At 39.4% G+C, this 1,153,433-nt stretch overlaps 4 protein-coding genes across 11 annotated transcripts; 3 read left to right on the top strand and 1 right to left on the bottom strand.

Moving 5' to 3' along the window:
• The first annotated feature begins 283,358 nt into the window (after positions 1 to 283,358).
• On the top strand, positions 283,359 to 981,666 carry TENM2 (teneurin transmembrane protein 2). Of its 5 annotated transcripts, none has more exons than XM_055812701.1 (32): positions 283,359 to 283,510; positions 349,102 to 349,210; positions 442,568 to 442,859; positions 487,425 to 487,700; positions 663,882 to 663,965; positions 741,167 to 741,376; positions 795,305 to 795,539; positions 808,365 to 808,603; positions 847,820 to 847,945; positions 858,804 to 859,009; positions 866,880 to 867,075; positions 869,904 to 870,005; positions 890,302 to 890,496; positions 896,086 to 896,286; positions 897,798 to 897,983; positions 926,454 to 926,600; positions 938,209 to 938,419; positions 942,545 to 942,664; positions 944,775 to 945,036; positions 945,730 to 945,997; positions 947,137 to 947,280; positions 948,835 to 949,084; positions 952,055 to 952,075; positions 956,059 to 956,291; positions 957,811 to 957,965; positions 958,461 to 959,335; positions 966,043 to 966,218; positions 967,768 to 968,003; positions 972,540 to 972,836; positions 973,742 to 975,356; positions 978,374 to 978,504; positions 979,717 to 981,666. In XM_055812701.1, the coding sequence occupies exons 3-32, from the start codon at positions 442,634 to 442,636 to the stop codon at positions 980,476 to 980,478; spliced, it is 8,385 nt and encodes a 2,794-aa protein (XP_055668676.1). In that variant the 5' UTR covers positions 283,359 to 283,510; positions 349,102 to 349,210; positions 442,568 to 442,633; the 3' UTR covers positions 980,479 to 981,666. The 5 variants fall into 5 exon arrangements, with proteins under 5 accessions (XP_055668676.1, XP_055668677.1, XP_055668675.1 ...); XM_055812698.1 differs by having other exon boundaries at positions 283,360 to 283,510; positions 897,798 to 898,010; XM_055812699.1 differs by lacking the exon at positions 283,359 to 283,510 and adding an exon at positions 283,712 to 283,822 and having other exon boundaries at positions 897,798 to 898,010.
• Positions 981,667 to 998,307: 16,641 nt separating this feature from the next.
• Positions 998,308 to 1,072,230, top strand: WWC1 (WW and C2 domain containing 1). 2 transcript variants are annotated; one of them, XM_055812123.1, is made up of 23 exons: positions 998,310 to 998,788; positions 1,033,285 to 1,033,394; positions 1,039,214 to 1,039,417; positions 1,041,117 to 1,041,193; positions 1,042,122 to 1,042,201; positions 1,043,116 to 1,043,245; positions 1,043,806 to 1,043,952; positions 1,045,010 to 1,045,083; positions 1,050,313 to 1,050,555; positions 1,052,001 to 1,052,090; positions 1,054,469 to 1,055,007; positions 1,059,188 to 1,059,296; positions 1,061,062 to 1,061,142; positions 1,062,082 to 1,062,168; positions 1,062,944 to 1,063,136; positions 1,064,498 to 1,064,650; positions 1,065,258 to 1,065,358; positions 1,066,146 to 1,066,293; positions 1,067,002 to 1,067,166; positions 1,068,609 to 1,068,701; positions 1,069,548 to 1,069,778; positions 1,070,841 to 1,070,962; positions 1,071,495 to 1,072,230. In XM_055812123.1, the coding sequence occupies exons 1-23, from the start codon at positions 998,670 to 998,672 to the stop codon at positions 1,071,559 to 1,071,561; spliced, it is 3,363 nt and encodes a 1,120-aa protein (XP_055668098.1). In that variant the 5' UTR covers positions 998,310 to 998,669; the 3' UTR covers positions 1,071,562 to 1,072,230. The 2 variants fall into 2 exon arrangements, with proteins under 2 accessions (XP_055668099.1, XP_055668098.1); XM_055812124.1 differs by lacking the exon at positions 1,033,285 to 1,033,394 and having other exon boundaries at positions 998,308 to 998,788.
• A 698-nt stretch (positions 1,072,231 to 1,072,928) lies between these two features.
• On the top strand, positions 1,072,929 to 1,091,671 carry RARS1 (arginyl-tRNA synthetase 1). Of its 2 annotated transcripts, XM_055812389.1 has the most exons (16): positions 1,072,929 to 1,073,029; positions 1,074,770 to 1,074,869; positions 1,078,741 to 1,078,875; positions 1,079,384 to 1,079,572; positions 1,083,246 to 1,083,357; positions 1,084,370 to 1,084,470; positions 1,084,941 to 1,085,062; positions 1,085,390 to 1,085,510; positions 1,085,819 to 1,085,948; positions 1,086,269 to 1,086,373; positions 1,087,292 to 1,087,470; positions 1,087,986 to 1,088,095; positions 1,088,955 to 1,089,060; positions 1,090,114 to 1,090,286; positions 1,090,895 to 1,091,142; positions 1,091,527 to 1,091,671. In XM_055812389.1, the coding sequence occupies exons 4-16, from the start codon at positions 1,079,420 to 1,079,422 to the stop codon at positions 1,091,634 to 1,091,636; spliced, it is 1,770 nt and encodes a 589-aa protein (XP_055668364.1). In that variant the 5' UTR covers positions 1,072,929 to 1,073,029; positions 1,074,770 to 1,074,869; positions 1,078,741 to 1,078,875; positions 1,079,384 to 1,079,419; the 3' UTR covers positions 1,091,637 to 1,091,671. The 2 variants fall into 2 exon arrangements, with proteins under 2 accessions (XP_055668364.1, XP_055668363.1); XM_055812388.1 differs by lacking the exon at positions 1,074,770 to 1,074,869 and having other exon boundaries at positions 1,072,947 to 1,073,029.
• LOC101919405 (rho GTPase-activating protein 7-like) lies at positions 1,091,670 to 1,114,881 on the bottom strand. Of its 2 annotated transcripts, none has more exons than XM_027779716.2 (12): positions 1,114,797 to 1,114,881; positions 1,107,664 to 1,107,735; positions 1,106,076 to 1,106,157; positions 1,104,571 to 1,104,634; positions 1,101,955 to 1,103,312; positions 1,101,333 to 1,101,503; positions 1,100,456 to 1,100,615; positions 1,098,838 to 1,099,036; positions 1,096,885 to 1,097,104; positions 1,094,911 to 1,095,025; positions 1,093,217 to 1,094,463; positions 1,091,670 to 1,092,236 (listed from the first exon to the last, which is right to left on the bottom strand). In XM_027779716.2, the coding sequence occupies exons 1-11, from the start codon at positions 1,114,819 to 1,114,821 to the stop codon at positions 1,094,446 to 1,094,448; spliced, it is 2,484 nt and encodes an 827-aa protein (XP_027635517.1). In that variant the 5' UTR covers positions 1,114,822 to 1,114,881; the 3' UTR covers positions 1,091,670 to 1,092,236; positions 1,093,217 to 1,094,445. The 2 variants fall into 2 exon arrangements, with proteins under 2 accessions (XP_027635517.1, XP_027635518.1); XM_027779717.2 differs by lacking the exon at positions 1,114,797 to 1,114,881 and adding an exon at positions 1,104,779 to 1,104,839 and having other exon boundaries at positions 1,107,664 to 1,107,738.
• Between the last annotated feature and the right edge of the window lie 38,552 nt (positions 1,114,882 to 1,153,433).

Genomic DNA, 1,153,433 nt, shown 5'->3' with positions numbered 1-1,153,433 from the left:
ATTTTTCTGCTGTTGCTCCAGACTCTGGAATTATGGGCACACTGTGTATGGATGAACAGCTTCTGAAATACAGGCTCTTCACTTCCCTGGGGAAGGTAAAGACTCTAAGGACAAACAGATGGAGGTTCACTGCACGGTAGTGGCAGTGAGATCAGAGGCTGAAGCACCACGTTCCTCAGGCCCTAGCTGGAAGTGGAAGAAGTGTGCACAGAAATTAGGAACGTGGCTGGGTCCTTTTAAACTTTCTGACTTCTTTCCAGTGAGCCACAGAAAGTAATTGTAGGCTCAGTCGCAGTTGCGTCTGAGAGCCTTGTGTCCTGCAGCATACCTGTTTTTTAGAGATGACTACTCTGCCTATCACCACACTGGAAAGGGGCCAAAGGACAAGTTTCAGAAGCCAAGGATATTCCTGTGTTCTCTCAAGGATGAATGTGGAGAAGAAAAAAAGTGAAATGCACAATGCTGCATTTTCTTTTTATTTGCAAAAATAATAGAAAATTCATAAAGAAATCTAACTCCCTAGATGCTGCATAGCAAAACAATTTGACGTGAATATAATAACAAATAAAGTATGGAAAATCCCCCTTATTTTTTTTTAAAGACAGATTTTATTTTGGAAGAAGAATGTCTGCTTCAGACTATTATTTCCAGGTCTGCACCTAACCAAGAGTTTCAGTTGGTCTAAAAAGCATCAAGACCTTGGATGATTTATCAGGATTGAGGAGGGGAGGGAAGAAAAAAAAAAACAGGCAGGGGAAATACTCATATACACAGGAAGCATTTTTTGTCAGCTAGGAAATAAAATTAATCTGCTTGTCAGGTAGCATATACAGATGTTACTGTTCATGGCATTAAATAGTAGTTTCTATATTAAAAATATGTTCCTTTATCAATTCTGAATAAAAAGAATATATTTTTTTGCCCCTTTGGTTCTATTTTTAATTTTTTTACTAACAGGCTTTCTCCAGCTGTGTTTTTATATGTGTATTCTGGAATATATTCACTTCTTAAATTTCTGCTCTGCCTTCATTGTTTCTTTTTCCACATACCATAGTCTCATATTTTTCCTTGTAGTCACTTCATCTTTTTATGCCTGTCCCCTTTTTAACTCTCTAAATCTCTCCCCTTTTGTCTTGCTCTGGTTTTCCTTCTTTTCAATTATTTCATTTACTTTCGTTCATTTTGTTTGCTAGCAAACATCTGTGGATTATTTTTGCTAATATATATCCTGAGTTTTTGCATTTTTTATCTCCATGATGCTCACATCAATCTCATGATGGTCTTAATTTCTTTGAACTCTAATTGCAGAGGTTTGAAAAATTTCCTAAAGTCACTGGACATTTGATTATTTCAAGAAGATTATTGAGGCAGTAACTGACGTTAGTAAAAAAACTTGAATAGACAATAAGAAAACTTCTGTCCTTTCTTAGTAAATGTCTACTTTGTGGGCTATTTATCCCAGATTTTGGCAGATTTTCTGTCACAAATAACATTAATCTACTATGCCATGTAACATGCTTTTTTTATGAGTTCATGTCTTAGAAAAAAAAATTGTCATGTCGCTCTATTTTCTTCAGTAGCCATCAGAAAATATTAACTGCAATGAGTATGGAGGCAGACCTGGTTGGGAGGGCTGAGTACTGGAGTGGTCAATATGTCTTAGAGGTTTAGGCTGCAGTTTTCTCAATTAATTGCTGCTCAGCTTTTAAAGTATAGCACAGCTCTAATACAGAATAAAGGTTAGTATGATGTGAAGTGATTTTACACAGTACTGCTTTATTTCTTGTTGGTTGGGTTGGTTCTTTTAGTTTGTTTTTAAACATGATGATTCCCATTTTCATTCATTCTAGACACTTGACACCTTGCCATCGTGGTGCATATTTCTTTTGGAAAGTGGGAGTTGCCTACTCATTTTTTCAGAGAAGAATTAAACCCTTTGTTTGCAAACATAAGCCGTGCCCTTCTGCATCTGTTAAATGCATTACTGCCCACAGCATAAGAAATCCTCTCCCGTGATTGCCGGGGGATGGAGGTGTTCTCTGGTCCCTTCCAAGTGCAATGTCAGCCAAGTCAGCTTAACCAGTTTTCCCCACTACTTGAAGCTGGAGTCTGTCATTTAGCTGAAGAGGCGATGCACTCCCAGTTCTTTCTGGGACATTATTACCGGGCAGCAGCAGTACTGTTTGGCAGAAGTGAGGCGGCAAGCGTGGTACGTGCTAAAGCACCTCCAGCTTCTCCTGATGTTGGAAATGGAATATTGCCTTCCTGTGCTCCAGTTTAGCCAGTGTTACTTGTACTGAGAGGACGATATCTTTGTCCTGACACCAATGGTGAGTACAAATTATTGGAGAGGAGAAATGTGCTAAATGCAGTTTACAGACCCAATGTCAAAGTCCTCTCATCACCAGAATTTAAAAGTTTTATGCAACGCTCTTTTACTTTAAAAGGTGCAGACTTCATACAAAATTACACAGTTAATGAACAGCATTGTGGCTTGCAGTTAGAGGTCAAATAATTGGCTTTTCTTAGCAAATATAAGTAATTTTAATTACAGCGTATAAACCATAAGGAATTCTCCAGAGTGGTTTACCTAGTATAGAGGAGAATGCCACGTGAGGTAGTGAAAATTATTAAAATGCTTCAGTTACTGAATGTGTAATGAGAAATCATAGAAACTAGCCTGATAATTTGGATATGCTGGGAAAGGTAAATATATTTCTGTATATTTATCTGACTGTTTGTTTACAACATAGTGGTTTAGAACCAGAAATGACAGATCTATATTTATATAGGGCAGATTCAAGATAAAAGAGAAAGTTTTGTTTGTCTCCAGAACAGGACATTTTAAATTAGTTAACACATTTTGGTTCTTGAAAGGGCCAATAATTGTATATCTGTTGTCTTGGCTATATGTGTGTACAACCGCAACCTGAAATTATGCAGCTGATAAAGAAAGATAAAGAAGATAAATAACCTAAACTGTGCTTGTCTGCTGTAAATACAAAACATTGTCCACATGCCTGACCCTGTTTTTTTCTAAGAACCTTTCTGGTTTGTACAATATGCAGTTTTATGTATCATATTTAAGGGACAGCTCCTCAGTCAGTAAAACAGCATCAATTTACATCTAATTCTGAAAAGGTAGTGAATTATGATGTTAAGTTTAGCATATTTTTTCCCTATGGATTGATCCAAGGAAAGGGATTTAAATGTGCCACATGAAACTAGTGTTTCTCCTTAGCTCTTGTTCACTAAATGATGTTAGAAATGTATTGCAGGCCAGATCATCAGCCTGGATGCCATAAGAGGTAGGTAGACTATACATAGCAGCGGTAGGAGATGTGTTTAACCTTTTTGCTGATGCAAATCTAAGGTGGCTGAGAACGTTAACACTACTCAGAGAAAGCTTTGTGCCATTTCAGAGTTATGTTGCAGAGTGCACCGCCACGTGTGGTGGTGTTGAATGTGCTGTTGTACACCCAGAGCCTGCTGGTGAGCGTTCACGGCGTGGCGCAGCATATGTGCTTAAAATTTGCATCCCTGTACTGATGCTGCAGCAAAAGATGTTCGGTACTTGTGTTTCTATTGGGAGCAACTCGATAAATTGTAGCAGACCACCTGTCTTGTCTCAATTTCTTTGGCAGCATTTTCCTCTCTACACATCTATCTAGTTGTGTTTAAGAACTACCTTCTACTTTATCTCCATTTAGTCCAGGATGACAAACTATTAATTCACTGGATAAGCTGCTGTTCGGTACAGAGAAACTGCTGCCAGTTCGTCATGTGTACTCTGGAACAGGATTCCCACACTGTGGAAGGCATCACACAGATTCACATGTGCAGGTACTCTGGGATTAACAACAATTTCTCAAGTATGTCCAAAATCACGTGAAGAGATTTCCCAGTTAATCCAGTGCCTGAACAGTTGATTGTGAGAGGCTGTACTGCTATGGAAAGAGGATGCAGCTCTCTTAGGGACGTTGTTTCTTTCCTACTGCCCTGCCAGGGAATTGGGTTCTGTACCTGGGTGAATCAGCTGTCAGAGGTGATGGGAGCGTTTGAGATGCTGGTGACCAGCCTCCTTACTGACGGTGGGATTCAAACATGCCTGATGCAGTCAGGCCGTGGCCATTGCTGACTTTAATCTGTCAAGCCAGTTGGAGAGAACTACTGTAGTCAGGTTTTGATGTCGAATCATTCTTTTAGCACCCATCTTGAATTACGCATACTTGGTAGGAGCAAGGTGTACAGAGAGACAAGGAGAAGCTCTCTCAGCTTTATGTAGCATAAGGAAACTAAGCACAATACGGATGTAGGGACTGCCTGTAAATACTTTCGGTTGCCATTAGCTTTGCATCTAAGTAGCCAATATAGTTGTTATTCAGACTTAAGCACTCGTGAGGAGGTCCATATAGTTCTGTACAGAAGGACAAGGATTTTCAGCTAAATATTAGATAAGGTTTTTGGCACTTCTCTGTTGTAATATTTTGCATTCTAAAGATGAAATCCCAGCTTCTTCATCGGTAGTTAAACTCCTATGCATCACAATAGAGATGGAGTTTTATTTGAGAAATCCGTAATTTGGAGACACCCTTTGTAAAGCTGAAAACATCCTCAACTATGAATTTCATATTATTTCCTATTTATATGAAAAGCTTGTAAAAATCATATAGCACTGGCATTGCTACTTAGAAATATCATAAAGTAATTAGAGAATTCTGTAAGGTATTTCACAATAAAATTTCTCTGCCAGCTCCTGCCACAGCTGTTAATATTTTCACACTTTTTAATTATTTTTTTTTTAATTCTTTCTCCCACTGGTCTTTAAGTAATACGTTTCTCTGTTGCCTCTTCAAATTAAAGTCGGTAAGGTAAAACACACTAGAGTTTTAAATGTTCTGCTGTGCTTGCTGGATATACCTGATTCTGATTAGAGAGCAAAAGCAATGATGCTAACTGTCTTGGCAAGTTTTTCTCAGCCAGGTGTGATTACATGTGGATTTAAATTTTCTTTACTTTCTGGATGAATGTATCTGGCCAATATTAAATTGAAGTAGGTGGTGCTAAATCATATGGAAAATTTCAGCCACTTCTATTTTGATACATATGTGTGCAAGATGAAAATAAAATACCTTTCTGAAAGGAAAAAAAAGTAATTACTCAGTTTTAAGATTCAGCTACCTTTCCAAATACATGTAAAGGGAATATATCTACAGGAAACAAATGTGAAGGTAGTACGCATTATTATCTTGCCCCCCCCCCCCCCCCCCCCCCTTTTTATATATATATATGGCTACCAAACTATAAAATGTTGATTCTTAAAGTAGCTGACCAGATAGAGATTGCCTGTCTTGCATGTATATGTGAATCCCTATATGATATGAATCCTTATCCCATCTGCTATCCGTTCCCTTACAGCTGTCCTTTGGTTTTTGCTATTCCTGCCAAGTATCCCTAAATCCCACCATTCTTTACAAACCTAAGCAATCCACTTGGACAGAGAAATATATTTTTGAAGGATTTAGCTTTTAAAACTTTACTGCTGGAAAGAACACCTTTTGGGGTTTTGTTGTTTTGGGGCTAGTTTTTTGGGGGGTTGGGTTAGTTTGATTTTTTAGTTCTGTCTATTGAGTACATCTTTCCAAATATTTAGACCTATACATAAAGTCTTGCTGTGAATAAGGGGTTTTTTTTTTACTTCAACCATGTTGTCTTTGGGGTGTCTCACTTATGTTATAGGGATTTCCTTTTTTTCTTCCCTTTGTATAGCACACAGTGTGATTAAGGACTCAGTACAAATAAAGAGGCTGTGGCATGACTTAGAATGTATTGCATTTATTAAAGTATTCCAAACTCAAACTTTAAAAAATAGTGATATCAATTTCAGATATTTAAGGGGATAAGTACCTAGTGAGGATTTAGGGTAAGGTTGATTGAGGAAGTAAATCTACTTTCTGAACGTCTATAAAGAAAAATCAAACGAGAAATTCAGTATCAAAAACATCAAAGACAATAATGCAGTTGCTTTCATCTCCAGTGTGTGCTTGCACTTCAAAGAAAAGCAAAATGCTCACCCTTCCGCCAGTACCCCCGAAGGAGGATGAGCCTATAGTTGAAGATAAGTCTCCATCACTTCTTTGAGAGAACAGGGAAAATATAAGTACAATTTAGAACAGAAAAAAAGCAGCTTTACACTTTCTTTCACTGTAATGGTTATATCGCAGGACATTTCCTGCACTCAGGAATCCTCTTGTTTCATTAAGATTCGCAAGTAATTATGTACCCCTCAAACACTGTTGTTCACTCAAAAAAAAAATATTTCCTTTGTTTATCTCTGAAATATGAGGATAAGGCTGTGTTCTCTGAGTTAAAGTAATATTCTTCATCCTAATTACCACTTTTGCAAAATGTGCTGATTACACGCAGTCGAACATGTACATTTGCTCACTCATATCCTCCTGTACTTTTTATCTTGGAATTGATGATACTAGATTTAATTCTATAAAACTAATTTGTATCACCAGTTTTGTGAGGGACATGTTCAGTTACTCTGGCAATGTGGAGGGAGAGAGGTAAATCAACCCGTAATGCCTGTCCAAACGGTTTGCTGTGAGACAGTCAAGTTTTAGGGCTGACTGTGCGATAGAAAATCATGCATGTAATGATTCCCCAAATTTCGGGACTTGATTCAGCTGTCTTGATTGTCAATGAAAATCTGGTACAAAAACAGTCCCCAGAAATTAACAGGGGAAGAAAATCAGGACATTTCCCTTCTGCACTTGCTTTAGGGAATTTTATTTTTCATGCAAGGGTTATTGCTAAAGATATGCAGTAAATTGAAGGCATGAAAATATCATAACTTTTATTTCTTTGAGTGAGAACAGGTTTAAAATGGTTGTTGAAATGAGACTAAATCCAGTTTTGGCTTTTTCTCCATGCCTCTTTAGCTCAGTTTCAAAGCTATCACTGATCAGGAAGCTTGACAGGCACAGTGTTTGCAAATCCTCACCAATGAGCAGTAACAAGATTTAAAAGTGAAACCTCTGAACAGAGCCAGTTTGCTCAGTCAGCTTTATAAATTCAGTTATTTAACCATCTGCAAGCTAGACTTCTTTTCTTCTTATCAGATCCCAAATAAGAGAGTCAGAGCCTAGTGAATATCATCACATAAAATAATGGTCCACGCATTCACAGGTTTTTTTGTAACATATCGATCAGCTGAGAAGGGATTCATGCACAGTAAACAGAACAGGTTGCTATCAACTGAGAGTTCATAGGAATAGAAGTATTTGGAAGTCACTTTAACAGTAAAATGCATCTTTGGCCTCTGTTCCTTCTCCTTCTGTGGCAATGAGTGGACCAGAAGTTTAATCATTAGGCATTAACATTCTCCTTGTAGAACGTACATGACGTGAACGGAAACCTTGTAGTCTAGTCACCGGACTGCTGGGTCAAGCTACAAATAAGGTGGTGATTTTCAAGACTGAATTACAGTTATAAATAGACCTGTAAGCACTGTAGGTCTTCTGTGTTACATTTAAGTCACTGGTAGATGTTAGAGTATTGTCAATGAATAATTTAATATTTTTTTTTTTTCTTCCCCAGAGATCATTCCTCACTTAGGGGTCTGGGAGACTTCTCATAGTTCCAAGTATCAAACCATTTGCCTAACTGAGGTGCCATTTCGGAAAAGAGAGCACAGAACACTGAACAGTGTTCATGCAAACTTTTGCCTAGTGCTGATGTATTTTGTTGGGCACTTTTGCTGTTGCATGAATGCACAGATACATAAATTTATTTAATATTATTCAGTATTTCTAATGAGATGAGCCATAATGACCAACTGCCATGGTGGCAACATTTCAAGCAGCAGCAGGTGCTGCACAGGTGAGATTATGGAATTGTTTGATTTGGAAACTGTAGCTTTATAACATTACAATTTAGATTATCTTCTGGTTTGGGTAACACGGGATTATACAGCACTAGTCCATATGGTAATCAGGTGTAATTAGCTGGAGAATTATCATGAGACTGAGGTATTTGGAAACAGCAAGGTCATCAAGAATGGCATTGAATGATGAGCAGTAATAGAAATTTAATGACGCTTGTTAAACAGTTGTAACCGCTTCAAATGTGATCTTTTGAGAACAGATTTATTTTTTTTTCAAGTTATGATATAGGGCTGTTAGGTTTTTTGCCTGAAATTTTCTGGTATAGACTTAAGGATTTCTGAATGGAAGGAGCATGCTATGTGTATTCTTTACTCACACAATGGTCTTAATTTTTTCACATCCTATGAACTAGTTCTTTGTAAGAGTTATTTTGATAGGAATAAAGTCAAGTCTTTGATCTTATTGCTATTCAGGTATCTATGTGTGTGTGTGTATCTGTGTATATATATTAATGCCTCTCACACATGTATGTTAGCTATACATATATCCAAGTATTTCATACACATGCAATGAAATACCCATGCACATATATACATGTATTGTATCATACGGTAAGCGTGCCTGTGTTGTTCACAATTTCACCTGCTGTGAGGGTAGGCAAAATAGATGAGCTGTTCCTTGGAGGTCTCTTTTTTCCTGTTACATGTACTGTTCTGGATATGCTTTCTGAAATGTAATGACATAGTTATGGCATGCTTCTTTCATGTCTGGAGCAAATTGATGACAGTCTGTCAAGTCTACCCTTAGTATTTTAAACTTCCAGAACTGCAGTTTTCTATTGTTTTGTGACAGAGGAATACAAAGTCACTGCCTCATCCGTTACAGCTTTTTTTATTTTTCAAGAACAGTCAAAATGTGCTGATTTTCTCTTCAAAAGAATGAAGAGAAATTTTGAAAGTTGTAATCATGTGTGCTCAGTGAATACATGTGTGTCTTTGCACAACGCATGTACCAGGCAAAGCTCTGCTCTTTGCTAGAAAAGCCTAAGTAACTGAGGTATCCTAGCCAGAAGCCTAGACATTTCAATGAGTCCAAAATAGATCATGGAAGCCTGGTAGGGAAAGGCACAAATGGGTGAAGAATTGGTTGGACCCAGAGTGTTCCAAGGTCCCAGCTGTCCCTCAGCGGTCGTGCTATCCCAAAACTCTCCGGTCATCTGCGAAGGGAAGGTCCCAGGTGCTGCTCAGCTCTTTCAGCTCTGTTGAATACCTAGTCAGAGAAGAAAGCAGGTGAACACACATCAGTTTTGAGAAATGCCTGCTTCCTTGGAGAAGTGGTGCAATGATGAATAAGATGAAAAAAAAAAAAAGAGCTCTTAATTCTATTTTCTGAAAACAACATACCACATAAAGTTTATATTTTTTAATTAAATGAAAGCTGTTTCCACTACCACCCATAAAGCATTGTTCTTTCCTGAATGTCTGAAGAGCTATGTTTAGAAAATTTACTGGAAGAGGCAATACTAAAGACATCAGATTTTATTTTTGAATCTGCCCATCTTTATTTGGTATTAAAATATTTTAGAAGAACGTTATATTTTGTAGCTTATCTGTATATCAGTGAGCCAAAGAGACCACTACACTTCAAATATAAATTTAAATGTATTGGTTTTCAGTGAACAATTTGTACATGCAGTGAGTAAAAACACTCTAGCAGATATCTTCACATCATGCAAACATCTTTGTGTTGTGGTTTGGAAAGGCAACGTAGAATTTCACTCATTTCCTCAGTCAGTATCACAACTATTACATTATTTAAACATTTTTGTCTGTAAATATTGAGTTGCTCTGGCCATTTAGTAATGCAAAACAGATGAAACCCTTTAAGAATTTGCTGGCTGGCACAAAAGCTTTTATTGTTTAAAAAAAAAAAAAAGTTAATCTCTTGAAAATGTTATACTATTGACAAAGTTGCTTGCGATAATTAAGAAATTTAAATGAGTCACTCACAGAGCTGTAACAATTGGGTATTATGGTTTCACAGGAAATAAGAGTTTCAGATATTAAATGTTCATATTGTGACATGAAAAAATGCTTTGCATCTTAAGAGTAGCTTATCTTCTAGTGGAATTAGCTCAAAACAATATGCATTGAATCTGATGTCTAGTTCCTTATTATTCAGAGACAGAAGTTGCTGGGGCTTTCTCCCCTGGCTGAGACAGGGCCTGTGCCAAGTCTTCTAGACAGTGAGGTCCCTTGGACTGATGAGGCGTTTCTTTTAGCTCTGGAGCAAATACAGTCTCCAGACTATTGCAGAAGCATTAGTGACTTTTCATTGAAATATTGTGCACTAAAGGCCAAGTCCTTGTCTAAAATAAATAAAGATCAACATTCCTGTTGCTTCCGTTTATACTTTATAACTATGTTGCTTCCATTTTAGGCATTTTTCCCTTGCTGTCATGGACACCAGTGTAAGTCCCTCAGCAATTTTGCCCTATGCTCAAGAGAAAAGGTTTAAGCTATTATGACTTCATTATGTGCTTTTACATAAGTGTTTCTCATTACTTGAAATTGGAGGGTAGGGTCAGAAAAAAATTAGTGGCTTATCTTCTTAGTTTATACTTTATTTTTTTCAGAAAAATCCAATATCATTGATTAATCTTAATTTTCCCCTTATCTCCTACATTCATTACCTGTAGCACCTGCAATCTGAGCCATGGAGTCTGCTGTAATAAATGTCCCTGTAGAGCATGAGATGAAATTATTCTTTCTTGCGTGTATGTGTTTTGTGAGACTAATTGCACGGGTCATGATCTTGCTTCGTCAGGGAACCCCAGCTAAGGGTGCCTTTCTTCCGAGCCCTTTGCAACACTCAGTACACAACCCTTTAGTCTTTGTTGCCATTACCACCAACAATGCCCTGTCAGAGAACAGACTGTCAAACCAGGCCAAGCACTGTGTCAGCAAATAGCTTGTCATTTCCACAGGAAAGATCGGTTATTAGTTGCAAGGGAAGCTGGAGAATGCTTTTCTTAATATTGGCATAACAGTATCAGGGGTTAGGAATTCACATTATGTTCCAAAGTAAGCAAATGTAGCACTTCACCTTACAGAATTTCACACAGTTGAATCTTGCAAGAGCAAGTATTTTCCAACTTGTGCTATAAACTAAACAGGGAAACAAATGTAATTAGAATTAACTGTATTAGATGTTCCACAGAAGTGTGAAAGGTGGCCTGTTATGGGAAGATTAAACTGGCAAAAATAAATTTGTAATTATTTAAGTTTTGATTATGCATATATATACACACATATTTACTATAGCTATAAAGCCTAGCAAGAAAACATTGCATACGTAACCTTGCTTAAGTCAGATTGTCCTTTGCAGAGGGACAGCAAATACTTTGACTGTCTCTAAAAACTATATTCCTTCCTGTTTAAATAATCCCATCTCCCTGCATGAATGCCTGCACATTAATGTTTAAATGTGTTTAAATGTCAATTATCTGGCATTAGAAAATACATCATTAATGCCAGATATTAAGCAATTATCATGGCAGGGGAACTAAGGTTTACAAACACATTTCTGCATTCATTTATGATTTATTTGTGATCTTGATTTTCTGTCTGTTAATGCATGGATTAAAATAGTTGACAAATACTCTGATCATCAGTTTATTAATGGACAGAGCAAATAAAACTATCACTTCTATTTTTACAATATATGACTATGGTAAACGTTATGATGCTTCTGAAGCTTGAGAGACTAATAGCTTGATTCTGATCTAGAGCAGCCTTATCCTCTTGGACCTGATATTTCTTGCCTGCAGTGCAGCTTTCCATTGGATATTCGGCACTCATCTTGTGATCACAGCAAATGAAGCTAATGGATACGATGTGTATAGACTGAGCAATAGGTATATATGCTGTGGCTAAGAGCACTGCTGCATAGATCTGTTCTCTATGGTGCAGACAGACAATAGGAAGGATTTACCATGATGCCTTGAAAGTCCTTTTGTCCTCAACCGTATGTTGGTTTTGCTGCTCATGTGTCAGCCTTGTGCAGAATACAGGTTTTAGGCAGGGCAAAATAAAGTGTGATGTGAATAAACATGTGTTGAGGAAGAATGTAAAACTAATTTATATTTTTAACATTAACTAGAATTTGAAACTGATTTGTTTCATATTGGAAGATGGTAAGAGTTAGATAAAAAGCAACGGTACCGTTAACTTCCCTTTTACTGTCAGTTAGTCATGTGATGCAACAGATTTTAATATACCCAAGAGTTAATTTTTATATATTTTTTTTCAACCCTACTGCATGTCGCAGGACTTCCCATGGGAGTTCATCTCCCACTGAAACCACTTGTTTCAGTGCCTGAATGAGACCTAAGCACTTCTTGAAATTTGAGCCTTAACTTCTTTGAGTACAAAGATAATTATGTTCTATGCTTTTTCTTTTTATTACTCAGAATTATTTTATTTTTTTTGCAATTGCACTATGATTGCATCCTAACGTGGGGCTTATACTCAGGCATAGCCCTCAGTCAGTGCTTTCCATCTGAAGCCCTTAAAGCACTTTACAAGAGGGAAAGGAGCCTGTAATTGTGCAGGCAGCTGGGCCAAGCTAATTAATCACTGCTGCCTAACGTGGGAGCTCATGGTCCCACCCCTCTTCCATCCCTTGCTCCCTTGTGCCAGGTTTAGCAGGAGGAATAGAAAATTGTCTTTTTGATATCAGGATGAAGTGAGATGACTTCAGTTTGTGGAACAACATGGGACACAGAATACTGGGGGCTGGGGAAGGTGAGGGGGTGAATTGCTGCAGGATAGTGCACAGTTTAATGTCAGTGAAATGCCTAAAGCTTGCTTAACAATATTAAGTTATCTAAAACATCCACTAACTATTTCTAGGTCAAAATCTACACACCCATACAATGAAAAAATTTTGTAGTTATTTATTGCCTGGGACTGTTTTAGTAAGATATAACCTTATTTAGATAAAACATATCTCTTTGCAAATGGTGGATGTCTTAGGGTCTAAAGTCATTGGGAATGTTTGATCATTCTTTATACAGAGACAGTAGAAACAAGTCATAAAAAAAACTCCTAAGCACAAAAGGCCTCTATTTCTGGTATTCCCAGATACTTTTAGCAAGTTTGCCTTAGCTCAGGTTTAATTTAGCATTAACAAAGGATTTTGTGATGTTTTATATGCTGTAATCTAATATTCTGCCTGTGATTTCATTCAGAACTACCATACATTTAAATCTCAGTTTGGAAGCTAGATACCACAGGAGAATAGTACTGGAAAAATCTAAATTATCAGTTATGAGCTGATCTAAAACTTACAGTATTGAAATATCTTTTGAAATATGCATTAGAGAATCTTTAAAGAGATCATACAAAATTCATCAAAACACACTTTTCAGAAGCAGCTACTTTTTCATCAGGGTTTCACATGTCACTGGTTTTAGTTCCAAATTTTTCAGGCATTTACATACAAACAAAATTCTCTATATGCACATGTACACAGAGGAAGAGACGAGATCTCATCTTCTATGAAGTTGTATGTTAGAAGAGATAAAGCAGCTGTAGTCAACTTCAGTTATAGGCAACTGGGTAACAAATCTAACAGAGTAGTGCCTAGAGTTTAGGGATTGCGCAGGAAACACTTTTTACAATACCCTGTCAGTGTTTCAGCAGCAGGTGGGGCACATACAGCAAATAACTTTGTCAATGGTCATCCATACTCGATAGGTACAAATATACTTTTATATACAAATATATATTTCTTATTTTTTAAACTAGTCCCTTGGCTGGGAATCCTGTACAGGAGCAAGCTGCTCGTTCAGGCAAAACCTTGAGTATGTAAGAGCATCTGACCTTACCAATGTGGATTACGGTTTTGGAGGTTTTTTGCATCTAATTTGCTCATTCTTCTATTTACTTGTGTTGTCTCTATACCTCTTTCTAATTACATCTCTCAGTTCTTCCCATGTCTTTAGTTTGCCCGTCCCAAAGCTCTCGCTTTGCTTCTCTGCATTCTGAGTGGAATGGTCATCCCCGCTGGATGTGCTGGACTGCTCGGTGCAAGAGATACCCGGGCTGGTGGTCAAGTCATTAAGAGCTAATTAGGAAGGTGCATGAGAAACAGGAATTCCGGAAAGCTGTTATTCATACAGTAAATCCGCTAACTAGGAATAGAGGGAGAAGCAAAAATGAGTGCAACATTGGTTTGCCGTCACCGTGTTTCCCTGGATCTCAGCAGCCTCCACAGTGCTCAGCAGCTCGCATCTGCTGGACTCCACATTCCCTCTTCCCACTCCCAGCCTGACCATGGCCCTTCAGCTGTGCATGCAAAATAAATCCTACATCTGCTTTAAAAAGAAGGCCTGAGAGGGAAATATGGCATAAAAATAATATTTGAAAGTTTCTTCTAAACCTCACTTTGCAATTAATGTGCTAGTTATACATAGTTAACTTCCATGAAATATCAAAAGTTTAGCTGCATGAAACTTGACAGTTATGTACTTGTCCAAGGTCCAGAGTAACCAGATATACATTTAAATAAACATCTGTCCGAACGTAAGCATCCTTTACTAATTTATTGTCTGAAAGCAACCTGTGCAGCAGCCACACCAAACACACCTACCTTGCAGCATGCCTTGAAGGTAAACAGATAATGAACAATTTGACCAGCTACTTCTTTCAAAATCATTGTAAACCTACAATTGACTCCTCCTTCCTCCCTAAGGCATCTAAATAAGTATCCACTTAGTGATTATTCTTTTTAATGTAGTAAATCCTTTTCCACATGTAAAGTTGGATTTCTTTGCACAGCATGTGACTTTTATGTGAATTGTGTATTTTGAGAGCACCGTGTCTAGCTTAGAAGTAAAGGAGGAGTTCCAGCTCGGGTCAGCTCTGTCAGCATCAAGCACAGACAGCTGGTGTTCGTAACTAGCAAACTAGGAAGATGCTCAAAAAATCCTCAGTCTTGGTTTGATAAAATCTCTGTGGATTCATTTATATTGCCCTTTTTCCTGAGGCAAAAGAGAGAGAGGGTGTTTTCAGACAGAGTATTTTAGTTAACAGAAGCATTTTGTGGCGGGTGTGTGTACACCGGAGAGAGCTGATTGCCACCTTGCTGACTTAGCCTTAGGAAGAGTAAGTGATTATTTTAGCACTGGCATCATTCTGAAGGATTGCAACATATTTTACTTGGTTAACCTTTCTTATTCCATTGGATTATTTGGTCAGAGTCAAAAGACTTAAGCTGATGATTTTTACTTCTGTGATTTGCCAACCCTTAGAGCTGGTGGAGTGCCAGGCTCTCTCTGAGCTGTCACGGGGTGAGTGTGTTCCAGCTACATCCACCTGTTTATGCTCTGGCTGCCAGGAGAGTGACTGGTTGTCAATTTGGCATCTTTGCCAGCACTAAATCCGCTTGCTTTTTTTTTTGCCTTTTTTTTTTTTTTTTCTCTCCTGGGTAAAGAAAGTAATTGGCATTGGTAGCTTCACAATTGTGTATTATGAATTTTCGCAGACATCGACAGGCACACTTAGTATGGGGCTTATTGATTTATCTTTTTTTGCATGTTTTAGTGAACACATGGATAATTTAGGTGCTACTTTTAACAGTAAAAGCAGCATATCATGGCTGAGACACTCTGTGTTGTGTTAACTGCCTAAAGGTGTTTAAGATAATCAGTTTGTCTTCAGTTCATCTTAATCTATGCCAGTGCTTATGCTGCAAAAAACATTAGATCACATGCAGAGAGTTTTTGTTGTTTTGTTTTACCCAGACAATAGTGTTAACACAAAGAAATAAAAGCAGTAGCAGAACAAGACAAGTTTGTCTGCCACCATTGTCATTAATGAATTGATATAGAGTGAAGTGGGTCTTTTTCCTTGATTGTGCAAACCTGAAAGAAAATAAACCCAATGAAATAAAAAAAAAATCTAAGGCATAGAAGCCTACTACTGTGTCTCCATTAGCATTGTGATTTGACGTGAGCTGTCCTAGTACCAGTTCTGTTTGGATTTTCTGCTGTAAAAGACTTGATGTCCCTCTCAAGTTATCTTTCAGATAGCTGTAGATTGCCTCTATACCTGGTCCCTTGGGAATTTTGCTTGACACAGATATGCTTAGCGGTAGAAAGCCAAAAACTGCACTGTGTGCAGGCTGTAGGTCTTGGTACTGGGTAACACGATGAATTTCCCTGCCCCAGTACACTTCAGTGTGCTTTTTAATCACAGGTGGTGTCAGGTAGCAAGCAGTACCAGGGGCCTTCTGTCTGTATATTGTTAGTGGTGGGATAGGAAAAAAAAAAGAAGGGACTGAAGGCAGGGAATCACCTTAAACTGAATTTTTACTACATACAGGTTCTTCAAATGGACAGTCATTTTTTTATCAAACAGTTCATTAGATCGGAGTTACATAAAGTAGACAGTAATTTCTTTTAATTAAAATTCTGGAGAGGTTTTCCTTTCTGCAGGCTGTCCCAAGCATCCTGCTTTAGTACCTTTCTAAACAAGAAAGAGGGATCAGGAAAGAGCAGTGTCTAAACAATGCATATATCCACAGTCTCAGAAGACTTATTTCCCTGTGAACAGCAAAATGTCTATGTTATTTGCCATACTGTATAACTCAAGCTATAAACCTATGCAAGCCTTGTAAATTAAGAATCTCCCTGCGCGATGTAACAGAAATGTTAAAACACAAACTAAACCATTTCTATTCGGTCTTTACAATATTATTCATGATTGCTGGTACTCTCTAGGTTTGGTGAAAAATGAGGAATTCTGACTAGGTTTAATCTTTCAAATACTTTTTTATTTTCCCCATCTAATAGATAATACCCTCCACAGTTATGTGTTTTTCATACCTGAGCAAAAGAGAGGACAAAAGGGCTGTAGTAGAGTAAAAGTAGTCAACTGCTAAGATGCAGAGTGAAGTAGGACTGTACGGGAGCTGAAGGAGGTTGCACCCCTTACCATCTGCTTCTAAATAATTATATTATGGGAAATTTTAGGGTTTTACTCTGAAATTCCCTGTCCAGAAGGAGGGCTTTTGAGGGTTCTAGGATTTGCTGCTCTCAATACCTGCGGGTGTTTTTGACAATGGAAAAGGGAATAATATGTGTCCTTCCAAGCATTGCATTGGCTAATTTCAGGGAATGAGTTTTCTCTGACAGGCTGGACCATTCTGGAGCTTGCTGGGATTGGGCCAAAGAAAGAAGCAGGGAAAAGGCTATCGTGGGATGTTTTTGCGCTAAGCTCTTCATATGTTCATGATCACCCTTTGCTTCCTTTACATTATGAATTTGTTACTGGTCGGTTAACTGGTGGATTATACCATCAGTGTGCCCTACAGGTCTGCTCTTCAGCCTTCCAACCAAGCATCTGACTGGAGCAGACAACAGCTCACTTCTAGCTCCATTACGCTGGTTTCATTCCCATAGAAACTAATGGACTGCAGTTGTAAGAGCAAGTGGAGGACTGTGTCTGTCAGCATGGAAGAAGGAGCATGTAGCCTCCTGAGCTTATCCCAGGCCGGAGAGCTGGGACTTTCTAGGAAGTTCAGAGATAGCCAGAGAGGTCTGTTTCTGCCAGGTCCCCGTCTGTGGTTCTGTTCTTGTACTTTTCATTCCCAGTATAGTCACTCATTTGGGCTCAGCAGGGACCTCTCAGTCTTTGTGGAACACTTCTGTTCTTCACAGTCAGATACACAGCAGTGTTTGCTACTTAAGTCACAGACTTAGTGGTCTGTTATGCTTGAGTACTGATCTTGGTAAAGAAAGAAGCAGTCAAGTGTGGTTTGGTTATCATAGATTCGTTTAGGTTGGAAAAGACTTTTAAGATCAAGTCCAACCATTAACGTAACACTAGCGAGTCTGAAGTTTCACTACCGAGTTTCGTCACACACAAAAAATTTTTAACCCTTAAGTTTTAGGTTCTGTTCTTATGGACTCCTTAGATTTGGAGGCCAGAACGGTAAGTCTCTCAGTACATCCTGACCTCTGAAATCTAGAATGAGTTAGCTGCTCAGGACTGTAGCAGCAGACAGATGATTTGCATGTTACAGCAGTGGATTGAATGCTCAGGCCCACCAGCACATGAGAGAAGAAGATAAAACAGGACTTGGGTCAAATTGTCTTTTTAATTGCACACCACAAAGCTTTATTTATGTTGGGGAGCATGTCGTTGATCAGTGTGGCCAGAATGGGAAACCAGAAGCAAGCCCAACCAAATGTCCCTAAGTATTATCCATCAAACAGATTTTGTCTCATGCCTGCATGGCTGGAAGGATATAGTTACCTGTTGTAGAAATGACAAAGCAGCTCTGTTTTGTAATGGTAAAGCTGATATTCCCTGAAAGAATTTATAAAGCTCATAATGAAATAAATGGCGTTGTTCAAACATTGTTCATATCTCTAGGGATTGTATTTTCTCATTCTGTTGCTTTATTGGTATGTTGGTAGCATTTTCACAATTCTGCCACATGGATGCTTTTCTTTGTTCCCCAGACAAATACTATTGTACTCCAGGAAAATGTCGCGCTCAACTTTAGAAAGATTTCTTTTTTTATTTTTTGTGGTGTTGCAAATCTTTGATATATACCTTGTAACAGATTATGAAATTTGAGAGCACAGCTTTCACTGATCAAATTGTAGCAAATATGAAAATTAACCTTGTTCCGTGTTAGTACTATATCCAATGAATATTTCTGTTTAACATCTAGCGAGCTGAATGCTACAGAGAAGTATGATTCCTGAACACATAGAGCAAGCAGAAAGATTGTAGTTAGTCGACCATGGAGAGATAGACCTTTAGGTTCTCAGTGAGTATGTCAGCATTACCGAGTGCGGTGCAAAGTGGGGGATGACAGGGATTTGATCTGCCATGATCCATTGTGGTTCCAGCACTTCACGTCGATGTCGTCTCTTTCCACTCCAGTTACCAGTTCTGGGCGTGTTCACATTGCGAGAGTTCTGCTATAGATAGTGTGTAAGTGCTCAGCTTCAACGTGGGGGGATACAATTCTGCACATACCACTCACACCTCATGTCTCCCAAATGGTGGAGGTGCGAGGCAGGCTTGCACCAACGAGAAGCCCTTCTGCACACAAAATCCCTAACACAGATGCAGTCACTGAGGCACTGTTGCATTAAACCTGGCCTCTTATAGTGCCTCTATATGAATACCCAGAGAAAACGTGTTACTGTGATGTGATGCCAGAAGGATCAGCCAGTCTCCTAAAGGCATGTTTGGCTTGTAGGCTTTCAAGTGTAGGCAAGTATGAAATTTTCATTACAATGATACTGTTTTCAGCTAGACTGCTTTTTGAGCACAATCAAAAAAAAAAAAAAAAAAAAGGACAGGCTGCCATGATTCAGGGGCAGCAGTGGTAGCTGAGGAAGAGAAGGGAAGGCTACTAACCTTACATCTGCTCATAGTGATGACATCCAACTTCTCAACTAAATAAAATAAACATCACATTCAATTTGTAGTATGTTATAATTAATATTACCAAGAAAAGAGCCTATTGAGCTAGAAGAGGAGATACATGTCAGGTAGAAGCAGTGCCCAGCCAATGTGACCTTAGAGCAGCAGGGGGGATACAGAGGTGTGTACAGGTTGGTTCTGGAGTGATACGAAACATGGTGAGATGGCAGTTAGAGAATGTGGAAAAACAGTGTAGGTTACAGATGTGCCCAAGTGAATATTAATACGTGTTAACTTAGTGCACTATTAATTTACTATATTTTGAAAGAGTAGTGTAAAATAAATATTATTTCATCTGTGTATGTGAGCTATGAACTATGTTGTGTAGGTCATTCCAAAGTAATGAGGTGATCTTAGTCTGAACTACCACCAGTAAATACTATAAATATGCCTAATGTCTGTTGTAACTACCACACTACTATTTATTTCCATTCTCTCCTGAAATCAGATTTGTCTGTTGTGTTTTGCACTGCCAATTAACTAAATAAAATATGAAGTTGAATAAAGTCACAGTGGAAAACTGCAAATAAAATCATAGTAAGGATCCAGGACAGTCCGTATGGGGTCATTGTGTGTAAACTGCAGCATTATCTTGCAGCATAAGCACTATTGTCTGCTTTATACTGCTTGTTCAAATATTTGGAATTCATGGTGAGAATATGAAGGTTAATGACTAACTGATTAACAACAGAGAAAGCATTTGCCAAGGAGTGAACTATAGTCATTGTTACAGTAAAGCCTCTGAAAGATATTTTAAATCATCACAGACCTATTTTCCTGAAAAGGTGCCTTGACTGTATCTTCACAGGGAACCCTCTCAGCGGTTCACCTTATGGGGCTTTTGAAAGGATTCAGATGCATGGGCAGATGTGAAAGATGTTGAGGTGGTCACTTGATACAAGCTGGTGTGCAAGCGTTTGAGCAACAGTGATGTTGAGTGAACACTGCTGGTATGATTCAGGTCATGTTTGGCTGCCATTTTTGAAAGCTGAATGATCTGCTGCTTTATTTACTTATGCTTGGACACAAAAATGTAGAGGCAAAGCTTGAGGCATTACCCTCATGCAAACTGCATTCCGGCAGCTGTTACTTATGAGCACAATGTGTAAATAGGAAAAATGCTCAGATTGGACTGAAAAATTGGCATTTGCAGTTGTGAAATATAGCAATACTTTACTGGGGTAAGTTTTCCGCTGTCTGGGGGAAAACTAAACCCTTGTTAGGGCTTGTACCATATATTTATTGCTTTTTTATCTGGATGCATTGACTTGCTACTTTTTAAAATCTGTTCTTACGTACAAAGCCTTAGACTACCACCAGCTGGAAGTATTACCTGCAAAAGAATGAAAAAGAAAAATCTCCAAAATCGTCACCCTTTGAAATTTAAAGGACCTAAATGAAATTTAAAGGAGCGTAGTATCATTGTTGTACCTAAAATGTTTAAATGTCTCCTGTGTGTATCCTTTCCTGTACCAAGATTTTGCTGTCTCTCATGTTTAATGACATTCAGAATTTATAGCAAATTCGTTTCTGCTTCAACTCTAGCATTTGTTGCTGGCTTACTGTTTCTCTCAAGCAGGTACTGTCTCACTGTTTCGCGGTGTGATAACACTGCGCTGTGTTGTTCTGCAGAAACAAGCTGGGAGTGTGTCTGCACATAGAAGTATCCTACCTACAAACTTCCATATTTGCATTGTTTCTGTTCACAACAGTTGGTTGTGAACAGAATTCTTCCTGTAAAATAATAGCTGGTATCTAATCAGAAACTTCAGAGGATATTTGAAAATCAAGTGCCCTACCTGCATCCCTGTCTTTATAATCCATGAAAAGAGAGAGAGAGGAGCCACATTTTGTTACAGTGGCGGTTTGCAGGGTACCATGCTGATGAAGTTGGAATTGACAACTACTGTAACATGTTGCGAAGCCACTAAAGAAGGATTTGATTGTGGAGATTGCTTGCAAAGAAACGAGACACTCTTTCGAGCCAGTAAATTTACTGTCTTCTTGGGTTTGTTATATGGGAATCTGTTACAGGCCTTTCTGTTCATTTATCATTAGATGTATTAAAAATTCATTCATCCACAGGATTTAGTTAGCTAAAACAGAAAAGGAAAACATAAGTGAAGACAAATCTCTGGCTGTAGATACAGGGTAACGTTTAAACTGGTTATAGCTTATTAGAGCTCAGTTGTTTGTAATGGATGAAAAAAGTCTTAACAACTGAACTAGTGTTTGTTCTTTTAGTCCCAATCTGATATTCATAAGCGTGAATACAGATGCATGGAATGCAGAAGGAGCAACACTCTTTTTCAAGGATTTCAAATCATATTCAAGTTGATACTTCAACCTTAATTTTTTTTTTTTTTTTTAAAATGCAGCTACAGTGGTTTTGGCTCATAGCACAGCAAATGTTTTGGTTGGGGTTTTTTTTTCTTTTTTTTAAATAACTGGTTTACTCATTTAAAGAGAATGGATTGGAAACTTCTTTTCAACACATTTTCAAAAAAGTAGGTTTATATTATATTTAAATAGTTTAACCGTGATTTTCACAATACAGCTGGAGTTACTTCAGTATAGTTAGGTGTAGAACCAGTTGTTAAAATAGCAGCCAAATGTATAACCAAATGTTACAACCTGTGGTGGGCACTGCTCCCTCTGGTTGCTTTCCTGTCCCCTTGGATCTGGGCTGCTCAGGCTGGGTCCCGTTGGCTGTGCATCCACTGCCAGCTTCTCTACCTTTTTTTCTTGTCAACAATTCCACATATTTTTCCTACCTAGTTTCAGTTATATTTATTTGGCAGAGCACTTCGATAGTAATTGTCTCTGAGTGTGCCTTTGTTAGTGTTTTAGTTCAGAATGATAGCAGGGTTTGAGTGTATGCCCTGATGTCTCTCCCTTGAGCCATATTTTCCCCACTTACTGCTCCACATCCGTAAAGCATTTAGATGTGTAAAGTAGATTCCTTTTGTAAGGAAACAAAGTTTGAAACTTCTTTCTGTGGATGCACAAAATACATTCCAGCCCTTAAAAGAAATGGCAGAAAAACCCTACAATTGGCCCATTGTATACTTCCCAGTCTTTACTTTAAGGATGGTAGGAGGGTACAAGGCTGAATGTATTGTGGAATAAGATGTGTGAATCACACCACAGTGCATATGTAGGAACCTCTACTGCTAGCTGGTACAATACATTGATTGCAGCAAATGACTTGCTAATATAGATTAAAGCCTTAGTTGCTCACAACTGCAGATATTTAAAAATCCATCATTCCAAATCACATTGACGGCTAAGTACCGTTTGCCTTGCAGACTTCAGTTAAGGATGTTAGCACTTAATTACAGCAGTAGAGAAGGTAGAGTTTGGCTGTTCTGTAATGGTTTTTTGCTTTCTGTTGCAGAACAAATCATGGTTTCCTCAGACAAAAGATATTTTATTTTGCTCTTCTAGATTCATTAGTTACAATAATACTAAACTGGAAGCAGAAAGAAATAGATAAGTTTTATTATTTATTTGTAATATAGAGTCTTTCCCTCATCCTCAGTGAAAATCTGTTGTGCAAATATATAAGCTGACAGTTGTTATCCCCAAGAGATTAAAGACTATGTCCCCACTTTCTGATCCCTCAGTCCCTCCTTTTATTCCTGTGACAACTGGACTGAGTCAGAGGTTCTGATTCTTAGTGATGTGAAGCTGGAGACTTGCCGGACAGCAGTGAAGCGCTGCCAGCATCTACAGACCATTAGCATCAATTCCAGAAAACAGCTCAGTTCAAAGTCTGAGTCTGAGAATTTTCATGTGCATGAATCCAAGTACTATTTTCACACAGAAATAGAAATTCTGAATATGTATGAGAGAGAGGGGGAGAGAAAAAGATTGTACTCATTTCAGAAATCTGGCTAAGACATTATTCCCACCAGGACATATGATCATTGAAAGAAAATGGAAAAGCATGGAAGCACCAGCTGTTTGTGAATGAATCAGATTTGGCCTGGTTAACATCAGAGATGAATCAGATATGGTTTTGTTAGGATGATAAAGACTGACGAATTGAAGAAGGTATAGAAACCCTCTAAGGATTTCTCTGAAGACAGTGTCTGGCTAGTAAAAATATGTATGTTCTTAAATTTGAAATCATTAGTGGGTTATTTGCTCACTCACCTTCAATTTAAAACTCCTTCTCAGTTTCCTTCTGGCATCTTCTTACAGTACCCTAATGAAATCAAATACCCGTCACTCTCCTTATTTCAGAAAAAAGGGTGCAAGCCTGTGTGTGAACGTGAGCCTGTGTATAAGGCCTGTGTTGATTGCTTTTACTTAAGTAGCTTGGCTCCTGCTCTGTTCAACTTGGTTTTTAAGATAAATGTGCATAACTTAAGTACAAGAACTGTTATATAAACTCAGAAAATATTTTATGTAGGAGAAGGGTCCTTCACTGACATGAGAGCTGCTGTATCGTGTGCAAGCTAATTTGGTTGAAATTTCTTAGGTAAATATTTATGACTTGTTTTAAAATGGAGGAGGAGAATGTCCAGGTGTACTTTTATAACTACAGCGCTACTGTGAAATGCTGTTTGTAGCAGTGTACACACAGCAGTGCATGATTGCTGGTCAGGAAGCTGGGTGGAATATTCTGGGTTTGTGCTGTCAGCTGCAGAATGTTGACGTGAAGAAGAGAAGTCCTCTAATGACTGAGTTCTAAAGTTTACAAATAGATGGAAGTGGGCAAGATGTTTTATAAAACTAAAAAAATTTTGCTACTATAGAATTAAAGGCTTAGATTATTCTTGGCCCAGATACATTCTTCATTTACATGGGTCCATACTTGCACGTACAGGCATGTATCTATGCATATGTTTAAGAAAATGGTAGGAATATGATATGCTTTGCAGTACTGCTGACACTTGGCATTTGTCATGGCTGCTGTTTTCATCAGGAGTACTTCTAGTGTTTCAAATATTTGGAAGAATTTTGGCAGTGGGGAAATGCTGTTGCTCTCGGTTATTTTGATGTCATATATTCAAAAGAGAATAACCTCAAACCTCAAAAGCAGAAATCTACAGTTAACCAAGAACAATGTAATTTGAAACTTTTTAAAGAGACTTTCTGAGGGCATCCACTCCACATTATACCTGTAGCTCAAAGCAAAATTGCACTTGATTTGACTTTCTGCAAATCAAAGATGCCTTCTATTTAATTTCATTCAAATGTTTAGCTATGCTTCATTGTTACCACATTAGATAGCAAACACAAATCCAATAAAATGTAAACCTTGCTTTCATTTAGTTGAAAGCGACTTGCTTGTTCAAAGTCTTTGAGATTTTCTCTTGTAAAGAATAGTTTATTCTCAAAGGTAAGCAACCTTGGTCAACTTGAAGCTCTACTTAATCCTGTGAGAATGATTGATTTTTTTTTCACTTAGTCCACTGTCATGCAAATCATGAATTTACTTCATTCCAGCTTTATTTATTTAGAGTAAGAAAAAAAACTAGGTTGCTACTAGCAATTCTCTGCTTTCAATGAAAAAAAAAACTCACTGTAGCACCTAACGTTTAATGTTGTTGTTCTTATGTTAATTGATGTTTTTAGACAACAGCGATTGATGGATTGTGTTCTCTTAAGTACACTCTGAAAGCTGCCAATGCCATTTGAGAAGACAGTGCAGGTGATTTAGCTCGGTGTCTCACACCAGGATGTTTAGGGAAATCTAGAGTAAAGGCTCTTTCAAAATATGAAGGGCAAGACTGAGAGTGACAGTAGCTCTAATGCAGACCTTGAAGAGTTGATTGATTTTTGTCATCAGAATTCTTTCCAGTCACAAAATACTGTGATTTTATTTAATGAGAGAGGCTGTTAGAATAATGGGGCTTTGGCATCTGTCTGTGGCGATCTAAGTAGCAGTCCTCTGGTCCCAGGTCACTCCCAAAAATCTGTTGGCTTTGATGCAACAAACCAGTCAAGGAATGCTTCTGTACTTGGTTGGGTGTTATTAACTGTGCAGGTCTAAAACCTTTCTTCTGCTGTGTAGCACTGAAGGGACTGAAGACCAATGCATACTGGTGGTGGGGCAGGGATGTGCTGAGGATAGCCACTGTGGCCACCTGTTCACAGGCCATCATGGGTTTGCCTGTAACCTACTGCTTCTATCTTCTTGTTTAGAGATTTGGGCAGCCTAGGATTTTGAGGATCTTGCCTGTTTAGTCTACAGAGCTGTGCTTGGCATTCTGCTTTATTTTACCTTCACATGGTCACAGTATGGAGTATACAGTGAAGTCCCCTCCTCATCCTACGGATTTTTCCATTTCAAGTCTAATCAGAACAGTAGAGCTGGTACTGTTTGGGACTCAGGCACTCTGATGTATTTTAAAGTCCGTGTTACTTTCCATGATTAGTTAGTTTCCATGATCCTTCAAATACTTAGATGTTTATCTGTCCTTTTACAAAGACAGTTCAATTGTTTTATTTGCATTTAATAGGCAAAATTAAGCAAGAACATAGATTGCTGTGTTAGAGTAGCCTAGGGGAGCCTTCTGAAACACTCCCAGGGAATTAACAAAAGTTGATTGAGAAAGGCAAGCTATTTTCATTTGTAATCTCTAACATCCCACCCCCAGTCTGTACCTATACTGGAAACTTCTGGTTTCCATAAAATTAAAAGATAGGCTCATTCAAGCCCCAAATTGCATATCTATTACAGAATGCACATGCATAAACCACACAAGAATTGATCATGAATAAAATCTTTGTTGTGTTTCCTGTACATCTGTTTGGAGGAACAGGGAATGGGGAAAAGCTGAAACATATGTATATATATATAACAAAATGAGAAATATGTTTTGGTGAAGTGGGCTAAATCAGACTATCTGCTTTGTTTTGGTTGTTTTTTGTTTTTTTTTTATTTGTGTTGTGAAGATGACCATAATTTGCTTAGGCCTGTGCCAAGGAAGGTTTTACCTTTAAGGTGTTCAGCTATCCCCACAGAAAGGGCACTTTTTCTGGGGTTCAGAAATAATACAAAAATCAGAAACTAAAGTCTTTTACTATCAGGTTAAACCTGCCTTTAGACTGTAGCATTAAAACCAAGCTTTTTGGTCTAGCAGTCATTCATAATAATCTTTTATTAGATTCACTAGAGGTGTTCTGTCATTTTCTTCAGAAAAATGGGCATCGTCTCCAGTATAAATCAAAATCTTTTTGGTACCGCTTTCCAAATACATTATTTAAAATACTTTTTCTTGATGTAATACAAAGCATTTTAGGAAAAGTGATTCATGTCATTTAAAATGGTAAGAACAAGAAAATATAAAGGCTGATATCAACTGGTGGTGGATTTCTTGCAATTTTTATTATGGTTTTGAGTTATTAATGGTAAGTATGGTTAATGATCAGTGTTTTATATTAAATGCTTAATAGTTGATTAATAATTATGAATGAATGCATAGGTCTGTATAGCAATATGGAAAATAAACACAGGAATTGTTGAATTCAAACAGTCGGGTGGGGTTTTTTTTTGTGAAACCTCTGGAGAAGTATCACTTTCAGGTTGGCTGAAATGTTTTGTTTACTGGTGTGAACTGGCTTGAGCCTTCTCAAACAATAATAAATGGCATTGCTAGCAGGCAACCATGGTAAAATGTTTACTGCACTGCTGTGCAGGTTACTGTTCTTTGTTTCCCACCTTGATCTCAATACTAATGACAGTAAGGGAATAAATGAAACATTTTCTCCAGAGTATGTCTAATTATGTTGGATTTTGTGTCCAGGAAAATTAAGATATAATAGTACGTCAGCAGAACTGAACCTGATACCACAGCGACAGTTTTGTTAGTATTGATCTCAGACCTGTATGCAGTGGATTGGGGTGATAGGAGGAATTGAATGAGTACGTCCAGGTTAGCACTGCTTGGCCCTTTGTATTTATTAGAGTGGTAGACCACTGGAGTTGTAATTACTGGTCTGCATCACAAATTACATCATTTTTACTCCTTGGAACTTGCACATTTCAGTGAGAGGGCTGTGAAATCATTTTTTTATGATGCTTGTTAGCACAGCTGTCTGAATCCTTAGCTTACATTAACAGTGATATCAATGAGGCTGTGCTCTTGCACAGTAGTAGCATTTGGTGGTTTATTTACAAGAGGTAAATTCCATTTTCTTGATGACTCAGTGGGTATCTTTGAGAACACATCTGTACTTCACTTGCTTCTTCCTTCTTGCCTCCTGTAATTCTAAGAAAGTTCCAAGTTTATGCTTAACCAGCCTTGTACTTCCAGGTAACTAGAAGTCAGTGGGATTGTGTCCTTCATGCACTGATAACTTCTATTTTAAAAGCATTTATGTAAAACCAGTAGAGATAAATTTGAGAACCCAGAACCCAGCATGCTGCATCAAAAACAGGATGATAACTGACAGCTTTAAAAACAGTCTAAATTTTGACCTCTGAAAATTGTGACATAGTACTTTTTTTTCCCCTTCTGACAACCTGGTATTAAAGTGCTTAAACCTGCCAGCCCCACCTACCAGTCAGTTCTTGCCTCCAACAAGCTCCCTGTAAAGAGGGTCCTCTGGCAAATGTAGTTCTAAACCACAGGAATTTTATTATATTTTTAAGGCACATGATTAATCAGCTATTTCTAAATGAAGGACTAACTAGTTACTTCATGCATTTCTGTATGTTCTTATTTTCTTATTCTTTGTGCTATGCTGTAAAAAATAAATAAATCATGGAGGATTTTTTTGTAGTAAAAAATAACAAAATGTCTTGTAACACCAATCACCTTTCAGTGTATCGGTTCAGGAATGGGATTGTATGGTTCTGTCCTGTGGCTCTGACGAACACAAAATGCTTACTGAAAGAGCACTCGTGTCATGAAGTAGCAGAAACTGTGACTTTAGCACCATATTTAGTTGTAGTTCTGTAACTATTATTTAAAGACAAGAATAGCACACCCGTGACTGGGGATATACACAGCTCGCCAGCGCTGGTGGTTTTGATTGCTTTTATTTGAGTGAACGTGGGCTGGGACATCACAGAAGCCCTGTTCTCTTATTGCTTTATAATGCAGGATGCCTGTTAGTTTCCTGCAGTGTAAGAGCAGTTGACTTCCTTCTTATGTTTGGCTTGTAAGATCTTTGGGACTGTATTTTATTATGTGTGTGGGCATGACAATAAAGTGGTAAGATTTTTCTTATAAATGAACAGAGCTCCAGTAGGAACAAAAGGGGAATAGTGTGTGTCTGTGTACTATTCCCTTAATTAGGGCTTCAACCACAAGTTGAAGTCAGCAAAGGTCATTCGATTAGTTTCACTTCCCCACGTTTTTTTCATACAATTAGATGGGTGAAAAATTACTTCTTAAGAAAAAATGAAATCCAAGATACTCAGAAACTAAGGGGTAGGTTCTGCTAACAGGCAGGCAAGCTACTCCATACAAATCCAGTTTTAAGCCTTGCCTCCTTCAAAATTCATGACATTTCAAAATATCTGTAGAAACATTTAAAGTCCCTGCAAAGCCAACAATCTTTTAATCAGGACTAAGTGGCTGCATCTTTTATAAGTTCAGAAGCAAAGCAAAGTTTTTTACTAATTTGGGGGGGGGGGGGGGGGGGGGGTGTCTGCAGTCTGAAGAAGTTAGATTGTTTCCCATTATACCAGTACTGACAGAATCATGGATCTGCTCAGGCTGGGAAGACCTTGTGGAGCCTGTGGTACATGTTCTGCTCAAAGCAGTGTCAGCACTGAATTCAGACCATGGTACTTGGGACTGTCAAGTCTAAAGCACCTTCAGGGGTAGTGATTCCACAGCCTTGCCATCAAACCTGTTCCAGTGCTGAACTGCACGAAGAGTGATTTTTTTATGATGTCCTTTTGGAACCTCCCCTCATTCAGATTATAGCTGTTGTTCCTCATTCTCACACCATACAGCTCAGGGAAAAGACTGGCTCTGGTCTTCCTGGAGCCTTCTCCTCTCCTGGCTATACCAGTCTCCTTCCCTCCGTCTCTCCCGCTAGGTCATGTGGTCCCGCTTTCTCCAAAAATGTACGATTTTTTGGAGTTTAGAAACTTTCATGACTAAAAAAAAAATAAAATTAAATAAATATATCAGCTCTATTTTCAGAAGGCTTACAATCAGTTAGTTCAGAAGGAAGCTGCAAAACATAAAGATGATCTTTTGCTTGTAAGTCACTTGAAATCTCCCAGCTGGGTCACCCTGCTGGAGTGCGATGATAAGTTGTGGTATTAAAATAGCAGCAGTAGAGCAGAAAGCTTAGGCAGTTGTACAGCCACGCTCCTGTGGCAGTGCGCAGCCAGCTATCTAGGGCTGGCGGAGTACTCTGCTTTTTAAAAAACATTTTTCTTTTACCATTCAACAAAGAGAATTAAAAAAGGAAACAGAGAATTCTGGAAAGAGAGAAAACACATTTCCCATAAGGGAAACCTGCAGTTATCTGGTATGATTCCTTCCAAAAAAAAAGAAAAAAAGCTCCAAGTAACTGATTTCCTCAGTAGCCCTCCTGAGTTCACTTGAGTAACTGGAACTGTGATTGGAAAAGACATTATAACTGCTTAGAATTTTTTTTTAAAGTAAGTTTGTTTCTCAGGGGAATATGGAAATTCATCAGAGAAGGTGCTTTGGCTGACAGTATTTTGCTTTTCATTTTAAACTCTAAACCTTTTCATAAAGGTGTGGCTTTCACAAAGTAAAATAAAAAAAAAAAAAAAAGAGAAATGGTTTTTTTGATGGCAGTTAAGAGTTCTGGTCAGGTCACAGGTGACAGAAGAAGCATTTGATCCAGCAGAACCGGGTGGATGCTCTGCATAGTCACTTGCTTGGAAGATTTGGAGCTGGCCCTGGAGCTTGAATCCACCTGTGTCCTCAGAACCCACCTCAGGTCCTGCTGCTGGTACTCCTGGGTGTCTGTGTCTCTATTCCTTACTGCACAGAAACTGGGAATCAAGTTTTTGGTTTCACCTGAATCTGAACTAGAGAAGAGAGAAGTGCAGGACAGGGAGTGTGTTTCTTCTTGTCTTGTGGAAGACACATTGTACCCTGCTAAAAGTTTTCAACATAGGTGGCTTCACAGCAACCCTAGCAATCCCCTCTGAAGCACCAGCTGCAGCTCCCATCACTAGCATCTCTTCATAACGTGCCCTCTACATGAAGGCAAGTAAAAAATCCACAGCATATAGTTCTAAATATTGGGAATTACAGAAATAATATTATTTGCATTTTCAGAAACAGTAATCGAGGTAGTCATATCCATTAACAGTCTTGATATAATACATTTTATTTTTTTTTCTCAGAAATTCTAGCTGTGCCTTGTACTGGGGAACAGGCACAGAAGTTGTACTGTGGTTAGAGAGAGGATGTTATGTTAGGAAAATTTATCCCTACTCGGTGCTGGCTGTGTAGAAAATTGTATAGTTAAAAGCTTTAGACGGGAAGACAACAAAATGTTCCCAGTACTCTGTATATACTAAGTATTCTCATAAAATCTCAAATTTAAAGTCAATAAAGGGTTAGACACTTTTATCATCCACAGTCATTTAGGTTTTGTGCTGAACGAATAAATTATTCCTACAATTTGTTACACTTCTAAAATGTTCCTCTGCTCTGGTTCTAATTCTCATTGAACAATTCTAGTTCAGTCTTCCAAATATTGTTTAAGCAATTGTGCTTACTTGACAACCCCCCCCCCAAAAAAAAAAAAAAAAAACACCCAAAAAAAGAACAAACAAAAAAAACCACATTGCAAGGCACAGGTAAGATGCACAGTGAGACTGTGTAGCTAAACAATGTGGGACTCCAGACTACCTGATCCATGGAAAATCCACACACAGGATATCTTAACAGTAATATAGAGTGAAGTGAAATCTGGGTATTTTTACTGGGGACATGTCATTTATACACAGTTGTTTGACAACACCTGCGACATAACATAGTTAAGCTCACTTCGCTTTAGCTGGCTGTCTTTTTTTGTTTGTTTGTTTTACATTATAGTATAGTCCATTCTTCTCACTGTCACACATTCAGTACAGCCAAAGATTTTGGCCTATGATAAAGATACCTATTCCAATAATGAGAAAAAAATAATATCTATAAATTTTTAAAGGCTAATTTCAAAATCAAGGTAGAATATTTAAGAATATTTCAGATTTTTAAAGCAATTTCTTGGGGGGGAAGTATTTTAAGACTTGAGGTCTTTCTATAAAAAATAATTTTGTCCTACTTAAATTTTAATTTATCTATAGTATATGCATAATATAAAATAATTTAATAATAATTGGATCAGATATTAAAAAAACTTTAACATGGCTTAAGTATTGGAAGATTGTTTAGTATTTTCAAATCTATTATGATGAAATTGAAATGATCTTACAATATGTCATTATTGTAATGGAACGAGATTTTTCAGTGAATATTTGTTGATGTTTTCTGACAGGCTTTATTGAGGAGAACAAATAAAACACCAGTCCGTTGTTTCCATTGTTATTCATATAGAATTTCTAATAGTTTAATAATACATTGCACAATTATTCTGTATAATCTCTGTAGGAATCTGGTGAGCTATATTCCTCCAGGTACAACACTTCATAGGCAGGTTGTCAACTGCTGAAAAATAACAAGTTGACAACAGTTTGAAAAAGGATACTGAGCTAATGGAGCAGTGGCAAAAAAACTTGTGTTATTAAAAGCATGATATATGAGGGGAGGAAAGAATGGGCAGAACAGTGTAACATGAAAAATGAATGGGCATTTCATTATATAGGACTTCCGTGTTTTCAAACACATTGCTGCCTGCAAAATCCTGTGTGAATACTGAAAGCCGTTTGTTGGCACCACACAGAAATGTCAGATGCTTATACCTTTTCTTTGCAAGAAATTTGTATTGATGTCTCTCTGGTAAATTTTCAAATTGCAGAGCTAGACTAAATAAAATGTAATTTTCTGAATAAATTAAGATTTTATGCTGTCATCTGAATTACTGATGTCATCCAGTATAATATAATTTTTAAGCTTCTCTTGAGAGAGCCTCTTCAATTTTACTTACACCTGTGGCTTAATAAAGGACAGAAGGTCTTCCAAAGAACGTAGCTCCCAACGGAACAGTGCTGATTTTCAAGAAGAGGCTCGAAAATTATTTCAGTGTTTCTAGGTAAACCTCCAGGTCTTGTAGTTTTTAATTTGAACAGGCTTTTTGACATGCAGGTATCAGCTACCATGGGGAGCAGCTTTTGTTTTATAGCTCATACTCTTCACCTTGTAACCTTACACAAGACAACTAAAATTGGTTTAATTTTATTTGTTTAGTTTGTGTAACTCCTCCAATTTTCACAACTGGTTTGATGTACAGTTTATTTATTCCCTCTGTTGCTAGAACTAGTGCAATAGTCCATAGTGATCAGTGGACTATAGAAACATTATAATGAATGATTTGGTAAAATACTTGTAAGGGAGCTTTTTAAGGGTTGAAGATGTATTTTTAATTCAAGTATCTTGTCTCCCTCAAGTTAGCATGTTTATATGGAGCTTGTTCAGAACTGTTCAGAATTTACTTTTTTTTGGTTATTGTTGTTGTTATTCCTCTCAACTTTTTTCCACCCACATAATAGTAAATTAATGGATAATGAATGTATGGTGTGATGTCATAAATCAAGCAAATCTGTAGTTGAAACACCCCTTTCGGATAAGCAGAGAGAGAGAGTGATCTTTCACTATAGTAGTTCCTGAATTTGAGCATCCTTTCTCAAATTCAGCACTTCTGCACTCCTTTTGGGGTAAGCAAGAACTGAGCAATCCTTTCTCCATGGGGCATTCGTGACTAACAACTGTGGGAAGTAGACGAGGGGCAGCAGGTCCCTTGGCTGAGCATTTGCTAACTCGCTGGCTCCACCCTGCTGGTGTGTGTACACCAGGTCCACAATGCCTCTCTAGCAAAGCTGTCAGCCATCTACCTACCTTGAGGGCCGTACTCTTTTCTGGTGGCCACCATTTCTCAACCTTTCCCTCTAAATGGCAAACATATTCACCTTCAAATAGCAGCTGGCTAAATTCTAATGCTTTGGCTTCCAAACCAGATTCTTGCAGTGTTGAAAATGGCAGTCTTATCTCCCACATGGATGTCTTGGTAAGGCTGACAGATGCAGCCTAAGTGCTGTCATCTTACAAGCATGTTGTGACATACATGGTTTGAACATTATTTTAAATGTTTTTGCAGTTTCTGAGCAAAAATCTGAGGACAGATTTGGGAAAGCATGGTCACACTTTTCATACAAGACCCTCAAATTAGAAACCCTTTCCTTCCCTAGATGGAAGCTTTGTGAAATCTTTAATTTTTAATTTCAGATTAATATCATTAAGGATTTAAAATATTTTTGAAGATAGGTGGCTAACTGCTACTGAGAATGGGTATTCCCTGGGGTCCTAACTCTCTGTTTATGTCTGAAAATGTATAAAATACACCAGTCAACTGGTGTGAAAACAATTTGTTTAAGCAAATGGCTAGCAATTATTCATTAGACTTCAAGGCTCAGAATGAAACTTCGCTTAAACACTCTGCAGTTCTATTTTAAACTGGGGAAAAGTCAAATAGGGGCATAGAAGAATAGAAAACATTGACCTCACGCTTTCTTTGAATGTGTGCTTCAAAATTGCAGCTTTTCACAGAAACATCATTCATGTCTCATTAATTTATGAAATACACTAAATATTAACCCAGAATAATCACGCTGGAGATCAAAGCATCAGATTTCCTGGAATTAATTTAATACTGGAAGTTTCTCTGAGAAAAGTAGTGTAAATAACATCCTGAGTAATTCTTTTTTACTAAAAAAAAAAAATAAAAATATTCATTACAAATGAGTTAAATTTTCCAAGGAGTATGCTTGCCCAAAAAGTAAAGTTATTCAAGTGTCAGTGACTATATAGTATGGGGCTTATATACCATATTGTATTGTTTTGTCTGAAAAATGAAAGACAAAATCTATGGAAAAGTGAAAGGCTTAATTTGAACATTTTCTAGATTTAAACTTCCAGGGTTTCATTGCCAGCTTTTTTATTTGGTGTGGTTTGGTTTGGGGTTGGTTTTTTTTTTCGATTTTTTTGAATGTAACACTTTTTAAATTGTAACATTTAAACCTTCTAGAACAGGAAAACTTTGAAAAGGAAAGCATTTCAGCTGGAATTAAACTAGCTACTTTGCAAGTCAAAAAATACTTTCATGTTAATTTTGCTGAGAGAAGTGTGGGGAAAATAATTTCAGTTTTATCCAGGACTTTATAAAAACCCCAAACCAAACCCAAATATCCCTACCTTTATGGAACCCTGAAAAAGTAATACAGTGGAGTTGGGCAGGCAATCACGCTGAGAACAGGTAGGATTTTCAAGCTCACAGAGTTAATGCCTACAGACCAGCGTAAATCCTGTTTATCCTCTCAGGTGACGAGCTAGATCAGACAGATTGTATATAAAGATCTTTCCTGAGTCCTGCATTTAACTGGTTGGCAAAAATTGCCTTCCTTGAAAAGCTCATGGTAATTGTAGGGGTTACAAAACAAAGCAAAATGAAGTGATTAGAAAAACATCTAAGAATGAGGTGACTGAAATTAAGTTCAGTCACACGAATCTTCACAGAAACTTGTGTGGTTTGAGTTGTCACTTATGCAAATATATTCAATTTATTATTTTGTATTGTGGCTGGCTTCTATTAGTAAAGTTGTGTTAGTATTCATCCACTGGTTGGGTTTGGTTTTTTTAATATGGAGATATTGGCAAGCTCAGCCACCCTCGAATAAATTCTGTGGTTTGCAGTAGGCATGTAGAAGAATCAGCATCTATAAGCTCATGTATTCCAAGAAATCCACATACTGCTTTAAGTACCTGGAGAACGCCGGTAGTTTTATGTGGTGTGTCAGTATTGCATGCCGTATAAACTGCATGACTTCAGACCTTGCATATCACCCCTTTGTTGAGGATACTGTTGGGTGAATCAAACTGCTATTCAAAAGTGTCTGTGGTGGGTATCATTAGGAAAAGGCGCTACACTGGCTAAAATGCCGTTCAGCATGTAGATTGCTTTGGATTGGTCCCTAGCTCTGTTATTTGGGCACTTCTCTTCACCTGAGTTTCCATGTTCTAAGACAGGAATGCTGACATCGATAGTTGTAATGTGCCTAGAAAATGCCACCCAAGAGGTACGTAACGTTCAAAGACTGACAGATTTGCTAAGGAATTTTGGTCTCCACTGCACGGTTGGACACTGATAGTGAGTGGCATTAGAGAAATGAAGTTGGAGTACTAATAACATTTGTACCAATGGTCTGGTTAGTGTAGTGTTGCATTAAGGACTTTAGCTGATTTCTAAGTTTACAATGTGTTTATAACAAAAATATTTTGATGAAATGGTTATCTGCTTACATCTTTTTTTAGCCACATCTTGAGCCAACTCAAATATCAGGCACAAAGGGAGTTAAAATATTATGTACTAGAGTTTCTGTTCACATAATTGTAAGTTCCAAAGACCATCTTAAATTAGAAAAGTAGCAACAGTGCTGAGCAGTCATTTGCCCACTTTTTTCAGAGTAAGCTCTGAAAATGTATATATGCAGATGAGTTAAGTCTGTTGAAAAAAAAAATTACTTCAAAGAAAGTTTCACTCTCACAGTTGTCACTCTCGCAGGGTGGCTATTTTGTCCATCAGAGCATAGATTATGCATGAAAGCTGCAACAAATGAGTCCATGTTTTCTTTCTGAGTGTTTGCCCAATCCTTTTGCTCTCATCTGAAGATATTCTCTTTTCTTTGATTTTTCCCATTTAGTTTTGGCAAGTATTAAAAAAAACCCCAAACAAACAAAAAGTGAGGTATCACCATAGAAATGGAGGCTATCAAAGAGTTTTTTACAGTGTTTCATCTCTTGGAGAGTTTTGAGTGAGCATCCTTCTCTAGACCTTTACTCTTGCAAATTAGACCTTGAAAACTTGCTAGGGATTTTGAGACATTTGATAGGATTGTTCCATTGGCCTGAAAATATCACTATTGTTAGATTTGTGGTCCAACAGAGGAAAATTTTCTAATGACCATCAAAATGAAAACTTCCTTTTAACCTGTAGGAAGGAGGGAATAGCTTTGTTACCCTTTTTGTTGTTTGCTTTTTACCAGAGCTAGACCCTAATCTGCCTGTCACCGAATACATGGTGTCAGAAGCTAATGTATTAAAAAAATGGCATTCACTTAAATATTATAAAAATCTATTCTTTTCACAATCACAATGTAATTTACATCCTGTTTTTTCCCTGAGAATTGCTAAAAGTCTTCGTAAGACTCTCAATTAGTCAATCAGTAATGTCCATTTCTGGCTATTTCATTTTCTTTCCTTTCACAGTTCTTTTGTTTCTAGCAGTACAACCCTGAGCACTTTTGATTATAAGATCTTCTGACTACAACTTATGAGCCTAATAGCCATCACCGTGTATTTATGATCCTATATCACACTTCAGGGGAAGTTTCTGTGGCTTGCTGGCTGGCTTTGTTTGCAGTACTCAAAGCCCTGGAGACATCAGCGTTTAACTGTGCTTTGAAATTGCTGAAGTGTGTTGTTCCACCAGATTGGGTGGCCTACACAGCAACTCTAATAACAAATGGCTCTGGGTTTTTTTGTGGGGAAGTGACCGCACATGCATTGTGCTGGGGTTGCCTTCTGACTATTAGGCAGTAATTTCTGAAGAAAAGAGCCTGCTGTTCTCTCACTTCTGAAATGAAACATGAGTATAACCTGGAATGAACCCATGTCTTATGTTTTTATTCATTGTTTGTTGACCCTGTGGTCAACCCTCTGTCACTATGATTAATCATTCAGGCTCCAGTTGTCCAAAAAGACAATTCAAGCCTTTTCTGCAAGCGAAAACAGGGGTGGAAGGAAATAAAATAAAGTATTAATGAAACAAAATGGGTTAATCTTTGACATGATAATTTATACCTGGGCTAGCGAACCAACAGGAGTGCTCTTGTATGTGAATGATTAATAGCTGCTACGGTTGCATCTGTGACAAGTGATTAATAAAGTTTGTGATTAGAAAAAATGCTTCCTTTTCTTTTCCTTAAGTGTGCAAATCTTGGAACTCCACTTCTGTCTGCACAGTGGTTCAATTACAACACAGACCTATCTGTAATTCAGTTGTCATTCACCGTTACTTATGCAAACGTCTTCAAAATGAAGTTCACTTGATCTGTTAAGGACTAAAGAACTGGGAAATCCAGCATGTCCCCAAAAGACTTTCTAGCCTATGGGGAAAAAAAATATGTCTGAGATGCAGCTGTTTCTTCAGAAGCATGTAACCTATCCACACAGAATTTGTTATGTATAAAAACGGTATTCTGGGACTGTACAAACTGGTTACCAAGGGCAAATCGAAGCTGTGAAGTCCACCTGTATTTCATAGTTAGAACAATAATTTGCAGTAAATCTTCAACACATCCAGATATAGCTGTGGTTTGTTGGGTTTAGGGTTTTTTTTTTCAGAAGTTAGATTGTGCTATGAAAGGTATGTAATCTGAATGGAAATCATTCACAGAGCTGTACATGACAACTAAGTACTGCTTTTTAAATCCATACATTCCCTTCTCCAAAAGTTAACAGTATTAGATGCAAATTTAGTAAAAAAAAATAAAAAATGTTTACAAGGCCCCCTGCAAAATGAAGTCTTTCAGAGCTCATTTTCAAAAGTATCACATACCAAGCCCTAGACTGTTCAGATTCTCATCGAATAATTAAACAGGTGTGTTGACATGCAATTATGTAGGAAGGTAGGAATGGCAGCAGCGATTCAGGCGGGAGGTTCAGTAACCTCTGCATCCAGCTCCCAGCAGTGGGGGTATGGTAGCAGATGCCTGGGGAAACAAGTGTGAGGGGGAAATGGGGCTTTCTTTGTTATACCTCCCCAGTTGCTAGTAATCTGGAGCCTCCTGAGCTGGAATTTGAATTCAGGCCATCATGTTTAATAGCTAATAGCATATTGTGAAGTCATGTAAGCATTTTTTTAACCCATTTCTATTTTGGTCCTCATGGCATCTTGTGGCAGTTACTTTCACAGTTTCAAATAAGAATTGCATGTTTTACCATTTTAAACTTACTGTGTTAGCATTTCTTTGCCTTTCCTTCTAGTTTCTATTTCATGAGGAATAATGAATAACTGTTCTTTACGTTCTGTTTACTGTGCGTGATTTTGTAGACCTGTTTCATGTTTCCTTTAGATCATCTCTTTCAGGACAAAAACTTTTAGTGACTTCATCTTTTGTCTCATGAAATCTGTGGCACACATTCTAATTATCTGTTTTTAGATGGGGCATTCAGTATCTGAGATAGATCCATCATGGATTTACACAGCAGTGTGATGATATATCGAGGGCTTGCTCCAAATTTGTTTCTTAATAATTCCAGACATTCTTTTTGGCTGCCCTTAAGCCCAGAACTGGCATTTTCAAAGCAGCATCTACAATGACTACAGACCACTTTCTTTAGCAGTAATAGCCAGTATACATAATCTGAGAGGAGTGTTTTGTTGCTTTTTGGTTGTTATTTTTAATGCTTTGTACATTATTTAATAATTTTCAGCATTAATTTGCATCTTCCAATATTTTACTCAAATGTCAGTAAAAATGATGTTCAGTAATTTTATGTCTCCCTATTTATGGGTAGCATACTTATTTTTCTTCTCTAAAGACATACACTGCTTATCAGAAAAAAGAAAATTTAATCTAAAGCTCCTCACGGCACCCTCTTTGGTTTGTGTAATCTGCAGTTTAGGGCTGTAGATTTACAGGCTTTACACTTTTCTAGAAATCTAATAAGGTTGGACTGTTGTACTGGCACAGAAACCATATTAAAGGCCCTTTTCTGGAAATACCACCTCAGCTGATCATAATTCGTTGCAATAACATGAAGTGAGATTTGTCTTTCATGCACTTACAGATTAAAGTGTATACAGTAAGCGACACTTACTCTAAAGTGACAAAGTAAGTGTCTTTGAGAAATGTGTAAGAAAGCTAACAAATTATTTCTTCCTTCGTAGGCATTAATCTAAAATGCAAGAAAAGAACATTGTCTCCCTGATTTATGGTAATGTAATAGCTAGCTTCAAGGAGAGGTTTTGTGAACAATATTTGTTTTATTTGTTTGTTAATATGTTTTGGTTGTCCTGAAATGTGTTTTCAAACTATTTTTGACCAGCCAGCAAAAGTTATCTTGGTAAGACAAAACATTTAATTTGACATGAAACACAGCATTTTGTTTTAATTTTAATAATTTCAGAAGTAGGAATTTGGAAACTATGAAATTGAGAAAGGGAGATCAAAGAAGAGAAAGTTGTTGTTCAAAGTGTGTCAGCTGGTCCAGTTGCGAAGGGTATCTGTGTTGCCTCTGAGGTCCAAAGTCTAATCATCCTACTGCAATAGCACTTTTACAAATAATGATGTTCTCATTATCTCTCTGGAAAAATTAATAACAGTCTACAATTTGAAACACCCATCAGAAAAAAGGGAAGGACCCGAGTGTGAGTCACTGTTCCAATATGTAGCTTCTTAACTAAGTGTAAGAGCTTCAGGAAAGACATTTGAGAGAAGCAAATGTTGAAACAGTTGAGTAGTGTGCGCCGACTTCGTATTTCATCAATAAATTAATCCTCTATTGTTAGTTTGTTTTTCTTTTCTTTCCTAAAACAACATGATTTCCACAACATAACCTCATTTACTTTGCAGAACGAAATAGAAGTTTTTGATGCCTTGACCATTTAAATATTAGTTGATCTTCCTTGTTCATTATCCTACTGAGCTGGGGAGAAAACGTTCAGTACTCGGCATAGTGGGCCTTTAGTCTGTGTGTTGAGAACTCCACAGAAGTTTATACCATCATTTGTCATTCGGATTTTCCTTCTGCCAGAAGCAGCCTGCCTCATTATTTTTTCAGTAAGGTATCTTCAAACAAACTGTGAAGTGGTATTAAACCCTTTATGGGTCCGTAAGTCTCTGGGCTCTTTAAGGTGTTTAACTACTGACAGTGATTGTGGAGAAACAAAGAGTGAGGAAGGGTTCCTTCCTTCCCCACCCCCCGTAGTAGTGGCATTATTTGATTTCCAGCATGTCTTTCAAACAAGAAACTGCCAGGAGTATTTCTTTCTTTATAAATAAACATGTGTCACTGTACTTCCAGAGACCATAGTATTTACATTTAGCTGTTGATATTTTAATTAACAATTTAAGCACGTTGTTTGCCCTGCAAGTTCAATGGGAAAATCTCTACAAATAAACAGCAGTTCCCTCTTGGACAATCACTCTGTAAATTAGCTTACTTTGTCAATAAAGCGCATGCCTATCAGCCCCTTCAAGGCAGCAGGGGGCAAGGACGTTCATTTACTTAAGCAGTAGGTTATACTATTAGTGTGTGTGATTGCTGTTAATTAGGATATGTGTAGATGTCTCTGTGCTGCACAGTTTGTAACGTAAAACCTTTAAGTATTCAGGCTATTAATGAAGTCAATAAATGGTTCTATTAGGAGACTTTTTTTTTGTTTTATTACTTCCTCTCTGTTTTGCTATTATTTATTATTATAATAATAATACAGTAGTCAAAACACAACTAAGGGCTATACGGAAACAGTAGAGCAGAGGGTTTGACTTGAAGAATCTGCAGGGGAAGGGACTGTATATACCAGTGTTCATCCTATAATTCTGAAAGAGGAATGCATGTACAGTCCAGCTATGAATTATAAGTGACTTCCATCATTCCAATTTGATATTCAGTTCAGTGTTTAAATATGCTTTTCATATCCCTTTGACTTGAAATAATTTAAGCATTTGCTTAGTTTTCTAAATCCATCACAAATGGTCTCACTTGCGTTTTCTTGTAAACAAGGTTATGTGAGTATATATTTGAAAGACCAGACTGTATGAATATGCATTTCTAATTTAAATTTTAAAACCAAACGTCTATAGCAAATTCTGATTTAATAATATCTGGGCTGTGCCGTGCTATTAGCTACATATGACCTCTCCCTGACACCAGTAGCAGGGTCAATTCAAACTCTTGTCACAGTAAGCATGTTTTTCAAATATCTAATCTAAAGGCATGTTTCTGTTTACATGGAAAAGATTATTTGAAGGGAAATACTGTTCTACAAAAAAAGAAAAAAAAAAAAAAAGAGTTTTATGTGAAAATTCATCCATTACATGAAAACAAAGTCATGGCATTAGAAGTCTGGCATCCTGACCATGGTAGCATAGTATAAGCACCTTCATGTAAGTTAGAGTTTTGTTTGTCTGAACATCACAGAGAAGGAAAGAAAGGCAGTGCCATAGGTATTTGAACTAGCAGAAAAAAAAGTGTTTTTCTGAGCTTCTGGTGGTCATAATGTCTAAATGAGCTTGGAAATATATGCCCAGACACTCTGCCTTACTGCCTCCCAAGGGAGAATGTGACATGCCCCGTTTTAAACTCTATGGATGCAACCCTAGAAAAGAGTATGATGAACTGTTTACTACCACCGTGGGTAAAATTCAGTTCTAACCGGGGCTGAGATTAAACCTTAAAGTTTTAATTCTGCCCTTAATAAATGCCCCCAGCATTACTACTCTCAATTTCACTGGAAATGGTGTGAAACATTAAAGGCCACAGTGGACAGAAGTGGGTTTTTGTCAGCTTTAGGTCATGTTTTTATAGGAATTTTGAGCTTGGAATTGAATCTATATCAGGATTTTTAAGATGTCACAAAAGCTCTGTGAACAATGAAAATGTTGGAAGGCTGGAGCCAGTTTCCTGAATGTAACAACAATGTTTTGGGAAATTCTGTCTTGTTCTGTGGAAAAATCATTTCTTTGAATAAGAAATCACATTTTCTCAGATTGCTGGTAGTAAAACCCAGAAAAACAAGGGAAGAAAAAAAAAAAACATCAAAAAATGGAAGCAGAACTTCTCCCTTGGAGTTGTGGAGGGCAGACTAGGCTGTTGAGGAGCCTGGTTTACAGGGTCCCTGGGCAGGCAGCCCTGAAGGGCCAAGGGCTCCAGGAAGGCCGGACAGTCTTCAGGAAGGAGGTCTTCAAGGCGCAGGAGCAGGCTGTCCCTGTGTGCCGACAGACAAGCCGGCGGGGAAGACCAGCCTGGCTGAGCAGAGAGCTTGGGCTGGAACTCAGGGGGAAAAAAAGAGATTTTACCACCTTTGGAAGAAGGGACAGGCAGCTCTGGAGGTCTGCATGGATGTCGTGAGGTTATGGAGGGTGAGGATTAGAGAGGGGAAAGCCCAGCTAGAACTCAGGCTGGTCACTACCATAAAAGATAACAACAACTATTTTTACAAATACATTAGCAACAAAAGGAGGGCCAAGGACATCCTTCATTGGATGCGGGAGAAAACACAGTGACAAAAGATAAGGAAAAGGCTCAGTTATGGTTGACAGTTGGACTGGATCTTAAAGGTCTTTTCTTTTCCAACCTAAATGATTCTATGAAGTGTCTCCTAGAAGTTGCTAGGCATCAGCCTTAGCAGAGCTCTTTTGAATTTTTCAGCCATTGCCAGGCACGGCAGCAGATGTGTTTGTAGAGGAAGTTTTCCAGCCATCAAGCTTTGCTGAGCTTCTACCTCAGCTGAGCTGCTGAAAAAATGCTGGGCTGAGCTTCAAAGCCATATTGTGGAATTCAGAAGATAAACAGGGCCTCTTTGAGCTCAGGAAGGATGACTAAATTTCAGAAGACAACCAAGAACATTAAAGATTCCTACAATCAGAGTTAAAACTCCATCCCTCGGACCTTGTGTTGAGACTCAGTGCTCAGAAACTGAAGAACATGACCATTGCGAGACAGAGAAAATAGAAATACTGTAAGCCGCCAGTACACTTGAAGAATGTTTTTTAATCTATACTGGTGGCCATTTAATTTCAACAGAAACAAAACCATGTCTTTTAAGACCCGTATTTTTAAACAGTAGTTGCTCACCTTTTGATAGACTCTTTGAAGTCACAGAAGTAATTTACTTGCAAGCGTCACTCCACATTGAACTCAGCTGCTGGTGACATGCAGAGTGGCAAGTTTTGGGTTGTTTCTGAAAATCCTTTTCCATATACATATTTTGCCCAATAACTTTGAGTTTCCATAAACAAATGCTGCAGTATTGAGTCAGTGTGATCTACAAAGTCATCTTAGACTATGTATTGTAGCAAGTCCAGATATATCTGTACACAAGTCGTTACAGCATTGATCTTAATCTCTTAAGAAGAGATGTGTTTATACTTTCTGGGATGAGTGGTGAAATGATTTTTACATGGATCAGTGAAGATCTCAATAACTGCCATAAGGCTTTCCCTACTTTATGCAGAAGATGCAGGGACTGTTCTGACAACAAAAGAAAAGAAGAGATTATTGGAAACTGTTCTAGAATACCTTCTAACAACAAATTTCTTAGTATGTTTTCTTTGTTAAGAAATCTGGACACATGGGGAATCATACAGAGATTTTGGAAATTTTGCAAAGTCTTACTGTAGTCTTACCTGTTAGATCAAATACAGGTTGCTTGATTACAACAGTAAGCTAAAGAGTATTTTGTGGTTTTCAGTGTATTATTGACAGTTAAAAATCATAAATGTCAAAGACAAGTAGCTTTGTGTATTCACACAATAAATTAACTGTGCTTTAAATTTGAGGTAAGAATGATACTCTGTTCAAAAAATATTTTTTTTCTTCTGCTGTGGTTTCTCAAAGAGCATCAGTGTTTCAATGAAAACACTTTTCATTCAGCATGGATGCTCATTAAGAAACCACACCAGAAAAAAAAAAAAAAAAAAAAAAATCCCCAGATTGTGAAATAGCATTCCCAGTACTTGTACAGCAGTACTAAATGGATGAGAAATGGTCCATTGGCTACTTAACTATTTTCATTGCAGCAGTGTAACTCTATTAGAGATGTTTGTACTAAACATAAATTGTTTGAACTTTGACAGTGTATTAGCAGCTTATAATTTTATCTTTGAAAAACTGCCATCTGTATGCAAATATAAGGAAAATGGGAACACTTGCTCTTATCCAGTATTGTAACATAGTTCATGCAATTTCCAAGGAAGGATGCTGTAGACAAGATAGCTTTCAAGATCAAATTCTATGTAGCCAAGTTTTCAATCCCTTCCCTAACAAAATAGTTTCAGAACTACAGAAGACATTTCATTTTATCAATCCTGAATTGTATGAACATTGAAGCAAGTCCTCAAGAAATGAATATAGGTGTATTCTTCAGATGAAATGGTCTTAATATGTTTTCCTAATACAGGAAATTATCTTCTTGACAACTGATCTCTTGCATATTTGTTATATTTTCACATGAAGCTTATTTTATTCTTTTTTTGTTTAGACTTTTCTCTTTGCTGACTCCCCATCCTTTGAGTAATGTGTACTGATTTTGTTTCTTTTAAGTCAGAGGAAATGAAGAGATAGAACTGATGTAAAAGACCAGGAGAATAATACTGAGCTGAAGGTTGTTGTAGTTGACTCAGCTGACATAGACTGGTAGACAGATTAATATATGGGTAGGTGGATGTTGTTGAATATTCTTGTAGCATTTCAAGGGCAAAATTTGTCTTTTGTGAAACACTGGGAAGCTGTGTGTACAAACTCACTCAGAAAGGACAAAAGAAGCTTTTGAATAATTACAGAGATGAATACACCAAATGGTTCTGTTTTCTCATGGGTCAGAAGGAGGAGGAACCTTACAGTTTCCAGGAAACTTGTTTGTAAGTTTTGAGCTCCTAAAGGAGTGTAGTTCTTGATTTCATATCCAAATTGTTACAGGTACACCTGTTCTTGGAAACACTGATCAAACAGATACCAAGTTCTCTGACCATAAAACCAGAAAAACTTATGTTAGGATTCTTCTGTATCGCTTAGATCCTACTTCATACATAGATTCCTATGCGGCTCTCATAAATGCTGCGATGGAGAGATGGGATGCAGCCTGATGCAAGCAAATGTCAATTTATTGTATAGAAACACGGGTATATATATTTCAGAAGTCGCACATTTTAAACAGATTGGTCCTTTTGAGCTAAGCATTGCATACTAGGCAATCCCCGATTGGTGGTTAACTACCATCAATCAACAGCAAGGTGTTATCTTTCCTTGGCGCCATCCGTCCCCCACTCCCCTATGCTCTCTCAGCATGACTCATCATGTTAATTGTTGTCTAGACAAGCTCTAGCACATTCCCCTCAGCTAACTTATTGCCACACATGGTCCTAGTTTCCAGCCCGCTCCTGCACATAAACACTGTAATATTTAAGTTTCTTCCAGATACATCCATGACTTTAGTTTTCAGAGTCATTCTTCCTTTACTACTGCATGCTATCAAAGCAGAGGAAGTTAACATTACATTATCTGAAACACGATTTTCCAAGCCAGATCAAGCCATGAAATCCATTGACATAGATTTCTTCTTTAACTGACCAGTCCCTGATGATTCAGAAGAGTATGAAATATCTGTGATGCTTGATTAGGCCTTAGGTCAGCAAGTTACCTTCAGTCAGCATCCGACTTCAGAAGTCTTTGAGAATTCTGTGCTCAATATGACCCTAGCTAGCTGTTAATATTGATATTTTGGTCTAAAATTGAGTCATGCTTTAAGGCAATTCTGATTTGATGTTCTGTAATTTGCACCATAGTAATGGTTAATCAGAAAGTTAAGCACAGTAAATTAAAAAGCCTTAGAAAGAAGTCAACTCATGCTGTCGTTTGACAAAAATGTTTTACAGATCTCTTATTACACAAAGGATTACAGTTTACTATTTGCAGCAGTTTGAAACCAGTCAGGAAATGGAAATACTTAACAGCTAACTTCTGAAATACAAGAAGCACCTGCTAATTGTATATTACATCTTCAAATGAAAAGTCACATTTTTCATGTCTTCTCTAACATTTGTGGTATTGAATTACTGACTTCATTTTCTGACCTAAAATAGGATGTCCTGACACATGGTCAGCTTGTGACAGTGATAAATTAGTATTAATGTACTTGTTTGGTGTTCTGTCAAGGATGATTGGGTATGGGCTGTTAAACTTATGATCTCCTGCTTTCACACAGGCCAGCACTCAGAGGGCAAATAGGAACATGGGGAAAAGGAGTTGTAGGTTTGCTTTGCTATATCTTAAATGAGTAACTGAGTAAGGGGTGTCAGAATTTTTTTTAATTCCATCAGAGTTTTGGGTCAGGTCTTCGTAGAACGTGATTCTGGTTATTTCTGCTATGTCAGTAAAGTCATCACACCGTAGAGGCTGAAGATCAGTCGGTAATCATCAGTAAATCAGATGTATTTGTTGCTTTTTATATCAACTCTCCTCCAAAGTTAAGAGTTCTGATTTCAGTCCTCAGGGTTGCTTTTTTTTCTTTTTCTTTTTTTTCTTTTTTCCCCCATTAAAATAGAAGCAGTATGGAAGAAGATCAGAAAAACAGAACTTGGAGAACCTATAGTTTATGTCTAGCTTTGTCATAGACCTTTTGCAGGAGTTTGCATCAGGCTTTTTCACCTTATAGTAAATAAATGTTGATGAAAAAGGGCTTACAGTCCCAGTTGTTTATTTCTACATGGCATTTTGGCTAAATTAGTTTAGTAGGACCATCTACATTGTGACTGTACATTTCTGTATGAAAATACTAAAAAGGTTGTTATCATCCTGAGGCATGCAAATGTACAACATCAATTTAGTTTCAAGATATTTTGTAAACAAATGTATACAAAGTGCTTAAAAGTCCTTGGAATATAATGTTTCACAAAATCTACAAAGGGGTGTATAATAGTTGTAATCAGTGTAGCATACATATAAGACCATTTTGTATAATATGAAAGCATGTTTTTCTCTTATGTTAGTCACCAAGAAACACTTGTGATAGTTATCAGCTTTCTGTATGTTTATTATTGTGCAACATTAAGTAAACTGCAGAAGGATAAAATCAGTTTTGAAAGACCCATTTTCAGATGAAACCATTAAGTTATGCTGATAGTGATCACTGCGTTCTTTTCTAATGTAAAAAGTCGTTTTGGTCTTGCAGTGTTAAAAGTATTCTCCATTCCCTTTTCCTTAAGGGGGCAGTGGGGGGAGGGAGAACAGAATCTTGCCCTTCATATTCCACTGCTATCTACTTCAAAAGCATAATCAGACCCTTGAAACAGCACTACCACAATTAAATTGTAGACTGGGTAAATAAAGTATATATCTCATAGTCATTACTGAAATTTCTGTCTGTAGCATGTGAAAATAGCGGTGATATTGTTCAACCCCATTTCAGAAGGACACAGCGACCCCGGGAAAGATTTGTGACTCTCACTAGTATTGTTTTGCTAAGTGGTTTAGTCAAGAAATGAACTGTCATCTGCCTGTAGCCTCCAACTTTGAAGCTTACTGATGTTTGTTTGGGATAGTCACAGGGAAATTCTGGATCAGATGTTGTACCATGTAAGCACCTGCCTTTGGGTATGAGGCAATGAGCCGTACTAATCACCAGTGCCGCCCTGCAATACCGGGCCTCGCCGTCTGCAAATAGTGCACCCAGCAGACCTGAACCCCTGTATTTCAGTTCTCTTAAAAGCACTTACTCTTGGCATCACCAAATCAGAAAAGGATTAAAAAGTGTACAACATGTAATTCTTTGTTGGTTTTGATAGATTTTTACGTAGAGGAGGTAACAGATACTTCAGATTTGTCAGGACTATCACACTAGGAATAGATTAATTCTGGGGAAAAGGTTTCTTAAAAGCACGAAGCAACTTATACATGGAGATTGATTTGTAGAGCTTGCAGGCCTGCTTTACTTCAGCTCCACTGAACTATCTCCATGTATGACATTTTACTGTTCTTGACAGAGAAATGAGTGCTGATGGAAATGTAAATATCTTGGAAGAAACAGAAGTTGTTACAATTTGACAGAGCAAGCTTTAGAGGTGGAAGTGTCTTCTGCCTTTAGGCAGGTGCCCACGCTGCAGAGGGGGACCGCTCCAGGGCTACTGCTTTTCTGGTGCTTTTCTCATTTCACAAAAATCGTGCAAATGGAAACGATTAGGTAAGACTTAGTGTCGGCATCTTAAAGTTTAGTTATGAGCAGCTAACTCATCATGAAAAATGTCTACTTAGATTTAAAAAATTATCTTTATAGTGTTTAACATCCTTTCACGCTGCTCAGTGTATGTCATTCAGCTCGTCATTATTCTGATTTCAGTCATGTGGAAGTGCTGAAGTTAAAACACAGTGCAGTCACAAAGATTAGTTGCTTTTCCATCCCCTCCTAAGAATTATGCTTACCATGGTCTCTTTCCAAGTGTACATGTACAACTAAATGCTCTCATGACTCAAATTCTTAAGAGTAACTGAATTCTTCTTGTGGTCCACTAATGAAAAATGATGTATAAATGTGATTCCTCGCTGGAAATGACAGTTGGAGAAATTGGGTCATTTGTTAAGCTAGATCTAGTAACCAGACCCAGACTTATTTTTCAGATGGTATAGAAGATTATTGTGTATCAAAAGAAAAATCATGAAAAAGAGGCAGTGATGGCAGGGGTGACTGTTACAGAAGTTATCATCTTCTGACTTAGAAGGCTGATTTTATTTTTATCATATTGTGCAGTCTCCTCTATCTGGTCTGTAACATCAGTAGAGAAGTTTCTCTCTTCTTCCTCATTGATCATCCCTGAACACCTTATTCCTGTAAATCCTTCTGAAGTGTTCCACAGTGGCCTCACCCCATTGTTAGAAAGCTGCTGTGGTGCCTTTGTGTTGGGATCTGAAACTTATCAAGAATGTGCTCCCCTCAGATTCTTTAATGTACATTGTGAGGGGCCCTTTTTATAGTATCTAATGAGCTGTCCCACAAATGTGCTGCACATTGTCATCAATCACTTCAAGGTGCTCCTTATTCACTTTTCCTTTTCCTCCAAGAGACAGTTAGGTGAGAATATTTGAGTCCAGCAAGAAAAGTGCTCTCTATGTAAGCAGCCTTTTTCAAAGCTACTAGAAGGATGCACATGATTTCTCTAAGACACCAGTTAGTTAGCGGGTCCTGCTTATACAAAGAGTAGTGCTTCATGGTCACCTTACCCTTATTGAGGAATTATTCTCTTTGAAATTTTCCGACAGGCAGTCAAGCACTGAAGAGCACAGAATTTCATTCTCCAGATGATGTGTCTATGTTATAACCAGTCATGATGATAGAGGAATTTCATAGATGTCAAAGGCTATAGGAGGTTGTAGTCAACAAATTATTTTTATTGTTGCAGTTGTGTAAAATGTTTGACACGTTAGATATTAGCATTAAGTAAAACATAAAAACTCAGAAGGGAACTGTATCATTACTGGAACAATCCTCGTTTCTTCCCAAAATAAAGGTAAAACATGAAGTATTTCCATTTAATACACAGAAAAGTTAAAATTTCAGTCCTAGTTCTGCCATAGAGATTTCATTGTTTGGACTAAAAATTTTAATGTATTGAGGTTTAGATTATTTCTTTAAAAGGAGGATAATACTTGCCTTGTAGGTGATCAAAGGAACATTTGCTTCTATAAAGGTGTAAGTTGTAGCAAGAACAGTAAAAGGACTTCCAGGCATGAGCTGCTGTTTGTATAGTTTCCTTTGCCTTTTGATGAAGGTAATCAAAAAAGTGATGGTAAATAATCAGATTAGGGGAACATTTCTAAATCTGTGCAATTATTTGTGGAAATGAAACCATGGTGTGCAGACAGGGTAGTGAATGAGCATCTAACTAAGAGGCCCAGGTGAATGAATTCGACCAATGTGGTTAGGAAACTAAAAAGAAAACTGTCCTTTCTGTATAAGAACTGTTGATCTAACTGATGGCCTGCGTAAGAGTGATATAACTTAGTCAATGAATGAAGAAATGTTTGTCCTACAGCAAAGCCCCAGAGCCCATAATTCATACCATTTTGTGCTGTGCCAACTAATATCAGACTTGGGAGAAGGAGGATACAGTCTTCATGTTCCTGGATGTTCTCTGCTTGACACCGTTGGTAGTCTTCTCAAAGAAAACAGGGCTGCAAGTCTTACATTTAAAGGAAAATAAGGGTAGATTCTTGCAATCATGGCAAACTACTAGTGATAAAAGTTCAGCTCTGTATATTGCTTCATGTCAAGGAAAGTTCTATTTTCATTAGTGGTCAATCTTAAAAGATTAATGGAGTTCACTGGATTCCAGATGATTATGGTAAAGATTTCATTTAGAATGGTGGGTCATCCGCTTATTGATGTTTTATCAGGCAATTTAAACAGTTACCATTTTTATTTGATTGTTTAGACCAGCACCATCCGTCCATTTTTCTCTTCAATGAATAGAATATTGCAATGCTGGTCTGGTATTGAACAGCCAGTAATAGGTATATCCAGAGGTAGCTGAATGACTGCTCGTTTATTTAATATTTTATTTTGATCTTGTTAAGGTTTGGCACTTTATTTCAGAGATTACCATTCAGCAAGTTTCTAAGAGTTGTGAAATTCTCTGTGCTAAAAGATGATTTGGAAAACTTCCAACCAAGGATTGCATAAAAGGGCTGCCTTATGGATGTTATAGTCAGGCTTCATTTAAGGATATCCTGTATGTTCCTCAGTAGACCTTTAAGTGCTAGTTTTGTCTAATAAAATCCTACAGTTCTGGATAGCTGCTTGTTAGATTTATTTTTCTCTCCTTGTGTAGCAGAAATTAAGCTGATGAAGGATGAGCACAACTTCCTCATGCCGTTGCAGAGATGGTGGACCAATGTTACCTGACAGATGAGGAGAACCTTTGATACATAATAGATCGGTCCTCGCGCTTGATTTTTAATCACTATCTTGCAGTTGAATTAAGTTAAAGCATCTTACGAGCAGCTTTGATGTAGCATAGGTAGAAAACAACCACACAGAAAGGAGTTGGTTGGTTGTTGTGTTATATGAGCAGTTTCTATTTCACATCTTTATCATGTAAACACTTTTGAGGTCCTAAGTGTAAATTATGTGGATGGTTGATACTGCATTGCCATTCAAGCATGGATTATGTTTGTTACATTTATATTGGTGAAAGTACAAAATTTCTTCTAATTGTAGAAATAATCTACACATGTTTCCCTGTTTCAGATTGCTGCAAGGGAGTATTTTATTTTGCCTGAAAAGTGGTAACAGTTGAATTGAAGGCAGCGAGATCAAATGTGAGAAGAATATACCAGCATTATAAATGCCGTTTCTTTTTTTTCTTTTAAAGTGTTACATAAATAAATGGATTAGCTAACAAAGACCATTGAAGTGTGGTTTGGGATGCCCGCCTACATATTGCGATATGCATCTTGGTCAACAACAACAACAACAACAAAAAGGGGGGGAGGCTTTAGTCCCTTAGGCAAAGCTAATGTTGATGCTCATTAATTCATGGACCTTGGATAAGGCCCACTTTCCTCAGGGAGGTATTTGTCCTCATTCTTCACTCCTGTAGTTTGTATTCAAACTACTGTATCTTTCTGTCACTATGAACAAAGTTACCTTTAAAAAGTCATCTATGAATATCATCATGGAGACTGACTTTTATCTTAACCCTGTAGGTCAACAGTACAAAAAATAAGAGGATTCAGATTTAGGTCTCTCTGACCTCTTCAGACTACATGAATCTGCTTAATTTTTTTACAGCTGAAAATCATTTTGCAGGAGAAAAAAACAATTATTGCAGAACAGATCTAAGGAATGGAATGTGATTGTTGAAAACGGGAATATCCCCCTTCAATTACCATTGTCAAAAGAAGATTATTTCACTACATTGCATTATCTCCATGTGCTTTTTTCACAATATTAGTAACACCATTGTGATTTGTTAACAAAATATTACCAGGAAATTAACCTGCTAGGAAATATTCTGGGGGATTAGTGTGTTGTGTACTGCTGTCGGTCCTTACTGCCTCTGCACTCGTGCAGTACATGCTCAGCTGTAACTGGCTTTTTTTCCTGCCTTCCCTGTTGCACTTTGAATGGTGCTGTACCTCAAAGCCATTTCTTCTTCATTTGTATTCCACTAGATTATACAATTAGCTGGTTGGTGCATCCTTGTTAACCAGATAGATTATTTCCATTTGGATTCCATCATTTTACTGAAAACTCATGAAAATGCAGATTGAGCAGCTTAGCAGATGAAATAAATAAATAAAAGTAAAGATATGTTGCTTATCCATTGGGCACCTCCAACTAGCCTTGCAGCTTCTTCGGGGAATGCTCTCCCAGCATAAAGAAACTCTCAATCAGTTTTGGTTGCGTCTTGTCACAGACACAACAAATCCTTGGGCAATCCAGTTCTGCTTGGCGTTTCATAGTCAAAACAAGCCCTAGTGCACCAAAGGGAGCTGTGCGCGCTGTTAGCCGTCGGTACTGTGTCTCTATATGCTAAAGCATTTACTGCACAACAGTGTAATTACCTAGCCAGGTATATTTGACAGTATAATCGAATGCTTTCTTAAGGCTCTCACAAAAGATTTTGTTCTGTTAGCTAATTCACTGTGCACATTCATCCTGTGATTATCACAGAAGTAGCTGGTACACAACTCCCACATTGCATTAGGTTTCAATAAAGATTGGGGAAGGCGCATTTCTGCTTTGAAGAGAGCCCCGAAAGATAAATGTGTAAAATTTAATAAGTAACTTCATGTCTCCTGAGTGTTGTGTCGGTTCCTTTTGCTGTCCCTTGATTTCTCTACAGCTCATTCAATGTAAAATACAGAGGATTAATGAAATCATGTTCATTAAGAACTTAGAGGTAAGAAGCTGTGAAAAATATTACTTAGTAAATAGGAGCAAGCAAAGACTGCAGAATTTGGTACTTCTGTTGGCTGTTGTTGCCTGACTTCAGCATATGGAAGGAAGAGCAGGGTAGGGAATGTTGCACTACAGTTTCTCACTGTGAATCTACTGGTACAGCTCTGGGAGCGACAGCTACCAAGCTTGGCATCTTCACCAGCCCTAACGCTGCATCCCACGCATCCGCTGCTCCTTGGTCTCTCCCATGAGCAGCTAACTCAGAACGTGTACTGCTCATGATCAAAGAGAAGGCAAAAAGAGGAATGAAAAGTAACAGAACTAAGGTGAAACGTAGGCATTTCTGGATCACCTTCTCATTTCTCGCCCTGTGCTGCCGCTGGCCCGAGGCTGCTCGCAGGTGAGTCGCCCCATGGTCAGCTGCGGCTCTGCCGTGACTGGGGGTGGCACAGAGATGCCAAAACTGTCACAATCTCTTCAGGAGCCAGGGCCATCTAGGTATAAAAGCTAGTAAGAATCCATAGGTGTGCAGATTTGTCCTTTGAATAATCCAGTTATTTAGATTTGGTCTCTGGAGCTATTCTAGAAATTGAAACTGAAGTCATTAATGCATATTGCTGATAATACCGTGACTAAATTAATTTGTGAATAGATGTTCAGTAAATAAATAAGTAAAATAATAACCTCTATCAAAGGAAAATAACATAATATAACTAATGTCTTCCATGGTATGGGGAACTCCTGGCTTAACTGCTCTTCATAATGTTTTTCTTGAGTGTGAAGGGAAGGATGATTCAACTGACTGGATTAATCATAAATTTCCGCGGTACATTTATGGAAGGGAAAGGTACGTTCCAAGAGCAGGCTGAGAAAAAATTCATGTGCTCATTAATACCTCTAAAGAACAACTCATTAATATCTCTAAAGAACAGTTCTGAGATAGAATGATAGACAGTTGTTTTATGCCTAAGAATACAATCGTATTTATTTATGTATTTTAATAAAATTCTGAATATACAATTCCATGTTTACTTTGAGCATGTATTATTGATATTGGGATATGGAATGTCATTGCATTAGTTCAACTACATTGAGAAAGGCAAAGACTTTTACTAATGAAAGGTATCTATTTTCTTTCAACCACCTTTATCAGAACTTACAACAAAAATAGTATTACACCTATAATCCTTGTAGCCATAGTTTATCTTAAAAGCAAACGAAGGAACAAGAAACTTTGTGCTCCCTCACTTTCTGAGCCTGAAAAAAAAAAAAATATTATAGTCATGTAGCCACATAATCTGACTTAAAGGAACAGGAATGAAACCAGCAGTCTTTCACCTGCAGGCTGCTTATTCAAATTCACTCCAGCCTAGGAGAGTCATAAAGTGATTACAAGGTCCAGGGGGTTGTGTTAGTTGCCCAGGGTGGCTCTGAGTCACCGCTGGCTTCCATAGGTGCACGGGCACCTTTGCAGCGCCCCCACTGCCTCCTCTTCAGTCTTGCCAGTTTCAGAGGGAAAACCCAAAAAGGATTAGTTTTGGTGGCTTGAATCATCGCTGCAGTTTTAGAGAAGAGCCTGTCACAGAGAGGAATTGCAAAGATATTTTCTCTCTTATTACGTGTGTTTTTACTGAACTTACAAAGCAGCCAAACCAATGACTTTGCTGAGCCCTGAAACTGTGTGTGAGCATGTGTGCACACATGTGCACACACAGCTTTTTTCCTTACAGATGCTGTTTTCCTTATGCTAGAAAGACAGTACAGCTGCTGTGTTGTCATTTTTTTTATCACATTGCTCTATACTTTGATTGCATCTTTTTCAAATGTCTCCTTCTTAGCACAGGAAAAAAAGGCATTTCTAAATGTATTCAGTTAAGGAATTATTCTTGAATCAAATAGTTATTTATATCCATTCCCTAAAGATACTACTGTATATAAGGCAAAGAACCAGAAGTGATGAAGACAGATATTGATCATAACCCTCAAAAGAGCTAGAAGAAAACATCAGAATCTGTCCAGCTGAAATCGTACCATATCAGCTCCTGCAGGGTATTTTCATTGCTGCTGCTGTTCTTTCCCTCATTTTTTATTTTTATTTTTTTTAATTTGTGTCTTCACAAGTAGAGTAATGATGCTTGGTAAATAATATCTGATATAATTTACATGCTATAAGCAGCAGCCTCTTCATAGTTGTGTCATAACTGTTGTCTCAAAATGGAGGTGGAGCTGTGTAGAGTAATGAGGCTGGGTTAATTGGCATTGATAATATAAAACTGTGGGTTGGTTTCAGGGGTGGTGGGTTGGTCCATGTAGATAAGGTGCAGGTGTAGCTGGTTTTGTTAAGTGGTTGAGAGTCAACGAGGACAAGCAGCCGAGGGAGAAGCAGAGAGAGGAAGAAGCAAGAGAGGAGGGAGTATGCCCTGGATGAGGTTAGACGAGGAGAAGGCAGCAGAGGGACGGACATGAGGAGTGTGCTGGTATGAGATGGTAAAAGACCTTTTTGCAGCTGGCTAGTTTGGAGAGTGCTGTGACAGAGCTGGAAGAATGGGATTTGGGATCTTAATCACTCTCATTTTCCTCTTGTATTATAAAGTCTTTTAAATACTTACTTTGATTTAACACAGTCTGCTCTACTGCCATAGGATAGATAAAGGGAGCAAGTTAACTTAGTCATAGTAAGGTGGGAAAAAAAATACAGTAATGACATTTAAATAGGCAATGACTTTAAGGGCCCCTTTTCATTAAAACTGTTTAGCAGGAACATATACTTTACCTAGAGTACAGGTTTTTTAGTCTTTTTGTACTCTCACGTTATCATAGCTAGAAAAAAATTTGGGGAATCATCTCCATGTCAGCATCAGAAGAACTACTACCACAGGTTGCAGGGCTGGCCACAGGTTTCTTGCTGTAGTAGGTACTGCAGTCCACCTTTTGACTGCTTTCTGTCTTTTCTTCACTCTCTGTCCTCCAGCAGAGACATCCACAGTTCCTTGTGGTCCTTTGGAGGCTCGGTGTGGCCCTCTTAGTCATGTGTCCACACTTGTGTCAGTGCACATAACATGAGTGTGTTAAACATTATTAGTACATATTAAAAGTAGTAAGGAACTAGTAGTAAAAGGCAATTAGGCAGATGTTTTCAGCTGCAACAAAGGCAATCTGATGTTCTCCCGGAATGTGAATGCTAGGGATTTTCATGGGGTGTTATATGGGAGATATAGATATACACACACCTTGATGGTAGCTGAGGTGGTAAAACAGTAGATAAAGAAGGAAGCTGTAAAAGCCTGAGCATCTGAGAGAAGCTCCTATGAGACCCAGGGCTACCACTTTGTGCATGGGTTCTGCCAGGTGTCTCCTTGTTAGCTTCTGAGAAGAAAAAAAAAAAAAGAAAACCAAAAAAGTTTCTGCTAATGTTCTCTTGTTAACTGGATTACTCAAAAATCTGAGTTCTGTCTAGCCGCTACTCAAAACATGTAGCGGTAACATCAACACTAGCTATCTGGGCTACAAGATTTCCAAAAGAGAGCCAGATGAAGCAACAGTAAGGGGGAAAGGGGGTTGCCTGTACTTCATCAGCTTTATAGCCCTATCATATCTGGAAACCTGGTCTTTTACACTATTCTTCCCAGTGGAGAGATGGAATCAGCAATTGTTATCAGCAGCTGGCTAGGAAAGTCATTGCCATTGCGATTATATAGATGTGCAAGAACTGCTCATCTCCAGCCTTGTTACAGAAATATCCAGTCCTGTGCAACAGTGATGTGGAGCTCCAGGCAAGTTACGCCCTGTCCTCTGGGATCTCAGCACAGGACGTGGCTAAGCAGGGCCACAGTCCTGCTGACAACACTTGCCAAAGTGCTCCCACTGCTATTGCAGTTTCAGATTAAGTGGTTAAAATAAGCTGTTGCATTCCAGCAACTTGGAGTGTGGAGCAGTAATTGAGTTATACTGATGCTACGGTAGTTGTGGTTCCTTTTCTTTTTCTTTGTAATAATTTTCATGATTTTGTATTATGCTATACCTGGCACAGGTTCTAAGAGTTGGTAATTCCACTTCTCTAGTTACAGTCTCACATCAATTGAATGTGTTTTGATTGCCATCTTTGGAACAAAGGGATTAATTGTGCAATTGTTTTATCTCCACTTCATCTTGTTAGAGTTGCTGAACACAGAAGGCATAGAACAAATCGACAAACAAGAAAGGCTGAACTTGAGAAGTTACAGTTGTGTAGTTAGAGAAAATTGAATATGAGTGAAAATTCTGGGGCCTGCTACAAGTGTGTAAACAGATTCTTGGCTTTTCCCAGAAACCTGTGATGTTACTATGTGTATACATTGTTGTATCACAGACAGATGCATATGTGCACACACACACCCCCCATTCCCTCCTCTCCAAACCATTAGGAAGTTGTGTATTTACACATATACATACACGTACGGAGTTATAAGCTCTCTCTGTTTTGATTCACAGTCACTCTCATACTTGCAGAGCCCTCAAACCTTGCCTATAGAACACTGCAGAAGTGATGCCCTAATTCTTGGCCCCTCTGTCTCCAGCCTGGGATTTTTCCAGTTTCTAGTCTCTTCCTGCTTGCCAGCTACTGCAGCTTGTTTCAAGTTCTCATCTCATCAGGTGTCTTAAGCGCTACGCTGGGCCGTAAGTCCACACACAGAATCCAAGCCCAGAACCTAAGCCCTGTTTAACCTGACTCTGTCTCCGACCTCACATCTTTCCAGAACTTACTGGCTAGTCAAGCCTGCAATTTGCAAGAGAATCACACACCCACAAACACATTGGAGAGCAATGTTACACAGAAAATAAGTGGATGGAGTTTCATAAGACTGCAGATATCTGACACAGGGCTTGGTCAGAAGTATCCTAAACAGCAGCTTTATTGTATGCAACCAGCTTTTTTGCATGTGACTAATATTTTTTTATTATTTTTTTTTTATGTTAACCCTCCTCTCCCTCTTCCAATGCTTGCTTTTCCCCAGTTCACTTTGATCTTAAGCATTCATTTGCATGTTCCAGAAGCTGTGTAAAACATCCTATAAATTTTGCACAGTCCCACAACCCCCCTGAAGTAAAATCAATCATTCCCCTGAGACCCAGTAATCTTGTCTCCGCTCCCTCTTATCAGTTCTTCAGGACTTCCGATGGTCCCTTCAATAGCCCATGATTCAGGGACCTGAGAGTTCTATCCTTGGTATTGCCTTCATTGTCTCCTGTTTCTTAGGGTTTGTGTATCCAGGTGTGATTTATTGCTTTTTCTGTCTCTCATCTTTGTTTTCATGTTGAATAGCCTTTAACTGGGTACCCTGTCAAGCCAGATGTCCTTACATACTAGGTTTGTTTTGGTTTGTTGTTTGTTTTTTTAAAATTTTATTTATTTATAGGAGCAAATTAGTATCAATTCAGATTTAATTTGTTCTTTCATAGTCAAAACAAAGCCAACAGGAAATCATAAAGCCAGATGTATGGTGAACCCTAGCTAATATGGCAGAAATGTGTATGCACACTTCTGATAGAAATTAGCATTGCATAAAGGTACAGGCTCAGTATGAATTAGGCTATGGAACCTTTCTATTTTCCCTGCGTGTCACTGAGCTTTATGTGTATGTCTCACAGGGAAAGAGTAAAGCAGGGCAAAAGAATGTGAAATGCTCAGATTTCGTGCTGGGTGTGTACATATGATTGGACTAATATCAAGAGTAGAATCAGGCACATGTGTGAGTCCCTGGTCTATGAATTGCAGTGTAAATCAACTCTTCGGCTGTGAGTGGTCTGTGGGACTGAGTGCTCTTTTCTTTGGTTTGTACAGCACAGAATATGGTGCCATTAAAACCAGCCACTAACAACTACAACAGTAGCTTTATATTTTCTGCAATCCTGGTGGCTCCCCTGTATTTGTAGGCAGCCGCAAGGACCAAATGTAAGAGCAGTGAGTGATTAAGCTGAAGAGGAAAGGAAATGAGTTTGAATGTTGCATGAGTGGGGAGATGGAAGGGACGGTGCAAGTGGCTGAAGTGCAATAGGAAGCTTTTCAGTTCAAGGTCATAAATATGAATCTTTCCTAAGCTGGCAGTGACCAAAAGCCCTAACCATCTGAAAGCAACATCACCCAGTAATGACAGAGATTGGAAGCAGGAATATAGAAAGACATGAAAAGCTTTTGAAAGTGCCCTTGCGGGCTAATACTGTTACTTCAGTGAATAAGTCTCTTGAAGGCTGTGAGTCTGTGGCCATTTATCTGGTAGGCTTGCTATTCATCTCCTTTGAGTGTAGTGTAAATGCACTGTATTAGGGTCATGATGAGAGCAAACCTAAAACGTTTAAATATTAGAAATGAGTTAGCCAGCTATACAGCAGGAAAGCACAGACTATTGCAAGCACAAACACAAAGAAAGCAGGGAAACAAAAGATAACTTTTGGAAAGAGGTGGCTGCACTGGGACTTGTGATCTTACAAACAAGTCTGTTAAGGAGGAGGAACTGTTTGATGGTATATAAGACAGCTTGTCTCTTGCAAAATAAGCAGAAAATATTGAGTACTCTTTCAAAAAGACTTCTCTCTGCTTCCAAAATGTTTTACAGACAGAAAAAGCAAGAATGCACAGAAAGAAAATCACATCTAGATTGCTCAAATGTTTAAAATGTTGGTAAATAGGTAACTGATAGAACAGACTGCGGAAAAGTCATGCTGCTTCTGTTTCTGAAGGAGGAAATACTGAGAGGACGGAGAGTAGAGAGGAAAGGGAGGAAAGGGTTGGAATATAACACTCGGAGTATATTTTAGTATTGAGACATAAAATGATCCATATTGTCTTGCCTTAATGTCCCTAAAGAAAAAATGAGATAAGGAGGAAGAGCTTGCAAATAATACTGGCAAAAAGCAGGCATTTGTTTGTATTTCACCACTGAAACGCCTCTCATCTCTGCCTGTGATGAGGGTCTAAAACTGGACTTTAAATCCCACTATCAGTTTGACATTTAGAGTTTGTTTCTTTAGCAGAAGCGGGAACCTTAAAGCTACACACAGCATTTGGATGTATGAAATCCATATATAAAATAGGAGATAGACTTTTCTTCCTGCCTTCTTTTTATGTGAAAGCAAGAGAGAATAATCAAAAGGCTTTTAATATTTTTAAGAAACAGTATCTTAGTTAAAACCTTAGAAAAAATTGCATTAGTGAGACTTGTATGAAAGAGGATATGGTGCTTCAGAATATACCGGATGCAGGTCTTACTGTCCTGTTCATTTCTGCTATGTTAAGGAAAGGGATCTTAGTTTAATTCTGGAATGATGGAACAGCCCACATTGGGAAGAGCCTCTGATGGTTGTCTGCTCCATCTTGCTGCTCAGAGTAGGTAGGGCTGAGTTAGCTAAGGCTGTTGGTGTCTTACCTAGTTCAGTTCCGAGTATCTGGAAGGATGGGGATACCACAGTCTCTTTAGGCAAATTATTCCAGTGTTTGAATGATGATGCCAAAGAGGAGTTACTTATACTTTTAATTGCAAATCAAAACTAATCTGGAGAAGGAGCTTAACAATGTTTGAGATCAGAGCCTTTCTCAATTTGCGTAAAATTTAGATTTTCAACAAAATATATTAAATCTTCCCCATCATTGCTTGGTTTGAAGGCTCTAGTTCAACTGTGTCAGTAAAATTATTCTTCACAGAGGATGCAAGTTACTCTTGTTTCTCAGCTGGTGTAACATGCAGCAGTGCACATCATGCCTAATTTCAGGGGTGGTGTTGCTCCAGCCACAGAGTACAAGTGGTTTTTCCTTTTCACTTACAAAGTTTTCTCACAGAACATGAGCTTTTCTTGGAAAGAAAATTCTTTTCAAACAGTAGAGCTTTTCTAAGCCACCCAGCCGCACACCACCACACCTCACTCCCAAGTATTTTAATACCTTAATTAAAATTTTTGCTGAAAAATTCCAAATTTTTTGTTCAAAGAATATTGGATTTTTTCATATACAACCACACACACACACACCCCCCCATAACAAAAAAATTATAAAAAAAATTTATTATATTTATAATTTGAAGACAATGGTAAACAACTTTGTATACAAAGTAAATAGTTTTATGTATAATTATGAAGAAAAATCCTTCCTGAAATGTGGTATTTTTCCTCACTTTCAATAAATCATATTTAAATGCTTTCATGATGTGACTTTTTTTTTAATTATGAAAATGCTTATGCCTAGAAATCTTACTCCAGATTTTGCAATTATGTAATGAAAGTTATTTCTGTTTAAAAAAACTTAGAAGTACTTCTATGGAACGTCACAGACATACAAATGAATGAGGGAAATGCCTACCGATTTTCAGTGTACTGCCAATGCTTATGCAAGTCAAGGTTTTCAGGGTCCTCACTCATGGAAGATGTCAAGAGAATGTCAGATACCAGTATTCAAGCTATGTAAATAAGGTAAGTATATATTAAAGCTGTTTAATTCATTTAAGTATCAGCAACAGTGTTGTAAAGTTCTATCAGCTCCATATTTAAATAGTCTAGGCAGGTTGAGGCACTAACACAGCAATTTGGTTTTCAGTGACCTAGACACAGCACACCATTACACCACGTAGATCTGTTTGTGGTTGCAGAACGATTGAAAGTGTGAACACCAGAGACATTAATCTTACAAAGCAAATAAGAAGAGCCCTGAATATACTATATTTTAAATGTTCCAATGTAACAGCCACGGCTGCATTGTGTGTGACTTCTGTAAGCCCTCACAGGGTAGCACTTGTCTTCTATCTAGCAGAAGATGGACATGTTCTTAAGAAGAACATTTTATGGTGTATTTACGAATGTGAACAGAGGGATTGATCTCTGTAGGCTTCCACTGTAGAGAAAAGAGAAGCACAGGTTTTATTCAGAGCCAAAGCCAGAATCATTCTCTTGAGAATTCTCTCACTCAGTTGAATATAGAAAGGGGCAGGAGAGACATGGGTTAAAGTCAACGTTTACGGGTATCTTCCTGTTCCATTTTGAAGTAATATATTAAACCATGTAAACTGAGAAGAGGAAACCTATTCCTCAACTACTAGAATCATAATAATGTATTAGTTTTGCCAAGAAAAAGGGATAGGGATCTGTAAAAATGTCGCTCAACTTGAAAGAAAATGCAAAGCATGTTGAAGAAGAGCAGCACTGATGATTTTCTTCCCTGTGCTTTAAATGTTCCCAGCCTTGGGTTCTGTCTTTGCAACCTTTTGACTTTTCCAGAATGTGTTTAAACAGGAGGCTTCATGATCAACAAATAAACAGTTAGTAGAGTTTTTAATTTAATATAACCAGGCTTTTCACAACTCATATTTTTCAGTGGGCCATGTACTCACATTTGGTAAAACATTAAGTGAAACAGCACTCTCAGGTTCTAAGCTTGAAATCCTCAAAACAAAAATTACCACTACTCTGGACTGTCGCCGAGCTAAAGATTTTCTGACATTCTCTGATGTGATCCTTTTGCATGTTTTTCATGCATAGAGTGATCACAATCCTCTTGCCTCGCCTGTGATGGGCCTCTTGTCAAAGAGTTACTCCAATTTCTGTAACAAGTTAAATGGTCATTGAGTCAGAAAGAGAACTACTCCATAGTACAGCTCTAGCAGTTATGGCCACAGAAAGTGGCAAGGAACGTCCCTGAAAGCCCACATCTCAGCAGATAGTCCCTTTCCTCATTTTCTGTCTACTTCAGGGACAAAACCACACCTTAAATAGAAGATTAGAAACAATCTCATTTATAGGCAGTGTTGAAACATTTATAGCCAGTGTTGAACAGGAATATTATTGAAATCTTGAAAAAGGTGGAAGAACCTCTCACATAGGAAGTTGTAATCATAAGGGATTGGTAAATCATAGCTGTAATCCAACAGTATATAGCTTGATTTGGCACATCTTTATTCAGTTTAAATAAGCAATTTATATAAACATTTAAATAAGCAATGCATATCACCACTGGCTGGAAAAAGTGCGAGAGATTCTCCTCCCAGTAGTGCGTATCAGTATCTTTCAAAAACTTCAAAACAATCTTGAGAATTTTGTTATGTGGATTCCTTATGGTATTCCTTTGGGTATATCTTCTTTGGAGATGTGCACAACCTGTATTTGCTATTCTGTTTTCTGGACAGCAGCTTTGCTAAGCTCTGAAAAGAGGATGTTAGCATTTTTAAAGCCTTTTTTCCCCTTTTTATTATATGAATCACTGTTCTTGAAGGAGTCAAAGTTCAATCCTCCTGCTGCATTACAATGCCTTTCAGTCTAATATTAGAGAGCGAGTCCCATTTTACTTTGTAATACGAAGCTTCACTTCAGCATTAATTTCATTCGGAAAGCAGCTGCACTTATAATAGATTCCTTTTAAGCAAAATGGAAAATATACATTTATCAAATGACTTTCTTCCAGTAATGCTGCAGCAGTCTTTATGCATCAAAGTTGTCAGCAATCAGCCCATCTTTCTGAATAAAGATGTGCCAAATCATAGAAGCACGCTTTACATGGAATAAGCAGTAAGTGAATGCTATGATAGGTGGACAGACAGACCCTGTCCGAGCTTTTACAATATGATGCGTGGAATTATCCCCACATCACATAGTTTAAGCAAATGCCTATTGGAGAGTATTTCCTACATGGCCATAGCAAGTGACATTATCAAAATAAAAATCATGCTTTTCAGAGTGTTTTTCCTAGGAGACTAATAACACCTTACTACAAATGAAGGATCGTTAAAATCAGCCTTAAGAGCTTTATCTTTCTCTGCTGAGACTTTTTTTTTTTCATCTAATGTGGTTGTTAAATGACTTACATTTTCAGCAGAACATCAGTTTCACAGTCTGGTTTAGCACAGTTTTGTTCTGTTTGTCTTTGTAACTAAAGCAATGTTTAGATTGCGTTTTTATTTTGGGGGTTTGTTTTTACTGCTAATGATGCTAGGGGAATATGCTAGGTCTAATTGAAATGTTCAATCAAAAATTTGTAAGTTTAATTCTGAATATTCTGTGGATTGGAATATCCATTTTTATGAAAACCCCCTATTGATATACTATACTATTCTTTGGTTACACAGAGTCACTAACATTACTCACTTGATCCTTTTCTGCTGAGCCAAGATTGTGACATGAAATAAAGGATATTGCAACATTTTTCATAGTTCATTCTATGGACTTCAGAATTCTGCAGGGTAGTGGTTTATAATCTCTCCTGTCTTTACATTAAACATCTTCAAGGACAATTATTCTTGCAAGAGTTATGAAGGAGGATTAGGCAGTGCTGATGGAAAGAATGGGAAGATGCTTTCACTTACTCCTGATGTTCAGGTTTTAAAGTTTTGAACCCTGCCTACTCCACAAGCCCAGAAATCCCACTGATCAGACTTACACATTTATGACAAAATCAATCTGAAAGTGTCAAAATCAATTTGAAACTGCTTAACTAGGACAGTGTATCATATTCCTATTACGATTTTTTCCCCAGATATTTAACATGACAGTATCATTTTGGTTTCTGACATAAAATGATCCCAGGGAAGCAGCAGATGATAAACAGGAACAGATTTGAAAGGGAAATAAAGGGGGAGGAGAAGTCCACTATTCCATACATTTCTTCCTTGCCTGCTCGCCAACCAACATCTAATCTGAGCTGGAAAAAAATCTGAATATTGTAAAAAAAACCCCAATCTGTAAATAAAAGCATACTGTCAACTAGTAATACATGAATCAAAATAATCACAACTGCATCATAATCTCTAGGTTTCAGAATCCAGTAGTCTGAATATTTCTCTTCGGATTGCTATGTTCACAGTAGTTATGTGGGTAGTAGGTAGGGATACCCCCAGGAAGTCAGCCACTAAAATCAATGGAATTACACTGCTTAGAAATCTTGACAACTAGAGTGGCCTAGGTCTCTTTCATCTCTTTAGAACTGAGAATCCTGCTCTCTTTAGTTTAATGTGTGTTTGCTAAGCCTTGCAACAAAACACTCAGGAATTTCAGCAGCAATTGGATGCAGCCTGGGAAACCCCACAATTAGGCTAAAGCTCCATTACCAGCTCTCTTCTAGGTTGTTACATATTACAAGGTGCAGCAAATATCATACCCTGTTTTTTCACTTTACTGCGTAAATGAGTAGAAAATAAGACAAGGCAGAATTCAGTTAAACTGCAGTACTTTTCTGTAGTAGTGTAAGTTCCCAAACTGTGTGCAAAGCTTCGGCTATGGCTTCCTCCTTAATGAGCTCCATCCAAGTCTTAGAAATTACAGATGGGGGGAAAAAAATCCCCCCCCTCACCAAAAAGTCTCCAAACCCTTTGGTCATATTTGTGTGAGACTGGCTGATCTAATTCACCTCATCTCCCCAGGGAAGCTTCTCTTGACTTAAGAGCATACCCACTTGTGTAGTGTCCTGGTATCTGGTAAATTCTACTAAGCAGGTCCATCAGCAGATTAGGGCAGTCCATAACTGATGTGCAGTGCTGAAACGCTACTACACTGAGCTGCAGAAGCTGACTTTTTTCAAAAGCTACAGTGCAGGCTGGATTACAGCTGGCTGGGATAGGGCTTCTGTAATTGTGACTCGCTAACAGCAAGTCTAATCCTCATTGCTTTAATAGAATAAGACAAACTCCTCGAGTCTCTATAATTCATTTAGGGTTTTGCATATGGAAACGATCACTTTTTACATAGTGCATTACATAAGAAAATTAACTATGAAAACACTAAGAAAATATAGAGCAAGGACGCAATTATACCTATTGTTTAGGAAGGTAAAATAGCCTTTTCCTGTTGTATCGCCAAAGTACTCATTCAAGTGAGTGTGGTATATATGGGAAAGGACCACTATGTGTACTTGCATATGAATAATTCTGTGAAATGAAACTATTATTTTACTTAAGACACAAGGGATGTTTTAGCTAAATTACACTAGAGTAAAAAAATGAATGCATTTGAATACTCATAGAAACTGTCTGGTTCCTTACTAAAGAAGATTTATAAAGAAGATGAGGTCAAACATATTGAAAGTGGATTTAACTATTTGTATTTTCTTATGCTTCAGATGTTAACTATTTTTATAGAACTTCAGGAAGATAATGATCACGCTTTAAAGACCGATCATTTTAAAATTTATAAACACAGCCATAACATGTGTGCATCCATCAAGTAAGTAATTTAGCTATGAGCTAAGAAACCAGTGCTGAATAGTTTTGTATTTGCTCATCATAAAAAGATTCCTTTAAGAGTAAATTGTTAGCTGAGTGAAGTAAGGCAGTTCTCTGTAATAGCTGTCTTATACTTAATCCAAATAAGAAATAGATGAGTAAGGGGAAAAATTTCAGAGGACTTGCATATTTATAACTTGCTTTTCGCTTACAAAATTAGGTCTACAATTACGATTAGATCATACTGAAGATCTTGGTGTTCATTTGCAGAGGCTGTTAGTGGACCAGCACATAATTATACGAGGAGAGATTTTCTTATTTGGCTCTTCTTGAGTGCCTACAGCAAAGCTTATCTTAGTAAGAAAAATATTTTTTAAATAATTTCTTAGTTTCTTGCATAGAACTCTGCCACAGGAGACTAGGGTATTGGTTTGTTTATGGTTTGCCAGAGCTTATTTTCACTAGTTCCTTTACCATGAGGGACACAAATAACTATGTTTGAGTTTTCTGTGTGAAAGGGTAAGAAAAGCCTGGATCTGGCTGAAGGAACTCAATGAGACATGTATCGTATCCCTCTTCTTTGTATCCATCCCTTCCCCATTCCACAGGAAGAAGTAAAACAGATTGACCGTGCAGGGTTTTCATTTGGTGTTTCCATGCAAAATTATGGGTTTGAGACAACACAATTTTATGAATAGGAGTTAAAATCTTCACTCTGCCGGTGATGAGTTGTGTAACTTTCCACTAGTTCTCTGAACTATTCTTTGGACTACAATTAGTTTGGGAGGCTTTTTGATCAGTTTAAAACTCTCAGCTTTCTTTTTTTTTTTTTTTTTCTTTTTTTTTAGCATGCTGAGCTTCAGCAGTTCCCATTGACTTAGGCTAAAATTTCAATCTGTTAGCAGTACTGAAATTTACCATAAAAGCAAGTAAAATTCAACTGGGCTCCAGTTTGACCATAAACATTGAAAATATGTCATCTCTTTGCCTCAGTTTTTCTATTTGTACAATAGGATGTATCTGTTCTGTAGAAAATGCTGGAGGTAAAGATGAAAATTAAGTATGAATTATGATTGCCAGTAGGATTATACGAACATACTTGAAGTGCAAATAATTTAAAAATAATAAAAAAAAAAAGTTACAGTTTATTTGTAATACAGTTAAAGAGTTTTAACTGTTTTGTGCATTAAAGTTAAGTAATAGCAAATAAGAAAGTCTTTTTAAAAATTATGTGATTGTGCATGACAGCCAGCTGAAATTACTTTCAGGTGTGTAAATTCCAGCTTTTCTTCCCTTCCTTTGTCTGAGTTCTATCCACTAGATGGATTAATTTAGCTTTTCTGTTTGTTGCAAAAAACACAGGAATTAACAGATTGTGCATTTACTTGATAGGCCTCAATTCTTCATCCAGCATGTAATCTGCTTTTTAAAAACCACATATTTCACTTTCTCCACAGTAGAATGACTTTGGCAAGATTACAGTCTTGGGATATGAGTTCAAGGGGGTTTGTTTATTTTATTTTATTTTCTTAATTATTCAGTTCTGATGAGAAAAGGGAAGTAGTTAGGAAGCTTTCCTATATTAATTTTGCCATATATCAATTTTCAAGCAGAGGAATGGAACAGTATACAAATCATCCCCAGTGTAGCTGAAGTTTCAAAGTAGACTAATAAAGCCTCTGAATCAAGTTACTGAGGTCAGGCCACTTCCAGGAACTATTTACATAAATTCTGTTGGAAATATTTGATTCATAAAGTTCTGTGCATATATGTGTCTGGCAGGGGGGCCTAGCTGAGCATTTATTTTCCAGAATGTTGAAATTACTAGATGTTTTGTAAGATAAATGTGCTTCATTCTTACCTGATGTACTTGGTACAGATTTTCAGCTTCAGACTTCTAGAGTTTACCTCTATGGGAAAATGTGGTCTGATTTTCCAAACTTGTTAAGAGATACAGGTGTTGTTGAACTAACTGGGCATACCGCATTTTGGTGCCTGAGAATAAGCTCCTTCTGTAGATCCCCGTTGGCCTCAACTTGCATGTGTGTGTATGGAGATACTTTTTTCCTTCCACAGTGCACTAAAGATTACTCTGTGGGACTACATAAGTGTTTAATATGGTTTCTGTATAGTTGTATAAGTACTTATACGAATTTTACTTCAAATTAAAGACTGAGTGTGAATTTAGTTATTAAATTCAATATTCAACATTTTTAAGTACTTCTGGAGATAGGTTATTCAAGGTTTTGTGCTGTGGTTCTGAACAAATAGCTCCATGATGTAAGGATAGTCATCTTCATGTTTTCAACTTGGAAGTACTGATAACAGTTTGGTTTACTAGTATATGTCAGAGAGCAAATTCTTTAAAAATACTGTATTAAAAAATGGTGTGCATGATACTGTTGCAAGTGAGCAGAGAAAACCAGCTAGCTTTTCAGGCACACTGAAATAGCAAGTACACCTGATTAAAAAGAATTGTAGAATATTTTATTGCAGAGAAAATGTGGCTTGGGTATTTCAGGGTATTTGGCTTAGTATGTATGTATTGACATTTTTTTCTTGTTTTTTATTATTTCAAATATTTTCAGGTGAATTTTATGTATGTGTCTATGCATTCTTTAAATGTATTCTCCTAAAGAGTATTTTCCTTTGCTATTTCCATGTTATTAATACTGTTTTCCACATATATTTCAGAAGGTATGAATGGGACCTAACAATAGTATCTACTTGAAAGGGATAGTTTTTATACTATAGTATATCTATATGTATGTGAAGACTTGGGCATTTGCTTCCATCATCAAATTAGTTGAAAGACTTTGTAGGGCTCAGGGATACAAGACTGGTTTCTGTTTATTTCACAAAGAATAACTGTGTGGTATTGAAATGCCACTGGTGGTACACATAGCACAGTGGAGCAGGCTTCGGTCAGGTACAGACTGAAATACAAATTATCCTGGCATCAAAGAGTGCATTTCCCATTGATCCATGTTCATGTTGTTAAAGTACTCAATGTAGAAGTCGGCATCAAGCCTCCATGCATCATGTATGTAAATAAATAAGGAGATTCATACTCTGTTAGCTAGATGATTAGCAAGACAGAAATGGTAATTAAATATGCAATGAATTCAGATGCCTTTAAAATATAGGTGAAGTAAGAACTTATCTGCCTCCTGCTTGAAGAGATGTGACTCTTCCTCCCTTAAAGCCCCCCTAGGGCATGATTATATTCATTTCACAATTCTGATTCCTAAAGAGAACTTCTATCAGTGGTGGCGAGAACAGCTGAAACTTTCACAATGCAATCCCTACCCCAACAAACAACCAGCCCAAAAAAGCAGAATGCTTTCAGACAGGGAACAGATGAGATTTGAGATACCTTTCAGGTTTTGTCTGTCTTATTTCACTCTTTCTTCAGTCCCACTCTTGCTCTGATCTCACTGGGGAGCTAAGCCCACAGGGATTTCACTTTGTGATGAAGATTGCAGTTGTCATTTGGAGCTGGGACTCCCACCTTTTTTGGATAATGTGGGTGGATTCCCTTCATCTTTCATGGGGGGAAAGAACTCCTCAGCAAAGTATAACAATCTCACTAACTCCATCTCTCCAGGGCCTCACAGATTCCCTTTGACTGCACACTGACAGCAAATCTGTTCCAGGACTTTGGGGAGAATAGGAATTAACATTAGCCCAAGGAAAGGGATAACGTAACATTCTTTTAGTCTTTTTCCTTCCATGCTTCTGGTGCTGTGATACTTTTATTAACGTTAAGAAATTGAGAAAGTAGGGATGTAGAGATGAAGAGGCTGATCTGAAGGTGGCAATGAGCAGGGTTTAATGTAAATGTCTGAGCTGTTATGATAGTATTGGCACTGCTTGGAGTTGTATATATTGAAAATCCTTAAATTTTCCCTATATAATAACTTTAGCACATTCCAACATACCTTTTTATTCCTGCAGTGGGATTGAGGGAATGGTTGTATATCAAGATCCAGCTGCTTGTGATGGTTTTGAACCCTGTGTTTTGGCAGGGTCCAAGTTGACCTGCTTTTTAGAGGTTCCCAAAATCACCTACACTGTGTCCTATTACTATGTTCTGTGCCATTCTTTACCATTGTGTCTGGCAACTTTGACAGCATGGGTTTGTTTGGGTTTTTTAAGTTACTGCTTTTACTGTAAGCCTAGATGACAAACAAGCCATGTCACTATTCAGATATTAAAGCAGAGCTTTAAAACAACAACAAAACCTTATCTGCACAGTGGAAACTTAGAAACACAAACATTAAAGTCCAGGATTTGAGGATGTGTATTCAAACCTAACCTTATGTCATCCATTTTAAGTGATTTAACTGGTTTGGTTACATGTATACCATCATGCAAGGATCATGTACAGGAAGAAATGTAGACAGGCCAAACTCAATCTTTATCAGCAGAGCTCCAGCAGCTTTTGCTTCCCATGCTGTAAACAGCTAGTTCCTTATAACTGACTGTGCCAGCATGTTGAACCTCCACAGCCACTGCTATGTGGGGGCTTCAAAAGAACAGCATGGCACACGCTGCAGTGCTGTCTTTCGATCTGTCCAAGGGATACAGCAGACCTGAGGTGAGCTGATCTAGCAGGCCTGCATGAGCAATTTTTCAGCACTTCCCTGAATTTCTCTGGATCATTAGTCCTGTAGTCTCTTTACTGCATACAAAACACTGTCTGTTTGCACTGACTTAGTTTTGTAAATACTAACACTGGTTTTGTACCTACTCCTAGATTACAGATGATTTAATAATGATTGTCTTACAACTGTACTGAATCATATGACTACTGCTTTCTGAAGGTTACAGAATGTTCTCGTAATGAATGCGATCTGATTTCATCCCGGTGACAGGCACGGCTCCATTTGCTTTTGTGGTATGTGTCTGTGGCACGTTGGCTGAGCTGTGAGTTGTAGCATGGGGACAGTCTCAGAGGCAGTTTTGTGCCCTTATACCCACAAAGTATCATTAATAGCTTCATAGACTGAAAAGCTTTTCCTGGTAGTTACAAGGTTATTGAGTTAAGTCTTGTGATGTCTTGGTGTGGGTTAACCTGGTAGGCAGCTGAGTGCCACACAGCCTCTCACTTACTCTACCTGAGCAAGGTGGGGGATGTGCGTTGAGATAAAGGCAGTTTAATAAGTAAAGCAAAGCTGCATGTGCAAGCAAAGGGAAAAAAGGAGTTGGTTCACTACTTGACCAGCTGGTCTGAACAGAGCTTGGGCTGGAACTCAGGGAAAAAAGGAGAGTTTACCACCTTTGGAAGAAGGGGCAGGCAGCTCTGGAGGGCTACCTGGATGTTGTGAGGTTATGCAGGGTGAGGATTAGAGAGGCAAAAGCCCAGCTAGAACTCAGGCTGGACACTGCCATAAAATAACAACTGTTTCTACAAATATATTGGCAGCAAAAGGAGGGCCGAGGATAATCTGCATCCTTCATTGAATGCAGGGCGGAACATTGCCACAAAGGACGCGGAAAAGTCTGAGGTACTTAATGGTTTCTTTGCCTCAGTCTTTATATAGCAAAACCGGTTATCCTCTGGGTACTCAGCCCCCTGAACTGGAAGGCAGGGATGAGGAGCAGAATGAAGTCCCCACAGTCCTTGAGGGAAATGGTCAGTGACCTGCTGCTCCACTTGGACACGTGCAGGTCTCTGGGGACAGATGGGATCCACCCAAGGGCACTGAGGGAGCTGGTGCAAGAGCTCGCCAAGCCACTCTCCATCATTTACCAGCAGCCCTGGCTAACTGGGAAGGTCCCAGCAGACTGGAGACTAGCCAAGGTGAGGCCCGCCTACAAGAGGGGCAGGAAGGAGGATGCAGGGAACTACAGGCCTGTCAGCCTCACCTCGGTGCTGGGGAAGGTGATGGAGCAGATCATCCTGCATGCCATCATGCAGCACATGCAGGACACCCGGGGGATCAGGCCTAATGAGTGAGGGAGAGGCTGTGGCTGGTGTGTCCTGGGCCTTAGTGAAGCCTCTGACACCGTCTCCCACAGCCTCTCCTGCAGCCACCGGCTGCTCATGGCTGCCCGGGGGGCTCTGCGCTGGGGTCAAAGCTGGCTGGGCGGCCGGGCCAGAGAGCGGTGGGGAATGGAGTCACATCCCGCTGGCGCCGGGCACTCGGGGGGTTCCCAGGGCTCAGGGCTGGGGCCCGTCCCTTTAACATCTTTACCGAGGGGCTGGGCGAGGGGACGGGGCGCACCCCCAGGCGGGTTGCAGGGACACCAGGCTGGGGGACAGCTGATGTGCTGGGGGCAGCAGGCTCTGCAGAGGGACCTGGGCAGGCCGGGCCGAGGGGCCCAGCCCAGCTGGAGGAGGTTCAACAAGGCCGAGTGCCGGGTCCTGCCCCGGGGGCACGACAGCCCCCCCAGCGCTGCGGGCTGGGGCAGGGGGCTGGGAGCTGCCCGGCGGGGAAGGGGCTGGGGGGGCTGCTGGCCAGCTGGGCAGGAGCCAGCAGCGTGCCCGGGTGGCCAAGGAGGCCAGCAGCACCCTGGCTCGTAGCCGGGACAGCGTGGCCAGCAGGGCCAGGGCAGTGCCCGCACTGGTGAGGCCGCCCCTCGAACCCTGGGTTCGGGTTTGGGCCCCTCACGGCCAGAGGGACATGGAGGGGCTGGAGCGTGTCCAGAGCCGGGCACGGGGCTGGGGAAGGGGCTGGGGCACAAGTGCTGGGAGGGGCGGTGGGGGGAACTGGGGGGGTTAGTCTGGAGAGGAAGCAGCTCTTCTCCACAGTAACCAGTGACCTGACAAAAGGAAACAGCCTCAGGTTACACCAGGGGAGGTTTAGATGGGATATTAGGAAAAAATTCTTCACGGATAGGGTGTTGAAGTATTGGAACAGGCTGCCCAGGGTGGTGGTATCCCCATCCCTGGAGTGGTTTAAAAAGTGTGTTGATATGGCACTTAAGAGCATGGATTGGTGTTGGGCTTGGGCAGTCCTGGGTAAATAGTTGGACTTGATGGTCTTTAAAGTCTTTTCCAACCTAAATGGTTCTATGATTCGGTCATTCCCATTGGCAGGCAGATGTTTAGCCACGTCCTATTCATCATGTATATCAGTTACTTGGGATGACAAGTGCTTTAAGATTTTCCCTTCCTTCTTTTTCTCCAGCTTTTGACACTGAGCATATCATATAGTCTGGAATATCCCGTGGGTCATTCAGGGTCAGCTGTCCAGGCTGTGACCCCTCCCAGCTCCTTGTGCACCCCAGCCTATGAGCTGCTGGGACAGGGTGGGTCAGTGTTGTTGAGCTCTTCAGCAAAAGCTAAAACCTCCTAGTGTTATCAACATTGTTTAGGCCACATACCTGAAATGAGCTGCTATGAAGAAAATTAACTCCTTCCCAGTCAATACCAGTACAGATCTTTTTCTGATATTTTATTCTATATGAAGAGTAACTTGAATCACAGGAATGTTGTAGCTGTGCTTTATTCTGCAGCATAACCCAGACTTCTCACATTTAAATGTTAGACCAGCTTTCAAACATCTACTTTCTTTTCCAGTGCTATTAGCAGAATAGCATAATATACCAAGATACCTAGTGCAGCAGGCTTTGTATTTTCTGTTTTAGGGAAGAGCTCTGAGCCTTGTTTGAGGTTCCTGAGAAGTAGAAGTAGCTTTTACATGAAGAAATAAAAATAAAGAAATAAAGAAATCACAGAAACTTTCAATTCACCCCTGTTGAGCCTGTGTTTCAAATAACTAATGTTTAGGTGAGATTTTTTGCATACCCCAGTCGTCTTAGTAATTCTATGCAAGTTTTAAGCTCTGTGTAGAACTGGTAGTACTTTGTCTCAAGTGCCAGACCTGTAAGTTGCAGCTGAGTGCTATTAATTGTTCTAGAGTTGGGCACAGAAAAATTGTGCTTATTAAGCTAGTGACTAAAAGAAAAAAAACGACAGTTGGTTGTGCCAGCCAATTATTGTGTGTTAGAAGAACAATCTATGTTTGTTTAAGTGATTATTCCATAACATGATGATAACTGAAAGAAATAGGAATAATCTTATTTATCTTTTTTATTTGACTCTCTCTCTTTGAAAAAATTAAATAAATGTAGTGGTTGAAGTTCTGAATCAAATTTCTAATAAGCTGTGATTGCTACTCACAGTGACATTTTTTCCCCTACTGGGAATAATTTTATGCATCTTTCCTTTTTCAAAGAAAAGGCTACAACAACTCCTCCTGATTTTCTGCAAGTTACTATGCATTTATTATGATTGTGACATTGAAGTCTATACTCTTTTTTTTGACATGAAAAAGGAAAAAGTTTAAGTAAAATGTTTCTTTAAAAAAGTATTAAAACCAGAATTCTGACAGCATTGCACAATTAGCTTTTACATTAAGCATTTATGGCAGCTGCAAATTCATAGTGTGGTTTTTAAGCGTTGGTTCTCATGGAGGGGAACTAAAACCAGAATGAGGCAAATTGACATTTTACAGTCAGAACAAAGGATTGAAAGTGTATGGCTTGTATACAACTACTTATAAATTACATATCAGCCCCTTAAAGTAGAAGTGAGCTTAATATCACCTCTTAAAGAGGTTTCATGAAGTTAATTATTAGTAAATTAAGTCCTTCAATCATTCTGAAGGTTGAAGAACATTAAATTATATAGTGCTTACCAAATGATGGCCAAAACTTGACTTATTTTACACTCTGGAGTCAATGACGTTCAAGAGGCTGTGAATCAGGGCAGAGTCTGGCCCTCTTAATAATTAAAGTAGGATAAAAATGAAGAGCTCATTCAGGACGTCACTGTGAATCTGCAAAGCCTTATGGTATAGAACTGCACACATCCAGGAACACAGTGCTGTGCAGCAGTATGACAGAGAGGAGAGGAAAACTCACTCCACTTCAGGGGCCTTCTTGAGTAAAAATGATTTGTATGGATGTTCTGCAGTTTTGCTGTGAGCCTTGGGGAATGCCTTTGATGCACTTGATTAGGGAACAAGATCTCAACCTTGTAGACTCAGTAAGATCTTCACATGTTTAAATACAGATAATTAGTCTCAGTTCTCTTCTTTTTCTTTTTATTTTTTTAAACTTACACCCTCGTGTTCTTTTTTTTTTCCTTTCTTGTACTATTCATTGATTATAAGAGTTTGTGTTATTTCCAGTGCAGTAACCTTTTCTTAATTTATGCAGTATAAATGATCACGTCTAATTTTCATTTTGGAATATGTGATGAAATATATTTTAAAAGAGATTTTACAAAGGAATAGAAAATTCCTTCACATCTCTCTGTGTCATATAATGGAGTTAATGGAATGAAGTGCAGAGGTTCCTAATCTAGCTCCAAACATGCTGACATACGCAATATTATGGCAAGATAGTAGCTGAGGAGCAGCCTAGGCAAGCTGGGAAGTAGGTGTGTCCTCACATAACCTGTAAAAAGTATGAGCTTTTGCTGGGGCGCACATTTGCTACATCTTCTCCCACATGAGCTTTTCAACAGGATAAATGTGATGTGCAGAAGGCACAGTTCCAGTGGCACGGTTCACAACTATGTGCTGTATGTAGGGATGGGGAGAAGTTTGGTGGGTGTAGTTACCTGGGCATAGCCAGCGAGATAGAGGTCATTATTTAGGTTGTCTGAAAGTCATATGATGATCTCTGGGATTCAGTATGTGGTTATCCATCATGAGAGTGCTTCGGCCTACAGACTAATTTTAGTCCATGATTCTTTGCTGTCATAAAAGATGGTGTATTCTGCCAAATACTTACATGAATTCAACTATGTAGGTGGGTAAATATGTGTGGCTGAGCCTTTATTTTCCTGTCATCATGGATGAAAGCTTGATTTTCAGCCTTGTTGAGCATAGTTTTGCTCTGATTACTCAGCTCTAAAGAGGCATAGGTCCAAGGTAAATATTGGCCAAAGCATATTCCACCATATCTGGAAAATGTTCTGATAGTTTTAAATCTCTCTGTTGGCAGACAGAATGATCAGTTAGTGACTGGTTCAAATTATTTAACTATGGAGTTATCTATTTTCTATATCCATAAATAAATTCCCTTTCTCAGAGAGGTGTCGAAAAGGCAATTCACTCGGTTATTTCATGGACTTCAAACCTAAGGAGAAATATATGGAGTATATTAGTCTCTGATTCCTGCTTTTCAGTATGTGGCCATCTTGCATACGGAAAGAAGACGACTGCAGAAAGGTTCAGTAGCCTGGTGTGCTGCTGTCCGAGGGACTCTTTTATGAAGCCATTTCAAAGTGGTTTTGTAGACAATGTACTGTATCTTAACTCTATGTCAGAGCATTGTACAGGGAATGTAATGGGAGTTTATGGTGCATAGTTGTCTATGTGCCAGGATGTGTACTAGTGTTGAGGTGTCAAATCCACAGATCAGAGTCTTATCTTTAATCTCTCTACTCTGGCACAGGATTAAATAAAACAACACACCCCTCTTCCCCAAAAAACCCTAACGAAAACTGCTGGTTGTGTTCCGCTCTGATGCGCCAGTTCAAAATGGCTTTCTGTCTCACTCCACTGGTTTCTTGGAGGAGGGGATTGATCTGTGAATCTCTTGCATGATATGTTTGAAATATTTATCTGAGGTTGAACTGTCAGGTGGTGTCCAACTCACTCATTACTAGGCAGCAGAGGGAGGCTGGGCTGTCAGGAAGTTATCATTTTCATGAGGTATGGCTCTGTGTTGATATTTACGGACAGCAGGTTCCATGCTTTGTTAAACTTTGCAACTGGAAGAGCTAGTTCCAAAGTATTTGCTTTAAATGCTGAAAATGGCAAACTGAAGGTAACCATAAATTATACCCCAACAATGTCAGCATTGTCATTATTTCTAATAGTCATGGTCTTTTTTTTCCTATTTCTCTTCACACCTTTATTCTCAGATTTCTTTTCTTTTTCTTTGTTTTTCCTTTTCTTCACTTTCTTTTGGCCTAAGATTTCTTCTCTAAATATGTCAGCGACTGGTTTGCAACCCAGTGTAATTGGTACCTCATAAATGACCTGTCTTTTGTTTCTTGATCCGAATACTCCCTGATCTACCTGAGCTGAGTGAAACATGCCTTCAGGGTGCCACAAAGTTTGCCATGATCAAAGAAGCAAGGACTTTTCTCATGGTGCAACCAGGCACCAATAAACACTTGTCTTACCTCCTACGAATTGTAAATTCAGTTTTGCTGCAGATTATTAGTTAGAAATAAACCATCAGATGAAATCAGACCTGTCATTTTTCCTGTTGTGTGCTTTCTTACGCCAACATTATGCCATGATACAGTACTACTGTCTGTTTTGTGGGAACATGATGCTACATACAGCCGAGACTGAAAGGTTTCATTATGTTTTGGATTCCAGAACAGTGACAGACATTTTTACATTATACAAACTACCTAAAATTGTAGTTCTTAACTCTTTTCATTGTCTGAAAGGCACATCTTATAACTGTGGGAAAGGAATGTTATCTTTAGGTCAAATTACTGTGTGCTGAAGCATGACCCAATTTTCAGTTTAATGTGAATCCTATTTTTGGTTCTGAAAAAAAATATACGAAGTATACATTCACTGTGAGGTGCTTATTTCAGTTTTATTAAAGAGCTGCTGATTGTAAGTTATGGGATGCTATAAAACTGAAACTGTTTTATTTAAAAGCATTCTTGCTTGTGCAACGGTATAAAGGTTGATTTTGTCACTGTGTAGATGCTGTGCGAGGTTATTTAGATAGTGGTTCTTCATCTGCAGGTGTTTTCTGTTCTTTCTCTTAAAAAAAGTCCTGAAACTTTTGCATTTTGACAGTTAATCTTTAATTCTTCTCCATACCAATTAACTGTGAACTATTAAAGAAACAATAAGACATGAATCATCAGCTGCAAGTAGGCAGAGAGCTTAATAGTCAAGAGATAGAGCATTTCTTAATCTTATATACACTCAACATCAAAGTGAATAAATCCTAGGTTAAAAAGAAAGGCTATCACGTTCCCCACTGGTTTAGAAAACAACTTACTTTTTTCTCTCTTGTTCATCTGCTAATACAACACAACAAAAGGAAGGACCTGATTCTGCAGTCTTTGATTTGTACAAGAAGCTCTTATTTCTGTATCAGTCACCCTAAGCAGAGTATATTAATAATAGACATTATTCACAGAATACAAATAAAATTCATGAGAACAAACAGCCTACTTCCATAAACATTTAGTTCTGTGGAGAGTCCTCATGAAAATGAATACTCCCGTTTCAAAGGTATTATGTGTGGTAGTACAACTATTCAATTAAGAGCTTTGAAACCTTTAAAAGATTGTACTAACTATGAGCATATAAATAGTCTTTGGCCTTCTTAGAGTTACTCATCTACCAGAAGTTAGGCTGCAGTTCATCCGTATTGCTGGATCAGTGCCAGACTCTCCTGCATCTTGCAGAACAAAGTTACTAGATCAAAAGACTGAAGACATTTCTGTGGTCAGAACTACACGGGCATTGGGCTGCTTCATCTTCAACTTTTTGAAAATCATTAGTTAGTGCAGTACTTCCTAAATACAGTTAACAACTACAGAAGGTTATATCAAAATAATAGTTCAGATTATATTTAGAATTAAAACGGCTGCCACATGCTAAACAGAATTGGACACTATGCATTTTTAGAAAGCAAACTGTCTTTAGGGCAAGTGGCTGCATTTCAGGCAGGGCAAATGCAATTGGAAGAGTTTTACAAATGCAAAGTCTATAAGTTGAGGGTTTTGTACAGAGTTGTAGAGCATTTCACTCTAATAGGGCTCCTGCAATAGAGCTGACTATCAGATCAGTGGGTATGCTCAGCCTGGTTGAAACTTCTTTAAAATTCTAAGTGAAGCAGGCTTAAATTTGGATTTCTTCACCTTCTCATGAGATCGGTAAGCAGAAGTAGGCTGGTATATTCTGGAGATTATTTTTTCTGTAGGAAAATACTTACTCATCAAAAGTGACAGTCTGAAGGAGAAAGGGGTAAATGAAAAAGACTGTTACAAACCTAAATTTGGAAATGTTTTCAACCATTAGAAGGTATTGTACAAATAGTTTGAAGAAGCCTCACATCTGTCAAAATGACCCATTTTGGTGGTCTTTGAACATTTGATGGGAGGTGCCTTAGTTCAGAGTAATTTCTTATTTCATAATCCATACTTAATTGCCAAAGTTACATTTTTTACAGACATCTGTGCAAACAGTAACAAAACATTCAGACTGATATTGAAATAGGAGGAAGATTTAATTTAGTAGTTGGTATATCCAAGGATTATCATTAAGTGGCATCCATCTAGCTTCACAAAAAATTGTTAAGAGTTCTAATTTTATGTGGTTTAGATATTTTTAGTTTTGATAGTAAATGTTTCAGACAACCCTAGTTTTAATGCACCTGAGGCCAGTGCTGCTTCCTTACCATTATCTTTCCTTTCTCAGCCATCTTTAGAATAATTGTAAGAAATTCTGGTAGTGTTTCTTTGCTCAGGTATTCCAAGAAAAAAAAATAATCCAAAAAAACACAGAAATAATTAACATACTGCTACTGTTCTTTTTCCAAAGCAGTTTGCTGCCAATAAAATTTCCTCAATACTGCTAAAGCTTCCAATGTGTTTAAATATATTATATAGGAGAATTAATCAAATTCTACCCTGTATCATTAGGAGCAATGAATAGCTAAAAATCCAACTCTGTTGGAAATGTAGAATTGCTTAATTCAAATTTCAGTATCAACAACGCTGATATAGTGGAAACAAGTAAAAGGTGTTAAAGGGCCTGTTAAGAATCATTATGTGATCTAGTTCCACAAAGATAAAAGAAAATGTTAAGATTGAATTTTATGTCCATTAAATTACTAATTTACTGTCATATTAGTTATGAACCAGAATGGAAACATTCTCTTCTGATCAGAATGACAGTAATCAGAGTAGAGGCTTGGAAGGGACCTGAAAAGTTCTTCTGGACTATCCACGATCTCAGGGTAGAATGTTCTGGTCTCATATTTCTTTGAAATGAAACTTCCTTCCAGTTGATAAATTTTCAAGAAACCTATCTATTTAAAAGAACAAAGTTTGTTTTTTCTTTTCTCAAAAATCCCCAATGACCTGTTTCTCCAACAGTCTGTGAGAATATTTGTGATCACTCCCACTAAAAAACTCACCAACTCTCCAACAGTGTTTCATTTATAATAGTCTTCCTTTAGCCTGCAGTCTATCAAGACTTATTCTGAATTACCAGTTTTACTGTTCGTTATTGAGTCAGAGTTCCTTTATTCAAAATATTCAAAAAAAAAAAAAGTTTTTTCAAAGTAAGGGGAGCTTTGGAAGAGGAAGTTGAAAGGAAGAGTGGCAAGATGGTATGCAGTGTTTGAAGTAAACAGTGTATTTACATCAATTCTTTGCTTTGTGATGGAAATCCAGTGGGGAGAGCACAGGCATTATTTTCATCTTTAGGGCACACATTCTTCCAGGTCCATGACTTCTATAGTAAATGGGGATCCAAAAAACCCTTATTGTTGTCTGTCTCAATCACAACTTTTCTTTTAAGGTCAGTATCCTAAGAGCTTTGTCTACACAGAATGACTAGCAGTTTCAAAGTCAGTGTGAGCACAAAATAGAGTAGGACACTGTTTCTTTTCTTTTACTGTCTGAATGGAAAATAGAAGACTATAGTTGGCATTACAAGATTATGAAAAAGAGACAAGAATAAATCATATGAAGGGATATGGAAGTAGTCAGTGTCCCTATCAATGTACTTTTATATTCTGGAAGGACAATTTCCGTAAAACACTGGTAGAAAGGGAGGAGGCGGTGGAGAAATGAGTCCTTCAGGAGGTGGTCTGTGCTGTCAGAAGTTGCTGAAGCACTAAATGCTGTTTGGAAAACACACTGAGAACTGGGCCGGAAACTTCCAGACCTAGATAAGAGAGATGCTACATTTTGTGTCAAAACAGTAAAAAGCTTCTATCCTTTTCCATCTTGCTTCAGAGACCTGTAATCTAAACTACAAGTGATGGTGATAACAGTGTTTTACTGGGGATTTTAAACAAATAGAAGGGCACATAAAAGAACACTGCAGACTAATCTGGAGTTACCAGCATTTTTTAAAATTTTGGTTCCCTAAATTTGATGGTTTGCCTTTCTGAGCAATGGGCTTATTCTCTGTTGAACTGTGAAACAAGTATTCTTATAAAAGTCAAGTTAATATTTTATTTATCTGTGGTGTTACTTTTGTGCAAGGAAGTCACAGAACAAACTCAAAGTAACATATTATTCCGCTCCTTAAAATATATAATTATAATAACTTTGCATTTCATTTCTTTTGAAAATTTAATAACAATAACACTCCTGTAAAAAATTTACATTTGAAAGAAGAGTATTGAAATTTTGATGCATATTTTATACACTTTTACTTCTCAAAGAATACAGAAGTTTAACTTAAAAGTTATTATTTAATCAGAATATCTTCCTCGGTTATTCTTTTTCTTCTTTTTCTATATTTAGGATAGATATATATATGTACATACTGTTTTTCCTTGCATGTATAAAAACCCTGAAAACTCAGTATATTCTTTGATGTTTGGGGTTTTTTTCCTGATTTACTCTCATTTTTACAAATTTATACTGAACTTTTTAAACTTTCCACTGCTAATAACTGTCTGTGCTACATCTTCAGTCTTTTTAAGGGCCAGAAAAAGGTTTTAATCTAGAGAGTTATACAGTGGCTTGGCAATGGCGGATCATTTCTTGTTTGATTTGCTGACTATTTCTTCTTGTTTGCTATTTATGAAAAAAAAATTACTGTTACATGGATTTTTTTTATTTTTTTTTTGCATGGAAAGTCCAGCAGTTTACAGGGAAAAGAAAAAAAAAAAAAAAAGAATAAGTTTCAGTTCCTTAATGTGTCTTGTAGCTTGGATTTTAAACTCATGCGCTTTTTTTGTGTTGAGGGGCTCTGTCTTACTCCCCAACTAATGTCATAACGTTTAAAAAGTTATTGCATCATAATGACAGAAAAAGTTACTATGATGGTGAATTACTGGCTCTTTATTTGGGGTATTGCTTTTGTCACAGAAAGATTTTCTGCTTTTTTATTGAAGGGTTTACCATCTTGCAATGATACGTTAAGAAACTATGTATTTTAAAAATCAGATGCAGTTATACTTTTCATCAGCATTCATGTTACAAGTTTTAGCAGTTTCTGAAGAGTGGTGGTAGACAGTTGGCCTGAGATGTAGAGCTACCTGCTGCTATTCAAGGAACAAAGATAAAAAGCTTTAGCCCATGTATTTCTGAAACGCACTTTTTACATAGTGATGCTCTGTCACTTCTAAAAAATCTGTCATCCTACCTTCCCTTTTCTCCTGGGGTGGTGTTACACAAAGTGCTTGAACTATAATATAATTTGTAATGGGATAGTGTGTGACATTGTATAAGCACTGTACACATTTCCTATCTTCCAAAATACCAGAAAATTATAGAAATGTCATATAAATAGAGAAGCTTAATGCAAGAATTTTCAAGTCACTGAAGAGACTAGGAAATGTCTAGATGTGATGATTTTCTGATTTAGCCTGACAAATCCCCATTTTCAACACCTGCAGTGTTACACATGGATAAAACATCAGTTGTTTAAAAAACCCCCACCAAACACCAAAAAAATTTAACAACCAAATGTAATGACCATGGCGGTTGGAGTTTTTGGTGCAGCTGCCACAGCAGTGAGCACTTCAGCAAGGCCTATAGAATTAGGATTTAGCACAATGATTTGGCAAATGCACTCTAATGCCATTTAAAACTCTGCCATGTCTCCACATCATGTTTTAAAGGAACCCAGTGCATGGCATTACAAGGTAAATATCACCCCATTCCATCATCAACTCACCAAGTCTATGCCTCAGTTATTAATATAGCTGAAAATGCAAAATTGGTTGTCGCTTCTGTTTAGAACAGAAACATACAAAATCAAAAACCAAAATGGAAGAGATGTAGAAGTTCAGCCAGAAGGAATTCTGCTGCAGTTGTCAGTGGAACCAACTGACTCCCATGGACTCCCAGCACATATTAAGTTATCTTCTTGCTACCTTATCATTGTCAGGTGCAGTACCTTTCTTTTGTATTTTCTTCTTTCCTTTTTTATGTTTTCTATACTCATTTCAGTGATGCAATTTCTGGAACAACCCCTCAAATAGCTGAAGACTAACAAATAGGCCCAGGTGTGAGAAAAAGTAATTGAAAAGCAGGAGGATGGAAATTTTTCTTGTTGACTTTCCCAAAAGAAAACATATCGTTACAACTCCCAGAGGGTGTCATTACTTTATTGCCATGTGAATTAGCACTTACTCTTCTCAGCGGGCAATTCACATCTCTGGACTCCTTCTGTGGGTTCTTTAAAAACACAAACAGGCATTGGTTATACCGGCAACTTCTGAGTATTTTGATTATTCTCTGTGCAACTGTAGAAATTACCTGTGCAGTTTTTAAAAGTAAAGCTGAGATTGAAAAGCAGTGCAATATCCCAACCTATTGCTCTTTCTATATTGATAAAAGGAACATTTCTTACTCTTTGGGAAATTCTGCTAAGAAGAGATGAGTACCCATTCTACTGTATGCTGTTAGCATTTCCTAACCTTTGTCGCTGGCTAACACTTTGAATAGCAAAAGTAATAAGGAAAAAAAAATTATTTTCAAATTAGTGTATGTGCATAATTGTGAGCTTGCAAAGGGGATTGAGAATTTAACCATATTCTCGACTATGAGAACTCAATGGCAAAGTCTAACCTTCAGCTTATATAGTTGCAAACTCAAAATTACATTTCAATCCGCTTTGTACTCGTATGTCAGAGCCTGAACACATAATGAAACACGTGAATTTTAGCCCTCAGGGAGCACTTCCCTGTCTTCTTGGGTCCTGCAACACTTGCTTGTGATGCTTCATTAGCATGAAACTGTTTACAAGCAGTGATTCACTGCGGAGAGGAAGAAGGGGCAGTGGGCTGTGAAGACATCATATGATAAGGGCTAGAAGACATTGACATAGGAGCCGACATACTGGTGTTCCCTCCCAGGGCTCAAGCTTAGTCATTCAGTGAACATGGCTGCAAAGACATGACTGCTAGAGCTTCACTTAGTTTATAAGCATTGCTTGAGAGAAGACTGCTTTTAAAGTGAGAGACACAGCATGGTCCAAACGGGACCGAAGATCTGACATAAAACCTTCTGCACCTTCTCCTTTTAAGGCAGGCATCCCCAAAAGAACCTTGAATCTCTGAGGTGAAGTTCTGCTTATACATCCACTAGAATAATGTAATTGCAATCAGCTTGGTAAGGCAATGATCAGAGGACTGCACCTTGCAGCGGTGCTTATTTCCTCCATGCTTTCAGTCCAGCAACTCATTAACAACGAGTTCATTACATCTGTTCAGGTTCTTAGGAAAAGTCCCTTTATCCTTATTACTTCTGAGGCCTAGTTTTATTCCTTCTTTTATTTAGTAGTTTCCTCCTCTCTGCTTGAACTATAGATTCTATCTGTCAAAAAGTGCAAAAATGATCACCCAACCCCCCCACTCCCTCCAATCTCAGCTGAAAGCAGAGGAAGACCCATCCGACCCCCTCTTCCTTTCAGTGGGATACACCTGTCCCAGAAGCAGCAGCCAGAAAAACGTAACATGGTTCCCCACATTACCACCCATTCACATACACTTTAAAGGAGGATGACATATGATGTACAGCAGATTATAAATAAGCAATAAACTCATGCCATCTATCAAGGAGTGGAACATGAAAAGTCTTGCTAACAGAGAATAAATCAGAATGTTTATGTCCTGTCCATGACAAAGGACTGATCTACAAAAAGGGAAATGGTGAATTTTTGTAACTGTTTGCTTTTCTGACTCAGATACAAAATACACATTATGAAACTGAGCATTTTCTTCCTTTGGGAGAAAAAAATATGATCATATAAGACCAATATATATATATATATATATACCCATATAAGACAGGTAGAACCAGCTTCATTCCCAAGGATATGCTCTTACCAGCACCAAAAATAAATAATTGTTTCTAAAGCCAAATCATACAATCAAACCAAAGTAGCTTCCATGTTACTTTCATCACAACACATAGCACCTATGAATCTTCATCCAGATTGTCAGTGATGTAATATCAGTATAGATCTATCAAGTTCAGCAAAGGTTCTAGATTAACATCAGTTTAGCTGTGTATTGGAACTGGACCCATAGTAGTGGACTCCCAGACTTTTTGGGCAGTAGATCTTGCAGTAGAAAAAGTGAACCCAAAGTATATGTCACATTAAGTTTTGATCTAGCGCTCGCTCTTCTTTTCAGAAGTGGTTCTCTCGGTCTCCTAATCACAGTGTATTATGTGGCTGCTTCACAATCACACTCCAAATGCAAATCATTTCGTTGTTTCTTAGTGACAGCAAGCCCTGTCAGCAGTAGGTACTTTGAATATGCCAATAAGGTTTTAACTGCTTTCAAATGGTTGCAAGGGATGCTGTTTCAGGAGATTACAATCAGGGCATTCCGTCAGAGGGCTGGTAAAATGCAGTGCTTTATTTCCACCAGCCTGTATGCAATGATCTAATAAGTGATTACAGTCTTTGTATCTTTATGTTTGAGGACTAGGGTAGAGCATTTCATTCAGCAAACAATGATTGTGTCTTCTCAAGGCATATGTGGCTTCATTAATATTAATGAAGTTTGCATGCATGCATCAAAAAGGGTCTTATACCCTATATAATCACTATTTATCTAGGCAAATTTAGCTTCATCATTGTCTGTTTACTAAAAATAAGCTTTGTGGTGTTGATTTATAACATCTGCCTGGTTTGTGTTGCTACCATTGTCTTGATCTCTGAGATGATGTAACCACCTTCCACTCTTTTAAGAGAAGGAAGCTGTGACCTTTACAAAGAGGATGTCCATTTGGCACTTGTCTACCTGTCATTTGCAAAATCTGCAGACAAAGAAGGTGAAAGCTTAGAGATTAACACAGGTGTTCAACATGTTTTATTACCATTTTCCTGTGACTCTAGTTCTACGTTTTAAGTGTAGTGTAAAATGCAATGCATGAAGTTGCAGTGGAGATCAGAAGGGAGCAAATGTTATTCAGAGAACTTTCCACACTACAAGCATTTCTGACAAGCCCGTTCCTTTCATTCAGGTTGAATTGTTGGCTCAACAAGCTGAGCTTTTATTTAATTTAGAATTTACATCTGTAAAGAAGAGATGAGAAAGAGATCTTCCTTTAAAGTACTAAAAAGTGTTCACTGAGATCACAAGTTCTTAATATGTCTTCATATGTAATTGTGATAGGTATATACACACAAAATAATTTACATTCTTTTCACCAGTTTAATTATAAAAATATATTTATAATTAAAATACTCCCTCTTTTAAAATGAAGTTGAATATCAGCCAAAATTCAGAGATAGGTATTAGAAAATTAAGTGATAGAAATTTCTGCAGTATGGTCAACTGGCTATATATGTAGCCCATGGCCCACCTAGTGTAAACCAACCCATCAAGATAGTTATCTTAAGTAGCAAACTGTATAATATTGCAGGGAACAATTAGTTGAATCTCATCTGTCATTGCAATCTCATGGGAAAAAGGCTGTATGTAATTCTTGGGTGTATAAATAGAGGAAGACTGAGGTACAATATGTTGATACGTATCTTGTTTTCTGACTCTGAATAAGTTTCTTCATTATTCCACGCCTCAGCTGCCAATATTTAAAAGGGTTATAATATATTGAAACTAAGCTCTTCTGTTTCTTGAAGTACTGGAGTTTCTGGGAGTACAGCTCTGGGAGATTCTACCCTTTCTTAACAAATTCTTTTTAAGCAGGTGGTAAAGCTAGTGTAGTCCCTAAGCATGAGAGGCAGAAAACAGAATTTCTCCTTCAAATTTAAAGGAAGACTTCTGTGATCATCTGCTATTATTTCATTCTTCAAATAAACTTCTTTTAGTCCTCACTTATATAAGCCTTTGTTACACAATGAATAGAGTCTGACAAAATCGCGTGGTCTCTTGGATGAGTTGCTTTGCCTCTGGGTCAGTCAGCTTCAAGACTTCCAGGTTTCCACATCATGGGCTAATTTGTATCATTCCCAATTGTCCCAACCTGAGGCCATTCTTTCAGGGACAAAGGCTTTCCCAGCAGATCATCTAGCATAATTTTAAATGCCTTCTAGCCTTTTCGAGCACTTTGCTCCTTACAGGCCATTTGATTGAATTCCATATATCTTTTAAGTAAGTCTGACTACTTGTTTTAGCTGTCTTTAACAGCAAGACATTTTTCAGTTCATACTATTCTAGCTTTTCATTTAGGGAACAGACTCTTACTATGCCAATCTTTCCTGCTCAGCAGTTTCCTTCTGCAAATTCACACCCTTCTAGTTCTTTAGAACAATGTCCCTTGTATTAGTGTTCTTGTGGATAAACCATTCCTTATGTTACATGCATAACAGACAAAAATCATGTCTTACCTGCCCCCAAATGCCCTTGGTGTTCAAGTGTTCCCTGCAGCATCCTGCTATGAGAAAGCTTTCTTTTAATTACAGCTTGACAGCTGGAAACAATTCCCGCTTTCTTGATCTTTGGCTTAGCCTGCTCTTTAGGATGCTTCTATAGATTTTATTGTCTATTCTCCATTAGGCATTTTTAAGAGCACTTTTTGATACTCTGGAAATAAAGCTAGAAACCCCAGCACATGGGTGCTTGGTGTCGGGATGTCCTGGTGCTCAGTTTGTAGATCTGCACACCCCAAGGTGAAGAACACCTGATTCTTACCTAATCATTTTGGAATTAGCCTTGACTCAAGGTAGGTTAAAGTCAAGTGCAAAGAAAACAAGTTTTTCACAGTATCCAAAACCCCCCAGATGTGTATAAAGGATGTAAGTGAAAAAATGAAACCAAGCAAAACAATAAATCACTTTACTTAAAACACACAGCCTAAAAAGTTTTTCCTGTCTTTATCCAAGGATTTTCTTCACACTGTAATGGCAGGGATAAATTCTTTCTACATTATTTGTGTCTTATATTGGTGTCATGATTGATTGCACCTTCAGCTAACGTAAGTCCAGGCTGCTGTGATTTTGCTCTCACACCTGGTCACGTTTGTGCATTGCTCTGGTACTAGTGTTTGTGCACCCCAGCAGGTAAGCCCAGATAGGGAACCATGCAAATAAGAACCACCTTATTAAAAAAAAAAAAAAAAAAGCATCTCTGAGAAACCAGAATCCTGTACTTAAAGGACTTGCTTTAAAATTTTTACTGCAGAAACACTGATCAAAGACTAATAGTCAAATTATATTTCAAGTTTGTAAAAACAAAAGACAAAACCACTGTTCTCATAAATCATGAGAGGGCGACACCTGCTATGGCATTTCAAGGTGGTTACCTAATAGTGTACCTAATGCTTAATTTTTCTGTGTTTTTTCCCAATCTTTTTTATTTAGTTATTGCTTTACGTTCAGTCAGAAAAATTGGAATTTTGGACTTGTATCCAGATTCTCCATGAATCTAGTTGTTTCCTTTCATTTGACAATACTTGTGAATTCAATAGAATGATTAGAAGTTAAATATCTCAGAAATAATCGGTACAGGCAAGACTACGTATGTAAAAACTTACAGTTATGGAATATGCGCAAATAAGTACTATACGCTTTACATAATCAGCAACAACTAGTAGCTCCAGAGGTCTCAAAATTTTTCAAAACTCGGATGCAAGCAGACACTGCTTTGACTTACAGACTTTGGCTTAATTAATTTTACTAGAATGAGGTCACGTTCCATAACAAACTAGGCGAATTCATTGTGGGTAAGTGCTGCATGCTGTGCCTGAATCCACACAATCACTTTCCAGGTCTGAAAATAGATTCAGCCATGCAGGTAAGCTTGGAGCCATTATTCATCATTACTCTTCCTTTAATAGGACAGAAAAAGAGAACTGAGGGTCTTTATGTATGAGGAAAACACATTCTTCTCAGGATTATTTACAGTCTAACATACAGTATACGCTGACAAAGGAGTGGCAGAAAAATAAAATGAATCTCTGACCTTTTCTGTCTGCCTTACTTTTTAAAAATTTCTTTGCCTGTTTTCTGGCAGGTCCTGAGCTTCCAAAAAGGTCTTCACCCTTTACGAAAAGCACCTACTACTAATCACTGCACACAAAATCTTGCATGTTCCCTGTTTCTTCTGTCCTTTATTTTACTTTGAGTATTTATATTGCATTCCCTTGTCATTCCACACTTTGGTAGACTGGAACTCTGACCCTTTATATTCCAGAGTTGGTGAGTGTTGACAGTTCTTTCTTGGTTTTGTGTCCATCCCTTTCTCTTATACTGCATGAAGGGGACGGCCAGTATTAGAGATTCCACTGTGTTGGAAGGAGACTTAATTTGCAATGGTTCACTTAATGAATTTGAGACCAGTGCCACTTCTAACATATTACTTGAGGATTTCCTTGCAGTTGAGAAAGTTTAGTATTCCAATCTGATTTTTCTTGTTGCAGTGAAAAAGGCACAGCCCTGATATCGAAGCTGTTAATATTGAAGAGGTTTATTGTTATTAAAAACATATTAATTTAGGAGAGGTGTGGGGGTCTATTCAATGAGCTTACCCAAAGCTACTATCTCTTAGTCTGATACAAGGCCTTGACAGAGGATTAAATCCTTTGATCTAGTATTGAAACTTACTGCATAGTACTATCATCTTCTCTGTGCATTTTTGGGAGGAATTTACCCTTCCCCCCCCCCCCCCTTTCTAAGCTCTAACGTAAAACACACTGCAGTTCTTATCAAGACAGCACAGGTTCATTCTGAAATCAATACTAGATGTGAAGTGTCTTTCTAGCCACCTCCCTGTGATTATAGATCCCACTGCTTTTGACAATCTTCTTGACTATGGAGGCTAATGATGCTTGAAAATATTTCAAAATTTAGGCAGGAAAATTCATTGCACCACTGATGATCCTTAAATAAAATAAAACATGATCCTTACATATCGACAAAATCTTTTTTAATCTATAATTTCTCAGTGCTATAGCAAATAGGAATAAGTGGAGCATAGTTTTACAAACAGTGTGGGTTAGCTACTGATACTATTTCTGTAGTCATATGGTAGAAATAAACTCTGACTATACTATGTTATGCAATTTCAAGTGAAATTCCTAGTGAAGATTTTCTAGCAAGTGAAGTCCTAATTGGGTAAGGAAATAAAAGAGGATTCATCATTTGAAGTATTCAGAGCATTACATTTTGCATATTCTTGAAAGAGGCTAAACAAAGTGCAAAACAGTGAAGAAGCAGACCTCGCTGAGGCTGTGGGGGTAGTACTTGAAGCTCTGAGAAAGAAAGCAGTCACTTTTCACGTGTTGCTTTTGTTCTGGAAGTTCTGCCAAAATGGAAACTGTGGACCACTTGCTTTGAATCCAGAAAGCCAAGCTTAAGCCACAAGCAAGGTCTTCCTGCTCAGGGCCTCAGGCACTGGGAGACTGTGATGAAGAAGAGTCATCTAACACACATTTTGGAGGAGGGTGTTTCCCAGTGAGATAAGTATTCTTGCCTTGGTCATTCATTTTACAGCTGTGAAAAGAGAATTCAGTCTCTGCTGAATCACTCCAGCCCAGCACAGGAAATCTTGTGCTTTCCTTCAATAGTTCAAACTTGCCGATAGGTTTCTTTCCAGATTATTCTCAGCAGTCACAGACATTAGTCTACTGTAATATTTACCCCGTTGTAATTATTGCAGTGGTGCAGACTATGACACTCAACTTTTGGCTAAACCTTTCTGCTGGTTTTTTTATCTTCACTAAATGTTAAAAAAAATTGATCAAGGATGGGTTTTAATTATAAAAGTGCTTTGAAAAGATTTTTTTTCACCTGTATAATTAGAAGACATTTTTAAAGAAAATTTTCCAGTCAATTAGTCCCTAATGAAGCTCAATTTGTTTTACAAATTAACCTTTTCTCAAAATAACAGGATGATTTAATGCAAGAGTTCTGCTTATTTCAGTCTATACTACAAGTCCTCTCTTCCACAACTGTACATCCCTCCTTAAGTCAGTAGGAGATAGGATTTAAGGTAATAGGTTTTTGTTCCCTAAAGCTTAACTTCAGTCTATATGTTGACTATGTAAACTGGAATACTAAGGCTGTTCCCAGAACTTTGATCTCTGGCTTCGTTCTCGCTCCAAGCCTTGTTGTGCTGTGGTCCTGAAATAAATGTATTGACTTTCCATGAAATTAGGGGTGCCGTACAAAATCTGGTTGCCAGTTTTTCAGGCACTTCACAATTTCGCGCCCTGTTTACTGGAGTCAGCCCTGCCGCACTGCTTAGTGGCCGAGCCTACTCTCCCTTGTGTTTACACAGTTCTGCCTGTGACTTTGATTCTGTCCTTTCTCTGGTGTAAAAAAGCTCAGATTCATTGGAGTTCGACAAGTGTAAGAGAAATTTGTATTGCAGGAAGATAGGACTGTACTTGGCTGTGGGTTATACAGATTTAAGTCCACAGCCCCCACAGCCCCCTCTTGTATACGCTGCAGCTGCAGCATGAGTCTTTCCAGGGGTGTCTGGGGTTTGTGCTGCTTGGCTGCTCTGCCCCACCACCTATGCTGCTTTGTTCTTTGAACTGACTGCCTAGCACAGCTGTCTGTTCCAATGAAGTGGGGAAGTGAAATGTTAATTGGTTTAAATGACTTTTTTCTTTTTAAATAACCATAGTTCATATTTTAAGATAGTACATAAAAATGTTTTGTTTATTATGAGAGCATTCAGTAGTACATCGTATTAATCATAGAGTGAATTAAATACTACAGTTAAAGTCTGCCTGCATCTACAGCTATGCATTTTTACTGCATTTAGGTCAATGCATATGGCTTGTGACTAAGAGAGAAAATCATAAACAAGAATAACAGCAAGTGAAATATTTGCCATTCTCAGCCAAGTTTCATGGCCGAGAAGGGGATTTTCAGAGGCAGTAAGGCCAGTTTAGCATCCAGTTCCTGTTGAAAATGCGTAGAAGTTGAATTCCTTAACTTTCACTTATTGTGCCTGGGAGCAGGTTCTGTTTAATATCACTGCTGAACACTGCCCATGCATATATGAGCCGTAACAGCTTTGAGGCCAGATTCCTCTCTTGATGGTGAACTCATGATGCTCCTTCTGTCTCCCACTGTGGTTCTGTGTTGACATGGAGGAGCGAAATGGGGAAGGACAGCGATGCCGTGCCTCTACTCTGATAAGGTGGCATTTTGGTTCACTTCAGATGCTTTTAATGCTGGAATACTGCTGGGAACTGAGTCTGGAAGAAAATCCTGGGGAAAAACTGATTTTGTCCTGCATTTGAGAAAATCTGCTGTGCATAAAAGGGTCCTAGGACCTGGACTGCTTTGCTCATCTCCCATATCCTTACGAAAGACAGTATCACTTGACTGTAGCTGGACAACCAGGTCTTTCCTAAAGGGGTATCACACTATCTGCTATGAAGAGAGATGATGGTTGTAGGCAACCTGAATTCAGCTGGAGTTCAGCTACCTACAGGGAAAATGCTGACTGAGCAGGATATTGAAAGCACCTCGGGAAGCTCAGGTAAGAAAGCCATTCTGCATATTTCTCCAAGTTATTCTGAAGAGAAAGCCACAGCTAATGTTTCTGCTTTGAATTATCCCTTTCTGCAGCCAATGATAAATTTGAAGTGGCTTAGAATAAGAGCTGGCCTTTTTTCATTTACTTTTTTGATTTGTAATGGTAAGCCAGATTTGGGCATAGCTATGAGCAAAGTCTATTGAAGTGAGAAGTCTGGGGCTGGCTAGTAGTTAAGTGGACTTATTTACATTTAAAGAGTTCTGGACAGAACTAATGATTGGAGCATTTGTTTCTTTTCTTCCTGTCTCCTACAGGCATTAGCTTGTGTTACTAGAGGAGGAAACAAAATGTGGGTTAACAATACCCTCATTTGGGAAGTGGTTAAAACTGAAAACAGAAGAAGTATTGTAAAACTGACTGATTACAATTTAAAATATTTATCCAACGAATATAGTAATGCCTGTCATCTTAAAGATATACATTGCTTTTATCCTGTTCCTCCCACCATATTCATTCAGGGTGAGATTTCATCTGGCACATACGCCTGCTTATTTAGGGAAAGATGCACATGACGTGCCTGTCTGTCTTAGTATGCAGAGTTTGGTACTTTCCGGCTTTTCCCCCAACACTTTCACATTAGGAAAACTGCTGTATGTCTCTGCATATAAACCGTTCTGTTCTCAGCCGTGTCTGCCTAGACGCCATGCTTAGCAGAGTATGGATTGTATTTAAATACGACCTGACACAGTGTGGCCCTTACAGGTTCGTGTGGCTGGGTATTAGCATCATACCAAGTAAAAGACGGTGGAAACAGGCCAATGGAAACAGTTGCAAGTATATGCAATATATCTGTTTAACGATCTTATCTCTCCTGTGGGATCTTTTCCAATATCTTTTTAAAAGTTAGATTGTTCACAATCAAGGAGGAAAAAAGAGGAACAGATACAGTGCCTTTCCCTATTAAGGACCCAAGCTTCTCCAGCTTCCACTTTCTATTAGAAACTCCAGGTTTTCAGTACTGTGTACATTTTATTCAGAAATAAGTGCACTTTTCAGATTTTCTGCTCAGGGCCAAATAGCTCTTCTGTTAAAGGACTGCAGTAAGAGTGGTGCTCCCTTGTTTCCACCCTTTCGGATTGAAGTGACTTTATATGCTGCATGCTGAGCTGTTACAGTTGGGTCAGTGCAAGGTTAGATATTTCACCGTGATTACCAACACTGATTTTTCAAAATGTGAATTTACCATGGCAGTCAAGAATAAACCAGCATGAAATATCATAATTTGTCTCACCAAAACATGCAGTTAAATGGAAGAGAAATATATGTCATTAATTAGGTATAGTTGATTTAGCTGACAGTGGTAGAAATTTGAGAATACTTTTATTATGCTCTAAATTTTCTATGTTCATTCTTCAATGCAAGTACTGTTCTTGGAACTAATTTTCATCTATTACACATTTCATAATACTATTAGTCTGATTAATTAATGCATAATACATCCTGGAGACTAATTTGTTTACTCCTAGCGGCCTCATTAGGACTTGCTATATGAATGTGAGATTAGATTTTAAAGTGAGCCACCTTCTAAAGATTGAATCATATGTCTGCTTTGCAGTAAACTGGCAAATGAAAATCTGGTAATCTATATCCCTTGGTGATATGCAGAAGCACGTTGAAAGTTTTCTGAAGCTAGGTGCATAGCTAGACACTTTTCACAACTTAAAAAAAATATATTTCCTTATGAGTGGTATAGCTTGATTTATTATTTCAAACCAAAATACTGATTTATTAGGACAATTTGCCACTACTGTGAATTTGAATGGAGTAGTACATGCATTTTTATTTTGCATTCAAATGCATGCTGTATTCTCAAAGGGTTTCACCTTTGCTATTTTACTTTTTAATGATACTGTCTAATCAGAATGAATGGATAACTCTGCAGTGAAGCTAAACATTCACCCAGTACAGTAAAATCTGGGAGAGTTCCCTTGAGTGTTGTGAATCAGTCTAGATTTGTTGCCTTCTGCTATATAATAATGCCACATTGTTCTAAGTTTTTGACCAACTGACCTAAGAGGAACTTTCATTTTTTAAGCTCTGGGTTTTTTGTCCTAGCATGAGTTCTGAATGTTTTGTAATACTGATGCAAGCAGTGTTAGAGAATTGAGTATCATTACAGAAAGAGCCGGAGTGGTGGCTTCTGTAAGAGTATATATACTTAGGTAACTATATGTAAGTTCCCATATATATATGTGCATGTATGTATATTTGTATAGTGTATATATTTTTGTAAAAATACCCTACTCATTACTACCTTCCTAGTTCTGAACCAGTCATTAAAGCTGATTTCTATTCTTTCTGTTTCTGTCTGTTAGCTGTTCCAAACAGAAGAGATAGCAGGTCAATGCTTTTCCAAAAGCTTTGTCTTAGGCTGGTATTCTCTGCAGACAGGTAATCTACAAATGTTCTTATGTTAGTTATGGTCAGTAACCACTAGTTCTGAAATAAATCATTACATACAAGTCTTTAATTTCCAAACCTTGGGTTGGAAAACTTCCTAGAACAGGCTGTGTAATGAAACTTCCTGCTTTCTGTCAGCTGTACCTTTCCTACTGTGGAAATACTCTTCACGGTATTGGGAACCTTATGTTTGAGCTCTGCCTTGATTAGGAAGATGTGAATCAACAAAATGAAGAGAATGAATTAACAGAGTTTTTCTTTCATCCCCCTTCACAAAGAGTTCCAGTTAAAACAGCAATAACTTCAGAGGGCTATAAATTGAGATTTAACTCTCTTTATTCTTCTTTCAGGAGGAATATTTACATTCCTCTTCACATCACTGTGAAATCATAGCTGGTGTTAAAGTTTTCAGGCAGTGTCTCCTTATTTCTTTTCATTTTTTTTTCTTCTTGTCACACAGCCTTCCATATCACTGAACAGAGACAACCTACAAATCAGTCTTTATACTGAAATCTTAGCTCTGCTGAAGGAATTAGGAGGTTTTTTCTTTATTTCAGAGTCTAGATTTCGAGTGTTAGCCCTTTATTGGTCATAAAATTCGCCACAAGGATTTGTGCCTTTCATTTATTTCATGGATGCTTACCAGAAACATCTATTGTTTACAGCAGATAAAGTAATCTTTTGATTCATCCTGGTGAGGTCAGCATATTGCTTTAGACATGTATGTTATGTGTTTTAGTAAATATGTTAAGTTTGAATTTGAAAGAGCTTCACCTTTCTGTTGTGTAGCATATGTTTTGACAGGCACATATATGAAACATAGTATCTGAATTTTTTGGTAGTTTTTTGGTGATATATTAATTGAATACACTGTGTAAATCTTTGGCACCAGTACTTTGTCATTGCACTCAAAACAAAATAGGTCTTGGGAACGAATGAAGTGTTTTTTGAATTATGGAAATTCAGTCTTAAGAAGGTGGCGATTAATATAGTTTCCTGTCTTTCAGGGATAATAGCATGAATGCTTTTGTCTTACAGAATTTCTCTTTCCAAGTTGTTGAATAAAGAAGGGTTGACAAACTAATTCTCTTTCTAAATTACCTCAGTCCTCCTAAATCACTTTGTGAGCCTAGATGTCCTACTCCAGCAGGTGTTCTGTAATAGCCAATACAGAAGTAGTTCTGAATTTGTCATGATTACATGCATAACCCATAAACATGATCTGGTCAACACTATTTTATTCCAATGATTATACTTAAAGTCAATTAATCTAAAATTCAACTAAAATAATTGTGTATTTTATTTAAAACCTCAATTTTAAAAAAGTATTTACTTTTTATAAACTCTGATCCACATTCCTTATAGAAATACATCACTGAATATCAGCTGAACAATAACCAGTTTCTGGCATGTCAATCACTACACTCAAATTGATGGTCAGTTTGTAAAAAAGAAAATTTCTGAGGATTGTCCTGTGCTTGTTCCTCTGGGATATTATGCTTTAGGATCATTATAGAGGCATTTCAAGACTGGAAATATTGCTATTGTGCCAAGGAAATGTAAGGAATAAGCTTATCGCCTAATTACTCAATATGGTTCAAAATCTTGTGTTCATAAAATTCCCTTGTTTCTCACTGTCTGAACTCCAGCTTCAGTGACAGAGAAGTAAAATCCCACCTCTGCTCTGAGGTTTAAATTTCTACTATGGAACTGCTGTAGTATACATATGATCTTGATTTATGTTAACAATGAATTTTGGGACCAAGTTTATACACCTCTGATACATTGGCAGCTACCCAGCAAATACATCAAGAGGTATGTTTGGCTCTTTTAGATGTCAGAGTAGGTGTTGTGGAGTGAAAACTATTTCTCAGACGCTTCTCCGCGACAGCACTGTCGGAAACACTTAGAGTTAAATCTTGATCCCTAGAATGCAATAGAGTTTGGGGTTTGACTTCAGTGGGAAGAGAATGTGCCCCTTAAAGCTGTTAGTGGAGTGCCCAGGACAAGCTAATTTGCTTTGGTAACACAGCTCAGCTATGATAGAAAACGCTTTTAATAAAGAACTTAACTTTCCTCTGGTATGGACAGGACTAATGAAACTCCCTTCAGAGCCCATCAGCACCATTCATTTGTAATCATCTGGAGGGGCTGCTGTCTAGTGGCAGGAAACACTGCCCGCTCCTAATGGAAACCAGTAGGATCTGCTGTGCGAGTGGCTAAGCAAAACCAACAAGCTAAGATGTCTTGAGAGCTCTTTTGCAGCAGCAGGTATTTGATGTGATTCAAAACAGCGTAGGCAAAGCTTGCCTTGATGAGTCTTTGGTGCCTGTCCTTATCTGTAACACCACGGGGCCGAGTGAAGTCCTTTACCGCAGCAATAGTGCTGCCTGTAAGTTCAAGTAATAAGACTCTAAAAATATTTCTTCTGTGACTGTTTTAAAGAAGTAAATTGTTTAATATTAAGCACTTGTTTCCAAACTGCCTGAAACTATGTAGAGGATAAGCAAAGCCTATAACTGTCCTTCAGCACTGTTGATTAAAACTTAGATTATTTCAACTGGTTAAAACAGTCTGTCTTGCCATTGATACTCCCGTGACAGACACCAGAGTTCATGTGCAGAAAGCAGTTCTAGAATCATCCAGAAAGCTGTGTTCAGCACTCGGTGCTCTGTGCGGGGCTCCCTGCAAACCATCCGGAAAGAAAGGGAAATTCAGCACTCTTCCTTTTATTTTACCAGTTTTCAATCTGCTATTAAATTACGTTGTATGTCATTATTGAGCAAGGAACATTCTTGTTAAGTGTCTTTGGGAAGCAGGTATTTATGTGTCACCTTCAAACATGTTTTAGCAAGCTGAGGGTTTCTACGGAGATGTATGTCTTGATTGCTAGCCTGTGAAAGGAATATTTAGCACCAGCTAGAGGGAATAGTGCAAAGAGGCTGTAGATGTGTAGTCACTTCGGAATGTATAATACTTATTCTAAGTATAATTTACAATGTTCTGGGAATCTTTGATCTGAAGAATTGAAGGATCCATAAGCAAGCGAGTATAGTGGGGTGTAGCACACTTCTGGCAGTCTTTAACCATTTGTATTGCTTAAAGCCTTATTGTTTCTACTTCTCATTTTGTGTCACTTAGAGTTACCTCAAAGACAGTAGACAGACAGTAAGAATAAGAACTAATAATCTGTTATTTCTTCTCTTCTTCATTTTGATTGACATGCAAACATCACAAATTTTTCAGCTTTTTTCTGCCATTACAGCTAAGAAGAAGGCATGAAACATACATAAAGGCTAGCATTGCAGGGTTTTTCTTCTTTTTTTTTTTTTCTCATTAACATTGCTGATGGAAAAATAAAGTTTGCTCCCCAGCTAATTAGAAGCTTGCCCAGTGTTATTTCCAGACTAGCAGAAGCTGAGAAGTTATATTCCCCTTTGGGAAGAAAAATGCAGTGATTAAATAGAATAAGAAAAAATTTGAATAATTTCTAAAGCAGCATATTTACCAAATCATGGATTTGGTTTTAATATTATGGCAATGTATGTGTATTATACTGATGGAGGTGAAAAGCTATCTGTCTCTAATGGGATGGAGGTGCAAAGGCATGTATCAGAGAAAAGGGAGTGTGCATTGTAACATATACAGTAGTGACCCATGTGATTAATTTCAGGGCACTAGCATATGCTCTTGGAATTTGAAATTACACAACTGACTTAGAAAACCACAGTCAATATTCTGCTAAAATTTCCTGTATTCAGAAGATCACCTGTGCAGATGATGAAAGCATGTGTTTCCAATGGACAATTATTCTTTGTGTTTTTTAAACAGAGGACAGAAAGTTGTAATGAGCATGTACACAGTAAATAGTTAATTTAATAGAGCTTCCATAAACATAATGCAGGATGGTTTCAAGGATAGTCAGCATTACCTCTGGCTGATTTTAGATATGTTGCATAAGATTAAAAAGACTCGATATTTTCAGTAGCAATGTGTCTTAGGTTACAGTTTTATCACTGCTATCAGAAAAAGTAGTATCTGTTCTCTCCCCCCTGTTTTCCAAGCTGGCCTTTCATTTCAGTCTTCTCCCTCTGCCACTACGAGCATTTTGTATGGCTGAGTCATGCAAAGGATAAGGGAGTTACTGTAGATAAAAAATAATGTGGCATCATCTAATTTCAGAAAGCTTTCTTTTATTCATTTATCTTTTTTCTCATGATAGCAAGGCCTTAGAAAGGCATTGTCAAATGCAAGAACGTTCCTCCCCTAAGTTTAGACATGAATGCTGCCTCTGATATCAAAGGCATTGAATTTTGGCTCTTTCTGAAAGCAAAGCAGATTCCTTTCTATATTCTAGGGCATTTGTATGAAATTGTATTAGAAAACTTGTTGTTTAAATAATCGGTTGGCTTCCCGTCCTAGTTGACTTCATATCATGTTTGTCAGCAGTTGGCTTTTTCTCCTATTGCAGTTTCTAAAAGTTTCAACATATCAACACTTCAAACTGCTCCAAGTTACATTTCATAGTACGCAGCTTGTTTCCTTTGCTGCAGAGCATCAGCGCGTTGCTGTCGGTGGCTGTGCTGGATTCCTTCCAGAAGGTAGGGCACCGTGTGGCTGCGGGCACGGCTGCAGTGCTGCACATCGTGTGCATGTCACAGCACTTGTGCTGTAGTTTAAAGTTGCCTGAGAGCTGATAATCTCATGAGCTTGTTCTGTAGAATTATTCTGCTTTTAATTCAGATCGTATTCTGAATTCTCTCAACTGTCTTATAGTCATTTCACCTAGAAGACAAGGTAACGTAACAAGAGTCCACCCAATATTTCAGCCACAGGGGCGAGTTTATAGTTGAAGGCAGCATTACAAAAAGACTCTTTAAATTCAGACACATTTTGTACAAATTTCCTGACAATGTTAGTGCCTAGTACGGGTCAGACCTGCTGCCGTGCAGACTGCTGCTCGCACTCTCCATGTGTGCAGTCCCTTGAAAGCCACCGCGTGTTTTTGCTGGTAGAAAGTCGTGAGTGTCATGGTTAATCTAGGAGGTATTTCAGCAACGTTGAACACCATCACTGAGCTCTGGGGGAGCTGGGTGGACATCTGAGTAGTTGCCTTCCCTGAAACTGCAGAAACTGTAACAGGTGAATTGCTATGGCAATGAAGGGAAAATTTTCAGTCTGATGTAAATCACTGCAGTCAGGTATAACTGGCTGATTGAAGCCACTGCAAATGTGTCCATTTTCACCAATAAACACAAGACTTTTTCTCAACTCTTGCAGTCCATGTACTAAATTAAGATGACATTCCTAATGGTGCATCTAACAAGAAATATGACTTACGTGTTCTTTTTAATTTTTAAAGAACAGTCAGTTGAATCTGCTTTATTGCTTGATTTGCATTCTTTAATACATACTGTAAATTTTCCATCCTTTATTTATTTATTTATTTATTTGTTTTACATCTGTTGGAGTCCTTTTTTACTCCATGTACTTAATACCTTCACCTCCCTCCAAGGCTGCCTTCTGTTTGTCATTGTGTGCATTGCACAAGGACAGCTTCAGAGGAGCAATATTCCCAGCTTTAAACAAGAACCTGCTTAAAAATTCTCTTTGAGGAAAAAACTTACGTAGAACATCATCCTTTGTAACCACATTAGTAAGAGACTAATTTCTTATCGCCTTTGCAAATTAGGTTTTTGTTAGCATGTTTTTTATTTCTTCCGAAGTTTGTGTTAATGAATACACCAATCTTCGCTAGTAAGAGAAAATCGTAGAAATTCTGTCAGGAGAATTTAATTACACTTAGCAGTAAGTATGCATGTTGACAATAATATTTATATTTTTTCTACAGATAAACACTGGCTGTTGAGGTCACAAGAAATAATAAAGGAATAAAAATGTGATTCTGTTGAGAATGATTTTTCTAAAGATTTTTGCATTTAAGAAATGTGAAGGTAGGCTTGTAATTTTGCTTATCAGCCAGATCAATAATCCATTCCTGAAATGATTTCCAATTTCCTTTACTGTGATGTTGATTTGGGGGAAAGCTGGCAGGAGCAGGAGAAGGAGAGCGAACAGAAAAAAAATATCATTTTTTCTGTCTGCTAGTAGACAAACGATCCTTGAATTTTCCATAAAATTACAAAACTGGAAACATAACACAGAATGTTCACTTTTATTCATTTTCTCAAGTACATGATTTATATAAAAATTTTACAATTTTTTTCATGGCAAAATACAAGGCTTATTCTTCTTACTCAGAAAAAGAATGAAAACACATTCATTTCAGAGGAAGCAAAACTGAGTCTGTATTTTTTTAAAAAGGGACATGATTTTTAAAGAAAACTTCCACCCATTAGTCTGTGCTTCCTGTGTGTGCCAGGAATGCCCTAGTACGATACTTGAACCTAGCTCAGGTTTTCAGAAGTCACTAATAATTTTCTGTTCTTCATTCTTCAGACATTGATAACTAGGTGGGAAAACACCTTGATGCCCCAAAATGTGCAATTTTAGGTTATTTTTCTTTCTCCTCCCTCCAATATGAAAGTTTCTTACACTAGGTAAGGGGATTTATCAGTGGATAGATTTGCACATTGGTATCATTTCCAGAAAAATACCTTTCTTCGCATCTGCATGGACCAAAGTTGGCAAGATTAGATTGTAACATAACAGAGATGTTTTTCAACTACAGTGCTTGCAGTGAAAGGAGTGAAAATGGAACATGTGCAGAAACTCCCCAGGCTGCTCAAAAATGTGCTTTGGGTTAAGCCCTTCCCCTGCACCAGGGGTGCTTGCTGGTCTAACAGTGATTCTCAGAAATGGCTTCTTCCCACCCCCACCCCCCATATTCCTACCTGCATTGCAGCTTGTGGAGCTATATGGGGAGAGCATCCTGTTACTCTCTAAATACTTTGGCAATGCTGAGTTTCCCCAAATACTTTTCTGAAGCATTTGCGTACCCTCTTCTGCTCATGCAGGAGTAGTATGTTTCACTTTCTGTTGTTTTCACTTCTACTGAGAAATCATTCTTACTACAGACAGAGATAGTTGCGTTCATTTATAAAATCTGAAACCCTAAATCTTTGAAAAAGCCGTTGGCTAGGACTTGCAAGACATGCAGTTAAATTGTGTTCATCCAAAACCTAAATTTAAGAGGCCTGTCTCTGTCTTTATTGAGTTTGGAACTCATCAGCAAACCACCCCTATAGTCAGACCCTGTCTGGGTACGCACATACCATGCATCTGCTACTTGGGTTCAGAGGAGAAAATTACACGTTAGGCAAGCTATGCTAACCTTTACATCCTCTCGTTTCTTAGCGTCTTTGTTACATTTCACTTTGCTGATAAATCTTTTTTCCTTTCTCCCATTTTTTAATCCTTCAAAGATTTTCTTAAGCTTTAACTCAGTCAAAAGGCTTTGTTCCTTTTTTTCCTGTTTGCCCCCTCCTGGGAGTGCTAATACCCCATGAGCATGTCCAGTTGCAATATTGCATATCTCACCAGATGTGAAACAGGATCAGCGATTAATTGCTGATGAGCTAATGGCTTTGCAGTGGCTTAGCCAGCTGTGCAGCAGAGTGCCCTCCTCACGGGGATGGGTAGTGCTGAACTGAGTCAAGTCCTTTTGCATTCCATTTGTGCCAATAATTTCTTTATCATGTTTTATACATCAACATCTGGAAATAATAGTAAATTCAGATCTGCACATACACGTGACATGTAGATGCAGAGATACAGACATCTAAACAAGGTGATACACTGGAGGGATTGCTGGGAGGAGCATTAGTCTGCTAAGAGTTTGTCTGGACACTACAGCTGGTAACAACAGATTTTTTGCAAAAGGAAAATAGAAATCATAAGTAAACGTTATGTTACTATGAGTAATTTATCTGGAGCTTACATCAGAGAAACATGGGAAGTCCAAATACAAACACTGCAAAAATATTAATAATAAAAAATATTATAAATTAGGTACTACACCAGCATTCTGCTGAACAAAACCCTCCCAAAACAGAAGCTTTGCAGAAAATCCCAAATGCAAGGTGAAGGACAGACTGAAGCATGCAGCCTGCTGATCCGATGCTTCAGTGAGAACAGATGGTATTCTGAAACAGTCCATTTGTGATCATTCCATAATAAAGATTAAAGTTGCATATTCCCCAGCAGAGGTGCTTTCGGCAGCCTGCCAACTCACGAGCAAGTCCTGGGCCTTCCTCTTGCAGCATTTGACTCCTTTTTGTTTTTTTTCAACTTATCTGATTCATATCATTTTTCCAGTGCTAAATCTTCCTTTTAAAAGTCAAGGTAAAGAAAAGGGTTTATATTGCCTTTGTTTTCCTGTTATAATAGTCTATTAACTACAGTAGGAAACCGTTTTATTGTTCCAGACCATAGTCTTACAGTAATGTTTTTAGTCATACACGTGTTGGATCTGTACTCCATTTCCAAGGTGTGTGAGGTTGATAATTACACAGTGAAAGCAGGACAATCTCTCATTGAACTTGTCCTTGTGAGCTAAGAAGTGTGGGGGTGTTATAACAAGGCAGCATCTGTAACTAACATTCTAATCACAGTCGGGAGTCTGATATAAGTTAATTTTTTTTGTTGTTGTTTTAAAGAAGTTGGCTGCAGACTGTTATTTTACTGGTTATAGTGGAGCTCATACCCTGATAGGCTGCATAGTAGCAGACAACCATCTGACAACCTGATACAGCAACATGAAAAAATAATAAGCTCCTTAAAAACACCAGGTATACAGGTATTACATCACACTTTTAAGCTTAATGTGATCTGAATGTTGATGCATTTCTTGTAAAGCTGGTAACTACATTTTCAAAGGTCCATTCTTTTCTGTTAATTTTTTATACAGCACGTCAGTTTTAGAACATGGTCCATCTATCATCTTCTTGGTATTAAATTTGAAATATCTATATGTATGCCAAAAAAAAGTTTCTAAAGGAACGCTTGAACTATGAATGCACATATCAGTGTATTATGGTAATGCATAAACAAGCGGGTATTCAGGCCCTGATGCACTCAGAGTTGTTCAGAAGGCATCGAGTTCTTACTGTATTTTGACTAAAGTAGATGTTCATTAAAATTGAAACAAATGTTTGCTTTCACCCTTCCCCATGTACTTGCTGTACAGTAACCATTCAGATGAGGAAGATTTGTTTGAATTCTATAATTCTTATATCACTTGCTGGAATGGTGCCAGCCAGAACTCTATAAGATGCGGAATACTGATACATACATCTAGGGTGCAGTTAAGATTATGTCGTGGCTGTATGGGATGTACATAATACTACGTGTTTCTTTCTCTCCATAAATACTGAATTTCCTATTATGTTAGATAATGAATGTAAGTGCCTTCTTACTGTAAATACCATATATTACCGCTGAAGAGATCTTCTGCCTTCCACTATTATTTCAGAAACCATTAGAGGAACATTTTTAACATTTAATACCTGGTTGCATTGCTGTGTCAGTTGCAGTGATTGCCTCATCCTTGAGATTGTTGGTTGTGGTGCCACAACTAAGAAACATACGGTAGGAATTTTGTAATTTACACTGATTAATATTTGAGAACATGGTCCGGCATAAAAAAAAAATTTCCAAATAAATATATTTGAAGATCTGAAACAATAAGTAATTAAGAATTCTGGATATTGTCTTTACTGAAAGAGATAAAAGGAAAATAAGTACTTGGCTTCTTCTACAGATGTTCTTGACCAGTATAGCTAAAATGATACCGTTCGGTTATAGTGCATGGGTGTGCAGAGTCAAATGTCTTAGATTATGTTATTTGAAACAATTTTGTAGCTTGAATATACCGTGGTATGTTCATATCATCTCTGGGCAGGCAAAGAAATAATTCCAAGTAGGCCATGGCCTTAGAAACACAAGGTCACTAAGTCAGATTAAAAGATCTTTGAAGATAAGGTTTGAGTGAAAATTGTAATGCTTTGTGCTGTTGAAGTAAATTCTGTTCAACACTAATCAGTGTGAATTGTGACCATGTCAATAAAAACAGAATGTGATAATTTATTAGGTTTCTCTCTGCACTGTCATTTTCTCACCTAGAAGAAATAACAGTTACTTTAGGTTAAATGTTTGAAACTGCTCACAACAGCCAAATTTTTTCGCTTTGTCGCCATCCGGAGATCCTTCATAGATTCATTCGATAACTAGTTCTCCATTTATCTTCAGACATCATGTGAAGGGTGCAAAAGTGTGTCATATGAAAACAGACTACATGTAAACTGTGATGTTATATGAAACTAGACTTTGATTCATGATGTCAAGATTCTTGCTGTGAAGTGTAGCATCCATTACAAGTGCTTTCTTTTTTTTTCTTTTTTTTTTTTTTTCCCAAGAGCTAAGGGTCCCTAGTAAAATTGCAATGAGCCACATCATGAGAAGATTTGATACGTTCTTCCTAACAGTAAAAACATTTATAAATTTCTTTTTTTTCTGTAACACATATATTTCCACATTGTAGTTGGGAAAGACCTGAACTTCAGTCACTTTGACAAGCTTGTTAGCATCACCACAGTACTTGAATTTAGCTGGCTTAGTTTGCAAAAGTTGTTGACTTTGGCTGACTTTGCAGTGCCTCAAGTATCAGTAACAACCTTCACGTTAAAGCCAGCACAAGCACTACCCTTCCAAATGGAGCACACTGAAGGTAGGATGAGTCTTTCCTTTCTCCTCTTAACTATGTGGTGAAGTCAAACTCTCACAGACTAGCACAGGCTGAGTACTTTCTAAAGGCTACTCTGATGGTTCCTATGAGTAGGTAAGTACTGCACTCTTCCCAGCTCTTGTGACAATGATAAGGTCATTGTCTTGTAACTCTGCCTAGAGAATGCTAACAGAAGAAAAGCTAGTGGTGCCTCTCCACCGTTGCAACCTCTTTTAGTCTGTTTTAAAGTGCTTCTTCCTGAAAAGTTGTCCTTGTCCCTGTAACAGTGTAAATGAGCACATGTTTTGTTATGTGTCCCTGAGATACATCATGAACATCAAAAGGAATGAGAACTTATGTGTCCTGCCATGAGAACTGTGTCCTGCCGTAGCTTAGTCTCTCTGTGTGTCACAGAATACTCTGGTCTACAGGCTGAAACATTTGAATTCCTCCTAGTTATAACCCAGGAGAAATTCTGAAAATACCTGACAGCTCTGTTGGTCTATACTGCTGTAGCAGTTAGCAAAAGTTTCACATGAGGTTAGCACATGAGCTGTGTTACGGAAGCAGTATGTACCTACATATATGCAATGTGTGTACCTATGGGTACATTAATTTTTATTGCCAGGTGTGAAACTTGTATTTTTCTGTTCCAATTCAATTTTTGGGGATCTTCATGGTTTTTTTCTGCTTTTCTTTCTTGTATTTTTAAATCACTGTTACATTTTAGAAATACAGAATGCAGTACTGCAGGATCTTCAGCATTATGCTAGCAGCTAGAAACATTCTCAGTTTCTGGATTTGGCATTCAACCTTTTTTCTCGATTTCTCTAGCTGAGAACATTTGCTTTTGGAGAAAAAAGGAGTCATGTTGGTATCACATTAAATTTTAAGTATGGCAATATTGTTAAATGTAATTCCCAGAGGTGTGTGCAGTGTCTAAAGCCAGCAGTGATCTAAACAACTGAAACCTGGGTAAAAGCATGTCTTTGAAAATAGTGTGTAAAGATAAATAGTTTGACACATGCTCTGTGGTGAATTTAAAATCACTTTAAGAGCAGTAGCAGAAGTCTAGTAGAAACAGGTCTGTTGAAATGGTTTATATTTTCTGAGATTTTTAGTCCTGTGTGTTTGGTTTGGAGCGGGGGGGGGGGGGAGGGAGGGAGTCACTGAAGGCAGTAAAATAAACTGACTCTCCACATCTTCACCTGCTGTTACTCAAGGGGAATGTGATGCTGTGACACCTCCCATACCTTATTTTGACATTCATCTAAGGTTACTCAGAAAAGAGACTACTGGACTATCTGCATCTGGGGGGATGGGGATGAAAGGAAGGTTCACTGTTAAAAGCAATTTTTTCCTGACTGTGCAAAAGAATTGCATCTCTTCTCATGCTCAAGCAGAGTTAGAGGAAGGGTATAAGATGGTCAGAATAAACAAAGTGGCAATACTAAGTGGCAAGAAAAATGTTTGAGAAATGCATAACTATGTGTTTGGTTGATTTATTTATTCTTTTTACTGCCTTATTTAGTATTTCAGTTCTCTCCTCTTTTGACTGATTCATAATTGGTATAATTTTTTTCCTAGTTTACCTCTCATTTTGCATTTTTCTTGATGTATACCTTTCAGTTGCTGATAGATGTAAAAATGATACAAATGACGGAAAGAGACATTTCTCACTGGATTTAGCGATCAGTTAGGCAAACGTTCATAGAAAGAGTACATGTATTCCTTCTGAGGTTTGTATATCTGTGTAAAATCAAGACTGGAATTTCTCTGTGCCTTGAAGTTGACACTGTTTAGTTACATTAAACAAAGTGTTTGCCAGGAACCTGATGTGAAGCTTTCCCCTGTGTGCTTCTTGTTCCTCATACAAGAGGTATGTAACTAACTTTAAAGCAAAGTGTTCTCACTGGGAAGGACAGACCCAAGCTGGCAGTGGGAGATGTCCTTTGGGCAGTCACTAAAACTAGATGGATTTTGTTGCCTTCATGTTTTACACTGTTTGAGTGTTAGCTACTGCAAGATGAATGGCAGTAGAAGCAAGACATTCCCTGTTGCCTCTTTCTTGTGAAAGCTATTAAACAGCTTTTAAATGTGCCTGCATCATTCTTCGTTTGTTTTCTTCTAACCTGGGCTCATTTCTCTCATCTCTGTGAGTTCATTACTACTGTGAGATCACTCTGTGCAAAGACTGATTTAATACAGGAAGGTAGATCTTCAGCTGGTGTAAATCAGCCTTTAATGTTCTTGGGATTTGACTGATTTATACTACCTTATGATTCAGTCTTTCACTCCAGTCTTAAAATTTATAAGCCAAACAATTTATATTGCAACCATTTCACACTAGTTTACATAAAAAAAAAAAAATATTTTAAATTCATGGTCTCCTTGGATCCAAATTTTTGGGTAAAGTTTTTAGTTATACCCAGGTAAATGACCACAGTCACATAACACAGCAACAGCCTTATTGAACGTATGCTTTTCTAGGCAGATTTTAATTCATGAAGTCTTTTTAAAGTAAAGAAGCATTGTGTTTGCTGCTGCATGCCTTTGTCCGCTGCAGCTAATTACCAAGATGTATGCATAAGAAAAAACATTTCTGTTCTCATCATCCTTCCATGGCTGTGATACATTCCAGGTTGCCACAATCAAGTATTTGTAGCATCACAGTTCATTATTGCATAAGTGAGTTTGATGTCACAGAATCATTGTTTTTTTCCCCGTGCTTCCAGTTGCAAAGAGGAACAGACTGTAATTAGGAGGGAAGTTGCTTCTGTGGTACATGTGCACATGTGTGGTCTTGGAAATTAACAGTGGTAAAAAAGAGAATACACAAAAATAAATACTTTTAAATAGAATTATTAAAATATATGATTTGAAGGTGATGACAGGGAAAATTATTTGAAGATGATGCTATGTGAAAGATAACAGGCAGTTCGTGTACCCAAGGTTAATTTTGTCCTAAAGAGATGAAGTAGGATTAAGAGTATTTATATCCAACTTGAATTAGCTGACAACTTGATTACAGAATATTTTGTTGAGTGATAGATATGATCAAAGATATTGAATTCCAGTGCTGAGGAAGAACAAATCCAAGAGTTGTAATGTGAGAAATAGTGGCGTGAGCCTGAAAACCATGGGGTATTTTCAGGTATGGTTCTGTGTCAGGGTTCCCTGCTAATTTGTTCACCCTCCTCGCCGTTGCGTTGGTGCAAGTGTTTATTGAGTTGCACTATAACCAAAACAACTGCAATTATTACAGTCAGAAAAAAAAATTTACTGTCTTTAGTGGCAAAAAGGAATGTCTGGAAATTTTAAATCCAGTTCCCATTACGGCCCCACAACAGCGCTGCTGGTACCAGCGAGCAGCCCTCGAAGGAGCGGTTGCCAGCCCCTTGCTTGCCTTGTGCTGGATGCGCCGCTGGCGTGGGCATGCAGAGCACTGCGGCGAGACCTCAGGCTAATGGCTGGGGAAAGGTTTCTGGCTTGGGTATTGGTTTCATTTGCAGGTTTCCCTTAGCAAATGGAAAAAAAAAATGGGGAGAAAAAAAAAAAAAAAAAAAAAAAAAAAAAGACCTGCAGAGGCATGGCCCTGGGATGGGAGGTGGCCAAAGAGCGTGGCTGTGCCAGCCCTGCCTGCCCCGTGCAGCTGCTTCCCCTTCCCCCTCTTCACCTCTCTTTTGCCCTGAGGTTTAAGGTTGTATTAAACAGTCATGCACAATCCGTCTTTTGCTTGGACTGCACTATTCCTTGTTAGAGCCGATAAAGGAGCTAGAGGCCTGAGAACCAATCGGCTTTTCCCATGTGTAACCAAAGCCTTAGGTTACTAACCACACGGTATCAGGTGTTGAACCGTAGTGCTCCTTACTCGTGTTTACTGCTGTTGTGATACTGTGGAGTTTCCAATACCAGTAATACAAGTAGGTATGCTGTGTAATAGGTAGAGATATTTAGATCTTTTTAAACACCAAATTAAGGAAATTAAACCCCAAAATTTGCATTATTATGGCATCAAACTTGTAACTTTAATATTCAAAAGTCAATGTAAAAAATGTTTGGTATTCAAACAGCATTTAACCAATTTTCTTCATACTATTCCGTGCTCAGTTATGACGTGACTACTGATGCAAATACTATTTTTTCAGAACCCTGTGAGGATTATATTATTCTTATCAGTGTTAGATATCCAAATATTAACTTTGAAAATGTCAGGAGATACACACCGTGAATATGATTTAATGATACCGAGAAGCCATAATATATTTAATGCCTGATTTTGAAGGTTTAAATTTTAAGTTGTCTTCATTAATGCCAGTTCTTATTTAATTGACATCAGGTTTTTTTAACAGCATTGCCAGCTGTTTTGCCAGAGTTGATGGCAAATGACAATGTCATTTAATTTTAGAAAGTTTTTTGCATGCATTATTTTCCTTTTCCTTTCAATACTTTTTTTTTTCCTTGAAAAAGACAACAAAAAAACCCCAAACCAAAACAAAGAAATGGTATCATGCTAAGCCTTTTTTGGCAATTTATAGGGTCACTGGTACCACTAATAAACAATATGAGGAAATTTTCCAATATTTTGCACGCTAGCTGAAAGTTCATCAACCTGTTTTCTTTTGGTTCTACAAACAGGATAGAGTCATGTACTGATTTTTACAATCACTTCATCGGGCTTGTGATACCATGTTGAAGCCTTATCAGCACATTGAGAACTGTGTCTCAAAAGTTTAGGCTAGATTCTAGACTCAATAATTTTTGTTAAGGGCATCAGACAATTTCCATAAGGTGGACTGAGACTCACATTTGATCTCACCAATAGAAACATTGTGGCTGAATGGGCCTTTTGTGTAAAATCAAGACTGGAAATTATTTTAATTACACCTCAACCACTCCAATGGCTGGAAAACTCCATATTCATGTCCAGGTATACTGGAAAATCTGGAATATATTTCTAAAATGCTGTAGCACAGTTATTAAGAGTATTATTAATGACATCTATTTCTGTTGTTGTGCTACTCTTGTGACTCTGCGAGTCTCCATCTCTCGTTTTAATTTAAAGTCCCAGCTCTTGTGACAAAGTGATGATGAGCTGTGCCATAGGTAGTTGTTTGGTTTGCTCAGGGTAATGTCTGTTAAGCCCAAAATTTTACTGAAGCCCCACTAGTAACAAATGTGAAAATCTCCGTGGTCAGTTATGTGTATGGTACTAGTGTATTATATAATACAAAAAAAACCCCCAAAACGTCAAAAAAAATTACAATGGTAATTAATTTCCCCGACTGTGCAGGAGAATGAGGCATTTGTTAAGGCATTAGAAAGCAGGGAGAGGTAGGCTGGTCAGTCCGAATATGCTGTTGATCAGTGTCCTTAGCATGGGCAGTTTTACTACTGGATTCAATCCCAGAATAATTTGGCTCTGTTTTGTATAACATAGAGAACTTCAGCTCTCTTCTCCTTGCTGTAATAGAGCCTTCCAGCGGCACACTTCTAGCTGGTTAACACTACAGACAAGGAAGGTGCACGTTTCTTAAGGATCCAGCTGTAGCAGGGCATATCACTAAAATGCTGCCTGCAAATTAAGCCGTCAGTATTCCTTCTTGTATATGCTACTAATTTTCCAAGGGTGCAAAAGATGATGAAACTGAGTTTGATCTGTAGTTCCTAGCAGCTAACTGGAGCTTTTCTGGAAGGTTTGAAATTTTAGCAGGATGTAAGATGGGAGCCTGCAGAGGGGGGAAAGTAGGAAAAAGGAAGGTGCAGCAGGTATTGAACAGCAATACAGGCTGACATGAACACAAACTAGTTCAAAGTTAGACCTCAGTAGGATCTTAAAAGTGATGTAGATGAACTCCATAAAAAATCACTATATGTTTCAGTAAGGTTCTTTGAAAATCATTCTGGCATAAAGTATACATTTTTAACACTTCACAGAGAGAGCAAAGGCAGAAGTATACAGCTTTTGAAAGGATTCTTCTAAGGTCAGATTAAAAGATTTCTCCTACTCTTCAACTAATCATACACTTATTTATTAAAAATCTATTTAAAGCCTTCCATTGTTCTCCATAAATATTCATGTTTATTTTAATAAGTGCTTTACAGATTTATTTTAATTCCACCTAAAACCCTCAAGTGGCTAGAAAACTTCATATTCAAATCCAGGTACACAAGCAAATCTGGAATGTATTTCTAAACATGCTGTAGCTTAGTTATTAACAGTATAAATAATGACAGCTATTTTTGTTGTTGGTTTTGATGGTCAAAAGAGAAGCACAGAAGCTTGCAGATGGGATTCTTTGAAGCAACATTCTATTCTTTAAGAAGCTGTTATTTCAATAAAAACAATGAAATCAGTTAGCATAGGTAATAAAATAATTATAGTAATTTATTTTGACTATTAAGTGTTGAATCCCCTTAGCTAATCATGCACTTAAAGCTGTTACTCAGAGTGCCGTGGCTGCTTTTGCCTTAAACATCATGAATTCTTATTCACTGATTAATCCAATTTTAATAAATTCCTGCTGTGCATTTCTACAAGTGTTACTCTGAACACTATCAATAATGTCATGTATTGCTACCTAAAACTGGTAAAGGACATTTCCCATTGTCCCATCAATAAAAACAGTCATCCCTTGACTTCTTTGTACCTGGTTATAACGGTACTTGAAGCTCACTTGCTTGCAGGCAGAAAGAGCTCATTGCCCTCAAACAAAAGCAGCCTCAGAGGAGAGTTTGCTCACCGAGTGTTCAGAAAACCCTGTGTGTGAGCTGGGTGGGACACGCTTCCTTCCAACATGTGCATCAACAAAAGTGCCCATCTGCCAGTACAGGGGAAGCACGATAATTACTGCCCTGAAACCAGTATAAATTTCATTAATTTAAACTTGGTTTCATTTAACTTTGTTGTGGTTTCCGATAAGCCCTTTACATAATCTAAACCAAAACCAGGAAAAGGTTAATTTTTGTCTTAATTCCAAAAATATCGTTACTCTTAAAAGAACTCTGGGTCTTCCTTTCTTTTATAGAGCAAGAGTCCAGGGAACCCATAAAAAGTCTGATTCTAACTCCTTTTTACAGAATGATTGTATTTATTTACAGAGATCAGAATTTGATCCTGCAGAGTGTTCTTGGTAAAGTATTGTTGCATAAATTAATCTTTATAGATTAACTGACAACAGTTAAACTCTGTCATCTTTAGAGAAAATACCATTTTTTTTGTGTTCTAATATCCATTCCCTTGAACTGACTCTACTCATTTCCTCAGATATAGGACAGTAGAAAGTTCTTCAGTGAAAGCTTTGAAAGACACAGATGAACAAACATATATATGGGGTATAGAATTAAGATACTATCAGCTGGTCTATAGAGGCATGATCCAAAATCAATTAAAATCACTAAAAAATGTTCCAAAGACTTCTGGAGTCTGACAGTCAGGTTTCAGGGGCCATGTTCAGCAAGAGGTATAAACACGACTAAATCCAGACATGTGAACAGTCCCAGTGAGGTTGGTTTGCCTTTGCATAAAGCAGCCTCGTTCCTTTTTTTTAAATCAGAGCCTTACAAGTGAAAAATTGTATCAGGAGCAACAGTCTATATTGAAGTTGGTACTAGAATGGTAATTTTAGCAACTGTAGTTTATCTCTCAGGCCACAAAAAACGAGAGCTCTAAAGCAGTAAATCTCAAAGAAGAAAGCTGAATTTTGAAATAAGTGGAAAAGAGATTCCAGGACTGAGGCAATCCCGAATGTGGTTCCTTAGCTGGATGGCCTTCGTGGTGATCATAAGGCTTTGGAAAGTCTGGCAACTTGTAAAAAGGTGTTTGGGATGGCCGTTGGGTTTATCTGTTTGTATTTTGCCTCATAATGCTTAATAGGGGCGACTATTTGCAGGCAGTTTCACTGGTACTCCTGAGAAGTGCAGGGACAATCTTTCCATCCTCTGAAACTGATAAGAAGACATTGGCTTAGCCTGAATATTTTAAGGAAAAAAAATACATTTTTGCTTCTGTTAGGTATCTCAACTTTTCACCCCAATTAAATTTTAAATAATCCTTAAAAGTAGAGCAAAAACTGTGTTAAGCTGTGATAGAATTGATAAGTCATTGAAACTATTCTCTATCTGTTTCTAAATACCGACTGACTTAAAACTCAGGATGCTGGAAGACTATTACTAAGGGATTTTGATATCCGTATTTCTCTCTTTCTTAAGGGGTGCTTTTTGTTTTCTTTGTAACCAAAAGTTACGGTAGTTTCCGTCAGGGAGCAAATAGGAATGTAAACTCTGCACTGCATCATTTTTTTCTGTAGGAATCTCATGTTACTCACAGTGAAGAACCAAAAATTGCCATCTTTTATGAAAAAGATAAAATTAAACTACTCTGCATAAGATACTTTGACAATTTCTTATAGAACATACTGATGAGTGTTTTGCTAAAAATGATCTTTTTAAAGAAAGCCTTTAAAATATATTTGTTCTGTTTCTGCAAGACTTGAATGGATTAAATATACGTGATATCTTTTTTTTTTTTTTTAATTCTGACTTTTAATACCTATTGTGGAGTTTTCTTCTTTTCTGTCATGCCTCTAAATCAATTATTCACTCACATGTCTTGGTAGAGGCGACGTTGAGGTCTCCTTTAACATGAAAGTGAGGGAGTGGTGTGGTTACACGGTTATTGCCCTCCATGAATGAATTCTGCAATGCACAGTTTGAGATCACCTAAAGCATAAAAAGCAAACCAAAGAAATTCTTCTGCACAGCTTTGATAACCCTTATAAAGAACCTGAAATATCATTCTTCCATCAAAAGTTACTGTAAATAGACTATTAATTGTTCATTTATAATTAATGTAAATAAGGAAATGTTAAGATTTCTTGGAAGTATAAAAAACCCTTCCAGTAATTAGTTTGCTCCAAAAATGGAAATTTAAAGTCTAATCTGATAAATATAAGTGTGATTAATGTTAGTAATTTAATTGCCTTCATTGGGAATAATAAAAAGTTAAATACATATACAATTGTTAATGACTTTAAAATATAATCCGGTTATTTAAACAGTTTACAGAATGCCTTTAATATTTTTTTATTTAATTTGTAATTTTGTCAGATTAAAAACCAAATATTTACTTTGCAGTAACAATACAACTGGCAAGAGAAAAGTTAGTCATACATTACACCATGTTTTTCTTAAAGCCTCTGCTCTAGAGATCATTTGATGACTCAGAATCACAGATTTCACGTGCATCAATAAGATTGAAAATGCACTCAAAATATTTTATAGAGGGGAAATAAATAAGATTAACAAAAAGAACTGTGTTAGAGATTGCACTTTATAAAGTCACTACCATGTTCTAAAACAGCTGGCTGACCGTTTTTGACTGCTTTTGTTCATTGGTATTTAATTCAAGGTTTCCTTTAAATCTTAGACCTTTATTTCCCATTTTGGGAAATGGGAAAGGCAGTAGGACAAGAAATACAAATTTACAGGCCAGAGAGTGTGTTATTGGGGTGGTCAGTTTAGGGATATCACTGTATAAAATCTTACATTAAAAAAAAATTAGAACGAAGGCACTCTCTGTGTTCATGGTCAGACATTAAAGTGCCCACAGACTTTTTTTCAGTCACCATGAAGCTTTTTCACTCTTAAAATGCAGTGAAATCTGCTCACTTAGAGGCAAGAAAAAAATTCTGTAAGTGATGGATTTAACACACTGGATAACCTTTTCATTAGACAATTATGTGTTTCAGTCCATGGGATATGAAGTGTATATTTTTTGTAGTACGTTTTCAGATGTCAATGACCCTATTTCATGGAATATAAGTCACACTGTGAATTTAAAGATCTGAAGAAAATCAATAGATAAGACATTGAAGACTCTTATATAAACTAAAAATATTTTTGGGTTTTTTTTTTCTCTCTCTTTTTTAACCTTCTTGCAGAAAGCTCAACCCAAACATCAAAAAAATTATTGAAAGACTTGGATAATAATTACTAGTCTTGGATTTTACTGTAAAGAGCTTTTGTATCCTAGCAGTATCTGAAGTCCTAATCCGGTAGGTACAGTACCTCTGGGTAAGACCAGTAATATAAGAGTTAATCCATTGAGCAGTAAAAAGTGTTGCTCTACATCAGTTTTAAAATCTCCTCTTACCTTCACAATCAATAAAACCCAAATTTTACAGACACAATTCACATTAAATTAATTATAGTAAGTAACATAATTACATTTATAATTACATATGCATGCATTTGGTGTTAATAGTAGGGGAGACAATTTCACAAATTTACCTTTCACTAGCACCTTAATTAAAGTTAAAGAAATAGACTATCCTTTAGTACGCTTCCCCCCTATAATTCCCACGTATGTGTGCAAAACAATCTCCTGGTTGCTGTCTATTTCTCTCCTTTCTCACAAATGTGAAAGTTCAGGTTTGGACACTTGAAATTTTCAGAGCAACCTCCATTCCCAGAAATGCATTATTAAGAGGTTAAACATACGTTTCTCAGAAAAAAAGACTGGACCACCATATGGACTGATTACATGTAATCCAATGGGTTTAATCCTGAAAAAGATGCCATTTATGAATACTTTAGTGATTTTAGGGATACAATTTTATATTCTAGTATTAAAGCTGTTCAGGATTTGCAGACAGGCAGAGTTTGGAGTTCTCTGCTTAGTTCTCTTGTATGCATGGATATAAACTATGAAAATCACTTTACCTGTGAAACATGAGAGGAAATGAAGAATACAACAAATTGGAACAACAGCCCAAATCGAACTGTCACAGATTTCAAGGACACTTATCCTGCCACTTAGTCAGAGAAAATAATCATTTAACCTTTTTAAATTGACAAAACACCAGCAAAAATGTCAATTGCTAGTGCAATACAAATTTAAACAGAAAATTAATAAAAAAATAAATCAGTGCAGATATGCAGAGTAAATATTTATCAAAAATTATTCATTCACTTGGTTTCTACTCAGGAAACAGGGATTGTTGAAGGATTTGTCACAGATTAATAATTATATTTATCTATGATAAAGCAAAACTCCAGTTTATGTATGATGCTATTAAAGATAAATTGCTTTTATATAGTAACAGCTCAGAAGTTGTTGGTCATTTCTTACTTTATGTCTTTATGTTAATTTCCAATTAAAAATATAAATAGTAAACAATGAGGAGAACTACAGTTTACAGGAAATCTTTGCTTCTGGAAATATGTTTGTGTTTCAATTAGTGTATTTCTATTTTAATTGATTGATACAGTATTTTTGAAGTAGAATTATACAGATAAATTCATAAGTATTCATCTTAAGGCTGTGTTCAGCTTAATGATATATATGAAATGATTATACATCTGCAAAATTGCTGACAAGTTAATTAAAAAGTTAAAACGCTAAAAAAATCAACTAGAACTCTCAGAATGAGTCAGCAACATTTTGGCTCAAAAAATTGTCCCTGCATTACTTCTAATGATGGCTAGTTTAAAGAAACTATTTGTATTTAACTTTCAGGTTTAATACAGTATTGTAACAATTTTGTTCATTTTATAATGTGTCACCCTGCTTCCAGGTACTTCAGACAGGATCTTAGAGATTGTGGGTTTCTGGTGAAAGGCCATTAGAGGTACAAGCAAGTACTTACACAAGGTGCACAAAGTTTAGTGCTGCAGATTCTTCCAGCTGAGTATTTATAATGCAAAACTTCACTTCAAGATTCAAATTGTACAATATGTAAGAAAAAGTTGCCCTTAGTTTTTAAATGCCATAAAGAACAATGTGAGCATCAGGCAAAAGTGCATAATAATAAATGATAATAACTCAATTATCTATGTGAATGAAAAAACTGTGACCAAGGAAGATGAAATAACTTGCTTAAGGTCAGAGTAGGGTTGGCTCTGCTGTGCATCATCACTACATTATACTTCTCACACAACATTTCCTAAATCTTATATGCCCAAGTTACCCACTTCTTCTTATTCCGTTGATCTAATAAAATCTGGATACTTTTCAGTATTGACCGGTTTAGGTGTGACTTAATGGCAGAATCATTACTTTTTTAATCTTGGAGCTGCCAACCCTTACTATTCTCAACTGAAATTCAGTTTCTTCGATTAAGGACTGCCATTACTAATTGTTTTAAAATGTTGCTCGGATGGTACTAATTCAAAAAGCTTAGTTCTTCAGCAATATCTTACAGTTCTGCACTCTTAGTAATTCATTAAAACTTTACGTTCTGAAGCATGACTAAAGCCAGAAAAGGTAAGCTGATAGAAAATCCTGAACAAAAGCTAGAACTTAAATTTCAGAAAATAGTGGCTTAATGGCTTCCTGCAGAGCATATGAGCTGCACATTTATGTCATAGAACCACAGAATGCTTTGGGATAGAAGGGACCTTAAAAGATGATCTAGTTTCACCTCCCTGCCAGGGGCAGGGACACCTTCCACTAGACCAGGCTGCCCGGAGCCCCATCCAGCCTGGCCTTGAGCATCCCAGGGATGGGGCATCCACAGCTGCTCTGGGCAGCCTGTTCCTCACTACCCTCACAGTGAGGAATTTCTTCCTAATATCTAATCTAAATCTCCCCTCTTTCAGTTTAAAGCCATTCACCTTGTCCTGTCCCTACAGGCCCTTGTACAAAGCCCCTCTCCAGCTTCCTTGTAGCCCCTTCAGGCACTGGCAGGCCGCTGTAAGGTCTCCCTGGATCCTTCTCTTCTCCAGGCTGAACAACCCCAACTCTCTCAGCCTGTCTGCACAGCAGAGGTGCTCCGGTCCTCTGAGCATCCTCCTGGCCTCCTCTGGACTTGCTCCAACAGGTCCATGTCCTTCTTGTGTTGGGGCCCCAGAGCTGAATGAGTACTCCATGTAGGGTCTCACCACAGCTGAGTAAAGGGCAAGAATCACCTCCCTTGACCTACTGGCCATGCTGCTTTTGATCTAGCCCAGGATACATCCATTCATTCCTTACATCAAACTGATGTGTGCCTGCTAGCAACCGTACCTGAGTTTGCCTACCTATCTCACATGTATTCATGCAGTTCTGGAGGAAAGGTCAGATAAGGATAATATGTCAAAAGGCTATAATTAAGATTCAGAAAGATTAATACCTGTGGTATTTAGTGAAATTGCCTTCTAGTGGAATGCTCATCTATTACTTTGATATTTAACATTTCTGCTGTTAAAATGTTAGTGCTTGTAAAAGTACAAAATTGGTGGCAGACATTTGGTTTATATACTCTTTTTATACCAAAAAAGAACTCCATAGGAGAAGCAATCAGGTAGGGGGGTGTTTCTTAACCTGAAATTCTTATGTGTAAGTCAGTATTTCCACTATAAATTCGTATTTGTTAAGGTTATTTAAGTTATGTCAATCAGCTTGGCAAGTGGTGTCAGTTTTAGGGGGTGGGGGAGAATATACCAGTAACAGTAGCTGAGATATGTGGAATGGTCTCTGGTGAAATTAAAATGATACATCTGTAGGATGAAGAGGAATAAATGTTATTTAATTCAACATGAAGAAAAAGATCTTTTTAACATGATTCAGCACATACTTAATACATAATTGAAAGCAGGTGAGTAGCCTCACTGGAGTTTGTGGTACATAGGAGCCACAGTTCCTCCAACTATCCCAGCTACTACACAAACACATAAAAGCTGGCACACTTCCCAAAAAGTTCAATTCAGATGAGAAGACTAGTGGAAACTGACTCTCAAAAGTAGGTAAAGTTAAAATAGTAACTAGACAGGTATGAACATAATGAAGTCATGACTTTTTTTATTCTTACTCAGTATGAACATTACAAATATTATTTTCTTATTCACATTCCCTTCAAATCTAAGATGATGTACACAGTATGATGCTGAAAATCGTAGCAAAACAAATTTGAAGGAAAATCTACACCATTTTCCTGAATTCTTGTCCATGTTATCTTTAGTTTCTAAAGTAAATGGAAATTTTGCTTTATTGAGAAATAGATCCTGCAAGACATTTAAATGAATCATCCTTTTACAAATGGAGCTGATAATTAAATGAGTCATAGGTAGAGAACTTCAAGATTTACTTAGAAAACCTTCTACATGGCTTTGCTACAGGTAGAAGAAGTACAAGATTTTGAGTACTGGCAGTACTAAATGTGCCATATTAAGTGTTGTATGACACAACATATGTTACCATTACATTAAAAAATTCCTTTTAGTGTAATGATAGGATGTTAAACTGCATGCAAAGCAAGGAAATGCAGAGCTATCACTGGCATCACCACTAGAGTAAGTTATATAAGAGTTTACAAGATGACAGCCCAAATTTTCTGTGGTTCTGAAGGGTATAATTACTCTGAACATCATATCACTAATTCATTGGTTTTATTTTGGGTGTATTTTATTTACAAAATTACAAATTTGTTTAGTTCTTGTCATTAACAGTGTGTGTCTGTCTGTCTTGGCCTGGGTCTGACTGTGCTACCAGCTAAACACAGAAGGAGATTTGGATGGTTCAGAATACTTCTCTTTTAACAGAGCTTTCACAAGCTGTCTTCCAAAGATTTGGGAATGTCTCTGTAATCAGTTTTCATGTAGGAAAATAATTTCTTTATCTATTGGTAAAGCTTTAATTCTTTTCTTATACTGGGAAGAAGCATTCAGCCTTCTAAAACTGGAATACAACATTTTATTTTTCTTCTGATTCTGAAAGCTTTGTAAAGGTATGATAACTGCCTCACATAATCACATCCTAAGCCACTGCTATACATTTATTAAACAGCTAAGATGGATATAAATTTGACAAGGTGCTGTAGGAATTCAGAAGAAAGTATCTCTAGGAATGTTTAAACAAGTACATTATTTAGCTTATTAGGAGTTTCATTGTGTAAAGCTGATGGTTGAGTGTTATGTGATAATAAGTTCTTTTTCTGGTCATTGAAAACAGATGTGAAATCAGTAACCAAAACAATTACTTTGATGTCTTGTAAGACTCTCACAAAGCTAATAACTTTGTATTCCCAGCAAAGACAAGGTTATCCCTCAGGCTATTTTGAGAAGAATGTGCTGTTTGTTTGCAGTTGTGCTATAATTGTGCTATAAAGACTTGGGGTCCAGAAATACATTTGGAGTTGGTTTTTTTTCCTTATTTAAGTACATAGTCCTACTGAATCTAATAGAAAAGATTCGCATAAAAGTTTGTGGGATCACACCTCAAGATTTTTGCTGTTTTGTGTAATTACTATGTATATTACATTGTAGACTACACTTTATTCTTCTGTATCTTCAGATGGATCTTGCTGTAATCTGCAAATCTCTGCATGTTTTAAACTAAGAACTGCACTCACTGTTACTGAGTATGTGACTGCACTTTAAACAGTAGAGTATATTTAGGGTTGCCTTCAGACCCCCAGCTGCTACTTTTGCAAGAGTCTTATTGAGTCCACAATTTAATTGACGTGTGTGTAAAATTTCCCATTAAGCATTGTTGTTTCATAACTACTAGACATAGCTTTGTTTAAAATTCATCATAATTAGTTATTCATCTTTTATGGCTTACTGGAAGAAAGTAGCAGGAAGGGAATGTGTATTAAAGACTAAGAGAAGAATGAAAGGAAGGAGAGGGGCTAAGCTGAGAAATGGGAGAGATGGAAATTAGTTTGGAATAAAAGCAGGTGTGTTGTTCAGTATTCTTGTAGCTGGATTCATGGACCATTGTGACTACAGAGGCTTCAATGGAGATCACAGCTGAGTGGGGGAGAAAAAGTGGGAAAATACTGGGGGACGAGCGATCAGCTGGAAAGGGGCCACAGCAGTCCTTACAGCTCAAAGCACACTTGATGTGAAGGCTGCTGAAGATAGAAGGAAGGTTAAAGGATTTGAAGCTCTTCTAGCTGCCACTCATGGCAGTGATTTTGGAACAGAAGGCAGGTATGAGAATGGGACTTAAGGGCCTGCAAACTGTTCTGGACTCTGCATTACCCCCAGAATACAAAAAAGGCCAGGCATGCCTTTTCCTTTCTGTAGCTGACCAGAAAAAAAGATGTGGAGCTGAACCTTTCTGGTTTTGACTTAACACCATGCTGCTCTGGAACTGCCAAATGCACATAGCAAAGCAAGTTACTAAACACCTTGTTGAGTTTTGCTTTAATCGTCAGTGCCTGATGGGAAAATATAAATGCTCAGTGTCATAAATCACTCATTTTAAAAATTGAAAACAATTCTGAAACAAAAAAGGTTTAAGATTCTTTCATTTAGTCTTTGGCAGAATTTCCAAAGAAGTGGGCAGTTCAGTAAGGATTGAGAGAGAAGCAAAAAATTTCTTTATTTTAGCAAATTTAATCCCTCTGAAAAGTAACTAAAATAGAAACTCAAAGTGAGTTTATAATTGTCAGATGATAGTAAGTTCTGTAGGCACACCTGATCAGATAATGGAAATTTTTTTTACCCTTCCCTTTTAAAGTAGAAGCAAGGAATAAAAGTACTACCCCATGCATCATATCCATTTGGAATCACGGATGCTTTACCGGCACATATGTAGGTTTTCTAAGTATGCAGCAATTGCTCTTTGAATTACTTGAGTACTTGCTGGTTTCCCATTGCCTGTATTATCTATTTAATTAACTAGTTGTGTCTCTTGACTTGTTATCAACTTTTTCTTCTACTTTTTTTTTTTCTGATGGCAACAAAGGCAATTGCATTGAAGACTTAAGAAGCATGCAGAGGATTTTTGTCACTCATGAAGGCATGATTTGCCTTTGTAAACTGCAGGTATCAAAGCAGCTTTTCTATTCTGTTTGGACACACCGCGTAGTAACAGGGGGATGAGAGGCAGCTGTGCTTCAGACCACATGAGGTAATTTGCAGACACATTTTAATTGCCTTTTAGAGAGCATGAAGGAGTTCCAAATAGTCTAATGAGTTCCAGCAAACACCTGTGAAATGCTTTTAGACCACCATGTAAAAGAGAAATTAAGAAAGAAATAAAGCACAAATCTAGCATGTATATTCTAATGGAGGCTAGAGAGGAAAAATATCTTTCCTTAAGTACTCACCACATTTTCTAAGACAGAAATGAAGAAAACAGCAAGCATTTGTGTCTTCTCATACCAAAAAAAAAAAAGTTAAATAGATAATTTTCAGCAAATGGTCTTTCTGGTACAGTTAATATAGGAGCCTTAGGAGCAGAGGCTTGTTTGAGGTCGCATTGTAAATATTTTCAACGTATACATGCATTTTTATTCATATGTTTTAACTCAGCAAAGTGATTATGGTCAGTCTTAACTTCAAGTGTATGGGTCTGTACCCACTTAAATCAGAGGTGTTCCTAATTGCTTTGGCTTCCTTGGGACTCAAAAGTAACAGTAGATTCTCACTGCAAAGATTCTGCAAATGATTTAATATTCATTATATTTATGTCTCTGTAGTGTTCTGTATAAACATATTTTTATTAGAAATCTGGGTTGAAAACCTCTGATGATAATGAATTTGTTGTTTATGTTTACTATATAACAGTTTAATGGAAATAATACATGAAATCCACAGTGCAGTTGAGGTGGAGCATTGGGTTACATGAGTTAATGACCCCCATTATGCTTCAGCTCTATGAAATACTTGTCACCCCTATCAAGAATTTCGCAAGAGTTTGAATGTGCAAAGAGCATTCTCAGATTGCTTAGAGAAAATGTTCAGAAATTCAGAAAAATTATGTCAAACCCAAAACAACTGTAAACCCTACAGAAGGTAGACATTGTGGACATTTTTGTGGGGTGGCTTGTTTCTCAAAGTCTACACCAGAAGGATTTGAAATTTTTCAAAAATTTCTTTCTTTGGCCTTTAAAAAATGTCTAACAGTAACTGCCTTTTTGCCGTCAAGATATCCAGCAAGTTGATGGAAGTTATATAAGTTGTACATTAAATATACAGTAGAAGAATATCAGTTTGACAAGGAAAAGTGTATGTTTGACATTTTGCATTTCATCATTTGAACTTGCAAGACTGATTTGTGGCATGCAATAATGTTGTCTTAGGCCTCTTTGGTAATGCTATAGTTCTCAAATGATGAGAACGCTGAATGTTTGGTTTTATAGAGAAAGGAAGGAAAGTTTGCTGTTTGAATGACAAGAATGAAATGACAGTTCATCTCTAGAATAAGACATTGTGCTGTGAGGCTGCTATATCATTACTTCCTTAGCAATGAAAAATTCCATTAAAAATAATCTCCATCTCACACTTTGTCGTAACGTATATTCTTCCTCACTGGCAAGGACAAAACTCTTTAGGGTATATGAGTCGAAGGAAAGGCTTTATATGTAAGATGCATGCTGTTGCTTAGAAGGGATACTAAACTGAGGGAGAAAATGTGGAATATTCATTCCCCTCTTTTGATTAATCCTTCAGGATTAAGAATGTCCTCTTTTTTTTTTTTTTTTTTTTTTTTTTCCCAGATGAAGTTCAGACAGAAGTAGGAGATACATTAATCCATTTTTCATTTCTGACACAATAGAGGCAGAAAAGCAAAAAACCATTTCCTTATGTATAAATTATGCAATGGCTTAGATTTGGATGTTTTTTCTGGAACTATGTAAGTTTCCTCTGTTGTACAGGGACTAAAGGGGTACAATAGATGGTGTCAAGGAAGCTACAAGGTAGAATTGAAGTGGCGTTATTACAGTCACTGTGTTACAGAATTGGCAGCACAGTGTAAATAGCTGCCAAGTGAAGTCATAGGATAATCCAGAAGCCTTGGAATGGCATGGCAGCATGTGGTGACATGAGAGTGGAATTAAGGACATTACATATTAACTACTGAGCAGTCATTCCCTTTAAAATTACTATAAAACAGCAGCACACACTGCAATATCGGGAATAATCCCTTATGAAACCATGGAAACTGAAGGTGAACCTCAACACATTGAGTATCAATACTTCCAATAAAACTTAGAAGAGCCTAGCAAGAATGTGTATTTCTTTCAGAAGTTAAATGCCATGTCCTCTTTTGCATATAAAAAGGTCTCTAGAATTAAGAATGAGCAATGGTTTTTATTTTTGTGGAAAGAAAAAGAAATCTATATTGACTATCGGGCATGATTAAAAGTGTAGAATCCCTGCATTTATACAAAGGTATTTAAGAACAAGAATTTTTTTAATTATAATCAGCTCAAAGAATCTTCATGGAAAAAATTCTTTTAAAATACTATTTTGTTGAAAAATCAATGTTTTATAGAGAGTAATTATTCTGCTGAAGTTTGAAAGGGAACAATTAATCTGAATCACCTAAATTCCATTTAGTTTCAATATTGAAACATCTTATTTTGCTTGCAATATTTTAATATATTTTGTTTCATTTTTTAGTACAATTCTTTAATTAATATTATGCATCCTGTTTTATCATACTTCCAAGTTATTTCCGCTCAGCATTTGAGTCCTTCGTTAAAGTCTATTTAAACCTGACTTTTTAAGATGTTTGCAAAAATACTGTCAGTGATTTCATCATAAAAGCCACACTGAGTGGTATGGAAGTTGCAAATAATCAAAGCAACATAGTAATAAAGATTTGGCTGAGAACATTCAGAGTCCTTTAAGTTAAAGCTTTGGATGTTCCAGATACTTCAAAAACAGTAAATATTGCTAGAAATAATAATAGCTGGGGTTAATATTTTTATACTCATTCTATCCACATCCACCTCAGTTTCATTTCTCTTTCTTTTTTTCTACTTTTTTTGTCTTTTCTTTTTTTGTTTCCTTCCTTCCTTCTCTGTGCTTTAGAAAGATTATAGTGTACGAAGACTCCTGCCTGTTCTTGTTGAAGAATTGAGGAACTGTTATGAAAGATTCCTCTCTTTCATCCATACATTTCTTTTGTTTACCCCCTCCTTCTCTGGCATGTCTGAACATCTTTCGATGCCTTTCCTCTAGATTCTGTAAAGCATCAGAGCATGCTTTGCTCCAGCCATATCCCTTTATATCTTGAAGAATTTTCACCCTCTTGCTCTCATACACTTTTGAAAGGGCTAAACACTGTGCAAACGTTAAAGATCAGTAAAACTCTTCTTCAAAATTTCATTATAACATTATTCTAATTCCAAAGATAAAGAAATCCTGGTTTCCTGCATAAGGAAGCTGAAGCAGGGAAAGATGAAATTTCAGCTTTAAAATTGCTATCACTTTGACATAGCCCATATAAGACATTTTACTATGGCTTTTAAAAATATTTAAAACTTACTCATCCTACTGATTTGTGTTAGAGGTTGCCTAATCATCAGCTTTGGAAATTATGCTTTCACTTCTCCTCTCTGATAATAAAACATGTTTTTGAAGAACTTGTCCGAAATAGCATAACCCTTGTGAGTAAAAACTATTCTATGTGCACCAAGGTAAAAGTCTTCTGAAAGGTTTTATTTTCATTACACGTCTGGATGATTCTTGAAGAGAGGAATGTGTCTTGCTTGCATCAGCTTGCTCACCATTTCATGAAGATGAGGGGTCTGGCTCCAGAGTAATCCTGAGATTCTGCAGAAATTCAGATCTACAGGATTCATGGAGCTGGTGGGAAATTTGTAGAGATAAGGTGGTTAACTTCTGATTTCAAAGATGACCCTTATCACTTGTAAAGTACCTGAGGGAGGCAGTTTTGTGAGGTAGTAACCTGATTGAAGTTATTTACTTAAATAAATATGCATTTTTCTTTCCTAGTATCTTCTAGGAGTGATTTGTCTATTATATTGCATACCCTGAAACATTACCAAACACCATTAAAAAACCATTACTTACCTTTGATAATGGTATTACCTCTTTTGAGGGTAGCCTGAAGAGTTCCTTGGAGCCTGAATGTCCTGGAATACTAAGGAAAGCTTTACATTGGTCTGTGTTTGCCAGCAAATTCTCTTTGTGTACGGTGACTTTAAAATTTTGGTTTATGCTGTCCATACTTGGATAGTCCTAAAGAGATTTAAGGGCTTTCAGTTTTAAAATGGTTGATATCTCCTAGTCATGCTTGTGAATAAAAATGGGAAGTTTAGTTTGAAACAAGCTTTCCCTTAGTTTTCCCTTTGAAATTATAGTAGAATCTCTGTCAAGATTTGATAATGGAGAAAAATAATCTTACTTGAGAACAGAGTTAAACAATAGTGGTAAGTATTTTGATATGCAAAAAGGCTAAGTTTTACAGTGCAATACATGGAAACACAGATTTTGCTTGTTCTGGCCTTTCAAGGGACAGTTTGGGCTATGCTATGAAAAAAAAAAAAAAAAAAACCCAAAACAATGTGATTTAGAGGGTTTCCTTAATGACACCAAGATATTTTGCATTTCTTAGTTGAGTCAGTGTTCAAAACTCGTTTACATTAGTCACTACTTTATAACAGAAGGATAGTCCTACTTCCAGAAATAGGTTGGGGCTGATGGCTCTCTGGAGTCAAAAAATCCCAGCAGATACACATTTTATAGGCATTGCCCAGGCTCTTCGCAGTTAAGCACTGAAGAATTGCTGTCTTATATTGGAAACCTGGTTTAGCAAATCTCTCTCTATTCCTGCTAAGTAGGAATAGAGAGAATTTCTACTTCTCAGGACTCGTGAAATGTAGAGATGATTTGGGAGGAGGGAATACTTTTCTATTAAAGGAGGAGCTGAGAAGAGGAAAATTCACCAGTAAAGCCTTAAGTAAGGAAAGTAATCAACGGCCAAGTAAAAAATCTTCAAGATATTGTATACTTCCTTACTGAAATCTAAAGCAGTAAAGGATTTGTAGCATGGGGGTCTTAGGAGTAGAGTATTCATCTCATAGTAAGGTGTAAAAGAGGGAAAACAGATGGAAGACTGTAAGGAAAAGTAATAGTCTGTTATTATTCTGGGTACTCACCTATATAGTTTCTAGTGAAGGGTGCACAAGACTGGAGGTGGGGGGAGAGGAAGGAGGTGTTATACCATGTAATACTGAAGTTTAGGTTGATGTAGACACAGCATACTCTATATATGCATCTTTAAATAGGATAGAAATACTTGATATGTAACACTGCATAATTCCAAACATTTACAGCCTAGTCCAGAGGTTTGTATACCTCCAAAGAGAGTGCAGGGAAACACATCTGTTAGAACTGAAATTATATCATTCTTGATGAAATTTCCGATTGTGGTAAACTGAGAAAAATCTGCATTACTTGTTATGAGCATGCCTCACGTTTCATTTGCTTCTTTATTGTGGTCTACCTACTATGGAGTTGCCCAAAAAGAAATGTTAAAGGAATGTAGTAGGGAAGAGAAAAAAGAAAAAAACCCGCATTTGTCTTGCTTTGTTAAGCCATGCTCTCTACTTGGATTCCCTCTGGCTAGAATGGATTATTCTTTCCAGGGTTGAAGTCTGGCATCAAAGAAGATCCCATGTCCATAGTAAAGATAGAGGAACGGCATGAACTGACTAAATGACTGCTCAGGGTGTCAGTGAAAAGCTGACAGTTTGGCAAAGGGAGAGAGGTAGAAAATGAAGCAGAAGCCATCTGCTTCTCTTCACCGCGGGTGAAACAACCTGGTACAAGTGATAACTATGTTTGCTGGCCTTTGTATGTTCATACCTTTTGTATCCCTACTCCATATTTTTGAGTAATGAGTAAATAATGCTTTTCCCTGAAGATCCACGTCACTGCAAACTTGTCATGGACTCCTGGGAGGCAACCCTCACAGATGCCAAACCCCAGCTGGAACTTGTCACACGCACCGTAGGGAAGTTCCTATGGATGCCAAAAACCCAACCAAGCCACTGTCATGAACGTGACTGGGATCCAGACAGGTGTATTCCTGCTTTGGAGAGTGCTTGGATTATACAGACCTCTGCTGACTGTGGCGTGTGAAGCCAAGTGTCAGTCTTCAACTAAAACGGAGCCAGAGAGGTGTGGTTTAAGAACTGCTGTTATACAGTCAATCTACATTAGGAAAAAGGCAGAAATAGGAATCAGGAATCATTCATCATGTTCAGTAAGGAGTTCAATCATCTGAATTTTAAAAAAATAACACATTTTTCTATTAACAACCCTTGCTAGCACAGACATACGTAATGTTTATTACAGTATTTTAGGATGTGAAGCCTCTCCCTCCACATTGTCTTTTTTTAAATGTACTGTCATTCAGGAGAACAAAATAGATATTACTAAATGCTTTTAGTGAGATCAGAGTAAATGTAGAGCAAATGCTTAGAGATGTTTCACATTTTTATCACAAGGACTGCTTTTTACCTCTGCATAAAATGTTAAGAGCTGTAGTGCAAGCACGCTGGAACACAAAGCAAGGTGAATTTTATTTTAATCAAGGTAGAAAATTTGAGCTTTCTAAATTACACAGGTAATATTGTAAAAAGTTTGTGAAAGTAGGTCACTGTGCTGGTTGAATTGGAGTCAGACCTCTGCTGCTGGCCTTCCACTCTTTTGGAATGAATCATCAAGAATTTACAAATAATTAATCCAAAGCAAAAAATAGCCTTACATTGTCCAGAATGGGAGCCTTGTACTCGTATGGTCTTTATTTGTATAAAATAAGCCGTCCACATATAGTCCTCTACCCACCATTGATTACCTAATTACACAATCACTCCATCAGTAAATCAGCACAACATCTGTGACCCTACATGTCACTGCAGTAGCCCCCTCTGATTCCCCAGGAGCTTTGCCGAGGCGGTTCTGCTGACATAATATATTCATTATCCATTAGATCTGGCACACGCTCTGCAGTGCTCAATTACAATACAATCGAGCGGAGGGCCTGGTGTCAGCCGATGTAATGACTTTCTGATTATCTGTCTTTAAATGATGAATGAAATGAAAATGTACTATTCAAACCAAATGTAAGATTGCTAAAGAAGCTAAATGAAAATTTTACGTATACACTTTATGGAAAGGGGGATGAGGTTAGAGGGGAAGGGTTTGCCTCACATTCAAAAATAAAAAGGTAGGAATCTCTTCTTATCACTGTAAATCACTGTAAAACCATCTGGTGGAACAATGCTGCCTTGAAAGTTGTGGTCTTCTGCCCATGCATTTTATGACCATCTCGGGTGTTTTCAGTGTCCCAATAATTCATTGGAAGGATTTGAATTTCAATGATTTTTTTCAATTTATTTCATCTTTTCCTTATTTGTTGGACAGACTTAGTTACTTGAGTTAACTCTGTGTGTAATAACATTTCTTTATACTAAAGCTGATTATAATAAAGAGCTGTAATAATTAGTTACTTCCAACTTCATTTATTTTTTAATTTTATGATTTATGAAGGGAAAATTGCTCTACCTGCTTTCACTTTAAAATACATTTCAATGTGGAACTTTATATAGCTTACTGTTAGAGGTGTTTGGGAGCAACAGTCCCGGCCTCCATTTTATCTTCAAACAAGAAGATAAAAGATGTTCATGTAGTGCAATACCAATCTGTTAAATCTTAGGTAATGAACGATGTAGATCACTGCCAGATGTGATTTCTTACATCATTTCTTAAAATCACAACTTTAAACAGCATGTAACCGAGTCTCAAAGAGCAGGCTATTATCTCATAGAGTCAACACAACATATCAGGATGGGGAATAATATTTTAACTGAACAGTATCCTTCTCAGTAGACTAAAAACAAAATGAGAGATTTAAGTATATGCCAGGACTATAAATAGATGGGAGATTCATAAGCATTCTGCTGTTCAAATAATTACGAAGCAGATGTTTGATGGTACAGTCATTTCTGTCTCTGTTTACATCTTCAGTTATTTTAGTTATAATTGAAAATCCCATAAAGCCACGTGTTGGAGCACTCTTTAAATCTTACTTAAATTATAGCTTCCCATTGTACACCCATAAGTTGAATATTTCAAGCTTTTGAGTGGTGTGCAGCTTTTCTGGGAAATGTAGCTCTATCCTTCCAGTCACACTGTGACCAGTTGCAGAGCTAATTTTTTAATATCTTTTTTTTTCCCAAAATACCATCCTGGAACTTATTTAACACATTTACAATGTGTCCAGATGCATTTATCAGCATCCTGATATCTCCATTCTAGTACTACTTGTAGTACAAAATTATTTTGACCAGACACACACCACGGACAAATTAATTCTGTTGCTTGTAAACATTCTGTGCATATTCAAGTATACATTATGTGAGTAATAAATACAATTGCAATACAGAATGGAAAAGAAGAAAGGCAGTGCTAGCCCTCTGGAATTTTTAAAGATGTCTAGTTCAGTTATAATACTTGATGTTGAACTGCAGCTGAAATAAATTTGTTTTTACAAATATTCTCCTCTTTGGGAAGCTTGAGGGAATGAATCAAAAGAAATATGGGTTCCTTACTGATGCTTCATGATTTATGATTAAACTTTAGATGAAAATAAGTCTGAGTTGAAGGTGTCATCCCAAAATGAAAAATTACCCAAAGATTTTGTTGCATTCAGGTGTGTATTTGTGGTTGAGTCAGCAGCCCCTTCTAGAAGCAGAACCATTGAAAAGATTTGTAGCCACTTAAGAACTTTGGAAACTTCTTAGTCCCCAGGCCCCAGGATCTTATTTTGAGGAGATATTTAATAATAAGCTTTCTGATAAAAAAACAGAGAAATATGCCAATACAACATGAGATAGAGACATGCTGTCAACAGAAAGAGGGACATTCTGCCCTTACAAATACATTAATCGAAACCAAGGGGCAAGGTTGTTCTGGACTGGTCTCAGGAATCCAGATAGATCATACAATCTCATGAAAGGAAATTGTGTAACCTATTAAATAAGAGTAGACCTGCTGGTGAAATAACTTTAACAAACACATTATTATTTTTCATACTGTTCGTAGGATTTTAATCATTATCACTGGAGCATTTTATGCCCCTTTTATTTTAGGTTTTAAAAAATCAAGGACTGGTCTTTTTAAAGTCAGTAAATTCTTTCAGTTGAATTATTTTGTCAGATGGCAAAATAAGTGTCTGTGTGCAAAGATTTACTTTGAATGATAAAGATGTTTCCAACACATTTAGTTATAGTCCAGTCCTGTCTCCCCTCTAAAAAATAAAATAAAATAAAATTAAAAATTCCCATTATTTTATATTTTCACTTGGCAGTGGAGCCAAGTAATTTAAATTACAAGCAATTTTTGTTTTCTTTGTTTAATTTTCTCCACTCTTTTCTCATTGGATATCATTGTCAGCAGATGTGAAGATTTGTTGTGTTAGGTTACAAGGCTGGGGTAATGCAGCAGAGTGCCAACCCTAGGATGTTTCTTAAACACAAGAGAGAGATGACCTCTGGAAGAATAGTGCAATTTAGTGCTGCTCCACTGGATTTACTCCTGTTTGCGCTTGTTAGCATTAGAAGACGAAAAGCCAGACAGCAAGGAGGAAAAAAAAAAAAAAAAAGTGTGAGGAAAGTCAAATAAAGGCAAATGTGCTTGGAAAGATTGTAGTAATTTAATGGCTTTCATATTAGATCAGAACATTTGCAAGTTTACAATTTAATTGGCATAAATACACATCCTACAATTATTATAAATTGATATTGAAGGCTAAATACAGTATCTTACTGTTTATTCTGCAAATCAGGTGCTGATCTGTGAAAGAACTCTATAGAATCTCATGAACATATAGTTAGTATTTGTTAGTATTTTCATGTTAAAGACCTAGAGTGAATGCATGTGAGAATTTCGTCTTTCTAAGCAATTTATTTCCTCGCTTTTTCTTTCTTCCTTTGTATTTCACACTAGAACTTTCCCTTACTGGGACAAGGTGCTGTCCCAGGTTGCCACCCCCATCCCGATGCATACCCTTTGTGCTAACATACCGCCAGTGATATGTTTGAGATAAATTCCATGGAGTGAAATTATGAAATGTAGTGTACACGCCAATTTCATTATAAACCCCAAGTGGTTTGGCAGCAGTGGGGAATTAATGAAGTACAGCCTCAAGAAGAACTTTTCTGCCATCCAGATCCTGACTCTATACCCACAAAAGAGCTCGAGATGTCGCCTTTGTTTTAAAGGAAGGCATCTAGTGCCTGGATTTATCCGAGCCTGGGATACAATTCCCCTTGGGTTTTGAATTACCTCAAGTGATTTACAGCTCATGCTGAAAGGCTCCATTATATTCCCAGGCTTTGTTAGTGGCACAGGCTGAATGATTTAAGATGGTGGTTATCAGAGGTTATTGTGTTGTCTGGATAACACGAGGAGCTTCCTGCTTGTGTTTCCCACTCATGTAGTTTTCTCAGCTTTTTATGTGCAGGGCATATAGACATAGCTTTCAGGGAATAAAAAATAACAGAAAAAAGAAAAAAAAAACATTGTGGCAACCAAGTGGAAATTAGACTAATCTTGTAGTGGTCAACTGTTATTTCCCCTCCTTTTTGTTTAATCATACACGTGTAGAAATGTACTGCATATATATGGGGGTTTATCAGTTCGCGACCATCTTCCGACATCTTCTGGCATGTAATGCTGCACAAACAGGTAGGCTAAGAAGCACAGTCTTCAAGGACACTCTAGAAATCTTTAGATGCCTGCTTTCCATGGTATCAACTACAGCTGCTGAATGACGCTGGGGTCTGAAATACATTTTTAGTCTCCCATGAGTAGTTGTAACACATACTTATCCATTTCAGTGATATTAGACATCATCTGCTACCCTATTATTCTGCTTCCTAGTGATACAAGAATATTTATGCAAGTAAAAGCTACAACTCTAAGGACTTTCCCTGATCTTTGATAGAATTGTGACATGCACATTACTGACCTACACATGTGGGCACATTCTAGATACCCAGAAGAAATGCATAGGTGCTTATCAAAGAAGTTGTAACTTTCTACTAAAATATACACAGACATATCTGGGAAACAAACAGGCTTTTAATTAGAAAACTTATATTGCTACTAATTGGAAATACAGATTCACGTCTAATAAAAATAACATTTTAATCTCAAGCCTATTACAGTAGTGATCAGTAATTTTAACACTCAGCAACTGGAAGGCCAATGCTTTTGCAAGCTCGGTGGGTTTTTTTTAGGTGTGTGTGCGTTGTTAATAGCTGTTCTCAGCAATCAGCACATTTCAAAGCCAGGTTTAAAACATTGTGCTGGTGAATCTAACCTTTCCTCTCCTGTTCATATTTGATCACTGGTTTACTTCAGATAAATGACAAAGACAAGTGGGCCAAATGAAGTGTTCTGGTTTCAGTTATAATCTTTTAATAACAATGCCTTATGATTTTCTAAACACAGAAAGCACATCTCAGTAGCTTACAAAATAAAGCTGCCTGTTTTGAAAGTAGCAAAGATTTCATCCTCTCACTTGGTTGTCAGGTTTTGATTGACAGTGATTTTCCTACAGTTTTCACCTGCTTCAAAGTATCATGGGAAGCATATTATGCATTCCCAACCTGTCAGCTTTGGCTGCCTTACAGAGTGTTCAATTATGGGCTAATCGAATAGCTGCCCAATGTAGGCCACATAATGACTTCCTGATTATCTGACTTTAAATGATAAATGAAATGAATATGTAACATTCTTTTCAAATACAGGATAGTCACCGAGCTGAATGAAAACTGATTTTGTGCCCTTTTGTCTGAAAAAAAAATTATATTTTATTGTAATTCCATTCAACAGTTGTTCTGTTACTTGTTTTACCTTCATTAAGATAAACATGGAACAAGTTATCAGGAAAACATTAGTCTTCATTTGTGTTTTCAAAAAGATGCTGATGGTGTTAAACAGTGTTTAGATTGTTGTCCTTCCACTCTTTACGTTGACTTGTTATAAAAAGCAAGGTCAAATTTATATGATTGGTTCCTATTGGGAATATTTCAATACAAGCTGGCAATGCAACAAGTCTGTTTTGAGTAATGTATTATACAGAAAACATTAAGGTCTGAATAAATTATTTATTGGTGATAGTGCTAGATGTTTTTCATTTCCAGTCTGTGGTATTAGAACTAAGCAACCAACACGGCATTTGAAACCAAATAAACCTCTGCCACCTCACTGGAATAGCATACATTTATTATGCCCAAGTCAGAGCAGAGTCTCATAATGATCTTCCAAAAGCTTGTCAGGGAGATCCTCCAACCTCTTTACCCAACAGCCGATGATGAGCTTTTTTCTGAAGCGCTTCTGCTTAATTTTAGATATGATTGTTGGTGAAAAAGTGATTTGTGAAAAGTTGACTTGATATAAAGACATAAAATAAAACAACTCCTGATTTTTTGACACTTTAGCCTGATACTGGTGGCTTCTAAACCACTAGGAATATCCTGTGGTGTAATAGAAAAAAAGAATACTTGTGGTGAAGTTCAGCTCTTTGAACTTTGTTAATTGGCTAAAGCACTGGCAGTCCAGGATGAGCTCCTCGATGAAAGGTGTACTTTGACCTCATTCTGAACAATCCATCCATGAACTCAGTTAACTCCTGTACTATGTTCTTTCTGATTTTCAGCCTAATGTGATGATACAGTAGCCATGTAAAATTCTCCAACTTGGCTGCAGCAGAGTTGTCTTTACAGTATATTCTTTTTGCCATTATTGTTCTTTTTATGAGGCAGATCATGGCGGGGAGTAGGATCTCAAGGCCTGCTTAATTATTTCCTGACAATGCTCTAGCGATTGAAGTATTTGAGAGAAACATCCTCCCCTTTTCACAGGGTAGCATTTTTGGAATAGCCCCTTCCCCTCAGAACTAAACCCCTTTCATGGAGAAACTTGATTAAAATTGTGTAATGGACAGACTGATGGTGATCTAGTCATGGATATGTGTTAAGACACACCATGTCCCCCTGTACCAGATCAGGCAACAGAGGAAAGCTGTGCACACACCCACACCCTACACCCACTGTTTGAATTCCAGCTGTCAAGCATGAAAAATCAGGGTGCCCTAATGAGCAGGTCATTTTGGCAAACCAGCAGGTCTACTTTTGAAATCTCTCCTGTATGATTTTCTTGTCACCCAAAGTTTGCATTTCAGCATGGAGTGGGTACACTTTGCACACTTTAAAATTTTATCACGTAGTTTTTGCTCTATTGCATATTTATATCACAAGAGGAGCTGTGATGTGAGGAGAAATGCATTCAGGAGCAAGGAGCTGAGCAACCATTTCTATAGTGCTTTTGAGAGTAGGTGAGAGCGGCGTGAGCTAGGGTCAGCAGACAGAATAGAACCAATGAAATATTTCAGAAAGCAGGTAGAGAGTCTACAGATTTTGGCAAGAACTTCATCAAGTCAACAACCTACCATTAGGAGATTATAGTCCAGCTCACCTCAACTTGAAGCAGCAAAAGTGCCTTCCTGTGTTGTACAGACCTGTCAGAGTGTGCTTAAAGTTAATGCAGCTTCAGACTCAGCAGTATTCCTGTAATTTTTACCCAGTTATTCTCCCTATTCTGCTTCTACTGGCTGATAATATGTTTTGCAAAATGTGAGAATCAAATTACCTAACTAACACTATTTAAGGTTTGAAAACAAGGTGTTCTTGTGATTTAGTAGTTGGTGATTCAGGAGATCAAAACTCTTGTTGTAATTTTTCCCCACTGTGTCACAAACAGAGTGACTTGAAAGAAACTAAAGTGATTTTTTAGGTATCAAATAACATCTAATTTGAAAGGAAATTTAAAAAATATCTCTGATTTAAAAAAGACATAGGGTTGCTAACTGAACTTCTTGGGGCTATATTATAACAGTCTTTCTAACTACTATCCCACAGTTGGAACACACAACAGAAATAAAAGTAAAGGTACCTGAGCTCTCACACAGTTTAAGTACTTTCAGTTGCCTAAGTTCTCTTGATTTCATACTGCTGTGCTTGTGATTCTTTAAATTAGCTACAGCTGAGCTAGCAGCAGCTAATGGATAGTTGCTGTGAGTGTGGTTATTTCCTTGGTAGATATGAAGTGAGATGGAGGATATTTCTATTTTTTGATTTGGTAAGGTAGTATTTATACATGGAACAAACAAATTAATTAATTAGAAGTGTATGCTTTCTTCTTATTTTGTTTCTTCCACCTCTTTTTTTTTTTTCTACACTAATTGTTATTATGCCAAACTGAGGTAGTTACAGTGTATGTCTATACTGTTGCAATGGTAATTCTTACAGTTATTATGCAGGCTATGTTCCTGTCTCCTGTGCTCTGCACTTCAGTGCAGTCTAGTACCTAAGTATTTGCCTTGAGGTTTTTTGTTGTGGTGGTGGTGGGGGGGGGTTTAACAGATAAAGCACATTTCTATGTAGCTGCTGTGTTAATTTTATCAGAGCTTGAGCTGCCTGCTTAGAAGGGATGTCTGTATGTCACAGCAATGCAGACACCCTTTATCTTTACTCTCTGAAATTCAGTAAAGAAAGAAGAAACCTTTTCTCTGTGGTTTAAAGGGTATTTTGAAAAACCTAAATAGTGCAATATTAAGAAAAGAGAAAGCTAATTCAGTCGGTTCTTAGTTCACCTATAGTAAACACCTCTTAACTGAGAGCATTCTCAAGGCAAGAAAGACTATAAATACAATTCTGAGAAATATGTTTATTAAACAGATGAGGGGAAGAGGAAATCGATCTAATATGCATTCTGTCTTATTTCGAAAGTTGCTGTGGGAAGAATGTGCCAATACATTTTGCTATGCTTTATGATGCATACCTTTTCCTCTCTTTTCCTTTCTTTCTTCCTCTTTTTCTCTAAACTGTCTATGAAGACAAAAAATGATGGGCTGAGGGGGACTTTTAGGTGGGTCTGAGCACTGAGGAGGGCCTCTTAATAAAGACTGGTCACTGCATGATATTGGTCAACCCTGCCTGAAACGGAAAATAGGCAAACAAAAAGGCAGGAGTGAGAAAAGGTGTAGACTCTAGTTACTAGAGTTCAGGCAGAAAAATAGGTATTTTCTCTGCTTCCTGCCTCGTAACCGCTTTGCTAAGAGCAACCAAGTAATCTAGTCATAGGACTTTGCTATTTCTATACTCTAGATGACATAATATAAATCTGATTTAGGAAAACAACTGTGTTTAGCCAGGTAGCCATTTACACCATTGTTGCTGCATATCCCTTAAAAAGTAAAATCCAGCTGAATTAAATTTTCTGATCTGAACACAGATGATATCGTACAAGTTGTGTTATAAAATGTCCAGTTTTGAAGCTAAAGGAGACAAAGAAAAATGATGGTAAAAACTGATCCTTAGAGAAGAAACCTTTTTTAATACCTCTAACATTCTCTCTTCCCAGCCTTCTGTTACACTTCTGCATTATGAAAACCTGTAGATAGTTCAGGTGGGTATTACCCTGATTAACATCTTATTGTGCATTAGAAAGGCTAAGTGAAGATGACGTACAAACCATTCAAGTCCAGACTGAACACAAAAACATGGGGAAATTTTTCTGAACCTGTAGTTAGATTGGTATGTGTGATTGGTATGTGCTCTAATGAAGTTAATCAGCTAGGCAATTTGAGATACATTTTTCATTTTTTAATCTTGATTGTGCAAGAAGCGTAGTTGGTACAGACAAAACAGAATGGAAACATCTGTAAAGGGAAAGATGACCTGTTGTTAATTCTGCAGAATGAGGGTATATTGCTCCTTGATTATCAAGATTGAGAGATAAAAGGGGATCATTATTTTAAGAGTTATATTTGGCCTTATGTTGACTCTCTATGAATTCAGATGAGTTAAATGAAATACAAAACACACTATCGTGTCTACGTGTAGGACTCATGAATGGTGTGTAGCATAATGACTGACTAGTAGTAGGGGTATGTAGCATGACTGTCAGAGCTGTGTTAGTAAGTTGTGCATTTCTAATTCTAACAAGATAGTTTTTTCTCAGAGCCAATTACTCCATGGAAAATTGAGGTACAAGCAGGAGCTCCTCAAGCTCACACCAGCACTCCTTGAGGGCTAGGAACCAACGTGCAGCAGTTTTTCCAGCAGATTGCAATTGTTTGATTTTTCATATTTTTTCTAGTGTTGGTTAGTATGTAGTGACATGAAATTAATTGTTAACATTTGTGTGGATGGTACACAGAGTCCTCTGTGTTTTGAGGGATGTAAATTGTCTTGGCAGGTTTTGGATTCTCAGCAGGAATCATGCATTTGTAAGTAGGAGGTGATGCAGCATATGAGATGATGGTCTTGCATCCTCTTTGAGAAGTTTTTGAAGAATTTACTCTTGAGAAAGAGGGGGAAAAAGTCACGGCTGTCACTGAGTCTTGATGCATATGATAGTCCTAAGTTGTCTGGTGGTTTTTTTAAAACAACTCTTAATAAATAAATAATAATTAAGACATTTCTAACTTAACAACTGAAAGCTGTTTTCTGGGGGACAATAGTGATGGTGGTTTTGATTGGTATTGTGACCAATATGGGTATTCAGTATTTGTCGCTGCACACGTGGGAATGTGTGTGAAATTGCAATGCTGAACTTGACTGGAAATCTCTAGTGTTTTAAAATACAGGAGGCCTCAAAATTCATTATTTATTTATCAAATTAGCAACAACTACCTGAAAACAGCACAGGTGTTGTGTAAGACAAAATGCACAACGCGCGGAGCGGTAACTGAAGGCACGCTCTGTTTTCCCACAGCTGCGTGGGCCCCTGGGCGGGCTGCGGGTCTCTGCCCAGGCTGTGGCCCCTCCCGCCTCCTGCTCTGGCCCTGCCGCTCACAGGGCTGCTTCTCACGCCTTTGCCTTCCCTGCTGGGTACATTTTGTCCTTCCCTGAGTGTTTTACAGGAGCTGCAGCGCCCAGCTGAGGGGATGAGCGGTGACCGGTGACCAGTGGCAGTGCTCACTGGGAGTGGCTGGAGCCGGTCTCTCCTCAGAGAGGGGCAGCTGCCCCGCACAGCTGCCATTGGGCACATGGCGGGATGTTGCCTGGCGTCAGGCCGAGGGTGTGACTTCTTGACATGAGAATCATCATAGACTGAGATAGTAATTGTCTAGGGGACAGAAAATGAAAGCGGTACTGGAAGCAGTAGGAGCAGGTTGTTTAAGAACAGGTTTTGCTCTGGTACTTCCGTAACTGGTGTAAAACTTGCCAGTGTGGGTGATGTTGGCTGGTATAAAAACATACGATAACATCATTCCAGCGTAGAGGAAAGTGGGATGACTTTGAGGGCAGCAGTAATAGACGAGGAATTTCCATCCAGCAGTATGGGATATGGGGTATGTAATCAAGGAATCTTCTATTTCTGCTGTGAGTTTGAAGCCCATCAGCTGGACGTACAAAGGCCTTGGTTACGGGCTGGCCTTGGGGGCCAGCTGGCCACAGTGGCAGCCTCCCACGGGGTGCCAGTGGTAAAACATTTGCTATAGACGGGAAAGTGTTAAAATGACCTTGCCTTGGAGTACAGTTTTTAAAATCTGGGTTTTTCATGTTAAATAAATGGGGGGGAAGGATGGGTCAGATACTGTAGAATGACAATTAGGATAATGGGTAAGCTGTCATGCAAATGAGTCTAAAAGGCCTTTAATTATTGGGCCTGCATAAGAAAGGATCTGAATTTATAACTGCTTGTTATAAATGTATTAAGAATAAATATTGGGGAAAGGAAAAGGACTATTTAACCTGAAGGAAGATGTTGTTCAAAGAACCAAAAAGTGCCACCTGGCCATGATTAAACTGGAGTCTGGCCTAGCTGCTGGAGAATCTAGAGTCACCTTCGAATAGGTCATCGGGGTCAGTGGAACTGACCTATTTTAAGACAGAGTGCTGTCAGTTTACAAAGACTATAACAATGGGGGTAATGGCAATAGCAAAGGATTGTTTCAGTTACCCAGAATTCCTTTTCCAGATGCATAACTGTTTCATCAAATCTTGAGGTGTCTTTTCCTCTGTAAAAGGACACATCTAAGTAAAGACATTCCACCTCCTTTTCCAAAACAGAAGTGTAGCCTTGGAGTATTGAATGTGGTGGGCAATTAGTGGGTAGCGTCTCTGGGAGCTGAGACAGGCAATAAATAATCATCATTTCCATGTGAAGTGCAAAGGACCTGAGAAAGAATGAGCTCACATATTTGCTTCTTTTCCCTTCAACCCTGTCACTGTTGGTATTTGACGTAAGGTAAGGACTATGATCAAAATGTAATGATTATAAGCAACAGCGAAATATATTTCATTGCAGAATAATGTTGGATGGTGGATTGTATGATAAGGTGTTAATGATATTTTGACTACCAAAAATCACTAAGACTGCCACTGGATGTTTTTTTTAAAGGGTGGACAGCATGACTTAATGAAGTTTTGAAGTTTGATTGCCACAGAAATTGTACATGTTCTTTTCTGACAGTAGCTAATGCCAGACATTATTGCACCTAGCTTGTGATAAAGCACTGGTATACATCTTACTGCCTTTGTGCTGTAATACATCAGTTATCTGTGCGGAAGTCGTGTTGTGCTCTGTGTAGAGAGCCACTTAGAGAATAAATCTTTTCTATTCTTTATCTGATGGTCATTTGAAAAATGTTTATCCAGGAATATGTTGTTAATCAAAATGTTTTACATAATTACAATACTTGGAAGCAATTTGTCCAGAAAAACGCATAAGCTGTGAAGTAGTTGCATGCAGTAGATTGACATTCCTTAACGTTCTATGCTTCAAATCACTCATTAAAATGGTTCTACTTAAAATTGGAAGAAAAGATATGACTGTTCGTATCTGGGGTATGAAAATACCTGAGTATGATGGAGTTAGTACAGACATAGTTTTAATCTGAAAATTCCAAAATTTTTCAGCCATATATGCTTCCGTATCCTGGTTGGCTTATGAAAGTTTAATAGGTTGTTGACTAATTCATTAAAAGCTTCCATTTGGGGTTTTGGAAATGAAGATCAGTTCAGGGAGGAAATGCAGCTGGTTGTACATATTGCACGCTTCCTAGGCAACCCAAAGTAAATCTGCCAAAGCTCAATTTGTATGTTTTGCCTTTAAGACCTTTCTTCAGAGAATGGGATGTCGTCTCCTAGTCCTTTCTAAGACACATACTGAGAAAAAACCATAGTATCAAGACACAGAGAAAAGAATCCCAGAAATCACTGTGATTTCAGATTTTCAAATTAGTAAAAAAAGTTAAGTCAACAACGTGATTTGATGTTTGTTTACTGAAGATAGTGGTAGCAATACACAGGCAGTTTGTACCATGGACGTTTGAGCTGTGTGCTGTTTGAACGTGGGCACTGGCTCTGCCTGGGCTCTATCTGCTGACTCTTCGCATCTGGCAGTGAGTTTGCCCCTGAATAAAGTCAACATTCAAAACAGCACACCCTATGTGGTTATGAGGGCTCAGAACTGAATTCTTAAAAGATCTCTAATGATTGTAGAACAGGATACGTGTTTTAACTTTGAAACATTTGCATACCTTCTCCTTTTATTTTTCCTCTCCTTCCCCTCCCCCCCTTCCCGGATGTACATGATAAATGACAGATTCTCTCGGATAATATTCATGTGGTACTCCAAAATAATTCTGCAGACATGGTAAAAGCTTTTAGAGACTGTAAAACTGATGATCTCTTCTGTAGCTCTTTTCATCTTCAAAGAGCTTACCAACATTAACTAATTAATCCTCACAGTGTCTCTCTGAGTTAGATATCATTTCCATTATACAGATGAAGGAATTGAAGCAAACACTTTGTGACTAGCTTATGATCGCCAAGATGATTGGTGACAGAGATAGAATTAGAATGCACAGACCTTTACTTCCAGGTTCTCTGCTTGAACCACCACACCATTTCTATCTTGACAAATGTACATATAGATATTAGTACACTCACTGTGGCTGAGTTTCTGTTAATGAAATCCTGTTAGGCATTGCTTTAATGGGAAATTTGTTTGATGTCAGACATTTTTTTTTTTTTTTTTTTAAACCCCTCTTCTGCAACTTTTTCCTGAATGGTCCCGAGTGCAAGTATGAATGGGTTGCTCCCGAAACAACTCACTTTGGATACAGCTACAGCTAGTTTTAAAATGGTTCAGATATTTACTGAGAATGTTTAACTCTTCAGAAACTAAAACTTGCATTTCTTGGTGTTCACTGAAAAATTTAAGTGAGAAATAACACTTATGATCTGTATCCATTCTGCTTTCTGTGGGATAAATTCCTTTGTAGGCTAACATGTCAGGTGTCCCAGGTCTGCTCTTTGCTGATTTCGGATGCATTAGATGAGCTCCTGGCTGTGCTCCATTACAAGGGAGCCTGATGAGGTCATAAAGAAAGATGAGAAAGGTGGCAACCAAATTGTAGCTAAGTGCAATGACCGTATTTTCAAATCAGATTATGTTAATTTTTTGTATATCCTTATGTGTTCTGATTTTTTTCACCAGTAAAATAGATAATTCCATGGGGGGGAAAAAATGTTTTGCTGAAATTCTGTTCTCTGACCTCTAAAAGGTCTATCAAAACTCTGGTTTTGTGCAGCCTTGAGGAAATATTTACTAGATATAACATCTAGGTAGGCACATCTTTTATGATGAGGCTTGGGTGTATAGCAAATAGTGTAGAACAGGAGAGGTTTTCATCTGTGATTTTTCACAGGTTTTTATGAGTGATGATATCGGTGATACTTAAACTGAATGAGGAGGATCACAACGTGAACTTCAAGGCAACTAGTGAATGTGATGCTGAACATAGGTCAGTTGGCAATGAACACAAAAGTTACTTTTACAGAAAGCACAATTAAAGCATACAGCAGTGATGGCTGCCCAGATCTGCCTGGAAACTCCACACAGAAAATCCTCCTGCTTAAAAAGTGGAAGGGTTCCAGTTTGCTAATGGTCAAATTCCTGTTGTCTCACATACGGAGTTCGTTAGCTGGTGTGCAAAGAGCCACTCTCACACACAGAGGTGAGATACCTGCTTATTGCACATCTGTGCAGGGACGGGTGCTGGGTGATAAATCCACAAAGCTAGCACACCTCTGAACACACAGTAAAACATTTATACACTTTGAAAAATTGTTTACAATTTTGTTTAGTCACATATAACTCTCATTGGTTCTTAGGAGCCTTGTCTCCATTTAAAGGTACAGTGTTGTTTTTTTTCAGCAGGCATGTTCTGAGGAGAGGGCCTTTGTTAGTAGGGGACTTTATTTGCCTCAGGATGGATATTTTAGTATGCTAATTAGGACAGTTTACACATAGTTAAAGTAATTTTCTGTTTGGTCTCATTAACAATTTGGTTCTCCTGGAGTCTATCTTGTTATGTCCCAGCTTGACCTATTTATGGTGTCTGTGCCTTCTCCCAAGGCCATGTCTTCTTAACTCTTTGTAATGGTTGATTAACATCCTCTGTCTTTCAAATTCTTTCTTGTTTTTAGTTATAGATATTTACTTTTTTTTCCCTAGATTTCAAGAGCAAACTGACCTTCTATTAACCACTTTTATGCATATGTCTGATCTAACACAGAGCCCGATGACTACATTCCCACAGTGGCTAATGCTGCTGCTACCCAGAGTGAAAATATATTGTCTTAAGCAGAAACTACCATTTGACATAAAATTTATTCTGTTGAGTAGAGGTTGCACAATGAGACTGGGAGCCTGGTTTCTTTAAAATCTGAATTTGCCTTTTGGCAAATCTCTGCTCCATGGTGTGAAAGAGCATTGAGATTTAAAATAGTGCAGCAGCACAGTCTGTGGCCTGAAGTATGTGGAAAGATCTAGAAGGCTGTATGACAGGCTGCCGTAGGGGCCTTAGTATGACTGAGGCTTTGTTGTTTTTGTTTTTTGTTTTTTTTTTTTCCTTTTAAACAATCAAAATACATAAAAATCTTCAGATGTCCAAATCTATCTTTTAGAATGTAAAATGATAAATTTAAATCCTTAAGTTGTGAGGTAATGGTAGGTGTCAGGAGGAGACTTCAAAACGGTTTTGGTCCTTCCTTACATGTCTGTACAGGGTTGGTTTCCTCCACTACATTGAAAATATAGTCTCTTACTTGCATATTTTCTAAGAGTGGACAAAAGATTAAACAAATGTAAATCTCTCAGATTTTAACTCTATGGGAGCAGGAAAGCTATAAGAGTAGAAGAGATTTGTTTATTTTTTTATAAGTGGTCTAAAAATTAGTATGAAACATTAGAGCTTTGTAAGTTAGGGTATTACAAAGTTTGTTGAAGGATGAATCTTTCTTTTAGGATCACCACTTACTGACTGCAAACCTCATAATTACAGAGTAGCAATTGTGGTGTTTAGGCAAGAAGCAAAGATTGGAAAACAAGCCTCATTCCGCTACTCTGAACGCAGTGGCCAGTATATCAAAATACTTTGTATCAAACCCCATTAATTTACACTGTTGCTGTAATGAGACAAACTACATACTAGAAGGCTTAAGTTTTTAAAGTCCAGAGGACAAAAGATTCAGGTGTAGTTGAAGACTCTCCCACCTCCTTTAGGAAGTGTGTTTTAACAGTCCCTGAGACTGATGAGCGCTTGGCTTGGATTTCTTTGATGTCCATGAGAGTATTTGCCATTTGAAGAACCCTTTGCCACGAGAACAGCTATTTAGTTGTCTTGGGGAGCAAGTACACAGAGTGGCGAGCAGATCTTGGAATTGTTGGTGCCGTGATTTTACCTCTTTCTGGCTGCCAGCTGTTGAGTGCAGTGGCTGGGGCCGTAGGTGGTCCCTGGCCAGTGTGAGGAGCATCACTTTGCTTTTCCGTGACTATAGAAAACTGTTCTGAGAAGGACAGCACAGGGTGGGGGCTCTGGTGCTGTCAATAAATAGTGCTCAAATTTCAGCAAACATGCTCTTAAAAAAATTAGAAAGTATCAAATTAATATTTAACCAGATTGCTACATTTTGTCTGCTTCATTCATTTTTAATTATTTTATGAAAACACTGTTGATGGAAACAATATTGACAGGGTGTGTTGTTTTGGTTTGGTTGTTGGGTTTTTTTAATATCTTCTGGTAAATGGAAACTTATCTTCCCTATGAACACAAACCATCTAACACGCCATATTGGGCAAATGGTCTAATAAGACAATAATTATTAGGACATGATGCATTACAATTTTATGTTGTTCATAACTCAGCTTTAAGAGATTAATAATGGAGATGTGAGGGAAATGCTGTCTTAAGTGTTTATGATTATGTTAATGTTAAGATGTACTGTAGGAAAGGAAATTACTTTCAGGTAGCTACCCTTTTTGTTTCTAGAGAGACCGTTCTGAAGGAAATGTTCTTTCCACTTTCTGCAAATAATTCTTAAGCAGTTCTTCAGAAATAAAGTGATAGGAGCAACTCTATGACTACAAATCCATAAGAACCTATTATCATCATTCTTATGAAATTAAAATTCGAACTCTTTGGTCCCAAATTATTGGGAAGCAAGAATTCCAGAATCTTAATTCATTTTGGAAATTTCACAGTAGTTCCTTCTACATCTGAAACAAATCCTAATGTGGCAGAACTCTGGTATAGTTTGATCTGTTAATTTGGATTGGCAAAGCCACTTCTAAACAAGAAACTGCCCTTTCAAAAGGCAGAGAAGAATGCTTGGAATATTTTGAGGTAGTATTTAATCACATACTGGAGAAATATAGTAAGGAGAAAGAAAAGCAACAATTAATTGTGGAAATTAGTGAGCGTGCAACATGGTGGAGATTTTAACCTTTTTAACTGGTTGAGGCTATAGCAAAACCATTCTGATAGCAGGTATTTTTTCCTAGCTCTTTTTTCAGTCTTAAGCAAATTCTGAGTATCCTCTCTTCAAGAAGTCACTGCAACAAAAGTGCCTTTTGTAGAAAAAAAATCTTTGCTGTTTATTAGAAAACAAAGCATCTCTTAAAAGTGGTGCTGCATTATTTTGATGCTGTAGGTAGAATGAATATGCGGTATTCATGTTTTTATAGAGTATTTCTGTCTGGTCCTTCTTTGTATCTATGTGTCTATGCTATCTTCACTAGGCTCCATTCTTCTGTGTTGATTTTTTTCTCTCTGCCTCTTCATATCTTTATCATATTTTCTAATCAGAACCTGAACCCAGTAACAGTTGAGTTGAGCTTTTAAAATCATGAAGTGAGACAGAAATTAAACAATACAAGTTCACCTACGCAGGATTGCTCCTACTACCAGCATACCACAAGCTTGATCAAACTTGGAAACTTATTTGTGTTTTCCTCCTGCTTTTAAGTGCCTGCACGCATGCTGTTAATACTCATACCTAATGTGTGAAACACACAACTGTTTATCACAGCTCAGCAGGCAGGATAGAGATATTTTCAAACAGCACTACTGTATCCTTATCTCAATAGTGCTAATATTATCCCCTGCCAAAACAGACATGATATATTGAAGTATCTGTAACCGTTACAGGATCTCTGCATATTCCTTGAATTTAGCCTGCAGCAAGTCTGTCATCCATGGTGATCCTGATGTTGCAGCTGATGTTGCAAGAATCAGCTTAAAAATACTGTCAGAGCATTGGTGCTGACTTAAAAGCAGTATAGCCGCTACTGACCTGTGAATTGAGACATGCCCATTAAGCTAGACTGCCTGTTTTTCTGCCTTCCCTACCACTTCTTAATATTCTGATAGCAGTCCCTTTTCACGTTTGTAACCATGTGTCAGATAGAGATGGGGTTCAGATCATAAGACCATAAGCTAGCTAGGATCACAGTTAGGGGCCAAATTTACCTAATTTTAAAGATTAACAGTAGTTAATGAAATAGGCTGCAATGCACCACAGTCTCTGAGTTTTGGGAAAACTCTTCTTTGTTTTTGCTGACTGGATTAAACCCGACACCATAACACAGGAAAAGGACAAGTCTAATACTGCAAACCATCTTCTAGTTTGCTATATACAGTATTTGCAGACTGCAGTGGTCAATGACACCACAGTTGTGCAGCGATCCAGTCTTTGCAATGTAATGACTTCCTGATGATCTGTCTTTAAATGATAAATGAAAAGAAAATTCTGCCCTCTAGCTGCATACACGACAAAGTTTATTGCCACCCAAACCTGCTTTTTGTTCCTTGGGTGGGTGGGGAGGTGTAGAAGGAAGGTTAAAAACCTCTGTGTTATATTCTTCTCTAACCTGTCCTCATATGGTTACATTATTTGGATATATTCCCAATGTTGTTCAACCTCCCTGAAATAAATCTTCCTAAAATCCAAAGGGGAAAAGTGGCTGTATGGGGTTAATCTCAGGATTTTACAACAGAGTTTAGATCAAATCAAAACCCTTGGCTATTGGTGAACCACAGGGTCTTCTTGATCATGTAAGTCCCTCCATCACCCACTCCAGCATGGCACTTTTGAAATGCAGAAATCTGTCACTTCTGAGATAAACCCTCTAATCCACCTCTCTCCTTGGCATATTCTCTGTTCAGTGGGCAGATTTCTTATATGGATATTTCCTATCACTTTTGCCAGTGCTACCTCTGTGTCATAAGCTGATGGCTTTAACTAGTAATTTTCTGTTTTTCAGATTCAACAGAGAAATCCAAACACCTCTCTCTGAAGTGTTTTCAGAGTTTATCCCCTGCTGAAAGTCTCCTCTCAGGTAATGGTTATGAATGACAGCAGGCATATTGTAAACAAAATTTCTGAAAAATGTTCCTTGCTTATCCAAAGTGCTTGTGAATTCTGTAGTCTGCATTATTCCTCCCAGCAACAGCAGCAGCCTCCTCTGTCAGTCTGCTGGTTAAATATGCATACAAGTCTTTGTTCTGATTATTTTTGTTTAATTTTTTTAATCATGCTTCTACTTTCATGCTGTTGTCCAAATTTTGCAGTTTCATGTCCTTGCTTGTGCTATCTTTTCCTTTTTTGCAGTCATCTGACCTCAATAGCCTGCTTGAATTTTTCTCTCTGTCCTCTCTGAGAAGTCAACTTGATTAGTGCCTTTGGCTGTCCTTACTTCTTTGCCACACCTACTCAACTATTTAGTTAATTTCTCTATTAATAATATTTTTGGTATTCATTGTGTGTATGGTCATGCTAATGAGCTCACGCGCTTTATTTCTGAAATAACTCTCAATCTAGTTCTGGTATGGTTTGTATACAAGCTCATTATCTGTGATTTTCAAAAGGTTTTCCAGTGTAATGGTTACATTTGGATTCTCTGATGGAATGTCTGTATGTTCAAATCCTCAGGGTTGTTTCTGTGTCTACACAGATAAGTGCACCTGAATACACATTTATATGTGCATATATAAATATATATATGTGGGTATCTATATATACACCTGCAATTTTTGTTACTACATTTAAAAATATATAAATAAATAAATATATAGGTATATGTATATATGCATGCCCAAATCATTGAGTGAAATTCTTTCTTTGAGAAGAGAGGACATTGTGATGACTATAAGGCATTTATAATCTATTGATCTACTTCCTGAGCTGCGTTGATAGTTTTGGGCTTTGCAGAATAAACAACATCTATTGTATTATAGCACAGGCTGCAGTCATGTGGGTTTTTTAGATTCCTACTGATGCTCTTGCAGCAGTCTGCTTCCCTCTTCTTGGGCTTCTTTTATGAGGAAGTCTTATTCTTTTGGAAAATAAAAATGGGTATGTTATTCACTGCGCTTTGGCTCCTTGTTGAAAATTAAAGACAGGACACAATCATGAGTCTTTTCAAGTACTCGTATTGATTACTATTACTGTATTGTTTAGATTAGGATGCAGCAAGATGGTAAATTGCTAACCATGTATCAGTGTTTTGTAGTTCCCTGTTGTAAGGAATTACAGAGGAGGTTTTTCCTCTGTTCCTGTGTGATACCCTAGCACACTTTCCACCACCCCTGCCAGATGCTTAGTAGTGTGTTTTATAATATGGTTCTTTTTCACAGCAAAAAAAGGATCTTGTCAGCAGAAGATTATGGCACATATAAATTGGTGACCTGAGGGGTTGTATTTGTCTATAGCTTCCCTTTCCACTTTCCAGTCAGGCGTGTACTGAAAGACCTATTTCTGAGTTTTGAGATTCAACCTAAGAATGCTACTTCCACGATTTCAATGTTGGTTTGGTTTGGTTTGATATTTACAGCTGATCACAGGATTGCTCATGCACACAGGTTATTTAGAAGTGCCAGATGAAAAACCTGCAGTCTGCATAGGGTACAGCCAGGCAAAACATTGTGTTAGAGGACTGAAAAATTTGGACAGTGATTATTCATGAAAATTTAGTAGTTAACTTAGAGGAAATTAACCCACTTGTCAGGGAGAAGATATGGTCAGAAACCTAGAGAAGCACAGAGTTAGAGTAATTGACAATGGAAAATCGTAATCCTCCTCTGCCACTTGACTTTTTTCATTTTGTCATTGTAAGTCCCCCCATTGCCTTCCCCCGATGACTGCCAGCCTCTGCAGTCCCAAAGATTCTGGAATTTGTTATGCTAATGAACCATAACCCATGAGCAGGTTGTTGGATCTGGTCTCTCACTTTCTTAGCAGCCACACCTGAAAGGTCATCAGTCTCTAAGCAGGTTTCAAATATTCAGGTGCACTTTTCGTCTATGAACCCAGCTCTTTTGCATGCGTTAATTATTCAGCACTGATAACTAGGGAAGAAAATCAACTTGAATTTTAACATTTTGTATCACAGGTCATCCCTTAAATTGTATTAATTATATTAATTCCTTCAAGTCCTTCAATGAATTGGTCAGGTTGGTCAAGAGGACAACAGTTTGGAGTAAATAGTTCTGTTAGTAGTTTTTAAATAATGTATGTGTTAAAAGGAAGTCAATGCAGTCCAGAGGATATGCCCCAAACAATTGTGTTAGAATATATAGTAGCGATCCACAGGGGATTTTTTTGCATACTGCATATTGACAAGGTGTGTTAATATAGTTTCTCATGAGATGGTAATTATGCTTAAGGAAAACGTAAGGTAAGTTTCAGCAATTCAAAGCCATATTCTCTGTTTCTTTATTGAGATTCAGTTAATTGAAGAGCTCATGGTTTATGCAAAATTGTTACTTCATACCTTTCTTCTGCATGGGAATTCTTTGCATCTTTAATGTCTCTAAATATGATCAGCTCAGTTTGGAACTGATGCCTTAGTTTCAATCCCAGAGTTATTTAGATTGCTTAGGTCCAGAAGCAAGTTTGGAGGACAGTTAAGGAAGGGACTAGGTAGACAGCTTCTTTTGTCTCTGGAAGTTTCTACTGCTTCTGTCTTGCTTTGCTGCCTTGTATAATGCACAAAAGAACACTTCAAAAAGTTGCATATTTATAGAATTACTTTAAAAACTTGAAGTATATTTTTTTGAAAGTATTGTATAATAGAAAAAAATAATTTAAATACAAATGCAAATATTGATATCAGTACCTGGAGGGATTATAAACCAGGATTTTGCCAATCATGAAGACAAAGCAAAGCTGCTGTAATGGCTGGTGTCCTGTGAAAACACTGGATAGAAAGAATAAAGAATTACTGAAGTCATTTTGGCTTTTCAATGGCAATCAATATTTACTCATTAGTGGTGTTGGCCTTCTTTTTTTGGCTGTGTGGTGCTTTTTTCAAGCTGTCAAATAGACCGTTTTATAATAATCTTCAGCTAACAGCACTTAGGCTCTGTGGTTAACCATTTGATGGGGTTTTTTTCCCCTCCTCAAAGTTTTGGGTTGTGTTTCTTTTGTTGTTGTTTGTTTGGTTCTTTGAAAATTTTTTCTTGTGTTTTCCAGTATATAAGTCTTTCAGAAAATATTTTACTTGTGTTTTACTTCTGCAAGCGTACTACCATTGGGGCAGGGCATTTGCTTTCAAGAGATTTGTATTAGTATAGTTCACAGCCAGCTACAAATACTTACAACCTTGAGGTTTCCTTTGGTTCTAAATCAGCTTTCAATTACTATTTTAGTTACACAGGAAAAAAAATTGCTTAATCATTTCCAGAATACAGCAAACTCAGGAGCATGCAGTTATTTTAAGGCGTCTATTACTAATTGTAGCTAACTTAATACCATACATTGTTGTTGGCCTTCCAGAATGCTTGTTTTTATAGACTTAATCAGCTAGTGGATTAATTTTCTGAAATTTCACATGGACCATTGCACAACTGTTGAGATATTTATGAGAAAATTTTGGATTACTTTTTAAATTCTATTCCTTCCTTTTGCAAGAGATAGAGCAAAACCCTGCTATTTGTTTAGTATTATAGTGAATGTGAGATCAAATTTCTGATTTGTTCATTGTCTTTCAAACTTGTGTCTTGAAATTCTCAAATGTCCTGGACATTATTTTTAGCAGGAATATTTGGAATACGTAGAGTCAGTTGTCATATTTTATGACCTCTGTAACCTCACTTGCAATGTAATGTTAAAAACATCGAACAACTTGGGCTGAATTAAGCAGGCAAATTATAAAAGGCTATCAGCATGAAACTGTCCATCCAACTCAATAATTAGACACACATTTTGCTATTGTAACCTTAAAGAAAACCTTTGATGCATTAAAAGTGCTGTATATCTTTTATTTGACACAATTTTTTGTATGTCAGTATGATTCAGGCTTTATTAAAATGTGCATATTTATTAAAAACTTAAGAAATATAAACTGCAATTGAGGAATCAAGTGATCAACACCATCTATCTGTCATGCTTTGCTTTTTTTTTTTTTTCTTTTTTCCTCCCCAAATGTCTTTTGTGCTTTGATTTTATGATATGTTCAGATAAGCATTAGACATCAGGAGAAATTGAAGTGCAATTGATCCCTAAGCTTCTCTTTATTATGTTTCCGTTAAAAAACCCAAACAAACAAAAACCCCCCAAACCTCACAAACCTAACAAAAAAAAAAAAAAAACCACCACCAAAAAAAACAATCAAAAAAGGAAACTAGGTAAATCTCTTTACTCCAGAAAAAACTATTAGCCTCATTCCTAGCACTGCGTTGTGAAAAATTGCCCGGAAAGGTGGTATTATGCACACACTTGTAAATTAGTAGCAAGTTTCTTCTTAAAGATAGAAAGGCATAGAAGAAAAGATTTAATTCTAGCATGGTAGGTAAGATACCTAAAATGAGTATAAAGCTCTACTATGTTATTTAGGTACTGCTCACCAGAAGGAAACAAACTCTATGCAATAGTAACTTGCAGCCAGAAAGAATGTTCTCTTGGAATCTTCTTATTTTGGAGAAGTTTATCAATCATTTTTGAATCTCTGTTTTTGGATTCGACAGCTAGTGTTTTGCTTGTTTTGCCATTTAGCATGCTCTAGCATCATCTCTTTCTTTAGTAATGTATGACTTGATTATGTATTTGTGTCATGATTTTTAATAATCCCTAAAGTTTAGCTATCAAATACTGTCAGATTTTCCTTTTCAGAAATGTTAATTTAAGGTGGAGGGAGAGGTGTTGGTTTGGGTTTTTGTTGGGTTTTTATATTTTATTTATTTAGCCACCTTATGATCCTGTTGCTGTGTGAGTAAACAACAAAAAATCCAACTTGATATTTTAACTTTCCCATATGATTAACCTTTTCATCAGATGAGTGTAATGAAAATCTAAATTAAATAGTTGTTCTTCTCTCCAGCATAATGTCCTGTATTTAATGCCAAACCTATCCTTGTGCCAACATCTTTAACAAAATAGAAAGGGGGCTGCCAGTATAGCTCCATGTTGAGCACTGATGATATTTTTTTGTCATTTTGCCAGTGGACTTCTTAAAAAAAAAAACGTTGTTGAGTAGTATAATCTCTCTAAGACTCCTGTACCAAAGTCTGCAATGATTATTTTAACAAGTACTCCGCTAAAAGACAGGGCTATCACATTAATGTGGATGCTCCAAACTTTCTAATTTTCTCCCTATAATGTTTTCTTGTGCAATAGCGAGGTATCTTTTCGTGTCGGTAGTACAAGAACTTTACAGATAGATCAAAGGTTGCATTCACTTAATACTAGTCTCTGTTTTAAGTATAAAGAAGCCTGAAGTAGAATATGAAAGCACTGTGATGGTACTATAATCTTGCAAGGTGTTAATCAGAAAATGCCAGCAGAAATCTTGAAAGAGCAAAATGCAAATAAAGAAAATAGGGAGATAAAGAGTTGTGTAGAAGTGCCAGAAGACTGTAGGATATTTTATTTTTTATTTTTTAAGATCAGGGTAAGTGCAAAAACTTGTTTTGGAAGGTAACCTGCTAGTTTTTAATGAAATAGCAAGCTAGGAGAAAAGATGGGTAGAGCAGATTTTTTTTTTTCCAAGAGGAAATCTTGGAGCAACATTGTTCTGACTTATTAGTAGCTGTACAACATCTGCATTTTGACTCTGAATTACTGAAAGTACCTGTTTTTCACCTACTGTTTCAGCAAATATCTGCAATAGTGTGACTGAGTGCTGGGTTAAAACTTGAATAAAAATGATGCTCAGTTGCACAGCAACTCTATTAGTTGTGAGCAGTTTTACATATAGCATGTAGGTGCATTCATGAACACGCATCTGCACAAACAGGCATGGACATAGGTATTTCTAAACACAGCCATCAGCTTTCTGGAACTTAGAAAGGACATGTAGGTTAAATTTAAAGGAAAAGCATTATATACTTTGCAATATTTAAGATTATTTGCATTTTAGTTCTTCCCTTTTACAAAGCTGGAAGTTTTCTCTAGTGATATTTATGTATTTGGATATAATTCTTTCCATATGTAAAAACTTCATCACTTTCTGTGAAGTGAAAACTCTGTGTTGTAATTTGTTGCTCCAAAAACTCCTACATATAGCTTAGCTGCAAGGTTGGTTATATCTCATGTTTTTCTTTAGGGATTGTTTACAGAAATATTTTGCTTACTTATCTATTTGTAAATGTGATTTCTGCAAATGATGAAATAAATCTTTGCTCCCTTTACAGTACTGCTGTTCCTCTTTGCATTAGTAAAATATTAATGCATAAATATTCTTCAGATAATACAGAATAAACTTTATATCTGCAAATTTTCAGTTGTAGATTAATGCTCTTATGGTCAGTACAGGGTGATGTTTATTTCAGGTGTCTAAAAGCTATAGATTATTGCTGCTGGATAGTTATACCTTGGCCAGAAATGAATGAAAAAGAGACATAGAACTGATGCTGCTGTGTACAGATTATCTTATTGCCAGTAGAAAGAAACTATTGGAAACTGGGAAATCCACCTCAGAGTTGTAGCGAAGTCATTCTTCCTTGGTAAGGATCTTGTGATTTATCCAAGAGACGTTGTATTACAATGTACTGGGGCTTTGAGGGACAGCTTGTCATAATCTGTGAGGCCATGACCTAACAGATTAAACAGAATGATGAGTTTGTATTGTCAGAGGAATACTGTCTAGTGGACAAAATATTTTATTTAGGGGTTAGTTTGATGGGATTAAAGCTTTGAATTTATTTACTTGACACACATAAATTTACTGCAAGTCGTTTTTTATTAAACCAGCCACTGGATTGTTAAAAGAATTATTCTAGGGCAGAATAGTTCGTTTAAATGAAGAGTGAAGGATCAAAACCCTGAGAATTTATTAGTAAACTCAGTCCCTGCCATTCCTTTGCTCAAAAGCAACATAATCTTTTCTTATTTCATATTTCTTTTAATTTACAGACTATTTGGAAGAACTGGAGGTATATAATCTTGTCTATTTATTCCTTTTCAGCACTAAATAAGCTTGGAAAGCCACAAGGTATCTGAATAATCAGAAATACAAATAATTCTTAAGGTGGAGAGAGATACTGTCTCTTTTGTTAGAACACTTTTGACAAATGGCACAAATAAATAGTATCTATTATTTGTGGTCCTTTGAGTTATTGTTGCTACACAACTCTTCAGATTAAACTGAGAAATATGCTATGAAAGCCTAAATCCTTTTTCACAAATGCAATTTTTCACTCTAATAAAATTACCTACATATTTAAACAAACAGTTTAGTGAGTAACTTTTCATTGCCTTTCCCTTTCCCTGTAATGCTCAGCAGGTGTTTAAGTGTTTTCTTTTTTCACTTCAAACTATCAATGTGAAGGAATACTAATAAATGTGTTAGGTTTAGATAATCCAAATTTCCTTTTGTTCAGCTTTTTAGTTTATAGTTATCTGTGTGAGTTAGAAATCATTACCATGTGCTCATCTTTCACCCAAATCTATTCACCAAGCATCAAAACTCATCAGTGAGATGGAATAATGCCATTTAATTAGTCTTTGATATACAGTTAAATTAGGTCTTAATAAGGGGTAGTGCATCCTAAAATCAATTATCTCTCTCTTCTTAATAAGAGCAACTAATTAGTAGGTAAATCGCCACAGTTCCCCTTTTATCCTACAGTTTTTACAGTCTTCTGGAGGAGATTAGGCTGAGGAAATTACTCCCCAGTAGCTCAGAGAAATTTTAAGGCATACCTCAGAAAATGCTTTGGCAAGCAAACTGTTCCACAGAAAAGAAACAAAAAAAAAAAAGGGGGGGGGGGGGGAAGTCCCATAAAAAAATGCTTAATTTCTTCATAATTTTGTCCAGATCCCTTGTGTCAAGCCAACTACCTGACAAAAGCAAACAGAAGCTACGTGTTGCTCTGCTTGCAGCAATCTGTCAATGTACAGTGAGTGTCTGTCCATGGGTTCACTTCAATGCAGTCATCAGTTAACCAAAATACCTATTTATTAATGCAAAATTGTGCAGCTGCAAACAAAGGATACTTTATGGGCCTTAAGCACAGTCTTTACGGAATATGGCTTTATGTGGATAATGACTTTCTTTTAAATGGAGAATCAGAATCCCAAAGAAGAAAAATAATTGCTACACCATAAGACAGAAGAGCACAGTGGTCATGGGAAAAGTCAGTATTTATTCACAGGTACCAAAACTGTTAATTGTTTTAAACACAAAGTGTTGCATTTGAGATCTCATTTTTTAGCAAAAAATTCCAGCTTCTTCAAATGGAAGTTTCTGCCATTTTTAAATCTATATTCCCATTTACAATAAACTAACTGCTGGGAAAACCTCTTGGGTACAAGGGAAGTATTGCAAGGAGCACTCGGGATATCTTCATGAGCTTCATCTGTCTTAAAATGCTACTAGACTTCTACTGACTTGGGCAGACCCTAATTTCATCCAGTCATGTGGGCTGCTATGCAGTGTATTGCCATAGAGTTGACAAATTTGATGGTGCCTTGTTGAGGTTTTGCTATCAAAAGATGGTGTCGTTCTCTTTCATTAATTAGTTATTTTTTTATTCATGGTCAAACGTTTGAAGAGCACTCAAGGACAGACTAGTGATTAATCAAATGGAGAGGCTTTTATTCATTCTTTTTCTGCTGCTACTACATCCTGCATATACTAGTCCCTTCACACTAAACCTCCTTGCCAAGCATGTCAGAGAGATTTTATAACTGTGAAAGTGTGATGTTATTGCTTCAGTTTCCCTTATGCTTATTGTTGCAGTTTTTCTAGACACTTTCTGGTGTTAGTCATTAATGACAACACAGTGCCCCCGTTTAGAGAGTCTGAGTTTGCCGTCTGTTCTTTGTTTTTCCTCTCTGCTGCATTACTCATGCTTTTTGTGGAAGAAAACGTTCTGAAGGCAGCCATTTCTTCCTGTGAGACTTGATGAAATTATGTATTCTTTGATATCTATTCCTGATTCAAATACTTCTCCCAGTAATTCAGTTCATGATCTTAACAGCACCAGAAAGCTGTAAGAAGCAGTCTTCCTATTTGACTTTTAACTGGTCTGGGATGGGTGATTATTGTGGTGAATATATGAATCTCCAGACAGTAACATTTACATTAGCATTTCTGATATTATGTCAATGGTCTTTTTATTGGTGGTTGGCTTAAACAGCAAAGAAAACCAAACATGCTGTCCAGTTTCCTTCTGTGCTCTCTAGCTGTCGATAACCAATACAGAACCTGTACACAACATGTTAATATGCCCTAATATAGTGTGTGTACCAATATCTGCGTGCTGTACAAAGGCTGATCAAATGAATCACAAACTTGCCGAGCACTTAGAGTGAGTTCCTCTGATGGGGGGGGTGGGGAAGGGAACCAACAAAAAACCCGAGTGAACACTGTATTCTGGCCTTGCCTTCGGGGCCTCAGATGAATTCTGAAACCTCTTTAGCTTTCCTGACCTCAACAGTGGACAGCTAAGTTGGGGTGGAGATTTTGGTGGTCCACCATAAGCATCTATGTTAAGCCTACTTCTGCTGATAGCCTCACATTTAACAGAACTGAAAGAAATAAAATGAACTTATGGTATGACTTCCTGACTCTGTTTTCTATGGATGTGGGTATCAAGTTTATGGATGGACATGAGTTGCAAGTTTTAAGCTATAATTTTAAAGCATTTACTTTATTTTTTTTTAATAAAAGTTTGAGTGGTGAATTAGACTAACTTGTAATTAGTAAGGAATCACTGTGGGCAGTTGGGAAAAAGCTATTAAGTGTGTTCCTAGCATTCTTGTTTGTATGTTCGATTCCACATGTATGCAATTTCTTTAAAAAAATTAGGAATAATCAACAAGCTTTAAAACATAACTGGAGAATGTAAAATAATCAGGAATACTTCCATTGACCTCTACAGATTAGATCTAGCTCATAATTGGGACTAAAAAGTCATCATTTCCCACTCTCCCATTTCCCTAGCTGTACATCTTCTGTGAAGGCCAAGCTGGAACCCACAGGGGTCACAACAGTTTACCTGCGTTTCAGAAACAGCTGTGTCTTCATGACCCCAAAGCAACTTTTTACTATAAATATTTTTTTTTTACTTGCAGCAGTAGGTTTGGATCAAATGGTTGACATAGTATTAACCAGCTGTTTAAGCAATAAGAAGTGGTAATTTTGAGTGAAGATGAATGTTCATTGCTGTATTTTCCAATTTATTGTGTAGTCCTGTGAGAATTATTGTGCCAGTTTTACATTCTCTTCTGCATGTCTCACTACTTTTTCCATTTTGCAGTGGACATGGTTCAGGTAGGAGCCTTTGTTCTTGCAAAATACTGAAGGGTTCATGTCACGCAAGTCTGAGAAAATATCCAGGTTGATATTTTTGCAGTTAAGTTAATTTTTCCTTCATGAAGCATAGCCAAAGAGAAATAAAAGTTATCTTTGTCTTCTTGTCTACTCCCTACTACAATAGTAATGCACCATATCTCTGCCAAAGGGTGTGGTGGACTCAGATGAAATTGCCAGACAGGGAATAATTTCATCTCCAAACACCCTCTTACTTTATCACTCCTTTAACAGCTTTTATTGTGCGACCCACAACTCTGTGAAGTGAGATGGGTTCTCCTCAGCAATATCCATCGATTATATGATGCATGTTTTATTTGAAACAAAAAACCCCAAAAATATTGGCTAAACTTGGCAACCTATGTTTGGTGTCAGGGAATTAACAACTGAGCAGGTTTGTTCTATTCCCTGTCTTCTTACGTCCTTAGAGGAGCTTGGACATTTTGTTGCAGTCACCTTGCTACGGTTATATCACAATTTACTGAAAGCAGTTTGACAAGTGGCAGTTTTGCTAGTAAACAAATCAGTGATGCACTTAGAGTGATTAACGGGGGTTGCCAGAGTTTGACATGGGGTTGGTGCCTGAAACAGTTTGCACTGTGCAGACTGTCCTGTTTAGGATGTCCCCACTGGGGGGGCAGGGGTGTGCTGGGGATGGTGGTGTGTGCGGGGTTCAGAGTTAAATTTACCCTCTGGCTTCAGGTGTAATAGCTGTATAAAATTATTCATTACTTTGTAGGAAACTTTTGGTGTTGCCTGATCCACTTGTATTCTGTGGGTATTATTCCAAAGACTGAATCCAAAATTGAAAGCTGAGGATCCCTATCGAGTGAGATCTTTGTGAGGCAGTTAGTTGTTCATTTGGGTAAGTAAGGGAAAGAAAATGTCAGCACAAGAATAAATCCTTGTCTGCAGTTACGGCTATCACTTGATGCAGAAGGTGGAAGAACAGGCAACTTTCAAATTCTGTGACAAACTTATTTTTATTCTGTCTTTATTTGTTAAATGGATTTTTTTTTTTTTTCATACATTCCAAAGGTAACACTTTGGGCTTGTGTATGTGTTGTCTGCTGTTATCTCGAGGTAACCTTCCAGAGCCTCACCCCAGGAGGCAGAGGCATGCTTAAGAGCAATGATCTGACTTAAAGAAACACACAGATGCTAAATCAAAATGAAATTTGAATCATTAGAACAAAATCTCCCTGACCTTAAGTTCAAATGATCACAGTTGTGATGGCCTATGGAGTTGCTTATCATGAACTTTTCAGAATCCCACTCTTAACCTTATTATAATTCAAATTAAAATGTTATTTAAAACCACCAGGGCTCTTTGCAGGCAGAGACCAGTGACTTTAGTGTCCTTTTCTGTGTATGACTGTTGAATCATGCATCAGTGCAAAGTGAGTATAAAATACTACCAAAGAAGAAAGACTGTTCAAGTATTTAAAATTAACTTGGTGTTGATATAAAGGACTACAGAGAGTAACTTGTGATAGAAGTCAACCGTAAGGTGGCTGCATCCTGATCTTTAATATTAACAAAGGGTTGTTAGTTCATCTAGAAATCTGTTTTTCTATATTTGCTACTTCCCCATACACACCTGTGTAATTTGTCTCCCCATTCTGTACCTCCTCTTCTTTGACAATGAGCTGTGCAGATTTAAAGGCTAAGATTGCGATCAGAACCATGAGATACCACAGGTCAAATGTTTTTGCGTATACATCTTTTCAGCAGGAATTTGATTTCTGTCCTCCCTCTCTTCTTTGAGATAAAGCCTTCTAGCCTCTCTGGGAGTCTGGGGAAAAACACAAATGTCAGCAGCTGTACAACAAATTATAAATTTCACCTGCATTTAAAATTTAATTTAAAATAATCTAACCTTGTCTTATTTTAAATACCAACAAGTTTGGCATTTCTTTTTACATTCACTTGAATTTACTTCCTACAATGATGGATGGTTATAAATATTCCTTACTCTATCAGCTGTTAATAATTTTGTTTCATCTCTGTGCTTTGGGGTAAACAGAATCCTGTAAGACAGTAACTGAAGAGTAATTTTTTTGTCCTGTTGCTCACTTGCTACTGCAAGTATTTCATTCCCAGAGTGTGGTTTTTTTTCTTCCTATCACTTCCCACTTATCTCTACATTTCTAATTTTCCTTTGCCCCTTCTCTTCATTTTCTCCTTTTACCTCTCAATTTCTACCTCCTCAAAACACACACCAATACTAGGACAAAAATGAAACAAGGTCCTTCCTTCTGACCTTTCCCTTTTCCTGCCCCAAGCATGGGCATTTGCCCTTTTCCGGAAGCAAAGCTCTTTACAAACCCAGGTGAGGGCAGCATGTAGCAGTTAGAGTAAATTCAAAACTCTTCTCAGCCTTTGTGGCTCCGGCTTTGGGGAGAGTAAGCTCAGCAGCACATCATTTTTACTCGGTGCAATTATAACAATGTGCCACCCTGCTCAGATTCCTTTGCCCTGGGGAGGAGACTGGGGGACCAGGACGGAGGATGACACAGAGCAAAGCTGGGAATGGAGATAGCTGCAGCAAATTATCCACTTAGTTTTCCACCCTCAACAGCCTTCTCTTATGCAAGTGTGTGCTTACCTATGACTACAGCTGTCATACAGCTGGATAAATGTGTAAATAGTAATTGACTTATCTTGACCCATTGTTCCATTTCAGAAACAGGTTATTTAACAAATGAATACCAAATGCTTTCCCCTAATTTATGAATTGTACTGCTACTGTGTGGGAAGTGTTATGACTTTGAAGTTAGAGTTTAATAACGAAGGCACTGTGTTTATGTTACCATCCATTATGGCCATGATTAATACTGGCTGAATACTACACTGCCACACAGGAATCTTAGACTACGCAACTGGATTTTATTTTTTTTCTTTTGGAAATAGTATTAACGGTGTGTTGTACATTGCCCTGTCCTGCTAGATGTCATGAGGACAGTGAGAATACTCTCTCCAGCTGCCATTCCTGTTTTAGCTTGAATGTTTCCCCTAGTGTTGTGGTGCCTTTAGACTTTCATTTGTAGAGAAACACTTATCAGTACAAATGATTTATTCAGCATTTATCACTTCACATTACAACTATGTTATCTGAAGACAGGATTACATAAAGTGCTATCAGATGTGAATATGGATTGTTTTGCTGAAAAGTGGCGGGATTGCATGTGTTTGTATGCTTGCTTTCATCAGATATGGGGAATGCAAAAACAAATGTAGAAGGGCAAACTTATCAGCCGTAGAGCTTTTATCTTGCTATGGAATTCAGAAAAAAAACAAACTTTACTACTGTCATTAATGTTCTTAGTTTGATACATTTCCATTTCTGTCAGTAGCCAATTTTATCATCTGAGTGCCAAGACCAGTTACGTGTATACTTTTCTAAATAACATATATTTAGAGCTTGATAGTAATCTTTCCATTCTTGAAGACCCCAGAAATGTTCCAAAGGAACAAGGGGTTCAGGTCTGTTTGCACAGGACAAAGTCTCCCATCAATTGTTAAGCTTCTTTTGCCCAGGCAGTTGTGGCCTTTTATTTAGCTGGGTTCATGTGTCACTGGACACTCTAATAAATATTTTTCTGCCATTGATTTCACATTAACTGCACGACAGTACTGCTTTAAGCATTCCAGGCTTCTACTTTTTTATCTTTTGAGCACAGATACAGATTACACAACTTTCCCTTCTCTGTGCAAGCCACCATTTGTAATGGACGGCATGGCACAGAGAAGGGGGATACACACTTTGACTGGTCATGGGCTGAAAGTTTCTGTCACTCCAATGAACTTTTTAACCTGTCTGTGTATATCCAAACTCAGAAAGGAATTCCTTTAGTCTTCCAATTCTGAATGACTTTGATTTCTTTTTTTGCTGAAGCTCTTTCTTTCTTCCTGTGTTGCGCTGCGTGTCGTTTTCAGGGTGTTCTGGTACATAACTGTGAGTTGCCTGCAGTGCAGGTCCTCTGTGCGACCAAGTGATGTTTATTCCTGTTTCAGTAATCTTCAGGCTATCATTGTGTTTGAAGAGGTTTTTACCGAAAGGGGAATTGCAGTCTCATATAATAAGGCTCATTTGGGTCCTGTTCCAAGGGAAATTATTATTCAGAAGCTCTAAAGAAATGACAGACGTGAAAGTATTGCTGTCCTCACTTGTACAAAGTAATTTTCATATATTTGCCCCCCTGACCTTTGTCTTTATCATTGCTGTTGGATTTATCATTGCTAGCTGCCCTGTCTGGAGTTCCCAGATTCCTTTAAATTTCACTCGACAATTTGACCATTTCTTAACCAAGTCTGAAAGGTCAGGGATTACTAACACATTGAAGATAATTTTCTCCATATATTTTAGGTCAGAATATTTCCTTTTTTCCTGCATTGTTAGTACAGGGTTTAGTGAGACAAAATCAGATACTATTTTAACACAGATAATCCTATGTACTATATGAACTATAACAGGCTTGAAATTAAGATTCAAATATTATGGTTTTATTTCTTTTTGTTGTTTGAGACTTAGGTGCGCCCGGTTCTAATTGTGTTTTCACAACCACAAAACCAAAAGAGTTTAAAATTTCTAGCTTGCACGACTGATCTGTAGAAATAAGATTCAAGAAATAAAACCATCTACTTGTTGAACTTGCATTACCATTACAGGGGATGGGAAATGGGTTCTGTCCTGCTCCTTCTGCTGCAGTTTTTGTTTTACGAAATGAACAACATAAATGTGCAGGTCTATTTCTTTCTTGAGTAAAGTTTTACGTCCTTTCTATGCTTACCTCTCCGTTAGGTTAACACCTCATGACAGCTTCCTGACTTTTTTTTACTTAAGCAAAATTTTTAATTGAGCAAAAGAATACTTCTTATCTCTTGTTTCTATATTCAATTCAGAAATATAATTATGAATGAAATTAAGGCAAATTATGTTTACAATGAAGTCTCAAAACATGGTACTATACTTATGATTTATGTAACACATTTATGCAAAACCTAACTATTTAAAATAATTTTGATATATTCCTCCTGTTTATTGTCTAGAAAAAAATAATCCATAACTAAGTGGGATACTTAAATATCTCACCTTTAAAAATAAAGTCAATTACTATTGTTTATTTTGGACTGGGGGGTTTTGGTTTAAGGATTTATTTTTTTTTCTAATTGATTGGTTGGGTTTTAGCACACTTGATAACTATTCAAAGCAACTACACAAGAAGTCTACCCATTTAAACTGCTCAATTTTATGCATAGCACTACATATGATACTGTTTTCTGTGTATTTCTTTATGGAATATAGCAACAAGCCGCTGAAAAACAAGCTGCTTTTGTCCAATAACTGTAACTACATGTTAGGTTTCTTCCTACCACATTTACCTGTGAACAGTCATAACAATCAAGGTCTGCAAATGGTACTTCAGCAGATCGTGTCATCTTTGAAGTGCTTATTGCCATAAAATGGTCCCTTTTCTGTGCAAGCATTGCAGTTTCAAATTATAGACAATGAAATCAAGGATATGAAGGACTAAGTATTCTCTCTGTGATCATTGCCTGTGTGGTTGTGGGAAGATTTTTTCATTCATTAGTCAGTACACAATTTGTAGGAAATCAGTGATTTAATGTTCTTTAAGAAATAATTTATTATAAATAAATATAATAGAAATATGATATCTGTTTAAGTGATTGAGTTTGTGCGTAGATTTGTGTCCCAGTTTACAAGCTTTGTGTGTATGTGTGTATATATATGTATAAAATAAGATATTACTTCATTGTTATGGTAGAAATCAAGATACTGTCTGTCTGAACTAAGGAACCACCCCAGAAACATCAGGATTACCAATCTTTTCCAAAATAACTTTGCCTTAGTGAGATGTAATTACCTTCTCTGGTGATTTTTAATCTTTAAATATACTCATCAGATATACATAGCCTCTTCGTCAGTTTTATAAAGAACAAGGTACATGCTATCATAAATTTAATAGTAATCATGTTGACAATTAGTTTAATTGATTTTTTTTAATTATTTTTCCTGTAGATTATTTTGGCTTAAGGTTTTCTTATGAGGTAGGAAGATTCAACAGTGTAAGCTAAACATGAAGACAGAATTATGTTGAACAATGAAGGAACACTATCTCTCATGTCACTGTAATGAAAACAAAAATAAATTCTACTTGCACCTCCCAACTGGCTGTAATTACAGCATTGAATATGATTTATTTGAAGAAATTTGTTTTTCAAGTGATTTACCAATATTAATTATGACAAAAATATTTATGAAACTATTCAAGCAGCTTGGCATAAATGTGCTTCCTCTGATAAAGAGAAAGAAACATTATTACAGAGAAGTTCACATGATTTTTATGGTCTTCCTTTTCAGCATCATTGTTCAGGATTTTTTAAAAAATAGCATTTGTTGCCTTGTATATCTCGTTGATAAATTGTCTTAGTAAAGTTTCGTAATGAACATAGGAAAGTTCATCAGGGGAAAAAGAAAACTCACACAACCAAGAGGAAATGACTGTGAAGAAATAGCACTGAAAGACCTTGAGTTAATAGTGGGAAAACAAATTAGATATTAATCTGCACAGTGATAGACCTGCAAAATGGTCAGAGCTACCATAGCAGCACATATAAGTCATCTCAGTTTTGTACAGGGGAAGAAGAGACCCTTTCAGTAAAACTCATGAAATAATAACCTTAAGATACCACATTACTGATAACTCTGATCAATTATAATCTGCTTAGACAAAAGTAAGACAGATAAGGGAGCGGGAGTCAGATTTAAAGACAAATAATGTTTGAGAAAGGCTTGGGAAATACCAGTCTCATTTGACATTTTAAGGGATATATTGTTCATTTATTCAACTACATTGCAAGAAAACTGCAAGCTTTGTTATTATAGCATGAGGATGCTGAAGGCCACATTTTTAAAGCTTTACCATGCTTAAATAATTTAGGCAGACTATGAGTTTCTTAGACAAGTAAAAGATGAGATGCATGAGAGATACTGTTTTCATATAGTGCCCTCAGACTTACAATTTGCAGCACAGTGTGCAGTTACATGCCCAAGTGCCTTCACAGTTTTCCTTTCGTGTTTTAAAAAGGACAAAACTCATTTAATGTTGAATATCTGGGCCACTTACTTTCTTCTGAACAAAACTATGTAAGTAAAAACCACAATGAAGGCAACAGATTATAAACACACACACACACATATATATTTTACATATCTATGCACAAATTAAGCTATCATTCACTCTTCCTATATGCAATATGTATCTTGTGCCCTTGCTGGAAATCTAAATCTTTGGAGTGCCATGTAACTGTATTCCCCAAGAGAATGGAAACAAACAAGGTCTGGAACCTATAAAAATCAAAAAAATTTACAATGTCACCGGAAGTATTTTGAGTCTCTTAACAAAGAACTTAAAAGATAAGGACAACAGGGGTATTTGTTACCTATGAGACCAAAAATTTCTATAGTCTTTTATCAGCAATCTCCTGAAAATAACATTGATTTTTCTATGCTATTAGCAAGAAGATTTAATCTCTTGGCAGCATCTCTGTTAACTTGCTAGGCATTTCATCATGTCTTCAGTAGAAATGAAACTGGATCTGTTTGAGTCTGTCATATCCCATGCGTGAGTTGCCTAGTGTTGTGTTATCAATTATGTTCATTGTAATCTAGCAATAGTAAACAGGAAACTCATTGACAGGGGATTCAGCTTCAGCTGGAGTACCGTAAATCGTTAGGTAAATGAAAATCACAGACAGGTTCTGGAAACATGAGACATGTAGCCATCAGTTCAAGTTCTGTTCATCATAGCAAAATACAGACTAATAAAACTGAGAGAAATGATGATGAATATGTCTGTATCCATTTTAGCAGCCATCCCAAAAAGCTCCTACTCAGTTATTTCAGGAGTGATTGAAAAAAGCTTGTATACTTCAGTGAGATGAAGGTAGCGTTAGCATTGTGTGAGTAATTTGTTATGTCAGGTATGAGGGGACCATGTATAAGATATTGTAAACATGAACTAGACCTTAATATTTGAAAAAGCATTAATATGAACAGGAGGTATTTCTCCTGTTCTATTTGGCTGTAGCAAGAGAAAAAAACAAAAAAACTACAGAAGCAAACATGCTTGCTGTGTTTTTCTATTTGAAAATTGAAGAGGTTACAGCATTTTCTCAATCAGTGCTTCTGAAAAGTGAGAAGAAGCAAAAATCTTAAGAAAAAGAAGGTATGAAAAGGCCCATTATACTATGTGAAAAAATATTCTTGTATAAAAACTTGTCATACAAGAAGCAAAGGGGCACAGGTTTCCCTTCTTTTTTTGCTGAAGTGATGTGTAAAGCTGTTAGATTAACTAGTAAGCAGAACATTTTATAGAAATCATTTTCAGACATAGCTGTTGCTTACTAAAATACTGGTTCAAAACAAGCTATGTTATATAGAACAGACCTGTAAAGAACAGAGACACTGTTGATCAGGCTTTATTAGAAAGGGACCAAGATAGAAAAAAAGCTTTGTGTTCATACCATTCTTATAAGAACATGCTTTATCTAGACTTTGAATTTTCATTTTTTTTTAAAAAAAATGAATTCTGACAGTAGAGAAGAAAACATGGTAATAAACACTGGGAATAAAAATCCAAATAGTATCTTATAGTTTTCTACTGCATCTTTCAAATTTAGATGTGTTGAACAGATTGCAAAATTAACACTCCTGTTCTGACCTTTCTTCCTTCACCTAATGTTTTTCTACCTCTCTGGAATGTTCCATTGACTTTTTTTTGCAATATTAATCTTAGCCAAAATGAATGAGGCATTTAATCTCTCAGTACTCCTCCCCTTTCTTCTTCACCACTTTCAAATAGACAAGTCTTGTTCAGATTTGTGAGCTACCAGCTATTTTGGACTTTTCCTTTTTGCCCATTAAGTCAAAATGTCACAGTATCTCCCTCAACAAAATGTCTGATCTCAGACTTGCTTCATCCTCATTGTCATCAACTTTACTGATACAGCATTCTTTGCTTTGGCTTCCCTTCAATCCCTAATAAATACAACAAATTATTTGTCTGACCCGGCAATTTGTTAATGTTATCTCAATTCTGCAGATCTTAAGCTGTATGATAGCAGACTCAGCCTTTTCAAGCCCTGTGTTGCTATTCAACTCATTTATTTTTCTTTGAACATGCCCCATCTTTACTCATGGCACTTTCTTTTTTTTAGGTTTTTGGGGGTTTTTTTGCTTCTGAAACTTTGTCTTTTTTTTTTTTTTTTAATCTTTTGATAATTTGGTTGTACTACACAAGTTTAATGTAGACAAACAACCTAGTCTCAACAACTCATGCTGGTGCCTTTGTCAGTTTAAGATAGAAAAGGGAAGAAGGATGTTCTCTCCTTATAGAAAGGTTCTATATTCTGTAACTGGAAGTGGTTCATTTCTATGTCAATGCAGCTGAGTTATAATTTATTCACTATAGCCATTAAGCCCCTGGAAAAAGAAAATAGATCAACACAAATTAATTATTTGCACATTTATCAAAATGAAGGACTTAAAATTGCTGCAGATTGAAATTACATAAATCAGTTTCAGAATTTTCCATTGAAAGCAAGGGAATGGACACAGACTGCATTGAAGTATCATGCAGAAAAACTGTTTTTATCTAATGGTTTAAGAGATCACAAAAGAAAACACCTCAAAACCAATACCATTCTACCCTGTCTGATTCTGTTGATCCAGATTTGCTCTAATATTTTTTTAAAAAAACAAACCCATGGTTCAGTGACTTAGTTTTAAACACCCTTTACTTTGTTCTAATTTTCAAATACTGTATCCATTTTCATTACTTTTTGAGAGATGAGGAAAAGATGGGTTGGACTGAAGCAGGTAAGGTTTCGGTAACAGCTGTGAAGGAAGCAAAGACAATTTGAATATGTGATCAACAATCCTGTTTCACTCTAGTTTCTTTGAGTTTTTGGATCGCATGCATGCATACTCCCTGTCATCTTCCATATCAAGCCCAAGGGGTCTTAAACAATATTTTAGGTAATGTACTAGGCATTTAATTTTCTTTAGAAGAACCCAATTATGCTAGAAATTAATAATTAAAAATTATAAATAGAATAAAGAAGAAAACATGAATATTATATCCTACGGCTACATTTTTAAGCATGGTGTGCAGGGAATTAGGTGCAAAAATCCCATTTATGTTAATGGATCTTGTGTGTCTAATTCCTCATACACTACAGTGCAAATTTACCCCCTGGTGTCTTTGATGGTACAGAGGACTAGCACAGAGGGGGAGAAGAGTGACTGATTTATTTGATGATCTGTCAATCATAATGGCAAGCAGAGAAAATTGCAAAGCTGATTTTAACCTCTGTAGAAACAGCTAGTTAGACCATATGCTTTTTTTCTCTTGCCAGATGTCATCATTCATCAATTTCTCATTAAGAAAATGGCACTCTAAAAGAAAGAAAAAAAAAAAAAAGTAAAGGTTTGTCTATTTTTTCTTTTTAAAGAGTCCAGAAAATCAATCTGTAAAAACCAGGATGATGTAGCCCTTTTCATAAAGGCAACTACTCTGTGCTTTTAAAGTTTGCAACTACAGGTTCAGACTGGAGTGCTTAAACCTGTCACTATCTAGTTTTTTAAAAGGATTTTACATACTTACAATATTTTCAAAATTGGAGACCATAAAAAAAATAAATTTTCCATTTATTCTAACGATCCTTAGTCCTGTAGAGTAATCTAGATATTCAGTGTACCGTCTGAAGTTTTCATTTTCTTTTTGTCTCTTAGAGATGAAGGTCACGTGTATCTACTTAAGCTTATTCAACCTATATGGATAATAGCGGTCTTTTGGCTATTGTTCTGTGTTTGGTACTTAAAAACCAACAAACAAACAAAAATCACTGACAGGTAATAAAAACGTTAAAGTCAGAATAAGACATTATTTGTTCTTATTTTCTTGAAGGTTGTCAAAAGTCAGTGTACAAAGAAAGCCTTTTAGCTAAATTGTCATTTTTTTTTACCACAGTGGTTAAATTTAAATATGGTAAAATAGTTCCTTCCCTTCCCCACCCACCCCCACCCCCCCCCTTTTTTTTTATTTTTTTTAATATATGCTTAAAACATCCTGAAGAACCATAGGACATCATTTTCCAAATGTGACATACCCTCTCTTCTTGTATAAATAACATCAACATGTTGTAAGTGTTTGGTAGGCTGCCGTTAAACAGCTGTTTTGTTATTAATATTTTATTGCCCTACGTTTTCCAAGATATTTTGACTCTATTATTTCAAATGCAGCTTTTCTTGGTGTTTTTAATGGTTTGTGTATATCTCTAGACAGTTTCAAGATCTTGAAGCTGTCACAACATGTTAAGTAGGCAAATCAGCTAACACAGTAGTTTCAAGAAAGATAATTTTCTTTGCATAACTTCAATCTGCATCATTTTGCATGACTTATTAACAGGAACTGACTCATTGACAAACAAGGCATATAGCTTATGGAATAGAGAATGTTTCAGAGTAAATGTCTTTGAAAAGCAAAGCACTGATCAAAATTCTGAATTTCCAGTTGCTGACAGATAGTTCAAAATTTGCAGAGGCTGCTTACAGTTAAGGTTTTATTGGAAAGCTTTCCACAGGTATATTACAGTTTTGATATATAAAATGTTTAATTTTGCAGCTGTCAGATCTTTATGCGTGCAACCTCACTCAGTAGTTCAGATCTAAATTTCTAATGGTCATATGTGGGACTTTAATTGTTTTAACATTTTCATTTTCTTTGTTCATTTACTCCTTCCAGTTCTGGAGTAAGTGGGACAGTAGAGATGAGCGTAATGGTGAAAATGGAGAGTTCCTTTTATTCATATAATGAGACTCCATTCATCTGGTCAAAAATGTATGCTGTCATTACACTGCATTGCTGTTGGCCTCCATCTTTTTTCCTGATTACCCCCTCCTAGGATAAGAGATGATTAACAGCCTGTAATAGTTTAACACTGAGTCTCTGCCAAAGGCTGCCGATTGTTCTGAATCCTGTGTGATGATCAGTTTTCTGATACGAGCTACTATCACAAAGCAGAACACCAAATTCTGTTTGTTTAGGAACTTGTGTTAGACAATACAGCTGTCCTAGAGGTGAAAGGATTAGTGTTTTATCTACTAAAGCAGACCTTGGATGTACCTTTTTCTAAAATGAATTATAAAGCTAGTAAAGATTGAATAGTATTTTCACTTCTTGTGTTTAATACCAAAACAAAAGTTTGAAAGAATCATTGCTGTTTTCTGTCTGGGTTGTCATGTGCTGTGATAGTGACTTAGAAGAGAAGCTAGCTCTTCTCTCCACTTCTTAGCCGATGGTGGCTGTTATGAACACTCATACCAAGCTTTTGTAGCAACTCTCCTAAGTCTGTGTTTGAGAGTTTTCATGAAGAGCAAAGAATAAGCTGCCTGCATGCATTGAAAACAAATAAGAAGCTAAAAGTCAATGCTAAATCTTTGTCCTTTTTCAGGTAATTTCCATATTAACTTCAAAGACTGTGTGCCAGAGTAAAGTCTTTGGGATCAAAATGTTAGCAAATAAAGATTTTGATATTTATATCTCTTTCTGTAACTGTTATTTTGCTTAGCAGGAAGGAGGCAGCTTTTCTCACAAAATAAGATTTATCAGAAGGACTTTGAAGTTTAAAAAATACAAATGAATACATTTGACTTTAAATATTTGAACAGTTAACGTGACTTAAACTGCCTACGTGATGAAACTTTGACAAAAGAGAGGTTATCTTTTTCATATGTTTGCATTTTAAGAATACACATAAAGTCCAGTTTTTTATTGCTGTCTGGGTACAGTGTGCTGCCCCACTGAGACAAAAAAAAAAAACAACAACAAAAAAAAAAAAAAGTCTTTGGATGTTGAGCATTTAGGTTTTGTTGGGTTTTTTTTTTTGCATTATAAAACTTCTCTGTAAGGCCCAGAACAGAAAACATTCAAATAGAAAAAGAGTGATAAAGGGTCTACACCATTTAAAAATCCCTGATGCCAGAATTGTCCTTTGCAGCTGTCAGTAGTTGCACGCCAGATGTAGCAGTTTGGGCTGGACTAGTTTTCGGTCCTCCTTGGGATGGTGCACAGTGCACAGCCCAGAGTTTCCTCTGTCATCCCCCATTCCTGACACAGATCCCAGCAGAGCTGTGGACTCAGCTGTGTGCTCACAAAGATGGGTGGGGCAGAAGAGCACTAAAGGAGTTGTTTGTAAATGACTTACTGAGTTTCATCAGCTGAAAGTATTTAATCTCGTGTATTTACTGAAAATGGGAATTAATAAACTCAGAAAAATGTGATGTGAAAGAGTAGCTCATGAAAGTTTGTGGGATGTTTCCTTCCATTGAGTACTTGCCTAGAGTTCATAATGAATCTGAATATACACTAATACAGACAGGCTTAGCAATCTGCTTTGTGAGAAGATTTTTAAAAGCATTAGGTACTGCTGAGTGCACAAATTCATGTTAATTTAGGAGTGGAGCCCTGCCTTACAATGTTTTATGCCCAGGAATGTGGCCTCTCAGAAGTAACACTGTTATTCAGTAATATTTGTGGTTATTCATCATTAACATTATCAAGGTTTTCATCCTTTCTTTTATGTCTATGTGATCAACAAGTAATTCAGCATATTATTGTGTGTAATAGTATTAATTGTCCTGTCTGATTTAAAGGGATCTGTCATCATCCCTGTTACATATGCTTGATATCTCTCATCAAGTCAGAACAAAGGCTACTGTCTGATCCAGCTCTGGTAGCTGGATTCTAGGCCAGGTCCCTAAATGCAGATTGGAGTAGACAGAAATCTTCATCCTTAAAAATGCATATTTACCACTGGATTTCACAGCAGAAAAGATTAACTTGTACACCAAGTCAAAAAATTTTCTGTTGCTGAAAAATGCACACCACTAAGCACTCTTTGCTAGACTTGTCTGTAAATGCATCATTACTAGGAACATCCCTTTCAAATAAGCCTAATAAATACTTAGCTGTATTCTTCTCTCTGGAGAGTAGAGAACAGTGGTAGTTACTCCTATATACATTGCAGGAATTTTACTCCTCCTTGGCCCACCCATCTCTTCATCTTCCTCCAGCTTCTCTTCTTCATAGACCTACCTGTATCCCAAAGGGCCGCAGCAAACAGCACCAGGGAGCTGCTCTCAAAACACATTACCAGGGGGATAGGAATTACTCAAAGTTCCTTTGTGCATAGCTAGACCAAGAGTAAAATAAAGTCCCACGACTTACCACGAGCACCTACACCTACTTACCAGGGCTCGGTAGCCCAGAGGGGCCAGCTCCTCTCTTGCCCAGCAGCCAGCCGCTTTCCCACCCGCATGGCCCGGGTAACGCTGCCACTGGGTAAGGAACACACAGTGCTGGGTAGCCCCACTGAGGAGCAGCTGAACAGCTTCTGCCCGTGCTTCTTATCTATATAATTCTAGTGGGGTGCAGGAAGAAAGGCTTTCCACAGCATGATGAAGAACAGAATGGTGTGAGTAGAGAAGCAGATATGTACTGTGGAGCAGCTAGGGCTGCACACCCGTCCTGGTGGTTTCAGTGAGGGGAATCGCAGCAGGCAGCACCTATGCATGATCAGGCCCACACTTCTAATCCAAATCTACCAAATCATGCTAAATATTGATTCCTTACATTATGTTATGGGGTCTATTTGTAGACCATATTTATGTTCATTATGAGTATTTTATCTTTTTATCTTTTTTTCTTTCCTCAAAAGCAGTGTTTGTGGTGAAAATGATGCTGCAAGTAGGATGAGCTTTTTTTTGACATTTCTCTTACATTTTAGTAGAATTCCATCAGTCATGTCTTGAATCTGTTCTGTAAAATATTTACCAAGAAATCAATTTTGTTACCATAAAATCATGTCTGTTACTTTTAAACAATTTTGATAGTGGCTTAAGCAGCAATAAAAGGCATTGTGAAAGCCTTTTTCAGAACTAGAAATTGGTCCAGATAAATTCTATGAACGGAAGAAAGTATTAATACCTTACAGAACTGTTTTCTGTTTCCTAACTAGTTACAATTATTTTCTTACCAAGGTTCCATTTTATCCGAGCTTCATTAAAGGATCCTGTCCAGCAGGATGCTGAGCTTTCTGTCTTTAACTGCAGAAAAAATTTAAACAAGTTCTTAGCTGACTAAATAGTCTTGTTAATGTGAGTCTACAGATGTGCTTAAAGTTGAACACAAATATTTTGCTGGATGAACACTGACATGATAAAATGGAGTCTTAAGTATGTAAGATAGAAAAACAAAACAAAACAAGAAAGCAAACAGAGAAAGTATCATTCCATGAAATATAAAAGTGTAAATTGTTTTTAAGCATATTAAATGCATTTCCCTAGAAATGGCTACTTTTCCCAGGTGAGTTTGACATTGCAAAAAGATGATGGCAGCCAAGGGCTCACTTGTGTCTGTTGTTCCTTGGATTCTCCTCTGAACATACAATGTAGCAAAGCACTTAGGTATGTATCTTTTAAAAATAAATGTGAACACAGTCATCAAAAGAGATGTGATACTTTAATAGAAGAGTTTGGACATCAAAGTTGCACTTGACCTTCAGAAGGTCCTTAGGAGCTTTACTAAATCACAAGCTCAGTTACAAGATTCTTAGTTGTGGCATTAGGTTGGTCCTGTTGTCCAGGCACAGCTGCAGCAGGAATGGCATCGCGCTAAACTGGGAGCTGTACAATGACCCGTGGCCTGAGTTTGTCTGTTGGTTCATTCAGGCTTCTGAATAAGGATATGACACGTCATTGTATTTTGTACTGTGACTCTTACCGTGCTGCTTTCCCAGGTTACTTGCAGTTTGTCTGCCTTAAAATTACTGCCTGGCTTTTGTTACCTGCCCCTGGATTTTTACAGTATGTATTATAGGCAAGTAGGTTGTCTGTAGTCATTTTGATTCTTGAGCATTTTATGAATCAAATTGTTATTAGAGTAGGCGGCAAGAAGAGACGAAAGGAGAAGAAACATAGTTTACTTAAAAGTAATGTGGCAGGCTTATAGAAACATTTGTTAGGCTCTTCATAATCCGTCTATGGAAATAGCGTGTTGGCTCATTAGCGTAACTGTGCAGTCGATTAGCCTCCCTGTTCCTAAAAAGTTCAGCCCAGTATTGATGTTCAGGTTGATGCTTTATTTTGGTGTGGAGACGTAAGCAGCTGAATTCTGTTTTAGTTCTCTTTTGTTGTCAGAAGGGGGGAAAGCCCCTCAAAGTTCCCAGTGTCCATTGGGATAACTCAGATAGAAAACCAGTTCAAGTAATGTAGCTTGCTGCTTGAATTCAAGAACAGAGAAGACTTTGGTTAATCAAGTGTGAAGTGTGTTCTGTGTTAGGTGCTTATATGAACAGAAGGTTCAACTGAATTTGATTATGTAAAATTTATGAATAAATTGTCTCATTAAAACTTTTTTTTTTTTTCGGGGGGGGGGGGGGGGGCGGTAAAAGAATCAGTATTCTCTTTTCCTGGAATTAGATGTGCAGAGCAAATAAGCATCTCTTATATATACACCAGTCGATGTAACCAAGAATAGTAGACCTTAAGTCGTTACACAATTTTTGATGTCCCATTCCTTCCACTTACTTGCATGCCCACACCTAGAAATATCTAGTCTTTACACAGAGATTAAAGCAGAATCAATATAAAGCAAATAGAATAGCCATTTTCATCTTTTATCCCAACTCTTTTTCATTCTACTAATTTCAATGAATCACTTCTGAAATTATATTCCTGAAAGCAAGAAAGATTTTTCCTCTCACATTATTTTCTGAAGTTCATTGTTCTTGGGAGGTGAAAGGTTCAAAATACTATAAAGGAAAATATCACACCAAGAGTTGTAGATAGAGATAATAAACCTGATGTGGTTTCTTGGTTTGGTTGGTTTTTTTTTTTTCTTTTAATGCATTTTAGATAGATATACTGGTACCTGCAACATAAAGATCATTTGATTTTCCATCATCAGTGACTCTTGAGAAACTTTGAACAAACGTGTATGCTCTCACTATCCGTCAAGACTGTTTTGTGATGTAAATTATTTTTGAGTGGAGTTTTGAGATTTAATAAGTCATTTGAGGTAAGAAACTCAGATGCCAGGGGTGATGAAGAATTCTGTTTCAATAAATAATAAATAATATTTTATGGGTAGTTTATGGGGTAGTAGATGCTCATTCACTCTCGACATTGTATCTCAAACTGAGGGTCATGATCACCAGAAGAGTTGTAAGGGATTATGAAGTGTTAGCTGCAGTCAAGAGCAATTAATTTCCTCCTGTGTCAGCAGTGGTTTAATTCCTTTAAGGAGGAGAGAGAAAAGACACGGGAACTGTTTAGTATTTTGAATTGCTCTCTGCAGCTGAATTTCTTCTAGATGGAAAAGTATCTAGTGGACTGACTTAGAGCCATGTTTTGTTGCCTAGCACTGGAGGAACTGGTTTCACATAAAGACACAAAAATGGGTAATGTTAGTAAAATAAATTCCTTGATACACAAGTTGTTTTTAACAGGATATATGGTCCATCATTGGGACACTTTCTGAACCCACAGCAGTATTATACTATCATAGCTTTAGTACTATTAACTACTTCACTTTTCTTTTTCTGTGTTGGAGATTGATATGCTATGGCTGTCCCTGGTGTTCTCTGCCAGTCCACTTCCAGAATTGTCTCATGCTTTGAGACATGCTCCCCTGTTTAGTAGGTGAAGACTACCTCAAATGTTGTCTCAGGAGAGTGGCACACACCAGCTTAGATAAAGCCAAGTGACTCTCAGGGTGACCAGCCCTGGAATGGTCTTACCTTATTTTTTTCTCCCTTTAAGCTGAGGTTTCACCTTTTCTGTATAGTGACAATCTAGTGGCTGGGTGTGGAGAGAATTTAGGGTATGAGTATTACAAAAAAATTACTGGGGAGGGAGGGTGGGTGACAGGGAGGGTGAACTACATCACTGTGTGCTTGTAAAAGCACAGTACTAGCCCAAGGGAAGGACACAAAAAGTCAGGGCAGGCTTGTCCAGTGGAATCCTTGCTTAAATTGACCAAAACCACAGTGCAATCTCATGCTCAGCATGTCAGTCCTTATATGCATCAGCTCAGTTTTTTCTTGGAGACTCAAGGGTAATGCAAGGACAGAACTGAGGTTTGCCCCTTAAGGAGATGAATATAGTTTCAGAACTATACAACATTTAATTGCCACCTACAGAATAGCATTTTCCAATAAAGAACACAGAATTGAACTCCTGCAATCCCAGTCTTGTACGTACTCAGTGCATTGCTTAAAGAAGTAAAGCTGTTACAGACAGAGAACATGAATCCCCTGAGAAAATGAATCTCAAGCTAAACTGTAAGCTACAAGAATGAACCAGCAAAGCTGATTTGAAGGATGGTTACAAATAAATAAATAAATCTACATTTCTAATTTGCATGAGGGATTAATAAAAAAGCCCAACAAACAGCTTTAAAGAGATGAGGCATAGATGCAATTTTATATCTTGGGATTATAAAATTGAACACACAATGGAAATTCATCTAAAATTTTGCTTACATAAGGTGATTCAGTGCTGTGTAATCCTTTCCAACCCACATAATTGTAACTTTGGAAATATAATACTTACAAGGCAGAGATATTCATGTTAGTATTCAGAGCTCTCATATATGTTCCAATAATGCATTTGATTGAGAATACAGTTCAGTCCTTTTTAAAATAAAATAAAATAGCAAGCAAACAGTCCTTGAGGGACACTTGGGATGTGTGATACAAATTGAAAGTGGAGATTTAAATGGACGTATACTGAATCAGATATATTGTTCTTTTAAAGTCTCTGGATTGATCTGTGAAGGACAATATGAAAAATCTTATTTTTAAATGCTTTATTTTCATCCTAAATGAACTTCTTTTTCTATAACTCATCTTGACTATTGAATGAACCCAAGGGTAAAATGCAGATTCTGTTTTAATATTATTTTGCATAATACATTTGCACATTGTGAGTAATGGTACCCAGAAGGAAAGTAGCAGTGTTTAATTATATAATTCTACAATTCTTTCTGTTACCTTTCATATTTGGATTCTATTCATTTGCAACATGTTAACAACAAAGCCATGTTTTGAAATGTATTTGGGCTAATAGACACTCTTACCTTTCAAGAATACTGGTGTTAAGTGTTTGTAGACTTTCAAAAATGCTCTGCAATTTTTGTTTATTTTCCTTGCAGCCAGACAACGTGAATGACTACAAATATATATGTATATCCCCTAAACAAGCATATGCATGCATATACATATTTTTTATGCACGAGATTTCTGTGGCAGCAAAGATTTCTTGATACAGTTTGACTAGATAGTTATTTCAGTCACTTAATCAGATTTTGAACAAGCACAAGAAAATGTGAAGCTGTACGAATGCTTCACTTTAAAGCTTTCCATATTTCAGACTAGCCAGTGCTGGCTATGTGCTTTTGCTGGAATATTTGCTGGTAGAAGGTACAGAATGTTGTCTCAGACAATGCTGGGAGCTGAGGATGTCTGGCACCTCACACGCTCCTTCTTTGGTAGCGTCAATGCAAAGACTGATTGTGACTGATGTGATACCAAACTGTTGAGACCAGTGGGACTCCAGTGCAATATACACTGCACCTTGAAGAGCTGATTCAGTAAAAGGGTAAGAATTTCCCTAGTACGATTAGGGTTATTCACGCATGGATGTGCTGACATTTAAATGTGTTAGATACAAATATCTAAATTTTGTTCTGGTTTTTTGTGTCTTCAGTGAGTGCTCTATATGTGATATAAGGTTTCATAAAATTTTGAACATTTTTGACTAATGCAAGCTCTGAAACTGTTTGCTGAATGGAATCCATTAGGTCTAGGGTCCTCACACACACACTCATGATGTGCAAGTGTATAAAATTAAAAAGAAATTTGTTTTGCACAGTATGGCATATTTCAATTTTGGAAGCATCTAAAGAGTTACTGTAGTCTGATTTATTGTAGAAGCTCTGAAAATCAAGTTTTATATTGTCTTGAGCTATTTCAGTGGTGTTGCTGGCATGACACTATAATCCAAAGGACAGAATATCAATAAAGACAGGATGTAGAGGAATGTAAACAAGTCTTAGAAAAAAACATCTAACGGTTTGTTAAATAGAACACAACAAAACAAGTCCATTATTACTGCAAAAATAGCTCTGAACTTAGTACGTCTAATTATCTGAATAGCTTGGGAAAACATAATTAATCCATCGGCAATATTCAGTATTCTAATTCTGATATTGGATGGTGACGTTTATGTTTATTCATATCTCTATCAATATATTGGCGTCTCCTAAAGATGAATAAACACAAGATTTATTTTTTTTTCTTCTCCTTATATGAATCTTAGTCTGACTGAGTTTGGGAATCCCAATTTCAGTCAAGAAATCCCAGTGTCTTTTTTTAAAAAAATAAAATTAAATATTCTTTTTATTCAATATTGAAGAAGATATTTTTGCAGCTATCACTAATATTGTTACTATTTCAGGAAGCTTTCTCTGCGAATGTTTTGCTGCTTCTCCAAACATGTTACCTTTGTGTGTTGGATGTTTCCAAGTAATATACTTTGTTTACATTTCAGATATGCTAATGTAATGCAAGCATGTAGATGCTTGAGTGACTTGTACGGGGCTACACACTGCACTGCTGATTTCCATGAAATTGGGACCGCATCATAAAAGGTTGATTCAGCAAGTGGCTGAGAACAGGGCTCACATAATCAGGAGCGCTCCTTTTCAAAATCAGGTGTGAATGTAAACAGCATCGAAACCCAAGCTGATTAATCTGGTTCCAAGTGCTCTGCTAATATGCGGCAGGGTAGGTGTTGGAGTTATGTTCTTGAGTTACTGGGGCACCTGTAGCAGGGGCCAGGGCAGATCAGTTTGCAGCTCTCTGGGGCAGCACATGCTGCCAGGGTGGGATAGCCCTGCCGCCGCGCGCTACAGCCTTGCTGAAGCCCAACAGAGGAACACCCAAGCATAGAAAGCCAGCTGTCTTCTCATCCAAATTGTTTGCTTTCCTCCCTTAGACAGTGTGGGCAGGTGTCAGAGTGAAGAAATAGGAAGGTACGGTACCTTTTCTGAAAATATATATAGTTTCCAGGACCATACATTTTTCACTAGCTTTATATATACACCTATTAAACCTCTTCATAAGTCCTTTTAATTCTAGTTGGTATTCCAGGCGGTACAATTTTTACCATTTGCTCTTTCTGTTTCCTATCTTTTCATACTGATAGTATTGAAATACATTGATCTCTTAAAATGCAAACAGATGTCTTTGGTGTTTGTGAATCAAATAGTATTTGGGAAGAAATCAATATTTATGTTTCTCCAAGTTACAAAAAATGCCAGTCAAACCAATGCTCCTCGGGCATGTTTAAAAGTAGTTTTGGGTGCTTTCTTCTGTTTCCACTTTATACTATGCCCCTTTGCCTCTACTGTGCATATGTTATTGAATCTCATTGTTCTAACAGTAAGGAAGCACGAGTGAAAGTATTACACAATAGAAGTTTATTGTGTAAATAGATTATCTCTCACTTCACATTTGGTAATGATTACTTCGGTTCGGCTTGACATCTCTATATACTTCAGTCTTCTAACATGACTGGCTCTGTTGTGTTTTCCTGGAGGTGGGCAAGTTTCGTAGCCCTCAGCACTGTATGGTGTATAATGGATAGACAGTTCAGAAGAGCAGCAGCTCAACAAGGTTCAGCCTCTCCAAAATCAGCCAGCCATGGAGCCATGTGTGGTGATGACACTTCATCTTAGCAAAGTGTTTTCCTGGTGGTTTACAACTCTCATATCCGTAGGAGCCTTATCTAATTGCTCTGCTCAGAGTATCTGTGTGTGTACCTATTTCTTTCACCCCAAATATCTTTGCTAATGGCTAGTCCCTCTGTTTCTCAGTAGCAGAGACAACAGCATACTTTTGCCCTTTGCTCCCTGTGTGATGATTTGTTTTCCTGTGAGCTTTCTGGCAGTTGCATATATGATATCTTTAAATTGCAAACCTCTGTGAGGACTGAGAGCTTGAGGGCATCCAACATTAGAGCAAGCTTTTGTGATTTTATGTCAGGATCTCTCCCTCATCTTTCCCTATTCCCCTTTCCCTATTCCCCTTTTCCTTGTTTTTTTTTTTTTTTCTTTTTCATTTTCCTATCCTGTTATTGCCATTCCAGAAACAATCTCTTTCTTTGAATTTCTCTCATCTGTCCTTTTTGGCACTGTGAATATGACAAGTGTGGTTATAGAACAAGAATCTACACTATGAAATGATTGGAAAAAATAAGCAACCATCTTTACAACAAAGAGAACCTTGAAATTTTTTTTAACCTGCAGTACTCTGTTAGTAGCTGACTTGAAGTTAGCCTGACTTTTTTAATAGAAGGCCATGTATTTCACTGAATAGATTCCTGAGGGGATTGACTCTATTCACCATTGCTGATATTCTCAATGCATTACCTGACTCTTGTTTCAACCTGTGGGTGACATCCTGGCCACAAAGCAATTAATTCAGGCACACAGTATTTTGATTGTTGCAAAATACATGTTTTCTGTTCATAACCAGCTCTATCAAACTCCTTTCAAATGCCAAAAACTGTATTTCATCCTACATGGATATCTCAACAAGAAGTAAGATTTCTCTTGATCTACTTCTAGTATTGCTTTGCTTAAGCCCAAGGAACTTAACAAGATTTTGGATGTTTCTTTTTAGACTTTGGATTTGCCAGCTGCAGCTGCATGGTTTCAAAAGCAAATACTATAGGGTTTGGGTTTTTTTTCATTTTTTACTTAGCTCTTGTTGTTAGAGTGACATCACATCTTAAAAGTACCATAAGTACAAACTGCATGTCCCAAATTGATACATGGTGATGACAAACAGGAGATTTGTATGGCCAAATTCACATGGCTCCATGACTTCTTTAATGGCAGAGAGTTTCTTTGCTCCTTTTTTAAAAACAAGACAACTTTGAGTCACCTATGTATGTCTGTAACATTTTAGTTTGTAAATACACTGTCATGTATCATCTGCCCTGCTTTGCTAGCCAGCTCCTTTACAGGCTGCCTTTTTTCCACAGAAATAACGTGTGTAGTATGCACCACTCCCCACGCGTTCATGGTAATAAGTTTGGAATAGCTTAGCCATGAGTGTGTTTTTATGATCCTTTTTTGTAACGTAAATATGAATTTATATTACAATGCATTGAAACAGTATCTTATCAATTTTACTCTATTGATCATCTGTTCAGCCTTTGATTTAATTTTGTGGAATTGCCTCTCTCATCTCAGGAAACACATGGACAGAGTCAGCTTCAGGCCCTGTCCATGCATGATGGAGTCCCACTCTGGCTCTTCCACCCTCTCACTAGGAATTAGTAGCAATAACTGTGTATATAAAATTTAACAGATAGAAAGGATTGGCCTGTAGGTGCTTTGGTTGAAAATATTAAAACAACACAACTCTTCTCCACTGAATGAATGTTGTACTATATAACCTGTGCTCAAATAGGAGACAAAGCTTTTTAAAGAGGCAGATTTATTAATTATGGAAACTGTACTGGTGTCTAAATGTAAGGATGAGGGTCTAAATATTGTGGGACTACTGTAAAATGGAAGAAAACTTTGGCAAACTTTTAAAAACTAACATTGTGCACTGAAAAGAAAAGTGTATGTGCGTTTCTCAGTACCCTGGTCCCTGGCAGCAGTTTAAGACTGTGGGACTGAATCTTTTAATCTAGATGATGGATGAATGATGAAAATATGATTCAGTTTAATTTCATTTAAAAGAATGAGTCAGTGGGCCTACTCTAAAAGATCCTCAGAATTAATTATGAAATATGATCAATATAATTTGTTGTTGTTTTTTTTTTTAATCTGGCAGTTTAACTTTAGAAATCTATATGTTAAAATGTTAGCATTTACAGACCCACAGATAATGTGCAAAAAGTCTAACAGAGTGTGCTCTCAGCTGGTGTTCATATTCCTCATTTTCTATCCGGGGAAGTTCCTTTACTGCCTGTTTGGCTAGTAATGGAACATAATTTTTAAATTAGAAGGCAGCAAAGTTAGTTATGGTTTTACCTATTTGAAGTAGATTTGGTGTTATTTTAAGTTATTCCTGCCTTTTGTGTAACCATGGCTTGGCAGGTCTTTTATATTTCAGATACTGTAAAATTCATGGAAAACAAGTATTCTAGGCTTTGGAGAGGTTTCCTCCCTGAATGACAGAGGCAGGATTTCAGCTTGTAGTGAAAAGAGAAAGTAATGGTTATAGGAATATTTATACTTCCAGATGTTTTAGGGGAACTCTGAAATTCTGCAAGATCTTCTTAACAACAAAAAGTCTGAAGAGTACATTTTCTTTATTTTTATTTTGATAAACGTATCAGTGATATTGATTTTCAAATACATTTTCAAGTGGCTTTCTGTATTGTTTACATTAAAAGAATTTTGTAAATTGAGTCTTCATACCACGATCGTTTTGTGATCAAGGCAAAAAATACTCAGTATAAAAGCTTTGAGAAAAGGCCTAGTCCTTTAGCAGGCTAAATCAGGCTCCCACTAACACTGAGTTTAGAATAACACCTTGGGACACTATTAATATTTTAATTATTTTCCCCCTAAACTAATATTAATAAGTTAGCATATACAGGAATAATTTTTATTGACTTTCAAAACCAAAATAGCAATGAATAAGCAATATAATGAGAGTTATTTTTAAATTTTGACAAAATCAGCAATCTATTATTAGTATGTACTATGTGTTATTTTATTAATATTTACTGTTAAATAATTTATTTTAGTGTTATTTACATTGGTATTACATGCAAGGTAAAGTTCTGTTATCCTCAAGGATAATATTAGTGTATCCTTGTGTTTCAATGTTTGTGCAGACTTCCATGAGAACAGTTTTTATATATTTATTTTTCTGATATCAAACAAATTAAATTCACCAAATGTCATGGGGGAAAAAATCATAATGCTAACGCATGCAAGCTGTGGATTGTAGAGCTCATTGTTCTGTATGTATCTGAAGATAATTGCTAAAATCTGTTGTCTCCAGGACTGGAAAGGGATACTCATCAATAGGATTTTACATCTCTCAAGAATATTGATAGCAGACCTTTAGTCTTTTCTAATCAGTTTAAATAAAATAAATTAGAAAAAACCAAAGCAAAACAAACTGAGGTGAAGAAAGAAAAATGGAGCAAAAAGAGTGAACTATAGGTCCTTATGTGGTGAATGATGTGGGGCATCTTTCCCAATTGAATGACTACATGTCAGTTTTATATAATGGAACCAGTTCTTTACAGCCTTCCCCTATGCTGCCTTACTAGGTGTTCATGTAACCAGTTGCACAGATGAACTGAAGAGTGGCTGGAATTTTCTTGTGCTTTTTCTTCACAGTAGAGCTTTAAAGTACAACTATAGATAGAAGATTGCAAATCAATATATTGTTATTCCACATATCATGCTTTCTCCTTTCTGCTGATCTCTGAATACAGTGATTTTAGGATTTGGTAAGAACACATTGAAATCAGCAGCAGCACGATACTTGATTTTACATTTAACAGAGTTGCTCATAAGACACTTGTTGCCATACTGTTGTGCAAAGAGAAATCACATGAGCATGGTGCTGGGATCTTTTTTCACAAAAGCATATTTTATTATTCAGTATAGGTTTTTTATACCCAGTAATTATGTACAAACCATTCATTCAGTGTTATCATGATTTTCAGAGCTGCTGAATACATTAATTTTTCAGGGAAACTAAAGAAAACACTCTGTTTTCATTATCTTCCAAAGTATGGCCCTGTGTGCACAGTGGAATGATATTACTGTACAATAGTGTTTTAATTTTTACTCAGATTTTGCTTTTTGCAGTTCACAAGTGGCTCTTGCTGGCTTATGGCAATTGTCCTGCAGGAAGATTTGAGCAGTGATCTGTTTCATAATTGTCGTTCTTTCCTAATTCATTTGCATCTGGGTTAAAGAAATCCTCCTTCTCTCTAAATATTCTGCAGGACATGTAGTTTAAAATCAGATATTGTCATGTTAAAGTGTGAATACCCACAAGTGAATAAGAGCACCAGTTCACTCTCTGCTTTATATCCAATCACATAGCATTTACTTAGCAAAAAAATAAAAAAAAACCCAAAGCCTCAAAATAAAAAAGAGACTCCACCAGAAAACAAAGGAACTGTCTGCATTATCCTTAGTTACATACCATGTACTTCAAAAACCATCCATAAAAATATCACACTAGAATTAGAAATAAATGAGTCCACATTATCTCTCTTACGGAATTAAAGAAATAGCAGTTTGCACAAAAACGTACAAATTTAAGTAGCATTTTAAACAGATCAGAAAGGGAAAAGCCAACCAGTTTCTTTTATATTGTGATATTCTGAAGATGAAGAAAATTGTAAAATACTTATTTCCTTTTTTGAACCTATGTTTTGTTTTCAAAAGTGACTTGAATAAAAAATATCTACGGTGTGTAAAGGCTTGGTTAGTGGATTCTCAAAAGTGCTTATATACTAACTTCCTTTGAAAGAGATGTAGTCTGGAACTCCTGAATATCACTGCCATTGCCTGTGTGTTTCTTCAGAACTATCTTTAAAAAGATCTGGTCTGTGGATATTTAGAAGACTACTGCTTAAATCATTTGGGATGGAAGGAGGGGAAGACTTTGTCTTCTCAGTCAAGTGAATGCTTTTGATTTCTTTCTTTGTGTCAATAAGTACAGTCCTCAGATGTTTGTCTGTGATACAGTTTTCTACTGATTTTTTTTCCTGGTTTTTTTTTTTTTTTTTTTTTTTAGTCTTGTTCTTAAAAATGAGCAGCTTGGGGTCTGTCTGCTCTGAAACTGTGTTCAGGATTGTCCTGGTTTCAGTAGAGATAAAGTTAATTTTCTTCACAGCAGCTGGTGCAGTGCTGTGCTTTGGGTTTGGTGTGAAAACAACGTTGGTGACACACTGATGGGTTCAGTTGGTGCTGGGTGGTGTTTATACTAAGCCAAGGGCTTTGCCATTTCTCCGGCCCTACCAGAGAGAGGGCTGGGGGGTACAAGGAACTGGGAGGGGACACGGCTGGGACAGCTGGCCCCAACTGGCCAAAGGGATGTTCCATACCGTGATCAGTATATAAAACTGGAGTATATAAAGGTCAGTATAATAAAGTTCAGTATATAAAGAAGAAGGAAGCGGGGGGACTTTTGTAGTAATGGTGTTTTTCTTCCCAAGTAACCGTTAGGTGTGATGGAGCCCTGCTGTCCTGGGGGTGGCTGAACTACCTGCCCATGGGCAGTGGGGAATGAGTGAGTCCCTTGCTTTTCTTTGCTTCCACGCATGGCTTTTGCTTATCCTATTAAACTGTCTTTTTCTCAGCCCACCAGTTTCCTCACTTTTCCAATTCTCCCCCCTCCCATCCGTGTCCTGTCCTCCTGTCCGTGTCCCCGTCCCCGTCCCGTCTGTCATCCCCCCCCAAGATGTGGAGGGAGTGGGTGAGTGGCTGTGTGGGGCTCACACACCAGCCAGGGTTAAACCACAAAGTCACACAGCAAACTTCAGTGTAAGCCTGGATGAGAGTTAGGAAAGTTTGATAACTAAGAGTAGAGCTTCTAATTTTCATGTTCCCAACTGTTAAAGAATTTATAACCACAAGGTGTGTGAGGAAGTTCCCTGGACAGTGCCTAGAGAGTGGGACACCCTGGGACAGAGGTCGGTGGGGATTTCCACACTAGCCAGAAGATGAGGGTGACAAGGGCGTATCTTGAACATTTCCATATGGAATTTAGTTTCTCAATTGAAGGACGAATTTATAGTGACTTTGTCACATGAGAGTGGACAAGGGCATGTGTGCAAGGATCGGCTCCCATTTGCCCTCAGAGCTGTAGTGCGTGGCGGGGCCAGTGTGGCAGCTGCCTGGGTTGATATTGAACCTGGGCTGATGAAGCTGAGTCTTGATCAAAGTCTCTCCTTCCTCTTTTCCTGCTGCTGTCTAACACTTAGAGGCTTGTTTGTTTGCTGTGGGACTTATGTGTAGCCTGGAGAATTAATGAAGTAACACCCTAGAAAAAACTTTAAAAATGAAAATTTAATAATTTAAATTAGTAAAAATATTTAATTAGGATATTTCTCTTTTATTATTACTTTTTGGCAACTCTTCTGATGCCTAAAGAATAATTCAGAATAATTTCCCTTTAATCAACAAATATCTCTAAGAAAGAAAAAAAAAAAAGAAATTCAAATAGTTCTTCAGCAGAATGTAAAAACATTGCATTCTAAGGAAACAAAATTAAACCTCCCAAAATATTTGTCAGGAAAAAATAGAACAGCCTTATATGCCTTCTTTATCAAGTATAGGAAAAGGGGAAATAAACATTAATTTTACTCTGTTATTTTATGGACTGTTATTTAAAGACAATTTAATGATGAAATTGACCTCATTTTCTCTGAAGCCTTCCACCATTACTTTTTCTTTACCATGACCTAATTCTCAAAAAGGAATCATTGTAAACGCTAGGTTTTGCATTGGGGTTTTTTCACACACAAAATAAGCTTATGTTTGTTTGTTTAAAGATATAGTTGCTGAACTTTGGCTCTTTATATTAAATACCATGATGTTTTCAGATTTCCAAATAACAACCTCATTCAAAATTTGAGCAAATACTCATCCAGTGTGTTGAAGGATGTGCAAATAATGCAAGGGTAATTCAGTATACATTTGTCTCAGACAGCCATGCTGAAGACTTTCTCGAGTCAGCATGGCTTCAAGCATGTACATCTGTGATTTTTAAGTTTTCATCTTACTGTTTCCTTTGAATTTTAAATCCCTTCTTTCCTTCCCCTTCCTTCTTTCCATTAACAAATAAGGTAATATAGAAAAGTCACCTTTTCTGTGGGTTCTCCGGGATTATTTAGTTAAAACAAGATTGTAATTTCTGCTGAGGCGTTTTAGAACTAATGAAAATTATCAACATGTCACACAGCTGCATTTCAGTTTTGTTTGTCAGAGCCCAGAACAGAATTGATTTTATAAATAGATCCTAAATGTGAGCACAGAATATGCATACTGATGAGTTCATGATAAGACTTTGTTTAGAAATACTTTTACAATTCACCCATAAAGATGAAAAAGAATTATATGTCAAAGAGAACAATGTAAAGCAATTTTTCCCAAAGTCATTTATGCAACTCCATGTCCTTCACAAAATATCCTACATAAGTGGTTTTTGTTTTATGTTCATTGATGAGATAGGAGAAGGTTTCATGTGTATTAGAAAGAAATCACATGCTCTGGAAAATGGAACATCTTGTTTTACTGTAACACAGATTCAATGAGTCTGACAGGTTATTTAGATAAAGTTAATTAAAATCAAATTGATCTGGGCTCCTTTTCCCTACTTAAGTTTTTTACAATCATATTAGTGATGGTGAAGGAGAAAGGAGGGAAAGAGAAATAGCTCTAGTGAGAGGTCAGAGGTTTCCTATGTCCTGGGAACAGTCCTTTTCTGCCAGTGACCTTTCTCAGCAAGGAGGTGTAGTAGTGGCCTGTTCTGATGTCTGAAGAGCAATCACGCTCTGGTGATTTGAGTGGTGCTGCTTGCCTAGTCAGGTAGCTTATAAGATGTTCTGGTTGCACCCCTGTGTAAGCCTTTTTGCTTCATTGCAAACTGGCTGGAGTGCTGGGTCTCCTTGCTGTTCAACTGAACTCTGCAGGTTTATAACTGACAAGCACTTTGTCTTGCCAACCACCCGAGTTTGCATATGCAATAGGCAACTCTGCAGAGTCTGAACGTGGGGTGGCAATACAGCTCTTAGGGTCATGTGAAGGCCCTACTTTTTGTATTAAAATATTCCTCCCAGGATACCATCACTATAAGCAGGAGTTATATTAAGCTGCAGCTCATTTTCTACATTTATATACTCAGCCTGAAGACAAGAGTAAGAAACTAAAGATGCTTCAGCACGCATTTTTTGTTTAGGTGCCCATAGGAAGGTGAAGAGGTTTGTGTGTTACTGTGTGTGTCGCAACCGAGCCAAGGTCCCAAGCTTGTCGAGAATATCTCCTTAGGAAACGTGCTATTCACTGCAGCTGGCCAGAGGCACTCCCATGCACAGGATGGGCACCTTCGTTCACAAGTTGGTCCTGCTATTTAACCCACATCCTCATGGTTCCAGTCCTCACATACCCTCATTTTTTTTTATTTTTTTTTTTTAACATCTTGAGTCGTTCTACTCTTGAGAATTTTATTGCATTTTCAGAATTGCAGTACAGCTCTTTTTTTCTAATATTTTAAAGCTTGAAACTGCCTGTCTGTGGAGCCATGACGCAGTCCACAGAGATCCTGATTTGGGGATTATGTTTTGCTTTGAGCAGAGGTGTGGATATTTGTAAACTAGTTTGGCAGCTGGAGCTGTGCTTCCATTCTGAAGGAACTTTGCAGAGGCAACCACCCCCCCATCCTTCTGGGGCTTAACATAGGCAAGACATTTGATTACATCATGCACTGAAAAAATTACTGCAAATGTAGAGGCTCCGTGAGTGCTCGATATGTTTTGCAGAATTTGTTCATAGACTTTAATACAATGGTTTTGCTGGTATCACATTACATTGATGAACATGGCTGTAGTATTTACATTTCTTTCTGCTGTTATCTAGACCTTTTTGCGATATCTATTAGGTGAAAGTACTTCTAGGTTTTGTGACTTGATTTCATAAAATCAGAGCTCTCTGCAGTATTTTATATTAGGTTTTGGCTGGTTGGTCCACCTTGTTTATGAAGCAGATGGCTATATCCAGCTCACCTTGGGTCTAATTTTGAAAACTGGTGGATCAGGATAATTTGGTCCTGGTTATCAAAGCCATTTGTATTGAATGAAAAGAAGGAAAAGTCAGATATATAGCACACTTTCCATCAAAGCTGAAATGTACTTTGCTGTTTTGAATTATAGATCAGGTGTAGGCCCACTATATGTCATCCAATTGCCAAGGTATGGCCTCGCTGAATACATAAAATATGACTTTAGGGAAACTCTGCACATGATCAACCTATAAAATGGCATGGTAGCAGAGCTGGAATCAGGGGTATCATTCTGAAGAGCACGTACAATCCACCTAATGCTGAGTGGCCTCTAAAGCTTGGCTGGCAGTTAAAAGTTATTATCTAAATCAGTGATTGTAATAACTATTTTTGTTTGTGATGTTCAAAAAAACGGTATTTGTGCTATAGAGCAGTTGAGGATATCTCTGAAACAATCAACATCTCATCACTGATAGGAAAGTAAAATTACCTGTTTAGATTCCTAGGTGATTATTTGTATTGAACATAACCAGTATGGCTGATGTTGCTAGTAATAACAAAATGAGCAAAAAATTGAGATACTTAAAACATTTGATCAGAACTGAAATAATGTTTGTAGCATGCATAAGTGTTGCAATAAAGCTAAAATAATTTTGCTGAGGTTTTTTGTTTTAAAAATTCATGCTGCTTGCTCTTATTTTCCTTTAGTTTCCATATTATCCTAGCAAGAACAGTCAGTCATTCATTTTTCTTTAAATTATGATTTGTCAACTGTATTCCTCTACCAGATTATTCTGTCACTGTTGTGCTACATACCCCTCTTAAAGTGATTTACCTTTTTAGCAAGCACTCAAAACCAAAATGTATAGGCAAAATATTTTGATTCAGCTGCTCTGCAGAAGTGAGTATTGTCCAATGGCTTTGATTTTGACAAATTAATACTTCTGCCATATAGCTCTAAATATACTGTTGACAACATAGCTGATAGATTAGCCCTTTTCTTAATTCTGTTCCTAAACCCTCATTGCTAGCTAATGTGTTGTACATTAATATATAGAACAAAGGGTGTCAGAGCCTAAGTATTGGTCAAAGACTTATGCAGGTCCTTTTACATCAGTTTGTTTGGAGAGAGAAAACACGTCTTTTATTTTTAAGTTTTTATCTGCATCCTGTTTTTTAAAATATCTCATTCTCAATAGTTTAGGCCTGGGTGAGTAAGAGTAAATAGATGTACTGGTGCAAATCCATGGTTTGATTTCAAGTTGGATTGGTCCTTGAAATTCTGTGCCACAAATTTAACAGAAGGTGCCTTATACAAATTACAGCTTGTTCAAAATGTAGCTGCCAGAATATTAATTTGAACAAAATATTCACAACCCACATTTTTTCCAACTTCTGGATCTTTTGCTGAGTTTTCCAATCTGTTGATTCTATGCTTCTGCGTATTTCCTGATTAACTGGCAAGTTCTTGAAAAAAGCCATCTTAGGGATTCCTTGTGTTCCTCTGAACCCGGGCCGACTTCTGGCTTCTATGTCATGCTCTTTTGAACGTTTGCTTGTTAGTCCAGCACATATATCGGAGTGGTTGGTATGACTGTGTTTATTTGTGAGTTATTTCATTTTAATACAGACTGAATCAATTAATTCTGGCTGATATGCAAGACATCTTTCCAGTCTCACTTAACTGGATCTGGTGGCCTGACTTCAATTTTCCATGGGATTGAAGTGGTTTTAAGTGGCAGATCATGGAAGCAGATGTGACTTTCATGTCTGAGCTGGACATGGCCCCCTTTTGCATTCTCAGAAATACATTCTCCTGCACAATATCTCTGAGTATGGACCTGCTGCTATACCCTGCCTTCCCTTCTGTCCAGGCTTTCAGGTGAGACTCCTAACTTGTGGAGGGCTCACATAAAGGCTGTTTGAGAGTAAACTGAAAGTATAAAGAGGTTAAAGCTAAAGAATAATGTCTAAGTATCCATTGTAGACTGGCAGAGAGACACCTCTGTCTTCTACAGCAAAGTAACAGAAGGTATAACAGAACTTCCCTAGTGTGGGGTCTGTGCAATGGGACCTGACATACAGCTGCTACCTCACGTCTGTGTCCAGTTTCTTATAGCCTCTCACAAAATGACATTCTTAAACAGTTACAAAGTTGAAGATTACCTTAACAGATATCAATATACTGGTTTGATTGTATCTGGATTGCTTCCTAAGGAGAAAATGTTATTTACATTATAACTGTCAGAGAATGGAAGAAGAATTGCATTAACAAATGCATTACATCCATGTGTTTATAGATCCAGATTCCCTTAGGGAATGCTGCCAAACATGATGTTCCTCACATTTGGTTTGTAAGTTGCATCTTACAGTAGAAAAATATATGCCATAAACGCATTATTATCCTCATAAATGAGCCCTTGATTAAATAGATTTAAACACATCCTTAAATCTCACTGAGGCCAGGGGGATGTACAAATAAGCTGAAAATTAAGTGTGTGTTCGACAACTTTAATGACTTGGCTATATTCTGTTGCTGGGCCCAGAATTTTAAGAAATGTATTTTTGAAATTATTCTAATGTGGTGCAGTGTACTTATAAAGTAAAAGTCCTTTTTCTTTTTTCTTTTTTTTCTGAAATATAATCATTTCACAGGTTTGATTTATTCTTTCATACTGCTAAGTCTTTTTACTTTGGTATAATGGTGTCCTTTTTTCCAATAGGAATAGGAAATCCATGTGTAGTAGTGCTATCTTTAGGCCAGAACCTGAAATCTTCATGTGTCAAAAGGTGACTTACTGTTAATAGTACCATATTAAATCTGTCTTGTTCTCAGGATAAGGTATTTCTCAGTGTGATCAAAGACAGCAATATCTAGTGTATACATTATGAAAATACTACATGCTTGCGGAGTTTCATTTATTGTACCTTTAGAAACATAAGTTAGTCCAAGTAGCCATCTCAAGACAAGGCTCATAGCTCTTAGTGACATTGTCAAAGTCCCTGGGTTTATCTCTGCTTTTCTTACAGTTGCCCTTTTAAAATCAGATGCTGTGAAGGACATTTCCATAGAAGATATTTGGGGAATGGAAGTGGTTACCAAAGTTAAAGCTTCATGTCGACAACATGAGACTTAGTATCATGGAATGGTGATGCAATTGTCAAAGGTGCTCTAAAATCCAAAATCCAATTGAAGTAATTTTCCACTGTGAGATGAATACTAAAGTTAAGGAAATATGCATAAAGAAATCTTCTTATAATGTAATTCAGAAAGATTCTTTACATAATTGATCTTTCCACATTGTTTAAATAAGATTTCCATATGTTTAATTAAAATAAAGTCAAGTTTGGAAAAAAAAAATATTAAAAAATGCAACATATGAGTTCAACACTAGCTTGTGTAGGAGAAAACTAAACTGAAAATATAAACCCATTCTGACATAAACTTACATTCTACCAGAAATAAAAGTCCGTGTTTTACAGATATTGTGGAAGCCTCTGCTGATTTTCAGTCGTTCAGAACCTGTGCAGTAATTTAAAAGAATGAGGTGCTAATCTGCGTTTTGTATATTTGGTATATAAATATATACCACACTGTCAGGTGTTGCATCTCTGGAGTGTAAAATGTTTCTAAGAAAGAGTCCTGATCACTCAAAAGAGCAATGAAACGATGAAACAGGGTTTCTTCTGTGTTTCTCCTCTGGGTGCCCATGCCCTCCACCACAGTAACTCCTGTCACCCCTCTGTCCCCACGTGCATCACACTACTCCCTACTAGCCACATGCATGTCTGCCTTTGGATGTGTGACCTGCTCGGCCATGGGCAATTTGTATGGCTACGGCAGTGCAAACATCTGCTCACAAAGGCACAGATTTCAGTTTTTCTCCACTGCTAGATGAAATTTTATAAAACTTACAGCAATATCATTATATTTGAAGCCTCACATTTAGCCAGACTTGGATCTAGAAACATATTAGAGACTTTTGGGGAGGAACAAAGGTGGCTGGCAGCTTTCTGCAGCTAAATGCCAGTGCATTATTGCTTCAGCAGCTGAAACTAAAGAAGGCTTTCCTGCCCTCTAATTAGGAAGTTGTTATTTATAGATGCTTAAAAAAAAAATCAGCTCTAAAAACTTGCGGGGCATCTTCTCTGTTCATCTTCCCAAGTGCTCTTTTCCTTATCTCTCTTAAGACAACAGTGATGTATTAACGGAGTCAGCAGGTGACTTTTCATGAATTGCTGGGTAGTTTAAGGTAGAAGGAAACATCTTGAAGCCCTGCAAGGAAAACACATAGAAGCTTAAGGCAACTCAAATTCAGGCATGGAAGGTGTTATTGGGAGCTCCAGTCTTTAGCAATAAGGCCAATGTCTTCTTTTGGTTTATGGTACAAAGTGTGATTCAAATAATTTGAAAAGTGTTAACTGATGAATAAACAGCTTTTACTGGAAGCTTTTAATGTGAATTTTTCGATTGTGTATTGCAAGCAATGAAAATCTTGTAACACTGGAATGCAAAAAGCAAAGTACCTTATCAGCTTTTGTGAAAAATAAACCATATTACATGTATTTACACTAATTGTATAATTAGACATTCAAATTACAGTATGTAAATACTTCGTAATCAGCTGAAATTTGCTTTGAAAAACAAGATAATTCCCTCAACACAGGCTACCTTAAAAGAATGTTAAGTTAGGAGAAACCCCACGAAAATACAATGAGAAAATTAGCCTGCAGTAATGAAAACCTCAATAACTGGGGAGCAATGTGTAATTCCATCATTTCCTTTTGTGCACAGCTATATTTAACAACTCAAAGCTTAATCAGGTGATGTGCTGAGCACAGCAAAATAAATAGGAGTTCTCAAGAGTCTAATTCTAGAGCCTAGCTTGCTTTAAGGATTGGCCTTATTCCAGTGAAACTGGGAGAATCTCTCTTTTCTCTTTAGAAGACCTCTTGCTCTTTAGAAAATCTCGTGGAGATACACAGAGGGAGAAATTTAATGTATCAGTGAGCTACATAGTGAAAGTACAGCCAAATATACTTAAAAAAAGGTGGTACCAGGCCTGGGGAGTTTTGCTGGGTTGACAAAACCCTTAATATTTGTTATGGTTATTCCATCTCAGCCTAAACCTGTTCTAGATACAGTGCGTAAATAAAAACATCTCTCCCCATGGAAACTTATTCTTTCAGTGTTAAATAATCAAGCATCAGTTTTGTAAATTGCTGGTTGTTGTTCTTGACTGACATGTTTACTCAGATAATGTAACAGTTTTTCTCAAAGAGATCTACTTAGTGTCTAGATGACATAAACATGGGGGGGGGGGGGGGTGTGTGTGTGTGTAAGAAAGAACTCCCAAGTGTTCTTTCTTTACAGTTCTGCCCAATTCTCTTTCAGGCTTACAGCCTCATTTAATATTTACCCTTCTTTTATTACTGTCTCAATTACAGTCTATAGTTGCCTGTATCTGGAAAAAGTGCACTTGGTGAGTCTAGGAATGGTGCCCACTTCGGAAACACCTTCCGCCTGTGTAGACTGAGCATCATGTATCAGTTATAGCCTGTGCTGCTGCTGCTGCTCTGGGTTTTGCTGGCTGGCATGAGTGGATGTGATAAGCCACACACTTTGACAATGATCCTCCCTAACACAACCTTCCTTTACTTTTGTAAATGTGGCCCTTGCGGTAGTGAAACGAGAGGTGAGGGACTGCAGCTGTGTGACACAGATCAGCATGGCTGCTGTATGAGGAAGCGGTCTTCAGGTCTAGTGCCTCAGAAAGTGATGGTTAGATCCCGACCTGTGTAGGGATGCTTCTTCATTCTTCTGGTACGACAGTAAATGCAAGGAGTAAAGGGTTGGGACAAGCAGGAGATGTTGAAAATTTTGAAAGAGAGAGAGAATGCAGTGAGACTGTCATGAGAGGTACTCCCATGCCAGGTTTTCTTAGCAGATGGAAAGCCTTTAAAATTTAGTTCAGTATTACAATTAGATTTGGAACAGCAATAAAATTAAGCCAGTACAGTAACAAAGACCAGTAATGCTTTACTAAAATGTTTGAACTGTTATATAACCAGTATTATTAATTTATACTATCATAAAATAATATATTACCAGTTATTATTATAATTTTTGGTATGTAAAACCTTTATCTTGTTGGTCCCCAAGACCTAAATGGAGAGGTTTTGCTTTTTGTGACAAAACCGGTTTGTCTCAGACTATTTAACAGACAGGGAACAACTGTATGTTCCTTCGTGGCTATCCACATTAGGTAAAAGAGCCAGTAAATAGGGTGGTCAGGTCTCTTATCTCATTGCCTGAATTGCTGAGGAACCCCTGGCAGGTACTGCAGCCAAATTGGGTTTTCAGCCACTGAAGGGCAGTGTGCCAGACTGTGAGTTTCTTTCCCAAACATAAAGTGTGCTGGTAAAGAAATTTAGCAGGCAATGAGAAATGCTGCTTTACTCAGACTTAGGGTGGTAAGTGGATCAGCATTGTCGCCCAGCTCAGCTGAGTCTGGGCTGCAGTGGGAGCCTGGAGCAGCTCCTCGGCCCCAGCTCCAGCCCCACTGCGAGCCATGGCTGCGCTTTTGTCCTGGCACCTGGCTTTCAGGTTGCTGAGCATCTGGTTGTGATAGAGCATAAGATTATGTGCAGTAACAACTTGGAAATGTTGAATAATGGTCATCTTGATCAGCTACAGGCAGCCTGCTCTTGCAGGTTATGGTTACATACTTGCAGGTTATATATTCGAAAGCTTGAATTGGGTAAATTCACTGGTAAATTGAAGTAATCCAAGCGTGGCAAGGGTGCATCCTTTGTAATCCAAATACATGATCAGGATAACCATGAATATACTTTGTACTGAATACATAATACAGCAGCGTAGAATGTAGACTTGCTGTGAAGACAGCTGTGATGAGCAATTTTTGGACTACAGCTGGTGGACACTTAGACTTCAAGGTTACTGAGAGTGTAGCAATACCTTTGTATTGTATTGCAAAGTTATTTTGCTTTGTGACTTGAGTGAGGACAACTTTAATGCAAACCAAGGAATGAGCTCTGTAGCCATGAAGTTGATCCAAGTTTTCTAATTGATTCATGGGAAGAAATTTTGGGGAAAGTAGTTGCTGGTGTAGAAGATGACAAGGATAGAGATGAGAGGCAGGAAAGCCTCTGGGCAGCACTGTGATCTCAAGATAACTCACAGAGGCTGACAAGACTAAATCATTCCACTAAAAAGCAGTGTAGTCACTACAACTCATAAAGACAGTAAAATTATTCCTTTGACATTTATAATATTTGGATTTTCCTACCCATCGGTTCTTAAAGAATAACCTTAACTTTATAAAACCAGTAGGCTTTTGTGTGCAATACCTTCATAGCAGTATATGTAGAGACTTGGTCACTTTCCCAGTTCTACTAGGAAAGAACTGAATTGTCACTCTAAGAGAGAGAACTACAATAAAGAATTGCAATATCCAAACGAATCCGTATGGGTTTCCAGGAAACAACAACTCAACCAAACAGTCAAGATGGCAGTGGCTTTAAAAAACCTCTGTCCTTCATTCCAAGATGGAAAAAATTTCCAAGACGGCAGTGACAGTTTCTCCAGTAGCTCAGTTGAAGGCAATTTAGATCATTTGATCTGAGACAAAAGAGCATATTTGAACATACCATAGTCACAGATCCAGGTACAAAGCAAAAAATGTGTCAGCTCTAAAATCCAGTGTAGTACTTCAAGGCTGTGCTCTTAGAGAGATTCTTGCATACAATATATTTCTTTTTATACCACCAGCCAACAAGTACCTAAACTGCAGGCTCCTTAGCTCATCACATACTGGAAATACACATAGCAAAATATTCCAATAGTTGTCAAAGATTTATTTAAAATTAATAGCAATTGAACAGTACAACAGCCAAAACTTACCATACTGTTTTATTTCTGTATATGAAACAGAACGTTCTGGAAGTGCTTATTTATGACCAATACGTATTATCATGTCAATGGGGATAATTCTGTGTAGTTTTTCCCTATCTGAGGGGTTATATTTGATGAAAAATACTCTTTAAGCATGTTAACACCCTCTGTCTAAAGGAAAACTAATAGTTTTCAATCAGATCTTTTTATTAACCCAAATATATGGATGTTTATTAATGAATTTCCCTCAAGCTTTGCTTATTTTTAACAGAACAAAATACTTCTAATGATAGCAATTTGAAAAGTCTGATTCTACTCATAATTTAAGGTGTCTTCTTGTCACATATATGTATATTGACAAATACTGTTCAGAATTTGGATTCAGATCAGTTATATGAAAAACAGTGTCTTTAATATTTCTCCCGGCACCGTTGCTCCATTACCTGTTATTGTTTCTTCATGTACTTAGCTGTCAATGTTGCTGCTGACTAGCTTCTTTAGGGAGACTTGATTAAAATCAATAAGTTATTGGGAAGCGCTCAATTAGCAGCCTTTCACTTCTGTTGGCGATGCCTGCTAGGCCTCCTGTGCTTTAAGCACAATATTTCTGCACAACTTTTCAGTCCAGACGTACACGTTAATCACATTAAGAGTAAAACAAGGAACCCTGCATATACTAATGTGTCTTTGATTAGGACACATGACTGGACAATGACGGGCAGAGTGGAAGTGGCAGGCTGAAACATTGTTAATATAAGATACCAATCACTTCAGTGGATCAATGAGACAGTAACTAGATCCCCACAGTAAATAAAAGAGAATGAAAGGGAGCCAAGTGCTTTATCCTTTACTTTCAGTTCAGTCTTTTGGATGTCCCCATCCCTTTTGTCTTTTATGCTTGCCCTGGTATACCACAACAGATTGTGGTATAGATTTAATTTTTTTTTTTTCTTCCACTAGGTCAAATTCCACTGTGAAATACAGACTCTTTTTTCAGTGAGATTAAATTTCAGCATTTTGATCTCATGGCACAGCCGTAAGGTGCTGCTACTAAGAATTCGTACCAGTTATTTGTACTATTTAATAATCCCTTTCTGTGTCACTGCACCCACGTTCCAACGCAAAATATTCTTTCCCAATTTCCCTTTATTAACCACATCCTAAACTTCATTCTAACTAAACAAAAAAGGACAAATTACTCAGAAATGCAGTCTCTGTCAAACTGTCAAGCGGTTACAGGAAGACAGCAATTAAAAAAAGCTAGAAGCAAAAAAAAGGCAGAGTTTCAGATCGATAGGCAAAGAAGCAATCAGCTTTCACAGACCTTTGGCTGGCCATGAGATGTTAACACTCTGTGCAAGGCAAGTGCCTGCTTTAAATTTTTGAGCATGCATTTTCTTTCCATGACTCTTGGGAGATGTTCATTACCTGGTATCAGGTCCTCTGTCTCATGAGATACTTGAGTGACACGCTGTTATTTTTTCCAAATTCTAGATTATATAGTACATGTATATAGCTAGCCATACTGGGATGGGGAAAACTGAGTATTCAGAATGAGTTATGCACAGTCCCAGCCAGTTTTCTCCGCAATGATGACATTTTTTTGTGAGTACCTCCTATTACCCCAGACCTGGAGAGACCCACTAACTGCTTATTTGTGGGTGTGGCACAGACTCATTTCAGTAGCATTATTTGGGGGCATTATTAAAAATTAAATTAATAAAAATAAAGGCTTTCAAGCATCTATGTGTACTTGTTTAGCTTATCAAAACATTAGCATTGCCCTGTTTTTGGCAATTTCCAAATGCGTTACTATGAAATGTGTGCCATTTGCTCGCTGTTTTGTAAAGTACTGCAGTGAAACATTGAGATCAGTATGAAAGGTCTTAGCTCGGCATCTTCATCAGTGCCATTGCACCCCAGCACAGCTGGCCTCTGAGCAATTCCTGTGCATCCCTGCCAGCCTCAAGGCTTTCTGAGGCCCTCAGCCCACCTGCCCTGCTACTTCTTGAGTGCTCTTCTGGCACCTCATGACTGCACTTGCGGGTTTGGTTAAATTGAGGATCGAGTGAAAAGAAAAATCATGGTGCCAGACTGAGGAAGAGCACGTGTCCATTATACCTCCTCTGACTTAATGTAGTTTATGCTGAAAGGCAGTAAAGACAGGGACAGTGCATGGATCTTCTTCCTGGAGTCCCACCCCAAGGGTCTGAAAACCAGCTGCTCCAGGAAGCGTTCCCGATTGCATAGTCTTGACACAACCCAGCTCCCAAAGCCAAAGAAAAGATCACACATTTCAGAGTTGTTGTTGCAGTATAAAAATCACATAGATATGTCTTGGAAGCCTCAGGGATATCCCACAGGTTTTCTCATCGTTGGGGTAAAGGGGGGGGAAGTCACTGTTTTCTATGATGAATTACATTTGCGCTTCTCCTTTAACTGGAATATGTGAGGTTATATGTAGAAAGAAATCTTCTAAGAATTTATGTTCAGTGGAAATGAAAGATGTGTTTTAATTCAGATTTCATACCACTGTCATTTCTTTTGGCCACTTCATACTTCATCTTTCTCACTTGCGTGTTGAACTTCCCTGTTTAAAATTTTAGGATTCATTCTCTGTTCTACAATAACCTCTCCTCCAATAATCTGTCATTTTCCAAACTGATTTTTCTTTCTTCTTCTTTTATTACAATGCAACACTGTTTGTTGACAGTTTTGGTTTCTCACCATGCTTTTTTCCTTCACTTGCCATGTGTATGCCAAATGTTCTGTAACGTACTCATGCTCACAAACACTTTCTCTCTCCCCTTGTTTAATTGCTGTTCCTTCTGAACTCTTCCAATTCTCACCTCCCTATTCAGAGTCCCATATTTCATCTGTGCCAATTTTTATTACTGCCACTTTTATCCATGTCTCCTTCAAGCTTCCGTCACCCTTTGTGTTACTGCAAACTAATGATCAAGTGGGAACTGTATCTGCTCTTTTATTCTTTCCTCTTTCAACACCAGTGTGAATAATCCCAGTCTTTCGGACTGGCCCATGCAACGATGATTGAGCTGTCGCTCAGAGTTGCACCCTGTCTTACCACTGCTATGAAATTGAACTTCAAACCCTGAGAGCATTCGGCACTCTCAGGAAAATGTGAGTCAGTAATTTGCAAAGTGGCTTTGCGTTTCATGCACTATACAGAAAATACTCTGTAGCACTTATTAATGAGTCAGGATACAGCAATGCCACTACATTACATAATCTTGCATCCCTCGAGATGAATGAATTATGGATACAAAACCATTATCACTCCCTCTTGCCAACATTTTCGCTCTCTCTCATACTGTATACCTGTGACTTGTTGGCAATGCTTTATTTCCTCCCTCCCCCAGTATATTGCAAAACTCCTGTAAGGTTTGCATTTTTATTGTTTTTGTAGAAGTGCTTTAATTGTTTTTCCAGTGAATTCCATTTCCTTTTGCTATTATGCCATTAACCTCTTAAAGCTTGTATTTGTTGCTTTATTCATTTTAATAATTTTAATTTGATGAATGAGAAACAGCATATAATGCAAAGTGTTTTCAAAATCATAGACAAATAAAAGTTATACCATTAAAGTTCTTCTGTATTTATATTGTAATTTCTCATGGTAAAAAATCAGAAGTTCAGAGAAACCGCAAGTAAAATGGCCTGTTTTCAAAAGTGTGAGTACTAATCTGAAATATGAACACGTGGTCCAGGCCTCCTTTAAAATTCTGCTTATGATACTGGAAGAAGAATCTTATGAAAATGAAACTTCTCTTATTTATAAGTGAACTAAATTTTTTGACATCTCCAACTAAGACTTGAGACATTCTTTCTTTTAATGCAAATGTCCTCTTTTTCTGATCAAAAAACCTATACACCCTCCTCATGCGTGAAGTTCCTTTAATGGCATCTTTTCAAATGTATCATAGTGCATATTCAGTATAATTTATAAATAATGTGGTGTGTTAGGTCAAATCATCTTATAATGTTACATCAAGAAATGGGGATGTGGCAACCTTCGAGGCAGAGCTCCTGTAGAGACAAGGCACTGTATTAATCTCTTTTCCTTTTTGATTTCCACTCTTCCCTCTCCAGCTTTATAATCCACCTTCACAAGCGTAGTAACTAAAATGAACAGAGAATGGGAATATACCTTTAAAAAGTACGGTGAATCAGTTTCTATTAAATCTCACTGTGTAAGAATGGGCCAGTGAAACTGGCACAAAGTCGGATGAGACAGAGATTAATTCATCTTCTGTCACTTCTGAGAGCAGAGTTCAAACCAATCCAAGGAGGCAAAAAAGTCTTTTTGCATGTGCGCCTAATGTGTATAGTTGTCAGCAGTGAGGTACTTCAAACTGCTCTGCCCTAGTTTCCAGTTTATAGACGCACTGCAACTCCAACTGCTAGGTCTTGGCTTTGGAAACAGCCTAGGAGCTGAACTCAAAAAGTTGTTACTTTTTTAGCAGCGCACAAGTAAGTTAAGGTGCCACTGCAAAGGCCTGGTTAAGGGATGCTTTGCCAGCAGACGAGCTTATTCATCCAAAGACTCTGAAATTATTATTCAGGAGAGGGCTTTGGATGTTGTGTGTCGGGAGGATGTCTGCTTTAAATAAAGCAAGTTCAGAAGAACAAATAAAAGTCATGTTTGTTAACTGGCTACTTGTTGACCACCCTAACGCAACCAATAACTTGCCATGTCAATTTGGCCGTGGAGCATTGACAATTTCTGAACAGCAGGATCGCAGCTGTGACTCTGACCTGTGGGTTCACTTATTTAATTCACTTCTTGCTGCCCTGGGGAGGTCTCCTGTGGCACAGGGTGCCTGAGGCAGCCTCAGCCAGCCTTCGAGTGGAGCAGTAGGGAACGTGGCTCTCACTGCACCTTTTAAAATTGTACAGGTTATGTGGGACCGGACGGGAGAAGGTAGTACTGTTATCAGTGCTGCTGTGCAGCTTATTTCCATTCCCTGAAAAAAAGCACTGGAATGTGTGTATACACAGAGAATATGTGTGTGTATACACACGTGTCCTCCAGGCAAGACCAGGCACTGCCAGTACAAGCAGGAACTGCCTCAACATTGCTGAAATTCAGTTTATTGCAATTTTGTGATAGAATCCTATAGAAAGTAATGCTTGATTACATAGCATTTGATAAAAATGCATTTGATAGAGGTTTCTAGAAATGTTTCTAACACATATAGAAAGCAGTTGAAATATTATTTTAAACTTTTTAAACTACAAGATATATTTCTGTATTACTCCTAAGGCAGTTTGTTAATGTTTTAGAACTAATGTCTATAGATTTAATACTTCACCTTTTTCCATTGTCTTCTGTAGAATGTTTGAATAAAGGCAGAGGGCAAGTTGTCCACTCTTTAACAGAAGCAAAATGGCAATTTAGAAGGAAAAATAAAGTAGAAGATAGGTCAGTAGGATTTAACTGGATGCCATGAGTAGCAGGCTAGCTTTTCTGCAGCAAAGGAGATGAGGCTGAATTTTTTAATTACGGCAATTGTAACATTGCCACTTTTTACAACTCCTACACAAGATGTAATCTTTAATGACAAATATCTCTAATACTCTGTTAGGACATTAGTTCAGTGTTATTTCCAAGAGAAATATGCTATTCACTGAATATCTGTAGCAACTTCCGATAACAATTATTTTGGTTAAAGCAAAAGCTGAGGCAAGAAAAATCGGATTTTCACAGCGAGCCAGAGCAGTTACTCTCTCTGTACAGCTAAGGAGCTGACACAAAGCACTGACGCAGCTTTTGTTAATGGTATGTGGGAAGATCGGATGTTGTCTCTATATTTTAAAGTCCAAAGATTCCAGTTCTTTAACAACCCTGTAAGCATGATAGGTATCTTTTATTCTAATTTATATGTTGCAGACATGGCAGCACAAAAAAAAGATAAATTTGCATTTCTATTATTGAAAAAAAATGCAGTTTTTAGTCTGTTAACTGGTTTATGTTGAGCTTGGCTAAGAAGGCTGTGACGAGGCTAAGGACCCAGCAAAGCTCCCAGAATAGGGAAAATGCACAGGATTTATTCATAAGACATCTCTTGGAGCCATTCTTGCTTTATTCTAAGAACATCTGCCTGCCTCTTGTTTTCTTCTTCTTTTTGATATATTCTTCAATGATTACTTTGCTGGATTTCATAGAAGTTTCCTCACCAAGCCTTTCTGGAATTAATTTGTTCTTTCACCAAGAATTGTCAGATTGTGTCAGACAAGTTCAGCAGTGAGTCTGTGTATGTATTTCTGCTCAGGGTTTTGCCTGTAATTTTTCTTCTCTCCATCTGTTAATTATATGTACTGGCTTATAAAGGACTACATTAAAGCATTTTAAAAAATTGCTATGATAGGGGATACTATTAGTCACCATTATCACCAACAGGTGATAATTTTCTGCTCTGTCCCTTCTGTTTGGGGAGAATGGAGGGTGAGTCTGCTAACAGTGAAAGAAAATGCTGAGTAGATTAAAGAAATGTTGGACTTGATTCATTTCTCAAACACTGTATCTCCACTGATTTCACAGAATTGCTCCTGATTTATATAACTGCAACACAGATCAGTCTCTTAAACTATACTACTGTATGTGATTCATTTTGTGTTTTGTCATCCTATAACGTATATTTTGTATTTTTAATAATAAGCTACACATCTTTCAAACCACAATCACATTATATGTAAACTCTTAATTAAAATGTTACCTATTATAATGTAGTGATGTTTGTTAGTATTTTAGACATCTGTATGCTATGATTTGAAAATATGGTGGTCTTAATCTTTTCCGTTTTCTCTAAGACTGGAGATTTTAAATATATATATATACAGTTTTTTTAATATTACTTGAGCAAAGTATATCATTCCCAGTATACATCAGGAATTCTGACTGATGAGAGTAGAGTTTGGTACTTCAAAAGGTCTGGTCTAATATAATTGATAATATAGAATGTAATACAAATATTTTTAAATAAAAGTAGAACTGCACTTTTCAGAACTAAAGAGATTTCTAAACAAGACAGATTATAAAGAGAGCTTTATGCAATTTTCTTAAGATTCTGTAATTGTTGGAAAATGTGAAAATTACAGATGTGGATAAGTAAGTAATCTAGTGTCGCACACTTTCCTGTAAAAAAAAAAAAAAAAAAAAAAAAAAAGGCAACAAAAACCAAAAGCAAAAAACCCCCACAAAAAACCAACAAAAAACCCCACCAGACAGTCCCCCTCAGGTTTTACTCTAAGAACATTTGTAGTTAGAAGAGTGGGTATGATCTTAGGCTATTGCAGAAAGCCTCAGAAATAGTAGGCCCATGGAAAGTGTGTTGAAAAATTCTCTTTCTGAAGCCATGGTATAGCGGTCTAGAAAGAAACCCTAAAGCAACTGAACTATGTATGCAGTAACAGCTGTCCAACACGCCAAAAAGTTTGAAGAGTGGGAATAGGTTGGTGATGTATTAGACATCCCCAGTTATTTCTTCATTCAGCTTGCCTTTTACAATAGCATAGCAGGGTTTGCATACACATTTCATTCACACAGGAGCTCGAAGTCCTGAAGGATCAGATTACCTTATGCTGAACTTGAATTTGACCTTGAGGCTAGCCCTGCTTTCAGTGAGGATCTGGACCAGATGATATCCAGATGTTCTTTCCAGACTGATTTATTCTATATGATAATATAATGCAGAGACTTGCTAATCAGCCTCTGTTGCCCAATTCTACAGGCAACATAATTATTAAGGTGCAACGTCCCACTGAAGAGCTGAGTACATAATGAAAAACTAATGATTAATTCACAAATTCTGTCTGAAATACAAATTGCAAAATATCGCTATGTGGATGTTAATGTACAGATGTTCCCAAACACTTCTTATGTTTCATGAAAATAGTCTCCTGATCCTAAAAGCGCCATAGATTTTAGCATAGTTACTAAACTGAAAGTCTACGGCGACTTTGACCTTAGATTATTTATTATTTAATCACATAGTTAAAAAAAATAAATAAAATCATGTAATGGAAGTGACTGGCTATTGAAACAGCAAGCATGCTATAGTTTGGAAAATCATAAGCAGTTTATGAAAGAGTGATTAAAAAAGGGATACATTTGTAATTGATACTGCTCACCATAAAGAGCTTTGACAGCTCCAGTGAAAAAAAAGGAAAGAAGCTATATTTATTATAAGGATTACACAGAATCAGCATACTGTACTTAAATACTCCTAATCTGACTTCCTCATTCTTTTCTCCACCAAAAAAAACCCCAAACCAAAACAAAACAAAAAGGCACAAAAAAACCCAAAATCCCCAAGAATATTATTCAACAGCTTTGGAAAAGTAAAACTGTACCTGCGTAAGAGAACAAAACTACAGGACGGAGTATTGGGTGGAGGGGATGAATCTGAGGAAGGAATCAGAAAGGTAAAGGCAACCAGTGAGGTGCCATTAGCAAACTATGTAAAAGGCAGGAAGAGACCATGCTTTTAAAATATATAAGAAGCCAGGGAATAACAAAAGGAATTGTCAGTCCTCTGCTTAAGAGGATGTGGAAGGGGAGGGGGGGGGGGGGGGAAGTTATGTAGAAAGCTGAAAAGCTTAATAGCTACTTTGCGTTAGCCCTTCACTAAAAAGATAATAGTTATAGGCTTAATGCACTAATAGTAGTAACATAAAGGTGAGATGAAATCAGGAAGGAACAGGTTAAAAAGTGCCTACCAATTTAAGATGGAACACATTAAAATAACCTCTGGAGAGCCAGGCAAAATTCTCCCTGGAGTGAAGTCGCATCAGTATCAAAGCCATTGGCAATTTAATTAGTGAATTCATAGAGGGGAGGGAATCTCACTGGGGCTGGAAATTAATGCCATAGAATGAAATCAAGTAGGTGTAAGATCCTCATACTCAAATTCCGTTTTTTCAATTCATATCTTTAGGCCCAAGGGAATATTCTGCTGCTCTGAAAATCCATTGTTTAATATGGTATATGGCCCTGACTGATAAGCCTCTGAACCTGGCTTCTTATTTTGGCAGTGGTCGTTATATATGGCCAACAGCCAGTCTTACAGGCTGAGGGGATGCATTCTGCAAAGATGTGGACTTTGAGTGGCAAACATTACATGGTACCATCTCCTACAACAACCAGTCAGCCTTCCAGTCTGCAACAGTACTGTCTGATTGATAACTCGTATTATTTTTTAAAGTTGAGGGACTTAACAATATTGTGCTAAACATACATGAAGAGGAAGCATGAAATCACTGTGGTTGCTGTCCAATTTTTTCTTTATAATTACTTCATAAGCTGCCTTCTGTAATTAAGTTTAAACTGTCAGTGGTTCCATAGCATAGTGGTGTCATTGATAATAACATGTACACAATTATATAATCCTTTCTTCAGGGAAACATCAAAAAATCATGGCCGAGAATACATAATGTTTTTTTTCAAACAAGAGAGCAGATAAAACAGAAATTTCAATGGACTCTTAAACCCCCACATTCTTATTGTTGGTATCCTTCTTTTATTCTTTTTAATCTCTGCAAACAGGATATTTTTGGATCTGGAATATTTCTACATTTTGTTTGTTAAACAATTTTCCTCAGTTAAATTCGGGTTCTGCTATTAGAATGGGAAAGCAAACAGCAGCAGAATGCAGGTAGGATTTTCCTTTCAGAATATTACATGTGTCATTTGCTCTGTGAAAATTCCTCCAGATAGTTAAGTCACCTACTTACTCCCTTTCCAGTCTTCCTGATGTGGAGGAGGTATTAAAATCTGTCGCTCCTTTGGGGGAAGCTTATGCAACCAAGCGCATGATTCTTATGACCCTTTAGGCTGTCTCTGTTAAAATGTTCCGTCAAAGCATGAAGCAGCTGTGTATCAAGCAACGGGAGAAGCATAGCAGCAGCTCAAAAATGTTGCTGGCCCTCCTCAGAATAAAAGAGCACGTTCAATAACGGGAGAATGACGAATTCCTCCAGGCACTCCTCACCCCTAGGGTGCCGGGGGGAAGTCTGCCATGCAGCCATGGTTTGCACTCTGTAGGCAAATCCCCCCACTGATCAGCAGATCACAAGAGGAATTAAGTGCAGTTTGCTTCTCTCTGTTTGTATAAAAGATGATGTAAAGATCCTGGTTTTATAGTATATACACAACACACACAATTACCATATATTTCAATATGGTATATATTGGTATATATTTATCCATATATTTGTAAAGTATCAATGACTGCAGTCTTTTATAGTTTCTGCTGCAACAGCTATATTGCATAAGTGACTCTTCCTCCTTCCCACCCTCAAGATTTCAGGCTAAGACTATTTGTATTCATCTCATCCAACTGTAGAGGCCACATATTGTCATATCCCAGAGTTGTGGTTCTCCTTGTAGATGGAGGAGTTTACGTTCCCTGTCCAAATAACAGAGGAAAAAAACCCACCTTCCAGGCTGTCTCTAGTGACATCGCAGCCTTGTGTCCTCTTCTAAGCAATCATTTCTGTCTGCTTCTCATTCTGTTTGTGAACCCATCTGGGATTACGTGTTAACATAACACACAGTTATATGTGTGCCAAATCCTTTCCAGTATTTCTGTAAGTGATACAATAAAGCTTCAGCTGTACGGCAGTGGCTCGGGACTGGCTGGGACGCTGTCAAAGGTGTGGAGGGACTTGGCCCATGTCATAGTGAGGCTGCCATTTACGGTCCTTGAAAGGTTGTGGCAAATGGGGAAGGTTCTTCACTGCGGGAAAAAGTGAATGTTACGCCCAAGTTGGTGAAAGATAAGGAGAGGGTCGCCCAAGGGAGATCTGGGGGTCCTAGTGAGAGGAAGTTGGCTATGAGACAACTGAGCCCTTCTTTTAAAAGGAGAATTTAGTAGATGATTTCAAGGTGACCTTCTAACCTCAATTTTTTCTATGACTTTTTGCATTTCTCTGACTTTGGTATGCATAGGATTCCCAGCTCTAGCCTTGTATAACCTCATGAGTTCATCTGTCCTCATGCCCCCCTTCAGTAGTTCCCACACAGGCCATTAGCCATGCCAGACCTGTGTGTGCTCCACAGCTAAGCCCGGGGAGCCCCACCAAGGGTCACTCACCTTGTCCCTTGCTGCCCGGCAAAGCTGCGGGGTCCATGAAGCCACCTGTGGTCTTGCTTCTTTGTATGGTTCTGCTGAAAGTGCTGAAAAAGCCTCTGGCATTTTTCTGTCCGCTGCACGTGGAGAAACTGTCATCACCTGCAAAATGGGCTCTGAAATACGGGGGCAGGGGAAGGTTCAGTCATTTGTAGCTCCAGTTGGATTCATCTGTTATTCCTGCTTGCTGATACCATAAATCTTGGCTGTAGACATTCAGCTCTTTTACTGCTACTTGGATGGGCACTTGTGTCGTGTAAGGGGAGCTGGATTCCAGAACAGGAAGGTTTTGAATTTGGTTTGTTTAATGGTTGTTGAATTCGCTGCCAGCAGTACACCAGTTTTTGACAAATGTTATTGAATATTTGGGGAGCGACTGTAGTAAAGCTTACCTTTTTTTTTTTTTTTTTTTTTTTTTTTTTAAGGATGTAAAATATATATATGTGATATTAGATATGTGAGTTACAGGTTGTCATGTAGATAGCAATTTCCCTAGAGACAGAATGGGTGACTGTGACGACAGGGTGACCTGAAGATAAGGGATATCTGCTACCTTGGCACGAAATACTACTAGTGAGCATTTAATGTCTTTCTGCTTTCCCACTTTATTTCAAAAGCAGAATTAAAAGGGGTTTGTTGCATTAAGACAAAACCTTTTACAAATTTATATCCCTGTCAATGCTTGGACTTCGTATAACTTCTCTAGTCTGACAGTGAACAACAGTGAGGGCAGATAATTTTTAGGAAATTGCTTTAAAGAAAAACAGAAAAAGAAACCTTGTAATAATTATAAACCCTGATTATGTAAAGTAGTCAGATATGGGCTTTTTTGCTTGGGTTGTGTGTTTCTCTCTTTAAGATGTCTTGTTTAGAAGCCCAAGTGCTGAAATGGGGGAATTTCATTTAACATTTAAAATGAAATCAAATATCTGCTTCCTTATTGCGTAGCACTCTACTTCCAATCTTTAGAGTTAGCTTATTTAGCTTTATATCAGCATTCCTGTCTGCTGTTTGGGTCTTTGAACCTCATTGCTCCCCCTCCTCAGTTCATCATCATAGAATTCAAAATAGTTGACAAGGGAAAGAACTTCAGAGACTACAGCACCATCGTACTTCTCCAACATCAAAGTGAGGAAAGACTCTGAGATGAGCCATCTTGACCAACATGAAACAGGACTTTGACATTTTAATGCATTGACATCATTCTTGTTTAATCTTTTTTTTTCTTCTTCCTCTTCTTTAAAACTTTTTTTATTTAGTACAGTAAAAAAAGGATATCCAAAGAACACTTATGACTTATACAACCCATAAGTGAGCAGAGGTGTGAAAAGCAGCTGTAGCCCCACTTTGCTTTGAAAAGAGAATCAAATCTACCAAACAATATAGAGGTTGCCTGGCTGAATGTCACATGTAATGCTCAGTGCTCTGATGTTTCCTTGCTGGCCACTAAAATATAAAACAAATTGATTTATTATATCAGCTTAGCAGTGAATAAGTAGCACTTGATGATGATAATACACTGGAACCTAAAAACGCACAAGCCTTAGGGTATGCCAAATAAATGTGACTTTTTTGTAGAAACTATTTTTAGTAATGACAAAAAAAATTTAAAATCTTATTCTTTGGTATTCTAAATTCATCTTCAGTAAGCTCATGACATTAATACTGAAAAATAGTTCCTTAAATATAAGTAGGAAGGTAGTTACTAGAATCATATTGTCATTATAGGAAAATTTATTTATTTAGAACCTGGGAAATATATGCGTTTGAAATGCAGTTCATGGAAGGCAGGCATTTACAGACTCAGGAAAGCTCTGCTTGTAAAAGAGTTAAATGCTCTGTACAGTACATGTTATAAATTCTCAGCTACTAGAAGACTATCACAAGTAAAGTTTTGTTTTAGCCTGCCTGAGGACAAGACCTCTGCTAAATTCTAAGTCATTTGACTTATTGTGCTTGAATGTATTTTATTGTGATGATTCAAAAGATGAATATGCAAAATTGGTTTTTATCCTCAATGTGACACTAAGCAGCCTATGTGCTATATTTTAGAAGTGTCAAAGTATTAAGAGTAAGGTCTTGAAATAAAAAGAATAAACTGAATTAAGAAAAATGAAAAAAGAAAGGAAAAGCACATTGGGGTATTTTCCGATGCTGTCTGCAGCATGGCATGATGTTGCGTTGTTACTCTAGGTAGAATGTGAGCAGAGCTATAAGTAAAGATGAAGCAATTGCACCTGAGGAAAAAAAATAGAATTTTAGAATTATTGTAGTCTTAGTGTTTTGACTTGTTGTAATATTTAAGAAATATGTTTTATAAAAATATATCTTACTGACAGTAGGTCTAAAGTACGTATTTATGGACAAAATTATATTTACTGAACATTGAACAGATTGTATTAATGGGCATAGTATGACTGGTGTTATAATTAGATTATTATATTTTATTTATGTTAGGTACCTTATGGGGTTTATTATTAATTTATTTTTTATTAATTAATTAAAGTTTCTTTTAAATAGAACATGGTTTGGCATATATTGAATATGAAGTAAAAAGAGTCACAGTAAAATATGAATCCTTTAAATAAGAGTGTAAATAGCCAGCATAAGTCAGCTTAGAATGTGCAACCTTTATATAAATAACTAAGGTATTTTTTTCATGACTTTGTCTCTGAATGTATGAGAAAATCTCTCTAGCACTGTTATGATAAGTAATTACCTATTGAATCATTTAGAGCTAGCACAGTGAAAGTAGCACATAGTGTACTTACCTGGCAAAACTGATAGGGAATGCTTTATCCAAGTAAGGCACTGCAGAAAACTAATATTTATGCTCTATTTTTTAACAAGCAGCTGTCTTTATCTCACCATCTCCTCATCAGAATAGTTAACTTATATTATCCTATACAGTAAATTAGACACAATGCTGTGTATTATGACAGGCTGAAAAAAAGACATTAAAAGGATATGAAATTAAGACAACAAAATATTTGAATTGTTAGTGATTACGGAAAAGGATATTACATCTCCTGTTCTCTCTGATGTAGTCAGGAACAAGCAAGTTCTGCTGTATTTCTGAAACAGGCTGATGGTTTGCATGGGGAGAAGACCAGCACGCTGATGTATAGAAAAGTGGTCACTGATTTTGCTTTTAAAAGGACTTAGAGCAAGCAAAGGAGGAAAGTCTTTTCCTGCAGTAATGCAGTGAAGTCTATTGTTGCTATGGTCTCAATTGGGTGCCTGGCAGCACTGATGTACGTGTGAAATGTTTTCATAGCACAAACATATTAGCAACTTACTTGATACCAAGCACAGAAAAAGAAACCCATACTGTTCATGCATATCCTTGCTTTCCTCTTTTTTGTACTATAGTAAAGTGAGGGTGGTATTGGCAGCCAATTTGATGTCAGGTCTTTCTGTGATTCTTTCTTAGTGCTCATCAGGGTGCCGATAGACTAAAGCCATCGAGCATGAAGAGATTTTTCACATCACAGTTGCAGAAGCAAACTACTTCTTGCCAAGCACAGAAAATACCAATAAACATTACATATTCACATTTCCCTTTTGTTGTTTAATAAGGGAAAGGTGTCCTGGTGATTGCTCAGCCACCAAGCAGGAAAAATTACAACTTCTTTTCTTCTCTTTTTGGTCTTTTGTCAACAGAGTCTCCTTTCCTCAGCCTTCTGTTGTAAACTATAGAGAGCATATAGAGTCTCAATAGGAAACATAATAGGAAAATATGAAATTGCACAGCTCGGTTGCCTGTTGCAAATGAAGGCGCCTCTCGACTGTATGTGGGTTTCTTTGTTAGCTGGAATTGTTTTCCTGATTTTCAGAGGCTTGTTTATAGATTTGGGATACATCTGCTTCCTCCAAACACTCTACTGTAAGATTTATTAATGAGTTGTTTGTGTGCAACCTACATTTTTTTCCTTTGTCTTTTTAATAGAGTTTGGGTTTTCTGCAGTAAGCGCTGCCTCTTCTGCTTTGTCAGGTGGGGTGCGGCACTGCTCTGCCAAGCGCCTCCCAAATACACAGAGTAGTCTGAGGGGCTGCTTTTGAAATAACCATTAATTACATGTGTGTGTGCAAATGGAAACCTTTGCTTTAAAGTCCCATTTGCTTAATTTTAGTGTCACCACCACGGACTGTCACCCTCTCCTTCTCACTACTTGCGTTGCAAGTTTCTGCTCAGTGCAAGAAAGAAATTTTGCTCAAGCTTTCTTTTTTCCCCCAGAAGGTGACATAATCCAGATCCTTGTGCAAAATACCTATGGAAATTCCTCCTTCGTTAGGCTTGAAATATCTTTACTAATCTCTAAGTTTAATAATTTACTCTGTCAACATGAATTTGGGTCAGTTCCTTACAGGACACTAAACTACTGCCAAACTACTGTTACTAGCTTAATCTTTTTTTGTGTACCAGCAGTCATCATAAACCAGCAACAATAAATACCATCAGTTTACATAAATACTAATATTCTAGCATGATTTTCTACTTTTTGTTTTGTTTCATTCATAGTAACAAAGAATGACAGTTGAAATAAATATGAAGCCTCCCCATTATTTTGAAAAGTTTTGCCCTTAGTGTTTGTGGTCACTCCGTAATCCCTGTGGGAGGAGTGTACTTGTACTGCTCACTATGTGAGCTGAAGGGAGCAGCAAATATATATACTTTTACTTTCTTTTAAATGGTGACTCCAGGTTAAAACTTGATTTTTTTTCCTAGTACTTCGGGGTTACGTTATAGATGGCAAATTGTAAATGTAGAAAATGAGACGATGTTCCAACAGTGCTGTTCATGAGCAGTGCTCCAGTACTTCACTTAATATCCACTTCCATGTGTTCTTAAATGTACAAGCCAGGCACCACCTCCATTTCTGGAAGACCCTTTAGAAAGTATTACATCTCAATATTTGCAAAAGTATTGATGTACTGTTACTTCTGTAGCAAATGTAATATATTGTGTATAGTTTGTATAAAATTGAAATTTTTTCTTGTTACACCTCTAACAAAAGTATCTTAGAAACACATAAGAAACGTATAGACCAGCTTTCAGGGAGTCATCTAGTGTGCTGTACTTTTCTCAAACTCCAGTTATTTTCCCAATAAATTCTGATAGTAATTTTTTTTAGTATGCTTAGTTAGAAAGTTATCATACAAAGATTATGTACACTAGTTTATGTTCAGGATACTGGGAAGGATCCTTATGTAGCTCCATATTAGACTACAGTTTGATTTCTCTTTTCATTCTGAGATATGAATTTATATGACTGGCTGCTCTGGGAAGTTCTGGTAAAAGTTTTCTAATATATTGCTTGGCAAAATAATCATACTGTATTGAATGAATTCATACATTAGCATGACTCACATACAAGGCTGAGCAGTTGCACAGTTAAGCCAGCCACTTCCAGTAAATAGAATTCAAAATCTCATGTTTATTTTATTTTTTTTTTACTGTATTGCATATGCATATTTTCATCTTTTTCCAAGAAAACATGATTGCTCCCCCCACCCCACCCCACTCTCAAACTGGCAGATAGGAGTGACACCTTCTCAGATGGCTAAAAAAACCACTTTCACATTTGGAGTTATATTTTCCCCAAACTACATCTCTTTCATAAAACAGTTCCCTAGATGTAAATCAGTATGGAAAGACAATGTTGAAAACCTGTCTCGTAGAAAACAGTTAAAGCTGTTTGTCCAGAAGATCTTGTCAAAATGCAATTATTCTAGTTTCGGCTTCTATATTAAATTAAAAAAAAAATATTACAAGGATAAGTAAAAAAAGGAAATATTAAGAGAGAGAAATTTGAGAAAAAAAATCTCTGAAACCGTCCTATTCTCTTTCTGAAATAATGTAAGCCTTGTTGAAAGAAGCGCTTTTCATATCCCTGTATACAAAAAGCATTTGGATTTCAGATAATGAATTCAAATCTAAATGTTTTTCAAGATACAGTTACACTGAATCTCTTTAAATTCATTTCTGATTTCTTAAAATGTCTGATTTAGGAAATTATTCTAGTATTTGGCTTAAGCTTTTTACTTTGGGCATTTCTCTTTCCATTGAATTGGGCATGAGGGGTTCTCATGCATCTTCAAATATCCAGGTTTTTTCAGTCCATTGTCTCATATAAGGTGGGATGTTTATCTTGCCATCGTCCCCTCTTACCATCTGCCCTGCTTGAAGGAGAGCTACAGGCCAGTATCTGGCAATCCACCAGATAGAAGGATGGATTGTAGATTTATATTCTGTATGGGTAAGCATAGCTAATGTGAGGGTGAATTAGGGTGAGCTGTAAATCACCAGACAGCACACCAGATTTACTTCTCTGGGATTACAGACATTCAGATTTATGCTTACTGTTTTGTTTTCAATAGTTAAAGCAAAGAGAAGTAAGGAGGTGACTTTTTACCTTCTGTGAAGTCTTTCATTATACTCTGGTGGGATTCCTGCATATTATTCTTCTAATAGATTTTTCCCGCTGTGCTGAAAAGCAAGCTTGTTAAATAAGATCATATGAAAATACAGGAAAAGCGGAAATTATTCACTAATTTTTTTTTAATTGATGGGTAGAGAGAATCTTTCACTGTAATGCACTTTAGAACAACACTGTGGAGTTTATGACACAATTCCTAACTGAAGGGGAGGTGCAAAATAGCACTGGAGTAGAGAAATCTGTAAGTTTCAGGAAACATTTTCCTGGTCTAAATGTATTATTGCTGGGGATTAGAAACTTGCATTTTAGTCTCCAGTCAGAGACTAAAATTACTTGTTTTCAGAGCCTTGTTTTCAGTTCAGCTGCAGGTAAAGGTAATTTGGGGCAGTAAGTGCCATCAGAAACACAGATTTCTTAAACTTGCTTTTTGTTCATTTGCCTTTTGCCACAGTGCATGGCATCTTGCAGGGGGGGTTGTGTCCATCTTCACGGTATCAGATAATAGCTTCACAGGATATTTTAGGCTGGAAGGGACCTCAGAAGGTTGCAAGTCCAAACCTCCTGGTTAGAGCAGGGGCAACTCCAAGGTCAACCCAGGTTGCTCAGGGTTTTTTCCAGCCTGATCTTGAAAACCTCCAAGGACAGGGACTGCAAAACCTCTCTGAGTAACCTGCTCAGTGCCTGAACATCCTGTGACCCTGCGAGGTTCTGCTATCCCGATGGAGTTGAGAATATGAGAGGGTCTGAACTTTCTTTGCTGAAGTTAACTCAAGTTACAGTGTCACCTCTAACTGAAAGCTTCTCTGCAAGCAAAAACCTTATTTAAGAAAGCAGTTGTATCAGGAAATAGAAGATACAGATCACTTTAATGGAGTCCAGTAAGAACATACCATATAGCAATCAAATCAATTTATGTAGGGAATTAGTTTGCAGTGTGGTTGTTTCACTTGAACTTTACTGGAGATATTCAGATCACCTCTGTAATGAAGTTGTAGCCCAAATGACTAGTCCCGGATGACCTAAGAAACCAGGGACTGAAGGGAAAACACATTCTTTGGTTAAGAGTCTGAATTAAGTGTCTTAACCAGTGAATCAGCATATTCCTTTATAGCAGGAACTCTAATGGGTTCCTTCGTGGGGTTTGGCTTTTGGAAGGTTTCAAGCCTTCTCTTATCAGCAGAATTCGGAACAAATCAGAAACAATCTAAGAGAACTTGTACTAAGAACTGATAAATGTTGTAAAGCATTAGGACAATAGGGGAACGAGGAAGAGGAGTAACAAGTAGCCTAAGAACTATACAAACAAAATGTGCGAGAAATGGTTTCCATGCTAACTATATTAAAATTATTTAGGAGATGCTTGTAACCTCATATTTAAAAATCATTTTGTGTATGTTATCCTATTACTTTTTCATGCCCTGAACTCAAAATGGACGGACCACTTTCTTATAGCAGGGCCCTCACCACAGTGTGCATTAGGCATGGTTTGAATGAGCTAGAGGCATCCATCCTCAGCGCCAAGTCCCAAAATTCACCCAAGGTGATTGATGAGCAGCCAGTTGATGCAAACCCTTCCACGGGCACATCGTGGCTGTAGCACCGCTGTGTGGGTTATCTGCCAAGGTAGTTGTCAACACCTTCACCTGTCAGTAGCCAAAGTTTCTGTATTTCTCTTTCATTTTCAGTCATATTAAAAATTTATCACAAGCATTTAAAGAAGAAAAATGCATTGACTTTTCTGAAAGCAATTTGTTAATTAACATCAAAGGGATGAAATTTGCCTTGCATTGCCTGGTGAGTGGCATTCTTCCATCGTCCTGGTTGCTATGGCAATGAAGGAAGCTCTTGTTCCGGGTCACTCCTATATTTGCACATGAAAGCATTAGAGATTACTGCTGTCTAATCAAGTTATATGGAAAAGTTTAAAGGGAGGTACAATATTTTACAGCCAGCAACCCTCAACAGAATAAAGCACAATAGCTGAGAAAAAGGATTATCTCGTGCTTTTCAAAAACATACTGGGAAAGTTCAAAATGGTATGAAAGCTTTTTTAGCCAAACATCTTGATTTTTTAATGCTATTTTCTAAATGAGGAATGTAGAATCACATTTCTAATAGAGAATTACTGTATGCATTGCCCAATTCCAGGCCTGGATTCAGCATAATGAATAAGGCATGTGCTATGCATTCATTAAATGATTTACTTCTGAACTCGAGATTCATCTGTGTCACAGTCTTTGGTATTATCACATCACTACTGAAGTACAAAAAAAAAAATTGTTACTTTGAGTATAAATTCTCTAAAGCAAGGAGGTCGGGACTGACACCAAACTTTCAATAGGAAGCTTCAGGAGAAGACCACACCTTGCTGCAGATACTTACTGTCAGTAAGGTCTGCGTGCAGCACATGCACACTGTGTTGTTCTGTGTCTTTGAAGGTATTTTGTGATGCTTTAGGAAACAGCAGGTGCATACCATAGCAGAGACTACGTTCCTGGATGAGCTTGTATTTTCATGTATGGATTAGGGGGGTTTCTCTATGTTTCTTTTTTTTTTTTTTCTTTTTCTTTTTGGTGCCAATATTTTATTTCTTTTTGTTGATTATTAGATTTTCATGACTTGCAGTTTCCAAATTATGTGTCAGTCATATTAAACGCTGTTTAAATGGAAAAGTCTAGAGCTTTCACAGCAGTTATGCAAACAGCTTCATTGCGGAACAGAACATTAGGTTACCTTAATTCTTAATATTTATGATTTAGCAGTACTGTTCAGAGACCACAACTGAAGAAACATAATGAGTTCTTCAAGTTATCTTTCAAATTCAATATAAACAAGCATATAGCATCCTGTACCTTAATTATATATGAGGATATTCTTGCTATAAAATAGCATTGTTGTCATGGAAGCAATCAAAACTCAGCAACAAGGAAACGGTGTTTGATTGAACAAGGCTGGTTTTAACAATACAAAGTAAAAAAACGTCCATTTTAAAGTATCTGATGAAGAAATGTATCTTTTCAAATGTCAGATTATTTTTCAGTACTAAACTGGTGTTTTTCAGTAGTAAAGTATAAGATATGTTCTGTGATGCTACAAATGAGTACCACAAAAATGCAGGAGACTGTGTGCATACATATGTCCTTACTAGAGAGGGATTAACTATAGTAGAACATTGAGGTATACATCTGTGTTTGTATATATATGAGAAAGTATCAATTAAGAATTATGTATCATTCTTAATTACATATATACATACATTTATTAATCTGTAACTTTTTATCATCCCATACTGCTAGTAGACTCACATCTATACCTCTTGATTCTACTTCTGACCTTTGCTTCTCAGTATGAGATTTTTATGTGTGATTTCCTCCTTAGAATTTTCCTGTGGAGCAGAAATATGCTTATATTCTATATTAATCTGTCTGATCTAGTTGTCTGCTCTGTAACCTAGGTCCATATACCTGATGGTATTTGAGGAGTACACTCTATAAACATGATGCGAACTGTTAGTCTGTGTGAGAGTTGTGAGATTGATGTTTTTTTCATGTCTCAGGTCAAATACAAAATTACATATTCTTAATCACACACTTTGTACTCAGTTTATTATATTTTGATCTGCTGTCTTCTACTTTCTACCAAAAGACTTCTTCGTTCCAAAGTATCTAGGTTTTAAAGTATAAGAAGTGCACATATCCTGTCTTATACATGAGGTATAGAAATTCATCCAGGATTGCATGTGCAACATGGCAGACCACATAGATGTCTATTTTCCTTACCTTAGCATACTGAAGAAATCTGCTGTGTGCCAATATTGACAGCTGAGTAGCCTAAGATGCAGCCGTTGTGCTCTGCAGGCTCTCATGAGGGGATGCTGGTGGCTCTTACCCTCTGCCCAGCAGCAGAGACCCACCGGGGGGGTGTGTGTGTGTGTGTGTCTGTGCAGCTGAACACTGGTGTTCTCCATCACTTTCCACCTTATCTAACCAGAACTTCAAAATTATTCCATTCCAATACCTGGCAGAAAGAGCATTTTACTGAAGACAATAGTATTCTTTTCAGCAGAGCGATTAAGCACCTCGCTAGATCAGTACTCCCAATATCACTGCCAACTCTAGTGAAGCCATAGTTAATCCTCATGTGCTAATATTTATGTGGAAGGGGACTTCTGATTCATAGTTCTCAAAAATCAAACTCAAGTTAATAAAAAAAGAACAAAATGAATGTAAAAAGGAAGGTTAGCTGTATAAATTTTTCTCTCAAGGTTTAGTGGTGACATTATCCATCTAACAAAAAACCTAAATGACACACATTGTTACCCATTTTTAGGACCCATTATTTGTAATTATATACAAACTTGCAAACAAGGCTCATCGAATACTGAAAAAAAAACCTCACAAACATTTGCATTTGAGAGGGCTTTTCTGTTCTTCACCTTGTGTTTTTAAACTGGGTTTGTTGGTAGAATGACTGTTCTTTGTATAAAAAGGGCTCTAACTACTTACAAGCAGAGATATTCACACATGAGTAGGCATATTTTCTATTCTTCAGTTTAAAATTGTTCTGTCTACAACAGGAACAGAAGTGATACCATGATTTTAGCTGACCAATTGCACATCATGAATAATGCAGAGTAAAATGAATAACTCATCAGCAACTCTGATGCTGAGATATGTTCTCACCCAGGGTCCACTAATTGTGATCTGATTCATATAAAGTAGCCTGCTTAAAAATACATTGTGAACAGAAAAAAGAATACATTTTCAACAAACAGTATTTTCAATAATTTTACCAGCTTCGGTCACAACTTTTCGTTTCCATTCAAAATCCAGCTCCTTATGCTGTGCCTTATTTTGATTTGAAATAATAAGTTTAATTTCTTTCCTTATTCCACATTTAAAAAGCACCCATTTCCTAATTCAGCTTTACAGCAAACCTCTCTGTTGGTTACTTTTTAAACACTGAAGCAAAACAGTACTTTATTAAAGTGAAGTAAGTATCAGGACTAGATATTTACTGTGATTGTGCTCCCTTTCTCTGTGTTATGAAGGGGGGGGGGGGGGGGGGGAAGAGAGAAATATGCTACATTCTCTTTAGCCCTTTTATGTCCTTTAAATATACAATTTTATATATAAAGCTATTGGCATTTTTAAGAAAATACCATGGCTGTGAATAATGAATAATCGTTGCATCATGTTGCATTTTCATTTTTATTTTGGAATCATGATTCTACACTCAAAACTGAGTATAGAATGGGCACATTTAATAGGAGACAAAAATAGTATTATTACTCCTAAATCCATGCAAGTAAATTAGAATCGTTACTTAATGAATGCCTTTTAGAAGATACATTGTGAAGGGATGGAACCTGAACAGCTTCCAAAACAAACAGAAAGCAGAAGAGATTTAAAAGTTATTGAGAAGAAAGATGGATTTTGAAATGTAAGGAAGAGAAAGTTGACAGGTGAGGGCCAGGTTTTCCTTTGAGGGACCTTCCGTGAGTGGCTTTTTGAATACTCGTATGGGAGACCGAGCGTGGCCTGAATGCCACCTCCCTTCTCTCTCCCTGTGCAATATTTTCCACAGTTGCAGGACATGGAGAGATTTTCCAGAGGTGTGGGTGGTCTTTTGGGGATTATTCACGGCACCCAACAGCAAGGGACTTAGCTGGTGAGTCTTTAAAGTCTGCTCAAGAATCGGTGGCACGAAGTAGCTTCCTCCAGAGGTCCCTGGGAGTATCAGTGCTTGGCTCCTCTGGCACTGAGGTTGGGGGATCAAAATGTATCTCTTTTCACAGACTTTCCACAGAAATTACTTAAAATGTTTTACGCTCCTTTCATCCCCTTCTGTCCCTACTCAGAAGAGTTTTCACAATGTCGCTGTGGATATAGATGAAAAAAGAATGAGCGCATGTAGAGACCTTGTATCTGTGCTGAACAACACCAGCCTCTGCTGTCCCATCTTTGCACCCCCTCGTGGGTCCTCCAGCTGGAGCAGCTCAGATTGTTTCATTTCATCTTTCCCACATAGATGGAAATGCTCCCCACACTTCTGGTATTCTGAAAATAAAATGATGTAAGAGCAGTAATGTTAAGAGACCTTGGTGAAAAGTGACAGGTAGAAATATAAGGATTTCTCCTTCTTCATTATTGTTTTAAAGCTGGTACAGGTTTGCAGCAATGTGAAAGTTCATTCCTAATAGGCAAGCGCTCACATCCCAAGCCTCAGGCTACAGTTAGATATAATTAACACCCTTTGACAGTCTCAGAAGGGAGTACAAAGACCATCTGAGCTAGGGAGGTTGAAAAACCCTGTTTCTGTTGCAGCCGAGATCTTCAAGGTTGAGGCACTTTGCTGAGAGAAGTGTGGAGAAGTCAGCACCGCTGCTGTCTGAGCTTTGTCTGCTGATCATCTGGATATTGGGGACTGTGACTGTGGAATCTTTTAGTAGCCAAAAAAACCCAACCTTTCCCTAATGTTAAGTGCAGGATTAGAAGAACAAAAATGTGGCATATAAATATCAAAAGCATGAGAATGTTCACAGTTCTTATTTAAATTAGTTTTGATTCTCTTAAAAAAAAAAAAAAAAAAACAACAACCAAAATAAAATAGAAATGGCACTGTCTTACAGCATGAAATCTTTCTGGCATTGGTGGAGCAGTCTGTTTTCCACCTCTCCCAGTACTCATTGTTTGTTTCAGATTCGTTACAGTAATATTGCTTTTTCCAGTGCTATATTGCTGTGATAAATGCATGCGTATTTTCTTCAGTCTTGATTTTGGGCTTCAAAGAATCGATTCAGACTGGTATTTTTCACAAATAAGCTATTATAAGAACTTCAGAGAGAGAAAATAATTTTAGCTTTCAAGATGAATTGGCTGCAGAGACCAGGAGCTGGACATGTCAGGTGTGGCACCTGTAGTTATCCTGGACTTTCAGAGTCATGTGCAGACATGGAAGTAAGAAAGGGCCTGACTTCCCGAGGTTCTGGAATTCCTGAGGGTTGTTAGCATTTCTGATAATTACATCTGCTTTATTTCTGGTAATTATTTTAGGACTGAATCTTTAGCTTTTGAAAATATTTTGCATTCCGTGTCATTATTGAAAATAATGTACAACTTAGCGCTTTGATTTCCTCTAAATGTTAATGAATTTTGTGAGACAGGCAAACATTTCCAAAATGCCCTGAAAACCCAAAATAGTCTCCAGTAGCTATTTACCTTCTGAAACATGTTATTTGTCTGCTACAAATCAGGTGGACTGTCCAGTTTTCTAAAGGCTTAATGGAATATAATCTCTAATGATTTGCTAATTTTTCTCTCAAGGATTTGGTTGTACTTCCAGCTGTGAGAATGACATCAACGGGAACAGAAATATAAGGCAGTGCTGTGAAGTGACAACTGTTGCTAGACTGTACTAGACATACACATACAGCACATGTCGAGTTTACTGTCAATGAATTTCCTGATTTAGATGTTATTTCACTTATTTTGGTTTCCTTAGTTCATTGGTCTGAAAAGTAGAAGTCAAGCATCCAGCTTTACGTAGTGGGAACAAGAATCCTAAGTCACAAAATACTGCACTAACTTTTGAGGTACTTCTATCTATCACATATATATGTCTCATTTCAGAGGCATCCTCTTTTTTTTAATCTCTTCTCTCTCTTCTCAGCTCATTCCTAATGAAAATTACTAGAAGTACACTTGTGAATGTTAATAAAATACAATATAGTGTTAAGAGCTAATCCAGTTAAATCTCCATTAGACTCTGTAATTCTATCTGTCATTCATGCAAAAGCAGATTTTACTGGCGTATCTTTTAAAATGCCTCAGGTTCATTTTATGCTGCTCCTTAGCTCATAGGCTCAGAATAAAGGAGGAAAAGTGCTGGTAATGTAGACTGAAATGAAATGTGTTTGTTTCTCTCAGCTTTTTTCTATACGCCGTGGCTCACAAACTGCTGTGTATTTGGCACTAAATCCACATGAGAAAGTAGAGTTATATTGTGAAATGGCAGCAGTTACTGCAGCATGGATTCAGGACAAACTCACAGCTGTCAGCTTTTGGATCAGTCAAGTGTGGAGTTAGTGCAGGGAAAATGTTTAGCCTCAAGGGGGAGAAAGCCAGCTGCCATGTCCATTAGCACCCTTTGTTGACCATCCAAGAACACCGGCGGCATCCAAGGCAGCTTTGTCCCAGCTCTCTTTGCTGGAGGAAATTATTGGAAGATGCCCAGTATGTGGGCAGAGAATGGGTAAAAATAAGGCAGAGGTAGACATGCATTTAGATTTTTGAGGTACAGGTTGTTTGGTTCTTTGGGTGTCCTCAAGTAGAGACTTAATTTGCAACTGTCATTTCAAGAAGAAGGGGCTTAATGAAACACGACAGCAGAAAAGACTGTTAGCCCCTTTGTCTTGCATGGTGAATACAGAAAAACAGGCCCCTCAAAAGGATAATCAACGGAATGCGCTAATATTTGAGCCAGCACATTCAAAATCCTCAATTAATTTTGGGGCTGAGGATATTGGGTGCTCAATCTGAGCACTCCAGCTGCACTTGAATTATCCGAGAGTATAGATGCTTGGGATCTCCTAAAATGAGATCCCAGCTGTTTCTGGTTGATAAGTATAAAATTAGTAATCATTTTTGACAATTTTATTTTAAATTAAAAATTAAGTGCTTTCATTCATTATTTCTATTACATCATAGCTCTTGGGAGCCCAGTCACAGATCAGGACCCTACATTATTCAGTACATTCAAGAGCAAAAGATTGTCCTTGTCCCAGAGATCTTACAGGTTAACTATAAAACTATGTATATGAAACAAAGTAAGGGGTACAAGGATAGTCTGAGATACAATCCATCTGCATTGTCTCAAAACAATCAGCAGTCTAAGCAGTGGCAACTTGTTCCTTTGTTTGTAAAGATATTTTTTTTATTTTTTTTTTTTAAAGGCAAAGGTTTAAGGGAACATTGCAAAGGAAACAAAACAGTAGCTCTTTTGGATTAGCCATCGAGCTATGCACTTCACACCCACCGAGTATACAGTGCTGCGGTCAGCATGGAGAGTTATTCTTATACCTGCAGTGAATGGGTGCCTCTGTGTTGGTATTTCAAGACACTAACATTTGTTCTTGTTTTAAAATTGTTAATGGATTCCTTTTTGTTGCTGTTGCTATTCTTCCTGGGACTCCAAGCAACAGATGAAGCATTATTTCTGTACAGTTTATAGTTGTTTAATCAAATAATAACATTTCATAAAGCAAGACAGAGATATAACTATTGATGTCCAGATGAATTCATATTCATACCCAATGAAAATTCTTGACTTGAAGAGTTAAGAGGAATACTAAGTAGAAAAAGGTACAATTGAGACTGTGATGAAAACTCACACAATAGTCCGGTGTGTTTGTATTTTATACATAATCTCCTTATATAACTCCCATGTGTGTGTGTGTGTACATACAGTTGTGTGTTTTCCTGTATTGCATGAATGAATCAAAATAAAACACACACGGCAACTTTGAGTACTTTGTTCTCCTTTTGTATGCATGCTGCTATTATTCCTTAATTCTTATCATAAGACTGAAGCATTGCATTTCAATCTGTGAAAAAAATACTATTGTTTAAATAAACAATGTAGAGACAGGAATTTGTTTGAGTCATTACAGAGTGATGCATACACAAAGAAAAAAATCCTCTAGCAGGTAACTTTAGTGTGGTTATGTCAAGTCCTTCTAGCGTGGATGGTACATCCACAGCGCTGTAAGCACATGGCAAATAAAGAGTATTTATATGTGTACTTACTCATGACAGAAGGAGAAATCGTATTGACAATGCAGACAAAGAATTTTTGAAGAGTTGTTTACAGTTTGCTGGAGTAACAGAATAGTACAAAACATACTATAAGATAGTAAACCTATACACTCACCATTTCTGTCAGCATTTTTACTTTTTAATTCATTTTTATTTATGAGACTGAGCCAAAGTCCTGAATCTGATCATCATATTTGGATGAGACAAGGAAACAGATGTGAATTTTTGTATTCAGATGTATCCTAGCTATCTGACTGGATGTCTGGTGGTTATTTTTTATCGTTTTAATCACTTCCTCAAGTACATGACATATTCTTGATCTGGGCCACCAACGTTTTTCCATCTTGGCATTAAGTAATAAGGAATTATTCCTCTGTGTAGGTGCAGGTGCAATGAAGAATTATCCTGACTGCTTATGGCTTTCTAATTCAAATGAGATAATCATAGAAGGTTGTGTAAATCCAGTAACAGCTGAGAATACCCCTAAAAATATCCATGTAAACATCTTAAAAGACGTTCTCCCGTGGACCCCAAAAGAGATTTTTTTAGATCTAGAAGTTTCTTGTAAAGTTCCATTTAAAATATTATATTTACTTCAGACTTTCTTGTCTTCTGCAGGACCCTCTAGCCCTGAAAACCTTTCTTATCCTCCTACACTCCATATTCAGCTTGTTCTTGATTACAGTTATTTTACCACTGTAAGAATTCTACTTCCAAAAATACTTATGAAAGCTTTTATTTCTGTGCTATTCAGCAGAAAATAACCACAGCATGGAGGCCACAGAAAATTGTGGATCTCGTTTCCTGCCTATTTGCATTAAACAGTAAAGAACTAAGGCCACCAAACCATTTCTATCCACCTGTGTGTGTATCTTCTCTGGAGATCTGATATTGAGCTTTCTCTCTCTAATAAGCCCTTGTACTGGATTTACGAAGGCTGATCATGTCCACACTCCAAAACAATATTTTGTCTAATTACGTAGGCAAAACCCGACTGAACAGCTTTTACAAGTGTGGAGTTTATCCTAGTAGAAGGAAATAATAAAAGAAAAAAAGCAGTTCTGGCTTTAAATTCCTTGCTTCCATAAGCAAGATGGCCACAATCATTTTAAACTAGTACTCTTCTAGATTATCAAGGCTTTGCTTGCAGTCATGGCTGGTGAGCCTTGAGCCAGTCTCAACACGTTTCCAGGAATGTGTACCAATGCCATTTGTTTTGGTCTGCTCCTTCAAATTCCCAGCAGAGAATGTTCTCTATTCATGGCCAAGGGGCCAATGAGTAGGTATAATATAAAACTGCCAAGAGAGCAGGTTTCTTTATTTGACCTTTTTCCTTCAGAAATGAGTATTTCTAGATTACCTCTAGCTGGTTGGTCAAGGAGGGGTTATGTTAGAGTCTGTTGGTAGAGCTGAAAGGAGACATTCTGTATCCTTGATTTCCAGGGAGTAGTTGTTATCAGCTCAAGATAAAACAAGTGTTAACAACAGGACAGTGTTTCAATAGTTAGATATAACTTTAGGAGAAGTTATTTTCAATTATTTTATTTGGGTGCACTTTAATAGAATTAGACTTCAATGTTTATTGTGAAGGTACTGTTAATATAACAAATGAAAAGAGAATCAAACTGCATGAAAATGTTTTTTTTAAAGTAGAGACATAGTAAGTGGGCGCACTTTTTTGGTTTGGGTTTTGTTTGGGGTTTTTTTGGCCATTCAACCAACCCTAACAGCAAACCTATCCCTTTCAAACTTTTTAAAATACAGACATTTTGCAGCAGTAAAATGAAAATGGTGATTTTCTTTACAGAGTTTAATTTTCGGCAGTTTCATAAGAATGGATGAATGTTTTCCCTCAGCATGGCTCTTAAGCAACATCATAGTTCAGTTTTAACAGTGCAAGCTTGATTTGTGATATTCGTATCTTTTAATATATAAAGAATTTTTGTGTAAGATCGTTTGTTTTTTCTACATGCATCACTTTGGAACGTTCATATTAGTCACCTTTGGAGCATGTTAAAGACTTGCCCTTGCTCCACAAGCGCATACCAGCATTTCCAGAAAGTCAAAGCTCTCACCAGCCTTGCCCCATCCAGCAGCACTTCCCCAGCTGCCGTGGTCCTCTCCCACCACTCCACTGGGCTGTGGTTCACCAATTAACGTAGGCGCCACTGCGATGCAGAGGGTTTGCTGCATGAGGCTTTCTGTGACTCCGCTTTTCTGTATGCTTTGTTCATCATTTTGATGAAGTTGGGTAAATTCATTATGTCAGAAAGGTCATGTCATCTGATTTCTAGATCTGCGCACAGATAGGTCTTTATCTAATTACTCCTCTATAACAGGGATGACTTATTTTTAGAACAGTATGCTTTGGAAACCCATTCAGTCTGGGTTTAAAGATTTTAGGAAATGAGAATGTACAAATTCACTTGGTAGTTCTTTCCAATGATTAATTGATGTTAATGTAACATGTCATTGAATTAGAAAAAGAAAAAAATATTCTGACATGACTATAATAGGAAAATTCTTAGCTTCAGAAACATTAGATATTTCATTCTGTTTAATTTTCATTTAATTTATGACTTGCTGGAAATTTGCTGATAAACTGAATAGGAATTGGAATAGGTTCTAGTAGCTCAAGTATTTAAAGAAAATTAACTGTTCTGTTTACTGTCTAAATAATATTAGAAAAAGGTGGCTGTGGATTCTTTTTGTTGTTTTTCTATTTCTAGGTTTAGAGTTTTGAGGGTTTTCCATTTTTGTTCTCTGTTATAGGAGTGATAGAACTGAGTGATATCTGTGGGGGTGTTGTATATTTTTTTAGGATCTTGTAGACACGTTTTCAATATAAGGATGCACATATTCACCAACACAAGATGTATATTTGGGAAACTGCAGTTTTCACAGAGTCCTTTGAGATTTCAAAATCTAAGTGGAGTGTTTTAAGTAATGCTTAGGTTTTGAACTAAGTCTTTGCACAGGATAAATCTCATTGCCAGAGATGTGGAACTCCAGGTGGAACTCTGGCATACATATAGGAGTGTTTAATAAATAAAATAAAATACCTTTATTGTGTCATTCATAATTTGAAAAAAATATATCGCAGTGTCAGAAAAATTTATTCCCTTACATTGTATGATGCCTTCCTTACAGACTGTTAATTTTTTCATTTGAATGAAAGATATCATGTATTCCCCCAATTCAAAACTTGTGAGACCAAGCAGTTTTGTGGATTTTCTTCATCTTCTCATCTTTTAATAATTTTCTTGCTGTTGTAGAGAAAGTGGTAATATAATGGGCAAAACATTATGGGGAAAGCATATAAAATTTCAAATGGTGATAGAAAACCCCTGAGGAGAAAAATTTCCATCACAAAGTGTTCTCTTTTCAAGGGATCTTTGAAGTTTGTCATAGGACTCCACATTCAAAAATCTTCCTGCTTTGTTTCTTTTTTAAATTAATCATTTGAACAGTTTTGGGGGCTTCAAATGTTTACTGGGTGATTATTAAGACACTGAAGTACTGAAGAAGGCTCATGAGGCTACATATTCACCCTCATAGCCTTTTTATATTTTATTTTGACAAACCATCAATTGGAATTTTTAATTCAAACTATTCTCAAATGTTACAGCATTTTTACACAGTATATTATCAAAGTATCAAGTCCTTTGATAAGTGTAATTAAACATGCCAAGTTTGTTTCCATAGCCCTAAGTCTGCAGTTGCTTAGTCTTTCATTATGTTACATGACTTACTTCAGCTCGCTCTATTTATTTACAGCGAAGCTAATGGCAATGCTCCATCCAGTTCCAAATGGTGGTATATTTATCACCAGAGTTAATGATCAACAATTATTTTGGAATAGATAATAAAACAATGGACAGTAGAAAGTGCAATCACAGAGAAATACATGTCAGTTTTACATTGATTATTGATGAGAGGTGTCTGGATAGAACAGTAGTGTTATATATGCCCTTTATTTTGGGAGACAGAACAAGAAATAAAAAGGGCATCCCTATTTCTCAGAAAAAAATATTTTAATGGATTATACGAAACAAGAAATTTTAAGAAAATTAAATGTGGTATAAACTTTGTGGATTTTAATGCAGTTTAAATGTAAGTTTTGCAAGGTTTTACAAACCCATACCTGCCACATAGTCAGTATCGTGACCTTCATCTCCTAACAGAACCTGAAAATACCAGGTATGGAATATGGAAATCCTTGCTTTTGTGTGGTCTCAACTGTTGAAGCTTAAAACCTACTGCAAGTTGTGGCCATCATGCAGACAGCTTCTGCATGCACCCACTATGAACATTTGACTGTGGCAGAAAATTCGTATTTCAAGTATTCTTCACCAATGGTAATAAAAGTATATATCTGTTTTGAAAAAAGTTGAACTTTGAATTGGAACCCAAAGGTTATACTAGCGGCATATATTTTCCCTGTCCTCAAGTTGGCCCTAAGTAAAGTGGTTTTCTTCTTTTTCTAGCCAGGTAACGAAGAGGAAATCTCTAACACTCTTTGATTGTCTTGGTTTTGCAACATATCAGCTTTGTGACACATAGGCTGGCTGATCCTTTTTATTTTCTTTCTCTTTATCTGAGAGCATTGGAATTTCCTATTCTTCTGCCCTTGACTTTGCCAATGGAATACATCCTAGCAGAAATTTCAATTCACAGAGCAAGGTCCTCTTTATTTTAGATTTGTGTAAAAGTTAACAAACTACAAGTATTTTAATAAAGGCAGTAGTAATAGCTCAGGAAAAAGGCTTAGACTTAATGTCTGTGCCAGGGAGTACATTAACTCTAGTCAAAAATAAAAGCATGTGAAATGGCATACTACTGACATGAGCTGATTATGATAATGCCCTAGTACAAATTTTTTAAAATCAGATACTATAAAAATATACCATTAACTTTATGTTAATAAAATATTTTGCTTGATGCCTTTTAAATTATTCATTTGAAGTAGTCTAAAAATATAAAAGAACTCTTATTATCATTCAATTTACATGATTACTTTAAGTTCACTTTTTTGGTTTAACATAAACAGAGTATAAAATTCCCATCAAGCTTTTGGATATTTAAAATGTATCATTTTTATGCAAAAATTGGAGCCTGTTAGGTTGTTAAGGTTGTTATTAGTATAAATATAACTTCAATTTCTGATTTGAAAGTATTTTGCACATAGAAATTACTGCGTTTGCTGATTTGACTCATTATTTCTGCTTTGATTATTCATGTGCTGTTTTGAAAAACAGTTTTAAAAAATAAAAGCTAAAAAGCTCTACAAATTGACTTAAAATCTTATGTGCATTTCTTGTAAGTAGCGCAGGAATCAAGGTAGCCACAGAAGGTGACATTTGGCTTATTGGATGAGTGTTATTTGTTAAGGAAGCTGAGCTTTGTGTGTACAGTGGCATTACTCCAAGCGTGAGTAAGGCACTTTAGGACTCCCCAAAGCAATTGCCATGAAGCAGGTGTCTTTTCCTGGGATGGAAGCCTCCAGCAGCCCTTGTAGGGAGGCTGGGCGACCTCTCTGCGTTCTTTGCTGGAGGCTGAAACTTGGAGGAGGTGTTACCTGATCCTCCACTGCTCATGGCCATGCGATTTGCACAACTTTTTGTCCTTAATAATCACCGTTGTTTCCCAGAAGTAGTGGCAACCTCTAGACGCTCAGATGATTTTTTTTGGTTTTTTGTTTGCCCTCATCTATTTCTATGTGACTGTAAAGTTTATTTCCTTAGACGGCAAAGGCAATTTTAACAGCGCAGACTTGTCATCAGACTTTTGAGTCTGATTTCAGCTGTCTTCATGAATACTCAGTCATTTAAATACCATGGCCCACCTGGATTCTCCACCTCAGTGCCGCCTTTAAATGTGTACCTGAAGCGAGCCATCCTGACTTAGCAAGCTGCTACCCTGTGTACCCACAAGTACAGGCTGTTGCGTGAACCCAACCCTGTGGAAAAAGGCTGGTAGTTGCAGAAGTCAACTCTCAGCACTTAGTTTTATGGCAAAGAAGGGAATTTTATTCTGAACTTCCTACGGAGAGCTCTGTGCACAAAGGATTGCAAGATTGGGGAGATAAACCTTGGCAACTGGAATAAGGCCATAAAATGAGTAAACCAGCTTTTCAGGCATCCACATGGGATACAGCCTGAAATCAAGTCAGCTCTGGCTTGCCATCAGCCAGCATATGCAGGGGATTCTTGCAGCTGCTGTGCTCAAGCCTTGTTTATTGTAGGAGGTCACAGAAAATAGATGGTTTCATTTCTTATTTCTAAGAGTCATCTCCATTTTCTGTGCTATAGACTTAATCCACACCAAAGCCACTCTGGCTGAGAAACACTAGACAATGTTATTTCCCTCTGATTAGCACTTTTTCCCAAATGGTTGTTTAATCTCCATATCTAGGTTAATTTGAAATAGCAACTGAGAACACAGAGACTTCGAAGAAGGAAGAAAATATATTGCACTGCTTCACTAAAAAGTGAGCTTCACAAAGTAAAGGCATTTGGATGTGGTGTTTACTATTAAAAGGCACTTTACATGGTCGATACCGTTTGGATGAGCACCGTGCTGTCTTAAGCTCTCTTTCTAGAGTTACTATGAAAACTGGACAAAGCTAATATGATGGGAGATTTGCAGGTGGTCATAGAGTCTAATTTTAGGAATTCAGCTGCCGTTCCCTAGATAAGCAGCTTGTGTCACTGAGTATCTGCATACTCAGGGGTAGGAGACAAAGATGATTTTTTAAATGACTCAGTGGACTCTAAGTAAAGTAAGTTAAGTCTCTTCCACCATTTTTATTGCTCTGCAGAGGATCCAATGGGTCATTTAGGTGTTTCTATTGGATATAAGACTAAGTATAAATATTCCTGCTTCCCCTTGTTGCAGTTTGGCCATGAAGCACAATTGAAGCAGCTGATTTTTGGAGAGTCTTTGACTGATGTGCTTAGAGGTTTGTTAGTGAAACAGAACTTTCTTTGACAGAAAATTCATTGGCTGAAAACACTTAAACCCATTTCATGAGCATGGCTGCTGTACTGAGATAATCCATGTCTTTAAAGTTTTGGTTACCTGCAGGACCTTGTAGACTATAGAACAAAGCCAATAAGCATTGCAGATTATCCTGTATATTTTCAGTTTCATTATATCATTATGTTTCTCTGGATTAAGTTGCTAAATGGTTGCTGGGTTTGATGACAGCCCATACCTCAAAGGTGTCAGCTACTACAATGCAATTTAGAACTGCAAGGTTTAGAGAAAGTTTTTCTCCTGACTTGTAAATACAGAAACCCTAGTAAAAGGATTTTTTTTTTCTAGGTACCATTTTGTAGGCATCCAGGTGAGGAACTGCCAGTCAAGTGCTTGATAGATGCATTTTCTCATTTCCTCAGATTAAGTAGCCCAAACTACAGAATATAAAAGCAATCTTCACTAGCATTTTAGCAAAAAAATGTGTTGTATTACATAGAAATATCAATAAATTTTTTATCTGGTTACATTTTTGAAGATTTAACAGAACATATATTTGAAAATATTTGATAGACATATAACAGTTAGAAATTTTTCACTAGCTGGCAGTTTGGCACAGCTGTGGTTTTGGCCTTCCTGAGATCCACAGCTTCATACGCAATGTGGACATTAGTATGTCACAGCAGCAAGAAGGCAAGATATGTCTAATACCTAAGGCAGTAATTACTGACAAGAAGTTACAGGCAGAGACAATTCAACGTAATACCTCTTCCAGGTAGTAATTCCTATCAGAAGGGTTAGTAGCAAGTTTGTGTAATGTATGAGGCTCTGAAACTGATAGAGCCCTTTGGGGATCTTTTCTTTCTTTAAACTGCTAACTCATCTTGTGATGCATAGGATCAGGTCATGTCAAACAAACAGGTGATGTGACTTAATGACCACCAGTTCAGCTGCGTAAAACAAAGTGGTTTTCTTAAATTGCCTCTCATTTAACCTTGCTAAAAGTAGTGGTATAGAGAAAAGGAGTGTCCATTATTCAGTTTTTTCTACACAACCAGGCTAATTTTTTATTGTCACAAAATTCAGGATAGGGCTATTAGCTGCTTCCATTATTGTAGAAATTACTTGAAATGTGAATGTGATATTTGCAACCATAAAATCAACATAGAGATGATTGTTTAATAGATATGTAACAAGTCTGTTGAATCAGCTGGAGAAGTGCTATGACCTGCCAGCATGTATCAATATAGCTCTCCTTTCTCAGAAAATAACCTACCTCCTTTCAAAATTTACACTTCAGGAAGAGTTAGGAAGTACAACTCTTTGGTCTCCTAAATATATCTGGCCTCTTCATTTACAAATGTCAGGTTTCAGTGAAGGGTGTGCCACAAAACCCTCTTCCCTCTGAGTTCATGTTTGTCACTGAGCAGGTGTGTGCCCCTGGGACCTCCTGGGCAGCTTGTGTTATAAAATTGGCTGAGGTGTGAATTTGTCTGTATTGCTTAACTTTTCTGAAGAACTAATTGTGATGGGTCTTCAGGGTTTCAGGGCAGGTGCTGCCTGCCAAGTCAGAAACATGATGCACAGGTCAATCATAAAGCTGTGCTCTCCCAGCAGCTGGTGTGGAGCGTTTTCTGGACAGCAGTTACTCGCTCCTCACCAAAAAAGAGGGAGATGGGGGGGGGGGGGGGGGGGGTGTCTTTCACAGTACTGACCCTAACACATTCATTATGAGGAGCAACTTATGAGGACTGTATGAGCAGCTGCTGAGGGAACCAGGGTTGCATAAGCCTAGAGAAAAGGAGGCTCTGGGGGGACCTTATCGCTCCCCACAGCTGCCTGACAGGGGCTGTAGGCAGGGGGGGTCGGTCTCTGCGCCCAGGTAACAAGTGACAGGATAAGAGCAAACAGCCCCAAGTTACTCCAGGGCAGGTTTAGATTGGAGATTAGGAAAAATTTCTTCACCAAAAGGGTTGTCAAGTCCTGGAACAGGCTGCCCAGGGAGTTGGTCGAGTAACCATCCCTGGAGGTGTTTAAAAGATGTGTAGATGTGGCATTTAGGGACACGGTTTAGTGGTGGGCTTGGCAGTGCTGGGTTAATGGTTGGACTGGATCTGAAGGGTCTCTTCAAACCTAAATGAGTCTGATTATTCCCTGTGATACCAGTTTGGACCCATCAGCAATTCTATCATATCTATTTCCACATTCCATTTTTATCTTGCATTGTACAGATGTCTTAGCTGAAAGTACAAAATGCTAAATTTGGCACTTGTGCACTTACTGCACTGTCTCGGCCAATATGTAACCTTACGTGCTGGAGACAAAGCAAGATGTTATGCAATGAAAACGGGTTTACTTTGGTCATTAGTTTCCAGCTTTAGGGTTGTTTGTTGTCTTTAGTTTTGTTTTTGGTTTTTTTTAAAGTTTTGTTTAGTTTCCTTTTTAGCTCTAGTTTCTTTGTTGCTTTATTCTCCTTTTGTTTTCACCAGCTCTCACAAGACCCATACACCTAGGTGTGAAATGTTCTGCATTGTTTTGCAGCAGCATTTGTCTCTCTGGGAGGAATCGGAGTTTGTTTCACTGGCAACTATGAAATCACCACTGGGTCTGTCATGTGGTTAAGCTGCAGATGGTTTGCATGAGTTGCTTGTTTCAACTGCATGAAATGTCCCTCTGGACTCTGCTGTGATTCTGAGGAATATATGCACTATCAGTCACATGAAAACAAAATCATGTTTTACTTTTCTGTGACATTAATCCTCACTAGCCATAGGTTTAGTTGTACAGCTCAGCTGCTGCTTCAGGTGAGGGAAGGAAGCCTCACCGGTGGGATGCAGCAGTAAGGTATAACGAACCTTTCACAGGCATCACACAGCCTGCTTTAACCTCAGGAGATATCACCGCTGATAGTCAGGGATGGATGGGAATGAAAATCCTCACATAGAAGTTTATATCAAATAGCATACCAGAAAGTAAACTCCCCCCCCCCCCCAATTGATTGCCAACACGAAAATGTTTCAAATAAATATAATAAACAGGGTTTATTCCTTTACAGTAATTTTTAAAAGATAGTCTCTTTTTTTTCAGAAGACTATATATAAAACAGAGGCTGTGGTGGTCAAGGTACTTCAGCAATGTAACATTTTTATATGCAGCCATGCTTGATGTGAAAGCCACAGGCAATGCTGCAGCTTGTTGTTGATGGTTTGTCATTCATCTAGTTTCCCTGGCACAATGTATGTATATGCAAATACAATTTCTTGTCATGCCGCTAGATATTTTAAATGTCAAAAAACTCTAGCTACCCTGTACAAGAGTAGAGGCTTACAATGCTTGCATGCACATCATGGTTCAGAAAGAGACTACAAATCAGCTGAAATTATCGTAATATTTCACACAGAAAATACTGAATACATTGAAAAGGAGAGGTTACTGTCTTTATGAATTTAAGGTTCATGAAAGGTGTTCAGTTATCACATCTGAAGTTTCATATCTAATTACCGTTAACCTAAGACACCAGCACATTGTAGTTAGAGACAGCAGGGCAATGTTTTCAAAAAGTTTGTTCAAAAAAAGATATGGCTGCACTTTCACATATTCTCATTATGTGAGATACTGACTGCTTTTGAGTGTCTACCTACAAATGGCAGGAAGGCTAAATCATTCTGAAAATCTCCCATTTACTTTTATTAAAGTTAAAAAAATCCCCAAATATTGAAGTTAAAAAAAATCCCCAAATATATAATATTGTTATTCATATTCATTATTTAGCTGGCTCATAGATTTTTAAATGAATATATTTTATACTACTTTAAAAAAGGTGATTAATATTTTAGATTCCAGAGATTGATGCTCTAACTAAGTATTGGGATGACATTAAAACGGGATGTTTAGTTTGACTTAACATGCGTGGATGGTCTGAAAGTAGGAGAGGTTAGACTGGTCAGCCTCGAGGTAAGTAAGATGATAAAGAAACTACAAATGTATCTGAGGTGAACAGGACTTTGATATGTCAAGCTCAGGTTGTAGATGAGCCACAGAAGCCTATTACTAAAGAGTTGTTTTCATGAAAAAGCAGCAGCTTTGGGGTGAAAAACTGGAAGCCAGCATCATTATAATAGCTGGCTTCCCTGCCTTAAAAAAGTTTACTTTCATCCTGTGGCACAACACTGATATTGTAAGACTGTAAGTCACTTTTACTCCTCAGATTAACATGCAAGACCCAGCCTGATGCTTTCAGCATCAAGTATCATTTGTCTGTATCAGAGGGCGAACCGTGGTCAGTTGTCAGACCTCTGCGATGTTCTGCTGAGAGGATATGAAACCACAGGCTGTAACAGGTTACAAGACAGGAATGTTGCATCTTCCCTGTTTCGTCTTTCTCTACTTGAAAGACAAAGTTACAAACTAAATAGAAAAAAAGAGAACCTCTGCATTTTCCTGTGAAGTAAAAGTTCCTGACTTAAACTTTTTCATTTGTGAAACTGGTGTGGGGTGTGGAAGTCACTTTGAAGTGTTAAGCTTTGTCTTCCTGGGGAGTAACTACATGTAAAGGCAGAGCTGTGATATTGGGTTGCCGAGTGTCGTGCCACCTGCTCTCCGTGTAAGTGACCTTGGGACTGTAACACAGTCACACAGCAGTAGTCTGAGACTTCAAGTCGGAAACTGTTTGCCGATGGCAGCTTTATCTTATTTGTGTGGAAATTGCTCAGGTCTGACATTTATAGCATGATTGTTGCTCTGCTCAGATCCTTCTCTGATCTATTGATCTGTGCTTTCTTTTCTACTGACAAAATAGTCCGTACTCATTTATAAATCCTTAAAATTAGCAAAAGCCATCACCGTAATATTTTGAAATCAAATATTATATTTACAGATTGCTGAAAGGTCATGATACCACCAGGAAAAAATATGACCCAACCCCCAATCTTTGCAGCATTCATCCAAAAGCAGAAGTACCTTGTACACAAGCTTACCATACACGCTCACATTCTGATTTTTTATTTTCCCCTTTTGCTAGCAGGATTGGAAAAGTAACCAGATTTGGGGAAAAGTCTTGCACAGTGCTAGAGAATGCAGCTTTTGATTTCACCCCACACTCTTCTGGATGTGGAATATGAGAGGCTGAATCTACCCCTCATTAGCTGGTTCAGCTGGTAAGTCTCCTGCGCTGTACAACCACTAAGCTCAGCACAGGCAGGTCTGTCCTGAAGACTGTTCCTGCACTTCCCTCTTCTGCACCAGACAGAAATGTAGAAAACCAGATCATGTAGATATTAAACCAGCAGTCTGTATGTCTAAAACAATTATACTATGAAATATAACAGTATATCCAAAATCAGTCTGTAATTGATAAAAGAACTGACTAATAATTGCTTGTCAAATGTCAAATTTGTCATGTCAAACGCAGACCAAGTTGACAGTGGCTAAAATTTTCTAATTTCAGCACTTGAAAAGTTTAGTGGCAACTTGAAGTTGTTTTGGGAGCTATAGCCCGTGTCTCAGTTGAAACATGTCTGTTACTAATCATAATGACAGATACATTTTTTTGTATTTTCCAAGAACGAAACCAGAAAAGCACTCAAGAGTGATAGAATGATTTCCATTCTAATTCACACACCTTATTCTTTCACTTCGTTTGGAAAAGTGAAATTTCACACTCGTAAGAGACCAGGCTGTTGGGACTTACAAAATCTGTGCTGATCATGGCGATAACATACTGTGCAATACACAGAACAGTATTTTGCCAAAAGCTTCATTAGCAAAGAGATTTGTTTCATTTATAAAATTTCAGACTCAAGGCACTACTAATGTTCTCTTAAGAGAAGAGATCCTGTTTGAAATACAGCATGGCTTTATCCAAACAGCATGGAGAGTTAAGATGGTAGGAAAAAAGAGAAGTTTTACAGGAACTGTTTACTTATTAAACAAGGCACATAGCCTGACTCAGGTACTCTGGAAATGGATCAGACACGCTGGCAAAAGATCAAGGATCATACAGAAGCTTAATATGATTTGCCATTTTTATATAGGATTCTGTCTTATAACTATTGAAAAGTAGTCCTTGATTGCTGCCATAAAGGAGAAGAATGGTCACTCCCTATGAAGCAAAAATTAACAGTAATATGCAGAAAATATTGGAATTCATGTTGGATGCGAACAAGTAAGAATAACAAAAAAGCCTGACTGCATGAATAAGAACTTCTTATTGCTCTTTAAATAACACTTTTAGAGCAATTTGGAACCAAGTTAGTGTACCGAAAAATGCTTCCTGGAAACAGTCAAAATCATTAAGGTTTTCTGTTGTTTAAACATGTCAGAATTTTAAGGATAGAATGTATATACAAAGGGAATAATAATTAAGGAATTCATGCACAGAAAGAAGAAAAAAATAGGGAAACTAACACTAAAGAGAGAAAACTAAAGAGAAAAAATCATGAAAATTAGATTGAAAACGATCTTTAGCGTTTACAATTTCTCTTAGGAACTTACCATTATTTCCAGCTGGTGTTTTTATTAAAGGCTCTGCACAATGCAAAACACTGGGAAAACTTGCAATGTATTTTCCCACTGTTTGTTCCTCCTAATTTAGTTTTTCAGTCATAAACAGAAAACGATGCATAACATTTCCCCATACTTTAGATAGAAGCAAAAATTGATGATTGGAAGAATTCTCATAGGGTATCTATCCTCCACCCTCATTTCCAGAGGATCAATAAAACTAAGGACATAAAAGAATCCAGTGGCTACTATAACTAGTAATAAAAATACTTTTGTGACTCTCAGTGACTTATTGTATCACTGGCTGTCAAGTGTCAGGTGCATAACAATTTCTCTTTTTCTCAGACTAATATACCCACAATCAACACTCGGTGTTTGTAGAGGGATTATACACCTTGCAGAGCAGGTGAAACATGCGTGTAGATCTCAAAAGATGCCATTCCATCTTAAAAAATCAGGTCCAGGATGAGCTTCACCTCGTGTACCTTGGTCTGAGGCATGCTCAGGGACCCCAGCTGTCTGCATTCAGTGACATCACAAACTTTTCCTCCGTTACATTTTCATGTCATGTTTTCGTACATAACTCCTTGTGAATGAGAAGGATGGATTTTGCATGAGTGATGGATATTATTCATCCCTTTGGATAATCCAGGTTATCCTGCCACCTTAATTGTCTTAGATACTTGTGCATTAGTTGTAATTCTGCTGTGCCTACAGTCCATTCTGCTGTCAGTGGAATAGATGTTTTGTTTGGATGTTAAATATTCTGAAAGGTATTTTCATCACCTTGGACTGAATGTGGTAAGTCCATTCTGTGTCGGAGAAGGAAGGACTTTCATAAATAACATAAGAAGATGTAACTGTGATTTGAATAAATTCTTGGAAAAAAAAATGTGGAAGTACACTTTGTGTTAGCTACAAATTACTTCCTCAGCTCTTAATGTTGAAGTTCAGCTGCATATGGCATTGTGGTTTTTTTCAGAGAAGATTCTCATTCTTCCAGAAAGAATATGTATTAATTTTTAAAGTCATATTTACAAGTAACCTACATAAGACCTGCTGATGCCTTGAATTTTCATAAGGCATTCTTTTATGAATTACAGATTCATAAAATGTCTCAGTAATTGTAGCTGGGGTATTTGAATGTATCATAGCTATTCCTGGTGCAGTGCGTTTTCCATTATAAATAAGGTTGTGCTTACAAGGCCTGTCCCCAGGTAAACTGCAGTAAACAAGATACTGTCTCCATTTGAAAGACATTCAGCTTCAAAACAAAATGGATGATAGAGGCCTGCTTGCTTTTCCATCTTTTTTTCTTTTTTTCTTTTTTTTTTCTTAAGTGGGACAAAATTTCTTATGCTTTATTTCTCATCCACTCCTAATGCACACCTAAATTGCACTGAATTGCAAAATATTCAGAATTTTTTACCTGCATACAGTAAGCAGGATTCTCTACTTGAACATATAACTGAATATATACTGCTAAAACAGTAGCACTCAGGTGAGTGTGATAGCCAAAAATTACTTGTGCTGTTACAGTTCATAAAGCTTTGGGCATCTAATAAGGAAACCTTCATCATGAACTTAATAAAAGAGGAATCTAAGCTACTGAACATTACCAATCCCTTAACTGAACTTTAAAGAAGCATCTGCTTCTGTAGCTGTCTTATAACTTGTGCCGGAATGGAATAGCCACACTCATGTATGTTCACTTTCTGCTTAATATTTTCACTTAATATATTTGAATGTGGAATGTGGTTTCTATACATTGTAAACAGTAAATAAACTGTTTATCAATTTCAAACTCATCCTTAGGTATGTTGAGGAAGAAAACTTACAAGATATGAACACAGTAATTTCAATTGCATATGCTACTGTCATCTACTTGCATGCAAGTTAATTTGCATGAGTAGTTTAACTGATCATTGGACTTTTTCAAACAGATGTACATACACTGTGTGTATGTCACAAAAAAATGAAAGTTCTCATTCCAGTTCTTGGAGCACTGAATGCGCAAATCTTCATCTGTTTCAGGTGGCCCAATTTTTCACATGCAAAGATTCATCAGAAACCTCCTGAAGTCCTTAAGTTCTTCTGTAAAATGTCACAGATTAATTTTCTTATTGTACACATTACTGCTCCAAATCAGAATCTCAGAAATTTATCCTTAATAAAATGACACTACAAAATTCAGGTTATTAAAATATTGTGACTTTGGGGGGAGAGAGTGAGATTATCTTTATAAGGAAAAGCAGAAAGCTATCCACTGCCTCCATATTTAGTTTACAGACTTTCTTTCTTAAGATGAAGTATCACTCTCCAAGAAAAAAGATCATTTATCTAAAAAAAAGTAGGAAAAAGAAAAAGGTCAAACCCCCCAGCTATTATTATAAGGAAAGCCAGAGAGAAGGGATCAAATTCTTACAAGTTCCAGAATTTTTATTAAATCTGCTAATGTCTTCTCTATTTAGATGCATATAAAATAAACAACACATCAAATTTAATATATGTATTTGTAACTGGTGATCTGATAAACTTTAGCCCTTATGTCAAATTTATACGCGTTATTCCACCTTTTATAATTATACTGATATTCTCCATTGTGAGACAAACACAATAGGAATCTCATATTATTAAAAAAAAACCCCACAACCTATCAAATTTGTAGAACAATTATTCACTCTAGTTGTCTGTAATCTTCCAGAATCTTTTTTCTTTGTGTGTATAGATACTTTTTTATAAGTACATTAATAAAGAATGAATCTAAACAAGATAAGAAGAGAAAATTGGAAGCCTTCTCAATACATTTTCTTCCCTACAGCAGGAATTAAAAAATAATTTTGTTTCTTTTTTCCAGTTCTTTGCTGTTGCCCAGCCAACACCTGAGGGATCACGAACAAACCTGGGAGTAAGTAATTAAAATTCAAAGCTTCAGCATTCAGATACTTTTTACACTTTCTTTTGCTTCCAACTAGCAAGGAATTTTCCAGACAGGCTTTTAATAAACAGGTGAGTTTAACTGATATATGAATTTTCTGTAACTGGAAAGGATATCAGTGAGAAGTATGGTAGGACTCTTTCATACTAGCAGTTTAAGACCATTAGTTTATTTGCACACTGATGTTTTTTATTGAATCAATTTTATTTAGTGAATAAATAAAATGGAAGATGTAAATGTTGGAAAGGGCTGAGGAGGAGTTAACCAGAATGATGACTAATTTTCACAGCACCTCCTAACACAACACTCTGCCTCAACTACACCTGCCAGAGATTAGCCTGCTGTCTCTTAAAAAGCAAGAGTGATGGCAATTCATAGGCATTATAAGCAACCTGTTGTGCTTAACTAAAATCTATGTGATTTCATTAGGTTGGGACTGAGTTCACCTAACTTTGCTTCCTAAAATACAGGTGTCAAATGGACTTGTCTTCCAGTGGGTGGAGGGTCAGAAGTGTTGTGGAACGCAATTTAAAATTAGAAGAGTCACCTTCTGTAGGTGGCAAAAAGCCTGGCTTCAAAATGCCTTAATTTAGACAACAGCAATGAATTTCCTAATGTTTAACATGAGTCTTCCTCTCTGCAATTTAAGACTGTTATGTTTTTGTGGGAGGTTTTTTGCTTACCAGGAAAATGGAATTTTAAGTGTGGCTTGGATTTGTGGGGGCTTTTTAAATGGTTTATTTCTGAAAGCAGACTGAAATATTGTGAAATCTGATAAGGTACTCTCTGTTATGAAGTCAGCTGTTTTAGAAGAGTCAGTCATGCTGTGCACTGGAGGTATTTTACAAGCTAGAGAAGCAACCAGACAAAGAGTTTCTTGTGTTTAAGATAGTAGTAGGACAGCACACATGTTTGTTCATAAAAATATTTATTTCCTCCTTCTTCATTACTGCTCTAACTCCACTTGAATCTGGTGGGAGGGTTGGGGAGAAAATGGTAGAACAGTGTAGTTAACATGCTCTTGATGCCAAGTTCCATATTTCCACCTTACCGCCACTCTTTTGGAGTATTTGTTGCCATATTTATTTGAGTCAGTATACTTACATGTATAAGCAAGTGATTTCTACCTTGAGCAAGAGTGACCTAATTGGGCGTTTAATATTAAATTGGCTTGTAATAGGATTGTGCAAGCTCCTACAAGAATATGTATAATTTCTTGTGTTCCTATGAAGACAGCCTAGCTTTTCTCGGAGAGTATTTGATCTGTCTTTGTGAAATACAATCCTTCAAGGAAGAAAAATGTGGAGATTATTGCTTTTTTTAGAAAAAAAAAGTGCTTTCAATGAGGTACATTTTTCATAATAAACATTCAAATGACTCCAGCCTTTCAAGCAATATTTAGAATCTCCCATTATATAATTCCTTGAAGGTAGAACTAAGGATATGGTATAATACAACATTTATTACATTTGTAAGGGAAGATCAAGCAGTGTTCTGTGCAAAAAATACCAGGTACACATTTTAGGAAAAATACCAAGCTGTTTTTCCAAAGGTATGGGTGTCCTTACAAGCTTCATTTTCTCTTTTTACACTGGCACTGAAATTGAATAGTCTTTCTGGGGGCTTTCTTATGCGATGGAAACAGGAGACAACTTTTCTCTGTATGTGTTAATAAGCAGAGGGCAAGGTGTCTCATACAGCCCACCTGGGCTCTCCTGGTGCGTTATTCTGCCTGTAGGGTAGAGTTTGTGTTGGTTGCACTCGGCATACAGAAGCTTCGCTGGTTGTTTGACAGTGAGGCAGAGAGGTTTGGGGCTTTTGGTTTTGGTTGTTGTTTTTTTTTCTATACAGTTGTATCTGTGGATTACTTGGAGTTAGCAAAGGTGAGAATTATGTTAATTTCCATTTAAGACCTCTGAAACCTGGGTTTAGGATGTTGCCTTTCTGTCCTGATGGCTTTCTTTTGCTTGATATCGATTAAATTTCTTTTTTTTTCCTATTCAACATATGCAACATGCTGCTCAGAGAGATTTGGTTTTTCAAGACAATTAAAAAAAACAAAACCCAAACAAAAAGCAAAGTGGGAGGAAAATGGTTTTGAAATATAATATGCTAATGCTACTTAACTCCATTTCTCAATATATGAAAGCCTGCCTGCTCCATGAAAAAAACAACTCATTTAATTAGACCCTCATTTCCATGATTCCCATAGTCCAAACATATCCTTTTGCCAAATGGGCTTGCCTTTATAACCTTGCAATCCATCACGGCTGTGTTAAAGAAAGGGATGTTCTAGCTAGAGAAGCATTTTGTGCTCCAATTCCTAGTGCCTACTAAAACAACTTCCATCATTTTAATTTGCTGCCTCTATTTATTTCTTTAGAATGAAACAGGAGCAATGATCCCTACAACAGAGCAGTACAGGTATAATTAGTATTGTATTCAAGCACATAAACTAAAAATTTGAGGTTCAGATAGGAACTTGAGAACTCAACTACCCAGCTAATTACCAAAACGCTTGTCTCCATGCACTGACCAGCTAGGGAACATGCCTCTTTTTTCTTCTAAAACAGATGGTGCTTTCAGCGTACTGTAAGGTCACCAAACTCAAGCTGTTACAAACCAAAAACCAATTCCAAAGTTTTGCAGCTCTCACAGAGATGGCTTTGCCAAGCAACCCACTCTGTTACAATGTGGAGGAACCGGTGTACTAGGCACACTAGCAGCAGAATGTCACCAAGCATCCGGGAGGCTGATCTAAGTCACTCTTTGGGACTGATCCAAGGATCAGAGAGTAAAGGCTTAAAGCCACCTTTAACTTCCCAGGAGCTGAATTGGGCATCATAATACTAACCCAAAGAGCTGGCTCAAAGCTTTATGAAATTGTAGAATATGTGAAATCAAGCTGTGAAGACTTAATCCAGATAATATCACAGTGGTATAACGATGGGCTGGGGCAGCAACTGGGAGATTTGGCAGGGGCTGTGTTGCAAAATGGCCAGCATTTCCTTGTTCAGGGTTATTATTTCTTTGTTAAAATAAAAGATAGGTTGTTAAAATAAATATTTTCAAAGTATTTCACCATATACTGAACAGTGAGTACTGCTGTATACTGAGAAACAAATTAATGAATCAAACATTGCAGCACTATCCACAGGGGCTCGTTTAAAAGCAAATGCATGACAGAGCTGGAAACCAGCTTAAATGCAAATAAGCCAATGTGATGAAATCTGTAATGTTTGATTCATTAATTTGTCTCTCATAATACAGCAGTGATCATTGTTTAGTGTGTGCTACTAATGAAAGACCCTTAAAGACAAGGGTTTCCAACTTTGTAGAGCTTTAACAGAGAAGTTCTGTCACAAAAATTTTACAATCGTGTGAGATTCTTGCAGCATCTGTACTAATTAGTTTCATAAAAAGTAATATTTAATATATATTTTAGTTTTCTTATGATGCAGGCTAGCAGATGGAAAGAAGGAGAGCCAGCCAGCATCATATGATCTGCTTGCTTTCCAAAGGCCACCAGCAGCTAATATGTTATAGTTAAAAAGAGAAAAATACTGGCAAAAATTAAATCCTGGCTACGTGATGAAATAGAAAAGCACCCCTCCCACCCCCCCCCACCCCCCACCACACAAGTTTAGGTACAGTCTACTTTCCAGAAGATTTTAATCCACTGTAAAAACATGATTAAATGCCCAAAATGCATGGGTGGGGTGGTCAACTTTATTGTTTACCTTTTATAAAAGTTAAACTATTAAATGCCAGTTTTGATCGGTATTCTGGTAATGTATATTGATTCAGTCTCATACAGTAGTGACATCAGCCTCTATGTGTCAGCTCCGTAACTCTCAGCCTATAGCGGTGTCTCTGTTCTCAATCATTCATGTGGCTACAAGATTGGGGAAGACAGGACAGAAGGGGATTATCCAATTAAATGGCCACTGTAAAGCATATCGTAAAATGTAGCAGTCTGGGCTCCAATAACAAAGAAAATTCTACCTGAGTCAGTCTCAGCATTTACAGCCACAAATACAGAAATTTGCATAGGTTTGTTTTTGTTAGGATTCATCAATATGATGATGGCTTTGATTAGTGAGGCTCTTGACATGTCATTTTTGAGAGGTGGGGGGCACTAGCCTTGCAGCGTACCAGGAAAAAAAAAAAAAAAAAAAAAAAAAAAGAGAGAGAGAAGTCTTTTGTAGTTTATCAGCAGCACATAATAAAAAATTGGCTCAGCCAGGATTCACATTTTTGAGATTCTTGTTCCAAATCCACACAACATGCACTAGGCCAATCTGTCTATTTCCATTCTGTATTTACAATGGGGTGACATTTAGGCAAGTACAGTGCTAATTGCCTTGCAGGTGCCTCTAGGTACTGACATCTACAATTAATCACAAAGCAGGTACACTCTTGATTCAAACATACCAATTTATATCATGTCACTATAGAAATGTGGTATATTTACTAGATTCTGAAGCTACTTTTGTGGTAGGACAGTTTTTGTTCCCTTCTTTTTTTTCAGAGATTGCAAACTAAGGTGTCAAATATTGTCTGCTGCAAACCAGCTGGGTCTAGAGGGCAACTAGAGAAGGTTGTAATGTCATTAGTAATGACATATAAAGGATCTTTTCTGTGGAAATGACTGTCTAAAATCAAATTGTAGAAAATCTGGCCCTGCTGTAAACAAAATTTGGTTCTCATGGCATGCTATATACCGAACCAAAAGAATACACACTTTTTCAATGGCTGGCAACATTACTTGAAAAGGGGAATTGAAGTAGGTCTTTAGAAGTGTATGAATCATGATCAAGATTTTCTCAGTGAAAAGTTTCCAGAGTCTGCTGTCCTTAAATGTCCTTAGGTGTTGAGTAAGCTGCCAAGATGAAATTTTGGAAAACTAACCAACCAAAAAAAAAAGACCACCCCATGTGCAAATTCATTCGAAAGTAAATTCCATGAAGATCTAATTTCTTTTTTCATCTAGCATTGAATGTGTGTTAAACTTATTTTTTGCTTAAATTTCTTTTTCTGTCTATATTTTTCTGTGTGGTAGCCACTTAGTTTTCACTTTCCCTAGCACCATTTAAAGTGCCTTTCTGCCTGCAGTCCTATCTTACTGTAGATCAATGGTGTTATGTATCTTCTCTTGGTTCAAACTTATTTTGAAATTCCTAGGAAGAAAATAGCTAAGTCTCTAGTCCATTAATAGCGAGTTCTGTTCTGCTAAAGCCAGTGGAAAAAACCATCTTTGTGTCAATGATTCAGAACCAAGACCAAAGAACACTGCGATGTCTTTTGCATAAAGCCATAGCTTTACCTACCTGTTTTACTTTAATCCAATTAAAAATATTGGGGGGGGGGGCTGTTTCTGGATTTAGGAAACCAGTGCTTCTTGCAATAGCAGCATCTTCTAGCCTAGAAACAGTGACATTTAGTTACCTATTCTTTGTCCCTTTTTTGGATGCATTGTCTCCTATTCTTTGTGATTAGAAATACAATATCGAGTGGGCTTTCCACCCAGGGCACAATGATGCGTGTGGCTTCTCTCTGAAAAGGCAATCGTGCACCCTCTGGGTAGGCACGGGAGCAGCATGATAAAGAGCTGGGCAATGCAGCGGTTGTGCCTTCCGCCGAGAAGCGAACTGCAAGCGCACTGTTAGCACACTTACACAGTGGGGTGAAACAGGGGGTGGAGGGTTTAAGAGGCAGGCTCGGGAGAGGAACTGCAGAGCTGACTGAAGGCAGCCAGCAGCTGTGGTATTGAAATAGTCATTCCCTTTAATCACTGAACTGGTTCCACAGTGTCGGCACCATAGGGTTACCAGAGTAATAGCAAGGACATAGAATAAGTTGATCTTGTGCTTCATATGATTTCTTTGGTCTCTCTTCTTTTGTGGTTTTTGTATTATTCATTTCGGTCTATTAGATCTTTTCTAGTCTTTGAAGTCCTACCTAGCACACTGTTTTTTTCTTCAAAAACAATTTTTGCTTATCTTGAGATTCACAGCTTTGTTGTGGCTCTTATGTTGATGAAGCATTTTCTCACGGTTATGTTTATTTCCATTCACAAACCATTGTGGGTCTATTCCTTCACTTCTGAATATCATTCCATTTCTTAGCAGCCTCTTTTCACCATCGCTTTTAGCATGTCCAATCCTTTACATCAGTCTTTTGGATGGTTTAATTCCTCAATTCTTCAACTGATGGTATCAGACCTGTTTGTGTTACTAGGCACAGCCAAAGAATTATAACTTGTATGCGCCGTTCCGCTTCATGCACATGTTTATTAGTAAGCTAGTAATGTAAGAAGTTGCACTAGCCATTGCCTGATGTAGTGTAAAAAAATAACAGTACAATAATTCAAAAATGTGTTATCTCCAAAGAAGGTTGTGCTTATGAACTTTTACTCTCTATTAAAGCTACAGCAGGTGGTTTTGGCTAGCTAAAGAAAACTTTTAAAACTTTCTTTTTTAGGTTATTTTAAGATATCAGAGAAGCTTTACAAATCAAAAGGTGTTGTTGCTAAACAACTGAACTAGATACTTCACAAGTCACCAGAGATTTTATTTCAGCATTTCCCAAAGTGTTTCCTTTGAACAACAAAATGTTGCACCTTTCTTTTTACTCACATTCTATTTTCATGTTACGTAAAGTAGCTTTCACGAGTGACAGTCACTGCTCCTAATCCACAGTTTCTATCCAAGAATGTTTTTGGTTTTTCCTGTGTGTGTTTAGGAAGTAACATAGTTGAAGTATAGCCATGAGAAAACAAAGAAACTGGAAATAACAGAAGAGATTTAAAATTAATAAAAAAGTTGCAGTTGCTTAAAATTTTCCAGCATCACTGACCTGTATGTTTAAGATCTTGAAAGAGAAAGAACTGGCGTGGTTGGAAGGCTCAGGTGTGGTCTGAGGGGTGCCCTGGTTACTGCAGTACCCTGCAGACGTGGTCGGTCAGAGCAGTGCAGTGCAGCACTTTCCAAGCTACCCGGGTGTCCGTGAGCACCCTGGCAGGGCTTCAGCCGCCATGTGCAGCACTGGCTGAGCACCACTGTGCCCTCACGATGTAAGGGACATTCTGTTAGCTAATGCTGCTGCACGGAGGCCCAAATGGCAGAGTAGTATATTCGTTTTATTCTTGTCAGGCTTTTTAACAATTCTGCACTAAATGGACTGAAGTATATGACAGAAAGGTTGAGTGAGTAGTTTGCTTGGAGCGTAAATAAAACTGGAACATGCTTTAATTCTAAGAAGATTTCTTAAATTGAAGCTGAGCTGTAAACACTACTGAGAAATTCTATCATGGCTGCCTTCTCCGTAGCCACAGACATTCCTTGACGTAAAGAAAAAGTCCTCTCCCTGAGAACAGTCCAGCACTGGACCAGGTTGCCCAGAGAGGCTGTGGAGTTTCCACCATGGAACTTTTCAAGTCTGGAACAGCCCCTGTGTTGAGCTCAGGGTTGGGACAGATGACTTCCTGAGGTCCCATCCAATCCCAGTTGTTGTCTTCTCTGATTGTAAACCACATCCATTGACCATGCTGCCTTTGCCAGTAGTGAACCATTTAGAAATAATGGTAGCGCTTAACTCTCAGCACCTTTCCATGAAGGAATATCAAAGTATCTCTAAAAGGAGGCACGGGTGATTTGGGGGGTAACAGGGACAAGAGGGTGCTGAAGCAACTGGTTAACGGTTACCCAGCCAGGCAGTTCTAGAGTTGAGGATAGCCAATGAGCCTCCCGTTTTCCAGCGCTGTTCCCTTTACACACTGAACGCTCTGGCACAATTGTAGAGATGCATGAGCTGGCTGAAGGCATGTTCCTGAGCCACATGGCATCATACCAGAGACCTAGCGCTGCTAGCAGCTGCTAGCACAGTCCTGTGTCCATGTCCACGCATACTGCTGCTCGGCAGGACTAGTTGGTTTGGAGGCAGCACCAAGGTGGCACAGAGAGACTGGTTCAGGTTCTGGGGCTGGCTGCCTTGGTCTGGGGTGACACGAGTCCGTTGCACCACACTCAGTTGTATGTCCGGGAGTTGCCTGCTGCTTTTCCGTGAGAGGGGCGGCAATGCCATTTGGTGTTCACATCGTAAAGAGGCCAATAGAAATTTTTAAATTCTATTTTACATAAAGTTCTCTGTGAAAACATGGAAACCTGATCAGTATTAATAAGAAAATCTGCTGTCTGTCAGAGAAAGCACGGGAGCCAGTACTGGTCTCTGAACCAGCAAGCTGAGAAGCTTAAACTGCATAAAGGAAACACTTACAAAGTGAAGTCTGCCATGAAGTTCGTAAAACTACATGAGCTGTAGCACCCTATCACATTATCCTTAGTGCCTTTAGATACCTCAGAGGAGTGCACAGGAGCTATGCGGTGACTGTTGCAAAGGCAAGTCAGCGCTCACAGCAGGCGAGGCAGTGTTAGGGTGAGTGCGGTTCGGTGCATGGGGCTTCTGAACGGCCGGTCTGACCCTTCCATAAGTTGTGTCCGTCATCAGCAATAGAAATTGATCCATGAAAGTAGCATACATAAATAGATCAGTTCTGAAGACTAATTACCAGGATAAGCAAATATCATGGATTATGTTTTGTAATGTATTATTTTATTTCACTTTTAAATACCACATCGCTGATGAATCAACAAGCAGTAGCACTGTCCATTTTCCTCTTGTGTCACATTTCATTAAATTCCTGTGAAGAACCTTTAAGAAATAACAACAGGAACTGCAGAAAACATTAAAAGACATTGTACAGAAAAACCTCACAGACTTTTTAGTTAGTTAACTGGTCTTTCTTTAGATCTGGGTTTCTGCTCCCTCTGTTTTAAGACACATGACTAAACCAATTTGGTCTTTAATCCATAGAACATGCTGTCAGCCTCACCTGTCTGTTTTTGTGTCAGTGCTTACTTGGCTATGACTATAGATGTGGAAAATTGAATAGTAATGTCTCTTGCTTATATTTGATATGCGATTTTTAGATGTTTTATGCTATTTCCATATATACATTTGCTGAGAACTAGTCTTTAAAATTACTTTTTACTTATCTTCATGACTCTAGACTTTGAAGTAATACTTCAATGACAGCTGAACTGAGACATTTTAACAGTTTCTGAACAGGGTCTGAACAGACCTCTCGGTATTCTGTACCATGCTAAAGAACTCCTTCCCTCTTCAAAGTTTTATCATGTAGGAGGCTATTAACGTTATGAGTTTAGGCTGAGGCATGAATAAATCCTGAGTCTTACTGATGATGTCATTATAGTGGTCAATAAAATACATAGAAGCAAACGCTTTTCATGCTACTGAGATCAGCTAACCAAATCAGGATACACGAGCAATTAACTCTTTAATTAAGATGAATGGATGACATTAGCCCTCCTTAAACCCTGCTCGTCAGCATTTACAAATAGAAAAAGACAGATGTCTCCTTCCCAAGAAATCTAGCTTTTATTTTTCATTCTTTGACAGCATCTCATTCTTTCCACTTTGTAAACAAATTCACTGATGAACACTGCCGACCGCAGAGATTTAAGCGGCCCCGTTCAATCAGCACTATTTCTCATTCCTCAGAGCTAATGTATATGAATTTAATTTATTTTCTAGGCAAGTTGCATTGAGTGTATGTTTCTAATTAAGAAAAATAAAGGGCTTTTGAAGCCCAAATGTATAAGATCATATGAATTCAATCAGCATGACATGTTAGAGTCCGCATAGTTAAGTGCTATGAAACTTCTTGGTTTTGAACTGGGTTATTAGTTCTGACAAAGGTGTGTGTAAATTGAAGCAATAAAGTCTCTCCGTTCTTCATACTTGCAAATCAGAATAATCTGTCTGGAAGCACACAGATTACGTCTCCCTACATTTAATACACATATTGCAGTATCTTTTCAGAAACATTCAAATTTCCCAGTGATTGAGGTGTTATTGCCCTTCTGTAATCCAAAAAAATTGCAGGTTTCCAACCTATAAAGTCAATTTATTGCTACTTTCTATTTTTAATGATATGTGGTGCATATGCAAGTTGTGGAAAGGAGCAGTCTGTTTTCCTGCTACAGGTATTCAAATAGCATACCACACATATGTAGGACAGAGATTGGAATCAACATAACTCTTGAAAAGAGGGATTTAATATTGTTTTCACTAATAATTCTACATGTGTAATGTTTTGGATGCAGCTTTTATTTATATCGATATTACCATTGGTAATTTTTGTGAAGCAAAATTTTACGAGGCAATATTAGGATATTGCTTTCTACTTCTGTAACAAGTCCTTTGTTCGGAGTCAGAAATGCTGAACATTTATTTAAACCCAGCCCCTCTGAAGAATGGAAGGTCTGTATAATCTTTCCTCCCATAGCTGCACCATCAACTGGGGAGAAAATAAAGTTCCCCGCATCTGGTATTTTCTGGTACAGCAGTACAGGGCTGCAGCAAATAAGCAGACAAGTTCTTTGAGCAAGACAGATTTTCGCATAGTCCTTGGTTTAACAGCAGTTAAGAACAGTGATGTTTTCAGCTTTCATGTATGCTTACCCACACATGAAAAGCAGAAGTCTAAACGTTTTCCTGAAATAGATTAGCTCTCTGTCCTGACCTGACACATCTATATCCTGCTGCTGATGTCAGGTACATGAAATTACTCAGATAATTTCCTTGCCCTTTTTGTACAATGTTCTGTTAACCACAAGCCCTGTCCACAAGATGACTCTTAGGAGATGCTTTGCTAAGAATATTTTTCTTTCTTTTTATCAAAAAAAAAAAAAAATGTTCGAGAAGGTGGAGACATGTATATACATTAATAAAGTGGGAAGCAGAAGAATAAAGACCATAGCGAAGATTAAATATACGGTTACACATCATGTGTCTATACCTGGATGTGGAGAAGTTGACAGGAGTCAATGTCTCAGTGGCTTTATACCAGAGGTGTAACAGAGGGTCTTTCCCTTCAGGAAGTCCTTAATGGTTCAGATGCATCCAGAGAACTGGCTTTCACCTTGCTTAGCTAGGTACAGTGAAGGAGACTTGAAATTTTGCCCCAATTTAAACAGTAGAAACAGAACGGCACGATAGCAGAAAAGTATTCTTGACTCCTTTTTCTAGGTTCAAAAAATATGGAGGCTTTAATGAAATCGTGTGGCTTTTTGATCTCTGTGACATGGTTACATGTAGTGAGGCTGGGTGGGAGTTGGGGGAAGGATGAGGCAAGGTGGGCAATGGTGTAATTTCTTATGTGTAAGCAGAAGTTCCCATCTCTTCCAGAGTTATATTCCCCCCAGCAGCCCCCCCTGCACAATCTCTAGCCTGCAGGGGAGGGATCCCTCTTTTCCTGCATAGGCAAGTTCTAGCTAGTTCTAGTGTTTTTCCTGCTGTGTGACTGCTGCCATGCAAGACTGGAACGTGGGGACACAATCCCTGCAAGCTATTTTTGTCCTGCTGCACTCGTGGCAGAAGGCCTGGTGGTACCTGCGAGATATATGACATTGTTACTTGCAATACCTGGAGCCTGAGGCAGTCACCCAGCGTGTTATCCAGCACTGTGGTCTTCAGTAAGACATTCTCATATACGATCAAAAACATCCTCACTTAGCAGTTTGTAGCCTTGTTCTCTTAAAGAAGAAGGTGCAAAAGCTTCCCTGCTCAGGGAAAAACTGTTACACAAAATGAAGTTGAAATGGTGAGGAGATCAGCTGAGGAGCTAGATGATGACAGGGAAATAGCCATCTGGGGTTCGAGCAGATTTTTTGGCTTCCTGACAGAAAATTGAAATAATGCAGCTATTTGAACTGCCCCACGATTCCTTTACCCTCAAGTCCCATCAAGTAAGATATTCCTTCAAAAGCTTCAGATGATCCAAATCTGCATGTACAGAGAAAGACATGGGGATGTAATTATAAAGGGCACAAGCCCAAACAACACAGATTTTAGAAGTGAACTCTTGCAGTTATTAAAATGTTTTGGCTTCACGACAGAACACAAATCTGCAATTTTGCCAAAACCTAGCTGTGAGGCCCCTGCGGAGGCGACACTGTCAGTTGTTCCAGCTTTGGGAGCAGCCTGGTGTTCGGGGTGCTGCCAGCCCGGCGCCCAGCGGACGTGGCTCCCTTGGCGGGGGGTACAGTGGGGAATGGCGCTGGGGGCTCTGCTCAGCGTACACGCTCCTCTCTGCTTGCTTCTGTTGTGCCACTGGAATCCAGGCTACAGAACTTTCTAGCAAACTTTTTAGAATATGGAATGCAAGCAATGTTTTATGAGTATTAGTCACACAGGTACTGAAGGAAGAACATAAAAAAGGAGGCAGACACGAGGCAGTACGAAAGCATACAGCTATGCTGCAGTCAGCGAGTGCGTTACAGGCGGTAAAGGAGCACATGCTGCTCTTTATGCGGCTCTGGCCGGTGCTGCTGCCTGTACCCAGGCAAGTTTAAAGTTTAGCTTCACATCTCTGTGTTACAGTCACCTGCTCTTTGATGCACCCTGAGAGCTTGAGTCAAGTCCTGCAGACTACAGTGCAAGTTCTCCGACTCTGTGATCCTAGGTTGGATCGCTGGCTGCATGGGTATGGGAAAACAGCCGAGAGGGGAGGGCACGGGGGCCACACTGGCCCCGTCACTGCTGACTTATGGGGGCTGGACCCTGCACCAGTCTCAGCCTGCAGAACCGCACTGCTGGGAGCCGGGCTGCGCCTTCCCAGCCCTGAGGTGGGCACAACCAGGAGCCACAGTCCGCTCCTGCGCCCAGCCATGCCGGGGCAACCCCTGCACTCCCCTGCGCACGCACAGAGAGGGGCTGGTTCCAGCCCTCACGTGGCCACGGGATCCTGGGAAAGCTTCTTACCTACTGCACAGAATGGTTAATGGCAAGTCTGTTCCTTCAGTCATTGTTTCTGGTGTAGATGTAACTTTACAGTGTGTCCGTATGACAGCTTTTGATACTTTTAATACTTTTTTATAATTAAACTTAGCATCAAGTTCCCATGTTTTAATTATCATTTTAGTAATTTTGGGCATTAGAAGGTGTGAGAGTATTGCATTGGGATGTGAGAATGCTTTTCATCTCCAAGCCAGCCTTCTAGGCTGCCTCTTAACCTTCACGTTGCTTGTATGTTCTCAGGGGTTCTCCTCCTGGGCTGGTACATGTCCAGCTCTGCTGAAATGATGGGCTGACATCTGCATTGATGTGTTAGCATCGTTACTGAGAGCTCAGATATAAATGATGGTGAAGACCCGGCAGCAGGGACGGGTGCAGAGCACGGGCTGGCTCCCCCAGCACGCAGCACAGAGCCCAGCTGTGCTGGCATGGCCGGCGCTGCTGCCCGGTGAGGGGGACTGCCGCCAGCTCCGCTGGTGCCACCCACTTGCAGCAGCAATGAGGACAAAGGAATGATTTGGTAAAATAATTTTCTATAGTCGTTACTTTGCTTTGAATATTAAGTGCTGGTCACCACTTCTAGCAAGGACCATACCTTCAAGCCTGGTTTGCAGTGTCAGGCCTCTATATCCATATAAGAATGTACATAAAGTGATCAATTTGCTAACTTCCTAGGACACCTAGAATGAGGTGTCTAAAGAACTTAATTCTTTGTTGTCTCAATTTGAAGTCATTCTGCTTCTTAAAGTCTTAAAAGGGAAACAGCTGGAAATTTTATGTGGAAACCTTCTTTAACAAAGTATCATTACTGACAATTAAAGACCAAGATGAGGGTGTCAAAGCCCAAGCAACTGAGGTAGTAAAATCTGTTCAGAAAGGAATGTAACCTATGCATCTGTATCTTAAACAATTTTTGACAATTCCATTGCATGTTGAAGCAGGTACTAAAATGATTTTCATATATACCTAAGCATATGGTGCTATATAGAGATGTAGACAAAATTATTTTCAAATACATGTATATATCTATTGTTATGGGGATAAAAAACCTGAACTCTTCAAATTTTGCATCCAACTGGTTGGGAAATAAGTGCTTAACGTGCTTAAAAGGCACTATTTGCCGCTTACATATTTGTAAAAAAGTAAAGAGTACATAAAGATGGAAGACACAAAATAAATAAAAAGTCCATTGTGGAAATGGAAAATTATCAGAAAAAAGTTGATTACTTCATTTTACAACTGACAGTTCAGTGAAGTTTCTGTTTTAATATTATGTGCAAGCCAAACTGCCAGGTTTTATTTATCATCTGATATAACTCTAGCTGTAGTCCAGGATACTGGAAAACCTCTCTTGTAGAGTTTTACCTCTTTAACCTCAAATGAAAACTGGCATTCCATCTGGATAGTGTCCAATGTGTCACATTTTGGTAGTCATCAACCAGCTCGCCTTATAAATCAAGAGCACTGATTAAATAATCAAGATTTTTGAAATGCCTTGAGGGAGCTGTACGTTTTTTGCATCAGTGATTAGTATTCAGTGGTAATACTGAAATCTATTTGAGCTGCAGATATAAAGCTGCATTTTGCATACTAGGCGTAATCAGAGAGATTATATTCAGAAAGTGTGCTTCCCCTAAGACAGCAGAAGGTTATGACTTTTGCCATGGCTCCATTGTTAGTTTAAGTGAGCTTTGTCCTTGCTGTTGTATTCACCAGAATAAAACCTTTTCTGCAGCTGTGTACTGGGAAAATGAAAACTCTAGGTAATAACTTTCATAGGGCAGCTGGTTAAATAAAACTCTAGCCCCTTGAATGGAAAGCAATTTTAATTAAAGATCTTTTCAGTTATTAAAACTTAGCTTATATTGTATCATTTCTTTTGTTGTTACAAGTAAGCATTTTGTCACTTAAATCATTCCCCTGAAACACATATTACTGGCAACAAGGGGGACTGGAGTTTACAAAAGAGACAATAGTTACTGGTTGCAAGAGAGACTGGCTATGAAATAAGTTATTTTTCATAACAAAAAATAGAACCTAAGCCCTAAATCCAGTAATGAACTCAAAGGAGTATAGGAATATAAATCGAAAAATACTTTCCTGAAAACCCGTGCTTAGACTGTGCAAAACTTTGCAGGTTGTGTCCGTAGTTTTTACTCCCCTCTTTCTTTCCAATGTGCTGGTCCTGTGTCTCCGGATACCTGCTTGGCGCTGAGTGATGGCAGCAAACTGCACAAAATGTAGCAGTGACCGAGTGCCAAGCTGCCCACAGCCTCGGAGTTCAGGTGCATTCCCCACAGTCCTGCTGCCAGCTATGAGGTTTTCCTGGGCAACACTGAGCATTGGGAGACTCTTCCTCCTTGTACACTCATCTTCCTAGCTCCCAGACTGACAAGTTTTGGCTAAACTAAAATGTATTGTGTTACCCTTTAGGTAGGCTGGAGAGGGTATCTTGGAGAGTGCTACATTTCCCCAGGTTTGAGACCCCTGCTTTTGTCTGGATAGCATGCCCTGCTGTTAAGCAATTATATTTAAATTACCCTTACCTCATAAACTTACAAAATAAAAAAATATCCTTGCAACCGTCAAAAGAATGTTTGAGCCTTGCTGCGGAGCCTTGCTGTACATCAATCCATATATTGTATAACCTTGCAGTGTAATGTGTAATCACACCTAATACAGTCTGCATAAGTGGGCTTAATGCATGCTCATCACTGGCCTGGAGGTGATTAGGGATGATGATGTATAATCACTTGGAAGGGGGAAAGGAATGATGATTTGGGGTTGATCTGTATGACTTCCTAGCCCTGTCCTTGATGGATACTCTGACAGCCTTCTGTATGCATTCACAGCCCACTGGAAGGCAACAGTAGTAGTACCAGTGCTCACCCTGCTACCAGCAAACCTCCAGAACTGAAAAAAAGGCGAGGTTTTTGCCTCACTGCACCAGTTAGCCCTCGAGAGCTACTAACTTTTCCTTCAGACTTTGCTTGTACCCTTAGACCAGGGGTCCTCAAACTTTTTAACCAGGGAGCTGGTGCGCGGATGAAGTGGCAGGCAGTCATCTGCGGCTGCTCGGTTCCCCCCCAACCCCCGGGGTGGGGGTGGGGTGGGGTGTGTCTGTAAATACAGGGGATTGAGGACCCTGGGGGGCCGGATCCAGCCCACGGGCTGTAGTTTGAGGACCGCTGCATGCTTAGATTATCGTGACTACCACAATACCATTGCTTTATCTGCTAGAAAAGAGGGCGATGGGGGGCCTGAATTCACAGTCACTTTTAACGCTGGATTTCCCTCTCACACTCCAGCTGCAGTTCTGTTTTCAGCTTTCACACCTCTGCCCGGTTTCTGTATTTTTGTTTAATGGTTATTGGATAAAATGCATTCTATGAGGACAGGGGTCTGTACGGTAAGGACAACTGGACAGAATCTAGCACAGCCCCGTCTTCGCGCACACAGCTGGAATTCCTTACAGCCAGGAGAGGCTGGTGGGAGGGGGCTGCGGCCAGTGCTGGCACCGCAGCTGTGGGCAGGGGGGGCTGAGGGAGGGCTGAGTGACTTAGGCAGGAGCATGACAAATGCACTCCTGGCCGTGCCTGGCCCAGGTGTAACCTCCGCCTTCCTGCCTAGTGAAACCCTTCCCAATCAGGCGGGTACATATTCTACTGAATCCAGCCTGAAGGCAGGAAAGCACCATCGCGCACCCTTCCCTAGGTGTGAGTCTCAGTTAAAGTGTGTGATTTTTTTTCCAATTCCTGGATAAAAGAAACTGCATAAAGGTGTTGTTGCTGCATTGTTTTGATAGGTATAAACACATAAAAATATTGATAGAGACACACGCACACAGTACTGGCTAAACCCAGGAAAAGGCTTAATTGTGTCACACAATTGTGACACACAATAATTGTGACACACAATAGTGTCATTCTTAATTGCCATTCCTTCTTGTCCCATCCTGGGGGTGGCATTGCCTAATAATCCCAGCTGTGGTCAAATCATATAGTCTTTAAGATCCAGTATCTATAGTGCTTAAGCAGAACTTGACACTGGGTTAAAAAAAAATATAATTAGGATGTAAATATTCTGTAATTTTAAGCATAGACTGTTTCTTTCTAGGTCAGATTTATCGCTAATTCCACTGACATTTAATGTGCTAGAGTATGTGGAATGTGATCTCTGCATGTTCCAGCTGAATGCTTCTTCATTTCATACAGTAAATTGGAGATTAAAGATGTTTGACCCTATCATACCGTACTTGTTTTGGTGTTTGAGGAATATACTGTCCTTCAGTTGCTATGTTAGTGAGTTATCTGTTATTGATGTAGGCTTTGCTTGTCAACTTTTAAAGGCAGCTATATCTTACTTCCCATATCTCCCTGATATTTAATAATAAATAGCATACCTTGTGAGAGGTTCAGGTGCTTACTTTTTAAGTTCACTGTTATTCAGGGCTGGCAACTTCTAAGCTACTGCAATTACCAATTTCCTCTTAATCAGTACAGTCTCTTCTAGTACAGCTAAATCTTCCTCGTCTTTATTTTCATGAAAATAATACTATAAAATAATTTGTCATTGACCCTCATTTCATAGCATTGCAAGTCCCTTTCCTTTAATTAATTTCATCCTGATTCATACTGTTGGCATCAAGAAAAGGGTTGGGACTATTAGCTCTCGAGGTAAGTATTTTTTTGAACTATTTTTGGGGCAGATCTCTACAGACTTGTCATTTTGCTGCCCTGCAATGCCACTTTTCTATGTAGTGGTTCCTTTCCAGCTCCTGTTGGTCCAGTAGATCCACTGTCTCCTTCATAGGTTTGCTGCTTGGTGGCCTGGAAGCATTTCTTACTAGTTTTATGGCTGTGACTAATTGCTTTTCAAGTGTTCGCTCAGGCATCCAAATTTCAGTCTTCTATTTCACCTGAAATATAAGCACTTCTAGTTGGCTTTATTTGAGTCTCTTTATTAAAGACTAAATTTTTGCTTTGCCTTAAACTGTGATATTTTCATTCTTTAGATTTAACAGCTGGAGTTACATCTCGGCATATATAGAGAGGTACAGTACATGGGCAGAGAGCAGTCTTAGCAAAAGAAGGAAAGTTTTGTGGTTTGGTACACAAAAATCAACTTTAGAGATTTAAGGGCTCGTTTGCAGTGTACAATACATTATTAGCTGATCTTGTCAGAAAAATTCCCAGCTGGGTTTGTGAATATTTTGGCAGGAGCAAGTAGAGAATACTGAGCAGAGCCCATTGATGTGGGTATTTTGATCCATGTGCCTCTTAGCTTAATACAGAACATTACTCTGCTGAAAAATTAGAAAATTTCAAGGAAAATAGATACTTATGAATGGATGATTTGCCATGTTTCATCCTCTCCACAGCCAGCATGTTTACTATTCTGTTACTTAGAGAGTACAAAAAGCTCTCTGTGTTCTTCTACTCAGTGATGAACCTGAAATCTCATTCCCTTCATTTAGTGGTGTTTGTATGTAGAAACTTCTGACTCCACTTAAATTTTTTGGCCTATAAGTTCTCATCATTCTTTTGCATTATGCTTTAGTTGATGTATTATTTTGAATAAACATTTTCCAGACTTGATCCTTGCGGTATCTGGAGGACTTTGCCCAGTTCTGGGCTCCCCAGTACAAAAGAGATCTGGAGCTACTGGAGAGAGCCAGGAAAGGCCACTGAGATGATGAAGGGACCACAACATCTGAGGGAAGGCTGAGGGAGCTGGGTCTGTTCTGCCTGTTCAGCCTAGAGAAGAGAACGCTCAGCGGGGATCTCATAAGTGTGTATGAACACCTGAAGGGAGGCTGTAAAGGCAGTGAGGCCAGGCTCTTTTCAGGGGCATCCAGTGACAGGACCAGAGGCAATGGGCATGAACTGAAACACAGGAGGCTCTGTCAGAACATCAGGAAATGCTTTCCTGTGAGGGTGACTGAGAGCTGGAGCAGGTGCCTCCGGGAAGTTGTGGAGTCTCCATTCCTGGAGATATTCAAAAGCTGTCTGGGCATGGTCCTGGGCAACCAGCTGTAGGTGGCCCTGCTTTAGCAGGGGTGTTGGACAAGATGACCTCCAGAGGTCCCTGCCAACCTCAGCTGTTCTGTGATTCCATGTGATTGTGTATAATGATGGTTGAATTCACCAGACATGGACAAATGTAATAAAACAAGTTGATGCCACTTTTACGTGAACATGCATGACTATATTAGAGCACCTGCAATTCACAGTAACATATGGCCATGCTGCAGCAGTTAATTTAATAAAATACCAGTTCCTAAAATATCATTTTCTAAAATGAACTTAAGAGATGTGGCATATTGTAACTAAAAGCACATGAAAGCCTTTCACAATGATATCATAAATATTTCTTGTTACAGGAAAACCACTATTTTTTGCTAATACTAGCGATAGCAGAAGCAGGAGGCAGTAACAAATAGGATTTGAAAGAGATGAAAAGGAAAACAACAGAAGTAAGTGGTCTGTGGTTTTTGGCTGTTCTGCCTATTGGTGGTTACGTGTAAAGAATTATCTAAGAAATAATATATTCAGCAAATGACACAACTAATTGAATTATACAAGGATAAAGTGCTCAGTTTCATCAAGGGTTGAACTCCATGCCCACTGAATGGAATTGCCAGACTGTCATGGGCTTTAGATCAAAGCTCAAATAAAACAGTTTGATTAGTGCTGTTTGACCAGTATAACAGCAAGTCCGTGTGAACTTAGTCTCATGCTGTGTTTATAGAATATTCAAACTGATTATAACATGATGACCAACATGCTGTATGCCTTCAGACTAATAAACACAGTGTATGCCAGTTTTAATTAACAAAAACACCCTCTTGTACTTATTTCAAATATTGGTGGATGTTTGGATCTCCTTTTTTAGTTCACAGGATACTCATTTTTATCACTTTGCAAACTGATGTTCTCCATGATAACCTGACCAGGCAAATTGTAAATGTGATGCAATGGGGAAGCTTCTTGGCGTAAATGTCGCTGCTCAGGACATGGACAATTCCCAGCAATTCAGTCTCCTGGAATAACTAGGAGAAAATTCCGCAGGTTATATCCAGACAGTATACTGGCCACACATCTGTAACCGAAACCCATATGGGGGAAAAAAAATACCCAAACAACTGATAATGTTTATAAAAAGATTGCAGTGATAGAAGACTAAACTTTATCAGTGTGCTCCAGACTGGCTAGTCACTTCTCTGGCAACGCTGCCATAAAGTGGTTTAACGTGTTTCTCTCTCTGAGAATCATTCCTGTAATAAACCACCATACCATTTTGTGCATTTGTGCTCACTTAGCGGAGTTGTTTCTCCACATAGAGAGGAGGGATATCTCACCTCACTTTCAGAACAACTGCACTCCAGCTGGCAAACACTGCTCTAGCTGAACAATTCTGACAAGTATTTATAATAAGCTATTGCAGCTGCTCCAACCCATTCTTTGCTTTTGTATATCAGATTTTGCATTTAGCATTTTCTTTTATGATTTCATCTGTTACACTAGCTAGATTCCTCACAGATTCACTCCAAATAGCAACAACAAATTATACCACCATTAAGGGAATTGTATTATGTTTCTACTAATAATGGAATATTTTTCCACAATTTAGGCCACATAAAGGGGAATAAACAGATACTCTGCTATTCCTTGGTGGCCTTGTTTCTTCTCTATAGGAGGCAGCAAGTCTTTCATTTCAGCACGCTGTCCTCAAAGTTCATGCCATTTGGAGGCTAAGCTGTGGATGACAAACTGCAAAGCTGACAGGAAAACATGCGAGGTTGATACATAAAACAAGCTACGCTGCTCGTGCTGTGACTGTCATCACTGCTTTCAGGAAAATAAATAATACTGCCTCAGTCTGTGCAACCCTCCTTTAGAGTTTCTTCAGCTTACATGGGGAATACTGCAAATTTATTTTGGATAAATTTGGAGTCTAAGAACTGCAGTTTTCTAAAACAAATCCAGAAAAAAAAATCCAAAGAAATTCATAAAAGAAAAAAGCCTGTATAACTTGTTCCCAAGTTGAGCAAAGCTAACAGAAAAGTGATGGTCCCTTTCATGAACTGTGAAAAATGCTGTAGATATTTCTCTGGCTTAACAACCAAATGAAAACATTCTCTATTCACCACTTGCTCTGCAAATTTTGCTGCAAGCACCAACAGCTTTACACCAAGAAGACCCAAAGGAATTTCCCATCAAAGCAGAAGCCTGCACCACATGAGCAGGTGAAAATGTGATGGAGAAAGGTGTGATGTCTCTGTGTTTGCTATAAGCTTAACCCATGCCAGCCTTCATCTAATATACAATATTTTGCTTTAATCCCAAACGCCACTGGATTTAGTAGTTGAACATTATTCTTGTAAGAAAGTTACTATTTGGCATTCATGTACATAATGATATGCTAATATATACTTTAAAAAAAATGAGAATTCATCTTGTCTGTTAACATGCTGCAAAACGTACATGTAATAGAAAGGGCTATTTAAAACATCTTTATTTCATTATCTCATTTATTATGTTGTAGGTTAGCAACTAATTAGTATAGATATTTGAAGTTGCACATCGAGAGAAACTAAATTACTGTGCTATAATATAATTAATCATAGAAAACTTTTGTTCAGCAGCTAATCTTCTATTAGCTACTTCTTTGCTTCTTGTTGATACTCCAAACTTTGATTAAGATTTTTGGTGCTTTATTTAACGTCATAGATTATTTGATATGAAGTGTCTACCTCCTCTGGAATAACATTCCCAGAAAGATTTGGAATGAAAAACCTCCTGGCACTAGACTGCAACAAGAAATAGCGGATATAAACCACCAAGGGTCAGTGTATGCCAGCAGTCCATCGGTGAAGAACACCTTGGGGTATCGGGCATTCTTCTCATTTATGCCCTTCCCCCTAGTTACTCTCCTGCGCTTTCAGATGTTCGGACTATCAAGTATACAGCCACAGCTGAAAGTGGTGGAAGAAAGTAGAAATCCAAACCAAGACCGAGATTCTTGCTAGACCCTTTAGAAACCTACAGCAGAGAGACTGCAAGGGCAGAGCTCAGGGGCATTTTGTGGGTCTCCCTGAACAATCCTCATGTACATGAGAGTGTCGGATAGGCTCTGCACACTGTATCTGATTTAATGATTTAAACACTTCATTTTCCTTTACTCCTACAGTTAGTGCGCTGTTCAGCACTATCTCCTGTCCTTTCATTTACCTGGACAAATTATCTCTGAGAAGCAGAAATATCTGATAAGATTCCAGAAGGGAAAATAAATTATCCTGTAATAAATTTCACCAGAATTATCCTGTTGTTATGATTTTTTCAGGTGAAAAAGTGACAGGATACACAGGTCTATGTTATTTCACCAGCATAATGTATCCTTGAAAAAAAATAAAGCCCCTTTCAAGAAGCACTTGCACACACTTTAGTGTGTGCCTGTATTCTGGCTCAGATCATTTCAACAGTCTTGCTTTTGATAACAGGAATGCAGGAAGCTCTAAGAAACTTTGCATTTACAGGCACTGCTTTCTAGAATCTTCCTCACTGCAGCCCCTCTACCGCAAAGAGATCATGTCGTTTCCTTCTCGTTACGGTTACGGGTTGTGTCGGTCAGTGTTCGCTTTACACAGTCTCTGACAGGACTAGAGATTTATCCCACATCTGTACCCAGGTCTGTATTTCTGAAATGGTTTTAAGGAAGATCCGCTCATAAATTCCTTTGGAACTATATGTCAAACATACTCAGTGAGCTATAGACTGTCCTGGTGTGGAAGATGGGACAATACCTTTCATTAGGCAAACTAGCATCGTTAGCTTTTGGTGGTTCAGGATCTGAAAAAGACTTGAATGCCCACACGCTTGTCAACTTTTTCAAACGTTTGCTGGTCTGAGTGAAAATACTATTTCAGAAACAGGCCTTACCTTGCCTACTTTCATCGCCAGTATAATTATAAAGAGGTATCAAATTATGAAACTAAATACGTAAATGCTTGACCTGTATTTTTTTTAATCTATAGGATTTTATCTAGTCAAATGGTTACCAATTGCAATACTTGACGTATGAATAAAATATCTGAGCAATCCTTTAGAAACAGCAACTAAACAGGATGACAAGCTATTGCCCCGTCATTTGGGAAACGCTGTTTAGTCCATTTACTAAATGTTAGGGTAGTTAAAAAGTGAATTGGTTTTACTGGCATATGGCATTACTCAGAATACACCAACAGACAATAATTAGTTTTAAAATAGTACCTTTTGTTGGGGTAACATATCGGTAAACATTTTAAAATTCCTAGGTTTTCTTTTATTTCACTCTGTGTGTGTGTGTGTGTGTGAGTCTTTCTGTGTAATTTGACACAAATGTCACCTATATTCACACGCTAACTGTGCATTTATGTCAGACAGTTATTTGCAGTTCAGGCTTTAGTGGCCATTTATATAGTTTTACTTATCATGTCAGCCAGCTTTGACACTATCATATGACTCCAATTTGCTTTAAATAGTGAATAGCAAATAGGCAAGGACTTAAGCAAAGCAAATGCTGTTTTAAGAATAACAAACCATAAACTTACACAGGAGCACTAATGTATGTATAGCAAATGCTTTAACCAAATCCACTTTATGGGGTGTTTGCAAATAGGAGGGAAAAAAAGGTATAAGACAGATTGTCTGCTAAAATAGTATTTACAGCTCAAATAATTATATTAATACCATTGAATGTGGAATTTTGTTACAGGAGATAAAAAATATTTAGAAAGCATAAGCAGTTTTCCTTATTTTATTTGGTAAGTGGATAGTATGTTTTCTGGTATGTCTGAAGGGTTTTTTTTCCCCCAGATACCATTATACTGGGATTAATTACAGTAAGAAGTAGGAAATGTTATACGGATTACAATTGTGTACTGGTGAACAGCTTCAGGTATCTTTCAGGATTTTATTTTGAAAATTTAAAAAAAAATTGATAATAAGGAAAAGCTGTTAAATCTCAACACCCAAAACATTTGTAAAAGCAGTATGATATACATTGTCTAAATGCAAGACTTTCCCTTCTATATATTCTGATAGATTTTTAATTACATTTTGTTCTTATCCAAAATTAAGGGTTGATATTACAAGTTTCTGATGGTGTTCTTTAGGCACCAGTTTTATATATGTACATATAAAATGAAATGCAGAAACATAGAACACTAAGCTCTATTGGGCTATAATACTTTATGGTTAGTGCTGTGTGGTATTTATATAGTAATTTACTACTATTCTTATTTTCTTAATGATGCTTGAAAACAAAAAGCTGCATCATTGTAAGAAATACAAAACAAATGTACATTTTACAGATTCAGGAGTCAGAATCAGGAAAGTGTGAGCTCTGAATTGTGGTTACACGGTATTACACTGCTTGATTTCTTTGTGTTTGATTTGCATGGAGATCATCTGTAAATTGTTATGAGTCAACACATTAATGGACTTTTTCTTATTAAAATTCCCAGCGATCCCACCAATCCATCTCTAGTGAGAGCAATGATGCAAACAGTAACACATAGAAGAGTGCCAGAACTTGGTGCAAGTCTCTGGAAAAAAACATTTTTTTGGACGTTGCAGTGACAGCACCTGGGACTTTTCTGTTCCAGCTCTCTCTGCTGGTACAGCGAAGCTGCTCTGATAATAACAATGGTGGGAAACAGTAAACAAAAAAATGCATTTTATGCTTTCCCTTTAAGAAAATAAGAAGCCTGTTCTCCTCCTTAGGCCTTGATCTCACCATGAAATTAAAAATGTGCAAGTCATAATTCTACTTAAAGACATTTTTACTGACATCATTCATGGACGACTACCATGAATAATCATGCACAGGTATTATTACTGTGTATGGTCTCTTATAAATAAATCAATAGTAGTACATGAATTACAGACTTGCAGCAGGAGTAGGGTTTCACAGAATCACAGGCCTTAAGGCCAAAGGGGATCATTAGATTGTGTAACCTGACCTTCTCTATAGCATATCGTGTAATTTCATCCATTTACTCTGCACTGAGTCCAATAACTTGTGTTTGACTAAAACGTCTCTTCTGTATTTGCCTTTATATTGAGTTTCTTGGCCAAAAATCCATTACCATTTTTGTCAGGTCTACCATCACCTAAAAGAACTTTTGAGGATTTCGTATAGTATATTAGAAACCTGTCGCTGGGAAGGTGGTGCTAAGTTCCTTTAAATGGCAGCGATTATCCTAGAGTCTATGGTTTTGCATGATCAGTAGTGTTTGTGTTGGGCTTTGGGATTCTTTTGACTGAAATACGCATCAAAAATACAGTACTGCCTGCCCTGTTTTCTTATTTATTGGGGTTTTTTGTTAGGAAGTTTTAACAGTTTTTTAAGAAACTGGTTACGTTAGTAAAAACTCAATGTTTCTGCCATTTTTGAAAGAAATATTATATGCTTAAAAGGCATTCTACCACCATCCAGATTGTTCCTTTCAATCTCTTCTTATCCTATATAATTCATAACAACGTCTGACGTGTTCCTGCTGGCACTGTAGCGCGGATGATTAGAGAAAGATTTTTAAACAGGAAAGTGAGGTTTGGGAAAAACATCTATTTGAACAGTGCGGCTGTTGCTCCCAAGGTGGACATTGCCAGCATTCTTCAGCCTCCCAGATGTAAAGGGGCATGCCGAAAGAACGGGATTGTATTTAAACCATCCATCAACTCTAGGCTGTTTGGGATTTGTGTTCCCAGAATCTATTGTCTCTTTGTAGTCAATTATTTTTTTAATAGCTATTGCAAGACATAGCTTCACTTTACAGCAAGGATTATTCTTTGGTTTGTTCAAGGGAATTTTTAGGCTAAACACAAATTATTTCGGATCATTAATATATAAAACTACTTTAAAGCATTTCTGTAAATTTGATTCCTGTAACATGTTCCTTAAGGTATTCCTTACCTTCCTTGTAAAAAAAAAAACCCAAAAAACCAATGACACAAAACAAACAAACAAACAAACAAAACCAACGCCCCCCCCCCCCCCGCAAAAAAAAAAACAACCCAAAGGAATTTAAAAAATCCCTCACAACAACAACAAAAAATAATCAGCAAAGAGCAGATACTCCTCCTGTAGATCTCCTTGTAAGTGAAGAGAGGAGGCTTTATCTTGCAGGATATCTTAGTGCTTTAAGAGGATGCCCTGTAAAGGGGATGAAAACTTAAAAATACAGCTGAATCATTTACATTAGGAGCCTGATTCTCTTTCTCACAGTATAGCTTATGTTCCTATAGATATTGAAGTTCAAGCCTGATGGTGTGACTGCCGGTGTCGAGGCTGTTTCTGAATGCACTCTGATCGTACCCGCGCCCGCTTGTATGAGAGACACTGAAAGGACCACATCAAGTCCATGAATTACTTTTGCTGAATTCTTTATGCCTTGCTTCAACAGTCAGATGATATTTTCAACAGCAATATGGAAAACAACGGTAACTTCACACACAAGCTGTGGAGAGCTTTATCTTCACGGGTTAGCATACAAGTTTTAAGAATCTTGTAAAATTAATTGGAGGGGAATGAACGGTTCCTGAACACTTCTCATGCCTACCATTGCTTCTAAGATTTTATTGTGTTACTTATTTAAAGGTGATCATACCTTTTTGGCAAACCTAGTGCTTTCAGGTATTTTTAATAAATTCACAGTACAAAGTATCTGAAGTACAGAGATTTTATAATGAGCAGCAAAAATGAGAGATATTTTAGTAGGCTGTGTAACTACCACTTGACGATTATTTTTAATTGTGAAATAACAAATTGCTGGTTTATCTCTTTAAGCTTTTGGCCTAGTAACTGCACTGTTTTTCATGAAACATCTCCTTTGGATGTAGCTAGAGTCTTTGTCGGTGGTTTTGTTCACAAACTTATAAATTGCTCTCTGGTATTACTTCATAGCATCACAGAATCATCAAATAGTTCGGGTTGGAAGGGACCTTTGAATGTCATCTATTCCAACCCTCCTGCAATGAGCAGGGACATCTTCAACTGGTCAGACTAGTTAGTAGGTAATATGCTTTTCTGTGTACTTATGAGTGTCTAGTAGCATGCTGCTGATTTTTTACAGCTTTTTGTTTGACTTTTCAAACAAACAAATCTTTTTCAACCAACTCCTAAGCACCACTTCACACGGAAACACTTGCATTGTTATGAATTACAGAGTAGTGTTAGTCCTGCCTGTTCCCTCTCCTCCTCCTCCACCTCTCCTCCTCCTCCCTCCCCAGTCTTTGCCATGTACAAACAAACGATTCTATTTAAAAAAAAAAAAAAAAAAGAAAGAAAGAAAGAAAAATGTCTGGACCATATCTCAATGTATTAATACTACTTGTTATGTATTATCATCTTACCACACAGTGATGCCGTTTCCATACAGATTTCTTTCTTGATGTTATACACCCCATCCAGGATGCAGGGTTTAACATTTATTCTCTTCTACTATATAACTGAAGAGCATATAAATATATATATATACAATCTGGTATCCCTGAAGGCAGTGGTGTCCAACAATCTGAGAAATTCAACCAATTGATATTCCTTAGCTTTTTTTAAATGTATCACAGTGAAGTCAGAGAAATACTGAGTTACTTTTTCAAATTATTTTTCACCCCTCAGACTGTTCCAATATTTAAACAGTATTCTGTATATTTTCTAGCTTTTAAATGAGACCATTGTTATTCATAACTATTTAATATGAAAAACTGTCCTCTTGAATTGGTTCTAATATAAAAAGGTGTACATGTACACTGATCTCTTTTCTTTGGCCAAAACAGAAATTATCTTATAAATCATATCCAATTGTTATGGTTCTCGACTTTGAAAAGTTAGCCTGTATAGAAAACTAGGCTTCATACAACTGCCTCTATACAGATTTTCCTGACAGGGAAACCGTAGCTGACGCAGTCAGAAAAGGTTTTGATAGACCCGAGAAGAATGGATTTTTATCTGCAAAAGAGGACTAGAAACCTATAAAAAAATAATCCTTGAAGACATTATTTTAGTCAGGCAAAAGATTTTTCTCTCTTTCTTTATGCAGTCAATCTATATGAGTGCTGTAGAATTTCTGTGCAGAGAGGGAGTATAAACAAAATTCAGGTGTCCTACCACTAAAGCACTGGCATCTGGTTTGTAGTCAAGTGTTGCAGACCAATTTAATTTCATTTATTTATTTATTTATTTATTTACCAGTCCTTTGAGAGTGTCCTAGGATTTCCTTGTAGAAGGGCTTATTTTGAGGGAAGTAATGCGTTCATTTGTAATCCATGTAGACATTAGTCTGCTAATTCTCTCTTATTAGAGGGGAAATATTAGTACGAGACTAAAGGCAGAGCCAAAAAAACGATGAAACCACGTCATCAACTCTTTCACTTAGAAAGAATAAAAAGAACAGAAAGAATATATACCTAGATATTTTGTTAATATTTATTAAGGACTCAAGCTACCTTTTAAATTTTTACCAAAGTAACGACTGAGTACACATTTCTGGTTTAATGACTGTAAGAGTGACTGTTAAACATTTTTTTAGCTACTCCTTTTTTTGTGGATTTTTAAAAATAGAAATAGGTTTGCTGTTTTGTCAGTGTCCATCACTTCTGATTGGTTATTCCTTGCATGGCCAGATTCAGCCCTTGGGTACGCGATATGGATTCTTCCAAATGAGGAGATTGCTCACTGATTTGTAGCTGCTGTGAGCTACACTGACCTGTTTCCATCTGCATGTGATGTTTTAGCAGGAGATTAAAAATCTTATTGGACAGGAATACAGACAGACTGAATCATAAGAAAAATTCTATTACCAGATAAATGTTTTTAGTAATGAGAGAGCAGAATACAGTCATGCTGGATGCTTAATCTGAGTGCCAGCCACTCTCAGATCACAATACATTTATATCGTTTTCCATTTCCAAACAATGAGCAATCAGACATTAGCTAATTAAAATGCCTTCAGTGGTGAAAGAAAATATAAAAATACATGAAATTATCAACTAAAAAAAACCAAGTGACTAATTTGTCAGCTTCACCATCACTTTACAAGTAGCAGGAGCCAAGTTATCCCTACACTGCATATCAATCAATTTTACTTTTTACAGCTGATAAGATATTCTCTAATTAAATTATGTTTTAATTGCCTTTGACTTTTAATGCAAGGAAAATGGCAATACACTCTCCATTAAAATACTCCTTACTCATTTCTGTATACTGTGGTTGTCATTATGCAGTTAGCTGTTGTTCCACAGTGGGACTGAGACTCCACATTTTCTCCTTAAACAAGGACCCTAAAATAAATGCGAGGTTATTTTATATATCCTAGTATAATTCTTCTAATCATTGGCAATATTGAGTAATGCCCACTTATACTCAGTTGTCATTCTCAGAGTTATTCAAATAGCATCTTCAGAAACATTTGATTCCATGTGTGACTGCGTTTACAATTAGAAATGCTGGTCCTGGAAAACACAACCTCCCTATTTTTCACACTGAGTTACTTACTAATTATCTTTCAAAACATTTGTTTTTTATAAGACTTTCATGAAGCCCGGAGACAGAAGTTGTATTCCTTTTTTATTACATTAGAATTATAGTTACTTATAGTACAAAAACGTGCATCAGTAAGAATGTGCCTGAATGGGGACTGTAGATCCACTTCAGCCTCTCAGCACTGCTGTGGTCGTGCACACGATGGCAAGCATGCAAGGGCTGTACCAATTAATAGACCAGATCCACTATGTAAAATTTAAAGAGGACTCTTTTCCAAGTATCTCTTCTGCATCTGTAAAGCAAAGGGTTGGAAAGAAGCAGGTAATTTCCTGACAGTTCCTATTCAGTTCAGAAAATACAAGGAGCGCTTTGGGGGCTGGTACTTTGGATGATTCAGACTGTACTTCATCTTAATTCAGCTCAGAATTAAAGAAAGGCAAGCAAGCTATAAACAGACACTGCTGCGAGATATGAAAGCAAACCCAGAAGAAAAAAAGAAATATGAAAAAAACAACAACAACAAAAAAAAGAGACAGCTTCTTTCTCTGGGCTTTGAGATAACCAGACTGGAGGAAAAACGGAAGTACAGCCATACTGCACTTAGCTTACTGTCTGACCCAAAATTTAAATTCTACACCAGCTGCAAAAAAAACATCACCTCAAGGTTGCACATGAAGGCTTCTGTCCCACTGTCACACAATTACTCGACATTTAGCATTCACTCATTGCCGCATGGACCCAATACTATGTCCCTTCCACCTGGTTTACAAATAAAGGCAGAAGCGCTGCAGCTGTATTTTCCAGCCACCCCTTCAATGAACAGAAGGGATATAGCCAATGCTGGGATACTTGATGTGAGCAGTGGACATTTTAGTCCCCACAAGAGTTCTTAATCTCCCTAGGATCCACAGGAAGAAAATTATTTGATATGAGAACCTTTGATTTTACAAGTTGTATTTAACATTTCAAGGCTCATTTGAATCGGCTCGGCTCGCTGCGCTGCTAAAGCATACAGGACAACTCACCCTGCAGAGAGGGAAACCCACAGATGTGTTTTGAAGCCTAAAGGTATACTGTAAAACATCGTGGAAAAAATGAGCTGCCAAAGAAGATAATGCCCAAAATTTTGCTGGTGCCATTCATTTCAGAAGTCATCTGACAGCACAGGCCTGGTGCATCACAGAACCAGGGGGCAGGTGGATCAGGAGCAAAAACCAGTACTGAGACTTCCATGATGCACTGGGCAACTGCTGAAGACAGAAATTCTGTTGTGACCTGCAAACACCTGTAGAGCATGAGTCAATGAAATTTTGTATTGATGCAAAGACTAGTATATCATCAAATTGTACCATGATCCCTTTTCCCTGATGTAAGACATTAAGATGCTAGAAAACATGAGTTTTCTGTAGAGATACGCAGGCAGTATTGCCTACCTCCTGTGCCTTGGCAATGCACTAATGGCTATTGCAAAACACTTACTGCAAGTGTTCAGCCAGGTTTCTGCCCACAGCAGAAATAAATGAATAAATATGCTTTTACCCAGTTGTGCTACCCATGTTAACACATTGTTTCATAACCTCAGTATAAAATACAAAAAAACCCAACCAAATCTTTTCAAGGGTTATGTATTTTGTGGTACACTGAAGATGGAATCCTAAACAGGAGGTTTTATGCCTTTAGAAAAAAAAAAAAAAACGAAACCAACCCTGTGTCTTTGTACTACTCAAAGTGCTTGCCTTCTAAGTATAGCACTATAAAAAGAGTGCTCTCTGCAGATCTGTTTTTTTTAACGAAGGATATATGCTGATAATATTGAACTGATCCTGAGGCTTTACTTAGGTGACATTCTCAGTGACCCAGTGGGACAGATTTGGCCGGGGGGGGCATTTCTGCTAACAGGCCTGGAGGATTAAGCTTGCATTTCATTTCAAAGACCAGCACCGTTTTGACAAGACACTTTTATTTCTGTTGGTGGCATGAAGTTATTGCAAAGAAAAGGCATGATATAATGTGCAAATTCTCTTCTCGCGGTTTTTCTTGGAGAGGCCACGTGGGTCAGTGGTCAAAGCACTAAAAAGTCAGAAAATTCAGTGGGAAAAAGATGTATTTTTAGAGGAAATCAAACTGCCTGATGCATAAGCTTATTTCTGTAGAAAGAAGGATTCTTTACCACTAGGGTGGTACCTCCCCCAGGATGCATAGGAGGATAGTGATACATTGCCTAGTTACTGTAGGGGAAGGGCTGGTCTAGGCTCTCAAAAGTCAGTAAAATTGTCTGTGCTAATTCAAATCGATTGTGGGCCATGTCCTAGATTTATAATAATTACATTTAAAGTATTGTGATTAAAAACAAGCCCTAGTTCTTTCAGTACATATAAATACAGTGGGAAGTAACACATACCTTACAAGGTCTTTCACAAATGCTTTTAATGTGCATGTTTTTATTTTTTTTTTTTCTTTTTAATACTAGGCAATACTCTATATCCAGAGGAAGAGGTTGCAATCTACAGGAAGCTGTTAGGTCAAATTTTAAAATTATATAAACTCTAGTATAATTAGGCTGACAAGAAAGATGTAAGCGGTAAGGTAATGAAACTTGCATTTACTGGGTATTCAGAGAATATGCAAAAATCATTTAAATTTACATACTGAGGGGGAGAAAATGTGGTTTAGCAGAGGCAATTAACATGAGAAAGTAAGACAGATGCTGTGCAAATAATTCATAATGAATAATTTCTTTGCTCGATTTTGTGTTTGCAAGTTTTCCAAACAAACTAGTTTTTCTGATGTATATGTTCAAACTGTTTGCTGAATAATATCTATGCATAATTTTTTGTCTGTAATTCATTCATAAGCAGAGCTTTTTGAATATTCAAGCTTTTTTTGAATGGGTATGTAGGTCATACAATACATTTCTCTTTTCCAATTGGAGAAACATAACTTACAGGTTCTGCTATGAATAATCACAATATTTAACAATATTTGCTTCATTATTTTACCAAACATTTCTGCTAGTAAACTCATTTGTTAAAATAATCATGGAAAAAGAGATCCAAACAAAAGCAAATAAATTAGTCTGGCATCCCGTCTTTTGTTTCTCGTTTGAGAAAAATAATTTGTGCTGTCTGTAATTCTGTTTGTCTTCAATTAAAATATAAGAGGAAGTTGAAAATAGAAAATCATAGTCTTAACGATACTCAGGTTTCCTATGGCTGTAGCACTCTTAAATGCAGAGTTCCTTGCCCAAATGGGTGTGCTCCGATTTCCTTCGTATGTTCCTGTAGGCTGGTTTTCTGCCAGCTGTGCAGATCCACGAAATGACAAACCAGCGTTTGGTGGCCAGGGTTTGCTCCTTGAGCTCGCAGTCGGAGTGATGGGTGTGACGGGCAGCTCACGCCTCCGTTTATGTCACGGCTGAATCTGCGTCCAGTCTGAGGCCGAACATGGCATCGGCTTCTGCTGTAGAGCATAAAGGAGAGACTTTTGTGTAGGAAGATAATGAAGATAAATATACTATTTGTTGGCGGTGAGGGTGATTAATCGCAAGAGGCAAACTTAATTATGCCAGTAGTAACAATTGGTGTCATGGACAGACACCAAGTTTTTAATGGCCCGTTGTTAGAAATGTGTTGAAGTTTGAATACAAATGCATTAATGAATTAGTACAAATTGTGTCTTCTTACATAACAGGCATATATTCTTAATTAAATTTAGGGTCATTTTTATTTGGAACGCTGGGAAAGTCAGTTTTTACTCTTTCTGTAAGTGAAGCAGGTCATCAGACCTGAGAGACTGCAGCATTCTTATGATAAATTGTGTATGATGAACTCAATGATGAGTGAATTCCATTTGCAGAATCTTATTAGCACTATAAAAAATGTATTTGATTTTATATATTTATTTTCATTTTGTACATGTTTTTATATTTAATACATTTATATTTCAGAGGGTTTATTCCAGTTTACTATTTCAATAATGGTAATTAAAAAAAAAAAAAAAAGTAATCTTGGTATTAGTAAGCTAAGCTTCACATTCCTAAGGAAAGTAGAAGAAATTTAAGTTTGGTTTTTGTGGTACCTTTCTATCCCATTTATAGACTGGCACTGAGGATCCGACAGTCTCAGCTTGCACTTTTTTTTACTGAGATCAGAAATTAGCCTGGTAGTAGCTTATGACATAAAAAGTACAAAGAAACCCCAACACCTTCCTAACACTAATAGGACAGGAGAATGCAGCGAACATATACATACAGTTTCACAATTTTCGATTCTACAAACACGTATCAGTGTGAAAGTTCTGCCATTCTCGTGTTTTACACTGAATAATGTGAGAATACTGAGACAATTATTTCAAATAACTGATGTATACCTACCCATATGGCTTTGGAAGAGAATGGAAATAACATAGTAACTTGCTTAGTAAGTCCTGGTGTAGTAGTATGTTAATCAGCAATTACAATTTACAAGTTCCCTTGGGTACAAAGAAATGATGTCTTTAATGAGCACGGCAAACTAAACTATTGTCTGAAAATACAGAAAAATAACAATGAAGTGATATTAAAGCTAGAAGGAAGTTGTACTTCACTGATTTGGCAGATCTTATGTAGCAAATAGGACTTCATGTTTTAAAATAAGACAAATAAAGTAAGAAAACAACAGAAAAGAAAACATCTGTTAAACAAATCTGGTTGAGTATCTGTTCCCATTGTTCCTTGGGTTACTTGCCTTCTCTTACCTTTTCCAGCACTTCAAATTTCAACTTCATAAAACATCTAGCCATAGTAAACAATACAACTATTATGTTTGACATCTTCCTTCCTATTTATCTACAGTTCAGAATAACATGTTTTGGAACCTAGGTGTTTCGTTAGCGATTGCCGTAATACATTATTTTTGTAATCTTTAACCAGACATTGCAGTTTATACATCCCTGCAAATAGAATTCCTGCTTTAACTTCCCTTTCTTCTATGGCCGCCTTCATCTCTTCTTGCACTGCAGGAGTTCTTACTGGTAGGAGTGATAAATGAACATGTTTCTTTGCATTATACATATTTACAGCAAATAAACTGTGTATACCATATCACTTTATAAATCTATTGCCCAGTGTGGTTATAGCCAATGCATTAAATATTGGGTTTCTCATGGAGTGCTTACTGCAGTTTAACACAACAGATAATGAAAGGAGATCAGGCATGAAAATGTCCTCTTTATCTTGCACCTTTCGTCACACAAAGTAGCTGATAACAGGGAAGTTCATCATCCTTCTTTCATACAATATTCAGGAAATCAGGCACTTAAACCATGACCTTCACAGAGAAAGGATTGTGTCATCTTGTTTAGTCAGTAGCAAAAATGGGGCCCTGATCCTGAATGGACTTGTTGGATTTTCTCAGAAGATAAATAAAGCAAGTGAATACTTTTGTGTGCTTGTATGGAATTTCTTTTCAAGTAAAATATTTTGCATTAAAAGAAAAGAGGGTAGAATAAGGCACAGAGTATAAAAATTTATCATGTAAGATGGAGCTAAATTAAGGTTAAGCAAATCAAAAAGAAAACTGTTTAATAGCTTAAAATAACCGTCAGTTACATACCTCTATGATTTCATTATTTTGTTTAAAAAACCTATGCAATAACACAGAATTTATGCTGTTGGAAAAAAAATTACAATCCTTAGAGTTTTATGTTAGTTTATTATTATTTATTATTTCTTATTGTCTTGGTAATTCTCGCATACTAGGGAAATGAAAAAAAAAAAAGTATTGTTCTATTATATCTTCTAATGCAAGTGAGCCTATGAAAGTTAAAAGATTCACTGATTTATCACAGTATTTTTAGGTACCCAATTCAGCTTTTTCCCGGTCTAATTCCAGAGTGGTCTTATTTAAAAGGAACAAATGCTGTTAGTGAAGTTTGCAATGGCATTTATGTAGGGACAAAAGTATATCACTTAGGTGGCAAACTGTCACAAATTGCATACCCTGTTTTATATATGGTACATTTCTATTTGTACTTTTTCTTTTTTCTTGTTCTTGTAATTCTTTCCCCAATCATTCTTTGCTTTCTTACATGCACCTTCCACCACATGATTTGTCTGCATCCTTCTACATAGTTACTGCTGAAGCAGACTGCTAACTTAATGTTGCTTTTGAGTCAGACGTTAAATCTTGTACTGACTGAATTAATTTCAGTATTATGCAAAATAGCTACTGTGTCCTTTACGGGCTGCTAGTTTCTTTTTCTCTTCTCCTTCTCTGTGTATTGCACCAGATACATTATTCTACCACTTCTTGTGGCTAAAACAAATTAACTGACCTTTCACCTAGACTAGTGTCTACGTTCTGGAACTGTCTGTGTTGTCATTTACCTAAACTTAGTCTCATTTGCTTTTGTGGAAAGTATGTATCCATGATGTACCTCAAAAAGATACTTCTGATATCAGAAATAAATGTTGATTTTATCCTTAGTTCACTTTGTCAGTGAACTCATTGTTACTAACCAGGATGCTCCCTGACCTCCAATGTTTTTTATCACATTCACCTTGTAGTATTTTCTCCCAGAACAAAAATGCAAAGGCATTTCTACATACAGACAACTATGTAAAGCGCATACTTTCTCTTCAATGTAATGGCTACAACCTCTCAGTAATTACTGCAGGAAGACACGTGAAACTGTTCATCCTCTGTGGTGTCAGAGTCATTAAAATGGCTAAGAGAATTAACATTGTAATAGCTTGCAATTACACTCAATAGCAGTCAGTAGCTTGCAAAACCAAACTAAGGACTAGTTAAGAACTGTATCTTCCATTTATGTTACAACAGTAGTAAGAATGCAGATTTCAGTATTCAGGAACTGGAATCTAAAGTGTGTATTAGAAACCAGTATGACTGGATGGACCAAAAGAAAAGAGACCTGGGTCCTGATCCAAGGGAGTAGGAATCACCCTGCTATTCACTCACTCAGTTTAGCATTTGTATTAGCCGTTTAGGATTACCAGTAAGCACTCAGCACAGTAACTACAGCAGAAACTGCATCTCACCAACTCTTCCAACAGCCATGCCTGATTTCAACACCCGCAAGGTGTTGTCTCCTGCGAGCTGGACTGTTTGAACACAAAAATTGTTCTCAGAGCCCAGTGAATCCCCCTCTTGATCTACCAGATGAGCAAAGGTTCATCATTTGCTTAGAGATGGCACGAGTCCACTGTAACAATAAGCGGGCAGCCATATTCTTCGGAATGCCTGTGAAATATTTGTGGGCAGTGAAGATACTATAGGAGAAAAGGGGTTTAGGTATGTAAGTCCAGAGTTTTGCTTACGTAGAATACACTGTAGACATGCAACATGACAGACAGGTGATATTCCACTGAATTTTCCATAGGGATGGGAGTTTCTTTAGGAATGCCTGTGCATACCAAATGTGCTCATTTGCAGACAGCAATTTCTTTAAAGAAAAAATGATCCTTCTTTCAGTACAACCATGTTCAGTGTCTATAAAATTCTTCACTTTTTTTTTTTTTTTTTTTTTTTTTCACTTTCCACTGAGCCGGTATTACCTACAAAGACTTTCCATCTTTTTTCCTCCTCTTCTTCTTCCAGAAGTGCAAAGTTGTTGATGGCTTTGAATTGTTCAGAGACGTTCAAGCATATAGCAAGTAGCTTTCTACCTGCTCGGTGCTTCCATTTGAGCCATTTCAAAGACAGGCTATAATTCTTACAAGGTAGTTGGGCTGGCTGTAGAAGGGAAAATTAAAAGAAAAAATATCACAAAAAAACCACCAACCAAAAAATGGCTAAAGGGACTGGAAACTACCTCAAAACACTAGTACAATTTTGACACCTTTGTCTTCTTTTTGTTTGACAAATTACGGACAGGTTCTGGCAATATTTGAGGAGTCCACAAACTCCCTTATTTTAATGTCAGACACGCACCACATTTACTAAATTACCAAAGATGGTAATTCCAGCGTACAGAAATTTTGTATCTTACTGCTCCTCCTCTGTTGGTAGCTCACTGCACAATACTTGGATAGTTCTCCCGTACTACTGTGTGATTACTTCCTTGGAACAGATACTCCCATGCGTATTTTTTTATGTTTTCATAATTCAGACTACTGTTCAAAGGATGTATTTCTTACTATGCAATTGCAGGCATAGGATTAAGAATGAAAATAGGGCATCTAAATCAGGTGCAAATAATGATATTCCAGTATATATAATAAATGTGAGGAATTGTACCAATTAATTAAAATAATCCTCTTTACAACGTGTTAAAGCATTTAAGAGGCATTGTTCAGTAAGATAAGCTCTCTCTTCTTTTGGAAGAGTTGAGTCCTGTGTTGTTATGGTGGATCATTGCATATCACGATTTACAGCTTACAGGGTGGACACAATTATGCCTATCAGCTGGTGTGACCTCTTCTATAATGCCAGCCCGTGAACTTCACCCAAGTAACCACCCCACCAATCCCACAACTTAGAGATGCAACATATCTTTCAGAAAGATTTTCAGTTCTATTTAAAGACTCCAAGCAACACAGAATTCACATTCCATAGGTAAAATGTTCAAGTCATTAATTAGCTGCAGTATTAAAATTTCACCTTCATTGTACAGTGCATTTACATAGCATCACCTTCCCGAAACTGTCTTTAATTATACCTCTTTTGATCAAACTATAGCAATGTGAGTGGTGGAGCAGCTACATACTAATAGAGGAATAATGATATATAGGGACACATTGAAAAATCAGCAGTTCCAGGTTAGCAAATTAAAACACGTGCTTAAAAGGCAAAAGGACAAGCATCCAGCATTTACCTCCAGAAAACTACAAATCTGTTTTGTTGTCTCTTTCTTCCTTTCCTTTCAAATCACACTGAAGGTCAATTTTTCAAAGAAAATTGAGAAAGGGAACCACGGCCCTTCTGAAAGTGGGCAAGACGTTCTCGTGTCAGCAGGTTCTGTAAGTGACAAGGTGATTCTGAGAGAGACTCCAAAGATATTGGGCACTGAAGCTAATGAAGCATGTGGGTTCTAGGCTGTGTATCACAGGCCTACCTTTAAAGCATCTCAGGCATGGAGCAGTAACTAATACAGCCAACGGGAAACAGGACAGTGATACGTCTGCAACCCCATTCCACAGGCACTTTACTAAAATCCGAAGAAATACGCTTACATTCACCTGGGATTCACTGCTTGGAACTTGTTCTTGACGGTAGGTGCTTACATTCTTTCCTCCAATGAACTAAACAGAGCTAAAAGATTTAAAATGTGCTAGCGCAGGAGTAGCCTGTGGTCACCACTTACTTACTAATCCAGTAGTTAAAGAGTTCTAACCTAAGAAATGAGCTATTCAGTTTGTTATCCACAGCCTCGTGCATATTCAGTCTCATGTCTCCCATTCCTGGGAGAATACCCTCACCACCAGATTAAAGGGATGGGAAGAAACCTCTCTTCCATCGAAGCTGTATCACCACATCTAAAAGAATCCAAGATCAATTTAAATAGAGAACAAAAGGAAGAGAGAGCATGGTTTCCTGTCTTCTATTAGGACTCTCCCTTTAGGGAGAAGACAAGGCTGTCCTTCGAAAACATACATTTGTCTCTCAGATATTCTAATTTTCATATAGTTACCATTAATCCTAAGTGTGGACACACAGCCAGTATTCCCACGCTGGTCTTACTAATAATGCCTAGACATGTAGCTTCTGTTTAATTTTGCTTTGATACTCTGTCTGCTACCCATCCACTCACAGCTGTCATCTTTACTACCCCGTAACAGTGGGAGCGTATATTCAGTTATTCACCACAACAAACAAATGCTGTTTACTGCAAACTGCCTTCCAGAAAACAGTCTCCCAACCTGAAATGCAACCCACGTTCTTTTTCACTAGATACCTGACCTTGACTTCAACAGTTCTGTTGAACAAATGAGGCCACCTTAGCAAGGCATCTAGATCGGTCTATGCCATTAACCCGTATCCATCATAACTGACAATCAGCAAATCTTTGGCGTGTGGCATTTAATCAGGCATTTGTTTGTTCTCTCTCAAATCACTGGTATATGAAGTAGCTTTGTAATATTCTGTATATCGCTACTAGAAATATCCCAGCGAGATGAAGGTTTACAGATATCTTTATAGATTGTATGGGCTAAATGTATTTTGTTTTTTGCTAATTTCTGTTTAATCATCACAAGCATCAAGTCATGTGCTTTATAGACTGCTATTACAGACATTCCATTACATTTTTCATTGAAACTTAGGTTGCATCAAAATGTAGTTTGACACGATTTGTTTCCCATCTGAGTGTTAATTCCCAGTCTTTCTTTCTGATAGGGACAACTCATTACTTAACTGCAACAATCTTTTTAATACATCTCTAACATTCATTTTTGCAATCTAGTTTATTTTCAAGCAGAGAGATTATTTCCAGTAAAATTACTATCACAGTATCTCTGTACAGAATTCTCTCTGCAGAATCAAGACATCACCGTGCATATTACATTAGAATTTATACCACAGCATTTGAAACAAGGACACATCTTGAAATCTGTGAAATGTCACAGAAAAAGATGAGGCCATGGAGAAGTTGTGGCCATGTGGATCTTCACCCCTGTGAATAGATGCAGTCCTCAAGCTACAGCATTGCATGTAATTTACCAAGCTCTACTAGCATGCCCAGCTCTCCCCTCTTCTCAATTAACCTTGAAAAGCTGAGAGATACTTCCCTGCTGATTTCTGGATTGCCCCTTAAAACTCCTGCTCTTTGTTGACAGTTACAAAACTACAGTTGCAGTTGGAAAATTAACTCTGCTGTAGTTTCTCTCTAATCAGACATTTGCAGTACGCTTTTCCCAGTTACAGGTAATTCAAAGTATTCCAGTTTACTTCATTTCTCCACACAGATTTTCTATTTTATGGAATACAGACATGGAGATTGTGATGTTTTAGCAGCACTGTTAGACCTGCTGCTGTGCACTATCCATGTCCAAGGCCCATTTTTGCCACTGTTTCTGTATATCCTGGTTAATTTAAGGCGCTGCTTTCCTCCCAGCCTCGCCAAGAAACTGTAGAAAGTTTTATAGGTGTGCCTAGCAGTTCACCCTTCTCTCCTTTCACAATCTACTTTGCCGTAGTGCTCCCTTCCTTGCTGCCATTGGTACCTGCACGGATGTCTGGCAAAGTGGGAGAGGCAATTTAAGGTTAAATAACAGTCGACATTTAATTACACTTTACAGAAAAACCAAGTATTCTGCAGAGTATTTGGAAGTAACACGACACAGAACGTGATGCCTGCGGCTCACACGTGCCCGTTCACTGACCAGGGGAGGCTGGCGGCCGCCGCCTGCCCTCCCAAGTGCCCATCACCCTCCGCAAGCGCCTCTAACTTGTAGCTGAAGATAGAAGCGATTTTCTAACAGTTTGCTGGGGGTTTCCCACCGCCGCCCCGTGACGAGCTCTGGCCGCCCGCGGCTGCCTTTCCCCGCGTCGCCGGCCGCCCCCCGGGCCTGGCCTGCCGCAGCGGCGGCCCGCAGGCCCAGCGGCGCCCGGGGGTGCGGGGCACAGCGGGGGGGGGCAGCCGCGCCCGCCGTTCCCTCCGCGCCGCCGCCGCCACGGCTGCGGCTGGGCCCGCGCCCCCCCTCCGCTGTCCGTCCGTCTGTCCGTCCGTCCGTCCCTCCCCGATCCTTGTCCCCCGGCCGGGGCGACGGGACGGGCGCCGTGACGCCGGCTTCGCCCGCCCCGCTGGCAGCGCCGTTAGCCCGGCTGCCCCGGAGGGAGCCCGGCGGCCCCCCCTCGCCCGCACCTCTGCGGCAGCGCTCGGCCGAGGCAGCGCGGCCGTTCCGCCGAGGGACGGGGCGGCGCGGGGCCGCCCGCTATGCGCAGTAGCGGCCAGGGAGGCCGGGGCACCCCCGCGGCGCGACACCGGGGGCTGCCGCCCAGGCACCGTCGCCGTCCCCCGCGCCGCCCCGCGGCCGCCCCTCTCCGCGCCGCCGCCCGGCCCCATCCAGCGCGCGGGGGCCCTGCACGCGCGCGGCCGGGTGCCGAGCGCGGGGATTGGCTGGCGGGCCCGGCCGCGGCGCGTGCAGCCGGGGGCCGCCGGGGCTGCAGCCAGAGCGCGGCTGGCGCGGGCGCTGCTGCCGGGGCCGCGCTGCCTCCGCCGCCGCCTCTCGCGCCGCGCCCGCCGGCCGCGGGAGGGAGGGAGGGAGGGAGGGAGGGGCGGGGGGAGGGAGCTGAGGCGGCGGCGCCCCCGCTGCGCTCCGCCGCGCTGCGCCGCGCTCCGGGGGAGGGCCGGGCCGGGCGGGGAAGGGAAGGGAGAGGCGAGCGGCGCGAAGGCAGGGGCCGGGCCGGGCAGGGAGGAAGGAAGGGGTGTCCCTCGGCAGTGGAGGAATCCGCGCCGCCGCCAAGTTACCGCCCGGAGACGGCGCGAGGCGCTCGGGCTGCTCAACCTGCCGCCGCTGCTGGTAAATGCGCTTCGCTCCTTACTCGCCTGCACGCGCGGGCTCCGTGCTGCTCGGCAGCGGCGCCCGCAGCTGCAGCGTGTCCGCCTCGGTCGCTCCTTCCCCGCCGCCCCCCCCCCCCCCGCGCGGTCATTGCCATAGCGGAGTTGACAACTTCTGGCGCGCGGGCGGCGGTGCGCGGGGGCTCCCGCGGCTGCTCGCGCGGCGCTCGCGGGGGTCAGGAGTTGCAGGAGTTGCAGGGAGAGGGTCCGCCGCGCCTCTGCCAGAAGTGCTGCTGCTGCGGCGCTGCCCGCTAATTCTCATCCTGCATCGCTGGTATTTCTTTTATTTTCGTGGTGTTTCAGTGTTGCTTTTGCTCTTTAAACTGTTTTTTGTTGCTGTTGTTGTTCCCCCTTTTCTTTTTCCCCTTCCTGAGGGATTGAGGTACCGTTGTTTTTATTTTTTATTTTTTTCATTTTTTTCAACAGTGTGGAAAGGGATCGCTGATTCAGAAACTATTGTCCACAGTGCGTCTTGGTTAGGAGCAGGCAGAAATAAGGCAGGCATTTGTATTCCGAAAGGGAATTAAAAGAAAAAAAAAATGCTGCTTTGCATCATTGCTGCAAATTTGTAGGGAGCAGTAAGGGACAACAATATTACGTTGTTTGCAAAGATAATAAACATAGGTTTGGTGTTTCACGTATAGCCCTGCGATTGAGCTGTTTGGAAATTGCACTTGATCCGTTCCTGGCTGTGGAGGAAGGGGCTGCTGGCACGGACTGCGTGCATTGCTCAGACAATGTACCGGCGCAGGCGAACGCCAGACCAAGTCCCTGTTAGACCTTACGTGGAGTGGCAGTTTGACAAGATACTGCTCAGCTTCTTGCCTACACCCAAACTGAAATTTAAATCAGGTGGCTTAATGGATGCGGATTGAGCTCTTAACTCTTTATCTCTGAACCAGACTCCTTTTTCAACACTTCTTGTTAGGATGCTTGTAAATTCTGGCGTAAACCTTTACCTCTAGCAATTTCAGATGATTTAATATCATTGATGTCTTAATATGTGCTTTTCCTGGTTTGTTTGTTTTTTTTTTTTTTTTTCCTTATGTGCCTAACTGTTCTGTCCTTTTAACAGGCTCAAAATGTAATGGCAAGTATTGTCTCTGTTTATATCTGTGTACATAAATATTTATACATATATAATGTTTGGCTTGTACTTGTTTAAATTTACCAAACCTTGTATTACATGGAGAAAACAGGTATTATAACAGAACTGAAATGCAGGAACACAGAATTAAAGGGCATTTTGTTTATAATATTCAGTTGTATAGTTAAAAGGTTATGTAAGAGCAAAGAAATTCAAAATGCATATGTTCTGAAGAAGTGAAGCCTAGAGGTAGCAGTGTTGTAGCAATTTCAGAAAAGGAAGCTTGACCGAACCAATATGGAATGCAAAGTGTCAATAACTAAGTGTAGTTATCTAATATCTTCATAGAGCATGGAATTCTGTTTAAAATCCATTGTGTTTAAGAACTTAGTCTGTATTAAGTGCAGAGTTAATGAAAAAGTAGTATCACCTGTTAGTGCGCTTACTTTATGCAAGTTTAATAGTTAACCGTGGCTGTAGGGTCTCAAAGTTTTTCTTCAAACTTCAGAAGAATTTAGAGAGAGAAGATTCTTTCTTCAAGACATTTGTATTATAATTCAAATCAATCTGATTGGAGAAACTGGTGGATCTCCACCTTACAGAACAACGACAGGTATTTTTCTAAGGGGCTTATGTAAGTGCTAGGTAAAGTGAATTTTTACAAGGGGCTGATGACCTAAAGATAGGTGGCATTTCTTGTGTTGTCAAGGGTAAAAATAGATACAAACGATATGTTTGGGCATTGTTTTCCCGTGCACTGGCAAATCAGTAACCAGGTTGACAATTAATTTAGCTTGGCCCATATACTGAGGTTTCTAGTCACTGACTAATAAAACCCCCCTATTCATATATATTACACTGGCGTAGATTGTGTGGTATTCAAAAAGCCGGCTGCGAGGTCTAAGCTTTAATACATTTTGAGAGGAAAACTTTTTTAGCTGTGGTTTCTGAATGTCCTGGCAACGTGTAAGAACTCATAGAAGTATTTTTTTTCCAAATGTTAATACATGTTCAGCGTATTTAAAGAAAATAACAAAGTTTTGATCCAGATAATGTTTGAATTGCTATTCTGCTTATTTTAAAACATTTCCTACTAAGACAGTGCTTGTATGAAAATTATAATCTTTTAATTCTCTAGATGCTTGTTTTTCATGTGGATAACAAAAGTAAGATAGTCGTGTTTCTGTGTCATTAGATTTCAGCTGTTTATGTAGCTTGGGGAAAATTAACACATGAGCATCACTTGTGATGTTTTTCACCAATTAAGTTGAACTGTATTTTCCTTTTTAATATTTCATTCTAGAAGTCAAAGCGCAACATGAGAAACTGAGGAGGCACTTTTTTTTTTTTTATTAAGTGACAGAGATTAACAGTGGTAGAAGCATTGATTTGAAGGGCTAATAGTTAAATTTCTTTGCCTTTTTAAAGAACATTTTTATTTCTGAGAAGAGCAGTAATATGTATATGTATATCAGCTTGTGATAAATTATGGTCATTGCTTTGGCATTTTTCCACCAAATACTTTTGGTTTTGTTTCTGCAGTCAAAGAAAATGTCTTGTGAGCACTATTACTGTTAAAGTAATGGTGCAAGTTGTCTTAGTGGTCTTGTGCTTAAAATTATTTAGACCAACGTAGAAAAGGGAAAATGTTTGTTCAGTTCAATCAAGGTCAATGTCTAGACTTTCTTGTCTGAGAGGTCGAACTAAACTGAAGGTCAAATTAGATGGAGACAAGGCTCAAGCCACTGTACCCCTTAAGTCAATACACCGATGTTTGAGAAGCTGGTTTGTGTTTGTTTGCAGTTCACTGTGAATTTAATCACTCAATCCTTAATGTTTTTGGCAAAAGGTGCGCGTAGAAGCAGCACCACTGAAGTTCATGCTTAAAGATGAGACCAAAAAATTATTGGACTGATCCTTTAAGTACTAATATTCTTTTATATAAATGGATAGTTCTAAAAAGTCTGCCCTCCCGCGCCCTGGATCCGTAACAGGAAATACAACCTTAGAATACAAATTAAATTAATTTCTACTAAACTGATTAAGATAAGAGATGGTTTAGTCCTGACTCTCATTTTCAGAAGGTTAGTATTTAATGGAAATGGCAAGATTTTTCCAGGCTTTTTTTTTCTTATAATTTCACAAAATCTTTATCAGGAAGAATAGTTTTATATTGTATTTACAGCGCTACAATAGAAAAGATAGCATTGCTGATACTAAACACATGCAGAACGGGTCCATACTTTCTGACCTGAGGTGTCACATCCCGGAGCCTTCAATACCAACTGAGAGTGACTCATCCTCCTAACTTCTTACTGCACAAAATAGCTCCCGTACAGTGTACATTTAGCTTGTGTAGGAGACGGAGTATGGAATGACTCTGGCTGCATCAGACTGTTCCAACCACAGACTGGACCAAATTTGTGTCCTGCTTGGTTCTGTACCCTCGCAGAGCCCCTTCTTCTTATCCTTGTTCACAGTCGCTTAGCGGAGCAGCTGCAGCGACGTGTAGAATGTTTTCTGCAATTGAATCTCACCTAATCCAGATATGGATTTAAAAGATACTGTTGGGCATTCTCTGTTAGCTGAATTTTGTCTCACAATTATTGGTCTGCGTTGGGATCTCATAATGCTGTTGAAGTTCAAATACATTGTTTTAAATCCACCTTGCTGACTAACTCAATATTATCAGATAGACCTTTCGGATAAGCAGGAAGCGCACTAAGCTTAGATATTCATTTTTTATTATTTTTTGAATAGATTCTTTTTGGTTGAATTGATTGACGTTCAGTGCCAAACAGTAATAAATAGACTACTTTCAGGTTTATTGCTGAACATTAATAACCTAGTAGTCATCCAAATAGGGATGTAATTATAAGATTTTTAGCAAAAAGCTTCACAACGTTGAATTATAGACTTATGTTTAGCTGAGCAGGTTGCAAATGGATGCGTGATGCATATACTGGCTTACACCAGTGGCAGTATTCAGATGTGTTCTGGGGTAATAGTTAAGGGAAAAACTGATCTTAAGTCATGTTTTTTCCTTTAATTCAAGAACAGGTTTTGTAGAAGATATGTTTTGTTGTCTGATGAATGGTAAGCAAATTTGCATTGAGGTAGGGGGTTTCACTTTGGGGTTTGGGGATATTTTTTGTGTGTTTGGTTATTTTTATCTTTGTTTTGTTTTTTTTTTTTATGGGTTGGTTTGTTGTTTTTTGTTGTTGTGTTGGTGTTTTTGTTTTGTTTTAACTATAATGCCAGTCAAGTAGTATGGGGAAATTAAAAACAAGGTATCACCCTTTTTGGCTAATAAGAGTCTTCATTCTGGTTTTGCTCTTAATGGGCTTCTTTGGCTCAGTGTGCACATTAATATATCAAAGCCCTAACTGTAACCCTTCAGAACTACAAATGTGTGTTAAAACTGTATAAAATATAGGAGTAGCTGCTCTCAAAGGATTGTCATACTAGTTTGAGGCACGCTGCAACTGCCTTTGTCTTTAGTAGGAGTATTTAAAGCTTTCAGTTGGTCTCAGTTCTCCAGATTTATCTGTTGGGGGTTTTTTTCAGCCCACCCAGGCAAGGAAATCAGAGGGAGTATATGAGACTATAAAAATCATTAATGAACGTATCCATTAAACACTTTAAGAGTATGGAATTAACTTGTATATAAAGTCCTTGTGGAAGGTACCATGTGAAGCGTGTGGAGAGGCAGCAGAGTTGCAGCCCAGTGCTGTACCGGTGCCCTAGCTGTGCCCGCAGCGTGGGCGGGGTGAGCAGGGACGGCATCCAGCTTGATGGTGATGTGCTCTTTGGGGGAAGCAGTGGAAGTGGTAGGAACAAAAAGTGCATCTCTCGCATATCCCTGCTCATGTAAGGCTTTTGTGGGCATGGTGATATCAGCTGGTGTACGTTATTCTGAACCACAGTCTGAGAGACCCAGGGAAGCTTTTCAGTGTGGATACGAGTCCGGGTCTGCCGAATTTTAGTGTAGCACTGTGACATTGCGAGTCATCTTTTTACATCAGTGTGCATATGTACAAGAGCAAATGGAGCCTGTCTCCATGTCTGTACTTCTGTGTTTAGCTATCTGAGAATCTAAATGCCTCCTGGGAAGTTTCACATGTGTTCCCTTAACTCTGAATGTGAAAATCTTTGTTTTTTAAATTACTGTTTTTAGGGGAGAAAATGAGAAAGTTTAGGAAGGTCACTTTTCCTGAACTAATGCAGTTAGGAGTGTTGGTTCTGTTGTGGTTTTGAATGGCTCTGTACAGTGCTACATGTCAACTAGATCGTAGGAGATGTAAGTTTAAAGAGGTACAGATGAATGTACGTAAGTGGAAACTACGCAAATTCTGTTCTGAAGCACTTGTTACATAGTAGTGTTGGGCTGAAGTGTAAAGACATGTAAAAACAGTAAAATACAGAAGGTCCTATTAAATGTAAATAACTTATTTTTCCAAAGCTTTTTGCGAGTATGGATTGCCTAGTGACTCTTCTAAGCTCTCTTTAAATCGTAGCTCTCCACAGTGAAGTAAGCTATGGGAATGGTGTGCTCCAGCATTGTGCTGCACACTACAAAAAATGGGAAGCACCTTCTTCAGCAACAACAAAGTTGAGTATTTAGAAAGGTAGAATACTTGATATTGAAATGTAAGTGTGTCACTAGAGACAACATTTTGGAGCTTGAAAATAAAGTTCATTTTACTTGCTACACTTACCTTGCCAATGTTACAGGAAATACTGTGCGTGAATCAGATTCTGGGGGGGAAATGAGATGTTGACTTCACACTAGTTGAAATAAAGTAGCAAACGTAAATATTAAATGCATCATAGTATATAAAAATACTTTCTCTAGGGAGGAATGTTACATACTTCACACTTGCAACATTTAATGAGTTTTCTGAACGAAATTATAACAAGTGATATGCAGCTTAATACACTTAGAGAATATAGTAAAAAAAATCAAATTTCATTTAAAATGTCTACCAGTGCATGCTGTTTGCCTAGTTCTGCTGTCTGTGTAGATACCTACTTTCACCATCACTGAAGAATTAGGCATTTAAAGAAAAGAACTTTTCATCTTAGTTCATATTTACATAGATTTCGGGTCTCGATGTGCATACGTGCAGGTCCTTGGTGCGTTTGGTTTTGGCTTTGTGCCTAGGGACGCTCAGGAGTTGGCAAGAGTGTATAGTCTGGAACACAGAACTTTCTCTTAAGGCATGTTTTCTTGTCTAGGTGTTTATTCTAACTTTTGTGCAGCATTTTGACACAGAGAAAATGTTTTTACCATTATCTGTGGTTTTTGAGAGAGTGCACTATGTCTGTTGCACTAGTTTTGCATGAGAACATACAAATGCAAACATTCACAAAAACATGAGCCCATAAAATGATAGGGGAGTAGTTTTCTCTTCCACTTCAATATAGCTGACTGGGCGCTAAAACTGGAAGGATTATTAATGAATCTCACAGAAAAATAATTGTTTTGGCAGACTCCTTCCAATCATGGGGAAGTTTTAGACAAATCCTAGTGTATAGAAGAATATTCGAACGAGTGGAAACTTCATACATGTAACTATAACATTAAGTAAAACACAACAGTACTATGAAAGTGGATCTGTAGTTTTAATAATCTCATAAGAGTTTAATTTGAGTGTTTATATTACGTGTGTACAGTTACCTAAAACATGATTGAGTTTATGTAAATGTTTGTGTGACACAGGAAGGTCTGCTAGCAATAGAGATACAGAAAATTTCCACGGTGAATGGCTTTGATCAGTTCTTTCTGTTTTTGGAACATGTGGCCTAAATATCAGCTAAAGAACAGTGGCAAATGCTGCTGAGGGGAACTGTAAATGTGCAGATCGCTATTGGAAGCGAAGCAACAGAGAACAGATTTTTAAAGAAGGTTGAGTGTTTGGAGATAAGCAGGTGCCTATAAAATGATCAAAACTTCCTATTAGCTTTACTCGCTTTTAACACCCATTCTTAATGTCCCTCTGGACTTTATCCTGCATCTGTAGCTGTGGAAAATCCTTAAGGGAGGTGGGGGGAAACCCCTGCATCTAAGTATTTCAGTTAAGGCACCTTATATGTGTATGGTTGGTACTTAAGTCTTTTCAGGAAAGATTTATGAGAAGTAGACCATCAGGTAGGCTATTAAACCAAAAAGCAGGGTGTGGTAACAAAGATTTGTATATAGCCTTGGTCACAGAAGGAGCTAAACCTTTTTTTTTTTTTTTTTTTTCCGGAGAAGTCAGCTGGCTTCAGTTGTCTCCCTGCATAGAGACTAACCTAAACCTTCTCCTTTTCCCTTTATCTCCAGCTGCTTGTTGTCAGCATGGAGCAGTCTGAGAAAAAGTCTCTTAGTGCAGTGCTAAATGTGGAGGTCACAGCTTTATTAACCAGTACTGAAGTACGTGGCATTCCAGTGCAAATCTTAGCTGACACCAATGGCCTCAGCTATGGAATAAAGAATAAGCTGTGCGGCTGTCTGTCTTTCAGCTTTCCTACCTGCTAAGGGATGCTGACTGAAATCCAGAACACTGTCACCTTCTTTCTTCTGTGGAACCTACTTGAGGTTGAAAGATGACACGAGAGCGGAGCTGCACAGAACTGATCTTTTCAGAAAATGATGTCAGTGGTCAGGACCGATGCCTGAGTGGCTCACTGTGCAGCAGAACTCGCTGCAGCATTTTTCTAGGGAATCAAAGTCACAGTTATTTCAGTAATCCTTCTAAAACAGGCTGTCTGGAAGGTGGAAATGTCTTCGTGGTACTTTGACTGTCTCATCATTGCAGGGCAAAGGAGAGGAGTAGTCTCTTTCAGATCACAATGTTGATAACCAACGTGCCTTCCATTGAGAACTCATCATAACGTCACAGAAAAAAGCTGAAATAGTGAATCCTCAGTGGATTACTGTGGTCGCTGTCTTTCTCCTGATCCTTTAGGATCATTCCCTGCTTCAGGAGCCTGGCTATAAACAGCAGGCTCTTTCTCTCTGGGGCATGAAGAGGGGAGAATTAATGCAGAAAAAGTGTGACCTGAATATTGCCTCACCTGCCCTGGGGTGTGTCTTTTCTCTTTCACAAGTGTTCTCATGGTCTTTGGCTTCGCCACTGCATCACCCTTACTAGGGTGAGCACCTGCGAGACCCCGAGCCCTGTGTTCTGCCTCGGAGCAGTGGAGGGAAGGGCTGGCAGCTCCTTCTGGTATTGTGCTCCTTGTTGTATTACCAGTGAGGATTACTAACTAATGAGTTGAATGAAAGAGACCTTTCCCTTCACTTTCACAAGCAGCTGTCACTGCTGGAGAGAAGAAGTGGCAAGAGGTGAGAAGAACCTGTGGATTGCCTGTGGAGTATTTATTCTTCTATTGAAGCTCTAATTACCTAACTGAAACTCTTCTTCCATCTCTCCAGCAATCCCAGGGGCCTCCATAGGTTCCTGTAGTTCAGCTGGCATTCTGTATCAGCTACCTCCAGGCTTAAATTGCCTTTCTTTTTCCTACATTGTTCCTTTAAAGGAGCAGTAATCACTTCCCCCTCTGTTTCTCAAACCATCCCAAAATACAAGCCTTTAATAGATTGCTCTTTTACAGAGCAGCGTATGCATTTCCTCCGTGCCTCTCACCCTTTGCCCATACCCTTCATTGACTGTGCAGGTATTGGAGTTTACACGTGGTCAGTTCTGTAGATCTTGAAATTGGCATGTCTCACAAGATCAAGGTTTGTAATTCTACCCCAGTTAGTTTAAGGGTACTGGGATAGGGAGAGCTGTGTCAGTCGGTCTGCCTGCTTGGGGAAAGTCAGAACTGAGACTCTGGTACTCCCAACACAGATGTCATTCCCTTCTCTGGTGATGCCAGGCAAAGGAGATAGCCACCGTACGTTTTGATTCCCTTCCTCTTATAGGAAAGAAATGATAGGAGGTGTGGGGTTTAGATCTCTTGAAAAGCTGCTGTGATTGCTGCTTTGTACTACCTCTGTTTGCCACTGGGTTTCTACCTAGCCAGGGATGCCAAAGGGTGTCTGATGATTGACAATGACCTAGCTCCTAGAATGAAGTGTTAGAAGTCCAGCGTGCAGTCGGATTGGGTCAGTCCTGGTGTAAGGCTGAAACCTGGTGGGTAGTGCAAAAATCTTCAAGCAGTTTTCATGAAAACAAGTAATTCATCCCTATGAATTGTAGAGTAGGAGTGTCTTTAAATGAATGGAGGCAGTGGGTTGATTAGCATTGATGATATGCAGCTGTGGCGTTGCCTCGGAGGCAGTGGGTTGATGGACATGAATGATGTGCAGCTGTAGCTTGTTCCTGCTAGGTAGTTAAATAGCTCTGAGGAGTAGGGGTCGGATGGAGGAGTAGTAGCAGTGGGGTCTGACCTCTGGAGGAAGCAGAAACAGCACGGACAGTAGAATCTGACCAATGGTAAAAGCCTAACAAGGCTTTTGCAGCCTACTGGTTTGTTTGTGCTGCAGCAGTTATGATAGTTAAGCCTGAAGTAGCTATGTTTGAGTATTAGGGTCTGGTCCTGTGAGTAGTCATTGTCCTGCTGTTGCTCATGTGACTGTGTGTGAGAATGGATCACCTGCTTAAGGCAGGCTCTGCTGGAAGATGACTTTCCCATTGTCCTCCGTTTGCAGTTTAGTTTAGTTGATGCATTTGAAAAATGGACACTTAGAAGATGGTTAGGTGTCACTTTAGTTTTGCTAATGAAATGCTGTTTAGCACTTAGGTTCTGCTGTGCCAGTATTATGGCCTACTATCATTTATAGCTAGCAGGTTTTATTTTCAAACTAAGCACCAACAAACATATATATGAGCTTGAATTTGTGGCAGTTGAAGTTAACGGATGCCTCGCAATGATTGTGGTGACTTTGGATCAAACCTTGCTTATACATTCTACTTTTTTAGCTGGGTAGGGAGGATAACTTGCTTTGTTTCTAAGTGGTTTTCTTTAAAGGAAAAGAGAAAAGAAGGGGTTTGGCAGCACATGTTGCACGAACAGTTGCCGAGGTTAAAGAAAAGATAATACTTGGTTTAACATTGCTCTGCATTTAGGCAGTGCATACAGAAGGAAAACCAGGGACCCTCCTGGTAGTTCAGGAGCAGCTATGCCTTACTCCATCTGTGTCTCACCTTGTTTGAAAAAAAGAGCCTTGGTGGGCACGGCAGGCTAGAAGGACTATGGCCAGGGTGCTGCTACCTGGGTCCAGGTGGTGAGCCAGCAAAACCACGGATTCCAACCTCTCTTGCTGTCTTCCTCCTCCCTTCACTTACCTCTTTTAAACTTAATTCTTGCACAGCTGTATTTTAAGCTCTAAAACATAAACTCCATGACTGAGGGTTATTTGACTTGATTCAGTCAGTTCCTGAATATTTTGGAGTATAATTCCCCAGATGTGTTATGAACAGGTCTGCCCATGTCAGAAGTCACAGTATGCATGTCGCTGTGTATTTAAAAATAATGCTTTCTGTGTCAGGTAGTTGGCTGGTGAATTTATCCTGTTTATGCCATGACCCTAAAAGGGATCTCTTTGGTTGGATGGTGGCACTTCTGTCTTCCACCCTCCTTTCTCACCGTTCCTACCCTGCCCCCCTCAGCCATGACATTGATGGGGGCATTTTTACAGGTGTAGTTTAATGTTTGTGGTTGACTATTTTATTGCCAGAAGTTACATGAATACTTGGTGCCACTTCTGTAGTGTATGAAGTCTTATTTGTGTCTGTTACCAGTAGATTGTAGCTAAACAATGCATGTTATAAATGAATGTTTATTTCCACTTTGATTACTTTGGAAGTCCATAGGGTTATTATTCATCTTCCCTACTTAGCAGTTATTCAACATATCAGTTTGCTTACATAGTAAATCTGTAATAGCTTTTTGTATTATGGAAAACAATCCTTCCTTTAGTAGGGAAGCAGTGATGCAGGATAAGCTAATGCACTGAAAAATAAGTTTATTCTCCACTTAGAAAAAGGGCGGTTGCAGTCCTGCAGATAAGGGTCTGGATTTGTTGCCTCTGAACAGCAGACAAAATTCTGCTGGTCAGTTCACCCACTCAGTGTATCAGTTTTGTGGAAAGATGTATGTCTTTGGGTTTGCTTAATTGCCCACCTTTTGCTGTCGCCATTTCCCACACCCCCCCACCCCCACTCCCCAATTTTTTCAATTAGAAAGTGTTTTGGAAGATGGTAGAAGTTGGATGAGGTTCCAGTAGCGTAGGAGGGAAAGAAAAGTTAATCCAATTTTTAATTTCAGATAAACAGCTTTATTATAGAAGCTATCTTCTCTCTTTGCGATTAGTGTGAACACGGACAAGAATCTTTTGAAATAACTAAAATGGCTATATTATATTTCAAATATATGGTAGCTAGGTGGCCTGTTCACTGATTGATTTTAGCACATTAGGGGACCATATTCTTCTTTCAATTATGGAGGCTCAGGCTCAGTAGGATGATGAGTGCCTGGTTTAGCCCTTCTTTTTAAACTTTAAAGACTGGAATCCTTTGGTGAGCAGGGCAGATCTACCTCACTGGGGTAGTCACTGGTGACTGTGAAGATGTCATATAGTGTAGAAGCACCTGAGCTTCTCCTGGATTAAAACTGGGTGGCAGCACTGTAATCTGGCTGTCATCTTTTTTCCCATTTCCTTGCCATCTTTGAAGGTATGTGTTGACTAAAAGCTGAAATTCCGCAATACAGGAGCTGAGCTCCTCTTACTGCTAGGACACACCTGGCAAAGGACTATTTCAGTCGTCTTGTACGACTTAATCCATTATCCCTGTGAATAGTGGAATGCAGTGGCTCACAGTGGGATACAGCATCTCAACGTGAAGCATATTTTCTGGAAAACTGAGTAAGTTGTACCTTGGAGCTACCTGCTTTTCTTTATTGGTTTATTTATAGATGTCTCTAAATCTGTTGTATGTGAGTTATTCAAGACTTTGCAAGATAATTTGCAGGGTTTTTTTGTGGAGAATAGCTTGTTTAATCATTAGATTGACATATGTGTCCCCTTTCTCCCCTGGCACTTGTGTGTGTGCATTACAGTTAAAGCTCGCTCCTTGCCAGGACACTTCTACCTTCTCTTTTAAGTGTCATGACTTACAACGGCAAAGACATTACACCTACATATGAAACAGGAACTCTTAACCTGGCTCCTAGATTCCAAACTACTGCTTCAACAACCTTTGGGTTCTGTTCATCTTAGTTTTGAGGTCCACAGGACTTCTCCTCAGACCATCTCATCTTTCTCTTTTCCCATCTCCCAGTGGGAATTCCAGCCCAGAAAGACTATTTGTTCTTTTCCACAGTTACCACAGCACTTTGCTTTGTGTACCCTTTATACAACCCCGCTCTCACTTAGGAATTATTTAAAGCTTGGATCGTTTTCACCAAGAAAGATTGAGGTTAGAAATGATAGAAAACAAACCAAAACCCCAAATCCGCTTTCACATGAGAACAATAGTAAAGCATTGGAATGGTGTCTCTGTGGAGGCTGTGAAATCCTGGCCATTACTGATATTACAGTACAGACTAGACAATATCCATCTAGGATGGTGGCTTTACTGTTGATACTGCCTTGCAGTTAGGGGACAGGTTGGACAGCTTTGCAGTGGGCATCTCTCCCAGGTGTGTTCTTCTGCAATACACTGGACTTGCATTTTATAATAGGAATAGGTGGATCTAAACAGATGTCCACCAAAAACCCTCCATTATTGTTTTTTTTCAAGTTCATTTCTTACAGATTCAGTGTGTTTTTTCAAGTGACTGAACTGGAATTTTGAGTTAGGACAACTGAAAACCTGGATAATTTGCAAACGGTAAAGATGGATTATAGCAGTTAGTGCTATTTGAGGTTAAATAGGTGTGTGTGTATGTGTCTGTGCTTGCATGTGTGTGTAAGGTTTTGCAGATTTGATACAAAAATCCTTGTGACTACAAGGCAGGGATCTTGTATTGTTTTTCTTAAACTGTTTTTCTCTTTCAAGGCTTCCTGTCTAAGCAAGCCCTTAATGCATGGAAAGAGGCTAAGATCATGAATAAGAGAGCTGTTTCGCTAAGCTGCTCTGTAAGTGCTGTAGCAACCTTCCAACTCCAGAGCTGAAATTTTGCACTATTAAGTATTTGTATATTCCAGGCGATTCATTTGGCATCATGTCTCTGAAGAATAGCACCCAAATAGCTAATGAGACTTCATCAAATACCGCAAGTATTTGTAACGAAAATGAAAGTGTCCTTATTTGGTAAACAAACCAGATGTGAGAGAAATAAAAGTGCAGAAAAGTAGATCATGCTTTAGATCATACAGAAATACTGTGAGGAGAGGATAATAGGGGCAAAGTCTTCATGACAGCCCCTAGAACGCACGTGAAATTGAGTGAGACGAGAGATTTAAGCTATAATAGCTTTGTGAGGGAATGCCCTGCCTCTCTCCTTGTTTCCCTGCATTGCATCAGTACTGATCTTTTTAAACATGGAAATAGGTGCCCTCTGTGACTATCACTGTATCGGTGCTACAGGACGGCTTCCTGAACTCTGGATTCTGCTGAGCTATCCCCAGATGCCCTAGATACTATTGAGGCTTTCCCTAGAAAAATAAGTGGTTTGGAAAAAAATGACCGATCATCCCAGCTGACATAACCTTCCTGCATGCTTTTATAATATAAATCACAGTGGAATTGGCGAGTATAATCTTGAATATTGTCTCTTTTAATGCTATCCTTTCAAATTAATGGTAATGATGATTTCTCGGTTTGGGGAGCATGGTAGTGGCTTTCCAGTGACTAATAGCTTCAGTCAGTAATGTAATAGATTTTTGCAACATGATAATGAAAAAATTTCTAATGAAGGTCAGATAGCAAATGGCTACTGAATCATTAGTTTTAAAAATCCGTCAAACTTTGCAATATTTTTTTTCAGGTTTTGTTAAGCAGGCTTTTTCAGCCCTGACGACAGAGCCATGATCGTTACAGATATTTCAGTGAATGTGTTGGAAGAACAGACCTAGTCTATTAGGCTCTTGAAGAAGAGAATTGATGCTGCTTAGTTTGGTGCGTGATTCAAAGCCCAGTTGGGTTTTCAGACTTTTTAGGTGAGATAGCGTTGTTGAGCCCAACAGTTAAGGCTGGACTGTGTGAAGTCACATTTTGCCGTTTTACTTGTTGAATAGTCATCACAGAACACCCGGTGGCATGATGCAGGTGAATATATCACTGGAAATAGTGAGTGCTTTCCACTAGATGTCTTCACCGTGGGTGACTAAATCAGTAACTTAGTGATGCAGGAGTATCTAACTTCGTGTAGACGCAGGTTTGGATTTGTAAATTTGTAGGTATTTTATTCATAGCTGTTGCAGCACTGGTGTTCTGCAGGGTGTAGTCATAGTTTTGTTGATTTGTGTTAGTTGCTGAAGCTTTTAGTGTTACACAGGTAGAGGACTTCTACAAGGGCATTGGAAGAAACGCGTCGTGTCTTAGAACATCTTGTAAACACATCAGTAAATCGTGGATAAAATCAAATGTGTTTTCTTTTTGTAGAATTTTTTTCTCATTTGCATTTGTGAATCATTCATCTGTTTGTCATCAGCCAGTGATATTTCTGTAGTAAGTGAATTCCCGTTAGCTACCTACGAAGTAATTTTTTTTTTATGGCATACTGATTCCTATTGTGACCTACTTATGTTAGCTACAAAACATTAATCTACGAAGCATTAGATAACTGTGATTATTTCTTTGAGTGATAGAAAGTAAACAGAGAATAACAGTTAAAGAAATAGTCTCAAATCTTTGAGTATTGTAAGAAAAATGATGAAACTAGCTTTTCCTGTGAATCAGGAGTTTAAAGTGGGGTTAATGCTACAAAAGTATAGTTCAAGTTATGGCTTGGCAGACAATCTCATATAAAATCCTTGCTGCTCAGAACCTGTTTTGGAGAAAGCACAACACTATATAGGTTGTTGTTTTGTTCCTGTGTTGAGATAATTTTGTTAAAGTTTTGGAAGGATGTGCATGGATATGTATGATTTCATGTAGGAAATTAAGTTTGAAGTTGGAAGAGAAAGTCTGAAACAAGTTCTTATGAAGGAGAGGACTTTAACTGTAGAAGTGTTAAGGAATTAAATAATTCCTGTCTTGTGTGTTGTGCTTTTTCATACCAAATACATAAATTGTTTCCCAGTTTAAGATCTGTATATGAAAACTGGAAAGGAATACAGATACAGATTTTTATTTTTTTAAAAAACCCTAAATCTTCATCAGATACCAAGTCTTTTAATGATTGATCTGAAAAAAAATTCTTTTCAGTATATTGGAGAAGGGGGTTAAGAATTTTTTCAAAATTTAAAACCAAAACACAGTATAGTACAAAGCATAATATAGTACTTGAATGTACTATACATGCATAATTTTTTTAATGGTCTTTTTTTTTTTAAGTTAAAAATACATCAGGCTAGAACTGCTGTGGAAAAAATATATATGTGTACACCTCATTAGGTTGCATTTAACTGCTGTATTAAAACCAGGCAAATAAAGACATGCAGTCTGCAAGTCAAACTTACTATGTCAGAGGACTAAAAAACCCCTCTCTCTTAAAACTTTATTAATTTATTTTCTCATTTTCTAAAACATTTGGTTTTTTACTTTGTTTCTCTGTTAAACTTTCACAATCTGCATTTTCGGGGCAAAATCGATCCTAACAGGTTTCTCAGACATCTTCAGTGTAGCAATTATTTTTGTGCACAGTGAGTGTTAAATCCTTGATTATGTTATGGGAAAAATGCAATGAAGTTGTCTAGCACCTGGTTAGAGAAGGAATAACTGTTGTGGTGTTACTGTATTCAGTGCGGTGCTTACGGGGCTTTCTGGGGTAAGGTGGTAAGAAGGAAATTTGTCTGTTGTTCAGCTGCTGCACTGAAGGTAACAAATTCCGAGCTGATGCTGGGCACCTGTGGTTCTTGTGGCCATGCAGAGGGACAGGAATGCGGATTAGGGGGCAGCGTTGGTGGCCTTGCTGGCTCTGAATTGGTTGTGGTCCCAATCTCTGTGATGCAGAAAGCTACAGAACTTGTTTAGTCTGTCGAGCAGTTCACACTGCTTCCTAATGACCAACCACGTAAAAACCAATGGCATAACATGGTGTCATCATCTAATATTTACCATTTGCTGGTGCAACGTGAGCCAGGTATAGGTGCTGGTAGAAATGCTTGGGCCAGTTCTGTGTGACAGAAGGATTCACTTTATTTTGATATGTTGCCTTTATAACATGTGCTCGTCGTAAGAGAAATGGCTGCCGTGCTGCAGCTGTGGGTCTAGCCCTCCAATGGATCTCTGCTATGAAGTACTAAGTGAATGAACTATGCTGATTCAGAAGGGTAGGAATTCCTAGATTTGTTGTAGGAGTGCGTCGTATTCTTCTCTTGCTTGGTGCAACAGTGCTGTCTATCATCGTTTTATTGGGATGGTACCTTGTATGAGAAATTAAAGAGTGGGTGCCTAATACCCGAGGACAGATTTTTCATTTTGTAATCTGTGACAAGATGACAAAACATGAGAAAACATGATGGCCTTTCTGCTTCAGACATATCTATCTGTCTAGGTGCGAGTACCTTGTCTATGACAGCAGCCAGAGTGGAAAAAGTACATGCAATGGTTAGGTATGCCTGGATGTGCCTGTGCATCTCCAAATTAGATGTATGAAGTATTGCAGATGAACTTTTTAAACCAGTGTGTTGTCATAAGTCTTTCCTGAACCGGTTATAAACTTTTGGGCTTGATCTCAATCTGCTGGCACTTTGAATTCTAGGCTTTTGCAAGCTGCATGGAATCGTGAAGCAAGGCTTATTCCATTATTCTCATCTCTGTGTTCTCTAGGATTAGGCTTTGTTTATTGCATGTTCTTCAGAATGAGATATTGAAGCCCAGATGGTTGTACTCTGGTGCCCTTCCCCAACTGAAAATGCAAATTTCCTGTTAGCCGTGATTTCTCTCTGACAAAGGATGTGAAAAGTATAGCAAATACCATGAACAGGCTTAAAAATCTTATCTCACCTGCAGCCAGCTCTTTTGATAGATCTGAAAACAATGAGGTATTTCTTCATCCTGGCCACTTGCAAGTATTTTCTAAAATTTGCATAGTAAGCATCTAATTTCAGAGGAGCTTGGCCATAAAATGTGGGTGGCTTATCACCTTGGTTAAAGGTGATGAAGTTCAGAAATAAGAAGTTACAAGATATGTGAATTCTGTGTGTGATTCACACTGCAAGTACTACGCATTTCTTTCATTCTTTCAAAGTTCATGGAAAATATATTCTCAAAGAGACTGTATTTCATAATACTTAAAAAAAAAAAAAAAAAGGGAAGAATAAGAAAAAGCTATGATAGCTATATTGGATTTTTTTAAGTCAGCTTTGATTCCTGCCCCGCAGAATAGAAATGAGCAGCCTAATGCAGAGTCTTCAGAATGCTCAGTAAGTGGTGTTCAAACACCCGGTGTTACATCTAAATATATGGCAAATAGCTCTGCATCAGAATCAAGGAAAATGGATTAAATCCAGTATTAAGTAAAGCACTACAAGATCAGACTTCCCTGTTCTTTGTGTATGAATAGTAAAGGCTAGGTCTACTCCCTTCTTGTAAGTTCTCTATTATGGTCTTCAAAGTCATTACTCTTAGATTTTTTATTTTTTTTTTTTTCAGCATTACTGGTGTATTAATCTATTACACTTTTAACCAGTCTATTTTTTAAAAAGAAGGAAGGCTGCGTCTGCACCAGTTCTTGGCAACTTGCATCCCTTTGATAGCTAGGAATTGTGCATACTGTGTTAAAGTGTTTTCTTTTATAGCCTGTGTTTTGTGGAGATCCATTAGTAACCCTCCATTTGGGACGTGCTGCTTCTGACTTTACCCACCAAGTTCACCATTAATTGGAGGACATCTTTGGTTATGTGACTTGAATTCATACAGTATAAATGCCTTAGTGTTTTCAAGTCACTTTATTATGTACGATAACATTTTATTTCTCTTTCATGGCAACACTTCATTCTCTTCAGCTCTTTAATAGCCCATAGAAACAGAGCAGATGACGGCCACGCTCACCATTTGGTTCTTGGTTGCATTGTCTTGCACGCTGAGACTCTCCTCCAGACTTCTGCCGTTCAGTTCTATGGATGAGGTAATCTGGGATAACTGGGGAGGAACAGTTCAGCTTTAAGTCTGTTAAGTTACAACTCTGAAAATTCAGTAAAATCACACATCATAACTGTAGTTTTCATATTTTGTGGGCTAAATTTATTTTTAAAACCTCATGTTTCTTGACCTTCAAATGTCAACAACAGATGATTGCGTTGTCTCCAGGAAAACAAATGTGTATGCTCTCACCATATACAAGAAACTTCACAGTTTGATTTTAGCAAAGTAAATATGAAGTAATTTGATTCACAAACAGCAAAGAAACAAGTACTCATTATTTGACCAAAGAAACTGTACCAAAACATATCCTCTTATGCATAATTTGGAGAAACATATGAGAAAAAGTTTCTTTTTTGGATGTCCTTCCCAGTATTTATGAGACAAATGATCGAGAACCTAACGTTTCATGGCCTCACTATGCTTATTGTTTTAGAAGATTTGAAGGATTGCATTCCCATCTGGTCGTTTGATGGAAACTTTTTGAAGCTTTAACAGTCGGTTAAGATTCTACAACACATCACAGCTTTGAGAGATCTTCCCCAGCATTATTGTGCTATCTGATTGAGTCTGCCTATACTAGAGATTACAGCTGTGATTATATAACCAAGAGATAGAGGCGGATAGATAAAGATGAAAATCCTTTGTATTATTTTTCTTTGATTTTGTTTTGTTGTGGGTTGTTTTGTTTTTTTCTCCCAGATTCGAGTTGAATACAGAAACTTCAGAGAAAGGAGTAGAACACGCAGACTTGGGAAGACAGTAAAATGCAGTTAGAAACCATATAAATTGGGGTTCTTGAGAAGATGTGTCACCTTTACTGTGTATATATCTATATCTGTGTATGTGTTGATACATAAGCATGTGGAAAGCTTACAATGCAGATGCCCTTTCTGTGAACTCGATAATGCCAGTAAGAGTATTTTTTTCCTAAGAAACATAGGTTCTTCTTTGTTAATTCTTAAACTTTTTTTCTGGCTGTTTTTTATTTGGGTGAAGATGGTAGTGGTAAGTAGTTGCTTTGCAGTAGAAGAATTCAAACTTCATTAGCAAAATGAAAAGCTATCTTCTTTGCCATCTCGCTCTTTATGAAAGTAGGATTTTATGCACAGCAACATTAATTACAATTAACTATAGCATTCTAATTTGTTGACTTTATTTATTCAGAACTCTATTAGTGTTAAACAATTAATGTTAAGTTGAACTTTAAAGTGGATAAGAACGTCATTCTAAGCTGTAATAGCTTAGTGGATGAGCATATTGTCCTAAATTGGCTTAGCTACATCGTTAAATGGTTGCTGTATACAGTGTGCGTAATTATATGATGACTGAATGCCATTAAATGTATCACTCTTTAAAATACACATCACAATATTGTAGCAAATGTTTCTAAAAGTTCCGGTTATGAAAAATTGTTGTTTCAAGTACTATCTTTAAGTGTTCACTGAAAGAATTCTTGATTTACAAAGTTTACAAAAATATACAGGTTGGAGGATTTGGCTTATTACCTAAATCTGGTTTTGCAGGTGTGTTTGCTTTTTGACATTACTTTTCATTTGTTCTGGTAGAAAAATTATTTTTTACTTTCTCTTTCCATACACTTTAACTTATAGAGGATTTGAATTCATAACACATTTTTCCATTTAACATGCTTTATATTATGGTAGGAAGTGGTGTAGAGAAATTGCCAGGCTGTTTAAAAATTCAAATAACTACTTGTTTGTCCTGTGAGTTACATCTGAATTTGTACGTTTTTTTTTTTTTTTTTTTTTAATGCTAAGAGCAGTAAGGACATGATCCAATGATGAAGTAACCAGTTTTCTGAAATAAATATATGCTAGTGCACACACTTTAAAATAAATGTATGTAGGAAGGATATTTTCTCTTTACTTTTGTATTAATGTGTGTGGGAAGGATATTTTCTCCTTACTTGTGCATTACAACCAGATTCATGCACACAGACAGCTATTTATCTCTCCTGTATTTATAAATATAGGCTATTCCTTTCAAGCCATAGTAAGGCAGCGTATGTAGTGGGAGCACTCCAAGGCAGAAATAGTGTGACTGAAAACAGCTGTTGCATCCTGGTTCCCCCACTTGCTCCCTGCAGAAATAATATGTTGCTTATCTCCAGACAGTAGTTGATTATTTTCTCCTACGCTTCCTTGGCTGTTCGTGGGCTCACGGACGAGAGAAGGCAGAATCACAGCACCACGTGCCTCTACTTAGCTCCGAGAGTGAAATAGTGTCCTTTGTAGTCTGTTCGTCCCCGCCAGAGCGCCAGCAGCGGCCTGCACAGGAGAGCAACTAATTCGTGCTCCCTGACCTTCCTGCATGTAAAACAAGCAATATTATCATCCTCATTTGCACTCCTTTATTATTTACTGTGGTGATAAAATCGGAGGTCCGCAGACAGGTTTGAAGTGCTGTCGTCTTGGGTTCCGCACGTGTGGAAGCTGGCAGCAGTTACCGGGAGGATGGGCCTCCAGCACGGGCACGGCAGCCCCCCGAGGGACCCTGGGGCTCAGGTGCGCTCCCTGCTACTGTGCTGGGTGCCCCGGTGCCGCGGGGCTTCACCCCTGCTCTCGGACCATGCTGGCTGCTCTCCTGCTCCCTGGGGTGCCAGCTCCCCTCCGGGGCTCCCATGCAGGCGCTCAGCCTCCGGCTGCATGGATTACCCTGTGGAATGTCATGGATTACCCTGTGGAATATCGTGCACCAGGGAGTTAAGAGGTGCCTTACCTCCTGCCTCACTTCATAGACTGCCGCAGCCTTGAGAGGGGATTATTTTGTGTTTAACCTGCTATCTTGAAATCACCCTTGAGCTCAGGTCAGGCAAAGGACAAAATGCCAACTGAAAGTAGTCACAGCATCCAAATGAAACGGCATGAGTGTTGCTGCTAAGGGTGTCAGTGAGGAAAAAGATTCGGAATCAGCTTTTCCTGAAATAAATTCAGGAAGTTCTCACTCGCTTTCCTACCATCAGCTGGCCTGTAGGGTCTGTCAGCAGTCTGTCTTGCATCCAGCATGTCTCCAGATGCCTGGTGCAATGTAGCATTTATGGCCAGTCCTGTTGTGAAGTCCTTGGCCTTAAAAGAGAAAGCTGTTTTCTTTCTTTCCAAAACTGTTTGTTTTTGTTTTGGTTTTTTTTTTTTTTTCTTATACCAGAAAATAGTGCAGCTATTCCTATAAATTAATGGGTTTTGTCACTTTCTGGAAGATCCCTGCCTGTTGCTCCATGTTCTGTTCCCTGTACGTACCTGGCTGGTGGTGACTCCTCCCTTCCCCTTTTGGTGATTCAGTGGTTTGTTTCCCAGCATGATCTCTGTTGGTGTGTGGGGGTTTTTTTCTTTTTCTTTTTTTTTTTTTTTTCTTTTTCTGAACTTAGTATTTCTGTGTCTCTTCATCCTTAAACAAATGTAGTTGATAGAAATGTCAAAAGTGGGTGAGCGTAGGTGGCTCATTACTGGCTCCAGACTGAGACTGAGCGCCATGGTAATCACCATTTTTTGAACACCAGGGGCTTGGAGCAATTGACCTCCATCATCTTGCTTTCAGCAGCACAGAAACACAGGGTTTCGGAGGCTAGCCAGAAGCACGAACCAATGGGTCTGAATTAATTGCCATTTTAAATGATACCTTTTCAAATTGTCTTTGGAATCTGAACCTCCTTGGACTTTGTTAGGCAGCTATCCAGAGTGCTCTGTCAGTGTGACCGATGATGTTGAACGTCTTCTTTACCATTGTGGTTAAATTGATTATTATGAACCTGTTTGAACAGATCACCCTATGAGTGCAGCTGCCGTCTGTTTTCAGTGATCTATCAAGACCACCTGCAATTAAGCAACTGTCTTTTTGGTCAATGTTTTAGTGTGGTTTTTTGTTTGTTTTTTCTGTTTACAAGTGGCACAAGTGCTCTGCTTTTTCCTTTGGACACATGTAGCATATTTTATAAAATGATACTCTTGAGGGTCAAGATTGAGCTGGTTTTCCCACATCACACGTATTTGCTGGTCCAAAATCAGTCTGTTGATCTACAGTCAGTCTGTGGTTCTCTCTGTGGATTCATTTTTGAAGGAAAAGGCAGGCTAGATGTGGCATCATGACCCCACGCTCCTTTATTGCATAAGAGGGAGAACTAAGCGTGTGCGCTTGGAGGGAACAGATGTGGACAGTTAATTCTGTTGCCCTGACCAAGTGATTAAGGGAATTAAACCTGGCCCATTCCATTATGCTGAGTGTCCTTACACCCACTCCTGTTTAGAAGCAAAATGCTGCTTAAAGTGAAGAGTTATTGAAAAGCACAGCACAAAACAAACATTATCAATCACAGATGTGACATCTAACCTCTGTGCCTAAACACATCCCTTCATGAATACGAGATTCCATTGCTGTGACCAATTGAGTTAGACTATTCAAAAAAAAAAAAAAAAACCAACAGTGAGACATCCATTTGAGTTGTGCGTTGTGATTAGATTTCATGAAAATTGCATCTATTAAAAAGGATAGTAAATGCACACAGAAAAATCACAGTGTGCTTTCTCCATAGTGTTGGGATATATTTTGTTACTGGTTTCAGAGAGCTTTGCTCTACACTTTTCTATCAAGTTTTGCCCTAGGGTGACGGTTTAGAATTTTTAATTTAACTTTGTCTGTCATGACAAATGTAGAGAACTAGACAGCTGGGTGAACTGTAAAAGTCGGTTTAAAAGGCAATTATTGAGTCCTCCACTCCAGTGGATTTAGCAAACCAAATTTTACAAGAACACTATTGATTATGCTTGCAGAAGTAAGAGCGTGGTCTTATTTCTAAAATATGGCCATGCTAATCATTACTAATTTTTCATAATTAAAGGGCCATAATATTGCAGAACTGTTCTCCTGTAATGTTAACAGAACATTAAAGATGGGCTGCAACCTTCAGCTTGAAGCTTCGACTTCAATGTTTTGATCTTTGTGTAATGCAGTAAATAGAAGGGGAGAGGTTACCGAGAGCCTGACTGGGTTTTCAAGACCTGAAATGATATTAGTTAAACCCTGAATTCCAATAACTGCATAATGTATGAGTTGCTCTTATTTATTGGGATTGAAAATTGACATGCTCAGCCAAAAATAGATGAAAGGGAGGAAAAGGGTGAAAGTGGATGGCAGGTAGCTTTTAAAGCAGTACTTTATAAAGAATTTTACTACTTACATCAGAAGAGAGAGCGCTGTGGTGTTCCTACTGTGCCATACCCTTGGACATATCATGTGCTGTAGGGTCACCTCAGGCGGGTAGGTGTTCACGAAATGTGATGGTTCAAGAAAAGCACAACGGCCTCTCCTGCTTCAGCTCCAAATCTGTGAGGATGCAAAACTACTGTTATATCATTACCCTCTCCTTCAACGCTTCCTGCCTATAATAGGCGAGGGCAAGAAAAGATAGATATGCTCTTCTCTCTTCCTCATGCTCTCTGCTTCTCTCAAGGAAAATTTGAGTCCAACCCCATGACTTTCTGAAGTAGTAGCTGCGGCATAAAAAATACATTGCAAAACCTCTGGCATGTTTCTGAACAAGAGCCATGAAACTAGTCTTTGCCAGTTGTTTCATTCTGATGTTCATCACTATCCCAAGCTACAGTAGAAGTGCTGGAACTGCCCGTAGACTGAGGAAAGCATGTTGTAGCTGTTAACTCTCTGAACTGTTAACTAAGTGCTATCATTGAAACTCCGTGGATAGGGGTGTTGGTGTTTGAATTTTACAGAAGCTGATAGCTTAGACCGCTGCTCACCAGGGAAGTATGTTCAAGTGTATTTTTCAAGTGTTGATACATTAGTCTGCTTAATTTTATGGTCCTGTGACTAATGTAATTAGTATTTTTAAATTAATTTCAGGCAACCTACTTAGCATTCTGTATTAGTAGGAATTAATGATAGTACCTATTTTGTGTTCCTACGTGCAATTATTTTGCAAATATTTGCTTTTGTCACTGCTGTTTGTAAACAAAATGAAAGCTTTTTATTTTAATTGAAAACAAAATATGCCTGTATTTCAAAACTAAAATAAGTCTTATGAGAATTTAAAATAGGAACTGTATTTCAACATTAAGAAACTTAAGAAAATAAAACTAATCTTTTTCTCCCCTCCCTTTGCTTGTGATATGCTGCAGAGTATTTAATGTCAACTGTATTTTTTTCAAGACCATGAATCATTTTGGTTCTCTTTTACTATGGCAGTGCCTACAGCCTCATTCTTTTGGGCATATTTTAGACCTCGTTATCATTATGTTATAGAGAGCTGGCAGTTTTGCCTTTTAGAGCTCATGAAGGTGCAATGTTATTTCTGGATCTTTGAATCAAAAACATTTATAAACAAAACTTTATAAACAAAACATTTATAAACAAAACACTTTCAGGTGCAATTTTTTTCTAACATAGTTGGGTTCTTGCTGATTTGGGGGCTCATCTGTTTTGATTCAGGCTATCCCTTATTTCTGCAAGTTTTGCAGCAGCACGTGTATTCTTACATGACCTTTCATCCTACTGCTTGCAGAAAAACTGGTAGAGTGAAGACTGAATTAAATAATGACGAATGGAAATACAGCAGGCTGTTCTCTCTGTTTTTAAATGGAGGATTTGTGAGACTGAATCAGCTCCTTTATATTCTTCCCCCTTCTTCCCTTGCTGTACCCATGGCTGGAACAAACGAGAGGACCCCTTGACTTCCCTGCCCTAGGTCATGAAGAGTGGGCCATGACTACCACCGGTTTCTGACAATGAAGAAGTCTAAAAGCTCTCCCCGTCCTTGCATCCGTTACTGCTTCCAAGGCGGTGGAGTATGCTGCAGCCAGTGGTCCCTGGCTGTGCTCCGAGTGCGAGGACGGGGTGGTGCACACGTTCTGTCTGCTCTGCCACCTACGTGAAGACTAAGAGCAGGCAGAAGAGCTGTACAGGGAATCGATCAGAACAGGAAAAATCTGAAGCGAGATCAGGAAGTATGACTTCTGGGCGTTTCAGGGGTGAAACAGTATGGAGTTGTTTTCCTTTCTCCTTGTGTGGACATTTAGCTAATATTCTGGGATGCTTTCTGACAGTAGAATAACCCTGTAAGCCTCGCAGTGCCCCGACGGGTGCATGCCTCCCAGTTTCTGCATTCTCTGGGAAGGTGGGAGCTTTAGTGAAGCTGTACGTAATGATTTGTGTAGGAAGATGGAGATACTAGGAGCGTGCATTTGTGTGTGTGTGCAAATGTATTTACTTCTGATAACGTGAGCTGTCATGGAAAAGGTTAAAATTCTGTAGTATAAATTCAGGCATTTTTGGTGTAATTACCAGGTTTTTCTTGATTTCCTTACAAATTCACTTTGAATTAAGTGTCCGGCTGATTTTTACACAAGGATGGTTTTTCCTAACTTTAGTTGCTGTCTTTTGCCGTACAGTTGTTGGTGTGTTCTATTAATCTTGCAATCATTGCCCTTCTGGTACTATGCTGTTTGATTTGTATCCTGCAGTATGCTGGAGAGAATGATAGAAGGAAAGACAAAATGCAAAGTTGTAAGAACAAGATGAAAGAAGAATTTTGGATCAAATGCTGCAATAGCAAGCAGCATTTTCTTTTTATGTCATCCTGAGTCAAACACAAGATAGAAATACCTGGGATACTTCTTGTCTAATAAACTAAACCATGAAACCAGTGTGGATCTATTAATCTGCTGCAAAGAGTCCTCTCTGCTGGTTATTGTTGCTATACTGGGAAAAGGAAGGAAAAAGAAAAGAGAAAATGCTTCATTTTTTTTCACTGCTGTCATCACTCATCCTAATGAGGACAAAAAAGGGTACCTCTGCTAGGAGCATGATGCTTTCATGTACTCTGAAACCCACCTGCTCACTTCTTAATGAGAACGTAAGGTTTGGAGATACTGTGATCGTGTTAGGTTATTTCTGAAATACATTACACAAGAAATAACTGTCAGCTGCCTATTTGGTAACCATGACTTTTTAAATTCAGACATCTTATGAAATGCTCTTGAAATAAATTTTGGAATCCTTTATTCTGACTGTTTTAGACCTTGTCAAGTGTCAGACATCAGCAGCATCTGTGTCTTGGGGTTTAGAGGTTACATTTTACATAAGCATATTTCACCATCTGCACATATCATATGTAATATATATGTATGTATATGTAAGTAAATATCCAGATCAGCACTGTGGCTTGAATTTAGAAAAGATCTGACAATGCCTTTGAGCAGACTATTAGTAAGAGGAAATGATTTTTCATAAGGTATTTTTGACATATCTGACCCATAAATTTCTCCTAGTCTTCAGCTTCTGAGTTTGTGTATGTACTTTGGAGTTGAAGCATCATCACCATCCTATGCTTTGCAGCTGGGGTGTAAGGGGAGTCTAAAATTATTAAGATGAGGTAGATATGGTTTTATTTTGAGATCAAAACCTGTGGGTGAATTTACAGAGGCTTTTTTTTTTGTTGTTGTTTCCTTCTTTTGGAAGTTAGGGCCTAATGCATACCATGTTTCATATACCACAAGATATACAGCTTGTGGGGTTTTTTTCTGTACCTATTTGTTACTCCATTTGGTGTTAAGTTTATAAAACATAAGAAGTGCATCTGTAAATTTCAGTGGTTAAAACCTACTTGAAACCGATAGAAACAATGTTACCACCTCATTTGTGGTCACTTAAACAAGAAAAAACATCAGCTTTGGAGCTTTGTCAGCAATTGTAAAGTTCACCAGCTTTCTCAAGTCCTGACTGAATATATTTAAGCAGGTAACATTTTGCTCCAGTCTCTCCAGTTTGTCCATGCAAGCGTTGCCGCTTCTGAAAGCTGGGGGCGGTGGTGGAGCAGACACCCCCCTTCCAAGGCACTCCAGGCTTCTGGGGAAAGAGCAGCACTTGGGCTCACATGTGCGTTTTTTTCTTCCAGTAAATTTGAGCTGAGCCTAATTAGTATCTTTGTGTCTGTCGGTCATTGAAATTAGGTAGTTCAGGGTTGCTCTTTGTACTTTTGCTTAATTTACTTCATCTGCTTTATAACCTAAGCTTGTGGCTTTCACTGAAACACGTTGTTTGTTTTTTGTTTTTTTTTCCCTGCTTCCTCAATAACAGGGATCTGTTACCTGTTTTTATTAGGGATCTGGCCATCCCTACCCAGCGCGTGGGGCATGTGTTTGTTTGATTTCTGGGTTCTTACATTGTGCATGAGAAGAGGCCAGCCTGCCTGGGGGTGCAGGTTTACAGGGGCGATCAATCGCCGCCTTAACACAATGTCGTTCAGCTTGATGGAGGAATCGCCGAGGTCAATTTGTGCTGAATAGCTGTCTGTTGTCAAAAATTCATTATGGTCATCGGTCTGCTAATAAAAGCATAGAACAAAGTAATTTTGAGTTAGAGGAACAGATGTAGGCTCATTAGTGTCAAGGAGTTCACCATCAGGAGTTCAAGCTGAGTAATGATTAGCCAATGGAAAGTATGACTTAAAAATCCTTAAAATTCTGTTAACCCTTGCAGATACATACCTTGTGAGGGCCAAATTGACTTGCTGATCTGCAGCGCAGTTGGGGCATGTCAGACTCTACAAGCTACACAAGAGGTGACAGGTGGGGTTAACTGATCCCTGAAGAGACCAGGCTAATGCTGGGTGATGGGCGGAACAAGGGGAGCACATGCTCTTCCCCCCTCCTCCCCCGTTTTATCAAGAATTGGGAGGGAGATGCATACTCTTTATCTCTTTAGTTCTCTGAAGGTCCTTAAGCAGGAGCCACGGGCTTCACCCGCGCTGTGAAAGTGATCTGTCCTGTTGGGTTGAGTTTGTGTTTCATTTGAAGGGAGAGGAGGAACAGTGCTTACATGGCAAGACCTGCGTTTGACAGGGTTGAAAATCAGCCCTTGCTATGGTGGCTATTTAACAGATTTTTAGGCTGATTCCAGATTCCTGACCTCGTTTTTCTAGTACGAGAGCTCTTCTGTTGCCCCTCGAGTGTCTTGCTAGCTGTCCAACATTTAGAAAGAAGCATGCCCTCAGTGCCGGGGCTCCTGAGTCTGAACGGCTCCGTGGTGCAACATCTTTGCTGTGACCTTAGAATAACAGGTAAATGATTACTGTAGTGTGGTAGTTTGTGTCAGAGGGTATTAGCTTCCTCTAATAAGCGAGTTGTGCTGTTGGTCTATGTAGGGGAAGTTAAAAGGGCATGCATGGCATAATGCCTTTAAGTATAATTTTTTATTTTTTTTTTTAGTCACTTAATTCTGTTTAAACCAGGACATCATCTTGGAATCACTGAATGAAGAAACAAATGAAGATTTCTAATATTATTACAGTATATTCCCTCAGGTCATAATAGAAAGATTAGTGTTACATAAAGACTTTCATCATAAAAATTCATATTCTGATGAAAAAGAGATTGTGCTAATGACTTGAAACTACTGGAAGATAGTGCTACACAACGATATGTTACAGAAATGTAACATTTTATCCTTCAACTTGTTTTCCTTCCTATTGCATATTGTTAGTTCACTCTTACATAGATATTTTCTTATCTGATGGATAAACTTTAAAAAGATGTTTGATAGCTATTCATTGGGCAAAAATGCTTGAATTTCGGTAACACAAGCATAACTGTATCTTCTCATCTGCCTTTTAACTGTGATTTAGCTGAGAGTTGAAGCATAGTCAGTTCCATCAATCAACGCTGAATCAAGTCTGTAAGGTTTATACTACAATTTAAGTGTAAAAACCTTTATTTTAAAGCTTGCCAAACTCCACCTCTGAATTTTCTTTCTCCTGTAGCAGCTGATAACATCACTAACACCTAAGTAGAATTGGCACAGTTTTTCTCATGATTTAAGTGATACTGATAATCTCTTTGCTAGAGAAACAGAATGCTCTCAGCTAAGGTCTGAGCATAAAATAAAAAGAATGTTTCAGGTACACTGTTTGGAAATATGTAGGGTTTGTATTAAATTTTTCTTCTATAGGGATTTAGTGCAGAAACTTATTTTGGGCTATACAGGCTATAAAGCAATGATGGAGAGTGACATAGCAATGAGAGGTTTATTTGGTACTAGCTGAAAATGGAAATTATTATAGTTCCCATTATTAAAAACCTGCAAAATAAAACAATAAGTACATAGCAAAATACATTCGCTAAAAAAAGTGTTGTGGACTGCAACATAGATAAATATTCAGGATAGTCGTACATGGAGTTCACTTTTTTGAGAAAAAGGTTATCTTTTAGCCCAGAGATGTGACAAATGACATTATGGTTTCCTCTCCTCCACTGAACTGGTATGTCTGTACATATAAACGTATGTGCAAATATCTTCCTTTTAATGTTTTAATTATTTTTTTCTGGCAGAGTATATACAATGCTTTATCCACACTTGTGTCCCTATGTGGTCATCTACATGGCTTTTTCTAAGTCCTTGATGTTTCACATCTGGGACACCCATCTATATTGATTTATTATACAAAAAAGAATACTTACTATAAGATGACGGTTTTGTAGGAAGTGTCTGTTCTTTAGTCCACTTTATCAACACAGTGCAAATTAATTTTACATTTCAAAAAAGGCCATTTGTTGGCCCAGAATAAAACTGTCATAAGCACAGATGGTAATAAATATCTTTGAAAAAATAAGGCAGATCTTGATCTTTTCCACCTAGTTAGTGAAAACATCACTCCATTCATGCCACTGGTCTCTAGGTCTTCCTCTCCAGTCGCTGCTGTAAAACTGTAGCAGGATGGAAGTTTTATAGGACAGAGATGCCACTTCTCTCTGCACCCCCCACCCCCCCCCCCCCCCTTCTTTTTCCTCTTTAAACTTTAAGTAGGCAACGTGGGAAATGTTAAGTAGGAGGAATTATGGGGGCACTGGAGAAAGTCCTGTGATAGTATTTTCTGATGTGAGGAAGTATAAACCCATTGTCTGCCAGGCATAACAAAAATCAGAAGTTAATTTTAACTGGTAAGAAATTGCTTTACTCTCTCCTCTCTTTTTAATTATTTCTCACTTTTGTGACTTAGGCTTTTCTGACTTCTACATCATAAACTGTTAAATAAAATGAAGAATAACATTAATGTACAGTATTATCATAATGTTAAATAATATTTGGCTCAATAAATGAACTATAATCCATTATATTATCTGTCAAAGATAGGGATGAATGTGTTTTGCCTACAGGTTTGCGTATGGTACTCCAAAGAGTATTTCAAACATCAATATGCCCAGATTTTAAATTCTCTATTTAAATATCTGAATTAGGTAAAAAAAAAAAAAAAAAAAAAAGAGTACAACACTATTTTCAAGACATTTTTATAGAATAAACTTTCAACCTAATATTGTATATTCATTATTCCATTTTTATTAACAGAGAGAAGAGAGAGAACTCTGTAAACCACAGTTAGATGCTCAGCTTAGCCCTGTAAGATCACTGCTTCACAAGTGCACCTGAAATCCATATGCTCTGTGCTTACTTGCTGAACCTGTACTGCTATTTGTACTGTCTCTCTCGCCTGTGACATTTTATTTAGTTCTTATCCCTGCTATGCTCACCTTGGGGCTGCTGGGCAGATGGGAACAGACTCAATTTGGAAGGTCACACGGATAGAAAAGCAATCCTGCTTGCCGTTCTGCTTTTTTTTGTGTATGGAGGCTCATCTTTTAAGGATCCTGCACTTTGCAGAACCACCAGACTGTTCAGTGACTGAAAGGGCCAGCTGCAGGGTGGGTTAGCTCTGGAAAGGTGGAGTTTTGTTCTATCAAAAAGTTGTTGGGGTTTTTTTTGATGATTGATTGGCAGATCTGGCGAATCAGATGGTGTCAGGAATATGCTTCTGGTCATCTAAAATCCGTCTGTGTTTGGAGTAGGAATAAACTTTTCGGAAAATTGCACTGTGGAAGTTCAAGCTTGAGATGTAAAATTGTCAAGGACTTGACAACTAATCCCACTTGTGTTTCTTGTCTCAATAGGACTGTGTATGTGCTGCCTTCCCTGGGCTTGGGGCTATGGCTGCTCTCTGAGGCAGCTGCTTCCAAATGCTCTAGGCTGGTACACACCAGAGCTAAAATAGACTTGCGTGCCCTACTGTAGCTGTCGGAGTTACCTGTGAGAGCGGGCTGTGGCCAGGGAAGGAGTGGTCTGGCAGCACGGAGCTCCTCAAGGATAAGTTTCTATTATTTCTGTGAGGAGGATGCTGTGTTGCTGTGCTCTGAAGCAACTAATACTGGATTTAGGTAATTTAAAGTTAGTACCAGCTACACTTGACTGTAGGCAAACACTAATGAAGTTATTTCCTGAATTCCTGCTCCCAGACAAACGTCCATTACAAATATATAGCTGTCCATAATGAATTTTTTTTCATATTGTATCCTTTTGGATACAATTTATTATATCTCTTTTTTTGGATAGATACTGGGATAAGTTGGGGCTGGAAGATGTTTAAAGGCTGTATCGTACTACATGGTGGACTTGTTTAGGGTAATACAGAAAGGTTTATTCTCAGTTGCTTCCTTCTTTTAGCAGTATCAGTAATACTTTTCTGCATAATTTTATGCTTGTCAGTTGTACTGTGCTGCTGTTTCATTAGTAAAGAAATTACTATTATTCTTGGTACAAAGAGAGCTGAAGTCTTATATGGGTCATAAATCCTGTTGCAGTTTCTAGAATTCAGACGTAGTTGTCAGATCAAAACATTTGAATTCCACCAAGGTACTCCTCACCTCCTTAACTTTATGACTTCTTTGTTTTTACAAAGGCTGCATATATAGTCTAGTATCATACCAGACAGTTTTTATATTCTTTCACAAAATGCTGACGGTGATCCATATTAACTGATATTTACTTATTTTTACTTAGATTTTGGTGATTATGTCTTGTTCACTGTTAATCGTTCTACTAACTAAACAGAGAAGTTTGTGGTTTAATGTTGCTTTATTTTACACCTTATTCAGCTTTTAATGTTTATTTTAAACAAATCCTTTCTTTGCTCAAGCAGCAGTCTAACAGTGTATACGATGTTATATAAATATAAAGCTAGTTAGGTTAGCCCAGTGCAGTAAGCTGTGAAAATATGTTCCATTTTCTGTTTCAACACCGTTTCTTCAAGCTATTAATAAACATAAATGGTATCGTGTTGTATTCAGTAGTATCACAGATTCACTGGCACAATCCAAAATCCTCCAGGAAATGAGTAGGGATAAACACGTTGGAAATACGAAATACTGGAGAACAGTTGAAGTGAACGAGCAGGAAATATTTACTGTTAGATTGTGTGTGTACATTTGCGTAACCTTGTCGATGGCTATCTTGTGAAAAAAGTAGAGCTGTCGTTTTTAAATGTGTGCTGAACTACTGTTTTTCTGAGAGGTCCTTTTGGTTGACTTTAGGAGAAGAACAGCCCTTTACCATGCCAACTTGATGGTGTTATGTCCTTCCTTCTTGTACGCACTTTTGGAAACGTTAGATTTAACGCCGCAAGCAGCAAGTTGGCCGTCTGCCGGAATGTTACCGTCTGATGTAAGCGGTCGTGGCTGGGTTCTAGGGTGGCCCATGATGGAGGGTCTTGGGGCTCGGTGTGTGAGTGGCTTTAAAGTTCGGTGCTTCTGCCGCCGTCTGTGCTGCCCGTGCCTTTCTCTATAAGTGAAACAGTAATTTGACAGTCCAGTGACATTTGCAAAAGTCTGTACTAATTGGTTGTTAACACTGTATGCCAAAGACCTGTGGAACTTAATTCTTGCCACTAGAACAAAAGGTGCCTCTAGGACAGTTTTGAAAACAAAAGCATGTTTGCACTCTTCCTTCGTCCATTCAGGTATCTTTCTGAATTAGTATGGGTAGTGCTTTCTGAGGAAGGAATGGGATTTTTAATATTATTTCTATGCTTAATAGAAAACAATTATTTAATAATTAAATTTTACTACTTGATTCCACATGCCATTTTTTTGGTAATATTAAAAGGGATGATGTGATCTCCAAATGAAGCAAAAAATGTGATTTGAGGTTGATACTCGATTCACTTCACAGTACTATGAATTTTACTTTTTACTTTTGTGCAAAACAAAATTGCTTAATTACAGGTAGAATCAAGATTAACCTCTCCCCCCATGATTCAGACCCCCCTCGTGCCTCCCTGCTCCCTATGAAAGTGTTCTTCTTACCGACCTACTCAAGAGGCTTTAGCTGCTCTGTGGTACTCAGCTGGCGGAGAAATGGTGCCTGTTGCTGAGCTCCTGCTGGATGTTCAGGCAGTTACGGGTGTCAAGAATACTCTTTGTTATTTGCAGTTGCCAAGAAAGTTTGATTTTTAACTTTGTAAAAATATTTTCTTTCTTGGTTGGTCATTCTTCACTTCCATAACAGGCAGCAACTAATGGAGGGTATTTCCCCAAGACATTACATTTTTGAATATCTAGAAGAATAAAATCCTTGGGTGGCTCTGGCTTTAATGTAAACAGTTAGGATCTCAGCTACCTCATAGCTTGATCTTTGTGTGTTTCTCCAGCGGTGGAAGTGCTATTCTTAATAGAACTTACAGCTAGTGGCACTCAAATGCCTTCATCTCTCCTATTTTTCCTCTTGTTTTACTTCTTTGAAAGTCCTTTGATCAAGAGAGCATAAAGTTCAGAGTCTGCTGTGAGCTTGCTCTTTCCCCTAATGGAGAGAGCTGGCTATCCTTTGGGAGGAGGATGGAACAGTCAGATTTCGGAGACCTTGTGTAAAATGTTTTCTGGCTCTGAGATGACTCTAATCTACTTGTCTTTTATGCTTAATATAACAATGCATTTGCACAAATATTTTGAAGTTAGCAGAAACGAATGTTTAAAAAGTAAATGTGGATTATTTATGATTAATAATTCTGCACTTTGTTAATAGTATAAGATTATTGGCATCTATTAATGAGGTAGCAAAGAAGAAAATTATATAAATGAGCATTAAATGATTGATAGAGATGTTTACCTGAAAGTTGTGGTAACGTATGTACTTTTTTCAGAATGAAGTTGTTTTCCTGATGAATTGAGATAAAAAATAGCCAGCTTTCTTTGGGGTTGCAAATTAAATATCTTACTGTTTCTGCTAACACAATGTGCTGTATTCAGCTCTGAAAGTTTACTGTACACTTCTGTGGTGCCCAGTATTTTATCTGAGCTTAATATTGTAACGTAGGTTATGCCGTTGTAATTTTCATTATAAATGATTATGTAGAGATTTCAGATTTTCAACAGTGAAAGTTCAAGTTTTTGAATCACCTCTAAAGTAGGAGTATATATTTTATATATTCCTGTCAAATGAATACCTATGCATTAATGGCTCATTATGACATTAAAAAGAAATTATATATTTGGATATTTTACATTCTTAGAGTTTTATTTTGTATTGTTCTCTACACTAACCTTGTTAAAAGCAATGCAGTTGTGCGAAGCAGTTCTATTATGGTAATGCATTATGTTAAGTAATACGTATCTATTTGTTTTAGAGGAGTTGAGCTACTGAAGCTGTAGGTAGTTTTTCAGGCTGAAGTTGCTCGAGTACCTATGTATATGGCAGTGTACCAATGCACAGTCCTCAGCCTTGTAATTTTAGAATTCGGTGTCTTAATAGGATCAAATGGGTAATTACATACAGCTCAGTCTGCTGCCTTCACTGACATCGAGTTGCAGGCTCCTCCAGGATTGATTATAGGGGAGGAAGGTGCAACGCAGCATTAAGGGGGATGGCATGTTTAGGGGTCTTTGTTTAAAATTTCAACAGCACTGAGTAATGGAAACTTGTTTATAACTATTAGTATCAATCAAATTAATCAAATATGGATAGCTTCAGGTTGTGGTGTTTTTTTTTCTTTTCATACTTACTAATGTTTTTACAGATAACTCCTTGTGCTGTTCTTGTTAAGCTGGAAGCGTGAATACTGTCTGGGAGAGGTGGAAAGGCAACAGCCTTGGCTCTGGCACGCAGCAGTCTGGTTTTAGATTGAGGGTGCAAATAGCCAAGTACTGTCATCAGGATCGCTACCACTAACCTTGGCTGCTGCCTGCAGGAAGATCAGGAGCGGGCTAAATGGGCTGCTGTGCCTGGGTTTTTTTAGGTGGAGTGTCTCTTGAGCCATGTTGCTGGAGCTTTGGCATGTGCGTGGCCCTTTGGATGGTCAGTACCCAGTACCCAGGCCAGGTCAGGCAACGTGTTTGATCCATGGGCTTTGTCTGAACAACACGTTCCTGCTGTGTATCTGTTTTTAACTTCAGCACGATTTAAGGTGTTCGCTTTGGCAGTTCTCTTCACTGGGATTGTCACAGCAGTATAGGAAGAAATACAGTGGCAAGAGATGACTAAATGGAAAATGGTACTAAAGGGCAGTATTTGGATGCTATTCAGCATCTGAAGCTCAGAAAACTGAGGAGCATTCAGATTCTTACAGAATTTATTGCTGAGTTTCAGCAGTCTCCTTTCTAAAGATGTTTAAATGCTATAGTTGCCTCTGTGTAGGGTTCAGAAAGTTTGGTCAGAAGGAGAAGGGGAACCTGTTTTGTCTGCAGTGGCCATGAACTTGAAAGGCATTTTTTTGTGTCCTAATTTCCTAAGACTTTACCCCAAAAATCATGTCATTAACTGTGTTAATTAATCAGCATGCACACCATGAACTGTTCTTACCGTGTCTGTTCCTGTTCAGGAGAGGACACGATAAGAACAGTTACTGGTAAGAACATGGTAAGAGTAGATATTCAATCTGTAGTTATTCCAAGTCTCTCCCTATCTCTCTGTTCAGAAGTCTTCTGTTCTGGAGGCAGACGTGGGGAGATTTGGAATAACTACAGACTGAATATCCAGACCTCAGTCCTGGGAAGGATATTGGGAATCTTGCAAAAGACTGATTTACCAAGAGATAAGCAATGGGGATGGAATTCTCAGTGTGTGCAGCTTTACAGGAGATGAAACTTGAGCAAGCTTAGTTTTGATATTTAAAGCAGTTCAGAGGTTTGGCTGATAAAGGTGAAGGTGTAGTTGTAACAGCCCTCTTTAGAAAGACAGCTTTTTGCATTGCATGACATTCCAGTTTGAAAAATAGCACTGCCCTGTATCAGTGAAGCACAAGTTAAAAGGATTAAGAACTGGCCAACTGACAAACCTAAAAAATTAGTCATAATAATAGAGTGCAGCTCCACAGGGATCAGCACTATGCTTGACACCATTTAACAGTTTCATCATTGATCACAGTACATGGAACTGTGATAAAATTTGCAACTGACACAAAGATTACCAAAGTGGTAAATAATGAGGGCAGGGAGTAATACAGAATTGTCTCTACTGATCCTGCCTGTATTCAAACATAATGCACTCTGATTCAGTCAGATGCTGAGCTGTACAACTAAAGACATATTAAGTGAAGCTAGTGAGATCTGGAAGAATGAGAAACTTCAGGACTCAGGAACTGACAAATCAGCACTACTTTTCTGCAAATACAAGGAAAGGGACCAAACAATCGTTATCTATGTAGACAGAGGAATGGACTGATCTGTAAGCATTAGGATCAAGTACCAAAGAAAATTGTGAATCATCCATCTCTCTGAATCTTTACATCAAGACTAGGAGTTCTGCCATAGTTTAACATGGATTATTGGGCTCAAACCAGAAGTAATCAAATGAAATGTCACAGCATATTGATGTACAGGAGGTCAGGCTATATGATCTAGGATTGCCCCTGGACCTTGCACTGTATCTATAAAAAGTGGTAAGTTGACTTGCAAAATTGTTTGACAGTCTTCTCTGGAGAAGCTGTTGTACTTCTTATGGGAAATTACTCGTCCCTTAAATTAAAGGTTGAAGCTGTATTTTTAGGCTCCACTAAAATGGGCTTCTTCCCACATACTAAATTTAGACAAAGTAAATTTTCAATTTTTCTGGCAGAATAAGATGGTAGTCTAGAATGTTGGGGATTTTTTTGTGTTTGTTTTTCCTTTTAAGTTTGAGGCAAAATGTGTAAAGGCTTCTCATATTAAAGGCTTCCCAGACTGAGATATGATTTTCATGCTGCTTTTGTGGCTTGTGATAAGAAGACTTTTTGGCCTAAGAATGAAGCTTATTTTTGGCATAGGGAGGGAACTTCTTTCAAGACACGGGAGGTAGGAATATTTATTTCAAAATGTTTTAAGAGCAGATTTAGAGTTGAAACCTGAACACCTGTTGTCAGGCTTATACTAATCACCTGTGAACTTATAAGTAGGGTCACACAGTGCTGTGTCGTGATGTTCATGTTCTTAAAGAACAGGGACTGACATTCTGTTGTGGCAGTACTGGAAATGTGGAGGCTCGCTCCAGCCTTTTCTAACGTGCTTTGCAGTGGCAGATATGCTCCACCGATATGTCCCACAGCTCCTGCTGTTTCAGTATTTTATCTTTACTTTGCACTTTCTGTACATCAGTCCCTACGTGGAGCCTTCACAGTACCTGGGATTCAGCAGCATCGTTGAAGGACTGACAAGTCCCAGGCAAGTAAGTCTCAAGCTCAGCAGCACTCACTACCTTTGCAGTCATAGAAATGCCTTCTGAAGAGCTCTGAGAGAGGATCTGCGTGCTTTCCTCTCTTTTCCCAGTTACTTTTCCCAGTATACTTCAGTCTTATGATCCCTCATAGTGCTCAGTAATTCCTAGCATTGGGCGTCATTCATGTCCCCTAACAAGTAGCTGCCAACTCAAGTGTCCTTGCTAAAAGGTTACATTTTCTCCTGTAGTCTGAAATACTTCAAGAATGATTCAGACTTCGATGTAGGTTAAGGAAATTTTCTTTAGAAATTTTACAGGGAGTTTAAGTGCCTGTGTCGTATCTTTCTTTAAACTCCTAACAGTTGTGTTACCATCACATCCAGTAGAAAAAGCTTTTTATTAAAGTAGGGGTTGTATTTTTAGATACAAAGATAAAATGATCTCATCTCAGACTTGCATTTTTTTTGTAGTCATTGAATAAAGCAAAAACAAAGGCTGTTGCTTTCACCTTTCTGCATGTTTTGTTTTGTTGTGGATTTTTTTGAAGTGTGGCCTGGATTTTTGTTTTCCAGCCCTGCCAAAATTTTAATTTCCTTTTCAAGTTAAATTGCAGTGTTCTTTCAAATCACCTTCCAACAAAAGGTTTAGTTACACAGCAGCTCTTCAGAGAGTATGTGTGTGGCAGTGGTGTTTGTGGAAGGAGGAGGGAGTGGCAGGGTGAGATGTGTTCTATTTTTATTGGGAGTTAATTTTAATCTTTGGTATAAGTAAATTTCCATTAAATGTGATGAATTGAGCTGCTATGCAAAGCAAAATGGTGTCCCTGCCTTGCAAGACTATTAGCAGAACGAGGGTGTCCCGCTGCTGAAAACCACAGGTGGAATACTGTGCAGGTGGAATACTGTGCAGGTATGCTACCTTAGTAGCATTTAAGTGAAGCGTACAATACTAAAAAATGCGCTTTGTTTTCTGTAGAATGCAGAGATGCACAAAAAAGTATTGGAAGCCATAAGTGACATGACAAATACATGATGAGATTAGTATTATGTTCGGAAGAACAGCAAAAAAATACATCCCTCAGGAAAACTGGAGTTGCATAGCGTGAGACTGTAATAGAGCCATGAAAAAGCAGAGCCAAGTAGGAATTTTCTGCTCTCGCTGAATAAGATCTTTTATCTGGATCCAGGCTCGGGCATGTGATTATTATGCTGACTCACTTGGTAAGTCATATGATGTGAGGCCTGTGAATATTAACCCAGGCATGTAAAAATATGTGAGTTTGTCTTTAAGGTAGGGGAACTTGGCACATAGAAGTTGGTAAGAACAAGGCACCAGCTGTAAGATGAAGGTGTAAACTGGGTAGGAGAGGCCAGAAGAATGTGCTTGGTTCTTTTGTGTGAATTAAGGCAAAAAGAGAGAAAATCTTGGAAATAGGATACTGGGAATTATATCTTTGAGAAGAGTTCTTTTTTGTGGTATTCCAGTAAAGAGCATTGAGTAAATCTTTCCCGGAGTGCTTCTGCCTAACATAGCAGCGTGGAGGTGTTTGGAGTGTATTTTGAGAAATTTGTGAAATTCACGCCCAAACTAGGGGCTTGAAGGTCAAACACACCTGAACATCTGAAAATAAGACACACAGCGGGAGTAGTAAGAAGGAGGAATTTCTTTGTTTTACACCTGGAGACCCCAGATGAAGAAAGCAAATGACTTTGCACAGGAGAGCTGTGGCCCATGTCCTAACCGGTGTCACAGTCCGAACTGGTGAACTGTCTCTTATGTTGGCATTTACATAATGCCTGAAAGGCTGAGCACAGTATTTCACTCATGAGTACTTGAAAACCAGAAATAAAGCAGAAACAAACAAAACAGTGATTCACACCCAGTGCTGTTGTGTTTACTGTTGCAAAAATACGTGGTTGAATGTTGAAGAGAATATAGCGCTCTGCTGGCACACAGCTGCCTTCGTGTTCCACTCTTCCCACATCAAGGGTGTGGGGAAGTTAACTTTGAATTACTGCCATGGAGTTAAAATTGTAATGGTTGGTTTTGAAAAGAATTAATAAGTCATACATTTTTCTACTGATGAAAGCTAAATACTTCATTAGCGTCGGTGGGAAACAATACATACATTTTACTGATACAGTAATTTTTTTAAACCTAAAGACACCATCATGGATTAGTATGATTCTGTGAGATACCAGACCTCACATGAGACGGTCTGATGCTTTGGAGCAGACCGAATTCTTAACCAGGTATGCGTATAACTGAACTGGTTTGGACCGAGATGAATCTTGTCAAAACCAAAACCCCCACCATTTCAATGCAAATCATTGCAGGAATTAAGGAAAAAAAGGAGAATAATCAGGTTTTTTGAAATATTTTAATAAAGGCTATAAAAGATTCAGTCTCTGCATGATTCTCTTCATAACTGAGAGATTAATGTGATAAACCTTCCAACCCCCTGCCACACGCATGCCCGTACAACGCTTTGAGAACGCTTTGAGACAGCGTAAAACCCTCACGCTGAGCGTGGGCATTTGACTATTCTGCAGATCAGGGCTGAGCCAGGAACGCGCAGGATCGTGTGTTACCAGCCAGCACCCTTCCCTGAGCTTTAGGATGTGGCTTCAGCGGGCTTTATGTTGGACTTTACTCGTTAACCTCTGTCTGCACGAGGACCGCCACTGGGTGATTGAGGGCATGCCTGAATGGCATCGCAGGCACGCGACCCACCGTTGGAGGTCAGGATTTGAAGGGCAGGGAGCTGCAAGCAAAGGCAAATAATGTTTGCAGTTATAACAGTGTCACACAATGTTAGATAACGTTGCAACCTCCAGCCAAGCAGAAATGATAGGATCATATAAAAATAGGTCTGGAGATGACTTTAAGAGGGACTCTGGCTCATGTCTTGCCTGCAGACAGGATACAGTCTCCTTAATGTCATTCTTATCAGGTATTTGGCTAAACCATTCTTACAGGCCTCCAACGATGGTGAAATCCATGAAACCTCTACACCACCTGCCCAAGTCAGTCTCTATGGTTAGAAAGTGTTTCATAATCTCGGCGGTCACTTTGGTTTGTGCAGTTCAATTTCTTACTGTTGCGATATTAATAACTACACGAGTATGAATAAAACTCTTGCTTTCCTTTTTGTTTTTGTATTCTAAGCAGCTGAAAGCGTGTTGTCTTGTCCCATCCCCTTCCTCCGCTGTATCAATTCCCCTTTAAACTAAACAATCTAGATTATTATTTTTTTTTCAGTCTGCTTTTATGTAGGTCATGTTTTCTTTGGTTATCCTTGTGGCACTCTTCTGGACCGTGTCTGGCTTTCCTCCTTCTTGAAGCGCAGTGCCACAGGACTCTGTGCAGGACTGCAACTGAGCAGAGTTGGAAAGATTATTTCTGAGTCTATTTTCTTGTTTATACAGCCCTATATAAATATAAACATAATATATATTTAGAGAGTGAGGAACAGCACGATATTGATTCATGTGCAGCTTGTGATCTGCCACAGCCAACAGCTTTCTTTATTGCAGGATTACTTGTTTCTTATCTGTTTGTGTGCAGTTGAGTATTTTTGCATAAAGGAAAAATCTTGCCCTCTTTCTCACTGTTGTGGATTCTTTTTTTCAGAAACATTTTGCCCATATGTCAGGCTGAATTTTAATTTGAAACCTGTCCAGTAGCACACTACTTTCTCATCTTTATGTTTTGGTTTTTTTTTCTAGATTTAGATACTCCAGACTTGAGTCTGTAAAATGACAGAATAATTTAGTTGGGAGGGGCCCTTGGGAGGCTGTTTGGTCTGGCCCCTCGCTGCAGCTTCTCAGTCAAGGTGTTTGTTGCACTAGATCCAGCACACATCCCTGCAGATCTCGACACAATGCATTCTTGTATTTTGAATGTGATCCCTTAGAGTATTCTGGGATGGATTACTCTGGAAATAGCTTTCTCCCTTTACCCCTTACTTGTATAGCTAGATGGTGCTTCACCAGCTTGGCCCTTCTGTTGTCAGATAGAAGGTCAAATTGTGAAATTTTAGGAAGGAAAGAAACTCCTTTGTTTCTCACTACTACTTTACTTCAGGGTTAAACAAAAGCTTTAGGTAGTCTCTATAAGCATTAACAGGCTCATATTTTAATTTAGCTTTTCCCTGAAGCAGTACTTGGTTGTTAATTGCATATTCTCAGGGCATGGTCTTATTATTTTGAGACACAAAGCAATTTCGGCTGCATTGCACACCAAGTTGGGGGAAGCCAGCTCCTTTCAGAATGCCAGGTTTTGACATTATGAGAGGAAAGGCCATGTGGAAAAATCATTATTGGTAGTAGTTGTCGCTATAAATCCCTCTATGTGATGAGGTAAATTTGGGAAAAGCTGCAAATCCTTATTTTCCTTGAGTGCCTATTTGTTAGAGGTAAATGGAGAGCTGCCTGATGGCTTTGGCTGAATTTGGCCTTTCAGAGGCGGGCACCGTGTTCTGTGGGTGGTGCACCAAAGAAGGGAGAAGCAGAGCTGTGACTGTGACGTTTCAGTCAGGCGAGCGCTGCAAGGAGAGGTTACACAGCTTTATAACTGCTGGAATAACTATCTGATATGGTTAACGACTTAAGGAAAGATTTGGCCACGTGTGCTATGATTGACTGAGGCAGCGTCTGTGTTAGGATCAGGTCCTGAGGGTGTGGGAGGCTGTGGGACCGGTTTTAATGGTGGTATCGGGCTGGATAACTGAACTCATTTAAAATCAGGATTTCATATTTTTTTAGCAAGTGTTTTAGAGCTACAGAATGGATTAAACCAGCGTCTATCACTGTATTTTTTTTTGTACAAAATGTTCTGTATGCTAAGCATGCAAAAGGAGCTTAATGGCAAGGTTTGATTTTAATTTTTTTCTTTTCTTTTTTTTGATAAGGTGTGATTCATCTTTGCCATTCTCTAGTCTAATTAAAGATTAAAAATCTGCAACAGAATACGAACGTGTAACATCATTCTACAATCACAGAATTTTGTAGCAGCTTAAAAAGCATCATTACCACTACCAGTTCTTACCTTGTAAGTTAAGTATTTGGAGGAGTGTGATTACCCTGTATTGCACCATGGTGTGGCCTGCCATGTGCATATTTTTCACAGGCTAGATGGCTTGGTAACATTGCAACCGTCTTGTGTGAGTCCAGTGCACTTGTTGGAAAAGCTTTTAAGTACCTTGGGAAGTTTCGGGGCAGGTCCAAAAAGCAACACCCTTAGTTATGTTCATTATTGTGCGTTCAGAACAAATGGGTCTTTTCCTTTTCTGGAAACTTGGTAAATTCTTGCCAATGCAAGTGATAAATACCACCTCTATGATGTTACCAGGTGATTTCATGTGAACCAGGGGCATGATGTATCAAGACCTTCAACAGCAATATCTGTAGATTTAGCAAAGCTCACTATTGATGTGGTTTAGGATTGGGAGGAATGCTCAGAAGAGAAAAGGTAAGTGTTCTACTGACATTGTTAGTCTTCACAGCCTGTATCTTAGAAACACTGTTCTGAGAAGCTTAAGTAGTATTGTGTTTGCAGTGCTCTATTCTAGTGTGGTTGTAAGGAGATCCTTTCATGCTAATGATGAAATACTGAATTTTGTAGAGGAGGTCATCAGTCCTTGTAAATGAAAAGTTAGGTTGGTTTTTTTAATGGCTGAGTGGGCAAAAGAGCCAGAAATTTTTACTTTATTTCCTTTTTCTATTGCTTTTTTTTTTAATGTTACAGATAGCAGTGTTTATCATTCAGCCACCCAGAGAGCCTTTCTACAGACATCATAACAAAAAGCCCCAATAATATTTTCAAAGCAGATTGTTTCTAATCTTTCTGCATGACCTTGCCCAGGTGACCTCCTGCTTTGTTGCTTTTTAGTTGGGCACTGCATCATCGAAGCAACTTTTTGCTGTTTAATATGGTGTACGTGAAGTGGCATTGTACCTTTATCTGTGCTTCATCACCGGAGAGAGAAGTAAGGCAGTACAGTGCGCTGTGCAAAGTCTGCCTGCTTTGCGTAAAACACGTTTGGAGAGCAATGTCACTCGGTAATGATATGCTCAATGACACTGCAGCAGACAGGAGCAAAAGAGGAAAAAATACAAACCAGAGGATCTTAAAAACTTCTTTTAGTTTAATTTAATATGAACTCAATGTATAATTATTTAGTATGATTCCCTTGTTTACCAAGTAATTATAGCTTTAAAATCTGTTTGGGTTAGCATTTAGCTTCTCTCCATCCAAGGGGATCATAATATTGATGGAATATGTATTAGCCTGTTCTTGTGAGCAAAAGTAATTAAAAATATATCTTTATTATTCTCGGTATGATAGTAACCTATAATAAATTTTGAAATGAGCTGTTCAAACAAAATATCCAAGTAATGCGCTTCTCTTCCTTTGCATATAGAAAATGAAGTCAAACCTGCTTAGTTTTACAGGGTTTTAATTAAATTAAGGGCTTCTAAAATGACATAAATTATGAAAGTGAAGCATGAGCGGTTTAGTATTGGGAAAAAGAAGTCTTGACACCAAAATTTAAACAGTGTAACACAGACATTAAAGTGGCCTTCAACAATGACTTGAGGATTAGAACTGTGGGTATCAAGAATTAAAGGATTTTAAAGGAATAATCTTTCTGTTTTGATTATTACAAGCTAGTACTGATATATTTGACCTAAAGGAAAAGCTTTTTCCTCTAGCTGTGTACCCTCTAATGGCTTTTATTGTTGTTCTCATTATAAAGAGAATGTCTTTAAATGAGTGCTTCATTTTTTTTTCTTTTTTGGCTGTAGTAGCATTGGGAGATAAATACAGAAAAGTAATTATTATCCCGAGTTAATAGTACAAACTTGTTTTTAATGTACACACTTTCTAGATTTCAGTAGATGAAGATTTATATTCCAAAACACTGATTGTTGTGAAACATCTTTTGAGGCTTCAAACATGATATGATATGTAAACAAACCAGAAAGCTACCTAATTGTGTTCTAACTTACACTGTAAGTAGCTGAAGGGATAAGGTAGATTCATAGATATTCTTATCTTCCTAAGCCCCTGTAATATATGGAATCTCAAAGTTCTTAAACTGACAGTAATTGTTTTACAATGATGTTCATATTGGGCTTTCTGAAGTGCTTTATTGCCCCACATCTACATATCAGAAATACAGGGGTGCTGTAGGAGAAAATTCTAAATATAAATTTTAATGATTTTTTTTTTTATAAGCTGGAAAAATACATGAGGTTGGTTTTCTGACCATTAAAACTGAAGGAGAATTTGAGGCTTAAGATACAATTCTGAATATTCTGAGGAAGGAGAGTGTGCAGTCTATGGTACTTCTAGGTTTTGTGTTTTGTGGGGTTTTTTTCCTTAATAGTAGTGATTTTTTTTTTTTGTTACTACCTTTGTGAAATTTTTTTCTATAAAATAGGTTTTTGCTGTCTGAAGAACATATACTGTATTATGTGTATTTCAGAAGCATTTTTTTCAATCCTAATGTTTCAAAAAAATTGAATATTGACAAATATTTTAGTATCTTATATTTCTGCAGATAAGTTCATTTGTTAAGCACTAGAAAGAAGAAAAAAATGAGGAACTGACATTATACAAGGCGCTTACTCTCTCTCTCTCCCCCCCCCTCCCTTCTCCCAAATATATGCTTAAAATGTCATCGTTGATGCTTCCTTTCTATACTGGCCTTCCAAAAAAAATTGAATGTCAGATATTCTCTGCATTTTGCCTGATAGTCAGGAGGTATACATGCAAATGAAATGATTTTGGAATGTAATCTTAAGAGTGATGACAATTTTGGTATAAACCAGCGTCATCTTTATTAATTTATTTAAAGTATAGAACATGTTAAAACCAGCTTGGTCCTTCTTAAGGTCAGTTTTGACTGGTTCATTATCAAAAAAGAATTATTCTTGTATGTTCATTCATGAGATACTACGTTTCAAATTTCCTGTAACTTTATGTGGTGTTAAACTCATGCACTTAATATTTTTTATGTATTTAAGCAAGTCCCAAATGTGACCACAAGATATTCAGGTCAGGAACTTTGTATTATGTATAGAAAGATGGATGTTTTACTTCAGCAGACTGCATCTTGCTCTTAGGGACAAATGACCTCATGCAAGTGTAGATTCGGTGATGCCTTGGGCACATGCTGGCCAGGGTTGATCATCCAGCGTTAAATAAATACATGCATAAGTCTGATCTCTGCTCGAGGACGTGGACGGATGCAGAGGTGAGGCTCTCTGAAGGCACCATGAACAGACGAGGAGGATCTCCATGGAGCAGCTGATGTCCTCCGTGGCAGCAGGATTGAGGAGATGGTGGCAACGGTTCCCATTGGTGAAGTGCAGCCAGTACTGTACTTCACTCTCCTGGTAGCTCTTGTAAACAGTGACTGAAGCACTAGAGATTTGGAGTGTGTGCATAATCAGGCCTTTGTGTTGCTCTTTTATTTTAGAAAGGGGGGTGGTGGGGGTGTTCATTTTTTTTTTGTTTCCCATGAAGAGGGCTGTTGTTGATGGGGAAAAAAAAATAACTTCCATGTGAATGCGTAAGAAAAAGTAATCATTGTTTCTAGTGACACAGCAGTTAAAAAGTATCCTTAGTTTGTTTGTTTGTTTAATTTTCTTCCTTGGAGGGAGGTGGCAGAGACCTGAGCATTTAATTGTTATCTTTGCTGATTATGCAGTACCCAGCGAAGAGGAGTGCTCGGTAACTCTGTTTTGCTTATTCTGTGGCTTCCTTCCCTTCCCCCCCGCCCCCCATAATGATATTCAGGCTCTGAAAGGGTTGAAATATCAACCTCATATCTGAAGACAAATTTACATTTCACTCCAAACACCATAATTTAATGAAGGTTTTATGCTGTTGTGGGTACTTAATTATGCTAGAGGCAGAGCTGAAATTTAATATTGTTCCACATGCAGGGAAGATTTACTAGTAGCTTATTTTCAAAGGTCCTCTAAAAGACTATTGCTTATGCAGTCTACTCCTAGTTGTTTTTTTTTTAAAGCAGATTGGAGTAACCCAAACTTTCATAAATAAAATTTCATTTTAATTGCTCAATGAAGATAATGTATGTCTTTTTAGTCCGTGGGTTTTTGAGGAGATATCTGGATTAGCCAGCTTTGCAGCAATGATAATGCAACATTTGCTGCCCTGAGCAGCTAAACCTTGATGATCTACATGCAAACAAATGTAATCGTTCAGGATGTGTAATGCTGCTCACACTCATCTGATATATAAATGAAGACGACAATTTAAAAATTATTGTAGAGCACACCTGTTGATGTCTCCTGTAATGGTTCTTCTCTGGCACAGCAGAAACCTGCCTTTTCAATCGTAACCTACTGTGTTCCTCATAATAAATGAGAGTACACTACTCTGAGGCATCGCTTCCTTGGCTTTGAGTCACGGCTCCACCTAACTTTGCACAGCGCCGCAAGTCGGTGGGGTAGGAGATGTGGTAGCTGTTGTTGTTAGGGGTGGGGGGGGGGTCACTGCGATGGGAGCTTTCTGAGACTGAGACACCAGGGAAATTTCCAGCCTTCAACCCAGTGTGTGTTTATGTACAACGACTAGGTCAACTATCCAAGAACAGTGCGAAGCATTACAAATGTTACTCAAGCAAGCCCGAGCTACGTGACACTGTGTGGGCTCTGGTGGCTGCTGCGTTTGAAATGTCCAGGCTGGAGAGCTCTTGGAGGAGCTGGAGCCACAGCGAGTGTCAGTACACATCTCCTGCATATCCAGCCCAGCCTTTCTTTTCTCCTGGGCCAGAATGGGTCCGGTGGCACCGGGATGGCTGTTACCTTCTGCCCATTGGCCACCTCCACCCCACTTGCTGACCAAGTGCTGCTCACCGCAGGCCTTTCTGCGGCTGCACGCTGGGTGCTGCTGGCATAGGTTTCCTGTGTTTATACGGTTATGCCAAGGTTATTTTGCTTCTGGCACTAAATGAAGCTGTCTTGAGGTATTGCGGGCCAGGGCAACCAGAATGGCTTAGAATATGTTAAACACATACAGGGCAGTAATGTGAAGATATAAACTGGACCTCTAATGGTGAATGTATTTATTAGTAGGATTTATTGCTGACATGTGCACAGTGTAGCTGAGAACTCATTGAAATGAAAATTCATGTGGTTAATGTCAGAAGCTAGTAATTTTACCTTGATTAAAAATAACAATTTCTGCCCAGTGCATCAAGATGCTATATGGAGTTGTCGGTTGTTTTTTTTCTGCACGTGTTGGCTGCTGCTGCTCTGTTAGCCACATAGTGGAGTGGGATGTCTTGCCTGTTTGTTTTCCTTTGTTCAGCTGGAACTGAAAAAACTGAGTATTTCTGCAGTTCAGACTTTTTCTAATGAGGCTTTTAAACCAAAACCCACTGCCCTTTTTTTTTTTTTTTTGGGGGGGGGGGGGGGGGAGTGGGGTGGAACTTTTTTTATCCAAAGCTATTGTCTGATTTAAATGTGTGACAGTTTCCTGCCTGACAATATTTCTGGTAGTAATTCCCTATCACTAAGAACCCAAATATGACAGTTCCTGAGTCTTAGATGTCCGGTTTCTTGTCACTGGGTAAGAGATTTAGACTGAGTGACTTCAGCTGGGGAAACATCTGCTGTAGTTACGAGCTGATTGCTGGCTTTTGGCTAAGCTCAGCTCTAAATCATTCTGTACTTAAAAGAATCCATTCTGGTTATTTAGAATTGAAATCGTTACGTGGGTACAGAGTTTTACAGCAGGTTGTGTTTTTTTTTCTTTAAGGTGGGAAAACTTTCTGGCAATTTCATATATGTGTCGTTATTTTTGAAATCTGAGGGTTTCTTGGTAGAAGGCATTTTTCAGCACAGCAGAACTTGGAGTCAGTATTTCTTAGTTCACAGTGAGAGTCCCCAAGTTTGGTACAGCGAGGGAGGTGCTATTCTGTTTGGGCTGCATACCCCCTGCTTAAAAACAAATTTACTTTTTGCCTGCTACCAGTTGGGGAAGCAAATAAATTCTCTGCTAAATGTTTGGCTGTTGGTCTAAAACAGAAAGTATATGCTATGTGTTTCAGTTAAAAGAAGCCCTGTAGCAAAATGTGTTAGTCACAGGCAGAGGCCAAGTGTATCATTATTCTGTAGGAACAGCAGTCAAGATAATGAACGGCTAAGGACAGTGGACAATGGAAAGTGAAGCATGTCTTGTCAGTGCGCTGTCAATGGAGTCTGGGCATGCTTTGCATTAGAAAGTGCTGTGAGATTGCAGGGATGTGGCTGATCTGTGGAGAAAGAGTAGAAGGTTGCCTAATGGCTTGTAGTAATTTTAAGACTGATTTAATGCTTTTGCCACAGTAACCAAAAGACTTAAGAAAACAGCTTTTGTGTTTAATTCTTGCCTTGCCTTGAGACAAAGGGTTGTTGTTTCTGGGCTTCCAGTGTGTTTTACTTTGAAACAAAAGAAATTAAAATCCAAAAGAGACATAGTCTGGTATACTTTTCTTTCCGATGAAGTTTATCCCTTATGTAAACAGCTTAGGTGAGAAGCATGTTATATTGGAGTTGGGACTTCAAAAATTACACTGGAGAAGTGGCAAATCTCAAAAACAATATTACGTACATGATCAGCCTTGTAAATACTGAGCTCAGGGTTCTGCCGCTGTGTTGCAGCTGTTAAGAATCTTTCTAAAATCAGGACTGCAGAGCCAGCATTCCACTAGTGGGAGAAGAAAAGATAGCAGCACACAGGCAGCCTTGCAACAGAGAATAAACTGGTGAGTCTGGAAGATAAAAGAAAGGTGGTCAACAAGTAGAAAGGGGAGAGTAGCAGAGTGCTTATTCTGCAAGCTAAGAGGATGTGTTGTTTGCCAGCCATGCATATTATCTACAGATCTGGAAAAATTTGGAAACTGAAGGGAAATATAGTAATATTGTATTTTAACAGGTCACAAAGAGGTAGCAGGAAGTGCTGAAAGAATACCTATTTGAAAACTGATTTTAAAAATATATATTAATATTATCATACAGATTGCTGGAGCATGTAGCATGTTTGTCAGCTTGCCACTTGTCTGAAGTAGCATACTCGTCAAAACAGTAACGACATTATTTATCTCGAGCGTCTAACTTTTCAAAATGTGTTTGCACATTATTACAGTTTAAAACAGAAAACAAAACTACTGCACAATGTAATTTCTGTTCTGCTTAGAGGCAGCAGAAAGGAAAATAACTTTAGCCACATTTCCCTGCAGATGTTCCACTTGAATATAGAATGATATGGTGCACAACAGATATTCGTGGAAATAGTATTTGATGGTGCCACCTATTGCTAGAAAAGCAGAACTAAAATGAGTGGTTTTGTTACGTGTGTGTCTAAACAGCAGAAAAACAAATGGTACCTGGTCATCTTTTAATTATTTCAAGGTCATTTTAGTTCCGTGCATATAAGTTTGACCTTGGTTTTATGGCTATGAAATGGACTGTATTTTTTAAAAATGGATTTGTCATACGGCAGCATTAGAAATGGTGTGGTAAGTTTCTGTTCCAGAAAGCTTGCAACTATTGGCGCGTGGTTGTATTTTGGCTAGACCTATTAAGGCTGATTATCCACCCCCCACACCCTTTAACCGATAACATTAAAATCCACTAGAAGATTGATAGATTGATCCTAATAATCCTAAAACTGCCTTAGGTTTAGCAAAACACTGAAAGTTAGTTTTTTCTAGTGCTTGAGTATTACAATAAATGTGAAGAGAATAAAATGTTTTTTAACATGCATCAAAAAATTCTATACAAAGTAACTGGCTAATGAAGAAAATTATTTGAAGACAAAGACTTAGTGATCTGGATGCATCTTAATACTTAGTATCATTATCAGGACTTTCAGTTAGCAAGCATGAAAGCTGATTTCTCCACCTGCTCTTTAAAGGATGATGTTTGTTTTATTATAGATGTCTAATTAATTGTAATGGTAAGAATAATGTAAGATTTATGGGGGCAACCTGAGATCTATATTAAGTTTTAATTGTGGTTCTTGGCATTACTGATCCTTCTTACTACTTCCGTCCTGTTCATCTCTACTAGAGAAACACCTTGCCCTAAAAAAATACACATTTTTGGCTTATAATCTTTAAGGGAAAGAAAGCATGTCTTCTCTGTGTTGTTTTCCTCATGAAGGATCTAGATGGCAAGGTAAGAGCAGGAAAAGATGGAGCAGCTTAGGAGTAATTTGTTCTTTCTCAGGTCTAGGCAGGGGAGTTTATTGCAGCTTCACACAACTAATATTTTTTGGCTGAAGCTGGTCCTTCCTCAAAGACAGACAAGTTGCCCCTGCTGAGCTTCTGAAGAACTAGATTGTCACAAAGCTTAAGGGAATCAAAGAAAGCAGCTCTCAAATTTATAGGTATCTGTAGACCTAAAGAAGGTCCAGAAGGAGAAATAAAGGATGACCTACCCATCTCCTGACTGGAGAAATGATGTGGAGAAATCTGACTTCATCATCCTAGTTAAGCTCAGGGCTGAAATCTAATTTAGCCAAATGGAAAGCCTTTTGTGAATGTTTGATTTTATTTTCTACCTCCACCCCCTTCGAATGATATCTGACTTCCTTTTTTCCTAGTTGCGTCTTGGACCTGAATTTGACGTCACATGTCTTCTTTGCCCCTTTCTCCATTGATTTCTCTAACAAAACCTGCTTCAACATCATCTTTTTCCCTGTATATTTGTGTTTAGCCCCATTGTCTTTCTCATTCAGAATGCTGTGGCAGCCAAAAGCAGCATAAAGCCTTCAGCATGTACATCTCACAGTGTGGAGAAGAGGAAGGATGTAGCTGCCTAATGGTTTACTTCATGGATGGATTTTGTCGTGCTCTCTTCTTGAATTTCCATGCTGAATCTCTTCTGCAGTCTCTGTTGCTATACATTTAATCTCCTATTTTGTGCTACCCGTTCTCTTGGTGTTCCTTAGAATTGGTCTACATATTTTGTTGTTTTCCTGTTCATTCATCTCCCTGTCATCTATCCACAGAATTAGAGCATCTGAGCAAAGCCAACAAAGTTTAAATTCTTGGTGCAAATTTTAACCCCCCCTTTATAATTTTCCTTAATGCACATCCTGTTGATGTAAAAAGGAAAATTATTTTCAACGGTTAAATTAGATGTCTTTACAGGACTCGGTATGCCCTCTTCGAATGTGGTTTCACGTTTAAAAACAGTTACACACAAAAAGCAGGAGCCAAGGCACCTGGAACTGGGTCGGGTGGGTGATCAGGGGGGTCACCAGAAGGTGCGTCAGCTTGGTGATGGGAACGGTGCTGGCCGCAGTGATCTGAGTACCTCTGCGTTGGCTGTCTTTGCTTACACATGGAGTATTTTTTACAAAAAATGCTGATGAGAATCATTTAGGCAAGGGGTATTTGCATTGTGTTTGGTGCTTCGTTGACATTGTCTTCCGCAAACTGTGTGTCTGTGGCCAAACACTATTGTACCGTGGAAAAATTTGGGAACTGAAGGAGGAAAAAATGCTCCCCATCTAGTTCAAGTGTGACTTTACTAAAAGAAGTTATCCCTTTGTAGTGACCTTGTGTCATCTGAAATGGAATATACTAGTGTATGTTAAAGCCATACTTTAAAAACTTTTTTTCACCGAAGTGAGGGTTTCTGATTTCTTTTTAGTTGTGATTTGGTTTATTCTTTTAACTAAAAAGCAAGTGAAATTGGAGAACACTGCAGTCTATTAACTGGTTTTTGTAAATGATGGTGTAAATGACTTAACACCAAATAGTAATCTATTTCCCCCTTCAATCCAGTGCCGGTATTGTTATCTTGTAATACAATACTAACATTTGATTATGTCTGCCATTAATGCATTTAACAGTAGGTGACAAATTTTATTAAGATAAGAAGGGCCTCATACCCTTCCATTTGCCCTGGTGTAAATCAGAAGTTACTGCCTTGAATCGAAAAGATTTGTTCTTGTATGAGAACTTGGTGGTGTAAATTAGGAAAGTCAAGCCTGACATGTGGTGATGTACCAAATTATATTACAGGATATTTAAATTCTGTCTCCCACTGTGAACAGCAGGATACCGTTTTTATCCTTCCTGTTGAATGCAGAATCACTTTTCCATTTATAAATTGAGCCTGAACAGAGTCCTCTCAGTATTGGCTGTTCCTCTGTTACTCCACATACAGAATATATTAAGACACCTGTTCATCCTTGTAAGGCAAACAACAAACAAACCAAAATACTTTCCTGTAAACAAATTGTTCTGTGATTAGTGGAACTAATGAAGCTTCACTGCCTGCAGATTTCTGTCCTTCATCCTGGATCCCCTCAGCAACCCTCCCACCAGAAGGATTACCAGCTTCTCTCTGCTCATATTCCCTATGATCTTCCCCTTGTCCTTTTCCCCTATAGTAATGCCAGTTCCTGTTTTCTTCCATCCTTTAAACCTTCTTGCAATACCTTCCATGTTTCCTCCTGCCCCCTGTCACCATCAGCAGCCCTTCTGCCTAGCCCTGGGTGACTCGGGTGCCAAGTGGCAGTGGTCAGCTAGCAAACAGTTATTAGCCTCAGATTTCTCTTCTCGGGGGTGATGCTAATTCAAGCCTCTTGTGTTACTATCTGACAGATTTTTCTCAGAGCTCAGGGGAATTTAATACCTTCGAGATGACTGCCCTCTGATAAATTTCGTAGAAATGGATCAACAGATGTTACAAGTGTGTCTTTATTCCCTCCTCTTTGTTCCAGTGATTGGTCTTTGTTAGACTAATCTAGATTTATTTTTTCTAAACTGGGGTTCTTTCACCTACTTTGCTCTCTTGTTTGCAAATCGAGTGCGATGGTGTCTGGTTTCAGCTGGGATGGAGTTCATTATCTCCTTAGGAGCTAGTAAGGTGCTGTGTTTGGGCTTTAGATGTGAGACTTTTCAGTTCCTCAGGCCTTGCTAGCAAAAAGGCTGGAGGGGCATAAGGAGCTGGGAGGGGACACAGCCAGGCCAGCTAACCCAAAGTAGCCAAAGAGGTGTTCCACGCCATGGGATGCCGTGCTTGGTATGTCTGCCGGGGGGGCAGGTCGTTGCTTGGGGGCTGGCTGGGCATTGGTCAGCGGGCGGTGGGCCGTGGTGGCATGCACCACGTGTTCCTTTCTTCCTTTCCCTCTGGATGTTACTCTTTCCCTCCCCCTTTTCATTATAACTGTTATTGTCGTCATTGTCATTATTGTTATTTCATTTTTGTTCTGTTTCAACAATTAAATTCTTCTTATCTCAACCCTTGAGTTTTACGTTCCCTTCCAACTGTCCTCCCCATCCCTCTGGGTGAGGGGGGGAGTAAGCGAGTGGCTGCGTGGGACTTAATTACCAGCCGGGGCTAAACCATGACAAATGGTTACCACCTGGTAATGATATTACTAACTGGATAGAAAGCAAGCACAGATCAGGAAAAGTGTGCTTAGCCCCTTACTCTTTTTAAGGGCATGTATGCAACTTCCTTTAATAAACTTCTAGATCTTGCACTTGAGGACAGTATGAAATGATGGCCTTTAAGCAGAGCATAAAGAAGAGGAAGATGCATAATGAAAATTTTTAGGTTAAAAAAAAAAAACAACAAAAAAAAATCACACAATTACAGCATATAAATTATATTGAAATGTAAATAATAATGGAATGTATGAGGCTGAAAGGCATTTCTGGAGTCCTACCAGTTCATCCTGCTTCCAGAGTCCCTCTGGAGGTCTAGTCCAGCTCCCTGCTCAACCAGGGTCACCCTGAGCAGGTTGCTCAGGACTCTGGGCTGTTGGGTTCTGACTGTCTTCACAGATGGAGACACCACAACTTCCCTGAGCAACCTCTTCCAGCGTTCGACCACATGCACTGCCAAGCAGAGTTTAACCGGAATGCCTCTCAGCCTCTCCCCATACGCTGTAATACATAGAAAAGTGCATGGTGCACAATTGTGTCCTGAATGTAATTTGACCACCATAGTATTAAGGAGTAAATGTCACCGAATAAAGGCTCTTACTGGAGAAAGAACAGTTTGGAATAATAGCCTACATGTGAACATTTGCTTTTCTGATAAAAGCAGGAAAAGGTGTAAAAATCTGAGAGCGTCGCTATGTGAGAATAAAAATTGGATGACAGTCTGTCCTCAAGATGGTTTCTTGAAGAGTCTTTGCAAGTAGCATGATAATGTAGAAAATATTTAAAAAACTTAAACTCAGCTGACATTCAGACAGAATTTGTTAGCCATAGCTACATAAGGTACCATGCTGGTATTTTTTTTTCATCATGTTACGAATGGTTAATCATTGTGTTTATAAAGTTTTGTACTTTGTGTGTCATATTTTTTTTTACATCAGCAATACTTGGTTTGGATTACTGAATGCCTAGGTGCAATTCATGGTATCCTTTTTTAAACCATGTATGTTTCAGAAGGTCATTTGAAATTCTGTACTCTGAGATTTAGTTACTAATTATATTTTCTAGAGGTTTGCTACCTGGAGGTTGACCGGCCTACGTATGTATGGCTGCTGAAGGTTACCATTTTCATTGTAAAGGGGAAATTGTTCAAACTTGTTACCTATTATTGTTTTAAGATAGCAAAGCCAGGAGCAGTCAGTGTTCTTTTAAGCTCTACTTTATTCAGTGGCTATGTAGAGATTCACTGTCTTAGCTTTTAATACTTGAAAATCCTATCTAAGTATATTTATGCTCACTTAGGTGCTATCCCAGTATTCAATATCTGAATGCCAATACTCTCAATTGAGGCCTTTAAGCTTGTTTGTTGCATTGGGTCTTTTCTGTGTTTTGTAGAAATGAAGGCATGCACAGTATTTTTTTATCAATGTGTATTTAATGAAAATGTTTGTAAGTTTTAAAATTGTCCTGTTTTCTCAGTACCGAGCACTGGCAATAGAAAGCTGGGAGCAGAATTATTACACTGTGTTTGGCAAGGGTTTTTTTTTTGCTTAACCTCACAGCACCAAATCTCCTGGTGAATATGAAGTTGTTTTCTTATGCATTACTTTGTTACTTTCCCAAAGGTGTATTAAAAAAAAAAAAAAAAAAGCAGTAAATACACTTAAAGAAAAATAAATATTTAGACTGTAATGGTTTACCATATAAAGTTGCTAAGCAGAAATCTTGGGCAAATGAATAAACCACAGTGAATCCTGTGCTGGTAAAGAAAGTACATGTGTCTTTTTAGGCACTAATAAACAAATGAATTTTTTTCCATTAATGAGGGAGTACTGATAAGCCATAAGCATTTATAGATATGTGAGTTTTCTTGCTGTGTTGTATCAAGGTCTTGGCTTAAGCCCTAAGCTAAGGAGTTGACAGGTATTGTAAGAGGCAAGAACTAGAAATAATAAACAGAACCTGCATAAAAAAAGCAAATGTGTCTTTACCTACAGTTTGTGAAAGTAAGTTGGTGTCAGTCTTATGATAAATATAACTCCTACCTAAAAGGCAACTGGGAACTTGCTTCTTAATTCTCTGAATATTTGGTGCTGCTTACTTTGAAATCATTTTGGTAGCAACATCTTATCTGTATGCCACATTTTTTTAATGATTTTTTTTGTTGTTTGGGTTTTTTAATGAACTTTGAAGGCTCTTGCCTTTTCCACTTTCATAGCCGAGAGATGATAGGACTCAAAAAACTGTAATATTAAAATATTTTATGATTCGGAAATATTGTATTTTTATTTATGTACATCATTCTGTAAAGGTAATTAGGTTTAAAAAAAAAAAAAAAAGACCCAATAAGAAGATGTATGAATTTCTCTAAAACTGCTTAATGAGGCCTAATATAAATCTGAATTTCAAATCACATTAAAGTTGTCGTATGGCCTAATTTCAAATGACAGTTCCGGCTTGCCACTCAGTTGGCCTTCTATTTTGTGTCACAAATTAACCAACCATGTGGGTTTATGTCACTGTTTTATTAGAGCAGTGCTTGCTTAAAGATGGGGAAATTTTGCTGCAGTAGTTTTGTTAGAACACAGGTCACATTTTGGGAAGGGGGAAATGAAGACAGTCTCAGGCCATGTTTAGATATTTTAAATATGGAAAAATATAGAGGAGTGAAAAATTCCTTCTAGTTTTCTGCACTTCCTAACAATTCTGTCGAGAGCCAAGTGCGGTTTATGCTCATTAGCAGCAATGTATCAGCATGAAGGTGCTACGTTGCACTTCTGCAGCCCTGGCCATTAATGGGTGACTAGGACTGTGTGTGGCAGAGGATATATTTACAGGTGAAACAGTTTTTGAAAATGTATGGTGATTGTGACACTTTGTGAAATAACATTTGCTATCTGTAATTGAAGAAAGAAAATCTACTAAAATCATGAAAGGACAAAAAAAGCACCTCTGAACTGTGCGGGTTTGTTGTGGGTTTGTGGGGTTTTTTTTTGTTTGGTTGTTTTTTATTTTTGTTAATGTGGTGTTTGTTGAAGGAGATTAGCATCTCATAATGCCTTTTTTGTTTGTTTTTTTTGTTCTGTGGCTTGATTCTGTGCGTCTAAGTCATACCTTGTTGTGGGTATAAATAAATAAGGCAATACATAGTTTGATGCACTGACTTAATGTTCTGGGGTTGGATTAATAGTCTGGGGAAAGGTGAAAATATAACTTCTTGTCTTCGTTTGCCAGTGCAAAAGGCATTATCAAGATGAGCTTGTAGGTATCAAGCCAAATTATTCTTTTCTGGCTCCGTCTAGTGAGAGAGAGACACGAAAAGGAACAAGAAATAGAATATAGGCCATAACGGTGCAGATCGATGGCCGTAAGTGGATACCTGGGGACAGTAAAAGAGGCAATCATAATTGAAATGCCACTTACTCTTTCCCAGGCTTTCAGCCCTTTTGGTCCTGGGACTTCCTGAGCAGGATGTGGTCTCAGCTGCTTGGGAAACCTCAGTGGGGTTCTCTTTCTGTGGATCTTTCTTGCCTTTGCTTAAACCCTTGTAAACCTGTGGCCTCTCCAGCATCCTCCAGCGAGCGTGCATTTACTGTGTAAAGAACTGCCTTTTTTAAGGAGGAGGAAAGAAAGAAAAAAAAAAAAAAATAAATGTTTTGAACCAGACTACTGCTAGTTCTGTTTGATGTCCCCTGGTTCTTGTATGGAAAGAGTCAAGAAGGTCGGGATAACATACCTTGCAGCTTTCTCTGTGGCGTCCTTTCCTCTGAGTGCTATGACTTTGTCAAAGGGGAATACATTAAGTGCATTGCATGCTGTTTGCTGCATTGCTGTTCTCAGGGCTGTTCGTGGGGTGGGACAAGGAGGTGCTGCCCTGCGGCTTTGGGAGGGGGAGCCTTCCTCCTAGCTGCCCAGGCAGGGGAAGGTGATCACTGCTGTGTTGCTCATTCTCGTCAGATCTGATCAAAGCACACTGGGATTTTGACCATTTAATGTAAGAGAGCTGTGAATTGTGGTGTTCTTGTTATTGTGGTCTAGACAGTTTGTAGGAATGTGAGCCTGTGCAAGGTTAGGTACCAGGCTTTCAAATACACATGCCTTCAACAACTCACTTTAGCTGCTCTTCGTGTGTAGAGAGGGTTGTGGGTGGGTGGATGTATCCCTCTGGAAAAAAAAAAAACCACCATATATTTTTATTTATATGCATATATTTATGTTTGAATGAGAGAGATGCTTTCCTGGAGTTACTTTATTCATCCCTTTTAAAAAGACAATATACTGGTTATCTCAGCGTGCATGTAACTAATAGCTCTTATCCAAAGACAGTGCTTGGAATTGCAATTACTATTGATTTTCCATAAAATACTGTTGGAATAGGTCTTCATTTATTGGAATGCTAGGATTTGCTTATATCCAGACCAAATTATACTTGTACTTCTAGTGGTGCCTGGTGATGGTGCTTTGAATGGTTGCAGTTTCCTTCATTCCACCAAAACCATGTTTCTCAATGCTTGAAGCTGCTTCAGGTGCCTCTGCGTTAGCAGCTGGTGCAATGCAAAGAAGCAGAGGCCAGGACTTCCTTTGCAGGGTGTGTTGCAATTTAAGGCTGAAGATCTATTTAAGGTGTCGAACCAGCCATAACCATGTGCCAGGTGCTGCTCCTAACAGTACTAAATGTCTGATAGAGACATTCCTTCCCCAGCTGATATTCCCTTCACTTTCTGGTAGCTCTCCTTTCCTTCATCCTCAGGTGAGCTGTGTTTGGCCTGACAGGGTTATTCACTACTTCTGTTCCCTCTCCCCCTCCCCTGGTGTCTGCAGCTTTGCTTAAGTAACTGCCTGTTGCTGTTTGAATCTGGTTACCGTGATGCCCATCTTTCAAGCTTTGCAAGTGGTTCTGAAAATTAGGGATCTTCTGGCATTTTCATGGTGAGCTTTATTCTTTTCTCCATTTTTTTTTGTCCTTTGTAATTGAAAACTCTCAGCGTAAAGTAGGTAAATACAGTCTTATATTTATTTTCATGCTTACAAGCAAAGCTCCTGATTATTTTATTCTGATTATTATCTACTTGATTGTTTGTTTGTATCACTTCAAGGAATCCATTGGACTTGGTTGAGTCACAGTTAGCTGTGGTGTTTGTACATGCATGTGTGTACACTAACACTTTGCACTTTTTAGTAATTGCACAGGTTTATGCTGTAGTCTGTACTCTAGAGTGACACTGATCAATGTCTTGCTTAATTGAGCTACTTTAAAAAGAAAAACTAAGGCAAAACTAAATCGAGAGAGAACGTTTTTGTTGTTGGTCATACAGATAGAGGCTTTACGGAGTCACAGGCTGTGGTGGGCACAGCCCAGAGTGTTTCTTGTGGTCTGCTGCACACCAGCGTGCTGTCCATGAATGTCGCTGAGGCACTTTGCCTTCTCCATCCAGCTCCTTTTTCTTCCTCTTGAGAAACTAATGTATTCTTCACAATTGGTCTGTTTCTCACTCTTCAAACCACTGATAGATGTTTTCTGTTTACCTACGCTTTTCCAGTCCTTTGTTTTATTTGCAAACAAGAAGTATAATTTTTAGGTGTTAAATACCTGCTGTCCTGTTCTTGACAAATTTCATAAACTTTCCTTTCAGGTTTTGGTGTTTTGGTTTTTTTTTGTTTGTTTGTTTGTTTTTTTTTAATTCATAGGAAAATATATGATTTAGTTTCTCCTCTAGATTTTTGGGGTCTTTTTCTTTCAGGTTCTTCCCCTTTTCGGTTTAGGAACTCCTAATAGCCTGCAACAAGACAGAATCTTTGAAGTTTTTTATCCAGGGGTTTGTAGTCTATCTAAAGCACTGTTTTGTAACTAGATACAGACTATGGATAAAACACCCAGCAGTGGTGGTGAATGATATATTTTATTTTTTTTTCACTAAGCATAATTTTGCTTTATTAGTGTCAGCTCTCCTGATTCGTATGCTAGGAGAGGCTTCTTCCTGCAGGGATGGTACTACAGCTGCTGCTTGTTAAGCACCAACTTTTAGTGTTACTCCATTGTAGCATTTTTAATTCGTTTGTGGAATCATGGTCTCCTTTGTGTTTTGGATGACCATATTGCTTCGCTTGAGCTTCTACATTCTTTCTCCTTGCTCTTCTGGATACATATTTCAGTAGATATGTCACAAAGGCTGGTATATTTTTCGTTTTTACTTCTTTTCTTTTTATTTGCATTAAGGTTGCTGTGTCTGTGAAGATGTGAACAAAGTTACTTCTCTGGTGTATTGTGTTTTGTATTCTGCTACGATTCAGCTGCAAATTTCATTCTCTGCCTCTTAGAAGTAGTGCTATTAGATTTTTGCCATGATCTTTTCTATTACCTCCAAGGACTGCATTCCCATTCATGTTGAATTTAGTCAGTATTTCTCTTGAAAATTTAAACCATTGTCTTCAGCTATTACTAATATTCATTAGAAAAAAGGATTATTTTTTTAAGCTAGAAGTTTGGAAAGATGTCAATTATCAAGCGGTACAGAACTTACATACTTGAGAAATCTGTAATTTCTTTTTTGTAATTTCATTTCTTTTTTTGTTCTACAGCTGTAATATTGAAAATCTTGTGTTTATAATTTCATGACTGTTAAAAGCTTTATTATTATTATTCATTACCCTAAATTCAGTCAATTTCCATTTACTAATTACCACTCTCTCACATCTTTTGCTGGCTAATAGGAAGAAAAAAATCTTATTTTTTCTTTCAAGTTTGGCCTAAAGCTCATAAACCTAATTTCCATTATATGTATCAATGTCAGGATGAGGAAGAACATGTCTTGAAAGTTTTATTTGTCAAGGGTGTTAGATTTTGATCAATATCACTTTCAGTAATTGGCCTCTCTGTTAGATATCAAATGTATACAAACTCTAGATATTCCCTGATCTTTTGGAATGTTTGGTATTTTATAAGGCATTACTTATATAAAGTTTTTTGAGGATTATAATGCTGTACATTGAATATAAAGTTTGCACTGTATGTTCAATGTGAGTTGATATTAAGTACTAGATTTCTTCATTTTTTTAAATGCTGTGTACCAGTTTTACTTGCAAGTGGACTCTCTGCAAGCATCTCTCTGTCTTTATTGAAACATGGGCTCTATTAGAGTGCTATTATTCAAATTGCCAAAAAAAGGGGGGATGCGAGGTGGGGAAGAAAAGCAAAAGGCTCAATAGGCAAAACTAAAATCTTGAACTTGAATTTGTCCTGGCCTTTGCGTGGTCGTGTGACGATATCTTTTCCTTAGAATGCTTGCTTTATGCAGTATTTTGATCAGATGTTATGTAAGAACAAGTTAAATCTTGTGAAGCCAAACATGGTGGTGTTTTTTTAAGACTGCTGGTTTGTTTTGGGATTATTTTTTTTTTAATTTATTTATTTATTTTTTGTTTTCTGCTGGGGTGAAATCAATGAAACAGAGTTCAGGAGGAGGCTCATCTTATATAAGTGGTTGCATGTTGTCTTCTGCTACAGTTCCGCTATCAGTTGTGAGCACCTGACCAGGACATTCCTACGTGCTCATTCCTGCCATATGCACACACCCCGGCCCCATGTGCTGGCACTACATGCTTACATGGCAATACGCTGAGCCACATTTAAAGAACTGTTGGAGACTAAAACTGTGGCAGGAGGAGGCAAAGAAAAGACATATCTTGTCATAGGAGGAGATCAGGTTTGTCAAGCAGACCTGTCTTTCATAACCCCGCACTGGCTGGGCCTGATCCCCTGGGTGTCCTGCACGTGCCGTGTGATGGCCGTCAGGGTGACCTGCTCCCTAACCTTCCCTGGCACCGAGGTGAGGCTGACAGGGCTGCAGCTCCCTGGATCCTACTTCCCCACATTCTTGTGGATGGGTGTCACTTGGCTAGCCTCCAGTCTAGTGATTAAAAAATACTAATACTGGACTACAACATAAAGTATGTACCGACCAGACAAAATACATATTGTCTGTGCTGTATAGATTTTGCAGCTCCCCGGGTTTTATATGGTTGCAGCCGTGATATTCCATTGCTGTCATTACTGCATGTGTAATCTATAAACTCTAAGAAACACAACTCATTAATTAATCATTAACTAGGGCAAGACACGCAACAGCATGAAGTGTGCCAAATCCCCTCTCAAAGTTTTTACGTATTTGACTCCTTGTAGATACCATCTCGATAGTACTGGCAGATTACTCTATAAGGACCAGATCTTGCAGCGTATAGTAAATTTATGGATTTTTGTCTTGGTTACTTCAGTGGCACTCAAAGTAATTTACAGCCTTTCTTTACATTTAATTAACCCTCTTTGTACTCTCATTAGGCACACTGTTACTGTGGTTACTCACACTTGTGTGTATTAGCTGAAATTTCAATGGCAACATGGACTGTGGCCTGAGTGCGGTGTTTGTACCAGTAGGGACCTGCTGGAATTTTTGGATCTTACCAAGTGCCTCATTTTCCCTAACGCTGGGAAGTGTGACAGACACGTGCAGAGTGGGCAGTGGTGGGGCACCTGTGGTGGGGTAGCCCTGCCTGGTGTGGGGCAGCATCAGCCTCTCCTCACAGGCCCCAGCGGCCGTACTAGTGCCCCTGCACCCGCATCCTGTACGATTACCAAGAATGTAACTGGCAAAATTACCCTTTTTACTTTATTTTCAGTACAAAATTAATTCTTATTTATCCTCTTCACTGATGAGTTGGCTGTTTGATGGCAATTTTTGTCATAAATTTGCGGTACAGCTGGGAAGGAAATGGATGGTTTTGCAGCTACTAGAAAGGTATTCTCCTGTTCTTCCTGCTATGTACAAAATACTCATCTCTCATCATTAGGTGCTGATAAATTAGAAGAGATACAGAGTCTCTCAGGCTCCAGGATGTTTAGTGTCAGTGACAGGCTGGTACATGAGACATGCCTTCTCTTTTGAGAAATAGTGTAGTCTATTTTCATGCTGGTTGCGTAGTATCTGCCAGGATTATCTTTAAATAATCTGGTATTATTTGTTATGATAAGAGAAGTCTGAAAGGAACAACTCCATCCCATCTATTTTATGCTTCTTTTCTTGCTTGGTTTCACTTATTTGCAAATTCTTGTAGATGTATAAAAATATTTCTCACCTGTCTTCTTACAGAAAGGCACATCAAGGTGAATAATTATTTGTTAGAATTTAAAGAGACATTTCAATTTATCAGACTGCATTTTTAGCCGGTCTTGGTAACAAGTAGTTTACTGAAAAACCCTATAATGAAACATGTTTTTGTTTGTTAATTAATTCACTAAGTGGAATTATTTTTTGGTGGGCTTTTTATTGAATCATAGCTAAACTGTTTCATCTTTCTTTGCACCTCACATGTGAAACAGGCCAAAAGAGAAACTGCAAACAGTAATTGTAACACTGCTGCATGTTTTTTTACAGTAAGAGGAGAAAGACAATCAAATGGTTTTAAATCTCCTGTGAGTCTGAAGAACTCTGCACTTTAGTCTCCTCCTGAATTCGTTTTTGCATGATCTTTTGTCTCTTCCCTACAACCTGCTGCATGGAGGAGATGAGGGCAGCAGACCAAGGAGGGCCAGGAGTCCTCCTGGGGTCTCGGCAGGAGCACTCTGTGCTCCAATTAGTTTGGCTTTCGAAGTCAAAATACTTCCTAACTTTAGCTGGGAGTGGCCATGGGTCTTTCTGTTAGCTGACAGCTCCGCATAATCACTTTCAAAATCCTATACAAGATGGTCTTTCTTGAGGATTAAAGTTGATCCCATGCAGCCGGTTGCCAGTTTTTGGATGAGCCTGATTGGGGCGGATTTTAGCTCTCACAAATTACTTAATGTTCTTTTTCTTGGTAGATTATCAGTGTTTAAACTGATGCTACTCTTATGAATGTTTCTGTTCCAAATTCAGCAGTTGCTGAAATAGCGATATACAAACAGGGAAGGTATAAAAGAATTAGCAATTTTAAGCAAATACTGTAAATGGCACAGAATTACCAAAGCAGAAGCTGTGTAATAGAAGTGTAATTTGCATCGAGGCATAGGTTGAAAGGACTATACAAAAGAAAGTAACCATAATAGTGAAAATAAGGAGATTATGAAAGTAAAGACTGCATTCCAACCCCTAATTAGTGAGGTTATCTGTATTTCAGCTTTTTCATTTGTGAATTAAAAGCACTGGTATTTTTTCACATTGATTCATATTCTTAGACGATCTCATGCCATGATTCTGTCCTTAAAGATTTTACATGATACTAATGTACAATGTGTATCGAATTCTTTGTCTTATTTAAATAATTGATGCTTTATGGAAAGCTGTTGGCCTGAAATACAATTATGCCTATTCATTTCCAGGGAGATAGACCTCAGCAGTTAAGTAGTGCTGTTCATCAAGCTTCTTTTTTAGCCAAAAATAAGTACCATTAATTTAAATTCAGTGAAAGCAATAGATAAAGCTGGCAGTGTTAAATACTCTTGATGTTAAAAGAAAATTGCTTTAAAGTTACATGTGTAACAGTACAGAGCATTAACTTGTCTTTACAGGGTTTTGTATGTATTTGTGAAATATTTGTCTCTAGTGTTGATGGTTTGCTTGTCTGTTCCCACCTCCAGCCTGTGGAGATTCAGTATTTTTTGAGTGGGTGGTATCAGCTGTTCAAATTTCTTTGGCAGCATGACCAATCATTTCTTCCCCATTATTTCTTGTTGTTCGATTTTATAATGCAAGGAGAAACCTATGGTTTTTCCAAGTCATCTTACGAGTAGTTGTGGCTCTGCCTGGATCGTTTTGTTGACCAGGTAAAAAATAAATCAATTGCTGAGGCTATGGGCATGTTGGGCGATATTTCTTTTGAGGATAACAAAAATTCTGAAGAAAATGTGGGAACCAACAGGTAGCATCAAGTATTATGTACTGAGAAAGGAAAGAATAAATGGACAGAGGAAGTAATAAGTGGCCTACGAAGTGGTGACATCTAAGAGTACTTTAAATTAACCAACTTGCAATGAAGATACCTAGAGTAAAAAGGCTATCATGTCTTTTCTTTCTTTGGGAATTAGGTAGAGAGGACATGGTCCATTCTTATCTGCTAGTTTTAGCAGTGTAAAAATTAAATGACAGCGATCTCATTGTTTGAGTGTCTACATTTGCAGTGGGGAGGAGGGAAAATGAGAGGCATATGGAACGATGCATCTAGAGATTATCTTTTACATCCTGGAGTGGGCAGGTTGTGTTGCCCTTTCGGTAGTTAAAAACTGAAAAAGATAAGAACCAAAATACTTTTAAAAATCTTTTGCTTTATAACTAGTATTTTACAGGGGGGTTTACATTTTACAATTTTTCTGAAAGTTAGTGTGGTTTGTTTTTTTTTTTTTCCTTTGACAGATCCTTCTTGCTTTTCATTGCCCAACACATTAAGAATTCTCTCACCTGATGAGCTAAAGACTCGACCCATAACGACTGCAAAATAGAGCGTTGCTGACCTCCCTTTTCAGTGAGTAGTCACAACTTGTATGTTGTTTTGCTCTGAGATGTGTTTATATTGTCGTCCGAAGTGCTTCCATCTATGCTTGAAAAATGCCTTGAAAGATCTCTGCAGGAAAGTGTTTCTGTAGAGGAAAGCAATTTGTCTCAGCACTTTCCTTTACAGAATCTACTTCAGCCTTTTCCAGCCCAACTGAATTACTTCAGAATGCTGCACTAAAAGAAATACGCCTTTTCCTACCTATATGGATTTTCATTTGCTGGAGTTGCCCACCCTGACAAATTCAGGATCAAATGAGGATCTTAGGAATGTATTGCTTCTGGCATCAAAATTTTCCTCACTCAAGCGGGCCTTTTCAGATTCTTAACAAACACTGTTTTTATGAATGGCTGCATATCATAATGTTGTACATTTGCATACCCTATAATATATGCTGTGCAAAGAAAAAGATGGAGAGAACCACTTTTCAAAGTAGCTGTTCTTTTGTGGTACCTCTAACTGCTGGACAGAATGCTCACAAGACACCCCATAATTTAATTAAATGTTGTACATATGCCCTGGGAATTCATGTAATTACATAGAGCAACACACTTATCCCAGTGTGTCCAGAAGTAGGCTGCCTTGCTTAGTAGTAGCTCAAGGGTAAAGGAAATATAATCTTCATTTGATAGATTCCCATAAAAATTTGACACTTTTTAAAAAAATAATTTTGAGCTTTTTATTTTCTTGTGGATTTTGATTTTACTGAATACAGGTAAATATTTGTGATAGATCTGAGAACCCTTACTCAAGCCATTTAATTCAGTGGCAGTATTTCTTAAGAAAGTACTTCTAGATTGTGCCTCTTGTAAAATAAATCTTTTAATTAGAGTTGGTTTAAGATAACATTCTAAACTGTATCACATACCTTTCAAAGCATGGCAAAATTGTGGGGTTTAGGTATGGCAAGCACTGAATTCCAAAGGAATTTTCACTCACGCTGAAAAAATCAACACATTCTTTTGCATTGTTAGCAATGGGTCAGTTGGTTGTCATTATATATTTTCTGCTAAAATGTTACTTTCTGACCCCATGACTCCGTGTTTCTTCAAGTTTTAGACCACTAAGATCTGTGCTCCTTAGGTATAAAGTAAATTGTTCTGAGTGCCTGAATCTTTGACTTTTCAAAATGTATGTAGTATAAGAAAATTAAAATGAGGAAAACAGAAATGCTGCATATTGGGAAAGAAAATCCAGTGGGATTGTGGAGTTATTTTTGTGGTTTTGGGTTGTTGTTTTTTGGGTTTTTTTTCTTACAAGTCTGAGTTTCATGACAGTTTTCTACCCATTCTGTATAACTAGAAAAATGAAACAGGAGATTCCTGAAAACTGTTTTTACTTTTATAAATGTGTCTATATACTTTATGTAAAAGTTCATGTATTTGTTTTAAGGTATCTTTGTAGCCCATCTTCAAATAGTTAAAGAACAAATTGACAAGTACTTCTCACACTAAATTTGTGCAGAACAAACATTAAGTGATAAAAGGTGTTGGTCTAGAAGCTCTCGCTTTTGCTCTGTATCTCAACTGCAGTTTGTCAGGAAAAGGTTGCAGAAATAGGTCCTCTGTGAAAATTTCAAAACACCCTGATAGCTCAACCTCAAATCCCCTGCTGTAGTCTTAGTTTGTTTGGTTTTCTTGCCTATTTTTTATGAGGGAACCTGAGTAACACCAAGTGATCTCCCAAGGTCAGACAGCAGGTCAGGAGTAAAGCTGAATGTAAAATTGCATTCATAATTCCCTGCAGTAACTGAGGTTGAGAATGTGTCTATTTAAACCTTTCATAATGGTGGCTAGATCCTGTATATTGCTTTTTCACATTGCTCTGGAAAATATTGAGGCCAGGAAGGATTTTCAGGTACTGAGGAAAAAAAAAATTCCTTCTTACTGCTCCCCTTCACATATGGCTGTGGCAGTTACCTGTGGGTTTGACTGGAGTCAAGACACATGCTAGGAGAAGAGTGTTTAATGCAGAGATGTCCGTTAGGAGCAGAGCCTTCCTTCACTAGCAGGGAAGTCATTACTTATGAGGATTTCCACCAATTCCTCCAGCTTAGACAGGAGTCCTCACAGACCTCCAGGATGGGGGAAGAACATAAGTACCACAAGAAGATCACACACAGTATATTGCTTCAGCTGTTGTGCGGTTTTATTTTGGGGGGGCTTAGGGGTTTTGGGAGATGTTCTGTCTTTACATGCCACAATGAATTTTCCTTAGTTGTGGGTTTGGGGTTGGGAATTTGTCCTGAGTTCTGTCCCAGGTGCCACTGGCATCTCTTGTTTTCAGCTTGTTATAGGCTCTGGAGTTGACTATGCAGGGATCAACCAGTACCGTCCGCTCTTTGCTTTCCTCATTAAATCTGTGTTCCTGTGGATTTACTGCTGTGATGAAAAAGTGCTGTTAACTTCTCAGTTACTCTCCTTTTGTACTGTTTGCCCAGCCTCTGAGCCCTGCCTTTTGATTTTTTTCTTTACACAACTGACAGAGACTTGCCATCAGTTTCCAAACAAATATTGAGACTCATTTCCCTCCATTGTGTCCTTCTCCAGCATCTTCTGTGTTGTTCAGGGGCTGATGCTGTCGATATTTCAGCATATTTGTTAGGTTTACTTTTTGTTTTGGGGCTTTATTTTTTTCCTTTTCAACTAAGGCTGCTATCATCCCATCATGGTGGATCAAAGCCTTTAGAAAGTAACTACGTTAAAGAAAAAAAAAAAAAGTTTAACTTCTTGAACAAAACCATCCTGGACTTTTCCTCAAGGGAAGAGTCAGTTTCTTAGTTTTACACACCTTGACTGTAAATTCTCTTCTTCTGTGCGAGTGGGAAGAAAACAGCCTGTCAATCACAGCCATCTTCAGTGCTCTACTCCTGGGTCTGGAGGGTGCAAAATCTTTTGCACTTTTAGGGCTGCCACTCTGCATTAAAAAAACCAACATATTCTGTATGGTTTGAAAGCCACCTATAAACTCACGTTGGTATGAAGAATCAAAACTACCTGAAAAAATTGCTGAAGTAACTCTCTTTTTACTATCAAGCTTATGTGCCTCTCTGCCATGTTTGATTTGTTTCCAATTATTTTTAGAGGGAACAGAAGTATACAGATTGTTATGAAACGTTCATGGATCTTCTTCTAAGTGACAGCATCAATCACCAACACTAATGCTCTGGGTTTGAGCCTATATATCAAAGACTTGTTTGCCTGGTTTCTGCCAAGTTCCAGGGCCACTTGTGCCAGCCACACGTACCTTCCTATTCTGCAATATGTTCTGGCCAGCTCCTGGGAGGTACCTTCAGTGAGAGTTAACAGGAATTTCTAGTGTGCTTGTGCTTATTGCTGTTCATAATTGTTCACTCTAATAAAAATAAATGAAAAAAACAACCAAAAAAACCCATCCATCCAACCAAACCCCAAACCAAAATGCAACCACTAGAAAACACCCCTCGCACAAACCCTCAGACTCTGCTTCCATTGAATGGATTCACTTCCATCAGATTGCATAAGTGCATTTCTTTGTATCTTTAAAGATACAAGATATCATTTGGCTGAACTAGTAGTCAATAGATGTGAGGAGAAAGTCTATATTCTCTGAATATGTAGTGTTGTAAACAATTTTGTTTTTAAGTATGCTGTTATACTTTCCTAAAGCAAATTATTTCCTTTCCATTGATTTTTTTTTCTATACTTGTGTTTTTGAATAGTTGCCTTTTATTTTCTAAGCAGCAAACTCACAATCAGAGCTTGATAAATATTTGCACTCAGAAATGGAACCACAAAACCAATGTAACTTCTGCTATTGACTTTTTTTTTTTTCTGCGGAACTATTTTGGCAGCAAAGGCAGAATACCATCCTGTGTAAGCATAAAACTTACTTAAGAGTGAATTACTCTAAATTATAAACTTACCGATAAATCAGTATTCCTACAGTGTTGTTATTCCATTCTTCACCCTTTGCCTAAAATCTGTACCCCAAATAAGAAACAGTACATTGGAAAATTGTTTTGGTTTGGGGTTGTTTTTTTTAATGAATCCAGTAAAATAGACGTTTCCTGGAATTACAAGCAGTAGTTCAGCATGATGAAAGAGCAAGGATATATATTCAATTAAAATGGATTGTTGTAATATGAATGATGATTACAGAATTGGAATTAAGATGTTGCCCATGCTTTTGTAAATTATGCCATATAACAAAATAATTGTTCTACTAAAATGAATTTAGTGGGAGATGAGGCAGTATTTATTTACATTTCTGTCTGTTATGGAGTTTAGTAGAATATTAGTGAGGTTTAACCTGTTTAGTTTTAGGAGCAACTTTAAATTTATCAGGACACATGCCCACACATTGGCCTTAGCACTGCAAAAATACTTCTTGGGAGAGAAATTTATTTGGCAGTATTTCTTAAGACCCAAGATTTGATTTGAGGAAATAAATGAAACGCTGTCATTTCTCAAGTCCTGCATGAATAGATGGGAAATTGAATCTTATTTTGGATAAATTCAGGCCTCTGTCAGATGTATGGAAGATGGGAATAATTCAAGCAGAACAGTAAGTCTAGGATGATTTGCCAAAAAAAACCGCAACAGCCAAACCTGTATCTTAAAATATTTTTAGTGGACTCTAGATACAAGTATTCAGATTGAGAGGCTGTAATGAGAAAAACTAAGTGTATAAAACCACAGAATTACCACTAAATTTCAAGTAAGAATGTACTTACAAAGAACTAGATGTTTGAAATTCTGGATTTTTGACTGATTACTGTGTAGCATACAATGTTGAATGTTGATAAATGCTGATAGTATTTTGTGTTTCATAAGGATTCTGTTGGAGTCAGGTACAGATTTTACTAACAATAATCATCCTGTGCCATGAGGTTGTATCATTCATATACTTCAATGGGATACGAGCTTCTGTTTAAAAAAAGAGACTGGAAAAAAAATCAAAACAAAACATCTTTGAACTTTAACCTTTCATTTTTCTAACTAAGGGCAGGTTTTAATATATGTCATAATTTTAAAAAGGAAACTCTTATTTATAAATTTGTAAATTTTTGGCCTATGGGAATATTAGACTGTGGGTGAAAAGGTGGGAAGAAAATGCTGTAGATACTCAGGCTGACCTAGAATGCCAGCTTGAGGAAAAGATTAGGATAACTGTCTGACTACTTAAAGTGAGGCTGAAATGGAGAGATCTTGGCTAGAAACTCTGAAATGGCATTCTATGGCTGTCCTTGGAGAGGCCAAAGAAAAGAGTTAGATCTCATCACAGATGGTGCCCTATGAAATACTGCTGTGTAACCTGCCACAAGCACTGAATAAGGGTATCTGACATGAAGGAAAATGTAAAATCCTAGCTGCGGTGCTCTTGGTAATCTGCCCTTTATTTCCGGTTTTAGCCATTCTTTCCTGTACTGAAAACTCAGTACTAGCAATTCTAGATTTTTGTGGATACTGAAGTTTCTGAATTCTTACTAGGAAACTTGGTGTTCTTTCAGAAGGAATCCTATGTGCTTAAAATGATGTAGTCCTTCACGTTTGATGATGAAACCTGACCTGAAATATTTCAGAGCTGCCTTGTGAAAAGGAAAAGGTTCGCAGTCAGCATCCTTCTTGGAAGGAACCCTGTTTTTAATTACTTTGTGACTGGAATTTGAGGTAGTGTGACTATGTAGGTGTCTGATAAATGTTTTTGGTGGAATAGAGCACACGTGAGGAATGAGTGGATAAAGCTGCTGCATTTCTGTTCCATTCATTGCAGTCCAGGCTGGTGCCTTTGGCCTTATGAACAGCTTATTTTTGTGTATTTAAACAAAATGATAAAAAAAGTCTTTAGGAGAAGGGATTCTTATGTGACTAGATATTTTCTTCCAGGATTTTGCTTTGCACTGTTTATGTTTATAGAAATAACAGGTATAAACTGGCTCATTAGGCTTTAAATGCCTGTTATAAAATACACTCCAGTTCTGACTCAGTCTGAAATCAAATCACAAGTTAATTTTTAGTCGGCAAGCTACATCTGCTTGGATAGGATCTTCAAAAATCAAGTTTTATACAAAAAAAAGCAGAAGTAGATAGAGCTAAACTGCCATCCCAGCGGGAAAACAAAATGTTCAGCGTTTACAGACATTTTGGTATTGGGAAGAGCTACCCCCTTCAGTACTCCATCTGACAGCTATGTATATTTGCCACTGAAGCTGGGACATGAATCAGTTACAATAAGCCTGAAAACAGGCTCAGATGTCATCTTGGAGATGGCTGCTGTTGACTGCAGGGAAGGAGATATTAGAGTGAGCAAGATACCTTGCAAGAATAAATCAGTTTTGCGTAATAGGGAGTCTTCCAAGGGTGCTAATAATGCAATAGAAAAACATGTCACTAGGGCATCAGAGAGTGACAAGATTATGCCATGCTGTATCAGCATTGCAATTCCAGCAGGTATATGAGGCAAGGTGATTCATAGCACAAATAATTTTTGTTCGACACTTTTATCCTTCTTCAAAATTTGAAGTTGTTTGCAAGGAAGGCTGTGGTTTGCTAGTTGTCTTCAAGCTGTTGCTTATTCTCAATTTCACTGTGTCTTATACAAATTTGTCATTTACATAAACATTTCTCATAATGTTAGTAGGTTTACAGTGCCCTGAAATGGAAAAACATTATGACTACCATTGTCTTACATGATCTATTATAGAAAAGCAAGATATACCTGACTTTCAAAGTATGGGTTTCAGCAGAATAATTTAGAATTATATTTTTGGTATTATAAAATCAGTAGAAAGAGATTTTTTTTTTTTAACTTAGCACCTGCTCACCTGTTTTACTGGCAGATGGGCATAACTTTGCCTTTTTGAGCATGTACAGCAGAAGCAGCTTTACTTCATACAGGTCTTTACTGACCTAGCTTTTTATACCTCCTGACAATCTGGTCTGTGCTTGTACAACACGAGGTTAATTACAGTAATGTGAACATGTACATTAAAACAATCTGCTTACTGGTAGAGATATTTTTTGTTTTACAAGATTGCATCTCTCTTCTTATTTTTTAATATCAGCTTTGTCATAACTGTAATGTGGCACATTTCATGGACAGTTGAAGTTTCCTTCGCTTTAGCAGAAATCTAGCTTATTATGCAGATATTTGCTTTTGACAATGAGCATCTGCAGCTACTCAAGATGTAGAGATGCTAGGGTATGTGTCTAGGCATCTTCATTTGTTATGCTATGTTGTCCCAGAATAAATATGCAGGATATATTGCAGTTAGAATAATCACAATGCAAAAAAAGAAGCACGCTGGTGTTTTGTTATGCACTGGCTGGCTGTGCTGCTGGTTATAAAGCAAGTAGTTAAATCCAAGTGGAAGGAATTTTTCTTTTCTTTAAAAAAAATATTCTAAATATTTGCTTTATCTCATTTTTTTTATTCAATCTCCTTAGCAACAGAAACATCTGTTTCTTTTTTCTTAGTCATTACATTCAAAGAAAGTAGCTGCTTCAAAAATAATGAAAGCAATTTCTATGAATTGGGTAGCTATTAATTGTTGCCAAGATGTTTTAGTGTGATAATAAGACATGCAACAGTTGGCTTTTTTCTTTAATTGAAATATAGCTATCTAGTTAACCTGTGCTGGTTAGGTGAGCTATAATCAGCTCTTATGGTACACTTGTGTGATTTTCTGCATGACAGAGACAAGAGTGAGCTTAACTATTTCTGGTTTATTTAGGAGATACTTAGTATCAATGTGTGGATTGTTGTTGCACCTAATGTTTTATTAGTTTGCAACTTCAAAGAAAGTTGGTGAAGAGTTTGCCTTGAACATAGAGGACTAAATATGCATGACCTTACGAATATAAATTTTCGTATGTCAACCTACAATATGAAACAGGATTGTTAATTCAAAATACGGACCTTGGTTTATAGTGGTTCTCTTTCTCAAATTACTGTGTATTTTTCTGTGGCTTTTTATAATTCAATTTAAAGCTGTTTTTTTGGTTTAAAAAGGGCTTACTGTTCCATAATCTCTGTCTGTGTGGCTAAGAGTGCATTCCTAAACCAGAAGAAATTGGCACATTTAAGTGAGATATAGAAAGAAATGAGCTAGGACTGCAGAATGGGGATATGAACTAGTCCCTTGAAGCCAAGAGAAGCAGACTTACCTTTGCAGTGTTGAGAGTGAAGGACTTTTGCTGTTACCATGGTCAAGTGACTGTCATTTAGAGCTAACTGCACATGGATGGACCTGCATACGTGCTTGAAAACCAGTGCAAAGCATGAAACTTGTTTATTGATAGTGTTAACTTACTGAGCCCATCACGTGGAGATTAGTAACAATGTTGGTGGAAAAAGAAGTTCAGATGGGTGAAATTGGAAAGGCTTCTCAGTTGGAGCTAAACAAGGAAGGGCTAGCAAGAGTAACAAGCAGGGGTCTTACAGTAGTGTATGCTATTTACAAAAGGAATTTGTAGGTGTTGATGCATCCACTGATGGATGACAAGAACACTTAATGATGGACACTGTGCAAAAAGACTAAGTACCCAATGCTGGGTTTGCCTTGCTCTTCACAAACAAAGTCTAATTCCAGACCCGTATGTGTACCATCTTGGTCTGAGGAGGAGAGGTGTAGCCACACTGATAAAAGGCGAATATTATGCCTTTTGTACATGACGGCCAGCCTAACCTCAGTCCCTGGAAAGATCATGATTGTACATTTCAAATCCCCTAGCAAACATGTCAAGCATGAGAAGGTAAGCAATAGTGCGGATTTACTGAGGAGCTGCGAGTGTTTTACCAATTTGATTATTTTCCACAAAGAAGTGAATGGCAATGTCAGTCATTTTACACAGTAGTACCAAATTCTTCTTTGAGTGCATTTACACACTGAAGCCACACAATAGGTATTCTTGGATGCTTCTGCAAAGTATATATGTATCTTGTAGATTTTCTTCTGTGTGCAGTTGTTTTTTTGGGTTTTTTTTGGGCGGCAATGCATATTCTCTTATCATTTGTAATGCTGTCTGACTATAGTATGTATGTGTACAGCAGGAAGAAGGCCTTTTACTTGAATTTTACTCCAAGAATCAGCAAAAATTTGAATTAGAGGAGGAAAAAGTAAAGCCTACTGTTATGTTACAGTCTTTAATCATGCTTGTACTCTCCCTGATGCTTTCTTTTTCTTTGTCTCTCTCCAACCCTAAAAATAATAATTCTTCATGAAACTACTTCTGGCACATGTAGGTGGCAAAAATGGTTTTGAGAAGCTTTACCAAAGAACCATCTGGAGCATGTATAAGGGCCAAGAACACTGAGAACTTCCTCCATGGAAGAACTGATGAGCTGGGTGGAGCAGCGAGCAGTAAACTATGGCTGTAATCCTTTTAACTGGCCAGCGCATCAGACAGATGGGCAGGCTGCCCAAATGCCATTTCCCTGGGAGTTGTAGACAGCAGGCCATACTCCCCCTTAGGTTTTGCTGAAGCAGTAGGAGAAGCCATCTGCACTGAAGTTAGATGTGCAGAGTAGTCCAAAATACAAACATTAAACCGTTTCTGATTCCTCTTTGTATCCATCATATGCTGAAAGTGGAGCTGGTTATCAGAGCTCCTCAGGGTGAGGTTGCTGTAGGTGAGCAAAGAAAGATGGTGTGGGGAAGGCTGGGAGGGGAGAGGCTTTAGTGAAGAGTGGCACCGTTATGTATTCATCCTCCTGTAACTTTTGTGGATGGGGGAAGAGGAAAGGTACCTGCAGGAGGACCTCAGAAGGGACCTCATTAGTAGCCGCCAGGGACGGCATTGCAAATCTGACAGGTATTGTTGCAGGGAAGGGCCTTCCAAAAGTACCAAACCCTGGTGTCTCGCTGTGTAGGCAGGGAGGAATCACAGGCAGCTGCAATGGATATCTGCTCCTCCGTAGGCAGGGTGTTCTGCCTGATGCTTGCTGCTAAAGTAGATGGTTATTCCCAAATGTTGAGTTTATTCAGTTTATTCCAGGTGAAACAAATATCAATCCTATAAAATAACAGTAGTTAAGTACTTGTAAACTTACTGCCAGTGTCATATTCTATAAAAGTAATTAGAACGGGTATGTGAAATCTGTGGTCATGTGTTTCATGTGCACTTGCACATACCGTTCATTAGGTTAGCTTCTGACTCTCTTCTAGCTGAAGTGTTGGAACAGGAGGCCTTTTCTTGGAAGCAGGAGATGGTGTAAATAATTTCACAATAGCTGCATACCAGGCAGTGAAAAAAAACTTTGTCAGAGAAATAATTCAGTCATCAGTACAGTTATTTGCTGGATGCCCTAATTCTGTAGGAATGTCTGAATGGTTATGAGTGCGAAGTGGAAAAAGTGTAAGTTGGTTTGAGCTAGGAAGAGCAGGAACTTCAGTTACCTGATGTGTTCTCTGCTTACCATCCAGCCATTTCAAATATGAAAGGGATTTTTTTCCTCTTGTTGCCTCTTCCCACTTTACCATTCACTGAAAGGCAAAATTTCCCTGGGCAACAGCTGTCTGTGTTTCCTTGATTTTGGAAAATCATTGCTTACATGTTGGTGCTCTTTCTAAATACATGTAGATGATTCCTATGGAGTATTTCAGATTAAACCGCACATTTTCTTTCATGCTCTGTGTTTAGATTTCATGTGCAAGCTATCTGTTACTGTCCATGGGTTTGTGTACTTGCATAGGGTACAATTTATTACAGAAGAAAATGACTAATTCTTTTATCATTGAAGTGGAGTGCAAAAATAACACTGGGTGAAAAAGAAATAGCAAGCAGGGTGCTTGACGAAGATGGCATTCTCAGCAGCAGTGCTTCCATATAAGTATAATGGATATAACTTTTCAAATACTTCCATAGCAAATGGGTGCCTTTTTAACCTTCTCGGGAAATTACCCCTGAAGGTAATAGCTGATAATTCTGCAGCTCTTCGTAGTGTCTATCCACAAGTTGATTTTAAAGACAGAACTCTCATGAAGAATATTTTTTTGATATTCAAAGAATGAATCCCAGTCAGTTTAATGCTAATGTGAATAAGACACAAATTTTCATGTTTCAGGTTCAATTCTGATTTAACTTGAAGTTGTTACAGTTGGTAACAGAGAGGAGAAAATATACGTGAAGTTAATATTTTTTGTTATGATCAAGGTGTTAATAACTGGACTGAATATTCAAAATCTGTTTTTTTTTTCTGAACTGTTGTCATAACTGCATGAAAACTATGTTAATATAATTCACTGAATCAATATTCTTGCAAGGACTGTTTCATCTGTGGTTTGTTAGCAGTTTTTGGGGGGTCAGGAGGGTAGTTTTTCTTTTTTGGGATTTTCTTGTTTGTTTGTTCATTTGTTAAAACTAGCCTAAGAACAACCTGAAATAATTCCCTGAGGTTGGATCTAGGTTCTGTCACTAGGTTAGAACATGTGTTCTTTGTCTGATAAAGTGACACTGTACTCCTGTAACAAAAAAAAATATATTTCAGAAAGGAAGTAATGAAAAGTAATTGTCTTCAAATGTTTTGCAGTTACTGCACTAAGACCTCATACTTATTTTGAGTTGAGGGTAAATTTCCAGTAAAACTACTGCATAAGTTAAAATTACGGAACCCAAAGTTACTTAAATAATTGATTTATTTTTTTTAACCTTCCTATAATCATTATTCATTACTGTGACAGATCAGTCACTCACATACCAATACTGAAAGCCATTTTTAAATATATTTCAGGCATACTCTTAAAAAAAATCACACTTTTTAAAAGAAATTTATAAAAAAAACCCACCACCACCTTCATAGAACCTACTGTTGTGTGGAATCCATTGTGCTCTCCAAAGATGTTTAGAATCTGTGGAAAAATACTTTTCATCCACCAAAGGAAATAGGGTATTTGACAACATACATTTGTCTACAAAATGCAAAGCAATATCTGATGAAATATGCTTTGTCAATAAAATAAATTGCCAAACAAAATGTAATCCTTCCTCAAAATACGTTTAGCCTACACAGTGAAATAAGCTACTTCCACAAAGTGCATTTTGTTGCTTGAATTATTTTGATTTGCTGTCTATCAGAATCTGTAGATAAAGTGTGTTTTTGTCAGACGCTGTGTATCAACCTTATTTTATTATATATAGATAAAATACATTTAATTTGAAGGTAGACATTTGATAGGACACCTTAAACTGGTATTGGTTTAGCTGAAATGATAAACTGCAGACATGTACTGTTTGTGGTGTAAGAGGCTTGCTTCTCTTCCTAACTCTGCATATAAATTAACGCTTCTGTGGTTTGTAATTCAGACACTGTTGCTGTGACTTAGGTGTATTAAGTTTTCCTGTGGGAATAGCTTCTGTGAATTGTTCACTGTACTAAAGCAAAGTACGGGAACTGTTTGGCCAATTGATGCAAATGTCAGTCCTTGTTCAAATGGTCATGCTTTGTCAGTTGCACAGCTTGCATTGCCTATATCCACATGTGAACCATAGGTCTTCAGCTAAGCCTTTCCCTGACCTTTGTGGAGCCATACCAGATTGTCAGAGTAAGAATCTGCAGTATGGGAACAGGGAATGTCTAAGATGAGAAACAGTTCTTCAATTTCTAATGAATTAAGTTTTAATTCTGTTAGAGGATACAATGAATTTTTCTTTTTCAATGACAATTTCTTACTGGTCTCAAAATTTTTAGAATATCTTTACTGTGTATATGCAAAGCTACTTTTGCCCTTATGTAGTTGTCAAGAAAGGCATAATTGATTGCCAAAAACTGAAATGTCTGTAGAGAAATACAAGGCTCCTATTGAGTTTTCAAACATTAGTGTATGTTGAAGTTTGTACTATGGGGTCTAGAGTTAAGTTTTGTAACATAGTGTTCAGACAAAACATTACAGTTTCCTGTTTCGTGGTTCTTGTTAAAGTTAAAATCACATATGAGGACTCCAAATTTTCATGTAAAGTGGTGAAAGTTGTTACTTTGGAGACTATCTTTGTATCGATCTAAGAAGTGTTACTTGCGGTGATAAGTAAATGTGCAAATTGTTCAGTCCTAATTTGGAAATACAGAACTGAAGGTGAAAGCAAAGCAAAAGTCTCCAACCCAGGTGAAGTATTTGCTGAATTAGAGTGACTGATGGTTGTTTTTACTCAGAAAAAGTTAACAATATCATTGCTGTCACTGCTTTGCTTTCCTGGTTGCAAGAGTATTAAAAGGAGTATTTACACTCTGAAGAGTGTAAAGGCTTTGGTTCACCAAAAGAACTGGTGTCTACTGAAAAGTTAAATTTGCACTAGAATATTTTGAATGAGTAAGGAATTACTTATGAAATTAAAGAAAAGTTGAGATTTGTTAAAAATAAATGTATTAGGCTAAACAGAAAGTAATGCTAAGCTTTTGCATCTTGTGGAAACAAAAATATAAAGTGCTTCAAGTGGGAAACACGTTGCAGGTCTGTTTCTTTACCGTCTGTACAAGTATTTTCCCAGTTTCAGGAACAACTGCATGGGTAGAAATGTTTATTTTTATCATGTGTGACAAATTAGAAATTTCTTTTGTTTTAAAATGTTATTTCATGTACAATAAATTAGAAGCTCTATAACCATGAAATGCATGTGTACTTAGAAATGGGCAAATTGGATGATTAGTGTTATCTGAACATTGTGAATATTACCTGAACATTGTGTAGTGTTATAAAAAGTGCATGCCTCCTTCCTTTCTCCTTCAAACCAGTATGCTTCTGTTGTTAATGTTCAAAGAATGAAGTACGTCTGCCTGAATTAAATCATTAATGTGATATTTGTTCAGTTGTTTTTACCTTAATTTGGAGGGCATTATTTCTTTTGTCCCTTTTGCTCCCATGTTTCTGAGCTAACACAATAATCATACATGATAAAATACACATTAGGTTGGGACATCAAAAGGATTTGACAGGGACCTCACTTGGCAGGAAGCAGACACATCTATATATGATGTGTAGGAGCTGTTTTTCTCTGAACAACTTCATTGCTGAAATAAGAGATGAGCCCAAGTACCTGAGGATAACTTGGGTAAATGTCAGAGCTGTTGCGTTTTTCTCTATTTTAATGTAAATCAGGATTGCTCCCTCTTTCCTCATGTGATTTAATGCAGTAAATCTTGATAGGAGCTGTCTAAAGATTAATAGCTGTTGTAGAAGAAACTATGTAATGGATCTTTAAATGATGTTTTTGAATTGTGTATCATTTCATATTTTTTACATAATTGTGTACAGCACAACTAATGAAATACCAATTTAAAAAATACTCTTGTTTTTTTGAGTATGTAGCTATTGAACATCAATCCATTCTTTTTAACTTGTTAGTGCACCAGGTGTTCTAGAGCTCAAGTGTGAAAGTGGCCTGTTTAATGTGGTTCCTCTTCATTGCTTAAATTCCTGTTTGGTCCTGTCATGTTGCTGCTTTTGTTGAAGATACTTATTTAGACATAGGTCAAATATCTATCTCTATTTTTGCATGTGTCTGTGTGGACTTTGAAGACAAACTTCTTATAATTGCCCCTTTGCAACCCGATGCTGAATTTTCCCATTTACATCTTGCCATGGATCTGGAGCCAGGTTATTCATGTAGTGTTTTATGCTTCTTGAAAGGAAAGGTCCTTGAGGGAGTTAGTCATATGTACTCCTTCTAGCTCGTTTCTGTTTAGGGACAGTAGACAAAGAAGGAAGATACTTAAGGACTAATAATGAAACATGAGAAGTTAAAAAATTAACTGCTTCACTGGGAGAACTCAGAGCCTATTGTGTATGTAGGGAAATACTACTGGAAGAATGAGGACCCTCTGCAGGTGTGAATGTGAGAAATAAGAAGGTACCATAAAAATGAGTAGTGATTAATATGCAGATAATACTTTTTCTACATGGAATGCTAGTTTGGTTGCAGACAGGAAGAAGTGAAATGCACAGAAAATATTTAAGTCTTTGTTAAGTTCCTGGAAAATGTTCTTTCTGTGCCACAAAAAAGAAGTAAAACTGGATGAAACGGTATAGTAGTAGAAATAGTCTAAGTTAGCTTTTGCAGCCCATTGCTTGAGTTTAATGCTAAACCTTCATACTGACATGGAAACTCAATGATTTCACTTTCTTTGGAAAGTTCTTATCAAAGAATGTGTAAAACAGGCTCACTCTTACTCATGAAGCCAGCAAAAGTAGGCGCACAAGTCATAGTTATGTTCCTTTTTCTATTGAGTGTACAATTCACATTCAGTTTTGGAAAACTGGTGATTTCACAAAGCTACTTCTTGAGTGGTAAGCTTATAGTTATGCTTCCTACTTAATATATTCTGCAGTTTGGAAGAGCGGAGTACTAACAGACTTCAGGACTGAAAAATTGTTCTTGTGGCATTTTTAGCTTCTGTGTGTGATAACGAGGCTTATGAGATGGCGTTTTCTGCTCCTCTGTCAACTTCTTCGACCTACATTTTTAACTTTTTCACTTCAGGATGACAGAGAACTCTTAAATGCTTGAATTACGGGGAGCTCTCAGAAGAGAGAACAGATTTCAAAATGCATCAGCTCTGGAAAAATGTCCTTCTGTGAATGTGCCTTTTATGGCACCAAAATCAGGTCAAACACAGACATATATCTTACATTATCAACAACTGCATTTCATTACTTTCATTACTCACCGAATTAGTAGTTTTAGCTGAGAAATCAACAAAGCAAGGTTTCATAATCAGGGAGTTTAAAAACATACAGGTGTTTTTTTATAGTTTACACATCTTATTTCTAGAAATTGTAATACCAAATATTTTTCTCAAAATGGTTATGTTGAGTTTTCATGAAAAAATAACATAAATACTGGGAAAATTAGGTGAAAATGTGTATGGACCTGATAAAATTTGGTGAGGTTGTAGTGTGACTGTAGATAATTCTATATCCGGTCTCTGAGGCAGTTTCTTGTAGGCTGCACTATATATTTGCACTTAGATGAAGAAATAAAGTATCAAATTCTTTCCCATTGTACTGACATTGATTAGAGATAAACAATATTTGAATTTAATTAGTTTTAAGGAGGCCTAATAATTGGAAGCAAAAAATGAATGATATTTCAGTTCCAACGTTCAGAGTACATAGAAAATGCTGGAATTGTCACTAGGTTACATTGTATACTTAATTACTATTTAAGCACTCTAATTGTTTTACAAAGAGAAAGGAAATGCATGTTCATTTGGGTACATTCATAAGGTGGCATTATGTACAGAAAAATGAGTACGCTCCAGGAGTAAAATGCTCTACATAAATTTTTAAAATAAGTTTCTGAAATCTTGAAATGGTGAATATTAAGACAGATTTATACACACTGCTTTAGTGGGTTTTAACAGCTGGCTGAAGTGATATAAACCTTTTTTTTTTTTTTTTTTTTCTTTTTTTGTCTGACGTCATTCTGTGTTTCATGTGCTGGCTCAAGGCTTTCACTGTCAGTTATTTCCCTGTGGCAACAGTTTCTTACACTTAGGTTCTTTTCTTTGAAGGAAATGAACCACCCTATTTCTCAGTGATAACTAGCTATATCTTCTGTTGATCATTGATAACGGCTCCATGAACTGTAGTATTAAGAATTGCTAATCCTGGGCATCGTTGCTGAGAGTGAGTGAAAAGCGAGGAGCAGTGGCTGTTGTTTAGTCTCTGCCTCCTGCATCATTATCATATGTTCATGTAGTCCATCGTCAGCCAGTCCAAAATCTTTTCATGCCAACTCTAGGTAATGAGGATAAATTAACTTATAAATCTTGGTTGCCAAGTGAACCAGGATCTTGCATTTGTTTATGAGGGATAGAAACCACTTGTGTTATTCGGTTTCAGTTCAACTGCACTGTTGCCATGCCCTTTTGTGCTGGTTTTGGCTGGGATAGAGTTGATTTTCCTCACAGTAGCAGGTATGGGACTGAGTTTTGGATTTATGCTGAAAACAGTGTTGATAACACAGGGATGTTTCCTTATTGCTGAGCAGCGCTGACACAGAACCATGGCCTTTGCTGCTGCCCACCCTGCCCCACCAGCGAGGAGGATGGGGGGCACAAGGAGCTGGGAGGGGGCACAGCCAGGACAGCTGACCCCAAGTGACCAAAGGGATATTCCCCAGACCATATGACATCATATACTCAGCATATAAAGCTGGGGGAAGAAGGGGAAGGAGGGGACATTTGGAGTGATACATTTGCCTCCCCAAGTAACCATTAGGTGTGATGGAGCCCTGCTGTCCTGGGGGTGGCTGAGCACCTGCCTGCCCGTGGGCTGTGTGGAATGAGTCCCTTGCTCTGCTTTGCTTCCGTGCGTGGCTTTTGCATTGCCCATTAAACTGTCTTTGTCTCAGTCCACGAGGTTTCTCGCTTTTCCCTTCTGATTCTTGCCTTCACCCCAGTGCTGGGGGAGCGAGTGAGCGGCTGCATGGGGCTTAGTTGTTGGCTGGGGTTAAACCACCACACCTTTGCAGTTCAGGTTTGTAGAGGAATGAAGGCAGTGGGTTGATTAGCATTGATAACATACAGCTGTGGTGAAGGCAGTGGGTTGATTGACATGGATGACATGCAGCTGTAGCTCGTTCCTGCTAAGTGGTTAAATAGCCCTGAGGAGAGTGGGTCAGATGGAGGAGCAGCAGTGTGGTCTGACCTCTGGAGGAAGGAGATACAGCACAGATGGTAGAATCTGACCAATGGTAAAGCCTTGTTGTAGCCTACTAGTTTGTTTGTGCTGCAACACAGGTTTTGCATATGACGTTGCATTTCTTGTTGACCTGTCATCTTAAAAGAGTTTTTAGGATGTATCAAGCAAGTAATGCAGCTGAGATTGATGAGCACATTCACATGAGCACTAAAGCAATGGAATTAGACATCTGTGTTTGGTTTGTGTTTTTCTTGTGCACAAACATTGTTTTAAATTTGCAGAAGTCAGTTTGGAGGGTTAAGATATTCCCGCTATTGCCTCATCTCTGTATACTGAAATTGTTGGAATTAAGTATTTTTTTATTAATGTTCATAGGCTTGTAATGTAAAATGTTTGCTTAAATAGCTATCTCTTACCATTTACTGCACTCAGAGAGATTAACTGATGGGAAAAGAATGAGATGTGAACATTTGTAGATACTAGCAAAGCGTGTAACAGTGCTTTAGGGGTACAACATAACTTGGATTTGTGTGGTATTTCATAGAAAAGCCATGGTTATTGAGCAAGCAGAGGTGTTTCTTGGAGCTGCCACTTACAGATTAGAAAAGTTCCTTATTTTCAATTAAAAATTAGTCAGTTATTGAATTTGTTTATAGTGCTGTAAAAGTAATAACATTTCTGGATGGACTTGTCTCAAATTTTGCACTTAAAGGAGGCCTTTTCTCAAAGTCTTGGATAGGATAGGCATTGAAAGATACTGCGTACATACTGCTATGGGGTTTTTAGTGTATTTTTCATTACTTTAAGTGTCAGAGTCACTTCGGTCACTTAAACAATTCTGCCAGTTTTAGTTTTGAGTAGCTTTTCTCTGTAGTTTATTACATTGCTTCTTCCTAAAGCCTTCAGTCTGCTCTTCTAATCTGAGCTTTTCAATATGATGGTTTTATAGTTGCTTTGGACATGAACAGTGTTGACATGGGCAAGCTGGTTTTGCAGTGCGAGTCCCTACTTGCTCAACAGTGGTGGGCAAATAATTGGATAATATGGAAATTGTCTTATACTGTAATTTTTATATGAACTTTAAAAAAAATTTCTTCTTTCCTGTGACTGTGGTGTTTTTTTGTCACAAAAGTTGTCAGGGACCAGTGGTCCTCAAAGCAATGAAGCTTAGTGCTTTGGCTTGCTGCTCTGTCTGAATAGGCTTCCAGTATCCATTGTGGATACAGGAATTATATGCCATCAAACTGGCACAGTGATAATACATGCCTTTTGAAATTCTCTCTTTCTGTATTGTACATGACATGCTTCAGTTGCTGCAGTTTTATAAAAAAAATAAACTGTGTTGTGGTATATTTGTGGCTGTTTTTTTCAAATGGCTTTTTTTTTTTTTTGCTTTTCTATGTGACCATGTGTAGGAAGGGGGCCTGGAGAGCTGTGCCTTGTGACATAATGCATGTGAATTCCCCTAACTTCCCTTATTTCTCCATGTTAATTGTCAGAGTTTATTTGGAAAGAGCTACCAAACCTAGGAATTATAGGCAATAAAACTAAGAGAGAACGAATATGGAACTTTTTCTGTCAGTTATGGGAGTCTGACTACACTGGCGTAAAATTATGTGATAGTTTTCCTAATATAAACCTTAGAATGTGTGGTGGGAGACAGTATGTTAGTGCTGAAATTCTGAGGCAATTAAATATGTTTCTGTTATATAAATATCCTTAACGTAAAAGGTTGGTAAAAAGTTGAGAGATTGTAAAATATTTATGGAAATAAAATGATCCTTGATAGAGCTGGGAGGATTCAGTTCTTGGGAAGGGCAATTGCAGTCCTAATCTGTAACACAAAAAGAAGAATAATTTGCAAAAAAAAAAGTCATAATAAATGTTCATTTAATTAGTTTTGCAGAGGAACAAAATATAGGAGAAAACATTGACATTAAGGAAAAAAGTATGATTTTAAATTAAGCTCTAAATGAGAACTGCAGTATTGATAAGTTGAACAAAAGCAACTGTCTAAGGATTCAACAAGCAATGTGTACAATTTATCAGAGTAAAATAGCTTTATGCAAACGTGTGTTTTGACAAATTATTTGAAGTGAGCATTATGAATGCTTTTTTGAATTGAGTAATATGCAAGCCTTCTTCCAGGAGTTAATATATCACCTGGAAAAAGGACCCAATAATCTCCATGCAATTCTTGACTATATGAATATAATTGCAGAAAGACTAAAACATAACCTTAAAATCAAGTCAGGGAGCTTACAAGGAAAATTAAACAACCAGAAAATAAACGGATTAGTAGAAGGGAAGAACTTAAATACGTAGGAATGGAAATAATTATTGCAGCTAACATAAGGTTGCTTATTGTATTAGTTTTATGATAATATGAGATTATTACGTACCGATTAGTATAAATGCTTGCTTATTTTTAAATAAGAAATCTGATCTGAAGGAGTTTCATTGACCTTATGTGCTGATTTATTGCCTGTTGTATTCCTTTAAATGTGAGAATATATGAGCAGTCTGATGCAAGCCTGCAGTTAAATTCTTGGGGAAAAAAATTTCTTAAAGCAAGCAAGACATTTTAGTAGTCCATTTTTAAAATACAGGGAGAAGTTAGCACATGGTACCACTTTATTCTTAAGTGAAACTTTGCATTTATCTTTCTATTCTGAATGCTTCAGTGCAGAGTGTACAGCAGAATTCTATGCGCAAGAGTTATTAAAAGTATGCTCAGGATTTATGATAAATTTAGAGCAAAGTCATGCCAAAGTCATGCATGTCAATGTGGTCAGATTTTTTCCATGATACCAAAGTCTAGATTGTCTGGATCACAAAGGAGAAAAGATTTATTCGTCTGTATGATGGGCTTAGAAGCTCCTCTGAGTTTGTTCTGCTTCCGACGAAGGGGGCATGAGAGTAAAAGCTATCAAGTGATGCAATAATTGTGTGATTATTCAAGAAGGAATTTCTTTTGTTAGGGAGTCACAATATTTTTTTGATCTCTAAGGTATTTTTAAAATGTCATATCATAATCAGCCTATCAAAACATTCCAAAGTTACGTGTATATAACAACACCTGCAGTTCTGGTCCTTGCCATTTTGGTCTAGTTTTTTAAGATACAAAACCCTGTCAATATTTTTTATGTATAGGAGAGTCCAGATGTGTCCCCTGCATAGTCCAATGGATGACATGTTCAGGTGAAGCATCTCAGTTTGCATCCCTAATTAAAAATGAAATTTGGCCAACTCAAAATCAACTTCCTTATAATATGGATAATTAAGCTCACGGCTGCAGATGAGAAATACTCAACCAAACCAAGACATTTTTGAAGGTAACATATCTGAAATACTGCCGTAGTAAAAGGAAGCAATGAAATAACAGCTGCCCTGGATAATAGAAGGGAATGTTGCTTGAACTCTTGAAAGCAGGAGATATGTGAAATAGTTATTGATGTGAATGGGTAATTGATTGATCAGGTAATAACTACCCTAATTTAAACCTGACAAGGAAATTGATAGTTGATATTGTTAAATATCCTCTAATGAGGCGGAAAAGGGACAAAAGAAATGCTAGAGTTGTATGAGTATGGTATGAGAGTTGCTTTGATAAACAAATGCAATATGGAATGACTGGGAAACAATAAGAGATGATAAAAGGTACAATTTTCTAGTCGTTTTTCAGACTATAAGCATTATGTCTAGCATGTACAATGGAGGAAAATGAGGGAAATTACTGAAGCTAGGAAAACATGGCATTATCCTTTATTTGCAGTGAGATTGCGTGTGCCCTACATTGTTATTACATCCTAATTATTTTAAATGAGCTCTATAAAAGCGTTATGTCATTCCTAAATTTCTTGGGAAGTTTAAGCATCTGGGTTCTATGAATTCTTTGTTGTGTTTTGTTCAGTGTTTTTGTTTGTTTTTCTCACATCAGATACATGGGATTGGCAAATAATTAATAGATTTAACACATTTAACAGTGTCAGTATGTAATTTCCACTTCTAGGTAAGTTCTTGCATAGATCCCACTGTGCATGTGGAAGAGGTTATAAAAAACCCCACAACACAACAAACTAAATTCACAGATGATTTTTTTTCATTACATTATAGTTGGTGTACTTCTAAAATACTTAATTGAAGGTAGCAAAATGAAGATGTAGTTACTGCTTTTTGCAGTTGTCTAATATATGCTCGTAATTTGGTAATCTGCTCTCCTGGGCAATTAATAATGTACTTTATTCCCTGAACTCTAAGGGAAAACATCAGAAAATTGTCAGTAAAGTACCAGACTATGTGTATTAGCCCATAAAGAAGGGGAAATCAATTTATGGTTTAATAGCTACTGAAGATGCATTCTAAAAATATTCGCAAAATTAGTCTATCAGCAAATTTTTGTTTTCTGGATTTTTTTGTTAATGAAAATAGTTTAAAGACATATTCAAGTTAAAACTAAATATAATCTGAATTACAATAAAAACATAGTACTCTATTGCATAACTTTATGACTAAAAAGTCTGTGCTACCTCATAATTTGTGCTTAGATGGCAAAATGAAAAAGAACAGCCCTCTTAATTAAGATTATCTTCTCCTGTGTGGTTAGAATTTATTTTTTTTTCCCCTCAATGTAAATTCTACTTCCCTGAAATTGAAGTTTTGTGAGTTTCCAAAATAACTCAAAGCTAAGCTGTGTTTTTTCTGAGATAGAATAGTTAGCATGTATCACACTATAATTTTTTTTAAAAAATGAGTGCTTTAGAAAAATGAGAATTTTGAGTGGTTCTTTTAGGGTACTCCACTGGGGCTTAACGTAATTAAGAAACACCATTGTGATACAGATAACACTCTGTTATAATAGTGGCCATTATGGAGGTAGAGTATGCTAAATACAAAGTTGTTAAGCTCCAACCTTATGTTCACAGTAGAAAGATTAAATAGCATGAAGGCAGTACGTATACATACTATTTTGAAAAATTATTTGATAATCATGAAACGATGCTCTGATGGCAAAGTTACTGAACATTTTTGTGTGTCACAACTTTACAATTTGGATTAAGAGTCTTAATATTTTTAGGAGTTTTATACAGAAATTTGTGTGCAAGAAGAACAAGAGGTTATAGATATATTTCAGAGGACTTTTACTGCAACAATTCTAATTCTGATCCACAAAGCAGTGAGTTTCCACTGTGCTGACTTGCATATATCCTGTGACTATTCAGAAGTAAATGGGGAGTAATCACAGCAAGTATGTAGAAGTCTTTGCAGGATACTAACCTGAAGTGTTTTCTTAGGGCAGTAAAAACACCTAGGCTATAAAGTGCCATTAAGATACTGTTGAAGACCCAGAGATTGGGCTCTTTATGCTTCAGGATTTTTGTACTGATAAAGTAATACTGAGTACTTCTAGGGGCTGTCAGTGCGGAGCATAAAGCCAGCTAGTTGCCATTTTCAGAACTGCTGGGCAGATGAATATCCTTCGACTTTTGCCCCATTTCAGGATATAAAAAGCTTATATAAAAGCCTGAAGATGCCTTTGCCAACTTAGAATGAGTGTAGTTCTCTTGTAAGGTTGTGTATTACTGTGTGAAAGATCACATTGCTGTCACTATTATTTTCTTCTGACTTCTTTAGGAGAATGAGCAGCATGTGCCTGGTTTGTGCTAGATTTGTTATTGCACAAAGAGGCACTTAACCAAGCTCTGGGCGCAGGCAGAGGCACTATTGCCACAATCCTTAGTCACTATGAACCTTAGGCATAAACACAGTGCTGCCACACATACATGCAGAGAAGCAGAATCACAGAATCATAGACTCATTTCAGTTGGAAAAGACTTTTAGGATCATAGAGTCCAACCATTAACCCAGCACTGCCAAGGCCACCACTAAACTCTGTCCCCGAGTGACACATCTACATGTCTTTTAAATACCTCCAGGGTTGGTGACTCAGCCACTGCCCTGGGCAGCCTGGTCCAGCGCCTGACCACCCTTTCCATGAAGAATTTGTTCCTAATCTCTAATTTAAACGTCCCCTGGTGCAACTTGAGGCCGTTTCCTCTTGTCCTGTCACTTTGTTACCTGGAGAAGAGACCGACCCCCCCCTGCCTACAGTCCCTGTCAGGCAGCTGTGGGGAGCGATAAGGTCCCCCGGGAGCCTTCTCCAGACTAACCCCCCCAGTTCCCCCCGCCGCCCCTCCCAGCACTTGTGCCCCAGCCCCTTCCCCAGCCCCGTGCCCGGCTCTGGACACGCTCCAGCCCCTCCATGTCCCTCTGGCCGTGAGGGGCCCAAACCCGAACCCAGGGTTCGAGGGGCGGCCTCACCAGTGCCGAGCACAGGGGGACGGGCACTGCCCTGGCCCTGCTGGCCACGCTGTCCCGGCTACGAGCCAGGGTGCTGCTGGCCTCCTTGGCCACCCGGGCACGCTGCTGGCTCCTGCCCAGCTGGCCACCAGCCCCCCCAGCCCCTTCCCCGCCGGGCAGCTCCCAGCCCCCTGCCCCAGCCCGCAGCGCTGGGGGGGCTGTCGTGCCCCCGGGGCAGGACCCGGCACTCGGCCTTGTTGAACCTCCTCCAGCTGGGCTGGGCCCCTCGGCCCGGCCTGCCCAGGTCCCTCTGCAGAGCCTGCTGCCCCCGGCACATCAGCTGTCCCCCAGCCTGGTGTCCCTGCAACCCGCCTGGGGGTGCGCCCCGTCCCCTCGCCCAGCCCCTCGGTAAAGATGTTAAAGGGACGGGCCCCGGCCCTGAGCCCTGGGAACCCCCCGAGTGCCCAGCGCCAGCGGGATGTGACTCCATTCCCCACTGCTCTCTGGCCCGGCCGCCCAGCCAGCTTTGACCCCAGCGCAGAGCCCCCTGGGCAGCCATGAGCAGCCGGTGGCTGCAGGAGATGCTGTGGGAGACGGTGTCAGAGGCTTCACTAAGGCCCAGGACACACCAGCCACAGCCTCTCCCTCGCCCACCAGGCCGGGCAGCTGCTCGCAGCAGGAGATCGGGGCTGTCAGGCAGGGCCTGATCCCCTGGGTGTCCTGCACGTGCCGTGTGATGGCCCTCAGGGTGACCTGCTCCATCACCTTCCCTGGCACCGAGGTGAGGCTGACAGGGCTGCAGCTCCCTGGATCCTACTTCCCCACATTCTTGTGGATGGGTGTCACCTTGGCCAGCCTCCAGTCAACCACCAGGACTGCTTATAAAATGGTAAGTGGTTCAGTGAACACTTCTTCCAGTACCCTTGGGGTGGATCCCATCCAGCCCTTAGAGGCTTGTGTGTGTCTAAGTGGCATAGCAGGTCACTGACTATTTCTCCTTGAGCTATGGGGCTTTATTCTGCTCCTCGTCCCTGCCTTCCAGCTCAGTGGGCTGAATACCCAGAGAACAACAGGTCTTACTATTAAAGACAAAGGCAAAGAAATCATTCAGTACCTCAGCCTTTTCCTCATTCTTTGTCACTAAGCTTCCTTTCACATCTATTAAAGAACAGAGTCTTAGTTCTCTTTTGTTGTTAATTTATTTATAGAAATTTTTTTTTTTCTTTTACAGCAGTAGCCAGGTTAAGTTCTAGCTGGGCTTTTGCCTCTCTAATCCTCACCCTGGATAACTTCACAACATCCACGTAGCTCTCCAGAGTTCCCTGCCCTTTCTTCCAAAGGTGGTAAACTCTCTTTTCCCTGAGTTGATCCAGCCCAAGCTCTCTGTTCAGCCAGGCTGGACTTCCCCACTGGCTCGTCTGTCAGCACATGGGGACAGCCTGCTCCTGCGCCTTGAAGACTGTCCAGCCTTCCTGGAGCCCTTGGCCCTTCAGGGCTGCCTTCCCAGGGACCCTATCAGCCAGGCTCCTCAACAGCCCAAAGTTTGCCTTCCAGAAGTCCAAGGTGGCAGTTCTGCTGCTCATACTTCTTACGTCTCCCAGAATCAAAAATTACCATTTCATTATCACTATGCCCAAGACAGCTACCAACCATCACATCACCCACAAGTCCTTCTCTGTTCACAAACAACAGGTCCAGTGGGAAACCTTCCCTAGCCGGCTCACTCACCAGCTGTGTCAGCAAGTTCTCTTCCACACACTCCAGGAACCTCCTGGACTGTTTCCTTTCCACTATATTTTATTTTCAACAGACATCTGGTAAGTTGAAATCCCCCATGAGAACAAGGGTTGGTGATTGTGTGACTTCTCCCAGCTGCTATAAGAATATTTTGTCTGCCTTTTCATCCTGGTTGGGTGGTCTATAACAGACTCCCACCATATCTGCCTTGTTGGCCTTTCCTCTGGTTCTTACCCTGAAGTGCTCAACCCTGTTGTCATGATCGTCAAGCTCCAGAAAGTCCAAGCACTACCTAACATACAGGATGACCCCACAGCCTCTTTCTGCTTGCCTGTCCCTTCTAAAGAGTTCATAGCCATCCATTGCAGCACTCCAGTTGCGTGAGTCATTTCCGTGATGGCAACTATGTCATAGTTTTCCTGCTGCACAATGGCAGGGAAGAGCTGGTGAGTTTTATTTACTCCTATGGTTAGACCACTATAGGGTGTGGGGTTTGGTATTGGTTCTTTAACTGAACCACGTAAATGCCAGTGTTATTGAAAAATTAATTGTGCTTATTTTAGTAGTATGCCATATATGTAAATTTTAATAGAAATACTCACGCAAGAGAAAAAGAGGATGTTCTTAGAGCAAGTGAAACAACTTCAGTGATGAAACACATGCTTAAATATGCACATCATTGGGAATTACATGAATGGGGGAAAATTGTGGTGATATATCAGTTACTTCTGTCAGCCCTTGGTCTGAAATAATTTTCTTCTATCAATGCATTTTTTCAGAGATAATGACATCTCTTGAACCAATCAGTTCCTATTGCCAGTAGCACTTAGCTCCTGTTAGCACTCTGTGGAACCATCAGATCAGATCAAGTGAATTAATCTGTGACATGCACAGTAAAGAACAGCAGCATTTATCATCTCTTAGGTCATTCCTCACAGCAGCATTCTCAAAGCAGCAGTCTCTTCTCATAGCAGGACTTTTCACTAAATAAGTGACCTTGATGGCCCATATGTTCCTCCTTTATTTGTTTCAGATGTATAGCTTTCAGAGCACATGATGATGAGGCTTGCACAGAAGTGGCATTGAAAGGTATTACAGTAGTGATGACATAGCAGAACAAACTGCTAAGAATAGCTAGGAGGTGGGTTTGGTTTGGTTTTAACATTTGGAATGGAATGTCCTGTTGGAACATGAATTCTTGGTACTGGAGGTCAGAAAATTCAGGCCATAGATAAAATGACATATCTTCCAAAACTGCAAGAGTGGGAATTAAAAAAAATCAAGAAAACTTTCTGAACATAGTAGAAAATACTACAGGTATGTTAGCTGACTTGGAAGGAAGATAATATACTAGAATACCTAAAATAATGAGAACTAGTTAAATAGGCAGAATTGACATTGACTTGAAAAAAAAAAAGTTTTTTTTTTAAAAAAGCATCTACTCACTAAGAAAGTTTTGTATTACTTTTGCTCAGCCTTGTAGCTGGGGAGCTTTTGACAGCAGAGGGTGAGGGAAGTTTATTTAATTAAGGATGTTTATCCTTGGGTATTAATATGATGAAGCTGGCAGTCTGTCCCTGTTTTCCCTGCTTTTGCCTCTCCCTTCTTGTCCTTACTCACTTTTAGACTTACTTCTTCCAAATTTGACAAAAGAGTGAATGTCCTAAAGAAGAATTCTACCAGGCTATAGGACAGACGATCCTATAAACTTGAAGGAAGACTGCCATTATTTTGCCCATTGCTGGAAAATAGAAAATTTGTAAGAACTTTCTTGGAAATTCTCTTCTTTTCTATTCTCTCCTTCTCTTTATGTGGATTTTGTTTGGGTGGATCTTTTAAGGCATCCTTTCTGTGGTGGAGGTTTCAGACATGTGGCATCACTGTGTCTGAGCCCATGATTGCCCAAGGTCAGCATCCTGTAGCCTGCAGCCATGCACAGCCTGTTCAGAACCTGCATAAAGAGACTTGCAGACCCAGAGCAAGGAAAGGATGTGTACCAACAGGGTTTGTTTTGTGGGTTTTTTTGTAAAAAAAAAAAAAAAAAAAAAAAAAAAAAAAAAAAAAAAAGTATTGACACTGTGCCACATTCTATACATGCAGTATATATTTCTTTTGGATGATGCTGTGGTATAAAGGCTTCCTTATCCACAGGAACCCTGGAATCAAGCCTGTTTTCCTGGATTACAAGCTTTTGCTGGATTTTTTTTTTTCCCCTTCTTTTTTGGGTTTTTTCCCTTGTTCTTGGAGCATTTATAATGTTTTCCTCTCAAAGGAAATGCCTGATTTTTCTCAACTGGAGAAGAAGAATCAAGTCTAATGTGATTATCATGATAGGAAAATTTGTGATTATAAAAGTGTTCAGTACCATTTGTGCTTAATGGTCTGCTTCTCTTAATGATTTCCTTTAGAAAAAAAAAAAATAAAAAGAACAAAAAAGGCGTCTGCGTGAGTGTGCATAAGTTTCAAAGACAGAAATCAAACTACACTGTAATTTATTTATTATCTCCTATATTGCAGATGATTCAGTTGCAATGTATCTATCTCTTTAAAACTATGCCTTTCGATAGAAATTTTAACATTTTAAATATAATGCCAGAATATAAGTTGAGGAAAACCTGAGGTAAAGTTACTATTGTTCTTGAGATTCTTTCTATGTTTTTGGCTTGTTAAGCAGGACTTCAGTGCAATGAGAAAGTAATGGACTTCTTTGGCATCTGTTGTTATACCTGTGCTTTTTCCTTACATACGTCGTATACAATGTCAGTATCTGTCTTTGTATATATTCCTTAACTCATAGGCTTTATTTCAGTCTGATGTCTAAACTAGGTGTTTAGTCTTTGTATTTATTTACTCCTTCCTTACTCAGCAAAAGTTTCATTGTTTGTATAGTTGCTCCTTTGATACGAAAGATGAAGGCAATCTGCAGCTTTTACAGAGCACTCTTGTATCTCACTCCTTAATGCACATCTCTGAATGCAGGTGAGACTCACAGAGCTGATAACTCTCTTGACCAGTAATGATATCTTATATGATTGGCCTTATAGGAATACCTATCTTTGTAATGATTTAATTATATTTTTGGTTAGGGTGTGTCAGTCAAGTGATTTGCTACTCTAATGTCAAATATTTGAATACTAGTTCAGTACCCTCTAAGTAGATAATGTCAAAGTAGCAGACTTGTAATCAAGCTGAATTGAACAAATTATCAAAATCAAGATGTCATTAAGTCACTCTGAAAAGGGACACTTACAATTCAGTTGTAAGTAAAAGAAAAACAACAAACCCACTAAAATTAGGCTGCACCAATTTTTGTAGTATAGCCTTTAAACAACACACTGCATTTGTATGTGCTTTGTTTGATTCCTGTGTTTGGGTGTGTGGGGTTTTGTTGTTGTTGTTGTTTGTTGGGTTTTTTTCTAAGACAGAGAATCTCTTTGACATTTGTAAGCTTTGTATCAGGGCTCTTAACGTTTGATGGTAGTCTGGCTGTTGCCTTTTCCAGGCCTCTGTTTTCACCCCCAGTTGCCAAGTGCTCAGAGATGAGAAATAATAGAAAATAAATGGTTCTTTCATATGTAACTATCTCTGGCCCTCATATTTCAATAACGTATGAAACACTGTGGCCTTTGGTATAGCTGTAGCTCGAATTTAACAAAATATTTAAGTGCTTTAAACCAGGTAGAGATGCCTGTATTCTGCAAAATGCTGAAACACGGTCTCAAGTATGTTTTCAGCAGGATGTTAACTCTGTTTGCAAGTTAACTGTTGTTTGTATGCTGAATAGAGTTTGATATAAATACTGGCAGTAATTACAGTTTTAACAAATGGATATATGATTTTGAGTGGGCTGATGCTGTATGGGTAAATAATAATGAAAGCAAATTGAGAAAGAATGGTGCCTCAGCCTGAATGGATGCAGTTGCTGTCATAGTTAAAGGAACCAAATGGAGCTGATTTATTTTGTGAGAACTTGAGAAGTGACATTGTTGTCAAAGTTTCCCTATACTGATAACAGCAATTGATAAACCTTATGTTGAGGCACCTACAGCCGAGCCCTTCATTGGCTGAAATATGAACAGTGCAGGTATTTTAGTAAAACTAAATCTAACTTGATTTTCTGCTCGTGAGCTTCTCAGATCTTTATTAAATGTAGTTATGGACTTTCTTCAGTAGTGCAGATAGCCTGGATTAGGCTCCTTGTCATGAAGTTGAGAGGGACATTCATTTTCTCTGTAATGTTTTGCAGGTTCGTAGTGATTCATCCCTCATGTGCTACAACAAAGGAAATAATCTTAAATGGTGTATACTGGGTTTAAATTAAATATGTTGGACATTTGTTTGAGTCAGGACATTTAATGCTTGCTTATTTTTCCTAAGCCTCTTGATGGGACTAAGCAGTCAGAGAGTAAAGGCTGTAAATACCAATTCTCTAATCCCAGCAGGATTTGCTTGGCCCTAACATAGGGTTCTCGGCCAAATGGCCGACAGCAGTTTAAAGGAAGCTATATACATCAAAAAATTTACATATATAAGGGCAGGTCACAGTTCGGGATTATTTTTAAATGTGTTTTGGGGTATAAATTATATTCCAGTTATGAGTTTGACATTTCAAACATATGATCAGTGTCTCAGGCAATGCTAAAATCACTCAGTCCAAGTTCAATAGAAAGAAGGAAGGAAGAAAATTGTGCCTAAAGAAGTCTGTGCTCTGCTGTCCAACAAACCTGATGCTGATGGGTGGTAGCTCCCGTGGGTTGGTATTTTTCCCTGCGTCAAGCTTGCCCAGTCTGCTTAACATCACTTCTTGCTGAGCCCTGGGCATAGATGTAATTGATTGTGCTCAGCCTTTTGCAGTTGGATGTCACCAAGTATGACATGTCCAAGAGGCCGTATTCAGTCAGTACCTGCTGTTGAATCCAGCCACATAATGAATCTTTTATTTCATTAGTGGATACTCAAACAGCTGTGAATGAGTGTATTGTCCTGTATGCCAACAACATGCTGTTTAAACAGTATTGAACAATTCTTGTGACTTTATGATTGTATTTGTGATTTTGCTTTGGTATGGCTAGGTTCATTTATATAGAACCATTTCATCAAGCAAACAAAGCATATGTTTGGCCACTTAAACATTTATGTATAAAATACTGAGGTTCATAACTAGGTCAGAATTGGCCTATAGTCTGTAAGTTGTATTCCCCATTTCAGGAATATCAATATCAAGCAGTTCCTGGCTCCTTGTATCTTTACAGAGATAAGTTCCCAAACATGTCTGCCTTTGAGCTGCTGCAGTATGTCTTAACAGCATTGATAAACCTAGGTATAATTGACTTCTGTCTTCTTTCTGCTATTTTGTAAGTTTGAACAAGCAAGTGTTCATATATCCTATTAATTTCTCATAGATTAATTTCTGCAATAAAGGCGACACTAAGTGCATGGTCAAATGGAAGGAATGGTTAAATAAAGGGAAAAAGCATCTAGGTATCAGGCCTAAATCAAGTAGTACCTGCTGATTTTGTTAAGGGTCTGATCAACAGATTCTGAGTTTTGACCCATCCTTGCTGAGGAAGGCAAAACAGAAATTCTCATGGTGCAAGAGTCAAGTAGTGACAACATAACTATCCGAAAAACTGACTCTCTTGCTATCAACTAGAAACCAGTTAGGTGAGCAAAGTCTTCATCATTTCTGTTAAATTTTACAAACTGGCCAATCCATATATCTTGCTGAACTCACTTTAAAAACATGTTGAGGTAAATGCAGTTGCCCAGAAAGGGTCAAGAAGACTACATGAAATAAAATAGCTTCTCTGTTTGAGCTGCATGTAAAAGAATTCACCCTCCTCCTTCTCATCGATCCTTTATGCCATTTACACATGCAAAATGACTATGTGAATTACTAAGCAATAAGACATGAATTCTTGCATTTGGAGTAATATTTCTTTTTTTGATGAAAACATTCTTCTGCCTTACAGGAAGATATTAGTCTCCCAGTTTCCAATGCTGGACGTGCATGGTCATGGACTCCCAGGAACCCATGAATGCCAGATTTCTAACTCTATTCTCTGAAAGCAGAACAGATAATCTGCTCTTCTGTTTTTCAGAAGAAGCATATGCACAGCACACACCCCAGAAGATTATATCATTGCTGGGGAAGCACGAAGTCTTCATTGACCATATGGCCCTGTGGGGACTTGACTGTTTTCCCTTGGATTATCTGTACAACTGTACTGCTTGTCCCACCATAAATTAACCTACCTTTTCTGAAACTTTTCCAAGTATATATATTCCTAGATTGAAGAAGAATTCTGGTAACGATATGTATTTTGTAATGCCTGCTTCCTTCCATGATTCTGAGCTTGTTGGCACTTCTTTAAAAGAAGGATCAAGTAGAAGCCCTCAGGCACATCCTGCCAAGCCTTTGATGCTACTGTCTGTCACAATCTGAAGAGCATACTGACATCCCTTTAAAGCAGGCCATGAAGAGGATCCCACACCTCTTTTTTCCCAGTGCTAGTAATTCTCAGATAGTGACATGCTTCCTTCCTGGCAACAGTGGCTCCTGCTAGCATTAAAAATTTACCTGGGGCAGTTGCTCTGAATATCTGTGGTTGTTTGAACATGACTTTTGAAGCTTCTTTTACCTCATGACTCAATAACCAAAGAGCATCTCTGTTATCCTGAGAGAAAGGAAAAGGTACTTAGCGTGGCGTTTAGCTTGAGTCTTAGTCAGTGTATAGGTTCTTCTACTGGGTATTTTTATTAGTGATCCTTTTGTCGCATCTCTTCCAGTCTTGAAGACTGTTGAGAGACTGTCAGGTTGCCTGTTTGCTTGCCTGCAAACAGAATATTGTTGGGTAATGAGCTGCATGTTGTAATCTCACTCTGTGAGTCCCACTACTCTTGTTTTCTGGCATAAAACACTGTATAGGAGCCGGTGACCCAAAGCTACAGCCTGGGAATATCTGGATGGCAAGAGGGGCCAAAGTCATTGAAGTTTACTGAGTATTGTGTATCAGTGGCATCCTGTAGACTGGATTGGGTGGTACCTTGTGCTTCAGTTGCTGTACTGAGGCAGATCTCTTGCTTGAATGAGAGAGCAACGTGCAACTGTAGATTTTAGAAGGGCCTGAATTAATCTGTACTTCTTCAATGTGAAGCTTTGCCAAAAAATCAAAATGTAATTGGAGATTTAGTCTTGGAATTGCCAGTTTTCCTTTATGACTCACTCTTATTTACTGTCCCCTGAAGAACAACCTGAAACGGACTTGCCATTCTCGCTTGTCTCTCTGGGCCATTGACACCCCAAGCGCAGACACCCTGCAACATGAATGCCACACCACTTCATCTGGTTCCTGGAGTGTGGCAGAGCAGAATGAGGTGCTCTGCCTCAGCCAGCTGTTCCTGCTCTCCCTGGCAGTCACCCACTTGCCAAACTTGCACTAGACAACTGTCCTTTGAAATCAGCAGCCATGCACTGCATATAGGCTGCTGTTTGTCCGAGCTTATAGAGCTATATTGCATATCCAAAGAAAAACGAATCGTCGTTTTTGAAGCACTGATAACTAAGACATGCCCGTTCTCTGAACCACCACTTGCTCAAGGGTGTCCCTATCCTTTTTTCACAGGCAGTTGCTGTGTTCAAGGTACATTTTCTCTTTCCGGCCTTCCATCCTTTCCTGCATGCTTTCAAAGAGGACATAAGGTCGTGTTGATTGATCATGCTCTAGGAAAACATGTTGGATTTTAAAACTCAGGATAGTGCTCTTCCCTGAACTGTTACTTGTATAGACCAACTTACCCTCTCCAAGTACTTTAGTGTGATATGCATTGTATTCTTATGGGGGTCTTAAATACAAGAATCAGCAAAGGGGTAACCTGTGTGGCATAATTAGAAATACAGTTATACTTGCTGTTGTGACATTTGAAGAAGTGTGAGTACTGCTTACCTAATAAAAACTGGCAGCCCTGCTCTTGCTGTATTTGAGGTCTGTTTTACTTTAAATCAAACCGAAAATAAAATTGAGGTATTTGCCTACAAATATCCACAAGTATTTAAATTTCCTACAAATAGGAAGATGAAACTTCAGCTAAATTTCAGTGGCCTCACATTTAAATGTATATATTTTTTTAATTTGAAAGGGAGGGTATGGTCCATTCCTTGTAATGAAAAATACTTAAAAAATAATTTAAAAATACACCTGCTTTAAAGGATTAGGTTTCCAGAAAGAACATAAACTAACAGCATGTATGCAAATAAACTTATTTTCTAAGGGCCATGAGCTTTCTTATTAAGAATTAAATTAATTTATCACCTTTATTTAATCAGTCACCACTCTGTTGTGTCAAAGATTTTCTCGTTTTATTGAAGAAATATCTGTGTGAAGGTTTGTATACCTAGTTACTTTGTATGCATAGTCACCTAATTTGGTTAGTAATATCTTTACATAGAAATGTTCAAGAGAATTTTCTTTATTCTTTCTGGAGTGTTACAAACAAAAGTGCTCAAGGTAATATTTATGTATCATAAAGTTTCTCATACCTACAAGGATTATTCCAACTTCCCCCCCCCAAAAAAAAAAAAAAAAAAAAAATGCTTTCAGGGAATTTGGGTTCTCTTGATAAAGAGAATTACCTTATTTTGGAGCCTTCAAAAAAAACCAAAACAAAACAAAAAAAAACCCAACCCAGAAAACAGTAGGTATTATTGTAGACACAACATAAACTCATTTTCAATCCTAAAAGAAGTACTGTATATTCTGAATGAAGATTGACTAGCATGGTAGTATCTCTTTAAGGTTATTGTGAAGAGTAAGAATGTATGAAAATGATTCCCCAGGGCTGCTGCTTGTCTCCAGGTTCCTATAACAGGGAGATGATCTCAATCTGCCTTCATGCTGTTAAAATGATGCATAAGCCTACCAGCATTCTCAAATGATGGAGTATTATTGCAGCCTCTTAAAAGTTGGGCACTGAGATAATTTGGCTGATGTTGGAGAAAGAATGTACCATAACCCCTGTGGCTCAACTTTCATTGAATAAATATGGCATGCTGCTGCTTTTGTTCTCCTTGTGTATGGAAGAACAATTAACATGTCAAAAAAGAAGAATCACAGAATGTTCTGGCTCCTTCCTGTAAAAGTGCAATTCCACACTGAGCTCTGTTTTTGAAGTTATTGAGCAAGATTCAAGTTTTTATCTTCAAAACATCAGAGGTAGTCAGTCTTGTGCTTCTTATGGAAAGATATGTTACTGAAGTTGGAAGAAATAATGAATACCATGTTACTTTAGCACCTATCATACGTTTTAAGAAAGGGACAAATTTTTATTGCTAGATGTAAATAGTATTTGCACTGTGACTACAGCGGTAGAGTTGTAAACAACAAAATGGTTTTTGTATGTAGAAGATGGCTATGATCATTGTTTCCTTTTGGTTTAATGAAATAAAATTAAGCCTCATCAGTTATCCACAGTAACTTGTGGAGACTTGTCAGTGAGCTAAAGATTTCCATTTCTGTCTTTGGCTGTAGGAAATATAGTAGGAGAGAGATTAAAAACTTTTAAGACTTGATTACAGATTTATGTATTTTCAGGCCCTTGGCAGTTATGACCGTAACTAATTTTTTTAAAGTAGGAAATTATGACTTCTTTCTGTGTCTTCTCTTTTCCCCCTCCTTTTTTTTATGTTTTTATTTTCTTAGCCCCTTACCCGTTACTGTTGAGGGAACTTTGCTTGTGTGTCCAGTACTATAAAAAAGCTATGGTGAATCATATCTGTTTACAGTTTCTAGAGAAGTTTGATGTTTTCATAGTTCATAGTTTGAAATCTGCATGTGACAAGCTGTGAAGAGCAGATTCTTTAGGTGTTTCTGTTGAAAAACTTGTTAATTTTTGTGTGTATGTTTGTGACAGTGGAAAAGTTCTGCATTTCTGAGGATATGGAATCTTAAATTCGGTGTAACATAAAATCAATAGAAAGCAACATTTATAACTTCTTATTCTCTAAGTGAGAATGAACAGTGATTAGTTGTCCCTAGGGTGGTTTGAATTTTATTCTGTCTAAACGAGATTCAGCTTGCCAATATGCAACTAGTGATTGGAAGCTAAGTGGTAATGGATGAGAAGCAAGCATAGGTGCATATTAGTATGTTTTGCATAAGGCAAGTGAATCAGCCTGGTTTTCGTGATTAGAGATTTCTAAAGCAATTTTCAAATAAAATGTTTATATAAAGTCCTATTTAAAAAAAATAATAGGAAATTAAAAATCTTGGCATTTGCAAAAAGGCAATTGTAGGTCATAGGGTGCAGTCACCAAACATTTATTGCATCTTTAAATAACCTGTGCAAAATGGTAACAATATCTAATTTGACACAATAGCAGTGTTGTAAGACAGTATTTCAAATAGAGTTTGTGTAACTTTGTAGCATACTCTTTTCTTTGATAACACCTCCCTGTCTTGAAGCATACTTTCTAAATCATTTAGGAGTTCAAAGACAGTTTTCTTCTGATATAGATTATAAGATCTATATTTTTTTAAAATCTTTATTTGTACTTGTGTCTGACAGGACAACACTGAGAGTCATAATTGCAATAAGTGAGAACATAAATTTTAACACAAATGTGCATGTATCTTGAGAAATGTTTGTTACTTCTTAAGGGTTTTCTTAGTGCAAGTGCAGCATACAGGTGACTGCAAAATGCCTTTGAGGCTGTATGTTGTATCTTGCTACAGGTGAAGCTCAAGTGCATAGTGCCATGAACAGAGCAAGAGATAAGCGAACCCTTAGTTTATATTGTGCTGTCACTGAAAAAAACCCAAGATAAATATGTGCCTTTGTACTGATAACAAAGTGTCAATAACATTTACTCAATCTTTATCTCGACTGCTATGATGTACACTGATTCTTGGGCCTTACTCTTTCTCTGGCCCAAGTGCAATTCTGAAATCCAATAGTTTTGCCTAAGATGAATTGGGTAACGGTGAATTCCTGTGGCAACACTATAACTTCTGTTTTGTGAGGAAATATTTCCCATTGTACCATGTTTAAGTCTGAGGAGGAACATGCGATGATATAAACATGATGGATAAAAATTACTTCATCTTATTTTAGTAACATCCCTTTCTGCATCACATGCATGGTAAAAATCAGGTTCGGGAGCCTTCAGAATACAAAGCATTTGGAGATATTGTGATCATATGCTGTAAGATCCATTACTGCATGATCCACCGTGTGTCCAGATGGGTATACTTTAAGACTGCAATACAGTGCTTTAGAACAGCTTCGTGTTCCCCTTGCGTCCTGCTGTACTAATAGTCCTGCAGTTCATAGTGATCACATACTTCCTTATTTGCTTAGCAGTTTTTTGACAGTCCGGGCAGGTTCATGCCACTCATCCAAACTGTTCTTCTGAAATTGAGCCTGAAAACTCCCAGCCTCATAACTGTGCCTCAAAGTGTTGTGCTTTCAAAGAGCCAGGGTTTTGCTTCTTCATTTCTAGATGAATGTAAATTCTGAAGAGCTTCCTCTAAAGTCTGATCACAAATTTCTGCCTCACTGGATTTCTTGACTTACGTATTTCCCACCTTTGATTGCTTGGAGGGCAAATCTTGCAGCTGTTGGCACTGATTGGTTTCTAAATATAGGGAAATCTTGCTGCAGGAAATGTTGAGACAGATCTGATAAAAGAAAAGGCAAGAAACTCCTCTCTTATCAGAAAATGGTAGTTGAAGGTCAATTTTATGTGGGCTTCTGTAATTCATCTAGCTGCTACAACTTAGATGAAAGATTAAATTTACCGTTTCCTGCGTAGATCTCAAGTAATCAGTCTTTGGGTGAAGAATTAGACCAGATTTTGGGAGTTAGTATTTATCTTTTTACCTTTGATTAAGGTGCAATGCTAAGTAGCGTTGTAATTCCTCTGTGATTCAAAGGGTGAGTAAGACTGGTGATGACTCCTTTCCGTTTTCCCCGTAAGATCTTGCATGGCTGCATATCATTGAGCACTCACTTTTAGGGTGAACCCCTGTGTCATCTGTTCTCATTCTCCGCAAAGCTTTAACTCTGCATGAGTCAGTAATTTACAACTTTTTCCTCAGCGTGCTTTTTCCCCTCAGTTGAAGTCACTGCCCTTGCAGCAAATGTCTGTGGGGCTAATATTGCAGAAATGTTTAGTTAAGTGTGAAATCATTACCCCAATGTGATAATTTGACAATCTGTTGTGGCAGGAGAAAATCTTCTGTGCTAGCCCCAGTGGCTATGTTACATCATGCGAAACATGCCCTTCATACTGTGGCTTCTTCTCTGTGTTTCAGAGGTCTTGTTTTGCAAGTGGGAGACACCATTTATTCACAAAGAATAGATCAAAATTAAATTTAGATGGTTTATATATAGAAACCCACAACAATCAGGAGTTACTTTAGCCATGTCACAGCTTGGAAGCTTGATTACAATTCTTTACTTGACCACGAAACGTCATCCCTTTATTTATCTTGTATGAGGGAAACAGAAGAATAAATGCATAAGTAACTAAATATTTGAGGACAGAAAAATATTCAAAAATGAGCCTATTGCATGAGGACTAGAATCTGCTCCTTCCTGGGTGTGGGAACTGTGACAGCAGTATTTTCTTCTGTTGCCTGCTGTAAGGGACGTTCACATCCAGCTTTTCAAACACAGAGACTTTTGAATTAGGAGCTTTAAAGCAGCTCGCTGTAATGGATCAGTGCAAATCAACCACTTTCTGGGAAATATAACACAAAGCTTACTCTAAGGGTTTAGAATGTCATGTAGCTTGAATTGGTGCTCAGGACAATTTTGATGTGTGTGGCCTTATGAAAGGTAGCCTTAATCAGAAAGAGGTGTCAACTCTCTGAAAGATGACTGGGATGAGAACTAGAAGATGAGGATTATGGTAAGGACTGAGGAGCTACTGCTGTTAGAAAAGCAGAAAATCCAGGCACAGGGTTGATCTTTGGCTTTAACATTAAAGCTTGAAATTGGCTATCGTTTGATTAGAAATAGGCTTTAAAAACTGATACTGGTGATCTATGTGTTGCTACTGAGGAAGAGTAAAGCCAAGTTTTAAAAAAATCACTGGAATTTTTTATGAGACTGCTGGAAAATATTTAGATATGGTTCTTCATTAAATTGCTTGTTTCCTGGCTTTTAAATGTGGTGATTTTTAATTTCTTTTTAATTTTTTTTTTTAATCTAAGGATAAAGCAGGGTATTTTGTACTGTAATTTAAATGTAAATTCTTGTTTTTATTTTTCTCTTTATCGTTCAGTCACATGCCTTTTAAAAATATATTAGGCTTTCAATCCCTAATGCAGTTTCATTTGTTGGAGAGTAGAGGTACATTCTGTCTAAAAAGAAGTATGATACCCTCATAATTGAATCAGTAATACAGACTAGAGGAGCAAGACTCATGGAAATGGTGTTATCCAGGTGTTTTTCACCACAAATTTCTGTATTTCTTAGTTCATATTTTTATTTAGAGAAATAGAAGGCTTCTCACATTTGCAGGGAAAAGGAGGGAAAAGATGTGTATATGTGTCTATAAATATGTATATATGAAAGACTCAGTTAAACTAGTGACAAGCATTGTGAATGAACTTCTAAGTAAAGCTTAAAATCAGGCAGTCGTGAGTGCTACCATTACTCCTTTCACATTGCCTTTTATCTTCCTTTTTTTGTCCTCTGCCAGAAATGTTTGGTACCTAATACTAGATCTTAATGATTTATTATTAGATAAAACTCTTTAATGTCAATAATGTTTGATGGTTTGTCATGACTGCAAAAGGCATGCAACACTTTGATTTAGTCACAATTTTGATCTGCTTCCTTTTTTGTAAATTTGTCCTAAACCCCCATGCAGTCCTTTCTGTGTATGTTTTTCACCCCCAGGAGCAAATGTTTCAGTGTTCCTTTTTCTGTTATAAAGATCAATGCCAGATGCCTGATGCTCATGAGCAATCCTATTACAGCAAACCAGTATTCACATACACCAGAAGAAAAACAGTGAAGGAAAGAAACAAATTAAAGTTTAGAGCTGGCAAAGGATTACTACAAACAGCATAGAAGAATAATTTGAAATATTTTTTTTCTTGTAAAATAATTACAAGTATCATAAAATTATTCCTTTAATATGATTTAAACATGGTATACATTTAATTTTGATGATCTACTTGCAAGTAAATTTACAAATGCTAGAAATGAGGATGCTTCTTTCAGTCGCTTGTGTCAATTGCAGGATAATTGGCTGATTCTTCAGAGGACTTGTGGGAAAAGCATTGGTGTACTGTCAGCGTTCGACTATGCTTTTTTATTTCCTTGCTCTAAAGTACCCATAATTCAGCATAAGTCGCAGGCTCTAACCACAAAGATTATTTTATGCTAAAGAGCCTCTAAAAGCAAGGTCAAAAAGCTGCTGTGTGGACTATGTGGAAATGTCAGCTACAACCTGTGTGAAAGCTGAAGAAGAGAGTGAAATGAAATGTTAACTAGATCCTCTTGCTGCATGTAGCATGCTCATGTTGACAAAATGAATGCATTAATCAATGAAACTATACATATGAACTAAGATGTATCTTTATTTTTACGATGTCTTGTGCTCTTAAGTGACAGTGATTGTTAATACAGCTAAAAAGAGAAAATATGCATCTCATCTTCAAAGCCAGATCTGTGCCTTGAAGGCAGACAGGCACCTACAGAAAATGTTGAGGTGTTAGGTGCTTGTGTACATGCAGTATGGCAAGAGCACGTTGGGTAAAGGTTACAAATCCGGACAGGTACTCTTGTTTTAATCTAGGCTCTTGTGTCTGGTGGAGATGGGGGTGCGGATGTTGCACAGCAGTAGAGAAGACCATAATAAAGTGTCAGGATGAATTTTTGTCCCTACTTTTATCTGTTTAAGACAGACCATTAATGTTATTTTAACATAGTGTTCTGTGGTTGAATGTTCTGTTACGAATGCAATTGAAATACGCTGTGATATAGCGTACGCTGGAAGAATTTGAAATGGATGGATAAGCTTGGCTACTCAGAAATAATCTTTCTTCCATTCAGAGCTGGAGAAGAATACTGTTAAATAAGGCCTTCATTAGCTGTTAGCTAATTTGGGACAAAATACTGCACTTAATATTTAGTAAATGGAAATGAAGGTGTCTCATGCTGATTGATTTTATTTCCCTCATCCATTTTGCCTGTTGCTCAAGCTGTGGCATTTTTGATACCAGCTAATTAGGTTCATTCTCTGTAGATGGACAGCCAAAGTGACTCAGCAGGGCAGAGGTAAATTACTTCTGTCCATCCTGCCATGCTCGTTAGCAAGTCATGAATATCCTGATAATGTTTTCTTATTATTTTATTTTTGTATGTTTCAGTATTTTCTTCAGAGAAATTGTGAATTACGGACTAAGAATTAGCCTACAAGAAGGTTTTAGATGTGTTGGAGGTGATTATCTTTTTCCTTGGAAATACCCTGTAAGCTAGCATTTTGCCTAAAGTGTTCTGATGTTCTAATACCTATACTGATGCATCAAAGTACGGCAGCTTTGTACAAAAACTCTTTGCGAATGTTTGCCATGTGAAGCCCATTAATATCATTAACTTGCCTTAGAATAAATTCTGTGTTTCCTAACAAAGTTTAAAAAAATGAACTGTTACAGAGTTAATACTGGGAAATCTTTGAGAACTAGAATCCTTTGGAACCAGGAAAAGGTGCAAAGGCAGGAGATGACACAGGTCATTCCTGTCTGTGTTAGTGACTCCAGGAAAAGAACAAGTTGTCCTGGTTCCAGCTGGGATAGAGTTTTATTAGGAACATAGCTAAACAGATGCATTTCAGGGACAAAAGTGACACAGTGTTTTTTAGATGTAATTTACGTACACCAACTGGTCTTACAAACGAAGCAGTAGAGGCCATGCTGTTGATTTCTTTCTCATGAGAGGCTTTTATGGGTTTGTATTGTATTTTTCTTTAGTGTTCATCTAAAACAATTTCAATGTCTTGGACACTAATCGTTCAATAAGCAGCGGCTGTTCCAAATGAGTACCACTCCAACAATGTTAGTTTACATTTAACATTTCTTCCCGCATCTTGATAGCTAACTAATGATGATGTTTGCCAAGGACTTGTCTTGATTCTTCCATGTATTACCTAAAATATCAGTTGGGTGAGGAAAGCTGTAATGGTGCCTCAGATATTTCGCTGTACTGAGATACGAGTTTGTTTGTGGTCCATGGTAGCAATGGTAGACTTCTCTCTGACGGAATTTCCTGTGCACTTTAATTAGGCAGAGGTATGAAGTTAGCTGGTGCTCAGTGACTAATCACTGGTCCTCAGCATATAGTTACCTGTGAAAAAATCACATTCTGTTGATGGGATTTCATTATACCAAAGAATTTTTCTTTGAAGAAGGTTTTGGTTTTTTTATTCCTGTTTTTTCAAGTGTGACTCAGTAAATTTCCAAAGCAGGTCTGTGTAATACTCAACCATATATATACACATACAGGTCTGTCTTAACCAGCATTTGCATGTCTGTTCAAGGCCTGCCTGATGGTCTTTAAAGGTGATGAGGGGGTTTGTTTTAAACTAAATGTAAAGCCACCTGAAACTATGAGCATAAAACATTTAATCAAACTTAAACGTCTGGTATGATAGATTTTGCAGGCATAAAACATATTTGTGTGGTTGCTAGTTTACATTCATGGGTAGAAATTTCCTTTGTTTGCTTGAAAATACAGGGGGGGCTTTGTGAATTTTTTTAAAAATGTAAGTTGTGAGATTTTTCTGTTAGTTAAATGTTAACTATTTCCAGAATCCTAACTTAAAGAAGTCCTAACTTCAAGAAATCCTAACTTCAAGAATCCTCAGTGAAAGTACTTTTTTGCACATCTCGAGCACGCTGGTAGGTGCTGATGGGTGCACATCTGCTTCAGAAATCCCTGAATAGATGAAACATGTTTTCCTACAAACTCTTCAACTAATGGCTCTTAATATTATTAATCCTAGGTTGTTAAACATCTTGCTTATTCAGGGGTAGATCTTTCTCCTCTTTTTAAGAGGACACTGGGAAGAGCAAGAGAGGTCCACACAAAGTCACAAAAAATGTAAAGCTTTGGATAACATAATTGAACTGCAGATACAGAAATTGAAATGGCTACTCTGCTCTGCATGTTTCAGTAGTTTGAAAATACTATCTTGAGTATATATTGAGCAACATATTTAGGAAATACTAACAGAAAGATAACTGCATTTTTTTCCCACTTAATCTTTATTTATCTCCGCACATAACCAACAGTAAGTATTGTGTTGGGTTTTTTCTCCCAATTTTCTTTGTTCCAGCAGGATTGATGAAATCTGATGAAACACTGCTCAGCCCCATTTCAGTAGTCAGCTTCTGAAAATTGCTTTGGTTACTAAATACCTGACATGAACTTTTCCTTTCCCAGATGGATTAGATTATCTAGGCATTGGGTTCCTTGTGAGCATTGAATTTTTCAGCTGATTTCCATCTTGATTTTAATGTTTTTGTAACAATGAATAAAGTTGGTTGAGCTGAAAATGATTGATATGACCAGAAGGATGTTTGAACCTTGGAGGGGTTTTTTTGTTTTATTTTTTAAGCTTTTTTTTTGTCTTAAACTTCTTACTTGGCTGTATCAAAAATGTCTGCTAGAGTTAATGAAGGAAAAGTGAAGCTCTACTGCTTATCATATTAATACAGTTTTGGGTTTCCCAAGAGAGAATTTCTCATTTGTCTCAAGGTGTTTTTTGTGTTGTACTTAAGTTGTCTGAATGATAAATAGTGCCCTAGGTAAGTTGCAGACTGTATATGTAACAAAAAAGTAATATTGCATTTGAAAGTTTTCTGATAAAGTAGAATCCAATTTTACATTGAAAAGCTAAGGTGAATTTTAACCACTTTTTTGCTGAAATTTCATCAGTCAATCTGGGCTTATTAGGAAATGATAAATTATTCATTTAAAACTTCAGTGATTAAGGACTGACAAGATTATTTTATCAGAACTATTTTTTTCAAGTAAAGGTAGAAGTGATCCTAATATATTTCTGCATTATTTGGCATAAGAAAAACTTCAGATTAATTCCGAAATCTAATTGTTTGGGTGCTAGCTAACATTAGTATGAAATTATTTCAGTCATCAACATGTTTTTAGGTAACTTATTTTAATTGGTTCCACTTTGCAAAAAGATGCTGTGAATAGAGCTTTACTAGTATTTCTGACTTAGTTTTACCTACAGCACAATTATCTTCATAAGACTGTGACATTCCGAACGCGAACTGTATCACAGATATAATTTTGCAGTAGCTCCGAAGAAAGCTACTCATGCCACCTGCACTTAGTTGGATGGGAAGCTTAATAATTGGCTCATAAACTGATAGTTCTGCATATCAGTGAATGACAAAATATTCTCTAGTGATCTGACAGCACATATAAGAAAGCATAGGGCAGGTTAATAAGGACAAAATTCTTCCATGTGTGCAATATCTAAATGTATTTCTCACAGCTAAAGCCAGCAAGAGAAGGAATATAGTAGCTGTTTTTACAACACTTAGCAAAAGAGCTGGGGTCAAAACCAACTTCCACTTCCTTTGCTACAATGGGGTGTATGTACTGAAAAGGAGTAAATGTGATGTGTGATGTAAAAATACTTACTTTTGAGCTTGAACAAAAGTCATCATCCTAACCTATTCTTTATTACCACTGTGTAATAAAAGCACTTACATATCTCATTAACAACATGCAAAATTTTTACATATAATTACACTTACTTTTCCAGGTTACTTACCAATTGTTCTGTGTAACTAGCACAAATTTGTATTAATAAGTCTAAATTCTTAATATGTTTAGAGCAGAAACACCTGGTAATGGAGAGGTCTTACAGGATTGTTGATTGCAAAACAAGGTGTGTTTCTTCTTTGGCATATTTACAGAAATCTTTGCTTTTGGAATAACAAAGTGGTTGACAGAAACACTGGGTACAGTGGGGAGAACTGAGGTTGGGAAACACTTCAGTTCACTGGGAAACATTTCAGTATTTTACCCTGGCTGACTGCCCCTGGGACTGGATGAATTTCTTCTCTTACAGCCAAACCCTAGAGGCCAATTCACAGCCCTTTCGTGCCAATGAAAAGACTCCTGTAGTGTTTTGGATCAAGTCTGAGATCCTGCAGGGTTGGTCGTTAGGCGAAGGGGCAGGGATGTGCTCAGTTATCACCCATGCTCAGGAGCAGTAGGGACCTTTTGGACTCCTGAGTCTTTAAACATCTCTCCATCTGTTCTGGTGTATGGAGATAATAGCTTGTCTATTTTGTGGCCTGAAGGGGGGAAAAAGTTGTTGCAGGTGCACACCCCAGCTGCTGGTTCCATGTGGTACCTGCTTGGAGCCATTGTAAATGGCAGCGCCCGATTCACTAACAATGGAAACCAATGAAATGTGTTTTTTTAAAAATAATATATTTGTATATATTTGAAATGTTAAAATAAAAGCAATAAATTCAAGCTAGTATTTCAGAAAACTTCAAAAGTTGCATATGTTATCTGTATCATGAACAGATATGATGCCTGCATCATATAGGATTCATTCAGAAGGGTTTCTATCTGCTTAATCATTAACAAGGCTTTTCTCCAACAAAAAAGAATGTGCTTGGTTCGTCTTCCATGTTACTTGGACTTATTGTCATTTGCTGTTTAAAAGGAACAAAAAACAAAACCCAAACCCCACCAAACAACAAAACAAAAGCCTGCTCCCAACCAAAAGAAAGCAGCACAGAAAAAGGTTACAGTTCTGATGTCCATACAGGCAGTGCACGTATATCAGATAACCTTTCACATTCTGTAGCTTGATTTGAAGGTTCTTTTATCAAATTATTAACATATACATACTTTAAAACTGTGAAGTTATGGAAATGTCTTTCTAATATAGTCAGTTGTTCTTGAGAGTTTATCTGAAAAAAATATTTTTAATCCCTATTTTGGGACTTCGTTGTAATTACTACTACAAACTACACTTTGGTGGGGAGGTGAGGCAGGTGATGTTTCTTTGTTAGGCCTTTCATATTGCGCCGTTTGCACCCTGTCACTTTCACATTTTATAACTTCTCATTCAGTGGCAGAGTATTGTCATTCTGCTGTTAGAAACCACTTGTAGAAGGTATAATGGACCTGGAAAAAAAATCAGCGCTGTACAGTCGTTCCCCACACACGCTTCCCTTTCTCCCCCCAAATGCTCGTGGCTCTGGCTGCCGTAATTGTCCACAGATCGCTGCTTTGAGCAAGGTACCCGTTGTGTCCAGACGCAGTTCCAGGTATAACATTGGGGAATTTTGTTGGTTATAGGTAAAGGTGGAAAAGGGAAGGGTCAACACATGTGGGTGATTGATTTGGCAATGTGGGAGGAAAAATGAAGATAAAAAAAGGGAAATGACAGTTCCTACAGTTGGTGAGAGCAGAGATGCATACTTATATGATAGCTTTCTGACCAGATTCAGTATGTTTAGGGCCTCTTGAGTTAATCAGTGTTATTTCCATTCCTCCTTTCACTCAAATAGCTTTGGCATTTGTCTGTCTCTCTCTCCAGATGGGTCATTTACTTTTTCCACCTGCTGCTATCACCTGTTTTTTTAATTCTTCTGCTTGCAATTTCATGCCTACCTCACTCCTACATTTCATTCTTCATTAGTTTGCACCATTGTAGAGAAACTCAAAAGAAGTTTCTTATCTCAAGCTCCAAATAGTCTGAGCAAGAATATAAGATACATATTATGTGCCACTTTTCAAGGACACACTGTACGAGTGGCTCACTGTAATCTGTTCTAGAATGCTTAAGTTTTAAAGGGCGCAAAGATTTTGATAGCTGATTGTGTTTCTATATGTGTGTATTTGTATTTCTAGCACATTTGATAAAGTACTGTTACACAACTGCCTCTTGACTTCGGTTTTAGTCTTTGAACCGATGTTTTTTAATACTTTGTGATGTAATTCCATAGCAATCTATGTGTATTGGAAGAAGGTACCCTTTCTGCTATACTAGCTGTCACCTCCACCTTTGTATCTTCTCTCTACATGTCAGTCCCTTCATGTCTGACTCGTTTAAAACACTTGCCCTAATTTCTGAAACTTTCCTCTCAACTGTATTTAAAACTATACGTTTTTAGCATCCTCCTCTTTTCTTCTCCGCTGACTTTGTTCCAGTCTTCATCTTATGTCTGACCCACTTAAGTCCCTGTGACTTTTTCCATGCTACAGCTTATAATTGAAGCTGTTTACTTCACTTTGTGACCAAAATACCCATGTCTTTTCAGATCTTTTTTCAGACAGCAAGATCCTTCTATACTTCTAAGTCAGATTCATCTGTAGAGAACTTGTCATCAGTGCAGCCTACTGGCCTCACCGAAATCACCTGCACCTGATTTCCAACAGCCCAGTTTGTGCTGAAATAGAAACTCTTTCATGTTATATGCTTGTATAATATCAAAAAGAGTTGCCATTTGGTAAAATTTATGGTAGTAATAAATAGCTTTCTGGCACCATACATTTTCTCTTTTTTTTTTTTTTTTTTTTTTTTTTTTTTTTGACACCATGCTGCTATAACTAAAATTGTAACCTATATCATCTACACTGTGTGATGAAGCTAGGACCTGTGTTCAGCAGGGCTTATATTTTTTTGTCTTAATAAACAAACCCTGTATTTAACAGAATATTTTTTTATTTTATGGCTCTTACAGAAAGGTAGCAACCATAGGGCAGGAAGAAGAGGGGAATTTTTACATGCCTCGTCTTGTTAGTCCATTACTATGTTTTAGCCCATTCTCCCAGTGGGAAAGTGTGAAGTGTAAGTGCAGGCAACAGAGTTAAGCTGGAATGTCCTGCAGAGATTCACTATCACAAAGGGTAATACTGCTTTATCGATCCTTTCCATACCATCTCCCACAGTTGTGTTAAGCCTGTAGCAAGTACAACCTTTACAAAACAAGATCAAGAGATATGCCTTACCATTTAAGTTGAATACTGGCTTTAAAATAGGATAAAAGGATGTTTCTTAGGCATGACATATTGTTGGCATTTTAGTATATATATGATAAAAAATCCACAGAGTAGAAGTTCACATTTATTGGAATAATTATTTATTTTTGAGCTCTACATTTGTTGATGTAAGTGATAGGGCCAACTTCTTTTTATATGAAGTGTAACTTTAAAAAGAAAAAGTATTTTCGACTTTGACCAAACAGCTTTCCTAAAGAATTCAAATTCTCCCCATATTCTGTGATATGCAACTTTAGTCATTATTTTGTTATTTGTACTGTAAGAGTGAACAGCAATTGTCTAAGATGTAGCGAAAGGCCATTCAACACATTTTCAGAAATATTTTTTGTGTTAATCCCACTTCTCTGTTACACACAATTCCATTGCTGCAGCAGTTGCAAAAGATGCTTATAAAATTTTTCACTAGTGCTTACTTAGAACAGTAGTACCCTCATCTTTCAAAAGCATGCTGAAGGGTTTTCAGTTTAGTAGTGGAGATTCTCACTTCAAATGTTGGCCTGTACTTACAGAGAAATATATTAATATGATAGATCTTAATTTCTATTTTGAAAATCACCAGAAAAACCTGAAGTGCTGTAGATATGACTGGATGCTGAAACCTGTTATTCTGTGTCTTACTGCCTGCACAGTACCTTCAGATGATTGAAGCAGAACTGGGGTCAGAAAAAAACCCAAATGCAATTGGAAGACACTTCAGCTCTGGTGCTAGTAGTGCTGTTCTGTTGTGTCCTCTCCCCCAAAGCCCAAGTACCTTATCTCTAGAACCAAAGGGTATTTGTCCTTGAATGCAATGCACAGGCTTTGCTTTGTAGCTTTTGCTCATGTGCTGCTTTGCAGGCATTCATACCTATGGAAGGAGCTATGTTACAGCTTTGCCTTGATGGTTCAGCCAAGCCTAAGTGCCCTGTGCTAAACTTCCATTTACCTTAAAGTTATTTCAGTGACTGACTTGAAAAGAATGCTTAAAAAAAAACCCAACCAAAAAAACCCCCACAAAAACAACCCCCCAAACCCCCAAAACAAGAACATTAAAAAAAGACAAAAAAAACCCCAGCAAAAAACCCACCTCAAAACAACCAGCACCCCCCTGCCCCCAAGACCATTTCCTAGATACCAGTGTATCTTTATTTCTCCACTTTCTTTACTAGAATAATGTTACCACTTGTATTCTTGAACAATGTGCAAGCAAATATTATGTGACCTGTATTGTAAGGAAGTTAGGGATTTTCCTTGTTGATGATGTGGAAGCAAGAATACAAAGACTGCTGGGAAGTAGCAGAGTTGCAAATAAAACTCAGATCATCTCAGTCAATCCTGTGTCTTGTGATTAAGATGTTTTGTCCAGATGAGAAATTCAGCAAGTAATTGGGAAGCAGCCAGTAGTAACCTTTAGACAGGAGTAATAGGAAATACCTGTTGGGAAAGAGCGTTTCAGGTAACGCCTTCCTACTCTGCTTTTCAGGATGGTTCAGTCTTAGACTCTTCTTGCCTGTAAGTTTTTGTTAATGTTAATAAACTTTGAAATCCCTTGTATTCAATTTTAGATGTAATAAAAATAGTGAGGTAAGTGTGCAGTGATCCACTGAATGTGTTGTTTACATAGATTACTATTCACTATCAAAGCAATAGGATTGCAAACAGGTCAGTTGGTCTGATTTCACTGTCATTGAAGTCAGACTTAACACCATACTCTGTTCTTTTTGTTTCATATGGCATAGGTGTACTTTTAGAAAAATAAAATGTTCAAGATGAAACAAGTTGTTATAAAAATCAATTTTGAGGGCAACCCCCAGGTAATAATGATTTTTTTCCATTATTTTTGACATTGAATAGATTAAAAATCTTCTGTGGTATGCATATGCTACAAGAATGGAATTCACAGAGCTTACAAAATACAACCTATGCTATGAAGGATCTGATAAAATAATAGCAGAATTCTTTATTTCCTTAAATAATTTTAACACAATCTTGAAGCTACATAGAGCTTCATTGCTTTGAAGCTTCTGATTCTGTGGTAGTAATGATATGATTAAATCAGTACTGAAGTATCTACCTAATTATTATTGTTGGTGTATTGTATGAAAAGAATAATGTTAGAAATATTTTATTTCTATGTTTAAGTAAAGAAAATATGCACCTTAATAAAGCTCTTCTTTTTTTTTTTTATGGTGGGGATTGCAGGTCTGATAAATACTAATATAATTAATTAAAGTCTGAGGATGAATCCAGGCCTGAAGGGTGTACTGGAGAGATATTTGCTTGAAATACAACATGTAGGTGGTAGATAAGTTCCTTGCTAATACAGATAGTTGAAACTTTTTAAAGGGTGGTTGATAGCAAAAATCAAAATCTGTTTATAAGTAGACTACTAGCAAGTGTGGGTACTTATGTGAAAGATGTTTCTGAGAATGTACTCATTTTTACCAGTGTTTATAAATAACAAATGTTTGTTATCTCTTTCTAAGTTTGTTTATCTACCTGTGAAATGTAATCAAGAATATTTACAGAGGTGGAAAAAAGGGTGGTGGGCTGTTTGGATTGGTAAATTGCAGTGGGAACAGTTGTAGCCTTTGCTATTGATATATTGAAAAATTATGGGTAAGCCAGTTAATAAGAATGTACCTGAAAAGTAAAAATAAAACAGGCTTTTTGAAGTTACCAAACTTTATATAGACTTTGGGAAAAAAACCACTTTGTGGTAATTTTAATAAAAACAATTAAATTGCTGCCACTGTATTAAAAGCAGTTATACACTGCAGCATAGTCACAATATAGTCCAGTTGCTCAAATACATGAATTCAGGTTTTATGAAAAAAAATTACTGTATTATTATATATGCGTTTGGTAATGCACAGTAATGTGCAGTACTTTCTTGATCTCTTTGGAAGCTTTGTACCAAGCCATTAGTTTTTTTCTAGTGTTAGAGGAGAGCCGTGCATGAGAGTTATGTTGCTAATCCATGGCTGGAAATTATTCCACCTTAATGTATTTGGTGTATTGTACATATACACGTAGAATATACTGCACATCTTGTGTACTTCACTTGCTTTGTGAAAGACAGTAGCTGGGACTAAGTAGTTGACACCAGGAATTTTATCCGTCCTGTTCCCAGGCACGTTGTTTCCCAGAAGCTCATCGCCATCCCCTTGCAGTCTTGTAAGGGAGATGCTGTGGTGAAAGATGTCATTTGCGAATGGGCAGATACTGAAACCAGTGCATTAATCTGTACTTCTGACCTTCTCTGTCCTGAAAAAAAAAGCTTTCCAAGTGAAGATCGCGGGCTGAGATGAATAATTCCAGCAGGCTGAAGACAGCACGTGTTCTACAAGTTAAGCACTTCTCTCTATGACAGTTGTTCCATGCCACTGACAGTGCTTCAACTGTGTATTTAAGAAGCAGTGGGGTTTACATGGAGCTAGGGTTTGGGGCTTGATTTTTTATTAATACTTATAACATTAAAAAGTGATGATGATTATCTGATAAATTGAGAGGTGGTAATCACTGGATAAATGATATACTTGTGTTTCAGAGAAGCATTCTGAATAATTATTCAGTTCTGATATTCTGGTTAATTCCAGTTTGGGTTTTTTCCATCTGAATTATTTATAGCTAGCTCAAGGCACATCCTTTAGAGATATTCCAGTCTATTGTGTATGTATTATGCTTTTAGGTATGAAAGGCACAGATACATTAATAATCCTTTAAATCTGTGTAAGAAGTATTCTATAGCCATATATTGAAAGAATGTTTTGGGGTTTGTGATGTGGTGGCTTTCAGAGAGGTATGTGTGTGTATTTGTATGTAAAGGATTGCAAAATATATGTCAGGTAAAGGAACTGACACATGTGTACATTTAAAGCTCATGCTGACCCTGAGTCAAACTGCTTTTGAGATTTGGAGGGGGAAAAGAAGTTCTGTATTATCATTTTTGCACAGCTTTGCTATTTGGTTCCATTAGGGATTGGAAATGTGGAAATATTATGGAATTGTGGCTGTCAATCTGAGCAAAACCTAGTAGTGGTGAAAATCTCATTAGCCTGTCTATCAGGTGAGATCTAAAACTGAGGTCTTGACCACTTGTGGTCATTAAAGAGCTCACTCACTGCTCACAGGAGTAAAGGTGTTAAATGCAGCGTCTTGGATAAATTCCAACTTGTGAAATTAGATTTGGTCTAAATTCCCTACCAGTTTAATTCTTTGCTTCTTTTTCTTAACTACAGTATAATAATGCTTTAGGTTATTAAACAGCTTCTCACTTGTATCTTAAACATGTCTGCTTTTTATTGATAGGAAAATTTTTATAACAGTGTATCTTATACCTTAATGAAGTAATACAGGAAAAAAAGGTGTAAGCAATCTTAAGTGGAAACTACAGTGGTAAAGCTTTAACGTGCAACAATTTGCTCATATATTGCCCAATATGCATATGCTGTGTTCATTAGGGGGCTCTTAATTTTTAAGCCAAACCCCACAGGTTTGTAGCAAGGCATCCTATCGCTGTGGTGGGGTTAATGCAGAACATCTCTGTAGCATATAATGCAATCTTACTCTCAAAACACACCCTTCCAGCTCATAGCATGTAAAAATGTATAATGGCAAGATCCATGTCACTCTAGAATACATCCATTTCCTAATGAGATTCACTTGTGTATCCTGCATTGCTCTCTAGGTCTGCCCGCAGAGCTGAACCGTTGGCTGCTACAGCCATCTGCAGCTTGGAACCTTCTGTAATCCCTGCTTAGGGGTGTCTGTATAAATTCTGTATCTGTAGAGATTAAAGATGTATTTGTTCATATATGTATTTGTCTCTACATAGTAACAGCAGTTGTTCTCTCTGCCAATTTTCCTTCTGTGTGTTCGTTCACATTTGTTGTACCATGGGGCTCGGAGACCAGCGGTACCTAACCAAGACATGTAGCCCTTCTCCCTGTGAAGGAGAATGAGGACAGCAGCAGCTCTTGGTATCTTCCAGTAACCTCACAGATTACAGTCGCACTGAAGAATCTTTCCAGTCCTCAGAGTAAGGCAGTCATAAATTATCTTTTTCCCACCTTTCAACTCCTTGGCCGATGGCAGTTAACTGTAGATGGGAATTCTTAGAGTGCAATCTGCACTCATTCATTTGTGTTTCATCCAATGTCTAAGGACTTCACCAGTGCTAAAGAGGTTTCTCCACCCTAGGTGTCCCATAGCAGTCTCAGGCAGAATCCTGTTTATTTGGTACAGCGGTGAGGAGCAGCTTGAGCTGGGTGCCTCCGGAGAGGGACCCCGAACAAAGAATTCCCTGGGCAATCATACCTTTACCATCTGTTTTCCCACCCCTCATGCAGTAGTTTGGTCTAATAAATATATTGGGTCTGGGGTCTCCATGTTCTTCACTGGGTCTCTTCATTGTCTATGGGGCAGCCATTTCTTCTCTTATTTCTGAGGCTGCAGCTTCTGCTAACAGGGGTGCTGACCTTCCTTGCTTCCTTCTCTTGAGCTCTGGGGCCACCCTTTACTTAAGCAGTCAAAAATTTAGCCTCTGAGTTGCAATTTCAGGGATTGCAGCCTAAAGCTTCAGCAAATTTGGCTGTCATTGCTAAGCAATTAACTCCAGTTTTGGTCCAATACTCCTTAACAACCAGCTTTTGGTGTGAAAGTGTTCATGTATTGGTAACACTGTCTTATTTCAGACATGGAGACCTGTCCTCTCCTCTGCCAAGGACTAGTGGAATAAGAGTACCTTGATTTCAGCTGCTTCTTTTTTTCTGTACCTCAGATAAGTTAGACCTATAGGAAAAATCAGAAGCAGCGTATAGTGAAGTGATGATTTACAAGTGGAAGAGCAGAATTACTGTGTTCAGGACCGAGCGAGTGGCATAACTGTGTGTCCTGGTTTTGTCTGGGACAGAGTTGATGTTCTTCGCAGCAGCTGGTGCAGTGCTGTGCTTTGGGTTTGGTGCGACAACAATGTTGGTGACACACTGATGGGTTCAATTGGTGCTGGGTGATGTTTATACTAAGTCAAGGGCTTTGCCGTTTCTCGGGCCCTGCCAGCGAGAGGGCTGGGGGGCACAAGGAACTGGGAGGGGACACGGCTGGGACAGCTGGCCCCAACTGGCCAAAGGGATGTTCCACACCATGGGACGTGGTGCTCGGTGTATAAACCAGGGGGAGTTGGCCGGGGCTGCCGACCGCTGCTCGGGGACCGGCTGGGCATCAGTCAGCGGGGGCTGAGCGCTGGTATCGTGCATCACTTAGTTTCTTTTCTCCCTTCCCTTTGGATTTTGTTCCTCCCCTCTCTCTCCTTTTCATTATAACTGTTATTGTTCTTCTTACTATTGTTCTTTCATTTTTATTTTATTTCAGTTATTGAATTGTTCTTACTTCAACCCTCAAGTTTTACATTCCCTTCTGATTTCCTCCCCATCCCTCTGGGTGAGGGGGGAGTGAGCGAGCGGCTGCGTGGCACTTGACTACTAGCTGGGGTTAAACCACAGCACTGTCCCCCGGTATGCATATGAGCAAAGGGAAGAGCTGTCTCATTTCAAGTACCTAGAAACGTACCGAACCCACATCTTTAAGCATCATCTTGCATTTCATATCCACAGTTAGCATTTCAGACATGGGCACATTAAAAGGTTATTGCAGAGAAAGTCAGGTTGTTTTCGCAAGTCATCTGTTCTGTGGTGACTGACTAATCATGTTCTTAGATATCAAATGTTTTTGTCACTTAAGGGCAAACTACTTCAATTTTTTATGGAGTACAGGTAGTCACACAGTCATATCAGACTGTTGATGCAGCATGTTTACACCAGAATTTACTTTCCTTAGTTTGATTTTCTCTTTCCATTAGTTAATATGAGATGGTGTTTTCTTTCCTGTTACCTTGTTTTTTTTAAAAAAAGCCACATCCTCATTTTTCGTATGCTGCCTATTTCCTACATCCATCCAAATACTCTTTGTTTAGACTAGTTCTAACCTCTGAATTATGCATACTCAGCTTGTCATTCAGCACAGCACTTAGAACATTTCAGTAGAAATTACGTTTCTAAGTCCTTTCCTCAAAGACTTATTTCTGGAACATTGGAGTATGCTTTGAAATCCAGTGAGAATACACTATAGAACCAGGAAGGAAACACATAGATAAGTAAAACATTATGTATGAGCATTTGTTGTTAATAGTAGTAATTTTGCAATACTCATGGGAATCCATACGGTTGCTCCTCACATGTTTGCAAAATTTTATCTGTTTCCTTCTTAATCTTTCTTCTTTAATCTTGAAAGGTGTGCTTACAAACATACATTGTATATAACATACATTTTCTTCGATATGTTACTTTCTCCCCATCCCTTTTTACTTTAATGATATGGTAAAGCAGGCAAAATATAAGTCAATATTATTAGGAGAGCTATAAAAACATGATTTATTTATTTTATCAAGGTTTTACATTTATTTGCAATTCAAATACTACAGTTATCAAGTGGAGCAAATATTTACATTGATGATATATAGTTTATAAAATTACATGTATTTTATGTCTTCCACTGATCAAGGTAGTACAAAGGCTTTGTATTGTGAATGATGAGGAGTGCCATTTAAGACAGGAACGATGTGTCAGTAGAGTTTTGTCTGTGTTTAAGTGTTTGCAGGGTCAGCACTTAGATCTGCTTCTCTCTCAGACTCCCTGGGGCAGGTAACATTATGAAAACAACTTATTCCACTCTCAGAGGATTTTCAAGTCCTACCAAGGAATGCAAAAAAATTATCTTTATTTCAGTACTTTGCTTTTTTGCAGTAACTCAAATTTTTGCCCAAATTACATACATATTTTGGCATGTAACTTATTTAATTAATACTTTGTCTTATTAAGGCATTGTCCAGTAATACCTACCTCATGCTGATATACCTCAATAGAATGGGAACTAGTTTCTGTAAAAAGAAAGCCACATGGAATAAGAGCCTATTTCCTTTCTTTGAGTTTGTGTATGCCTCGCTGGTTTGGTTCAAGCATTGCGCAGGCGATGGGTATCAAACAGAAAAGAATCTAGCACATTTCTTTTTATTAGTATTATTACAAATGGGGCTACTTTCATAAAAGAATTTGCATGCTTTTATATGGATGCCAGCTTGCTTTCTTCTTTCTGCATGGCAGTTTGAGTTACCTTTTAATTTTACTTTTAATGTTTGAAACAAACAGGAGAATGAAGTAGCTGGTAGCTGGGGGGTTTAGAGATGGGAAGAATAAAAGGTCAGTGGCTCCTTTTTGCCTTGGCATGGGTGAATACTGCATGTCGTGACAGGTGCTGAGCTGGTTCACTAGCAAAATTGAGAATTACGGTACTTTTATTATACAGCAACCTGGTATGCATCTCAAAGATATACTGGAAAACTAGGGAAACCAGCAGTCAGGTCTCCCTAAATGCAGTGAGAATTTTACTTTTCTGAGAGCTGGAAAATATGCCCCTGAATCTCTGCCCAGCCAGGAATTAATCGTAAGGGATCTCTGAGGAGAACTGCAGTCTCCTTTCGTAGGATCAACTCAGACCTTATGCCCATATTTTGTTGCTTTTAAAACTGGTACATTGTTAGAAAAAAATATTTTCTTAGTCATTCCCTTTCCTATTTGGTAAGCATAGGAAATATAGTGTAAGATTTAGGAAACTGTAGGATATTTAAATCAGTGAAAATTTGTCTTGCTCGGGCATCTGTTCATTCACAACAGCTACAACTAGCTGTGGTGGGTTTCAATCTGCAACTCAAAAAGCTTCAAATTTACCAAAGGAGGTTTGGTTCTGTGCTTCCAGGGGCTGTTGTGTTACTGCTGATGTAAATCATGTTGTCTACAGCCAAGCAAATGAAAATGTTTGCATATAATTTTTCAGGTACTCTGTTGGAAACCAGGTTTTTTTCAATATATTATTGATTGATTGATTTTCAATAACTGTCTCCTGATATATTTTTGTTCAACTGTCTGTTGCAAGAAAAAAAATCCTTTTTTTTCATTTAAAATTCCAGGCTATATGCAGGGTTTATTTGTTGAGCAAAACAATCTTATTTAAGCTAGTCTATTTAGTCTACCAGCTACAAGTTAAAATCGTATTGCCTTCCCTAAATTTATGAATAAAATACTGCCGTGGACAGATTTTTCAGCTATGATTTGCTAACACCTCTGAAAGCATAAAGATAAGTTGAATGTTAAAGGTAAGCAGAGTTTAAAACAAAAATACACTCCAAAACATAATAATAAAGTCTTTACTATTTTTTCATCATGTAAATCTATGAAGGTGATAAATGACAGTGTTACAACATAGGAATAATATTTCCAGTAGTTCCAATGCTAAATGATGGAAAGATGTTTTTATTAATTTTGCTAAATTTAATTTAATGTCCGGTACAGGAAGTAATTGACGATATGCTTAAGACAGTGAATAGTGCTGCTAGCTTAATTGGGACTATTAATTGATTTAAATTTCAAGAATATTCAAAAAATCAAGAGATATGTAAATTTTTATGTGATAGCATCCCTAGGCAGAAATAAAATAATTTGGCAATAAATTGTCACTTTAAAATGATGTGGTATTGAATAGCTAAACAAATTTGTGAAAATCTGGGAACTAACTCATTAAGACAAGAAAATGGAAATCTGAGACAAACCTGAAGTGTATTCACATGACTGCATGGCTGCAGAATTGGTGGGGTTGAAAACAAAATAGAAAAGAAGTTTTCTAGGCACCAAGAAAAGTGAGTCCTGTGAAACACCACTACAAAACTGCATTCTTCTGCCTTTAATCCTGGCTTGAGCAACTAGACACCATGTGTTGATGATTCCTCATTTAGTCCTCGTTTGGATCTAAAACACATCTTAGTTACACGAGATATTATGACACCTTCTCTTTAAGTACATCAGATATTAGCAGAAAACCACTAGGAGTTGATTTTTGAGACTTTGCTCTTTACTCTTGAGTGAGAAATGCTTTGGTTGTAAACAGCTTGGAAGAACCCTTATGTAAGTCTTCAAGGCAGGGACTGATTTACTCAGTAAGCCTGAATCTCTGGGAATTTGGCTTCTATTTTACCTTCCTTGCAATCGTTCTCTTGTTTTGATGTGCACTTTCCAGTTGCGTGTGTCAAATCCAGTTGGTGGTCTGTGTTGTGTCCCTGCTTGTACTCTAAACCTTCTCATGGTTCTGCTCCATATGAAATCCAGCATTAATTGGTATTTGGTGCTTAGGCAGACCTGTGGTTAAATGTGTAAGAAAAAGGAAGTGTCTATTGTTTGTAAACAGATAATTTCATTAGATTAATGCTATTCGGTGCTGATGATGCTAGTATTCTTGCAATGCCTGCATTACTTCAAATTGCATACCTCACTGTGAACAGGTATTCCATGTTAGCAATTTCTGCTCTTAATATTCTCTTTAGAAAAAGTATCAGAGACAGTACAGGTAGAATAACTCTAAACTCAGATCTTGATTTCTGTTAGTAAATGAAATTAGTTAAATCCCTAAATGCTTGGTCTTGTTTGTCCTTACAGGAGATTGTACTGACCGTACCGCTGAAGCTTGCTGTTAACAATTTTGACTGTAGAACTGTGCAGTCTCAGGTCCACTGAAATGAAGGCATCTCATAGTTTTTCTGTGCAGAAAAATTCCCATTGAGGCAGAAATTCCAAAGATCAAGTAACTAAAGTAATTAGAAGGTATGGCTAGATCTCTCCCCCTCCAAGTTTTTGTATACATAGGGTGAATTATAAAGGTGTTACGTTATTTCACTTCTAGAAGTAGTGGAAACTGAAGGATAAAGGTTATGTCTTGGTTTTGCTATAACATCTGCAGACTAGGGTACCTGTTGTGTGGTTAGTCACTGAGATTCTTTGACTGATTTGGGAAATATGGCTCAAAGATTAGATTATGTGATGTAGCTTGTCAGTATCAGAGTAGTGAATCCCAAGTCTCTTCATTTCTTGATTGCACAACTTAGACATGGATTCAACAGGCCAACCGAATTATTTTAGTGCAGAATGGCAATAATGATAGGCTAATTTAAAACATATTAAATAATCATTAAATTCTGGGAATTCCATCGTGCTCGCAATCCATGTTTTCTCATCAAAACCTGAAATGGAAATTACATGGAATAGAGTGCCATTGTCATTAATTGCCAGCCTGTTAGGACAGTAGCTATTTGTGAACTGTGAATGGATGGACCAAGAAAGGTTTGAATGTGGTTGAGTTGCAAAACCCCACCTCAGGGACCATGTGTGGCGTTAAAGGTTGCTGGAGCTTCATGCCATCCCACCCATTCTGCTTCTTCTCCTGATTACTAAAGCTTTCCAACTTCTGTTTCTTACTTCCTTGCTACCGTCTTCAGGAGTTTGCCCCTTCTCGCTAATAATATCTACGATAGCACAGTTTACCTGGCTGCTCTCCACAGCAAACTGGCCACAGCATTTTTCTTTAAGTCTGTGATGCTTTCTGACCATGTCCTAAACTGGTGGTACTGTTCCATTAGATAAGTAACTACTATATGTTGTGTTGGATAAAAAAGTATGGTGGACAGCAGAAGGGAAGGCTGTATCTACATTTTCTGGGTGCAGGACACTAAGAAGGAGGAGAAGACGTGGCTCTGGAGCACCCTCCAGGTGAGCAGGTGCTTGTGTAAGAGGAGCTTATAGATCAGTGCAACTGTTGTAAATATATTTTTTTATATTCAAAACCCCTCAAAATTTTACCCTGTTCCTTTTTATAACACGCAGTCTTTCTAGTGTGCTCACAGAAGCTGCACAAAGGTGCATTTCAGAGTGCAAACCAATTTCTGTCAGGCTCTTGGGGACTAATCGCAGGGTACATGTCTTCTAGCTGGAAACAACCAGTCAGGACATACACTTTCTGCGCATCTGGTAGCCTTAGAGATGCCTGATTTTTTTTCTTCTTTTTTTTCTTTTTCTTTCTTCTCTTATGGTAAGCCATAAGCCCCTGGGCAAACTAAACACACAGACAAACTGCTGCCTTTGCTGGCATGATGATTGTGGTTGGGTTAGGTTGCAGTCACTGATGCTCTCCATTGCACACTACTAACAGGTTATGTGTTAGTTCAAGCTTGATCCAGGGGCTTGATTTACCTTCAGCCTCATGTAATCACTCTTGGAATTAATAAGAGCTTAGATTTAGTAATGACTGATATCCACGTATAAAAGAATTGTCAGTGATTACGCAGTCTGGAGGGCGATAGCTGAGCCTTGCCTCTTTGTCAGGCTGGCTTGTATCTGTTACTGTCAGGGGTCTTTTCCAAGTTGTGTAAACCTTACCTTTAAATTTCTTTTATGTCTATAAAATACTTAATGCTTATTATAAAGCTGGTGGAAGGAAGCATGCAGACAGAAAGATTCACGTGATGATTTTTCTCTCTTACTACAGTTTTTTTTCTATACTATTCCTTGTACTACTCTGCCTTATGATGACTTGGACCAAACCGTGGGATGTCATCATGTGTAATGCAGTTTACACAGCTTTAGCCTGTATCAGATGATGATAATTTTAGTTAGGAAACAATTTGCTTTTCTAGAAAAACACACAAAATTATGAATGCTGATTGAGCATTTTCCTCTTCTTTAAGCAAACAAAAAAATCCCTTATATAAACAAGGTTGATATACGATACAAATTGTAAAGATAAGAAATTTCCTTTCCCTTCTCTTGGGGAGTATGTACAAGCAGATCCTGAATATTTGGCATTTAGCCTGATGTTTAAAAAGGCTCCAGAACATGTCAGAAAGTATTTAATAGATGATGGCTGATGACCGGCTGCCAGTCAAATGTACAAAACCCAAACCGAGCAGGCAGTAAACCAAGAGACTCAGTAGCTATATCTGCATCCTCTTGGATTACGTTAGGCTAAATTCTAAACAGGAGGAGGAAAATAGATGTGATGGAATGGAACTTAAAAACTAACAATTAATTGTTTGAGGGACTTCCTAATTGTTTCCTATGTGTGTCTGGGTAGTGCAGCAGAAATAAAATCCTAGTTCAGAACATGTAGTTAGAATAGAAAATTGGATTTATTTTAACCATAGTTTTGATGCCTGTGGAATGAAAATAAGTCTGTGGGGTGTCTGTGATTTGAGGGGAGGGGCAGGAGGGTGATTTTCAGGCAGTAATGGTTTTTCAGTAATTATGAAAGGACTAGGATAAGTTATCAAAAAAAAAAAAAAGCTGGTGTTTTGAAAAATAATAGGATCTGCTATTAAATTGCTGCTCTACAGTGGCTTACGTTTTAAGATAAGAGAGTTTACCACATTTAAAAATGGTAGGGGAAGCATCCTGAAAGCAAACATATAAGTTTGTATTTTAATAGTAACAGCGCTGGATTGTCCCAAAAGTAATTCTTGTTTTGATTTCTCCTCCTGCTTTCCAAGATGTGGCATACCTTCTCATGGATTTGTACAGACTATATTTGTCCTCAGAAATGTAATATTATAAGATAAAAACCAGGATCACTAAGCATAACTTGGACAGTGGTCTGGGGACCAACCTGACCTAATAATTTTCAGGATGTCTTAAATGCTAAATAATTCCATTAATTTATGGTCCTTACAACATGTGTAGCATCTCTTATAAGGTTTCACAACAAAGAACTTGCTTTAGCTACAGTGGCAATTCAGAAGGAAACAGAGTAAAGATCTGATGCTCCTAAAGGGTTTGCAAGGGGTATTGTAGCTGTACAGTTTCTATCAGATGCAGTATTATCTTCAGGTTATTTTTGTGAGAGGTTTGTTTGGTTTGTTCTTCTCGTGTGCCTGTGTGTGTGTCTGTAAATGTCGGGGCATCATTTATGTATGCCTGTAATACCTGAGGGGTCCCTGTTTTTCGTCCTCCTTTCCTGCTCACTTCTACTGACTTTTATGTTTAAATATTGAGTATATTTCAAGGATTGCTGGATCAGAGTTTTTGAGACACATCAGTTAGCGATCAGAAAGCCAGTTACAGCTGATGCTTTGCTGCCAGGCCTGTTAGGCTTCGTGTCTTTTCATTGTTAACATGCTTATGAAATAAAACTAAATATTTAGAAACTTGTAATTGGTCTTTCTCCTCTACAAAGAAGTTTTGCTATTGCCTTTTAAGGGAGGGTGGCATATTGCTCCCTCGGAGGCATAGTGGAACGATGGAAGGTGTCAGTGGTCAGGAAAAGGATGATCATCAATTGATACCAGATGTCATGGGGAAGATACCTTTGAAAGACTGATACTGGTGTACTGCTCCAAAAAGGCTTCAAAGTGCCAGACGTTGGAAACTGTAAGCTCTCTATATGCTTACAATGAGGTGCATAAAACATAAACCAATATTACTTTGTATCGTCACTGTTTTACAAACTACTTTGTCATACCCACCCCGAGCTCCAAGAGAAAGCTTGTGGTCCCAGCTGTCTCATTGATCATGTGCCACTAGTTGTTGCAGCACACACAATTGAATTGCTTTTCCCTCAGGGAAACAATGTCTCCAGGTGTGCTAATAATAAAATTAATAGCTTAGAGAAACTGCTTGCCACAGCAGCCATGGCTCTACAATGAGAGGATCGATTCCAGTGTTTAACTGTCCTAATTCCATAGTGGATACCCGACTCAGCCACCACTGAGATACGTTCAGTCTCACAGTTAATCAATACATCCCTGATTTAAAACAAAGAACCAAGATTCAGGATTAGAAGTCTTTCTGAATAAAAGGATGTAGGTTAAAACTGTCAACACCCTTCAACTATTACCATAACATAAAAGTTCGGAGTGCTTCAGCCAGTGCTTCCACAGGAAGTAAACATGATACTACTGAATATATCCTACTCATTTTGTGAAACATTAGCTTGTAAATATTAGAATGTAAAATGGCACTTAAATCATCTCGAGCTGGCATTTTGTAGAGCTTCATGAATTTTGATTGTAATTGATAATATTACTTTAGCGTGGATAATGTATGTAGTCATACACCCTAGTTATTACTCTGTCACATAGGGCTGCTGCCAGTAGCCACAGAGCTGACTGCCAGCAATGTGTCTTGAGGGGCACACATGCTTTTCATATTGGATTTTGAGGAGATTTCAATTCTGAATGTTTATAAATGTCAAGGTTTGGCCTGTGTATGGAAGAAAATATGCATTCTCCTAAGCTGATAGCGGGAAGTGAATGAGCATTAGACATTATTGTATGGGACAGGGGGCTGAAATGTCAGTGACAGCTTCTTAGTTGCAGGAGGAATGGGAAATTTGTTGAAAATCACAGCGTGTTTGCCAATGCCTTTTTTTTAAAAAAAAAAAAAGTTATAATTTGTTCTAATGACAGCCATTACTGTTACTTGTCTTGCTTATACCCTCAGATGATTACAGCTCCACCGCTGCTATCTGCCACAATGTAGTCAGTTCGTGAGGGCGGCAGCCGAAGGGGTCTGAGGCGCTGCTGTCAGTCATTAGGCATGGCGGTTCCCTGCAGCGGGGAAATAAATTCACCTTCCCTCTCCCTCAGATTTCAGTGAAAGGAATCGAAATCAGCTCTCCCTGTTGCATTCAATATCACCGGAGGAGTGTGCCTTCATTTGATTCTTTAGAGTTTAAGAAATCTAAGGTGAACCATTAGAAGTTTGAGAGTGCTGCCCTAATCTGGTGCAGGCTTTGTGTAGGTAATGGGCAATTGGAGATGGTATCAGACCTGGAATAAATAAAGGAGTTAAGGAAAGGCTTATGAACATGAACAAGTAAGTATTAAAATGCTGTTCATAACCTAGAAAAGGTCGATGTATGTGATATGAAAAGCGTAGAGTTCCTTTCTTTGCGTCACTCGGCAGAGAGGGGTAGGGAGAAACCTCTCCTGGAACCAAACGGAGCTGTGAGCTGGACCCTGAACTCACCTCCCAGCAGGTCTGGCCACCAGTCTTATGCCTCAGCCACCCTCCGGGGCAGCGATGTGACTTGGCAGGGAAAGGTGAGAGATATGTGAAGATCCCTTAAAAAAGCGTGCTTAAATGAGGACTTCAGCCACCCCCTCTTTCCACCAGCTGATGCCAGACCACTTGCATGGCGGGAGGCAGCAGCGCTGGGGGGCTGGGGGGTTCACCAGCCTGGGAGGCACACACAGCCCTCTGTCTCAGACCTGGTGCTTTTTTCTCAAGACTCTGGCCTTTTTTTGCATATACTACAACAGATGTGAGAGGGGCCTGTGCTTCTGCTTTCACCAAGCATGTCTCAGTGACTTTGCTTCACAATAAATTGCTTTCATTTTTTAGTCTCTTAATGAATGATGCAATGTCCAGAGATAAAATGTCTTAGGATAAATAGTTTCAAGAGAGTATCTAAGGCCGTGACTGGATCACTAATTAGCTGGTGGTTCTTCTCTTCTCTCTGTCCCAGTGTCACACACTTTGTACACAAAGGTTGAGGGCAAGAGATAAAGATAAATTTGTTAAGCAGCAACAAACTTTTTCCTAAATGGGGAGCATGGCTCAGTGATGAGGGCAGGTGGAGTCTGAGCATGAGGCTATATGGCATGTTTCTGAGGCAGTTAACTTGAAATGATTGCTGGGAGCTCATTGGTAGGAATGAAAGCAATCCTTTGTGGTTTTGATTGTTTGAGTACATAAATTTGTTAGGAAAAATGTGCTTTGAGTTATTTAGATACGCTGCTGGACACAGGCTTCCAATGGGGAAGCTCTTAAAGGTGCAAATTGGAGTTTGGTCTGTTCCTTCAATGCCTTTGCAAGTAGTGGGGCTGAGAGTCTGAGTAGTGTTATGAGATCTGTAGGATTGTGTTCTGGAATAAGTCCAAGAAATTGTTTTTTTTTTCTGAAGAACAGAGTTCAGATGGGAGATTAAAGAAATCATGCTTCTCCTACCATATGAGGGTGTTGATCTGAATGAGGCTGGGGAAAAACTTAGAGGTCCCACTGATGGAGACCCTTTTCTTTTTTGCAGTGGTTGTCATTACAGGTGGAGTTTTTCATTGATCTGTGAAAAACTTGGATTGCTTTTTCAGTTTTTTCTTAACAGCTGCAAGCATGCAGCTCTTTATTTATTAAAACCTGTCATTTTCAAGAAATGACTGTATTCTACAGTAGTGTATTTAAATTGTCTGTTCTTCTGTGTTCTGAACTTGTGCACTGAGGCAGGAGTCCGGTTGACCAACTAATACATCATTTGCGTATTTAGAAGTGTAAAGTAAGAAAAAAATTCCTCATGCAGTATCACAACAGCTATTTTGTCCTTGGTTATTTCCATTTTCATTAGTTCTTTTCAGATCACATGCATTAATGAAATGTTCTCTAAAACTATGTCAGGTATGGCATACCTTTCCAACATACGACTATAAGTTTCTTGCTCACCCCAAGATATATTGCTTTTTGTTAAACAATAATATGCCTGTTAAGCATCCTAGTTATGTGAGTATAAGTTTTGTGTTTGAATTTTTTTGCGTAAGATCAGGTGGATGTTTCAGAAGTGGTAAGTCACACAGCAGTAGAGCCTTTTGATGGTATTGGCCTAACTATTTTTTGTTGCATTAGAAGATGCCATTGAGTTTTTTATTGTGTTTTAAAGTATATTCAGCTTTAAGAGAACTAGTTGCTTAAGCTGCAGAGGAGCATCAGTAACTGAATAATAAAGAGACACCATTTAGTTTTCATTAATATTACACTTACTAGATGAAAACAATGAATTTTTATTAAATAGACTTGTATGAGAAGTCATTTCGATTAAGATGCTGTCTTTTTGTATAATGGATGTTGGTTCCATACAGAGTAACAGATGAAAATTGCCTCTAGAAAAAAATAAAAAATGCGTAGAGAGAGAATGAAGCAAAGGTTTTTCTTCATGGCTTGCCAATACTCGCAAACATGATTTAACAATTCTTTTGTCTGCTTTTAATTTTACAGAATTAAGAGTTGGGTTGAGGTCATGATGTATATTTAATTTGTTAAAGTAGTTCTTTAGATGTTCTGCTTTACACCTAATCATTACGCTTATGTTTTTGAAAACAAATTTCAACTAACTAGGGAGTTTTAATATTGTAGTGTAGTCTTGAAAGATGCTAACAGTATGTTTAAAATCACAACAAAAAACCCTAATGAGTTGCATTGGTACATTAGGATTGAGAGTAAGAATCAGTGTGTGAGTGTGCTTGGAAGTAGGTGTCAGAGAAATTCCAAAAAAAGGATAGCACATTGTATCATACACATCTGTAATGAACCCTATCAAGATTCTCGTCATAAATTGCAACCAGAATTTTCTGTGCAGTTGAGCTGGACTTAGGCTAGCTGGCAGGGGAGGAAGCTGAGGGAGCTGGACAGGCAGCGGAGCGCAGATGCCAAGCTCAGAGGATATGGGGGGGATCCCTCTCGGTCTCAGTTCCCTCACTGCAGTCCAGAAAGTGTGCTGCTTTGTGGGCTCTGTGGAGTAGGAAGAGCAGCTGGTGCAGCTGCTAGTGCAGAGATGTAAGTTCAGTTCTTACATTTCCAGTTTAGAGGAGGCAGCAGCTCTGCAGGAAGCTTTTTCCTACTCACTCTATCCATTTCTTGGTACCCCCTCTGCATTCACGGGGCCTCAGTTAGGGCGGCAGAGAGGGGACCTAGCTCGAGAAAGTTCATCCTAAATTGCCATTATTCCTGTTGTGCAGATATCTTCTGTGTGCAGCTGAGAGAAGGGGGTGGAGAGGGGGAAGAAAAAATCTGTACTAAAGCTCTGCTGAAACTAAATAAACTCTCATAAGGGGAAAAGGCGTGTTTTCTTTAACCCTTAGGCTATCTCCTTGATAAATTTCAAAGGTTTGCTGTGAGCAACAGAGGTGTTAGTACTTCCTAAGTAGCTTGTAAAATGTGAAGCTAAGCCTTGAATTAAGATGTTAAGCTTTGTACAAGTCGTCTTATCAATCCTTTCAGTAACATCCCAGTATAACTTCCCAAAATGGAAAGTTTTGATTTGTGATGGCATTAAAAAGATAGTGCCACACAAGTGCAGATTCCTGTCTTTAATTTTTTATTTTTTTTAATAATTTATTTAACAATAACGTAAGTGTCTTTTGTAGTGTGGAAGAACAAGTGTGTTGTATATAAAAGCACATTTCCTTTCAGACTCGAGCTCTTGTAAGGAGAAGGTGCTGTCAGGGATTAATTGTAGTCATATTCAAACTCCCATCTCTTAAAAATTAATTCGACAAATGAATCCAAGATAGACAATATTTGCAGTCATGCCTATAAAATGTGGCTTTATGTTACCATTCGAAGTATAAATATCTATAAGGTACAGTTATAGAACACAGGCATGGAAAAGAAATATAAATGTATAATAATTCAAAGGCTGTGGTCTTTATTATCCTTTTAATGAGTAGTTGAATTACACTGAAAGTTTATAAGCCTTCTGTGAATATTTTGCTTTTTTCCACACTGACTGTTTAGTCTCACTTGACTTCAATGAAATTATGGGAGGTGAATCTGATTATTAGTTTTAATCTGAAATACTCTTTGATCAGTTTTGCCAGCTTTACTCTTTCTTGTGAGACAAACATGTTCCTGAGCATGGCTGTAATACTTTTATATGCTTGGGGTTTGGTTTTGGTGTTTTTGGGGGGTTTGGTTTGGGTTTTTTTGTTTGTTTGTTTGCTTGCTTTTTGTTTTGGTTTGGTTTTTTTTGTTCTACACTTCCCTGTGCTGGAAGGTCAGGACTTAGGAGAAGGAGGAACTTCTCTCCATCCCTAATTTCTTTGCCAGTTGTTTTATCCTGTGATAGGCAAATGCTATTGCTGTATAGCACATCATAGCTTTTGTCCATTAAAATTAGGGGATGTGTAATACATACTGTGTGGAGTACAGGAAAAACAGCATTGCAAATATGGATGCTCAACAGGCAGAAATCAAAGCTGCTAGGTGTTGCTGCACTAAGTTACTAGGAAGATTCTTTTTTAGAAACAGAAAGAGAAAAATGTACAATTAATTTTGAAAGAATAGTAATATTTATTAGATGATGTACAAAAGACAAGTCTGGCATTTATATTCCTAAGGTGGTAGAACATCAGCATCTTAGAATCATTTATGTAAGAGCTTTAGGTCATAAATGTGAAATAAACCTTCTCTCTGTCATTAATACCAGGTGATGTCAATCACATCTCTCATGCTAATAACTACTATAAATAGAGCAATTACTACATAAGCAGTCAATTATAAACTGTTGCATTGTGCAAAAAAAAACAACCCAGTACACTGGCTTGCTGTCATTTCCAGAAAGGGTTTAACCTTTTACTAAAAAGTAAGTGATTATGATTCAGTGGGAAAGATCTAGAAAAGCTGCTAAAATGAAAGAACAAAGTGGTGTTGCTTACACTTGCATAGGAGTTAGAGATTTCAGTGTTCATTTGCTGAGTTCCGTGTCATTCTAAGATTATTTAGATTGAGATGCTATGTTGACATGGAGATGCTTTGTCTTTGCAAGGCCACAGGGGCCACAATTATGCTTTGACTAGTGAGAGGAAAAGAGTTTTTGGAGAAAAATGTTCACAGCTGCAGTTTAGTTCCTCAAGCATTTGTTCAGCAGGGTGGCACACCACCAGGCATTACAGGGCTGACTCAGCTTTTCAGCAGATGTGGATTGTTTACAAACCTCTTTTTTTCTTTTTTTTTTTTTTCCTTTTCTTTTAATTCTTGGGTGGGTTGTTTTTTTGTTTTGATTTTTGGGTCGGTTGGTTTGTTTGTTTGTTTTGTTTTGTTCCTGAGTGACTTTCCTGGTGTGCCTTAGAAGAATTGAAGCAGGCATGAAAGTTACTGAGTTATGACCCACAGCTGCAGAAATTAGCATTCTTATGTGTAAATGTTAATATAATACACCAAAATAGAACTGACTTCTCTATTATTTAATATTTCTGCATTTTATATTGATGTTACAGATAGATAGGGTCATGGTAACTATTTCTTACTGTGTTCCAGTGACACAAGTTTCTTCATTCTGTGTTGTAGAATTAAAAACAACTGGTTTATGTATTTGAAACACGCAGACTGTGATTATAGAGGATTCATTAGACATGTTTGGAGACCAGAGTGTCAGTGCTCTGCAGTAGAAAACTTCAAAATAGACAGAATTTTCAAATAATAAAATGTGGAGCAATGGTTGAAACTGGAAAGAAAGAGAAACGTAATAAATACTAGAACATTAAATTAATCTCCTAGAAATAAATGGTAAGGTCAGTTAGGGAAGAACTTTGTTTATGTGGGCAGACAATGGAAGCAATGACATCAGGTGTGTTTTTAACTAGACTCAAGAACTTTTGGACAAGTTTACTTTTGATAGCGAGGGAGTAGCCACGTGTCCTCTGCTTTCATCTGTAAGTCTCAGTGCTGTGATTTTGAGGTCTGTTAATTGACTACTCTGCTTTTTTATTGAGTTGGGACTCTGTACATCTCAGTTAATACTCTGTAATGAATACAGTAAATGTATGTGCATCATTAGTAAAATCTGGGAAGAGAGATTTGATACCTCTTCATACATAATCAGTGATTCTCAGGTACTTAACAGTCTGTTTCGCAGTCAAAACAAATATGTTGTTCTTGTATTAATATTATAGAAAGAGCTCTTCTGTATCCCCATTTGGATGTGCGTTTAAATGAAGAAGAAATCCTCACTGTATTATTTACATACACTGCATAATATATAAGCAGCACTCACTGTTGAATAAGCTGAATATAATTGACATTGTATGTTATTGTAGTTACTGTAGTCATAACAGTGCTGAAACTTTTCCTAACAGCTTGCTGTCATTGATGCTTTCTGAATAGGCTGACTTGCCTTACTGGGGAAGGCTCTTCTGCCTTGTAATTGAAGTGTCTGTGTGAACTGAACAAGTTTTCCTTCTGGAAATAAACATTGTACAATGTGAGACACATTCCTAAAATTCTGTATAAGGAAATACGAGTAACTCTTGATCATCTGTGGTAGCTACAGATAATTATAACTACTCTGTGGTGAGCATGTAACAACTCGTTAAAAGCAGTAGCGTTTAAAGGGATCAAATGCTTAGAAGTGAGCTCTTCAATTGAATGCATCTTGAGACTAAAACAGGCTTTGAAAAAACCACGCTAGGCAATTCTGTTTCTCGGATGCAGAGAAAAGCGAGGTCAGAACCTATATGGAAGTTAGAAATCGTGTAATACCAAAGAATAGGGGTGTAATACTGCAGGGTGGAAACAAAGTCTGGCTCCTGCGTTGGGAGCTGTTTCATGTAATGCTGCTGTGCAAGAACACAGCTTTATGGATAGGAAATTTAATTTTCAGACCTTTTATGTATAAGCAATATAGTTCTTAGGAGGTGAAACGCAAGGGGGGAAAAAAAGAGATCTGTTTGTTGTTTAAATTATTATTCAAAATGTTCGAGTTGGTTGTTTTGAAAAATGCCTGAAGCGAATGAGTGAAGAAATCTTTGGTGTTTAATTACACAGTACTGCCACCTAGCATCCACTCACAGCTGTGATGTGTCTCTACACTGACAACTCCACCACTCTCAGGCTTTTACTGAAATTTATTTTTCTGTTGAACCTTGTTATGAGCTTTAAAAATATAAATGTCTATGCTGAAAAAAAAAAAGATATTTCTTATGTAGTAAACCTCAGATATTAACATGAAAATCTTTTTGATTCAGACAAATGGTAACAGGAGTAGTAAAAGCTTTTTTTTTGTTAAATAGATATAATAATTTCATAGCTAATATTAACGGTTTCCAAGTTTGTTTTCGTAAATGCCATGGTGATAAATGTTACTATTTTAGCAGCTCCCAACATAAAATGTTGCATTTTCAACTAGTGATGTCCTTCCAAAATCAAACACAAAATGGAAAATGAAGAAATCTCCTCACATTTTTAGTGCAGATACCCCAGTTTTACATGTTCCTAAAAAGGAAAACAGGGTCACAGTAATCAAGACATGACTGATTCGGTGTGTGGAAGCAACTAGATATTTTATATATGGAAATGTGTGAGATTTTTTGAGGTATTTCATGCTGACATTGAAGACAGTACCAGCTTTCTTAGTTAAATATCCTTTTAGTATAGCACAGTGTGAAGTCTTCCATAGTGTTACTCTCAAGTGTAGTGTGATGTTAACATACCAATCAAAAAGCTACTTTAACTTAATTATCTTTTAGTGCTTTGCTCTATTTTATTTCGCTTTATAATATGTAAAAAAAAAAATAATCAAAGAAATACCAAAATATCACATTTAGATTGATGTTGTGTTTAATTAGTCCTTTATAGGATGTAATACCAAGTGTTAATCAATAGACATGCCAGAATAACTTCCAATACAACCTTGTAGAGTTTGTTAAATTAATTCTTATTAAAATTATTGACTTGTTGTGACTTAACTAGGGTTGTAACTGGAAGAGTTTTTCATCCTATTTAGGAGGTTAGGTTCTACTGCTCAAACTGCAGATAATAGTGTAATGATTGTCATCTTGAAACATAAAAATCAATGTGAGATACTATCAAAAACTGCCGACTGTCACAAATTATGGAAATTATTCAGGGTTTTAAAAATACTGCTAAATAGTCTTTCCTTTTATTCTTTATAACATATTCAAGCGCAGCTAATCAAGAGAATGTCTATTAAAATAAAGCAAATATCAAGTGGTGCTCATATAGTTAGGGACAGCTCTTAATCTGTGATATAATTTACAAATATTTTAGGAGAGATATGAAATAGTCTTCTTTTTAGTAGTATTAAAAATCAAATATCTTAGTACAAATTATATAGCAGGACTATATTGTAGTTAACACTGTGCCCTGTTTTCTAGTCAATTTCATTTGTTTATGCAATAAAGAAAGTGGAATGTGAAGGTAATGACCATATATGCACCTGTACCTTTCCTTCACTGGTAACATCACGAGAACTGGAAAATTTTAGGTCATTCTATAGATACGTATTCCATCTTTTCTTTTACTGTTTTCACACTGTTATGTCAAGGGGCAAAAATGAGAGAAAGAGGAAAAAAAATGTTAGTTGTCATTGGGGCTGTGCTTCAGTTAGAGGTTATTTATAGCGAGTTTGTTTTTAATATTTGATGTACACAGACCTTTCCCTCTCAGTCAGGTGTAAATCTGAAAAACTCCTCTGCTATAATTGCCTTGGGAGGTTTTAAAGCCTCCCATAGATTCTGAAAATAATCTGAAGAGAATATTATCTATATATTCAGATTAAAAATCCATCAAGTGATAAAAAAGTTGTAGGGTTTTTAGTAAAACTACATGAAATATTTGCTTGTAGAAATAAATATCCAAATGCATGAAATGCATAGTTACAGAAGTGAACAAGATATATTTGATTAGTCCATATAAATTACTACGTCATTTTCTTTTCCATGCGCCCTGTCTGCAGAATTTATTCTCCCATCTTCTTATGTTCCATAATGAAAAGTGTTCTGCATTTGAGTATTTGTGTATGTCATGTGTAAGGGAAAACGAGCAAAACCTTTGGATTCTAAAGAAAACTAAGCTAAAGCTTGCAGGTGAATATTCACCAAGTTGCCTCTGTGTCGGTCGGTCCTTGTGCCCTTGGAAGTACTTTAAAGCAACTAATTTCAAGTTTTGTAATGAAGCATTACAGGTTCTGAGTCCAAATCTTGCATCTCATTTTGCATTTCCTCTTCATCATCTATGTACACAGGGAATTGCTGGCAATTCTTCATAATGGTCTTTTAAAAGAACATAAGATTTTAGAGATTAAAAAAACACAGAATCACAGAACAGTTAAGGTTGGAAGGGATCCCTGGAGGTTATCTTGCCCAAACCCCCATTATGGCAGACTTTCCAATTTTATTTTCTTTTTGGAGACTATTAAGAAAATTAAGTCCATTTCAGGCATGTTCAGTCCCCACATGACCAAGTATGGGTTCTAGTTGAAGTTAAAATGAGCAAATGGAAGTGGTACTTCATACAGCAGGCAGCCTGGGCTGTGAGCCTCCATGCCAATACATAGTGTGGCTGCAAAAAAAAATTGATGTAGGCTCCAGAAAAGACTGAAAAGTACTTTCAGCTTGAGTTACCTCACATCAGTTTGAGTAAATCCTGAGCTAAAAAGGCTCTGAGTTTGGACGTATCAGACCTACATCTTCTCTTCTTCCTTTTTCCTGGATTTCTACTTACTGCCACTGCTGCAAACAGAATGCCAGGTGAGATGGACCTGTCAGAAACACTTCTGTCCTCCACTGGGACTTACTGAGAAGCAGAAAGTAGAGGGGAGAAGGGGAGGAGGCCCCGTGCGTGGGATCTGCAGGTTTCAGATCTTGGTAGAATTGCCAGCTGCCTTAATTTTAAATTTCAGTTGGCTGTGCTCTAGCAGTGTCCTGTAGAGAGATAATTTGGCAAACTTTCCATTGCTGATGATAGGACAACCAGATCGTTTTGCTGTAGTTTAAATATATTTGAAGTTTAAGAAATGGCAGGGTCTTATACAGAACTGTGGACTAGGATGTGTTACCAATCTCTTCCCTGAGTTTAAGTTTTCTTAGATTATTATGTAAGGCAATGGAACAGTTCACAACTCTCCACATTTTAGATTTTCAAATGTGCATACACTCGAGTTTGCAGATACAATGTGAGCATGGCATATATGTCCAGTGGTACTGAGATTTTATTGTTCACTGTTGCTCAGACATTTAGAATCAGCTGATGTGTAACTGTACTATGATGCCCTGACTGAAATTCCAAATGGTGTATTTAAATTTTAATGCAAATGTATTTTTGGCAACCAAAACTTTTACTGGTATATAACTTTGTGTTTTCACCGGAAAAGAGCTTTCAAAGTGATGGTGCTAACCCTGCTTGGGGGCAGAAACTGGCAGAATTCTCAGCTGATGCAAATCAACATATCTCCATCAACTCAGTGGAGGTGAAGTGATTTATAGGAGCTGTAGAGCTGATAATCATCATTATCTTTGTGTGAAGAAGATAAAACTGGCTCTGAAGATCTACACAGTAGATTATGACATTATTTGAAAAGTGTTTATTAACCTTGCACTATTAAACAGAAAGTAGCTTTTGGTATCTGTTATAAGAAAAATATAAGATTTATAGCACTTGAAAAGGAAACAGTAACTTTAACCTTCTCATTAATGTTACTTATAGCTTAAAATACCTATGCCTATGGTTTTGTAATTATTTGGAAACATGCAGTTGTGTCCGTATTTGGATTCAAACCTGCAAACTGTGAGCATTAACTCACCTGTCAGTAATTCTTTGAACTGCTCGAATGATGAAACAGAATTTGTTGGAAGAAAGCCTCTTCTATCAGCATTAGTGCTATATTCCAAAACTTAGGGTTTATTAAATTCTTTCTAGTACAAAACAAGGAAGAATTGTGGCTACAGTGATTAAAATCACATTAACACATTAAACACAGGCTGCTTTTCTCCGTTACAGTGTCAAATTCAATCCTCAGTGTGAAAACAAAGCAAAACATAATTTTAGTTAAATGTTTGTTGAGTAAGAAAAGAAATAATTTCCTTTGTAGACTCTTTAGAAAGAGTTACATGTTAGCACTGTCAAATACTGAATTATAAGTGAATTCAGTTTGAAGTATGTGAACCATACGTTCTTAGAAATTTGCCTGAAAAGACTCATTATAAAACTAATGCCATGAAAAAGCACTCCTTTTCAAACTGGGTAAAGCACCTGAATACTTTCTGTAAGTGACTGCACATATTTTGAAAGCATTCTAGTATTACCTAAAAACTTTCCAAAGTACCTTTCAGCCACTAAATTTCATATTTGACACATCTGTGTTCCTACAAGAATTGCAGTAATAATCAGATCGGTTAACTATACTTTTTTAAAGATTGATTTTAATGCTTTTATTGGTTTGAGGCAGATAAACTCAATTGGGCGTGAAATCTTATTTATTTTGGGACAAAAGGGAATTTCTTGTTAGAAAAAAGCTTACCTTCCGGGGAGGAAAAGTCTTTAGACTTCGCTTTTTAAGGCATGTTCAGCATACTTAAAAATTCATAATTTTGGTCAGCATTACTTGTCAGATATAGAGTTTGGTCTATTAGTGCATATTGGATCCAGGACAACTGCTGCAATAATTATTGAATGGTACTGCAGATAGGGGAATGGTGTATTACTTATTTTTCTTTTATCAACCCATTTCTCCAAGTGACTTTTACTGGCTAGTAAGGATTACTTCAAAGAGTTGCATATAAATATACACAGTAGAAACTCATTAATTTTCAGTAATTTTGGAAATGCACATGAGGAATAGCTGAATTTTGAAAATCTGTGCTGCTGCCCCATGCTGCATTCATATATAAAGAGAATTGCAGATTGTTTCAAATGCAACTCCACCTAGAATTTGTGAAACCAAGAGAAATGAAGGAGTAGGATTTCCAGAAATGCAGATGGGTTTGGGGAACAGTGAAAATTAAGAAGCTTATAAAAACTGAGAGACAAAAATGGGTCAAAATCAAGTAGCTGAAACTCAAGGAACATTAATGGAAGTTCTGATTATAAATGGAAAAAAAGAAAATCTTACAGTATTGTCAGTATAGTGCTGTGAAATGTGTGTACCATACCCTGACCTCTATTGATTTCCTTTTATTTCTTTTCTTTTAAAAAATCTTTTAGTTTTACCTGCTGCACTACAAGTTTTGTAGCTAGCTGTCCATTGAGTCTCTTTTGGGCACTTTTAGTGTTGCTTGGTTTGATTTTTGTCACACACTGATCTAGAGCTGCTGCCCCAAATACTTTTCCATTGCTGGCGGTCTGTCCTATATTACTCGTATTACACTTATACTACTTATATTACGCTCTAATGTGAGTCAGAGAGGTTTGGTTTAAATGTGGGGCTTGAACACAGCATTTGTAATCTACGGTGTGTTTGTTTTGTAGAAATTATGGGTGCTTTTCATGATATGACAGCTTGTTTTTCCATAGTTAAGTTCTTTCTGGGAATGATACAGAAACATGCTTCTGGTCCTGCTATAATTACTTAATAAAAGTGAGGATTATCCGGGTTCTACATAGATAAGTAGACTTATCCTTAGACTTATCTGATTTCTGGAATTCTTAGGAAGTATGGATGAATCTCTATATAAAGAAATAACTTTTAAAAGCATTCTTATTCTTCATTTTAAAAAAATCTAATTAACTGATATGTCACAATTTCATGTTGAATTACGGTTTTTACATCATGCCCATTTGAAGCACTGATCTGACCATCTGTCTGGTGATGTACTTGCACAGTATCAGAACTAATATTAGTGCAGTCTAAATGGAGTCATGGAACTATGGACCAATTTGTATTTCATTTTGATCGCTCAAAACTCAATTTCTAGATGGGACATTTCCTAATTCTGTAGTCTTGATTATTGGAAAGTATTCCAGTTGCTTCATGAAAGTTTTTAAACCTGAATATAAAAACATTTCCAGTGGCTAAAGGACTTAAAGAAAGGCAGGTACCTAACATTTTTCACCTCTGCAAAATAGAGGGGAAAGTTTGCTTGTTCAGGCTAGAATTTCTCAGAAATAATATTATTTCTGAAAACTTAAGCCAATCCAACTGGAAGACTAAACTTAAGCCAATCCAACTGGAAGACTGAGGATTCCATCAAGATACTCTGTGAGTATATAGATTTCCTTGAAGATATTTATAGGAAATGGGATAGCTAGTTTTATTCAATACTTAAGAACTACTATTTTTGAATAAAGGTTATTCTACCAACATAAATTCAATTACAATTTAGGTCACTACAGGTCTTTCATTTGGGGAGCTGCCTGAAGTCTTGGGCATTGAGATTTCTGTGTTGTAGAATGTCTCCTCTGCAGACCTTGTAACACATAAATGTAACCACCAATTCTAAACTGCAAGTAGATAAACCTGATCTGCAAGCTGCTCTTAAGGAATTGTATTTCTTTTTCTTGCGTTCTTCTTTGCATTTAATTTTTTTAGTGTGTAACCGTGCTATTTTGCTACTTTAAAAAAAAAAAAAAAAAAAGTTGAAAGTTGACCTGAAGCTTAAAAATGAAACTGGATTTTTTTTAAATTTTTTTTTTTAAAGGTTTTGAAGGAGCAATGGGTCATGCAAATTGTTTTGTCCTTGATAATGTTTTTTATGAGAATGAGGAATGGGACTTTTAGCCAAAGTAAATAAATAGCGTTTTTATTTATTTGGAGGAATACCCTATGTAAAAATTCAAGCAAGGAAATATGTAAATTGTGTATGTATATCAGACCTTGACTAACGCTTAATTTTCAATCAAAATTGTGGAGCGGGATAGTCTTGTTAAATTGCTGAAGCTTGATTTCTGTTGCTTCTGCTGTCAGTTGTTAACTCTTAATGTGCTTGCTCTGTCTGGTGGTTGTCGTTCTTTTAGCTTGCCTTTTAGGAAATGGGAATGAAACAGAGTGATCTAAAAGGAAGCACCTTGCCCTTATGGTAGCAGAAATAATTAAAAAAAAAAAAAAAAAAATTATGATATCTTTAGTAGTGTTGGAATTGAAACCAGTATAGTGGTTTATTCACAGATTCTCAGTTTGGTTTTTAGACTAATTGCATATGATTGAACAAATACTTGTTTTCTTTTTCTGGTTTAAATTCTAGCTGCTTGTATAAGCACAAAACTCTTGTCCATAGAAAGTTGGCTGTATGGTTCAGGGAGCAGCTTTTTCTAGAATGAAGTCAGTATGAATTACTAATAAAGGAGGTATTATTGCTGCCTAATGCGCTATGTCCAGGTACGGTCTCCCATGTCAACTGTTATTCTGTGTTACTGGGAAGACAGAACTGGAGTAGTCCAGGGTCCTTCAAGAGTTTCTGCCTTGCATGAAATCTTTACGGTAGTGCTGTAAGAGACACCACTTTTAAGTGGCTTCAGCTATGCCACGTACAAAATACTCAAACATATACAGTCTTAACCACTGTTTGTGCAGAATTTGCTTTTGAAGAGGAACATACGCATACCACTGAAAACGACGTCAAGAAAGAGATTTCTTCTCTGCGTTACTTTTTGCCTTTTTTATTTTAATAATTTGTAAAAGATCTCATGCAAATTAGAAATTACTGACGTAACTTGGACAACTGAGTAAATTGGTAACGGTATATGGATCATTTTACCTGTAGATCATTGTGTGTCTCGGTATTGACCTAAATTTACGATCTGAGGGCTTTTAATATATATGAAAAGCTTTGTCAGGTATCTTTCTAATTCCATTTCCTAGTAAATTAGGTTAAAACTGTTCATAGTTTATTGATTTCAGTTCAGGGTAATAAAGCATGTATAGTGTTTGTTTCCAGTTTCCTTCCTGCTCTGAGAGGTACAGAGATAGGAGACAGTTTTTCTCACTGCCTGTAAGGCAGAACAACCTACTAAGCTAAGGGAGGCTTTAAATAGCAGGGATGCTCTGTGACTTTGCTCTTCTCTGCCTCAGTAACTTTATTTATGAAAATATGGGATTGCAGTGCTTTGATTTGTGAATAGGAAAAATGCTTTGAAGGGTAGAGCATTAGTAAAATAATTTGTGAAAGATGTAGTAGCATGTTACCTACAGTAGTTGTCCAGGGCATTAAGGTGAATGTGTGACTACTTTTAAGCCAGAGGTGTGTGTCTGGGTGATCAAGTTTCATGAACATAGAAATACATAGCTTGAAATTCTGGATCTGTCAACATTAATGGCTACTCGTCTCAGGCATAGCTGCAAAAAAGGCAGGTTACAAAAGAGAGGGTTAATTAGGACACTTTATTGACTCTGCACATCTGAAGAACTACCACCACTAATTCATGTAATAAGTATTTCTTCCTTCACAATTTCTGCTAGCAGAAATTGTCCCTAATCCTCCACAGATGGTCTGCAACTCTTTGAAGAACTTATAGGAAAGTTAAGATGCTAGGGAAAAAGGTTGAGTATTTAGTCAGTTTGCTTGCTTTTTACACTAAGCACTCACAACTCTTTGATGCAGTTACCATAGGGTGATGCTCTCTCCAGACATCAATTGCATGTTGGATTTCCTCAAGAATAAGGCTGTGCGGTGCGTAAAACCTGGAAAATAAAATGAACAAAAAACCCCAGAAAATTTCAGTTGGTTTTCTGATCTACTCAGAGGACATCAGTTTTTCCTTTGACAGTAACTAAAAAATACCTCTAGTAGCAATGGATGAACTCCTTTCTGATTCACCAGGACAGCTAGGTGGTCCTGGGGCACCAAACCTTTCCTGTATTAATCCCAGTAATGCAGTTATGACCATTCTGTCTGTATACTCAGACAGAGTAGCTTGTGTTCTCCACGCCCAGAGGATGACCCCTGCTTTGAATTAAATACAGTAGCCCACCCCCCAGTATATTGGCTAAAATTAACAAGCCTTTTGCAGTTTGGCAGATGGGATTTTACAGGAAGAGAAACCACCATTAACTTCTGTGGGGTCATGGGTTCATACCTACTATCTGTGCTGTATTCTGCAGTGGAAATAGAAATTGAAGGATTTGGTAGGTAAATTACTATAACAACTTCAGCTTTTGATTTTTTTTTTTGTTTGTTTTATGACAATCTATAGATTTTCAGGCAGAAAAAATGTGTCTGACTACACACAGCTTAAGTTGGTCATTGGCCACATATCTATAGGATAGGCACAGATGTAATCCATTGCTTGCTGGGCTGCCAAACCGACAAAATCCTCAGTGGAAAAAGAATATGTCTGCATTGATTTAGATTACATGGATATGTGGCTGTGACTGGTAGACAGTTGGACTCTTAGGTGTTAGGGTTACAGTTCCTTCTCATACGTTGTTTTCTTTAGCGTTATGGTGGTGCCATTATAACATATGGCAGAGTTGTTTTCTTTTGGGTTTATTTTCATATTTTTAAAGGACCACATCAAAATTCAAAATGACATGTTTGGAAACACATGAGCTTGCCGTAGTGTCACGCAATCACAGACTGGTCAGGGTTGGAAGGATCCTCTGGAGATCATCCAGTCCAACCCCCTGCCCAAGCAGGGTCACCTAGGGCAGGCTGCACAGAGTAGTGTCCAGGTGGGTTTTGAATGTCTCCAGAGAAGGAGACCCCACAGACCCTCTGGGCAGCCTGTTCCCGTGCTCCACCACCCTCAGAGTAAGAAAGTTTTCCTCATATTTAGAAGGAGCTTCCCATGTTGCGGTTTGTGCCCATTGCTTCTTGTCCTGTCGCTGGACACCACTGAACAGAGCCTGGCCCCATCCTCTTGGCACTTGCCCCTTAGGTATTTGTAGGCACTGATAAGATCCCCTCTTGGTCTTCTCCAGGCTAAACAGGCGCAGCTGTGTCAGCCTTTCCTCATAAGGGAGATGCTCCAGTCCCCTGTCTATCTTTGTAGCCTCCACTGGACACTCTCCAGCAGTTCTCTGTCTCTCTGGAACTGGGAGCGCAGAACTGGACACAGCACTCCAGATGCAGCCTCACCAGGGCAGAGCAGAGGGGGAGGATCACCTCCCTGCCCCTGCTGGCCTCGCTGCTCCTAATGCCCCCCAAGACACCACTGGCCTTGGCCACCCGGGTACACTGCTGGCCCACGGACAACTTGGCTGCCCACCAGATGTCCCAGGTCTTTCTCCACAGAGCTGTCTCCCAGCAGGTCACCAGCCTGTGCTGGTGCCTGGGGCTGTTCCTCCCTGGGTGCAGGACCCTACACCTGCCCTTATTGAACATCATTAGGTCCTTCTCCACCCAGCTCCCCAGCCTGCCCAGGTCTCGCTGAATGGCAGCGCAGCCTCCTGGGGTATCAGCCGCTCCTCCCAGTCTGTATCAGCCACAAACTTGTTGAAGGGATACTCCGTCCCTCCATCCAGGTCATTGATGAATGAAGAGGACTGGACCCAGCACTGACCCCAGGGGAACACCATGAGCTACAGGCCTCCGGCTCAAGTCTGCGCCATTGGTCACAACCCTCTGAGCTCTGCCATTTGGCCAGTTCTCAGCCCACTTCACTGTCTGCTCATCTAACCCACACTGCCATGTATGAGGCTGTTATGGGAGAGTGTCAAAAGCCTGGCTGAGGTCAAGGTAGACAACATCCGCTGCTCTCCCTTCGTCTACCCAGCCAGGCATTCCATCGTGGAAGGCTATCAGATTGGTCAGGCATGATTTTCCCTTGGTGAATCCATGTTGACTGGTCCCGATAACCTTCTTTTCCTCCGCATGTTTTGAGATGAACTCCAGGATGAGTTGTTCCATCACGTTGCCAGGGATGGAGATGAGGCTGACTGGCTTGTAGTTTCCTGGGTCCTTCTTGCCCTTTTTGAAGACTGGAGTGACACTGGTTTTCCTCTAGTCCTCAGGCACCTCTTCTGTTCTTCATGACCTTTCAAAGAGGATGGAGAGTGGCTTAGCAATAACGCCTGCCAGCTCCCTCAGCACTTAGAGGTGCATCCCATTGAGGTCCATGGATTTGTGGGTGTCAGGCTTGCTTAAGTGATTTCTAACCTGATCCTCTTCAAGTGTCTTGTATTTATGATAGAGCGTGTGTTTGTTACTTTTGTTAAACTGTATGTTTAATTCCTGTAGATTTTTTTTTCACTCTAGAACTGCATTTTGGGCATTTTCTGTTCCTTCAGATGGTCTGTATTGTGAAACTGAAGAAGCGACAAAGCCCACTCTACTTTCTCCAGCATACCATTTCCCTGTGACTGCCTTTTGTTCTGTCACCAGCATGACTGCGCAAGGACCCCACTGCTGCGATGTTTGCCGGACCTCTGCAGGCCGCACATGTGCAGACATAATGTAGCATCTGCCTTATTGTGCTGCTGAAACTTTGAACTCAGGTTTAAACCTGCAAGCTCAGATGCATTTTCAGCTTTAAAAAGTTCTGACTTCTTAAGCCTGTGTGCTCAGCTTACAAAGCTTTTATCATGTATTCACTTTACAGCCTTGTTTCCTAAATAAATATACATGTGTGTTGGTTTTTCTTTTAATGACTATGGAACTTTTCCTAAATCAAAAATGCCATAGACTCACAGGCCATCAAGGCTGGACAGGGCCTCGGGAGCTCAGCTGAGCCAGGCTTCAATGCTGAACTGAGACCAGGTTGCTAAGGGCTTTGTGAGGCTGGCTTCAAAGCACGCAGAACTCCACAGTCTCTGTAGCAACCTCTCCCAGTGCGTATTTGTCCCCATAGTGGTTTTTACCCGCCTCATGTCTGATCGGAACTTCCTGTACTTCACTTTGTGCCCATGGTTTCTCACTTGCCCTTTGGTTCCACTCACTAAAGACCCTGGCTCCCTCTTCTTCATAGCTTCTGAGGAATAGGAAGGTCCCTCCTAGGTCCCAGTTAGCCAAACAAGCCCAGATCCTTCATTTCTCCACGCGGATTGCATGCTCCAGTCCATTGAGACACTGGTGTCTTTCCCTGGGCTTGCTCCAGTGCATGAACATCTTTCTTGTTTTGTTGGGGCAGAACTCGATGCAGTATTGTTGGCATCTGTAAAGTACTGTTAAAAATAATGATATAAAGAAATAATTTACATGGGTAGATAATACAGCATTAGAAAAAAGAAAGCATTTTAAGGCTTGTGTTTAACCTTTAAAAAGTTGGGTATGACGACAGAATTCTAGTTTCACAATGTAATTTTTGTTAAATTGCATTATTTATTTTTGTTCTCTGTACATAATAGAGAACATCTACTCTGTACATATATTAATCCTTGGAAGAAAAAACTAAGTTTTGGACCTCTAGTTACTTTTCTGTTTTGAAAAACGAAACTATAAATTTATCAATTCCACTATTTTTAGAGAATAAGTAATTTTAATAGAAATTTTTAAATATTTTTAATTCTGTGTACTGTGGATGTAGAACAGGATGTCCGTATAGCTGTACAGATAAAATAGCTACTTGGTTTAAACAAGCATCTTCACTGAATTTGCAAATTTTATTTTGCAAGAATCAGTGCTACAGCCAAATGTCATAGATGAAACATTTAGTTTAAATTTGCTTTAAATCTTTCTTGCCAGCTTCCCTTAGGTTTGATCTGTATCCTTGTCATAAAATGCTGGTGGTTTTGCCTGGAAAGTTTGATTATGGCAGTTGAAGAATGTAGATGGCTCTGCTCTGGATAGGTGGCAATCTAGGCACCAGATGGCAAAATTGTGGGTGCTGGCTTTAATGCAGTGAGCTTAGTCTCAAGAAGAAATTGGACATTGCAGCTTTGTTATTGTTCTTTCTGTAAAATGGCAATGGAAAGAATGGACAAAATGGATTTCGTAAAGATCCGTTGCAGTTTTAAGAGTGTTTTTAAAGTGATTACTTTCTCGTGACTGATCTCGCTTTCTAAAACTCAGCCACGCGGGGTGAATAGGAGATGGTTGTTTGCATGTCCCATGCGGTAGCTTATCTGAGAATATCCCCGTGGGAGCTCCCGTGTTCTGTGCTGGTACAGCTTAGGACCTTGCTGTCCCCAGGTGCTTTCAGGCACTTCCCACTAGGTGGTTGGATGGAGATCATACACGGGGCTGAGAACTGTGGCAGCTGAGGAGCCAGGAGGGGCTGGCTTCTGACGACTCAGCCACATGAACAGTGACTGTTGACAAAGTGACACAGAGGAAACCTCTTATCCACCAGCAAATGCCAAGCTTGCTGTGGAGACACCTGCAGATAGAGGATAGTAAGCCAAATAACAGTCCTATCCAAGGAAGGATATTCAAGTCTGCAGAAGGAAGTTGCAGCGTAAGCACATATGTTGGTTACATGTACACTGCTAAATGACTAGGTAGCTAACATGTCTTGAAGCATGTGCCCTTTTCTGTAGAGTGGCTTTCCTCCAGAGAGATGTGGCCTTTTTCTTTGTGATTTGGAGATGGAACAGAGGATGGAGTAATGTCTGCACAGTGACTGGTATTATGAGATATTTGTGGCTTCTTGTGGTCTTGGACCAGTTGATTTCCTAGAAGTTGTTTATTGGTTTGGTTTGGTTTTTTAACTTATTAAAAGGATTTCCATTAGTCAAGATAACCCTTTCTGTCCTCTTCTGCTATGATAATATGCAAGCAAACCTTGCACTGCAGTTTTGGGTAAACCATCTTTCAGGGTGACAGGACCTCAGTTCATTCCCTGCCAACCCCTTGCTGTATGGACGCTGGAAGTTCACTCCAGAGATTTTGAGTTACAGTTGGTCATTTCATATAATGGTTGCATTCATTTTATCCATTGCTGTGAGGTTTATTCGATTTTTATAAAGCATTTAATTTTCCTTTATTGAAAGATGGAACAGCAGTCGAGATGTAGTTAGCTGAGAATTGTGCAGCCTTCTTACTTCATTATGCAGAATTTCATTGCCATCTGAGACAATCTAGAATTTCAAATGTTTCAGAAAATACTTTTGTGGAAGCTGTTGGGATAGAATGTCATTCATTCTGTGCCCCTTTACATGATGTTCCATTGTCTTCCATTCATATTTGTTTTTTCCCTTTAACTTTTTGTTAGCTTACCTTGAACCTATAAAACAAAGGATCATTTTAGGAAGTTGTTGTTTCTGATAAAATCTGTGCGTTTACAAAGGCAGAGAACTCCCAAGGAGTAAGGCTAATAATTATACACAAACAAAAGGGCTCTTCCCCACCTTGCCACCCCCGCCCTGAATAGAGGGCAGTATCAGAGCCTAGGTGAGTGGGTTATTTATTTGTGTAGTTGGGAACAGCTGTCTGGATTGAATTGAGTAGAACTGAAATTCTACTAAATACTACTAGGCATTTTAAAATATTGTTGCGTTTTCTTATGATGATGAGTTTATACAGACTTAAAAATAGTCTCTAGCAAAGCCTTCTTCAGAGAATATTTTGGTAGGTTGACAATGCTAGCAAGGAGAAACATATTAAAGCATCTTGTTAATAAACATAGGAAAATTTTTAGTATCAATTTGAGGTAGGAGATGTTCCATGGAAGCTTTAAAGAAAGGAGTGTTTCTTGGACAGAGTGAGAGAATTATGTATATTTAGACTCAAAAGCACGTGGTGTTCTCAACTGAAATGGTACGTAAAGTTCCTAAACTAATAATGTTTGATGAGTTCCGAGAATAGTCTTGTAGAGGTTTGAAAATCTCTGAGAAAACTCCTAAGCAACATGATCTTCTTACAGTAGCATCCTCTGATGAGATGTACACAGGAGATCTGCTTGATCTCAGATTCTGGAAAAGTTCCCCCTTAACAGTGTATTCATCTGTTAAGAGTAAAGAAGAAATGAAAGGTGTGTTCCTGACGGTTTTCTTTTGGCTAATCTTTTACCCAGTGGTACAGCTTCTGTTTTTGCCAGCAGGAATGAAGGTGGCCAACACGTGTAGAATTACAGAATGTTTTAAAACAATACAGTGGAGAAGAATTAGGAAGGAACTGTCTTAAAATTCTTGGCATCGGACATGCTATGCTTGGGTACAAGAAAAGCACAAGTCATAGGATCATAGAATCATTTAGGTTGGAAAAGACCTTTAGGAACATCAAGTCCAACCATTAACCCAGCACTGCAAAGTCCACCACTAAACCATGTCTCTAAGCACCACATCTACTCATCTTTTTTAACACCTCCAGGGATGGTGATTCTACCATATCCCAGGGCAGCCTGTTCCGGTGCTTGACCACCCTTTCCATGAAGAAATTTTTCCTAATATCCAATCTAAACCTCTCCTGGCATAACTTGAGGCCATTCCTCTTGTCCTATTGCTTGTTACCTGGGAGAAGAAGAGACCTACCTCCACCTGTCTACAACTTACAGGTAGCTGTACAGAGCGATGAGGTCCTCCCTGAGCCTCCTTTTCTCCAGACTAAAGAACCCCAGTTCCTTTAGCTTTTCCTCATCAGACGGGCTCCAGCCCCTTCCCCAGCTCCGTTGCCCTTCTTTGGATGTGCTCTAGCACCTCAATGTCATTCTTACAGTGGGGGGCCCAGGTCCTTTCATGTCAGCTACATTTCTCCAGCTTCATAGCAGTCGTGTTTAAAATCAAAACCCTTGAGTCTAATGTGGAAGCACAGTGCCCAGGAGTTCTCAGAGGTAGCTGATGGATTAGCCTGGGTGTGAAGGGAAAGGCTTGTGGAAACAAACAGCATTCAAATCCTTAACTGAAATTACAGGGATAAATAAAAATGAGAAAAAGGAAAGACAGAGGAGCCTGACAAAAGAACGGAACACAGGAAAATGCTGGTAAAAAATTAAATTAACTAATTACTCAGTGTTGGTGAAAGCAAAAGGGAGGGGGAATGGCTGGAGCACAACTTGTGCTCCAACCAGCTTGATGTTTGGCTCCATTGCTAGTAAGGTTAAAAATCCTATTAACTTAATTAAAGACAGCATTCAGCCTAAGGAATAGAAGGAAAAAAGAGCATCACCAATAGACAATTAAATAAAGAAGTTGTCATTCATTGCATGGGCATTTAGCTATATCTCACTCCTATAAATGTTGATCAGTTTGATCAAAGACTTAATCAAAATTATTTAGATAATTATTTCCTGATTCAAAAGTATTCTCTAGTGATAGGAAACTATTACACAGAATCGTTAAAGCATGCTTAACCACATTGTGTTAATTATGAGATGATAAATTATTCTACCTTTCTTCATTAACAGCTTTTTAGCAGTAGATAATAGTATTGTTTGTTCTTACTATGCAGTAGAAGAGTAATAATGTTTTTTAGGCAATTATTTTTAGCAAACTTAGTCTTTTGAAGTGGCCAGTTCATATTTGATCTTTAAATCCATTTTTTGAACCTTTCAGCTACAGTAATTTTAAGTATTTATATTGATAAGTTGGCTTGTTGTATTTTTCTGTGGTGAACTTGATTCTTTTTTTTTATCTGACTACATAGAATGATAGAAGTATGTAGACAACAAGTACACTGTGAGCAGGAAACCAAGAACTGGAAGTCAGGGTTCCTAGTGTGCAGCAAACTTGTTGTATGACCTCAGGTGGGACACTCAGCCTTTTGGCGTTTAACTTCTTCTGTAGAAAAAGGATAATAGAGTTTTCTCTCTCATGGCTGTCCTGAAACCTCTTGAATATTTGTAAATAGCTTTCAGTTAGGAGTGGAAATATATTTTTCCCAGAAAAAAAACCCTATTATTATTATTATTATTATTATTATTATTATTATTATTATTATTATTATTATTTGGGCAGTGTTTGGAATGGGGGGGATATTAATGCCTCATTCAGAAAAAGAGGAAAACTGCTTTCCAAGAGGAAAACCTTGAAAACTTCACATGGCTGAGAAACCCCAGGATACAGAAATATTTTTATCCTGTCACTTTTCTTTACATTTGCAAACTCTCTACTGTTTTATCTCTGTGTATCTAGGAAGAAAAGTTAGGTGTCATTTCAGCCTCATTTATATAGAAGTAGTGATGTACTTAGTACTAATTTGGGTGGATTTATAAGCCCTTCTCTGAAAAAGGAGTTAAACTTTTATTTGTAAGTGTGTGTACTTTTTTCATTGCTTATGTCAAATGTTTTTACAAAACATGGATGTCTTTCCTCGTCAGTGTGTTGCAATCTGCTTCTAGTGGCTGGAGTAACATCTAGGATGGGATTCAACATGATAGTTGATGTACTCTTCTGATGACCAGCTACTGAAATATGTAGGATGCAAATAGTATTTTAATGAGTTTAAAATAACCTTTCAAGAAAAATCATGTAAATATACTCTATGGGCTAATCAAGGTACTACATTAGGTTTGTGTGATGAAAGTTTAAAGGCCAGTATTTTTCTTCCTGCTCTGGAATCTATCAAATGTGTTTGTGAAGCTTGCTGTTTCTCATGTTGTCAGAAGATGGAAAAGCACATAGTTCATAGGAGGTAAAATGAAAATGAAGACTTGGTTGGTTCATAGGTGCCGTGCTCTGCTTCAGACCATTAACGGTGGCAGATGGTTAGTTAATAGGGGGATTTTACTGGTACGGCTTCTGAATCTGTGGTGATCCCCGACTCATGAGGTTCATAAACCAGAAGCCACAGTAATATTTAAAAATTTGTATCTGAGTTTGTCACTTGATTTTTCAACTGACATAAAGTGCCTTTAAGAGAACAACTGCCCATTTATCCCCTGTGTCAATGCATTTCTGAAGCCTCTCGGTACAGATAAGAGGATGTGCTTACATATGTCAACCCTCACTGCCCCACACTCAGTGGAAAATAAGGGGTTAATCCCTTAGCAGTTAGTGAATGATGTGAGACTAAGACTGTTAGAAAGCTGTCTAGTAGCTCCTGGGCTTTTCAGCAGTTCTTGATGGCATGTTATTTTCTTAATGGGATGTTATTTTCATAATAGATTTAAACAGTTCTGGGATTTGTAAGAAGTTCCTGGAGTACAGAAATCTCAGAATATAGTCTGGAAATAAAATTATGTATATTTAAGTAGATAAAAATACATATATGATATAAATATTTGGCATAGTGTTTGATTTTGTTGTTGTGTTTAAAATTTTGACTGCCCTTAGTCTGAAGATATTTCCTATACTTTCAGTTTTCTAAAAAAAAAAAAAAAAAAAAAAAAAAAGAAAGAAACAGGAAAAAAGGTGGTTTTGTCTGCACTAAAGCACAACACAGAATGCCTATAAGCACTTATGTCTTCTATTACTTAAACCTGAATCATTCATCAAAACTGTTCTGAAATAGCTATTTCACATGTCATACTAAATAAGTCTAATTTTCAATACAATAGTAAAAGGAAAATCTAGTATTTGGAGAGGTAAAAAAATAGAATATGAAAAATATGAAGAAAGACTTATCAGTGGAAAATGAGGTTACATTGTTACACCACATGGACTGTCCAAATATACTTCGATTTTTTTGCCCAAATCAAAACCAGCACACTTGTCATCAACATTATTTCATTTAACAAAGTGTATATGCTACAGTAGTGTTTCATTAAAATTCTGCATTTTATTTATCACCTTTTTTAAAAGGCAGAGGTGATCCAGAAGTAGAAATGTACTTTTTTACTAATAATAAAATCAGCAAAAAATACAGCAGTTAAATAACTCTTTTATTTATTCCAAAAAAATTTGTACTGTGCCAAAGCTGAATTACTGAATTTTCTCATTTCAAAAAAAGTCTTTGCATAAAATAATGAACAGCATTTGAATCTCTAAATCACAAGCTTATTTCCAATTGTTGTTGATGAAAGGGAGCACAGGCTTTTAAGAGACCTGTTTGTTAATGAACAGATTGGTACATGGTGTACTACTACTTTTTTTTAAAAAAAGAAAAGAAAAAAAAAAAAAAAGATTGTTTCTTATACTGTGTGCACTATTGTAATGTTTTGATCTATTGTGCTAGGTTATTTAGGGGCACAAAGTAAATGTGAAGTGCTTTGTTTCCTCTTGAACTTCCAAGTGATTACTGCATTCTGTCTGTTGTGAGTGGCAGTTCTAATGGTCTAATGGTGATGTATGCTGTAATAGTCTAAGGGATCATTAGAAAACGCAAGAAATAAGCACATAACTTAAGTAAGATCAGTGTATGAATCAACTTCAAATTTAAAAAGAATTTTAGCGTAGGCTTCGCTAAGCCATTAAAATTCATTTTGAGTACTCCCTGCATGCCTCCTATTGATTTGACTTTGCTAATGCAAAAATAAGTGGTCAATTTTTTTAAAAAACCCTAAACAAAACCCTGTCTTTCACTTCTCAGATGCTCAGTTTTTTCTTCTCTATCTCCCTGCCCTCAGATCTCTCGCTCGCTCCTCTCCCTCCCACCTTTCCCTCTCCCCTCTCTCCCCAGGACACAGTGGTTTAATGCCCTTGGACTACCCCACATTACCACATACACTCTTGATACCACTGCTGTAGTCATGTCCTGGTAAATAGTTCTACACATGAACACAAGAAATCTTATATTGGGTGAATAGCACGTCCAAGGTTTATTAGGCATGTGTAACTTGAGGCGCATACAATATGTGTCTGTATGTCTGCAGCAATTGCAGCATGTCCCGTTTATTACTTTAGATTTACTCTCTGTGGAAGATCTGGATCAGCTGAGACTATGTACCTTTGAAACTCGACCAACCCTTTTGCAAGCCGTAAATACCTTATTCAGAAAGTTAGATGGGGGTCCTATTAGTGAAGTCAGTTAGTGGTTATACGACTCTGTAGTATAAGTGGGTCACTATGAGCAGCCTCAGTGCAATCCTTTGAAACAAAAGGAATTACTAAATCAGTTACTATTTAGGTCAATTACTCAAAATAAACCATTCCTAGAGTGCCCCTGAGACAGGCAAGTCAAAGAGTATCAGGAATTTTTAAACTCAAATTGAATCTTACTGTTATTCCTGCTTAACCAAAGCTATCACATTTTACCTTCCCAGGAATACATTACATAAAGATTTGACTGGCTCACAGGGAAGGTGGTTAGCATTGAATTGAAACAGTATTTCATCTATTCAAGAGAAGTATGAGGAAAATGAAAAACAAGTTTCTAGGAGTGTGTTACAACTTCATGTCGTTGTATTTTAAGCATTGTATGGTGATCCCATTGTCTGAATTTTAAGAGTGGTTTGTTGATGATGCTATGGAACTGCTTTTTACCTGACTTCTATTCATAGAAATCCCCAAAGCAGAGATGAAAATGAGAAAGAAATCTATGAGTTTGGGGTTTTTTGCATTTAGGTAGATGTATTTAGTCTCAGATGCTTGGGATTTGTCATCAAGTAATAGGAAAAACAAGGAATAAAAGTTAAAGTACTCTAATAGATATGAACATGTCATTAACAGCCCCCCTCCCCCCATTTTTTCCAAGTTATGTATAACATTTTTAACCACCTCTTAAAATGTAGTAAAGTACCAAAAAAATTGTATGGCATAGTGTTATAAAGACCAAGCTATTCACCAAATTACTATGATGTCTGATTCTTGTAACAGAATTTTCCTTAAGAATGGTCAAAGTAAAGCTGTTGGGACATGCTTATCATATTTCTACATGTATTTTCTTGTGTTAACCTGTTGGGCTTGTCATGGTAACGACACTACAGACGTTGCGCGTTGCATTCTGCATGTGAGGGTGACCGAGGAACATTACTTCACATTATCAACAATAAAGCATTGTCTTACCATTTCCTTTTATTTTTGTATTTGTAGGGTAATTGCACAAACCTCTACAAAGGCATGTTTATTGGGGAAACAATTTCAAAAAATCTTGTCTGCCTGAGAAGATGCTTTAATAAGCTAATGTCATGGAAATACTCAGAAGTTTTATCTCAGTCATAGTAAATCCTTCTTTTAATTACAGTAACAAGGAATTAAATGTTCTTTCAGAAACAATAGAAATCAGGCCAGACAGCTTAAAGTTTAGCAATCATGAAAACAAAAGGCTGTTTGTTTTTTCTGAACTGATAGACAATACCTTCATATGGAGTAATAGGCTTTTGTATTGAACAGTAGCGTGAAGACATCCAGCAGGTAATTGGCAGATTTTGCTCAATACTGTACTGTATTCATCTGTTTCTGTGTTTTATAATTGTGATATATTGATATCTGAATTTGATGAGATAGTATTGAACTGGGATCAAAGAGCCAGGCATTGTTAATCTAAACGATCATGTATCTTCTCAAACTTCAAGCAAGTGTTTGTTCCACCAGTGTTAACTTGCTTTACAGTTAACATGCTTTACAGTTTAATAAATATTACACGACCAAATAATTTGAACTGAATAATTGAGATACAGAGAAGTCAGCTTAGCCACTAGATGTTCAGAGAGCTGAGAAACAGGAGTGTGTATTGAGTCTTCCTTTCTCTTTAATCTAAAAGTATAAAACTAACCCTCCCAGTTTTAAGTGCTGAATGTCTTCTGCCTTTGTTTAGGCTTTTTCTGCATGTGCTGTTTTGTGAGGGTTTTTTCCCCTCTCAGAAGTGTACCATCATAGTTAAAAAAAAAAAAAAGCAGAAAAAAGTAGGCATGTTTACACTTTTTATTGCTCACAGATTGTGGAGTACCTGTGGGTGGCTTAAAGCAGCTGTTTCTTCTGGTTACCTAACTTTCTTTAAAATACAGAAAAAAAACCCAAAACCAAACAAAAAAACCCACAACAAGTCTAAATGTCAGAGTCTAAATGAAGCCAAGAAACCTTTTCTCAAATTCACTAGTTTCTCTGGCCAAGTGCATCTATTCTCTCTTAGGGACATAATTAATTCTAGCCAAAAAGCAATGATTTAGCCAATACTAACGCTAATATTATGACCTCTTCTCCTATGGGTGCAAACAACTACAGTAAAAGATGATTGCCCTCTGGGTTTTTTATCATTTTTTGCTGGAGTTTGTTACTTTGGTGGCAGAGGTGGCAGAGGAGTTGTACTGCTCAAGTGCTGTGGTGGTTTAAATGAAGACTCTGGCCTGGGACTGGGTGTAGGTGGTGTGCAGGATCCGCTCCCGTTCTGCTGGGGGGGCTTTGGAGTAGGCACCTGAACTGCGAGGGCATGGTGGGAAAGAAAAGGTCTTCAACTGCCCCAGCTAAATTTGCCAAAACCATTTCTTCACGTCCTTAGCCATGTATAGAAAAGCAAAGATATTTTTTTTCCGGTTTTTGCTTGTTAGCAAACCTGGACGGTTTTTGTGTGAAAAGATTTCATTTCCAGCAAAAGTTTTGTCACAAGGATTTCTCAGGACTAGTACAGACCTGGGCATAGGATGTCATGGGAGAAAGACATACACACAAATACTGACTCAAAATAATTAGTACCCCAGTGGTTAGGGTGCTTGTGCTTAGTGTATTTTTTGCTTTCTACAGTATCTTTCATTCTGCAGTTTATGCATGATAACTGTGCATATATTAAAGTATATATGCCACAGTAAGGGTGTTCTAATTAAGTAGACTTAGAATCTACCTCTTTCTGGTCCAGTAAGCAAGAATATATTCACACAATTTTGAAGACCTCCAACTGCTGAGATGGACAAACCGGTCATCTTGAGGGACTGTGAAGAAGAGCATTTAGTCATGTTCTGTGGTGCGCAGAGCATCCAATTCCCAAAGCGTGTTCAGAGAATCATAAAAATGCAGAAATGTCGAGGCTGGAAGGAGAGGACCTCTGGAGATACCAGGTCCAACATTCTGTTGAGAATAGGGCCTTGGATTATGTTATCCAGGGGTAATAAAATCAGTTGCTGCTGCTTCTGAACACGTTAAAGAATAAAGTACACCTTTGTAATGCATTAACGCTGAATAGGAATAATCTCTATGCAACTCTCCTGCATGCTTCATTCTTAATTGCAAGCCCTCCTGCAGGAAGAACGGAAATAATTAAAGCTGGTTTGAGTCTGCTTTTCTTTGTACTGTTGTATAACAGGAACAAATATTATTCTTTCGGTTCCACATTGTTATCAGTGCTCATTCAAAAAATTAAAAGATAACAGTGTTTTTGTTTTATCATTATTTTTTAAACTCTTCAATGAGATGATAATTTAGATAGAATTCAATTCTTTTAAAGCATTTGATTTTCTCTTCCCCCCCTCCCTGCTCTTTCAGGTAAATTATTTCAATTTCTGATGATGTATCGTGTGGGTCTTCTCTTTTTTCTCATCTGCACTGCATTGTTCTTCAAGGATAAGTTGGGAAAAGTAGACTAAAACAAAATAGAGCAGCAGCATTGCTCATCTTTTGTTATCCTTTCCTGTTTTTAGGTGACAGTGACTGACCCCAAAGATAAGAGTAGGCTTTTCTGAAAACATCCTACCTGACTCAGAATAATGGATATAAAAGACAGAAGACACCGTTCTCTGACGAGGGGCCGGTGCGGAAAGGAGTGTCGCTATACAAGTTCTTCACTGGACAGTGAAGACTGCAGAGTACCAACTCAGAAGTCTTACAGCTCAAGTGAGACCCTGAAGGCGTATGATCATGACACTAGGATGCACTACGGGAATCGAGTTTCTGACCTGGTTCACAGGGAGTCAGATGAGTTTCCAAGACAAGGTATGTTTAAAGTCAGAACTGGTTTATTTTACAGTAATCCTTGGTAGACAAACTCTGTGGCTTGTTAAAGTATACCAGTGTTACAAGGAGTTTTAATGAAAGAACTATAGGAAAATGGATGCCATTTTATGGTTACTTCACCTGTTTTGTGTTAAATTAGGAAGTTCTTCCTCTTCTCAGATTTCTGATACTATCAGAATCCACTGCTTGTAAATGAGGCAAACCAGCATCCACCGTTCAAAACACCTGATAAACACAAATGCTAGTGACCCTTAACCAGATGTCGGCTGCCATGGATCTCAGGGCTGGCCAATAAGCTAACCTTGTATTTCATTTCCTAGGTTAATTTTACAAATAATAATGGCATTTTCACCTACACTTGTCTGTCTTTAACAGAGTACTTGTACTGAAAAGATAACTAAAACACTGTTATGGTAAAACCCCTTATGCCAACATATATTAATTATTAATCAGGTGCCTTGGAATTCCTTTGCTGTTCTTAACTGCTGTGTAATCATAATGTGGGGATGGGCACGCTGTTTCCTCTGACTTGATTTTTGTCTTTGTTTACCCTTACTGCTTACCCTTTACCTCATAAAAACTGGAAGGAGGAAACCCATCTAATTACTTTTATAATTGGTTATAATATGTTATCACAGCATTGAGATCCTAGAACTAATATTTGAAATAACCTGCCTGTGTGAACTTGTAAGCAGGGTGCAGTAATCGTTTTTTTAATAAAATGTTCCTCCCTTTAAATACCTGTTACGTTCAATGAATTAATGAATTAATAATCTAAATGGTTTTAGTTGAAAAAACTGTGATTATGCCTTTGCACTATACGCGCACATAGTTTTACCCTCATTCGGGTATTTACGTGTCTCCATAAATCATAAGTGTGTTGAAACCATTAGTGAACATTGCTTCATAGGAACAGTGTTTAATCATCTGGTTAACTTGACCAAACAGCCTGATTAAACTGTGACTCAGTCAACAATTAGCAATGTTTTTTAAAAGAAATTACTTGTTTAGTTTCAGTTGAAGAATCAGATATGGTTTATAGTAAGCAAAATATAGGCAGTTTTGAGGTATAGATGTATAGCCCTTTGTTCCCCTCTCAAGGGAAGGTAAATTATCTAGTATATCTTTAACTGAAAAACTTTACTATTTTATAACGTGCTTGTTAATGGCATATGATAGTTCTTTACTACACATTTCTAATATTGTGACTCAGGAATTTCTAAGTTATCACACTTCCCTGTGGAGATCATTCAGTGAAAGGGCATTTTTTAAGCTTGATATTTTGACATATTGACATAAACAATGCTTGTTTTAAGCATTCTGCCAGCCGTCGGCATCTGTTTTCACCTTTAAATCAAAATATCTATTAATTAGCATCACTGATTAAATCCTTGTTTAATTCCTTGTTTCTGTTGCATTTGTGTACAGACATTTGGAAGTGTTTGCATTGTACTTGGTCTATCAAACACCCGGTTGTATTTTCTGAGTAATCTCTGTTCTAGTAGGGTTTTTTCTTTGCTCATAGGTATTTACCTAGAGATAACGCATCAAACCGCAACTAGCTCATATGAGCTACTGGAGCCATTTTCACTGTGGTTTGTTCAGCCTTTGTGTACAGGAGTCATCTAAATATTACTTTTCCCTATCTGGATGATTGATGCTTCAGCTCAAGTGCCTCATTTTAGTTTCCAAGTCATTATTCGGCATTTCATGAGGGTGTTCTTTTTCTCTTGATTACTGATTTGACAACTGTTCATCCTCCTCCGGCTCTTAATTTGTTCTTATCTGCCCTCTTTATGAAGGGGAGTGCAAATTGTTGGTAACTGAATTGAAATGCTCACATTTTTATTCTTTTCATTATTCCCCCCAACCCTGCTAGTCTCTGTTATGTCTAGATGAATGAAGTTTATTTTAGAAAGCCAAAGTAATTTTTTTGGTTAAATAATATGAGCAGTAACTCTTTATTTTCCTGTTAAGTTTAGAAAGCAAATTTCGTTCAGAAGTAAGTCTGTATGGTGAATCTTTGTGTTTGAAGGTTCGGTATCTTTCTGGTTTTACAGTTCCTCTACTCTCATGAAATTTGAAATGATGTAGCAAGTAGATCTAGATTAAGACTTGGTACATGTTCTCACATTCTACATTAATATTATGTGGATAAAAATGTGGTTCATGTAGTAGGAAATACTGTTTATTACATCTTATGCGTGTGGTTTCCAGCTGCAGAAATCTAGGAATTTACACATGTAAATTTATTCCAAATTTGTGTGGGTGTTTTGATGGGATTAAATTCTGTAGGAAATAAACATGCTTAAAACAGTCTTTAGAGAATTTTTGATTCTTCTATTATAAAAAAGCTTGACTTTTTTTTAAGCAATTGTAGATACTTTCCTCAATATCTTGCCTCTGCTGTTAGTAAAGCTATGTGCACTTGATTTATTGAAAAGTATCTGGTTTAATCATGGCACTGGAAATGCTCAAAGTAGTTGGTTTTAACTGCTGCCTGTTTGTATGTTGCTCATTTTTGGAAACCTGTTAAGCATAAGACCAAGTTATACTACTTCCATTTTTGCTTATGATGGTTCAACAGTGAAGTGATAATAACAAAAAAATATATTCAGAGCTCAGAAGTCTGAAACGGATCTTTTTGGTTTGCTTTAGTATTTTATTGTCCTTCTGTTTTCACTTGTTTGTTTCATTCTTCTTGAAAAAGCAGATCTACAAAGTATAAATACATCTCTAAGCTAGTGTGAATAAAGCATTTCATGGGAAAGTTCAACGTTGATGGAAGTTTAACTCTGAGAATCCAACCTAAAAGCTTTGCACTCATGCATGTCTTGAAATAAGCTTTTTGTGCTAATCGTTGACAAATGCGCCTACCTAAGAAGGTTCCTCTTTGTTTTAGATGCTACTTTCTGGTGCAGTATTTGGAAGCTTTGCTATGAAGGCGTGATGACATGAGTGTATATTACCTGAACAACCTTAGTCTGGCATTACTTCTACTGTGCTTTTCCTAAGATGTTTGCCTGTAATTTTTCAGAGTAATAAACTTCCCCTTTTAAAGTCTGTTTTTAACATATCAGTAACATTATTTGTATAAAGTAGTTCAGAATAGGTGTAGTATTTCTGTGTCAAACTTATTTTCTGATCATCCTCAAAGCAGGAGTTCAGGTTCTTGGCTAAAATGGCAGGTCCAATGCATGTGCGAGCTATTAATTTGTCTTAGATTTTCCATAATATAGATAGAAATGTATCTGTAATTCAATACCTGCACTGGATATTCATTAGTCAATCGATCTGAAAAATATCATCCTTCAGTGGAATTGAGAGAGCATTCAAACATTACAGGATTTATTTAAAGTTGTGGAGTCCTTTTTGAATGCTGTATTTTAAGATGAATAGGAACTTTTATGCTTCCTGCTAGGATATATCAAAAGCCTGACAATAGTTCTGACACCTATGAATATTTGGAATATTTTACAATCTTCTGGTTATTCGTGAATTTCTCTACATGCCATGTATTTTTCCACCAAAAAGAACCAATTATCAAACTTTTTTTAAAAATAAAATAAAATACTTTCTTTCTGACTTCATCCGCTGACACAGCATGGTGAAAGTAGTTGTTTTTTTAAGACAAAAACTGAAATTATGGAAAACCTTTCTTCAAAGAGGTTGCTTTGAAAGGCAACTTTTCTTCAAGTATACTTTGTAACCAAATTGTGCTAAAAGAATACCCTACTGAGTTGTTAAGAGTTTTAAACTGGGTTTCGAAGGGGTGATTGCAAACCTTACTATTCCAGAGTTCCTCACTTGGCATACATAGCTCATGGATTTTGTGTTTCTGTTTGAGCCAAATGCCAGGCTTCAGCCGATGCAAAATTTATTAGCCAGTAGTTATACTGAATTGACTGCTTTCTCATTCTCAGGTCAGATCTAGTTTAGCAGTAAATCTCTGCTGTGAAATGTTAGAACAACTAGACTATATGATTGAAGTTATTAAAAATAAGTCTGAACCCCACAATCATACTAAACTGCACCCAACAGCCTTCTGAAATATTTTGAATATTTTTACCGCAGTTGAATTGCTTTCTGTATGTCACAACATGCCTTTTTGTGTGGTGAGATAATTTCAGTAAAGAACAGCCGCCAATACGTTTCTGTATGTCAGCTCAAATTCTATATTTTATTCTTTTGTACTTAAAAATGTGTGCTTCTTGTATCCTGTTTAACACTCTAGGTATGTTAACAGGAATTAGAAAAAATTAGTAATTATGTTTATAAGAAATCCCTTATAATGTTCCTCTAAGATTGTCCAGTATTTTTATTAACATCAAATAGAAAATTAAGCTATTGCAGTAGAATTCTCAGAGGGGCACTTGCAAAGTGTTATGCGCTTGTTTTTCGTTCACATGGAGTTGTGTTACTGTGCCCTGCTACTCTTGGGTATTTCATGCAGCATCTTTTCTTCATATATATTGAATAGGTTTCTTGATGAAAAAAGAATAATATCAATAACACACAGACACACACACACACACACAAAAACCAACCCAAAACCCCCAACCAACCCAAAGCAACCCAAACCATTTTGATGAATCTCCATTTTATTTTTTACAACCTACTCTAGGGCAGCTCTGATTCCTGAGAAAAACTTACGTTGTTTTCTGTTCTTGTTCTTCCTCCCATCATAAATCTGTCACCAAATAATTTACTGAGACACGTTTGAAGAACCACAACACAGTAAGAACATTTTATGGGAGAGATAAGGCGGGTTCAGGACTAAAGTTATCGTGTCCAGGTATTCTGTGTTCAGCAACTGATGTGCTGCTGTGCAGAGGGGATAGTTGCTGTTACAGGTCTGCAGACTGACTAGACTTTGTCTTACTTCCCAGTAACACCAAGATGAGATTCTGGTCATCTTGTCATCCAACATGAGTCATACTCCACTTTTAGGCCCAAATTATTGTGTCCCTTCCAGATCCCACTGAGTTTTATTAATTTTAGTTTTAATATTTCCTTCTAGAACCTGTGACCTTTTGAAAATTAAATGTTTGATATATAGATTTGGATTAAAGACATTAAAGAAATCTTTTTCTTGTATTCTGACTAGAGTGGGAGCACATTCTTAGTTTTCCTTTGTCATGTTAGGTTTTGAGTGGCATTCTGCAATATGTTGGTTTTCAGTATGTCCATACACTTAAATAATCAAATAAAATCTGAGGTGCAGGCAGGTGGCATAAGCTCAAGGAGGAAGCCCTTAACATGGAATCAGATGTAGGGTAGTTTGTGTGGGGAAAAGGGCCTCAAGGCAAATTTCCTGTTGGAACTGGTATACACGTGTAATTTGCACTGCTGCTGAATCAAGATTTACTTTGGTTTTAATGGTTACCTGAGAGATATATGATCCCAGCATAAAATATTTATTAAGGTGAGACAACTGCATTCAATTTCTCTTCTCTAGAAAGCACAGCATTAGTGAGAAATAAAAGATTATATTATAATATGTATACCTTATTAAATGAAACACAGATGTTGAATAAAAACTCCCTCCCCTTCCTTCTCCCTCCCCAAATCATAAAAGATTATATGGGTCTTACTGTTAAGTGATTTAAAAACATGAAAGCACTTTTCATCTGTGCTTTCATCTCTGTTGATATTGTTAATAATGGAGCTATGTAGCAGCATTACTAGAATAGCAAATGAATAAAAGTACAAGCCTTTATAGCATCCTTCCCCAAATAAGCTTTTAGGAAAGGAAAATGTAAGAAAGTCTAACCCAAAATCTAACATGCCTCCTTTCATTTATACTCTAGCAATCAGTCAAGTAGCCTTTTGAGCTGTAATATTAAGATCTGCTGATAAATAGGCATTAAATTAAAACTTTGTGTATATTAGAGCTGGCTTTTCAGGGAAACATCATGGAATACGCTCTCACTTTTGGGGGTACTTCCAAGTAAATACACATAAATTGTTTTCTCTTGCTCTTTTGTGTTTTGTTTGGGTTTGTGGGTTTGGTTGGGGTTTTTTTTCCTTTTGAGCAGCAAGCTCCCTGATTTGTAAATGATAATTGAAATCAGTCATTCTGATAATCTCTTACTTTCCACTTCCCTTTCATTCCCCTTCCATCCTCCTTTCTTGGTGTTTCACCATTTTATATCTTCACACATTGTGACTTAATTTGCCGGGTGCGGTTGGCTGCTCAGGCTGGCTGGAGCTAACCGTTGAGAAGTCAGGTTATCTAACGTAGGCTTGTGGAATGAAGGTGTAACTCTTGCTCTCCTACCTATTTGGCTAGCTGAGACAGCTTCTAGATCAGCATCTTGGCCATCGGGGTCATCCTCTGAGAGAGCAGGTACTGAGTTGACAGGAGGTGTATTCCAGCCCTCCAGTTCAGAGGAGCCGTTGCAATGCAGCGTGTTGAAATATTTAAAATGTCATTGCTGTGGAAAGAATGTAATCAGCTAGCAAGCTAAATGCACGGTGTAATCAGGTACAGTATCACTGGGAATCTGCATCTAGATGAACATAATAAAGATAAGGTTGGAGCTGAATGAAATACTGTCTTCTGAAACTTTATATAAAGAAGCTATGATGCTGACACAGGACCCCAGTAATAATTAATATGACCAGTGCTGAAAAACACAGTACTATTCTAATATTGATATGTAGTTGTAGAATAAACAAACAAACAGCTAGATATAATATGTGAATTCTGTGTACACACACAGTTTCTCTCAGGGAATAATTTTTTATTCTTGGCATTTTCTCTCTAGTGATCATTATTAAAAATCAGCATTTGTTTACATTTTAAATTACAGAATCAGAATGCAGGGATTTCCAGTGCAAATATATAGGTATGTATAGACTTATGCTCCCTTTTTTCTGAACAGTTATTTAGCTTTCACAAAGAGCTTCTGCTTTTTTAATACTGCTGCTTTACTGGACTCCTTGTTAGTTGATGATTAAGTTAAACTACCTTCTATTTTTTTTAAGCATTTACAAAGTTGCATGAGCATTATGTAAACTAGATATAAAAGGATAACTTCTAAAAAGTAGGCATAATCAACTCATGTAGTTAGCACCCGCTGTGAATAAAAGAAATTTTTTTTAAAAATGTAGGTCTACACTAGAATAGGCTTAGTAACCATTTTAATGCAAATAACTTTTCAAAAGCACTTCAAAATTAATAGGAATTATATTTTCTATACTTAATAGTTACAAATTTGTATCAGGCAAAAAGATCTTCTGCTTCAAAATAGAGGAGTAGTGCTTGCTCACCTTATAATACCAAGGCCCAACAGAATGTTGAAGCAAACCTATTCTTTGTGTACATTTTCCCCCTCATCCCTTTACTTGGTTACGTAATAGAAGTCTAAGACTTTGGATACTGAAAATAATAATTTTTGATCATATAAATCCTTCTCCATTTCTTTATGCATGAGCATGTGCACACCCTTCCAAGATACCTGTTCTATTTAGGCACATCTTTCTGGGTGCTTTTTCTCATATTAAAATCCTTTGTACAGGGAAATAATGCACTCCAAGGAGATGAAATTATAATTTTCTTTTTAAAATAAGAAACTCTAAATGAAAATACTTATTTCTTGATTAATCCTACAAAAAAATTGGCTAACTTGTGTAAATCTGGAAATATTCCACCTTCTCTGGGTTTTTGTCTTCAGAAGGATCTGAAGTTTAATGTAGATATTTTTAGCATGTATTTTCCAGCGAGGAGAGTTTGGAAAGGAGGCTGATTACTTGTGAGTGTTCCCAAACTGATGAAGAGACTCAGATGCTTTTCTAATACACCTTTTACCATGAAAATCTCAGATTTAAAAAGATTTTATGCTTGATCTGGGTTTGAATTGGGTATCTTTGTCCCTGCATCTTAGGCATGTACCAGAAAATTAAGTCTTTAGAAGTCATGTAGTCCAGAATTTGCGTTAGTGAATATTGTTTTGTTTCTGCTGTGGACTTGGGAACCCTTCTAAAGCTTGTTTTCTGGTAAAGAGAAATTAGGCCATTTGGTTCTCCTCCTCCATTCTCATAATACAGAAAAATAGAAATGTTTAAATAAAATGGAAATCTATAAATTTTAAACTGACAAAAGTATTTATTTTGGATTATACATTGTTGAATGGTCTGATACCAGATGTTTTTAAGGTCCATGTCCTCAGGAGAATAAGAAAAGGATTAGACATTTTTATATTACTGGAGCGTGTGGAAGATGGGTTAAGCACCAGAGTGTATGCACTGCTCCAATGCACAAGGCAGTTTTCAGCTCAGGTAAGTTGGGAACATGTTTTACGTGTTTATTGTGTTTATTCTGTAATTTCCTTCTACACCTTTTTTTTTCCCCATATTCTTTTCAATTACATTACTGTTGCTGGGGACTAAATTCTAGACTCAATGGACAACTGGTTGTTGTGTGGTAATGTTTATATTTGTTCCTCTTTGTTCTCCTAATACCTCCAATGGACTACGTGATTTTTAGAAGCTTTTCAAATACTGTGACTGAACCCAAATACACACAGTTTACATAGTAAGGAAAACATAAGGAATTTTTCAAACAAACAAAACCCACCTGAAGCGCATTATCTTCCATAGAGAACCGTGGATGTTCTGGACTTGAGTCAAAGTGCTGATGACCAATTTGCTTAAAGCCTATCAAAGGGAATCAAAATTAGTATAAAAAGAAAACAGCAAGCAAGCGTAAGTGGGTAAGCAGGGCCCAGCATTTTTTATTCTTTTTGTTGTATATTATTTGTCTTTGGATTCAGCGTTTAAGGTCACAAGGCCTACCGGTTATCTTGTTCGGCCTGATATCTGGTTGCTCATTAACTTTCATCAGATTATTTCTACATTGACCTCAGTAATCTGTCCTTGAATGAGGCACTTTCTGGTGTCTTGAAAACATCAATAGGCAGAAAATCCATTTTTTTCACCGGTGGCCAGCGTCTGTGGGAAGTCAGCCTCCACGTTAAAGCAGACCCTAGCTTCTCTTTGGATTTTGGAAGGTGGCTTCAACTGCTAGCCATTAGGTCTGTCTGATGATGACTTTTCTGTTTTATTAGAACACCCATAATCCTCTTCTTTTTCTTTAGATTCAATTAGACGCTGTAGTTAAGCCAGTTGTGTTTTCTGTGAGCTCTGTTTATCTAGCTAGGTAGAGATTTTCAGGCATCTGCCTCCTAGTATCTTCTGTCATGAATTCAGATTTATTGCTCATTTCTGAACACTCTCCTATCTTTTAGCTTTTCTCTAAAAGAAGCAAAATGTAACATAGTAATGCCATGTATGCTTCAGTGATGTGGGTAAAGACATGTTGAAAAGCCAGTGACATGTATAAAGAGAGCCCTTTCGTGCAACTTCCAGGTTTGTAAATCCAATCTTTAGATGAGCTTTTTTTTTTTTTTTTTTTTCTGGTAGCAGTTAGTTTCTGTTGTGCTTTTGGTCCTTCAAGGTTCCTGTATTTTTTCAGAGTCTAGATATCTGACTAGACAAAGTAGCATGCAGATATTTTTATATATGGCCATTTTTTATATGAGTGCTTAGCTGGAAGTGTCTTACAGTGAATGCAAAAGTACATGTCTGTGAATGTAGACCATATTGGAAACAGAGATTTACTGTCCCAAAGTGTAATGCTTACTCAGCCATCTGATGAGATTTGAGCACTAAACAGTTTGAGAGGGATGCATAAAGCTGTTTTATTACAAGATGCTGTTATGAATTGTAGCAGCTTTCCTTATGGTATACTGCTGTTGCCAAACAAGCTGCATGAATGTAAGCAGTTTTATTTGTAATTACTTGCTTACATTTCCTTAGAATATTTGGGTTATAGCTGTTTGTGATTCCTACTCCTCCGCTGGTGGCAATCCCTACATCCTGTTTAATTCAGAATGAAAAGATATCTTTTAGAACTGTTTGGAGAAAAGCCTCTCTGAGGAACGCTAGTTCTTATACTTGATACAGAATGGGTCTCAGATGTTTGTATGTGTGTGATAGAACCTTGTTAAAATGGATGCAGAAGGCTTATACAGGAAAACTCAAAAAACCCAGTTATCTTTCTTCTTAATGCAGTGAAAATTAAAGTAAGAGATTTCATTTTAGCTGAAATGAGCAAGTCCAGAAAATGGAGAAGGGAATTACTCATGTAGAGAAACGTTATGGAAAACACAGTTGTTAAGAACTGTTTTCTAAACTTTGGTCAAACTGGATGTTACAAACTGAATTTGACACTTGAAAATGTTTTTGCCCTAACACCAACAGCAGTGCCTGTTGTCTTATGATTCTGTTCTCTGAGCTCTGTGTAACTGCTGTTGTGTTCGATGATGCTAGTTAGCTCTGTTTTCCTTAAAACAATCAAATATTTTCACAATTATTACTCTCACAGGGTAAGATATTTGCTTGAAGTACATTGCAAGAGAAGAACAGTTTGATCATCAGTACTGAAATGTCTTTTCAGTGTAGCATGTCCGGTGTAGTTTTGAAAGTCCAACCTTGATCTTCTGTTAATTACCATGCAAGATGCTTCTTCAGCTTAATAAAAAATTTTCTTGGACAATCTTACCAATATCCATTTTGTTCTATTCCTTTCTTTCATTGCTTCCTTTATCCAAGTTATCAGCCCAGGTATCCCTTGCTACTCCTAGTATTGTAAACATCTGTTAGCTGCACGCATGTCACTTTTATATTCCTTCTTTTCTTATCAGCTCTTTTATCCACTCTTAAGCTCTGAATCCTGGTGGTTGCTGTCACTGGGTTTCTTCTCTAGGTGTATGTTTTCATTCTAATCATGTGTGACCTAAACTTCATGGAAAGTTTCATGTGTGGTGGGATTACACAGAGAGCTACAGCTGAGGTTTTTTTGTTTGGCTGTTCCACCAGCTGTTGTAGAATGTAAAGAAATGTCAAATGTTAAGAAAATTCAAACAAATATCCAACATCAGTAGTATTTTTCCCACTATTGCATGTGAAAAAGGTAGAATAGCATTTGGTCAGTTTTTACCTAGAAATAAGCAACTTGTGTGCTGACTGCTGGCCAGAAACAAGTTTAAATTTTTGTTATATGAAATAGTCAGTGCACAGTCACAGGATGACTCATTTCAGTACAACTTTGTTTCTTGAATACATTAATCATTTCAGTTTGTGTAAGTATTGAAGTAGAAATTATCGGTATTTCAGATTTTGTGACTTAAGCCATAGGCAATGTTAAGTCCAATAATTAAAAAAAAAAAAACAACCAAAAAACCAACAACAACCAAACCCAACAAAACTATCATGTAGAACAAATTGCATTAATTTCACTCCCTCAGACAGATGGCCCATTCTGTGGTGACTGGTCTAGCACAATATTCTTGTTCTTTTGTATTACTTCCAGTACAATACTGTGATGTAAAGATGGCAGTTTAAGATAACATATTAAATATTATAAATATAATATTGGCATATCAAATGATGTAGTTACAGGGCTTAAAAAGCTTTACATAAGTAATATTCCATTTAATTTCATCGCGATATCCAATTGTCTCTTGGAGTTTTTCTATCCAGAAGATTTCAAGCATCTGAACAGTGTGAAAGCAAAGCTAAAACGGTGCTTAACCTCTGTGAGAAGCTATTACCTTCAATACACATTATTCACAATATGCTAAATGTGTACTACACAGAAACTGATAAACTGGACACCATTCTTGTTTAAGTAATCACACCAACATGTTGGAGAGGTGGAAACAGTAGTGTTAGTCAAACAGTTTCTTGTTTTGGGAGTTTGGGATTTCGTTTCTAACGAGTCTGCTAAATTTGGTGCAGTTATATTTTGGCACTAATTTTAAAATCATGATAGTGAATAAAATTCTATGTATGAATATGGAACTAAGTGTGTATGCTCCTATTATTTTTTTCTAAAGTCTTACAAACACAAAAATAAAACTTGTAAGACATTATTACCAATATCTGCTTCAAGCACTGAATTTATAAAGTAGATTGTTAATAATATGAGAAATGATACATCACAGCTGTAATGCTATGTCTTCCAAAGTTAATGAACAGTTACAATTTTCATAATGAAAAATTAAAATAAGGTTAAAGTGGTTTATAATACTGCCTACAGATCTAGCAGCAGTCTAATTAGAAGAAAGAACATTAAATTTGAGGGACTTGGAAATGTGTACTGTCTAGTATTGATAGAAGACTAAAATCCAGTACTTGTATTTAGGATTGTTTGAATGTGGATGCTTCAACCAGAACGCAGCACAGAAAAATGAAATGTTATTTGCTTTCTGAAATCACTGTGTACACAAAAGATTGTGGTTTTAGATGTCTTCAGTACTTCAGTTATGTGATTCTCTCTTGTTGACTCAGTGCAACAATCTCTCATCTGTGTTTGCCTGTTTCTTTACCATTTCTTAAGTAAAATGTACCTTTGTGCTTGGTTTTAGTATTAACAAGGTATAATGAAACTTTAGTTACTGTGCATCGACTATTCTGGGGTAATTGCAATAAAGCAGCATAAGTGAGGTGCTGGCTTAATATATAAGGGTCTTTTTGAGTAAGTCCACTACCCACAACTGTTTGCCTTTGGGATACGGTATTTTCGGAACTGACCTGAAACTTCTGACTTGCGTGCTGGTGTTCAGCTTCAGACCACAAGAAGCTGTTGTGACACGTTTTCCATGTTCTTGCATTGCCCTGAAAATCGGTGCAGGGGTGGGATATCTGCTTGAACATTCTGAAGCTGTGAAACTGCCTTCTCTTCCCACAAGTGTTTGCCCAGGCGGGAGGTTGGGGAAATTCACATGTAGGGAAGCTTTGAGAGGTTGACAGCATAGAAACTGAGACAAGCATTGTAATACTGCACTTCCCTGAACTTGTTTTTTCATTTTGTGTAATCCAGAATGACTGTAATTGAGAGTATATTTGGAATAAGCAGGCTTTGTGGTTATCAAATATGTCAGCTTTGCTTTTTATGTTTATATGTCGGCTTTGTAACTCTTATAAGCTGTTATTGCATGACAGACTCCTCCATCTTAAATTCAGTCTCTTAAATTCATCTTCTTCCTTCATTTTTTGACAGCATAACAATGTTATACCTTGATCCAAGTATATCTATCCCACACAGGGGGTTTTCTGTGTGCCATTTTTTCTTTGTGGACATCACTATGCTAGGCAGAACAGTCCTTGTTAATAAAATTTCTCTGAAGTATTGTTTTAGAGTGAGTTTTCTGTTGATCTGTGTGTTTCCTCATTATTTCTACAGCTTGCAAAAACATAACGGGATAGGATTTATCCAATTTTTCTTCAGTATTTCTTTTAATGCTGAGGGTCTTAGTATCCAGTTTAAGAAAATGTATACCAAAAAAAAAATTCAGAAGTGTGGCAACCTATCCTCTTACCCTACAGATGTGATACGTATAAAAGAGAGACTTCGGCATTCCAAAATATGATGATTGTCTGTAGAACAAGATGGGGTATCTGTGCATAGGAACAACTTAGAATAAATACAATTACTTGGCATATTAAACAAACCCAAAATTAAGAGGTGATTTTCACAGTTGTAATATTGTGTCGTAAAATATACAAGTATTGTTTAATAGCACTGAGTCAGTTATTGAATCTAAAGTATCAATTTGCTCAGCTGTGGAGTAGTGGGCTGGGAGAACAGGAATTTAGTTTAGATTCAATTTTTTTTTCCTGAAAATTTTGATTTTCCTGGCATATAGGGGTTTTGAATGCTGTTCCAAGAATATTTTACCCCAGCATCACATATTTTGTATCCTCATTGTTTAAGCTATAGTTGGCAAGGGTGAAGTTGACACTCTTTTTCATAGAACCATAGGATGGTGTGGGTTGGAGGGGACATTAAAGACCATCTAGTTCCACCCTGCTGCCAACCTTCCACCAGGGCAGGTTGCTCCCACCCCCGTCCAGCCTGGCCTTGAGCATCCCAGGGATGGGGCACCCACAGCTGCTCTGGGCAGCCTGGGCCAGCGCCTCGCTGCCCTCACAGTGAGGAATTTCTTCCTAATACCTAATCTAAATCTCCCCTCTTTCAGCTTAGAGCCATTCACCTTGTCCTGTCCCTACAGGCCCTTGTACAAAGCCCCTCTCCAGCTTCCTTGTAGCCCCTTCAGGCACTGGCAGGCCGCTGTAAGGTCTCCCCGGAGCCTTCCCTTCTCCAGGCTGAACAACCCCAACTCTCTCAGCCTGTCTGCACAGGAGAGGTGCTGCAGCCCTCTGAGCATCCTCCTGGCCTCCTCTGGACTTGCTCCAACAGGCCCACATCCTTCTTATGCTGGGGGGCCAAGGGCTGCACACAGCACTCCAGATGGGGTCTCAGGAGAGCCCAGCAGAGGGGGAGAATCACCTCCCCCAACCTGCTGGCCACGCTTGTTTTGATTCAGGCCAGGCTCTGGTTAGCTTTCTGGGCTGCAGGCACACATGGCTGGGTCATGTTGAGCTTCTCATCAACCAACGCCCAACTCCTCCTTCTCAGGGCTGCTCTCAATCCATTCTCTGCCCAGCCTGTACTTGTGCTTGAGGTTGCCCCAGCCCACGTGCAGGACCTTGCATTTAGCCTTGTTGAACTTCATGAGGTTTGCACGGGCCCACCTCTCAAGCCTGTCAAGGTCCCTCTGGATGGCATCCCTTCCCTCCAGTGCATCAACTGCACCACACAGCTTGGTGTCATCAGCAAACTTGCTGGGAGTGCACTCGATCCCACTGTCCATGTCCCCAACAAAGATGTTGGACAGCAGTGGTCCCAGTAAGGACCCCTGAGGAACACCATTCATCACTGGTCTCCACTTGGATGTAGAGCCGTTGACCACAACTCTGAGTGCAACCATTCAACCAATTTCTTATACACCAAGTGGTCCACAAAAAATTACAATAGTTAGTATATCTGCCAGGCACAGGAAGCACTTCTGTGCTTGTCTTCACACCAGAAATGTGCCCACATTCAACGAGTGGCTCAAACTGATAAGAGATTTACCTTTAGATCCTCTTCATATTACTTAATGTTCTACAAGCGAGAAAATATAGTAGCATATCAAACGGTGCTCTTACCAAAATGCATAGTAAATTTCCACAAAATGATTGAATAAATTAAGCCCCTGGACATGTTTACAGTACTGTTCTTCAGAATAGGAATTGAAATCTGTGTGTCTGGAGGTCACATGACTATTTAGCAAGGAAACAGACTTGTAGTTATAGGTAGCACCAAGTATGCTTTTTTAAAAATAAGAAGTATTGTACCTAATATGTTTAGCGCCTACATTTAAGTCCAGCAGTATAATTTACTTAGAGCTATGCTTATACAGTATGTCTGAAAAAATGCCAGATTGTTCGGTTTAAATTAATCTTGTTCATATGTAATGAGATGTTTAAAATGAGTACTTCATTTATTGTTTGCTCATGTGAAAGAAATTCTCCCCTGCAGAGATGACATATGTAAAAGGCCTTTATCACTTCAACTTTCAAGACGGAGGGTGAAGTGGAGCTAAATCTCTGCGCAAAATTTACCTTCCTACAGCCTTTTTATTAAAAGATATTTTTCTGTTGTCAGCAGCTCCGAGAGTATTGTGATTTAATTCTGCATATGATCTTAGGCAGCCAGAAACCTCCCCCCCACACACCCGAAAAAAACCCAAAGGAAATCTGTTAGTAGTTTGAGCAGCTAAAGTCTAATGAGTAGACACTGCTGCGTAGGAGGGCAAACTGTGTATCCTTATCATTTAACTTCCTCCCGTTCCACTTAAAAACATCTTTGTATGGACTATCTTAAATTTCTGATGACTCAAGGTTGTAAATTAACATACAGCATAATCTGAAATGCAGATGAGGTGAGAGAGGGCACTTTTGGAAAGTGGCTTCTTGTCTTACTGTCAAGGAGACTGTTATGCTTGAAGTTATATATTTCTGCTGAAATCTGTAGATATTTTTGGATGTGCAGGTGGTAGAGTATGTCTGTCATTTCTGGTTCTTTTTTCTCTCAAGGAATTCTTCGCAAGAATCTTTAGATTCTTGGCAAAATATTTTGAATGCATTTGTGGGGTTTTTTTCTTTTTTTTTTCTTTGCCATTCACCAATCAGTTACATGAATGCCTCATGTTGGTTGTCCTTTCTTAAGAACTCCTAAGCTGTGCAGAATGATACTGGTAAATAAAGGCTTCTAAAATCCCAGGAAAAAAAAATAAAAAATCTAGTGAAGCTAAATGAAGTGACAGTATCTTCACTGTTGAAAAGGCAAGGTAAATTTTGAGATACGAGGATTGATGTGGAAGAGCTTTACCAAGATAAAAAGAAGATGAATAAGGCTGGTCAGGAGCAATGCTGAAAGAGGGATAAACAAAGAAAGGTATCAGTATGGGCTTTAACTCCGGACAGAAGCAGCAAAAAGAGAAAGCATTAGAAGAATTTTTGGACGTAGCTCTTATCTGGAAAGTCTTATGAATAAAGTGGCTGTCCCAACCATGGAGAGAAGTGGATATATGGCTTTGCAAAATAACCTGGAAGGAGGTAAAAGGAAAAGCATGTGTAAGATGGTATCAATTGGCATTGCTCTGTACAGCTGGGTAGCATCCGCTGGTGGTGATGATACAAGATTGGGTTTTGCTTCTTGCCTGCATAGGCAAATGGCTATGGGCAACTTTAACACAGATCTGTTGGAAGCAAAAAGCATGGCTGTAGCTGGGGGCAGTACCCTGAAGCTCATCAGCAACATCCGTACTTTCAGTAACACAGGCAGTTGCTGCTGTAGCCTCACCTACCTTCAGACTCCTGTTGGACCCTCCTCTTCTGTTATCTGCAGTATTTCTCTTTTGGGAAGTGGAGACCAGGAAAAGGGATTGTGTATTTTACAACCTGGGAAGCGTTATCTGACAATGTCAGGAGAAGTACAGAAGGGGAGGGTGTCTTCCAGAGGTTTCCATGGACCAAGCCCAGAGGAGGTTATGAGTGGTGAGGGCAAATATAATGGATGTTGACACTTCTCATTCTTTCCTCTACTGTTGTTGCTCAGTGCATACGGCACCGCTGATGCTTAAGGATGGCTGAAAGGTATGTGGTTGCCTTTATTTACCTGAAGGTGACGTGACTGTGCTGTGTTTAGCATTCCTTCCTTTCTTCAACTTGTGTTTCTAATTTAACAAGTACTAACGGGCTTTTTCAAATGATCTTACTGCCAGCTCTCTTAAATTGTCATTTGGCTTTTTGTGTTAATTTGGAAAAAAAAATAGTGCAAAATGCCTTTACTAAAACCGTAGGAACTTTTCCTCTGGTACAGAGCCTTTTTAGTAATTCTCAGCTTCAGTATTGTCCTTTAAGAAGCAGTATTTACATTTCTAGCCTAAATATCTCAGCTGTTGTTAGGAAAGCCTCTTAAATCCATATTGCCATATAGCAGTTGTTTAATGTTTCAAAACCACAGACTGACTGAAGGAAAAATCAATGGTGCAACAGTTACTCGCTCCAAAATGCAGACAGCAAGTCCATATCTATATGGGCTACCTCATGTGCATGATTTCAAAATAACCCTATGCTAAACATACAGTTGTCACAATAAAACATAGCTTTTAACATAGCAGGCTTTGTCCATAAGTGCAAGAATGCTCTAACAGATGATAAGCAGAGAAAGCAGGGTCTGAGGGCGGGGGAATGGGGAACAACCAAACGACTTGCCCACAATCTGCAGCTCGCACGAGTGGTGTGCTGAGAGCAGTTTTATGGGGTGCCTTGGCCTGGGCTGGGGCTAGGTGAGTGGCTGCTGGCAGCTTGGAAGGGAGTTCCACCTAAGTAGAGTTCAGAAAAAAGCTTTCCTTATTAACTGTGAATTGATTAGACCATTAAATAAGAATTGAGGAGGAATACTCACTGTTGAACAGAATCGTATGTTTTACTAACACTGTGTGTTTTTCCCGTCTTTGTCAACCAACAATGCAGTATAGAAAATTGAGGAATTAAAATATCAAAACATTATGAAGTAGGTATGATGATTCCACATTCCAAGTCATTGTGTGTTTATTTTGTAGGATAGATATAGCCAGGGGTGCTAGGCTGGTAAGTGGCTAAAATGCCAATGCATTAAAATGCTCTGAATATACAAGTTGATCTGCTAAAGTAGCCCATAGGGGGAACATCAATTTGAAGACAAGGTTTTTGTTTTCATAGCCAGGTGAAGTTTCAACTCATCCTGCTGACGAGTGAAAAGGCCGTGATGTTTATATTATTTGGATATTTTTGTTTGTTTGTTTGTTTTTCAGAACAATTCATAGTAAGACTTTCAAAAGCAGTTTGGATCAAACAGTAAATTGGAGACTGGAAAAAGAAGAGTGGAATAAACAAAGCAAAATGTCACAAAACAATGAGTAATCAAAATGCTGTGTATACTTTTACATCAGTATTTTGTCACTGTGTTTTATCAAACCTCAAAGGTTCAGTCTCTTTTAAACACACTTTATGATCTGGGAGTGTGTTGTTCTTTAGCTGGATAGGGACTTTTGTGATCACCTGACACCCTTTTACAGAGTTCAGGGGGGTTTATTTGTTGTTTAAATGTCCAAGCGTGTTTAAAAATACAGTATAAATTCACATATAGTGATAAGCAACATAAAAATTAAGTTTGTGAAAGTGCTGTTGGGACTGGAAGATTGTACTGGTCAGTGGGTAAATATTCCCCCCCCCCCCCCCCAAAAAAAAAAAAAAAACACCAAAAAAAAAAACAATTGCTGCAGAATATATTTAAAGATGTTTTTTGGAGAACTTCAGTGCAGATCTAAATTAATATAGTACTGGTACTAAAAAAATAGAGATACCTGAGTTTATTGGAGGCAGAGTTAGTGTGTGGTGCGTTACTCGGCGCTCTTCTCTCAAGCTCGGGGAATGCTGAACTCAGTAGGCAGTGTCTGCATAGACTGCTATGGAGTTTGAATTGTTCCTGTAGTATCATCTTTTCCCAGGTTTTTTCCCCACTATCCATATTTGTCGTGTCTGTGACATCTCTGTGAGACTACTTCAGAGCCTGAGGTACCTCGCTGCTGCAGCACCTATAGCTAGAATGCTACCTTTTTTTTATATATATTTCTTTTTTAACCCTTAATAATTAATAGCCATGGTAAATCCGAGTTCACTGTAAAAAGCAGCCATTTTAGTTTTTTCAGTTTTCATTATGACGTTATTAATGCTTGCTTATAATGATTTCGTGACTCTTTGGCCACCATTATTTTTAATTTATTTGAACACTCTGCTCACTTTACGGTTCTCCTTCATTGGGACTGCGTATAAAGCAGCTGTCACTTGCTAATACGAAGTGAAATTTCATGTCAGCAGGGCAATGATATGCTAAACTTGGGTTTATTTGTTTCAGAAAGATGTAATATATATTCTTAGGTAATGTACAAACATTTGAAATGTGTTAATAATGGAACTTTTATATAAATCTGTGAGATGCAGATGACATTTTTCTGTGAATTAGGACTGTTACATGCTAAGAGTAATTTTTCAGCTACAGTTCCCCAAAGTACAGTTTTTAGAAACATCAAAATGCATTCATATCATAGTTTCATTTATATAATTGTGGGGTTTATTTATTTTATATGAACATCATTCTTACCTTCAGAAAAACAAAGATGATGGTACTTTCCAACAATGAGCATTTATTTACTTGGAATGTAAATTTTGCTTTCAAAGCTCTTTGATTAGAAAGAAAGAAAAGCAAACTGAGTATTATGAAATATAAAATTATTCAGTACTGATTTTATTAACCAGTAGATAATCCAGGGCACTTTAAGGTGCAATTTTTTTTCATCTTTTTAACAGGACTTTAAATTATAATGAACTTGTCTTGATGTGCATGTTAATTTGTGGTGAAAGGTGGTAAATGAGGAGTTACCCAAGATTTAAAGTCTAAGGAAAACAACTTGAAATTCATCTACTTCATCTTTTATGTAGCTAAGAGTGATATAAAATGGAGGAAGACAAAGACTCAGTTGAATGCTTAAGAGTGAAAAATGTATACGTTTTAAGTAATTCAGTTTTTTTTCCTGAAGAGAACAAAGGCTACAATTATATATGTCATCCTGATGTACCAAATCCTATTTAAATAATTATGAGATGTTTGGATTTTGGGTTTTTTTGTCTTACTCTAACTCACATATTATGCCATTGGGATAAATTACGTTGGTTCATTCCCATTTTACAGACAAAGTGTGTGAGAAAAAAGATTAAGTGAGATGCTCAGGGGCATGAATAACACTGTGAGCAGAAAAAGGGGAAAAATATCTTTGCACTTAGATTAGTAACCCATTTTTATTTGTATTAGCTAGTATTTTCACTGTTGGTTTTCTCCTTCCTTATCTATTGTGTATGTAGCGTGTATTCTTAACTAATCAAAAATTATTTTAATTTTAAGCAAACTTTTCTGATTAGTGAAACTTCAACCCATCCATCACAAAGGAGAATTTCACTTCAGCTAATTCTGTGTCTTGCCTTCATCTAATTTTGTGGTGTTTCTGGCAAATACATAGTGCCTTTATCCATCACATAAATGTAATAATAATTTAGAAAACAAAACCAAATCCCCAAACTTAGAGTGCTTTATTTGTTGTTGCAAAATAGAATTTAAAAATATGAAGGTGAAGTCAAAAGCATGCTTTTACTGGGTTTTATTAACATAGGAATTACTCCTGTTCGAGCAGTTTGACAGCTTTATTAATATAATTTATTTAATAAAGAAGTCTGACACTGCTGGATTGGGGAGAACAAAAGATAGTTAAAGAAATAGGAAAAGTAGGCTTCAAGAAACAGAATAGTGGAGGATGAGTGAGTACTCTGAAACCTTAGAGATGAATGGTAAAAATAAAATAAGAAGGGGAGGAAAAAATGAGCTGAATTTGCCAAACTTTTTAGAAGTCATCTAACTCTCATTTATGAGCTGGAATAAGATCTCAGAAGTCAGTGATAGCCGTGTCTTTCATTGTCAATCAAAGCTCATTTTCTTACTGTGGTGACTCCTCAGAAAACATAAATACTACTTGACTGAGCATGTTTTAAGAAGACTTTCGCCTTACCAGCTAAACCCCATATTCACTGCGCAGAATCTTTTCCAGAGGTAGGATTTTTTGTGATTGTCTGAGTAGTACTCTAAATGAAAATTTACCACAGTCCTTATTACAGTAATGCTCTCTTACTTATTAGCGTCCTGTGGTGTCAGGAGATCTAATCATAAATCAGCATTCCATTGGGAAAAGGCAGCAGGCAAAATGCAGCCCCTGAGCTAATAAGCATGGATGTCCTTGCATCATGAAGGAAAAAAAAAATGTTTAACATGGTGTGGATATGACCCTTTCACACTTGTAAACCCAGAACAAATATTTCAGCCACCTTCTTGGTGTAAATCTGAAGGATTTTCATTATTCTAGCAGATGAGTGCTTTTGTGGGAGAAGTGCAGAAGGAAAATTGTGTTTCAAGTATGCTGTTGTGGTCACTTCATTCTTTGCAATACGGGTATTGGTAACTCACATTGCTTATGCCAGAGCAATTTGCAGTCCCATGTGCAATATTTACAGTGTTTAGCAAAACATGAAGTAGCTAACACTTCCAGGCTGGCTTATTCAGATTATTCCAACCTTCTAAGTAATGTAAATCTTGTACTACATTCATTAAAAACCTGAAACGATGATTTCTGTGTTTCTGAAATTCAGGGTACATCTCACTGTCAAAAATAAGTATTCCTTTTAGAGAATTATTTAGCCAACCTTCATTTAAAACATAAAGTTAAAATGCAGGGTTTGAGTTGTTGTGCTTTGCCCAAAAATCCTTCTCAGTCTTCAGGCAAGCACTCATTTAAGAGCTCTGTTTTTCTATCTGTAGCATGGAGGGTAATGGAATGAGTCTCTTCTACGCGTGATTGTTCAGTGTGTTTGCAAAAAATGATGCCACTTAAATATGGGCAGTGCTAAATATACATGTATAGATTATATGTGTGATGGCCAGCCTCATCTGTCCGTGGAGAACAGGAGTTTTTTACCCACCCATTTATACTGAGAAAGCAAAAAAATGTGTGTTACCCTCAGGTAACTGTAAAGTGCAGGATAAAGCCTTTAGAAATCATGGAAATTTAGAAAAAAATTCATGCAAGGAGTATTTTAAATTCCAGGTGATTTTCACTGTACATGGTTAATTAAAAAAATCCCATCCATACATAATCTGAGTAATTTAAAAATCTGTTCGTAAAAGTTGAAACTTTTTATAGGGAGACAATGCTTGCAATTATTGGTGCCTCCAAGAAAATTAAACTATTGGTGTATCTAAATGAAGGCACTGAGAAAAAAATACTCATGGGAGTTTAAAATAGTAGTTAAGCTGCATTAATTCACTTTGTGGGCACTCCTATTCAGAATTTTAGTGACCTTACTTTGGTTTCATTAGTTGATTTTTGGAAGCCATTACATCAAAGTAAAGCCATTACATTTCTAAAAATTGGAGTTTGCATAGGTATATTTATTAATCTTCACATTTTCTAATTAACATTTCTAGATTTGTGCTGTTAAATCCTTACCCAGACCATTTATATAGATGATTCAGATTTATAAAGGCTTTGGCTATCCTTAAGTTAGTGCCCCTCTGCAGAAGTCCCAGTGGAAGTCGAGCTCCTGGTCCCCTGTCACAGTCGTGGCTGCAAATGATGTTCAGCTACAGAACTTATACCGCAGAATGCGGGGGGTGAATGTTTTGTTCAGGAGCTTCCAAATAATAATGATAAATTCTGAGTACAAGTAGATGCCCTATGTAAGTAAGCACTTTAATGGCACTGGTTTGTGAAGACCGTATGTGCTGACCTATTTTATAAGACATTTGATGATTTTTTTTTTCTGTTCAGAACAGATGTAGCAAAACTAAGAAATCTAAACCAGAGTCTTCTGTCATGCCCTTTACATTGTAATTTACCATTAGTTTATCTTTTAGTCTGACAAAAAAGCTTGTTATGATTCCAGTTTGGAGGTGCCATTAACAAATTTAGGTCCAAGGGTCACTGTCCATCTTCAAGTCATGTACATGAAGCAGAAGGAATCAAGGCCCATCTGATACCATCTAGATCCAGTCCTACGTTCATTTTGATTTGTGTGTAATACAGATTTAAATTCACAGCAGCCATTGGCCTATTCTTCCCTAGCCATGAAACTGCATCACAAAGAAGTTATGTTTCTCGTTGAATACTGAGCTCCCTTCCTTTTATGTCTTGAGACATATCCTGCATGTTATAGGTGTTTATGTTGTGGATCATTTTTTGTGTTTTCTCATGAACTGGACTTATGCAGCTGCTTTTTCCAGTCTTTCTTACGCTGGGATTGTATTTTTCTTGTGCTTACCATTTTCTGATGGACAGGGCTTAGGACTGTTTCAGTCCTAATGATGAACGTGATGTAGTTGTTCACAAAATGACTTTCCACACCACGTTGCTTTTAAAATGTATGCATAAGGTGTTGCCAGTTAGAAAGTTAGCCTAAACGTGACCTTTGGGTAAATGGTAAATCTGAGTAAAAGCTAATCTAATGGAGTCCTTATTTTTTTATGCCATGGTTTATTTGAATTCTAAAGCAGGAGTGAAGGCTTACATGGTGCCTGGTAATGTTCCTCCCAGACTTGAGAGGATGGCAGGTCAGTGGGAAGAGAGCCAAGCTTCATGCTTCTGCCAGCTTCATGTGCTTGCAGTTTCAGCTGGACTGTTCCTGTCAGGATCTCTTAACAGAGCAGATATTGTCATACATAAATGGGATTCAAATCAAATAGAAATTACTTTAGATTTTTTTTTTTTTATCACTGTAATTCAGAAAGCTGAGTCCCTATAAAGTCCTATTAAATTTTGAAGTCTTTTTTCATGTATAAGCGTTACTCCATTTTTTTTATAATGGGAAAACGTTTGGGGAGATAACACAATAAGCTGTAACTGATCAAGCAATAGCAGATGAGGATTTTGTTTCCTAGTTGATTCACCTCCCTTTACCTTTTCCAGACAGAGAAATCTGTTATAGGTGGCTTGAGGGTAGAATGTGGCTCATTGATAGGGAGGATTTTGTGGAATTTATGGAGGGAAACTGAAAATGTGCTTCAACAAGTGGGGGAAAACAAGGCGCGTAAGGCAAGTAGACTGAGGTGTAGGAGTAGATGTGTCTTTACTTGGCTCTGTCCAACCGTTAATAAGTGCAGATTTCAGTCCTACTGGACTTCAATTAATAGCTCTTTGCTGTGAGAAGTAGACTCACTAAACAAGTGATTAAGAACTCAAAAGGAAAAAGAGCTAATCTGGCAAATATTATCTCTGTAGGCATACAGAAAAATAAATGCTTTGTTTTAAGAAACACACTACAACTGATTTGTGATCTTTCTTGATAAAGTAACAGTCTAGAGAGGTCATTTTTGACTCTCAAAACAAGTGCTGTACTGCCATCATTACCGCTTGTGCTGCAGTTCACAAGGCTTGTTTCCTAATTTAATTTTACTTAGAAATGGATTAAGCTATTCTTAAAGTTAGCCAAATGGAATGAAAGAGATATCATGCTCTTGTATTTCATAGTGTTACCAGGGTTCACCTATAGTTATACTAGAAAAAAAACAATTAGAAACCTTAATAATTTCATCTTGATGCAATCTCAGCCACTGAAGCTTGACTAGTAAACACATAACACTGTATTTTTTGTAACTGAAGATGATGTTCTGGTTGCCTGGCTTTATAGCTAAAGTAAGGCAAGGCTCCAGGTAGGCTATGTTCACTCTAACTGCATCATGCAAACGAGATGAGGGAAATTTACCCCTATATGCTTTTTCTTTTACAATACCTTTAAAATTCTTTTAAGAGGAGAAAAGATTTTATTTATTCTATTAAGAGACTGTATGGCGTGTTTTCTCTTTGTGCTTCCTTTTTTTGCAAAATATATTCCCTGTGCTTTTTCATATTTAGAACATGTTTCAGTTTGAAATGGAAGCCTAAAGGTTTTTCTGACGAATTGCTGGGGTCTATGAATTTGTATGGTTCGTTTGTGCTCTCCATAGGAAAGCTGAATTTGCTGGTGCGTAATTTGGTTGTGTTGGAAATGCAGTTATATTTTAAAGTGATACCTAGTCCCTGTAATATTTTTTCTATCAGTGTCAATGTATTTGGAAGACTGAGTCTCTGTAAGGTTGAAAAGAGTCACTTCAGGAAATAAAAATAAATTGTATGTAGAAGTTTGCAAAGGGAAGCTTCAGTGGCTGGTGAAGGCTGTTAGAGGAGTACTGAGGGGAGGAAAGGAGCTGTTTAATACTGACTTTTCCTGTAGCCTAACAATTTATTCATGCAGTGGACCTTGCAAGCCCAATCCACAGATGCTATTTTCTGCTCCTTACTGAATAAAACTCAGTGCTGGGTCCTGAGTGTAAAGATTAATTAGTCAGTGAGTGTTAAAGGTCTGTTAAAGCCATTATGGCGTATGTCCACAGAGACAAATAGGGGCTATAAAACATTGTGTTCGAAACCTAATTTTACATGTGTATTTTTCATTAATAATAATGATGGTAGTAATAACTATAGTCTTTTCATCCTGAAAGCTCTCAAAGGACTAAATGCATAGTGCAGTGCATACTGCGTAGGAAGGTTCATGCTTTCCATCAGTGAAACGCAGTCCTGAAGGCATCTTTCAAGGTACGTCGGGCTCAGGTTATTGCTGGCCGCTGCACAGCCAGCTGTGCAACGCAGATCATCCGAAGGAAGCTTTATTTTAATCCAAAAATAGCTGTTTCTGGAGTGGAGTGGACTAGGATATGCGTGTCAGTTTGTTCAAAATGGCAACCAAAGAAGTGCGTATTGTTAGATATATTTCACTTTTTTTAGTTTGTCTTCAAAAATGTATTCTTCCAGTCGGTTGCCAGCTTTCAAATGAGCTCTGAGTTAATCCAGTGTTGAATGTTTGACTTTTTACCAGAATTTTTTAGCTAATCTAATAATATTTAGCTAGTGGCATAGATGGGAAGAGCTTTTTGTAAATATAAGCATATGCATGAGTTGAAAATACTCTTGCTCATTTCTCTGGACTAAGCTGTGACTCTTCTGTGCATACTGAAAATGAATGTCTGCATTACCAGCAGCTTTAAAAGTGAAGTTCTCCTCTTTGTATGTTTTGCAGACTTCAGTGGGCTTTTGTGGCATTCTTGTGTATGTTTTTTTGTTTTGGTTTGGTTTCGGAAAACTGGTTGGTGAAGCTTAAGTCGATTTGGATAAGTGAAGTAGCAGATATGGCCTCTCTCTTGCATTTGTAATGTTCCAGTATGTAAAACTAGAGTTGGTTATAATACACGTAAAAGTATTCCTTCTTTTCTCTCAACCAAATGACATTTAAACAGGGAAGGAAGTCCCTATAGATGCTTCCAAAGTATGTTGTGGATTTGTTTACCCCATTATGTCCACCTGTGTGGAACTTGTTTGATTACTGTAAGCCTCATTTTCAAAGCTGACTATATAAAGTCTCTGTCTGGTTACAAATGAAAGAAATTGTCAACATGATTGGAAGGAAACTGCTTCTTCTAGTTTGGACACTTGTGTTGTCTAGGATTTTCATCACAGTGCCATACTTGGATCAGAAGATAACAAGATACAATGTATCTTAAATGTAGGAGAAAAAAAGATGACATTGTTCATATCAAAGCAATGGGCTGTCAGGTCAGATTCCCGGATATTTTATGTCAGAATGCTTCCTGGACTCCTTGTTACACATTGATATCTTAGGTAATTTTAAATGTTTGTTGGTTCTTTCAGTAATGGAGGGAAAGGCTTGCATTCAACAGTATGTGCGTAAGTGTTCTGGGGGTTTCTTCCTCTCTTTTAATTTGTCTACCTCCTGCATTTTTTAATGGAAGTTTGTTCCTTTAGGAGCAACAGTAAGCTGTTGTGTTGATGTCAAACATGGAAAGCATGGACAAGAAAAGGAAAGACGATGTTTTGTTGAACAGGCTGCCAGTGCAAAAAAACACATAAAAATATGTAGAGATGATAGTTGCTTTAGTGTCTATGTTAAATGAAGCTATGATGCAGTAAGGGAAGGCTGTTCTTGGAAGGAAGATGAAAGACAAAAAGTTTAAAACTTAGTGGCTCTTACCAGATTTCTAACTGCAATTCCATGATTAATAACTAATTATATGAATATTTTGGAGCCTCCATGGATAGTCATACTGGAGGCTTCAAGAATTTAGCACTCTCTCTAAAGAAATTGAATTAATCACTCACTTTAGCAATGTATTTATATTAGCTAGTGAATGAAAGAAGTTAAAGGGCTAATAGATCTAGTGAGTGAAGCACTTGCTTCTCAGCTGTAGGTCAAGCAGCAACTGCAGATCTCTGAGGAGCACTTATCCTGGAGACAACTTGGTCTCAGCGTGCTGAAGTGACTGACAGAGCCAAGGGTATGACTGACAGCTGTATTTTTTGGACCTCATCAGAATACCTAATGCTGCTTGAAGCCCTATCCAAATATTTCACATCTTGTAATGAAAGCTCACTAACAGAGGTATAATCTCTTAAAATAAGATTAGTTTATAGAAACACACTCTATTTCTAAAATAGCATCAAAAAGAATTGTTTATTTTAGGGTCTAGTTCTTTTTTTGAGTATCTAATTTTATTCATATTCTAATTAATTCAGTTGCACAGGAATTGTGAGTGCTACAGAAGACTTTCAGTAATTCAGAATATTTCAGATGCCTCATTTGCCTTTCAGTGCGGCAGTCTATCAACAGTACACCAGAATAATACGTGTATTAAAATTAATACTGGTGCATGACATTTTTTCAGATGTATGCCCATAATTCCTTAGTCATGTGTATAATAAAAGTCCCTCACAAATATTCAAAATAGTTACAAACAGTTGCAATTTGGGCCAAATATTTTAATATACATTAAAAGGACAATTGATAATCAAAAATTGCAAAATTGGAGAATGCTTGTTCCTAGTCATAGTCTTTGATTTAGTTTTTGGCTTTTTCAGCACTTCCCCATTTTGCTCAGTATTTCTTGCAATTCATGTGTTTGTATTTTGATGTAAATATATATTGCTTACTCATGATTAGAAAAGCCAGTGCAGACTATTGACTTTCAAGATGTGAATCATCATATAGAGCAGAGAAGGAAAAGTGTTCACAATATATAGGGCAGGGTCAAAATGTGTTTGCAATTTGCAAACAGTAAGTAAGAACAGTAAAAGCTTTTAACAATAATTGTTTCAAGGAAAAAATAATGTCTTGGTAATCTCAGTCACTGGGGACTGAGAAGAAGCAGCAATGGTCTTTGCAGATGGACAGCGATACCGCATTGTGGCTTTTTTGCCTTAAACTTCTAAATCGCCATTTCAGCCTTTTGCTGCAAAACTAGGCTTGACTGTTTCATTATTTACATGTAGTATGAATTCGGTTCTTGTAATAGTAAGTCTTCTCACCATTTCATTGTTTCACTGCATGCTTTTTTATAGATTCTAGCCTTTTCATTTTTATTGGAAAAATAAAAATATTTAGAATACGACAAATTAAGCTAATTTTTTACTGTTGCTTTTAAAATCTTAATGATGTATGTATTATTTTATAAATTACATGAATGGCTCATGTCTAATGTTAATAATAACACTACCATTAACAAAAGAAAGTGGAGTTTTGAGTAGTGAATCTTGTATACCTCATGTATGGTTATTTCAGAGGGATTAGAGACTAACAAAAGCCAGAAACAATATATAATTTAATGCATACAGTATGGCTAGGAAGTAAAGTGCCAGAAGTGGCATCTCAATTTAGACAGAAATTTGCTGGATTCATTCTAAAAACCTCCACAAATACTACAAATTCAGGCTGTGAATATAACATTGTAGGGTAGCAATTTATAATACCGTATTTTTTTTTATGGTGCTGCTGATTAGCAGTTTCACTGTGGTGCCTTAAAGCTCGACTTTTTGTGAAGTAGACATTTTATGGAATAGCAATGGCCAACAATTACACACGCCATAGTTTTTGTCGTTTTCATATGGGTATCATTTATTAACAGCAACATCTAAATTAGCATTTCAGAGATTTTTCAGGCTAGATTCTTTTAACTGCTCCTTCTCGCAAAGTCTTAATCTCCTTCACAGCACAGACCTGTGAAGTATAGGAAATGACTACGGGGGAGCATAGATATGCCTTCTAATGAGGGTGGTCGCGATGTGGACTTCCTTGGAGTGACAGCATCCCCTCCCCCCTCCCTCCCCCCCTCCCCCCTCCAAGATGAGACATGAGCCAGGCAGCAGAGGGGTCTGTGCGGCGAAGGCGCGAGGTGCAGGGTTGCAGTCAGAAGCGGCTTGTGCAGGCAGCAGAGGGAACACGAGGCTCGGCAGTGGGCTGGCCGAAGCCACGAGGGCTCACCTGTTCCTTCGTGGAGCTCTGTGAGGACCAGCTGTCCTGAACGGGTGGGACTGGAGCTCACAGAGGGACCCTGTGGGTGCGCGGGTCCCTGCGGCAGCGGGGTGCAGTTACCAGCTCAGCACTGGCTCTGCCGTCCTTTGTGTGCAGACCCAATGCCTGCATTGCTGCATCAGTGATAACCAGGTGAAATATATGTCTTGGCATCAGCCTCCTTTAAAGGGTTTAGGTGCTGGGGCCTCCTCGTGGCTTTGGAATCAATCTTTGACCTATGTCACGGTTGTTACAGTAGGTATTAATACAAAATAATAAATTTGTGTAGTGTTCAACTTTTCTGTAGCTGTCTATCAGAAAGTTCTAAAGTGGATTTCTTTAAAGACTCCCTGTCTCCTGAGGAAAAGGGGATAAGGCAGTGTGTCCCTGGACAGGATCTATGACTCATTATGTCAATCAAACTCCACTTCAGAAGGGAATAAAGAGATTTGTATCTCAAAGCTGTGCATAACGACTTCTTGGCTTTTCATTTCATATTTATGAGCGGTTTACTTTGAAGTGTTTATCAGGCAATACGCAGAAACATGAGAGAGCATTGCCTGAAACCATGTTCAAGTGTCTAATCTGTTAAATGCTTGCTGAGCAGGCTAGTTCATCAGTGCATGCAATGCAAAAAAGAGGAAAAAAATAAACTTTCTGGGTTTTTGAGGTTTTGAAGCAGAATCTTTATATTAACAATATAAAAAGGATTAATAATGCCAAGCATTTTGAAATAAATGTAATATATGAGACTTACAAAAGTTGGTTATGTTCTGTGTTAAGTAGATAAATAGTTCTTTGCTTGAAATGGAGCCTGACAGTACTTAATACCAAAACTATACAGTGCCACATCTGCTCTTAAGACAGGAGTATACAGTGACCACAAGATTCGCACTGTTAATTTTGAAAGCTTGAGGCATTCATAAAAGCAGACATCTGTAGGGTTCTTTTCCCCCTTCCAAAAAGGGCAGTGTGCTGATAACAGAAGTGTTAAAAACTGAAAAAAAGAAGAGCAGTGGCATTAGCCCGCAATGGGAACAAATTTTTCAGCAGTATTACCCATTAGCTGTGTGCTGTGCCTGCAGTGGAACTCTGAAGAGGCAAGTATTGTTAAATAGGTCAAAGATAAAAAGCCAGCATTTTAGGTAAAGTGGAAACAAAATGACAGTGTTTTTCTCATTTGAATATAGCCCCAGTGGATTAGCTAGGAAACAGCATGTGCCTGATGATCATTGTTTCAGTTGCCTGTTCACAAATTTTCTGCTGCCAGCCCTCTGAAGTCAAGCTCCACTTCTTCTGGCTAGATGTGACTCCTCAAGCCAGTCCTGGAAAGGAGGGACATGGAGACCGCAGTGGTAGCAAGAGCACTCCAGCTTCAGCCCCCAAAACCACATTGGAGAATTATGGGGTCAGTGCACAGTATTTACTTGGGTGAGCAGTTGCTGAGGACGTGTGGTACATGGTGTCCACGCACATTATGCTGCATTTAATTTTAAAAGCAACTTTACTTTAGATCTCATTTTCAAACTTATTCTTAGATATTAGTAATTTTAAAAAGAATCAACAGGAAAAGTATTAGTGCAATGCTTGATTTTTACCAGACCATCTTTCATGCCATTTTATGATCTTGTGTAAATCATTTCTGCTTAAAAAAAAAAAAAATAAAATAAAATGTATCTTTCCCCTCTACAGAGATAGTTGACTTTGAATGACTTGATTTGTGGGTCCCCCATTTTGAACTTCCTAAAGTTATCCCTAAAAAGTCTTAGAGGACCGCAGCTGATTAGTACTGTGCACTTCTGATCATCTAGCCTTTTGACTTTCCAGATCAAAAATTCTTGTAAACCTTTGGGTTGTCTACTGCTTTGGGTTGAGGTTCTTTCTTTTGGCTTCCCCTTTGCAGGGTGAAATGACTTTCTCCTTGATTATATATCCATGCACATTGTTTGCCAAACTCCCAGTTGGGGAAAAAAAAAGTATACCAAAAAAACCCCAACCAAAACTATAAAACATATGCTGTGGTCAGTTTCCATGACCAAAGTAAGTTGTAGGAGAACTTAAATCAAGGGTGGGTTTCCAACATGTATCCCTGCTTCCAGCTCTGGATTAAAGAGATGACAAAGAAGAAAATAGAGCAAGCAAAAACCTTTGAGGACCACAAATCTGAAATTTAAATAGATGTGCTGGCAAGTTCTAATATGCTTAGTAGAATCAGAGGTTCATCAGTGATGGATAAATCTGTGAAGTCCCCAGAGCCTGTCATGGTAGCTTAAGCTGTCTGAAGCTACTGGCCAGCTTAGCTCATGTGCTCTATCACACCAGTAATGAGGAAAACTTTTTTTTTTTTTTTTTTTTTAAGATGGTGACTGAATGACCACAGGCACAAGATGTGCAACAGTACCATGCAGCCACAGTGTTTCTGTCAGTATTCACATAATGGGAAGACTGGAGCAGAATGGGCAGGCTTTCTCATCTTGAGGTATCCTGTAAGCAGGAGATATATTTTTTTTTTCCATCCCTAGTCTTCAGTGCTGTCCTTACCTTCATACCCCATACTCCCTTTCAAAACAAACCTGCTTTTTGGTTAAACAGTGCTTGTGACTCCCATATAGATGAAGAGGAGATACATGAATTAGCCTAAAATGCTTCTTTGCAAATGGTTGGTAGGTTAAAATGTGTGAACTGGTCTGGGGATTAATGAATAATCCAGTCTAATCTCCCTCTTGTTAAATCCAAAGAATGCTATAATTGGAGTCTGTAAAGTAAAAAAGAATAATAATAAACTTTAAAAAAATAATGGCATCGTATGATGCTTAGGTATACTTGACCTTTATCAGTGAGATGTGAATTTATCAATTCACCTGATCTGCAAGGCACTTATGAAGCAAGTAAAGGCACTTACAAAGTGAGATGACGTGTGTGTTAAAAATAGGCAGATAACACAGCCTGCACAGTAACTCTCTTTCAAATGAACCAAATTCTGGTCTGGCTGTCTTTATAGTATTTACTGTGTTATTTCCTAACAGTAATGCCTCACTAACGTTTTGGGTTTAGACTGATGATTTTTAATGCAGAACCAAACAATTGAGAAGGGCTAGGTAGTAAAATGTTTTTTATTACAACTGGGTTTTCTGTAGAACAGTTGACCTAGTGGGGGAAAAATCAGTTTTTTAAAATCAGTTTTAAAAAATCAAGGTTAACATTTTCCCACACATTTATCAAACTGCTTGTTTTAGTTGAGGTATCTCGATATCGCCTCTTGGGAGGACGCACACCACTACCTGTTAAATGCAAGGCTGAAGGTGATGGCTGGAGCTTAACTCGCTGCTTGGCACATACGCATCTCCGTTCCATCATTAACCAAATGAAAGTCAGTGCCAGAACTCCTTCATACCTTAGACGAAAATGGAAGGGAAAGGACAACAGAAGGGCAATAACTGGCCCTATTGTTAAAATGTAGTTTTATAAAAACAAAGACATCATTTCAAACAGCAGAAAGTTGGAAAAGACATAATCTATAAGCTATTTATTGGCACAGACCACCAATCTTCACTTCTCTTCATTGAAGGAGAAGGGAAAAGTAATCTACATTAAAATTAAAACACTGGAACTGAAATTCTAAGCCACTGGAACAGACAGAAATTTAGATAAAACAGAGAAACAGACTGCGTTAGCCAAGCAGAGCGGTGCGGCTGGGGTAGAAGGGCACATTGGCACAGCAGGGACCTGCCAGCACAGCGGCCCTGCGGCAACAGGCTGAAATGATGTTGCACCTGGGGATACAGTGGCTAGCAAAAAGAAAATCAGAAGAGCAGCAGGTTTTGTGAGTGTGCAAAATGCCACTGTAGGGAAGGAAAAGAGGTGCGTGGACGGAGATAATGTTTCTTCCTTCCATTGTACTGTGGAAGCCTGGTAAAAAACGAGTCGGTTCCAGTGATGGAACTGATGGGTTTGCTGCACTATTGCCTGTAGCATTGCAGCTGTTGTACATGCCTGAAGGGCCGGGATGCACTCAGTTTCTGTGTTCAGAATTGTATATGCAGTCCACAGATTATAGTCATTGGTAGATAAAAGAAATCCTGTATTAAGGGTGTATATTTCATCTGTAGCAAAGTTCAGGACCAATAGCAATCTGAATTGGTGCCAACAGTTCCATTTATAATACCACAACTGACTGGCCGTGAAAATAACTAATTATTTTGCTAGGATTAAAAATGAAAAGCTGAAAGCAATTTATAATTCAATCAAATAAATAAAGACGTTTCCTGATCTCTTCATAAAATGAACACAAATGATGAATAAAAGAAAATGTGCTTGTGTCTGTTTCTTAGTAGGTATACCATCTCAAAGAGCCTAATCTGTTTCCCTTGATACTGAATTATAATATCTTTTTTTTTTTTTCAAAATTTCAGTGCTCAAAATAATCTAATGTCATTATTCTTTAAGTTAGGCATAAAGTTGTATAGATTTCTTCAATAAGCTTTTTTAATTCCTATAGTGCTCCATTTAAATTGTTTGAATTTTTTGGGGAGCTCTTCTTTCCATTTTAGATTAATTCCTTTATCAGTCCCCAAAGTTATTCTGATTGTCCACCTAGCAGAATTAGAAATGCAGAGTTAAAGGCTGGCATCTCTGGCATTTCTAAAACCTGTTATGAGCAACATCATTCAGAATGTAAACACAGAGGTTCTAAGCAAATAATGGTTTAAACTTCTTTTTTTCTACTGTACAGAATACCATTTACATTGCCATTATTTCTAGGTGGCATGATGTTTACAGTGAAGAAGCACCTTGTGACTAAACAGCTGACAGCTGCTAGTGCTAAGAAATCTTTATATGTGCCTGGGGACCTTCGTAAAATATAGAGTATCCATGTTCCTAACTTGTGTAGCAAGGTGTAAAAGAAAACAATTAAGGTTTTGTCTGTGATGACAGCTGATTCAGGTTTTCTGAGAGTTCCCAATTAAACAGTTATGAAAGATGAAAGCTTATTACCTGTGACTTCTACTGGTTTTTTGAGCACAGTTTATCAAGTCATGAGCAGTGGTTTATTTTTTACTGCTTTTTAAATCTTGATTGAACAGTATAAAAATAAGAAAAGGCTTTTCATTAATTCAGCAAATTATCACCAGCTAATTTATCCCCTGGTAGTTTCCTACAGATTTTCATTATATATATACTTATGGCCAACTGAGGTGTATTGGGTTTGGGGTTTGCATTTTTTTTGTTTGTTTTTTTTTTTTTTTTTTATGGAGACCAAGGAAAACTCTCTATCCTTTTCTGACATAACTAAAATGCTTTTACAACAGGAGACCAACATCTTCATGAGCTAGATTAGAATGCAAATGACTTGTATGATTTTTTTAGTGGTAGAAATGGTGATTTTAGATTCTGTGGTCTAATTGTTGTACGTCTTTGTGCCAAATGAGCCTAACTGCACTGCAAACATGGACAGTCAATACAGATACTAAATGCTAGGTCTATATGGGATAGCACTTTATTCTCTCCTCCTGCTGTCTTGAAGTTTGCATTTTCCATGGAGCTGTAGTTGCTGTTACTTCATAAGAAAATACTATGCTAGTGTGACAGGAGATACTGTCAGGTGTTGAGCAGGTTGTTTAACATGAAAAAGCAATTTGAAATTAATTATTTCTGTGTTCTTTCATGGTAGCTATCACTTTATGTACACAAATGCAGTATATTCTTAATCTTTCTTGTGCTTCTGTGATGAATTTTATTTAGAAATTCATGATCTCTAAAAAGGAAACAGGCCTACACCAAAATTATTCCATTGTTTGAGTCATTTTGGACTGGAATAGAAAATATGCATTTTAACACCTTTTCATAAGATTCTATCAAAATAAAAATAAAAATAAACACCCAACCCAAACCCCCTCCAAAACCCACTGTTACTTTGTTGGTGTTTGGAGCGGAGCTGGGAAGTTTACAGCAAGAACATTATTACTTCCCACAATGCTTCACATTCTGTTCTTTCTCTGCTGCTTGTAAAAGAAAAAATAATAGGGACTGTATTTTAGACATTGATAACCACATTCTTCTTGGAGTCTATCACAGTACATAGCTGTGAGCAGGTACAGATTTTATCCCAAAAATGTACTGTCACTGCAAAGATACGTTAGATCATTTGGATAGTTGTGTTGGCACAATGTTGTCACCTTACTTTACAGATGAAAAGAACAGAATTTGTGCTTTTTTTCCCCCAGTCACTGTTTTGGGGGGACGCTTCCAGTCTGTTTTTTCAGTATGTGGAATTTAGTTTCTACTAGTGCCCAGTGCAGCACAACAACCTAGTTGTTAACCTTGTACTTTTGTGAGTCCCTTTTGGCATGAGTAATGTGGCACAACTGATTTCAGGATGCTAAAACATCTACTGTCATATCTGCAGAAGCGTTTCCAGTGTGGTTCACATAGGAAAAAAGTGTATGGTTGTAGTTTAAAATAGAAAACATTTCTCAACTTTTCTTGTCACTTTAACAAAAAGTGCAGAAAATCAGATTAGAGTTGGTTTAGATTACTGGCCATATTCATTGTGTCGCTAGACACTAGGTAGCCCTAAAAAGAGTAGATTTTCTTCCCTTCTGCTGGAGGTTGCCCAGGAAGCCACCATTGACACGGACATACTTATGCAAATGTAGGTATGCATTGTGCTTGTTTAGCACACAAAACCCTGGGGATTTTTTAATTTGATTTTGATCACAAAGCAGTCATTGCCTTCTAAATGATAGATGGTGCATTTCATTAGAAATAAGTAGATACATGGAGAGGCCTGAAGTTGCTTTGAGAAAGGAAGACCTTATTTGCATGTTAATGTGTCGTGTATACTTGAGTTTACACACATTAATGATGGTAACACCTCAAAACTTTGATAGATGGAACTATTTAGGTTGATATTTGCCATGAATTTTGTGTGCTTTGGGTTGATTTCTTTGGAGACCAGGGAGTGTCTGACTGGTTCTGGGAATGATACTGGAGAAAGGGCATTGTTGCCTGCAGGAAAAGCATCACGTGCCCACTGTATTGATCAAACCGAAGCATATCCATCCCTTGAATCAGAGTTTCCATGTTGGGAAAAATCTTTCCCCGCTGTCTGTCTGTGCCTCTCTGCTGAAATATGGCAGAGTCACAGGAGGTTGGCTGCAGGACCGGTAAGAGCTTGTGTGTGAGCCGGCCAGTGCCAGGGAGGCGCAGCTCTGAATCTGCTTTCAGTGGCACCTAACGGGCAAGGAGGAGGAGGACAAGTGCACCTAGGCAGGGCATGCAAGGGTGAAGCAGCAGGGGAATTGCTTGGAGCATGGAGTACTTTTTTTCCCTGTCTTCTCCAGTTTTCAAAATGGACAGATCTATAGGAACAACACATCCCTTCGTAATGAATGAAGCTGTTCTCCTTTTAGTGGTTCTTGGAGCTTGGATAAGTTGGAAAGCTTACAATAAAAGAAAGACTGCCTACAAAAATAAAACATTAGTCTGAAGAATTACATTTTAACCTGGGCTGTATTGGGTACATAATAAATAGGAAGCATGCTTTCCACCTAGCTCTGTCCTCTTGTCCTCCCAAATCTGATTTTTTCCTTAAGCAACATCAGCATTTGAGGAGCAAACAATAAATGCATACTTTGCCCTAAACCCACATATCATTAAAAAGAAGTTAATCACCATAAGGTGATGCCAGAAAGTTTTTATATGGCAATTGTTCTGCCAAAATTAGCATGTGCTCTGGAAGGAGGCTCTTCTGTTCTCCCTTTCCTTAGTTTAAAAGCTATAAAATGGGGATGATAAAAGCTTACCTCACAAGAAGGTGGAGAGAAATAAAGTAGTGTTTGAGATGCTCTCAGAGACACTACATTCAGCACAACCATAAAAAATTTGTATGAAGTAATTAAAAATACCGTATTCTCTTTTTCATACATAAAGACTGAATGAGGAAGGTTAAAAAAATATTTGAGAGTAACTCCACAGTCACTTCACTGAAGGAGGAAATTCTACTGAAAAAACAGTATATGATCACATAACTGAAGATTCTATAATATTGTGAGCTAGAGTGACGTCTCATTAGATGCCTGGTTTTATAAACCTAATGTGGTTTTATTAAGTGGATATGAATCTGCTGGTTTAATACTGTCAGCAGAGTTTTTGTCTAAACAGAGAAACATCCGTGTGTGGTGTTAGGCTTGTGCTGTGCTTTAACCCAACCAGCAGCTCAGCCCCGCGCAGCCGCTCGCTCCCCCCACATCGGGATGGGGGTGAGGATCAGAAGGAAAAAATAAGAAAACTCGTGGGCTGAGACGAAGACAGTTTAATAGGTAACGGAAAAGCCATGCACGGAAGCAAAGCAGAGCAAGGGACTCATTCCCCACTGCCCACGGGCAGGCAGGTGCTCAGCCACCCCCAGGACAGCAGGGCTCCATCACACCTAGCGGTTACTTGGGGAGACAAATGCTATTACTCCAAACATCCTCCACTTCTTTTCCACAGTTTTATATGCTGCACATGATGCCAAAATGTTTGGGGAATATTTCTTTGGTCACTTGGGGTCAGCTGTCCTGGCTGTGCCCCCTCCCAGCTCCTTGTGCCCCCCATCCTGCTCGCTGGTGGGGCCGGGTGGGCAGCAGCAAGGGCCGTGGCTCTGCGGGAGCACTGCTCAGTGATGAGGAAAACATCCCTGTGTTACCAACACTGTTTCCAGCACAAATCCAAAACACAGCCCCATAGTAGCTACTGTGAAGAAAATTAACTCTATCCCAGTGAAGACCAGCACAGCTTGGGGATCTCCAGGTCAGAAAGAAGCAAGGCAAAAAGAGGATTATAAAAAAGGCAATTAAAGGATTTTGCTGTCATTGATGACAGAAGCTAGAAAATATATTTCTTATTCGAACCACATGTTGCAGTGTGTGTATGGATTTCTCTTTGCTGCTTCTGCTCAGTTTGCTGCAAAAGGGACTGAGGCTGCCAGAGTTTCACTTTTGAGAAAATAATTGTGCTGCTGTTGAATCCTAAAAATTGTCTGCATACTGCAGAATTTCACATTGTACGTGTACATTCTAAATTTTAGGATTCCCGGATGGGGTTTGTGTGTACGTATGCACATGTGGGCTGGGTGACAGCATGTCAGAGGTGGCCCTCAGGACCTCACTGGCATTCCCAGACTTCCCAGTAACCTCTCTAAGGCATTTTCTGATGTCTTTGTCACAAATGTGCTCTATGAAAGTAAGATTTATCATCATTAAGTGATTAAAGTTCCCATTCGCATAGTTATAAAGTGTTTAGCTTTCCTGACTGGCAATACCTGGAATTTAATAATCTTAAATAAAATATGTTATCTGCTAATAACCTTAGTAGGCGTTAACAGAAACATATAGGAGGCCCTGCTAGGGTTAACCCCCAGCTATAGATTTTAAAACCTAGAACAAGGTATAGTTTTTTCATTATTTTTATTTTCTATCTTCCTACTTCTCTGGTATTCTTAGTGTTTGATCAGTGGAGAGTTTGTTCCTCACTACCAAAGCACTGTCATTAGGGAAAGACGGTTACAGAGTTAGGAAATAGGAGTGTGAGGAGACTTCACGTAAACGGTTCAGTTTACGTAGTAACATGGGTGAATGTTTTAAAGGGGAGGGAAAGCTAGCCCGTAAACCTGCTGTAGGTAGGTAAGTCTCATGGCGAGAGTGGCAAGTATCTCCTCTTCCTTCCCTGCCATCCTGACCCGTGGCATGTTTCCTTTCCAGTGCAAGAAGAGCCTATCTTTTCCATGTGCTTTTCTTTTTGAATTTGCGCTTTCTTCAGAAATGGAATATTGCAGTCATTGTAATATCAATGATGTTAAGAGAGAGAATTTTCCAGGCATGTTTCATGCTAATATTAAATTTGTCACAAAGTCTATTCATTGTGATTATGTGGTTAAAATTCCTGTGTGTTGCACAGAAAAGATGATTCTGATTTAAGTATATTTAAACCACCCGAAAGATGCAGTACATTTTATAATGATATATTAAGGAGGGAGAGGGGGACATTTATAAAAGAAAGGGCTAACACTAATACAATTTTTGCAATAATAAATTCAAAAAAATAAAATAACACACAAGTTTCAAAAATGCAGGAAGACAGTAGTATATCCCTCAGCTTAGGTTTGGAGTCTCGGGAAGATGAACAAAAAGGGTAAATGTTAAAAATCTGTACATAAGTGGATATAAAAAAAGAGACTGTAATCATCTATTCTCCCTGTCATTACAATAAATGAATGCATAAAGAATTAAGATAATTCTTAATTATAATAATGCAAAATTCCAGTTTGTTGAAAAGAATGACCTCTTCATATACCACAGATGGGAGCTAAATTGTGGTACTCATACCAGCAAAAGTGATTATAGCTGTGAACGTAATAAAAATTTGAGAAGGGATGGAATGTCTTAAATAAATGTATTCTTGTTATCCTTACTTCTTGTAATTGATTACAGTAGCAAAGAACATGCGAGTTATCCTTTTGATTTTAGACTTAGCCCAGTTTTGAACTGCTGATCCAGTGTTGAAGGCAAATTTATCATATCTGTGCATTACTGGTTTCAGATATCTTCCTCGGAGGCATCTTGTAGTGATCACAGCTGGATTAGATTAATCTTCAGAAGGGCAATTCATGCAATTTATAATTACTCAAATGAGACCGCTGCCTAGAGGTTAGGTGAAAATAACCTTTGCATATATGGTAATGCTTTTTAGTCTTAGCTGAGATAATGAGTAGCATTGTACATTGTTGAATTAAACACACTTTTAGTAAGTATTTATATACTAAATAAATAATAAATCTATGTAAAAGGAAATGTGCTCAAAAGATAATAATGTACTAATTAAAAGGAAAATATCTTTTCTACTCTATTGAGAGACTATTCACAGCATGTTGATTATGGGCAATGATGATCAAGTACATAACATATTACACTTCTAAACTGGTATACTACTGGTCTATTTTTGTATGAGAGACTACATACACTTTAAGGGAGCAGCTGGTTTTAATTGCTTTTCTTTAATGAGAACGATCCAGTGATTTCTGCAGGTGGGGCTGAAGGGACTGGGGATGGAGGCTAGTAAGCTCTGTTGCATTAAAAAGGCAGAAAACCTAGTGACATTTTCTTTTTTGTGGTGTGTTCTTTGAGAGAAAGAGGTTTCTTTCTTTTCCACCAATAAGGGTCTGATGTTACTTATCTCTTCACTTAGCATCACCAGCAATGTAGTAGAAGCTACAAGAATCTGAAAGAAAACACCCTTAAGTTTTAAATGTGCACGAATTGATTCTGTCTGCACATTGCAGTCTTACTTTGCAAGTGAAGTTTCAGTAAAACGCAGTTACTTTCAACTCCAAGCAAGCCCTAGAGATAGACTACGCTGTGTAACGCTGTAAGAAGCCATCCGTCTGCCTTGCCTGCTAGCGCCAGTAGTGCGGTTTAGCTCATGGACCAGATTTCTCTCTGTGAATACACAGCGGTACAATTCAAATTCCCAGCACATGGCAAGCAACAGGTACTGCTGCCCTCCTTCCTTCGCTTTTCTTCTGGGAGGTCTTGATTTGCTTAACCTCCTTATCCCTTAAAGAGCTGTGAGGAAGATACTTCTTGAAGGAGATGCTAAATCTTAAACTCAGATCAGCCTGTGTCTATGGGTCTTCACTCCAGCTCATCAGTGCTGTAGTTTCTGCTGGCAGTGGGGGCGAGGAAGGCTGCCTTGTTCTTGGTGACCTTTCTGTCATCACGATCCCATATAGTGTATTCTCACAGTATGAGTGGGTATGAAATAAGTCAGATTATTTTTTTCTTCATTATTGGTAAGACTATACTTTATTTACAAAGTAAGAGTAGGGTTCTTTCTGCTGTGAATTATTGGATAAATGATTTCCGTGCATGCAGAACTGCATTTATCATCTATATGAATTTACAAGTGTGGTCTACTAATGCCATTAATACCTTAATGCATAATAGTGGCTGAGCAAGTGTGATTATTATATTAATGAAAGCAGTTCATATGCTATTCAAGACGTGGTGGGCAGTTTCGTTTTAGGGAAATGAGGTGTGTGGGAGAACACGATCCAGATTAAGAAAAGGTCTGGGGAGCATAACCTTAGTGTTTCTGTCTCCTTTTCCTCAGATATTACAGGAAGCTAAGGGCTATGAAGTTATCAGGTAGTATAATAGATAGATAGATAGATAGATCTGAAAAATGCTTTTGCATTTTTATGTATGTATAAAATCCATGTATGTACATAGATGTGAAAAACTTCTCCAAAATGTTCTTATGTCATTATCCATGGGTACCCAAGGACAAGTTATTCTGACGTTGTATGCTGTCTTACAGAACACTGTCAAATAAAATTTCACAGAAGCAAACACTGAAAATTAATAAATTAATTTAGAGTCTACCAGAGAAGAATATGTTCTTGCTAGAGAGGGAAAGCTCTAGAATATTTCAGGTCTGTCATCAGGGTGCTTGAAATTTTCTGTTGTAAGACTGTAAGGAGATTTTGGAGAAGCAGCATAGAAAATCCTTTCCCAGAGGTTCTAAAGCAGATTCCATTTGGGCTTTTAAGTTTATCTGATCGACTCCTCAATTTTTTGAAATTTGGTCAGTTCTCAAATCTTTTTCTCCATGTTTCTGGAAGATGCCAAGTTCTCAGATAATAAAATGCAAAGGGATGAATGATTTCTGTGAATACTTTATTTTCCTCCCACTTTCAGTGCCTTTACCATTTTCCTCAGACAAATAAAGTAAGAATTTCTCTCAAGGTTGCTTTTTTGCATCAGATGTTATAGTCAGATTTTGACGTCAATACAGGATGCTAATCAGAGTGAAATCATCTGGGCTTGTAATGGCTGTTAAAATCTACAGAATATCATTAAAATGTTTTACTGTGTATGTAAAACAGGTTAATTAAGCTAATATATTCATAATTGGTGTGTATTTGTAGACATCTATGCCACCAGCAAGCAAGAAAACTTGACAAACTTCACTTTCATGATGAGTTTGGTAATTTTGACATGTGTCTAATGTTGACATGCACTCTGCGTAGGTCAGAAATTGTGGGGCTAGCAGGCTTCAATTCACTGCATTTTTTAAATATATATTTTCTATTTTGACTTTTTTTATGAGTCTTAAGGCTAGTTTGCTAATACGGCTAGAACAAAACTAATCAGTTGAGCTGGCTTTGTTAGAAGTCTTCTACTGATGTTATACATGATTAAAATTTGCATTTTCATAACTTCATCTGGAGCTCTTATTAAAAAAAAAAAAGCCAAAAAATCTCTAGAGTGAAGTGCACTCGAGAAGCTCATTTTTTGGACTGTTCAGTATCGCTTTAGACTAAACCACAATATTTCCAATTAGTAGAATAAATATTAGAAGGCAGGTTAAAATGTACTCCTAACTAGGTGGGTTCAGGTTAATTTAGTGTCGATGAAAGAGAACTGGCTTTTTTAATGTCAGACTTTTTATATTCTTTTTAAACATTGCCACTAAATGCTTCATTCCTTTAGAAGCATCCAGTCGGTGATACCTCCTTACCTGATGTTGTTGGCTTCTCTTGCTGCTGGCCAGTTATGGCTTAACTGGGGGTGACAGAGAGCGTCTCCCTCTTGCCATGCTCAGTGTTGCTGTCTAGCCATTGGATGAAGATATAGCTCAGCCTTTCAAAACCAAATTATTATTATTTTTTTTTATTTGATAAGCTCTAGGAATAAATGTTAAGTAGAGCCCAGCTTTGCTTTCTGTAGGTGTGAGCGTACATCCCATATCCAAGAAAATGCTTTAACAGCTCGGTGTGAGGCTGGGGAAGGCTGATACAGCTAGGTGAACCAGATAGATTTAATACTGTATTATATTGTGGAATTTGGAAAAAAAAAAATATATGTAAAAAAATCAATCCAATTCATATCTTAATTAATAGAAGACAATTAAGTGTGTTTATTATTTAGTGTATGAACTTCCAGTGTGTAGCTGAATTGTGATAGATACATAGAGGAAAAGGACAAAATATAAACCGGTTTCGGACAAAATAAAACTACTGTTTTAGAAACACAGATCTCGTTTCCCTGTGAATTAAGAAATTAGTTAAATAATTGGCAGTTATCCTGTCAGCAATTTCAGTCTTTGTTCTTCATTTTTAGCTAATCTAATAAAGCTAAAATCACTTTGCTTTTCAAAACCTTTGAAAGCCTTAGAGACCAATGAATATTTCCCTATATTTTTTACCATCCTGTTCATTACTGTAGGAAACAAATACATAAGCAGAAATCAGCCAGCAAGTCTATACTTTCTGAGAACCCTGGGGGACTCCGTGTGCTTTAAAAATGTATGAGACTGTCCACTGAGTTGTTATTAACTGCTAAAGGTCACATGTTTTGACATTGTTCCTGAAAGTTTTGTCTTTAAACCCAATGACCTCCTGATTTTGGTATCAATGCACGCTTTCTTCTTGAATATGATGAAAAAAGGTAGAAAACAATTACAATGATTCTGAGGTCTGTCTTGGTTTCTATAGCAGACATCAAACGACCCATCTCACCAAATGTAAAAATGCAAAACTGGCGACGAGGTTTCGTGTCACGTCGCTGGTAGGTTTGTGTTCTTTCAGGTGATCCTTATCTGTAAACTGTTTTCCCAAATAATTGCTTATTTTCTATGAAATAGGAAACTGTGTGAAAATGAGAATTAAAACTCCTGTTTCTGGGAAAGACTTGTGCATGAGAAAATTAGCTTTGTAAGAAAACCTTTTTTCATGGAACCAAATGCTCAACTTCAAAGCTTACACTCTGGTCCTACAAATATAAGGTTAGATACATAATAAAGCAAGTCATGTCATTAGCAGTTGTCATGAACTTTACGTTAACCACATAGCTAAGTGATTAATATTTTGGGACCGAACGAGTAACTTAAAATTCAGAGACCTTTACTACCTTTGTTTTGTGTATATTATCCATTTTAACTATGTTCAGTACGTTTTAGGTAAGTCTTCCTAGACCTGCGCACCAGAGTGCTCTCTCTGTAACTCATTACAAAGGCTTGGCATACAGCATAGTATGATTTTAATTTTTATTTTTTGAATTGCCCTTCTAGGAACAAACTTCACCCTTGCAGAGCTAGGGATCTGTGAGCCCTCCCCCCATCGCAGCGGCTACTGCTCAGACATAGGAATACTCCACCAAGGCTATTCCTTGAGCACCGGCTCTGATGCTGACTCAGACACGGAGGGAGGAATGTCTCCGGAGCATGCCATCAGGCTGTGGGGAAGGGGGATCAAATCCAGGAGAAGTTCCGGTCTGTCAAGTCGCGAAAACTCAGCTCTCACACTTACTGACTCCGACAATGAAAATAAGTCAGATGAGGAAAATGGTAGGCCTTTTTCTTCAATATATTCTTAATGCACATGTATGAGAATGTGATCATACTGAAAAATACATGAGTATTCTTTAAAGTTTGACTGAGGCTGCCTTTTAATGTTGAGGGTGTTTTAGCATCAATATCAGGAAACTATTACATGTATATCTTACGATAGATATTGTGTTTTATCTTAGAATTTACTTTTCACACAGTGATCTTTCACAGAAGTTTGTGCTCAGAGTACATTAAACTTGAGAATCAAAAAGAAATCTGAAATAGTTTCTCATATACTATTTTTATAATCAGCTTGAAGTAATATTAACAATTACAACATGCTAGTAGCTGTAAAAATGGTACTAGTTGTAACAATCAGATCTAATTTTTTGTGGTTTTCCATGTTTTTGAAATTGTAAAAAAAATAAAATGTATTTGCTGTTTGCTTATTGGTAAGTACTGGGGGCTTTTAGAAAGCAAAGCATGCATCAGACTGAGGCAAAGCAATTCTATTTGGTACTGGTTATTCAGTTCATAGAAACGAGACTTTAGACAGTGCAACAATAATTTCTGGCAAAACACCTAGACATTGGTTGATTCTTAAAGTAAACTGCAGTAAGTCAGCTGTCCTTTCAAATGCCTTTACCCAGATTCACGTTCTTCGTACGTATCAGTTAAACATTTTTACCTGGGCAATTTTCTGGGCTCACATATTTTTAAATCGAACTGAAGAGGAAAAAGAGGAAAAATGGATTTGCAGGAATTTATCCTCCATCCTGCAGGGTGATGAAGGTGCAAACTCAGCTTAGTTACAAAATGAACTAAAGGTTTTGATAGTTGCCATTCTGAGAAGGTGAAGAGAAATCTTACCATTATACCCTGAGAGCAATTATTCAGGCAGCTGATCCTAGCTAATGAAACCAGCTCTCTGCTACGCATACTACTTGTGATAAAACTTAATTTGTTACGTTGGGTGCCTCTCAGAAGAGGATTTTCTTAGCTGTTTATCTTAGGCTCCTCCTCATACTTACTGACAGTTCTCTAGGTTTCAGCAAAATGAGTGTGCCAGGCACTAGATACACAAGCAACAAGGCAAGAGTGAATTAAAGTTCTTATAGCGAAGTTCAGAAAAGTGCAATTGATTTTGTTAGTAACAGCAGTCTTTTTTTGTTGATTTAAATTGAATCTTCAAATAATATCTCCTCTGCGTAGACATAGCAGGATACATTTCTTTCTCAAAGCCAAAGAGGAAGTGTGTATTTACTAATAATGGTGTCTACAAGGAAGCCAGTATTTAAAAAAAAAAAAACAAAAAAACAGTGACTGAGTAATTGATTTTTCTTTTTTCTTTCTTTTCTTTCCTTTTTTTTTTTTTTTTACTATTACTATTCACAGAAAATATGACAACTTACATTGACTTTAGTATAGTTTTGATAAGGCTACTGCGCATAACTGCAATTAAAAAACCTGACTAATGACATTCTGGCGTCATGGAACGATTTGGATTCATTTCTGTAGCATGAATTCCCTTCCCTGAAGGTGATTGTCTCCATTTCAGTGGAAGCACAGTGCCACACCTTTTGTCTAAGAAAATTTACTCTCAGGACCTACTTTCATAATACTGTCACAGACATTGATAAAAGAATGAATCTGTTTGCTTGCATTTTGTTTTCTTTCTTATAATGAGCAGATTGTTAAATAATTGGAAATACAGTGCAGTGAATCCATTGTGAACAGGTCATTTTTTCTAACAAAGGTGTTTATAAGAGAAAAAGGACGTAATCAAACAGCACACAAGAAGAAAACCAGTATGTGGAATTCATTTTTCCTTGGAAAGGTTTTTGTAATAAGGGTTTCTGTATGTTTGGTTGTTAAAAAAAAAAAAACAAACCCAAACAAAACCTAAAAAAAACCATGCAAGTATGAAACAACTATTATATACAGAGACGTGTTAACTTCAGTAAACTTTTTAGTCTTACTCTCCCACAAATCCTGGTTAGCTCAAAAATCAATGGTTTTTCACATCACTGATTTTATGAAGTTTTGGGATGCATTATCATATAGATTGACAGTTGCCCCACTGGTTCAGCACCACAGTGTGGACACTTACAAAACCATCATTAATTTCTCACGCTTGTGCCCAGCAGTGGTTTCCTACATAATAAACACACTGTCCTTCAGAAGCAAATCGATAACCCGCCTAGGTATTCATCTTGAAGGGGAAGTCACAAGAAATCTGTACTTCAGGAGAAATGTGCTCTGTGATGTGGTTTCGGATTTGCAGGATACTAGCATAAAACAAGACGTGTCTTGGTATGAGAGTTTTATCTATTTATGCCTAACCTTGCAATAGCGAAGGGAACTCATGATGCATAGACAACTGAATTTATTTAAAGTACCATTGACGCTTTTTCCCCAATACAGTTCAACTGTTGTGTTATAAAACAGTCGTTCAAGTCTGAAAGGTGATTTTTTTTTCATTTATATCAAGATGTTATCGCAGTATCTATCATTGTGCTTTAAAAAAAAAAATCAAACCCTAACTTTCACTTTTCTTGTAAAATTAAATCTGTTTTGTACTTTTAGTACCAAAAAAAAGTAGCACAGACAGAGGAGGCTTAATTTCTAAAAAATGCTCTAACAATATGATTTTCCTCCCATTCAAATCTATTTGACAAACCTTATGACCATTTTCTGCACTTCTAGATTAAGTATGATTTAATTTTATCATAAATTAGAATTCTGTGAACCTTGAAACGTAGCTGGTTTGAAATGCTTATAGATAAATTGAAATAATGGAAACACTTTGTATGAGAAAAAATGGAAATAACATATAAATTCGATGTTTTACTTTGTATACTAAAATTCTTCCTAAGAAAACACCTTATTGACAATCCAGTTTGAAAAGCAACACTTTTATTTTCACAAGTCTGATTAGTTTCTAAATTCTTATTAATTCACAGCTTTTACTACTGTCTCGATCTGGCCGTCTCTTCTGTAGAGATGGCAACGTGAATATATAACAGCACGTGTCACCAAATTGTTATTCAACATGATGTACTGAGTTGTGACATTTAAGTGAATAAATCTTTTTGTGATACACACAAATGTAAAAAGTCAATTAGCACTATAGAAACAGAAATATCAGGTCTGATGTCATATGCCAGCTTTGTAGAGATTTATTTGTGGGGACTCGCAGGTATGAAGTATAGGGGATATACGAGAATTCCTGAATGCTTATTTTTCCTTTCCTTTCATTAAATTCTGTAGGTGTTTACTCCAAAACATCATGGAAAACTTTTCAAAAGTAGTGTTTGTCATCAATTGTTATGTGTTCTTTCCGAAGCCTACAATATTCTTCTTTCCAGGGTAAAGCTTAGGTGCTGGTTATGTTTGGGTAGTGACCTTGAAGCAAGTACACTTCCAGGGCTTTAGTATTATTACTATTATTTTTAAAAGGAGAGCAGTTCTTTTTATTTTTATGTTGAAAATTACATTCTTCTCAAAAATACAAACTATTCTTTTAGTAGTATTCTACTGTTGTAGAATAAAGTAACTTTCCATTTAAAAATCCATGAAAACAGAAGACTCATAATTAAGAAGGATTTATGCACAGGACACTTTTGCAACAGATCTGTAGTCTTCTCTTTCCCTGGCTTCAGGGTTACCGAGTGACCAGTTACACAGGCTGTTAGGGAGGCAATTAAATTCAACTGACATTACGCAGATGACAGTGAAAAGCAGAGCAAACCAGTAATCCAGAAGAGAAGACATAATCCTAGATGGAAGAACGGAGAAGGGAAAAGTAGCGTGTAAACTCAGAGCAGATCTCAGTAATATTTCTGAGTGCTGAAATCAATTCATAGACCCAAAGAAAATCTGCAAGGAGGCCTTTCAGTTTGATGTGAATCTAGGTCATGTTAATTCTCCTGTTGTAAAAGAGAAAACATCTGGAATTATGCTGGTGACATATTTGGTTTTTGGTAGAAGGTTGTTACCTGTAACACTTTTTGTATTAGTATTGTTATTTTATATAATGTATAACATCACTAGTAGTATGTGACACAACAAAAAATGTTTATCATGAGATTTGTTTCTGTTTTACATTTGTGTGTCAGAAAAACAAACATGTCTTGGGGGAGGAGAACTCCCAGGACTGAAATCATGTTACTAAAATAACGCCAAACCAAAAAGATGATCAAGGAATGCTTTTATCTTAGTAGTAGGATTTCTGAATGGAGTGGCAAGACAAGGATGAATGGGAAGGAATAAAGCAATCTCAAACTTCAGCAAAACAAGGGAAGTGTTCAAGGTCATGCTGTGGTAACCTGTGTGTCTGTTTTAAAGAAATCCCCAATAAACCACTGTGATTTTGATAGCTCTTTGTAGGTAATGCCTATGGAAAGCAAATAATTTTGAATGTACAGAACCGTTTCTGTGTTGAGAGCCCAGCTGTACATTTTGAGGTGTGGAAACGTGGTGCATTACTGGAATGAACCTGGAGAGTCCTGACACTGAATCTGGTAGTGCCATGCACTTTCCCTTTCCTTATTTCATCTCCTTTTCTTCCGGGGGAAGACCTGCCGTACTCCACTGGAGCCAGCCTGCCTCCAGCACCAGGTGTGAAGGTTCAAGTCACGTGGAAAAGTGGTGTAGGATGCTTCACAGATATTTTCAGGTTCAATATCCATCAATATTTGCTATGCTAGACATATTTTTGACAAGGAATTCTGTTATTTTTTTACATTTCTTTGGGGTGTGGTTTTTTTTTTGTTTGTTTGTTTTGTTTTTTTACTGTAGTAATTAAGGCTGAATACCAGACAATACCATGTCTGCATATCCCTTATTGGGGGGTGGGGTGGGGGTGGGGGGGAAGTGCCATGAATAAGGTAACATGAAATTGGGCAAATTGTAAGATAAAATATAAGATACTGTATCTATGTCTTGTACTTCTGATTGAAACTTATGAAAAAACAGGGAAATTACATTTTCTATTCTGCTTTTTCCCTGCTATGAAATTTTCAGTGGTGATTTCATATACTAATTTCTCAAATGCACATGTAAAGTAAATCTTAAAAAGGCAAACAAAAAAAAAATCATAATTCAAACTGACCTCATATTTTATTGTTGCTTCAATTTTATGAGCAGTATAATCTGAGCTTTTCCTGGGATGCTGTTGAATAACAGACTTAGACTTACAATAGAAAAGGAAAGATAATATTGCATCGGAGGAGTTTACAAAGAGGCACCAGACAGATGGCAGCCGAGGAGTTTATTTTCTTATTTTTACTGTTTTAATTTTGACATGTTGTTCTCAATATTTTATTACTTTAATTTTTATTCAGCTTTTTATTTCACACTTCATAATTTGCAGAGAAGGTTATGGTGAAACTGTGATTCTAGTCTAGAGAAGATTTTGGTTTTGTTGTATGCATGCTAATGTCCCTGAGTGTCCCCAGTTTGAAAGGAGAAGGTTTTAACATTCCTAGTAATAGAATTCTGTTTGGGTTAAAGAAGTGGGAGATTAAGCTTCCTTCCTAAATATTCCCACTAAGAAATATTCACTTTTTCCTTTGGGAAATCCTTTGCTTGTTAAAATGGGGTGTTTAAACAATGGTGATACAGTAGAAGCAGATCTGTGTAGTCTTTAATTGGGAGGGGAGGGGGGGAAGTCAAGATGCCCTTCTCATTTTGAGGCAGTATATCTGTGTTTCGTGTACCAGGAGAAGCAGGGAAGCTGTAGCCTTACTGTGTATTACATTGGAGAGTGCTAATTTCAGCTGTTAGTTCTGGCTGGGAGCGTTGCACCCATTTCCCTTCCAGGTCGACCCAGGTAGCTTGGAAATGGTAGGAGGGATAGACAGGAGAGAGGAAGAGCTGCCGTGGTTGTGGGATCTGTTCATAGCTGGCAAAGTGTCCAGATGGTCCCATGGAAATGATGAGATTTAAATGAAATGACATATACTCAGAAAATGGAATCGCGTACGTCATACTCAACTAGACTTCTTAAGAAGGAGAGCTAGGGAGGTTAGCTCGTGCATGGGCATGCTTCATCTCTTCTTTAGGAAGGCTTGTAAAGTACTTTGCAAATGACAAATTTAGAAAGTCATTAAGCATAGTATCAAAGCTCGGTTGCTTAAGTGGATCCAATTTTGATGTGCTCTCAAAACCTGAGGGCACTTCTGATAGGAAGTGGTTTCCTAATGAGGGAATTGACTAGCAGGAATGACTTTTAAAGGCTTAACTACACATCAACTACAATTTTGTCCAGGTAAATGTCTTATGCATTCGGTGCAGGGGGAGGCTAGGTGATGGGGTTAAGGACCAAAGATGGATATGTAGTACTGGCAAACCTTAAAGCCTTGTGGAAGGCAGGAATATGAAATGACAGTGTATAAAATCTTAAACATTTGTTACAATTTTAATATAACCCAATAACACTGCAGCGTAGCTTGGCAGGGTGATGCAATGGAAGTAATGCTAAACATACAGGTATGTTGAAAGAGCTAAATAAATACTATCTGGAACACAGTGTTTGGTGATATCCTAGAGAGTAAGGATGCAGACATGGCAAGTGAAAGCTCTTCTTAGGTGGTCTAAAAAGGTAAAAAAAATGCCATCATGATATTTGGTTGCTTGTAGCTGCTATTCAATAAGCAATTTGGCAGCCATTAGGTTTTACATTCAGTTCAGTGCTGACCAGAGCAATGTACACCAGGATCTCAGGTTTTAGTCTCCCAGAGGTATATGTATTTCTAGCCCTCATGATTATACAAGAAATTGCTGGTATTAAAAAAGAAAACAAAACCAAAAACAACCAAACAAAAAACCCCAAACAAGAAACCACCACCAGAAAAAAACCCAAACAAACAAAAAAAAAATCCCAAAAAAACAAACCAAAGCACACACCCCCCCCCCCCCAATCTATAAAAACTCCAGACCTCTTATGCATGGCATGGTGAGGTCTTATATCATGGGTGTTCGTCATTTTCTTGTCTATTCACTTGAGTCAGGGCTTCTGTGACTGTAAAATTTGTGAATTGCCATTTCTCCAAGATGTCGCCGATTTCAGCTCAGCAGCCTGTGCCACGCTCTGGCTGGGGCCAGGATCGTTGTGCTGTTTGTCCACACAACATACAAGGAGCTGGCTGAAGCTTGTACTGGTTTGCAGCCTCTCTCTGCAGAGTGACTTTTTTCGGTTATATGAATGCCCCCTCTATAATTGCATGAATCAAGGCAACTGGGAATGGAGACCTGGGAAATGAAATCCAGTATTTAGCCAGGAAACTGAGGAAAACAGAAATACAGGCTGGTGCATTAGGGCTACCTGGGAAATACTGCAGCAGCTGGGTTCATAAATTGCTGAGGCTAGCTGCCTTTTTCCTGAATTCATAGGGAAAGAGCTTTTGCATGCAGCTGTATCTACCTCATTGTGTGAAGGTCACGACATGAAGAACTTTAAAAAAAAACACCTCAAAATAACCATGAGATTTTTCAATTAATATTTTAATTATGAGCTTTTCCAGCTACTAGAGAGAAATGATGAAACTATGTTAAACAAGAACTCCATTACAGCACATTCTTCAGTTTCTCAATTTTTAGTTTTAGCAAAGCAAACTTAGATGATACAGGTCACCCAGGTAAGCAAGCGGCAGCGCCTTTGTTCAAAGTGGAGCTGAGTTAGAATAATGCCTTTTTATACTTTTCTATAACAGAGATGTGTATCTGATAATGTTAATCCAGCTTGGTAATAAATGCATTGTGAAGGGCTGATGAGCGATAAAACCTTCGCAGGCAGGTTTGCCTCTATGTACGTGGTGTTTAACAAAATTTGTCACGGTGAAACAAAAAAACATATGTATTTCACATTTGCCTTGTAAACCAAAGCACGCGTCACAGGAATCCATACACTGAAAATATTTTCTGTCTTCCCTTTCAAAAGACTTTGAAATTTTACCAAAAGCCTCCTCTAAATTTGTCAAGGCAGATACTGGCACCCTCTCTCATGTAGCATATCCTACTATTAATAATCTTCCTAATTACAAAGACTTGGATATTTCACTGATTAGTGCATAATTAGGTCAAGGTACATACTGTTTTTTCTAGTTAACCCTTCATTTATGCAACTTGGCCTGAGTCTGACCAATCAACTCTGATAGTCCATTGAATGCCTGTTTGTTCTATGTGTAAAACTACACACGTATATGATTACTGTATCTAAATATTTCATTTGATACGCTTTGTGTTTAAATTCTGCACACGGTTCTTTTCAAGTAATCCGGCAGCTTGTTGTAGACAATGTATTTGAATCGATTGTTCATGTGAGGTTGAAATGTAACATTTTGTTCAGGTAGAATAGAATTAATCCTCAGTTAGAAAATGGATAGGCAACTATAGCTTAGCTCTATTAGTGCCAAAGTTTTTAATATGCATCTATTCGAATAAAGAGAACTTGTCGAAAACTAAATAATCCCATAATTACTGAGTTTCAAGAGAGATTATTATTATTATTACTTTACTCTTTTATTAAGAAAAACTTTTTTTCGCTTAGCTCTTAAGTAGCAAATGATAAAAATGTGCTGTAAGTTCCATTCCTTAGATCAGAGGAGAGGAAATCTGATTCATGAGTCTGAGTTTTAAGTTTGTACCAATAAAGTTTTTTGTACGTTAACTTTTTGCAGGAGCTCCTGGCAGACTTGGACCTTTTCTGTGGGATACTATAGGAGCAATCTGGAAATCAACTGTTTTTACTTTTAATTTCATTATATTTCACATGGATTAAAAAGAGCTTTCAGCTCTGTTTAAGCTTTCCCACATTCTATGACAGTCTCCTTCCTTGCCACTGATAAGGGAAATACTTATATGTATTTGTTCAGTCTTTCTGTAGCATTTGAAATTGCTGACTCTGACGTTCTTGCTTGAAGAAGCTATGGGGATGAGTGGCAGTGCTTCAGAAAGGCTGACATTCTGCCTTTCAAATCGAGTGAAAGATTTCTTATGAGCAGCTGTTTGTCCACATCCAAAACACTTGCCTGTTAAGTCTTTGGCTCGCAGACCTCTCATCAATGTTCTTCAACGTCTCAAAAGCTGTTGGTAGCACTACAGAGACCATGCTGAAATCTTAACCATATGTGAACATGAAATCCTATCTATGATTAAAATAGAGGACCAGTTTTCCAATTTATAGTTTGGCTATCTGATGGTTAAATAACATGAGATTAGACTACAACCCATAAAAGGGAGCTATGATGATACTGGAGAGAGGGAAGCATTTTGAAGAACTTGCCTTTTTAGAAAAGTGTCCTGCTATGGAAGGCTAGTTATCATTGTTCTTAAAAATAACCGCCTACATTTTGCAACTTGCTGTAGGAATGCTTTCCATGTAATAGGTTTACATGAAGCAGTTGCTTTAAATGTTTTTCCAGGCTGAATAATTTATCCTATTATAATGTGTTACTGTTTGTCACCAGAGGGTGCCATTGCTGTGATCTTCCACACTCTTGTGCTAAAACCCACTGAATTTTGGAAGCGGTACTGCTTCATAAGGGTACCTCTTCCATTAGTGGTGTGAAGCAATGGCAAGAAAAAGTGGTTTTATGGAGAATAATTTGCACACCTAGCAGCGGAGCTGTGTGTAGATTCAATTCCTCAGCTGCTGTTGCTTTCAGAAAATCAAGCTGTAGTTGGAACAACCAAGTCCTAAAAAGGGTCTGTTGCCTAGTTATCCACTTGGCTTTTTTACGTAAATACATTTAGCTAACAACACTTAACACTGTATTGTGTACTAACTCTACATAACTCATTTCTTACCCCAAAAACAACCTCAGGTTTCTAGGCGCTCGGTACTGAGCGGTAGAACAATGCTAGTGTCAGAAGAGGCAGTTTTACTTGCAAGTGAAGTAGCATCAAGAGGTATAGTTACTAAAAAATACGTTGCTGATGCACTCTGTGCTGGGTCCTTGAGGCATCCAGTTGAAGGTCCCTTTCCTACTAGAAAAAAATTGTAAGTGCCTTAGGCCTGTACATACTGTCAGCTGCCCGCCCCAGCCTGTGGCTGCATACTCGTCATCCCCCCGTGGGTAGGTGATGGGATCTGAGGGAGGGCGTTACGCCAGCTGGACTCCACGTAACTTGGTTGATTCATGGAACATAGCAGAGGTACAGGTCATTCACAGAATACGTCAGACTGTATTTACACAATATGAACTCTTATTTATACCTTCTGTCCTTTGGTATTTTCTTTGTGCTCCCAAATATACCATGTAGCTATCCAGGTAAATGAAAGAAGAATATGAGGTTATCGAGCTTCTTTTCCTATAGGCTAAGATGGAAAAGGAAGCTTTGGTAGGTTTTTTACTTCTGAATTTTTAAGAAACATCCTGGTGTTATTGAGGGCCTTCAAATAACATCTCTGGGATACATTTTACAGCTGAGCAACAATTCAGTGGAAAGGATGACATTTGTAATTTCTGAAGTTGTTATAAATACCTTGGAAGTCACCGACTGTTCGAGTGGTTCTAAGGCTTTCCAGTAGCACGTTGCTGATACAGAGAGGAAGACTGTTCAGTTGATGGAATTGTATTTGCCAGGAAGTTCAAGACGCCTGTGGAAACTGATAGTTCCTTGCCATGTTTGCCCTATTGAAACTGAGATACCATCTTGTAAGAAGGCATAATATCATTCAATTATAACAACATGCCTGTAGGCAAGGCACAATATGTGAGCATCATTTGTTTGCTTAGAGCCATGACTGTCATTCAGAAATATTGAAAGGTAGCAGTTGGATTTTTTCACACAAATGGTTAAGGGACTTTTCTCAACATCAAATTAGCGTTCAAGAGTGAAAATATAGCTTCTGTTTCCTCAGATGCTGAGCTGTAAGAATGAGTAATCACAATTCCTGGGGGATATAGTTGTGGGTTTGTTTTTTTTTAAAAAAAGAACCACACTTGAGTGGTACTAGATAAGAAATGGGTTTATCAGTTTTCCATAGATATTTCTATGTAGTAAACTTGAAATAAGATGAATTACAGTGAAGTTACCCCTCTTTCCAGTTTTCTTTCAAAAGAGGGGAAATATTTTAGAAAAGTTGTGTGCTATTTTTATGTCTCCCACGTAATGCTATAGCTTTAAGCTCTATTACACAGAATGAATAGGGAAAAAAACCCAAGCGAATGAATGTAACTGCTTAACAGAGTGGAGTTTGTCTTCTGTAGCACACTTGGGTTTTTTTCTTTTAAACTTACTATTCCTAATTAAAGCACATCAGTAACATCCTAAAATGTTGTTTCTGAACGTTCTGTACAATGCATATGAAGAAGCTGTGGGGTAGGAAGGATTAGGTAAAGGCTGAAATTGTCACCTGCAGTGCAAAAAGATGAGTGAAAACAAGTAGTGGGACATGAGGTGCGAAGGAAAGAGGAGTCCAAGGATGTTGCAGAGAACTCCTGAAAAGCTTAGCTTTAGGGCAGCCAGCAAAACAACACACCTGCGCAAGGAAGTAGTAATCTACCATCAAAAATGTTTTCACTTACCGTGTGTGTAATCTGCTTTTCAAAAAAACCCCAACACGCTATAGCAATACGGAGAATAAGTTTTGATGGTTTTCATCTATATATAAATGCCGATGTTCCCTTTAATAACCTATTTGACTATAGCAAACCTTCTAAGCTGTTGACCTTGAAGGCTTAATGCATCAGTGAATGCCCCAAGATTGCTAGGGATTGAATACTTGTATTTGCATTACGTGTTTGTGAATGAGACAAACATATGGAGTTTGGCTTTCTTTCTCATTTTTACACATTTCATAGTTATTTCTAAAACTAACAATATATGTAAATAATTTAGTTCATTTCCTTCCTTTGCAGACTTCTCTACATTTTCATTTTATTATTATTATTTATTATTATTGTGAAATAATAAACCTTATCTGCCCCGTTCTGTCAATATATCCCTGGGTAGCTGCTCAAAGACTCCTTGAGTCTCAATCATCTAGATTGATTTGTCGCCTCTAATTTTCTGGCTAATTACTGCATACTTCAAGACCACTTCTATTGTGATACTTAACCAGGTTGTATTCTTTGAGATACTTTTATTTCTTGACCTGTAATTTGACTTCCCTAAGAGTATCTGAAGATGGGTACCTGTATGGAGGTTAATTCAAAATTTTGGGATTGGATCGTGCTCCAAGCCTGTCCTCTGTCTGTCTCAATCAGGACTCATTGTCCTCTCCCCTGTGGACTCTATATTTGTGGACTTAATGAACGTTCTATACATAACGGGCCACTGTATCGGCTCTCTTAGATGACAGAATGTCATCTAATCCTGTCAAAGTAATATTTCTGGTTTTAATTTAAAAGCAGAATTTCTCCTATGTTTTCAGATTTTTGTGTGGTTTGAATTAATTCATTACATTTTACTTTCCTAGATATCAGGACAGATGAAGGCAGCCTAGTGTGATTACAATTACGATATTTTGTGTGTATCTTTTTTTTTGAGAGAGAAAAAAGATAAATACCTGTGCTCAATGTTAGAAGACTGACGTATGACCTCAGCAGGCAGACATTAATAATCAGTGTTTTCTGTCTTATTCTCAGTCCAGCTGTTTTGCTTAAGACCCTGAGAAAACATTGTGGGAGCAGTCGGTACTGCCACACTCAATTGAAGGCTAGAGTTGCGGGGGGAGGACCTGAACATAATTCTGAGGACTTCACAGTCAGCATCACTAAAAAAAAAATATTGCACATGGTGAAGTGTAAAGGAGGTGGACCAGGTAGCTGTACACTTTCTACAGCTTTGATCAATGCCCTGGTAATTTTTATTAACCTTTTTTTCTTTTTTTTTTTTTTTATATTTTATCTTTTACTGGTATTTTTCACCATATTTTTCCCCTGTAATTTTCAGTCTTGGTAAAAATATTATGGCATTTGCTATTCTTTGACGGTAAGACCATTATTCTCACTTTCTGCATTTTTAAAAAAAATATAACATAGTGCTTTGAGCTTAAGACTTTAATGTGGTTCCAGATAATCTCCTAGTTTTGTTTGACATGTGATGGCTTAAAAGCACTCTTTATAAAGCAGAATATTAAAGTCCGAATGTGCAAAATGAGGGTTTGGGGTTTTTTTCCCTATGTATGATGAATTCTTTGCATGGCTTAAAAAAATAGAGGAACGGGTCATCTTACAGTAATAATGACCATCTTAGAAAAACGATCTGAAGAAATCAATATTTTTCTTTTCTCTGCTTTTGTCCCTTCTTATTTGAGTCTAGTTCAGGAAATAACCGCATGTTAGAAATGCTTCAAATCACTTCTGTGATGACAAATTTTGACACACTTTCAAATATTGGTTTTATGTATTTCCTTTTTGTTAGTTGTCTTGTGCCATATGTATTGCAATAGTACTCTCGTTTTTCTTAGCATGAAAGAAATTGTGGTTTTTTTAACAAACAAAAACTTTTCAAACAATTTTAAATGCGATTTGAAGCTCCTGAAGTCTTACTTGAGCTCTACTGTTAGTACTGTTAGGTCTCAGAGGAGTAAAACATACTTGGTAACTTCTCCAGAAAGATCCTCTCGAAAGAACATATTAAAGATGAAATATAAGGATTTTTAGATCAAAAGTATAATGATTTTTTAAAATCTTTACTATGTGATAAATTAATCAGAAGGTATTATAAAGATGTACAAACTTGCACAAGGAAAGAGAAGAGAAAGTAGACAGTGACTTTGAAATTAGTATAGATATAGACCTAAAAACATACTTTCAGAAGTTTGTTATAAACCAACAGACAAGTGCCAGAGCATATGCACTTGTCGGAAATCTGAACTGTGTTAGGGTGAGTGTGATGAGAAAAATTATTGATATGATCACAGATACTTTATTTTATCAGATATTTTATTGTATTTACAGAGTTTCTAGAATGCTCTGGCATAAAATAATCAGGAGGGATGCAATGACTGTTCAGAAGCATAGCGTTTGCCTTGGGTGTCAAGTCTTCCTATGCACTATAAGCTGTATACCAATCAGGGTGGATAAAACTATACCTTCTTGTAATTTCTTTAGAGGGGAAAAAAAAAAAAGTTTTCTTAACACTGAGAGAAATTTAGCTAACAGATAACACTATGTATATATACAGTATTCTGACAGGAATTATAACCAATAGACTTGACTCTGTAATTGTGAAAAAAATCTGCTATTTAATAGACTTTCATACAATGAGACATACATATCCAAGGGCAGATGCTGGACCAAAACACCTAATACTATGATAATTTCTGTTTCACATTTCTTATGTGAGAACGTATATAACTCATCTGTGCTTAAAATGCATTTGTGAATGGATTTGTCATTTGGATAGTAAATAATTTTTACATCAGAATACAAATATAGTGAAACTTGTTCTAACAGATCAGCTGCCACAAAAGCTAGCAGCAGGAAAGGGGAGTTTGTGTTGTAGCTTTCCATATAAGCCTTATCTGCCTGTCCCTCAAAAGAAAGATACACTGTAATTAAATTCATAGTCTTCATTGCAGTTCATCCAATTTTTCAAGATCTATTTTACTTCTTTATGGAAGGCAAGGTAAATTCCACAACTCTGTGAGCTGTTATGATGCTTATGTAAGCACAGTATCTTGTACTCAAGTTTAGTAAATCTTAAAATTCAAAGGAATTTTGCAGGAATTGGAAACAGGAAGCTTGGGTCTTCAAGTCCATTTAAATTTTAAATAATACTAATGGTATTATAAGGATTCTGAGAAATAATCAGAGAAGTAACTTCATTATTATTATTATTCATCAATAATAATGAAGGAAAGTTTAAGTTGCATGCATGCAAATTGTGAATTTATGGCAATGCTATAAAAATATAATAATTTTAGATATGGAACCTAGAATAAACATGCACAGTTCTAGCAATGGCAAGTGTACTAGCTTGTAGGCCATGCTCCAATGATTTGTGCACAAAAAAGTATTCATCAATCTGGGAAATTTACGAACTGGGTGAAATTAGTTCTGTATACAGTGGTCTCAAAATAGTTGACACATCTTTTATGGAGTTTCTGAAGGGTGAGGAATGAAAATAACAAAGGTAATGTTTTTTACAGGCTTTTTCTTATGCTATTGAAACATAAAGTTAAGTAAGTGAATTCTGACAATTTTGTACAAGAATTTCTATGAAAGATCCATCCCGTTAGGTGAATCCATTTCAGCTGCTGTTATTAAAGAGATGTTACAAAGCCCTTGCCACGCAACCTTTATTTAGCAATAGCATATCATCATGCAAGGTAAACACGTGCTCGAATACTCCAAATCATACTCCAGATCAAATATCTGGAAGAAAAATTATGTCATGGTAATTTTTTTATGTAAGGATTATTATCTGTCACCCATGCACGCTCTCGCATGGGACCATAACAGGCAGCACATGAACTGCGTTCACACCACGTGCTTGAGTCAAACCTAAAGCAGCGCCTAGCAAGCCTCCGAGCATTCCTGCTTTTTATGTCCTGATTAAGGATGCCCTTTGAGGGGGTGATGGTACTGCACAGCCCCTCGGCTGGTGCTGTCCCAGCGTTGCGCTGCACCTTGTCTCTTTTTCTCTTGTTCTGCATTAGAGGAGAGGTGCCTGTGACGCTCTGTACCAGGCTGGGCTGGTACATCACCTGTGACTCAGAACTCCCGGTGCAAGCAGCCGTGTGTGCTGGAGCTGAACCCCGGCTGAAGTATGTTTATTTACAGGTTAGGGGGGCGCTTGACAGACTGGCCAGTTTGAAAGTTCAAAACATGACTCTACTGGATCCGTATTCATTAGCAGTAAGCATCCAGGTCTTGATTGTGATTTGGTGCTGGCTGTGCGTGCGCAGGGCTGAGCTGCCGGCTGCCGGGGCTGGCTGGGAGGGTGGGGGCTGGCACCAAAGTCAGTGACTTTATCTTCCCCCCATTTTTCTCACTCTTCCTCGGTGTTTTTCTGCCTCTTGTCCCCCTCTCCCAAGAGCAAGGCTCTCATTTGCTCCCAGCATAGTCTATGTTATGGAGACTTACATTCCTCTGGACACCTGTCCTGCTTGTTCTACAGCGCTCGTTCCTGTGGATCTTACTTCTGTCACGTCTTTCCCTGTGCCCCGTGTGTCCAGCTGTATCACAACCCTCCTCTTGTCCCCTATGAGGTTATGTATTATCTATGTACTTAATTTAACAGGGCTACAAAATGCTTCTGCGCTGTTGCTGTTGTGCTTCTCGCAGTGCCACGGTGTTAAATGATGTTCATACGCTGTTGCAAGTCATCCAGGTGTTACCCAGATCCCTTCTGTCCAGGTGGAGGGCAGGCATCCCGCCTAGGGGATACACCAGCCTCTGCTTTGGCTTTGTTGTCCCCGGACAAAAGAAAATTTTAAACAAGATTAGCCAAAAATGCAACTTCTAAACCATTTTTTTTTACATCATTGCAACCTTCATGTAACCCATTTGTGCCCGTAGCATGCAGAAAAGGGAGCAGTCACCATGGTGAGCAGGGGCACAGGGTCTGCCCCCCACCATGTGAGACCCTGTGAGTTAGGAGTCAGGCTCTGGTTTGGAAGCTGCTTTGGGTAATGCTTTGATTAATACAGCTGTTATAACAGCAGAAAAGTGTTGTACCGATAAATCAGGTCTGTAGTATTCATAGGTCTTGGGTGATAAAACCTGGCTTTTATTTACGTTTGGGTTTTTGCCACTTGTGGTTTTCCGCCATGCCTTTGGCTATATATAGGGTTTATTTTTGTTCAGCTCTGTTGTAAAGTAATGAACATAATATGCCCCAGAGTCCCAACTGAAGCTTGACGTGATTTAAATGAACAGTAATGCTCACCTTCTGAGTCAGGACCAAGCTGTGCAGTATGTCTGCGGCGGCAATGGCTGTGTTACCTTATTGCCCCCTCTGACCGATGAGGGGCCGGCAGCCCATTGATTGCTGCTCCTGGGCTTCTCTCCCACCTCACACCTGGATTTGAAAGGGACACTTGGTGACATAACAGGTAGATACATAATCTATACTTTTATCGGTGGGAATGAAATAATCATTTTGGTTTGGACACAGGCGAGTTACTGCTTCTGTTGACTCGAAGGCTATTAGCAAAAAAGATTTCCCTAGAAAATAACTAGACAGCAAAAATGAGTTGGCCTTCTGAGTATTTGAAGTATAAAATATGCAAATTACAAGAACTTGGCATACGGTCAGGCTTCCACTTTTTCCCTTGATATATAGAATTTGTGTGATCTGCTTGGTCCAGTTCTTATTTATGGTATATATTTTTACAATTTGTGAGTGCCTTCCTTTTTTATTTTCTTTTTTTTAATGTGAGCATTTTATGACAGTAATTCTAAGTCCAGTTTGGAGTATTATGCTTCAGACATCTGTCTCCTTAAAACTTGAGTGAAAATACAAGATGCCTATTTGAATAACACGGTGTCACCAACAGTGCTTGAAAGCGATGCAAGAGGTGATGGTGCTTCCTTATGGTTCTTGCATCGTACGTCGTGTAGTACATTTGTGCATGTGTGTGGGTAGTTCTTTGAAAAAGAATAATAAACAGGTCCAAGATGTGATGTCAGATCTAGTTAATCAGTGTACTAGAAATACATTACCCTAAATCTTGGTTTGGAAAATAGTAATCAAAGTCTTGGGTTTCTTTTCTTTCGGGGAGACAGATGGCATATCTGCTTAACGGCAAATATCCAAAAGAATTTTTTTTTAAATCCTATCTTTCAAAACATGGCAATCAGAATCATCTTGGAAAGGAACTATTAAATTTAATAAGCCATATGTTCAGTGAATTTACTTATTTAGTTCAGAGATGTAGACATAAAATTCACCTCTGTGTCCTTTTGTGAAAATTAACTGCCTTATTCTCTGCCACACAATTAAGGTATTTAACAAAGTTCCAAATGTGCAGTGTATTATTAGCCAAATACAGCAACTACTTTTCATGTTGCTAAAATAAATGCATTTAGGTGAACAGTCTGCAGTTTACCAGAGTTCCCTCTGTGGAGTTCAGCATGTTTGAAGATCAGATTGACTGGCAGCTTCCTTGGTATACATAAAACAGATCTAAAATTATTTCAAATAGAAATTCTCTGAGGATTGTATCATCTTTGCCGTTCTGTTGTACTGAAGATGCAGATGTGCCAGACTGTTCTGCAGGATTATAAATGCATTAGTGAAACCCTAATACGCTCTCTAACAAATATATGCAGTGCAAGAGGTTTTCTTAGCCATCTTGTACCCACTCATTTTATTTATTTCATGTAATTGGCATGTTGTTCTGCTTTTATAGCTTGTTAAAATGAGATGTGAAAATGGCTGTAGCTAATGGCTGCCGGAAAATCTTTTCCCATGATAGGTAGGAAGAACATTTCAGAAAAAATACATTGCAAGTTTTAAAGCACAGTGCTCTCCCAGTGAGAAGCAGAGATTTAACAAGATGGATGTAATGCATTGGTATGTATAGTAGAAGCAACTTTTAATGACCTTGGTTCTATAAACAAACATCATATACAAATGCCCAACTTTTGGCATCCTATTTAGGTGCAAAGACAAAGGTGTAAGCCAGGGCTCCTTTGCCTTGTGGTGCTAGTTCTGAGGCACAGGTGCGGTGTGGAGAGTCTGGTGGTAGCAGAGGTTTTATTTTTCCTTTCTTCCTTTAGAGGAAATGATAAGAAAATACCTGGAATGAAGTTTTCCAAGCATCTTCCTTCTCTCCCTTTCTAGCAAATAGAGTGTGTTCCTTGATAGCATTTTTCCCACCTCTCCTTATTAGATGCAAAGGCTTTGTCACCTGATGGTTCCTTAAAATCTTGCACTTGCTGCCAGCCATTAGGCAGCTGTGATCCAGAGTGGGAGTGCAAAGGAGTGATTTCTCTTGACTTTTCTGTGCAGTCTGACCTATATTCCCTTGCTCCACGAAAGTCTGTGTGTTGATCTGTTCTAGCACTACCCTTTCTTAGAGAGTTTGGTTTCTTGGTTTGCCAAGGACCAGGTCCTTCAGCAAAGTTTGTGGTTCAGGAAGGGGTTTTCTTTGTTGCTGCTGTTTGGGGGTTTGGGTCGGGGGTTTGGGGGGGTTTTTTGGTGTTGTGGGTTTGTTTTTTTCATTGTTGTTGTGTTTAAATTCCCCGCTAGTATAGCAAAATTGGAAACATGCTGCACAGATTTACTTTTTATCCTTCAAGAGTCTGCTGCCTTTGTATCTCCCCTTGGGTTGTTAAACCATTGGCTATTGGTGTGTTGGTGAAACCTGCCTGGAAAGGTTTTTGTTGAAGGAATCTGGGAGAAATGGACTCTGTAGATTGATGTTTTTAATGAAGTTATGTTTCCATATTATGGTCTCTCCACCCCACCCCACCCCACGCCCCCCACCCCCCCTTGTTTCTGTGTCTCTATGAAATTACTTTTAGCTGGACATTGACCTTCGGTTTTAAAAAAACTCAACTTTTCTTCAAAGGAAAATTGTCACAGCCCTCTCCTCTTCTGGGGGCTTTAGTCAACCAACAAGTTGCTTCAGTTCTAGGGAATCCTTTCCATAAATTACTGTGGCAGTGAACTCCTTCAGCTTACCCGACATGATAAGTAAAAACATTTTTCATTTAGAGAGAGATAATTATTATGTAACACACTTTGTAGCACTCACTCCTTTTCCCTTCTCTTTAACTATAAATATTTCCCACTTCCTACTGTCAAAATATAAATCTATATGTGGTTTGTGCAGAGAAAATCAGGACTCAGGATTATAGTAAGAATTGGAAGATAAAAGCATCTAATTTTGCTTGCCAGCATGTCATTGTGTTTTAGAAAAAAAATGCTGTAAAAGAATACAAGAACCACTGTACAACAGCTGATTTGAGTGTGATTGCATTTCATATCAGTCGTTTGGAATTTCTTAACGATTGTTGTCTTTGTTTCTCTGTGTGTACAGTGCACTTGGTAGTCTGATGACTGTTCTGAAAGGAAAAGAAGGACCTATGGCCCTCCCAAACTCCAGAGCACTCTGCACCGATGTGTCTTCTAGAACAGATAGATCCTGCCCCCAGGAGAATTTTTTTTAATTCCTAGCACTAGATGATGATAGCTTGCTAGCAGAAGCACGAAAAATCAAATGCCATCACATATTTTAATAATGCACAGCATAAACTATATTTTAGCTTCACAATTAATTCAGAATAGCTTTAATAATAAATCTCCTACCCTAGGATGTTTGCAGTTCTAGTTGTTAGAAGTCGTACTGAAAGAGTTCACTGCATGGGGACTTGTATGTAGCAGTTATCCCAGTGCAGGCAAAGGCTACAAGGGCAGAAACAGAATAAATTTTCATTGCCTTCCTCTAACAAGGCCACGTAAAAGTGGCTTTATTTGCGATTCTTAAGCCACTCAAATTAGACCTGTGCATTTATTCCATATTTATTAAAAAAAGCAACTAATGGAAATAAGTTCAAAACTGAAACTGAGTCAGCGCAAAACATGAGGCCTGACAAACCAAAGTCATGCAAAACCAAACACTGTAGTTTGTCGGTGCCTCTATGGGTCATTTATGGTTTGGTTTTATTACTGTAGTGGTGGGGCTAATTACGGACCAAGTGCAGCATGTAGTGGAATATAGGTCTAACGTAACTCAGAAAATGTAGGCTTGGCTCCAAGGAGCTCTGACAGGGTGCAGGTGGGCAGGGGAGCGCACTGCCCTCCCCCAGGGCCAGGGCACTCCAGCCCCTTGGGGCGGCAGCAATTAACACCTCTTCATTCTGCTGTAGCAATGAGCTGTTGAGGTATGATTAGACAGGAATCCGTACAGGTGCCCAGTGGATACATTACTAGTTTTAAAGAAAAGCTTTCTTGTTTTTCTCCTGGATTGCACTGTAGATACTGTCAGATTGCTTTCTGTGATTTGAATTGCTGTCAGGAGAAACACACAGTATTTCCTGTGATTCTTATCCATTTCGTCTTTTAGCTGTAGTGACATTAAAAAAAAAATATGATAATGCTGCACACCATGATTTTAAGCGGCCTTTTCAGTCTTTAACAGCTCATGGAAAATGAAAGAGGATTTACTTTCAGGATTTCGCCTTAGAAAGTGGAAGACAGCGGAGGAAGTCTGGTGTAGCCGTGGTGTCCCCTGTCACTAGGGGTGTTACACTGCCTTGCTGCCGGCTCACCATTTCATCTGGAGATTTGCCAGGCTGGCAAAATCTGGTGGTGCTGGTCAGCACAGAGGCACAGGAGGCTGTTTTGTTGCTGTTTGGGGGATGAGCTGCCCACTCACTGCCCCCAGGTGGGATGGGGAGAGTCAGAAGGGAAAAATAAGAAACCTCGTGGGCTGAGACAAAGACAGTTTAATAGGTAACACAAAAGCCACACACGGAAGCAAAGCAGAGCAAGGGACTCATTCCCCACTGCCCACGGGCAGGCAGGTGCTCAGCCACCCCCAGGACAGCAGGGCTCCATCACACCTAATGGCTACTAGGAAAGGAAAACGCCATCGCTCCAAACATCCCCTCTTCCTCCTCCTTCCCTTTTATTCTATTGCTGAGCACAAGGTCATATGGTCTGAATATTCTTTGGGTCAGTCGGGGTCAGCTGTCCCGGCTGTCCCCTCCCAGCTCCTTGTGCCCCCCAGCCTGCTCACTGGTGGGGGGGTGGGAAACGGGAGGGCTGGACACGGTGTGAGCACTGCTCGGCAGAAGGTAAATCTCCCTTTATCATCAACTCTGTTCAGGCCACGGGTCCAAAACACCGCACCATATGAGCTGTGATGAAGAAAATTAAGTCCATCCCAGCCAAAACCAGTACAATGATGAAGGGAAAAACAATTCTCAGATTAACTACAGATGACAATTGTTTTGACATATATCGAATAAGCAGTGACGTTAGCATTGTATAGAAAATATGGTGTAAAATGCTGAAGAGAAGCCACGTTTAATGAAGCAAGCAAAAAAATTTTATATTGCCAGGTGTCTAGGAACCTGTGGTTTGTTTCACAAGAAACAAAGAAATCAAATTGTAAATTGGAAGAAAAATAAAACTTTCACTTAAAAAAAAAAGTGTACCTTGCAGAGCACTGGTTTTCTGGCTTCTTTTACAAGAGAAAGTTTATTTTGATACTTCAAAAAAATAATGAAGTAAGAAAAGTTTTTCCATTATTAAAATATCTTAGAAGTTGCTGGGAAAGGGCTTGGTTTTTTCTGTATACCAATATCAATGTTTTAGAAAAAATACTTGCGGTGTAACATTTGATTTCTAGAAAATATCATAGCACCTGCTAGATGTGTTACAGAGAATGATCAACTGTTGTGTGCCTGTTCCAGTGTAAAATATTGGTAAGATGAAGTATATCAAACACATTTATCTGCTGCAAATCAGTTTGTCTCAGAAAAGACTCACTTAAATTTTATGGAGCCTAATTTTGTTACTGATACACCTTCTGAAATCTATCTGATCTACTGTATTTTTCTTCCCCGATAGGTCAAATGAATCATCCTTTTCTTTCTCTTCCAGAATGGACGGCAAAAATAAAGCCACCGTATGCCATTTGTGTATAACTGGCATGATTTACTGCACGTCTGAATATAAAATCATAAAACTTACAGGACATGGTTAATACATAACCATCAAAATAACAGAGTGCAATTCTAAATTTATGAGGCTGAACTTAACACTGAATATCAAATAAGAACCACATTGATTTCTGTAGCGCATGGCTTAAAAACACATTAGGTGGCATAACTGCAAGACAGTACATTGATTTAAGCGTAAAATGCATAGCACTCAATACTTCACCACCTAACGTTTCCCAGTAATGAACAAAGCTGTTGTATATTGATGAAAGGAAAATTATTTGTTTTGTTAGATTATGGTACTCAAGCAGATGCCTTGCTTTTAGACTAGGTAGGCATAATTTGAATCGCGCTTAGTAACAAGTGACGTTGGGCACCTTAAAGAAAGAGTACGCAGTGATCTTTGCATAATGTGTTTTAAGAAATATGTATTTAGTCTGGCCTTAATGGAAGTCTGAATTCAGGCACCCTCATTTCAGGGAGAGTGCTTTGGCAGGTACAGAAGATTCATGGCATTTTGGAGGCCTCTAATCGCTTTTAAAATGTTAAACATTTGCCTTCCTGAATCATGGCCAGAGAGTAAGTCTATAAATCTCTATAACCCTTGCTCACTGAGTTTTGCCAAAATTAACTCTGTTTACATCGGGAAACACACTTTTGCCTTGTTTTAGGCCCCAATACACAAAATGCCTCAGCAAGTGAAGAGACTCATTGACTTTAGGCTAAGCTCCCCAAAAGATTAATTGGACTGACATTGGCAATTCATCTAGATTTAATCTTAAGTAGGAAATTCTACGTGGGGGTTGAAATTGGGTCTGTTGAACACAGTTTCCTCACCGTATCCAGAGTGGCATCCTTGTCCTTTTTAACACTTCTAGTGCAAATGGGACTGGAAAGCAGCTCAGTCAGTGGCTTCAGTGAGCGTGGTCCCTGGCCACTGCCAGGAGGGAGCAGCCCCCCGGCCGCGCAGGAGAGCTCTGCTCTGCACCTTCGGGGAGCAGTACAGCAGGAGTACGTCAGGGATGAAGGGTAAAACTACTTGGAACATGCACTCATGTATGTTAGATACGCTTACACGGGCACGTGCGTGCACACGTAAGGATCTCAGAGTTGTTCTGTGTGTGACTACCCCACGTTAGGTCTGTGGCAGCTTGCAGGATGTGCCCTTCGGATTGTGGCAATTTCTTAGCTGAAGTGAGCAGATCCCTGACCAGAGTCTGTGTTGCATACATGAAAATGTCACAGGGGTGCTACTTTTGTCAGAGTTTTAGAAGCAAAAATTGGGTGCAGTCTGCATTTCAGTCTTGCCTGTGTTTTGGGTCCCTTTCTTTCTTTATCATACAAAGTTTAAGTATTAGTCTTCATGACATGCAAAATGGACTGCGATGTTAGAGAATAATGTTTTTAATCATCGCTGACATTTTCAAAGAAGATTAAAATTTAATAAAATTAATTGTCCATTTTTGAATGGCTCACTTTGCAGTTAATCATACACCTTTAGCTTCCACTACAGACATATATTGCTTTCCTGCGGTGTTTTTTTTTTTTTTTTTTTTACCTTGAAACTTACCTGCAGTAATTACAATCATTGATTAAATAGATGGTTATAATTTTTCTTCAAATTAATGCAGTGTAATTGTAAATTATGCTTAGTGTGAAATAAACCGCTTTTTTAATCTTGTTGAAAAAGACCTTTTCTAAACTTCTACAAATATTTTTTCTTTCCTTTCCTTTCCTTTTAAAGAAAGATCTCCAGCTTACTAGAAGAATATAACTTACTGGGGTTATATTTAATGGCAAGAATACGTTGCTTTCATTGCTGTGCATCTCTAGTAATATAATTTGAAGTGCTAGGGCCCTTTGCATCCATTTCTGAATCCATTATTAGTTGATTAAATTAACTGGCTGGATCAGTACAGTGAGAAGAGACACAGTAATGATATTACAGAATTAGTATGCTATGATGAATTGTCAAGAAAAGTAACTGTGACAGCCCTGTGGCCATATGCACTTAGCCATGCAATTTATAGTCATTTGAAAAGCCAAGGACTTTTCAGTTTTGGTTAGGAAATTTGTTCTTGCTTTTGACAGAAGTTGAGGGATATGTGTGTATTGAACAAGAGGGGGTTTACAGTGCCAACATGAAAAGAAATCAAAGGCTCTCTTCAGCTGCTAGCATTTGGGTGATTTGCAAAGAGTAAGCTACAGAAAAGGATGACTTTTATTGTAGCTGTGCCAGCTCTTTTAAATAGATTACGATATGATAGTGCATAGTATATGACAGTGCAGTTCCTTTACAGTTGTAGAAAAAGTATTACTTAGGGTAAGATAAAAGTGAATGCAATCTCGTATCGCAATTTCAATAGTTATAGAGTACCACAAATTTTGGTACAGCAGCAGGGCCTTATAGGATGACAGTAAATACAGCTGGGTTTTATTCTTAAAACTGATTTGAGGCTATTTTAAATGTCGTCTTTTGCTTTTATGCAAATATTTGTAAGTAAAGTAAAGACTGCCAAACACCATCAAAATTGCTGGTGGTTACAGTAGGTGATCAGCATGGAAAAATTGACTCACGGCCAACATTACAGCAATTCCCACTCTTATCAGCTCGCCCGGCTGAGTTGCTGGACACTTGGAATTTGAATTTATTATCTTGCCACTTTAACATTTACCATATTGTGGGTTGGCACTCTCTGTAATATCCTTAATTATTAAAGCCAATTCTACAAATATATTTTAAAGTAGTAACAGGCAGAGCCTGAATATAAAAGCAAGCAGACTACACCAAAAGACAACAGATCGTGTAGTTAACTCTTTCTTTTTGTGAGCCTAATAAATGGTATATTGGTAGTACTATGGATATATTATCTTTCCTGAACATCGGACTAAAATTCTTGTTGAGCTTCTTGAAGTGAAGTGTTAAGACGTTTTTGTTAATATTGGTTATGTCAGTTAAAACTCTTGCAAAAGAAGCATGGAATACTCTGTTATATCTTTAGTAGTTATATGATGAGCTGTAAAAGGAATTCTTAATTTTATAGCTAACAACTACATAATTTCTGATCCCTCCTGGGATCTCTTCCTGGTACATAGGCACTGGAGACACTTCTTCAGACTTCTGTATTTGCTACCTGGCAGCCAGATTGCAGAACTGCTTTTGTCTTCATGTCAGCTCCAGCAGATTTTCCTTTGTGCATGTTGATAGGCAGCTTTAGGAACAAATACAGGGGTTTTTTTCATTTTCATAAAAAAATATCACATTCTAATTTTAAGTTTAGAGAAACATTTCCATAGCTGTGCTCTGAAGCAGACCTATGAAGATTACTTAGTCCATAGGCAAGGCATACCAGTTTATACACATGATGAAGACCTAACCACTTCTAGTCATCTTTCCCTCTGTTTTGCTCTTTGTCATTAGGAGGTTTTTCTTAATGTTTAATTTAAGTCTTTTTTACCACAGTTGCATCCCACTCTTTGTTGTTTGTTTTTTAATGAAGAATGGATTGTTCCTTCTGCTTAAGATTTTCTCTCCTCATGTAATTATTAGGTTCATTTCAAATCTTGTGTTTGAGTCATATACAGTAAATTGTTAGAGTTAATACATTAAGCAAAACATGTAGTATAATGTAGTCATAAAAATAATGTTCTCGACACAGTTTTCAGTAACGTGACCTAGCAAGAGTTTTGTTATTTTACTCGTAGAAGTCCTTAACACTAGTAAAGTGCTGAATTCTACTGTTAATGCTGGTGTTAATTAAGAAATTATTTGTATACTTATTTAGTTATAGCAAATAGTCCCTTGATCTCAATGTAAAATAGCTCAAATACTCAAACATTTAAAAGTTAGTAACATCCAAGTGTATTTTTTTAGATTAAGGTAATGTATTTGTTGGCTAACAAAATGAGTTCTTAGGGCTATGTATTTTTTCGGACTGACCTGGACAGAATCTTCCCTGAAGTTGGCACCTAATGATATAACGGTGGTTGCTGATGTTTTGGTTTTGCTTTATCTTTTACCTTTACCTTATAGATATATTACAAAAGAGAGTCTGGTAAGCTAGTGTTTCCATAATACTTGCATCTGTTTAGCTCTTCAGATGTGCATCAGTGCATGTTTCAGTGAAGTTTTGGCTTGGTCCTGTGCTTTATTCCTGCATCATTGTGAACTGTGAGCTGCTACTTGCATGCAGACTAGGTAATGAACATTACCGTCACACAGTAATTTCCTAATCTTTCTGATCTATGTACTGATAAAAATTAGTATTGCATTACTCTCATGCTTATTTGCAACAGTAAATTGTGAATATGTTTTAAAAGAGCCTAACCAACTAAACAACAACAAAAAATCCCCACACATAAATTATAAGACAACATAATATTTCTTTTGAGTTACTCTTTTTGCCATATTTACAGCATCGTTATTTTAAAATACTTCTTTTGGTATTACAATAGAAGAAACTTCCTCTAAGAATAGGTGCTCAAAAGCGGCCCTTATGAAATAAAGCCAACTTCTGTTGATTTCCCAGCATACCAGTGAGTATAGGACTAGATCCAATATTTAAGCTAAGTAGAACTGAAGAGATATATGAGATGAAAATAATTCTGTTTTTTATTTGCCTTGCTGTATGTGGCAGGGAGTTTTTATGATTTGGGTGTTTGATTTGGGGTCATGTTACACTTGGGTGAACTGGAGTGATTGAACTTGGGCTCTGATCTCTGAGTCACCCAGCACCTTAAGAAGATAAGGATTTAAGATCTTGCTTATAAGTGTGTGTACAGAAGCGCTTGGTCCCCTTCATGGTGCGCAGCCTGGCTTCTGAATATTTGTGTTTGATGGGAACTTTCCATAGATGGAGACCACCAGCTGGAATAAGCAAAAGATTATTTTGTTTAAAAAGAAAACAAAAGAAGCTCTTTTAGTAGAAGCTGTTAGGAACATGGTCAGTGGCAAGCAGGGAGCTGTGGTTCCGTACCACACACCTTTTCCGTATTGATGGTTGTGCCTCGACCCAGAGAAGGGCTTCTTAGCTCTCCAGTGCCTGGACCACTATAAATATTCCTCCGAAACAGCAGCAAGTCTGAATGATCTGAAAAATATTGCCCAGAATATTTTGTCACTGTATTCTGTATTTGGAATCTAAAGAGCACTTAAACCTGAGCAGGATAACGATAGTTGCACTGAAGAGCCCACTCTTGCTGCCCGTGGAAATGAATGCCTTTGATGTCCGTTCACTGCAGAGAAACGCAGTAAGCAGCTAAATGCCTTAATGCATTCTGCCACTGAGCGATCTAAAAGCTTCCATGTGCATCGTGGAGCTTGTGCAGTAAGGTTTTCACTGTCAGCAAAGGAAAATGAATGCCTTTAGCTTTAAAGTTTAAATGCCTTGCTCAGCAGGGAGCCCAGAGAGATTTGTTCAACTGAAATGAGCTTATAATAAGGCTTTCATCCTAAGATAAGTAAGGACAACATTCAGTAGCTCTGTACTCCCTCACCAGAAAATACAAATAGCTTTCTCTATGTGTTATGATGCTGTTATTGTCTTTCATGTGATATGTTGCAATTCACACTAATAGACATTTTCCATCGTAGACTGTGGTAATGCCGTGTTGTAACTACATTGTATTTAGAAATGTAGAAAAATAAGAGTTGCAGCTTACATATTAATTTGTTTGTTTATTTATTTTAGCCCCCAAAAAATGAGCATTAGGGTAATATCTACAGAAAGACTGGTAATAGCAAGACATTTAAAACCATTTAATTGTGCTCAAACTTTACTGAGGTTCAAGATACATTTAGAGGGAGTCATAGCAGAAGAAAATCCACCAGTGGCTATTAAACATGAAACACCCCTCCTGGCTTAGGCGGTTCCCTGCGCTGCAGATTGCTTGAGGCTGAGAGAGTGTGCAGGAGCTATCGCTGTGCTTGCTGCTGGTGGAGGCAAGAAACCAGCCTGGATGGACCATTGGTCTGACCTGGTCTGGCTGTTCTTATACCCTTACTCCTGTATCTGCTGATTTTCTAGACCCACCCCAATCATAATTATTTCTTATGCAATCAAGATGCGGTTTTTGACCTGCAGGTTTCAGTTGATTGTTCAAATAGAATTTATGACTGGAGTCTCTGTCCACTCTGTTTTCTTGTGGGTGGTGTTTGTTATAAGGGTTTCAGAGTCCCTAATAAGCTGTTAACAAGCTGTCAATTATAGTACTCATGCAAATTAGTGAAACAGACAGTGAGGGACTGATGTGTACAGTATGCTATCTCAGAGGATGTAAACTAAACCCTTCCAATTTTCATCACTGTCATTGCCGACGCCGTCTTCTTAATGTCTATAAAGCATTCATCTTGTCTTTTCCTTTATATCATGTTTACAAATTGAATACAGTAGTTAAATATCAATTAGTACAGGTCATATTTTGCGTTAAATACCAGGCACCTAAAAATAGAACAATGACATTTAGATACCAAGGACTTCAATGAATCTATCTTCATGATGGTTTAAATGTGTTATTTACAGTTTGCGGTTTTTTTGTAGTTCACTGGAATCATCTTGTTTTCATTTCCACCACCACCACCACCACTCCACTTTGTCTTTTCTATTCACTTGTTTTCAATACATCTTATTTTTGCTTGGAAATCCATTATTTCTTGGACTCTCTTTTTTAACTCTTCCCCAAGGATCGCAAGCCAGGTATAAGTCTCCATACACCAGTCATCAAAACTTCCGTCGCTGCTTATTTATTTATTTTCGAAGTAATTCTCAGAAATGAAGTCTCATAGCTCATACTTCTTATCTTAGTCATGGTTCCCTCAGGAGCATGCTATGAACTTAATCTCTTTCCAATTCTCCATCAAAATATCAACATAAATTTATTTGTGCCCCCCTTGGTATTCATTAACTCTTGGAATACTCACCAAATGTCATTTCGTACCCTGTGCTACTAGACTTGGCTGCGTAAGCACAGATCATTTTGACCTTACTAGTTCCAGTTAAAATTCAAATGCTTCTTTTTTTGTGCTTACCACTGCAATATTTTTTTTCATCTGTTTTGAGGAAGTGGAACAAAGTAGCAATTGGTTGACTTTGCTGTTTGACCGTTGAAAGTGAAATTACTGATGGAATACAAGTACCTAACATCTGACTGTGATGTTTAGCAAGATCTCTATTTAGTAAAAATGTCTGGAAGATTTTGAAGGGAACTGTATAAAAGAAAAGCTACTTTTCTGGTGAATTTTAAAGCTAAAATGATCATCAAAAGCCTTTTAAGTTGTGAGTTTCTCTTAAGTATATATGCATTTTTTAACTGAGGAGGGGAAAAGGTAGGTAACCCTTGATACAACTGTGAGCAAAATTAAGTCCATTCTTGATTCTTAACTCAACTGGAAGTGAAAAAAAAAAATTATAGGGGGCTGCATAAATAAATCAGATTTTGAAATGCACAGTTCTGTCTCAGCTTTGTAAGGTTCTCTTGAACAACCAGTTCTCTTTCGTGGGCTTGTGCCAGGAGCTATCTAGATCTTTTGATTTATGTATGTGTTAAAAGGACAGTTGGTGTCCTCAGCTTAAGTCCACGTTAGGGAACCATAGAACAATTTAGGTTGGAAAGAATGGCTGGAGATCATCTAGAGGTCTCTATCTCACCCAGAAGGTGCTTCATTCATCCCGCCTTGTACTCCCCAGCATTTTATGGACTGTCCACTGTCTTCAGCATTGTGATTGCAGAGGAAGGTCCTAGACATCTCGGTGAGTAGAATGGTCTGATTTCCTTTACTCAAGCCTGTCAAGAGTTGCGTGACAGCTGGACCAGAAGGAAGTGATCTTTCACCATGTAATATTTGGCTTTTGCATTTCAAATATTTAAACCTAGTTCTAGGAGTGCATAGACATCTATTTAACTAGAGTTACATACCCTTCACCGAGTGTTCTGCAGAAACTGAGTGGGTTACGTGCCTACTGACTTGATTCTGCTGCATTAATATCAAGGACTGTTTTCCTTCTGTGAGCTGAATGGATTCAGGATCAAGTGCTAAGTAAAGTTAAACAGGCATTCATATTCATTCAGGAGCAGTACAAAGTATGTATTCAACTTGGTGCCATCATTTTCCTGTGATATCTGGTAAGCTTATTACTTAGCAAGAGCTATTAGATGAAGTTAGGTTCACAATTGCAAGGGGACCCAATCAGGCTTCTGCTTCACAGAGCATGTATGACTGTAGGAAGCTGATTAGGATATTTGTAGGATATTAGTGGGAGGCTGAGGAGTTGTCATTCCCTTTTCTGCAAAGATGGTTTTATTCAAAAAGCTATCTAATTGGATAGATAATTGATTATCTGAGAAACTGTATTTTCAACAAAAAGCTCTCACCAGTCTGATAAAAAGCTTGTCCTTTACAGATTTTTGGAATATAAGATATAAGGACAGATGTCTTCCAGTTATAATTTCCCAGCTGGAACTCTGTAAGAAACAAGAGAGCATCATACTGTCAGGATGTGTTCAAATTTACATATTTTTTTTTAAATAGTCAACAACAACTGGCTGCAGCATCTGGCATTACTGTACATTTTTAGAATTGTTAATTCTACCAACTTTGGGAATGTTCAATCACATCTACAGGCAAAGGTTCAGAGGATTTTGGTTTATTTTTTTAAAATCTCTTTAATCCAAGCATTGCCATTAAGACAATGCTTGTGGATTTCTTTTTCTTTAAAACAAAGTGAAGAACAGGCAGATCTGCTTCAAAGAAAAAGAAATCAAGATTATTTTATAAACGTGTATGTTAACCACATAAAATTATAGAAATAGCATTACAGACTAAAACCAATACAGATTCTTACTGCTTTTCTTTGTGCATAAAAATTTACTTCATTTGTATTGGTTCAACTGTGCGTTTTGTAATTAAAACAGGAACCTTAGGGTTGCTGGTGTTATGTTTTGGGGCAACTGAAAAGGACCAGGAGTGGTGATAGCAATGTTCATGTGTAGAAAAAAGCAGCGGGAATTGTGTGTCCCCCCTCCTCCCTCCAGAGAACCGGGGCAGGAAATCGGTGGCAACACTTTACCCTGGTCTCGTAGTGCTACAAAACTCTTGCTTGCAGTAGGAATGAGTTTAATTATAGCTGGTTTAATGTTCAATCAGCCTCTTGAAATGCTTTCTTCAATTATTGCCACTATGGGGTTTTGGGGAGGGGTGGTGTTTGGTTTTCAGGGTGCTGGTTGCAATGATTTCTGACCCTGCTAATGAGTTAGAACTGCACGTAGTGCACAACATACTGGAACTAAGCCTATGACTGCATAGGTCTTGTAGTACTCTGCAAAAAAGAGATCAAATAATGCTTTGTTGGGGCATTCTGCTTCTCTTTGGAGTAATCCAGTCTCCCAATCCTGCTTATGATGAGTCTTTGGGGTATAATGCTGCATATTCTTACATTCTATATTCCTGTGTTACCTGGATACTTTTCATGCTTATTAGCTTACCCATTTTCATATCCAGCCATCAAATATATAGTTGAAGGCACAAATTGAAAGGCCAGATTTGAAAGTTTGACTTTTTTTCCCCCCACACACCTGTTAAAGCATCAGGGCTGATTTAAAATGTCACATGTGGAGTCTGATTACCTTGCTGTAAATCAAAAGTAGCTGCATTCAAAGAAACGACGTTATGAATGGATGTTAAAATAACTAATAGCAAGCATCAAGAATGTTCTCAAAAAATGAATGTTACAGTCTCCCTCTAATTTTGCACAGAAGAGTACTTATTTCATAAGCCATTTACAAAAAAATACGCGACGTTAACTTGACTACATTGGGGTTTTTGCATGTTTTACACTTCATGGACGTGGACTAAATCAGCTGTGCTAAACATACTTATTAGTATTCAATTTATTTCTCAGCCTCTTTTAAGGAACCATGCAAACGTTTGGGCTTCTTATTCTGTTTTGATCTCTTAGTGGAAAAGTGTATCCGCATAAGTAAGCATGCACTGAACAGCAATAAATCATTATTTCTCAGATGACCAATATCAGCGGGAATCTCATATACTTCACTGTTGGAGTTGATTTCTAAATTCATTGAATAATTATTGGTGCTACTTTTCATATGTGACAAACATTCTTCTCTCTGATTCTGATAAGTCTTACAGTGATGTTCACACACACACACCCCCCCCCAACATGCCAGGGTTGTTATTCTTAGGATGTGGGAAAAGGAAGGATTAGGAACCAATGTACCTTTTAAAAGATCACCTTACAAGATATCAGGAACTTCGTACTATGTAGTTTAACAAAAATTCTGATACAGGTTATTTTAATTACTTTTAAAATTTTGTGGTTTATCTTGTCAAGATGCATGTATTTTATTGCAATGTTAATATTCATGTAATGTAATGAACTGTTTCTGTCATGAAAAATAATGTTGTCAATTTTAAATTATCATAACAAAAATGCAGTGGGACAGGATAAAGTGCCTCTACTGAATACAGAATTTGGTGAAGCTCCCAGGGTTCTAGCAACAATTATGCAGATGGTACTGATCAATGGTCGCATTAAATTTTATCTTTAGCTGCAGATCTAACACCAATTGTATCAGTGTATTTTGGAGAACAGCATTTTTTTTTAATACTTTCTGGATGAGGAAAGCAATCTGGCTGCCTGCGGACCTGCTCTACCCACACAAGCTGTGTTGTGTGTCAGCGGGGTTATGGAGAAGAAGCAAGAGGTGGAGAAAGGTCCCTGGAGCTGGTGCTAAGGCGAACCCAGCAAGGATCTGAGGCATGTTGATTCACTTAGTTGAAGTTAATGTCACCTCAACAGCACCACTGATGATGCAATATCAGGCAAATTGGGGGGGGGGGGGGGGGGAGGAAGTGATTGATACTCAAAAAGTGATTGATACTCAAAATTAATAGGAAAGTTATTTGTAATTTTTAAATAGACCTATTATACATGTTATTTAAGTCTACAACACCTTTGCCTGTCAGGACAGTACAACAAATAATGGTTTCTTCATCAAAGGGTTAATAGAATATTTAAATAAAATACTGCAGAAATTCTCTACAGCAGTGAGACATGAATTTGTTAGAGGAGGGAAATCCTTTAATAGCTTGTAACTTAAATAGTTTGCCACCAAAATGAATTTATTGGGTATTGATTGGCTCCCAACCCAGTTTTAGTACTGATTAAATATTACAGCTTCATTTCAACCTCCCTGCTAGCTTTTTCCTCTTTTCTTTTTTAATTTTTTCTTTTTTTCTTTCTTTTTTCTTTTTTTTTTTTTTCTCATATGGAAACCTGGGTAATTGGCTTCAATTAATTTTAGAAGTTACATTCAGGATAAAATAGGTGCACCGAGAAAAGCCAGTCTGTTTGGAATGACTTTTCTTTCTTACTTGTAGAAACATTGTTGTTTCCTTCTTAGCCCATGGCTGATGCCTTCCAACCAGAGATAGCAATTGTGCTAAGATTTCCTCTTCTAGAAGCTGCTGCACTCCAAATAGCTCCATATTTTTCCATTTTATTTACCATATTACCTTTTGCTGGTATCAAAGCCAAATCTTTTGAAACGAAAGGAAAGTTTAATTTTCTGAAGGCTCAAAAATGTTGTACATTTCAGGATTTTAAATTGACTTCCGTAAACTGAAACATTCTGGAGTTGGTTTGTCATCAGTTAATGTGTCACCCTCCTGAGTGACAGAGCTGAAATGCTTCAGAGGATGCTTGTTCCTGGGTTTTATTATCTCTCGCTCAGCTGTAGAGCCCATGTTGATAGCATCACTAGCCTGTATGCAACTAACTCATTAAGTAGCAAAAAATAAATCTTGTTTTATTTCTCAGACTGTTTATTGAATTTCCAAATGCAGCTTTCTAGTCTCTCTTTGGGAACAAACAGAGAAAAGAGAAGATATATACATACATAAGTATGTACTACATCCACACAGACACATCCTTGCCAGCTTCAGGCACGTTGTATCAATTAACAAAATTGAAATTAATTTTGCCATCTCACCTTCCAAAGCCCTAAAGCCTACAATGTCAGGAAGGTGAAAATTAGTCTCCACACTGCATAGCCAGACCACACCCTTGGTAATCCAGAAACTGGAGACCTTCTTGAGCTTTTAAATAATAAAAGCATACTGCATCTTAGTGTTGATGGGGATTGATCTTAATAAAATGTATGATTAACTAGATTGAGCTGAAATTCTACCAGTCTTGGTAAGGCTGGTTAATGATCCTGAGTACATAAAGTATGTGTCTTTTCTTCTTTGAGCTTTCTTTGTGCAAATGCATCCTCATTTGAAACACTGCTTTGGCTGTATTATACTTTATTAAAAAGTGGTAAGTACACAGAGATGGAACTGAGCTTCTTTTTCTTCTTTTTTTTTATTTTTAATAATCTGTAGAAGGCATGGATGTGTTTATTAAGAAAAACTGTAATTGTTAAAACATTAATTGAACCATACTTCAGTGTATTTGCATTTGATGGTCCATTAGGTTAATAATGACACAAAATGAATGTCATCGTTTGTTTCTTGGGAATTCAGGATAATGCGGGTATATTTTTTTTCTTCATCTGCTGTTCAGACTCCAAGATACAGTTTTTAGGGTGGTTAAGCCTTCTGGTACAGGTGAAATAACTCATCGACGTTCCTATCGTTCTTTTTAGAAGAGGGAAAGGAGAGCAACGTGACTTAAAATTTGTTCTTTTTGCCCACAGATGATTGAACTGATCACACTGCTTTAGTGTTGCAGTCAGCTCAGTCGCTGACTATGCACAGATACCTGGCTGGGTTTGTGTTACCAACACCAGCTCGTTGAACCAGCTAAGAAGCTATATGAGGTGGCTAACAAAATCAGGAGCTAAATAGTCATGATTGAAGGCTTCAGGTTTAGTGCTGTGCTGTGCTGAACAGCTGTGTTTTACCTCTTCATGTGCTGTCATTCTGGGGGACTCTGTCTTCAACCAAATATTCTTGCATCTGGATAATATGGGACAGGTTAGCCTTACTGGCTGTGATCCCAAAAAGGTTTTTAAAATTATACTTTATAGCACAGGTTTGCAGGAAATTTTTTTAAACCTTCAGATACATCGTAACACGCGTCCGCTTCTGGCCACAGTACCTTGGTGATCCCATGCTGTGAGAAACTTGTATCTGTATAATTTTTATTAGATAGAATTGAAATATTGGGGATTCAAATAGCATTAGCTCATAGAATTTATATATATGCATTTATTGATGCCTTTTGCCTACGTTTCTATGACTGCATTTCCATTATACATTTAATAGATTACCCCTAGATGTGGATTGGAAAGAGCTCTGAAGTAAAAGGTTAGCCTTACTTCCAGCAGCTTACAGCATCCCCTAAAGGGAGCCAGCCTTCCCAGGCAAGGTCTGTTGCTACTTCTTCCTTTGGCCCCAAAGTAGCTGCTAATAGGTTGTGGGATTTTTGTTTGTTTAGCTTTTGTAAAAGAGAGAATGAATATTTGCACATTCCTTTATTTCAAGCAGGCAGATAAACACATATCATGGCATTTCTTATCTCCTTTACATACAGCCGTATTGCAGACACTCAGTGTTCCTGGGATGTTCAGGTTTGTGATACTTTTGGAAATAAATCTGGCAGCATTTCTTCGTACATCTTTTCCAGTAACAGCTGCAGCTTCTTTGCCTGTTGTGTTTTCCTTCTGTGATGGGTTGCAGTCAAGTGTAGTTATGGGAGATGGCTGCTTCCTCTTGGAAGTGTCGAAGCCAAGCAAGTTTGGCTAAGTTTTTGCTGTTCGTTTTTGCTCTTCGTTTTTCTTCCTTTCTTTCTCATTCTCTCCTCTCATGTCTTTTGGCAGTGTGCTGTGGGAGCAGTAGCTATAGCAAAGTCACTATAGAGGAAAAAGGCAGAAGCTGCCATTACCAAGTATTACATAGTTAATACCGATGTACTTTTTTTTGACCATGAACGTTCCAGGTGTTAGATCTGTCCTGCAGTTATAGGAGTATTTGTGGGTTTGAATGGAAGCTCAGGGTCTTTAATATTCTCACTTTTCTGTGGGTAGGACTAGATGCCCCATAGTGGATGCAAAACAACAGACCTGTGAGGCTGGTATATCCTGCAGGCTCCGTTCTTCACCGGGTTCCTCATCCCATGGAGAGAGAGGGATGGCGCATGCCTGTGGCCGTGCTGAAGGGCAGCCGGTGTAGCCCAGTTGCCCGTGGGCTGCTGGTGGGACAGAGTTTTGCTCGCAGCAGAAAGCTGTGCTGGGTGTCTGGGCTCAGCCTGGGCGGTGTGGAAGCAGTGACCTTCAGAAGGGCGCGTGCCCTTGGTGGCTGACATCTAGGGCCGTGTCAAGGTTGAAGGCAGGGACTGCTGCAGATGGTGATTTGCAGTCCCTGCTAGAAAGGCTACTTCACTCAAAATTTAATATCGGATGCTTTTAGCTCTGGAGATGTGCAGTTCAGCCATCTGTGTAAACCAGGATGATGACCTTCACGAAACCCGAAGCCATTAGTTAATTCAAACAAACGTAAATGTTTGACCAGTCATTAATACCACAAAGGTTGAATAGGTGAAAAGAAAGGAAAGGAGATTAGAAGCTTTATGTGTATATAGAAATCACCAAGTTTAGAATCTTAATGGTATTTAAATGGTTCATTTACATCCAGATGGAAAGATACTTCTTCTTTATGCATGATTATAAAGTTATTGCAACATACTGATTTATACCTGCAGGCACAGGTCTCACAGACAGCACCAGGTTCATGGTGTTTTTCATTGCTAGAGGTCTGGATGGTTTAGTTTTGCATTTTTTTCACTGAAAATACAAATAATATGTACAGAAATCTTTATCAGTGACTAGGGTGTCTCTAACGTTGCTGCAGTTTTTAATCCAAGAATTAAGAAATCCAGTTGTGTTATTTTTTTTACTTACATAGTAAGCTGATTATATATGAAAAAAAAAAAAAAACCCAACCTATTTAAATATACTGTACCAGAAGACATGAAATCAAACTCACCTTCTGGTTCAGATTTAATGGTTTACATCAAGGTAAAATTTTCACAGGACTTAAGTGAGATTTTTACATACCATCAGATGCAGACAGGAATTTCAGACTCCCACTAAAATTGGTCCATTTCCAGAATGAAGACTGCCAAGTCATGTAAGTGCTTCAGAGTATTTTACCCTGTTCCTTCCCATACTTCAATTGTTCATGTGCAGTGACTTGCCTGAATAAATCTATTTGTGTGAATTCTCCTTTTTTCCAGAAAGATCTCTGTCAGAGGGCTATCTCTGGTCCGGTACCATTATTCCAAAGCAACTTCCCTCTTCCCTGCATAGCATAAAGAGGAAATATCTCTCCAGAGCCATGGCTTCAAAGCAGTTTGGACATATAGGAGCTGCCCTCCTTCCCTGTGTAAGCTCTGCCCTTTTTCACGCAGCTCTCCAACAGGGCAAAGCCAACAGTCTCCCTTTTTTCATGGTCACACATGTGCTCAGCTCCCGCTCTGTCACCAGTGCAGGCTGAACTAGACCAGTGGGTCTGAGCTGACCTAATGGCAGCAGGCAGTGGGTGTCAGGGAGCCCTCGCTCCCAGGGAGCCCCTGAAGCATCACAAGCCCCAACTTGCCTCTCGGGGTGGCCGTTCTCTGAGCTGGCGGATCAAATAGGCTGGATTCATCTCACGGTGGAGGAGGAGACGCCGCCTGTAGGTCTTCACAGCAGACCTCATGGGATGGGAGCTCCCAAGGCAGAGGTTTGGAATAACCGGTCTGTAGACTTTGCCATTTTAAGGTGGGCAGATACTGCAGTGATCCATGACTGGGAAAAGGCCGCACAGTTTCGATGACAGTGATGAAGGTATCTGGAAATTTAAAACAGCAGCTGCCTTTTACCTGCATTACTCTTGAAGATTTTGGCGACATAGATGATGTGATTACATAATGACTTGTAGAATTATTTTTTTTTTCTACGGTTCAGCTTAGTGTTAAAAAATTGTCCTTGATGTCCCTTAACTACTGTCTTTTTAATGCCAGTAATTCAATTAATTAAATAAATTATGCCTCCTAAAATAATTTTTTTCATATTAACATTGCTTTGCAACTGAATTTTAATAAATGTTACGTATTTTCTGACTTCACAAAACTAGCAGCCTAATGATAAGAAAATATCTTGAAAAGCCTCACAGTATTTAGGAGTCCTTACATTTTTTAGCAAGCTGTTTTCACTGTAATCGGTAAGTTACATTCTGCCTTTGATTTACTTTCTCTAACTACATTGATTTCTGTAGCCTAATATATATTTAATTCGCAGGGATGTGATTGCAACTAATATTATAGAGCTTTTAAAAAGCAATAAATTCCAGAGCGCGTTTTATAGATTTTTATTATTTTTTCTCCTTCAAATATTTTAACCACTGAGGAAGGTATAATTTATCTTATTGTTGGACTTCCATGTGTTTGTTTCTTATTGTAACTCAAGTTGCATTGAGATTGAGTGGTGTGTTCACATCTTCCAGAATGTGCTCCAGCATAGTTCTCTATTTGTAAACTGTTATCTAATTTATAAACTAGATTGTAAAGCAAAACGTGTTGTCTTCCTTCCCTTTGAAATTCAGGCTGATACACAGTTCCTACAACTCTGCATAACTCAGTTGACTTCCAAAAGTTTGGTATGTACAGCTAATGTGGCCCTTCCTTGTAGGGAAGGAGAGCAAAACTACAGATAGTCAGAAAATAATTTGTCCTTTAGGTTGTTGTTTGGGATGTCACCTACAGGGGGGAGTTTATTCCCAAATCTAAAGAATGGTCAGAGAAAAGTGGAGGGAAATGTTGAACTACACTATCCAGGACAACTCTAACCAGTGTGGATATCCAAAGCCATGCCCTAAGGGCAGCAGGGAAAAGCAGTGCTTTATAGAAGGGACTTCAGAAGCAGGCATGCCATCTGAGACCGGTTCAGCGTACACTATGGTGTTTCTTCAGGGATGGTCATGGATAAGTGATTAACCTTCTTCTACCCACTCCTGCTCTCAAATGACAAAACCCAGGCAGGTGCACGCAGGGCTGCCATGGATGCCTTCCTGTGCCTCTCTAGCCTATGGTGCTGCCCACAGCTGCCACGTGGAAGGGTGTGGAGAAGACGAGGCCAGCCTGTTCTTCAAGGTGCGCACCTGTGGGACAAGGTGCAAGAGACACAGGCTGCAACACAAGATGTTTCAACTGATATAGGATAAATTTTGTTCAACATGGACAAATCCTGGAATAAGGGCTCAGAGAGGATATGGACTCTCCATCCTTGTAGATATTGAGAACTTGACTGGGCAGGATCCTGAGCAGTCTGGTCTTACTGGATCTGCTTTGAGCTGGGGGTTGGGTTAGATGATCTTCAGAGATCTCATCCAATATAAACTATTTTATAAATCCAGGGTAGCATTTGTACCAGCCGGCCTGTTTTGCTTAGTTTCAGAATGAGGTTTCAATTTCCTTAGTTCTGGCTTGTAATGCTAGTCTTTAGTTTTGACCATTCATACTGCGGTGGATCTAACAAATACTGTGAACTTGGCAGGGTATAATTACAATTTTATAGAATTGTACTGAAATTTTCATTTTGTAATTCACATCTCTTAGCAATAAGATAATGTATGCCTTAGATTGTAGATTCTCGTATGTGAATTTTTATAGCTGTGTTGATAAATAGTGTTGACATAGGCTGAGTCTTTCCCTCTTAAATCCCTATGAAAGGATAACTGAAAGAAAGTTAAATATCCCTATCTGATAGCAAGAGAGAGTTCCCAATTGGGGGGCTCGAAGGAGCTTTGGAAGGAGGAGGTTTGTGATTTAGCATGACTAACGCTAATTCGGATTTATGGAAAGAGATGAGCAAGTCTACGCTAAGCAGAGTGGCTACACATGGCAAATGTACTAGATCAGTTATTGCCAAGTATGGTAGAGAAACTGAAGAAAAAAGTGGCTTAGAAATGTCTTTTCCCGTCTCTGCTTATCAACATGAAACATCTGCTTCAGCTGCACTGGCTCCCACTGACAGTCAACATCACTGATACGGTGAAATTCCTACTTACATGCAACACAACAAGGCTGCTTTTCCCTGAGCTGCATTGTAATAATTTATTATCATGTGCATGTGATGTAGGGTGTGTTGCAGGTTAAAATGTAAATGGTTCCAGTGCGCTTGGATGAGCATCGCATATGGAAATTAGCGTTGGCACAATTAATTTTTGTTTGTTATAGTCTTAATGTTGCTAAGCTACAGAAGGAAATGGATCACACTGAGGAAATCTACAAGTTGTGACTGTTTGCACAGAATCTTCTTAAATGTTACACTAATCGTGTGCTATAGTTTAGCATTTATTTAGTGTAAATAAAATGAGTACATTTTTTAAAGGCACCATCTTAGCTTTGAAATATTCCTGTCTTTACTTGTTTTGACAATACTTGTACCTATAAATAGCAGAACGGCTACTCTTAGATCAGCTTCTTCATCAAAGGAGCTTCTTGGTCAGACATGTACAGACGTGAATCTGATCAGCTCCTGTACAGCACGAAAGAACAATACATTTTTGTTTAAGAATTGCAGTTACTTCCATTTATATCTAAATAAAGTAGCTTCGCAGAAAACGCAGCCCAGATCTGTCCCCGCGAATAAATACAAGCTGAAATACCTCGTGTTAATAATATTGCTTTCTAAGTTGAAGTGCTTAAGTTATTCCCCCCATGAATTCCCAGGGCAGCCATGGATTATTAGAGCTTGAAATATAACAGTTAAATGCTTATGGTTTCATAGGCTGATGAGATGGCTAACACTGTTCGGAAGAGGAAAGGTGAAACCCTGACCTCGGGCTGGAATAGAAGCAATCTACAAATTCTTCTCTTGCTTCCTCTCCCCCTGCCCTCAGAGCGAACGTCTCCTGATACTTCTGTAAAAAAAAAAAAAAAAAAAAAAAGAGGGGCTTGCTTTTCCTTGGATTTCTCTTCTTGCATTCACTATAGATTTAGTTTTATTTGCACAATAAAGCAAGTCCATTTGATGTTGAAGACTACAAATATTTTAGGGAGGGAGCGAAGGACAGAACTTTGATGATGCATTTTTACTTAATCCTCCTTGTTTTGAACTGTTTACGAAAACATTATAAAATCTTACTATAGATAGCAGAGTTTGTCATATGATTGTAAAATAAGTATAAATGCCTAACGTTTAAGAGTAGTAGTAAATGCATCAATTGTGTGAAATAGTTGTATTGTTTATACTTCTGAACAAAAGCAAGATTTGAGCCTGAAAGTATAGTGCTTGTTCTGAAAACCTCTCGCCGTTCCCAGGTCAAGATGTACAGTTTTCTTGCACTGCAGAGACCTGTAACTTTGCATTTTTCTGCTGCTTCAGCTCGCTTGGCCATGCCTTACTTTAGAGGACAAGGAGTAGTTTGAACAGTAACAGACTTTTCACCTGTATTTCCTGATTGAGAGTTTCATAATATGACAATTCTAAGCTAATGAGTAAAGTCTAATGAAATAGATACGATTGTGTTAAATTCTACAAAAGTATCGTTATCAGGCTTTAATTTTATATGTTGTGTAGAATATATGGGTTTCATTTCAGGGCATATTAGAGGAGATACTTAGATGGTATCTCCTCCAGACATAATTAGAATTATACTTAATATTAAAATCATGTATTAATTATTTCTAGGCAAGGTACTTCATTCTAAAATGGATGCATTTTTTTTAGCAGTGAAAAGCTATTACTCAGCAAATAAGGACTTGAAGTAAACCAAGTATTTATCATATAGCGAAGTATTACGAATCAATTATTTAAACCGTTGATATATTTTAAATCTATGAATATAATATCTTCACAGATGATTTATTTTACAGATGCTTAGACATGCCATTCGATATCACATGGAAGTTGGACTCGGAAATCAATTTGTGGCTTTTAAATTTTAGATAGTTCTAATTTCCTAGAAGGAATAAGAACCCATATGTGCTAACAAATACATAGGTGAAGAGTTCTTGACCCTAAGGATGCAAAAAATCAGTACATGGTTAGCACATGAGATGACTCAGTCAGAGCCAGTAATGAACCCACTACACACACCGCATGGTTTCAATTACAGCTTTATATGACTAGACGGCATGGTGCCAGAAACAAAAGATTGAAACAATTTAAATGATTCTCTTCTTCATGGTTCAGATACTTGAGCCTCTGGTTTCTGTTCTCTTATTAATGTTCGCTTTTATCTGTGCGGAACTCAGACTTGGGAAATAGAAATTACTTCTTGAATATGTAGAATGTCATCTTGTTAAAGGACGCTATAGTATGATTCGGTAATATATCACTTAGTTAATTATTTGCTGTGCGATAGTTGCCTTCAAGGTTTATGTGCTCAAGGTCAAGAACTATTTCTGGAAATTGTCTAATTTGTCCCAGTCAAAATTAGAGAAGTTTTCCTAATAGACAGTTAGCAAAATAAAGGTCGTAGTCCCCTCTTCATATAATTACTTAGCGGTTAAATCATTTACACCTCCAGCAGTGTCATCTTTTTGCCACCTCCACAACATGAGGGAGGGAGGCAAGCGCTTGTGTCACTTTGTACGATACTGTAGGCTCTGTTCCTCTTGTTGAAGATGCCTCGCTGTCCGGTGCTCCTCTGAGAAATGAAAATCATCGTTGCTGTAGGCTGTGGGGATCCACTGGCCAAGCCTCGTGGCAGGGTTCCTCGCCGCTCGGGCGCCAGGCGCCAGCTGAGGCACTGGGCTGTGGTTTGCCTCGTGCCAGGGCAGCAGGCAGTGGCAGCAAGTGGCTGTACTGCTCCGCTTCAGCCACTGCATGTTACTTTGATGATGAGTTATGAGAAAGTGTGGAATTGTAACATCTTTGTGGGCTCTTTGCCCTGAACGACTAGCTTTTTCAAGCTTATACATCACCTACTTCTGTTGGTGTGAAGGGATACTGAGGTTGCATAGCAACTGATTTTTTGGCATCGCCATACACTTTATGAAAGAGACTGTGTGCGGAGCCATCTGTCCTAGGATGCCCGACAAAGAGGGACATCGTGGCATTCAGGGTATGCAGACGCGTCCTACGGGCCTCTTCTATACGGATTCATCTCTATTACAAAGCCAATGGCTGAGGAATGGAAAGAGAATGAATCACTTTATCAAGCACTATTAAACGTTTTCTAAAGCCTTTGAGCCTTTTAAAGGAAGCAATGCTTTCTAATATCCTCAGATTTTTTTTCTTTTTTTTTCTTTTTTTTTTCTTTTTTTTTTTTTTAATACAGGCTGTTTAGGCATAATAGATTTTCATTTGTAAAGCTTATTAAAATGGAAGAATAATACAGTCAGGTTTCCAATTGCAACTCAACTGAATTATTGTTGTAATGATTAGCGAAGCAGGATTTGTAAAGTATTTAGTACTTTTCTTAAAATGAGACCATCTAATGTAATTGAAGGTATGCAGATGTGAGTGGAAGGTGTGCCTTGGTGTGTAGGTTGCTAGATTTTGCTTTACGTAAAGCTTATTTTCTTTGTACAGTTGGAACAAATGAATTAAAAAATACTGAAAAGGTAATTCCCTACTTTCCACCTGTATTAGCATTTTAAAACATTTGCTTTATATGATAAGCTGGTTTGATGCCTATTAAATCTGGTGATACATATTTGGGTTTAAAAAGTGATATTAGATTGTATTTCATCAAATTCGTTTTGTCAGTCATTTAGAGTTACTTCTGTTTAATTGCCACCACTATAAAGGATTGCATCTTAAGGATTTTATAGGAATCGGGCATGTTTTGCAGTACTTCCAAAGCCATTCTCAACATACATTCTATTACCACTGTTGCACTTGTTTGTCTTCTCATCCTGGAAGGTTCGTCTGTCATACGTAACCTATCTAGCATAAGCATTTGACATTTTTGAGCTAGCCTTTTTTGGACAATTTGCATCTTAACCCTATATAAAATTATTCCTCTCTTGCTCCTAGAAAGTCTTTGTTCCTTAAAATACTTCCCCACCCCAGCAGTTAAATATCATAAATGCCTGGATAAATATGGGTTTGGGGATGCAGTGTATTGTAAATGTTAATGCTGCCAAAAATAATCTAGTCTTTTCAATATCTGATTCCCATTTTATTAACCTTGCAGCAATATGCCTTCTTTTTAATATTGCATTTCTTTTTCCTTTTTTCTTGTAAGACCAGACCATAACCTGACATCTAAATTTTTTCAGTCTTCATTTCTTCTGTTCTTCAGTTATCACAATTATCTTTTAGTTGCTTGAATTCAAATCTTGACAATCAGTTCCTTGAGCTTATTCAGCTGTTTCTTAAATTGACATCTATCATTTTTAAGTACTGTAACTTCAATTTTATATGAATTGTTGTGTCTTGTAGTGTGGGATCTGGATGAGAACTGTGTTTCATCTTTGCTAATTTACACTAGATCCAACTGATTTTTTCTTGTTCTGCTATGTTAAACATAAAATAAGTCATTTAACTATGTGGTTCCTTCCTTTCTGGAAAGTAGTTTTGACTTCTGAAAAAGTTTGAGACTGAAAAAACGTAAGGTGAAATGACTGGTGGATCCTTGTGGAATAGGAAGTGCTTTTGGACTTAAGGCTTAAACCTTCATATCAAACTTAGGTCTAAACTTTCTACAAGTAACCTTCCTTTCACAGTATTTGTCACAGGCAGGCAAAAAAGTTCTACATAAAATAAGTAATTCTCAGCTTATCTATAACTTTGGGAAAAAGACACTTAAAAAAAACTTTATAAAGTAAATCATCGGTTTAATTTTTACTAGAAATATCAAATTAAGATAAAATTGATTCATCTGTACTTCCTAAAACAAAAGAGAAGAAAATAACAGAGAAACAAGTCTCTTTGTTCTGTGTGAAAGAGAATACTTAATCACACATCAGCAGAGAATTAAAAAACATAGCAGTACATTAAAGTATTCTTTTTTTTTCTTCACTGAAGAAATTAATTGCCAGCAATGGAAAAAACTACAAAGTGCTGTTTAAAAATAAAAAATACATATCTTAAATTTAATAAACAGGAGCTAGCACAGCTAAAATGAAGCTCCAAGATTCAACTAGCAACTGGCAATTGGGTGTGGGTCTCATCAGCCTGAAATACATATCAAACAACTGTCTTGGAAAACCTGTTTGGAAAGAGTAGTTCTACATCATGATTTTTTGAGAGAGACCCATCGCAGAAAGGATTTGAGCTGCTGCAAATTTACCCCCAAACACAAGAAGTAAACAAGTGCACATTTTCTTAACTTTCTCTTTTTTGTTGCTGTTGTTGCTTGGTATGGCTTAAATGCTTATTTCTAACGTGGTACCGCTATTTTTAGCAGCATAGTAAGGGGATTTTTGCTCACTGTCATACTACATGGAGTCCATCAGACTGTAATAGATTGGAATAATCAAATCTATCCTAAAATTTTGTGCCAGGTTAGCCTATCTGAGATGGCAGTGTAATTGTCCTGAACCACCTTAATACTTGAAAATAGTAGTATATTAACAGAAAAAAGTATGGTGAAATGGAGCTTTATGTGTTGTTCACAGGCTGGATGACTAATGGGGATTCACCTTTCTGACTATTTTAATCTGTTTCTCTTCACTGAGCAACACCCATCAGCTTTCCAAGGTGGGTTTTGTGGTCTTCTGTCAATATTGTTTATAGCAAATCAAAATTTTATTGTATGGTTTAGTTTCAAGTACTTATTTTAAGCCAGCAAGTGAGATGGTTTTGACTTCCACTACTCAGGGCTGGTAGCAATTGATGAAAAGAGAGATTAGATTACTGCATAATGATGACGTCTTCAAAAGCCCTGGAGTGACTGAGGAAGATAAGTCCCATGGAAAATCAATGAAACTTAGGCTCCAAAGCCAGTTAGGCGAGTAGAAAATGTTGCTCTAATGACCTAAATGGTCGCGCTTTCTCATGGTCTCTCAGTTCGAATATACAAGAGAGAATGGGTCTGTGTAAAAATATCCGGCATCTCTGAACATTTTTAGGCTGAGTGCTAGGTATATATCCGATTACTGTCTCGTGTTCTTACCTACCTTAAGCAGCAACGGGCTAAAGAATTTTTAATGTAGAAACTGGGGGGGAAACATGCGAAAAACCCAAACCGAAACAAAAAATACCCCTTTAAAGGAAGTAATGGCTATTCAGATCGCAAAGAACAAGTACGTGTTTTAAACCACAGACGTTATTAGCTAGTTGTATTCTTTAAGTTCTTGGCTTTATCATCCCTAAAAGGTTGCTTTTTTGATACTGATGCTCATTTCATATATGCATTTGATGTTTGTTCACCTCATGCAAAAAATGTGATTTTCTCTACAACTTGCCAGGCATCACAGATTTCCAATTTCTAGGCGGTGGCTTTCAGTTCAATCCCCTTAATTATTTATGTGGTTATTAGGTTGCTATTCTGTGAAACCTTTTGGGAATCCGTTGTTCTCCTTTCTGGCCTCTTACGTATGAAGAATACGTGTTTGCTGCTGTTGGTCCGACGGCACAGCATTCAGGGCATGAGGAGGAGGGAGGGGACGGAGCCAGATTTCAGTCCCGGTAATGTTTTTCAAGGGCAAAATGATGACTCATGCGTACAGTGCTGTACAGCGATACACCACTTGTTACCTTGATACCCATCTCTGTATCATGAGGTGTTCCTTGAGCCATACTCCGGTGTTACAGAAGCTGAACAAATAATGGCTTAAAGATTTATTTTCCATCCTATGATCAGATGGTCTAGCACAGAAACTGCTACTGGTCTTCCATGTTCTGCCAATTTCTCCCTTTTTCTTGTTTTATAAAGTTCATATATTTTTGTACCACGTTGAGTTTCTGTCATACCCAGTGGCTATTTGAGAGTACGCCAACCGATGACATACCTGAGACATGGCTCTGACAAATCTGACACGTGCAGGCGGAATTTAGTATCAGAGATGTAGGAGCAAGAGCCATCCTTTTAAAGGTACATAATCTTTTTTTTAGCAGGCCTTGTAGCAATTAGTGTGACTCAATGACAGAGTGACACATCATTCAGCTGAAGCTCTAACTTCAGTCAAACTCTGTTTAAGGCAAAGGACAAAGGACAGACTGGAGAAGCCTCACAGATCTGACCACTGTTCATGTAACACAGATGCCGTCTCTAAGCAAGGCAGATGTGCACACAGTAGCTCCATTTAGCGTGTCTGGAGCACATGACATCAGACTGTGAGAACTGAATTTGTTCGACCCTAATAGAAGACCTTGTTTCTCTTCACAACTACCTAATGGAAGAGCGAGGGGAGCAAGCCTCAGACGTGTACAGCCATAGGACAAGAGGCAAGAGCTGCAACGTTTGATGTGGGAAGTTCCAATTCAATACAAGGAAGACATTTTTACCAGGAGGGTGCTCAAGTACTGGAACAGGTTGCCCAGAGAGGACCCCACCATCCTTCCTTGAAGAAACTGAGAACTCCACTGAATGGTGTCCTGAGCATCCTGCTGTATTTGGACCTGCTTTGAACAGCCGGTTGGACTAGACGACCTCTGGAGCTCTTTTCCAGTCTACAGGTTTTTATGAATCTTTGGTATATCCACGTATTTGAGGAAGGTTAAAGTCTAGATTTACTTATACTTCGCAGTGTGATCTTTTGCTGCTTTGGGTTAGGTTTTTTTTAAGCCTATATTTGAACTCATGCTGTGTGATTTTCTTCCATTACAATACCACAGGAAAGCTCAGTGGGCAGATATAATACAAATTCATTGGTTTCTCAATGGGGTAGAAACAAGGAGATGAGGCCCTTGCTGAGTAACTAGCTCTACTAGAATACCGGAGTTTGCATAAAAAAGAAATGCCCGTATGTGGGATGATAGTAGTCCCCATTGTGTAGGAGTTAAATAGTATTGATATTAATGAATAATTCTTCTTTTAGCGTCACTTTGGTGCTATTACTATGAACGCTCACATTACGGACTGGAGAGGGCGACAGAGTTATGGGGAGAGATTTGTCCAAGGCTGCGTGACGCTCACATTACAGACTGGAGAGGGCGACAGAGTTATGGGGAGAGATTTGTCCAAGGCTGCGTGAGGCTGTCGTTGAGTTGGGAAATAAAGCTGCGAATCTTGAATTCCAGCTGAGTGTACTGCCGCTCAGAGCATCCTCTCTGTCCTTGGTTCAGACCAGCTCGGTGGCAGAATGAAACAACTGTATTTTCTGGCAGTGTTTTATGTATTTTTGTGCTGAACGTTCTGAAATGATGCTTCAAACAATAGGGGAAAGTGTGTGCAGCTACACAGATCAAACTAAAGAACTTGATGCATACAAGTAAATCTTATCTTAATTGCAGCTTGCTTGTCAAGGATGGATGCTTGAAATAGAATATTCAATGTCTGTTCAGGCGTCTTCTTTTTTTGCCTAGCTTGGTACATTGACCTTCTTATTCCTTTTGTTATGAATTCAAATTCAACTGGGATATGAATTGTTGTGAATATTGCAACGAATCTCATGATCTAGACAGTAGAAATCATTCTGTGTCATTACCAAGGGATGAAAGCGTCATAATTCTTTGTTTTAATCTGTGTGTGAAGTCAACTTGCTCCCTCAGTATTAGCTATGATACACTTGCTGTTATTGCATTGTTGCCCTTCTATAAAGTTTTATTTGCAGTTGTAATAAGGATACATGTGGTTACAAAAATGGGCACAAAGTGGAAGAAAATTTAAATAATTTTTTTTTTTTTTTTTTAGAAGAAATGCTTGAGCCTTTTCTTTCTGGGTTAAAAATTATCTTTATTTTTTGTTTGTGGGGAGAAAATTGTTTTGGGGGCAACTGCAGTCTATTGTTTCAGTAAAAAGGTGACTGGGCAAATACTTCTGGTGAAAGTAGGGATTCCTTTTTTATGAAGAATGTAAAAGCTAACATTTGTTGAAATGTAATGGTTCATTTGAATGACCAATTTTCTTAATAGTGGGTGGTTTTTTTTGCTAAGATCACAAAATGATTAATAGGTTGATCCAGCCTGCATTTATATTACATTCTAAGTCTGCATTATATATTCTCCCGTGTCAAAGAGCTAAAAGTTCAAATTGGACTCATTTTCATTATCAAGTTAGGGGTGGGGAACTGTAAATTATTCACCTCCACTGAGGACACCAGATTTATAAATCTGTTCTAAGGGAAGTGAAAAAAGGTTTCTAATATGTCTTGAAGATACTGATTCATATCATCATTTCAGTATGTGGAGTTTACAGCCAACAGCTGTTTTCAGGATAAGGCTACATATCCTTTCACCGTTCATATTCCTTTCACTGGTATCAGCAAGAGACAAATTTCTTGAAAAGCAAATTCTCCTAAAATGTCTATAATTCTGCTTTTACTGGAAATAGGAAAAACTAGTTAAATATAGTAAGAGAACCAGTATGGGTAGTCTGTGTGTGAGCAGGTCCTATGATCCATAACATGATCCTCTGTAATGGCACACCTTACAGTTCACATATGTAATGGTTTTCATGTGCCTTTATGGGGTTTTATGTACGTATAAAAATATGTGCTGTGAAAGTAGTAAGAGGACGAGCCTCATTTTGACAGTTCATAAGTCCTTTTAAGAATACCTGGAAGAGAGGAAATTAATTAAAATCAGAGTTTGTATGTGTTGTCCTTCATTTCCCTTGAAACATTTATCCTATTTTGTCATAATTAAAGCATAAGTTAAATGCTCTGTGTTCTTGAAAATCAAGCAAGCGAAGCACGCAGATCTGGTTTTCACCATGTACATTTTCTGACCAGCTGTCATCGACATGTTTAAACTGCATTTCATGTTGGGTTGAATTGGAGATTTTATTCATACATAGCAGTGAGATCCATTAGGCTGAATTCTGAGCTCAGATTTTTTTAAGACTTTGAATAATTCTGTTGATTTAATGCAGAAAATTCAGAGTAAATTTGACCACATGTGGATATTGTAGAAGTGTCCAAAGCTATGTAGAGAGGATATTTAACAGAATGATTAGCTCTGAAATAAAAACAAAACAAAAAAGACCTTGTTTTTTCTAAGGTAAGGTGAGCTATGAATTTATTCTTACATGCGTGATATTTTAAATACCTGCCTATTCAGCTTTATGAGACTCACTTAACTGTTCTGTTCCAGCTTTGAATATCAATAATGACATGTTTCCTGACATCTGGGTTAAGGTGAAGCTATTGTATCTGTCAGTTAAGCTCTTTTTTGTCAGCCTGCCATGCTGATAATTTTGTGTGTATGGTACAGCCATTAAGGTATTCTCTGTCCTCTGACAGAATGAAAATCTAGGTTTCCCATTCAGTATGAAGGCATTTTTTATCTTCTGCACAAATATGTATGATAGAATGCTTCTGATGTATAAACTGTATCCCAAGACATCCGCTGGAGACAATGCCAATTTGCCTACACATTTGCCTACAAGAAAAGTAGGAAGCATATGCCCTTTCTTACAAGTGATTTATTTTTTTCAAACTTTATTCCTAAGTACAGCAATAACTATTTATTTAGCAGATATTATCGTGAAAAATTCATTAGAGTGACAATGTTCATGAGGAAGGAATGTCATAAGTGCATTGAGAGGTATGTCATAAATAAATAAAATACTTGTGTCACTTTATCCTTGTTTTCAATGTATTTCACTTCTTTACAGCTTGAATGTTAAATTAGTGACATTTAAAGGGTGTTCTCCCATAGCTTGTGGCATCTTGTAGGTTATTTGGTTTAAAGTAATTATGCCTCATCACACATTTATGTTCCAGTCAGAGATTCAAACACTATTGAGCTCTACAGTATATGAATGATTGCAAATTTTCAAAAGAGGAGAGTTTTTGAAGGTGTCTGTGTGTTAAGTTAAATTTTTGAATTAATAGGAACATCAAAGATACAGCATCTGGGTCAGAGAAGGACCTCAACAGAACTGCTGTTTGAAGCCTTTCATTCTTGACCTCCAGGACTGTAATAAACTTTTAAATAATTTTCAAGGGCACTTCAGATACTCTGTCAATTAAACTGCCATGCAAGCCCTTTTCCTGTTGGCCTGTAGCCATTATTTAATATAGTCATTAAAATTTAGTTTTAGGAGATATTGTTTGGCACATGAATCTTTTTCATCAAATATCTTTCCCTACCAAAAAAGCGAAAATAAAGGGAGGTAGAATATTTATTCAGAAAAAAAAAATTACTGTGCTTGTTTAGGGGAGCATTTTGAAAGAATATACCTCTTGGTCGGTGACACTGTGCTTATGCATTCAGGTGCTTAACCTGCAAAGGCCAGATGCGATGAAAACCTGCAATGAACTTAGGAAGACAGGTAATACCAAAGAGAAAAAAAAATAATAATAAAAAAAAAAATCGTGAATTCTTTTGCCATTCTGGAAATCCTTATATAGAGCATGTAATGCTGTAGACAAAGTCTAAGCTAGGCCTGCTGAAGACTTAGTTGTTTTGAGATCTATTTCCACTATTGCAAAAAAGAAGATTGTGATGAAACCAGAATTCTCTCTTCTGAAAGAAAAATTTTTATATGCAGTAGTGAAGGGCAGAAGGCAGCTTTGTCTCACAGGGGGCTGTTGCAAGAAATTATATTGACCGAAGAAGAGGAGAACTTGAGTGCTGTTCCTTGTTCTGTGGCTGTTGTGACCTTGGGGATATTATTTAGTCTTTTTTTTCCCTTGTCTGACCTGTAGGATGGCAGTAATAGTGATATCTGCCAACCACAAGAATGGTTTGAGCTGTAAGACATTTGTGTGTAAATTTGGTCAGTGTCCTTCAACGGAGCGTACTATTTATCTACACAATATAATTATCATTGGGCATAGCTAAAGGCTTCAAACACCATTTGCCATTGAGGGCTGATGTGCCGATGTGCTGGTTCCTCTCATAAGCCTGTAGTAGCTCTCTACGATATTGTAACTAAATCTTCAGTTCACCTTTGTCAGGAGGTAAAATTACTTCATCTTCAGTTCAGACACTGATGACACTATCCAAACAAAGAGGTGGGGACATTTGGTAACATCCCAGTGATGTTACCTGTGCTCCACTTTCAGCAGGAATTGGGTTTTAATGAGGGTCCATGTTGCATGGCCAGATAGCTCCATCCAAACAGAGAGAGAGGTGATTCAGTCATGAAGAGACTGAATAGTGTCATGTGGGACAGCTGAGATACATGGTTCAGCAGTTGTTCCCCTTGTCCTCTGGGGAAAAAACAAACAAATAAAACCCCAACAAACAAATGAACCACACGCACCCTGACAACACTGGCATTGTCTTGCTTTCAAGATTTAGCCTTAATTTCTCACCACAATTCACAGCATGTATGAAGACAGGTCTTACAAGCCTGTGCTCTGCCTTATTATCTCGGTAGAGTTCTTCACTTGAACTTAATGTTTGTGTTTATGAAGGCCACAGTTTCTAAACTCTAAAATCGATGAAGCTGTTCCCATGGTTCTGAAATAGCAACAGCTGATGTCCGGTTCATTTGGGAATGGGAGTTTCACATCCTTTCTGGCTTTGGCAGAGCTTTAGGGAACTCTTGGACCCTGAACCCCATTGCACTGATCTCCTGAGGTAGGCTTCAATGTTAAGGCCCCCTGTTTTATTCCCTGCACCTTACAGTGAAATTTGTTTTGCAGGATAGCAGAGAATATAGTCAAGATACCAAGATTTGTGTCACGTTGTTGTGCAGTGCTTCCCTTAACTCTCCCTCCTGTACACAGAGACTGATACTTGGCTCCTACTTTCTGGAGTAAGTTTAACCTTCAGTCCTTTGCTACACAGAAGAAAATCTGCTTAACACTGGATACTCCAGAGTGCTTTTTTTTTTTTTTTTTCTTTTTTCTTTTCTTTGCTACTCAGTCAGTCAACTGGTTGATTTTCAAAGAAGGAGAGTACGAAGAAGTGTCACTTTGTCCATATTTATGTATTTATTACTACTGGCATTAATATATCGCTTTGTTTAGTCTGGTTCACAATAGTCTGTCTCTCAATGAAGTTATCTTTCCTGAAGCGATTAGGTTCTGCATTCTGCTGCTTATTGCATCTTGAAAAGCACGATATAAATTCAAGTCAGGGACATTGTACTCCAGTTAAGGGACTGTGAGGATCGTAAAGAAAAATGAGAGGTATAGCAAATGTGTTTCCAATCTCTGTAGTACATATAATAGTGGGCTTTATTCTCCCATTGTCAGAGAGGATCTCATTAGAGTTCAGACTTTCCTGTTCCTGAAAAAGTTCTCACGTTGGGTACTTTAAAGGAAAGAGTTCACAGAGTTAAGATTTAAGGGCATAGGCTGCCTTCTAATCCAGGGAACTGTGATCACAATGGACTGAAAAGTTCATAAGCTGTTTTGAAGACAGTAGTAACGTGTACAATTTGCTTTACTCAGAAACTTCTTCACGATGCAAGTGCACCTGCAGAGCTGGAGAAGGAAAGAAATTTTCCATTCTGTTGTCATCTCCTGGCCTCCAAAGGCAGCTGCCTAAAAACAACAGATGTGATCAGTTGTAACCAATATATATTTTTTATTTTTTCTTTTTAATAAGAAACATCTCCAGGACAGGCTGAGGAGCTTAGGAGCACAAAACCCTCAATCTGAGTTAACCCAGTTGCAGGGAATTTTAGCCGCTGGTGCGTGAGGTGGCTGGAGCTGTCTGTTCACAACCGTCAGGACCCATACGCTCTGTGTTGAGCCCTTCTGCAGCGGCTGCAGGGAAGCCACGCTCATCTCTACACCTTGGAGAAGGCTTCCATAGCCTTCCGATTGTTTTGCTAGCTTGCACCCATTGCATGGGCCAAAAGTTTTAATAAGGGTGTTATTACATATTTTAGAAAACCAGGAAAAACTAATGGAGACATCTGAAAAATGTGTGTTTGGATCTTTCGTTCTAAGCCTGGCAACTGGAAAAAATAAATTGTCCCTTAGAATCTTCCTCCCAAAATTGTTTCAAAGAGAAACAGATGTTCCCAAACAGCACAGGTTTGAGTCCTTAAAATATTGTGTTGTAACATAAGTCAGTTAATACATAGAGACATAAACAAAACAAAACAAAACAAAAAAAAAAAAAAAAAGGAAGTGTTGGTGGGAGTTTCTGGTTCAAGTTCAAGTAGGCTTCTAACTTTGGAAATTGTGTCTTCAATTTTTATCGCTGAGTCTACTGGTTTTTTTGCTTTCTTTTTCTGTTCCCTGTCTCTTCTATTGACCTGCTGAAATGGTTTATTCATAATATTTTTAAAATTTTATTTCTTAGAATATTTTTAATTTATATTCTTGAAAAGGCCAAAGTTTCATTCTTAAAAACCTTATTTTTAATGTTCAGAATTGTTAAAGCTCTCTATCCCAAACCAGACTCACCTTTCCCAGGTTGGTGCAGGTTGGTTTTAGAGGGAAGATGCTTTGTGCTGGTGCCACCGTCCAAGAGACTGGCTTTTCCCAGGATCCGAGAAGCAGCTGGAGCACCGGCATGGCCCACGGCCTCCCAGTGCAGTGCGGGCACTTGGCCCACCCGAGGGCATCTTCATCAGAGCTTCGTGCCCAGGTGATGCCCCAGTTAGAGGTAGAACCAGAAAGAAAGGTGGAGGCTGCTTACCTTTAGGCAAAGGAAGCGCATGCTCGGTCTCTCTGCTTCTCCCCTAATACATTAGATCTTTTTTCCTTGGAAATTTCCCACTAGGCTTTTTTGTTTGCTTGTTTTTCTCCACAGTGATATCAGAGGTACCGGGTTCAGGGCCTATGGAGAGATCCACAGAAGGATTGAGACCCCTCTTTTCTCTTTCCTGCTGTGTTCTAAATTTATAGTTTGGAATTGGTTCAGATCATAACGCAGCAAAATATTACCAAGCAAGCTGGGTAGCTGGGGCTTTTCATTTAGTTTGGCTGTTCTTCCAAAAAACCTTTAAAATGTCCTTTTTCTCCCTATCACAAGCAACTTTATCAGTATGGTGTTTATTTTTCTCAACTGAAAATAAAAACAAAACCATACTTCTTTGATCTGCATTTAAAATTGAATATTCTTAAATTGTTCTTTCAGATCTTACACATACCATTATGTGTAATGGTAATTATGCATATTGGCAAACTCATTAAACCTTTCTAACAGATTAGAATTAAGAAAAAGAAAAAAAAAACCACCAAAAAACCAAAACCAAAACATTGAAATTGGTCAGATGTGGAGAGGCCCAGCAACTGGAGAAATTAGCTCGAGCCTGACATAGTGAACACTTACCATATGTTTGATTTTAAGGAACATTTTGATAGTTTCCTAAATGTATTTATTTTAATTCACAGATGGGTATCATACATAGCCAGTGTGAGAATAATCTTTGAAAAATCTGTTGCTTTTTAAAATCAGATTTCTGAATTTGACATATACTGACAACACATTAGACAGAATCCTGGAAGCTGTTTCTGGGAGATTAGGTCTTCTTGTTTTAATACGAAGAAAATTTTTTGAATTCCTAATCCAGAGTAATTTTGGGTAACTGTTAAATGCTTCTTAGGCTTATAGTGGGATATCTGATTATTTACTTAGAGATAGCTGGTCCTCCTAACTGCAGGATGGCTATCTGTGAAGAGATTATTTCATTGATTTCTGAATTTCTAAAGGACAATTTTCACTTTTTTACTCGTGGTTTAATTACCATTTCTTGCCATAACACCTTTAAAACAACAGCAAAATTTGGGGGGGAGCTAATCTTGTTTGTTGTATGGTCATAGCTGCTGAGGTGAGTTGTCCTGAATATGCAAAATAACATGAAATATGGCAAGCTTAACTCATGCTAGAAAGCAAGTAGTTGCTTCTGCCTTCTGGGTGGCATGAATGTTGGCAGTGTGAGCTGGAGCAGATTCTATTGTCCATTTCTAATAAACATGTGACAGTCTACTAGGATATGTCGCTTGTTTTCGTCATGAGTGAGACAGATGGTTGTGCAAACTGGGTAGCTCTGCTGGGAGTTCTCCCCATGTAAAATGTACGCATATATTTCATTTGCATATAAAGACAGATGATATAAAGATCTTCCTTGCTCCATATTTCCCAATACTGCAAATTAGTCTTGAGTAGATCTATCCTTTTAGCTAAAGAAATGAAGTCTCAGAACATTACCGTAAACATTGTGTTGGTCAGCAAGTGTCAAACTCATTGCTATTGGAAATTACTTCTGTTGGTAATTACTAAATACAGGGAGAAGAGCCTGGAATGAAACCAAAATTGACATTTGGGCTTAATAATATAATGAGGCTTTAATAAGCCAGTAATAGACAGCCTCACAAAATGGAATGAGCAAAGATTACAAACACATAGATCACTTCCTTGGATCTTAAATACAGAAATTGTATTAATCTGTATTGATAAAAATTAATTGCTTATTTTATACGGTCCAGATGTAATTATAGATCAAGATAACATTTCTTAATAAGGCAACATAGCCTTTCAATTTTCAGATCTTATGTACTATGCAACCATGACGTCAGGAGACCTGGAGCACAAGTTCTATTTGCTGCGTTATTCTGGCTTTTTCCCTGCCTCTCTCCCCCCTTGTGCGGTGCTGATGCTCTTTCTGCCTTGGCTGCACTTGCTCTGAGTGGTCTCTGGTGTCATTATATTTAGGCCTGAGTTAAAAAGTCTCCCTGTTGGAGGTTGATGTCACAGTGACGTGATGGCTGTATCAGGCCTCCAGAAAGTTTGATTTTCAAGTTTCAGTTTATTAAACTGAGCACAGGAGCAGTCCAACTACTTCACTGCAAAAGCCGTGCGAGTAAGCGCAGTTTTGTGGCTGGAAATCAGCTCTGTAGGCACAACTTTACCGCAGCCCCTCCAAAGGCAGCGATACTGCAATTCTCCCACACAATGGATCAGTGTGACAGGGTCTTAAATAAGCAAAAATAAGAAAAATGAGAATGGGAAACTTTTTTTATAATGCACTGGTTCTTCCCTATTAATTTCTGAAGGTCACCCGTCAGGGTTTTTTTAAGGTTATCTTATCATACTGGGTTTAGTGTGAAATATAGGACTACAATGTGAGCTTTAATTAATATTTTTAAATAACGCTTGTTTTTTTCTGGCCAAGAATCAAGTCTTCCAATTCAGGTCATCTGCTCCGTAGGTTTTCGTTTAACTGGGTGGCAACCAATGGGCTTGCAGATCGGCTTATCCTTTAAGTGTAGCTCTTGACAAACGGAAGAGGTCTTTTTAAAACAAAACATGTCCAAAATGTAGGTATTAATTTATACTAAATGGGTCTAAGCAGAACAACAGACAGATGCCCTACACAGATTACTGAAGATCCTTTTTCCTCTGTGTTGCTCAGCTTCAATTTTCTGTGCAGTCACTGTTACACTTCTTTTCTGATTGCGGTAGTATTTTAAGCTTTCTGCCAAAATAGGTGCTAAAGATCTTTTGTGGAACAGAATGTGAAAGAAAAACAACACTTAGAGGTACACTAAAGAAGAAAAAGATCATAGCCAATACTTTTCCTTTGCTGGTCTTGGAAAAAACCCTTTTTTGTGCATGTTAACCTCAGTACACGGTGTGCAGGATGGATGTGAGTGTTATGGTGAGGTGGTATATTTCATAAGGCTGTGTCTGGAATTTTTGGCAATATGTATTTTACATGTAACACTCTTGATTTAGTGTGTTTCCTACATTTTTAAAAGCTATATCTGAAAAAACAGGTAAGATGTATCCTGTATTAAAAAAATAAATTCCTAGTTAATGTAATTTGGATTACAACACATGGTTCCAAAATTAATGTAAAAAGTGCATATTCATAGTCACGCATTTATTTGACATTCCTATTAGGACATCTTCATTGAGAAACACCGAAGATGTGTAACAAGGAGAAAATAGGGATTTTTAACATGACCGATACTTTTTTTAAATTTGTAGAATTAATGTATACTTGGTTTTTTCTAACGTCTTGTCAGACCTCTCTGACTTCATCAAATAAATTGAGAGACATGTCCTGGGAAAACAAGAAGCTTAAGAAAAAAGAAGTGATGTGATACATGAAATGTACTTGTGAGAGAGGAGCAATTATAAATCACTGTTTTCACAGAGCTTTTTGCTTTTTTTTACTTGCCTGAACATACAGCTATTTTTTGTCAATGTTGTAACTAGGAACCTCTAGCATGCTGAAGCTGGCTTGATGGATTGGAGGTAAAAGCAGTGATCAACTAATGGTAAAACGGATGTATTTTAATGATGTTGGGAATATATAAAACTGAATATATTGTTGGCACAGGTCACAAATGCATCTCCTGTTGCTGTTTTCCTTGCTTTATTTTGTTTTTGTGGAAAATTCTGCATTGTTTCTTCTCATTAACATAACTGGAATAAGTTTCATATCACCATTCCCTATTCCCACTTGACTTGACATTTTCGTAGTTCAGATGAGGCTCTAATAACCTTTCTGAGCTCTGCTTGCTCTAATGATGTCCATTCAATAAATGAGATTTGAGCACTGCTGCCATGGTAAATAGTATACTTGTACCTAATTACAAAAAAAAAAAAAAAAAAAAAAAAAAAGCTGCCATGAGAATGAATATTTAGCATTTTCGGCAAAAATGCAATCAAAATACAATTATTGATAGCAAGTACGGTTGCCTTGGTAGGTTGGTTTTTTTTCTTTGGAACTTGATTGTTTTGCTGCACATCCCTATTTACCCTTTTGTCTTAATGTGGTGGTGGTCCAGTAAATTTGCTAATGTGATAACTCAGTTTCCTGTTGAAATTACCTTTGTCTTCCATAGCATAAGAAAATGGTGTCAGGAGGTTTTTTTGAGGTTTAGCCCGGCATAGTTTATGACTATAACTGCAGAGCATTGCAGAAAGGGTGATGAGACAGGCTAACACGCTGCAAGGTTTGCTTGTAGGGGTCATGGATATATCAACATTATGGGTGTCACTAGTAAAAAAAGGAAAGGGGAGAGAGAGAGAAACAAAAGAAAAACTTCCCAGTGGCCAGCTGTGCAGAGGAAAGGCAGGGGCGCCCAGACCAGTGCCTTCTCCAGTGCAGCAGGTGGTCCCCCTCCATCGACCTGTCCCACAGGGACTAGCTCGTTCATGTCAGGACCCGCTCAAGCATCCCTGTGCTTGTTCCCACTTCAGATGCCCTCACTAGCTGCCACGCGTGATGTGACCAGGGCGGGTGTCGCACACCCTCTGGCTGTTAAGCTTCATGTGGGCACATTATGGATCCTGCTTCTCGCCTATTTAAATGACCATTAACTACCTTGTTATTCGTTAAGTCTTGTTTTCCCCTGAAAAGAGAAGCTACAAAACAAGGCACAGGAAAAAGGGGAGGAAAGAAGTAGTGATTTTCATGCCATGAGGAATGCAGCATAACAGCAATACCAGGCTTTGCAGCTGCAAAGCCATGAGAATAAGAGGACAGGAATGTCAGCCCGGGAGCAGGGGGAGACCTCTGCCCTGCAGCCAAGGATGAAGTCGCAGGACACCTCCAGACCAGCAGAAGGACAGCCCGTAGCATTGCAAAGGGTAAGCCCCATCGGGCCCGCTGGAAGAAGAGACCAAAAATTAGACTAGCCATGACAGGCAAGATACTCTAAAGGAAAATATAGTACTCCTGCACAATTATTTTTACTCTTTTTCAGTAATTTATAGTTTTTTTTCAATCCTTTGCCATGCTTTACTAAATGATGGCTTGAGGAAAGGCAACAAAAGATATTTTTACTGTACAACTAAATGCAGGGAGAACCTAAATGGCAAAGAATACTCCTGGAGAGAAAATGAGAGACTAGATGCTCCATCTGTGAGGATTTTCTTGTTTGCCACAGCAATCGCTCAGGCCTTTTTATTTCTGCTGTTCTGTGTTTGTAAACTGGGAACTTTTTGCAAATCATTCAGTTGAAGCAAAGAACCCTTTAGCCAGTGTTTGTTTCCAAACAGCGGGAGCTGGTGGTAAGCATGTTGGTAACCTTTACGGGATCCTGGGGAAGCACAAACGGAGCGTTCACTGCGTGGCAAAGACACTGTGTAAGATACCCGGGGTATGGAGAGAAAGTGCGAAAGCATGCACTCCAGGCGTCTGAGCTGCAGGACACCCATGGTGCCGCTATTCCCTGCTCCCTGTGTTACTGTCGTAATGAGAGCTAAATGCAGGGAGGCTCTTACTTGGAGTGAGCGGCAGATTCAGCTCTGATGCACGAGGTGCCCCCTTGCCCCCATGGCCCCATTTGCCCGGCTGATGAGAGTCTTGCATGTTGCACGAGCCCCTGGGCAGCAGCTCCAGGGCACGTGCTCAGCCCCGCAGGCTGGTCACACTGCCCTGTGGCTCCGTTCTCCTCTGTTAGACAGCGCTTATACCTTTATTCTGGGAGCCCCAGCATTCATGGGAAGGTGCTCTCACTGTGCTTTCCAAATCAACAAAATGCACATTTACGTGGGGACTTTTCTAGCTCTGTTTGCTCTTCAGCCTCTCAGAACACCACATTAATGACATGTTGAGGAGGCAGAATGCCTCCTGTCCCTGCAGTCATGGAGAATTTCTGTAAACACTGGTTTTCTTCATATTACAAGATAAGAGGAAACAGACTTTTAAACCTACTAAAGACCACATTCCCTTCTGACAACTGCCCATATTAGTGAACGAGAAATTGATAGTGAAAGCACCCAGCTGGGTGTAGGTCTTCACACATTTGGCTGCATGTGGAAATTTTGCCCCAGAATGGCTTGGTTTGCACCCTAGAGGAAGAATTTGATCCTAAGTATAATGATGTGAGTAGAAAACCTAGGTCTTATCTCAGCAGAATCGTTGCCAAGGATCAGCCGATTCCCATGGGAACTCCCAACCAGAAGAGCACCAGAGTATGGAGAACTTGGTGTGGAAGCAGGTGGGAGGCTTCACCTTCTGCTTGCCATGGACACCGTCAGTACTGGGGGTGGAGGGGATGGTGGAGTATGTTCAAATTGTGAATTCCACGTATGGAAATAACCAGGGTAGGCACGATGTGGGGCAAACCCGAGCATGTTACCCTTTCGATCTACAACAGCACTCTCTGAATTTTGGTGGTGTTAATTAATTTGGGCTTGACTGGCTGTGTTTGGGTAGAATTGGGACACCAACGGGCACCTAATTATGTGAGGATCTCAAAAGGTATGGCAATATTAAGACAGACCTGAAATGGTAAGTAGTATTTCTTTGCAAAGAGAAAGACTCGGAGATAATTTATATGTTTGTTTAATAGAAAGAACAAAGCATTTTTAACAGTCAATGAATTAGTATCTTGTTTAGAACACAACTGGTTTTTACACCCTCTGGCTGGGCATGGCAGCAGCTTCTCCCACTGATATTTATATGTTAATAAAACAGTGAAATAATAAAACAAAGCCACAAGTGCATTTTTAACTTATATTGCTCATACTAGATCCTGCTCACAGACAGTTAATGTTTTTTTCCCTCTCCAGCTTTGTGCGTTGAAAGATAGTTATAACAATAAGAAGAAAGCTTCCTTAGATTTGTTTTTAGTAAGTTATGTTCACCTTTTAAAAAAAACACTGTATAATTTGTTAATCTGTTTTCCCTGCCAAACTGGCTGTCTTACTCAACAATAAATTGAATGCAAAGTTTCCCCCAGGCAGAGAGACAGAATACCAACCCCTGGAAGTCTGGCAGCTTAATTGACATTTGGTGGTAGCCTTAGGCAGAAGTTAATTTGTACCCTGTTTATATATACACATATACTTTTCATAAAGCATGCAGGCAGTACTGCAGATAAATTAAGACTAATTCATTTTGTAGTTCCCAGGTATGCACTTGTTGAACTGACGTGAAGTCATTTCATTTGACGAGTAAAGGAGTTCCTCACAATTAGCCAGGTCCGTCAGCCTTGCAGGGGCGGGGGGCTCCCAGGCAGCTGTACGCCCCTTCCAGAGCGTTAGTTTTGTTCCCTTGCCATCCAGTGAATACAGCAGTCTCGAGGAGTAAAGCCAGGGGTTTCAGACCTTATTCCCAGATGTCCCACCGACATCAATGCTGCTATTTATGACTGAGAGTTACCAGCCAGGCTGTTAGGGGAAGTGTAAACTTTATTCCTAAGAGCAGAGCGATGTTTGCCTAGCTCTGGGTTTCAGGCAAGTGCTGGGCAAGCCTCCTTAAGGGTGCGCAACCCACGGCTGGGTGAGAATGGAAACATCAGGCCCTTAAAACAAGCAGGAGTAGTTAACTAGTAGGATTGTATAACCATTATATAGATTTCCATCCCATCAGTGCTAGAAGGTTGGAAGTTAACAAATTAATATTCATGTAATCATGTAGAAACGTTATTGTGAAGAAGACCAAGGGGTGCTAGCCCAGCCGAGCGCCCCAGCCTGCGCACCGGGCGTTAAAGGCAGGGTCTCCTCTTCGTAGCCTTTGTCTTTGGGTTTGCACGGTGGGTAAAAAACTGGCTTCTGAGACAACAGGAGAACTTTTTGAAATTATTTTATTTAAATTAGATTTTTAATTGTGTTCTCTTTCTTTTGTCTGTGTACGCTGAAGTCATTGCATGAAATCCAAGCTCCGGCAGTAAAACTTCTGACTTAGCAAAGGAATGATTTTGTTCAGTGCCAGCTGTGCAGTTGGTCCATTTCTCTTACTTTACCAGTCCTTCATATATATCTAGTGGTGAAAGTTCTGGCTTTGTGAAGGTGATCCATTAGAGCTATTTGATTATACTTATCACTGCTGTAGGCAAAGAAAATATTTATGAAACTAATGATCTGAAGTGCAGCATTTGAAATAGATGTATACGATTATAAAAACCGTATCAGTCACCCTGGTAGGGAAAAGTCTGTAAATCAAAGCTCAGGTTTTCCTGTAGTTAGTGAGACTGTGTAATTCTGAGTATGGAAACAACGGGAGGGGAAAAAAACCCAAACATATTTTTTCAAGTTCTTCAATGTACGTACCATTGAATATGGCACCCCAAAGTGACAAGCAAGCAAGTGCTTTGAATTGCCCTAGTTCTTAAAGTGAACTTAGTTTTTGCTTTGATTTCACAACACATATTGTCTTGTTTTGAAAAAATTCTGTGCCAGAAAACTGTTTTGATGATACAAATCATCAGCTACAATAAAATTCTTTAAGGAAGTCATCGTGCGGGTTGGGTTTTTTTGAACCATTCAGGAATTACAAAAGACAGGTATTACAGGAACTCAGTAGTAGCATTGCTTTTACCCGGACGCAAGTCGTGGAGCTGAAAATCTGCTTGATGATCAGAGAGCCAATAGTAGCAGATAATTTCTAGCCACCTGCTTGTAGGGAGAGTCACAGGAAACCAGGTTACACTTAAAGTGTGTTTGGCAGCTGGGGGGGTTGGGGTCTCCCGCTGAAGGCAGCAGGACCAGGTGCCATTCCACATGCAGCATCAGGAACTCAGCTACAAAGTGTTAACTGCATCACTACAATAAACCACCCTAAGTTCTCCTTCCGTTCTTGCTTTGTGCAACTCGCACGCTCTGATTATCACAGTATTTATCAGCAAACTGTTCTCGGAAGGTGGCACAGGACACAAGAGGAGCCGGGCGGTACCTACAGCGGCTGTGGCGTCGGCTCTGCTGTGAGGGCTCACTGTGTGTAGCCCTTTTCTACACAGGATACACAGGCCAGGGTGGCACAAATAGGTTACTCTTCCGAGTTCATGATGTCGGGGGATTTTAGTTGCTCCTCACTGATGCTGTTTGCCAAGGAAATGTGCCAGCAGTGCGTGTGGTAGCATGTTAGATGCACGGAGAACTACCCACAGCAAATCACCTGCAGGTAATCTGCAAAACCCTTCTATGCTCTATTGCTAAAATTAAGTTTATGGATAATTTATCACCTACTTGTCTCTTGAATAAATTACACATACAAATGAAGACAAAAAAACTATTAACAGGTGTTGCTTTTCGCTCTGGCAAATAGGCATGTGAGACTCTTATCAAATATCTCACAGACTGTTCTATTTAGCAGCTCATGATTGTGAAGAAGTGATTCATTCTTGTAGCTATTGTTTTTGCAGTAAAAACATTAAATATTCTTTCACTTCTATGACAACTTCAAAATTATCTATTATATTTGACATGTCACAACAAACTGATTTATTAAAAAAAAATAAATATCAGAATTTAGTTTCAGTGAAAATGTAGCTGTGGTTAAAAATTTCACAGTTATTTTGCTTTCAGATACTGTCATTCGCAACCTTCCAATGTATCTTTTATATAAAGATGTTACATTATGTTGTCAATATGATAGTTGTGGGTTTTTCCAGTTTCCTCAGTTTCTTCTCGAATAAATATTTTCAGGATATTGTTGTGGACTTTTTCATGCTTACAAATACGCGGATTTACCAAACGTAAATACTGGCAAAGGATCTAAATGGAATGAACTTTGGAAATTGCCACAACAATAATTGCCCCGTTGATTTTGTATTAAACTGCACACATACATTTTGTAGTACTGCATTAATAAATACATATATATATTTTAATTCTGCTTTTATAAAATCTTACTGTCTGTAGATATTCATGTGCTTCCCCTGAGAGTTTGCTTTAACTCCTTGGTCCTGCTCTAGGTCTGTCATCTATGTTAAAAGGCTGTTTGGAGGCCCCGAGGCGTGTTGAAATCTGCATGTGTTTTATTATTGTGCAGTCTAAAGATGAGAAACACAAAGGGAATGCCCGAGATTCTAGAGGTAGGCAGAAGATTGAATCCCTTTCTTTGCTGAAAACTTGAGACGTTTTTCTTCAGTTTGAAGATTTTAAAGAGTCTTTATATTGAAAGATTTTTTATTATTATTCTAATTTGATTGCCTATGGCCAGTTCAGGTGTTTGAACGCTGCTGGACTGATGCTGTTGCCCCATGCAGTGCAACTCTGCCGTCTTGCTCCTTGCCAACTGCATACGCTAGTAAAATGCACTATTTCAAAGCTCTCAGCAAAGTTAGTACAACTGTTCACGTGTACATTAACCCTCCCACTCACTCATTTCATTCCAAAATGTCAAAAATCATGGGGAGCTTAAAAAAAATAATTAAAATATATGCAAAGTTAATGATTAGTTTTCAAAAATTGTTATACTGTCAATGGAGCAGAGTAAAAAAAAGCGTACCAGCTTACACAACTGGAGCAAATGGCCTTAGTTTAAAGAATGTTGATCTTCCTGAAGTACCTTACACCATCATGTTTTCTTTCCAGGAAAAAACAAAAACAAACAACAAACACAACACAAAATCCAAGCAAACATTAACCAAATTAATTTATTAGTGACTAATACTCAGATTTTTAAGTCATTAACTTTTTCTTGTATGTGATTTTTGTTTGCATTTTGCATTTCACTCTTTTTGTGTTTTGAGAGAACATCAGTTTGGGTTTTATTTCTTATTTTTAATTCCTTTGCTGTACCAGGATGATGCTATGTTTGGGTTTGCAGTAGAGCAAGGGAATCTCACCTAAGATGATTCTATCAGACAAATCAATATCTTTTAGAAACTCTAAAGAATTCCAGGAGAAGTACTATTAATTCTCTTCACTTCAATAAAACAAGTTACCTTAAAGGTAGATTAGGTATTTCCTTTTCCAAAAAAAGTTTTTTACACAAGCTTTCTGCTTGGATGATTCTGTCTGCCCAATGCCATAATGTATAAACGTTCTGTTGATGGCTTCCCTTCCATGACTGTATTTAGATCATTCCTGATTTTTACAACTAATCTTTTTATAGCCCTTTAAGTAGACTGTAAAGCTAGGTAAAATTAGAACTGTTTACATCAGGTTTGATGACTCAGTTTTCTATTAAATAGACAGAAATAGAAATGTCAGGGTATGATACTTTTGACAATCTGTTTCATGGAATTCATTCAAAAGTATAAAGTGCATTTTATTTTTAGTTTCTTATTTTGATGTAGATTTTATAATATAGCTTAATTCACAAGTGGATGAGTAGATAGTACATGATAATCACACTTACTCAAAGTAAATATTTTTAAGCAAAAGGCATTGCAACATCTTTCAGAAAATATCTTTGTTATATTTTAATCTATGCAGGAAACCTGAAATTTTAATTTTTTATCATAAATCATTCTTAAAAGGAATCTGGAGATATTACATTTTTCCATGACTTAAAAATGTCATGCACTGATTTCCTATAGTAACAAACTTTTGTTAGCACCATCTGGGTGTTCAAGGTGAAATAATGTAATTACATATTCAGTACATCATTCTCTTATAGCACATTCTCAAATACAGTGAATGTTGTTAGACTGAATCTAAGTGTGTATCATCTCTTTTCAGTATCACTAGAGTTTTGTAAAGATTCACTAATTTGCTGTATTGTAAATGTGCTATATAGTATCCTGTGGGTATTTGAATTTGATAATGAAATACTGAGCTGAGGGTAGTGGGGGAGGGGGAGACTAGCAGTTTAAAAAAAAAAATCCAATTATGTGTCATTTGTATTATTGCCAATATAACTGTTATGAGTAGGATTTGAAGCTGAGCCCATGCAGTATGCTACAGTAAAATATAGCTAATACATTTATGTGAGAAAAGTATTCAGACAGTTTAAACTGTGCTGACGTTGATAATCATAAAGTTTCTAATAAAAGAGGGTTTAGTGTGATAAGATTTCCTGAGCAGGAGTTAGTATAATATTTAGAAGTAGGGATTTGTCTGCTGAGGGGTTCGTGAAGCTTCTTCTGTAATGTAGCTGTAGTTCTCAAAATCGTAGTAATCCACAAGTGTAGAATCATCTAGGATTTTAATAAGAAACATAATACCAGGATTAAATCTGTCTTCATTCTTCAAGGGATGCATTTTCAAAAACAAATCAATGGTAACTAGCTGGTAAAAATACTAGTCAATATAACAGACAATGACTGTGATCTTTAAAACTAAATCTTGGTATGTTTCTTCCTTTATTTCATGATTATTTGAAGCTCATGTAGAGACTTATGCAGCCAATGTTGTCCCTTCTTCATGTAGGGAGGGAGATTTCTGTTACGGTGCATGGGGGGCTATCTGTCCTGTCCCTAAAAAAATTCCTGCCTGAAACCTGGATGTAGATGTTCTCTGTCTGTAAAGTGCTGTAAGTGCTTTGACTTCCCTTAGGATACTAAGTTTTAAAAAAGCAAAATGTCTTATACTAAGTGCAAAAGCTGCCATAAGATTAATGCAGTTTTAGGGTTGAGAAATTAAACAGGCCAGTGTTGGAGAATTCTAAGCTAATAGTGTGTTCAGCCTGTAACAGAGGCCCCACACATATAACTATATATATATAAATATATATATATATTTATATATATATAACTATATCCTGTGTCCCTCTACAGTGTGTTTCTCAAGTGTCAGCATCTGAGATACATAAACTAGTTGTGTTGCTTCCTTCTTAATATTACACAAGGGTGAAATCTTTGTAATGTTTGTCTTAACTGCTCAGTCTGTCAAAGGAGGCACAAGCAAGGCAAATAAAATTATTATTTATTTGGGACTGTATATTATTTAAGCCAAGGATTATGCACAATATCCAGAGAAATATACTGCGGCAGTCACCTTGAGTGGGGTAAGGAATGGTATCAGTTTCACGTACGTACCATTTCCATCAGGCATCATAATTGGGAATTGAAAACATCTAGGCAAGGAGAAATTATAAATTTTGCGCGCACACCCCAAATTCTGTTTGCTCACTTTTTCCTCCTAAATAAAGGAAGAAATCCCACCAAGAAATCCTGACTGCAGAAGGCTGGAGCTCACGTAGCTCTTTAGGTAGAAGACCCCAGGCTGCGCACATTGCTGTACTTGCTGTGTGTAGACAGCCTTACACAAACCTTACACTTACAAGCCTCACAGCTTCAGCTCAAACTCTTCATAACCCGTGCACATTAAAAGAATTTTCTCTGTATACATGGTTAGGATTTTCTCCTTTGTTGAAAGGATCCGAGAAAAGTTTGCCCCCGAGAGGCTGGGGAAGCCTCTGTCCCCGCAGGTCCCAAATCAGTGACGGGAGGATGCCCCGGGCATCCCTCTCAGCCACCCGAGCCAAACCTGGGCTGAGCAGTGCCTGGGGGCAGGTCACCTCTGGAGATGCCTTCTGACCTGAGCAGTTCTGTAATTCTTGTATCTCAGTTTTGCCAATGGGAGAGCAAGAAAAAGGAGGATTGCATAATTAACAGTAAAATAAATCAGAATCCAAATCAAGTGGAAACATTGCAGTTCTTTTACATTGCCACTGTAATATGCTAATTGGCCTGTACCCAGTGAGATCTGCCCTATTTATCAATCTTAGTTTAAAGTCATTGCTTTTCTATGTGCTTCTCCATCGTCTCAATGAGCGACACTTTTTTATCTCAAACTGGTGACTTCTGCATTTCTAGTAATGTTTTTATGGGTGCTAGCATGAATAATACTGCTTTGCAATTCCTAGTCCTGTGTCTTTAGAAGGCTGTTCCATCACATGAAAATAACATCACTGGGCATCTCTGTCATCTGTAAAGACTGAGCTGGGGAATCCTCTCCCTAGAGGTCCCAAAGTTTTCTGTCTCTTTAGGCTCTACAAGATCTTTTTTCAGAGGCAAAGAAAATAGATTTGCATGGGACTTAACCCTGTGCAGTCCCTTCCCAGTTTGAGAGACAGCTTAATTTCCTTCACCAAGACAAATGAAAGAAACAAATTTCAAAACAGTAGAGTAGGATCTCCTTTTACAAACAGCTCGTTGTTTTTCTGTTGTTGTTGTTTTGTTGTCGCTGTCTTTTAGTTTTGTGTACACTGAGTATAGCACAGCCACTGCAACCATTCCACAAGCTTTCCCACTCCCTCTGGCCTGGCTTTTTTTTTTTTTTCTTTTTTTTCTTTTTTTTTCTTTTTTTTTTATCTTTCCTTTACTCTCCAGGAGGAATTGGGACAGTTTAACCATCTCACAGCCACAGCTTTGTGACTCGATGTCCTCGGGGTTTGCTGCTCCGGGCTGTTTCAGAAGCTGCTCGGTGTGGGCTGTCGTCACAGGGTGCTGGGAGAGCTCCAGCAGTTCTCCTGGATACCTGCCTGCGCTTTGTACAGTTATTGTTCTCTTTAATCACAAACTCTGCAATACTGACTTCACATGCTGGATGGTGTTACCTACCACGTCTTCGTGTGAAATGAATCCATTACAAATCACTTAAGTGTGTAGACCATATAATTTGTTTTCTATTCTTGTTATCAGTTCAGGGAAAAAGGACTCAGGCAAAAATATCACAGAAAATGCACTGTTGTTAATGACATTGCTGTCTAGTTATGGGAAGTGCGGAACCTGGAAAATCACTGATGTTGGTGAATTTAATGTCTCGTGCCCAAGGTCTGAATTGAGGTGTGCATGACAGGTTATGTTAGAAATGGACCATCAGGTACAGAGTGCTGATTTCTAGTATTTGTTCTTAACAGTTACCTTTTCTTACGTGTTGTAACACCTTCACCTGTCTAAGAAATAAAGCTAAAAAATGCTGCAAGCAGGAGCAGTAATGGGAGTAAAGTGAAAGTGAAGAACATGAGTTGAGAAAGGCAAAGGATTTAGAAGATTGACAGAGAAATTAGTGGTCTGAACAGGCACAGAACAGAGGTAGGAGATAAGGCAGAAAAGGAATGTAGTTATGAGGCTGTACTTAGTACTCCATAACTTAGTATTGATGAAGTAATACTTTCTTTAGAAGCAATTATTTGTATGTATGAAAGTGTCAGCAGCTTGTGAGGTACTACAGGCGAATTTAGTGTACTGCTGATAGGAGTTAGTGTACTAAATTAGCCAGACAGAGCTGTATGCAAGCTGGTGTGACCTGTTTCTGCATTTCTTGTGGGAATTAAAACAGAGGAATAGTTGTAAGAAAATCTTTGGCCCCGGCATTGCTTTCATAATCAGCTCCCAAGTAATGGGGTATATAAAATACCAGCTCACAAGGGAAGAGAACAATAAACAAGATTTGTGTGTGTCACTTGTAACCATAGCTGTCAGGAATACTTTTTTCTGATTTCATTTCTGCTTCTCATTTTGAAGAGATTAAGTCGTCGTTAATATGTTGACATCTACTGCTTTATTTATTTTACTCCAGTACTTAAGCTACAAATTTCATCTCTCCTTCATCGTCTGTGTTGTCTACAGTGAAAACACTATTTTATAAGAGACCTTTCTGTTGTGTAATGCATTTCTGTATGGATTTCAGGACAGATGATTGAAAAAGTATCAGCTTACCTACTGTAATATAATCTTTCATAGGTGGGAACCAAGGTAATAATGAGTTGCAAGTTAAACTAAAAACATTGCTACTGTTTCTAGAATGTGTTGATTTAAGTTGCAAAATCTTAATAAATTATAATACTGTTAGAGGTTTACAGATTTAAAAAACCCACAAGCTATTATAAGACAAAGTGGAATTATGCAGCAGGACTGTATCTTGCATTTTTGGTTGGGGGATGGGTTGTTTCTGTGATTTTGTAGGGACTGTTATTTTTTCCCTTTTCCTGTTGCAGGCTTCAGAGTAGTGAGTAGTGTAGGTCTTGTTGCCTGGAGTTCTGTCCGTTGGCACATCACTGATGATGTTTGCATGTTTCCTCGGCTTGATGGTGGTAGAATAATGAATTGGGATAGATCAAATTCTTTGAGATTATTATTGGGTGAAAATAACTTGAAATACATTTTAAGCATCTCTTAAATTAATCAAGAACTCAAAAATAGCTGATGAAAATACCTTGCAATCTCCACATATGATTTAATAATCCTTAATGAGAAGTAGGTCCTTCGTTAGACACTATGTCTAGCTAATTGAAGAAATCAGTTTTGAATACACTCCAGAGCACATGAATGAGCGAGCATGGCCTATACATGAAGATGTTTATTACTTATTGATATTTAAAAGTTGCTAAATTAATCTCATTTAACTGACTGTGCACAGCCAAAACAGTGTTATGGTACTTGTGCTGTATAACTCGATGGGGGTTATTTTGCTACTAAGTAAAATTTGAAAGTTCAGTGTATTTCTTGACTTCTTTCCCTGCAGTTCATCATTCCTGTGTCTAATTCATCATGGTTACTTAGATATGCAGAACCTAAATACTACACAGCATTGTTTTTTATTTTTTTATTTATTTTTTTTTCCTGAATATGAAGCTTGTCTTAAAGCTTTAGTATGAAAAATTGTGCATCCTGCAGGACAGAATATTTCTTTAACCTGTTGGTGAGAAGCAGTGACTACAGGCTCCAGCTCGGCACAGGATTGTGGAAATACTGGTTAGACACACCTGAGAAACACCCACACATGCAATCTCAGGTTAACATCAAGATTTTATTTTTCTTCTGTGCCCATGCTTTTGATCAGAAATAATTGCCTTTGTGTTTCCTTTCCCCCTTGGTTGTTTTGTTTAATTGAATTCCATTTCCTTATTTCTTCCCACAACCATGTAGACTGGAAAGCCCAGTACATACTGCAGTATGGGGTTGGGTGTGGTATGGACATTTCTACATTCGTATGATTGTGATTCCCCCGACAGCCAGAACCCTGTGGCTCTGGGGGACAGGGTGACTGAGCTAGCAAATCCTAAGTCACAAAACGAAGAATTTTTTTAAACACGTGTGCGCATGCTCTTTGCTGGGCTGGTTTACCTATCATTTGACCCGTAGTTTCCACTGGGAAGAGTCCTTGAACTCCTGATGTGAAAATGTAAGGTCGAAGAGCCAAGAGGAAAAAGCAATCAGGTTTTTCTCACCTCCTGCAGGAGTGGTGGGCAGGGGCAGGCCCAGGTGAGTGCCCACCTCAGGCTTTGGTGGCTGCCTGGATCATGCACTGAACCACTGGAGGAGGTGGCAGCTACGTGTGGCCTGGCCTGGTCTGCTAAGAGTAGCTGAAATTATGATTTAGAGAAATCTGTAGACTTCTCAGCCTTTACTTACAATTGGTTTATTTTCTGCGTTTCTATTGAACAAGATACTTTGGTTTTGCAAAACCAGAGAGGGATGACTCAGCCCTGGGGTAAGAGGCGCATCTGTGCCTCTGGACTGATGGGTGCCACCCATGTCCCCTCCCTGAAACTGTCATCCTGCAGGCTCTGAAGTGGGCGAGGAGGGGCTTGGGGGACTGTCGCTGGCTCTTCATTCACGCCAAGATCCGCAACATGTGAGAAGTGCATCACCACCGTACCCTGAGCACGGGCACCTTCAGTGCCGGCTTTCAGCAGCGTGAGGGAGGCGCGGAGCTTGGTGACTTGTCTACAGGTTCTTCCATGAGAGATGACAGGATCTCAGCGCACCACCCCACAGTCATCTCCCAGTTACTTCAGTGTGCTTTGTGTAGTGGTTTCTGACAGGCAGTTTGTCAAGGGGAACTCCTCACACCAAGATTTTGAAGGCAGGGATAACCATTAACACCATTGCAGATGCTTCTTGTAGAACACCTGCACAAATAGTTAATAATAAACTAAGATGTATTGGGGAAACTATCACAAAGGTTAAGCAAAATTTGTGACTACCGCAGGCAGTCTGGTATTTCCCTGTTGAAAAAAAAAAATGTAGAGGTGAGGTTGAGAGTTTAATCACATACAAGCAGTGGTTAAACCAAGATGCTTATTAAAATAGAATATAATTAACCTGTTGCAACAGTGCTCGTATCGAGCCTTATTGAAAAGCAAAACACTGTAACACAAAACAGTGCAAGAGTGAGAAAAACAAACCCCTGCTTATCCAGGGAAGTGCAGTGACCACACTTGCTCATGCAGGGAAATTGGGCGGCAGCAATGTTTTCCTTTTCTTCATGAGTGATTGGTACCTGAGGTCACATTCAAGAGCTGCATGTGCTCGGGGGAAAGGAGCCGAGCAATGAGCAGGCTCCTCTGCAAGGTGCTACCTTCCTTTGCCTGGAGGGGAATAAGCAGGTGGTGTTAATTACCTATTAATGTGCAAAGATTCTTCCTAGAAGGAAGAATTGCCAGGTCAATGTGATGCCTTGCTTCCCTTTCTGGTGCAGCATGAGGAAGCGCCGTTGCGTGGAACAGCTGAAAAGGTAGGCAAAGCAGGCAGCTTTGGCCGCTGAAGGAGTGTTTTTGAGATTTTGATGGGGCTTCCTCTGCCCTGCCGCTAATTGTCACTTCTAGCTGGCTCCTGTCCTGCTCTCATTATCTTGGCTTCCTTCTAGCCTTGCCTTGGCCTATTAATGCTGCTACTTTTCAGGGTTTCTCTCCTTTGCCTTCTCATGGCTATTTCCCTCTTAAATAAACCTCTGCCCTTTCTTTGAGAAGGAGGTCAGAGAGGAGTGTGGAGACCAGTGCTGGCCCTCTCTCTTCCCCCTCTCCTGTGCTGTGCTTCTCCCAGTAGCAACGTGACTTCAGGTGTGCTGTGACGGACATTTAGGTGTCCTGGTACAGGGAGGTATCACTGGTTGCTTGTTATGCTGCTTTTTTTTAATTTCATTTTCCATACATACAAATACATACATACAAATGTTGGGTGTTCTTCTGAGGTATGGCTTAGCAAAGGAGGGCCTCTCCTTTGTGCAGTGAATGGGTTCTAAAGTTACTCGATTCTAAGAAAATACCCTGGTGAATATGAATAGCAATGGCAGCAACTGGTAGTGCATGAATTATCTGGTATTTTTATTGACATGTAAAGCAGAATAGTGCCTGTAATTCTTCCCGCCCTCACACACTGCCCTCGGATTCAAGTTACCATTTTTCCAGCCCAGCTTTCATCCACGTGACAATATGAAGTACCTGCAAAGCTTTGTGAGAAATTGGGGAAAAGTTTCCCTTCTGAGATCCCAGAATAATATGGACAGTGAGTGTTTCCCAGTCCTTATTTGGATGTATTTTTTTGCAAGTGTTTTATTTTGGAAAGTCCTTATTGATCCCACAAAAATAATGATGGACCCTCTGTCGAGGTTCTTCTGGTACTGGTTGCTCAGATTACTTATAAGTATGTAAACCTGACATTTTACGTGAACTAGGGTTTGTGAGAAGTCTGAACCAACTAGCTGTAATCATAATAAAGCTGTTTTCTAATCTGAAGTGTTTTGGCAAATACTAATTTACTTTGGAAAATAAATAAATAAACAAAAATAATCAAGCAACTGATTTCCTGATATCAAAATTGCTTCATATAACAAGAGTCAAGGATTCTCTTGAATACAAGGGATTTTAACAGTGCCTAGCTTGGTATTAAGATAAGTGTTTATATTCAAAAGCAAAAAGAAGAGTTGCTCTTAAAGCTGCCAGTTTAATGGTTTTGTCTAATTGATTTCTTGTTTAATTCTTAGGAGGAAGAAGTGATTGGCTTAGGTTAATTCAGAAATCGTGCAAAATGTTACTTTTTGAAATCATTTTAAGATTTTACTTTCACATTTCTCATTAGCGTTTTGAAAGTTATACGTGCTCTTGATTCAAAATTAAGCAAAATAATGAATGCCAAGTTAAATTTGTTACGTTTGGGCCTGCACCTGTTTAATCATTTAGTCAGGAGATTTATGTGGTTTTTACTATATTTAAAATCATTATTTCATTGTTAATGTGACTAAAATGTTATTAAAACACAGTAAGTTGCTAGAAGTCCTTTCAAAAGATATTATTGGACCTTTAAAATAAAGGGAAAAGTAAAAGAAGTTGGGATTGTGCTCTGCTCGTTTCATTTCAGCGTAGTGAAGCCTGATACTGCTTTCAAGTAGGAGAATTGCTACTTGTCTCTGAAGAAGTTTCTAATACTATGAGAAGATCACCGGTGATAATGTTCCACTATTCACAATTTCTAGTACAGTGCCAAGAACAAGGAAAGGACAGTGAGATGGTGATTTTAATTATCTGTATAAATTAAGCTCTTTGCTAGGGTCCTGTGATTGAAACTCATTACTCTCTGTTGTTTGGTTGTGAGCGTAAACTACAACCCAGTTAAATTAGAAAGGACAGCTTGATAGATGTTCACAATCTGAGGCTTTCAGAAGGGGAAAACACCTCTCAAACAGTGGAACACGATCTTGTTGGCTGTGCCTGTTTGTCTCTAAACCAAAACATGCTATTGGATTGAACATTTGCGGGGGGGGGAAGTTCTATGTTGCATAGAATGTGATGTAGTGGAACCTTCAAGGAAGTAGAATGTCTTGTTTTTTCTGTCTGCATGGAATTGTGCTATGTGTTTTTGTAAAAGTCTGGACGTGACCTTCTTGAATTGACAGAAATGATGACCCATTTGAGATGTCTCCAAACTTCACGTTGGTCAGCATCACATCTTTCTGTGTCATAGGAGCATGAAGCTCTGACATGTACCCTAGTTATCTTGTACCCAGTAGGGCTGGCCAGGCCATTCTTAGGGGTTTTTTTCATATGTGTTTTTTTTTAAATATAAGTGCTACAGAGTGGTGCTGGCTTTGCCACCAATGTGTTCCATAAACCAGTACTGAACAAGTTCGCCTGGGTGGCTCCAGGGGTATACTGCACATCCGTAAGGATGTACGAGTGTGTAAGTACTTAGGGCATGTGACTGTTAGAAACCTACAGAGCTCCCCCTGCAAAACAAAGCAATAAAATAGACTGTGACCCCTAACAATCCATGGAAGTGTACACTCTTGTTCAGCTGGCAAGCCTGTCACTTATTTCAGTTGGCTAAGGAAGTCATCTGTCACCGTGGTCTTGACTCCTCTATGGGGTCTATGGGTCGGGTGGTTTCACTGTAGGGTCGATGAGGTCCATTTCTTGCCATATGTAGCTTGAGAACTACTGTGAGGTCCTTGCTTGTGCACAATTACACTGTGGATAGGTGTTACCTGTATGTATGGACAACACGCTGGCGTTGCAGATACAACATGGGATTGCACACACAAGTCATTGCTTTGAAAAGAAGCAAGATGTTGGCAAAGCCTTCTGCCACTAGTGTTATGGGGTGACTCGCACGGGCAGAGAGAGCTCCTCTCCTCCTTTCTCTCTTTCTCAGACCTAGGTCTTTGTCAACACCAAACTTTTAGCTCATCGCTTTTGTCATTCAAGTTGGAGGAGAATCACTTAAAAAAAAAAAAAAAAAAAAGAAAAAAAAGCTGATTCCTTCCCTAGTATCTTTCTGCTGGAGACTAGTACCAATCCTTGTTATATGGTTGTAAAGGTATTTGAACTCCAGAATTCCTTCTTGTTAGACAAAAATGTTGATAATAGGTGGCTACACTCAGGGATCAGTTCATATGGGGTTCCTCTGCATGCAGGGTCCTCATTAAGATGCGATGACCACATTTAAACCTTGATCTTTGCTGGATATTGATCAAAGGAAGTTGCACCAGGCTTCTTTAGTTTCAGCCCAACAACAATAATTAAAAAATGTAATTTGTCACTCTCCTGAACACCTTTGATATGCCAAGCATATGTTTTGCATATGATTTTTATTTGTAGTGGCTTGAATGATGTAGCAATTTACTCATGAAATAAGTAGTTCAGAAATAATGAACTCCAAATACTTCTATAAATAAAAAGTACTTGGTTGTTTATGTAAAATGTTGATTTTAATGCTTTTTTCCCAGTCTGCAAACTTTCAAAGAACTTTTTTTTTTTTTTTTTAATCATAAGAATCTCTGCTTCCTCGATGGATTCATTCTCAATCCCATCATCTAAAGTACTTCCATTTCAGTAGTCTTTTAAAATATGCATTTATCCTAGGCTTATGGGTGGGTTTATATATACAATCTCCCTCATATTCTAAACAACCTCTGGTACCCACTGCGTACTTTAAGGAATTAAATTCTCCTATGTGGATATGTACATTTTAAGGTAATGCTGGATATGTAGTTAAAAGAAATGGTTCCTAGAAATGACAGAGGAATTCATAATATCTAGTAACCGTAAACAGCTCAATATTGCAATTGTACATCCAAGAAACCTGAGAAATAAACTAATATTTTAAGTGCAAGGCCTATTTATGGCATTGCAGGAATGATGACAATAATTGCAGCAAAGAAAAATAATGGAGCCTATTATGGCTATAAACCAGTTGCAGCAGGAGTCATGGTAATATGCGTATGATGATACTTTGGGAAACAAAGCACCATTGTTTCTGTTTGAGTTTTAAGATTTTCTGACCGATGCTAATATAAGCAAGTAGCAAGGAAGACTGTGACAAACAAATGAGGCCCTTAGCCTGAAAACATTTACATTCTTCAGCAGGCTTGCTTAGCTCTGAGGAGTGCAGCCACGTGCAAACCTGGCTTGCAGCAGGGTTGCCAGGTGCTTTAGCAGTCAGGCCTCAAGTCTAGCAAAACAATTAAGCACATAGGGTTTTCCAAGCATTTCTGCAGTCCCTCTGCAGTTCGTTGTACACTCTGAAGGTTAAGCATTGTGCTTCTACACCTTGCCGGATCAGAGTGCCTGGGGTCTCTGTCTTATTCTTTCTCAGCCCTGTTGTCTCAAAGAACTTTGTAGCTATGTGTCTCTGTGCAAACTGTCCAGGATTTATCCTGCGTGGTGCTGTTCCAGCTGGAGTCTTCAGTGCACCACAGTCAATAAAGCTAAAGAACATCAGCTTTCGTGATAGAGTTCATGGGTATTTGGATATAGCTACCTTGGCTTCCCGTTCAGTTCCTATTGTGCCCTGGCCTGAGAAACGTTTGTTGCACAATTTGTATTTGGAAATGGTGCATTGGTTCTAAACCCACTCCAGAAAAGCATATACTCCTTCGGTTTGTACGTGTGTTAGCCGTGCAGGATTATCTGAGCAGCAGGTTTAGGTTCGTCCTACATATTGAGGTGAAAATAAGAAGTGGGAAACATCTGACATTTAGGAGCAGAAAAGAAAATATGAACTTTTTAAATGCTAGCATCCATTGAGAGAAGGCAAGCTGATCTTTCTATAAATAATCTGAAAATATTTTAATATTTATTTAATATGTATTTCTCTGAGTTTGCTCTCGTGTGCTGCTTTTCTGAGTTTTCTACAGCTGAAAAATTGTACATTCAATGAAAATAGATTACAGCACTTGTTAGTATATGCTTTACAGACCTTGTGGATTTTTTTTGTAACCCAAGTGATAACTATAATTTGTCACTAAATACACAACATGCACTAATTAATGTACTGTAAAGTCAGTTACTTTCTCAATTGACAGTTTTCCAGGAGAGATGATAGAAGGTAAGGGAGGCCTATTTTCACTGTGTATTAGCTGCACACAGCAGTCTGTGCTGCTGTACACCAGCATTCACAGCCAAGTCCTGTCTTCACCCATTGCAGTCTTGATTCTCTTCTTCCTTTTAGATTCTTGCTGTGTAATTTTTATTAGACTTTTGTGCATACTTCTTTTTAGAGAGCTGGAAGATAATGAGGTTGTTCATAATTTCATTGTTGTGTGAGTGCTATGTCTAATAGTGAAGCTGGTCAATCTTGATCTCAATTCTAACGTGGCTTTTCTATCTGTCAGCTACCCAAGGAAGACCTACATACAATCTCTTTTGGAAGTTTTCACCTCATTCTGTTGCTTCATGAAGAATTTATTCATTTTATAAAGTATATCTAAGCAAGGCATCAGTAATTTATGAAGCTTCCATCATCATTTTTGTAGACTGAGGGCATGTGGGAAATACTGTTTGTGCCACTGCAATGATGCCCAGAAAACAAAACTGAATACACCTAACAGGCTGTGTTACAGCTGTTTCCTACTGTACCATTTCTGGCTGTAGTTCAAATGTGGAAATCCTCTGAAAGTTATTTGTGCTTGTAAATGAAATTGAGGGGGGCAGGGGGGGAAGAGAGGGGTGAGTTTTTACCTCTTACTATACATTTTCCTTCATTTAAGGGCAAAGTTTGGTGGATCATTTAGTGCATTAGTGACTAGAATAGGGAACTTTGTATGCTTACTAGTCTGTAGCCATTGTTACAGCAACATCAATGACTCTGTTGCCTCTGCCTCTTTTTGTAAGTTATTGAAATCCAGACAAAATGTCCTGCGTGGCCAGGTGATGCTTTGCCATGCCTCTCTGTGGTCCAGGGGGAGATCTGCGGGGGTCCCATTTCCCAGCTGAGCTGTACATCTCCCACCTGCAGCTCTGGGCACTGGGCTGGCAGGAAATTATTTTATGTGGATGGAGGAAAGACAATACAGTTCTGATGTCAATTGTAATTGGACCTGTCTGGTGTGGGGTGTACTAGTTTTCACAAGATGAGCAACTGATAAATTTGATTGTTTTTTTTATTGATTCCAATAAATTGGAATGAGGTGTGTATTTATGCAATTTTCAGTTTTATCATAGTGAGGAGGGGAGGAAAAGCTAAAGATTCCTTTGGGACAATTAAACATTTGTCTTTAGTTAAGTTTCCTGGAATAAGTGTTTGAAGCCATTGATTTATAGGTGTGTTCATGTACTGGTTATTGCCACAGAGTCAACTTAAAAACAAAATTAAAAATTAAATATATGTGGTCCGTTTGCTTCAATTATTTGTTTACATGCTATGGAAGACATGGAATGAAATGGAAATGCTATAACAAGATTATTGCCTTGAAGATCTGAGCATTCTGAACTGAAGTAGGGAATTGGCAGAGTGTAAACTATGAAACCTCATGCATTTTAATTTTAAAGGGCCAGTGCACAAGTATTGTAATTTAATTTTTTTTGTTGTTCTCAAATCTAAAAGGTTAACTTTAAGTTACTGATTATTAGGTGTTTGCCACAGAAAAGCTATAACTAGATAATTAGATAATAATTAGAATAATAATTAGAAGGGTTATTGTTCTCCAACCGAAAATTTAGGCACTTAGTTATCATTTACTGACATTTCTTTGGCAACACTGTCAAACTCCTACCTGCTCTCTGTAGGCAAGTGATTAATATGCAACGTTTACAATAGAGCTATTTTAAAATGTAACTTAAATGGTATCTATAGCACGCTAATGCTAAAACTTCAGAATATTTACTTGCTCTGAGCCTGGACTTTACTACCAGTTATTTTTGTTGCTGAAATCAGTTAGAATACAAGCAAGTACACATTTTCCATTAAGCTGGTGTTAGGGCTTCCTTTCCTTTGATTCACCTTGACTATAAAAAACAGAAATGCAGAAGAAGTTGTTTTTGGATCAGGTTTGCATTTGAATCTGAGACTGAAAAAAAGTATGCGTGAAAGCCATCTGTTTATAATTGAAACAACAATATATTCTTAATGGCAATGGCCACACACTTTACCTGGATTATACTAATAGAGATTTTGAGAGAGCAGGGACTTAAGGGAAACAGGTTTGAAAGCAGGGACATTTATTCTCATAAAGAAAGCTTGTAAAATCTCAATTTGTATAATTCATTTTACAAATTGAAATAAAAAATCCTAGTGAAAATAAAGCCCGTCATAAAAAGATTTCTATGAAGCTTCTATTATTTTCATCAAAATTTAAGATACAATTCTAATGCTCATGTGTTCTGGCTGTGCATCTATGTAAATAGATGCCTTGAAAAAGTCCTGTATCCATAGAAATATCCAGATAGGAACTGTTGTTGAGATTCCAAAATACCCATTCAAGCTATCCTGTAATATCTTTTTAGAACATATATTTTGCACTAGATTGTGATGTTCTAACAAGTTCCACTTGGTGCAGAAATCCCTAACTATACATTAAAAAGCTTATTGAGAGAAAAATTCTGTAAAGTGCTCAGAGGTGATCTTGTGTTTGTGGCTGAATGAATATCCTTGGAACCACTGATCTTCAGTTGACTGAAGGGGGAAATCAGGAGCGTTAAAGAATTAGCTAAAGGTGCTTGGCAGTTTATAGGTTGAATACTTGTAATACAGATGTACCCACTGTATGCATTGTATTGTTCATGAGCGTTGCAAATAAGTCATATACATTGTATTTTTAGTGCAGAAATTGTGTTCAGGTCACAAGTTTTCAGCATCATGAATTGTTTTGAATGTGATTGGGAGAGGTGGGGGTGTGGAATAATTTTGAGGCATTCATCCCAATGTACTCATGTTTTTCCAGTTTCTTGTTGCAGCTTTTTCTTTTAAAGAAAGAAAGACCAGAGTATATGGCCAAGGAAAATGATACTCGCATTCACCTTTCCCACCACCTACATGTATGTTTTAAGCTATAATAATAGAGGCGTTTTATGTGTGGGCTGGCACTTCAGTGTAAGTTGGTGTCGTTTCATTGTATTTGTACTTACTAAGGTGTTGGTGCATACATTTGTAGGTCCTTCCTCTGCTTACTAGGATACAAACTGGAATTTCAACATACTTTCTCTTTGAATTACTTGTTTTCTTCCTTAATGATGTTTTTTCAACATCAGGATTTTCTTAATTAGGCTTTACCAAATTTATTTCTATCGATTTCTTTCAAATTTTAATAGCAGGGAGAAGAAAGAAAGTGATCAGGAAACAGCCTTAAAGTTTTTATAAGATTAACTAAATACGGAGTAGTTTAATTAGACATGGTTCTAAAAACGTGTAAATCTATGCAGAAGAACTAAAACAACTCTGACAGAAAATAACACAAAGCATACTATATGAAGGTTAAAGGCTTAATGAAAGGATTAAGCCCCTCCTAGGTGCGTTCTGTAGGCACCTGCCCTATGTTTTACGAGCTCTGCTGTTGAGAATGCACTCCAGGTTGCCCCCTGCTAGAGGATATATTGTGTGGAAGCTGGGGCTGTCATTTATGTATCCGTTGGATATATAGTCTCATATACATAGAATATATATTCTCAAATACATATAAATTTATATGCACATACACTCTTTTATACATCCATGGGTCCACAAGGACATCAGAAGAGCACAGTCCCCCTCTCAGATAACATGAAGCCACATTTTCCAGGCAACTTTTGACATTTTGGGTTTCAAACCTTGTCCTGGCATTCTGGATTTTTACACTCTCTATTAGAGTCTCTTGAAGGTGCCAGCCAGCCACACCAGTAAAGCTGGCAGCCTGGCTTTCCCAAGGGCTTCTCTTATTCAGGCTTCCTGCAAGTTCTCAGCTGGACTTCCTGGAGACTTTTCTGGAGTATCCCCATTGCTTGACCGTTTTGCCGCCTTTGCTTCAGGAAAAGTCAAAGCCTTGTCCCTCTCTACTGAAAACTAGTACAGCCCGGTTGATTGGACTGTTCTGCATTTGTATTCGAGGCTGGATTCTCATTCTGTGTTACAAATCATGTATACAGTGTCATCAAAAGAGATTGTCCATCGGCCTTACAATGAACCTTATGAAGGGAGACTACTGCTCTTTTTCTTGTTCTGATTTCTATGCCTGAATTTATTTAACGTAGCTCTTGCAGTAATGAATAGTTCCCTCCCCCTACAGTTAATGTTACGTCATTTCTCATTAGCTTCCAACGTCAGAAACCCAAGTGGATGTTGCTTCTAAGGCTGAGTTAAAGAAATCATCTCTGTGTAGAAGTAATTTTCTATGCTCACTTTTTGGAGTTTAAAAAGTAAACAGCATATGTCCAAGAGTGTGTGGGAGGCAAAAAATGCATACACTTAACAACTTGTGCACTTCACAAAGCATGGACTAGCTAGCTGCAGAAACACAGTACTGATACTGATAGTATGTGCTTGACAGAAATTTGTAGGAAGAAAATAACCTTAATAAAGTCTGTGGTTAATTAACAGCCTAATGGAATTATACTAAAATAGTTAATTCATATAAAGCAAATGTCATATTTTAGCTTAAAATATTTTTCTCTATATTTTACACATGTATTTATATCTGATGCAGTCCTCTCACTATTACTAAAAAGATCCACTCCTGTATTTACATCCATGCTTGTCTTTGAGCTCAGACATCTCAGAACAAATGCTTTCACAAGATTGAGTATATGTGCAAGTGCTCATTTAAACTGTGGGCAGAGATATGATTTTTTTTCTTCCATCCTTTCCTTTGGTTTAATCATGTGAGTAAAACTAACTTAAGCGGAATTGGTGTGGTGTCAGTTTGGAAGACCACTTTCAGTCCTTTCCATTCACGCCCACCCAGATGTACTCCTTTCAGTAATGCCCATGTTTGGTTTTCAGCCAGCAGTTTTGTTATCACTCAGAAAAAAACTTCCCTGAGATACCAGGCTTGCAAGAATTATTTTTTTTTTCAAAATTACTTTATTCCTAAATGTCAATCACAGAATGTCTTTGTTTATAATCTTTTAAAACTGTTGGAAAGGTTCTGTGTGAATGTAATGATAGGAGCGATTGGAATGGTTATCTGATGTGATAAGGATGCTTTTAGCTCCTGTTTTGGGAAGGTCTCGGAGCTAGCGTCAGCAAGCCCACACAGAGGCTCTGTGCCATCTGCTGCTAGTGCAGGAGAAAATGGAGACTGGAGGCTGGATTAGGTGCTCGGCAAAGATTTCTCTACTATCATTACTGTAACATCAGACTGGACCTTCACATAGCCGAGCAAATCATTAAGAGATTTGCATGTTTAGCAGCAGGAGTCGGATGGACCGAAGGCAAAAATGATGAACCCCCTTTGAACCAGCCAACCCCACCTCTGAGGGGCTTGTCCGGAGCATCTGACTCCTCTGCCGCAGACCTTCTGATAATCAGCTCCACCGACGCCGTACAAAACCTGACTTAATGACTTTCTATATCACATTCACTTGGTGTACATTAATGAGGATTTTTTTAGTTGTGCTCCTGCTATTTGTCTCTTTTAAGACTACTTTCAGTGTTTTAGCATCATGTTCAAAAGGCTAGTCAGACTTCTGTGCTCGCAGCCTCATTAAAATTCTGTTCTGCACATCCTCTGACTCACACTTTATAATCTATCAGAACACCTGTTTTCTTTACAATGGCCACAAGGCAGCTCAAAACACTGTGGTATTTAGCATTTAATAATGAGCACAAGATATGTATTTTTTGACACTTAAAATTTCCTTTAGAAAAGTATATGGAAAAAATCCAGGTTTGAATGAATTATCTGAATTCTCTCGTCTTCCCTCCCCTCCTCCCTGTGTTTCATTATTTGAATTTTGACAAAACTCAATAATTCTGTAGCAAAAAGAATTCCTGCGTGACATTAGGTAATGGTCATGACTTGAACTGTGGCGGAATCCACTTGGCGATCGCTTTACCTGCAATATTAGCAATTTTTAAATTTGTTAAGGCAGGAAGCGATTGAGATTTGTGTGTACATTTAAATAAGAGCCCTTCACAAACAGTTCATTGTAACTCTACCCCAATGAGGATGCTTAGAAGCTTAAGTATATTGTTAACATCTGTCTCTTTACCACGTCATTACTTAAATCAATAGTGGGCATTGCAAACAATTTTTCTTTTAGTTGCAGGCTTTTAGAATTGTAGTATTTAGCTTAATATTAGCCATTTGATACAGAAGCAGTTTGAGGGCTCAGCATGGGGTGAAAAATGTGATCTCAAAGGGTGAAAGCTTGTCACTGTTATGTAAGCGAAGAATCATTTCCCAGTGGATATGAAATGCCATATCTTTAGTGCCCTAATAGAGGACATACTGCAAGTTGATTATTGTAATCCTACAGTGTTATCTCATCAGTGAGTGGATTAAGGGAGTTCTTTCTGCTGAGGGGTCAGAATAAACATTTTCATTTACTCCCTGCTGTGTCACAGACAAATAGAGGTGTTATCTAAGAATGTTCTACGGCACATGGTAAACAAAACTATAGTACTGTAGCAGTGATTCTTCTTCTAGCTTTCCCGTCATAGAAAGTGGAACACATGCTGAAACTAAAGTCACGAACCTGTCATGAAAAAGGGAAAAGGGATTATAGTACTTAATGAAGAAGCTTGCATTCCTCTCTAATTAAATTAGCTCACCTTGTTTCAGGTGTGGGATATTGAATGTCATTGTTAACAGGGAAATGAGTTCACTGTCTGAGTTGGTCCAAGAATCAGGGATGTTGTAAAGTATTGTAAAGGAGTGAATTGAAAGGATGAGATAAAGAAAGAAATGTGCAAGTGGAGTATATAGGTAACACAGGCAGATTTAACATTCTGTCTGTTGAAGAAAAAAATTTCCAAGGAATCCTATGCTTAGAAAGGCCTTGTGCTTTAATTGCTTACTGCATATACTCTTCAAGGGAATTTTCATAAAATAACATGAAGAAATAGTGATTTTTCTTTTCCAGCTGAACGTTGTTCTTTTTGAAAACTGCTGCTCCCGGGATGAAACCTCCTTCTCTGAACAAAATGATTGCAGGGTACATTTTATTACAAGAACTGTTCTTGGTAAGCCAGCAGCCAAATTGTGTGTGGCATCAGGGCACCGGGAGGATCAAGGGTGGCAGCAAATGCAAAGGGAGAACCAGTATCACATTAAAGTAAAAGACCTGGAGGTACCTAATGCAGAGGGTTTCTAAGTCTTGTAAAGCAGGTGTCAGCTTAGCTCTGTGGTCTAAATCACTCTGTAGGTACTGCAGGGATTTTATAAATGGAAGAACCATTCTCTTAGACGACTGTGGAGTTGTTGGCTTCCAGTAATTCTCAGAATGGATTTCTTCCCTATATGGATTATATGTCTAAAAATGATTTCTAAAATAAATGGGCAATATTCATGGAGAAAACTTTGAGAAAAAACATGACCAAACCTGCAAAATTGCTACAGAATATTTCAAAGATTCCATAATCTGTAGAGTGTACACCCATATTTGTTCAAACACAGTGTAAAGTAATGGATGGATATCATCATATATACTGAACAAAGTATACAGAGGAAACAGCTCAAAGTTGACATTTCCTCTCTATAGAGGAAGAGATCTTTAGCGTAATCACCTTCTTTGGGGAATGTACAGGCTCATGACCTTTCACTTCTAAGATGCATGTTATCCTCCATCACCTTCTTGCCCTCCAGGCAGAGGTCTACAATAACGCTCTCTTCCAGCTAGGCTGATTTAAGAGCCACCTGCCTAGTTTAGTTCCTGCTCAGCTTCTCACTCCTGCCCCCTGTGACGGTTCCTCTGTTTGTGCAGGTGAAATTGCACAGGTGATATTTTCAGATCAGTTTATAAATGACACCTAGTTTGGTGTGTTTGGGTTTTTTTTTTTTGGTGGCGTTTTTGTTTGTTTGCTTGTTTGGGCTTTTGGTTTGTTTTGTGTTGTTGGTTCTTGTGTGGGTTTCGGTTGTGGTTGTTTTTTGGGTTTTTTTTTGTTTTGTTTTTAGGCTAGAGCATTTACTTTGCTTAAGTCAGACCCTCAGCTAATAGGTTTGCAGTTGTCTCCCCTTCTCCTGCCACTTTCATCAGCATAAATAGCTGAGTGCTGAGCGGGGGAGAGCTGGCAGGATGGGCAGGGATGAGTGGGTGCGAGAGGAGGAGGGCAGGATCTGTTTACGCTGGGTTCACCACAGCAAAAATTACAGCATGGAACTGCACTCTCAGCAGACAATTTGATTACTGAGGCAGTGCTCCAAGCACATGATTTATCCATGTAGCTCAAAACAGACGTGAATAGAGCCAGTGTGCTAATGCAAAGTAAGAGTTTCAAATAGAGGTTCATTAGATGTGACAAAATAGAATATAGTCAGAATTAAACAAAACATGTGAGTGTGGTATAAAAAAGTGAACTTACAACACTAAATAGAATAAACCATAAAGTACTAGTTACATGACATACTAAAATCTATTTGAATGTGGTTTGCCACATGACAGGTTTCATTATATCATTCATTTGACAAAAACAAAGAAGTTTTCTCCAGAGCCTAAAAGCAGAAGTATTACCAAGGTCAACGTGTATTAGATTTGCTAGCGCAGCAGAGCATAGCCGTGACCGCTGGGGCTGGTGAAGCTCTCAGGACACCACACACGTGTTACTGGGTAAGTGCTGAGGCTCCAGCAACGACTGGCACAATAGTTCACTGTGTAACTTCTGTATCTGATGTAGGAAGCAAAACTTCACCTAAGCCGATCTAGCTGCCAGCTCTTGGTCTTCCCAGTTCCCATCAGAGCAATGCTTATGGAGTACTTGTGTTGGCATAAAACAAACCTTGTCAAGATATCTCTGTGTGAGATTTATGCAGAGTGAAATAAAAGTGTGACATGGACACCTGATGCGTGAGTCTTCCGTATGAAGCATGACACTTGGCAACAGAGATAGTGCTGAGCTCTGCAGACCTGCCAATTCGCACTCCTTTGGAGTGACTCAGTCATTTCTTCCTGTTGGTTATGCGCAAATATCTGGCTAAATAGCTCCTGAAGTTAGAGATTTTTTTTATGCAATGAAACATTTTTCTAAAGTATTTTTTAACAGTGCTTCTTTAGACATATGTTTTCCTTCTGTTCTTTAATCACACTGTTAGCCTTTCAAAACAAAATCTATATGCATTTTGAACATGAATAATTAAAAGAATACATTCTGCTTTTGCCTCCTCTTACAGAAGCATAAGATGATTTGGATCTTCTGTTTTTTGTTAAAGCTCACAGTTCTACTGGAGAACTGGGGACCTAACCTTTACTGCAGGTTAGCTCCTTCTTTTTATCACCCAAGTCTTTATTACAGAATCATTCAATCGTTTACATTGGAAAAGACCTTTAAGATTGAGTCCAACCATTAACCCAGCACTGCCAAGCCCACCACTAAACCCTGTCCCTGAGTGCCACATCTACGCATCTTTTAAACACCTCCAGGGACGGTGACTCAACCAGCTCCCTGGGCAGTTTGTTCCAATGCTTGATGACCCTTTCAGTGATGAAATATTTCCTAATACCCAATCTAAATCTATCCTGGCACAGCTGGAGGCCATCTCCTCTCATCCTGCTAGTTCTTTACCTGGGAAAAGAGACCCACCTCACTACTAGAAACACAACCGTATGTAAAGTCAAGAATTTATTGTAAATGTAATTGAAATCATAACAGGCTACTAAAAAATTACTGTTAGGCCAGATGTAGCTGTTACAGAAAAAGAAGGAAAGGAAGAGGAGAGAAAGCTATTACAGGAAAAATCTCAATAACAAACATTAAATAATACCAGTCTCAATAATAGTGCAATTCAAATTGGTGCATGCAGTACCTAGCATCTACCCCTTCCTTTCTCTATGTTGTGCAACACTCCCACTGCCCTGAGTCCCAAGGCTGCGGTCCTCAGCCTGCGAGGGAGGTTTTGGTGAGTCGTTCATGTTGCAGGAGGGGCACGGCACTGCTGGAGAGGAGTTCATCTTTCTCTTTTGCTGGGAAGAGCATGGTGTTTCTGTCAGTGGTTTTTCATCCTCCTCACTCTGTCATCACGTGGGGCTTCTGTTAATTTTCTGACATGCTTTTGCACCTTGCTCCCTCTTCACTGATCTGCAGCTCTGTGTGACTTCTGCATTTACTGTATATGCAGTGCAGTATAGACTTGTTCATTGTTTTCCTTGTTACCTTGATGAACAGTTTTGCCCGCCTCCCAGGTCTGTTCTTTAACTGACCCCTGGAGCATTTGTAGTGCTGAGGTTTCCCCCTGTGCCCCTCTCTTTGCGGTCACGCCTGCCTGCAGACAGAGAAGCACGCTACCTCGTTACGCTAGGGCCAGAAATGGTGCTGCCCACACTAACCACTTGTCATCACAATGTCTTTAAATAATACGGCTATTTCACATGAGTATATAAAGCTAAGGAAAAGTAAAACAAATTAGGCAATAGCCGCTTGGTTATTACAAAAAAAAAAAAAAAAAAATCATTGTTAGAGCTAAAAGCAAAGCTCCGTCGAGGCCAGGACAAGTCCAGACAAGGGCTGGCGCGGCCCGAGGCCCGTGCTGTTGGGTAGCATAAAGCCTGGTGCCTTCACAGGCACTGGCAGTGCCTCTTTTACTGGCATCCACCACCACACTATTAAACAAGTCAGCAAGACATCTGCTGTCTGATCTTGGTACGTTTGTCCATTGCTTCTGTCTTCCCTACACGCATTTATTTAAGCTGATGATAGCATGGATGACAGTATGAGTAATAACAATGTGATAAGAATATTTTTCACAGATTTTTGCAGAGATGGAAAGTGAATGTATATGTTTCTTTAAATACAAATAATTCGTGAATGGAGACTGAGGTTAATCCTTTGGGTGCAGTGAATGTAAAAACAGTAAAGGAAAAATAAGTTTGAAATTGCAAAAATGCCATGAAAAATTGCTATTGATCATCTGAGTGGCTCTTTCAAAATCTATCACATTGAAGTTACAAAAGGAAAATCAGTCATGTTACAAGGAACATTATGTCAATATGGTTGTATTTTATAATCCTAGTGCTGCCATAACTCTTTTGTGCCGTTTGTAGCTAGTATCTATAGCCATGTCTACACAGCTGTTTTAGGGGCCAATCTTTGTCTTGTAATTTATTACCATGGGAATTTTACTGTTAGCTTAGGAGTTCCGTGCAACCAGTCAAGCTTCTTTTTCTACTAGTCATGATAGTGATTATGTCATAGGACTATTTAACAAATTTCTCTCTCTCTTTCTGTATTAAAACTATAACTATGTAGATTATTAAGTGGAAAAATCTAAGCCTTAGAGAGTTTTCAGTGGTAACATGAGGATTTATATAGTTTACCGTTTTTACTCTTTGTACTATTACTGCGATTGTAATTGTTTCTGTTTGGTGTTTCTGTATCAAGCAGATTTGAGAGTTCAGCTATTCCACCCAAGTGACAGCGTGGTGCCGGGTTCCATGGGGTAACAGTGCATTAACGTCAGTTGTTCGACAGCCACCTTGCAGTTTATTCAAGTGTCCCAGTCACTTGGGTTGGGTATATGTGTAAACAGGAGTATTCATCTGAACTCCCCATCTCCTCTGCCATCATATTTCCTATTATTAAGCAGTGATCTTTACCATTGCCTAGGCACTCTGACAGCACGTCTATGCAATGGGTTGTATGGGACCTTTTCATACTGTTACCTGCCTCCCCTCTCCAGGAGTTCAATCTCCCACAGTGGATTAACATTATCTAGCAAATATTACTGTACATCACAGAATCACAGCTTCTTAGAATGGTTTCAGTTGCAAGGGGCCTTAAAGATCATCGGTTCCACCCCCCTGCCCTGGGCAGGGACACCCTCCACCAGGGCAGGTTGCTCCCAGCCCCGTCCAGCCTGGCCTTGAGCATCCCAGGGATGGGGCACCCACAGCTGCTCTGGCAGCCTGGGCCAGCACCTCACCGCCCTCACAGTGAGGAATTTCTTCCTAATATCTAATCTAAATCTCCCCTCTTTCGGTTTAAAGCCATTCACCTTGTCCTGTCCCTACAGGCCCTTGTACAAAGCCCCTCTCCAGCTTCCTTGTAGCCCCTTCAGGCACTGGCAGGCCGCTGTAAGGTCTCCCCGGAGCCTTCCCTTCTCCAGGCTGAACAACCCCAACTCTCTCAGCCTGTCTGCACAGGAGAGGTGCTGCAGCCCTCTGAGCATCCTCCTGGCCTCCTCTGGACTTGCTCCAACAGGCCCACATCCTTCTTATGCTGGGGGGCCAAGGGCTGCACACAGCACTCCAGGTGAAGTCTCAGGAGAGCCCAGTAGAGGGGGAGAATCACCTCCCCCAACCTGCTGGCCACGCTTGTTTTGATTCAGGCCAGGCTCTGGTTAGCTTTCTGGGCTGCAGGCACACATGGCTGGGTCATGTTGAGCTTCTCATCAACCAGCGCCCAACTCCTCCTTCTCAGGGCTGCTCTCAAGCCATTCTCTGCCCAGCCTGTACTTGTGCTTGAGGTTGCCCCAGCCCACGTGCAGGACCTTGCATTTAGCCTTGTTGAACTTCATGAGGTTTGCACGGGCCCACCTCTCAAGCCTGTCAAGGTCCCTCTGGATGGCATCCCTTCCCTCCAGTGCATCAACTGCACCACACAGCTTGGTGTCATCAGCAAACTTGCTGGGAGTGCACTCGATCCCACTGTCCATGTCCCCAACAAAGATGTTGGACAGCAGTGGTCCCAGTAAGGACCCCTGAGGAACACCATTCATCACTGGTCTCCACTTGGATATACAGCTGTTGACCACAACTCTGAGTGCAACCATTCAACCAATTTCTTATACACCAAGCGGTCCACCCATCAAATCCATATCTCTCCAGTTTAGAGACAAGGATGCCATGGGGGACAGTGTCAAAAGCTTTGCACAGTCCAGGTAGATGATGTCAGTCGCTCTTTCCTCATCCACCAAAGCTGTAATCCCATCACAGAAGGCCACCAGATTTCTCAGTCATGACTTGCTCTCAGTGAAACCATGTTGGCTGTTAGCAATCGCCTCCTTATTTACCATTTACCTCAGCATAGTTTCCAGGAGGATCTGCACCATGACCTTGCTGGGCACCAAGGTGAGACTGACTGGCTTGTAGTTCCCAGGTCTTCCTTATTTCCTTTTTAAAAAATGGGTGTTATGCTTCCCCTTTTCCAGTCCATGGGGACGTCACCAGACTGCCGTGACCTCTCAAATATGATGGACAGTGGCTGAGCCACTTCATCCACATCTTCCCTCAGGACTTGCAGATGCATCTCATCAGGTCCCATGGACTTGTGCACCTTCAGGTTCCTTAGATGGTCTTGAGCCTGGTCTCCTAGAAGAACAATGGGTGGTTCTTCATTCTCCCAGTCCCTGCCTTTGTCTTCTGCAACTTGGACAATGTGGCCGGAGTGCTTGATGGTGAAGACCGAGGTGAAGAAGTTATTGAGTACCTCAGCCTTCTCCATATCCTGGGTAACCAGATCTCCTGCTTCCTTCCAGAGAGGGACCACATTTTCCCTAGTCTTCCTTTTGTCACTGATGTACCTATAGAAGCTTTTCTTGTCCTTGACGTTCTCTGGCCAGATTTAATTCTACCAGGGCTTTAGCCTTCTTGATCCCTGGCTACTTGGATAGTTTCTCTGTATTTCTCCCAGGCTACCTTGCCCTTGCTTCCACCCCCCGTATGCTTCCTTTTTTGTGTTTGAGTTTATGCAGGAGCTCCTTGTTCATCCATGCAGACCTCCTGGCTTTTTTGCCCATCTTCGTCTTTGTTCGGACATATTGCTGCTGAGCTTGGAGAAGGTGATCCTTGAATATTAACCAGATTTCTTGGGCCCCTCTTCCCTCCAGGGCCATATTCTGTGGTAGTCTACCAAGCAGATGCCTGAAGGGGCCAAAGTCTGCTGTCCTGAAGTCCAGGGTAGTAATATTGCTGTGCACCCTCCTAGCAGTCCTAAGGATCTTGTACTCCAACATTTCATGGTCACTGCAACCAAGGCTGCCCTTAAGCTTCACATTTCCCACCAGCCCTCCTTGCTGGTGAGAATAAGGTCCAGCATGGCACCTCTCCTTGTTGGCTTCTCTGTCACTTGGAGGAGGAAGTTATTGTCAATGCATTCCAAGACCTTTCTGCATTGCCTATGCCCTGCTGTGTTGTCCCTCCAACAGATAGAGGGGTGGTTGAAATCTCCTATGAGGACCAGGGTTTTTGAACATGAGGCGACTCCTGCCTATTAAGGCCTTAATCTGCTTGGTATAAAAGGGTAACCAAAGAACCAAAAAAAGTGAAAATAAATATGAAAATCATGAATCCTACAAGTATTTAGAGTCTGTTTAATAAAATTTTCAAACTCCTTACAGCTATACCTATTATCTAATGAACAACATTGAAATATTTTGTATCTTTTTTATGCTCTGTACACTCACGTATGTAGATATGGTGTGAATGTATGTGGGTTTTATTAGGTTTCTCTTTTTCTCCAGAACAGTTCTTACCTTTGACCCTTCACTAAACATCCACCATCCACAAGAGTCTGATAGCATAGAACATTCTTACCAATCCATGGAATTAAACTGTGTGAGATTAGTCTTGGAAACAGTTGTGGCCATAACGAGAACAGAGAAATTTGTTTAATTTCCTGAGCACAGAACCTTTTTGCAACAATCTTTCTTAGGACCAGTGGAAGAAAGCATGGGAAAATTTGCTCTGTGGGGTTTGGTGATGATACTACTGTAGAGCTTATCAACCAGCTCTTTTCCATCATTCACAGAGGCTTTTTGGGTTTAGGTTTGGCTGGGCGCTGTTCAGGGTTGGGGGCGTGTGTCTGTGTGTTTGTGGTTTTGTGGTTTTTGGGGTTTTTTTAAACACATTCTTCATTTGATCCAGTAGGAGGAAAATTAAAGCACAATGTTCGGCTCATTAAGTTTCAGTCATGCACGACTCATTTCTGGAATAAAAGCTCATGCACTTGGAAATATTTGAAAAAAGATGTGAATGTAGAAACTTAAACAGTTCCAAAGTACAATGGAATTGCGTGAAAGACCAAAATCCATTTGATAAAAAATAGTAGGTTCCACGTGCCAGGAAACACTAGGAGAGCATGCAAATGCAATTGGGTTTTTAGGCTTTCCAGCAAGGTGTAGAAAGATCTGCAGCTACGTGAATCCAAGGCTATTAAATACTTTTAATACCTACTAAGAATGTGTTCCTGTTATTCTTTGACAGCTGTATAAAATCAGTCTTCTGACAAATTCTTCTCCATTTTTTATTTAGATAAAAAGTTCAATAATTAAACTTTGCCAATGAAAGTCAAATTCCAGTTAGTGAAAGAGAAAGAAAATGCAGAAACAATCATTTATTACACAATATAATACCATTTCATTTTCATAGAAAGTGAGTTTCATTATCTTAAAACTTAAGCTATTACTCTTTCTCCAGACATTTAAATGAATAAATGTTTGGTCATAACAGAAACACTTTTTAAAATTTGTTTTATTTAAGTAAAATTTTTTCTGCTGTGGTTTTCTCTGTGTTCTTTAGGAAAAATTTCCCTGCTAGATAAGTGAAGCATAAGAAATTGGCCTTTCTAGAGATTCAGTTAATTCAGTATTTTGCAAGGAAATGGCAGAAATAGCACAGAAAGCAGTGAGCTGCTATGAGTTACTAGACCAAGCCTTTTCCTAAGCATATACATGATGGCTCGCGAAAACAGGTCTTATCAAAGATTGTCTTTAACTACTGGTGGGGTTTTTTCAGCCATAGCGAGGTTGATTAACCCTGCGCTGCAATCCCATATGTTTGTACCGTGTCAGGGAAGCCATTGAAATTAAAAGAATTAGATACTGAATATTAAATATTTTTAATACATTAATGAAACTTTTTAACGAGTTGTGAGGCTGATGAAAAAGGGAAGAACACAAAGGTGCAGGTTATTAGTATTCTACACATCAATGATGTAGGTTTTCTTTGAAGTCACCTATTAAAAAAACAGAGCTTGTTGCTTGAACATGTTCTCTGAAAATAGATACATTCTGCCCTTCCAAGACTTCTCCTATTTTTACATAAGTAAAAGCTTGAAGGAAAATCTGGTTTGCCTATTCATCATCCCTGGTAAAAATGTTTCTTACAGACTCCTTCAGGACAGCAGTTGCTACAACTCTATTGATGATACAGTAGGTAAATTTTAGCAATGAGCTTATGACCGAACTTTTTAGGGCCAGAAAGCTTTTTACAAGAAATAGCAACTTGTGCTTCCCTCAGATTGCAGTCTTATGACTTCACTTCTCACTGAGGCAGCTGCATAACTGAATTTGACTCTAAATGTATTGGCAAAACTTTCATCACAAATACACTAACACAGACCTTTTATATTATGTTGTAATACTTCAAAATGCCCAGTGATTATTTTCAGTTTTGAAAACAATGTATTTGAATGAGAGTCAGGTTTATTACTTTGTTGGAAAGATATCAGCTATCTGTTTGTACTTCCCTGAATGCAGCAACTTGTTAAAGCCAAGTGACTCTTTTTTCCCTAACAGTTTAAACATTTGTCTAAGTATCTACATTTTCTTGCCTTTTTTCTTCCTAAGTAAATACTGTAGTTGTGAAATGTTTGGCTCTAACTAGTCATTTATTTTGCAGATCAAAGAAACAAATCAGTAGTGGTTCTTTCACTCCTTCACACTATCAGCAGAGCACAGCTAGATTAATATGTGCAGAAGACACAAATGTAAAATGTAACTATTTGCAAGCATTTTAGCTCAAGTTAGTTGGCAGCTGAGAGTGCAAACCCTGTCTTCCTCAACCAAACAAGTCTTGAATCTTGAACTAAAGTGACTAACGGGCATCGTGTTTGTCAGCAAAGGGGCGAGCTCAATGCTCTTTACAGTGAAGTTGCTGGTGGTGACTTCTGCCATGGACTTCAAAGGAGAGTGATTCCTAAGGCAAAGCTGAGGAAGGTGTGGTGTGTCTAAGGGAGTGTGAACTAGGAACCCTGAAACTCTTGAGTCTGGTGTACCAAAATGCAAAAAAACAAAACCACCACCAACAAAAAAACCTATATGGTTGTACTGTATCACGTCATCTACATCTGTCTTGACTGGTTCTTGCTTATCTGTGTAATCATGAAAAATGTAGTCATCTTCCACCTCAGACTTCTGTCTGTCTCGGTGGTCCACTTGTATGTAGGTTTAATCAGAACTGTACTGATTTCCTTTGTATCCCTATCGCTGTTACAAAAGCAATCTTTAGGGTTGTGAATAGCAAACAGTTTCAGTATGTTCTAGAAGTCAACCCATAATGTTTATTGAAGAAGGAACAGTAATTAAAGGCAGAGGGCACAGCTATTGTAGTTGGCATTAATATGTTTATATCTGTAAATAAACAAATTTAAGTGAAATCAGATTTTGCCCCTGAATATCAGTGTGAATAATATTGTGATGCTTTAATTATGAAAGTTAGATAAATGTATAAAACTAATATGAAGTATAAATTACTGTCTCAGGATAAATAGATACTGAATAACTTTGTCTTCTGTTGAATATTTAAAAAATGGAAAACATATATTGGTAGAAAAGGTGGTATCTATTTCAGAAACACCTTTTGTACTAATGAACGGCCTAACTTCAAGCTGAAATGAAGAAATTTCATTGAAAAAGTGTAACGCAAAATTGTGGCTTCACTTGCCATATATTATCTAGCCTCTCTCTGTTTTATTCTGGTTCTTAGAACTTGCCTTTTATTATCGTTTTAATCATCTTGATCAGTATTACTATAATCACAAAATGTCAGCCTGAGGAAAGTGATAATCTAGTAGTCATTATTATGTTTCAATGTCACCTTTGTCAATTCATGCTTAGCTACTATTTAAAATTTCGGTATCAATCCTGTGATTAGGTATCACTTGTGATATGGCCAGTATTTACAGGTTACAATAAAACAGCACTTCAGTATTCCTGTTCAAATTAACTTCCTCATCTGTAGTTATTCACCTGTCTCACACTAATCTTTTTTTTTTAAAAAAAAACTCATTCTTAGTTCTAAATATTAATATTCTGATAGATAAATAGTTTTGTATCATTAAATGACACTGTTAACTCTCCCTGGCGGTTTGGAATAATTTTCTGTTTGTGATCAAAGACAGATATAAATGTAGTATAAATTTTTAAGCTACTTTTCAACACACTATTATGTTTTAAGTATTCTAATATTCCAAAACCTTTCCTGGAAATGACCAGCAGAGATACTAATTTGATGTTCTCAGCATCTGCTTAAGAAAAAACTATTTCATCCCTTATATTTTATTCCAAACACATTTGAAATGAGATAAATTTAGCAAGATTATTCAGAAATGTTAAGGATTATTCAATACTGGTTTGCATTCTTAGTTTCAGTGCAATAAAGATAAACTATTAAAAAGAGGGACCAGTTAATGCAGCATAAAAATGATGCATGAAATGTGACATCTTTTTAACATCGAGAGAAAACACTTCCCTCCATTGAGTGCTTTACGCTAAATGCAAAATATTGACACAGCCCTATTATACCAAACAATAGACTTCTTTTAGAAAGATAATTTTATAGAAGGGGTAGTATCATGTGATCTTATTAATATTTATGAAATATGATAACAGAAAAAAGGGAATTGGGATAGCACTGCTATCTTTATAGACCCTATCCATTTCAGCTTCAAAATGTTTTTCATTTCACACATCAGACACTAATTAGCAAATATCTAATTAGTGTTAGAAGAGTAATCGCTCATGGGAGTTGTTGAGGCTTTGAGCTTTCATGCATGCAAAAATAGTGCCACTTTAGGTACATTTGTTAAGGTACAGTAACTTTAACTTTTATTTTTCTCTGAACTGTGTGAATTAAAATAAAAAGCAAAATTAAGCTCCAATAATTGGGGGTGGGAAAATGATGGTATTGATAGAGTGAGGCAAGATCCAGAAAGCTTAAAATACAGGTTTTTTGAAACTTCTGCAGATGCTGGCAAATTCACCATACAGAACAGAATATAATATTAATTTGATTTGTTTTTACTTTCAAGGTGAAAAACTATCTGTAATGTTCCTATTTAAAAAATACATAACTATATATACCCAAATCAGTTGAACACACAATACAGCTAAGGATGGAATAATCAAAATGCTATAGGAATTCTACCATTTTGAAGTTCTATAGTTCAAGCATGTCATGTTGATAAGTTGTTATGATAGTTAACTATTAAGTCATGTGGGTTTTATTTTGCATTTTTCTTTTATGAGAGAGAAGAATTCTATATAAACAAAATCTCCCTTACTAGTGATTTTGTCACAGAGCAGATAAATGCATTTTGGCTAAAGCCATAGATAGTCCTCGGTATACAGCATTGTGTGTCTGTCAGCATCACAATTACAAACATGAAGGAGGAACTAAACCCAGCTGGTTTTCATTCCTGGTTTTCACTCCTGTTTTTGGCAACACTTCTGACTTCACTCTAAAATAATATAAGCAGAAGCCCAATATTGAAAATAACCTTACTGTAGGAAATGTATGAAAATAACGTTAATGATAAAATACTTGTATGCTGTTTAAATATGCAACAAAATACTAAAAAGTGCTGGAGGACTGAAGAATTAGTCTTTTTTCATTCTATTGAATTTGATAATGCAACCCCTTTTGCTCAACTTTCTGAAAATGAAGTGTCTGTCATATCTGGGTGCCTTCTAATTCATATTCATAAACATTTTTCAATAACTGTTTACTATCAGTTTAATTTTAAAAATAATGTGGGTTTAAAATGTAGCTTTTGGATGGATAGAGAAAAAAGCAATTCATCTGTGATCTCCACTAAATTGATTTCCATTTCAGTGGAAATGGCTTGCACTGAAGTTTCAACTGTCCTCAGCAGAATGTTTCCTCCAAATGATGCAATATTTGCACAATATCTCATACTATCCAGAATCTGGTTCCTAAATATTAGAGAAATTGAGTAGTCTATTTTGTTGAAGGAACTGAATGGAAAACAGATGTAAATGAAGAGCATAAAGGCTGGATGTACTTAACTTTTTTTTCTGTTCAGGCAGCCAGATCTGCATGGGATTTACACCTGTATCCCAAGTTTATTAATAAAGCCATCACTAGGTCAACAACACCTACTATACCACAGGAGAAGTGACTATCAACCGTTTGATCAAGTGTCAGCTTTTTACAAATCTTATCCATTATACTGCTGAGCAAAGTATTTATTCCCCATAATCAATCCCAGTGAACTCTTAATTTCAGTTTTTTTATTTTATGTTGCTTTCTGTCTTAGCCTCTTTTTAAAACCACTGCATGTTCCTAATATGTGGGTCACTGAGTAGCGCTGAAATTTTTAATTGTGAATGAAAATGTGTGAAACATCATGCTTAGGTTATAAAAACTGTCTGAGGACTTACTTAATAAAGATGTTGGAAAACGAAAGTTTAGAAAGAGACGTCTGGAAAATGAAGCGTATTTAGGAGATGGTGTTTCTCTGCACTGAATCTGTGAAAATGGAAAAAAAATGAGTGCGTTTTAGGAAAGCTTCCATGCATGGCTTAATGGCATTACTGGGAATGGACTGATTTACAATGGTATGGTCTGCTGATGTTCCTTAGAACTTAAGGGGGCATATCAGCACATCTTTTTCATCATCAAAATGCTGCACAAATAGTTTGCAAAATGGCAGTTTTCCATATATTGTGACTTTTCTAATTTCAACTACTGTTTACAATAAGGATAGTTAGCTATAGCATGCAGCTTGTAATCAGTCAGTTGCAAACCATTTCTATAGAAAAGGTTAGTGTCATTATCTCCATTTACAGATGAGAACAATGAGGAAGAGGGAGGCACATGACTTGAAGCAAATTTGAGAATACAACCTACTTTTCCAAACTCCAGTTTGTTTCTCTAGTCACTTCTCCCCACTACTGTTATCTGTACTAGAAGTAAGAGTTTCAGAACCCTACTAAAATATTAAAGAGTATAGTCTTGGTTTCAGATAAACAATCTTGCTTTACAGGTTTTTCCTTGTTTTTCAGGCTGTAGTTGGTCAGGAATTGCTACACAATAGATAGAATACATAATGCATTCTAGCATTTTGAAATTTATTTATTTATTTATTAATCTGTGTGTTTAGTTTAAATTTAGTAGACGTATGGAAAAATTCAGCACAGGAGGGTTTTCTTTTGTTGATTAATATTTTTTTTGTGGTTGTAGTTGGGTTGTGGGGTTTTAGTTTTGTGGTTGTTGGGGAGAGTCTTTTATTTCTCTGGAATTCCTCCTGTTTGTCAGAGCAGGGCATGTTTGTCAGGACAAGAGTTTTGTCATACGTTTGCAGAACGCCTGTCTTGAAATACCAGTCAGAGGTGAAAAAAGAATCAGTTGATAGCGGTACTCTATAGGACTCTGTCTTTCTTCTTTCCTCAAAGACTAAGCTAATCTTTCTGTCAACTTGAGTGTCCTAATTTATAACGCAACACCCTTAGGCTTTATTCCTGCTCCCCTTCCAAGTAATTGACATGTCAATGAAAATGCAAGAGCAACCCCCCCCCCCTCCCCCTTGGGTAATAGGATACTGAGACACTGCTCTTATCTTCTCTTCAAAGGATCTCTATAAATGCCTTCAATTGATCCATTCCTGTATGCCATCTTTTAGATTCTGTCAATCCAGGAGCAAGGTGTGTGTGTCTGCGTGTTTTAATTTAAGCCATTTTTTTTTTTTTTTTTTTTGGTGATCAACGGGAGATGTGCTACATACACAAAGATTTATTGTTCTGTATTGATTTTATATAGCAGAATAATAAGCAAAATGAAAATAGTCAGTGTTGTTGAATCATTATAGTAGTCAAATCAAAAATAATAATAAAGAATACCTTCATTAGTAATGTTTTTTTCAGTATTTATAAGAAGTTTTTTGTGAAGTTAAACAGATGGTATCAAGGTTGTAAACATCAACTTATGGTAGGTTTTGCAGGAGTTTGACATCTGTCTCAAAAAATTGATGGTATTTCCACACAGCCTAATTAGCAAGGTCAAAAATCAAAGATGTGTATATAAAGCAACCGTGAACAGATCGTAAGTATGAATTATAAGCAGATTCTTGATATCCCATGATGATATATTTGTGTGAAAACTTAATCTCCATGTTTTTTAATTTTTCTCATTCCTATTGTAAAAATTTATTAAAAAAAAAAAAGGTATTTTGTGCTTGACACGGTGACATAACATACTTAAGATAGGGAAGCAAAACCATTTTTTTAGGTTCTTTATTTACTCTATTTCCTACTTCTTAGGTTACAGTCTCCTTGTGTTATGAACCGTTCTCTGTTGTAAAAAGTGACTCTGTAAAAGCATTTTCCTAAATTTCAAAACCTTTCTTAAGTCACTTTGGGGTGTGGTGGCTTCACTAGGGAAAGAAATTTCATTCCTTTAACTCGGCTTTTCAGTTTTGATTCTTGAGAAAGTTGGTTTTTTAATAACCTGAATATACTTAGAATTTTTGCAATCTATTTATGTTAAAACAACAACAAAAATAAGTAAACAATTTTGTCTTCCAGAGTTCTTTAAGCTACAATTAATATTATTCAGCTTGTAGAGATTATGTGTTGCCACATTATTTCTTAAACAAAAAACGTGACATATTCCAAATTAACAGAAAGCTGAAAAGATCCAACCCAAATGCTTCTTTATTAAAAAAAGAGGTAAAACTGAGTCGGGGTCATGAAATAACAGGTGTCTACTTAGTAAAAGGTGATAAACGTGGTAAAGAATCCGGAGCAGCTGAATGTTGTCCTGGGAGGCACATTTTCCATTTTCAAAACTGCAGATTTTAAGTCTGGATTTGATTTCATAAATACATTGGCCTGCCACAAAGTATAGATCACAACTAGAACAGGTAAGCGCAATTTATGTAAGCATATAAATCAGAGAATGTAATTTTAAGTACCCTTTCATGAATGAGATTTGTCTTATGATGTTTCTATTAAGCAGATAAATATCATTGATCCTCATAATTTAGAAATGAGGTAGCATTAGCAAACACACATTATATTTCAGTAACAGATTTTCAGGCTTGTCAGTTTAATGTTAGGATCTTTTCTAAATCAGTAGTAAGTAGTTCCTGATCTCCCACATAATTTAATTTCTTTACGTTCTGTTTCCTCTTCTGTAAAATGGGAACAATAATACTATATGAAAATTCAATATAAAAATGCACAGAACAAGTTTTTGCCACTTGTGAGATCCAAAATGGATATAGCCAACTGTGTTGTGCTGTTTTTAGGAAAAATTCTCCCTGTGTTAAACTTCTTTTATGCAGTATAACCCACTGAAGTCATGAAACCATCCAAATATTTTTTATGATGATGATTGAATCCCAAAGCTTCCCAAGACTGTAGGTAACTGTGCTAGCAACAACAGCTTTAGTTAAGCTATAGTTATTTCAGTTTCTTCTACAACCAATACAAAACCAGAATTAAACTCTTTTGCAGAAATATATATGAAGTATGACAATATACTCAACATAAAAAGACTTTTATTTAAGATATGCAAAACAAAATTAAAAAATAAAATTCTAGGTCCGTATTTAGCCATATGATAATTAGATTTGCAAGAATCTGTATGGCTTTTAAGAGATCATCTAATTTATTTATTTCTCTACTGTAACACTTTTAACGTATAGTCTTAAATAATGTTCTTATTCCAGACTATAATGTAAATGATAGTGTACCAATTTTATTATCCCTGGATATGTTTACTTGCTTGATCAGAAATACAACCAGGTGGTACCATTTTCTCATAACAATTTTACTTCCTTTTGAATGAGAATGGGTCTTTGAAGTTTGTGAAAGGCATATCCGTATGGAATTCATAGGACTTCATGTTGTGATACAGCAAGGAGACTCACTAGAAATTGCCTGTTTCAGGCTGATGATGCAAAACTAGACATCTGTTAAATTAACATCTACCTAACATTTTTGCCTTTCAGTCAAATGCATTCAAAAAAATTAAATCTTTTTTAGCTGTCAAAACAATCTGTCACAGATATTTATTTTTTCATATAATGGATTACTTAAGGAAAGTAGTATATGACTGAATGAGCTGCACCTCTGCTGCAGCTTTCCCCTATCTGTACTACCTATGAACTACTGGAAAATGTACATACCTAAGTGATTACTTTTGAAAATATAAAGAAATAAAGTAGAACTCTATACTTCTTAAACTATTGGATGCCTTTCTAATTTGCGTTTCAATCAAAAACCAGAACCAAAATTCTAATGTTACTTTTGGTAAAAAATTTGGAAAATGTCACCCTGCCTTTTTGTCTTAAAACAGTCCATAAGGTGATAAATACTTCCTTGCGATAAATCACAGTGTGAACAAGTCTGCTTTCACCTACAAGTTTATTTTTTTGCTTAATTTTGGACATCCGTTATTTCTGACATAGAGGAGGATATAATAATGCATCATCAATTACTATTACATATAATTTTAATAAAAACTGCAATAATAGATCCTAATAATGACAAAAGCAAAAAAGCCTTCAGTGCAATATATAGCGCTGCATTGTGCTGGATCCTCATTCCATCAAAATATGGCTTGTGTGTCTGGGTGACATACTCGCTACGCTTTCATGTGCCCCTTTCAATCAAGTAGCAGTCTGCCCTGCCCTATTCTGCAAGACTACTACTGCAATTCTTTAAGATTAAATTCATAGTGAAATCCTGGCCTCATTAAAGTCAATGGGCCTGCTACCTCTAAGTCAGTGAAACCTAAATTGACTGCTTGCTGTACCGTATTTTCTAACAGTTAAGACACACTAGAAGTCCAGTGTTACAGCTCTTTAAATTATTTCTTTCAGATGAATTTATTTGTATACATTTCTTCTACTTTTAGGTTTTGATTTATGTACGCTTGAAAAATGGGGCTTCATTTTGCCTTGCTTTTGTTAGTCCCATAGCGCATAAAACCCATGTGTGAATATGAGATATTTTGCTCTTGGAATAGTCAGTAACTTTGCAGACGGGTGAGATTGGAAGTATTGAGGATGTGACATACTTCACCACTGGGGAGACAAAGAATGTGTCACCCCCACCACTACAACCCTTCAGGGAGCATCTTATGTTCCTCATTCATGATGTAGTTTCAGATTTAGCTTCAAAGCAGGAAAATCATTGTATAAAAATATTGCAATAAGTCACTGTATTTCATTAATTATTAATAGATAACTTTAAAGTGCCCCGGAAGCAATCTCTGTGGGTTTCCATGTCAGTATATCTTCAGAGAGACAGCATTTGAACATTGAGAACATATGGGGACGCAGACTATGGAAATCATTCACTTAAATGTCACTTTTATCTTAGATTTGTCATCTAATTTTAATATGTTGAATGCCATGAATATGTTTAATTGTAGTTTGCTTTACAGTGAGCTGTATTTTTTACTACGAACTGCAGCCAAAATACATACATGTTAATTATAATGTTGGGGTTTTTTAAAGCTAGTTATTTTATTTTTGCTTTGAGAAATATGCAATGTATAAAATATAACAGGCTGCAGAAACTGTTTTAGGGTTTTGGGGATAGTTTAGATACAAGTTTACTCTAGTAAAGACTTAATTACAGCTAGATAGATGGTGCTAGTATGAAAAATGAAAACTTTTAAGATCACATTGTAAATTAGTGTACATTCCTAGAGCACTGTTGACTTCAGTGGAACGTAGAACATTTTAGGATGTTGGCACATAGGAAAAAGATAAATAACCCAGGCCACACTGGAGCATCACCAGCCTGCAGCACCATCTGTTTTCCCATACCCAGTCACAGCAGTCCTCCTTTCCAACCCCCTCTTCTCACCCCCAGTCCATTAGCAGGACACAGGCAGGCTGTCGGGTTTGGGGCTGGTTGTGTGCGGTCGGTACGTGCACACCAGTCCACCAGGTCTAACAGAACAGGCAGGTTGTGCCTAAAGTGTTCTGCCAGCAGGGACAACAACTTTGGTACCTGTTCTGTGCTCATATATTTTGTGAAACTTTTAGGAATTTCAGACCTTTGAGGTTCACACAAATTTGTTGTACCTGGCTGACTAAATATTTCAAGGAATGACTGACAGAGAAGCACATTTTCTCAGAGACAGAGTAAAAATGTACCAAAGTTCATGTTTGATTTCTAAAGTCATTGGTCTTTGTTACAGAAACTAGAATTTCCTTTTTCCTCTTTATTATTGCTATTGTGTCTATTCTTTAAGAGTCATAAAATACTCTGATTGTATGATGATTTTAAAGTATTGATATTTTAAGGTGCAACAGACTGTTGCATGAGCCTTGCCTTTTCTGGGCAGAGGTAGATTGGCTATAATCTTTAGTAAAGATGACAATAATCATTACAGCCTCGGGGCTATACTGGAAGTCCACTATAGGAGCAAGGAGTGTAGGTATTAACATTTTTTTTTTTTTCTGCACAGCTTATTAAAATGAAAACTCTGCTTTTGTTTGATATGCTGATAACAATCCCTCTTTGTTTGTTAGGGACATCCTTATTATGTCAGAGCTTCATGCTGATCTGACATGGCTGTAAGCTAATCAACGGAAAGTTGATCCTAAGATCCCATGATGCAAGCGCTGCCAGTCTCCGTAAGAGTGGAGGGTCAGTGCCCAGCCATACATGCTCCTACCCTGGGCTGCTGCTGTCATCCCGCCTTTCTCATTCCTTCCCCCCATAAGTCTTACTCTGTAGCTTCATATCCTTCCCACCTCTGCAGAAGGCAGATAGCTGGCTTTCCTGAAAACTCCTCTGGGAAATGGATGGTGTTGGGTTTTTTGCCCAAGTTAAAACGGAGAACATACCATTCATAACTGCAGCCGAACACTCACTGTTACCTACAGCTGGAATTACCTGTGTTCTGAGCAGCAAGCTGCACCTAAGAGGTATATATATTTTCACTGGTTGGTTGCCCATAACCACCAGGACAGACCGTATAGGATGTGTTGTCCTTTAGCCACTGGCAGGCCAATCAATGGAATTTTTTTTTGTTGACTACAAAAATGCGTTGGCCCTGTTAGGAAATGCTATTTCAGCTATTATAGGGTAAAACCCATGCAAATAGTAAAGCCCAAGAACCTCCAGTGTTTAGATGGGCGGGTAGTGTGCCTCCAGGCATAGGTACAAAACATCTGAAGAGTAAGAAAATTATTTTAAAGTGTTTTTTGCTTAAAATAGGTTCTTGGTTTTCCCTTTATCTCTCTCTTTCTTTTATTTTTCTTATCTTTTTTTTTTCCTCTTTTTTTTTTTTTTTTCTTTCTTAAATGAATACTGTTCTGAAGAAGCAGATTTTGGGAGCATTGTACTGGGAACAAAAGGATTCTTTCAAAGACTTGTTGCTCAGTTTTGTTTACAGGATTTTTCTTTTCCTGAAGCCTTCTAAAGTCTTCTCAATTATTTGCTTCCCTAATGTATTCATATTTGCTAGAATAAAACCTTGCTCAGTTTCGAGGAGGACTGTACCAAGTGCAGTGGTTCCCAGTCTTTTCAGGGTGAAACACTACCTGAGAAAACTGGCAATGACAATTCTTTCCCCAGATCCCTCTCAGTGTCCTCCCATTCTCACCAGGACTCCTGCTACTTCCTCACTTCTTCCCCTGTCTCAGGATTGCTGCAGCTGCTTCCGTGGCTGTCTGTGCTGGGACTCCTGCATCTTTCTCTTCGACCTCACCAGCTCGGCTGCCACCCAAGCTGAGCTAGCAGGTCATGATGCTAAGTCTAAATGATTCGGGCTGCCTCTAAACAGGGCTTTTAAAGGCATTTCAGAACTGTGCTTCAAGCATTTCCTTTTTTAGCATAGTTTCCATGCATTCTAACTTTTAAGGTGCCGTGCCATGCCTTTCCTGCCAGGTACCCATAATGTCGCACAAACATCATGCTTTGGCAGGTGAGGAACAACTGCACTTGTGCATATGGCATTAATAATAATTATGATCATCATAATCTTTGGGAATACATTAATATTTTTTCTCACATATGTATTAGGTTAACACTTAGCTAAATAATCATAATTAGCAACTTGAAAATTTTGTCTAAACATTAGTTATTAGGCTCTTAAATGGGTCCTATGAGGTATCATTACCACCATTATATAAACAGAAAAAATTGACCACATCAAAGATGATTGTCTTTCCCAAGTTCCAGCAATGAATTACAAACTGAGATGTGATTTGATCTCCAAAGCTCTATTTCAGTCATGGGTATTGCATGCTTTAACACACTGACTCCCAGGAGTTCAATGTAACTTGCCTGAACAATAAAAATATTATTGTTTATATTCTATTTTCTAGTCATCACACAAGAAATAGGTTGTCAGTACTAGCCCTGTGTTTTTTGGGGGTCCCTATTGCAAACAGAAAAATATTTTTTCTATATATTCTATATATTTTTCTATATATTCTATATCTATATTAGTAACTGCAACCTTAGGTGTTGTTTTCTACTTTGAAATAAAATTACTGAAGCAAGATATTACCTAAAAAATGAAAAGCTATGTTAGAATGCTGTTGAAAGTTAACCCAAATGGCACAGAAATGTCATACATAGTTGATGATAATCATGCTTCTGTGTAGAATGTTATTTTTGTATATTGCTCTGGTCTGTTTGTAACCATTAAGAAGGGAATTATGCATAGTAATGTGTCTAGATTCCAAGGAAGTTATTTGGCCTGTACATTATAATTTTTATTTGTTTTTTGGCTGCAGGACAGCATATGGAGTCATTATCCACTTAATAAACAAAATAGATGCAACCTCCCTTTCCACTCGGTGAGTGTTGGTATGGGAGTAGGCAGCATCTGTCACCTGTGCAGGCAGACTGAGGTGCAAGTTCAGTCGGGGCTTTCATGTCTGCCTTTATCCAAGAAGGGTTGTTTGGGTTTTTATTTGACTTCCTAGAATAATAATCCTTTCCTAGGAACACGTAGGTGATGCAATGGGAACATCCCTTTGCACCAGTAAAGAGAGCATGCTCCTGTCCCTTACGGCCCAAATATATGTAAGGCTCGTCAGCATAAAATGGATGGGATGTAGCGTGTTTAGAATCTGAGATACGCATATGCAAAAGTATGAAAGATACAACTGAGGAAATAAGCTCAATGTACTCTAAGGTCACAAGGGAACTGCCTGAGGTAAGACTCCAGTAAATGCTTTGCTTGAAGACTGAAACAGTCAAATATTGAGTGAGGTCTTTGTAGCCAGAGCAAAAACATTTCCATGTTTGCGTATTGTTCTTTGGAATATGTATGGATTCTGCGTGTCCCTGTCTCCCTCTGTTGTTCAATTTCCTACTCATTTTTCGTGTGCTTTTAAACCGCCTTTTTGGTCTTGCTGAATTATTATTGAGTGGCTAACAGGGCAACTAAATTTTAATAAGGTGTTATTTGATTATAACTTAATTTAAAGCTTTCAGTTCTGATTGGACTCGTGTAAAAAGTAATTTTTTTTTTTTTTTTCATTCAGCAGCGGTGTAGTTAAAAATTCACTGGAATCCTGTGCTTAAATATGTTAACCTAAAGTGAAGACTGTGCACCTTAATTTTTCACATTACTAGCAGCTATCAGTTGTGCTAATTTTGGGGTTTATGCATGAGCAAAGCCCACAGCCTATATGTGGCTCTCTAAGGAAACAGATGTTTCTTCAGGCACCCGCAGCACCAGCCTCGTCATGCTGTTGACTGGGGCAAGGCAGGGTTGCCATCAGCCTTCGTCCTTTGGCATCTCTTTTTGATCAGCGAGCGCTACCGAGATGTTCTTCACACATCACAGCCCCAAGTGGCGTCCAGAGGCTCTCTGCTCGCTTCTTTCTGCTCCTCTTTCCCCCGCTGGGACGCTGCCAGCCGTGGTCTGGGCCCGGCAGTGCCCCCCTCTCCCCCAGCCGCCCCCCGCAAGAAGGCGGCCCTGGCAGGGTGCTCAGGCGCACCGCCACACCGCCCAACCCTGCCCCAGTCCGCCGCCACCCGGGCCTTGGGCTTGCTCCTGTGGCAGAGGATGGTTTCAGGGGTGGGGTCGGTTTTATTTTTTCGGTTGTTCCAAAGACAACCTGGGTGCTGGGACCCCCCCTCAGCCGGGTGTCAAACGGCGGGGCCGAGCGTCCTGGCACCTGCCCGCCCCGGCTCCCCTCCCCGCGGCGCTGCGAGGCGCCGCCCGAGCCGGCGCTGCCGCCCGCCCCGCAGGTGCCGCTTGTGAGGGGGCTGCGGGCGGCCCCCGCCCCCCCGCGCCTAACCGCCGCCCGCGCGCCCAACCGCCGCCCTGGCCGGGCCCCGCGCGGGGGGGCGGCGGCGGGGGCTGCCCCGCACCTCCCGCCCCCCGCGGCCGGCGGCGCCGAGCGAGGCGGATGGCAGCGCGCCGGGGGCTCCCGGCCCGCCCGCAGGTGCGTGCTTCGGCTGAGGGGGCGCGGGCCGCCCGCGGGGGGGGTCACGCCGCCGGCTCCCCGGGGGCCGTTCCGCGGGCGCAGCGGGCCGGGGCCGCCCCCCGGGGGGTGAGCGCGAGGCGGCCGCGCTGCCGGGCGGGGAGCGGGGGCTCCGCCCGGGCCGGGCGCTGGGCGCGGCTGGCGCTCACGCCTCGCCGGGGGCTGGGGGTTCCGCTTGCGGCGGCGTGTCCCCGTCCGGGCTGAACAGAGCAGCCACCACCTCCCCCTCGGAAAAGAAAAAAAAAAGAAAAACCCACCCCCCAGAGTAGAGCTCGGGGTTTCTTTCTTTTATCCTTCCTCGTCTCCCGGCTCGAAGAGATGCCGAGCCCTGACCCGCTGGGGCGGGGCTCCGGGCACCCTCACCCCGGCTGCGTGGGGAACGCGCTGCGGCTCCGGCCGTGTCGGCGGGGAGCGGAGGCAGCGGAGCCACAACGCGCCGCGCCCCTGCCACCCGCACGGCTCCGGCAGCGGCGCGGGGGCAGCGCGCCGTTCGTGGAGGGAACAGCTGGGGCGCGGGCACCCCCCTGGGTCCTGTAGTAGATACCGGGTGTCGCACCGCAACTTGTACCTGGGGAGTTGGCGCCGAGCGCAGCTCCAGTGTGGCGGGCAGGGTGGTGCGGTGCCCTGCGCTGGGGGGTGCGCACCCCCGCTCCCGCCCGGCCAGAGGCTGCTCGGTAGCACGGCGCGGCGCTCAGGGCCGCCTCACGGGCGGCGCCGGCGGGGCGGGCGGGCTGGTGTCCCCGCAGCGCAGTTGGCGGCATCCTCCCACCGCCGAGGGGAGAGTAGGAGAGAAAGGAAGGAGAAGGGAAGAGGAGAAGGCAAGGGAGGTGGCAGGCAGCTGGCCCTCGCCCACCCTGCTCTCCCGCGGCCTGGGGCTCGCCAGATGGGGGTCACTTCATGGTGTTTTGAGGGACCTGAGGGTGGCAGCTAGCTCCAGGAACACGGGGCCACAGACTGGTTTTGCATGGGCGTCATTTGGATAGGTATGTAAGCAAAACACATAGGTGTCTTTAGTGTCGGGTGGCTTAGCCCAAACTAACATTTTCTTCCTGCTACCGTTATGGTCAACATTTATTTTGTCTTGGGAGCTTTAAGCACCAGCAGATGCTGGAAGTGTTTCAGTAACTCCCTTGCAGTACTCTTAAAGGACTTCTTGACAAGCATAAAGAAATGTTTCCATTCTGGTGAATACCAGAATATGTGTTGGAACTACTAAGGCTTTGAATCAGACATTACCTATAATGATAGAATGGGTTTGGCCAAATCTTATCAAGCTGAGAAGTATTTTTAAAATGAAATTCACAGTACTATATGTTTCTTCACACTTGCCTCCACCCCCCATTTGTCATCAATTAATGCTCTGTGAATCAGGTTAACAGAAAATCTGTTAGTTGAGACAAAAACTAGGTGAAATGATAGAGATAAGCAGGATAACAGAATGTTTAAGACATCCTTTATGACTTATGCTTTGCGTGAATGCAGTCATATTCTTTATATATATAAAAAAACCCACAACAGCTTAGTATTGCTTTACTTCATTATAGTTACTCTGAAGCCTTAATCAGCAGAAAATCAATGATGAATAAGAAATAGGGTTATATAAAACTCTATCAGAGATCAAAAGGTTTTCCCGTTGAGGTCAGTAAGCACCGTTTTAATGGAGAAAAAATGTGGCATTTTGAGGGGGGAGGGGAAGGCTAAAAAACTGCAGTTTGTTCTTGGGGTTTGTTTGTTTGTTTTTTCAAACATGTTGATATTCCTCCCTGATCTCTTTAGTAGTTTTCAAAGTATCCTCACAAACCAGCTGTTATGACTATGTTCCCTTCATAGGTGGGATACTAAGTCACAGCGAGAGGAAGTATTTTTAAAAGCACTAAAAAAAAGAAACCAGGAGGTTCATGGAAGGGGGAAATGGAGGCTATTAAGCAATTCAAGCATTATAAGATAGTCCCTTTGTGGTCTTTTTTTTGTTTTTTCCTCCCAAGATTGGACCCTTTAAATGTCATGCTTTTGGTGGAGTACATTAAGATGAGTTCCAGGAAATGTGTGTGGTGGCTCCGTCGTGTTGTATAATGGAGTTCGTATCTATTCCTCGTGGCTTCCAGAGGTTTTTTTTAGGTATTCAACATGTGAAATTTTACCGTTTTATTCCAGATTTCACAAGTAAGAATCAGATTATTGTAAAATAGAGTTGGCTGATAAGTAAAGTTTAGTATTGCTTTTGTGATTGTCACAGGAGAGAGAATGTCAAAAAATGGCAATGGCTGTAATAAACCATTTGGCTGAAAAATATTAAAAGTAAAAATAGTTAAACTTCTTTATTTATTAACTACTTTTTCACTTTGTCAGAAACTGTTTTCTGGAAAGTTTTTGCTCTGATGTCTCTGCTTTCATAAAGTTGAAGAACATTTCAAATAACAGCCAGGTAGTTCAACAGTGGGTTTAGTCAGCTGAGTGGAAGAAATGACACAGTCTCAGTTGAGTTTCCATGGAATCAAAATGTGTATATTCTAAAGAAAAAAAGATACAGGGGAAAAAATAGACTTATTATTAAGTTTTGTTTATTTTTAAATACAGTGAGTAACTTGCTATGGATATTTTAAAGAGAATGAACATGCCTAAAAAAGCTGCATCTTGCTATTTATAATGTGATCTGGTTGCGTTTCAGAACTGTGGAACAGTTGTCTTAAAACTCAAACTAAAATGTGCATTTAAATATTATTTTTTTTAAGTTTTAATAATTTCTAAACTAATGCCATCTTTGCTTTTTATAGAACTTTTATTATACATATGTTTTTTTGAACATTTATGTCACTTTTTAACAATTTTCTTAAAATACTATGTCTTAAAGTTCTCAAGAGTCAATCATGTCAAGTTCTTGCTGTTCTCAACATTCTGATCAGTACTTTACATTTACCAAATTTTTTTTAGTCTTTTGCTTCACTATGCGTTCTCCGTTATTGGTGTGACAGGGATAAAGACAGGAACAGCTGTTCCGGTTCATACCAAAGGTTCATCAAAACCAATATTCTATGTCTGATGAGAGCTGATGGCATGCCAAGAGAAGTGTTTTAAGGGTGCTTTTATATGCCTTGTCAAGCCTTCTTGGTAGAATTTTACTCTATATTCTGAACCACAACAGACGGATAGTAAACCAGACATTCTTGAAACTACCCACCCTTTTTCTTATGTACTCATTTCCTGGAGTCATATTATAGATACAGCATAAAATTATTTAATAAAAAAAACCCCAAAACCCCTCTTGCCTCATGTTGTAAGCAGGACTACACACATACGCAGGCAGCAAGTAGGGTTTGTGCAGGTTTTTTTTATATACTGTTACAGCATTGCTTGTAGAGCAGGCTTTCCAGCATTTCTTACATCATCGCTACTGTGGTAACTTGGTGTAAAGTTAACTGCTCATCATGCATCTGTTAGAAGTGTGCAGAAATAGAAGTCTTTGGCATCCTCTAGGATGCCTTTCAGCTGACCTAGCACACTTGGTGGACTTGAAAATTTTGTTTCATGAGATAAGTGGAATTTTAGGTGTTCTATTATATAGTATATGACTATTCTACTTAATCATTACAGGAAGCAGTTTGAAACATTTGGTGAATTGTCAGGTGTTACTAGTAGAGTAGGACCTCATCCTGTAAGACCTTTGCATTATAAATATGAAAACTGCAAAACCTGTACATCAGGACGTGAGAAAACAGGGGCCAGTTGTAAAAATTAAGGCTTTTGTCGCTATTTTCCATTCCCTCTGCTGTGCCCTGTATTAGAGATTTTTCTGTTTTCATCTTGGAACTTGGTTCTTTAATAGCTTTACTTTTTTCCCTTTTTTCATTTTTTGGTCATGTCTTGAAGGCTTGTTTTCGCTTCTTAGGGAAGCCTTCCCATCTGAGAGAGTTTTAAGTTTCCTTGGTACATGCCACAGAGCAAGCTCCTATTCAGGCAAGTCAGCAGGTCTTTGGACCCATAACAACAAATAATTTAAGGAGGGTTCTAGACTTTGTTCTTTGCTTCCACACTATCAAGGAAATATCCTTGTACCAAGATCAGCTCACAGAGCATGTTTTTTGATGAGCCCCAAATATTAAGGAACAACAGCAGTGGCCTTCTAATTTGTTGATATCCTTCTGCTTTTGTCATCTGTATCATAGCTGTAAAAGCAATATATATAGCATCTGGAATTGAATTCACAGCAGAAATAATCTCAGAATAGAAGTCAGCCTGAATATAGGTCAAGTTAGTGCATAGGAAGCCAACACATCTTCAAAGCTATGGCTCAGAGAAGTACTGAATGCTCAAGGGTATACTTAAGGCACGAATGTTGCATATTAATTCAGAGGACTGGGCAGTAAAACTAGGCTTTGTTCAGTTTTTAAGTGTGTTGCCCAGTGCTCTAAAATAAATTGTACGCTCTGTGAAGCTATGTACTCTTATTGACTCAGTGTAGGTTTGTACTTCATGTAGAGAACTTAAATTATCTAGTAGTGAAGAAAATCCTTTACGAGCCATACAGCTCTCTCCTGGAAGGTGGCCTTTGTCTTTTCAAGCAGAACATATCTCTACAGTGTGAAAGGAGCTCTCCGGCCACATTAGGAAGAAATCATGGCAGGCAAACCCATACCTTGTAGATAAGTTATTCTTTCCATCCCTAATGTTAATTGAGGTACAGGAGCTTCACATGAACTGGCTGACATTTAGGCACAGATGAAGGTAATCAGTTTACTGCTGTTTTAAAAAATGTAAATCGTCTGTGGGAGATACTTCAGGAATTGTTTGACATGCTGATGGCAGTCTTAAAAGACCTTAGCTTGTGAGGCAGTATTCAGAGTGATAGCAGGAGCAAAAATTTTAAACAGAAATGTACCAAGCAGGCAGTAGTACAAGTTGGTGCCACAGACATCTGAATTTTGAAATGTCATTTTAATGCATATTCCTCTATGATTTTACAAGTGAATACAATGGAGGGAATTAAATGTCCTTTGAAATTAGTACTCCCAAATAACCAGGAACATACTGATTATCTCCTGTTTTAGTTTTTCTGTCAAGCAAAATTTACAAAAGTACTGATTTCTATTCATTCATGAAATTACTGATTTCATAATATATTAACGCTTATGAAATAGTGAAAACTAAATATTAACTATGTAAACAAATAAGAACTTAGGTATTAGTTATTATCACTTATTGAGTTGACAGTGATAAGAATGAAAGATTATTTTCCATAGCCGCTAAGAAATCCATGACTCAGAGCCAAATTACAAGCTGCTTCTACTGGAGAAGCTTCTGCTGCTATTTTCTCTTTGTTTCCTTTGCATGGCACTTAGTTATTTCTTCTATCGTGTAACACCAGCAGTCACAGATAAATTTGTTCAGCCATGCATATAGTGACTAAGGTTGTAGTGTTTGGACCAAGTGGAGGCCATAAATGCTTTTAATTTATATTGATGCTATCATATGTATTTAGTTTGCTCAAAAAGCAGTATTTAAGTGGTTTTATAATTCATACCAGCGATAGCATCACATGTGTTCCTTCACCCTGCCAGGATGTAACACGTAGCTTATGCTTGTGCAAGGTCTTTAACTTGTGCCTCTCACAACTAACATAATGTCTGATGATGATACTTCTTTTACTGTACCATTTTCATTTCTTGTCATAAATGGAACACTGGGATGTTAAGTATAGACAATATAAGATACATGGGATTTTCTTGTTGCCTCTGTTCTAGCCGTTCTGCTACTCTGTTGTATTTCCTCTGAGCAGTGAACAGGTAACAGTCATGGGTACAGTGGTTGGGGAGGGATGAAGGGCCTCACAGTGCTGTTCTGCTTTTATAGTGGTTATGTAAGAGAAAGATCCAAAGGTATTATTGAAGCAAGGTTTGTAGAGGAAAAAGGTGGTATGTTTTATTAAACCAACCGATATAACTGGAAAAAAAATAGATGCTTTCAGAGATGGTCCGTCTTCAGGTCTGAAACAGAAGAAACAAAACCAAAAGGTTGGAAAAATTAGTTCTGAGTTCATGCCATCCAACTTGGTAATTGGCAAAGGCTTTGCTAGATGTAAAATACAGGAGGATATTGGTAAGTGAAAGTGGTCGTTTAGCTCTTTTGCATAGCCAGAAGCTTTCATTTAGCACCAAACAATATGTAGTCAATGAGTGTTTCTGGCAAGTAGTCCCATATAGACATGAGTACTTCTGCAGTCTTTGGCCACTTTATTTCCTCATAGTTTGCCGTCATGATGCTCCATGTTCTTGATAATGCTTCCAATGTGTTTTCCTGGCAGCAGGTTGTGGGGAGGGAGATTCAGCATCATTAAAACAATGCAATATGTTGAATGTTTTTAGCTATCCTATTGCTATGCAAGTTTTAAGTTGCAGGCATGGACTATGTGTTTGCATGCAGTCTGATGAAATTCTAGACCTAAAACCAACAGAATGATCCAGACTTCTAGTAGAGTAAAGAAGTAAGGGATCGGGAAGTTTTCTGTTATTAAACTTGACTTGGCTTCCCCAGGTAAGATTGAGGGAAAACTCTGTTTAGTTGTTTTCTGTGTAGTGGTGAAAGTATATATATATATATATAAAAAAAAAAAAAAGGGCTGGAAATCATTTATTTATATCTCTGCGCAAAATTATATTACTCGTACATTTCAGTGTGTAGTTATTTTGTAATGTTTTATGGTGTGGTGCCTGTATGCTACTGGAGTACTCCTTGAGGAAGCTTACATGGAAGCACATTTAACAGAAGTAAAATACAGGTTTTGCATTCATGTTGGTCAAAGACCTAGCCTACTGTGTGGAAATGTGGCCGATTTATAGAATAGCTTACTTCCATAGGACAATAACTTGCTTTGCTCACTGGAGCTGTCAGTGCTCAAGCAATTCAGTGTCCACACATTTTTAGTTCAAACATGAGGTTGGTTCTTGTGGAAAAGAGTTTTAGTATAGTATGTAAGCTTATGCTTAGTTTTACCCACACAGTCTTGTATGTTTAATGAAAATAAAAAAAATGCATGCATGTTCTGAAGTGTTTTGTTGACCTTTGATATAAATACAGGGTTTTGATTGCATTGTGAATTTGTAGATAAGCACATAAGAATGAATAAATACTTCCAGAAGTATGTATATATGTGTTTGCGTCTTTTAAAAACTGTTGTCCTGAATATAATCTAGTACATTGTAAGATACGTGGAAACTGCTTATCAAGACTTCTATAAGAAAAGCAATTTACCAATAAGGGTGAGAAAATACAAAATGGAATGGGAAAGAGATAGGAAAGATCTCTTCCCTAATTGTTACTCTTACTGATTTCATGTTAGGTGTGCACAGGCATGTGACTATGCACACACTGCATAGACAGAGTAAGCTTCTTCGAGGAACTTGAAACTTAACTTTTTTTTTTTCCTTTTTAAAAGGTAGCTGGACCCTTCCATTAGAGAGAGTATTTGCTAATAATATAATAAAAATACTCTGAAAAAATTTGCAATAACTGAACACTTGGTTCTCTATTTGTCTTTCCTCTTCCTGTCCCCCTGAATCTTCAGGTGGGTGTTTATTTCCTTCATGTCTCGAAGAGAAAACTGGAGGCCTTTAAAGTAGCTACGCTGCTTTGATTCGATTCCTTACACCAACAGAGCAAGGAGAAATACTTGATGTAAACCATCACACAAAATGCTCCTTTGCTAGGTCAGCTAATGCTGTATTGATACACATATGGAGAGAGGTTTAAAAGCCCAGTGTTCTTATGAATATTTTTCTGCTTATGGTAAATTTTACTCTTAAGCTCATGTGGTGAAGGTTACTCAGGAAGATTAGTGAGAATCTTATTTTAATCGATCCGTATTTATGTAAATGTATTGCCAGTCCCCAGGGGATAAAAAATGAAAGGTGAACATTGAAGCAATCACAAGTTTAGCAGGAAGTGTGGGGTTTGGGACAGTTTGCAAGCTTAAAGAGTCGTTTTTCATATTTTACTTTACAAATACGAAAACTGGAGTCTGTCTGCCCAGAGCTTAATGTGACTGGTTGTGGTGAGATTCTAGAGGTTAACATTCATAGAAAAATGTTGATGCTTTTAAAATTGGTTATACAATAATGATATATATGTACTCAGTGTTGAAGGTGGCCACTGATTCTCTGATTCATGGGATTACATTCATGAACTCGTGTCCATAACCTTCTCTCTGGAATTGGGAAATCCTTACAAAAGAGGTTACTGAGTTATGCAGAGCTGTTAAAACATTTTTTTAAAACTAGCTAGGTATCTTAAGACACAGATGCTTGAACGTAGCACTATGTGACTAGCATAAGCTAATACTGAAATATGCTATACAGTTGAGATCTAGAGTCAGATTTCCAGAATCTTACACTACTGACGTAGTCCTTCCTTTTCCCTAATAGTGTTGAGGTGCAAGGATCCAAGCAGAGGCCAAACTAAGATGCTGCAGCAAAAGGAAAATATATGTTCTTTTTCAGGTTTTTACATTTCTACTGCCCTCTTAACCTCGCATCTCCATGTAATAGCCAAGTGTGATTGTGGGCTTGTGTTGGTTCTGCAGAAAAATATTATGCTTTTTGGCCAGCTGACCAATTGCCAGTTGGCTAAAAGCTTATTTACCTTTACCTTAAAAGAGTAAAAGGTATAAACAAAGTAAAGTACAGAAGCTGTCCTAATGTTACAAATGGTGTCTATATATAGTTAGAAAAAAACACAAACCAAACAAAAAAAACCCAAACAACACCCACACACACCCCCATCTTGCATGAAAATTAACCCTATTTGTATAAGGACTTAGCATGTGGACCTTTTCTAGATAAGTAGGAATTTACAATTAAATTTTTTTGTCTTGTAACTGCTTTTTTAAAAATTGGAAATCTGATTGTCTCTCTGATGGGTGCCTTTAAAAATGTTAGTTCTGGGTCATGTTCTTTCTTCTACTACTTAGTGCAACTTCATACAGAAATAACAAGATTAATAGAAGAAAGTGTCTGTAATACCTCTCTTGTTTTGTTTTGTTTTTTTTAACACAGATTTATCAATGCTAATATGTTTTGTTGCTATGAAAACTCAGTTATCAACATTAAACATTTGTTCAGTCATTTGTTTATCAGTGGCAGTTTGTTAGTAGTTATAAGTAGAATTCCATCTGCCAGTTAAACTATATTGTAAATTGACGTAGAATTAGCAGCTCCTGTTTTTTTGGGGGTGGGGGGAGGTGTCTTTCCTAATGAATATATGAACTTAATTGCACATAAATGCATCTCTGGAAGATGGGTGAGGGGAATCTCAGGTATACCACACACAAGTATGCCAATCAGGCGAAAACAGGCACACATTGTGATTATCTCAGTTTTCAAACCTGGAAGAGACAAGAATGTGTTGCTAAATGAGAGAGGCAGTATGTCATGCTCACTGAGATAAAAACAGAAGCTGCCAGACACTTTGGCTTTATTCTACGAATTCTTTGCTTCAGAACTCTCCTATCTTTTCTTCATGCTTATTCTCCCTCACATTCTCATTCTTTCTCTTTCTCTCATTGCTGTCTCGATCTCTCTCTTATTGTTCTCTCCCTCTTTTCCTGTCTTTGATGCACATACGTTGTCACATTTCATTGACTCTCCCCTCTTCTCTGTTCTTACACTTACGCCTAGTGGTGCTTTAGCCAGAGCTTGCAGCCTCTCAGGCGAGTTTTAGTCATGTGTGAAGCTCAGTTTGATCGAGCGCTCCTTTTCTGCCTTTTCACTCTTGCAAAAGATTAAAAGGTGGCGTCACATCGCTCCCCTGCTCTTTCCCGCAGGAGGGACTTAAAAGGGACAACAAAAACTAATCACTTTCAATAAGCGTTTTCTTGCAAAAAAGGGACTTAGCTGTGCAATTTGAGGCTGGTGGTGAGGATTGGGAAGGCTAGAGGATGCTTCATACTGCTAACAAGGGAAGGAAGCCTTCAACTGAAGCAGGTAAGAAGTGCCTGAATCCGAATGTTTTATGGAGTGGCTTGGTCAGAGCAGTAGATTTTCAGCGTTTTGTAACTGAGGCAAGCAACTGCAGCAAGAGGCAGCATCGGTGTTGTATCAGATTCCTTTTGTTTAAGATGTAAAGTATGTGCTATAAATTGGATTAGAAATGGGTTTGTGAAGATGCTGTATTCACACTGAATGATTGTTTTTTTTCCCCTTTATGTATCAAAATAAATCAGAGAACCGGTTTTTGTGCAAGCTGGACTTTGCTTAAGGTTAAATTCAATGCTTGAATCTCGGTATGAGAAAAGCTTTTGAGTCTTGTAACCTTCGAGGAGCTTGGCATTCAGCAATTTGGTTGCAACAGCTGAAATAAAATTTAATTGTAGTTATTTACTGTTTATTTAGTAAGGTAAAATCTAGCATTGAGTTTAGGTCTAGGTGAATATGGTTTGTTTGCCTGGCATTTCATCGGATGAATAGCTATACCCTTTTAGGCATACTGTAAAACCTATTTCGTGTTTATGTTTTGTAAATTGAGATTAAGTAGCATCCTGAATGAAATACGTGACTAAAACTCATAAACTGCATCTGTGTTTAGTAAAGCAATCACCAAATTAGAATAATGGATTTATGTCAGTTGTCAAATGGAGTTAACTCTGAAAGTGCTGTCCACAAGTGCACTTGGATTACAATAAAGGGCTTTCTGTTTAACAGTTATTGAAAGGAGCTAATTTATCACGCAAAGCCTATGAACTTAAGTCCTGTGATAATATAAAATTATATAGCTTAAAGTGTCTGTGGTTTTGGGAGACGTGCCCTTTTATTCTTTATAAAAATGCATTGAGGCTCTGTAGGGATTCCAAAGGCAAAAATAATTTTAATTACTTTTTAAATGTTACATGCCAATAAGTGCATTTTATTCACAAATGGAATATTGAGCTCTTGGGACCTCTGTTTCTGGTCTTTGCTGGCTTTGGTGCCTTTTTTTCTCTCCCTGCATTTCTGCACCTATATTTTACAGTTGCTCTCTGTATGAGCAAACTAAGACTCTAAACAGAAGGAATGGATTCTGAGCAGCAGTGATGCTCTGAATTTTCGTTGTCATACTGAAAAGTGAACAAGCAGTTAAGGATAGTTAGACTATTATTAGGGATTTAAAGGGAAGCAAATAATATTGCAGTGATCAGAGTTATTTGTAAAAGTAGAGTACTAATTAACTGGCTCCAAAAGCAGAGCTATGAAAACCTAACTTCATAAGCTGTCATAGAGTAAACATTGCTAGGTAGATTTTAGTGTTGCAGACCTACAAATGAGCATACTGCAGATAGAAATTAATATGTTTACTTGAGAACTTTTGTCTTTATGCAAGTTTACCCTCATGACTCAGTCCTGCATGCAGGCGTATGAATGCGCAGTGCTATGTACCTTGCAAAATTCAGTGGCAGTGCTTTCTGTGTACATTTGCAGTAGCTGATTTTACAAGATAGGCAGTGACAAGCCACCACACAGCTGAATGGGATCAAGCCCCCAGGGAAGCAGAGTCTCCCATCGGTGTAGAGGGACTTCAAGCGTTGCTACTTTATCTTCAATGGTAGTTAATCATACATATTCATCCTTATATAAAAGGATAGATTTTTTTTCTGGGGACTTAAAATCAGACAAAAGAACTTGTAAATGTTGTCACTGATTTATAGTGGACATTTTTACTTTTTAACTATAGCTTTGCTGAACTTGATATTGTTTATTATTTGGCATTGCCATTACACCTCCTTTTCACCTTTCAAAATGCTTCTGTATGTTCTTCCAAGCTCTTTTTATGCTACAGATCTGTTTACATACAAGTGCTTGGGAGCAAACTAAAATTGAGAGTAACTTGTCTGACTGAAATGGAAGTCATGGATGTAATGTGGTACTTCATGTAATATTTTGTGACTTAAATAAAGTACATCTGAGTTAAATGGTAGGTGACTTTTGATATGAATTAGCCATAAAGAATTTTTTCGTTATGAAGTGGCAGAAAATTAGAAGGCTGAAGACGAGCTAACTTGATCTGTTTGAGCCCAGATGCTGGATCTGAATTGCAAATCGTTTATCTCTCCTTTTGGCATTTGCTAACTCTGCCCTACTAGATAGATGTTAAATGGGTGATTAATAGAAATAGCAGCATTTTACTGATGTTCCAGTAGATGTTGCTGGAGAGCAAAGTAAAGATTACTTCATAGAGGAAAAGAAATGCAGTGACATTACAAAAGCCAAAGGAAAACCTCAAGGCGAATGGTTATACAGGCTGTTGGTAGTTTAATAATAATAATTTTTTTACATCATCATCCTAGGTTCTAGTCAATCTGAAAACCTGAAAAGGTACACCTGCTGAAACAAGGCCCACATCGAGGCAACTGTATTTTTTTAAGGTTGTTAGTTTTCACTTGACACTTTTAACATTTTATCACCAGTGTTAACATTGTTTCACATGCATGTTTTCTCAGAGGAAGAGCTGAGAGAGTATACCTAGAAGTTGGGGGGCGGGGGGATGTTTTGTTTTTTAAATGCATTCACATTGTGCAAATATTTAATTATAAATTAAGAAATTAAATTCATGCAACCTCAAAATTCAAATTCCAATGCAGTGAAGTTGCTTTCCTTTGAGAACAGTAAGCTTACCAAATCGACACATAACATAAAAAGCAAAACCCCACCCTCTTTCTTAATGTGTAAGTTCTTTTTTTATTTGTACGTATATTTTTTTAACTACGATCAGCTGTGAGTTACCATCTTCTTATGTGCTTAAATTCTAAGAGAAATCCTATGATGACTGTCAGATTAATAAATTGTAGAGTAAGTAATGCCAAATGCATGGGTAGAAAACTGTGATGTCCTATGTGAAAACTACTGTTTTATTAATTAATCTGAAAAAATGATAAAGCAGTCCCAAAGGAGTGGAGAATTCTAGTATATAGGCACTAACTGATGCAATTTCAGGCAACCACTGACCTCTATCTGTGGGAATATTTATTTTTGGAGATGATTGTCAGCACTAACTGATTTCAAATTCAAAACAGCAATGTGTGTTGTGTTGTTTTTTTAATCCTAGCTTTTCATGTGAAGTAGGATAAACATGCAAAACTTAGAGCAGTCATAATAAAAATGTGATTTCTCTCCATTCAGCTGGTTTGCACCTATTTATACCTTAAAAAAAAAAAAAAAAAAGGAAAAACAAGAATTAGCTGAAAACCTTCTAGAGACTTCAAGTTTTTAGACTTAAAATACATGGATTTTGTAATACATAGCAGCATGGCTTTATTTAGTTTGCTACTTACTGTAAAGGAAATTTCAGTTTCTGCATATAATTGGAAAAAAATGCAGATAGAAAAATGTGTGGCAGATCTCTACAGACATCTCCCATGTCATTTGAGTTGTAGAATATTTACTGTAGTTTGGTTTTAGTATTTTTGTGGATTTTTGCAGATACGTGCACCAACAGTTCTTTAATCTGACGAGCTTTAGGTTGATGCTGTTTTCCCATATAGATTTGCTATTACCAGTAGGGGTTTTCTTTAATTTTCTGCTTCTTTAATTTATTGTTGAATTTGTGCATGCTTGCAACTGTGTACGTACTAAGGTTAATTCCTTCATGTTCAAAAAACTGTTTGCGTACTTGTATACAGAAGTGAAATCTTCCTGTGTTTCATGAGTATAGTTTAGGAAATGTCAATGCTATAAATATTTATTGAATAGTCATGTGTAGTTTTTTGTGGTTGGGTTTGGTTTTTTGTGGTTTTTTTCTATAATTTATAAGTTCCTAGGGCTTTAGAGACAATTAGCAATTAATATTGAACATTGTACATCTCAGCTGGGCATGACCAGAAGTTTATGAGCGCTTTTCCATTTTCACACTTCTATGTCATTCAGAAAAATAAGTCTGACTGTTACCAGTGAGAGAATATTACCAGATTTCTGTTCTTGTACCTTCTCTACTTCAGTTTACTTTCAGACTTGTCAGTTCAATGAAATGGTATGTAATTTAGTTTAAAAGATTGTAATATGTCATCAGTTTCTAAAGAGAATTCCCTGTTGAAAACATTGGCAAATTCAGTTTAAAGGCTTATGACACAATATAGCCCTAAGGAATAAACTTTTATTTTTGTATTTCTCAGTCTTCAAAGTCATGAAGAGAAAAGCGAGCATACTTGTATAGTGGAATTCTGTTTATGAGTATGCTATGAAAAGCTCAGAATAGCTGAATAGGGTAAATAATTCTGGCCACAATTGAATCTAGTGCCAATTTCTCAGTAGCAGCGATATTGTATTTCTGAGTTTGTCCATGGATGCTTATGTATGTATAAGCAAACACATAAATCCAAATCTATGTATTCTAATTTAAGCACATTTCAAATTTAAAAATACATACATAGTGTCATGTTATTGGAACAGAGGGGGAATGGATGTCTAGGAGTTTTTGCAGTAAGTTATTGAAATATAAAGCTGTAATGTGTACATAGGCACATGTACTGCAGATAATAATTTAGTGACTTATTTGGGAAGCTTGTTTCAAATGCATCTATATGATTTGTTCCATCACTGTGGTGGTTTCATTAATACTTAATATAAGGTGAATAAACTATTTTTTTAAAAAAACAACCAGAAATGGGATTTGGCAATGAAATTATCTTAAGGTTGTTACTTCTAAAGGAAAAGACATGGATATATATATTTTCCTCATTTTTGCTGAAGTAACTCCTGAGTAACTTGAAATAGTGGATCTAAGTTCTCTTTTAGCTGTATGGTGTAAGATATGTTTAGGTAATACAGTTCTTACTCTGTGTGCAATTTTTGAAAGGTATGGGGTTCAGTTGCTATCTATAGCCTGTTGATTTAATAAAATTCAACCTGTACCTCATAGCTGATTCCAAATCAATTAAAATTTGTATCCTGTTATCACGTGCAATATGATTTATAACAGTGTAAAACACTGCATTAAAAAAGTTTATCCCCCCCACCCCCAAAGTTGAAGGGGGGGCGGGGAAAGTAGCTAAAAACTTCTTAGCTAAAGCTTTTTTAAGTAGGACATTTTTTTCAGTTCAGTCTTCTAAACTTATCTTTGTCTGAGATTCTGGAGTATAAAGTCATGTGAAAGTATCTTACGAGTGATCCTTCTCTATAAAACATCAGCAGTATTAGAAAACCCCTTGAATGTTTTTTGGGCATTTTGATAATGGAACTTAAAACAAAGTATTTTCAACTGGAAAATATGCCTTTAAATTTTCACGTTTATTTTGTATGTATTTGTGGTAATGTTTTTTGTTATACTTGACCACACAGTATTACCAAGGAATGGCTCATAACAACATCAGTTATGCTAGTGTTGTTATGGAGGAACACAGTCTTTTCTGTTCCCCTTGTTTATTATTGGATTAAGGTCTGTTTTGAATAGATTTTAGTTGACAAATTCAACTCCTTCAACCCTTTCTGTTTGGTCCAAATGTCAAACCCAACACAGGCTTTTGCGCGTTGTTTTCCGTGGCAGCAAAATGGAGACAAGGAAGCTGCTGCAAGATGTTATCATTTGGTGGGGGAGGAAGTGTCGATACTGAGTTGAGAGACTTGTCTTCTCTCCCTACGTGCAATAACCCCTATTTTTCATTAACTAGGAGCTTCTGGGTTTGTGGCACTCCCTCCCCAGTAGGCATTCATGCTTAAATGAAACCTGGATTGTCTCCGTATTTATATTGTTATTCATACTCGTAGCTTAATTATATACATAACAGATAAAGAAGACTATGGTGTGTTTGGGTTGGAAGAAGGACACAGCGAGGAAAAGGAAGAAAATAGCAAGAGATTCTTCATGTCTAGAAAACACAAGAAAGTAAATGTTTCTAAGAACAATTTTTGATTGGAGTAAAAACCTGAACATCAAATACTACATACAGGTTTCACTAAAGGCAATCTATTGTGACATTGCTCTAGTATGTGTACATGCATATAAATAATGTATATGTGCTATACATATATACATACAGTCTCTAGAGGTCAGTAGAATGTAAGGAATGGGCAGATGTTCAGTTTCCTAATGTGAGACTTCAAGATGCAGTGTATCAGTTTTTGCCACCTAGAAAAGATGAATATGTTGCTAATGAAATTTGGAAGTGAAGTAATTAATCAGAGTTAACAAAGAGCTGAATGAAAGAGAATCATGTCTGTCTTGTTGCAGAAATGAGTGTAAATTATTTGTTTTGGGCAAATTCCTGATAAATGCTCATTTACGTTGTAAGAAACTTGACAGAAATCCAAACTATGATTACTGTATTATAGTTCATTATATTGCATCTCCTCACTATCTTTTTTGAGAGGATCTTTTAGAATGACTGAAATTAAAATTGAAATGGTCTTTTGAGACAGCATATGTCAAATGCTAAGCAAATCAGGACTACAGTGCAGGCAACACTTGGGTTTTTTTTCATGTTTACCCAGTTAGTTTTGGCCAGCCTTAACAAATTAATCGTTTTATGCTTGTTCGCCGCCTTCTAAAATGAAATCTTCTGAATAAACTGATCACTTATGGTTGAAGGTTCTATTTTATTTTTAAAAACTGTTTTGATAATTTCTTATTACAAGCTGCAAGCTTGTGTGGCTTTTTTTTTTTTTTTAATATTCCATGAATTTATTTTATTTTGGTTTGTTTTCTGGGAAACTAAGCAGATGTAGAACTTTTATCTCTGAAGGAGCTGATTTGAATTCTAATTTATGCTGCGAGTGAAAAGGAGTTTTGTGTTTCTGGTGGTGTTTTATAGATCTAACATCAAAATTTAAAACAACTGTAATTTTATCCTAAAGAATTGTTGAAAAAGATAGGAAAGGGAGTTATAGATGGAGTGTGAGTTGATACAGTCCTTTCAAGGAGATCTGCATTAGAGCAGGCAAGCAAGGTATGCAGGTTTTAAAATTTATTCTTTATTTGTGTGGTTCACAGTTATTGTGGTTTGGATGCAGAGTTTTGGATTATATATTAAAAAAAACTTAGACTGTTCTGAACAATAAAAGTGTTTGAGCTAGCTGAATGAGAAAGTAGATTTTTTTTTTTTTAATAGGTTTACTGATTCCGGAACACGTGTGAGTACATTGTTTTATGTTTCCACCCTTTCTGGAGGAGAATGATAAACTAGTTCATTACATTACGGGACTGATTTTTGTAGTCAGTATCAGACCAATAAGATGCTGGAGTCGAAGTCCACTGTAGTGAACACAGAAATAATAAGCTTTATAAATCTGGTGGCAGTCTGCTAGCAATTCAGTTATGTGTTGATTCATGGAGGTGATTCCATGATGGCAACTGCTGGGTGTGTTTGGTTTCAGTACTGTCTAGATTGTGGGGTTTTCTTTCTTTCTTTTTACTAAAATCATATTTTTTCTTCACATTTGTAAGAAACATCTGAAAAGAAAAAAAAACACTTCTAGAACTTACTCATACTCACCACACATTAAATCACCAACCACTGATCAAATGTTTTTTCACCTTTAGTCCAAAAAGAAAATGTAATAGTTCTTAAAAAGTGCAACTGGGTAGTATGTATCCATAGCATACCCTTTCTTGTTCAATTGATAAATGATTGTGCTGCAACATAAGTCCTTTTAAGGCATACTTGCATGGGAAAATGGACTAATGTAGCTTTAGCACTCGCTGTGCACTGCTATGGTTACGCATGGCTTTTAGTACCTTTCAAGATGCTTGCAGTTGCTGCCTAACCACACTACCTACACTTGAAAAAAATATTTGATTATAGAGTCAGGCTTTGTTACACTTGCACATATATATTGTTGTATAAATAGTGCAGTTAGGCTGTTAAATTTATCCATATCTACAGATCCTTACAAATTATTGGTTTGTATGGTCTCTTTTTCTCTTTTAAAAGAGGCTATTTGTGTGGCATTTGATACCTTTGTTCTGTTCATGTTGCAGTTATGTTTTGTATTGTAAAATATTGATAGCACTATTCCTGTCCTAGACTTAGTTACGTCAGCAATTCCCTTTTTACTTGGCTTCCAGTTATTTCTGTTGTTTGCCTGGAAGGTATGCTTCAAAAAAATCTGTGATGTCCCTAGATACTTTGGAAGTCATCTTTCAAAACAGTGTGTGGAACATTTTTAACAGTGAGCTAAGCAGGGTTAATTGCTGCAGAAGCCATCCTGGTTTTCTTCCCCCATTGTTCTTTGAGTGTACTGAAAACTTTCTTTAAGCATTAGATATGACAAAGCAAAGAAGATGTGGAAGTGGAGCTCAAACTTCAGCATATCTGCTTTTGGAGGAGTGGGAACACCATCAACTCTAAATTTTCATGAACTGTATGCTTTTAACATAAACTGTGGCGGTAATGAAAGATGTACTTCATTATTAATAAGTTCTGATAAATAGTGAATATACATGGTCATTTTCAAAGTCTGGTGGCTCTCCACGTGAACAGTACAGAAAAGTTTAAAGATTAGCCTGGTCCTGGTATGTGTACTTGCAATATCTGAATATATGGAAACGTCACCTCACAAAAGAAGACTGGATCATGTGCCTGCATGGAAGAGGTCTAGGTGTGATGCCTTTGCACAGCTAAATATAACGGTTTCTGATGCACCATTGCTTGGCCTCCTAGCGACAGACATGCTGAGATGGGATGCTGCTGAGAAGGCAGGAGACTTGTGGAAAAGCCTGTGTTTTCCATCCGTTGTAGGGAAATGTACAGTCAATTTGGCGTTCCTATATGTGCCTCCTTACTATTCTTCAGGGAACTGGTGAGGTGGGGTTTTTCAATAAGCTGGTGAGTTCCCACTCAAAGGAAATAGTACCTCACTGAAGTATGGGACAAGATGATGTTTTTATAATGAAAGCCAGGCTTAACTCTGTTTCCTTTGGATGCCTTGCTGCATTCTGAGAGTGTGACTTAGTAGGCAATTAATACCAGGAGAAAACTATCTTGTCCCCTCAGAATGTTATGTTGTGGCCTTTAATACAGGGTTATTTCATGTGCTGGAATTAATGCTGAAGAGCCTGATCTCAGAGTTTATGTAAGACTGAAGACCAATTGAAGCTGATAAAAACAAGAGAAACATTACCTCTGTACGTGGATGTTTATTAAAGTTCAAAAATGTGGCAAAGTTGTCAGAGCTATTGAAAACAAATGGTGAAGAATCAGTTTCCTCAGTTTGAAATGACTGCAGGCTTTTGGTTTTAGTTGGTTTATGTCCATATATTTTATTTTGCTTACCTGTTGTGTTTATATGCTTATCAGCTCTCAGGCATGAAATGATTATACTGTAATAGCACTAGTCCTTATATTCAGATACAGTGGCTCTTGCCTACCTCACTGAGAGTTGCATGAATGTTTGTGGGGGCAAAACTAAGTCCCAGAATTACCACTTATAAAAAGTGCCTCTGTTTTCATTGGGATTTTTTTTTCATCAGAATTGTAAACAAATGAACAGTGGCAAGTGGGGGTTTAGGTCCAGCAGTGCTTATGATGGGTATCTAGGTGAGGCATGTTTTTGGTTTCAGGAATGTAAGGAGTGGACAGGATCTTCTGTAGACTGTTCTTTATGCCCCCACTCAGTTACACAAGAGAGTGGGGAATAACTGGATACAGCAAAAATACAGATAATAAGATTCTGTGTTAAAAGCACCTAAGAAAGTATTCAGCACATCAACCTTTCAAAAAAAGTGTGTTTTTCAAGAATAGTGAAGATAAGTGGGCAGAGTAAGTATGTATTTTACACCCTACACTTCAAGGCATGCTATTCAAGAAAGATAGGATCTTTTGAATCTACAGCCTGTTATACAATCCATTTATAGGTAATTATAATATTAATAAATTGTCTGTGTGATTATCCTATGATTGTGGAGAACTTGATTTCATGACTCGGTCTCTTACAGTTCTGTGTTCCGTTTTATTTCTTTGTGACAAGAGGTGCATGCTTAGAAAACAGGACAGAAGTGCTCGCCTTCTAAAACAAACAGTACAGAACTCTGAGTGATGTGCAAACTTGAGTAACCACGACATTTGTACGTAAAGAAATCTGAAATGACAGTAATAACCAGTATCACTGTAAAATTACAAATTATTTCAATTTAAGTGGTTTCATTTTTCTACACACATTTTAAAGTCTGTCACCATAAGCTGCTGACTTCATCTCAAATGCATTCTGCAGTCTTGACAGTTGTTGTGGATTTGTTAATACTAAATCAGTAATTGTTGGCTTTGAAGAGGGATCCAGCATCTTCAGCAAGAGCTTATTAAACTGTAAAATATGGATTGCCTTTACCCTAATGGCCTTTGAATCCTATTACCATCCCATTAGAGAGTGTGGGATTTTAGTAATTCTGTTGTTGTTTCCAGTGGGCAGCAAGTACAATGGGGAAGGGCAGGGGTTAATGCAATTCGTCTCCTGTAATAGTGTAACAGTGAGTCCTTTATCATGCAATGGGAGTCTTTTCCTTAATGCAGGGAGAGTGTCTTCAACCAGAACTACCCCCACCCCCCAAAAACCACAAAAAGACCCTTGAGATTTCCTTCACTACCTCCACTTCATAAACAGAATAGAAATGAGTAAGTTGATAAATAAGCAAGTGCCAAGTAGGCTGCAGTCTAGAAAGGTTTTCAATCGCCATTGTTATGCCAAGAGGTCTATTGAAATACCTCTTCAGTCAAGATCATGATATTTTTCATTATTTAATTGCATCGATACCGTAATATTCTGATTGATTTCCAAACACATGAAAGCACCTTACTCCTTTCCTCAAAAATGTATAGTGCAAAAAGTGTAAAGCAAACAGGAGGAAGACAAGTGGCAAGAGTGAAGCTGTTGTACATGGAGTGATAGTTGCTTATTTTGATCTGTATAAATTACCTCCAGCGATAGTATGTCTTAACAGAGGAAAGATTATTTAAAAGTTCAGAGTAGGAAGGAATGGGAAGCCTTAATAGTTACTAGGTGGGAGTAGAAAAAGTCGTGTAGAGTTTCTGTCTGCCTTCAGTAGTGAATGAGGGCAGTATGTAAGTTTTTCAGCACCTCGTATGATTATTTTTTTTTAAGTGTTTCGTGGAGATTTATTTGACAGCTAAATTCCAAATGCTAGAGGCAACTTGCTTCCGATTTCAGAACAGGATCAAAAAGGGGAAGATTTCAAACCGATATTGCAAGATAAGTTGAGAGGGACTTGTCAGTGTAACTTTTCAGATAAACAATATCTGATATACTGATGTGCATACCATATTGAGTTGGGAATAATTTGATTCATGAAATGCTTCTAGCTAATACTTTTTAAATAAAGACAAAAGGGATTATTTTTCAAGGCAGTTACTTTACCATTATTTATTAATTTAAGAAATAAAAGCATAACTTGCAAGGACTGCAGTCTTCATAACTGCTTTTTCTTTTTCTTCAATGCTTGTGTTTGGTTCTACCGTAGCATTGCCAATAATTACAAGGGTTTGCTTTATTATGAATAGATAGGATCTTGCGTGCAAGTAGTAAGAAAGGCCTGAAAGCATCAGCTAGAAGAGAAATTGACTGCTTTTTCTTAAAACACAATTAGTAATTGTCATGTGAGTAGCTTTTTATGTCCTACCTGTACTTATTCATGCCTCCTGCATGTTTGATAACAGCACCCAAGAAAGCAAAAGAGACACATCTTTACAGAAACACTCGAGTTTGAGTGCTCTATAAATATTAATTAATTTATCTTTGCAGTAAGTTTGTGAGGCCTCGCATTTGTTACGCAGGCACACTTGCTTACATGTGGACAGGTGCTTAGATCTGTTTTCTGTCACTGGTAGTACTGGGTCATGGAGAAAAGAGGTTGGGTAGCTCCTTGTTGTCTTACATTTGTTACTTCCCAGAATGGAATATCACGATTGCTCATCCTTCCTATGAATGTTGGAACGAGAAAGCCTGGATTCATATGCTGTAAGAATTACACCTAGGTAATCTGCTCACTTAAAATATAAAATCAGTAACCCAGTTTCTTCATTGTGGAATAGATAGGTTGTCTTCTCTTTTACAAGAAACAGCGAAATTTAAATGCCTTACAGTATGTTCTACAAGTAGGTCAGTGTTATAGCTGGAACCGTATCAAGTGGTTTGTCAGCAAACTATTTTCCCTGCTGAAACCACCCTCTTCTTGATTTACATTGGGTAGAGTCTGTATGTCTCAGTAGGTCAAAGCCTTGTTTTAAGTTCTGAGCAAACGTGGGAAGGGATCATCCATGCATTCTTGAGTTAATAATCTAATTATAACCTACTTACATAAAGATGTAGTATCTGAATATTTTAAGGTTTTTCTTGCTTATGAGCAATTTGAAACAAGATACTACTAACAGAAATGTGCTTCCTTTAGGAAAGGAACAGTAGGACTGTTCTACTAAATTTCAGAATGAATCTTTGTTCTGATCAGTAGGACCTGGATGGTAATGATAGAATGAGAGAGTATATATTACATTTCTTTATTTAAATTTTGTATTAATTTCAGAATTTTGCTACATCCTTTCAGAATATACTCAGTAAAAAAAAAAATTAAAAAATCAGTAAGTAGCAGTACTGGTACAGTTCCTAATTACTTTGTATACTCTGAAGTATACCAATGATGGAGGTCCATAAATAAGGTTTGGCAATACAGGTGTTGCAAAAAATTTTCATTTTAATCACAAAATTGTAATGAAGAGCAACGTTGCAGGAATTCTGCTGGCACTTTTGTGCAAGCAAAGATGTGCGTGATGACTGTCACAAGAGGAAGGAAGATTCTGATTCTGGAATGTGCAGGTACAGGCGTAGCATAGTGCATGCACAAGAGAATTAAGTGGGGTGAAACAGGACCATCTGACAACTAAATGGTTTTTTTTTTTCAGGGAGGTAATGACCAGTAAATATATTAATTACCTAACTGCTGTTGTCTTTGGACCCTTTAGCCGTAATCCATTTGGGGTTTTTTTGGTGTGTATCTTAACAGTATGGTTCAGCCACTGTGTTTACTTGTGATGTATCAGTAGACTAATACGGTTTGATTACTTCCTGTGATACAACCAAGTTTTAATTTGAAAGCCTTACTTCACACTGGATTATGTTTTGTAGTGCTACACCTTGTTAGGAATATAGCTAGTAGAAGGCCTTTTTTACAAGAGGCTTACCATTACAACTTTTCTACACTACCGTATTTTTGTTTATATGCTTCTAAGGTGCTGGTTTAGAATGTAATGTAAACTGGAAAGTGCTAGCATGGATTTATGTTTTTTGTTGTTTTTTCAAATGCAAGTTTTATTTTCATTTAAATGCATTGTGATTAAACAGATTAAACTTAAACTATGTTTTATTAAAAAAACAAAACAAAACAACTTTAAAACAATTAGACTTACTCAGTTTTGGTTTTGCATTGGAAAGCTGACCTTGTACATGAGGTACTAAGATTAATCTGCAATTAAGATCATATTGTTTAAGTATTTACATATGCAAGAGAGGGGAAGGGGGAAACAACAAGCAAATAAAATGTCTGTGGGAAAGAGCTCAGTTTTACCTTGACAAACAACTTTGGCCTTTTAGCCCAAATGTAATTATAAGAGAGGTGAACCTAATAAAGCATGCAGTATTTTCATTTTAATCTGTAAAATAAAAGTGCAGTGCATAGGGGAGACACTCAGGGAAGGTTGAAGTAGCTAAAGTGAAAGTAAAGAATTGCATAGTGATGAATGAAACGACTTTCATGCAGGTTTAGTAGTCAGTTGTTAAACCCGGGGCTAGTAAATTTGGAGGAAGGCTGCAGTCTAGTTTCTATAACATAGTAAAGTAAAATAGTGTATCCAGCTGTTGAAGATCATTGATTCTACTTAGTAATTGTTCTTTTGAATTGAAATTTGATCCTCTCTGGACTCTAACACTTCTATTTTACTTGAATTTGGCTCAAGAGGAAGATAGCTATATGAAAAGCTAGTCTAGTCCTTTCAAACCAAAGCAAATGTTGACTGCTGGAAGGAGTTTTCTACAGCTAATGTTATTTTTCTGTATACTTCTGTTACTAAGCAGTTCGTTATTTTGAATGGCAAAAAATGTCTTTCCAAGTACAGTTTCAGTTGTGCAGGTTTGAATGAAGAATCGAGAACTAAAATGCATGAATGCTATGTGCAGAGGACTATAACCTGCAGCATCCTTTTATATTTAAAGAGCTAGATTATGCCCTTTTGAGTGTACTTGGTTGAGTAATTGTGTCTGTGTAGGACATGTAAGCTAAGCAAGATGGTCTGTTCTTGTTTGGATCATGGGTTTTATCTTGGTCATATTGGAAATAGCTTCCTTAAAAGAACTAATTTGGAAAGGATAGAGGCGTGTTACAGGAAGCCAAGTAACCTGAAAGATGGAGCTTAATATCTAAAAATAACTATAAATTAATTAATTCTTTCTTGCAATTTTCTGATATTGGTGCACCGCATGGAGAAAAGCCAAGAAGCTAATTGAGTCAGGATTAGCTTTGTTCTAACTGTAATCCAGCAGATATTTCTGTTATTTTTCAGAAAACATCTGCTAAGCAAATGTCGGGAGGCCTGGCAGTCTGAAGGGTGCCACTCGCCTCCTGCCTCCCACCCGCCACTGCCTCCAGCCGCGGGAGCTGCAGTTTCAGATGAGCACTTGAAGAGTCCATCCTGGGAAGTTTGAGAGAGATCTTCTTGCAGGGATGTTTATTTGAAATGCAGATGTTTTGAGGGCAGAAAGTAATCATCCTGTCTTTATTTCTATTATTAAGTAAGAAGCGGTGATTAGTTCTTGAGATTTGTGTGTGTGTGTATTGGTGACCAGCTAAGCGTCCTTTTGCAGTGATTTGCAAATTGTAGTCCTGCTGATTTCAAGTTAGCTGAACAGTGCGATCGGACCTTTTAGATAATTAAGGCTGGCGTGGCAAAGGACAACAGTCTCTGTTCATGTTTTTCCATGTCAAGCTCCAGTAATTTTCAACAGGATATCACATTTTTTGTTACAGGAACTTCAGGACTGTTGCCTTTACCAGCCACACTTATCCAAGTGCAACTTGTTATATTTCATGCTAAAATATTCTTATGAGCTTGCATAAGCAGTGAGCCTCTTTCGACCTTGCTAGAGGAACTGGTATTACACATTGTGATCTGAATACATTTAATGTTGTGAAATGCAATATCCTTTTTGCAAAGTAGGAATGCTTTCTATGCAATCTTGGCATTGTATTTCAAACTGGTACTAAACTGCAGGCTTTGTACTACGTGTTTGCAATACCTGTGTATTAAACTAGAGCTATCCAGGTATCAATAATTCTGTGTGGTGCCTTATAATGAAAAAAGAATCTCTCATCTACATCAACAAAAAGCCTATGTGCACCAGAATGTCTGCTTTTTTAATTAAAACATTCAGTTTAATTTGTGAATGATTTTGTATGCTGGGAGCTCTGGTATTTGTTAGAGACACAAATGACGCTGATGGAAGCAAGTGTCTGATTCAAATTGAAGATTTGAATATCCTGGACACTTCTGACTCTGTTAAAGCCAGGCATTGCATATGGCTTTTATGCACTGGGTGCCAACGTTCTGACCGCCAGAACGCAGGAAGTGGAAGAGTCACTGTTGATTCCCCCACTATAATCTTTCTCCTTTCCCCCCCCCCCCCCAAATATATTTTAAGCAGGCGTACTGCTGCAACTGACACGTCATTGTAAAACAATGCCCTAACATGTTCCATTTACTTCCTTAACAGCACAAGTTAATAGTAACCACTTAAAAAATATTTTTGGGTGTATATGGAGTGGTACATACAAATTAAAAACCATATTTATAAGATAAGAATGGAGGGAACTAGCATTTTCTTTTGACATCGAAGTAGGCTAATTTGGAGTGTTTATCCCACTCAGCACTGTATGGAGTTAAATCCCTCTTTTGGCGTTTAAAATACAGCATTTTCATTCTTCATTGAATTTTAAATGCATCTTTCAACTAGTAGGGAATTAGTTTGTGGTTTTGTGTGTATAGGCGTTGGGATCATATGTAGCCTGTTTGTCCCCTCTGTCCTGTTTGCTGACTATAACGTATCAGTGGCTGGCTTTATACCATAAAACAGAACCCCTGCAGTCGTACTGGCACTACATTAAATTTGAAGGGAAGGTGCTCTTTGTGTATATCTTGACCTGCATGGCTTAGTAGTACTTTCTTCTGGTATATGTTGCCTTTTGTCTGTACAGTACTTGGCCTTCAGGAGATAATCCGGTGTATCTCTGGCTTTTTGCAGAAAGGCTGGGTTAAAAGTTGGGAGCAGTACTGCAGTCACTGCAGTACATGTCATATGTATTACTACCAGTTCTGGTGTGATTCTGTGCTGTATTAGATTACTGATACAGTCCTGATGAAAGGCATCCCTTGTCTCCCTGACACAGACTGGGGGGGGGGGGGAGGAAATAGCAAAGAACCCCCAAACATGGGCATCAGAACTACCAGTTTTTCTGCATGTTGTGATTGTAGGAAAGCTTCACGTGTCTGAATCTAAGATCTAAGGGGTTCTGAAGAACGCCAGAGTATTTTTTTTTTCTCCAACTTTGTTTTCATGTGGGTTGTTTTTCTTTCCTCCAATGCTTTGGCACCACTTCCATATGTATCCAGCTACTAACTGTAGGACCTTGCTTTTTTTGCGTAAGTGGATTTCACCTTGAAGCAGTAGACTCATTAGCTATTTTGTTTGTCTGTTTAGGAAACTGTATGCTTCTAGAGGTGGTGGGTTTTTTTAATTGAACTTTTTTAACATCAAATTAGCAAAAATAAAAGGTATATTAAAATCATTAGAAAGAGTGAGTTCCTGCTTTTACGTGAGCTCAATTTTCTCCTGTGCTAAGTCTCCTGAGATTTGTAGACAGTCAGTGCCAAGATAACATTGGCACCGTTTTCTTATTGCCATGGTGATCTTCAGCTCTGCTGAATACTCAAGGGAGACTATGGTATTTTAAAGCAAGTAGTATTTTGGTAATTAAAAAGGCTGGAAGGAATAATCTTTGTAAATTTTGCCAGCTTGGGTAAATAAGGATAATGAATTATGTCTGAATAGCAAAGTTATTAGTCTGCTTTACTTGATTAGTACAGAACGGTGAGAGTGGAGCGCGGCAGGGTGCGGGGCAGGTAGTGTCCCCAGCGTGCCAGCAGCGTGCGGGGCCGCCGAGCGGAGATTTCATTTCGCAAATTCTCCAGCGAAATGGCGGGGAGTGGCGGGGCAGCCGCGGGAGCAACGCGGCCCATGTTGGAGGGCGCGGGCGAGGGCTGCCGCCTGTGCTGGGAATTCCAGACAGGAATACATTCCAAAACATTTCCCAATTGAGTCTGTTGCTTGAAAATTGGACTCCTCCTTTGTATGCTGTTTTATCGCATACAAATTTTGCGTGTCACTGAAGGCAGTGCATTTTTCAGACTTTCCACCGTGCTCTCTGCAGTGGCCTAGTTTCCAGCTGGTGTGGTTACAGCATGAGTCAGCACTTCGGGCTGGCCTATGGCATCCTCAGATATTCCCTCTGCCTTCAGTTTTTCTTTCTTTCTTTCTTTTTTATGACCTTTTCAAGCATACCAGTCAGTGCACAAAGGCAGTCTAAAGCATGCTGACAGGAAGGATAGTAAAGACACCTGCTATGCTAATATGTGTTGTTTTTTAAAAAAAATAATAATAAAAAAAAGTTATTAAACTTTTGTACTCACACGATTTCAACTTGTTATTTCAGGACAAGTTAGCCTTTCAGATATAGTAGCTGTTTTTTCAAAGCTGGGTGTTGTCTTTAACATTCACGTAGAAAATGCTTTTGGCAAGCAAATAAGCATTTAAAATGAAGCCTAAATTGTTTTGTTTTAAACTTCTTGGATATTTTATCAACAAATGTATCAACAAAGTGTCCATTCTTTTTAACTGCCTCTATCCACATGCATTTGCGCATTGTTATCTGTTAATACTGCTTGTAAATTGGGGACAGGAAGGCATTTTTAAATACTACTTTCATAATATATAAAATTTAAGTTGAAGCTGCAAACAAGGAAAGGAAAGTGGGATTCTCCTCCAGTGTACAGCTTAATCAGGTCACATCTGAAAGACTCCCATTATGCTTATGAAGTGTTAAAAGATATTCAGTCTATTTTGTATGTTAAAAACCAATTTCCTTATCAGGCCAGATTTTAAGGCTTGCTGCAGCAGAGCTCCCTCCCACTGCCCTGGTGACTGTAGAAATGTATACATGCAGTTACTTCAAAATGGGATCGGTGTACGTACCCCTCGTCACAGTAGTTAGTTTAAAAACTTCAAAAACTCCTAACTGGAGTGGTGCATGCTGTTGCTCTAGAAGGAAATTCCTGCTGGAACACGTCAAGCTGGGGACATCGAGACATAGCTGAGCAAGTCATTGCTGGGACCAGTATTCAAGATAACTCTTGTGCCTCTCCTCCCTGCAGTTCCATGGTGATACTGTGAGGTGGATTGTGAAGAAAACAGATTTGAAAGACTTGAGATTAAACAGGAAATCTGTGCTTGGTGTCAAATAGGTACATGACTATTTACTGCTTTCCTTTCCTGTGTCTGTCAGTAAAAACAGCTGTACTCAGGACACAGACTATTCCTTCCTTTGATGATCTTCATATTGGAGCTATGGAACAGCAGTGCTACTGGGGAAGGAAAGGTTCGGTAGCTTTGCACGTTCTCCAGCATGATCAGCTAATGAAGAAAAATGTTGCCTTGCTGGGGGGAATACAAAGCAGGTGTTGTGTACGTGTACATGCACCCACCCTTTATCCTTTGTTCATCAGTAATCCTCCTGATTCGCATTGGACGCTAATGCCTGTTCCGATTCGGTGCCAATATGTGTAACAACACAATTTCACTTTTGGAGAGGTAGGTGGATTTGGACAGCTCTGTATCAATTCCTGAGAACACAGAGTAACTTTCCCCAAATGGTTCAGTCTCTAATTAGTGGGCACAGAGCCTTGCCAAGAAATGTGCTTCTGGCAGAGCTCTACTTACTTTCACTGGGTGGGTCAGGATTTTCCTGATTATTGTTATTAATGGACTTTATATGTGATTGATTTTGTTCAAATGAATGTAATCCTCTAGTTTGTTTTTTCATATTAGTGTAAGTGAAATTAATCTTTGGTGGGGTCATCTTTTGAGATTTGTTTGCTTGCTTTGTGGGTTTTTTGCTTTTGTTTCAGAGTTCGTTTTTTGCCTTTCATTTTTATGTATTTTAAAATGTTTTAATGAAATCAGTTGGTTAGGTAGATTAGAAGCATACCAGCTTTTATATTTGCATTTGGTTTTTATTCATTAAAGACCATAGCCTAACCATGCTCTAAATTTACCTTCCTTTAAAAAGGCTAAACTTGTTACTTACCTGGCTCTGAGCAAGGATTACAGTAAATAAACAAGCAAAAGTCTCTGCATAGTTATTTTTAGCTTAACTATACTTTTTATTTCAGTTCAAGATGAGAACTGGAAATAGCCTAAATTAGTCTGTAGCATTTATACCTTGTTAAGTTTCCTGCTTTGGAATATATGCAGGAAAATGATTATAGGTGGTATTCATCTAAAGGCTGATGAGTTTGTTATAATTATGAAGGTAGATATAATGAGATGAAAACATCTCTTTCTTTAGGCTCTCTGAGGAATTCCTTCTCTCCATATTGCTGTTGGGTTAACTATTTTCTAACCAAAGAGTTCTTCAGCCTTCACTTTGTGATATTTTGGGGAGTTTCCTCAATTACTGTGTAGGAGATTGATTGGCAGCTCTGGTATTTACCATTTATAGTTAATAACTAATTAAATTCTATATGCACATGGGCGGATAATAAAGACCCCTTAGCATCTCATTTATTAAGACACATTTCCAGTGTAATTATCATTTTACCATTATTTAGAGTGCTTAACAACTCCTCTGTGTCTGTTGAATAGTTTTCTTGTTCCTTCTAAAATATAGACTGGACTGAGATATATCTCAGCTCTTCATCTTGTACAAAGTTACAAATTAGAGTTTTTAGGTTTGGTTTATGCTTTTATCTTTCAGAAAGTAAATTTTTGTTGTTGCAGCCTGAAGTTTTTCAGATAATTTGGTAATTCTTAGACTGTCTTCAGATGTTTAATAGATGGTATGAAGCATTTAGCTGACGAAACTGGAACATGTACATGGGTTCAGATGGTTACTACCTGTACAGGGAATACTGTTAGCAAGGCATCTGGGAGAATGAGACTATGAATATTTACTATTTGATAAGGAATGCTGGGTTTCCTTGATATCAGTGTAAGAGTAGATTAAAAATTGCTCTTTTTTTAAATGATGATTTTTGTTTGTGTGGTAATATTTTATTTTAAAGCTCCCAAATTCTTTATTACATCTCAATTTTAATTTTGTATTTTGGGGTATTGATCTTGATGATTGATATTGTATGCAACCATGAATCTTAAATACTTTTAGGTTTGTTGTCAAGTACAATCTCAAACAGTTCAACTTTTAGACCTTGAACTGCTGCTGTTTTGTCTCCAAAGCCCTCCCTTCCCCAAAGGATTCTCTCTGTATATTTTTTCCGTGTGCATTTATTTATGGGTTAGTAATGTGTATGTTTATATACAATTGTTCACATGTAATCTGCTTGATTATGTTTGAGACCTGGCTACGATACCCTTATTTTGATGTGAGGAGAGATCTGGACAAATTAAACTGAGACTGGCAGAAGGTTTCCATTGTTACGGTTGATGAACTTGAAACATTTTTACGATAGGGTTTGCATATAGATATTTCTATACATTAGGGAGATGTGTATACATAGTCATACCTACATCCTGAATGCGCAATTTCATTAATCTTTGCTGCAGTAAGATTGTTGCGATTTCCACCTCTGTGTGTTTTTATTTTTCCTGTTTCCTTTTTCCCCCATGCTTCTTCTCAAGTCCTTTCATTCAAGTTCAGCTGCTTTCTTACTTATTTTCTGTGCGCCTGCAACTTGAAGTACAGCAGAACAGATATTCTTCCCTTCTGTCCCATGCCTTTTGTTACTGTCATTTCACAAAGGTTTGGTTGACTTTTATGTTGTGATACCTATTTCTAAAGGAACACAGCATTTGGGGATCTCTTCCTGCTATTCTTTTGTATATCTCTACTGTACCTGTAGAAGTGGTAATTTTTCGAGTCTCATGCATCGTCTATTTCGGTATGAACTTCTGTAGCAGGTGTTTCACCTGCGATTGCAGCATGGCTCTATCTTTGTCTAATGTAGAGGTATTCAAGTTTTCAAGGAAGAAACAGCACGAGTTCTTCCCTTGCAAGAAATTGTATTTTCCCTTAACTGTATCCCTACGCACTGCAGTCACATTTTTCTGAAGCTTCCCAGAAATTTGACCTAGAATAGAATGGTTTTGACAATCTTAACTATGTAGATCGTTAGTCATTATTTACCTTCTATGCTTGTAGTACCACCAAGCCACAGTTTGCAGCCAAACACAGGCCTTCTGGCACAGAAGGCAGGTTTACCTTGTTCACAGCAAGTTGAGGTCCTGATCTGGATTTTTATTAAAGTAATGGTCGGAAGAAAAGCAGGAGACCTTAAAAGAGAGACCAGTCAAATATCCGAGTGGGTTTTTAACATGTTTTATATGAGACAGCGATTCTTGGGCTAGATAAATTTCTAAGTAAAATACAAACAATGTCTACCTTCTTCGGTTTATTGACTTTCCAACATCCCTTTTCCTTAATTCTTGAGTCGCTTTTGATGTGAAGTGATGATATGCCATAGACAAAGGGAGAGAGTAGGGTTGTTTCGGTGGTCAGTAAAACAGTAAATGTGTATTTGCTTTACAGGCCTAGAATGAGTGTCTACTCAAGGTAGAGATAATGCTTTTATAGTACGTGAAGTTTTTATCAAACCACCTAGCGGTGCTCACAGTTTAGGATGTGAGTAGGTGTGTTGAGAGTGACTTTGCAGTAGTAGAGGTTTTCTCAGCCATTGTCAGTTCACCTGGGGCTCTGGGAAAATGCATAGCAAAAAAGGATGTAGTATCAATGTTTGTGAACTATACTCTTCCATATTTTCAATCCTTGAAAACAAAAATAATTGCCAGTGGGGTTGGGGTGGATGTAGCTGTGAGAGTAACTTTGTGCAGGGCTCCTCACACTGTTTGATTTTTTTGTGGTAGGCAAAAGATTACTGTCGTTTAATCTATCTCATTTTCTGTTATTACAGCTACTTTCTGCCTATGTATCTTACGTGATTTTTTACCTTGACTGATATTTTCGTACAGGCCTTGGTTTTTGTCAGTAAATACTCAACATCTAGAATAGAGTTGTAGGGAAGTGTGTGTGTGCTGATTTGTATTCTACCATGTGAACAAACTTGCATTATGTTTCTTTAAGTAGTAGGGATGGTATGACTTACCTATTGCATTCTGGGTTGATCTGTAATAGACTTTTTTTTCAGTAGGCTGTTACTTCACAAAGGCCTTTTCTATAACAGCTCTCACACCTTGCATTAAAGGTCCCTGACTAATTTCTCTTAATTGCTTAGTCGCTGAAGACCACTTTTTTACGTAAGTGACTGAACATAAGATAACTTGTTTTGTAACATGCATAAGCATCTGAATCTCATTGCTGTGTTTGTGTTCTTGAGTGTTGGCAAAAAAGAGAAAGTAATATTTTTCAAAAAAAGCATGCTTAAGAATTGGAGACTGCTATAATGCAAGAAGAGCTTGTAATGTGCTCCTAGTGACAATTAGTGCAGAAACAGTTACCCATTCTCTACATTTTATATGGGAGAGAATAAAGGTTCTACTTTTCTCTGTATTTCTGTATCTTTTGTTTTCAGAGACTTCAGTTTACTCAAAATTTTATGATACGCAGGCATATTTTATGGATTTGTCGCTTTGATCTTTTAATCATTCTTCCATACTGTGTTGTCTTTGTATTTTAAGATGTTCTGGTGGCAAAAGTCCTTGGATTGTTAAATAATTTTTAAACTAAGTCTGTCTTGTGAGAACCTGACAAGCAGAGATTTACAATAAGCCTGCATTTCTAAACCTCCAAATTTGTCTTAGCTAGCTGTGCAACTTCTGCTTCAATGTGCTTTTATTTTTATATTTTAATTTATTATTTGGTAGCAAGGGCATTTTGCACAAACTTTTAAGGCCTGCTTAAAATAAACTAAATGCTGTGAAGACCAACCATTCACATAGCCAGCAAAGATGAAAATTTCATAGGAGAGTTCTCCTGTCCCTGCCAAAGTGACCTTGGTTGGTGGAAAGATGACAGAGTGCTTTCCTGGCTGCGCCTGACAGCAGTGCGATAGCAGCACATTTGACAAATCGCTCACATTAAAATGGGGGGCACTTTCGGCAGCACTGGCGTCCCTATCCATCAGTCCTGATTACTACACAAACGTCAGCCATGGCACCGAGCACATTTGTCAGAGGGAGTAAAAAGCAGTTGTTAGTAAGAGCGCTACCTGTCAGTAATGGACTAAAGCTTGCCATGTTCTGACTTGCAGGAGCCAGCAGATTTGCAAAATGGCTTGACCAGTACTTGGAGAAAATGCTTGCTCTTTGCAGACTTCGATGGGGAAATTAAACAGAATTAAAAATTTTAGGTATGGATGACTGAAAAGTTTCTGGAGTGCTTTGGCTGCCTGAAGCATATTTCAGAGACTGTATTCGATAGAATGCTTAATGCAGAAGGGAATCAGAATGCATACTGTAAAAATTCTTTCAGACACCTAGTTCAGGTGATTTGCAGGGGTTTTATGCTGAGAAACTACAGAATAAGAATTAATTCAAAAATACAGGTAATTAAAGAATTGGATATGGATTGATATTTTCAGTTGTAACTACTTATTCTTGTATCTTTCACGCATCTTTCTTGAGGGCTTGTATATGCACATCCAACCATCAGAAAGTTAGAAACTCTATCGTAAAAGGCAGATTTCTGTATCATAAAAGATAAGTAAATATGGAACAGATATATTTTATTGGAAAATAGGTCTAACTTAACTTAGAGTGCTTGTTTAGTTTTGTCAAGAAAGATGTTTTGAATATTTATTTCCAGAATTCAACTTCGGATATCAGCCGGTGCTGCTTTGTTTTTCACCTTTAGTCTTCTTTCTTCAAAACCTAAATCGTTCTTCCTTCAACACAGGTCAAGTAAACTGTAGCAAAAATAAATGCATGTATAGCTGAACTACATGCAGTATAGTGGATACACCAAACTTCACATGCAGATTGAGAGAGTTAGTACTTTTATTTCTGTCTCTAAGCATCAATGAATGATTGACATATCAGAAGGATTCTCTCTGTCTTGATTATAAGAATGTCCATAATCCATAAATAAGATTATGAATACCTTTAAACCAAGTGAACAGTATGGTGATTTCTTCATATGTTGGTCATACGCATAGTTCTAGTCTAAGAAGTAGAAGCCAAGGAGAACATTTACTGAGTATTTTTTCTCTCATGTGAAGCAGAACAATTTTCTGTGGCGGCTGATGTGACTGGTTTGCTTTTACTTGGTTTTACTATTCTCTATAATTCATAAAGGATAAAGCTTCTAAAGATTTCTGTATCATAGCTAAGGAATTTGACAGAAAGATTATAATTTATAGTATTATTATAAATAACTGTGAATTGTGGTTTCTATACAGACCAACGAATTTTATCCTTATTCAAGAGGGTAGGACTATCTCATAAAGAAAAGCAGAACTGTGGTATGACACATATTGTCATATATATGACAATTCCTGCCATTCCTAAGAGATAATTAGAAACAGAATTATTCTGTTCTTCACTCGCTCGTTAGTCAGTATTCAGTGGATAATAGATTTAATAAACCTCCAAATATTTATTCCAGAAAGAGTGAGTAAAGTGTTTGGGGGTTTTGGGGGAATTCGTACTTTATATTTCTTGTAATGCCAATACTGTTTTCAACACAGCTTTTTCTAGACAAGAATTTCTACTTCATATTTCAAATCTTTCATCTTGACTTGAAAAAGAATGCAAAATATGTGATGGAGAATACCTCACAGTGAATGAATGCAATATTGCAACTAAGAAATCTCAAAAGCCATCAATTGCTAATTTATCTGCCCATGTGGAGTTTTTGTGATCCCTTTTGTTGTTTTTTTCCCCCAGAAGTTTCACCTCACAGTTGTCCTACCCTAATTATTACCAATTTAAACAACAAAGCCTTTTTCTGAACACTGTAGATGCTGACAAAAAGCCTGGGGGAAAGCTGCATTTGATTCTTAGCTGAATGTAGGTTCTTGTGTAGGAAACCTTCTTAGGTATTAGTTTACTTTTTGTGGATGGTTAAACTTGCATTCATCAGGAAAGAAAAAAGGAAATTCATCTGAAGTGGGAAAGACATTTGTATTTCTGCGGATCTCCTGGAGATACTTTTGAGTTTGTATTGTGGGTTAACAGCTCGGTATACATATGTCATTATATACATTGGCCATCTTTGAATGAATATTCACATGTAATTGATTGTTGTGCGTGCTCTCTGTTTTAGAGTTTAAACTCCTCTTCTGCTAAAAAGAAATTATCAGTTTCTTACATTGCACAATACACTCGGAGATCTCTCACCCTTCTTCCAGTACTTTAAACTACATTTAGAGCATTTGATGCAGTGCAGGATTTGCTACCAAGTTGAAACAATGGGCGGATGAGTTTGAAATATGAGCGTTCTTCTTTGGGATCTCTAGTTAAATCAAACAGAAACATTAATCTGGATCGTTAATAAATGTTTCTGGTGTGTTACCTGAGCACATCATTGCTTACTTGCTTTATAAACTTCTTGCTTTGGGAAATAGTAGCATGTTTATTTTCACTGTCTTAATGAAATTAATAATGGATTATTAGACTCAATTTTTTTATTAAAAAGTAATTGCATTGTATTTCAAAATGTAATGATAACTCTTTTTTTTCAGTTAGTGACAATCCATTGAAACACATTGTTCTAAGCCTTTCTTATACCTGCAGATGTGTGGTAGTAATTCTGTACCAAAACCTCCAAACAGGTGGGTTTTTTTGTGTTAGCTTTACTATAAGGCTCTCATTAAAATTATATCTTGCTGGTGAAAAGTGATTACATAAGATTATTTTGAGCCTATGGAATTAAGTGAAAGATTTTTTAGATATTATGTATTTCTCATTTTATTTAAATATATATGCATGAAAATGTAATTTTCTGTGCTTCTGCGTTAATAAAAACATGGCTTGAGGAGATAAATGTACCTTCCACTATCATGGCTTTATTGCTCCACCAACACTCTCTCTCCCCCACCCCCTTCTGACTAGGTGTATCAGCTGTATCTGTATTTACATTAACAAATGTAGGCCATGTTTAGTTCACCAAGCTGGATAAAGAATGTCTCTAAATGTTATTAATTGTTGGAATTTGCACACAACCAAGAACATACGACATACAGTGTTCACTGAGCTAAGCAAAATCTGCACTTAGCTCTTTGAATTTGATCTTCTTCCAAAACAGTGAAAAGTCAGGTTGTTTTTAAATTTTCTGGAAAATGGAATTTGTCGTAACATTTCTCTGCCCAAAACACACCACTTTGGGTAAGAAATGAAATTGCCAACAGTTTCATGACTACTGGGCATGAACCCTGAGGAGTCTGTCAGATTCTCAGATCAGCTGGTGCCTTAGGAAGGTAAGGTGGAGTTTGCAACCTGCAGGCATTTTTGGAGTTTTTCTCTCTTAAGGCAGCATGGAACAGTTTGTAAGGCAAATTCTGGCAGGCTGTCATGGAATCTGTTGAAAATAATGAACTGTGACAGCTGGGTTTTCCAACTAACTCTAATCTTCACTAGCAAACTCCTCTAGCAATATTTTTACTGCATTCCACCACATACTGGAATACAATTACAGAGATATATGAGGAACAGCTAACTTAATGATTGTTCTGTGGACTGTTAAAGAAGCCCTGAGGTTTATAGATTATAGCATCATTATGTCTCAGAAGTTAATAAGGGAGGGGTGTGGTCAATAGACCATTTCAAAGGCTTTTAAAGTAAGTTCACTAGTGCAGGAAGGAAACAGGACGGCAGTCTACGCTTTGAATTTTGTTAATGTCAAGTATTCATATGGCAGAAGAGGAGTGGAGCTGTATGAAACTGGTCAATGCTATGTAAAATAGGGGGATACTTAGAACTTTTCTGCTACAGTAATGGGAGGAATCTTTTCAGGTACAAGCCTTTGTGTTAATGAAGTTCTACTTCATCTACTATCGATTTTTTTCCTTATACATAGTTTAGAGATGTTTCCATTTGCATACTTCATCCCAGTTTTGCATGTGTTTTATATATTTGCATACTCCTCATAGAATGCATATAGGATCATCCATTTGCATGTGGCACAACCAGCAACAGTGTGCTAAAACGTGAGGCTACGTTCACTCAAATGTCAAAACTAGAGAATTAGGCCTTAGCCGATCTTTCTTTCATTAAATCCATACATGTCTGCTTTTTCAGACTTTTCTATTTATATTAAAATTTCAAGGAGACAGGAAGGTATCGAATGTGTCAGAGTTCACTGCTAAAAATCAATATTTTGTAGAGGACAAGCCCTTTTTTCAATATACTATGCTTTGAACACGCACTAGTAGACTCATGAAAATTTGCACGCTCCTGTTACGTACATAACATTTTTTTGTTTCCTTGAAAGGAAGGTGCCTTTCTTGGAGGTCTCATTATTTAGTTTGGAAAATTCACTTGTCCTTTACCTTGCTAGTGTACTTTTCTTTTTGTAATAGGCTGACTGAAAATAGTGAAGCAATAGTCTCTGTAACTGTATGAGTTCAACTCCTCTTTAGGGTTGATGAAAAATACTGCTTGCTTATGTACAGAATTTCATGCTGTGTTCGAAAAATTCCATAAAGGACTACTAAAGCAGACAGAGAAAATGCATGAGACGTTCCAAGCAACAGGTATATTCTCTAAACTATTTACATACTGGTCCTTAGTCACATTATATTAATTTTCCCTTTCTTACAACAGGGTAAGTTTATACTTTATGAACATGGTGAGTTAAGGAAGTTGCTAATGCTTTCTTTTTCTTGTACAGGTTGACCTACCTGATTAGATAATAGTAAGACATTCTTCACTTCAAGATATTCTATACTTTAAGGGGGTAAAATCAATAAATGCTTTATTAATCTGTATTTTTATATGTATATATATGGAGGAAATCTGTCAAATTTAAGGTCCAGTGCCAATTTTGCTCTATTTTTATACTGTTCCAGTTCAAGTGTTATAGTACATTTTGTTAAAAAAGGGTAGGGGAGAGGCAAAGAGATCTTCAGAGATGACAATTGCTAAAAGTGGTGTTTGCAGTGATGGAAAATACAGCAGTTCCCCAAAGGAAAACCAGCCTTACAGTTATTTTATTATCTGTATGTACACATCTGAACAGCTAGAGAAGAGCTTGAGTTGGGAATCATCACTTTTTGTTGATGATTGTTTTTATTTTATCTCTGTATTTTGAACTGCTGCTAACTTGCCCTTATCCTCCCCCCTTTCCCCCCTTTCCCCCCTTTCCCCCCTTTCCCCCCTTTCCCCCCTTTCCCCCCTTTCCCCCCTTTCCCCCCTTTCCCCCCTTTCCCCCCTTTCCCCCCTTTCCCCCCTTTCCCCCCTTTCCCCCCTTGTATGGATATCCCCCACTCTGATAAAAGAGCATATTCTGGAAAAAGTGAAATGAAATTTCATTTTAATACTGACTACTTAAATATTCAAAATTAGTATTTTGCTCATCTTTCCTCTGATGTGAATTTGATAGACTTTTGGACATTTGGGGTGATGTACATTGCTGTGATAAGGTGTTGCTGGCTGTGGTATCCTTAACATTTGTCCTTGTTGAATCGCTACTGAAAAAGTCAGAGATTTTACGCAAAAGACTCTGAAACAGGTTTCAAGCAATATTTCCAGAAAAGAGATAATTGTAATCTTATATTTAATATAGGAATATTATATTGATAGGCTGTCTGTTATTAAATTTATGGTAACTCTTTGGTGCAAAGAATATCTTTCTGCATAATGAAAAAAACCTTATTTCCTCCTCCTTTCTGGTCAGATAGGTTTTTTGCTGTTGTGGTGTTGGGGGTTTTTTGTTGTTGTTTTTTTTACAACTACTTCTGTTCTAGTGAAGTTACGTGCATTTGCCCATCACAAAAGAGTCTGTGTTTGTCTTTATTTTGCCTAGCTTATATTTTTCATGCCATCAGGTCTAAGATTACTAAATTTAAATTAATTTTTTTGTGAGAACAATAAGGAAGTAAAATGTGATTGTTAGCTTAATAGAGTAATAATCTGTTAAGGATGCAGAATTACTTCTGTGCTGGTTTCTCTTCCCATTTGTTCCTTATTCTCTATTAGTTCTTTTCCTGACCATGTTGTAGGTGTATGTTGAAGGAAAAGGATACCTATAATATTATACACAGCAGTTGTAGTCCTTAAGTTACAGAGCTTTCCGAGTCTGTACAACAGCAGGAACCTGGTGGATGAAGTTATCTTGCCAATGAGTTAAATGACAAATCTTTACTTCAGCAGATAAGAACTTTGCAATTCAGTGAAGTTAGATATCGTTGTGGAAGTCTATGCTCTTTGCCAGTGTTTCAAAATAATTCCCAGTGGCAAACTCTCTTAGCTGCGCTGCTGCTTGGATTTGGCAGACTGGTTGTAGTGGAAAGGTGCTGGTGTGCAGTATGGAGTAATGGAAGAGCCTGGAAATGTAGCATACAAATCGAGGTTACTCTTCATGAGCAATGCCAAACAGAAGGCTGTTCAGGATTGAGAAAGCTGATGCCTGAGTTTTTTTGTAAATGTTATCATGATAATTCTTATATAAATCATATATAAAGGGGCAGGTACCAGAAGAGTTACTTCATTTGTGAAAGCAGTGATGCGACTACAAGTTGGCTTTGCTATTAATGTGGAGTCATGATGGAGATTTTTTCAGTCTCCATATGATGTTACCTTTGAAATCTTGCTAAATTAAATATTTTCTTTAATAAAGGAAGATACTGTATTTTTGCAAAGCTCACTGTAGTACCTGCTCTGGAGATTGCTCAGTGGATGGAACTCACCAACAAATGACATTGCTCCTGCTTTACCTGGAATAGCAAATGTCATTGTAACTGAGGCATCCTGGTTGAGTTAAAGGAGTCATTTGCACCTGGATGAGCAAACTATGACCAAAGATGAGTTACAATAAATACCCTCTTTTTCTTTTTTTTTCTTTCTTTTTCTTATTTACTTACACAAACTTACATCTCAAGAAATTGCAGGTGTTTAAAACGTGAAATTGAGGGGCTTTGGTTTTGCTTGACATTTAATAAACTAGTAAGGAATAATTAAATAGTTGGGTACAAGTGTGTCTCTAAATAAGCATTAAAAAGGTAGGGTGAGAGAAGTTTTTGCAGGTGCAGCATATTTCATTTGGTTAACAAACATCTATCTGTAACCATATGAAAATTCAGTTTTTCTAAACTCTTGTTGAAAACTTGTACCAGCTAACTTAAATATGAATTAGGTAGTAATTTGATTATGAATGAGAAGTTTTGATACTAAAGCATTTTAGTGCCCAGTTTAAACATAAGCATTCACAGCTGAACTTTGGCAGCAGCAGAGTGTAAGGTGCCAGCAGGGGTGACTTGCCTGTGGTATCAGAGTAGGGCAGGAGGATGTCACATTGACTCGTCTGAGACTCTGGATTCTGAAATGACATACGTATTCCCTATGGATAGGGTACTTGGCTGTGCAGTTTACATATTCCCTGCCAGTAATCTGAAAAGTAGCCATGACATTGGCTCCAGAGGGAGTTGCTTGGCAGCCTTCCCTATGTGCATGTGTGAGAGAGAGGGAAGGTGCTGTAATTAGTGACAATAGAACGTGGAGCGGGAATACAGAGGGAAAGGCTGAATTTTATTAAATGTTTTCATCAATAGTTAAGCAACATACCACTGTGAATTAATTATGGAAAATATTTGTTCTTCTACAATACCCTTGCTATGTAAATACTACTAACAATAGTAAAGTAAGTTCTATGTTAAAGACAGTTATGTATAACATTGCTATGAAATAAAGGTATATGAAAACAGAATAGTATAATTTCTACTCGATTTATTTCTCTTCTCAATACTTTGAAAATGAGAAAGTAAGCTTGAGACTCTTTGCCTTTCAAATATGGACACCACGGACAGTTATATGTATTAGATATGGAAGAGTTAAAGGGGGTTTTTGTTTGGTTTTGGGGTTTGGATTTTTGTTTTGTTTTCACTTTAGGCATGCTAAGTAGTACATGGGTGTTTGTCGATGTTTCCCCTTAGAGAAGTCCTAAAAATACAATCTTATTCATGACAAAAGCTGGCAATGATTTTCATGGTAGGAAAATGGAAACGGCTTGTAGGCTAATTTAGCATTAAAATATATATATTTTAGATTTAAGGACTGTTAAAGCTTTGGTAGTGATGTCATTGCATGTATGCTCAAATGTTCATCTTTTTTTTTTTTTTTTTTTTCCTTTCTGATTTTTAAATACAGAGTGCATTTTATTAAAGTAACATTTTCACGGCAGGCCATGTATTTTTATGATTTCACTTCCCAAGCTATATAATGCTACCCAAAGGCATGCTGTGCTAACCTAGAAATTCACTTTTTATGTCTTGTTGTTCCTGAATAACTAGATGAATTAATAATAGCCTGAAAGTATATCAAAAGTGTGCTTAGGTTGAGCAAGGTAATGATGTCTACATTTTACTTGAAAATTTTAATTTGTGAATAAAGCAAATAAGTTGTAGCTAGGATGTTTTATAGCAGGACTTACGCAGGCTTCACATGTGCAGACTGGGTGCACAGCACTGCAGGAGAAAGGCGCTTTGCATCTGCTAGTGGTCTTTTCAGTGCAGTAAAGAAATGGGGTACTCATCCTTCGGAGAAAGTGTCTTTACCTTTGCATGTAGTTCTCCAAAGTAGTCTTCTATAGGTGAAAAATAAGTATAATCAAGTACTTAATTTGTGTGTGTGTGTTCTGAAATCAGACGGCATTACTTGCACAGCACTAAACTGCAAATAGAGTTGTGACATGTTTTTGTATGACCAGACCATGTCAACGAGCTAAGCTTGTTACAAAATATGGTAAACACCATTGAGTGTTCAAAGCCTCGACTAGGCTTTACATGGGATAACATGGCTTGTAGTAACTGTGCATTTGCTTATTTGGATGTTAGGAACTGGCTTCCTTTTCAGGCAGCCCCTTCCTCACTGCCTGAGAAAATGGAGAAGGTCACACACGTGGAACATCAGAGCGTCTCAGTTCTGTTCGGCACCCGATGTTTCGGTTTCTGGGATTTCCCATCCAGGCCAAAGTTATTATTTACCAGCACAACAAAGACTCCCTAAATTTGTGACAAATAGTATAATACAAACCAAAAATTCCTTACTACTGATCTCTGAGTGTACTTACAGATGTGGAGGGAAGCTTTTTCAGGATATTCTTGAAATAGTTGCTGTCTGTGCCTTTTGGAAGGATGTATTCCTCTTGGTCTGTTCAGTAACAATTTAAAAAATGTGGCACATCATCTGTTTCCCTGTCACTTCAAAATAAGTTTGAGATATGCAGGGGAGTGGGGATTGCTTTCCTTCTACAGCTTCTCCAGCAAGTCTCATTTTTCTTCATGTTTTCCCAAAGCAGCTTTTTCTTCTTTTCACTTGAAAATCTCCACTGTAAGAACTGTCATAAATAATATTTATATCATAATATAATATACATAGAGTATTTTTAAATACAGTGCATGTTTTGCAGTATGCATGATTGAAATGTGCACTTGGATTTTATTCCCTCTCTTTGAGCTGGGTTAGATGTTTACTTGTTGATTTACTGGGTAATTTCTGAAAGACTTATTGTCAATTTAAAACAACAACAACAACAATCTCTGTACCACATCTCTTAGGATAACCAGCTCTGAAGCTTGTAGTCCTTAAAGACAGAAACACTCTACAGACAGTGTCTTTCAGGAATGACTTGTTAGTCCTGCCTTAGGCCAGGCATCTTTTAATTGTCTTTTCATGGTAAAAATTAGATTGCTATAAAACATATCATCTGGTATGCTACGTTGAAATCCTTTCCAAGAGTACCACATCCCTTTTATCTAAAGAAACAAATTTGAATTGGTTCTTAATTCACTCGTAACAAATCTGTGTTGACTGTTGCTTATCTTCATTTCTTATCTTCACAAAATTCATGTTTAGCAATTGGTTCCATGTCATTTGATATCAGAGTTAAGCCGACAGGTCTATTAATTTCCTTTTCCTCCCTGAACCCTCACTTTGTAAAGGCAGATACTGCTTTGTGTTCCTCCGAGACACTTCGTCCTCTCCGAATGTTCTGAGATGATCACTAATTGGTTAGAGATTTCTTTTTTTTTTTTTCTGAAGTATTCCATTCAAAAGATAGGCTCAACTTTCGTTATTCTCAAAGTGAATGTCAGTGATACCAAAATTTTCTTTAACTCATTGATTTTTTTAAAGATAATATTGTTGTGCACAATTTTTATTTCAATTATAAGTTTTAATTGTGATGCATTGCCTTTTTGATGATAAAAGCAAAGTCTATGTTTAATAATTCATCCAGTTTTAGCACCACTTTGCTTCTTCCCTACCCTTGTAGTTCAGGGTTTTTTTTTTCCTTCCTTTCCATTTTCTGGCTTATGTTGTGCTTTACGTTTCTCATATGATCATGAATAAAAGTAGGACATATAACCTTACTCTTTTATTAACAGAAATAGCATAAAAAATCCCAAAGAAATCTGGAACAAATTAATATATAAATTGTCAAGATTGAAAAGGGATTCCAGTAATTGCAGTTCATAACACACAGCATGAATGTATCAATTCTTCTGTTACTGCAGCTGACTTGATTTGATGTATATCCAAAAAAACCCTGAAAAATTAATTTTTACATGTTTTTCACATACATGAAATACTGTGTTATCCACAGTGGGGTTTTTTTGTACTCGCTAAAAACTTTGGTATGCAGTAAGAATAACTTTAACGGAAAGAAATAAACACTAGAAAATTATATTTTTTGAATTTGTATAGTCAAGTACAGAACATATGCATTTAATCCCCTTGTGATTAAAGCACTTAAACATGCACTTATCTTCGTATGTGTTTTTTTTCATTCTCTGAAATGAGGCTGCTGCTGCTTATGCTTAAAACCTTTAGCAAGGCCATATGAAAGAAGAGGGTTTGTTAACTAAATAGTACTGATTACTCCATTAAAATTAACTTGCATACAATGTCTTTGAATTTATGTCCTTATCGCTCTCATTTTTCAAATTTAAAATATTAAAGGCAAAAATATCTGCAGCCTTTAGAGTAAAGCAAAACAAAATAAACCTTTCATCATAAATATCGTTACTTCAGTTGTATTTTTCCATCCAGCTAGTAATTGAAGACAAGTAATATAACTCATGCAAAGGAGCAGAAGTGTTAAAAAAAAAATCACACTAGGTCAGCTGTATGATAGTAGTTTTAGGGTCATATTTTACAGATGTCTATTTGCTGTTTTTTAAAACTTACAATTTGTAATAAGCTTTGCATGCGGTTTCAGTGAGGTTTTACATGGCTCGGTTATGTGTCATACTGTACCCATTACTAGTTGAAATGTCTTTATCTTTCTTTTCCTTTGTTGTAAGGGTATGTTTTTAAAAAAATATCCTCAACAGTACTTGAGGACTTGGTGAGTGCCAGTTAGGCTTTGAGAAAGTGTTTTTGTTGTGTATGGAATAAGCATGATTTGTCATAGCGTCTTATCAGAAAAATATGTAGCATTTATTTTATAAATAATCTTTCAGCGTATTTACAAAGGAGATGTAAATAACTTATACTCATTTTTGACAGCATGGTTAGGTTTTTTTAAAAATCCATTCACTATGAAAGTTTTTGCATTAAGTTCTTAATATGGTTTTTAAAGTGTCAGTTTTTAGTAATTATATCCATGTGCAAGCTTATAAATGCAGTCCCTATGCTAGCGCTTTTCTGCAATAACAGTCTGAACATGTTAGTAATTTCTGTGTGGTTTTCCCCTTAATTATATTTTTCAGTTAGTCATGTTTATAATAATTAGTAAGGGTCTTGAAGTATCAGTGGTAAGAGCAGACTCTTGAGTAGATTAAACCAATATTTTATCACATGCATTCATGCAACTCCTTAAGCCGTACTATGGAATTTTTCTGTTCTTGGCCTATTCTTTCTTGCATGCTCTAAAGTTTTGCCTCAGCCCTGCCAACAGCACTGCACAAGGCCACGCTGTAACCTGAAGGGCTGAACTATTGGGGTCTTTAGCTGTTTGCTAAAATCGGCTGATGTTCTCTATTGAACTGTGGCTTCGTATTAAACATTTAATTATGCAAGGTGGGTAAGACATCTGAGCACTAGCTGGAGGAAGTTAATCTCATGCTAAAAAAGTTTTTTCATAACTTTCCTTTTTATGGAATTTCCTCATGTTTAAACAAAGATGCCTAGGGAGTAAGACTTTAGTTATGGTGGGGCTTACTTTCCTTGTGCTGCTGTACGTGCCTGCAGGTAGCAGCAACTCAGCATGATGATGACTGTTTCAGTATAGCGAGAGGCATATGCAGCAGAAGAGGTAGCGGACTCGTTTTGTACCACTCAGTTTCCTACATAACATCAAGTAATACTGATGGTGCGGGGAGAAGAAAGCAGTCTGGTCTATATGCCACTCAGGCACCAGATTGCTCTTGGAAAAATACTCCAGATCATGATGTGTAAACAATGGTATCACTGTTAGAAACCTCTTGGTCGTTCTCTTGTTTTGCAGTCTGAATTGTGGAACCATGCTCCTTAGGCATTCCACTTCCCAGCAGCTTGTGGTTGACAGTTTTATCCCATGTTCCTATCCAAAGCCTTAAATATTTTCCATAATGGTTTTGATTAAGGCCTGGAAGTAGATGATGTTTAAAGGTCCCTTGCAACTGAAACCATCCGATGGCTAGTTGTCTGAAAAGAGGTTCTTTCAGTTGTCAGTCCTCATCTCACTTCTGTTAGCAAGATACGAAGGACTTTGTCAGGAAACTGCAGGGCAAGGAAAAGGGCTTCATTCTCTTAAAACAGGCTTGTGCCCTTATGTTGTGGTGTCAACAATCAGAAATTCTTACACTTCGAGCAAGAATCAACGGGGTGAAAGAAGAGCACCGCTTTTGCCCTAAGATTTTAATCCCTGACGGTAAAATTGTAAATGGGATACAATTCACAGAGGAACAGAAATGACCACAAAATTTTGTAGACCTCTGTAAATCTTGTTACTTTTTCATGGCTACAACAGATGTTCGGTGGGGAAGTAACTTGTCTAGCCTACTGAATTTTAGAATCACTGTGTCATTTGGCAGAGCTCAAATGTCATTGTAAGGAAATAAACAGGAAGGTGTACTACAGAGAAGCAATATCGAATGAAAATTGGCTAAGAGGATATAAATGTAATTAGTGGAACACATTTTCATGACTAGTAAAATTAGCACCCATTTATACATGTTATACACTTGAACCCTTGTTGACACCTGAGGCTGGGAAAATATATCTGCTAATCAAAACATGTAATTATATCCTATGAAGCTGAAGTAACGCACTGAATCCTTGCTCTTCATGGTGTTAATGATTTGGGAAACTCATTTACCCGATCACCTCAGTTTGTCCTTTCTTGCTGTATTTCTGTTCCCCAAAATAGTAAGGTCAGGGACATGCTAAAGCAATTAAACATTACATCTATGGAAGAGTGAACATCGCATAGATTGTTAGATAGTATTGATATCATTAAAAAAGGTGCTCTCAACAGTGGGGAAAAAAAACTACCACCCTCTGGTTGTAAAATAAGCAAAGCAAGATAAATTAAGTATTAACTTGCTGGAGAATTAAAATTCCTACAGACCTGTAGTATAATTGGGGAGTTGATAACTTGTAATTTCCCACTGGCATGGCCTTAAGTAGCTGTGTTCAGACTCCGTATCTACATTTAAATGAAGAAGATGATGGTCTGACACAAAACAGAAAGAGGAAAAAAGTATAAATGATTGTTTATGTAAGAGTTTGGGCTTATGCAGGAGTATTACTGAGGAAAAATGCTTACTAAGCTTAATGATATGATAACAGATTATTTTGTTTTAAAGCCCAGTTCTAAAGTCGCATTGTGGAGAGGTGAGAGATGAATAGTCTTAATGTAGAAAACAATTTGTCTGCAAATAGTAAAGTACGTCACTGTCAATGAAAGTTATGCTGCCATAGCCATCAATACAGTTCTTTCTCATCTTCTGTTTTGTGTACGTAGTTAACACAAATTAGAACTAGGAGGGGCGGTGATGCAGTGGGTCATGGATGTAATTGTTTTGTGATGAAAAGTAGAACCAGAAATTAACCCATTCACAGTAAGATTGAAATAATCTTTATCTTTAGTTCTTGCGGTTTGACAGAATCTTCAGGCTAGTTAAATCATAAAGGTGATTGTAAAAAGGAGAAATGTTTCTGCTGTAGTACAGATGTTATCAGTCTTGATTATGCAGCTCTGGCAGGTACATCTGAATAATCCGTCCTAAATATTCTTTTTAATCACCCTGTTTTTCATATATCTAGCTGTCTTAAATGAACCAAACCAAACCAAAACCCCCAAAAAACAACTCAAAAGACCAAGGAGAGTTTGGAACAATGCTACTTTACCATTCCTCACTTGCATCTTTTTTTAGGCTGTGACATTCAATGAGAACATTTTCTTTCTATTTCTGAAAGCCAAGATAATTACAATTTAAAACCAAATGAACACAGTATACATAAATTTATTAACCACGAGATCCTGTGAAGAACATTGTAATATAAAAAATGTATTAACTAGTACAGATACATTAACATATTTAGTATTAAGATGATTCTTAGAAAGCTGGAAATGAGCAGAAAACTTACTACTTGTAATATCTGAAGGTAAATTATTTCAGCATCTTAGTTCTGTTGATGTAATCTTCCTTTGTATCTTAATTTCATGTGAGGAAGACTGCAGCAATATTTACGTACTGAATTTGCTACATGCAGTGTATTTACTGTACTGTCCTAAATTTCCTGCTTATATCCACTAATCATATCTTTAAGTGAAGACTCATGGAACATCATAGGTGTTCTGGGAAAATCCACACCTTAAGTCCTCAGAAATGATATCAAAATACCTCCTGTGCATACCTTGAAATAAAATCGGGCAGTCTAAATAAATAGAACTGATGTGATAATATATAATACTGCATTCAGTCTGTATGTATGCATAGATAGTCTAGCACACAGATGTTCTGTTAATTACTGATATTTATATACTGGAATTGTAGTAAGTGTTCTCTCAGTGTATTCTCTGTGATGGGAATGTATGGCAAATCCTGTGTATTAGCTGTCACAATTACTCAACAGGTCTGTGTTAACCCCATAACAAGGTTCCACTTCTCCATTTAGAAAGTTGTTAGGATTTTTGTGTATGAATTGAAAATTCTGTTGCCCTTTATGTGCTTCTTACCTCAAACTGGTGATACGTTATGGAATCTGAATACCTGTGAAGAGTGGCCTTCCTTGCACGTTCGGAATCCAGGAGCAAAGCACCAGGAATTTGGTGAAAAGTAGTGGAAGTGGCTCCCTGGAAGTTTCTGACATATGGGGGTGTAGGCTCAGCCACAGGCCTTGAGTTCTCGTCATAGTGAAACGTTGCCTGGGCTGAATAACTCATACCTTAACACAGCCAAGGGTTGTTCATGCCTAGTGACATTTAAATTTAACATTTTTCCTTGCTGTATCAATTTATATTACCCAGTCATGCAAGAACTTTTTTTTTTTTTTAGCAAGGTTGTTTTTGTACTCTGTTCTGCAGATTAAAAGAACAAAGTGTCCAAAGCACGGGTTTAATCCGCATAATTCTGTGTTTAGCTTGTACTTAATGAAGCAATTTTGCAACTAAAGCACTTGATTCCGGTATAGAGTTAGCAGAGAGTAGATGCTTTTGGATACTAGCCAGAGGAAGACCGTTCTGTCTTGTATTCACTCATTTAAGTTAGGTAGACAAGATCTCCCTCTGTACACCTGCCGTGCTTAGTTCTCTCCACTGACTGTACAAAATAGGGGGGAGGTTTGTCCTCACTGTTGAGAGTTTGGGCATGGTGTAAGTTAGGTAAAGAAAACCCTACCCATGGCTTTTTTTAATGCACGCTGGAGATGTTGACTAGTAAGTAACGGCTTGAAAGGGTTTTGTCAGTGTCAGCTTGTAAAAGGAAAGGTCATAAAGGTAAACTTTGACACACTTGTTTTTGAAAAGGCTACTTCAGCTGTAACATTGCTTACTTGCACCTTTCAGAAGTAGCATGTTCCATCTTGTAGTTGTGCCTTATGTGAAGTACTGTTGTTATAGATGTGATTTTCCTAATGGTCTCTATGTACCAAATGATCATCTAGGGTCTATTGTTACTAAAATATAGGATTTGATATGTAGAGACGTAAATAGTTGCAAATGCTTGTGGTGAAATATTAAGACTGAGTAATTCTAAAACAGCTAAGACAAAAGTCCTTTCAGTTGTGAAAGACTAATTAAAATCTGAGTGCCATTGGTTGCTTCATTAACAAATGTATGAATTGTATCATGCTATGCTGCTTTCTAAAATTGTTATGTCCAGAGTCAAATTGGTGCATTTGCAACTTCCTCTATAAAGCAGAAGTTCTGGTTTGTCATAATAGCTAACCTCTGTTCGCTCCCTACTTCAGCAAAGTGCTGGGTTTATAATGGAAAGTTTCTCTGTATTGGACTACTGTCAGCAGTTATATAGACTTTATGAACAGTAAACATTATTGCATACGGTAAAGCTTTGGGTTTAAATCATATTTTCTAATATATACCTTTACTCCCAGGTGATTGAGTATCTTTTAATGCACCACACAATAACCCAACTCGTTACACAGCTCATGAGCCACGGGTGACTGGTGACATCTTTAACATCCCAGTTTAATGACCATTCAGTCTCTAGCTAGCCACAGAGGTACTGTGGTAAAAGAAATGCCAGTTGGGGGGCGAAGAGGGTCCCCTGTGGAGAGTTGGCCATGTCACGACAATCACACCAATATGGCTACATGCTGTGCTCCCTTTATTAAACAAACAGGTCATATTTATAACTTAAACCGACCGCTCACATGACTTTACACACAGGTGATTGGATAAAGGTCTCTGGCCACGTGGGGTCTGTGTCACTGACTGGTGAGCATGCTGCAGGCGCCTGATCAGAGTGTGCCGGTGAGAGTGTGTTGATGCCGTGGTTCCCAGGACTTGCTCCACACCTGGCTTCTTGTTTGTGCATAGTTTGTTTTCCTTCTCCCACTGCTTGTTCCAAGGACAGTTTAAAGTTGCTCTGCAGCTTCAACTAACAGGCCTGGGTTGTCCAACCCAGACAATGGTAACATATATCCACGGTCCTTTAAAAATCCCTCTACAGGGGTGGTTACTGCTGGGCTGAGGCACGGTCTGTCGACTGTTGAGAAAACAGGTTTCTAGCGACCTGTTCACTCACTTGAATTGTCTTTGTCTGTGCTCTTGTACCTCCATATAGCCGCCTAGGAAGTCTGGAATACTTTCCTATTACCTTTCTCTTGTCTTTCCTGTGAACTCATGAACAGAAATCAGTGGTCAGCTTGCTGGCAGTGCTTAGGTAACATCTGTCTTTGGAAGAGTCCTGTTACTGCATGTCCTCATTATGCTTTGTCAACAATTATATAAAAAAGTCTGTCATACCGTGCGCATAAATCCCTTGTTCATTTTAGTGCACCGTATCTAGGAAATACATTTTAGTATGCCTGCTTCTAAGGGTAAATACTGTGTCATCTTCTCTTATTTGGAGATATTATATACATTGAAAGCAGAAAAATATTTTTTAAAGCAACTCTTCCTTTTGTCAGACTGATGTACATTAGCCTAATGCTTAGCGCTAAAAGAAAATCTAAAAGAAAATTACTGGCATGTGAAAGGTCATTTTATGATGTTCTTAGATTTATCTCCTGGCATATTTTTACATTACCTGGTGATCTAGAAGTTCCGTGTAGTATTTTATACATAAAACATGTTTTCTATCCTAAGGTGCTCTTTGAATCCACTGAAAGATCGTGATGCGTTCAGTGTTTGCGCCCAGCCCAAAAAGAAGGTAGAGGCTTGTACCGAGGGCGCTGTGCGAGGAGTGTCAAGGAGAGGACATATATGGCCTGTATATAGGGCAGACCCCCTCCCCTGCCTCATTTTAAACAAAGTCTTAGCCTTTGAATGGTATCTAATCGTATATCTGAAAGGTGTGCATTGTTAAGTGTATTTGCCTTGCAGGAATAAAATGCTCAGCTACACCTCTTACAGTCTGAATGTATTTCTTCAGGATAGTCCTCTCTGTGTCTTGGTCCTTGGAGCTTTTGAGGGTGGTGGGGTTTTTTCCTAAATCTAACAGAATTGTAACCAATTATGTTTTCTCACCTATGCAGCTGTCTTTTCAGGTATGTTGACTTTTACTCAAACCTTTCCTGCAGTTTTTTTTTAGTTTATTGCTCCATTATATGCCAGCATGGAGTGTGCAATGAACAGGCAGAAACTACCTGTGTAGTTTCTTTTTTAGCAGTTTTTTCACCAGGAAAACTAGCAGTGAACATGAGGCACAGGTTTTCTGTGAACATCTAAATTAATTTGGTGTATAAAGAGAGCAAAAGAGGAGAACAAGGGAACAGGATGTCTTGTTGAAGTATTTGCTGAACTTCTGTCAGTCACTGTGATGGCTAAAGTATTAAACTGTTGCACTTTTAAACAAACAAAACCAGAAACAGAGGTGGAAGGGATATGCTGGCTCAGATCCACAGAAAAGCATGTATACACGTGCTGTGCTAAGTGCTCTTTCAAATAGTTCTTGCTTCTGGAGCAGGATTTGGAGCCCTGAGTAAAGTGCTCAGATTCCTTGTGCAGTGGACAGTCAGGTGGTTAACAAGTTTTGAGGATCGCTATACTGAGCAAGAACTTGCTCAATAGTAAAACTTGGGTTTCTATTTACACTTAAGGTCATTCTGTGTGTATTTGGTTGTTTATTTGATTGGGTGTTTGGAATACTTTTTCAGACCAATCATCCTCCATCCAAAGGTGCTATCCCTTGAATATTTCCCTGATCTATTCTTGGAAGCAGTCAGTGACAATGGCTTTACAAATTTCTTTGCAATCTGTTTCATTTGTTAAATAACCTCCTGGCTGGAAGATATTTTGGAGCGTTCAATATTGATCCATCTTGCTAAAATTTAAGTCATTATTTCTTCTACTCTTAATGGGCATGTTGAGCGATTGATCCCTAATACAACTGCTTTTTTCCTAACCAACAGTTACAGGCTTCTCCAATCTAAGCAACTCTTTTACAACTTTTGTTTTATGAACACCTTAATGTTCAAGTTATTTTCTTCCACTTCTTCTAAATTAACTACATCATTAAACTTCAAATTTGAGACACGTTCTTCAGCTGAAACCTTTTTACTTTTGGTGTGTAATCATGTACGAACTTCTGTTAATTACATCCAACAGTACCTTCCTTGCAATGTTTCTTGGTGTTCAGTTTGTGGCTTTACCTTTACACCTTCACTTGTTCCTACAGTACACACCAGCCTAATTGCTTTCCTTTACATACCTGAACGTAGATCTCTTCTGCCTCACCTCTAATCTAGAATTTGTTTAGCTGCATTTTATCTTGCTTATCTCAGAGTATTTATTCCATTTGTAATATAATAGAGCAAAGATGTAAGTCCTGGTTTACTTTTACAGAGTGTTATACATGTTGAGGGGGAAGGGCTATAGCTAGGAGGTACCACAAAATGCTTCTTTTCCACTTTTACTCTTTTGTAGGTGTCCAGAATGGCAACTCTAGGTCAACCAATACTGAATTAGATGTAGAATACATAATGGTTACTTTAATGAGTCTCCCATTGGTAGCAAGGTCTCAGTGCATAATGAGTGGTAAAAGGTGAAATCTTTTTCATTTTAGGCGACTGGCTAAGTTGACTTGAAAGAGGCAGAGTCACTCCATCCCTGATATGACTTCTTGACAGTCAGATATTTTGTTTTATTGGCAGAGCGTTGCTCCTGCATTAGTTTTAAATGCTTGTACTTCGTCTGTCTGTTCAGTGCCTGCTCGAGCTACTGGAGAGGCACAAGTTCTTTTCGTGGAATACTGGACCTTACTACTTTCTCCATGCTCTGCCTTGTGTGCTTCATGATCTAACTGGCTTTCTTCTTCCTTACCCTTCTAGGCAGACTAGCAAACTCAGGAGCAGCCACTCTACCACTAGTTTTAGACAGGTTTAACTGTCTTTTGTTGTGGGGATGAACAGGGCTGTCAAGCAAGAATAATGTTATTTTCCCTCATTTTCTCACTTTATAAAAATAATAGTAACTCTAAGGAAATGGGTTTAATCTTAAATAAATAGATTCATAAGAATGTTAAGTTTTATAGAAGTAAGTTCTCTGTTTTGGATGAGATATTCCTGGTGCAAAACATTAGAGAAAAAAACAAGCAAAACACTACCAAACCCACACAACTCCACCCCACCACCACCACACCCCTCCCTCCCCCCCCCCCCCAAAAAAAAAAAAAAAAAAAAAAAAAAAAAGCTCTTGTGGCTTATTCAGGAGTGCCCAAAGCCAGTACAGCAGATTGCAGAACTGGAGTAGTGTTATGGGCGCTGTATTGTTCTTAACTATTTAATCTGGCACCCAGGCCACAGCTGATACAGTGTCCTAAGAACAGGGATTTGAGGCACAGAGATAGATTTTTCCTACACTCTCAGAAAGCGATTTGACTGTAGTTGTATTTTTGTGCTGCTTGAGCTACAGTAAGAAATCCAGCAGAGCTGTTTGTCCAATATCATTGTTAACTTTCGAAGTACTGTTAGCAGAAATAGTAACTACATCTTTATTTAATCTATTTTAGGTCTGTGTTTGTAATTTTTCAAGTCTTGCCCCTCACCAGTAGCTACCTGGGAATAGATTTTCTTCTGGGTTAATGAAGTCTAATTGCATGTCTCCTGATATCTTGCCAACCTTGCCTCTTCCTATAAATTGCTCTGATATGGACACTGATAAGATAATGAATTTTACCACATCCACAATCATATTTTCTAAATAAGTGTGTCAGACAACGACTGTTAGAACAATGAAATGAAGGAAGAGATAACTTTGGCTTAGTATTGAAAACAATACACGCTGAAAATAGACTTGTGAATCTGTAAAAAGTAAAACATCAAAAAAGAAGCTAAGGATTTTTATCTAGAATATGTCAGCAATGATAAAGGCAATGCTGAGTTTCTTCAAAAACTGATGAATGAGAACTATTTAAACAATACCCTCTGCGGGTGCTAGAGGAAGAGACAGTTCCATGAAGTAACCAATACACGAATATATGTACTTTAGGAGCTTCTTCTAGTGGAAAAACATGTACTTCTGTATACTTGCACCCGAAAAAGAACGTTACTGCTAAGCTAATAAAAAAGAGAGAACTAGAAACATCTGGTTATTTCCTGTAAAGCTGGAAAACATAAAAATTATCATTTATATATTTTTGAATTTTTTTGTTGATGCTTTTATTTCAATGTCCTTCATGTTCTACACATCCTGCTAATTAGTGTAGTTTCTGTGAGTTGATCAGATGTACTGACAAGGGTCGGTCCTGTTTAATTGTAGTAATCATCTTAGTCCTTTAGTACAGTCAGCCACCATCATTTTGCTCTCAGACTTTCACAGTTCTGGGATAACCTGTTATGTCATGAAGTCAAAACATAGTCTGCAATATGTTCACAGATACCCAAATTCTTAATGCAGTTATGTGATGCAATGAAGTGCAGCATTTCATAGGCAGAAGAGATTCCTTTTGAAATAGTAAAAAGCCCCTGCTCACCTGTTCCAATATTTTTATCAAGCTAGTTGAGGATATAGGATATAAATTAAACTTTAATTCTCTCATTTGCTTTATGGTTTCTGTTATCTGGGACCTTAAGAATCATAATACAAAAATAGCTGCCCTTGAGAGGGAGTTGAGGAGTGTTGCTAAGATGCAACAGTCCTTTGTGTACTTCTAATTTCAGTTTGGTCTGTCAGAAAAGCAGTCTACGGTGCTATGAAACAACGTCCGACCGGCTATTCCCGAACTTCTGATTGATGTGTCTGCATGCTGTGATCCCATCTCTGACTTCTTCTTGCACCCTTACTCTTAACTCTAGCTCTGTTTCTAACCTCCTCTCATGCTAGAGTTGGCAATGAGACGTTGTTTCAAGGTAGTTTGATGTCTCCTGTTCATATTCTAGAGCTTTTTCTCTTAGTTTTGAGACTACTTTGGTCCATTTATTGATTTGTTCTTTTTTGTATGGCATAAATGGACAATGATGGACACATAAAAAATGGACAACAATTGAAAATTTTGTTTTCATATAAGGTCTGTTTTCAAATGCCAGCCTGTTTCAAATACTATTTTCTGTTAACCTCAACTGGTGCAGGAAATATTCAGCATTTCTAAAATTTATGTCACTACTTTGCCTTTTTCTTGCTTCCTCTTTAATGAAGGCTGAAACTTTCTTCATTCTGGTCCCTTTATATGCACAAGGGTTTGATGTAGCTTAACAGTGGATCTACTTTTCAGACTCCCTCCTTCATCCCACAGCAGGCCATGTGTAGCATCAGATGGCACTTATTTTGATCAGCTAAGGTATTTGGAGATAAGCTGCCTGCGCACGGTCTTATGCTTATGGTGTTTCCATGATAATAACTGTGGAGGGAGGGAAAACCATATTTATACTTTTTTCCCAGTCATTATTTGTCATTGTAAGTGAACATTCTTTCAGATAATATAGTTGATAACACAGTTAATGCTAAAAGGCAAGTTTGGCATAATCCCAGTTTTAGCCTTTATGAAATATCACAACACTAACACAGAGCAAGATGCCGTGAAGTTTTTAATTGCCAGGATTTATAAGAAAATACTTCAGTATGCGCTGATCTTTTACTATATAGAGAAATAGTGAGGTATGCTGTCATCATTTTGCATGTGTGTGTAACAGAGGCCAGAAATTCGTCTGGAATGTTTTGTGGGGAATCTGGTGATTCTGTGTAATAGCACTGTCTTCTGCTATGGTTTAGATGACTTTTATCTACCCACCAGAGGCTATTTCAAGATAAATTGCCAATGTGCACTGTATCTTTTTACTCAGTCACTGCTAGGTGCAGAGTGCCTGTAGTATTTCCAGAATAGCACTTATGATAAGGAAAAAGTAGGCGTAAATGGGCTGCTGAGAATTTATTGTTACTCCTAGTTCTGTTGATGAGGAGCCTTGCCAACACAGTGACTCAACTGCCTGTTTAGGGAACAGGTAGAGCCTTTTCTAGCCGGTGTTTCTCCTCCTCAAAGATAAAAATAAGAGTTGGTGACTTAAGGATAGAGTGAACAGGAGCTAAGACAGCCTGTCACTGCTGAATCTTGTCCTGACAGCTGCCTTAGCAGAATGCATTTGATAAACTGTGATTGACAAAATACTTGAAAACGGCAGCTTAAAACTGAATTTGTGAGCATGTGAAAGTAGACAGGATAAAGTAAGAACAGTCTTAGGAGCACACAGAGCTGTCATTGCGCACATAACTCTCTTTAAAATTGAAAAATAGAGAGCTGTAGGGAAACCTAGACTATCCTAATGTAACTATCGAGATTATTACTGTAATTGAGCCTTCATTTGTAGCTAGGTCATTACACAATATTTTGTGCTTGTTTATTATACAAAATCTAATGCAGTAAATTAATTCAGTGGTAGAGAAGGGGAAAAAAAAAATATTCAGCTACTAATTGTTCTGAACTTTTGGAGTCCATACATACATTTTGAAGTTTTATGGTTCGTTTTGATACTGAAAAAAAAAAATTGACAACAGTGGACCTCATTTCCCTGACTTCACATTTTTGGTTTGAGAGCAACTAGAAGTTTCCACTTACGGCAAATTAAGCTGGGAATTCTCCAAAAAGGCAACCCTTCTAACACATCCTACACGATTTGGGTCATTCAGAGGGCTTTTTTCTTAGGTGGGTTGTCTTTTCTATTTCAAATCAATATTGGCTCCTTAATTCTCTACTAGTAAGTTTATATGCCATTCCAGAAGGTTATGGAAATGCATTACACTACTCCTGTATAAATACTAGGATGATTTTCAAAGTACTTTCACTTCTGCAACTGAATTTTATATAAGATACACAGAATACTGCTGGTATTGCCAACTGCAGAATGCTGTGGCAGTAAGCAGAGAGCACAGTAGTCTCCTTTCCTTTGTTGATTCAAGACATTTTACTGCACTACCAGTTGATGCATTTGTTGGTGTTCATTCTGTTTCACATTTGCATTTAAATTCCTGTGAAGGAAAGATAAGATAGAGGTAAACAAATGATGCTTATTTGCTCTTCAATTGAGCTCCTATTAGACATGTGACTTTGAGAGAGAACATTGGGGGAGAGAATTCCTAGGTATTCTTTACAAACCATCATATGTCCATTCAGTCTCCAGCAGATTTCAAAAGGACATATCCCTGAGGTTTTAATGAAAACATAAATCAACAGGGAATAACTAAAAATACCCTTAAAATGAAAAGGAAACTAGGTCACTCACCACATGACTCAGTATACGTAGCTTAGATAGAATATATTGCAGTGTTTTTCGTATCATAAATATCCTTCTGCTACATGTAGAAAGTATTTGCTATGTTTATTTACTCTAAAATGTTATTCCTTCTGAGTCATTGTGTCTAATGCTTTCTCTCTCTAACAGTGCACAGCATGAACTTGTAATATATTTATGTATGTCCAGGCAATTCTTATGGCTCTTCTATGAACTTGTTTGTGGAAGCTGGGCAGTTGTTAAGGCTAGGTTCTATCTATCAGGAAACAGAGGAGTATATTTATTACTGGCCTACATTGTATGCAGAGGGAAGCAGTTACCTTGATGCGTAAGGTAAATGTACACTGTTACATAAAAGAGCTGACTTTCTCTGAATTTTTGAGTGTGTTACACCCTCCTCCTGTACTTTGCTGTTCCATTCCCAGGGAAAACTTTATTTTGGTGAGCTGGGAAAACAGCTGTGTGCTGAGGTGGTTGTTTTCTCTGTGCCAAATGTTACCCAGGGTAGTGAAGACACAGAAAAATTTCCCAAACAATCTCATGATTCTGAATGGGTGGGAGAGAAAATGTCAGGTGAAATTGATAATTGTTGAAGAAATATGATGGGCTCTGAATTGTCTGTTGTTATTTGGGAAAATTATGTTAGTGCAACAATGGACAATCCTGTGAAAGGATATCCATACAAAATTAAAATAATGCACACAACCCCCTTCTTACAACAAACAAGAGGAACCAGTGGGAAGTTTATATAAAGAACAAAACAGAAGACCTCATCACTGCCACTGTATAAAGGTGTGGGGTGTCCGTACCTTGAACAGTATGTTGAATTCTCATTCTTCCATTTAAAGAATGATGTAGTAGAACTGTAAAAGGTAAGAGCCAGTGAGATGGGTTAGCCAAGATTGGCACAGTTTCCTTTTGAAGAGTGACTTTAATATTCTTCAGTGTTAAAAACAACCAACAGCTGGTGACATGATTGGAGCCTGCGCAGTGGTGAGTGCCACAGAGAATAAGGAATGATTGTTCGCTGCTTTTTCCCCATACGGGGAGTATGCAACATCTAATTAGCAAATGGTAAATCCAAACTGAACAAAAATCTACTTCATATAACATTCAGGGAGGTTGCTGGACTTCTTTTCCATGGACTTTGTAAATTGTCATTTACACGGGGTCAAAGCCAGACTTGAGAAACCGATGGGAGAAAAATCCAAGCAGAGCTGTTGAATAAAAGTCTGAGAGACAACATCCAAGAGTTTCTGACACTGTTCTGAAGGATTATTTCATATGTGTACTATAGTTTGATACTTTTCCTTACCCTACAGATGTGATAAAAGGTCTTTGATCTGGCTCACGACAAGTTGTACTTACATTCTTTGTCAAAGATTAGTGAGAATAATTTTATTTAAAAGCTATAGGGCAATCTCACTATAGAGGCTGAAGAGAGAGTTGATAAAATTTGAGATTGAAATCTTGTCCTTTGTAAATTTTTTTTCCCAACAAATAACACAGTAAGACAGTACGTTTGTCTGCTTGTCTTCTCATTAATTGCATGTCAGTTCTTCAAAACTGTTTACAGGCACAGATGACAAATTAGATTTTACCAACTAAATTACTTGAAAACTAGAATATGATTTAATTCCATCCCCCCCCCCCCAGTAGAACTTGCTGTAGAAGAGAGATCGGTAAGTAAAAGTAGGTCTAAAGGTGGTTGAGGCTCATCAATTAATTAACTTGCCATAACAATTGAAAAACAAACAGTAATTCTTAACAACAAAGAACATAATTGTATAATGAGGAAGTCAAATGCTGAAGTTATTACTTTAAAAACTGCTTTGTTTTGTAAGGCATTATTATTGCTAGAACATAGATCTCAATCTCCAGCCCCCTCAGAACATAACTGTGTGTATTTGTTTCAGTGTTTATATTTTTAGGGGCTTCCTTGATTTTGAATGAGCAATGAGCTACAGTGTTAGAGGCATATGGGGTGTTGTGGGGCTGATAGTGTTCAGGTCATAGAAAAATTACCTGCTGTATCAGTAGGATTAAAGGACACTTTGATCCTTTTTACCTTTTTTGGTGCATATGTCTTAGCTTTGCGCTGTTCTTTTGACAGAAGAAATCATGTTTTGGTGGTTTGCTTTGTTTGTTTTGGAGGAGAGGCAGGGTGGCACAGCACCCAATATGTGGTTACAATAATTTAGTCCTATCAGAATTGCATGCTTGTACTGGAAAGCCTTCTTTCCATTGTTTTATGAATCCCTTAATGTTTATTTCACAGCTGTCACAGTACTCCGTTCTGCTGACATTAGTTGATAAATTAAAACAAGTGCAATCTCATCAAGAGCAGATAAGTTTGGTTTATTCCCTTACAAAAGAAGCGCAAAGTATGAGCAGATAATTTTTACTGTAGAATTTTGGTTGACTTACTCTGTCTTTACACTTTCAAGCTGAAAAAGTACAGGATCATAGAAGGATAGAATGGTTTGGGTTGGAGGGGACCTTAAAGATCATCCAGTTCCACTACCCTGGCAAGGGCAGGGACACCTTCCACCAAGGCAGGTTGCTCCCAGCCTCGTCCAGCCTGGTCTTGAGCATCCCAGGGATGGGGCACCCACAGCTGCTCTGGCAGCCTGGGCCAGTGTCTCACCGCCACCAGAGCAATAATTTCTTCCTAATACTGATCTAAATCTCCCCTCTTTCAGCTTAGAGCCATTCACCTTGTCCTGTCCCTACAGGCCCTTGTACAAAGCCCCTCTCCAGCTTCCATCTAGCCCCTTCAGGCACTGGCAGGCCGCTGTAAGGTCTCCCTGGATCCTTCTCTTCTCCAGGCTGAACAACCCCAACTCTCTCAGCCTGTCTGCACAGGATATCAACATGTATCCCACAACAAAGAGAAAAATCTTTCAAAGGTATTCTTTTTAGTATTTAAATTCTTTTTAGCCATCTCCGTACAGATTTTATTTCCAGGGATTTGTGTACTGCCAGAAGTGATGAGGAACAGCATGCATGAGCGCTTTAATTGGAATGTGCACTGGTTGTAGTGCAATGCAGATACCCCCCTCTAAATTTAAACTTTGCACCTGAGCACTTTTGTTGTAAAACTTTAGTAAAACAAAAAAATGTGAATTTTGTCATCGTATTTATGTAGGGATACAGTGTTTAGTGATCCCCCCAGATCTGAAAAAGTGATACTTTCACTAGGAACTGTTTAGTTTGTACTTTGGTGATTTAAATTCTGCCTGTTACCTGAATTATTCAGGTATTGGTCTTTCCAGGCATTACATTTTTGATCTAAAAACATAGTCATTGGAACAAGGCTGAATTAATAGTAAAGTGTTATTTGGGAGTAAGACTTGCATGGAAGAGGTATTAAAGAAGGAGAAAGCAACCTTAGAGTACCTGTAGTTGCTACTTGAGACGGAAGCTTTTCTTAATTTTTAATAAATTATTCCCACGAGAATTGTGGCTTGTTGTTTTATAAATTATGGGGATATTGACCTGTAGCTGAGTCATTGACCTGTATGGGGATACTAACCCTTTCCTAACAGCATGAAGTAATAGTTGTTAAATTGACCCTTACAAAACCAGAAGGAAAAAGCATGAAGAGAAAAAAATGTTATGAAGTCTCATTTAGAATTTTTCTTTTTATAGGAGTCAATGATGGTGTTGAATTAAGAGGCAAGTATGAATATTTCAGTCGTTAGGGCTTTGCTTTTCAGGGGCATTTGAGAAGATTCATCCAAATTACCAGTGATTTAGTGGCGTGATTTTTTAGTGTTACAGTGAAATTGATTGAAACTCCTATGTAGACATATGCATTTGGACTTCAGAGGGCCTGTATTTAGTGTTTTTTTTTAAATAAGACAAGTAGAAACTAATTAATTTGACTAAATAAATCCATTCAAATTTTATTTTCGTTCACTTTAAGTTCCTAAGTGTAGAGAGGCTTCTGCAGAAAGAAGTGGACACATCTGTGCATTCTACTAAGTGCCAATCTGAATTATGCATGTCCCGGTGATTCTTATGGTACCAGTACACCCTAATGCTTCTATTAGTCCATAGGAAATAAAAATACGAAATGAAAGTATTTCTCATTTCAAGTCCTGTACTGTTGTATCTAATGTAGCTAATTGCTTAGTTGATTCTGTATAGAAGACATTGGCAATGCACTTTGAAAATCCAGCTCCTGGTGCAGTAGATCTGTGGCTGGTCATGTTTACTAATATTTAAGATGTCAGAAATAGCAATGTGAGTCAAAAATTCTACCGACTCTCATTTCGTAACCTTACCTTGGGTAGTCTGAGGAGAGAGAAAATGGTGTATTTGCTGTTGGGGTTATGGAATTATAATAAGCTTCAAACAGACTTGTACTAATACTGGAGCATTTTCTTTTGCAGTGTTTGTTATTCTTGCCTGAATATTTGGTGGTGTGCTAACATATTTGTGTGTACTTGCAAAAGATAAAATATGTCTTGTGGATATTTTGTGTTGGAGAATAATTCTGTTTGAAAGCTGCTAGTATATTATGCAGGTAAAGCTTTTTAATTTTAATTGGCTTGGTGAATGTACTTCAGAGCAAAAAATGAATACAACTTCTGTAAAAGACAAAATGAAACATTGGATATAAAATGTGCAATAGAATGTAGTAGCGTTAAACAGCAGATAGTAATTCTGCCAAGAAAATATAGGAAAAGAGAAAATATGTGGTGCTTTTATCGCAGAATAGTTCATATTCCCATACTTTTGTGCGTGATTTCTGTATTACTTACTTTTTTATAATTTCTTCATAATCATTATTTCCCACCAGAAATGCAGCATGTATAGGTTAAGAGTACCACATGTGTTACATCTGTCCAGTAGGCTTGATCCAAAACGTTAGGGTAGAATGTGGTGAACAAACAAAACCAAAAAAGGTTATTTGAGGGAAACGCAGAGCTTTGACTTGCCCAGCCCTGAGGAAGAGAGCTCTGTCAGTTGTTACCAGTTTTGTCCTGTTCCTCAAAACCCATAATGATCAGTAATAAACCTTGAGCAAATAGCAATGAAAATGTGCTAAAGGTGCTAACAGAGGAGCAACTTCTGCTAAGTGAAAGCGTTCGATAGAGAGGAAATCAGAGAACACTGGGGGAAGCCTCAGCCATGTAGATGTGACAGGAATGGAGCCGTGTTCATTACTGGATGTTTTTGTGTGAATATTGGGAAGGAGGGGAAGCAGCTTGAGAAATTAAGGGTATTTGTTTGTAAGACCTTCTCTTAATGTTTCTGAGGTGGTAGTTTATAAAAATAACCCATAATTTATTTTTTTTTTTTTACTAGTAAAAATTGGGTTATGCCACTTTGGTAAATAGAAGAGGGAAGATAAGAACAGAGCTTGGGCTCTGGTCATACTTAAAATTCCACGGCTGTTTTCCAGATGAATGATAAAAGAGAGGCATAAGAATTATGGGTGGAGAAAGTAAGCCTTTTAAAATGCGAAAGGTTTCAGTACTGTAAAAAAGCCCACAAAACCTAAACAATGTGCTGTCATCTTAGAGGGTCGAGCATATACTGTGTGATCGGTAGCCAAGCGATTAGTGATGCCTGTTGGGAAATGTTAAAAATTGAAATGCCAGGTTACCTGACTGAACTAATAAGGTTGAAATTTTGTAGTTCGTAGTTGGGAGCATCCATTCAAGCCGGACTATAAAGAGGGAAATTCCAAAGGAAGAAAACAACTGGGAATGGGGGGGAGGTGGTGAGGGAGTTGGAAGGGAAAAGAAAGAAGAGAGAGGAGTGATACTTGCTCTTGGAGAGGTAACAGTTACGGGTCGTTGTCAAGCCAGCTCGAAAGAGGAACCATGAATGAAAAACAACATGATGTTTGGTGACCAGCCTCTTTGTTGTGAGAGACATGTCCTGTGGGGCCCGATGCCCCACGGTGAGCTTCGGCTGTGTGGGACCGCAGAGTGCGGGGCCGGAGGGAGTAACTACAAACTTTCTTTGTCAGCCTTCTGTTTGGGGGCACGACATAGTGTAGGTCTCATCAGAGTGCCAGGCCTCATGGGAGACTGTTGGGGTGTGAGGGAAGTGGGGTAAATGTTGAAAAGTAATGGAATAGTGAAATAGAGCATCAGTTTCTAAACAGGCTGCTGTGAGGAAAGGAGAAGAAAATGAGTTTGCTGAATATCGTGCAGAAGACAAGCAGCTAGGCTGGATATCGTATACCTCACAAGAGACTGCTTTAGGGATTGCAGTATTTGTTTTCTCCCTTTTCAGAAAGTGTTGCAGGTATTTATACTATTATTTAAAATTAGCTGTATCGGCATTGATTTTTAACTTCAGCTGGGTCTTGAGACAGCAAGCCAAAACCTGCTACTCATTCGTCTTTGAAAGTATCGCATAGAAAGCGGATTTCTTTCTCTCCGCCACTCCCTGTAGGAGCAAATAGGCCTGTGGACATTGTGGGGGGTTCTGGTTTGGAAGGATGTATAAGAGCAAGGCACAGCAAATTCATACAGGTTCTGTTTCTTCCAGCAGTGTCTGATAGGGACTAAAATTAACTTAGTGATTGAAAGAGTTACTTACAAAAGATATTTTTTTCCTAATTTTTGGCAAGGCCAAAGATTGTAGGTCATAGTCTATTATTTTCTGTCTGATAATTGCAAAATCCATTACTGTCCCTTTGAGATGTTTTTTATAAAAGACTGTACTAAATCTGAATAAAAGCCTAATAAGTAGATTAGTTAGAACAATAGTCCTCATGAGGATGTTTGATTCCGAGTGTAGCTTCTAGAGATAACCCTAAATGCAATTAGGTTTAACTCCCTGTGAGTGTCAACGAAGGTAATAGTGGTGGAGACTTCCCTTTGAATGACACTATTTTAAAAGTATCTCAACATTTAAATTATTCTTTCCTTTGGGCATGGGTAACAAACTTTTTTTTTTTTTTTTTTTTTAAATAGTTAGAGAAACAGAGCTTGGAAACTTATGTTTTAGCCATTAGTTTTAGATGTTTCACATCAAAAAGAGGGATGGCTCAGCTTCCTTGGGGGAAACAGTTTGTTGTCCTCATCTGTACCCTTTGTAGTTGTAAGGATCAAATGTCCCAAGGTGGCCACCGACAGGTAAAAAGGGAAAATAGCACATTCAGTAACATATACAAGTCTAAAGAATAATGTGATAAAATATCGATAGATAAACTGTTGATGAATTAATTCTGTTTTTTCCTCTTGAAAAAGAAACAAAAGCAAAACTTGTATTAAAACAAGAATAGAGTCAGTAAAGATTTCAAAAAATTACATATTATAGGGTGTGATATAACAGAAACTGTAGAATTGCAAACTACTAAATTTGTTTAATTTAATTGTAAGTACCATAGAAGAATTGCACTGTATTTAAGAATGTGGTCCCATTTTCACATAAAAGAAGAAAAAAAAAAACCAAAAGCTTAGTGAAACAAATCCATACCTTCCATTTTGATATATTCCTGTGTATGCATATGTTTACTTATATTTAATTTCTCCTGTTTTTAAAAGATGACAAATATAAAAAATAATCTAATCAATTTTTACTATTATATTTTTGGGAAGATTGCTGGTGACACCAAAATGAAGGAATTTGCAATGATTTTTTTTTTTTTTTTTTACTAAAGTTTTTGTATTAATAGTCATTGTGCTCCGCACTTCACATACCTTTGCTTCACTTACATATTGTTCTTGGAATTACCTTTCAGTGGCGCATTCCTGAAAAATCTTTTACTTTTCTTCCTTGCTTTCAAATCAAAAGTCTGTATCATCAAAATCAGAAATGAACTAATTAGACATGAGCCAAAATACCTGAAAATGACTTAAGGTCATAACACATCCAGTTTGAATTTCACATGTGGCGTTTTATTAAACTCTCTTTTTTATTGTTTGTAAAAGTATAACTTGTCCCTTAAAATTACTTTTTACCTCCAAAGCCAGCAATGTGAATGAAACTCAGGAGCTGCTGTTCTTTCATATTGTTTCTGTTGCAAGCATTTTAGGCCCAAAATATTTGTGTTCCTAACAAATAGCTAATTTGTTAGGAGCTAATTTATTGCCTTACATCTTTAGCGTGTGAAATGGTTTATTTTCTGTTGTTTTGGTCAGCTGTTTTTTTACCTTTAAGTGTCAAAGCATTGTCTTTTTTTGTTGTTGCTGTTTGCATGTAATAAATTACTGTGGTATACAGAACATATTTTCATTGTTGATTCTGGTGAGTCTTGGGTGCAAGGTTAAATTATTATCTTGTAACAATTACTAAGGATTTGAACCTGAGATGTACAAAGTAAAATAATTTCCCAGTGAAGCCTTAAAGGCAGTGAAGAACAAGAACTAAAGTGACCATATATTAATTATCAGGCTTCTTGTCTTTGGTTTGTGCAAGGAAATTCATGTAAACAAATAAAAATAGATTTTATGTTTCCTGTTTACTACATCTGAAAACTCTCCTGTAACGAGATTCAGTAACAATTTTCAGTTGATGTTTTGCTTTTCAAATGGAAGAGGACTCCTTAATTACGTCATGTTCTCAAAATGTAGGTGTATTTGAATTAGTTGTAAAACCAAAAGAAGTCTGGGGTTTCTTTAGTCAAAGAGAAGAACCATGCAGAACCAAAGGATTCTTTCTCTGTGTGTGTATATATTAAAAACTGCCTACCTAAAGCTGGAGAGTTTTTGTGAGACAAAAAAGAAAAAAATATTGCCATCCTTGCAACACTGCAGTTCCATTGGTTCATGTCAGAGATGTAGCAGAGTGAGCCTGACTATTTTGATAGTCCATGTACAACTCACCATGCTGCTGCAATAAACATGTAAGAAGTGATTTGTTACATCAAAAGTGTCCATTTTCCTTATGTATCTTAAGAGTCTTTTGAAGATAGAAATTATCTTTTAGAAGGATGTAATGATGCATACTTGGCTACAGGAATAATAGATAATACACTGAAAATAAATTAGTATGATCCTAAATACCTACTGTACAGCATGTATGGAGATTCGCATGGACTTCAAGTTAAATTGTAATGCACATGTTATAGCCAGTTTTTTACATCCTCTGTCCTTTTACTGGTTAATGATACCAACCGTGGGTACATGTACCTCCTGCAAAGCAAGATTTCACCAGTACTACTGCTACTCAAAATGCGTTTTTATATGTCATTGAGAACAAGCTAAAAGAATCCTTAATCTCTAAATAACAATGAGTAATGTATTTTTTTATTATTCAGAAATGCTTTGGGTGGGAGGAGGTAAAACATTGTTGGCTGTGTTACACTACAGGTGAACAGAATGGAAGAAAAGGAGAAAAAGAGCCATCTCTAAAATGTATTTGTTTTATTTCATTTAGATTTTCACACACACCTTTCTGAGAAATTGAAAGACAGACAGACAAGCTGGCAGCAGCTGGCTGAGACAAAGAACTCTCTAATACGTAAGGTTTTTATCTTGCTTAAACTGTATTCCTTGTAATCTTAGAACCTAGTTTAGAATTTGTGGGTCTTGCAATGATTAATCTAGTTTTGTTTATGTTCTGTTTATTATGTGTTGTGAGATATTTTTCTGTGTTTGTTTTTTTCCTCCTGGGTATTTATATTCTGTTGAATAAACCTGATCTCTCTTTCCTACTTATTTCTGTTTCATTGTGTTGAGTATTACCTTCCTGGTTTGATTGAACAAAATAAAGCTGGGGTTTTATTTGGAGTCTTCACTGGGTGGTGAAGGAGCTGCATTTTCCTTGAACTGATGTTGCTTCATGGGATAAGGCTTATTAGATGGAGAGGAAGATGTGCGTGAGAGATGTCAGAGCTGGGTACGCATAGGCATAATTTAAAAGCAATATGGTACCTGTATCTAGCAGTATTTTCACAAAGGTAATTACCGGTGTTTTAACCCATTGCTAAAAGCTTGCATGTGATAGATGTCTCTTCAGCAATTGGACTTTCTAAAGAAAGATGTAGTGGTAATTCTGTTCATCTTTAGTCTTGATTTGAATTCTTTTGACCTAAGAATTTCAGATTCAGACAGTGACATTTAGTGTGTCGCTGAAGTTTTGTAGCTTAGGTGCTGTGCAAAGCAGTCTGGGGGTTTTGTTTTGGTTTTGTAGGGAATCACCTCATTGCTAGACAATTTATTTAAAAAAAAAAAAAAATCACTACTCCCCACGCACACATATCTTTTGTTTCCCTGAGAGCAAAACTCCTTTGAGAGGAGGAGGATGTTCAGAAAAAAGCTTGCAATGAACTTTTTAGCAAAAGAAGAATTTAACGAGTTGTAGTAATATAAATTCAAAGACATCTTAAGGAATTTTAGTGCAAAGGTAATGATTCAGCAACATCTTCCTTTTGATGTTTCTTGAAGTCAAAACTTGGTTTCCATTCATTGGATATGTACACTTATACTAACTATAGTATCACTATGTGCTTTTACTAATTTAGCAGGGCCCACTTCATAAAAAGTCCTTCGCCCTCAACACTGCAATTTTTGCCTTCTATTTGATTGCTTAATGAGATGAAAGATATATTTTGATATTTCATTCTTTTCTTCCGTTGCAACTGTGACCTACTATGTACATGAAAGGCACCTTTCCATTTGGGATTTTCATTTAAGCACTTAAGTAAATGCTTTGCAAAATTAGGGCCCTAACCAGGAATATTATTCTCCTTGTTTAATATTTAAATAAGACATAAAACAGGGTTTTCTTGTCACCCCCAATTTGATTTTCTGATATCCTTCTTTCCATAATTGCTTGATTGTTGATAAAAACTATTGAATGACACTATGCTTTGAATCTCAAACAGTGTCTTAGAAAATACTGGGGCAGTTTCTTATGTTGGATTCTGGAGAGTACTGAGCATCTGTGACCATTTCATAGTTAATGCCCCCCAAGAATGCTTAGTGTGTTTTCAAACTGGAAATAAAGACTGTTGTTTGTATTTCCATGCTTCTTAGATGAGTGGGAGCCAGAGCATTTGGTAGAGCAATTAAATTTCCATAATGCTGTTATATAATGGTAAAAAATGTGCAGGGTGGTATGTGTATGGTTGGTAATAAAGATGAAATTAATGAAGAATGTAAATGGTCTTGTATATCTCTCTGCATTTCTGAAGCACTCATGATTACTTGTGTTGCGGAAAGGATTTTGGCACAGGTGCAATGAATGAGTTATGCCATTTGGGCCGTGCTAAATCTCAAAAAATAATACTTCTGTGATCCTGGAAAATGCACTGAAAAGTTTTGCCCTACAAACTGCATGCATCTGAATAATGTCTTTTCTCATTTGAAGCTTTGAGGCTTTTCATCAAATGTTGTTTCTCTTAGATTTAGTTGTTTTCCCTGACAACCTAATACCCTTCTCAAATCAAACAAGTTTGTTTCATATGTTGCTTTTAATATTTGGTATTGCATTTGTTCAGAGCTCTAGAAATTAAGAATGAGAATGTATTAATAACTATAACAGCAAGTCAAGAATATTTTAGGTTAGTATTCTCACCTCTGGCTTGACAGTAACATGCATGTAAGAAAATAACTTGAGAAAAGCAGTAGAAAAACTTGGTATTTTTTATGAGTCTAGTTAGTTGTACATGCTAAATCTGATATATGTCTAGCAAAATAGTTGGTTGTATGCTCTAAATGTGATAAGAAAAGTACAGTGAGCTTATAGATCCAGATGTGCTGACTGGCATTGATGTCAGCCAAATCTATTATGTTAATAGTTTAAGGGAATTGACCAAACCCAAGCTTTATCTCTGTTCCTTTTAAAAAGTGCCATAGGATTTTTTACATCAGTCTGGATGGTGCCAAAACCAGACAGATGGCACTAACCTTGGTTTAAAGCTGAGAGTGCATCCAAATAGTGTTGCAAAGCTTTCAGTGTGCATGTTGTGTCAACAGAAGAGGGTTTTTTGTATCACCATAAGCAGAACCCTCAGACTTTTCATTTTAAAGGTACCCAATTATCAAATGTGCCTATTTAGTGGGTGGGTTGCTTTGCAGTGTTCTAATAAGCAGAACCCTCAGACTTTTCATTTTAAAGGTACCCAATTATCAAGTGTGCCTATTTAGTGGGTGGGTTGCTTTGCAGTGTTCTAATAAAACATTAGGTTTCTTGATCTGCTTTGCTTTGCTTTGCTAAGGAGAAAGATGCCACTGATGCAGGCCAAGTAGTAATGGAAAACAAGGAGGTTAAGTGCTGAACTTATGTTATAGTGGTATTATAGTGGCCAGTGCTTCAGAAATGCAGGCAGAAGGATTGTTGTCAGATCCATGTTTAGACTGTGGAAGAAAAAAGGATAACAGCATTCTATAGGAAAATATCTCCCCTACTTAGTGTTTGGAGTAGACCTAAATCTCACCTTTTCTGATGACTTCTTCTCTGGGAGAAGAATCCTTAATAGATGTTAAAAACAAACACACACACACCCCCCAAAATCTACCTCATGCTAAGCATCCAGAATGAAAAAAACACAAACAAACAAAGGAATCAAACCACCCTGGGTTTCTTTTTGTAGCTGTAAAATAATGTAACAAAAGCTCAGAGGTTTATCAAAATCATTAATTAATGCTTTTAAAGCATTCACATAGTGTAATGTTGAGCAATATATAAAAGCAAAAGAAGAAATTCAAGTGTTCTGCTTAAGAGTATGATTTGAATAGGACACAGAGAGGCCTGTACTGCTCGTTAAATAATAAAGATAAAATGATTGGTTCCTTACATAGTGTGTGCAAGGCAACCTGAACATTAAGTGCAATAGAAGACTTAACAGGGAGGGAGAAAGGAGGGAGTCAAGTAATTAAAAATATGTTGAAGTGCATTAACACCAGTTACAGCTGTTGTCATGTGGTTTAATCATCTTTCCTGTTTGTTTCAACATGATGATCCTGAGTAAACTGTGAACATATAAAACTGGACATTGTAGTGGAGTCCATAGTTTCTGAATTAATGTATAATGCTGTCAATACCAAAGGGAGATTTGAATGATGCTACTTAAAAAGCTATGTATTAGATATGTTGTTGCAGCAAATGTCCAGCTCTCTCAAAGACCTATGATAATCTGTGATCTGCAAGTAAGTTCTTAAAGTAATTCTGGGATGTTATCAATTGAAATGTAATGTAATGAAGATAGGGATTGTGCCTTTTCTGAGGGAAGAAAATGGATTGGATTTTATCCTGTGCTTATGAGATTTAGATACAAAATGCAACCGGTTGTATGGGAATTTAATTTAGAAGGATGATGTCTCTGTGGCATGACATTTGAAATAATCAGTGAGAAGGGTAGACTGAAATCCAGTAGTGTTCAGATATAAGTAAGTTCTTTTACTTTGAAAAGTGTAATTACATACTGTGTATGGATACTGTTTATAATGTGTTTATAATAATTCTGTTTAAATCACAGTAGTGAAGAATTCCATTCAATGCTGCTTTTAATGTGGCTTTGCGTTATGGAGAATTATATGAGTTTGCATTTAATTTTTTGGGTTTCCATTTTAATGGAAATTCCTTCAAAAATGCATGAGCAAAACCTGGTTTTATAGTGGGATTTTAGCAATGATTTCTTTAAGTAGCCAAGTCCAGGTAGTACAATTGCTCTTCATGCAACATGCTGTTTAATTAAGAAACTATCAACCAAAGAATGTGAACTGCAAAGCTGAAGTGTGTGATAAAATAAAATAATGAGAATGTAGGAAATTCTGAGAGGGAAGTAAAACTCTTGTGTATTGGGTCCTAGAAGAAAACAAGCTGCCAGTTCCACCAGGTGCCTTTCCTAGGAGCAGACTTAACACTTATTACAGAATTTGTCTTGAAAATACCGGTATTTGAACTAAAGAATTTGCAGATTTGCTTGAGAAACAAAACAGATTGTGTGTTGAAAGACTGAGCTGCTAGCAAAATACTCGATCATGTCAGACTTATACAAACTGATCTCCTGTGTATTGCACCATGTCCTAGAAAACTGGAAGCCATGAACACAAGAACTTATATTTTAAGGAGTTTTGTGACAGCTTATGAAAAATAGCTTTTCCAGTTTTTACATGAAACTTCTACCTTAAAGAGAAGCTGATGAAATAGGTGGTAATTTTTAACACAAGCAGTGACAAAATAAACACCATCTGCTAGTGTTGACTTATTCCATAGTATTCTCATGCTGGGTGATTTTATTTCACTTTTTTTCAGTAATAGTTAATGACACATCTGCTGTGTGGTAGAGGTGCATTTTCAGTGATTAAATATGGATGTAAGTTTAGGGAAAACAATAATGAAACTTTTTCAGGGAAGTGAAGATAATATTAAACTACTAAAAGGAACTTGCAAAATATATAGCTGTGTTGATGCCTTTTTTTTTATTTTGGTCTGATTAATATTTTCGTTCAAAATAATTTTGGATCAAAAATGTTAAGCTTCTATTTATTCTTTAAAAATACCTGGCTGTCATGGAAAACTTCTCATTTAGTCTTTTACCAAACCAAAAATCTTTCTACAATGACTTTGTCAGTCCTCTAAGCAAGCCGCGTTTTTTCTGTCATGCCCATAAATCTGGGGCTTTGAAGACAGAGCAGGTTCAAGTGTCGGGTGGGATCTGTGTCAGGTTTGTTTACACAGGAGAAAGCATTTAAGGGAGCATAATGTGCAGTGCCATCATTGCAACTACGGAACAAAATAATAAGGTTTATCTCAAGATCCACTTGACTACTGTACAATAAGAAATTCTACATACATGCAGAGTTGTTTACTTTTATAGAGTATGTCTTTATTCTGTAAAGCTCTATGAAGCTATCTTTCCTCCCCGGCAAGGCTGTAAGACAAGATGTAATTATCTGGTGTCCTTGGGTTATTCAGACAAAGACATTATTCCATAATTTGTGGCATTTGGTGGTGTGGCATGTTTTCTTCCCTTTGGTAGAGCTTGGTAGTCCTGTTGTCCCTGAAGAGCAGTCTCTTCCCAAGTTACCCTGGTATGTCCTGCCTTTTCCTTCTCCGAAGTCTTTGTTGTGGGAATTCCTGTTTAGCACTTTACTGCACGGGCATTAACATAGTCGTCCACTATGCAAAATCCAAGCAATTGGGCTGTTAAACATGTGTTTACCATGCTAAATCATATGTCCCTATGCTGTTAGCAGTATAAGTAGATTTTAACAAATCCACAAAACTAAATGTCTGTATCCCCATATGGATGGGTGGATATTTAATTTTAAGATTTTGACATAGAATTTAAAGCCATGGATTTGGAAACCGTAGGAGAAAAAGCCAACAACTTCAGTTACTTTAGTAGGTGAAAAAAACAGTATGGACTCCACAGAGACATTCATTTAGACTCTTTGTCTAAAACTTTAAAAATCTCACATGAAAACAAAATTAGTGTCTTCCCTTCCTGTCACCAAGGTCTGCATAATGCTATGAAATCCTTGTCCTCCTCTTACGGTTTCATAAAATGTTTCGACAAGTTATGCAAGTAAAACTGTATACAATATAAAAAGAAAACTACATCAGGAAAAAAACAGAGTATAAACAATTTTGAAAGGAATTGTGATTTGTTAGTTTGTTGGGAGTCTTGAAACATACAGTAATGAAATGAAGCTTTACATTACCTCCTTATGAGCACTGGCAACAGAAATATTGATAGAAATATGCTGAAGGGTAAACATCTGTACCTGTAGCTGTTTTAATACTTTTATTCAAAATTCATTCGATTTATTATTTTAGTAATGAATGCGTAGAAAAGCAGTGCCTGTGAAGTAATATGCAATTAATGTTAATTCTTCTGATAAAAGAAAAAAAAAGAGCAATCTGACTTAGTGGATTTTTGTCTTTACAGGCTGCATAGTAATTAAAAATTGGAATGAGAATTCACATGAGTTGCACTAGATGTGTGTTGGGTATATTAGATAGTGAGCATCTGAAGTCATCCCATGTTCCTTAGCAGTGATAAACAGATTTACATAAGTTAAATACTTACATTTCAAACCTTTTGACTTGACCTGATCTGTGCAAACATTGCATTTATGAATTATCAAACCTCTTTGAAAGACAGCCTTATGTATTTGTATTATCATTTATGTTAATCTGAAACATTTCTCAAGCTGCTGTGCATGAAGTTAGGATGAAAAATCCCTTACTTATTCATACCCATATGTATGCTGTGAAACTTGAATAAGAAGGGAGACAAGAAAAAGTGATTTAAATATACATATATATATGTATTTTTAATACTAGTGCCATAATTCCGTAGTTTATGTTTACTTATATCCACTGCTAGGGTAAAAGTGGAGGGAGCCTGACCAGTGATTTCTTTGTGCATGTACGTAGCTTGCTTTTATAAGCACTTTCTTTTGTTTGGATTATGAACTGGGAAAGCTATGTGCTTTATTCCAAACTGGATCTGTGTCTGGGGCAAAATTTTTATAGTCTCTAATTGATTACAATATACATTACATGATACATTACATTATTTTTTTTAATATGGAAAAGCAACAAGGAAATTATGACAGTAAATTATTTTAAACATGTTACTTGCGAACTCTTCCCTGTATTAAAGATTTTTATATCGATGATGTGTAACTACATTTAGAAGCTGTCAGAGGAAGGCCAAGCATTTTGATAGAAAGGTAGATAGCTTATTGTATCTGAAGAATTAAATGTGTTTGAGATAAGCAGAGGTGAAAAGCCAAGACATACAGCACACTGCTTGATATCCATTTCCTTACTGGGACAAGTGGGTTCAGTATTTTCAACCAAGTTCACCATATTTCTGCTGCCAGTAACACTTACAGTTATATCTGGTAATACATTTTCATGCTTCTTCAAAATGTATTTCCTTAAACAGGATTGTTAGACGTTGGTATTTGATCACGATATAATTGTTTAGAACCTGAGTGATGGTTCGGTACAGTGACTGTGCCTCAGAGACAGGTTTTTATGTAGCATACATGCCTACAGCCTGGCCAGACTTGATTGTACTTGGGTTATATTTTTATTTAGAATGAAATCTATGTTTCCTGGTCAGAGTCTGGAGTAAGAAAATACTGTGCTTCACATCCCACATGGCTTGAACTACTTTGTCCTGATTAATGAGAAAATTGAATGTGATGTTAATGCCAGGAGGCCCCCGAAAGGACTTGCTGAAACACTGATGTAATCTTTTTGTGATTGGTTGTTTTTTTTGTTTTGTTTTGTTTTGTTTTTTTAATATAGCATGATTTTTATTTGATTAAATAACATGTTGAAGTGGGAAATTGAGTGTGTTTTTGAAAACTAAGTGATCTGCAACTAGGAAAAAAAATCAGGTGGCCTCTGTCTCCTTAGATACCAGAAGTCTTCATCCGTTAGCTATCTAGCTTGCAAAATCTTCACTCTGAGTGCTGTAATGTAATCATTGTTATGGCAGAACTGTACTGCTCGCTTTCTTTCCTCTTCCCATGCAAAGGATACTTGGTGATTCTCAGGATTAGTTGTGGATGTTGCCCCTGAGTTATGATTCTGAAATTTGACTGGGTATCATGTGATATCATTGTCATTTTAGGAAACTTATATTGGTGCTTCTTTTAAATAGCAAAACCAGCTTGTGCAACCTTCCTGACAGCTTATTCCACAGTACAGACTGAACAGCCACATGTTGTAATTCACGAAGTGCCTGGTTTAGTCACTAGAATTGATATATTCAGAGTGATAGAAGTCATCTCTTCTTTTACCCACTGTAAGGCCTCATTCTCTTTAGGGAAGGCCTTGTCAAAAGTAACAGAACTGCACTGACAGTAAAACTTCTACTTGTCTTCTACCCTGAGCATTAAGGTTTGGATCCTTCATTTCATAGATTTGTCTCAGAACCAGCTTCATTTTAGGTTGGTTTCCGAACATTGTGTCTCATTAAAAGTTAGTTCTTTAAAAAAACTGCAGGTTCCTTATCTTCAAGGCAGTATTCAATAGACCTGCAATCTCTTGAATACAGGAAGAAATTAAGACTAAACCAGGAAATTAAGACCAGAACGGCCGTGACTGTGCGGTAGTTACATGTAGTAAAGGCTCAAGTACTTGTACTCTGCAACCAGAGGCAGGATTGAAATAAGAAAAGTATGTTTCAGCGAGGTTTAGGTGAATCTAAGGAAGATAGGTAGGATTGGCATGTATTGAGTTCTTCATTTTCTAAGTCATGTCTGTGATACGCATTATTGACATCCCCTTTAAGGTGGCTCAGAGTTGGTCAAATTTGCAGTGTTAGGAAGCAATGTCATTTCAGGTATGCATAGTTGGTTCATATTTTTATTTAGAATGAAAGCTTTGTTTCTCGGTTGAAGACTGGAGTAAGAAAATACTGTGCTTCACATCCCACGTAGCTTGGACTACCTGGTCCTGATTAACGAGAAAATTGAATGTGGTGTTAATGCCAGAGGGCCCTGAAAGGGCATAGGTATGCAGAGTGGTTAATACTGCTACTCAAGTAATAAAGTATTAGTAATTTGAAAAGTAGTAAAAATGTTAATTATTACAAAAAAAAATTAAATTATATCTGTTTTCCTTTACTGTGTTTTCAGATATGTCCTAAATCTGTGGTGGTAGTAAAAATCAAATTGTCTCAAATTTAAATGTGAAGGAATGGGAAAGGACAGAAATATATTTTTAAGTATGAGTACAGATACACTGAATACATGTGGAGATTCATTCAGACAAGACCTGGAATCGATAAAATCTAAGCAGTTGAGCTGCTTCCTATGAATTAAGAAATGTTATATAAAAACAGCTAAACAGCTGTCACTGTTCACCTTCAGGGATTTTAGGTGAAATCATTCCTGAGCAGGAGCACTTGGGTTGTAGCTGGTTTGGCTGAGGATATTTGAATTTTGCATTTTAGTTATGAAGTTCAACAGTTCATTGGGTCTTTACAGTGGTTTAGTTCTCCAGAGTGAGAAGCTGGGGTGGGAAGAAGTATTTGGACTGGTGAAACCTTAGAATAGTTCTGTGGTAGTTGGAGTAGATTGTTGGGGTACAAACTATAGGGTACTATAGCCTCAAACCTTCCTGATGTGATCATTCCTCCATGATTTAACTTTATTGTAACAATATAAAAGGACTGAATTTGATGTACTGAGGCTTCGAAGTAAATTTTAAGCTGGGGTTTTTTTTAGAAAATTTAGAAAAATTATGTTAACAAGATGGAGGCGGCATAATTATAGAAAGCTTCTGCCTCTGTTTTCCTTGTCAAAATTAATATAGAAATACATATTTTTAAAATCTGTATGCCAAATATGTGTACCTAGCTGAATTCCTTAGTCTGCTTTTAATTAATTTAAATGCAGTCCTAAATTTGGTTCCTTGACCAGGTCATGCTTCTGAGTATTATTTTACATGACAATCAAATCAGCATTTAGAAATTCCCTTTCCTTCACCGTCATTGTTCTCATTGTAGAAATACCTACTTCAATATTCATACTTTTTTCTAACCTCAGCCTGAGGTAGGAATTCCAGGTGAGAGTTCATGGAGTTCCTATTAAATTAAAGTTTTCCAGAAGAATTGGGTGGTATTAGGTACTTGGACTTTTTCAAGTTCCCTCTGAAGTGTTGTCTGTTATCATTCACTTTCTGTTACATTGTGGATCTTGAGAAATTGTAATTTCTGAAATGTGCCTTTTTTTGTTCACCCTGGAGTGTGTTGCGGTGACTTGGCTTCTCATTTGCAATGAGTTAGCCAGCTAAGGTTAGTGTTGGTTGTATTTATAGAATTTGATTAATAAATACTGACCTAAGTGAGAGTATAACCTCTGGCTAGACCACTGGAGTGTAGAGTGTCTTCAACCTCTGGAAAACTGTGCTGTTTTTAATAACATGTGTTTCCAAAAAAACCTGCCAAAAATAAAGTTAGTAAAGACGGGGTTGTTTATTCCAAGCCCTGTTGACACAAGGAGTTATTAAGCCTCCTTGTTGAGGAGGCATGTAAGCACAGGATTCTATGGAAAGTTATTATTTATACACATTCTATAGGTTTAAAAGATACATTATGGCTTTTTTTCCCTACACGCAAGTCCTTTGCAGTGAGCTGTTTTCTGGAGTTATAAGGGCTTCTATGTTTAGTTTTCCTTCAGGTGCTGTTACTTGCAGAAGTGCCCTACCTAATATAGCAGGGATTCCCCCGAGAGAGTAATACAGGGCAAACCACTGTGCTTCTTTTCTTGACATAGTGACCTACTCTCCTTTTATTTTTCCCACATCTGCCGTGGATTTATACTGGCCAAGTTTAAGTCTCTTCGCATAAACATAAGCAAACTAGAAGTATGTTTAAACCTGACTCCCAAAGATGAATAGTGCAGCATGTGTGGTTTCACCTGTATCATAAGAACTAGAGATATGTGTACAAAAACTTTATTCCTACAAGCACCCTCCCTGGTGTTAACATCAACTGAGATTTGCAATCATATACTTTTATCAGTCACAGATATTTCTTTTGTCTTTTTCAGTTGCATCCATACATTTTTGAAAATGAGGGTAAAGCAGAAGCAATATTTTCTTAAAACTTTAGATTTCCTTTTTGTATTTCGTTTTGGTTTATTTTGTTTGGGCTGTGTAGGAAGCCGTTTCATAGAGAGAGAGGAGGAGGTCCTTTTAATTGCACTGTTTAATGCTTTGGAGCTGAACAGAGGCAAACCTATAATATCTATTTCAGAAAATGAAAAATAATTACTTGTACTTGATCTTTTTGAAGATATGCAATTTCTACATTTAATCTGGAAATCCTGCAGTTTATTAAAATATCTACTTAGTTTTCTTCAACTGTGTACATACAGGTGTTTCCTAAACACTGTTCTTGAACTAGATTCTAATTAGCTATTGAGGCTGACTTTGAAAGAAACAAAACAGAAAAAACCAAACATATTTTGTACAAGGTTCCTACTACATACAATTGGAAAACTTTGAATGCTTCAGTTATCTATGTCTTTTAAACTCGTAATAGCAAAATATGAGAGAATTTGAATCCCTCTAACTTTTCCTACTGTACTTTAACTTTGTATACATTTGCTACAGGTTCCCATTTGCTTATAGTTAGACTTCCCAACAGAATTTCTTTAATTTATAGATGAAAAAAATTATGTATGTGCACATGACAGGGGTGTGTGTGTATTTGTAGTGCATCAAGAAGGTTATAGGCATAGCTGTGTCTCTGTGTAATACCTATTATTACATGTACAGAAATAGATCCTTGAATTATATTTATACCCAAATTTTGAAATACAGTGGAATAATGGGCACATCTCTGTGTCCGTGATCAGTGGGGCACAGGTCCTGCGGACTCCAGCAGGGCCAGCCCTTCAGCTGGTGTGTGCGGGGGTGGGGGATGGCAGCGGAGCAGTGTTTCATAGCTGGCTGTGGGGCTGTGGTTACAGAGGTACAGTCAAGAGGCCTCTAACATGTTGCATGTTTGAATGAAACACACCGTTTCTTATTGCGTAGTAGACAAAATGATTTCTTTAAACCTTTCTTTGCTTAGTCTACTTAAATTTACAGCCATTATTAAGCTAAAGGAGCATAGCCAATGAAGGTTTTGTGCAGAAAGATTATAGGTCACGTAATGATAAGAGACAAATCTTTTTGAAATGTAAAATTTAATAATAATAATTTGTATTTAATAAAATGAATCTTTTCAGGTAACATCTCAATCCATTCATTTTTTGAAGTGTCGTGTATAGAAGATCTTTTTGTCTTGCTTACTGTAATTCACAGGACTTGAATAGCCATATGTCCTTATCTTAATATCCATCTATCATCTGTTGCACTGTGGTGCAACCCTTTCTGAGCCTTCTTTACATTTGCAAGAAAGTCAGATTGTACAAACAGCATAATGTATATTGCTTTGGGTTGGTGTTTTTTGGGTGTGTGTGTTTTATTTTGTTTGAAACACTAGTCTGGTTGGTATTCGGATGTACTGTGTGAAGCTGTGGCTAGAACAGCTCAGCTTGCCTTACCGGCTTAGAGTAGAAAATGCAGGTACTACTCTGGAAGTGTTATCATTTAATAAAAGCGTGACAGATGACTGCTTATTTTAGTTGGAGGGGAATGTGTAATGTAATTTCAATTTCCTTTTATAGACACATCTGCAACGGGTTCTATTCTTCTGTTGTTTTTGATAGAAAAACATACAGAATGTAACTTTCTCAATTTCCAGAATGATGTTAACTTTTGAAGTTAATCTCTGTCAGTTTTTTCTCTTTACTCCAAAGTAACAGTATGTCTCTTTTTTCCTTTGTCTCACGTGGCAACTATTACTGTCTGTGATGTGATAAGTTAATTATGTTACATTTCATTTTAAGGGATATTAGCTGAAAATAAACAATTTGATTTCATAATCCACATCTTGGTCAAAAGTCAGGGTTCTTTTTTTTTTCTATTTCACCATGCATTTTTAGATTCCCCTGTATCATCTTATAGCTGGGTATTCTCTTGCAAAGCTCAGCTGTCTACTCCTCTCCCGGCAGTGCATCTCACAAACACACACTTAATGCTGCCAGCAGACGCGTGGCTGTGGTTCACTGCACTGTTAATTCTTAATCATCAATTTGATGAAATAATGTTTGAACCTGTTGGCTTAAACATAGTTCACTTCTTAAGTATGTTAATCAAAAGGTTTGATTGAAGAGGTATTAGTAAAATTATATTGCTTTTAAACTGTTGCTTCTTTATAACATAGGGGTGTAAACCCAAGTTTTTCTTCTATAATGGAAAGAGGTTGCATTTCCAGAAACTGGGGGGCAAATACACTGAAAAGTGTTACGCTGTAGCAATAGGATAGACTGATGGAGCGTTTGGCTACTGAGAACTTAAGAGGAGCAATGACACAAGCTGTGCATGCTTCCTAAAGAGGACAGAATAGTTGAGAAAGATAAATTTCCAAGATCTTAGCATTCCTGATGTGTTCTTTCAGTTCTTTGATGAATATTATAAAAAATTAGTTTTCAAGTAAATTATGCTGTTCAACAGGTACTTTGCTGGAGGTTGGGGGAGAATGAAATTTGTGGTAAGCTCATGCCACCCTGTCATTACTAGAACGACTGTCCTACGTGGGCATGTTTTTGTTAGTTGAAAACCTACATCAACTTAGTATCCAAATGATTGTAAGCATAAAGGAAAACTGTGTTTCAAGTGAATTTGCATTTTAAAATAATAAAGATGTGCATGTACTGTATGAATTGTTTACGTATGCCTCACAAAATCCACCGCCTTCACAGTACTTTGTCGTTCTTGTTGCTAGGTATATTTCATACTATGCCAAAGTTCACGGGTGGTAGTGTGAGCAGATGTTTACTGTTCCAAAATGCACATGCAAGTGAAGGCAAAGGGCTGTAAATCTGGGCTGCAGCACAAGTTGTGCTTTCCTGAGTGACCATGCTAAGAGGCAAAGTGTATAATTAATCTATGCTAAACATGCACAAGATGTAGAGGAGTAAACTGAGTTCTAAACATACTCTAGCAGCTGCTTCAACATAATTCCTTTTCCAATAAGCCGAAGATTTCATTGAAAGGGAGTCCAGCATACACTCTGTATTGGATTCTTTTCAGCCAGTCAAGAGACTCAGCAGTTAGTACACTAGAGGCAAAATTAATCAAAAGCTAACAGAACTGTTGAAAGAAAGCATTTTATACTTAAACCAGTACCTAGGGATTTTTTTTTAGCTAGAAATATGACATACATGGTTCTTTTAGTTCAGTGTGAAAGCAAAGTACATAAATCAGTAGGATTCTCCTGGATGCATTTAAGGACAGCATCTGCCCACCCTGTATAATGCTGCCTAATGTAGTTTGATCTGCAGTTTTTCTGGTGCTCCAGAAGCCTCTGAAGCACGTGATATTTGGTTCCCATGAGTCTTAACTGTCTGCCAGATCTCAGTTATCCCAAGGTGTCTTGTTATTGCAGCTGGGTCAGGAGATAGTTTTCCTTGGCAGATTTTTTTTTTTAATTTTTTTTTTTACTTTTTTTTTTAATTTTTATTTTATTAAAAAAAAATAAAGCCAGTTAAGGTTTGACAGCTAGAGACATCTTTGAAAGAAATTTAAGTGTATCTTCATAAGGCATGGAATGGTTAAGAGACAAAATGTACTTGAGTAAAATATCCTATTCTTGTTCATATGGTAAAATTGGAGGATGTCATGTTTGCTTGCTGTGTTTACTGGTGGCGAGAATTATTTATTCTATAAATTTAAAATTTGGGGTCGGTTATTTTATTTTTCTGTTGTCTTGTTTTGTTGGGTTTTTTTTCAAAGCACCATGGTAAACTCTAGCAGCTTGATTGGGGTTTTTTTTGAGAGAGATCCCAGAAGAAATGGAGGAGGCAGGTCCTTATTTTTAAATCACATTTTTCAAAGTTACTGTATGAAAATGTCTATTTCCTTAATATATGTTTATATCCATGTATGTTCACATTTCTTTCCCCACCTCATCCCCCTTGCATATCACATGTAGATTGGGAGAGTCAGGATTACTAGCAGACTTCTTGTTAATGAAAAGCGGTGACACTTGCTTTATTGTTCATTGAAGGCTTTCTTCTGACCAAGATAAATGACATGCTTGGGGTTACTGGGAAAATGTGATTTCATCATTGAGTGGGGGAGCGTTGAAACAGTCTTCCTGATTTACAAATAAGTTATGAATGTGCCAGATCTGACAAAAAGAAACATTTATTCTCCTGCCTGAAGGTCTGATGCTGAAGTCACTTGAACATTGTGCCTTGCAGTCATCTATTTCATATAGGTTCCAGTAAATAACAAATGTTTAAGTTCTAGAAATAATCTCCATTATTCATGTAAAATCACATTGCATAATTTGTCTAAAAAGAATCGTAGTGTACACAGAAAAAGTAGTTGAGTCTACGTGTGTGAGAGGATCTAATATGCTTGTGACAACAGAATTTAGACTTCTTATGTCATCAGTAGCAAAGGTAAGGGCTCTAAGCTCGTCTCTTCCTCTTTCTGCTCCTATTTGAGGCACCACAAATAGGAATCGGAGGTTACAATATGTGGGTATTCCTATAGAGAATGAAAATGAGCAAGAAGTTAACCTTACCAAACTTTGAGGTTGGCTCTTGAGATTAGTGTGTTGGAACTCGGGAGGTCCCTTTTAACCTTAATTGTTCTGTGAGTCTGTATTAATATCTCAATGCATAATTCTGTGGCGTAGAAAGAAGATAATTAATTTGTATAAGTCCTGTACTTTGTTTCCTGAAGTCATAATAATCTTGACCTAAGTGTAGGCACTTATGCCTCTGAGTCTTTTGATATCATTTTTGGAACTGTACATCTGTTCAGAACCCGGATTATTGCTTGGTGCGCTGTATCGCTGTGGGTTATTCCACCGACATGAATAGCAAAGTAGTGGAGAGCTACCATTCTGCAGTAAGTGATGCCTGTATCCAAGATTTCTGATATTTCCTGGAATTGATCTTATATCATCAAAAAATCTTATCTGATCACAAAGTTCTCTGTTGCAGATGAGACAGCAGTACTTGAACTTCTGCATTAGTTAAACGTTAAATTGTAGGAGGATGCCAGATGAGAAACAAGTGTTTTTCCTAGGTTGGCAGACTGAAGGGTGGGCCTGTTGTGGGGTCCTGTTGCTACTTGTAACAAAGGGTTTGTTGCCTTGTAACGTGATGTCAGTTCCGTGCTTAAATAAGAATTAAAACACTAGAAATTACCCTGTAAGTAATTAACAAGGTCTGAATCCTCCTGTACCTCCCATGTGTATTTGAGAGAATTGACTGCTCTTTCTCTGCATGGCATATATTTGGTAAATCTACAAGGTGCAAGGAAAGGTCAGCAGTAACAATTGCTTTACAAACTGGCGGACTGCCAGCACAGGATCAAAATTTTAGTCTCAGAATGTTTTGTGTAAATTTGCAATAGAGAGTCTGCTGCTGTGCTAGGTTTTACAAGACTGTAACAAACTGTTCTCTTCATTCCTCTATTAGACATGTTACTTCACATACCTGAATGTAACAGGATTATGTCAAAAATCACACATTTCTTGTTATTTATCGGACAACAATGCACAACTGGTAAATTGTCCTGTTTTTGTGCTTTCCAAAAGTGTTAAAATGAATGCCTAGGTATACTTTTGGAATATGTTACTGAAGAGATAAATTTGTCCATGGGAAATCAAAAGGTTGGCTGTTCTGCACATGTTCTTCACCATTACATTAAGAAGGTTTTCTTAGGTTTCAGGGTTTGGTGTGGCTCTTCATAATGTATTTTATGGTTTCATTGTTATTCATTGCAGTTTCTTTTCATTTTCATTGAAATGAGTAGCTATGGTTACTGTATGGCTACTGCAGTCCCATGCAGTGAGGCTTTGAGGGTTTTTAATTGTTGTGTGATGTATGTTTTCAGACTGTAGTAGGGATTCTTCAGTTTCCAGCCCTAACTCTTTATTTCTTGGCAAAATAAAATCTGATCACAGCAGTTCCATAAGCCTGCCTGAAACAAGGGAATTAGGTAAAAGTTGAGGTTTGAATAATGATGTTAACCCTTTTGAGAAGAAGCATGCGTGCTTTTGGTCAAGGGAATAGAATTTGGAAAGAGAAACTGTTTTAGTAAACACTGTCATGGTTGCAGGTGACTATGAAAAATGGAAAATTTGCTCAAGATAAATGCTGTAGTGGTTACACTACAGCTGGCCAGCATGTTTGGGAGAACTCAGATGACATCTGACGGGGAAAAGACATAAGAGAAAACTGTAGTAAGACATGAGATATTTCTCAGTGCTGGGTAAGCTTGCTAGGTATTCACCAAGATAAAACTGGACATAAATTGTTGGGTTCATGATCACCATAACCTAAGCAAAACAAGTGTTATGCATACTGTATGCAAAGGGGTTAGAATCAATTGTGTGAGCTCCTGTGTCCCGTTTTATATTTTGTTTACAGAGCCATGAGATCTATTTAAAAAGAAAATTGGGAATGTTACTTAAACCGCTAGGGCTTCTCAGCATTGCTTTATGAGCAAAGCGGCAGCAAACATCTAGTATCCATATGGGGTGCCTGATAACAGTGGCTATTTTCCAGGATTAGACATGTTCTTCCGTAGCAAGTGTAAGGCTACTATTCTGTGCCACACCGTTCTGTGCCGTTGTTGCTTCTGGCGTAAGGTGGCATGGCAGGGAAACAGCGTTTATCTGAGACTTGACAATAGCATGCTAATGTCTGGCTGCCAGACCAACTTGTCTGAGCTGCAGGAGTCTACATTTAAATCAAAGTCATTAGGCTATTTCACATTAGAAAAGAAGCTAGTAATTTCAGTGAATTTTATAATATTTTCACACTGTGTGTGTGCGCTCATGCAAAACTCATACTCATCTGGTTACTTTTATATAATTTTCATACATATTCCTGATTTTTATTGAAAAAAATACCACCTTAGTAGTTAGTATACATTATTTCATTCTTGTTCCCTAAGCAGTAGCTAAAAACCAGCAAAATGAAACAATGAGATTAACTTGCTTCTTTCTGATAATGGCTATTTGCTGATTTATTGGTAATCAGCAAAGCAAATATTAAAAAGTGTAATTGTTGACAAATAAGCTAAATTATAGTTTTGATGCATCGGTTCCTATGTAGTGCTTTGCTGCAGGCTGCCTGATGGATGCCTTCACTGTACGTTCTGGTTGTGGGTTTTTTTAACAAATGCAATACAATGAAAAAGGAAGAAATTGAGGAAAGGAGATACATGTAAGCTGAAGGGACATAAATAAGTTTGAGTTCACGGGGGGAATGACTGTTCAGAAGTAGGACATGTTGGATGTGGGACATTTTATCAAAGGTAACGGTTACAACAGCTATTGAAAAGAACACAAAGCTGACTGGGACAAATAATAGAAGGATTTTTATAGTGTTAGAAAATCTTGCCATTAACTGAACACAATATGCAGGAGCAAACATATGGATCAGTCTCATTAAGAACAAAGACAGTTGCTGGAGATGAACCTCAAAGGAAGAAGGGAAGTGGCATTTCACTTCGGGAAAGACAAAAGAATAATGGGGTTAAATTAGAGCAACATCACATTATCACACTGGTGGAGTTTAGACAAAGACAGAGTGCACAATAGTGGGTCTTGCTCTGCCTGGAAAAACAAGCAAAAGAAAGGACTGAGTCTGTTACAGGCATAATAAAGTTTTGTTTGCTTGTTTTTCAGTGTTTCAGTGTAGCAAGTTCTTTCCAGTTTTTGTGCTATGAGTCTGTGCAGCTTGGGCAGTGTTGGTTCCGTAGATGGTGCTGCCACACGGAATACCCAGAAGAACCCCTCAGCACTGAGTGTAATGAATTTGCTTTTCTTTTCCTTTCCTTTTTAAAGCATGTTGGTAGCTAAAACTTTTATATAATCTTTAGTCCTAATTCCTCCAGCTGAATGGCTCGATTTTAAGTGATGGACTGCAGGCATTCAGCTGTCTTACATGCTCTGCTTTTTCGTTACAATAGTGTGGACATGTTGGTAACCTGTATGTTGAAATGTATCAGCTGTCCTTTTTGCTGAAATTCCCGTTTCTGTGCCTGGCTGATGGCACTTTGCTATACAGTATATATACGCTATGCAGGGAATATGAGTGCATAGAGCATTCGTTAAGTGGCACCTTTAACACAAAGCACAAAAAAGCCCATGTACAGGTTAGCATCTGAATTTCGACTGATGATAACTCTGTACTAATTGGTTATCTGGATGTTAGTAAACAAAACAGGGAAAAGAAATAAGAAGATGAAATATAGGAGATGTTTCTGTGTCGTTTGTTTGGGGTTTTTTTCTGCTTCCCTTCAACAGGTCTGTGAATGCTGTTAGATGTTTGTAGGGGCACTGTCTTGGTTTGCTGCGTGATGTAAGACAGAATTTCTCAGACAGGTAGGCTTCTGTTTTTCACCTTGATCCCTAAATCAGGCAGACAGGTACTCTTTATCATCCTCTGGTTAAAATAAATAAATCAGTCACGGCTTTTTCTTCATTGTGCTTTTGAGCTCCCTTGTCAACAAGTCTGGTTATCTTCTATGCTGTGTTCCTTTCTTTTGTTGCATCCTAGTTCACTTTTCGTCTTTCTCTCCCATTCCCCCCAGTTGTATTCCCCTGCATCTTAAATAGTTCATTTAAGTAGCAGACTTCCAGAGGAATCTTGATATGATCTCCCATTATGGAGATTCCAATCTGTTACAGAACCACAATTCAATCTGTTAGCTAGATAAGACTTCAAGAAATTTTTTAGGCTTTAAGAACTTTGTTATAAAATGAATCAATTTAATATGCAGCTAACAATACGGTATAATATTTACAGTAATGTTTTAATAAAAATGTGATTATATGCCAAGGCAAGGTATTACTGAGGTGATAATTTAAAGGACCCAAAGATAAATTTACAAATTGCAAAGAAAACAGAGTTACATCTAAGCCTTATAAGAAATGGATGTTTTAATATTAAAAAAGAAAACAGGAGAATGGGGGAAAATAAATCCATTCTTTTAGGTGCTGAGATTCCTGTGATGTGCAAAATCACTTTTCTGTAGCCATGATCCTGTTGTAACATTGTACTACTGGGGTGCTGCAGTATCGTGCTGCATGCGGTAAGACTGCACTGTGGAAAATAAAGCAGAAATAACACCTGATTAGAAATATTTATAACACTGGCATAGGATCTGCTACCTGGCCTGAGATTACATTGTGACTGTTAGGAATGATAAAACTGGGTGTTTTTTTTGTTTGGTTTGGGTTTTTTGTTTGTTTGGTTTTTTTGTTTGTTTGTTTTGTTTTGTTTTTGCAAAATGTTATTTATTTATTTTAATTATAAAAAAAACCCCAAAAACCAAACCCCCCAAAAAACCACCAAACCAGTAACTTGTTGTTTTGGGAGTATTAAGCACAATAGGAGACTAACAATGTCAAACTTGATCAGAAAAAGTCTCTAAATGTCACTTGTCATCTTTTGCGAGTATAGAGTTGACATGATGGTATGTGAATGTCTTAAGTATGCGTTAAGAGATTAACATTTTATCATTTTGCTGTCTTAAGAATTAGTTGGTTATGTGGTTACATTGTCCCTAGCACATGAACAGATTGACAAGACAAACAAGTATTTAGATAAATAAACTTTATTAACCTTGTGTCAGAGTCAAGGACGTTCACAGTCCCTGATGAACCAGAGAGCCTGGAATCAGTAGTTTATCAAAATTCTGTTAAAAATTACAACTTCTGGAAAACTTCTAAACCAGATTAATCCAGAATCTGTTTCGAATTAAAAGGAAGCAGAAACAGAATATATCCATAATGAAGGCGAAGGCCAAGTCCTCCGATCTGTAGCCCAGAGTAATTGCTGAAGGTTAGCTGGTGACGGAGCACGAGCCTGGGAGGCGTGCGGTTCAGAGCAGGGTGCCAAATGATTGATCCTCGCAGAGAGGGAAAAATAAAGGAGTTCAGCTCTTGAAGTGCTTGTCTTCATTGTAATGCTATCTTGGTCATGAACATAAGGCCGCTCTGAAGTTACTCTATCCTCTCTCATGTTGCCCTCGCTGCCATGTATGCCTAGTATGTCTGGCATAATGAAATGAGCTCTTCTAGGATTCCTTTCTGGTGGACTGATGGAGAATGTTGTCTTTCCAAAGAATATATGGAGAATTGCAGGGAAGATGCAGGGAAGCATTGGATGCCAGATTTAGGGAGTAAATACACTTTTTTTTTTTGTTTCCTTTCTTTTTTTGTCAATTCAGTTGGAGCAGTTTAAGAAGGTATGGCTTCGGTCACACCTTATCCCTCGTCAGGAGGCCACCGCTACATCAAGCGTGGGGCACTGAGGAAGTATATGAATACTTGAAGTTTACTTCTGTAACTGATGAGGTTAACTCAGATGAAAGCACATTAAAAAAAGATAATCTCTTTTGCATATGTTATAATACATTATTGTTTTTAATGTATTTCAGCAAGTTATATGACTTGTCTATCCTGCATCTAAATATGTCATAGTTATTTTTCCCAATTTACTCTGTACCTACGGCCATTGTTATGCAGCGGAGCTAGAGCTTTTCTGCATAAGGGCACCGAGCTTCGTTATCGTCTGTTAAGTAGAATGATAAGCTTCATTTTCTTTATTGATTCATGAGACACTTTTTGAAATATTGTGATTTCTGTTCAAGCAAAAAATATTTCGATGACCATGTTTGCCATCCTCCTTATAATTCTGTCAATATGTATTGTGAGTTAGAAGGAAAAATGGGTAGTTGTGGCTGGGTCAGATAGCAGGAATTTACAGAGAGCTCAGTGTTCTGTGTTGCATCCAGCAAGGTCTGTCTTCCTTTGAAGCAGGAATGACCTCTCTGACTGAATACCAGGGAAGGTCAAAACCCTCTAATTTTCCTTGAAATCTATTTTTATCATGATCAGGGTGGGCAAAGTTAAGAAGTACAAGACTGACAATCCAGAAAGGAAAAAAATGCCTTTACAGAATGGTGCAGATATTTTGTAGCAGAATTTAAGTGCCTCTTTTGGGGGGGCTTTGTCATTTTTATGGTGTGCAGCATGTTACTGAGGAATGCCTAATTATTCAATTCAATTTCAAATTAGAAATTCTAAAATAAATTATAATAATTTATGAATACCACTGCAAAATCATAACATTTGATTGGCATCAGTGACTGTTACTGTCATCGGCAGTACCATTAATATTGAGAGAAAAATGTACACTTAAGAAGAAGAAAATACCTCAAATATGAATTCAGAAGCATATATAAACTGTACAAGTAAGTGTGTGTAAGTATGTATATGTGCACTAGAAATATTTCATAGGAAGCCACGTGAACAACCCAGGGTATCTGGGTGAATTAGATAAAATCACTTTCCATAATTCACATTTTAAACTTGAGGACTGACCTACAGTACCAGAAACAATTTAGAGATTCTGAGAAAAATTAATGTAATGTCCATTGTGTGTAATGCCAAATGCCATTAGGACTTTTTTGAAAGTGTGTACAAAATCTGTTAGGTACAGTTTAATATTGCACTTCTGCTAATACTCTATGCTGCTCCCTAAAATAAAAATTGTTACAACAACTCCACTACAACAATAGTTGATGCACCGATCCTATGTCTATCCCAGATCCCTCTTTGGCTCATAAAATGTCCCATCTGGAATTTGTGCTTGGATGGGAGAAAAACAGGAGCAGAGAAGAAATTGCTTTAACACTTAAAAATTTTAAAGATTTTTTCCAAGGTCTCATACTGCGAAGAATAAAAGCATTAAAGAAGTTAGGATGTTAAAAGATTTTCAGTGCTACCCCTGCTAAATCTGTCAATCACGTTGATTCTTTTCAGCTTTTTGCAGTTCTGTTGCATATTAAGAAGATAATATTTACACATTTTATATGATCCATCAACTGAGATGTCCCCATTGATTCCAAAAAGGTATTTGACCCTCAAAAAGCAATTACTGCTACTTAAAAGACAAGTGTGGAGGTGGTTTCATGAGTAAAATAACATTTTAAAACATTATGAAGTGGAGATAAGAAGGCAGCAATAAACACACATTTTAAAGACATATATTTTTAAGCACTTGTCAGAAACGTTAACCTGGTGAGATGTGGAAATGTCAGACGCATTACATGTGCAGGACGTGCATTTGGCATTTTGCTGTCAGCAGGGGAGTTCTTCTACAACTAATTCCTCAGGAACCACACGCTGAGTCTGTCTGCAGGAAGGAAGAAGGGCTAGGGGTAGAAGCAAGTATTGTTTATTTCGTGGAGGTGTATTACAGAATTTTTTTCTCTTTAAGGGAAGATCATGAGTTGTGTTGATCATGCTGTATGATAGTTTTCAGGAGTTGGAATAAAATCAGTGTTTTATGCAAAACATGAATCAAACCATGCAGCTCACTAGACTTACAGGTACAATTGGGCAAGTACTAGTATGCTACGTATAAAATGGGTTAAAAATCTCTTTCCTTGCAAATCACATGTGTTTAATAAAAATTACCTTCTGCTGAATTATTGACTGTTGTAGGGGGAACCTATATAGCATTATTTGATTGAGGTCTCTTCTTGGGCGTAAGAAAAGAGGGGTGGGGGTGGGAAATTGATTCCCTGGCTTTGCAGGTTTAGTTAATTTCTCTCTTCTCCCCTCAGTTCTGCCAGATAAAAAAGAAGACACCTGTTTGCTGCACTATTGAGTTTAAATGGAAATGTTGGCCCCCATGACATGCACTGTCCCAGCAGTACTGCTGCTGATGTTAAGGTTTTTCAGCTATGGGTGTTTACTTGGCCACTACTGGTATAAGGAGTAATCTTAAGAGCACGGTAGGGAAATGGAATTTTAGGTATGACTGTAAACTCAGAACCAAATCTCCTGCAGGATAGTATCACATAAAATCAATATATTAATTAATACACAGAATATAGTGGGTAGTTTAAGTTTATACACCAGTGTTTCCTATAGAGAGCTTCATAGGTACACCAGAAATGCAAAGATTTATGATTTTTTAACTTCTTTTTGACTCTAAACACTGGAATCAATATTATCCAAATAGAACAGTAGTAATAAATAGAGGAGCCACATGGAATGGAAAGTCAGATTCATAGCAGATAGTTTCCTCTCCTTATTGCATTTTTTCAATTTATTAATATTTGTTATGGCATTTGATAGAGTTTTGGTTACTGCTGATAGATGCATGTTTTTATAATATGGTCAGAATGCAGTGAAAAATAACAGATCTAGTCTATGTTAAGAAAAATTATATTTGACATTTTAAGTATGCCTTTGTTTCAGGTAGATATGGTTTTAAATTTCACCCTGCATGACCAAAAATTATATAGACTTCAGACTTGGAAAAATGTCTTTTACAAGTTAGTGAGATGTGTTCTGTTACTGTTTGTTCTCATCAAGACAATGTTTTCTTACATGAATAAACTGCAGTAATTGAGTGCATCTTGTTGTTATGAATCCAGAGAAGACAGAAATGGAAAGGACTTTTTCATTCCATTTAAATAAAAGAATTCTGTCTCACTCCTCTAGAAAGAAGTCAGAACATTTTTTCACAAACCTTTGTGGAATCATAGTATTTTGTAAATAGGAAAAGTTATTTCTGGAACTCAAGATCCTTAATTTTCTTTTAAAAGTGTGTTAAGACCCTTAAAATTCTATTAAAAATGTATAGTTTCCCTCATGGACAATTGTTCCATAATTTTTTTCAGGATCAGGCCAAAATTCTGATTACTGTCCATTGCAGCTTTGCTGACAGCAAATTGTCGCAAATGCTGAACCACACTGAACCTCTAGCAGCAGTCATTGTTGGACGTTAAGTATTAGGCAGCAAGACTGTATTTCTCGTTCTGTGCCCTCAGCTGTAGCTTACTACACAGGGAAGACAGAAGTAGGAGATAGTGAAGTTCTTCTTAATCTTGAGAATTAGTTCATTAGTAGATGAAGGATAAAGCCTTCTTTTCAGAGGTTTCCAAAGCACGTATTCAAAACTTAGTGGACTACGTATGATTGTCGTAAAAGCTCAGTCATTCCTGTCTTTCAACTGGGAGAGCATAGGTGGGCCATATTAGTAAAAATGGTGTGTTTCTTCATGAAGTCAGCAGTGTGTTGTCAAGCACTGAAATTTTTCTTCAGCTGAAATCCCTTTTAGTGAGTGCCTTTGGTCCCCGTACACCAGTATTGCTGATCCCACCTCTGCCACGCCAGCACACGTGGAAAGTAACAGGGGTTGTGATGGCTTATTGAGGTGCTTTATCAGATTCTCTCTGTGAAACCTACACTGAGTATCTCTTAAGATAGGTGCATGTCAGCATGTCAGCAACCATCCAAATGCCCCCTTCCTAAGGTGGTACTGTATTGTTTTCAGTCTGTGCAGCACTTCTTCCCAGATTTGTATCTCCATGTTCTTACTACCATCTTACGTACAAGAGTGGCTGCATAGTGAGTATGCCTTCTAAGGCAAAGGTGACTCAACAATGATGTACTTAATTTTTATCTAGTATGTTGCATTTATAGATTTCTGAACAACTAGGAGTTTTGTACCATTATGCATTCAATAAAACTGAGCAAAGAAGAGCGCAGGACAGTGAAATACCTGATGAGAAACCCCAAAATTAAAATGATGGTGGAATGTTACTGTCCATTTCCTATCAGGGAGACATGGGGGGGGCGGGGGGGGGGGGTATTCTGTAAGGACTAACTGTTGTCGCTCAACTTGGAGGAAAAAAAACACCTTTTTTTTTAACAGGAAAAATACTTTACCATGTCTGTGTTATTAACTGAAAACGAATCAGACTTTCAGTGTAATGCAATAATTATTTGTAGCCTTAGTAAGGAATAGAATTAATGAGTTAGAAAAATACCTTAAAAGATATCACAAATATCCTTGGGCTTATTCTTACGTTTTCTTAAATGGAAAACAGTAATGATTATTAATACTTCTGATCCTTTTGTCGCATGAAGATGTCACACGATTCAAGCTCAATTGTGTAAAAAATTAAATGTAAAGCTAAAGATTATGACTAAATTTTTTCACTGCGTCTGAGCAGAGAAGGATATACATATACAATGACAGACAAGAGGATGTGGGGAAAAGATGTAGTAATCACATTTTATTTATAAATTTGTGGTTTCATGGAAACACATTTTAATTTTTTAAAAAATTGAAACTGCACAATTTTACTTTAGTTTATATTCTTTCTCAAATGAAACCTAAGCACCACTGTAACTAGTGCACTTATCAAGGAAAAATAATTCAACAGCTGTAGTTCTTCAGTGTGCTTGGGGCTAGCCTGAGGACCTTACTGTTCCTCTGAACCATACTTTGATTCCCATTCTGTCTGTTGGGTTGGGAAATGAAAGTCATATTGACCATTTAAACTTCTGGATACAGAAAAGTCTTCATTCTTTGGTGTTGTAAGGAAGAGAGTATGACAGTTTTAGGATGCTTGTAGGGAATTTCCATGACACCTCTAGATCCTTTCACATTTTTTATCTTGGTGTTGAAATTTCTTATTGAAATCTTAATGTTAGTTACAATGTGTAAATATGATCAGAGTTCTGTTAAGAAACAATTGGTAATATATAGGACTAGACTTTTTTTCAGTAATTGGTTCTAGTTGTTTTGGTTTGTTGTTTTTGAGAAAAATATTTAGCACTTCATTTGAAGGCAAAAGACTGTACCAGCTTACAGGCAGGGTGGCTTGGAGGTACATTTCTCCCATAATCTCACGTAGTAGATGATTTGTGGTGAAAAGAAAAAAAAAAAGGTGTTAGCTTCTTTCATTCTCTTCTTATTTTCCTCATTGGAAATATTTCAACATTCTGATACAGCTTTATGCCTCTGTGGTACCAGAGGTATCTGCATGAAGTTTTCACTTAGAACCAAGTTTGAAACATCCAATAGCGATGGTTAATAAACCACCAGTGATACTATGTGGCTGTCTGTATTTTTCATATTCATTACCAAGTGTTTGATTAACCCCCTGTAGAGCCCTTATCATTCTGTTTAAAGAACATTACCATGCATAGGAAAAGTTATGGAATGTCACAACTTCCGATCAAAACTCGGTATAATAAAAGCTCAAGTTGTTACACGGTTCATCTGTTTTCCTTTTACAATAAATTATTAAAATATCTTGGCTGAAGAAGAAATCTGCTTTCACTTCAGTTTTTTTTTCCTCTTCTGTAGTTCCATGATAGTTCATGGTAGTCCCAGAGCTGAGATGTTTAAACATGGACTCAAGCATAGCTTAGAAAGTTGTGCAAAATCCTCAAGTTCCATAATACCATTTTGTAACTCCCATACTGATGTATCAGCACTGCAGTGCACCAGTGCCTACGTGCTACTAATGGGAACTGAGCACCAATGGAGAGAAGGTACAAATGGAGAAGTATTTTGAATCCTTTAATGATAAAAAATAGTGTCATTTTCCTGAAGCTTTCTGTAACTGTTTCTGAATGATGGTCTGAGTCAGCGTTAATGGGATTTGAAGATGCGATTCCATGGTGCTCTAATTATTTTAATCCTGATTTTCAGACAATGTTTTATTAATAGATTGTGTTAAAAGCCTGTTAAGTTACTCTTAAGTGTGACAGGAAGAGGGGGCTAATTAAAAAAAAGAGACAGACAATTATTGTTTACACTGAAGATTTCATGAAGTTTTTTGGTGGGAAGCATTATCATTTAAGACATTCAGTGTTGGAGTAAAGGACTTCAGTGAGCACAACTTATCCCTAGTGCTTGATCTTTCACTTTTTTGTGCTTATGTGTCGAGTTGTCTCAAGTTATTTAATAGAACACTGGCCCAGCTTCTTTGTTCCTCCAGCCTCATGGTGCTGGTATTTGTTTTTTCCTTCCTTAGCTTTGTCTTTCTGCAACTTAGAATTTGCAGCGTTCAGCTTACCAGATGATCAGTAAATGTCAAACAAATCAAAGCGTTGCTGCCAGCAGAGCTATTGAAGTGCTGCATTCTGAATGTGGCTTTTTTTAATTGATTCCTGAGAGGTCGAAATGGGAAGTGCCAATGTATGAGCATCAGGGATTCATAGAAACGGGGCCTCAGCATTTCATTTTTTTTGTTCTCCATGTACTTATCTGTGCTTTCCTTACCTTGGGCAGGTGTGAACGCCTGCCTATGCTCACGTGTATAATCACCCTAGAAACTGTTAACATGTAATGTAATTTTAGTTTTGCTGGGAATGAGCTTATCGTATACTTGGGAAAACATTTTGGGAAAGCATAGCCTAAAACTTAGAGGAGACATTTAGCTGAGTAGCGTGTATCCTTCAGAAACAGCAGGGCGTATTGCAGGCTCTGAGCCTCCAGCATAAGGTGTCACTAGCGGTCCTCCGCTTCTCCCTCTTCTCCTGCATTTCTTTACCCCTTCATCTTAGTGACGGCTGCTTTCTCTTTGCTTGTCTGTTGGGCTGAGAAGTATTGCATGTGCTACTTGGGCCATATTTTCTTCCTCTTGCCAATCTGTACTTCTTTTTTTTTTTTTTTGATAGGCCAGCTGTCAAGCAGCACACTCTTCAATGTAGTCATACTTGTGTGTGCCAGCCAGAAGATGGCAAGCACAGTCCCATCGGTTCTGCCCAGCCAGGAGATGTGTCCTGTAGGGCAACCCCCTTTCCAGTTCTGTGAAAGGTGACGTAATTGGGACTCAGCAGAGAAAGAGGGACAAGAAAGGAATGGCACTTACTATTCTTTACATACAGTGTTCTTTAAATTCATGGGAAATGGCTTCTACGTTTTTTTTTTTTTTTTTGTACAGTCATTTCAAGATTAACTCCTTTTCCTCTCCCCTAGCTCTCTCGATTCTTCTTTCTCTTTTAAATTACATATATAATTTTGCTTTCCCCAAGGTCACAAACATACTAGTCCTAGGAAGTTCTAGTATAAAGAGACAAGGTTTTGACCCACTCTGCAAACATGATTCACGTGTTTTACATCTCACTTTGCAACCTGTCTGCAAAGTGACAGATAAACAGTTAATCACAGCTTCCTTACTAAAAAGTTGGTCAAATCAATTGGAGCTAAAATACAACTTTCGGTATTATACTGTGCTGCTTCCTACTCTGATTTATCAGAATAGTTATATTTACATGTCAGATACAGAAATAAGATGATCCCCAAAATCAGGCTTGCTCATCTGTATAATCATTTTTGAGCATTTTCTAATCAGCGATGCTTTCTGCATTAGCATTGATGATTTCCAGTTGCACTGATAGGTTTGTTCTGTGTTTGTGATTAATAAGCTGCTTGGAATATTTTTTCCACTTGACTGTGTTGAATATGTTTTCACTTGTACATAAAAAAGCATTGTTACACAGGTTCCAGAGAATGTCCTGCATTTGTCTGTTCTCGGTGATTTCATATTCCTGGAAAACACGTGGAAATCGTGGGTTTCTGAGGGTATGTTTCACTACTCTTTGCTATTCTGGTCTCCACTTGCATACTGGGATGGAAGAACGTTGTCAGAATGCATATTTATGATTGCTGGATAAATGTTCATGCTCGGTGTGTCAATGGAGAGTTCTACCAATCCTATTCTATTTTTTCTGCAGCTGACTGATATGCGTATGCAAATAGATATGTAGATGAACTCTCCAGCTCTCACAGTAAACATCCACAGCGAGGTTTATCTACTACAGACATAGAATTATAAAGCTTTGGGAAATAAATTTTACCCACAGCCTGAGATTAACATCTTGGCACTGGTACAGTGTCATGTGTATGCCCAAACTCCAAAGGTGATAATGAAAGGAGCTGGTTTTGTATCTGCTGTTTTAGCAGATCTGCCTTTACACACAGCCAACATGCCTTTGGTACTGCAGGGAAGTTAGGCAAGCAATGGAACAGTGCCTGTCGGAAGCTTCCCCTCCCAGGAAACCAATTGACAGAATGGCCTAAAAATACACAGGGAAGTCACTAATATGGTATCATGCTAGCAGGGAGGTTACTGGAGAGAAGAAGCCCTCATCTTTCAATGTATAACACTAGTAAACATGCAAATTAGCTGTTTGTGTTTAGTCTAGATGATTCTGTGGCTGTCATCTTTCTTTCCATCAACAAGGTTAAAATATATGTATAGTCAAATAACAGGTCTAAAAATACGGAGAATTTTGAAGTGCAGGTTATGGGCTAAGTCTGACTATCATAAGCTTGTTTTCCATAAATGGATTCTTTTCGGAGACCTTTTTATTTTAAATCCTTAGGCTACACCCGCATCCTTTTAGAAAAAGTCTTTTCGTGGAGCTACAAGGATTGTAACGCTGAGGCTTTCAAATAATCGGCTCCTTCTAGGAGTGGGAGCTTGAAGCAAAATACAAAATGAGGAGGTTAGTCACATTAACAGAATAGAACATATGTGACTCAGTAGACATAAATAGCGCCAAATTCAACAGGGTAATAAAAAGTAGCATATGCTAATATGTTAGACATTAAAGGGAGGTGGCACAAGTGACATGCTAAGGCAGATTACATTGTTCTACCGTTCTGTAAGTTCCAAATAACCTCTGGCCTGAAGACTTAAGATTTTTGCTATTTGAAAATAAGAAAATAAAGATAGAATTCATCTTCTCTGATTTGTGCTAATATGAAAGGTATGCTGTAAATCAAAGTTAATCATCAGTAAAATAAGACAGACACTTACACAGTGATCCTTCCTGCATGCTTCATCTTAGGATGGCATGGAAGAAAATTCCCTGTTGCCATGTGTATTATCTCTGTTCATTAACTGCAGAGGTAACTAGTTGACTAGTTAAGGTTAGATAACTATTTTTTAATTGTCAGAATTAGTTGAAGCCCATCCTAAACATCTAAGTGAAGACAGAAGAGTGTGTTTCATTTGAAATTCTCTCACTAGGGAATTGCTCTGCTTTGTCTTTTGGCATCAGTTCTCTTGCTGCCACCTCTTCTCCAGGCAGGACAAAGGGCACTGGGAGACCAGAGGTGCTAATTTTTAGCTGCTGTCACTGGTAGGCTCCTTGGACACATAGCCCCAGTTTGGATATTCCCAAGACTTGTCTGGCTTTGCAAATATTCTCAAGAAACTGGATAAGAAACAGTAACCCTATTTGTAATCTTGCTTGACTTGGCTTTTATGTTTGATAAGTTTAACAATGACAAATAAACAATTTCTGAAGCAACAGCATTGCTGACCTAGAAATGGAACTATAAAAGTGAGGAAATAAAATACATTATTAAAATACTTCTGGACAACAGCATTTATCATGGTTGTCACTTAAAGGTTTGTTTGTTTGTTTGTTTTTTGAAAAAAAATCTTGACCACAGAAGTTGTATCTTGATAGTACTTCAAAAAGTACTGTGCTGGGGCACGGTCTCCACAGTTATGCCTTTCAAAAGAGAACTGAAGCTGATGCAAGTAAGTTCTTTTGAAGTAATTTTTTGCAGCTTGAAGACAGCATAGAGGCAAATAAACATTCTTGAGTTTATCTGAAAGTGACTCTCCTTGAGTTTTGCTGGGAATTCTTTGAAGAAGTATTTTCAGTGGTTTGGTTTTGCTTTGTTTTTCAGCTGTTTACCTTTTGGGTCCAGAAGTCAAATTGTAGTTAGGAACTCTTATTACATCATAATTGAGTTTGTTGATTTTCTGTGTCACTTATGAAAGCTTTGTGACAGAGTCTGTACCTGCCATCTAAGTAAAACAGGTGGCAGTTTGGGAATACAGTATGGCAGTAGACGTCTGTCTGTCCTAGGTGCTCACTGGAATCAAATTTAGAGGTCATGTGTTTATGGCACAGCACCTGTAGTATTGTGTTAGGAAGCACATTGCTTGGTGTGTACCACCACTTTCTGTATTAGTGGCACTTACGCTACTTTGTAAGTTACTCCCATGTTATGACAAATTTAACAATTTTTGTAACAAAGTAGCACTATGCATACTATGAGGAATTTGAGTTGATGGCATCCATGGAATTTAACTTTATTTTGTCATGATATATATTTAATTTTAGATTCATACACACTTATGTTTTGATGGATTCATACACACTTACGTTTTGATGAATATGTAAAGATTATTCTTTAGTGCCAGGGTTACTTGTTTTTATAAAATACATGTAGTTTTATATCTCATACGATTAGTATTCATCTCAAGCTCTTCTATTTGTAGATTTTATTGATGACTATACTTTACATCGTTAGGGTTTTGGAATAACTATTCTAGGCTTGTAAATTTAAGCATCTTAGATTCTAGATGAACAGCCATGCATCCTGCAAGGCCAACTTGTGTGCCTGTGCTTTGCAGGAAAGCCGCGGTGGGACGGGAGTTGGATGCCTTAGTGCGCTCCGTGCTTCCTCATGACTAACTCAAAGCAGTTTTGTGAGAAGCCTCCAGAGTGTTTGTTGCTCTTTCTGTTCACGCTTCTGAGTTATCTAATTCTTGCCATATTTAGCTATGGAAAATCTCAGGTGTCTAACTGGAAGCAAGTATTATGGTGCTTAACTGCAAGTCGTGTGTCTGTTATTGCACCTGGTTCTAAAGAGCTAACAAAGCAATCGTCCGGTCTTTGGAGTCAACTTGAAAATGACGCCTGGTGGATATTGCAGAAACTAGTATTTACTAACTGATTGGTATAGAGGGCAAGAATTACATGCACTTAATGATTGATTATTTTTTTTTTAAAACCAACCTGCACACCATTGTATTCCTATTAGGTTATGATACTTGAAAACTAGTTCATGTATTTTTTCCTCGCTTACTGAGAGTAGCAAAGAGGATTCTCACTTGTCTGTGAAGACTCAGGTCACAGAGAAGGGTTTTCTGTTTTTGATAGAACTAAAAAAAGTAGGCTTTAGTGAGCTGCCACTCAGCTGTTCACTTCCCAGCTTGTACTGGTGCTTGGAATTATTCCACCACCTTTGGAGAACTCTTTTTCCCTGCACAACATCATGAGGCCTCTGGGGGCTGTTCCTTGAGTTTAAAGATTCCTCTGGATTGAAATGCTGCAATTTGTTCTGTCAGCCACTCCCGCAATTCAACACCAACCAAAAATACACTGACAGAGTACTCTCTCTCATAGTCCAAGTCTCTGATGAAGATACTGGTTGATATGGACTCCAGCACCCCTGCAGTACTTTGCTTGCTGTTGGATGCCAGCTGGACAGAGTCATTAATTCCTGCCCTTTGAGCCCAGCAGTTCAGCCAGTGGCTGGCTCACCAAAAAGTCCATTTGTCCAAACAGTATTTCTTCAGCTTGCTATTGGGAATGCTGTGGGAGGGAGTGCCAAAATGTTCGCTAAAAACTAAGTGCAACATTGGTTGCATCCTCTTTGCCTCCATAGCCAGTCATTTCAATGTAGAATGTAATTATTTTGGCCAAGCATGATTTGCCCTCTAGTAAATCCAGGCTGACTATACCCCTGATTATCTTCTGGTCAGGGGTATTCTTGGAAAAGGTTGGCAAAGAGAAACAGTTCAGGTTCTTGCCAGGCATCATTCTGGGTGAGACTGCTCAGCCTGTAGTACCCCAGGTTCTCTGTCTTGCCTTTCAGAGATGAGCACACTGTTAGCGAAGGCTTGCCTCCGTGGCAGTGATTTTTCACAAGGGAATGTCACCTAACGGCAGTATCCATCAGGGTTTTTTCAGCGCTCTTGGCAAACCCTGTCCAATGCTGTGCATCTGCCCCGACTCCCTGCCCGCTCACTCTGCTGCACCTCCTGGGTGTAACCATCATGGCTGTGCCCCGGGACGCTCTGTCTAGTGATTCCTTCACTACACCAAAGCCTGCTCTCATTGTCAGTTCAACCTTTGAGCTGCCTTCTTCGGCTTTCTCAGGATCCTAAATTCAGTAATTTTTTGATCTCTTCAGACTGGTACTGTGTGCACTCAAGTGGTAATCCTTCTCTTTCTCATCCTTGCTTTTCCTCTGTAAATCGATGGTCCTTTTTCCAATCACGCATGCTCTTCTACTATGTGTCCATGATCATATCACAGATTTCTGAGTGAACTTAAATTTCCTCCTGATTATTGCCCAAACTCTGCACAGCAGCAGACAGAAAAGTGTCTGAATGCCCTCACTTCTGAGCAGGAATGTGGAAATTGTCTCGTTATTTTCCCTCTTGCATTCCTCCTCCACTTCCAGCTCCTCCTCCTTTGCTTTTGAGTTTCACTCCACGTTGCGTGCTTGTACCTGTACAGCTATGTTAATATATTCACTGACAGCTTTGGTAAAAATTTAGTTTTACAGATGTGTATAAGCATATATGCATGTATAACGTTCTACTGTGTTACTTCAGGTTTTCATTTTTTTCATTGTAAGCCTTGGTTTATCTACAAACAAACATATAGCTCATATTTGGCTGTTTGAAAAATTTCAGTTGCAATTGAAAAGCATAAATATTATCATCATATAATCTTGGCTATGAATTTCTCAGGCAGGTGTCAGCCATCGCTAGTCAGCATGCCTTCCCTCTGCCCTAACCAGCCAGAGCCGCTGGGTTTGAGATGTGTATCAGAAACAGTGACAGGATTCCCAACTGCTGCTCTGGAGCCTTTTAGAACTTAGTTAGATCACTGGGAATTAAGCTTTGAAAGTCCAAAGGAAAAATTGTATTTTAAAGTCTTTCAGTGCATATCAGAACCTGAAATAATTCTTTGCAGTTCAATAACAAATACATATCCCTGCTTTATAAACCGACTTTGGGGGGGTTGTTTGTTTATTTCCTCAACTTTCCCTTTGAAGCTTACCACTTGATAGATTAGCCCAGTGCTAAATAAAATGCCCTTTTTTATGTGTGGAAGCTTTGTAATTGCTGGAGAAAGATTCTTAGTGGCTCATAATATACATATAATCAGATTAGTTTTGAATTCTGTCTCGGCTAAGAATGTAGGAGTAATCCAATTCGTGGTTGTTTACCTCAGCTTTTGCTGATGCCTCAGAGGGTGCAAGCGAGCACGGCCACATCAGCATCTCAGTAAGGAGGGCAGCTAGATGCGTGGTGCAGAAAAGCAGTAATTACAGCTGCTAAGCAAGACAACTTTGAAATTACTGAGACTAATCACAATGGGTTTAGTCTATACCTCTTAAAACTCGAACACCTGGTTATGCAGTTAAGCTCCTAAATATAACACAATTACATAGTGAGAAATCTTTTCCAAAGCTGTAAGTGTATGGCTATCTCGGATACTTCAGTTGATTCCATCATGTAGGGCTTGTAACTCCTGCTCTTCAAGAGAACAACTGTCACGTGGTGGAAGTGTGCGGATTTCCAGTATGCTTAAGCAGAGATTGAACTACTGGAGTTTCTGGACACTGTGGATGTAATATGGAAGAGTGGATAAAGACCAAACCCATGGGTTCTCAGGGTCTTTCAATAACACCATTTTCTACTACTTTCACCTTTCATGAGATTTACTCCTCTATGATAATAAGTAATTACGAGATTGGAGGGAACTCAAAAGGTCAGTTACAGCTTTTAAAGTATTTTATTTTATTCTCCAACTCCTTCAAATGACTCCCAGACTTCATTGTCGTTGAAACAATTTAGCAATTCTTTCTTTTAGTCATTCTCTCTCATCTTGCCCAAGCAGTCTTTCATTGTGTTTTGTTATAGTCTCAGCTTCATCTGTTGTAGCACAATGGGAGAGTTCATTGGTTCAGGTACTGATCTCATAATTAAATTAAATTATGTTCAGAGCAGAGGAGAGACAGACAGGAACTAGTCGTTTTAATATGATAGTGTGTATATATAATAGATCTAAATGAATTTCATATCATAAGTATCTAGTAATCATTAAAGATTCATCCTGCCTTCAGTAATAATCAAATACAGGTATATTTATTAAATGAAATATGTGTGAATTAGTATGTGCAGTACTTGTATACAATGAAGTTTAATGCCTTTTGGAACTTACATATTGGGAATCTTTTCCCACTATTCTGGTGTTACATCACAAGGAATATTTTTATATACTTGAAATATTTTTATAACTTTCTGTCTTTGCATGTTTTTGTAAAACATTTAATGACAGAATAGCTCTCTGGTTCTCGGGGTGTGACTGTGAGGTGTTCATAATCTGCTTGATACAGGTTATACCTGTACTAGCAAAGCATGCAGTATATGGTCTATTAAGACTTTAAAAAACCAAATATTTTCATATTCTTTATATTATACCTGTTTGCTAGAGTGCCAACAGGTCCTTTAGTTATAATCTGTATTTAATTGTAAACCATGAAGGTTTTTAATTTTTCTTGACCAGTAAGTTTTAAAACATTTAAAATTTTAGCTGCTACCAAGTGTTTGGCAGCATAGAAACAAAAATCGAAAAATACCAAGGTAAAACATCATGGGAAAGAGCCACTTCATTGTGTTTGTTGTTCATTAAAAGGTAAAAGAGGTGGTAAGGGTAAAGAGTTTCATTGTTTCAGTTTATTTGTTATGCCAACAAAAAAAGTCAGGAGATACTTAAAATAGTCTTTGTGATGCAGTGGGAAGGGAGGTTCTGTAGCAGAATTCTGGTTTTGAAACTTGGTTAGACTGCTTGGATAATTTGATGTTATTTAAATGGGATTTTTAAAATCACAGAAATCAATTGGACTGTATTTTAAAGGTACCAGCACTACAAAGGAAATTACTGAAAGGAACCAACCTGTATCCAGCCTAGCAAAATTAGTTCAAGGTGTCCTGGGGTATTGCTAAATGGAAATGGTGGTCATGGTGTCACAGCACACAAAAATGGTATTAATGTTTTCTTTTTTGTTCAGAATGGAGGGAAGGCTGTAAAGGCATTTTGTAATGCATAGGAAGATAACTGTAAATGGTATAACTTCATAGACACTGGTTAGGATACTTGATGTAAAATCCCTTCTCCTCATTGACTAAAGACATGTCCTGATTTTCAGTCTGCTGGAATTGCCTTGTCTGACAGCGGGGGTCTCTTTTAGTAATCCAATATCTCTTTTCTTACTGAAGGATAAATTAGATCTTAGAAATAGTGATGTCTGCACAAGTTCTAGATGTGGGAAGCATTTTGGGGATTGGGTGAGGAGTCAGGTTTTGTGGTGGTTTTTTTTTTTTAATGAAGCCAGAGAGATGGAGTGATCTGCTTGATAATAAAGCTTAACTTCAATGCCAGCTCCATGCTGTTACAGCATATTACTAAACAGCAAGAAATGTGGCACAGATGTTGTGGCAGCCATATTTTACATCCTCCAAAAGGTCATGTCGCTTGTTATTACGTTCAGAATCAATATTAAGTGAGCGTTCCAAATTTCAGCTGTCAGTTGAATTTATTGCTGCAAACCAAGGCTGAAAGGTTTTCAACTGTGATTCGAGCAAGCTTACAAATTAATAATACAGAAGTATGCGTGGTGGAGCAGGTGATCCGTGTTCCAACAGAAAAGGAAGTTTGATTGAAAATCACCAAAATCAGAGCTGGGATGTTTATTCCATTCCCTCTACTATAGCGGACCCGTGATATCTGCAAGAGTGTGTTGTAATGGTCACTGCGAGGGAAGGTTTGCAGACATTAAATTGTGTGCTGTGCCGCAAGATGCTGTGTTTGTGTGTGTGGTTCCTTGCAGCATCTACCTCGTGAAATACTTGGATCTCTGACATGCAAAAGTCATTCGCAAATTCCGATGTTCTGTGCATGTGGGACAGTTTTGCTGTTTTATCTTTGTCTCTGGTAACAACAACGTGAAGGGGTCCGAGTGCATGTGCCCAGCAGTGGGCTGGGCGAGCTGCTGCAGTGCCTGTGAGGCTGAGTTAGCACCTGGGTTTCCTCTGGGGGAAAGAGAAATTGCAACCTCAAAACACTTTTTGGACCAGAAAAGTTAACGTCATCCAGTGAGGATGGTCTTGTGGGAAGGGTTCTTGTGCTTTTCCGTGCTCACAATTCAAATCTTTGCTGTTTTGGAAGATACTGATATTTCTTAAAGTTTCTAGGTATTTGGTATTTTTGATGCTGCTTGCAGCATCAGATGCCCAGAGAACAGAATAAGGAAAACCCCTTGTAGTGTGGAATCTCTCTTGTTTTCAGTAGGCATTAAAGCGACTAGCTAGATGAAAAGCATGATTTTAAATCTGATCTGTATCTCATGTTTTGTTCTTTCTTCTCCATATTCAGATAGTTCCATTCTGTCGGATTCACGTTTGCTTAAGTGCTTTCCCACAGTAACTACAGTATCTCTGTGACATACTTTGTTGCTTTTCTTCCTCCTCTTCCAGAAATAGTAGATTTTGCTTCTGAGATATTTGTGAAGGAATTTCCTCCATTTTAGAGTACAACTGATCAAAATTACAGCTAATCTGCAGAATTTCTGTAATTCTCTTACATTTCGCTTATATTTGACATTCTTCATCCTGCTTAACGTAGGTTCTTCAGATAGGTTATCTTCAAGCTAAACGTGGGAAAAGAAGGAAACGTTGCAAAAAAGCAGTCAAGCTGAAATGAGAGCAAAAAGAGGGAAAACATGTCTCCACATCTGCCTTTTGTGTACCTTTTCGCTCAGATTATGGGGTGGGTGGGGTTTTTTTCCAACTTTCAATTTCCAAATACCTTCTCATTTGTGCTAGTGCCAAGAGAAAAGCAACAGTGCAGAAGTGTAAATACTGTTGTACCCTTCTGGCTTCAGTAGATATCCGATTGACAAAAAAAAAAAAATTAAATCATTATTTTTCCTTTAAAATCATTGACATACAGGGAAAACATAACGTCAGTTTATTCAGTAAAGATTTTGGAGAAATAAGGGGTTAAGATGAAGGGGGTTAAAGACTAAAGTGAGGAGCAAAGGGGCAAATATATTAATATGCCAAAGGTATTTTGCTGCACCGCTGTGTACTATTTCTGGACAAAGCATAAATCAGGGTCATTTAAAATAGACTGTGAGGTTTACAGAGCTGATTGAAGTTATCCTCAGTCTACCACATGACTTATTATTGCAAAACAGAACTAGATTCCAGCTTTCCTGCTGCAAGGAAGATCCTTTCTGTCACATATCTTGTCTCTTGTCCTCACTGCCACTGCCATTCTTATTCTTCTCATTGTTTCTGTTTCCTCAGTAACAACTATAGCTATTTGCATTTGCAATGGTCTTTTGAGACTACAAGCCCTGAAAGGATCAGACATTTGTATGTACCTTCAGTTTTAGTGAAATGGGATTTTCAAAGCCATTGTAAAAATCCACATATTTGTTTTCTTCTAAAATGCAGAAAGGAAGCCATGGAGACAGCAAAAGACAATCATTTTTTTGTTGATTTTTTTGTTTCCTCAGAACATGTCTGTATGGCTGAGAAGTTCACTTCAGTGCTTAAGTTTAAATGGTCAAACCATAGCATAAACTGATTTTATCTAGTCCTGTCAGCTTAAATCTAGATAAAAACTTCTTGTATCCTTTTTTCTTTCTGTGTACCTCAGTGAAGCAAATACTTCAGGTTGCATGGCAGCCAAAATCTGGCACATTAAAATTTACAGATGGTAAAAGGCATGTCTTTTCATCTGCCAATGTGTGAATCAGATAGCACAAGCAGACTTCAATCCACTTGACCTCAATAGATTTGGCACAGCCTTCTTTCCCACTCTATTCCCAGGCTTGTTTGATAAAGCAAAGTCAGTGATGCTTCTGTGTGAAGAGGAAGTGTAGCTTTTTAGATCTAAGGTAATTAAAAACCACTTAATAAGTATTTATAGGAAAGTTTAATTTTTTGTGTATGTGCAGTTGAATTCTGTGTATGCCAGGGAGTGTATGTTGGCAAGTTTAACGCACTGTCTTTTCTAGAAGATAATACAAACTTCTAAATAATTTACATGTCAGAATCTGAGATCATCAGGTACACATTAAAATGGATAGAACATCTTAATTCTACCAAATTAAGTCAGAGTTGTAAAGCTAAAACTATAACAATATCATATTATTCTATTTGTGTTGGCAGGTTGTACAATGCACGTTTAACCCTTTAAGCAGACTTACTGACATGACACCCTATTATGAAGCTACAAAAAGAAAACTTTGTTGTGTTTTTTTCTTTGTTTAAGAAATATTTTGAAAGAAATTCTGTGGAAACCCTTTATTCTGGGCATGTTTGGGTTTGTTTTTTTTTTTTTGTCTGTATGTTTAGAAAAAAAAAAAGTCGTCTTAAGCACCGGAGGGTAAGCACATAGGTTCCTCTAGTTTCAAAGGACTCTGCACACCATAGTACATTCTTAGAGTCCTTAAATTCTTTTCAAAAAGGTCAATTTTTCATTCAGCAATGCACATCAGTCTCTATAGTCTGACATCCAGATTTGTGTTAAGGAATTCAAATTTCTAAGATGTAGACTTTTATTTGATGGAGCCCAATAGGGTGCTCATATCATGTAGAGCAGTAGTTCTCAAAATTTAAGAATCAGCATGCCACATAAAAATTCAGAAGTACTTATTATACCACCTGTAAGATTTTGATTAGTTTAATTATAAATCTTTCTTGTTCTGATTTTTACTAAGTTGATACAGGCTGATTGCAGCTCACCGGTAGCGTATGTAATACAGCAATATTTTGTACTCTAAAGTTTGATAACTACATTTACAAAAAGATCTGTCTGCCTGGTTTGGACAATTATATATGTTGGTAATCTGCTCTTTTTTTCTTATTGTTACTTAAATATCTGTAATAACAATGCTATTTTACTAGATCAGTGTCGTACCTAAGTGGCAGTAGGATCATGAGCAGGAAATTTTAAGAAAATGCAACTAAATTGCATTGCAAAAGGCAAAAAGCAGAAGGACTGTCATGTTTGCAGTCCTGGTCATGTTGAATCTAGGGGCAGGAACCAGAGTTCAGGCTGCTTCCTCTGTTTGTAGAGTTCTTGAGGGCAAAAGTCTTCTCCTTATGCCAACCAACATCTACCTTCCTGCATCTCCTCTTCTGTGTAAGAGCTATGTTGTTAATCAGTCCCCCGACCGTCTCCAAGCAAAACACCCATTTCCACCTGTTTCTGCACAGTCCTGAGGCTAGGAATTCCACCTCATCATTGGTGATGGCTAGTTTGTGTTTTGGTCAAACCATTTTGGCGTGGGACGGAATAAACACGACTAGGACTGAAGTGGTGTCATTCCAGTAGGTGCTGGACTTGAGTCAGGAATTGTACATCAACACTTTTTTTTTTTTCCCTCCACTTTCTCTTTTCCCTCCTCTTCTAAATTTTCTCTGAAAAGAATCCAGGTACCACTTTCAACTGGGCTCTTTAGGTATATTCTGGAAGCAATTTCCAGTTTTATAGGTTTTTCTGAGAGCTAAGACTTGAATAACCCAGAAGCCTGTTGTTCACAGTAGCATACACTGCTTCTTGGTAGTTTTTCTTCCCTTCAAGAGTTCTGTGATTAAAGATAATTCTTTAGGAAGACTTGATAAGTGTGACACTTAACGTGGTCAGATTTGCAAAAGGCTTTCAAGTAAGGGATTCTATACTTGAATAACTGGAGAACGCACAGGTTTCAGAAAAATTGTGTCTTTTACTGCATGCCTCCGTGTTACATTCCAAAAAACATAATGAAACAGAGGAAAAAAACCTTGTATGATTAATGTCAACACTTGTGACTTATTTTTGTAGGCGAGGGTTTTTTTGTCGGTTTTTTTTCTTGTGCTTATGAGTTTCAGTGTTTAGACTCATCTGCTCTGAAACTTCTGTCTCTTGTAACCCACTCCCCTGCCATTGTCTAGCATCATTATGACAGTAGATGGGTAAGGGAGATCATAAATTTATGGGAACTTGTAGCAACTACAGAATAATCCAGAAAGTTCACACATGGATGAAAGATAAAAATTTTGAACTGGAATTCTTCTGTTTATCTGGAGGGCCAAAGTGAAGAGCATTGCAAAAAGGTTACATTTTTGTAGCAGCATGTACATGAATTTCTATGATTTACTCTTTTCTCAAAGCTATGTGATTTATTTCCTTGTTCAAATTCTTTCTTTTGCTGTCCTTTTTTCCTCCCCTGCTGACTAATTCTGTCTTACTCCTTCCACAGGCTTTAGTTGGTCGAGACTGGAGAATTTTTTGGGGAAGCCTAAGTATATACTTGTCCTGTTGATATACTTTTTTCTAGACATACTTGCTGTTGAGGACAAGATGCAGTGTTGATGTGGTGTTCTGGAAGTTCCTATGTTTCTATATTCCAATGTTAATTTTAAGTATTCTGGGTTTTTTTCATTTTTTTTGTGGAGTTTTTGTTTTCTGTTTTCTCAAATTCACTCAATGTTTTCTCAACTAAATCACACAAACATTCTGCTTTTGACGATTCGGCACTAGACGTTCACCTCGTTCCTTGAGGTGTTTATACGCCCCATTCTAAGCCAAGCCTCTTGCAGCCTGTGCTGTGGCAGTAGTAGCTTTGCTGCCAAAAGCTTCACTGCTGTCAGCCTACTGAGAGCAAGATGAGATTGCTCATGGTTCCCTGTCTGTAGGAAAGGCAGAGATCAAAGATCGCTGGGAGTGTTTGGAAGGAGAAAGGAAAGCAAATGGCCTTTTTTCAATTATAATTTCACAAAAAAAAAAAGGATGCTAGACAAGAAAGAAGAGACAAAGGGGTTTTTTTACTAGAAACAAATAACTGGTGGAAAATAAAGTTGTCTCTTCATGGGGGAGTGAAATCTAGTGCTAGCTAGGACACTACATTGGAAATGGTCAGTTACCATTGGTTGCAATTAAACAGGAAACCTAATAGTGTGGTGGTAAATAAACAAATAAATATACGGTGTACAGGGAGGAGGGAAAGAGATCTATCAAAACCTCTAAGAAGTGTCTGGGGACAAAAGGGAAACAAAGTAAACTTACTGCCAGAAATGTTGTTATTCAGAGACAGTCCAAATTTTTTTCTGCCCCCAGATTACGTTAAAGGACTCAATAAAGCAATTAACATGTGGACTATTTTTCTAAGTCACTAGAAGTTTCAGCATCTAATTGCCCATTATGTAAGAACTGTAAGCCAGCAGATAAATTGCAAATTGTTGATGCCCTAGGATAATTGAAAACACTGTGGTCGTAGTTGTGTTTATTTTAAAGTAACAAGATTTAAAAATGTATGGACATCCCTTTAGTATGACTGTGTCAAATGATTCTGATTACCTTGGTGTTACTGGTTTTTGATCTTGTTCTAGTGAATTAGAACTGATGCCGTGTCAAAATGGACTGCTCCTATAAAAGACAGGGGAAATGACAAAGCAACCATTAACTATTGCAAGTATAGCGTGAGAAATGTATTAGTTAAGCCTAATTCTACTGTTTTGTGCAGCTAAAAAAGACCGTGATAAGTACAGATGGAAAAATTTGTCAGTTCCAGAGTTTAAACAGAAAGAACTATTGCTGCATCAGCACCTAGAAAAACAAATTATGTGTATATAGAGATAGAGATAAAAGAATTAGCAGTCAGTTCCGGATAAGAAAACAGATTATACCGCCCAGCCACAGGTGGCTCTTGCAGCCGGAACAGGTATACATACAACTCAAGATCTCTTTTTTTTCATATCATATCATAAAGCGAGAAAAATAGTTTACATTTTGCTTTTGATCATCCAGGATTAGTCTTCTATATTTACTGGCCCTTAAGGTGTTTTTCTTTTGTCTAGTCTCTTTTTGACCTCAGGTAAACTCTGACACATTATGTTTTAGGAAAGAATTCTGCTACTTAGCTATCCGTACTGCTGGGAACCCCTGATTTTATTTGTTTTCAATTTCTCACCTGCTATTTTTATTTGAGAGGCCCCAAGTTCTTCCATACCTATGCAACCTCAAGCAGAAGACAAAAAAAGCTATAAGGAAACACAGGTTTTGTCCAAAATTATTAATGGCTGTTTTACAATTAAATATCCAGCTACTGTTTCTTACATAAAATGAATATTCTATGTATTTATATAATAGATATGCAGTATTATTATAGCAAAAACATGCTTCACAGGCATATATATATATTTCATATATAAAACATATGATATGCTTATATAATACACATATATACATCTTGTATGCTTTATATTTATATGTGCATATATGCATAGTGTTGCCTACGAAAAGAATGGTTTACATATACATTAGGGCACATCCCTGAACACTGTCAGTTTGCATTATGCGGGCTTTAGCTGTATGCCCATTCACATCTTAAATGCTGGTTTTTTTTCTGAGCTGGTTCCTAAATAGTAGGACAGTGTGTAAAGTACAGCTTTCGCCGAGATAAGCATACTGAAGCCTGAGAAAAAGGAAAAGGTCCTCAATTAAAGACTCTGTAGACCAAATAGTCTAGAAAGGTCAAGGGCTTTTAATTCATCTGTATATGGTAAGTCTGCAACAGGTTGCTCTGGATCATGGGATTTAGTGGTTGTGGTGGAGAATGTTTCATTTCAAAGAGATTTAGACTGCAGTGTTCTGCTCATTGCAGTGCCTGCCATTCATGAGGCACTGCAGAAGTTCCTTGTGTCCTAGAGTCCCAATTTTGCCTGGGATGCAGTTAACATTCTTCCCAGTAGCTGGTATGGTGCTGTCTTTTGCATTGAAGAACAGTGTTAGTAACAAGCTGGCTCTTCAGTTGTTGCTGACCAGCACTTACATGAAGTCAAGGACTTTTCATCTCCTCACCCCACCCCACCGGCGAGAGGCTGGGGGGCACGAGAGGCCGGAAGGTGACACAGCTGGGACAGCTGACCCCAGCTGACCCAAGGGACATCCCAGACCACATGACCTTGTGCTCAGCATATGAACGAGGGCGAAAGCCGGCTGGGGGCTGCTGCTCGGGGGCTGGCTGGGCATCGCTCAGCAGGTAGTGAGCAACTACATTGTGCACCACTTGCTTTGCATATTCTAATTCTTTTATCGTTGTTATTATTTATTTTCCCCTTTATTTATGCCCAGTTAAACTGTCTATCTGAACCCATGAATTGTACTCCCCCCCCCCCCTCCCCCCTCCAAATTCTCCCCCATCCCGGTGGAGGTAGCTGCGTGGTGTTCAGCTGCCTGCCAGGCTAAACCACAGCACCTAGGTACCGGTCGTAGAATTACATTTACTACTTGAGACTTTCTTCCTTCTGAAGCAGCGAAGAAAGATTGTGTTCGCATTCTTAATATAGCACTTCGTTACAAGAAGTGCAGTAATTTTTCCTACATTAAAGACAAACCAGTCAACTCTAGCTGTCAGATCTGATGGGGACTATTAAAAATACTCTTGATTTCTGTTAGGAGGGCTTTCTCGTAGTCTTCTGGTCTCTGCATTTGCATCTAAATCGTGTTCTACCTGACCATCTTATTTATTGATTAATCCACATCAATTTAGGGGTTTAGGAGTAGTTTTCTTATTGGTTATGTTTAAAGACATTTTAAGAAATGTTTGATTTCTCCAGTGCATTGCTTAGTCTTTCTAATATGAAGAATGTACTCAAAAGATGACAGGTAACTTCGATCTCGCATCAGCTTTTGCAGCAAGTTTAATTCTTAACATATAGTTATGGGATAGTAGTACCTTTAATTAACAAATACATTTAAGTTTTGTTGAATACTTGAACAGATACTCCAGCATCCACAGTTCTTCTAGGTCACCAGTGAGAAGTGCAATGTCCAGTTCAGCTGCCAGCAACTTGCTTTGCCTTGAGCTTTCCTAAAACCCTGCATAGGTTTCTCTGACCAGCTGAGACAGTGGTGATTACCTTCTTTTGTTACTTTCAGGTGTTACTTGCATTGTAAGCTCCATCTTAACTTAAGATTCACTTCTTTCATTTTTCTCATGCCTTCTATATTGCTTCTGGTTTTTATTCATTGTCTTGGTAAATGTTTAGCAAAAAAAGAGCATCTCCACTGCATGCTTTCAACTTTGTGTTACGGAAGTCTTATAATTTATTTTTTTAAAAAAAAAATGCCTATGGAACAGACTCTTGTCACAACAAAGGGACACTTTATTTTTGCTTTGGTCACTTTAAACTTACCTCTGCATTGGAACACAGTGGTGTTAATACTTCAGTATAACCTACTGATTTTGAGTGGGAAGCATCTGACTTAATGGAATTTGGTGAAGAAATGTTTTTGAGCTCCACGTGCTGGTCACCCAGAGAATCTCCTCCACGTTACCTGTGAGTTTGATAAGAAGCTTGGGTCTCTCTGAGTAAGTGTTGGTGTGTTCTAGCACAACTAGTGGTATGTGAACAGGGTGTGTGCCTGTCACCTGTATTCTCAGACACAAGAACAGTTGTACATACTAACTTTCAAATATGTTATAAGCGTTCATCAGCTCAACAAGTGAAAAATAGGAGACTTTTGAAGTAATGGTTAACATTTATTGTAACACCCAAAGTCACTCTGTGACTTAACATTTGGGCTTGAATTGTATACTGTAGGTCAGCTGATGAAATCAGTTGATTCCTTTCTGCTTCTCCTTATTTTTCTTGCATCTTCAAACAATTGAACTTCCAAATGGCAGAATACTAATGGAAAATTCCCACTTACCTTTCTAAAGTATGCGTCATCTTACAGGTGTGATAGCACATTCAGAAGAGGCACAGAAAGCTTACTTTCTCAGGTTCTGAAGAGCATCTTCAACCTTCCTAAGCCAAGTATGTGTGAACAAGTGTATTGGTTTACTTGTTGATCCAGAGAAGTGCTGACGGATGTTGTGGAGAACAGAACTGGCATACAGTTTATTCTGAGAAATACATTATGAGGACAGACACTTACTCGAAGGAAAAAGCAGTCAGGGGAATAAGGTATATTTTTGAAGTAGCTCAGAATGGCCTAAGTGAATCATGGAACCATTACATTCCTCATTCAAGAGCTAAGGGACAGGAACTAGTGTAAACACATACTTTTTTTATTTTTTTAAACAGTTATTCCTGAAAGGTGTCAGTACTCACACAGCTTCCATCTTCGCATGCTATTTTGTCATCACCTTTGCTTCATCAAGGCAACTAATGTACAAGTTCATGTTAATGTTCCCAGCTATGTCAACTTTTCATCTTATGACCTTGAGGGTTGCTGCATTATTTATTCATCATGTATACATGATTAAGTGCTTTTCAGTGGCTGATCCCTGCCCTGGTGGGCTTGTGGCTACATTAGACATAGGGACAGCAAGGTAGAGGACAGATTCCCAAATTACCTAGGAGCTTATATAATTGATTTTTGGTTTCATAGCAGAGTATCGGAAGGAGTTGTTTTACTTGTTTCTCCATTTCTTTGGTTTTGATAAGTGGTTTTTGGAAACATTTGTCAGTGACAAAGGTTTTAAAGGAAAATATTTTCCTCTTAAATAGGTGTTACCTCGCTGTATGTGGCTTTTTTGTCTCATAAAGGTGCAGGTGTGTTGGGTTTTTTTTACCTCAGTGCTATTCAGCAATGTACAATGTGAGTTATGCAAACTAAGGCCTGTGCAAACTAGACAGTCTGACTTTGCACCTACCAAACAGACAAATGTCTGAACACTGTAAAAACAACAACCTTCCAAACATGAGGAATAACTTGTTTTCTGTGGGAGTAGAAGAGAACAGAAAGAGCAGAGTGAAGGATAATTTAAAAAACAAACAAACAAAAAACAAACCAACCCAACCAATAGTTGTTGCAAATGATTAAGATCCAGTGCAAGATGTGACTGTTTAGTTTTCTGCTGAAATACGTGAGTTGCTTTCTATGAGGCAGAGTAATAGCAATTTTTTAAACATAAAATGAAAATTCAATATTGACAAAGAACCTGGAGTTGTATTCCTCATTTGAAACGTTCCCTATGAATATTACAGTAGTTCCAACACTTTAGTATTAAACTTCTTGAGCTGGACTGAATCAAAGTTGTCCTAATGGTTTGTGTTCTCAGGATTTTGAGAGAGGCAGATGAATTCAGCTTAGCATTTGCTACTGGTAATAAATCCCAAATAAGCTTTTATTAGTACTAAAATAAAATGAAATCCTAATTATTAAATTTTAGGCCTAGAACAGTAAACTTGATTAAATTAACAGCCAAATCAAATTAAATTAATCCCTATATTTAAAATACGGGAGTATAGCCAACTGCAACCATAATACAGTTGTTCTGTACCTTCTTGGGGCTGCCAGACAGCAGTATAGGTTAGTGTTATCTTAGCCGTGCACATTCAGACAGACTATGGTGTTATGCTCAAAGGTGTACACATATAGAAGCAAGCTGTGAACTGTTCAGGGAATAGTTAGCCCTATCTAAAAATAAGAATTTATTACTAGAGCAAGAAACTTGAACTTGTACTTATAGTGCATATGAAACCAAAACATATAAAGACAGTTTTGACATTACATTTTGAGTTGGTAGAGAGAGATTGCAATATGTAGGCAGTAAACATTCTCGGTCGTAAGCTGAGAATGATGCAAAAGAAGGGAATAAGTCCCTAGAAGCAAAATAAAATGCAGATTTGAGAAGGTTGAGAATTACTGCATTAATTATACTGAGTGCCACATATATAAGTTCCTCTCCCGTATGTGGGTGGTGGATGTAGGCATGCAGGTCAGATCTCTGGCAGACAGCAACTCCCAGGAACCAGTAATCCTCTCTGTCACTCTTCTCTAAACACTATTGTTCATCTGAACCAAAACGGTACTAAATGACATGCTGCTGGCATTTAAAATATAAAGATTATCAAAAGATCTTAAGCTAAAGACTGGAAAAGATTGACAAGTGCAAAAGCACACATCATTCAGGATTCATTCCTCTAGGCGTTCAATCATGCACTATTTTCTATTAAAAGAACAAAACATAAGTTGACAACATGACGACAGGAAATGGCATGGATAAGCAAAACAAATGAAGCCCAAATTACCAAGGTACGTACACATTAATAGTGAGATCAAGAGGAACTGTGAAAGTATTTCTATATAAATCTTAGAGGCCTATATTGAGAACAGTTAAACATTTTTTGAAATTACAGTATCAGTCTCTTTGTAGGCAGATATGGGAACTGGCTTGACGTAAAGGAAAGAAACAGGGGGCTTTCCAGGTGAATCATAAGGGGCCAGGCTTGGGAAGGACCACCTGTGCACAGTGGGATTGGAACAAAGGACCTAAACGGCTCAGGAACTGGAAGACTAGTTCCTTCTGCATCCCAGCCAGACCGGTAAGCCTGCTTCTCAAAGTATAGTTAGAGATGTGTTGCATGTTACTGGAGAAGCAATTTTCTGACTTACAGTTTCAGGTCATGATGGGGTTGTAACTACCAGGAGGTTCTTTTGGCCTTTATCATGGTTTCACCTTAAAGGAGATGGAGAACTAGAATATTTATCTGTGTAATCTTCTTCAACAACAATGTACAGCACAGTCAATTATTTTCAAGATCTAGTTTTGAGCAGAAAATGAGTTGCATGCTAGTAGGTATAGAGTAAGGCCTGAATAGAATAAGGCACTTTTTTTAAAAAGGGATTTGTTGTTGTTTTTTTGATTGTGAACACTTTTGCAGAGGTAAGCAAGGTAAAATATGCACATATTTCTGATGATAACATCTCAGTATAAAGCCTTTTAGAGAAAAGTATGCCCTGTGTTTTTCTGAAGATTTTATGCCAGGAGAAGAAATGGGTAACTGCGTTCTGTTACCTTCCCATCTTGCTACCAGGGATGTCTCTGTGCAGTACAGGCTTCAAGTGACTGCAGTGCCAAGTAGGGCTTGTCAGACAGCTCGTTGTCAAAAGTTTGAACTTTGATGGTTAAAACCACCTAATCCAAATGCAAACAGGTTTCTCTGCTTCTTCTAGGATGCAGGGTGAAATAAACAATTATATTTTCACACTTTTTTTCTAACTGTGACACTAACAGCACTTTATCATTCATATGGTTCCTAATGAAAATATTAGATTTAATACTTTAAAAGAGACTTTCTTCCTGGGGGACACTTTTCAGTATCAAATCTCTTACCTTTTATTATGTGTCTAACAACTCCCTGCTGTATAGCTAATTATGTAATAGAGCTCGTATTCAAATTAAGTAGTCTCCCCTCTTGCTCTGCTCTTTAATACAGGAAAAATAAGGGGCCACAACAAGGCTGTAACACTTCAGAGTATATCCAGTATATATGTATCCAGTATCTGGCTCCCCATGTCGTCTTTTCAGCGTAAGTTTAGTGTGACTGTGACCACCGTTCCCTGCTTTACAGCTTTGAACAGGCTTGTTTTTAATATACCTCTTACCAGCTAAGAGTCAAGACATTGCAAATGTGAGATTTTGCTCAGATGATTAATGAAATCAAGTAATTTGGCTACAAAAATAATGCCTGTTAAATGCATTCTTTGAAAATTTAGAGGTAACAAGGTAACATTTTTTTTGCTGTCAATTGCTGTTCCTGTAGGAAAACACATTTCTTTCGGGATATTTTCCAGTTATTTTTTTGTAGTGTGTGTATATATATTTATGAAGCAAAATTTGTCATGATGAAATGAAGTATGACATTAATACCGAAATATTATTAGAAAAAAATTAAGGTGTTAATAAACAACGCAGCACTAGGAAGATAGGACTGGTCAGGTCTTCTCTTCATTAATCCACAAGGCTGTTTTGCATCCTTGACCTAGTCGTGTTCCTTTTTATGCAAAACTAAGGCAGCAAAATAAGCAAAATATACTTACCAGAGGGATACAGAAATAGCAGCACTTGAAAGACTTTTTAAAGCAGAAGAATGGAAACAGCGTCAGTACCTTTCAAACTAAAGTACCATTCTACTGCAGTACTTCAGCTGAAGAAAGGAAAAATATTTTTCTTCTATAAAGGGAGGAAGGACAGCAATTCTCCTTTCTGAGTAGAGTTGGTTGGAAAATTATGAAACCTCTTCAGTTAGCTGCCCTTTATGCTTTTGAATTATACTGTACAATCTCTTTGTTCCCATGTATTTCCAAGAGCTGCTACTAAAGAACAAAATCACTACTTCTGTTTCGTATTAACTGGTTTGTTAGTAGTGAAATCCAATGGATGTATTTTTCTGTGATAAGTCATGAAGGCAGTGCTACCAAACTTAGGTCAGAAGTTACGGCATAAATTTATGGCTTATACATGAGACGTGTTTCATTGTAGTCCACCTTCGATGAATCTTCCTACGCCTAGACTTCTTAGACATCCCTGCTTTATTGGTATAGGCAGAATAGGTTTTTTAGTGCAGAAAAGCTGCACATTATGTCCTCTAACAGAAGCTTATTGTAAAGGATAATCTTAAATTACTGAGGTAAGGGAAATGGGTGACACCAAGGAAAGAAAGCAAATGGATCCACTACATACGGGCTTTTCTTTCCCAGTCATGCCATCTCTCTTTAATTTTGCAAGGCATTATCAAGAATCTAGCTAATGCAAACAGTGTAACAATCAGTTAAAAAAAAAATATTAAAAATTAGGATTTTCCTTCCTGAAAACCAGGTTTGTGGCATTCTTTGTACAGATAGTTGTTATGTTTATGCTGTCCTTTACAGAGGTATCTGGAGGAACACTGTGTTCGTCCTTTAAAGTTTCAGGAGGAATTTTGGGTGAGCGAAGTGGAATCATTGTGGTATAACTTTAATTTGCCTCAGTCAGCCTTACAGATATAGAATGAGATATCTAAGTCTCAAGGGTTGTAAATAGCTGCAGAAATGTTGCAAAGATAATTTATTGTTGTATCATAATTAAAACTATAATTAACAAATAAACATTTTGCTAATAACATGCTAACATTTTCTGAAAGGTAATATAATCAGAGACTTCACTCTTATTTTTCATACCCTTTACAGTGGTGTGCTTCCATTAACATAGATGAAAAGACTTGTAGGTTTTTTGGGGTTATATATATATATGTATATTTTTCTCTTCATGGCTTTTTTTCCCATTAGTAGTAAACATTCTGTCTGTAGTGGCTCTCTGCAGACCAAAGATAGAATACAGCCTTTTTATGTACTTAATTTTAAAATTAATTTTAATTAATTTTCTGTTAAGTTTTACTTAACAGAAATAGAAGGACTAAGAATCTGTCTTGCACTACAATAATAGTATTTCAAGGTGGCTTAGTCAACTGACAAGTAGAAATTACCAGTCCCTATTAAAAAGAAAAGTGGGGTTTTCCAAAATATTTTTTACATTATTGTAATTTGAAACAGTAGAAGACTTGGATAACAAGATGCATTTGTACAGCTACTGCAAACAAATTGGTGAAACAGATTTTTGTGTGATACAGTATTACCGGATTTTTCACAGTTTATTTAGTTTTAAAAATATGATTCTTCAGTGAAGCCACTTATACCTTTATTATTAAGGTCTTTTATATTTCTAAATTGCTTTGATTGTAAGCAAGTTGGAGCTCTGGGAGTGTAAGGCATATCTATTAAACATTTTGGCTTGTAGTAAATATTTTTCAAAGGCTTTGTTCACCCACAACATTCTGAAAGTACATGCCAATAAAAGAGCACCATCCTCTGACTGCATGGAGCTGAGCTTTGTAACAAAAGAAGTGATCTGGAGTAATTAGAAGAGGTGATAGAAGGACATATTTTGGCTCCAAAGTCAGGGCTTCATTTTTAATTAAAAAAAAACATTAAACTTTTCACGTTTAATTTAAGGAAAGAGTAGAAGGCTGGGATTTATAATCCTAATGATTCTCTGTCAGTGCTACATGATGTTAGTGACATGCCTGCTGTACAGGCTGTGGATGTATAGAAACATTTTACTAAAAATGCCTTTCTTTTTGTTACTGAGGAAAAAAAGGAGAAAACAGCTAAGGCAGCAACAACAAAAACAACGCATTAGGCATGCACTACTAGTCTAGCTAATTCTAGGGGTGCTATTAGCAGACATTTAGGCAAATCTATTAACATTTAGCATCAGCACAAATGCAATTGCATTCCTGCTTTTCATGTTTCTGGCAAAATATGCATGGCCATTCAAGGGAGGAAAAGGACATTGAAGCCATTTGTTAGGTAGTTCAGCCTAAATGGGGAAAGAAGTTTTAGCGGAATTGTTAAATTGAAAAAGAAATTTGACTCAAAAAATGTTACTTAAAAAGGGAGCCAGCTATCTTAAAGAAGAATGCTGATCAAGTGTTTGGTTGTCCTTTTCTGTGCATCACCACTGATTTTAGCTTTTAAACAAGTCTTAAGCTTGTAACATACTGTTTTGTTAACTTTTTTTTTTCTTTTTCTCTCCTTGGAATCTGGGAATACCTTTTGAAAAATGTATCCAAAGTAGTCTCTTTGAGGTACATCCACTGTGCAGTTCAAGTTAAAAATATTTGTTTTGAATTTTTTTCACCTTCTAAGATATACCAGACAACTCTACAGCAGACCTGGCTGAAGGGATAGCTACAGTAATTGTCTTATTTTTGACAGTGACAAAGGGCAAATGCTTTATTATAAGTCATAAAATATCAATAGTGTACACATATTGCAATGTGGTGCTGTAAATAGGAAAATTCTAACTAACGCTAGCTTAGGTTTTTTGTGGGTTGACTGATATCATAAATTACATGATAGAAAATTCCTCTTCAACTTTACAATTAAAATAAAATATCTTGAAAAAAGCTGCCATGGGTTCTAACTATTACGATTTTTTTTTAAGTGCTGAAGTTTATTGTGTACCTTTTACTCAAGGGCTCAACGTTATTTAAATGCCTGGCTGTATAGTCCTTATAAATATAGCATCACTGATATTACAGGGGTTCCCTGTTAAAAAAGGAAAGAAGCAAATCACCATTATCCAGCTATTTCTATTGTTTTTAAATTTCAGTTTGTAGTTTATTGGTTATCTTGTTCTTTGAGCTATTCAATTTATGGCTGATATTAGGAAGGAGAATTTGTGAACCAAAGTAGAAGAGGAGTCCCTATATCTACTTAATTATTATAGATACTTCTGGTACCTGCTCTGCCCACTCCCCTCCTCAGTTCCTCTGATGGCGTTAATGTGGCCTGTAGCCCCTTGGAGCCCCCAGAGGTGTTGGCGATGCCTGCTCTCTGATCAGGCCCTTCTGTGTTTTCCAACTGCGTAAAACATTAATGCATGGAGAAAAGATTTCTGGTGAAGTGTGGCATTAGTCCTTTTTCTATATTGAGCATTGTCTAAATTAATTTTTAGTGTTTTTCTCTGTCTCCCACGCCAGTATGTGGGTAGGCCTGATTTTCATCTCCATTTCAGGACTGTATATTGAGTTTAGTCGTACTGAACCGGTGGAGTTACAGCAAATGAAATACTAAGGCTGGTCTAATGTTTTTCTTATGTTGGTTTTGAAACACTTCTTGTACTAGGGTTGTGCTGTTAGAAGGTGTAAGGTCAATTACAGTAGAAAGTCGTGGGTTTGACTGATTTTACAGCTCTGTGCTCTTGTTCTGTCCTTTGCAACTTCATTGTTGTGTTTTGCAAGTCTTTCCCCCCAGTGCCCCGGTATCCTTCCATCCCTGAGGGAAGTGTTATAATTCAAGATAAACCAGGCCTCAAGAGCTGTGACCTGGTGTGGCCTGTGGCTGGGAAGGGTGACACCTGTGTGGGTCTCTGTTGCTTTCTCCCCCCAAGCCTTGGCTGCTTGGTCCTTCCTCATACCTGCAGGGTGTCTGCTTGGGGATGCGACTGCGGGGAGGAGGAGGTGGCACCTGATGCAGGGGACACGGGGGGCAGAAGCTCAAAGGCGTGCTGGTCGGCCTTTGCCGGTCCCAAGTTTCCTGGAGCCACTGTAGAATAAGTGGTGTTGGCAGCTGGGGACAGAGGTGAGGACTTGGAGAGGTCCTGAGCTGAGGTAAGGGGCCATGTGCTCCCTTCACCTTCTTCCATCTGAGCTTCCCGGGACGAGCCTCCTGCTTGGGTGTTTATTCAGCTCTTTGGACTTCTAGGCATAAAATTCCTGTAGCCATTCTAACATATTTTTTTTTCAGTAAATGCACTGCATGTGTTTAGTTATTTAATTCCTCTAGTAGTTGCTTTGTTTTATGCTACTTTTTTTTAAAAAAAAATAACTTCTCATTCAGTGAGGAAGGCAAGAATCACATTTGTATGAACCAGAAACTTTATTATACCAGCACATATTTTGTACTTAACATGTACATATTTAAGTGATTATTTATATAAAATGTGTGAGAATAAATTCTTCCTCTGTTTGTCTGTTGAGGCTTAAATTCAGGATTCTGAATTTTTCCACACGCAGCAACTAATGATTTAAATTGTATTGGTGGCAGCTTCAATCCTGTCACTGCTCAAGTGCTGCTACAAAAATACACAACCATGAGATAAATCCCAGATTGTTACTTAAAAAAAAAAAAAAAAAAAAAGTAAACCAGGTTTAAATGCTTCATTTCTCAATTACGTATTAATCTTTTATAGTGAACTGCTTAAATGTAAAAGAAGAGTAAATAAAGTATTCTTACAGAATTCTTTAGTGTATCTCTAAGATTCAAATTTAATCTGGAATATTGATGTTACATTTATGGGTTTGGGAGGATTTGGGACCTTTTAAAGCTGTCTTTTAAATTTTTTCCTCTACATGTTGGGAAGGCATAGTGAGCTTCTGTTGAAGGCAGCAGAATCTGAAAATGTTCAACAGTATCAAGCATGGTGCTAGAAAGAGTGCAAAGTCTTTTAAATGGTCATCATAAAAGTTGATCTAGAAGTCCCGCAGTTTTTATATTATGTTTTTCTGAGGCATATTTCACGTAGGAGCTGATTTTCTTCCAGCACATCATAATTTATTTCAAGGATTGTGCTGACAGCATCATAGAAACCTCAGAAATTGAAACCCAACTTACAGCATGGTACTGAAGTGATTGCTAGTTTTAAATTCTTTGGAGAAATAAGAAAAGACTTTGGGGAAAAATACTAATAACAGTGAGAATGCAGTACATGGGGCCCTCCCCATGCTGCTGGTCTCAGCTCTCAGTTAAACCTCTGCACGTAGGTTAATTGTTGACAGAGGGAGCAACAGTTTGAACTATCACAATGCCATAATGGCTTTCAGTTGCTCGCCTGAACCTACTGCTCGTCTACAGACAAAAAAAAATAATGTTAAACCAGTGATTTTCTTTTGGTAGAACCCAATGTATAAAACTTTAACTGCATGGAAGGTTTGAGATGTCAATTTGATTCAGTTGTTTAGATCACTTGGGGCCTGGGCAGACAAAAAGGTGGTGGTGTTGCTCTGTGTTGTAACGGCAGTTGTAACGGCATTGTGTACAGAGAGGGGGGTCAGACGCTGGCGCAGGTGCCCTCAGGAGCCAGCCGATGCCCCCCGCCTGCCAGGGCCTGAGGCACCTGGACAGAGCCCTCAGCAACGGCCTCGGGCCCGGCCAGCCCTGCCCTGCCCAGGCAGGGGGCTCGGCCGTTGCTGTAGGGCCCTCCGATGGGAAGAGTCTAGTCTCTTATTCTTATGTTTAAACCAGAAAACAAAGGTTGTGCTAAATTCTCCAAAAGCAAGTTCTTTGACCACAGCCCCCAAGAAATGATTACTCTAGGACTTGGAAGATGGAACCACCCTCTTCATGTGCAGTAACGTGGCTGACGCCATCCATTGTTAAGTGAAACTGTTGAATTTGTGGAGCACAGCAATGATTTCTGCTACGGCTATTTCTTCCTTGGTTATTGAAAGTAGATATGCAGTTTTGTATCGTCAGTACCACACATACCAATACAGCCATGAAACAGGTAGCCAGTGTCCCTGTGTGTCCAGCAGGAAAGCTGTAAGTTTTTCTCAGCCTGTGTGATGGGTCATGTAGCAACATCTTAGAACCAGCTGGGAGTGCTCCTCCGCTTTCAGTCACCCTCCTAATAGTGACAAAGCAATGCAATACCTTTAGCACATCGTGTTTTAAATAACTTAAGAAACAACAATGATTAACAGGCTAATGCAGAAAAAGAATCTCTTAGTCACTTTTAGGTTGCAGAAAAGCTATAAATGGGCTCGTTCCAGAAAAATGTTGCCGGTTTTAACTTCTTTGTGTAGATACTTAAATGTGAATGTTGCTCTGTTAGAGGTTGTTGAAGTTGATGAAACAAGCCGAGCTTTAACTTAAATCAGAACCAAACCCGTGCCTTATTTTATCAACCTAAATATTCTAATACCAGCATAGTCATGCAGTCACTGATGTCAGCTTTTCCTCAGTGATGTACCTGTAATATTGAGCATAAGACCATTTTAATAATGAAGACTTTTCTGCCTGCTGTCTTTGAGCTAGCTGCTGTGCTAAGTCTGTGGTAGTGGCAGAAGATAAATATGCATGAATAACTTCTATTAAAACTGGGTACAGAATGGAATGGATACTATCAACATTTTCAGTCCCAATAATTTCTATAGGAAGGATATAGGAATTCAAGTAGCTGTTGATTAGTTTGGGTTTTTGAAACTATTCTCAGGGGCATCATTACTCTTAACAAAATTTTAATCAAGTCTTTCAGTGGCAATATTGAATTTTAAAAGTTAGTAGTTACTGGTTACAGCGTGACTTCGTTAGTGTACAGGAAAATCATTCTGTGGTGATTAACATCTATTCGCATCTTGGAATGCATTATGGGCTCTAAATTATCATAGAAATTAATGCAATCTTCTTAAAAGGGCTTAAAATATGGTAATAGATACAGCATACTAGCACCTGCAGCTCAAGGTACCAAAGTTATTAAAGTTGGATATAATTATATTTATTTTGCAAGCATCTAAATGAGGGGGAGAATGAGAAACAAAGTTTAATAAAAATTAAAAAGATAGGCACTCCATTTGACGTCAATTTAGATTTTTTAATATTTTTTTTTTATTTAACAAGTATATTGCTATTTCTGATGCATATGAATTACTTTGTCCATTTTAAAGTTCAAAACCTCTGGCAGAATTGTGACTCCTTGTACCGATTTCACGGCAGTGAATTCAGACAGGTGGGTGGCTTGTGAATTACACCAGTAAATCAAGAAGGAGAGAAATTTGTTACACAAGTTTAATATTTCAAGGTTGCTGCTTCTTACCTATGCACTTTGATTGTATTTCTTTTAAGGGTCACTCGCTGATTAATTTTCCAGTAGTCCAGCAGAACATGTAGTATGAAAAGCAACATATGGCAGCTGCTTGCAACTCTTCTGGTTTATACCTGTGCAGGTACCCTGTAGGAACAGGCCAGCAGAGAACAAATCAGCGATACCTGAAAATGAGCCGGTACGATTAACTTGGGGCTGCTGCACCGCAGTCCTCTGCTCATTTAGAGATGCAGTACATGGATAAATAAGTAACTGATCTAAATTTGGCTCCAGCTCCCATTGTGCAATTAAACTGAGGGAGCTAGCCAAGAAATAAAAGTGCTGTTTTGCACAAGTTTATAATTTTTTTCCCCAATGTAAAAGAAAATAAATATATATGTGTTTCTGTTGAATATCTGTGGCATAATAAGTAAATATCTCCTTATTCCTTATCTTCTTATTCTTTAGATGTTTTATTGAATGAATCCCTGCCTATCTTTAAGATAACAAGAAGACATGCTGACATTTGATGGGAGTGTTCATTGTGCATAAAGTGAAGCGTGTACAGCACATTAAGTGCAGACTTGGAATGCCAAGAGAGATTTACAGATAACAAAAATTAGCAGAAAATGCTTCTTATTATCAGTAAAGAAAAGCTGGATTTTAAATGACAGCCAGATGCTTGTTTACTATGATTACAATGTTAATAATACTCTGTTCACAGTTGCGTGTGTGTAGCAGCTACTGGGGTCATGGGGAATTCTGGGGGACTTTAACCCCTACCTATTCCCACTCCCCTTTTTCTTCTTCTGAAGTAGCATGATGAAGTTTACTCACAGTGCCAAACAGTATGAAGTAACTTTTAAAATGGAAGCTATTTAAAGAGGTCTTTTGTTTGGCTTGGGGTGGGGGGAAAATACGTGTGTTTTGCAAGACATAGTGTAGGAGAGCAAAATCTTTGCAATATCATTAGATTATCATTCATCAGTACTTTTGTTTGAATTTCCTCAACAGTTCCTTCAGCACTAGATGCTTTTAAGCATCTGTTGACATTGTATGATGATCTTAATGAGGTTGGAGAACAGGTTTTTACTGCATAGGAATTAATTCAGAATCTTTTTGTCCCATTTGGAATGAAGTTAGAATTACAATTTAGTCCTTATGTAGACATCCCTTCTCCAGTTCCAACATTTGAGATTTACTTTAGCTTTAAGTTTGAGACTAAAAGTATGTAGTGGAGGGCAAAATGGAATTTAAATGAGGGGCTTAAAAAAATACCAACACACCACACCCACCAACAGAACAAAAATCCCCAAGGAAAGTTAATAAACAGTGTAATTACTAATTCATTCAGGAATAGGAGTAATGGTTTTCTAAAGTGAAATGACCACAGATTGTCAGGGCAATAATAATGGTATTTGTATCACTTTTAATTGGCTTTAACCTTTCCCTTTGTGTGGAACTATTAAAAAATTAAAGGGAAAAGCATTTAGAGAGGCAGATTTATGTTAGCTCATGGTTTGTACCATTTTATAATGAGGTCAAAGCAATAAAGACTCTTAACAGGTCCTAAGGTCTGGACGATGAATGACTTGTCTTCCACTGCTGATTCACAGTGTTGTGCTCCAGTCTTTGAGTTGCTGTTTAAATATGGAAAAATAAATTTCTGCAGTTAGGAGCCATTCTTGAATTATTTACTTTTTCTCAGGAATATGTATGAAAACGTATTTCAATAAAAATGAAAGAAGTTTTGCTTCTTGGCAGGAGGAAGATTGAAGTGGTTGGATTACAGAAAATGTTTTTTAGGTGTGGTTGATTTTGAAATAAGTAAATAAAAGATGTGTGGACACATGTGTTCATATCTACTTAGGTTATTCACGCATGTCTCCAGTAAATTGATCATAAATCATATGTAGTAAGGTTATAATAAGAATTTAGCAATTGCTGAATATGCGGTTTTCCTAATGCAAGGTTACACATGTGGTGGGTAAGTAATTGGTAGTTTTAGTGGAAGCGTAGATAGCAATTATTGCCTATTGATCTTTCCTTAATAGCTTCATTTATTAAAGGTGTTTGTTTTATTTGGTTTGGTGGGACTCTACAGTGCATCAAGCTTATAATTGAAAAAATCTTTGGGATTTTTTGGTCTTATTTTAGGCCTTAATTTTTGCTTGTTTTCTTTTAGTCCATTTTGTTCCCTTGAAAAATATTTGAAGTAAAAATTGGAAAGTGGACAGGCAGTGAGTCCCCTGGTTCACATCCACATGTGCGTTAAAGTTTATATACTGAGCTGCAGCATCTAAAAATAGAATTGGTGAAGATATGCATGTTTGCTGACTGTATTCCTAAGGGAAACTGGAGTTGCTTAAGAAGGAATATAGCTCCTCTCCAACTTCGGAGCACTATGAGAAATAAATCCCAGGTAGTTACCTTCCTTTCACTAACAATATCTTCCCATATCATTCATAAGAGAAAAAACACTGTAAGAATAAAATAGGTGTTACTTTCTCTGACAAACAGCTGCGTTGTTGGTCTGAAAGTTTTATTAACAGCTCACATTTATATATTTTTATGATACTTTTAAAATAGTGAATTATGAACAACTGAAAATACCCTCCAGCTTAATTGAGAACCATTATGTCTAGTAATTGCCAGTGATTTCAGAAACAGCCGTTGTTCTCTGGCCTATTAACATAATTTGAATTTTTTATTGCACTTCATAATTATCTGTTGGAGTTAACAAACAGGCCCATTTACTGAAGTGTTTAAGAACAAAAGCCCCAAATGGACTGGATTGTGATGTATTATTTCTATTAACCTACCTTGCTGGAACAGTTTTGTACATCACTTTCTGATGGGGTCATGACTTCTGATAGAAGAGGAGTGTGAATTTTCTAGTTCTCATTTCATTAAGCATAGGTAAAACAATATCTTTTAAAATTGTCTTTGACTCTTTCTTACATATCTACTCCATTTAGTCCTCAGTACCCCTTTAACATGATCTCCATGATAGCTGCAGAGAAGCACTATTTCAGCCTATATATTTAACACATTTCATCTCTTTGCCATGGCGAGTTAGCAAAGACAGAAGAAGCTTGACCCCTACATAGATTATAATATTTTTAGATCAAGATTCCTTTTTAGTTCTGTGATTTTTAGTGAAAACAAGCTCATCTATCACTTAGATTTCTATGTACTGCAATAAAAGAAATCACTGAAACTCCCTTTGTTATTACTGAAGCCAACACACGATCACATACAGCATACCGTTGTTTCTGATACAAAAACCTGCAGTGACAGAAAGATTTCCTAGTTGTTTCTATTTCTGTCATTCTTTGTAGAAATCGTGTTAAGGAGGTTTTACTTCCTTGAGCATTTAGACCTCAAGCCTTTAGGTAATCTTCTCAATTAGTCCCTGGGGCTGTAGAGAGACGGGAAGGTGCAATTATTTTAGCAGCTAAAATTGCAGGTTCAGGTTAAAATTAAGGTTTTAAACAATCTGGTATTGAGGGAAAAGAAAAAGGATAGGAACAGAGAGAAACTGTGTACTTTTGGATGATGGTGAGGATAGTGAAATATGTGATCGACTTTTCAGAGAGAATTGTAACTAACTCTTGCTTTGTAACCCTCTGGCAGGTGATGCGTCAGACTGTGTACACTGCTCCTCTCCATATCGATCCTCTCTGTCCTACTGACTTCATCCACATTCCCCTAAAATCCGTCAGCTGTTGTGTTCAGGCTTGGTAGGAAAGTCAGAGAAAATTTGGAGGACAGAGGACCCAGTGGTAGGGGCAGGCAGGAAGGGGACAGCCCTCTAACCATTTTGACCTCAGTCAATGGCTTATTTAGGGTGTTCAGCTATCAAATAACTTCACCCATCATTTATTGCCTCTTTCTATAGCAGAAACATTTTACATTCACTTTTACATTCATAATCAGAAAGCATGTACCGAGAAATTGGTGTAAAGGTTGGGAAAAATATGTTGGTGATGAAAAGGCAATCTTTTCTATGAGCAAAGAGAAATGGTTCATAAGCAGGTGTAGGGGTTTTTTTGTTTGTTGTATTTGTTTTTATTTTGGAGGAAATACCTTTCCAATAAATTGGCAGAGCCCAGCTGTACATCTACATTCCAGACATAAGCTTTCTGCAAGCTCTGAGTAACTTCCACAAAGCTGAGAGGACTGTACAAATACCATGCATGCCTTGGCCAGAGGCAGAGTTTAGATTTGAATAAGCTGAGAGCTTTCTGAGGATTAAAATGGCATATTTTTTTTTCTTCAGGGATGTTTTAGATATGTGAGGTGGAATGAATAGAAAATTTCTTAATACGTAAGTGTTCTATCATTGAAAATGATAAAATAAATGTTATATAAGTGTGATTCTTCGTGCTGTGGTGTAGGAGGCATCTTTTTTAAGGCTAGGCAAGAAAATCACCCATTATCTTTTGTCATTAAGCCTCAACTAGAAATCTGGAATTGTCATACTACCTTTATGATAATTTCTACTGTGGGCTACTGGCTATTGTTACTGAAGTATATACTTATATCATGTTTGTACGAATCAGGATAAGTGGTTTTCCCTGCAGGAAACACTTTTTCTCATCTCTGGCTTACAGTTTTGGTGTTTTTTGGGGTTTTGCTTTCGGGTTTTTTTTAGACATCAATATAAAGTAAAACATGCATGTTCCTTCTCATGAGTAACAAGAATTTTTTTCTGAAAATAATGCGAATGTCAACTCTTGGTAAGGTCAGGGTTAGGACACCACATACCTTAGTATGTGGACACATATACTTGTGTGGGTACATATGTATTTGTATGTGTTTTTATAATATCCACATCTGTGGTATACACCTAACTCATGTATTACATGGATATTTTTTTTTTTCCTATTACTTGCACCAGTATAAAGGAAGATCTTTAAACTGGGGCCTGCCTCAGAAGGGTTACCTACAGCAACCCCCGAGTGAGGATAAACAGCAAAGTTCATCTTCTTATGAGGCTAATGTTCTACAATGTTTAACATTTCTTCTTTTATAATTAAACTAGTGCATTCTTTAATTAAAAGATAGTGAAACGCAACCACTTTTGAGTTGTATCATGCATTATGTTGGGATAACGTGTAAGGGTTTTCTAAATACTGCACAGGATAGGACTGGTGATTGTATACCCCCTGTAATATGCTTGCTTTATTTTTCAGTCAGTCTTTGACTCTGTTATAGGTGTTTTATGTATTTTATCATATATGCTATAGATTGAGAAGATATTAGGTCTCATATTAAAGTAGTAGCAAATGAGCAGGGATGTTCCTGCCATGCAATTTTACAAGGTGTTAACTACAGACAAATTTGAGACTCTTAAATCAGACATCCTTTTTAATAATCTAAGCTGTCCTTATACTTTCGTGATCACTGTAAATTATTGACCAGAAAAAGAACTGGTATTTTTTTGTCACTTTCAAAAGCCATTAATTTTCTAGCATATATGTATAGCAATTTATTTTCTCTCATATACATATGTGGTAGAAAATATATAAAATAGTGTATATTATATATATGCTAACATATGTATATGCTATTGAGCTTAGTGGAATTTGAATATCTGACACCTTTGCATTGCTTAAAAAGGGGAGGAATGGATAATCTTATTAATAAGAACAGTAACATAGCCACTTTGTTTGTCTCTCTGTTATTAAAGGAATATGTCCTCTGTTACTCTCTTAAGAGATTATTAATTGTGGGATCTTAGGGGTTGATCTGACTTTTCTTTTGTTGCTGTTGTACATCATTGGATTTACTCTATGTCGATCTAGCTAATAACGTGATTAAACTGATTAAATTGTTGTCGGTCTGTATAGTTCTAGCACATAAGTGCGTGCATCAGGTATTTAATTGCTGTTCTAACTCTGAAGACAGTAGTGTTATGCTCTGTCATTATACATGATCACGTGGTTAATTTTGCAATCCATGGCGAACCTGAAAACTTAACTATCATCATGCACAGTAGAGAAGTTGCGTAGGTATTGTTCGTTAGCCCACGTCCTACTGTGCAGAAACAAGTCAAAGTTTTAAGAATTTTATTTACTAAGTGTTGTGGACCATAAGTGACTGTTGTTTTAGTTGTACATGAGGTAATATTAGGTATTGCAAAGGAAGTCGTTTCTGCACATTTCTCGCCATCACTACTTACACATGATGCCAGGGTAGTGGCAGAGCTGTGCAAGGTGTGACCTGGGGTTGCTGTGGCGTTGTTTGTCTGGGTGTGAGATGGAAGCTGTCAGTGTATTGAACATAGGAACAAGTTTTTAGCTGGGAGAATTGATTTTCTTCATACTTTTATTTGTGACATGCATTTATAAATACAGCAGTTGATCTCCTCCTTACCTTAAAATTCAGCATAAATGAATATTTGAAATAATTATCCAGAGTTAAGAAGTTCAGATAAGTTAGAAGTTGCTTTTATGGTGTGGAGACCTGACTTCAAGGGTGAAAAAGAAAGATTCCCAGATTAGTTAAGTACCTTTTAATGTTCTCTGTCTCCATTGATAGACTGAATATTTGACAGTGAAAGCATATACAGTTATATTCATTTCATCTTCCCTGACTGTTTTCTTCATAAGCCTTCAGCTGAGTTTAGTTATGACTTATAGCTCGAGCATGGCATTTAGGAAAAACAGAAAAAGCAGTATAAATGTAAATGTGAAAAGCTGCAGCTCATTCTGTTTTTGAAATTGTTGGTGTGAAAAGAACTCAACAGTGTTTTATTTAAACAAGGTCTGCTTCAACCTTGATTGACTTGCAGTAAATTGCCTGGTACGAGAGGCAAAAGGAAGTGGATAGAAAAATGGCAATCAGCACCAAATGTTTCACATATTGATTGACAAGCACCAGAGATGTGCTAGAGTAAGATAAATTGGCTAACAGAGCCCATCTTGACAGCTCCTGAGATGGGAAAATTGTTCCTGTTAATTTGCTGCTGGGACCTTGTCATTTATGGGGATATATATTTGAGTGCCTTCTAATGGTGTAAACAAACTTTGGATTCTTAAGTAGCATATTTCAGCTTCAGTTGCTTTAATTCTTCTCTGTCCATGTGTTTCTGAGCTGCAGTTATAAAGTGCTTTAGGATTGGAAAGGTGAGAGAAACTGTCATTATTTTAAAGATACAGTTCATGCTGAAATAATAGTACATTCAAGCTATTTGGTAGCCTGTTTGATTTTTGGGGGGAGGGGGGTTGCTTTACCAAAAGGCATGGAACAGAGCCCACTTGTTTTAGGGGAAGAACGTGTATCTTTATTCCTTCTTTCTGGCAACTTTAACTGTAACTATAATGAAAAGATTTCTTACCTTTTTAGCATATCTAATTTTGTGCTTGCAAATGCCGTTAAATCAGGTTACAGGTTTTCTTTCTGCAGAGTGCAGAGTGGAGCTCCCTTTTCCATATAGTAGTCTTTCATGTCTGCAATTTCTTTTCATTAAAAGGAAATTTTATCTTTTTAATTTCCTGTTCTGTTCTCCCAGTGTGCCATTAATTATGGTGATACACAGCAATGGTCAAATAGTTAATGGTCTGATAGCTGTTAATGTTGCAATCTGCCACTTGGGAAGGTTTTATTTTGGCTAAATCTTTTCACACAAAGTGAAATTTGACATAAGCCTTCTCACTTAAATCAACATTTTTCAGCTTTCATATAAGCAAAGTGAGCAGATTCCAGTATTCATTTAAGGTGTGGCCCACAAACAATAAATGATATTTTCCTTACTTCCATAATTTATGGTTTTTCTTTTTTTGAGTCTACTTCCCCAACTCTGAACTTTACAAAGGAGGGAATATTTCAAACCTTGCTCAGTACAGGGGCTAAACAAAATTTTATCTGCACTTAAATTGCTCATTTGTAAATGGCTTGGCAGGTTGTCCATAATCCTGGATTTGGATAATTTCTGTATTTCATGTCTTCTTCAGGGAATAGTTAGCTCTGCTGGAAGACATCAGAGAGATTTTAATGGGCTAAATAGGTCTAGTTCCTTCTTAGTGATGGTATTTCATTCTCCCCCTTGATTTTGAACTGCAGCTTAGCTCCGAGCTGCATTCCTAGATCTGAGCAGAGTGAACCATCCTGAATTGAATGAACAGCAGCAGCCTGGTATTCCAGTCGGGAAAATACAGCTGTTGGAGGAGCTTCTCTCTGTGCAAAAGCTTCTTAAGACTCTCGGGTGAAATGCTGGCTGTGTTGAAGGCAAAAATACAATTTGTATTGACTTATATGGAGCTGAGATTTTGCTGTGGTTTGCTATTAAATGGTGGAAGTTAAATGCTTACACGCTTTTGTGCTTTGGAAAACCCTGCCAGTGACATACATGGCTGAAAAGTAAAGCCTTTAGGTTCCTTGTACACCCAAAATTTCTCCTACTGTCAATACCAGTTGTGTAAGAAGTGCAAGATTGGATCTTGAGAAAAGAAACCACACAAAGCAAGAAAAATGTAAATATCAAGATAATATCATGTAAACATAAGTATCAGTATCAAGAGTAATGGAAGATTAATTCCCATCATACTGATGCTTTACTTAGTGCACCTTAGTATCTCCCAGCACTAAAATACAAACATCTCCAGAGTGTATCGCAGCAGTTGTTCAGCACTGATTCAGAAGTGCATTCTACACATATTTAGAAAGCAAATAGGAACACCATATTTAAACTGTATGTGTAACTAAGAAAAGTAGACTTTAATAACCTGAAGCAGAATTAGCCAGAATATAGTACTGGCACCGTACTGTATGATAGAGCAGATTTTAAGAATAGTAGTTAAATTATTTAGCCATTCACAGCATACTGATCATGTGACGCCTTGTGTTCATTTCACATTTGTTCACCAGAAATTAGAGCTGCTTTTCAGTAGGTTGCAAAGAGTTAACACAAACTCTCTAATCATTATCCAATTCCCACCAGTTAGTACTATCTATGCATGACTTTCACAGAGTTTGTTGAATAATTACAGGTCTGAGTTTTCTCATGTTTGTTCAAGATAGTGTTATTTTTCCCACCTATTAGTGACTCCAGGCACTTGAATCACTAAGTGTTGCAATGTTCCTGGAAATAAATTTCTCTAATAGAAATAAAGCCAACATCATTCAGGAGGATTTGTAGTGAAGGTGGCAAGAGTGGTTGTTTAACGGTATTTAGAATTTTAATAAGATGAAAGGAAACGAGAGGTGTTTGAATAGTGGAAACAAGTTTGTAGCACAGCATACTCTGAACTCTCTGTGTCACTAGAATAAAGATCAAATCAAGTAGATTTATCTATGGAAGTAGATTTCATATGGTGCCTGGTAATTACCTACCTAGGGCTGAATTACAACCCTTTCATTACTGGAATTCCCTGGCGTGAATGCTTAGGTGATAAGATTGATAAATAGGAAAATTTTTTTCTTCCCAATTTTTAAAAGCTGCACATGTTATTAAGTTACTATAAAGGTGGAAATTCAGTTGGATATGATGATGGTTGTGAATCTTCCAGTAAGTTTCTTCTAAATACATTCCTAATCTTAGAATGTTATTTTTGTCCCAGAAGGAACAGGCAGTTGATGAGTTGTTATAATTTAATGTTAGTTAGAGTTAAGGAGGTCAGCAGGTCCTTTTTTAAGGGAATTAAGTTAATGCAATTCGTGTGAGTTAATGCTCACGTAGATTTGTCTGTTTCTTCTTGCTCTGATGTCACTAGCTAAATCAGAGGAACGGTAATATTAGAGAAGACATTTTGACTTTATGAGTGATGGGAAAAAATCATTGAAACAAATTACTATTTTCCAGCTATGAAGGTATCAAACATATGCCAAGTAATCAGCTTGCTAGTGTAATAGGTTCATGAAGGAAAAGGGTTTTCTAATCTTATTCACTGATGTTTTTCCCAAGACAGCAACAGCTTTTATAAAATGAGGCTTATAACTTCTCATTACAGAATCTAATCTGCCCAAAAGACATTGAACAGCTGCAAAATCCTAACATCTTCTAGCTGTAAATTGTTTTTATTATTTATCTTTGTTTAACTAAAAAAGAAAGGGCCCTCAGATGATTTAACAAGGCAAGAATTAAATGTCATTAGCTTTTGACAGCAGCAAATTATTCCTTTACATACTGAATTGGTTTAGATAATTTTTAAGTCATGACCATCTACTTATTTTTAATATCCAAATTCCATAAAACTGATATATTTTGTAGATGGATTGCTTAGGAAAATTAATTTAACTTTAATGCTAAAAGTCAAAAGAGAAGTGATTGATTTTCAAGTTAGTCTTATTCTTCTGCATAGATTTTAGTGATGATAGTATCTTGCATTGGTACAGTGATTTTCATATTCAGGGATTACACGTGCACAGTAATTCAGGAAATATTAACCACATGCAGAGGTCAAATGGTTTAATGAAGATAACAAAACTTGAACAAGCTTGTAGAATGGATCTGTAATAAAAAATAGACACCAGGACTTGCTGGTGGTTCTTCTTTTGTCCCTTTTCTATTATGTACAGTTCTCAAACTGTATTCCTGGGTGTGCAGTACATGGTTCTACATCATAGGACAGGGAAGAGAAACATACTGAATATGAATATATTTTAACATTGGACTTTTTTCTTTTTTCATTTTGTAACAGAAGCTGGTTGCAGTTTTAAATTTTTTCTTTTTTTCTATCACATGTAATACAATTTCTTGCTGTGCCAGCAAAATTTAACTGTAACTACAACAATGCTAAACCAATGAGACTTTATGCATTACTGTCACAAAGAATGTAGGATTATTTTCTTTTGTTTGGGATTTTCTTATTTTATCTCTACCCCCACCCCAGGATTGTTTGGTAATAATAATATAAATTATAATATGTACCTAAGAGGAAATAGCCTTGAGTTTTAGGATCATTTTATTTAAACAACATTTCAGCTTCTAGACTATTAAAATTCTATACCTACATCGTAAGACCATGATTTCTAGCATTACTTCTAAACAAATGCACTGTGTTTTCTTGTACAATGTGAATGTAAGAATCTTTCAAGACTATATTTTATGTTGTATCAGATCATCCTATGTTACTGTCTTTCATATTTTCATAAAGGAGGTAAAGATTTTGGCAGGAACATGTTAATTTCTTCAGTACCCTTTTCCTGAGGGCTTTGGTCCCCTAGAGTTGATTTTGCTTTTTGATGATTCACAGGAAGGCTCTAGGAAACTGTGGTGTGGTTGAGAGAGGAGTTAGTTCTGTTGCCTGCTTGAGAGGGGAGGGATGGATGTTGCTTGCACCGTTTGCCTTCAGTATTATCTTCGGGGATCTTGCCAATGTAAATGCCTTCACTCACCCTGACCACACCAGGAGTGCGTATGCTGATGGTGTGATGGAGCCGTGCCTCAGCAACGCTGCCGCTGGGCTCCCGCTGCTGCGGGGAACTGCAACACAAACCTTTCAACATTTCAGCTGCCTTGAAATGAAAAACCCACCCAAAAAAACAAAGGAAGAAAGGTCTTGGGGCATCAGCGGCCCAAGTGAAGCGTTCCTGAAGGGAAGTAGCTCCAGGGAGCAAAGGGGATAGTCACACTTGCATCTGCAAAGAGGTAGTTGTAGACACAACTATCGCGCTCTGCAAATGGTTCTGCCATTTCAAAGGTTACTGGGCAGAGCATAATCTGCAGCGTGTGGGTGCAAACAGCACGGCCGGGCTGCATGCTCCATGCAGAGCTGCGCAACTCTGCTCCCAGCGGGGCTGCTGGCAGGAGATACACATCCTTCCTTACACCGTGATAGAAACTGCCTTCTGGGACATATTCTTGCCTATGCCATTGGCACATAATTATAGTTATTTTTTACTGTCTTCACTCTGTGGGTGCTCTTGCTTAGACTGTGCACTTTTTTGCGTAAAGCATGCTTCAAAAAAACTAAGCAAGGCACGTAAGATGTCGCTCATTTTCTTAAATGGGAAAGATAGATACCCACAGCACCAATTTTGTCTTCACTAGTTCATTGTTATGTAAATCCCAGGTGATGACTTACTGTGTCTAGATCTCTTTTTTGGCATTCTCTTTTAATTGTTTCAAAGCCACCTTCTGGCCTTCCCTTGTATGATATGATGGTACCAATTTCATCCTTAGTCACCCTGACTGTTGGTTTTGATGCAGAGAAATACCTGAAAACATCAATACACAGGTCTGTGCAGGGGTATCAGCCCCACGCTTGTAGGAAGACCATATTTTCTCCTTTGACTCTTGTGAAATAGACTCGGTAAAAACCTTTTTTTCAGCTTGGCTGATTTTGTTAATTTGTTACTTTCAGAGATCTAGGAGCTTCTGAAGCAGTGGAAGGACCTTTCTTCAGCGATAGCTCTGTCGATCTGTCCTTTTTGTGCTGTTTTGAAGCTTGTTTGCCTTAGAGAAAAAAGATGCAACAGGATTTTATAGGCAACAGAAAACAACTTGATGCTGACGAAAATGATCACAAATTGCCAGATTTCTTTCCCTCTTTTTCGTGCTTCCTTCGTTTTGGTCTTCGTTTCATCTTGTCACCCTGAAATGCAGTCTGGTGAATAAAGGGTTAACTGAGTCCTCTTTACAAATAGATTAGCATTGCTATTTGCTAGATGAGGTAACTCTTAGGTGGTGTGTCTTGCCTTTCTCCCGAGAGCTGGCAGTACCTGGGGGAAGATGGCTTTCTCCCTGAGGAAAGCTTTGCCTGCTGGGGCTCCAGGCTGGCCTCCAGTGCGCTGAAGTGCAAATGCTATTTTAGCATCAAAAATAATAGATGCTGTTCCAATCAGAAAATGGGTGATTTTTCCAGTTGTCAGGTAACTGTAGTAATTTCACCAACTAGAAAATACTTATATGCTTTATGCCAGATATGACAATATATATTTAATTTATTAAATGTGACTCTGCTTGAGAGTGCCGCGCCCGTTGGCGAGGTGGGATTTGCACACATAGCTGAAGAAAGGGGTTTTTTTCTGGCAGAAGGCAATTATTCTGGGGAGGAATGAGAGTCTGCTGAATGTGCTATACCTTGGGAAAGTTTCACCTTCATCAGCTGCCTGTTTAATTTATAGTGCTTTGCACAGCAAAAACATGCATCTTACATTATCTAGTTGTTTCCTGACACATTTAGCAGCATTTCTCACTGTTTAAAGTGAGTTTAACATTGCTGACAATGCAGGTGCTTCGCTTAGGCTGGCTTGGAAATGTAGGGAGAATGATGTTGTACTGGAGGAGGAGACGGGTGTGGGTGTTACCCCTGGCAGCAGGGTCCTGCCAGCGGCCTTCCTATGGATTCCATTCAGCTTTCCAGTTGTTTCCTGAAGTAAGGAAGCAAAGCAGGAGGAGAGCTGATCCTTCTGTTTTATCATCTCTAGTTAATGCCCAGCCGACACCATTACTAGATAGCCCAACCTGCATGATTTTAATAAATACAAGCAACACAGCAACTGCTGTTAATGATACTGCCCATCACGTAAGGCACTAAGATAATTTTATAGGATTACTTTATATAGGGTTCTATATTTTGTGTTGGTGTAACATGAGTATCAGCTTCAATCAGTAAATGTCAAAGTCTTAATTGCCAATTAAGTGGTTTACAGTTTCTGTTCTGATGGCATCACTTATGGAGAAACAACTCATCTCCTCTCGGTTTTTACTTCCCGAGCTTCCTGCATTAATACTTGAATGCTACGACATCTTCCAAACAGTTGTTAAAAAAAAACACACAACCAAAACAGTTATCTTAAAGTTTCCCTCCTTTCTGCAGTCTAACGTGTTGAGGACTGCACAGTGGGGTTTTGGCTTGTGTAGATCTTTTCGGAGTCCTGGCTGTATGATCAGAGCTGTAGAACAATGCCGTAAGTGACTTTATTGATAGCAATTTACGTGACTAACTGTAGTTATTGCAGATCATTTATGTTTATTCTCTGCATGAATACTAGGTAGCCTAACTTAGAGAAGTACAAAATAGTTATCACTTCAACTTGATTATGAAGGTTACCAGCTGTTTAAAGCTACTGAATCTTAATTTTCCTTGTATAAAAGCCTCACATAGGAACATGCCTTAATAAATGTAATTTATCAGCGAAGATATGCTGTGTAGTATATGAAATTCTCACTGTGATGTGCTGAAAATGTATGGGGCTGAACAACCTACACAGATTTTTGCTACATATGCGATAACCTTAGAAATGACGTTTTCCTGACGAGGAAAGCTTTAGAATTCCATTGCAGGTACAGTAAGCTTTGAGATCTGTATTTACCAGCTCTGGGTTTCAGATATTTTCTAATGTCATTAGTTTTTATATTGAAATGGATAACTTTATGAGGGTGGGATGGCAACATACAGGTTGTGATCTTCCCCCCTGACAAAGATAATAGCAAAATGGCTATTAAGAGTCTTGACTGATCCTTTAGACCTCTTAAAAAAATATTCTTTTTTGGGGGTATTATGTGTATCTGTGTATGTATATATGTGTGTGGGTAAATATAATTAAATACATATATAAATATATATACTGTTACATTTCTTATCTCTTGTTAGGTCGTAATACTATACTATGTTACAGATAGATGAAAAGTTACTTAACATACTCTTCAAGATGTATTTTTGTAACACATATTTACACAGTGACTGCTCATGTGTCAAAATTCTTACATTCTGAGGGGTTTTGTCATGTTTGTTCTCTGTTTCTTGTCATGCCCTGTGGTGGAGCAAAGCAGCCAGGTTTCACACACAGGAGCTTTTGTCACCCACAGAACTCTGCAGGTCCTTTGCAGGAGCAGAAAGAAGGGAGAGTGCGGAAAGTGCATCTTAAAAATCCATCAGTAACTGATAAGCAGCTTGCTTCTTTTCTTTGATTGTGTCTCTTATTTATGTATATTCATGCTAGGAGTGATTGCAGGCTGTCTCGTTCATTTATTTTTTTTTCCCCTCCGGTATCCTGATGATGGGTTTCAGTCTTTTAGGCTAACAGCAACCAGAGTATTTCTTTCCCAAATGTGTTATTGTGATTAAATGAACAGAACTCTTCTTAGCTGTCATAGAAGTGTCTGGTTTTGAGGCAGTCTTCTGTGTCACCCCTTGCTACATTACACTGTGACCACACAAAGCAGGGTCACGCTGGTAAGCTTGTGCCTTATTCAACCTCTGGCCCTGAGGCTGGCCTTAACGATATTAAAGGAATTTCTGACACCAGTGTCTGATCTGCATCCTCAGATTTGTGGATGTGAAGATGGTTGCAGAGCTGTGGCATCATTACCAGGCACAAGCGTGGCCTGATTTTTGAATGTAGATTCTACAGCAGATCAGTTTTTAAGCCTTAGGGACTTAAAGTGTTGCAGTAATTGAGAAATGGTTTCATAAAAGTTCCTGGGCTGATGAAGAAAGATGTGACTCTGGTGGGGAAAAAAATACGGAAATAATAAGTCTGTGCTGTCTCATATATAATCTTAGGGGACAAGGGAATATAAGTGATAAGAGGTTAAAAAAGGCCTTGCAGAATGAGGAAGCCCAAAGCTATCCCAAATCAGAATGCCCTTCAGAAGGACTTATCAAGTTTCTTCCTTCACTCTTAAGTAGTAAGATAAGATAAATGGCAGGAGCAAGTGGGGGGTGGGGGTGGCAGTGTTTTATTCTTGGCTGCTTGCTTTTTCAAAAAAATGCCTTACAAATACTGTATTCAGCATCTGTACAAGCCTTTGCCATGCATGAGTATATGCAGTATGAACTTGCATATGAACAGCTACTGGAAGAAGAACTAATATTAACTTCTACTGTTGAAATTGTAGTATATCAGCTTTAAGAGCTTGGTTTCCCTTTCAAGCATTTGTATCTGTTTTACGTTTCTTTGGGTATGTTACACAATTACATGATTGCTGTCACTAGAAGTAACCAACCATTACATAGGGTTGCTGTCAATGCACAGCTAGATAAAAAACTTATTCGTAGAAGCTTTATCATATTAATATACGAAGAGTAGACACAAATTGTGTAAACTGTTTACATTATGGATTTAACTTTTGAAAACAGCAGTGTAACAGAATACTGATGTCACCATACTTCACAGTGTGTTGTAATACTGTAGGGTATTGCAAGTCCCCTTGTGAAGTGATGGAAATTTAGAATCGTTTCAAGAGGTGGGAGGTTTCAAAATGCAACTGTTAAGGTATCTGCAGACACACGGGATGGTCTGGCAAGAAGCTCAGGTTTATAAAACCTGTAAAGCTTAGTCTGTTATTCTGAATGGTACATTGAATTTATTTGACCAAGATATTAGTATTCAGTAGTATGAATCAAGCCCATTATTTCTAACTTAAGAGTATATAGTAACAAATAAATTGCATTTATCGTGCTCTTTAGAGCCTAACTGAGTGTGTTCTCTTCTCTTTGGTAGTTTCACAACCATTCTTTTGACTGTGGTACTGCAAATAGTTACCCTTTAGATTCATTTCCTAAGGCAACAAAGCTTAATAGTGTCTCTTTCTGTTCCTCTTCAGTAATTTTGCAACTCACTTCCCACCAAATTTTATAAAATGTTGGGTGTCTTAAGATACTCTGTGTGTTCCAGGGGCTGGGGTGGAGAGCCATCCAGCGAGAAGTTGCTCTACCAGAGCTCGGCTACTGTAGACTGAAAGGCTGTACTGGGAGTTTAGCGTTTAGTAGATGCCAAAAATCAACTTGACAGAAAGATCAAGAATGCCTAAACCACAAGAAAAGTTTTAATCGTATTTGACAGTTTATTAGGAAATCTAACCACAGGACAGATTAGCAATAGGTTCTGTGGCTCACAGACATCTATGTTTTTCAATTAACATGTGCTCATGGACAAATCTTCCTCAGGAGCCAACTTCCCACCAAAACGATGCAACGTTTCAACAACTTGATACCTCTGTTTCCTCTAAGCTACAAACAGAGCTGTAGTAATTAGACATTTTGCATTGTCTTCAGGGATTTGGGCTGTATTATTGCATGAAGGTAACAATGTGATTACTTTCCTGGCAAAAGAATTTGTGGTTTTTTACATTTCTCAGTGTATTCTGCAAAGATGTACCTAATTTTCCCTGAAATACCCTAACCAGTTTACACAGAGGGGAAAAATCTTTTTCCCTGCATCTCATAACCTCACATGGCCACCATTTTTATAATATGCTAATGTATTTCCATATGATACTGTAAAAACAGATTTTGAATTTATAAAGCTTTTTTTTTTAACTTCTTAATGTTGAAGCAGAGCCAGAATATGTGAAAATTAAATACACACAGTGGGCACAGTGTCACATTCCTGTCTGAGCTGTGTCAAACCTCAGCCTTTCTGCGTGTTTCCAACACATTGCACAGAAATAACTACAAACTGGTTTTGCTCAGTCACCTCCCTTGAATGTTTAGGGTATTCACCGTAGTATTTCGTAACAATAGCATAATCATGAAGAATGACAGTAACTATTCCTGTCATCAGTATTAGAACTATTTCCTTGTAAATGCAAGTCCACAATGAAAATATTCAATGCATATTGAATTTTCTCTAGCATAAAAGATGGTAAATGGGGGTTACTACGGAGCAGCTTACACCCATTTCTGTCATATGATAACTGGGTCATTTAGTCTAATCATCAATGTATTATCCAGTGTTAAAAATATAATAAAAAATAAGCATAATAGTCACTTGGCTATCTCCAGGTATTTATTTTATTTCAAACTTTTTGAAGGTAAGAAAGTAGTTCATGCTATTTGCAGTGAAAGTTGTTTTTTTTATTTATAATCTATCCATACCTCTGGTTGATTGCTGCTCCCCAAATATAATTTATATGTGATGGCTAGGATTTTTTAATTTTCTTGATTTTCTTCCCCACCCCCCCCAGGCCCCTGTTTTGGAATTTGTTGTGTGACTCTAGAAGATTACCTATGGTATAAGCCTTGGTATCATTCATATAAAGTGAGGGGTTCTTGATTCCAAAAATGAAGATGAAGCATATGAGAAAGCTAGTGTGTATTTGCTCTGCTACTTTTCTTTAAGAATGATGGAAATAGGGATGCACCACTTTATGTGATTTTGTTGTGGTTTAACATTTATAGCTAGCATGCAGCAGATCTCTCTATGCCTCACAGACTTTGGAAGTATATCAGAGGTCATATTTTCCTATGTATAAATTATTCATGAACAGTTCCACCAATGCACCATATAAACTTGCAGAGATCAGAATGCATGTTTCTCTTCTTCCTCGCATCCCTATATCTGGTCATATTCAAAGAGGCAATGCAAAAAAATAACCCAGAAACCCCCAAACCGCAAACCTGTCTTCATCTGTGTGCATTTGATGGAATGGATTGATATCAAGTTATGAGAGGAAGGTTCACAAAATCAAAGAATAAATAAGTATCAACATTTTATTTTTCTTGGCTTGATGCCACTAGTTTAGTTGACCAGAAATAAGTTGTTGCAGTGGGCTGAGGTATGTTATACGCAATAAAGATTGGGTGTCAGAGTTGAAAGTAATCTGTCTGGTAAGCTAGGCAGGAAATTCTGCCCTTACAGTACCAGTGCAGAAAGAAATGGGAGTGAAAGGTCAGGAAAGTTTAGAGTTTTCAGACCAGATTCCAGCTTAGCTCGTCTCTACAAATTGAATAATTCCATTTCACTTCTCCGGTCCCTTATGTGTCCAATTGGTGGGAAAGAACTACAACACAGGAAGAACTTAGCTTGGAGGTAGCCTTCATATGGTTTGTGTTCTGTGCCTCTGATACACTCCTGTACTAGAACAATTTCACTGGTTTAAAAAAAAATTATAAAATAAAATTTGAACACTACCATTATTTTAAGAGATGATTACAGACATGTGTGTGTTGTAATTCCAGGAATCAACTCATTATACTCCCCTTTTTCCCTGGTCTTATTTAGCCCCCAAAACCCCTATTTCTGTGAAAATCCTGCCAGTAAAATCCATAGCTGATGCGCTTGCATTTTGCAGCAACTGGGTGTGCAGCTCTGGGCCTTCCAGCGCTGGCTGTGCGTGTGGGTGCCCGCGCTGCCCGTGGGTGCGCAGGCACGCTCTGGCACCCAGCGCCTCTTCACCAGGGGAGGTACAAGCTGATGCTGTGGAGGGATTTTTGGAACGAGTTCATACCATAGCTGCTCGCAATGCCTTGAATATGATACAAAGGGACAGGTTCATACCGGTGGAGAGATTTTGTGGCTCCACGCAGCACTTATCCTACGTAACGATGGGTGGTTACAGTGCAATTACTTGGCTGTTTGGGGTTTTTCATTACATTCATTGCTGATCTTTGATCCCTGTGTCCTCTTTCCCAGGTCGTCCCATTCCACCTACATCCTCGTCTAGCCTTCTCCCATCTGCTCAGCTGCCCAGTTCTCATAATCCTCCACCAGTTAGCTGCCAGATGCCATTGCTAGACAGCAATACGTCCCATCAAATCATGGACACCAATCCTGATGAGGAGTTCTCTCCTAATTCATATCTGCTAAGAGCGTGTTCAGGGCCACAGCAGGCTTCCAGCAGTGGTAAGAAAATTGCAAACATACGGAGTTTGTTTGTGACATGTTTGTGCCAGTCTTATGAATTATTTTTTTTTTTTTTTGCAAATGTGTTCTTCCATCACCACAAAATTGAGAGCATTGACGGGAACAGGGCAAACAAAAAACCTTGCTGTTATGTCTCACAGAACATTTTTTGGAAACACCATACATCATATATGTTTTTCCTTTGTTTCACTATAAGAGAGCTTTTTGGTTTTAGGGGTGGTTTTAGCAATGTAAAAATATTATTGAATTCTTGTCATCAGAGGGACTTATTTTTCAAAGTAGGTTTTCTGCTTCTTGATGCACCTTTTAAGAGAGGTGCACGCACAATGGTTCTGCATAGGCTAGTCCACTAATGTGTCATGTAAGAGATGAGGTTCTGTATCTAAAAACGTGTGTTGCTTCTGCCATTCTGTGTCTGTTCTTGTTTCATAATCTGTCTGATTCTCTACTCCCAATGTCACATTTAACTAAGATACTTCTATTTCTCAGCAAATTAATTCTTGTCTTTCAGGCCAGTGTTTTAAAACATTTGCAGCTTTGCTATCAGTCATATAATCTGTAGTGCTTAGGGTGTTCTTTCTTTTCTATTTTTTTTTTAATTTTTAATTATCAGATGCTGACTTTTCATTATGACAGCCAAAAATTGAGGAATGAAGATGCAATGCCTTTTTAGAAATACAGGCAAAACAAAAGAAAGTTATTACAGCTCCTTACTTTTTGCCTTTTTTTTTTTTTTTAACATCGATATCTGTTGTGCAATTCTTGTCTGTTTAACGAAACACTACAAGTTTGTATTGTATATGCAGTTTCTGATCTGCTCAGGGTCACTCCTGTAACATTACGCATCTGGACAGTACTGGAGATGCTATGTGGTGTGGAACTTTTGGCCTTGGTGCGTGCGTACGGTACACTGGAACGGTGCCCTTTAAACAGTGCCTGGTGGTGTGTGTGTGGGGGGGTCAGACAGCGAGCAGAAGCTGAAACATAACACGCAGAGTGGATATAAAGGAAAACTTTTTCCCTAAGCATTGGATTGAAACAGGTTGCCCAGGGAGCCTGTGCAGTCTCTGACCTTGGAGCTTTTCAAGAACAGGTTGGTTAAAACCCTGAGCTGCTTGGCCTGACCTTGGAGCTGCCCTTGCTTGGCAGGAGGCTGGGCTAGGGACCTCCTGGGGTTCCTTCCATCCTAAATCATCCTCTAACCCTATGGTCCATTACTATATTAAAATATAATTACACAAAGAAGTAATAATTCAGGGACTGAGCATGCTTCCTTGCTACTTGAGGTTTGCCGGTGGAAAATTATTATACCAGTTTTGAGGAGTTTTTTTAACAGGTTCAGGGGTGTCTGAGGAGCTGCAGACCTCAACATCTGTAATGGGCAACTCAGCAGAAAAGGTAGAACTAGAGGCAGGGAGCAGATACGATCTATCTGTGATGGGTTGCTATAGCTTCTGTAAGGGTTGTCCTGCCTTAGAAACATTTAAAGAGTTCCTTGAAGAGGTCAGCCATTTCTGAATAAGGGTGATGTAGTTGATGAAGGGTCTTTGTATTTTCAAGGGTCTCAGCAAAATCCGTCACTAAGTGCTGTCAAGGAAACTAAAACATGCGGTAAGAGAGAAGGTCCCTGCAAGGGGGTAGTTATTTGAATGACAGTAAACAGAAATTGGAGCTCCCCAGTGCATTTTCAGGAAACATGGAGATTTTTGGAGAAGATGGTGAGCTGGTAGGTAAGAAAGGGAGCTGGTGGCAGGGTGCTAGGGATGAGATCAGTCTGTGGAGGATCACAAAAGGACCTTGTGAGTCCAAGTAACAGGGCAATAAAATGGCAGAGGAAATTCAATGCAGAGAAATGTTAAGGTGGGATATTAATGGAAGCAGCAGCTGTGGTTCACTGGTTAGTGATGGACCATTACCAGTCAGGAGTGAGTTGCTGGGGCGTGCATGCTTCGTCTCGGAACTCAGGAGCAGGTGAGTGTTGGCAGCTGAAGAGAGGAATAAACAGAGAACATTTTCTAAAGGATGTGGTAGATCAAACAGTTTACAAGGGTTTGAAGAGGAGTGGGAAAAGTAAATGGGAGAGAGATGCAATGGGAGAGGGTTGCTAAGTAGAAGAAAATCAAGGTCAGGGAATGTGAACTAAAAAAAGAGACTTGGAGGATACTTGAATACTTGGTACTTGGTATTTATAGCCGCTGTTGGAGGCTGAGTGAACCAGCATGGCTTTTCTTATGAAGCCAGATGAAGGAAGGTGCAGTAAAACATCTCAAAATTTGATAGAACTTTTGTGTTTCATTTAAAATAATTATCACTGTTTCCTTAAAAGCTTTGTTTTTCACACCTGTTACTGTGGACTGACCCAAGGAACCTTTTTGACATGCTTATGACCTGAGGAAGCTTTTTGGTATGCTCAGATATGCTTTTCTTTGTTTATAAATAGCTGATCTGTTTATTCTGTATTTCAACATTTTTTACACCAAATACTCCATTTCCTTCTTTAATAAACAGGCATATAATATCTAATGACTTCTAATTTTCAGGGTATAAGAAGCAGCTGTGTCTTTTCTTGATTTTTTTTTTTTTTTTTTTTTTTTGCCATATACACATGCATAATTGTTTGATTGTCACTGAGAGTGTCCTATAGCATGAGCTCTTCTGGACTTAATACAGCCTCTGGAAACTCATAAGCATTTTTTAGCGATGTCTTTTTTTTTTCCTGTAGTTCTCACAATTTTTCCTTTAGAGTGTTCATAAGTCTATACTACAAATAGTGACATAAAACATAAATTGGAAAAGCTCACCCTTTTTTTGTGGCTCATCCTTATTCTTGAAAGATTTTCAGAGTAGCTTTGACCATCCACATGATATGGAAAGGTAAACTATGCTTTGGGTTTGGGTTTTTTTTTTTTTAATTATTTTAATATTTTTTTTCCAAAATCTATTTTAGTTTCTATGGAAACTTAGTAAAATACTTCTGGACATTTGGGAGAGAGTAAATAAATTTAAATATTTTGTTTAAATTTGGGGTTGGGTGATAAAGGAAGATTTGAAGATACTTAGACTGCAGGCTTAGATTCCAGATAATCTTTGATCGTTGATGAATCCTCGCTAGCACTTTCTAGGTGGTTCTTTAAACATTTGTATCAGTTTTCAAAGTACATGGTGAAAATGAAATATTTGCACAAGTCTCGTACTGATTACATATAAGTGTCCTCTTGTTTGTCTGATTGTACACTTAATGCTTGCTTCAACCTCTACAATTACAGGATAGCTCCTCAACGAGTTTAAGATGAGTCTTCTTGGATAGGAGGTGATAGTCATCCACATGTACTGCCCTGTGCCCTTCACGATAGCCATTCTTGATATATCTGGAAAACTCATTTGCCTAAAAAAATTACCTAATCAAATCTTCCAACAAATGAACAATCTATTGTTGATTTTATGAAGGCCTTTAATCTACAATAAATCTTTGTTAGAACTCATCAGAGCTACCAGTTTGAGAGAAATGTGATTATAGCACTCTTAAAATGACATTACATCATCAGGGTGATTGGTTTATCATTTGGAGAAGCGACATCAATCATAACTAGCATAACCACACAGTAAATGAATTCAACCTTTCTGCTGCAGAACAATGACACAATAATTGCTCAAAATCAGACTTAAAATGAAATCAGAAAATGCGCTTTCTTTAAATATGATGTTAACCTAATGGAATATATTATTAAAAATCATGTTTGAGGAAATTCTATGTAATTAAAAATATGTGAAAATGTATTCCTTTTTTCTCTCATTAGAACCTGATTTCAGTTGCAGAATCATTTTCTATGCAACAGATATTATGCTGTTTTTAATTGAACTCCCATCACTTACATTCCTCTGCTTGTATTTCTTAATATAATATGCAGCACAATTATATGTGATGAAGGACAAGAGGTTTTTGAAATCTGGTGCACCTGCTGATAGTATTTTGAAAACCACAAATATTATAGAAGGAAATGAGACCTTTTATCCATTAAAAGTTAGTGGATTATTTTTTTTTCCCCCTTTTAAAAGAAGGTCAGTTCCTGTGACACTATTTTCTGGTGTGGTTTCTTAACAGCTAACAGTAGGAACGGGTTTATTTCTTTTCCCTGTATACATTGTATGTATTTTCTTTCTGATAATATAAGGTGACTCATCTTGTTGGAATGCCATTTTAATGCTTCAATCATGATACAATGTAACAGGCTGTTTTTCAGTCTTGCATAGAAAAAAAGATAAGGGGCTTTGTTGACAGCACCTTTGCCTTTGCTTTTTTATATAGGTTTTATTCCTATTAAACCAAATTTTGGAATCCCATCAGAAAAACTGTTTGTGGTTTTGGGTTTCAACTTCAGTAAACCCCCTAGGATATATGTATTCACACAATAGTTTGTGATATAATGCATCCATAATTGGATACATTCATCATCTTCAGCCATTCTAACAATGAGAAAGTAGATGCGGAATGATTTTTTGGAGTATTTTGATTTTGGGAAAATTCTGATCTGTGGATTAGATATTGTCATGATTCCCAAGAAATTACTGAAGTTTAACTGAAAGGGCGATCGTGCCCAGATTTTCAGAGTTGATGTGTCTTTTTGGCTCAGAGACAGTGATGCAAAGCATTTGGCTCAATGTAACAATATTTGCTCACAGAGTAGTTTGGACACTGCTTAGAAGACAGGGTTTGCTTTGATTTTTTTCACAAGCAGTTGTTGGCAGCGAGGGGAGAGGAGTGGAGAAATAGGTTGGCTTGAATGAAGTAATTGTTGTTGTTGTTCAAAGTTGTCCATGAGAGCTGAAATGAAGAATAAGACTCCTTATGCTTATGACCCTGGTTTGTGGTAGTAATTATGCAGTAATATTTTGTAAAATATAAATATTCATTATATTCAGGATAAATATCTAGAAGGATCTCCTGCGTTCAACAGATACTACTTGTGTATAGGATTTCATTATTATTAATGTATAATTACCACCAGCGCCTTGCAGTTTAACCCAGTATGTATTTTTTTCTGAAAGAAGCGAGAATTTTCATTAATGCACTGCAGCTGGAGGCCTTATTTTAGATCCTCTGCTGGGAGTGCTTCGAAGTGTGTGTTTTATAACCCGTGACAGTCTAACAGGTATTTCCAGTTTCTAGTCTGAAATGCAAACCTGTACAGAGGATAGTAACCTTTAAGAAATAAATCAATCCTATAGAAAAATAATTACATCTCCTTCAGATGTTAGGTATCACCCCCTACTGAGTGGAGAAAGTAGTTTCTGTATCTGCCAACTGATGGAAAACGAAGTAGCAGCAACAGAATTCTAGAATCCATAGCATTTATTATTTTTTTTTCTTCCTCATAAAGGATTGACTTCAGCTTACTTAAGAGACTAAATAAAAGAGTTTGGATATCTCAGTAGGTAGCACCTTCATCTTATTGCCAGAAAAACATGGGTTTAAACTGTAGATAACAAACCTAGGCATGCATAGCTGGCCCAGCATGATACCCCGTTGCTGGAGGAACTGTTCCCCAATTAACCAGGCTCAATACAGAGCATTAAACACTCTGATGGGAGTTCACGAAGTTCAACAAAGGGAGACTGGAAAGTCCTGCCCCAGGGGAGGACTAACCCCGTAGCAGTCCCTGCTGGAGCTGACCAGCTGGCAGCAGCTATGCAGGAGCAAACCTGGGGGTCCTGGGGACACAGGCTGGCATGACCCAGCAGTGTGCCCTGGGGACAAGGCGGCCAGCAGCCCTGGGCTGTGTGCAGGTGAAGGGGCACCATCCTGCTCCTTTGCTCTGCACTGGTGAGATACGTTTGGGGTGCTGGGTCCAGTGCTAGGCTCGCCAGTACGAGACGTGGACTTCCTGGAGCATGTCCAGGGAAAGGCCACTAAGGCAGTCAAGGGCTTGGAGCATCTAATGTCCTGGGAGAGGCTGAGAGCTGGGGCTGTTCAGCCTGAAGGAGTTGAAGCTCAGGGGGAGCTTAGCCCAGTGGGGAAGAGTAAGGACAAGGGAGACAAGCTCTTCTCAGTGGTGTCCGCTGACAGAACAAGAAGCAATGGGCTTAAGTTGAAATACAGAAAAACCAGTTTAAACATGAGAAGAAACTCTTTTTACCATGAAGGAGATCAAGTATTGGAACGGTTTGCTCAGAAAGGCTGTAAAGTCGGCATCCTTGGGAAATACTTAAAACTACCCACTGTGACGGCTTCAGCAGAGAGTGGCTTTCAGAGGTGTGGGAGACCTGCAGGTTCTTCATGGGGCACAAGGCTGGCCAGGACTTGGTGAGAAGGTTTATGTTAGCTCCTTGTGCAGCCCCAGCAGAAGCTACAGGTCACTCCATTCCAAACTCAACACTCTCAGAAGTTTTGTAGTTTCCCAGTATTGGCCCTTATGATAGTGAGATTTAATTCTGCTCAGATCCAAAACAACTTTCCTGTGGTGGACTCTTAAGTCCATGGGCATTATTTTTCAATCCACTCTGTACAGTGGCATCAGGCTTGTCTTGCTCATGTACTGTTATTACAGGTAGTAGAGGTCTTGCCCGTGTACTTGCACAGAAAATGAGCATAGAATACTTGATCAATATTTATTTATCATTTTACAAAAAGATTTTTTCATTTGGAAGTCCTTGTTCTAAACTGTTTCATTGGAATTGAAATCTTCCTCACCTTGCCAATATTATAATTGGGGCAGGGAGAGGGGATGCTCTTTTACTCTGGTGTTTGTTTACTTTTGGTTTTGTTTGTTTTGGTCTCTGCACATCATGCAGGGAGGAACAGTAATCAGTAAGAAAAGTTTTGGCCTTCTCTACCTTTACTTTTCTGCCCGAACCGCTGTATGCATTTGTTAAGATTTAAGCAGCACATCTTTCTGAAAGCTCTTTCAGATGAAGTTGTGCTTAAATCAGCAACAGTTAAAAGCAGTTAAGGTTCCAGGGTTCATTTTTCTACATTATTTTGTATGCTTTCTAATATCCGCCTTTGAAAGGCGGCCCTGTATTACATCTGTGTGTACAATTATGGTGAGGAACAGCACTTCCTATTCAATATATTCAAAGGGAAATAGCATAAACAGCTTTTTTTTTTTTTTTTTCTAATGTCATTTTACAACAGTGCCAGAAAGAGTAGCAGATTGATCATTTTAATTTTTATTTCCAAATTAAAAGTATATTATGTGTGTTTCTTTCTGGGTCCATGTCGTCGTCGTTGTTGACAATTTCAGTGCTATAGATTATTTTCTATCTTGGCACCCATGGCTGTTATGCACTGCCCCAGCAACAGACAAAAGCAACGTTAATTTGAAGAATTCTATCCTTACTGTTTAATGTGGCTGAAGAGCATGAACAGTGCTATATTTCTTAGACTTCTCTTCAGCAGATGTCCAATCGCCAATATAGATTCCTCTATTACAGCAGATAAGATTGAATTGAAACTAAACCCTGTTGGTTTCTAGTGTTGATGATACAAAGACTGGCCTAACGTTGAGATTTTAAACAATGGTCTCTTTCTACACGTAGTGTTTTAAACAGTGTGTGTGTTTAGCAGCAAGGGCTTCAAAGAGCTTGTTTTGTTTTGTTTTGTTTCCAATTTGGTTTTAATACTTAAATTCTTAAAATCCTTAATGGCCAGTCACATCCTAATTCTATTGCATCTCTTGAGCGCTAGGTCTAATTTTAGAGCTTTGGACCCAAGTTAGAAATGGAGGGAACAGCATGAGCTATGTGTTTCCATTGAAACTGAAGGGTGTACTTTTCCTTAAGTATTAGCTCCATGTTGCTGCAACTATTACTGATATTATTGCTGATGATGATCTCTGTAGCCTATGTTGATAATGCCAGCAGATGTCTGAATTTCAGCCAGAAGACGTGATTCTAGATAGTAAGATACTGCAGAAACATTGTATTTATAATTTTATGAACTCATAATCGTAACAAAAACCCTCAAACAGAAGGTTCTGTGGTATTAAAAATGATAATGTATTACAAAAAGCTATGGAATTGAGAACAGTTTCTATTTCTGTTGCTTCTGTATTTTTCTTAAGCTCACCATGGTTTTGAAAGCTGGGGAGACTTTTCTACAGCTGCTTTCACATAATTTTAGTGTAAAGCTTGTACATGTGTTGAAGAGAGAGGCTCTGTAGCAATAAAAGCAGCACAGCAAAGCAGCTGCATTACTGACTTTCAAAGGGTCCATTTCTCCAGCACGTTACTCTACTGTTTTCTGATGGCTCCCATAGTTGGGAAACAACTTAGTAGTTTTTTCTCATTACCGATCTTATCTTGTCTCCTAGCAGCTAGCTGGAGATCACCAATAAATGCCATGCTTTTGATGCTTAGACTAGCTACTGTTGCTTTATGCCATTGTGCCAAGAAAATGGGTGCCTAGACTTGACACCTTGCTTGAAAACTGAAAGGCACTGGGGTCTTTACAGCTGTAAGCAGAAAACCTTTTTTTTTTTCATATGCTGAGTCCAGTTGTTCTTTGTGTGTAGGCAAGCCTAAAATTGTTCTTGATAATGCTATCTGCTGTAAGTCATGACGTGTGGAAAGAATTTCTCAGAATTTCTCTATTAATTTTATTTTTTGATAAAAGTTTTTAATCTTCTGAACCACATCTCCTATTTCATTGTCAATGACATAGTCCTAACAACTTCCATAGTTAATTCTGCTGCTGTTTGTATGGAGCATTTAGAAAACATTTCATGTTTTTAACTGTCACCAACACAATTTGGTAGTGAAGAATCAAGCGTATGTAAGCCATATGTGCTTCACGGACTATAAAATAGAGAACCTAATATTTAGCATTTGGGGTTTTTTTCAGATATCTTTGCAGTATTTGTACACAGGAAATTCTCTGGGTTGTTTGGTTGGTTGGTTTTGTAATAGCAAAAAGTTCAGTGTCTTCATTCTCTCTCTCTCTAAATCCAAGTAAGTGTTGTTGCAAACACTTGAAGGCAAGGAGACACTTTTCATCTGAGTCAGTATCTTGTCTGAGAGATTTCCTGATTTTGATAAAACAAAACCATACACTTCTGCTTTATTTAAATGATAAATTCTGCATTTATCTAGTGCTTAATTATTATTCCTGGTTATATAATTACCTGAATAAAGTTAAGGTTACATAAAGCCTGTTTCTAATATGTTTATAAATATTAGCAACTTATCAAACAAATCTGTTAATAAATCTCATCTATTGATCACATGAGCATCTCTACAAACTGAATTTATTTTCATATAAAGCATAAGTCAATCAATAGAAATTAGGACTTTTTTTCCTTTAGAAGGTGTCCAGTCTTATTCTAAAAACTAAAGGAGATGGAGAACTCACCACATCGCTGGAGAAACTGCTAAGTGGATATTAATTATTCTCACTGCTATTTTTTTACCCCATTCATGCTTGACTCTTTGCCTGACAGTTCTCCCATGCATGTGTTTTGTTATCCCTTCAGCAGAAACGGAAAGAAATCTGAACTATGTCATTTTACTCTGAATATTTTTCCCTTTCTGTTTACCTGCAGCAGCCCTATTGCCCTATGGGATTCTGTACACTAAAAGTGTTTGCACATACAGCTTTATTGATGAAACCCTCCACTGAAAACACAGTTCATCCAAGCAAAATATTCTTTCCTGTTACTTCCTAATCCAATTCCTGAAATGCATTAAGTTATGTGAAGAGGACTTCTTTGCTTGCATCACTGGATCTTCTGCTGGGTTTTGCTGATGCATGCTTTTGTAGACCAGGATTTTATCTTATGATTTCAACTTTAGCAACCCTGTGCAGCTGCTTTTACAGTGCAAATGTAATAAAAGCATGTGGTTTCTCCACTAAACAGCTGCTTTATTTTGATGCAGTTTTACAAACTCCTGTAGAAGGAGCATGATGGAGGTGCATGCCATGGAGTTTATGCTGGGAGGCTGAGCAAATGTTCAGAGGCTTTGATGTTGTGGGATGCATTCAGAGCTGAGCATGGCATTTCAGCTTCGTTCTGCCTGTGGTGATGCTCTCTACTTGCATCATGTCTGTCCTGACACCTTGCCTGTGTATAGCTGACACTACGCCACTCCAAGGACTGAGGAACAGAAGGAGTTTGAGTGCAAGGTTTGAACTGACCAGTTCCTTTTTGGTTGTGTTTCCTAAGTTGTTTGTAATAATTACATACTGTAAGTACAGATGAGGGGTTATTTTTTCTCACATAAGCTAATCAACCAAACAGTATTGCCGCCTTTATTACATTACAAATATACGCAATTTATTTTTCTGCCAGATTCTTGCACAGAAAAAACTGAAGGCTTCGAATATTTGTGGAAGTTAATTGCCTGAGTAAATGCTTGGTTTTTCACATAACTAGGCATCAAGGCATAAAGGGAATCCTGTTCCATTTTGCCAGCTCCCCAAATGCTTCCACAGCTCAATCTGTGGCATTCACATGTGAATTTCATCTCACTCTGTATCATTTGTTTGGTTTCTGTGTTTTCTTCCAGTCTGTGGCGATGCTGCACTTGCTCCCAGTTCCCTAGGTTGCTTTTATTGCAGTGACCTTTTTCATCTACTTAGGGTGCTATTTGTCATTCAGCTGTCCTTCGGTCCCTGCCTCACCCCACCAAGGTATTGCCTGACTTGGCACTCCTTTACAATAGTTCCCTTCTATTTAATGCATTTGTGTTGGATATCATAGGGCTGTAACAGTGTGATTTTTCAGTAATGGAGCTTTTCTTTCCTTTTATTCAGGTTGGATCTAATGATTTGTGAAAAAAATAACTAAATGCATACATACAAGCAGAAACGTAACAGTATCTTTATGATTGTAGTGATATCTGGTACTTATCTTGGCTCTTACAAAAACCTAGTAAATTAAAAGGAAAGAGAGTTGGTGACTTAGTATGGAAGTTCTGTTGTTTTGAAAAGGCTCCTTGTCCTTGATGCTCTGTTAATTTAGGAACAATAACTAAAACACCAGAAAAGGAGAACAACTATTTATAAATGATGAAAAGCAATGTGTGGGTATAGAAGCCTATATATACGAAACCCCTAAAAACTGGGGTCTCTTACTTTGCTGCCAGATCTTTCAAAACCTGCCAAAGAGAGACTGGTTGACTGAACTGCCAACTACCACGCCCCAAAAGTTCATTTTTAATAGCAGATAAGTTCAGTGCTCAGTACTGAGTCTCATACTCCCTAAGAAAAAGGTTTATGACCTTGTTATTTTGAAAGTTCCTTCTTGGTCTTGAATCTCCAAACCTGCGAGCTGGTTGTTGGGTTTTGTAGTTTAACCACAGTCAGCAACTAAGCACCACACAGCCACTCACTCGCGGCCCCCACCCCGGGAGGGGGACAGAATCGGTGTGGTAAAAGTGAGAAAGATAAAGAGACTTTAATAGGACAGAGCAAGAAGAAAATAATAATAATGTAATAATAATGATCATCATCATAATAAAAGAATTGGAATATGCAAAGCAAGTGGTGCACAATGCAATTGCTCACCACCTGCTGAGCGATGCCCAGCCAGCCCCTGAGCAGCAGCCCCCAGCTGGCTTTACTAAGCTTTCCCTCTCGTTTATACGCTGAGCATGATGTCATGTGGTCTGGGATGTCCCTTGGGTCAGCCGGGGTCAGCTATCCCGGCTGTGTCCCCTCCCAGCCTCTTGTGCGCACCCCCCCGCCTCCTCGCTGGCAGGGCAGGGTGACAAGATGATAAGTCCCTGACTTGATGCTAAGTGGTGCTTACTCTAATTAAAACCATCAGAATGTTGAATGTTATTGACATAATTCTCATTCTCAATCCAGAATGCAGCATGGTACCAGCTACTGGGAAGAACTCTATCCCAGCTGAAACCGGGACACTAGTATATAATAAAATGGAAAGTCACAACTGCAAGTTCACATGATTTGCAATCTGAACTTTAATGCTGCACACTGAATTAATTAAATCTGTAATGTGTAGGCCATGGTAATTGTTCTGAGTTCTACAACTCACTTCTGCTGGAATCAGTGGGAATTTTGCACACCAAACACCAGGCTGACTCCTCAGCTATGTAATGAAGTGTGAAAAGTTCTGCCTAACAAAACACAGCGTTTGAGTATTTTTGTTAATATTTATTCCCACAAACAGGTGGATAATTGTTTCACTTGACACAAATCTGTCCATTATAGGGACTAGGAAACATGAAAAGGTGTAAAATCTTTGTAAGTTTTCGAGCTCCAGATTTCTGAGAACATAATTTACAAAGTCAAGAGAAGGGAGTTTGGGGAGCTGGAGCTCCAGTGGTGAATGATGGCTCTGAATTACTCTATCAAGTGCTGAGAATGAGGACTGGAACTGGGGTAGTTTGGAAGGGCATGTGAATCCTTAGAGACTCTGCAATACAAGTTTCATCAGCTCCTGGCACCTTCGTTTCCAGTGTCGCTGAAAACTTGCTACAAAAGCAAAAAACAGTAATGTGGAGGCCAAAAAAATAATAATAATAATAATAAAGGCACTTGGTGAAGCTTATGTGGAATGAAAGAAGAAACTTGGACATTTTTAGAAAATTGGACTTTTTCAATTTGCAATTTGGTTAGGAAGAGCAATATGAATTACTCTAAATCTTGAACAAAATATGCGGTAGGGTTTTTTTCGTTTTAAGTTTCAACCTTCTTGTTTAATTTTTTTTTGGTGTGGGTAGAAAAAAAAAACCCAGACACAAATCCTTAAAATGAAAGTTGCAAGCATTTGCTTAAAAATCTTCCAAATGAAATGGTTCATCATTTCAAAAATTAAACAATTATTATTTCTGCATTTTCCAAATCTCTTCTCTCTTCCTCTGTTATCATTTTCAGCTAAAAATGTAGCACAATTTAATTAGATATTTGTGAATACTTTGTCTCCTTGTGGTCTGAAGCAGGCACTAGGCAGAAACCTGTTAAAGCGTAGTTATTTATTCTAAAATCAATAAATTTAGTAGACATGGTATGGCTGGTTCAGTTATACTGTGAGTGCTCAATGCAGCTGGAGAAAAGGGCAGAGAGACAACCAGACCACCATGAAGAAAAGGAGGAATTTACAAGACTGAGTTTCTGATTTTGATACTGACTTTAAAGCATGATGAGATTATGGAGACTGATGTATGTGAAGAGGCTGAGAACTGGGGGTTCTGGTAATGCAGAAAAGCTGGTGAGGAACTGTACTTAATAAAGCTAATGGGAGGGAAAGGCTCAAGACTGGCTAGAAACCGAACTTTTAAAAAGTGTACTGTCAGCAACTGAAGCCCAGTCCCTCTACACAGGTAGCACAGCTATTTCTTCCAAATCACTTACAGAAAAAAAAGCTATATAATACAGATCACTGGAAATCATCACCCAGAAGTGTATAGATGGCTACAAAACTTACTTCTTCACTACTATTCCAACCACAGACCAGTTCTTGTGAATATCTTTCTTTTTCTTTCTTTTCTTTTTATTGTTGACAGCTGGAAAGATTCCATGTTCTTCAGTTCCTCTGAGATCATGCCAGAAACACAAATGCATTAGAGAATCTTGTTTCATTTTCTTTTTTTGGAACAATTTCCATTAATATCCTGCTGTCACAAAGCAACTGGTACTGTTTCACAGCTCTTTATCATGGCAGTTTTATTCTGGGGAGCTACAGCGATTGCTCATGGAGACCCAGAACCCCAACAGTGCAGCTGACTCTTCTGATAGCACCTGCTTAATGTTTAACACTTAAATCTCCTTGAAAAAATTAGTACTGGTGGATCCCACTGGATCAGCAGCCTTTGCTTTCAATGGTTTCTTCGTATGATAGTAATGGTAGCTTTACGGAATAGCATTTCTTTGTAGGATAGGCAGAATTACTTTGAATTTCCAAATTCCTAAGGGGTCTGCAGGTCCCAGTTCAGTCTCTGGGTAGCTGTTTGATGTTTGTTCTCTCCAGGAGGCTGGGCATTGTTTGGTTCGAAGGGGGAGGATGCATGTGGTTTGGGTTTGTGGGGGGTTAGCTAGATGTTTAAAGCTATACATTAAATACTTTTACATCTTTCTGGGAATTTTAATTTTGAATTGGATTTTAATAACCAGTCTGTTAGGTTCATTTGATTACAAAAAGTACATTGCAATTGGTTTGTTTAAGGTATTAATGCTCTATCGACTTCTATTGGAAGGATCTACAGAAATATCACCATTACGTTTCAGTCTGGGCAAAAATTCTGCAGTTTAATTGTTTTTATTCCCAGAAAATGCTCTCAGGTGGTTTTATGAGAAAGCATCTAAAAAGTCTGACAAAACTGTAGCAAAATTCCATCATTTCATATTTTGGTTTAAGTACAGTGTTATCAAAGCACAGAAAAAATAAAATAAAAATAAGTAAGTAGAAAAGAGAAAAAATAACTTTCCTCTCTGTACTTTTTCTAACCTCTCTGTGTGTTTCCCAACACCAAAAATCTCTGTATCTCCCCTCATTAGTCTTCAGTTTGAGCAGCAGTTACGCTTCTGTTCTTTTTTTGAGATAAAAGTTTTTATTTTCTTACTGCAAAGGAATCACAGAGGAAATGTCATAGGTGGAAGCAGTTAGTACATCCCAAAGGAACCCCACCATGAGAGCAGGATTCTTGGCTTGCTGGGCCGCCGTGCTCTTAGAAATTTTTCTGTATGTTCTGTATGAAAGTTCTGTATGAAAATATATACATATTTTCATAAGATTTGATGCTTTCTCCATCTACAATTTGCATTTTGAAATCTGTTAAAGACACAAAACATTTTTAATTTAATGGCATAGTAACAATATGTGAACATTGCTAATTATTCCCATGAGTAAAATTCACAGCGATGGACACTGCTTAAGGCAGACGTAGAGCTGTTGTGGATGAGTGATGTAGGGACTCTCAAAGAATCACTGTCAAAGGTATTAGCAAAAGTAGGTTTAATATGAATTTAAGTGCAGCTTAACAAAGTTTGATGGCAAGGTTCACTCTATCACTGGCTACATGGATGAAGCATACAAAGAAATACTGAACTAGAATCAAGCTAGGATGATGCACGCTGAGAGCGGAGGTGCGAAAGGGCAATGGGGGTGCTCCTGTTGGGAGGGGACCCCCTTGCTTCCTGAACTGATGGAGCTTAGGTGTGGCTCGGTCCAGTCTTAGTCTGGTACTTGAACAACGGTTTATGTGTAAAGGAATTAACTAAATGGAATCATTAGTATTAATTCAGTGTGTGATGGGTCACCAAGAATCTGTTGAGATTAAGGGGTCTCTCCACCTTGGGTAAGGAAGGATCTCTTGGTCTCAGGTAGGGAATCTCAAACCTTGACAGGTGTCCCAGCTGAAGGGGGCAATCACTGGTGTGCGGTCCAGTTGCTATTTCGAGAAAGCTGGAACTGGACTCCTCCCAAGATCTGTCGTAGGTAGAAAGGTCTTTCTGCCTTGAGGAGCAACCCTGAGGGGTGTCCCAGCTCCCGAGGAGGTCATCACCATGCAGCTGCCGTGCCTAGCAGGGAGAGCTCGGGGAAGGCTCACTTATGCTGTCACACTTAGGGGATAAAGTGGTTGGCTTATAGTCAAATTGCATACAGTGGGAAGGTATGGGTGAGACCCCCTGTACCCACAACTTTCTTTCTTCCTTGAATAATGACTCTTGGAAAAACCACCTGCTATTCATGATTTAATCTCATGGTCAGTGTTCCAAGCCCGTATACATGAATTCCCACTGGGTCACTGCTCCTTTGTAGGTTTCCTGGAAGGTATTAGCCAGCTTTCCTGGGCCCCTCTTCCCTCCAGAGCATTAATCTGTGTTGTCGGAGGATGGTTAAAGGCTCTCTAATGATGCCTTGTTTGTACCCTATTCATCAGAACTCCGGTAATGAAACTGTTCTACTTTTATTAGTTCTTAAATCTTGTTTGAGCCACCAACTTGATGCCTGGTGCTATTTTTAGTGATTTTCCATGTGGCAATCACTGTTTCACAACTACAAAATGTAAACCAACAAAAGGATGTGCTCTGTAGCTGCATTTTCATTGCTAAGCAACTTGAAGTAAGAATGTTAAAAGCACTTATACTTGACAAGTGATCCATATCAGAATATGGTTAGTTCTTCTGTGTCTTGCTGTAAACTTTAGGATTTTTTTGCAGAATTTTTTGTGCCACGGTTCTTTAGCTGAAACTGTTCAAAGCTTGCTTACAGGATTTTAAAAAGAATAGATAATCAAGGTTAAACTAGCAGTTACTTATTGGGCGGTCCACTGCAAACATTACATATTTAGTCAATGCATAGAGGCAGTACTGTGAAGAAGGTTTGGAATTTAGAATCAAACTTCAGGTTTCTGCACTTGCATTTATCTCTGATGAATCCTTTTCATGACACATTTGAGATTCGACACCGATAAAAACTAAATCACCAGGAAAATAAAAAAAAAAAAAAGTTGAATTTTCACAAAAATGAGACAAGTAGAAGAAATATAATGCTGTTGCTTTTAATGATAATAAAGTTAGATTGCTTTTTGAGTACTGGAAGAGCTCCAGAAAAGCCATTGGTACTCACTTTGGGAGTAGTTAAATACCAGTGACTCAGAGCGACATATAGCTCTGCTGTCATTATAGAGAATTGTTATGCCTCACATAGGTATTATTGGGCTAATCAATTCATCAGGAACTTGCATAGAATTAAAACTGCATAGTAAAGATTTCAGGAAATAGAATTGCTTATCCACTTACAAACACAATGCACAGCTGATTAAAAATAATAATCTTTTAACGGAGCAAATTAAAATGGGAGCAGATTTCTAATTTAACTTGGAATATCCAAGTTTCTTCCACAAAAGTAATGGAATTTCACAAGTGAAATTTACTCACATGTTTTGGATGAGCATCAATATGCTCAATATTACATTAACCAGCATATCACATGATGAAGTGTGCATTTTGTACGCTTCCTCTGGAGATTTTAAGGGGATAACCGGACAGCTGTCAGTAAAGCAAAAATTATTGTTCAATAGAAAAAATGAGCATTACAAAGAACAGTGTAATTAACACCTACGGTTGTGTGCTCCAGAAAATTGATCCAATGGACAAGATACGTATGCAGGGGATGAGCTAGCAATTAAATAGGCACACATAAATATTGCCTTTATTTCATAAATAATCAAAATCTTACAGCCCTTCCTTTTTAAGGTGGTCATTAATTTAAAACTTAATATGATAGACTGTTTTGAAGGAATTGGAGAGAACCATCCCACAGAAAACAGAAAAAAAAAAAAAAAGTGTCCTGTAGGATGGTTACTGTGTTAAAACATTCTCACTGTTAAACTTGCCAGTTAAGAATATGTTTGAGGAGCTGTTGTGGTTTAACGCAGCTGGTAACTAAGTGCCACGCAGCCACTCGGTCACTGCTCCCCACAGAGGGATGGGGAGGAGATCTGGGAAAAAGGCAAAACTTGTGGGTTGAGGTTGAGATAAGAACAACTTGTAATATTATTTTAATAACAACAACAATAATTGTAATGAGAAGGAGGGAGAGAGAATAAAATCCAAATGGGGGGAAAAAAAAAAACAACAGACCAAGTGATGCACAATACCAGCGCTCACCCCCCGCTGACCGATGCCCAGCCGGTCCCCGAGCAGCAGTCGGCAGCCCCGGCCAACTCCCCCTGGTTTATACACCGAGCACCACGTCCCACGGTGTGGAACATCCCTTTGGCCAGTTGGGGCCAGCTGTCCCAGCCGTGTCCCCTCCCAGTTCCTTGTGCCCCCCAGCCCTCTCGCTGGCAGGGCCGGAGAAACGGCAAAGCCCTTGACTTAGTATAAACATCACCCAGCACCAACTGAACCCATCAGTGTGTCACCAACGTTGTTCTCACACCAAACCCAAAGCACAGCACCGCACCAGCCGCTGAGAAGAAAATTAACCCTATCCCAGCTGAAACCAGGACAGGAGACTTTGAGGATGATTCTCCAGTATGACAGACTTTATGGCGCTGACCTTATGTGTGGCCGTTAGCTTAGGAAAAAAAGCTGTTTGTTTTGAATATTTGAATATGCACTATTTTTTTCATGAGGAAAATCATTCAGTCTCTGTTTTTAAAACAGTAACCGCTGTTTATAATCCCATTGTTAAAGTATTACAAGGCTATTACAGTATTTTGCTATTAGTAATATTTCAGCAGATATTATTTAATAGATAGTTGTATTGCTAGATGTGTTTAGTTATCATCCATATCCAGCCTGGAGACCTGTATAGTTTATAGGTGATTTTCGTATCGAACACGTATATACAGGTGCACAGGACCCCTGTGAGCCCTGATCTCCTTCCCCTTTATACCAAGTGGGCTTGAGCTGCGTTACCCAGAGTGGGAGAAACACACTCTGCTGCTCAGTTTACTTCTCCTGTATTTTGTCAGTGCTCGGCAGATGGTGGAGACTGTATGTCTAAGTTAATGGAAACAAAAATTGCCTGAGAAATACTATGTCAAGAAACATAAAGTCACGTAAACTTGAAATAAAATAAATCAATTAATACAAGCCAAAAAATGAAGGAGAGCTGGGTGATGATTGAGACATTAGTGATGGCAGGACTTTGAGGCGCTCTTAAAAATTGTGTTCTGTGCCAGATTTCTCAGGACTTCCAGCTGTCATTTAATCACTCAAATCAGCTTCTGGAGTTTTAGAGGGTCAGAGGAGACAGAGTTACAGTTCATTTTGAAAACGTGCTGATTGTTCAGGTTACCAAAAGAAGCTCTACTCTTAAAAAACCTTACTCCACAATATTGAATAAGCGGAGATACGCAGTTTTCAGTTTTCTGCCTGAAGTAATCTTTGGAGGACTTCTCTTTTAATCTTATGCTGTTCTTTGTTGATGGGAATAGAATGTCTTATAAACCAGATTTTTTCATGCCAGAAGTGGTGTGACATCTTATACATGTTTTATTTCCGTTGTCTGATGTTGGCTAGAAATTATATCTTACACTTGGTAATATAACCTTGAAATTCATTAGTCTGGTAGCTGGGAAATGTACAGATGGTGGGTTTGGCAAGCCAGTGTTTTTGGTAAAGGTCTTCTCTGTTTGAAGTCAGTGATTTGATCGTTGATTTATTTAGCACTGGTTTATTGTAATTTAAATGAAAACTTGATTAAGCAAGCTTTGATTAAAATTCCATACGATGAATATAAATGTTGGTAAATTATAATTACTCTCAGAATTGCTAAAGTATTGAAAATGCCTAGAATGTCTCCTATTACCTGTCTGGCTTCTTTTTTTTTTAGCAGTTCCTTTCAGACTCCTCCACTGTTTCTCAAAGTGTGTGTTTGTCTGATAACAATCTGTCCTACCAGATTATCAAGTGGCTTAATTACATACAGCCTCTTCAAAACCCAGGAGCAAACCTCAAATTTTAACAACGATATATATTGGTTCTTAGAAATTTCTGCTGTTCTCATTTGTCAAGTGTTTGAGCTCATTCAGCATCAATAAATGTAGAATCAGGGCTATAAATTTTGGGGTTTTGATATTTAAGTTTAATGATGGAAAGGAGAGCTAGAGGCTTACTGAAAGAGAGCCAACAACCTTGATTTTATTAGAGAGGAAGGTTGAGCAGAAATATGGAAATGTTGTTTGGGGCAGCAGGGGGCTGAAATAGAAAAGGTGCAGGGTGCATTTGTAATGCATTTGAAGTTACCTCTGAGGATCAGTGAGTGAGTAAAATCCTTACACAGTGAGTACAACTTAGAGATATTTACTTTTATAGCTAGCATTGACTGAACCTGTATCAGCTGCAAATTACTTCTGTATGTGTTGCTGTACCCATACACTCATGTCCATGCTCACCCATTATAAAGAGATAACGGGCAGTAGACATACACATTTTATACATATATATTAGTATGTGTATGAACAAAAATGAGGGTGGAGAAATCAGTTGTTGTGTTTTTTTAAAAAATTAAGAAGAGTCTGGGTATTTGAGAAATTCTTCTGGACAAAAGCAAGGAAAAGGGCATTATCTGTAATTAGAAATAATAATGTATAATTGGTTCATTTGCCATATTTCTACAGTTCTGATTTAGTTGAACAATGTGATCATTATGCCACCAGTTTTCAATAGAGGTGTCACAATGAAAAATAATTGCAATATTCCACAATATTAACTGTACCCTAATTGCAAAAGTTTTGAAATATAATTACCATGAAAGCTAATGCGACAGGGAACATTAAGCATAATTAGTGTATTTTAAAAAAGGGAAAAACTGTTAGAAGCTTGTTATTGTCTCATAAGGTAGCTTCAAATTAGCTGGATGCAGAGCACTTTCATCTAGGTTTTCTATAATTTTTGTTATTAGCACAGACTGCAATAAATTTATTTGACATAGCCCACACCTGCTAACCCTGCAGGAAAGCATTTCTAATATGCAAGGGTCCCAGCTTTCTTGCAGAATGTCACAAGCTCCTAGGAGACAGCACTGGGTGAGATTTAGGTGTGGGTTGGTTGTTTTAGGTTTATTTTTATTGTGGGTTTTTTGTTTTTTATATATAAGCAGTTAGTCACGCTGCACTGCTCAAATTCCACTGTGTTTTAAGGAATTTCTGCAAAAAGATATACAAAAATACTATTATGAAGCACTTCAAACAAAGCATTCGTTACACATCACAACCCCGTTCCGAGAAAATGTATAGTGTATTAATTATCTGTTTTCTTTACCGAACAGCTACATGCTTTCACATAGAGCATGAAAGTTCACCCATATGATTAGAATGTTTTTTTTGAAGTAAAGAAAAAAAATATATTGCAGGACTTGGATATTAGAAATGTCTCTGTGCCCACATAGCAGGGATAGGATCTAAGCCATAAGCAGCAACGATGACTTTTTGGTAACACTTTGCAGGTAAAAACTAATGTTTTTCTGGTTTTGCTGTGTTTCAAAATTACTGAAACATGTTTTAGAATAAGTTAGATCCAAAGAGAAATATACAAGGGAACACCATTAGTTTAAGTATTGTTAGTGGACACAGTTTTGAGACAGACTGCTTGGCCTTAGGTTACTGTTAACCATGTCTATTTGCTGCTATTGCAGATATGTTACAGATTTCTTTTTGGAAGGAAATCAGGTCATACATTAGATAAATTTTTGGATTCCCTACCACAATTCATTTTTCCCTAGAGTCATCTCAGGAGGAAAAAAAAAAAAAAAAAGACCTCTGATGCTAATTTTTGGAAGCATAATTTATGAAAAACTTTTGTTTTCAGTTTAACTCCTGTGATTTTTATATCTATCTGGTGCCTCTCTATCAACAGCTAATGCTCTAACATCTAACATTGCTACTATGACAATTTAAGGTCTTATGGAAACTTTTAAGGAAGGTTCTTGTTTTTCTCCCTCAAAAGTAATTCTAATTTAATTCAAGCCCAGGACAGTTTGTTTCTGAAGAAGAGGTAATGGAAAGTTTGAAACTGAGGACAGATGTTAAGGTATGGAAATCCAAATGATGTTTACAATGTGCATTGTGGAAGTCAGCCATTTAAAAGCAAGTAGGAAGAATAGGAACCTGCTCTTCCTTTCAAAAGGTAAACTGATTCATTTATCCAACCTAACCCCATTTACAATAAATCTCTGTCCTGCAAGCCTGAGGTGGGTTTTTTAAGTTCTCTTAAACTGTGGACATGAAAATCCCTTGATACAATCTTTCTGGGTGCTTTCATGGGTACTTCACTTATGTCTTGAAGTGCTACAGTAGTTTGAAACATTTGCAGATATTTCTAAACAGCCATTTGGTGTCTATGTTCTGTAGGTTATCAAGTCATACTAGAATACTTCCAGTTAGGAGACAGCGCTGCAGAGCTATTGAACCAGGGGGCCAGGACCCAAGCGAGATGCAGGACTGTGGGATGTAACGCTCTGAACCGATGGCCAGCCCACGGAAAAATTAAGTTAGGTAATATTAGGAAGCATGCTGTGTTCCCACTGATATCCATTACACTTACATAAGGAGAAGAGATTACAGACTGTTCAGTATTTTGTTTAAAGAAACTTAGCCACCCTAATTTTTAATTTATAGTGAAAGACAGCAAAAGCTATTGTACCTGAGGTACAGAAGAGTATGCTTATGCTATCTAAAACAAAAAAACATAAGCTCTAATGTGTAGGGCCGGAATACCTTTATTCCTTCATCCAATTGGATATATCCCCAGTTTATTTTATTAGTATGACACTTACACTGTTTCCCTCGGCATGTAGAAATCCAAACCCCGTTCAAAGGGCAGGTCTGCACAGCTCCTTGCCACCCGCCTCTGCCCATGCTCCTACCTGCCAGCAGCTGGGATGCCACAGCATGAAGATGCGTTCAGGTTAATCAGTGGTGCTGACAAGCAGCAAGCCTCAGATCCAGGCTTCTCCAAAGTGCCTCCGTTTCCGAGTGTCTCAGTAATGATGCCTATATTGAGAGCCTTTTCTTTTGATTATTCACCAGTGCTGAGGCTAATGGGCAAAATATTGCAGCACAAGTCAGCTCTGTCTTGGCTCAAAGTGAGCTGACTGCTGTGTGCAGCCGCAGCTGAGCATCCCTGTCCCTCTAGAAAAGGAACTGACTGACATCACTTCTACACAAGACTTGACACCTTTTTCTTAAAATCCATTAGTGTTTCTAAAGTAACTTGTTTTCATAAAAGTGATACACAGCTTCATGGTATTGCAAGTGCAGCCTGCGTGTGGCTCCTGCCAAAGTGCGGTACAACATTGGCCAAATATCACATTTGGTAAAGTAAGAGAGTCTTTATAATGACTTAAAGAGGGTACCGTAGCCAGCTGTGAAAGAGTTCATATACAAAGGCTATTTCATTCTTAGTTTAGTGTCTCATAAAAACACATTATTATCCAACTCCCTTACTACTAAAGTACTTTACAGATGCCATAATTTATAATTATCAATATTCTATTATTAAATAGGGACTAATCTACACAGTGAAATATAATATTAATTCAGAATTAAAATATTACTGTTTAACAAACCAAACTACTCAAGAATCAGTAAAACTGTAGAACACCTGGTGTGTGTGCACACACATGTGTCTGAATACACCATTGTGCCAGTAATGTTTTTTTCTGCTTGTAAAAATGCATGAGGTCAATGGGGTTTATAATTGTATGTGCTTCAGTCACAGGACCACTGGCAAAATGTTTATCCTTCAAAATGTGTTAGATGCATTCGCTAGAATTTTTATTACTTTTTTTCTTTCTTTCCCCTCCTTCAAACTATGATTAAGAGGACTCAGAATGTTCTTTGGAGGGCTGTGGAATACTTTTTTTGTTTGTTTTGTTAATGTTTTACTTAAAAGCCTAGGTCTTCCATAAATAGTGCTTAATAAAGCAAAGTGAAATAACAGCACATGTAATGAATTATACGTAATCTCTCACATTTTTCCAAGCACCTCCATGTGGTCTGAGAACTCCTTACACTGCTTCCCCTGACTTTGGTAGGACATCAGGCTGTGGTCTGATAGCATGCGCCATGGGCTGTGCGCTCCCGTCGCTGCCCCCACAGCGTATCATCACCAGAACTCCCAACAAAAGCGCTGCCCCATGGAGATGACAGGAAAATTAATCTCACCCCCAGGGAAAAAACCTAGTGCTTAGTGCACAGGCTGATAGCTCCTGACACAGATTCCCCCCAGCTGCACAAGCATTAAGCACAGTGCGGGAGAGGGTGGACTTTGGTAGCAATCCAGAGTTAATCCACTGTTGCCCAAGGAATCCCGTTGCTGGTCCATACTTTGGGGGGCATTTTCATCTTTGCTCACCACAGCCTAAGATGGCACTGCTTTCAAAAGCCTCAGCCCTGTTCTCCCCTGGCTTCATGCTGCTGCTGCTCTCCCTTCCTTTCTGCCAGCTCCAGAAACCATCTAGCCGTTGGGACCGTTGGAGTGCTCTGACTGGCAGCAAGGCCAGCCGGGATGGCAAGATCTGTTTTCGGTTGGATTATCATGCTGGTTTTCCTCAGAGCACGCTGGTGGTATCACTTGCCAACAGAAAGCAAAGAGGCCTAGGGGTGGGGGGGCTGGGGCTGAACTGCCTCTTCTGGCAGCGATCTGGACTTTGTCAAAACCAGCTGGAAAGCTGCACTCTTACAGATACTTGTGCAAAGATGAGCTTGTAATTACCTCTGCTTTGGGTCTGCTGTCAACGTCTCCTTTGCAGTATGTCATACTGTGCTGAGAGGTGCTGCTCCTTATTTGTCTTTTCATGTGTAAGTCTAGACCGTTCCTCATTGCTGAGCTCTCTGGGCCACGTCTCAGAAGCACACGCCTCTCGCCAGGCCTGTCTCTGATAAAGGACTCTGTACTTTATCCCTTCGCTTCTATTTTTTGCCTTTCTGCACTGTTTGCTTTTGGGTTTGTTTTTTTTTTCTTTCTTCCCACCTCCTCTTATTCTCCCTCTTGGTGATCAGTTATCATTAAACAGTGCAGTTCTTCCTTCTTGCAGCCATGGCTGGATCACAGAGCCTTTTGCCAGCAGGTACAAAACAGAAGTGATCACCTTTCCCAAACAGCTTAGGGTTCTGCTTCATTTGTAAAGATCAGTTCTGATGTCTCTGTTCTTTTGCAAACGACTTTAAGCTATGTGTTTTGCAAGACTTGCATTGATTCATTATTCTGTGCTTACTATTAACTCCTGGGCTTAAGTCCTCTGTTATTTATTATATAAAACATTATTTCATTAACTAGATGGAAACAGATGAGAAAGGAGAACAGAGCTGACAGGCAAATTTAAATATGTATTCAATATCCAAAATCAAGCTCTAGATTTTCAGGAATTAATCCCCATTCAGGTTCCTGTATGAAAAAGAAGGATTTCTTCCTTGTTTTCCTTCACTCTTCAGCGTGTATGCAAGTACTCATGCATACAGAGAAGCATGTCAGTACTAAAAAGTGTAGTTGTTTTTTTTTTTTTTTAATAGACTGTACCTAGCATAGAGATTGGGCCTGTCATTACCACCTTGACAAAACATTGTGCTTGGTACTCTTCAGCATACCTAGATAGGAGACTTGCACGTTCTTGCCTTTTGGAATTGTCTTTGAAAGTGAACTTTATCAGTTGTGGTGCTGAGAGCTCATATGTGCAGAAAGATTGCTTTGGTGGGGAGCGTCTGCAAGACGTGGTGCCTGCAGAAATGCTGCAGCACTACTGCCGCCTTCTTGCATTCCCTCTTGGGGAATTTCTGTACAAACTGAAAAAAATGCATAGATCTGTATTTTGTTCTTGATATATTAGAGGTGGGTTGTGGATTTTTAACTGACTATATTTTAGCTTGCTCAGTGGTTTGGAACAGAAAAACGGGCTGGGGGGGGGAGGGGAGGGGGGAATCCCCTTAGATCTGTGAATCAGTCACCTACACCTGTTGTTCCCCATGAAACTTTTACCAGTGGGTCACTGGGGATGTTCTTGTGCGCAGTTCCCAGACGAACTAACTAAAACTTAGGCATCTGAATCTTCTTCCAGCTCCCCCTTCTTTTGTCCCTTTGCTGCATCGTTTACATTGAGAGGGTATTAAAATAAGATGCCAAGCCCAGCTTGCTTCACTGTCTTTGTTGAGCAGGGAGAGTACCTTCATTAATTAACAGAAGACTTAGTTTAGTCATAGTAATGCTTGTGATTGAGATGAGTCTTAGCCCCTAAAACATACCAATATAAGGGGAATATCAGTAACTAATATGCGCTCTGTGCTTCACAATGTATAGGAAGGCACGTTCCTTTTCTCGTTAAGACTTTCAACTTATTTTTCATGTAAGTTTAGTCAGACATTTCTTGTTGGGGTTTACTGCCACCAATAGCTGTCCATTTTTTATTCCCACCAGCTGTGTGTTTGAGTAGCATGCAGCAAAGTTTATGACTCACTTCTCCTTGACAGATCATAACAGCCACAATATTCTGCCACATAGCCAACAGCAGCAAGCAGATGATATTAGCTCTTAACTCTCCAGAAAACTCTGTTGAGTAATTAAATGTTAAGGCTCTGATGCCTATCATTATTCAGTGCCAAGACCCTTTGCAATACAGGTTTGCTATATTCAGGTAATGATATTAGAGATGATAATTTATTCTGGAAATGTAGCTATCTGAGAAGAATGAATTTACTGAAATCAGAATTTCATTTATAAGCTGGCTTTTCAGGACTTTTCTCCTAATTCTGACATTCACCATGCAGGAATATTTATTTAGTTTAAAAAATCCTCTGAATGTAGGATAATTGACAAAGAGTGATGAAAAGAACAATATTTAAAACTGTGGCACCAGTAGCAGTGTGTAATATAATGCAGAAATCTGCCTTCATTCAATAAGGACAAATGATCAGGCAGCATTTCAAGCTTTGGGCATCGTTTCCATGTTAATCTGCTCTGCTTTGGTGTCAACGTAAAATTGAGATCAACTCACTAGCTAACAAAGCAGCTCAGGAAAGTTCAAATAAAAATTCAAACTTATAACAAGTACAGCACTGCTGACAGAAACTGTGAAGTCTGTTTTCCATCAGTGTATGTACATAGCTCATTTAATATTTTTGTGGTGAGAAATAATAAGGATAACGCTCAAATAAATTAATAGCCGTGTGTTATTTGGTAGCAGCCACAGCTCCTGCTCACCAGCTGAAGCTGTAGCGCTCTGTTTGTCATTAGAAATTTTCTATTTTATAACAAGGTGGCCAAAGAAAAGAAAACACACAAGACTTAAAGAGCTATTAAGGGTTAAAGTTGCAACATCAAGCATATAGGAGCTTGCTAATTGTCAGAATTAAGGCTGTATATGCAACCTGAATTTGCCCAGTGTTTTACACAGTAATGCCGTGTAGAGAAAGCTGGAGCACTGGTGTGGCCTCCTCAGCCCCAGCAGCCTGGTGGCCAGCCCCAGCATGTGCCCCAGGGTAGCAGAGCTCTCTTCCCACCATTGTCGTGGTGTTTTTTTTCCAGCTTTCCTATTTATTTGGTACACAGTCTGTTTCTCTATCCAGTCCCAATTATCATCTTCCTTGCTCACCTTCTAGTATTTCTTAAGAGCTGACTTCTACTCTTTTCCTGCTCTGGCCCCGTGTGGGCTTTTTCTGTCATTTTTTTTTCCTTCCTTCCTCAGTAGTTTTCAGTCCCTCTTCCCTTTGCTAGGAATGTGTCTCTTTTTCTCTTCTCTCTTTTAGGACTATCTTTCAGTCTTGTTTCTCCCAGTACGTTGATATGGTGGTCTCTCGTTGCCTCCATCACCCTGATGGACAGCTTTCCATTTCCCGGCTCCTCATCTGACCTCCGATCTTTTCTAGCCCTCAGTCCTAGACTTACTGTTCTCTGACTAACCAGAGACAAGTCGCAGCCCCCTTCAGGCTTGCTTCAGTGTCCTGTCCCTGCAGCCTGGCATCCCTTGGCAGCTTCTTCTGCAGGTTCTCACCCCTGTGTTGCATTGCACAGCAGGATCCGTTGTTTCTGCCCAGCGTGAAATGCTTTGGGAAGTGCACAGTGTGCAGCAGTGTCTTCTTCAGCACCGACATCGGGAAAAGTTTTGCATCACCACCAAGTCTTGTGATACCATTAGACTTCTTGGACAAGGGCTGACTGTGAGTGGAAATCCAGGTCTCTGACTTTTACTCTCCTCTCCATAATGCTGGGTCCTCCCCGTCTCTTCTGTGGGTGGAGGTGTAGCAGGACTTGCTTCCAGAGGACTTCACTCCATGGCGGAGACTGCAGTCTAGGCTAGTAATGGGAAGCACTAATGTCGCCCCTCCAGGAGATGGCCATAGCTCTGCCCCAGCATCGCCCTGTCCGAGACCCTCGGACTCTGTGGATTCCACACAACCAGGTGCCCCTGTCAGCTGCAGTTGGTGGCTGGTGAGAAAGGAGTGCTGCTCTTTGAGCAGGTGGTAGCAAAAGGTTACCCACGTCCAGTCTTTCCTATCCATGCCGTCGCTGCCAGCAGAGATGCCTTGCTGGTGATTTCATCACCAGTCCGTGTGAGCAGAGACACTCACTGTAAGGCAAGACAGTGCAGAGGAGAGTGCAGGGCTACTATTAGCAGCTCCTAATGATTCTGAGAGCAGTTGTCATCGCGTGCGTTGAAAACTGTGCTATTAGTATGGTATTACTGTATTGTCAGTCATAAATGTAAGGTTTATGATAGCCTGGAGCCCTTATTGCAGGGGAAAGAAGAAAGCCCTCCTTTGATCCAGACAGGCAACCGACTGCAGACAGAGTCTTTGAAAATGTGAAGTTTTCAAAGCAGAATTAAGATGTGTACATGGACACAGGGATGGCAAGAAACATTTGCCTGAGACAGTCACCGCACTTCCACGTGCCTTATCTGCGCTGCAGAGCACAGGGTATTCTAACTGCTCAAACAAAATGTTCCTGTTTTCTTTCATACAGGCAAACCAAAATACTCCTGCTGTCTGTCTGCCAGAAAAAGTGTAAGCCTTTTGCTTGACGTTTTCCAAAACAAGACTAAGCCAAATGTTTTTTGTAGAATGCTGACCAGGCAGTTTTGGGGGTGTTCTAAGGAAGAAAAACTGAATATTCAAGGAGGCAATACAGGACAACATCAATAACTAGTGGAGTTTGTAGGGCATGGGATGTATGTACAGATGGAAAATTGTCAGAAATGTTGTGGATGTGTAAACTTAGGTATTTCTGGTTTTGTTCAGATTCTTTTATCAGTTTTATTAATCTTTAGAAAAATGGTGTAGGAGCAGCTACACTGAAATAAATCTTTAGTTACAGCTTTAAGAATAAGACAAATTAAAAAAATCACTCTGCAGAAAATAATAGAATATTTACAAAATAAATAATATTTTTTGCTTGGAATAATGATGAATAGATCCAATATTTGGAACAGTTATATTGCGTATTGAGGTTTCCTTTTTAAATATCTCTAAGACACAAGTAAAAATTACAGTATTGAAAATAAAAAGTATCAGTGCTGTTCAGTTGTAAACAAAAAGGGTGTTTATGTTACTAGAATACAGAACAGTTGTGAATGGAAACCTTACGCTATGAGGCAGATTGAGCAGAAGCTTGCATTTCTAAAAAGAACACTTGAAAGAACAATATTATGTCTTTCATAATATGAGATTAACACAGCTAATTCTGAATATCCAAAAGTCAGTTTGGCATGCAAGATGTTAGGTGTTTGTCAATATAATTGCCTAATAGCAGAGTTTTGAAACAGTACCTTCCACTAGTTTTAGAGAATCTCCTGAAGGACTCGAATGCATCAGCAGTAATGCCATATTACATTATTTTAAATTTTTTCACCTAATGTTTAGAGACTATATTTCAAATAAGAGTTGCATTTCAGACTTGGAGACATAAAATGTCTTCCTGTAAGTTTCCATTCTTTCCCATCTCCTTTCCTCTCTGCCTGTTTGATGGTAAGAGTTGGAAATGTTAAACTTAGGAGAGTTGAGTCAACAGGGACTGTAAAGCTGGCCACTGCTGTCATTTGGAATTGCAGTCTGTGGCATGGCACCACCTCCAGGCACCGGGAATACACGATTATTTAAATGCACGTGGTATAGCGGTGGTTCTGTTAGAGCTATCATGTGTAATTACACTGACTGAATGTGTTTGTGTGTAGCTGTGTATGGCTGTATGTGCACATTTTGGGGCTGATACGGTTTTGTGTTGGGTTTTGTTCACATCATAAAATTGCTGGTGTCAGGATGATGTGTCTGCAGACAGCCCCAAGTATGGGTCAGAATCACAAATGGGATGTCTCCCCGTTTGGCGGTACTGCGGAAATTTTTGTTGCTACACTGTGTTTTAGAAACCGATCACTAACGTGTAGCTTTTGATAATTTCATCTGTATTTGTGAACTTTTCTGTATTAGAAGATATTTAACCGTCTTAGGTGTCTCGTATTCTCATAACAAAATAAAGTTTAGGATCATCTAATGGTATCAGTAGAATGTGGCGGTATTACTACCAAGGACGACTGTGAGAAGTGCATTTTGGATGGGTCTCTTATCAGATCTATGTGAGTAGTCATTAGGTCACAGTTTGGATGAAATGAGTTGATATTTTTGCCAAGGCTAGAATATGCATAAGATTATTTAAATGAGCTTTGAAACCTTAACTCATCTGGCAAACTGCTGTGGGGTGCTAGAAAATGTTAAGGGGAAAAGGAGAGGAAATTCTGAAAGCAATTAGAGGAACCTTTTGACAGCTCTTTTCAGCAGATAAAAAGCCAGCTTCTTGCGAGAGCGAATCTCCTGGCATTAGTTTCAGTGTCTTATGGACAGTTGTGCTATGAATATGCAAATGCAGAATGCAGGGGAAGGCTTGTTGAGGTACTTGTGGATTATTCAAAATTAAAACAAGATTACCAAGAGTATAAATTTTTCCATCATATCTAGCAGTCACATGTTTTTGAAATTGTTCAGTATTTTACTTTGAAATCTAGTTTCTTGAGCAGTCAACCCTGTGATCTGAGTTTTCCATATGCATATTCATGTGTGTGTTTACATATTTGTTTGTTTATTGCATCTGGTACTTCAGTAATGTGTAATTTCTGTTTCTTCCTTTTGTCTGGAGGCCTCTCATATTACATTTAGATTGTATCCTTTATCATCCCAAATTGACATTTATGGTTTTACTGCTATTGTTTGCCTAGCTCCTCTCTGGTATGGATCAACAATTTGTTTTAATCTGTGTCACTTCTCTTATCTCCCTCTACACAGAGATGCAGTCATTTTGCACTAGCGTACGCCTACGGAGATTGTGTTAGCAACAGTGTGGTGGCTGCCCCCTCCCCTCTCCAAAATGCCGGGGAACCTTAATTGCTTTTCCAGTTCGTTTATAAGAACGCAGAGACAACAGTATGCGCGAGACCAGTTTTGACAAAAGTAATGGTATGCCAATGCCTATGAATAAATAAATCCGATTTACATAAGGGAATACTGTGGCAATAGAAGGGAAGTCATAGAATGGAAGCAAATGATGCTTTAAAGGTGTTATTCCTTATTCTTTGCAGGGAGCTGAGTAAAGTCCACAGTGCTGTAGGGTATAGGCTGCTTTACAGGTATGGTTGTCCTTGTTAACAATATTTTATGTTTTAATTTTCTCACATTACTAGCTTGAAAACTTTGAAGTATACTACAACATACAAATGAGAATTAAACAAGAAATGTTTGAATTTCCAGAAGCCTCAGGAAGCTGTAATGCTTCCTGTGGATTTTTTGCTTTCTAGTAATCATTGTAACAGTTTGTGTTCAATTCCTTCCCTAAATCTGTTCAGTTAAAAGCTGTGATGTGGAATAGTTTAGTAGGTAAGAAATACTAGCATAATCTGTGTGTAGTGACAGATTTGGAGCTATAAGCAAAGGAAACCAGTCAGATTTACGTACTGAGTAATGAATATCTCTCTCTCTGTTGGAAAGAAGGAATAATGAGAGCAATCAGAACAGCCTAGCAGAGAGCAGGCATGGAGAAAGGGTTCTGCAGTACTCGATAGATCAATTTAGGTATGAAGGCTGATAATGGGAACCTAATAAAATAATCAGAGGTCAGCAGGGATATAGAAGCAAGATGGCTAGAGCTCCTGCCTGCTCCTTTTGTCCTGTCTGTAGCCCAGTGCCTGTGACCCGCTACACAGCCTCCGAGTACCTCAGCGACCCTTCTGTTTTGCTCGGGGTAAATTTCATGCACCATGAGTTCACCATTTGTTACAAACCATGATGGTGGTGCACAGTGCCTTCTCAGGAGGAAAACGTGCTGCGCTGTATGGAAGAGTGTAGTGTGGAAGGGAAAGGTTGTTTGTATTCGTGTACATCCCGGGATAAATACCACCTGATTTGTAGATGGCAATCACCAGCTTGGTAGGAAACAGTACTGATGAGTATGGAGAGGAAACCTGTGTCAAAATTCAGCAGAGAAATAGGAGAAGTGTCATAAGGAAGTGCAGTGAGCATTTAAATTGTTTATTGAGTTACTTGGTGATAGCAGCAGCATACATGTATCTATGTAGATATTAAGAGAAACAAAGAGAATATTCACCTGCCTGTTTGCTTCAAGTCTGGAAGCTCTACCTTCGTGAAACATCAAAACAAGTGAACACGTTTTGTGCGTTTCCTCCAGCGGTGTCCTTGTCAGTGACAGTTTCCCACTTGTATTTCCTTCTCTCTTCCCCGCCCCCCCCCCCCCCCCCCCCTTATTTTCTCATGTAACGGTTATTGTTGGGTTTACTTCATGAAAATAAATACAGTTTTGGAGAGTACATGATGTTTAGAAAGAAAAATAAAAAGGAAATAGGTTTTCCTTTTTCAGAGGTCTCTGTTCTGTGGCATGGGAGTGAAAGCAGCCCAGCAGTATGCCTGTGTGAGCCTGACAGTGACAGTGCCGGGTAGATAATTCAGGGACCACAAATAAACAATGAGCTATTTCTAGCTTTTATGAATTGTAAGATTCTTTTTTTTTTTCCACATCCCCCATAAAAACTGATGCAGACAGCATGCCTGTCTCTTACAGTCTTATCAAATGTGAATAAACAACGCCTGTAGCACTGTAGCTCTTTAATTTATGATCTAGAGAATCCTTATTCTGTTTTTACTGTGCAATCTCTCCTTGACCAGCAGCTTTGTTTGCAGTTGCACTGGGATTCTAATTGCTTGGAGTTAGAAAATCAGATGCGTAAATTAATAATGTCTGAAGATCAAGTGTATTATAGTTGCATCCGAACTAGTTAGTATGAGTCTTGTGAATTACCAAAAAATGAGAGCAGAAGAGTATCTCCTCTTTCACTGAAGAATTATGAAGGGTTAGAAAACTGAAGACAATGTATTATTGTGTATCATTTATGATGGTAATGTAAGTACTTAGGCTGTGCCTGTGCAATGCCTTAGTTCTTACTTTGCTCTGTTGATGCTCAAGTTCATTTGAGCAACATATACCAATAACTGGCTTGACTCACGGGTGAAAAGAGTAATATATATATATATATATATATAATATATATATATATAATATATATATTGCAAAATAGCTGAATTGGACAGGAAACACTAACTTCATTCACGTCGTTTACATCCAGCCATAAACTGTGCTTACTGTAATGTCACAGGACTCCTCCATTTGGAGTCGGGGATCCCTCAGTCTCTTTGACAAGGTAGGGTTCTTTTGGGGTGAACCAGAGGGATGCTGAGTGACCAGATGTCTGCCACCCGGAGAGCTCAGAGTGCCCCAGCCTGGCCTCGCCTCCTTGCTGGGCACCAGCTCTGCACCGCGCTGCCTGCACTAGGAAAGCTGCAGGAGTGACAGATGCTGCACAGCCACACCTTCAAGGGTACGGTGATGCTGAACTATCTGCAGAGACGTTCAGTTCAGTATCACCCAGCCAGTAATCTGACCTCTGCACAGCAGATGTGTGTGCAACCTTTTTGAAACAACCCTGCATGCTTACAAAATATATGGGGCTTGATCAACGGATCTGTTACTGTAACCTGGTGTTTGGATTTCCCACCCAATTGTTAATATATGCCAGTAGAGAAATATGTTGCTGCCTCTTTTTTGGCAGTGTAGGTGGTCTCACAACAGACGTGCCCAGCTATGACTGCTAAAAGAATGCCTGTCTTTTTGAGCAGTGGCAGCGTACCTGCTTGTCAGGTCTGAAACCAAAGGGTTGTATTCATGGCTTCCTGCTGTGCTTGGGGAGGGAATCACAAGCCACCTTTTGGCTACCTGAGCCTTTGGGTAAGTTTCTTTCCTTTATTAGTCAAAGGCATATCACTTCAGCAAGCCAAATTCTGTGCTTTGCCACCTGATGGTGACACTACAGTCAGTGCCTCTTCTCAATTGCTATAGTCAGATATGTGCACGTGTCTCACTACAACACTGCTACAAGAATTCATAGGAAGAGTTAACTGACTGACTTTTAAATACTGACTTCACTCAGTCAGTATTTAAAGAGACTTGAGTGTCAAAAATGTGTGTCTGCACACGTGTAGTTTTCCCAGTTCTTAGTTCTCTAACAGAATCAGTAAGATTTCGTACCTAAGTTCACATTATATAGGTAGAGAGAACAAACCTTTCAGGGGCGTAGTCCATAAAGAAGTGGTGGGTTTGTGTTCCTAATCCACAGAAGGAAATGCAAAGAGCTCTAGGGGACTTTGGGAACACATTTGGCACTGTGACCCTAGATACCAGACAGGGGGGCATGTTAAGGTCCCCCATAGTTCTGAGTTTCCTCTTCTCCCAGTGAGCATGGATCAGCTCTGTCTGCAGCAGAGGATGCTGTGAGGTTCACAATCTAAATGCTAATCTAAGTTTACAGACAACAGTTGTGTTATGTAGACATTTTAAATCTTTTTGCTTGTTTCATGACGCTAAGCATGACTGAGGCAGGATGGATGCAGGATAGCACGTAACACCTTGCACACAAGGTGAGTGAATGATGCTGTATTTCCGAACTTGGCATATGCGTGCATGTTAACACAAGGTGTGTCGTAAGTCAGCCAATGATTGTCTTTTGCTTCCGTAATAAGGATGCAGCATGCAATCACTTAATGTCAGAGATTAGCAGATATGCTGCAGTTTTATTTTCTTCCATTGTTAGGCATTTGGAACATTGTGCTGGAATATCTACTGTATTGCAGTTATTTTCATTGATCTGTTTCCAGAAATTCATCCCTCGGCACAGTTTTCTTCTTGGAGTTCATTTAGGTAGCTTATAGTCAATAATTAATAGAAGAATTTCAAGTTGCTCTTGTGTTTGTCAATACTGAATTGCATCTCCTATCCCACCACCTGTTACATAGCTTTACCTCCTTTTGAAGAACGACCTAGTATATTCTGTTATAACTATTTTTAAGAAAACAGAATAACTTTTAGGTGTAGCAAGATTTGTTCCCTATATATCTTTTCAATTTTCAAGACCTTCTTTGTTAAGCTCTACTAGACATTTTCCATTCCATAAACTTTTTCCAGATAATGAAAATACTTAATTCACTGTATGATTACTACCTTTTTCTTTAACAACCATCTATTCCTATCATCAATTACTGATCTACACATTTAAATCTAATTTTAGTTGGCATTACAGCTCCTGTATTGATACAGAAAAAGAGCTCCTTGATCTCCAAACTTCCCACTTTTTCATTGTTTATATGCTGATGCCTGTGATATATCTCTCCCATATGACATTATAGCTGATTTTAATTATTCTTAATTCTTATTGGTTGAGCACCTTAGCCATGTTGTTCTCAAACTTGCTCAGTATTCTCAGTTTTAAGAATTTGTAGGCCCTTTGATGTGTTTCTCTGATTATCAGTGGTGTACCAACTATGTTGTCTGCTCTAGCTTAGTTTATAATGTATCTTGAATTTCGGTCTTATACAGAATGCAATTTAAAAGGAAAAAAAGATTGTTGAATTCTGAATATTAGTATTTAGGAATTAAATTAATGCAATGCCTAATATTTTCCCTGTCTGTATGCTGAGGGAGAAGTAATATTGGAGCAAGTCACTGAAGTTAGCGAATGAAGCCGTCACATTAGTTGATCATGATACTGTTTCCTTATCATTACATCCATTGGCTTGCTCATGTCTGTCAAGTATATGAATTTACAAACCCCATATTTCGTGGCCTTCTAATATAAAATCTCATTTGGAACATGGAGTTCCTGCTAGATTTATTTTCCATAATATTTAACCTAATTTATTTGTGTTGTGGAACAATCTCGTGGTGTTCCTTGCATGTTTGACCTGTTACTGAGAACTGCTGTATCACCAGCACAAACAAAATCTGGTATTAACTCTTAGACCATGAAATATTTCTGTTGTTCCAGTCTACAATTTCTTCTCATAATGAAACAACGGCAGTGACAAACAAGAGAAGCGATTGCATTCTCAGTTTGACACCAGCAGCTGTATTAGACTCTTTGCTTAAGTTTGCATTTCATTTAACCGTAGAAGTCGTGCCTTGAAATACTGTTTGGAAAATTTAATTATTTTTGCTTGCTTCCTGTAATATTTCAAGTTATGTGAAAATGAATCACAATGGGGGTCATCAGATGCTTTTCTAAAATTTGTAAAGCTTGTAATGGGTAGATATTGCTTTTCTTGTGTTACACCATTTATTATCCTCTAGTCATGCCGTAAATCCTTTTATTTCTTCCATTTTGACTTTAGGAGCTCTGTGTTGCTTAAATTATTTTATATAAAACGTACTGTATTTCCTTCATCGGGTTTGTAATTAATCCTCTGTCTGCTTGTTGAGAAGTTTGGATTGTAAGCAGCTTGACACCACCCATTCCGGGTGATACAGGACCCCAGAGCACGCTGACCCACAGTCCCATGTAGGGGATCCCATTTGATGGCTCCCTGCAAGCAGCCGCGGTTGCAGCAGTGCGGCATTGCGCCACGGTTCTGCTGCCCAGGCGGTGCTCCTGCTCCTGCTCCTGCCTCCCCACCTGCTGCCCCTCGCACCTGCCCCTTCACCGCCCTCCCGGCAGGAGGCTCCTGGCTGCTGGCAGGTGGGACAGTTCTGGATGCTGCCTGCATGTCCCGGCAGCAGCGGCAGAGCCACCGGAGGGCTGGAGGCTCTAAGCAAAGAAGCGAGCGTGGGGCAGGGAATGCTGGAAGGGAAGGAGTCGGGGTAAGGGTGGCAGATATCAAACACTGGCTTCTCAGAACACTGCAGCGAGGAGGATAGAAGTCCTACAGGGTCCTTATAGCCACCATGAACTTAATATGAATTAATGTTGAAATGTCTTTAAGGAAAACTAGAAGATTTGTATGTGCAGCATATATAGGTATGTAACTTCTGGAGAGAAGAAGAGGGGAGGAGAAATACATTTTGACCCTAGGATTTTTTTTGCATATAATTTCCTACAAACAACAAACTGGAAGGCATCTTCTAGCCTAAGGAATGGAGTTCTCCCTGGTGGGAATACATGCCTTTGAGTGGGGAACACAGATTATGCACCAGGAAAGGAGGAAACCAGGTAAAGGGCATTTGTTAATCCTCATCAGAAACATACAGTCGTGATCAACTGAAATATTGGAGGCATATATAGTATTCATAGTTTGCCCCATCAATGCAGTTTCTGTGTTCAACCCTCAATAAAATTCCTTTTACTATCCAATTAGTTTTTATTTTATTTCTAGTGAAGATTCGTAATATTAATTACCAACATAAAAACAAAGATGCAGTGCAGTGAAACAAATGGATGCATTTTTATGTTTAGATTAAAACATTACTTGTAATTGTTTACAGTGAAATCTCCTTGCTGTCACAGTGGTGTTAACAGGGTTATAAACTTTTAAGTTCTTAAAAGGAAACAGAAAAGTATATTATCTCCTAGCTATGGTTTAATCTACCATTAGTTACCCAAATATTGCTGCATTTATACTGTATCGTCTACTTATCAAACATCTACATGACTCCGTAACTATTTCCAAAACAAAAGAGTCATAGTTTCATTGTTTACCCACTGTGAAAATAGCCCTGTGTTAGTAGTATTAGAAATCATTAGCTCTATTAAGTCCGTTATCAGCTATGCTAGCAGCTGGAAATATCCTGCAGCTCAGGAGGGCTCCAAAATGTTCCCCAGTCATTATATTCTAGATCACTTTGTTTTCCTGTACAGTGAAAACAGATTATAATCACATTCAGCCACAGGCAAAAATAGAAGCTGACAACACTGGTAGAAAAAGATTTATGAAACTTTTCATTGCTGGAGGCAGTATTTTGTAACAAGATAACAGCATTGTCCCTTAGATAGGAGCGTGAGTGAACGGTTCAGCTGTGTCTATCATCTTGGTGCACTGTGTCTCAAAATGACACAGTTATCACACCATAAATGCAGCCCAAAGCATTACACATGTCTATAAGCAGGATCCATATTAATTGTTAATGCATAAAGAAGAGACAGATCTATTTGTGTTAGCTTAGGAAAGAACAATCTATTTTTTGTAAGAGTATAGAATATATAGAAGTATCAATTTTGTCTTGTCGTTACTTGCTTTGAGTAGGGTTGGCTCCAAAGATGGTATCTTGAAGTGTTTGGGTTAGAATAATTCTTTTATCAGTCTTTGCTCTTGGTTAAGTTGAGCCTTCAAACAGGATGTCTAGGTGGGGGGATTAAATTAATTTCTTTAACATGGTTTAAGTTCATGGGTTGTTTGGGGGTTTATTGTCCTTAGTGGAAGAAATTTTTTGCAAAAACTGCTCCTTCTTGAGAAAGAAAAATAATTTAGTTTTGCAGGAGCTACAGTGTTGAAAGAATAATGATGAGTCCATGAAAGTATTTTTTTGATTTACTGTTCCCCAGTTGTATAGCTATTGGCTCCCTGTCTTTAAAACCCTCGGAAATAGTAATGAGGTTTAAGAAGTAGATGTCATAGGGCTTACCGGTAATGTCTTTGAGTTTGGCAACAAGACAGTATTAGTAGGACTAAGGGAAAAGGTGTACATTACAGAAACAGCTGCACATTTGTAGCACTAATCAGAAATAGACGGGTGTGTATTTGTGCATAATCACAGGTGTAGGTACGTCTGCGGCAGCGGTACAGCTGTAGAGCTGTGCCTGAAGCGTGTAGCACAGCCTACCCTGCTCAATACCGCACTCCTGCCCACGCAGTTCCCCTGCCCCGTCCTTGACAGCTCTCCTGCCCGTTTCCTCCCTTTTAATTTACCCCCTGTCTTGCCTGCAGGGAGACGCAGACTGCCCTGGAGGAGCACCGCGCCTTGCCTTTCCCTCCTTTTCCAGCTCGCCTGCTCTCATGGCTGCCCATCTCCCTGCAGCTGCCTCTCACACGAGGAAGGTGCAGCCACCAGCCTCTCGGGCAGGGGGCTCCTCGGGTGCCTTTACCACCCGGCCCCCCTCCCGGCAGGGTCCCTGTGCCTGCCCGGCTCTACCACCCCACTGCCCCCTCCCAGCAGAGTCCCTGTGAGTCCCTGGCTCGGGGCCAGCAGGATTGATTTGCTCCACCTGCTTCGTATTAGTTCCTGAGCAGGTAGGGATCATTTCCGTCTGTCAGGGATCATTTTGGTATATCATCAAGGTGTGGTCCTGTGCATTCCTGAATACCCAGCACCTGTACACGCCCAGATAACTGTGTGTACCTAACGCATGGTTAACTTGATATGTATCAATTCCATCGCTTCAGAGATTCTACTTTGCCCATGTTTCCTTTCTCGTTGATCATCTAGGGTAAATTAATATAGGACTGACTCCAACTGAACCTGTAACTCTCCCTGCTGTTCATGAAAAGAGCTGGAATCTGCATCACTTGAGTTCCTGTCTAGAGCATCATCTGAAATATTTATAGCTAAGACCCTAGAAATGTTACAAAGATGATAGCATGCCATCTCTTTTTATGCAAAACCGACTTTGGTGTGACATGTCTGGAGCAGTAGGAAAGGTTAAAATGTTTATTTTGCCAGCTGACCCAGGTGAACAAATAGGTACAGAAGGATTGGAGTGGGAATTGTTCTATTTTAGATGATGAATCAGGTTTTGAAACAGGCTGGGAGCAATTTGGTGCTATGCAGGGGTGTCAGAATTCCTACCTGTTATGCAAGATGTTTGAATCTTATGCAAGAATTGGAGTAACAGTTTTAAGCAGAATTATTTGCTTAGGAAAATATTGTGTCTTTCTGTGTTCAGCTGTAAAGATACTCCACACACATGGGGAAATAAGGGAAAGAAGAGTATGGCATTTAGGGAGGAAAATTCTGAGCAGTTTTTTTATTTAACTAGGAAGGAAGATTGTATGACATTAAGATGAAGCATCTGATTTTGCATTTCTGTCTCACCAAAAAATTGTGGACCTTTATGTTATTTGCAAAAGCTTCTCAAAATGTGTAGGACAAGGTGTGCCAGTGAGTGGAATTTCATATTTCAGCGGATGCTACAGAAAGGGGTTTCTTTGCTGTACATGTTTAAGGATACTGTCTTTAAAGAACATAAATCATACTTGCCACTAATTATGTATTTCAGCAATGGAATTATAATAAATCCTTTGTGGTGCTGTGAGATGTGGTTCATTGTTTGCTTTTTTTTTAGTAGGAGTTTAAGATGGATTGTCTTGGAGGATAGATTGTAAAAGACGATGAGCTGAGGGGTAAGCCTCCTGAACTATTGTAGAAGTGGCAGGACAGGAAAAGAAATAAAACTACAAAAGGAAAGTGTGAAAAAAACCCACAAGCTAAAGACAGTAGGTAGCAGAAAGAGAGGGATGAGAAGGAACGGAGCAGTGGTATTTAATGATGAGTTTTTCAGACACTTTCAGAGCTGGGCACTATGAGCCAGTCTCTTAGAGCAGAGCGGTGCTGTATTGGCACATACTGTTTCGCTCCGTAAAAGGCATTGCACCAAAGTGCTGTTTTTCTCTGCCCTTTTTTATTCCTTTCCCTTCTCTTTTTCCACCTCTGGAAGGCTTTCTGTGTCACTAACAGCACAGAGTTCCTTTTCCTTTCCCCTAGCACCTGCACCACCACAGCCGTGAAGGCAGATTGTCCCCTCCCGACCACGGGTGGCTGTCCGCGGTGCAGATGGGCAATGCTCATGGGCAGCATTTCCACAGCACCTGCTCCTGAGAAGATCTCAGGCTGCTCATGAAACCTTCCTGTATTTCCCAACCCAGCGCCCCTTTAGGGTCTGCGGTGTGCTTTTCTGTTTGATAAACAAGGAGTATGAAGCAGGGGCATAGGGTGGTTCAGTGACACCAGCCTTGCTGCTAGATTCCGTGCTCAGCTACGGGCTTATTCCATACAAACAACATCTTCCCTTGAGTTTTAAGCTAATTTTGCTGTAGCTTGGCACAGCGGCACAAAGTGGCCTGGTGGCTGAGGTGGTGACCATCTGAGTTGGTGGCTCCAAAGTGCAGTAAAGCCACGGCACCTTTTTCCAAAGGCAGGGGGTGCACAGCTCGCATCAGGCGCACAGTGGTACCCAGCGTGTACCCACCTTATTCTTCACACAAGTCTGTCACTTGCTCCTAAATTTGACTCTGAGGCTGCTTTAGCAGTAGGTTCCCTCTGTTCAGAGGGTATTTTGCTGCCAAAACATATTTTTAATGAGAGGACCAGCTGTTCTCCCTCAGGACCAAGCTTCCACTTGTTCCTTAGTTTGCTTCTTAATTGTCTTATCACTGATGAATAATTTAATAATTTTTTCTTGAGTATTTCATAAATTCAGAATTTTTTGGAGTCTCAGTTAATAAAAAGACAACATACAGCAACAGAGAATTAGTTCTCTTCCCCTCCGTTTGTGGCACAGCTTGCCGTATCTCCCTAAGCTTGTATCAAACAATATGCAAGTAAATTGAAATAGTGAAACCTTATCAAGATGTCTATCAGCATCCTACACAGATGTGTAGTTTGGGTTTTATTCCAGACTACTTTTTTTATGATGCAGAAAATATGCATGGAACAGTCTTTAAGCGTTAACGATGATTGACTTGTGTGCCCTGTAGAGAGTAGCTTTTTGCTCTTACATTTCTGTTTAAAATGTACCAATTAGACATTAGCTTAAAAATGTAATCCTTTCCAATGGGTAGGCCTTGTGTTATGTATCATTTGGAAAATCTGTGATCAGCTGTGGGGTTTTTGGTTGGGTTTTGTTGTTTTTTAACAGCTAGCTCAAAGTTCAGGCAGAACAATGCTGCATTTCTAGATCTTTAGCCAGTGTAGAAGTTGCCCCCTTTGTTTCTGCTTACTGAAATACATTGTTCAAATACTCTGCATGAAAAAACCCACAAACCAAACCTGTATGAGATAACAGTGGGTATTAATATGCTAATAAGATAACAATGCGATAATACATGGGTAACTTTCTGTTAGCACCCACTGGAATTAGTTTTCACGTGCTTTAATTTGTTGTGCCTGGAGAAGTGATTGTGCCAGATGAGGAAGCCCTGCTGTAAGAAGAAAAAGACCAGGTGGAGACCAGGGGAAGAAGTCACACGATTCAGTATTAATTCATTGCTCCCTGTGGTTCTGTTTGTGTGCCTGTAAAATTCTGTTACCGCCCTGACCTTATGAGGCTTTGTTTATGGAGCACCTTAAAAAGAACACAGGACAGACATTTCGGAGCATGCTAAGTATTATCGTTATTATTACATTGTGGTTGTTCTTATTGATCGATTCAGTGTACGTAACTGACTTGCAAGCAGTTTTGACAGATAAAACCTCCATAGTCTGTGTTTCCAGAGTACAAAGTTGCTGAATTTTACGATCTCTCTCTACACTGTGTATTACTGTTCAGTTTAACATCTCTTCTGCCTTCCCATGTTAGTGAATGTTTCTTTCAGAAACACTCACTTAAAATAAAATGCTTGCTATCTGGGCATCCATATGCCTTCCTGCCTGTGTCAAAGATAACCATCATTTTTGAGAGTCGTGTCTGATGAAAGGTCACGCGTGTTCCTGATCCAGGTGCCATATGTATGTACCCACCTGTGATACCTTTCTGAAGGTGCAGTTTGATTTTTTGTTATCGGAATAAATTTCCTCATTAGTGAAGTTGTCCGAGTTGATAAATGAGTGTAAATCCAAATCTTTCACACATACCAGCAGCAAGAAAATTACTAAAAATGAACTGACATCATAATGATTTATTTTTTTTTTTAAACTGGTAAGGTAAATGTTACTGGCATGGACAGTCACAGCTACCTAACAGCAGCAATTTAGCTAGATAAGGTTTATTTTCAAAAGTAATTTTATTTTGGTTCACTCCATGTTAAGTAGGGACACCTAATAAGTATCCCAATACCTAAAACTATAGAGAGCTGTAATTTGTGGGTAGTTATGAAAATAACTTCCACTTAAAATGCTAGAGATGCTTAGGAAAAAAATATTCTCTTGGCTTTGGAATTTCTTAAGCTTGACTTCTTCTCTATTTCTGAATGTTCCTTGGAAAATGTGGTTGATAAAAGGTTCTTGCAGAAAAGCCTTGGCATGTTGAGCATGTCTCTATAGATAGCTATGAAGACTTAGCACAGATTTTTCTTGCATATTAATTTAGAAATAGGAAGACTGTCATTCTGTATCGTAGTTGTGATATCAATCCAAACCAATGCTTTTCAAATACTGAATTACAACTTAGTAGATATTAAGTTACTAGTATCTTGCCAAATCGATGCAAATGGGCTCCCTCTTCCAGTGGGGACATGAGAGGTGGAAACAATGACCGGTCCATGAGACCGCTTCAAAGCACATGGACAGTGGAGACTCTTGATCCAGGTGTATCAAACTAAATCTAGTCCAAAATTACCACCCTACACCATCCAAACAGCACGTGATGTAGAAGAGGTTGTCTAGGACCTTCTGCTCTCATCTGCTGATCTGTTTGTATTGTGCCAAATTACTTGGTGGTTTGCTTAATAGCCTTTACATATAACACACATAATCATCAAGAGGCTTCCTTTCTATGCAGAAGACTACTATCATGCCACTTTAAGAGCCCATAGGATGTATTTATTTAGTGTCTTTTTCCCTTCCTTTCTGTGGACTCTTTCCTTGCCCGGTGTCTCAGAGAAGCAGAATTCTCTGACTGGCTTCAGAATCCTCTTAATCTCCTTTTCTTCTCTGTCATGATTTCACAAGTCAGCTTCAGTGTCAAAAAGTTTTGCCCCTTGGTCTGTGGGTTTTCTGAAATTTATCTGTTGCCTTACAGCTGTAACTGCCGTGAACCTTTTCTGTCCAAAGGGTTCCAGCAGTCCACACGCATTTTAAAGCGGAGGTTTCAAACATAGGTTTTTGTTACTTCTCATCATTAGAAAAAAGCTGTTAGCAATTTTTGCAAGGTGGCAGATGTTTACCCAGAGGTTTTAGCCAAACTGCAATCTTGGTATTTAACTACTCTCTAGTATCTTGTGACTTTAGTTGGGTAAAATATTGGGGTCATCCTCTTTCCCTGTTTTTAAATTCTCCTTTAATATTGCCACTTTCATCATTATGAATACAGCATTGCACCTGAGAGCTGTTTTCTCTCTTTCTTTCACAGTACTAAACTCATCTTAGTACTGTAGCGGTCTCAGACATTCTGAAGGAAGAAACACTATCTAATTCAATTATCACAGCTACTTTTATACCTTAAATAGAAAATGGAATCTGTTCCCTCATTGCTCGAATAATACCATGGCTCTTTACTTGAGTCTCTTTGCATTGCTGATCTTTTCAGAAAAATAAAATCATGGCCTTGAGACAAAGAAGGACAGGTAAAGATGATGTTGATCTGAGTACCTGGGGTGAAGCTTGTGCTTTCAAAAATGTATGGCGTATAGATAATGGGTAGGACTGTGCTATTCGCGCTCCCCTTGACACTGGGAACAAGAGGCATTGCTGAAAGACATTGCAGTCCCTGCGTTCTGTTTGTTCAGTGTTTGGTGTCTGCCAGTATGATTACACAGTCTTTTCAGGTTGTAAATGCAATTGCCTTCTGCATGCTGGAGAAGTAAGAACGCTGCTTATTTAAAGTGGCAGCCCAAAGCTTATAGTGGCATCGTAATTGTGGTATCTAAGACAGGCTGGGTAAACTGGGCAGAGGATGTCAGATAAGCGAGCCGTAGGGTCCAGGGTATGAGCAGTGACAGCGTTTCCTTTTTCGCTGATTGTAAGTGATTAGACAGTGTATGGTATTAAAAAAAAAAAAAAAAGCCTTTATCTAAGAGTCTCTTCAAGCTCACATGATAGAGAGTTGCACTGAGGTTTAACCACTTGAGGATTAAGTTTCTGCAAGATGTTGGTAATGCTATTTAGATAAGACAACACTTTGTCTTCTCCAGCTAGTCAAAGTTTTCAGTGGGCTGCTTCATTTCTTTGCTAGAGGGCATTTTTCTAGCTTGCAGTCAATTTGTTCATGGTGAACGCAGCAGTAGTTAAGAATGTGATGCAGTGTTGTTGAGAGGATGGTGGGACAGCCTAAACTCGGGGATGCCTCAGCACGACGGTGTTAGGCTGTTCATTCCCCTGGGCTCTGAGCTGGCCCATAGCCAGCCGCAGCAGTTGGGCTGTTGGTGGGGGGCTGTGCCCGGGGCAGCTCACCTTGCCCCTCAGGCACTGGCAGGAGCCGGCGTCAGGTGGGTGTGCAGAGGTGTGCCCCCACCCCGGGCTGGTCTGGGCTCACTCTGCCCTACAGCCGGAGCCCTCGACCCCTGCGCAGTGCCCTGCCATCCCCTGCGCTGCGCCGTGCCCTTAGCTGCCACAGTAGGCATCAAGGACAGCAGTGTGCCAGGCACCCGTGCGGCACCGAGGCTGGCGGAGGTGGGTCTGGGATCGACCCCTGAAAGCCTGTCATGTCAGACATAGCATTTTGAGATGTTCTAGCCCAGCTGCAGCACCCAGGGGCAAAGACCGATCCTTTCCATAGCTGAAACCCTCCTGGATTGATTTTTCTGTTTTATCATGTGTGATGGAGCAGGGTACAGCTGTTATTTGGGTTTGGGTTTTTTTCCCCCTTCCTACATTACAAACTCTAAAACTTTTATAAGAACTGCTGGCTTCATGTTGGCTTATTTGCTGCCGAGTGATAAACGGTGTGAGGGCTTTCATACACCACTTTATGATATCCAGTATTTCTACTCGTTAACCCATGGATCCATCTTCTCAATCACAGAAGCTGTCTGTGGCAGCTGAGGTTAACCTCTCTGGTGCCTTGAAAAATCAGGCAACTTCAACAGGGCTTCTTATTTGAATGATTTGTGACTTTTTTTGTCTGATAGCAGCCAATAAGGAATTCAAACCAAATCCCACTGACTGTGGAAGAAATGCCAGTCATGTAGTATTGCAGCTTGCAGTACCCTGGAGGCAGACAAATAGTTGTTTCTTTGTTGTACTTATTTGTATCTTGCCTGCTTTTAAAAAGAGATACAACCTCTTAAAAAGTCTGATTCAATGCAATATATACGTTGCATCACATTTGCTTTTCTTTACTACAGCATTATGCAACATTCCTCTTACTTTTTCCATATAGTCTACACAAATTATTTTTACCTGTTCTACATGTTGGGAAACAGATGGTCCAACTAGTAAATAACTGGCTTCCCAGGAGCTGTGAAATTGAATTGTCCCAGGAAGCTCCTGGAGGAACCTTGTAATTACTGGTATATGTCAGTAAGTCTTCATGTTAACGATTCTTATAGATCAGTGTTTATTTCTGCCATTCGATTATGAAGTGGTTGGGCCTAAAGGAAAAACCATATTTAATTATTATTTTCATGCTTTCTTTGAACTAAGGGAGTAATCTGAAAAAAATGCTCTAACCCTACAAACCCATGGAAGATCATTGTAGTAAGATAGAGCTGGATTGGGGTTTTTTTTCTTTTAAACAAGAAAGTTAGTGTATTTTTGTTGATACTGCTGTTGAATGTACATTGATGTGCAGTATGCATTGCGGTGAATCATCCCCAGGCAGTGGTATAAGATGGAACAAGAAAATAATTCAGCAGTTGACAAAAGTTAGTGCTGGTGGGAAGTGATGATAATACTGCCTGAGAAACAGAGAAATTACTTCATGCTGAAAGCCATGTTCAATATATTTAGTTTCATTAACAGTTCAGCTGCCAAACTTCTCAGTGGTGAAACCTGACATTACAGACTCTTAGAACAACAGAAGGATTCAAAATCGTTACTCTGCTGATAGACCTTTCCTTCTTAAAGGATCTGCAGTACCTGGAAGGCTGATTTATAAAAATGCTCACCCTGGCATTGCTGAGATCTCAGTCTCCTGTTAGATGTTCTCTCTGACTCAGTTACTTTCAGTAATTTATTTTGAGACTCTTTCTCATATATATATTTTCTCATATATATATATTTTGAGGTTAGGTTGGTTTTTTGGGGTTTTTTTTGTTTGTTTTTTAAAAAAATATTATTTTGGACTATGTGTAATGTTCTGCGACGTTTCTGAAATAATCAAGATAATGTGTTGCATTAAAACACGTGTGACTAACATTTCTTTTGCTGCCTTGGAAAACGGCTTTGTGTGCTAGCTGCCTGGGCTTTGTAAAATCCAATGTACGGCTGTAACGGCTGCGGGGATGACTTTCTGTTGCACCTGACCCCAGACTCACAATGAAGTGGAAACTGCAGTACAGTTATTTTTATGTCACTATGAAAATTCTCAGGCTCCCCTTTGGACCACCCAGGGAAGCAGCAGGTTTCAAGTTGTCCTCCATTCGGGAAAATGTCACCAGGCTTACACTACTGGCCTAAATATTGCTGTTGAGAAGTTTCTGGATGTTGTTCAGAAAAAGGTGTGGCTCCGTCTTCTCTTCGGTGTGATTCTTAGTGTGTCAGGTTGTATAAGCTTTGGAGAAGATTTGTGTAAGTCTCTAGATAGGGCTCAACTCTTTCCCACTCTGCAGAGCAGCATTTAGCATTCTGCACTAAAATGGTCCGTGGTGATGATGACTGTAATAATGAATTTCATTGCTTAGAAATATGTGCGTATGCTTTTCTTTTTAGTTCTTCTTTCAGCAGTGCCTTCTTCAGACAAAAGGCATATATCTAAGCTGAAGAAGATAAATACATCCTTAGTCGCCCTGAAATATGTTTTATATCTATTTAATTATTGGAAAACTAAATTAAAACGCTGATTGGAAAAGATGTGAAACGTGTGGATTGTTTTTCAGTTGGAAAGAAAACTCTTTAACTTCTCTGTGACTCATTTTTATGATATATAAAAATGGAAATAGTATGCCTACATTTATATATATATACGTATGTAAAAGTATCACAGGACACATAAAGCGTTCTTACTAAAACGCTGTGTTTTGCCATTGACTAGCCATTATTTTGTGCAGCCAGTGCACCTCATGCGGTGTGATAATAGATGTATTTCAGCAAATACAATTAGCACATACTATTTTATAGGGCAGTGGGGTTTAACCTTTTTGTCGGTGACCCTCACTTCACAAAATCGGTTATATGACTGTAATGCCTCAGGTTAGACTCCTGGTGAAGGGTCCTGATTCTTTGCCTTTGCTTGCATGGGTATGCACACTACGTTTTCACAACCAACCAACCCATCCAGCACAAAGACCCGATCTGCCGTTTCTTTGGCTCCAGCACCGCTGGGAACAAGCTGACATTGCTGTTCCAAGCGGGATGATTCTGTCTAGCTGCCCTTGGACATCCGCACAGAGCATCTCAGCACCTCTGGTTTTGGGAGCGTGATGGAGCAGCAATCGTGCTGTGTGTACACAGCAACAACTCCGGTTGGCAGAGTTAATTTGGTGGCTGCTGCTGCTGCCTCCCGTGCGATGAACTCGTGCCCTGCGGGCTGGGAGCCGCAGACAAAAGCACCGTAGTGGCTCCTACTGCAGTAGTATCTGATTGCCTTGTAAGTGGTAGGGTAATTTACCTTCAGCACTCCCGCCAAGGATATGGATAAAGACACTTATAGATAACAAGTGATTCGTCCACAATAGCTCAAGGGTTGGCTCAGTCAGAGTGGGATATAGGAACTATGACAAAGTCCTAGACTTTATCCATGAAACCGCCTTTCGCCTTTTCTGTGATTATCTGGATATTGTGGGTAAGCAATGGGGTATTTTGTGTGTGGTTGCTTTGTTGTTTCTTTTTTTGCCACAGCAACATTTAATTTTCTACTCTAATATTGTGCTGAGGAGATGGCTGCAGTGCACTGGCAGAGACTGATAAGTGACTTACAATTTTATACCACACAGTTACTGAATTTTCAGTTTGAAATGTACAGTCCGGGATGACAGCCAGTCATTCGACCTATTCTTGCCTCAAACACTTTAAAAACATGTGGACAAAAGAAGGAACACCTGGCAAATGTTTTGGGTTTACGACAACAAGAGAGTGACTTAATTATATCCACAGTTATGAGTGAGATAACTTGCTGCTTTACAGCATATGTTGAAAACGTTTTCAGAACATTTAGATTCCATTTAACTATGGCCTTGCACAAAATAATGTAGAGAATTAAAGCAGACGAACAGAAGAACTGGAGCAGACATAGGGTAAAGCAGAGCCCTGGTCCCACCCCGGCAAACTCAAATGAAGGCTGAAATCCGGGGGGGTGGGGGTGGGGGGGCTGCCCATGGAGATGGCAGCTCCTGGTGATGCTGCATTATATTCCTTATATTCCTGGGTATTTCAGTGCTTTCTTTGCTCCCTGACTCTGAGTAATGTGATCTGCCTTTGAAGATGAATTTAGCTTGGAAGGTGGCCCTTTGGTTCTGTGCAAAACCTGTTACTCATTGTGATAGCAGATGATGTAATTTCCTTGAGAAACCAGTGTGGTAGAGTTATTTGAATAAAGAACTGGGAATGCTGAAGACTGGTTAACACTGATTTTCTGTGGGTTTACTTAATTATTTTTTTCTTTTAGCACATCAGCTTTGTTATCTTTATGTGTTCACTGTTTGTATTGTTTAGAAGTTTAAGGAAATAGCTGCATCATTGTTCATTTCAGAAAAAGAATATATGTTTGTTGGGTTTTTTTCCAATTCTTTTGTGGAAAGGATTGATGAGGAGGTGTTTGTCTCTGTTGCATTTAATCATGGCACAGAGGATAATTCAGCACAACTAAGATACAATCTACATTACTTTTTTGAGGTAGTATTGACAAAGAACTGGGATGCAGGGAAGCGATTGCTTTGCTTAGATTAGACATGCTGCTGATTCTGCTTTGAATTTTATCTCTGAGGTGGGAGATTAACTTGTTTTCCTCAGATCATTGTGTTGCTGGGATTTAGTGCATGTTAAGTGAGTGTACCAAAGCCTTGGAAGAACTTTGAGAAATAATTTGACCACGTTAAAGCAGATTTGCAGTTTCGCTTTGTGTTTCAGGCAACATTTGAACTGCAAAAGTAGCTGAGAAGTGATGGTAGGACGTGTGTGCTCAGCAGCATGCGGCCATCACTGTTGCCTGGAACACTGTGGCCTCAGGTGGCTTTCCCTGATCCCTGAGGTTGCCAGGCTTGGGACAGGATAATGTTCTGTTACGATGCAGCGGCACAGGCTCCTGAAGGATCGGCAGCGGCCACCCATCACACAGCGCTGCCCATGGCACCCCTGCTTGTACCCCGCGGTGTGCACAGCGGGGCACCAGCCACAGGGCTCTGCTTGGGGCTGCACATCCTTTACACTCTTGTGTATGCAAAAGAAAAAAGTGTGTAGTGACAGAATTTTGCTCAGGGTTGGTTTTTGACGGGGTGGTTTGTTTTGTTTTTATGGAGTCAAGTGCTACATTGCATCTTGTTTTAGCTGAATTCTGCCTCTGTACTAGCCTAATTTGTTCGATTGTTTCACTGGATAAAAGAATGAACAGAGTAAAGCTTCTTTTTTTCTCTTTTTTTAACATTTTACTTCAGATTAAACCCAAATAAGTCAATTGGATAGCTTGTGATTACGTCAAAGACATGTAGATCAGACTTTGTATTCTCAGTTTACTTAATTAGAACACAGTTTATCCTCATGCAGCTTCTAATTTTAAATGAACATTGCTGATACTCTTGACTGCAGTAAGATCTCATGGAGAATCACATGTGATGATCAGGTCATCAGGCCCTGATTTTTCAGAAGTGCTCAGCATAATCAATGTGTACTGAAATACATTACAATTAGGTATGTTTGTCTATTTTTGAATTTAAGTCAATTTTAAAAGTAAAAAAAAAAAAAAAAAAAAGCCAAAATATGGAGGGTACCGTTATTTCAGGTTTCCAGTTCTCTGATCTTCATTGTGCTTTTAAGAGACTTTTCCTTAAATCCTAAATGTTTGAGATTGTATAGTGTATTCTGGTGAAACTCTTTATTCATGGAATTATTCAGAAGAGGCATAATTTCCTCAGTATTTTTCCCAAACCAATAGTGGCAACCGCTGTGTCAAAAATCAAATCTCTTTCCTGATTCAAAAAGCCAGATGTACTCCATCAAAACACTTACTGTATTTAAGCTTCTAAACAGTGAAGCAATTTGCCAGAGGCTGCAGAGCATGTCATGTCGTAAGAGACGTCGTGCCAGTCCTGCAGGCTGCTGATCCTTCATTACAGGACAAGTGATTTACTTTTCTGAACTTCAGAGCTCAGCAGATTTGCAGGTACTGCTGTTGAAGTTTTAATTTAGGCAAAGATGCTCACAAAGAGGCACTCAGATGTTCAGATGTGAATCCAATTTTATATCCCTGGCAAGTTCAATAGTGTTCAGCTTCTGCTTTTGATTCATTTAAACAGATTTATGAAGAAGCAGCATATTAAGCTTTTTTTATGTCTCTCATATATACACACGAGTGTGTGTGCATGCTCCCTTGTTAGTACTTTTTATATATATAAGCTTTTATATGTTTTAATATAAACTGTATATTATCTATATAATGTTGATATTGGTATTTGTTTTATCATTCTTTATTAAATGCTACATTCATCTTATGCCAGATTTCTGAGGTTTTGCAGCTGAAGTATATGTTCAGTTACTTCTGCACAGCTTATTTTGTGCAGTACATTTTATTTGCTGTGTGGGAGCCGAGTCTCGAGGCAGATTAAATTAATTTGTGGGAACTTGAATTCAGTTCTTGCTTCCTTAACCTTACAGAAATTCTGTTCATTCTTATTGATGTGCAGTTGGCTCCCTTCTACGAACAGCCTCTGTGGTTTTGTGGCTGCAAGATTCGGAGTCTTTATTTAGCTGGCCCTACCGTGTCTCTTGGTGCAAAACCTTTTTGTTTATGTGGGTATGACTTTTCCTTATTTTTCCTGCAAAAGGAAAAGCTACATCCAAAGTCATTTGAGAAAATATGAACCATGTGAATCTTTTGAAGTAATTTTTAACACAAGGGCACACGTTTGTACTTGATAACTCATAAATATCCACTTATTGAAATCCAAACACGCTTTGTTTAAAGCCAGTACGCAGACAGGAGAGTAATTCCACTTAAGCTTCTACACGTGTGGATATTGTCCAAACACATTTTCTTCCCGCTGTGTCTTACTGCACATGCTGTTGGGGAATGGCACAGGACCTAGCGTGGAACGGGCATCTGATGTCCTAGGAAGTCCGAGAGGGGCTGTTAGATGTAAAATTTTCTGCACTAAAGTCTCTTTCAAGCTTAGGTGGGACATGGCCAAGGCAAGGATAGCGAGGAGAGCAGCACGTACGGCCCAGAAATTTAGATGTGTTCATGAAAGGTGGCTTTGTGTTTGAAACAGTTGACACTATCACAGGGTGAGCCTTCAGGCAACAGACATTCTAAAAAGATAAAAGAAACTTCTGTGCAGATTTAAAGCCACACATGAAGGATGCAGAATTTATTATAATTCATTTCTTAAAGTTTCTTGTCATAGGACAACTTCTACTTCCCTTGCACAAGGCCCAGGAAACCTGGCTGTCTCATCTTCATTGGCCTGTGCTTCCCCAGGCCCACAGAAACACGTAAGAAAATTAATGAACATTGATAAGAAAAATAACATAATGAAAATTCTCTGCACAAAAGCCCGTCCCCCTCCTGTTCCTGGGCTGTAGTGGTGTGAGGGGCACGTGTTTCCAGTACTTCTCCCTGGGGTAGAGTGCCGGGAGAGGAGCCGGTCCCAGGGATGTTGCATAGAATCATGGAATCATTTAGGTTGGGAAAGACCTTTAAGATCATCAAGTTCAACCATAAGCACAGCACTGCCCAGCCCCCATTGGAGCCTGTCCCTACGCCCCACATGTGTGCAGGTCAGCAGAGGTTGTTGATTTTTGGTGGGGGTTTTTTTATTATTATTTTGTCCTTAATTAACCTATCGTTAATTAATTGGTTCAGCAGGTTTTCTATACTACTTTGTTTCGTATGAAAATAGATCAGTCTAGCTGCAAATGGTTTTCCCCATGATGTTTTCTTTTATTTGATTCATTAACTACAGAATGTGCTTCAGTTTCTAAAAACAAACATACATCATTATAATTATAATTTTGCTAATATTACTTTTTCTGATTATTGTTCACTAGAAAACTACTGTTCAATATAATGACTAAAGTATGCCGTTCATAACACACAGTATTTGTTTTCTTTAATCTCTTTAGCTATTTTTGTTAGAAGTAAATTATTGCAACATGTGGAGTTGCAGTCAAAATTATTTACCATTCTGCATTTATGTTTAGAAAAGTGACTATGCTAGAATGACATCTGCTTATTCTGGTTTTTTCCTCACGTGGTTTTTTTTTTTAATCCACTTGCCTTATTGATTAGAAAAAAAATATTTTCATTATCAATGCAAACATGTCAGTACTCAAAGAATGAGAAAAGTTTATATCCTTTATCTCTAAAAGACATAATCATTTTTCAATGAAAGAGGCTGAAAGAGTAGCATAATTTTCAGATCTTGGTGTGAGTTTGTGGCATTGCTAAATAGAAAATTACAAGTAAAATCCTGATCACATGGAAGAACATGAAAGATACCATTTCATTGTTGCTGCTTTTTCATATTTGGAGTTTAATCTTCTTTCACAAATACTGTTCGTTAAAGCCTGATTGGTGAAACACAGTGAGTGAAAGCACACTGAGAGCTCTGATTAAGTTTTATAGAACCCTTAAAGACTGTATTCTTAAAAGCTGGTTTTAATCCATTAAGGTTCATCTCCTTAAAGTCCCTGATGGAAGCAGGGATGAACATGTTCCTCTGGGGGTATGTACGGAACGGTCAAGCTGGACTGCTGTCCTAGCTCTCCCACAAATGAGCCTTTATCCAGGAAGAATCTACTTTATAAATAAATATTGTTAAATCTAAATATAGTCTTCATGAACATCCCAACTGTAAGACCTTAAATGCTGTTTTATATCTCTGATCTCTAATAATCACTGATGCGATTTAACCATGGTTTAATGCCCACAGGTGCTAAAGGCGTGCAGGTTCAGTCTCCCGCTTGCAGGGACAGGGTTTTTTTCCAGGCAGTTGTCCCTTGAAAATGCCAACAAGAACAGTATCACCAGCACACATTTGTGATTTATTTTTCTTTTCTGTTTTTAGGCCCTTCAAATCATCACAGCCAGTCAACGCTGAGGCCACCTCTCCCTCCTCCTCACAACCATTCACTGTCCCATCATCATTCCTCTGCCAACTCCCTCAACAGGAACTCGCTCACAAATCGCCGGAACCAGATCCACGCGCCCGCCCCGGCGCCCAATGACCTGGCCACCACCCCTGAGTCCGTGCAGCTCCAGGACAGCTGGGTGCTCAACAGCAACGTCCCACTCGAGACCAGGTGGGTCACGTGGACCAAACCCCCCCAGCGTTGCCACTGCACCGTGGCAGAGAAAACCATTTGGCTGGTTAGGGGATGGGGTTTCGTTCACTTTGTGTCTATGATGCAGCACTGGGGGTTAGTGACAATTGAATACCCACTAGGCCTGGATTCGCTTTACTTCGGGAGGTAGGCAGGTGAGCATCCCTCTTTTCACATGTCCTATTTTAAAGCCTTTTATTCATTTGAACCATCCTTGCGTACACAACTCATGGTATTAGTACAGCGTATTTTATGGCCAGAGTCAGGGACAGCTTACTTATAATTCATATTGACTGTGTTGCTGAAAAATTATATATTTTGCCTTTCCTGAAGTCACAAATAGAGGCTCATTTGAAATTCTGCTTTTTGTGAGACCCTGAGAAACAATCCCAGATTCAAGGCTGATAGTACTCGAATTTTAATTTATATTTCATCCAGCATGCAAGCTCATTTTAATCTTTTCTGTACGTGTTAACAGCTCGATGCCCGGGGGGCAAACAGTTGCATATAAATGAAAAGGTGCAACACTTAGGCCTGCCAGATAAATAAATAAAAAAATGCCTGACATGCTGCCTTTCTAAATATTCTAGTTTGTTGTCATTTGGGGTATGGAATGTCAAACATATTTAACTTGCGCTTTAAATAGCAGAGCTGGCAGAGCTTATCTCCCAGCATTTAAAATTAGCCATTGTGCTGCTGAAAAAAGTTCTTGGAAAGTAGGGTGCTCTCGCCTGCCCGGAGAGCTGTAAACACGGTGCACAGGCAGAGGAGCTGGGTTGATTGTAATGCTGGCTCGTGCCATGCTTTTGGCTGCTCGGTTGTCCCAGCTTCTGAGGTGTTGCCTTCGGTTTGCAACCTTCTGGAAATATCATGCCTCTCTGCTGGATTACACCTAGAGTAGCTAGGTGTGTTGTAGTCATACCACCGTTCAGTCTCAGCCCAGCCCCTCCCCAGAATCTGGTTAAAGATTGCCTTCTGGTTTGGAGCTCTGCAAGGAGTTGGCATGGCTGGACTGGAGTTTACAACAGCTAGGGGGACTGTTACTCAGTGGGTACTCGCTGGCTGTAGCACTATGGAGAGCAAAGGAGACCAGACAGAGCAGGGAGCTCTGTGTGTGTGCCGTGTGTGCTGCTGTGCCATCCGGCAGCGCTCACGAGGGACCTCAGCTGCACTGCCCTGCTTTGCTGAAATGGTGGGTGACATGGGTGCTGTGAAGAAGGGGGGTGGGGCTGAAAAACAAATGCAAGTTGTCCAAAACCTGAGATGTCAAAAAAAAAAAAAAAAAAAAAAAAGGAAAGGGATTCTCGCTTAGTGAAGGTTTGGAGCTAACTTTGGCCAAAACAAAATATCCAAGAGTGAAGCTCAGCTCTTTAACTGCTGCTTATGTGAGAGCATGTGCTACTATTTTACCTCCATTTTGGTATTCTGAATTTGGTATTTATTGCTAAGAACTGCAAGATAAAAAATGTTGGCCTTATTCAGCCTGGGCCAGTCGTTGCTGTGTGATTTACTGCCCAGGATTATAACATAGTTTTCATTCTAGTGTAGAGTGACCTCCTACTGTTCCTTGTCTGTCTGGTTTCATATCAGTTTGTTCTTGGGTACAGCAGTACCTGAAATGTGTTATTTCGGATGGGTTAAGATCGTCCCAATCTACTAAACACTTTATATGGAGGGAATTCCCTGGGATATTCACAGAAGAATTGTAATACTAGCATCCCTGAAAACCAGACATGGGCATTTGCCTGCCTGTTTTTCTTTTACTGTCTGATTTTTGTGCCTATTCCCTGTCAGTGGAGATGATCCATACCATTACTAGCTTTGGTTCTTTTATTTTTTTATCATAAAACCTCTGGGAAGATATATATGTATTCGTGTTGATGGCAAAAGGTTACTTTATGAATACTGTTATTCTTGGGGGTTGCGAGGCACCTGGCAGTTAATTGGAGCTTTTCCATAAATAGGTTTGTCATAGGCAAGCATTAAGATATTAGAAAACATCCTGACAGGATTGCTGTGTTCTGAGACTATTCCAGAGTTGCTTCAGGATCGATTTTTCTTCTTTTCTGAAATTACACACCTGACAGGACTTGATGACAGGTTTCATCACAAGAATATTAACTGAGAAGATGATTTTTTCTTTCTGGTTTGCAGTGAGTTTTGCTGAGATTGATGCCTGCAGAATCATTAGAGACTTTCAGAATTAGTCTGTAATTCTTTCACTTTTAAAATGGTATTTCATCTACGTGGATACCGGTAGGAAAAAAACAAACCCAACCAAAAAAAAAAAACAACCAACCCAAACCAAACCAAACCCACAACTAAAAACCCCCCAAAACCACAACAAGTTTTTGGTAACTCTCTGGTTCGGCCTTTACCTCATAGCTTTAGCTTGTTGTAAAACACTGTTCCCTCTTATACTGCCTATTCACAGTGCCTCTTTCACACTCTAATGTTTTTTCTTGTCAGTATATTAATCTCGGAAGCAGAGTGCTCAGGAGACAATAACAGCACCTGCTTTATCAGGAAAGTATCACAACTTTTCCCTTTTCAGTTGCCTTCAGTAGATTCTGCTCTCAAGTGGAAATAATGTGCAAGTGGTCACATTACTGATTATGAAACAAAAAAGGGTACCTGAGCTTTCTGAAGGGAATGCGTTCTGTCAGCACTATGGAACGCAGATCACAATTTAGATTCCAGGTGCCTCTTTGTCTAACAGTACCGAGCACTGAAATCATTGAATAACACAACGTGTGTCTGCGTGTTGTTATGTTTTATCTGGTGGGAATGTTATTCCCATCCCTTCTTTCTTTTGCTGTCTCAGGCAGTTTGGGTTAAATTCAGACTGTTCAGAGACAGCCTGTTTTCCACATACATTCTTTCTCCACCTCTTCTTTCAACTTTGATGAGGAGGATGATTCACATGTGTTTTATGTTCTTTCTGATATGAAGTAAGCTTTTACTTCTTACACATGTTTTTTATGTACCCTCTTCAGGCAACTGTACCCCAAGCCTCCATGTACCCTTTGTGGTTCTGTGCTTTTAACATAGTTGTGCTTAGCTCTATTGCAGTAGCTTGTTGCTTTTAGCGGAGTTACAAGATTGCAAAATGCTTATACAGAGTTGTTAATTATGCTTCTTTAGAAACCTAGAAGCATAGAATGGTTTGGATTGGAAGGGAACTTTAAAGATCATCATCTAGTTCCAAACCCCTGCCATGGGCAGGGACACCTTTCGCTAGACCAGATTGTTCCAAGCCCCATCCAACCTGGCCATGAACGTTTCCAATCCTGTGTGCTTGATTTTAGCGTGCTTGTTTCTGGCTCAAGGCAAACAAATATGGACTTTATCTGCCCTAGTCTGCTGCTTCTTTATGGCTGCAACAGGCCTCCAGGCTGGGTACGTAATTGTTCTGTTTTCTATGAAATAAGGGTCCATAATGGAAGGGTTGAAATATCTTTAACTAAGGATGCAGTAACACATTGCTGTAGCATTTTTATGGTGCTATTTTTATGGTTCATTTCTGCTGTACTTAGCTGCTTTACCTTTAGGCTCGGAGCTGCTGTTTAATGCTCTTTAACTTTTATTGTCCTCTTGCAGTCTGTTTCAAACCATCTCCTCCTCCTCCTTTCCAAAGCACTGGTGTTTCCCAGTTAAGAGGTGTTCCTTTATTGCTTCTTTAATCATTGCTTTCGAAGAAGATGAACGATGAAAATACTACCTTTGAACATCCCAGTGTGGGTCTCATTACTTCCAGACAGCTAGAGAGGCAGCGCTCTGCTTTAAAGCTTGAAATGCTTTGAGGGCACAGGGAGAAAAGTATGGCTGTGCCAAGAAGGTTTGCATCGCTCTGCGCTGCAAGAAAGAGTCCTCTCTGGTAGGGGAACCTCACATGGGGCCATCTGCAGGCGCCCATCAGAGACGGAATGACTCCTAAGTGAGGATAACAGAAGAGCTTTCATGGATGGATGTTAGACTGAGGTTGCCTAATGCACCAACACCTGTTCTGGTACTTCATATTGATAGTAATTTAGTTGGTACCATTCTAATGAATAATACTTAATCCAGGAGGAAAAAAAAAGACAAAATTAAATAGAAATGAGTCTTATTCTTTAGTCTCATAATTAATCTCATACTTTGAAATATTTTCAGTCCAAATCTTTTAGTTGCAAAGGTAATTTGTATGTTTGTCTATACTTACTTTGAGCTTGCTCACAAAGATCCATTGCAAGGCTTCAAGGAAGACTGTGACATACTAATGCTTCTCCTGTTCTTCTGGGGATTACAGGATGGGTTTCTTCAGATTTTGTGGACTGTATTAGAAGAGCAGTGGTCCAAGTCTGGGGTCATTTAAGCAAAGTTCAGTTTAATGATTGAGCAGTCAGAAAATTAGCCTTATAGGAACCCCCAGGATGCTCTTCAACATATTTGCCTGCTCCTGGGGTTCCAGCTATATTTCTTACTTCCCAGTCCAATTCCAGCAGTGCATAAACTCAAAGTCATGGGGCATCATAGCAGGGAAACATCTGTGCTCAGCATTTTTGTAGCTGCAGCCTTTCAGGCAGTGAAGGAATGAATGCAGTACACAGCCACTATGCACAGCTACGGCCTTGTGGCAAAAAAGCCAAGAATAGCGTACATGAAGAGCGGGATTTAGTGCTGAGGGGTTTTGTGGGTTGGTTTGTTTGGGGTTTTTTTAGAAAGAAATTCGATATCTGAAATTCTGTTAATACTGCATTCAGCTGGTGTGCCGTGTTAGGGTGTCAAGCTTAGCTGCAGAACTTCTGAACTGAATATGTAAACTTGAAGTTTCTGAATGTGTAGAAGTTCCAAGTTACAGCCACAATTGTCTGTCTGTTTTCAATGATATCTCAATACTTTGGTATCTTGATACACGATGCAAAATGTTCTGGAACAGAGGAGTGAAACGAAATTTATTTATTTATTGTTAATGCAAATTTCTAGGATGAATTTGGCATATAACAACCAACTAATTGCAATAATGAAATAACTCCTTACTCTAATTTTGTTTTGTCTTACCGCTTAAACTATATGGCCACAGTCACATGTGCTACAGCAGTTTAGCCATCTGAGTTTGAGGGCTGGAGCAAGAACCTACCCCTCCTTTCTCTTGTTCGTGCATGTGAAGGTTGCAGGAAGGTTGTGTGGACTTTCAAAAAAAATGGCATCTGCATAGATAGATTCTGGAGCTATCTGAAAATCAAAACCATTTTAAAGAGTCAAGTAGAGCACAGTCAAAAGCATCCCCAAGGACTGTGTGCTTGGAGGAATTCCAAAAACATAGAAAGGTCATTTTTAGCAGGCTTCTATGGTATTGTTTTCATAACAAATGTAGACTCTTGATAGCAGAAAAAAAAGGGTGAAGGAAAACACTATAAAAGCAGGATAGATAATGATGGTTCAGAAAATCAGTCTAGATATACTCCCACTCACATACACATAAGCAAGTTTTCACAGATTGCAGATAACTGTGTTTTCATGATCTTGTTGGTTTGCATTTTTAAGTTTTGGGTTCTGCAGAGTGAACAGGCAGCGTCAGTGACTGTACAGGAAGAGGCAGGTATGTTTAGGGCATTACTTTTTAGGTTTTTTAAAAAATTAATCTCAAATGATGTGATTTAGTTTTCAATGTTTTAAATTTACAGGTAGACTGATAACAAAAGTAATTTAGAGATTTGAGTTCAGTATTCTATTATTCTATTCAATTATTCATTGTCTATTATCTATAGACTTGCAATAGCACTGTTGTTAGTACTTCTTTTTTGGTTGTTCAGTGAGTAGTTGAATCAAGAGATAGTGAAGAGCTTACATGTATGCCCTTTAAAATAGAAGTGTTTTGAAATTATGGTCATTAGTTGATGTAGAAAGCTAAAAATGAACAAACCTATTGAAATGCAAAATACTGTTGTCATCATCACCACTACCGGAATAACAAATGTAGTCATTATTGGATTTCATTACTTCGACTACGTTATGCAACGTACTACTCAAAACTTTACAGAAAAAAAGACACAAGTTTTCCCACCTAAGAAGGGAAATCTAGAGTTTGAGCTGATTCAGAGCTGTCTAAATATTCCTATAGCTGCATTATTGATCCTGCTCCTATTTAATGTACATACATACGCTAAGTAACGGATTTTTTGTGTTTGTGTCTGTACCTATTCCTGTTACTCTTCACCAGGCATTAACTAGCATTTTCATTGCTGCATTCCTGGAGCATATACAGTAGTGCAGGAAAGAAATGCATGAATTTAAAGGGCAAAGTGATTATTTGCCAGGTAACTCGCTCAAAAACTAGCTAGGATTTAAGCTGTCAGGCTGAGTGAGTGTGCTCACCACCTGCTCCAGGGCACTCAGAATCTTTTTCCCTGTCAGGAAGGTAAGGGGTGGCCCCTGGAGCTCCCTGGGGTCACTGAGCTGCCGTGTCTCACCAGCTCCATCAGCACCAGCCATCTGACCCACTACATCCTTGCTGGTCCTCCCAGGTTTTCCCCGCTCAGATTCTATGCCTTTCCGTGTTGTGTTTCCCTCTCAAATCCAATCCCCACCGCAGCAATCCTTTCGCTCTCCCTGTTTTACACCTCAGCTTCCCACAGACTGTCTGACAGCTGTCGGGACTCTGAGCTTTCTGAGCAGCCTGAGCCTGGGCTGCATGGCTGGGACGTGCCAGAGCCCAGCCAGGAGTGCAGCAGCAAGACCCCGGGGGAGCGTGCGACTGGGCTCACCATGGGGATGGAGAACAGAGAAGGTTATAAAAGTTTATCCAATAATATCTCTATCAACATCTTCCAGGTGAAAAGCGGGTTGGCCTGCATAAAGGTATCCAGTACCTTTCTACAACGTTGGTGTGGTACAATACGGCTGGTTTGCCTTTTTTCACCCACTCTATTTTCAATTGCAGCTTTGTGAACATTGCCTATTTGGTTTTGTTTAATAATATGACAGATCAGGGTGCCCAAAGGCTGGCACCTGCCTTTTTGTACAACATCCTACCTTCCTGTCAGGCAGCTTTCAATTACCGTGCTTTTGTGCATTCGACCGTGTCTTTGTGGAGAGTGTGGCGATGGCAGTGACAAGCTAGTCTGGTATTTAAGGCAACATCCGTGACACTGTGCTTTACACTCTGCATTTTTTAGAAGACTTTGCCTGGGTAGGTGAAGAATGCAGCTTTTAAGGAACAGTGACCCTTTCAAGAGCTGGGCAGCTGGTATTAGTGCGCTGGAAACTGGTGACTGCCACAAGGTTCGAAGTCACAGCACAGTGGATAGAAGTGTCCCACTGCTATTGATGTGTTTATTCTGAATTATTGTTTCCATGCCTAATAGTGTCCTGGGTTCCTGCCCCATGCATGGTGATATGCACAAATGGATTATCTGCAGCAGGCTGAAATCCACTGCGATAGTGTGCTGTCGTGACAGCTGTCCTCTGCTTGCCATGGGCATTTGGGTGGCAGGGTGCGCATGGGCACACTTGTGTGGAATGGCCAGTTCAGTTATGGAAGTGTGCTTTTAAATAGCCTTCCACTGAAAAATCTATCTTACTGAGTTTAGTCTGTAGACTTGACATGATCGAGACCATTTCTTGTAACTATAAAATTTAAACACATACAGATAATATTTCAAACCTTTGTCGCTGACTTTAGTACATTTGGGAAAGTCCCTTTGTTCTAGACACTAAAAAGGGTAGAAACTTTTGTGCAGTTTTACCAGCTCAGAGAGCTTTCAGCTGTGTAAACCTGGCTGAAATCCTGTGTTTCTCTGCAAGAACCTGAGAGCAAGGGCATGCAATTAAATCTAATTTAGGGAAAAGGCTGAGGCGCCCTTAGACAGGTAACCAAAGCTTGCACCAGTCTAACACTCAATTTAGCATAAAAGGCATGAGAACAGCGTGAAGTTTTCTTCATTCTTGGAGGGGGGCAGGTGGGGTGGTGTGTAAAAGTTGAAAAACTGCCATAAAACTTCACTCTCTGAATTTAGAAGCCACTTCGAGGCTTCTGCTGTCATAAAATGACTCATGCCTATTTTTTTGGAGGACTTAAAAGACTACAGATTATTTTTCTTTGCCCAGTGCAAGCCAGCATGTTACATTCTTATTTTATTGGGGTTTTTCTGATAAGAATAAGTATCCAATGAAATTATACACTGATGTGATTTTACCACAACTTGAAGGTATTTTTTTATGTCCTAGAACCACTACACTGAGCTGTTACTAGTCTTTTAGTATGTATCTTTTCTATTTAATAATTACTAATAAAAACCTATGAAAAAAACTGAGGAAAGACAATTTAAGCATTACAGCTCTCTGTATTTCTTTTCTTCATACAGAATGAACAAGATAATATGAGAGAAAGAAGAAATTCATGTTAGAAAGCATCTCATTCTTCCTTTCTATTACAGGTTTTCATTGCAAAACTCAGTTATTATTATTTTTTCTCAACCGATTCTTGCAGTGTGCTGCCATGACAATCAGGCTAGAAAGGAGGAGCAGAAAAAAAGATTGTTCTCTCAAAGAATATGGAAGTTAATACAGTCTCTGTCAGACCACTATTCCCTGAACACAAGAGGTCCTTTTGACCTGGGGGGAAATAAATGCTATAGAGAGAGCCCTGAATTAATGAGGAAAGCAAAATACAGCTTTTTCCATTTACCATTAGCCCACAGACCTGTGTACAAATGTCCTCTCACAAGCTCAACTTTCGCAGATGTCACCTTTCTTCTGGCATCAGTGATGAGGTCCCCGTCTGTGACCCAGCACATCAGCAGCACACGCTGCTTAAAACAAAGGGGGACACGTCTGACAGCCCGTTGCAGAAAGCTGCGGAGTGCTGGAGGAGAGCACTGAGCGAGCTACAGGGTTAACTCATTTGCTGTGAGCAGCTTGCAAGCTCCTTCCATAGCTTTCATGGACACTTAAATTACTGAGTCGTCATATACTGACAATCATTTTTTGTAATTTTCCAGCGTACAGATGTCTTCATAAGGCACAGAAATTAGGGAGACTGGGCTGAGACTTGGCAAATTTACTCCCATGTTTTCAAAATATAAATTGGGTTCCGATCTAAGTCAAATTATGCTAATTGTGAGGTAGAAAATATGTTTTTCTTAATAGTGTTTTATAGGTGAACAGGTAAGACACGAGAATATACAGGTGTTTTTAATTCTAATATGGAATGCATTTGAAATTAAGTGAATGGGTACAAATAAGATAATTTCTTTTCATAAGAAGTCATTGTACAATACCTCCCAGTCTTACTGCTGCGAGACTGTAATTAATGTTGATAAATGATCATGTTCTCTTTGTGCAGGTTGGGCCCACAGACAATTGGTTGTAACAGAGCATGTCAAATCCCACGTAAAAATATAGCTATAGATCATTGGGTTTAGGAATAGAGTTGAGACAAGTCAATTTATTTCCATTAGAGCTGAATCTAGACTTAAATTTCTGGGGGTCCAAGTATTTTGTTACATCCTCAGTCTTCCTGGTGCGCTTTACTATAACTTAAGGTATTTCTGCTAATCCAGTCTCCAACTTTCAAATGCAATTTTCCAAAATGGCTTGGTGGATATTTAACATATCTTTAGTTAAATATATTTTTAAAACTTTTGCAGGCAGGATTTCTGTACTTTAAGATACTGTGCTATCTTCCAATAGTTGCAATTTGTCAGAAACGCTCATATGGAGACAATAAATTTTCAGCTTTCAAAATACATGGGCAGGACTCGCAGGTGTGACAAAATTCAGTTTATTTATATGTTATTTTCTTCTTTTTTGCTTTGGGAATGACACCATTCCATGTATCCATTTCAATCAGCCTTTTTGTGTTCTATCAAGTTCTGATCAGTTTTAATAATGCAACAGAGGTGATGTTTGCATGGATAAGTATCTTGTTTTCTTTCTATACTGTATGGACCTCAAAGTGGATCACAGTGAAACTTCTTTTCTCCTACTTTTTTTTTCTTCTCACATGAAGCAGCATATGATTGACATGTTCTATTAAAACGTATCTAGATATTCATTAATTCAATTTTAACAGGAGCAGAGTTTCAGTATATATTGGAGTTTACTTTAACAATGCTTTATATTAAAATTTCTGTTGGTACTGTAGCTGCCTTCTCAGCTAAAGAGGACATCAAATTCCTGGGTTTAAAAACCTTGACATTTCAGATAAAGATGGTGCCAAGGACCGCAATTTCCAGTTTGATTCTGTAAGATCTGCTTTTGAGCAGGAAAAAGGAAAGAACTGTAAGAACTGTTTGTTGTGGACTTAGGTCCGAACCTGCAAGGGCTCCTCACGCCACAGGGATTTGGGAGAAGGGGCTGCTGGGCTGAGGCAGACGCAGAGTTAGCCTGAACAGGAGAGCCGAGCCTTCCAACAGCCTTGGTCTCCCCAGATCTCCCTCCCTCCCACATGCTCCGTGTCGCTTCAGTCCCTAGTTCCTCTCATGGAAGTGGTATTGCGTTCCCAACACCAGAGAGCAAGCAGAAAGTTTCTGCTTCTGCTAATGAGTGTTAATCAAGCTTTACCCAGTCAAAAGGAATAGACGTGCCAGTAGACCTAGCCTAACACAACCAGCCTGGTAACATCATTTTCCCAACAGTTACTTTAACTAAACTGTTGTAAAGTAAACAAACATTTAAAGTAAAGTGTTGGTGAAATCAGACTTTCATTATTTCTTGCTTTCTTGTAACTGGAAGGTGTGTTTTTTAGTTTAAAAGGCTGGGCAGTTTGGAGGGGGAAACCCTTTCCGCATTTGCCTTTGCTGTGTTTTCTCATAGATCATGTACAACATGCAGAAAACAAGCAATTCTAATGTCTTAACGAGCCTCACTCATAAGGAAAAAAGAAGGGCAGAATGTTTCTGTTCAGTCACTGGTTGAAATATTACCTTTTTATTCTACTTCTTTCTTTGCTTTACAAATACTGCATTATAAAAACAAAACAAAACCACATAATTAATCTGCATGAGATAGCTGGGCTTTGAAAGTCTCTTCTGACTGTGTACGTATGTCTGAAGTTTTTTTCTGCAGTGTCCAAAGCACAAAGAAAAAGTTGTGAGAGGCAATACTACCACTATCTTAGGAGACTGAAATATTTTCTGAAACAAACTACATCCTGATCCCTGTTGTAAGGGATGTACAAAGTCATGTGGGGTTTAAAACCAAAAAAGAAAAATAAAGGCAGTGTCAAACAAATTCTTTTTTTTCATGTTCATTCATAGTTTATTAATGACTGCATTAAAAACCCAAACAAACATAATTTCAGAGTCTCTATTCAAATGTGAATGTTTAATCATAGAACTGGGGGACCTAGCCAGCCTTCCTTTTGCTGTCTTCTACCTTTATGCAAATTGTAAGCAATTTATTGTGCTCTGGGTTTTACTCCACAACAAATGCTTTAATACTCTTTAAAATCACTTCAATTATGCCATATAATAAGTATACAGTAAACTCTGTGCTTGGAAGTATGCATATGCATGATGAAAATGTACTTAGGAAACACATTTCAGTTTCAAACTTCCAAATCATTGTTGTAATAAACAGTGACTGAAATTGATTCTAAAGTTCTAACAGGTGGTTAGAGTGTCGTACAGGATTCTGATCTGAATCAAAATGTAAAACATTTTTACATCTGAAGTACAACTTGGCTTATTTTAGGATATTGCTTTGAGTTTGGAGATCACTGAGTATTTTCATTCTCATTGATTTCGAGAAGTACCTGTTTCTCAGAGATGGTGAAGGGGCAGGATATGGAACGGATCTCTAAAGCGTGTTTGTCTAAAACGAAATTGGCCTTCCTGAAGGCCACGGTTGTTATGCTGTGCTTCCCTTTGGATCATTTACTGGGAACACGCTTGTAGACAGTTCCTCCTGACGGTGAGGAGTTAATCCAGTGAAGCTGGTGTTCTCGTTTGCTTTCTCCAGTTCTTCTGTCTGCAAAGTGTTGGCAGCATTTTGTGAGATTTTGTTAGGTGTATACTTTGTCCCTTATTTTCTTCTTAACAAATGTTTGGGCAGTTGAAGTATTATTTTTTTTTTCCTTTTTTTTTTTTTTCCCCGCTGAGTCGTATCCTTTTGGCATTTGTCTTAGTTGTTCAAACCAAACCTGTGTACCATCAAAAGAATAATGATTAATTATAATACTGGCAAGATCTTTTCTTACAGGACTATGGGTTTTGTTCTATATGTTCTCAATGCTTTTTGCTGCAGCTTTTTCCAAGAGCAATAATGAGACTTATAATTTTTATTTTCTTCTTAGAATATTTGTTGGGTAGTGAATCCCACAGGGAAATCATGTAAACCTGTGAACTGAGAAAGGATATTTTCTTGTAAAGTTAAGTGTTTTGTTATACTAAAAAATGTTACAGGTATTTTGTAGTGGCATTAGTTGCTTTGTCCTCATCAAACACAGGCCAAAAGGAAGTGATAGTAATGTCACCTCTGATACTACACTGCTCGCACTTCTCACAGGTGCAGTCTCAACGTGCTCAAAGACACTCCATCAGTTGTACTGGTGTTTTAGCTACTATCTGGTTAAGTTCTATCTAATTACAGAAAGGATGAAACAGATGTCCTGACACTGTGTTTTAGTGATGGTTGTTAAGCTCTGGTAGAAAAAAGACTATGAGAATTTTCATCTCCCTGTTTCTTCATAAAAAAAAATCCTTTTTCCTTTTGGTTGAATTTAACACGCTATGGCAGCTGGAATGGAATAGGAATAGTATATATTCTTCCTTAACTACAGTTCTTGCCATTTTCAACTATGTTCCATTTTGTGTTTTTCAGGCATTTCTTGTTTAAGACGTCTTCTGGAACTACTCCACTGTTCAGTAGTTCTTCCCCTGGTTACCCGTTGACCTCAGGAACAGTTTATACTCCACCTCCCAGACTGTTACCTAGAAATACATTCTCCAGGAATGCGTTCAAGCTGAAAAAACCCTCCAAGTATTGTAGCTGGAAATGTGCTGCTTTATCCGCAATTGCCGCTGCAGTCCTGCTTGCCATCCTGCTAGCATATTTCATAGGTAAGGCTGTGTTTTCTCTGTCAAATCACATGGCTATGTCAGCAAAAAAAAAATTCAGCAGAAAAAAAAGGATGGTCAATCTCTTTCACAGATTTATGCTCTTAATGAGCAAAGAAAATTATTATTCCTCGTATTGAGTAATGAGAAAAAATAAAATGTTCAGGTCCCGTTCACTGTCATAAGAGCAGTGGAAGCAAGAAATCAATTCAAGATTCTCAATGTGCATTGTTAACTTTAGGTGTCAGATATGCATTTCTTATGGTCCAAACAGAAGGTGATAATGATTTTTTGATGCACTATCATATGTTTAAAAAATATTTGGAAAAAACCCTGTGATAGGTGGTGCATCCATATAAGTAACAGAAGGTACTGACATTTGAATTCAAATATTACCATCACATGCTGCCTTTGGATAAAAACCACAAAAGCATTTTGATTAATAAGTCTCGGTCTATATCTGTCTGTCTGCCTAAATTCCAGGTGGTTTTAGATCAAAATAGTTAGGTAATTCCATTTTGTGGGCTGCTGTTTTCCATATTCCACAGGTTCTCAGAATTTTCTAAGAACAAATTTAGAATGGGAACTAAATGTTGTACTTATTTCCTGTGATTAATATATTAGTACTGGCCACACCATGTCCTAATTCTTTCTGTGGTTTTTCAATAATTTTTTAACATGCTTCTGTTATTTAGTCTTTCTTAATTTTAGTTAATTTCTGATTCCCACATGCCCCCCTCCCCCCTCCTTGTCTGTTGTTTTGGAGGTTTTCCAAAGTGCCTACACAGCTAGCTGTGCATTTTGCACCATTTACAGTGGCTTCAACGATAAGTTGGTGGCAATGACATGCTGCACAAACTCTCTGTCTTCTCTGAGTAAATGGCAAAATTATGGTAGCTTGTCGATATTTTCTGTTAATACTTTCCAGACCTATTCTGTGTGGTGTTTAGTTTGTTTCTGAAACTGTTCTCATATATAGTTCTCAAAAGACCTATATATGATGTACTGAATTCTCTCCCTATTCTCTGCGTCTGAAGAGAATAATTTTTTAGGTTGTTTGGTTGTTTGGTTTTTTTTTGGGGGGGGGGTGTCCCATATAATCTGATTTAACAGGATAGGCAGTGTTTTCTAAGGAAACCCCATTTTTCATACTAATGAGCTTTCATATGTAATTAATGTATACAGTAGTAAGAGAGAGCTGACTGGCTACTTTAATGCTGCTGTCTCTTTAGGCCAGGCCTACATCCCAGCATACTCAGTGCTCAGAGCTAACTATCCTTCAGTATTTCTCCTGCAGGAGACCTCAGAAGAATAACAGGCTTAGTTTGATATATAAATAAAAATATTGGAAAGCACATGATTTATTGAACTTGACAGTTATCATACAACAGCTTTCTGTTTGAGTGATTATGCACACGGGAAATGATATACTGCAAGTTGAATATTTTAATCATGCACATAACTTTGAAGTGATGGATTATGAAATGTATTTTTCCTTGGTATTTAGGTTACTGTAATCTAAAGCAAAGCTTTGCAACATGGTTATTTCTTTATACACTTTCATACACTAAGACAAGAGTGAATGTCAGCCAATGCATCGACCCTTAATAATTGATGAATGATCTATCATCTCAAGTAATGACGTGATACATTTTGACAGAAGTTTTTTGATGTCTTCTTTCCTGACTAAAGAATGATGAGCACAATAGAGTTGGCTAGGAACACAGGAAAGCAGGTTTTAGGAAGAGAGTGTTGCTTCAAGGATTAAATAATAAGCTACCTGACAAGCTTCATGCCATACACAGTAAAGAATAAGTATATTGAAGAGTAGCTGTCAAAACCAGAGAATAGGTGCAATTAATCCTGTGAATAAATTTGATGGATCCACTGTGATCATAATTTAAAGCAATGGAAAAAGGAGAAAACAAAAGAAAACTAAAAAGTAGTTGCATTGCCTTAGGTGCATGAGAACAACAGAAAGATAAAAGGGATGTGCTTTAGTTAGGCCATTCGTTAATTTAATTCCCTCACTCTCAGGAAATCTCGTATGATTCATTCCACATGACAAAGAGCAGGCATAAGGCCATCAGCTATAAGCTCATCCACCCATCAAAGTGCTGGGACTTGCTGTCTTCCAAAAGCACAACTTAAGGTGCTTGGTACTTAAGCTGCTAAATCATCTCCTTATTTAAAAAAAAAAACAAAAACAAAAACAAAAACAACAACAAAAAAAAAAACCACAGACACACACACACAAAAAAACCTACCCAAAACCCCCCAAAACAACTACAACCTGAAGCACCTTTCCTTGTTCTGCAGTTCTCTGGAGGATTAACTTCTGGGTATGTGCAGAACTTGAGTCCTGGGAAAACTAAATATCCTTTCTCATGGGGAAGGAGCAGCAATGCAAAATAGCGGCTGTCCCGCTCTTCTGCAGCTCTTTTGGAGCTCCTGACCTACTACTCCCTGAACTGCTGTGAAGACAAAGTAACTGTCTTGCTCTGTCAGGAGGAAAAATGTTTTTCTGTTTTCAACACAGGTGACCAGAATAATGTTCAGATCAGACCAAAATCCCAGTTCTGTCCTAATCATTGAGACAGTGGGAAAGTGAGAGCTGTTAATCTACCAGGAGAGCTGGCAGTCTTGGGACGAAGAAAGATGTTAAGTTCCCCCAAGACATGCAGGAGGAAGGGCAATACCCCATATTGCAGTAACTCCTCCTGACGTATTTTGCTGTCAGATCTTCAGGCTTAGGAGAGGCTTTAAAGGTGCTGATGGTGGTTTTCTGCCATCCACAGAGAGTATTTCTTGCTCTCCACCATAGCAGAGGTTTTATCACTGGGGATACGTTAGTTAAAAGTAATAGTTACAGAAAAAGTCATCAAAATTTGCAGCAAATGATTCTGCTGCTTAGGTTTGTCAATACATCTAGGCTGTGTGAAGATGACCATATCAATGCTAATTAAGATTATTGCAGGACTAAATGAAAAAGGCAATCCCTGCCAGTATAAGGTAAATTATATTGAAAGAATGCTCTGAAGTTCTCATAGTCTTCAGGATTTCTAAATGAATTGTCCCATAATAAAAGAGATGGGGGAATTGATAGGGATAGATCACTGAAAACTTGCTGTCTACACATTTAAACATGGGACTTTCAGAGGGCTGCCAAAGATTATGGGGTGGCATGAAAAAAAATTCTAATAATGGGCCATTTAAAGAGACAAGCAAGAAAATTATCATAAGAGATAGGAAATAATAAATATTTTAAAAATCATTTAGGTGTTGCTGTTGCCTTTCTGATAACACAAAAATAAAAATACAGTGAATGAAATGAAAGGGCAGCATGTTTAAAGCTTTAAAAATAAATTCACAGTGCATAATAACCTTTGGAACTTTGCCACACTACATAGTTAATGTTAAATAAAGATACTACTGAGATTTTCAGAAGTTAAAACATTTGTCAAAATAATTATAATATGCCTTGTTAGAAGGAAAACTTGGAGTTTCTTTTCTTTTTTAAGATATGTGTAGACTGATGGTTTAAACAGCAAAATGTCATCAAAGTTTGGCTGTTTATGTAGCCTTTTCCTTTATAGAGCAGACAGTACCATTGTATCGGATTTTCCAAAATCTTCCTCTGAAACTTACCCTGGCTGATGTCCGGGAAAAATTCCTACAGGTCTGGGTGGCACTGGTCTGCTGTGTTGTGGCATGTGTATGTGCAAAATATGCTTGGTTTTGTATGGGTGCGGTTTACCATCTTAGATGTACTGTTCTATACCTGAATTCCTTTACCCTGATGGAGTTTCTGCAGAAAATTTGACACACATCAGTCACCAGGCTGAAAACAAGTCAAGTAAATTTGGGGTTATTTGTTAAAGGGATAGACATAGGCAAAAAAATTCTCAGATTGTTTTCATGAAAAAGAGCTTTTTAAGATGTTTCTGTGGCTGAGTGTTATACTATTTTTGACAGCAGAAAACAGGAAAAAATCACTTCAGTTAAATTTTTTCTTACATTGTATACAGAATGCTTATTTAATGCCAGGTTTATCACTTCTCCCCTGTTTCTTCAGTAGCCACATGGAAATGCAATGCAGAGCATATGTTGCTAGTGTTGCACAATGTTTTGGTAAATTCCAGCATGCAGTACGTAAATAAAATTGTCGACAATCCTGAGACATACGTCATTTCACAAAGCCCAGGAGTTATTCCTATTATCCAGGGGTGACATATGAAGAATGTAGAACCAGCCATTCAAATTAGGACATCCTGAAGACATTGGAGTGGTGGCAAAACACAGTTACAAGAAAGTAATTTATAAAGTGTCAAAAGGAAAGCATATACCACACATACTGTCTTTGTCAGTATTCACTTAAGGGGTTAAGGGAGTGATGAAAGCATTTGTCATGTTAAGTGAGTTTTTAGCTCTTAGATTCACGCCAAACTTGAAGAGGGGGAAAAAACAGAAAATAAGAAAGAAGGAAAGAAAAAAGTCACCTTGTGTTTTTCACAAAGTAATTGCTGCCAAACTTAAATACCGCATTTTTGTAAGCCTTTACACTGCTCTGATTTCTGCCAATCTAACTCTGAGCATCAAAGAACATCTGACCATCAACATGTCAGTATATTAAAAATGTTGTAATTTAAAGTATTTAGAATTTCCCTTGGAAAAAAAATAGTATCTTGAGACTCATACTGATAACTATTCGAGTACTTGATACTATTTTATCTACTCCTATCATGTGCAAGAAGATAAAGGAAAAATAAAAGGAAAATGACAGAAAGAATATGCTTGCACTACGTTTTTAGTGCATATGTTGCACATGAAAACGTTATTACACATCTATTTTTCAGTGTTATTTGGCTTTAAAGGCACAAGGTTTTCTGCCTAAACTTAAAATTATACATTCATTTCTGTGCTATAGAAAAGGCTGAATTGCCAAAGGGTCTGGCAGTTAATTAAGAAAATGAAAATGTCTTTTTTAAAAATTTATTTTATTCCCTATATATATTTAAAATCAGAGCCTGAAAAATAGCTGTGAACAGAACATAAGGCAGATAGGCAAATAAACAGTTAATTTATTTGGTTATGCATCTTATACCCACAAAAGTATTAGTTTCTGTGACAGTCAAACGATAAAATGTATGGAGTTTGTGAAAACTATTAAGACTTGGAAGTGGAAGTCTCATCTTTATTCTGCATCAAATATGTGTATGTACCACATCTGCATAAAATTGTATTCTTCAGGTGTTGATATCAACTTGAATTACTTTATTCCCACATATGACTGAGGTATTGGCTAATTTAAGTGCTTGTATGAAGTTTCTTGCTAATTCATATTTGCAGTTTCTTCCATTCATAAGTCCAGTTGTCTTTTTTACCGTAATTCCACAGAGCAGCATTCTCAAAACGGTTCGCTCAAGTATATAACTTATGTATCAAATGATTTTTTCTGAGTTGTTTTTGACAAATGGCAACCTAAGTTTCATTTGATTTCCTGTGTCGCATTTGTTGTTTTTGGCTTGTAGAGTCAGGAAACCACCGACTTTGTCTTGTCCACACTTCACTGAAATAAAATATGCCAGATATTTTGAAAACCAAGACTGAAAAAAGGGAAAGCCATGCAAAGATGGAACCTCTGAGAGGTAGAGGTCATCTGGCTGCCAGTCACTGCTATCAGATTCACTCGAAATCAATGTAAACCGAGGGAGCTCTGTGTCTTGCAAGATTAGCTGATGACAGAAGGTTCTGTTCTTAAATTTGCATTGAAAATAGGTGTCAGTTAAGGGGCAATAATTAAATTTTAGAATGTGCCTGTCATATTCTAAATGTCACACATTCAGTGATTCTTATTGACTTATATCAGTCAATCTGAGAGAGAAAAGAGGAGAAGTAACTCAGTAAGCTTGTCTGACGCTACTGCTGAGAAGAGAGGCTTTGAGCCTTTCAGGGAAGAGCATCTGTCCCCATTCCATAAGAAAACTATGCACTAGTGCTGGGAATTGTGGAGCCTGGCTCCAGGAACTTTAGATGTGGCTTTCCAGCCTAGCAAGTGTCCTGCTTCACAGTTCAAAGCTGTGAGAGATTCCTTCAGCGAAGGAAATAATTTTCCTAAAGACAAAGTGCTCCAGCTGCTGTATATGCATAATGCCACAAAGAACGGGAGGACTTTTATGTGAAGTTACTGAGGTATAGTTTGCCTGTGCTTTTCCTGAGTCAAAGAGAAATGCTTGATTTACAGATTTGTTCTCAGAAAGCCCAGTGTACCTATCGTTTTGCCTAGCAGAGCTCTCGGAGCTAATGGAAGAAGCCGTCTTTCAGTGTGAAAGGGCAGCATGATCAGCCTGTTCCATTCTCTTTGACTTTGCTGAGGATTTTCATACCGTAAACCTCAGCACTTGAAACTAGACTGAGGCTAATGTTTCCATAACACACAAAGTGCTATCACGTGCTTAGCACTTGAAATGGAAACCCATTTCTGTTTAGCTACAACGCTGAACAAACTTACTCTGAAACCTTGGAAAGAAACAGGAGGCACAAGAGGATGTTTTCTTTTGGGGTGTATTATTGGTGTTGTGTTTGGGGGGACACATTTTTATGTGTTCTTTAACGCATATTAATGCACAACACAATCTAGGATGGGTTGAGAAAACACTTTTCACAGATGCTGGTAGTGCTCCCCAGAAGCTGTTAAAATATATTGCTGTGAACTTGAGTCAAGTAACATCACTGCCTGGCTGATGCTAGCTGTATTATCTGATGATGCACTGCTCAAAACATGTCGTGTGGTAGAGGTTAGCATCACAAAAATGAGCAATGTGATGTAATAGGTTAGCAATGGCTAACCTGGAAATTTTAGTGTGTTTAAAATTAGTAGTTTAGTACAATTATTATTTATACAGTACAGGTTTGGGCTTTTTCTACTCAAACCTGCAAGAATGGCTTCCTTGGAGGTGCTTCTGCTCCTCCTCCCCCAGCTCCAGTTGTGAAGTACATGCTGTGCTTCACATGCATTGTCATTGTCCTACCATGCACAAACTAGAAAATACCCTGGCTTTCATAATGGCTGTGCAACGGCGCCTATTCTCACTTTCATCAGTGCAAATACTGAATATTATGATTTTTATTTTTATTTTTTTTAGTCTAGGTTTTAATCCCAGAATCACAGGTATGAAGTCTTGTCGGGGCAAAGAGATAGCAGAGATAAGAAGATGCAAAACAAGTCTAGCAGGAAGTCAGGGGAGAAAATGAAGAAAAAGCTTTGAGATACTTTAGTGAGACATGCTTTATAACCTAGCCCAACATACTGAGATGAGACCATTTTTCAGGGGAAGGGTGAGCATAAGGGATATTGAAGATTAAATTTTGCTAATATGATGCCAAGTCAGAGATACCTATCAAATAAAACTGTGGTCATTCTCCCTGAAAAGTCAATGTTCAATATCAGTGTAAAATGTCTCATTTCTGCCTAGGGAGACATTGCTCTGTTAGCAGCTATTTATATTGAGATCACCAGTTGATAGTTTATGGATTCATTTATATTGATTATTTGTTGCTGTGCTTCTTTGTTAACTCACTGTGCTGTTTTGCATTTAACACACTTCTGGATTTTATTCATTTAAGTGTAGAAGTACATGTTTGCCTTTAGGAATATAACTGTTGCTCAGTGGGGTAATAGCAGACTGAAAGATGTGACATGGATTTTCTAAGTGTGGGTAATGCAGCTCTGACAACACTATTATGAAAGCCATGAAAAAACCCCAAATAAAGAAAACTTAAGCATACTAAAGAAAGAAGAGAATATTCAAGGAACTTGCAGGAAGACAAAATATAAAAGTGGGAATTAAATTCAAGTTGTGAAAATAATAAGACAGGGTAACAGACTACAGAAATTATGGAGCAAAAGAAGTTGAACACTAGGAAGAGAAATGACACATCACTACAAAATGACAGAAAACTTTGCTCACCATATAATATAACATGGTGAGATTATCTTCTTTCAGTAATTTAAAAAACTGTTTATGAAACAGTTTTCAGATTCATTTCAGCTTCTGCCTATTCAGGCTTTAATTCTACGTAGTCTTGAAGCACCATGCTTTAAGCCACCTGCTCATGTCACTAGTTGGATAAAAAAAAAATCCAGCTATCTTATGTGTTCTGTATGTCCAGTAATAAAGTTGTTGCCTTGCCAAGGTCAGTGCATCTGAATAGCACGCCATATTCATGGGGTGTTGTGCCTTGCTATTAATGCCTTACATGATAGCCTTGCAGTTAAAATCAGGAAAAACAGTGTCTTCCATGACAGCCTGCCTGATCCCTGGGACAAATTTGCATTCCAGATTTATGTTTACAGGTTTATAGGATAATTCAGGTTGGAAGGGACTTCTGGAGATCTCTGTCTTCTGCTCAAACCTGAATCATCTCTGAAGTCCAGTGTGGTCTTGAAGACCTCCAAGGACAGAGATTGCACCACCTTCCTGGGCAACCTGTTCCACTGCTTGATTGCCCTCATGGGGAAAAAGTACTTCGTTATGTCTTGAACCTTGCTTCAATATATATTGTCTGTCCTCCTCTTGCCATGTACCGGTGTGAAGAGCCTGGCTTTATCTTCTTGATGACCTGCAGGTATGAGTAGGCTGCTTTGAAGCCCCCCACAGCTATTTCTCCCCCAGGCTCCATAAACCCAACTTCATGAGCCCCTCCTCCCAGCGCAAGTGCTCCAGCCCCAAACCATCCTGGTGGCATCTGCTGGACTTGCTCTGGTTTATCGATGCCTTTGTTGCACTGAAAGGCCCAAACCTGCATGCATTGTCCTAGAAGCAGACTAATGAGTGCAAAGCAGATGGGAATAGTCATCTTCCCCAGTCTTCTGGCCGTGCTTCTGTTCCTGCAGCCTGGGATACTGCTGGCCTTGTTTGCTGCCAGGGCATGTTGCTGGCTCATGTTTAGTGCTCAGTCCACTGCGACCCCAGGGCCTTTGATGCAGAGCGACTCCCCAGCCAGTCAGTCCCCAGTTTGTGTAACTGCAATGAGTTATTCCCATTTCTAGTGACTTGAGGCATTTCTGCCTGAATGCATGCTAAACCCTTAAGATATGTAGTCCTTTGACTGAGTATGAGTGAGTGTTTGTTTTCCGCAACAGAATTTGACCATGATGGGGATAGGTGAGCCAAAGCCTATTTTATGTACCAGATTAAGGGGTGTAGGAAGGAGAGGTTCCTTTTTTGACAGATGCATGTATACTTTCTTAATATTCAGGGAATTCTGTCCTACTTCATTTCTCATTTTTCTGACATCAGAAGCTTGAATTACAATGCCAAAATGAAGAATGTAGTTGGTTAGAAAAATCATGTTTTGGCTTGTATGTTGAGCAGATTTGATAATGAGAGAATCACTATTGAGCTCTACTGTGTGATTATTAGACACTGTTAATGTGTTTATCTTGGCTATTACTAAGTAATTACTAGAAAAGACAAGCATTTGTATTAATATAGCTTCTAAACGCAAAAGGAATTTCATTCTCTTATGTTGATCTTGCAAAACCTTACCTAAAACTTTAAATATGCTCTGGGTTTAGTTTGTTTTCTTCTCCGGAATGGCCAGAGTTATCCCCCTGTGTTCTGTTTAATTTTTAAAAGGTAATATACATAATGCATAACAGTGCTGCAGTTAATTTAATTTTAAGCTTTTTTTAATTTGCTGGTTGGTTGATCAGCTGATTTCTTCCAACATTCTTCTTACTAAATACTTTCTGAAGAAAGCCACAGAGTAGAAGATGTGTTCACATACTAATGCCAGTGTGGCGGAATAGGTTCCCCATTTGCTGTGCTGTTTCTGCAGCACTTTATTTGCCTTGCGGGAATTGACCTGCATTAGGCAAGACTCTTTGAAAGGTCAATCAGTCTATTGCATATGTGCTGCTTGTACCTGGATGCTAAAGGTTGTTTTGCTTAGGTCTGAATGTACTGCACTATTCTTGCAGTGACGTTTTATGTTTTGTATGTTTGTATCTTCTCTTTGCAGTGTATTTATTTCTCCTGCAAGAGACTTCCTACTTTCTGTAAGATGCAGATGACTGCACATAGCTAATATAGTAATCGGAGGCTGAAGAGTTCTTTGAAGAAGGCAGGAGATTATCAGAAGGCCCTATCCACGTCTCCTTCAGCAGGAGCCAAGGCATGAACTGCTGAGTCTCAGTATCCCAGTTTGGCTGCGTAAACCAGCTTGAGCACTGTTGTACCAACAGCAAGTGCAAAGCCAACCTGCTACTATCAAAAGATTTGGCAGCGTAGCTGGAATATTCTGTGTAGTCAGAAGAACAACATTACAAATTTTCAAATTTTAATCAGGAAATTAGTGCTACAGCTATGCCTCCTAAATATGGAAACCATGAAACCCATGTGTAATTCTAGGGGAGCTAGTCTGATCCAAGGCTTGCGGTTTATCAGCAAACTCAGGTTTTGCTCCTGGTGGTTGAAATCAGTCCTCACTGAATTCGACTTGTGAGGGTAACGTTTTGTTTGCAGAAGAGATACTTCTTCCATCAGAACGTACTATTGCTAGAGGATTTCTGTGTTCAGTTATGAAAAGTCTTTAAAGGAGAGGAAAATAGTTCTTGATATGCTGAGAAAATTAATAGATGCTGGAAAAGTCTTGGGAGTGCATAGCAAGTATCTCAAGGTAATATAAGGGTAGATATGAACTTATGACATCTTTGCTGGTCTGTGGTAAATGCAAAATCAAGTGAAATAGAAGTTAAATAGTTTCACAGCAGGCATGCTAACAGTTACCAGAGAAAGGCAATACAACACTGTAGTCCCATTTACCTCTGCAGTAATGGGTTAGCGTGCCTATATCATATAAGGTCTTTTCCAAGGAGAGAACTGTACGTGTTTGTAAGAATGTGGTGCAGAGCTGGGACCTAAAAATAGACAATTGTGTTAAAACTGGCCACAGGGCAGCAGAGAGCATAAAGAGAAGAGATGCAATTTAGGCCTGTAAGATTTATTGAGCCAAAAGTTTATTTCACCTGTTATTTCTTTCTTCATGTATGTCCCCTTCTGCATCTTGAGACTCCATTAATCACTGAAATGCAAAACTCCAACCACATGAGAAAAAAGAAAGAAGAGCCCATAATGGAGCCTGCTCATTAAGAAAAGCTCAGGGATCTGATAAGTCTTACTTTCGCATGGCAAGTTTTAACTTCTTCTTTTTCTTTTTTTCTTTCTTTTTTTTTTTTTTTAACATTGTTATGTCATTTTAACTCTTAAAATAATGTTATTGTCTTTACAGCCAGAATAAATGTCAATGTTCTCTAACATGGGTCAAGGTTTGGGGGCTTGTTCATTAAGAATATGAGGGTCTTTTTCAACAAAAAAAATTTTCCTGCACCTCTGGAGGCTTCCTGAAAATCCTCAAATAAATAATAGAAAAACAGTGATTTAAAACCTAATTTCTAATACAAACCAGACCAGGCTGTCTAGATGAAGAATAAGCTTCAATAAATGGGAGACAGACGCAAGCCTCTTCAGTATGAAGAGTAGCGAGGATGCAGAAATAGAAATCGGTTTTTCATTACATGAGGGATTATGCTTCGGTCTGAAATGCCAAATATTCTGTGGACCGCAGCTGCACTTTCTGTCTGCTGTTGTATTAGCTGGTAATAGTAAAACAATGATGTGATGGTGGAGACAGCTATTTGTTCTCAGAAATACAGAAAAGTTGTTTTCCTTTCCTTTGCTTGGATTGCCATATTGTACTCCATGGCGTATCTTAAACCTCTATCCTTTTGCAGCAAATGGGCTACAAATTAAAATATACATTCTCCTTGAGCACCACCTGAGGATGCACATACAGCTGCTGATGTGCTCCCTTAACCAATTTTTCTTCTGTCGTTCTGACACTCCTTAGTCAATTCAGGGACTCGTTACTTGCTTGCACGCCTGGGTCACTGTAATTGCCTAAGCAGCCACGGGCAAGTGCTGCCAATTAGGCCTGTAGCTAAGGATGTGTGTTACTGTTACTGAAAGCAGTGAATTTATAAACATTCAAGAAAACAGCAAGATGCATCTTGCTACTTGATTGGTTTTCAGTCATTTGCTCAGCGCTGCCTACTCTGATATTAACAGCGAGACTGGAAATAGTACTGGTTTTCAGGATGTACTTTGGTGAAGGGTTTCACTCAGTCTCATCATAGAATATTTGTAAAGCAAAACTGCTGAGGTTGAAAAGCTGTGATTTTCATCTCTTAGATTTTATATGGCTCTCTGACAGAATGAGTTTTATCTTTTGCTCTGGGACAAATAAAGGTTTAACAACATCTAATACAGGCAGTTCTCTTCAGCTTTAGATTTTTTTACTTTTTTCCAGTCAAAAGTCTATGCATGTTCTTGCTATAAACATCACTGTGAAAATAGTCTGCTTAACTCTATTTCACCATGCAATGAAGTATTGTTTTAATATGTTGCTGAACTTTTTAAAGTGAGTATTCATAAATCATTCGTCTTTTCTCCCATATTTACCCGTAGAAAACTGTAAACAGTGAGAACAGAAAAAGGCTTTTAAATGCGGTGCAATTTGCTTACCATTGATTTGAAACTCTTGGAATACTAGACACACAGCAGGTAAACAGAAAGAGTGGGAATTTGCTTTGCTTTGCTTTTGGGTGCATTTGAAAACGTTCACATTTGAGTGTGGTATCCATGATCTGAGGAACATATATTTAGCATGGAATTGACCGGTTTTGAATTCCTGGATACCAGTTTCAAAGCTGTCCACATCCCAACCTCCATTTCTGACCCAAGTGTTTTGCTGATGGGTGGTCCCCAGTACAGTACAGCACAGCTGAGGTCTGGGTCATTGGGCAGGTGCAGCCTGCTAGAGCAATCCATGCAGTCCCTGCGCTCATTCTGGCAGCATCTTTTTCAAGGGCCCCAGTGACACGGGAAAAGAACGATCTGCAGGTTGTGGATTGTGCTACAGATCCTCCCCTGCCAGGCACTGGCAGCTCTATGGCCAGAGCCTTGGGCTGCCAGTTCACATGGTGGAAGCCTTTGCCCTGTGCCTGTGACCAGTGTGCACTCCGACATTTCCCAGGGAAGGGACAGCACATGGCCTTGGACTGACTTCATAAAATCCATCCTATTTTTTACCTTTTGAATATGGAGCCTTATTTTGAGCACAGGTCTTAGCTTTTCCTGATGGAAAGGTCCAAACCAAAGCTCAGGGCCCAAAGCTTGGGAATTCTAGGTCTCTTAACACATGGATTTTTTTTTTTTTCAGCTGTCAGCTGTCCTTTACATACTTTCAGCAGATTTCAAGTGCTCTCCATTACCAGCTTCTGCTGTGTGCTACAACTTGTATACTCTGACAACCTCAGAGTAGTTTGAAAAAGAGGTAATGATCACATATGCTGCGTACCTGGCTTCTTTCTTTAGTATAGTCATGATTTTTGAATCTTTTTTTTTTTTTTTTTTTTTTTTTTAAATATATATATATAGTTGTACAAAGCAGTTTCCTAAGTTCAGTATTCAGGGGTTTGACACATGGGTGAATCACTCAACACAGCAGAGCACCAGGAAATTTCTGTGTGGATACTTTTAGCCAAAATTTGCAAGTTTTCTTACTCAGTTTTACTGTGGGACCCCAAATCCCTCTTTTTTTATATACAAAGGACTTTTTTATTTCTCACGAGGCAAAACAAGCCTCAGGTACCGAGGGGTAAGATACCGGGTTTGGGAGGTGGCAGTGATTCGGTCTTACTTTGCACAGTAAGGTTGCTCATGAAAATCTTAAGGTGAAACATTCACAGGTTTGATCAGAGGGCAGGAGGAAGGCTTTGAAAGTAAGTTGATTCTTTTGAACAGTCATTGTTTAGCTAGTCTCAGCCGTAAGGGTTAGGCACACAGGTACTGGTTGGTACTGGTGAAGGCATACAGTCATGTGGAAGATAGCTGAAACTTTGTTTCCCTGAGCTGGAAGTTTAAGCACAATCATGTCCTTTTTTGGCTGAAGGAAAATACAAAGTCCTAGATGCTTTCTCCTCATCCTGTAGAGCTGTGAGCTTCTTCCTACCCTCTTTTGCTGGCGTATCTTTTTGTGAAATATGTTTTCCATCAACATGCATGTGCACTATTCAGCATGTGTTCAGTCTATAGTAAGCTGTTACCTATCAGCCAGCTGGGGACTGGGGGGGCCTTCAAAACCCGTATGTGTCACCTTCATGAAAATATTCCCTTTATCAGCTCAGGAACTGGAAGTCTTGCAATTATTACCCCCGGTTTTCAGTAATTTAGTTGTCCTGCATGCCATTTACAAATTGAGACATTATTCCTTAGTATAAAATGCCATTTCAGTTTGAACTCTCTGACTAGTGTGGTAAGATAAAGATAATATTATTCTATGATAGTTTTACCTTTTAAAGCTTTTTCTAAATATAAACAGAGTTCTTCCCTAAAGCATTTTCTTGAAAGTCAAAGGTCTGGATTGAAATGGCAAGCTTATAATAGAGTTTGGGCTGTAGATTATGGAAAGGCCAAATTTGTAGTAGAGTGAATTATATTATACATGTCTCTAGTCTGCTTATTGTTTGTGTTTATATGTATAGATGCCTACAAATTGAACAGATTACCACATATATATTATACTGATCTCTTTCGCTGCTTTCTGTTGTGTTACTAGATGCACTTACAACACAAAAGACTATGTACATATGTCTTACTAAAATAATATTACCATAAATTGACAGAAACAATGACAATATTTCCCCTATTTTTTAGGTTGCTTAGTTTATGCATTTGTCAGAATTTCACCCTAGGCCCATTCTTGAAAATATACCATGTGTATCTTTCTGATTTTTGTTGGAAATGCACCTGTACGTAAAGTTGGGAATGTGAAAATTAATCATAGGTTGTGTAGGCTTTTCTGCAGCAAGGGAGACATTTACAAAAATAGCTGAGGCAGTAACTGGAAATACCTTCATTTTCTTTGCTGAAATTCAGTTTCTCAAAGTGTGCAATGTTTTGGAGTACTCTAGTACATATTCGCCACCAACACTGATAATTAATTACAAAATTATACTCTTTTATAATGAGAAATGTGACTTAGACCCATTGTTGCTACAGGGTTGGCTGTAGTTCCAGTGCAGCAATTTGCGTAAGTTTTACTAGAGCATACCTAAGGTTCATTGAGCACTAAATCTAGACTCTCCCAACAGATCTACAGATAAGCTGGGTCTGCAGGAAACTGCTGTTGCCTGTGTATGTTTTTGTGAAGGAGGGCACTAGAGAAAGTCCTTAGGCAGAAGCCATTTAGGGCAAAGCAGTTTGTCCCCAGTTATGAAGTTGGGAAGAATCCCTCTAACTCTTATTTTGACAGTAAGGTTTGTTTTAAAACCAGCGGGCAAAACTGCAGCTGAAAGTATTCTTAGACACCTCTAAAGCTTTAAAGGAAAGTTTTCTCTCTGTTTGGCTGGCTGAAGGTTAGATGCAATCTCCTGCGAACATGGAGTAAGGGGGGAGGCAGGGGGGCAGTGCAGATTTTTCACTTCTTCTCTTAATGTAGGATCATCTGGATTTGACCATCCATTTCTTCCCTGCCCTTGGCAGTGGTGCAGGCACCACTTCACAGTGTCTCTCTGGCACCATCAATCTGTTGTATGAGCTTGCAAGTCAGAAATTGGCTGGGATGCCATGCTAGGAAAACAAATAGCACTAGTGTCCCAGCCAAGGACTAACAGATGGGGCTAAATTCTGCTATCCTCTTAGTAAATCTGGCTAGAAAATTGATAGCCAGCTTTTTCAACTTAAATGGAAACAAAGTTTGTAATCCCAGGTCTACAAAAGGAATTTAACGTACCACCTCCTAGCACTTGCCTCTGTGGTTGAAGTTAGGGTTGACAGATTTCTTTTAATCATAGCATTTTATTTTTTTCTTCCTCCCCCAGCAAATTGTATTTCCTTATGGGCATTTTAATTCTTGCCCGTCTGGACATCTCTAGATGACCCAGATATTGCTGGTGTCTTTCAAGAAAATGCAGTATTAATTATGCACTTGGATTTTACTGAGGGAAAACACATAATCTGTGGTGTTCTCTTAATTAAACAAGAGTTTGTGTAGAAGCCAGTATTCTAAATTTTAAATTCCTTAAGAAAAAGTGAGCATCTTATTTAGGAGCAATAAAAATTTTGTAAGTTTTATTTATTTGTAAAGGAATAGCTGCTGTGATTGAAATTAAACATGGAATCATGCTGCTTCTGATTAATTCTAGCACAGAGGAGCCAAAAAGAAAGGACTTGATCTTTCTGTAAATAGGCTAAAATAGCTTCTGGGAAGGAATGATAGTTGGAGGAATTGAAAAGGCAGACAAAAGTTTTATTTCCTGTCCAATGAAATTATTTATTCATTTTTAAAAAAATAATGCTTGAAGTTAAGGCTATGATTCACTGTTTTCTAGAATTGAGATGTTAATGCTTATACTTAATGCTAAGATAGTTTATAAGCACTTTACTGTGGGGAAAGTAAATGTTATTATTCCTACATTCTAGATGACTAAATTGAGTTTCAGTAATGTATATATTTTACATTACTGTAAAAAATGGATCTTAGGTCTGGTTTTGAGTGTATGTTTTGGGTAGTATCTGTCTCTATATTCTGGCATTTAATAGTAATGTAATAACTAGATCTAGTGAAGAGCTTTGGGTTTCAGAAGAAAAACATAGCACAAGGTGGTAAAGTATGATAGACATGCCATGCCTATTAAAACAGCAAAGCACGATAGACAATTTATGCCTATTTCCAGGTAGTTTATTGATAATCAAGCAGCTTCTTCACCCAGTGCTGAAATGATAACACAAGATTCACTACACTTGCTTTCCAAAGAATCCTATATGTTCACAGCACATTTGGAGCACTGTTTTAACATTGTTTTCCCTTACAGTAGGCAAAATAATTTGTTCTAGCTAACATCTCAGTACTTTTATTTATGAATAACTAAAATTTTGTTAGTCATTTTAATGAAGTATATCAGTATGCTGTTTAAGATGAGTTCTGATAGCCTATTAAAACTTAATATGAGTCAGCTAAGCTTTGGGGATTTGTGTGTCAGTGTTTTTCTCACTGTCCTGCTCCACCTAAGCACTAGTTCCCCAGCTAGTTTGATTTTCCCGGGTAACTTTATGCAAGAAGAGGGCTGTAGCCTTGTGTGCTACCAAGCAATTAAAATCTTCCTCTGGTCTTTTAGGATGCAGGGCTTGCTCTCCCAGCACAACCTTATCTATCCATCTTCATTTCAGAACCCCAAATTATTGTCCCTGTGGGGCAAAGCATTGTGTTTCAGGCTGTTTGCTGGGGAAACACTGCTCCTTGGAGAGGTGCAGTTGTTTCTGCACTTCTTTTCTTCCTGTAGGCCGAGCAGAGGGGAAATAGAAATCAGCATTCCCCAGCTCTGAGAAGGCTCAGGGGCAAGCAAGCCCATGACTTTAAGTAAATCCAGTTGTTGTTGGCAGGATATCAGGTATGATACCCTTTGCCCACACTCAGTGCTAAGTCACATTTTACCATTATTTTAGCTGAGGTATATTGTTTTTCCAGAATAGACAATGATAAAAGAGCAATTTCTTCAGAGTAGGAGTGAAGCTGGACCACTTGGGGAATCTTTCAGTGCTACTCGTATTCTGAGAATAAATGGCAAATATCGGATTCTGGGGCTATCAGTCTAGTCTTTTTTATTAGCAGGACAGTCATCTTAAAAATAAAATGAATTTAAGTACAATCTCACTTGACAGAAGCTGTAACAAAATAATGATTAAATATTTTACATTAATGCTCTGTTCTGAATGGAAGAAGACAAGTTTTATTCTATTTCCCATACAACTTGATGAACATAACTTTACGTGGCAAGGAAAAGGAGCAGTGTGTTATTTCTGCTTTCTGGTTGATTTTTTTTTGGAGGGGGTGCATCCCAGCCCCCCAGTGAAGCTTTCGAAATTGCTGTGTTTGCACAGTAATATGCCTTTTCCCACCTCTGGTTTACTCATCCATCTTCTAATGCTGATACTACACACTCCTCCTTTTGATCCATCGCGTGTAGGAGTTCTGTTTTGTTTGTGTTACTGTTAGTAGCGATAATGTGGTTCCTCACTTAAGAATCCGCAGGAACCTTGAGTCTGATTCCAAGGAAAGTAATTTGTATGTTACTACTGAAAAAAAAAATCATAGTCTTGCAAAAGAAACAAAATATAAGGAGATGTGAATGTTAGCAGTATCTATTTGTTTGTGATGTCAACAACTCTGTTTGCCAGCATTCCCAAATCACTTTTAAAAATTTAAATAGTGGTTTTGTGGAAAAGACAGTGAATATTTTGGTCTTGACAGTAAGATCATGTTTTCATCAAAATAACCTGATACAGATTGATTAGGAGAGATGTAAAGCTACTTTAAATATCTTGTGTTTCTGCAATACAGATTAGTAAAACTTAGATTTGTCTTTCTTGATTGTTAAAGTTTGACTCTGTAGAATTTTGTTCAGTTTCTTGATAGCTTTTTATTCTTTGATTTCTCTGTGGAATTAGTATAGAAAAGTACAAATTTTGTTGTTGATGTATGTCAATTGAAACACAGCTGGGAATGTCTTATTTTACTGCTTTGAAGATTGCTCTTTAAGTGTTTGTATTCGGGTGCAACAGCAATGGTATGCAGTGTATTGTGCTACTAAAAAATTCAATAGCTTCAATCTACAGCATTCATATGCCACTGCCTGAGCATTTCTGCCAATAGGTCACAAGTGCAAAGATAGTCAGAGTCCTTCTCCTTCCTGTCTTTTCCTCATCCTCTCCACAGGTTCCATATATTTTGTCAGTTATCACCGCAGCAGGTGCTTTATGGCAGATAGAGGCCCAAAAACTGTGAATGGAGTAGCACATAATTTAGCAATTGATTTACAAAGCAGACACTAAAGGGAAAAATGCTCCTCTCTCTGATATCAGCAGGCAACCACAGAATCACCAGCCTATATGAATGCATACTACAGCTATCCATGAGGAAATTTTAAGGTAAACTAAGCTAAGCAGCACGCTGTGGCTAGCAGCTGGAAGATGTCGAAGAAGGGTAACAGAGCGGAGCCTGTTCCAGTGTCAGGGTTAGTCACAGGGGCTGGATCCAGGCCGCACAGCGCCCGCCCGGCCATCCTCCCAGCACTCCTGGGCAGGCCCTCACCAGCCGGTCCTGCGTCCCTGTCACAGTCAGTCGTCCTTTGCAGGGCTTGTGTCAAGGAAACTTTTTAGTAATGACAAAATCAAATCTGTCTTTTGGGAAAAAAAGGAGGAAAACCAATGTTGTTATGCTTTATCTTCTCACTTGTGGCCAGCTCAGTCTCCAGCACACCAGGGCCTTAGGTACACCAGGGTAACGTTACTGTGGCCGCTTGAGGGCTGGTCAGATTTTGAATTGCAGCGTTTCACAGTGTTTCTGACAAATCAAACGTGAGGATATTTAACACAGGCTGTTAATAAAGTAATATCTTAGGTGTCTACTGCATCAATATTTGCTGAATCACGCGCAGCCCTTCCCACATTTATTGTATGTGGATTTGGTTATTGTGTTTCTGACATGGCAGAGACTAGCTTTCTCCCATTTTTCTTGGGAAACATGGAGAAATTGGGAATGATTGAGACAAAGCCCATGCAGTGCTGGTGCCGGCGTGCAGGCCAGCGGGCGAGGTGACAGGGGGCCCCGCAGGCGAGAGGGCGGCACCCCGGCATGGCAGCAGGCCACAGCAGGCCGCAGCAGGCCTCACAGTGCGGGCAGGAAGCCATGACGTGTGTGAGGAACAGGGCGGGTGACTAGGAATATCTGCGATGTCAACCTGGTGCTAACAAAGAAATTAGTTTCCCAGCTCACTAAACATTTGTTTTACCCAGAACAGATAAGGAGCCCCAGAGGCTCCAGCAGAGGGGATCTGGCCCTTTTTGTAGATGAGTGAAGACCCAGGCTTTCCTGAACTCTTTTGCTTTTCACAGTACTGAGCTTAGGGCTAGAAGCTTTAATTTAAAGTCTAAATCATGCAGAAGCTGATTAAAAGGTACTGAGGGAACAATCTTGAGTTAAGACTACAGGGTTTAACCCCAGATTTCTTTCCTTAGTCTAATTATCAATTAGACACGTTCCTGTTGACACTGCATTCTCCCTCATTTCACAAAGCTGACAGTGGCTGTACTCTTCATATGCAGAGTTAAGTTGATTCTTGGCTCTTACAAGGGAAAAATGCAGGTCACTTTAGTGTAAACCAGTCTTTCTTGCAAATACTAAGGATTTATTGCCATTTATCTAAAGATATGACAAAAACTGGTGTGGACTAGCCCCTGCACTTTTCATACAGTCCCACTGCATTCTTCCATGAAGAGATAAGTTCCATTTCACTGTTCTGCATGCAGCTGTTGAACTTCAGTTAGACAGCACCATGCCTGGCACTCTGGCAATGGGTCCATACTAAGGTGTAGCAGGCATGGGGTACTTTGTTGTCCATAGTTGGTCACAGAGCAGAAAACTGGTGCTGTGAAGAAGACCCAAGCCCAACATGCAGTGCCGTAGGGTATGTTCTTTCCTCCAACTCACTGTGGGGTCTGTTATGGAAATCAGTGGAAACCATAAAACATGTGACAAGTGGCCATGTAACACTTAAGCTATTTAGGCATACTTTTATTTTGATATCTACTATAATGAAACCTTAATATCCTTGCCATTGAATTTACATGACAGATCTAGTGAATAGCCTAGAAAATGATACCACTAATTAAGAGGTATCTTAAGGATTGGGTGCAGAAACAGGTAAAATGTATTCATTATGGCCCCATTCTGCAAAATTTATTCCCGCAATTATGGCCATCAATGCTGCCACAGCTATTCTCAAAAGTAAAGTCTGCATTTGTAGGTAAGATTTTGGAGGCTTGTTCCCAGTGTTCTGATATTTTAAGGGTTGCTAAGATACAGACAGAAAGGTAAGTTTATTTAATACATTTTTTTGAATGAATTTTATAAAATATTACTGCGATCTGTGGTTCACTAGGTTATATCTGAGGCTTTGCTGGAGTGGAATTGTCATGAAAAATAGTATGGACTTGATTCATGATTGCATTATTCCTTTTTCACACTGATATAGCTACATTGAAAATAATTGGCTTAGACCAATGGGGCATGAAAAAGATGCAGGGATGAATTTGGCTCTGTATCTTGAAATGGAATATGTGCCGTTTTCTGTTCAGCATTTGCTGTACCTTAAGAAAAATCATAAGGCAAATTGCATCAAATCACACTATTAAAAGAAACATTTTCCTGTTCTTTGCAGTAGAACTGATCTGAAACATTTATGTGTTCAGAATTTTCTCAAAAGCACAATCTTTTTCTTGTCCTGTATTTAAAAATTGATAACCAAGGGGAAAAGACTGTTGAGTTATAAAACCAGTTTTTTTCTTGTAATTGTGTCATCCACTGGTAAAACATAATTGAACTCAAGGTTTGCATTTGCAAATGACCTTGACTAAAGTTTTACAATTCAAAGAGTTCATTTAATGACTTAGACTGTCTAGAACACCAGAATTACTTTATGGGGCAAAACCTGTGTAGCTCCCACTGAGGACCCTGTATACAGCAAAGTCAGAATGTAACTCTCGCTGCCTCTTATGGGACGGTTTTAGGCTCTGTTTACAAAGAAAATCAGTATGGGGCAGCAGTTCAGAGTAAGGCTGAGTGATCTTAGGAGTCTTATTCTTGCCTGTGGCTTGAAGAACTAGCTTGTAAAGTCTCTGGATGTACCTGGCTTGCCAATCTCCTGGAACCAGTAGCCCTTTATTGGCTCCAGCTTTGGGAATAATCTTCGCTTCATTGCTTTCTGCAATATGGAGGCTGGTTTATGTCACGAGGATGACATTTCTGGGTTGTGCATGCTGCATATTCCGAGCACTGAAATAGTTCCTACAAGGGCAAAGATGACTGTAACATGTGTGCTTTGGTTGTTGTAATTCCCTGGTTTACACTGCTATGCTATATTGGTTATGGAAGGAATAAATAATGTATTTCTGTCTGTCAGCCCCCTTTGCTCCCTTCTCTCCTCTCCTCTCCTTTCCCAGATGGAGGCTGCAGGCTCAGGTTTTTCCCTCCATTCAAGTTTTTAAACTTTATTGGATAATTTTGAGTGCAAGGGGAGGGAAAAGAACAAGAGAATGATTACATACCTCTAAGTGCCTGAAGATGAAAATCCTGTCTTAATTTCTCACCTTTAAGCCACTATTCAATTTCTTCTTGAGTAAATACTTCCCTAGAAGCATTGGTGACAAAAGCAGTTGTCTGCATGGATGTCCCCTTGTAAGCATGCCTTAGATTTTATCCCAGTCGTGCTTACCCAGGTTGCGTCTGAGTATAGTATAATGCACTTTGGAGAGTGAATGTTCATTGCGGATTTGAAGTACAATCACAAGTTGATTGGAATAGATGTTGTTCTTTCTAACAAGTTCTTTATAGTTCATTCTTTAGGGATCTTTTAAAAGGCATAAGTCATTGGCTTATAATTGCTATTCAAGGTAAACTGTCTGGCTGTGTCTGGCAGTACCCTTCCCCACATTCCTCTTTTCTGCCTTTAACTCCCTCACTAAGTTGTATCTTCCTGCGAGTATACTCAGGTAGGATGACAGAAGAGGGAGAAGAAGAAAATAAAAATATTTTCTCTCTTTAGGAATACTGATCCCCAAATAGGGTAGTTATTCGCATAAATTTTGTGGGTGCAGTTAAAACCCATAGACAAGAGAAACAGGTACTAGTTGTCTGCTATAGTATCATTGCTCTGGACAGGGATGTATATACAGGCACAGGAAGGGCAATGAAACAGCAGAAACCAATATGCAGCTCACTGACTCCCTGTGCAGTGTGAAGTAAATGCGTGCAAGCGCTGGGCTGAGACCGCAACCACCTCAACACAGTTCTTCCAAAGGACTTTGGCTGACATGCTCTGCTTCCTCTGGCTGAGGCTCCTGGTTTGATAGCCAGCCAGGTATATGTCCCAGTAGTTTTTAAGCTTGTACCCGTCAATCAGCTGTATTCTAAATGGACCGTGGGTGTGGACAACTGGTAGGTAGGGAATTTAATCTTTTACCTCTGCTTGCTGGAAGAAGAATTGCATGGCATTATGAGTGGGGAAGCATTAGTAGTTTCCTAGCTGGCACATCTGGGTTATGTTAGCAGTGCATAATCTGTAGGAGATGCAGCTCCATGTAACTACATATGTCCCTGGGCATCAAGGTATCTTTTTTTAATTTATTTTTTAATTATTATTCTGCCCTTTCTGGATATTTACAGTTCCGCTGTTTTGTAAAAGCAGAGTTCTAAACAAGGAACCTTGGTCAAAATGTAGTACCTGCTTACTGTAGTCTCGCTGTTAGTCTCCATGTCCCTGCAGAACTTAAATGATGCTGTGAATACACATATTTCAGCACCATCTCGGGTGTTTAAAGGTATTAAACATGGCTAAGCAATGGGCATTAATAAAAACTTTACTTGAAGGGAAGGATGTTATAAATCATGCCTTTGGATTTCCTCCTTTAGGGCAACCCATGTTTTAATGACCTCATTGGAGTTTCGTAAACTTGACAACCTGCTAGATGCTGATTTCTGGATTTCTTACTACACCTCCTGGTTGAGAGTTCGTGTTTGTCATAGTCTGCTCTTTATCTCCATATCTCATATAAATGCTTTAAAACAGGTGAAACTCAATGATCAAATAAATGCTTCCTTTTTAACCTGGCAAAATATACATAATTTAAGAAATAATTTAAAATGGAACTTCCCATTATTACCAGTGCTATTGTGAGAACTGGGCTGAAAGCCATACAGTTCCTTCCTTGCCAAAATGGGGCATAACCAAGCTTTTTTAGCAGGCTTTTCATGAGTGTCAGTCCTTACATTGAAAGCTCCTATCCTGTCACCTGTTTTTAAATGCTTCAAATTTAGGAAGCCTGCTGCAGGTGGTATCAGTAGTTTTACTGATCTGAAGCCTTGGGCAAATTCATTTGAATTGCTTTGAAACTGCATATTCAGAATTCAATAAAATAAGAGGGTCTGATGGTGCAGCTGCAGCATATCCCCTCCAGCTGGGTAAGCTGAGATGTTTCAAGGCCCTGGACTAGCAAAGCCTGGGTGTGATGTACAGATTATACAGATAGCTGCCAGGGAACAGGTTTTGGCAGGCTGGGTGCAGCAATACCCCCTGCCAGCAGACTTGGGAGTAACAGTGGCTTTCATGCTATGTGGCATCTTTTGCTGGCTTTCCTAGACAGAAATTTGTTGGTGCAATAGTGGCGGCAGGCCAGTGGGAGGGGATTGCCTCAAGGGTAAAGGGATGGAATGTAGGAAAAACAATAAAATCAAAATGCTCCAGTTGTTTTGAAAGTGATTGGCTATCCTGAATGCCTTGGTATGGATCCAAAATGATCTGCTCCGTGGGCGGGTTTCGTTAAATTGCATTCAGAAATCATATTTGCCCTTGGGCAAATACCCTTGCTTTTATGCATACTAGGCAAGTCACGTGCATCAAAATGGAATTCACATGGTGCTTTAGTCAAAAAGCTAATGTCAGTCATCATACCTTTTATGCATATCCAGTCCCTTGGTTCTTTATGCCCATTTAAATATGCAGAAGTGCTTTTTTTTTTTTTTTAACCTTGCCTGTAAAGCACTGATATATAGATATAAAGATATTGGCCATGTAATTTATTGCAGTATAGACCCTTCTCTGCATATGTATTCAGCACCTACAAATATAAATTAAAATCATGAGGCATAAAATATTTTGGTTGTTGGGTTCTGATTTTCTGAGATTCCTGCTGTTAAACTGTGGAAGTAATTCCTTTATGGGCTGTGCATCCATGCTTTCCAAATAACTACTTCAGTAGCAGTACATGTCTTATCTTTGTAGTATTGTAGTGCTGGTATCCTTGTAAGCTTCACAGTTCTGGCACAACCAGCACAGTGCCTAAAGGTGAGATAATCAGAGAATACATGCAGGGGTGTTATTTGAGCACCATATCATTGGACTGCACAGTATGTCCCTAGTTACTGAAAGGGCTACCGTGAAATTTAATTTAGAATTTTACAGACACATTTTGAATTGGAAATCTCTGTAATAACTTTCCCTTTGCTCAGCCTTTTAACTGTGAAATTCAGTTGGGGAGTTTTGAAGCAGCAGGTAGTGTCGCAGCACTCTAGAGGGATTTTGCCAGAATTCAGCTAAAGTGCTTGCAAGTGTCATTTCCATATTTAACTAATTTCAGTTTTTAATTAGCTCCGTGTGAAAAATGAGAGTTCATGCTGAGCTAAGCTGTCAGCATAGAGTCTTGTTTCCTTTCTAGCCTCTCAGGACAATTACTGCAGCATCCTCTGTTTTTTTCAATGAGAGTGCTTAGCCACTGCATGTTCAGTCCTTCCCATTGTTCCCTGACAGGAGTCAGTGAGTGTGTTGTGTCTAGCTTGCTAAAATGGAGAAGATAAGTTCTGAAAATATTTCACATACAAAAATTGGGTTAGTATGTTGAAAGAACTTTGCGGGTTTGACTCAGAAATATACAGGAGAATTAATGCATTCCTTCCTCAGACCTCACGGGTACTGTGCAGTCAGTTATGCTGTTCAGAACAATATCTGATCATTTCAGCTTCATTACTTACTGCATTGGGTAATACCATGTGTTAGAAAGCACAGTGTGAAAGTGTTTTTTGTCATGGTGCTTTCTGCAACCTGAGTGCTAACAATGAAGTGCCCCAGAGACTGTTCCGTCCCAAAGGCCTGTGGTCCTCTATAAAGAGAACTGCTTTTGCATAAAATTCCATAATGTAGTATAGGGATGGAGATTTGTTAATCCTGCAGCTGAACTGAAAATTTACCTCTGAGGACTTGAATGCAAATGTTAAAATACTTTTCAAGAATGAAGTGAGAGCTGCAGTTTCTGTAAACTCTGCAGAAATCTGGGATGTGAACAGTTTTCTGAAATAATGTGAAGAACTGATAGCAATCCCGAGTTACATTTACATGACAATCATATAATACCATTGTTATTTTTGAAAGAATGCAGTCATTAAATTGTCAAAATCATATTTAAATGGAAAAAATGGTGAAATAACTTAGTAGGTGTTATCACAGGGTGTGGGGGGTTTTTGAACCTTTCCTAGAAGGCGAGATTTCTAAAGATTTATGAATAGGTTTGGTAGTGTCTTCATTTTAATTTGTTTGTATTGTAGTGAACTAAAGATTGCGTGTATTTTATTTCTCACTAATTAGTATGGACAGCCACTTCCAGTAGGCAGAAGCAGATTTTCTCTATTAGACCATAAAATCAAATGCATCTTTTTCAATTTGAGATGGATGGGAAAAAGTCTCAGCTGTAGCACTTTCCAGGTACTTAAATGTTAGAAATGTTATGAAAGAAAAAGATAAATACATTGCAGAAACTCGTCAGATACAGTGACACTGAGGAGTTTCTAGTAGTTTTTCTTTTAAGTTATCAAGGAGCAGTTTGATACCTGCTTCCAAGTTGAAGCAAGTTCTTGAAAGAAAAGAAAAAGAAAGAAAAATAAATTCCATAGTCAAGAGTGAGGCTAAAATGCTAGATGGATTTTCTATATTGTTTAGGGGGGGGGTTGTGTTTGTTTATTTGTTTGGGTTTTATAAATACAGTATTTACTATTTCATCTGTCAAAGAAAAGAGAAATATAATCCTGGTTTGATTGTTGGCCAGCTGGGTGTTACAGACACGAAGCAGAACTTGAGCATTAGCTGTGAAGTACTAAGGCTTAGTTTTAGCTACCATGTATTGGGTTTTGCCCTTTGTAAAACTGTCTTCTTTTTGAAGGAGAGTTCCCAGTTATTTTATTGGTATTAAGTAATATTGTTACATATATTAAAATTTATTATATTAATCATTTAACATAATTCATTTATACTTTACAAAGTGTATGTCAGTGAAGCCAAAGGTTTTTGTGGGTGTGTAATCTACTCATATTTTATTCTGTGATTCATCAAATAATTGTATACAGTGATGCATATGCTAATACATTATCACTCATGTCCAATTCACCCTGCAATTTAAACTGTTGACTTTGGAAGGTAAAGTTTTTTATGGATTGCCTTGCTGTTGCCTTTAGAAAACACTGTGTTTTCAGGCATTGTTATGATATTCACAGTCTCAAATACTTTAAATAAATAGATGAGTTCTAAAGTGAAGCTCTCTCCACTGAAGTCAGTGACAGTTATGACCTTGATTACAATGGGCCTTGATTTTAAACAGCTCTAAACTGCTTGATGATGAGCATTCAGCACTGCTGACCTCAGACAGTGAAATTGGCTTCTGCACCATTTTATATGCAAGACAGAAAGCTTCATTACAACGATCAGGTATCAGATGCTCTGTACAATAAGCCGGCTTCATTTTTCTGTTGTGGACAGCAGCTCCATCTGTAACAGTGACTTGTACTGTCTCTGCTGTGAATATCTTGTTATATCAAGAAGATCAAATTGAGCTGGTCTTAAAAAACCCGTTATTATAAAAGGCAATTTAAGACAGAATAAAGAGAAGTAATACAAATATTAATATTTAATTAAGTGTATATTATGATGATGTTCCTTAGATGAATCTGGACATAGGTATACAAATTAAATAGAATTGTCTTCCATTACGCATGGTGCACAATTCTTGAAATGGACTTATGTAGACTGGTGCACTATCATGATGTTTCTTGGGACTTAAAATACATATGTGAGCTTTTCTTCATTCCTATATTGGCTGATGAAATTGTATAACACAATGATTTGGTGATGCAACTGATAATCACATATGAATACACACACAGAGAAATTCCATGTAAAATGTGTATTGCTGCAGTCTGAAAACTTGCAAGTCTGCCTCTTCAAAATAAAGCGGTGATCTGAAACTAAAATCCTGGCAGCTTATAAACCCTTCATTGATTTCTCTGTTTTCTCATGTACTTCCATATTGGTGTGATCACACTGAAATCATGCCCTCACTTGCAGCTTGTGCTTCCTTACCTGCTCTAGAATACTAGACAGGAAGATGAGAAGGCATGGATGCAGAAGGGCAAGCTTTTAGTCTCTACTTTGTTAGAAAAATTATTTTTCCTGTGAAGACAAAATAAGCAAGCTTCAGACTTTGAAACCTGCCAAGAATAAGACAGGTGTAAGATTAAAAATAAACTATATCCCAGTTATAGTAAACACATAATGGGAAATGCTTAATAGAAATCATGTAAGGACAATAGAAAAAAAAATCTCAAAAATGTAACACAAGTCCAATTTGATAATTGCTTATTTTTAAAGAAAGTTACCATTAAGAAAAAAAGCCTTCAAAGGAATATGAGTTACAAGACTGTAACTGACTGGTTGTATAAGATATTTATCAAATAAAATCTGTATATCTGATTTTCTTATATGTTTCTGTTCTGGATCAGTAGGACATCTAATTCACAATACATTAGTAACATCAGCTTGGCAAGGCATATAGAAGGTCTCAATCTGCCTAGATACTAAATTTAATCTGTACCTTCATCTTAATATTATGATCTGATTTAGGCTACATTTATATGTACCTTTTGAAGAGTATCGTGAAAGAAGTATAAACAGTTTACAGTGTTGAAAATTAATGAGAAAATTTCGGAGAAGAAATCATATTTACATTTCATCTTCGGATTTATTTCCTCTTTGTAATAAACTTTTAACTCCAATAATTACATTGTGTACAGAGTAAAACTTCAAATTTTATCATTCATGCAAGGTTTTACAGACAGGTGATTAAATGAAACTATTCTGTATAATTTCTATTAAGGGAAGAATATAATCTGTGATTAGAAATTACACTTTTTCGCACTGTGGTCAGAAATTTGGCCTTGCATAATCATGCAGTTCCACTTCATTTAGTATATGCAAAGGAGTAATAAAGGTAAAAACTATTTTCTTATCAATATGGCTAACAATCAGAGGTTAAGTCAAGGTCTGACTGCTTTGAAACAGTTAGATTATGAAAATCTTGTTCAACATTTTTGTAGAGATTAGGGTGGTTGCCATTTCAGAAGATGAATGTAGTCCAATAAATGTTTGACATGATATCCCTTAGGGTTACAATCACTATTAACGGTAAAGCCGTTATTCTAATTCTTGTAAGTTCAGGCATCAGTGATTTAAGAGAGTATATTTGTGTCTGTATTCCTTGAAACACTAGTTTCAAGTCTCAGCTAGGTTATTCCTCCTCTTGGAAACAGAATAAAGACAAGCTGAGTACTTTCCTCATGATAATGGTGTCTTTTAGGTGTGAAATTAAAATTGGATTCAATTTACTTTTTATTAACATTAAATACTCAAATTTCTCCAAAAAAAAAAAAAAGAAGTTTTTCCTTTGTGTTTTAGTCAAGAGCATCCCTTTCTGCTATTCCAAGCCTGTTTGAAAAGTGGTAGTACTTTGGCAAGGCTGGTGAAGTGGATACTCTATAGTGTGATTTGGGACCTTCCAGGCTGAAAGATGCTATATTAGGTAAATAAAAATATAAAAACTTTTCTTATTAGTTACAGCCATCTAGTTCAGATGCAAGACCAGAAAGATTGCAGCCTTGACTCTTAAAACTGCTGTATGAAGTGAGTTCATTTTATACAGTCTCAGGACCCGATTAATCTTGTGCCAGTTTTCTACGCTCCGTACAATCTAAGGCCTGTCATGAGAACAAATGAATAGTGCGCTCTATTCTGCTTCTCTTTAAGGTCTTTGTCATGAGATTCCAGATTCTGAAGGTAGCATGCAATGCTGTTACCCTTCTTGTGACAAAGAGATTGCTCAACGTGGCACAAAATCAAAACATTTCAGTAAAGAGGGCTGAAATGAGAAAAGTCAAAAAGTCTAAACCCAGGGATTTTTTCTCAGTCCCGGTCAGAATGGTGACTGGGGAATAACAGCCACCCCAGCTGCAATTCTTGTTCCTGCAGGCTGAAGCTCTGCTTGTTACCCTTGGGATTGGGAGCCAGGTCTTCACACCCCCGAAGTAACTGCAAGTGTGTATAAGCTTTTCAAGTATTTTTGGAAGTAGAAAGACTGAAGTTGGACATAGAGGAATGAACTTTCAAAGCATTGCATGGCAGATAAGCTCACAAATCACATTACTACTAATGGGATTTGTGGGTATATCTTTCATGGCGTGCTTTGAAAATTCATTCTGTTCAGTTTATTGACATGCACAGGGAAAGGAATCAGTCAGCTTGGAGGGGGGGTGTGACCAATTAAAAAAAAAACTGCTTTTTTTGGGTCCCCCTATTTTTTCCATGTGAAAACAGTGGCAATGAAACATCTTATAGGCCTCCTTCCATCTCCTTTTTCATCTTCAATAGCATTTATTCTAAAGGAAGCAATTAATAATTCCTAGCAGAAGTTTTGCTGCTGATGATAACAATGCACTCATTCATAGATCCTTTATGGTATTTCTATAAAATGCTTCTTGGGCTGGATGCTTTAAAGCAAAAACCCTGTTCTAAACAGTTTATTGTCTAAAAGAGTTTACATGCTGAGGGTGAAATTATGCCTAAGGGTTGCTTTTTTATGTTTAAGATTGTGTGAAGTCAACTTTCCTTTCCATTGTGTTTGCAAAAAGGCACAATATCTCCTGTGTCTCCCTGGTGAGCGGAAAGAGCGTGCCTGACATTTCTGCCGTGGAGGGGAGGCACCGTGCTTTCCCCTCTTACACAGCAAGCGCTATCCATACAAAGAGTGCAGAAGCAAGTCCAAGGGTCTGCCTATGTTTCCTTCAGCTTATGTCCCAGAAAGTGAGGTGCCAAAATTCAAGTTTTTCTGTAACTGTGTTTATAGGATCTCTCTTGGACTAGGGAATCACAGAGCTATATTCTCTCTGCGGCTGTGAGAAGGCTAGCAGGAATGGTAGCCTGACATTTATTACATTTGTTGTTTCATAAATTTAATGGATACTCCATCCTCATGGCTTTCCTTCGGCAATCAGAAAATACACTCTGTCTTTCTCTTTGGAAAGTTATAGGTTGTTGTTACATTAAGTAAAACTACTGAAGAGCTCAGGCCCAGTTAACAAGAGTATGAACTTGTAGATGGGTAACACATAGAAGCTTGTATGTGGGTAACAATATCAGCTTAATTCAGTTGATGGAGAAGTGAGAAAAAAACAAGTTACAAGATATAAAAATAGGCAGCAGTGCCATTATAGTTAATGGAGTTCTCTATTGTCAACATTGTAAACTAAATAAAAAAGGGACTCTGAGAAGTAAGAAGTCCTGTTCAAAGTTTTGTGTAGGATAAGTAAGGCAGAAAAATGGGTCTTTATTGTGCTCTTTAGCCATAATAGAGGCAAACCTACTGTTTCAATGAAAATAGCATGATCTGTTAATTCTTAAAGTTGTGTGTTTCGGTAATGTTTTAAATGGAGTTCCCAAATGAACTTTTAATTTGAGTTTATTAAGAAAATGTAGTGCATGACAAATAGCATACTGATGATTAAGATGATTTACTGAGAATGAATGACCTTGAAAGCAAGACATCTATTCATTGTTGAGCTTCAGTGGTCACAGTCAATAAGCAGTACTTTTTGGATACATTCTATGACAGTAATATTAAATTTAGATCAAGTGACCTTTTTTTGAAATACTACTTTAACCTTTTCTACAACAGGTGAATGCTCACAAGTAGAGGAGACAATATGATCAGGAGTATATTCAAAGGTTTTACATGAGGTCTGTAGGATTCTTAGTCATTAATATTACAACACAAGTTCATAAATTCCCTAAGTACTGGTAGTCTAGAAAATGTTTTTTTCACCTGATCTTTAATCTGTGGTATCAAATGTAAAAGTTAAATTCTTATTTCCGTGTCCCTGAGATCTCCACAAGTAATTTGAAAATATACGTCTCATAATTATAAGTGACTCAGCTATTAATTAAATAGAGTATTTCCTATTGTGCTGGTGAATAATTACACTAGGTTGAGAAACCTGCACAAACTTTGTGGCATGTCAGCAATTGCTATTTTATATACTACATTCTCAGCCTATTTAGATGTACTGAAGCTTATGCCCTGGGGGACCTAAAAATCACACTGCTTCTAGGAAATGCTTTATGACATAAAAATTCAAGGGTTTGCCTCTCATGTGTTGATCTAAACATTCCTTAGATTGTCTGGTCTGCTGGATAGGTAGAGACATCTGTGGTACAGTGTATGGGATAAAAATGCATCAAACACTTCAAGAAACATTGGGACTAGTGGATACACCAAGAAGCGTCATATACATGTAGGAGCAGCTGTGTTGGGTCAGATAAAAGTCAAATAATCCATTAACTTATCTCCAGCATCCAAAAGTGGATGTCTTGTAAGAACAATCAAATCATATATGCACTTTTCCTTACTGATCTTCCAAACTCTGGTTCTTCTAGGTCTTTTCTGGGATGAGGGGAGGTAGCATAAGAATATTCCTTGCTTTGTTCGCTCTTCACATACTGATTCAATATTTGACTTACTGGAGATTTTCAATTTCACCAAAGTTTCCGTTCAGTTTAATCACAGTCGGCTCAGAGCTCGTTATTTTATATATGGATTAAGGTTACTCCTCTCCAGTGTATGTTATTTTGTCTTAACCGGGTTTGAATTTCATCTGCCATGTTATGGCCCAGTCACTGGGTTGCGTTATGTCCTTACGCAGCACTCAGCCCTCCTCCTGCAGTACCAGCAGCAGACTGTGCCACCACCCTGCATGGACTGTTCTCTGTTTGGAATGCTATCGTATCATACATGAGAGTTTTGGACTTTTTAAATACTACTTTAAACTTTCCTGTGGATAATATGTCAATAGTGGCAGACATCCACCCAGCAAACCATGTGGCTTTTGTTTTGCTTTTAGAAAAAGGCCTGGGAATGTAGTGAAATTTTGAGAGATCTCTGGGATTTGGGTGCCTTCAGGAGGACTCTGGCATCCTTGTCACAGTCACACTGGGTATTCAAGGAAAAATAGAAAGTTCTAGCAGTTAGTCCTGTATTTTAGGAGAGACAGTGTTGCTTCTCTAGCAAGGAAAGTTGCTACTTGTTCACATTATTTTAAGACTGCTTCTTTCAATTAACAAAGACTGATACTCTTTGGTAATGATTTTCCAAGCACTTTAATGTATGTTAAAATGGATGAATTGTGGATTAGAACTTCCTGGAGACACTGTCCCTTTCTGCTGGTAATAGAGTATGAAAGGGCATTAGTATAACTGTGAGTGCAGGTCCTTGGATGTAGCAGTTTTCTTCGACAGAACTGCCTGAGCTGTCGTTTAATACAAGGAGTCATGTATTCCGTTCTAGCTGCATACTGACAGCACTTGTACTCCTCCTGCTGCAAATGCGGCTGCGGGCTGGCCAACAAAATTATCGAGCAAAGGATGGTGTCAGCCTCTGTAAAACATCTACAACTTACTGAAACCTGACTTTGTCAGGTGTGTTTGTTGTCAAGTCCAAATTTTGTGGGAGAGGACTTTGACCGATTGTCCACGATGATGAGGTCCCTTGTACATACATAATGCTTGCAGAACTGCCCATCCGACAAAGCCTAGTTGTCCTCTGTGTCTGTTAATCATAAGACGCGTTAGCAAAATGTGGATCTCAACTGAGATTTAGTTCAGCGGATTCTGATCGTGCGTGTGTTTGTGAACTGCCTTGTAACCTCTTCAGATGTGAAAGGAGCTAGGGAAGGCTTTTTGCTTTTCTTGTTACAGCTGTGCAATAATCCGTGCTCTTCAGACAGAGGCCTGAAAGCACTAGTTAGAATCACGTGTAGTGTTTTCAGGCACAGAGCAAGTTTTTCCCACGCAGTTCCTCCATTGTGCTCTTCTGACTTTCAGATGCCTGCTACTTCTGTCCTGGGCATCTCTTGAGGAAAGGAGATCAGTCATGATGAATTGTGCATTCATTTTGTAATGGGGGCAAGTAATCACTAGGAAATAGGCTTAACACACTCGATTCACTTTTGGCTTGGGTTGAACTTGAACCTATTTCTCCAGAGGAATAATAGTAAAACATTAAACCATTATGTTTCTAGTCTTTTAAGTAACTTATTTTATGAATAATAATTGAGTAAGATCAGTTTCTGGTATTCCTGGAATTCTGTTGCATGACCAAGAACTAGTAACTGGTAAAGAACCATGAGTCTCCGCTGAATAACATTTAATATAAGCAAGCATGGAATAACACTTAATTATTTTTATAATTTTTGGGGATACATTTACTCTTTTCAAGTTATCTGGGTTACCCATATATATGCACCCAGAAGTGTCAAACACTACATTTCTTTTGCTTCAAATATTGTGGTGCATTCATATGAAATAAAAAATGTGCAGATAGTTCTTTGATTCTATATACTATGAAATGACAAGCTGCTAAAATTTAGTAGGTACTTTTTGTTTCATCATCTGTGATTCCTTAGGCCTAATTTGGAAATCACACTGATGTTGCTCAAGACGAAGTATATTGGAATAACAAGAGTTATATCATTGTTCACCTCATGAGCGGATGGAAAGGAAACTTCTGGTATTTCCACTCCACTATAATACAATAGCCTACATATAGCAAATGTACTTTTAGTGCTTATTTGCTAATGCTGTTCATGATGTAATGGACCAATTTATTTTTTCACTTGAAAAAAGGCTGGCCTGCTACAGTTAAACATAATATGACTGGATGTATCCTGACCAAGTGAGATCATAGTTTGATGGGTTCATTTTGGATGACAATAATTTAGGGTTTAATAGGCATGACAACTTGGAAAATTGATATGTGGAAACATTCTGAATTCTGTTCACTGTATGATTTGCTTAGGGTATACTGAATTTTCTAACAGGCAGGTGGTGCGTGTCTTCCAGGCCTCAACTGGGAAGGGGGAAAATGGTGGATAGTTAATCTGCATATTTCTCCCTTTAAGAAGGAATACCACAGAGTAACGGGGGTAAGTGCAAACCCTGATTCTGCCCTGCCTGTTGGCAGTCACTGAGTTGTACTGCAGGGAAATATCCAGCACATGAAGACACCAGAGGTCTCGAATTTTAAAAATATGTGTTCTAAAGTAACAGGAGAGCACAAAGGGAAGGCAAAGAGCTTTCTGAGCTTGGAAACCATTGTCATTAGACTAAACTCTGAATGGAGTGAGCATTGGATTTGTGGCCAGAATGAGAGAAGACTGAATGAAAGAGGAATGGGGGGACACTACTGAGTCTCAGAGAACATTTAAGAAAGTTTTGCATGGAAGTTTGACCATGTTTTGTGGAATTGTATCCCTTTTGTGATTTCTTAAAATAATATGTGATTCATTCTAGCTATCTCTATCTTATATAAGTCTTAGATTGATCCTTGACAGCTGTACCACCTGGAGTGATGAACTAGTTCTCTGCTTTTGTTCTTGATGGGCATGCAGGACCAGCTTCCAGGTGCTTTCACTCTGTGTGTGTGTGTGTTTGTGCCTGTGTGTGTTGCTGGGGTGGGAGTGAGAGGTTGATTATTATTCTTTACCTAAACCTCCAGGATTTCACTTCAAAATGTATAGTTTCTATAGTCAATTTTTTTTAGTGATTATAAATACACAATTCACTGTCCTGAGTTACTAGATGTTAGTGTTAAATTAAATGAACCAGAAGATTCTGACAAGCTCAGTGTTTGAAAACCAGGTATCAGAGAAAAGAACTTAGAAGCTATGCTTAAATGTTGAGGCAAAAAGCGCAAACTAACCCAAATAATACCTATAAAGCATACGTAAGTGCTCTGTAAAATGTGATTTATGAATACAGCATATATGTAACAGGTAAAATGGCACTTTTTTGTTTTAAATCTTCAGAGATATGTTTGAGCCTGAATAATCTATAAACCATATGTGGAACTCTGGAAATGTGTTCAAGTTGGCTGTTTTGGAAAATCAGCGCTTATCTTAACGATCACCTTTGGATCTAGCACAGTATACCATCCTAGCTATCTGGTGAATATCCTTTGGAGAAAATGGGGCCAGTACTGTAATAGCTGATAAAAGTGTGTCCCTGGGGAAGAAGGCAAAGCCACAGCATCACAGATTATTTAGTTGCGGGTTTTTCTTTAAAAAAAAAAAACAAAACCAAAACCAAAAAAAACCCCACACAACAAAAACCCCCAAAACAACAGAAAAAATAGGAAACAGGCACAGATTTACTGGCCTAAATTTCTCTTCTGACATACGTACTCAACTTCTGAGTATGGATCCCCAAATTTCTAATTAAATGGGCTTCTACTTAGTCCTTTGCTGGAGGCATTTTTGTTTGATTAACAGAACAAAAGGTTAATCATATAAATTTGCCATCTCATGGTGTTCTGAAGCAGGGGAGAACAGGTAGCTCCTTGTTCTCCCTGCTCAGCTGCCAGTCAGGTTTGCTGTATGCAATGCAAACACGGAGCTTTCCCCTCAGGTCCCTGTGACATACTTTTCTGACGTATTCTTGGTAGAAGGTGAACATTCCTCATGTTTGTGACTTCAGCTGTCTTAGTGGAAGTTTGTAGATCACATAATGGATACGTGAGCTGTGCAGGAGATTGTCATCTTTTCTCATCTCTGTAAGGGACCATAGCAGACATGCAAATCCCTGTCCTGTTAGGAAGGAGCTCTAATTGCTCCCACCTAATGTGTATCTATGATTAAAACACAGAGCAATGGAGTTATTAATGAAATCATGGTATACTTGGAAGCAGATGGATCAGTTTTCCTTACTACCATGCTAATACTTTTATAATTCCTTGTCTGAATTTACCTGGTAATTATGAGTTAGGAACTCTAATTCTCTTGGACAGGCTATTAGTTATGAATTCCTTATCCCTTTGTTGTAAGGAATGGTTCACACTTGAAGCAGCAGATTTTCATCTCTGCAGGTGACCTACATTTATGGTTACACTTGCAATAAAATAAAAAAAAATAAAAATTGCAACTTTGAATAGACACACTGAGAGTATAAAACACAAAAGTCTAATTCTCCTCTATGACTTGTTTCCATTTCATGGTTCTGAAATTCGCTTAATCTTTATGCGCTTTTTGCTTGCGGGGTTAGGTCCAGCTAAACTTTGTCTTTGGAACCCTGGTGTGTATCTACCGTGTGAGAACTGCTGACAGTTCAAATGCCACAAGCTGCCCTGCTACCTGGTGTCCCCCCGCCCTCTCACATCTACAGCACAGATGATGTCTCTCACTCGATGCGGAGGGCCTGTATAAGCTAGCAACTCGCTTGCTGTTTTGTTTGAGCTTCATGTCTAATTTTTCAGTTTCATTGCCATACTGAAAAGAAAACTAGTCGCTTGAGATTAAACTGTAAAGCCTTTAAAAATGTTTGTTTTGGACAAAACAAGAGTTGTAATTGAATAAAACATTTGATCCCACATAAATTTTTTGTGTATTTTCCAGGAATTCTTTCAAATTCAAATAAACTCCAGGAATTCCTCCAAACATTCCCTAGAAACACATTTTGAGTAGGTTCTTAGCAAAACATCCTTTTCAGGTTCATACTTGACATTTTTTAAAATACCAGATGCTTTAATATATTTTCAATTTTTTTTTTTTCTGAATAGAAAAACAAATTGAAAATTCAGCATGAATGCAAAATCTGGCAACTGCCCTCTTCACATAAAATGTCTCTGGATTTTAGTTACTATACTTAGACATCTGCTTGGTCCGTAGGTATGTCTAGGGGCAGGTGATGTTATGAAAGCTGTCTTGCTTCTCAGCTGCTTTTGTCAGAAATACGGAGGGTAAAGTCTGCACAGATTGTGTGCTGAGATAGATGGATTCTGGGGATGGGGTTTGCTTTGTTTTGTTTTCTTGGGGTTTAGGATTACGTACATGAATCGGTCACATCTAAATGGATCCCCTGTGTTCACAGATTATCCAAGTGATGTCTCAAGCACTGTAAATTGCAGTTCCTGTGACAAGTCACTTGCCTTACCTGTCCATAAGGTTTATTCTCTGATCGCTTGGCTGTGTGGCCACTGACGGTCCATTTGTAACCACACCAGCTCTTCTACAGATGCTTGTAACTGGATGCTGAATATCTGCTAATCTCAGGTGGACCTGACACTGCATAAGTGAACAGTTGCAAGGATGCCTATAATCGTATATTTTTTCTGCCCCTAAACTGACAGTGAATCCCCTCAAACACCATTTTAGTATGTAACTGAAAGTTCCTATGTGAACAGGAGGAGTGCTGATAGTGGATGTGAAGGAAGTGAATAAGAACAGCTTTGTGGGCTTTCCTGTCACTCCCTCACCACTCGTCGGTATTGGGAGGATGCCACAGGGATGACATGGTGAAAGTACGGAGATGTATTCAGGTGGCTTCTGTTTATACAAGGTGAAGAGGCACATAAATCCACAAGCTGAATGATTCAGCCCTGTCAGGTCTCATGCGTTATGCCCAGGACTTACCCAGTTAGCACACACACACCCCACACACATCCCAGCGCCTGTGATGCCAGCATGGTGGTGCGCGGGCTCTGCCACGGTGAGGGCTGGCCACGGGGGCACGGCAGCGGTGTGGCCCAGCCCGCTCAGGGTCAGAAAAAATTGTGAGGGCGAATGATTGGCAAAGAGTGGGGTTTGTTGAGAAGGTTTAACCTACAGAATGCTAACAGGGGCTGTTAAATCTGTTGATTTAAATAAGTTGTAATAAACACAAAATAATTGCGTTACAATGTAATTAGGATGCACAGGGCTAAAGTTAATTTTATAATCAACATATAAATTATCACATCTAATTTAAACTCGGAGCCAGCGTTTGCAGCAGCACATTGTTTCCCGGAGCGCGTCCCCCTGTAGTGTGTGCAGCACAAAGGCCGTCAGTCTGAGGGCAGCGCTGACCTCAGGGTATGCTGGGCCCCGGGCGTGTTTCCTTTCATGCGTCACTAACTTAGAAGATGCACTGTCAGGAAGAAGACAGATTTATGTGAGCCATCATGGCTTTCTTTGGGGTTTGGTTCGTGGGTTTGTTGCCTGCCTTTTAGCATTTTAACATTCCTCTGAGACGAGTCGCTTTACCGTGGTTTCCAACAGATGCCCAACCACAGTCAGCCGTAGTCTCTCCCCCAACAGTTTTACCTGTGCGTGGCCTACTGATGTTTCCCGGCTTTGTGTCTCTGGCAGCGATGCACCTCCTGGGGCTGAACTGGCAGCTCCAGCCGGCGGACGGACACACCTTCAACAACGGGCTGCGGCCAGGCGGGCCGGCGGGCGCAGAGGACGGGCCAGCAGTGCCAGCTGGAGGCAGAGGTGAGGCTGCGGCGCGGCGGGCGCTCACACAGGGAGGGGTGGCGAAGCGTCACTTAAGGCTGGGTTGGGCATGGCTGGGGCTGTCTGCGCTCTCCTGCTGGTGGTGGTTTGCTGCTCAGCTGCTCACCTGCGGCGGTTCTTATTCTGGCCCTCTATGCATTAGGATACAAGTTAGGTAACTTCTAGAACCTCATCTACTAATGAACACGTTCTCTCAGACGTTAATCAAGAAACGTTCAGTCAAATAACGTACGTTTCACTGGCTGTATGTCCCATTCCAGGTATAGCTTAGAGATCTCAAAGAGAAAAAGCCTGACTCGGTAGGATTCTGCTTGAGATGTCAAGGACTTTGGTTTCCAGCCAGAGCCAAATCCCTGTTTTTAATTCTTTCTCAGATGTCATTCTAATAGAAAACATCAAAGACAGAAGAATTTGACCCATAGTAAGTAATCTGTCCTGTGATTCTAGTATGAGCAGTGTAGGTAATAAACAGATTCTTTTTCTCCTAAAGAAAACTGTTCCAGTGGAGGATGACAGACGGGGCAATGGGAAGAATGTGGGAAAATCTAGAAATAGAAATACTTTCTTAAACTGAGAAAGAATATATTAAAAGTACAGAGAAATTACATGCCATGAAAAGGATTTTAATCATTTAAATGGAATGCTTTTTAATGGTGAGGTTCAGGTGTTTTCTTTGCTACAGCACGATAAGGCTTTCCCTGGTTATTACAAAAATTATGATAAGAAGACAGAACGGAACATTTCAATTAGTCAAAGCACCTCACAGGTCTTAGTGTACAGTGAGGGTGGGATGGGATGACTGAAACAGAAGTAAGAGCTCCTGCTATTGCTCAGCAGAAGAGTTTTGTTTCAGAGCTGAGCACCATCTTGCTCTCAGGACCTGTGGCTCATGTTAAACTTAACAATTGATGAAGCATTAGAAACAAGTGCTAATACAGGATACTTGCATTGGACATATTGGAAAAGAATCAATTAAAATAGAGCTGGGAAAGGAAGCCGAGTTGTTCTTTGGTGTGCCCGATCATTTCATGGATTCACTTCTATTTTCAATAAATGATGCTGCTGCACCTCAGCTTCTTCACATTTACTGTGGAGGGACTAATTTTGACTTTCTCCTTTTCATGGAATCCTGCATCCTAGTAGCGGCAAAAAAATGTAGATTTTTCAGACAGTTGTTTGTCAGCTTGTCTTTCATCTCTGACTGACTGTAGGTCAAACCGGATGAACAGCACATCCCTAAGTACAATGCAGAATGTTTATATTACTGCTGAACTTCTTCCAGATTGTGCACAGGTGAGAGACCCTATGGTTTTAGGCAGGAACCTGAAGAGCTCAGGTCTGCAATTATGGTCACTTAGCAGACAACTGCAGTGTTCAACACCTTTCCAAATTCCCTCCCCTGCAGCTTTTTGTTGCCATCTCTGTGCAAATATAGGGCAGTAAGACTGTTGAATTGGAATGTGCTCATCTGCCTGGGGCACTTCAGTGCAAATTCTGGCAGTTTATCCCAGCCCCACTCTAATTAGCTTTGCACATTTGAAGAGGCTGAGATGCTGGCTGTTTTGGGAGTGGTAACCTCCTGTAGAGGAGACAAGGAGACAGAAGTGCTAGTTATGTCTTCAATTGCTGCAGTTAGCTTTCCTCAGAGTGTGCTGGAAAAGTTTACTCATTCTTCTGACATTTTGTAGAAGGTTGCTAAAGTGTTGATAATCTGGGAGGAGGGGAGAGAACAATATTTAGGCAAGTAATCTTCCACAGGGGAATAATATGAATGACAGGTTTGGGTGAACACAAGGAATATCTAAAAGACAAATTCTTACAGCTGGGAAGGGTGAAAAGTTTTTTACCTCACCTTTGCTTTGTTATGTCCAAGTTAATATTGCTATCCCAGCAGTTTTTAGGAAAGCCTCTGACAGCTTTTAACACAACAACCATTTCAGGGCTCAGGGCTCTGGCTGTGGAGAGTGACCTTTCTATAATTGACACAACTCAGGATGAAGCCATTCTTTTCAAAACACGGGTCTCCCAAAGAAACCTTTAACCCCTTGACTGAGAACGGCCACTTAAACCCAAGCTGTGCCTACTCAGCAAGCAAGGCATTTTAAAGTAAAGGAATTTAAAACGGGGGGGGAAGACAGATTTTTCAATTGGATCTTCTTGTTCCTTATTAAGAGAATGAATTTTTGTATGAAATAATAAAACTGCAATTTAAGAGGAATGTAAATTACTTTGTCACTGCATTTTCCTATCCAAATAAAACCAAAATTCACTATTAAGATATCACAGTTGCAGGTTTTTGTAATTACACACTACATCTCATTAATACTGGGGATGTCTGAAAGGAGTAGGCATGTGTAACGGGTAGAAAAATCCTCAGTGCTGCTGTAAAACTGCGATTGAAGTCCACCATGTTCTGACTGTAAGCAAGGCACAAGATAGGTTTTCAGATTTGTCTTTAGGCTTTGGAAGTTGTGCTGAACTAGGGATTTAGAATAAGAGACAAAAGTAAAGAAATACTCCTTTCTTAACACAAATTACAAGGTAGTATCCCATCATAGTACATAAAACCCCAAAAGCTGATGCTGTCATGGAATTGTGGAGTTGTTGCAGGGATTGGATAGTGATGACATAAAAAAGAAAAAAATTTTCTGAGTGTGAAGCCCATTTGTCTGTTACAGTTGCATAAGGGTTAGAATTTTGGTGCCAGCAAATCTAAATTGTGTGTGGAGGCGGGGGGAGGCAATTTTGGGAATAATTACTTCTTCACAAAGAAGTGAGTTAGATGACTTTATGGGCTTTTCCTGTGCCTAGATTTTTAACCTATGCCAAAAATATATTCTACATTTTAAATGATGTGGTAGGCTAGACATACATACATCGCTATAAAATATGTGACTATCTGTGTGCTGTTTCCTTTCTAAATTGACAGAATATACTATAAAAGTCAACTTTAATAATTTCAGAGGACACCTGATAAACTAGCATTTATGTGGAAATATCCAAACTAACTTCAGCTGCAAATCCAAGTAAAGAATGCTTCACCATAGAGATTTTGTGGTGTGCTTACAAATTTAGCAGATTTTCTACTAAATCAAAATTTACACAGTATCTTTTATCTTGATTATTTTGTATAATCTGTAATACTATAAAAGTAAGACGTTGTGGTCTATGATCCTAGAAACCCACATTTTAAAAGACACCAAAGATAATTATGGGCAAGGATTGTGGACCTGAACGATCACCTCAGTTACCATAAATATACTGACTGAGTGGAAAAGGTAGATTTGAATTTGTGTTCTGATACTCTCATGATCCAGGGCTTGTGTCTCTTTGGACCAACTGGCTTGATCCAGGTTCATGCTCAGTTTAAGAGATACTTCACTAAGGCTACCACAGTGTGTGGATTTCAAAAAGACAATTACAGTTAATTAAATGGTAAAGTATTGAAGTGTCATGAAAAATACTTGTTTCCAGTTATCAAAATCAGCTTCTTTCCAATTATCAAACTCAGCATTTTAAATATAATGGCAATAATGAAATGAAGAAAGCTAAATTTGCTGTTAAATTGGATACGATCTTACTTGCCTGCGATGAGAGAGGGGAAAAATGGATTTTACTATTTACTAATCTAGCAGAAATTTGCTTTGAATAGATATGGCAAGCTGAGCTCAGCAGCCACTGTGAAGCCATATAGGTTGTCTTCAGCTCTCTCCAAATGATGTCGAGACCTTGGCCAGATGCTGCAGCTCTGAGGCACATTTTGGTTTGCACACAGAAATTATTATTTTCTAATAGTTAAGATATTTTATTAGCAATCCAGCAGACAGGCACTGTTCAAGGAACAACAAAATATATAAATGGGAAGATTTGCCACCCTTAAGTATTAATGAATTGGGGTTCAGATGCAAATAGATAGGCCCTGGCTTGACTGCCTGTGACAGTGGTGCTGTGTCCCTGATGAAACCTAATCCTGCTCATCAGATGGGAGAAGGACTCCAAAACAACTGGAGGGAACTCTTTGTCACTTTGCAAAAGATAAAAAGATTAAAAACTCATACCTCATTAACAATGTAAGCAACATGAGGCTTTTGGTTTCTACTGTTTCCTTTCAGACACCTTGAAACAGGTGATCAAAATGTAATAACAATCAATGTATTTTAAATGTCACTTCAGTTACCTTCATTCCACTTAATCAAGACCTGCCATCATTTTCCAGGTGGATTAATCTTATTAAGTAGTTACGTGGCTAATGTAGTGTAGATCTTAATTAACACGTTAGCAAGCAGAAATATTAATATGGATGCTGTGAAGTCTTGCAGATGTGGTCATCTGGAAATATACTAGGATATAGGACTCTCTTAGCAAAAGCAAAGTATTTGACTTCAGTTCAACAGAACAGAAGAGGAGTTTTACTTCTGTGATTGTGTTCGTGGTGACAGCATGAGTTTCTGTATTCAGAGTCAGGTGATGAAGTTTATTATAACCCATCAGAGATGATTGTTGTGTTGATGTGTAAATTCATGCTAGTATGCATTTTTTCTTTGTGAAATGCAGTGAACTAGTAGATCTTAATTTTATTTCAGTTATAATTTGCTTTTGATTCTGAAAACATTTGAATCTTATGAAGCCATGCCCCCATGAGTGTGAAGATGTGCCTAAATTTTTAGGTGTATCAGGGTATTAAGGCATGTTTATTAATTCCACCTGCAGGGCCAGATAGTTTGATTGCAGCCGAGCCAGAGCAGTGGTCTTAAGCAGACGCTCTCTTTGCAGAATTTCTTTCCTTTCAGCACAAAAGAAATATGGGATACTGACCAGAAAACTGAGACTGTGATTTTTATCTCAGAAGCTGTTTTACTGGACTCCTGAAAGCTCATACAAATTCTCAAGCTTCCTTCCTCCTCACTCGACAAAATAGAGCTCATTAGTACCTTAGCATCTTCAGCATAACTGAAGTTCAAGATGTGTCATAGCAACTTCTCCAGACAAACTCTCATTTCCTGGCTTTCTCCTTTATTGTAGCTGTGGGAATTTGTTTTGCATCAGCAGTCAGTCTATTGTACACATTTCAGAAAGAATCTGTTTCCACTTGGGTCCTAGGGCACTTAGTAGTAGATACTTTGAAGAATAAGTTCATATTGGAAGTGATCAGTGTGGTAATAGTACATACCACTGATTTGTCCACTGAAGAAATTTGTATAGAAATGACATTTTCTACTTTCTTTGTTTTCTTTTTTTTTTTTTTTTTTTTTGCCTGACAGTAAGAAATGTCTGGTCATTTGAGTAGCAGATTTACCTTGAAGAAAAAATCCAGCTATCATTGAAAACTATAGTAATTCCCACGCATTCTTTTTTGGCAAAAAGTCAGTGGAGCGTGTTTTTATATGGAATGGTTTTCTTTACACAACTGAACCATAAATTTCTTTGGAATTCCAAGTCATCTGTGAAAATCCCTAACTATAAAACAAGCAGCAACACAAAAATATTAGATAACAACATAAGGAAAGCTATGTCTGCAGCAGTGATTTATGGGAAATGCAGAGATACAGGAAGAAAAGTGAAATTCTCTTTAACCAACATTGGTGGTATTTATTCCTTGCATTTAATTTGAAATTGTCCAGATTATCTTGGTAGTTCATTATGGATCCGTTGGAATGTTTTTTCTGCTAGATACTTTTCAAGAGTATTATCAAGACGCAATTTAGTCATCGCCGTTATAAAGGCACACAGTCAAAGCACTGGAGTTAATTGCTATTTAAATGTGATGTCTGTAGTGTGACACTGCTGGTAGCCAGATTTCATTTTTAGTTTTTAATTTTAACTACAGTATGGGAGAGGAGCCTATAATAAATACTCAAGTGAATCTGGTTTCAGTGTAGATACAGTTCTGCCTCCATAGCTGACACTGCCTAACATCAGTTAAATGAGAGGCTGACTGGGCATGTCCTACCCGCTGCCACCTTGAAGCTGACCTCCAGCGCAAAGACGAGGCCCACTGACAAGTTAGCAGGGGGAGTTTGTGTTGCTGCTGTCATGTATCGCCTGTTTGATAGCTTCAAAGGCAAATATACTTGAGTGCTAAAGCAGTCTTTTCAAATGTATATGCCAAAACAGTAATTCAACTGGGTAAATAACACAGCAGTTTAAATGAATAAGTGTTATTTAGTTGATAAATATGTGTTTGACTGAACGATTGAAATGGCTCCCCTGGGTAAGATGAGGAAGTATGCTTTTAAAACTCTGGTTTTAGATGTTTGTAGAGAGGAAATCACAGGGAAAAAATATCAAGTATCCATGGGCTTATGAAATAAACAGACGAAACTCTTAAAACATCACCCACAGAAGAGATAATGTTGTTGGGATTTATTTGTTCGCAATCGTATGAGTTGTTTGGGTTAGTCTTTCTTCCCAGATTTGTCGGTTTGTCACATCTGTAACTTCACTTAAATGCAGTTTATGTTCTCTGAATGTGATCTGCAGTGGTCCATCAAAATGGAAGAGCTTCTAAAAGTAGCTGGAGGGGAGTGAGTCAGGTGGCAAGATACATTCTCTGCATTAGGAGGTGAAGACTGAAGGGAGCTATAAAAAAAATGTTTAAAAGTCTCTGGAGACAGAGTTCATAAGTGAAGCTGTTACTGCAGAAAAAGACATCACAAATATAAAGCTAGGATGGTGTTCTGCTTTTCAGGTTTAAAAAAATAAACTTAAGCCTATTACCTAAGAAAAGAGGTTCAGTGGTCGTATCTACTTTGTATTTAATTTCTGTATTTCTAACCTGGGGAGGAAGGAACATGAAGAAGCCAGTGTTGAGACACCTCCTATTTTTATGTGACTTCTCTGCATTACTGATCTTCAGAGTGAGTAACTCAGCAGGAATTTATGAGAGTATGTTTCAATAATGCATAATCTATATGCATTACTATCTCTGATAGTTTGCTGGACTTAAAACTTCATAAGCTGTTAGTTAAACTTGCGAATATAAAACTTTGATTTTAGTACAACTTCACGGGTTTCTCAATTTTGTTATTTCAGCGTTGTAATGTAGAGCCATAAAAACAGGATGTCATGTAGCAAAATCTTAAAAGCAAAAATAGGTTCCATCTCAGCGTGCCAGAGGTGAGGCAGCAGGTGTTTCTCACAGATGTGGCACAGGCTGGATATAGAGCAGAGCCATGCCATACTACAAAAATACAGACTGGAAAATAAGGGGTCATCCAGCTGTTCCACTTGTTCATCCATTCTTCACTTGTGATAGTTGCTCATCTAACCTGCTCTTAAAATCCTCTGCTGTGTTGAACCCCTGCAGCTGTCACAGTTCTGTTACCTAGAACGATTTTCCTGAGACACTGAGATGTTTCAGAAGGGAGTGGTTTGGACAGCTAGAATCCAGATCATTTATGTTGCATAGCAAAAAAAGACCATCTGTGTGAGATAATGCCAAACTGAAGTGAATCATTTTAGTATTAGGATCCTGATTCATGTCTCTAGGCTGATTGATAATTACAAATTCAATTGTCTTATCTGCAGTTTTCATCAATTTTTAAACTAACAACTTCAACATTTTTGTGAGAAATGTAAAGGAGTGGTTTTTTTCTAGTAATCTTTTGTTGGGAAAGTTTGACATGCAGTATATTTGTTTAACTGTGAGGTGCATGCTGAAGTAGTGTGAATTAACTCTTTGTAGCTTAATCGGTGTAACTGAAGATTCCTGACTTCTGAAAAATGCCCTTTCCTGGATAGAAATACAGACGAGAATTTGGAAAACGTAAGGAGGCTAAGGCTAAATTCAGCCAGAAATATTGAAATTTGAGCCTCCATAAGAGTGAAATTTATTTGCAAAGTTAAAATTCTAGGGAACATATACCTAGCGGACTTGGAAGCAATGTAATTAGCACAAGTCATTGATGGTGGTGTTTTGGAGCTGCTTCAATAGCCAATGAAACCATCATCTCCAACAGAGACTCTGGTGGTCTTACTGTTTGCACTTGCTTGCACTGGCTACAAGGGAGGTACAGTGGCTGAAGAAATATTCAGTATAATTTCTGCTTGATATAGATGAGAAACACATGACTAATTTGTAAAGCAGATGTATGCATGAGGGCATTCTAACACTATGTCACTTCTTTTAAGTGTTCTGACAAGGATCCATTTTTCTAAAACTTACTCTGTTCCATAGACTATTGATGTGTGTTAGTAGGTGTTTCAGTACTTAATAGCCCTCATATGTGTATGTTTTTATACATATATGTTTGTGGCATGAGGTAAGTGACTATAAGGTGCTTATTTTTTAACTAATTGGAATATTGGGTTTGTGCTGCTGATACAAGCCGTATCTCTGAATTTATATGGCCACTGCTTCACTGAATTCTAGAACTGTATTAAAAAGTACAAGGTATTATATATATACTGTATTAAAAAGTATAAACATAAAGTATTGCTTAAAAAGAAACAAAACAAGAGGCAGATTCCAGCATCGGGGGGAGGCTACTGATTTCAAACAGATCTAAACTCCAGATTCCCCCCCCATTTCACATGTGGATTTCAGAAATAGATTACACTTAATTCTGTCTGTCAAAGATTTGCACTAGCGTCCATGGGCTGGAGCAGCTTTGTAGTAGACATGTAACTAACCAAACTGAAAAAACTTATAATGCGCATAATTCATTGAGTATAAGGTGTCTCTGGACAGAGAATACTGGAAAAGTTACCGATCTATTAATCTTCCCACCTTTATTACTTATACAGCTTTTATCGTAATAATAATAGGTACTGTAGTACTTCCTGGAAATGGCTTTTTCTTTGACTGTTTCACCTTGACTATGGATATACTGATCCTGAAGAACAAGGTTCTTTAGAGTGTATCAAGGAATCTGTTCTCCGATTAGGTATCATTGATGTTCATTTAGGTGTGCACAGCCTGCTTCCAAAGAAATAATATACAGCATACTTTTTAAGAATGTTGAAAAAAAATCATCATTTATTACCATAACTTGGAATTGCGAGGTGAAGTAAGTGCAATGTTATACTCAAAGGAGATAAAGGGGCCCTCAGTCTTATGCTGACTTCCCAGCTCTGCCAGTGATTCCAGTACAGCATTCAACAGGTAATTTCATGTGCTCTGTGCCTGGTTTTCCTGTCTATGTGGGAAGAACTAATTGAGATTCTAGTGAGATGGTGCCTGACTTCATTGAGGTAGGATCTTGGAGATCTTCTGTTGCAGCAGTCCATTAGAAATGAAATAATGTTGTTTTTATGAAACTTTACATGTTTGAATCTGGTTGATACCTGTGTTCTTGGGCAGCTCTAATGGTGTGTTGCTTGACATTCTCAGCCATTTTTCCTTTCTTTGCAGCCTCTCTTTGCAGTTTCTTCTGCTTTCTTTTTTTCTTAGTGCTGTTATTGTAGACCTATTAACATAGAAAATGAAAAAAACAAACAAGTTGCCAGAAACTGTACAGCAGTTGGTATTCAGAGCATTCTTTTACCATTTTAAAACATTGCCAACATAATATCTGTTTCATTATGTACCAGTGTAAGTGCTGCTAACATAGATAATTTGGAATCTATAATTGAAACGATGCTATTGCAGCTCTCTCAATTAAAGATAGTCAAGACAGAAAAGCTGTTATGTACTTACCTGCTGGAATTATATGTCATTCTGTGTCATCCTGTTACATTCATGCAGTGCTGGAATATATTTCAAAATAACTTGCCATTTATCGAAAACAGCATTACACCATGAAAAAACCATGAAGTAAACATTGTACTGTCAGGTTGTATCAGGTGTCAATACCATCCAGTTTGTATTAATAGTGATATTACTGATATCTTTAAATTTTTGTGATTGTTAACAGGTATTTTCTGTGGTTTTCTGGTCTTTACAATGTCTGTTGTAATAGTTTTTAAATTGATTTCTCACCATGTTGTTTGGGAACATGGAACACAAAATCAAACATTGCTACATACTGTAGCTTGAAAGCACTGCTGACTCTTCATGTATCACACTCCATGTTTAAAACACATGTAGCCTCAGAACCATCCTGTTCACCTGAGAACAGAAGGGATTTGCACCATGTTTGAAAGGTTGACTGGGGCCAGAGCACTCAACCAGAAAGGTCTTGTATCTTGTCTTCAATAATGCATGCTGAAGAACCATCATATGATGGATTCAACTAACCACAGCACGAGGGAGAAACACTTGTAGATAGTCCTTGCTTCAGGCAGAGAGAACTTAAAAGGTAGTGCACCGAGTTGTACTTTCTTTCGAGAAGAAGATCCATGTTAAGAATACAGAAACTGTCCTCTAAATCCTTTCCTGTGCATTTCATTTCTTCTGTCAACTCTCTGGTCTATGACCTGGAGTTTATTGGACTACTTTACCATATAAAAGAAAGGTAATAAAAATTTGCAGTCAGTTCATTTAGGTTGAAGCTACCCCTTCAGTTCACCTTTCTGATAATTTTTTTCTATCCCGGCTTGCATACAAGATGCAACTGAAAAGAGCACAGGGAGGTTCGTATGTACTTAATTGACTCTCTAGTGTTACTATATTTGATCAGTAAAGAGAAATCACAGAATTAAAGGGTTGGAGGGCTTAGAAGATTACAGATGCTCCACAGAAAAAAATTCACAGTTTTCCTACTTCAAATATAGGGGTCAAATCCTTATGTGTATTGATTGAAACAGCAGGCAGATTGCATCAGAATAAGGAAGGAAAGTTACAGTTTGATTTAAAAGGTGCCATTGCCACAGATGTTTATCTTGAATAATAATTTTTTAAAAAGCCTGTATTAAAAGCAGTTATCTTATTTGATTTATATTTGCTTTCATTTTATAGGACCATGGGTCACTAGGAATAGCAGCATAGATAGCGGAGAAACAGAAGTTGGCCGCAGGGTCACCCAGGAAGTCCCCCCTGGAGTTTTTTGGCGGTCTCAGATCCACATCAGCCAGCCACAGTTCCTGAAGTTCAACATATCCTTAGGGAAGGATGCTCTTTTTGGTGTTTATATAAGAAGAGGACTCCCACCATCACATGCCCAGGTACTTTATCAATGTATTTGTTAGCTTTAAATGTCAAAATGCAAAAGTTGAGAGCATCTGTGTTACATTCATGTTGGAGCTTACAGAGCTGAAGTTTAGGGATTCCTGGAAATTACTTAATTTGTGATGTTTGACTGAACACTCTGATATTAAATTTCTAGGTTATTACATATCTCAACAGTACATTGATAAAAGAAGTAATTGATGATGTTCTTGCCATTCAGGTTTTTAAGATAACTTGCAGCCTGGCATTCAAGGTTTTAAATTTCTGACAAAATCTTGGCACCCATTGTGATAAACCTATCCAATTATACAACAGTCAAAAATGATGAGTGGTGTTGGTCAAACTCACACTGTCAAAGCACTGTATGCAGCTGGATGTGTTAACGTATAATTTTCTATTGTCATAAAAAGTTTTAATCTCCACAGGCTGTTGGAATGGCATTGTTGGGGTATGCAGCAGACTTTGGCATCACTGCTACCCAGCCACATTAGAGAACACAATGCGATGGCCATGTGTTTGAGAGCTTTACATTTACTGGTTTTCCCCCAAGGATGGTATTTAGATATAATATCTGACTCAAACATGAGGCAAGTCTTGCAGGTGGGAAGCTTCAAAGATGAAAACACTACATTTTTACATCAACCCTGTAGTATGGAGCTAAGGGCTGTAGGTAAATATAGTTTTAAAGTTAGTGAGACAAAACTTAAGTATCTACTTCTGTGGTAGGTGTTTTAAATTCTTTGCTGTGAGAAGATACAGCTAAATTTTCTGTTACAGAGAGAAATTTTGTTATTATATTGAAAACTCATTAATGTGAATGAAAGGATTCCCATTTACTTAGATTAGAACTGTAATGAGAACCAATATATTTCAAGTTACACATACTAAAAGGAAAGAGTCTCCATTCATTACAGTGCAAAGGAAGCAGAAATAGCAACCAGCTTTTGGAAAGGACCCCTTCCTTCATGCCTTCTCTTGCTGCTAAGTACAGGTTCATCATTCTGAAATTACCACCTAATTAAAAATGCCTGATTTAGTATATGATTTCCAAAAAGGAAATGTAGGACTCCATGATCCTGTTTGGGAAGGCCTCATTCAACATTTCTAGATGCCTTGCCCTGGTTTACAAAGAACTGTTACTACTATTTTTTCATTTGCCAAAGCAAACTGCAATTACAGAAATGGTTAAAATGCATGATGTAAGCTAAAAGCCCAGAGGCTTTAACATAATTGCATTGCTACATATTGCCATATAGAGAAAGGTGTTCATGCTGCCTGCAAGGAGATAACAACCCTAAGTGAACTGTGTCCCTGCGCATGCACCAACTCATGGTACAAACAGTGAACCAACTAATTTTCTGGGGAAAGCTACACCGTACATCAACTGAATTTTGAGTCTGCTTCCCAATGTGAGGCAAATTTATGGAACTATTCTGCATTGCCTCTTGTTCCTTGGTGTTTATTCTTGCCTTTAGTCTGAACCGAGAACCAAAATCTTTAAACAGAGTTGGGAGGAAAGAAGAGGTTTACATGGGTTAATGGTCTCTCCTTCTAAGAATTTGTGATCAAGGAGCTTTGACTATCCAAACTCTATCAACTTATTGTAGTATGCTGTTTTAAAATGTTCTGTGAGTTATTGAATAGATATATCTGACTGATAAGAAATAAGATCAGCAGTCCCCAAGACAAGGAGGGGAGGGCAAGTAGTCAGTTTTCCATATAGCTAGAGGTCAGCACCTGAAGTTCTGTACAGACTAGATAAACTGGGGAAATCGTAGAGGGCTCTTGACTAATTTTCAGCCATTTCCAGATATCTCTGCAACACAGAAGTTATCCACAGAGAATATGTTTCAGGGTGGGAGGCTTTCTTAATAATGTTTTGATTTTGGCTGTAACACTTCAGTATGTTGTCTTGAGGGTGAAATTATGTCTATAGATCTTTAACTGTTGCAGTGATGTAATGGCATAATTCATTGACCACGTCTCATATAAGTCAGAATTTTGGCGCTCACTTCCCTTATCATCCCACCATGAAAAAAAACCCACAAATTAGTTGAGGAAAGCAAACAAAAGTATAAATCACGAAGTGAAAATGATTTAGGGCAACCAAAGCTCCTACACAATCATCAAGGTTTTCTCTAAATGCAGGTTAATTATAATTGTCAGAGTAAGACATGATGGTGGTAGGCCTGTACCTTTTACAAGAAATCCAGTTGGATGTAACTGGTAATAAAAAATATTTTTTTTTAATTCAAGCTGAACTCTAATTTCTATGGCACTGCGATCAAATGTATTTGTTCTAGGTTTCATTATGATGATCTCATCTGAGAAGGCCATGATCAGGCAAAATTTCTTTTCTTTCTTGCACTCTTATCTTCTGTTGATAAGATATAAGTTTTGTGACCTTTCTGTCAAATTAAATAATGAGAAATATCAACTGTTTCCTCCTGAGCTGGGTTCCTCCCCAGAGAACCTGTTTTCTAGTCTTTAAAGGAATCTATGCCAACCCACTTCCGTAACTGAAGTTAATGAAATCCACCAGTATATTCTGCAGAATTCTTTTTCCATATCCATGCAGGGTCCTGGTGCTTGTCAACAGGGTGGTACAGCAGATGATCGCTTGGCATTTTTGCCCAGCAATCAAAATTCAGCCAAGCTGCTACCAAGAGAAATAATTTTAGAAAAAGAAAGGCAAGCTGTTACAGACCTCAGTTAGTGAAAAGAAGCCTTGTTCTGACAAAAAGGAGCACAATGGTTTTGTAGTAATGAAAATAGTCTGAAGTTGACACCAGATAATATTTTAAAATTGAAATTTAAAATCCTTGTTTCTGCAGGTTAGGGACATGAGCTGTAAAGCAGTGAACAACTCCACTTGACAGTTCATCACTGATCAGTGCTGATATGTCAAGCCAAGTAAAATCCTTTGTGGGAGCAAGTCAATAATCAGCAAATTAGGTACATGATTAACCTGAGACAACAAGATGCAGTTCCTGTCTGAGAGCCCTGCTGAGATTTAACCTTCTCACTATTACTGTTTAGCAAATATTCCAAATGCTTGGTTTAGTCAGTCAAACTGATGTAGCTGTAATCTTGTCTAGAAGCAGCCTTGTGTGCCATGTGCATGGGGAACGGAGCTCTAGAGGAGAGGTAAAAACGCAGTTTTGAGTGGCAAGCAGACTACAAACAGGAATGTGTTGCTTTCAAGCAAAATTCTTCCAGCCTCTGTAGTACTACATAGAAATAACGAAATGCACATTGTAGGCTTGAATGAGCAACAGAAAATTAGTAGAAGATAGTCGTATTAATAAAATTGATAATGTATAGAAAATGAACTGTAAATGTCAAATAATGCATGAAGTGACTTTACAGAGATTACAGCAATTATGATGTTACTACATGTTGGTAGAACATTCCAAATGACGCATGAAATAAGGTAACCTTATAGAAACATCACTGTGATGTGTGGAGAAGGCTGTACATGGAGTTGTAGTGTTTTCATTTCCAGCAGGGTTTTATACTTACAGATTTTTCATGTCAAAATTAAAACTGTTTATTAATGTCATTTAGAACAGTAAATGGCTTTATTTGAAACAACTTGAATAGCTGGGAAGCTTTGGTGTTACCTTGGTTTTAGGCAGTGCTCAAACACATTTAGGTGCTCTGACCACCTTAAAGTTACCTGATGGCAACTGTGCTGCATTGTACTAGTTGGGTTGTGTCACATTCAGATGCTGAAACAAAGCTGTTGGCTGTCACTGTGGGTATCAGATGTTTCATGGATGTCTTTTAATGAATAATTACCAACTTGATTTTATGAAGAACTAATTTTAAAGCACTTTGCAAACAAGTTTCCCTGACATATGTTTCTTGGCTGCTTAAGTCTTACAGGCTTTGGCATAAAGACGAATGCTAGCCACAATGCCAAACGTGGGTTTTCCTCCTGCCCCCTTCCATTTGAATATGTATCCATTATTAAGACAAGAGCTGTAAGAAATCTTTCTTTTCAATTCCTAATTTCAAACACTGTTAGGGATTTTGTGGAGGCATGCAAATAGTTTCAAATCCAAGAAAGAAACAAAGATCATGCAGGCTCTCTGCGTTCTCAGCCTTGACCCTGCGAGCTCTCCTTGCTTCACCGTGCTTTCACAACCAGTTCGCTTCCCGCATGCACCGCGCTCAGTCGCTCTGTGCTACATGGATGGCATTGTACAATGGAGTCACTACTGTATAGCTAAAGTTCCAAAACTGTTTTGCTGACTCTCCATGGTTGCTGGAAAAACAGTCCTTATTAGCCTATGAATAAAATGCATCAGAGGATAGAAAGCACTGAATGGAGAAATTATAAAAACAAATTGCCCAGAAATAACTTAGTATGAGATTTAGGTTTTTAAATAAAAGTATGCAGTAGGGTTTTGGTATGCTGTGTAGTAAAAATAAACAAACTCACTGAAAATGTGATTTTTGTAGTTTGTTTAGAGAAGCAGGCTGGCAAATCACTTGCTTATATGGAGCTTTAATCATAGTAAGTACTCCCCCCTGCAAAATTGAACTCTGAAGACGTAGTCATTTGGGATTTCTGGTGCATTTTGCTTCTGAGCAGTTTTTGCCATTTTTGTGTGACTTTTGGTATGAAGCCACAGAATGTAAAGGATCATAAGCAAAAGAGTCAGTGAAACTGCCAAATTACTTCAGATTTAGTTTGGTTTGACAGATGCATCCCCTAATTCATGTGATTTAGTTGTCTTTTCCTTAGCAGTTGTGTGTGTAAAAATTCCACAGTTGCTTCTTAGTGATCATGAAAGTACTTTCATCCTTTTCCTAGATGGGTCTTCTAACCTATGTGTATCTGTCAATAAGAAGCTTTAAAGCAAGAGTGATATCTTCAGCACAACTTTATACATAAAATAATTAATCATCCAAATGCGGTAAATCAGAAAATCAACAGGGCCACAAGAAGCAAAATGATGATTCAGCCAATCATGTGAAGAAATCTCTGGTTACAAATTCACAGTGATGTCTTGGTGACCCTTCAGGCAGGGTTTTTAGATTTTGGGGTATATGTACATAGTACTTGCTGACACATGAAGATCTGTACACCCAGGGAACCACCACCAGCAGGTACATTATCTTCTTTTTTCAAAGATATTGAATTCAAAGAGGGATAAAAATGTATTGTTATATTCTGTATCAGTTTGCACCAGTACTTCACCATTCATAAAGTTAATCAGGTTTAGTCATTTTCTTTTGCCTGACCGGGAAATACTTCTTCATAGTTTGATTAAAGAGGGGCAATACCGATCTTAACTTTACCAAAGTTAAAATTGTAGACTTATGGGGAGTCATGCCAAGGGACCTGTTCTCACTAGGTCACAGCCCATCATTGTGAAAAAAGATTCTGCAGCTAAAACTACTTCAAGCAGTTTCAGCCTGAATACTCTTCCCCTTCGATCTTGCCAACTGCTGAGCCTTCTCTACTATATGAGGTAGAATCAGCATCAAACAGAGGGGAGGCAGAGGAACCTGCCAGCACAAGCAGAGATGAACAGCATGTTGCCAGTGAGAAATGTCAGCTTTTATTGCTACTTCCTTAGTTGACCCTTTGTGAACGATTGTTCTGAAGAGCAAGATTTCTTTTCCCAAGATGTTGCCCAAGTAATAACATTTCCCAAGGAGGTGATGAGTCTGTCCTTAACCTCTGACTGTTAGACGATAGGTTTTACCAGTATTTCCAAATGTCATTGATTTAAAAGATAGATATATGTGTGTTTGGCACCTCTGATGCTCTGAAAGTTACTGGCATGCCAGAATTCTCCAAATCTCTGTCATGCATTGGCTTAAATGTACTAATTTACCTGATTTACCTTCTCTGCAAAAATCCTGTGTGACAAAAAAGATCAAGCGGGTGGCAATCTGATACTAAGTTTGGTGAAACTTTTTTATTCCACTTCTACTCTTCTGCACAATTAAAGGCATAGGAAAGTGGATAATGCACTTATGGTGACAGTAACTTCCAACATTAGTAGACCTGGGCTCAGATTCCTACCCTGCCCTAGATTTCCTTTGTGGCTGCATATTGGTGTCAGTTCCCCGAGTTTAACAGGAAGGTAATAGTACTTCCATACTTTTCCCTTTGTTGTAAGGCAAAGTGTATCAAGAAGTCTATATTGCTCATATATAACTGTTACAAAATTTCAAATAGAAAGGCAAGCTTTTATACGCCAGTTTTAGATAGTTGTGTAGCACGGCACTAAAGTGTTAAATCAGTTCCTCTCTCTGTCTTTTCAACTAGAAGGGAGAATCTTCATTATTTTGTCGCATATTTGGTATTATTTCCTAAAACTCGCTGTTGATGAGTGGAATACAGTATACAAGACAGCCCTCTGTGGATGTTAAGTCTGTCTAGGATGCAAGATTACAGTTTTCTATTTAAACTGAAAGCAAGTGAAGGTGTATGTTTTCTCATAGCTGTCTCAAGCACAGGCTGTATGTGCTAGAGATAACGTAGGAAAATGCAATGAAACTACTAGCAAGCAAGCACATACTATTACTGTGTATTATTGAACACATACATCTTTCTTTAGACATGTCTATCTATCTCTATCTACTCCTACATAGATAAATGTGTCTAAAAGAAGATGTGTTTTCATAGGGGACTTGTTATACAACTATCAAAAGATTAGATATATTGTTTTTGTTGTTTCTTAAGGGCTTCCCTTAGATAGGGACTATGAGAGCTAGTAAGTTGAGCATAGCATCAGCTTGAAACCTCCAGAATCACAGACATTAAAAGGCAGAAAAAAGCTTATTAAGACAGCTAGTCTGGCTGCTTTGTTATGCAGAGTTATTCCCTGTTGTAGATTAACCAATATTTCTTCCAGTCCTGTTTAATTGTGTGATCCAGTGGCATCTCCACTGGGAGGCTATTTACTGAGCTTAATAGATGGGAAACTTATCTGACATTCATCTTAAATTTCTTTCCTTCTTTTTTTAGTTTCATGCCATTAATGGGGCCATCCCTCTTATACTCTAAATAATCACTTGCTCTGTTTGATCCCTTTTCCAAAGATTAATGTAATGTTCTACCTTACTTGGAAACCATCCAACCAGAAATTCTCAGTTTTCCTTAATATAAGTTCAATTCCTTCTTGATTTGTGTTATTCCTTTCCATGCTCCCTCTGGTTTTTGTATCCTACTTCCCCCTGATTCTCCCACATACAAACTCAGGTAAGCAACTCTTACTCTGTAATGTAAAACTTGTACAGGGTATTTTTATCAGGTGCTGAGTTACCTAACATTAGGCAAACACATTTCCCGTTTGTGCTGTTTATGTTTGTTTTTATGTTCTAGAGGCTTCCATTCAATTATACGCCTGAAGCTACATCTGAGACTTCTGTTCCTCTTGCAGCTAGAATGTATTGTTGACGATTGCTTAGAAGAGGGGGTGTGTCTCATAGGTTGAAGGTTTCCAGCTTTGAAAGCCGTGTAGGAACATAAATTTGATGGGTCAAGTCACTGATTTCAACTTCTTTCTCAGAACCCAGCCTGCCAAGAAATACCATGCGTACATTTTTGATCCCCTATGCAGAGCAAAGATGCATAATTCTGTGTCACTGTTTGAGAAGGGATAAGACTGATAGAAGATCTGTATGTTCCATGGTCAGCTAGAAAATGTTAGTTTCACATTGACATATCTTCCAGGAATATAATTTTATGACAAGGTAGAAGAGAAAATATACTGTCAGATTTTGAGCTGAAATACCATTCTGTATTCAGGTCTGTTTGTTTGGGGGTTTGTTTGTTTGTGTTCTTTTTTTTTTTTCTTTTCTTTTTTTTTTTTTCTTCCCTTTTTTTTTTCCACCCTGCAGTATGATTTCATGGAACGCTTGGATGGGAAAGAGAAATGGAGTGTGGTGGAATCCCCACGGGAACGTCGAAGTATTCAGACCCTTGTTCAGAATGAGGCTGTGTTTGTTCAGTACTTGGATGTGGGTTTGTGGCACCTGGCATTTTACAATGACGGCAAGGACAAAGAAGTGGTCTCTTTCAGTACAGTTATTTTGGGTAGGTATCTCGTTAAGCTGTGCATTTTTCCTCCTTGTTTATACCTTTGCTTACTTAAAGTCATAATACTTTCTTACAGCCTTCAGTATTCAGCCTCTTTGTCCTTGTGGTGTTGTGCATTTTTTTTCTCCATGATACTCTGTCAAAAAATCTTTAATGGGGTGCTGATTTTCATTTCTCATTGCTCTTTTTAAGATTTTGGCATTCTCATAGATCTTGAGTTTAGTTCTGGAGAACAGGAGTCAGATGAGTTCAGTCTGGGTGGAAGCATTCCCCAGTTAATGTTCCTCTCCTTTATGTTTTGTCAGTTTTATACTTATTTGCTTCCCTGGAGAATCTTCTTTACACCTAGGTGGTATAGTATCCAACAACAGGAGAGCTGTTTAATCTCAGTAGAAAGACAGCACAAGAAACTGACACCTGCAAATGAGGTTATTGTTTGCAGTCACCCCAGAGATTAATTGAGTCAATTAATTAGCCATATGCTGTTTTACAGCTTACTACCCGCCTAATAGTGGGTCATCTCCTCAACATGGTAGTATCAAGAGCAGAAGAACATCTAGCCTCTGATCTGAGAAACCTGCAGTTCTGTTAGAAGAATAAGGTTACATTTAGTTGAAAATCAAACTGAGTCTAAATTCTCCAACCTTTATTGGAAGATTTGATGAACTTGAAGCATTTAATGAACTTTGCTAAATATCTTGTCACAGTGGCATAAAAAAAAAGCTGAGGTAGGCTATGTGGTATTCTGTCCTGACTGGTGAAGTGTTAAATGGCACTATATTGTATAAGTCTGTAGTTCCTTTTAGTTTAGGGAAATAGAAACTGCAAAAAAGTCCAAATGAGTTTTTAAGCTTGATGCAAAATAGGTGAAGATCTTTTCTGGTCTTGCCTGATTGATGATATGAAGCTTAATTTTTTCCTCTTACACTAGTATAAAATTAAGTTAGTTGGCTTAAGTCCCAAGGGTATAGGATAGGAAATACTGTGTCATTAAGTATAAATGTAATTGTTTCTGTTAACCTCAATCAAAATAAAAAAAAAATATTTTTCTTCCATATGTTATATGTGGGTTTGTAAGAGTTACGAGGTGCTATGCTTATTGATATATATATATTTGCACATAGAAGGCTTTTTCTGCTTCTCCAAAAACAAGAATGTTTGTGTTTATACCTTGTTATGCCCCTGTTGTGCTTAGAAAACCTTCAGGTATGATAAGCTGTCCTTAAAAGAGTTGCCTGGTCTAGGCTACAGATTTCAAGAGCATCAAAGGTCTAATAGTCAGGTAGCCTACTTGATAGCGCAATAATAGTAATTGGACTGAAATGTAGAGAAAAGTATAGTGTTTTATCCAGTTCAGAGGTTCTTCTGCACACACCTAGTATCAGCCGTTTCATAATCAAAGGATCTGAGATAGGTGCAAGTTTCTCTGATGTGGAAGAGGAGAAAGAATAAGAGAAATGATGCTAACTCCCAGACAATATTAAATTTACCATGAATTTGAATACATAGAAAATGCTTTTGTGTGCCATGAAGCAAAATAATGAATAAATCTATAGACAAGCTTCTTCATGAGTCAAATTGATATCTTTGAGCATTACATTTCAATTTTTCCTTTCATTGTTTACATGAATCATTTCAAGAGGCCCAGCTAATGACATCTCTTTGAATATTTGCTTTTGAGTTTTTTTAGTGCCCTGCAACTGTGAAATTAGATTTAAAGTTTTGCGTGAATCTTTTTCCTCTTTTCCATTTAATTTGACAGAAAAATATTTTGTACAGTTGCGCTACTTCCAAATCCAAAATTCATTTTCTGTGTTGTACAGCTGCTGTTTGTTTGGTGTCTGGGACTGACAGAGCCATTTAGTTCAGGGCCACAGGTCCCACAACAATAGGGAGTAATAGTGAAGAGTAGCAACATTCTGATTAGATTTTTGTTCCAATAATTCAGTGTTGAAAATATGTTTCACTGAAATCCAACAGCTTTCAAATGAAAGCGATTTTAAGAATTAATTTCAAAATTGGGATTTTATTTCTAGGTTGTTATTATGCAAATTAGTGTATATATTATACAAATAGTAACAGATATTGTGGAAGATAAGTATTTTGGTACAGCTGAAATCATCAGGCTGGTGTGCTTACTCTTCTCAGATTATTGAAGTCATCGACACTTCAGCCAGTCACTTAAACTCTTGTGTTAAACCTTGTCCTCTGTTTTTACAAACCTCTTCTTCATCCCTTTGTGTAGCTACTTGCACCTCTTTCATTTTTGTTGTTTTTTTTTTTAGGCTAAAGAATATTTGGTAGAGCAAAAAGCTCCTCTGTCATGTTCAGCAGATATTTCTGTCTGCTCAATTAATGAGGCTTTAAATGTCTTTAGAAGGAAAAGATACACTCCTTGGGATAATCAGTTTCACATGGAAGAGTGGTTGTGCACGATCAAAGTCTTACTGCAAAAAAGGGAGACTGTTGATTTTCCTGAGGAAGCATTATGTTTGCTCCGTTACACGAATACAGACATAGCTATAGGGATCTTAAGAGGCTGTCCTCTCTGCGGGTGGAACAGGGGACTTGAGCAGTATCAGAAGACTTTGAGTTCTGATGGTGCCCACAGGTAGCCGTGCTTTAGTATTGTCGCTAGATCTCTACACTTACTCATGCTGCTGTAAAACTTGGTACCTTTCTGCTTCACCTGAACTTTGTGGGGTTAATATTATTAGGGATTGTTCTTCTGAGCCTTGAAGACAAAATAAACTGAGGAAACATTAAGCAAAGATTTGTAGCCTAAATAGGAACCATCTAATGTGCCTGTGATGCTTGTATTTCAGATTCAGTGCAAGACTGCCCACGTCATTGTCATGGGAATGGCGAGTGTGTATCAGGTGTCTGCCACTGTTTTCCAGGATTTCATGGAGCAGATTGTGCTAAAGGTATCATTTTCCCTATGTTTACAAATAACCACAGTGTGTGTTTGTGATGTATGGATCTACAGTGCCTGCTAGTTAGCATGGGTCCAACCTGGATTCAAATAGATCAATATGGAGTTTTTTCTTAGATCAGGTGGAAGTATTATTATGTTGCTGATGAGCTTCCATAACTACAACTTTTTTATTGTCCAAAGTAGTATGCAGAAATGGCAGAAAATATTTATTTTCTCTAGAAGTGGATGAATTATCAATGCTTTCTGATAATCATTAACTGGTCTGCAACAGAATACTGTTTATCTCATCGATAGCACGTAATGTATATTCTGGCTTGACTGAGCCTTATTTCTAGTACATAGCATCTTTCTTGCATATACAATTGCTCTTTGACCAAAGGAAGTTCACCTTTCTTAGGAAAGTAAGTAGGACTTGATAAAGTCTTAAAATAAACCTTTCCTTCAATGTTAATTGTAAATTTTAACAACCAAAACTGGGAGATGCATGATTATCAAGGATTAAGCAGATATCTAAAAGACAGCTTTGGATTGGCAGTATGTGTTTACTAAGTTTTTCTGAGAGTTTGGGATTGCTGCCACAAGGGAAAGGTTCATAAAGGAGGAGCTTTTTAGTTTATACAGCGAGTAGCACATATGTTGTCTAAGGTCAGTGACTTGGTTTTATTCCCTGCTGTTCCTGAGCACAGTCATAACGTTTCAGTTTGCTTCCTTCTCAGTTTGTGTGATTTAGGCACACTATCAATGTCATATGCTTAAAATTGTTTTCCATAGGGATAGGGTTATTAGTGTTCAAAGGGGGAAAGCCTGGTGTTTGAAACCTTTTTGAAATGCCTTGAAGGGCCTTAGAAATGTGCTCATTTCTTCTTTGACTCCTGATCCAGTCCCGAGGACAGTTTGTTATGCCCCACCTCTTTCACTGGTGTAACAGGGTGGCATCCAGCATACCTCCGTGTGTCTATGAAGTGCTCCGTGTACTGGAGTGAGTAATTTCCATTCTGTGTCTCCTTAAGGTGCCCCAGTACCAACAAAAAGCCAACCCCAAGCAAACAAACAAAAATGCCAAAACAAACAAACAAAAAACAAAAACAAAAAAAAAAAACCCAACCCAAAAAAACCCAAAACCGAGCCCCCAAGGGTCTTGGAAAGCTACTGATGTTATTTCAGTGCTAGCCCTACTCATTTTAAAGACTGCTTCAAATACAGCATGCATGTTGTTTCATTACCTGAGAAATTAAGACACTTGGCAAATATATAGAGGAGATATCTGTATATTACAAAGCAAATGGTGTGATATTGTGTACCATAAATGCACACTGACAGTTATATGCATTTCTGTGGTGTTAACATGTGAAAGCATGCATGCAGTGACTATGTGCTTCACTGCCACCCTTCACACATACATGGCCATTAAATCAATTCATTTACATTTTGAGTTGTGGAGCAATCCTGCATTGTGTACTGAACCTCTCTGTGACACTGTATTCTATGTTAATGCTAGAAAATACTTCGTTCAGGCTATGTCAGATAAATAGCTTTTTTTATAGGGTACTTGTCAAACTGTGTCTGTCAGGCTTCTCCTACTGCTCAGTACATTCCCTCCGCTTCCTGCCTTGTCCTTTCTGTGTTGTCTCTTTCCCCTCAAAAGCAGAAATGGTTTCTTGGAAGCTTCTTTCAACTCTTTTACTGTTTTCTTGTCAGATGTCATGGTATTTCTAAAGAACAAAGAAGCTTGAAAAACTCCATAAAATGACAAAACGGGTGTATTGACAGAATTCTTGTGTTTCTTTGCAAGCACATAGCTGCACATCTTTATAATATCAGACATAGCCAGAAGTGCACGTCTCAGTTAAGGTGTAAGGGCTGTATGCCTCACCCATTTCACAGGTACTGTCATGCCTGTTCTCATGACCACAGATTCTTCTGCTTACTTGAATGCTGATTATATGTGAGAGCAGTTTCAGAAGACAGAAATCAATATCGGGATTGTGTGCATGGTAAAAGAAAGTAAAATGAGATAGAGAATTAAAGCTTTTCCAGCGTATTATATGTATAGACACACGTTTAATACACATTTACGGTAATGTTAAATTTATATTTAAGTTGTCACAAGTGTGGAAGGATAATGATTTTCTTTCCATCTGATTTTTTTATTATTTCCCTAGCAACACATCTTTCAGTGTCTCAGTTCTCCACTGTAAAATAATTCGAGGCAAGACTCAAGTAGAGAAATGTGGAGAAAATGTGAACAGGCTCTTCAGATGACTTTTAGAATTTGATTCATGCAATAACACAGCAGTCTAAGAGCATCAAATTTGTTGAAACCCAAGTTTGATTCATATGTAGCATGGTCCTGTATACCAGTGATGACCCTGTTAAAAGGCTATTCTTAAGGGCATCAGAGGCAACAAATCTTTAGAAGAGTCATCTGCAAACTATTTGCAGGCAGTGCTCAGGTACCCCCTCTGTTTACTCCATTCATGTAGTTCTAAAAGATAAAAATTAAGGAGATCTATGAGAGACAGCACAGGTTTGGCTTCAGATCCATTAGCTCCAGAAAAATACCATGAAGATTATCACAAAGAGATAAACTTTTGGCCCAACCCACAGGATGAAATACAATTTCGTACCCTGAAGTGGAGAAAATTTCACCCTCCCAAACACTGTTACCAAATACTGGGAGGGGTTATTTCTCACTCTTAATCTGCGGAAATAACTTATTCTCAGGTAGTTAGTATCAACAGATTTACTCCATCCTTGCTCAGGCAAGATTCCCTTTGAAATCATTTGCAGTTTAGCGTAATTCAGAATTCCATCTAACACACAAAAAATGTAATGATACATTTAACCTCATGTGGATAAAACATGGCATATAAAGAAAAAGAAAGTCTGATAATCAAAAGGTAATTCAGTGGGTGGAGTTGTATCCTGTCAAAGGAAATATGTATAGTTAAAGCCAGTGGAAGATTTGCTGTAAATTGAACTTCACTGTGAATAACCTCCTGTCTACAATTGTCTGTAGGAGTTATTGATGCTGTGGCCAAGGATCAATTAAAGAATCAGACATGGAGTTATTATGTTATTTTGGTGTGTTGTCACTTTTTTTATATTCATCTCTATTTTTCTGTAATCTCTATGACATAACCACCCAAGTATATCAAGATGTCCTTCTTATTTAGTGTTCCTACTGTTAATGTCTGATAATAGTTTGGTCCTTCAAATGCCAAGTTCTGTGGTAAATCTGCAAGCAGGCATCCTTTGTCATGTCCTGCTTTTCACCATTTGTAGAGTTCAGTGTTACAATAAGTTGGGTTCCTAGACGTGACTCAGAGTTGGCTATAATTTCATTTCTTCTCATAATATATTTGAAGGGCATGCAACTCTTCCACTTCTTTAACAAAAATACTTCCAAAGACACTGTCATACAGTTTTGCAAATGTTCTCAGGGCCTCCTTAAATTTTGCATTTTAAAATACTAGGATTTGCATCACAAGCATATTTAGTTAATCTGAAAAGGTGAAACAATGTACCATCACATAGGATTTCTACACTGACACGATGAGCATAGCCTGTTAAGAGATGGTGTCCAATTTGTAAAAGGAAAATTGAGTCAAGTAGCTCATGTCAGCTGCCATGAAGTTGCCATTTAGCAGAAACTTTCAGTTGATTATGCAATGTAATAAGAAACATGTTTAATATTTTAATCTAAATTGATTGAAGGCTTTTGGATTTTTTAAACCAGATTTGTACCATGTTTGATCAGTTGACTTTTTAATCTGATTTTAAGAACTCTAATGTTTCAGATTTATGTTATTCGCAGTTTCTTTTCCTGTGTGGGTTTTTCATTATTTTATTTTCATTCTGTTTGTTTTTGGCTTACTGGCAAAGGACGGCGCCACTTTAATAAGTATAAAAAGAAGGGTAGGTTTTTTTAAAATTTCTTTTTTATTTCTTTTGTGACATCTATTTAGTTTGAAATAGTTACTAAGCTGTAAAGTGTAGTCTATCTCTTTTTAAATTTATTCCAATAGATTTGCTGTTTCTGATGATTGACCACACCACAATAAGAATTCTACCACTGCCATTTTCTTTGTTATGTGCCTACTGTTAATCTCTGTATAAAAATGTAAAAAACTGTCAATTCATTAGGTAAGTAAGGTATAATTTCTAGAAGTAGCAGCTCTTGCTTTTTCTCAGTTGTTATTCAAATTTCAGTTGTTTGGGACTCTTCTTCCTCTGAGGTTATTCAGAGGCTTATTGCTTGGGCAATAGTGCATAAAGTAATGGTGTTTTGTCCAGTGAATACTCTGCTTGCCACTATTCTCTTAGTGCCATGTCCAGAATGCTCCCAGGGGCTTAAGATATTTTGGGACATATTGCAGTGGGGAAAATGTGGATTTTGGAGTGCATCTTGCTGAATAATTCAGTACTTGGTTCATTGCTGTAGGGCACGTGGCCCACATGAATGAATGATGTATGTGAGTTAGTATTTCCTCACTATGTAAGGAAAACAGTATTTGCTTTCATAAACTGGCTAGAAATTTTAGAAACTGAAAATAGTGCAGGCACACAGAAGCTCACTGGACTTCAAAGGGAAGGGTGAGAGATGGTGCTGAATAGCCGTTCTCCTTTGCCTGTCCTGCACATGTTGGGAGCCTGACAGAAAAGGTTGGGCCTGTGGTGAGGCAGCACTTTGGGACTTTTGTGGCACAATCAAACTGGTGAATATGTGTCTTGCACTATTCAAGTGACTCACTGAAAATTTATGCAATGACAGATTATAGATCAGACAAGTGAAGTGGGTTAGATCAGACATGATGGTACCCAAAGCAGATTGGTTTGGCAGAGAAAAGAGCAGGAGAGGAACAATTGTATGGGAAATATGTGACGTTTATGTCATTATGAAGAGATTGTCGTGAGTAATAGTATTTGTTAAAACTGATCTATTGTGGTTAGTGCTTTACAAGCAAAAAGAATACATAAAACCAGTGCCTACTCCAGGAATTTACCATGTTAGTGCAAACTGAAAGGGAATGAATGGGAACCAATTGATAGATGTGGAGATAAAAGGAAAAAATGGGATAGGCTGTGTTATAGACACACTAGCAGTGTGACTGGGTAACACTGTGGTAAAAGGCAGTTTTAAAGAGGGATAATGGGGCAGATGGATAACATCATGTGGATAATGGAGGGCAAATGGGCCCTCAGAAGGAGACAGAGCATAGGGAAGAGCTCAGAAAAGCCTTTTTAAATTTGACTTACAAAAGTATTGTAAATCACAGAGAGGTTGAAGTCGGAATTCTAGCAGCAAGCAGTCTGGGGTGAAGCAGGTCTGTAAATGAAGTTGGAGCATGAAGTTCATGTTCCATGTGATAAGAGGAAAGTACCTGAAACAGAACTGGGAAAGAAGAGCCACATAGCTGAAGGTTAGATTAACTGATTAAGAACATGATTTTTGCAGCACTGTTGCACACAGACATGACTGCAGAAGACTGAATTTATCAACAGTGGAGAAAAAGGTGTTGATTTAATGTAGATTTTATTTGCTGAAAGCTAGGGCAAGAATTCTGACAGAGAAATGCAATGCAGAATGAATCTGTAAGACTTTGTCAAAGCCTTAATGTGAGGCAAGGAAACAGATGAGTCAAAAAAACATCCAGATTATGAAGCTTAATGACAGGTAGAAGGATGGTATTGCCCGCTGTATTAGAAAGCAAGAATGCAGGGGAGGGAAGAGAAGCAGTGGGTTTGAGAGAAATTAGAGAAATAACAAGTTTATTAGCAAGCTTTTTATGTGCTCATAATCATAGCATCTCTTATCACTTACACAGTGCTCATTAAAAAAAAAAAAAAAAAAAAAAAAGGAAAGAAAAAGAAGGGTGTTCTTTTCTTTGGAAATACCACACTCATGACTTGTCACCCACACACATCTCATATCCTTTCTTGCAGTTGACAAAAAATCAGCATGTTCAGCTTCTCTCTTAGTATCTCTTTCAGGGTGGGTTTGTTTTTGGGTTTTGTGTGTTTATGTGTGTATGTGTGTCAACTTACGAATGTGTTGCAGCAGCAGCACAGCCCTGGCTTGTCACTCAAATCTTCCCTCACAGTGGGTGGAAGCATCATTTTTGATACTTGAACAGACAAGGCTGTCTTTGGCAATGCTCCTCTCCAGCAGTTCCCACCTCTCTGACTCAGTACCTTAAAATGCCTTTCTTATAAATTTTCTTCTTGTTTTCCCAGTCTCATATTTTATTAGCAGATATTTTTCATTCCTGGAAAACTGATCATGTCCTCTCTTGCCTTCAAGTGAGTTCTGTGTACAGGGCAGTGCTTGCCTGTCTGCACTCAGTTTTCAGAGTTTCATGGAACTGCAGTATGCTCTGGAAAGGGTTTTGTGCCATCAGCTCTGCCTAAAGTAATTACTGAATAAATAAATGGACATGTAACCTATTTTTACAATGATTGACAGTCATTGCTGTCTATCAGCTGCTACCTTGCCTGCATGACCTTTGAGATCCCACAATCAGAGAATCATTTAGGCTGGAAAAGACCTTTAAGATCATTGAGTCCAACCGTCAACCCAGCACTGCCAAGGCCACCACTAACCCATGTCCTTAAGCACCATGTCTACACATCTTTTAAACCAGGGATGGTGACTCAACCACCTCCCTGGCAGCCTGTTCCAATGCTTGAACACCCTTTCCGTGAAGAAATTTTTCCTACTCTCCAATCTAAACCTCCCCTGCTGCAACTTGAGGCCGTTTCCTCTTGTCCTGTCACTTGTTACCTGGAGAAGAGACCGACCCCCCCTGCTACAGCCCCTGTCAGGCAGCTGTGGGGAGCGATAAGGTCCCCCCGGAGCCTTCTCCAGACTAAACCCCCCCAGTTCCCCCCGCCGCCCCTCCCAGCACTTGTGCCCCAGCCCCGTGCCCGGCCCTGGACACGCTCCAGCCCCTCCATGTCCCTCTGGCCGTGAGGGGCCCAAACCCGAACCCAGGGTTCGAGGGGCGGCCTCACCAGTGCCGAGCACAAGGGGACGGGCACTGCCCTGGCCCTGTTGGCCACGCTGTCCCGGCTACGAGCCAGGGTGCTGCTGGCCTCCTTGGCCACCCGGGCACGCTGCTGGCTCATGCCCAGCTGGCCACCAGCCCCCCCCAGGCCTGACCCTTTTCCACTGGGCAGATAGTAGCTTTGATCCAGTGTGAGGTAGACAAGTAGAGCCACCATAAAATCCACCACTCTTAAATCTTTCTAATTAGCAATTTAAACAGGAGCCAAGAGCAGAAGAGGTGACTGGCTGAATTCTTTCTGTTTGTTAGTGATCAGGGCTCCAAAAGGGGCTCAAGGCACACAGTCAGTACTGCGGCAAGGAGTGTGATGGGAACCATCATTTCTGGTCTGCAGCTTTTTGTATCAGTCCTCGTGAACTCATTTGGAGGTTAGAGATAAAATCAGGGCTCTGAGGAGTGTGGACTCCAGAATTCTACAACAGATATCTTTTTAAATTTGTGTTACAATACCCGTTATTTAGTGTCCTAACATTTCATTACGCTTTAAAAAATATGTACCTGTCCCTGTAGTACATTGCAGGTTAAATGTGAGGATTAGCAGATGTTTGGAAGGGAAATGCTATTAGTAACAGAATGGTGATGTAAGAGTTCTGAGATTACTCCCTAGCCTGCACCAGGCTAGAACTGATCCTTCATATCCTTTTCATTCTTTGTAAGGGAATATTTACAAAATTGCAATAGGACACAGGAGCTACTTTTAGCATTGTAAATATTTCAGGAAACAGACTTTAAAAATATGGATTTCAACAAAAAAAAAAAAAACAAACAACTAACTTCTCATTATTCTTAAAGCTTTTATGGCTTCTGCTGATTCCAGCACTGAATTCAAAGTTATAAAGAATTTATCTACAGAAGAGCTTGTCCTGAGTAATTTCAAGTGGGGATGCTCCTGTTGTTTAGAAGCATGTCCATCCTCTGTATATTACAATCGTGCCTTTACAGGGCAGCAAAAATGCCTTAACATTTTTTTAAGATATTTATTTAATGTTGTTAAATATACCAAATACTTACATCTAGTATAGCAATTTAATTACCATTTGTTTTGTATATTAAAATGCCAGTAAACGTACAGCCAGATTTGTGCCTGTGCATTGCATTGCCCTTTCATATGTTTCTAAATGCACATTGCAGCATATGAACTTGAAATTCTGTATGACTTCTTTTCCCAAAGAGCATGCAGGATAGTGGTGCAGCTGAAAAGATAGACTTATTTCTGTAGGAGAGAATTTCAAAGACACAGCTAAAAGGATTAAGAAAAAGATGGGGAATACTGAGGAATTCAGTAATGAAGGAAGAAGGAAATAACTTGAGAAAAGTTGTTAATGCCACTGCTGGACAAAACATGATAGGTGAAATAAATGGGCACGTAAGTCATTATGAGTCTCTGCTTTCAGTGAGCACTAGCACATCTTTATCTGATGACTCGTTACCCAACCTGCCAACACCAAGACCAAGGACAGAGCCAGAGGCAGTACTGTAGCTAAGGCCTATCAGCTGGAACCAAGTTTTATTGGCTTAGTATGATAAGGAAGTTTGCTTTGCTTATGTCCAAGATGGAAAGCATATGGAAACACAGTAAAATCTTATTAATGGGTTTTTCTTCAACAGCATTATAGTAACATTTTCATACTTATTAAAAGCTGGGTATATTCATTTGATCTCTCACAGCTGCTTTCAAAGCCTGCTGTATTATCAGTTACTTCACTTTATCTTTCTTCCCCTCTTATACATGTGCAGCAACAGCACATCCATTTGCACAAATATTTTCTGTTTCAATGGGATTCCAATAAACAGAATATTTCAAAAGGTTCCCAGTGCAGCAAGGCAGTGGACGTGCATACAAATACATGCAGGACACAAAGCATTGTGCAGCTGAGTTTCTGGCAAGCTAAAAATTTTTCTTCTAATCTTATAATACTTCCATTGGTGGCTAAGAATGTCTTTGCTCTAGCTATACTCTGCTGAGCAGAATTGTGCTTACTGTGATGTATGCTTTGTAATTTGTTTTTGTGTTTAATTGGTTAGCTTATTTAATTGTGTTGCAATCTATGTTTTGTTTCTGGATTGCATCGTCTCCATGGACTTGTACTGGTATTTGTTTATTTCATTAAGTTCAAAGAGTTTGTCTTTGCAGTTGTGTTGGGATCATCTTGGAGTCCTTGCGATGATGGTAAATGTCATTGAAGCAACTGTGATTAAGTAGTATTGTAAATCATGTTATAGAAATACAGCTGTTAAGAGATCCTTAGACATTTGCCATCCCTGAATAACAGAAACAGCCCTGAATCACAGTTTCAGATTTCAGCATGCATGACTTTTTTCATATCTATATTATATCTAGATTTGAATCTGTAATTTAGATCTTTTCCTATATTTAGACCCTATTTGGGTGAGATTAAATTCAGGTAGCTATCATGGCCCTTCCCTTTCTCAGGCAAACAAAAAAGATTCTAATTTGAACATAGAAAAAATGTTTAAATATCTGCAGCTAATGTGGAAATGTGCAATTAAACACATTATGATTAAAACCTTTTCTGGTAAATTCAAAAAGACAAACAGCAGTAACTAAAATGAGACCAGAGTAGTCTGGGTTTTAAATACCCTGAATGCTGCAGCCTGTGGGCGCAATCCTACACCTTCTGCACTGCTGTTTAGCCAGAGCTAAACCATTACCAGAGAAGTAATAGTTTTTACACCGTTCACTTGGAATGGTGTAAAATCTTACCAAAAATATTTGAAGAAATATTTCACTTTTTCATTCATTTCTTTTTCTGGGTGCATAAATTACTTTATGCTGTTAGTACTTCTCTGTTATGAATCGTAACACATATGTTTGGAAGATAATGCTCGTATTTGGTGTTTGTCCATAGTGCTGCTTTTTGTGAGCTTGAAGCATTATCTCTTTGATTCCTCACTGGCTCTTTCCACTGAGATAGCTACTGAAACCTCTGAAATGGTTTAGTTTTCCCTTTCTCCTCAGTTTTTCTAGTGATGAAGTTATCAAGACATACAAATGAAGATCTACATGCTTTTCTCTATGACATGTTGATTTTAACATCTGTTTATTTCCATCTGTTGGTAGAAAGTAAAATCTATGTCTGCATGTTCTAGTAGTTGTATCAGCTTCACTGCTTGTTTCTAATGCAGGATTTTCACGGCTCTGATTCTGTTACTAGTTCCCACAGAAAAATAGTTCTGGTTTGCAAAGCAGTGTTTTCAGGACATTTATATCCACCATCAACATTTTCCTCTAGTGCCATGTATCATGCAGAGAGTTGAAAGAAATTCTTCCTTTTATTTTTTTTTCTTTTTTTCTTTCTTTTCAAAGGCACAAAATATATGACAAAGTGATCACTCACATTCTCCTGTGGTAAACCAGAATCAGTGCCGGGTAACTTCCATTTCCCTGGATGCACTGATATATATGATAAAAAAATTGAACTATGCTGCTCTTTAATGACATAGTAGATAGGGAGGGCCCTAACTGGATTGGCTGCCTGTCAACCTTCCATTCTGCAAATCATCTTAGTGTACTGCATGGAGAACTGCAATCTTTCTCGTAATACAGGTAGTAATAGTCACAGAGCTTCTGCAGTAGTGGAGGGGGAGCAAACAGGCTGACAAAGTGCTGAATCCAGAATGTACTGACAAGAGAAAGTCCTCAAGACATTTGAACCCTGGCACAGCTAGTTGATTTTTCAAGTGTCTAGCTGAACTCAAACATCCTCTTTTCTGTCTGTCCCCAATTTGTAGTTTGTTTTATAGCGCTTGAAAATATTTTTTCTATTCAGCTGTGGCTTTTCCAGTGAGACAGTATGGTGGCCTTTTTCTCTCCCCCCTCAGGACTCCAGTATCTTTGGAGAACATCTTTGTTGATGGTTATGTAGATAACCTAAGCTCATCTTCGTGCTAGTAGTAATGGGACTTCACCCCTTTCAATCCACTACTAAATTAGTTCAAATGTATCTGACATTTGCTTAATTTTTATTCTTACAGACTGCATTGTCATTGTTATTAAAAATATTATAGGGGTCTATTCATGAAACAAAATTTTCTTGTACCAAGTGACCAACCCCAAAGAGTTAATCTTAAAAATTTGCTGTGGTTTTGGAAACTGCTGCTAGATAGTGTAGGAAAACATATTCATATTTCTTATATTTGTGTAATAGTTGTAAGCAAAGCAATTATCTAATGGAAATAGGCACTTTGCAGAATGGTGGAAGACGGAACAGCAAGTGTTGTCTTTTTGACAGATAAGGTCACTCTGAAGGCTATGAGAAAAACTATGACCTTTCTGATAAATTTTGGCCAAAGCAAAAGTTTGCTGAGTGTTCAAAAGAATGTAAATATTCATTGTGCAATTAATGCTTCTCAGTCACTTCTATAAAAATCCTGCCATTTTTTTTTGTAGAACAGCTTAAATACTTATTGATTGAGAACTTCTCTAACTCCCAAAATGGAGGCATCCCCCTAGCTCTACAGGTATTTTAAATGAATTGAATTAATCATATCCTTAAAAGTCTCTAGTGATCTTCGTTAACTTTCCTGGGTTTAATTAAAACATCTGTGCGCTTTTAATTTATCGATTCATCCAACTTATATGTCATGTTTTTAACACACCCCAGCATGCTCTGCATCATTTTTAACCCGATTTCCACTTAACTAAAGCAATTAAATTCACCCCGGATTAATTAAAGCATCCATACTTTAGTGCTTAAGTCAGCGTGTGCTGCTTTCCCCAAATGGTTTCTGAATGTCAGAGATTTGACACACCTGATGGGTTTTTTGTCCTTCTGGAAATTCTTCTGTGAATCTCTTTCTTGCTTACTAATGTGCAGTTTGACAGAGCTAGACAAGGGAGCTTGGCAAGGCTCCGGTTGGGGCAACCGAAGTAAGGATTGCAGGGCATGACTACTATGAAGGGCTGTACATTTCATCTTAATACTGACCTGGTGCCTGCAACCACAGAGCAACACTACTGTTAAATCATTTAAATTATTTGTGTGGTCTGTAGTCAAAGTAAACAGTTCATGAAGTAACACATAAAGCATATAATGTTAGTAACACTTAATCATAGTTGTTCATTCTTCTGCTTCTGGGTGAATTTCTCAAAGGTGACTTCTGCTTGGAAAAGCACAAGGTCTTAGAGCAACCTAAAAGATGTTCTAGATCTTCCTAATTGTCACTCTTCTTAAAAACATTTCAGCCTGATGGAAGTTAGTGATCTCAGAAGAGCAGGCAATCTAGTCAAACACCATTTTTCCTGGCCACGCAAATATCATGTCCGTCAGGGATAAAGAACAGATGAGAGAAAATGGTCCTGGATTCATTCAATCTCCCATTCCAGAATGATTTTCTTGCTAAGTTGTCTAGAGGTGGGGCAGCTTCTTGCCAGGAAAGTAGCATAAAAATAGCATAAACTAGTAAAAGTGAAACAGCGTAAACTGTGGAGTGCTCTTAGAAGTTATTTCAGATTTCCATATCCATAAATCAACTCCAATTAAAGCTAATAGGCATGCAGACAAGTAGTGAAATGTGTGCCCAACTGATTAAAAGAGGTTTAAACATAAAATATTAAGGAAAGTGTTGTCAAACAAAATGGTTCTATTTTTTAAGAGTACTCATACATTTACTGTCTCCTAATTTTTAGAAATACCTTAAAGAAAAACATTTGGTATAACAAGGGATGTATTTGTTATGTCACGGTACTGTTTTATTTAAAGTAATGTTACTGTAAAGTCTGTAGCCCACATTTTGATTCAGGTTGTCAGAAATTAACGACTTAAATAACTGGGCAGATTTTCTAAAATTCAAATGTTTGCAATTCCTTTGGGTTTAGTAGTATTGTGGATTTTAAGCCATTTAGAAATTAAGATTGTTTATATCCAGATAGGTATAACTTCACTTTAGAAGGTTGACTGTAGGCAAGGACCTCGTTGTAGCTTTTGGAGTGAATCTAAAGTTATTCAGGACTTTGGCAAACAATTGTAGTACAATTCAGCTCTAACATCAGTAAAATACACCTTCACCTGCTTACATGTTAATCTAATTTGTCTATCGAAGGGAAAGTAGCATTTGTAGATTAAATGCTACATATGTGTCACCAAGATAAAGGCCAAAAAAAGAAAAAACACTAGTACAATGTGATCCTATACATATTTTTGAGATATTTGGAACCAGGCAGTTGTTGATTACATTGGGTTTGGATCTTTCCTATATTTCTCCTCCAGTTTGGAGCAGACCTGGAATTCATTTATTGGTTTCAGATTAGACTGTCATAAACAGTAATCCATCTTCTTTATATACTGGCAAAATCATGCATAATCTCTCAGCAGTAGCAGCTTAATCTCTGCTCAAAGTCCAAGTGTGAGCTATTACAGAGTCTAAATTAATTATCCCCTAGAGGAGCTGCACCCAGGAGGTTCACTGGTGAGGTTCATTGGTAAGAAGTTTGACCTATATCTGTCTTCAGTACAGTTCCCGGTGGTCAGTGAAACAAAGAACTTGATTTCTATTATGCTAGTGTGTATTTCACTTTTTTTGTATAACTAGGAATTTGTACAACTCTGTCCAAACAGCATATCAAAACTGCCCAGTCTGTAGGCTCAGATGGTTTTTGAGAGACAGCTATAGAATGTTAATATGGTTGTACTAAAGACTTGAGAAACATTTGCTCTGTTTCATATACATAATGACTTCCCCCAAATTTAGGGACACTGGGCTGACTTGCACTACTAAGTACAGAGAAGAATTGTTTGAGCAAAACCAGACGCAAAAAATCTGGAAATTATTCTTGATGAGAAGACTCAAACCATGCCCACATATTTGAAAGTAGAACCAAGTTTTTGCCCGACCCCAAGCAAACTTTGTGTAAACCTCCACAAGTGCTATGCATGCCAGCATTAGTGCATACCCTCCCCTGCTGGATCATACTAGTTACACTAGATCAACCGGATGTACATGACCACATGTACAGAACAGGTGATCGTTATGCAGTTTTGTAAGTGCATATGCTGGCAGGCACTTTTCTTTTAATCTGTGTTCTTTAGCAAAAGTTTCAGGACTGAAACTCAATTCCTCCTCCTAAAGAGGAACATCTACACATGAAAATAGTATTTATTTCTCTTAGGTCTGACAAAGTTCTGTACAGTTCATTAAGAGCTGAATATATCTTGTGTGCGGGAGTATAAACAGTGTATCTTCGGAATGTTTTTTTCTGAATGTGTTTGTATAGAGGTTATATTACATAAGTGAAGCTGTAATGGCTCAGACGAAAATTCCATTTTACCCAGGATTTCAGCTCTGATGGTGGCATACAGCAAGTAGTTGAGGAAGAGAAAATTGTACCTGTCTTTGCTTCTGCAGTAAATGCTTTTGGATAACTTGTTTAGGACTTCCTACAGTAGATGATGTCTCCTTGTGTTTAGTAGCTTTTGTGGAATTACATTCCACAAATCTGTCTAATTATGTTTTCAGTCAGGGAAAGTTCTTCCATGATAATCTTGTTAAAATTGGTTGATGGAACAGCAGTACTTAGGGTGATGTAAGGGCACTTTAGATGGTGTCCAAGTGCTCTGTTACTGCAGCCTAAAACTTGCACTTCAACACTCAGTCCTAATTTTCCTTACTGCTTACATTGTGAATAGGCAGTCAAGCTCATCTTTTATGCACGCCAACTTGTTGTAAGAAGGATCTGATTTATATGCAAGATCAGGGTTTACAGGCATTATGGATACAACCATTCTGGTACTTACTGAAAGATAGTGTACCCCAACAGGCTTGATGCAATTTTGTCCACCCAGAGCAGTGACTCCCCTCACCAACTAGCCATGAGCATCTCACCACAAAATTCTGTGGGACATACGTTGAAAAGTTTTGACTTGCAGTGGGGTGATTCCTGACAGCTTATCTGAGCTCTGAATAAGCCTGTAGCTGGCACAAAGGAAGCTAACCTTCTTATGCCCCATTTGCAAAGTTACGTTTAGATGTAAATCTGAACTGCCTGCAAAGTAAGACCAATATAAGGTCATTGCTTGTGACCTGGTCCAGGACAGGGAAGTATTGCAGATGCAAGTTCAAAAACCTGTCAAGTCTGCATATTTTTGTGCCCAGAAACTCAAATAACTTTCAAGAGAAGTATACCAATTTGTCTATTTTATGAGGAGGAACTGAAAAAAAGTCTGCAGTAGAGAACTGACAGCCTAGATCCTAGTGGTACAGGACTCTCTCTGCACCAGGGTAATGTTTGCTCTACAGCAAGAGGAACCAAGCCAGAACTCTGCCTTCAAATCCTGTTTGGAACTTCAAGTAGCAGGGGAAGGCCTCTCAACCAAGCAGCTGTGTAACTAAACCAAGTTCTGCAACAGCCTCCAAGAGTTTGACTCCTCAGATATCCTTTACTGGTTTCTTGTCATGCTCTAGAAGAACACCTCTGGTGAGTATGTAACATGTGAATACCATAAGGGCGGGTAAAAGGAGTGTGTACACAGACTGCAGCTGGGATGCTTGTGGGTTAAGTGTCACTGGAAAAAATGGTGGCTTTTGATGCCAGACCATTTGGGCATTATCCGTTACCATCTCCCCTCCTAGTCCATGCGTAACAGGCTGTTATCAAACCACCTTTCCTCATGCATCAGGGAATATTAACATTACTCCAAAACACCTATCCAAAGATATCCTTTAGAGAGAGGACTTTTAGAAGGATGTTTCTCTGGTCTTTCCTGCTTAACTCATGGTCTTAAATGTGTGCAGACTACAGGACCCAAAGGTCTGTAGTATCCATTGATCAGCTGAGACCCATGTTAAGAACTTAGTCTGGTTTTGTTTGACTAACAGCAAAGGGCAGAATCACATCATCAAAACCACATTTAGGATTAAATATTAAAATTAAATATTACATTAAAAATTAAATAAGTGTTGTGCTTATTCAGATTTACTCAGAAGCTTAACTTTTGTTAAGCACCTTTGTGTTTAACTTACTTGAGCGTTGCCATAACTACTCCTGAAGACCTCTATCCACTTTTCGACAGTGCTGGTGTGTAGTATGCGGTTGTCTTTATGCAACCTGTCTGTCCACAGAAATGTGATGGGCCTTGATTGTTTCATTACATAAACCAGCCTTCCTTCACACTCCTTCAGCAGGCTTTGACCAGTCAGTCCTGTCCTGGAATAGGGGCCACCCACTTCACATAGGGAAAATAACCAGTCCAAGATGAGAACTAAAAATGACTCTTGAGTTGTTTGCCCATTAATTGAAGCCACCTGGATGTAAAATTGGAGTGGACTGGTTTGGGTCTCACACTGCAGCAATATAGTAATTGTAGCAGACCTCTTTTTAGACTGCCTGCTTCTGTTTTCTGTGGAAGAGCAACTTGATTCTGTCTCTGTTCCTCACTTGGGACAGCCTATAAACCCGTAGCAGAAACATTAATGGAGAGCTGATTATTTACAGCAATGACAAGCCAGCTTCTTACAACCTACATTTGCTTGCATTCTTGCTTACATATTTCTCCTGCAGTCTTACTGACATGACAGTCTTGCAAAGGCCAAAATCTGACCGAGAACCTCTGTCATTTTTCGTATTCTCAGGGTGATGTTCCCGTTACATAGTTTGTAGAATAACCCCAGCAGAGGGTTGTAGATTAAACTTTGTGGCTTTACGTTGCAAGTGTCTTAATCTTAACTATATTCATTTCATCCCTAAGGTTAAATGACAGATTGTCTCATTTGTCCAAAGTCAGTTTGGTGTCACTAACATCTTGGCGATGTGTACTGCGGTGGCAGACCACTGAAGGCAGATTACTGTTCAACTTACGTACAAGCTTCACAAGGACTGAATAGATCTATGAACCATAGCAAGGCCTCTGACCTGGTAGAAATATGAAGAGAGGAATGAAAAGCTGTGGCATGGCTTTCAGGTTTAATTAGATTCCTGAAGCACCATAGCAGAGTACAGGAGAACTAAAAAACTGTGGGAGCTCTTTAGCCCAAGACCCAGCACCATCTAGTAATCTTTCTTCTGCTGTGCCAGTCTCTGGTGTCCCAGAAGTTAAACCCAGCAAATTCAGATCAAAAGTGGGAGCTAAGAATGGCCTTCCCATAGACCAGTTCCAAATAGCAGATGTACACCTCTTTTAGCTGGACCACAATTGCCCATTCCTTAATAAGACTTCGGGGCAAGGCGAGGAAAGAAGCTCCCTTACGGCAGGTGGCTCCAATAGCTGTACCTGGCTAGGTCTAGAGTGGTTGCTTGGGTTTTTTTGGTTTTGGGGTTTTTTTTGTTTATTTTATTAATGGATTTATTTCTGCTCAGTCCCTCTTGCAGGGGACTGTGCTGTTAACATAGAGTTAGTGCCTTCATTTGAGTTTTGACTCCAGAGGAGAGGTTTGCGGAACAGTCGTCCTTTCAGGTGTTGAGTGCCACGTTGACCTGTAAAACAACAAAACAAAAAAAAGCTATTCCTCACTTGTATTCAGCTTGCAAGTCAACTCTTAACTTTTTGTCTTTATAACTACTTGAACAAATGTGGTTTGAAGAAACTGTCTACTGCCTACTTGATTCATTTAGCTTTCCTGGGACCTTTTCCTTCTATGCAGCTTTATCACAGCATGATGAGGAGATTGATGGGCAAAAGCAAGCCATATGCTAGTGTGTCCCAGTGCAGCTGGAGAATCCACACTGAGCAACTGTTAATAATGATAATACTGAGTCTCTGCAATGGGTTGGAAGCATGTAGAGAATTTGCATCTAACAATATTGCTTCCTTCTGTGGTGGACTTGAACAAAGGGACTGCAGGCTTAACCACCACATACAGGTGCCTTGTTCTTGAGAGATACTTTTGTGTTGAGGTCCAGATAAAGGGATAGTGTCTCTACAACTTGTCAGGGTGTGGAAGGTGACACCAAGAAACTTGCCACTCATGATTATTCTAGATCTTCAGGACAAGCTGTCTTCTGATCACAGACTTCCAGAACCTCTACACCATGGCAAGTAAAGAGAGCAGGACTGAAGTGACTACCTTTCTTACAGTGATTTGGGAAAATTTCTCAATCTCAGCCCAAACAGGACTTTTGAAATGGAGAGTTATGGACAAAGGAATTGTTTGTGCCCCCACGTCTTCATAGCTGGGGAGCAGAAGTGTTCCTAATTTGACCCCTTTCTTTATGGCTCACTTTTATGACTTGCAGTAGCAGCAGTTAGCATAATTAGACAGTGAAGAGCAGTGTGTGCTGAGTAACTACGATAGACTCCATGATGTAATGTGTGCAGGCAGGAGTAAGAGTCAAGTATGGCACTCAAGCTGCTGCTAGATCAGTGTGTTGTATATCATGGAAGGGTGTTTGATGGTGACGTGCAAAGGGATGTAAAATAGGCTGTCCTAGAGTGCAGTATGGACATCATGGGTATTTGTCTGTATTGTAATTCAGTCCAGCTGGTTTAGTAAACTGAATTCCGAAACCAGCTGCAAAAGGCAAGATCAATAGAACTTCTAGCATAAACTTTTTCACTGAACTCAGTAAAGCATTTGTGAACATGTCATATCTGAAATCAGAAAGTTGCTACTGGAAATTATATTTTATTCAGATTTGTATTAATTTTTGGAGTGAGGAAGAAAAATAGTGAGAAAGAATGCCAGGAATTAGGTAAAATTAAGTCCTGTTTCTACCAAAAGATGGACAATATGGCCCTAAGACAGAGGAGGGGTATCAAGAAACCCCTGAACTTCAGCGTACTGGTTTTGTTATTATTCTACTGTAGAAGAAATAGTCTACAAAAGATTATGCACATGAAATGTGGCCCATCAACCTGTAGTCTTAATTGAAATAATTCTCAGCACTCTAAATTTTAGCTCAGGTTACAAATCTGAATTAATTTTTTCTGATCAACTTTTTCCCATTTCAAATAACAAAACTCTTGAAAAAATCTATCCTGAAATGTGTTTTTGCAGCAGATCAATGGAACAGCTAAGATTAATAAGGGTTACAGGACTGAACAGTGGAGAAGTTGTATAACTGGAAAATTACACATTTCTTTGTAGGAAATCAATTACTTGGGTTCTTCTTGATCATTCAGGTTAAAGGCATAATAGAAGCAAGAAGACATTAGGACCTTTCAATGATCAATAGTAGCTTTTGAGTATATTTTTGGCACTGTAAAACTAGGTGTTAGTTTCTAATTACTTTGAAGGGTGAAAAGACAGGGAAATACTTTTCTGTCTTCATTAAACTGCATCAGAGGGAAGAGCACAAAAGTGTACTTTTTCTCAAAGATCCACTTCATTACTTCCATTTTCTGTTATTCCTTATTTTTTCCATTTCTCTGGCTGGTGACCACACATTCAGTCTTCAGCAGGCATATAAATTCAGATTGCCGTGTTCACATGGGAGAAGTGGGCATATAGGAGTGTGAATATGCCTTAGCATAACGTTTATGTGCAACTGGCTTTTAATAAACCACTTGTTTCTTTCCATTGCTCTGCATATGTACAACATCTGATTCCTGGCATTCAAGACCTGCTGACTACCTGTATTATTCATAGGCTTCATTTAATTTGCATAAATTAATATTTGCTCAGTATGTGTCTTACCCCCTTAATAATACAAGAGGGTGGGTTAAGGGTTAATGGTGCTTTCTTGCCAATACACACAGGGGTAAAGCAGTCACTCTGGGATTTGGGAAAACAAGGTTCAGCAGGATTATTGGTGGCAAAGTGCATTTGTTGTAGATGAAGGCTTGTGTTAGATTCCTGTGTTCAAGATTATTACACTGAAAAAACCAAATCAAAAGGTCTAAAAATTTTTGGGGACATTACAATAAAAAGGTATTATGGAAGAAGAAAGATGCTATATAATAAAATGTTCTGGGGACTGAATGTTTTGTGTTCTGCTATCTATGAAACTTAGATGTTACCTAGTGGAACAAAGCAGAGTAATGTTGGACTCAAATCTGTTCACATTACTTCATTAGTTACCCCAAACACCATCAATAGTCTATAAAGAATAGTAATTGTATTCTCAGAATGCCCAAAATGTATGCTTTATTAAATAGTAATCAAATGCTTTCTTTGGGAAATTAAGAACTGAACAACTACAAATTAGCTTAGATTTTTTTTCCCCCAATAAATTAACTTATAAGTATTTGGTAGTGGAACTTTTGTGCACTTACATGAATACAGGTATAACTCTGTATGCCATTTTTCTTTCGTTCAATTTTCCAGCTGCCTGCCCAGTTCTGTGCAGTGGCAATGGTCAGTACTCTAAAGGCACCTGCTTATGCTACAGTGGCTGGAAAGGTCCAGAATGTGATGTACCCATCAGCCAGTGTATCGATCCCTCATGTGGAGGTCATGGTTCCTGCATCGAAGGGAACTGTGTCTGTTCTGTTGGCTATAAAGGAGAAAACTGTGAGGAAGGTAGGACATTTTCTTTCTATGTTGTGAGTTTCTTTTCTAGGTTTTGGAGTTATTTAATGGGTAGAAAAAAAAGGAAAGAACAGAATAAAAATTTGAATGTAGAACTACTGTAGCAGATTATTGTAGAAGAGGGTAAAAATGTAGTCCATCACAATTTTACTGATCTATCAAAGTTCAGACAAAACTTCTGGCCTTACGTATACATTGTTTTGCAGTATTAAGAATGCCTGCCACATGCAAACCTGAATAATTCCTTTGTTGAAGAATGATGATAAATCTTTTCATATGGATTATATTGAACAATTTAGATGTGAAATGCAGAGGAAAAAGGAGCAGCGGTAGACAAAATTGTGTAGCTGCAGCTCCACACAAAGCAAACTTATCAGTCAGTATTAAGACAAAGTTGATGAAACAAATTTGAAAGACTTAGGTATCCATGTTACTGACAGATTTAATGTAGGGGAAATTACTCCTGTCAGCTGCAATCATATGGGATTAAAGAAAGGTAGATGGCGCAGACAAACAATAACTGTCCTTTAAGTACAGAAAAGTTCTTTGTCTTGAAAGCGTCCAATTCCTTGTGTACGTAGAATGAGCAAATCTTAACAAAACAACCCAAGCAAAATGTGGTCATAGATCAAGTTTGATACTGGTTTTATTCACAGCGTTTTCTGTTAGAATGCACAACATAAATTGGACTGGTATTCTTTTTTAAATATGTTAGTATGATTTTAAAAGGGCATTTAAGTCCCCAGACAATTGCTAAATAGACAGTTCAGCACATCCTCCGAGCAGTAACAGTTCAAGCTGCTTTATGATGACATTCCAGAACTGTTTAATCCTCCAGAAGGAGGAGCGGTTTCAGGGCTAAAGTGATAGGACCAGAGCTGCATGGTTTTAGGGCTAAAGAGGCCCTCTGGAGTATTCTGAGTGGGATGCAGAGCTGTCCACCACAGGTATTGATTTTTATCTTACCCTACAGTAAACAGCTGTTTCTCTCATTAGAAGACAAAGGAAGGCAAACTGCAGGGATCTAAGCCACTAAAGGTTTGAATCTTTGAGTGTGGACTGCAGTCACTGCTTTTTGGACAAGGTCTTGCATTAGTCTGAGTGAACTTACTTTGCTAAAAGTAAAAGAAAAAAAGCAAAGATTCCCCACTAGTGGGACTGGCAACACTGCAACTTTGTTCAATTCATTCCTGTCATCTCCTTCCAGGAAAGCTTCACAACACTGGTCATTAAAGCTCTAATCCAGAACCCAATTAAGTCAGTAGAGTTTTCCCACTGTTTTTAATGGGTTACATTGTAAGCTGTATCTGGAAAATGCTGTAATGTCCTTTTTGTCCTGAGTGTATGACAATAGGAAATATTTTAAAATTATCTGAAATGCCTTCTTGTAGTTAGCATTCTCATCAAAATCAAAGGTGGAAAAGACTGTCTTTAGCACGCTGTAAAGTATCCAGTCTATCCCCCAGGAATGCAGAAGCTCTATTTCTGGTACTAAAGTGCAACTGTTTGTTTAGTCTAATATAAGCTGTATAAACTTCATCATGTTTTGTACTGCGTATAAACGCTCGTATTATTAGAGAGACAATGGTAGATGGCCTAAAATGATCTTTCTTTCATTTGATTCTGTAAGTCTTACCTTGTAAGCTGTTCCTCCCTCACCTTGATTGTAGTTTCCAGCTACTTGCATGGAATTCTCTCTTCTCTCAGTTGTCTAGAATGGTTGTGATATATCTGGATTAGACATCTTGAATCTCCTAAAGATGAGTTTATGAAATGGGTGAAACAAACGCATCACCAGCTGAGGTGATGTGAAAGGATATATATTATTTAATCTACACTGTGTTTGAAAGGATACATTTTTTTCTTAAAAAAGATTAATGGATTACAAAGGCAGGAGATACTGACTGCAAACGTGGAGGAGGATAATAACGTGACAAGAAAGGTCAAAAACATTTTGCATGCATCATTTTGCAATAAATAAGACAATAAATTAATTTGCAAATAAATAAAAAGCAACCATCTTGTTTCTACTCTAAAATTCCATTTCTTCAGTACATATTTCTGACATTAATTTGAGAGCTATAGGAAAAAGGGTATAATATGAAGCAGTGTTTCTTTAGTTGCAGGTAATCTGATCTTATTTACGGTTTTTGCATGAATTAACATTCTACCATTCTAATGGTAGAATGAAAAAAATAAATATTTCTGTATTTATGTATAATCGATGAAATCTCCTCTATTGATTTGATCTTCCAAAAGGAATGGTGAAGGTTGATTCATTTGCTATTTTCCAACTAGGATATTGAATTAGAGCAAGTGGGTCAGCATTTTTTTCTTCCCGTTAGCTATTTATGTCTGATATTCATCATGGTCATATTGTTCAAACAATTTACCTGAAATGAAAGTGGCACCAAAATCAATATTTGTGATGCACAATTTTTGCAGCATAAACACTGTTGTTCTATTAACAAATTTGCACACAAGATGAAGTGGCATGTTTGTCAGGCTTCATTCAATCTAGTTTGGGGGGAGACAAGTGAAATTGCCAAATTAGGTTAAGTTAAGGGTGGTTTTCATGTCATTTTCATGGTCGAGTAATTTTTCAATGACATTTAACTTCGTAAGTGTAATTCATGGCTCTTTGGGGGATTTATGGTACATATTGTTCAGAAAACTCCTTGACCTCCTTTTTTGTCCTTAAGGATATAAATTGCTTTCAGTACCTTTTTTGTCAAATCTACAGAGGACCCAATACTAAATGAGCTCTAATGATCTGAGCTGCCAAGGGGCTACAAGTTCTAACATACTTACTTGCTAAGGCGCATTCTCCTTTGTTTAAATACCAAAGAAGCTTCATTTATAAATCCTTATTAAATACCATTGTAAACCCTTCTAAGGACTTGGGGCCAGAACCTTTGCAGCATTAAGTCGTTGTAGTTCTATTGCAGGTAATCATGTTATGCTAATTTTAGCAGCTGAGGATCTGGCCCAAGATGATAACTCTAAGAGCATGTATTAAAATAGAACGAGATTTGAGTTCAAAGTAAAAACTCTCTTCAATTTAAACTGTGAAACCTATTACTTTAGCCATATGATAGAACAAAACAGCTATAAAGTATATTTGTCTAGAACAAAGGACAAAGGTGGTTAGTGTGTTATTCTACACAACAAGGGAGATTGGGGGCTTAGGGCTATTGATAGGCTTATTCAGTGGAAATAAGTCTCGGCTGCATGAATAATGTAATTCAGGAGAGAGGAAAGACAGTTAAGTTAAGCAGCACAAGGTGGTGTTTTTCATCTGGTCCACATTGTTTTCATTTGAGAAGGAAAATGATACATTTCTGACATTGAAAGTACATTAGGACTCATCAATATCTCCTTATGTTAGCTGTCCTGCCTCATACAATGTGATACCCTTTTAAAATTTCCATTAAAATATCATCATCTAGAAAATCATAATAAACTGAATTTAGGAGAAAAAAGTAACATTCATCCTACAAGTATATTGATATAAATGTTTGTATTCTATATTTCTTTATTCAATCAGATTGTTTTATCACAGCTCTGTGTATATCGGGTTCAACAAAAATAGTACGAAAGACACATTCTAAACTTTGGACAGATTCTCATTTTGTTAAACATCAAGGAGGAGTAAAAGTCCAGGACTAGAATTCTGGATAATTTTACAACAATTTATGATTTTTATCGATTTTTTATCGAATCTTACCTGAGCTAATCACAAAACAATCTTGGTTTACCTATAAATATGAAATTGCATTATAATATTTTCATGTCCAATTAACTAAGCATCAGATCTTAAGAAAAAAAAATAAATAAAACCAAACAAACAAAAAAAAAGCCACACCAAAAAAACCAAAGAAAAAATACAACCAGTGTCGTCATTAAAATGAAAATCTTATGAGGAATTTTACAGTAATTTATTTCTGTACTACTGTAATCTGAATTAAAATCAAAACTATTCTGATAACTCATGTTATTGCATCTCTAAATGTGCCTGCCTCAATCCTCTGTGTTGTATCTAATCTATATACTTACTTTAACTGTTCTGCAACGGCATAAAATAATTTGACAAGACTCTATGTTTATAGAAAAGTTGAGATTTGAAAGATCAAGTATTGTTCACATAAGGTAGAGTGAAAATGTCTCTGCCTTAATTTAGAAGGATCAATTTGGAAAAGATGAGAGATAAATCACTTTCATTATAAACTCAGATCTTCCTGGAGCTGCAAGAGAGAATGCCAATCATTCTTGGTCCTTCTGTTGTGAGCTAATATATACCAGTCATGAGATGAATTCATTTTATTTAGGACATGAATTTGACCTTGGCCCTCAATTCCACAGCAAAAGACGGTTGGTAGCGCCTCTATATTGGTATTTGCGGTACAGCATAGTATACTTACACAAATTCATGATATAAGATAACAATTTGAAAAACCATAATGTTACTGTTAAAGTTTATTTGAAAGACAGCTCAAAACATTCCTTTATTTATCAGGACTGAAAAAGCAACTAAAATTTCATTGGATGATTTTTCCATCATAATTGTTTTCATTTTCTTATATGGTTGTTTCTGAATTGAGAAAAGATTAAATCCATCTCTATACCTGGTTTTCTTTATTTCTTTAAGAGAAATTATCTGCTGCTTAGGATATGGGTTGAAGTAACTAGGACTCTCAATTTCACAGCTCAGCTACTAATGGACTACGAATCAAATATTCAGAAGTGTCTGAATAATTTAGGAGTCTAAATAAAAGCCACTGATACTTTGACTTCTAGGTACTTAAAGTGGCTATCACAATGTTACTCTCACAATGCTCTAACATTTCAATAGTGATAATAACAGTATTGATGAAGATACTCCAGAGAAAAATATCCTTTCAAAAGTGCAGTTTATTCATTATTTTGTTATTTAAATACGATGCTTCAGTCCTTGGAACCTGAATGTGTTTCAGAAGAAATATCCCTGGCTGAAGGCTTACCTGTGGAACACTTATTATATATACTTTGGTGTTATTGTAGTTGGGCCTGTAGCGATTGGACAAGGGACAATGGTTTCAGACTAAAAGAGGTTAGATGTTAGGAAGAAATTCTTTGCTGTGAGGACAGCGAGGCGCTGGCCCAGGCTGCCCAGAGCAGCTGTGGGTGCCCCATCCCTGGGATGCTCAAGGCCAGGCTGGACGGGACTGGGAGCAACCTGCCCTGGTGGAGGGTGTCCCTGCCCAGGGCAGGGGGGTGGAACCAATGATCTTTAAGGTCCCTTCCAACCCAAACCGTTCCGTGATTCTATCATTTTTAAGTCTGTGCTGCTTCACTACAGCATTCCTGCAGTAAGCTTTCATGTTCAATCACACCCTGTTTCATTTGGAGCTAGCAGAAAACACAGCTTACTTCGCACTTTCTCATTCTCAGACCAGGTGTTAATATAACTTGAAGAACTACATCAATTTGCCTTATTTATCACAGTAATACAAACTTTGCAGAGCGTGCATCTACATGTTTTCTGAACATCACATTGTGTGAACTGACCTTTCTCTGCCTTGTTTTTCTTTTCTTTTGTAGTTGATTGCTTAGACCCAACGTGCTCCAACCACGGAGTCTGTGTGAATGGAGAATGTCTCTGCAGCCCAGGCTGGGGTGGAATAAATTGTGAGCTTCCCAGAGCCCAGTGTCCAGACCAGTGTAGTGGGCATGGTACCTACCTGTCTGACACAGGTCTTTGCAGCTGTGATCCCAACTGGATGGGTCCTGACTGCTCCGTTGGTAAGAAACATATTTTTTCTTGACTTTGCAGTTGTGTTCCTGTTTTGTTAAAATATTAATATCTGTGGCAAGCTTGAAATGCAGATGGTTCAGTTGGGAAGAAGTGTGTATATATCTTGAATACTGGGTTTTGTGACATTCTTAATTTGGGACTGACAGCTGGGAAGCAAAGGGAATTGTGGGTTAGGAGTTTGTATTTTATTCTAATACAAATACCTTCATTTGGACTGAAACAGTTACTTAAGTGCTTCACATCAGTTTCCCAACTGTAAAAGAAAACTTCTGTTATTTATAAATGTGTTTATAACATTTGAGGAATGGAAAACACTACAGCAAAGTGCACTTGTGGGGTTGACTTTACTGCGCATCAAAATGCTACTCCTTTATGAAAAGCATCACAACCCAGAAAAATCTCTTTGCAAATAAAGGGTATTATTCCCTTTTCAGCTGTACATAGAATATTTTTCAAAAATAATTTTAGAGCAAGAAACATTAAAAGCAGGCACAAAAGTGTAGGCTAAAAAAATTAATTCTCTCCAAAGCTACAGTTGTAAAACTTGATTATTCTAACAGAAGGAGCTAAAGAGGGAAAAAAAACCAACCAAAAAAAACCCAAAAAACCAACCAACCAACTTTTTTGACAAGACAGCAAATGTTCTATTTGTGGTAAAAAATACTGGAATTTTGCATCTATATTGTGAGATGGAGCTGTAGACTATAAACAAGCTTCTAAAAATAATATTTATAGTTTTCACACTTATTCAGTTATTTCTTTAGATTAATGCCTTAAAATACCCCATCAGCGTAATGAATATTGAGATGTGTTTTTTCTGCTTCGTGCATCAGCAGCCAGAAAAATGAATGAATGGGAGCTTCACTGTCAATTTCTTTGATAATGCATAAGGCAAAAGACCCCTCTGCTGTTCCACAACTTCAGCTGGCAGAGAGCAGCAGAAGAGTTTTTTGGGTGAGACACCAGATAACTGACCCAGTTAGTAATAGGTATCCAAAAATCTCTCCCTTGAAAGTGTCTTTTACCCATCACTTCTAGAGTCTAAGTGACCCTGAATTGTCACCATTCTCTGCTGAATGAGTTTTAGGTGAGTTTGAGTCTCGTTCTGAGGAAAACAGTGTCTGGATCAAAAACACCAGAGGTCCAGGCTTGAGTAAAACAGAGTTCCCTGCTCCCCTTCCTCACTGCTGGCAAGTGTTGAGGAAACTACCTCTGAAAATCGTTTGCATCTGACTAGAGGATGCAGTTCTCCGGCAGCCTGTCCAGCATATAGTAGCTGATTTTATTTAAACAACTTTTTAATATTATTCAGTTTGTTTTTAACCACAAGGTAAATGCCGTTTTGACCTGACTATAAGCCGGCCAGCTTTTGACACACTACAGTTTTCAGCAAAAGCGTACCTGTCCTATCACTTTTCCCTTCATGACTAGGGTGCTGCTTCTGCCCCATCGCTGCTGCCACGAGCTCGCTATAATCTTTATTCTTTTCTTCTCCTAGAAGTGTGCTCTGTAGACTGTGGCACCCACGGGGTGTGCATTGGCGGAGCGTGTCGCTGTGAAGAAGGGTGGACGGGAGTGGCGTGTGACCAGCGTGTGTGTCATCCCCGTTGCACGGAGCACGGAACTTGTAAAGATGGGAAGTGTGAATGCAGAGAGGGCTGGAATGGGGAGCACTGCACCATTGGTAGGCAAACGACAGGCACCGAAACAGGCACATATTGCTTTCTTTTCATAAATCGTAGAAACATAGTTACTGTTGTGTATTGTAATAGGCTGTTCCTTTAAGGACCCTAGTGCTATCAAATACTGTCGCAGACACAAAATGTGTTGGGTGAAATGCAGATGAGCCCTTGGAATCATTTTAAATCAGCAACAAACTGATTTGTAGAGGAAAAAAAAAAAGCTGACAACAAATTCCACAACAAATGAACATTAGTAAGTAAAGATGTAACAAATGGTCCATCACGGTATCATCTGAGCCAAGATTTTCAAACTTAACTAAACATTCCTTTGTGTGAATGGCATCTTTTTTAATTTCCTGGTCTGATGCATCAGTACTCTCCTGCTATTATACATCACATCTGAAACACATCACCACCATCACCACACAGAGCAGGGGTCAAGTTGTGGAGGAATAAGTGTTCCTGGTGTTACAGAAATAGCTCTCTAGCATTCTCCTGTGTTGTGCAGTGACAGTGGGCATGGTGTTTGCATATAGACAATCCCAGCATGGGAGGGCCCTGTCGGTACTGCAGCATGCTGCTGTACCCTTTCCTAATAGCGTGCTGCTTAGTACAGCATTGGCATCATGCAGAGTGCCGTGACTAACACGATTGCATCTCAGCTGTGATGTGTCAGCCTGGGAAGTTCAAAAAGGTTATACTTACACAAAGCAATGATGTTCTATCCTCTCAATTACCCGGCTTGAAAATTTATTCTGAAGAGGAATTAATTGTTCCTAAATGAAGTTCTTTATTTTGTCTCTACAAGCAGTCAGGTAGTGTCTTTGGATTATTTTGTAAAGTTACTGAAAACAAAGGAGAAAAGTATTATTTTCCCTATCCTGTAATCAAAAATTGGAAATTCTAAGTGATCACATCTCTTCTGAGAAGTCTAGTAAGATTCTCCGGAACGACGAGTATCCAACTGCTGAGACAATGTAAGATTCTGGCAAGTGTGCTTTCCTCCAAAGAATTTTTGGAGGACTGTGAGGTATACCTTGAAAGAAACTTAGTGAGTCCAAATCCAAGGTCATATTGTTTTAATTATCTTAACGTTGTAAATCTAACGAAGAAAAGGAGTAGGTCAATTGAGATTTTCATGGCAATCAGGGACCCTAATGGGACAGTCCTATTACAAGTGAATTGTTATTTCTTTACTTAAAAGTATGGTGAGATTCTTGCATCCCTCAAGCTGTTTTTCTTTTTCATTCCCCTCTCAATTTCTCCCTGGATATACAAACCATCTCCGATACACACATGAGTTGGAAACTAAAAGTATACTCTTATTGGAGAGAAGAAAAAAAAAAGACAAATAGATACGTATTTTGGGGGCATATCCTTTGATGTTGTGGTGCTGCATGCTTCCACCACACTATGCTAATACAATATAAATCAAAGCTTTTATGACTGAACACTTTGTGACCAGCATAGGTGCAGAGTGTTTTTTCACAATTGCTTTCTGACTTCCATCATATCAACATATCTCTGCTAGATTAATCCAGGCATTTTGTTTTCCTATTAAGTACTTCCCAGATCTTTACAAAATGCCTAGTATATAAATTTTTCTTGCATTAAATTGTGGAATAATTGCTTATTTTAAAAGCCGCTGGTTTGTGCAAAATCTGTTTTGCTGTATAATCTTTTAGTAATATGCCTATGTTTAGAGGTAATTTGTGTATTTGAAGTCTTCATTACTGTGCATACAAAAAAATGCCTTGTATTGACATCTTAAAAGAATTCTGAAAATTACCAGCTGAACTAGTGAACTCTGAAGTGAGATTTTTACTCTAATTTTCAGAGCTGTGAAATAAATATTTTCCCTATTATTGATGTATATAATCAATTCTTCTTTTCAGAGGAAGGGTGATACTGCTAAAGAAGTTAAAATATGCATAAGCTTTTTTTTGTTTGGTATGTATTAGAAAGATTTCCTTGAAACTTAATGCAGGCCTGCCTGTGGCAAAGATGAGACTAGGGCAAAAAATTTAGGTTTACCCTTCTAGTTATATTAAATTTGTGCAGTCTTAAGTTGCGTGTTGTATGTAGACAGATATATATATATTATAGGCCTGTCTAAGTAAAAATTTTCATATGCTCATATCATGAGGTGGGATTGTGAGGCCATTTAAAAAAGCACAAAGCAGTTCGAAGGGACAGCTCAGCTTGATCCCAGTGGTTCATGTTACGTGGGGCTGAAACAGAGAGAAAGTTTGGAGGGTAAGGATGGTAAAAGTAATTTTTGCCAGTATTTGTGCAAAAAATGCCAGACGTTCCAACTGCAAAATTTGTCCTTAAACTGATACTTTTGAACAAGGATGAGTTGCTCAAGGTGTTTTAATGTTAGTGTGAAGAACTCAAGTGTACTTAAATTTTACAGAAACTCATTTTAAAGTACTCCTTTATGGTTTTGCTTTCTACTGAAAGGTTGACAGACCATTTAATGTCAGAATTACTAGCTTAGTGTCCACCTACAAAGATAATATTTGGGAATGCAAATTTGATGTATTCCAACTGAGATTTTTAAATTGTTTTAAAATTATTTTTTTATTTCAAAGCTATTGTTTTAGTTCTATTTGGAAGGTACCTGGCAAACTGCACAGTGTTTATCCAAAGGCAAAGCCAGGCCAGAGCAGAGTAAAATTGCATATGAGAGGTTGAATCCCTCACTTCCCTGTACATAGTTTGAATATTTGAATACCCACATTAAGTGGTTCAAGAGCAATGAATGGCCAAGCTTACCTCACAAGATATTTGAGAAATACTCTGTATGGACTTCAAGCAGAAAAATGTGAATCCCACAGGAGGGTTTGTTTACTTTGAATTTCCATTTATAGCTACACCTAGTCTGAAATCTCATGAAGTCAATAGAAAAACTTGATTTGATTCGAGTGACTTTAGGCAAGCCCACTTAGAACTAATCAATCTAATTTGTGAGAAGCCAGGTTTCTGTATACAAACCAAAATAAGATTTCTTTTGTTTGTGTTTCATTACCAGTTTCACGTGCTATATTCACATGGCAGTGGAAAAGAAACCATTATAGCAACCTGTAGGTATCCAAGTTAATTCAGGATATTTTATTCTATTTAATATCAAATTAGGCCTTTATATGTAGTTGACAGAGTGCACACTCTTTGGCATTTCAATGCTGAGTATCTAAGCTCACAAAATTTAACAAAAATGCAGTTTCTTTCTGCAGTCTCTGCATTTTGGGAGAAGCACTCTGAAAAATCTCCCAGGATGCCACTATTAGCTCAGTGTTAACAAGCTGTGCAAAGCGGCTTTTACCTATGTGCAGCGATAGAATTACATATAAAAATCAGTGAATGTAAATTCCAAGTTTCACAGATTTTGATAAATCTGTATTCAAATAATATGAAAAAGAAAGGGGTGGTGTCTGGTCTTGCTCAAATGCTGTATGTATCAGAGCAGAACTCGATGCCAGGCACTACATTTCACTTTGCTACTTCAGGTAAGAAGAAAAATTGCTTACTGGAGTGATGATAAAGAAAATTAATCTTTTCCCAGTACAAAAATAGACCTGCCAGGATATGTTTATTAAGTGATTACTATTCATTGATTGTAATTATGGAGGAAGTTATAACTAAATAATAGAGGGTAATCTACATGAGGAAAAAATACTGGGAAACTAATAACAAAGCAAAAGACTAAGATATAGCAGTTGCTAATGCTGAACCAATTTCATGCCACAATTTTATGATACAGGATCTAGCTTTTCCTTGAATCATCTGAGTGTTGTTAAAGCATGCTGTTATAAAACAGATCTGTTACTTTCACTGAAAATAATACTTGGATGTTTACAACTTTTGTGGAGTATGCTCCCCATATAAACTGTCAGGATAGTGTACTAAGGACAGTGTGATATACACAGAGATCTGAAGAAACAGTGAAAAATACAAATTTAAATGTGTAATTCCATCTGTAATTCATATCCCTGCAGCATGAAATACGACTGTTATTAAGTCATTGGTAAAAATCTTACTGTGAGACCAGTGAAACCAGGATTTAATCTAAATATTTACGAGTAAAATTTAAAAGTCTGCAAACATACCTTGTAAGGTGCTCTCACCAGAAGACGATGTTTTCTTTGTGCCCCCCCGTCATATTCCTAAAGCCTTGCTCTTAGCTGCTCACATCCTACATTAGATGTTGATCAAGCACTCCTACTTTTAGACAGAAAGTGGCAAAAATTTGTAATCAAGGGTATTTGGTAATATGGATACTCTGCTGCAGGTTATGATCCAGACAATTCATATATTTTTCTGTTCGCTTTATTTACTGTTTTTCAATGCAAATGAGTGTTGAAAGCCATAGAAGCTGGACCTCCAACTATCTGCTTGCTAGGCAAAACACAAACAGGGGTGATGTGTGCATCTCTGCAGACTCTGCTTAGAATCATTTAGGTTGGAAAAGACTCTTAAGGTCATTGAGCCCAACCATTAGCCCAACACTACTTCCTGGCCTTAGTACTGCCTTCCAAAATCCAGCTCCAGAGGTGGGGATCTGCCGCTCCCTTTGCCCCATTGAGTCCTTCACCTCTGTACTGAAAATGTCAAATGGTAGGACATTTCCTTTAGTAAATAAGGAATTTGGAAATCTGTATCAGCCCTATACCCTATCTTCTGTGTTTTCAGCCCTTGAATAAAGAAGAAAGATTTGAAAGAACCAGGATCCTGCCACCTACATGGTGGGAAATAACCTAAAATTTTCAGATACATAAAAATGTGCAGGAAAAAGAGAGGACTTTGTGTCCAGGATGGTTAGGATAAGAAGTTCAAGTTACAATAGAGGAGATTTTGGTTAGATGTTAGGAAAAACACTGTAAATGGAAACCCGAAGTAGGTTGTCTGAGCAAATTGTGGAATCCTCATCAATGGAAATTGTAAACAACAATTTAGACAAACCTGTCAGGAATAGCAGAGAGGTAATTAATTCTGCCATGGAGCAGCAAACTGACTAGAAAGCCATTGAGCTATATGAGCTCTCTTCCAGTCTGATTTTAAATTAGCTTAAACAGAAGCATTCCTTTGAAGTATTTTGTAATGGCCTATGTTAAGATTTGTACTGTCATCCCCTTTAAGGATCTAATGCCACTCTTGGAAGTAGAATTGATTATTTATCCAACCAGGGAGGCTAACCTGTGGGTTCTGTATTTGCAGAGCAATGGGTTGCTAATGTATATATTGAGCCACTCTGAAACATCCAAACAAAGAGCAAATAATACACCCAGTAGGTAAATATTTCAAATCCCCTCCCTTTAAAGCACCAAGGCTCACCCAGCTGAGAACTAGATGGATATTATTGCACCTCTGTTTTTACTAAAATGAATGTTTACTAATTTTTTTTTTTTCCTCCAAGTGTTTTGCAATGACCGTGACCTTTCCAACTGTTAGACACGTTTATATTTTTTGTTGACTGGAAGGAATACCATGTAAAGTGTAAAGATCTAGATTTTTACCTTATCATGAAGTCAATAATTGATAGAAACATTAACAATGCAGCATTGTATTATCTTTGGATACAGCAGGATTTTTTTGCCCCCTGATAATGCTCTTTGTGTCAAAGATTTTTTTCTTCTACTACTGATTTTTCATGTTGTAATTACAACAGTAATGATTCAAAGATGAGGCAATTTTCAGGAAAGATGGAAAGTGTGTGGGAGGAGACAGTGGAAAGCCATCGTATCTGACAAAGAGCAATTTAGAAGGCGCTAGATATATTAGATTTCTCCAATGCACTTCTAACTTAACATTAATCTGTAACAGTTTATAAGCTATCAAGGCATAAAAAAACCTCTAACAACGATGATAGAAATTTAGATTACATGCTCTCTTCCTCAGAGGGAGGAACACATTTTTTCATTTCATTTTTAAAATGCACAGAATATTTGGGTCATGGCCACTTTTCATTATGATGATACAGAAATACATTGGTAATGTATATGATGACATGACCAAAACTGTTAGAGACATCGGCTGTTCCTGTATCTGCAGATTCAGGTTCATCACCTGTATAATACAGTTATCCTGTTGTCTTTACACCTGGTAGCAGGTTTCCTGAGAAGCACGTCTGTGATGCAGTCTTTCAGTTAGGTGGCATCAAGCTGTCATTTGGAGTGCGGTGGGGTGCTTTCCTCCCGTGCGTGTCTTCAGTGAAACAGAAGACTAGCAGCCACCTTACAAAGTAATCTCAGAGATTCTTAACTATTTCTGTCATTCTCTGCACATAATTTACATTTTTGTTTCTGTCATGCAAGCGTAGAGAGGCTCCTAAGGTAGGAGTTTTCCTTATAAAGTGACGTTTACGTCACCTATATTATATTGTATCGTGTTATGTTTTATAACCAAAACCAAGGAAATGTACTAGGTACGAGTCAATGAGACAAGTGGTTATATAGTCCAACATCACTGTGCTTCAGTAAAGATGCATGTTCCTGGTAAATAAGCAATTAGAAATGTCTTCCTGGAAAGATGATGCTTTTTGTCTTTTCCATCTACATTTGCTGTTGGGGTGCTTTGTTGTTTTTTTTAAACATGTCATCTTTCCTTCCACTTCCAAAACTTCTGAATTAAATCTCTTGGTTGTAGAGTCTCCAGAGTACGTGCAGTGTAAATAGCCCTTGTTTTGGATTTTTGTTTCTATTTTGTTACTTTGTAAATTCCTATCCCAATAACTAAAATATACTTTTACTTTTGTGTATCATGGCTGAGTAAACTTTTTAAACAATTTTTATAGCACTAAGCAATCCAGAGCTACCACATGCATCCTCTTACTTTATCATAGCTGAGACAGCTGGCTGTATGTATTTGGAAGGAAACATTCTGTGCAGAGATTTGTATACAGTGAGAGTGGTTTGACTTTCAGGGAGTTTAGAAACAGAATTCCTTTTCATTTGCAAAATTTACATAGGGCAGCTGGGGATTTTTTTTTGGCTAAAAGGCAAGCTTATTCGTGAGGAAGAACTTTCCTGTTTGCATTCTTTGCTGAGGGCTTCCTGTAAATGATTGAAATATGCCTCAGTGCAGTGTCAGAACACTTGAGTCTCTTTCTTCTTTCTCTTTATATAGGATATTTGCAGCACATGACCTTACTACTTCCCTTTCTAGCCCCCAAAAAATTTAATGAGTGTGTTTTCAGCAAGCTTCCTGCATTTTGTCTGGTGCTTCAAAGATGCACCCAGCAGATACCGGTGAATAGCTGCCCAAACTAAAATCTCATTTCTTTTTTCTCCTTTTGGAGGGGCTTCTACATGAGTTATATTGATTTTCTGGCCAATTCTTGAACTCTTAAAAGACCACAAAAAGAGGGGTAGGGCAGTCAATCAGGCAGCTGATCTAACTTTTGAAAGGGCAGCGCTGATTTTGCTGTTCATAGGAGTATTCCCAGCATCAGGCAATCTTCTCTTCTTCCACAGATAATGTTTTCTGTGTTATTTTGCACCCTATGGTGTCAAGCACAGCTTCAGCAAGTGAGGAAATTAAGTGGTGTTACTGGACACAAAACAAGAGAGGCACGGGAATGCTTGTGAGAGGTCAATGACATAGATTGTACAGAGATAGAAAGGTACTACCAGATATTAGGAAATATTTATGTGTATACATATATATAGTATTTATACTTGCTAAGAAACAAATACAAAGGAGAACTATCTCTGCCCATCCTTTTGAGGCCTGCTGCTAGTGTTCTTGTTAAAGATATCTTTTCTTTATCGCTTGCATTCTTGCTTATACATTCTCAAGGTAGAATTCTTGTATCTTCAATATCAGTTCCACATGATCTTTCATGCTTGAAGATGCAAATAAAGCCAAATGTGTTTTGCCTGACTGCTGCAAACTATGGAATAAGGCTTTACCTTTTCAGTTTCTTGTCAATTCAGTATCAAATTAACAGCAGGATGCATTAGAAGTTAGAGGCTTGTCTTCCTAAGGTATTTGTTGCTTTCAAAATTCTCTATTTAATATTTTCTTAGTTTAACGTTGTATTAAAAATATTAATGTCAGAAAGAAAAAGGGAAAAAATGGTCTCCGTAGCATCTCTGAAGTGTCATTTCAGGATTTTGCTGTGTGATCTATTTAGGGCTTTGGGGAAAAAATGAAACTATTGAAAGCTTTCTCTTTAAACTGTCAGTTATCTCTTATGCAGTAACTACTCACTGAGGATGAAATACAGGCTGATGTTGAATATTGATACATACTTCTTTCACTAAAAGCCCTTACTTTGGCAATTTTTTAAAAAGATCTTAAGGACTGAACACGGGGACTTGTTCAGGGTACCAGTTATGAGGTGGCGTGAGCCATTCTTCCTGAACAGAGTTTTTACAAAATTTATGTTATTCGGCTGCTTTCTCTTGTTCTTTCTTTCCATCTCTATTCTGACCTGCTTATGAAATGCTTATCAGGGTAACCTCACTTCTGGAGATTATTCTTGTGAGTAGCCTCAGTCTGTTTCATTTTAGATACAGTTATTCTATACATATAAAAAGAAGCAAAGTTTTCTTTCCAACAGAAATCATTATGTAATGTAGTATATCTCATTTGCCCAAAGAAATTACAAACATCATTTAGGTAACTGCAGTGTAAGAACCAAATACAAACTTGAGTGTTCTTGAAGGCATCCAGGTCTGAGGTTGTGGTCCATGTTCATCTCTATATGTTCCAAGGGCAGACAGAGTAATACTGGGGTCATTATCACCTGATTTATAGCTGCCATGAAAATTGTAAGTGTGTAGATTTCTACAGTTTCTAGCACATACTGCTATAGTGTTTTTAGTGATATTGTTGATTGACATATAACCATCCATCTCGTTCTGTCAGTTGTATTCAAAACACATCCGTGCTGTGATAGATCCTAAGCAGTACTGGTGTCTCATTAATCTGGCAGCAGTTCGCAGTCATAGTACTAAAAGCCGAAGGAAAAGTGGGACATGAGAAATTAAGGTTACTGTATTTATCCTCATTCTCTCTCCATTCAGTAACAGGATTAGAGCAGAAAGGATTCATTGTCCAGCTTTTCCTTGACAATTTTCAAATCTGAGAGCTGACCCTTAGCACTGGGCACTACACACTTAAAATATTTCACTCCAGACAAGTACATCTCTTAAACAGTTGAGCAGTTTTCATGGAAAGTAGTAACTTTTGCTTTCACAAAGACTGGAGTGTGACATGAATCATAACATTATCCCTAATGAAAATTTAGGCAGAGGAGACATGGCTGTCTGCTTACCCATGTAAAGCTTTTCTCCCTCTCATTCTCCTAAACTTTTACTCCCGCCTTACTTTAATCTGCCAGTTCTATGGCCCATGACTGATGTCTAACATCTGGGACTCGCTGCCTTTTCTTGTGCTGTCTCATTGGTTATTGGGAGCCATGCAGTGAGTCCCAGATGTTCAAGTCTAAAACAGTTTCTGCGTTCTCTCAAACACAGTTTGCAAAATGGCACCTAAGTGCTACCCAATTCCTTTGTATTTTCTCTGTTGTATGATGCCCTTTAAAATGCTCTGGGTTTCCTGCGTTCTGTAATTTGAGAGCCATAATTTTGACAAACTTCAATCAATGTCAGGGTTTATTGCTTTTTCCTAATCCCATTGTACTTTTAGTTTCTGTTCAGAGTTTTTAACAGTCCAGTGTGGAGCAGGTTGATCAACTCAGTTTCAGTAGTCTGTGCCCTGCTTCTAAAATGCTGTAAAATAAGATATCATACCCAACAGCTGCAAGGAAGGGCTGAAGTATTTATTCTTAAATATTCTGGAGTGATTAGGGTAGACTGAACTACACGAGCTGATAGTTATTCATACAACTAAATTGTACATATACGCTTTTAACAATTTAGTATGTTTTTACAGAAACCCATATAAAGTAAAAATTCATCTCTTCTGTATTTTTTCCAGTTAATTATAAAATTTCAGACGAGATTTTTTTAAGGTAGATGTTGAAAGAGGAAAGTTATTTATGAGTGTGACAAATGGGTAAGATTCACAATGCCTCTAGCCCACATATGTTTTAATTTGGCTCAACACAGTGTTTTAGGCCATTGAACAACTGAGCTGAAGAACCACAGTGCATCAGGATGCAGTCCTTGCGCTGAACTGAAAGAGTAGTGATAATAGCTTTGTTATCTAAGAAATAAATATAATGGTGTCATCATGTTTAAAAACTGTTCTTTAAATTAAAAACTAAATCAGTTTGTAGTGAAAATTATTACTAGGTTGTGATTTTAGGCTGGAAATGATACTAAGAGGACACTTACCTAAAAGACCAACTTAACAGCAACAAAAATAGATCAGTTTAGGAATAACATGTTTGCCTAGAACATCATGACTTATTGATCTTAAAAGTAGTAGTGCTTCATATACTGTGATTTTTCCAATTCTTAGGAATCAAAAGGGACTGCTGAGCTTCTTGTGGAAGTCATTCAAGTTGTTGTGGAAGTCATTCATTGTTGAAGTCATTCAAGAATAGCACTGAGCTATTTTTGTAATTCAGCACGCACAAACGTAAAACCCTAAATGTCCCAGAAGATGCTGATTCTCCTAAAACCAGAGACACGTTAGTACAGAGAGAAGTGACTTTCTGTTTTAATCACTGGGAATACCACAGAGTAGAACTTAGTTCCTAATGTAGCGTGTTGCCATCCACTTTTCAGCATATTTTAAGTATAAACTGATCTGACTTCTTTGCTTTCCATTTAATAAAGCAAGGCAAAATGTGTATATGCTGTGCTACAGATCACTTCTCTCTGAAATTAATAAAGAAATTAGCATTCTAGCATATAGTTTTACAATGGAAGATAGTGTGCCCAGAATTAAACATTTATAGGAAAACAAGTTGGGTGTCTCTCTCCCTTTTCCCTATTTTCTTCTATTTTAAAATTGCAGAATCACTTGCATTTGAACAAGAAAAATATTATGGAAAGCAAGCAGCTGTGGATCATTATTTACTGCTGAAAAGTGAAATCACAATATGAATTTGTTAAATGTTAACAGATTCTGGTTAGTTCTACTCCTTACTTTTGTTCCTTCCCCCCGCCCCCCAAGAAATTAGATAATTGTACAAGAAAAGTAATGGTAATGTGCCTTTTCTTGTTGCAAAAAAAATTGAAGAGATGTTTTGGACTTAAGACAGAAGATCACTGCATAGCAGTTTGTTAGGAATATGCAATGAAGGTTGACAGTGCTCACCATGTAGCATTGTTAACAGTTAAATTTGGGGGGCAGGTAGTGGGAAGTACAGTGACACAGATTTTTAGGTCTAATTCATCTTTTTGTTGGCTTTTTTGGAAACTAGGGGTAAAATTGCTTTTTGATACTGCCTCCCTTGGATCGTTATTAATTAATTCTTTATCATGAAGCCAATCCATATCTGTCTTCATTGTGTCCTGTGAATGTTTGAACTTTTTTTTTTTTTTCAAAATAAGTCAGAAATATTGATTTAGAATGGAGAAAGCCTTCCATATTTAGAGAACGGGTTATTAGAGTCAAGGTCAGTCTGTTTGTGAAAGCTGAGAGGGCATCAGTTGCTTGAAGGAGATACTGGCTGAGTGTTACCCTGTAGAAAATGTTAAGCTTGTATAAACAGGTCTGTACTCATTTTTTCTACATTATTCCTCTACAGAGATGTTTATGAACCAGAAGCCTAAACAATGCATATACTGTGTTACTCTTGCATCTATAGCTAGAAGACTGAAAGGGAAAATGAAAAAAAATCTATATAGATGCCTAAACATTAGCTTGCAGTTGCAGCTTTCCTTAATTTAGATCCAGAGGGGCCTGCAGATGTTACTAGTTTTATGATTTCTCATTGGGATCTTTTGTTATATATTCTATACCAGTTTTGATTGCTTACATGCTGAAGAAAAAAATGAATCAAAATCCGTCAACTCGCCCCTTAATTTCAAACAGTAGTTTGCAATACTTTATCAAAAGACTTAATTACAAATGAAGTATCACTCAGAGAGCAAACTTTGTGGCTACACTGAAGTGTCCCCTGAAACTGTTAATATTTTCATACCACGTGAAATTTTGTTAAAATCAAATGAAGACAGTGCTTATTAAAATCTAATGATTTCCCCATTCCTTTTAATCTTTCAATCAGAGAATATGATAAAGTCTGTATTCTTTGACCAGTATTTCTATTCTTAGTTACTGTGAAATCCTTAAAATCCTTATTACCTAATTTAGAAGTGTTACTTCATGGAAGGATTTAAGTATGAGATGCTTTATAGAGGGAAATATTTATTCAGCAGAATTGGGGTAATTTACATATTTGCCTTCCATTTAAGACTGCATCTGTTTGTTCAACCTTCATAGTTACAGTTCCCCCTAATACACAAAGAGGTTTTGTCAGCATTTCTGAGATAAAATACTGTATTTTAAAAAATTTCTCGCAAGTTGTATATAATATATCTCATTACTTAAGGTGAATGTTCCTATCGATATTAAATGGAAGCTTTCTTAAAAGTTATTTGCAGAATATGCCCCTAGATCTTATTTACTTGATGTGTTTTATTGCTCTAGATAAAGATGTTATAAAATGTGAGGAGAGATGTCATTCAAATGTGAACAAATGGCAGTGAAGTGAAATGGCAGACGTCTGCTCCATTCAGTGTTGCTTCTATTTTTTTTGTCCTATGACTAAAAATTACAGGTTTATTAAAGATAAACTTTCACAGGGCTATTGCTACTGATCCTTTACTTGAATTAGGTAACTTCATTTCAGCTTAGGCAATAATTAAGATTAGTAAATTGTTTCATTCAGAATGAGAAGCAGGTATGCATGCTGGAAAATACAAGCAAAGGTCCTCAGTTTATTGATGTGTACCTTGAGGGGAAAGGTTATGTCATTAAACTGTAGGATCGTTTTTCCAGTGAGTGATAGCCAGTTAAAAAGGAGTTTTGCAAAAACTTACCAACTGCTTACAGAAGTTATTGCAGTAAATTGGATGTGCACTATGCCTGATTAAGCATATTCCCACGTACGTATTTACTCAGAAACCTAAAGCCGTTCCAAAGTTCACTTTGCTTGATTAAGACCCGTGGAGGTCTCATAAACTCAACAGAGTCAAACTGCATCAGTCCTCAGGTGAGAAGACCTTCAGCTAACATTCTGGTGTTGTGTTGCAAGGTGTTCTTTTGTTAGCCGGTTGTGGAATAGAGTGGGGAATGATGGAAGGCCTCTGCGGGCTGCGTAAGGGCAGTACTTCTCACTTTCTGCTGTGAATGGAGGAAATACGATGATGCAGTGGAAAAGGCTTCTATATACTACTTGGTTTCACAGCTTAGAAAAAATTGTTGATGTCTAAAGGAAAGCCTAATAAATGTGTGTTTCTAGAATGTTCCATAGAATGTGGTAACCGTTCAACTGCCTATAAGAAATGAAAAATGATACTATACCCCAGTGAAATTATGGGAAACAGGCAGAGTAAGGTAACCTAAGTTACAAATTTTTTTGGAACACTGAGGGTAAATAATGCTGGTCTTCAGAGCCATCTCATGTTCTGGTAATTTTCCCCTGAACTTGTCTAAAATAATTAATTAACTGGGAAAGGAAACAAGCTTTGTTTCTTTGATGTGTGTTTGATATGTTTAGAGATACTATTAGCTACTCGTGACGTATTTGCAGTGTCACAAAGAATCATAGAATCATTTAGTTTTGAAAGGACCTTTGAGATCATCAAGTCCAACCATTCACTCAGAGATGCCAAGGCCACCACTAAACCCTGTCCCAAAGCACCGCATCTGCGCGTTTGTTAAACGTTTCCAGAGATGGTGATTCCACCACCTCCCTGGGCAGCCTTGTCCAAGGCTTGACCACCGTTTCTGTGAAGAATTTTTTCCTAATCTCCAATCTAAACCTCCCCTGGTGCAACTTGAGGCCGTTTCCTCTTGTCCTGTCACTTGTTACCTGGAGAAGAGACCGACCCCCCCTGCCTACAGCCCCTGTCAGGCAGCTGTGGGGAGCGATAAGGTCCCCCCGGAGCCTTCTCCAGACTAAACCCCCCCAGTTCCCCCCGCCGCCCCTCCCAGCACTTGTGCCCCAGCCCCTTCCCCAGCCCCGTGCCCGGCTCTGGACACGCTCCAGCCCCTCCATGTCCCTCTGGCCGTGAGGGGCCCAAACCCGAACCCAGGGTTCGAGGGGCGGCCTCACCAGTGCCGAGCACAGGCGGACGGGCACTGCCCTGGCCCTGCTGGCCACACTGTCCCGGCTACGAGCCAGGGTGCTGCTGGCCTCCTTGGCCACCCAGGCAATTGCACTAAAACTTTAATAAATTGTCCTTCAGATTTCCCATAGATCTTAAATTTGTTTCTTTTTGTTTTGTTATTGGAAATTCTTTTTTACTGGTCTTTGTTTCTAATCAAATTAAGTCTGCTTTTCCCTGGTTTTTTTGTTGTTGTTGTTTTTTTTTAAATTGAAGCAAATATCATGAAAATATATAGTTGTGCACCTTTTCTCCTGACATGAACCAGTGAGTAACATGTATTAATCCAATATATTGATCGTACAAGCCTATTGCAGCTAAGGCAGAGCGATCTCTAGGTTCCTTGGCTGCATCTCCAACCTGCTTAGATAGCGTTTCTCTCCCCGGAAGACGCTCTCCTAGCGAACAACCTCGTTATTGCTAATAACATCCTGCCTGTCCCAGCGTGGCTTAAAAACTGTCAAATGTAGATGCCAGGCAACCAAGTTCAATGCCTAATTGGTGCTTGTGATGGCTTCAACAGAGAAATGGAAAAGAAATACTCTGTTTATAAGCAGAAAGACTTAAGTGTTTGTTCCAGAGAGTTGAGGTCACTTCTAGTGAGGCTAGGGGAGGAGCAGAGCTATATGTTACCTGATTGTAGATATTTTTAATGTAAAGCAAGCAGAGCTTAGAGAGTCCTTCCTCTTTCAGAGTTCTTAAAAGTGCAGATTAAATAGTCTCAGCTTCCTTGGGGGTGAAATGATGAAGATGATCTCCCTAGTCAATCAAAATCAGTTTCCCAGATTTATTTAGTATTTAAATGAAGGCAACTGGCTATGTTTGAAGGATAATGGGGGTTTTTCCATCACCACTTAGGCAAATAAAGAAGTAACAAAAAGAGAGCTATCTTACACTTCACCTGTGCCTGCAGGATTATAAAACAGTTTATTTATGAAAACATAATTTTTTTTTTCTGTAGCTTTTATTAGTTATTTGTGCAGTTGGTAGATATAGAAATTGGAAAATTGCATGATATTCATGAGGCTTGCATATACTGAAAAGTGATGCACAATGGATGCCTAGCACTTTAGTATTAAAGGTATGTTGATAAAATATATTTTATGTAGTGAAATATTCATCTTCTATCCTGCGTCTGCCAAACAGCTCAGCATACACAAATACATAACTCAGAACACATTGTTTATGTAGATTAGTTTGGTTTACATACATTGCCTGTGTGACAGAATACTGCTCCTATGTCATGGGCATTATTTCATCCTTTACATTTGTGCATATTTAAGCTCTATAAATTCTAGCTTTAAAAAAATGTGAGGTTATTTATTTTAATATTCAAATATCCATTATTTTTTGTCACTTCTAATCATATTTTACTGTCGTGAAGATTTAGCATTACTGCAAGCCAGAAGGATATGAGAAGCATTTAGTGTATGTTATCAAGGCTTTTTTCATTCCAAACTATCCCTCAATGCTCCTTAAAAATTTTTTTTCTTCAAGTGCTTTCTTTTGGTATTCCTTTGGGACAGCTGAAATGTTTGGTCTCCATAGTCTGAAACCGTACGTGTGCAGCCGTTTATTGGATTCCATGTAATTAATACTTTAAGAAGATCAGCTGCAAAATATAATACATCTCTCTATATAGTACTTTTCATCCTGAAGGGATTCCGAAGTTCTGTACCACATTTAAGGGATAGATGCTCATAGAGCATACTAATCTGCTACACAGTAAATGGAGGAAAATGTGTACTTACGTTAAGGTTCATATTTATTCTTCTGCTAGAGATAACCTGCACACTTAGACAGGATCTGCATTTGCATACCTGAAAGTTAATTGCTAAATTATAAATTCTGTGCAGGCATTAATATCTGATGAATAGAAAGTAATTATATTTTAATAATGTCTGAGAAAACTGGGATTCCCTGCCCTGAGAGTTGTGAATTTTAAAGCTCTGAAACTGAAGGGATCGTAGGTAAATCAGTTTGGAAGGATGTCAGGAGGTCATCTAGTCCAACCTTCTCCTCAAAGCAGGGTTAGTTATGAGGTCAGACAGACTCAGGCCCATAGTTTTTAAAGCAGACTTTCTACAGTCCTCTGTATTGTACATCGATAGGCTGTCACTCACCACTCCGCACCCTAGCTATGCATCTTCTATAGCACAGTAAGCAACATAAGTAATATGTAATATCTGCTTGTTCTCACTACAGGACCCTACCTGTGTATGCATGTGTGTGTGCACACATCCCATTCCCCCACATCCCTGAATTCAAACAGGATTAGAAATACTGGTGTAAACTACTGTTAAGTGGTACTGGCATAAGGGAAGCAGCTCTGGTCACTGTAAGTGCTGGCTTTGCTTACTAGAGCATTTTGGTTCAGTTAAACTCCTCTGCTTTGTAAAGCTATTTGTGTGTTAAAGGAGTTATGGTCAAAGAAATCCAATTTGTACTGGGAGTGAAAGGGGATCATATGGGATTTATTTTTATATATGTGTATGTAGGTTCTTATTTATAGAGTGAAGGAATTCATCCCTTCTGTATGCCCTGTGTGGAGGATTTGTGAAGTGAATAGAAGTATTCTGAAGTAATGACTGAACTGGAAACTGTGAGTATCTTCCCCAAAAATGTCAAATTGCATTAGGTCTAGAAAGTTTGTGTAGTTTTAGTAGGACTTTATAAAAATGTCTGGAAATGGGAAATTTGGTGCTAGTGGTATTTGGCTAGAATGGATACATCCAAGGGTTGCTTCTTCGTGGCATGGTCGCGCTGATGCCAGTCTGATGAGAGGGACTCTCTGTTTCCGAGTGATTAGTTGCCTTTCAGACAGGAGAAGCACTAGTCATGTGTGGCCCTTTCAGGAGGCAGGAAGGGCTGTAAAACCACCAGCAGCAGTTTATAGTCAAGGGGTTTCACCATGCTTGGTAGTCAGTTAACACATAGAAACCAGAGAAAACCCACACTTTTCTGAAGAAAAGCCTCTGTGAATTTTAACTATTATATGAAGGGCCCAGGTGCAGCAAACTGCCATGAACCTTGAGGCTGTACAGTAGCTGACTGAAATCCATGTAATTCTGTTGAATTTGATTGAATTTTGCCAGTGTGGACTAGTTTGTGCCGTGGCCCTCAGCTGATACAACCGAGAAGGATGAAGAGTCAGTCTGGTGAGCGAGGAAGGTTGTGATCCCAAGAAGTCTAGCCACTTCAGATTTGACAGTTGATTCTACATTACAGCGTGCCAGTTTCTCTCAGGCAGATAAAATTTTCAGTATTTTCAGGATACCTTGTATCGACAGGGCTAATGCCAAGGCCTGGTCTGTAGTGTCAGCTTTCACGTTCCACACAGCAAACCTCTTGGTGGTTCTGGTGTTCTCCCTGTTTCTCTCTTGCATTGCTTCTGCAGAGTCCGGAGCCTTATGATTATTTTGTGTTAGGCCATCATTTGATGAATGTTGGAAACAACTTTATTGGTATCAGATCTGATATAGAGGCCTAGATTTAGATGTAAATATGTGAGCACAGCAGAGGACAATGTTTCATGCTTATTACATATATCCTGTTTGTAGGATAGTTTTAGGTCTATGTAAGTCCTAAAAAATTCCTCTACTGTTTTAATATATCTATACATTGACCTTAGCAGAACATGTCTGATTTAACTTGACTTGGTGTTTACCTTCTCTGCCTCTGCACTGAAACTGTGTTGCAACAAATAATGTTGCTTAAACATATTTTCTGAGCAGTAAAGCTAGTGATTGTGATTTTCCTTTAAAATTTAAAGTAGAAGAAAGGCTGGGTGGCATTTGTCTCTTGAGAAAAGCTAACCAGTGTCCATGTCTCTTCTGCTGACCCATCAAGGCGTTCATAGAGAAAAAGAAAATATCTGCCTTTCCTGGAGGGTTTTCAGTCAAATGAGAGATCTGGGAGCACCCTGTACTACCAGACAAAGCCATGGTAGCAACAAGAGATTCTGCCTTTTTCAAGCCTGATCTTCTACTTTTTGTATCAGCAAGGTCTTAGATTTGTGATAATATAATATTTGAAAATTAGGGCCTGCATTTTGGGATTGTGATATATACAGGGAATTTAGAAGTTCAGATCTGAGGAGGTGAGGGATCGGGCTTATCTCTAATTTTATCCAGGCTGCATTTACAACATCATTAAAGTGGGTTCAACTCTGGATAAGCACAGCACCATTCCAGCTCCACCAGCAAGCCTAGTCTGCCTGGGAGCGTGGGATGGTGTAGCAGCATCCTTTGTTATCTGGGCTCTGCATGAAAACTGCATAAGGGAACATGGAACTAGAAAATCCTTTAAAACCACATGAATTCATTATTTCCTCCAAAGTTAGAATAGGATACTACAGGTACTTTAGTAATCTGGGTACAGTTCTGAGTTTATACATCGTCTTAGGTGTACACAATAGTAAAATTAGGGCTTTGCATTGTTTTCTGTCTGAAACAAGGAACAATTAGACCATTTATGTTGAATTTTATAAATTTCAGTTAGCCAAATGAAACTGAGCTTTTGAAATCTCATGTCTGAGATTTGACAGCACAATATCAAATATCCTTTTGCCAGATACAGATCTCACGTAACATAAGAATTACATTGTATTTTTTCCTCTTTGTCTCTCCCTGTGACGCAAAGAGGGTAGAATGGGTAAGGAGTGAGGAAATGTGTCACAACTTTTTGCATCAGCATATGTGAGATTCTTGAAGCTTTGTAGTTAATATCTACAAGTATACCAACACTTAACCAAAAAAATTAATCAAAAAGTTCAAATGCATATTTTTGAAAAGCTATGACTGCCACATATTTCAAATAATAGAAAAGCAAATTGCATTCTGTGCAAGGAAGTTGAGTGGTGATTACCATGTGAATCCTAATTTTTATGAACAAATGACTGAAACTGCCTGCCATAACACTGATTAATGTAGGGATTTTAGTTATTACATTGTAATTAGGTTATATATTCTTTTAAATATGGGGTCAGTGTTTTGCTTGTTACTCTTCAATTGACTGAATTTACACTTCTTGTCTGATAGGTCACTTTATCATTACACTGCCACTAAACTATTTATATAGACGTTATTTTAGAGATAAATCCAACTTGAGAAGGCTTCTTTCTTAGAAATGCAATTACATATTACAAAGGATGTTGCCAGTTCTTGTTTCCGATATCAGAAACATTAATACAATAAAAGATTATGGTTGTGGTACTGGTTTTATGAATGCAATTTCACCTGGAATTATATTCTAAATGGATTTTGTTACAGTAAGATTAATTTGAAAGAACTGGCTATCTTAAATAGAAATTTTACTGCATCTTTTATGTATCTTTTTATTGGATATATGAATAGGAGTTGAATATGAGTCTTGTTTGAAAAGAATACACTGTGTAACTTGAATGTGCTGCTAGGGTTGTATTTTAGCTCTTGCTCAAAATCTCAGCAAATAATCTGCTTAGGATATAGAAGAAACTATGTTGTAGCTATACTGTAGCTTTTGGGCTGCAACAGTGTCTTTACTTATGTCCAAATGTTTTGTATAACTACTTTGCTTATGCTGGTCCGCATGCAGAACTATTGTCACCTGATCGCTGATCAAGCCACCACGCAGAGTTGGTTTCTGTGCAGGATGTGATGCTCCTCGTGTTCAGGTTAGCAATGTAGGGCCATGCAGGCAGCACACTGCCCACGCGCCGCACCACACTCGTACAGTCCCTGACCCCTGCCTGCAGGCTGGGGAGGATGTGGGGTTTCTGAGGTGGCACAGGATTGGGGACATCCCACATTTTGCAGGACTGGATCTGGGCTCTTGGTGACAGCAGAACACTTAGATTCAGCATTGCAGAAGCTTCTCTGTCTAATGACTAAAGTTCCCATCAATGCAGTCTACCTTCATTCTTGAAACTGTCTTTTTTATATATATAAATAGCCTAAATTCTTGGGCTCCAATGAAGGTCTTTGTCTAAACCCAACCTTCTGAGCAGATGTGGGTTTTTTGATTGATCTGTTTGGTTTCCTCAAGTCTCAGGACAGTGTAGCGCAGTGTCACCCTCTTTTCCCTGCCCAGCTGTAGGCAGCTTGAAGAGGGGTCACGCTAAAAGCTGGTGATAGCTGGAGAATTCTGTTGGTTGTGCACAAGAGGGAGACCTCGAGGGTGTGTCTCCCCCCAAGGAAGTAATGGGAGCCCACCTGCTTGAGTCACTGAAAATGAAGTTGGATGAAATGCAGTGTACTGCTGGGAACAATCCCTTGTTAACAAGGCCTGATGCTTTGACATTCATGGGGGGTTTGTTTTCAGTCTCATATTTTTGTGACCTCTATTGCAACATGAGCTTTCCTTTGTTTTGCGGTTGTTTGGGGTTGGTTTTTTTTTTTGGTGTCTATCTTTTTTATAGCTTTTTTGTCTTCAAAAAGATGCAAGTGACTTTTCTTGAGACTTTCTTTTTAATACTGACAGTTCCCCTTTGTGTGAGGTTTACTTCTCTTCTAAACAGTAACATATGTTTTTCTCACTTTTTCCTCCTCCTTTTGGAAAGCTGGATGTTCTCTGAGTTCCTGCCTTTACATGTGGAAGACAGAAATTGCATAAATGCATAGTAGGTAGAATTTAGAAGGAAATTCTGTTATGACATAAATATCCCAGGCAATTTAAGGAACCTTGCTTAATATTCATAATTGTCTGCCTGCACAGAAGGTGGGATTCATGATTCTTGAAACTTCTTCGCCTTTCCATTATTTTCAGCCTGTTCAATACATAAAATTGTAGCCAGCCCATTCTTTACTTTAAACTCAGGCATGTGTTCATCTCCCCCAGCACATCTGCACACAGTTATTTATTTCATACATTCCTTTCATATCTAGCTTTAAAAAATATTTAGAGCACTGGATAATTTTTTAAAAAATGTTTTCTCTGAAAAATAAAAAGGAAAAAACCCCAAAGAAGCAAGGAAGCCAGTCAGAGCATCTTGGTGACAAATGGTCCAGTGCCACAGAGAAGCTCCTGCTCTGTGTGAGCACTTTCTGGACATGCAAGCATCACCGCTGTGAGCACTGAAATCGAGCTTTTTATTACACTGAAAGGCTGGGTTAATTCTTAACAATTTGTCAATCTGTGTGACTATCCTGCTTTGAAGACATGCGCTAGTGCTTCTGCATGGCTCTCTAGCCTGTTTTGGAACACCCAGACCCACTCAAAGGGACCTCGCCTCTCACTCAACAATGCTATATTGCTTTGACATGTTTAGTTACGTATTTTGGATTTGAGTTTATTTAAAAGTAAATAGTACACTGTAGAAACTAACTTGTGGGTGCCTACCATAATTCTATGTGTCATTTTTATTTGTATACCCTTCCTTTGGCTTTAACTAAGCCTTGCAGGCTTTGAAATTGAAGGATTAAAAAATAACAATAGCAAATAAAAAGCATAATTTTATTTTCAGTGTTGCTAGGTACCTTGTTCTATGTACCTCATATATTATTTGCTAGATAGCCATAGGCATACCAGCAGCTCACTGGAGGAACGAACAGAAAATATGAAAACAGTGATTATCCTCTAAAATCCAAATTAAACTAGCTATTATCATTACTACTTTTATGTCATTTCTCTATATTCTGCAGGTACACCATATCCCAGACTACTTTTATTTGCTACAGTTCTGTAGTTAACAGCTGTAATGAGAAGAGAAGGATGTAAATGCAATTTAAATGTTCCCCTTGAAACGCACGTGTATTCTTTGAGCAAAAAAACCACTCTGCTTTACAACATACTCTTTACTGCAGGGCATCTTCACCCGTAGGACCACCTGGTCCAGCATCAATTGAGGTTAGTGAAAAGACTCCACTGACTGCCAGTGGACTTTGTATAAGGATGTGTAAAATGAACTTAGGCAGAAAGATAAACAAGAGAGAGTACATTCCAGGCTATAGGTGCACTACATGTGCACTACATGGGGAGAGGTGCTGGGAACCCATTCTATGTGCTTGAAGGTATTGGTTGGAGGAATTTGGAGGATAGATGGCTGGTAGACACCTTTGGATAAGGACTTGGAAGATGTAACCTCTTGATTTACATTGTCATTTTCCATGTACAAACTGAGTAGAGGCTAAAACCATTTCCACTCCTCTTAGCGGTTATGAGATATCACCTAGAGAGATTTCACATTTTTCACCCATGTCCCCTATTCCCCTTTTTCCTTTAATTATACTGAGAGGCTACCTATTCCATCAGAGTTTGAAAATTTTAAAAATAACAATGTTTCTCTAACTTCTCTTTCCCTGGCTGCCCTCTTCTTTCCTTCTTTCCCAGAATGATTACTCCTACCTTAAGTGGGAGTCCTGATCATTATTAAGGTTTAGACTGAAACCACAAATTAATTGGACAGTGTGTCTTTATATTTGGATTTACTTAAAATGTTTGGTTTGGAGCTTTAAAGTAGTTTATGCAAAGAAAAATCTGCATATGCCTGGGTAGATGGGTTCACATGTATTTGTATACCTGGAGTTTGTGAGTATCAGTGAAATGAAAACGAAGTCTGTGCAGAATGTACCCAAAATTGGATTTGAATTTTTGGTGTACTGCCTAGATACTGGAAATTAATTTGCTGAGTTCAAGTATGAATTAATCACCTTACAATTTAGTCACAGAATAATTTCATTGTAGATGAAACCTGTGAGTATTCTCTCGTAAATATACCCAGCACTATCACTTTCTTAGATACAAGCTCTGTCCATATTGATTTTCTTTACTATTCATAATGATTCTGCAGACTTTCTTGTTAAATTCAGCTTTTCATAAATCTCTTGTAAGTTTTGAGAATATGAAATGATAGAAATAGATAAAGCTTACATAGGTCTGGAGGAAGCAGTAGACTTAATATTGTTCACAGTGACCTCGGTAACAGCAATGTTTGTTGTTTTCTAGACTCACTATTTATTTTTCTGTTGTTGCTATGCAAAACTCCTTAATGTGTATTGTTATAGCATCTTCTTGGCCCTATCGTGGACTGTGGCAATGTGGAGCTCCAAAACCAAATAACAGAATAAATAGCAGAATCTAGTATTTTAAGCTCTTTTTGTCTCCTAGATTGTAAGGGCTTTCAGACAGAAGCTTTCTTTTCCTATTTTGAGTATCCAAAGGTCTTGAACCTTTTTGATCCCTCTCCAAGAATATTGGTAATGTGACATAAGATGAATGTAGTAATTGTGTGTGTATATAGTAGTAGTTGACTGAATACTCCTCATCATATTGACATGTTCTCATTTCTCGCAGTGTTTTCTTAAATAGTGTCCTGTTCTTCTGATACTACATTACTTATCTAGCATCAATACTAGATCCTAATACCCATAGTCAAGAGACAGAGATCTAATTCATTCCTAGAAGTAACTCAACGATTTTATAGCACAGATACCAAGGTAATTTATTTTTTTTCTTAAGCCACAGTCTTCTCATTTTATTATTCAGTAATCATTTGTACTATGTATCACCACAATTCCTTTCATTTTAACATACTGTCGTGATACATGCATAGGAATGGATAAGCTGAGGAAATAAATGTAAGTGAAGGGCTTTCAAGTGCTAAGAAACAATGTAGATATGAAGGGGGGTAGTGTCCTTGTCCACGTGGGAACAGATAAATATGCTGAATCTTTGCTTACCAAATTGTAGAGTTATAGAGTGTCCTCAAGCCCTTGTGATCCATGAGATTCAGCGTTCTTGTGCTACTTACCAGTGTAGATGTGGTATGATATTAACATGCCAAGAAATAAGCTTTTTAAACTATGAGCAAGTTAAGAATGTAACAGCCTGTTTGAACAAAGAAAAGAGAAACACCGTGAAATCTATTCATGAGTTTGTTCTGTCACTCCAAGTTAGCTGGGTAGTTGGAAAAAAAAATAAGAGAGGAAATAAATTCAGGCATTAAACACTAGTCATAGTGTTTCAGAACTGCAAGATTATAGAGATTGCTCTGTTCAGTGAGAATGCTAAAAAGTGTTTTGGGATCTCATACATACAAAACACCAATTTACATCATTCTCTATTAGATTCAGAGGTATAATGCCTTTATTTTCTCCTTTTTCTTTACCACTGTCTTCCAGCATTCACTTTACATAAATGCTGGGCATTTTGTCTGTGTGTGGTATGGAGAGGAATGAATTTTAGTCTTTTGATTTTGAAACATTCTCTGACTTTGATGATCCTTCACAGTACTAGTCACAGACTTCTAAAGCTAAAATGCAAAACGTACTGAAATCTTTCTTGCTGTTTTAATTGTGAATGCATATGTATCTGTACTAAAACTCCCCGTTCCCAGTCCCGCAGGCAAGCTGGAGACTGAAAGAGAAGGGGGGCTGCATTAGTGTTTCACCTCTAGCAGCAGCAGCCTGTGCAGAGACATTGCTAGAAAAGTGTGAGATGCTTGAACTGCTGTTGTCCATACTCTGCCTGCTCTGTGAATAAATAGGTTGTCAACCTAGCACTTTAAACAAGCACTTTCTTCTTCTTTAACCTAGCTTTTTGACATTTTCCATTAAGCATACTGTAATAGAAAAGATGAGTAGAATTTCTCTACGCACCAGGAATAGCAACCTGTCTGCTTAGCATGAAGGGCCCTTTTCTGTGCTGTGGCTGAGAGCTTCATACCATGGTGGATTACTTCTTAAGGTTATATGTTGATAGCCCTTCCCTCTGTGACTACTTTACTCTCTCTTTGACTAGCTTACTCTGTGAGTGAATTGATGTACAACACCCAGGAGGCTATACACTGCTCAGTGGGAGCTAGGACTGCAGAATGCAAGCAAGCTTTAACAAAGCACTTAGTGGTAGGATATGCTTTGTACAGTGTGCGTTTCCAGCAAAGACCACATGTCCAGCTGTGAGCACTGAGTGTTTGCTGAGAGTCTGAAGGTTCCTCAGTTAGGCACTTTGTGACCTTCTCCACTGTCCAAACCCATTGAAGGCCATCAAGGCCTGTTAGCCACGTGCAGCTGCTGTGTGTGCAGATGTTCATCGGTACTAATCACTGCATACATGCACATGTAGGAAGATTTAAATAAAGGTATTCAGTGCACTGCCTAAGCATAAACTTTTTTAGAAGAAAACTTGTTATTAATAGATCATAATGGAGCTCTGTTGTCTAGTTGGCCAACACATTGTTAAAACAAATTTTGGTCTAACAGATTATAATGCTATGTAAATATTTGCTTGAAGAAAAACAGACATAAATAGAAATGCATATATGCACACATGCATGTATAGAAACACATAACCATGCAAAGTACCTAAATAGTTGTCCATTACTTATGCCTGGTTTGAAAGTTAATACATCGTTAATTTAACAGATCTTTTAAGTAAGACATTGTTGTCAAAGTACTTGGATCTTACCGTAGTCTACTGTTGTTTTTTTCCCTTCCTTCTGATATTTATGTTATTGAAACACAAAGTCTGTCTTTGGTAGGCCACAGTTAAATAAACCCTATGGAGGTAGCATAGTGTTTCCTAGCAACACCATGTCTATACCAGTGATGCTTGCTTCTCTCTTTAAGCTAAACGCAAAGTCATGTCCATTAATCCCCAGCTGCACGTAAAACTTTTCAAAGCTTTCGCTAGCTCCCTACTGTTCATGTTTTCATCTTGCTCATATGCTGCAAAGCAAACTGCTTCAGTGATTTAATTCTCTTCAGTGCCTCAGTGTAAAGCCAACCGTGTGTGTATAGTCACAATTACTATTTGTTTTTCATTTAAAACAAATAATTTGTCCTCCTGTATGATGCCTCCCTTCAAACATTATCATTCTGGTCATTCAAACAACCTAACAAATGAAGGAGATAAAATAAACGCCTTGAAAACATATTACCTGTGCTGAAAAAGTAAGTGCAATTTTTTATAACTAAGATATGTAATTCCAATATAACCTTACATTTAAGTAAAAGGTGCACTTTATTTTTTTTAATAGACAACAGCACTGAAAAAAAACCTCTAGGACTTGTTTCTATCTGCTGATAGCTTTCTGTGTAGAATGAACTGAATGATCTTGGCCCTGTTCACAGAGGTCTGGTGTCTTACTCCACAGAGCTCTGCTGGAGATCAAGCTGCTGTGCCAGTGCTAGAAATGATGCAGGTTCAGGCACCTTGGTAGGACAATGCACAGAAACTTTGGTTGCTGGTATCTATAAAGAATCTTTTCTGTGGGACAGCTGAGGTCTCAGAGGTCTCAGTCCAGCACCTTCCACCAACGCAGCATTCATTACAAAAAAAAAAAACAAGGGGGGGGGGGGGGGGAACTTTCAGAATTACATTGAAAATTAATGTGGCTGTGAACTACTTAGTCCTATTAAAATTTAATTAATAACTATGAATGTATCAAGTAACAATCCAATGAGGAAAAGTACAAGTGAATGCTTACATACTGTGGTACCAGTTGTGTGAGTACCAGGGATACAAGGCAGCTCACTTTCCCACACGGGGGGCAATTCCTGCAGCAGTGTGAAACCAATATGGGGTCAGAGGAACTTCTGTAACATCACCTGGCTGCAGCAAAGGCAGCTGGGAAGAGTAGGAAGAGACACAAAGTCAGAGCTGTGACTTTCTGAACAGGTTTACAGAAACACGCAGGCAGTCTAAATTAGTGATTTCTGGAAGGCTGTTCAACCTCTCAGCCCTAGCAGGAAAGCTGCGCTAGTTTGACAGTTGATCCTATTCCCAGTCACCTGCAGAGGCCAAGGGGCACAAAGCTGACACACTGTCATCTTAGTCCTTCTCCAGTGCTACACATCTGAAGTGGTGCTGCTCAGCCAAAGAAAACATATTTATTTGCTTTCAGGATATTTCCCACTGCTGCCTTCCTCACAGCTGGTGAAAAGAGTATCCACACTCTGGTAGGGTGCCTGTTAGTTCCTTGGTGCTCTTAAAATGCCTGGGGAAGGGAGTGGAGTACTTAATTAATAGTCACAGCCTGGGGTCACGGTGGCAAATGCAAAGGACTAACCCAGCCAGGCAATGAGATCTGAGAGGGCTGCAGCAGGTCCCTGCAGATCTTGATGCTGACAGTGACCACCCATCACTGCTGGTGGAGGGGATAATGAGAGAGCATGAAGCTTTGTGAGCTGTTTAGAGATTAAATTTTCTGCCCAAAACTGACAGCAATGAGATTAATTGTTCTGTCCTCTGGTGGTTGTAGGGATGGCACGATTAGACTGTATTTCCAACCCAAATGAGAGAGCTTGTGAATGATTGGGATCCAACATCTACTGTCAGTATGGCAACACAGCCTTCTCCTCCTGCTCAGGCTAATGAGGAGGTGCTATGAGAGGTCTGCTGCAGGACTCTCAAATCTTCTGTTGCCTCCACGGGCAAATACACATGCTTGTGTGAATTGGGTGTTGATGGATTTGATTGTATATACCAAGGCTGGAATTTGGTTTTCTTACCTTTTTCAATAATGAATATTCAGTAAGGTACAGTAGTGCCTCCTGAGACTCATTTAGTTTCAGGAAAAAGTAGTCAAGGTATTCTGTTACCTTGGACATTTTGCTAGAAATGTAAGCCCCTTGGCTAATTAGTGGTTTTGTTTCTTATTCAGCTCTTACTATACAATGTTGCTTCATTTCCATAGTCAATTCGAAATATGTATCTTTAGTGGGGTATCTCTTCTAACGTGTCTTTCAGAAAGCATGAAATGTTACATCATAAGTAAAGTTAGTGTTAAATAAGTATTTTAAAAGACCAAAATTACTGTTAAAGGAGGAAAATATTGTCAAAACTTACTTGTTTAAACTTTGTTTAGAGAAATTCTGAAGAATTATGCCGTGCACAATATAAAAGGCACTCTGAACATTGACATGCTTTTTGAAGAGGACATTGTCCATCATATATGTGTATATGTATATACATATATGAAATGGGGGAAATACAAGGCTGTGATCTTCTGTCAGCAGACACTAATTTCTAGCAGGTCAAGGTCTGAACCTTTACAGGGTTCTTAAAATGTGTTATGGCTGACGGTAGGACTCCTGCCTTTTGGCTTGAGGTAAATCCACTTCCCTGAGGCATGCCCTTCCTTTACTCTCCTTCTCCATGCCAGGGCTGTGGCTCTGGGCCAGGAGAGCGTTTGTTCCACCAGCAGGAATGAGCCTTTTTGTCTGCACAGTAATATTGTCAGAAGTCTGAGTGGCGCTGTGAATGAGTGTGTCTTGTACTTACCTTCTCCATTTCTTCAACCAGATGGCTGCCCTGATTTGTGCAATGGCAATGGGAGATGCACGCTGGGTCAGAACAGCTGGCAGTGTGTCTGCCAGACCGGCTGGAGGGGGCCTGGATGCAACGTTGCCATGGAAACCGCCTGTGCTGATAACAAGGATAATGAGGGAGGTGAGCAAAAGTCTTTCAGTTCCCAGTCCCTAAAGAACGGCGGGTTATACACGCTTTCTTCGTGAGTCATTTTCCTTCAGAAGGACTTTGTCATTGTTGTCAAGTGGTGGTGTTACATTTCTCCTGAAACAAATGAGACTGAGCAAGCTGTGGCCTTGTGGAGAGATGTGGTGACCCACAATGCCTGCGTCAGGAGCGGACGGGCAGGCTCAGTCCCACCCTGCATCCCACTGAAGCCCACGGTGGGGAGCATGGCCCAGTAGACCAGAACTTCTTCCTATGGGCTCTTGGCACATGTGAATTGCAAAACAACTTACTGTACCCATGTGCACAAGCATAGCAGCTGATGGAGCAGGATGTTTAGCAATACTTTTTCTGCTCACTGTTAGAGGCCCGGGTCACACTTTCATGTGCACAACCTGTGGGAATGGTTGTAGCTTGCTGTCACGTTGCACAGTTCACATGCCCCACTTGGACAGGCTGATGGAGGGATGCTGAGTAGTCATCTGTGGGAAGACTCTGACATCCATCTTCAATTTTCCTTCTCCTTTATCAGACATATCCCTATTAAATATAGAATTTGTGTTCTGTGTTTACCTTCAAAGATGGCTTTAGTTTATCTTGTTTCATAGAGCCTTCCATGGTGTATTAGGCTATACTGGGCTGAAAGCAGTTCTGAGAAGTTGTAGCATCTAAACAAGATTGCCTAAACTATCTTCTTCATTTGAAATAGCTTTCTTATTCCTTTCACTACAATGTCTTTAGTAAGTCATGTAGATTCTTTTTCATGAGCTTCTGCTCTTCATTAAAAATCAAACATCAGGCACATCTTTCTTCCTTGAGACTCCTTAACTTTTCTTTGGCCAATAATTAATCTAAAGAGCACATCTCTTTGCTGATTAAGAAATGTTTTACGCTTTTTTCTAAAACTGCAAAAAAACATCTGGCTTATTTGAACAGCTGCTTCTAGGGTAAAATTTTGATTAGGATGAGTGCTTTAATTTTGTGTAAGATTTCAGGGTATAGAAATTGTTGAGAAGTCCCAACCTGAGGAACAGGTATATTTGGTTTTGATTATGTGATATTAACTATGTCTGAATAGCATCCACTAGTTTTAATCTGTAAATCTTCTGTTGGTTCCTTGGTTTCACATGTGATCAGTGCTTACGGAAATATTTTAAATGTGCTGGAGCCAATTCAGTTTCAGAAGACTGGAACTTGCTTTATAGCTTTACTGAATTGTGAAGAGCAGAATCTGACTACCAAATTACATTAGTTGACATTTAATTGTACAACAAAACCCACTAAACTTCTGTTAATATGCAGTGTAAGAAACTAAAAGGTGAACTGCTTAGGTGTGCCAATTTTACAGGCTCTGAAGATAATAAATGAAAAACTGAAAATGGATGTATCATCAGGTTTTCCACAAAACAAGGAATAAGTTTGGAAAACATTATTAGAAATACTGGAATAAGGTGCTTGTTTACCTACCCAAGACAATATTTTGCACTTGTAAAACAGACGGGCAAACAGGGGAAAAATGACCAGTGAGACCATTCAGCTGTTCATCCCAATTTAAAATCACAACATTCATGGAAGACAAATAGTTCATTGGAGTCAAAGAATACATAGAATAAATATGCCACACAACAGACATAATTTTAAGGTGCATGGTTTCTGATTTACCATAGTTGCGCCTGAAAGAAAACTGTTTGGTCTAGCTGAAGGCTAGAAAGATTAAGAGGAGAACTCTTCAGGTGTTCTCAACACTTGCAGGTGCAAGTTTTTTTCCAGAGGCCAAAGGGGTTACTGCTCATTGCTTCTTGTGGGCATATAGGTAGTTTGAAAATCTATGCCTGTTCCAAGGTCCCAAAGAACCTGAAAAGTCCACTTGACCTGCACATTTTCACATAGGGATTTTATGATAAAGATAGAAATTAATCTCTTTGTTTTACGACCTTTAGCTCAGTACTTTAATCCAACAATCGTTACTACTCTTTAGTAGTCTCATCCATATTACATTTCTGTAGAGTTTTTCTATAAGGCAGCTTAGGTGTTCAACACCTGTTCACCTAGCCCTTTCTCCACACGCTTGCAAGGTATACCTAAAAAACCGAACACTTTGATTCAATTCAGCCAGGCTGTGCTTTGTACAGGGTGCAGGTGGCACAGGCTGAGAATTAGCCACAGGCCATGTGGCGCTGCAGCACTCTTCGGTCTCTGGCATGTCTTGGTGATTTTGGCTGTTTCAGTTTGCTTGATGGTATTTTGAGTTTCAGGTTACTTTCAGATGGCATGGGATCCTTTCCAATATGCGCTGGAAAGACAATCATTGTCATTCCCATCAGTTTGTCAAACTGTCGGTCAATAGAGCTACAACAAAACTCAAAACTGAATATAATGTCACTTAATACTTAGTCTCTTAGAGTGCAGTTCTGCCTTTGCCTTAAGCTGTACTATTCTTTACGTGTCTGGTTCACTGCACGCCTGGCCAGGAACACGTCCTGTGACCTAGCTGTTTATTAATGCTAACAGGGAGACCACGGGAGTGTGCAGGAAGGGAGAGGAAGGGAGGGATGCATGCTCTGTTCTTCAGGCTGCCCTTTATGTAATTGTAGAATCATTTAGGTGTGAAAAGACCTTTGAGATCCTAGAGTCCAACCGTTAACCTGTCACTGCCAAGGCCACCACTAAACCCTGCCCTGAGTGACATGTCTACACTTCTTTTAAATACCCCCAGGGATGGTGACTCAACCACCTCCCTGGCAGCCTGTTCCAATGCTTGAACACCCTTTCCGTGAAGAAATTTTTCCTAATCTCCAATCTAAACCTCCCCTGGTGCAACTTGAGGCCGTTTCCTCTTGTCCTGTCACTTGTTACCTGGAGAAGAGACCGACCCCCCCTGCCTACAGTCCCTGCCAGGCAGCTGTGGGGAGCGATAAGGTCCCCCCGGAGCCTTCTCCAGACTAAACCCCCCAGTTCCCCCCGCCGCCCCTCCCAGCACTTGTGCCCCAGCCCCTTCCCCAGCCCCGTGCCCGGCTCTGGACACGCTCCAGCCCCTCCATGTCCCTCTGGCCGTGAGGGGCCCAAACCCGAACCCAGGGTTCGAGGGGCCAGCGGGATGTGACTCCATTCCCCACCGCTCTCTGGCCCTGCCGCCCAGCCAGCTTTGACCCCAGCGCAGAGCCCCCCGGGCAGCCATGAGCAGCCGGTGGCTGCAGGAGATGCTGTGGGAGACGGTGTCAGAGGCTTCACTAAGGCCCAGGACACACCAGCCACAGCCTCTCCCTCGCCCACCAGGCCGGGCAGCGGCTCATAGCAGGAGATCGGGGCTGTCAGGCAGGGCCTGATCCCCTGGGTGTCCTGCACGTGCCGTGTGATGGCCCTCAGGGTGACCTGCTCCATCACCTTCCCGGCACCGAGATCATATTGTGACTGTGTATATAAAGAAACAGGTAAAATTAAGATTTCTCCGTAGGCAAAGCTGAAAACTGTAATATGGGAATCAAAGATTCAGCTAGTTACCAGAACTCCATATTTCACATAAAGTGCAAGATTATTAAAAGTTAAAGAAATCGCCTCTCCTCCCAGTCATTCTTTTCATTTGAAACTCAGCCATGTTTATTTGCAGCAGAATGTTGAACTCATTTGCTGCCCCATCACGAACATTGTTCTGTTAACATAAGCAAGTAGTTCTGGACTAGTAATGATGATGCAAGCTGTCTTTCAAAAGGCATTAGAGTAGCTAAAAATACCATTTTTTTGCCTAAATGAGGTCCTTGCCTGAACAGCTGAACCTCCTTCCTTCCTGTCCATCTATTCACGTTGTTAAAATGCAGTTGCTTCAGCATGTCACTGAAACAGAACTGTCATTTTCTGTCTTCCCTTCTTCCCCATGCAGCAACAGATTTAACATATTTTGGAGCTCTTCTGCTGTTCAGCCATTCTTATTGTAATTGTATCTCACAATCAGATTCAAAGGCCTTGGGCCAAATCTTCATTTCATGGATGTCAAGAAGAGCATTGCCACTGACTCCGAAGGGATTCCCATTTGTCCTGTTTTGTCTTATTATCTGCCACTATGCGAACTCTGTACCATAGTTCAAAAAGAGAAAAAAGGAATATTATACTTAATATTTTCTTTCCATTTTAGATTAATGCCTTTTAGTTGGTTTATTCCTAGAAGAGGCAGATGTGCCCCTGTCTTGTTGAGACTTACAAATCTTCATTTTAAATAAGATGTCAGTGTGTATTACTCACATAAATAAAATGGGATTCCAGAGCAGAAAGAAGGGTCCAAAGCTGTTTTCTCCTCTTAGGGCTGTTAAGTAGAACTGTGCATGATTCGAGGTAGCACTGGGAAATTCACCTGTATTTGTCCTTACCATCACGTGTCAAATCTAGATATGGGCTTAACTGGGTCTTTGTTACAAACCTGTTTAGGGTTGCTCTGGTGCATAGGCTACTTTGCTGAAAAAACTTGAGTCTCTTATTTATCTGTTTATTTACTTATCTTTAAGGAGGAAATCTAACTGAAAGGTAAGGGGCTTTTGTCATTGACTCACTTCTAAGATCTTTTAAAATTGTAAAATGCTTCTGTTTTCCAAAACATGTTTGAATTGCCTAATTTACTCACTGTGGCCACTTCTAAATCTAATCCCTTTCCTTAATCAGTCCCTCAGTAATCTAATAGTTATTAAGCATCTTTTGGAGGGATTAGAAATAGCTTTATTTTAAGACCCATAATTGTGATTACAATGTATAATCCCCCCAATAGACATGTATAACCCATTTAATTCACCGTGGATTTATTTTAGGAAATTAAAGGATCATAGATGATATTTTGAGGAATAAGACAAGGTACCTTACTTTTTTAGTTTGTATTTTTTTGGACATATTGCATAAGGAAAACCCTACAGTGGCTATTTATACCCATCTTTTTACAAAAATTATTTTGTAATAATTTGCTTGTTCCTAAATTGGAATATATTTTTAGTATCTCGGAACAGTCTTCATAAATTGTGTATGTTTAACTACATTTCACCTTAGACCTTACAGTGCCTTCAAGTAAAATGGACCATGTAATGCATAGCAAAAATCGTATTTCCTTTCTACAGAATAGTTTCACTGAATGTTAGATGCAGTTGATAACAGGAGCTCATGTTTGAGGGCCCTTTGTCCTGAACTCAGTGGGATAATTTGGGAGAGGTGTCCAAGTACAGACTCTGGCCTTTGCAGCAGCAGCCCTGGGAGAAGTCCATACTGCCCACTGATGTTGTTCTTTCTAGGCTTTTCTTTTCCTTCTTCCTCTCTAAGCCCACCTTTTGCATCCATTCAAATTTACTCTCCTCATGTTTATAATTTTTATTGACAAGACGAATTATGTAATTTCAGAGAAAGAAAAGCAGGAAATAGCCAAAATTTTGCTGAACTGCTTTGTTTCGGATTTGATCAGGATGGAAAGGATAGGAGGAGGCAGGTAAAAAAAAAATTAAAAGCAACCACTGCTAATATCACTTCACAGATCACATTTCTTCTCTAAATGTAATCATCTAGACTAAAATTGGGTGGGGAAGGAAAAGAAGCAACCCATAGCAGTATAGAATACTAAGGTGAATTGAAGGAGGAATTCCTTGTTATGCAAAGTGGGACATTCTTTTTAAAATACATTTTAATTTATTTCCACTTGGCTTTCAAAAGAGAGTTGTGCATATCTCAGAAGGCAAAATTTGCCCTTCAGTTTGTTACTATATAGCTGTAACCCCACCAAGAAGTACAGTTGGCGGTAATTCTCTTTGGCACAATACATTGAAGATAATGAATGAGAGAAAGCTAGCTATCTGCTTCAGTATGACTTCTCTTCAATTCACAAGAAAAATACATTTCTAGAGAAGTTCACTGTCAGGACAGTGCACTTGACTGATTGAAAGGCTGTTTATTTGAGTTGTCTTAGAAAACTCATCTCTGAAATTAGACAGAAAGAAAATAGAAAGAAAAGAGAAGTGTCTCCCTGCAATAAACATTTAGAAAAAAAATGCTTTTAGAAAATTACAAATCCTGTGACTTGATACTGCATCAGGCTCGTGACATTTAAGATAATACAAGTATTTCACAGCACAAAGGCAAATCATGTAATTTAGCTTGCCTCAACAAGCCTCAGCAGGGGTCTCTAATTCAGCACAGACAAAAGACTTTATGAAGTTCTCAATATAAATACCCAGAATACTCATGGCACAGAAAAATACATTCCCAGAGCCTGTACAATAGTCAGTTTTAGAACATTAAATGTAATGAGTAGTTGAAATCTATTGTGGATGGGGGCCAGAGTGACTCATGTAAGCTCAAGTATAAAACCTGTATCAAAACTAGACATTATGTAAGTTTGACAAGAGCTAATGAGTATGCTTGTATGTGATTTTGTTAAAACTTCACGTCAGCCTCTAATCGCCTTTACACACATTAGCCAGCTTATCCTTACACTGTCCCTCATGGGATATGTTACTACAATCACATGCTCTTATAACCCATGGAGAAGCGAAGGCAAGAATTCAGTGACTGCAAATTTTTATGATTTAAAAAGCCATTGGTTGCTGTGTAGGTATCTATGTGTACACTGGAACCCAACAAACAATTATTTTTTTGAGGTTATTTTCATCTTGGAGCCCTCTAGGTCAAGTCTGCTCTAAGCTATGTGTGGTTTGAGGTTGGAGCATCCAAAACCCACCAGTATTCTCAAGTTCAGAAGGAGCACCAAGCGCTCAGCGCACAGCTGGAGCTACACCTGCAGTAGGTGATGCCAGCTGGAGTTGGGTTTTCCCAGCTGCCAGGGCTCTGCGCAGCACAGGGACCCTGAGTGGGCAAGGGATGTGGGATTCTTGCTCTGCCGATGTCATATTCCAGGGTACTCATCAGGGTTTGGGGGTGGGGGGGGGTGGGGGGGTGGGGGGCATTCAGAGGCACACCCAGCTTAAAAGGAAGCCAGTTTTCTTCTGCTTTACCACAACTTGGGATTTACAATCCAGGTTTCCCTTGAAAGGCAGCTTTGGTTTAGGATTATGGTTCTGAAAATACTCTGTTGTGCTCACAGTTTGTTATATGAGCCAGTGGTATAATGGAGATCCTGACAGGTTACGGAGAGGCTTTCCAGTTTGGCTAATTGAGGAACAGGGCTGGAACAGGATTAGAAGCATTTCCTTTCTTGTTAGCAGCAGGAACTTTGGAGGAATTATTTTGAATGATGTATGCCAATATAGCTAACAGTAATTAGATCAAACTACAAAAGTTAGAATTTGGGTTATATATTAGATAAAACTTCCTGGCAGGAAGATACACTGGGCTGTGGAATAGCCTGTCTGTGGAAACATTTCTGCATGCAGTTTTAGAGCTCAATTAAAATATTTCTGTGTTGGCAGAAAGGCAGCCTACTCTTTTGATAATCTGATAGAGCATCTCTAATTCTTTCACCTTGGGTATATTAATACTACACATAATTAAAATCGGATCATGATAAATTAACTAATTTGCCCTCAGAGTGATCAAAGGCCCTTTTGCCCTCAGGGTTCATAGTAGCTGCTGTTCCCCCTCCTCCCCGCCTCCATTTTAATCATCAGTCTGAAATGTTTATTGGAAAAAGAAAAATTTCCAGGAATTATGCTCTGAAAGTCATCAGCTCCTGAAGCTAGTGAAGTGTAAGGATGCCCTCTACTGAGCATGTGCTCAGAAGTTTTGTTTTGGCAACAAGATTTTCCCCTGCTGGGTACAGAAAGGGTTTTCTCAAGCAGCTGGATGTCAGGTCAAAGTTGACTCATTGTAACGTGCATCATGAATTGGACCTGAAGGACAGCCTGCAAGTGTTTGATGAAGAGTGGAAGCTAAAGAAAATTTACTTGTAGGAGTTAAAAAAAAGCTGAACAAACAAACAATAGCTCCATCATCAACTTTCCAAAGAAAGGTGTAGCACAGCTGTAGAATCCGTCACCTGCATGTGATGAGAAATACGTTCAGTGGTGAGGGAAAACTGATGATGAGGGGTTCTAAGTACATTGGCACTGAAATAAATCACTGTTTCTACTGATAGCTTTTTAGGCCTTGTAATGATGATCAAGAGAAAGACAATAAGGCCATCTTAAAATATGGCGTGCACAAGTAAATTATTCTATTCTACATGTAATACTTTAAAATTTTCTTTTTGCTGTGCAGTTAAGTCAGCCAGAAAGCTTGTGGAACAGTTCACGGAAAGTCAAGAAATGTGTGTATCCATTAGCAGAAGTGAAGTCTTCAAGAGGAATACCATGTCACTTGCTTTGTTTCTGAAAAGATTAGGGAATTTGGAAGAAGCACGAACAGCAATGGAGAGCTAATTCTATGCTGCCAGTTTAAATCAGATCAAAATTTCCGATTTCTTTCTTCTCAGTTAAGGCCGAGTTGGGTCTTCTTTTGGTCCCAAATTGTTGGAGGAGGTTCAACACCATCTTAATTCCCTCTAGAGTCTCGTTCGTTTAGCTTACAGAGTTTCAGAGGGCTGCCGACTGGCCATTCAAAACTCTGATGTGTACACTGTGAAAATCAGCAATGTCTTGGTGAGGCTAATGGCGAGGTATTTGTCATTGAATTAACTGTATAAATAATTCAGTGTACCTGAGGAAATCTGGAAGACGACAAGCTCTGAAATATATATTAAAAAAAAAAAACCTAAATTCTAATTAAAATTCATGCTTATGGCAGAGTTTTCTCTTACAGAAGGTACATTTTTTTTTCTAGCCCTTTTTTTAATCAACTAAGTCTAATACAACTAAATAATTCTGTAGCAATTTACTTCATACGTAATGCTCTGATATGGCTGGAAAAATGGGCTGATAGTAACCTACTGAAGTGCAATGTCCTGCACCTGGGGAGGAACAACCCCAGGCACAAACGTATGCTGGGAAACACTTTTTTATCATGGGGGTGACTGAGCACTGGAGCACATTGCTCAGAGAGGTTGTGGAGTCTCCATCCTTGGAGATGTTCAAAAGCTGTCTTGGCATGGTCTTGCTCAGTTGGCTTTTGGTAGCCTGGCTTGAGCAGAGGGGTCGGACCAGATGACCTCCAGAGGTCCCTGCCTATCTCAGCCATTCTGCAATAATATTTCCAGATAGCAAATTAAGCAAACATAAATAGTTTTTCATACATAGTCAGAGATTTCAGAGCAACAAAATGAATAATAGCAGCAAAGCAACTATGAACGCAAATAGTATAGCAGTGTCTAAGTTGGCATAAGGTAAAAATATCCTAACTCCCAAATCCTGCCATCTGGGAATAAATTAGTATGGGGGAATATAGGCATATATTATAAGTAATAATGTTCCAAACAAGTAAATCATGTGTATATTTATGTTGCGGTATATGCCTGTCTTTTCTAAATATTCCTGTAAGCATCTGAAACTGTGCATGTCTGAATTCGCACAGCTGCATGAAAGCCTTCCTACCTGAAAGGAATCATACACAGGTTTCTCCCTGGTATTGAATGGAGATGTTTCTAGCCTCTCAGGTCCTGAACTGGCAATTCAGAGCAGTTTGATTGCCTGCTTGATTGTTTGTGAGATAACGGTGAGATTGGCAGTGACAGGGTAATTTACTGAAGATTGCGATGTCAGACTATATCCAAGGGGGCTTGTGAGCATAAAGATGTGATTCGCATGACTGACAGGACGCTGAGAGATTGATATGCCAATTGAAAGTTCATGGTGTCGTCAGAAGTGTTTGGTCACAGCATCCCATAATCTGCTGCATGATGAGGTCATTACAGACATAACGTATGCTCACCGCTAATAACAGGTATGGCAAAAATACAATGCAGCTTGAACAGGTAAATGCAAATTTGTCAAAGGGAGTAATTTATATCCTGTGTTTTGCTTCTGTTATTTCTAACGTGTTGATAGAATTCTCTTGACTGGTGGTCGTCTGAGTAAAAGAACTGAGCAGACTGAACAGTGGCAGCTTTAAGTTCATAGTTGTAGAGGTGTCACACAGAAAGAACACAAGATGCTGAGAAAAAGTTCTCAGAGCTTAATAGGAAATCTGCCTTGAGTTATAATCTGAAGCTAATGATGTCCTTACAATGATTATATAAAGTGGGTGGAAAATGGGCTGTAGCAAAAAAGAAAATTCCTACTGCCACGTTGGAAAGGATTTCAAGACGAATGAAGCTCTTAATGTGAATAGGCACCTGACCTTCAAGCAACATATAGCTCTTGCAACGAGGTAGTTTGTCTGACTTAAATTTCCTTAGAGGGCTGAATGAAACATTGTCAGCACACCTCAGCAATTTTGTTTTTAAATCAGCAGCAGCCATTTCAGCCACACGCTCAATCCATTGGGCATATAAGGCTAATTGTAAAATAAGAAAGATTTTTATAGGTTTGGGGTTTCTGTTGTTGTTGTTTTTCCAGGTATCACTGTGTAGGGTAATGCTGGTTTGTTGTGCATTTGAAAATCTTGAAAATACATGCATCATGATCTTACTTTAAGGTACTTTCGTCAACTAACCTGCTGGAACGTTGTGTCTTGTGTATGATACTCAGTGTGTGCCCCGGCCATATTTGTAATCGAAAATCACGTTAAGATGCCTTGGGGAGTCTCTGAAAGTTTACAGACCTGAGTAGATTGCAGATTGAATGCATGGCTCTTGCCAGAGTAAATGAACAAATGTTTCTAAATGGTTAGAGATGATAATATTTTCAAGTCAATGGTTATTAATTTCTAAATTACAGTAAAGTCCATTGAGAGAACATATTTCAGTTAAATTATGATACCAAAGGAAAGGATGATGCTAGAAGTTGTTACTGTATGTGCTAAAAATAGTCAGTTGTAATTTATCTAAGTATACAGATCGATCTCCCCGTTGATGATTCCATATTAATTTCTGGTGTTTAAATTCCAATTTTTCTTTAAAATACTTCTTAATAAATATTCTTGATGGACAACTTAATATGTAGTATGATGACTGAATCCACCAGTTTTGTGAGTGATCCTTCCTTATCCAACCATGTGAACAAATTCTGATTCAGATATCTATGGAAGATGGGAGTTCCAGGAGCACTTCCCTATGTATTGCCAAAATGGGTACAATATAATTTTTATTTTACTTAGGTAAAAAGAACTTATTCTGTCACCCCATCTCCCCAAATGGAAGAAATGAAATTAAACAGTATAATTCTCAAGACTCTTATAGCCCAGCAAGGAAATCTAAAAACTTCGTAAAACAGCTGGAAAGATTTAAAAGCAACTCACAAGATTAAAAAAAAAAAAAAATCCTTAAAGAAATAATCCTGTACTCCTTCCACTATTCCTGCTTTCTAATTTCAAGCCTTCACAGATTTATTTGGGATTGATTCTCATCTAATACTGTTTTAAATTAATTGAAGCAATAATGGTGTTTAACCACCAATGTACTTGAGAAAAACTCATCCTCACAGCATTATTGGTTCAACTACCAGTTTTATGACATTGGGATGTTACAAAGAGTAAGCATTAATATTTTTTTCCTAGTGCCTTTAGATGTCCATTAGGTATTATTGCTTGATAGCAGAGTGCATCTGGCTGAACCTTGATGATTCTTACCTTTCAGACGGCTTGGTTGACTGCCTAGACCCAGACTGCTGCCTCCAGTCTACTTGTCAAAACAGCCTGCTGTGCCGGGGCTCACGTGATCCTCTTGACATCATACAACAGAGCCATTCTGGTTCACCAACTGTGAAGTCATTCTATGATCGAATCAAGCTCTTAGTGGGGAAGGACAGCACTCACATCATCCCGGGAGAAAATCCCTTCAACAGCAGGTAGCAGCTATAAATATGACACTGTACCTGTGCGGTTGCATTCTATGGGAGAATTTCTACCAGACATTCTATTCATGTTTTAACATGAGATGCTGCTTTCAGGTGCTTCATGTGTTTGCATTTTAGGCAACATTCCCACTGACAGCACTCTGTTGCGTTTTATGATGTGACCTTTATTTTATAACAGAGTTTTATTAGCATTTTAAAATATTGGCAACACCTAGAAGGTTCCTTCCACAGAGTAGGAGCTTCCAAGGTCTATATTTTATGAAGGCTGCAGTCTAGAAATGCAGGGAAAATGCAAAGTAGTTTCCAGTTAGAAAGGGATTGCATTTTTTTTAGTGTTGTTAACACAAGTTTAATAATGGAATACCATTTCAAATTATTCTAAAGATACACTAACTTAGGAGGGGTTTATTCCTTATATGAAACTGTTTTACTTGCTGGTTTACTTGCATCATCAATACATCTGACGAAGTTTCCATTTTCTTCTTGGTTTTCTTTTCCTATGTTCTTCCTATTACTACTTATTATATATTTATAATGACTCTAAAAGCTAGCACATCGTTAATTGATATTTGATGCCTTTGTATGCTTACAAGAAGAGTGGTGTTCTTATTTATATATATTATTTAAATTTGTCTCTGTGGAAAGATGCTAAGAAATTGATGATATGTCAATTATGTTCATATTGCCAGAGTTAAAATTGAAGCTCTGTAAAAATAAAATGGGGGAATTCTTGCAATTTTCTGCAACGTTGCATGAAAAGGAAAACAAGACAAGAGATAACCTTACTAATTCATGAGGCTGAATAATCTGTTCAAAAAGGAATACGGGCTACAGCATAAAAAGCATACAGTCCGCAAACTGGTTGGTACATGCTGCTCTGTATATGTTACAGTCAGCAGAATTTCCTTGAGTGACGAGCAGCAGGCAGTTTCCTCTTACACAGTGTATGCAAACCAGTGCTTGAGCCGTTGCCTCATTAAGGCACTCAGAATGAAAATGAGTGTACCCCCTGTATCTCTATTCCACTATCATCTGATAACGTTTAGTTGTGTTATTAACGTGATCCAACACTTTATTCCTAGATCTTGAAGTGTTTTACAAAAGCAGGTGATTATCATTCCAAATTTCAAGACAGATAGAGTGATATGCAGATATTTGTGCACCATCCAAGAAATATTAGCAATTATATTTAAAATAATCAAGCTGTTTATGTATAGATATGAGTTGGAGCCTTCAAAACAGTCAAAGAATTAGAGCTTTAGAAAAAGTGGGAGCTGGGCATTTCTATCCCCAAACTCCTTTGAAAAAATCTCATTGGAAATTATAGATATTTTTTTAAAAAATTATATTTTCTAGGGTTCCTGGTGGCAGAAATCTTAGTTCTGTTTTATTCATCTGAAGTATGTCACGTATTTTAACATATCTTTGCAAATGGCATATTAATGACATTTTAAAATTGGCCTTAGCCTCTAAGTTGTGAAGGTGCTTTTGGGAATTCTACAGCTCAACTGTTATTTTTTATACCAATTTTAGGCAAATCTAATGTATAAAGTCAAATTGAAAGTTTTACAACTAAGGTTTTTGACTTTTAAAAAATACCACAGGGTTAGATTCCAAGTTTCACGTGTACTGAAGCTGCTGTAGTCTCAAGAAGTGGCTACCATGAGAGATAATGGCTTCTTTCTTTTCTTAGCTCAAACTCTAATTCCATTGAAAGAGGTGAAAAAAGTGGGACAAAATAGTGGTTATGATTTTTTTTCCCAGTACTAGTATAAGTAAAAAAATATTGTTTCCTACCCTGCTAAAGCAGTAAATAACAAAATGTACTGATTGCAAAATTATTGAGAACACACTGATCGTTTCTGTGCAGAAACAAGATAAAATTAAGTTTTCAGGAAAAGCTACATGTTTTTACACATTTAACTTCTGTGATTAATAAAAAAGGACTTAATGTATCCGCTTAATTTGTCAGTTACAGTTTTAAAAGATTACCAAAAAAAAAAAAGATTGCCCAGTGTGTGACTATTAGTCAATGCATTACTACTTATAAATCCAAATTTTAGCGATAAAGTTTTAATATCCATCTTGTTCTGTATTCTGGCATTTTAGAAATAAAAGGGAAGATTATTAGCTAAATGTTCTTGTTCAAGTATTTCCTGAAATATTAAGACTGAAAGTAGAAAAAAATTGTCACGGACATTATTAGCTCTCTTCTGCCATATGATGATTTCTTTCTAAGTCTGCTACTGTTCCCCTGTAGAGGCTTGAGTGACTATCTTCCTACGACTACTTCCGTGTGTTTGTAACATAAAATAATTAAAGCTAAATGAATAATGCCAAGACAATTATCTTGGTCCAATGTATTCCCCAGTAGATTTTCTCAACAGGTATCGATTTCTATTACATTCCATATTCGGTTACAAAATGTTGATTGTGCAAATTAAAATTTGACCAGAAAGGTCAAGAAATGGTTAAAAGCTCTAAAAGAAAAGGAACAGAGATGGGTCATTTTGATTAATTAGGTTTTTTATGTAACATTGAAGAAAATATTACACCTTGTTCAGAATAAAAATATGAAGAAGTAGTTGTTAAATAGCCAGTATAATGCAGTTGGAAATTTACATCACAGCACCTTGAACATTTCAGAGTTAGTAGAAAAGACCTGAAAACAACCCCTGCTACTCCTAATGAAAACAGATGTTCTCTGATTTAGGGCTGATGCAGGCGTTCTAGCCATCCCAGTATTCAACTGCATTTTGTCAGTTTTCAGCAAAAACCAGCTCAGGTTAATCCCCTTGTCCTACAGCTCCGACTGCGTCCAGCAGCCTGTGGTGCCGGGATGCTGTGGCGGTTGGTGTGCCTGGAGCTGCTGAGGTTCAGGCACGGCTCCAGTCCTACCAGCACCAAGTCAGTTCAGAAACAGGGCTTTTCATTTTCTGGTGCTCTCTGTAGCTGCCTATGAGAGTTGGTGGCTCATGCTGGAAGCACATACTGCTGAAGCAGAAATCTTTTCACCTAGGACCACGGCAAAATGAAATGTTGCTATCCCTGAGATATGGGTTGCGGCAGGATTTAACTGTCTCCCTGTTTCCCAGGGAGGTTTTTCGTGTTTCCAATGCAGAAATGAAAGCCATATACAAGGAGCTTCTCCTTTTCCATTTCCCTTTTACCATGCAGCTTTCCCCACTCACCAAGCTGCTTCTCTCCGGGTACAGGGAAGAGGGAGGGGAAAGGAGCCAGGGGATGGAGGCTCCTCCCCAGCCGGGAGAGGAGAGGAGAAGGGCAGGAACAGACTGGCCATGCCAGAGGGAGGAAGAACAGGGAGAAGTGGGGTTGCTACTTGCAGTGCTCTGGAGGCTGAGAAGGCAGCCAGGCAGGCAGCGGCAACTTCTACCCACTGTGCACTTCGCAGCAGCAAAGCGCTCTCCGGAGAGAAAGAGAAGAGGCAGTGCCTCTTACAGGAATAATCCATCTTCATCTCCCTTAGGTTAAGCTAACCTGTTGGCTAAGAGAACTTTTTCTTTTGCCTGTGCGTAAAGCTGGCCTTAAAACCAAATCCTTTCTCCTGTTGACTAAGTGAAAAAGCAAGGGTTATGAATCAGGACCAAATGCAGCATACAAACATCAGCCACTCCGAGATGAAGGAACATGAACCTTAATTTGGAAAATCGGCTGTGTAAAAAAGGGGTATGGCATTACACCCTGTTTTTGAAGTGTATTAGACATCCACAGACACGCTATTGTACCCAGGGAGGGTTTTGAGAAGTGCCCAATCGTGATTTCAGTGGGACTTCAGGGTCACAGTTCTGGCTTGGCTGAATGCGAGAGAGCGTTCTGCTCTGCAAAGCCTCATTAGACAGACAAAGCCTCATTAGACAAGGAAAGCGCTACCACCCAGTCTGTATACACAGACCTCACTGCATAGATAAGCAGTTTCTTGATTTAAGTATATAGAGGGATCTGGGCAATATTGTGGTATCTTCAGTAATCAAGCAAGCTTTGGAGTAAATTGGATTTAGAGTACATGAGACATAAGTGTTCCACTACTCGGTTTATAAACAACGTAACTTTGCTTTGTAACTAACTTTTATACCTTTAATTATCTTTCTTTTTCAGTCTTGTGTCTCTCATAAGAGGCCAAGTGGTGACTACAGATGGAACTCCTCTAGTTGGGGTCAATGTGTCATTTGTCAAGTATCCAAAGTACGGCTATACCATCACTCGTCAGGATGGCACGTGAGTTTGCTTGCTTCATTGAGTCCCTATTTTGTATGTAGTATCTTTGCTGATTAACAGATGGTGTGATCTAATGGAACCATGTGGTATCATGCATCGCATTCCTCCCAGGGCAAAGAGCTATTAAGTAAACAGAAAAGTAATTTTTCACATGGTATTTTGAATACTAACCACAAGTAAACATGAAAAAGCTGACTTCTGATAATGACATGTTAGCAGGCAGACTCCCTTCAAATAAATTGCTCTGTATCTGTGAAAACATTTGTGGTCTACAGTAATATCCAGCTAAGACCAGAAATATTTTATTTTGAAACGCAAGGCAGGCAAACACTGCTAGGGAAAAAAAAAAAAAAAAGTAGTGTCATTATAGAATAGTATATTTTGTTAAAAGTTCCCTTCTGCTTCTCTTTCCTTTTGAAGATCCACTATCTTTTGAGTTTCTTCAGGGTAGAATGTAATCAAAAGATTCTAATTGAATATATTTAGACAATTTCCTGCTGTGCAAAAAAAGTGCTTTTTCCCCCTTGTATCAGCTGATTTGAAATGCACACAAATGCAGATAAACAAAATTCAATGTGTCATGGTTTATCTAGTTTACTGACAGTGGTAACTAAAACAGTATATCTGTGACACATGCATTGTAAACATTTGCCATTTTATCTTGATCTTGCATGCAAACAATTGAATTGAAATAATTATTATGAGTCAACTGAACTATAGGGAGTATTTAATTTTCACATTTCCCAGAATATTATTATGTTATAATAAAAGTATAATGTTGTTGATTTCAGTGGTTCAGTATTACAGTAAATGGTGAGCTGAACTATATTTAGATTTGAATAGATTATTGAAATTATTGACTAGTTTGTTATGTTGCCAACATTTACATGAAACAACTGATACCTGCTTCTGTCGTCAGACCAATCTTGAAGTATTCTACTCATTTAGGACTTTTTTCAAAATGCCTGCACAGCTCCATGTTACTGCTATGGTTATGTAGGTAATAGGGAATAAATACCTAATCTTTCTGAATAATGATAAATCAGTTATCCTGGGGATAGGAAGCAGCAAAACTTTTCATTACTATTCTCTTCTGCCACATGTCCCGTTCTGTCCTTGATGGACAGTACCTTTTAGGAAAGGGATAATTCAGTGTTCAACTCAGTATGAACTTGGCTTCTCTGCTGATTCTATATATGAAGATGACTTGTAATAATAAGTGTGGTGATTTTTGTTTGGGTATTTATAATTATTTCATGCAGATTTTATAATATATAGGAACAAGGTTTGGCCGGGTGACTTCGAATCATTGCTTGTCTTGGCTGGATTTCAGTTGTTTAGTTGCCAGAGGTTCGCATCCCATTACTGATAATTTGAAACATGACACTTAAAATGTACTGTCATGGTTTAACCACAGCTGGAAACTAAGCCTCACACGGCCGCTTGCACACTCTCCCCCAGTGCGATGGGGGAGAGAATCAAAAAGGTAAAAGTAAGAGAACTCATGGGTTGAGATAAGAACAGTGCAGAAACTGAAATAAAATAGAAGAAGATGGAAAATAACAAAAAGAGAGAGAAATAAAACCCTTACTAACAAAAAGTGAAAATAAAAAAAAAAAGAAACAGAAGCGATGCAAATGAAAAACAATTGCTCACCACCTGCTGAGCGATGCCCAGCCAGCCCCTGAGCAGCAGCCCCCAGCCGGCTTTACTAAGCTTTTCCCCTCATTTATACGCTGAGCATGATGTCATGTGGTCTGGGATGTCCCTTGGGTCAGCTGGGGTCAGCTGTCCCGGCTGTGTCACCTCCCGGCCTCTTGTGCCCCACAGCCTTCTCACTGGCGGGGCAGGGTGAGAAGCTGAAACGTCCTTGACATGGTGTAAGTGCTGCTCAGCACCAGCTAAAACATCAGCGTGTTACCAGCATGCTCATCCCAAATCCAACACACAGCTCTGCACCAGCTAGCGTGAAGAAAATTAACTCTGTCCCAGCTGAAACAAGGACATATACCTATTGCTATAGGTGTACCTATATACCTATTCCATTAGCCAGGAATGTTATTACTGGAATTATTCAGTCTTGTCACTTCTAAAGCCCACATTTTTCTAGGTTTGACTTGGTTGCAAATGGCGGAGCATCCCTAACGTTGCACTTTGAACGGGCCCCATTTATGAGTCAGGAAAGGACAGTATGGTTGCCTTGGAATAGCTTCTATGCCATGGACACTCTTGTGATGAAGACAGAGGAGAACTCCATTCCTAGCTGTGATCTAAGTGGTTTTGTCCGTCCTGACCCCGTCATCATTTCGTCACCACTTTCAACTTTCTTCAGTGATGCTCCTGGCCGGAATCCCATTGTACCAGAAACCCAGGTAAGAACTGTGTGAGTGGAAATGGTATAGAAATCAGTGGTCAGGTGCTAGTGCTGACCTGAGTGCTTACCACAGTCACCATTTGTCCCCTGGAACTGCTGTAGCAAATGCCTCTGCAGAGTTCATTCTGACAGCAGGCTTTATAATGAGGTCTGCAGCAGATATCCCAGATTCATGTCACCCAGACACATTTATCTTTGACTACGTTGCACCTTCTCGTTATCATACAATACACCTCTCCATTTCAGTTGACAGCTTAGGTGTTTCAGGAGGATTTTGCAAAGGCTTGGTGTGTGGCACTTGGTGCAGGCTGCTTTCTTGAATGTTATTTAGGACAAAGGAAAACTCTCCTGGTACTATTGTTTCACTGCTTTATTCAGTTACCCTTTATACTAACTGTTAGTAGAAATTGCAGGTTCCTATGACTGTATTTCTTATGTTCTCCTTGCATATAACTTGCAGTAGAACTACTATTTGCGTTTTTACCAGCAGTGGGCTCTTAAAAAGAAGCTTACACAGCTGCCAAATAATTATTTGTCCAGAAATGTCAGCTGAACTGCATCACTGCACTGATTTGAGGATAACCATTCCCAGCAGTAGAAGTTCATAAGTTCATAAGAATATGCAAGGCAATATTATTCTAAAAAAATAACAAAACACTAATATAAAATGTTTGATCTTTTTCCTATTCAGGTTCTTCACGAAGAAATTGAGATCCCTGGCTCTAGTATAAAGCTCAACTACCTGAGTTCCCGTACTGCTGGATACAAATCCTTACTTAAGATCACCATGACTCAGTCACTTGTGCCGCTGAATCTAATCAAAGTTCATTTGATGGTAGCGGTAGAAGGGCATTTGTTTCAAAAATCATTTCAGGCATCTCCCAACTTGGCATATACATTTATCTGGGACAAAACAGATGCATATGGTCAGAAGGTTTATGGGTTGTCAGATGCTGTAGGTAAGTCAACATATATAAGCTCCAAAACTTTCCAAATAACACCTGTAATTCTTAGTAAGGAAACTGCAAAGATTTTTTACGGAGAAGCAAATATAGACTAAACAGTTCTTGTCTTCCTGACCCAATTTGTCTTTGTATTATGTTTCTTTTTACACATTAAAGATCACATTCAAAAGGTCTAAACTCCCTCAACATGCCTGTTTCCTGATCGGTAGCTGACTTAGATGGTTTAGACCAGACAATGGGAAAAACTGGCCACAGGAACTTGGGTGAAACCTAGTCCATCACTGTGTTTTTATTTCCTTTCAGCTAACAAATGAACCTCATGCAGGACGAGCCAGCCTTCTTTCGTGCATTTGGGTTTTCATGCATGCCGTTATTATAGCCTCTTCTGGTATAATACATTTGAAGTGAAAATAGTGTTTTTCTAATGCTGTTCAGTCTTCTAGTTCGACAGCTATTTTTAATTCACTCGATTCTAGTGGGTGGGAAAAAGAGTGATCATCATAATATTTTTTTCATTTTCATTTGAGTATCAGAATAATTGTGATACAACAATGCTAAAAATGGACATCAGAGCTGTGCCAGTGTGGAAAGAAAAACTTATTTTAAAAATCTTACTTCTTTTCTGTTTTTTCTAAAATCATCTTTGCTATAGTTTTTCTTTCTTACGTTATTGCATAGGATATTGCTTTCCTGAGTAATGCTTGCAGTGCATGTGTGCTTTTAAGCACACAAAGTTTCCACTGCTTCTTGGTATATGATATGTAAAATGAACACACCAAATAAATGCTGTGAACGTCTGGCAAATTAAGAGTTTGATCTTGTCCTGTTATCTGATAGAATAATTTTATTATATTTTTAAAATTATATTTCTCACTCTCACCAAACCAGTCACTTCCCAGTGCGAGCTATTCAAACAGAAATGATCAGATCCCTGCAGAGTACATGTGAATGAAGTTTCAAATTTGTGTCTAGTCAAAGGTCTGAATTTAATATTGTAGAATAAAAGAGAGGAATATAATCAGTCCATCTTCTTGAGGGGGCTGAGGAACTGGAATGCTGAATGATTTGGATGTGCTCTGGACGTTTAATTCAGTGTTTGTTCAGCAAGTATATTAGATTTTATTTTATTTCAGTTTCTGTGGGTTTTGAATATGAGACTTGCCCCAGTCTCATTTTATGGGAGAAGAGGACAGCACTGCTGCAAGGATTTGAACTAGATCCTTCAAATTTAGGAGGATGGTCTTTGGATAAACATCATGTACTTAATGTCAAGAGTGGTGAGTTAGTTAAATCCATGTGTTTTCTGTGCTATATGGAGTTTTGTCTGTGAACACCTTTTATTTGCATTATATTTACACTTTTAAAAATGCAATTTCTCCACTCTTTTTGTTTCATCTTTAGCTTAGTAAGGTATGAGACATGTTTCAGTTGCCGGAAATTTTTTTTAGAATTTCAACAAAATTTTACTGTTCTGCACAGCATGACTTTTCTTAAAGTCCAAATCTTTATCCTCTATTCTGTTATTCGTTTATTCCCCTGTAATGTCTTTCTGTCTTCCTTCCCTGTTTTTCTGATATTAACCGCATCTGTCCCTGGTTCCTTTTGTTTGACCTTTTTCCCTCTAATATGAGATGGGGCTTAAAAGGAGTATGAGTCTGTGATGAGATACTGTCTCGTTTGTCTTTTAATTTTGTCATCCGTTTGTTTTTTTCCTCACATCTCTTTGTCTTTACATATCCTAAGCTGAACGTTCCTGATCTTCATATTTTACCAGAGACTCTTAGGGAGCGGAATGCTTAGCATATATTTCTTTGATCTCTGCCAAGTGTTTTCTACAGCCTTCTTGCTGATCCCCACATTAACAAATTGCAAAGTATATTGTTGCTCAAGAAATCTAAAGTAGTGTTCAGAATAGGCAAGATCAAGCAATTGGAACACACTTAAAGTGCTGTGCAGCGGAACAAACACTGTAGAGAGAGCCATTTGGATAGTGCGTGATAATCACTGTTGTCACCAGTGGGGAGCCAGTGACATTAGGATAGTACACCTGTATTTCCAATAGAACACAAGGCTAAAAGTTTATGGCCAGATAACTACAATCTTTGATGACATTGAAAATGGTCACTCTTGTCAGAGAAACCACTCCCTTGGAGCAGGAGTCTGCTCTTTGAACAAATATTTTGAAAAAAAATCTGATCTGAAAGGCATTTCTTGAAGCCTAATAAAGATCCTTACCACTAGCTTCCCTCTTGCCTTTTATCATTGATCCTTAGGAGCCCTGCTAGGAGCTTCATCTCTTTCCTATCTTTTCATTTTCTGTGCTGTCATCTTCTTTGGCTTCTCCATTTCTCATTTTTCATTTTCCATGAAAAACACGTGAAAGACTGAGAGGTGGAAAGAGAACAGTGAGGTTGACGAAATTTCAAATAAACTGTAACATAGGAAACCAGAGTGAGAAGATCCAGGGATACAAATAAGGAGCACCTCTTCCCCACTGTTTGCCTTCTCACCTCCCAGTTAATAAGGCAGTTGAAACCATTGTGCCAGGCCAGAGAGCTGCATGGCAATGTTTTCTTCACAATGAATACCAAAGGACTCAGGGCTTAGGGCTGGGTCTGCGGCTGTGTGTGTGTGTTTTAACAGAGAATATTCACTCCACCTTTATTTTTACTACTGCAGAGACCTTTCACTCTTTTTTGCACCGTTGAAGAACCAAATGCTGGAGTCATTTCAGTGTACAGTCCTTAACAGCAGCTGTTGAAAAGAGAACTACCTGAAGTCCCCTGCAATGTATGACAGTAATAACCACTTCTTCTCCTCTTTATTGTTAGGTATATTGCACAAAGGCAATGGAGAAAATCAGTTTCTAACTCAGCAGCCAGCTGTGATAACCAGCATTATGGGGAATGGGCGCCGAAGAAGCATATCCTGTCCTAGCTGCAATGGTCTGGCAGAGGGAAATAAGCTTTTGGCCCCTGTAGCACTGGCAGTGGGTATTGATGGAAGTCTCTTTGTTGGAGATTTTAACTATATTCGGCGTATCTTCCCATCCAGGAATGTTACTAGTATATTGGAGCTGAGGTAAGGTGTTAATCTTAGCACTTCATTTCTGTAGCCTGTGCTCAAATCAGCCTTTACCATTACTTTTTATAATTTTGTAAAACATTGTCACTTTCAACCTATTTAAATTCCAGTGGAGAAATGGGGCACAGAAATGCATAGTTCAAAGTCTGTAGCTTATCAGAGCAATGACTATAAAGAAGAACAGAAGAGTACAAACCAGCTTGTACAAAAAGTACAAACCATCTTCTTTCTTGTTGGTGATCATTTGATACAATCTCCCCTCAGTACTATATATAATTTAGTTTTGTCTGAAAACTACAGAATTGACTGCCTGTAGGTATTGAGCCGCAGTGATAAGCAAAGGTGTAACAACAGTCTTACGAGTTTAGAAGGAAGGTTTTCCTAGAAATGGTTTTGAGAGCCACTTTCCCATGCTCATAAGTCTGTTTCTGTAGGTTGACAAGTGCAGTTAAGATTGACATGCAGAGTCACTTTGCATCGTCAGAACTCTTTAAGACTGTATCTCTGTCCCCCCGTCCTGCGCCCTCCCACCTCCCAACATTAAGATTTGGTCACTTAATAGGGAAGGCATGAGTGTAGAGTGTACCACTTCACCCATTTCTGTTCCATCTCCTTTTTTCATTCTTCTAGGAGAGGCAAGAGCTATTGCTTCAAACCATAACTCATGTAACTGGGCCTTATAGTTACAGCTCTGTTGAGTATTTGCAGAAAAATGAGGAAAAATAGCATTGGCTGTCTTCTGATACTTCTGCAGCCCACATCGGCAATAGTACTAGGGCTCCTGTAAATTGGATATAGCTGCAAAATACATTGAGTGAATCTGGGGCATTAGCCTTGTTTTATAATGATATGGCCAATAACCAATTCCTCTGCTTCCACTGTACTTTTAAGTTTTAATTAGTGGGAAAAAGTGCAAAATCATTGGACTGCTAGAGAATAGGAGGCCTAGCTCTATTTTACACCTCTCTTCCATTCATGTCATTCTGTTGATGTCACTATTGTGGATTCTGATTTTATATAAGAGAAAAGAGATCCGATTCAGGCCAATTCTACTCTGAAAACACTCTCTTGACACCTACCTCATACACCATGAGGCTGCCTTATTATATTTAAAAAAAAAAAAAAAAGTCATATATCATCCAGCACTTTCTGATGGCAGCTCACTGTAAACCACAGAAGGTAGCTGGTATGGATGTGTGACCTGCTATAAATACTTATATCAATATACGCTATAACTCTGCATTACATAGAATATGCTGATTTTTTTTCCTAATTTCATCAGTTCTGTTTAGCTTTCTAGTAAATAGGACTGCAGCTTTATAGGTGAAGAGCAATGTTTTCAAATTAGGATACTTAATATAAGGCATTTATATGCACCTCACTTCCTAATATCAGCCAGTGACAAAAGTTTCCTAGCACACCTGATATTTGAAAGTGTTGTCTCCAAGTTAACAACAGTATTAGTCCGAGTACTTTGCTTTCTCTCTAGGTAAAAGAGAGCTTGGGCTTTTCAGCACGTGGGGGAAAATGGGAAAGGACATCAATAAAAAACTAGATGATGGACTTTTTAATCTGCTTTTGTCCACTTTCTCTTTTCTATTATGAAAGTCTGTTTTCCATAGCATACTTTCTTTAGCTTCTGGTGTAACCATTAACAATGAAGAGTAAAGCTATTGTATTTTGAGTGCTGTTGAACAGCTGCAAATGACTTGACATGCAGATTTTTTAGGATTTGCAGTGATGTCTTTTGCCCCCTGTTCCTCTAAAGGGAATTAAGGTCCAGTCCAGCAAACATCATCTGTAGTAGTAATTCGGATTCATCGGTCATCTTAAAATCTGTATGAGTTACATGGGTAAGAGTTTGAAGATTTGAGCCATTTAAGTGTGAACAATAGCAGAGTCTTCAGCTAGTATCAAGTAGCTTGAATAACATTGCAAATAGTAGGTCCATATTTATTACAAACCAAATACATCACTTTATTTAGATTTTACAGCGGATGTAATTTTGGTTTTACATAAGCCCATGTAAATCTTAGATAACCTTATTAGTCAGAATATCCCAGTGTGCATATTTTCTTCACCCTGTCCTTTATGAAGGTACCTGATCTGAGTGACTCATCAGAATTTTGACTCAGGAGTGTTGCATGCCACACTCAACATTGGTATTGCAAGTTTGGGGCTGTGCCTTGAGTGCTGCAGCTCAGGAGTAACGCACCTCTCTGTTTCGTTCAGTGGATATTCCTAAATGGAAATGACATAAACACAGTGAAACACTGTGGTGTGGAGAAGGTATTAATTTATTCTTGGAAGTAGAGGACACTTTTCCTTTGACTTTGTGTCTAGACAGTAAATTAGAGATCAATCAACGCTATAAAACTCCTATTGTACAGTATCTTACTGCTCACTTACAGGGTGGGGTTTTTTCCCCTAAGATTTGCTTTGATAGTCTTAAATAGATACCAGGTAGCATCCAAACTTACTTTAAGCAATTAGAGAGTGGGAGGAGAGAAAAATAAACTGCGTAGTAGAAACTTGTTTAGAAATAGCCTGTTTAATCAAGTCAAATTTAATTTTTATTAAAGAGATTGCCCCCAAGTTGCAGACAATACCCAAAGCCCAGTGCTTCCCCCTTCCTGGTTCTGTATTCAGAAAACTGCCAGTTTCTCTTGCTCCTGGCCCACAAGCTACACATATTTCCATGCAAAAACCTTTCCAATCGTCCAGCAAGTTTCCTGTAAAATATATGGGGGGTTGGGGGGTGGGGGCATGGGTCTCCTACTAGGGAACTAGCTTGCAATTCTGTCACTCCCAGTCCCTCTTCATCCGTAAACCAAGCTAAGGCTAGTGCTGAAAAGAGGTATCTTCTCCTGTGTCCTTTTGTAAAATAAAACAAATACTATGTTTGCTTTACCATCTATTCTTCAGCTAACTGTTTGTTCTTTTTTCTTCTGTTCCCTTTCTATAAAGAAATAAAGAGTTTAAACATAGGTAAGACACGAGCTCTTTCCCATATAATTTGATATGGTTTGTTTGCTTCATTGTGTTTGCTTTTTGTGTTGTGCTTCTTGTGTAATGTTATGTTCTTCATGTACCACATATAGAAACATTTTTATGTGCTAATTGTGTGTTATGAATATGATAAGCATTAGCAATTATGAAATGCAGTCAAAAAGCAACCAATAAGTTCTGACAGTAATTAGAAATTTCTAGTAGAATGCAAGTATAATGAACCCCAAGCTAACTTCTCTATAAACACTTCTCCCTGCTGTCTATAATTGGTCTAAATGGTTGAGGTAAACTACAACAGCAGTTTTACAAATGCCAGAAAGGTTCACAAAAGCACTAATGACTGCAAATAGGTCAAAAACTCATTTTCCGGTCATTAATGATTTTCTGAACCCTCTGTCCTTTTTCATAATTTAGTGTCTGTTTTCTTTCATCAAATACATTTAACAGTCAGTCAACCTGTGGGGCGGTTGTATGCAACCACTAGATGCAGTCACTGTAAGATTCATGAGGGAGAGGCATAACCTTTCTGGATGTTAGCAGAAAAGATTTTTAATCATCTCACCTGAGCACTGGATGCATCCTTCTGGATGGCAGCAGCATAGGAAATGCTCGTACCTTCTTCCATGCCACACCTGGGATGGGGAGGATGTTCCCCCGGGAGAATATCAAGGGCAAGAACAAAAAGAGCTGTTGTAAACTATTCCATAGTGTGCTGTGCATCACCCTTTTAAAGCCATACTTTCCATTTCTGTAATACCAGTTAGATGCAGGAGATGGTCTGGACTAAACAGTATAATTTCCCCTTCAAAATACAATTTGGTATAGCAGGTGTAACGCTACTACATTTTCTTATCTGGATTAATTCATTCACAATTTGCTAATGATTATTGGTGATGCTGGAAGCTCCTTGTTTGTATTAACTAAGCTTAGTTAATTTTCCAGGTGCTTAGAGATTTGCTCTGGGCAGCTTGTCCTTTTTGTTAAATTTCAAGAAAAGCTGTTGTTGCACTGTCATGAATTTGATACGCATATGAGAAGATCAGGGAGGACAGGTTGATCCTGCCTGCACTCCCTGTCAGGCATCGGGCTCCTGCACAGACAGAGTAAGGCTGCACCTGGTGGTAACTGCTGCATTTGCTGGGGAGGGCTGGAGGCAGAGACTTTATTGACAGAAGCCTCTGAGCGATGCCGAATGTTATGGAAAATCTTTTGAAACAAGGTACATTCCCTGGCTTCCTGTAATTTGAATAAAAGATTACAATGGCGTAGAGAAAAGAGAGGCAGAGGTCTTCAGTTGCTCGGGTGCCGCTTTGAGAAATATTTACTACTCATTTATAAAATACATCCTTGTTTGAGCTCATAATCTCGCTGTTTCTCTGGGGACGCGGTGAGTGCATGTCACCTTTCAACAGTCATTTTCTGCCACAGCCCCCCAAATGTTTTATGTGGAGACACTTCCACTCTCTGTCCCCTTACCGAGCTCGGGAGAGGGCGAAGGGGTAAGCGGCAGGGCTGCAGCGCCGGGGAGTTGCTCCCTGGTCTGGCAAAAAAGCTTGTGGCTGACTCCTTGGCAGAAGTCGGGAGAGAGAAGAGAGGCAGGGCAAGCTGCACGGGCACAGCGATGACTGCAGAAGAGGAGAGGGAAATAAGCCCATGTTCTGCCATTGCTTTTTACGCTGACTCGTACCTTATCCCGTCCTGGTAACGGGGGACATACCTGGCGCTAGCTGTGGGCAGAAGGGGAGCAGGGCCGTGCTCACTCAGGAAGGCAAGCACAGGCCAGCAGAATCACATCGAGAAAGATGCGAGGCCCCTCCGGTGTCACGGAGCGGCTGCTGCTCCGTGTCAGGCAGGTGGGCAGCCCCCCCAGCAGCTCCCACCACCCAGACCGAGCCCAGCCCCTGCCTCCGGCAGCAAGCGGCTGTGCCAGCACAGCTCCGGTCTGCACCGGCCTCGGGACCCCGTTGGCCCAAGGTGGGGGGCTACGTGTCTTAGGAGGGCCAGGCAAAGGGCTCTCCGAGCTGGAGCCCAGCAGAGAGGCAGCAGCCAGCCTGCAGCTGCAACACACCGTTGTCGGCTCATCTGCCACTGTTGCAAAGCCCTGAGCTAAATTTGGGTGGGTTTGTGAAGTAGGGCGCAACGCTACCATCACAGCAAGGTTTGTCCTTCACTGTGAGGGAAAAGCATGGTGGAAGAAGAGAGAATTCAAACCAGTGACAAATGTGCAGGTGTTTGTGTCGCTCAGATACACAAGAGACTGAGGAAATTTGTAAGTGGAAAGAAATCTTTTTTCGTGTGGCAACAAAAAGATTGAGCCTTGTTTTGGAGGGATGAGAAGGAATGTGATAAGGGTCTAGTCAAGAGGTGCAGTCTGCTGCTGAAGATAAGGAGAGGAACTTGGGGAATAAAGAGATTGTGCTCTAATTTCAAGCATGTCACTAGTCTCCCTGCATAACTGTCTACACCACTTAACCTCTCTGTGCCTCAGTTTCCTCCTCTGTAAAATGGGTGTAATACCCATCTTTTTAAAGTACTTCGAGATCCATGCATGAAATAAACCTGCCAAGTATTTTTTGTTTATTGTATTTTTTCATCTCTAATTTCTACACTCCTAGACTTCAGCAGATGGTATTACCTCTGCCTACTGAATTTTGATCAAACCAGTCTCCTTCCTACTTTCTACAGTTTTAAAACAAACTATTGAAGTAAAATCATGACATGTCAAAGACTGGCATAGAGGAAGATAACTGTAGAAAGTGATATTTTGGGGCCTACTCATTCCTCCAGATCTGGTCATGACCATATGAACACGGTTGTCTTTGTGCTGCTGATAATCCATCTGCCGAAAGTGGCCTTATAGTTTCAAGCAAGTCTGATCAAGAAATGGCTTATGTCCATCATAACTTACCTCTGTGTATCCTCACTCTTGGAGATGGGCACTTTTGCCACATGTAACTAGGAGTGTGGATATTTGGAGGCAAATATCTCTGGTTACTGGTAAGTAACCTTCATTTTTTTTCTTCCTGTCTTCATTTGTCTTCTATGCTTTGAAACCACCATTGATCTTATTTACGCTCACCCATAGGCTCCAAAGGCTGGAAAATTCACATCATGCTTAAAATCCAACTAAATTGAGTTAAACTAGCCAGGCAAGATTTTGAAAATATTTCTGCACTGCAGTTCTGTGTGTGTGAATGTATATATATCGCAAAGATTGACATTTCTCAATTTGCAGATGATTTGCTAAAGTAGTTCCAAAATGTGACAAGCTGTCAAAAAGCATATATTTCCGAAGAGAAGTAGCTTTCCATATGAGCACCCATTCTAATCACAAGCTGAGGACCAGTTTTTCAATAACAGAAGGTTTGGAGTTAAAGTCAGACACTTGGGGTCCCTGTTTTGAGTTATACAACCAACTTCATCTGCCGTAAATGAGATTCTTGATAAGAATGAATGAGAACAAATTTGCTTCAGGAATAAATTTGCTATGCCTCTGCCTCCTATTTATGCAAGGACTCACAAATCTTGTGGCATAAGTAACTCGGAAGCTGATTCTTTGATCTTACGCCTATGACTTCTGCTTTCAAGGGAAGTTAAAGAAGATGGTGGGAGGAGGGGCAACAGGTAGAGATAAGCCAGAGAATTGACCTGCAGCAGATCTGAAGGGCTGAAGAGATGAAGAGGGAAGTCTGCGGTGCAGCTTTGGCTTACGGGGCTCTGCTGTGCAAGGGTTGGTGTAGCAGGATGAATGAGATTTAAAATTACAATCCTTCTGAAGCACTGACCAGGTCCTAATCAAGTTAGCTCCTCAGATGGTAGTCCTTCAGACCCCACCTCTGCATGAAGGTGTCAGACTTTCTTTCCAGATCTCTCTGTGCCTGATGAGTGTCCAAGCTCTGAAAGCCTGTGAAGTTTCTAGACTGCTCAGCTGTTTCTGTTTTATGCTTTCTTTTTCTCTAAAGCAACAATCCCGCTCATAAATACTATCTGGCCGTGGACCCTGTTTCAGGCTCACTGTACGTATCGGACACCAATAGTCGACGCATATACAAGGTCAAGTCCCTCACTGGCACGAAGGACCTAGCTGGTAACTCGGAAGTGGTAGCAGGAACGGGAGAGCAATGCCTGCCCTTTGATGAAGCCAGATGTGGGGACGGAGGGAAGGCAGTGGACGCAACCCTAATGAGCCCTCGAGGTAAAGTAGGAAAAGAAGCTGGAGAAAATGACTGTCTGAGGCTAGACTGGATGTGGAAATAATTATCTGGCAATTAAATCACTCCTTGCTCGGTAATTTTTATTCTGGGCTTTAATTACAGTGGATTGGCAAGTGTTCGTGCTTTGTTTAGTTAAAGCAAACTTTATTACCCCAACACTAAATGCTGCAAAAGGAGAACAGAACACAAATTAGCAGGGTACTGCTCACTCCAAGAAGCAAGCATGTAAGCTGGGGAACAAATTACTGTTTGAGATATGGTCTTTGGGGAGAAAAACTGCCTGCTGTGGCTTTTTTCCTGAAGTTTTATTCTATGTATCCCCTTTTTCTTCAGCAGCAGAGGAAAAATGAAAGGATCTTTGCCCTTCCTAGTTTCTAATTTTTAACAGAAAAGTTTTCAAGATGATGTAGAGATTTGGGGATGTGTTCCTTTTGAAGATTTTTTTTTCCCATTGTTTCGTCTTAATTGTAAGGATGAATTAAGCAGGTGTATTGCCAGGTGTTTCAAACATCTTTGGGGTTTATTTCAATGGTTGAAAATAACTAGATGATTGTAAAATCAAATAAAAATGAAAGGTCCTGTTTCTTTGTATAGGTAATAGTTTCAGTTCGTACATCCGGAGTATATCAACAGAGCTGCTTGCATGGTTTAAGTTAGGTCTTGCATAGAAGTTAAGAAAATAAAGCTGTATCTTCTCTTGCTGCCCAATAGGATGAGCACTGCAACTATTTGAAGACAAAATTTTTAGATCAATATTTTATTTTCAGCCCAAGAAATGGACAAGGCAGCGCGCCAAATCAAAGCGGGAAAAAGCCTGCCCTCCTTCACAACAGGCAGCAGCATCCTTCTGTTCCGCCAAGGGAGCACCCTTTCATTCTGTGCCTTTCCTCTCTAAGGACTCCCAATGTGACAGGCATTGAAACTTTCATTTTTTTCTAGGCTGAAAACCCTTGTGCCTTCATCTGGAAACACCAGATGTTCTTCCCATATTCCTTACTGGAACAGGCCAAAGAATTAAACAACATCCTGAAAGAATATATTGTCCACTTATTTTTTCAAGATTTTTAAGCCATTTTTTCAAGATTTCTAAAAATTCTGCATCCTCTTTAGATCCTTCCGACGAAGAAAGCGACACATCAAATTTCTGAGATTAAAATTTAGGAGATAATTTTTCTTTTCTTACTGGTTTATGTAATGTATCCTACAGAGTTTGAATTTAGAAGTAAACTGATGCATTCTGCTGGCTCTCTGGCATGTTTGGGAGATTTCTGTAGGTTTTTTTTCTTTTAAAGCCTCAATGGATAAACCTGCTTGGTGCCATTTATTCAGCAGAACTAGAGGTACTTGGAGGGTTCCAGGACCTCTGCTCAGCTTGGAAGGGAGGAAAGGACAGGGGAAGTGAACAAATGTCACCATCTTGTTGACTTGTTGATAAGATGAAGCCTGCCTTGAAGCTAGGAGCCTAACTGCTTCACTGATGCCTGGGTTTTATATTTGCAGGAATTGCAGTGGATAAGTATGGCCTCATGTATTTTGTCGATGCCACTATGATTAGGAAAGTGGATCAGAATGGAATTATATCAACCCTGCTGGGCTCCAATGACCTAACTGCTGTTCGACCTCTCAGCTGTGATTCCAGCATGGATGTCACCCAGGTAGACTCTTAACTGCATTTATTTTTCTCTCTGCCGTAGAAGAGATGGGCATCTTTTTTGGATGACTGCCTGGCCACTTAAGAAATACATTGTGCAGCACAAGATGATAGCATATTTGATTCATTACTGAAATGAGTGAACCATCCTTTTACTGTGGCTAACACAGGTTATTTATGCAACTATAGAGAAATAAGGTTGAGATAACGGGAGTTATTGTCTTAATTGCCTGTTTTTCTGTAATTATTGTAGAGCTTGCACAACGTAGCGTTCATTCTTTGCACAGAAACACAATTAGCCAAAGTTACCACTGCACGTAGCTTTAATATTTCCGAAAAACAAAGTCATTGCTTGAAGTAGTTGCCGTTCATGACTTGGTTTCATGATTTACGCTGATAAACCCCTCACTAATTTTCTGTTGTTACACATGGAATTTTAAACACTAGAAGTGTACTGTTCAGTTATGAGTTTTACAGTAATAATTTGTGCAACTCATAGGTACGGCTGGAGTGGCCTACTGATCTCGCTGTCAATCCCATGGACAACTCACTTTATGTCCTAGAGAACAATGTTATTTTACGGATCACAGAAAATCATCAAGTTAGCATTATTGCTGGACGCCCCATGCACTGCCAGGTTCCTGGTATAGACTACTCTCTTAGCAAACTGGCTATTCATTCTGCACTTGAATCAGCCAGTGCCATTGCCATCTCACACACAGGAGTTCTTTACATCAGTGAGACAGATGAAAAAAAAATTAATCGGCTACGCCAGGTAACTACCAATGGAGAAATATGCCTTCTTGCAGGGGCAGCTTCAGACTGTGATTGCAAAAATGATGTCAACTGTAATTGCTATTCTGGGGATGATGGGTATGCCACTGATGCCATCTTAAATTCACCATCTTCCTTAGCTGTGGCCCCAGATGGTACCATCTACATAGCTGATCTTGGAAATATCCGCATTAGGGCTGTCAGTAAAAACAGGCCCATTCTTAATTCTTTTAACCAATATGAAGCTGCATCTCCAGGAGAACAGGAGCTGTATGTCTTCAATGCTGACGGGATTCACCAGTACACTCTCAGCCTTGTTACCGGGGAGTACTTGTACAATTTCACCTATAGCAGCGATAACGATGTCACGGAGGTGATGGACAACAATGGCAACTCCTTGAAGGTCCGTCGGGATGCCAGTGGGATGCCCCGCCATTTACTGATGCCGGATAATCAGATTGTCACGCTGGCTGTCGGCACTAATGGTGGACTCAAGCTGGTCTCAACACAGACCCTGGAGCTCGGATTAATGACATATAACGGAAACAGTGGTCTCTTAGCAACGAAGAGTGATGAAACAGGATGGACAACATTTTATGAGTAAGAATGTTTTTGGCTATATTAAGCGTACATTTATTTTTCAAGCGGTAGTGAGTAAGCCCTAAACTGACCCTACTGAAATTGGTTGTAGGCTTGTCACTGGTTCCGAGTAAGGCCGTTACACCTCAGCCTAATGTGATACTGGGGATGATTTAGTGGCTTCTCGATTTCATCAGTTTTGCCGTGTCCTTTGGGTGGGTACTGAACCACCCAAATTCCTGCCCGCAGTCTGAGACCGGTGGGGCAGCTGGCCTCCAGCTCCAGCACGAAGGACTGTGTGCCACGTTCTGAAACGCGTGTTTGATTTACCAGTTTGGGCCCCGCTCTTAGCCGTCAGCAAGGCAGCAGATAACCCCATCCCGGCCAGGCCCCAGCGCTCCGCAGCCCCTGCCGAGCTGCCTCTCTGGGAGCCCTAATGCTGCAGCCTCCCGTGGAACTCAGATTGTGTATTGTTCTGTTCAGACTCGTATATTGCTCGTGGTTGTTAAAATGTTGACTAACTTCACTGAATGTTCATTCTTGAGACAAGTGAGGAAGTGAGCTCCCCAGCTCTCTGTCCCAGCCCTGGTGTGACTTCGGTAATTTGTCAATAACCCAAAAGCACACTGGTGTGTGAGCATGTAGAGTAAAAAGACAGAACTTCGTCTTTAAATGTAATACATCGGAGATGAAGTTCAGAAGTAGACTAAAAAGCTAGAAAAACTAGTCAGAATTTTATTAACAGTTATCCTATTCTTCATAGTCTTATTGCCATTTATTGATCAAAACAGATTTAAAAATAGAAGGTAAACAATGTATCCAAAATACATATAACTTTTAAGTATGGCAAGTCTGATGCCACGTATTTTGTTTGAATTAGTTAACGATTACTAAATGCCATTTCTCAAAGTAGCGGTTAGTAAGTACGACTAGGGCTTTCTATTTCATTTGAAATTGTAGGCTTATTTTTAAGGTGATGACAAACACCGGTTTAGATTTATTAACGCCTTGATTTGGGCCGCCGCTTGCTTTCTTTTTGAGAGAAGACGTAGGTCAGGCAGAAATGCAAAGGACTGTGTTCACCATCGGCTCAAAACACACGCAGAGCGGCGCCGCTCAGCAGCTGCTGGCCGCGGTGCCTCGTTCCGTAGCAAGGAAAGCAGCGCCCTCTGGTGGTCGCCTCCGCTCCTGGCCCTGGCGAGGTTTTCACCCAGACTCTGGGTCGAGATGTGGAGGGGGTTTTCTCCTTCGTATTTTGCAAAGACTATTTCTTTACCCCACATTGGCTACAGAAATAATCCAGTTATGGAATTCCTGAAAGATGTTACCTGCGGATTACAAGCTCAAGTAAAAGCTTTTTTTTTTAGTTAGCAGTAAAATCGCACGTTATCGTTGGTGAGCTACGGGTCCCCTTCTAGGTAGGTTTTTTGGTTGTTTTTTCTTCAATAGCTAGCTCAAGATTTGGATCAGAAGTCATATAAACTAGCTATTTCTCAAAACACCAGTAATTAACTGTAGAAAATTTAATAGCAAGGTAATTTAAAACTCTACAGGAAAATCAATGAAACATTAAAAAAGGTCATCAGAAAGTTGCAGGTTACAAAACTGGTATAACTAGTGGCTGAGAATCACATGAAGGACTAAATTAGCACGATTTATTAGAAAAATTTTACTGTAATTCCTAAGTAAATACAAAAGGTAGATGCTTTGCTGTCTTACTGAGGTGCATCTAAAAATATAACAATGTATATATAGTCCTGACATGTCAACTAGATGTTTTTCCAAGATCAAATAAGAAATGATGCACAACCCTTGCTTCAGATCAGTGGAAGTTAATTACCATATTTAGGTTGAAATAGTACAGCCTGAGGTACTTGCCTTAGATAATTAGTAACTTTGATGAGGCAGCAGAAATAACTTACTTTCTCCCAGATTTGTACATACATTCTCATAAGCACAGAGCCCATAGATGAGAGGACAGCATAGACATTTTTTTGCATGAAAAACGCATATACTTTATAATGCATGTATAAAATAAACTAGACATGATGACTGTTACCTAGGTTAGAAAAAAAGCCATAAAATGCCCTTCACAAAGGTATTAAAAGAAGCTGTGTGTCTGTAGGTGTTTGTGGAAAACCTCATGTGAGGACTAGAAGTTAGCTATGTGCACTCAAGATACTCATTAGAAAATACCAGAAAAAGAGAGAGGCATCTCCTTGAGGCTGATCCTAAGCAGCTGACTCACAGTAACTCCTTAATATGCTTTGTAATCTCATGTGCCCCCGCAGCTGAGGGGTTTATTAATAAGATTACAAGAATTTACAAACCTAAACTATCACAGACCACAGTAACTCAGTACTGGGTTTGAGTTTCTATTTGTTCTTCAAAGCCAGATCCAAGGGGAAAATTCTGTATTCATCATTATGCCATGTATTTGGGTAGCTATAAGTTAACATCAATTAAGATGAAAGAAATACTTAGCCAATGATAGTTTTTATAAGGACAATAAAACAGTTTTCTGTGCCACATTCGTACAGAAATAATAAGTATACCCCAAATTGTTAATATGGCAGCAGAACTGGAAAAGAACAAATGTCTTCTAAGTAGTAAAATACTATATGAGCTAAAGTTCTTATGAAAAATTTATTTCAGTGCATTTATATCAACCAGACATTGAAGTGCCATGCTAGCTTGTTGGGCATATTCCTTTCTTTTATCTGAAACTGTACTCTGAAAATGCTCACAAAATTCAATTTGTGCAGCATCTCTAGGTATGCATGTGTATAGGCAGAGAAATGCATACACGAAATATTTTTATATGTGTACACATCCCATACTTATATATATAGTGCATGTGTATATGTGTGCAGTTTGTTTGCAGTAGGAGCAGGCAAGGCTCTTAAATACTGTAGCAGCTACCAGCTGGCTCACGTGCGGTGGTTTAAGTTTGGGTTTGAGCATGAAGCACAGCTCTTTGAAGTGGCTCCTCAGTGGCAGTCCACTTGGTCTTGGGAGCATCCTAAAAGTGTGCTGCCATTTTCTTCTTGAATCAGCTTTGGGTTTTATAAGGGAGAGCAAATAGGGATATATGTAAGTGTGTGTGGATCTGGACCTTGCCCTGCTCTGTGTTAAGTCAAAAGCTGCTGTTACTCCTTCTGCAGTACGTGTGTAGCACTGTCCTAGCTACTCCCACCCGCAAGCTGTTGAGCGGCACACGTCTCAGACCTCACGGACCAGAATGCTAGCTATAAAAATACATCGCAGGAGATGTAGAGGTGCCATAATACTGGGCATGGGAGAACAGCCTTCAGTGCGTTATCACAAGCCCGCTGAAGGGATGCACAGCTCAGGTATCTGTAGCTGAGAAGGTGACAGAGAGGTGCTCAGCTGTGTCCCATGGTGCGGTCGGCTCCGAGCCACCAGGCAGCCGGGCACCATCTCCAGGCTGCAGGCAGAGCCAGCGAGCAGCTTCGGTGTGGGGCGGGGGGCAGCGGCTGGTCTCACCCCGAGCTGTCCTGGGAACTTCGGCCTTGGAAAGCTTTGCCTGCTTGGGCGGGCTTGGTCCCGGTTACCAATATATTAGCGAGTTAGCAGTGGTCACAGGGAGATGCTGGTTTTTTAAGATACTGGGATTAAGAAAGGATCACTCCACTTGTAATTTTATTGGTAGAAAAGCTTGGGATGAAACCTTAACTGAAGGAGAGAAAATTCTAACTGAAAGCTTAGGAATTTCAGTGTACCCAGACCCCTCCTGATTTGAAGATACAAAGGTTACCTTATCAGATCTGACTCATCTAGCCTGATGCTGTGTCATAGACTGTGATAGCGAGTGGCTGCTTCTGAAGATGATACCAAGAAGTCCCAGGTCGATTAATATATTTTCCATTGCAAATTTTTTTCTTTTACTTCATTAGACCCAGCTTCATGTCATTAAGAAGAAAGATACATAACCATTTAATTCCTATATAGCTTGATTCTTATTATTCATATAAATGTCTGGGTGTTCTATTTTACTAAGCACTTGCTCTCACATAATACATAAATTTAAAAAAAAATCTCAAAAAGATGTCACTTCTAGATTTTGTAATACATAAAAGGTTTCTCTTTTATTAATTTTACAGTTTTTAGCCTTAAGGTATTTTTAAAAATAGGATTTCATTGATGCAATGGATAAAGTAGAAATGCCTTCATTATACATTGGTGTTGCAGTGTGTATATATTATTTGAGTAGTGGATTTTTGATATATCTAGCTTGTAAACTAAGTGGTCTGCAGATCTTCATATAGAATACTTTTGTATGTATCAGTTTAAGCCTGTCCATCACTTGCTTATAAACCCTTTTAATCTCTGCCATTGCTGATTTCAAAACCTGTTACCAGCACTGGGAAACATGGCAGGGGGCAAAGCACTGATTTCTAGAAATAACAATAGAATGTTTTAATTTTTCTGGTTTGGTCTCCGTACAGCCTCATCCATGTTTGCTTTTTAGGCTGCCCTTGTACTTTGAACGGAGATTTTCAGTGAGTAGCCCACAGCAATCCCCTGGAATTTTTCCTGGGTTAATTAAAAACCCAGCAATGTGAATGAAGAGTTTAAATTAATATCTCATTTGCATTGCCTAAAATATATTTGCTGATGGGGAGTTTCACCAACCATTTTTCTGGACGTCCACCAAGCTCTGTGTAGTCACGCTGAAGCCACTCATAGATTTTTCTAGTTTGTCCTAAATGACATTGTCTCTTCTATAATACTTGACACCTCAGTACTCTCTTCATCACTCTGCTAATCACTAAACACACCAAGGAAGTCCACATACAGACTCTTAGGGCATATCTCATTATTAACTTCTGGGATTTTGAAACTGTCCATTTTTTGCACTTTTTGTTTCTTCTTGCTAGATGGATGCTTGACTGGATCAAATTCTTCCCTCATCTATATTTTATGAGTATTTTTCAATTCTAGTTTGTGAAGACCGTTATATAGACTTAACCAAAGCCCCCAGAGCCCCTTTCATAGATTATCTCAACATAATATCTTTTATCCAGTACCTTAAATTATATATAAAATATATATACATATGTATATATGGGTAGAAACTTGTGAATTTTACTAAGAAGATCATGCTGCTTAATCTTTATTTGATCGTGCAATGCTTAAATGAACACAGTATATTATTGGTCCCTCTTAGGTCACATGGAGCTTTGTTTTATTGATCTACTTCTTTGCCTAATGCTTCCATTGGTTCTGGTAAGGCTTGTTGCTCCACAGGTGATTTTTTTCCTTCCTCCCCAATATTCAGTTGAATGGGTGCAACCATTTGCAATGGAGCTGAAAGGCATATTTTATATTTGTCTTAACTGAGGAGCCAATTTGTGTATTAATTTTGGAAATACACTATACAGTTCAGGTGGCCTACTTTGAGGTTTCTGAGTGATTTAATTGTAAAAAGTCATGTTGAAAGCACTGATTTTTTTTCATCTTTACAGCTAACCACGATGTACAAAGAACTCAGCTAACTCTGTGATACTAAACGTGCTCCTCTTCTCTTCTGTTACTCTCAAGCAGTGCAATGGATTTACCAGTTCTCTTCCAGGCTTCCTGCTCCCTGGATTTCTACGTTCAAAGGATGACCAGTTGGTTTCAATCTCTACCTAAACTTTTCCCTTTATCTACACAGGACATTTTTTTCTTGCCTTTCTGCTGATTAGAAGTATGTGCGCTTTGGTAGCAGCTGGGTGAGAGACGCTTGCACAAGTAGAGAACTGCGGCAAGCAGAGTGTCAGACTGGAATACTGATTTTGTTTCAGGTCCCCATTTCTTGCCCTTAAGATCCGAAGGATTGCTTCTTTAGCATAAGTGTGCACTCAAATATAGCATACTAAAGGAAAGGGAGAAACAGTCTGATTTGATTTCAGGCAGCATTCCTTCTTTCCCCCCTCCTCAGGCTTTATACCTCTAAATAAATTTCACTCAATAAACTCATGGAGAGCCCTTTTTCTTTTTTTCTTTTCTTTTGGGTTTTTTTTGGTTTTGTTTTGGTTTTTTTTTTTTATCTTTATGCCTCTGGAGCACTTAATTCATCTTCAAAGGTATATTCTGAGTGCTGACTGCTGCCCTTTGTGCAACTCCAACCTATCCTGTACTTTAACTTCTCATTATTCTTCTTTATGAGCCAAAATACTGACCCCAAAATGCAGTTCGATACCACAGATAAGATCTAAATGAAATTATTGTTTTCAAGTTTATGTCTTTTTTAATCTCTTATGGCAAGTTTATTCCTTGATATGTCACTTAAGGCCATACTTAGTAGTTTCCACTGAGTATTCAATTGCAAATGTGCAGTGTATGCAATTGATATTGTAGTATCCATCATAAGTCCACTTCCTTAGAGTGAAACGCAACTATTAAAATGCAGATGAATTTACTAATTATAACTGTTTGAGCCAAATATCACTCTGTGTATCTGTAATAATTTAATTCATTAATAATATAAAAGATGCTAGCCTGGATTTGCACTCATGTAGTTGAGATCACTATCTCTGAAAATTATTATTTCATCATTATAGACTCTTTCAAGAACAGAGAAATAGGTATGGCCAAGATGTTCTTGAAAATCTGTTTCATTCTGGGGTTTTTTGCACAAATGTGGTGCATTATTAATACATTGGGTATTGAAATGAACATATATCCTCATGCTTTTTTGCTCTCACTAACTTTTCTATTAGCTATGATCATGAAGGGCGTCTGACCAATGTAACACGTCCCACCGGAGTGGTAACTAGCCTTCATCGAGAAATGGAAAAGTCCATTACCATCGACATTGAGAATTCTAATCGGGATGACGATGTCACGGTCATCACAAATCTCTCCTCTGTGGAGGCTTCCTATACAGTTGTTCAAGGTACCAAAGTACACTTCTCAGCACATCTCCTAACCACACACACAACTTGAGAAAGCAATTCGCAAAAGATTTGTGCCATTAGTACACTTATGAGCAGGGGGAAAGCGTATAAGTGTTGCAGGAAAAACTCCCATAAAGCTCATTCCTAAGTGACAGGTAAGAGACATTTCACAATCACGCTTTCTGTCAAATACATATGGTCGTTACCTGCTGGTGTAAGTTAGCCCTTCTGTTACCTCTTGGGTCAGGGTCACTTTACCCACTCGCATATTTCTCTGTACTTCACTGCAAAATTGGTTCTGACTTCAGTGCCACAGAGATGCAGTCTGCTGAGCGTTGGCTGTCTGGGTAGAGATCCTTGTGGAGAGAGAGGATTAGGTAGAGTCCCACTATTAGAAATTAAATCTTCCAAATTAATACACTGCCATTAAATAAAATGTAGAACCGTCAGGGCAGTGGATGCTCTTGTGCCACAGTTAGCACTTCCGAGGACAGCGTTACAGCCCCAGCCTGGCAGGAGAGATCAGTAACAAAGTGGTTAAATGTTTGCACAGAGCTTTCCAGCACCGCCCAGGCATTGTATCTGATGAAGCAAAAACAGTCAGGTATCAAAGAGAGACTGAAAGGAATTTGACGAGTGATGGGTTTTTTTAAATTAAGATACAATGTCACTGGAATAAGAATATCATCATCGAACAATAGTATCCTCCTGACATAAATGTCAACATTTATAGACTATTATACCATGACACGTCTGGTTATAAAGCCTTTATTTCTCTTATACCAGATGATTAATTACATAGATGCTGTCCTTCTGTCAGACAAATTGTGATGCTTTGGTGACAGTTGCACACTGTAGCGCTCCATCCTGGCTGAGAATCGGCTTGGCTGTGTCAAACAGCTGGAGAACTACAGGGTCATAAAAGTACAGGCTGTTTTTATAACTCTTCTCCGACAGCCACAGGGCTGGGTGGGCGCATCAGGCTAGTGCACCTCTGGTGGGGTGGCAGGGAGCCAGGCAAGCAAAGGGCTGTGGCTGCCAGCTTGCACACCTTGAGGATTTAAAGCCAAACTCGAATTCTGTACAAAGCCTCTGCTTGGAGACAGTTTTTAAACAGAGGGAAGAAAAAAAGAAGAGGCGCTTACCTCTTCCCACTCTTTTTTTTTTTTTTCTTTTTTTTTTCCCCTGTCCTGGAGTTTAATGGTTTGTTGTTTATCCAGCAGGACAGTTTTCAGGAGTTTTTGTTCATATTAGAAATAAATTACATGGTTGAACACATATCACTGTGCATTTTGATTCATAATTAAGACTAAAGGGAAAACATAATGAAATAAACACAGTATCTCTCTGCAGGCTCACTGCTACACTACTGTTCTTTACATGAATCAGTAACATCTGTAATTTCCACCATAGTACCACGTAAATGGTAATTGCAGGCTGACTTCATTTAACTTCAACAGGAGTGCAATAAAAAACCAATCAAATTAAGCTATATGTTTTCTTTATGACTGGAGTAGCTAAATTATTTTCTTTTCATTATTGCTGTAGATCAAGTGAGGAACAGCTACCAGCTCTGTAATAATGGTACTTTGAGAGTGATGTATGCCAATGGCATGAGCATTAGCTTTCACAGCGAACCTCATGTCCTGGCTGGGACTGTGACTCCCACCATAGGACGATGTAATATTTCTCTACCAATGGAAAATGGTTTAAATTCAATTGAATGGCGTCTGAGGAAGGAACAGATTAAAGGCAAAGTGACTGTGTTTGGAAGAAAGCTCAGGGTAAGTAGAACCTGTCATTACAATAACAAACTTTTCTTCTGTGGGCAGAAAGTTAATTTTTCAGTTTGAAGGACATCTTTCCTAGTTTTGCTTGTTTTAAAAATGTACAGCCCTGGGATTGTCTTTGGTATGATGATCTTTTCTTTGTGAGGTCAGTTAACTGCATGGGATTATCTGCTGCACACAGCTACAGGAGCTTCATTACTGAAAGTATTTCAAAAGAGGGTGGCAAAAATACCCAGAATATTGGTGCAAGTCACTTTGCTTCTGAAGGTAGAGAAAAAAAAAAAAATTGAACTGCTCGCCATTTGTAAAAATGCTATGGCACACTTACCACAGTTAGTCCTGGGGAGAAAACACAATTACAGCTTGAGCGGTTACGTTCTGCTTCTGTAAAATCCCCCTACAGATTCATTGAGACAGGCATATTGTGTTTATTCCCTTTCCCAAATGGCACGATTGGAAAATAATTGCCATAATTACAAAGTCATAAGCATAGGATAAGAAAGACACTCAGGTCGTGTAATCCATCCCCTGCCAAATTAAAGATCTGCTGCAGCCGAATTAATCCCATTCTGTGTTTAGCTGGCCTGTTTTTCACCCCTTAAGTATCTAAACTTTCGCTGACTGCCTCAGTGTATACAGTTTTGGAAGGGCTTTGAGATACTGGGCAGGAAACAAATGTAGCGCTGGTTAAGGCCTGGTTCTTTTAATAATTCTTTCAACATCATTGGACATGAGATACCATTCTGTGTGTTCAAGATGAAATACTAAATGCAATATATGTAAACAATTATGTAGTAATTTACAAAAATTATAAGACTCTGATGTTAAATTTTGGTATTTTCCTATTGCATAATATCTAATTCATGAAGTCTTTCCTTATTCTCACAAATGCTCAGGATGCACATTGGGGAGAGGGGGAAGGCTGGACAAAAAATGGAATGAGATTAGCAGCTAATCCTTAATGACTAAATTTCATGGCTGTGTAATGGATTTTTGATGTGTTGACCTGCAGAAGTTGATTATAAGTAGAAAATAGATCAGCTCTGCATTTTGACTAGGTGTTCAAAATAAAAATAAATAGGACCCTGAAATGAAATTGCTGTAATCCTAACTCTCAATACTAAAAATTTAATAGAGGTACTTGTGGTAATTAGCTGAAGTTAAACACGTCTTAGAGCTGAAACCTTGCCTGAGATGGGTTTTCTTGCATCATGTTTATGTAAATCAAAACACTGCTTTATCTAGCAACACCTCAACATTTAATTGTCTGGTGTTAGTTCCTGTAACAATAATCACATATCCATTTAGCTCTTTTAAATGAAAATCACTGTGAGATTATAACAGGTTGAGTGGACTGAAAATGAAATTTGAAAATGAGGGAGAAAGCATGGAATTTATTTGCATCTCATTTATTCTAATTCATCTTCATAAATTCTTTAGTGAATGAAACAGAGCAAGTGCGTTGGAGCATTGGGGGGAGCAGGTGGCAGACAAGGTAGGCTACGGCAGCTGGGACAGCTGTGGCACGTAGCCGTACAGATGGGGGGGCACTGCTGCAGAACGAACGCAGCGCCAGCACAAGCAGGGAGAGAGCATGCGGAGCCATCTCCTGAATCCCCAATTCAGAATCGAGCATGACTGAAAGGGATTGTTACTGTGTGCAGTTCACTCATGAGTACTTACTGGAGCCCATGCCCCTTCTCCTCAACACTTAAAGGTGGCTTGTAAGAAAGATGGGGACAGAATTTTTAGTAGGGCTTGTTGCGATAGGACAAAGCATAATGGTTTTAAACTGAAAGAGGGAAGATTTACACTAGATATAAGGAAGAAATTTTTTACAATGTGGGTGGTGAAACACTGGGACAGGTTGCCCAGAATGGTGGTAGATGTCCCATCCCTGGAAGCATTCAAGATTGGGTTGGACAGGGCTCTGAGCAGCCTGGTCTAGTTGAAGATCTGATTGCAGGGGGAGGTCGGTCTAGATGACCTTTAAAGTCCTTTCCAACCCAAACTATTCAACTGCTCATCATGCTGTGGGCACGCCTGAGCTGTACATGTCAGCCTCTGTAAACATGTCTGGACAGACTTCATTAAGCCAAGAAAGGAAGACCTGCTCATCACCGTTATCCCACTTACAGTCCACAACTACTTTGTGCACCATCTATTCAGTGTCTCGGGATAGTTTCAGATAAAGTCTTGGTAAGATTCTCTTCTGAAGATTTTTTGGTGCGGCATCATGTAAGTGATTTTTGTTTCAAGACCTTTACCCAAGGCACAAAGGGCTTGTCCCTGCAGCCACGGGAGAACCAGATGTCCCTCTAAGTAGTGGAACAAAGGGGAAAGAGCTTGTTAGGTAATCTTCAGTCATGATACTTGTAATAGTGTTATTAGCGTTGCCAGGAAGAGTGGGAGTTAGTAATTTTGTTTGGGTTTCTATATAATTAATATGACACTACAATTACACTTAGACTCTCTGGTTTTACTTGTTTTACAAATTAAAATGATGTTACTGAATTATCCAAGCAGGTGCTTCTTTACTCTCCAAGTGATGTTTGTGTCTGTGCCTAGCTCTTGTCTGTGTAAGCATTAAAAAAAAAACCCTAATACTTCCATTTTCTATGACAAAAAAGCGAATAACCTAGTTTTTGAGGAAAAGGAGGGTACCTGGAGTCAGGCTTTCCGACACACAGGTTACCGTTGCCGTTACTGTAATGGAGAGAAGAAACCCCAGAAATCCCAACTGCTTTATGAAACTTCTGAAATTAAAAAACAAAACCAAAAAAACCCACCCCAACCAAAAGCTAAAATTCAGTTTGTAATCTTTATGAAAGTCTTTTGTTGGCTTTTGCCTTGAAGGCAATCTGCCTGTCCTTAGGAAATTGGGACCTTTCAGTCATACACTGACCCTTTGTTGCAGCAAAATGTTGGGAAGTCAGAGCTCTCTTCTGCTTCCCTACCGGCTCTGTGGAGCGGGGCGGGGGTGTCATCAGGATGGAGCCTACGCTTACAGAGCTAGAGTAACCAGTTCAGGAAGTACTGATGCCAGGTTTGGTGTCCCTCGCTTTGTTTCCATTACACTGGGAAAGCAGGGTATGATTTACTGTGCCAAGGTGTTTTAAAAATAATACCCTGTCTTTTCCTTGAGTCACAGAAGTTGTTGCTGGGATAACCTTCAGGAAAACTTACAGAAAAGAGCTTTTTCTAATAATTGCCCACTGAGGAAATGCAAACTGTTAAAGAGCTAAATTTTATTAATGGAAAAAATTAAGATAATGAGCGATAATTTGAAATAATTATTTCTTTACAAACACAAAATCGTGTTAATTTTAAATTTGCTTCCTGTATAACTGAATTCCTGCAGAGTTGGGTGGGATGGGAATTGGGTTTACCCCTCCCAGCGAAAATATCTCAGAATAACTTTTATGTCCTTGAGAAAGGCTCAGGGTTAATTTACATACTGTTTGATGTGCAGTTTAATTTTGGATAAGAGAAAATGTTGCTTAATCAAAGCTACTGTAAAATATAAGCTGGAGAACAAATCCACAGAAACTGATGAATACTTTTTAAGTAGTCATTGCTCTCAAATTATATCTAATTTAAAGACTTCTACTTTATTAATGATGCATCTACAATTAAATTACTTAAAAGCTTTATCAGATTACAGCATTAGCCTGAATTCTGTGGCTTAGCCTCCAGTGTATATGTTTGTGTATCTCTCATTATAGCACTCTGACTAGAAGCCTCTCCATTTTTATTCTTCTGTTCCTTTATTGCTGTTTTGCTCTTTTATTAAAAAATAATATCGAGCACTGAAACACTTCATGCTGTACTTTGATTTGGAAATTGTAACTGAAAACAATGGGAAAAAAAGAAAAAATATTTAACCTAATTATTTAGCACTTTTCTTTCTCAAAACTAGAAGTCCATCTTTCCCAGCCCGTATGATCAGGATTTTTAATCAGAAGAAATAAAACCTATGCCAAGTGGTCGGGTCCTGCTGAGGGATCTATTTGGAAAGTAAATGATGGAATCCTTAAATGAATGAATTCATAAGCAGGGCATTGCAGCTACAGAACCTAAGTGGCTAAACCTCAATGAAGGCACAAAATTATAATTTCTTCTGTTTTTCTTGGAGTCATTGTAAGGAAAAAGGCTAAGAACTACTGATGGCAGAAGTAGAAAAATTACTTCCTCGCAAAAGAATTTGTTTCTCTGCTAAGTGCTAACACTCTGCACTTTAAGACTCAGGCATGCTGCATGTCTGTTCTGTCAATAAGGGGAGCCTTTCTCTGTAAGATTACAGCTCCCATGTTGCAAAGAGATGGGAAATATCCCAGTAAAACACTCAAAGTTCCGTATTTAAATACACTGCGAAGCTGATAGCAAAAGCTAGCTAATAGGAAGACATCCTACACTTTTAAAAAACGTGGGGAACTCGGGTTCTCCGTCGTGCATGCTATTTGCATGCTGAAACCGCACAGAGGTGTAGTGCCTACTGCTCACTGAATGCAGCCTTCCTTCATTCCATAGGTGCACGGAAGGAATTTACTGTCCATCGATTACGACCGGAACATACGCACGGAAAAAATCTATGATGATCATCGGAAATTTACACTGAGGATAATTTATGATCAGCTAGGACGGCCTTTCCTTTGGCTGCCTAGCAGTGGCCTGGCAGCTGTCAACGTGTCTTATTTCTTCAATGGGCGCCTGGCGGGCCTTCAGCGGGGTGCCATGAGCGAAAGAACAGATATCGATAAGCAAGGCAGGATCATATCGCGCATGTTTGCAGATGGGAAGGTTTGGAGCTACACCTATCTGGAAAAAGTAGGTGATGTGGTTTTACCTTCTGGCATTAGCTACAAGGAAGTCAAAGTACTATTTGGCTTCACTTGAAACTCTGTGCGTAACATACACACAAATTATCTAAAATTTTATGTATTCCAGCTGTTAAGAAATACCTGGTCTCAAATTCCTTATTTTTCAATTAGTCAACTAATTTGACTAATTTTTAATGGCAAATACTTTGTTCAAGGTGTGTATCTTCTGATACTTTCCCAAAAGCCATTAGGCTGCCATATAATGGTATAAACTACCACAATGAAATGTGCTTTAAGACCAGAAATGCATGACTAAACCTGACAAAAGGTCAAGGTAGAAACAGGTAATTCATCTGTAATAATTATTTATAAAATGAAAATAGGGTAATGCATTTTTACTTAGTCTAAGACACTTCATTCATAGAAGTGTCTTAAATACTTCAAAATTGCATATTGTTTCCCCTTTCCCTTCTTTGAACCTATTGTTTCAAGCAAACAAGAGCTGATGTTCTGGGCTTAGTTTCTCACATTTTTCACAGTAAGAGTTGTGAATTGCAACTGTTAGTGGAAAGGTAAATCTAGTCATTTATCACACCCCTCTGCATCCCTCAGTAAAAAAAGAAAAGGAAAAAAAAAAAAAAAGTCCTACTAAAGGGAGGGTAGCTAATATGCTAGCTAGCCAACCTACACTCTCTCTGGAGTGTCAGCATATTGATTTCCAAGTAGCAGATCCTTTCATGCGGCAATCTGACAATATTCCCGGGCAGCTTTGTGCCCCTAACTAATGTATCTAATTCTCTTTTTATTTATTAAACAGCAGTGCCTCTGCAGTCAATTTTTCTTTTCTTTAATGCCCTCTCAGAGGTCACATGCTGAAAGCTAGTAACTGTGTATTCATTTTTCCCCCTGTAGTCCATGGTACTACTGCTTCAGAGTCAACGACAGTACATCTTCGAGTATGATTCATCAGACCGCCTTCACGCCGTGACCATGCCTAGCGTGGCTCGGCACAGCATGTCGACTCACACCTCCGTTGGCTACATTAGAAATATTTATAACCCTCCTGAAAGCAACGCATCCGTGATTTTTGATTACAGTGATGACGGGAGGATTTTGAAAACATCATTTTTAGGCACTGGCCGACAAGTCTTCTACAAGTATGGAAAGCTATCCAAATTATCTGAAATTGTTTACGACAGCACGGCAGTTAATTTTGGATATGATGAAACTACAGGCGTCCTAAAAATGGTGAATTTGCAAAGTGGAGGGTTTTCCTGTACAATCCGCTATCGCAAAATTGGCCCTCTTGTTGACAAACAGATCTACAGATTCTCTGAAGAAGGTATGGTCAATGCGAGGTTCGATTATACGTATCACGATAACAGCTTTCGAATCGCAAGCATCAAACCCATAATTAGTGAGACGCCTCTTCCAGTTGATCTTTACCGTTATGATGAGATTTCTGGCAAAGTAGAGCATTTTGGCAAATTTGGAGTTATTTATTATGATATCAATCAGATTATTACTACAGCGGTTATGACACTGAGTAAGCACTTTGACACCCATGGGCGCATTAAAGAAGTTCAGTATGAAATGTTCAGATCCCTGATGTACTGGATGACTGTACAATATGACAGCATGGGAAGGGTAACTAAAAGAGAACTGAAACTTGGTCCTTATGCCAACACGACAAAGTACACCTATGATTACGATGGAGATGGGCAACTGCAAAGTGTAGCAGTGAATGACAGGCCAACCTGGCGTTACAGTTACGATCTGAATGGAAACCTTCATCTCCTGAGTCCTGGAAACAGCGTCCGATTGATGCCTCTGCGCTATGACCTCAGAGACAGGATTACGCGCTTAGGTGACATCCCATACAAAATTGATGATGATGGATTCCTGTGTCAGCGAGGCTCAGATGTGTTTGAGTACAACTCCAAAGGACTCTTAACGAGAGCTTATAACAAAGCAAACGGGTGGAGCGTTCAGTACCGTTACGATGGACTCGGCCGAAGGGCTTCCTGTAAGACTAATCTGGGGCATCATCTACAGTACTTTTATGCTGATCTTCACAATCCAACAAGGGTAACTCACGTCTACAACCATTCCAATTCAGAAATCACCTCTTTGTACTACGATCTGCAGGGCCACCTCTTTGCAATGGAGAGTAGCAGCGGGGAAGAATATTACGTCGCCTCTGATAACACGGGCACTCCGTTAGCTGTGTTCAGCATCAATGGCCTCATGATCAAACAGCTTCAGTACACGGCGTATGGGGAGATTTATTACGACTCTAACCCCGATTTCCAGCTGGTCATTGGGTTCCACGGAGGGCTGTATGATCCTTTAACCAAACTCGTCCATTTTACCCAAAGGGACTATGATGTCCTGGCTGGACGCTGGACATCTCCTGATTACACCATGTGGAAAAACATTGGTAAAGAACCTGCTCCTTTCAATCTGTACATGTTCAAGAGTAACAACCCTCTCAGCAACGAACTGGATCTAAAGAATTATGTAACAGGTGAGACTTCATTATGTTTCTTATAAATAACACTGCAGTTTGGGAGTTAGTTGATTGGGGAAAGAAATCAGACTTCTCTTTACGAGCCAATTGCTGAACGCTCCCATCAAGTCTGGCCATCTTCCTTTTTGTGCTGTGAAAAGGGCTGGCTAGTCCTGATTCTTTGATACTGCTGCTTCCTGAATGAAGGGCACTAAATGAGAAGCCATAATGAGTTATGGAGGCAGGTAGGAGGAAAATGCCTTAATATTCCATTTCAGCACAGCCATAGTGCTCTTCCTATTGAACTAGTATGAAGATGAGTTCATTCTGATTTTGTACAATAAAAAGCAGTGTCACTTACAAGAATCACCAGCAGGTTAGTTGCAGAATCGGGAACCAGAACTCCTCAGCATCTCTTCCCCTTAGGGCTACTTTCAGAATTAACTGCTAGCGGAGCCCATGGGCACATTACAAATTAGTACCAAGAATGGATTTAATTAAACCTCTTTCTCCATTTAACTTTTAATATGCAAACAGTCTTTAGTATTTAAAACAAAAATCTTGATGTTTTTGAAAATTATTTCCTCCTGAAAGACTTAAGAAATTTTCTGGAGTGTGTAGAGCTAAGAAAGAGAAACAATAAAATAGTTTTGATTGCGTATGTTAGAACTGGGCAAAACTTGTAACCCCTTCTTAATCAGTAATAATTTTTCACTTAAGATCACACAGTACTTGAACTAGCTGCTGGCAATTTCTAAAAAGAAAGGTAATTAATATGTCTTCAGGAAAAGCTTTTTTCAGAATTGAATATGCAATATACAGTAATTAGAGCAGTGATATCATTTTTAAAAGGAGCTATCTTAATTTCAGCAGTAATTAGAATTTCAAGAAAAGTGTGCACTTTCTTCAAAGAAAACCATAGCAAGTTTCATTAGTATGTTGGGACCTAGATATATGTGCAACACCCCATAGTTTCTACCGTAATACTTTGCAATTTGAAGATAGTGTGAAACTTCTCTGATAGTACAAAACTATTGGGGACTAAAATTACCTTGGGATCAAAACCTGTTGTCCTAAATTCAACAAAATTCCAGTTTTCATACAGCACTGTTTGATGTAGATTTTCTGTGTCATCTTACAATATTTTGCTATGTTCTGAAATTGCATTCATTTAATTTATCCATCCACTGGATGAAATCTAGGAGGATATATTGCATTTTGGTATAATGCACACCTTATAGTCTGTAAAAATACTTCAGTGGTGATGAAAATATTTGTTGCTGTATGGAGCACAGATTAGCTTGCACAAGAAGAGATTATGGTGGCACTTTGGCTGTCATAGTTTAAAAAAATACAAACAGAAAAAAATACTTCCCCACCCCAATCCATTCTTACTGTTAACCCCTGGCGCTGCTGTATTCACAGCTGAAGAGGAATTCCTGTAGTAAGGCCAGTGCTGCAAGGCATGTTGGCTAAGCAAAATAGTAACTACTTGAAATCTAGGTCCTCCTCTTTTTTTTGCAGAATTAGGGCAGCTGAAGTGAATTGTTCAGGAGATACCGTTATACTGTAAGATAAATGGAAGCCTTAAAAAGGAGCAGTAACCATGTGCTGGCCAAAGCTACAGGGAAAAATATGGTCAGGACTGTGTGATGGGAGATACATACAAATACCTTCATAGAAGCAGAGCATTTCACTTATTTTAGTGTCAGAATGGCTCAGAAAAGGCGACTTTCGCTGTCAAATGTCCTCAACCAAGAAGCATTACACTTTTTATAATGTAACATAACCTCTGCTAAAGCTTTGGGGGAAACAGGCTTTGCAAGAGCGAGCAGGTGCCATGTTGTGGCTGAGCATGTCCTGGGGGTCTGTAGGTGTTCAGGTGGGTGCTCTGCAGGTCTCTGCGTGCCTGTGGGCAGCAAGCAGAGCCCGCTGTGCACCTACGTGCTGCAGACACCATGCTTAGAGTGGCCTAAATTCAGGCAGCGACCCCTGCATCGAGCGTGCCTTGCCACAGCCATGTCTCCTGTCAAATGTGAAGTTTGGCTCACGCAGAGAAGCAGCAGTAGCAGCGTCAGAAGGCGTTGTAGGCCAGCAAGGGGAGAAGGCTACTTGCAGGAAAAGGCAGGAGTGATGTTTGAACAGGAGTCCTCATGAACATAGGTCCAAATCCAAGTCCAAAGCACAAGTGCCTGTGCTTCCACACTGCTTCGATCTCTGCGATGGCCAGAAAAGAGCAGCAGGAAGCATAAATGTAAAACGGGGTCATGGGGTTTTGGTAGGGTATTTTTTTGCTTAAAAACTTTATTTTGATAACTAAAATACATCATTAGTTCTTAATACCTGCTGAGTGAGAATTACTGTTATTCATTCAGTGGCACAGCTTTTTCAACTAGATATGAAGCCAGAGGTTTACTGGTCAGAGCTGGAAGTTCCCGAAGCTCCCCCCAGAGCTGAGCTGTAACCCACCTATGCAAGTCTTACTTTTCCATACAGCCTGGAGGCATGGGAAGGACATTCATGGTGCCTAAATTTAGACATCTGAATTACAAGTCCAGCTTCTCACTGCATTTAATGGAGCCTCCCGAGACCTGATGACAGCTAATAGAAGTAGGACATAGAAGAGAAGCCGTGTGTTTTCCCAAAGGACTTTCCAGATGGTTTTAGGAGTACTAACCTGATAAAACATCATTTTACAATACAGTTTGTAGGCTACAGTAGCCACAGCAGAAGGTGTCAGAAATGGAACAAGTAGTACGTATGGTAAAATGTTTGGATAATCCATGTGCTGTCATGTAAGAAGAATGGAAAAGGTGGTATATCCCTGATGAACTATTTAGGATAAATTCAAAGCAACATGTGCCTGTTCATGGTGGATTACTACAATTCTGCAAAGTGCCACACTGTAACATAAATTATGAGTTTCACTGCTACTTGAAATTAAAGAGGTCAGGGATGGATTTCCTCATATTTTTATTTCTTGTGTTTATTATCCACATTTATTTCTCACTTACCTGCTTACTTTTGATTTTTAGATGTCAAAAGCTGGTTGGTGATGTTTGGATTTCAGCTTAGCAACATTATTCCTGGTTTCCCTAGAGCAAAAATGTATTTTGTGTCACCGCCATATGAGTTGTCTGAGAGTCAAGCATGTGAAAATGGACAGGTAAGCAGAAACATGAAGTTATTTTTCTTGATAAATTTGCCCCACTTTACAAATATAACTGCTGGCTCTTCTGTAGTCACAGCAGAAGGCCAAGTATTTATTTCAGTGTAAAATGAAGTGAGTAGCTAGGTTTTATACCAATAACATATGCTTTTCTTGCCAGCCTTTGTTGTTATCATAATTACAGTGTCATTGGTTTGTCTTTTATTGAGTTCTTCCTTGATTAACAAGTTGTAACTCGATTAACTTGATTAGCAATGACAAAGGCAGACTTTGTCAGGGTAATTTATCATCTGTTGTACCTTTGGTAAAACCATCCTAATAACATGTGTGTTGCAATAAACTTAGGTTGGTACTTGCTGTACTGCTACGGAATGGTTCTGCTTCTCACCCTGTAATAGGATTCCTCATCGTTTCTGTCTGATGCTTTTCACAATTAGAGGCTTTGGTTCGCTACTCCAGTTACCACAGTTAACTTCAGTTACAGTATGCTTACTTGTCAGGTTAAGGGTGGAAAAGGGTATGTGCTTCAATGTTTATAATAAATTCCAACCCATTTTATAAACTTAAAAAGAGTACTAGGCCGATTTCAAACTTAGTCTTTGCTTGGCTTACTTCGCTTTTGTGGTAATAGAACAGAAATTATCATATAAACCTAGACATACCACGTTCACAGGCTTTTAAGTAATTTGAGGGTCTAAATGCCCTCTTCAGGAATTGCTTTGGAATTTTGGAACCCAAATCTCATTGATTTTTAAAAAGCCTTACATTCATAAGCATTTTAGTCATAGATACTGGTTGAAATCTCTGGGCAAAAGTGTTCCAAAGTTAAGTGCCATCTTTTAATAGATGGATTCTGTTTGTTTCCAACTCTGATGAAAATCGTGCTGGGCTTGGGTCTTACTTATTCTTGTAATGGACACTATATAGTTTCCCAAAATTGAGATTTGTGGTACATATATGCTACAAAGGGTGATGAAGGAGAAATATTTTTTCCTATCAGTAATACCAAAGAATAATTTGCCAAATGAGTATTTACCTGATTCTAAAAAGGGTATGTATATGGTGGTCCTCCCATAGCACAGAATTTTTCACTGCATGGTTTTCCTTTAAAAAAACAAAGCAAAGATTAGCATTAGTCTCTGAAATTAGTATTTTCAGCTCTGTATCTTCTTTGGTGGTTTTTGTTTTACTTTGTTTTGCTTTCCCCAGCTAATTACAGGAGTTCAGCAGACAACGGAAAGACACAACCAAGCTTTCATGGCTCTTGAGGGACAGGTCATATCTAAAAGATTACATGCCAGTATTAGAGAAAAAGCAGGTCACTGGTTCGCAACAACCACTCCTATCATTGGGAAAGGAATCATGTTTGCTGTGAAGGAAGGCCGGGTAACCACCGGCATTTCCAGCATAGCCACAGACGATAGCAGAAAGATTGCCTCTGTCCTTAATAGTGCTCACTACCTGGAAAAAATGCACTACAGCATTGAGGGGAAGGATACCCATTACTTTGTCAAGATAGGCTCAGCTGACAGCGACCTTGTCACCCTCGCGATGACCAGCGGGCGGAAGGTCCTGGACAGCGGGGTCAACGTCACCGTCTCCCAGCCCACTCTCCTCGTCAATGGCAGGACTCGAAGGTTTACCAATATTGAGTTTCAGCATTCCACCCTGCTGATCAACATCCGCTACGGACTGACCCCCGACACGCTGGACGAGGAGAAGGTGAGAGTGTTAGACCAGGCTCGGCAGCGAGCCCTGGCATCAGCCTGGGCCAAGGAGCAGCAGAAGGCACGGGATGGCCGAGAGGGCAGCCGCGTATGGACAGACGGAGAGAAGCAGCAGCTTCTGAACACGGGAAGGGTTCAAGGTTACGAGGGATATTATGTCCTGCCCGTGGAGCAGTACCCAGAGCTAGCAGACAGTAGCAGCAACATCCAGTTTTTAAGACAGAATGAAATGGGAAAGAGGTAACAAATTAACCTGCTGTCATCCTGTGCTGGATGAATCAGTAGTCATAACTGTTATCTCCTCTCCTAAGGAGATGAAGACCTAAATGGGGGCACTAGGCTGAGCTACTCTGGGATAGTAAGTGGCAAAAAAGCTCATATTTTTTGAGTTCAATGCTACTGTTCAAGTGATTAAAAACCACATCCTGAAGTGGACTAAAGCCAGACTGAAAACTCTAACCATACAAATTAAAAAGTACCCCTGAAATATTACCCACTTGTTCTGGGTCTAAAGAAAAACAAAAAGAAGGCCTCGTATTGTATTACCTCACTCCATTCACACGTGAGCAAACTAAGAAATCCAAGTGGGCCACTTTCACTAACCAGCTGATGAAACACAGATGATTCAGACTGCTTGTTTGATAAATATCCAAGAGGTTTTCATTTAAAGCAAAATACAGGTGCATTTAAAACATGACTTTGGGGTGATTTGTGTGTAGCAACTGGAGGACAATGAGAATGCAAGTGAGAGCGCACTGGAAATAGTAAAGAAAAATATATTTAAAAGTAACAAAACCACACTTGCACTCTGACCCTCCACTTGTCTGGCCTGAAGCTTAACTTATTCAAAGAGGGCAGAGTGTAAAGTTACATTCAAAATGGTGGCTATAAATCACTACAAATAAATTTCATACTCTGTTTGTCTTTGAAGATTTCCATTGTGGACAGTATAACACAGTTACAGGGTGTAGTCTGTTTAGATTCAGTAGTTTGTTGGTATCAGTTCCAGTAGAGCTGTGGGCATTGTGTTACACTATTGCAAATGGGCACCACGTCAGATCACCCTGTACATACATCAGCCAGAAGGCACAATCACTGTTTCAGATTTAAAAATTATTAGTGTGTTTGTTTGGTCGAGAAACTGAGACAATCACATTACAGTCACCACAAAAAAATACAAAAAAAAAAAAAAAAAACCCACCCAAAAAAAAAAAAAAAAAGAAAAGAAAAAAAGAAAAAAGTCTAATAAGAACTTTGGTACAAGAACTTTTTTGTAATATACATGTATGAATTGTTCATTGAGTTTTTATATTAATTTTAATTTGCTGCTAAGCAAAGACTAGAGACAGGCAAAGATAATTTATGGCAAAGTGTTTAAATTGTTTATACATAAATAAAGTCTTTAAAACTCCTGTGAATTACTTGTCTTCCGTTGTTAGATCTTTTAAAAATGAAAGATTAGTGTCTTACTGTCACCTAATGCACACGGCATCTTACATGTCAGAATGGCTTCTGTTGTTGCACTGTGGGTTCTACAGAGGGCTGGTCCTTTGCTCTCTGGGTAAGCGAAGTCCTACGCACGCATCACCTGGAACTCCGCTTAGGACACCGCAGAAAACTGGTAAATGCTTTAGAAGTTCCCCCTCTGCAGCTCATGACTAGCAACCCTCAAACTGCTGTGTTTCAGTCCTGGAATTATTTTAATCGCACTACAGTAACCTCCAAATGGTTTGAAAATGCAGTAACGTAAGATTAAATGGAACATGGAAGGCCGTACTGCGAGCCAGGAAGGCTCCATGAAATCTGTCTTCTGTGGGAGATTGCTTATTTCTGCCACAGTTAGGCATCGCAGGTAAGATCAAAGACCCTTTCCCCAGCAAACAGTCACACATGATGTTAAAGGGGAACCACCCATCAGCCAGAGCCCTGCTGCTTTCGTCTCATTTAAGTATGTAGCTAGGGAGCTCTACTTAATTTTGAGAACAGTTTTGCCTTTGCAGTTTTGCAAATGAGGTTTTTAATGACTCATGATACCGATAGAGATGCTCGAGTTGATTATGGGCATTAATTCACTCTGGGGCATTTTTAAAGCAGAACAGTTCAGTGGCTGTGTTGTGTAACACCTAGAGCACTCAGAAAGTGCATCTCATTTTTGCGGTGCCAGCAAGAGCCGTCCTGTTCTGACCAGGGCGTTGTGCCTGTGTTTGCCCCACGCAGCACACGCGCTGGAACCCCAAGCCCCATCACTCATCCTCTGAAGGAAGAGTCTGGTACATTTTCAGATGAAGTCCTGTATGTCTATCACTGCAGATGTTTTTCTGTGCTGATGGACTTGAAGTGCCGTTATGTTATCAGACTGTTCTTTACAAGGGAAACCTCTTAGAGTATTGTTACTTTTTTTTAACAGAGGCATAAACCATGAAATCACAAGGTGGAGGCGCTTTTCACTATCAGTTTTTTCCGGATTACCCTTGCCTAGTATTGGTAAGCTTCTTAGGTCATGTTTTGGAATGGAATTTTTCTTGCAGTTGGGAGGGTTGAAATGAGAACCTGTTGCACAGTCCCTGACGCCCTTCATTCTGTTACCATTCTCCTAAAGCTGAAACTCTTCAGAATGAGATTCTGCTGCTTCAAAGGGAAACTTAGTTAAGCTGAAAGTGAAGTACCCTTTTTAATATTAATTACTATGGGAGGAGATGTAGCAGATTTGCAGGGGATGCACTCCCTACCTAGCTCCTTTGCAAGTAACATACACATCATCAGCATGTTCTTAAACACAGCTTTTGAAAGCGGCCCAGTCACACTTGCAAAATACTCACCAGGGACCATCTAGCCAGGGCTACCCGTGGTTCCCAGGCCTGTCTGCAGCTTAGCACAGGTCCCGTGGAAAGCCCCAGCAACAGGCTTGAGCTCTTAGACCCAACTAACTGTTGTGCTGGACCTGACCAAGGTCATTCCCAGCGTGACCTGGTGGCTCTGCCACTGGGGTTTGTGTTTCCCTGCGGACTCCTTGCCGCTTTAACCATGTCTCAGCAGGGCACTCCCCCAGCCTGTCCTTCGGGCAAGTAAACTGTGGCACGTCCAGCTGCTTAGAAAACCCTTGTGTGGTGCATCGAGGAGATGAGAAGAATTCCTGTAGTTTGTAATTATGACAAAGAGGTAGGTGCTGTCATGTCTGGAAAAACCAGCGGACTCTGAGAGGCCATACTAAAGAGCTCTTTTTCACATAACAAATGGGGAGATAACTGGCCTGACGTGGCCATGGCCAACCGCCAGCTGCCTCCTCTCCTGTGGTCCCACCTGAGTTTCCCATTCCCTGAGGTATCTTGTTCTCCCTTTTCCTTTCTACAACCCTCCCTTCCCTCAAACTGGTATCTCCAGTCCCTCTCAAAGCCCTTGCTTTCCCCCTCTCCTCCTTGCTACACTTTTCTGTTTGGAATAGACGACCAACCGACAGCAACGCCCAGGAGGCAGGAACTGGGCTCCTTCATATGGGAGAGCAGCGAAGCAGTGGCTTTAACAGTGACACTGTGGGGGGCTGTGTCCCCAGCAGCATGGCGACCAGGGCAGGCTGAGGGCAGCCGTACAAGGACCTGGCTGGAGGAGCGCTCCTCGCTGGGGGAGGCGCAGCGCATGAGCCAGGCCAGCCGTTAGGTTTGCCCTTGTAACTCACCTGAGCACAAGCAGAGGTGCCTGCAGAGCGAACACCGCTCCGAGAACAGGCCTCTGTTTGCAGCTAAAACCGGGTGAAGAATCGGCATTAGAGTACGTTTCCATGTTTCCCATTGGATTGCTGTAACTGAAGGGATTTGGTATTTATAACCTTGCATTTCAGCTTGAAAAAAACTGTTCTGCTTCTTGACTTAGCCCAAAGCCTGGGACGTGGCTGGCAGTGTAGGCGCGTGTCTCGGCACACCCTGCTCCTCACCACCACTGGTGTGTTCCCTCTCGAGGTTGCACTCCACAGCATTCGGCCACGTGATGGCAGTTCTGCCCATGAGACGCTCAGAGCTACCAGCCTTTGCCTCCCTGACCCTGCAGTGCCATGGCAGCCTGCCTTAGTGGCCTCGCTGTGTCCCAGATAAAGGCACCAGCAGACGCTCCTCCTAAAGCTGGGCCAGGCCAATGGATCCACAATACTCCCATGGGAACAAATGTGGGGAAGGAAGCGTTCATAGCCCTTTTTTTTTCCCTTTGCTACCTGCACTGCAAGGGCTGACACACCTCCCACTGGGCTCCAAGAAGGTGCAGAACCTGCCTGAAGCCTGCATGGGAGCCGGGCTCCGGTACCGTTCGCTTTCACCTCCCATCCCTTGGGTAATGTAGCCACTCAGAAGGTTCCTGCCAGAAATGACTGTGCCAACAGCATTCTACCTCTGTAATATTACCCTGTAAGCCCCTGATCATTGTGTAGCCCAGCTTTATCATTTCTGGAGGAGCTGAAGAGCTAAGTACCCTTGTCTCCTCTGGACATGACCGTAGCACCTCCTGCCAAGGCCCTCTTTTGTCTGTTGGTCAAGAGCTTCCTGCGCAAATGAGCACCAGCCTTCCTGGGAATCCAAGAAAACTACATCAGAACTGAGTGCCAGTGAATAATTTGCATTAACTCTTTTGTACTATAATTTCGGCCAGGTTGACCCTTTTGCCACCAGCATGCAAACACTTCTAAAGCGCTCAGTGATGATCAAACCTGGGAATATGTTTGACATTCAGCTTTGAGGCTACAGCCCTAGGAAACTCCAATGGTATTTTGTGACCCTGTTGTACTGTCCTGCACTCATCTGGTGATCTTGCATGAGAACTGCATGTTAAAGTCACTCATATACTCAGGTGGCCTTTGTTTCCACTGTGCATCGGTTCAAAAGCGAGCTCTTGCCTTTCCAGCTAAGGTAGGATGGCCGTGCAAGTCCTACACCGCCCAAACATTACGCACAAGGCCCTTAATCTTAGGACACACCAATTTATCTGGAAGACAAGACCTTCTATAGCTGTAATTTTTTCTCTAAAGAAGAACTAAGAGTAGCTGTCCCCGGGCAATCCTGAATGTGGGAATGGGGCGTTACTAGCAGATGTAGAGTCTAACAGGCTCCATGGCTGGAGCTGAGTGGGACAACAAAGAGGTACTGGGACCCCTCTGCCTCTGAAATTTCCCGCCAGCAAGGAACATTCCTTCCCAACCTCTACAGGTACAGCCTGTGGCGTAAAGGTTTCTTATTCACAAGGATCACTTAGTTTAAACCTTATTTGTTGTAATCTGGCATTCCTCTGGGCTCAAACTCACTTTTCCTCAGCTGCACCAAGTGCCGAGGGCTGCGTGCTTACAGAAGAGATTAAGATGGGGCCACCACTTGCCACAGTGCAGTTGCTGAGGCAGGTGCAAGACATGTTACTTGCCAGATACCCGAATTAGCAGAGAGAACTTTGGGCCCTGCAGTCCCTTTCAGCCCACGGAACCCAGTGCAGGAGTGCTGGCTCTAGCAGGTGCTTCCATGGGGCAGGGGCTGTCACAAGAGGTTCCTGGTGTCGGTAGGTATAAGTATACCTGCAGTATAAGCTGTAACGGCTTGTTTAGGTCCGTAATATCTAAATTCTCTCTCCCTTGCCATGTATGTTTGTCATCTCCCTAACAGGCAGAGTTTTATGCAATGCTTGAACATGACCAAGAGCTCTAGAAAGGCAGCTACTATTGCCACTGTCAAAGCACAAACTCCCCTGTGTTGATAAAGCCTTTTCTGCTTCTGCCTAACCCAACGCAGCCGTGCTGGGCAGCTCTAGGGTCACAGTCATGAACGGTGCGTATCTACAGCAGCATCCGATGGGTGATTACCTGAGCTACTAGGAAGAGCAAGCAGTATTTAACAAGCAGCCGCGACTGGGTCACACAACAGGCATCGCAACATGCTTTGCAGCACCCTCACAGCTGGGCCCATCACACTAATGAGCTAAGCTGGTAATTTTAACCTCAGCTGGTCGAGAGATCACTATGTCAGCTCAGCCCCATCACCACCACCCCCCAAATTAAATAGAAACTGAGAGGTGGAAGCATTGGTGTGGTGTGTTCAGGTACCCAAGGCAGGCATTCAGCCAGATGACCCAGGCAAGGAATGAGAAGGCAGAGGCTGGACCCTGCCAGCCTTTCCCACACATCGTTTGGGTGGCTGCCTGCGAGCACCATGCATGCTGCAGGCCAGTCAACTTCTGCAACCATTGGCTCCAGGAGCCACTTCTTAACCTGAGGAACGTGTGGTTTGCATCAAGGCAAGAGCAAGTGCTCCCGCAAGTGCTTTGCACCTACCCATGTGCTTCATTGGCCTGCAGGTGCCACCAGCCCTGCCCAGACTTCCCTGCCCCTCCTGCAGCAGGAGTGAGGTATTCCACTTTCCAGAAGTTCTGCAGTAGCTCTTCAAAATACTTGTTTAATGTTAACAGGTTAGGCTTTCCCTTACTGCCTTGTTCACTGAAATATTTGTGTAGCATCTTAGCCTCTACTAAGGATTTAATAGTTCTGGGGTTAGAGTCAGGCTACTTCTGTGGTGCTTCTGAGCCAAGGGGGGCGGGGGGGAAGCAAGTAATAAAGTAAAATGTGGTAAAAACACCATGGGAGAAAGCTGTGTGCCAGCTTTTAGAGAGAAGCAAGTGAATGCAGCCAATTTATAAATCCTTAACAAATAGGATTTACAATGGAAGTGGCAGTTAAGCCATCATGAGTGCAGAAGGTGGCAGGCAGTATGCTGTAATGCTATCTGTGCTGTGTTACAGCAGCTCAGCAGCATTGCTATTGGAGAAATTATATTTACAGAAGTTTTACATCTTTAGATAACAGCTTCTGGCAGGCTTTAGTTTAATTTTGTGGTAGCATATAAAAGGAAAATCTGCCAGCAGACTTGTGTTGGCCATACTGCTGCCTATACTGCTAAAGGCCAGGCCTTGTGACTGCTTCAAACACCTCTCCCTCCCCAAACTTCGTTAACTGAAGCCATCATCTAAATGAAAGTAAATTACTGAGAAACATTATTCAGTGCTATAAATCAGGAATGCCACTATTTCATTTCTAGTGGTCAGCAATAGTTGATTACTCAGTAGGTGCTTCTTGAAAAATCAAACCTGTTTCATCTGTCAGAAGTTCTTCCTAGAGATAAAAATCAAATTCCTGTTTGCATCTGTGGGCTATAGTGCTTTGTGAAGACATCCCTGCCTTAATGCCTTGGTTTCTGCCCAGGTGGCAAAGGCAGGACATTAAAAAGCCCATCACAAAGCACCTGAGAGTATTTCCACACCTGACACAGCAGAGGGCCTTTATTAAAAAGGGGGGGTGGGGGTGATGGGGCTGATGGGGCTGGGTTTGGCCTCCAGCTCCTTTCTTTAGGTTTTGCAGAGCCATGGGATGGGTGAGGTTAAGCCACTGCTAAAAGCAGGGGCTCAGAACCATGTCCAGCTGGGTTTTAAACATCTTCAAGGATGGAGACCATAAACTCTCTGGGCACCCTGCTCCACTGCTCAGTCACCCTCACGGTAAGATTAGTTTTCCTTATATTTAACCAGAATATTCTGTATTTCTACCTGTGCCCGTTGCCTCTTGTCCTGTCACTGGGCACCACCAAGATGATCCTGGCTCCCTTGTCGTTACTTCTCCCCTCTGATGTTTGTGCATGCTGGTAAGATCCCCCTGTGCCATGTCCTCTCCAGGCTGAACAGTCCCAGCTCTCTCAGCCTCTCCCCCGCTACATCAGCTGCTCTAGTCCCTTCATCATCTTAATGGCCCTTAGCTGGGCCCTCTCCATGTGTGTCTGTGTCTGTCTTGTACAGGGTCACCCAGAACCAGGCTCAGCACTCCAGACGTGTCACTAGCACTGAGCAGAGGAGAAAGATCCCACCCTCAGCCTGCTGGTGATGCTCTGGCTAATGCAGCCCAAGATGCTGTTGGTCTGCTTTGCCACAAAGGCACGTTGCTGGCTCACGGTCAACATGTTGTCCCCTAGGCCCTTACTGGAAAGCTGCTTTGCAGCTGGGTGGCCCTCGGCGTGTGCCGGTGCTTGGGGTTGTTCCTCCCCAGGGACAGGACTGCACTTCCCTTGGCTGAACTTCATGTGTTTCCCATCAGCCCCGTTCTCCAGCCTGCCCCCCTGGACAACAGAAGACCCTCTGGCTTACCAGCCGCTCTGCCCAGAACCTCACCCTGTTGCCAGGACCCTTAAAAGGTAGCAGGGAATGGCCCGGCAGCGCCATCGGCCAGCTCCCTCAGCTCTCAGAGTGCATCCCGGCATGTCCCAGGGACTTGTCCATGCCCCGAGTATTGTTCCCTCACCTCACCCCCTGCCCCTGAGGGTAAGTCCTCCTTTTTCCAGACTCTCCCTGGGCAAGGTGAAGGCAGATCTTACTGGGAAAACCCTGAGGCCGTGAAGGCATGGAGTACCTTGGCCTTGTCTGTGTCACCAAGTGCCCCACCACAGCTGGGCAGAGGGTTCCTGCTGCTGTGCTCACCTTGGCACAAACACAAAGCGCCTGTGCGGCCGCATTGCCCCACGCCGAGCCTCACAGCAAAGCACACAAAGGAGCTTCAGCGGTGGGTGGCCGGGAGCCACCGGGAGCTCAGCCCAGCTGTGGCCATGCCGGCCTTCGCTCCTCCCGGATGGGCACAGAGCGGAGCCGCTGGGCGGTGCCGGGCACCGTGGGCAGTGCGGGTAGGGCTGGCAGTGCCCAGGCACCAGGGGCATCGTGGGCAGTGCGGGCAGTGCCGGGCATCGTGGGCAGTGTGGGTAGGGCTGGCAGTGCCGGGCATCGTGGGCAGTGCGGGTAGGGCAGGCAGTGCCGGGCACCAGGGGCAGTGCGGGTAGGGCTGGCAGTGCCGGGCATCGTGGGCAGTGCGGGTAGGGCGGGCAGTGCCGGGCACCAGGGGCAGTGCGGGTAGGGCTGGCAGTGCCGGGCACCACGGGTAGGGCGGGCAGTGCCGGGCATCGTGGGCAGTGCGGGTAGGGCGGGCAGTGCCGGGCACCACGGGTAGGGCGGGCAGTGCCGGGCATCGTGGGCAGTGCGGGTAGGGCTGGCAGTGCCGGGCACCAGGGGCAGTGCGGGTAGGGCGGGCAGTGCCGGGCATCGTGGGCAGTGTGGGTAGGGCTGGCAGTGCCGGGCACCAGGGGCAGTGTGGGTAGGGCTGGCAGTGCCGGGCACCGTGGGCAGTGTGGGTAGGGCTGGCAGTGCCCGGGCACCGTGGGCAGTGCGGGTAGGGCTGGCAGTGCCGGGCACCGTGGGCAGTGCGGGTAGGGCTGGCAGTGCCGGGCATCGTGGGCAGTGCGGGTAGGGCTGGCAGTGCCGGGCACCAGGGGCAGTGTGGGTAGGGCTGGCAGTGCCCGGGCACCGTGGGCAGTGCGGGTGGGGCTGGCAGTGCCCGGGCACCGTGGGCAGTGCGGGTAGGGCTGGCAGTGCTGGGCATCGTGGGCAGTGCGGGTAGGGCTGGCAGTGCCGGGCAGTGTGGCCGCTTGTGCCCACCCCTGTGCAGGGAGCACCCCTGTGCAGCAGAGTGTGGGTCCGCTGTGCTTCCTACAGCCTCTTCCTCTCCATATGGTTTGGCGCAGGTAAAGGCAAAATATTGTTTGCAGTCATATTTGATATGTGGTAACATAACTGGAAAACTCACTGTAACTTATAATCGATGCCTGTTTGCCTGAGGATGCGGGTCCAGTTTCTCAGGTGTGTAGTGTGCTTCCACCAGCCACGCTGGCCGCCTGCAGCCCCCGGCAGGTATTTCAGCCGCTGCATAACCCCAGTCCAGCCATCCATACCTGCTCTGAGGGGTGAAGGCACAGGCAGTATTAAACACCAGCTGGGCAGGCTGGCAGCAGTCTTGTGGCTTTTTTTTATAATTGGTTGCAAACAGGTGCTGAGGTACAAACAGACTGTCTCCTGTTCTTACCTCTGCTGTTAAGAGTGGTTCCAAAGAATGTTTATCGATATGGTGATAGGCACTTTATATATATAAATATAAAAATATATACATAAACCCTCTGACCACTGGCTGAGGATGAATGCTGCGGACATAGGTCTCCCCTGGCTTCACACGAAGTCTCATCCTCGGTACTACGGGGCCTTTGAGAGGAGAGGTGGGTTGGTAGCCACACCAGGAACACTCAGGGCTGTGCTACCAGTGCAGCTGTAAAGCAGCACTAGGATTACTAAAGCATGGAATAAGCAGTCCTTGGAGTCCTAGCCACTTTCTAAGTATTTTCTAAGTGAAACCAGGCTGCTTTAAATGGACAGTTGTTTCTTTATTGTCTCTGATGTATGTAGTTAAGTAACAAGGTGGGGTTTGTTGGCTGTGGGTTTTTTTCTTTCTTTGCTGCTGCAGCTGTGAGGCCGCTGTGCGCGGGGCAGGAGTGGTGCTCTGGCTGCACAGGGCTGCGGGCGAGCTTTCACCCGGCAGCTCCATCTCTGCTGCACGGCCACACGGCCCTTCAGCCTCTCACCCCATGTAGCATGGGGGATAAATCCCTGTGGTGCTGCTGCAGGTCTCGGCACTGCCTTGCCACCTCTGGATCTCAAATTCAAGTTCATATCTGACCAAAACAGCATGCTGCTGAATGAGATGCCCATAGGTGGGAAGGGAAAGCCTGGGAGAACTTGCTTCTGCCTTTGAGTTACTTTGCCCTTCACTGGTACAAGTGGTCTTGTCCCTTTGGGACCTGCGGTGCCACGGGCAGTGATGGCACTGGTGGTGGGCGCATCCCAGCGCTGCTCCTGCACTTGGCAGCTGTGGGCACGCTGCCAGACAGACTGCCAGGGAGAGCAGCCGGCTCATGGGAGCAGCCTTGGCGTCCCTCACTGGGCCACTCCCCACTTTGAGGGGGGGGGGCACCTGTCCCCTCACCAGACATTGCTGCCAGCTGCTGCCCCCAACCTGGCTGCTGGAAGGGTTCACTGATGCTAACGGGAGGCAGCAGTTTCTCAGTGCCTCGTGCTAGACAACAGCAATCCCACCTGCAGCGCCCTGTTGTCACTATCGTACCGTAAAATGAGCCCCAACAGAAAAAAAAAAAAATCATATCCATCAGGTTAGAAACAAAATGTCTGTTGGCAAAACGAAATATATTTTGCTCCCCCTGCCCTGGGTCAGGCACATGTTGCCATCCTGGCGGTGCCAGGGCAGCTCCAGTCCACAGTGGTGCCTGGCCAGCTCGCTGTGATGTGGCATGACGATGGCACAGCGGTGTTTTTACAGCTCCAGACCAATTACCGCTATCAGTGCACATGGACACGTTGCCTTTTACAAGTGTGTGCACGTGCAGGCTGTTCCCTCCCTGCGCACAGCAAAAGGCACTCGTCACACTCGATAAGAACCAGCTCTGGCTGTGCCATGTCCTGCGCACCCCCACCACCCTGCATGGTGCCACAGGACGCCCCCGCGGGGCTGCAGGTGACATGGGGTTGGGGAGTCGCATGCCACGCTGGCAGAAATGTGAAAGTTCACGTTTCCAGGCCAGAAGGGTGGAGGGCTGTGGCAGCTCTGTGGCTGGTGAACTGACAAATGACCATGAGAAATGTGCTGCTGGGAGGAGGTCTCCCTAGCTCCTGAAGAAATAACGGGCCAGTAGGAACGACATTAATACTAAAGCAATTGATTTTCCTGTCATATGTGTTCTCTATGACGGGTTGATGGAAATTTCTAAACTTTTTTTTTTTTTTTTTTTATAACCGAGATTGTTTGACCCCATGCCTAACCACCACCTGCAGCAGCAGGTGGAGGAGCTCAGCACTGGTGCTGTGGCCTTGGTTCCTGCCGAGCTCAGCAGAGCCCCACACAAGCGGCTGGGTGGGTGGCTGAGTGGCAGCTGCCAAGAGCAGCTGTGGGTGGGCACAGGGGGCACGCTGGGATCGGAGACTTTCACCATTATGGGAGCAGCTCCAGCAATGCCGGGGTGGCCTCCTGTTTAGGTTAAGCAGCTCCCAATTAGTGCAGGATAGAAAACACACATTTGGCTCCTAGTGTACATTGCAAGGGATGTCCACATGCTTGGGGAAGACGGAGGCCCAATCTTCCCAGCAAAGTCAAGGGAAGATTGCAGTGCAGTGTTTCCAGTGGGTACACAAGGGTCTAATAAAACAACAGAGATAAGGGGTTATTGGCGGGGGGGGGGGGCGGGTGTCGGAATCCTGTTCTGTTTGTAGGTGAAAAAAAATCTCAGAGCACCCAAAGGTCATAGTTAGGAATTTATTCTCTCGCTGCAGGCTTGTTTGCTGAAAGATAAAGATCTTTGGTGCAGGTGTACAAAGTGCTAAGGATTGTGAAGGCAACCTGGACTAAACCCTGGCTGAGTGACGTGCTTGTGGCAGTCCTGACAGCCCCGGGAATTGCCAGGACTGCCCTCGCAGGTGTCCTGCAATGCAGCCCGCTTTTCCGAGGCGAGCTCAGCTGACGGAGGGTTTTCCTGCCTTTGGGGGTTAAGGATGCTGCTGAGTTACAGCCAGCCTTGCCTGTGGCACGGGGTGGCCGGAAGATTTGTGCTGGTGTAAATATTGACCCGTGGCTCAGGAGAGCCCTGATTCAGCAGTGGCTGGGGACTGTCCTACGGACCACAGGACCTTGCCATTTCCAAAACAGTTCTGTGTAATGGCCTCACCATGTACTCACTCACAGCTCCCAGTTATGGGCAAACTAATTCTAAACAGAGTAACTACAAGAAAAAACCCAACCCAAACAAACAAAAAAACACCAAAAAAAAATCACACAAAAAAAACCCACAAAAAAAAACAGAGGAAAGGATTGGAAAATAATTATTTCAGACCTGGCAGGCTGTTGCTCGAGTGTGCAGTCATGCAGCTGTAGCCCAACAAGCAGCTGGTTACTGTAAAAGCCTGAGAACTCCTGTGTCATGTGAGGTGGTCAAGGCTTCCAGGCTCGCCCCTAGCTCCCTTGCCTTTACCTTTCAACCTTGCTGCAGCTGCCATGTGACGTGTTCTTGATTTTTTTTCCTTAGATACAAAATTTTATCGTAAGTGCTCACCAAAGCAAGTAATGTATTTACTGCTTAACAAACAAGTGTGGGGGATTCTGCTCGAGTTTTTCAGTGCTGAGGGTAGCATAAGGAACTGTGTTATGTTTACTAATGCAGTTCACGATGAACAAGCATGACAAAGGTAGCTTGAAATTTAACATTAGAAATCCAGATCTGCTGCCTGAGATCTTGATAAAAGAAGGCTGAATTAAACTGTCCTCTTTGTCAGAAACATTAATTTAGTTTGATTGACTTATGATGAGTGGGTCTTAAACCTTCCCATGCTTATTTTCCAGCTATCCTTTTTATTTTATTTAGTATTTAAACTTTCTTTATGGATCGCTCTTTCTCTTCCGCCCTCTGCCAGCTTCAATGCCAGCCCACTGAAGAAGCCTGTTTGGTTTAAGTAAGTTTGGTGGATGCTTCCCTGTGCAAGTGCCAGTGTCTGGTGGGTCACACTGCAACCTGGCATGAGGGGATAAAAGCAAAAATAAGCAAAGCCCGAAGGAGAGGTGAGAGAGCAGGTGGCTTGTCTAGAGGAGTGGCCGTCCTTCCTATACACAGCTGTGCCAGGGTGGCTGGAGCTGTCAGTAAGGCTGAGAACAGAAACAAAAGCTGGAGGGATTGGAGCTTCTTAACCCTGTGTCAAAGTGCTGCCACCAAAGCCAGCCACCGAAGGGCTTGTGATCTCCTCATTCAGGAGCCACAAAGCTGTCCCAGTCCGGTTTCCTGATGCTTGGTGTGACCGGCGCTTCTGTACATTTTAAGCTTCTCCTTCTATGTAGGAGTCAGATACGAGAGCCTTTTTACACTAGAGTAGTTATGTTCAAGAATATTTGCTAGCAACTACTTCAGTGTTTTCTCCCCCACATAGACACCTAAGAATGTATGAAACCATAAATCAGAAAACAATAAAAGATGAGAAGTGGGTTTGTTTTTAATAAAGCGGAATAGTTGTACCCTCTCCCAATATACTTTGGGTAACTACTGAAATCCCCTGGGGTTTGATCAGTGCTCCCAGCTCTGCTCCTCAGTAATGTGAGGTGGGAAACAGGAGGAAAACCAAAACTGTCAGAAATCAAAAGACCTTAACTATAGCCTAAAGGGACAAAGTATCCCGGAGCTTTGTTTTCCATACAACAAAGTCTAAGAGTTAAGCAGCTTTGTTGGATTACTAAGGATGTGCCCACGTAGCAAACCAGACAAGAGTAGCATCTTCCTGCTTGGATGCACTTTGAGGGAGAGCGATCAGCACGTTTCCTAAAAAGCAATTCCCAGGTAAATTATTTGTTCCAGACAGTGCCCAGTTAGGGCACAGTTACACAGGGACATGGTGGTAGACTTGGTAGCACCATGTTAGCAGTTGGACTTGATCTTAAAGGTCTTTTCCAACCTAAATGGTTCTATGATTCTACAACATCTTATTTCACAAACAAACTAGTCGGGGACCTCTTGCAAGAGGCCAAAGCTCAGCAGAAATCCAGCCAGCAGGCTTCCCTGGGGTAGTGGGAAACCCAGCCTGCTGCACAGGTCCTATTCAGCAGTCACCTTACTAGATGAACCTGAAACTCTCACCATCCCTCACATTTCACCGAGGCTATGCGGCGCTGTGTGTGAGGCAGCATTGTACCAAACGCCGCGTGCGTACAGAACAAAAGGACAAAAAGGACAGATGCTTCAGCTGGAACAAGGGGTGCAGGGACCAGTGGCACACTGGGCAGGCGCAGCCACTACCTGCCAAAGCAACAGGACAGCTTTGCAGATGTCAGCTGCTTTTTGTTGCCTTTTTTTTTTTTTTTTTTTATTTCTGAAGGCCTCCAGCAAATGGGTCTTTTCAGGAGCGGTTTGAAAGAAAACAATGAAGCAGCTTTGCCAATGTTTACAGAAAGTTCCTTTCATGTTGGGACTGGAAAGTACAGCACGTTGTGTGCACTCTTCCCTGTCTTGTGGGCACCTCTGTCCTTCCCACCAGGCTGGAAACGGCTTCTGAAAGCAGGAAGGCTTTTTGGTTACTTCCAAAATGAAATGTTCCATCTTTGCAAACCTGTTTTTGACTTCTTAAAAAAACTAAAATGCCATTTGGAAACTGAAAAAGAAAATTGACATGCAGTTTGGGGTGGGCAGGGTGGGGAAGAGGTTTTCTAGAAGGATAAGGTACCCCTCCACAGAAATGCTAGGATTGCTTGAAGTTGAACAATGCTGGAGGTTTTAACCAACGTGTGGTCTTTCAGGTAAATGCAATTGTTCCCTGGCGATTGAATTTAAACCCATTTTTTCCTCCTATTTCATTTCAGATACCTGAAGATATTGGCTAAGAGACCAATATTGTGCTCTAATAGCTTTTGACATCTGTGTTCTCGTTATTTGCAGTCAATTAAGAATAGAACTTTCAGTGTTGAGTGCAAAAATACAGACTTTTGAATGTATTAGGGGAAAAAAAACCAACCCAAGCAGCAAGCAAAAAGCTGCTCTGAAACAGAAACCACCAACAGAAAATGTCTGCTGTTGTTACTGAATACTTTGCTACCCAGCCCATTGTGGGCTCTGCAAAGCTGGATGGGACAGCGGTGTGCAGCACCTGAGGTGGTGCTGGAAGGGTTGACCCCAGGGCAAAAAAAAAGAGGTTTCTGCAGACTTTGTTCTCTGCTCTGTTCTTTTTGACATAGGTAAGAGCTTACCTATGAACCAAACCTTCCGTTTCTTTGCTCATGAGAAAACAATCACCTGTTTGTTTATTGCTTTACAAACAGACTCTGATAACACTGAATTCTTTTGTTGTGACTGTAAGTGTTAAAAGGGAGTAAGTTACCATAGGCACATTCCTGATTACATTCATAAATTCATATGGTTCAACGAGAGGGTTTTTTTCTGAGTTAAGCTGAAGAAAATTAAGATCTTTTTACTTGAGTCAGAACTACCTGCAAATATTTTCCAAGGTATTTATTTGAAAAGCGATTATCAAAAAAATGACACAATGACTTCCTTCATAAACACAGTTGATGACACCCGGAGAAAAAAAGATATTTAGTCGGCTTCTTCACATACAGCCTTTCTTTGTATAATCTACACATGTCCTGAAAATATGAAAAAAACATTTTAAAATGAAACATGCTTTTTTGGAAGTATCTCTGTGCTTGAACATAGGACCACAAAGACAGGATACACATTAATTTGTTACCGTTTTGTTATTGGCTTCTTCTTGTAATATTTAAAAATGTTAATTGTTGCTGATTTTTTTCCTGTTGTTACAGTTCCCACTTTTAAATATCTTAAGTACTTTGCTGAGTGTTTTACCATTATCCACAAAATTAAAAGCAGTAAAGAGAAAATGACAGCCGGAGTGACTAGCCCAGTGCCCTGCAGAAATCCATTGCACACCACTGGCTTTGGCCCAGGACTCCCAGCGGTCCTGGTGTCTGCTCACTGGAGCGGCACTGCTCCCGGTGCTCTGAGGCTTTGCTTCCAAAAGAAACCACAGGCTTTATTTAGAGTGTGGACAGATACAGTATTTATTCCCTTATTCTTGCTTTATTATAAATTTTAAAGCCTTGTGTATGGTCCTGTTCATAAAGCCAACACATGCAGTGGCCCCCTCTAAGTTAGGCTTCAGATAAAATGGGGTTAAATCAGGCTATTTTCCAAACGCCTCACTTTCAGTTTTACTTGTCTTCATTTTCTTCCCTGCTCAACCACTTCACCAGCCAACTGCTACCGCATTCTGCTTTGGCCTCTGGAGAATTAGCAGTTCTGACTCCCAGCAGGTTGTCAGAAAGCCTGAAAGAAGTTATCCTTACCCTCAAAAACTGGCATGGAAATGAGATGTTATTTCTAATTGTCTTTCTTGCTTTTACTTCTCCTCTCCAGCCCTTCAGGGCTCCCACCTTCCCATCCTCCAGTTTCCTTTTCCACCCCTGTGCTTGGCAGGGATCCCTGCTCCATTCTGCTGTTTCAATAGCTGGAGCTCTACAGAACTTCTTGCTTTTTCCCACCCTCGACAGTTGGAAACTGGTGTCGCTTGGTGCTCCCCAGGGGAAAAATGCCACCTCACGCAGAACGCCCCTCATCGTCGTGCTGTGCAGGTCACCCGCGTTAGCTCACGGCCCGATTGTGTGCCGGTGCATGGGCTTTTGTTGTGACATTTTGTCACGGGCAATCTGTTCAGGCCTCAGTGACCGAGGTCTGGGGACAAAAGGCAGGGGAGGGCATGTCCCACAGTTCCTTCTATACTGCACCACAGCTACGCTGGAGCTGTGCTCTGGTGCTGGCCGCTGCCGAGCCACAGCAGCAGCTGCTCTGAAGGGTGACGTGCCCCACGGTGCTGCCACCATCGCCCAGCCTCAGGCTTATGGCTGCCTTGTGCTACCCCAACCTCATTTTTATAATCCTGCCATCTGGTGATGGTCTCACTGCAGCTGCACACCCGGCTGCAGAGTCCTTCCACTCTTTTCACATGAATGGCGAAGCCACCGGCATGACCCCCTGTGGGGCCCCGCATGGGCTGTTGGCTCAGTGCCAACCAGTGGGGCCGAGCCATGGTGGCCTGGCCCAGCGGGCAGCACACCGGGGCACCACACAGCGCAGGGATGCCTGCAGTTGGGGAAGAGTTTCTGCGGTTGCCCGTGTTAGTGCGGGCACTCTGATACCCAGCGGCCATGGCTCCAGGCGCACCAGCGGACCCTGACCTTGGGCCAGCCTCGCCCTGCCCTCCACCTTTTGAGCTGCTCCTGGGGGGGGCGAGCCGAGCCCCAGGCCCTTAGGTGCGAGACAGCAGTTATAACCGCAGCCCTCCGGTTTTGGCCTGGTAGCTGCCGCCCTGTGCCCGCCCCGGGCACCCCAAGCCCGCCGCCCCCCGCCCGGGCCCACGGCCGGTGCCCCCCGCCGGGCCGCCTGCCGCAGGAGGGGCCCCGCCCTCCCCGCCGACAGGGGGCGCTCTCGCGCGTGCGGCGGCGGGGCGCGGCGCAGCCCGTAAGGAGGCACCCGCGCCCGGGGCGCCAGTGGTGGGCGGGGCGGCCCGAGGGGCGGGGCCGTGGGCGGGGCCGCCCCGGGACACGCCGGGCCGCCGCCGGCGGAGCAGGAAATGGAGGCGTAAGGGGCCGGGCGGGCCGGGGCTTCCCGCGCCGCAGGGCTGACCGCGGGCCGGGCCGCCGCCCCCTCTCGCACCGCCCCCGCCGCGGCACGGGGCCCGCCTCAGCCCTGCCCGCCTGGGCCCGCCTCAGCCCGGCCCGCCTCGCCTCGGCTTGGCTCCGCGCTCCGCCCCCGCCGCGGGGCCGGCATGTGAGGCTGCCCGGCGGCGGTGCCTCTTGCGCGGCTGGGCCGGCGCGGCCCCCGCACGGCTCCTCGCTGCCCGCGGGAGGGGAGGCCAGGCCCGGCCCTGCCCCGGGGCCGGCCCTCGCCGCCGCCGCCCCGGAGCGGAGCGGTGGATGGGGCAGCGCGGCCGGCGGTGGGGACGATGCCGCGGAAGGAGCTGCCGCTGCCCGAGGGCTGGGAGGAGGCGCGGGACTACGACGGGAAGGTGTACTACATCGACCACGGCAGCCGCACCACCAGCTGGGTCGACCCCCGCGACAGGTGGGCGCGGCGGGGCCAGGGGGCGGGCAGGGCCGCTCCGGGGCCCCCTTCCCCCTTCCCGGGCAGAGGCGTGCCCGCCGCCTCCGCTCCGCGCGCCTGGCCCGCCGGGTCGGTGGCTGCCGCCGTCCCCGGCTCCGGCCCGGCTCCGCGGGAGGAGAGCGCAGCGCACGGCCCCCGCCGCCTTCCCCCGGGAGGGCAAGGGGCGCCCGGCGGCCCCTGGGGGGGTGCTGGCGGCAGGGCGGTGAGTTCGGTGCTGCTGTGTCCCCTCGGCTTCTTACCGCGCTCCTCCGCGCCCGGCGGGCCTGCGGTGCGCGCTGCCCGGGGAGCGCGGCTGGCGGGGGCGGGCAGCCCCCCTGTGCACCCGGCAGCGGCGCTGCCTCAGCGGGGGGGGGGGGGGGGGGCGGTGAGGTGCAGGGGGGTCGTGGCGTCTTTGCCCACCGCTGTAAGCCAGTGCCAGTGGCCCACCTATGCAAGCCACGCTGCGATGACGGAGGTCACTGACTTGGGGGTGTTTCTTATCTCCCCCGTCTGCCTCCTGCTTACGGCCCGCTCTTGCTGCCACTTGCTCTGCGGAGCTCTTTCCTAATACCGCTCACTTCAGAAAGTAAAGAGAAGCAGCAGAGGGTCTGCTGTTCGGGACCCGGGTGGTTTGCCCAGCCACGCTCTGACCTAGCACGGTCTGGTTCCACACAAGGCAGTGACGGTAAGGCAGCGTGTGGCAGCTCAGACGCTGCATCGGTGTTGAAATCAGAGGTTTCTAAATTTCGCATTTAATGCTTTGTTAGCTGAAGTTCTGGGACGAAGCAACTCAAAAATGCGTCTTGATCAGCTGGAAATGCCAACAATCTCAATATGCAGTTTGTCGTTGGTAAATTTTCCCCACTTCCCCCATCTGACTGTGGGCATTCCCCTTGTTATGGGGCAGCTGGTGTGATTTCTGAACTTGCATTCCTTTTCCCCTTGGCCCAGCAATCGGTTCCTCAAAGGGGCTTCCACTGTTGGTGAGATGTCAGTACTTTGCCTTCTCTCCAGTTCTCCTTCGGTGTGTTTTTGTGAAGCATGGAAGTGAATGATTGTCCAATTTTATAAGATTTCAAGGAGTGTTCTGCATTCCAGGAATAATCCCAGTGTGTACTATATGCAAATGTAACCTGCTGCCAGCTGGGGGTTTGGAACTCGTTTTGGGGCTTCTGTTTCAGTAATGTGGTTGAGAAGGGCTAGTAATGCAGGTGTTTAAAGGTGTGGGGGTTTTAACCACCGTAAATTTCAATGCGAACTTACATTAATGCTTGCCTGGCATCATCGTTTTGTTACAGAGATTGAAGAGAAGTGAGGAAATCAAATGGGCCTAATACAGGCTTATAAAAATTCTCATATGTCCTTGGTTAGCGATTCAAAAATGACAGAATTAACTAAATGGGTGCCTTATTTACACATGTACTGAGCTGTCACAGAGCCACTACCTGCTCACCACCATTAAAGGAGAATATTCAAACACGTACTGATAACTCTTATCACATGACATATTTGTTGTGCACATAGAAATACACCTGAATACACATGGCCCTGACTGAGCTTTGCATCGAAGTCATCTTCCAGTAGTGCTACCAAGAAAACGAGCTGTGTTGGACACTCTCCCTGAAAATCCTCAGGTTTTTAAACAGTTTATTGGTCCAACACTAAAACAGCTATGTGACACAGCACTTATCCATCACCTGGGGGGCCATGTGCTTGTAAGAGTTGAAACCCTGCTCTGACAACCAGGAAATAAGTTTCTCTTCCAACTAATTACCACTGTCTATGAAAACCAGCTGATGGGGAATTTCAGATCAGCTCAAGTCATGACTACTCCCTGCAGTAGTGAACTAGGTTTTATACAATGTTCACTGAAATTTATCAGTGTAATTTAAATATTTGTAAGTTTAGTCTTCTAGAAGTCATCTATAAAATTGCTGCAGCTCAGAGGTTGATTTCTGTATTTGCTACAGTGCTCTGTGTGCTGTGCTTACACATGCTTGTCTTTTACTCAGCAAAAAGCGATAGATACTAGGAAACGTGCGCGTAAAACTGGAAGTGTGAGGGATGTGGAGGAAGATGTATGTGTTAGGGCTCCTTCTGAACCCAGTTGCTTGTCGGTGAGGCTGCACCTTTGTGATACCTCATGGGTTTATTCAGGCAGCAGCAACTGGTAGCTAAAGATAGGACACAGAGGTTTTTAAACCTTCCCTAAATCTTTCATTCTAGCTTAATTTAATGGAAGTAAACATAAGCAGGGATACCATCTAGCTTCAGGGCATGGGCTTGCCCTTTGTTTTTGTGACAACAGTTGGTGTCAGGGTTGTAGTCCTGCTCACTGAGGTTGGTTCGATACGCTGCTAGGGAAGCAGGCCTGGCTGCGGGTGCGTGCAGCGGTGTCGGCAGCAGGGAAGGGGAAGCGGGGGGTCTAAGGTGAGACCTCAGCAGGCCTCTGACAGTGTGAAATCCAGAGTTGGGCTGGTGAAGCTGGTGGGTTTTCCACCTCTCATGTGATGCATGACACCAGTCCTGCAGATGGGCTATCGGTAAGCGGTGCCATTAAAGTTTGCCACCACGAAGTCATGGGCACCTGGTAGCATCGCTCCTGTTAAGCTGACTTGAGTAATGCTCAGATGCCTGAAATCTTCAAGCAGCTCTTGAATCTTAGAGCACTCTTATCTTGTAACTTTTAAGGGTATACTAGACTTCAGGGAAGTCCTGGGAAGCCTCTGGATGTTAGTGCATTTTGAGATACTATCTAAAGTTAAATAATCTGGAGAAATTTGTGATTTAACTGTTGCTGTACCTGTGATATGGTGTAACAGAAAAGTCTCGAGGTACCTTGTAAGCAAGAATTCTGGGTTAGAAAAAGCTGTAAGGCTGTTCTGGTGACCAGGTGGGGGTGCAGAAAAATTCAATGGATGCTACTGTAGTTTTCCTTGTGTAAAAGGAATCTCATGTAGCTGACTTCTTTGTAGATTTGTTTGAAACTAGGTATTTCAGGACTCGGATACAGTGTAATGGGAGATCAGTCCTTACCGAGCTAGGGAAAGAAATTTGTCATTCCTAGTTTTGAAAGCAAACATGATCTTTCAGGTATGCACCACTACATACCATTAAGTAGAACATGCCAGCGAGTTCTCCCAGTTGCTTTCTTAATGCAGAGGGTGCGTCTGCACTCTTAAGCTCCTGTGCTGTTGACCAAACAGAAAGTGAGAATAGTGTCTCAAAACATTAACACCAGCTGCTGGCTGTCCTTAAACGCTACTGTGAACACCACACAGAAGCGCCCCAAATGAGATTCCTGCTCTCGTCAGACATGAGGGTTAGCGGTGGGTATCTGGCTTCCAGTGGGTATGCTGTCCTTGGGTTCGTTGGGTTTAGAAGCTCTACTCTCCCTCAAACTGTCTTGGAAAATGATAGTTGTGGCTTGGTTTTTTGGGGTTTGTGGTTTGGTTTTTTTTTCCTTGCCTTTCAATTCAGAAGCTTCCTGAGCACTGAGGATTTGGGGATGCCTGATAATCTGCCCCATTCTCCAGTGTTTGTGTTCTTGTGCTGTGCTCTTCCTATTGGCATGGTGGTCTAAGCAGTTTTTTCTAGATTGTTTTTGGTGGAGCTGACTGAACTTCTCATTTTACCCCAATCACAGACTCCTGTTGAGGGTGAAAGCTAGTGAAGAGGAACACTTCTAGCTTAAATTTGGTGAAGGTACTAAACAGCAGCAGGCGTTTTCAGTTTTGGTGGGCAGCAGTTGATGGCCCTACATTTCTTGAAGGCTGTTATTGATATAAAGGGTTGGAGGTGTTTATTAAATGAAAGCCCAGATTCTGCAGTTGCTCCCTGAAATCCCTTCGTACTCTATACGGAGGTTTCTCTAGTCTGAACCTCCAAAGTAGAGCTTTTGTAAAGAGAATTAGGGAAGAGATCTGCCAGGGTTCAGGGCCAATATGTGCTTATGTATGTTTTGTCACATGAAGACCTTATGCATTTAAAATAGTTAGGGCCACCTATTTACTCGGGAAGGTTCAGGTTTGCTGACACTGAGGATCTTACTGAAGAAAAGCTGGGCATGTCATATAGAGAGCACAATCATCTAACCTTGCCCCTCTAGATCTGCCTTCTAGGCTTGGTGTGAAATACTGCAGATTATTTTTTTCCTATACATTATTCTAATCTTCAAGGTTTTAATCTTCAGTCTGCTCTGCAGAAATGTGAGCATCGTGCTAAAATTTCATGTGTAACTGCCCGTTACTTGGATTGTGTGCCTATAGCATACCTATAATCACTGATATAAAGCTAAATATAGTTAACTTAAATGTGGGAGTTCTCCAGAATAAAAGGGGCTAGAAGAAGGGAGGGCAGTGAAAGGCAGCAAGAATAAAAGGAGCTGTGCTTTTCTGTAGATGAAAATCAGTAAGCATAAGGAGAAGAAAGAAAAAATTCCCAGAGATGGAGCATTTATCTTCCGTAGGTGTCTCTTTCATCGCTGGCAGCAGCATAGGTCATGCAGTTGAAGGCTGCTAGTTTGATGCCTGCTGTTGCCTTTCTTTACTGATAGCTAGGCAAACACCCTCTCGTATATATGTGAATCTGCTGCTTTCTCATGTGTATACGTTCCCCAAAATAGCTGATTATTATATAAAGAACAGGCAGTTCAGCGTGTGCCCATGGAAGCTATTGATAACCATTTTACGTGAGTATAGAAGTAAGTGATGGAAACGTAGTCTTCATAGCCATCTAAGTGCTATCTCTGGGAACAGGTGTCTTAATGTGTAGGACTTGTGCTGTTCTTAGGTTGGGTTTTTTTTTTCCACAGTAAATGAAAATGAATTGGTTTATATAAGTGCTAATATGTAGGGAGACAAGGACAGCAAGTAAGATTATTGTGACACTTGTATTTTTTTTAATGTATTTATATCAAGAGTCTTTCAAGAGGAATTAACAGAAGCTGCACCTGTAATTGGAGAAAGTGGATTGGAACTGAAATCAATCAGACCTCTTAAGTTACAAAAAATCAGACTTCGCTGTTTTGTTTTTTGTTTTTCCTGAGACTCCCCAGACAAGCCTTGTGGTAGGCTGTATGGGCCGCTTTGAAGGCTGCATGGACTGCCTTCAGAGCCAGTGCGATTCCTCACTTGTGTAAACTCTCTTTGTACTGGGGAAGGTAGCTGGAAACAACAGGTATGATGCTTTGTAACAAGGACATCACTGCTAAAGGTGTGGTATGCGCACGTGTGTGGTGTCAGAGGATGTTGGCAGTGACTTTAGAACTGCTAAAAGCACCATCTTACCTTACTTCCCTGTGGAACATGAAAAAAAAAAACAAAACTGAAGCTTTGTTCAGCTCAGCAGCTTTTTTAATGCGTCTTGGGGAATTCTGAGTCTTAAAAGATCAGAATTGCTTTTGAAGAAATCTCTGTAAATCACACTGTTTAGAAATATGTAGGTTGAGCTTCATCTTCTGCTCTGGCAAGATCATTTTACTCGCAAGATTAGTCCTTTAATTTTGCCTCGTAGACTGACAGCTTGTGAAGTTAGTGACACTGCCACGCACTGGAAGCTTACTTGGCAAGGGGATCAACAATTTCATCCCTATGTAGGTCATGTATTTTCATATCAAGGTAGTTACCCTGATCTCCATCCAGTGGAATGGCAGAAAATTGGCTGGTAAATCCCAGAAGACGTGGGTGTGGTGGGTGAGAGATGGCTGCTGTGTTGGTCAGCTGGGGTGGGTGCCTGGTGGTGTTGCTTATGGGGCACCTTAAGCTGCTGTTAAAGTTCTGTATCTGCGCAGGGAGTGAGGTCCAGAAGCAGGTCTGACTGAAAAATGTCGGTTTAGTGTCTGGCTTTATTTTACAGAAGCAGTTGATGAAGACTGTGTATGCTCATGCAGAAATTTGTGCTGGCACAGCTAGGGCTGAGCCGGAGGCTGGGAGGTGTGGGAGCGGGGCTAGCTCTGGTGGCAACCCAGGAATGCTGCTGAAGGTGTGCTTGTGAAACCTTCCCCAGGCACTTGACCTGGTCAGGCCCTCTGCCAGCCCAACCAAAGAGGTGTTCCCAGAGCTAGAGGTGCTTAGCTTTGTCCCACGATCTCTGACTGAGTTTTACAGGGAGAGTGGATTTTCACTTGCTGGAACCCAGATGAAACCAGCAGTGGGTACAGAGTATCTCCTAAAGTTTTAATTTGCACTGGTGTCTTCACAGCTAGCGCAGTTATGGGAAGATGAGTTTGCAGCAAACTTTTCCATGTCTGAATCTGATTTAAATTACTCTAGCTTGTGCCAGAAAATTTATTGGAAGACATGGGAAGACTTGTCCAAAAAAGTTTACTGAAATAACTTGTTCCTGAAGAAGTGATGCATGGCTGAGGGTGGTCCTGTTACTGACCTGCTATATCACCTTTTCAGACTGGGCTCTGCTCTTATCTCCGTTACTGAAGGAATCTATTAGTAAATGATTGATTCATACTCCGGGCTCCTGAAGGTGACTGCACGTTGCCAAGGCTAGCCTTGCACTCTGCTCAGCATGCCAAGGAGCGTCACCACCCCACAATGCGTTCCTGCACATGTTACGGAGACTCTGCTGATCCGCCAGGATTGAGATGTTCTGGGCTTGACTTGACACTCAGTTGTGTCAAGTATGGGAGAAATTCAAGTCTTTCTCAAAGAGGGGGAGAGATCATCCAGCTGGCTTGGGAAAGCCTTGCTGATGTTCTCTCTTTGCTGGGGCTGGCTGCCTGAACCTGGTGGCCTTGAGTGCCTCACCAGCAGGGTAGGTGGTAGCTGAAAAAATAAATTAATAAAGGGTGGTGGCAGCAGCTAGGCAAAGGCAGGTGGAGGTATGTAGACTAGTGCTTCTATATACACATATATGAGAGCTATGTAGATCGACCACTTCCTTGGAGAGCAATACTTCTTATGCTGGCTGGTTGTCATTCATGAGACCTGTTTAGTAAGGTTACGTGCTTTGCTTGTGGTAACGAAGACTTAGCATTAACTGCCCAAATAAAACCCAGAGTTCCTGTTCACAGAGCCTAAGGTTACTGCCCCCCCCCCTCCCTTTTAAGCTACATGCATAGATAATTGGCTGAACAAACAACAGACAAAACTGCTCCCAATAGAATAATAACCGCTTTTCACTGCCACTCATGCAGTCAAGTGACAGCTGGAAGACTCTCTGGATAGTCACAGGAGGTTTGGTGTGTAACGGGAAGATGCAGAGAAGCCAAATCCTACAGCTGTCAGCGTTCTCTGGTTTTTCATGCTTTTGGGTGGATTCTGCTGGCTTGGTTTGTTCTCTGTTTATACTTGTACTTACAGCTTCCACCCCAGCCACGATGTTCTGCAACGTAAGTACCCAACACATTTAAAAAGCAGATGAATTGCTTTCTTAATCTTATAGAGGTGCTGTGGGGATTAATTAGTTCTGACAAAGTGCTTTCTGGCTGAGATGTCAAGCTGATGTTTCAGGACTAATGGTATTGTTCAGTGAAACTAGTTTTCCTCAAATGCCTAATCACTGTTTTAGAAGAATTTACTCTGTGGAGGAAATCTTTATTGATTTAAAGCACGCAATGAACAGTATTGATTTGCAAGAGGCAGTCATTCATATCTGCTCTATGTGGAGTTGAGATGCAAGGTGGTCACGTAACTATTTTGAACTAAAATGTAAATGAAACTATTGCTTAAATGATCCTGCAACGACATGCAAATTTCTCACAGGTGAATTACAACTGCCTTAATAGCCTTGTACTCAGAACAAGGGCAGTCCCCTACTAAGGAAAGGGCTCTCCGCTATGTCATCCCTCACAACCCTGCCACAGGGAGGATGCCCTGCAGAGGAACAGCAGTGGCCAAAATAATCTTCTGGACCCTTGGAGCAGCACGGGACAATATAGGTAGCCCCAGAACTGCTCTGTAAAGGTGGGCTGTGCATAACTGCAGCTAATTTTGCTTTGCCCAGCACAACTTTTGATTTCATGTGGCATCTGAGCCAGCTAAGCCTCTGCAGCTGCTAGAAGACATGCTGGTGGCCCAGCCGTGCAGGCTATCTGTCCCCTTGCCCATGCAGCTTCCCAGCCATCCAGTGCATGAATCCTGCGGGATGTCCTTCGAGGGGCTCAGGCAGCTTGGCACCACGGGTTGGCAGCAGCAACCTGTTGGGCCGTGGCACCTGACCCCTGAGTGAATGGGAAGAGTTGTCTCATGGACAGCTTCATCCTAGACACTTAAAGTTCTTGTAGTTGAACTGTTTAAAAGATGGAGTATCTTTCTGAGCTGCTTATCCAGATTACTTCAAAGGGAAATTGGGTGGGGATGGTAATGGAAAGTATTTGACTGTCACGTGTGGTGCAGCTCTTCCGATTATCCAGTCTGTTTCCTGTGAAGTATCTTGGGTTGGTGGCCTGTCTTTGGGTGGTGCTGGGTCAGCCAGTCTGATTCAGGCTACAGAGAAGCTTGTAGTAACCCCATCAGGAGGTGGAGTTTATCATACTCACGTGGTAGAATTGGCTTGCTCTGCAGCTGCTGAAATGCAAGGGAGGAGGTGCGTGGGTGGGCGTGGGGAAGCAGGCAGCACCCCAGGAATGGGGCAGCGCTTGTCCCGGGCTGGCAGGGATGGAGCTGTGCTTCTCGTTGCCCGCATTGCAGCGGTGCACCTGGGTGTCTCATGGTGCTCCCAAGCTGGAACCTCTGCGCGCCGCAGTGCTGCTTTCCCCTGAGGGGAAGTCTTCAGCCTGTCTCCTGCCTGCTCCGTAGGGCTCCTGTGGTTCACCAGGGGTTTGTTTGGATGTCTGAGGGAGCATGTGTGTGCCGTGCTTCTGCATCTGACATCGCTGATCTGGGAGATGTGACAGTTCTACTGCAACAGTGCACACGGGCTAAGGTCTGTGCTCAATTAGTGATGCTGCTCTATTTTTTAACAGCTGTTTGATTGTTGCAGGGCTCTTTGGACAGGCCTTCGCTGTTCAGACCTGACCTTTGTTCAGAGTGGTGCCACTTCTCTTCCTCAGCAACTGATGTGACTTTGGTTCAGTCTTCTGGTTGCTGCTTATGGCTTTTGCTGTTTTGATGGGAAGAGAGGTGCTCAGCTAGCCAGAGACTTTTTTTTTTTTAGAAGGTCTCTGCTGCTGCAGCAGCTTCTGTGTTCTTTTTAGGGCTTTTCCAGCGGCTCCCTATGACTAGTGGAATGGTGCTAATGATGCTGCTTCATTGACTGCTGTTGCTCTGAATAAATCCCCATACAGCGGGGATGGAACCTTTCCTCAAGGGAGTACTTGGTATGAAAAGGAAGTCTTTTTAAGATAAAATGGTAAGGCTTATCAAAATTGGGATGACCTATACTGTATATAGTGTTCCAGATGAGTTTTTTCTTATTGAATTCTGTATAACATTTTTCTGTTGCAGAGTTTTGGCATGGTTAAATTTGAAATCAAATAAGCACTTGAACAGGCTTTTTTGTTGGAGCATGTATGTGGTGATGCTTGGGTGTATTTGATTAGTGGTGTGTGTTAACCCTGCAGAGAATAAGGAGGTTAGACTCTTCTGTTCTGTATATTATTCCACATTTCTCAACATCTGATCTCTCCACTCAGTTGTCAGTTCACCCACTTGTTTAGGTTTTTCTGAAATTCCTTGAAGTTATCTCTACATCCAGCTAACCCAAATAGCTTGTCAGCCAGCAAGGCAGTAAGCCAGACTTGCAATTTGTCTTTTCTTGTGTCACTAGTATTTCACACCACAAGATCTAAGCATCAAAGTTAAACAATCTGTTGCCTTGATGGGATACTGACTATTTAATTTTACGTGGACACATACATAGAAGGCTTTAGGCTGTTTAACAGCTAATTCTTAAAAAATAAGCTTTCCAATATTCTAGACATAGGCGGATTTGTCAGGTGAAGAGATCTCCTTACAGCCCTCAGTGAGTGTTATTCTGCCTTATTTTAACCCATATAAGCAGGAAGGGGAAATGTCATGGCTGCCACCATGTCCCGTGGCTTTCTGTTGCGCCAGGGTTTTGCAAGATGTCTTAGATTCCTAACTTGCCTGTTTTTTGCTTTTTAAATTTGAATGTGGAAGCTTCCAGATTTAACTTAAATCCAGTTTGTCAAATATCAGTGTGATATCTTCTCAGTTGAGGTGGTTTATAATTCTCAATAAAGGCAGATATATTGTCATATGTCATCTGTTAATTATTCATAGACCATTGTACAGCATTGCCCATGCAACTGGCTGGCTACTAATTAAATTTAGAAGATATTTTCCATCATGGTCTTTGCTTGATGCTAAGAGAAGCATAACCTGAATATAAACAGTTTCTTGAAGCACATGTTGTTTGCTTGCCTGATCTCTTATACTCCTAGGGCACTACTCCTCACTTCCTTTTTAAGATTTATTTTTAGGAGAAGAGTGTGTGGGTGGAAAGGGAGGGGTATGTGGCCAAGGAACATGGCTTGGTCATTTGCGAAAGGGTTGCATGGATAAAAATCTCAGTTTGCAAAGACAAATTTGCAACTGAACTGGTCACACAGAGTCCTCCACTTGGGCTTGTTTTCGCACATCCTTTGTGAATGCCACTCTTATCCCTAAAGCAAATGTTCTGTGTTGAATTTTCTCATCTTTATTCTCTATTTGTCCAGTAGTCTGTAGCTAATACCCCATAGCGCTTCCTGGTTTATTTTCTATCTGCTTCCCAGACGCAGGCTCTTGCAGTTTTGGATGGTAGTTCTGAACAAGTTGTCTTGCATCTTCAGTAGCTTCAATGGCTGGTGGTCCCTTTTAGTCTGGCCACTATGGGTTTTGAGTCAGGTGCTGCAGTGGTTCTTCCTTCCCATCAGAAAAAGATCCCTTCATTATCAGAGGAAGGCATGACTGCAGCTGAATAAACCAGTTCACAGCCTGGTTTAGATGTGTGAACAAGCAGTTGACTATTTGGGGGTGGGAGGACTTGTGTCCCATCATGTCTCCATGGCTGCTGCCAAAGCCCTCGTGCTCTATCGCAGGGCAGCAAGATGGGGGCTGGGACTCGACGGCTGCTCCTGTTTTCTGAACAGAGCCAAGTGATACCAGGCCCTTGAAAGAGGAAGGCAGCTGGTGCAGTGAACTCCTTGATGTTTAGGGTTTTGCTGTGCAGTAACAAAAGTGAGAACAGTCCAAGTGGTAATTCATAGCCATAATCATTCTGCTTGTAAATCAGCTTGTGACAGTTGCTTCTGATGGGGTGCTGCATGTTGGTAAGAGTTGATTTACAATCAGATTTATCACAGAATAGATTTGCAGTGAAATAACCTAAATTAAACCATTTCAACAATGACTTTTAAAGGCGTTATTGTTTGAATTACTGCCCTGGAGTAGCTGGGCAGATGTGTGGCACCACCTCTCTGAATGGCAGTAGTGCCTCTTAACAAATACATCGTTGAAGACAGTCTGAAATGCTGCTTTGATCCAGCTGTTTTGTGACCAGCCTAGATACCTGACAAAAGGTATAGGGAATAATGGAGTTATCTCAGTATGAATGAAGGATTTTACAGTAGGTGTTTTATTATTTATGTTGCTTCCTAGATGCTTGTGGAAAGGTTTACTTTCCCTTAGCTAGTGTCTTTGCAGTCAAAGGCAAACTGTTGACCTGTCATTTCTTGCCTTTGTGTTTCCAGCTCTGATGCTCGGAGCGCTCCTTTTTGCAGTGATTGTTGCTTCTACTTTCTCCCTCACAAGCTGTATAACACTGTTGCTTAGGTCTCTTATGGCCATGCTTACAGGGTCTTTTAAGCCTTTCATAAAGTAAGCATTTTGCCTGATGGGTGAAGGAGGTTTACAGAGTGGGTGGTTTGTTTTTTTTTTATAAAAGGCAAGAAATACACTGTAGATAATAGATTCCAAAAAATGCAAATTTGTTTAAGCAACTCCTTAAAAAGAAGGGAGGGAGGAAGGAATTGAAGATTAAAACCTGTGTTTATATACATGTAGAAGCTGGAGGCAAAGCAATCCATTCATAAATATACAATAGGATTTATGTCATGGTGAGAAGTGCTACATGCATATTCATGTGTAATTTGCAAATCCTTTAGCGATTAAATACTTTACTCCAAACTCTAGAACTAAATAACCTTCTTGTTGAAATGAGATGTCCAAAGGCTCTAATGCTTTTCCAGTGGAGGGGAAAGGCTGGGTGGTGTAATAGATCTGATACTCTAATTTTCACTCTATTAAAAGATTTTTCGTGTGCTTTGGGCATTATTTTATTAGGATAATCAGTAAGTCTTGAACAAAACATGTGATGTAGAGACTTGCAAGAAATATTGTAAAGCTTATGCTAAGAACAGCACATAGGCTTGGAAATTTGTTAGGATGTTTTTCTCAACAGATTGTAATGTCAAATACCTTTGTGTAAACTTTCATATTCTGTAGGTAAGGAAGGATGCAGATGAGCAATAAAGCTTGGAGTGTCGGTGTCTGAAAGTAGCCTTTGTACAAGTGAAGTGAATTGGCTTTTTAAAGGATGTAGCCTCAGTTCTTCTTATAACTGACATACAATGCTGATGCTTTTGGTTTTCAAAAGCTTTGAAGTATTATAGATGAGTATGTACCTTCCAACATCATGAATGGGAAAAATACTGCTATAGAATAATGTTTCCTGCAGCTTGGGTTGTTATGGCCGGTGCAGTTTCTGGATAGGGTGAGGTGATGCAACTGGTTTATCTTGCCCTTCAGTCATTGCACTAAATGATACTCTGCAAACGGACAGCAACTGACAGGTGTCCTGCTGAAAGAAGAATTCAACATATGCCTCTGATACTACTGTGATAAGATAAGGTTGGGACTTGTCATGTGATTGTGTTATATGCTCTGTGCCTGCCCTCATCTTCCTTGGGATCCTTTCCTCTAGATTCACCAGCTGCTTTGCTTGCACAGTAGACTGGTGGCCAGGTAGTATTGGACTTCTGTGATAGCAGGTGTTTCTGTATCACTCTGGTCAGTTAATAAAGAACCACAGTTTTTTGTATTAAAATTCTGCTCAGGTCTTAAAACTGGACCTAAGCAAATTCAGTTACATAAACCTAAATTCTCTGTTTATGCTTTGGGAAAGTTGTGGTTTATCCTTGTATCTGGACCATCACAAGTTGTTGCTTACTGCACTCTTCCCTGGTGTTCCTGATGGCTTGTTCTGGAATTCCTCATTTTGTAGCTTTAGGAGCTCTTTCTCCTTTGTGCATCAGTTTTGCATTGGGAAGAATATAAAGTACATCCATGCTGGATGGGAAAAGCCAGCAAAGTTCTTGCATTCTTTCTTCCCCGCTGAGGTTAGTCCCTCCTTGAATGCTGTGTTGTCTGATTTGGCTTTCCTGCTCCTGTTCTGGGATGCTTTAATTCAACTGACAAGAGAGCAGGGCAATGCACTCAATTAATTAAGGACTATGTGTACATTTTTCTGGCTGGCACAGGTGTAACAAATTGCCCTTTTAGTCCTGTTTACTTGTTTTATGCATTCAGTCACAGGTAGGTTCTGCTGCTTGGTGATCAGAGAAGAGCCCTGGATTCCCTGTTGCTCCCTTGTGTTGTGATCAGGGAGGCAGGTAGCAGAGGTGATGTCCCTTTGGTGCTTGGGGGCTCTGCCGTACAAAGCTGTACTTCAGTTGATTTGAAATAAGGTTTGCAGGTAACGGAAAAGTTGTTGCTTTTACAATGAGCCCTGAGACTTTGTTGTTGTCTGCCATGTCAGAGTATCAGTGTGTCTAAACTGGTGGCTAGTCACATAAGGGGATGAAAATGCAGCACTGGGTACTTGAAGAATATGAATTGGTGTAGTTCCATGGAAAGGGCAAAACAAATCCAGTCCTTAAACTGACCCCAGAGTGGGTGATTTCTTGGCTTTATGTGGTGGACACTTTGTTCATCAAGCAGTTCAGGTGCCGATGAGGGAATAGCTGATGCGTGAGGCATGATGTTTCTGATTACTGTGAGGCTGTATGAGCTAGTTTTATGCCCATATTTTGTATGATATGTTAATGAGGAAAAATAGAAGGGATGAATAAATTAACAAACCTCACTTTCTCGATGAGTGCTGCTCAGGTACAGGCTGGATGGAATGTGAATTTGATCCCCCCACACACACACTCCCTGTTAGTAACCGTAAGTGGTTGCCGCTGGCTCCCTCTCAAAAGAGCACAGTGAACCATTGCTTACAGTATTGGGACCACTTATGCATTTGCTGGTGTAAAAGGGTAAAAAGCTTCACCCTAGAGCTTGGTTGTGGCTGGAGTCTATAGTTTAATCTTGCCTTCATGCAGTTAGCAGTCTGGCTGTGGGCCTGAGCACAAGCCCCACTGGCAGGGCTGCAGCAGGCTGAGGAGCTGCCTGAGCCTTCCTGCCAGGGGAGGTGGCTGTTCCTTCAGCCCTGGTGCCCATCCATCTCCTCACCAAGCTTGCTGGCACACAGAAAACTGCTCCCTCTTTGTCTGGGCCCAGTTTCTGCTGCTGCAGTAAGCTGAAATGGCCCAAGGACTGTCTTTTGCAGCAGTGACCTGCTGGGTGGGAGCGACCTTCCTGCAAAACATGGTTCTCCTAGAAGTCACAGCTTGCTCCTGAGCTGCAGTCCATGCAGTTGTGCTGTGCTTGCCTGGCACTGCAGGTGGTGAGCATGGGTTCAGCAAGGCAGCTGTGTCACTTGTAGTTTGTCTTTCAAAGCAGACAGCGTAAGTATCAGATTGATGCTTTCTCAGTGCCATGCTGTGGGCTGTAATTCCATCTGCTGCGACATTGTGAAGGTGACACCTAAAAAGGTATGTACTTCTTTCTGGATGTCCTCCCTGCATCTGCTGCATGCATAGCTGGAGGTGCCATTTTACCTGCATGTTGGCCTTGCTCAGCTCAGGCGCCTAGCAAAACACTCACTGTTTTTCTCCGAAATGCTCTTAGAGTAGTTTTGAATGTCATATTTCATTCATCCTAAGCACAGCAGTTTCTTCAATATCGCTGTCCTTTGTCTTCTGTGGTCTGGAACAGTAGTAGAAACATCTGTTTATGCCATTGATTTGGCAATTATTAAAAGGACATTGAATAAAGGAGGTTATTAATGGAAAGGAAGAGTGTTCAAAGACCTCTGCCAGTAAGCTCTGTTTTCAATAGTTCTGCAGATTCATCACTGATTTTGGAACTTGATAGTAAGTTGATTCTCTGGATCAGTCTGTAGGTTAACTTAAAGACACCAGACAAGGGCAACAGGAGTATTTATTTTGTTTCCCAGAGAATTTCATCTTGGTCTTTGTGGATGAGCTGAACTGTGAATAATGGTTTATTTAGCTGAGCTGATGGGAATAAGTTGATACACATGTTGAGAATTCTGCATTGATGGTGTAGATCAGCGTTTGAGTAGAAATGAATAAAATGGATGATACAGCGAAACTATTTCCTGAAAAATCACTAGCATGGGAGTTTGCATTTCATTCAGGTGCTGATGGTGAAGTAGTACTTAGTTAAGCAGCAGATTTCAAACCTATAAGCTCTTGTGATAGCTTGCTTAAGACCAGATGCACAGTGCTATAAGGCACTATAATGTCAGATCCATTAAACACACATCCTTGACTTAGAGAAGGATGAAAATGAATAGCTGAGATATTTTAGGTAATTGCCTTGAGCAACAGCGATGGTTGTATTCCAACAGCTCCAGTAAGTTACAAACAAGCTACAGCTGAGGCTAGATCAGGGAACTGATAGTTTGCACAGTGCCTGGCATAATTTTGTTGGGAGAGCAGCACACATGGTGTGTGCAGGCTGTACTCCTTGGTGTCTGCCCTGAGCTCCCTTACAGGAGGTGTCTGCGCCCACAGAGGTCTGGTTCTGATAACACTTCCCACTTCCCCGGCTGCTTTAGTTTTACCTGAAGTATCTTACCACATATTGGTTTTCACTGAGTAAGCCTTAAAACAGGGTTTCACTCATTCAGCTGCTTCTTACCCTTTGGCAGCTATAAAAACTATGAAAACTGATAGTTATGGAGAAAAAAATGTTATTGAGCGGTCTTGGAACAAAATGGTATTTTACACGGTCTAAACAGCCACTCTCCCCTAGGTTTTTCCTTTTCTTGGATGGGTGGAAGAAGGGAAAACCTCATGAAAACATGTGATAAGCTGGACAAGGATGTCTTTAACAATGTCAGCTGTACAGGATTTGGATTGTACATACGGAAGACTGTCTTTGAAATACATAGTTTTTCAGAACCTTGCTCTCTAATTTCAAGGAAAGGTCCTCTTTATGGTAACTGGAGATGAGAACCTAAAGGTATAGAGAGACATCCTGTTCTGTAGTTTGACATCTCTTGACATATGGGCATCTCCTTGTGGAGGTGTTAGGTTGCAAATCTAGTAGCAGTGATTTTAAATAGTCAAATTTATCAGTACTTTATTTTGTGAGCAAGGTGGATGCATAAAAGAGTTGAACATAGCAGTTGAGTTGCTAATTAACTTGGCTCTTAAGTATGGCTTTTTGGAAAGTAATGCTGCCTTTTGTTCCATTCCTCCCAGAAAGGCAGGGTGTGCTCTGGCTGATGTCTCTGGTGACCTGGGGCATGAAATGCCCCACAAGAAAATCACAGGAGTGAAACGTGTTGTGCCTTAAAGTGCCTGCAGATCCTGTGACTTGTTTGCTGGGGTGCTCTATAAGGAGGGCGTATTTTGTGAGGAGAGCGTATGTGTATCTATACCATCTCCTTTTCCTGGTTACATCCCCTGCATTGAAAACTGAAAAAGAGAGAACATCCTGTTACAGATGAGCAGGTGCTGGGACTTGGTATGGTATAAAGATAGATGTGATTCCCTACTATACCTTGCTACATTGGTGTGGTGTTTACTGGATGTTGACCAACTCCAATTTTCCAAGATGAACCTGAAACTCTTAAAGAGTTTGTGCCTTCTCCTGCTTCCCCTGACTTGAAGGGCAGAGAAACGTGAAAATGGAGGTGATTTGGCTTGACTTGTTATGAAGCCCCTGAATAATATTTTGCATCTTATGCACCAAATGCTTAAAATCCTTCTGTTTTGCAGTTCATGTTAAGTAATCAGGCTGAACAGCAATGCATAGAAGGTAAAAATGGAAAATCCAGTGCCGAGTACATCCCTTTGAAAATATAGCGTAGGGTATAGGTATATGATTCCTTGGTGTGTATATATATAGGGCTTTCCGTGGGATGGAGACATGCTGTGTAGACTAAGCCAATTGCATTAGGGGGGATAGAAGTCACCTGCAAGTAATGTTTGGATATTTAGAGATCTGGGAGGCTGAAGTGGAATCCTCAATGGCAGAAACTCTTAAAAATTAGGAGTGCCAGAAGTGTCATATAAACCACAGAAGACATAGCTACTGCTCTCGGTTTTTATATGAAAAGCACCTAAAAGCTTTGTTAATACGTACAGGAATAAAAGGAAAAGCCAACTGAAGTGCTGAGTGCAGGCAGAGCTGTGTGGCCCGGTTTAGCCTTGCCAGCGGCCGCTGTGTGGGTGCCACAGCGTGGAAGGGACCCGGCCTGAGCTGCAGCCCGGGGGCCGCTGGGCGCCTCGCGGGGGGCACGCTGGGCAGGGCACAGGCGTTGTGCTGGATCTGCCCGCCATCAGTGGGAGCAAAACTGGGCACTGGTAAATGGAGACAAAATGACTGAAGCGAAGAGATGGCACCTCTGATGAGCCACGGTGTTGTCTGTCTGGCAGACACCTAGGACGGGGATCTCCATCTGGTGTGGGCTGGGCCGCCGAGGAGCAGCTGCTGCCATAGGAGCCAAGGTCCCTGCCTGCCGGAGTGCCGGGGCCCTTCTGCCGGGATTAAACCCACAGGCAGCCGCAGTATGGCCGGCAGAGCTGCTGGCTCTGGTGGTGAGCTCTTTGTCTTCACAACCCATCACCTGCATGGCTGCTTTTTCCTCTCTAACGTCACTCGTACAGCCTCAGGATATGGCTTAAACGTTGTGCTGTACTCTGCTTTCAGATGCTCGGAGTGGTAAGAAACGGAGTAAGGATTTTAAACACCATTGGGGGAGCAACATGTGCAACTGGGGGTCACACGCAGCCAGCCAGACTCTCGCAGGGCTCAGCTTTGTATTCAGATGCGCTGGCCTGGGAGCTGCAGACATTCCAGATACTTGTGTTCATTTTGGCTGTATCCAGGCACGCACTCACAAAGAGCAAGATGCGTGCAGTGAAGTATAAATCCCATCCTCTAATGACTCAAAGCACTGTTGTGTGCGCATACATGCTTAACAGATTGTATAATTAGCTGGCTTTGTAAGCAGGCAGCATGTATGATTCTTCAGTAGTTATCTAGAAATCTTATGTGGTGTAAGGAGTGTATGCAGGTCCTTAAGCTTGTTGTATCCACGCAGCAGTGACTGCTGGGCAGAGGAGAGGGGGCTGCATCCCCCGTGCCCGGAGGAGACGGGCTTCCCAGGCCCAGTGCCATCACCTCTGCCTTTCCCCTGAGCCCCGGGCTGGCAGGCAGCTCTTCCCCCTTGGCTGCCAACGCTGCTTTGGCTGGCTGCTCTGGGGGTGTGGGGACAGAGTGGCAGGGGCTGTCCCCAAGGGCAGCCTCCATGCAGCGCCCTTGAAGACGGGCTTGCCAGATCGCGTAGCCGCCTGCTTTAGCCTGCACAACGTGAGCTATGACTAGAGCCCTTCTCTTGGCCCACAAGTTTGGTTAAAATCATGGAACGGTTTGGGTTGGGAGTGGACTTAATGATCATCGAGTTCCAACCCCCCTGCCATGGGCAGGGACACCTTCCATCAGTCTTCCAGGCTTTGGCTTGGGCTGCAGCCTGTTTTTATATCAAAGATTTAATTCAGAAACGTTAGTCCTGGAGGTCGGGAGCCTGGTTGCAGAGTTACCCTGACCCTGCAGCACAGGCAGTGCCGGGCCTGCTGGCAGAGCAGCTGCTGCTGCGGTGCTGTGCCTGCTTGCCCTTGGGAGAGGTGTCACTCCCCTGGGAGCCGGCTGCCAGCGAGGAGGAAGGCTGGCATTACTGCTGCGGAGGAATGCGACAGGTTGTGCCGCTGTCCAGGAGACGCGGAGGGTGGGAACGCGCACCAGGGCCCAGGGCTGCGTGCTTGGGATTTCACTGGAGCCTGGGAGGAGCCGGCAGGGAAGCGAACATGACCTTGAAAATCCTTATCAAGATGAAAAGGTGCAGTCAGCGAGCGCATTCCTGCGCTGGCCACGCTGCGCACAGTGTGCGGCCTGGCTGGGCTGACAGCGGGCGCTGCGGCTGCAGAGCCCCAACAAACAGCTCCTTGTCATGTCTTCAGGGGAGCGCGCCCCGCAGCCGGCACAGGCGTCCCTCGCTGCCCCGCAGGGCTGGCGTGAGCGAGGGGGGCGTAAATCTGAGGGACCAGCTTCTAGGCTGACAGCTTCTATGCACTTCATTTATAAGTAATAATGAGTCTGAAGGCAGCAGCAAGGCGAAGTCTGGCAGCTGGAGAAGATGGGCCACTGGAGAGGACCAGTTTTAATTATGATTCCATGGCAGATGAAGCTCATCTACGAGTTTGGTGCCCAGAAATCTGGTGAGCAGCCAGACAGCTCATCACAACCAGCGAGAGAGGGGGTGCAGTTTTCCCCAGCGCTGCTTCTGTTCCTAACACTCCTCTGTCACTGGCATGCTATTGACTGCAGAGTCCCCCTAACCCTGTAGGTAAATTCACTTGGCAGAAAAGTCTGGGTGCTCTGCTGTAGTGTTACTAAGTGGAGGCAGTCTGTGGAAGGGCTTGGAGGGTGCAATAGGTGAGGGCAGAGCTGCTGGACTGGGAAGAGGAGCAAGGAAAGGGTGCGTAGGGTAGAAGGTGGTAGAGATGCTTTTTGTGGGAGCAACAAACCATTAGCCTGGCTCAGTTGCTGATGTCTTTGTGCTGCAGATGAGACACAAATCTCCCTCTCTCCCCTGTACTAGGATATGTCCTTGTACAGTCACATGCTGATTCAGGTTAAGAAACTGCATCGCCTAGAAATTAAACCTTTTTTAAAATACTTTTTGGGTGCATTTACTCCTGAAGTATGTCCCAGGACAGCATCATGGTACAGATAGAGAACTGTTGTAGTGCAAAAAAGAAATCAGCGCTTACTACTATGACTATGAATATGTGCTGCAAAATGATAAATGCTTCATTCCTGAAGAAATTGAAGTGCTGTTACAGCTTGACTGTGACAGTGGCGCTTTTATTGCTGAGACTGCTGCAGCTTGGGGAGCAGATACTTTAAAATGCATTGGGCTTTTTTAAATCCTCTTGACAAGGATAGAGTAAAAACATCTCTCTCTCTCTCCATGGCTATATGAACTTGCTCTTGCATGCTGTGTGTTTTTTGTTTGGGGAATTCAAGTGTTCACTAGTGTCTTTTAGATAATTCCTTTCTAAATGCTTAGCTTAGAGCATGTGGGCAAAAATCTTGTCTTGCTTATCAAATTCAGATCCTTTCCAGTTTTAGAGGGTCTGGATGTGTGCTAGGAATTTGGATGTGTGCTAATGATCTTGGGAAGTCTGCTTGTAGCTACTGTGGAATAGTGTGGCCTCTGCTGAGAGAGGGAGCTTGGCTCACTCCTGCTGGCTGGGGCAGTCCGTGTGCTGTAGTATGTGAAGACTTGTCTCGTAGTTGAATGAGCTGAATCAACTGGCTGAGGAGTGTGATGAGTCTTGCTGTCACCTCCGATGATCTTGTGGAAGTACTGCTTGGTCCTGTTGAGTGGCGGAGGTGTCGGAATTGATAGACTGGTGTGTGCTGTGTCTAGCTGGGTTACAGAGAATATGCTGTATGTCCACAGGCTGCTCCTGGGCGAAGCACAGGATGGCATGAGCATGCCATTTCTCTCAATACTGGTGGACTTACTAGCCAGCTGCTTTGTTGGTCCGAGCTTGATGTCATAACCCCAGGTTTTGTTTACTGTGATAGTTAAGATGAATGCAGCATCTTTGTTTTTTTCTTACCCAGCTTGAAAGGCTGGGTTGAAATGCAGCCTGTTTGTTGTGATTCACCTCCTTTGCTTCCTAACATGGAGCAATTAGTATGGTGGTAATGAAGCTGGTGTCTCTGCTGTCATACCAGCCAGGAACTTGAATGAAGTGCAGAACCTTCAGAGACTTTAAGCTAACTTTTTTTTTTTTGTCAGGCTATCATAATAAACCTTGAAAGCACTAGTAATGAGACAATAACCACCAGGCATTCTGTTACAATTAAAATTGAGGGAGGTTAAATGCCAACCCACCTACTAATATCCAGCACAGAGTTTGTGACCTGGGTTTCTGAGGAGTGATTTGCTTGCAGGACCACTGGCTTGCTCTCAGCTTGGCTCTAGCAGAATGTTGGTTGTCTTCTCACAAGGACCTACATCTCAGTCACTTAACATGGATGTAGGAGGTCCTGTGTGTTCTTGTTAGCTCTGCCACTTCCAACGGCCAGTACTGTTGAGGTGAAACTCTTTCCTGTACTATTGCATTGATGTCGGTAAGGTTATAAATGTCGTTACCAAAGCCAGAATTTAGTCTTCTTGGGTTACTCTGATTGTATTGTATTTTGTTTTATGAAAAGTTGCAACCTTTTGCTCTTTCCTGAGAGGGAGTGCTATAAATCTGGACCTTTTTTTTTAAATGTGGAAGAAGATTGCTATTTCTTTCCAAAGTTTGGAGGCATTGCTAGCAGAGTTGACTCTCTGGAAGGGTGAGAGACTGACTATGGTGAAAGATGGTTTTTGTAACAGTAAGAAGCTTCAGCACACCAAAGTGAAGATAATATGCTAAGACCATTGACAAATTATTTCTTTTGTCTAGAATATTTCTGATTATGAAATGTATTTCTCATACATTTCAAAGTATGTTTTATTGCTTCTGAAGGGAATTAGGGTAGTTTACTTAACTTTCATGTCAGGACTTGATAATCTTTCAAGGTCCAAGCAAGTTTTACACATCTGTTGTATAAAGAGGTAGGGATGGGATGAGTAGGAATACAGCGATATCAACAAGGCATAAACAGTCTAAGGTGTTTTTTAGTCACCTTCACCAGAGTGTATTGGAAAGAGGAAGGTTGTTCCTTTGGAAGAAGGTTCCAGTGCTCCTTTCTCATACAATAAAGTAAATTAGTAGCTAAATATTAGTAGTAAGACTATGTAAGGTGTGTCTGCGGCACATACCTAGACCATAAATTGTGCACAGCAGTGGTGAAGTGGTATGTATGCTGTTTCTTCACTTAGTGGAAAGAAATGCTGTGCATTTTGATCTGAGGAATAACTAAAGAGCTTTTCATTCCTGATACCTCTGTAAATGTGTACTGGACGTTAAAAAATAAAAAGTATGGTACACTGCATTAGGTAGCAGCTTGGTTAACTACCTCAGGCCAAACCATCTAGCAGTCTTCTCCACAAGGCCTTTACAACAAAGTAACTGTCAGTCACTCCGTGGTAAAAGATGACACTTTTACACACATGCATGCTCATGTTTAAAGATGCCACCTTGCAATTTTGGCAACCAATTATAATTTGTGATCAGGATATCACTTATTGCTTGTTCTTAACTGCTGAGCCCTTCTGCTTACATCCTCTTTAAACAATTGATACCGCTTGGATCCATGAGCTTGTGTTCATAGAGATCCTCAGATAATACTCCCTGCGATGATATTTGAGTTGTAAACATTCTTGGGAAATGAATTTTTCATAGGGAGTTCTCCCTTAAAATCTGAAAATGACATGTTGCTTCTGGGATTTGTCTAAAATTTTTTAAATTTTGAGTAAGACTGAAATGCTTCTCCTGGGCAGGAGACAAGGCAGCCCAGTGTAATGAAACGTACTGAATTCCAGAGTTACTGTCCCCTTCGTCTCATACACCAATCTGGAATGCTTTAGGAGAACTCATTTATTTTTCCTGTGGCTGTGTAAATTCTGTGCAAAGAAGAGGGAAAGGGTCTTCTATGAGCCCGGTGTCCCCGGAGGAGACAGTTGGCTGTGGGCTGGCGTTTCAGGAGGGAAGGGGCAGCCCTCCTCCAGCTGCAGGCTCCCTGGGCGCGGGGGTGTCCCTCGCCACCCCCAGCCTGGCAGCTGGGAATTGCAAGGGGTGCTATGAGTAGCTGCCCAGTTTCAAGATACCATGGTGCCGGTATGTTTGGCTTTGCCTGTGATTAAGTCCACATTTGTCTGGAACCTGAAGAAGGCTTTCACCTTAGTGGTGGCACTGGTTCAGGGTCTTGAAAGTAGAGAATACCAAAACCACGGTCTTTCTCCCAGTTTGATCTGAGCTGTGGTCCCTGAGTCTCTGGCCTGCGCCTCTCTGCAGATGGACTGTTTTCTGTCTTCCTGAGCCGAGTGCTGGGATTGCAGATCTTCGGCAGGCTGCTTGTGTCGCTTCGGAGCTGGCAGAAGGACTGGCAGTGGGCTCTGAGCTGCACGAGGTAGTTGGGGAAGGGTAATGCAAAGAGCAAGTGGCGTAATAGCTTCTGTGTTAACACAAATTTAATCTGTTTGCAAAATATATTGATAGTGGATCATTTAAAATAAACGATGTTTGTAAGAGTAAATCAATTAAACTCACTTGGTGATGCAAATCTCATTTTTGCTGTCCTCAAATGAGCGAACAAACTTCAATAGTTGTTGATTTCTATTGACTCCCTTGCAATGTGTGAAGTACTGAGCTATGTTTTGTGCTTTGTACAGTTCTGTCTATAAACACAGTTTGGAATATTTTTTTTAATGGCTTAACTACATAGTAAATCAAGGCTTTGTTACTTTGGATGAAAAGTTACTAAACCTATTAGCTTTATACTCGTTATCTTACGCTTCTAACTCTTCACATCTCCTAAATCCTTACTATTCTGAGGTTGTTCTAGACATCTGTTCTTGTTTTGACATTTCTGTTTATTTTTATACAGTATGACTTTTCAGGAACTGAGGAGTTATTGCATCAACACTAATAGCCACAGTAGATAGTAAAGCTGATAACTGTGAACTCCAGCTGCTTATGTGCTTCAGCAGTCGCTGCATCCATGAGCCGAGTGCTGCCTAACCTGGGCTTTCTCCTCTTTGGAGCAGAAGTGAGGTGCCATGCCTTCATTTCCAAAGGCTGTCCTCAGTGCTAACCTGTAAGACTGAGTCTGTTGAAATACTTCTGGTTTGCTTCTCTTGAAGAATGTGGCATGGGTTACAGTTTGCAGGGCAATGCTTAAGTACGTGTTCTGTATCTGGAATTCACAGTTGCTTTGCAACTGGAGGGAATTTTGTTGTTCTGTGGTTTCCGCTGCTCCACATCTTGACCAGGCATCTCCTCTGATTCTTACAGGCAACCAGAAATATCCCTGCTCATACCTGGTACTGCTGAGTTTACAGCAGCATTGAAGGGGGCCCATGTCCTCCCTGTGATGGCACTTGGGCTTCTTTGGGGTTCCCTTCACTTTGTAGCTTCCTATGTGTAGCTGGATTAAGCTCTATCTGGACAAGATCTCCAAGTTGAAAGGCTGCTGTCAGATCAGAAAGCAGTTAAGTAATGTTTGCAGAACTGACCTAGGTATTGCATAAAAGCTAAGTGGCTGCATCCGATCTTAGGGCAAAGAGCAGAAGAGGCTGTGGTGATGGTTTGCTGCTTGCCTAGACTATGTGCTGCAAGTGATGGAGGGCAAAGACCCTGCTCATCTTGCTCTTTGGGACTGGGAACATCAAATAGCTATATAACTCAATAAGAATGTTTATAATGCAGAAACAGTGAGCAGGCAGTCCTACTGAAGCGGCTGTGCAGTTAGCAATTAGCCCAGTGCTAGTGGGAGGTGAACCAGGGGGCAGCATACAAACCACGTGCATGTAAAACCAGCCTCCTGTGCTTCCCTTGCCCTTTTTTAAATACATTTCCATACCAGCAATGCTTGGTTTGTATATTGGGTAGACTAGGGAACCTGGATGAGTCTAGTGATGCTGTCCTAGAATTGTCTATTTTCCCACCTCAAATACGATGTGCATAAAGGGCACAGGAGCTGGTAGTGTTGCAGGAGGTATTCGCTGTCATATTGCTCTTTTTCACAGTAGAACATGCTGATGAGAAATACAGCAACATCTGTTGCTTCTGTTAGAATTAAGGTTTTCATTCACCATTCATGAAGTGAAAATTCAGTGCCTGATGAAGTCTGTGGGGTAAACCACAAATCTGTTCCTCCTTACAGACATGCAAACAGTCAACCCAGTGCTCACTCTGCTGCCACTGCCTGTCTTTGCATGCCATTGTCCATGGGATAACGTGTTCCTGAATGTGAAGGTACAGCAATCGTTCAATACTTCCCTCATTGCCAAAATCTCAAATATTTATCTTTTTCTGACAGTAGCTATTGGTTCCCTGCTACAGTAGCTGTATTGGGGGGGGGGGAGTCTCTTATACACCTCTTTATCTGGAGGCATCTTGCCAATGTAAACTGCTGCCACCCACACTATAGGCAGCCTTTCAGAGAAGTAGGAGTGCAAGCTGTAAGAACAGAGACAAGCCTTCCAGTTCATAATCTCCCAAATATGTCAAGAAACTAGTCTAACTACTCTGTCTGGATGTTTGGCAATTTACCCCTTACTGTGAAGTGACCAGTCCCCTTCTTTGAGAACAGTTGAACCTCTGGGTGAAGGGAGAGCTGACTTGGGTTTAGTTAATCTATTCAGGCTGTGCAGGTGGCAAGCTGCTTCTCATCCTAGAACTGAAGTCAAGCTTAAAAAAAACAACCTCAGCTATTTAAAACTAGAGACATTTGAATTACTTGCATAGTTAAATTCCAACTTTTGCATGCTTTTAATTTAGTAGTGCTGCACTCTTCTCATCAAGCTGTACCTTACTCTTTTATATTGTTTCTGCTTAATCAGTTCAGGAAAGTATGCAGGATATACAGGCTGGCAGGCAAGTTAATGTTGTGAGAAGCCTCAGCTCCCATTTCCTGACTTTTTAACCTTGAACTATCCCAGGAATTTTGTATTTGAGTGATTAAGAAGGTATGACTGACCTCCTGCCTCTCTCCTGCTAGCAGAACCAGTTTGTTAATCTCTGGGAATGATCTAAAAATCTGTAAGTGGTTTTTGATAGTCTTCTTGCAAATAGCTTAGTAGTTCTTTGCTTCCAGGAGTAAATGATCTGTACTGTAAAGAAATGCATGGGCAAACAGACTGTCACTGTGTGCAAAGTAGAGCTTGTAAACATGCAAGCATTTTCAGAAGTAGATAGAACAAGCAAGCAGCTAACTTAGGATGAAACGTACTAGGCATGCTTGTTCTGGCTGGTGGGGTGGTAAATTGTGTATTATATAGCTCAATGCTTCCATGAATCTGTTTGAGTAACAGAAATGTATTACTATTAAAGGTATAAATGTATTTGTTTGGAATGCTCAAAATACAGGCTGTTGCCTGACTTCAAGTGTCTTTGGTGTCTCCTGATCTGCTTTGTGTAGCACCTACTTGGGCAGCATGTGACTAATTGCTGTCTAGAAAGAACAATTTGGATGTTACCCACTCATGTGAAAGAAGTAGAGGGTCTAAATTGGCAAATTACGTACAACTGAAGATCACCTTAGTGAGGTGCAGGGGTTGTTCTCATGTCCTGGCCAAAGAGGGCATCACTGAGTTCTTAAGTGTCAGTAAAACTGATTAAAATTATAATAGCTTGGAAAATAAGCCATGTGTTTAGATGTTGGGTTCGCTTATCACAGAGGTGGCCTAGTGCATGGAGTGTCAGGGGCCAGGAGGAGACACCAGATGAAAGAGATCTTTGGGAGGCTGAGAAGATGCTCAATAACCATGGCAGCAAAGGAAACCACTTCTGAAAAGAAAACAGCTCTGCAGTCTGAGTTGCTTGAGATGTTGTGTTGGCTTTTTTAGGGCGTTGCTATTGGTGATGTTTACATTGTAATTTAAGTAAATTTGTTTGGTTTACAGCAACAACTTAAAATAAACTGTTTTTCTCAGACTTGATTCCATTTTTAGTGTCAGGGGTGTAATTCTGTTCTTAGTTATCCTTTATCACAGCAAGGCCAGGACCAGGCTGCAGTGCTGTAGCTACTGACAGTCATTGAAATGATATCTCTTTGGGGTAACTACAAGTTTAGGGTGACTGTCCCTTTGTGTGGGTTTTGGAATAACATCCATCTTCCAAAACTTTGAAATACCGTATTTGATCTCTCATCAGACTCCTTGAACCATAGTTAAGAAAAGATCACAAATTTGAGAAGCTTCTTAAAGGCTTCTCCTTGTCACCTGGGAAGCACGTTCCCATTCATAGTTCTTGTCTGTTTATGGTGGTCCTGAATGAACTTCTTTCTGCTCTGCCTGCTGTGGAGGTCTCCCCCTCTAAACCCACTGCAGCTGCTGAGGTTTTGGCACAATTGAGGGTGCTGTTTGGCCAGAGCTGCCTGTTGTGTCACTGCTGAGGACGCTGGCTGCTGGGGATATGTTCTCATCACCTTTTCCCTAAATTGCAGTTGGAGTGGGAATCCAAGGGAGTGTTTAGTCGTGCCCAGGTGTGCGGTGATGGGGTGAGGAAAGCTTTGCCAGCAAGGTCGTAAAACAGGGCCTCTTTACTGCCACACCTTCAGCCTCCAAAGGCAATTCTCCCTGCTGTGAGGGAAGATGCTCCCAGGGAAAATAGTTACTATAGTGATGAATAGCCCTGGTGTGTTTGAGGGCTGGATCACCAAGTTGAGTAATAAATGTGTAGGAGTCTATTTTTGAAAGCTTTTGCGAGGAGGAGATTGCTGTAGTCCTAGAAAATTTGTCTGCAAAGTGATAGGTTTTTCTATGCTAAAGTTTAAAAATAATCATCTGTCTTGAGAATGGGATGACCTCATTAAAAACAAAGAAGCTTGTATGTTATTGTGTCGAGCCTCCTGGCAGTGATTCTTGCAGCAGCCTTCTGAGTTACAGTAGGAGCTGGACCTATTAACAGGTTCCTCAAAACTCAGACCCACGGGGATCTCGTGTGCAGCTACCCCAGCACTGCAGCTGGAATCGAGGTGCTTTGAGCCCATTCTCTGCCGTGGTCTGTGTAGCACATCTTGGCTTCTCTCACAAAATGCTGGGTTTAGAAACTGTTTGGTTGTGTAAGGGAAATGGTGGGAGTAGAAGTATCTGCCAGGAGTCGTAATTTGTTACCTTGCCTGACGTCTTGCCCATGGAACCTGTATGCGACATAACACTCGCTGTGTACCTGTGAGTGCAGGGTGGAAGGGGAGAAACAAACGGAGCTGTTAAGCTGTTAGCTCCGGTGGCTAATGCTGTAGCTCTGTGAAGAGCTGACATGAAGGTCCTGAGTGATCCAGGTACTACCTTTGTTCCTTCTGCTGTGAGCTGCTGCTGTCAGTACAGTAAACTGTAGGAAATCCCCCGGTCTGTATTTTCACCCATATAGAGTCATGAAGGATTTTGTGTAAGGCCATGTGATCTGTACTGAACTAATTAAAATAAGTCTGTACTGTTTATATGGCTTTACTGTGTTAGGGGGTTTTGAGGAACCCTGCAAACATAGGGATTAAGTGGGTTTATGTACAGCATAGAAACTGGCAAACCACTGTTGGTTTGTAAATGCTTGAACGCCTTGGTTGACCCAAGCACTCTGCTGTCGGCACATATACGTACATGCACATACGTACTTAGAGCCATGAGCGTAACTAAAAAGCTGCATGTGGGTTTGCTAGATTGCTGTAGGCCGCCAGTTGGCACTGAAATCCAATAATTTCAAAAATAACGTTTCCTGGTTTAAGAAGTTCAGAACTGATTTCTGTTACCTTTGTAGTATTAACTCCAGATTCCTAAGTGGCACAGTTCACCCATCTCCTGCTCCCGTCAGGAACCTCTGTACAGCCATGTTTAACAAACCTTCTGTCAATCAAAAACTTGTTATACAAGGATTATTTGCCTTCAGTTTCCTGTGTAATGAGGTTTTTGATTGACAACAGTGGAGTTGAAGACTATAGAAAGGATTTCTGAATCTGAGATGAGCAAGTTTCCATTTAATAGTGTTTGCACATGATAACATTGGCTTCCAGTTTTATCTGTGAAAGAAGCTGAAGGTGATAGATCAAAAATAAGAAATATAGAAACCCTTCTCATTTAAAAATGATGTGACTTACAAACTAGAGGTAGGAATCTTAACTTTGTTTCCTGCTGTGGGAGCAGGATTTGAACATCATTTGCTGTACAAATACTTGAGCTATTGGGGGCAAACGTTTTGCAAAGATGGAAGTGTCTCGGTACGCTTGCTGGCCGGTGGGTGGGCAGTGGCTTTTCCCTCAGCCTGCTTCTGCCTGAAGACCAAAAGGTACTTCTTGGGTTAGGAAGCTGGGTGATGCTGTTATCTTCTACCTCTGTTACCAGGATTAGTTTCTGAAACTGTGTCCTTGACTTGCTGTGTGCGGTGGGTGCTGAGGGTACCCAGTTTCCAGGGGTCCTAATGAGCAATTGCACTTGCTCATGTAAATTTGTATTTCTTGAATGAAATCAGGTGAAAAAATAACATATTGGAAACTAAGAAAATATGATGGAAATTGATAAATCTAGGTTGATGTGTCTTTTTCAAAATGTTCGCAAGTGTTCCTAAAAATGACCCTGGTTAAAACTTAGGTCATGGGGGAAGGACAGTCGCAGGTAGGATGAGCATGAGGTACCGGTGAGTTGGTAGGAGATGAACACGTGAGTTACTTCTTGGTGAGCTAGAAGGCCAGAGTTAGGTATGATGTACAGATATCTTCTCTAGCTCAGGATGGCTTCTCTTGTGGAAACTCCACACCAAGTTTAGCCTCCAGCTTAGAAGCAGATGGAGTGCTTCAGGGGTAGTTCTGGTCCGCAGAGCAAAGCGAGCGTGGCTGGAAGATTTAGACTAACTCATGTGTCTGAAAGTGTAGTCTCTTAACGCAAACAGTTTGGGTTTAATAAAAAATGCTATACCTACAGACATTTTCTGCATTGGGTTCCCTCTTTGTGACTGGGGATCAGCAAAGTCGGGATTTTCTGAACTTTTGGGTACCTTGCTTTCTTTTGAATGCTGGCTGCATGTATCTGGAGATTTTCCTAATGGAGAAGGGTAAGGAATGTATAAACCATTTTGTAGGTTTCCTTCCTTAGTTATAAGCGCAGTGGATGAAGAGGGTCCGTTCTTCTAGATTGCTGCTTTGAATCTAGCCTGCAGAGCAGACCTCTTATATGATAACATGGTTTGACTGAGTTGATGAGATTTTTCCAAGGCTGATAGGAGGCTTTGTGAATTGCAAAGGAGATGTTTCAAAAGAAATAGTTCTGTAGATGTGCCCTAGCTTTAACTTCCCAAATGCAGAAACAGGCCTGTTTTATGCAGAAATAATATACTAACTGAATCACGTTTTGCTGTGAGAAGGAAACTTTACCTTTTGCTCGTTTAATCTGTCATGCTACTTTGTGAGCGTGCTTAGGGAGATGCTTGATTTTAGACCCCTTTTGGAATATTGATTTGTTTCAGTCTTCATAAAAAACCCTAAAATCATATCTTAAAAGAAGGAAAAAATAATCTCCTTTTCCTTTTTATGCTTTATTTATATGCTGACTACAACACATATTACATGTCTTTTCTCTGTAATTGTAGCATTGCTGCTTTGTGCCGGTTTTTCCCACAACAGCAAGGAGCAGGAGTTTAGAAGAGTAAGTAACTTGGTTATGAAGCTGCAGTTATTTGGGGAAATAGGTATACAACATATGTTGCCTGTAACAAATGGAATTACTCTTTAATTCTAAAACTAATTACTCTTCTGTTAGCTAGTTGAATGACAGATTTCTCCTGTAATGAGTACTTACTCCTCTGTACGAATGGAATGGTTGCAAGGTTGCGAGCAGCCAGGGAGGACAGCACTAGTCCATGCTTGGTGGTGGGTGCTCCTTGTGAGATATGCTGAAAATAGGAATCTCAAAGGTGAACATACTGTCAGTTTATAAGCTCTACTAACTGGCAATTCTCCAGCTGGCTTGTGTCATTGCTGTAGCAGACTGATCCTGCCTTGCTTTTTCTCCCGTTTTTCCAAAACTCCAACTGAAAGAACTGGCCGGATGCAGTTCATGCATTGCACTTCATGTGGGAAAATAGGAATATGCATCCTTCAATTGCTTGTTTCTGGCTTCCTATCAAGTCTGACAGTTCCTGAGCACATCTAGAAGGAATTCAGCTGCTTCTAGCAAAATAGGAATGGACAAAAGCTGAGCAGAAGCTTTATGAGTTTGGACCTTCAAAGCTGGCACTACAGTGCCATTCCCTGATGAAAGTAGTCTGAAGTCCTGGAGCTGACAGTGCAGCTCCATGGTGGTTATAAAAAATAAAATAAAATATAGAAGTTTGATTTTAATCTTAGCTGTGATTCTTGAGCAGAATTCTGCCACAGAAAATACCACTCAGTATGTAATACCAAAGTACATTTTATACCTGCAGCATACACTCACGTAATGTACTTTAAGTATGGGTTTAATTACTGCTCCAAGTTGAGGGATGTTTGTTTGGATCAATCGCCAAAAATGGTGCGCACTGTAGCTGGGAAATGGGAAATGCATGGTTTCTGGTTTAATTAATCTGTAGGGCTGAATGGAAGCTGGTGCGCAAGGTTAGAGACTGTGCAAACCCAGGATGAAATTACACCTCCTCTTACAAAGCTCTCTATAGAAGTAGCAAACCAGCAATCATTCACAGCAATATTTTCAGTGTTACTAATCAAATGATGCACTGGAAAAGACCACTTGGACTTTGCGTGGCCTAGGTGGCACACACTACTCCTGACTTTAAATGTGTTTTTACAAATAAATACCAACCTTTCCTCCTTTTCCTTGTCCCAGATGACATCTAATAAGCGCTAAATCTAAGCTTTATCATAGACTACAGGTGAAAACTTTTCACTGAATTTTTTTAAATATTTGTCCAAGGAAGAACAATGCTGTGCTTATCAGGGCAATCAAATAATTACTACAGCACAAGTCCTCACCAGTTATGCTGAAGTATCATCATGCTGGTTTTCCTGATGTGTGTGAAGTTGAGACCAGCCCTTGACAGCTTTTGAAAATCAGCTTGATTCTGAAGTTGCAAGAAAATAAGTGGAGACCAGTTCTTGTGGTTGTCTTTTTGCTTTATTTTTCACAAATGCATGGCTGTCCTGAAGACACTGAGGTTTTTCTGCGTTTGTTTTGGTGGGCTTGCAGGAGAAGGTGCCCTCAGGAGCATCTCTATGGGTGCCAGGACAGAGAGGCCACTGATGTGCCGCTCCCTGGGGTGGGTTGGCACGTGTGCTCAGGCATTGTGCGGGCAGTGGTCTGCAGCACCATGCTGTGCCCACAGCAGCTCAGCTGGTGGCCGTCCCTGCGGTGTAGCACAGCAGAGGTGCTGGGCACTGGGCAGGGCCAGCTGTGTTCCCCATTACCTGTCGTTGTCCCAGCATGTCTGTGCCCCTCTGAGGGATGGGAGCAGGTCCTCCATAATCCAGCGTTCAGCACTGCTCCATTCCTCTCCTCTCCCTGGCCTGTGTCCACATGAACTGCTAATGTTGAATAAGAGAAGATGCCATTTTCAGAGAGGTGAAGGTGCTAATCCTAATGTTTTAAGTTAAAATGGCCGACATGTTTGCAACAGCACTTTCCATCTGTAGTATCTCTAGAGAGTTGCTTGTGCCTGACGTTGCTCTGCATTTTTACCCTTGTACATCTTTGACTTGATCAACTCGGAGCAGCACATACTGGGTACTCAGGCTGGGGAGACAGCTTGGTCCACAGGGAAAAACATGGGATAAAGGATAGCAATCGGAAGTATTGAGATTCTATTTTATTTTCAGGTAATCTCTATTTTCTAGACAAACATGCTTTTGGTACACAGTCTAGATTAAAAATAGTAAAAATAACCCTTTCAGTGAAAATTTGTTGAGAAAGTTGCACAGTTCTGTGTTGTGAAGCTCATTTTTTTTGCACTGCAAGAACTCTAAATTAAATTGAAATTTTCTGAGAAAACAGTAGTTCAAGCACGCTGTAGATGGCAAAGGCAATGTGTTAAAAGTGAAATGCAACAGCAGGTAAGTAGAGATCTCAGTGGCTTACATAGGCCTTACAGAAATGTTCCCACCTCGTTCTTACTGTGTACCAGACTTCCAGGTCATGTTTTGTGGGAGAAATTGTTAGTCATTAAACACTGATTTTGTGTTGAACCTCTTATGGTTGGAGGCTTTTTCCTCAAATTCCCCTGCTCGCTGATGAGTGACTGTAAGTTATTAATATGGGGCTACCAGTTTGTTGCTGTGTCTGCAGATGAAGCATGCTCAAGTGTGCTTAAAACTTAATAAAACTCTTTATCTGCTAGCCCTGCTGAATTACCTTTGGATATGAAAGACTTTCCACAAACCTGTTCAGTCTCTTGCAGTGGGTTGGAAACTTGTCCTCTTAGCCACCTTACCTTCCTGGGGCATGCTGCTCGCACGTGGCACAGTGCGATACAGCTCCATGGCTGCTTTTATGACCCAGTTGCTCATAGTATGTGCAGCGTAACTGCTCAAGAGGGGCTGTGGTGGTTCACAGATGTCCCGTGCCCTCTGCCCAAAGGTAGTTCAGGCTCATGGGCCCCAACGCGAAGTCGTGGCCCTCCTTCCAGATACGCCGCGTGTGGTGTGGTGGGGCTGTGGGCCTGTGGCATATTATGCTTTTGGCAGCTGGCTATGTGAGATACCTGCCAGCTTAATCCTTCCTGCCTTGTGCCTCCCTGCAGTGCTGTTGTCGGTTAGTAGTTGTGTTAGCACAAGCTGAACCTCGTTAGAGTCAAAGGGAGGAAAGGGGTATGGTTGTGGTGACTGAAATCTCTGGGGTTACTCAAGGAGTAGGTACTCTAAGCTTTTTTTTTAGCCTTACAAGCCTTCAGGTCATTGCTGGATGTGGTCTCTAATAAAAAAAAAAAAACTCATCAGAGCAGTATTGCGGAAATACTTCCTCATTTGGACAGAGTGGGTTACACTTTTTTGTGATACTGAGAAACTAATCTAGTTTGTCATTAATGAAACAGAACATATTGCAATGCAAATGAGTGGAGTTACATGACAAGTGGTCCCACAGTCCTCAGCACTTGCTATTGATTCTGCAGTCTTAATTATTCATGCTATGCAAATTGCATTTCTCATCTTGCTCTTTCTTGTCTACATATTTTTGATACAGGACTTGCCTGCAAACAGTCATCTTGTTCTTTCACTTGAGAGACGAGGATTGTTTCTGGCAAAGTTCTTAATGTTCCTTTGTTGAGTGAATACTGGCCGAGCCAGGCAAGGCTCGGCAGCTCTGTCAGAATGAGTTCATCTTGCTGTAACTTCAGATGAAGAAAGGGAAGAGTTTTTGCAGTATTATTTGATAAGAACAAAAGCTTTAAAATAGTTTTCAACTTTCTTTGTTTTCTACAGTGAAGCCCTTGTGGTACTTGCTTTCTGGTCAGTTGTTTGGAATAGACATATGGGACTTCGTTTATTCATCCAAAATATTATTTTGCATTTCAGGTATACTAAACCACTAACCTTTGCAGACTGCATTAGTGATGAATTACCATTAGGATGGGAAGAAGCTTATGACCCTCAGGTTGGAGTTTATTACATAGACCACAACACCAGTAAGTGACACATTATTGTATTTTTGCGGAGTGATTGTTTTGTGCCTGTGTTAAAATATACTGAACACAAAACCACAAAATCGCTAACAGTGTGTTTTAGGGTAGATGAGCTCTGCAGCTCATGAAATCAGATCCTGTCCTTCTCCATTGTACAAGTTACTTCTCTCTCTACAACAGGAATTTGAAACCTTTTGGTTTGCAGTCTTCAGATCATCAGTCATGTTCAAGCTAATGCTGTGGGACACACCTCTGCAAGATTTGGCTCTGCTGAGGAGTCTGACTAGGTGACGATGATCTGGAGTTTGTTCTTAGCCTGGAATGTGTCCTTGTGGCAAGACCATTGGAAACAGTGCAAAGGTCTTGTGTTAATTCTCCTGGCAGGGATAACACGAATGACTGCCTGAGCTCCCTTTGCTGCAGGGGTTTGCACTGCCTTTACTCAAGAGGAAGCTCTCGAGTAGGCTTGGGATATCCTGAGAGGTGTGCAAGTTGGAAAAGAGTTTAGTTCAGGCTATTAATGTTTTTATATTGTATCCTCAAACTAAGCCACCGCTTACTCTCTTTGTTAGATTGCTTGATAGACCAGAAGTGTTAGGCTTTATAAGCTCTTTCAAATTATAAGAAAATACAGAATTTGATATATCAATACAGACATTGTTAGGAAATGTGTATTGGGTTTTGCTAGAACAAATCCCCTTAAAGTGATGAAGAAAACAAATCAGTGACTATGGTTCTCTTTACAGAACAGTTCCAATTGCAGTCCAGAAGTTCACAGCAGAACCATTCCCAGGCCTTTCTGGAGGCGTTTGTAATTCATGCAACGAGAAGAACTTTTTAAAGGCAAAAGTGCCCTGAAGTTGTGGTGTGGTTTTTGGTTTTGTTTTTATTATTTGTTTTGAAATTTTCTTCAAGCCCTTCAACTGAGAACTTAAGCTGGTTTTTTTCCCTGCAAGTTACAAGATCTTTTTTGAAAATAAAAATGTTGAAATCTGTTCTGGGGGGGGGGGGGGGGGGGTGTTGGTGGTTTGGGGAGGGGGGTTTCCTTTCTTTTGGCTATCTTCATACCCTTCCCTTTTTCAGAAAAGCCACGTTTTCACTTGGCCTGAGGCTAAAACCTGGAAGGTGCAGTAACTTCTCTTGGGTATTAAAAAAGCAAAGTGAAAAAAAAACTATTCTTAAAAAGCAGACTGACTGCCTTCTGCAATAGAAGGATCAAATGTCTCCAGATGTGAAGGTGATACAAATATTTTTTTTTAGAGCTTATGTCATCCCAATATCACAGTATTTACATATCTTTAAATGGCTTTATCCTAATTTTTTTTTCTGTGAGGTGGGGGTTGTTGACTTTTCCTTTTACAGGAAGGTATAGCGGGGAAGAAAGGGTAGACAAGCCTACAGGGGCACGCAAAGGAGATCTGCAGGGGAGAGGACTAAACAAACTTTGTTTGAGAAGCTGCTAAATTGCAAGACACAAATTGGGGTCTCCATAGGTCTGTGACCATGTCTTGTGTCCATTTCACTTCCACAAGAAAGCACTCACGAGAGTTAACGAGGTTGCTTTTTAAAGACAGTCTGAATCTTAACGCTTTTTCCAGTCTCATTTGGGTCTTATGCCTGTGCTGACAGTTCTTACACCTTTTGTAAGTGCAGAGCTTAGAAGTCTTGCTAAGATTTCTTTTTAACTTCCTTCTGAATGATGTAATGTTTTCATGACTGTGCAGCCAGAAAGAAGAGCCTGTGCAAGCTCTCCAGAAGAGTCTTAAATACAGTTGGACTTCCCTTCCCTCCTCTGGTGTTTGGAGGTTTGCTATATCATGTGCTGGAATGGGAGATGTGCTTACCACGGTGTTCCACGCCAAGAGCAGCCCAGAGACAGGAGCATGCCACCTTCCAGTGACTCTGAAGGTTTTTGCTGTGTTAAGCAGCAGTGTTGGATTAAGAGGCTCCTGCCAATTCAGTTTTACCTGTACAGTGCTTCTGGGGAAGCTGTTTGTTCCCTGTCCCTTCCCAGTGAAACATCTCTGGGGCTTCGTGGTTTTTTCCTGTGATCAGTTCCCTCCTCTGGTTTACCAGGCAGTGACATGGACTGTGGCAGTAGCTGTAAGCCTCTGCAGCTGCTGTGCGAGCTGGCATTGTCCCCAAAAGAAACAATATTCAGCCCGTGTTCTGAAGCGAACATCAGGGTCACCTCTGACCACAAGAAAAACTTGACTCATGTAAAATGGGTGAATGTTTCCAAGAGTCTTTTCCTTGTCCCCTCAGAGCTTTCTTTCCAGTGTGAGACGTATTTTTATCTTCTCATTTGTCTTCCTTCCCTGCCCACACCGGAGGAAGCTGGGCGCTTGTTGTCACTGTGGCCCATCCTAGCCAAAACTGGGGCATTAACTTATTCCGCCGGCGTTTGCCTAAACAAGGATGGCTAGCTGTGGTCCTGGGGGACACAGATCAAGTACAGGAAGAATAACCTCATTCTGAAGCCTGCAGGGGGACATGGCAGCTTGTCAGACCTCCTGAGTGATTCAGCTAGCAGAAACTGCACTGTGTACATGGGACAAACCAAACATGATCGGAGTTGTACATTTGAGTTGCCCCCAGGATGAACGTGCGAAGATCTGGTGGCAGGTCTGAGCCCTGGGTGGTCTGAGGCAGTTACCCCTGGTCCGTGCCACTCAAAAGCACCACAGGCTTCAAGGGCGTGCAGAGAAGGCTTCAGACTATGCTGATACCCGCTTAAAAAGTTTCACTTCTATAGGATGCCAGAAACTGGAAGGCTTGACCTAGAATTTCAATTAAAAGGTTAAAAAGAAGAGAAACAAAATCATGACCCTATTTCTTATGCCAGCTCTAATCCAAATCATGATAAAGCAAACCATATCCACTTACCTTCAGCTAATCAAGAGGCTCATCTTTGTGGTTTATGTTAAAGTATCCTCTGGAGAGTGTCCAAAACCTTCTTCCTCTCCAAGGTCTCTTGCAGATTCCCTGTGCAGGAAGGGACTGTCCTCAGCGTGTGAAGGGGGTGGAAGCATGTTGGTTCTTGCTGCACACTTGAAGTATTTGAGACTAATTATCAGAAGCAAGCCCAAGGACAGACCTAAATTAAATCTAAAGCCAGGAGCCATTAAAAAAAGGGAGATGGAGCACACTTCTAACCTTGTCTCTGAGGCAAAATAAATACAATTAAATTAAACTGAGTACCCAGAATTTTCCTAATACAGTATTAATGCATAGCCCTGAGTGTCTCTCTCTGGGAGAACTTCTTTGGCATTTGATTTGCACAAAAAAAAATTATTTTCTTGCCAGATGCTGATGCAAGCACAGTAAGACTACATTCTTCAAACATGAAACAATCAGGTTTATTTATGACAAGCTCAACGTTAAATTAAAAATTCACAAGACAACAGAAGATGTAATAACCTGCATTTCTGTAGTCGTTTCATCTGACTTTGGATGTATTTTGCATTACTCAGTAGCTGGGGCAGATCAAGAGCCCTTGGCCAACGTTTTCTTAGATTGTTATTATGTGTTTGAAAATCAAAGCTGCAATCAAGGGAATACAGTTAGTGTGGTGATTACTGAAAAGGTTGAGGTGAATAGTTAGAAAAATGGGAACAAAACAGTTTCAGTACAAAAGTGTGTTGCCCGTCCTGCCAAGCCTTCACTTTGTCAAGTGGTTTATGTGCTTGGGGCAGCATCAGTGTTTCGCCACCTAACAGAGGTGCTCAGGATTGTAGATTTTTGTAGTCTTCCTCCTGGTTGCTTGTAATGGAGGGATCGCCCTACAGCAGCTTCTGCTGCCCTTCTTGCAACTACAGGAGGAGCGGGCTGCCCGTTTAAGGCACAACTGGAAATATCCAAGAGTGAAGAAGCCATAGGTACAGGTAGACTTATGACCCAGTGTCCTGAATTAGACATCGAGAGTTGTGGGTACTTTGCCCACATACTCATTGAGCTTGAAACCAGGTCCTGAGTCCTGGTTTCTGGCGCTTGGCATGCGCTCTGGTCCGGGGAGGCTGCGTGTGTGGGGATGTGGGGGCAGCTTTCTGGGAAACTCGTAGCAGGCTTTCACCTTCTGGTTCAACTGGGCAGTAAAAGGAGTTCCTCCTTCTGGGTGTGGATAATGGTTATCTGGAAAATGGAATTTGGGAGCAGGAACAGAGATATGAGTCTGGAGTTTTCAGACTTTACAGCTGATATGCTGCTGTGTCTTCCTGACTTTTTTTTGCTCCCTCTGAGGGAGACCATGGTGCTGTCTGGGAGGGCATCAGCACCTATAGTTGGCACAAACAGCTGCTGTTTCCCCGGGTTATTTTGGGGCAGTTTTGCAGGTCCAGGCTTAGCTTTAGTATTACAACAGCTGAAATGTTACTTCTTCTAGCAGGATCCATAAAGGACGTTTTGTTGAAATGCTTCTACAAACTATGTAAAATGTAATGTCATGTGTTCTTTCAGGTCTTGAAATACTGTTAAAATAAGTTATTGCTGGAGAATCCTTCTAATTTTCTCCTCAGCATGATCACAGATAGCTTGTGAAGATGATTGAGTGGCCATCCCTTGGGTAAAATCCTTTATTACTAGTTCTGCTCCTAGGATTATTATCAAACTGTTCTCTTCCCTACATTGTATGTGTTGCGGTGTTAGCCTTATGACTCACTTAAGAGCTGCTCATGCCTTCCACCATGGCAGCTTTTACTAAATATTTAAAGAGGCTCTTAAGATATGCAGATTAGATTCCTACTGATAGTTTCAAGCAGCTCTTTTTTATTAATTATTTATTATGCGGCAATAAGGCATCCTTATTCAAGCACAGTAGTTTAGACAGTTTAGAGCACTTAGTCGACTGAATATTGGAACCTGTTCCAAACAAGAGCATATAACAGCCTTGAAAGATAAATGAAAAATATTTTGGACACTTCTTCACAAAACCAAGACAATACTGACAATAAATTTGCCTAATTAGTACTAGGACTAGCTGCATGTCTGTGACCTTATGCCCTTTTCCTGACTAGAAACCTGAAAAGCAGTGTATTGGTTGTGTTGGGTAATGGAGATGGAAGTGGTGTAGCCGTTCATGACTGCATTGCCCATGTTACCGAAAAATACTTTTCTTTAACTCTGTAGCATATTTTTTCTTAAATTCTGCAGTGATTTACTGCTGTGCCTGCTTTGAGTGAAGGAAATGTTTACTCCCTTCTGAGATTCTGTTTATATAATGCAATTTGAGATGCTTTCATGAATACATTCTCTGATTTAATGGGTCTTTATTTTTACTTACCTGTGGAATCTGAGTGAGGTTTTCTTTCCCCTTTATAATAAAAGCCACTTGGCAGCCAAAGAGGGCAGGCAGAGTTGTGATTGCTTTCATGTTGTCAGATGCAGTATAATGTTGTCATGTGGCAATGATGTTTTCTGAAAATGTTTGGTTTTTATCAGTGAAATAGTAGAGGTATTTTATTAGCAGTGTTATAAAACAGTTGCAATAAAGATAAGTCTTAACAGTCGATGTCAGTATCTTAGGGCTTGTGTGGATGTTGTAAGAGGCAGAACCAGGATGGCTTCAGCAGCAGAGGATTTGAAGACCTGTACAATGATTTCATCATGAGTTGTTCTATACAGTGTTTCAGCATGGCAGAGCTCGTTGGGGTTTATTGTGGATCAGTGGTCACCTCCTAAGAAAAAAGGAGAATGTCCTTATTCCACTTCCTCTACGAGATGGGGCAAGGGGCTATTTTAAAATACTGACAGAAGTGGTGGATCTTCTCCAGGGAGCAGTGCAAACCTGCATTCCATTCATCTTGCCTCCTCTTTTCTCTCTTCAGAAACTACACAGATAGAAGACCCTCGTGTGCAATGGCGGCGGGAGCAGGAGCACATGCTGAAAGACTACCTTGTCCTGGCCCAGGAGGCGATTGCTGCGCAGAAGGAGATCTATCAAGTGAAACAGCAGAGGCTTGAATTGGCCCAGCAAGAATATCGGCAGCTGCATGATGTTTGGGAGCACAAACTGGGCTCTCAGACCAGCTGTGAGTAGTTGGTGAACTCTTACCCAGTGACTTTCTCAGTCGTGAACCCGCTAGGACAGTACACTGCTTGAAGCTGGTCCTGTGATAGAGCACTGGGGTGTGTTACACCATGTCACTCTCCACATTTGCTCAGTTTGTCTTAAAAGCAATAGCTGCCTAGCACGTATTTGGTAAAGGTTAATTGTTATGAAACACTATGGCGGTTGGCTCAGTCACTAGAGTCAGCGTGCAGGTTTTCGGCATGGGCTTCAATATGTGTGAAAAAATGTAGTGGTTGGCTTAATGCAAAAAAATGAAGTTATATGGTGTTTTCCTTGATTCCCTTGTCCAAAGTATATAAACAAGGCAAGAAGGATCATCTCGGATAGCATTTCCAGGCCCTTCTGGAGCTTACCATCCCAGGTAGCTGAGTGACTGTCCTGTGGAGCTAAGGATCTGTATTTTATGCTACGTAAAAGCTAACATTGGTGGATTATCAATTAAACAAATCATTGTCTTGTACTCCATATTCTTTGTCACACAGGAAACATCAGTACTTATTGCTTCAAGAGCTGGTGCAGAAATGTTTATAGATGGCCAGATTTCCTCTTTACTGTCCAGAGGAGAATTTATTTCTTGCAAGTCTTCCAGAACTTTTTTTATAATCCTTAGTATTGCAGACTTTTTATGTTCTTGCTGGCCACATCAGTGGACTGACATCCCCCTGCTTTGCTCTTGCTGAGTTATGTCTTGTGGTGGTGAATTTCACCGGCTAATCCTGTGCCTGATGTTAAAACGTTTGTAAATAGTTTTCTGTCAACTGAAGGATTCTTAATTTGACTAGGGTCCCATCCATCATCTCTGAAGTACAGGTTTTGGCCTTTTCTTAAGAGCACTCTACCTAAGTACTGGTATAGCAGAGCAGTACACTAAAACTACTGTGAACGTGAATTACGTTGGCGTGATGTGTTCTGTCTTTAAAAATACAACCAAACACAAAGAACTAGAAATACTTTCCCATGTTTTATAGGGCATAAACTGATGGCTGTGAGGATCAAAATATCTCCCTTGCCTACAGCTGCTTCTAACAGCATTGCACATTGGGGAGCTTCTGTACCTTCTGAAGCAGAAGGGTTTTAACCACTGCTTAGAAGAGAATTCTGCTCTTAATGGGACATTGATTTAATCTGGAGTGACACATTGTATGATTGGTCATGTCTTCAAGGCTGTGAGAAGGGCTTGCATTGCATTTTGCAGTTTCTTCTCATTCTTTGCTTTTCTTTGTTTCTAAACATTCAGTGGGTTGTTTACTCAATGAGAAAGTCTAAAAAAAAAAATAAAGCAAACCTTTATGCAATGTCTGTCCCTTCGGTTCTGTAAATGCCTTTGGAAATGCAGGAAGCCACACTACTGAATGGAGTGAATGTGTCTGGGAGTTTGAGTTAAGTGCGTTAACTTGGAACAAATCCAGACTTTGGAGATCCAGGACATGCTCTGGCCTCTTTGGTATAGACTTTTCGTGGAGTACTTGACTGCCCTATTGCCTTTCCCTGCCTTTGAGGGCTGAGAAGAGATCTGAAAAATGGGTAAAAGGCCTACAGCAGCAATGCGTGGAGGTCTGGGTGTGCAGGAGTGATGGGAGGTCTTGATTTGTGGTGGGGCTGGTGCAAGAGCAGGGAGGAAGGTAGTGCTGCTGAACTGGGTATTGTATTTGTTCTAGTGCTCTCTGGCTCATCGTCAAGTTCCAAGTATGACCCGGAGATCCTCAAAGCAGAGATTGCTACTGCAAAATCCAGGGTAAGTAGTATGAACAGACCTTTGCTTGCCACGAGTAATCTTCAGATATTTCCAAACCTCATGGCAAATACTAAAAAGAGATGCCAAAGCAGTTGAAAGAGCTAATGTTGCCGTTCTTAATCTAGGAGATAATTTATCAGAATTCTGAAATGTTGCCGTCCTAGGAGTTTGAAACGCTTTTTTTTCCCTTAGACTTTAGACTTCCTTGGAAGCTGGCAGTACATACTGCTGTACCGATACGCTGTGGGGTGTTTAGCTGCATGCTGGCTCCTCGGTGTGCTGCAGTGCTGGAGAGCTGCGAGTTCTCTCCAGAGACTGGCAGCTGTTTTGTCCTGTGCGGGTTGTTAGCAGCGGCAGTGTGCGCTCTCATGCAGAGCTCAGTTTGGGAAGAAGAAAGGACTAAAGTAAAGTAGGTCAGTCTGGCCTCTGTGGAGGAATATAAAACAGCAAGCTGTAGGGTCAGTGGATTTACAGTATGTATTATCATCCTGCTGTGTTACTCATGCAGTGGGGCCTTTTAGTTTGGTATGTCGGAGGATGGCTTCTGTCACTGCAGTGTAACTCCTGTCCTGATGCTTAATGTTTTCTTTAATGACTGGGAAAGTTTTAAACATTTCTGAGTAAAATTGACTTGTGTTTCATTTCTGTCTCTCTTGATTTTTTTCTCGGCTTTTCTGCTTAGGAGGTTGGAACTTCCCTTAAGCCCCTTATAAAGTGTTGTAATATTTGGGTACTGAGTAAAGACCTAGCTAGTGATAATATCCTGGTGAGGATGCCATCAGGACTGTTAGCTGCTGTTGAGATGAACTGATATTCTGGTAACTTTGTTTAGAGTACTGTCTGCAATACTACGTTTTGAATTGAAGGGTAGAGCTGTACCTAAATATTTACATAAAATGCCATTCTAAAAATGTACATCTTGCTGCAGGTTAATAAACTGAAGAGAGAAGTAGCTCACATGAAGCAAGAGCTCCAGTACAAAGAGCATGGATTTCAAACACTGAAGAAGTAAGTTTGTTCTCGAGATACTATTTTGAGTGTAGAATATCTCTGGCTTGTAATACATCCCCCTCTATATTTATAAATAGCTGCCTGAATAACAGAAGCTGAAATATGTTGCTGCTGGTATCTTTAGGCATATGCAACTGAAAGCAATACACAGCCATGGGGGCAGATTTCTCAAATCGGTGCCTGTGTGTGATTGACCGCATCAGAACTGACTTCATGGCAAAAAGATTTTGAACCAGGATCTTGTCAGTTAGATGGTACTCTGTTTTCCTCAGTATTGCTCAATACAGATGACGCAGTACAGCCTGTTGTCTTACTTGTAAGAGCCATTGTTTTAGGGCACTGAGGAAAAATTTGGGGTGGAGTGGAAGGGGATGAAAAGTTTCAGGTACTTACCTTTGTGTGACTAGACATCTGGCATTTTAAATAGTGTCACTGGTTAATATCTTATTTATTATAAATAGCAACTGTGGTAGAATTCCTTTGAGAAGAGGGAAGGATGAAGTGGCTTGTAATTAGGTTGTGCAAGTAAATACATCTGTGCATGTGAGGTCTGCGGCTGGTTTTCAAAATAATGACTGAAAATAAGGTACTTCTCATAGATGGCTAAGTTTATCCTCTCTAGGTTAGAAACAAGGTAACTAGCAGCAATCTGCCCAGATGTACTGTTTTGAGGGGGTTTTGTACATCTTTGCCCTCCATAAGGAGTCAATGAGATGATATGGCTAAAGTCAGAGTTCTGAAGCTTAATGTACTTCCGAGTGGATTAACTTCTGTGGTGGCGTGGTGTTCTTTGTTGTGCTTCGGAGTGTGTTTTTCTTAAAATGTCAAGGTGCATGCATCTAGGATGATTAAATCAGCTGGACTTAATAAAGTGTTAGCTTTCCGTATTATTTTTTTTTATTTCTGTGCAGAATTGACATGAAAATGTCTGATACTCAAGGTGGCTACAAACTTGATGAGGCACAAGCCATTTTAAGTGAGATGAAAGCTCTCAAGAAGGCCATCACATCAGGGGAGAAGGAAAAACAAGACCTCATTCAGGTATTGAAACAGGATGACTTTATAGCATTTTGTGTTGCCATTGCTATCAGATTGAATTTCTGAGAAGTGATTTAAGTATTTTCTATTTCAAGATACGTAATCCAGAGTTTTATTCATATAAATGAATTCTGTATTGTGGTTGGACTACAGCCTTTTTGTTCTTCAGATCCTGCAAATAAGAAGTATAAAATGCAGCAACTAACAGTAGTAAGCAGTCGCTTAGAGTTGAGTGTTTGTCTCAGGGTTTATTGGTCAAGAGTGAACCAGTGTGACTGTACTGCTGTCAGAGCAGACCTGGAGAAGCCATGAAAACACTGTGGCCCATTTCATCTGCCATCTCTGGCAGAGAGTCTGCCTGTCTAGGCGAGATGGTGTGCTAATGCCTGTGGGCTGCTTTGTGCTGTGGGAGGTGCAGTCCAGCCGTGCCTGATCTCATGCCTGCAGAGTCTGAGTGCACACAGTAAACATGGTCAGATCTTAATCATGTAGTTGGGGCTAAAGCTACTGCTCAGGTACTTTGAGCAGAAGTGAGCTCACCTCACGACTTTTTATGGTTTTAGAGCTTAGCCAGGTTAAAAGACAGCTTTGTGAATGACAGAGGTTCCCAGTCAGACCTGTGGACCAGCAGCGTGTCTGTGGAAAGCTCCAGCCCCTTGTTACCCCGGCAGTACCTGGACGTCAGCTCCCAGACGGATGTTTCAGGAAATGTGAGTAATACGTGAGAAACCCAGTGCATGTGGAGACGTTCCTCTGAACTACATGTAGTACTGCCTTAGTAAGAGTTTCCAAGAATGGGCAGGTATTTATGAGATGATTCCTTTTCCTCATGTAAACTTCAGCATGACCTTCATTTTTCTGTGCAATGTTAATGTATCTCTAAAGGCAACCTAACCTGCTGATTCCCCACGCTAGCTCTATTAGAACAACCCAGGTGGGACTAAAAGGGAAGGAAGTCTTATTTTGCCTGTAGGTGTAGCTTCTTCTGATACAAATACTCCCTTAGCTCTTTATAGCAGTGATATGCTACTAGGCAAGAAACATTCAGCAGCTATGTGTGGGCTAAGCGGTAATGAGGACTCTTCCCTTAAGAGTGCGTTTGGCTCTTAGCGTGTTATGAGTGAGAATGATAGCGTATGTGCCATATTTTGATGCCATCAAACGTGTCGTACTCATACACCTTCAGTCCCACATGTGCGACAAGATCGCAACTGTCAGGATGGTGTAAGCCTCAGCAAGGACTTAACCAGCACCGTGGGTACATCATATGTCTCAGGACATCACAGAAGACTCTCCTGTGAACCTTGACTTAAACATTTGCAGCCACTTAAAGACAGCGCCGCACATGTGACTGAAGATCTGCAGGTTTGGGCATCATGGGATGTCCCTTATCTTTAAGACTCTACGACCAAAGCAAGATGCCATCCAAAACAAAATGCAATACAACACTTAAAGGTTGCAAACAGCATTGAAGAAGAAAGATGACAAAGCTATTTATGTGTGCATGAAAATAGAAGCCTGAGACAGATGTGGTAGATTTTTGTTTTTAACTAGGCCAGAAAGAGCCTCGTAATCTTAGAGGTTTTTAAGTATTTGAAGAAATCATGAAAAAATCAATCAAAGTCAGTATTTTCTGATTCTGTCATTGGTTTAACTAATAAATGAGTTTGACGAGAGCAAGTGTAACTTGTAACATCATCAATTTTAACAGGGCAGATCAAAAGAGGAGTGGTTACTAAGTTGCTGATGTTATATTTTGTGTCTCAGTTCATTACCAGCAGCAATAACCAGTTGGCTGAGAAAGTGAGATTACGCCTTCAATACGAAGAAGCAAAGAGAAGGTAATTCTTTGGACTGTTACACCTTTTCGCTGTCACACAGCTTATTCTGAAGATAGGTTTCACTAGAAAAGGTGCCACTCAGATTGAAACCCAGCATTACTGCTAAATAAACATGGTAATTTTTGAGCCAGTGAGGCAATAGGCTGTCTGGGCCAACGTTATCATTCAAGAAATAAATAACCATCCTAGAAATTACTAAGGAGTGATTAATACACAAAGAATTCAGTCTGGCCACACCTGTGGGGACATAAGTGGTTTTGCTACCTGTTGCCAGTGCTTCCCCATTCCTCGTAAGGAGACTGTACTGCAAGGCATCTCCTTACCTTATTCAAAATGAAATGAATGTTTGCATGGCTTTAAGTCTGATAAGGAGAAATGTATAGTGTGTTAACACCTATCAAAATATGGTCAATGTCTACAGTTCTTATTACAAAGCTTATCTGCTTATCTGTAAGAATGTAAGTTCTCACCTTTGCCTTCTGATCTGAGATGAATGAAGAATAGATTATAAAAGTTGTATCTTCTTAACAGGCCAATTTAAGCAAAAACTTTCTGGGATTTTCTTCTTTTAATAGATTATAGCTAACTCAGCTCAGTTATGAGAAAGCACCAAGCATTTTTATTTAGACTTTGGCAGGCCTAGTCCTTGTTCAGTGATGTACCACTGATCACCGGTGGTGACTTCAGCTTTAACTGCTCTAAACGGACTTTGCAATTCCAGAATAACAAACTGCAGATGCGTGGTGCAATCTGTACTTGGGATATATGCAAAGAGAAGGAATTTTCTCCAGTCTCTAGTTAGATATAAGAGCTTTAAGGCTGAGGTTACTCATAATGATCTTGTTTTAGTGTAATGGCATGGTCAATAGGCCGTGTTTCTCAGTGGCATAAAATTTGATCTGTATCAGAGGCAGTGTCAAAAGATTGCATGTGCCCAGCTGCTTTTGACATGAACTTACACTTTTCTTCCTAGGTGAAGCAATTTTATTACAACGGTCTAATGTGTCAGACTGCCTTGACGTTCAAATCATTCTGTGACTTTTAAAAACAACATTAAAATTATTAATCCTCCAGATGCAATGGTTAATTTTTCAGTGTTAAAATTGCTTTTTACTTTTAAGCTTAGCTGAAGACTGCAATTTAATTTACACTTGACTTTGCGTCTTCAGATTGAAATGGAGCACTTTTACTTTAGCCTGTATCTTTTCCAAGGAGGGGTGAGTGAATAATGACAAACCTGAGAAGATAATGAGTATGCTCTTTAAAAAGAGACGGAACTTTATAAATGCAGCACAGTAGTTCATTTAAAGTAATGAAGGGCATACAACACAATCTTGCAGTTAAAGGTTTGATACCTCATATCTGTCTTAAGTTGTCTAGTTTAAAAAACATTATTATGAGGAAAGATGGGTCTGAATGGGCATGAATAATTGATAAAATGAAAAGATCTCCAGCGATCAGAGCACTGTGGGTTTGGCATGGTCTTTGGTAGGAGCTGCAGAAACAAATACCTTGACTGGTTTTAAGCTGGAACAATACTATGGATATAGTGACTCACAAGGAACCTTCTGCTCCTATGAAAATTACTCCTTGTGATGTTAGAAGTGTTTCCTGTCCCTACAGCAGCATATTTACATGCTCCAAAACCACAATAAAAAGAGTATTTTGCCCATGCACGTATTATGAAGGGAGCCAAATGGTGGAAATGCATCTGTCTTACTAGCTCTGCATTATCTGGAAAGGTAAAACTTAAGTCTTGAAATCAAGGTGATCCCATATTAATTAGGTTAGAACTATTAGATTTATAAGGGGTTGATGATTTTGCAAGCGGACTGTAGCAGACACTGTCCACACTGTTGTAGACCAGGCTGAAGGCATAGCTGTAGGTGAGTATCTTGCTGAACTTCACCACACCAGAACTGTCAGGGTGCAATTCTGCATGTTCCCTTACCCACCACCAAGTCTTTTCCTTTCATGGCGCGGTGAGACAACAAGAACTCTAGAGCAGATAATGTTAAACCTGCAAAAAAGAGCAAAGAGCAGCTGCAGTGACAAACCTTTAGCTTAATTGGATTGGAAACTGATAACAGGTATCATGTCAAGCGAGATGTCAGTGCCACATCTCAACAAGGAGATTAGCTACTGCAGCGTATATGTAATCAGAGATGCAACTAAATTATGCCGTACAATTCCAGACATAGAATTCCAGACCAAGTTGCTTAGCACTTGCTTTCTGTGCACTGTTTTAGTTCCTTCAAGAGTTAAATTTTCAGCTTGGGTTTTGTGCGACTGGTGGTAACTCTGGGATTTTAAAAGTATGTTTTATAATCTCCAAAACCAGAATATTTTAATGTCACTTTTAGCAGCATTGCAGCAACAGTAGGTATTTGACTGGTCAGTTTTTAGACCACACCTCCCACTGGATATCTTTTGGGGTTTTACCTCATGAAGAGAGGAGGCTGATCTGATCTAGGATTGCTAATTACTGGTTGTGGATACACACCTTAATGTATGCTTCTGTTCACAGCACTTGCATCGCCACAATCTACCAAGAAACTAAATATTTTACATGTTATACCTATGTTACAGATAAGTACCAGCTTTCCCCAGTTAAAAAAAAAACAAACAAAAAACCACCAACACAAAACCACAATCAAACAAAAAACCGAAAAAACCCTTGATATGACAATGAAAAAACCATCTCACTACCTTTTCTAGGTAAAAAGAAGACAGTTAAATAAAGCTTGAGCTTCCTGTTCAGTCTTGCAGGCTGGTGGCCGTTCAGACTGACGGTATGGCCTGAGCCCAGTGTTGCTGGGTTCCTTGCAGTGCAAACCCAGCACGGCTCGACAGGGACGGAGTTCAGACTTGGTCAGCAGGCTGAAGGGCTGGAGTTTTCAGCCAAACATCAGACAGTCTGCAAAGCATTTCTTTTGTAACGATGCTGCTTTATTGGAAAAACAGAATGCGTAAACCTCCTTTTAACTGAGAAGGGGAAAAGAATGATCATTTGCAAGGGGTAAAACTTAGGTTAGTTTAACAAAACCTTTAGACTCGGAAATGCATAGAGAACAAATTCCAGTGGAAAACCCATATCCATGTAAATGTATGCCAAAAGTGATCAGATTAATGCCAACCAATCCTCTTAAACTCATATCCCTTCAAAATGCACAGAGGAATTCTTGGATTATGAATTAATGCCACTGTTAATTCTTCATTGGAGCACAGCATTGCACTTAATCAGGCACTCAAAACAACTCCTACTAAGACAACCTAAAAATAGTTGAGCTGAATACTGTCGGTTACGGAACTTTAATTAGAGTAAGCAACCTGCTGTGGGAAATGGGTTTACAGAAAGTGAGGCTTCTCTTCGGAAAGGTGATCTCTGGTCTGTCTCTTGTGATGGAGGAGGCAGGTCAGCCTGCGTGAGCCTAATCCTTCACAGGCTCTCTCAGGGCTCCAGTTCCTCTTGGCCTCCGGAGCTTGGAAGGCAAAGCGTTATTCTTCAAGGCCATTCAGCAGTCGTGTAGCTGCTGCTGCCCAGATCTGCACCTTATTACTTACTCCATACACTTTGATTTTGCTAGCTGGCGTTGATCTTGCTCTGTGCCTGCATGTGTGCAGGTTTGCTGGAGGAAGGAAGCGTGCACCATCCTGTGCACTTCTGTAGCATTAACCACGTTCTCAAAAGAGATGAATCCAGATTAGCAGCTGCAACTATTTGCTGTGCCCAATTTAAGTCCAGTAATTCTGTCACCAGATGACAAAACCATTTTCAAAGGGAGATGAATATTGGACTCTCATTTTACATGTACAGCATTTCACTTCTATTTCTTAATGTATTTACTAAACCTGAGTGAGAGATTAACTTGAGTTAATCACCTGATGGGGCATGTGTGCCTTGACTCTTTGGTCTTCAGTCAGGTGAATTATTTTTGGAGATATCTTGCTTTATATTGCAAGATGCTTTTCCTCTTTGTTTGCCTTCTAAGCTTCTGTAGTTTCTCCACCCAGCGAGTTCTGCCCTCCTCATTCCCTGCTCCCCACTGAATCATTTTTTATGGTGTGAGTTCCAAAAATGCGAGTCTTCGGTAACTTATTCAACCTTATCTGTGCTTTTGTTTCTCACCAAACTACCATTATCACCCTGTCTGTTCATGAAGAGTTGTAGGTCAATGACTCCAAGGGATACAGCTTCCTTTGGGAAGACTGACATTACTGCACTTGTTTTTTTATCCTGGTGTTGGTTTTTTGCTCCTCCCTATATGTTGCATAGCAGCGCTGACCATTTGTGGAGCTAACTGAACAGCTCATATATCTGGGAAATTGGGAATGGGCAGACAGTTGGAGTGAGCAGCCTCCTTACCTGCCATGAGCTGTGCTCTCCTCTCCTGTCAGTCAAAGCTCTTGCTAAATTCTATATCTGTATTGTTACTGCTTTTAGTAATCATCTTCCTCCCTGAGATAACGTTGGTATGGTGCTGAAGGATTAGCGATACAGACTTTAGACTGAAATCTGGAATGATACCTCTAATGAAAACGGACTTTAAACTTCATGCAAATAAGTGGCTCTGGATTTGGGTTGGATTATATTGCCTCTTTGACTCCTCATGTGCATGATGCACCAGAAGTAGCATAGCTCTTTAGCGTGTCCAGAATGCTCTGTGTCGAGTCAGTAGTTGGATTCTTCCAGTAGCAGCATGCATATGATAACTTCCTCATTGTTAAAGGCAAAAAATATTTTTCAAACTTTTGAGTAACCACTGATCTTTATCAGACCATCAGAATCGTATGTGGAGAGTATGCAGTTCGTTGCCATAAAACTGATTAACGATCAGATATTTACCACATGATACCCTCCACGCCAAGTACCGTGAGGTCGTTAGCTTTAAGGGATATGAAACACCTTATAGCATACCTGACTGCTTTTTTCAAGATGCAGAATTTCTGTTACACTGTTCCCTGACTGGTGACACTGCAGGTTAGCTAGAGACTTGGCTTACCATCGGGAGCAAACCTGAGTTAAAATCCTGTTCCGTGTGCCCACGCCCCAGTGGTGCCATCGCTCAGCAGCTGGTAGGGAGGGCGTGAGGTCAAGGGCAGCTGTCCCTTGGCTGAGAGCCTTCAGGGCAGTGGGAGATGTAGTTGGTCACAGGGTGCCTTTGTGTGTCTGGAGTAGTAGCTTGGACATTCCTTATGGAATAACTGCTTTTTTTTTTTTTTCTGCAGAATAGCAAACCTGAAAATACAACTGGCTAAACTTGACAGCGAGGCCTGGCCTGGCGTGCTGGACTCTGAGCGGGATCGTTTAATATTAATTAATGAGAAGGAGGAACTCTTAAAAGAAATGCGATTCATTAGCCCCAGAAAATGGACTCGAGGAGAGGTGGAGAGACTGGAGACGGAGAGAAGGCGCCTGGAGGAAGACCTTCAGGCTGCTAGAGACACTCAGAGCAAAGCTCTCACCGAGAGGTAGGTCGCTGGGCATAGGGCAGCACATCCCTTGCTGGACGAGAGGTGATGGGGAGCAAGTGGCAGCATCCCCTGGCTGAATGCTTATAGCAGTGTGCCCTCAGATTTCCAGGAGACTTTCTGCTTACAAGGTTTCTGAAATCATCTCCCAAAAGAAACCACCTGCAAGTGGTCTCACTCTCCAAGTAGGGAAACGTGCTTCCTACAAATGGATCCTCTATGAGAACGTAAGAGATGCTCAAAATAGCCCAGTGTAATGTTAGTGTACTATAATGTTTCTGTATGCAGCCATCATCTTCTGTGGTTGCTGTGTGGTCTGGAGCTAGGTAAATGTCAACAGATGGAATTTTAAATTTTTAAAATTTGTTGTTTGTTTTGAGCATCCTTGTATGTGATTCCTGTAGGAACTGGTATTTGACAGGGCTGTGGGAATTGCATGGAATATCCTGTGAATCTAAAGCAGCTGAAAAAAATACCAACTATCCTCCCTACTTTTACTTGTGTTGCAGGGAGAGATCTCATGGGAATGTGCAGGGAGGATGAATACTGCATTAGGCGTTGCCTACAAGCACTTTACAATCTGGATGTATTAATGTGGGTGGCTATGGCAATGTTACTTTTAGCTGCAGTTTCTTGAATATACATGGAATAGGTGTGTTGCATTCACTCTGTGGCTTTCTATTTTCATTTCTTCTACGTGCTCAGTGTCCAGACTACACCAGTTTTCTACGTAGTCTTTTCATGGGTTTATCATGCTGGAAAAAATGTAAGCATCTCAGATGTTTCAGCTGTAGGACTTTTACCAGTATGCAATATCTGTGATTTGACAAATGTTGACAAAAATACAACGTGCCATATGATGATCACGTTCATTTGTGATTTTTAGGAATATGGTCCTGTTCTAGTGTGCCAAAGAAACAGCATGTTACTGGAGAAGGATTTCTTATCCAGAGGCCTGTTAAGTTAGGGTATGAGCACCCAAGTGCACATTTCTGTCTCAAACCAGTTCAGGTGTGAAATAAAACAGATGTTGCTAAAGTCCATAATTCATGTAAAGCCGTAATGAGATGGTTAATAACTAAATCATGTAAACCTTAGTCATCCATAGACTTTACTGAAAGCAAATGAAAGCATTTAGACCTTTATTAGCACAGTAGGTATAAGAATGCAGTAGTGTATAACGAATAAAATCTGGTCCTAGAAACATGAACTTTTGTAGTACTAGCTGTGATTATTTTCCCTGAAGTGAATGTTTGCAGAATTGAATTCCATGTTGTAAGAGTATTGGAAGTTGGTAAACACATCTTGACCAAATTCTGTCCTACGTTATACTGGGCATTCTTAACAACTTTTGTAGAATTTTATAGAAAAAATAGACACTTCTTTTACACCTCATTTTAAATAGTAAGTGCTGCTTTAGCTCATCTTTTTCTATCTTCTCTTAGATTGAAGTTGAATAGCAAAAGAAATCAGCTAGTCCGAGAACTGGAAGAAACAACACTATTAGTTGCGATGTTGCACACCCAGCTGAAAAGGTATGTAACCTTTTACAGAAGCTGTACGTGCTTTCACTGCACGTGGTGTAACTGCCTTTCTCTGCTAACAATTTCATCTCCCAACTGAGAAGTCTAAACGGCCTTTCAGTTATAGTAGCGACCTAAGACAGTGGCAAGAGAAGGCTCGAGGATTATACGTCCCACTTGGTTTAGATGGATGCTTTAGAATGGGATAAACAGCCTTGTGGCAGGGTTTCTGTCTGACAACAGTAGGAGTTTGTGCAAACCCTTCTATTTTAGACATGTAACATTTAGGATACTAAGGACAGCTGAAAGTTTTTTTACTAATGATTGAATTACTGCAGTATTACATTAATGAAGTACGTTAAAGACAGCTTAACACTCACACAGCAAGTGAAGTGATTCTTGGTAATGCAACTACATGTTAATGTATGAATGTCATGATAATATTTCTCTAAATTAATTCCAACTGTGCTGTTGCTTGCAATGTAGACAATGTATTGACATATCCCTGAATCTCTTGGGTTCATATGGTATATAGAAATGTTTCTGCAGTCTTAATGTGGTCTAGTTGTTCAGGCTGTAGTTTCAGAAGAGCATGGGATTGCTGTTTCCAGACGAATGCCTGCCTGCAGGCAGAAAGGCCAAATCATCATTAGCTAAAATTACGGGTTTATCTTTTTTATTAGGAAGAGAGTTTGGTGGGATTTTTGTTTGTTTGAGGTTTTTTTCTATCAGCGTGTACTGAATTTACTCTGTTTGTAGCTTCTGCTCCACTTGGATTCTCTTTCATTTTGTGAAGATGACATCGAAAAGACTGGAAAGAAATCATAGTGCAAGACTGATATGTAAATAAGCCACCATGGAGAATAGCTCTTATGTGATGCTCTTATGCAGTGGAAAGGCATCATATTTTCATTTCATCTAGCTGATTAGGGATCTTCTGAGGTGACCAAGAAGCATGTGAAACTAATTTCTTCCTAACTATGTGCCCAGTGTTCTTGGCATGCTCCTGCGTAAGAATAAGCATTTGTTATTAACCCCATAATACAAAATGTCTGGCATTCAAAGGTATGCGTAACATGAAGCTGAGTCCAGCTTGTTGATAGGGGAAAGATTAATTAAAAACCCTTCCCTTTTCATAGTGAAATACACTGGAAAGCTGTAAATTTATTAGTCCTTGCCAGATCTATATATACTGCCAAAATGCAAAAGCATGTATAATTTTTCAGTTATGTTTCACCCAAAAGCTTTTTTGAACAAATGTGATGCAGTGCACATCTGTCATACAAATGCAGAAGACTTGTTGCGCCAAAATTGTACTAAATTCTGCATGCTTGCCTTTTTCTCATGAGGTCACGGGCATAATTATACAAATGCAGCTTCTAGCTTTTACCACACAAATAATAAATAAGGGATTATTAGGCTTATTAACATCCTCACTGTTTTTCAGTGGGGCAACTTAAGCCACTTATACATATGCAGAAATTTTTCAATAGCTAATCCATATCTGAAGTGATGGTTAAGGGTCTTTAAACAGTCAGTAATGAGCAAAGCATTTAATATCCAGAGCAGGAGTGTTGGTTTAAATGGAATTTCTAGGAACAGTGTATGTTGTAGTCAGTATTGGAGGATATGTTGGGTCTTCCGACCAGAAAACAGCATGCTCTGGTGTCTGGGCTTTCTCGTCTGAACGGACTTCTGTTCAGCACCTGCTTAAAATTAATTCTGCTGTCAGTTATCTTCTGAACCTAGATCTCTAGAGACAAACAATTTGTGTGAACTGATTTCACAGCCCAGCCCGAACTCTTCCCCTTGTTCTCCTGGCCCTGGATTCCATGTAGCCGTCTCTCACGTAGATAAATCCTGCCAGTTTTCTATTAACTGCTGGCTGTTGTGATCTCTGAGGGCCAGTTCCAGGCAGCTGTGATACTGCCTTTTGGCTGTGGGTCCAAGATTAGATGCAAATGGAAGAACATTTCCATACGGTCAGACAGTTCGTTGCAATAACTTCATCTTCTTGCATGGGCCTTGCTGGTTTTTGTGGTCTGCTTCAGAGATTAACAGGAACCATAGATTATTTTTTTCCAGACAAATGTGGGAGGAGAATGTTGCCACTAATTTTAATTGATTTGAAACTGTTCATTAGAGTTGTTTTGGTTGAATAAGGATTCTTGTGAGGTTGGTATGGTGAGTAGAAAAATGAGTATTGAACTATATTATGAAAGTGACCCAACCGGGTAGACTGTGGTTCTGGATTGTTGTGGGCAGTAATGCATACGGCCTGAGCTAACGCAGCAAAATGCACCACTGGGGCTCAGATTTGGTGACGTTGCAGTGCTTTCCTGAGAAATCAGGAGATACAGTATAATGGTTTTCTGACATGTTTCCTTCAGTCTCTCCACCAGCATGCTTTCCCTCTCCTCGAGCAGCAGCCCTGGTTCTCTTGCATCTAGCAGAGGATCTCTTGCCACCTCCAGCCAGGATTCGTCCACCTCAGCCAGTTTCACTGATCTCTACTATGAGCACCTGGAGCAGTTGGAGCAGTTGGACTCAGACTATCAAAACAAGCTTGACTTGCTCTTAGAGGGAGCCACTGGGTTTAGACCATCAGGCTGTATCACCACTATTCACGAGAACGAAGTAGCGAAAACTCACAAAGCAGATACCACCAGTCGCATACAGGCTTTGAGATCATTGTCTGGTACTCCTAAATCCATGACATCACTATCTCCAAGGTCATCTCTCTCTTCTCCATCTCCACCTTGCTCTCCGCTGGTGATAGACCCACTCCTAACTGGTGATGCCTTTTCAAGCCATATGGATTTCGATGATGCAGAGATAAGTACAAGTCTCTCAGAACTTACCCTGAACACTGGGAGTGGCAACTGTAGACTGGAAGAGCCTAGAGCAGAAGATAAACATCTAGGTCAAGGTATGGTAACGAACTATTTGCATGCACATGCATGCGTTTATTTTTAATGTAGTTTATAAAGCATTGAGAAACAAGTATTTCAAAAGCTGTCTTGTCATCTTGATATCTTTGTGTTGAAAAGTGTATTCAACTGTGTGTTCTATCTTGCTTGGGAGAAAGGGTTGGCATTTTAATTTGTACACAAAAAATACTGCTGATCTGATGAGTTTTGCAGAAGACTGTATCTAAGTGTGGTTTTAGTGTACTTATATGCTTGTGTACACAAATCACAGGGATTTCATGTGCAAATATCAATGGTTGTGCTGGGATTCCTGGTTTAATTTGGCACTAAACTATTCAGAATGTAACCTAGTGTTTTGGGGCTGGGAGGAGCATAATGCCATATTGACACAAACTTTTTGGGCAAGCTTTTGAGGAAGGCTGGGAAAGCCATTTTTGGCTTAATATTTAACAAATGATAATAAAAATCCTTCCCTGCCACCTCGGCATGCACAGTGTCTTGCTCTGGTTCCCAGTAAATCAGTAGCAATGAATTTATTAACTTCAGCTGAGCAGACACGTCAAGGCTGTGCTTGAATTTCTGCTGTTTTGAGGGGGATGGTCTCTTAGCAACAAAAACGTGTTTAGATTGTGAGCATGATAAAATAAGACATTTAGAGATAGTGGATGTTCTCATACATGCATATGGCTTATTGGGGGGGGGGGTGGTGTTCATTCTTTTTTGGAGTGATGGCTGAGCTGACGTGGATGGAAAGCAGCAGGCAGCGGTCAGGGCGCTCGTGCTGGGGCCTGTGTGAAGCCCTTGTGACTGTGGTCAGGCTAAATCCGGCGGAGATAAGTGAGACGGCTGGATTTGTAACTACAGCGAAGAGCAGCTTTAAAGGCAGTATAAACTTGCAAGCTGGAGTTGTAAGAACCAGCAGTGCAGTTGGTTTCTGTTTTTCATAGGATTATAAACCAGCCTAAATACAGAATAAAGGGAACTAGCACAACGTTATCGCTGCCTTCTTCGTTAAGAAGGCTGATGCTATTTAAAATACAATAAAGGACATGAGTGCAGATCTTCCCCTTCAAGCTGCCATTTTCCTATGAGCAAGAGGTATTAGGCATTCGAGTAGGAAACGCTAGTTACTCTTACTAGAACTGGGCGCCGATTAGTTTTAACCTTTTTCTCTCTTCAAGTTTTGTCAAGGCTGTTAAAAGTGAAAGCTCAGGTGTTAAGCAGATTAAGTGATTATTGCTGTTAGTCAGTCAGCAGACAAAATAATCACCGTAAGTAGTTTATTTCAGGGCAATAATGAGATGAGATTTTACTCCTCAGGCATTTTAGGTGGGGGTTCAGTGTAACTCCCAAAACGCAGTGGCTGGATCTGGGGTGGTCGGTGCTTGGCCTCACGGACAAAGCATGCTCACGTGCTCCTGTAAGTAGAGCTGAACAGTATAGATCTGAGGGATTTGCTCTTGGTTGCTGTTAGAACAGGACCTCTACTACCTTTGAGGCTGAAATAAGGTTTCCTCTCTCACCTGAGTGATACCCGAGCTAGTAATGTACGTCAAGCTAACAGCAGAACCTGGAATGTGGCAGTCTGGCATTCTTTGAGGAAATGGTGTGGATGTGAGGACAATGCGTGATGTGGCTTTTCAAGGCCTGTTTCACGGCATGTTCAGGAGAGCCCATGGAAGGGAAAATAGCAGAAAGTGAAGAGCAAACTTTAAATTCTTGTTATGAGTGAAAAAAGTAGTGTAAAGAACATAGCAAGTGTTACCTGCCTGCTTGGAAATATAGAATAGAGTTGAGTTCGTTCTGAACTCTTCCATGAACTTTCTTTTTAGTGTGATACTTCTTTAGAGACTTAAGGCTTAAACCAGAAAATCTAAATTTTGTGTTTAATTAGCCACATGAAAAGGTTACAGATTCAGTGAGTGTGTAAGAATTGCAGGGCTGAGCTTCTAAGCCCTTAGCAAAAAAAAGTAAGGAAGAGGATGGCTGCATGATGAATCCTTTCCAGAGAACTGTTCATCTGTGTTCAGGTTTACACTTTAGCATGCTGCTAGGCAAACAGGTACTCACTCCATTGCTGGGTTCTGCTCACCCTCTTTTGCCCTCTGGCTGCAAGGTGCTTGGGTGAAGTGGTCAAAAATGCAGGCTTTCTGGGCTGAAATGGCTCGATGGCATTGGTAATTGAAGGAGAAAAAGAGGTTAAGTGTGTGGAGACCAACCTGCTGTGCCCTTCCCAGTAAACAAGCCTCGTGCTAAGGGATTCCCAGAGCGGCATTTCTGGGAGCAGTGTGTTAAACTCAAACAACTTGATCTAGAAAGCCAGCCAGCGAGAAAAAAATTATTTTTATATTAAATGCATAGAATAGGAGGCACAAAGCAGCAGTGGGGAAAGAAGAAACATAGTTTTAACCTTGTCCACATACCTCCAGCATAGCCTGTGATCAGGCGTGCAGCAGGGGCCAGGCCCTTGCACTTGGCAGAAGGGAGGATGGATTAAATTGTGAATGCCAGTATTAAATGGATCCATTTGTTTCAGTTAATGACTGATATATTGTGTTACAGATGCTTTTATTCATGTGGTTTGGCCTATGGAGAAAAGGTCTGGACATTTATTTCTGCCCAAGCGTTTCATGGGAATACTAAGATGAAAAATACCATTCAGTGGTGGTGTCAAGAAATAGATGGTTAAATGGGCACAAATTGCACACAGGCACTCAATACGCTGGTGTTACCTGTGGCACCCTCTGCTGTTGGCTGTAGAACAAGTCCTTATGTTATTCCATAACCCTGTGTTGAGCTTGCACACTTTTTGCACCGATGTTTTTCGAAAGCTACTTTTAATTCTTTAAGTGGCTTTGTGAAACTGGGAGGCGGGAACCAAATCAAACACAAACTAAAACCAACACAAAGTTGCTTTGTAATAAAGAAAATAGGGAATGGAAACTGTGTGTTGGTTTGTGAGCATGTGCTTGCCTCAGGCTATGGGAAAGAGGGACCACTTCTGAAGGACGAAAACCCCTCGGAGAGGTGTGCATTGCCACACTTCTTCTAGGGCGTTACAGCTGCGCCCGGCGTGCCAGCCTGGCACCTCCTCGCTCTAGGAGTGGGTCTCCTAAAGCCCTGACAGGGAGCGAGAGCTGAGAGCTTGGCAGAGTTCTCCAGGCTCTCGGCTGAAGCATATCTCTGCAGAAGTGTGATGGTCAAGTGAAAAGGTGCAGAATTTGCAAGTTTCCAGGGCATATCTTTTCCTGTTCTGTAGCACAAGAAATTTATGTGCGGTAACACCTCTGTGCAAAACTCCTTGCTACAACTTCCTTGGTTTCTCTTCCCTGTTTCCTTTTCCCTGTATCCCTGCATGTGGCTGCTACTTTAAATCCTATAATTTCTTTTCCTCTCCATGTTTAGTTAGTTAACCTGGCCTTTCTGGACCTGTCTTCTGTCCTGTGTGCACTAATCTTTTGGGTTTAGGGGTAGGTGGGTGGTGGCTTTTTGCTGTTCCCCTTCCTTGAAGCCACACTTGGTGTAAACTCTCCAGGCAGGATATACCCCTCCACCTAATCCGTCCTTGGCCGAGCCTGGTCAGCAGCGAGTGCCCAGCTGCAGCTCTCTGGGTAGCTAGGGCCAGAGGGAATACTTAAGGCTTAGGGTGAGTTGCAGTAGGAGCTGTTTGATTGATTCATTTTTATAACTTCACTAGAATTTAGAAGTTCTGCTGCTTCTGCACGTTGCCCATCTTGCCGTGGGTACCTCGCTGCCTTTCCAGCACTTTGAAGGGCTCTCCTTGCATTGCCTGCCACCCATGGAGGTGCCGGGGGTAGCCAGCTGTGATGCGCTCAGCACTGCCGGTGCATAACTCTCAGCCCCTGCATGCGCTGCTGCAGGACCCAAGTATTCAATGGGCATTGACTGTGCAATAGACTGTGCAACCTGTTCCTTTGGTCGTCCAGGGAAGTCGGGCACCTTTTCCTGAAGCACTGATTTTGTGGTGGCTGTTGAGCACAGCCCACCCTACCTGTGTTCTCGGTCTTCAGAAACGTGCTTTTGCTTCACAATACCTGGGGGGGGAGGGTGGAGTGGGAAATGCAATTCAGTGGGAGGATAAGAAAAAAAAGCTGGTCCTGATGCAGACCGTTATCACTAACGCCTGTTTTTTATTTTTCCTCTGTGCTTTTCTGATAGGTATAAATACAGCTGGAGGGACGGCACTGAAGGTGGCGTGTGTGTCAGCTGCAGTGTCTGATGAGTCTGTTGCTGGAGATAGCGGGGTATATGAGGCGTCTGTACAAAGGTAGACATCAGATCTCTCTCTAGGAAGAAGCCAGTGACTCAGCTTTGCACACAGGAGTCAGCTGGAATTACTGCTGGTTATGATCCTTTTTTATAACTTGGTGGCTAAAACTCTCAATCTCAGATTTCTTAATAATTCTGAAAAAACTGTGAGCGGGTTGAATTTGATCATCAAATTGACCCATGCTTCCTGTAACAGAAGTAGCTGAAAGCAAGCTCACAGAGAACTGTTTGAACAGCTGGTCTGTTTGTGAAGGTGCTGGTAAACTGTGACTGCCGTCTGGCAGGTGTAAAGTTCCCCTCCTGCCCGTCAGCTGTTCTGGTGTCAGTGACAGCCCTCAGTCAGCGTGGGAGGACTTTGGGATGTTTAAGCAACATAGCGGTAGCACCTTCCACTGCCTCATGGATGTGCACGTGCTGCGATGCAGTTCCCGAGTGCTTGGATCCAGTTTGTGATTTCTGTGGGACTTCTACCACAAGTGCATAGCTCACAGCCAGAGCTGGGCGTCACTGCTCATGCTGGGTTTCTGGACCTCCTTTACTGCTTGCTAAAGCCGTCTGGGGTTGTTTGACAGAAACGTTCCCTGGAAGGTACTGATGTTATTGATATCCAGTCTGGCTACATCTAACATGGGGTTTCCTACTGTTTTATTGGCATTGAGATGAATTATGGGGTCATTTGTTGCAAGACACGACTGTAGAGGGGGGAAAATTGCCCATCTCATATTCCCCCCATTTATTCATTGATTGTCTTCGTTAATTCTCTAGATAAATGAGTAATTTCTTAAGTTTACGGCACAACTTTGACAAGAAGGTGCAATGTTTCTGTAGATAGCCCTCATGAGCTCAAGCCAGGCGGTCTGACAGTTTGGTGTCTTTGTGCCCATGTCCCCTCGATGGGATAGGCAGCTCTGCGGAGAGGGGAGGAGGTGATCAGGTGTGACAGGAGGCCTCCCATGCACACGCGCACGCCTGATGTTATTTAGCGTTGTTTGGGTTGTTGACTTACCAACCTGTGTAATGACTACAGTATCATTGTGATGACTGTAATAACTGTTGAGGGCAGGATGAGCAATACATTTCTCTTCTGTAGCTGAGACATAATGAAATGCAAGAGAGTGCTAAGTAATACAGAAAATACTTAAAGAGAAGAAGGCTAATCCTGTTTTCATGTGCTACACCATAGCCTCTGAGTCAGTTAGACAATGAATGTAATTTTGGGGACTTTCGGTGCATAAAACTTTGGAGGAGGAGTACATTGGGAGGGAGATGATGCAGGTAGCTGTTTCAAGGAAGACCAGTCAGTGTACTCTGTCACTTTTAATGTGCTTAGGGAAGTTTGATTTCTTAAAGAAACAAAGGAATGACTTAAACCTAATCAAACTTGAGAATTTTTGCTGTCATGATGCAGGACAGGATTGCAGTTGTTAAGTCTTATTTCTGTTGCTGGGCAGTCAGCTGTGTTTGCTAAAATCCAGTCAAGGGAACCCTCCAAAAATCCCCCACTGCCTTATTTTTGCAGTCTTTTGTGTGGCTTTTTTTGGCAGTGAAGGGGAAGGCATATGACTTTCTGCTGATAAGCACTGTAACACATACCTCTAAGGATGATTGCACTAACTTCTTAAATGGGCTTTCTTTTAGCTGCTAATTTTACAAAATCCATATACCAAACCCCCAAATGGAAGGGAAAAGATCTCGTATCACCTAAATGCAAACACTTCAATAAGAAGGAAAAGAAGTCTTTAATTGTCTTTGATTTCTTTCAGACCATGTGTGTCAGAAGTGATGGTGTTTGACAGTGATGATACAGAAGCAGTTGGGACAGCTAAAGTGCAAATTGCAATGAGGTAAGTGTGACACATTTTTATTGGCTTTTCCTTTCAACGGAAAAAATTACATATGGCATTTAAAAGAGAGTGCTTTCTGTTCTGTTCTCTTATTCTGTTTATCCTGGTCTATTAATATTAACTAACTAATATCCTCTTTGTAGTGTAATTGAGAATTACACATGTCTCCAGGAGGTCCTTGGCCCAGTTATCCTCTTTCATGTCAGTGGAAATCAGCTGGGGATAGTGTGGTATGAGGGTGCAAACCAGCAATGAGAGCACTGGCAGTGCTGAGCTGGAGAAAGCATTTTGCTGGCTTGTCGTCTCCTTTAGTGTGCAGCCTTGGGGCGGGGGGCAACAACTGCTGAGAGTAAACGTCAAACATAACCATTGACCGCACACGAATCTCACAAGTGGTGGGTACAGCGTAGGAAGGTAGGCACACAGGCATCTTCCTTCAGTGACTTAGTGGAAGGTTATTTACGATTTGGGGAAAAATAAGTAGCACAAAACTTTCATCGTGGCCATTGACAGTAAAACAGTGGTTGCCCATAACATCTTCACTGTTGTATTTCAAGTAGTTCTACTTTTAACTTTTTTTATATTACAGTCATTATATAAGGCCTTTCAAACGCTTTTAGTTACAGTACGGGGATTTAGCTAGACCCCCAGAAAAAGCAATGTATGTTAGGTCAGATCTGTAGTCCATTGTATCTGAATTCCAAATTCAGATGGATGTTCTGGACTGTTCTGAATTCTGAATGTTCTGGTAGCAGTCATGTGACATGAAACTGGTTTTGGTTTAAGCTATAGGCAAGCCATAGTCCCATTATTTTGTCTTGTTTATAAATTTGTAATGTTGCTTGTTTTCTTAATGAAACAAGTGGAATAATCATTCATTAAATCCAAGGCAGACCTCTAATAAAAATAATAATGATTTTTTGTGTCTTTCCAATTCAGATATGACGACAAAAATAAACAATTTGCAATACTGGTCATCCAACTGAGTAATGTTCCAGCACTGCTGTTACAACAAGATCAAAAAGTGTAAGTGTGTGAAGTAAACATGTTTGAAGTATTTGCAATTAAACATCTGTTTAATTGTCACTGGAGTCTGGTTTCATTTTTTCACACTCTTAAAAAATTTACCCTTTCTGAAGTGCTTCTACACTTTGTTACATGTAGCCATGTTTATGAACTAATAAACCCACAAACTGAAATAAGGTGCAGGTTTTTCCTCAGAGGTCTGTATTTGCTAGGAAAAGATTTGCCTGGAATTAGCTACTAGCCAGCAAGGTTCTGACCTGTAGCAGCGCCCAGAGCAACTGCATCGCGTGGAGAGGGGGCGTTCATTCTGCTGCAGAGCTTATCCTTGGACACCTGCACAGGTGCATGTGTGGGGAAGTGCACAGCTCCTACTAGACTCATTCTAGGCACAAGTTTTTTAAACTCAGCTGTGGGCTGCATAAGATGACAAAATTTGTTTCATTTTTGTGTAGCTGTTCCTACCTACAGAAGAGTACGTTTGCAGCATGACAAGTTGCACAGATGTAAACAGCCATGTAAAACAACATCCCGTGATGTTCGATTACAAGACTCGGAAGATGAAGTCTACAGCAACGCATGCCACTTCGTGTCTCTGATGTTGAGACAAGATGTACCTTTTTTCTCAGTTGACTGATACTCCAAAGAATAGGATAGGACAGTCGTGTCCACAGTGCTTAGGATGAATTGCACTTACAGATTTATGGAACTGTTGCGATGAAGGAACTGCAAACCTGTACAGTAGCACTGACTGCGACACTTGTTTTTTTTTCAACAGGAACATTCGTGTGGCTGTCCTGCCCTGTTCCGAAAGCACAAGCTGCTTGTTTCGCACGAGACCGGTGGAAGCTTCAGACAATCTTGTGTACAATGAAGTATTTTGGGTTTCTATCTCTTATCCGGCTTTACGCCAGAAGACTTTAAGAGTCGATGTTTGCACTGTAGATAAGTGTCACCTTGAAGAATGTTTGGTTAGTATCAATCCCTATTTTAATACCTTTGTGTTTGTTTCCTCTTTTTAATTAGACAAAATTTTAAACTCTGAAGTGTGGCAATTTCTGTGAAGTTTTCTTGGTAATCCTTAGCTATGTGATCTCTACCAGTAGAGTTCTTCGCAATAAAAATAAAAAAATTTATCAGGATATTTAGTAGATAAATGTTTTGTTAGAGAACTACTGTTGACTTTGTCAGACCACTAGATTTCCCTTCTCTCATGATTTAATGTGAAACCCTACCTGTTGTTCTTCCATTTGGAAGCATTTGTTGTAATGTAATTGAGAGTGGACTTCCAGGAATTTGGAAGCCACGGTGGAATATTAAAGATGTCTAAAGGATTATTTTTTTTAAACTGCTATTAATCTACACTATTAAAATCCATATGAGTATAGTCTTTTGAATGCTAGCGTTGCCATAGCCAGCTGCCTTCTAATGTTAGAAGAGCTTTTTTTGTTGCTCAGTATTACCTGAGCAAGCTGATTCTAATAGAACTGTTTCTGGTGTTTTGTACTCCAGAACATGAGTAGGGTGTGTTGAGCTGGGGCATAAGCAACCCATAAGTTACAGAAAAGTTGACATTTTGTCCTGAGTGTTCCACAGCATCAGCCTTGGCTGGAGGGGTACGTGTTTTATGGTGTTTCTGCATTTCTTCCTTCACTTGCCTTGCAAAGCACACTTTGGTTCAGGAAAGCATCTGTTTTCCAAATGGGGTTTTTCTCTTTTGGCAGCGTGTGCACATCCTGCAGTACCCGAGCTGCAGGTGGGAGCGCATGAACTTGCAGGAGGCGTGCTCAGCATGCAGTCTGCCGGCCTGGGCTGGTGCAGTGGAATCCACTCAGACGTGAATTAAATAAACTGCAAATCAGGTTTACTTTGGTTTTGAGTATGTCAGGATATGTACTAAATGTAATGCAGTAAAAAATGACAAGGCAGATGAAGAGGAATGGAACATACAAAGCTAAAGCATCTCGGTCTGAGGCAGTGATTTTTGCAAATTTCATGAAAAGGAGTCTTCATTTTCTGTTCCTTTCTCTTTTTCTTTGAAGCTCTGGCTGTAATTTATCCTGGCTGCAGTAGTGCTGTTCGTATTTCTGGATTCTTGTACACAGCAGCTGTAGTGAAACGCTTGCTAACCTGGAAGCCCTACACAATGTTAAAAATAATGAAAGATAAAGCATTACTAGTGCTGTTGAAATGGGGATAAACACAGCAATTTTTCTTTTTGTCAAATTTGCCAACATCAAATTGTCCTGGATTTTCGTTCTTTTTTCTTCTGGTCGGAGAGGTAGTCATTCATTTTAGTACTACACTAAAACTGTGGGTTTGCTCTCGACAGGGTGGAGCCCAAATTAGCCTTGCTGAAATATGTAGATCCGGAGAGAAATCAACCCGTTGGTATAACCTCCTTAGTTACAAGTATCTGCAGAAGCAAAACAGGAAAAGTAAACAAGGAGACATTCACTCTGAAGTACCCTGCACTGAAAAAACAGTAAGAATAACTGCTTAAATCTAACAAATCTCTTCTAAACAGTACTAAGAGAGGGTTTATGTGGCTGAAAGACTGTTACAATAGACAAGAAGTGAAGGCTGGTGTGTTCATATTTAGAACTTGAAAATGTCATAACTGCAGTGAAATAATTAATGTGTTGATTACAGATACGCCCTTGTCCTGGGCTAAATACTTACTGAAATCTGCTCCTCACGAAGCTGAGGGATGTGGTATGTGGTCTGGTGTAAGTGATGTGTGAGCTCTTGCCTTTCTTCCCACTGGACAGTTCACCTTGCTGCAATGAACTTGCTGAACTAGTCAAGATACAGACTTACCTCTGCAGGTGCATGGCATGCAGTATGCTCAGCCTGTAGCTGCACACGTGCATATGCTAGTGCAACTGGGGGAGGTGCACCAGGTGTGGTCACACAGGCTTGCCTGAGCACTGTATGTGCAATAAATAGGCTGCTTGAGCAGTGCAGGTGTGGAGACTACGACTCTCCTGCCACCAGAGGAAAGCTGGTTGGGGCTGTTCTGACCAGAAAGGTTGGACACTTTGCAGTTTGTGAGAGTCGTATCGTCACAAGAAGCCTCTTGCTCTCCTCAGGACTCTGTCTCAGCACTCTTAGAGCAGACAGCTGTTGAACTGGAAGCTGTGGAGAAGAAACTGGAGGAAAGCAGAAGCACTTTAACTAGTGGAGAGAGCTGGTAGGTAGCATCCCACCATCTTAGCGTTGTGGGATGATCAGAGCATTTGGGGATTCATGTGCAGGGAAAAAAAAGCAGATGATACAGAGCTGTGGGAGGCTTCTTCTGTCTCTTTCTGTTTTGGTGAAAACCCATGTTTCTTCTGTTCTGGAGGTTGTGCTTGGGAAGTGAGAGCAAAGCTGATAAGTGTTGAAAATAGTCATAGTACTATGCTAATTTTGTTATTTGTACAATGTTCTGTGGATGTCCGTGAAAGGTCTGCTTTGTGGTGCAAGGCTTTACTTGACTATTAATGCTGGCTGTTGTTTACATGGTTCAGATTCAAATTTTATTAATCAAGGCCAACATCTGAAATAAAAAGCAAGCCTGACCAATGAGTTTGATGGAGAAGCCAGCTGTGAGTTCAAAGGAGCTGAAAAGGATGTTAAAACAATGCTTCAATTTTGTCCAGCATCAATTTTTAAACAAAGTGTCCTGAGAGCTCCCCTTAAGATGCACTCACCTTAAGCTCAGACCACGTGGCTGTACCCTCAGCTTGCTCCTTTCCAAGATCAGTGTGAATTTTTTTGGCTGTAATGGTTGCATTCTGGTGCAGCTTCACTTCAGTTTCAACAACTCCCTTATAAACCTGTGTTTGTGTGATCTCAGTGGCTACAGGACCTGCCAGGTACAACTGATTGCCTTGGGGATGTGTTTCTGTCCAGCAGCTTACAGGAGGTAACTCCTGCTGCAGCACCAGAGTATTGTCCACAATAGGCCAGTTCAATAACTGAGCTGTTCTTAACAGGCAGGACGAAGAGGTTCCTGATCAGGAAGAACAGGACGAGATCAGTGAAAATGAAGCAGAGGAGGAGGTAGAATTCTGTGCTGGAAAATCGCTGTGGGAAACAGAAGAAAGTCTGAATTCCCAGCTGCACATGGAAATAGCAGTGAAGGTAAAGTCAAGGGCCTTTTGGAGGGACAGATGAGTTGAAGCTTCCCATTGCTTAACTGGCTGGGTTGCTGTTGGGCTGAGCAAAGCTACAGCAGTTATTTGAAAGTTCATCACTGACGTTTAGATGTTTATCTACGTGAAATACTTCTAAATAACTCTACGTGACCATTTCATCCCACAGTTAATACAGCATCCTTTCATGCCTTCTGGTTGCTGCTCATGAAAACAGTTTTCACTAACATGACAGTGGCTTTGACCTTGGTCAGTTCTGAATGTAGTTGCAGCCTAAGAAACGTGTGCTGTACACGTGCCCTCTGTGCATGTACATACAGCGATTTGGATCTGTGCTGCAGATGCACAACAAGTAAGGGAATGGTCTAAAATCCTACCTCTGTTCTGTGTGAGAATGCCAGGTCACATTGACGTGCTGGATCAACAGGCAAAGCTCGTTGGAATCAATTGTGTTGTGCAGCGATCAATGGATGCAGAGCCCTTAGGGAGCGATACAGTTAATGTAGCAGTTACCGAGTTCAAAGAGTGAAGTGTCAGGACATCCTGCGTGAGAAGACCTAAAGAATACCTGGGTTTTAATGCGATGCCTTTGGGACTGAAAGCAGAGACACATCACAGGTGGCTGTCAGACAGCCCTGGGTATGCATCATCGGTAAGATGGCAAGCTGGCATTTACGCTGCAGTATCTGTCTTTCAGGTGGATAAAGAGACAAACACAGAGAGCCTTGCACAGTCTTCTACTGTAGTTCGTCCGAAAGACAAAAGAGCAGCAAATCCACCCCAAACTCAATTTGTCAGAGGTAGCACTATCATCCGCTCAAAAACATTTTCACCAGGACCACAAAGTCAGTATGTGTGTCGGGTAAGGAAAATGCAATCCTGGGGTTATAAATGCTGGGTTTCGTTAATGAATGCGTGATATCAATGTTCTCTTAGTTTGAACCTTTCCCAGAGACCTGATACTTCTTTCCCCCTTTGACTTCGGAAGTTGCTCTGTCCTCACCTCCTAGACAGTATCTTCCCTTGAAACTAATAGTATTAAGCACAAATTTATAAAATACATACGTGCCCATATGTTTGTGGTACATGCAGTGTGTTGAGATGCCCAAACTAAACCTGGAAGGGCTGCAGTAAGACAGCGATAAGCAAGCTGCATATCAACCCCTTTCCTGCTGCTTTAAGACTGTTCTGTGCTAACTTCAACTGAGTTAGCTGTGTCTGCCTGACTTTAAATGAGGTGAACCTGAAAGCTTGATAAAAGTGGAGAGGTAAGTACCTGATAGTGTCAGCAAAAAAACTGGAAGCTTGAAAGTCTCCAGCGTGCTTTGTTTGAAGGTAACTGAACAGGCCGCGTACTGGGTCAGGATGCCACTTCCACTGCTTTGAAATGATTGTTCACAATTATTTCCTGGATTGAGGGTCAGCCGAAACTATAAATAACTCGTCTTTTAAATTGAATTGGCAAACAAGCGAACAGTGTGTTCTATCACGCATGACCTGTCCTAAGTGGGCATGCTCTTAATACAGCTGAGCTGGATTTGATGCGCAGGTTTTCTCTGATTCAAAAGCAGGTGCTTCCATGGAAACAGACCTTATTTAATTTGCAGCAGTGGCCTGTGCTTGGGTGGTAGAGGTACTGTGTCCCAGCACACGCAGATCCCACATGCCTGTTCCCCCCACCCCCAACTCTGAGAAGGAACCTAAGAAGGGAATTAAACCCCTCTTGAGCTGAGCTCTTTTTAAGGGTCTAGGCACAGTCACAAAAGGCAGCAGGCTGCATGTGTGTAACGTGACAACTCTTCAGGTGAAAACCCAGGGGATAGCTTACAGGTAAACCTACCTCTTGCACCGCTAGCTTAAAATAAAGGTGACTGGAGAAAACAGAAACCTGTAATACATTAGTCCCATGTTTTACAGATGCTAGAAAAAACAATATTGGTTTTTTTTATTACTTAGAGCTCTTTTTTCTGGGCTGTTTTGCCCAGCCTAGTTACTTTCAGAGGAGAAGGGCAGTGGGATAGAGTCCCATATCATACCCTAACATAGTGTCTCTCTTTCCACGCAGTCTGTTCCCAAAGAGGGACAGAGTTCAAGGCTTGTGGCAGTATCTGGCCATGCCAAAGGGATTGCATGTTGTGCAGTCAGATTTGGGTGGCAGCTGTCCGCTGTAGCCTTTCACAAAATTTAATAGTTCTGCTTGCATCACTGCTTATAGTCACTTGGAGAACCCTCTGATCTTGCTAATAATGTCTGTATGCACTGCTTGTATTTCTTTCATGAAAAATACGTGGTTTTCATTTTCAGCTGAATCGCAGTGATAGTGACAGTTCAACGCTATCCAAAAAGCCCCCCTTCGTTCGAAATGCAATGGAGAGACGAAGTGTCAGAGTCAAACGGGTAAAAAAGTCACTGCTTTGTGTTTGTGTTTTTTTCTCTAGCATAGGCACTTGCAAAGACCAGAACATTTTTTGAAGGAAGAATTTGCAAAGATAAATCAGTTGCCACGTGATTTCATTCACAACCTTTTCTTTGTGTGTGAGAAGTCCTTCAAGGCTGCTTTTCTTTGACATATCAGAATGATGGGAATGTTTGCACTTGGAACTCATTTAGAAAGATGGTTCCTGGTATTTTCCATCTTGTCAGAGCCGAAGTAACACAGTTTGGCAGTGTTTATTGCTGCAGGATTCTTATGTACTTACAATAAATGCGAGGAGCTGGGGAAGAGGGTGAGGAGAATGATGTCTCAGATGCTCAGGTGATGTTGTAGTGACTCTGTGGTGCACAATGAATCCCTGTGCCTGTTGTGATGGTAATCACTGAAATTCCGCCCAGGATACTGATGCTGAGCTCCTAAGGAGATGGTTTTCTTGAGGCAGCTTGTGTTTCAAACTAGCAGAAGGCAGCATAATATGTTACTGGGGAAAAAAACACAGGTTTTTCTTTTGCTTTGTGGATTCATCTGAAGATGAGACATTAAACTTAGGAGCAAAGTGTGCAAGTAAGACTTGTTTGATTTGGAGAAGCTGCCAAGGGAAGTTTAGTGGAAACACCAAAATCAAAAGGTTTATCTATAAGACTTGCTTGTGAGTTTGTGCTCTCTGTCTTGAGACAGATTGGAAAGCAGGATCAGATTTGTGGGAAGAAAGGTGTTGGCAAACTGGGTCTCGTGATATATTTGACCCTTCATGGGGGAGTGGTCGGGACAGTTCTCATCACTGTGTTCATACACGCCTCCTTTTCTAGCCTTCAATCAAGTCCTTTGGTACAGAGCGCCTAATCCGCACTTCACTAGACCTGGAGCTGGACCTGCAAGCGTCAAAAACCTGGCATGATCGGCTGGTTCAGGAGATCTCGGTGCTGAGGGAACTGAAGGAGCAGCTGGAACAAGCTCAAAGTCAGGGCGAAAAAGAGTTGCCACAGTGGGTGAAGGATGATGAGAGATTTCGACTGCTGCTGAGGCTAGTGGAAAAACGAGTGAGTAATACCTGCCTTTGGATTTTATTCAATGTGCTTGAGAAATATCATTTGAGAAACATGATTTGAGAAACAGGGGACTTTGGGCAGGTAGGAATTGAAGCCTTAGCACTACAGCCACTCATCCCTTCCCATCAAGCAAGCAATTGATAACAGAAGCTGCAGTCCTCGAGTGTCTGGCTGCTCTCAGGTGTATTTACAAACTGCAGCCTGTGCCTGTCTTCCCACGGGCAGGAGGGCTAGGAGGAAAGCAGTTACGTCTCTTGCTTCTTCTAAGAGAAATAATGGCTGCATAAGTTTTTTCTGGGATGACACTTGGCTTTAGGATAGGATCCTTATGCATATGAAGTGAATAATATAAGTCAGATGATAGCAGACTTTCTAGTTTTAAAAGCTTAATAGTATCTATCTTTCTGCTTATGAAGGGTAGGCTGCAGGGCAGGGAGGGAAAGGAGACACACCAAGAATTTCAACAAATAGTTCATTAAACAATTTTGTTTGCTTTTGTGAAAGTTGACTTTCATTGTGTTACCACTTTTGGGGAAAGGGTTTAAATAAAAATCATGAGCTTCAAATGGAATGTGTTTACAGATAAGGCAGGTGAAGCTTCAGAAACATCTGAATAAGCCTGAAACAGCAAAGTCAGCAGCCTTCTGTCACATTTGGGTTTTCTTTTGTTTTTAAAGTGTTACTCCATAGCTGATTCTCTTCATCGCTTAGATGCTGGAATTCCTGTCCTTTACCTTCCTGTAGAGTTCAGTTTGTCCCGAACCCGTGCATTTACCAGCACAGGGATTTCCTGCCTTAGAGCAAGTGCAGATGCAAGAAGTCACAGGTGCCATCCGTTTTGTCACGTGCAGCCTCCCGGTCTGTAGTAGGTGTGGCATGTCATGGTTGGCACTTCCCTACCTCTGTCTGCATCACACTCTCCCTCATGTACAGGGCTGCGTCTCAACTCCCCTGATTTATTGGGGCACCTCTGCTGACACCAGGCAGAAACACAGTTGGGAGAAAATGCTTCTTCCTTGGCAACACAACAACTCTTTCCCATTATTTGTTTAGGTGGAAAAAACAGAACACAAGTGTGAGCTCAAGGCCGATAAAATGATGAGAGCTGCTGCCAAGGATGTCCACAGGCTGCGAGGGCAGAGTCGGAAGGAGCCTCTCGAAGTACAGTCATTCAGGTAATTACAGGTCACTGGTAAAGGAGAGGAAACATTGACTGCTACTCTGATTTTTCTGTGGATGATTGAGATTCTGATGAGGGAGCCTAATCTTTGTAGTAGTAGTTAGCTGTTCTGCTTGAACAAAAATTTTTGTATTTATATGTCAAAGTATCAGGACTGAGAGTTAGTGAAACTACCTGCAGTGCTGTACCAGGTCTCAAAACCACCAGCAGTGCTCCAAATCATTCCCCACCTGGCAACAAATTCACAAATCCTTTGTTTAGTATAGAAGCAGCCTTTTGCTTCCCTAAGTAATATACCTAAAAAGGAAAAAACCCGAGCCTTTCTGGAATGGCTTTTTGATAAGGTCAGTTTTGTGAGTTCAGCTGTAAGGATGCCTGGTGTCTGATATGTAAATAAGAGGTGTAGGTTGTGAGAGGATGTGCTGCTGCTCCTTGTGGTGACAGCTGGTGAGATAAATTTTAATGTGGATGATGGACATTTCTGGCAAGACTTCTGTTGCATTAACAACTGATCATCTTTTTTTTAGAGAGAAAATGGCGTTTTTCACACGGCCGAGGATAAATATTCCAACGCTCTGTGCAGATGATGTGTGATCACCATAAAGTATTTGCTTTCTGGACAATTCTACAAATGCAGTTTGGGTTTTGAAGTTATTTATGTGGTATTATGAAGGTACCAAGGCATTTGTATATTAGAGCTTTTGTCAGTATGTGGATGTTTTGAAGATTTTTAGGTTAAAGTTATATCATCACAGAAACCAGCATTAAAGTGACAAGATTGTATAGTTTGTATATTTAGGAATGTATTTTTGGGAAATAGAATTTTAAATAAGAGCAAATGCAGCGTAAGGTGCTGTTAAATAATGCTGTTTAGACTTTTTGTACAGCTCTACCTTTTAGAGGTTTTACTGCAATAAAAGAAATTTGAAGGAACCTCACCCCTACCTTCTATGATGTTCTGCATCGGACTCTCCCGAGTGATGTATTTTGTACCCCGTGGGGAATGCAGGGAGCCGGTTCTGACTCCCAAGCGCTGTGAACGAATTTTCTGTGAGCTGTGGAGCGTTTGTGTTTCCTGCCAGGTCATAAAAGTAGGTGTGAAGTTCGGAATACTTGCACTTTTACCGTTTGTACTGCAGCTCATGTCTGTGATGGGTCTGGTAAGGTAATGTGGGGAGCCCGTTGAAACCACGGCTGTGGAAGGAGGGCTGCAGGTTTTAAGTCCATTTTAGGTTTTTCCAATAAAGTGACCTTTCTGGACAAGCCTGCCTTCTCGCTTTTTGTCCTTTGTGAATCTTCTCATCACCTGGCACCTAAATTGGGCTTTGTTTCTGTCCCTAGCTGGAAGTGCATAGCTTTTCACGTGTCAGGCCTTCAGACCAGGCGCTGTGGGAAGGGGGAGCACCCTCGGTAACCCGGGTGCGCCTGGGATCTGCCCTTTTGTTCGAAATACAGCTGTCCCTGAAGCTGCCGGAGGGGAGAGAAAAATAAAATCCGGGGTAAAAAAGGCAATAAAAGAATGTTACTGCCGGCAGGGCTGGGTGAGAGCCGCCCGCCGCATGGCCAAGCCCAGAGCGTCGTGCCCAGCTGCGCGGGGGGCTCCCACCGGAGGGGGAGGGGAGGTCCCACCGGGGCGGAGGAGGGCTCCCACCGGGAGCGGCTCCCCCCGACCCCTGCCCGGGAGCTGCCGCCGCCCCCGCCAGCGGCGGGACAGCCCCGGGCGGGCGGCCCCTCGCCAGCAGCCCCTCGCCCCGGCGCATTCTGTGCCCCCCGCGGGCGGACGGGGGGAGCCTCGCCCTCCGGAGCGGCGCCGCGGCTGCCCCTCCGCAGCTTCGCTCTTACACGGCGGGGGCCGGCGGCGCTGACAGCCCAGGGCTCCCCTCGCACGGAGGAACCCGCCCCCGCCCCTCCGCCACCGGGGTCCTCCCGGCGCCCGGGGGCGCTGCCGCCGCGCCGTAGCCCCTCCCCCGCCGCCGCGCTTCCGCTGCCGCTGCCTGCTGCTTCCGGCCGCCCGAGGATGGAAGCGCGCGTGGCGCAGTCGGCAGCTCGGCTGGCGCGGCAGGTGCGGGGGGGCACGGCCGGGGGCCGGGAGGGGGTAGGGCACGGCCGGGGGCGCGGCACAGCCGGGACTGGGCCCTGCCGATAGCGGCTCCCTGGAGGGCCCGGTTGCGCTGCAGGCGGCTTCGGCTGGGGCCGAGCGGGGCACGGCCCCTGGGCCGCCGCGCCGCCGGGGAGGGCCCTGGGGGTCTCTGCGGGGCAGAGGAGGCGGCGGCGGCGGCGGCGGCGGTGGGGAGGAGGCCGGGGCAGGGCCGGGCGCGGGCCGCGGCCGAAGCGCCCACCCGGCGGCTCCGGGCTCGCCCGGGACAGAGCGGAGCAGACGCGCCCGCCGCTCCCCCGGAGCCGAGTCGTGCCGGCGGCCGGGGCCTGCGGTTCGGCTCGCGGCGCTTTGCGGGGGGACGGTCCGAGGGGAAGTTCGGCAAAAAAAAATGCCCAGAAAACCAAAGGCAGCGGGGAGCCGTCCCGCGGGGCTTTGCTGTTGCCGCCCGAGCGCGCTGTGCCGGTGCTGTCGCTGGCCGCGCGCTGTGGTGGCCGTGCGGGGCTCGGCCTGGAGCCGGGCGCGGCGCAGGAGGGTCCGGGGGGCGCTGCCCGTGGCGGGCCTGGCTCTTGCGAACGGGATTACGGGATTACAGCAGGTGTAAGGTGCTTAGGGCTGGGAAGAAGGATGGGGACAGCCATTTCCCTTTGAAAGCCGTGATTATAATAATAATTAAAAAAAATCAGTGACCGGTCTGTCTTAGTCAATGATAGGTATTGACAGTAGAGTACAGAGGCAGCTTCAGGAAAACTTTGAATCCGACAGGTAAAATTCTCATATATTGCCCCAAGAGCATGTAACAGAGATTCTGGCTTGTGCTTTTTGCCTGCCATGCACGTGTGTTCTTAAGCAACTTTTCAGTACATTTCTACTCACAATTCAACATATGGTAAGCACTGCCCTAAAATACTGAGATAATAAATCTGGCTGTTGAATCTCTGCAGCTCCTTTTTGCCGTTGTTTTTTGGGCTTATCTTTTGAGGCTGCTAGGACAGGAAGGGCATCTCAGATACTCTGGCAAGGCAGTTGGCTCTTTGCTGTTAGTGCTGTGTGATCTTTAGTTCATAAACGAATTCCAGTCACTTTGGAGCAAAGCAGGGGGGGCAGTGTTCAGTTTTTCGGCTCCAGGAGGCTGAAGGAGGCCATGTGGAGCCTGAATCTACCTGTCATCTCACTACCAGCCACGTGCTCCCTGGGGCCAGGTCCAGTGTGCCCTGGAGCCTGTTGTGAGCCAGATGCAAGGAATCGTTAGCTCATCGGGAAAATAACACAGCAAAGAGCGGAGTGTGTGCTGAGTTACTGCATTGAGCCTCAGGAAAATAACACAACAAAGAGCGGAGTGTGTGCTGAGTTACTGCATTGAGCCGGCTCAGCAAAGGCTTGGCAGAGCAGGAGCAGAGATAAAAACATGTAGGAAGCAAGAAGGAGGTGAAAGAAGAGAGGTGCTCTGGTCCATTTGCCATACTTTCTCAGGCCATGCTCTCTCTCGCTTCTGCTCGCTCACTCATTCTCTAACACACACCCCCTTTTTTTTTTTCAAATATGATGATGAGAAAATCTGTATCACATTAAGTCCTAGAGACAGAAGCCTATGCAATTTTTGTGTTATCTCAGTGGGATCTTTGGAAGACATTCTTACGTGCTAAGGGAAAATGTAAGGATGATTTTGGTCCTATTGAAAAAGCTGTAGTTTTTTTGTATTCACAGGTGAGGGGAAGATTTCTAGTACTCAGCTGACCAAAGAGCCCTTGGAGATGTCAGCATGGCCTCATGTAATTCCTGCAGCTTCTCATGAGGTGGTCATCAGGTATGACCCTTTACTGACAAGTTGTCATACGTCCAGGGCTGTGCAGGTAGATTAATCCAGGAGGTGACATTTTATGTCCTGAACAGCAGCTTCTTCTTTCCTTCTCTCAGTTACACGTTTTATAGATAAAAACTGTATTGACATTGTCTCCCTTCCTTACTCGGATAGTTCTGTGAGAGAGGAGTTACAAGGGGTGTCTGTAGTCTAATGTAATAGCTTGTTTTTCAGAAAGAATGTAGAATTTATAGTATCCTTTTAATAACATCTTAGCGTTCACAGATGGTCATAGAATTATAGAATGAATCATAGAATGGTTTGGGTTGGAAGGGACGTTAAAGATGATCTAGTCCAACCCCCCTGCCGGGGCAGGGTCACCCTCCGCCAGGGCAGGTGGAGGGCAGACCCAGCCCCTTGCAGCCTGGCCCTGAGCATCCCAGGGATGGGGCACTCACAGCTGCTCTGGGCAGCCTGGGCCAGCGCCTCACCACCCTCACAGTGAGGAATTTCTTCCTTATATCTTGTCTACAACATCCCTAAATACCTTTTTCCAGGCGAGCTTGGCAACATGGTCATGGGTGTGGGGGTCATAGAGTCGTAGCATAGCTCAAGTTGTAAGGGATCACAGACTCCCACAGGACTACCTAAAACTAAACAACATGGCTAAGAGTGTTGTCCAGACACTCCCTGATCTTTGACAGGCTTGGTGCCATGAGCCTGGGAGCCTGTTCCAGTGACCCCCCACCTTCTCAGTGAATAGCATTCTCTTGATGTACAGTCTGAACTTCCCCTGATGCAGCTTCATTCCATTTCCCATGTCCTGTCTCTGGTTCCCAGAGAGGGGGGGTTGTGAGAGGTCCCATCCTGACTGGCCCATGAACCAGGGTGCCCTTGCTGCCAGTTTTGAGGCTGTGTGGCTGTCCCAGCCTAGCTGTTGTGATCTTAACCCCATCGATTCTGGAGCTTGGTGTAATCATTGATGAGTTCAGGCTTTTCTGCTGAGTGGTTTTGAATGAAAAGTTCATTTCATTATCTGTATTAGCTGTTGATAAGCACAGGAAAGGAGACTTAAATGGCAGCAGCAGTATTGGGGTAGGCAACTAGGTCGCAGTGGTGAAACCCCTTGCTTTCAGTTCCCACTCAAGTAACATAAGGACTGCTACTGAAACTTTCTGAAGAGGAACGCAAAACATGATAGGAAAATGTGGCAGACTGGGCTGACACGTTGGGCTTGGCCAAATCTGAAATGGGGCCAGCCTGAATGCCTCCTACCTGCAGGCACCTGTGCTGTTGAATTTGCTGGTTTGGTGCAGTCATGGGAAAGTAGATGAGACTTACTGAACTGTGACACTGTTTCAGAGTTTTTTACCTCCTGGCCAAATCCAAGCAATTAAGATACTAATTGTCACCCTGTATTTGTGTGGGAAAAGCTGTTTGGGCCAGACGTCTGCCCCAGAGATCAGCGATTCCTGAAACCCCTTGTTCTGGGTTCTGGCCGTGCATGTGGATGAAGCTCTTTCCTCATCCTCTCTGGTAGCCTAACAATATGGAAAGAAGCTCCAGTAAGATACTGGTCATCTCACCTCCTGCAGGTCTTAACTTGGGTAGCCAGAGGCATTTATGGTTATGGAGGAAAATCCAAATTGAACTACTGTTCTGAAAAGTTTGCCAATGGTACTGAAATACTTTGGCAGTTATTGCTTGGGAATGGGGCCGGGGGGTGTCTTTTAATGCAGGAGGAGTACGTGTGAGCTGCTTGTGGGCTTGGATATGTAGTGGGTTTAATTTCAAAAGCAGAATGCAAATTTCTGGATCTAGACAATGTTTGTCCTCAATGCAAAGCTCTCCTAAGGGGGTTGCTAACCTGAAGCTGGTGACTGCTAGAGAGAAGGTAGTACTGGGTGGACAGACAGTTTAAAGATAATGTGATATTATCTTCTTAAAGCACATTCTAGGGTTGGGAGGCGTCAGTTATTCGTGTCGCTGCTCCAATGTTCCTTTAAGTCAGTTTTGTGACAATAATGATTACTTAAACTTACAGTGAAATAACTGTAAAACATTGCAAATGAATGCAAAAAAAATGAAATCTCTCTTAAACTTGAAGTTGTCTGAAATTTTTTCAGATGTGTTTGTAAGTTACATTAAATGCTACCAGATCAGGTAAGAAAAGTCAAAAATAAAAAAAATATATTTTCTGTTGGCTTTATGGGGTAAGGTATGTATATGTATGTGAGAGGAAAACAGTCTGATTGGGGAGAGAGGGGTGTGTCTGCCTTGGTTAAAAAAAGAAGTGATGGGCTGCAGAAGGAAAAGCTGCAATGAACTATTGGGAGTGAGTTAGTTATGAGATACAGCTGTGCTGTGCAATTATTTTAGTTGGCCAAATGCCAAACCAGAGATTTTGAGAAAGAGGGTTTTTTCCTCAAAGTCCTCTTTCTTCAAATGTGAACCTGCAGGAAGCATCCTGTAGCAGAGGAGACCTTGAAGCTGTAAAAAGAAGTGCACTGGAAGCTGAAGTGCAAATGCAGAATGACCTAAAAGCGGGGATTTTTAGCTCGGTCCGCAAATAGGCTGATCTCAAGAGTGTTTTGGCTCAGCTTAGGGTTTTTGAGCATCTGCAGGCAGTTATAGCGGCATTTGTGGGAGCGGTTGGGTTGTTTAGGTGGACATATAAGACCAGGTTTGATGGCCTTTTTTTTTTTTTTTTTTTTTTTTTCTTTCCTTACTTCTGATTGTTTCAAGAGCAACAAAGTAAATGAGCCCTTTCTGATAAGGTTTGGTGGCCTGTTTGCCTACAGAAGGGCCTGAGCTGCCTCCTGCTGTGGGAGTTGTGGTAGAGGAGAGCCTGAATGAGTCAGCTGAGGGGCTGGCCAGCCAGGGTTGGGGGGATGCCCACAGCCAGGGTTGGGGGTGCTCACTGCCCTTCCAGCTGCCTCTCCCTCCTAGCCGCACTGAGTCCATTTTCAGTAGCCTCCGGGCACCTATTTGTGAGCCAGGTTTGTGGCTGATGGGCACAAAGCCTGTTACGGGGTGGGGGGGTGGGGGGACGACGACAAGAATCGGACAACAGAGATGGAGTTTCAGATACTTGGTTTCTGTAGGAGGTGGGGTGAGGGAAAGTACTGCTCCTTGCAGCAGCCTCCCACTGTTGGGCTAAGGCTGTTGGAACGTTTGCCGGTGCCCCGGGCTGTGAAGTCTGGAGGGATATGGAGAAACGCAGGGAAATGTATTTGGAGCATAGGGGTCCACCTGAAATTCCTGATGCCTCTTGAATGCCTCATGTCAGTTGGAAGGGAGAAGCCACGTTGGAGGCAGGGAAGGAAGGGTTGTGTGGAACATGGAAGTGAGTGGGCACGGCAGAAATGGCCCGGTGAATTCCCCGGTGCAGCAGCACGCGGTACTCCTGGGCATTTCTGTCTCCAGTTGGTGCTTGAGTTTGCTGGGGTTGTGTGAGTCATTGTGGTTTCATCCTCTGGAAGAGAAACAGTGGCCTGTGAGATGGTGAAACTGGCAGACAGAGGCTTTAGGGAATTTTGAGTCAAATCCTTTGACATCTTTATTAGATTAAAAAAAACTGGAGAAAGTGCTTATTTTAGGAATATATTTTATTAGGATGACGTGTTGTCTTCCTTGTACTTCTGTCTTAGTGAGATTATTATCTTGCTGACTCTTCTTTAAGAATATTTCAGAATCTCTGTTTTTGACACAAATAGAAACCACCTTTGAGCATTAATTGTTTGGATTTGTTCAACTTAAACATCATTGCTGTAACCTTTATGAGGCAAAACTAGAACTGTATCTGAGATCTTGCAGCAGCTCACCTTCTTCCCACCACTCCAAGAATTACTGTGTGACAATTTAATTTGCTTTTCAGGAAAACGAGATCAAGTTGTTAACTGCAGAAATCGAGCGTTTGAAAAACTTTGGATGCTTGGGAGTCTCCCCGAGTTTGGAAGGCTTGCGAGACGAAAATGCAAAACTTAAGTATCGATTAAATTTTCTCCAAAAGGTAAGGGAACAAAGAGTTAATGCTGTAGCATGTGTGGTTTTGTCCTCATTAAGACAAGCTAAATAAATGATGTCAGCTTGTTACAGCTGGTGATGTGTGACGGCGTGCTCACTCTGCATTCTGATGCCTTAGTTGTTGGTGGCACATCAGATATTTCTTGGTTTCTTAAACAGAAATCTACTTTATGAAAAATGTCAGTAGGTTAATAAGCCCACAGTGTCGAGTCTTGGCTAGTCACATAAGGGGCAGCCCAGCTGAGGCCTCCACCAGGATCACTGACAAAGGTGTGAGAAGTAATGCAGCCCTGCGTTCAGGGGAGGTGTTTGTGCTGGGAGGTTCAAAGGGAGAAGAGTCACATGATTTTTGTGTTGTGGATGTTGTCGCTCCTGTGCCTAGAGGTGTCGGTCAAATCTGTCAGCCATGCTTTGCCAGGCAGCCAAGGAAAGAAGTGGGATGTAACGGCTCCTCAGATGTTGCGAATTTAACCTTCTGGATTTTGTTTTTTCAGAGCCTTCAAGAGGAAAGAAGTAAAACAGCAAAAAGCATGATTAATATCAACAGCTGTCTTCAGGAGATCTTTGGAGCTGCTATTCAAGCTGCCTACCCAGATTTAGAAAACCCTCCACTAGTGGTGACGCCAAGTCAGCAGCCCAAATTTGGGGATTACCAGTGTAACAGCGCCATGGGCATAACGCAGGTATGTCTCAGTGATCTTACAAAGAGAAGAAAAAACGGGGATGCTGTCTGTTGTAAGCTAGGTGGTAGACAGTGCAGTGAGGGTTGCAATATTGGACCTCTTCCAGGCTTGTTGCCTTCTCTGGGCTGAGAATTCAGTGAGTATCTAACAGCTCATCGGCTCTCACACAGTAGACCTTTAAACCTCTTTATAGATGACTGGTATGAGAGGGTAACTTGTCACACAGAAAGATTTCTCCGGTCATGGGATCTAAATCAAAATAGGATTTAAGTGCCACATCGATTTACTAATGATGTGCAATTAACTACTAATTGGTAAGCTATATTTTGGAACTAATATCAGCAAAACAATAAATTACAAGTCTAGGCAGTTACAAAATGGTGATAAACACCTGCAAATCTCTAAATGCTCTTCTGTAACACCAGGAAAGTATAATGTCCCCACACACACTTGTGCACACACACCCTTCTCACAGGGCAGGTGAGTTCTGAACATCTCCAGGAGTGAGGGTTCCCCTTTCACGCACGCATCCTGCTGGTGCTGCAGCTTCCTGACGCAGCAGTGGGAAGGGGCCCTGTGCGCCCGGCTGGGGCACAGGTCCCTGCATGCTGCAGCCTGAGCTGCCCTCTGTCAGCTGCAGCATGTGCCACTCGTGGCATCTGGTGGCATGGGTCGTTTTCTGGCCAGCGCAGCTGTGGTGCGCATGAAGCACCTCACAGCATCCAACCAAGTGTAGACCACTGCTCAGCGGCCGTCCTTCATATTTCTTTAGCTGATGCCATTGTTTCAAAAGTCTCTTTGTAATTCCCTGGTTACAGGTGAATTTGCCTGATCATTGTACTCCTTTAAGCATTTTCAGTCCCGTGGCAAATGCCCTTTCATGTTTGAGCGCGCTGTTCCGTACAGTGTTTGTGCTCTTGTTCTTATCCTATTGGCTGTAGTTATCCAAGCGTTTGCTGAGTCGGTGTGGGCATCCCCCCGTGTATAGTTGATGGCAGCTGTATTTTCTTTTAAATGAGCAAAAAGCAGGAATCATGGGGGTTTGTTATATTGTTCTGATCTTGGAGGCTTTTAGGCAACTCTAAGAATGGCTCCACTTTACAGACACCTGTGTGTGCGAGGAAGGGGTGGGGTTTTGTAACCTGGCTAGTATCGGCAGTTACTTTGAAAATTACGGCGTTGCTGCTTTCTGGAAAATGCTTGACTAAAGAGGACCCGACAAGAGTAGGAGACACTTCAGTATAGTCACTCAGTGGGCTGGGACTGTGCTGAAGTAAAACCAGGAGGTGGGGTGAAAGAAGTAGTGCATTCTAGCTTAGGTGCTAAAGCACCAAACTTCCAGTGCATTGATGCCTTTGAGTGAATAGGTAGACACTTTGTAGTTACGGATCTTTTATTTCACAGTCTCAACAGAAGCAACTTTTTTTTTTTTTTTTTTTTTTTTTTTTAGCATTCTGTTGTCAGTTCACCTTTATTATCTGTTAGCCTGGTAATTTTGACATCAGACTTGCACCAACATGCGTGGAATTTACTCTCCCAGGTTGTCATCTGGAGCCACTATGTCTGTTGTCCTGCTACAATGAGTTTGACCTCCAGGCAGCATCGATACGTGCCAGCCAGCAGGCTCTTGGTCTGAAGTGCCGAGGTGGCAACAGCCCTCACAAATATGTGTCATCTTCCCTTGGTTCATTAGCATATTGTGACTGGGCTGCAGCCAGAGGAGCACCCTGGGTGACTGCACTGACACGGGCTTTCAGAGCTTTGCCATGCTTTTGACTGCTGCTTTACCCCAATTAAGTCGTGGTCGGGATTCTCAAGCAGTCCTGTCTTCTCAGCGTTGACGTTGTTTGCATAACTCAGTGTCTGAACAGTCCCCTTCAAGCCAGGGCGTCAAGATCCAGACTGTCAGCTGTGCTGCTGAATAAGGGTTCTTAGTACTGGCCTTGGCTGGAGAGCTTGTTCCCTGGAAAGGCATGCTGCGTAGGCTGGGCCAGAGCTGGGCGGTGCTCACACATGCAGCACACTCAGTGTATCAGCACAGCCAGGGGATGCAGTGCAGTCATTTGCCTCTGAGAGCAGCAGGTGATGTGCTTTCTGTCGGCCTGAGTTTAGAGACTGACTGCGGTGTACGTGCCCCGTAAAGCCTTGCTCCCTTGGGGTGTCCCCTGTGTAGAGCTGGTCACCACGACTGCCAGAGGAGCAGGAGGTGCCCTGACTCAGGGCAGCACTAGTACGTGCCAGGCAATAACCTCTCCCTGCAGTGCTCCCATGTGGAAACAGCCCTCACAAATGCATATTGTTGTCCTGGGAGCTCGTTAGCGTATTAATGCCTGGGGCTGGAGCCAGGAGCTCTGCTTGCTCCTTGGAGTAATAGGAGTACGGTGACTGTTCCTGGAATGGTTCAGATGACGGGCCTGTAACCTGGTATGACATGCCCATAATCTGGTTTTGCATTTATTTTTCCTGTAGTTTGCACTTTGAGTAGCTTTAAAGGCTACAGAGGTATTCTTTTCTTGCCCATTCTAAGCCTTTACCATCTTGTAAGGATCCTGTTATGGTCGACTGTATGACAGCCTAAACAGGAAGCTGAAACTCAGGTAGAAGTCACATTTAGCAAACACAGGCAGCCATGAGTGTAAATTCTGAGCTGGCAGAGCGGTACGTGCTCTTTGTGGCTTTGATGGAAGTGAGGTGATAGATGATTTTCAGACACATCACAGAAAAAATGGAAAATCATGTGCTCAGAAACAAATAGCTGTGGTAATCTTTTACAGTGTGAATGAAGTGTTTTGCAAAGGATGGGTTGGGCTAGCTCACAGAATCCTCCTCAAGGGTGTTTTTGTAAGGTTTGCAGAAAGCTCTGTGAGAAGATGCTTTGGGAACAGACAGAGAAATTTTGGATTTGGACTAGATGATCTCTGAAGGTCCCTTCCAACCCAAACCATTCTGATGCTGTGTGTGAACTTGCATCGTGTTCTTTGAGTTCCTCACAGTGGGCAATTTATGTCTGGAGGGAAAAGGAGATCTACTTTACCAGCAATTTTTCTGATGCTCTTTGAAGAAAATTGGGCAGCGGTAGGATTATCTTTCGTTCCTTCAGTTGTTGGATTTTATTTAGTTATTAAGTCTGAGTCTAAGGTAGGACTGAAGGCAGTTTGCTTTGGTTGCTTGTAATCATAAATCAGCAGGCTTGCTCTGAAACCACACTCAGCATCTACTGTAGGCACGGTTCAAAACTTGAAATGTGAATGCTGGCAGAGCTCAGGATACCCGTGAGACTGGTGAACAGGATTTTGAAGCAGTGTGAAGGACTGTGCCAGCTATGTTAGTTTTTAAAGAGTTTGTCCCTTTTAGTAGCTTAGAGAAATACAGATTTCCCAAACCACTTCACAGGTTTTGAAAAACAGCCTAGAAAATTTTCTTTTGACTTAGGGACTTTTTAAATGCTCTTAGCAGAAGGCAGGAACATGTTGGGTCTAGTTTAGACTTGTGCTGTGTAGAGAGAGTTGATCTAATCTAAAATTTGCTAGAGAAGTTTTTCTTCGTGTGTGTCTCTGCATTATGAAGCTAAAGGATCATGAGGATCTTTCAATGCTGCAGTAGCTATGCTTTCTGTTTCACTCTGCAGAATGTTTTGGAGGATTGAATTTTACTTTATCTTCTTGTGTTTCAGATACTGCTCAAAACCAAGGAACAGAAGGTTAGCCCAAGAGAAATTGCTGAGAAAATATCAAAAAATATTCCTGCCAATGAGTGTATTGAGAAGGTTGAAATTGCCGGTCCTGGTAAGATAAGTTTCATGTTGCACACTGTATGTTTTAAACCTGATAGGGTGACTTTATACTGGTTAGTGATCAGGGAAGCTGAGTTGAGTTTAACTGTTTCATGATTTAAAACTCCACTTACAGGGTGAACTAGCTTTTTCTATCTTGGTGAGTTTTGTAGCCCTCGATGCAGCAATAGAAAATGTACCTCTGTTAGAACTGGCAAGTGCGATCGTGAACCCTTTAATTAGCAATTTTTCCACTGATCCTTAAGGGACCAGCTTTTTCCCTTCAAATACTGGTGATGCATATCTGGCTACAATCATGAAATCACAGCAAAAATCAATATGCCCTTCTCGCTGTTGCTTGCTCGGAGAGGATGTCTTGTCCTCTCAGCACGGAGATGCTGCAGTAGCATGGAGGTTATTCATTGCTGCATCTGTTTTGTCCCTGTGGCCCAGGAAGAAATACAGGGGCTCATATTCCTCAGGGCTTCAATATAAACACAAAATTCACATGGCACAGCTCTTCAGGTGCTTGGGCACAAGCTCATCCATTAGCTCTGTGAAGCAGGAGAAGTAAAACAGTGTCACCTCGCAAGCATGGGTTATTCCAGGTGAAACTGTGTTTTAGGATAACAATTCAAAAAAAGGGACACAAAGCAAGATCCGGTTCTGCATGCTGCAAATCCTGGCAAGATTATTTATTTTCTCAAAAAAAAAATGTTTTTATAAATTCACCTTTGAGTGACAGTGTGCATAAAGGAGTTACTTCAGTAGACTTAACTTGCAGCATCTAACTCTTGCAGTAAAGGCTACAGTGGTGTGAAACAAGCTTTTGTTATCTGGGAACAGCTAGAAGACTAGCTGTCTTCTAGTGACGGCTTTGTTGTCCTGTTGCTGTTTTGTCAAGCTAACTTCTTATGTCCTTGTCCTTGATGTGAGGAAGCAGAAATCCAAGGGGGAAGGAAACAAAAAGTAGTTTGAGGCACCTCTGCAGCCCCAGCACTCACTGCTGGTTTTCTCCTCTAAAGGTTTTATCAATGTCCACTTGAGAAAGGATTTTGTGTCGAAGCAGCTGAGCAGTTTATTGATGAATGGCATTCAACCACCAGCTGTTGGCAAAAGGAAAAAGGTACGGCAGCGGGCGCATAGGCAGCCTGCTCCCATATAGATGAAACGTGCTGGACTGCAGGTAGCTTTGGAATTCGCCCCGCCATGATTTGTGCAGCAGATGTCCTTGTCAGCTGGTTGCTACAGCAGGACAGGTGGGATGTGACTTACGGACCGGGGACCGTGGGGTAGGCCGTGCTCTGGTGGGTGAGGGACAGGGCTGCCCAGGGACGGCCTGGTGTGCCAGGCTCAGCTTGGGAGCGACCCCTGACTGCTGGGTGGGTGCAGCGGAGCCCCAGGCTGGATGCCTGCTCTGGTGTTCCCCGCTGGCCCTTCCTTGCTGCGTGCTGTTGGCGGCAAAGGGTGTGAGGGTCGGTGGAGGTGAGCTTTGTTCCCACGTGTGCCCCCCCCTCCAAAACCCAGGTTAAACACTGGAGGTGTGGTAATGGCTGCTGCCTTTTATTCATTTTTTCCTTTGGTATTCTGTCCAAGGTGGTAGTGGATTTTTCATCCCCTAACATTGCAAAGGAGATGCACGTTGGCCACCTGCGATCTACTATCATTGGGGAAAGTATGTGCCGACTGTTTGAGTTTGCAGGTTATGATGTTTTGAGGTGAGAGTCCATTTTTGGGTGTGGTGGGCTTTTTTGCTGAATTTGTGCAATACCTCTATCTGTGCTTTGGTCTGTATTGGTCTGTTTATAAGCACATAACAAACAATCCTTTGTGTGTAGTAAAGTACTAAGCTGAGGAAGTGTAGCAGGGTTAGAAATCAAAACGGGGAGCAGCTTCATTGCAGTGAAATTGCGGGGGGGGCTTACCTGGTTTTGGTTCTGATATTGTGTGTGTTCCTTCTTCTAGAATATGTATCTTTTAAATGCGTGTTTTTTAAAGTATATGCTTGAGAAATCATTATTACTGTTCTCTTCAATTGCTTTAAGGTTAAACCATTTAGGAGATTGGGGCACCCAGTTTGGAATGCTCATTGCTCACCTCCAAGACAAATTTCCAGATTACTTAACGGTTTCTCCTCCCATTGGGGATCTCCAAGCTTTTTACAAGGTATTTGTAGCAAAGAAGTGTGATAATTATGTCAACATCTGAAGAGCAGATTGAGGACCTTTACAAATTGCAGGCTAGTTTTGGAGAAACAGGAGTTGAATCACTGTTACTAGTGATTGCAGTAACCTGCCATGGGTAAGGCGCTGCGGTATGTGGTACTGAGTTGTCTGCAGGGGGCATGATCAAAGGGCTTTGTGAGCGTGCTGCCTCTGTCTCTTGAGACGAGTGTGCTTGGAGAGCCTGTTGGGAGTGTTAGCTTGGTTCAGGCTGGAAGGCGGTGCTTTTTCATGTGGTGTGTTTTACTGTAGGAATCCAAGAGGAGGTTTGACACAGAGGAGGAATTTAAGAAACGTGCCTACCAATGTGTGGTGCTGCTGCAGAGCAAAAATCCAGACATCATTAAAGCATGGGAACTGATCTGTGACGTGTCGCGGAAAGGTGACTGTCAGATTCAGAAACATGTCTCGGCAGTAGAACAGTGTGGCTTCCCTCACCTTTATGTCTGAGTCCATCCTCTTTTATTTTGAAAATCACTGCCACACTGCTATCAGAAGCCTAAAGAAAAGAGCTAATACAAAGTACTGGGCTGTCTGTGGAGGCTTTCAGCTAAATCTTCTGTCTCCTGAGTCCTAGTCTCATGGCTTGACCAAGAGATGGAAGATGCCTTTAGGGACTTGCTGTGCCCACTGGTAAACATATGCCACTAATTCCACTGTGTGCATTTAATGGAAGTATTTTGTTATGTTTCCCTTGTCAAGAGTTCCAGAAAATCTACAACTGCTTGGACATCACACTCATAGAGAGAGGGGAATCATTCTACCATGAGATGATGAAAGACATCGTGAAAGAATTTGAAGATAAAGGTGAGGATTTTGGTCTCAGAGTCAGAAATTCTGCAGCTGTCCGGATGAGTGAGGTAACCTCACTCCTGTTCAGCGAGGCTTAGGACTGGTGGTTTTGAAGTTGCATGTTCCCCACCCTTGCTCTTTTCCTCAGCCACGTGTGCTGGGTGGATCTTGTGTGGCTTTTCCTCACAGAGGAGCATTAGCAGAATTGATTCTTACATGTTTCATTCCAAAAAGCTTGGATCTTTCTTGCTGACACAGAAAGCAGTTTGTTGGTGATATTTTGTAGGCAATAGCGTAAGGTACTACTGGAATTTATTGTATCCTTAGTAAATGGTCAAGGAGTTATGTATGACAGACTTCCCCGTCTTAGTGTTGTGACTGTGTGGGAACATTGAGAAATCTCTGTGAAAACCATGGCATTTGAGTCTGGGAAGAAGCCAAATGGAGCGTAAAAAGTCTCTAGTTCTATGTGTTCCTGTCTGGATTTGGCAGTTCGAGTCTCAACATCCGAAGCATTTTGACTGATCTTACCTCAGAAATACTTTGTGCAAAGTCCTCATTGCATCTCAGTAGTTTCTGCTGCCTTTAATGACATACTTTGTGATACTGGTTTTGCAACTGTAAAGGTGAACCTGGATGCCGGTGGCAGGAGTTATTAAATCCAGTTAGGTCTCTTCTGTAAGGCCAGATCTGTACAGTTCCACTTCCTTGTGCATGGTCTTGAGTTCTGGAAGTGCAGCATAAAACATGACTTGGTTGGTGAGGGAGTTCTCATTTAGATTTTTTCATATTTTGAGCCATTAATTATTTAATTATGTGCGGACATGGCCTTTTCTTTCTGGTATAATCCGGGAAGGGAAGTGCATCTGCCTGGGCTGGCCCATAAACCTCCCTATACGATACAACACAGAATGTTTTCCATTGCTTTTCTAGGATTTGTCCAGGTTGATGATGGCCGAAAGATTGTGTTTGTCCCTGGTTTTCCTGTCCCATTGACGATCATGAAATCAGATGGAGGTTACACATACGACACATCTGACTTAGCTGCTCTTAAACACAGGTTGTGTGAAGAGAAGGCTGATATCCTTATTTATGTTGTCGACAGCGGGCAGGTGAGTATGCCAGTCTCTGCTGTCATGGACCATCAGAACGTGTGTTAAATGAAGGGTGCAACAGTAATGTAGAAGTTTTTTAGTGTGGTTGGTATATTTACTCTTGTCCTTATTGGAGTAATGGTGTTTGGTGGCTGGCAGTCTCCATGAAGAGCCCTTAGAACTGACTAGAACAATTAGGGACAGACCCAGTTACCACTGAAGGTGGGTGAAGCCTGAATCTCAACAGATGAGTCTGGAACGAGATTTGTACTGTTTAGACTTGGGTCCCTCCTTACCCGAGGAAGGTTGTCAGCTCCATATCTGAGCAGTGATGGGAATTTGCCACTAGCTGCTTCTGTAAGCCAGGAACACTCTTTAGAAGGTTGAGCTGTTGGAAGTGGAATTTGACTGTGGAGCTAAGAAACATTTTAAGTCTCGTTGTGAAGGAGATAAAGCTGGGCAGAAAACTACTGGAAGGAGTGCTACCAGGAGGAGTGGGTTGAGGACTAGCTGTTGGTATTTGTTCCTTGCAGTCGGTGCATTTACAAACAGTGTTTGCAGCTGGACAGATGATCGGCTGGTATGATCCCAAAGTAACCAGAGTAGCCCATGCTGCATTCGGAGTGGTGCTGGGAGAAGACAAGTAAGTTTGGGGCTGTATTTTTCCCTTTGAAGAGGATGTTTGAGTGAATGCAGGACACTTGCTCTTGTTTGTTGACAAGTATGTATGTGGCATACAAAAAAAAAAAAAAAAAAAAAAAAAAAAAAAAAAAAAAAAGAGCACTATGGTTATTTGTAACTGTGTGTCCTGGTCCTTGATCCACACAGTCACTGGTGCTGTGGTCAGGTTCCCTCTTGGGCCTGGCTTCTGCTGCCTGGCATTTGGGGAGGGGCACTGGGAATGTCTGGTGGAAGTCCGGTGGAAGCTGATGTGGCTGCTGGGAGATGGCAATGGTAAAGGCCATGATTTCCATTATTTTCTGCCTGCCTCGTTGGTAAATGAAATTGAAGTTGGGAAAAGAACCTCTGGTGGCCCTGTGTGCAAGCCAGGCCTTTGTGCTCTGGAGTTGTTCTTGTGTCTCTGTGAAGGTGTGGCTAAACCGGTGTGCGCTGCAGGTCATGTGCCATTGCAGACTGGGTGGGTTTGCTGTTTGTTACAGAATTAAAGGTGACTTGCTGGGCTGGGCAGGGGGCTGGCACTGGTATTGTGTCCTGACTGATGTCTGGAAGTGGGACAGTTGTGGTTGTTGGAGCCTTCCTGGTCACCCCTCCCAGCCACCCGGTGGGTATTCTCTTCAGATTTGTAGCTGTCTGTGTGATGTCAGTTTCCTCTATATGGAGGAGTTCGTGGGCATGTGCTTTTTTATTAAGCCATAAGGTGTGAACAGTGGAAATCCCTGCAAGAAGTTCTGACGCATGTCCTGGCACACGTGGCACACTAGGCAGAGGTTGGACATGTTCCACCTCTTATGCAGGTGGTCATTTTGGCTCTGTGTTTTCAGGAAGAAGTTCAAAACTCGTTCAGGGGATACAGTGCGTCTTATAGATCTGCTGGAAGAAGGGCTGAAACGAGCTATGGACAAGCTGAAAGACAAGGAACGGGACAAGGTAGTTGTGACAAATGGCTTATCTTTCCCGAGAGCTTCCCAGATTTGTTCACAGGCTCATGGTTTTGCAGATTCTGGATGCGAGCTGAGAATACGGACACTGCCAGACCACCCAGGAGATGCTGTGGGTTGTGTGCTCAGTCAGCGTCATTATTTGATTGTAGTTCAGCAAGATGCTGGCATGGGGAAAGAGCAGTGTCCCCGAGTACATGGCAGTGAGAAAATGTGAGCTGTAGCCAGCGTGCTGGCCAATGGCTGGTGCTGCAGAGCTTTTTGAGGGTGGGACTGGAGAGCTGGGCCTTGCAGGTACAGTCCAGGTCTCCCTGGTGCGATGGCAACAGCTGTGACTCCCCCCCCGCCGCTGCGATGCAGGAGGTGGAGGCAGAATATAAAGCTGCAGCCTTGGCCTGCTGGGCTAGCAGTGACTTCTGGGGACGGATGCGTGGGGATCTGCAGGGCACTTGGCTTCACCCTTTCCCTTGGAGCCTGTGGCTGAGTTTCCTGGAATTCCTTTGCTGAATGAGATTTCTGTCTGTCTTGCATCTTGATAGCCTGGACCAAACTGGGCAGAAAATCTCCCAAGGCCTCATGGGAGTCAGACACAAAGTGCTTTGCCATGCTGACAGGGCACTGTTCCACCAGAGAGGGGTTTTGTGAGTGTTTGGACTGTCCAAAATGCTCTGCAAGGGTAGGAGGAGGGCCACATGTTTGTTCTGTGTACACACAGTTGTAAGAAGCAGTAGCACAGTATAGTCGTCAAGCCTGTATGGCAGATAGATGGTACGAGCTGGGGCACAGAGGTCCTGTGTATTCTCAAGGCCCCCGGGCAGGGCTGCAGTGCCCTTTGACTGCAAGAGAGGCGAGGGGTGGATGTGAGGCTGTCTGGTGCCCCGAGGTGGAAGAGTGGGTGTGAGCCTTTCACTGAGTACCACATGCGTAAAACCCCCTCAGCAGCCTGGGCTTTCCTCTTCAGCCAGGCTGAGGGGCCAGGGCTGTTGTGGTTTGTGATGCCAGTGTAACGTTCTTACTGTTACCTGTTTTGAAATTGCAACAGGTCCTCACACCAGAAGAGCTGAAAGCTGCCCAGACATCAGTTGCTTTTGGATGTATTAAATATGCAGATCTCTCCCACAACAGACTAAATGATTACGTGTTCTCCTTTGACAAGATGCTGGATGACCGAGGAAATACAGCTGCTTATTTGCTGTATGCTTTCACACGGATCAGGTAGGTTGAGTGCGCAGGGAGTTGCTTGGAGTTGTTTTTTTACGTTCTCTGTATCTTCGTGGGAAAGGGGTGGCTTAGTCGCACCAGTGCTGTTAGCTGTCTTTTCTTACGAACCACCCCTGTTCCGGCGTAGGCAAAGGCAAGATTTTATTTGTCATTGGAAGTGGTGTCCTCTGCTAACTGAGACACGGCTCCTCTGTGCAGCTTACCTAGGCTTTTAGGCAGCAGGGAGGAAACTGGGAGTTTCTGGTAGTTCCATTAGAGGATCTGGGTGGCTGGAACAAGGTGAGCCAGTGTTCCAGCAGCTGCTGACCTCGGGTTTTACCATACCCCACACAGTTTTTCTGGCACCCTAAGCCCTGGTTTGCGTGGCAGCACCAGCAGCCCTTGCCGACACGTGTGCCCAGAGCACACCCCTGGCTCCCTGTTCCTCTGCTGTGCCTTGCTGCATCGCTCCGCAGGGAGCGCCTCCCCGTGCGTTCCCAGGGATGATTGCTCCCTTCAGGCCTGGTAACTCAGCACTGGGCAAGTGAGAAGGTCAGCAGGTGGCCTGGGGCAGGCGGAGCGGTGGGACCCTCACCCGCAGACCCTGTTTTGCACCATTTCAGGGCTATTGCTCGCCTGGCCAATATTGATGAGCAGATGCTGCAGAAGGCAGCCAGGGAGGAGGTGCTTATCCTTGACCATGAGAAGGAGTGGAAACTGGGCAAGTGCATCCTGAGATTCCCTGAGATCCTGCAGAAAATCCTGGAGGACCTGTTGTTGCACACACTCTGTGACTACCTTTATGAACTGGCCACCACCTTCACCGAGTTCTATGACAACTGCTACTGCGTTGAGAAGGACAGGCAGAGTGGTGAGTGTTGCCTTAGGGGTGTTGTATGTGCCTGTGTCACATACCACGGTACAGACAATCTGCAGGGTGTTTCCCTGTGCTGGGAAGGTCATTGTCACACTGCTTGCTGCTGCAGAACAAGTGGTGTCCATGTGGGAGGACTGAGGGTGGCTGGCGCAGCCGGTGTATCGACTGCCTGGGAGCAGGAAGGTTGAGTAGAGAGTTGCAAGCAGCCAGGCACCTGGAAGCACAAGGGCCGGTCAGTCTGCCTGGCCTGGGGAGAATGGGAGGGGGCTCAAGTGTGCCCAGCCCCAGGGCCAGGCTGTGGCTGATGGGGTTCCCCTGGGGAAGGCAGCATTCATTGCTCTGAGCAGCTGTTGCATCTCTTGTGTTGGTGTTTTGCAGGCCAGATTGTGAAGGTGAACATGTGGAGGCTGCTGCTGTGTGAAGCCACTGCCACTGTCATGGCCAAAGGGTTCGACATCCTGGGGATTAAGCCGGTGCAGAGGATGTAGCTGTTCCCTGTGCGGTGACAATAAAGGCACTTAAAACAACTGGAGGTGTTGATGTCCGTTGTGGTAAGGGAAGATACCCTAGGGGAGCAGCACTCCCTATGTTCGCAAGGAGGAAGTAAGGGAAGAAGAAAAGGAAAAGGCAGGGGGGAGTAGACATAGGAAAGTAAAGAAAGGAGAGAACAGGAGCATGGCTTCAGAAGACAAAAGGGGCCATGGGCACAGCTCAGAGCAATTCTCTACAGAAACCAAACTCTGCAGACCCATGCCCAGTGCTGCTCTGCTTCCGTCTGTAGAGTTTAAGGACTGAGAACTCAGAACACCGAAGAGCACCTCCAGGAACCCCTGCAACCGCAGTACTGTCACCCACACTCCCAGAGCCAAGCTTATGCTGATGTCCTCTGCCATCCTCTTTACCTTATTTGCTAGGTGGCAGCAGGTTCACCCAGCTTTTGATGTCATCTCTGGCATCACTCAGCAGAGCACAGAGCGCTGGGGGGAGCCAAGCAGTCTCCTCCCAGCCCAGCAGTGCAGGACCCTGGCGCTCGGGATGCTTGTCTCATGGAAGTTGTTAGTGAGCTGACCAAGGCTGCAGTCAGCTACCTGCAAAAGAGATTGAACATCGCATTCGAGGCCTGAACTTTGATGTAACACACCAGGGAGACGTGAAACAACTCATGCTTACCAGCACAATGGAGTGCAGGCTGTGGGGTGTACCACCTGCAAGCAAGCACAGGCCTGTACCAGCCCTTCAAAAAGGGGTGGCTGGTGGCTTCCCAAGTGCCTCAGGACAGCAGTCGGGCTGTGCGCTGTGGGCGCAGCACCATCAGCTGCCAGCAACTGCTGTAGGCAGGCAGCGGTTTTTTACCTGGAGGAGCAGGAAGCCCAGGGGAAGAGCAGATCAATTAACTACATTCCCTCAGAGGAGGACACAGGGGAAATGCCTTCGCTCACAGCAACAGTGTTTGAATCCCTACAGAGTCAGCAAACCACTTTGCTGGGTGCGTATCGATCTCCAGTGACTACAAGGCAGTGGGCCGTGGCTCCTGCCTTTGCTTTGGGATCTGTCAGAAGCCTGTGCTTGGTAAAGCAGCACAGAAACGCAGCTTTGCTGCCGTCAGAGAAGAGATACTGCACTTGATTTAGGTGTTTGCTGACATATGCATACATATAGACATCTATAGAGAGATATAGATAGATACAGATACAAAAGATACACGTTTCTGTTTATCCCAGGTTCTTTCCCATACAGACAGCTCTGGGGAGGGCTTGGCTGTGTGAGCGAGGCAGCACCAAGCACACAAGGGTCTGGCCCTTAAACGAGCACATGTGTGCAAACATGCCCTCCTGCTGGCTGGCTGCACAATGTCCCCAACGGAAACCTGACCTAGTTCTGGTGACAGCCATATGTGCTGGGGGCGTCACCAAGCGCCCAAACCACGTGCTGTGCTACCTGCCGGCAGGAGGCCAGGCCCCTCTGGAGGGTCCCACTATGTGGTCAGGGAGCAGCAGGGGCACTGAGCACAGTACCATGCAGCAGGGCTGGGCAGTGCCTCACCAGCCGGGACCCCATCCCACCGTACCTGAGGGAGACACAGGACAGGCCTGGGCATGGCAGTGGCAGCCAGCCGAAAGTCCCCGTAGCAGGTGCCGAGGCCAGGTCAGGTTCAGTGGCAGTAACAGCATCAGCCGCAGTCCAGGATGGCCAGCAATGGCCACAGTGACCAGGCAGGGCGAAGCATCAGAGTCCAGGGCTAGGTCCACAGCAGCAGGTGTGTGTCCAGGCATAGGCATGGCCGAGGCCACCCAAACCAGTTGCTGCGGCTTCTTGTGGTCACCAGCAGCAGGGGGAACAGCTGTCTCCAAGCGGTCCCCGAGTCTCAGCACCAAACCCCTCCCCTGGCAGGGCAGGGGGCACATCTGCAGCACCCCTTGGCGAGGGGCAGCCCCACAGCTCACAGTCCTGGCAGCAGTGGCGTCGAGCCCATCGGGGGGTTCGCTGGCTGCCCTGCCAGGTGAGGGCGGCGGTGGGGAAGTGCCCTGGTCACAGCAGGAGCGTTCAGACTGTCCAAGGGCAGCTCCAGAGTCCCTGTGGGGCTATACTGGGGGGGGGGGGCGGCGGGGAGACACGGACGGACAAGCAATGCAGCCAGGGATGAGGCCAGCTCCCATGTTGCCAGGACTGATTGTCGGATGCAGGGCAGGCAGTAGGTGTCAGGGCACCCCAAGGGGCTTCAGGGCTGGGCAGAGGGGTTCAGGCCACTGCTGAGGAGCTGGGGACCCATGGTCACTTGGGAGCCCCGGCTGGGTTGGGACTGATGCCACAGACAGGTCGGACCCCAGGCCAGGCTGGCGTGGGGTGGGTGTCACTCGGAAGTCAAGTGCCGGTTTGGGGGGGTGTCAGTGCTGGGGGAAGCCCTGGGGCAAGGTCATGTGTCAGTTCAGAAGAGCCGTGGGACAGCAGCCCCTGCCCAGCCGTGGTGCTGCAGTGGAGCACAAGAAGCCCCAAGCTGACTGTCAGGGTGCACCCAAGGGCCAGCGGCTGCCTGAAGGAAAGGGGCTGGGAGTCAAGTGGGATAACAGGGCTGGCAGGGCAGCCGCCCGGCCCCACAGTACCTGAGCCAGGACAGAAATGGCAGCCAGGGTCAGCTAAGAGTCCAGATCATCAGACGCATCCATGGTGATGAGGTCGGAGGTTGAGCCAGGAAGGTGAGTCAGCAGAGGAGGTCAGGATCAAGTCCAGTGACAGCAACCAGGGTCAGCCAGTCTAGTGATCACCAGGCAAGTCCACCATGACGAGGAAAGGCCGAGGTCAAGCCGGGAAGTCAGTCTGTGGGTCAAGGCCCAGGTCCAGGTTACTGGGGTCCACGGCCAGGCGCAGCTGTTGCTCCAGCCAGGCCCCAGCAGCAAAACCTCACCTTCCACCCTCTCCCACACCAAGGGATGGTCAGGGCCTCCCTGCACAAGCATAGTCCAGCCTCTGCCTCACAGGTACTGAGATAGCCCCAAGCCTGGGGAGTCAAGCCCCCACAGCAGTTAGTGGATGGAGGGGGAAATGGAGGAATGCTCTCACAGCCCTTAAAAATCCTTGCAGTAAAGTCTGCAATGACAGTCATTTTTCTTGTTACTGCAGTCAGCTGGAATCACACCTGCCACATGCTCAGAGAAACAGCTGGGCTGGCAGGGACGTCTGCACGGCTCTGGCCCAAACTGCTCAAAGCAGGCCACCTACATCAGGCTGGTCAGGGCTTTTGCTTTGCTACAGCAAGCGACGTACCTGGAAGAGTCTGTTGCACTCCGTTATCATGTGGGCCAAGCCTTGCGTTGCTGCCAGGTTCTCACTCAGCTCCCTCTGGTCTGGCTTCCCCAAGCTGCACTTCCTCTGACTCGATCTACAGAGAGGGGTAGGTGAAAGGATGGCTTGTGAGCAAGATGCTGTGAACCACAAGTACAAGGTGCCTACTCAGCTAGCACCCCTGCGGGCTGGAAACCAGCAGCTTACACTGCTTTGAAGGACCCTTACACACCACGTAGGGGCTCACCGTTACATTGCTGCAGCAAGGTCCTCGGGCAGCATTCCCTCCCAGCACATCCCAAAAGCTCCCAGGGCAGTACTGACCAGTAGGAACAGAACATATGCCCAAGAAGTCAAGGCTTTTTATTCCCCAAACACATCATCACACACTTGGCCATAGACGGCAATGACTGCAAACTGGTTTGTGCATAGCTTTCAAATATCAAGCTCCTTTAAAACCCTGCAAAGCCCATGTAGAACCTTTTAAATCCTTTGGCCCAAACCACACCAAACACGTTTCAGAAACAGTCCCCTCTTTTTATTCATAATCATTATATGACTTCATTAATCCCAGCTTCTGATACTTTTATCTATGTGCATTCCTGCCAAATGACTTGAAAATTGGGTGGAAGATAAGAGTCCTCAGAGCTGCTCCTCAAAGTCAGACCTGTCAGCTTCTACCCTTTGAAGTCGGAACCCTGCAGTATAGCATTAATGCCCAGTTAGAAAAAAGCTAAAGCTTCAAAGCATCCTGGCTTCTAAACAGTGACAACAAAGAGAAAACTGTGTTTCTATTTTTGGTCCTAGTATTTCAGAGTAATGTTCATGTAAACCAGAGAGGTACAACTCTCAAAGTATGACTCCCAGGAGCTCAAACACAGCTGCAATCCAGGAAGGACCTGCTGCCACTAAAGCTCCATCGCATCCCCAGCTGCCCTCGCAGTGACCACAGGGCTCCCTCACCATGTGCTGGCTCAGCCCAGGAGAGCTGTGAGCAGCCCTAGGCTGTAGGTACACATCCGCATTTTCAGATGGTTTGTGCCATTCAAAAGAAAAGTCCTGAGTGTTTTCTATCCAGAGCCTGGTTACCAGCCTGACAGATGCCAATAGCACATCTGACAGCTTCTGCTGCAGAACTAGTCCTCATCTTTAGATCCCCAAGTGAAGTGACTAACTTGCTACTCTGATGGGTGCACAGTGTTTCCATCAAAGTCAGCTGTCCTTTTCTACCCTCATATGCCTCTGTCCATACCCAGCAGCATGGAGTAAAGCAAACAGCCCTGCCTCAGGAGACCAGATAAGGCATGAATGCTCTGAGATTGTCTACTTTGGCCCAAGGGCACCTTCCTCCCTGCACGTACAAACAGGGGTTGTTATGCAACCCAGATACTTTTACTTATTAAGATAATCTACAGAATCCCTGTGGCTCAGTCCTGGAGGAATGATCCCCTTATCACCCAGCAGAACCAGTGCCAGCAACAGCTACAATCTGCCAGATATCTGTAGGCTGCACCTGGGCTTATGTTGCCAGTGCATGAGCTACATTTTCAATGGCCAGCACCACCTTAATGCAAACAGTGGGCCATGTGCTGGATTCCTGGGTAGCCGGACCTGTGGGCAACCGCAAAGAGCACAGCAGTTGTGAGGGAGGCAGGCTAGCTCGCATGCAGGCTGGTCAGGGACGTGGCAACGGGGCCTTACCACTGTTCTCTACACTGGACAACTGAGCTGCTGGGTCGCTCCATGCATTGTGATCAGCTCCATGCACTGTGGGCAGCTCCACACATTGTGCTCAGCTCCTGCTGGACCTGAACAACCATATTTGAGACAAACCCCCAGACAAATATGCTATTTCCCCCTTAAAAGCAAACCCTGATCCTAGGCCAGCTACAGAAAGCATTGTTGCAGCAAAGAATACTATGGACAGCAGCAACACCAGCAGTAAGATGCTAATACCTTGTGGAGGTGGAGGAACTATCCCGTCTCAGGGTGTTGAGGTGAAACAAAGAAGGTGCAAGACAGACAGCAATGTTGGTTGGGGTCATCTGGTTTTCCTCAACAAAAGCAACCACATCTCGCAGGAAGAACAGGAGGATTTTCAAAGCTTCTCGGTTTTCCTTTGGAAGAAGAAGAATAGCAGCCTGGACAGCCTGAAACTGCTGATCCTTTGGCACGTCTGAAAAAAGAAAAAATTATGAAAATCGCACTTGACTTGCAGAGGAATCATCTATCAACAGAGTCCTGAGCAGAGCATTGAAACTGTAGGTTCATCCATTTTCCTGTCACACTAGCTCACAACAGACAAGGCAAAGGCCATTATCACAATCACATCAAACAAGTACAGTTTTCTCCTATTGCCCATCAAGATGAACATTCATACCCAGAGATGCTGGTGCTTGACTTGCAATTTATCTTGAACACCATGCTAATGAACTTATCCTGAACCAGCTCTGGTTACAATCCAAATGAGGGCTTGTCTCTCCATAAAATACTACTCTGGAATGGTACTTGAGAGCAGATACCTACTCTACTGTCATTTCCTTTCAGCTTCAGGCATGAAGAGGACAGATGCTCTCAGATAACTCAATTCAGAGAACAATGTTTTGCCAACAGATTTTGATCCACACTAAAACACAGTGAGACCGTGTGCCCAAACAAACAGCTCCTGCAGGAGAGTAGGCGTGCTGCATCCTGCACACACCACCCTAGCATGAAGATTTTACACCACTACAAAGAGTAGATCACTTCTCTTCCCCTTCAAGTAGTACATACACAGAACATATAAAACATGCTTCTTGGTGAAAGCAGCACATTTCCTATATCCAAAAGATGGTAATTTAATCTGAGCACCTGCTCAAATCACATGTGGCAGAAGATTGGTGAGTAGAATTCAGTCATTTACTGCCTCTACCCCAAAACAAGAGGCAGGAGGCAGACACTGGCCAGGTTACAATAAATGGAAGAAAATGGTTCCACACCCATTGGACATAGGAATTGGGGATCTCCTTATATAAAGGATTTGTGGATGCAAAAAGAAAACTTACTTCAAACAAATAAACTGTTTTCAGACAAAATTCTAAAAGCCTGACAGGTTGAATAATAAAACCCACCCAAACTTTCAGGGACCTACACCATACACAGGGCAGTAGCAGCAGCTCATTTATTCATGTCAGTAAGTGTCACATAAAACAGGCTGAAATCCAGCCCACTCAGAAATCTCCTATTTCGACTTTCAAAACCTTTTCTCAAAAGAAGAGGAAACTTGCCTATAGCAACATCATCATAAGTCTCTACAGCAAGTTCCTTCCCCAACCCAGCTGCTTTTTGAGAGTTAATTCCTTGAGGGTCAAGTACTGGAAATGGAACCTGTTTAAAACTATATGCAATAGCAGATTTCAACTTCACATTTCCTTCTTTTTCAGGTTGAGTTTCAAGGGTAGTAACAGTGAGAGCACAGGCAAAAAGCTGCTGGCATTTCCAGGCAAAGATGCTGTGTCACAGCAACTGTGATTGGGCACCTTCATAAAGAAATTTCATCAATATAACATGACTTCTTGCACAAGGAGCTGCTTCATACCATGAACAAGGGGACTAGATTCTCTCTTAATTTTGCATAAGGAAATGACCATTCAAAAAACACAGTTTGGAAGGGCTGCTGCAGCAACTCTTATTATGCTCATCCTTCAAAGAACATAAAAGACACAATATTAGGAAATAGCTGGCCCATAAGATGCAGATGTGAAACTTTTTAAGTCCAGAGCTGCAATGAACTCATCTTTTCAGAAACAACCTGCCTGTGTCCTCTGAGTATAAGAGGACAAGGCACTAGCCCTAAGTCTGGCCACCGCCTTGTACAGCTCAATATTAAGACATTCAAGGAATCAGAAAACTATAGCTTTTGTTACCCACATTGGTAGATGTGGAGGAAGGATTCACAGAGCCTGCTAGTAAATATAGGCTCGGGAAGGTCTCGGAAGTACTGCTTCACCATATCTGCCACATCAAACGCTGACTGCCCTTCATAACATACATTGTTTGGGTTGGTTTCATTCATTTCTCTTAAAGACAGAATCCTGGATTTAACACCGGATTTTCGGAACAGGCCAACCTGCGGGTAAAAGAAAATATCAAAGAGAGGAGTCATCAGGAATCAACTTTCTGACAAATAACCAATCCTTCACCTTCCTTATGATAGATATCTTTGACCCTGTTGTAGTGGGATCTAACACCAAAATATTTTGTATCATTAGAAGCCGCACAGATATTCCTCCCAGGCTAACCAGGTCCGATGCCCACAGAACCAGCTGTCAAGACATACTGATTTTCACATTTGTTTGCTTGCTTTTTATTTAATGCAAAATGACTCTTTTGATTTTTAAAACCATTACAATTACCATCTGTCAGTTTTCTTGAGCAGGCTATGTTCACACATTAGAACTGCAAGATTATAATGCACCAATTGCATTTATCCAAAAGCAAATGTACATTGATGCCTATCCCGGAGCAAACAAACTCAGACTGTGAGATCCACAAGGTTCAGGTTTAACATCTGATACATCTAATACGTCTACCAGTTGGCAAAGAGCAATTGCCATTCTGAGAGAAATTATGATTCTATTTTTAATATGAATGTCAATCGAGTTTCAGACAAAACCCTAGATTTAGAAGTTTCTCACAAACTCTACCTTGACAAAGCTTCTGCTGAAATTTTCACTGTGTGCCACTGAGACAGTATTTACATCCATTGGCTTATTTGTATTAACTGATGAGATACCATGGTCTCAAAATGAAACACACTGCCTCCATAAGAAGCCAACTGCTCACACTCCAGTATGTGCCACCGAACTACATTGTAGCTTCACAGGATGCACACACACATTTTTGTGCTTCAGCATAATATCACACACCTATGCAATTGTAAAGCACAGGGGGGAAAATAAGCCCTTTCTTTAACTAATGTGTCTCATGTCACAGGGTCCCCCATTTCTGCAACTATGCTACAGGAACAGCAGCATATGCAACACACTTTCATTGCCACGTACACATCTCTACTTAGTGGATAAATACGGATTTGGATCCAGAAAAGATGTTAAAGGCACTGCTCTCATGTTTTATCTCTGCTTAGTGGTACATTTCAGCTGAAACAAGATTAATTATCACATTAGCTCTGGCACTATCAGCAACCACAGAACAAAGGGGAAAATGACATTGTGTGGTAGATTTACTTTCTAAGGGAGCAGAGACATGCTGCTCACCAGAAGACAGCTTGACTGCCTGCACCAAGAGAACCAACTGGAAGATTTCAGCAATGCAAGGAACAAAAATACAAGACAAGACTAAAGGTGTTCTCAGCAGGAAACAGTGCTGCTATTTCCTCACAGGCCACCTGCTCAGACCTACACCCTTTTGCCTATTCAGAGCCTTAGGAGGTAAGAAAGTCCCTCACAAAAGCTGGAAGCAGAGACTGGTTCCCTGGAGCAGATCCGTTTACGGAACAGAGCTGCTCTGGGCTGCCACAAGTTCATACCTGGTCAAGAAAGTGGTTTCTTAAATAGTCCAGGGCTTGCAGTATGCCATTAGGCAGCGGGTGGCTTGTTCGCTGAACATTCAGAAGTAAAGGAACCCCAAACACATTTTTGTCCTTGTAGTCAGAGGCTTTTATTTTTTTAATGAACTTCGGTACAGTCCTGAAAACAAAAAACAGTGTATGCAATTTATTAGCTCTCTAGCACAGTTCTGCCTGCTGTTTTAGTTAAATGCATGGGAAAGGATGTAGTTACACTTGCCACAACCCCAAATTTTGCCACATACCTGTATACATGGCATCATAAGATAGAGAGAAAACCATTAAGGGCAATTACAAGAATTACTTTCTCACTTCAAAACTGAAATCAGCTTTAATGAAGCATCCTCATGTGAAATACAATCCATCCCTTTAGGACACTGCAGGCTTTTTTCACTTCATTCTATATTCAAGCACTAGATCCCTATCACAAGACGCTAACCGGTATGTCCAAGTCCTCTGGGTGACTGACTTTGTCATGGCTTTAGTTCAAACAGGGACTTGGTGCTGAAAAGGATTCTCAGCCCAGTCAGCTCTCACCTCGGGTCCTGCCATCTCTGTGAAGGACCTCTAACAAAGCCCTGCAAATGGGCAGATTTAAAGAGAAACAATAACGTGCTTTAAAATCGGTAACAACATGACCACCAGCGAGGAGCGAAAGTGCAGTCCATAGCAGAGGAAATCCTGGAGCCATTGAAATAACCACAGAACTGCCAGCGATTTAACAGGATGAAATTCCTCACTTTGGACATGGGTAATCTAGACAGACAAGGAAATTCACCTGCCTACATATCAAATCCTGTCTTTCTAACACAGGTTGCTTTAATATTAGACAACTTACCAGTTCCAGCCCTGCCTACTGGAAGGGGAGTATCTGTCCATCAAAGCAGTGAGTTTCAACAAAGCCAGCTTTTGTGTCCGGGCTAGCTGAGCTGCTGACTGGCTGTCGGTCTGGATGGGAAGGCTTTCCAAGTTCACACTCTCTTCCACAGACCAGTGTTGCTTCCCATGCCTGTGGGATAAATATTGTTTAGGCTTACGACTATTTCACTGCCCTCGTTAGTTTTCTGCCTGCATCTATGGAACACCTAACACCTAAATGACCTGCAGTTCCCAAACACCATATGGTTAGTTGCATTTAAACAGGGTACTTATCATCCAGGAGGTGCTCTGGCAATACAAAATGTTTCAATAAGAAATACAGCAAGGCAGCGCTGAAGTCCCATTCCAAATGTCTAGAGTACTCATGCTGATTATGAGAGCCCTACTACAGAGGTCAGAGCAGATGCAGATACCGAGTGTCTACAGACCAGCAGTACCTGGTACCAGCAGCGCAGACCCTGCTACCCAGAACAGATTTACTTAAGAATCCTTTATTCCAGAAAAGCAGTTATGAGGGGAGAGAATCAATGGGGAAAGGTTCCCAAGGGACAGTCTAACAGGGAAACCCAAGGACAGCTAACCTGTTGGTCTTTTTAGAGTCTGTCATGTATGCCAGGCCTGCAGAACTCATCTCCTTGCCCAGTTCACAGCTGCTCTCTCCCTCAGTGGCTGGGAGGTCTGCTGTCTTATCTTCTGAGCCCTCCGTTTCAAGACAGATTTCTTTAGGTAAGGATGGATACAAAGAGGTCAAGTCACTGGCAAAGTCCAAATCCCCACCATCTGAGAACTTCTCTGTCCACTGATCAACCAACTTTTTGAGACCATTGACATCCTCTATAACATTGTTCAGTTCTGAAAAAACATCATCATCACCAACTTGTGCTGCCTCCAAATTATCAAGTTCGATATTGGGCATGTTGTCATACACACTTAGCCTGTTATTTGTGCTTGAAAGGGGACTCCTGGGGGCTTTGGCATCCTTGGAACTGCTTCTGCTCCGGCTCCTCCTGCACCCATGTAAATTCCCAGTTCTGCAGTTGACGGAAGAGTTGTCTACTGGCGACAGGGAGCTATTTGTAAGTGCTTTGGGGAAAGTGCCAGGTTTATGGCCTTGTGGTATTTGGAACACCTGGTTCATTTGTAACTTCATGTCATTTGTTAGGTTTTGCTGAGATAGCTCACTCCACAGCAAGAGCTTGCTAGAATCAGAGTCTTCTGCATACACCCCGCTTCCTTCACAGTGGCTTTGTGGTTTTTTAACAGGACTTGGAGCGCTCACTGTGCTGCTGTTTTCAGACTGGTTGCGGCTATTGCAGTTCTGGAGAGAAAAAGAAGAACTGTCCTTTGTTTGGATGCCAGAGAGGTCGGAAATATTTACGCAGTTCAGCATCTTCATTTTTTCTTCATTAAGCCCCTCCAGAAGAACAGGTTCACTTATTATGGGTTTTGCCTTTGACTGACCACTCCTTAAGTTGCAGCTCCTTAAGTGCAATTTCTCCATTTTCTTTAGAAGGCTCTTCCTCTTTTTATATGGTGACTTACCCAAAAGCTTCTCCTCACTGGTGATATTTAAAAATTCACTGGGGGGAGAACAACTAAAAGCAGAGTCCAGTGAAGCCACCTTAATTGAGGAACATCTTGAGGAACTCATGCTGGTTTCCACATCTTCAAAAAGTTTTGGGAAGCTAACAATGTCACTGTCACCACTGCTAGTACTGTGAATTGAGGACACATCATGTTTCTCGCCATAATCCAGAAAGAGAGTATCCTCCTCCTTGCCAATGTTTTTCAATATTGGACTGCCTGGGACTGATGCACTAGCACCTTCCTCTCCTGGGAAACCTTCTAGGCTCTCAATACGAGACCATCTCTGACTGCACCTCTCATAAGCCCATTTGTTACTTATTGCACAAGGTTCATCATCTTCAGAGTCATCACTCTTAGAAGGAAAAAAAAAAAAAAAGTACAGTTCAAGGGCAAAGTTTGGCAACCTTTAAATTACCAAAACATGTAACAAAAAAGCAGACTTCAATTTTCTGCCTATCCAAAACCCCCAAGACCAACATACAGAAATGCAACTTAACACTTACTGAAGGTCTGCCCTGAGCCCTATTCTGTTAGTTGAAGAACACACTAACAAATTATTCCCAAGCATGCTGACAAATCTGATAAGTTTGCCACAGCTAAAGATGACAGATTTGATTTGAGGATGAAAAATTCTGTTTTGCAACAAATCCAAAGGTTTGGAAAGATAATTGAATTGTACTGAATTTACATGCCCTTTTCTAAAGCCAACCAAGTCAAATACTCTTCCATGCTTCTGTGACCAAAACTCAACCATTTTCAGGTAAAAAGGGTATTTGACTGTGGGACTATAGCAGCATCAATATCTGGTGCACCCTCTTGGGACACCTCGGTCTCACTGGCCGTTTGTCCCCGTTCCAAGTAAGTGCCTGGCCAGTGAACTGTTAGAGAGATGGGAACGACCCGTCTCTTCTCTGAGGACCCTCTCTTGCCCCATTCTTCCCTGATGGCAGAGTGGAAGCTTCCAAAAAACCTAGACATTTTTCCAAAAGATTACATTATTTTCTTGCTAGTCCTGCAGTTAATCCATGGTACCTGTGGTAAGAGGCTTTACAATCCTGGTGTTAACCAGCCAAGATGTGGCTATAGCAACTGGTTTAGCTACGGTACTTTTTTGCAGGAGAGGACAAAGCCAGCACAGATAAAACCTATCCAGCTTTTATTGGCTGGACATTTGACATTGGCTGACACTATCTGGATTGCCCGTTTCAATTGCTTATCCTTCATTTAGTCACTAAGAATGAAATTTCGCTTTCAGGCCTTAAATAAGGTGTGAAACTACTTAGGAAAGCAATAAAAGACATGCTGAGGTGGGGCCTTGGTGCCACACTATTGGACAGTAATGTGCATCAAATTATTTCTAAAAACTGTTTCAAAACCCATCCCTAACCTACCTTATAAAGTTACAAAATGAACCTTACATAATTTCTATCTCCATCCCTATGTTTTTCAGTGGAAAATGCAAATGGAAGAGCTTTGCAGGATGGAAGAGAATAGAAAGAAAAGTTAATAAATTGCTAATCCTTTATATACCTATTAAAAACAGATTTTTGAAATAATAGCTAAACACATTTTTAATGAGAAAATTAATAATATTTCACAAACAAACATACCCGTTTCCTCTGATGGCTTATTTCTATTTTCATTGATGCACACTTGTTCAATGTGTTCAACCGTCTAGGGTATAAGAAAAAAGATGTTTTAAATTTAAACTGTTTAATTTCTTGAAAATAAACATGCACCAAAGTAGTTGCAAACTTCTACCATGAAGCCTTCATTATTGATGTCAAAGACTGACATTCTGTTAGAGGTTCTCCATACCTTTTGCCAAAACCAGCACCAACTAACAACCCCATGATGTTCACAGTTCCAGTTCTGCCATCTTAAAATTAGAGAAGAGGACCATAATTAATCAGTTAATTAAAAATCATATAATGAGCTTTAATGATTGTGAAAATTTGTATATTGATAACTCTTAATTTTGAAAATGAGAAAGTCTGAGTGGGCTTCTTAAAAAAAATTTAAAAATGAAGACATTAATCTGTATCCTTGGAAGGACTTTATTATCTATCATTCTAATCAAAACTTGTGGAACCAATAAGGCCCCAGACTAGACAGTCACTGCTTAACTGTCAAACAAATATGTGGCATTAACAGGGAGGCACACCGATAGCCTTTCAGGAACACTCAGGACAGAAGTCATATCAAGAATCAGAATATATCCAAAGTTCTCTCTATCTGCTGTGCATTAGAGATGTATACACAAACAGCTTCTGTTGGTGCTCCTGTTACAAGCAGAATTTGAATTCAGGTGACATAACAATACAGAAAAAGACCAAACCACTTTGCCAGAAGAGGAAATTTTCAGTCCTTTAAGAGTTAGAAATTCTTATTGCATCCCTTGGCTTGGGCAAGTGGTGTGGCATGGACAGCCTGGAGTTCACTTCACCTGCTACACAATCTCATAATGAGAAAGCTTCAATAACTGCAGTAAGTAGTAAAGTAGAATGCCTCCTCACTATCCTGGCACTCTTACACAGGGAAATTCCAAAGAGCAGTGAGTTTGACTTTGCACTGATGATGCAATTTCACTTGTGTGCTATGAACAGCTCTGGCAAAACAGTAATTTCAAATCAATACCTTTGCTTCTCACTCAAAACAATAACCAGGGAAACAAAACAATAAACATATCCCTTGTGCAGATAATTTTTGCTGTTCACCTCCTGGAACAGCTCTGGGGAAGCTCACTAGTCAGAGGAAATCCCTGAGCTCTGTAATACGCGATTCTAAAGAGCAAACTGTCATGCTATGATATGCTTGCAGGGAACTGATTATTCTCTCAGCCTGCAGACATTTCACATTACAGAAAAGACGGATTTGATGCTTAGTATAATGTCACTGAGACCTTGGCTGATGAAGACAGGCAGGGACATGCTTACTCTGCTTTTGAACAACCAACTTCAGTGGTACTGAAGTATGTGCTTAAGAGATTTCCTTCAGTCGCAGCATTAGTGACTTTGTAAGTCTCTGACAAAAACTAAGGCGTGAAAAGATGAATGACAAATAACCACAAAGACTGGAGGCTCTATATTAAAGGTGATTCATAATTAATGTTTACCTGAATAATGACTCAATTGCATCTCCATCTAAAAATTCATGATCCTTCCTCACAGTTTTTACATCAATAGGAAACTGCATATCTGTAAACAAAGAAGCTGAACCTGAGATCTGGGTTATAATTGCAAAGACTTTGGATTTTCCAACATCTTTATCATAGGTGAAATAAATCTAAATCTATTTCTATAACTATATATTCACACAAACGTCATTGAAGTATATGAGGACAACCTCCTTAGAGCAAGTGGGAGAACATGTGTAGGTACCTACTTGCTGTTACCACTTACAGGTAGACAAGCGTTTGTTGCATTTCCAGGAGCTTGCAGTGACTAAGTACTATAGCCAAGAAATACCAAATTAAATTTTTGCTTTGGTTAGGTTCTCTGCACCTTCTGCCTTCAAGTACAGTATAAAAGTAGGAGATTTTTACATGAGCTTTTGCTGATGGTACAGTAGAATGCAGCACATGACATACACTCTTTGAGGTGTAGTGAGCCTGACAAACCATGCTGTTTGACACTGATCAACACACCAGCCGAAGAGTTCCATGTTTCAGCTCCCGAGATTTACCCTTGCAGAAAAGGGAACCAGCAAAATCCATCACTATTTCTTTCCTTGGCTTACTTTTTAAGCATACTTTTCCTAGTCAAGTCAGGACACTGCATAAACAACAAAGTAATGCAAAGGATTCATTTTCCAGAAGCATGACAACGCACATTTCCAGCAAGCTGTAAGGCTGACAGTATATACAACAAAATCTGCTGTAGTCAAATAGGAAGCATTTCCATAAGCTACCATGTTTCATAGTATACAGCTTTCAAATTTGGCTCTGTTGCTTGACTTTCAATTTTTAATTTTGCAATGAACAGGGGTGGTAGGAATGAGAACAGGCAGAAGTTACTGTTCTTTTAACTGTACTTCTTCAATAAAAAAAAAATATTTTTAAAAATAGGCTAGGTTTATTTTACATTCAATACCTGTAACAATGAACATACTTTAAAGAACAGTTTTAAGGTATAAGCACAAGTGTCTGAAAATTACACAAGTTTCAAGAAAGCCGTATCTCCCCCACAAGTCACAAGCATTCCTTCTAGCTTTAACAACATGAAAATGTGCTGAAATTGCATTGTTTGACTGGCTGGCTGCTTCCGAGCATCCGTTTTAAAAACTTACAATTGCAAGATGTTTTTTCCAACATTCTTTTTCAAAACACCAATAAAACAACCCCGCTTAAGACCACAGGCTGGAGAGCCTTGGACAAATTGAGGTTGCAACCAGTGAGTCAGAAAAAAGCCCCAACACTCAAGGAAAAGAGCCTGAGAAAATCATAAGCAACTAAAAATGACAAAAGCAGAAATTTGGCTGAGTTACAGGCTAACAGTAACCAGGAAAGATTTGATTCTTCATAGAATTCTACGGAGGCCATGCTAACCTAATTAAGATGTTCCTTCTGCAAGAACACACAGAGGTTTGGATGAAGATATTACAGAACTTGGCAGTGCCTCTATCAAAAGTATCAGGTTCTGAAACATTGCTTATGTAAACAATTTACTCTAATACAGCTGCTTGACAAGACGCTGGGATCATACCTTCAAATAGCTGAGCATACTGGGGGAAACCGGCAGCTCTCAGCCAGTCGCAGGCTTCTCTGGCTTCAATTTCTGCAATGAGAACATAAAATTGTACACTTTCAGCGTTCACAACAGCTGCTGCTTTCACAGTAAGAGCAAGCTGATTTTATCTGGTGGATTCTCAGAGGATCTTGTATATGAATATTTTGTTAGTATAGTACTAAAAAGACAGACATTCTTGTATCCAATGCACTTATACATACATAGCTCTGAAGTAGTCATTCCAACATAGGATAGATAGCAAACATACGAGAGTCTAGATATGAACACATACTTGAGATGTCATACTTTGGTGTCCATCAACTACCCCTGAGATCTGGACAGTGAAGCATCTGTTATATGTCGAAATGAGTCACCAGAGAAGAGTCTACGATACAGATGTCTATGCCCTCGCACAGCAAAGCCCATTCATGCGTTCCAGTTCTGAGAGATGGTGATAAGACACAAACAGATCCTATAAATAAACTTAAAATGCTATCACAACATTAGTAACACTGGACACAGCCTAAGCATTCCCAGAACAAGAGTTCTCAGGAGTACCTGTTGCTAGGGTCTATCAATATTTATTTCCTTGCCAACTACACTGCAACTTGGCAGTCACTTCAGCACAGCAGATGTCAAGAATTAACTGCTCATTTTGTGACAACCCATAAAGCCCTATGGCCAGTACTGTAACATTCCCACAGGAGCAGAATATAACCACACAGAATCACAGGACACTCACCAGATTCCTCAAAAACATAAACATGTTTAGCATAAGGACGTGCCAGCAGGGTCTAAACTCTGCAAATACTAGAAATTACTGGGTCTACTGAAGAGGAGATGATTCCCATACTAGAGTTTTTGAATGCCTGTGTGTACTCCAGAACACATAACAGACAACAACCAAAAGACAGACTCCTTTGAAATAAGCATTTTAAAACTACTTTAAAATCAAGCATGCTCAGTAGAGAAAAATGTTTTCAAAGCACCTTAAAATGTAACATGCTAGGCTAGAGAAACAGACCTGCTTCTTAAAACTATTTTATTTGCACGTACACTCAAAGATTAGGATTCCAAGGCACTTCACATACATACCTATTCAAATTCACTGCTTGCTTTGCTCTAACCTCTCAGTTGTAAATCATCAGTGCAACAGACTGAAGAAACAACAGACCTTACAGAACTGCCATGATTTTATTATTCTACTTCTAAACTTTAAATTATTTCCATTATCACTTGATTAATTTGGACAATGCCATCCATAACAAAAGCTTTCCTACACAAAACTCCATGGCTTTTTCCATCTGAGAATAAAGCGATACCACAGGATAATAAGGATATTTCTACATAAAACAGATGCATGACTTCTCCTTTTTTTCCCCTCCAAACTGCAGAACAGAAACTAATTTCTTCCACAATAGCCTATATACACTATGCCTACATTTATTACTATACTTTGTGCCATAATTTATCATAATCTTTATCATAACACAGCATTTACTTAATACCAAGACAGGGGACTGGCAACACAGAAGCATTGCACTCACAGAGCAAAACAGGAAAGAAAACAAGTCTGCAGAAAAGAGCCAGGAGGTTGACCAGTCTAACACTAAAGGTCTTCACAAAGACAAAGTGGTTTTCACTTAGAAAACCCCAGCAGACTCACTCAACCAGCTCAGCTGGGAGAAACTATACCTGTCCTCGTTCCAGACCTCACTTTAAACTAGTCAACTTGAGCCCGTGCACAGCTTTCCTGAGCTCGGACAGCAGAGCAGCAGAGTGACTGGGTAGGGGCTGAAGCTTCCCCACTTCCCAACATGTGAAAAGTACACCTCTATTTTGTGAGTGAACCAAGCTGTGAATAGTGAATAGGCTAGAAAATATTTTGCAGCTAGTTATGACATTTTCAAAGATTATTACCGAAAATACAATGGCATTCTCATTCTCTTCCATAGGACAAGGACACAGGGAGTTGGGGCAATTTTCTTTGCTAATATAAACCTTCAGGCCTTTTACCATACCTCTGCACAGTCACATATTCCAATGTCCCTGCTGTGTCAGGAGGCAACACGTGAAGTACTGGTAACTTCCTGGTCTGCATGTCTACAATTATTTGCCAATAGATTTGCTGAAATTATTTAATTGCTTAAGTAACTACCTAAAGGGGCCTACTGATACCTCTATATTTCAGGGATGTCTGTGCTGCCTCCTCTCAACACTACTGGAAATTGAAATCATAAAGGGATAAAGGATGCCTAGGAATTTCACTCTGATGAAAGGAAATTCCCTGACCAGCCTGTATTAGTATGATAATGATCAATATAAGAGGAGGAAATAAAAAGGAAATAAGAAATAATTGCTCAAAAGGAAATAAGTGCTCTCAGTAGGGCTGCACTCAGTACTGACGTGCAAGACTGCTTTACTTTTATGGCCTGTGCAGCATGAAGGACAAGTGAAAATGCATTGGATAATCATGGCAGAATACAGATGAGGCACCACAGCAGTGCTCTGTCAGGGACCCTGCAGAGTTGTAGAGCTCTGAATAACAGATGAAAAAGAAGAGCAATAATCATGAGTAGCATTAACAGCTAATACTAACACACCCACCTTGGGCAGCAGCTGTTATAATGTGCAGCAGACACTTACGAATCCTGCCCTAACAGAGGTGCTAAGTAACGATCAGGGTCCTAGCAACTTGCATGATGCTTTAAGGCATGCATTTAAAAGTGGCCAAAGTTCAGTTTCCTATGTAAGATTCCTTCAGAGAAAGCAGAGACAATATTCTTGAAGACTCTTTGGGGCTAGTGAAATGACCCTCGCACTATTTTTTTGGCAAGACAAATGGCATAGATGAGCCACTTGTGCAGAAGACCCATCCCTAGCTTCTGATTCTAGCTTGGCTTTGCAGCCTATCTACTCCACCTTGCCATGCAATGATGACATGCACCTTCCCAGCCAGCCTCACCAATGGGTTAGAATTTGCTTTCCCATTTCTGTAGTCGCACAGTCACTACAAAGAAGTCTTCCAGGTTTACTGGCCAACTTTTAAAACAGATATACTCATAAACACAAGCTGATAGCAATTGCTTAGTTCTTCTTGACATTAGAATAACTGCTCAGACGCTTGCTGGAAAAAAGTTAGCTCTTCCTGAATAGAAACTGGAAATGGGGGAGCTTGCAGAAAGCCAGCACAGAGCAGCACCTCCAAATACTATTGCAATTGCAACACATCTGCTAGGGAGCTAGTTGCCATACAAAAGGATAACAATTTTTTAATAGATCTTTTGGGCGTTACCTGCATGACTGAAATAGCAGAGCAATTTAAACATGCCTTCTCGTGAACTGATTTCATATTTTAATTAGGCAGATAAAAAAAATCATTTCTTGCAAAGCTTAATATTCTACCTTAGGTTAGAGGCTGCCAGCAAAATTTCCACGGCAAGCCAGCTGTTTCCCCATGGGCTACGGGTGATAGGTTACTACCAGATGTTTATGAGAAGTAATACGCAAGCACATGAATTGTGCCGTCCTTTGGCTGTACTGTGTTACACAGGTCTGTTCTGAAGACAATTCAGTCTAGTCCCACTGAAAACAGCATCGGAAACAATGGCTGTGCCACAGCCTGCCCATCCCAAGGGCCCTCATCACACCTTGCCCTCATGCCTGCTTCCTCTTTTTCTCTGCCATGGTGCCACCCTGTGCTCCACTGCCTCCTTCCCTCCAGAGCCCCAGTACCTACGCGAGCTTGGCTGACACCTCCTCTCCTTCACCCACTTGGGCTTAAGCCCTGAAAAAGTGCATTCCCACATCTGAGCACTAGCCTGATTGCAGATCGGAGAGCAAACCCAGGCTCATCAGGTACTTTGAAACCAGGTGCCACAACGTGTATTAAATCCCTATCAGAATGAGTACCAGTGCTAAGAGGAATAAGGAATTGCAATAAGGAAAAAGCATCCATGCTGAGATTTAGGCTTTCTCTCCGAGATGTTTTCATCACAAGCAGCAGCACCTTCCTATCAAGGGAGAGGCTGTATGTGAAACAAGCCAGTCAGTCTTACTACATGACCACAAACTTGAGCTAAAGAAGAGTGTCAAATTGTATCACAATTTTTTAAAAAAACTTGCTCTACACAAAATGGGAGAATACAAATTGCTGTTTGAAAGCACAAGTACAGTGAACCTTCTTCTCAGGATGCAACATGACTTTTCAGCTGCACAGATCCACTGCCAAAGCAGGAGTCCTGTTTCTTTCCTCTAACCGCATGTTCCTCCCCATCCTCACAGACACGGCTGAGCCTGTGTGAGCAGGCCTGGCAGCGCGACTGGCAGGAAACGATTCACTTCTTTTGGCAAGATCAGATTTGTGATGCTTTAGCTCTCTGAATTGGCTGCCACACGTTCCGATGAGCACCAGTAACGAGACAAGGGTAGTGGTGGGCACATGGAGGGAAAAGCATGGAAATGCACAGTTGCCAGCAGCCCTTAGGGCAGCTCAGCCCACTATGAAACCTTAGTCTACATGCATCATTTTTCACAGGCGTGTCTCAATGCAGCCGTCTTATTTCAAAGTAATTTTTTTGCATATTTTTAAAAACCATGTTAGATACATTACTTTTACTTCTATCTTCATCCAAAATAGTTTTCCAGTTTTGACAGGTGACAGTCATATGGTGATCAGGTCTTAATTAATTAAAATGATTTGTGTTTTAAATCTGACTTCCAAAACCATGCCAGCGAGCAGTTTGAGAGGTTTTCTTGCTGTTTGCCACACTCCTAAATTAGTTACTCGAGGACCGTACTTGTCCACTCTTGTGTAATACGCAAGTGCAGTGCTTGCTTACAGGAACAGATTTTCTCAATGTGCCCAGCTACAAGGCACTCACACAGCCTCTCCCGCCCATGCCATGGCGAGTACAGACAAGAGAATGGAAAAGAGGGGAGAACCGACTTGACTTTGACTACATATTACACCAGTCTAGAAGGAAACAGAAATAAATTCAAAGAATTTTGTTCTTTCCCAATTGCTGTCATTATACAGGAAGATTTTTCTCTTTTTCCCCACGTGGCAGTAGTCCTCCTACAACAGCAACAGAGCCCCCACCTTGAAACCTGCTTGATTAGGCATGGCACAGCCAGCTGTTCCAGCACAGTGAGATGCTGCTGCCTCCTCTCGTCACTGACGACCCCGAACTATCGTCCCCCTCAGCCTCCTCCAGAACTGCAGTCAACAAGCACCAGGCATGCTTAGCAGCTGCATGTCAAACTCTGCAATGCATTTTTCCTCAGCTGTGAGCTGGCAGGTCCTTTATGCAGTGACTTAGATCCTATGATTACTGGTTTGTGCTGGCAGTGATGGAAGTGATGAAGCTTTTTCAGGGTCCATTCGAAGTCAAAATTATCAGTTTCCCATTGCATCTTTCTGGTCTGTGCATCTTCCTGGGGTTATAAAAATTTGTATTGCTTCCCTATGACTTACAGCTGCTAATAAGGTATTTCATTTTACACACACTCTGTGAAAAATGCATTTGCTGCACTAAAACTATGATTTCCTGAGGATGTTCAGAACTGCATTATACCTGTGACAGGATTTTCAAGAACTATTTTTTCTTATCGCCTCTTACTTAAAGAGAGAGTCTGGCCGTGTTGTCCACTCAGTGTCAAAGGCTCGAAAGCAATGCTTTCAAAGCAGGCTTTTTGCACTGACCAGGATAAGCACTCAGGGAACTGTAAAACTGTCAAACTCTCCAAAAGCTGAGATGGATCATAAATAAGTGGAAATGTTTATTCTGATGTCCCTTGTGCAATGCAAAATAGCAAAGCCTAATGTTACTTTATCAACCCACTCGAGGAAGAGGAAAAAAAAAAAACGATTAATGCTTGGAATTTTGCCAGGATAATTTAGGCTCCATGCAGATAGTGAATATAAATGTCTGGAAAATGAAAAGGCCAAGATATTTGTCCTTTCGTTCCTACTTTACTATCATGCTGGTGTTTGGAACTGCAGCCAATTCTTCAGTTATCACAGCTGGGAACTGTAATGTATCCCAGTACTTTGTGGCAACCTTAATTGCATCTTTATCCAGCTCCTTGGCATTAGCTTCCCGAGCTAATTACCAGGACTCCCAAGCTGACATTAGGATCTTTACTCAGGTCCTTGTCATTAGCCTCCCACGTCAGTTACTGGGACCTAGACAAGTTTAAGGGCATTCTCGTTGCAGACCGCATTAACTAGCTTGACAGTACTGGCTGATCTTTTAATTGTTCCTACGTAAGTTAGAGAGGGTAGTATCTGCTCTACGACACTTTTAAAGGGCTCAGGGGAATTCGGTATTTAACTCCCATGGACTTGAGGAGAAATGCGAACATAACTCTCTAATTTCCAAACCCACACCTGAAAATTGTTATCCAAGTTGAGTGGGGCAAGAGACAAGGGATTTATTTCCATGCGATCTAACCCCAGATACGTTGCTTCTCTGTGCTTTGCTCCTGCTGGCTGTAGAGCAGGAAGAGATACGACATTTCTCTGACACACAAGCTCCGTATGGCTGTTGGTTTTACAGGACCCTTGTATGTGATTGAAAAATATTTGATGCAAAATTCCTAGGAGGCACTGTAACAGAAAGGGCACTGCTTGCTTCCAACACAGCCAGTATCAATAAACCTATAGCACAGAAGCAACAAAACACAAAACAAGTGTACTGTCTGTGTAGCACTAAGCTTCCCTCAGTTCTGCAAAATGCCAGTAACACCACTGTGTGTGATGCATGTTAGGAATTATTTGACCCAACAGAGGCTGGCCAGTAAGTGATTGTATTTAAAAGAATGCTAGTTTATCAGGCTGGCTGTGGGTATGCTGTGCCAAGCCTGATTACAGCTGCTGAGCCCTGGTCAACAGACAATCTTTTACAAACCCTGACGAAGCTTGCTGATACTCAAAGGTACACAAAGTCTGAAAAATCTACTAAGCATTACCTAAACGCATCCAACTATGAAGCAAAAGCAACAGCTAGTAGAAGAGCATAATCTGAAGCATAGACAGCCCAGGGACTATCATCATACTAATAAAGCAGCAATATCAAAGAGGAAGGGAAGGTCTCTGCAGCACCCACCTGAGCTCTCACCCAAGGATGTCATCTGCTACAGCCCGCTGGCTGAGCCCGCAGTTGCCGGCCTCCCCGCCCAGGGATGGGGCCCAGCCTGCACTGGTCTGACCCTCGCGTCCCAAAGAACAGCTGCCCTCCTCACGGCCCAGCTCTGCCCCTCCTCACACCCTGCCCCTCCTCACGGCCCAGCCCCGCCTCACCTCACAGCCCTGGCTCTCCTCACAGCCCAGCCCCTACTCACAGCCTTCTCCCTCTTCACAACCCTGCCCTTCCTCACAGCCCTCTCCCTCCTCACCTCACCGCCCTGCCCCTCCCCACGGCCCGGCCCGGCCCTGCCTGACTCGGAGGAGCTGCCCCGGCCCCTGCCCTCCCCAGCGGGCGCAGCTCCACAGCCCAGGAGCCACTGAAGGCCAAGCCAGGCTTCAGGGCCAAGTTCCATGTTTTAACGTTTTGCCAATACCGTTTTGATGGATTACTGACATTTTTACAGAACTAGCTGCTGCTCCAGGTCCTTCCTTCCTGACAAGCACCTGGCACAGGTGGTGTCTGGCCCGCACGCAGGGCGAAGGCCGACAGGCACCAGCACGGCCGCTGCGCCCTCGGCTGCACCAGGAGAGCTGGCGCTGTGTGCCCTGCGTCCCACCCCAGCTCCCTGCCGGCCCAGCCGTGCGGCCGTTGTGTCGCAGCGTGGTCCCCTGCCACAACAGTTTTCATGGACCAGATGGAACCTTTACTTTTGATTTTGCTTATATGGACTCAGTCTAGACCAAAAAATAGTTTGTGGTCTGAAAAATTCATACGCAGTTGAGCAATGAATCTGTGTGCTGAAAACATCAGCGCGCTTTGTGACCTTCGCAACCAACTCCATTCCTTCACGCTTGCAGCAGTTCATTGCCCCATGATTTTATTTTCTGCTTTTAATGATGCTGTTTCACCGGCCTATGCTAATATAGCCCCCTCCCTCCAAGCTCTAAATGGTCTATTTTGTCACATTAAATTTATTAAAATAAAAAAAAATTGAGCTGATTTTTAAGCCAAGATGAGCAATACAAAATTGTTGATTTGTAATAAAAATACATGATCAGCCTTTACAACCTGAACAACCATTGTACAGGGTTATTCGACAAGGTTCAGAGTGTCATGTAGGCTGGCCTCAGAAAAACCTATTAAAAGCATTAATACATTTAACATTATTTCCCTGGAAGTTAACTTCAAATCACTAATAATGTTCTATCTGCTGGACTGTTAGGCATTACAGTTCTACTGGGCAGACACAAGGGTGGGATGCCGTGTTAATTTACAGAGGTTGAAAGATAATTCAAAGTCTATGAACCACTCCAGATAACCAGATCAGGCTCTAAATTTCTGTAGGACAGCTTCTTGTCATGTATAGCCTCTTAAAGTTTAGAGCTTAAAACAGCAGGAAAAAAAAAGAAGAGACTAAATGCAGTGGCTAAGCAAAAATTTCTATTTAAAACAAGAATTCTGCATGTGGCTGGGTTTTTTTCTAAATTAAGATTTAAGAAGTGAAGTAATGCATTTCTCTGTTCATTTAATTTACCCCAATCACATTTAGGATCATCATACCCTAATAAACTTGCAATTTATGGGTGTGGTTTGCTATCATTATATTTTTCTGTGCAACAACCAAATACAAAATTTGCACAGGCTTGTGATTTATTTTTTGTGCAATTGGTTCCTAAACTGGCAATTTGTATGGCACAACAAAAAAGATGTTTGATATTGGCACTGAGCTACACAACACAGAAGAAATTAAGGTAGTATGAGATATGGCATATAGCTATGACTGCCTAAGAAAATGCTTTTTGCCAGAGCCACCCAAAGCAACACAAAAAGTATACACCCTGCACTGATTAAATTCTCAGCTATGTGCTTGGATTAGGGAGACAGAATGCATAATTTAAATCGGGGGATAACATCAGTAGACTGCTTCCACATGACAGAAATGCTCCAACTAGACCATGCAGTTTCTCTTTCCTACTCACATTCCTTTGGGCATTTGCCACGAGATGATGATGCACAGCCCTAAAATGCTCATATTCTCTCTCTTTTAGGTTACTTTAACAATAAACTGACGGCAAGCTTTCTAGTGTTGTATGGGTAACTGGTCAAGAAAAGGCCTACAGAAAGTCTTATGGGGCAACTACCTCTGTGTGACATAGCATTTAAGTGAAGCATTTCTGAAAGATTTTCAGGAGGGAAGCACATTCCCCTCTCTTGATCATTTTACCCATCCTGTAGCACAATGAACCTGGGGATCCTTGCATCAGCCTCTGACTAGAGGAGGTTCAGCCCACAGAGTAAGTTGACACTCTACAGAAGCTGGCCCTTAGCAGCTATATGTGAAGTAGGAACTATGGTTTTCACAAGGATGTCTGGAATAACGATGTCTCACTTTCAGAAGAGATATCTGGGTAATTTTGCAGTGTGTCAGACCCTCCACACCCAGCTTCCTGGCTGCAGACTTGTGGGACTGCTGGTGGAGCTTCCCATGCCAAAGGGAAAGATGACAAGAGACTCTATTTCCCGCTAACCTGGGCTTTCCCATTCTCAGCTCTGCAGCTCACCAAGGACCACCCAATAACATTACTAAAGCCCCAAAGCATATGCCATTCTTTGGAACTGAAGCCTGGAAAACAGGATCTTTTCCCCAAACAGTCATTAGTGCTTGATTTCCTCTTTTTTTGAAACCGCGTACCCTTGCTGAAGATTCTCCAGAGCCTTTCTGGCAGGTTGCATTACTAGCTGACTAAACTTGACCGAAAAGCCCAGTCAGCCATCAACCTACTGTAGGTCAGCACACGTAAGGGTCCTGTCTCCAAACCAGTTACATTCCACCTTGCTCAAATACGGTGACAGACAATCCCAGAGCAGGTCATTTTAAACAACGTCAAAAACTACTGCATGAACAAAATTAATAGTTTTTATAAATGACCTTTTGAAATGACCCTAGAAATGCTTCTAAATCCCTCACTTATACTTAACCAAAACTACACAAAAGGCCCAAGTTCCTGAAGTTCTCTGAGCCAGGCACTGTGCCAAGAAACGGAGTTACATCTCATGCGTTATTTTAATTCTGATGTCACCAGAATATTTCCCATGCAAATACATTTACCAGAGATCACCTCACTCCTTTCTTCCCATTGCTCCCTTTCACTGCCTCCCGCAACAGAAGCTTTTTATGAATAAAAGATGAATGGAATTTCATTTCTGACTTTCTCTTAGTAAGATCCCAAAGTAATTGTTTTCCATTTGCCTTGCTGATGATCTTGAGTTAACACAGGAGATTAAGAAATCTAACTCCAGCTATAGATATAATAGTAGGCATCAAGAAAGATATTTCTATGGAAACAAGCTGTTCAGTAAAAAGCTGCATGATTAATTAAGGAGTTACACCAATTGGGAGGAAAATACGCAGAACAAAACACAGGCAATACATTAAGACAGAGTTCAAAGAGATGAATATTAAAGGCAGTGGGGAAAAACTGTCGGTTACAAAGACAAAAATTAATAAGCTCAATAGAAAAGGATTTTAAATAGGAAATCATCAGATAAAATTAAGAAAAAAACAGGTTAACAAACCGAAAACCTTCCTGACAAGGAAATCCATTGATTGAAAAGTATTTTCCAAAGGACAAAGACTGAAACTTTATCATCTATGATGCAGGGCAGATTAGACAAACTGCTTGTATGTGTATTTCAGGGAGCAAGATGTATGAGCGAAAACCTGGGTTGCATGACTATTTTTCTTCTCTTGTGACAACAGTGAGCTGAATAAAGTCTTTAACCTTGCTTAAGAAGAGGAAAATAATAGTGTTAAAAATAGATTCTTGGATACACTAAAGTGATGTTGAGGTGAAGGCAAAACATTAATCCATCATATTATACAAGTAGCATCTAGTTATCATTCTGGTCTTTGTGTCAGAAAGCATGTGTGTGAGAACAGAAGCATGAGAAAATAAGCATATTCAATGGCCCCCTGGAATTAACAGCAGATTTTTCCCTAGAAAATGAAGATAAAATGGTGTGGCTCCAAGGCAGTCAAAAAGCTGTTGGATTACAGCAAACATACCCGTATGGTTGGTCCGGGCTGTAGTCATTCATGACCACTCAGACCTGATTTTTAGTCTTCACCACTGAAACCTTAAAATATGATTAAAATCTTTTAAATAGTTTTCATAGCATTTTCTCCAGCTCCCAATGAATTTTGCCTGGGTGCTTTCAGTGGGACCTTCCAGTGAAACCTGCAGCAGATAAAGCTCTCACATTTCCAAGCTCAACAGGGAAACACAGACCTGAAATCTAGAGGTAGTCTTGCTATGAATTTTGGTCCCCAACAAAGTCAGGTAATCATTAATTCTTATTTTTATGCCTTCCTTTCCAAACTCAGCCTTCACCAATTAGGTCATAGCATCCCACAATGGTAGGAAATGTACCCCTTATCCCTCCTAGAAATCCTTGTGAAATAAAAACCAGGGAGAATTCCCCTTCTAACACCAGATACCAGAACCAAGAGAATAAAACACAAACCCTTTTTTTTAAAAGGGAAAGGTGAAGCATGCTTATTATTCCTGCATCCCTTAGAAGAAATTGGTCCTTTTATATTGCTGTTTACCTGCTGCTACAATAATCACAACTACTCTATGTTTTTACGAAAGGAAATATTGTGGAATCGCTGATCCTGGAAAACAGCATGGAGTGTTGCTTTGTCCAGCAGGTGACATGACTTGGTTTGATCTTCACTCCTTTAAACCTCTATGCCCCTATTTCCATTAAAATTGTGCAATCTGCTTCTCATCGGAGCAGGTCAAATCTCAAGTTGGAACTTAGCTTTTCTCTTCTGTTGCTAAAAGTCAAGCAGTTTTTAAAGAGGAGAACACTATGCTATCATAATGAATTCCAGGGGTTTTCTCAAGGAACTTTTATGGCTAGACTAAACAAACTGAAGAATTCTTCCAGAACTAGTGAAGTTCCTAAAATGTGAGTGAGAGATTGTAGCAACAGAACATCTTGTTTCACAGATTCACCAAGAGCATTTAACTTAAAAAAGCTCAGAAGAAATGTCCCTGTAGTGGGCGCATGGGCTTCCCCGAGGAGTCTCCCCCCAGGGATGTACATTATATATCCATGCCAGACCTCCCTGCCTGGGAATAGTGCAGAGAAGACTGTAAGTGCTCAGTCCAGAGAACAGGGTCCCAGAGAAAAATCCCAGCCCTGGCCCCCAGCCAACCGAGAAAAATGAGTAGGGTAAACACTTTGGTTTTTGCATTGACTTATCTTTTTCTCCTATTTCAGGAGCCAGCCACAAAGGCCAGGGTGACACTAAAGGCAGAGCCACCAACACTTCTGAAGTCTCGGCACAGAAGCATTAACACCAGAGGGTATTGGTCAGGATGCTTGAGGAACACAGCGCCACAAAACCTGTTTTCATGAACAGCAGTTTCTGAGGAAGGATAGCACTCTATTGGTAATGCAACCTTGAAGGCTTCATTTCAGTTCTTTCTATTGAAATTCAGTCAATGTTTTGGATAAATAGAGCTGGACTGAAAGCATACTGCAAAAATTCAAATGAATGCTAACGTCTAACTGTTGAAGCTTAAAAAAATCATTTTGCATAGGTTACAGAAAAAAGTATGGTTGTTGCTTGTAATGTCTTGCCTTTCCTATTCCCAGTGAAGTATCCTCTCTGAAAGGTTTTGCAACGTCTGCTATTAAAGTGAATTCCTAGAATTGTAAGAATACACGTGCTTGGTTTATCACACTGCAGCTAGAGGAGGCCCTGCATAGTGGAACAGACAAGCTGTGGAAAAGGTCCTAAGGAAGCTTTTACATCACACCCATTTATATTTGGACCTGAGATATTTGGGAATAGATGACTTAACTCTTTTCACATGCACCACACATAGCCCTTACATATTCACTGTCATTAATGCTTGTTTTTTATTCAAAGTAGTAATATTTCACAAATGACAAAATGCTTTTCCCAGCAAAGCAATCAGGCTGGGATCTGGCAGAGTACATTGTTGAAGCCACATGTTTCCTAGAAGGGAAGGCTAGGGGGGTTTCATGTGAGAAACAAATCCAAAAGAGCAAGCCATGGCATAGCCTTGGGGATGTGGGCCAGGTCCTGTTCAGGCACTAGTGAATAGTGTCCTGCCTTGGACAGCAGTGATCATTGACGAAGGCATTGCATAAAACGGGAAAGTCGAACGATCTCACAGAGCAGACAGAATCTCAAGAAATATACGAAGCTCCTCTATTTGATATGCATGGGATTGTATGGAAAAGCATCTTCTTTCAACTCTCCCCACATAAGAAGCCAACAGATTGTAATTAGCTTTGATTCACAAAGCCTTGTTTCACAGCCCCTCTGCCCACTGCTAACTACCTCCTTGGATACAGCATCTGCTTCTGGCAGACAAGATCGAAGGGACGCTGACATGGAAGTGGCGACGAGTGATTTGCCAGGCACCTGGGCATGCCGGTTCTGAACACCAATGGGTAGTGCTGTGCTTCTCTGGCAGGACTGCTTCGAGAGAATGCTCCACTGCCTGTGAAAATTGATTGTGCTGGTTATGAATTTGTGTCCACCAGACACAAGTTTTTTTAAAAAAAAAAAAGGGAGAAGGAAATCCAGCAGCAAGTGGTCATTCCTGCCAGGTTGCCAAATTCACTTTGAGTACCTAACAGAGACACACAATTATAAATGGTACTTAACTGAGGGGGGTGGAGGCAGATAATAAAAATATATCACAGCTTCTAGTGAGCTAGATGGAGGTCAGCACAGCACTCATCTGCCATTGTTCAACATTTAAATTTTACACAGAGGAAGAAGCTCAGGAAAGAAACATCTCACCTGTGCCTGACATCTGAGATGCAGCCTATGGTCACTGATGTCCCATGTCTTCTGCAGTGATTCTGGAACCTGTCCACCCACTGGCTCTTCCCAGCCAAGAGCACTTTTTTTTCAACTTGGAGTGACTGTCAGGACAGCAGCGCATAAAAAGAACAAATTCACCAGGACATATTCAGCTGTTTAAATAAATAAAACCAGACTGCCCGCTCTGTCTTACCAACATGCCTCCAGAATGGCTGACTTAAGCATGAACGGATGAGCCATTCTAGAAGTGACACTTCGACACCTGGGAAATAAAGCTTTGCATACAAAATAACTAACAAGAACCTCTTCCATGCTGCTGTTCCCCTCTGACACACAGACCAGGCCTGAAGGAGTAAAGTTGTTCAAAACTCCATTCCAAACGGTTCCTTTCCCAGCACAGAGGCAGCGGGAGCTGCATGCCGCCAGCACTGATGCTGTGGAGGCTACATGCAGCCGCTGACCCTTTGGATGGCAGCACCGCCACTACACCGGCCTTTGGGCTTGGCACGTAGGGAAATGATCACAGATGAAAACTGCCCAAGAAATTGCAGCGTGCCTCATCAAGCAGGTGATGTAACATGCAGACTGACAGACAGCTAAGGCTTTCCCTCTGGAGTTCAGACATTGCTGTGATATTGCTCTGAACCAAGACTGAGTTCAATAAGCTCTGTACCCAAACTCAGCATCCTCTCTCCGTCATCATTCCTGAAAAACAGCTGTTTCTTGCCTGAATAGAAAAGCGGAATAGTACCTTGCACTTATTTTTCTTCCTGTCTTCTTTGTATCTTGGCTGTTGGGCAGAATGGCTGGACAGAGGAATCCTCAAAGATCCAGTGGGTGCTCATTCCAGCCACAAATCAAAGCAGCTGGACAGGTCAATTTTTTGACAATCAGTCCTAATTTTAGCAGAAAGATTTTGCACACGAAAAGACAGTTGTCTCTAACCATATGTCTTAACAGCTCAGGAAGCAGCAACAGGCAAGTGCCACACTAGATCAATGACTATCCCAAGCTTATCTGTAGTAAACCTATAGTAAACGTCTGAAAATGCAGTTGCTGTTTGGAAGTAATAATAGCCAAAAGATTTCAATAAATAGCCTCAATAAATTCCGTAAGTGGATGTACCATTTCCATCTGAAAAGCAGAACAGCTTGTATCTGCACCTCAGAGAAGCTGAGACTCATTTTAAAAGAGAAGAAGAATAAAGCAACCAATGGAGGGGGCGTGGGGGGGTGGGGAGAGACTACAGATCAGAATCTGTAAGGCAGAGTATAAAATTACAGTAGTAACTTGTAAATCCATTTTCCAAACGTACAAAATGTGCTGTCTAGACAGGCAGCTACAGAGGATCTCCCATTGCAGCCACTATATGGATTGTGACAAGAGCCAAGAAACAGGCAATGTTCTGAATGCTTGAAAAATCATTTCCTTTGCAGTAATTCTAAAAAGTGGGAAAACCCTTGGAAAGATGACAGTGGCGCTCTAAGCATGTATCTCATTTTTACAATAGGTCTGGAATTGGTGTCAAATTGATTTAAAGGCAACATAAACCCAGATTCAAGTGTTACAGTAGGCTCAGCTTCCTTAATAGTCTATAATGTAACCCAGCAATGCCTCATAGCTTATTTTAATCTCTACATGATAATTGTTTACTGAGAGAATACACTTCACATTTGAAAGCAGCTTTTAAAACATTTTATGAATATTTTAAAGCTCATAAAATAAATATTTAATATAATTAATGAATAATGTCAAGCCTTCGCATCTATCACAGGAATCCCATTTCCCCTCTGTCCAGCGCCCACCTATCCTGACCTGAAATGCTCTATCTAATAATACTGAGACGAAACTGCTGAAAGGCCTTAATCATGGCTGGATTGCAAATTCATTCCCTTGACCTTCCTAAAGTTAAGTTTTCTAAAAATGCTGAAGGGCACCAAGCAGGGGAAATATTAAGAGAGCCTAACTAGCTCAAATGTGGGGCAGGGATGCCTGGCAGCCCCAGCACAGCCTGCCTCTCCTCCGGGTGCCAGAAGGCACCTCTGCTCGCACAGAGTGCTCCCCCAGCCCCTGGGCACGCCGCAGCCCCGGGCAGCCACCTCCTGCCCAGCTGGGGACCTGCCGCAGGGCAGCCCAGCATCCTTCCAGCCAGGCTCCGGGCCAGCTGTGGCTGCTCAGTGCCACTGACCCCCCTCGCCACAGGGCCCCACACCCACGGGGGCTTTTCAATGGGGAGCTAGTTACGCTGTGTTTTATGGATCCAGCGTGGCTCTCGTCAGAATTTAAGTTGTGTACATAACTCGTGCTGACCTCTTCCTTCTTCACTGAAGTGCTCGTCTGAGCCAGATATCTGCCGGGCGTCACAAGGCTGCTTATTTGACGCACTATTTTTAAATAACTCACAAATATTTAAACAACATTTCTATCAGCATTACATTTAGAAGACATCCAGAAATGGCAAGAGTACCCGAGGTGGCTGGCTCAAAGCGAGCAAGCACTGCAGCAGCTGAGTGGCCTGAGACCCGCGCAGCTTGTGCAGAGCCCCTGGCAAGTGTCTCCAAGGCTTCGCACCCCTGCAAAAAGTCCTTTGTGAGCCCAGCCAGGTACTCACAGTGCTGCTGGCTGAGACACCAAGCCTTGATCGCGGTTTAGTTGTGATTTGCATTTTAGGGGATAGCAAAGAACCCAGTGTTACTACCGAAGACATCAACACCCAGGTTTGGGTCTGTGATCTTTATCAGGTCCTTCAGCCTCCCCCAGCTCCTTTCCCAGAGGAGCTGAAAGCTCCCATTCTGGTTAACAAACCTTTGCCAGCTCTAAGAAAGAACTGAAGACTAACTGAGCCAATGGTCCTATCACACAGCAGTATGAAATGAAGAAAGAAGTCCAGTTGGATGTTAATTCTAATTTAATTTAATATACAATTAAGAGACACTGCTGTATCTTCCGTAACATCTCTAATTGAGCGCAAGGTCTCCCATTCCAGGTGATGGTTGCAAAAGGCATCTGCTATCCAGATGCTACTGTAAACCAATTTTATAACCAGTTTCTGTTTTGGTAATATACCAAGGCTGGTAAAGCTTAGTTTTAAGACCCTCAAGCCTCTGGGTTGGTTATTGAACTACTTTGCTATAACAGACTTCCAAAATGCAGAAAAGTATTTCACACATTTTGAATCTGAATGAGATTGCTGTTAAGATGTTCAAAAAAGAAATTCTGACACTAAACCACCCAAACCACTAAAGCCTGTTGATAAAAGCACTTCAGATCAAAAGACCTTCGTTTGCTTTAGATCAGATTTCAGCAGGACCCAGCCCTTCCCTAAGACTGAGGTTGTGTACATTCTTGTTTCTATCCAGGTATAACACAACTCCTACCTTATTGAGCCAAACCATTTTTCTTTAGGGTGTGTAGGCGATTATAGGACATGGAGTTGACAGGTCACAACAATCTGTGTTGTCCTGAGAGAGGGCTGGCAAGAAGTATGAAGCAGACTTCAACTCTTCACGTTCCTTTTTAAGCGATGAGGCAGATAAATGTGGTTGAGTCAGCATAGTAGAAAATATACGTGCCATTTTCCTCTGCTTGCTGTATACCCACAAAATTACCTGAACCGAATGTCATAGGCTGCTGCGGAGTTAGATTTGGGAAGTAGAAGGTACACGTTAGCTACTTAGGCAAGCTAACAAATCAGTTATGCATTCCACATGTAAAAGGCTTTAAAAGGATCAAGAAAAAAAGTACATTATTCTGTCAATAATAGGATGTCAGCACATGCAGTCACCTTCTAAGTTGTGCCCTGCAGAAGAGCTCAGTTTCTTGCTTTCTGCAAGACATCTTGGCCTAATATTTTGGATAATACAAGCCTTTTACATATTTCTCAGTAAGATCTAGATCTTTTTTGCAGAGAAGATACCATCTCTATGTCTACCACTGGCGATGAAGTAAAAGGTTTCAGGCCCCCTGATTCCAAACGCGCTTTCCCACACACTGCCCCTACATACAAACTAGGAATCCAGATTTCAGCCACAGTCAGTTGTTAGATGTGCCATTTTCTGCAGGTATAAACCTGCCAAGAATGAATGGGTGGGCAAGCGTGCACTGCAGTTCATGTGTTGCTAAAAGTTTAGGGACATTTATCTTTGCCTAAAAAGCACTGCCACATATTTCAGTGACAGGAGGATTTGTCTTGTTCTCCCACATTTAAGAATAACTATTGCTGTCAGGTTCCAGCTGGACCCAGGAAACGCTGTGCAGTTCCTAGCTGTGGCATTCAGCTAGTCTTTACCTCTGATAGCACAAAGTGAGGGAGCGTCTGGGCTGATAGGACCCGATGGGTTGGTTTACATCAATATCACTTACTCGACTTCACCATAACTCTTTGCAGTTCTTGGAAAGGAGACAGTATAGAAATATAAAGTATTCATACCCTCTGTCTTTTCTCCTCTCCAGAAATGTCTGGCTTCATCTTTAAGAAGTAAAAAGAGCAAAAGAAAAGAAAAGAAAAAAAAAAGGCACCGCTCCCTTGCAACATCAAGCCAGCATAAGCAGTGACAGCACCCACATGAAATATTTTACCATTAATGGCTCCAATAGAAATCCTTCTGGATGATCTATGGAAGCCCTGCAATCAGAACTATTATAAGCTTTGCTCAGCCCCATTTCAAATTGATGGTTCTCTGATGAGAGGGGAGTTGCCCTCACTTGTGCCATCAAATTTAGAAATCCATTTAAGTCCTGATGTTATTTGAATAATCACTTCTGTAAGGTTATAAAAAATGCAGCTAAGCCCTATTTGTTTTTTCTGCAATGTTTGGAAAGTGTAAACACTTAAATCATCAACCAAGTGCATATCATTCATATTCACCATACCTTTTAAAGGCATACTTAGCATACCACTGAGAAAGATTACTCTGCTGACAGAAATCAAGTGTCTGGATTAATTTAAAGGAGTGCATTTCACAATCCATCATTCCAGAATAGGAGAACAAGGAACTGCTCAGCTAAATTAAATGGTGAGTTACTCTGGAACAAATTAAAGGAAATTCATCTCTGCACTGTGTCTAGTCCAGACGTGTAATTCAGTGCTGATGCTATTAAAAGCCAAGCAGTCTCACTGGATTTCATAAAGACTGAATCATTTTACAACCAATATTTATTTATTTGCACTCTTGCACAACATGGGAAGTAGAAAGCTTTGTGGCTTGTAACAGGAGCTGCCAGTTTCAGGCCAGCACTCTTCAAGGACTTTTTGAAGGAGAACAGGTGTGCGAAACCAGCCTGGGAAGAGCAGGGCAGAAGCAAAACCCTCCCCAGCCAAGTGGAGAGCAGAGAGGATGCTTGCTGCTCCCGCTGCAGTGTGTTTGACCTGGCAGCAGGGCCTTCCTACAGCAAGTTCTTTCCCTGGGATGCTCTGGGGACCATCACTGACTGGATTTGATCCATGTCTGTCGGCTAAAGGGCTCTCCATTACACCCTACCCAGCCCATGGCAGTTCTGGACTGAAGGGGTTTTTTACTTCTGAGAAAAGGATTTACTTGATAACCGACAAGTCCACATGCAGAGATGATGGGGCTCAGCAGAACATATAATCTACTGAAATGACTTTACAAACAATAGAAGGAATGAAGAAACTTAATAGAAGAGTGTAACAAGGAATATACATCCGTGTAAAATTCCTTCTGGCACCAATTGGCTCTAGCTCTGCAGATATTACCCAAAGCCAAAATTTCTCAAAGTGTAATTTTAACCTTTTCCTTCCCCCTCCCCCCTTTTTTTAAAAAATCTTTAAATAATAATTTTCTATCAACTCCTTAATTTTCACTTTTACTTTTCAACTTTTTCTCTGCGAGGCTGTAAAGATATATTTAACACAACCTTCTAATAGCAGAAGAAAGAGTAGTTTGAATAAGTATGCTCCAATGAGATGCAAACGCCTTTATGACCATTTACTCTTGAAAAATAAATTTGAATATTATCCTCATAGTGCTATACCTGACAACATTCCAGGTAAAACTTCAGCATATTTCATTTCCATTCATTTCCCTAACTAGGTCTCACTTAGGCAGAACAGCGGAGGCATGACAGTACAACTGATCATACAGAAAGGCAAACTGGCTCTGCACACTTGAAGACCTTGAAACCTTGGGAAAAGAAATGCTTCAAAATAGAGAGGAGCTCAGCACCTTCCAGAAACCACAGGCACTGGTGACTGGGATGTGGCTGATACAACAAGATGAGTGGTTTCCACATGGCTTTGGCGCACTGGCAAGCCAGCATCTCAGTGCGCTGGGTAAGAGCAGCCCCACATCCCAAATCTGAGACTCCCCCTCCCCCCTCGACCTTAGTGTCCATTTCCCTTCTGGCCACAGGCTCCCACCAAGGGCTGTGGCTGTGTCCCCCAGGGAGGAATCCTCCTATTTTCCCATCTGCTTTTGCTCTCTTGCTTCCTTTTTCTCACCATGCAAAGCCAAGGAGCAGCAGGGAGAGCAAGCAAGGAAACGCACACTCACCCTGGTGCAGAGGCAATGCTTTGCACCCCCACACCTTCCCTATCACCCTGTGGGTGGGCAGTGGCTGTGGCCAGCCAGGAGCTTGCTGAGGAGCAAGGACACGTACACCTACCCATTAGTGTCTCATGGGAGAGCAAGACTTCAGCCAGCTTGAAGCATTAGAGGAAACCTCAAAGCATAAAGCTCCCTTTTTCCAGGTGAGGCAGACATTGGAAGGACAGTGAAGCTGTCCCTTTGGACTGGCAAGGGGACAGGTCTGAGGAAACAGCCAGAGATGAAGTGACCTGCCCAAAGGAACCCTGCCAGGGAGGCAGCAGCACTGCTCTGGCTTCTCTCTCTGGAGGCTGAGGCTGCGTAACCTTTCTCCATAGCAATGCATGCCCACAGGCTGGTGTGGTTTTGAGAGGCTGTGTCTCCAAGCTGACAAGTCAGCTTGTGAGTCATCCTCCTACAACCTTGCAAGCACAAAGTAACAGCCACAAGGCATTACCAGAAGCTTGTCCAGGTGCTGCAATTCGCAGGCCTGCCAAGGGGATTTCGTATGTTGTAGCAATAGTTTATTCCTCTGCTTCCAGCCTGATCGATTTAGGCCTATCTCATAAACCTCACACACTAATCAGCTTGAGAGTTAATAATTTCAGTAAATTCTGATTTTCAAAGTACTGTGTTTCACCATAGCAAAAGGGGCTTTTCAGTTCCCCAGGGCCAATCTGCACATTCCAGACAGGACCAAAACACAGGGAGAAGGTGCTGCTGTGAAGAGCTTTGCTGAATTGGAGAAGGCAGAGCGAGAGAGGAGATACACTGCCATTGCACAAGGTCACACCACAGATGAACAGGCAATGCCAAACACAAAACCTCCTTACAAACCTCACCCTCTAGGGCCAGCTTGTTGCTGCACACTGTCTTTTCTGAAATCAGCATGGGATATCATTTCCATCATCTTAGTGTGGTTAATCCCACTCTGTCTTAAATGGAAGCTTCTGTTGAAATTCCAACCATTTGTTTTTATACGTTTGGCAAGATACCTTTCCCTTTTATTGTTTTGGCCAAAATCAGCCCAATCTTTCAGGTTGATTGGGCATTTGGCAGTAATGTACCTAAATGGCTCTCTACTGCTGTATGATAACCGAGCATTGGCACAGAAAGATTTACAGCAGTGAGCCCCAGGTAAGGATGCTCCATTTTCCTGCAGACTGATTAGTACTGTCTATTCCAGTGATTTAAGTGTTTTTTCAAAGAACACATTTGAAGAGCTGAAATGGATACATATTGTCAGCTTCTGGCAGTTTAAGTGCAAACAGCTGCCCTGAAAGCTCTGTGCGGTACCACAAAGAGATGAGCCTCTATGAAAGCTAGTCAATCAAAGAAGATAAATCTTTGTGTCAGTTCCAATTATCGAGATACTCCAGTTAACACAGGGAATCATAGACATTAGACTGGCTTTAAATGCCCACGTGGTTGGGACCATACCATTGCTCTTGGGAGGCAATTTCACTATCTGACAGATCAAGAGGCTTTTCTCAGCTAGTTAATTCCAGTTAAGTTTTTCCTCTCAATTTCATCCTGCTATCCATTATCCTCAGTCAGCTGCCCTTAGCAATTCCTCTCCTGCCACACTGCTCATGCTAAGAGTCCTGGAAATGGTGACATTATTACAAGTACCTGGTGATGACACCCATGAGACCTCCTAGCGCTACAGCCTCAGAGCAAAGATGGTTTCTGTCTTAAAGAGCTTATTCAGCTGCTAAGGCCTTTAAATAAAGCCATACACTTTAATTTAGGTATAGCAGTAACGCCCCCTCCTTCTGGTTTGCCTCTTTTGTCCTCTGATAAGCTTTGTTTCTTCTGGATACCCTGACTTCAGATAGGAATCAAGGTGCAAAGAAGATGGGTTTAGATGGCGTAACACTAGAAAAGAGCTGCTGCAGAATTATTGCCTGATATTTTTCTAGAATTCTGCAAGCACTGGTGTCCTAGAAGACGCTGCAAGCATAGATAACACAATACAAAAGATGGTATTTTTCTGGCATGCTACTGTGTCATGAACTACATAAAGGAAAGTTACAGGGGATTCCATTAAATAATTCTGTTCCTCGCCTCTCCAAAGTTTAATAGGAATGGCTGCACACTGAAAGTGGATGGGATTCATCGGTGTCTGATACCGAAATGGGCTGGTCGCACAGCTGCCCAGCTCCCCTTCCCTTAACTGCACTGCTGGCGCTTTCACATGCTCAGGAAGACAAATGGAATTAAACCATCTGTAAACATATTCCTCCAGCTCAGGAAGGTCAAGGGTTTTGCAAGTTTATTTCAAGAAATCAGAGGAAATTGGCCCCTTTTTCAACACAGCAGTGAACATCAAAGGCTGGCATGCTCCCCCTTAGCAGCAGGCGGGGCGGGGGGAAGCCCAGGGAAGCAGGTTTGAGGGTTATCGAGGGTACAGCATCCCTTCGATGGGGGCAAGGACCAGCGGGGAAGCCAAGCATCTCAGCTTCCCAGCTTTTATGCCTACTCGGGAGGACACAGAATTGTGTCAGCTGATCTGGCATGAAGAAAAATAACGAGTTTTCAGACTGGCTCTCAGAAGTTGAGTGTGGGGCTGACTTTTGTCAGTGCTGTCACTGGTCTTCAGACCATGGCTGGCGGTTCTTGGCCCACACACTGTGTGCTCCCCGAGGGCCCTCGCTGCTGCCCAAAGCTCAGCCACGCAGCAGCAGAATCTAAAAACATCTAACTCTAGAAAATGGTCAAAAGAGAGTGTGTTGGATTGGAAAAATGTCTGAAAACTGATGTTTCTTCTGACTGCACCCAGGGGAAATCCCGGAGGGATGCCAGAACACCAGCCCCTGTGCTCCCCCCCGCCCAAGCCAGCTTCATGCCATGGTTAGCATGCTGCACCCTGGCCTTGGCATGCCAGGCAGCTCTCAGGGTGGCAGAGAGAAGGCAGCCTGACCTCCTCAGCCTGGCAATGCTTTGACCCAGAACACGGACCACAGAGCAGCCCCCAGCTGCCCAAAAGCTCTTTCCTGCTGCCAGTCTTCTAGACTAGCCAGTCCTCTAGACTAGCCAGTCCTCTTTCAAGTGCATTTTTAGCATCTTTGCTTAACCACCAGTAGAATTTGAAATTGGCCACCATATGATCATAACTCGTCTCTAGCATGCTCCCACCACATCTTAAATATTCACTAGTCATCCTTGAATCATAAGGGCATGGGCTTGGAGAGAGAAGTTAATATAAGGAGGAGATAAGTATTCTACTCATTATCTGCAAAAAGAACATCTACTTTACTCATTCCTTATGCGTAACCAGTTCAGCAGCAGAATAAGCTGATTATGAAACCTGTAGGTATTTTCTCTGGCAGGACAGAGAGACATACTACTAAATAAAAGTGGAAGGATTTCTAATTATCATTTTATTACCAAATAACTGCTCTTGGCTAGAACCTCCATGGTGGGTACAGTAGAATGCACTGATTCAGCCTGCATTGCACCAGCTAAAGTCCAGGGGAACTGCTCTGAGGGCATCTGAAGTAAAAAAATTCAGAACTGGCAGAAGTCCTGCATAGATTTACACCCATGATTAATTTTATACCACATGCTGTCCTGCTGAGATCCCAGGGATAAAGCGTGTGTATGGTCAAGTCAAGGTTTGAGCTCCAACCTAGATTTACACCAGTGTAAAGGAAAGCACTACCCAGCCCAGTATTTATGTTATTTGGGCCAAGGAAAAAATGTAGTGGCAGCTGTGAACAATTTAAAAATCAAAACCCTGATGGGAGGACCTTCATGCAGAGGTTTGGTTTGTTGTTGCAGCTGACTCTCTGCATCTCCTTTATCTTTTTTTTTCTCCTTTCAGAGATATTTGACCTTAAATGCAAAAGGATAACATGGGTCAGGAAGAGTGTTTATTATGTATGAGCTATTTTTCTTTCATGTTAGCAAAATCCTTTTGTAAAATTTGGCAGAAGTCCCTTTTACAGCTAAATTTCAGACCCATGGGTGATCTGGAATTTAACGTTATTTATGTCTCAGTATAAAAAAAGCAATGAAAAGGAAGCAAATTCAAAGAAAATAATCAGAACATAGCTGAAGTCTGGTAGCTTTACTTATTTAAACCGTTCAAGTCTATCGCCGCCCTTGTCTTCATTGACGCCGGGTAACTGTTTCAGTGGTTTGATTGCTTGCTATGTAGAAACTGGAGTATCTGTAGCAATTACACATCACACTTATTTCAAAGTTGTTTCACAGGCAAGGAGCACGAAGCACTTTACAGATTCAAAGAACTAACCTGCACGGCAGAGCTTCTACGTACAGGCATGCTGGCACTACCTGCTCACAACACTAATGCATTGATAGCGGTGCCAAGATTTTGCACAAGTGAAATCTGTTGCACCACAGCTACAGAGGGGAACACCGAGCGGGGACAAAATCCTGCTGTTACTGAGGTCCCTCTCCAACCTCTTGTCCCCCAGCTCATGTTTTTTAATTGGGCTGGGGTGACAAGCAGCCAGGCTCTGCAATCCTCACTCACTCTATGTGGTACATGGTTTCTCAGCAATTCACCTCCTGGCTCCAAGGAGCTATTTGTACCGTAGGAGTAACTGCTCAGTATGAACCAGAGCTGAAGTTCAGCCAGCTTTGTCCAGACTTACATCGTTGCAGAGAAGATTGCAACGCCACCCTTCAGGAGCAAAGGCACTTTAAAGGGTTATTTGTCTTTGCTTACACCCAGAATTGTCCCAGGGACAAACACAAACCAGCTGCTTTTCAAAGCCTCCTTTACTCTCAATTAATATACACAGAAAATGGAGGTACAAGTTCTTAAAATATACAGAAAACAGGCTTGTTTCTTGACCATGTTATTTCACAGCAATCTTCCAATAAAGTTAAAGAAAAAACCACAAGAGAAAACACGCGCAAAAACCTTGTATCGTCACAGTCAGGGGCCAGTCCTAGCCACGGGACAACCTCTGTCTGCACTTCTCCCTTGGCTGCTCCTTGTTCCAGAAGAGCTGTCTTCAAACAGACCCCACTCCCTGACTTAACAGCTCATCCCTCCAGCACACAGAACATACAGGTGACTAAACCAAGGAAGCCAGCAGCACTGCACAGCCCCTCCAAAACCCCTCCCCGGAGCTAGGGGAAGCTGTTATTATTGTTGGGGTTGAGATGAGCTATCTGCGTTTTGAAGAACACATTGAAATGCACAATAGTTTTCACTTTGAGGCGTCCTCCCCCTCCAGCATTAGCAGACATTAAATATGTGCATACTTAATGCCTTGCAAGCTCCGCAGCAATCAGGTTGGATCAGCAAAGGGAACTTGCCTTAGTAATAAAGGTGTCTGTGTAATGTCAGACCCTGGAGGTACAGCTAGGGTGACATTTTCAGAAGTATCTACATTTCTTAGACTCTTCAAGCTCCATTGAAACTCGCTTGAGGTGAATTTGGATGGAATTTAAGCTCCCAAATCTCTTTTCTATTTTAGAAGAGGTTAACTTCAGCTTCTGTCTTTAAATTTCGTAATAAATAAAAAGCAGACTCTGCTTGGAAAGTTGGGAATAGAGTAGGAGTTTGGATAGCATGATCATAAGCATAAATGAGCACATCTCCTTTGAATATTAGAAGTATCTTTAATGCGGTGCTCAAGGTCACACAGCAAATCAACGGGCAAAACTGAATCATAGCCCTAAGGGCATATTACTTACAATCAGATGCAGGAGTAATCGAGTAATTGCACAGACTTAAAAGCAGCGTTACATCAACTTAACATATGGCCAGAAAGGGGCTTGGGGAGGTTCAGTGATTTGCTGAAGGGGAGAGAGAGTCAAGAGCAGGGCTGACATCAGATTTGACCAGCTAATTTCATCACACAGGTAACCTGGCACTGGAAAGTCTACAAATAATTTATCCTCCACAAAACTTCTTATTTAATGTCAGTTTTCAGCATCCACTGCTGGAAATACTAACGGCCCCCCACTTGAAGGACGCATCTTACTGACTGTCGGCACTATGTTGGGAGAACCGGAGATGATAGACACTTGGTGATCTGGCTCCCACATCCAAGCTGGCACAGCAGCAGCAGCAAGTGCTGAGCAGGTATGTCCCGGTGCACGGCAGTGAGAACATGTCTCTTGGCTGCTGAGCTTCAGCATGAGCTGCTGGCCCAGCAGCGAGCTTACCAGCCCTACCTGACAACCACTTGCCTCCCATTTCAGTTGTCAAAATTATATTTATGCTGGTGCAGTATTTCCTGTTTCCTTTTTTGGATCGTTCTCTCAGTCATTTTTCCACTAAAATGATCAAGAATTTTTTTAAAACATCTAAACAGGAAGAGACCTGACCTCTCCTCCCTGAACATCATGTGCTCGTTTCTGGCAACAGAAGATCACTCCAGTGCCAACTGCTGCAGCAACTCCAGGACAAGCCGAGGGGTGGACCCCATACCTTGGGACCACACGTGGGTTCTGCTGGTGTGTACTAAACAGTGTGCACAGCTTGTCTGGAAATGTTCAGTAGTCTTGGGGTTTCAGTCCCAAGTCCTTCCAACTGACACCCCTGCCTTCCCGCGCGTGCCCCCCTGCTCACTGCTGTGCCTGACCGTGAAGATGGATCCCGGAGTCTGGTTGGCAGCTCATGGAAGAGCCATCCCACGGCTCCGAAACCAAAGGAAAAATGCCCGTTGGCTCAGCAGGCCTGATGTTGTACCAGATACTTAATTCAGGTAGGTACTGGGCAGCTCCTCTTCTGGGCACTGTCACCCAGCACAGAATGGTTTTGGGGGTTGTTTCCACTTGCAGACTGGGGGGCATCATCCCTGCCTCCCCATCTGCAAAGGGACAGCCTCTGAAGCAGAGCCATTGTGCTCCCCACCATCCAACTGCTCCCAGTAAAGGCCCCAGGGAGGAATTTCTCCTTCAACCAGCTCTACACCTCAGGAGCCTCATCTGTGCTTGAAGCCCCTTGCCTTGAGACGACGGACGCAGGTGGCGCAGAAGCAGCAGGCACCAAGCACAGCCCCAGGAGGGCTGCAGGACCCACGGGGGCACTCAGGGTGCTGGCAGCGGGGCCCAGAGGCACTGCCCACCGCTCGGCTCCAGCCCCTTCCCCAAAGGGCGCTGCTGCCCTCAACAGACACTGCTCACCAGAGGACTTGGATGTGGCACGCTGCATTATACCATTAAAACTCTGGGCAGCTCTGAAGACAGAGCCCAGAAGCAAACTGAAGCTGCAGCTCCCTCCCAGCTGGCAAGAACAGCCTCTTCGGGGGCACTGCGCTCAGCCACAGGGAACCAGCACCAGTGTGTGCATCCAGCCAACTGGGAGCTGGATGAATGGGAAAAAGTCAGGTTCTGCCTTCAGGAGGAGGAGAAGCTAATGCACTTCACTTCCAGGAGTATTCATAGAGCCTTAGGAAAGGAGTGCAGCAATGCTAAAGCCTCTGCCAAACCATCTAGCTGTGCGGGTGACGCTCAGGGCTACCTGCTGGGACAGTGAGCTACCTGCCTCGCAGCCCCCAGTGCCGGCACTGCCCCTCACCGCCCTCCCAGCAGCTGCCTGGCACCGTGCTAGCCATGCCGCTCTTCTGTTGCGGCACTCTCCAAACTAGCCAGCTGCACAAGGTCTTTTACCATCTCATACCAACATACCCTTCATGCCAGTCCCTCTGCTGCCTTCTCCTCAGCCCTTCTCAGCCAGGACATGCTCTCTCTTTTGCTTCTTCCTTGGCTGCTCTTTCTTCATCGGCTCTCAACCCCTTAACAGAACCAGCCACAGCTGCACCTTATCTACATCAGCCAACCCACAGCTCTAATTAACCCAGATTCATTACTCTACAATTCCCCCCTTTTGTTTTTAACATATCATACCTTATGTTTTTAACAATCACTCTTCCAGGGACCCCAGGCTTGCCTGGGTGAGGTTTAATTGCCAGGCTGCAGACTCAGCTTTTTCACTGGTGCAGCAAATCAAATGCTGACAAATCTGAGGGTGACAGAACAGCACAAGAGTGGAATAAATAAATAAATAAAAACCAGGTAAAAAACAAGTAGAAAAAAAAAAGTGGAAGGAAACTTGGGGCTCTGCATGTTTCTGTGCCCACACATTCCTCCTGCAGAGCGCCTGGGCCAGCTGCCTCCCAGCCTGCGCCTTAGCTGCACCGTCCTTGAGAAGCCCTAATGTGTCCAGAAATCAGATTTAATATATACACTAGTATATATTAAACATACAGGTGTGAGGGCTTGCAGCAGTTTGGTCATGCTGCAGAATTAATCTGAGTTTGGTAATAACTGCAGAAAATTAGATTTATGTTAATTTTTTAAGCATTGGGGTTTTTCTTCTAAAGAGTTGCTGTTAAGTCCCAGCACCACCGTGCAGAAGCCAACCTGGCTGACCATGCCACCCTCCCACGCCACCCCTGCCCCCACGCAGAAGGCTTCCTTTCTCCCCCACTGGCAGTAACGAGGCTCGGGCAGTGATGTGGGGCTGGTGCTGGGCAGCTCCCGCTCGCTGCAGGGATGCTACGGCCACCAGGCTGGGGTGTTTCCTCCTGGGCAGGGGAACACAGCCCAGGCCAGCCCCTGGGCCCTGCCAGCAGGCCACAGAAAATGCACTGCCTCCTCCATGAGCCCAGAGAAGCTTTTGCTGGTTTCCTTGGTGTTTCTATGCATCTCACCTCTCTGCATGTACCCTGAGCATCCATCCTCCCACCCCACCGAAACAGGGAAGCGATGCTTTTCTGAGATGGGTGAGGCTACGTCATTTCCCCAGAACTGAACCTGGACTCTGACCTCCTGGCACGGATGGGTGGCCCTTAGCCAACAACCCCTTCTTCTTCTCCAGAGGAACAACCTGGTCTACACAAAGCACTTGTGCTGTGATAGTTGCTGAGGTGGAAGGAACAATAAAGTGGCTCAAGTTTCATTCTCTAAGGAGAAAGCAGCAGAGTAAGTATTTTGGGACTCCTAATATTAAGGCACAGTCACTAAGTGTGACTATGTAAGATTTGTACATGTTGACTGCTGCCATGGGCGGTAAGGAAAAAAGAAAAAGGCAATCCCAGACAAAGCAAAATGATAATGTGTTATTGGACAGAAAGATTCATGTGGTGAAAATTAATAGTAGCGAGTGGTTTGCAGCTATACCCCATCCATCTTGTCGGCTGCAGAGAGAACGACTCCTTGTTGTATGTGCAGCACAATGTCTGACATTCAGGTCACAAGCTGTAATTTAAATTTCTCTAAGTTCTTCTTTGTTTAATGTCCTAGCGGTCTGAAAGCAGTTCAAGGAAAATCCCTGTGATTTCTCCTTCCAGCTGCTTTAAACAACTCTCTAGCTTCTGTAATTAGTAGCCTAATCAGTTAAAGCATTGAACATATAGAGCCTTCTGCTACGCTGGTCTGATAAGACACACTGTGTCCACAGCCAAGAGCGAATCTGACACAGATTGAAGGGCAGTGAGGTTCAAAATGAATTTTCCTTCCAGATAACTTTTGAAAACTGCGGGCTTTTTAGGAATGTTTTTATTAAATTATGGACCCTTTCGAAAAACCTTTGCACCCTATGAGAGCATCTTCATGTGCTGACACAGCAGGTGGAGCCAGCATGGGAACAGCTCTGTTTTCTGGACGTGAGAAGGATTGGACCCATACATACACTTTTAAAAAAGCATGATTTATAAAGTAAGTTATTGCTTTACCTTTTCCCTCTTTAGTAGTGGTGTCTGACAGGGAACTGCTCATTCACTCAGAGGGAATGGCCACTCTGGGAGCTAGCTGTTCGGAAATACAAGTCTACTACTCATATGCCCATACTGCCTTAGGTAGCTCTTCACAGACTCTGGGGCACCTAGATTAGTAAACTCTGCTATTTGTGAAGGTCCCCAGATCTGTCCTGACAGCAGTGGCTTACTTCCCGGCACACGTGGGGCACAAGCCCTGCCTCCCCTCTCAGCGTGCCCACATCCACACGACGTTCCTGTACCTATGGAGGGAGCAGGGAGAGAGCACTGTCCTGTCCAGGGAGCTGCTCTCCAGGGCGAAGGCCAGAGTTCAGAGCACAAGGTCCCTGCTCAGGGTGGGCAGATCCTGGTCTCAACATCAGAGATGCTACTAAACACAAGGAAAGAATACCACTGTCCATCCCAGGTAACACCTGCATGTGTCATTTGTTCAGATTGTCAAAACCATGCTCATTTCTGACAGCAAATAGATGCAGAAGAGTGCTGCCAGCATGGCTTCAGAGCTACACTTCACCAAGAGCTGCCCCGGTATGGGTGGTGGTGTGGCCTTGCCAGCCTGGGGCTGCACATAAATCACTTCCACCAGGAGGTTTTAAATGCTATAATTTGTTATTCAGCAAATGCATCACACTAATCGACTTCTAGTCTTTTAACCATGCAGCCATTTTTTTACAGAACTGTAACAAGTTTAGAAGATGACTTGCCTGTCCCATCACCAGCCCACCCAACCCTGACCACGCATGCATTCTACCACAGCTCAGCACAATGTTCAACGAAAAAAGCACACAAAGGTAATGTTCCCTGCGCTGCCGAGCTGATTAAAGATTCAGCTCAGATGAGAGGCAGCAGAGAGTCCAGCACAGGTTCCTGTGCACCTATAAAGAGCAGTCCGATATGGTTTAGCAGAGGTCAGTACCAGACAGCTGCACGAGCTCAGGCCTCCACTTGCCTCATGCTGGCAGGAACAGGACTGATGGCAAAACGTGTCCCTCTTAGAGCAAGATTTGAAACATATACAGTGTGCTCCTGCTAAATTAACTGAAGCTAATGAGAGTCTGCCATTTGCTGCAGTGGGAGAAAGGCCACTGGATACACCTGCCAGGGAGGGTGCCGTCGGGGTCACCCCTGTGGGCTGGCAGCAGGCGATCCTCTTCAGTCACCTCTTTAGTCTCTCTGACTTTGTTGAATGACATACAAAATCTAACAATGTTTCCGAAACGCTCTCAAAGAAAAGAACAGACATAAAGATGCTGTTTATGTCTCAACAGAGGGACTGCAGGGAGCAGCTTCGCGCTGCTCCAGGTGGGTGGGTGGGTGTCCCTAGCACCAGTGGCACGCCTGGTCCCTGCCGCAAAGCCAAGCACGCTGTGACATCTAGTGGCAAGTTACCCCGAGAGCCCAGAAAAGCTGTGTTTGACAGGTCTTTCTCGCAGTCCCTGGACAGCCAGGTACAGATGTGCCTGCTTTATTGCACACCCTTCAGACACATCTTTATGCATAATTATATATTTATGCGTAGTGGCAAGTACGACAGCTGTTTCAGCTTAGGCCAAGATGTGCTGGTGAAAGGGACAGGATATCCACCTCAGCAGACAGCTTTCATCTTCCTAGCACTAGGAGGCAAAGGTCCCATCCTCCTCCTGGCCCAGGTAGCCATTAAGTGAACTGCTTGGCATCACCTCCCGAGCCACAGCTGCAGCTACACAGCACACAGGAGCTACCTAGGGCTGGACACAAGCTTGGCCATTCACTATTTGATGTGGTTTCCAATCTGTGTCCCCCAGAAGCAACCAGTGCTGGTGTTTGACCAGCGCAGGTGGCCCTGCCAACACTTCCCAGAAGCCGAAGGCACGAACAGCCTGCGTGCAGCCGGAGAGGTGGAGCAGCAGCTGCAGCACCATGTAACCTTATTGCACATTCAACTCCACCTCCTTCCCATCCTTTGGCGAGGTTTATTTAATACTTCACCCTTTTTTTTCAGGCTCTGTTCGATTTCATGCACCATCATCAGTGACATATTCCATATTAGCTTGAATAATGATACAGAAATTAAATCAATAGGCTTTGCCTAACAAATAGAAAGGCCCCATCATGCAAGGCCGAGCAGCATGACTCAGGGATGTCATCTGAATTTGTGAACGAAAGGAGGAACAACTACCAAATACAAGGAGTAAAATGAGGGGTTTTTTCCTAAAAAAAGGTCAAATTTCAAGAGGATCCTTGTTCTTGTGTGAGAGTTTGGAGCTGGGAAGGAAAGCGGGAAGCTGCTTTGCAGCACATGAGCACCGGCCTCTTTGCATCACCGCCCTCTGTGCACCTGCTGCAAATGCTCTGCTCCTGCCCCGTTTCTGGAAAATGATGGAATCAGCAGTGAGGTCTGCAGGGCCACAGCCCCAGAAAGCTGAAACCAGGTTGCCCAGAACCATTCCTGCTTCAGATACTTAAGGTTACTGAACCAAACAGAGATCCACAAGTGGTCCCCAGGCTCCAGCAGCCAGAAGACACCAGGCACCACAATGAAAACTCACTGAGCTGTCAGCAGGGTTTTTCCTTCGTGTTTTGCCTTTCACGAAGCTTTATTTTAATGCATAAACCAGCTACTTAGTTGATATTATTTATTCACTAGAGAAGCCAAGTTCCCTTCCCACACACGCATGCCTTCCAACAGCTCCAGGTCCTGCCTTTTCCCAGGAGCATCAAGGGAAATGGGAAGCAGCAGAGGAGGGATGGGTGCAGCAGGCAGCCTGTGCGCTCAGCCCATTTCACCGGTCTTACCAGACCCCGAGGACCAGGTTGCTGGCAGGTGCCAGATAACACTGACCATTGAAGTGTTCCTGGATGGTGGACTCCAGAAGCTGGAATGGCAAATTTATACTAAAAAGAAAAGCAATCCATATGAAAACACTCCCAGAACCACCTCCTCGTCTCTTAATAGCTCTCTGACCACAGGACAAGTGCTGGGGACTGGGGGGTACCTCTGCTTATGGCCAGGACTGCTGACCCCAGCAGCCCCTCACTCGGGGTCCTTTGCAGCACCCTGGCAGGTTGCCCCACCACTACCACCTCCCGAACGGGCACTGCTAGGACCTGGGCCATCCCATTGCCTGCCTCAGGCTTGTGCTTTGTGCCAGGCACTTCTATCAGCTTTCTAACCAGCTCTCACCACTGAATGCAATGACCAGGAGAGCAGACAGATGGTGGCTTGTCCTTGCCCAGCACCCCTGTGACACAGCAGCCATGAGGCAAGTAGGTCCTTCCCTGCCACCAGATGTGGCCAGGTGTGGCATGACCAGCGGCTCAGCCCCCGCTGCCCTCCGGCAGCATCCCTCCGGGTCGCTTCCCACCACTCTTGTTGTATTATTACTCAAGTGCGTAATATTCTTATGGTGAGTATCTGGCAACGTAACCCATCCTCATCTTAGGACTTTTAGCTTGTGTCAACAATTTATTCATTTCAAAGAGACAAGGAATTTTCTACCTTTGAAAATACACCTTTTCCACCACCTGAAAGACCTGCACGTACCAACGTATGGATGTTCAGCCCTGGCCTCAAATGCAGCAGACTAATTGTGTTTCTTCTCAGCTCTTGTGCTCGGCGCATTGCCAGGGTGACACAAAGCAATGAGAAATAAATTGACTCAAAACTTGGCCGGGGAGCATCAGCAAACAGAGGGTTGAAAACTCAACTTGATTTATTTTATAGAGAGGCAAAGGACAAGAAATGCAGCGTTATTTCCAGTTGTGGTCCTGGCGAACAGTCCTCAAAGCCCACGCGAGTCTGTCTTGTCAGGGGAACATCCCTGGGAAGGGATGACATGACACCAATTTGTTTTTCGAAAATATTCACTGTAACACTTCCATCTCCTGCCCAGAGAATACAAAATGTTTTACAGGGAGCAATAAAATAAAAGCCGGCACCTGACATGCCGACACTCAACACCCTCCGACAGACCCGTCGGAGTTGCTGTAGGATTTTTTGAGCGTTACAAGCCTTTGGCTCCCGCCCAGGGCCCCAGCTCTGCCCCAGGTACCCGGTCGCTGTGCGGGAGCCACGGCGGGGCCAAGCCAGCTGAGACGGGCGGGCAGCTGCCCCCGGCCTGGCCGAGGGCTGGCGGTGCCCAAACCCCCTCCCCTCTCCGGGCAGGCGCGGGGCGCGCAGCCGAGCGCTGCCGTGGGGCTCAGCACCCGCTGCCCGGCCAGGCCCGGCTGATGGCGGGTGCGGGCTTAGGGCAGCCGCCCCAGGGGCGTCCCCCGGCGTCTCTCCTCCCGGGTCCCTTCTGCCCTGACTGTCGGGAGGCGGCACCAGCGCCCAGGGCAGGATCCCCCCCGCCCCCCCCAGGGCTGACACACGCCGCTGCCGCGTCCCCATCGGGCGCGCAGGGACGGGGCTGCGGCGGCCGCACTGAGGGGCCCGGCGTCACCCTCCACCCCGTGCCCCCCCGGGCCCACGGGCACGGCGAGACACAGAGGTTTTGATCTAAGAAACGACACCCCACCCCCACCTCCCCGCCCACCTTTCTTGGGCGGCGCGCGGAATGTCACCACCCGTGAGAGGCGTAAGGCGGCACCGGTCCCCCCGCACACCCGCACCGGGACCCCGGGGGTCGGACCGGGCCGGCAGCCCCGTGCGGGACCCCGGGGATGGGGGACGGGGGGGTCGGGCCGGCAGCCCCGTGCGGGACCCGCGGCGGCAGCGCGCGCAGCTGCTACCCTCTAGAGGAGCCGCCGGTGCCGGACCCCCGCGGGCAGGATCTGGGCAGCCATACGTGCCTGTGCGGCACCCTCAGGTGCTACAGCATTACACTGCAGATTTTGCGAAAACTACTTTTTCTTTTTTTTTTTCCTCAATCCCAAACTACATTTACCGCTGTAAAACTTTGTTTTCCGTCTAAACGAGCCCCAGCAGAAGCAGCACATCCCCGGAGGGAACAGCCGGACCCACACCTTTCCCGTTCCATCCCCCGAAACGGCTCACGCCCAGTTTTCTGGTAATAGCGTTAAAGAAATAGAATCATCAAGGAAAGAAAATAAACCTCCTCCAACCTTCCATGGGGAAAGTGAACTGCCAGGTGTCGCTGGTCTGTGCAGAAGTTACTCCCGCGTCCCTGCAAGCGAGCGAGTCCTGCCCAGGGCGGCTGAGCTCCAACCCTCCGGCTGGGCTTTAAGCCGGACGGGCGAGATCCCACCCAGGACGGGGTGGAGAATCCTCCCCGGGAAGGAGCAGCTCGGTCACAGCTCCCCGCAGCCGCTGGTCGCATCTCGCCGGGGCTCTGACACGCCGCTCCCCCCCCCGGCACCCAGCAGCACCCACCGCCCGCAGCAGCGCCGGAGGGGTGGCTGGCACGGGCCCCGGCCGGGGCACCAATGCGGGATACGCGTAGTTTAAACCAGCTGCAGGGCGAAGGTGAACGAAGTGCACAGATGTACTCGAAGCACTGAAATTACGGCAGCGAGAAATCCGTGATAAACCGGAGTGTGGCCCAGCCGAAGGAGCTGGGTGCAGAGCAAGTCGCCACACACTGTGGTGCCCACACCACCCCTGATGCTCTGCTCTAGTTTTGCCGGAGGCTATGGGAAAAGTAAGCCAAATCTAGTGTTTTTACACTGAAACTCTTTTTACACAGTGAAGGTTACTGTCTTTAAAACAATCTATCAGATTCATCCCAGCTGGAGAAGAGGCAGCTGATCACAGGTTGAATTTATTTCGCAGCGAGCAGCACATGGGGGGAGCGTGGCCAGGTGCTGCTGCTCAGGGGCAGGGGGCTCCTACCCAAGGGGCTACAGGAAAGCAAAGGCAGGGGGGTGAGAGGCAGGCAGTGCCCACCTGAGTGCTGGGAGCTTTGGGGGTCCCTTAGGTTTTCAGGTGAGTAGAGATTAGAGGATGCTAGTAGCATATTTGTGCTTTAATGCGTTTATTGCCCACCACGTACATTTATTCAGTTTTGGATCTATCCCCTCTTCGTCTGAGACCGAGCAGCGCAGCACCAGGCAGTTCCCATCGACCCAGGCAGAGCTGCCAGTCCCTGGCTCCCACCACCACTGGCTCGCGTGGGGGAAATTTAAATTCACAAGTACAGGGGAGAGATGGAGAAACCAGGTAGCTACAACAGCAGAGATCACTGCTGTTATTGCTAGGGGACCAGAGCTGATCCCTGCTCTCTGCTTTCAGCTGCTCACAGCACATGGCAGACACCTGATGGGGCACCAGCGCTCATTAACCCTGTGCCGCACAGTGTCGCACCTGGTAACGAGGTTAAGCACTAATGAAGGAAAATCCAAAAATGTTGCAGGCCCTCGTGGCTGCCAGACATACACAGCACACTGAAATAACTCCCGAGGAGGGTTCTAGCTGCAACACACTTCTGTATCACTTGTGGAGGGAGACATCCAGACTCAGTTCCTGGTTACCCTGACCGGGATGCTGTACACTAGTATGGTGAGAACAGAAACTAGCTTTTGACTGCTTCTGAAATAGGATGTCCAAAAGAATCGTCTTTTCTAACTCCAGAAATCAGAGGAAATGGAGACACAAGCCTCACACAGGGTGTCCTTCAGAGAAGGGGCCCACAGGACAGCGCTGCCTCTAGCTGACTGGGGGAGGCAGCGTCTGGAGAAGGCAGCGTTCCGCAGGACACTGGTACCTGCACCACTGACCCCAGTGCATGCAGTGATGCAGAAGAGAGGATCCCTTCAGAAGAGCAGCAAAACCAAAGCCAAGCTTTGCCCCACCACCCCAGACTGTCCTGCACTGGGCTGCTCACCCAGCTCTGGGCTTTCCGAGTCACATCTCCTGCACAATTAGCACTAGCATGAGGAGAGCTGGCACCGCTAACTCGCCAGGGCCGGGGCAGCAGGACACCAGTGCTGTGTCTGGCATGTTGGGACTCTTCTAGCCAGCCCCCATTTCTGCAGAGCTGGAGGGGACCGTCCCGTGGCTCTACGCCCACGTGTGATGCCTGCTCCCCAGAGGCGGCCTGACCCCGGCTTCCTTCCCAGCCTCTCTGAACTCCCGGGCCCACAGAGGAACAGCACCGCGGTATTTTTAGCCTGTTTACAAAGGCAGAGCAGGACGTTTCTGTGCCGCTTGCAGTGAGCAAGCACAAGCTGTGTAGTCGGTGGGTCAGCTGGCAGCCATCTGGGCAACATGGAGGTGGTTTGCCAGGGTAGATGATGGCATCAGAGAAGAGAATGAGGAGCACCAGGAGAACATGACCATTTTGCCTTTCCTTTAATAAACTTTTCTTCTTCTGAGGGTCCTCCAAGTGCCAAGAGTTGCAGCCTCCTTCCATCAGCAACCTGGCTCTGCAGGAGCAGCAGCGTTGGAGCACCACAGGCTCCTGCTGCTCCCCTCTGCCATTGCTGGAGACCATGAAGCCAGAAGGAACTGCAGGGATCCAGCAGCTGGATCTTTTACATGGTCTCCAGTGAGAACATTATCCACCTTACCAATTTCTTTCTTGAACGGTGATGCTTGGGCTAAACACAGCAACCCAGGAGCAATGGCAACTGATGTCAGAAAAGCAACCAACCTTCCTCAGCTCCTCCTTGAAGTCGCCTGGCGTTTGCACACACAGGTCACATTAATGTTTTGGCCATCGGATCACATGCCAAGCCGGGTATTATCCTCCTCTTTCTTTGCAGATCTTCCTAGGGTCACTGATGCCCTTATCCTCACATCTTAAGTACTTTTTAATTGAAGCGGTGGTGTCATGTGTGCTGTTTGCATACAGCTGTGCTTCTGTAGCCTCGGAGTCCCCACACCTCTGTGTCTGGCTGGGGTTGGGTGAGGACCCCAGGCAGGTGCCTCCTGGTTGGAGTGCAGTATGAATACCCTGAAGCTCATGCTGTAACACCAGTGAATACCACTTGCCCTTCTTCCAGCACTTACAGGCTGGTGAGTTTTTGTTCCAGTTAGCAGGTTTTGGTATGGACAAAGTTACCGATCCTTCACCAAGTGCCGCTTCAGCCCCATAACTCCCACCCGTGTTGCAAGGCAAGGGGCTGCACGTGGCTCAGCACCAGCTGGTCTTCACCATACTTCCCTGCTCCCCTGGCCTCAGGTCCTGAACCTCTCCTTAGAGCGAACAAAGGGTACCTGCAGGCTTCCAGCCAGGTACACACCAGGCCTGCTGCACTCTGCAGCTGGAGGCGGCCCAGCCCAGTCAGCCACCACATGCTTTTTTTCACAGAGTCCCGGGCAAGCCAAGAAGCAGCTGTATTGGAGCTCATGCATCTGGTGCAGGATAGAAAACACTACCCATGGCTCTGTCCCTTATATCTAGGAAAAATCTGTCCATGCTGCTTTCTGGGAGCCCAGTGTAACTTGCACGCAACTGTTTGTTCTGGAAGGTCGCCCAGGTCAAAATGAGTCAACACAAGATGTTTCATCTCAAAGCAGGGCTCGGCAGAGCCTTCCGTACTTAGCAGAGGCCAGGCTACAGGCAGCCCATAGGTACAGGCAGGGAAAGGGTGTCTTGGAAGAAGGCTTGAGCCAAGACCTGTCTCTGGTGGTGACTGCAAGACTAGAAAGGTGGGGAAATCTCAACCCAGAGAGAGCCAAATCACTCTACGTTCCCTAAAGGTGATGTCTGGAGGGCCTGGCTCTAAAATAGCTGGGCAGGTCAGAAGTGCTTGGTGCTGCACAGTGATGAGCAGGAGCAGCAGGGGCTCAGCCCAGGGGAGCATCTCCCCCCACTTGCTCAGCCACCCATAGCAGAGCTCTTCCCTGCTCAGCAAGAGCCCCAGGAGCTCCTTCAGTGAGATGGTCACTGCTGGCAGAGGAGAAGCGACCCGGCTGAGCAGGGAGACAGCCTTGTCCCACTCCTGGGTACAGCTGAGCACTCCAGCCCAGGCCAGCCCTCACCTCCCTGGCACTCCCACCGGGCATGTTCAGAGCTCCATGCCAGGGCTCCGCAACACGCCCTACAGAGCTGCTGGTGTGGCAAACCCCACTGCTCCTACCCCCTGTTTCATACAGACAAGGCAGGAAAAGAAATGCCTGGGGGCCAACTCCCCACACCTAGGGTCTGTCACACCCCCGGAGAGGACCTTGTGCATGCAGCACTGCCGGGGAGCTGCACAGGGGGTAAGCATCTCTGCCTGGCCTAGGTGGGCTGCGTTAGCCCAGGGATGGGGCTGGGCACCGCTGGAGGAAAGGGCAGCAGCACCGCACAGACGGGAGGGACCCCTGCCCTCCCTGCCCTTCAGCCAGCACTGCCTCCCAGCCACCAACTGGCATTGCAGCGGTGGGCAGGGATGCAGCACACACCACTGCACGCTTCGGGTTTTGGGGATTACATATGGCTTCACCAGTCTTCGGGCAGAAAGGCAGGGACTTCCAGCTCACTGGTGCACATGACAACACTGCAAAATAGTTGTCGAGGCAAATGGTGTTCTGGAAAACCTGACAGACCAGGGGAGGAGAGCCAAGGGGTGCACCTGGCCCCCCACTGCTCCTCAGCACAGCAGATGGGTGTCTTGGTCTCTCTGCAAATCCTGGGGACCCCTGGCATGGAGCACAACCTGCCTGCCATCCAGGGAGAGGGAAAGTAGCCAGCCCCAAAGAGGCTGCTACATCTTTACTTCTCAGCCTTTCCTACCATGCAGCAGCTGGACTGGCACAAAGTTACTCATTTCAAAAGGCTCTGGCTTGTCTCCCCCTCAAAATCTTTCGGTGCGATTTATATTATGTCCCAAAATAGAAACAAATGGTTGAAAATGCAGCTTGCTGCAGGAGTTTCTTCCCTTTCCAAATGCAGCCCAGACTTCAAGGTGCAATGGAGGGGCACCAGGACAAAACACTGCTCTGAATGAGGTGTCACTCAGTGCATCGCTGGGCATCCTGCTGGGCATCCTGCTGGGCATCCTGCTGGGCATCCTGCTGGGCATCCTGCTGGGCATCCTGCTGGGCTCCCGCATCTTGCTGAAGGATCCCCATGGCTGTGCTTGCTGCAACACCCCATGCCCCCAAAGCCTGCTGGTGCCAGGGGATGCACCCACTGGGAAGGACTGGCACACCTCCCCATCCCAACACCCAGACAAAAGCAGGTCTGATACCATCCTTGGGGCTTTATTTTTTTCTTCTCCTCTGCATAGACTCAGAAATACAAGATATCTGAAGAGTTTCCTAACTTCTTCTTTGGAAAGCCTTATCATGACATTGTTTTTAGAAGAGAACAAATGCAATAATATTACGCAGAAGAAAACGTACATTCTGCTCTACTGAATAGGGTTGCTGTCTTGATGTTAGCTTTGGTTTTAACACTATTAAGTAGAAAAACTAATAGTATCTCAGGCATGATTGAATTCAGTCACAATAACTTACAAAGCCTTTGTTATTGTACAGAAAACAATACAATTAGACTCTGAAGAATTACTTTGACAAAGTCAGAAGCTCGTCATGCCTCATTTCCCCCAGCTTTCTGTAAGTCTATCAAACATACTGTATTAAAAATAACTTTTCTCGTCTGTCAAATAACAGACGATAGTTAATGTCTGCAGAAACCTCAGCTCTAAGCCACATGACCAACAACAGCATACCAGCACAGCCCCTGGGACGAAGGTCTGTGCTTCTGGGGCACATGAAATGGCAGGAGGGAAGAGCTTTGGCCAAATGAAGTGCTAGAATGGCTGTCATAAAAGGCTCAATAGAATTAAAATACCTTTAAGAGCAGAGGTCCAGTTTGCCAAAAGCCCACTAGCTTTGGAATAAGAGATGATGTCTGTGGGTTTTGAAGTACCACCTAAATTGCATCACCCTAGTAAGGGACAGGCTGAGTTCAATCAGAAACATGCACTTTTTCATCAGAAACTATTGAAAGAGTTTCTATTTGTTGAAGCATTGTTTCCTAAAGTAAAAAGTATTTTGATATGCCATTTCTCTCAAGGTCTGTGCGTGCATGTGCATATGTTTTCCAACTAATATCAGGACTACTATTTTACAACTTATTTCTGAGAAACCCAGAATTGCAATAAACTGTGGTCCTGATTTCTGAGCTTTGTGGTATGCCCTGCACCAGAAGTGGGAATCTGTGCTTTTACAACACCCGAGGACAGAGGGATTACGCAAACCTTCCTGAGGGACAGCAAATGCCTGAGCAATGAGCTCCTTGAACGGCTTTCCTGGTTGTGCTAAGCCTTACTCATACCATCCTGAAAGGCTGTAATTTAAATTCTGGCTATTGCTTTACAGAAGAAAGAGACCATCCATCTACCTGGCAGAATTTGTGTTACTTCTGCTCCTCAGTGGATAACGTTCATGCTCAATACTCCTATGGGCCAACACATCTGGTATGTACAAATGACAGAACCCTTACCATTTCCAAAGGTCTGTAAGGCGTCTGGCACGATGGGCTCCACAACTCAAGCATCCAGCTCAAGGGCCTTAGTGCTCCAATGCGGAGGCATGGAGTCATGACCAGCCCACAAGAATTAAAGCTAGGAGTTTCAAAGTGGTTTGAGGACCTTGGAGAACCCCAAATCATAGCTCTTACACACAGATACAGTTCCCAGTGCCCTATTGCTCCACTGAAAGTCCCCAATGAATCTGACGACCCCTTTGCTCCATCCTGGGGAGGAGTGCATCGTGCCTCACTTGCAGCATCAATAAACTTCCAAACCGAAACATAACCTCAACCCAAAGAATAACTTGCTTCTTATTTTGAAAGAGGAACGGGGATATTCGCAATAACAGTCAAGCCCCTTGGCACCTCTGAAAGGTCTTCTTATAAAAAGCAAAGTACCTGTAGACTCAGGGAAAACATGAAATACCTCAGTTTGGTGGTTGCAGCTTCAACTTATTTTGAACACCATCTCAGTGCTGGAGAGAGGGATGCCCTGCTGGCAAGGGATCGGCAGGTTGCTGGGTAGAACTAATGCTGCAAAATCTCCTGTCTCTGCAAGATGAATGTAAGCCACATGTGGAAAAAGCTATGCGCAGCCCACTGAGCTTCTTAAAAAAAGAAATAAAATACCATATCAAGAAAGCCATTTTCAGTAACTAGAACATGTATCACTCTTGCCCTATCTGGGATGCTGCTAGCTCCCTGCTGGGGATGGGAACCACACGCTGGAGAGAAGGAACACCACGGGCACATTGCTCAGCCAGCCCCCCTTCCCCCTCTGCGCTGGGCAGCGCAGGGTCCCCACCATGCCAGTGGCTGTCTGAGGGTCTGCCTGCACCCCCCTGCACCGGCTAACCCACTGCCACCCAGGAGGGTCTGCCTGCACCCCCCTGCACTGGCTAACCCACTGCCCAGGAGGGTCTGCCTGCACCCCCCTGCACCAGCTAACCCACTGCCCAGGAGGGTCTGCCCGTGCGCACCCACTTCGGTAACCCACCACCTGGGAGCCGGGAGGGTAAGACATGTGGACAGGTAGCTGGACAGATTGGGGTATTATTTTTGACATCCTAAACACCCATGCAGGTTCGAGTTCATACTTTTCTGTAAACACCAAAAATGAAGAGGAGCCCAGAACTGACCCTTGGCTCTGCCAGCTGGGGCCGATTCCCCAGACAGCGGTCACCCCAAAATCCCACGTTGCACCAACCACAGCAGCCCCGGATTTACTGACAATGTCAGGTAGAAGAAAAAAGAAAAAAAACCTTTAGGAAATGGGCTTTGTGGCAGTCGTCCTGAAGAGCTTTCCAGTTATGCTTTGGGTTGTAGGTACCGATTACATGTCAAGAAACACCGAGGCAACACTAGCGATGCTGAGATTAAGAAAGGAAATGAGAAAATCTGAAGTTCGGCACCCTGAAGGTGGGGACAGATTCTTGGACCCCAGACACTATCTTGGACCAACCTAGTGTTATTTTGATTTTTAAAATTTTCTAAAAATAAGTAAATGTTAAGGCTAATAAAAGCAATCTGCTGTTTTTATTTATTTGTTTGTTTTTAAAGACGAGACAACACAAAGACAAAAATGTGGATTTAGCCAGGGAAGAAAACTATTTCTATGGGTTTCTGCCATGCATTTGCATCTGTCAAGATCAAGAAATTTTCATTTCCAGCCAAAGAAAACTTCATGTATATATTTTTGTCCCACAGTTGCAAGTGGCTGTTTCCATATGATTTCACTATGCAGTGTACCAGGAACCTTCCTGCAAAGCACAGGCACCAGACAAGCCTCATGGGGGGTGCAAACCACGTGTGTTCCCAGGTGATACTTGGCACCAAATCCACCTGCCTGCTCCTCCCAGGACTTTCTTACATCCTGGCAGTGCTGACGGAGCCACGCTGCAGCCCTGCCACCCCCAGCAGCGTGGCTCCCACTGGGCGCGCAGCAGACCAGTCTGCCTTTGCAGGGCACCCGGCCAGCTCTGGCAGACATTAAATGCTGCAAAATCCAGGGACCCTGGCATTTAGCTCTTGCTCTAAACTCTTCATGGTACGATTGGAGCAGCCTCTGATTTTGCGCAAATATACAGAACAGCTGGGAAGCTCAGATCTAAAGTTGAAAGCTGACCTTCCCCACATGCTAAAGGTTGGCTTGACCCAGGCTTTGGTTTGGCCTCACAGCTGGAACAAAGTCACTAATGATCATTGTGGAGTGCCAACAGAATGAGCCTGGTCAGAGCTGTGCCCTGCTTTCCTCGGGATCGCCTGCTCCTTTACACCCTCCTGCAGGCATCCGCCCTCAACCCCGGTACTGCGCTGACAGCACGGCTTTCCAGACTGAAAGGATCAAACTAGAGATTTCATGTTTCACTTGTTTTAGTCAAGCTACTCCCCACTACAGACTCTCGTATTTTTGCCCAAGTTGTTCACTAGAGTCCTTGTGAACATCAGCAACACCCAAGAACATAATGGCAAACAAACACCAGCACGAAGAAAATACAAACTGGAATAGCAGTTCCCTGTTTGACCTTACATAAAATTGGCTCCTACTGTAGTCAGTGCAGGCAAAAAGCTGAGTCGTAGATTTTATTTTTTTAACCCCTGTCCACTAAAAACTTTGGAGTTCAACTTAAAAATAACCTCAGCACTGCCTCCCAGTGCTGAGCTGCCTGCAACACTTGGTTCACAGGACACAACAATACTTTGCGCACTCAGAGATGCTCTGGAAAGGTTTAGCTCCATCATACCTGGGTTTATCCAGAGTTTCAGTATTGACTTCACTCTGAAAATCTGAAACCAAAGCTCCTTGTATTCACCTAACTAGTAATCCACACTGCTCCTAAAAGCATATATAGTTTTACCACAATGTACCAGGCTTAAGGTCCCCAAAGGTCCTTCCAGCAACACCGCAGTTCTGGAAGGAGGTTTTATTTACTGTGCATTTCATAAGCACTGATTTCATCCTGCTATACAACACTCCCCAGGGACAGGCCAGCAGCGTGTTATCCCGTGCACTAACAACTAGTATCTCAGAACATGAATTTTTTTCTATATTGTCTTGAGTTCTTCATGTATCGTTACCCCAAAGCTGGCATCCAAGGGTATATTCCTTTGTTTACTCCCTCAGGCTTATGTCTGGGCTTGTGCTTGCAACTGCTTGTGGTCATACAGCTTTAAAAACTACTCATGTGCCTTGAGAAGAAGCTGCTGGGCACTGCGCAGCTGACTGACACCTTCCTGTTTTAAAATGTCTACAAAACTCCAACCAAAGAAAAAGCATAAAAATGGAGAGCTAGAAATCAAATTCTAGATCAATCTGAGTATTTGCAGCCCCATATACAAACCGTCAGTTCAAAACACCCGCTTGGTCCGGCGAGTGAACCAAGCAGCACAGGCAAAGGCAGGCATGCTGCTGTGCCACGGCAGCACGACACACGACGCAGCGGCATTAAAAGGAGTGCACGTGCCAAAAAAGTAGAGGCATTTCCAGTCTTTCATCAAGGCCATAGCCCTGACCTTTGATTCACACCAGTAAGGGATTGAATACACCTTTGGACTGATCTGTGAGGCGTTTCTCCCTTGCACTTTTCCAGAAGGCACCCCAGGCTCTGCTGATGGAGCCCCCAGGGTGCTTGCTGAGGCAGCGTCTCAGATGGGGCTTCCCCGGCACCTCCATCCTCGCCCCTCTGGATCCAGCGCCTCGGAGAGAAAAGGCAGCACATTAGGACCAAGGCAAATCCATCCTCCCAGCTTTTTATTCGCCTCTGAAGCTGTACTGAAAAAGTTTCTGCACAGGAGAAGTCTGTGGGGAGTTTGTGAGCATCTCTCTGGCAAAGCGCAGGGGGCAGAGCTAGGGGCAGTGGCCCCCACCATGGAGCACGGCCCAGCTCCGGCGCTTGGCAGGGTAATAAATAAATAGTGAGGCTACGCATCCCTGCAAGTGCTGCACCTTGGCGTTGCCAACCGCGTTGCACTAACCGCCTGTGTGACGGCTCCCTCCTCCTCTCCCAGCCCTCCAGTTTGCAGTTTCTGCATGGCAGGTCGTGTGCTGGCCATCTCCTTTACTAGGATGCAGTTGTTTGTCATATGGGATGGGCTTTGTTTGGTTTGGATTTTTTATTTTAATTCATTTTTAACAGAGCATCCTGATC

The sequence above is a fragment of the Falco peregrinus genome, chromosome 8 (assembly GCF_023634155.1).
Source record: "Falco peregrinus isolate bFalPer1 chromosome 8, bFalPer1.pri, whole genome shotgun sequence".
Lineage (NCBI taxonomy): Eukaryota > Metazoa > Chordata > Aves > Falconiformes > Falconidae > Falco > Falco peregrinus.
This window is presented reverse-complemented; position numbering and strand designations above follow the sequence as displayed.

What these genes read in the sequence shown, in the direction of transcription:
- WWC1 (XM_055812123.1), top strand. Translation starts at nt 998,670, where the DNA reads ATGCCGCGGAAGGAGCTGCCGCTGCCCGAGGGCTGGGAGGAGGCGCGG. An exon ending in GTCACCTTGAAGAATGTTTG is followed by an intron (nt 1,063,137 to 1,064,497) that starts GTTAGTATCAAT and finishes TGCTCTCGACAG; the next exon opens with GGTGGAGCCCAAATTAGCCT. An exon ending in ACATGGAAATAGCAGTGAAG is followed by an intron (nt 1,066,294 to 1,067,001) that starts GTAAAGTCAAGG and finishes TCTGTCTTTCAG; the next exon opens with GTGGATAAAGAGACAAACAC.
- TENM2 (XM_055812698.1), top strand. Translation starts at nt 442,634, where the DNA reads ATGGATATAAAAGACAGAAGACACCGTTCTCTGACGAGGGGCCGGTGC. An exon ending in TTTCAGTACAGTTATTTTGG is followed by an intron (nt 867,076 to 869,903) that starts GTAGGTATCTCG and finishes CTTGTATTTCAG; the next exon opens with ATTCAGTGCAAGACTGCCCA. An exon ending in TCTAAAGAATTATGTAACAG is followed by an intron (nt 975,357 to 978,373) that starts GTGAGACTTCAT and finishes TTTGATTTTTAG; the next exon opens with ATGTCAAAAGCTGGTTGGTG.
- LOC101919405 (XM_027779716.2), bottom strand. Translation starts at nt 1,114,821, where the DNA reads ATGACATCCTTGGGTGAGAGCTCAG. An exon ending in ATCCTTGGGTGAGAGCTCAG is followed by an intron (nt 1,107,736 to 1,114,796) that starts GTGGGTGCTGCA and finishes TTCTCATTGCAG; the next exon opens with AAATTGAAGCCAGAGAAGCC. An exon ending in CTTCCTCCACATCTACCAAT is followed by an intron (nt 1,097,105 to 1,098,837) that starts GTGGGTAACAAA and finishes TTCTTTTTTCAG; the next exon opens with ACGTGCCAAAGGATCAGCAG.
- RARS1 (XM_055812388.1), top strand. Translation starts at nt 1,072,985, where the DNA reads ATGGAAGCGCGCGTGGCGCAGTCGGCAGCTCGGCTGGCGCGGCAG. An exon ending in GGTTGAAATTGCCGGTCCTG is followed by an intron (nt 1,083,358 to 1,084,369) that starts GTAAGATAAGTT and finishes TCTCCTCTAAAG; the next exon opens with GTTTTATCAATGTCCACTTG. An exon ending in ATCTCCAAGCTTTTTACAAG is followed by an intron (nt 1,085,511 to 1,085,818) that starts GTATTTGTAGCA and finishes GTTTTACTGTAG; the next exon opens with GAATCCAAGAGGAGGTTTGA.